At 37.7% G+C, this 1,153,433-nt stretch overlaps 21 protein-coding genes, 10 long non-coding RNA genes, 1 other non-coding gene and 3 pseudogenes across 97 annotated transcripts; 23 read left to right on the forward strand and 12 right to left on the reverse strand.

Moving 5' to 3' along the window:
* Nucleotides 1–31,655: 31,655 nt before the first annotated feature.
* On the forward strand, nt 31,656–296,656 carry ss (aryl hydrocarbon receptor spineless). 6 transcript variants are annotated; one of them, XM_087346402.1, is made up of 11 exons: nt 31,656–32,082; nt 125,887–126,077; nt 202,090–202,199; nt 249,315–249,404; nt 277,814–278,023; nt 285,967–286,154; nt 286,594–286,700; nt 286,820–286,961; nt 291,136–292,929; nt 294,885–294,988; nt 296,277–296,656. In XM_087346402.1, exons 1-10 carry the CDS (start codon nt 32,027–32,029, stop codon nt 294,955–294,957), a joined length of 2,961 nt encoding a protein of 986 aa, XP_087202528.1. In that variant the 5' UTR covers nt 31,656–32,026; the 3' UTR covers nt 294,958–294,988; nt 296,277–296,656. The 6 variants fall into 6 exon arrangements, with proteins under 6 accessions (XP_087202528.1, XP_087202527.1, XP_087202526.1 ...); XM_087346401.1 differs by having other exon boundaries at nt 31,895–32,082; nt 291,136–292,858; XM_087346400.1 differs by lacking the exon at nt 31,656–32,082 and adding an exon at nt 81,260–81,316.
* Nucleotides 296,657–303,206: 6,550 nt separating this feature from the next.
* On the forward strand, nt 303,207–336,147 carry SIDL (SIDL trafficking protein particle complex subunit 10). 2 transcript variants are annotated; one of them, XM_022076699.2, is made up of 20 exons: nt 303,207–303,563; nt 303,682–303,899; nt 306,604–306,797; nt 306,883–307,078; nt 307,907–308,018; nt 308,113–308,300; nt 308,893–309,099; nt 309,695–309,880; nt 310,899–311,131; nt 311,796–311,902; nt 316,415–316,730; nt 318,152–318,286; nt 318,778–318,904; nt 319,399–319,614; nt 320,841–321,026; nt 321,756–321,986; nt 322,388–322,570; nt 323,976–324,153; nt 328,540–328,674; nt 331,707–336,147. In XM_022076699.2, the coding sequence occupies exons 1-20, from the start codon at nt 303,479–303,481 to the stop codon at nt 331,862–331,864; spliced, it is 3,591 nt and encodes a 1,196-aa protein (XP_021932391.1). In that variant the 5' UTR covers nt 303,207–303,478; the 3' UTR covers nt 331,865–336,147. The 2 variants fall into 2 exon arrangements, with proteins under 2 accessions (XP_021932391.1, XP_021932392.1); XM_022076700.2 differs by lacking the exon at nt 328,540–328,674 and having other exon boundaries at nt 318,149–318,286.
* A 2,059-nt stretch (nt 336,148–338,206) lies between these two features.
* Nucleotides 338,207–357,718, forward strand: LOC147874191 (uncharacterized). 2 transcript variants are annotated; one of them, XM_087346413.1, is made up of 3 exons: nt 338,207–338,425; nt 338,832–339,011; nt 349,599–357,718. In XM_087346413.1, exons 2-3 carry the CDS (start codon nt 338,885–338,887, stop codon nt 349,808–349,810), a joined length of 339 nt encoding a protein of 112 aa, XP_087202539.1. In that variant the 5' UTR covers nt 338,207–338,425; nt 338,832–338,884; the 3' UTR covers nt 349,811–357,718. The 2 variants fall into 2 exon arrangements, with proteins under 2 accessions (XP_087202539.1, XP_087202540.1); XM_087346414.1 differs by having other exon boundaries at nt 338,212–339,011; nt 349,602–357,718.
* LOC110835959 (uncharacterized) lies at nt 339,971–345,126 on the reverse strand. 3 transcript variants are annotated; one of them, XR_015534474.1, is made up of 2 exons: nt 342,478–345,125; nt 339,971–340,637 (listed from the first exon to the last, which is right to left on the reverse strand). XR_015534474.1 is itself a non-coding variant. In XM_087346412.1 (2 exons), exons 1-2 carry the CDS (start codon nt 342,745–342,747, stop codon nt 340,584–340,586), a joined length of 324 nt encoding a protein of 107 aa, XP_087202538.1. In that variant the 5' UTR covers nt 342,748–345,126; the 3' UTR covers nt 339,971–340,583. The 3 variants fall into 3 exon arrangements, 1 of the variants encoding a protein (XP_087202538.1); XR_015534475.1 differs by having other exon boundaries at nt 341,770–345,125; XM_087346412.1 differs by having other exon boundaries at nt 342,478–345,126.
* LOC147874192 (signal recognition particle RNA) lies at nt 342,670–342,978 on the reverse strand. Its single transcript, XR_015534630.1, has one exon.
* On the reverse strand, nt 351,871–356,654 carry LOC110835957 (regucalcin-like; annotated as a pseudogene).
* Nucleotides 357,719–358,115: 397 nt separating the features above from the next.
* On the forward strand, nt 358,116–404,471 carry LOC110838885 (kelch-like protein 10). Of its 6 annotated transcripts, XM_087346410.1 has the most exons (17): nt 358,116–364,679; nt 366,005–366,039; nt 368,624–368,927; nt 370,548–370,830; nt 372,826–372,957; nt 373,057–373,147; nt 374,868–375,009; nt 392,708–392,895; nt 394,217–394,468; nt 397,105–397,381; nt 399,316–399,552; nt 400,238–400,410; nt 400,727–400,896; nt 401,774–401,932; nt 402,544–402,736; nt 403,177–403,253; nt 404,169–404,281. In XM_087346410.1, the coding sequence occupies exons 4-16, from the start codon at nt 370,803–370,805 to the stop codon at nt 403,247–403,249; spliced, it is 2,115 nt and encodes a 704-aa protein (XP_087202536.1). In that variant the 5' UTR covers nt 358,116–364,679; nt 366,005–366,039; nt 368,624–368,927; nt 370,548–370,802; the 3' UTR covers nt 403,250–403,253; nt 404,169–404,281. The 6 variants fall into 6 exon arrangements, with proteins under 6 accessions (XP_087202536.1, XP_087202535.1, XP_087202532.1 ...); XM_087346409.1 differs by lacking the exon at nt 403,177–403,253 and having other exon boundaries at nt 358,116–364,683; nt 404,169–404,471; XM_087346406.1 differs by lacking the exon at nt 403,177–403,253 and having other exon boundaries at nt 404,169–404,471.
* Nucleotides 404,472–406,598: 2,127 nt separating this feature from the next.
* LOC147874193 (kelch-like protein 10) lies at nt 406,599–414,628 on the forward strand. Of its 3 annotated transcripts, XM_087346416.1 has the most exons (4): nt 406,599–407,945; nt 410,120–410,338; nt 413,774–413,881; nt 414,328–414,628. In XM_087346416.1, exons 2-3 carry the CDS (start codon nt 410,141–410,143, stop codon nt 413,840–413,842), a joined length of 267 nt encoding a protein of 88 aa, XP_087202542.1. In that variant the 5' UTR covers nt 406,599–407,945; nt 410,120–410,140; the 3' UTR covers nt 413,843–413,881; nt 414,328–414,628. The 3 variants fall into 3 exon arrangements, 2 of the variants coding, with proteins under 2 accessions (XP_087202542.1, XP_087202541.1); XM_087346415.1 differs by having other exon boundaries at nt 413,774–414,628; XR_015534476.1 differs by lacking the exons at nt 406,599–407,945; nt 410,120–410,338 and adding an exon at nt 410,815–411,816 and having other exon boundaries at nt 413,774–414,628.
* LOC110833800 (uncharacterized) lies at nt 412,553–416,772 on the reverse strand. Its single transcript, XR_002544347.2, has 3 exons — nt 416,622–416,772; nt 415,748–415,940; nt 412,553–413,482 (listed from the first exon to the last, which is right to left on the reverse strand). It is a non-coding gene; the product is annotated as an uncharacterized LOC110833800 (long non-coding RNA).
* Nucleotides 416,773–416,817: 45 nt separating this feature from the next.
* Nucleotides 416,818–439,548, forward strand: LOC110833799 (histone-lysine N-methyltransferase PRDM7). The gene is made up of 9 exons (XM_022072288.2): nt 416,818–417,590; nt 420,249–420,379; nt 422,068–422,165; nt 424,322–424,398; nt 424,993–425,103; nt 429,182–429,258; nt 431,876–432,067; nt 437,300–437,561; nt 438,047–439,548. Exons 1-9 carry the CDS (start codon nt 417,464–417,466, stop codon nt 438,754–438,756), a joined length of 1,785 nt encoding a protein of 594 aa, XP_021927980.2. The 5' UTR covers nt 416,818–417,463; the 3' UTR covers nt 438,757–439,548.
* Nucleotides 439,549–440,289: 741 nt separating this feature from the next.
* On the forward strand, nt 440,290–449,681 carry LOC110833801 (uncharacterized). Of its 13 annotated transcripts, none has more exons than XR_015534481.1 (7): nt 440,317–440,664; nt 441,024–441,118; nt 441,551–441,716; nt 443,328–443,474; nt 444,245–444,319; nt 444,879–445,013; nt 446,437–448,524. XR_015534481.1 is itself a non-coding variant. In XM_087346417.1 (6 exons), exons 3-5 carry the CDS (start codon nt 441,708–441,710, stop codon nt 444,990–444,992), a joined length of 270 nt encoding a protein of 89 aa, XP_087202543.1. In that variant the 5' UTR covers nt 440,459–440,664; nt 441,024–441,436; nt 441,551–441,707; the 3' UTR covers nt 444,993–445,013; nt 446,437–448,524. The 13 variants fall into 13 exon arrangements, 5 of the variants coding, with proteins under 5 accessions (XP_087202543.1, XP_087202545.1, XP_087202544.1 ...); XR_015534478.1 differs by lacking the exon at nt 446,437–448,524 and adding an exon at nt 449,050–449,681 and having other exon boundaries at nt 440,318–440,664; nt 441,551–442,056; XR_015534477.1 differs by having other exon boundaries at nt 440,318–440,664; nt 441,551–442,056.
* Nucleotides 448,165–452,281, reverse strand: LOC147874194 (uncharacterized). The gene is made up of 2 exons (XR_015534484.1): nt 451,886–452,281; nt 448,165–449,996 (listed from the first exon to the last, which is right to left on the reverse strand). It is a non-coding gene; the product is annotated as an uncharacterized LOC147874194 (long non-coding RNA).
* A 12-nt stretch (nt 452,282–452,293) lies between these two features.
* Nucleotides 452,294–464,759, forward strand: LOC147874195 (cell division cycle protein 20 homolog; annotated as a pseudogene). Its single transcript, XR_015534413.1, has 12 exons — nt 452,294–452,303; nt 452,445–452,673; nt 453,497–453,638; nt 455,742–455,857; nt 456,272–456,418; nt 458,175–458,241; nt 459,439–459,632; nt 460,535–460,714; nt 461,741–461,868; nt 462,226–462,373; nt 463,004–463,105; nt 464,354–464,759. The product of XR_015534413.1 is annotated as a cell division cycle protein 20 homolog (transcript).
* Nucleotides 464,760–470,038: 5,279 nt separating this feature from the next.
* Nucleotides 470,039–500,969, forward strand: LOC110838887 (vesicle-fusing ATPase 1). Of its 4 annotated transcripts, none has more exons than XM_087346424.1 (15): nt 470,039–470,155; nt 470,404–470,492; nt 470,579–470,803; nt 473,854–473,999; nt 475,232–475,370; nt 476,390–476,532; nt 479,688–479,887; nt 483,098–483,322; nt 484,009–484,119; nt 484,944–485,132; nt 485,992–486,282; nt 488,702–488,886; nt 490,543–490,701; nt 490,815–490,965; nt 500,016–500,969. In XM_087346424.1, exons 1-14 carry the CDS (start codon nt 470,144–470,146, stop codon nt 490,948–490,950), a joined length of 2,250 nt encoding a protein of 749 aa, XP_087202550.1. In that variant the 5' UTR covers nt 470,039–470,143; the 3' UTR covers nt 490,951–490,965; nt 500,016–500,969. The 4 variants fall into 4 exon arrangements, 3 of the variants coding, with proteins under 3 accessions (XP_087202550.1, XP_087202549.1, XP_087202548.1); XM_087346423.1 differs by lacking the exon at nt 500,016–500,969 and adding an exon at nt 494,537–497,157; XM_087346422.1 differs by lacking the exon at nt 500,016–500,969 and having other exon boundaries at nt 490,815–492,037.
* A 1,137-nt stretch (nt 500,970–502,106) lies between these two features.
* LOC110838889 (uncharacterized) lies at nt 502,107–515,299 on the forward strand. 8 transcript variants are annotated; one of them, XM_022082535.2, is made up of 7 exons: nt 502,107–503,047; nt 503,169–503,400; nt 503,509–503,609; nt 507,104–507,245; nt 509,055–509,144; nt 509,264–509,379; nt 514,734–515,299. In XM_022082535.2, exons 1-7 carry the CDS (start codon nt 502,253–502,255, stop codon nt 514,878–514,880), a joined length of 1,623 nt encoding a protein of 540 aa, XP_021938227.1. In that variant the 5' UTR covers nt 502,107–502,252; the 3' UTR covers nt 514,881–515,299. The 8 variants fall into 8 exon arrangements, with proteins under 8 accessions (XP_021938227.1, XP_021938228.1, XP_021938229.1 ...); XM_022082536.2 differs by having other exon boundaries at nt 509,058–509,144; XM_022082537.2 differs by having other exon boundaries at nt 507,104–507,239.
* A 204-nt stretch (nt 515,300–515,503) lies between these two features.
* Nucleotides 515,504–532,040, reverse strand: LOC110832238 (uncharacterized). 8 transcript variants are annotated; one of them, XR_015534487.1, is made up of 5 exons: nt 531,895–532,021; nt 531,608–531,806; nt 522,256–522,326; nt 519,467–519,604; nt 515,504–519,096 (listed from the first exon to the last, which is right to left on the reverse strand). It is a non-coding gene; the product is annotated as an uncharacterized LOC110832238 (long non-coding RNA). The 8 variants fall into 8 exon arrangements; XR_015534492.1 differs by having other exon boundaries at nt 515,504–522,326; nt 530,139–531,806; nt 531,895–532,040; XR_015534491.1 differs by lacking the exons at nt 515,504–519,096; nt 519,467–519,604; nt 522,256–522,326 and adding an exon at nt 525,486–526,176 and having other exon boundaries at nt 530,139–531,806; nt 531,895–532,040.
* Nucleotides 522,519–528,813, forward strand: LOC110832237 (uncharacterized). 2 transcript variants are annotated; one of them, XM_087346428.1, is made up of 6 exons: nt 522,519–522,990; nt 524,305–524,446; nt 525,176–525,273; nt 525,937–526,124; nt 527,421–527,735; nt 528,739–528,813. In XM_087346428.1, the coding sequence occupies exons 1-6, from the start codon at nt 522,519–522,521 to the stop codon at nt 528,811–528,813; spliced, it is 1,290 nt and encodes a 429-aa protein (XP_087202554.1). The 2 variants fall into 2 exon arrangements, with proteins under 2 accessions (XP_087202554.1, XP_087202553.1); XM_087346427.1 differs by lacking the exon at nt 528,739–528,813 and having other exon boundaries at nt 527,421–527,918.
* Nucleotides 532,032–560,109, forward strand: LOC110832240 (uncharacterized). Of its 2 annotated transcripts, XR_002543867.2 has the most exons (4): nt 532,055–532,336; nt 534,776–534,998; nt 540,586–540,674; nt 540,919–541,166. It is a non-coding gene; the product is annotated as an uncharacterized LOC110832240 (long non-coding RNA). The 2 variants fall into 2 exon arrangements; XR_015534486.1 differs by lacking the exons at nt 540,586–540,674; nt 540,919–541,166 and adding an exon at nt 560,046–560,109 and having other exon boundaries at nt 532,032–532,336.
* Nucleotides 546,283–658,598, reverse strand: LOC110832235 (uncharacterized). 2 transcript variants are annotated; one of them, XM_022069061.2, is made up of 21 exons: nt 658,303–658,598; nt 655,337–655,837; nt 638,249–638,386; nt 618,646–618,729; nt 616,260–616,374; nt 612,794–612,865; nt 611,342–611,413; nt 610,965–611,036; nt 607,442–607,513; nt 600,135–600,206; nt 595,913–596,050; nt 590,222–590,293; nt 574,310–574,381; nt 568,896–568,967; nt 567,423–567,539; nt 563,367–563,599; nt 560,041–560,306; nt 559,226–559,454; nt 554,285–554,397; nt 551,346–551,459; nt 546,283–548,232 (listed from the first exon to the last, which is right to left on the reverse strand). In XM_022069061.2, the coding sequence occupies exons 2-21, from the start codon at nt 655,446–655,448 to the stop codon at nt 548,164–548,166; spliced, it is 2,304 nt and encodes a 767-aa protein (XP_021924753.2). In that variant the 5' UTR covers nt 655,449–655,837; nt 658,303–658,598; the 3' UTR covers nt 546,283–548,163. The 2 variants fall into 2 exon arrangements, with proteins under 2 accessions (XP_021924753.2, XP_021924752.2); XM_022069060.2 differs by having other exon boundaries at nt 658,141–658,598.
* LOC110832241 (uncharacterized) lies at nt 634,770–637,603 on the reverse strand. The gene is made up of 2 exons (XR_002543868.1): nt 637,453–637,603; nt 634,770–636,922 (listed from the first exon to the last, which is right to left on the reverse strand). It is a non-coding gene; the product is annotated as an uncharacterized LOC110832241 (long non-coding RNA).
* Nucleotides 658,599–675,522: 16,924 nt separating the features above from the next.
* Ythdf (YTH domain-containing family protein) lies at nt 675,523–704,325 on the reverse strand. 2 transcript variants are annotated; one of them, XR_015534495.1, is made up of 6 exons: nt 704,103–704,325; nt 703,944–703,968; nt 703,459–703,529; nt 696,449–698,305; nt 692,163–696,079; nt 675,523–680,697 (listed from the first exon to the last, which is right to left on the reverse strand). XR_015534495.1 is itself a non-coding variant. In XM_087346429.1 (5 exons), the coding sequence occupies exons 1-5, from the start codon at nt 704,124–704,126 to the stop codon at nt 680,650–680,652; spliced, it is 2,025 nt and encodes a 674-aa protein (XP_087202555.1). In that variant the 5' UTR covers nt 704,127–704,324; the 3' UTR covers nt 675,523–680,649. The 2 variants fall into 2 exon arrangements, 1 of the variants encoding a protein (XP_087202555.1); XM_087346429.1 differs by lacking the exon at nt 692,163–696,079 and having other exon boundaries at nt 704,103–704,324.
* Nucleotides 704,326–704,490: 165 nt separating this feature from the next.
* Nucleotides 704,491–705,563, forward strand: RpL30 (ribosomal protein L30). Of its 2 annotated transcripts, XM_022069056.2 has the most exons (4): nt 704,491–704,622; nt 704,710–704,783; nt 704,868–705,013; nt 705,327–705,563. In XM_022069056.2, the coding sequence occupies exons 2-4, from the start codon at nt 704,763–704,765 to the stop codon at nt 705,502–705,504; spliced, it is 345 nt and encodes a 114-aa protein (XP_021924748.1). In that variant the 5' UTR covers nt 704,491–704,622; nt 704,710–704,762; the 3' UTR covers nt 705,505–705,563. The 2 variants fall into 2 exon arrangements, with proteins under 2 accessions (XP_021924748.1, XP_021924747.1); XM_022069055.2 differs by lacking the exon at nt 704,491–704,622 and having other exon boundaries at nt 704,629–704,783.
* Nucleotides 705,564–707,542: 1,979 nt separating this feature from the next.
* Hacd1 (3-hydroxyacyl-CoA dehydratase 1) lies at nt 707,543–734,127 on the reverse strand. Of its 4 annotated transcripts, none has more exons than XR_015534496.1 (7): nt 733,903–734,127; nt 728,179–728,576; nt 719,945–720,062; nt 718,581–718,810; nt 716,533–716,711; nt 713,496–713,635; nt 707,543–709,726 (listed from the first exon to the last, which is right to left on the reverse strand). XR_015534496.1 is itself a non-coding variant. In XM_087346431.1 (7 exons), exons 2-6 carry the CDS (start codon nt 728,286–728,288, stop codon nt 713,556–713,558), a joined length of 717 nt encoding a protein of 238 aa, XP_087202557.1. In that variant the 5' UTR covers nt 728,289–728,576; nt 733,903–734,127; the 3' UTR covers nt 707,543–709,726; nt 713,543–713,555. The 4 variants fall into 4 exon arrangements, 3 of the variants coding, with proteins under 3 accessions (XP_087202557.1, XP_087202556.1, XP_021924749.1); XM_087346431.1 differs by having other exon boundaries at nt 713,543–713,635; XM_087346430.1 differs by having other exon boundaries at nt 713,525–713,635; nt 733,903–734,126.
* Nucleotides 734,128–736,409: 2,282 nt separating this feature from the next.
* Nucleotides 736,410–758,542, forward strand: LOC110832234 (circadian clock-controlled protein daywake-like). The gene is made up of 6 exons (XM_022069059.2): nt 736,410–736,568; nt 744,123–744,215; nt 744,307–744,454; nt 746,379–746,521; nt 746,877–747,026; nt 757,392–758,542. The coding sequence occupies exons 1-6, from the start codon at nt 736,496–736,498 to the stop codon at nt 757,544–757,546; spliced, it is 762 nt and encodes a 253-aa protein (XP_021924751.2). The 5' UTR covers nt 736,410–736,495; the 3' UTR covers nt 757,547–758,542.
* A 28,698-nt stretch (nt 758,543–787,240) lies between these two features.
* LOC110832245 (uncharacterized) lies at nt 787,241–792,378 on the reverse strand. Its single transcript, XR_015534498.1, has 2 exons — nt 792,120–792,378; nt 787,241–787,975 (listed from the first exon to the last, which is right to left on the reverse strand). It is a non-coding gene; the product is annotated as an uncharacterized LOC110832245 (long non-coding RNA).
* Nucleotides 792,379–795,074: 2,696 nt separating this feature from the next.
* Nucleotides 795,075–809,077, forward strand: LOC110832242 (protein takeout-like; annotated as a pseudogene).
* Nucleotides 809,078–822,768: 13,691 nt separating this feature from the next.
* On the forward strand, nt 822,769–824,565 carry LOC147874196 (uncharacterized). The gene is made up of 2 exons (XR_015534497.1): nt 822,769–824,154; nt 824,289–824,565. It is a non-coding gene; the product is annotated as an uncharacterized LOC147874196 (long non-coding RNA).
* Nucleotides 824,566–826,343: 1,778 nt separating this feature from the next.
* LOC110832244 (protein takeout-like) lies at nt 826,344–841,419 on the forward strand. Of its 2 annotated transcripts, none has more exons than XM_087346433.1 (6): nt 826,344–826,468; nt 830,082–830,174; nt 830,670–830,805; nt 837,759–837,892; nt 839,811–839,963; nt 840,129–840,894. In XM_087346433.1, the coding sequence occupies exons 1-6, from the start codon at nt 826,402–826,404 to the stop codon at nt 840,206–840,208; spliced, it is 663 nt and encodes a 220-aa protein (XP_087202559.1). In that variant the 5' UTR covers nt 826,344–826,401; the 3' UTR covers nt 840,209–840,894. The 2 variants fall into 2 exon arrangements, with proteins under 2 accessions (XP_087202559.1, XP_087202558.1); XM_087346432.1 differs by lacking the exon at nt 840,129–840,894 and adding an exon at nt 840,965–841,419 and having other exon boundaries at nt 826,345–826,468.
* Nucleotides 841,420–856,824: 15,405 nt separating this feature from the next.
* On the forward strand, nt 856,825–876,636 carry LOC110832243 (protein takeout-like). Its single transcript, XM_022069066.2, has 6 exons — nt 856,825–856,974; nt 864,242–864,334; nt 870,570–870,705; nt 872,837–872,970; nt 874,099–874,251; nt 874,323–876,636. Exons 1-6 carry the CDS (start codon nt 856,908–856,910, stop codon nt 874,478–874,480), a joined length of 741 nt encoding a protein of 246 aa, XP_021924758.2. The 5' UTR covers nt 856,825–856,907; the 3' UTR covers nt 874,481–876,636.
* Nucleotides 876,637–919,001: 42,365 nt separating this feature from the next.
* LOC147874197 (uncharacterized) lies at nt 919,002–934,140 on the forward strand. Of its 7 annotated transcripts, XR_015534422.1 has the most exons (5): nt 925,811–925,959; nt 926,791–926,886; nt 932,165–932,287; nt 933,044–933,275; nt 933,943–934,140. It is a non-coding gene; the product is annotated as an uncharacterized LOC147874197 (long non-coding RNA). The 7 variants fall into 7 exon arrangements; XR_015534427.1 differs by lacking the exons at nt 925,811–925,959; nt 932,165–932,287 and adding an exon at nt 919,002–919,079; XR_015534426.1 differs by lacking the exons at nt 925,811–925,959; nt 932,165–932,287 and adding an exon at nt 924,395–924,753.
* Nucleotides 934,141–937,646: 3,506 nt separating this feature from the next.
* Nucleotides 937,647–954,474, forward strand: LOC147874198 (protein takeout-like). 2 transcript variants are annotated; one of them, XM_087346434.1, is made up of 6 exons: nt 937,647–937,727; nt 944,510–944,602; nt 945,098–945,233; nt 951,183–951,316; nt 953,196–953,348; nt 954,125–954,474. In XM_087346434.1, exons 1-6 carry the CDS (start codon nt 937,661–937,663, stop codon nt 954,274–954,276), a joined length of 735 nt encoding a protein of 244 aa, XP_087202560.1. In that variant the 5' UTR covers nt 937,647–937,660; the 3' UTR covers nt 954,277–954,474. The 2 variants fall into 2 exon arrangements, with proteins under 2 accessions (XP_087202560.1, XP_087202561.1); XM_087346435.1 differs by lacking the exon at nt 944,510–944,602.
* Nucleotides 954,475–1,004,887: 50,413 nt separating this feature from the next.
* On the forward strand, nt 1,004,888–1,020,463 carry LOC147874199 (fatty acyl-CoA reductase wat-like). 3 transcript variants are annotated; one of them, XM_087346436.1, is made up of 9 exons: nt 1,004,888–1,005,044; nt 1,009,867–1,010,078; nt 1,012,666–1,012,914; nt 1,013,277–1,013,422; nt 1,017,216–1,017,325; nt 1,018,103–1,018,298; nt 1,018,958–1,019,206; nt 1,019,313–1,019,570; nt 1,019,763–1,020,463. In XM_087346436.1, the coding sequence occupies exons 1-9, from the start codon at nt 1,004,936–1,004,938 to the stop codon at nt 1,019,848–1,019,850; spliced, it is 1,617 nt and encodes a 538-aa protein (XP_087202562.1). In that variant the 5' UTR covers nt 1,004,888–1,004,935; the 3' UTR covers nt 1,019,851–1,020,463. The 3 variants fall into 3 exon arrangements, with proteins under 3 accessions (XP_087202562.1, XP_087202563.1, XP_087202564.1); XM_087346437.1 differs by having other exon boundaries at nt 1,018,961–1,019,206; XM_087346438.1 differs by having other exon boundaries at nt 1,004,890–1,005,044; nt 1,009,882–1,010,078.
* Nucleotides 1,020,464–1,051,735: 31,272 nt separating this feature from the next.
* Nucleotides 1,051,736–1,072,216, forward strand: LOC110840217 (protein takeout-like). The gene is made up of 6 exons (XM_087346453.1): nt 1,051,736–1,051,802; nt 1,057,929–1,058,021; nt 1,064,560–1,064,695; nt 1,069,892–1,070,025; nt 1,071,361–1,071,513; nt 1,071,980–1,072,216. The coding sequence occupies exons 1-6, from the start codon at nt 1,051,748–1,051,750 to the stop codon at nt 1,072,135–1,072,137; spliced, it is 729 nt and encodes a 242-aa protein (XP_087202579.1). The 5' UTR covers nt 1,051,736–1,051,747; the 3' UTR covers nt 1,072,138–1,072,216.
* Nucleotides 1,072,217–1,074,794: 2,578 nt separating this feature from the next.
* Nucleotides 1,074,795–1,076,694, reverse strand: LOC147874200 (uncharacterized). Its single transcript, XR_015534432.1, has 3 exons — nt 1,076,494–1,076,694; nt 1,075,042–1,075,134; nt 1,074,795–1,074,848 (listed from the first exon to the last, which is right to left on the reverse strand). It is a non-coding gene; the product is annotated as an uncharacterized LOC147874200 (long non-coding RNA).
* Nucleotides 1,076,695–1,109,725: 33,031 nt separating this feature from the next.
* On the forward strand, nt 1,109,726–1,117,202 carry LOC147874201 (uncharacterized). Of its 2 annotated transcripts, none has more exons than XR_015534500.1 (2): nt 1,109,726–1,111,466; nt 1,111,785–1,117,202. It is a non-coding gene; the product is annotated as an uncharacterized LOC147874201 (long non-coding RNA). The 2 variants fall into 2 exon arrangements; XR_015534499.1 differs by having other exon boundaries at nt 1,109,726–1,110,714.
* The last annotated feature ends 36,231 nt before the right edge of the window (nt 1,117,203–1,153,433 follow it).

Raw genomic sequence — 1,153,433 nt, forward strand, 5'->3', positions numbered from 1 at the left:
CTGGTAGCAGAACCCGAAGGTCCAACACCGACAACACCAAAGCCCGCCACCGGCCACGATCCTAAGCCAACTCCATCCATTTGTCATCCTCACAGCCCACCTCCCTAAGATCCATCTTGATATTATCCTTCCATCACATTCTTGGTCTACTCACTTGTTTTCCTGAAGGATTCCCTGCCAAAATCCTGCGTGCACCGCCTGCCTCCCTCATGCGTGCCAAATGTCCAGCCCATCGGAAAGCGAACTTCGTACCCGAATACACATAATATGCATTTAGAGATATTAAATCTGTATTTTTCAAGAGTTCCCACTTTGGCTACCAGATTGCATCACTCCAATGCCTATCTCACGACTTCTGTCAACCGTGTTTTTTTATCAAAGCTCGTAGAAATGTCAAAAAGTATGATTTTGATGTAGTGCAGAATGGCACAAACCCAAAGCAAATTTCATCAAAATCTGTCCAGGCGGACGGACGGACATACACGAGCTGTCCATAATGCGTTCTCGCTATGCACTTCGTGCAAAGAACTCATAAAATGGAATACATTTAGTGGAAGAATAGGCAATACATGATGAAAACCCAGAATTATTGCGTCACTTGAAAACAAATATAAATATATGGCTCGATAAAACATGGAAGAAAAACGAAAGAATCGAAACATTTTCCTTGATGATGAACTTTACCGTTTCTACTACCATTTGAAAATCCGTCCTGAAACATTCTGCTTTGTCGCGCTTAGAGTTTTAGTAGCCTCCTCCTTTTCGATACAAGGGAATTCAGTTATGGTGACATGTAACACAAAGGATTTTGTCAACGGTCCAGTGTGACTTGGAAATACTAAAAAGCTTTAAGCCTGTAAGCGGACATTTCAAAGTGAATACGTTAGTGTTTCAGTGGATATGTTACGAAAGTCTCGCATTCTGGTCAAAACATAGACACAATATTAATGTTTGTACAAATGCTCTATTCATTACATGAGTACTGTAAGTTGTTTTCAAAAAATTCTTAAAGAATAAATTACATAGCACAGAATACTGTTTGTCTCTAAAGCGACTCTGATACATTCGTTCGGTTTTAAGGCAGCTGTGGGTTCGTGAGGGCGTATTTACTTAAAATAGAGAGAGAGAAAAACGATATGTTTTCTGACTTCAAATCTTTGTCATCCAATTCCTCTGACTAGTATTTTATTCTTCTTTTTGAGGATTAAAATATTAGTTTCCTCAAAATGTTCCCTCCTCTATTCTGCAGCTTTGTGATTGTGTATTATCTGTCTTCCTATGTTCTATTCACATGGTTGTATTTTTAACACGCAACAAAAATGTAATTAAGCCTCCATCTTTGTACACAAGACCCATTACAATATATTTTTTACTGGTAAATATCACCTTTAAATAATACTGGACTGGAATGCAAAACTTAACTCACGATTCTACTAACAGCTGTCTTGTTACTTTACATTTGTTACTTTTAAAAGAAATTATTTTTCTATTACAATATTTTATGAAGCAGGATCTATACTGTACGGAAATTTAGTTTGGGTTTCAGATGAAAGAGATATACAAATATGGCTCCCTGGCTTGTTCTTATATCCTACTTGTTCAGACATTTTTGACGAGATCAGATTCAAACAGGAAGAAATGTCGTGATTGTTTTCTGTGTTTTACGACATAATCAACCGATTCTCAAATGTACTGCACTTGATTGATATTTTAGTAGGAACTATTTGAAAGCTGTGCTGTAAATTACATCATTTTTCGTGGTTTTACTCAGTGAGGTAAGGTTATATAATTTTTTGTTCTTTGGGTTACAGAACAGTTACTTTTAAACAAAAATATACATGTTTTGAATCAGATCCATTGCTTGTTATTGTTTTATTCTTAATTAAAGAGGACAAAGTATCTCACGATGAACACGTTGTACAGAATTAAAGATTAACAAATTTAATACTCTCGTTAATTTAAGACATTCGAACCGACAAATGACCTGGCCCTTCATATTGAAATTATAGGACTTATAAGTAATGAGAATGGATAAAACGTCACAGACCGGAGTTCAATTCTTTTAATAAGTAGCGACCTTTCTCCGGGGCTAAATAGCAATATATCCGTACGCTGCCTAAGTTAAGAATTCAAGGTATCTTTGCCTCCATTCCCTCATAAGCTACATAGTATATTGGTTATATATGATAATTGATTTGCCTTATTTATGTTATTTAAAACTGGCAATTTTATGGTAACAACAGAATATATGTGTATATACAGCCTCTGGATCCTTGTACCAGCAGAAGTTGGGACGTGCAGTGACGTCAAATGATAACTTAACAATAAGAAGATAATCAGGAGACAATTTTCTTGTGAATCATTAGCACAACGTACAGCTAATTTTTACTCAATGGCGAATAGAACTGTCAGTGTGTCCGATGTCCTGGGAGAGTGGGATAAGACCTCCATGATCCCAAATGCTACACGAAAAATTCCTATAAGTTATCACACCCTGACTCTTAACTTTGTAGCCTGCCACATCATTACCTGTATTATAAATGAAAAGTCTTTAACAGAATCTCGTCTAGATTCTTGAATATATTACAATGATATTTACATAAAATATTATTAAATTAAATTGTAACGTAATGTTTGTTGTGTCTTATTGTTTTGTTGTGTCTTATTGTTTTGTTGTGTCTTATTGTTTTGTTGTGTCTTATTGTTTTTGTTGTGTCTTATGTCTTTTTGTCTTACTGTTTTGTTCTGTTGTTTCTTATTGTTTTTGTTGTGTCTTATGTTTTTTGTGTCTTATTGTTTTGTTCTGTCTCATTGTTCTGTTGTGTCTTATTGTTTTGTTGTGTCTTATTGTTTTGTGTCTTATTGTAGGACCACTGCCACCGGGTAAAAACCCATTTGCAGTCAAATAAATCATAATGATAATAATTGATAAACAAACTAAAAATTATCTAGTAAAATATGTGTTAAGTGATAGAAAATGTGGAGTGTTACTAAATATAGTTTTGTAAGGACTTACTTTTATGCCCTGTTAAAACCATCATCTTTTGATTTATATAATATGAATTAGCTTGTTCTTTTGTGCCACTGATGATAACCTCTTGAGGTCGATATTCGTTTGGCATTAGTGCCTTATATAGTGTAAACAGTTTTGTTTGTGTGCATATTTTATATTATATAATAATAATATATAAAATCATGCATAAGAACAAAAACAATGCTTTATAACAAACCATCGTCTTATGAACTGTATGCTTTAATATGAATTAACTTGTTTGTCACTGATGATGATCTCTGACACTAAGTGTCTTTTCAAAGTGTAAACAGATTTTGTTCGTGTGTATGATTTTATATATTCTACCTTACGTCTGTGTTTCTGTTTGGGGTTAGTTTTTGTTTTGAGAAGTAACGTAGAAGGATGTTAGGAGAATTTTTTGTCGTAAGAAATATTAAGCAAAAGAAGATACAAAGAAAACCATGGTAATAAGAATCACAATTTATATATATATATATATATATATATATATATATATTGTGCAAGGCCGTGGTCTAGGTAACACGGAGTTTTCCTCAAGGGGCTTCCCCGGTTCCTCCGGGGGCTTCCCAACAATTACTCCATTCACACACAGAAGAAGGCAATGGCAAACCACTTCTGGATCACCTGCCAAGAACGTATATGAACAGGTCCCAGTCCGAGAAAAGGATGGAAGGATCCTGTTCATATGGACCTGTCGTCAGACAGAACACTAAATATATATATATATATATATATATATATATATATATATATATATATATAAAAACAAAATGGGAATAAATATTATAAGAATGGGGAATGCAATAATTACATACACAATTTAAGTTTTAAAGCCCTAAAGAAAGCGAACACTTGGGAGTCCAAGACACTGGTGAGAGGATTTTATTAAACAGTTCATACAGATTAAAGCCGTGAAATTATTTTATTGGAGTCAATTGTATCATTTTAGTTCCTGTATTCTGTGCAAACAGCAATAAACTGTCTACAAGAAAAATTACTTGAAAATAAAATAAAATAAATAAACCGGTTGCTTCGACACGGCTAGGAAATGAAAGTGTGTGAAATTCCTAAGGAATTTTTCGGTTCCTAAATGCGGGTAAAGGAAGTAGTTATAATGGAACTCATAACAGGATTACAGAACCGAGAACCGTCTTAATAGTGACCTAAAAGAGAATCAGACAATTAGCTCATATGAGTCGGTCGACTAAAGGTTCTGTCGAGCAAGTATCGATCAGGGGTCGTCATTTCATATCGATCCTACGTACGTGCGTGTGAAACTCTCATACAAACCAAGTGCTCACATGTGTCAGATGGTCAATCGTGGGTTACCTTTGTTTATTAAGGGGGAGTATAAACGAACTTGTTTATGAAACATTAACAAATGTGCACACACGCATTATTTGATAACGGTACTGAAATGCGTTACTAACAATACAAACATAGCTCCGGTCGATAAAGGATCTTCCACATTTGCCTACTGCAAGACTTAAGTCTGCAAACTTTATGGGCTCATGTTATTGATACAATCGCTTTAAAGGAATTTTGAAACTTACCATTGCCGTCAAGGACAAAATATTTTAAGCTGATGTTCGTCTTAAAGTATTCAAGCTTTTAGTCCGTACCTCAAATAAAACAATCCATAACTAAAATGGCTGTCTTCTGGGTTTAAATGTTGGTGAACCAGACTACACGGCGCTACAACCCAGAAGACAGCCATCTTCGGGCTGACCTCAAATCATACCTAAACCTGCGAATATTTTATATTTGGCTGATGAGAAATAGAAATACGTGTATTGTTACATCCTCCCCATTATCCTTGAGTACCCTTAATAGCACCTAAAAGCATTTCAGAGTCGAGTTCTGTTACCATGCCCCCCCCCCCCCCCCCGCCTTCCGTGAAAACAAAAAATGGTCTCTGACGCCCAGGTATTAAGCTAATTCCGACCTGGGTGAGAGACCACAGTCCACTGACTGACTATACAGCGCATCTTTACATTATATGGCTTTATGGCTATGGAAATGCGCGCCCGAGGCTCTGAACGTCAGTATTGCTACCTTTAACAATTCCTCGGCCATCGTGGCTGAGAATGAGTCTCTGTATTATAAACAGCCAACAGCACGTCTGCATTCTTTTGTTATTCATGATGAGTACCTGTTAAACAGTTACATTGTATCAAATTGCGTTATTCCAAAATAGTTAAGGCAGCTCCTAACCTGCTTCTGGGAATACAGCGTCTATAATTATAAACACATACTTGCAATAGACTCTAACAGACAACGTAAAGTTAACTACGCAGTTTATACAAAAACCAATTTCATTCTTCTTTACATTGAATAATGCCAAGTTGCTTTTATACAGGCCTCAGAGCTGTTTGTAATGGTGTTAGATGCAAAATGTTATATTTTACAAGTGCTGCTGTCATTAGGCAGCTTTTATAAATATTTATAAATCCCACTTTAATTCTGCGTTATTAAATTTACTCATGAGTCCAAATGAACTTGCTTTAAGTACAGCATTTAATTTTGAGTGTAAAATCAACACGTCACTGATAGGCCAACCAAGTATGATAGAGACTTTATAATAATTCAGAGGTCAAGGAATGGTGGGTCTATACCTATGGCGTTGTGCTTAGTTAAGCACTGTGGGTGGTTACGAAGTTTTCGAGAAAAAGACATTGCTTGCCTATTTGTTTACTAAAACACTAATAACATGTTTAAATTATAATAAGGCTCACTTAGAGACGCACAACGGTGTTAATCTCGAAGCTATACGACTGTTTTTGGTCTTATTACAGATCATTCTGCAGCTTTCGTACGTCCGAGACCTCAGATTTCTTATGCAAGATTTGAGGTTCGTACTTCATTAAAAATAACGATGTTGTACATCTGGGTTGTGAGATTGTGTAGTCTTCTAGGAAAAATTTCTTCCCTGAAGATGGAGACAATATTTTACTCCGAAACGTTGGTATGTACCGACGAGTCAATACGGCGTCACAACCCAGTACAACATCGTCACAGATTTCTTCTATGTAATAAAAACATTTGACAGCCGCGGTTGAAAATTCTGGCTACAGATGGGAAGCTGTGGTCGTTAGTTTATTCCTGTAACACAGTGCGTTCACTGATGAAGTTGAACGCAACTGTCACTTTCTCTGCCGGCATGAACAGCTAACATTTTGTTAAACTGATTTTATTCTATTTAAGGTTTAAATGCGTCATGTTTGTGTTTTATAATTAAAATATATAATAAAATTCAGGTCAATACACAAACTTTATTTAGATGTTAACCTATATTTAAATAACCCGATTTTTAACACAATACAAGTCATTGACTCAAGCACCTGACACCCTCTACCTATATATACGACCCGCATCTATACACGAAACCAGTCCACGAACAGACAGTCAACCTGAGCAGACGTAGTTACACCGTACAACACGATTCATGGTATGTTATTGTGTTCTTACTGTTACAAATATAGAACAATATTCCAAACTTATTTACATATAAATGAATAACTCCCAAGTTTATTAATTTTATTTACAGAATAATCAAAAACAAACATACGATGCATAAAACGGGAGGATCAGCGGAGCACATGCTATAATAATGAACAAAACGGACGAATAAATTGAAAGACATGCATTGTAATATAAAGTAGTTTTAAAGGATAACACCTGAAGATGATGCTTCGCATCGAAACATGTAGTGAATGAAGGCGCTCTATTGTAACATCGTTGTAGCGATGAATGGCGCAAATTTTAAATTTTAAATTTTAACATCTAAATAAAGTTTGTGTATTGACCTGAATTTTATTATATATTTTAATGATTTTATTCGTTTCATTCAGCGATATTTGACTTGCATCAGGAAAACCTTGTAGCTTGTAGCTCTTGGCTTTGAGTCATGCAGTTCCAACTATTGTATGAGCCAGGTAGTAACAGTTGCTTTCAACTTCATCGCTGAACCTAATATACGAGGTGCGATCAAAAGGTTTCCAGACTGCGCCTATAAAAACCCGTACACTTATCTCAGGTATTAAATTCATCCATCACCCTCGAAGTAGTTCCCCTGGGAGTGAACACAACGATCCCAGCGCCGCTGCCAAGCCTGGAAGCATCCCTGGAAATCTTTCTTTGTCAGCCTGTCAAGCACCATCTGCGATTCTGCCTGAATCTCTTCTATCGTCTCAAATCTCCTTCCCTTTAGCTGAATTTTCATCTTTGGGAAGAGGAAGAAGTCACACAGAGCTTAGAAAGGAAGTTGGGGTCGGTTCTTGCAAGATCTTTGAGCTCCTGACAAACGAGAAGTCGATTCTGCTTCTGGTCCTCAGACAGGAGCCTTGGCACAAACTTGGCTGCGATGCGTCGCATGTGGAGTTCTTCCTTTAGAATCAGCTGACAGGTCCCATAGCCTATCCCAACAATGTCGCACAAGTCGTTGATGGTACGACGTCGATCTTCGTGAATGGCCTGCCGAATCTTCGTAACATTTTCGGGCGTTGTGCTCGAAGATGGTCGTCCAGAACGCTCGTCATCATGGACAGAGGTTCGGCCATTTTTAAAACGTGAATGCCACACAAAAGTTTGTGTACGACCCATTGCGGACTCCCCAAATGCTTGCCTTAGCATTTCATAGGTTTCCGTAGCCGTTTTGGCGAGTCTTTGGCAAAGTTTGATGCACACGCCATTCCGAAATCGCAGGAGGGTCGGTGTAATGCACTACCAAAACGCCCGTAACTAAGAAACAAATGCTAATTCGATGATGCCGGCTGGCACACTGATTCACTATGAATGTAGGCCGCACCCCCTAAAGGCAGAAGCTCGTACTACATCCGGTTCGCCCTCTATTGACACAGTCTTTAAACTTTCCGATCGCACTTCGTACATTTTATTTCCTACGCTCTTCAGAAGCGTTTGGTAATTACAATAAGGTCTATTGTAATTACCAAACGCTTCTGAAGAGCGGCCTACCAAACACAAGGCGATCGCTTCACATTACAGTAACTACAAGATGTTTCCACAAATTTTCATTTCACTCTAAAGTGAGATGTGGTTTTAGAATGATTAATCGATTTTTTTAGGGAATACTACACCAAGGATATAAGGTCAACAACTCTATTATTTGCTTATCACTGTGTCAAATTTAAATAAAATTTTAAGGAACTTGTTATGTTGCCAGCGGCCACTAAACCTCTACACCTGGAATTTTTCTGTCATTATTAATGCTAACTATTATGACGAATGTGCGAATTCCTGAGGTGTCAGCATCATTAGTGATATTTTATGTAGTTTCCCCTTAATATAACTGATTCAAACAATTTTAAAGAGAGAATAACCGCGCAATATGTTTATTTACGTGGCTTTTAAATCTTGACAGTCTGGCTAATACTGTAGTGAATTTTGACATCTGTAAGTTGTGGTAATCATATCCAAATTCATGTAAAAATTATTTTTATACGCCATATTTAATATAGTTGTCTTCTGTTGTTGAGAAGTATAGTCTTGTCGAAGTTTACCGACGTTTCGGAGGTAGTTGCTGTCTCTGTCATCAAGGCGGCATCTCTGAAACGTTGGCAAACGTCTACTAGAGTACACGGCGCAACAGTCAGAAGGCAGGCATCTTCAAATTTACCGCCTAGAGAACCTCAAATATCACTTCATTTAAGTTACAAACATGACAAATGTGGAAAAAAATTTGTTTGTAATAGACTTAACCCGCTAGTAGTAATTACGCACGGAAATTGATCACTACATGGTACAAGTAAGCGTTTTAACGTTAGATCTTGTTACATAAACTGAAGCGTTTGCAGGAAAGATGTCACTAGTTTCTGCCATAACCTTTGTTGTTTGCAGATTTTTGAGCCAGAAAAAAAAATATTTCCGTGATACTACGCCAAAGTGTAGACGTGGTCAGTTCCGTGACAGCTCTCTGCCCAGTCCTCTCAGCTGACTGGCTCTGTGTCGTGCAGACTTTGCTAATGGCCTCTGTCACGCAGGAAGGATGGGCGAACAAGGCGGCCTTCATTGAGGCCGGCTCGCTCGGTGTCGCAAGTATGCGTCAATACCAAACTTCCTTCGTGTCATTACACGGCTTGATCAGAACTAAGACGAACTGTCACCTCGTTTGACGTCTGATTTATTCAGAGACAAGTTCTTGAGAGGATAAATTCTTTTAAGTTTTATAGCATTCTTATAGGTTAAGCATCAAGATATTTTACGACGCTCTAAGTCACTGATGATATTAAACTTCAATGAAATATGTAGTATGCCTGTGAATGATAATTTAAGACAGACGACAGAAGGCCCCTGCACCTTTTGGAAAAGAGGCTTTGTGGGCCCCAGAGTCGGTCTGGACGCAGAGGCTGGAGGAAAAATCCTTTGCCTCTACCGGGGTTCGAATGCCGATCGTCCAGTTCGTAGTCAGTCACTATACTGAGGCAGAAACAGACGTCAGCCATCACTGAATTTCAGTATAGACCTTTATGGTGATACATGTAGCGGATATTGTCAGTTTTGGAATAAGGAAAAATATAATTCAAATCCAATGTCTTGCACTTATAAAAAAGTAAATTTATTAGAAATAGTAGCAATAAATGATGAGACAGGTAGTGAGTATGTCAAGCATGAGGGAGATAAGAAATATCTATAAAATCTTTGCTGGAAAACCTGAAAGAAACTGACCTCTTGGAAGCCTAGATTGAAATGAAAAATTAATTCGATATTGTTTGCAAAACCTCATTGTAACTTATTCGCATGAAATCTGAAAGAGACTGTATAACTTTAGTCCTTTATTAAAGAACATATCTTATCTAAATAATATTTTAATATTTAAAATTAAAAATAAAAATAAAACAAAACACATAAAATCACCTTTACAAAGTTAAGACTTTATGTTAAGGAAACTGTTTGCTGCTTATTCCGAGAACCAAATGAAACCCAAAAAGCGCTTACGTAAAAGACACACCAGGACACGAACCCAAGACAACTTATATACATAGTCACAAATGCCCTGAAATAAGTTTACTTTAAGCAATAATTTAATTACTTTACGTTCGTTTAAGTTTCTCGAGCATGAACTAACTGTGGCTGAAAGAAATCAGTTCGATACGAGACAAATAATTGGAGCCGGCCGGTAATAAAACCATTAAAAGCGCAAAATTATTTTATTTTAACCCTCCTTTGTTCCAAAGCTTTGCCCAAGGGGCCCGACGCTGAATTATAAATAAATAAACAGAGCAGTTTCAGTTTTATATGAGGTTATAGGCTTATTCTTTGTTTTGTAGTTGTGTGAACTCAGGCTTCATGAGGCCGTGCCAAGCCTCGCTTGATCCTTTATTTCTTCATCTGAGACTGCCAATTATCATCAAGTGTGTGGGACCCGCTAATCACTGGTTAAACCATCTCCTTACCCCTAAACGCGACCTGTGTTTCTCCAGTGTAAGGGTGGGCTCTTAATTTCATTTGATGTCCTAGTGAGGTTATTTCTAAGAATCTCGTAAAAATAGTTACGTTGTTCAGGCCTGTTTAAATAATCTCAGTTGGAGCTTTAACGGCGACTGAACTCAATAAAACCTTCTCAGGCAACAAGCCGTGTTAGTTGTGGACAAAGATCTGATATTTTCAAGTAGTCGCCATCATAACGATGATGGGTTTTGTCCACAACTAACACGGCTTGTTGCCTGAGAAGGTTTTATTGAATCTCAGCTGCTCGCTGTTTAAAGACACCCAAAATACATAAAAGTATTATTAATAATCATGCATGAATAATATCCTAATTTCCAAGTGATGTTCAAGGTTTTGCAATACGTAAGGATATCAATCTGCGGTTGAACCCATACAATTCTTTTGCCAAAACTTAGTTATACGCCTGATTCATGCTTAAATTGTGATAAACTATATAGTTTTATACAACGTATATCGGAAGTTTCTAGCCAGACTTTCAAGAAATATTCCTTGCTTTAATTTGAGTCGAAATAAACATACTTCAGTCCGATGTTGAACAGTTATAGGGATTAAGGACAAGAGAAGTTTTAAATAAAATGAGTTGTTACACATGTGTTAACCAAAACTTCATAGCCAAAACAAGATCACAGTAACTGTCGAAGTGTCCTTGGATTTCTCAGCCCGCATCAGTGACTGGGAGGCTTCAGAAATGTTCTCAGGACGATTCTATATATGCTGACTCGTTGCAAAAATGCGAAGAAGCAGTTTGGGTTTTCTGTTAACCTTTGTTTCGTACAAAGACCCTCCATCATCAGGGCGCCCTATAGATGTAGGAGGCAGGTATCTGTAAATTACAAGGCTCATAATTCAGAAAGACCGAAAGACAGACATCTTAATCTCAAGAATGTTTTCTTGTGTATTCACATTTCGTAATACATCCGTTTCTTAAAAATTTCTCTTGTCTTTATCTATGTTACTTTTCAACTTTGAACCAAGTTATATTTGAACATTACGGCTTAGACTGACCCGAGAAAAATTCCTTATAATTCTGACACAAACCTCCTGGAACACCTCCTATATTAAGGCCTACATAACCTATATTTGGCACTTGTAATTTTTCCGCAAATAAGTTTCCTAGGTCTGTAAGAATCGAGATAGCTCATTCAGTACAGAGATTAAGCTAAGGGCATAAGGAACATAGTTCGAATCTCTAAACCGCGTCCTGACCGGCTCTGGAGTCCACCCACATTCCTAACCAATTTGTACCTGGTAAGAATCAGCCGGAGCGTGACGCTAAACTGACACCGAGATTAGAAAACTTCGTGGAGCCATATCCCCATTCCCCCATACGTCTTCATGTAATTGGACTTAATTATACGCCTGGGACTACTTTAACTGCTAGCTAGCTTACTCTAAGACACAAGTAGAGGATAAAATGACCACACAGAGAACAGTTATAAAGTACAGATAAAATGTAGGATTTTAGGTTTTCACAGCGATGAGTATGAAGTTTGCTGTCTTCTGGGTTGTTGCGCTGTGTAGTCTGGTCGATATTTACCAACGTTTCAGAGGTCATACTGCCTCCGTCATCAGAGTATGAAGATTTCTGTCTTCTGGGTTGTTGCGCTGTGTAGACTGGTCGATGTTTACCAACGTTTCAGAGGTCATATTGCCACCATCATCAGAGTATGAAGATTTCTGTCTTTTGGGTTGTTGCGCTGTGTAGTCTGGTAGACGTTTACCGACGTTTCAGAGGTCATACTGCCTCCGTCATCAGAGTATGAAGGTTTCTGTCTTCTGGGTTGTTGCGCTGTGTAGTCTGGTCGATGTTGACCAACGTTTCAGAGGTCACATTGCCTCCATCATCAGAGTATGAAGATTTCTGTCTTCTGGGTTGTTGCGCTGTGTAGTCTGGTAGACGTTTACCGACGTTTCAGAGGTCATACTGCCACCGTCATCAGAGTATGAAGATTTCTGTCTTCTGGGTTGTTGCGCTGTGTAGTCTGGTCGATGTTTACCAACGTTTCAGAGGTCATACTGCCTCCATCATCAGAGTATGAAGATTTCTGTCTTCTGGGTTGTTGCGCTGTGTATTCTGGTAGAAGTTTACCAACGTTTCAGAGGTATACTGCCTCCGTCATCAGAGTATGAAGATTTCTGTCTTCTGGGTTGTTGCGCTGTGTAGTCTGGTCGATGTTTACCAACGTTTCAGAGGTCATACTGCCTCCATCATCAGAGTATGAAGATTTCTGTCTTCTGGGTTGTTGCGCTGTGTGTTCTGGTAGAAGTCCACCAACGTTTCAGAGGTCTTTGCTGCCTCCAAAATTAGGGCGATGTTCTTCGCCCTGATGATGGAGGCATATCTGTATCGTTTAATTTTAAGTTCTATGTATCTCTATAGACCCTATATTTAATTCTATATGGTAATAGAATTCGTTACCGAACTGTGGCATCTAGGAGGCGATCAAACGCTGATTCAAAATTTTTGTTATCAGATTTGCGAAAGCTAAGAAATTGCACTGTGTTTTGGTAACCGTTGTGAAGTTGAGCGTCTTCTGGGTTGCTTCGCCGTGTAATCTGGTAGAAATTAACAGACGTTTCAAAGGTGATTACTACTTCCATCATCAGGGCGAGCTTTATTTACATGGTCCACATTATTATTATTTTGGTATAAAATTCCTGTATCGAAATAATGTGCAGAATAAATTGCAAACAGGCTCTTTACTGACTTTCCTTTAATTAAGAAGGCAATTATTCTTGAATGGAAACGATTGGCTTAAGAGCAAGTCGTGGATAATTTATTTTAGATTCATGGAAATTTATGAAAAATGCTAGGCATACAGGTTCACATATTACTAGTTTTCTTCAGCATATTTGTATATTTATATTTTTTATTAACTGTTCACTTAAAATTACGTAAAAATTACGAGGTAACTATTTTTTCACCATGCAGGCTGATACAATATTATGAAATGTATCGACAAATGTATAACTTATGAGACTAATATTAATGTTTTATGTCCAGTTGTTTATAAGGTGTCATTTCAATGTTGGAATTACAATTTCAAACGTAAACACTCGGTTATAAAGACTCCGAGAATTCGAGTACAGGACTGGAATAAAGAGTAAATAATTGATGTTAATTTAAAGGAAAAAAAAATACATTTTCAAATATACGCTAATTATATAAACCTAAGTAATGTCTACCTGCATAAATGCTTGAGACAAAGTTGATGCCTTAAAGGAGGAAGATTAGATTATTATTTCACAGAATTTTTCTTTGTAAGATGTAGGCATATTTTAGCTAGGGGGCGAAAATTCTGAACCGGTTTTCATGGTGGTATGTAGGCCCTAGAGGAAACCAACTATTTGTGCCATTAACTTTTATAACATTAAGTTTATCCCAACCTTCCTAAGGGCATGTACAGGTGTCTCCTTATCGCTTTTTTCCTAGTGACAGAAAAGAAATGCGTTAAGTCTACTATAGACAGTCTAAGATCTATTTTAATTGAAATTTGACGTGAAGTGCTTAGTCTTAAAATGAACAAGGTTACAATGGGTACAGTTTCTCATCAAATTTATTCACATTAGCAAATAACATGAGCAGATAATGAAAACCAAATTCGTCCGCGTCGACATTATATGCTCGTTAGGAACATTTAAACTGCTTTCGTCACGAAACAAATAGTCTTGACCCAAAACAAATAATAATATTCAGATTTCGGACTTATGTACATGCATATTTTAAATTAAATTAGTTAATGAGGTGGTGTATCTCTAATGAATAAATATTGTAAAATCTGGCAGTTTTTTAGATTTGAAGTTCTCAGTGAGGCTCATACGAAGATGTCTACTAGGTTGTTGAGATATATAGTCAGGTAGAACAAGCACTTCTGAAACGTCGGTAAGCTTCTACTAGACTACACGTAGACACAGCGTAGAAGAGAGCCATCTTCTGTCAGTGTTTTTCCCAGAATTTGTTATAAGAACTTGCAATATTACCTTGCATTGATAAATTGATTCGCCGTTTTGAAGGACCAGAAAAATATTAATTCATTTCTTCGTCATACAATCTGTCTACATTGTGCGCATGAAAAAAATCTCCGACTGATATAGTAAAAATTGTTATTTAATCAGTGAAATTAAGGAGGGCTATAGTAAAGATTTATTGAAATCTGACGATGGTGTAAAACAATCTTTATTGTTGTGTTTTTAGAAATTTTCCAACTTCTGGTATTATAAACCACGCAACATTTCCAGGACTGGATGTGTCCACTTTTTAAGGTGTAAAGAGGAGGTCTTCTCTGTGGGGTCCGTTACAATGTGCTAATCCCATCATTTGACCCCTCCTCCTTTTCTACATCTGAAGACGAGGGCAGATTAAGATTTTATGTGTGTTTTATAACATCAGACGATGGACAATGTCTCAAAACACAACATTCCAGACCTGTTTCAGTGTTAGGCTATCAAGACAAATATCTTACTTGCATTTCAATGATGAATTATTATTAGTATTATTAATAAAGAGTTGAATGGAATTGAATATTTCACATCTTCAGTTTCTGTCTCCATTTTGGGATGTGTTTTGGGTGGTGGTTAAAATCTAATGTATATGATTAAGCACGTTTTTTATGTTTTTAATTCTTGCACGAAATTTTGAATTTAAAATAAATGTAACCAAAAAAAAACCATGAATAATTTTCATAATTTCCTATAAAATATTGCATTGATATGGTGTCCATATTCATGTGCATGTCTAATTTACCAATATCTTCTTTACATAGAATCCGTAATTCAACTTCAGTTACGTTGGGATAAAATTTGTTATCCCTGAGTTGATATTACCATAATGTCTAATGTATTGATTGGTTTTCTCTGACTTTTCCTCAGACAAATTTTCTTCTTGAGACACGCAACTCCAAGCCATTTAAACCGAGTAGACTCTGGCCATATTTTTCATGACGCGATGTTTAATCTTCTTATATACCAAGTCCTGTAAAGGGTTCTAAATATCTCGTTTGTTTTGAAACACGTAAACATTCAACTTCGTATGAAAGGGTCAAAATATTTGTTCAGTAACAATATCGACAAAAGATACAAACTTACGAACTCCGTAATTACAGTTTAAAGTGCACTGTTTATTTCTTGTCTTCCTGTCGGATGTGTTGCTGTGTGCCCTGTCATGTTGTTTGAGCCGGTTCTTATTTCAAACACCTGTGCAGCACCTAAAATATTCACGACCGCAGTCAACACTGAAGCTGCTTATAAAGCCACGCCAAGCTCCGAGTGTTCATGACACGCCAATCATTCAGTCTTATTACGAATTATACAAATCTGTTTCGTATTCGAGACGTCCTGAATTCGAATCCCAGCCCAGAGTCCACTTATCCTCATTGGCGCTTTCATAATTGCCTCCGCAGTAATGACACTTTGACTCGTTCTTACCATATCATTCAGAATTTGTAATTCGGATTCACCTTCACTTTCAGTGTCTAAACTACATATTCTGAATCTTAAAGGACGATTTTAAAAAGGTTATATTAACAAACGAAGCAGGTAGTACAAACATCTATGTTATCTTTAACAGCAAGTTATCTTAAGCCTTATTTTCGGCTTTCCCAAAATAAAATTATTTTCTGTGACCGTAAATAATACCGTGGTAGGTAGCAAGGATTTCATAGACGCCCTAAATTCCCCAGCTGTGACTTCTATCTCCCGTCCTCCCAACAAAATTACTTATGATACGAGAGTTAAAGCCTGGAGATTGAAAGAGGCTAAACTTATGTGTGTTTAGTAATGCAGTTAAGGGATTCTCAACATCTGTGACAGTTTCAATAATCACACATCAACTAGCCCTGCAATATAGAAGTTCTGGGTTTTGATGCCGTTAGACTCCTACGTTTTTACAAGTCAATACTTCGGAAACACATTCACTGCATCTTCAACCGAGAAGAAAAATTATCGTCATTCCCACCACCTTCTGTTGCTTCTTCTCGCTGTTTTCCTCAGAACTCTCTTTTCGAAAACTTTCAGTCTGTGTCCTCTCGATATGAGAAATCAAATTTCACTTCCTTACAAAACAATTAAAATTATTCTTTTATTTATTCCAGAAGAAGAGAACCAAAATATTCTTAACCGAGTCATAGCAAATAAATATTAATATGCTCCTAATTTCTTCGTGATGTAATTTCTAAATATTTTAAATTTATCTTTCGTTTCATGGACTGTTAAAACGGCCTTAAAAGAGTCTGTCACGACTTCACCTTTCAATGTAATGAGTAGAATGTTTTGACATATTATTATTGTCATTATGACAGGCATAAGCCTTTAGTGTGTTACCTTGTGGCCGTCATGGATGTGTTTCACCGTCTCACCCGGAAACAGTTTGCCAATAAGTGTGTTAGGTTAATGAAAATTTTATAATTCACAGAAACTCACTTTTCTGCAGCCAACGACGATTGCATTTGGCATTGAAGGGACCAGTAGCTTGTGAAGTAGATGAATGGTCATGGACTACTTTGTCAGCAGACTCAGCAGGCAGGACACACGGGGAAGCTGTCAAAATCTTACCGGGTTCTATGTAACACCGCTGTGAAAACTTCAAATTATACATAATGATTTAATATTTTCTCTACGGTAATAACTAATTTTGAGTTCTAAGTTATTGGAAGTGCTATTCTATCTAGCCAACTAATTATTTTTGTGAATTTATTAAACCAAGCGAACTTATTTTACACCAGCAATTTAATGTTTTACTTTGATTCATACATAATAAGTACTGTTACGATTTATGTGACTTAATCGTATTTAGCAATATAATTTATTTTTCATACCCAAAATGACCCCCTGATATCCTCAAATTTATGCCTAAAGCCACAGAAGGACACTGGATTGAAGGCAGTAGTGGTAAATACTCAAATATAAACTAATTTTTCAACAGCATTTAAAATAAAAAAAGTCTTGAGCAGTTCAAGAGAATTGAATGGCAGACAAACTGCTTAGGTCCAAAAGAGGAAGATAAGTTGGTAAAATATATTTCATACTTGGATAAAAGTGTGATCGCTCTAACAACCTGTGATATGGGGCGCCTTGCATTTCAAACAGCTGAGGAAATTATGTTCATTAGAGCCCCTTTCAGATAGGGACCACAATGTACCGGGTCAGAGTTTGAAAATTTATCTAAAACGCCTTAAACGCTCAAAATATCTACATGTTATATATTGAGAAAGGTCAAAATAATTTTTAATGAGTTTTTGACAGGGAAAAGATTGTCTGATGTTTTGAAATCTTTAGTTTCTGAGACAAAGTCCACGTTAAAGTAGTCATACTTATTGAATTTAAGTTTATTTACAATTTTGCGTGCGTTTATTTGCATGAGCCAGTAATACCCGTGACACCGTTTTCACGAAACATTTTAGTGGGACAGATAAACAAAGCAGTAACCCATTTATATATATATATCCAGAGCATATATGCCTAGTTCCCTCAGAACTTTCAAATTAATGTTTGCAAATTTATGCAGAAGGGTTACAAACACGTCCTCATTTTCTATTCTTTTTGATCTTATTATATGTTTTATTATTCTTCCGTTCTGAATAACGTAATTAAACAATATAAGAAGAACAATCTTTAACATAACCCTCGTTAAGTGGCGAATGTACGAAGTGGGGCCCGTTAATTGTAAGGTGTGTAATGCTTTTAACATATTCTACAGGCGTCGAGATTGAACACTCAGCTTAACGACATCGCTCTGTTCTATTGGGTGATATTTCTTTGTCTGCGATCGACGTATCACAAACAAACCGAACCTTCTGGTTTCTCCAGGCGGGCAGTGGCGCACCTGGCTGCCGGTCCACCTTGCACCTACGCCCCGGGCAAATTCTACCTGATTCTACAGGAAACATTGTTTTTCAGGTTTCCACAAACTCGCGTTGTGCAGCTCACTTGTCAACCTGTCAGTTTCCACCTCACCTCTGTGTCACAGTAATAATGACTACGACAGTCCACGTGTTGGTATCAGGGCTATTATTCGATTGACTAACATTAATCAACTAAGAATGTAAATTCGCTTTATTTTTTTTCCTGCACCTCTATTTCTTGGAGAACGTACCCCCTTCTCTAGAATATGTGGCTTTGAAGCCGTTATTTCGGCAGATGGTAGGATTTTTTAGACGAGGGGCCGACCTCTTAAAAGAAAACATAACATGGAAAGACGGAAACAAACATATATATCTTTAGGGGGATTCGAACCCGAAACTCTAATATCTAGTAGATCGCTCGACCACTAGGATCGGCGGATTTAGTTACTAAATAACGTATCTTTAATTAAATTGATAAATACAAAATTTGAGCTTTTTAGTAGCTAAATGCAATAGATCTTCCAGGAAAGAAATTCGGACCTTTTTGTGTTAGAATTAACTATGAAAGATTATAATACCATAATTTCATAAATACCATCAGATTCCAGTAAGAAGGTTTGTCTATAAACAGGAACAGAGTAGGCTATGTTATCGGCTTATAGGCCGTAAACGAAGGATAACCTAAGAAATCCCACGGTTAAGTTAAAACATTTGGAAACGATAGTATCAAATGAAAATTATATGCAAGAAGGATCAAGAGTAAATTAATTACTGTTAATGCCTGATGCTAGTCAGTTTATAACAATTTATGTCTTCTATTTAAAATTTAACAGAACCATAGTATCAAATAATATTCAGATTTATCAAACAGTGGGAAACATTTTTAGTAAGGGACAATGTTTTAGGACAGTATTTATCATGACGCCACAGCTTCAAGGTCGTGTCAATTCTTCTCCTAGACAGACTGTATTAGATCTTAAAACAAACTTATATGTACTCGTTTCATGCGGTTCGTTTTACGGTCTAATTGTAATGAATCTTCAGGTGCCACAAAGTACAGAGAAATTCTTCACCAACTGAACGACTACTAGCTTCTAAAGTAGAGCTCTGATCCGCTGACTTAGTTACAGAAAATAATTATCATTTCGCGAACAGAAATTTCCGTAAGTATTTCTGGAAATTTAGAACTGTCAACTACGAATATTTAAATGGTACGTGGGCCTAAGCTATTAATGGAGCGTTCTTAGCCAAGTTATTACATTTATTCTGCCATATAATCAATTCTACAAGGAAATCACTGTCACGTAATATATTGTCTATTCCATGTCGATTCATTGTACATTTATAATGCATCATGTTATGTTTTTGGTTGGAAGTGTCTGTCACATTTCAGAACACTGGTGCCGTCTGGAAAGAACGCCTTTAATTTTAATGCGATCATAAGAACACGTAAGAATAAACGAATAATTAAGAGACCAAATCATGCGTGCATTCGCCATATTTATCTCAAATAAGTAAATATATTTTGATTAAATTTTGTTCTTGACATTAACGTTAAGCACTGTAGGTCAAATGTAAGTTTGGTCCATATCGGTCAATTACAACTGTAACTTTACATGACCTCAAATCGAACTTTATCTATCAAAAATTTCACAGATGTCTAAGAAATGCTGATTTTTGATAAACTCAGCCAAAAGAATTTCCTAATATTTACACAAAATTAATCGCGCTAAACAATTATAATTATTGTGTATGCAAAGAAAGATTGTTTGATGCACATTTAGAACCTATTAACATTTTAGGATATTATTTATTACGAAGACGAGCAAGAACGTAAATATTTTGTAAAATATGCGATTCTTAAGGTGGTCCACGGTCTTAAACCTCTCATTTTTCTACACGCCTAAAGAAATAGACATTTGCTGCTTGGACACCAATAGCAACGTTAATTGTGCTTTTATTTAGTGGTATTTTAATTTTTGTATTGTTAAATTGTAATGAAATGCGACTTTTCGGATAAACTTAGTAAACATGTTGTTATTTTCAAAGTTCGTTTCGTTTAAATATTGTACCTACAAGTTAATTTTTTAATAACATTTTTTTTAATTTCCTCGCACTTTCTTAATAATTATGTGGGTGGGCCACATTAGGATTTTTGGGCCTCTAAGGTGATCCCCACATTTATTTCCCCGTTTTGGTTTCCAAAATCTAATTTTTCAGAGTTTCTGTATGATTAATTTGTTCTCCCTTGTCTAGGGGTCGTATGTGTATAATTTCAAAATTCTAGCTGCAGAACACAGGAGTTAAAATATAAATTGAGGGCACAAGTCTGTGTGAAGAAATAATGGTTCTTGCTTTATTGCACCGAAACAAACTAAAATTAATTATACATATAATAATTTATTTACCGTCTCTACACAAACTTAAAAATGTTGTTAAAATTACTTAAAATTATAACATTTTTTCATTAGATACTAGATCTTGTTACATTTTACATTGACGACATGTTTCGATGTTTATCACATCATCATCAGGTCTATCAATTAAAATCTGTTGCACTTCTTGCTCTGCGTATATTGATTTGTTTTATTTGTGCAACAGATTTTAATTGATAGACCTGATGATGATGTGATAAACATCGAAACATGTCGTCAATGTAAAATGTAACAAGATCTAGTATCTAATGAAAAAATGTTATAATTTTAAGTAATTTTAACAACATTTTTAAGTTTGTGTAGAGACGGTAAATAAATTATTGTATTAATAAACACAAACATGACGCAATTAAGATATAAAATAAAATTAATTACATGACAACTTAATTAAAGTCTTGAAGATTTACAAGGCTACATATTGTTTAATAAAATAAACATTAAAGTGACGCGTTTGCCAATACAAAACTTGAGCTGTGCAAGTCGAAAAAGGGAGGGTTTAACCTATGAATTCGTCTGACAACCTCAACAGTAAGACCCGTATAGTGACTTATGTAAGTCGCGACATATAGCTGAGGGCGTTGGGCACTAACTTCCGATTTTGAGTGCCAAGGCTGTGGACAATGTGGCTTTTTTGGGAGGCTTTGTCCCTCCAAGTACTTGTGTTTTAATAGTCATTGCTCCAATGTTTCCTAACCTAACCTAACCCCACCCTTAATGGGTGCGATGTTCCAAGTAGATAATATTTAGGATTTTACCACTGAGCGGGCACTTAAATCTAGGTAGGGTAAATTTATTTGTGGTTTATTTAACGATGCTATCAGTAGCTCACATCGTAGCGTATAAAGAAAGGGTAACTGGTAAATAATTAGTTTGAAAGGATGTAGAAGGAAATGGTTGTTGTCTAATTTATGTTAAGATTTCAGGTATTGACTGTGGCGCGTATGAGAATCACTGTTTTCTGGAATATTCCGCTGTGTAGTTTCCCGACGTTTGACGGATTTTTAAGATGATAGAGGCATCAAGGACCTCTGAAACGTCAGCAAACTTCTACCAGACTACAAGGCGCAACATTTTTAAAAACATTCATCTTAATTTAAGACAAATTACTGAAATCTTAAATCAGGATAACCAATTTAGAGCCGAGATTTGTACAGTGGACGTCCTTAATGGAATAGTATCCTCTCGGATTCGAAGTACATTTGTCAGAGTGTTTTTACATTGTAGGATTATGGGTACGGTACAACACTTCAAAAGAATTTGTTTCTAAATCCGGAACGCTGAACCAGAATTGTATCGTCGTTATTTGGACTGACGTCAGTGCGTCAGTGGCGGTGGTTAACCTCATTTGGTATATGACATGACGGCTGGCTACTGCAGGGGGTGGGGGTTAAATGTTCTGCTACCACCAAACAGTGCCTGCAAGCTGTCCTGGAAAATCGTTAAAAAAACCTAATCTAAACTTGATTGCAATTTATTCGTTCTGAGTTCCTTGGCTTGTTAAATATAAATAAATAAATATATATATTAATTACCCAGGTTATGTAGCGTCTATTTGAAAATGAAATAAATATTGTGATACGGGTAATTAATTATGAAAGAAGCATTACTGACCTATTAAACGCATTGAAAAGAGACAAGAACACCACGAAGTACCAATTTTTTGTTAGAATAACCAGAAAGTTAAACACCTAAAATATCAAAGCTCCCATAGTATACGGTCCCCACAGATACGTTGACTAAGCGTACTTTATTGTAGCAAACTGAATTAACTAACACAAGGGAGTAGCAGCCTTACAAATTAAATATGGATAACTTGTCCCCAAAACATGAATGTTCTGAGTAAAAACACTGCTAGCCACTACATCCACGATTTATATCTCCGTCCAAGTGATCCTAAGTTAAATTTCGGGACGAGATTTCGATTCTCGAGTTTGTATCAGAAAGGCTGTTTCCAAACAAAGGACGTGAATTTAAAATTCTGCAAGCTTTCTTTCGTTTGTTCTCAATATGACAACCCCTTGTCTAGAGTCTGTTATTTCGTAACCGGAAAGTTAGCAAATAGATAGTTACGTATTTATTCCTCAGGAAGATTCTTGTGTTTAGGAATATCATGGGAAAGAGTTACGTAATACGAGCATAAATAATTTTGTGTTTTAGAAGCCAAGAGTCCAGACAGAAAGTACAACTGAAATTTGCATGATATTGTCAATTGGGAAGATATTTCTATTCTATTCTGTACGGCAAACCTCTTCTGAATATTCGATTACTTTCACTTGAACACACTCATGAAAACACCACAGCCAATAGGGGACACATGAAATTCGTAACTTATTTTAGTTTCGATACATTTTACTGACGTTTACAAGTACAGAGCCTGTAGGATCCAGCAAATCTGAGATTTTATGATGTCGCTTTCCTGGGTTTAGACGCCATGTTAATGATGTTTTTGAGAAAAATTACCATTACCAGGACTTTGACTCCTACATACTAACTTTTCGGAGAAACAGACTGAGGTCCTGTTGATGGAGACAGTATCTTTCTCCGAAACGTTGGCGACTACACGGTGCCAAAACTTAGAAGAATGTTATTATCCTGACCACTGTGAAAATCTCAAATGTCACAATCGGGGATTTTACTACTCGGGGTGCAGTAATTGTTCCAAAAATCCGTTTTGTTACAATTTAAAAAATCAACTTTGCTGTTGAATGAATATTGTTCTTCTAACGCCGAAATAATATCTGTAAAAGAGTAAAAGAATTTGATAAAACGTTCCCTCTAAATCAAATACTGTGTATCTAGACTCTATTAGACTCCATCAGTTCTAACGCAAATCGAAAAAGTTACATTTCTCTTTAAGATCATGAGATTTATATTTAAGTGGATGGTAAACAGGACATAACACTTTACGGAGTACATTAGAAATAAGGTATAGAACACCTTTAAAGATTAATAAGTACATAGTTAATTAAAAAACCTATCAGTTATATGGTATGAGCTTAAATACAAATACTATACCTAGATTTTAATTGTAATTTAAACTTAATATGTTTGATGTTATGAATCCAACATTCGTGTGGTTTATAATATGACCGCATTTAGTTTCGCACAGAAAATAATAGCAATTAACTATGCCACGAACAAACTCGTGGCTAGAAGTGAAAGGGCTGAATCAGTTCGAAACTTAGGCTTACTTTCTTAAACAGAGCAGGGAAGTTTCAACCTTCAATGCGGCATGTTGTAGGCCTACCTTTAAGGCAGGCGCTCTAATAAGAGAGGTCTGTGTTCATTATAGCCACTTGTGTACTTAAACGTCTTTAATTTTACAAATATTTGGAGGAGAAATATTTAATAAAAGCCTAGAAAAAGTATAACAAGACTGAAAATCTGCAATCCGTACCACAAAAACACAATTTCCACATCTTCTTTGTAAAAGATTAGATTCTAAATATGTTCTCAACGTAATAAATTCTATCCCTGTTTAATTTTACTAAATATTACCGAGGCAAACCTGGCTCAGTCTTGGTACCATGGTTCCCATGATTGTCTTAGTTATCACGGCTACTGTGTCTATGCTGATTACCATCATTAACATTGTCACCTTGGTTACCATAGTTACCGCGTTGTTCTATACGGATAGGCAAACGGATGTGGCCAGCCCTACATATGTTCCTCTTTTGTAATTCATGCGAAGAACGGATAAAAATATATCGAATTGTGGTTGAACTTGAAGTTCTCACGGCTGCGATTGTGAATATGAATTTTCTTATGTGTTGTTCTTCAGCGGAATGAGATAAAGGTTTACCAACGTTTCGATGGTGTTTTTGTTTCCATCATCAGGGTCTAATGTAGGCAGCAATCACCTCTGAAAAGTCTTTAAATGTCTATCAAAATCCACGACCCTAAAACCAAGAAGATGGCCATATTAACATTATGGTGATTTGGATTGAATTTATCTGGCTCAAGACTACTTTTGTGTTATTATCAGTGTTTATTATCCGGGTTCGGCTAGCAGAAATTAGTTTGGTAATTTGTTATTTAGTGAACCGGTAGGGAACTCTACTGTTCTTGTGTTCGGTTATATCTTAAATATTTTTGTTTATTTAAGGTTTCTGCAGAGCTAAGTAGACTGCTGCTGTTATGAATATCATTGTCGTCTTCTGGGTTATGACGCCTTACATTATTTTAGATCTTTCAAACGTTTTTGAGATTCGTATTAGACTGAAACGAAATCTTTGCTTTCCTCTGACGTATTCGGCCCTGTACAAGACTACTCGGCGCTGTAGTACGTACCAATGAAAACATTAGGACGCAGTCTACAGGTTAGACCTATTTTTAAAACTCACGTAAGATTTGTATACTTGGAGAAAACTTGAGTTTAATAAATAATAAATTTTAATCATCAAATGATTTAGATTTCTCAGCCTAGTAAACTGGATAGCAATGCTCAGATTTGCTCAGTCGATAAGAATTAGGCCTATTATACGCTAATACTACATTTCAGTGCTTAGGTTAATATTGCTGAAACTCAGGAAATGTGTAATGAATCTATTAATTTATCATGTACGAATATCCTCTAAAATTATGTAATTTCTTGACAATCTGTTTCTCACATTTCAATAATTATTATTGTGTTTCTCTCTTGTGCTGTGTCTATAATTGGCCTTCTGGCTGTTGATACAGCACACTAACAAAAAAGGACTGAATTGAATTGGATCAAATTATCTTCTTGTATTAGGCATTTGCTGTGTACAGATGTTGGACAACGCCACTTCGTAACTTGAAGGGTAACTTTCCCGCGGTCTCATGTTTTTCACTTCCGACACGCAAATACAAGACAGAATTTTAAAATAGGTGACTAATTTTACATTTATAGTGAATATGTAATAAGAACTTATATGGCCCGTAGACTAACGTATTTCTATCCTTGTTAAGTGCGTCGTATAAAATAATAATTTAGCGTCTTTCAGAAACAAAACTTCTGTATTCTACAGTAAAATAATGGTTAGACGAAAGACAAGTTGCGCGTGTTTAAGCCAACGGATGTGATGTGCGTAATAAAACCCAGGCTTAGACGTTTAGAATTTTTGGTTCGTTCGTCTCAGTGTATCTTGTCTGAAATCTTGTGACATATCTGAGATTTAAAAGATAGTTCATTTTAGGCAGAAATATTTTTATTCGACTCCTTTTACTTGCGTTATTTTAAATTTCATTTATTTATAGATGATTAATTACCACAGGCTATTTAAAATAATTCCATCTTGTTACCCTAATGGTTGATTTTAGGAATCTTTCTTCAGCTGCCTTTGGCACATTTGCACCTTTCGTCACACTCGTAATTAATTTTTCTTTTTCGAAATATAATGTATGAATAAATCAAGTAATTGTTGCGAATATCTTATAAATAGTGTGGTAAGACTCCCTGATCTCATATGGTACAGCTCACTTTCTGAATTACATCCACTTATTGGTTTTTTCGTAAAATAACAAAAATAATGTTTAAGTAAATACGTAAAGAAATAAGTAATAAATAAAAACATAAATTAAGCAGATGTAAATAAACTGCTAAGTTAAATTAAATTCATTTCATTTATTTAAGTGTTTGCCAACAGCAAGAAGCCAATAACAGGGAAACATCGATAATACATACAATAATAATGAAATAATAATGAAAAATAGTACACAAACAGATTAACTAAACTTATACATGTACAGTATTAAATGTAACTGCCAAGTACAGGCAAACCCAAAATAGAAACAATATTAACACAGAGCAAAATAAATGAAGAAATATAAATAAAAACAAATAATCCACCTAGGGAACACTAATATAATTGTAAAACGTTAAAGAAACATAAAAAACAGATAACGAAGCTAGATCATCTATCAAGACAACCTATCTAGATCATTTCCCTTATTGAGAACGTGTCCTCAAGGGAGACAATGTTTGTGCTAAATATAATGAATAAATTATAGTAATATGAATAAATAAATAAATAAACGCACAATCTCTAGACACTGGCCCTACAAGCAACGCAAATTTGAAATATCACAGATTTCATAAAACATACTTTGATTAGGTTACGTCCAGAAACACAGCTTGTTTATTTCAGCTGCTAATTTGTTATTTAGCTAAAATATGTCGTTAATATACATTAATAATTCTGCAAGAAGACAACATTCTGGTCGTAGCACTAAGTAGGTTTAAACCTATCTGCTATCCCTTCCCGCGACACGTGACAGACTTTCCGTTCGTTTACGCCTACTGTGATTACGTCTAAGGACCTAAACGAAGTACTCGTGCACTTTATATGAACTGAAATTGATCTCTCCAGTCAAATTTTAAAAACATGGATCTTAATTTATCAACATAAGGACTCTATATGAAGGACACTTCGAAGACAAGATTTTAAATTAAACCTACACCCCTTCCCCACAAATTAAATATCCACAATACATAAACTTTAATAAATTACATAATTATATTTTACTTGATTCAACATACAGAATTATTTAGACCATGAGTATATTCGGGATTAACAGTGAAATGTTTAAATCAATTATAACCTTACATTCTTAAACAAAATTCTCTGTCACGTACAGTGTACCATCTGTTCTATCCGCTGGTAGGCGTAGATTTGAAGCCGTATGCGCTGTAGACCCCTTCACGCTGATGGCAAGTCTCAAGCATCAAGTAGCTGTTAAGCAATCGAAAACAACAGTGGCTTTGCTTGTAATAAACATATGAAATGAGCCTATGTGGCTTACGTTGCAAATTCTCGCACTTAACTGACACACTGGTTCAGAACCTCTGTATGCTTCTTAATATGGAAGAAGCAGGTTCGTATCTCGTCCGGTGGTTTCTGTCTGTCTCCAATCTTGACACAGAATCTTAAAACAGGCAACAAACCAAGCGTTGTCTTTTGCACATTACATAACCATCATTCTTTTGCTAATGAACAAGCTGGTAAAGTACCGTTAATTTTCACGTGTCCTTTATCCACACACTTGTACTTTACTGTAACAAGACGAGAAATACTCGCATGTTTTTTCCTTAAATTTCTAATTATTACCTAATAAAAATATTACGTCAGTTATCTTAGACATCTTTAGTTTCCAACTATACAGATTACAGGGTTCAAAACTCTTCCTTAAGCACCGTAAATCATAATGGCACGTCATAAGACATCCCAACTCGCAAGTTTGTTCGTCAGCCATGTTGGTATTACTAACTGTAGGAAGTTCAGAGATATGATTTTAAAGTATCGAGTTGAATCATGCGGACGGACAGGTATGACCAAACTTACATTCATTTATTTCATGCGCAAGCATAATTTATGCTCGTGCGTTTATAGCATGGCGCTTTTCATTTCGTTGTTGTTCTCTCATACGACGAACGATGCACCAACAGAACATATTTGGAACTAAACACGTGTGAAATGACGCCATGGTCTGATGGCTAGCGTTTATATTTTATTTAGTGTTCTGTCTGACGACAGGTCCATATGAACAGGATCCTTCCATCCTTTTCTCGGACTGGGACCTGTTCATATACGTTCTTGGCAGATGATCCAGAAGTGGTTTGCCATTGCCTTCTTCTGTGTGTGAATGGAGTAATTGTTGGGATGCCACGGAGAAAAACTCCGTGTTGCCTAGACCACGGCCTTGCCCAACACAAGTTATAAATTCGGGCACCGCCGGGAATCGAACCCGAGACCCCAGGATTACAAGGCCAGCGTTCTAACCGCTAGACCACCGTGGCTTCTATGGCTAGCGTACTGGCACATATTTCTAATCGCAGCCTACACGGTTATATTCTGACAGTCGATTACGCTTAGACGCTGTATTAAAAATAAATATGTAATAGAAATATCATAAAAATCAGTCGCTTGAAGATATGAATAACCTCAAAGTTAATTCACCCAAAAACATGGAATAGCCGTGTATCAAATACACCTCAGGCAATGGACAATGCAAAATATTCGTGAAAATAGCACGAGTTTCGTTGGGTTCTTTAACCGCGGAGCGGTCTGGAACCGAATTGTATTACCCTTAGTCGCCCTCTGTTGCTAATTAAAGTAACATACATAAATATAAGGCTTAGATGGTGTTATTCTAGATTGTGACGCCATGAAGGTGAAGTAGGTATGTTCCTTCGACAGTTTGGTGTGTTATATGTAACTCTACGCGGCTTCAAGACACAGAAATTTAAAATCAACATCTTCGCCATCATGAACACCTTAGATTTCATAAACGTAAGACAAATTTTCACATTTCAGATAAGGAATAAGTTTAAGTTCTTCATGTAGGTCGACGCATGGTAATACTGATTTTTGGAGCACAAGACCTGTATGTGATCTTATCATCCAGTAGTCAAATCCAGTGAGTCAGACTTTAAAAAGCTTAATTTCATCTAAATATCTCTAAATTTGTCATATTTCCTTTGGCTATATAGATTATAAAGTTCGAAGATTTAACCTATTTGCGATTCCTGGTAGACTTACATTTTAATTTTACGAAAGTATTGTTAGGCCTAAACTATGCTGTGAATACGATTCGTAAAGTAATCAAAATATATTCTACTTTTGCCTTGTAAAAGACGAGTACACATTTTAAAACCTTAACTGAAAAAATTGAAAACATGGGGCCATTTCATCTTGTAATAAACGTAATAGGGCATTTTATACGTTTATTACCGATTTACTTAGGCTATGATTTTATTTTATGTTTCGTTTATTGTAAAAACTTGCTTTACTCACATGATGGTGACGAGCGAGATGGATAATGCTCCAGGCTGTTGGATGTTAAGTTGCTACTGACCACACGCGGTCCAGGAGTCTTCAACAACAGCATTTCGCATCGTAATCTTCCTTTGTCTCAATAACAGCACATGATCTGAGCATGACAATATAACTAATGTTTAAATGCTGTTTTAGAACTGACTGTGCTAATCAAGTGACGGTTAATTACCACACAAAACACACATTTGGATTCCATTCCGTGCCAGTTTAATCCAATCCAAGACACAATCTCACAATTTATATCACTGAGATCCATTTTAATATTACCCTTCCATCGATGTCGGTGTTTAAAAGTGGGGCTAGAAGTAAATTCAGAAAGAAAACTAAGTACATGTTAATATCTCGTCATCAGAAGACAGGCGGGCAAAATTATCTTAGGGTAGCTAATAAGTCCTTTGAAAGGGTTACAAAGTTCAAATATCTGGGAACAACAATAACAAATCAAAATGACAATCATGAGGAAGTTACGAGGAGATTAAATTCTGGAAATGCTTGCTACTTCTCAGTTCAAAATATTTTGTCTTCCTGTCTGATTTCTAAGAACCTGAACATTAAAGTATACAAAACAATAATCTTGCCTGTTGCTTTGTATGGGTGCGAAACATGGTCTCTCACTCTGAGGGAGGAACACAGATTGCAGGTGTTTCAGAATTGGGTGTTGAGGAGGATATTTGGGCCTAAGAGGGAAGACGATGGGGCATGGAGAAAACTGCATAATGATGAGCTTAAAAATCTATACTCCTCCCCCAGTATTGTCAGGGTGATTAAGTCGAGAAGAATGAGATGGGAGCGCGCATGGATGGGACAAGATGTGTGCACCGGGTACTGGTTGGGAAACCTGAGGGGAAGAGACCGCTGGGGAGACCTAGACGTAGATGGAAAGATAATTTCAGGCGGGATCTATGGGAGATAGGGGTCGAATGAGACTGGATTTTGTTGGCCCAAGACAGGGTCCGGTGGAGGGCTTTCGTTACTTCGGCGATGAACCTTCGGGTTCGGTAAGCCATCTAGTTAGTTAGTATGTTAGTTAGGCTAGGGAGGCAGCTAGACTGCCTGAGGGTTCAGTCAGTTAAAGAGATAAGAAATAATTAATACTTGCATCCTCATTACTAGCTAACAGAGTGAAACATACTGACAGAATTCAAGGTAGACCTACTTCTAAACAGGCTGTGAATTTAATTTTACAGGCATCTGAACACAGGTTACAAATCCGTGTAGACTTTAGAGGGCCAGATCACTTGCAGGTTTACCAAAATAAAAACTTTTTTCGCTTGTCGCCAACCACTGAATATTTAAAACGTGATAATGAGTAGCACATCGGCGTATTTCCAGAGACATTTTCGTAGCTGTATTTTGTCACGTAGGCTACAGTTACAAGTCATTGCCCAATTCACTTAAATTCTGATTTTCTTCATCGTAATGTTTGTTTCAATCGTTATAGTGGATAGAAGGAAACATATTTCAATGTAAAATATTAGGAAACAAAATCATATTACTTCTGCTGATCGCATAAATGAATAACGTTAATTAAATTAGAAGCTAATTTTAATATTATTTACAATTCTCAATTGTTTTTTTTACGTTGCGGAAAGATATCCTCTCAGCGGCTTGCGTGCCACTGGTTTTGAACCGCTGGTTAGTCAGTAATCAAACAGGAGTGCGGCGATCGTCCGCTAGGGCTCGCCATGGTCTGGGTGTCGAACACTCAGTGTTGTCATATTGCTCACAATACTTTGTTCTTCCTTCACAGGAACTGGCCGTGTTGACAACAGTCGAATTTTGTTGTGGCCCATCCAACCGTCAAATCTGGCAAATTGATGGTCCACAGTTTTCCAAGTCACTCCGCAAGCCAAGCCCCATTTCACCCCACCGCTCCGGTCCGCAACCAGTTCGCTCGCTGCCATTGTTATTCTAATGACGTAGCAGGTCTCCCATTGGTAAGTGTTGTCTTGGTTCGGGGCGTGGCTTTACGTTTGTAACTGGTAGTGGGGGCGAGTTTGCTGTTGTTGAACGCTCAGAGCCACACTCCATACAAACGCTGTAGTGCAGTCATCCATCAATCAAGTAGTGAGTGTGAAGTGAGTGTGTGAGTGTTTGGCAAGGATAATATTTGTGAAAACCAGTGTGGATTCATTCCGTGTGAACGCGAGACATGACGTAGAGGCAGCTGCGAGCTCAGACCTGACGTTGCCAGCCCAGAACTTCGCTGCTTCTCGTAACCTGTTCTATCCTAGCACCAGCATCACGGAGTTCATCGCTGTGAGCCAATGCAATACAGTTTGCAGCCTCCCCCAGCAGCACCAGGCCACTTCACCCTCGTGCTCCGCCGCCGCAGCCGCCGCCGCTGCCGCCGCCGCCGCTGCCGCCGCCGCGGTGTTTGGAGGTGAACTGCCATCGGTCGCCGCCCCCACGACTGCCCCAGTGGCCACGGGCACTTCGTCCAACTCTCACACCATGAATCAGCTCGGAACCGTCTACGCCACGAAGAGACGCAGAAGGAATGGCAAAAGGTAAGGCCCGTGGGAACGGAACGTTCGTTGCATGTCTGCAGTCTCAGTTCACCTCACCTCAAGGAAAACAGCCCGCGGGCTTGGTGTTGCGTGATACATGCGTGTGTGCGTGTGACATCATTGCTGTTTACATGTTTCCAAGTACAACTTCAGTGCACCTTTTGCAAGTGAAACTTGCTGCAAAGCGGTCTCCAGGCTTCTGATAACACGGGGGGCAATTTTATGCAAGTTCGATTAGAGAACGAGAATTTTAGTTTGTCGAACTGCTTCGTCCTGTGGACAGGGTTCATAAATTTTCCGGGTCATCGCACGTTTTTTTTACTATTTATCTTTGGCACAGCATTAATTAATTATTTGATGCGATAATGTATTTATAAGGCTAACGCAAGGTAGAATAGACTTCGTAAATATTTCTTTCTTTGAAAAACAGTTTACGAAAAGAATACGAAATTTAACGCAGTATTTTATAAAGAAGATTTCTGTCTTCTGGGTTGTTGCGCTGTGTAGTCTGGTCGATGTTAACCGACGTTTCAGAGATCATACTGCCTCCGTCATCAGAGTATGAAGATTTCTGTCTTCTGGGTTGTTGCGCTGTATAGTCTGGTCGATGTTTACCAACGTTTCAGAGGTCATACTGCCTCCGTCATCAGGGCGATGAGTATGAAGATTTCTGTCTTCTGGATTGTTGCGCTGTGTAGTCTGGTCGATGTTAACCGACGTTTCAGAGGTCATACTGCCTCCGTCATCAGAGTATGAAGATTTCTGTCTTCTGGGTTGTTGCGCTGTATAGTCTGGTCGATGTTTACCAACGTTTCAGAGGTCATACTGCCTCCGTCATCAGGGCGATGAGTATGAAGATTTCTGTCTACTGGGTTGTGGCGCTGTGTAGTCTGGTCGATGTTAACCGACGTTTCAGTGGTCATACTGCCTCCGTCATCAGGGCGATGAATTCATCAACCTAGAAGACAGAAATCTTCATACTCACTGCTGTGAAAACCTCAAATCTTACATATTTTATAAAGACTTTTTATACATTCATATCAAACACATCATTCAGAACGTGGGTACTTGAAAGAAAAGATGAGAAATTTTTTGACGCGGAATAAAATAGTACTTTATTCTGAATGGGTAAACATTTTCGGCGCAGTGTTACAATGAAGCTGGATCTCTTTTGTTATTTTATTTCGCCAACACCGAAACGTATGTCCACGATCGGAGGTGATCTTTCGAGAAGAAGATTCTTTCATCTAAAGAGCATAGTTCTGTAGGCCCTTCCGTTACGTAACGTCCTTCGGCGACTTGGTCATGCACGTGACAGACGTACGTCGTCCCACCTCGTCTTAACATGCAGAGGTGCATGTTAAGAAGTAATAGACATCGTGTGTCTAAAACTATGAACAGGGAAGTCGGCTTAACCCCAGCTGTTAGTACGACCACAAATGCCGAAACGGAATGTCGGTTCTGGGCTTGGGAGTCAACTTACCAGCGACACAAAATGCGTTCGAAGACCTGTGATGTCACATATTCTCAACCAAATTTGGTTAGACTCAAATGATTATTGTGAAATAATTGAATAGCTAAGAGGCCGAGATAATTTAAACTTTTGTTTTTGAATGGTTTGAATTCCTGAATTTTTTTTTAGTCCAGATCCGAATATTTTTCTGGAAAACGTTGTTCTACTGTTTTGTAAATAGTTGATGATACTCGGGGCGAATATAAATTTGTCGCATGATGATGACACGGAATGCGAAGAAAAATTAAATTAGTTAATGTATTTGTGGAGATAATTATTTATTATATTTATCCTTTATTCAATTGATAGAGAAACAGATAAAATTCAAAACAAAGGATGTTTGTGATTCACAAATCGTTGTACGTTCACGTTATTAAAAGCTCATTTTGATTTATCCTTAATTAATCTTCTAGCCCTAATACATCTAAGTAAAACAACTTCATAAAAATTAAAAATATGCCTATATTAGGCCTACAGGCTTTAGTTTACGTAATTTACCCTTTGAGCCGTGAACTTGGCGTCAGATAAGCATAAGTTTTCAACCCAACATTCGTTTTACGTCTAGAATTATCTTTCGCTTGAGTTATAAATTTTGATCTATTTTGAGGCAGTTTTATTTTATATCTTAAACATGATAGTTCTATAGATTACGTTATCTGTTGCTTCCTTAAAATACATTTTACTTTGCAGTCCTATGAGTTATGCGTGCATTTCGTGTCAATCCTTAAGATACTCTGCAAATGTTTTTTTTAGTCCTTGAACACGAAATTACGGCTGATATAAATACACATGCCTACCAACTGTACTGTCGTTAAGTCTGCTATTTGAATGCCACGAGAGACTACAAGCCTTCAGCTGCATAGACATGGATCACTTTCAGATGATTCTAATAGAGACATTTAATTACGAAATTATAATGTAAGCCTGTGGCCTTTGAAGTTGCCTAGGGCTAATAACTTCAATAGAATAATTTCCAATGTATTGCGTCTAACAAACTTAGTTGATACTGCTTATGAAAGACAACGAAAACTTCCCGCAAGGAGGGATATTTTCAACCGATGTCTCTGAAATTGTGACAGGTTAGTAGGATAAGCCAATGAAAAAGACTGATCCTTGCAAAAAAATATAATTAACATGCATTAAATTGAATAATCGTTATTAACAGACATGCCATCAACTTCTGTTTATGTTGATAGAAGTTTATATAACATGAAATAAGTGTATATTAAATCTTGTCCGTCTAATCACAATAATTCTTATTAAATATTAAAATATTACAATAATTAACATTTTAAAATATTTAGAATATTAAATGATGTTCTTTATCGAAATAATAATTAATTTAATATTTTAATATTTAATAAGAATTATTGTGATTAGACGGACAAGATTTAATATATACTTATTGTATCACAATATGACGCAACTTTACCATCTTATAACATGAAATGTTTATGAAATAGAACTATTCAGATTAAGTGATCAAAAAATAATATTAGCTGATGACTAAGTCGGAAAACACTTACATTGACGTCATAAGATAAAGACGAGAATGATGTTAAAATGTTGCGTCACAAGAAATTTATTTAACGACGACGACTCAAGATGGCCCATTATTCGGCACGGGGTCGTACGCTGATGTCAGCAGTTATTATTAAACGTGCCTGGTAATTTTTATTTGTTATCGTCAAATAGGTTATGTCCTCCACTTAGCTGACGTTATTTTGTCAGTGTATAATTTAGATACGGGTAGGAGGATAGAAGAGGTAGGTACAGAATTGTGGAAAATTGAATTATGGAGATTAAGGGGTGTTAGGGGAAAAATGTAGAATAGTATTCGCGATTGTACCCTGCAGAGGTCTTCAGAATCTTATACATCTCGTCGTACTAACGCACGAAGAACTATTAGGAATCTCACGGGGCTGAAGATATCGGTTCTGGTTTACTGGATTTTGTAGTCTTGCAGGGTGAATACCATCGTTTCAATTTGCAGACTCTTGAAAACTTAAGATGGACACGGTAACTTTTTCCGAAACGTTTGCCTCGTCCTATATGACATCACAGCGTCGCAATCCGGAAGTTTGAACTAGTAACATCGGAAATCAAACACGCTAAGCCTATTTAATGTAAATACCCCTAACTTTGTGGAAATTAGGCGATAAAAACGAATATTGAAAAGCATTCATCCATTCCAGCACGACGAAGGCACCGAGTTGGTCAGGCGAGAGGTTACGCACTGTCTAAGAATTCGTACGTAAGTCAATTTACCATTTTTTGCAAAAAAAATGTTCGTGCTTTTGTTCTGTGTAAGGTGCAATTAAAGGCGGAACTGGAGCCTAAACTTCTCCGATAAATATAAGAAAAGAATTATAGAAATTTTAACACGTCTGATTTTTTATTTGAGCGATGTAAAATTGTTAAACGTTCATGTTTCTTGTAATAATTATGGGATATGTTATGGATTGCGTCGGTATTGCAGATTCATATAGCACGAACACGGGAATGTTTGCTGCCTTTTATGAAACCCGAAGAACAAGCAAGCGCACTTTTACATTTTTATCCGTCAATAATGTTTTAATGTTAACATCAATACCAAATTAAATATTTTACCCTTCTTATTGGTATTTAAGTTACTATAATAAAATTAAAAAATAGGAATACGTCTGAATTTCCAGAGGAAAATCAGGCAGAAATTTATAAAGAATGGATAAAGAGAGAGATAAGTCTGAAGAAAGGAAATTCGTCCTAGTTAAATTTACAACGTGGTTAACAGTAGTATCGTAACAGTACCAAACAGCCAAAGAATCTTTCAAAGTAAGCTTAAATGTAAATAATCACGTGAAAATATTGTTTTGGAAAACGGGGAATTAAACTTGTGAATACGCGAAGTTAAAACTGCTTAATAATGGGCTTCAGGGTGTGTATTTCCCACCCTTTTCAAACAATCATTCCTTAATTTTTAACCTTGATTATTTTAGTAAGATCTCGTCATTCACACTTGTTAAATTTTTTTTCCTGAAATCAATTAGAAGTTACATTGTAATTTAAAAGAAATTGTTTTTAAACCTGTAGATTCTTGGCCAACAAAAATACCTTGCATCCCTCCAATACTGAAAAGGAACACTTTAGTTTCTGGAAATTAAAAACTACGCAACTCTAGGCGTGAGTAATAGAAACGCAAACATTTTTAAACTCAAAAGTGTTTCAGTATTATACAAAATTAGGCTTTCGTTCCATCAAAAATTCGTTGTGTTTGAAAAAATGTCAAAGCAGTGATTTAATAAATATCTAATAACACCCGTTGAAACTATTGGTTGATTTGCTCTTCAAATTAATTATAAGAATCATTGTCGTAACGAAGTGGCTCGGTGATTTGGCGGCGGACAACTCATGTTGATAGGTTATGCTTTAAAAACCTTACATATTGTGTGTCTTAGTACATTATACTTTCGTGGTGGACGTCAAAAGAATGCGCATCTAAGTGATGACACATTATCCTGGAAATCCACGATTTATTTCTCCAAACTGTCCCTCAGTCGAGTTCCTTTATTCAAATGCCTTTCATCCGTTCCTTTGTAAATTCTTTGTAACTCCCGTATTTCCGTTCTCCAACTTCTGTGTGTTCGGGTTTTTTCCATAATTCCGTCTGCCTGTCGCAGAATGTAATTTTTCCTTTCATCAGGCTTCGTGGACATTTCTTCTTATTTGCAGTATTTACGCTACATTTAAAATTTTCGCTACTATTCAGGAGAGAACCGTAATTTAAAGATAATTATTAGTATTTACCCTTTAAATATGTGGCATGGATGCCATATTTGGGAACGACACTAACAATTTTACGAAGCGATATTAATAAACGTACTTTTTGTTCCTATAGAATATGAACAGGCTGCAATTACAAGAGAAGAAATATCTTAGTTTCATAATTGTAACGCGTTTAGCAGGTGATATATAATTCGTAGTCTTTCTGCGGTACTTCACAAATCATTTTAACTCCATTGAGAAGAGGTAAAACTTACAAAAGGTCCTTAATTTTTCGTAAACAATTATTCCATGTGATAAACGATGAAACACAAAATTATTTTGACATAGTACAGACAAAACACATAAACATGTATTTTAGTAATGTTTTGATGTTTCTGTCTGAAATTAAAAAGAATATAGAGTCTCATGCACATAATTTTTAACGTGGATCAAAGGTAATTAAAATTGTTTTTATTTTTAAAAAAAGTTGTGTTTCATATCGGAATAAAAATTATATGTAGCATATAAAAAGACTTAATTTTCAAGCAAATAAACTGTTGTGATTTTGTTTAGAATGTATGAATGTGCTGACGCTTGGTCTATGAAATGTTTTTTTCCCATAACAAGCGGTTGTAAATGTACACATTGCGTTGTGTAACTGAAGTCTGGGTGGTTCTGAGGGTCCCGTCTCTGAAAATTCGAGTGAGGGCTTCCTGCAACAGAATAACCAAGAATGTGTTTGTACTTCGTTGACAGGAAAAAGAATAAAACGAACTTCAGCGACACTCAAATTTCTAAGCAAAAGTATTTCATTTACCTATGTTGGATCGTTTTAATTTATTTTCCTTTTTGTTTTATGTAACTAACTAAAAGGCTTACATAACCCGAAGGTTCACCAACAAATTAACCAAAATCCCTCCACCGGACCCTGTCCTGAGCCAACAAAATCCAGTCGCCTTCAACTCCTGTCTTCAGTTGTCATGGTCGTGCCAAATAGTCCGTCCGGTTCCAAGGCTTTTTGGTAATGTTATTCGTAACAATGTTGTTTTTTACGGTAAAAAGTTAGTCTCACGCCCAACCCCAAAGCTGGAGGACCACCCCTTGTCGGCTGTCCGCGACTACTTATTCAATATATTCGCAGCTAACCTCCATAACTGGAGGCTGTTCCTTCATCCGCAACCTGAGGACGCTCCATGCCGTGGTGTTTTGAAACTCGAATGTAATATAATGTAATATTTAGAATTGTAGATTTCCATAAGCTATTTATACGAGAAAGTACACACTTGCTTAGAACGTTAAATTAAATGGTGTCTGACTGGATTGCTGTTGATCTAAATTATAGGCATTAGTAAGACAACTTTGGTTCCAGCATACTACAAACACACGCACTTAAAAATTTCACACTTTAATTTCTGACCTTGATTAAGAAGTATGTGTTACAACATTAAATTTCTAGGGCAGGTGTAGATTGTGAGATAAGTAAGAACATTTAAATTAAATATTTGCATGATTGGAATCGATAATATTATAATTTTTATTTTATGAGTACTCTAAAATTAAACACTCTGTTCGCACTCAAACTTCCTACACGTAACAGACCAATGTAATGCTAAACGACTATAATTGACATCAAATAGTAACTTTGGCAGCAAAATTAATTTTCATAACTTCACCACGTTCAAAATAAACCTTTTTTTTAAATTCCAAGCAGACATGAAGTGCATCCCGCTATAATTTTTAATGTCGTTCATTAAAACAAAATTTCATTGCTGTATATTTGTGTGTTCACTTCCGGTTACAATATTTTCAAACAGGCCTGTTCATAATTGAGTCACCTTAGTAATGGCGCTGTTTTATGTTTTAAGCTTCTGCAATTAAGTTTCTAACAACTGAGAACGACTGAATGTAAAACGTCAATCCGTGAGTGTGACTCAAGGCGAAGGCTAACCTAACCTAACCTAACCTAACCTAAACTAACCTAACTTTCAAGACTACGTATCTGACGTCATACCCAGAAGTCCTCAATAAACATTGAACTCCGTGAGGTAAATGAAGAACCATAGGGAAACTAGCGACCTCTGCTTTAAAGAGCAATCTGAAATTCTACTCGTCACTTGTTTAATTGAAATGCGCTAATTAAATAAATTATGTAGTAACAAATATTTCCATTAGGTGACACGCTTATCGTTTCTAGAAGGAGGGATTTGAGGTTTTCACGACGGTGAGTCCAAAGATGGCTGTCTTCTGGATTCTTTCGCCGTTTCAGAGGTGTGATTAGGTCGGTGAGTCATTTCCTTGATGGTTTAGGCAGTAAAGACTTCTAAGACGTCTACCAGACTACACTACAAAACAATCCAGAAGACGGCCATCTTCATATCTAGGAGACGATTATTTATTCAAGTCCTAATTAAAAATTTCTAAGAGAATTACTTTCGTTTTTTTAATCAGTGTGCTACCAATGCGTGTGATCTATAAACGGATAGAGCTGGGAGAGGGGATTCCGAACAGACATTAACCCTACATGTAGTCTACCTGTAAAGGGTTGTGTTTGATAGGTCTATATTTCGTACACTATTAAAATCTGGCCGAAAGATATGAAAGCTTCAGAACATTTTACGAAAAATTATTCAGATATTTACATTTATATCTTCCAGTTTTAACGATCACTTCACACACGAAAACTTGTGCTTAAATATAATGTCTTCTGTCATGGATTTGGCTGAAAACTATTACCCCCTCCCCCGGTTCTCATTTATTCTTTTAATAAACATCGTAACTTTTTGTTCAGCTCAAAATGATGATTAGATATCATTTCCCAATGTCAGAAATTATTCTTACCCAAAGTGAACTTAACAGCATAGATGAAGCTGTGATTAAAAGAGATTTTTCTGTCGTGTTGAAATGTTTGTTGTTTTAATCAAGAACGGCGGAGAAATTTCAGCGGTGTTAAATTATATCTAGTAGTCAAACAAAACAGAGCGAGCTAACTGAGAATGAGTTACTTCGAGGACGTCTAAAAGGAGAATACGTTGAGCCAACTTAAATTGTAGGCTTGTGTTTTTTGCAACTAAAATTCTTGCTTCATGGAGGACAGTACTTCTTGGCAAGCTGATGGTCACCCAGATAATTCAAAAATACTGCGACTTTTATAGAACCTGGTGGAGTTCAGGCCTTAGTAAGACAACCCATTCCATACCCCTCCATTTCCTTAGAATCGTGAATTTATTAAAAAACTTTTGTGACTGAAAGTTGCATCAATTCATAATTTCTAGACCTAATTAAAGCTTCAATACAACAAGTTTTGTGTCCTTGCTATGAAAAATATCATATATTTTATTTCATAAGTTAGTTAGACCCTCTAGATCGAATGTAAGAGGAATTTCTTTAAAATTAATTGGAATTTGAAAAAAGCGAATAAGTATAAATATCAGGGTATACTGATCAAGGAATAAGGAAAAACAAACGCACATTAGATGTGTATTCTGGTAGAAGTTTACTGACGTTTCAGAGGTCCTTGCTGCCTCCATCATCAAGGCAATAAGTTACTCTGAAACGTCGATAAACTTCTACCAGAATACACGGGGCAACAACCCAGAAGACATCCATCTTCAGACCCACGGACGTGAAAACTTCAAATCATACATTATTTTTATCATTTAGTTGCAGGTCTGTACCTGGATGTAACATTTGTACACCGAATGCTAATTTTAATATTGTTCTTAGGCTTATAACAATTTATAGTCCATTTATCGCCTGCTACAGTCAGTTTTCGTAACACATTCATCTTCAACAATTATTTTTAACACAACATTTTGATATAGCAATTCCGACGATGCTATTTCCAAGGATGTTAACATTTTTTAACGTTGTTATTTTACGTCACATTTCAATAGTATATTTTTATATCTGAGATATATTGTGGGTGGATTTTGATGTTACACCCAGAACCCTATAAAATTGGCAATAATATTAGCCTACTAAATGAATATGTAAGCTAGATAGAGCTATGTTCATAAATTTACTTAATAATTCAGAAAAAATATTTTATACCGTAATATTTAACCATTGCCTAGTTGCATGATAATGTTATGAGCCATATAATTTACCTTCATTCAAATAATTATGCTTTAAAATACACGAAAACGAATTTGTTGCGGAAAAGTAATTATAATGCTTCGGAAGAAAAAGAATTGCTTGTAAATTTTTTTCTCAGAATGTATAAATTTCAGAGAGATCTTCATTTTAAACCGATTTTAATTTTTATGATTTAACCTAACTACGTAATTTATTCTATTAGCAATGTAGACTTCAGTAGAATAATTTCAGCCTACGCAGATTACGAAACTTATGTTCTTTAAAAACCAGTTTTGGACAGGATAAATTTTGTCGTATGTTGACTAGTGATGACAGTTTGCAAAGTAGAGAAGTAGAGAACTTCAAGGACTGATGAGCTTTTTCTTAATTGTTAGTACAATGACATGATAAGGTTACAGTGGGTTTAGCACACAGCTTCAACTTGGATAAGTTAGAAACTCTTCCAAATCGTCGTTAAGGAAACCTCTAGGAAAGATACCACATTACCGAGGAAAAAGTGTTAAGATAACAAGAAATGGATTGTGAGCTTAAAAACTGGATGCAATGACACTCGTTGTATTAGCAGCCTTCAAATCTCTGCGTTCACCTTTGGGTTAATGTTCTGTGTACTAATGTGAGAAGGATGTAATAAACTCTGGGAATTTTCTGAAGGAAACTTTTATATTCAATTACAGGCTAAGAAGTAATATTACACCACATTATTTGTAACTATAATTACCTAAATTAAATTTGTAATATTGCTATTTCTGAATAACTGTTGTCCTTCGGGACACCTTTAGGTAACACATTGAAATCGTAACTCATAATTTTCGTGGCATTAGATATGAGAAATTCTCTGTGAGACACTTTACTAAACACCAGCCTACTGACATGACAACGTTATGAACATTCATGAACTAATACAAGTTACTTTTCGTAGTTTTCTTCAGTCATTCCATGCGAATCAGTGACTATCTTGAAATAGACGGTATATTTTCCAGTCCTTAATTGCCTAGGGGAAATCTAGGGGTTTAATATCTGGCCTTATGTTACCTATAGATCTTTTGTCTGCTGCATTGACGCATTGGATCGGTTTGTGACGCGCTCCGCTGTTTGGGCCTGTAGAAAAGACGTAGGATTAACAAGATTTTCCGCATAAATTGTTTATGCAGTAATTTGAACTCATATGAAAAAGGGACATACGCTAAACGTCTTTGTGAGAAATTACCTCCTTGTTGACAGTTGAAGTTTATGACTGTCTGGAAGAAAGTTTACTTTCAAGATCTCCGGTGTTTTGTGATCGGCACCCGATCACCAACACTGATGTTTCTTATGATTTAGTGTCAGATCATTATGTTGAGACACGGGTTTGTATATTTGAACCAGATGCTGCTTTCACATATAAATCTGTCGTTTAATATGAAATTGTATCATTTTTAGGTGCGTTTGCATTCTTACGATGCCACATTAAAATAATTCGATTGGTCTACCTTTCTATCTGTCTCTGTGTAGCCATGAAACATCTCGTCAACGAATAAACAGATTCTCATGAAGTTGACTGTCTTCTGCTGATGGTGGAGGCAGCAAGGACCTTTAAAACTTAGGTAAACTTCTATCTATTCAACCCTGAAGACAACCATCTTCAAACTCACCGCTGTGAAAACGTCAATTTATACAGAATCTCATAAAATTTGATTTTGTAGTGATCTACTGAAATTTGTTCACACAGTACATTTTTTGGTTTAAATCGGGAAACAATACCATACATTTAAAATAAAGCGTGCACTCTTAAATTGCACCCCAATGTAACTTGTTAAAGAATCTACGGGTTATTTTGGTTACTCCTGTCATTGTGGTTGCAAAGGTTAAAGGTCGAATTGTGATAAACGCGACAGAATTGTTTTGTTATGTATACATTTTCTAACTTGTTACTATTCTCCTTACAGAGAATAGGGCAGCACTTATTCAGATGAAATAAAAATTCGAAGATTACACGCAAAGTCGACGCTACGTAGTCAGAACTACTGATAAAGCGTCGTTAAATGAACTGTATGTAAATACAAGCGGAGGACGGTTACAGCGATTAGCCTATCCGTGGTGATGATGTGAGATCTTAACTAAGGCCGTCTTTATCCTCGGTTATCATAACATTCTCCGTCATCCCTCTTACAAGTGCGTCCTTGTGGATACAAACAAATGTTAGCTTAAGGACAGCATTTCTTTTCGTACATTTTGTGATCACGTCGTGTGCGCAGTGGTAATAGCCTGACTTGCACCCACACGACAAACTGCTTGTCCGTGTCTCTGCTGGCCAGGAGAGGGGAAGTAGAATCTTTCCATGACCTTGAAACATGCAATTTGGTGATGACTACTGTAGTCATCACTTGTAATTGCTTTTTAACAGTTTGCAACTACAGATGTTTCATTGCATGACGAGGTCATTTCGAAATAGATGAACTGTAGTGTCAAACGCGAGAGACTGGTATCATTGTTGGCTGTAAACAAAGTGAAGTTCTGTCACATCTACAGCTGGCATTGTGACCTGTAATATGCTGTTGTTTGTTTGTTTATTTCGTTTTTAAAAATGTTTAGCCTAACACCTTGTAATGTGACTAAAAAGAACACATTTTTTAGCAGCAAGGAGACCTCGGATTATACCACAGCATAAACGACCTAAGATAATTGTTAGAAGAACATTTGCAACAATGGTTTGGGAGAACTTTTTTGAAAGAATGGCCGAACACGAAATGATATTTTATTTTTTTTATTTGTAGTGTTCTGTCTGCCGACAGGCCCATATGAACAGGATCCTTCCATCCTTTTCTCGGACTGGGACCTGTTCATATACGTTCTTGTCAGATGATCCAGAAATGGTTTGCCATTGCCTTCTTCTGTGTGTGTGAATGGAGTAATTGGGATGCCACGGAGAACCCGGGGAAGCCCCCGGAGGAAAACTCCGTGTTGCCTAGACCATGGCCTTGCCCAACACAAGTTATAAATTCGGGTACCGCCGGGAATCGAACCCGGGACCCCAGGATTACAAAGCCAGCCTTCTAACCGCTAGACCACCGTGGCACGGTACGAAATGATATGTCGTTAAGAATGACCTTAGAATTCCATTGCACTTCAAATAGTACAGCTTTCAAATCTTATCACGTGATACTAAAGATCTCTGTTTAGTTGAAGACGAGACGTTGAAGCTTAGAAACAAGTAAGAAGTTAAACACAGAGTTTCTGCTGTGGATTAGACTGTGGTGTTCGTAAATATTTTTTACCCGATTTGAATCAGTGTCCCGAAAGTATGTCATAGATTTTATCAAACGTACGCAACGGCTTACATTTTTGCGTGGGTTCATTCTGTAACAACGCCCCCAAGCAGGCTACCATGGAGACCAGTTGCATGACAACATTTCGCCACGTTTGTCTACATCTACAAGTCTGCACCACTATAATGCATTTTACCGTTGATTTTTCAGAGCTATTAAACGGTAATGCGCATAGTCTCAGTTCCGTAAACAAAACATACGACAAAGTTATTTACTTTGAAGTTATTTTACTTTATCAGGTGTTAAAATACGAGACTGCAGACTAATTCTGTGCCTTAGCTTGCTTTAATTGCACAAAATTCCTTATTTTTCAAAAATGATTTACAACTTCATTTCATTTCCAATCGGGGCCATTTTAAATGTCTCTTCGTACTACGTCACCAAACTAAGACGTTCTTAAACATAAATCTACGTTACCAACGCACTAAGATAGTGTAAGAAATGATGATAATAATATCACAGCAAAGTTATAGACATCAAATTACAATTAAAATGCTATTTTGTTGTAGGTCTACGTGACACAAATACAAAATTATTTTATATTGCTGTTATATATTTTTTCGTGTATTAATATTTGCATTTTATTCTTATCCATGTATTTTCAGTGAAGTACTCATGAAATATGTTATAAATTCAAATTTTAATTTAATTGTTGTTCCGTGTAGTCTGGTAGAAATATACCGAAGTTTCAGAGGTAGGTAGGTACTTGCTGCCTTCAACATCAGGGTGATGAGTCATGATTTACTCATCACTCTGATGATAGACGCAGCAAGGACCTCCGAAACGTCGGTATATTTCTACCAGACTACACGACGCTGCAACCCACAAGACAGCCATCTTTGTACGTGCATGCGCTGTCGCTTGTCAACTGTCACAGTAGCGTTACTTTCCGTGAAGGGTCAGCGGTTATTCATTTATACTGAGTTTTTTTCCTTACCGTAGACTGAACGATGTTGCGGTTACTCTACTCCGCTTTGTTTAATAGATTTAACCTGCCGGACCAGCGGCTCTCCCCTCTGGAGTTCACATCAGCAGCTTCGGACCACTCGTGTAGTTAGCTGCAGGGCCGACATTAAGCCACGGACATTAGTAACTTTTAATGACAAACCGCGGTAAACTTAATGACGTAAGGTACTTACAGCCACATTCTTGAAATGACACGACGCTTTGAAGGGATAATGTTAAAAAGATTAATAAAACGTACGCCGTTTCCCAATTTAATACAAAGCTGCAGAATGAGAAATGCTAAAGAATATTAAGTAGACTTAACGAAATAAACTGATATTCTAACTCTACTGCTACAATTGTATTTAGCATGTGTTACCGCTCAAATTTTGTTTGTTTAATCCTGTTTACGATTTATTTAACGAAATTATTAATTGCCAAGATTAATACCCAACCGTAACTATAAATTGTGTCCCGCTCCATTCAACAATCAATAAATACCATTTATTTTGTGTTATGTATTCTATTTGATTCTCATTGTAAACAGGGATCTTTTCCTGAAACATCGATTTAATATTTATAATGGTAAAGTGTTGGGATTTGGAGTAGCTCAGTCAATTTAATGACTTGAAGTCTGGGGTTCGATCCCCGACAGGGGCAGACAATTTGTTCTCTAGCCTCTGCGTCCAGACCGGGTCTGTGGCCCACCTGGATCCTTTCCAGGGGGTAAAGGCGGCTGGGGCGTGACGCTGACCACTCACCCCATCTATTGCCGAGGTGAATAATTAGAAGGAGCTATACTCTCTCCTCCCAATCGCCTACATGGCGTGTAGCGGGACAACTTTTTTTAATGGAGAATGGTGTGTTTTCTTTGAAGTACAGACTGAATTCTGAAATATTTTGTAGACGAGGTTCAGCCTTCTGTCACGATACTTGTTATAGTTTCAAGTCTCTGTTTACCATTTCCAGAAATGCGTTTTGTACCCGGAAATAACCTAACCTATCAAGGGACGAATCAAAAAGGACCTTACAGTTGACCACAAGAAGTAAGGATATACAGAGAGCGTAAGAAAATAGTCCACTACGTACTAAACCTATGTTGACGACGGAGTAGTGATTTGCGTTATGGCGTTATGGCGGAACTAATCAGATCAAGACCTACGCTTTCGTGATTTTTCTCAGTCTCACCAGTCAGATTTTGAAGCTGTACCTTAAATAGACTAGTGTCCTCCCTTCCCACATAACTTTGAAATTATTTTTTTATCATCATCATCGAATTAGTTCCTAACAGCCGACAAAGTGTGATTACCCGATTTAAGATTAAAACGGGGGGGGGGGGGGGGGCTACCTCGCCGTCAGAAACTAACGCACAACGAATTATTATTATTATTATTATTTATTGACTCTGTGATTGCTCACTGTAGACGTTGAGGCAGCACGTTAAAATAAAAAATTGAATTGAATTACTGTGATAAACCCAAGGAGCACGTATAGTGTTCAAGGCTGCGTTGACAAATTATCTTTAGGAAATATAATGGTTCTTGAGAAGTTAACAAGGGGAATGTAATAAATAACGCCACATTAAATTCTGAAGCTGTTTAAAATATAAAGAATGAGGAAGTAGATAATCGGAATTATCTAGTAGTCTTACATTTACAACCTTCATGTTACATGTTATATAAATCTCCGAAGTTTAGTAGACAAAGAATGTGTAAAATCTTATTTTGGAAATTGAATTTTGGCAATATTGACATTAAAGCTATTAAGTTTCTGCAATACTGCCAACATATAAAAATACATAAACATAATAAAACATAATCGAAAATTGTGTAAATTATTTAAGTCATAAGAATGGAATTTTGAAGCTTATCGTATACTTTGAAGTTTGTAATTGGTAAACAAGATGCTTCTTTTCTTTGTAGCATTAAGTACAACACTTTTAGTGAATATTGTGTTTGAAAGGTGACAGATAATTAAAACAGAAAATATGAAAGCAAAATTTGAGAGCAAAAATACATTTTTATTAGCAGTAAGATATATAAATTTGTGATAAATTTTTACTAACATAATGGATTGTCGTTGTTGTAGGCTTACAACAAATTTAGTTTCCCCTATAAAAATATTTTAACGGCAATAAATACTGCTTACTTCATGGAAGCTCTATAAATGAATTACAAAATTATGAAACAACTTGTTAATAAAGGCGCTAGACAATTAAAAACGTAAGAGACGGAACGTTTCTTGAGGAACTCTGGAAGTAACAGCTTTTTCATAAAGAACTGTTGCATGGATTTTTTTTTTACAAAGGCAACTGACAGTTTCTTAAGGAAACACATGGGGTCTCAATATTTCTGATATTTGCTGTAATTTTACTCGTGTATACAGCCTTTCAATCCATGCGGGAGGCTGTAATTTTATTAATTTTCTAGTCGAACATTTTCAGGTTCTTTTTCGATTAGTCAGACTGGAAAGGCCTTCAGAGCCTGAAATAAATATTTTTCTTTTGATAATCGTAGAAGTTTCCGCACGTCACGTTGTGTCCTACACTCGTATTGCCACGCAATGCTTCGTCCTCTGACACGCGCTCATGACTGAAAGCATCCTTTTTAATTCATAATTTAGGTATTTGGATAAGACTTTATGGACAGCTTAACCTAATTTACGTTTCCTTACAGAGAAGATCATATAACAGTTTTATCTTCTCTTATTTAACGACGGTATTTCAATGATGTAGGTTTATGAGCGTCGAATTGTACATCTTATAATGAACTGGATATAATATTGAAGTGATCACGGCCTGTTCTTAGAAATTTCTAATATATTTTCGGGATGGAATGAGAGAAATGCGAAAAACTTTAGTAAGGAAAGCTGGTGTCCGGCTTGAGGTACGAAACCAAGACCTGGCTAATACGAAATGCTGCAACCTTTGTTGGTAGAGGGGTTTGCTACAATACATTTAATCTCGACTAATTTCATATCGATGACGGGAATACGTAGTAAATCTAAGTAATTATGGTTTCATCTTTACTGCTAATCTTGTGGGCAACTAAGGTACAGTCTTGTTTTCTCTGTTGTCTACACATTGATCACGGTTTAGGCCTGCTATATGTGTTAAACACGTACACTATTAACGAAAGCACATGGGATATAATGTACTTACAAGCCTATGTGGAATAAAAACTAGACTATATGATCCTGCAATATATTTATTCCTATGTTCGGTATTAGATCTACAATCAAGGCAGGTAGCATGTGATTTGCAGTCATTTGTGTCAAGATCATAGGATGAAATAAGTTATACATTTATCATTTTTAGCCTTTCACTTAATTACTTTTTGTGATAATATGACAATGTTGTATTAGATTGTTGGATTAATGCAATGTCCCTGTAAATGTCATATAAGAGATTGTAGCCTAATGTACGTATTTAGAAGAGAGAGAGCTCTAATGCTGTGAATACAATTTGCCACCAGTAGGAGAACTTGGGAAAATATGAGTATATTTAAGTACATGTATTGAAACCAGTGTTTGATCAGATAAAAGGATGTCAGATAAGACGGTCACTTTCCTACGTCCTTCGGCTATTCCAGTATTATTAGTGAATATAGATCGACTTAAATTTGGTCTGTCCAGAATCAAAAAGGTTATCCTAAAATTATGCTTATATTAACCTTGGCTATGGGGAATATGAACATCATTTACAAAATAAATATTTGTACAAATTTTCCTCGAGCAAATATTTCAAGCAAGTGAAAATGAATGATACTTTATTTACCCCCCAAAATAAGACAACCCATATTACACATGTCTTATCTCTTTGATGTTTCACGTTTTTTTTACAATCTAAATATTCTTCTCCATTAATTGACACAATATACTAAATATCTTTAATGACGATAATAGTTAATCGTGACTTAATTAAAGTCCACCAAACATAATCCGTCTTTGCTAAAGTGCGCTCATATTACCTTCACACGTGATGATCATATTAACTAGATCACCGATATTAATTTCAAAATGTCGTGATACTGCCATTTTGATATACTGAATTTGAATAAACCATGCATTTGTAGCCAAAGATATACATGACATTAAAATAGGAGACTAGTATTAATATTATATTATTAATTTCACAAGTTTATTGTCCTGTGAGTTAAATATACGATAGAAGCATTTAATAAAGAAGTTTAAATCCACTTCAGAAAATGAAGCTGGAAGTATGACAGCCCTCATTTCGTCGAAATCCTCACCCCCATAAGAACCGCCGAAGGCATGAGCGGTATTCCATAAAATTCCGGTACGTCATAGATGCAAGAAAGGTCAAGACATGCTAATTTTATCTACAATCCTTGTATTTGCCAGAATTCCCCTACAGTGTTTTATAGCTCTTTTCCGTTTTCTTTTAAGATGGCGTTGTTAGTTGAGCGTGTTTTTTTTTTTTGCGATTTACAATTCTTACAACCCAGCCTCCTCTACAATGGGTACCGGGGTCCTTTCCCGGGGGTAAAGCCGGCCGGGGCATGATGCTGACCACTCACCCCAAACGCCTACATGGCGTATAGTGGGACAAATTTTAATTTACTTTACAACAATCATCTGTAACAAATGTATCCAATGCCTTAGCGAAGAATATATAGTAGATTCCGGTTAAATGGGCCATCGGTTAATCGGGGCAGCCTTTTATTTGGGACAAATCTTAAAGAACAAACCTTTTTAACTCTTTACGTGCAACTTCACATAATTAGGGCAGCTGCTTAATTAGGCCAAAGTTTTCTAGTCCCAATGTGTCCCATTTAACCTGAATCCACTACATTAGCCAGTGTCTGATCTAACATTCACCTGTCCCTTTCGATCTGTTAAAAAGCCCCAAATTGATTTTCATTCGGCTACAGCTCAACCTACACAGTATTTACACGAGTACACACATTCATTTGCGCATTAGTACAGATACTGCATACACAACCCGCATGCCTACAAGCAGAAATCCCACCTTTTTTTAAAATTTAATTTTATTCGTTTTCAATAATTATTCCCTTATTTATAACTTACAAGTATATTTTATTACAAATTACAGTAAAGAGTCTATCTCTGCCTACTTATGATAAAATAATGTCGTATTTGTTGCTAATTAAACATCGCGCTGTGACTACGTATGACGTAGCCACAGAACTAGAGATAGCTTCACCCCCAGCCGTTTTGCCCCCTGGGGTAACAGCCCTCGGTTCGTAATCACTGACGAGCTAAGCGGCCCACAGAGCTGGCCGGGACTCGCACGTGTTGGGAATCGACCCCCTGTCTTCCAACCGATAGGCAGTCACTATAATTAAGAAGCTAACACAAATTATTCATTTGTTATCTTACACATTTATTCCCACTGCTTGGAAACCACACGTTGTATAAATACTGTCGGATTATTTAAAATTACGATTTTAAAGTAAAATTTACCGATAGCAGAGTAGACGTTCAACATATATAGGAGAATCCTCGACTATTGTTGATACTGCAAAGTCTACTATTAGAATGATTAAATCAGACCCTGTTTCCCGGTCATTATCTTGACTGAAACCGGTTCGAAATGTCGAAACCTACCAGACACGCATTGCCGTGTGAATTGTAGCGCATTCGTCCATATAAGTACTAATGAAGTTTTGATTAGATCTCGCTTTAACCGAACGTTTGGGTCAGGTGGTTAGCCCTGTTCGCTTGCGTCATACTTGAGATGCCCCGGATTCAAATCTCTTCTCAGGTACAGGCTATTCCGACTACGGTATCTTGTTTTGTCTCAGTACCTCCATGCAAATCCCTGGATAATATCTCTTAGGCCAAAATCATCCGTTACAATTAATATTTATTAATCATCCTATCATTCGACGCTAATTAATCTAAGCTATGGACAGCTTCTTTAACGCGGACCCCTCGCGATAAAAGAATGTTGTAACCATAAACCAAGACGTTTGCACATGCGCTCTGCCATCCGTGTATTATTCTCATCCCCATAACACTTAATAGTTGTGTCATTAGTGTGAATATTGCTTTTATACAGCCTACCAGAGTGTCTTGTGGTCCTCCTGGACCATCACGCATTTGTATAAAAGAAATTTATTTTCAATTCGTGTTATTTATTCAATATTTTGTGTTTATATCGACTCTTAGTTGTTAATGAGTGTTATGTGGTGTTTTTAATGTGTTGGCTTGTGATTTACTATTTTTATTTATTTAGTGTTCTGTCTGACGACAGTTCCATATGAACAGGATCCTTCCATCCTTTTCTCGGACTGGGACCTGTTCATATACGTTCTTGGCAGATGATCCAGAAGTGGTTTGCCATTGCCTTCTTCTGTGTGTGAATGGAGTAATTGTTGGGATGCCACGGAGGAAAACTCCGTGTTGCCTAGACCACGGCCGTGCCCAACACAAGTTATAAATTGGGGCACCGCCGGGAATCGAACCCGAGACCCCAGGATTACAAGGCCAGCGTTCCAACCGCTAGGCAACACGGAGTTTTCCTCCGGGGGCTTCCCCGGTTTCTCCGTGGCATCCCAACAATTACTCCATTCACACACAGAAGAAAGCAATGGCAAACCACTTCTGGATCATCTGCCAAGAACGTATATGAACAGGTCCCAGTCCGAGAAAAGGATGGAAGGATTCTGTTCATATGGACCTGTCGTCAGACAGAACACTAAATAATAATGATGGTTTCAGTACATGGCGCCCCAATCAGCAGTCATTTTGTTTGACGTCTTCAGTACAAGTCCCATTGTGTAAAAAACCGACGTTAAGGTAATTAATGCATTTAAGTTGTATACAAGAGCATAGTTTAGTTAAAAGTGATTTCTGGTTCCTGTAAATATTATGTTAGTGTCGTTGAAGATGGGGAAGATAGAACTTCATACTCATAAACAAATTTTGCTAAATTATATTCTTGACTAATTCAGTATCGGGCCTATTTTATACCTAATTCCAAAGACCAGAAGCTGGTCCCCCCCACCCAAAATGTTTCGCTCCAATTATCACCATAAAATCCTACCGGCCAGCTATTGATTGCCCTTTATAAGGATTGAAAAAAATTGGACAAGCCCTGAACATGGATACTGCACTGTTTGCCGAAACGTCGGAAAAATCTCAACACTTATTTCATTCCCGAAAATCGAAGTTACACATTTTAATATTGTTTTCTCATCTATGTTTAGGCCACCTAAGTAATCTTTTACCTACAGGTTTTTCCAGCTGTAAATTTGTATATATTTTTATTATTTATACGGTCTCGAAAAACCTGTGAGGAAAATAGGAAAACTTTATTTTCGCAAGAAACAAAATAACAGCTAACAAATCGATAAATGCGTGCATTGATTTTGCCGTAAGACACCACATTCGGAAGCAGCCCACCTTCTCTTTACCTGAACTTCGGGGCTGAGTGCACCTTTAAGCGAGACCCCCCGCAGGAGCCCGTGTTTTCATAACACACTTCTGTTACGTAAATATTGATCCCAGACAGAGGTATTCTTGAAATCGCTGGTATTCCAAATCCTTAATTACAAACCCAACTTTGCATTTGACCAGACTGTAGTTGGTTAGTGCGTCATTTGCATTAAGGTGGATGGTCTTTAAGGGTAATAATATCTTTGGCTGAACCCAGTAGCTTGGGCCTTTGCAAATTTCGCTCGAGACCTTTCACATAAAACTGAGCTAACATCAGATATACGCATTCAGCTGTAAATTAAGTTACGTTATTCATAACATCGAACTCACATTTGGCGAAATGAATTTAGCAAGGCAAGAATGGAAGACTTGGTGCTAAATTTATATTCAAAATTACCATTAACATATGTGGTTTATAGCTGTCCATTTACCGATAACCACTGCATACAGCTGTTCACAATCAATCAATCAATCAATGAGTGTTTGTTTTGAGGTCTTCACAGCGGTGAGTATGAAGATTTCTGTATTCTGGGTTGTTGCGCTGTGTTGTCTGTTCGATGGTTACCATCGTTTCTGAGGTCATACTGCCTCCGTCATCAGAGTATGAAGATTTCTGTCTTCTGCGTTGTTGCGCTGTGTAGTCTGGTAGATGTTTACCAACGTTTCAGAGGTCATACTGCCTCCGTCATCAGAGTATGAAGATTTCTGTCTTCTGGGTTGTTGCGCTGTGTAGTCTGGTAGATGTTTACCAACGTTTCAGAGATCATACTGCCTCCGTCATCAGAGTATGAAGATTTCTCTCTTCTAGGATGTTACGCTGTGTAGTATGGTCGATGTTAACCAACGTTTCAGAGGTCATACTGCCTCCGTCATCAGGGCGATGAATTCATCGTCCTGATGACGGAGACAGTATGACCTCAGAAACGTTGGCAAACATCGATCAGTATACACAGCGCAACAACGCAGAAGAGAGACATCTTCAATCTACAAGTGTTTTACAGCTACCCACATAATAATTATAAGTCTTTACAAGTGTTAGTTACCAGCATGCACTAGATTATAAGAGTCTGCCAAAAACAAATGGATTACAGCCGTCCACTTGCCAATAATTAGTGGATTAGAGCTCTCTACTTATTAATAAGTTGATCGCTTTAGTAGTATTCGGTAATTTACAGGTAGGGGTGATGTTCTGAGTCGGTAGATGCCCACCGACGTGCTTACACGGCGCCGAAGGCCAGATGATCATCATCATTATCCTCACCGTCTTCGAAACCTTAAATCTCACGTAGTTCACAGGTATCCGTTTGCTAGCAGGAAATGATTTACAGCCATCAACTTACCGATAAATGCGATTATAGCTGTCATCATTGCTTCAAGTCATCTGATTGAATTAACGTGACATTTACTGCTGCTAATCTTTTTAAACGGATCTTTAATTTTTGACGTGTATGTGGTCGTTTTTAGGCACAAAAGCACTAATTTATTTTCTAAGACGATTTATGACTATTTCGGATGAAGATAATTTATTAATAGCCGAATCAAAATATGTAACTATACAATGTTGTGTGGTCTTATAGTCGTCTGTCTTAGGTAGCCAAACTTCTCTGTGTATGAACGAAAAACATAAAGCAATGTGGCGATTTGCCTGCTTTTATAACGCGCCCTGTAAGTAATCTCTTTAATGGGCCTTGTTCGACTTACGTAAATTTGTATATTTTTATATATTTACGTGTTTTGAATATTTGATAACTCTTATCGGTGCTTGAACTTCAGCCAGGGACACTCCGAAATTGTAGAAAAGGATTAATATTTCTCTTCGATGACAGCAGGATTTCTTCATTAAGCCACCTTACACGGTTGGTAGCCCGAGAAGAATTTATTATTCTTGTCGCCGTGAAAGCTTCAGATCATATATTCATGCTCTTGTTTGTGACATTTTCTCAACGTTTTATAGGTCAGGGATATATTTTTACAGACTTCACTCCGATTTGTGAATGATTATTTGATCAGTGTTGAAGATTAAAATATTTATGGTATATTTTTTATTCAGCTTAATTACTGGGTTGTCTTATTGTTTACATTTTAATAAAATTTTGTCGTGATAAAAACAACATAAAGTAGGTTAGAACGCATGTGTCTCAGTCCTAAATTAATATCTAAGATTTTTAGAATAAATTATATCCCAGGTCTTTACATTTTTATGCTAATATAAGTGTTTTAATGAATTTTAAAACACCTGCGGAATACCAATTTTTAGTAAATAAAAAAATTAATGTTGATCTTATCATTTTATCGAAGACCTCGTAGTTAGTGAACGCTGCGCGGACATGTTTGTATGTTAAACTATCTTGTGTTCTTCATTAATTTCTTAATTGTACACATTGTCCCTCGATTAGAGTCTATTGTTTTCATTATATATAATTTTGTTTATTATTAATAATTTTAGAATAAAATTATAGGGTACGAGGTCTACAAACAGACTTGGTCGCTCCTTCCTATGTTGCACAAACTCATGTTCTTTTATCACCATTGTCTAGAAAAATGTGTGTAACTGTGGAGGAACAAGAATTCTCCCACGAAATGGAGGCTGGGCGTGAACACAGTACTAGTAACACAAAGGCGATGTCGTATCCAGGATGCTGTAAAGTCAGTTGGACGTGTTCACCTGTGTGTTATCTGTAGCCGGAATCACACCGCACGCCCAAACGTCAATTTGACTCTCGTAATGCGCGAGATTGCCACAGTGGCGTGCTGTACTGACCAACGCCGCATTTGCACACTGCGCATGTCTGCCCCCCCCCCCCCCCCCACACGTTTCTTCTTCTATTAAAGGATTTTTATGGGATGCCGTCTACGTAAAGAACTGCTAAGCGAGCTACATGTTAGACCAGTATTAATCTGTGTGTTAGACTACACAATACTTTCACACGAAGTTGAAGTAAAACTTGTCAAATTTTTTTAGTAACACAGGTCGTACGTAACGTAATTTACACCTAAGATAAATTTTAATATCATTTGTGTCTCTAAATTTTCCAGAGATTATTAAGATGCTGGTAGATTATGACACAGTGTAATGTTACAAGTTGTTACCAGGAATACACAGTGTCATAATTCAGAAGACCACCTATGTAAACATTTACTTCTGTGAAAACCAAAAACATTTTAATGTTCGTAATTTTTGAATACTTGACAAAAATACGCACGTAGATAATCACTTTGATTGTATGCACTGCAATTTTGCTGCTAGATGTCTTAGGTATACGTGGAATCGATGACCCTGATGATGATGATGGAGACAATATGGTTCCTGAAATGTCGGTGATATTTAATCTACTGTCACGGCTGGTAGCCAGAGAAAATTTTATTAATGTTGCTGAATATTTACGTCAGTATGAAACAGACAAGAAAGAATGAGTGATGTATAATAGGACATACTACAGAGTGTATAAATGTGTTTTCGTAGTTGAAAGTAATGTGTCACGTGGGAAAATTTTGAATTCTGAATTCTTTTATGTTTTGGGTGTTCTTTTGTCTTCTGTCATAGGTATAGCCTAAGTCCTAAATGTTATGTTGTACAGCTGATTCCAAATACAGACGCAGTCTCAATGACTTTCAGTACCTCTTGTCTGCACACTACAGCCGTTCCCACAAAAAATATCAATTAATCTGAACTAATACACGATGATAATTATGCTCTGTTGCGTGTCAGTACAGTGCAGGAACTGTCTGTATTTATAGCTGTCTCGTTAGTGATCAATTTCTATGCAAGATTCCGATTACATTAAAATTTCCAGACAATATCACTTAAATTCGAGCCATGTTTGAAGGTTTTGATACAGACCTATGTAATATTTCGTACATATATTATATGTATGTTATGTGATCCTTTGCTATACCGAATTTTCACATCGTAGCTTCACATATTAACCACCTCAAACCTATAGCAAAATACAAATATCCCGTAGCACCGACATAATTTTGTTTTTCATGCTACGTGAATTAAGCCCATTTTAATAAGAGCTCATACTTCGGTCTGTTATAAAAGATCGCATAACGAGGGTCTTCATAATTTATGCTGTTCAACAGGTGTGCGTATTACGATGGTAAATTCGGTGACCTTGAAATGGACAAGATATGTGGGAGACCTAGAAGTTGATGGGAAGATACAATATATTTTAAAAAATTACGATGTAAAAATATGAACGGGTTCTTTCGCTCACGGAACGGAATGGCTTTTGTGAACACAATAGTCCATAAAATGTGGAGAATTTTCTAAGTATCTGAGTGACTTTAGCTTCTCAAGAACCTCATACGTTGAGTTATTTATTACAATGCAGCCTTCAAGATCTTACAATTCACCAGAAGTTGGTATAGGAAAGAAGTCAGTAAGAAATTATAAAGTATAAAAGTGGATTCACCTCTAAGTAGCATTTTGTTCATATCAGTTGGTTCAGAAAGTGTCTTGGACGTCCAAAGAAGTGAACATTATACATTTTCTACGTAATAAAAAGAAGAAAGCTAAAACTTACAAATTTTAGAAGTTTTATGCCAGACGTAGTCATGACATTTTCAAGATTCTTTTGCTCGGAATACTACAATTATTTCGCTTTCCATTCTTTGTTAATACATTTATCTTCCTTGCTGTTTTAAAACCTTTAAGACCTTGCGATTAATTCACTTCGGCGTTATAACTTTATTATTATTGTTATAGCTTCTCTAGTTTCAGATCGTAAAGATAATCCGCCACTGTCCTCATAGCTTCTTGTTCTAAAGTTTCATCTTTCTTCTGGTAGTCGACATGTGAAGCTGCTGTCATTATAAACACATGAATGATTTTAAGTTTGAAACGCTCCTAAGTGCAAGAGTTAACTAACCACATAATGCTCAATTCTTTATCAATTAGCACATGATTCGTCCTTCGTTTCTGGCTTTAACATTAACAAAAACAGATACATAGGCCAATAATGCGTTGTAAATAGAGCTGACATGGATCATATTTCAGGGCGATCGTAGGAATTTGGACAACGCTTTCGATGACGTACCATTAAAAGGTATTTTATTACAGAAGGTAATAGTGACTTTATCAACGTCAGCGAGTTTTATGCGGATTTTATGAGAGTATGACACGGGTATTTATGTATTTATGCAATGCTGATTCAAAACATTTTTTTCTCATGAGAATCCTTGGCGAAATATACCCCAGTATGTATGTAAACCGCAGATGAAATTATATTTAAAATGACAGTGAATTGCGATGTTTGTATAATATGATGAAGGTCACATAAGACAGTGTTCATAAAAAGTTTACAACATTCAGATATCATAAGGTCAGAAATTACTTATGAAGTCGAAACAAATACTCCTTTTATACCAAAACATTTGTTGGTTTACTAATTTGTAAAAACAAGTCCATCATTAAAATGGATATCTTAGGAATTTTAATGTTAAACCCTTAGTCCCACTATCATGACTTATTTTTTAAAAAAAACTTCTTTTATTCTTCTTATCCTTGCATAATGTTCCAACGTAACGCATAGCTTAGGACATAAATGATAAGCTAAAACTTTTGAAAGGACTCTTCCTATGTAAGATTTGAGGTTGCCACAGCGGTGAGTATGAAGATTTCTGTCTTCTGGGTTCCTGCGCCGTGTAGTCTGGTAGATGTTAGCCAACGTTTCAGAGGTCATACTGCCTCCGTCATCAGAGTATGAAGATTTCTGTCTTCTGGGTTGTTGCGCTGTGTAGTCTGGTAGTTGTTTACCAACGTTTCAGAGGTCATACTGCCTCCGTCATCAGGGCGATGAAGATTCTGTTTTCTGGGTTGTTGCGCCGTGTAGTCTGGTAGATGTTTACCAACGTTTCAGAGGTCATACTGCCTCCGTCATCAGAGTATGAAGATTTCTGTCTTCTGGGTTGTTGCGCTGTGTAGCTTGGTCCATGTTAACCAACGTTGTCATACTGCCTCCGTCATCAGAGTATGAAGAGTTCTGTCTTTTGGGTTGTTGCGCTGTGTAGTCTGGTAGATGTTAGCCAACGTTTCAGAGGTCATACTGCCTCCGTCATCAGAGTATGAAGATTTCTGTCTTCTGGGTTGTTGCACTGTGTAGTCTGGTCGATGTTTACCAACGTTTCAGAGGTCATACTGCCTCCGTCATCAGGGCGATGAAGATTTCTGTCTTCTGGGTTGTTGCGCTGTGTAGTCTGGTAGATGTTAGCCACCGTTTCAGAGGTCATACAGCCTCCGTCATCAGAGTATGAAGATTTCTGTCTTCTGGGTTGTTGCACTGTGTAGTCTGGTCGATGTTTACCAACGTTTCAGAGGTCATGCTGCTTCCGTCATCAGGGCGATGAATACATCGACCATACTACACAGTGCAACAACCCAGAAGACAGGATTCTTCCTATCATGGTCTTCTCAAACACAAAATAAATATAGACGAGATATATCAGCCGTAGAATGGAAAAGATTAAACCATTCTGATATAGATATGACTGTGATAGACGATGAATGTCATTAATAACTTCAATAGTGTCGAGACAAAGCTCAACATGCAAATACATAATAAATGAGTGATTGAGCCGGACGCCATGTTGTATGTTAACGAACCCTCGAGCTATGATTCCAGTAATTAGTCACTGTATTCAATAACTGGCGATAGGATACGACACGCTCAGCTCATAGGGTGTTGCGTGTTCCTTAACTCGCAGATTGGCCATATTGCACCAATTAAGGGTTAGTGATACGAATCACTGGCTAACGCAACGTGCGAATGAACTACCATGTTTGTGTGGGTTGAACAGTTGCCCAATGTGAGACTATACTCAGTTTATATGAATATCAAGACTTTGCTTCGCTCCTTTCACAACATATTTAAATATTATCTCAAATATTAAGGGTCTTTCATTGGTTCGGTAGATGAAAGTAGATTTTCTTAACTGGAAGCCAACCAAAAAATATAGTAACCAGATACATTTTTCCTCTCAGAATTTTTATAATTTACTGATTAACAAAAATAATTAACTGTGCCCCAGGAAATGTAATTAACAACAGGAGATGGCTGTATCTGCTGTCCCTATCATCAGGGTCCATGATGGATGTGACAAAGACCTCTGAAAGGTCGGTAAACTACTACCAAACTACACAGCCCAACAACCCAGAAGACAGAAATTTTCATACTCTGATGACGGAGGCAGTATGACCTCTGAAACGTTGGGTAAATATCTACCAGACTACACAGCGCAACAATCCAGAAGACAGAAATCTTCATACTCTGATGACGGAGGCAGTATGACCTCTGTAACGTTGGTAAACATCTACCAGACTACACAGCGCAACAATCCAGAAGACAGCCATCTTAAAACTCACCGCCGTGAAAGCCTCAAATTCTACTTATGAACCGTGATATATCGTTTTTATGGCCAGGGAAATCTCACACCTCATGGAACGGAGATATAATGATTATGGAGCGATGATAGGATGATGATTAGCAGGGGAAAACAAAAAAAATCTGAGAAGAACCTGTTTGAATCTCACCTCGTCCACCACAAATCTTAGTTGAAATAACGTGGGGTTAAATGACGGTCTCTTATGTGAGAAGCCAGCATCCAGCTCTTACTGTACATTACATTACGTTACATTAATTTTTTTGACTACGCTGTCTAACGGAGAACGTGTGTTTGTTATTTCTGGGGGAAGGTAAATAAATTTGTCAGATGCATTTTTGCTTAATTTTCGTATATCTCAGTTACTGCCTGTCTAATTTATATTGAAACCACAACAAAGATAAAAAATTTAAAGGAACGTGGTAATCCCATGTCAGTACAAAATAATGTTATCATATTACAGTATATTTTCCTAAGCAAATACAAACTCTACAGTTATTAAATTTGGTACACGCGTAGTTATGGGGTTTCTGTATCATCTTAATTTTTTGCTTAGTGATATTTTTATAAACAGATTTTATTTATTCCATTATTTTTAATGCTAGACTAGTAATCTAATTTAGTATAATCTTGTTTATGACTTACTAGACTAGTATTCAAAAGTCCCCAGTCCGATTTCAGCCGTAGAAGTAAATTTACAGATTTAAAAAATAACAAGCGATTTTTTGGTTTAACTACAAGCAGTTATTTGAAGTCGGTATTTAAACATCTCCCACAAACACGTTCATATAAAATATTCAGGTTGACTTTTTGGCTACTGTGCCGGGGCACTGCCTTTCCACTGTGCGCTAACACTGTTTCCGCTGTCGCTTTCATCGTCTGTCATCTGCGGTGATATTGAGACCATGGTAATATCGTACATTTAAGTTTACTTCGGCGCATTAGATACTTAATATGTTTCCCATTAACACGGATACGTTCCTTACACCATCTAAACTAATTCTGTGTCACACACTTTAGCTGTTCTCTGGATACCTCACATTTCACGATGAATAATTCTCTCAGTTTTTACGTATTTGGATTTACAGCATAGAATTTAGTTTTTTAAACGTTCTCATTGACTGAATATACCAGATGTATAAATTGAGTTTGGATACTGGGTTACATGGATAAAAAGTGCACAAATGTGATTTTGTAAGGTCGTATTTTTTGTAATTCTGTAGCTTTTCTTTCCGTCTTTTTTGATAGATTACTGCCTCTTCTTCGGTGTAAACTTATCAATTTCATAAACAAAGGAAATCTTGGAGCACACTGTCTGACATCAATATTCTCACATCTCACCACTGTTGACTCACTGGCAGAGTGTCGCAGCTGACCGAGTATGAAAAGCGGATAACGACGCAGTAATTGCGCACAACGCAAAGACCGAGTCCCGGCACAGTCGTCAATAAATCTTCCTGTATTTAACACAATAGACAGTGTCCAGATTCATTCACTAATGATTCTCCATCATTGTGTACAAATGATAAATTTTCTTCTTTTGTGTAATTTTAAAGTATAAAATTCATGCTGTTTCCTTCTATTGGTCCTGGTATGTTTCCAATCCTAGGGGAGACTACTGTATGGATATTTTGCTATGATACTGAAGGAAAAAAATATATGAATGAGATCCCAAGGGCTTGTGGGCCTATAATATGCATAGTAGGTCTGTAACAACCAGTTACATTTTTTCATAAAAATGGATGTATTGTAAATCATGGAAAATTAGAGTGTTAATTCTCTCTCCAAGCCACAACGAGAAATTATTTTAATTATACGTATTAATTCTAATCTCACACGCAAGTCTCAGACATGTAGCATGTCGTACTCTGAAACCTTGAAAGTGTGCATTTAAAATTCGGATACGGCGAATTTGAGTTGGATGATACAGGTGTGAGTTGGTATAATTTTCTTTCTGTTTCAATTTAAACAAACGTTATTTGCAAATTTCATTTATTGTTGGTCTCCGTCTACATTTATTGCGAATAAAGTCTATCACAATCACAGCTAATCACCAATAGTAAGAACCTGAAAATTGTCTTATTTTTAAAATAGATCTTAAATGGATTTTTTTTATGTGAGGTGAGAACTGTGTACTGTAGTAGCTTTAGTGTTGGTGAAGTTCAATGTTTGGGCCGTGCTTTATAATGTTAGTTGTTAGCTGTTAATTTGTAGTAGCTACGTGGCGTATGTGGCTGACGAATTAGCAGGCTTCATATCAACTTGTCAATAGAATTCTAAAATAGAAGCCACTCTCTTGATGTTTGAATGTGTTCCAGCACATGTGCTAATGTCAATGGAGAAATTTGCATATGCCAGAGCAGAACAAATGTTTCTTATAAGTTAGATATTTCAATAGTAAAAAAAATATTCTTATTGAAAACTAACATGCGCTGTGTTTTGTCTGTACACATGTTCGTATTGTGCCCCTAAATGGAATAATAATGGCGAAAATGATGAGCAGGCCCTGTCTTTGTTACTGGTATTTATGTGGCAAGTGAAAAAGATTGTTACTAGACACGCGAGTTTTGTAGACTGGGACTCTCGACACCCCTGACGTAATTGAACATCTGTTTGCTGCTCTAAACAAAAGCTGTAATGACATACAAATTTTTTTTTTAGGAATTACATGAAGAGGTGGAAAGATAACGTTAATTCTTCATGCTTTTGTCTGTCACATTTTGAGGATTAAACGTCCCTGAGTTTTCATTTTCTGTCAAATTTTCTCCGCGCTTGACTGAAAGAGTGCACAGTTTTTGCAATGCAGAAAAATTTAAATTTCTGACTGTGTCGACTCTGGTAGAATAAATTAAAATGAGGTCTGGTTTAGTTTGCGTTTGGCGGGAGTCTTAGTAAGGCGATAGATGTCAGGTTAGGTTAGCATAAACCTGGTTTCAGTAGCCGTGAAAATGTTTTCACATTTTATATACTTTATAAAGAAAAATGTATTTCTATTTACTTTCAATGCAATTTGCAGATATAATGCTGCAATAAATTGTATTACTGTTCAACGCAAAGAAGGTTAATTTCTGTCAACTTTGCTCGGTTATATACTACGCTTGTAAGCTACTAATAACCAAGTTACAAGTTATCAGAAGAACATATCTTGTTACACTTACCTGTACTGGGTTACAACTTGGTATAATCTTAATCATAAGGGAATTAACTCCATGGAGCACAGACATTCTTGACAAGCTGATAGTCGCTCATTTATTAAATTTTTTGCCTTTTATGTATCATTACCGAGCTTGCCATTGGATCCTGTCCTGTCTGAGCCAGCTGAATCTAGTCCACATCCCATTTCTCTACTTCCCATTCTTGTATTATTGTTATCCCATCTATGCCTTTGTCTTCCAAGTGTCTTTTTCTTTCACGTTTCTCGACTAAAATAATACGCATTTTCCCCCGTCACATTCCCCGAACCGTATTGTCACCCTTATTAATTCCATTGTCTTATTAATAAAGCCAGTTACGCAAAAAATAAAAAAATAAATATTATTAAGCGCGTGTCAGTTACCCCTCCTTCCTGGTCCGTATATTCTTAAGCAAATTCACACGTCTCATTGGTATTATGTTACTAGAGAAACATAGCTAACGTTCAACTCAGCTGGCAGCTGGTCTGAGGTAAATTTGTTGTTTTGCTCAGGTATGTCATGTCGGGTAACTCGGAATTCTCTAGAATACAGACAAGTTTCATTCACAATACCCAGAGGAAAGACTGTTCTAATTTAAAATTAGTGTAAAGGGGATTTCCACATAAATATGAAACGCTGTCATTTTACTATAATTCACAGTTCATGAGAATTATTTAAGTATGCGTTGCTTAATTATTCTTTTCCATTAACAGGTTTATTACCATAATTTTTGTATTCATTAATAATTAGAGACACCAGTTGGCTTGTAACCCTCTCATAATTTGGAGACTCACATAACTAACTGTAATGTATGTGCACACTTAATATGATATAGTCTAATTATAAAAGAGCCTAATTAAAGTTTACGTTTGTGTCGTGTGACCCCTAACTGACGCAGAAGCAACCTAATCATACACGTAACGTTTCGCTTTCTGCTTGTTGAGGATCTGATAAAGGGACTCGTTTTGGATGACAGCTGTCTGCTTATCCGATCACTAGCATATGGATGGATAACCTCCCCCTCTTGTGTGACAGTTATTCTGGGGAAGCTATGTGAATGAAAATGGCGAAGTAGAACAGTTTTTTTTACATATCTATGTGTTAAGATCATGACGGCATTTTTGTGGGATTTTGGTTGTTATACGAATAACCTCTTTTGTATAACATGGAAACATAGCTGTGGCCCCAGCAAGATATGAACTCAGAGTTCCAGTGCGTACCATATCAGCTTCTTCAATTTACGTGGTTAGTTTGACAATTTTTCACACTGCATACGAGATATATCGTTATGTAACCGGGATTTGTCTCTCGTATACCTACATATTTTGTGTATGGTTATATCAGGGGACGGAAATCTTCCCTGGAATATTCTAAAACTAACATACATCATCATTTCACGTCATTATACCCCATTTCCTAAAGATAAAGTTTAATATTATCCTTCTTTGCCAAGTGGTCTTCAATGTTCAGATTTTTTGACTAAATTTCATATACATATGTTGTCTATCTGATACGTTCCATATGTCTCACGCATCTCATCTTTTTGGAATCTAAAATATGTCAACGTTAAAGCAATTCGGAGCGACTACAACAAATAAAAATTGCTACGTCAGTTGGCCTGCGCGCGCATCTTCCTATAGCGCGAGTTGTTTCTAGAAGTTTCTGGTGCAGCGTACTGGAAAACTAATGATGGAAATCGTTCTCTGCATTTAAACTTCGATACGTGTGATCTACTGCAAGAACTGACAGAGAAAAAGAATTTGCAAACCAAGCAGAAGATTGAACGAGTAAGATTTGTGGAAGCATTAACAGTTATTTACACTGTCGGGAGATTAATAAATCGACGTTTAAATTAAAGAACCATCCCTCGAGTCAGTCAGTGGTTTTGTATTGAAATATTTGAATATAAAGAGTTACAATTTTACCCGTAGTATTGTATGGGTGTGAAACTTTGGTATTTTACATTAAAAGAAGAGCACATATTGAGGAAGAATATTTAGACCTAATACGGATTAAATAGCAGGAGGCTGGAGAAAATTGTAAAATGAAACTTCAGTGATTTCTCTTATCGCTAAGTATTATTGTGATGATAAAATAAAGAACAGTGAGATGAACTGGACATGAATCAAATATGGGGGATTTGAAAATGCGTACAGAATTTTGATTGGGAAACCCGAAGAGAAAAATATGCTTTGAACAATATTAAAATGGATCACGGAAACAGCATTGAAGGATGTTGATTTGATTGGTTGGACTGAAGAGTATTGAATGTTTGCTTTCCGTAAATGCGAAGTATTTTTAGATTACGTTAGCGTTTATTAGCTTCTGAAAACGAATTTTACTTCATAAATTTGGATACTTATATAATTGAAACATAGGTATACATGTGTTTAGTCTTTGTATTAGAAACTTTCAGATCATAGACAAACGAATTATTCGGTCTAGCTAATAATGTGCTATCCAAGCCAAGATGGCTGGCAAATATAAAACTTACCAAACCCAAATCAGCAATAAATAAAGTAGAATATATCCAACACACTCAACATCCGCTAGACCACAAAAACTGGAAGATTATAGAATAAATATGGCATAATAATAATAATAATAATAATATCGTACAATTGTTTGAGTGGGTTTAATAACATTTCATTTCTGAATGATCTGATTTCTAGACCAGTATTCGCTACTGATCTCCGTGTAAACATTTCTCTATATTACACAACAAATAAGCTACTAATAACTTAAAATAACATTAAATTTTCATGAAGGCGTGTTCTACAACTGACAGTCCCCAGCGGTTGCGCTGTGTGTTTCAGCTGAAGAGTGATGCTGATGACATAGCTTGTTTTATCATTTGCATTTGGAAATTACATAGAAAATGACGTCACCTCACGGAGTTTTCGCTTCTCATATTTATTTATGTGGCTGTTTGGAGTAGGCGTGTCTCTGCGTAAAAATTAGGCCACGTTTTCATTATTCGGACATCACAGGGTGGAATGTAAGGGCACACCCTGCTGTTAGTGGTATAGTTAGATGTGAACCTTGGTAATAGTTGTGGACGCAGTTTTCAAAGGCGGATATCAAGCTGATATTTTCCTATCTTTGGCATTATACAGTCCCCCACATCAAAGAATTTAACTGATGGAAACTATAATATAAGGACAGCTAATCAAACTTTTGAAATGTGTTAGTGTTCGTTTCTCAGGGAAGGCAACAGTAAATTAAAATTATACTAAGAAAAAAATTAAAATAACTTTCGGGAAATTCATATTTTCATTTAACTAGAGCAGAGCGCTCCTTTCGGAGCTCCTCGGGGGGGTTGGTCAAGTTTTTAAAACGCAACCAACCCCCTTCGGGGGGGTTGGTTAGTTTCAAAATCTTGAGTAAGAAACTAAACCAACCCCCTCGAATGGGGGTTAAAACACTTGACCAACCCTCCTTCGGGGGGGGTTGCGTTTTAAAATCTTGAGTAAGAAAGTAAACCAACCCCCTCGAATGGGGGGTTAAAACACTTGACCAACCCTCCTTCGGGGGGGTTGCATTTTAAAATCTTGAGTAAGAAAGTAAACCAACTCCCTCCCGAATGGGGGGTTAGCTTAGTATCTTACTCAAGTCATTTGTTAACTCGGCATTGTTGTGTTGGTACAACAATGCCGAGTAAACAAATGTAACGTGACATTGTTTGATGACGTCATTTTTTGGTAGACGACAAATCACGAATTTTTATAGCAGAATATACTAACATTTCTTTCCTTGTCATGCCTAAAAACCTAAGGATTATAATATACAACAATGTAATTACGTCTGTATTTAATAAGTGTTTCAAAACTGATCTTTCGCTCAGATAAGAGTAAATGTATTGAAAGTGTACAAGAAGCAGATGTTGGCGAAAATATTTGAATCTAAATTAATTTTACGTAAATCAAGAGCTTCATAATATGTGATCTTAAATATTTGCCGACTAAATCAACAAAATTATTTCTCATATATTAATAAAGTATTTGTAGACAAAAGATTCCTTTTGTCGAGGACTAGAGAAAATTTTTGCAGTAGACTGTACACCAAGGAGACTGTTAGGAGTGTAGGTCTTAATTTTCTTAAGTCTAACCAATGGAAAGTCGAATGGATCAACGTCAAATGCGTCTGTCTCGTCAGTAAATACAACGCAAGCGTAGTCTTTTGTAGGAAGGGTTTGCACGGATATCAAACCTTTGACTTTTGTAAATTCTGAGCAGTATTCAAATATTTTCGGAGAGAAAACCCGTGCGCTCACGAGCGTGTGTGCCTACGTGCACTGAGATGAACACAAATTGGGAGGAGACATTTTGATTTCTGTCGTCTAACGGTTAATAACGTTTATATTCGTTTCTTGACTGAAATTATGAAAATCGCTTGTTTAATTTATTTTATTTAATTTATATGACACTTATCTAAACAAATAAGTGTTGATTCAGACAGTAAAATTTGCCGTTTCTGACCCAGATTTGTCAAATTCTTGGCCATTACCAGTATAATTAAATAAACCTGATTATATCATGAGATGTCCTTGAAATGAATCAACCCCTTCGCATACTCGTGTAAAAATTGGAAATTTGAACGCACGAGCCTGAATCCGCATTTAGATTCAAAACAACGTCGAACTGCTTGTGTCCACATAACTGAAATATGAAGACAACGCACGCATTTCTATATTTTATTGTTTTATCGCGTCTTATATTTGTCGAATGGAACAAGTTCATACCAGTAATGATATAATTTCCATGAGAGTCATTAAAATGGAATGTCTCATATTCTCTGTAACTTCAAATTTTTATGGGCCTTTCCAGTTGGGGCTGAAAGGGAGGGATTATTATTATCAGTCACAAAAATGAGAGCGCGCAGTGTCGCAAAACATCGAATACCTGGAGTTAATCAAGAGAGGAAGAGATAAACCTTCCTCTGCTTCATTTCCCGCGGTCAATAAAAGCGAGAACTGCAGTGAGGGGGAGGGTACACGAATCATAAAACTGTCAGGGGAAGGGGGGCAGGGGGAAAAGAAGAGAAGACAGATTTCTGTGGAGGCCAATTTTGTATCTTGCTTCACAGATGTAAAGTTTGTACTCACTTAACTTGTCTTCATCTTATCATGATAAAATATTAAGAGGTACGAACTGGTATTGATTTGTAGAAGTGGCTTAGGGCAAAAGATCGTATAGATATAAACGTTTTAAAGTTTTTCGTGTTAAAGGCTCTTCCCGACTATGGTATTTCCAAAGCTTTTCTCAGACACTACAAATGGTGGTCAGGGAACGCGGATGGTTCACAGATGACGATGACCCAGTATATGTTAATCTTGTCTCAAGAGATGTCTTAAAGAGAACCTACCGTAAACGATGGATTTGTCGAGGAGGTTCCACTGCGTGGCCCCAATACTCGCCTGACTTCAATTGTATGGATTTGTTTACGTGTAAGAACACTTACCGTCCCTTGGTTAATCGCGTTTTAACAGCGTAGAAACTCCTTAGCGGTGCATTGTTCGTCATCATACGATTTATGCATTCAAATATTGAAATTGACCTCTTGTAAATTCATCAGGAAGCTGAAAGCTTTTATAATCCTCTCAGTTTTGCAAGCCGAAAGGAAGTTTCTGCGGACCAGTAGCGAATCCTGGTGCACAAATATAATATTAGGCTATTAAATTCCCCCAAAAAATCGCACCCCAAAACTAAGGAGTTATAATAATAAAAATAATATTAATTTTAAATATGCCGCTGTTGTGTTATGTAGTTAAACTTTTGTTTAACATTCCTCCAGGTTTAGTAGTCGGACCAAACACACGCCACTGTAAGACCCGTCCAAAAACACATTACAAAATTTTCAGATACTAATGTATATTTAAAATTCAAGACTTAATTAGGTTCTTTTATGTGTTGCATAAGCGCGAACTGACCTTGAGACCGAAGGAAGAATAAACTGACTAGACCTAGATTTAGCGAAGTGTCGTGGAGGATTAGGTTAGGACAGCAGGTAAGAGTAATGTTTTATAGCAACTCAGTGAGGATTATGCAGCAACTAGAAAGTTTCGTAACGAAATATTTTGCAGTCAGGTATTCGAGTATATTAATTAGCCTAACTGTACAGCGCATGCCGCGTCCGTGACAGGTCTTGAGTTCGAGAACCCGCAGATGCAGCATTGTCATTACAAAATTGCATCGTGAGGAATGGGAAATTTGATAATACGCTTAATTGAACGACACTTTGTCTTATTTAGTGACTTAAAAAGACCACCAACGCGAAGAGGCATATCCATTACTTCTTTATAACGCATTCTCAGCGTTCAAACAACATGTCAGTATCGTTTGAGAGAAGCCCAGTTTTAAACCAGCAGAAAAATCCGCTATCATGACAGGTTTACTCGGATTCTTTTAGAACTTCCAAGTAAATAATGGACAACGTTTATAACAATTCAGGTTAGCTTCCTCTAGTCTCTTTTCAGTTTGCAATTCATTGTCATTTTAACCAATCATTGTTTCTAAATGATTCTGTACCTCCTGTACGTATTTTCGAAATAAGAAATGGTGGACCCGGGGATGCTCCTCGAATGAATTTGTAAGAAGAGTCTTTTGAGCACAAGACAGCTTAAAATTTGAGGCGAACAATCGAACTGATGTGTATTACGTCAATAAAGATCTCACAATATACGGAACTGTGCAAAAATCTTGACACACTGGCCATCCCAGGATGTAAAGTTGCATCAACCTGAAAGGCGGTCATTTGATTATTTAAATTAAGAGAGTATTTATATAAGTGAAGATATGACAAATAGTTTTATTAAATGTAAAATCTAAAGTAAAAATCATATTCACATGCGTCTTAATTTCAAGTGTCCTCACTTTTAAATCATTCTTTACATGTAAATAATTCGAATTTATCATCATTTCATACAGAAAAATTGACAAGTCTGTATTTAATTCTTATCAAACATTTTTCGAAAACGACATAAAAGCTGGTATGACTTCCTCGCCGCGATGTTTACGAAGATGGCTGTCTTCTGGGTTGTACGATCCTGTAGTCTGGTGGAAGTTTACCACCGTTGATAAGATCGCCCTGATGATGGAGGAAAGAAAGACCTCTGAAACATTGGTAAGCTTCTACTAGAATATACGGTGAAACAACCCAAAATACAGCCATCTTGCGGCTGAAGGATGTTGACTGCTTTGTTTCATGTAGCTGGATAATTTGTTGACACAATATACATAAATATAAAATACATGGTAAAATAAATAAAACTGTAATAAATTGCTGAGCACAGTTGAACTGTCATCGCGGTGAATTGTATGGGCAAGGCTAAACTGGTATTCCGCACCGTCGCATCAACCATTTTAATATTATCATTGTTTCAATGCAGGGATCTGCAAAGCTATATCTTCCCTTCAGGTTTTACGACTAAAATTATGTACGTATTTCTTATTCCCCACATGCGTACTTCATGAACCGCCAATCTTATTTTTTCTTATCTGTGGTACTACAATCCTTGAAGGGCCTTGGCTCCCTCACAAATGGGAGGTTACTTGATGTATTTAAACTTTTTATAGGGCTTCCTGCAAGAGGGATATTGTTTTTTTAATTTGGGAATTTTAATATTAATTGAAGAATGAAAGTTATGAACTTCCTCACTACATATTTTTCCCAGTATTCTGTTATCTCACAGTTATTTTGCACTCTCTTATTCGACACATTACATACGTAGTTGATATATTATCGTAAAATAACCTAATGGCATAATCATAATCGTTATGTAATGAGTGGAGTACAGTACAGCTTATTTTCTGTCAATAATAATTGACAGAAAGGTGAGAAGCCGCCAGCTAACCGCCTGAGCTACAATATGGCCGTCGTGAACAATAATGAAGTCTCAGACACTGTACATCGTCCGAAATAATTGTCGATGTATTGTGTCAAACGTTTATAGAGACAAATGGATTTATTCATGCAGTGACGCGACGTAGATCCTACCGTCAGATGTCCAGTGACGTATACACCCACTTTCAAACCATCAAACGCCATTTAGCGTTACCTTGGTGTCAGATCTGAAGGAGACTTTCTTACGACCAGGTGAAACTTTGCGATAAGTAATTTAGATTTTGTGTTTCTTACATTTTAACTAGTGGACGGAAACCGCTAAATTTCGGAGAATAATGAATTATTTCTGTCGCGTATTTATCTGTTACTCACATCATCCTAGTCTTAATATTTTTCGTTCTTTACCTCCTTTAGAGGTATTCTAAAAACTACCTAATGGTGTTAGTACTTGTACAACAGAAGAATGTTGTGCTATTTAGCGTCGTTGATGAGAACTTTGAAAATCATACAAAAAACACGCAACAATTTATAAACTTTATAATGTAACTAAAATATATATATGTAAATAGGTCATCGTCCACGAATTGTTTCTTCTCGTGATGTTTATAATCTTCAGAAGTACGCGTAGGGGCCATATTGATTGTCTATTAACATTATGTCGTGTTACATAAACATGATCACGCTAGAGCGTGGTGTGTCAGAGGGTACAGATTCGAATCTCGGGGTTCGCTAATCTTTTGTGACGTCGTTTTATCGTTCAGCTTTTCTGAGGAGGTACTCTTCTCTTTTAGTTTCCCTTCGATGTGTTTATCGCGGGTTTCTCAGATTTGTTCCGTTCTATCACGTAGCAGGATTCCCACGAAGTGTTTTGTTTGGGCGAGGCCACTCGTGGTAAATCCACACAATTCTCACGATTGTGACGATATGTAAGTTGATTCTTTATCCATATTCTATTTCTGCCAGTTTTTGATTGTATACGCTGGCTTATAATAATATAACCAATATCGTCTGCCACTTTCCATATATTTTTAAAGTTAAAAATATTTACTGTAAGGAAAAACGAATAACGAAGGAATTGTGGAAAATAAAATATGACACCGATCATTTTTCACCACAAATAATGAATGGGTATTGCTTTACATTTTTGTAATACATACGTAGTTTCCTTGTTTTTCCATTGTTTTCATCTTGGCACTTCCGCCTAATACAAGCATTGACTTTCTCTTTGTAGACGTTTATCGTTATCTTGTCACTCAGCCCGTAAGGATTTCTTTCGCTTGGGATTTGCAAGGCCTCTGCTTACGAAGGACAATAACAAAAGACGATCAGCGCCACTCACTGTAAGCGTGATTGAAACCGATTTATCGATATACTTCAACTCGCTGCCAGTATCGCACCGCCGCCATGTTAGCAACTTAATTTGACGTATTGATAGTAATTCTCTGATGGTCTGAGACACGATCGATTCAATATTGCACATTTTCTGTGTCCTGATACATGGGGTTAGCAGAGTGTATAAAGTGGTCAGTATACAAGTTGAGCGCTAATGTGACTGAGGTTTTTAGTGATCTAAGTTTTGTTGTTTTCTGGGATGTAGCGTCGAGTCAGCAATGACCTCAGAAGACGGCCATCTTCTCTCATTTACTTCCCGTCTCAAACAATACAAATTGATTAATGTTGCTTGAAATAATCGCCATTTATTTTGAGAATGGTACGAAAACCATCAATATTGCCTGTGGACGGTAAATATAATTACCACTGCACATTAAATTGTTAATTATATTTAAAAAAACATGCATAATGTTTTGTTTTTAAAAGCTTGACGAAGGAAAATGCCCAAAATATGCATTTGTTTAATAACACATCTTCTTCAAAAAACTTTAGTGTTTACAAAAAGTTTGCTTTCTATTCTGAGAATCAAATTTGAGGGACACGAAGGGTTATAAACGTGAAGGCACGTGATACACATTACATAGTTGCAATTTATCTATAAATGTTTAAAGAAGTCACCGTGGCCTGCGTAAAACGCTGCTCTCTGTTGAGCAAAAAATCAACTAACAGCGTTTCTGAGATTATCGACCCGAAGATCTTATGCCTTTTTTCCTTTAACCTAAGAGAAATCAAATCAGTGTTGCTCTTGGTAAGTTAATACGCGATTCTTAATCGGAAATATTCTCCGTGGACAGAATATAAATAAATCAGATATTATAAATATCTAATAGAACATTATAAGACCGTGTCAGTTAAACGAGGTTAAAATATCAGTAAGACTGCTCATCAGACGAAGAAATACATCAAACTTCCTGCCGAAACGACGTAATTGTGTTAGTCTACAGTTTCATACCACAAATCGGTCTGGATACAGAAAGTTTTCTGTTAAGAGCTTCTGTAGATTACGGTCTGTTGATGTTTTTCTGATAGAAATTCGACTCCTGAGGAAGTTAAATGGCACCAAGTCACCATAAAATTCGCTTTAAAATGTAACATGTTGCAAATTCGCTCTAAACAACTGTAAAGTAGTGACATTTCTCATGTGTTAAGTGCACACGGAGTGTAGCAGAGAAGTGGATCAATATGCTAGAGTTTGCTGAGGTAATTACTGACTGGCGTCCGGCGGCCGAGGGAGGATTTTGGTTGGCTGAAAGTGATGCAAGGGGAACAAGGGGGAAAGAAAATGACCAAGGAAGTTTTCCTACGAGAGAGACTGGAAGGTAGGATATTAAGTGAAGGAGTGAGCCGATAACCCAAGAGCAAGAAAGCCTTGGCGAGGGGACGGAGTGGTACCTGGTTTCTCTTTCTGTCATTCGTATGTGCAGGATTGGGAATTAATTGCAGGGTTGGTACACTTGAATGTTATCAAAATGGCTTCGGGGCCTGCCCTGTGCCAGCAGACGAACTGAACACATTGTATGCGACGAAGTAAAACGTTTTAATTTTGCGTCTATACAAAGTAGTAATTAATTACTTTCGAGAATATTTTGGGTCGAAGTTATACGAAATAGAAAGGAACTGGAGACACTTTAACAATGACGAGCTTCAACGTTTGTATTCTTTGACGTTGTACATAAATGAAGAATGAGATTAGGTTATGTAACACGCATACTTGAAATACGTACAAAATTCTGATTAGAAATAAAGATAATATTATAGAAATTTCTGTAAAGAAGCGAACTGAGTTGAAATGTCACAGAAAAAGTTCTAAAATATATGTTTTTGTTAATAAATTCGCTTGTCTATGGTCAGATTGGAAAACCGAACTATTAAATCAGAATGACGATGAGCCATAAGTCATGGATAAATAAAGGAAATAGCTTTTACCTCTGTTTTACTTTCGGAGGGCTCGGAAAACTCATTAACATTAATGTTTTTTTTCATTAAATAAGGCAGACGCATTGGCGTCTTTTTTTTTAACAGACGTCTGGCATAAATCGTTGTAGTTAATGGAAAGTACAGAAAAGCCACAAACGGACAAATACAAGGAGATTAAAAATGACGAATTATGACGCCAGATGTACGCTTACATCACTTCCGGTTTGGGACAGAATATTTCAAGCGTATGGTTTGTGATGTACATGGTCATGTCTTTTCACTGGATTATGATACCAAACATTAAGCCCGTAAAAGAGCAGCTAATGATTGGTTTGAAAATAGAGCAAAATTCCAGTATTTGGTAACGACGTTAACAGATCGGAATTGCATTTATGAGGAAATTAGATCAGATCAGATCTTGAAAATGTTTGCAACATTTTAGTTCAGAATATTTTTTCTTCCCTCCTTCTATCTAAAAACTTGAAGATTAAAAAAAATATGTAAAACTATAATTTTACCCGTTGTTTTGTGCAGATTTGAACTTGAACTATCATGCTACGAGAAAATACAAATTGACGGTATCTTAGAACAGAATACTCAGGAAAACATTTGAAACTATTGTGACTGGAAATTTGAGAAATTAAATGAAGACTAGTTACACGATTTGCAACCTTCACCAAATATTTTTAGGTTGGTCAACTCAAGGATTATGAGCTGGACTGGGCATGTAGCGCGCACAGGTGAGATGATAATAGTGGACTTAAAATGTCGGTTGGAAGGCCTCTAGGTCGGAGACTACTCGAAAGACCTAGACATAGATGGAATGATTCTAGGTCTGTTAGGAAAATCTGATTTGGGGATATGCATTAGATCATCTGACTCTGGATATGAACCTGTAGAGGGATTTTGTAAACACATTAATTCCATAAAGTGTCGAGAATTTATTAACTAGCTGAGCATACTACGAGCATATCAAAGAAGGACTCTACTCCAAGTAGTTAAAGAATGTTTACCACTTCATAATTCATCGTGATGTCCACTTAAACTTCTTCTACCGTAAGTTTTACATACATGTTACACAAGCCAACAAATGTTATTCACTTGTACTAGTAATATTTATCACACGAAACGCGTTTCAAGCATCACGGGGTTATCATCAGTGGCGTATTTCACTGTATATATTACAAAATTAATTTAACTTCTTTTGTTTCAATGAAAATGTAAGCAATTTTAATTTGCTGCATGTCCGTGAAGATATCATGGAAAAGTTAAGGTTTATTTGTGTAGAAATTATGGCCTTGTGGAGTGTATTACGTTTTAAAAGTTGATGTAATAAAATATATAAACCAGTTCAGACGAGTTTTGAATACAAATATTATGCGGCTGTTGACAAAGTTACATTTCGAGAATATTAAGAATATTTTTCCCCAAGGACAATTTAGGCAATTGATGGAGTTATGTTGGTGACGCTTTCGGGGTTCGAACCTAGTATTCAAGTTTATATGGGGTCTAATTAAACCACGCAGCCACCGAAATCGTTACTGTTGTAGTTAATGAGACATTGAGGCGCATAATTTGAGATTGATTAAATTAGTTGGAACTCGTCCTGACTTTGACTAACTGTCTGAATCAGACTTAGTTTAACGAAGCAGAAGACAGGCTAATTACAAACAAGTTTTCATCGGTAATGTGACTCGCCTCAGGTCAATATCTTTTTCTGAGTATTTACATGTACGGTCTGCAAGGAATGTAAAAGTAAATTGAAGAAAGTTTTGGGCTCCTTTAAATGTAGCAATGAATCTTTGTCCTCCAACTCTGTGACTGTTAGATTTTCAGAAAGCACTCCGATGCAAGATGCTAATTACCACATTTAATGTAATTAGTTCTGTACATAGTGATTGACCTTCTTTTGTAAAATGGTATCATCGGAGCAATAGTCCTAATTATCTCTACAGGTTCCTATCTTCAGAGACCAAACAAATAAACAAACACAGATTAAATACTTTTGCCTCGAGAGGAATTCGAACCATTGATCCAATATTTCATTTTTGTTCAAAATAAATTAAATATAAGCACAGTTCTATGAGAGTGCACCGAAAACTTTAATTAATGAAAGTTTCCCAATATTTTCGTTATTTATTTGTTGTTCATTTAATGACGCTTTGAGTAGCATAGGATTCACATACCTAGGAGCTTCTCCTTTCCAGTTTTAAACCTCAGTTCACTTTGGAAATGACAGACGGACACATATAAATAATCATATCATTTTTGCAGGTAATAGCGTTCTTAGCCTTATACACGTGCAATACGACACGTTAATGGTGCAAAGATAAATTGCTTTGCAGCATAAGATAGTGAATATTTGCGGGGCTGAACTCGTTTGTATTGGTAGAATATGTGACTCATCAGGAAGTGATAACACGGGGTATCATCCAACAAATATGTGGCGCACATGTTCTTAAGAATATTTGTTATATGTAAACCTTGTTGTAACACACATGCAGTTCTTCTAAAAAGACTGATCTTAATTTTGGCTTACATGTTTGCATAGATAGTCTATGTATAATATTAAAATGTTCTTTGTTGAATTAATATTCACCAATTTGGAATACGAAGAATGTATTTTTGTAACAAACTGGACCCAATGCTTTACAAATAGAGTACTCAGCTATAAATCTTTCTCAGAAATAACTTTTATTTATTACCATGCGGCATATCCCAGTTAGCTTCCAACATCTTAGCTGCAAGGGAACGTAGCAGTGTTGCGTAACAACAGAGTTACTTATTCTTTAATTGGTTACATTACAGCTGTCTTTTTCATGTTATTTATTGACAATAAGAATCCTTCCATGAGAAGTTAAGATTCGGCTTATTCTGAGGTAATATTTAATATTTCGTTATTTTAAATGTGATTTGTTAAAAACATTTCACCTCCTTGGACAACGTAGTTATAATTTTAATGATCGCTCATATTTTCCGAAACATCATTTGTTCACTGTTACATAATCCAGGCATCTTTTATACAAAATGTCTGACTAACAAACAAACTCTTTTCGGATCTCATATGACTACCTTCACTGTACAATGCTTATGTATATAATTCTAGTAAGCTATTAAAATTGACTTGTTAGAACATTGACATTAGGTGCTATATCAGAACCAAATATATAACTATTTAAGACTTAAGAAGGCCCTATAAGGACCGAAACGCTTCTGTTTGTTAGTAAAATAATACGTAATGATGGTTGGTTTATGTAACATTGTATACAGAATCACATGGCATGAAGATTCTCAAAACATTTGTTCATATATTACAGAGAAAATCTCAGTTTGAATATTTGTGTTACTGCAGTGTTTAATTTACAGATTATTGCCCTCCAACCAAAGTGTTTAAATAAAGACAAACAATTTATATACAGAAAAATATGTATAAAACTTTCGGTCGTGGAAACCTCACCCTATGGGAGAATTCGGTAGAGAAACGGAAAAGTTAGTGCAAAACCGGTGTAAGGGTATTTAGCTCCCTACGTCAAACTTCAGCCTTGTGCCTCTTCCAAAATTCTCTCCGATAGTGGACATTGGTGCGAAAAGAAATCTGAATTTATAATTTAAGGTTTAGTTTTCGTGTTAAATAATAAATAAGAATAATATGATACTGAATATACATGTCATTTTTAGCACGGGATAGGTCGTGTAATTGACGACGATGACAAAATGGCTAAAGGAGTTCATTCACGAGCCAATCTGTCACGAAATGTGTCGACTGATCACGCCGTCGACTTAACTGTACACACCCATCAACCGTTTGTATACGATACCAAGTAGCGGGTTGTTGGCACCATATTACAAAGCCGATAACTTGAACACGCATTTATTCTGTCCTTCTACCTTTCTTTTTCTGTTATAGACATGTATTATATTCTATTTTACTACATTTATTCTTTTATTCATTCTTCTTCTGATTTTGCTGCCCTGGGAGACCGCCTAGTTCTCCAAGTAGTCAAACTTAACCTAACCTAACCAACCTAAACTAACCTAAACTAACCTAACCCAAACTAACCTAACCTAACCTAAACTAACCTAAACTAACCTAACCTAACCTAACCTAAACTAACCTAACCCAAACTAACCTAACCTAACCTAAACTAACCTAACCTAACCTAACCTAACCTAAACTAACCTAACCTAACCTAAACTAACCTAAACTAACCTAACCCAAACTAACCTAACCTAACCTAAACTAACCTAACCTAACCTAAACTAACCTAACCTAAACTAAACTAACCTAACCTTAGTGCAGGGGTTCTCACCCTTTTTCGCTAGCGTACCACTAATTCTAATTTAACACATTAAATGTACCACAAACCAAATGCGTCCAGGGAAAACTTATTCATGTTAATATTATCTTTTGATTTTCTTACTTAGTTCGCTTACCACTCAACATTGGCTCGCATACCACCAGTGGTGCATGTACCATAGGTTGAGAAACGCTGCTGTAGTGGATTACAGTAATATTGAATATAGAAAGTGGTAAAATTGATATAATTAGCTCTGAATGCGATCTTTTGATCAGCTTATAGGCCCTACACCTGAGGTTTTCAAAGGAACCTCCATTTGAATGTTATCGTGCATGAATTTCTTTGTATTTTACTAATATTTTGCTGTGATATAATGTTAAACATTTACGCACGTGTTGAAAGTAATTTTTCCATACTAAGTGGACTCTAAGAGAATCCTGCCACGACATGTTACTTGATACAAGTCTTGTTATTTTTTGTTATAGTTTCACACCTCGCATATTGCACATTTGATTCAGCTGGCGGCTTCAAGATAATAGAAACATATTTAGAGTAGAAATGTGTTTATACTTTTTTCTTCTTAATTATGAGAACTACAGTGTACCGGTACACCCAGCTCTGCTTGGCTATGTTCATCCACGGTCCGGTACCCACTCTGACCTGATCTGATATCATTACGTGCTCTTGCGCAAACAGTTGAGCAGCGTGTTAGTAAAGAACTTGTCTCCGAAACCTCATTTTGCCTTAATCTCGATTTTTCTAACTCCCATGCTTCAGAAACATTTAAATATTACGCAAAATCGTGAGTAGTTACAAATAACTCAAAATGACAATCAATATTCCAGCTGAATTTAAAACCAGAAATAAATTAATTTGATATCACAGATATTTTATGCATTAGTCCAGCAGTTGTCTTGGTAAGCTAGATCTATAAGGGACGTATTTCAACAAATACTTTTTTATAACACATCCGCTGTAGACAAGCGCTATTTTAAGAACAATCAAAGCAAAGAATGTGGGGTTTCGAAAATATCCTATAATAGGAAGAATTGGTCTTTTTTAAGCGCGTTCACAATCAAACGCGCCTTAGTTTTACCTCGTCTGTCCGTCAGTTTCTTCGCTTGGAACATTTCCAGAAATGCTGAACGGATTTTCATTATATTTTACATTTGTAAGTTTTACTAAAATGTGTAGACATGCCCATCTCTAGTTAAAATTTGTTAATATCAGTAATTCAATTAATTTATTTAATATGTAATAATATTTGGCCAACATCCAAGGCGAACGCAACATCAGGGAACTTCAGAAAACTGCCATTTTAATATCTTCATACGTCATTCGAAAGACGCTGTCGTAAAATAGATAGTCATATCTAACAATAACATTATATAATTCATGTAGCATGTGTTAAAAACAAAATGTATTCAGGAAATACCTACTGCACTATGTACCTTAGGTACAAGGTTTGTCTCGGGTACATGGAAGCATATACTCTATAAAGTGGTGAATATTTAATGGGATAATAATAATAACGGGTACTTACACGGAGACCTAAGGATAAGTGTTTCTGCGTTCGGAGGTAACTGGGTAGTAAATCCCCAGGCTGCCTTGGTTAGCATGCTTAATCTTATTGTTGTAGTGGTAATGCGGATAACAGTCAGCAACCCAGATAACTCTGTTGTCATTGACGTCATTCTAGAATGTTAATTTTTATCATCTGGCGAACGGACAAGAATTTTTGCTCTCTACGAAAATTTCATAACTTGTTTTGAACTTTGAACACTTAATTTTACGTTTGTCTCCAAAATATGACCCGGACTGAGAAATTAATATAGATATAACTTAGACATAATGTACGTAAAAATAATATTCCTTACACTTCTTTCTGTAGTGAGCCATTTTTATTACATTTTTATTTTAAACTGAATTACAACTAAGAGGTCGTATATTTTCTCAGTTGTTATGATGTTACGCTATTTTGTGCTGCTGTGTTGTTATCTGATCATTTAAATTGCCTCGCTTTAACGTTAGGCTGCATGTGTGTTACTATCAGGGTATTTACCTCATGAGTACTACCTAATTTTAAAAAAAAAACTATCAGTCGATTTACAGATGTGGTTTTCTGTTTGTGTTCCAGGTAAGTCTTCACTTCGGACACTTGATTAACTGAATAATACGTTGGGTTCCTTCAATGTCAGATAAACTGTAAGTAGCAGTCTATTTATGCGACTTAATTTATAAAGAGTAATGCACAGTCAGTCATTTTGCCACATCTTCATTTTGGATTTGATATTGACCGAAGTCTACGGAAACGTTGTTTGTAATTCTGTCACTGAAATAAACCTGTTAAGTATCCTACTTTGTTAAATGGAACGTAGAGTATTTACCTTTAAGCCTATCCGTGATTAGGAATTATTTAACTTGAAAATTGCGATACAACGAATTTCCAAAAATTATTTTTTTCGCAGAGAATGGACAACGTGAATATAAAATTATCTCATGACGATGTCTGACCATTTTCAAGGATGTTTAAAACCGTTTAATGTACCAAATTTTGGTTCACAGTTTGTTGTACCATGAAAGTGTTACAATATGTACTTAAAAATTACCTCTGAAGTGTTCTAATAACGTTTTTCAGTGAATTGAAGACAACGTGACTTCACAAAACGAACTAATTTCTAGTAATGCGCCATAGTTGGTGCATTCATTCCAACTAATAGCATGTACATTTCACAGAAGATGAACCGATACCATCGTTTGTAGCTCAAACAAATATAACCTTTCTATTTAATTACTGAGTACATTTTGGACTTACTGGTACTAAAACCAAGCTTTGGGAACTAATTGAAGTTCGTTGGAACTGCCAATTAGGCCTTTGTAAATATCTTTAATTAAAATTTGTTCCCGTGTAATTATTTGTAAGAAGATACATCCAGAACGAGTTTTATGGCTTCATTAGGAAATTCGACCTTTTTTTCTTTTATTCAATTTTAGTTAGCCCAGAATAATCAACGACTTTGTGATTAAACTCCGAATTTACTGGGCACTTTTCCAGAGTCTGGTCCGTGATTGAGCAACGCTATCAATTGGTCAGACTATACAGCGTTCAGTGGTCGAACGTACAATGAATCGGAGAGAATATGTAATGAAATTGTCTTGATAAAATTTAAGATATCATCAAGGAATTTTCTTGTTTGTCCTGAAGAATATCACTCAGATTCTCAAGTATAAATTCTCAAACATGATACCTCGTGTCCTAACCGAGATTTTAACCCCGGACCTCTCGTTTACATGACAGGAGTGCTAACTATTGATTTCGACGTTCAATTACACAAGTTAGCATCGAAACTGTAGTTTTATCGAATGTTTGCTTGAATCGCATAAACCAGTTTGACTTTGGGTCATGTCTTTAAGCAGTGGATGTTCCTGCTGCTGAAACGTTTATAAATAAATAAATAAATAAAAGTATTCGTAAAAACAGAGCGTTAAACTGACTAGTACCAAATTACATGCTTCAAGGTCATAGCTCCGACCAGGCGAATGGAGGCATCTAAGAACTCCTGTACTGGTTTCAAGCCGCGAGATATGGAGGGGGCGGGGGTGTGAACAAGTCCTTCGTTGACCTTGAAGCATGAAATTTGATGACGTTATAATTTAGTAGCATTTTAATGAATTTTTGTAGCATTTCGGGAAATTCTCATTTATAAATAATCAGAAAGTTTGTATTTCGTCACAGGTCTGGAAAAGTTTTAAAATAATCAGTCTATCATTTTTTCTTGTTCCTCAGAGTAAATTATAGCAATGATCATAATTATTGAGATTAAAGAAGCAAGTGTGGAAAATATATTAACGTGTATCACTCATCGTTCTGCGTTACTGAAGTAGGTACATGTCCAACACGTAAATATTTATTTTAATCACAGTCAGTGGTAGAGATGATAGCAAAAACCCGTGGCGCGAAGGTGGGAAGCGGTCCGTAAACTTGTTAGCAATTGAGTGTATATATCATACTTCATCTTTCATTACGTGTGGTCACATAAGTACAGCAAAGTTTACGCGATTAGAATCGCAGCGCGCTACGTCTGAAGCTAACACGAAAGTAACTAACGTGTTTACAGCCGAGGTTTCTCTAACATCTTAGATTGGTAGGTCATGAAGTCCCTCGTTACGCTATATCGTATCTCTTCTTATTGCGCCTGCGCAAAAAAGACGGTGAACGTAAGCCTGAACGTTTTGGTTAACAACGCTTGTGTTGAGTCGCTTCTGTGCTGTGTTCCGTCTCTGGCTACAGTAGATCGAGTCTGCGCGTGTCTGTGGTGAAAAGCGACGACAAGCGGGAATCTTTAGTACCTGAGGCGCTGTGACGCTGTCAACCGATCTCTCTTCAGGAACATCCAATCTCAATTTCTCTCTACAGATAATGAAGTATAATAAAGTTTTGTGGTTCGAAGCATGAAATTTCTTGTTGTGATATGTTGGTCTGTCCCCAGGCTCTGTAGCCTTTTATTAATGAAAGTTTATTATCTGTAGGGGAGCTTTAGCTTCGAAACAAATGAGAAATTTGCTGCGTAAGGTGAAAGGTATTTTAAGATATTATCCCACCATTTGCATGGGCGTACTCCATCACTCTGATAATAGAGGCAGCAAGGACATCAGAAACATTGATAATCTTCTACCAGACTCTACAACCCAGATGACAGCTACCTCTGTTGTGCTCACCGCCGTGAGAAATTCAAATCCTACGGAAGGTATTCGTGTCCACTTAACCTCAAAATAAAATTTTTTGTGCGAAATCACTGTCACATAACTTAACGATGTTTAATATTTTTATGTTTGATGAATTACATTAATACAGATGCTGAAACTGTTGGACACTGGCTGTTAATATTGTGGATAAATTAGAATTACTTTTTAAAGTTTTTTGAACGTCTATTCGCTCGGCTTACTAATCGATATTAAGTGTGATCGATCAACTGTCGATTACGAGGGCAGTGTAAACAACTATAGCAGTAATCTTTCAACAAAGCCAATTGTTTTTATGATTAAAAGAAATGGTTGTACGAGGAGCTATCTGTGAGTAAATTCCCTTCTGCTGAGTCAGAAAGGCAAGGATGCATCAGTCGATAGCGTTTGTTATTTGTTACAGTAAAAAGCACTCAATGATTATCTTGGTATGTTTCAGCGTACACGGAAAATATGTTTGTATGACTGCTATTATTCCATTTGTATTTCACTAGTAAGTTTGAAGTACATTTTCATGAGTTTTTTGTTTGCTTGGGCTCTTTTTAAATGTGTGCTGATTTCGCTGATAAAACATTCAAATTACTTAACACGTAGCACGGGATATTTTGTATTTTTCCTCTGAGATTACATGTTTCGGATGCGAAAAGATGACGGTACGAAAGAAATAATTTACCTTTTAATTTTAACGGGCATTTGCCAGTAGTCTTACATTTTAAATTGAAGTTGAGTGAGTGAGTGAGTGAGTGAGTGAGTTTGTGTGTGTGTTCGCATATAAAGATATGTCGATTTGCACCAAATTTTACATGCTTATTTCTTGAAGCCATGATGATAGTTTAGAAAGGTAAAAGCCGATAAAGTGTTCTGAGTCCGTATCCCGGTGAGGTTGGTTCTTGTAACTCGGAAACTAAGCAAGATAGAATGGTGCCAGGACAAAAGTTGTTTGTTTCGAAGGGGAGATTACAGGATCAGAGACAAAAATCACAAGTATCTGTCCTAGGTTTGAGTCCCGGTGAAAATTCTTTTGTACCCTGAAAATGATAGAAGAATGGCCTCTAGAAACAAAATTGTTTGCTTCGGTGAGAAGATTACGGAAGAAAAAATAACAAACACAGAATCTACCCTGGTCCCGATTCCCAGTAAAGATACTGGTTTTAGTGTTAATCTTTTCCTTGTGATATTTAATATACATCAGATGACGAGGCCTGTGGAAAGTTTTCGGAAAATGAGAATAGATAAGGAATTAAGCATTTGTCTAATATCCCTACAGTAATACTGCGAGCATTGTTCTAGTGTTATATAAACGAGACACTGTCGGCTGGGAAAAGAATTTGCCATCTCCGCCATGTTGCACGGTTACCGATAAAATTAGGAATCATTGCCCTAACCACTCTTTTCCTGGTTATGGGTCTGCTTATTCAACTGTGTCTGATTAATTGTTTAACGAGTTATTGCATTTCTGTTTATAAATGTTCAGTACGTATCTTTAAAATAAAGCAGTGGATAATAAAAACTCGAACTCACATCTGACACGTATAACAAAAACACCAGAAGTGACTTTTAATAGGCCACTTATAATAGGAAGTAAATTAAAAATTAATTGATCTGTAATGTACAGTAAACAATACTAAGTAAAATAATTTAAGAAAATTATGCCATTATAAAAAGAATGAATTTTCTGTCCCTCATACCTTTTAAATTACACCTACCGGTGTTGTTTCGTGAGCAGAAAATATTTTTTCGTAACTTCCTGCCGTACCAATGAAAGTTCAGAAACTACGGGATAAACTGGCAGGTACAGTGAGAACCATAACACACTGCACCCGATGTTACAAGGATTTTTAAAGCCTTAACCGCGTTATATGAGAGTTCAGGTTTTTACGACGCTGGTAACGATCCCATTATCTTTTGATTACGACAACATTTTGAATTGCACGTGGTTAGCAGTTGCTCCGTTTACGTTAGCCCGAAATGTTTGTAAACATTTTCAAGACTTAACGGGGCCACACCCCAGCAGACCAAATTGTATTTACCTGATACATTAAGGTTATACAGAACAACGAGGTTCTTCTTATTTGGTTAATTTAAATTTAAATTTAATTTAATTTGGAATTGATCATTAAATCAAGAAGAGAATTAGGAGAGAATAAAACTAAATGAAAGAACTTGGTTATCTTCTGGGTTGCTGCGCCGTGTTCTAGTAGAAGTTTAACCGACGTTTCAGAGGTCCTTGCTGAGTAAAATCGCCCTGCCTCAGAATCATCGCCGTGAAAACCTTAAATCCTACGTACCTGGAAGAAATCGCTATTACAAAATTTATTGCAAAAAATATATAAATAATAAACAGCCCAATAACCTTTCAGGTCTTGTAACGTAATAACACAGAAATAAGCGTGGACATATTAAAATAAACATCCGTTTCATGACACGAATCACATAGTAACAACTCTGAAAGTGAGCCATACGTATACTTTGAAACGGCAAGCATTAAAGTCTCCAATTGTGTGATTAATTTTAGGGTTTCGGTGCATCGGACTACCACTTAATTAAGCTACTAGGTGTTCTTCACGCTCTAACGTGAGTTAGGAACAAGTTTTGGGCCTTTCTATGTCTGTCCATTGCATTGGTGCAAAAAAGATCTAGGTAATTTTTGGCAAAAGAAAACTGAAGCCACAGCGCTAGTATATATTAAGACGTAACAATGACCTTGGAACACAAAAACCCTAGTTTGAATGGTCGAGGCTCCCGCCACGACGGAACCTTCGTCAGCGTTAGCAAAATTCCCGTTTTAGTTATAAGGCTCTGTTTACCTTTTCCAGCAATGCGTTTCATACTCAGGAATTGTTACCTAGGAAGAGACGATGTCTTGCGCTTGCGCAGGACTCCGCCCTGAGTTAGCTCTTTGGTTGGTTGGTTACCTTGGAACACAATTATCGCAACAACATAATACGTAATATGGTGTAAAGATCACCTATGAAATATCAGTGTACTCCAAAGAGTATACCTTTTGAATCTTGTTGTTAGATACGTTTGTTTTAATGGCTATAAGCGTATAATTTCCAAATTTAAGGTTAGAGTGATTCGTTTGACGAATTGCCTCCAACTTTAGTCTGAATATGGAGTTGATATGATTCTGCAAAACCTTGATAATGGAAACCTACAAGATCACACAACTCAGAAAATCTCTTTATCGCCATGAGAACCTAAAATATCTCATGTTCTTGGCGAATACCACTAAAAAACCTAGTAACTTAGCGATCATAATTTTTACCCCTAAAATTAATGAGGTTATGGATGAATATTTATCTGGGAAAGGTACTGCAATCTGTCGGAACCCTGTTACGTGATTCGATTAACAATAAAATCAAAACAGAATAAACTCAAACGACGCGTCCTATTATCATTTCCAGAATCTTATATATTTTATTTTCTTCCCGAAGGAAATTCTTCAATTGTTCAACAAAATGCTTTAGCTTTCAAGCAGGTTTATTTCTTCAGAGTTCTTAGACGTTTACAGGTTATATAACTGCGCCATTGAAGTGACTAACAAGTCCATGTCACAAATGCGTCAATACTTTTTTGCTTTGGTGTTCACAGATAACAGTAGAACGTCACATGTCACTTCGTCCATAGTTCGCGTGTGCGAAATTTCTCTCGTCATGTGGCTGCAACTTAAATTAATTCTGATATAATAATAGGACAGTTTATATATTACTGAATTAATTAAGGTGACCTTGTTTAGGCTCACGTCATACTTTTTCATGTGGTTCCTCTTTTTTTCAGAATTGTAGAATTGTTCATATATTAGGCCCACCGATACGTGCAAAACACTATAAGATACTAGCATCGTCTGATTGGTTAAACATGAGTGACTGACTAACATATGTCCCGGGTTCGATTTAAACTTTCACCACTAATCTTATAAAATCAGTTAATATAATAACAAGCAATTACATCAATATGGGAATATAACGAATGTCCGAAACGTCGTATATGTCAAATATATGCATTTACTGGCCTTCGAACATCATGTTGGAAAATTACGAGCCTTATTAAAACAGTCGATGTTTTAGCTCGACAAGCCTTTTCTGAGAAAATCGATAAAACCATTTGAGTCTCATGTAAAGTGCTTCTAATAAATTCCATTGAGTACATACAGTCCTTGAGAAATTGATAGTCGCTAAGCTAGTCAGAAAAATTTCTCTTCTTTTATGGAACCAAAATTTTCATTACCCTGTCTACTGCAAGAAAGGATCTTTTCCTGAGCCAGATTAGTCCAGTCCTCAACCTTCGGCTCTGATTCTGTTTCATACATTTCTTACTCCTCCCATGCGTGCTACATGCAGCGTATTTGTGTTTTACAAGCCCATAAAATTTTCCTTGAGATTATCGAAATAATATTTCGTAAAGAGCAAACATTTTTAAAGTTTGTATTAAGCAAATGTCCTACTCATTTAATTTTCCAATTTTTAACCAGGCAACTCCAACGCGTTCAGACATGCCCTGAGGCCCACAGAGCTTCTATCCTGTGCGTAACAGAGTTCTTTCCTCAGAGACAGGGGCTACTTACCTTCATTTAGTTTCAAACTTAACATCGTGTGGAGCTATTCCTCCGCTAACCCCTGATGTTCGCATGGCGTATTACTTAGCATTGGGGATAACTACGTTTTCCTTTTAGTAATATTTAAAGTAGATACTGAATATGTTGCTAATTTTAGTCAAAACGTGTTGAATAATTTTGAAGAATTAGCCGAAAGACATCACTTTATGCATACACGTGTTTGAGTTGACCATCCTCGCGTTACCCCGGCGATGGGATCAATTCTGAGTGAGTACAGGTTTCGCTCTTGCCGGGGATCGAACCTAATACCTTCCCAATAAAAATCAGCCTTCATATTGGTCTTTCCATAGTGTTTTAAGACTATGGTTTCTTTTGAACAGAAGCTGTGAGGTGTGGAGACTCGGCTTGGCTCCATCTTGTGTTGAGATCTGTTAATACAGGCAGTAGGTTGTATAATGAAGCAAACTGTTTAATAAACTACAGCCATGACGAAAAACAATTAAAAACCTTTTAAAGCCCCAGTCAGAGTTTTCTGTAAGTAAAAACTGCCTCCGCAAACCTCCGCAATTAAGGAACAAAATATAAAAAACATCTTGTATAACATTGTACATTTTTATAAATGTACATTTCTAAGGAAAAGATGTACCTTGCTTCTTGAATGGCAAATTGTAGGCTATAAGAAATGAGGAAAGTCATCTTATGTCAAAAATTATATAACCTTATCCTCTAAACTGTTACAATTTTGTGATAGTTATCTGCAAAATATGCTTGGTTAGACATTCATTTAAAGAATGCGCCTAAAATACTATAAAAATAACTATTTGTACATGTTCATTAGCTCAGTCAGTATAGTGACTAGCTACGGGCTGGATGACCGGGGTTCGATCCCCGACGTGGGCAGAGGATTTTTCCTCTAGCCTCTGCGTACAGACCGGCTCTGGGGCCTACCCAGCCTCCTATCCAATGGGTACCGGGGTCCTTTCCCGGGGATAAAGCCGGCCGGGGCGTGATGCTGACCACTCACCCCCATCTAGTGCCGAGGTCAAGGAAGAGAGGAGCTATACCTCCACTCACCCCAAGCGCCTACATGGCGTATAGTGGGACAAACTTTACTTTAGTTTACATGTTCATTACATAAGAATGTTAATTATGACTTTGGAATAAATTGATTGCGACCTGTTTTAAGGTTTCATCACAGATCTTACTCGAAGGGATAAGTAAGACAAAGGAAACCTCACTTAAAATAGCCAGGCGCAGATCGATGTTGTAAATCGCAACCTCTCGAATATCGCGTAGAATTTTTAACCACAAAGGGGCATTTAAATTTGCCTGAAGATAGTTCGGTTTATTATCGATAGTGTGTTATATTTTGTTCTCATGTACCTGCTTTCTTAAAGAACAAACATTTTTATGTAGATAAATATTTATGATCATGTACAGTTTTCGACACCATTTTATTGAGACGACATTTTGTGGTGTGTGGCCATGTTTGACAAATTAGTTTGTGCCCCGGATGTAAAATGATTACTGAACACTGAAATGAGCTAAGAAAACATTTTATGTGCATAATCACAAATCAATGCAGTTTAATCGGTACCATGTAATTAATTAAATAAGCTATGAACGGGATAACACTGATATTTGTAATTAGTGTTTCCACTGCGTCTTCCCTAATAGTTAAGTGTTGCGCTAGTAAATAAAGGTGAAATGGATTAATTATTTAACAATAGATGCAATATACATAAGTTTCAAGAAAGAGTTTAGGCATTAATTTCGAAATCTTTGATTTAAATTATGTAGTAATAAGTAGCCTTTTCTAAGTAAACAGATGTCACTACTATATAACTGCACTGATCTGTATGTAATAAGGCCTACTAACTAACTAACTAGATGGCTTACCGAACCCAAAGGTTCATCGCCGAATTAACCAAAGCCCTCCACCAGAACCTGTCCTGGGCTAGTAAGGTCTACATAAATGAAAATCTTAATGATATATGAAAATAATAATAACAGGGTTCATCGATGCATTTGCTATAAGCGTAGCTACACAGGCCTATATACAGCTTAAAACAGATAAAGATAACAAACTTACATTTGTTTACCGTGAAATATGTGCAAGGTGTCCCATCATTAGTGCGCCCTGATGATGAACAATTATTATTCAAAACGAAGGTCGTGTTTCGTCGTGTTTCTTCAGGGACAGAGTGCGTTCAGAATCGCCCTGAGACCATTGCTAAAGTTGCCTAGACACTACTGATGCGTACTGTGAAGTGAATAGGATTCCAAAGAGGACAATTTGATTATTTACTGTGTTTTTGTTTTGGGTACTTGATGGTTAGGTTCTTAATTACATGTGTTAAATAATAATAACTCACTCTAAATTTATTTTATATTTTAAACTCAGTGGTTTGGTTGTTAATAAACATGTAACAACTCGTTTTTTAAGAATTCGTTTATCCTTATCCCGAAAGTTGGATAAGATATGATTGATTATTTTGACTCAAGTAGTCTGCTAGAAACATACTTTTACACCCTATATTTCTGAGTGTTTATTCACATAGAGAAGTAGGGAAATATTCTTGCAGAAAATGAGGTTTGGTACAAATGAAAAGTGATAGTATTTTTCAGGACAGGGTTGTTGAGCTCAGAGTAAATCCACGTACTGGAACACGGGAGCTAGAGACTATTGTAGATGTGCGGTCCTGCGGTTTGGAAATGCGCATGCGTAACAGAATACAAGAACATTCACGGGCAGTTAATTTCGCGCTTCTATAGCTGAAACTCCTAACCAATAAATGTGCGTGCACTACTTACAGTCCGATACAAGTTTGTGGGTGTGGAAACCGTTCCGCGTTGTTAGTTTAAATCCATTTGCAGATTCGAGAGGAGATTTTAGCGTTCTGTTCGGCTATAAGATGTTACTAATGTCTGTTACTAAAAGCTGTTCCTGATGCATTGTCGCCGGAAGAGACTCATTCATCTCTGGGGTTTGTTCCGGGGTGTCTTCCAATCCATTTCCCGTGCCATACGTCGTTCTGACGTCATAGCACAGCGCGTTCCGAAATTTTTACGTCGGGTTCTTGACTTATAAGTGTAACATAAGTGTAAATCAGAGCCTGTGTTTAAATTTCGTGTACAGTTAGTGTAGAACACCACACTGAGTTCCAAAGCTTCAATTTTTTGCTGTCTGTTAATCATAACCTATAATTTTGTTTTGCACAGAACAAAAATGTTCTCGTTATTGTCTGATTTCTTTTGAAGTCCTTTACCATCTTACCCCTTATCTAAGAAGTGCCCTTGTTAACTTTAAGTTTGAAGAAACCAATGCATGTAGTCTACCTAATTATAATGAACTTAGTTTGCATTAATTAAATGCAAGCATTCCTTGAAGTAAGACGCTAGTTTCTGCAGCTTATAATTTTCACCTTGTTGACACAGATCTAGTTAAAGAACTGTTAGTTCCAGACAGCGTGTTCTTTTACGTACTTGCTTGTACCTTTTCAAATTCCCGGAGAAATCCTGTAACACAGCAAAGAATATGTCGTGTTTAATTTGTTTAGTGAGCGTCACATTTAAATTTTTGAAATAAACATTGCAGTCAACCAGATACGCTTCTGAGTAACTTGATGTAGCATTATACACTGCATTTCCATAAACCTTCATTCATGAACTTTATCGTAAATAATCTAGTATATTTTTGGATAAATTTAGCTATACGTAGTGTTAACACAAGGAATAGGAACCATCTTCATAGACCAATTGCTAACATTTTATGTTTTCAAAAAGAAGCTTAATTGATTTTGTTGATGAATCTCCACAGGACTCTTAATCCTTTTTAGAGGTTGTTATAGTTAAATAACAGTTTAACATTGAATTTAGTATATTTTTACCATCGTCTCTATGATTTGTACCTATGGTTTATCCCTCATCCTGTAGTCAGTCTAACTAACTTTTGGATATGTATATGAGAGTTACCTGGTTCGAATTTCACTTCTGTTACCGATTGTTTACCGACGTTTCTAGTCACTTTCCAGTGCTTCTCCTTGTAAATGTCGAGTTAGTACCTTAAAATAAGCATCGATCGTCTCTTTCCAAGTCCTTGCCTCTTCACAAATTATCAACATCCACCCATCTCGTTGAACACTGTATCCTCGGTGGTAGAAATCTTTGATTCGGTCCCGGTTCTACAGTGTGGCAGCGGAACCCTCCTCTGTCTTCGTGGTCAAAATATTCATCGCAGCTTCTCACTGCACTGTGGACTGTTATTACTTAGTTTAACTACACTTATCTCTTAACGTTATGTGGGGTACTTCTTAATTCCAGTCTTTGAATTCAGGTCGAAACCGTTTTGTGAGGGCTTGATGAAGGTTCTGTTACGACAGCCACTGTCAGCCAACTTGACGTTGAACTGCAGTGTGTAATTTACTTGTACCTTTCCCTCCGAAAGCTTTAATCATAAATCGAAGTACTCCACACCAAAAGTAGGTTTCAGCAATTTCATTGGTTAAGACGTAATAAATGTTTCGGTTTTGTTTACCCAGACAGGACAAAGGTGAGGGCAGATTTTTGAATTAACGGTAATATTGGATTATATAGGTTATGTCTTGCAATTTGTGCGACTAATGTATGAGTAATTGCATCATACGAGCCAAGCCATAGACATACACCGACATTCTACAATGATCTGTATCGAAACTAGTTGTTTGGGTTTTTGTTTCTGTCTGTTTGATGTATTATTTACGATGGGTAATTAACCTTTCAAAAATCTGAAAATCCCAATATTTGGGAACAGCAGCAAAGGCAAAATTGCATTCATAGAGAAATTAAGGCAGCTTAAATTCTAGGTATGTAACTGCCATTTGGCAAAGAATATTTTGAATTCTCGTCTCTTATCTAAAGCGTTTTACTTAAAATATACAAAACTATAATTGATTTGAGAGAACATAACTTGAGGACGTAAATAAAGGGAGTAAGTAAGGTAAAGTGAAGTATTCCCGCTACACGCCAATTAGGCGCACAGAGGGAGAGTCAGCGATCTTAACTCATTCTTAACCTCGGCGTTAGTAGAGATCAGCTAATAGCAAGCCCCCTAGTCCGTAGCCAGTCACTATACTGACAGAGCCCCGATTCTTTAAGTAAAAGGAGGTTTAAGAAAATTATATAAAAGAGGAGGTTTGTAATATTTTCTCTTTATTTAATATTGGAAAGTGGATTTTGATGTATTCCATTATTTTTCAAGTTTTATTTTTTGTATCGGATTACATGTATCGGCCGTATATGACCATCATCAGGTTCAAATTTTTCTCCATGTTCATTGTATCAGCGGGCATGTGTGCCGAAACGTTTAGTTCGACGCAAAAGACGAACACTATAAGATTAGTGATGGAACAGTGTGTCTGAAAGAGATGATGGTGAACATCAAGATATACAAAACACTCCAAGATTCTGCACCACGTAATTATAAATATTACAAAATTCTTGGACTATGTACGTCTTCTGTGATTTTACAAAGAACGCTACGTTTCGGAAGCTAAATCTGCTTCCATCCTCATGTTAAAAAGTTGGGAGGGGCATTATCAGTTAGATCAAGTGATTGAGGCAAACTCTTTCTATCGGACCCAAATGATTAGATGCCCCTCCCCCACACTTTTTAACTTCCGGTCGGAAGCAAGTTTATATTTAAAAAAGAACACAGACGATAGACATATTCCAAGTATTTTGTGATTCCCAAAGTAGCTTGACAGTTTAATAAGACTACTTGGGTGCATTATTTTAGATTGATACGACTGTGCTGTTTCAGAAACATATTTCAAATGTTCTGATGAACGATTATGAAGCAGCCGCAAATGCTAATGGGGAAACTAAATAACAAATGAGCAAAATTTTCACCCCATTCTTCAGAACACAAAACTAAGGGAATTGTTAATTATGACGAAATATTTTTCTGCCGATTTAAGGTAAAATTCTGTTTCAAACGCGAATAACATAGTACTTGGAAACTATAACATATCTAAAGTAATTATGAAAAAAAAATTGGTGCGTGCAAATAAAAAGAGGCAATTTGCAATATTAATTCTGACAGATTTTATGATAAATTCTGTTATACACAATGAAAAATTAAAGTTTACCTATATTATATTTTGTAAAATTTCGTAATAAAATGTGAAAGTGTACAATGTATTTCCCGAATATTGAAAATTCAATTATACACAGTCTGAAAAAGTGTCGTAATCTCCCCCCCCCCATCCCGTTTGACATTTTATAAAACATCAAGAGAGCCTCAACTGTTGATATTTAGTTTTAAAGTCAATATTTTCGTTGTTAACATCCATACTTTAATGCTTAACTTTTCGACGGTACTTTTATCATGTCAAACAATTTAGTTATAAATTAAATATCATTACGGTATATTTATATTTGGGGTCCTTAGTGGCCGCGTGGTCGCTGGGACCGTGGGTTCGAATCCCACTCAAGCCATGAATGTTTGTCCGCGTTTTTCTATATTGTGCTGTCCTCTGTATAGGTAGAGGCCTTACGACGGGCCGATCCCTCGTCCATGGAGTCCTACCGAATGTCTATAGATCAAGCCAACGAAAAGTTGGGACCCGCAGTGCTAAGGCACTTGAAGAACGGGTCGTTCCCAGTATCCCAGTATATTTATATTTATTAATTTTGATTTAACACGGCTGCTTTCCCATATCCCCATTTAATCCCATACATTACTAAGTTCGTCCAACGCAGATTCACCGAGGAACGTATTCCCCGCGTTGAACGAGGGATTACCATAATTCTTCCTACAAAAGTAGGCCTAAGTTATTGTTCTTACTGTTATTAAAACGATGTTCTAGATTTGAGGCTGGTTGTCTCCTGAAATTTACCGCAGACTTTCAGATTTCCCTCAGATGAACGTAGCCACTGCTTCGCTGTTCTGGTTTAAAACCATATCTCTCAGCAGAGGGGTCCCCTGTCAGGTAAATCGGTAGCTAGGATGGGAAACCATAATGCCCTAAGGCACCTACACTGCAGAAAAACAAAAGACATATCAGTCCCACGATTCTGATTCCATATATATCAGCGTCTAGAAAACATTTATTGCAAATGTTACCTTATATAGGTACTAAGTAGAGATTATGTGGTTTTGCTGTTTGCGAGGTTTTATTTAACCTTAAAGTTTGACCTTACAGTCTTTAATAAAATTCAATGTGTTTCTTGCTGCAGTATGATAATATTACAGGCATTAATGGTCTAAATAAGCATCAGACACATTTAAAGGAGAATTCAAACGTGTCATCTCATTTTATCACGTGAAATAATACGTGACTTTTATGTGGAATTTACTGAACACTGCTGGTATTTGTATTATATCAATCACCCTTGAAACGATACTTTATATATATATATATATATATATATATATATATATATATATATATATATATATATATAGGGAAACAGAACATGAATAATAGAAAATATAATATCCCACGCTTCAAGCTAATCAATCGACAAGTGACAGTTATAATTCTCTTGCATGAAGTATATAGAACGAAGGTAAACACCACTTAGGTCCTTTAGGTTCGGTACGCAGTAAACAAATATTATGTGCAATTATATGGAACTCTATCATCTGTCGATACATACTTTTGATACGAAAGCGACTCTGACCTGTAGTCAACACACTGGCTTACACGTATATAAATCTCACTTTCCTCAGTAATGTTCTTTTAATTCTAGAGGTCACATTATTATGACCATTTGCAGTTTATTCTAACACGAGTCGGAAAATCGTCCACTTCTAGGGACAGTGTAATTTGCACAATGTTTATTTCAGAATAGTAACAAAATGATATTTATACAAATTACGTAACTTACGTTTATGCGAAATGGAAACATTTAATGTTAACATAACATGTCAATTGTAGTCTCAGAGTGAATAATTCTTTTGCCAGTTTTGTTACCTTTGAAATCCCAGAGCGGGGGATCCCTAGTCATTCCCGTGCAGTTATGGTAATCCTACTTGATGACGTCATCACCTTATATCATCCACGTAATCCTTGGCCACAGTCAATTATGACGTCACTGTCGCTATTAGCAGACGTCAACATTTACGCACTAGAATCGTTAAATCTATACGTGTATTTCCTAACCTGTTTGACAGTATTATTCCCGAATAATTAATATATTTCACAATTATTCTTATGTATATTTATACATTATTGCTTTGCTTATGCTTTTTATGCCATGTCGCATTGTGCTGTTGTTAATCTGAAGTGGGCTAATGCCTATACGTTATTATAATTTCTTTTCTCTCGTCGACTTTTTTGCTATCAGGTGTTATCAGCATGTGTCGGACAGATGATAGACTAACTACGATATCCTTGATCCATTTATTTAAAATTCATCGTAGGAAGTAGAACCGCGAGTAGATCAGGTGATAGATAGCCTGTTATAATTGTCTGTACAGATGTTTTCATTACTTTAGCTTCTGAAGCCCTAATGACATGGGCGTAGAGCTGGCAGTAATTAATTGTAGAAGGCACATCACATGTTGCTTCAGTAGCAAATAGAACGTCACTTGTCATATGGCGTGGACGTTCTCCGCTGTTATAAGCCAAACAAGTTAAAAACCTGCCTTTTAAACAGTTCCATACATGATATAGGATTTGAGACTTTCGAGACGATACAATCAATAAAATCTTCTCGGGCAATCAGCCGCGTTAACTGGTTACCGTAGTAAACCGACGTTTCGGGAACCGACTCTGTCCCCATCATCAGGGTTCTGATTTAATTTTAACATGTTCTTCCCGAATGGATGAAATTACGGAAGATTATTTGAAAAGTTTAGTTTCGTTGTCGCATTACAAGTTGCCCTTATTCGAAGCTGAAGGTAGTGATGCTATATCGTTGCACTCCATAGAGGCGTTTGAGATAGGAGAACATATATTCTTGACCTCGCCACACTTTACCCCCGGGGTTAGAACCAGCGGTATCCATTTAATATGATGGTAGGTGAGCCCCAGAGCCGACCTGGAAACAGGTTAAAAAAATACATTTTCCTCAGTCGGAAATATTTCGTAGTCAGACACAAAACTGATCGAGATGAAGATATTTTATTTAAAAACGAGATATCTCGTTTATAGCATTTTGAATCTATAAAAAAAATGTAAATTTTCAAACGTGTTACTGATTTCACAGTTTTAACATCGAAAAAAAAAGGTTCATATATCTGAGCGTGAGATCGTTGCTTGTTGTTATTCTTATTCGTTTCTTAATTTGCATTCTCGCCAAGGACGATTGCGTAAAATTGTCTGGATAACTGGTCTTTTATCGTATCTCTTCAATTTTAAAACAAAATCTATTGTAGGACTCATCCTTTATTTATTATTAGATTTAGAGGAAAATAGTGCTCTGTTCTTAGACGTTGTCAAATGTGAGATGCACCCCAATTTAAGAAAATTTAAAACGTGAAAAGTGTGCCATTTTTCTTTATTCCTTCCTTGCATATATTCTCTATGGCGCTTTTGCGATGGAAATGAGCTATTCCTGTCCGTCCTGATGCAATAACTCAGGAACCCCTGAGTAAATTTCCAAACTGTTGGTTGAGTTATCTAAAATCTGTCGACATATTCCGCTTTGATTAAAGTTGAACACAAGAGGACACTCAACACAAAGACCTGTATGCGTTTCTGCCCCCATCTCTGCTATATCTCTCCACATATTTATCAGAACAAAAAATGTTTCAAACAAATGTAGATGTAGGATTTGAGGTTTTCACGGCGGTGAGTCTGAAGATGGCTGTGCAGTATGGTAGAATTTACCGACGTCATCGCCCTGATGATGGAGACAGCAAAGACCTCTGAAACGTCGGTAAACAGCTACCAGACTACATGGTGCAACAACCCAGAAGACACACATCTTCAACTGTAGTACATAAAAATATAACGCACGCTGTGCTCAGTATGAACTTCTTTTCGCAAGACTTAAGATTTTGGTTGATAAATAAACAAAGTCGATTTATTTTCCATACCATGACATCCCCTTGCTCTATCACTCGTCATGTTTTATACTATTTAGTCCATTAAAACATAAGTCGTCTGCAAATTTAACATCTAACGTCAGTAACAGTGTCATAATTCTTAAGCAACGACCACAATTTCTTAATTCTATTTTTATTGGTTAAATTCTATCAGTTATAATAATTTGAAGAAATATATAGGAAAACGTCCATTTTTAATACCGAGACAAAATTGGAGGATAACATTCATATAGATTTTTAGAGATAGGTCTATTTTTTGTGAGGATGTGGATTAAACTGGTTCAAGGTCATGACCATTAGCGTATAGTTTTATTAGCGAGTATTTTCGTGGGACAGAGTTGGTTCCCGAAACGTCGGTTTACTACGGTAACCAGTTAACGCGGCTGATTGCCCGAGAAGATGTTATTGATTGTGTTATCGGTGTTCCAAATTTCACAAATAACAGACCTTAGATAGAACAGAGCAGAATTTCAGGAACTGGTGCGACTAAACGTTTAAGAAGCAGTGAAGTTCATACTTTGTCATCGCCACACACTGCGTTTTCACCCCTAGATCGCGTGTCTTCATTGAAAGCCATATGCAACTCACAGTTACGGCATCAGTATTTCGTGTTTAAAGAACCTCGAAAACTTATATTATTACAGCGATGTGAAGCCTTAAGAAACAGGAATGACTGTTTAAGAAGTGGCTATAAAAATGGCTTTATAAGATTTGCTGCCGATGACCCAAGTGTTTGCTGGATTTATTGACCATTGTGTTTATGTGCTGGGCTCGCCCTTTGAGGCAGAGTGGGTGTAATTACTGTTATAAGGTTGGTAACTGCAGCGTAGCTACGTGAATTGATTCCAGTCTTCATGTCTACCTTAATCTACTTTAATAACAAAGTCTTGCACTGCGTTAGGTTTCAGTCTTTGTATTTCACGGCTATGGATTTTGGTTCCCAGCTGATTAATCAAGTTCACTAACCTCAAATTAAAAACTTTTAAGAGAATAATTTCACTGAAATTTTGAATAGATGAAAGGATTCTGACTGTGATTTGTTCATATCAATCTATGTACGTTTATAGAATGATTTTTATTAGTTGAACGTTTGCCATATTCGTTTCGAGCTAGCAACTTTCTTTTATACAAGTTTGCATTAAAACTTTAAAAAAATGTACGCCTCTATAGAGCCTACCAATAATGTGATAGTACGTTATCGAACATCACGCGGTTCTATCGCATCTCTATAGTTTTTGCACCCAACCACCACGTCGCTTTACATCCAAAATGAATTTGCGTTATGAAAGCTATGTTATCTGATATTCCATTGTATTATATCTAAATCTAACAATGAAAATGTGCGTTACGATAGAAATGACTGAACTCATTAGAAGATTTTCCTTTTTTGTTTGTTTCGTTGATAAAATAATTTTATGTTCTACGTCTCATTAACTACGTCTTAAATTAATTGTGACACAAAAAGATTCCTCAGCATGTACGATTTGAGGCTTTCACGGTGGTAGGTGGTGAAACTTCTGTTTCTGTTACCAGAACGTCGTAGTCGGTCTGTAAGAATGCTAACGTATGGTAACTCTTCGCTTTGTAATCACGTCGATGGGACAGATTCTGTATCATATCAGAATTCTGAGTAGAGTAAAACCTCTTCTAAGGCGAATTCATTTATACGCTGTTTGCTAAGCACTCTCTAAGGTGCATTTAAAAAATACCACTGCAGTTTTAAACCTATGTATTTTTATAACCAACTTGATTTGTTCTATTCAGTGCGTAAATATTCATCTCAAACATCGTCCCGAAATTACTTCTGTCGCGTTTTAAACTCCGTCACGTTCCACAGACTGCATGCAACCCCCGGCCTCGGTCTCACGCTGTTACGAACTTGCCTGAAGACATCGCTCGATTCTAGTCCTCGGCTTTGCGCATGTTTCTCACTACAGACACATTTTAAGGGCTATTTTTGCGTCGTTGCCAGGAAAGACTTCTTGTCCTCTTGAGTGCTTGAATTGGTGTCGGTGGGCACGTCGCTCGCTGGACTCTTGACTGGTGGATTCAACAATCTTCTTGGCCGATTAAACGCGGCTGGGTAAAGGTCCAAGTATTCTTCAGCAGTGGTGCCCACCTTTGCCTTCTTCTCCTCTGGAGGCGCTGGACTCGAATCTGTCCCTATTTTACCCCGGCATTTCTACTCCGACCTGAACATTGCTGAGTTTCTGGCCGATGGCTTCAGATGTATCTCTCGTGAACGCAATGGATTTTACCACCAGTCCTTGGGCGGAATTATTGCCGTTTACCTGAGGCGCTGACGGCTTAGGACAGTTGCCTGTAGACGGGGTGTTTTCGGCCTTGAAGTTTACATAGTTTCTTCCTCCGGGAGAGGTAATTTGGATTGTCGTTCGCCCGCCTCTCGTGTTTCTGTCAAACCCTCGGCTCCTCTGTTCCTCCTCTTGGTTACGACGTGTTTCTGTAGGTGTCGCGAAGAAGCATGGGGCAGTTTGTCCAGATGGGCCTTAAGAAATACTATTTCCTCCTCCGCTGACCCAATTCGGCAGCCGATCCACTAATGACAGCAACAACGAATCTGAGCCAGCTGACATTGGAATCTGTAAAACCGGTTCTGAGCCGATCGCCTTGTTCTCGGAACCCATTCAAAGTGAACATAACCAGTTAATGCCTTCGCCAGATCAGCTTTCAAGTGTTTTACTCTTGGACTGCGTTATGAAATCAAAACGGAAATGTAAAAGTGACAATGAAGCAAATAAAAGTTGTAACGTTATGACAATAAACGATAAGATAAAGATTCTATATAAGGCGCGCTGTGGTATAGGGGCAGAGCTGTTTGCCTAACATTCACTTGATATTCTCTTTTGAAGTCTAATTTTATGTTGATATTTTACTTTAATACCAAACTTTCCGATGATATTTTATGGTAATACACAGATTGTTTATAAATACTAACTAACTAACTAACTAACTAGATGGCTTATCAAACCCGAAGGTTCATCATCGAATTAACCAAAGCCCTCCACCGGACTCTGTCCTGTGCCAACAAAATCCAGTTCCTTCAACTCCTATCTCCCATAGATCCCGCCTGACATTATCCTCCCATCTACGTCTAGGTCTCCCCAGCTGTCTCTTCCCCTCAGGCTTCCCAACCAATACCCGGTGCACACCTCTCATAAATACACACTGTTTATTTACTTTCACGTTCCGCGACCCCATTCCCGCATCCCCATTAATGTAATATAATATCAGGATCGTTCAACGCGGATTCACCAAACACGTCCCTTACAAGTGCCCTATCTACCGATTTGGAAGATTGTTTACTATAATATTTGAAGTTTTCACGTCGGTGAATCCAAAGTCTCTCTTCTGGGTTGTTATACTGTGTTATCTGGTAGAAGTTTACCGACGTTTCAGAGCTCCTTGCTACCACCATCATCAGGGTGATGTTTGGAGGCATCGAGGACCTCTGAAACGTCGGTAAACTTCTACCAGACAACACGACGTCACAACTTAGAACACAGCCATCATAGGGTACATTGTAGTCTCTAATTAATGTGAATAGCAGTAGAGTAAGCACAGAGATACTACGACATTCTGTCATCTTATAAGTGAGACTTCAGATTTCATCTGAAGCCACTAAGCGTACACAATATCAGAGGCCTACGGCTGAAAAGGGGCGAAGAGAAAGTGAAGGAAGAAGGTAGTGTTTTAATTAACGTTTCCTTTTGTGTCCTCCGATTTGAGGTCAAGAAGTCATTTCCATTAGGAGTTTTGGGAGGAGCATCGCCGTGTGGCCAGGACTCGGTTATTAGTTCGCTGGAACAACGAATCTTAAGAACCCAAGAAAAACGAATACTCACAAAAGTATTTAAGTCGGATACCTTTGTAACGGAGACAGCTACGTATTCCAGTCATAAACAATTCTGGCTTAGAACGCGCTAATAATTCGGATCCCTCAGGCTTCGTACGTAATACAATCCTTAATTTAAAGTTAATATAGACCTTGGTATAACCCAGCACCAGGTATAGTCTTGTAAAAACAAAATGGTTTACGCTTTTATAAGCACGCGAACAGATAGGCTACACTGATAATGTAATGCATTTTTACTGTGCAGTTTTGCGGTCAAATGAGATCTCTAATTCATCATTCTGAAATATTCATGAGCTTTGAATCAAGATAAAAGATTTAAACACTGGAATTAAACCGACTGCCCGTTTCTTTTTATCTTCTTAGAGGGGCGCTGCGTAAAAAAAGTAAGGACAAAATGTTGTTCAAATCATACAGTACATATGTTTTGGGATAATACGTGCATCATTATCACCATCGTCATTATCGCATTTCCCACGTGCAGTCTGGCAGGCGAGGGTTGTAACTGACTGCTAGGATCCGCTTCCAGACTCTCTGGTAACATTGTGGCCGTTAATTTTGTTACTTAACAGCGCGCTGTAACGCCTGGTGAGTCTGCACAGCGCGATTAACATTCTGATTTCTCCATGAGTATTTATGAAAAGTATCCTTGATATTTGGTTAAGTACCCTCATGAATCCTTTACGTGATTGGCCGTGGTTTAGAGATTGTAAAATATCTTAAGGTTATGGACATATCTACCACCAATCTCTTTCTCAGGATCACTTTTATTTCGAAATGTTTATGGTTACAATTGTATCTTCCTGTAATGTAAAATAAAATAATAATTTTGTAGTTTTTAAACTTTGTTTTCTTCACTGAGAGATTATGGACATGGATATTTTCTTGGTTGTTGAACTGTGTAGTCTGGTACACGTTTTCCGACGTTTCGGAGGTACTTACAGCCCCATCATCACCCTGATGATGATGAAAGCAAGCACACTCATAATGTCTACAAGCTTCTACAACAATTCAGAAGACAGACATCTTCGGGTATTTTATTTACATGGAGAATGGTAAGATAAATGATTTTGAACTTGAAATGGACCATTTAGTTGCGTAAATAGGTAGAATCGTGGCTGAAACACGATAAATTTCTGATTCAGACTCTAGCCCCGTGCAAAGGTTAACACCCTGAAGCAGAATGCACCATCACGAGACATGCCATGGCGGTGTCACGCAAAGTGCATGATACTGACCCACCGCACGGCTGACGTCATCATGCGTGTGCTAGAACGCGTCTCTTGCACTCTGCATGATCAAGACGCTGGAAGGCAATCCGGCCGCGAGTGACGAAATTGGGTACAACACATGAGATCGAGGGGAACACGGTTCAAATCTCGAGGAAATTATCGATTATTCCCACTGCGACTTTTATATTTTTGATCAGTCTCTCATTGCAAATTCAAATATAATGCATAAAAAGTGGTTTCCTTAACTTTTACATCAATGGCTTACTTTTCAAGGAAAACAGTATTATTCTCAGGTATATTTGATACAACTAATTCGAAGTTTCGAGAATTGGCTTGGCTTCAGACGTCAGCTAATTGGTTGTTATTACACTGACATATTTATTAAGATTTAATCATTTACAGATTACGGGCGACTGTTTATATGGACCTGGGACATTTTTTTACTGGACTAATGGTCTACATGTTAACGTACTGTCCAGAGTTTCATCGAAATTAATTAGAGTAAAAGAAAATTAAAGGTACGCGCCATGTAGGCGCTTAGGAGGAGAGGTTTATAGCTCCTAATCATTCTCAACCTCGGCACTAGATACGGATAAGTGTTCAGCGTCACGTCCCGGCCAAATTAATTAAAATATTAATATAATATTTAATTATAATAAAATAATTATCCCTAATACGGGAATTCTCGAAAGGTGGAATATATAAAATGTGTCTGAGACAATTGATAGTGTCCAGAATATTATCGGTGTGTTTTCATGACCGTCTCGTTACGGATCCTTGCCTAGTCACATTTCATAAACCTAAAATGTCGCATATGCAAGTTAAATTTATTACCGCTGAGTCAGTACGTTAGGGTAAGGTCATGGGTTAGACGCAAACACGCGAACCAACGTAACCAACCAAATATCCGCACGATTACGGATTAAAACTCCACAGACACACGATCTTTTAACATTTCGTAATGAAAATACTGTCCATATTTGCTGGGAAACTTGTGGACAGATTTTAGCAGTTCCACTGACAAATGCACTGCAAACATAACCTCACTTCTAATCGCGTTTTGCACATACTGCTTCATAGGAAGACCTACTTCGTTGTCCAAATTTTCTGTCTTTGGTTTGAACACCTCAGCTTTCAGACAAATTTAACCTTCGTTCGTTTCAGTCCAACAGACCCAAATCCTTTAGTTTAGGTGTTCTCGATTTTTTCAAGACGTCGGATAACATTTACCTTTCATTGTCGATTTGTGAGCCTAATCTTTATAAACGAGGACAATTTATTGAAGCTTTATGGAGTGTAATTAAAATAAATCTGATACGTCCATCCATTATTCGATAATTTATTGAACCGAATCAGTCATTAGTGAAATTATTTACACTGCTTTTATGTCCTTAATCCGTCAATAGTGAGTTTAATTTCTGCTGTTGCAATTTGTATGCAATTCTCCAAGTGTAATGCGCGTAGTGTTCCTTTGTTTTACATTATTCATGAAGCTGTAAGGTTGCTCATAGCGATAATTACAGCCAAACACTAATTATATTAAGACAGTTTGTTTTGTGGTTATTTCAAGGCGGAAAAAATATTTTGAACAAAAAACAGGAACTGATTGATAACAGATTTCTTATTTATCCTTGAGTCGTTTTGAAAATTAACAAATTCCAGTTGTAAGTTTATTAGTCTGGCATTAGTTTCAACAGGAGAAGCAGAAGAAGACATTTATTAGTATATTTCTTGCCTTGAAGTTGGTAAATCTGTCAGTAGTTTCCACTTTAAGAGTCTTGACGTAGTTAGTATTAATTCTGACCTAACTCCATCTGCTAAATTTAAAAATTGTTATGAAGTTGGCTGCCTTCTGAGTTGGAACGTCGTGTAGTCTGGTAGATGGTCTTATCATGAAGGCAGTAAGGATCTCTTAAGTGTTGGTAAACATACATCTATCAGACCAAACGGTGCTAGGAAACAGAAGACAGCCAACTTAGTTGCTCGTGTAGTTTCAGGGACGATGAGGTAGCCGTTACTGTCAGTCCCACCCTGAAGAGTTTAAATCTCGAGAGACTACGTCTGTCTCAGAATCGATGCGACCGAGTAGCTAAATTATTCACACCCCCACTGTTCTCCTTCTGTTATAAGTTTACCTTCCACGTCATGACCTGAAGCTGTTGTTTACATTTTTTTTATCTTACGGGATGTATTAGAGCCAAGAGTTGTACAATTTACAGCAATAGAATGTATACAATTAAATTTTATTTGTATTTTCACCGCCGTGAGAATCTCAGATTTCATAAATAATTAACATTATTCCTGCCTTTGTGAGCATAATTCTTGGTATCTCACTGCGAAGAAAAAAAAGTTATGTAATGTTTATTCAGAACAAAGCGTTGGTGAGAATATTTGGTGTGTAATCAGAGAGATAAACTAATAGGAAAATGTAGAAAAATTACTTAATTACTGGTTTCACAACTTGTTTCCAACATTTGACAGTAAATTCACTTACCCAAACAATTATGAATAAATTATTTAAACAAACATGTTTCAGTTCTACAGACTTGTCATCGTCTGCATTTCTTACACATTTTGTTAACTTTATTCAGTATTAATATATTTTAACACTAAATACATCTTTTTATACAGTTCCAACATCAGCTGTTACTGTTTTGTTTTCACTTACATTTCAAAGATTAAGTTATAATTCGTAGAGATTTCTTTTATCGATCACAGATAGTTTCCAGTGTCATCGACATTTTTATTAACATGCATTAACTACAATGAATTTATGCGCAACGAGATAGCATATAATTCCCATTTTAAATTAGGCCTCTTTCTTATTTTTGCGTCATTATATTACGTTACACATCGTCCTGTCTTCCATGATCAACTTAAATTTTGTTATAACTGCTTATGTTAGTTTCCAGGGTTGTTTTTTGTTATATTAAAGAGGTAATTATTAGTTAGTGCACTATGTCGTACATTTTTCACGCACGCCTGTTTTTAATTCATTGGTTACGTTGTTCTACTCTACCGGCAAATATCGTTATACCCGTTTTTACGTTCCAGTTTTTTTACACGTTTTCCAAATACGTGGTGATTTTCAGGAATGTGAAGATTTCGTTGCGTATGGTTTCTGTACAATGTGCTACAAATTTACTCACCAGTTAATGTTGTCAAGCTGTATTTATCGTATAGAATCAAAGAAAAATAAATAAATACAAAATTTCCATTGGAAACCCCCCAGCGATGTTACCGGAAGAGCTTTAAGCATATACCAGAGGCTAATGTTTTAATGTATTTTTTGCAATAAATGTTCTAAAGATATTAATAGGATTGAACTGGCGCAAGATAGGATTTAGTACTAATCTATTATGGTCGTGATGCATCGTAGGATTTTTTATCAGAAATATTTTCTGTTAGCTGAAAACTTTCATATTTAAGTCACTCATTTATTTTTTATTTTATGTACATCAGATCTGTGTTTAATTATTTCGACCGACCGCTGTCAGTCACTCATTTTAAAATACTTGCACATGGAATTAAGATCTCAAAATTATGTCGCGGTTTTGATAATCACAAGAAAATTCTTTTGACATAATTTTGGATTTGGAACAAAAATGTTGTTGGTTACGCACCCAAAGTAAATTTTTGAATCTACAATACCAGTCATAATGTGTCTAAAATTCATACAAAATGAAGCTATTTTCTGTACCATGAGAAAGAAACCTGAAATGAATATAGTTACTTTAATTTGCATTTCTATAAAAAAATAAACATTTTTTTTATTTCTCAATGTTAGACACAAGTATTTTCACAAAAGTAGGAAAGGAAAAAATAGATGAAAAATTAATATTTATAGTTGTTCACCAGACAAAAATCAAAACTAAATACATTTAATTAAACTACTGAGTAACCCAAACATAATTTTCATATTTCTATGCCGTAATTACTTGTTACAGAATGTGACTATGCAGAGGATGCACTTTTTAATAGATGCATCTTTGATAAAGTTTTGCTTTTTTGTATTTGTCTCAGTCACTACCAGTTGGATATTTTAGAAGCAGAAACTGAGCTATGAACACGTTCTTAATTAGTTTATCCTGTTGCAGAGTAGTGTGTTGTTTCTCTGTTTAATGCGTATCATTTCTTTCAATGTAAAACAAGACCACATCGACTGTAAATAAATATTCTAATGTGAAACAGGCAGTGTAACTTGTCCGTACGTGTGTGTGTGCGTGCGTGCGTGTGCGTCGGGCATTGTCGACTTACGTTTTACGCCATGACAAGTCAGTTTGTTATTGCACTGCTCCAATAAAAAAGTTAAGAAATCTATTTCTGCTTTTTGGAAACAACTTACAGGACTCGAAAATAATATCACTTATTTCTGTCTTCTGGGTTGTTACGCCGTGTAGATTGGTCGATGTTAACCAACGTTTCAGAGGTCATACTGCCTCCGTCATCAGAGTATGAAGACTTCTGTCTTCTGGGTTGTTGCGCTGTGTAGTCTGGTCGATGTTTACCAACGTTTCAGAGGTCATACTGCCTCCGTCATCAGGGCGATGAGTATAAAGATTTCTGTCTTCTGGGTTGTTGCGGTGTGTAGTCTGGTCGGTGTTTACTAACGTTTCAGAGGTCATACTGCCTCCGTCATCAGGGCGATGAGTATGAAGATTTCTGTCTTCTGGGTTGTTGCGCTGTGTAGTCTGGTCGATGTTTACCAACGTTTCAGAGGTCATACTGCCTCCGTCATCAGGGCGATGAGTATAAAGATTTCTGTCTTCTGGGTTGTTGCGCTGTGTAGTCTGGTCGATGTTTACCAACGTTTCAGAGGTCATACTGCCTCCGTCATCAGAGTATGAAGATTTCTGTCTTCTGGGTTGTTGCGCTGTGTAGTCTGGTCGATGTTAACCAACGTTTCAGAGATCATACTGCCTCCGTCATCAGGGCGATGAGTGTGAAGATTTCTGGTCTTCTGGGTTGTTGCGCTGTGTAGTCTGGTCGATGTTAACCAACGTTTCAGATGTCATACTGCCTCCGTCATCAGAGCGACACTGTTGTGTGAGGATGTTATTCAATAATATAATTTACATTAAATGTTTTGGGTCCTATGGATAATGAAAACTTATTTTTAAAAAATTGTATTTGGTATCATAAGAAAAGGTTACACATATTTTAAGTACGCCTTATGTTGTATGTCAGTAAGGAGTCAGGATGTCAAAAGCCAATAAAATGCATAGGCCTATAGATAACGCATGTGGAAAGATATGTGTGCATAGTATGAGGAACACGGCTAGACAGATTTATATAATCTGTAACAAACGCTGCTACAAACATTGGGAAACAAAATATTCCCCAGACGTTATACGTATAGGAATCCGGTCCTTAATGCGCTACTGTGCTGGAGATATCTAATACAACAGAAGATTCACATTAGTGGGGTTCCGCCCGGCTGCCGGTGTTAAAAAACATCAGCATTTATCTCTCGTACCCACTTCAACGGCTATGCCATCAGACATCTCTTTTAGGTACAAAAAGGTGTGGGAATGGCATTTCAACATTTGATAAACCCATATAATGGCTTTTTAAGTGATGAGGAATTTATATATCTGTTACCCAAGCTGAATGTCCTTAAAGTAGGAATTTAGGTAGGTCTTCCTTATGCTTTGTGGTTCTCAACAAATTTATTTTCCAGCTAAATTGCTATTTACTTTCAGACCGTGAAGAACAGTAATTTCTGTTGCATCCAAATCTCCGTGTACGGAATTACTAGAAATTGCCTTTCTAACAAGAATTTAATTTGTGAAAGTATGGGAAGTGGAATGCAGTAAGGATTCCGAACAGAAATGCAGATAAATTTTTATAGTCTTGAAAATGAACAGTTGCCAATGACTGACGGAATTCAGTTTGTACTTATAGGGGCCTTTGAAATCTAGGTATTGTGGGTTCTAATCCCGTTTGTGGTAGGAAGATTACCAATGTTTGCGATGTCTTGTGAACATCGAATTCTTGTGATTAGGTAAATCCTTATCCGACGAGTTCTGATGCTACAGGATTCCAAGGTTGGAATTGGAATATAGTGTCGAAGTGAATTAAATACTTTAAGATTAGTTTCGTTTATTAGACTGTATTGTCACTTAACATTGCCGAAACACTTTCTAAATACAGTAGCACATTTATCCTAAAAATTTGTTAACAAATCGATCCTTTCTTGAATCACATTAATCTAGCCCACTTCCTCATTTCTTATTTATTTAATATTTTAATATTAACTTATCACCCTTCCGTTGGTTTTACCAGCAATTACTTTCTTAGAGATGTTCCGATCAAAATTTGTATGTATTTCGTATTTCCACTGCATGCTACATGGCCAGCCTCTTTCATCTCTCATCATCTAACCAGACTTATAATGAAGATTTCTATCTTCTGGGTTGTTGCGCTGTGTAGTCTGGTCGATGTTTACCAACGTTTCAGAGGTCACACTGCCTCCGTCATCAGAGTATGAAGATTTCTGTCTTCTGGGTTGTTGCGCTGTGTAGTCTGGTAGAAGTATACCGACGTTTCAGAGGTCATGCTGCCTCCGTCATCAGGGCGATGAATCTGACGTCTGAAACGTTGGTAAACGTCTACCAGACTACACAGCGCAACAACCCAGAAGACAGAAATCTTCATACTCTGATGACGGAGGCAGTATGGCCTCTGAAACGGTGGCTAACATCGACCAGACTACACAGCGCAACAACCCAGAAGACAGAAATCTTCAGACTCACTGCTGTGAATACCTCAAATCTTATACACCCTAATAATATTTCGAGAATAATTCGAATTATACGTATAATGAAGGTCATAATGATGTAATTTTCTCTATCCGTTAGTTTATTCTTCTTCAGTAGGTGAAAATATTCTTCTTATTAGTTTTTCTTAGATACCTTCAAGTTATCTTCCTCTCCTACAGCAAGAGATCATGTTTTATATTGAAACAGAAGTAACTATACCGAATGTCCATAAATTAGCGGACGATTTGAAGTGCATGTAATTATGTATTTATAACACATATAAACAGTTTATGCATAAATTGCCTTAGTCACGTGTGGAAAAGTCTTGAATGTTATGTTACAGTTTTCTACGGACATGATTTTCTTATAGTTTTCATGTTTTTATTTAAACATTTAATTTCCTTAGACGGAACGTGAGTGATACCAACCATTTCCTAAATACGTTCCTAATTTTATCATAAACGTAATTTTTATTTATTACCGTAGCACTAATAACTTGAACTTTTAAAACATTTACAAATTATCTTCTGCTCTCTGATAATGATCTTGTCTTACAACATCCTGACTAGATATTCACATAACAAGTTACTTTTCTGTGTTTATTTTCAGTATAATCCCTTACTTAAAATCTAATAGAATTTCTGCGGTTATCTTTATGACGTAGGGTTATTTATACTTCGGCCTAATAATTTAATATCAGCATAGACCAGAAGGTGATGTTTTCATTAAATTTCAGGCCCTCCTGATTTTCCGTGATCTTCCTAATAATAATAATATTTATAAAACAAATTTGAAAAATTTTTATATTTCAGATCATTGCGAGCAGTTAAGTGTCAAACATATCTTGTATATACGAAGTTTCAGTAGAACTGGTTCAGTTTAGTTAGCGTGATAGTTTTGTGGATATTGCAAATTTAATGGGAATGTTGACCAGTACTTATCTCTTTCCATGCCAATGCAGTTGCTCCAGTAACAACCATCTGTGTTGTTGTTGCTTTTTGTTTTTGTTTTTTGTTTGTTTGTTTTTTTCCTCCCAAAACCGGAACAGCAGTGTCACGGTTCGCGAGTGATGTGCCAGCCCATATGTTCTGACTTCATCTCGGGTAATACATGTGTCCAGCAGATACCATGGTCACTGGAGCGACTATAACTCATCCTAATGGACCCACTTCCCGTCATTTCTGACTCCCGAATTTCAATTCGTAATACAATTACCTGCCTATACTTTATCTCTAACTCCTTGACATACTCAATGTTGTAATTACCTAAATTGTACTACGTTTTGCGGCGTTGATTAAAGAAATCCGAACAAGAATCTTTATTTCAGTAATCAGAAAATTACACAATTTTCTATAGACTAATCCATCATAATTTAGTTCACATTTTCCCAACCTGTAAAGAGAAAATAATTTGTTTAATTTATTTTCCGAATGTTTTAATATTTTCATGTTTTCAGGTCCTCACATTTCTAAATTCATTTTGATTTGAATTCTGGAAATATTTTGGTTTATCTTACATCATCTTATGCAATAATTTTTAATATTTTGTTATCTATACTTTATGCTGCTATAACTAACGATTATTTAAACTTTTGTAGATTAATTTTGATATTCTTTCTAATACGAAGCCCTATTGATATTCACATTATCGTTCAGTTAATCCAAACTGCACATAATTTACATTCTTAAGATAAATAAGTTTTATAGAGAACTTTGTCTCTGCTTGTTTACTTCCTACTAGTGTTGTTCTAACTGTGGTCAGTATCGTATATAGCTCCTCTAAGTAATCTTATATAAGTATGCATGATTGTCGTCTTATAAATACTTTTAAAAATTACACTTAAACACTAAAAATTCAAGATATGTCTGACAACTTTCATGTCGGGGAATTTATATTGGTAAAAAGTCATAAATAGAACAAATTTTACGATGAATAGTTAATTCACGTAAGACTGTCTATAGAAGTTAAAACCTTTTACAAAAGTTGTTTCTAGAACTTCCTGTTCGATTTATCGATTTATTCCTACTAAGAGTGTGCTGAAATGATGCAATATTGCGAACATGGATATTATCTTAATTAGCGTTCTATTTTGATTTTGATCTTAGGTGCTATAAAACTAATATTAGGCCTAAGTCTGTCCAGAAATACGCAAAATAGTCTATTTGTTTACTTGTTAATTTTTCTTACAGCTGAAAATTATTTAGGCCTACAAGTAATTTTGTTTAATACTTAATGTGAATTCTAGTAGGTAATAATAAAATTAGTGTAATTTTACTTAGTCCAATTTTCAGTTGCAAAAGAAATGACACTTTCTATTTCCCATGTTCACTTATTTATTTGTTCTGTTACCGTCAAACTAAAAGTAATTTCCCTCGTTATTTAAACAGCGTAGTTCAGCGCATTGATACATACCCGATTCAACGGTTACATAACATTAATATTGTGTATGAAGTTAGCGAGATATCCATGACAGTAGCAATGAGATTTACTATCTCACTATTGTATATTATCATAATGGGAAAATCATGTTTGTCCCCAAACTTTCCTCTGTGGCAGGAAGCTATAAATGAGCCTTCCCACACGGTTGTTACGTAGTCGTGGATGTGGGTTGCTGAATTCTCTGCAGATGGCACTAATGACAGGCTCGATACGTGCTTATTTACATTATCAATTCACTTTTTATTGCTTAGTCTTATAACTTACGTTCCATCTTTAATTTTCCTTCATTTTCTCAATTTTATTTTCGAAACCAGTCTATATTTTTGGATCTAATAGCTGCGATCCATCGTACTTCAGTTTTGTTACAAAATTAATCAACTTATATAATATGTGTTGCTTGTAAAATCTCACAGGGTCACAATGTCCGAGTTATTTTAATCTTGTAACCTGCAAGAACTGTGAATAAATCACGTGACAACAATTTCAGACAGGTTTTACATTCCGTTGGATTTACGAATTGCTAAGGAAACAGTCAAACCCCGATACAGCACCACTCTGTATACTGATATCCTCTCATTTCGGCCCTGAAACCCTCTGAAGTGAAATTCTTTATATAATATTAGAGGTAGTCCCCCGGTAAGACGCCACTCCCAACGTATGTTGTAACACAAATGTACCTTTAAGCATTATTATTACGTCCGACACAGCGCCATACTGGTTTTTCTCATAACTATGCTTAGCAGTCGTCTGTAAAAGTGCTGTTCACCATGAACTTTGCGTTAACAAATAAAACCTGCTGTTATTTAGGGCCAACGTTGTAAATGACGACATTCCAAATTCAGACTATTCCAATAAATTCACCAGCGATTTGGATGGTCATTGATTTTAAAATTGAAACATGCCCACAAGGCATACATTTAACAGGTAACGTTGCAAGAATTCTGGTGCAGTAGGAGGACTGTCTCGTGCAAGCCACCATAAAATCTCCAAACATGTATCCTGTATTGATTAAACTAATCAGTTGGTGCTGTTTTAGATGTTATGAGTAAAAAAAATTAATGCTACCCCCGCTTTAACGACATCATTGACGTTAGACAGTACATGGCGCTCTAACGGGGGTTTCCTAAACACGTAATGGAGTCAGTGACCTTGGAACTGTTGTGTTTTATTTGAAGCATGCGAACGAGCGACAGTATGGAGCCCAGTTTGCAGTCGGCCTACACAAAGTTTCCAATTGTCTGACATTGCCTCGATTCCCCATCGCTATTTAATATCCATTAATTTATACAGATATAAATTCGTTTGTTCCTAACCTAATCGACAGCACAGATAACACAAACTATAGGTGTAAGCCAAGACAAGTGTTCGTACAACCGCCATGATATTTCGGGATGTTTTGTTCATGTAGCCCCTTTCAGGTGTGCGCATGCCCAGTTCATTCTTATAGGTTCTATTTCTCTAGTTGGCCAGTGAGATGTCAGCACACGGTTTGGTGTGTTTTTAGCTGGTTTGTTATTGCTGTTTAGAAGTATTATTTCTGTTACATTTCGGTCCTGTACGTAACATGTAAAAATATGTAAAATAAGTGAATACCCTGGCGGAGCTTTCATAATGTTTTGCTGTAGAAAGAAAATCATCTTGATGTTTATTTCCAACGCTCCATAATATTCACAGAATGGGGGAAATAATTCTCTTTGCAGGCAGCGGAAAGGCGGTTCCTTTCCGCGAACAGCAATGCACCCCCTTTGTATTTTCTTTGTGTTTCCGATGCAAGAAGAAAAGAAAGGTTCAGTCTCATTAGATGGAAAAGCTTTATAAAAATACAGGACGCAGAAGTGTGGGCGGAGGGTAATGTAATTTATGGTGAAAAAAAACATTTCGCTTAATAATGTTGAGAGACACGCCTTTTAAATACAAATCACACATCTTCCGTAGAGTTGATTGATTTCTGTATTTCATGCTATATTTTTTTAGGAGGATTTTCAAAAGAATCACTCATTATTACACCGATGTATGGGCCTAATTTATTAATGAAAATGTGACCTGCCATGGTACAGTTATTTTATTACTGTATAATGGAGCGAATCAGATAGATTTACTTTCAGTACACACGTGGAAGAATAAAACTAAGAAATTGTTGCTTAACTTAGACGTCATTCATTAAACAAATAAAAAAAACCTAATCAAAAATGTCACAAGGTATTAAGGCAACGTAAGAATTTTAGTCCTGGATACGTTTAGAAGAGTTTTATTTTAATAGTTCGCGTGTAACGTCGTTTATTATTATTATTAAGTGTTCTGTCTTACGACAGGTCCATTGCTCTGCCCAAAAAGAGCTCTCCAGTTGTTCCTATTCTCGGCTTCTCGCTTTAATTCCTGGAACGTCATCTTCTTTCCTTGTTTAAGGTCGTCGGTTAGCTGTATCAATCTTCTTCCTAGTCCTCTCTTTCCTTCAACCTGGCCTTCGGTGATATCACTCAGTAATCCATTCCTTCTCATAATATGTCCCAGCCAGTTAGCTTTCCTTCGTGTAATCGCCTGCAGAATGTTTCTTTGCTCGTTGACTCTCCTCAATACTTCTTCGTTGGTCACTCGATCCGTCCACCTGATCTTCTCTATTCTTCTCCAACACCACATTTCAAAACTCTCCAGGTATTTCCGTTCCTTCTTCCTGAGTGTCCAAGTCTCTGCTCTATACAGCGCGACACTCCATACGTAACACTTCACTAGTTTCTTCTTCATCTCCAAGCCCAACTTGCTAGTGAGAAGTATCCTCTTCTTGACGAAAGCTGCCTTGGCCATGGCTATCCTTGCTTTTACTTCCTTGGTGCATAGGGCGTCCGTCGTAAGAAATTTAAATTTGCATATTACTAAAAAAAGGTAGATTTTCGTAAGTAATTATTTTGCCTACGTTCTGACTGAACCATTACTACAAATTTTAACTTTCGCAAGAGCATGTCCGGTCAATTAATTTTTGTTCCAGCTGGTCATTGATAGTTAAATTTCGACTGTGCACATTTTGAATTCGTTTTTTAAAAAAACTGTACATCATTTCTTTAGAATTAATTGAATAAAAATTTACTTGGATATTATCCATCGTCTAGTAAACATAAAACGTAAAAATAACGTTTCGGAGATGGGACTCTATCTCCGTCTTCAGGTTCCTACACAGTTGGGCCCACTAGATAGAGCTAATCCCTATCTCCGGACCATTTCTTTAATATCACATTGTGACTAAACTGCATGATATGAAACACAATGGGGGATTCTTTCTGTGTACTTAAAGTACCCAGAATTTCACTTAGTCATACGTTACAAAACAAATTATTGTCTTGGTGTATTATGTTTTCATATTTTATTCATATGATCACATGATTACATATTATCTCTGTAGGATTATTAGCTTCTTACTGCATTACCTAAGAATGAAAATTTGCGTTTCCTGTTTCCCATGAATGTTTAAGTGCTTGTCCTTGCCTTGTTCACACAGACAAGTCTTCGCTCAGAATTCTGGACCTGAGTTTCTGGTTAACGAGCTACGACAGAATAATCGAAACTTAGAAGCATCTTTACCAATCATGAAAATTTACGTTTCTAGGATTTTCGGTTTTCACGACGGTGAGTCTGAAGATGGATGTCTTCTGGGTTGTTGCGCCGTGTAGTCTGGTAGAAGTTTATCGACGTTTCAGAGGCCCTTGCTGCCATCATCATTTCTTAAACGTTTAATCAACAAGGAGTACTCCACACAAGTTTCACCTTTTGGAAGTCACTGTATTTTCATATTTACAAATAAGAGGCTCTCTAATTTATTCTGTTAGATGGAATGTTATCATTGAAAATATCTGATATTCTGTTACTATCTGGGATCTAACGAAATGTACCAAATGACAGCATTTTGTCCATTACTGGACTATGGTAGCTATAGTTATTCAGAACTTTGAACAATATGAATAACAATTGTCTCAGGCGTGTGTCAGACCCAATGTGAGATACAGAACAATTTCACCTTACAAGAAATGAAATCGTCGATTTCATCTAAAGGTATCAAGTTATTACATTTTTAATTTCACATATGTTAAGGAAGGGGTTTTATGCATTAAACTCATTATCTTCGCCAGGATAGGTGGTCCCAGGACCGAAGTTTAAACGCGGGAACTCAGTGCAGTTATACCAGGTGATTCAAAAAGGACTTTACAACTTTGAAAGTGTATGGAAATTTATTCAGAAGGCTTACAGAATCGGTTGAGGTGTCATTTTGTAGTAAAACAAATCAAGTTTGACTCACGTTGTGCTGTAGTACCGAATTCCGTCACCGCGAGCGCAAGCGGCAGTGCATTTGAAAATGGCTCGAAAATTTTCTCATACCACAGTTAGACGAAGATGACCAAAAAGGGCGCATTCACTTCCAGCAAGACGGCGCACCACCTCACTACCTCACAGAAGTCCGGGATTTCCTCAATAACCGTTTCCCAGGTCGGTGGATTGGTCGAACAGGGTCGATAGCATGGCCACCTCGTTCTCCAGATTTGACACCTCTCGATTTTTTTCTTATGGGGTTTCATTAAAGATCGTGTGTATGTTCCACCCATACCTGCCAATCTCACTGAGCTCAAAGCTCGAATCACCGCCGCAGTTGCAGAAGTGACACCTGATATGCTGGATCGTGTTTGACAAGAAATTGATTTCAGGTGGGATGTCTGCAGTATCACCAATGGCAATCACATCGAACCAAAATGACTGTTTGAGGTAAAACTTGATTTGGTTTGCTACAAAACGACACCTCAACCGATTCTGTAAACCTTCTGAATAAATTTCTATACACTTTCAAAGTTGTAAAGTCCTTTTTGAATCACTCTGTATAATAATCGTCACGATATTACGTGCTTGAGGGTAACTGTAAAATCATACAGCGTTGCAGCACGAACAGCGAAGAGCAGACACGTGAATACAGCCTCAGAATGCGTAGCGTAACAGAGCTGGCAACGTTGTACTGGTGACTTCAAGCCACGTGGAAACGGAACTGCGGGAGGGGGTGTTATGGTCGATCCGTGGCCTCGAAGCGTGCAATTTGCTGATGCCTACTCTAGATGTTGACTACAAAACAGACACTCGCCAGGAAATGCATTTCGCCGAAGCGTATGTTTGTACGTACAAAAATATCCGGTACCTGTTTCTAAAGACTGTTAGCTTTGTCTTGTATAATAAATGCGAATTATTGGTTATCCATGAATGAAATTTACAGGATACCTACAGAAATTAACATTTGTTACAGAATAGCAAAAATTATAATTGACATTTCTTTTGTGTGACGTACAATACTCCAGTCGATCTTTTGCCTTACACAGTAGGCACTGCCAGGTGGCGTTCATGCAGTAGGCCTGTTATGACATGCTGTGAATTTTAGTTTTATATTTTTAATATTTATTTGTGGTTTATTTAACGACGCTTTCGGTATCTTAGAACATGTCCTATAAGAGTGGTAGTAAAAAACTGAATTGTAAAGGATGTGGAATAAACCTGTCGTGACCTAATTTAATGTAGTATCTCGGAATTTGTCTGGATATATTTAATTCAGGCAAGTCTAATTATAATTATTTTTAAAAAACTTATTAGTTAGGGCAGAATGTTACAGTCGTGTTATTATTAGGAGCTAAATGTCTTTAGTATCTTCAGGTCACGTTATGCAAATAATGTGTTGGACATTTAATATTTTACACGATACCGATAAACTTAGGTCTACACGACATTTCGAGAGGTGACTGTTCCCATCATGAGATGACTAGTTATCATTATTCTGACAGATTTATTATTAAAACTATTTCGTCAAATGTTTACGGGCTATTGTTTACACAGTAGTGAAAATTTAGGTTTCATAAAGGTTGTAAATTTCTTGACTATTCCAGCTAGTATTAGATTCTCAATAAGAATTCAGTGACTATCGTATGGGTTCGATTTCAACCGTGGTTACTGTATTAGTGTAATGACAGTCAAATGACGCATATAGATGCTTAAAATTATCCCGAAACATCGTTTATATAAAACATATTTCAAACTATGGTTGGTACTCAACGTATAAACCATCGTTACAAATCTTTGGAGAATTATATTCTGGTAACTTTGATCTTGTTTAGTCTCTTGTGGAGGATTTATATTAAGTTAAACATCCACGCACTGTTAAGTACGACACTGGATGGAGACCAGCTGTCAGATTCACGCTCTGGCCGTTCTACCCGTCTCTGGATGGATTTCAGAGGTGGTCAGGGCATTGTGTGATGAGACTCGTATCTCAAAAAATTACTTAGTGATTGCCCTGTCATGGTACAGATCGTCGGTAAGCAAGTGGTATCGTGTTGTCTGACAAGAGGTAGCATGCAACCGAAATGTAATTTGCACGTTCTGTTACTGGAAGCAACGTGATTGGTCAACGCTGTTTATTTTTAAGTTTACTTAACTATAACAGACCTTAACGATATTCTGACAGGTGCACAAGGAATCCTGCTCGTGACGTATCATCAATATTAATTAATTTGAGTAACATGCAGTAGTCATAACGACTTGATGTACATAAGTAGGTCGTGTGAGTCAAGATGCTAACAGATACGTCTTTCCTCAGTGAAGTCTTTATGGACAATCAGCCGTTTTAGGTGACGTAAGAAACCGACGTTTCGATAGCCGTCTCGTCCTCATCATAAATTGTGCAGCTGATTGTTAAAGAAGACGTATTGGATTTAGTCGTCGTGAAATCTCTTGATGACACTTCTTTTGTTTCTTCTCAATGTCATATCATATATTTCTTGAGCACCCCATGAACGTTGTTGACATAATCAGGAAGATACTTAGTAAATAGGTAAGAAGTTTGATATTGCTTAATTCGTATCTTTATTTAAATAACTCACCATCGTAACGAACTTTTAGATTTATTGTTTGTGTTTTTGTAAATTTTTATTTATGCCTTGTTGAGGATTTAATTTATTTTTCCTGTTTATTTTAATTTTGTTTATTTTATTTCGAGTATATATAAAGACCTATCACAGTACACGTTTATATGCTCCCGTTTAATAACACAGTTGTGTACAGTCGTAAAATTTATTTGACATAAATCTAGAAAAGGTCTGTAAATCTGGATTTGATAAAAGCAAGTTGGCATCTTTAAATACCTCGGTATCGAGAGTCATTTTGTTGATAAAAAGACGTAGTTGCAAGTCTCAGGAATGCTTATTTTGCCAAACAAATATTTATTCTACAGTAATGTCTACATTTTACAAAAAGTGATTTTGCATTGCTTAAAAACCTTTCTTTCAGATTCTCTACCCTGACTTTGAATCGACGTTATGAAAGACAGATAGATCCACATTCATCAATTTGAAACAGCCTAGCCTATATTTATCAGGCTTTGAAGACACCGGGCCCCTAATATGTAGCCTAGGCCTATATATTTCCACTCAACTTTGTCAAAATTAGAAAGTGTCTCTCATTAGCGTCTAGTGAACATACCTACATTTCAAAGTGTGGCTATTATTTCTCTAAAATATAGAAAACTTATGGGCCTATAATTGTAATTTATTGTGTATTTCGTAATATTTTCTAACTTTCTGTATAACCTACATATTTAAAAGTTATGCACTGCAAACAGTAATTAGCTCGTATGATTTTGATCCCTTTTCGAAACTGTGATTGGTGGAGTCACGCACGACAGTCGCTCGTGAGTTTATTTCTCAGGTCACAAACGCCTACGCGATTCGTCTGTATCAGTGTATCGAAGTTGGTTAAAATGTGGACATGAATGAATGAATGAATTATAAATGAAGTAGTTTAAATAAACGTGAACACGTGAACTGATTGGGGATGTCGCACACGTTTCTTATAGCCAAGCCTACGACTTTGTTGAAAAGAAATTCTGTATATCAGCAGTGTAGCGAATGAAAATACAGTGTTTGTGAAGAGTCAAAATTGAGATGTTAACTCAGCTAGATACAATTTTTGCAATTCACACAAATCAGGGGTATATATGATTTGAGGTTTACACAGCTTTGAGTATGAAGATTTCTGTCTTCTGTGTTGTTGCGCCGTGTAGTCTGGCCGATGTTTACCAACGTTTCAGAGGTCATACTGCCTCCGTCATCAGAGTATGAAGATTTCTGTCTTCTGGGTTGTTGCGCTGTGTAGTCTGGTAGATGTTTACCAACGTTTCAGAGGTGATACTGCCTCCGTTATCAGGGCGATGAGTATGAAGATTTCTGCCTTCTGGGTTGTTGCGCTGTGTAGTCTGGTCGAAGTTTACCAACGTTTCAGAGGTCATACTGCCCCCGTCATCAGAGTATGAAGATTTCTCTCTTCTGGGTTGTTGCGCTGTGTAGTCTGGTCGATGTTTACCAACGTTTCAGAGGTCATACTGCCTCCGTCATCAGAGTATGAAGATTTCTGTCTTCTGGGTTGTTGTGTTGTGTAGTCTGGTAGATGTTTACCAACGTTTCAGAGGTCATACTGCCTCCGTCATCATAGTATGAAGATTTCTGTCTTCTGGGTTGTTGCGCTGTGTAGTCTGGTCGATGTTAACCAATGTTTCAGAGGTCATACTGCCTCCGTCTTCGGGGCGATGACCTCTGAAACGTTGGTAAACATCTACCATACTACACTGCGCAACAACCCAGAAGACAGAAATCTTCAAATCAGGGGTACCCAAACCGAACAATCCCTATATAAAATTTACCTTTGTGTATTTGAAACATTACGTACTTTATATTTAGCTACAAGCTATATGGTCATTTACATAAGCCCTCAATGAAGGACAACCATAAAACAAATTAAACTAATAAAAATGCTTCATAACTGTCTCATAAAGAGTTGTAAAAATTATGTAAAACTTAGGCCTATGTAAAGAATAAATAAGTAAGTTAAAAGTGGCCTTTGAAGGTAATTACATTTAATAAACCCTATACATTATAACCTTTATAAATTAGAATAGCCTTATGTCAAGTTTAACCGAAATGTAACAAATAATTAGAAAGGCATTAGATCCATTACCATGACTTAAACCGAATGAAATTTCTAAGTAATAATATTTTTATATAAAGTCGTATCAAAATATATCGAAGCGTTCAGAATAATATGTGAGACTTAATTTAGACCCTAAATAATGCGCTCGTTATTAGTAAATCAAACTAGAATTGCCCGTGTGAGTTTGTAGATTTAGTACACAGAGTTTAAGTTATGTGCAATACGTATATTGAGCAGTTCTGGTGTTTTTATTGGCGTAAGGTTGGTATGGAAGGATATCTTTTTTTTTTCGTTATGATATATGCATTAATACTCAATATAAAATACTAAATGCACTTTTAAAAGAATGCATTATCCCCAAGCTAGTTTATAAATGACTTATTATTATTTTATATTATAAAGAATTTAATTATTAATAATATATGATGCACCTATTAGATTTTTATTGGTTGCTACATTCGGTCATTTTGGGGTGAAATACTTCCAGACCACAACCGCTTCCTTCCATATCCTTTTCAACTTGTTATTCATTATTCATTCTATAATTCGACACTATATAATCTGAGTCACTGGCAATTTTCTTAAATAAACCACAAATAAATATAATGCAGTCCGTCTTGCGTCGTTCATCAAAAGTTGTTCCCTGAAGTAAAAACCCACAGATAATTTATATAAGCGACTCAGAACTTTTAGAAGATTTTGGTGCCCCTGAAATATAATTCGGCAGAGATAAAACTATTAATTACTTTCTTTTGTTTCTTTAATGTAGAGAAAAAATTCCAATCAGTTTCCAGAAAATGTGTTGAGAAATCTAAATATCACTTTCTCTGTTAAAGTCAGCGCAGTGTGTACAGACAACCTAGATCATTTTTTAAGTACACGCTTGAGTGTGATATTTAATTGGAATATTTCTGCGCCCTCTGTATGAGAATAGACCTGTAAAAATTCCTTATATTTCTCTTAACAGTGTCTGCCAAAGTGTTCGGAGTTTAGAGACTGGGGGATTTTCTCTGCAAACCTTGAACATGATAATGGACCTTGGATGCGATTCGGTTGTCTAAAAGAATGAGGGGGTACAAAGGTCACTGGATGCAGGCCGATATTTGTCAACCTGTCACGCTTAAGGAATGCTCATTTCATTATTACTGCCCGCGGCTGACGAAGTTCAGTTGCTCTAACATTGCAGCAAGTAATTAATTAGGTTGACAGGCGGCTTTGTTTCAAGTGACTTCCAGCAATGAATCAGCAGAGTGCGGGACCACACCTCGTCCAGATTGAAACGTGTAATCTAATCGAGATCAGTTTTTGCGAATCGCTTTCTGCCTCCGCAGAACTGGACTTACTTTTCGCCTTATTTCAGTAACTATAGAAACTGGAGACCTAAAATTTCCACGTTAACACTGAAACCGGAATTAGGGTTGAGAGAATCCTGTAAATAACAGACCTGTGGCGTTTCGTCTGTGTGTTCATCCATACTGCGCTTTCAGATTTGTTCATATCTGTCTGTAATATGAGTATTGTTTCTTTCTATTCATAAATGTGTACATAAATAAAAATAGATAATTATTAAAAATATTAAAAATATATTAAAATTGGCCGTCAATCACAAATAAGATAATTAAAAGTTCCTTATCGAGTACTCGATTTACATGTGGAACATTTACGACATGTTTCGGCTATATATAGCCGTCATCAGGTGTTATATTATAAACTTTTTACTGAATTACTGATTTTTACTGATATTTAATGATGATTTTCAGTTCTCATTTTTCTTATCGTGTTCTCGTCCTCCATATTTTATCTTCATCGGTTGTTGTGTCGCCTGTCACTATTTGTGATTGACGGCCAATTTTAATATATTTTTAATATTTTTAATACTTATAAATCACAATATGACGCATCTACAATATCTTAAAAATAGATAAATCAAACATATCCAGTATTGAGTATATGTCCTAATACAGACATGGATTATTCTAAAAAGGTCAAAACCTAAACGTTATTGTTATAATTAAGTTGAACAATAAATAAAATACAGTGCATAATAATAATTTAATTCAATTAATTTATTTAAGTGCTTGACAACAGCCAAGTGCTGACAACAGTACAGGATAAAATATAATAATAATAAAAGTAAAATATTACAAATACAAAAACAAACAAATAAATGAAACTAAATATATATATGTACCATATTAATAATAATAATTTAATTAATTTATTGCTTAATAATTCATAATGAGCTAAATAATATACCTAAGTATTATAATAATTAAATTAAAATCAGTTAAATTATAAACAGTACATAGATAACATACAAAATAAAATATTAATACTAAATAAAAACAATAAACAATAAAAACAGAAAATCTTACAAAATTAAGAACCCAAAATATGGACAAAAGAGAAACATTTAAATACAATAATTTTCTCAGTTTAACTGTTAATTGCAAGTAAATGGGCTAGATAAAATGCCTAAGCAAAATATACTCCTTGTTATAGATGTCGATGCGCTAATAATAATAATTTTAATGTAATTTTGTTAAAAAGAAATATTTTCTCACTCTCTCTGCAGTCAAACTTATGCTCCCAAGGAATGATGGGGCAGATTGTGGTTTGTAGACATGATAATATGCATTACAGACAAGCAGAGAAGTGCTATGTAGATATTTAATTGAAAACGCAAACTCCAGTAAACCGCACAAAGCACTATAAATCTAGGAACAATAGCCACTCCTCTTCTGCTGAACTACAAAGCCCTGATTGTAAGATTGCACAGAAAGAAAGCAAAGCGCCACATGGCAAACACTCATTCTAGCTTTTACTCACACTTAAGTGGGTTACATTTGTATAGAAACAGAAAGGGACGTGTTTTCCATTCAGGATTAAGTAGGTCTAGTGCGTCGGAAGAAATACATAAAACACACGCTAAAATAACAAACAGAATGAGATAAATACCGAAGATTTTCCTCCACAATAATCAGTAACAATAATCAGCACTTATTACCATGTAATACGCAGAAATTTAGGCACATTGACCATCAGTTAGCGCGAAAATATAAACCACGGAGCAGAATACATTCAAAATTACGAATATATAGGTAGCCATAAGCAATTTGTTAAAATTATCATTTGGCATTTGATTTAAATTGTGAAATATTCAGCAATAAATTAAATAACTAAGCAAAAAACTCCCAGCCAATGAAAGATGTGTATGGAATAACCCAAATAACAGTTACAGTCCTAAGAGAATAAATATTAAATATTAGTGATAATGTACATAATCGTGTCCAGAAGATATTAAGATAGCGTCTTTATATTACATTACAACAGAGAATATTTCAAACGAAATCAATTCAACACATTACACGAAGCTATTTTACATATGGTCCAACGTTGAACATTCCGTTTCAGCTAATTTTATCTTTCTTGTTTTTGTGTTTTTTGCATATTGCGTAGTCTAAGTAGAATGTTTTGTGTTAAAGGTTCTTTTACATCTGTTGCTGTGTGCTCAGTTTATTTATACTGTCACCATAATAACGGCCGAAGTCACAGCCCACATAAATATCACGTCTGTCAAAATTTCTACTAACAATAAAGTAATATATTTCGTATACTAACCATGGAAATTTCTGTCACAAATGTAAAGTCTCCACAAGCTTTTCGCCAGGTGTTGCATAATTTTCAAATATGGCGTAGTGAAAATCCACAAGTTTTAGTCAAACTGAGTTTACAGATTCCAAAACAAACGTGCGATGCGCCCCGACTTCCGATTTCGTCATTGAAGTCTCAATCTTTGCGGAAGCCCCTTCCACGCCAACATTGTGACCCATCTTCTGGATGAGGTCCCTCCACGTGGCCTTCTAGGTCTCAGACTTGACCGCTCTTAAATTTTTTGTCCGGGGGTACACAAAGGTCATTATCGATGGTTAGGATTGGGGCTGACCAGCGTCGCTGAAGAATTATTCCTTGCGAATCAATCACACCGGAGACGCTCATAGCATCTGGCAAAAGACAGAATATCGCTTTGAAGTTTGTAGCGTCACAAAGGTTTGGACTGATCGTTCATAAGTGCCTGTTATTCAGTAGAATATTTCAGTGGAAGTTGATCCCCTAACGACGCTGTCATGTGTTACAGCCTGAAGCCGCCACCGAAGGACGGCGTGACGAAGAGTAACCCCAGTAAGAGACATCGCGAGCGGCTAAACGCAGAGTTGGACACTTTGGCCAGTCTCTTGCCCTTCGAGCAGAATATCTTGTCCAAGTTGGATCGTCTCTCGATTCTCCGGCTATCCGTCAGTTACCTGCGCACTAAGAGCTACTTTCAAGGTAAGAGCATATTTTTCAGTAATTGACATCTTTGATAATAGCAGAAATTGATGATTAATAGAACTTTCGTCTGTTGAAATATATGGTACCTCATATAGGATGGAATTTTTAGTTAAATTTTCGTTGTTTTTTTTTATGTAACTCACTGACATTTTAAATCGACAAAGACAACTTATTCAGAAGACAGTCAGCTTTAGACTCACCGCCGTGGAAACCTCAAATACTACATAACTTATTTGCTTTTATAATAAGCTTATTTGCATAATTTACCCACATTCACGTAGATTCTGCACTTGGAACATTCTGTATAACACCAGTCATTCTAAATCAGGTAAAAACAGCTTTGGGCATACTGATATTTAAATTACAATACTACTTGTAATTTTCTCGAAAGGCTTAAAACAATTTAAATAACAGAATATTATCTTTAAAAATGTATATTGCCTTTACTTACGACAAATATTTACACATTTTTCTCCCTAATAACCAATTAAAACGTGCCCCATTATTTTCTATATTGGACTCAGTTCGGTATTTTAATACTTTTAATAAATAAAAGTAGTTTTATCCTACCAAGAAATTAAACTATATATTAGTAATATATTTATTAAAAAAAACTATATATGTTTATGCGCTTAGTTTGTATCCGTTTGGAATACATTACCCCAATTTTTACGGTATGGGTTTATCTTTATCAGCTGACGTCACAAATAACATTGTGACCCGCTTAAAGTATTTTTTTTTCACAAATGAGAACACTGGCCACTTGCGTACAAACCCAGAAATTTTCTATGGGCTGGATATCATTCTCATCTCCCCAGTTTTATTACGAGCTGGGTGTAGGTATAAGAATATTTAATTCGAAATATGAACAGATATGCGCTGTAATGTGACCTGAATCTACGTACACGCAACGCGCTCATTAATATCACAAAAAGTTCAAATGGGTGGCACAGTTTTGGAGATTAATTTAAATTAAAAGTCTCCGCATAACTTCTTAAATCTAAATATCAAGTATATTGTACCGTTTGCTCAGAGTAACTTAAAGTAGTTCATGTAATTGAGATCTTACTTTGTAAAATAGTTGAGCTGATGGATTTTTCTTTAATTTAAAAAAAAATCACAGATGCAGATTAAACTTAATAGTTTGTATTGAGGTTATTCATATCAAATGCGTCATGCGAGAAGGGTGTATTAACAAAATAAATGATTTAGACATATTTCGTTTGACAAATAAACATTATTCGTGTTCATACATACCAATGTATAGTAACTATTTCTCTATAGAGCACCATCAGAGTTACGCCCTTCTGGCATGACATACAACCCAGTTTTATGTTGTTAGTCTAAGTACCTCCAATTATGCAAATATTTTGATACGCCCTTCTGGCATGATGCCATGAACGTTCTTAACAGAAATATGACTTAGTAAATGAGTATATATCTGCATCATGTGAAAGTTAGTTTGATGTCTAAAGATGGATGTTTTCGGGATTGTTGCGCCGTGTAGTCTGGTAGACGTTCACCGTCGTTTCAGAAATGATGTTGCCTCCATCGTCCTGATGATGGCAGCAGCGATTACCTCCGAAACGTCTGAAAATTGCTACCAGATTACACGGTGCTACAACCCAGAATACAGCCATCTTACCTAGTCTGATGTTTGTATGGTTGTTGCTAGCAATGCCATATTTAAATTAACACGTACCTCCAAAGAAATGTTGAATTTGCGCTTTGTATAGTCTCCTGACTTCATGTTTGCCGTGTTTCGCTGTTTGATCAGAAAATTTCAAGGCAATTAAGTAGCCTATAATTAATTCTTCTCGGGCTACTAGTCGTGTAAGGTGGCGTAATGAAGAAAATACCAAAGTTTCGAGAAATATTTTTGTCCTCGTACTCAGGGTACTGTCAGAATCCTGAGGACGAGAAGAATTTATTACGTCTCTCTTTTGTTCTCCTGTTGCGTAATTTTAGTAAGTTAAATGAAATAGATTCAAAGAGAATAGGCAAAGGGAGAAAAGATGGTGGAAGGAAAATATGAATTAAATAATGCTAGTTGATCGTGCAAAAATATATACGGAAACATCATACCCCGTTGAATTTCAACGGGATTTCTGCACGAGTACTATACAGGTATGCCCACATAAAATACCGCGGTATAACCTCAGTGACTCAAATCAAAAAACACTCAGCAAATGTTCCATTCTGTTAACGGCAGCTTCGCCCTTAAACAGGTCTGGTTATTTTTAATGAGCTGTAAAATTGAAATAATTGCTCGTTTGCCGTTTATGCCTTAATGCTAGAAGTTTCTTCACCGAATTTTTTGTGTTATGTCGTTATTGGAGTGGAAATAGGGATACGAAAGTGCTGATTAACCGTCTGTCACTGCTTGAGCGTGTATTTCAGCGGACAATGATTTTATTCTCTGTGTTGAACGTATAGGATAATTGGTCCATTGCCTTTAGGAATAATAATTAAACAACCACAAAGTTATTCTTTCAAACTCTGCATTCTCGATCAATGTTATCTTTTTCTCAGTTGAATTAGAAGTCTTATAAAAACAGTTATAAATCATAAAGCTATCAAAATTACAATATAATAATTGTTTTTATTTACATTAACCCAACATTTTTCGATCGTCGAAGCGGCCATCATCAGGGATATAATAAATCAGTATTTTGGCGTAAAAACCAAAGTTAATAAGCCTATATAGTACTGTATATTTCTTGTACCATCTTGTCTATTTTAAAATTAAGTGGATATAGAACAGATAAAATTTTATATGTTAGTTATGTCTTGATATTAGAGTAATCTAAAGTGGCATTAAAATTTCAAAAAACAGTCTTTTTTCATTTTTATGCATTATTTCCACAGAGAATATAAAAATTAAAATTAAGTTTGCCTAAATATTTGCAATAAATCCATCCCTTATCTTTTCTTAATTAAATAACATAATATAATTCATGTACCACAGTCTCATTTATGATCTTATACCGATGTTGTGATAACTCTTGAGTTATACAGAGGTACTTAATAAAAGTATTAATATTAAAATTAAGCACATCGGCTGAGGCCTGAATCAGTAACCATAAATGACAGAATTTTATCGATAAATGGCTTCATATTTAAGAAGCAAAAAAGTGGGAAACGGTCTCCTTTAAGCGCGTAGCCTGTAAATAACAGGATCTCTGTTATTTTTACTGCCTTCTCTATCCATTCCTTCAAGCATTTTGATGGATGTTAAAGAGTGGCAATTAGGGCGGTGATGTATCCATGACAACCATAGACGAAAAATGATGAATTTTTTTTACAGTTTTTATGTCTCTGCATATGTTTCTCGTGTTTTAAATTTAATTTAATCCTCCTTATGTAAGGGCTTTGTGTGTGAAATAGCCGTGAATCTACTTTAATATGGGGTATTAATTTCACTACTAAGTATATAATTTGCTTATTAGTATTCAAGGATTCAAATAATATGGTTCTTTTCCAGGATTTTTTATATAAATGGCCCATGGCCGTGGATCGAATTCGGTACTTATTGACCGGGATTCTTCTATCTGAATATAAGCTTCATTAAATAAATCTTATTTTTTACTGTATTATAAAATTATAGTATCTTCTAAAAGTGAAAGCACTACTGAATTATATCCAGACTGAGCGAGGAATTCTTTAAAGTTTGGGAACATGTTTTATGGTGTTTTCCGAACGCATCCGATACGGTGTTGAATAAGTCGATATGAAATCGATTATTATTCACGCATATTAACACAAACATTGTCATTTTAAACATTAAGAAATTTCTAAGCAATAATGCAACTTTGCCTGGGGGAAAAGTCATTCGTTAGTAATTATAGAAATTTTAAGTTCGTTTATACATTTCTTGGTCCTATTTATTTATTAATTGACGTTGTTTGATAGACTACACAGCGTGAAGTGGTAAGATGGTAAACAATGAACTGTGTAAGATGTTAAGCGAAACTGTTATTGCTCTGGTATTTGTTTGAAGTGATTTAAAAATCCACAGAACAGAGTTCTTCTTGACAAGCTGATAACTGCTTATATTGGTTAAGAAATTTCGCACCATTTATATGATAGAATTATAACCGGAATGTGGTGTGATTGTGAGCACAACACTGAAATACGTACTGTGTCATTTGAATTCATTTACAACTCCCACACAATGTTTTTTAGACTCATTTAAACATTCATTTTCCATGCCTAGGTCTCCAAAGTGGTCTCTTTCTCTCAGTTTTCCAGACTAACATATATTATCTATTTCTCCATGCGTGCTCCATGTTCGACCCATCTTATTCATCTTACTTAGGCTGCTCTAATTTTATTTCGTAAGGAGAAAATTTAGTAAGTTTCTATTTATGTATTAAGTTCAATAATTTGTGGTCTCTCTTTATTCTTTCTTAATTCGTAAATATTCTCTTTGGTACTTTATTCTCAAATACATTATTTACTTATGTTGTTGGTGGATTTAATGAATAATAAGAAAGGAATAAATGCATAGAAAATTGTGTTTTGATACCATTGGAAGAGGGTTTGGTAGACCCAAGTGTTGATAGCAGAAAAACATGTTGAAAAGTGTGAAATTCATACGCGGAATATTCGCGATTCTTAGTGACAACAGAAATTAACTTGGCATCAATAAGAACACGTAATTTCCTTATTAGCGAATAAAAATGATTTTGCCGAAGGAATATCTCAGTACGTTGTTTGCGCCAGGACTGCTTGGAACATTTAAAAGCGATGTGTTTACCTCAAGACCTCACAGCTTCTTTCGTGTCTTCAACCTTGTCTGCCCAGCTGGCATCCCTTCCCCAGTTCAGGCAGGTAACGTATCGTGCTGCACTCTAGACTGAACCTCACGTCACAGAATGATGAATCATGGGAATGTCGACAAGCCTGTCTCTCTCTCTCGCTCCTGCAATTCCGCCAAACGACATGTTTTACTTTGAGGACTGTCTGTGGCTTACGAACACTCTCATTAATAAGTAAACAGTAAGATGGACTACGCGGACAAATTATATCAAGGTGTGTTCACAGCAAAAGTTGTATCTTCTATCAAAAGACGCGTCCCTTCAACATAACCTAAAAGCACAACACACGTTTTCAATTGGCCACTAAGTTCAAGCCCGTGAAGGGTAAACCAGGAAAATAAGTATCACGATTGAGCTAACTAAGACATTTCGAAAAAACACTTTCTTATCGTGTAAGTTATTTTAAAACAACCCAAATTTTTAATAAAGATATTCCACTATTAATGTATCAATTATAAATTCAAAAATTAGGAAATTTACACACACCAAGCAATCTTGGAGCGTTCGACAAGATTTGACCTTCGACTTTTGAGAATGACACCAGTATTGTCAGATAAAGACTCCTCATGTGGTCACGTGGGACACTGACTTACCGGGGATTCACCACGCGGGGATTCCCACTATCCATTGATTTCTTGTACACCGTTATTTATTTTCCTACAACCCCTGAATATGAAATTAAATGAGACTTCTTTCAACAGTAGCAAAAACGACAAAATCTGCATAAATACTCGAAGTTTGTCGAATCGTTTGTTATCGACTCAATACATTAACTTTGCTTTGGAAATGAACTTTGTACAGTAAGCGAAGCTTCCTCGATAGTATTTCATTTTATTACACTGATACTTAACGTGGGCTAACGGACCGTGCAAGTTGTGTGTGTCCAAGAACTTGTATGTGGATTTCTAGTTTTCTTATCGCTCCTAAAAATTGTCTCTCCTTTATTTATTCAGAGCAGGAGCGAAACTGTAATTGTCACTAGAAGGACGTAATTTACGAAGACCACTTAAAGAGGAACACTGCGCGTTTGTTGATTAGTATCATTTGAGAAATGAGGCTATAACATTTCTTTAATTGTTCGATACTTCGTTTCTCTGTTTTTAAAATGAGAACGCCCATTTCACTTGTGCAGAACCTTTGTGCCCATATCGAAAACACTTTTTTTATTTTAATTGTCGGATCAGGTGGGCTCAGGGTCTGCCCGTTGTAAATGTGGTTTATACTGCAGAATCCTAAATTGTAGATTCGTAGTGTGAAACAGACCTAGTTAACTGCGTTGATATATCTGAGACGCCCCAGACTTCAATGTAGTTTTAATTATGTCAGATCTTTTCGTCTTTAACAAAGGACAAATGTCTCCTAAATTGTAGTTCGTAATACACTGCGATGTTCTTCAGAGCCACAGAATGGCTCCCTTACAGTCATTTTCTGTCCTATATTCTTTCATCTGCAACGAGGAAATCTGGGTATTGTCGGATTTCGTTAACAAAACTTTGGCCATCGGTGTAATTACATCCTGAATTCCATTGCCAGTAACAGCCTGGCGACTACGTCCTTTAGCTCCGTAGAAAAAAGTATTAGACCTATCCATGAAAATTACATTGTAGGAAAAAATTTGCATAAAAGTGTACGTGAGCCTATATTTGTACGTTCACATTAGCGTATTAAATCGTTTATTCAAAATTTAAAAGTGAAACTATTTAAGATGAGAATTTGGAGTCATTTTTTAATCCTTACAAATAACTTTTGCCCCCCAAAACGTTGTGGTTGAATAAAGGAATTCGTATAGGGGAGGAAGGTGTTATGAAATGTCAGAAAAATATTATGAAATATTATGAAATATATTAAATTTATATTTAATACGTTTATAACTCCATTTTCATCTAAGCTTATGGTCAGAATGTTTTTAACTAAATTTCCTTCCGTAAGTCCGATGCTGTACAGCCAAGTATCAGAAAGCGGTTGGCTTTCTGCAGTTGCAGACTTCGTCATGTCCGGTTCCTTCGATCGCGGCAGATGTCAAAGTTGTTGTTACGGGCACATGGCTGTCTGTAGCCTGAGGTAGCTTGCACAGAATTACAGTTCAACCCATGTGAAACAAGGAGTAGACTTTCATTTTTTTCTTTTGTTTAAAATCCGAACTGCTTTACTATAAGGCAGGACCGTGCGACTAAATTTTGAGGCCCTATTTCTCCATCGGGTGAACAACATTGTCGACGATGTGATCTCTTGTGTATCGGCATAGTCTTGATGTAAGGTGCATGTTCGACTGCATGATTGGCTTTATCAGGTCAGAGAACGCTGTCCTGTGCTGTAGTTTATGAAGGAGCTAAATGGCCAACTGCGAATCAGTCTTCAAGTTCTGCGGGTACATACGAGGTGCGATCGGAAAGTTTCAAGACTGTGTCAAAAGAGGGCGAACCGGATGTAGTACGAACTTCTGCCTTTAGGGGGTGCAGCCTACATTCATAGTGAATCAGTGTGCATCAAATTTTGCCAAAGACTCGCCAAAACGGCTACGGAAACCTATGAAATGCTAAAGCAAGCATTTGGGGAGTCCGCAATGGGTCGTGCACAAACTTTTGTGTGGCATTCAAATTTTAAAAATGGCTGAACCTCTGTCGATGATGACGAGCGTTCTGGACGACCATCTTCGAGCACAACGCCCGAAAATGTTACGAAGATTCGGCAGGCCATTCACGAAGATCGACGTCGTACCATCAACGACTTGTGCGACATTGTTGCGATAGGCTATGGGACCTGTCAGCTGATTCTAAAGGAAGAACTCCACATGCGACGCATCATGACAACGCGCCAGCGCACATCGCCCTCAAAGTTCGGCAGTTTTTGGCCTCAAACACCATGGCCGTCATCCCGCACCCTCCTTATTCGCCGGATTTAGCTCCGTGTGACTTCTTCCTCTTCCCAAAGATGAGAATTCAGCTAAAGGGAAGGAGATTTGAGACGATAGAAGAGATTCAGGCAGAATCGCAGATGGTGCTTGACAGGCTGACAAAGAAAGATTTCCAGGGATGCTTCCAGGCTTGGCAGCGGCGCTGGGATCGTTGTGTTCACTCCCAGGGGAACTACTTCGAGGGTGATGGATGAATTTAATACCTGAGGTAAGTGTACGGGTTTTTATACGCGCAGTCTGGAAACTTTCCGATCGCACCTCGTATCTGTTGATAACCAACATAAATAAGAGTAAGGATGCAAGTCTAAGTACTACTCAAATTCGACTCTTGACAAAAATACGTGGTAAAACAATAGATATAATTGGTCATTGAAAATGGCTGTCTTCTGAGTTGTTGTGCCGTGTAGTCTGGTAAAAGTCTATCAATATTTCGGAGGTACTTTCTGCCTCCTTCATCAGGGCGATGAGTTTATGAAAGCATCAAGTACCTCTGAAATGTCAATAAATGTCTACCAGACTACACGGCGCAAAACACAAAAGACAGCCTTGTTCTTATTCACCGCCTTGAAAACCTCAAATCCCACAACGACTGAAAGATTTAAGTTAAAAACCCACTGGCTGAAGGCGTCGATTCAGCAGTGAAAATCTACAGATATCAAGTTGCATGACGGGTGGGCAGTGCCTTCTAAATGGATGTTACGTGAGAATGTGAACAGGATTCATCAGATTCGATAAAAGAGCCAATGGTAGGCTGTTGTGAACACAGTAATGAACATTTATAAAAGACTGTATAAAGTGTGGGTAATTTCCTGGCTAGCTCAAACTTGAAGAAAGACGTAAACGAAATCAGTAAAATATATTTGGTTGTCTTTTTTACTGGGTAAATTCTTTCTTACGTAAAAGTTATACATAAGCAATGCTCACGTATATTAAAGCTAGGGATAATAACAGGGTAGCCCATTTATATTGTAAGACGAGACATTTTAAGTCGCTGAATATCAAACTATTCCTGGAAGTAGATAAATTTCTTAGGTTAGTGACTTAAATTTCTCAATAGTCTTATCTGAAAGGAAATACTGATTTTTTTAATGTCCTTGACATAGTTTCCCTGCCTTAAGACTCCAGATCCTTTGTTACTGTAAAAGCTGAGGTTTGTTAATTTGTTACCTGTCGAAATGTAAAAAAACTAATAAATAGTCTAATAGGTGTATGATACGTGAAAACTGTCAATTAACTACAAGTAGCGAAATAGTTCTTGATAAACTAAAAGTAGCATACAGAATTTTTACACACCATACATTATTTTTCGCCATAAATTAAATTAAATTAAATACTATTAATTTCTATAATAATAATGACTGAAATATTACATTTATTACAATAAAGTGTCTTACCTTTATACGAGATGATCATATAGCTCGGAACGCTTACCTCGATAGACTGAACTTGAATCAACCACGCGATTATATCCAAAGTTACATAACGTCGAATTAAGCTCGGTTGATATCAAATATTAGCCTTACATTACTAATGAACCAAGTTACGTGCTCTGTAAATTATACACAGAAGCAAAGAAAAAATAAAGCTTACGTTTAACAAACACATTTCAATCTAGATTTCTAAGAAAATTAATCATAAAAAATAAAAGCTCTCGTTTAACTGCAGTCAACAACATGAGAGCTGTTCTATAAAATTCCACTTGGTCACAGATACAAGGCAACTTAAGAGGTGCTCATTTCATGTAAAATCCTCGTATTTACATACATTCTCCTGTGAGATTACTGCTCTCGAAATAGCCGAGGTGGTTCGGATAGTACAGTAGAATGCTCATTTCATTTTATTTGTATGGATAATAATCTAATTTGTGGTCTCATATTTGAAATAAAGAGATAACAAGAAGTGATTTACTTTATTAACTTTCTCTGCGTTAAGCTTCAAACAGTTTACATCACAGAACGTATTTTATAACTTTGCAGTAATCAGTAGGTCGATGAACCTAATCCTGTCTGTTAAATAATGAGTTGCATTAGTCCAGTCCATCAATATAACGAAGGATACAGGTGTCCAGTGTTAACCTCGCCTCGTCCTGCCAAACATTCCACTAACACAGTCATCGGCAGCTCTAACCACTCATTCCTGAACCATTCACTTGGGTTTTTCACTCGCCGCCAGCTCCTGGTGCCGACACAAGGAAGTCAGCTCTGATCAGCGTTTTCGTAATCAAATTGTACGAGACAAAATTTCGAACTAATCTAACTTCACAGAGAAATAAATCGCACAATGTCGTTTGCATTTGAGAATCGAAAACAGTGACTAACAAACTGTCTGAAGTTGTCAGTCAAGAAATTTCCTTTCCCTTTATGGAAACCTAATCTTAGACAGGTTAATACAATCCACTTCCTAATATATTTCATACTGATCCATTTTAATATTATCCTCACAACTACGTCTATGTCTTCCTAGTAGTGTCTATCCTAGTGACCTTCCATTTTTTTGTATTTTCCATCACCTCGTGCATGCTACATGTCCCATCCATCCAAACGCTAGTAATCCTGCCACATTTAAATCACATTCTGTTAAATCTTTATCTGTTTTGAATACTTGTCCAATTGACATGTTGCTTCGTGTATTTTGGACACAATAAGGCATTTTGTATACATATCAACACTTGTAGGACTGTCCGTTGCGAGGCATGTTGAATTGACAATATATTTAGTAGCCTATATAAAGGTCTGTTGTTAATATTATATCTCCATTAAGATGTAAATGATACTAGACATTCCAATAAAAGTGTACTAAAAGAATTTGAAGATACTTTCTGTTTTAAATGAATAACGAGATATTTACAACATAAGGCACGTAGGAAAATGTATATTAAAATTAATATTAATCTGTTACAATATTTATAAGTGTTATGTAATAAAATGCTTAGCACCACACCAAAATATTTTCAAGATATTCGTCGTTGGGTTAATACGATGTGTGAAGCTGATCTATCACTTCTTGACATAACGACTGATTTTAAATTTGCGTCTTACCCGCGTATCTCGTTTCTGGAGACATAGGCCGTTCCTGCTCCAAGTATTATAGCTCCTCATTCTTGCTAGCATCGGGTCTCAGATCTCTGGAGCTGTCGCCCGTCTGAACCTCGGCTACTATCAGCTAAAGATTTATGGAGACCGAAGGCCCAGATTCATTACCGGTAAAGTTTAACTACCACAAGCAAGGATGCAGGTCGCGAACCCTTCGACTCCCCAAGTAATTGGCTAATCCTTTTGTCTGTGTGGAATCCATACGTGAATAGTCTTCTAATTCTATTCTATGATAAAAGACTCTTGTCATTACGTTGTATATGTCTTCTTCAGAAAGGCTGTGGCTGGTAAAGTTGACGGTAGCAGGCGTGTGATTGAATGGCACATGTAGCACGAATCGCGGAAATAGGCCATTACACGTGTTTCAGTCGAAGATATAAACTCAGAAGACGTGAATGTTCATAGAAGGATAATTTTAAAAGGGATGTGAAGATATGAAGTTTATAGAAGTAATTGATTGTCCGTGAGTAATTCGTCGCCCTGATGATGGAGGCAGCAAGGACCTCTGAAACGGTGGTAAAATACTAAAAGACTGCATGGTGACTTTAGGTGTTTCTCTTATATTTTACTAAGCTTGTATTTCGTTATTTGGTTTCAAGCAATTTTCCTCCCTAATCGATACATTGTCTTCGGATTTTAAATTGGTTGACGGATATTGTTTGACAAAGTATGTTCGTGGTACCTGCATAAATAATCTTCAGTCATTAAATATTGTCACGTAATTACAATAGAACCTACTTACTTTAACAGAATATAGCCCTTTTGAATAATAGAACATTTAAAAATAGGACGCGGCAAGGTGTGAAAATTTCGACTATGGCCGCCACCAGCATTTTGTATTGTTACTAAAGCCGGATCACCGATTTAAATATAACTTAAAATAAAGCGATAAATAAGCCAGCAAACACCGTGGAGAAGGTGGAGTGACCTCTACGGCCGGAAATGGCATTAATGCGTATTAATATCACACTATATAAAAATTATATTTTTTATTTATTGTAGTAATTATAATAACTTTTATAATAATAAAATTAAATTAAATTACATAATTAAAAAGTAGATAATTAAATTAAACGGTGCTAATTAAATGTAGCCTGGGTTGGACTATTAATCTGTATTAACAATTTATAAACATTAGTGTCAATGTAGCATATGACAGTGGCATGCTACAGTTTATGGTACTGATTTTCATTGTTGTCATTCTAAAAACACGAGACTGAGGGTTCAATTAATAAAATTTTTGCAAACAGGGTTCCATTTTGAAAAGTTACCTGTTACGTACCTGCCTTGATTGGTTTTCTCGGCCTCAAAAGGGAGGAGGGGGTCAGAGAACTCCATTAGCCTGTCACAAAGCACCTCATCTAATTAGGTGCGACAGATAATTAATGGGGACAGATGCTCTTTTGTTTTACTGCCGATAAGTGTGCTACAGTGCGGGGTTTGCATCTCGAGGAATCGCCCATTTGTGATATAATACAAATGACTACATATAAACAATCAAATTAATTCTGAGCTTGTCTTATAAATCAGTCAGTTCGTGTTAAAATAAATGAAGTTAAATTCGTAAAATTCGAAGTTTGAAACTCCGTCCATCCTGATGCAGGCAGCGCTGCGAAGTTCTTATATCAGCTGTTCGCTCTCCTGTGTAGAAGTTCCACCGTCTCTGTATTTGTAACCATTAACACACAAAACACGGCTCTTATAGAATTTATGGGTTATTTTATCTCATTTAAACATTTTTCAATCTGCAGTCACCAGATTTAATACCTCAAGGTCACGAAATGACTTCAATCTTCCCGTTTCCATGTGACTCTTAGATTTACAAGTTTTGCTACGCTGCTGGTTCTGAGCTGTCTTTGCTAGGGTCTGTTCTTTTTTCGTGTAGCAATGTTGTACGGTTTGTCGTGACCTTGAAGCATTCAATTTGGTGACTACTACGGTGTAGTTCCAATGATTCATTAGTTATAGTCATCAGATGGAAAGATAAATAGGGCTAAGGCAGCCCACTGATTTTTTTCTGCCGCCATCTTGTTTGACATTCTACAAAATGTTACTTTAGCAAAAGTTAGATATACTGGTGCTACTTTAATTAGTTTATAGTTTAATTTAGTGCAGCTTTAGTATATCAGACTATACCGCGCCGAATGAGAGGATGATAGTGAATTGGAAAGGATCCAAAAGGAAGCGGTCATAGCCTAGTTTAAGGTTCTATCCAGGCACTTTCGTGAAAGTTCTGAGGAAAATCACGAAATATCTCAGTGAGAATAACCTGTTTTTGGGCCGAGATTTGAACCCAGGACGTCCCTAATACGGGACAGAAGTGATAAGCATTGAACTACGATGTTCAGTGTTGATGTGTTTTCCACTGCATCAAATCACACCGCTGCCATGTTGACTTTACTAAACATATAAAGTTAGGGCAGGGGTTCTCACCCTTTTTCTCTGGCGTACCACTAATTCTAATTTAACGCATTAAATACAGGGAAAACTTCTTTATGTTTATATTATATTTTGATTTTCTTACTTAATTCGCGTACCATTCAACATTGGCTCGCGTACCACCAGTGGTACGCGTACCATAGGTCGATAAACGTTGAGTTAGAGAGTATATAGGTAATATGGTCTCTGGTAATATGATATTCGTTAGTTGCTTAAAAATCTGTTGAGGGTTAACACATACACCGATGACGTAATTAATTCTGATTATTCATAAAGTAAGATACGTAGTCTAATGAACCTGTATAATATACTGTGATGTTAAATAAGTTGGTATTATGACAATCATAGTTGTATTCTGTTCCTACACTGGCCTTATTATTGCAACCGAATGCGTGTTTGTAATTTTTATTAGACGGTGTTCTCCTCAAATCCCTATAAAACAAATAACGTTGAAAATATTATGAACATTTATCCGAAGAAGACTGTCTTCTGGGATGATGGAGGCAGCAAGTACCTCTGAAACGTCGGTAAACTTCTACCAGACTATACAGCGTAACAACCCAGAACAGAGACTTTGGACTCACCGCCGTGAAAACTTCAAATCTTATAAACATTTATATTTTTGTAAGATGTTGTAGAAGTACACATTATGTGTGTATTTTCCGTAGATATTTTCCCAGTTTTTGAACTTTTTGATTATCATCAATGTCCCGATGTGGTAATTAAAACTCATTGTATTTTCTGCCAGCTAAGAACCGTCTACCGTGACTGATTTTTCGTCTTCCAGCAGCACACCGAACTAAATTTCCTTACTGTACCTTATTAGGCCGAAATCATCATTCATAATGAACCTTCTACCTCTCATTATACAACACATAACTTTTATGTTTAAATCAGTGTCATTAAATACAGGAAACAAAGCTGGATGGCCAAGTATCATACTTTTAACCCCGGGTCTTAGTTTCCAAGGACTGTAATAAAGATTAATTGATGCAGAAGGTCCCATTTGTGCCCCAAATCATCGTCTGTTAAAAAGAAAACTAGTGAAGACGGCTAGGTGATTTGTATCACTGTATGCGTGTCGATGCTAATGCACGTCTTATTGATGTGGTATCATTGCTTAAACTTTAATGGTTGCTTTGGAATCTGCTATCGATTTATACGCCTATAAAAGAGATATATTCCCATTCATTAAAAATGAGTTCTTAGGATCAAGTCTGTAGTGTAGCATCCCGGTGTGTTAACGTTGAATCTTGGTTTTTCTGTCGTAATTTATCACACACTACGACATATTTTTCAAGCAAAAGTGAAAAATATGTTTCAAATCAATGTGACTATCGTCAGGTTCAATTCCCTTCTTCTATGTCATTACATTAAAAAACTCCTCCCCAATGCCCAGAAATATATTAACATTTTTAAGATTAATTAACATTATAATAGTTTTATAATTATTTCTGGACATCGGGAAGGGGTTTCTTAGTGTAATGACAAAGAAGCTGGGAATTGGACCTGATGATGATCCCATCGGTTCGAAACATATCGTTGAAGTTAACAGTGTGTGTGAAAAGTGACGTGCATTAAAACCAAAAACTTAGGATCAGTTGCTGAAAGATTATATAAACTTACCTCTACCCATTTAAAGGTAAAGTTCTTGCTAGCACGCCCTTAGGACGCGTGGCAGCTCCACTCTTCTTTACCTCGGTACTAGACGTACGCGATTGATGAACTTCACACTGCATTTGCTTTGCGTCCAGGGTGGGTGCCCGGCCCTTTGTGCCTGTTGGTTTGGGTGATTGGGGGGGGGGGCCCTAGAGTCAGTCTGGACGCGGTGACTGAGACAAGAGCCTGTCGCCCCTGTCAGGAATCGAACTCCGGTTGTCCAGCCTCTAAGTTACTACACTAGCAGCTATCCGTCTTCCCCTCCACGTGTTTAGTCGTTGGCAAGATCCATTCCTCGTCCACCGCTGGTTGTGTTGGGCCCAGAGCTGATCTGTAGTGGTAACTGTGGAAACGGTCTGTTACCATACAACAAACAAGATTCTGTAAAGCTTTGTTGTTGAGTCATATTGAGGTATTATCAGCGTCCTGATCATGAAGGCAGTATGACCTCTGAAACATCGTTAAACTTCTACTAGAGTGCACGGCGCAAAAACCCAGAAAACCAGAAGACACCCATCTTAAGTTATAATTCAAATTCTTCTTGGTGACATTACCCAAATGGATTCTTAGCTTGCTGTATGCCAAAGGTTTCCAAAATTCTTATTAAACTACTCGGTAGTCTCTTGTGAACGAGGGTCAGATCACCGTAAGGCCTCTACGTATACAATTTCACATAGAAAACAACGATTCAATGAGATTCGAACACATGATCCCAGTGTTACAGAAGGAAAGTCCCTTCGCCGGGCGTCGAAACACGATCGGCTAATTAAGTGCCGTGCTTTCTTTGTAATAAGTATGTATGATTATGGTAATAAAATACAATGTTTACATCCGGAATTATTTTTAAACCTGTCAGCTGGACGCATGGGTACCGGTTTTAAACAAGAGAGCAGCACCGGGCCCCCCATTCGTCATTTGTTCTCCACAAGGAGCCGGGCGATTCCCGCTGGCACTTCGGAATCGTCTTCGTGTCTAACTCTCAAAATAAACAAACTTTATTTACGATCTCATTTGCATATTTTCCCTCATATTTGTAAAGGAAGCTCATTAATACTGCCTTAGCTTTCCTGAGCTTCAACTCCGTGAGACGAGAAACTAGTTCAGGAGTGGTCTGGTCTCTCTTAGCCTACGCAGAGGTCATTCGGGTTTAAAGCTTTCACGTTCCTTCCGCCCGAATAGGAAACTGCGAATTAAAATCTCTTTTGGTACGGTAGTTTCTTAGCGTTTTTAGACATATTCATGACTAATATTTGCAAAATATTACCTGTTACACTCGTCATGTCTCTCTGTCGGCACGTAACTATTTTAGAACCGTTTCGAAATATTTCTAAGAAATTTTATATGTGGGAGTTCCAAATTCGATTAAAAATTGGACAACAGTGACTGGCACTAAAATAAAGATCTTCATGTGTTTCTACTAGCGAAAGTAATCGAATCAGAAATGTTTATATTTCTACCAGACTACATATAAAATGCACTGGCAAAAAAGCACTTTTATGAGTTCCTACAGTATCAGTCACCTAGTTGAATACTTCAAGGTTACGGAGAGCTTGTACAGCGTTGCAGTGGATTCCAGGTGAGTGAAGACAACTCAGAACTAGCAGCGTAGCGTAGGTGACTTCGTGGCGATGCGAATTATTGATCAGTAAATGACTTAGATGAATATGGAAGGAATAGGTCGTGGCCTAATTTAATTTACTATCACAGGACATGGATAGAGGTTCTGAGAAAATCCACGAAATTTTTAGTCAGATTAAACGGTCTCCGGAGTCGAGGTTTGAACCTTGGTCTTCTATAATACGAAGCATGAGTGCTAATCACTCGAAGACGAATTTGGTCTGCGACATATCAATATATGTGACTCTCCTATTTGCATAATTTTCTCCACTGCCATGTTAATTTACTTTCGGATACGCTACTATCCTGAACACTTTGTTTTTGACCACCCTCTGCGTGTATGACTGCAAAGAGATCTCTACCAAAACTTGCCTTTTTTTAACAATTACTTACCCTCTGATCAATCTTGTGAGTAACACACATGAACAGTGGTCTTTACTTTCTGTTCCCTGCCTGACTTGTCAGCGTGACGCCCTATAATATATGACGAGTGCATCTACACTACATTTCCGCAATTTTCTCCCCCCATATACCACACAGAGTTACCTTCAGAGTTTCACCGCGACCCCTTACAGTGACAAATCACCTGGGGTTGGAACAAGGGGCCAGCAGTGCAATGAGGTATCATCTCGCCCGCCCGGTGACGTCACGCCAGGTGAAATTCCCTACGGCTAGTCAGATGCCTTAATTTATCGATTAACTTTCGCTACATGATTCTAACATAACTCGGCAACATAAGCTGACGTGGCCCTTTGATCTCTGGATGATGTTAGTTTTGCTTTCGATTCTTCCTTTGTTTGTCTTCTTATCTTCACCGCTTCAGAATTCTCTTTCCGTCGTCTGATTTTTCGTTCACATATTCTTCGCCTTTTAGAGGTATCCAATGCAGTGTTCGGCTGCACTTTTCTCACGCTGTTGTCCTGTCTTTGACTGTGCGTAGTAATCTCTTAACTGCTGACACGTACACTAGAGAGTGTCCATAAAATAACTCCGGTATCTTAAATACGAATATTTAATACATGTGACAATTTATAACAAAAATGTAATTGTTGAGTTATATATTAGTGATATTTATTTTGAGTTTACTGACTTCATGACCTCTGTTTCTAAGGAGGCATACGTCTTAGCTGTGTTTTAGCTTTTATCAAATGCATCTTGGTCAGTTCTAGCCGTGGTGCCCCATAGTCGTCATTCTAACTAGTAGCGACGCCATTTTTGAGTAGTAGGGGAACCCAGGGCAGAACGGGGCCACGGGCAGAATATGGTATCGGTTTTATTTAGTCTGCAATGCGTTGCGTCCTATCGGAACCGGGTGAAATAACATTAGCACACAGCACAGAGTCATGTCAGTCTGCGCCATCTTGTGGTTACAGTTCCTGAAATAATCACCCTTCCTGGATTTTGCTCCTACATTCTAGAAATTTTTCTCAACTTCCAGTGAAGGTAAGACCTATTCATTATTCATATCCACTTTGTTGAATGATGCATGCTACAAGGTGTTTTCTTGGAAGTCTTAAACATAATATTTTTATTCATTTTTATGATGTCGTTTTTGGTGGGACAATCCTAATTTTAAAGAGTATACTCGGGGCAGGATGGGGTAGGGCAGAATGGGGTACCCAGAGAAGAGGATAAAATGACAAGTGCCTGTAATTTGGCAATGTCTATTCGCAGTCTATTGAAGTGTGGATCCGGAATTCGTCTTGCTTGAAATGGGCCCATAACTCATGTGCAAGTGCAGATAGTCACGATTGTGAAGAGGTGCACATGTGTTCCGTCTGCGTTAGGCCTAAGTAGATTTCAAATGTGTAAAGTTTCGACATTTTACATTGTAAACTAAATCATTTTTTATATCCTACGTCATAATTATTAGATAATCTGTGTCTTCTTACAACTTTTTCAAACATATATCAACCATACCCCGTATTGCCCCGGGCACGGGGAGAAATAGGGCAAGTTACATTTTTGTAAAGAAATTAATATTTAAAAAACTGTAACTCTTAGAACTATACTAATAACTCATTATAAATTTGAAATAGACGTTAAATCCACTCAAGGTTCCTCCATGTGTTTGTCTCTGTTATTGTCCCTTCTGCATGCCTCCAAAGATAAAGTTCCCCGTTCTGCCCTGGGTTCCCCTGTATTTTGTCCATTACATACCCCTTCCCTCTCTATAACGAACAAATGAATGTGATAAACTTCGATTAGATGTAAGGGAAGGTTAACTGTACTTCTGTACTATCAGAAACTCTGTTTAAAATTATTATTACACAGCGTTATTATCCAAACCATACTACGTATATAGGCAGTTTATCTTGGTAGGTAAATGAGCGACTAGCGGGGCGGAGGGTCGGAAAGGAAGAAGGTTTCTGCAACAGTGTGTTAGGAAACGTTTGTTCCACGCTGATCCTTCGACAACATACGTCACGAGTAGCTAACACTAGCACAGACAGATTTAAGAAAGTTATTTACATTAATGAAGGGGAAGGAGATCATTAACAATAACTGAAAACTCTATTGATGTTTTCTTAATTGTTAATAGAACGCCAGCTCGGTTGACCTTGACGCGGCCGGGCAGACCTAGTGGCTACGAAGAAGCTACTCTCAAAATAACTTACGCGCAAAGTGTTAGCTCATTGTTAATGTCTGTCGCTAAGAAAACTGATCTATCTCTTTTCCACTTGTGAGTAGGTCTGCACATTACACGTTTATCTTCTGTGTCCTAAGTATTTCTTATGTAGACTGGAGTTCCATAATTGACAATAATGTTCTTTGATATTCGCGTTTCATAAAAGCTGTAGACTTAGTTTCTCATTGAAGACTCTGGTACTTTTAAACAGGAAGACTTGCGAATTATAATGGACTGTAGACTCTGTATGTTTTACGTTGCACACAACCAGTTTTAAAGAAGCGATTTTCTCTTCTTCTTTTTGACGTAAATACGTCTATAAGGAAGGATCATTCGGCAAAATTGTGTTACGTAAAAGTGTTACGAAAAAGGGAAACGAAAAAGTGTAACTTCATTGTTATGTTACCTAGGAAACTCATCTGTTTACTTAGCATTGTTGTTACCTCTAAAACATTACCTTACCTTACATTACATTACCTTACCTTACATTACATTACCTTACCTTACATTACATTTCATTACATTACACTACATTTCATTACATTGCATTACATTACATTTCATTACATTACATTCAGCTACCACAGACATTATATTTCATTACATTACATTTCCTTTCATTACATTAAAATACATTACATTACATTACTTTACATTACATTCAGCTACCACAGACCCATCTTAAGCGTAACTAATTCAAATTAAATAAGCAAAGTCTTAATCAAACTTTATTCAATTGTAAAGCATGTATAAAGGAAATATTTAGAATAAAGCCAATATATAAACTTCCTTTCCGTATAGACGTATTTACGTCAAATTCTCCGGAACCGTGGTTCCACTATCACTTTTTGTAAAGTTTATTAAACTTCCATTTCACGGAATTGTTTTAAATTCCTATACAACAATTAGTGCAGACATTAACTACCAAATTATATCCAAATCCTTTAAGTAGATTAGGAGACGAATTCGTGAACTGAAATGATCACTTTCTCATTACTCTTTTCGTTTATGTTTATTGCCCTGGTTTGTTGATTCTATCTTTCAGTGTTCCGTCTTTGATGCAAAACTAATATAAGGGCATCACTAATAACTAATTTATCTACACAGGTGTTATATCATGAATAAAGGTAAATTAGTTTAGTATCGGCTATTGGGCTGAACAACCGAGGTTCGATTACCAGCAGATGCGTCTAGATTTTTTGTCCATCAGGGTGTCCAGACTGACTCTCAGTCCATGTAATCTCCTATCCTACCGCGTATTTTCCTCCATGGATAAAGCACCCAGAATTTAAATGTAAAACACCTTCGTCGGCGAATACCAACAACAGCGAATAAAACTGCCTTTTGCTACCAGATCGAAAATTGAATGGGCGATTTTATTTTTATCAGAATTGTGATTCATTGTAAGTTATTTGTGATAGGTCTACTAGAGGAAATATTCCTGTTTTGTGCGACGGCCTAGACTGCTGCTACCCTACCCTTACTAGCCCAAGTCTGTTATTACCCTCGAGTAACCTCCACGGCGCCAGAACCTCCCTGTCTGACCGCTAGTAATGTCAGTATTTACGACTGACTCCGGCAAAGGAAACCTAACCACAAGTGTCAGTTCTATTCATGATCGTTTTCATTTAGATAGGTCTAATTATGATCTACTTTATATCCTATTCCAGGAGCGTAATTTTGAAGATGACTGTCTTCTAGGTTTTTGCGAGGGTAGTCTGGTAGAAATTCTTGCTGGCATCCTATCTAGTGTGTACTGGGAGTCTTTGTCTGGGGGTAAAGCGGACAGAGCGTGAAACTCACCACGCATGTCGATCTAATATCAATCTCTGAGTTTACCCTTCACTGTTTCCTCACAGGACTTTATGACGTCGTACATAAAGGAAAGAAAGACAAGTTATCATCATTATTTGTATCCTTGTTAGGAGTTTGGTGTCTTCTTTACGTAAACAGTTTCTTTTGTCTGTCTCTTTGTCGGCTAGTCTGCAGGATTTAGTTTTGTATCTAATGTACAGATTTTACAAAAATTTGGTGTTAAATTAGATTACACTACATGTTTTCTCGACATTCTTTTTCGTTAAAAATACCGGCACTATTAATGTTTTAAACAATAAGATATCCTACTAAAGTCTATAATTTATGAAACATAATTTTTATTATACGAAGACAGTCGAAAACTTAATACCCCATACAATGTAAAATCATCCCATTACCATATTTAATCGAAGTCCAGTAGTTTTAGGTGAGGAAACACACGATCGGACATGTAAGACTTTCTTTGTTTACGTTCATTTTATGTATTTTATGCAAATAACCTGTGGAAACGTATTTAAAAGCGCAAGGTTGCTGCAGTACTGACTAATTCACAATTATCTGAGACAGATTATCGTAAAACTGAAATTGGAAACAAATATTTATATGATGATTCACAAATGTGTTATTTCTACAGAATGTCTGACAATTGTACTTTTGAATAACCTACGAGAGTGATTACAGAATTATGGATGAAGAAATTCATAAGATAGACATTGAGGTGCTGTGATCTGGTAACCAAAGTAGGAACTATCGAACAAGGCGGATTAATACCCCTTAATGCATATCGCAAAGAACCCGCAAGGATATTTCGGAACACGCATTCCGATCTTGTATTGTTGTGTGTCTCTGAATGTCGGCCATGTTTAGGATATTCCCTGTTTCATTTGATTTATACACTTCAGCAGTCTTCTGTTTTATGACGCAATTGGTTACAAACGTTTCGGAGGAGCATATCGTCTCCATTGTCAGGGTAGGAAATAGTCATCGCTTACAAGATTACATGGTGTCGCAAACCTGAAGATTACAGCGATTCTGAAATATCGTGTTATTGGAAACAACTGCGAAATCTGTAAGGTGGAGTATTTTTTTCATCGGAAGCTGAGTCGAGTTCTGCTTTTTGTGAGTGACCAATCAGCGCAAAGAAGGTCTGTTGATAAGCAGAGAGACCTCAGTCTGTTCAGAAACTCCGTGGTAGAAGCATCAGCAGCCGCACTGCGTTGTTACCAGTTCTTACGTGTACTTTGAGTAGTGTTATAACCATTAAGAGGAAACCAATGCTACATCTTGCACCACTGTATGTCATTTCCTCACCTTCTGACAATACATTTGATTGGTGCAAGATCCAGCCGCCAATTCGGCTGAAAACAATAATAGCGCTGCAGTTGGTTTTAAAACCTTGGTGATAACAATCCTCCGAGGCCCTGAAATGCATTATGCTAACGACGAGTGCTTTAAGTACCTGTTTATTGGTGCCGTAACTGTGTTGAAATATATCAGACGCGACCATCAATTGAAATTGAGCCAGGAAACATTCATGTCTGATGAGTCGCAAAGCAGGTCCAAACACTTATCTTTACAATACGTAATGGTGTTTTATATGACGTATAAGATTAAGAGCTGCAGGTTGCAGTTAGCTCACGACAGTTGATTTTGCGCGTTTTAATTCTACATTAACTAACCCCAGTCTTATTAATATACCATAATTCCAAAATATGAAGTACAAATGACTGTGACATCCAATTATTTTAATGGACAAATAATTACGAAAGACTGCATATATTTCCGTTGGACTTTGTCTTGGATCAAAGCATTTAAGGGCTTCTCTTAAAACACCTGGTAGACGTATTAAACCGGTTTGGACCGATGTGTCCTACCCATTAGTTCCCGTTGGCAGCGGAAGGCGCCGGGGTGGGGGGGGGACGAAGGAGTTTAAATTCTTCTTTTCAGAGTCTTAAGTGTGTCAGTGTAATTTTCATGGCGAAACTATCAGATGTGCGGTTGTGTGTTTGTCTTTTTTGATAGCACACGCCTCGCGGTACGATATCATAAACTACCACATTTTTAACAGCTGTCGTTAATGGTCGACTGTGAGGCAAACTTTTGCTGATAGTTGCGGGTACTGAGAACAAACCACCATCAAATTCAATTATGGTTTTCTGGTTTGTGACATCACGTGGTGACAAAAATTTCAGGGAAACACATCGCTTATCTTCAGGATTAACGTGGTACATCACCTTGAAAATGGAGCAGAATGTTCTTCTCAATGCACGGAGTCATAAATCAGAAGATAAAACCTCAAGTCTCACATTATGAAACTCGATTATGATCCGATGGTATTGTCGATGGTAAATTTTCAATTTTAATATGGTCCTTGTAGACCGTAAAGAAGAAGGAAAATTTTGAGGGAAGATGAATGGAATAGAATTTGCTCCAACTGAAAGTAAGACCTCGCTTTAAATCGCAATTGAACTCAGTTTCTGTGGCCAAACAGTTGGATAGGCTCAACATTAGCGCGTCTCAACTTGACTAGAAGGCTGTTCTAATTAAGGATTTTTGTCTTTTCCTCATTTGCCTGAATTGATCAGAACCCATCAGCGTAGAACCTTGATATTTTCTATCATGATCTGAGGAAATATTCGCTGTCTATGGCTGTCGCGTAAGACATTTTACTCCGCCGATGTCAGCTGGATCATTGAAACCAACGTTAAAGTTTTATGGTACGTAACGCAAATCTATACAAGAGCATAGGCTTCTGGTTGAAACTGTGTGTTATGCGTAACTTGTTTGCATTCTCAGTGATGATAGCATAATGTTTCACTTTAAAAGTTCTGCTATCATTAGGCGGCTATCAGAATTACTTCTAAGATGATGACACGGAATGCGTGAGGGAAGGGAATTTGCAAATACCGAATGTAGGAAAAGTCATCGTTCACCGTTGAATTACAGCGGGAATCTTTCCACAAAGTGTCAGTATATACTGCGAGATAATTTATGCCTAGAAGCCTCAGCAAAGTTAAGTTGAAGATATTTAAATACGACTTATTTATGTAAGGGCAATTGTCCTTAGGCCGAATATCCTTTTCTACCATATTAGTACCACACGGATAAGTTATAATGATTCCTTTTTGATGTTTATGTTACGTTTCGCAGGTAAGCAAACTGAAAGCGTTTCAGAGTGAATTTTTAACTTTTTTTAGTTAAGGCACCGCAGGAAGTTAGAAAATATCATTGAAACAGACCTCAAAATAAAGACCAGCATTCTCTATTGTGTGTACCGAAATACATCACAGTGTCGGTTGAGTGACTTTTACTCGAGATTCATGTTCAGAAAGTCCCCGGGTCAACTCTCGAATTACAGACCGGAATTTCTGGTAGTTTTTCTTTTTCGTTTTCGTCAATCAGTCAAGGAAAATTCCAGAATAGTATCTTAAATCACCACAGATTCTTCTTTCTACTTTCTTTTCAATTAATATTTATTCATTAATCATCTTCTCATTCAACGATGTACCTGAGTTCTTGCCAGCGTCGTTTGATTTATTATTATTATAAGTGTTTTGTCTGACGACAGGTCCATATGAACAGGATCCTTCCATCCTTTTCTCGGACTGGGACCTGTTCATATACGTTCTTGGCAGTTGATCCAGAAGTGGTTTGTCATTGCCTTCTTCTGTGTGTGAATGGAGTAATTGTTGGGATGCCACGGAGAAACCGGGGAAGCCCCCGGAGGAAAAATCCGTGTTGCCTAGACCACGGCCTTACACAACACAAGTTATAAATTCGGGCACCGCCGGGAATTGAACCCGGGACCCCCATGATTACAAGGCTAGTGCTCTGACCGCTAGACCGCCGTGGCGCTCGTCGTTTGATTAAGGTTAAGTAAGTGAGGTCAATCTTCTTTTAGACAGAGGAAGATAAAATTCCGACAGAGACGTCGAGTTTACATGTATTATAGATCGTATTTATCATGAAATAGGCAACAGCAGGTGGATAACACGTTTACACACAATGTACTTACACGTCACAGCGATAATAGTAATAGTTGTGCGTGCCGAGATGTCTGACTTTCCCTAACTGTTCTCGCCATCCACGGAGTCAAACACGCTAGGTGAGTATCATGCAAGCCGCCATCTTGTTCTTCTGCCATGCCATGCAATACTGAATCAGTTCTTTGGCTGCCTTTCCGTCTCATTACTTGCGCTCACGCACGCACACGCACACGCCCGCACTGTTCTGTTGTTCATCTGTAACTTATTTAAAGACGGTTCATCATCTGCAGAAGTTATATAACGTCGAAGCTGTGGTAAGATGTTTGCCGGACTAAATTCATAGACTAATACAAGTCCCTCAGCTAACCAGCTCGGTTTAGTATATTAAAAGTATTTATAGATAAGTTATATTATGCTAGGAACATTTTAGTAGGACTATTTTATAAACGGCTACTTTCGACAAGATGATGAAAGATTACTAACCGCGTCAGGTGGCTGAATGGTGAATAAAACCATATTTTCTTGTGGCAGAAGATATTTAGTCACGTGACGCGGCTTGTAATCCGAGAGTCTTTCATCAACTGCAGTCGCCGCGAAAGCTTCGCTTTATAAATTAATTAATTTATTTATTCATTCGTTCATCTACAACTTGTCAAAACTTGGCAGTGAAGTACGGCCTACTTAATTCTGTTTCCTTTGTCTTTATTTATGCTTGTTAATTTAGGAAGAGGACATGTTTCAGAAGCGTTTAGACATTAAGACACTTGCTTCTTATGTCTTGTATGGGATATTTATTAAGAGTTGATAAAACTTCTTTGTATGGATATGATCCTGAAACATTACGACAAGATAAAACGCATTCACTACCATGACCAACAGAGTCATGAGTTTCACACAGCGATTAGATCCATGCACCAGTCATAATTTATATTCAGAGATGTTAACGCGACTTTTTGGAACAATTCAAAGGAAACAGTTATGTGTGTCCGATTCGTGGATAACTGAATCATTACAACGCCCAGTCAGCATAGTCCATGAGGAAGTTTTTATCCCATAAGTGTGAAATGACCCCATAAGAATTCTTCCATAAAAATGTGGTAAACGTAATTTTTAACTAAGGCCTACGCATAATCGTTCATTAAAAAGATGAATTTTTTTTAGACACCTTTGACTTGTTTTACAGTCTGTGATGTAGAACAAGTCCTAAGAGAATATTTAATCAAAGAAAGAGAAATTAAGTGGTGATTTTGAAAATAACATAGCTCAGGTGGTTAGCCGCCAGCTTAAACATTTTCCATTGCTGCCTCATATTTACTCATGTTTTATCTGAGGGACAAACAGTGGGCGGTGTGACATGTAATACATTTGATAAATAATAAATTCTTTCGAAATATTAGTTGTAACTCCGTTGGAGAGGCATAGACCTCCTGCGCTTGGGTACTGGGACCGTGGGTTCGAATCCCACTTAAGGAATGGATGTTTGTCCGCGTTTTTCTGTGTTGTGCTGTCCTGTGTACAGATAGAGGCCTTGTGATGGGCCGATCACTCGTCCAAGGAGTCCTACCGAATGTCTGATAAGATTAAATTCGGTTGCGGAAAAAGCTGTAAAACTGGATTGGCACAGAACAGGACCAAATGTGGAAATTTTATTATCAAACACATTAATGTTGTATTGTGTAAGAGAGACTTCTTGACCACGTGAATAAAAATGAACTCTTTAAAGGAGACGCTTGTGTCATTGATACACACACAAGAACAGTCTGACACCCTGAAACCAGTCTTTTCTTTGTACGAAGTCTGTGCGCGCGTATGACATTGGGGTTAGCATACCTTAGGACATCTGGCGTGCTCCCGTGAAAGCTGGATGCAAATGCACGTGCTCCGTTAAGTAATCGATTGCAGCCTCGTTTCGGAACCGTGCTTCGGGAGGGGGCGTGACCCAAACATCAGTCATACTTGCTAATTGCAGTGAGTAGGCGTACCCCAATCTTTAATTAATTTCCCTGTCCCTTTCAGACAAGAGAGTGTTTGATCAAGAACCATTATTACCGATTGGCAAAACCGATAATGTAGACTATTCTCATTTGTTTTTTGATCTGCTTAGAACGTGCCCCTTTCAAGTTTTAGCCTTAGTGACTGATTGGATTCGAAAATTTTTTAATCCTCTATCGATTTCTAAATTTATGTAGAATTGAGTGATATGTAAGAGGTTGATGTGAGTAACTGTTTCGGAAACGCTCGCGTAAGGTAACATCTGACGCGTTAATCATAATTTTACCCATAATCTGGGCGAATAGCACCAATGACAGAATTACAGGTGTACAGTGACCTCTAGGCGGGTTCTGTCTGTCTATTTGCTTGTCAATGTGATGTCACCTAGGATAATTCCACCGGAGACCCTTACACGTGATATTGTTGGTTGTGGATTTATCAATCAAGTCGCTTCGTCGAACAGAAGTTGTTGTTGGTAGTCTCTGCTAGTGAAAGTGTAACACATCAGTATTCAACTTCCATTACGCGGCTGATTGAAATAAACGTTTGGAGATTCCATAATTCTGCGCCATGTCAGAAACCTGCACTATATTTGGGTATACGGACATACGCTTCGTTAATATTAAGAAGGTTCGAGGTTCAAGTCTCGGCCTGAATACAGAATATTTCGGTTTTCAAATACTTATTTGACGTAAATACGTCTATAAGGAAGGGTCATTCGGCAAAAAAGTGTAACGAAAAAGGGGAACGAAAAAGTGTAACAATGGTTACCTAGGGAACGTCGTCTGTTTACTCGGCATTATTGTTACCTAGGAAACGTTACATTACATTACTCGACATTGTTGTTACCTAGGAAACGTCATCTGTTTACTTAGCATTGTTGTTACCTAGGAAACGTTACATTACATTTCATTAGATTACATTAAAATACATTACTTTACATTACATTCATCTACTACAGACCCATCTTAAGCGTAACTAATTCAAGTTAAGCATTCAAGCATTTTTGTTACCTATAAAACATTACATTACCTTACCTTACCTTACCTTACATTACATTACATTACTTTACATTACATTTCATTACATTACATTACATTACATTACTTTACATTACATTACATTACATTACATTACATTACATTACATTACATTACATTACATTACATTACATTACATTACATTACCTTACCTTACCTTACCTTACCTTACCTTACCTTACCTTACATTACATTACCTTACCTTACCTTACCTTACCTTACCTTACATTACATTTCATTACTTTACATTACATTCAGCTACCACAGAGCCATCTTAAGCGTAACTAATTCAAGTTGATTAAGCAATATTTTAATCAGACTTATCTCAATTGTAAAGCATGTAAAAAGGAAATATTTAGAATAAAGCCAATATATAAAATTCCTTTCCGTATAGACGTATTTACGTCAAATTCTCCGGAACCGTGGTTCCACTGACAACTTTTTAGCTTTGAATAACATTTATAAAATCACGGTACACTCGACGGAAACTGTAAGATTAAGGTAACGCTGGTGTGTAACTTCTTCAAACGCCAATAACTCGAGACCTATGTAAGATAGAGAATATGAACCTACATGTAAATTAAAGAGTAAAATGATGTTTACTTTATTATATAATGCATATTTTAAACATTGTCAAAATAATTACCCAAGACATGTAATAACTATACCCTCGTTCCTTAACTTCAACCGCTTGCCACGTCTGAAGCGTAAGAGTTAGATCTGGACATATTGCGAGTGAAATACGTAAATAAACACGAGCTTTTCAAATTTGCAAACAGATTTCAGCTAACTCTTACGGTTTAGGAGTTTTGGCCATTTATTTGGTAACAGAGAACTTTTCTAGAGTGAGTGCGTTGAGTACGTGACGCAACGCATAGATAAGCTGTCCGCGGATGACGTCACGTATAGATAAGATGTAAAGGAATAAAATTTTATTTCAGTACAAATATACTTCTACAGTTAAACGTTATTCAACGTTAACTAGGGAACCGTGGTTCCACTGTCAATTTTTTAAAGTTAGTAATTCTTTAGGAATATCTTCAGTTCTTGTGGAGGCTCAGCGTGGCAAATGCCCTGCCGTGTTTCATCATTACATCACGAGGCCGAGAAGCTTTTATGTAACCCCAAGATACGTTACCTTATTTGTTCACAAAAGCCAGCCATCCGACCATGCCCTCTGCTTCCCAGAGATAACTTTAAACACTGTTTTCATCTGTGCCCAGATTTCCAAGTACTTACTACCCTTGAAATTTTCTGACTAATATTTCGAATTTTGTTCCATTTTTTTTAATCCAACTCTCTTAGATTCCAGTATTTTTCTGAAGCAGTCTGTGTTCTATCCTCAGTCAATGTATGGGCACTCACATGTTAAGAAAAACGGTGTTATCTGGAAGTAATTCCGATCACATGAAGACCATGTTCATGAATGGCATGACATGTGAGGGCTGAAATAAGGGAGAGAATTGGGGTCTGTGGTCAAAGGAAAGGGCCCCTAACTGCGCTGTTGCCAGACGTTAAAGGAGTCTACAAGTGGAATTGCATGACTGAACGTCCTTTGACCATTATGAGAAATGCGCATTACGTCACGATGTGAGGCTACAATGCAAAATATAAAATCTCAGCTGGAGGACCCTCGATTTCCTTAGACCTATGAAACAAACGATGGACACTTCTTAAAATAATATAATACGTAACAATTCTCTTGCTTCAAATAAAGACTGGTACAAAATGGTTAATTTTCAGTACTTAATTATTTTTGCACGTTTCACGTGGTTAGTTAGTAGGCCTGTTGTTCATGGTTTATGAGTTGATTACAGTATGTGTCGTCTTACTTAATTGATAAGTCTGTTGAGCTAGTTAAATGGTTATTTTGCTAGTTAGTTAATTGGTTAGTTGTTTAATTAATTGTTTAGTCAATTAATTTATTGGCTGTTTAGACCTTTGGTTATCTATTTGCTAACTTCCTTAAGTATTTGATTAGATACTTGTCAAGTTCCATAGATAATTCTAATTACTTGTTTAATTAATTCGTTTATTGTTTGACTCTGCATTCAGGAGACGCAGTTAACTTATGTTACATGCTCTGTGTCCCAATCTGCTTATCTGCACATCCCCAGGAATTAATTGAACTCGATGTGATATCTGACTAAAGTTACAACTGGATGATGATGATGATGATGATGTATGCCTGGAAGGCAAGGGGGGTCAGATGACATTAGTAAATACGCTCAGCGGGTGGGACTGGAGCGAAAGAGGGCGGGTAGATGCGTCCATCACAGTGAAACATATTGCTCATGTATTGGTTTCTTAATGACCATTGCAAATGAATGATTTACGTAGTCGGTTTTCCTGTTCACTTCGCTAAGTTTTAAATGTAACTTTATTAAGCTAATCGTATTTATCTCATTGAATTTAAATTCAGGATCAGAATTTCCACCGGTTATATAGAAATTTTTCAGTATACTGGTTATCAAATCGGCCACTTTCTTTCGTCATTTTTTCACATTTAATCTATGTACTGATGTCTGCGGACATCCACAAATATTGACCAGGGAACGAATGTCATATTGAATTCCTATTAATCGAGAGCCGAGGATGTATATGTGTGCACGGTTCGCGCCTTGTACTTCGCCTCCCGCCTTGCCACTCTTAGTTTAATCCCATTGAGCTCATATTGGCTCACACTGAACTGCGTTTATGTTATTATGAACTAGATAAGTCACTTGCATGTCGTCTATTTCCGCTCCATACTTATCTTGAAAAGGCATAGAACGTTATGTCAACAATTTTAGGCTAGTGTCTGGTTGAATAAAAAGTGGTTACTTATTCCAACTGAATTAAATTTGTCAAATATGACCCATACGACGTTTAAAGGACCTGAGAATTGGAATTTGGAATGTGAGGAGCCTATACTTTAGCTATGGAGGTAGGAAGTATAGTTTAAATATTGCAGGAATGCAGGAAGTTGGGTGGCCTGATGATGGAAGTCTAACATAGAGGAACTACATATTACACCATGAAAAATGGAATAAGGTCCACTGCCTGGGAGCGTTTTTTTCAGTGAAAAGAGGTCTGCAGCTGGCAGATAAAAAGTAGAATTTGTTAATGAAAAGCTGTCATACTTACTCATTCGTGGTCGATGGTGTGATATAATTAATGTAAATGGGCATGCACCTACTGAAGATAAGGACGATAGGGTAAAAGATAGATTTTATGGAGAATTAGAGCGTGTATTTGATCAGTTTAGTAGATACCACATGAAAATTCTGTTAGGAGACTTCAATGCCAAAATTGGTCGGGATGATATTTTCAAAACAACTATAGGAACTGAGAGGTTACACGAATTTAGTAATTACAGTGGGGTGAGATTAGTGAACTTCGCCACGTATAAAAATCTTATTTTTAAAATCACAACATTCCCACATCTTGATATCCATAAGCACACTTGGACTTCCTTGATGGGATGACCCACAATCAAATTTATCACGTTTTAATCGATCGGAGGAGACAATTAAGCATCGTGGACGTATCTTCGTAAATCGGAACGGACTGTGACTCTGGCCATTATTTAGTGATAGAAAAATTGCGGGCAAGGCTGTCGGTCAGAAAACAGGCGGAGCAGAAATACAAATTGAGAAATTCAATGTCGAAAGAATGAGCGATGTAGAAACTAAACAAGAGTATCAGGTACAAATTTCGAATAAGTTTTCAATCCTAGAAAACGTTGAAGAGAATACAAAGGAGAGGAAGGGAGAACTTGGAGGTGTAAGAAGAGGTAGTACCTCGAAGATCAGATAGGGGAGCTGGAAACTGTCAGTAAAAATAAAAACACCAGAGAGTTGTATAGAGGCATAAGTGAATTTAAGGAGGGGTACAAACCTAGGACATTTTATCAAGGACGAGAATGGGGATCTGCTCGAGGACACACGTGGCATCGTAGACAGATGGAGTGGGTACCAGAACGAAGATTGCAGAAACTATCCTGCAGGGTATCTGGGAACATAACAAATAGAAATGAGGTCTATGATGAAATTAAGAGTAGAATACATTTGGGGAATGCTTTTCTTTTATTCAAAACAAAAACTCTTATCGTCTTGTCTGCTATCAAAAACACTGAAGATCAGGTTAAAAAACAATAATTTTGTGTGTTGTTTTGTATGGTTGTGAAACATGGTCTCTTACCTTGAAGGAAGAACGTAGATTACAAGTGTTTGAAAACAAAATGCTCAGGAAGATATTTGGACCTAAAAAGGATTAAATAAGTGGGGAATTTAGGATATTACTTAACGAGGACTTGCGTTAATTGTACAGGTTACCTAGCACAGTGAGGACAGTGAAATCTAGGAGGCTCCGACATGTAGGACACATGGGGTGGAGGCAAGGGGTGCATACATAATTATGGTGGGGAATCCTTCAGGAAAACAAGAAAGGAGATGGGAGGATAATATGAAAGTGGATCTTAGGGAGGTGGGCTGTGAGGATGGTAAATGGATTGAGTTGGCTCAGGATCGTGGCCGGTGGCAGGCTTTGGTGTTGTCGGTGTTGGACCTGCTGGTTCTGATACCAGAGAGTTAGCTAGTTAGTTAGTTGGTTGGTTGGTTGGTTGGTTTATGTATGATAAGTTTTAAAGACGAAGTCCCCATGAGCGATACTTTATGCTCTGAATACGTATGGAGAAATGTAAATGTAGCACTACACCTTTTTCGTCTCGCCACGAGATGAATTTGAATGGTTCTATCACACGCCCCGGCCGTGACCACAGGGAATATACCCCAGTGCCCTTTAGACAGGAGTCTCATATACGGTCTAGACGTTGTGGGGAAGACATAATAATTAATAAAATATTTGGGGCTGTATCTAGTACGATGCAAGCAAAGCGAGAATGTTCCCATGCCTAATTACCACGCAATGAAGACGTATAGAGAAGTGGTATCATAGCTCCACATGTTCTTAACATTTGACGAAGGTAGGTAATCAGCTTCACGCTTCGGCCGCTTTACCTCCAAGAGACGAGTCCCTCTTACATATTCTGCACAGGTTAAGTTAATTTAAGAATGTAACGACCGAGTGTTGCGTTTTCTTGTGTTGACTGTACCGTGGGGATCGGCCTTCCACCCCGCTGCTCACACTGTACAAGGGGCACGTGCGGGTGACAAATGAGAATCAGGCGGTGCACTGGTAAAGCCACGCTTGTGTGGTTCTCCGTTTGCTCTCGGTCACTTTCGTTAATTTACCTTTCCAGCCCCCCCCCCCCTTCTTTTACAGTAGGTGAGTTTGTTATCCTATTACATTGGAGTCAATGGCCATCCTCTGGTATCACAACACTGACTCTGCTGGATGCCGTAATTCCCCACGTTTAAGTCCTAAGACCACAACAATGGACATCTGCTCATTGTCGTGGAATATTTCATTTTATAGACCTTTAGGGAAATGAATAGTAGCCTACAGAAATACTACCGTAAGTCACATTACGAAGCTTATATCAATTACTTATACTTGACACTAATTCAAAGGCTGACAAATAAATGACCCGAAATAATCTTACAAACCTTGTTTATTCAACATTTAAAGTAGCTTTCTATTTATCGGTAAAGTTTTACGGCCGTGATAATACGTAAGTAGTAGTTACCAGAACCTGCCAATATCCTACAGCCCCGGTGATGAATGTAATGGAAACCTCTGAAACGTCGGTCTTCTACGGTGCAACATTCATGGCAGTTATCTTCAAAAAATAAATATATTCTGACAAATGCAAATATTTGATGATAGGTTTTTAAAAAAATTAATTCATAGTTCTAATTAATTTGTCAGCCTACGCAGTAGTGTACCTAAATTTTGTCATGTTTCCAAAATTTAATCTTGAAGAGGTAACGAATGATGCATTCTCTATACACCTAGCTAAAGTAACAGTAACTTTAAATTTTTATATACGTGTAGCAAAACGTACTTCTCGCTTGAACATAAAACTTAAATAAGTAACCGACTGCAAGCGATCTGTTAAAATGTGGAAATTTCAACACGCGTTACGCTCGTAAAATCATTCGTCATTACACGGATATAACACGTGTTAATATCTACGCAAATTTCCCCCTTACCCACATAAGTGCATATATAAACCTCAGGGTCTGTTCGTTAATACTCATCAAATGATGTGTGTATGTAGGACACTGCCCGTAACACCCTCGCTGTTTGCCAAGTCAATTTTCCGTGTCAATATTGTGCTGTGTTTTAACACGTCGCTAATACGCGTAATCATGAGAGAATATGCCCTAAAAATGTTTTAGACTTATGAAGACAGGCGCTGCCAAGTATCCTCTTCATAATTAATATGAAATCAACAGAAATGTTAATGTAATTATCCACCAGCAGAGACCCATATTGCCTCCGTCTTCAGAGTAGAAATTGATAATCACCTACAAGACTACAAAACATCATATTTCAGATGATCACAAACCAAATTCTTGCCACCGTGAAAACGTTAGATATCATAGAGAATACCAAAATTTGTAACAAAACCAATTCGTTTTTCAAATTTACTCCCCCGAAATGAAATCCTGCTTTTATGATGTGTGATCCTGCGATATTGACATCGGGCTTGGATACGGAACAGCAAGGACACGTTGTGTTACGTTAGGTGCATCCATCACAAGATGTCTGAAGACAGACAGGGCTCACAGTTTCTCATTAAACTCAGTGAAATATAGCAAGAAAGTTTTCGGTGCCAGTAGTAACGTAAGCTTCGGTTATCAAATGGACGACCTTTTTTGTCATAGCTTTGATGCCTCAGCATGACGTGTATAGGACAGCGATTCCATATTACATGACGAAAGACCTAATCTTTCGAAAATTATCGCAAAAAACGCTATCAACTCATATTTCTCTCGTCCACTTTCTCCGAAGTTCCACAATGATTTTCAAGAAATGACTGTTACGATGTGACAACGGTGTGTGTTCCATTTTTCATAACACAGGACAATTAAAAAAGAAATAAAAATATCCGGATGTAAATTTGCGTATGACAGTACATTTTTAGGTACCGAGTGACGCAAACTTGCAAGAGACATTTTTAGACACTCCGGAAATTAATTTCCTTCCCGTCCTCCAGGGCGAATATATGAAAATGGCTTCTCTATACCAAAAACTATTTTTGAGTTGCTAAGACAGATTCACTGACTATTGTGACTTATTTATATGGGACTGTATGAAAGATTTGAGCTTCAACGCCGTGGTTTTACCAGTTTTAGATCAAGGACTTGATAATTCATCCTTCAACTTCGATCAGTGAAGTTTAATATAAAAATTCACGCTTCAGATAAATTTCAGTATTATCCTTTTCAAGTTATTTCGTGTTCTACACTTCCTATCACTCTACATCCTCCACTCCCGAAAGCCTTAAAAATCTCTTCAACCTATCTATACCATAAGGACGAGCGAGCACTGCCTGAGAACCTTCACAGTCGGAAATGTTTTCTCGTTTCCCTTCGTTTGGCAACAAAGGTTTAAAAAGCAAGATATCACGTGACATACATTAAATTGTAAGAAGTGATAGCTCTCCGACCTGAAGATGGAGATATTATTCTTCGGAGACGTTGCTATTTGCGTATATAAAAGCCCACACACAGACGATAATCATCATAAAAACCTCGCATCTCAAGCAAAACAAATTGTTAATTATATATCCATATGGAATAAATACCGTAGCTTATAAAACGCCTTTGAAGGCCTGTCATGATAAAGCCTGTAAGCCTGTTGCTATTCGTCTCTAAATGTTATTTGCGAAGGTGTTGAATTTGGACATTTTTAATCGTTATTGTACTTCGTCAAAAAATCACTACATTTCGGAAGATGGCTCTTCTTCTGTCTTCAGTTGGGCCCGTTAGATGGCGTTAATCACGATCTGTGGACAGTGGTAAATGTGTTCGCTATTATGCATAATGCAAATATGCAGAGATTTATCAGTGTTTAATAATGTGTAATATAAATATAACACATAATTAAGGCCGTGGCCTAGGCAACACGGAGTTTTCCTCCGGGGGCTTCCCCGGTTTCTCCGTGGCATCCCAACAATTACTCCATTCACACACAGAAGAAGGCAATGGCAAACCACTTCTGGATTATCTGCCAAGAACGTATATGAACAGGTCCCAGTCCGAGAAAAGGATGGAAGGATCCTGTTCATATGGACCTGTCGTCAGACAGAACACTAAATAAATAAATAAAATAAAAATTAAAATTATATAGGCCTTTTAACCATAATGAAGGATATATAAAATGAAAGATAAAATATAGTTGCCTCAAATTAGTCCTATTGTTGTTCTTAGTGTCGACGATTTTGAGGATTATTGGTATTATTATTGTTGCGATTATATTAATTATTGCAACAATGCTGATTTCGTACTCACTTTTCAGGAACTTTTTACTGTCCATGAACATTCTAAAATAAATTAAAGTTGCGTAAACAGCTGTGCCAGAAATAAAGTAAAAACTGGTGTTGGATTTTTATCGCAGGTGAAACTTTCCACAGAAATGGTAATTTTCTTAGCGATAATATTATATTTATTTGTAAAATAGGAAGCACGACCAAAACTAATTGCATTTGCTGATTAACTTGAAACATATTGTTACAATTAATACCGAAACGTCTGTCTTGTATAACGAGCATAAATGTAGACACAACTCTTAAAACAATAACATGCAGGCTAAGATAAATCGAATTTCTCTGGAGGAAACTCGCTAAGTACCTAAACCCAACGCATGGTACTTTATTTTATCTGAATGTGATATAATTAAATCAGAAAATTAAGAACTGTATATTAAAATATAAATAAGCAAACAAACAACTGTTAATACTATAAAAAAGACACTATTGCCATACGCGTTTCGACCTCAAGAGGTCATCATCAGTGGCATCAGGGAAATCAATTCATTTAAGTAAGTGGCTCAAACTTGATTTAGAAAATAAATGATGAATAGGACATTTGACGAAAAATATTTTAAGCGACACTGCACCACATTACTTTACACGAAGCAGTCTGAATAAAATAAATTATGTGCTGAGATTTTTATCCTGTTTCTCCAAATTTTCTTTTGCTTGCTTTAGTAGTTCACTATAATAAACACAAGGAAAAGTTTATAAAGAGCCCGAAATGATTATTTTATTAACTGTTTTGCGTGTGGAAAATTAAATCAGCTTCTTTACCTCTCAATACACCAAAGTGTCTATAAAGAGCTGAGAACGTGTTCTCTCATTCGGATCCAATTAACCGGAATCATATCCCAAAACTGTAGCAGTTGTTCGCAGTACTAAATTTAATTATAATTTACCCATCTGCAACATCGCTGAACTTATGATAGATCCGACAATGGTTTAAAATGGGGTAAATAATAGTATAGTACTCGGGACCATATTATGCTCTTTGCCTACGTCACTAGCTCGCGTGTAGAAGTAAAACAAAAGAATATAGTCCTATTATGTAAATCAAAAACATTTCCCCTGTATAAACAGGCAGAGAACTACAAAGCACTGCCGTTGGAAAATAATGTTTATGTTATGTTGTACTTCCTTACCTGGTACACCTCCCACTCTGTGATATCCTTGCCTTTTGCTTGTAACATATGTCAAACGCACGGATTAGCCCCTAGTTCTGTGAGTATTATATTGTTTATTTCTCCCATAAGTTGTATTTTCTTTGTTCCTGTGGATTGCAGAAGTGTGCTACTCTGTTTATCTTAGTTCTGGAAGATGTTAAATTTCGACAAGAAAATATGATTTATCACCAATCCCCTACGACCGTCCTTTTGCTTTTATTATGACCCAAGGAATAAAGTTAGTACCCAAAAAGGTATATAACGTAGTTGAAATTATTAATTCCACCAAAGTTGAATAAATCTGAAAAGAGACTAAGGAAGGAAATACAGATACGAAGAAAAATACTTATTAAGATGGATAGGTGAAAAGGAACCAAAAAAACAATCACGTAAATAAATTATAGGCAATATAAAAGGCAAATGAAAGATTATGGATGATCCAGAATAATTTATATAATTAAATACTAATTGAGAATATAACATGGCGGGCTCCATTTTGAATCGAAGCTCTATAAAATAAACACGAACGTAAAATAATAAAAATATACTTGACTTAAGCCCTTCTTACAGACCACCAAAAAATAAATCAAATAACTATATAAAATATTCAACCACCATTTTCACACTACATTCCATGTCAACCTCAGGCTGTTTCTATTTTCCGTAATATGTCACAGTGATTAGTTAATAAGTTAATAGATACATTAATTGTTTCTTTTGTGAGGCAGGTAATAAGATATTTTTTTTAAATGGCGGGTTGTGTTGGATGCCAAGTCAAGGTTATAATATAGGCTGAGACATTAAGACGTCTCCAGATGATACAAGTGGAATGTTTCGGGTGTCATTAAATTTCAATTTCAAGTGGTCTTCGACCCTGAACATCAGCGTGGACATATGGACCCCTTCGGTTTGGCATCCGGTAACTTGTTCTGATCCCAGGCCCTGATAACATCATCCCACGTATTAAGTTACTTAATGTCCTGCATGTTGTTTTACACAGGAATGTGGGAAAATATCGATTTTGACACATCGCTGGCCCATCTAATTACTATGCTACAGCGTGTTCTCAGGGGAACTTCAAGGAGATTTGCCCGTACGATAAAATTCCTATGAAGTAATTGTTACTATTTAAATATATTTTTTATAATTTGCTATTAAATTTACAAATACGAAAGTTTCTCTCTTCTCCAAGTAAGTTATTTGATGAAGATTTCTGTCTTCTGGGTTGTTTCGCTGTGGCACATGCATTGCCCTGATGCCGGAGGCAGTATGACCTCTGGAACGTTGGTAAACATCGACCAGACTACACAGCGCAATAACCCAGAACACAGAAATTTTCATACTCTCATGACGGAGGCAGTATGACCTCTGAAACGTTTGCTAACATCGACCAGACTACACAGCGCAACAACCCAGAAGACAGAAATCTTCATACTCTGATGACGGAGGCAGAATGACCTCTGAAACGTTGGTAAACATCGACCAGACTATACAGCGCAACAACCCAGGAGACAAAAATCTTCATAATCTGATGACGGTCGCAGTATGACCTCTGAAACGTTGGTAAACATCGACCAGACTACACAGCGCAACAACCCAAAAGACAGAAATCTTCCTACTCTGATGACGGAGGCAGTATGACCTCTGAAACGTTGGTAAACATCGACCAGACTATACAGCGCAACAACCCAGAAGACAGAAATCTTCATACTCTAATGACGGAGGCAGTATGACCTCTGAAACGTTGGTAAACATCGACCAGACTACACAGCGCAACAACCCAGAAGACAGAAATCTTCATACTCTGATGACGGAGGCAGAATGACCTCTGAAACGTTGGTAAACATCGACCAGACTACACAGCGCAACAACCCAGAAGACAGAAATCTTCATACTTTGATGACGGAGGCAGTATGACCTCTGAAACGTTGGTAAACATCGACCAGACTACACAGCGCAACAACCCAGAAAACAGAAATCTTCATACTTTGATTACGGAGACAGTATGACCTCTGAAACGTTGGTAAACATCGACCAGACTACACAGCGCAACAACCCAGAAGACAGAAATCTTCATACTCTGATGACGGAGACAGTATGACCTCTGAAACGTTGGTAAACATCGACCAGACTACACAGCGCAACAACCCAGAAGATAGAAATCTTCATACTCTGATGACGGAGGCAGTATGACCTCTGAAACGTTGGTAAACATCGACCAGACTACACAGCGCAACAACCCAGAAGACAGAAATCTTCATACTCTGATGACGGAGGCAGTATGACCTCTGAAACGTTGGTAAACATCGACCAGACTACACAGCGCAACAACCCAGAAGACAGAAATCTTCATACTTTGATTACGGAGACAGTATGACCTCTGAAACGTTGGTAAACATCGACCAGACTACACAGCGCAACAACCCAGAAGACAGAAATCTTCATACTCTGATGACGGAGGCAGTATGACCTCAGAAACGATGGTAACCATCGAACAGACAACACAGCGCAACAACCCAGAAGACAGAAATCTTCATACTCACCGCTGTGAAAACCTCAAATCATACAAGTAAAATTGATCTGTCCAACTTCTACTCTCGCCTTCTGGTACGTAAGTTTTCTAACCTGAGCTCAGGTAAAAGCCGGTAATAACAGGATAATCATGTTTCATTGGGAGTGATCCATAATGTGATCATATTCATTTAACAGTTTATTCTCATAATATATGTAAATTTTACGATACGAAGCACATTTTCGATACATTTCTTTCTTATTCCTGTCATTAAGAAAAGTCCTTCTGGGGAATAATGATGTAAAATACAGAAGGTAACGTGTGTGGACACAAGCAGGCTTAAATAGCCTCACTAGTTACACATCTACAGTGAACGACGACGTAACTTAAGTTCTGTCATATTTGCCTATGTGAAGCATTACTATAGTCGAGATAACATAATGTAACTATTATATGCTCTACTAGGAGTTATGGGCCATGTAGCCAAAGTTTAAATTCGGCTATCTCTTACAAACATATGAGAATGTTAGGGAGGGAAGTGGTTGATTTTATCGAATGATTTAATACGCGTGTGTTTAGAACACGCTGCACGCAAAATAATTAGCTGGCTCTCGTAGGGAAGGGTTGGCTGCCTTGTGGGACCACAGAGAATTTACATGCGCATAATAACACCCAGGGTGTACACCTGATAATGACAAAGATCCAGAGGTTGGACAAGGAACCTCATACATCCATAACAAAAATTAACACTAAATCGGTTACTGCAACGAAGTATGAGACACTGGAGTTTTGTGACGCCATGTAGTGTCGGAATTTACTCTGAAGGTGGAGGCGATACGTTCCTATGAATCGTTAGTGACCACTTACGGTATTACACTGCCTCACAACCCAAAAGACTACAGTCCTAATTTTTATTTTTGTGAAATTTTAAAATTCCCATTTGGACAGTCGCCGTTCTTGAAGCCATAAATAACACTTTCTGCTTATCACGTTAAATGTACTTTGTATCGAAAGATTTTTATAATGAACAGCTTTATGATATTTTTATACCGTGACTCATTTCTGAGATATTAAGTAAAACGTGACTTCATTGTATGCCACGAAAACAGAAGACGGATAACGTTAGAAGCAGAAAAACGTACCGTTACTCATATTTTGATCTTTATAAAATTAGCTATCTTCGTACTTAATCGAATCATGACTTAATAAGTTAACTGAGTAGAATCTTAATTGTAAAAGTGTTATTTAGTCCTATACATAAAAACTTCTGTAAGCTAGACAATTTTCTTCTTACGTTCTAAGAATGTGTTAATGGAACACATGTATCACAAAAGTATAAAATTTTTTAGTCAATAGAATGTAGTGACATAAATATGTTATGATAAGTATACACGATAAACAATTTTATTTTTGCATATTGTTTTAGAGTAAATACAATTTTAAGGAGGCTGACCAAGTCTTCCATGTATTGACAATATGTATGAATTTATGCTAATTATTTTATCTGCCACGTAGTTTAAAACACTACTCTACCTTATTTATTAATATAAGTAATTAAGATCATAATAAGAAAACAGGTTTCAGACATGTCACGTGATTGGATTAAAAAAGGTACAGATGGTCAGTGTCGACGAGAATCTAGCACTGATTTCAAATAGTAAAACTGCTGACTGCTTATGTTCGAGTTGATAATTTTTTTGGGTTGCGCGGATGAAGTGTTGCTCAAAAAATATCAGGTAGTTTTACTGACTGACTGTGGAAAGTAATCTTAGTGGTTCAAAATTAGGTGGCCGGAAATGTACCCGGAAACTCGTTTTGAGTGGAGGTTGGTCAATAAATAGGACCAATGTGGGTCCTAATGAAGGAACGTTATCTTTAACTTTAATGGCGTTATGAAAAGAGCGGAAAAAATATTCAGCTCTACTCAGCAGCGAATAATAGGAGACAGATGCATTTATGAATAAAATTAAAAAAAAATATCTAAAAATGGAATTGACGATTGTCAGAGCTTCTGAACATTTTATATGTGATACAGATGGTGATAATGATTATGACAATGTCGACATTATGTTTTAAGCAGCTGATTAAATGTATTAATAGAATGCAGAATTCAATCCAATTATTTATTATTAGTGTGCTGTATCAACAGCCAGAAGACCAATTACAGATACAGCACAGAGACGAACACACGAACAAAGTAACAGATATAGAAATGTAAGACTTGAGGTTCTCACAGCGGTGAGTATAAAGATTTCCGTCTTCTGGGTTGTTGCGCTGTGTAGTCTGGTCGATGTTTACCGACGTTTCAGAGGTCATACTGCCTCCGTCATCAGAGTATGAAGATTTCTGTCTTCTGGGTTGTTGCGCTGTGTAGTCTGGTCGATGTTTACCAACGTTTCAGAGGTCATACTGCCGCCGTCATCAGGGCGATGACGGAGGCAGTATGACCTCTGAAACGATGGTTAACATCGACCAGACTACACAGCGCAACAACCCAGAAGACGGAAATCTTCAGATATAGAAATGTTACAACAAAGGGAATATAAAATACATAAGTGCAGAGGACGTCCGTACACAAAGAAAAGAAAAATTGATACTAAATACATTGGTATATTTGTAGTAATAATTAGTAAGAATCATAACTCGGAGAAACTGAAGCAACATCCCTAATAGACGAGTGTGATGTTAAATCATCGGATGTAATCGTCAGTCTTCCACATATCATAATTTTCTTCACTACAATGCCACCAGCAGTGGCAGAACAATGATAAATAACAGAAGGGAAGAAAAGAGAGTCGAGTAAAAAGAGTTATGGGTGCAGAAATAGATATCACATTTACTCCCGTTCTTGTAGAGAAGGGAAGAATTATGGGCCTGTGATACATATCCGTATGTGTTGGTGATACAGAACACTCTGAAGCCCCATTTTCCCCTACCACTGTGACTGCAGACGTTGGTAACAGCTGTTCCTGTCCCCAGGTGAAAATATTGCAATCACCGGGGTGAAACAGACAGACACGCGGATGGAGAGAGAGAATTCATTGTATCAGTCGAGAACTAACTGGCGGATGAGTCAACGAACCGTGCAGAAGGTAGCGCTAGTGTATATTACACTTTAATACCGGCTACCCCTCACATAATGAACTACGCCCCCTCCCCCCCATCGTCAGCAGAAACAAATGATATATAATAGTTCAAATTCGTTACAAGAAATCAAGTTTACGGCTTATGGTATCGATAGGTCGTCAGGTTTCTTTCCGGGTGTTTGGTTTGCTTAGGGTAAACAATTTTCCTAGAGATGTCTTATCAGAATCTCCCCTTACCCCAGAACTGTTGACATGAACCTATTCCGTTGTCATCAGCGTGGATATGTGTCTGCATATTCTGCATACGGACGCTTACAAATATTTATAAAATTAATCATTATGCATATATTGTCCATTACCCAGCGTTTCATCGGATTTTGTGCTGTGTTCAGGTGACTGGTCGTCATTTTATTGGCAGAATTAATAATTCTTATTTTTATATTAAAATTGATATGGTAGAACCCGAAAGTCTGTTGCAACTAATAGCCACTTTTGGACATTCTTATGTCTTTGCCGTTCTCCTCAGATCCATCCTCATATTATGCTTTCATCTCCTTTTTGATCTTTAAAATGTCATTGTTTGAAGAGGCTTTCCTGCCAATTTTCTGTATACGTCTGTCGTATCCTTGTTTAATTTACATGTCCTGACCGTTCTAACTTTATAAATAGCAAAGATATATAGTTTGTAGAATCTAAAAGTTATTAAGTTGCTTATTATAAGATAGCTTATTCCAGGCTATGTTTTCGCTTGCATCTTTCCTTGTTAAGTCCAAATATTTCTCTGAAAATTAGACATCAGTTGTAAATTATTTTTTACACTCAGAGGAGTAAACGCATTACACAATAATGTGTCCGTGTCATTTGTCCGTGAATAGGGCGATTTCAACCGGAAAGAACCATTTTCAGAAACGATTTAAAATAAATCATTTAGATGCAATAACATTGTAATTTATTATAATTTATTTAATTTATTGTAATGTGTTATAAGGAGAGTGTTGTTTTCAGAGCAAGTATTAGTTGAACATCGCTTGACATTTCGATGTTCGTGTTTCGGAAATAAACAGGCCGATAGACAAATAGGATTGAATCTTAAAGTAGCTACGCCCTTTTCTTCTAAATAGGCCTCCTTCACATTCGCCCCATTCGATTCACATAACATCAGCAGTTGATGCAGCTACCCTGCCAGAGTTCTCAGTATTCTCTCTGGACCAAACAAATGAGCGGCTGGCAGCCATAACGGCGTAGATTCTGATGGCGCAGTGCGCATGCGTTACTGTTTTATGGGCGCTAAATCTGCGATTGATGGAGATGCTCCCAGCTACAGGTCACCCACCATTGTGTCTTCAGTAGCCACACACGCCTTACTCAAGACTATCGATCTGAAGGCTTGGTCGATTCGAAGACCTCGAAAAGAGAGGGGAGATAGGACGGATGAGAAAATGGAGCAATGCTAGAAGAGCATTAGTCGAACCTCGGTGGACCTGCGAGTTTCGTATTGGTCTAGCGGTTAGAACGCTGGCCTTGTAATCCTGGGGTCTCGGGTTCGATTCCCGGCGGTGCCCGAATTTATAACTTGTGTTGGGCAAGGCCGTGGTCTAGGCAACACGGAGTTTTCCTCCGGGGGCTTCCCCGGTTTCTCCGTGGCATCCCAACAATTACTCCATTCACACACAGAAGAAGGCAATGGCAAACCACTTCAGGATCATCTGCCAAGAACGTATATGAACAGGTCCCAGTCCGAGAAAAGGATGGAAGGATCCTGTTCATATGGACCTGTCATCAGACAGAACACTAAATAATAATAATGACAGTGCAGTTAATAAATGCAGCGGTAATAACGTTTATATTTTTCATGCGGAAACAAGTAAATACCTCAACCAGGGGGCCCAACAGCTAGGGTTTTTGTTATTCTCTTTTTACCTGAAGACAGAAGAAAATCCAGCTTCCGAAACATTCCGTAATTTTATTGAAATACGGACGATGGACAAGGTCCAAAACATTTATTTTACAAATTGAATAATTAAATTTGTATTATATTACTCCAGAGCCCGCTTCCAGCATTCGCCACCTCAATTCCAAACGCTTCGACAATTAATCTGATTCCTTCTGCAATAACAGATAACATAAACATGCGGTGAAATGTTCAAGTCTCAATCTCCTTTCAGATTTGTGATAACAATGTTCGAACACTACAGAAACATATCGTTATCATTTTGTATTGATTAACAATGAACTTTAGCTTATTTTTCTTACATTTTAATAATGTCATATCATGTGGTAGTTTAATATTAAGTGACTGCCCAGATTTCAAGGCAGAATAGTTTGTTTATCGATGGCTGTCATTGCTACCGTTGTGTTGTGTCTTTGAACGTCTCGCCGCCAGGCTAATGTGTAGGTAAGAATCAACATTTTTGATGCGAGCTCAAATGTTTGCTTGGAAACAGCTTTTTGAATTATATAGTTCACCCGCTACAGATTTTGATCACCTTCGAATGCGACAGGGAACTGGTTAGTTCCACCACCTACCTAGAGGTGGCAATCTAAACTTTCGCTCCTAAGTTGGGGTGAAAATAAAGGGACATCGCCTGATCGCGTGGTATTTATCACGATGCACTTCAGTTGAGCTGATTGGTGCACTACACATCTCTCAAGTATTTTTCCTAAATGATACAGTTTTGTGATTTTAGTAGATAGGTCTGGTTTTTGAAACATTGTTTTCAGTAACACAACATTAATTTTTCAGTGATGTTTTGCAAGGTTGAGAAACGTGTCACTAACATTAGAAAAAGAAATTCAAGGAGAACTTGAACAGAAATACTGAAGATAACAAAAGACGATAAATCTTGCCCCAGTTTATCTAACGTTAATAATATACATAAGTGCCAAAAATACTCCCACTAGGTATTATCAGGTGCCACAGAAAATTATTACACGTGGTTACATTATTTCGAAAACAGAAACCACATTTTTCTGATTAACGATCTGAAACATTAACGGTAAACGGAATTAATAAAATCCTCTCGGGCTATCGGCCGTGTCAAATGATAAAATCTCGCCTACGTTTCAGGGATCATCTCTGTACCCATCATCAGGACTTCTAATGTGGCTGTAGAATCCAGCTGGCCATGCATAAAGTTGAAAAAGTTGACAATGCTTACAGTTATTTATTATTTAGTGTTCTGTCTGACGATAGGTCCATATGAACAGGATCCTTCCCTCCTTTTTACGGACTGGGATCTGTTCATATACGTTCTTGGCAGATGATTCAGAAGTGGTTTGCCATTGCCTTCTTCTGTGTGTGAATGGAGTAATTGTTGGGATGCCACTGAGAAACCGGGGAAGCCCCCGGAGGAAAACTCCGTGTTGCCTAGACCACGGCCTTAGCTTAACACAAGTTATAAATTCGGGCACCGCCGGGAATCGAACCCGAGACCCCAGGTTTACATGGCCAGCGTTCTAACCACTAGACCACCGTGGCTAGTTATCAATCATAATAACCTACATAGATCATATCAAGTACACTAATCTACAACATATTTCGATTGTTCACTGGTCCTGAATTGTTCACGAAAGTATTAATGAGGCTCTTGACAATCAAATGTATTAACTCAGAACACAACAAAGGAGTCAGCAAATGCCGAGATATTTGAAGTGATTACCTGATGTGACTTGCCTTGCTGGCAAATCGGAAACTATCTTTCAGAGGTCATATTTAATCTGATTCGTTCATTAACAGAGGCAAATATGGACCTTAAATTTTGCAGCTATTGGAATATTATGATCCTTTCTTGAATATCCACCTAGAAATAACCACTGTTTTAATAATCGTATGAACAGATATTCAATACAATTGAATAAAAGCTTTTAATGAAATGATAAAGACAAATTCGAGAATCACAAGTTAGTTATGTTGAATTAGACCTCTGATATTCAGATGGTTTTAGTTAACCACAATATTGAGGTATATTCATGTTGAAAAAATTCAGGAAAGATTCCATTGTTTCAGTTTTGTTAATTCTGACAGAATTTCTGATTATCTCCTCAGTCATGTACAGAATATAATTTCAGCGTAAAATAGAGAATTCAGATGTTCCATGGGCCGTCCGTTTTAAACCAAACTTGATTGGTATTCAGAATAAAGTCATTGAGGCATATACGTGTATGGTTTTCACGTGCCCTGATACGCGCTTGTATTTTAGATTGTTTCTTAGAACCTTAACAACAGAAAATTATTCAGTGTATTTTACCTTTCTTTAATTGGATTTCTACCTTTACACCACATTCAACTAAAATAACTTATGCATTAACTGGATTTTTTAAAAGGAAAATCCATTGTTTCGATTCAGACATTTTTTGTGTCTGAGAAAATTACAAATTTCAGCGACTGGATACATGAAATTTCAAGTAGTCGTCGTTTGTGGATACCTTGTACAAGGCTGGTTTAAATTTATAATGTTATGTTAGACTGTATATTGCTGTAAAACGAACTGTAATCCCTTTATTGTTCATAAGACTTCAAAGGAAAATCTGATTACAGAATACAGCAATGTTTTCATAGAAAAACCATGTCCACCACTTTTGAACATACTTACGAAGTAGATAATTTAATATCCACCTTCTCTGCTGCAAGAGCTTAGGTTAAACGAAGTTTCTCAACCCTAGAAAGAATCAATTTCAGGGAAAAAATGAGTCGCCCGGCTTATGAACACCGAAAGCCTTAGCTTTCACACTTGAAGAAGAAGAAGCCTAATTTCTACGATGAATAATTGTAATATTTTAGACACTGGACAGGAGGGCAGAGATTTTTTTACAATGACGATGATCATTATAAAAATAATAACTGTAATACTTGAGAATTATTTTGTGTGTGTTGATGGGGGTATAAGAGTATTGAATGTCCTGGCTTTTGAACCTGTATTCGCCTGTGTCGATGATAGTTTCGTAATGAAGAAGCTTATTGTGGCTGTTGGAGAGGACATGAAAATTAACATTCGCTGCAAACCATTGGGCGGCCATAAGTTTCACAAGTCACAATGCTTTTTCACAACAGTTATCACTGCAGTCCACGACTCTAGTCTTGAGATTTGCAAGGAATGCAGTAAGTCCGTAGCGTTAAAGGCAACCCACTTCCTAACCCCGCAAGTCTCAAGATTACAGTCGTGGACTGTAGTGTATCGGGCGGTCTCTGTCAGTAGAGGGCTAGATGACGGGTTTCGATACCCTGCAGGTCCACCCAGCCTCTTGTGTAATGGGTACCGCAACCTCTTTCTTCGAGGTAGCGAAATACGAGGCAATTCAGGTGTGTAAAACTGAGTGGGATGAAGATGGAAATTGAGAGATGGGTCAAAGGTCGAGTGCTTCAAGTTAATTATCTCCTCGTGATGTATGGACTTCCTGTAGGACCCGAGTCCTGACCAATCCATCATTCACCGCTTCCGCGTTGCCTTTCCATTACCTGTGCATTATCTCCCCTCGCTCGAACGACCGAAGGACTTGGCGTCCCCCCCACGTGAGGGGAAGCTCAGCGAAGCGAGTGCGTCATAAAAACCAAATTTAAAACAATTTTTAGTTCGCTTTGTTGTTTTTGAGGAGTGGACTACATGTGTGTGTTCGTGTGTGCGGAATATGTAACTTTTAAAATTATTTTACACTTGTAAAATTCTTTTATGCGTATAATGTGATGTTAAATTTCTGTTAATTGTCTCTGCTAATGTACTCGATGTTACTGAATTTTATTTATTTAAACGGATGTAATGAACCAACCCCACAAAACAGAATACTTCTTGAGAATTTAGTAATCGCTCTGAAGTCAGAAATTTACCAGTCTGTTATGTAAACCGGTTAGTCATTACTGTGTTCACAATGACCAGCGATTGGAACTAACCTGATAGACTTCAACCTAATCCATACCCTCCGACAAAACTAATACTATTTCTAATATTATCCTCTCATATACCTGTACGTCACCCAATGGGTCTCTTCCCTTCAGGTTTCCCAGTTAAAGATTTGTTTGCATTTCTCTTACCCCGATATCCATTCATATACTATATATGTATTAATGTCGAATTAATTATTACTCAGGCAATTATCTCTCGTCTATGAACATCTTCCTATAGCTTGTGAGTGGTTTGACTGCCTATATTATGTCACTGTTATACTTCATACTAATTTTATGACGTGTAATTTTCTTCTACTCCTTACAAAGTGACTGCAGTATGTACTAAACTAAATGAAAGACAGAACGATATCATTCTCCTTCTAATACATTTATCTTCTTGTCTTATTTCTAGAAAGAATAAAATGTCATTTTCAAAATTATAATGTTGACGTTGTATGTAGGCTATCTAGACTATATTTTGTTATTCCCAAGTAGTCTGTGTCAAATTGTCCAAGGATCATAAGAAAATGAAAAATGTTGAGTCTGTTTCTGAAAATCGTGAAAATAAAATTAAAGCCACAGATGTTTGTCACTGTCCAACGAAAGATTTAGTGTCTATGAACAAATTCACAGGCCGTAGACATCCCACAAGCATCATGACAGGAGAAATAAATTCATAATGAATAATTACTTAGACAACGTAGAGCTTATCAGTGAGATTTTGACCTTTGAATTTGTCATTCATATTTTTGTCCTCTGAATATCCGAATTTGGCCTTAAGTTTTCAGCTGAATTGGAAAGCCAAAGTATTATCACCAAGCACTATTTTGTTTATCAAAATATCAGTGTCTCTAATATAATTAAATATTTTATTTTAATTATATAATGTAACAATTTATCTGTCTTGCTTTTTTAAAAACGAAACACTGCCTCAATAAAACACTATATGAACCCACAAAACGAGTAGTAATAAGCATTTGTATCATAGCAGAACCGTGTGATTATGAGATCTTACATGCAAGATCAGTCCATTTATGTTATTCTTACACTCGTACGTTCTCGAGTGAAATAAAAGTTATGAATTATAAATGGTGAGATAGAAATTATTTGGGAGAGATCAGTGGATGATTGCCTCGTCTTAAGGGAGCGAAAATTAAAAAAAAAAGACCAGTCGTGACAATTGCTAAATCTGATTTTCGAACATCTGACCTCCCTAATACGAAGGAGCACTCATACAATATGGCGGTGTTGCGATGCATTTATAGTACAAGACAAGATGTACCTTTCAGACGTATGTGAGTTATAGGTACAATTCAACTGTCAGTTACTTAATCCATGATCCAGTTTTATCACTGAAGTCAGTTTGTTTATACGCCGGTAATCAGGCTACAAACACAAGCTGTTATCAAGTTATATTTCTTCTTCCTAACATTCTTATTTTTATCAACATTTTCACACATAAGCATGCATTATTTTTGTTAGTCTATTTCATAATTATCTGTTATATCACTCTATTTACTTAGATTTATTTCTTCAAACTTTTTATGATTATTTTGAAACTACTGTGTCTTTGCTTGACCTTTAATGTATTTCGTTTGATGTCCACTAAATTAATCAGTAGTTCTGGCCATATGTCGTGTATCAAATTCTTTCTACGTGTCCATACTACGACAACACGTATTTGTCCTCTTCTGCACGACGTTCTTGTTTATCTCAAATGGTTCTGTGCCTCAGTTTGTACTTCGTCCGCCCTGTCACATGTCGTGCCACATTACCGTCTTTTTATCTCTTTTTAGCCAAAATTATTTCTAACATTTTACAGTTCAACAAACTTCGTGGAGCTGAATTCTTCCTGAAAAGCTAATACTCAAGAAATGTCCCGTCTTTTAAGCTACCCAAATATTAATCACCATACATAATTAAAGCCTGCCACTTAACCCTATCCAGAGAGCCAAATAAATCCATACCACACCCTCTGATCCTATTTGTTTAAAATCTTTCGTAAAATTGTTATAATAATTATTGCTCCGTCTTCCGTGTTCTATACATACTACTATTTCCCCCCCCCCACCATTTTCTTTGATTTTTCATGCTAATTATCCTTATCGTATTATGTTACGAGCTTCGTTTGTTTTTAAAAATACGTTGATGACCAGCCAACCGTGGTTCGGGGCGAGAGGGAAGGGAAGGGATAACGCATGAAGCGTCTTGCCAATTCCATCTTCCCTTCACCTCTTACTAAGATGTATGTGAGACTCTCAGATATTTTGCAAAAGTTATAATTATCAAGCTCTTTATAATGCAGTTTTCTCCAGCCGCCCACATTTTAATGTGTGTCTGCTTCCCCTTAAATATTCTACGAACATTTGAATCCTTTATTAAAGCCAGAGTTCCAACACGGATTTCTTGCTTAATTCGGGGACGATTTAATTTCCGGGTAGCAAACCGACGCTGACAGACGCCTTACCCTGAATATTCATGTACCAGTGTCTGCCTCGACTCCATAATTCCGCATTTCTTAACCGGGAAGCACGCCGGCTGGTACTGTACACACATCTGCAGTATAAATGTACGATTTACAGCCACGATTCGTCTTTTATTACGGGAAACAGTAGCAGTAAACTTTTTACTGGTACTATGAAAATGATAACAGTGAATATGAAAGAAATTCTTAGAAAGGTTGAATATATCACAGGCTACAACTCTGTGGATTGTACATTTTAATCATCGCAAGTACTAAGTCCCTTATGACGTGGCGGTTAGGTAGAAGTTTTAAAGACATAGCGATTTATATTTGTGATAGTAGACGTTTTTCTGGTATTCTGGTCGTACATAGTCAGAAATTCGTTGAAAACATTTAGATAATTGTCTCCCGTGTATAAAATCACCGGTAACCATGGTGTAAACACCAAGAACACAAAAATATAAATTTGTGTACCACCTCAAATACCCCAGATCTCAATTAAAAGATGTACTCGCTGGAAGTCAGTGTGTTTATTATCGTGTTATAAGAAGCCCGTCACTTGATCCCACCCTAGGACCCTTTAAGATCCACTTCATTGTCGGTAGCCCTGACCCGAATTCGCATGGTTTTACTCAACTTTCATTGGCCTTGACACAGGCGACTTCCTACCCACATCCTTCTCAGCTATCGAGCGTAACCATTGTCTGACATTTTTAGACGCAAAATGACTTATGTAGTTGGTACGGCGTCATTAAATAAGCTGAGAACAAATCCAACTTTTTCGGAAGGTTAGGATCTCTTGTAAGGATCAACGGAGAGTTATGAGGGATATTATGCCCAGAGCGGGATTCAAAATACTGTCTAAGTGTAGTGTTCTGCTGTGCGTTGTTATTAACAAATTAGAGACATAAAACAACTTCGCGACTTAATACACTACTCTGCTTGTCTAATAGAAGTGCAAGAAATGTCTGAACTGGTTCCTCGTCCCTGAAGCAATTTCGGCCGTCATTATGTCAGGATTTATGGTCATATAAGCAACGCAGACATCCCCTTTGTCAGAAGCTGTGTCTGTTTTTCTGGCTGCTTTCGTCTTATGACCAAGTGTCCATGGCGAGTGTTTGGGAACAGGGACAAAGCTCTAATGCACGTGAATTAGGTTATGGAATCGTTGTGTAAAGCTTCTATGCTCCATACATGACATCCACCTGGCGTTCGGATCAGGAAGTATCAAATTAGTTGTTCATTTTAGAGTGATATAGGTCCCTTTTCAAACTCAACAGTCTCATAGAAGTTTGTCCAAAATGAACCCCAGCGTTATTCATTGTTAGCTTATTAGCGTCGTGTTCCAAATATTTTGTCTTCTTTAAGGCATTCGCGAGCTACAGGCCCGTTCCACCTAAGAATTGTAGCCTACGAGTGCAATAAATTATATATTATAATCTTCATTAATATGTAATACGTTAAATATAATATCCTGATTGCGTGTAAGCCTTTGTTTTTTATTTGTTCCAAGACATCTGTGCGTCTAATTGTTACCCGTGCGATAAACTTAACACACAAATTCAGGCAAACTGATAGAGCTTATAATGTATACTTAACAGAAGTGATATACTATATTGAATTGGGTAACAAATTTTTGTTTAGGGTAAACATAGTCTATGATAACACTTCATTCTCCTTTTTAGTTCATCAATAGAAATCTGATTGTTTTTCTATTTAGGAACTAGAGAAATTTCTATCAGACAAATCAGCATTTTATTTATCAAGACACTTCATATTCGTAACTATCTGCAGCGCGTAAAAATGACAGAAAATTCGATAAAAGAATAAGAAAAAAGAGTAAATAATGGGAGAAGACTGATAGAAACTTTATTTCTTGAGAAAGAAAAAGTGTCTTATTGTTACAAGGTACCCAGGCAATATCCGCTTGTCTTTTGATGAGGTTAGAACGTGTCATTGCTTTGTTAATAATTTCAATACAAGGCTTTAATGGCACATTTTTATTTATTTATCACTGACAAATTGGTTTATATATCTGTAGTTTAAATAAAATAAACAAATAATATCTTCCATTAAATTATAATATTATTAAACATTCAGTTACTAACTAAAGGTCAACACAACGCATCTCCGTAATAAAAATAAATTTGTTATGCCCTATTATTTTTTAAGAAATAATTACTTTTTATTTTGAAAATCTTACAATACACTTAAATGTATTCTATGGGCAAGCTTCAGTGTTATTAAATGCTGGTGCATACATTTACCACTATACCTAAAATATTTAACCCCGAGAGCAGGGTTCTGACGATGAATGGTTAACTTCAGGCTGTGACAGCTTTGGTATCAAAAACAGATCCCAAAATGCCAACGTATGGTCTGAGTTTTACTCGGCTAGTGAAAAAGGGAAATTTCGAAAACCACGCTGGTGCCTGGAATCGAACACCGACCATAAACCCCGCCTACATTAACGTAATGGGCGAACTGATGCAAAGGGGAGCATCGCATGAAAGGCTTTCGAAGCTTAACAAATCTAAAGTGGTTTATAGAAGCTTTGTAATCGGTTGAACCGCCCCCCACACACAGTCAACTGCTGTATAAAAGTTCTATTGTAGCCTGCAGTGTAAATCAATGAACTGAAATCTTGAAGCAGATAAATACAGTCTATGGATACTATTCAGTCAATAATAGGGCTATTTATAGGGTATTGGACTGGATCCAGACTGTCAGTGGGCAGGTAAACTGCTACAATCGATGGAGTGCAGCTGACTGGACATGCACGCACGCACACACACAGACACATCACAAACTAAGCACGCAAAATAAAAGGAATTAAATTACTTTTCAGTAAAATTCTAGAGACTCAGACGAGACAAATTTTGCAAACACTAAAATAATATATATGACTTTGTGTTTGAAAGATTACTAAATGTTCAGATTAGCAGAAAATTTGTATTTATCACATTAATTCAAGATTTGAAGAAATAAATAAATAGCTTTTAAAATTATAATTACGTTATAAAGTAATTTTGAAGAATATATTATTTATTCTTTGTTGATTCTACCAAAAATACGCAATCCCCTACTGAAACTCTTAGCTTTCCTAGCCATTACCAGAGCAATTCGAGTCTACATTCTTAAAATAAACTGAATTTCTACGGTTAAATCTCTAATAAAACTCTCATGGATTAATTAAAGAGTGCAAATTTATTACTGCTATGGATAAGAGACTGCAAAAAAATATTTTATAATATTTCGTCATTGACTCTTGGAATATTTAAAGTAGTTTTTTCAACTGCATCATTACGACTTCGTGGGATGGTAAGATAATAATAAAACGTAAATAATACACAAGAAAGCGGCAGTGTCCTATTATAAAATAATAATCCACGATTTCCCTGGTGGGACGGAGTAAAATCACTAAATACCTCAAAATAGCCAGCATCTGAATGTAGATTTGACCCAGGGACTTCACACAGCTTAGACGCATTTTTTTTACTAGAAGATATCAACACATCTGCACAATTACAGCCGCGAAGTACATTGGGATAATTTCACTAGACTACGACCGTGTATTTCCGGGGATTTAAAACGCGTTCTTGGCATCATCGGTGTCAGGGTCCATCACATGGTCAAGGTTTTGGTCACTGCTATTGGTAATTAATGGAGCAGAGCGCTACCATTGGCAGAGGGGAAGGGTGGGGAGGTAATCCTGCCTCGGCCTATTGTTGTTACAATTCATGCGTTGAACAGGAACACGCAAAGCGATCATATACTGCTGACCGAAATGATGTCATAGGGGAAGTACATAACACGGCGATGTTAGTGGGCCCAGTTTCCGTTTTCTTACCGCAATAAGACGACCACAAAGTATCTGCGACATGAGACCTGTTTTATTACACATTTACTGATCGTGTGAAGTGTGGGGGTCACTAAGAACCCCATCACGGAAACTATGAGTAATGCTGAGCTTCTCAAAGCAGCCCGGCTGAAATAAAGAGTTCTGATTACCGTAAGAACCCAGATAGGGTATAATGGGCACTCAAATTACAGTCTCTACACGATAGTTGCACACAATGAGTTTACTTCACTTTTCTCAAAAGATGTAAGATTTGAGGTTTTCACAGCGGTGATTATGAAGATTTCTGTCTTCTGGGTTGTTGCGCTGTGTAGTCCGGTCGATGTTTACCAACGTTTCAGAGGTCATACTGCCTCCGTCATCAGAGTATGAAAATTTCTGTCTTCTGGGTTGTTGCGCTGTGTAGTCTGGTCGATGTTTACCAACGTTTCAGAGGTCATACTGCCTCCGTCATCAGAGTATGAAGATTTCTGTCTTCTGGGTTGTTGCGCTGTGTAGTCTGGTCGATGTTTACCAACGTTTCAGAGGTCATACTGCCTCCGTCATCAGAGTATGAAGATTTCTGTCTTCTGGGTTGTTGCGCTGTGTAGTCTGGTCGATGTTTACCAACGTTTCAGAGGTCATACTGCCTCCGTCATCAGAGTATGAAGATTTCTGTCTTCTGGGTTGTTGCGCTGTGTAGTCTGGTCGATGTTAACCAACGTTTCAGAGGTCATACTGCCTCCATCATCAGAGTATGAAGATTTCTGTCTTCTGGGTTATTGCGCTGTGTAGTCCGGTCGATGTTTACCAACGTTTCAGAGGTCATACTGCCTCCGTCATCAGAGTATGAAAATTTCTGTCTTCTGGGTTGTTGCGCTGTGTAGTCTGGTCGATGTTTACCAACGTTTCAGAGGTCATACTGCCTCCGTCATCAGAGTATGAAGATTTCTGTCTTCTGGGTTGTTGCGCTGTGTAGTCTGGTCGATGTTTACCAACGTTTCAGAGGTCATACTGCCTCCGTCATCAGAGTATGAAGATTTCTGTCTTCTGGGTTGTTGCGCTGTGTAGTCTGGTCGATGTTTACCAACGTTTCAGAGGTCATACTGCCTCCGTCATCAGAGTATGAAGATTTCTGTCTTCTGGGTTGTTGCGCTGTGTAGCTTGGTCGATGTTAACCAACGTTTCAGAGGTCATACTGCCTCCATCATCAGGGCGATGAGTATGAAGATTTCTGTCTTCTGGGTTGTTGCGCTGTGTAGCTTGGTCGATGTTAACCAACGTTTCTGAGGTCATACTGCCTCCGTCATCAGAGTATGAAGAGTTCTATCTTCTGGGTTGTTGGGCTGTGTAGTCTTGTCGATGTTAACCAACGTTTCAGAGGTCATACTGCCACCGTCATCAGAGTATGAAGATTTCTGTCTTCTGGGTTGTTGCGCTGTGTATTCTGGTCGATGTTTACCAACGTTTCAGAGGTCATACTGCCACCGTCATCAGAGTACGAAGATTTCTGTCTTCTGGGTTGTTGTGCTGTGTAGTCTGGTCGATGTTTACCAACGTTTCAGAGGTCATACTGCCACCGCCATCAGAGTACGAAGATTTCTGTCTTCTGGGTTGTTGTGCTGTGTAGTCTGGTAGATGTTTACCAACGCTTCAGAGGTCATACTGCCTCCGTCATCAGAGTATGAAGATTTCTGTCTTCAGGGTTGTTGCGCTGTGTAGTCTGGTCGATGTTTACCAACGTTTCAGAGGTCATACTGCCTCCGTCATCAGAGTATGAAAATTTCTGTCTTCTGGGTTGTTGCGCTGTGTAGTCTTGTCGATGTTTACCAACGTTTCAGAGGTCATACTGCCACCGTCATCAGAGTACGAAGATTTCTGTTTTCTGGGTTGTTGCGCTGTGTAGTCTGGTCGATGTTTACCAACGTTTCAGAGGTCATACTGCCTCCGTCATCAGGGCGATGAAGATTTCTGTCTTCTGGGTTGTTGGGCTGATTAGTCTGGTCGATGTTTACCAACGTTTCAGAGGTCATACTGCCTCCGTCATCAGGGCGATGAAGATTTCTGTCTTCTGGGTTGTTGGGCTGATTAGTCTGGTCGATGTTTACCAACGTTTCAGAGGTCATACTGCTTCCGTCATCAGGACGATGAATATGCCAATTGACCCCAGAAATGTTGGTAAACATCGACCATACTACACAGCGCAACAACCCAGAAGACAGCCATCTTCATACTCTGATAACGGAGGCAGTATGACCTCTGAAACGTTGGTAAACATCGACCAGACTACACAGCGCAACAAACCAGAAGACAGAAATTTTCAAAAGATGTTAATCACATTATTTTAGCATTCGGTCAAAAGGACCAAATTTCTCAGTTGACGGATGCTTATTTTGTTGATGGTCGTCTTCTTGACCGAAGTGGGTAAATTTCATGTAACTTAAGCCTACACGACGTGTGTAAAACTGGCAACCTTCACAGTAAAAGTGGCTGAAATTCGAATACAGCTGTTTCAGAAATGAAGAAGAAATAGTATATTCCTCGGTCGTCTTAACCCTTTAAAGCCGAGTGGTAATTATATGTATCAGCTGCTTTAACAGTCAGCACCTATTCAGTTTGTGTTTGTATGATTCTCAATGTAAAGAGCGATTATTTCTTTAAACAGCGTTTTTGTAATCGGGAAGTTATTGTTTTTCTTTGCGGTACGGCTGGATACTTAAAATAAATATATAAGCCAGCTTAAGATTCAAAATATTAAATTGAGTTTACTGTGGAGTATAAAAAAGGCCAAAGATAATTATCTTCTGGGTTGTAGCGCCGTGTAGTCTGTAAGAAGTTTACCGACATTTCTAAGGTCTTAGCTGCCTCTATCATCAGGGCGATGATTACTCATAATGCTTACTATGCCTGCTGCTTTGTCGCCGAAACGTCTGTAGAAGGATCATTATTTGCCTTTACGTAGAGTAACAGCCGGGTGCTTGGGTCATTTGTTTGTCTAATAAAGCTCCTTCAGGTAGAAAAATTCGTCGAAAGTTAATCGAAAGCTTGCTTTCCGTAAATCCGCGTTGGACGAACTTGATATTGTATGGTATTAATGGAGATACGGGAACGCGGTGGTAGAAAATGAAAGTAAATAAACGTAATAAATTATCATAGGAAAACTAATCATTAAAGTAGAATATGAATGGAAAGTTGAACTTTGAAGTGAAATATCAGCTGAATATTACGAACCAATTTAAAACCGAAACAGCGTAAAGAGAGATTCAGACCGCGGGTTACGTGCAGTTTTTTGAGACGAAAGGGGGGGGGGGGTTTGAAAGACGCGGGAGAGAAAAATCGCGAAATGAGAGTTGATCTGAAATATTTACACTCATACATATGCTGAAAAAAATCAAACAGTAGACACAATTATACATGTAAGAGATAAATTGTTCTAGATTTTAAGCATCAGTAATATTTTTTTCGTGTGCTATTACACCGTATTTGGCAGACCGCGTATAATCGAATTTACCGTGATCGACAAATAATTATTCGCGTTTATTTTATTGCGTATAATTAAATATTCGTTGAACGACGTTGTGCTTTGTCTAACACCTTAATTGCCGAGGAGACAAAAATTTACAATTTTTATACATTGTCGTGTTCACAAATTTCCGTTGTGAACCAAATAAATACGGTCCACACATTCCCATCATGTTTCTATAAGATACATTTTAACATTATCCTTCCTCCAAAAATTTTTCCAGCATATATTTTATATCCCATGTGTTCCAATGTCAATCTCATTTAATTTTCCTTGATTAGTTTATTCTAATAATGTCTGGTGAAGAACCAGTTTTGCTTCTAAACCAATACAACGAAGTCTGCAGGGCCACTGTTGGTCTAAACTTGCAGTAATCCTTGTATTCTGTTAGTTCTAAGAGTCCATTACCGATAATGAATTTTGTGTTATTCGTACCAGTTTATTATGTGTCGTTGGTCGAAATGATTTCTTATTGCGTCTCGCTCTCTTTCGTTTCTTTGTCGAACCCCTGCTGTACCTCTTCTGTATAAAGCCAATCGGATTTCCTCCGCTGCAAACAGCGCTGAATCAAATGGACGGCAATAATTATTCTTGCATCACGCGATGCGGCGTAGTTCTGGGTTACGACACAATATCGCACAATCCCTAGTATCAAGTGCGAAGTTCTAATGGGGCAAGGTTATGTGCAGTTTATTCATGCAAATTACTTTGCGTATGTTTTATCTGCAACGTTTTGACATAGAATAGTGCAGTATTAACTGTGACATCGAAAACTGAAATGTGTAAAATTTTACAATCGTTTGTGGTAGAATAAGTTTTCAAACAGAATTCTGCTGAGTGGTGTTACGTAGTTAGTTAGTTCTTTGTTAGTTATTCAGCCAGTCAGTAAGTAAGTCAATCAGTGAGTTTGTTAGTTATTTAGAATTAATTTTAAATATGACAGCAATTCAACGATTACTTATACAAATTATTTATATATTTAACGAATTCCATTTGAGATCCACAAATCGATATTTCATATCGATACGGATATCGGAGATAATCGATTAAAATCTTGATTATGAAACGAGACACTGCGTCATCTGTTGAAAATCCGGCTTAACTACTGATAGCTGTTATTTGACGAATGTTTGTTTCTTAACTTGATGTAGATCTAGAATAATGTCGAATAGACCTACTTATTAATGGCATATGGGCTTGTTAATAACGCTAATACACACATCTGTTAGTGGAAAATCCAGAATTATGTTAGACCATGTGCAGTCGTGTAAACCGTAGACACTGGATGTCTTGTTGAATGTTGTGGTACGCATCCAGCACTGAAGAATGGTACATCTTTCAACCCAGTTCCTAAACTCAGACACTCCGGATGCAATAAGAGTAATAAAATGAAACCTATAAAATATTACTTCTCTGAAGCTTTCCTCACGTTCGAAAAATACCCACTGTTTTTTCCTGGCTCTCTTGTAGTCATAGAAACAAAATACAATTAAGATTGGGATTGGAAGTTCCTCACATGGTAAACCAGTTTCGAATGTAAATTAATATTTTACTGATAATTTATCGCCTGGCTTATTTATGTGCGTTCACTGGAATGCTGCTTACAGGGTGGACAGGATGGTTGATCATAGCTGTTTATGGGTTAAACAGTCTTTCAGCACGTTAAATAGTTTGAAGACCTCGCTCTACATTTCACAGTCCACAAACCTAAAGCTCGCGTTTAAATTCTGTGGCGGAAAACGTCATAAACACACAACGGGGTTGGCGGTATGATTCACCAAGACGAAAGATATTGTAGGTAAAGAGAAATGAAGTCTTTCAAAATAAGGTGGCTAATTGGTAGAATTTGAGTTTTACATGGCGGTGAGTAAGATGACTGTTTTCTGGATTGTAGCACCGTGTGTCCTGGTAGAAGTTTCTAACGTTTCAGAGGTCCTTGCTGCCTCAATCAACAGGGTGATCGCCCTGATGATGGAGGCAGCAAAGATCTCTGAAACGTTGGTATACTTCTACCAGGATACGCGGTACTACAACACATAAGACAGCGATATACGGTGGAGACTTGTTTATTTCTTAGCCAATTTAATGACGTTTTGTCACTTAAACAGTTTACAAAATGTCGTCCACTGACAAGTTATGAAACTTTGTGATTGGGCAGGATGTGATAGGAAGCAGTCGTGGCCTATTTCAAGACAGTGGTTTTAATAGACGGACTGGGAATAATCGTAAAAGTACTTACAAATTTGAAGCAGGAGTGGTAACCGCGACATATTGGAGCCCTGATGTACAGATAGCTCAAGTAACAGGCAGTAGTTTTGATACATTTTTTCCTGAACTGTACTTTATAGCTTAATGTGCTAGAGGAAGAAATCTCACACATCAAAGAAACGTCGAAAGACAGACAAGAAAATATGTAACGCTGATGGAACGACGTTAGGACATTCATATTAATATTGTTTTCTATTTTATTTTAACGTTGCTGTGTCATCTACATCAGATAATTAAATAAACCTCTGTGATAATCATTATTAGCATGGTCAGATCAAGGAGGATGAGGTAGGCGGAGCATATAGAACGCATAGGGGAGAAGAGAAATTAAAACAAAATTTTGAATGGAAAACCTGAAATAAATAACTCGAACTACGTTGGGGGGGGGGGGGGCGTTATTAAAATTAATATGAATGAAATTGGGTGGGTGTGAACTGGGTTAACCTGGTTCAACATAGGAACCGATTGTGGGCTGTTGTGAGCAAGGTAATGAACTTCTAACTTCCATAAATGGTGGGCAGTTTTGTGACTAGTTGAGCTACTCTTACTTCAAAGGAGTTTTGACAAACGTCAAATCTCTTGGATGCCCGAGGCAATGCTTTCGCTGCGTCTGCAGTATTACTTAAAGACAATGAAATTTCGTAGCCAGTGGTACTTGAGTTCTTTCAGATGAAAATGAAAAATGAAAATAGAGGTAATATTTTCCATCATTTTCTAGAGTTCATTTTTTTATGATTGGGTGGAGGGTGTTGGGGCACAGTGTCTCTGTCACGCTAACTTCCAGTGGAGAAACGCCCATGCGGGGTCCTGATAGGGGCGGAACCCCTACAAGGGGGAGCTGTTTCTATGGTAACAGCATAGAATAAGCTTTTGAAATTCCATCGCCATTGTAGCATTGTGTCTTGTGGCGGGGCGAAGGGGAATATAAAAGTGATTTATAAGAGTAAAGTGAAATGAAGGAAACGAGATTAGGGGCTGATGGAGACGGAGAAAGGAACATGGAGCCGTGCGCAGTCCAGAATGCGCGGTGGCTTTCCTTCCCTTTAAAAGGATGGTTAAATATTCAGTGCGAGTACTAGAAGTAATTAACAAGAGAACTGGTTGATACTTAGGTCTAATAATAAAATGCATTAGTCCGAGGTTCATAACTCCTGGATTTATGTTGTGGATTTATTCGCCTCGGTTTCTCTCAGCGGGTGTCTCGAAACAAGCAAGACTACATTTTGTATAAACGCTATTCGATTTTCATTTGGTTGGTTTTTAACTCTTTTCTGATAGTTACTTGCGCTAGTGACCACTCATAGCTTCTTTTAACTGTGAACATAACTATTATTTGTGACTCCTCAAGGCTATCAGGATGATGCTTACAGCGTAAAGGTTGTTGAAGCCAAACTCCAGAGGCTTTCTACACTGCAGACGTAGTTAACTCCTGACATAAGATTAATTTGTCTGAAAAACATAATCGTCTGGTACTGAATTCTAACGTTGTATTATTTGGTTGATGTTCAGTGAGGATTGGAGTCAGTGAAACTGAAATAGACGTCAGTATGTTGTGCATGAATTGATATAGAGATACGCTAGTTGTCGCTTACCTTTCTTGTACTTATGCAAAGTGGGGCAGCATTAATTTATCATTATTAAAGATTTAATAGTCGACCACAATTTATTGAAATTTGATCAAATTATATGAATTGAAAGACAAATTTTTGTTATTATTGAGGAACATTAAAACAAGGTTAATTCCTAAAAATTACACTCCTCAGTTGTCCATCAAGGTTGATGCATTGATGTATTCGATCCATAACACTTTCCATTACGCGCAATAAAATGGCCGGTTTTATGATATTAATTTCTTCAGGAATTCTCTGTGTGATATTATTTAAGTCTACCGGACGTGTATGAACAACTTTGCTTTTGAAGCAGCCCCGTAGAAAGAAAATACAAGCCAACATCGGGTGAACGGACTAGCCAAGAAATTTCGCCGTAGCATAAAAGTATTCGTTGTTCAAATATAATTCTTAAAGTGTTTATGCTTAGTAAATATCTGAAGAAATTAATGCCATATCGCCGGCCATGTTACTGTGCATAATGGAAAGTGCTATGAAGCTACTGCATCCATCTTGATGGATGATATTAAAGAGGAGTTATTTTTACGAATTAACTTTGCTATAATGTTTTTCAACAATGGTAATTCAATTCATATTACTTTTAATAAAATTCAATAGACTAATAAACTGTGGTCCTCTTGTGTATATTTAAATATGATTAATAAACTCTGTCCGACAGGAATTTGAAATAAAACAGATTAAGATTTATTCTTGCATCTGCTGTATCAACTAGCTCAAGAGAAAATGTTTTGATAGTGTAACAAATAATCGGGCAGTTTAAAAAGCTATTATTTTAAACCCCGTTTGATTATACTAACAATTTCACGGGATCGCGACACCCCTCAATAGGGCACCAGGTAAGACGGTTGACGACCTGTACGGTAAGCCATTAGAATGGAGTTCAGTGGCGAATTCAGTTGATCTACGTATTATTTATAATTTAATATTTTTACGGCTGAGTCCGGTAGCCTGGTAGAAGTTTGCCGACGTTTCAGAGCTCCTTGCTGCCTCCATCTTCAGGGCGATGGCTCATCTACCAGACTACATGGCTCTCCAAGCCAGAAGACAGCCATCTATCTATTATTTGCTTTTCTAATTTTGTCTTTAATTGTTTGTGGTTTGCCGTTTCGAACTCCAGTGAGACATTATGTGACGTTGATGGGAGACTGGTATTAAGATATGTCTTAATGCAATAAGGTACGGGGGTATGGACAGGATTTAACTCTATTTAGTATTTGCGTTCAGATCCGCTGTGAGGCCACCTGGCCTCCTATCCAATGGGTACTGGGGTCCTTTCCCGGTGGTAAAACGCGGCCGGGGCGTGACGCTGACCGCTCACCGCCCATCTAGGGCTCAGGTCAAGAATGAGTAGGAGCTATACCTCCCCCCCCCCCCAAGCGCCTACAGGATTATGGAAGTAACTGAATGTAGAAAACTGACAACCATGGTTTGTTCTAAAGTGCTTTTACTACAATCATCTGCAGTGACAGAAAATTACGGTTGACTGGTTAGAAATCTCATTCATATTCTGAGTGTCCTGGTTTCAAATATCGGCCCACCGACCAGCTAACGTGTTTTTTTTTTTTTTTTGGTTTTTTTTTTTTAAGTTTCTCCAGGAAAATTATAGAATAATCTCTTAATATAGACGACTGCTTCCTTACAAATTGCTAATCGCATGGAGGTCAAAGGAGCTTCAGACTCGACTGAAGGACCTATGCAATGAGGAACTGACGATATAAGACGTGGTTAAGAGACGACCTGTCAACTTTCCTACCAGAAGGCGGACATAGCAGGTTGCATTACAGCAGGCGTTGTATTTCTGCTGAATGTTGGAGGCGTTGCCAACAAATAGTGTCATGTCGAACAAAAATCACTGTCACACTCTGCAGTATTAATTAATATCGACCCAAATCATGATTAATGTACAGTACGTTACAGAATTAACAGCTGCTGATACAATCTCTGCTGTTCCCCATAAATTCTTTATCAGCGTTGTCAGCTGATGATCCCAACGAATAGAACTGCTATGGTTTGTACAAGAATTGCCCACTGTAGGCTATATAATTCATTTGATATAGGATCCACCCGACCGCTTCGGGTGAAAGTAATTTTTTACTGTTATCTGTGGTCTATTTAACAAAGTCTTAATAGCTCATAATGTGAAGATGATAATGATCAGTGAGTATTGAATTGGTAAGATATGGAAACAAGCTGTCGTGTCCTAATTTAAGGTTATGTGCGGATATTTTTATACGTGGGTTGAGGAAAATCACAAAAAAAAAGACTTGACAGCCGGTTTTATGACTGAGATTTAATCCCAGAACCATCCAAATACAAGGCAGGAATTCTAACCACTCAATTCCGACATTGATCTTATAGAATTTTAAAAAATTCTACTATTTATAAGCTTGTTTTTTACGACAGTGTACATCTAATTTCTGGTGTTAAGAGATGGCTGAAGTTTTTTTTTGTGATCCTTTTCATTCACTAAATACAGATACAGTGCTATTGTAAAATAAAATTTGTTTAAAAATTGCCTTTCAGAAAAACGAGGTGATTAGTTTATTGTTATGAAATGAAACAGAAGTCGGCTGAAGTAAAAATTAAAATGTTACCTACTATGGAAATGATTAAAATGTCTGCAAATGAATAAGTTGACAGTAAACATATGGCTTAGTATTACATGAAAATTTAGCTTACAAGAAAATAACTAATTATATTAATGCTGTTTTTTTTTAAAGTTTTGGATAATATCTGTACAACATTATAACCAAATTGAAGAATCATATCATTAACATAAAATTAAAATTCCACTATTAAGATCATAAATATTGCAAGCTGCAACGTGTACTGAAGCTGTCCCACTATACGCCATCGACAGTAATAGAGACTGACGTACTATAACTGAAGAGGTGTGTACGCAGACTTGCGAGTAATAGAAAACAGCTTGATGAATGTTAATATTTGTTCTCAGTAGTGTCAGTGATGTAGGTGGAAATAATATCCGGTCGGAGTCCGGTTTCGATACGCGGATCTCCGCAAGCAGTTTTCTCAACTGAGGGAGATCCCCCAGCGTTAGTTTGGGCCCACCAGCCCTCCGTCTTTGTCCCGCCTGCCAGACAGCAATAATAAATAATCGTCCCGGCCCCTTAATGATCTTACGCCGTGGAAACCTTTAATTTATAGGGGTTTTATTCTTGCCGTATTATCCTTCTTCTTTTATTGCCATTTCTTTTTTTCATTTTAGGCCTGCCTGTGGTCCATTTTTTTATGTGAAGGATAATGAGAGTGGGCTCAGGATTTAGCAGTCGATATCAGTCCAGCGAGTTCAACAAACAACAGAACAATTATAACCTGAATTCTATGTGATTAGCCTATGTGCGATTCTTAAGCCTATCCACATCAGCAGTTTTTGTCCTTACAAATTCAGAGCCCAGATTATGTTTGTTAACAAACAAAACTGGAAAGGTGTTATCGTTACGTTGTTTAAATAAAGTTTTCGACATTTTAGCGTCAATATTTCTTTGTAACTGTTCTTTCAGTTGTGTGCAGTATACCGACAGGATTAAAAGTTGTGCATATAGTAAAGTCTAGACATTACATGCAAGCTACAGTACTAGCTCACACTTTAAGTGATTTGTCAATAAAACTATTTCTGATGATCACGTGTCAGAGGATCCTTTCTTCGTAAGAGTTTCGTCAAAGCGTTTATAAAACTAGCTTAGAAATGGAATTAAATATTTATTCGGTGTTAAATAGGTGGCATTAACAATACTTATTAGAGTTATTTAACAAACCAAGAGTGTACTTGAACACTAACAACCACCATGATAATCACAGAGCCTTTGTGTCACGTGGTTAGTATGATTTGTTCGTTTTCGATAAGTCCCGGGTTCAAGTCCCGGAGACCGACCGTCTCGACTGAGACACTACATGCTTTCCACAGTCTTTCCAGCAAAATGTCGACATAGTACCTTTAATTAGGCCACTACCACTTCATTTTACATTATTTTCAATTGATATTTCACTAATCATTGTCTTTTTCCTTGATATATAATATAATCTGAGTTAATGGCAGTAGCGTTAAATAGGTCTAAACTATAAATAAATAAAATAAGTTAAGAATTTTGAACATTTTCGAGCAGACCATAGGCAATTTGATTCAAGCGTTACGCATCACACGACGTCTGAAAATTACGGACGGTTTTCGATATTAGGTCCTCATAATTGCAATTCTGGGAGTATCAAAGGCTTCATTTCTTTAAATAAGATTTGGAAGGCGGAATTACTGAACAATATTGTGCAGAGACAGGACGGACTCACAGATTTATATCGTAAACCTGTACGATGTCGGTATAATTCGAAAACACTACGCAATGTATATTATAATTGGGAAAATTATGAGATTAATATTTTAATACAAATATTCTGACTTGGCTGTGTGGCACGTGTAAGAGCGCCATTAGAGTAGACGGTGCCTACATGTCGAGCAGTTTCGGACAGCCAATAAGGGGTGCTCCTCCACTTTTTAAATTCGGTTGGATGCAAACGAACCCTTCGCCTGCCCATGCTACAAAATTCCAAAGAGGACCTCGGGCTTTCGAGCTGTCGTGAATAAGGTATCAAATTTTTGCTAGGCAACTATCAGCTTCTAAGGAAGGATTCTGCCCCATAAATTTCGTTGTAGGTCTATCTTGAGCCATGATTAATGCAGTTTACAACCGCCAACCACTTTTCTCGACTTCTATTTTAGTATTACTCTCCTAACTTCGCCTAGGCCTTGCTAGTGTCTTTTCCCTTTCAGACGTGGCATTTGCTGGAGATTTGGCCCTAGAATCTCAATGTGGTACCTCTTAACATTTTATCCTAAGACAACTCGGTAAGTCTTCTCCAAAACCAACGTAGATTTCAAAGGGTGGTTTATGATGAAAAAATAAATATTGATTTCAACAGTAGCCTATAGATGACCTCATAATTCCAGTAGCTGTATGGATTATTTGTCACGTAGCCTATAACAGAAGCGGAAGAAAACGGACAAAGTTTGCCACGCGCTTGCCTTACGGGTGCCAGATACCGATTAAAGAGTTTTCTATGAAATAAAATAAGTCCTGAAGCTACTGCGCTGCCCCATTAGATATAACCGCATGCTCAGAGCCCCGCCTTTACCCTGTAGGGTAGAGCTGATAGAAATCTGGCTGGCAGGTAACGCTGCTGCAGTCTTTAAAGACCGCAATAACACGAGATAAGATATCGGCAGTTATGTGCGAAGGGGGTAATTTACTATCATTACAATACAATCAACAGCCTGAGTCAAAATATAGGTTTGAGTTTTGAGAAGCCTGCGGTACGTGATACAATTATTAGTCATTAGATCACTAGGTCTACTGTCAACACCAACATAACCGCGGGGGGCAGATAAGAACTGGCAAACTCAGCTTTTTTTCTTAGGCCTATGCAAAAGAATTGTCGCCATCAAAATAAATGCATCCCATTTTGACCCATCTCGAGCCAGCTAAATCCAGTTATTTCCTCAGACATGTTTACAATAATTTTTCGCCTTTTGTAGTGCATTTGTCGATCGAAAACTCAGAAAAGTATGTACTGACAACAACTCAGATCCTTTTGAATGTCTTTATTTTCAATTTTGTTTAATCTGGTACATCCCTTGACATTTCTTTTAAAAGAAATATTTTCCTCTGCTTACGTTTTGCTAACATTTCTGTAGTATTTTTCCATATAATTAATAATAATAATAATAATAATAATAATAATAATAAGCTGGCATAAAATAAAATTATATAATGCATGTGACACTTGCTAAAAACAATATGTATCCCGGAAATAACTGCTGCCCTATGTACCTTAGGGACAAGGTCTGTCTCGGGTATATGAAAGTACATACCCCATAAAGTGTTGAATAGATGGGATAATAATAATAGTCACCACTTTATAAAATTTTAAGTTTTTCATCCAGTACCAATGTTAGCAAAGAGTGTAACTATACCTCCATTACCAGATACTTCTTTATGACGTGGTACTTAAAAAATAAAAAGGACAACTTTACCTTTCATCTCTCTCCTCACTTGTTTCAATGTTAACTTTATCACTCCTCACATTCAATAGGCTCAGACCGATATATTTTATTTGTATACGTAATAAGATATATAACATATCAAGTATTTAACGCGTGGAAGTTGTTCCTCGTCTGGATTGTGACGTCTTGTCCGTGGTTAGGTCAGCTAACCTTCAAAGTGTTGGTAATCGCCTACAAGAGTACAAGGCATCACAACCCATAAGACCACAATCGACATCGAATCAACCGTTAAAACATTGGCCCTCATTTGTGAGATTTGAGGTTTTCATGGCGGTGAAGAGGATGATGATGATGATAATGATGCTCTTGTTCTGGTTTTTAATGACATGTAAACTCGTCGATGGATGCCACCGTCTCGGATAAACAGACTGGCTCCATTTTTAGTCCTGAAATAATTTATATTGTTTTATTTTACTTTGACCTTCATATTAAAGCAGTCGCCAATGCTGTGTGGGTTGCAAGGGCTTCCTCCGGTTTATGATTGATAATTCTTAATATTCTATTTAATGGAAAGGTCGTTATTCTTCATTGAGATATGTGTACAAATTAACATCCAGGTGGTTATTAGACAGTATTCTGACAGTAGGCTTGGAAAAACTAAGTATTATATTTCAGTATTTAGTCTCATAGTATGCATATTCTAGTGGCCTTTGGTCTGATCTTACATTTAAGCAGACATAAGACAGAAAATCTGTATTGAATGAGGAAGATACTCGAATTTGGTACCGAACGTCGCAACCTTGCTTCTTAATTGGAAGTTTCCGCTTTTAAATCTCGGCCACATGACCTGCTATCCAGATAGAGGTTTTTCATAGTTTGGCTCAGTAGGCTAATAAACAAAAACAAATCGAAATTGGCTAACAGCAGGACCATGGTAGTGGTCAGCCGTCATCATCATCAACTCAAGAAACATTAACCATGACAAAGAAATGCTTCATCAGAGTTTTAGGAATATTTCGTTTGATGTCTTCAAACTGTGAGCAGTGCCTGATAAACAGTGCAATCAGCGAAGAGAACATATGGACAGAGTCTCTTTTTTCATTGCGGTAAAATATCCTTAAACAAGGACATTTCGTTTATTTGTGGGTGAGTGCACCACAGCCATCCATCATAAGTTGTAATTGGGTGTGCTATCTTGCTACACAGTATAATGATGCGTAGTTTGCAAATTAAAATGGAGTCACAACTAACACGAGGGAGAGAGAGAGAGAAATCAGTAATTTTCCTAGCCAAGGATGAAATCTTGACACAGTAATCAAAAGCAATCAGCAGTAATGAACCGCGGGGCTGGGCCCAAGACGAATAACCTAAATAACTAGAACTTGTTCTGCGAAACTTCCAGGACTTAACAAAGCATGTATGTATTTACAGGCGTTATATCCCACTCTGAGCCTTGGCCTTTGTTCAGAACTATTCCCTAAGGCTTTAAAAACTTTTTTCAACATTTAGCACGAGTTCCTGGACGAGGGCAAGTAGACCCGTCCCAAAACCTCTACCTACGCGGGACAACACAACACAGGAAGACGCGAACAAACACCCATACTTCGAATGGTATCGAACCTATGATCAAAACGTTCTAGCGGCCGAGAGACACTCCCTAGATCGCGGCAAATATAACTCTAAACATATAAAACTTAATAATAGTTATTTTGCAATAATGTACGGAAAGATGCGTGCTTTTCTCAAATATATCCGAGAAGAACACGGTGTTTGATAGTTTTGTCGATTTAAGGATAAACCTGTCACGCACAAATATAGTAGGGACCAGATTACTTGCTAGCTGAGCTCACTAGAGCTGTGGATAGTTGCACTCGGCACGGCCTGGTCGGTGCACGGAACGGCCGGGTAGAACTGGTAGAAAAAGCGTGGAGGTGCGCGCGCAGTGATTATGACCTTGCTCTTCACCCCCGCGCCGAAACTCGCAAGTAATCTGGTACTTACTATAGCTATTCTACTGTCGCACAAACGAATCAAAAACTGATACCAAATTCAGTAGTGACTTTGACGGTGTGAGCATTGAACGCTGAAATAGCACCGAAATCACTACGCTGCAGTTTCCGGCATGAATCGACATAGGAAGTAGCAAATGATTCATTGGTTTGTAAGGGGTGTGGCCCCATTCTACGTTTTATAATTGTGTGATCTGTATAAGTCGCTTCAAAGCTGTTTCTCTAGTCATTCCATTCACACACATACTATCCCTCATAAAACAAGCCTATCCAATACACGAAAGAAATTTCTCTTGAAATTATTATTATTACTATTACATATTAACTTTCGTAAATGCACCTTATGTTAAAACATTATATCATTATAATAATTTGTTCATGTAGAATTAATACAGGGACTTTACGACATTTTAATATTGAGAACACAATTTTATTATTTTGTATTTTTAAGTATCACACTCTTATATATGTAAATGACATATCTTGAACGTTAGCATTTATTATGTGTGTCTCTGCTAACATGTATGATTAACATCACTTTTAAACATTGTATTGTGGTCTATGTTCCATTATCTTGTGCTGGTTCTGTAATTGGCTGCTTTAGATGTAGAATTAATACGTTAAAACAGAGAATTGAACATAATTTATTCAGATTGAATTATTAACTGATAATGTAGTTTGTACATTATGGTTTATAATTGTATTATTTTGTGTGATATTTATATCCTGTGATAAGAGAGAGTTAGTTGTTAATTAAGATCTCTGCGCGTAACATTGTGAGGTTATGTAAATGCTAAATTAACTAAGTTGCTTTTAATAAAGTTAGAAGTTAGCTTCTTGTCGAAATATTCAGTACGCAAATTATACGTATAAATGAAGCAAACGTTACGCATAGTAGCCTTTGTTTTCAGGTAGTTATAAGCCTAATTCGGGAGCTTATCTGATGATATCACATCGTGAGGAACACATGTTTAATGCAAATTTGCCACACGTTTTGGTACATTTTATGCTTCACTTCTCACACGCCATATTTATCCTTGTTTTATCATTCTCCATATGACGCTTCTCTTCATGCACTCCCCCCCCCCCGGTCTGTGTTTATGGGTTGCATGTTGTTTGTGAGTCCATGTTAACTCACTCACAGATCGGAAGACGTAAGTTAAATTTGCATTAATACCGTGTCCATATTTTTATGTGACAATTCAAGGGGTTGTTATACTTAGTACTCTGAGTAATGTAAGATTTGAGGTTTTCACAGCAGTGAGTAAGAAGATTTCTGTCTTCTGGGTTGTTGCGCTGTATAGCCCTGGTGACGGAGGCAGTATGACCTCTGAAACGTTGGTAAACATCGACCAGACTATACAACTCAACAACCCAGAAGACAGAAATCTTCATACTTTAATGATGGAGGCAGTATGATCTCTAAAACGTTGCTAAACATCGACCAGACTACACAGCGCAACAACCCAGAAGACAGAAATCTTCATACTCTGAGGACGGAGGCAGTAGGACCTCAGAAACGTTGGCTGACATCCACCAGACTACACAGCGCAACAACCCAGAAGACAGAAATCTTCATACTCTGATGACGGAGGCAGTAAGACCTCAGAAACGTTGGTTAACATCCACCAGACTACACAGCGCAACATCCCAGAAGACAGAAATCTTCATACTCTGATGACGGAGGCAGTATGACCTCTGAAACGTTGGTAAACATCGACCAGACTATACAACTCAACAAGCCAGAAGACAGAAATCTTCATACTCTAATGATAGAGGCAGTATGATCTCTAAAACGTTGCTAAACATCGACCAGACTACACAGCGCAACAACCCAGAAGACAGAAATCTTCATACTCTGATGACGGAGGCAGTAGGACCTCAGAAACGTTGGCTGACATCCACCAGACTACACAGCGCAACAACCCAGAAGACAGAAATCTTCATACTCTGATGACGGAGGCAGTAAGACCTCAGAAACGTTGGTTAACATCCACCAGACTACACAGCGCAACAACCCAGAAGACAGAAATCTTCATACTCTGATGACGGAGGCAGTATGACCTCTGAAACGTTGGTAAACTTCGACCAGACTACACAGCGCAACAACCCAGTAGGCATAAATCTTCATACTCATCGCCCTGATAACGGAGACAGCATCACCTCTGAAATGTTTGTAAACATCGACCATACTACACGGCGCAACAACCTAGAAGACAGAAATCTTCATACTAATAATCGCCCTGATGATGGAAGCAGCAAGGACCTCTGAAACGTTGGTTAACATCGACCAGTCTACACGGCGCAACAACCGAGAAGACAGAAATCTTCATACTAAGAATCGCCCTGATGACGGAGGCAGTATGACCTCTGAAACGTTGGTAAACATCGACCAGACTATACAACTCAACAACCCAGAAGACAGAAATCTTCATACTCTAATGATGGAGGCAGTATGATCTCTGAAACGTTGCTAAACATCGACCAGACTACACAGCGCAACAACCCAGAAGACAGAAATCTTCATACTCTGATGACGGAGGCAGTAGGACCTCAGAAAAGTTGGCTGACATCCACCAGACTACACAGCGCAACAACCCAGTAGACAGAAATCTTCATACTCTGATGACGGAGGCAGTAAGACCTCAGAAACTTTGGTTAACATCCACCAGACTACACAGCGCAACAACCCAGTAGGCAGAAATCTTCATACTCATCGCCCTGATAACGGAGGCAGTATCACCTCTGAAACGTTGGTAAACATCTACCAGACTACACAGCGCAACAACCCAGGAGACAGAAATCTTCATACTCTGATGACGGAGGCAGTAGGACCTCAGAAAAGTTGGCTGACATCCACCAGACTACACAGCGCAACAACCCAGAAGACAGAAATCTTCATACTCTGATGACGGAGGCAGTAGGACCTCAGGAACGTTGGCTGACATCCACCAGACTACACAGCGTAACAACCCAGAAGACAGAAATCTTCATACTCTGATGACGGAGGCAGTAAGACCTCAGAAACGTTGGTTAACATCCACCAGACTATACAGCGCAATAACCCAGAAGAGAGAAATCTTCATACACTGATGACGGAGGCAGTATGACCTCTGAAACTTTGGTTAACATCGACCAGACTACACAGCGCAACAACCCAGAAGACAGAAATCTTCATACTCTGGGTAAAGTAGACGGAATCAGCACGCTTGACTCACTTCCAGTTAGAAACATTGTTTTAAATTCAATTTGCACATACAGGGACGAGAGTTAATGCTAATGAAAATATCTTAAAAGAGCCCTTGGTTTGAATCCAGTGCAGGTATTTTAATATTTGTATATATCTTCAATCTCAAGTTTTTCATAGTCGGAGATAAGAGCACTTAAAATTTTGTGTGATTCAGTTTTAAGTTTGTTGCGTTATTATATATATATATATATATATATATATATATATATATATATATATATTTATCAACCTAAATAACGCCTACAGAATCATGTGTTTTATCGCAGTATTGAAGAAGCAATATGTGGCAATAGTTTTTTAAAGAATGTCGAACACATAACCAACAAAAGTATTTGATACAGGAGGAAATTAAGTAAATCTTTCTGTTTAAAATATTGCTGGCATGGGACGTGTTTTTACGAGTAGGCCCACGTCTAATTTTAAAAAATACATTATACCGAAACAAGTACATGTCATATGAATATGTTACGCATGATGATAAAAGCACATTTCTCGTTGATAAGCTGATAATTGCTTAGTTGTTCAATTAATCCCCACCTTTTGTTGTACCTGAAAGTTCATTGTTGCTTTCACAAGACAATAACACTATTCTGATCCATTTACATCCAGAACACACCCTAAAATCTATTTTATTAAAGTTCGATTTAACAGATAAGTAACTACGGTAAGTAGTCTTAACTTCGTGCGCATTCCTATTGAGACAGTGGTAGTCTATGAAGAGGTAAAATTTTATCTTTCTTAGATCCGGTGAATATTCATTACCGTACTCACTACAGCCCGTCATTAACCACAACCATAATCTTTTTCGTTAATATTTGTTCTTGTGATAAATAAGTATTATTTATGTATTGTATTTCCTGATCGCAATTGTCGTATAAACATTCCATAGGAATATATGATCTGAAGCTATTTATCTCATGTGTGCCACAGTTTAAGTATACTTAACTGTCTCCAAAATGAGTTTTCTTCTAAATTAAATAAGTTTTAATTCACATCGGAATATCCGAGTCTGTTTATTGTAACATTAGTTTCTAAAAGCAAGTAGATATGGGTTGTAGACCTTCCTGATGTTTTAACACGCTTAAAAGTGTCGGGAATTTGTAAATAAGATGTAAGATGAAGGTCTATTTATTCTGTAACCCCGTGTCGATCCAGTGACCGACCACCTGTCACGTCAAATTAATTAATATCAGTTGTGAAGGGAACCATGTAAATGCTCACGAAACCGCTGAGTAATGGTGACACTGCAAAGTGTAAGCTGAGTATGCCACTATAATAAAGCTATTAAGTTGTCCATTGAATCGTTTAAAACCGTCCGCAAAATGGCAGCTGTTGAATGGTAGTTTTCTCTGCTGTGTTTATTGAAACCTTACGTCTCTTTTCTGCACATTATCGCACATTATTGTCACGTTCGTGGGTTAGGTTAGGTTCCAGAGGTTTCCATTGGCCCTTTCAACCTTATTCCTGCACATGGCGTCTTCTTAAACAATGTAGATTTCATCAGACCTGTGTACTTTCTTAACACTGCACGTTTAAGCCTCAAAGCGTAACAAGATGTCTGTCTTCTGGGTTATTAAGCCGTGTAATCTGGTAGACGTTTACTGATGTTTCAGAGGTACTTTCTGCTTCCATCTTCAGGGCGATGAATTATCTTCGATGCATAATCATTTCCCTGATGATGAAAGTATGAAACATATCTAATATTTCGGTAAACTTATATGTGATTAAACAATGCAACGTCTCAGAAGACAGCAATTTTTATAGTAACCATGGGAACCTGATATATGAGCTGTAGAATAATTTATATGACATATTTGTTGAATCAAGGGCGGAAAATTACTAATAGTATCCCTTTGGACCACTGAAACATTTGTTTTAAGAACTTACCACTTCGGTGTGCGCTGAGGTCCATGTTGGTCTTACTGTTTTTTTCTGAATGTTTGTTTCAGTCGTGATGCATAAGGATAAGGAAGACGGGATGCACCACGACTCGCAATTCAGGAATCGAGATCTCACGACGTATGACCACACGCTGCTTGATGGCGAAATGTTCCTGCAGGTACGTGCGAACATCGTGTTGATATTGCACCTTCAGAGTGTTCCCTCGCCCTGTACCGAGCCTAAGCACTTTTCCGCTGTCTTAGCAGAATTCTTGAGGCTCTCGAAGCTTCGATTTGTCACAACATTCCGTTACAGTAGACCCTCATTTAACCACGGCTCGTTACACCGCGGATATGATTATGTCTGCCAATATGGTTATGTTTTATTTAACATAAATTGCTGCGAAATAGCAACTGAAACATTTTGACTTCACCTAGGTGTGTCGCGGCACATTGGTTGTGGAACACTATTCTAGGGACAGTTATTTAAAACTAAATATCTCTTCTGTAGCATTGTGAGGGTTAAAACATTTCCTATTGTTGAAAAAACATTTAATGTTACGAAACTTTTGAAATCAATACACGATCTTAAGAGATCTTAAATTTTGAAAGATCACGCGAACTTACCATGACACGTATTGGAGCCAGTTCTAACGCGTGTCTAGTTGACGTTAAACTGCTTTGTAGTGCGCACTGCAAATTGATGCATCTGTTTATTGAACGCGATGCGCCCACCTGGTCACGCATGTAGACGTCATTTACTGACAGACAGAAGCTTCTATCAAACAATGATTAATGATTCCTGCACCTTACAACCTCTCATTCCGTCTAATTTAGCTGGCAAGTGCCTGATTGATTGCAGACCTTCGGTATCTGCTCTGATCTTGCGACTTCCTCTCTCTTCTTGCTTTGGCGTTGTTAACGTGTGTGTATATACATCTTAATTTTTTACCCCTCAACGTTCTAGTACTCTTGTGATTGGTTTTGACAGACTGGAGGGCATTTATTAAGGTCTGGTTCAAGCAAATATGGACAGATAGGTATTTACGTATATTTAGACAGTTTTGTATCACGTAGATTAGAAGCAATTGTGAAAAAAGATGAAACAACGAGTGCTAATCTAGTTGTGTGTTCACAAGAAAAAACGCGGGAAATAAATTGCCGCCGGTTGGTAGGCGTGGCTGTCGGAAGAATGCTGATCGCGAAGGCCGTTTTCGACAGTTTCATGTAAACATGTTTCTTGATATTTACGTAGTTGATCGCGGTATGCAAGAATTATTATGAATAGAAAGTGGGCTTATGTAATTACTTTTTATAAACTGTTAACTGCATAGTGTATTTCGTACATTATGCAAAATAATAACATAAATGACCGTTAAAACATTGGATTCGTAAGATGGTCCAGACTTTTAAAACTCTGATATTTTTTTCACTTGTGAAAAATTAAACGTTGCCCGTTTGAACTGGTAGTTTGAAGAGATTTTTTAAAATATTGTTTTATCATGTACCAAGCTCCAATTTAATGCAACTCTTTGGACAGATAAACTAAACATCACATAAAATTCAATTATGATTCTGTACATTAACTATTATTATTATTATTATTATTATTTAGTGTTATTTATTTTATTTATAATTATTAAATTGAATTATATTACTTAGGTATCGTATTTAGCCCATTTATTTGTGAAATATGATTCAATAAATGAATCTAATTATTATTATTATTAATATGGTACATTTATATATTCAGTTTCATTTGTTTGTTTTACTTTTATTATTATTGAAATAAATTAATTACTTATTATATTATATCCTGTACTCTGGTTTAGTGCTTGGCTGTTATTGGCCTTTTTGGCTGTTGTCAAGCACTTAAATAAATGAACTGAATTGAATTGAATTGAATTTAATTTAATTTGTTAGAGCGCTCTTTAAATTTTATGTTACGCCCACAGATAACTGTTGTAATAAATGCATATTCCTTTTAATTTTCTTGCTGTCCTTTGACAATTATGTTGGTGGACAATTCTTTTGTACTCTTTGATGTCCAGTTTGACTTGCAAGTACAATTTTCAGTTTGTGTAAATGACTTCCAAATTCTACTACATTTTCATAATTTCTATATGTCCATTTACTTGTGTTAAAATTTTCAAAATTATAGTTTCAACACACAAAATTTTTAAAAAAAAATTTAACCCGTATGTGGTCCACCTTTTGATCCTATATTTTACTTTAATTTTGCTGATTCTGGTGGCTTGGCCTTGTGAGACCTCTCATACCCTGGAATCTCGGGTTTCAATCCCACTCTGAAAATGGACGCTTGTCTGAGTTTATGCCATGTCCCGTGAATGTTAGGCCTGATTTTATACAAGGAATGTAGCGAGTTGACCAAGTAAGGGTTGAAAAAATCTTAAGTAGCAATATTTGAGTCGAGCTGTTTTGCCTAGGGAGTAGTTTAGAATAGACTCTATCTGATTTAGTTGCATTTTACTTCCCATAACGACATTGTACAACATATTAATTACTTTGTAATTAATATATAGTGATTAAAGCTAAGGAATTAGAAGTGCAGGTCATGGAGTAGGTATAAGTAGATGAATAATTTTCTTAGGCGATCAGTCGATTCAAGTAGAGAGTTTTAATTTGAAAATCAAAACGTAAGAGACTGTTTTATATAATTGAGCACATATGGAGGATAATAGGTCATAATTAAACATTTTTGAAAGAAAGAGATGTGTAAGAGCATATAGTGGATGTAACTTTCTCAGTATTCGGTCCAGTGGCGGGTTATTATAAACATGGTAAGCCTAATTTACATTGGATTTCCTGAATATATGAGCTACTATCAGCTTTTAAATAAAATCTGTGTATTATGAAGTTATGTTAGTGAGGTTTGACATCCTCACGGCAGCGAGCATGAAGATGATTGTCCTATAGGTTTATCACCATGTAGCCCGGTGGAAATTTACCATTTTTTCAAAGGTTCATTAAGGCAACAACGCAGAAGACAGTTATTTTTATAGGGTTACTTATTTGATTAGTTACAACATTATCCCCCTTTCAAAAGTTCGCAGCGCTGTAATTTCAAGCACCTGACACACGCGTAGCTCAGAAGCAACGCTTCTGATACCTACTTCCATTTCTGCTTGACAAATGAGCGAGGGGAAATATTTCTAAGATCCTAGTTTCACAGAATGTCTTTTCTAACAAAATTCTGTTAAGCCGTCACCTTTTTCCTGCCGTCCCAGACAGTTCGTGGGGTTTGAATAGGCCTGGACTACTCCCATGACCCATCTGTTTTTAACTGAGATTATAGAGGGCAAAGCCAAATGCAGGTGTTTTGTGTGTTAACGTGCCGAAGAGTAACACTGACGTCGACTAACAGACGCCCTGATAGCCGAAGCCAAAGATTTATTCGTCAGAATTTTGCATGTATTTCTTGTATCGCCCATGCTGGCTATACGTGCAGCCCACCACTGCCTTCTGCATTTCAGTGCCATAGAAATTCTAGGTGACTTGTACGGTGTAAGTCACAAAATTATTCGTTCTCTTACATTCTAAACCGTGGACCTAGCACGTCTTTCTTAGGTACAAATGTTTACCTGAGCGCCTCTTTTTTTAAAAAATTGTAATTTATCCTTTTTATCTTAGAGTAAGATACCAGTTTCAAAACTATACAAAATAAATTATAATATTATTGATTTGTTTATCATAATCTTAGGGGGTTTAGAATTTAATCGCGGTGATAGGACTTTTAGAACTGATTGATAGGTCCGTCAAGCATTTATAAGATTTCTTATTATTATTATAGTGATGAATCCCATTTCTACTTGTTAATGTCTTCATTACGGATATTTAAATTATGAAACACAACCACTAATTCAATAATTTATATTTGATATCTCAAGCACATTTGTAAAATTACAAATAATACATAAACTGTGCTGTTTTTAACGACGGCTTAAGTTATACCTTAAATACACGTCACCACGACCGTTCTATGGAAATTTCATTTTGGCTTCAGTTCAATATGGAAAATAATTTACACGACTGACAGAGTAAAGATGTAGTTGTTATAAGTCCTTAAGGACTCGGAATTGGTTCTCCGGCGTCGGCAGGACCTGGCTCCAAGTCAGGGTCAATGATAGATGGCACATATAATGTTCAGATACCTCCTGGGTTTCGGACCTGGTTCAAATGATAGCCATTATTTTTTTACAAGGAAAATTTTATTCGCAGTTGCGCTCATTTCGCACTCGTGACAGTCACAGAATTAAGAAGTATCTTACAGAGATTCAACGATTGGTCAGCGACTTACAATGTGACTGCTAGCGTATATTTGTTGGGATCCCCGGGTGTTTTTACGATGTCGTCAGATAATTTATTTCAGATTATTGACATTCATGCATTATTATGTACTTCTATTAGTGACACAAAAATCAGGGAAGATTATAAATATTTGGACTGGAATAAACGGAAAATGGGCTTCTGTTGGGTTCGGGCAAAATATTTTAAGTTAAATTTCCGGCTAGGGTAAATTTGTTCTTGGGCCGGGCCGGTAATGTTCTAAAATTTCGGCTCGTGCAGACCTCTATAGTCTATATTCTATACTATAAAAATTTGTGATTTTCCTCGTCTTCAAAAAATGACGTCATCAAACAATGTAACCTTATATTTGTTCACTCGACATTGTTGTACCAACACAACAATGCCGAGTAAACAAATGACGTGACAAATTACTTGAGTAAGACACTAAACTAACCTCCCCGAAGGGGGGTTAGTTTAGTGTCTTACTCAAGATTTTAAAAAGCAACTAAACCCCCTTCGGGGGTTTGGTCAAGTGTTTTAACCCCCCATTCGAGGGGGTTGATTTAGTTTCTTACTCAAGATTTTAAAAACTTGACCAACCCTCCCGAAGGGGGTTTGTCAAGTGTTTTAAACCCCCATTCAGGGGGGTTGGTTTCGTTTTAAAAACTTGACCAACCCCTCTAGGAGCTCCGAAAGGAGCGCTCTGCTCTAGTGATTATAAAATATCTCCGGAAATTTTTATAACTTACTGTATTTCTATACGTGTTTAGTCAATTAACAAACTACGAGGAAATATTTTGTTTATATCGTAGGAATGAATACAATCGATAATGGTCTTAGTGGCCTTGAGGTCTGAAGTGTGGGTCTCGGCCACCTAGATACTGGGATAGCAGGCTCAACTTTTGGCCTATCATGAGTATATCTGAAGACGTATGATTTGAGGTTTTCACAGCTGTGAGTATGAAGATTTCTGTCTTCTGGGTTGTTGCGCTGTGTAGTCTGGTATATGTTTACCAACGTTTCAGAGGTCATACTGCCTCCGTCATCAGAGTATGAAGATTTCTGTCTTCTGGGTTGTTGAGCTGTGAAGTCTGGTATATGTTTACCAACGTTTCAGAGGTCATACTGCCTCCGTCATCAGAGTATGAAGATTTCTGTCTTCTGGGTTGTTGCGCTGTGTAGTCTGGTCGATGTTAACCAACGTTTCAGAGGTCATACTACCTCCGTCATCAGGGCGGTGAGTATGAAGATTTCTGTCTTCTGGGTTGTTGCGCTGTGTAGTATGGTCGATGTTAACCAACGTTTCAGAGGTCATACTGCCTCTGTCATCAGGGCGATTCATCAGACTACAGAGCGCAACAACCCAGAAGACAAAAATGTTCATATCTGAAGACATTTCTCAATGTTTGCGCTGATGCAGTAAGCGTATCGGAATATGTGCGCGGCTTCCAGTATTTCCTAAGTCGACTAACGAAGTCTCCAGAACTTGCAGCATAATGGCCTTGTGGTATAGGTAGATAGATGGATGTGTTGTTGTGTTGCCTCACGCGTAGCTAGTGCAGTCTTCGGGCTAGTGGGCAGTAACTTGTATGGACTGCACCAGCAACGCCCAATTATGTTTTATTGAGCCATCAACATGTTACTTCTTACCCTATCAAACCACAGCCATTAGCATGTGCCTTGTGTACCCATAAACCTTTAAATAATAATTAAATTTTGATGCAATACACATCTCAATCTACCCTGAAACAGGCTTTGCATGACAATGTCACATTACTCTAAAGTTCTGATCCCCGAGGAGTTAGGAAAAAGCGAACGCTTCATTTATCAAGCTGAATTGATACAACACGAAGCACAAGAATAAGTTGATCCGTTGAGGCTCGCTTTTATACTGACTCATGCTAACGATGCGGGCCACACGGTGTGTTCCTGTTCCGCACCTCTGTTTGTACTTCCTTACACCATGGCTCACACGTTATTTCAGTTCTGGAGTGAATGAGTTCGAATCCAGCTCTGTCATGGATGTTTGTTTTCGTCTTTTTGTGATGACTTGTAAAGCAAGATCGTGTTATAATCTTGAGTCCTCATCTGTGAAAACTTTTTATTAGTCATTTAAAGCCCAGTGGTAAATATACGTTAAACCTGCCTTAACAGTTAATAAATCTTGCAGTTCGTATTTATAAGAAACTCTAACAGCATTAACAAAATTTATCTCAGTAATGTTTAAATGTGATGTTCTCTTTAAAGTACGGGCTTCTGCTTCGAAGGGTTAATGTAAAATGCCGTGGTTGAGTGGTCAGTGCTTTTGCGTCGTATTCGGTAGGTCCCAGTTTAAGTTCTGACCCGCATTTCGGCTACCTTTACTGGTTTTGTTCGTGGTTTTCCTCAATCCCTGCAAGAAAATGCTGCGATATTATTCACAACTGCTTCCTTCCCCATTCTATGCAATTCATTCGTTATTAATCTTCCGAACATTCATCTCTTGGCCTGTTTAATTTGATCTGTTGAGGGCGTTGTAAATAAACCAAGAATATAAATCTCCCTTTTACGTGATTATTTTTATCAGAATATGGGGCTACTTTCAGAATATACTTTGCTCCTTTTACTTTAATTAACCATTTTCATAAGAAGCTCACTCTTTTAATTAATTTCTAACATTTATATTTAATTATTTGTTAAGCACATGACATGAAGTTTCACCGACCTGGATTTCCAAATAAATTTTAATTATGTATATTATAAGCATTATATGCTGTACCTGTATTATATTGGGCATTATCCATTGTCAAAGATAAATGTGATATACGCGATGTTTCAGTTGTTAGTTCTGCTTCAGTCTTCAGGTGATTGGTTGCCATTATACCTCAGGTAATGGGCATTGCATAACATTACAATAATGAATCAACCATTGTCCCGACCCTTAACACAAGAATAATACGCAGTATTTAGTTTTAAATAAGCCCAGTTTGAAATGTCCCTTTAATTTAGAAGATGTCTGTCTTCTGGGTTGTTGCGCCGTATAGTCTGGTAGAAGTTTACCGACGCCCTGATAATTGAGGCAGTATGACCTCTGAAACGTCGGTAAACTTCTACCAAACTACACGGCTTAACGACCCAGAAGACAGCCATCTTCGGACTCACCACCGCAAAAACATCAGATCCTACGCCCCTAAATTAAAATTTAAAATTATAAATTGTTTTAGTGTTTAAAATTCCGAATTCGTGCGTGGTTGTCCTAATAATTACTATGAAATCTCGTATATTTCGAAAAGGAACATGTTATAAAATGTATTCATAGTATTGTGGAGTTATAGTTCTGCCATTGTCTCCAGAATTTTAATTCTTAAATGCTAATTTGCGATGGTGACACGTGCATAAATTAGAAACAGCAAATATATTATTTTCTTTCCATTTTTATCCAAAACCATAAGACTCACCGAGGAAAAAGTATTGTTCATAAAATGCGTCTTTTACTTCCATCTACAACGTTTCTTCGACAGCCATTTTTCTCTAGTACATGTTTAGTGAGTTAAGTATTATTACCGTCAACATGCTCTCAGAAAGGCATGTAAAACCCTTTTTAATGTTTGTCCGATTTTAACTAGAAATGCAAAGTGTCTACATATTTTTGTAAAACTTCCACATATAAAATTTAATGAAAACTCATTCAACGGTTCTCAAATTCTTACGTGGTTATCTACTAAAAATACAAAATTAACTGTGAATTTTTGCAGAAGAGTTACAAACAATCCAAAAACATAGAATTTACAAATAATTATAGTGCGTGTTTTGATTAAGGATTCAATTTAAAAGACGTGGGTGCTGATAAATCTTAAATTATTTTTATCGTAACCTGTGTGATTTGTGGTGTATATATTTGAACACTAAATTTCCCGCCATGAGCGACTATTTCTTACACAGTATATCTTCCAACAGAGCAACGAAGATTTTTGAGTCTTGCGATGTTTGTATGAATGAAATATTGTAATTACATCACGAACATTGTTTTTATCATAAATAATTATACAAATCACGAATAATTATCGTTGCATTGAAATACTTCCATAATTGAAATGCCACCACGAACAACGAGTGGAGAAGAAGTATAAGAAGTGAAATCTTGATAAACACGTGGTTAACGAGCAAATAATAGCTACTTCACTCACTTGATGGTTTTTGGTGAAACACAAGTTTGATTTCGATAACTTGTCACTTTTACATATTTCTTGAATTTATAACAAATGAAATACTGCACTATTCTCAAATTATCGCGGACTCTTAAATTGCATGCATCTTTTATATCTGATCCAGGGGCTTCAGATAGAAGCCAAGAGTAGTGCAAATAAATCACACAAGAGAGATTCAAACATGCTCGGCGTTCGGGTCAAGGGCGATTGTGGCCATTACGGGACTGAAAACTGCCACAAAAAAACGGAGAACGGTGATGTAGGGTAAAGTGAGGCAGGGGGGAGGACTGGGGCTTATTATAAAATCATTAAGGTCGTTAGAAGAGGGCACGTACTATGCAACGGACGGCAGGCAGTACTGCTAACAAATGACGACCGAGTCAACAGCGTATGAAAACATACGGAGAAGCTCGAACTCCTCCGTTCAACAGTTTCACCTCATTGTCTCAACGACAGAAATGTCAGTGGCGGCTCGTGTAACTCAAACGTGTACCGAAACTGTTACACGCGACGCTCGCCTATTTCCGTCGCGGTCTCGTGGTTTGCACAGTTACTTCGTATTTGTGTGACTACGTCAGACCTGAGATTGGCAGCCCTGGTGCTTTTATTCATTAAGCGTATCTTGAGGTAAATACTGCGCTCAAAATGGTTCTTCCTTGTAAATTACCCTTTTCAGTTCGTCACTGACGTTTGTTTTCAAAAGTTAAAACTATGTGGTATATAGTTAAGTGTCTGAAGTCGAAGTTTGTATAAAATATATTCAACAACATGGCTGTCTTCTGGATTGTGTCGCCGTGTAGTCTGGTATAAGTTTGCCAACGTTTCGGTGCTCCTTGCTGCCTCCATCATCAGGGCGATGAGTCACCAATAAATATATATATATATATATATATATATATATATATATATGTCCTCAAATAAGCTGTGTAAAACATTTTGAAGCATTTCTCTCAAATAAGCATAGTTTAGCTGCCGATAACTTGATGCTCAATGGAATCTGTTATCTTTGCTTTCTCTTAATTTCTTACTTTCCCTCATCTTGTCATGAGGTGTAAAGGCAATGTTGTCCACGTGTTTAAGCACTACGCCATGACGACGTATTGGGGAGTAGAGGTTAACTTAATACATTTCTAATATCGTCAATAGAAGCAGGCAAGTGGTCAGCTTTGATTTTCGACCGCTGCGCCGGTAAGGAATATCCTGATAGAAATCACCAAAATGCCTCAATTGTAACGATACGATATCCTCGTCGTAGTCACTTTAATGCAGGCCTGCTCTTGGTTCAGTAGGTTATACTTACTTAGCCACTTTGCAATACTTTACGAAACGCCAGATTGCTTAGTACAGACTTTCGTTGCAAAAACTTTATTAAACCGCTAAATAATTACATTGAGTTTCTGCAGTATAAAATAATGGTACTTATTACAGCCGAAGTTTCTGCAGTAAAAGTCCTCAGTGCAAGTCAGTGGGAACGGGACTCGACTGTATCCAGAGACGTCCACGTTGCAACGGATGAGCTACTAGCAGCCTATAAAGCTATATATATAATTTATTTGTGTGGATATATTATGTCATGTTGTTGGTATCAAAAACGTTATAAATTATGGTTGAGTATGCCCGTACTGCACGTTTTTCCTCTATAATTGCATGAGTAAAGAATACGTATTAATATACCATTAGTAATTCACTTTTTTTGTTCCTGTATTTCTTTATAAATTATTTAACGACACTTTCAGTATCTAGACTATAGAACGTGAATGAGAGGATGACAGCGAGTAATGAATTGGTAAGGATGTGGAAGGAAGCGGTCTCCAGCATCTTTACTAGCCCTTAAGAGTTGTTCTGTGTTAGTTTTTATAGTATTTATAATACCTCCCAACAGAATCATCAGCATAGACCTAAAACTAATGTGTCCCATTCAATTCCAAACCGCCCTGATTTTCTTGGACTTTCCTGATGGCATATTCTAGGGCAAAAATAAAGAACAGCGGCGATAAAGCATCTCCCTGTTTCAGGCCATTCTGAACAGCAAATGTATCGGACAAATGTTTACCTACACAGATTTTGCTACAAGTGTCACTTATACACGTTTTAATTAGACTGATTAGCTACTTAGGTACATCAAATTCAAGCAAAATATTGTAAAGAGTGTCTCTTTTAACTGAGTCATAATCTTCCTTGATGTCTATAAATAGTTGTTGGGCTGTCCCATTGTACTACCACTTTTTGTGTATTATGTGGCGAATGTAAAAAATTTGATCAATTGCAGATCTATTACGATGGAACCCACACCGATCCCCATTAATCTCATTGACGTATGGAGTCAACCTCTCCAGAATAATGTTGGATAAAATTTTATAGGCAGATAATAAGAAGGAAATTCTTGTTTAATTATTACAGTCAGTCTTATCACCATTTTTATGAATTGGTACTGTAATATATTCCTTAAACTTGGTTATTACAGGTACCAAAAGCACACGAAGTTGATGTACAATTTATGATTAATAAACACGAAAATAATAGTTTTGGTTTGACGTCGGTGTCCCTGGCTGAATGCTGTTAAGGTGATATAACATAAGGACAACAATTAGTACCAAAAATTGAGAAAAGTACGGTTGAAGTACACTAGGTGTGGCGCGGTATGTTCGTAGTTACTGACGCAGGCAGTTAGGTGTGTTCTCTCGTGTAGCTGTTGCTCCCTGCGCATGCGCAAGTTCAAGGTGACTCACGCAGCGATGCACTGATAATACCACAATAATTTGTCTGCGAAAAAGCGAAAGTACGATGCGCAAACCCACGAACGGAGCAGACCTGCATAAAATTTATTTTATTTCTATGATAGAAAATGCGAGATATTTCCGACAAGATAAGGGAATAAAGATTTGTATCCCATACTAAGAAAGGAACAATAATTGGTGTTCCGGTTTGGATATTAAGCTTACGCAAACCTTTCAAAATCAATTAGACATCCACACTCTAAATATCGTCTCCATACTCTGAACATTTCCACTTTTCGGCCATTGTAATTATTGTGCACACATCACAGACATTAAACTTGATCGGCATCATCTCTGCTTGCGTAATGGCAGTACGCACGTAGCGACACGCCTTATTACGTAATCTTATCTACCAGATTGCTTTTTAATTCGAACATTCAATGTGTCATACAGATTACCTGGATTATAGTCTATGGATGTTTCTTACTGAGATTAAAAGGTAATTTTACGTCATTAGTTCTTTGCAAGGTCACCTTACGAGTAATTTTCGTTAGAGAAGCTTCTAACATTTCAGGATCTCCTGAAGCCAATTGGAGGTCAAATATCGTATATCGCTGATGGTCAGTGAATATAATTCATCGTTGTGAACGTTGTTCTTATGCTGACGTTTATACGAAATGTATAAAGTGACCACATAATGTAGAAGTCACCAGTTGGCAGGCCTACGTATTTATGGTTCGTTACCCAAACACATGGCCTTTTCCCAGCATCCTTACTGTCTGCCCCCCACACTTGTTGTTCCAGGGGATTTGTCCCACGAGTTTCTTCTCCTTGGTCACCAGACATGGACACCCTTATGCTTTCAGTCCTGATTTTAAAAGCGTGAATCGAGGTCTTCGTTAGAATACATTACTGTGAAAATTTGGTGATTTTTCAGTGCTGAACATTCACCTCGGATCACGTTTATATATTGTCAGTTTATATTCTGTGCGTGTAAATGATGTAAAAAAATCAGGTAGCGAGATTCTTCAAGTTCCATCAGAGCAACCGATAAATGTGTAGAGTGCGCTCCGTAGACTGGCGGATTTATCTCTCGAAATCTCTGCTGTCATTTACACTTTCACTATGTCCGTACCCGTACCCAGAGTTCCTTGCGTGTCTCCTTCACAAAGTGCCTTAGTGTGATCAAATATAATCGACTTTTCACAGTAGGACTTAAGTGTTACACATTCAACGCGATATTTGATGGCCTATAATCGGTCTTTTTTTGTATTCTTTCTTTTTAACAAATCGATATTGAAAGTAGGCGTTGCTATCAAAAGACGGTCGTATAAGGACCTAAAAAAACACCGCTCTCACCACGCAGTAAATATTGGGAATACCACAAATGTGCTTACTTGAAAAAATAGATGTTTTTAGAAAATACAAAACCATTTCGTACCGCCATTAAAGACAAGAATCCCTATTTCTAGGGGTTTAATTCTTCAACCTCATTGACCCCACGTTCGGGGGCGTGGGTTTTGGATATTAAGAAAGCGGGTCCCAGTGTCCAACTGAACAAGGCTCGTATTTAGACATTGCGCCCACTGTGACCGGCCAGATTAAAATAGAGGCCTCATAAAATAATATGTAATCTTATAAAGCAGTCCTTGAGAATGCGATAGTCACTCTACTGGACATGACATAACAACTTGGCAGTGGTTTGTATTTTGCGCCAAATGAATCCAGTCAATATTACCACTTATCATTTTGTTGTGGTAAATTTTTGTGATGTTCTTGTGTGTTTTGGCGCCGTGTAAGACTCGGTAGATAAATTTTTCCTTCCGTATATGCTTAGATGTTCCAGGACGTTTCTTCCTTTCAGATTTACCGATTAAACTTTTGCATATATTTTTAATTTCTCCCGTTAGTATCACATTCCCTCTCATCTCGCATTCTTTGATTTTATTATTTTAATGGTGTTTGGCGAGGAGAAATGTATTATTAAGCTCCTGTTTATTACGTTTCCTCCAGCCTCTTGTCAATTCGTCCCTTTTTGGTCAAATAATTTCCTTAAGCACCCTTTTGCCAACCACCCTCGACTCATGTTGTTCTCTTAATGTAATAAATTATAATAATAATAAATTTCAAATAACAAAGCAGATATTATAATCTAAAAAAAATGGAACTTGTCTATTAATTGATATAGCAATACCTACTGACGAGAATGTGATTAAGAAAGAAGCGGGGAGGATCTTGAAATACAAGGACCTTCTCATTAAACTACAGCGAATGTGGAAAGTGAATGCAAAAGTAATTCCAATAATTATAGGAGCAACTGGAACTGTCTCCAAGTCACTGAGAAAATATTTGGCCAACATTCCGGGCGAACACAACATCAGGGAACTGCAGAAAACTGCCATTTTATGATCTTCATACATCATTCGAAAGACGCTGTCGTAAAATATGTAGTCGTCTCTAACAATAAAACTATATAATACATGTATCACGTATTAAAAACAAAATGTATTTCGGAAATAGCTTCTGCACTATGTACCTTAGGTACAAGGTTTGTCTCGGGTACATGGAAGTAAATACCCTATGATGATGCGAAAATGTATCAATAATGTAAGATTTGAGGTTTTCACAGCGGTGAGTCTGAAGATTTCTGTCTTCTGAGTTGTTGCGCCGTGTAGTCTGGTAGATGTCCACCAACGTTTCAGAGGTCCATGCTGCCTCCGTCATCAGGGCGATGAATCTGACCTCTGAAACTTTGGTGGACATCTACCATACTACACGGCGCAACAACCCAGAAGACAGAAATCTTCATCCTCTGATGACGGAGGCAGTATGACCTCTGAAACTTTGGTGGACATCTACCATACTACACGGCGCAACAACCGTGAAGACAGCAATCTTATACCAGTAATAATAAAAAATCTACTGAATCATATTAACATTACTTATAATTTGTTATTTTATTTATGTGAGAAGTTAGTTTGATACCTTTTATGTAAACAGTTCGAACATAACTCCACTTGCATGTACCTGTTTGTTTAAAAATTTGCATAGATTTTATCCATCTCAATGACGAATGAAGAATTTTGACATTGGTTAGATGGACAGAAAGAAGAAACACGAAAATTTCAAGTAACTCTCGAATATTAAGTACAACTAAGAAGTTCACAAACGGCGACCATTTCACTGGCCGCGAGTATTTAAACGTAATCAGTAGTGTTGATAATTTCACCACTACTTTATACCGATACGTATGAAAAAAACGTAAACAAGTAAAATGATAAAACAGCTAATCTAGTTTCGTCTACGGGCACATATGGCCTATCTTTAAAATGTCCGATAAAAATGTCAAAGTTATATTTAATATTATTTTGTTTGGTTACAGTATACGAATAACATAACAAGGCTTTTCTTTTGACAGTAGGCAAATAGACAGTCAACGTATAATTTCCATTCTATTTTAAAATAGCTCTGCAGTAAACAATAATTTTGCAGCTCTTATTACGAAACTTTACTTTAAAACCGTCACTTATCGTCTTTTGTCACAGTTCGGTGGCCTTACAATTCCTTGACGTGTTGTAGAGTGAACCAGCCGAATGATTCATGTTTTTCGAGGTGTGATGGAAAACAGTAGAACACGAATTTCAAGAAATAGAAGTTACCATCATACATCAATATCCATAATGATAATTCAAATGTTGTACACATTTCTTCAGAAAAATAATTTGTATCTTTTCGTTTGCGTTTTACTTATTCTTGAAGATTTCTGTCTTCTGGGTTGTTGCCCTGTGTAGTCTGGTAGATGTTTACCAACGTTTCTGAGGTCATACTGCCTCCATCATCAGGGCGATGAATGAGCTAATTGAGTGGAGAGGTTCCGGTCCCTATAAACCTAGCCCTCTCCACTCAATTTGCTCATTTATCGCCCTGATGACGGAGGCAGTATGACCTCAGAAACGTTGGTGGGCATCTACCAGACTACATGGCGTAATAACCCAGAAGACAGAAATCTTCATACTCGCCGCTGTGAAAACCTCTAATTCTACTTACTTATTCTTTTTTGGTTAATAGTTTTATTTTAATATATTGTTCTTTCAGAGGGTTTTTTTTAAAATTATACTAAGTACTTTAGGAAGTTACTGTCAGTTCATTATCTTTTAATCTACTTGGTTCGTTTTATTTATTACAATTCTTGTGCATACATACGAGTAACTCTACGATCTTATATTATCTTCTTTCGGTTCATCTTTATTATATTAGAGTCAACTGACAGGATCTTTATAATTTAAAATGACATGAAAAAGTGTTCTTCTTAAACTTTAATTTAATATAACGCGTCATTAGATCCCGAATATATTGGGAGACCGTTTCTGTCCGCTTAAGATATTTTCTCTCAGAAACTGCTGATTGGTAACATTCAAGTTCTGTAGAGCATGTACTGCATCCATCTTTAAGGTAGAAGTGAGATAAGTTCCTCTTTAAGTAATATAAATAAATACCGGGTAGGTTACAAGGCGTGTTAACTACGTGGTAGCGTACTTGTTGTGGGTTACGGGATCGTGTCCTCATCAGGTCCAATTTATACATTCATCTTTTTCATAATCTACGTTATACAAAAGAATTACTTTCACAAAGTTTTATTTTTATCTAATAAGAGTATTTAAAATGCGTTTCTGTCTTTCACGAAAACACCACATCTCTGTCAAAAATATAGTATTTATTAAATCATTTATTCTTCATAAAAAGAACCTAATTAAACCAATAAACAGACTGAGTGACTGACTTGCAGAGATATAAAAATAAAAATATGTGATAATAAAATAATTTCTAATGATTTGTAAAGGCCTAATCGTCTGTGACATTATTAAAGCTGTTGCAGATAATTATCTGTACTAAATTCCTGTTTGTATTCAGATCTGTCAGAAGACAGCCTTTGGCTGCCGATACAAAACTCAGCCAAACAAATAATTAATTAATTGGCAGGGACTCTCTAGCAACAAGTCAGCCTCATTTATTGGATCGTTAACACTTTCGTGCACCAGGAAGGAGGATAATGAATTACTCGTCACGAAAAGAAAGCGCTTCTGTTATTAAGACATTCAGAAACAGATCTAAGAATCGGCGAGTTAAAATATTGAAATTTACATTTCGTGATAGGATTGAACATCATCTAGCGGATCTTGTCAGTTTTATCTCAAAATTGAGAAATACTGTTATCAATGTGGGTAACACGAACCCTTTGTGGACCGCATCTCTCTCCTTTATCAGCATATATATCCTCACTGAGATGAAAGTTTGTCAGATAAATTCTAGATTGAAACCGAAGTTCACTGTGAATTGAACCAATACTTATCAGGTCAGGTCTTGCTGTCCTCAAGTTTATGGTAAATTTCCCGAGTCCCTTGAGGATTATTTTAATTATAAGTTAAAACAAGCCGCCATCGACTCATCTTCCGTTATACCTTGTTTATAATATTCCACGTCTTTATAAACTCTGTGTTGTAGATGATAAAAATATTTATAGTTTAAAATTAGCCCATCTATTTCTCTTTTTACTTTTCTGTGACGTCGAATTACATGTCTTACATGACATATTTAATAAATATATAGTATTTAATAATAAAATTTCCTTATGGTAATAATAGCCAGGGTGAAGGCGAAGTTGTCCGTGGTACTTACCTAAGCACCACGCCATTCAGAGGTGTTTCTTAGTCTAGGAGGTGAGTGGTTATCTTACACGCCCCTGTTAATTAACTCAAGGGAACAAACCCGGTACCTGTTAAATAGGAATCTCAGTGGGCCGCTGAACAGAATATGTCTGAACGTAATGGCGAAGAAAGAAATTCTACCTTGCCGTCATTCAAACCCCGATCTTTCAACTGGTAACCTAATCCCAATATTGGCAGAACTATCATCAGAGATGAGTGGAGAATTGGAAAGGTGAAGTTGAAGCCCACTGTAATGTCTGCAGCAAAGACTCCGACATCCATCATAGTTCGAATTGAAACTGGAGGAAATTATTCAGACGGGAATGTGGTTATCTGAATACAGTGGAACCTCGATATAACGCGGGTTTCGGGGGACAGCTTCAGTACCCGCGTTATATGTGAAATTGGCATTTATCTAATTTTGGAATCCCTGATACTATGTATATTTATACAGTGAATAAAATACATGAAATTTAAGGTAATTTCAAATTTATATTTCAATAAAGCTACTGGCATAGACCATTAGCATCAGAACAATGAAACTCCTCGATCAAAAGTGATGCTTACTAAATTTTGCGGTTTGAACAAAATAACCCCAAGGTTAGAGAAACCAAAAACATACCTGTTCATAGCGGACTATGGACTTTACCGTCTGTACCCGCACACTACAGCAAGAAACGTTGCAATAGTCTTATAATGCAACCAAAACATTTCATAGAAATTTATACGACGTAATACTCATGTAATCTTATTGGGGGACATGATCACAGCAGCGGTTTATCCGAGTCCGCAGTATATCAAGGTTCCACACTGTATGTTACGTCACAAGACATATTTTATGTTGTAAATAAAGTAATACTGCCTTATTTTGAATTACATCCTGAATGGATATAGGCCTGAAACGAAACTACGATGAAAAAATAATAAATAAATAACAACAATAAAAATAATAATTACACTGTTATTCTTATCATAGGCGTGTTTGAAGATTCTACGGTCAGTTTCGTAGAAATATCAATTCGTTTTTGAATCCACAAAACGGGTCATCACTTTCATAATAAAAGACAGTGCTCGTATTTAGCTTCATATTTATCCTTTCTGGTAACCAAACTGAAGTCCTGCCATCGGCCAATAATTTTTCTCTGTAATTCTTATTTTAGTTTCCGAAGAATCTCATGCTAATCATGAGAACAGAGGGAACTCGATACATTCCGTAAGTTGGCGCCCACTTTCGCGTGTCAGTGAGAAATACTGACAGCCGCTTACCGATTACCCCACCACGCTTACCTGGTGTTATTTTCTTGGAGTATCGAAGGCGAATTATCACCTCCACTCCCCTTATCACTCCCCTTTTCGCCCGTCGTTATATGACAGCCAACAGCAAGGAATATGTACACCGAAATCAACGCTGCCAGACGTAATATTAACACGTGGTTCAGCTTGTGTTGTTTAACGTGTCCGTTTTAACAACAGGGAAGAGGGGACACATTGCAACAGCGCCATTGGTGTCGGTTTCTGTGAACCAGCGCTCCATTACCAGTAGCGAAACTGGTGGCACAGTTATGAATGAACGTAGTTAAGTGTTTCTTTGCTGAGTCTGTTGTTTTTCTGAGTTTCCCACGTTTAAGCTGTGGTTTGTAAAGTATAGTCATTCTCTTCAATGTCAAATAGCTTGTAGTAACGGAAAAATTTGCAACAATTCGATCATAAAATTTGTCATATTAGCCTTTAATCTTAATATAATGTTAATTGTAATATAATGGATAACGTTTTTGTGTGTGTTCAAAAAGGATGTGCATTACGAGTTTTAGTATAATCGCTAAATACTAATGAAAAATATTTTAAAAAATCATAAATTTGTTGCATCGTGCCTCGGTCTCCCCTGCATGTTATACTGTATAGCGTCGAATGAGTTGGGAAAATTATTACAAATTTTTAGTAGTTAAGGAATTATAAGTAGGGCTACTGTCACTTTATTTACTTTGAGGCACCATGTAAAACCATGATAAACTTATCGCCGCCGAGATAGCTGGGTACCTGCCGATTACAATTAAGTATACATAATTATCACTACAAGCACATTTTCATTCTGACTTATGGATTGCATTATTTTGTATCGTATAAACTTACAGTGAATGCTTAGGGAAGAAGTGGGAACGTCTTAAAGGTAGCTCTGAAGAATTAAGAGCCTTGAAAATGGAAAGAGACTTTGAGTGTGAGGTAGTCGTTCACCAGTGTTTGGTATCGTCTCTATATTTTATTAAGTATATTTTATATATTATTTTAACTGTTTTACAAATGCTTGTTTTATAACACTACATTTGTAAGACTTGAGGTTCTCACAGCGGTGAGTATGAAGATTTCCGTCTTCTGGGTTGTTGCGCTGTGTACTCTGGTCGATGTTAACCAACGTTTCTGAGGTCATACTGCCTCCGTCATCAGAGTATGAAGATTTCTGTCTTCTGGGTTGTTGCGCTGTGTAGTCTGGTCGATGTTAACCAACGTTTCAGAGGTCATACTGAGTGGAGAGGGTCCGGTCCCTATAAACCTAGCCCACTCCACTCAATTTGCTCATTTATCGCCCTGATGACGGAGGCAGTATGACCTCTGAAACGTTGGTTAACATCGACCAGACTACACAGCGCAACAACCCAGAAGACGGAAATCTTCAACACTACATTTGTCCACTCTGGCGGTAGACCTTCTCTGTCCAGATCCTAGCGTGCTGAATGTCCAATATAATCATAATTTGCTGTACTTTTGTGCTGTTTGACTTAGAGGACATCTTTCCTGAAGCAACATAACGAGAAGTCTCAGTTATTTAAGATGACCTTGAAGGTCATTGGGTTGGGCCGTCCATTTACTTAGATAATACGCGTCAACGATTATGATTACTAGACGAACGCGTCACGATACGGCAAGCCGGGTAAGTACAAGAAATATTCGTAGTCACATTAATGCATATTGGCCCATGTTTTATGTTTATATTTTTATTAAAAGTTATTGAAAGACATTTATAAATGTTCTGTCGTCGTAAAAGTTATCAACTTTTGTTCATGTGTGTGTCCTTTGGCGTTGATGTTCTCTCTGATGTCAAAATATAAAGTAGTCCTATAAATAATACACATTCGAAACATTTCCATTAAACTCGGACAAGGCGGCTGAATCATTACTTCATGTGCCGTTAATACAAAGCGAGCGCTTTGCTTATCTCTGGTTTGAGATCACGCCTGCAGGTAAGCAACCCATTTAACATCGGTCTGCACTTACTGACCCTGAAGCGACATACATAATGATCCGACGTCAGGTGCCTGAATGCCAGTCGGAATTATTGACATGTCAGGCGGAAGTGTTAGTTGAATCTAAGCAGAGTAAGGATGGACGTAATACAGGCGCTGCCAAATGCGTGGTGCCACAATAATTCGGCACCGGATTTGTTTCGTGTTGAATACTCGTGGATTTAGGTAGGTCGTTCGCTTCTATTTTGGAACTTATTGCTACTTCGTGAACAGCAGCTCAATAAAGTTCAAAGTTCCTTTTTTACTTTAATCACATGAAAGCGGGATACCATATCAGAAATAAAATAAGTTTGAACTAAGTGGGAAAATTTTCAGGCTATGTTCCAATACGATTTATTTTTGTTATTGTTTACTAACATTCGCTAGCGTCGCGTTTCAATTTTCTATATAGTTCACTTGTTAAGAGATGTTCTCAACACCCCTCAACACCCTTTCCTCTCTTGCCCTGAAGGCCTGGTGTATTTTTTAACACGTGCCATTGTTATTTAACTGACAAAGAAATGTATCCATGTCGTGGATTTTGGATGTTTAAAATCGCTACAAAAGAGCCCACTATTGGACTGTTTATTGAGCCATTTCAATCCAATTGACAGGCTATCTCGAGAATAACTTTTCTAGTATTCATTTTAATATTATCCTTCCACCTGCAACTAGCCACACGAAATTCTCTACTACAAAATTTTAACACTTTTGTGTCTTCATGCCTTCTACATAATATCACCTATTGATTCTTAATTTAATTATCCAAAAAGTACTAAGTAGAGAGAAAACTTGTATTGTAAAGTGTTTTATCATGCAGTCTTCCTCTACAGCCATCTTACCATTTAATGTTTATTGTTTCCTAATATTCTCCTCAGGACTTTGTTTTAAACACCCATAATGCAACTTTTCCCTTCAAAGCGAGTGATAAAATTATATGCAAAGCCCAGCCTATATGAAACGACTGGTATCTCTTATTTTTGCTGTTGCTTTCGTGGGTTGCATATCATCATCATCATCATCATCATAACTCTTACGAATTAGGCCTTGTAGTCAGTTCCAATTTAAAATTACTTCTGAAATTATAAATTAGTTTTGACATTTGGAAGAACTCCTTAGACGAGTTGTCAAGCAGTCGCCAGGTCTCTGTCTCCTACACAGGAGAGTACAAAACACAAAGACGAGGACAAACATCGATGCCTTGAGTGGGATGAGAACCTGCGATCCCTGATATCCAAGTGTCAGTTGAGATCGGTTTGGTCTAGATGCTTCCGGTTCAGAGGTATAACGTCAATCTTTTACAAGACCGGCTCATGTTTTTGCGTTTTTCTTGTCGATAGTTCAAATACAGATCACTCAATACACAGAATCTCTTCAGCTTGATAAATAGGCCCACACTATTTTGTTATTAATTTCCTAAAAAGCGAGGATTTCTTTATTATATTTACAGCTGTTAGCTTCCTTAAAAGGGCTCTCTCCTTATTTTACAATGTTCTACATGTTCTCGATGTCACATAAAGTTTCTCTGCTGTTTCTATCAAATTTATTTATTCTACCTATCATATAAATTAAGTTCTCACATTTGTTGTAATAGCTGATTATCCACAACGATCCTCAATCTCTCTGCTAGCCTGGCTCAGTATTAATCTTAATATTGCTGTCGTACCATCGCGTGCCTCAAGACCGCTACGGTAGCTGTTGAGGTCCCTAGGGATCTGCGATAAGCGTGTTATAGCTGCTCCGGTCTCGTCCACCGGGTTATGCCAGTGAAGGGGAGGGGAAAGATAATTCCCTCTATACTCAGAAAAACCCAGTACTTATAAGGACTTACCAGTTATAAGTCCATACATATAGTTTAATTTTAATTTTGTGGATGAAGCAGACGGCAGCATCAGATATTGATAGATGATGAGAGGCGAGGGGGTCCTCCAGCTTGGGACTTGACTTATCGCTCACAAAGTTTCATCCTTAAAATATTCCGTGTCACGAAACGTTTACACAAGCCTTTGAAATGTACGAATATTTTTGAAACGATTCAGTTCAAGTATCAATATTTTATACTTGTAATGACGATAAGGTTATGTGTGATAAATACTCGGGAATTATTGGTTAACAACGAGAAAGTGGAAGAATAACATTAGGGTGGATATTAGACAGGTGGGTTTTTTTTGTAAATGTGGCAAACCGGAAAATTAAATAAATGGAAAATAATCTGACCCAAATAACAGCATGCATTTGCTGAGATTATTTCACTTCTAATTTGATATTGAGCGTTAATTTTAGGGCTATGAAATATCACACTTACTTCGAAAGAAACCGACGTGTTAATCCCCTGTTTTAGGTACTTACATGTGTTTTTATAACACATGTAAGTACCTAATTGATTGGTTAATTGATTAATTAATTGGTTTTAATAATATTCGGTACAAACTAGACACCATTAGCGATCATGATATATTTTAACTTTCCTCAATTATAGCAAAATTGTGGTCATGCCAATGTTACTAACAGGAAAAACAATAATCAAATTCATAAAATAATTTTGTGGATTTCTCATATAATATACATCTTTTATTAGGATAGATGGATCGTGGAAATCTTACGAAATATTTTGGTTTAATGATAGAACATTGTGACATGGACGACATACGAACATGTAGCTTACTAATAATAGGCTGTCATTAGTATTAAGACTAATGAAGTCTAATCTTCTGGAACAATAAACCGCATCACGCAAAAGTAAAATGCTTTCCAAACTTGTACTAAACCTCGGACCGAGTTATTAGTTGTGCTACCGATTATTCCACACATTACAGTTATAAATCTACGGATTTTAAATTAGATGAAGTTTTAAAACGATTTCATCATATTCGTATACGTACAAACTTATCCAACAAATTAACAATTTTTGCTTTCATCCTGTGTTTTTTCTGAACTGTCAAATTATCATTTTTCCGAAATGTATGGGCGCCCTCCGACCTTCAGAGAATGCTAATGACTTACCCTAATGTATAGATTGGCCGACACCAGTGAGCTCAGTTCTAGACCCTGGATAATACGTGAAGGTTCGAGAAACAAGTTGGACTGCTAACCATTTCCTTCCTAGAAATGAGATATGTCGTTCACAAGCATAGTATTTTAAACTTAACGTTTCAGTTACGTGAGTCCTCAACTGACATAATGTATATTAAAGCGTTTGAGACTTTGTAACAGTGAAAAATCGAGTTGCCAAGTAAAATATAAACAAAATGTACTTTTGAAGATTTCCGTCTTGTGGGTTATTGCGCTGTGTAGTCTGGATTTCTTTAGAGATGACCCAACCCTATCAGCCAGCCTAGTTTGGATTTATCTCCTATTTGGATACCTGTCATCTCTAAAGAAATCCAAGTTGGGCATCGAGTTTCGAATTAATATTCATGTGTATTTATTCCCACCTTTTGTGAGTTTTTGTTTTTTGGCTTTATCGTGTTTATGAATTTTGATTTCTACATACTATTCTTTTACGTCCCACGGATGGATGGTGTGGTAATGCCTTTTTATTCCGGGACTTTCACTTTTTACTTTGTCCAGAGATAGGGATTAGCTCTATCTAGTGGGCCCAACTGAGTAGGAACCTGAAGACGGAGATAGAGCCCCATCTCCGAAACGTCGTTTTTTACGTTTTATATTTACTAATCGATGGATAATATCCAAGAAAATTTTTATTCAATTGGTCTTCTGAGTTGTAACGTCGTGTAGATTGATAATTTACCAACGTTTCAGAGGTCCTTCCTGTCTGCATCATGAGGTTCATGATAATGATAATCGAATAGACAGCTCTACATCGTGTCCATCTTTGTATTCACAGCCGTGAGAACCTTAAATTCTCCTAAGAGTTTTATGTAAACTGATAAACAAAAGTTGTGCCTAACCATTGGAAACTGTTCGCCTGTTGGACTACGGTAGGATTAACGATTGGTATGGCTGGTAAAATTTACACAGCTAAGCGTATAGGCCACTGGCAGGTTCCATTTTGAATTCATATCTAATTGCTAGCGTGACTGCAGAATAGTGGCTGATATCGGGCGTCATAATAAAGAAGCAGGCGTCATAAAAATGTAGCCGTCGCCATAAAAATAACAGATTCCGAAGTAGAAACTTTACAGTCACTCTGTTGCGTTTGAAATTCTTAGTTTCTTTATATCTGTGTTTATCGTTTGGTGTTTTGGTATTGTGGTCTTATGGAAAGAAGTGTTAAGACCCTAAACATCACGTTCAGGAAAAGAAAATACAACTTTTAGACGGCCCTGAATTCAAGATTTATTTATGTTACTGAAAATTCTCCCGTACATCTGTTTTGTTGACGTCACCAGTGACGCCATCATCCGGGCAAATAAGAGAAAAATAAATTCAACGACAACGATGATATCCAAGGTCACTATGGTCATTCTGATAACAATGTGATGACGTCACTGCATGTTCTAGGAATCATGGGTATTGGCATCATCGTCCGTCCGTCACATTGGCTATTATCGATTGTAGGAAACGTGGAATTTTTATTCTCTAGTGACATAATTACCATACCAAGTTTTTTGTGAATTCAGTCAGCTATTGTGGAGTTACATTAGTTTCTAGAATCACGGAGAGATGGAACACGATCTCGGTTAAAAGACGATATCGACAGTCAGACAGACATGGATGGGCCAATAAGATGTTTTTCGATTACGTTAAATCTTATAGAACACCTTATAATGGAATATTTGAGAGCACAATGGAGTGAATTTGTGAATTGGCTTCGAGTGCTTCACCCTTTGAAACCGAAGCTCGTCTAAATATTATTCAATAAATCAGTCCGTACCGCGAACAAAACAAAACACTTCACCATTACAAATTACAACTGGTTGACGCTGTTTAAGGAAATAATCCCTATTTACACTGAGAACAATCCGAAACCCATACATAGAAAACGCAGATTTATTAACTTTGTAAAGCAGGTGGTACATATATTTACCACTGGGTCTTAAAGGGTTGAGATAAAAGTCAAATGGTGGTTCTGAATATTTTAAGAATCAGGGTATGTGACGGTTAAAGCATTCTTAGACGGTTGTCAACTTTCAAAGGAAAACCTTTCACTTTATGCCTTTAATACATGAATTTTGTGATGCACATATCCCATTTTGATCAATTTCTTTCCCTATCCTACAACTTTGCTCCTACAGTGTTATAACACACGCATAAAAATCCAGAGATATTAAATGTTAACAGCTTCAGAACCTGAACTCTCAGATGTGCAGTGAAGAACGAGAAGAAAAAGAATAATGCGAGAGGAAATAGGGCAATAAAAAGGAGTTAGAAGAACAAGCAAACAAGAGGAAAAAAGTAATTGTTTTCATGTCGTTTTCATATCTCTGTTTTGTAGAAAACCATCATACCACAAAAACTGACTTCTTTTTCAATACACTAGCCGGTTAGTATACAAACTTATGTCAGATTATAATCGTTGTTGCTAATTAGGTCTGATATTTTCCCACATAATTTTTTCCGTCTAAATGTAATTCCCATGAGATACAGACGTTTAATTACCACAAATTAAATTAACTCTTTCATAAACCTGTTATTTAGAGTCAAACGATTATGGATTTCTTTAGAGTCAGGCTGTGTCCGACTACCTCCAACGATTTTATAAGTCGTGTTTAATAACGTAACCGCCTAACAGAAACCCCCCCCCCCTCGCCAACCGAGAGGGAAGTTATCTATATAAATATATTTATTTTTCATTAGTCACAAGTTCACAGAATCTATCAGTTACCTAAAAACAGAATCGATAGCGAATTTGGTACAGTTTTATGGAGATAATGCAGTTATTTTTATTTCTGAGAGATAACAAACGAGGAAAGGTAACAGCAAAGTTTTGTTAAACGTATCGTTTATTTGTCTTAGTGTACATTTGTTGCGAATAAAAATACAATGTCTAAAGTACCAAGTAACTACATACTATAGGCATAATATAGGTAGGCAAACAAGTTTTTCTGAACCTTTTTAGTTGTACCTTAGTATTATTCGCATTGAACTACACAAAATGGTGGAGGTACCAGCATTAATTTGAGGCAGATAAATGTGGACAGCGACAAAGAAAAAACCAAAATAAAATACACAGTCGAGTTGAAATATCTTACATCTGTAGGGCTTATTCTCAGTTGGATAAAATGATAAGTAAATATATAAGGGGAAAACTGAAAATTTATGACTTACATTATAAGGTTCAATAATATGGAAATTGTTGTTTTTATTGGTTGTGACGCCATGTTGACTTGTATGCAGATACTAACTTTTCGGAAGAACAAATTGCCTCCGGTATTCTCAATATGAAAATCACTGGATGATTTTTAAGTATGTTTTAACACTTGAAGATAATTTTTAAGTCGAAACATGTAGTGTACAATAAAACTGATTATATTCTAGTATAGATACTGTTTTCTGCGTGTTTAACGGTGTAATCGTTGTAACACGACAGGGGTGAGATTACCAATCCGGAGGAAGTTCAACTTCTAGACAATGATTAAAGAACAGATGGTAAGAACACATTTTGGAACTTGACCATTTTAACCCCTGATCCTTAATTCATGATAATGATGATCATGTAGGAACGGAAAACAATTTATATACGAGTAGTAAGTGAGATTTAAGGTTCTCGCAGCGGTGAGTATGTAGATGGCCATCTTCTGGGATGCACCGTGTAGTCTTGTGGGAATTGACCGACGTTTCAGAGCACATCTGAAACACCGGTTAGTTTCTAAATTCACTGTCCTTCAACTAGTAATTTAGAATCCCCGTAGAAAATTTCACGTAAATCAGTTCAATATTTTTAGAGAACATGTTGACAGATGAGAACTTCTCCATTAAGCACCAAACGCTTAGATGTCGGACTACAAGCAAAGAACGCTGCTGTATTTTTGAGGAGAGTTGAGTACAGTTGCGTAAAAAATTATGAACCTCTGCTACAATATTTCCCATAAAATCACAGCTTCCTATTGGTCCATATCCTCTCTTCCTCTTTCCCATTTGACTTTCTTTCAAGTTCCTTTCTGCCCTTTGTTTCTTTTCTGTTTCTGTTCGTCCGTTACTTCTTTGCAGTATCTGATTACGGGCGTATTATCTTGCAGAGGTCGCTAGTAAACACAAAATATTATGCAAACCAGTGAACTGTAAGCGATCCGCAGACCTAAATAACCTTGCGATTCAAAGCTGCTCAATGATCTTAGACTGCTTTCACTCGTGAGCAACTCAACTGAGCGGCTCGCTGAGCCGGTATGCAGCTCATGCGGAGGCGATAAGCAATTCAGAGTTCGGCTTACATGACCCTCCGCTAGAGTTACCGACTTCACTCAGTCCTTCCAACAACATATATTAGAAGCGTTCATCAAATCATGTTGGAACTTGAAGAAGTCATCATCATCATCATATCCATAGTTTAGCCTATTATAGACTGTTCCGTCTCCAAGGAATGTTCTGTTCGTGTAAATAGGGTACAGTACTGTGCAGTTAAAATTCGTCATTCCAACGTTTCTGTGGGCGTCCTTTGCCTCGTTTGCCTTTAGGTTTGTATTTATACATTTTTTGTGGAATTCTATTGGCTTCCATTCTCTCTATATGCATTAGACAATTCCTTTGATGTTCACATATTGTATCCAACAAGTTAAAAGTTCCTAGTTTGCGTCTAATATCTTCATTTCTTATATGAGATGTTCTTTTATATCCAGCAATTGATCTTACAAATTTCATCTCTGCTACTTCTATTCGTTGCTTTTGTAGTTTGGTTAGAGTCCAGCATTCTGCGTCATAAAGTAGTGAAGGGACTGCCATAATATTGTAAAATTTAAGGATTGTTTTCTATACTGACTTCGCCTAATAAAGTTCTTCTAATGGTTCCGCATAAATGTTGAAATTTGTTTAATTTGTGATATAAATCTTTGGATCTATCTGTGCTAATTAAGTAGCCTAAGTATTTAAAATCGTTGACTTGTTCCTTAGGTACGTTTGCAATTAAAATTTTTGCTCTAGCCACCTCTTTTCCTACAAATGCAAGTATACCTTCGTTTTGTTCGTAGAGAAGTAATAGTAATATTTTATAGTATAAGTATTATAAATAATTAATAAATAGTGCCTATTACAAACAACTTACTGCGGGTTCTTTCCCCACAATGTGACTCACGTATAAATGTGTTGACTAGACTGACTTGATCTGCAGCTCAGTGAGCCGCGTGTGAAAGGGCTCTGGTTCAGTGTCGCTCGTGGTTTGAATTGCTCTGCGTTTTATTACGTTCCACGATGAACGTGAAGGCCAAGGTTGTCTGATGTCAATACTAACAGCAGTGATTATATCAGTAGAAATTAAACAGCATTAGCGGATTGAACTGTTTGTGAGTAAATGACACTGTTAGTGGATAGTTATTTATTGGCCTTCTTTATTCTATGGCTACATGAATATAAGGGTGACATTTGTTTTATTAGTAAGGGAGCAGTGTTTAGTTCTTGGTGGAGATTGGTTTGAATTTGATGTGTTTTAGGTAAACTATTGGATTGGTGGGATAAAAATCAAAATAATAAATTAAAATTGCTGTATTCCGGGTTGTTATACCGTGTAGTCTGGTAGAAATTTATCGACGTTTCAGAGGTACTTACTGCCTTCATCATCAGGGTGAGTATCGTCGCATCAACCCTGAAGACAGCCATCTTCATAATCAACACTGTATGCATCTGAAATCTTACAAAAGTATAAATATTTATTGTGAGTGAATTATATATATTTTATTAGTGGTAAATTAAATATTTGGTCAAATATTGAGTAAACAGTGTCTTCTGCGGTAGACGTTATAGTTTGATACTTTAAACGTTTACTGATGAATCTTCAGAACTGCAAACTGCTTAGTTCTGTTTTACAAATCATGAATCGGTTTAATTTTTCAACTAACTCAAGTGTGATCGATAATTTCTAAAAATTGTTTAAAGGAATTTCATTTCGTGTATTTTGTATTTAGTTACAAAAGTGTAAATTCTTTGTCCCATTTATCCGTGTTATCATTGTGTTAATTGGGAACATGAGATAAACATATAATTAATTTCCGGACGGTAAACCTGAAAGAAAATATCTGGGTACAGATGGAAGGACATATTGAAATGAACCTTAAAGAAAATATGGTTTGAGGATGTCGATTGGATTCATCTGACTCAGGATGTTGGGCCCTTCTGAACACTGTAATAAACCAAACTGTATCAGAAACGGGATTTATTGACTGATTGAACTACTATCAGCTTCTTAAGGAGGACTGTGCTCCATTCAACTGGTTAGTTTGTTCTCAGTTGTAACAGGCCGACTTTTGTGAAAATTTTCATTTATAACTTACTTACACTTGGTTTAGGATGTAAACAGTTTGACCATTTAATAACTATAGTACAGTCTCACTGTTCTGGCTTGTAGCTGGAATGTGTTCTTTGTTTTTAGAACAATTAATAAAGGCTTGATATCTGCAGTGGTCGTATCAGGAAGGAAATTGTGATTTGGAAAATATATGAACGTAAGCGATCGAAAAATGTCCCAAATTGTTGTTAAATGATAGTTGGCGTTTGGGTTTGTAATTCGAAACGGACTCCTCCAGCGTTGTACATCGAAGAAGACATACACATTACACGTACATCGCGAATCTGTAGATTCGACATTCATCAGAAGTAAAAGGCAAGTTGATCAGAGGAGCTGGAGAGGTATCAGATAAAGAAACATATTGTCCACATTGCAAACATCATTTTCCATCTGAATTACTCTGTAATTTGCTGTTTCAGTTCCAAAAGCGGTAATGTCTTTGGATTACATAGTATATGCGTCTTCCTTCTGCCCAGCAAGCTAGTAGTGACGTAGGCGAAGCTCACAATTGGTCACGCGTACTGTTTGAAGACTTTATGTAAGTTCTGAGGCAACCTGGAGGATAAATTTTAAACTGGTCGTATGCAAATAAATTTGCGAAAAATAATGTTTATAAATCTGGATCAGTGCGGTGTTAGGTGTTGGTTAGTTGGAAACTTCCCCATCCCTTCCTTGAAATCAAATATCTGTATGGCCTGTTAATAATTAATTTCAGATTCCTTCACAGGATATTTTCAAACTGCTGTAACGAACACAAAAAATATTAACATTGTCATTGTTTCAAATTGCCTTGGTTCTACTCAACGAGATAAATTTAATTTTATCCTACAGAACCTTTTTTACAAGCGAGAACCCTGTAACCATACGTTGTGTTATGATGCAGCAGCCCTCGGGTTTACATTGCTTTGTTTCGGTCAGAATCAAAAACATAAATAACCACCAATTAAGTTCTAACTACTGTTATACGTCATAAAACAGCATGTGTTGAATAGTTATGAGAAGGCAGATAGCAAAATTCCCTTCTTCCTTCGCCCACCGATAGTCCTCTGTGATGTACCGAGCCGCCTGCATTTAATAAGCTCTTTTACTCCCTATTATCTTCATGATTCATTCCTCAGTCATCCTTTGAAAGTTAACTGTCCAACTCGTTAAGAACTTTCTTGATTGTAACAGACTCTAAGATTCGTTGTCGTTCAGAACACCCGCCATTTGGCTATAATCTGAGTCAGATGAATTAAGTTCACAAAATTCACTCCAATGTTCTCTTAGATATTTGTATTTCATTATAAGTTCGTTCTGCCATCTCCGCGTGGTCCTAAGAACTAACATAACTTGGAAGGGGGTGATTGGATTATAACCAAATCATGTATAGTGATTATGCCACAGGAGGTTCATCAAAATCAGTTCTTTTATAATTTATTACGATGGATAATAACCAACGTGAGGCATGCTTAAGTCATGATGATATTATTCACGATGATGTCTTCGCCGGCGAAGTCAACGAAACGGATAACTGGACGAATTTTTATGAAATTTAACATGACGTTAGGAAGTTGGGGACTACTCAAAACTGTCTTCTAGATTGTAGCCCCGTGTAGACTGGTAGAAGTCAACTAACGTTTCAGAAGTTTTTGTTGCCTCTGCTAATCGTCCTGATGATGGTAACAATTTTAGGACATTACAAGGCGTCTTCGAAGCGGAAGTTCCAGCAGTTGGTATAAAGTCAAAACCACCGTGTATGGACTGTGACGAGCCGCCACTGACGTCTTCCGAGGCGGACTCATCGTTATCTGTTCCCGTAGTGCGGGCGTGCGGACTGGCATTATCTGTAGGGATGGTAAGGATTTATACCTTGCTCAACACCTCCAGTTCAGACCGCGCGCTGATTTGCATGACCCAGATAAGCGAAATACTTAACTTCCGCAGAAAACTTAACGCATTTATCTTGTCTGAATATCTCCAGTTCATGAGGCTACCGGCAGTTATATAGAGAAAAGCGATTTAGCGTCGAATTATTGCGTACGGTATAAGATATTCATTGGACCTATATTGAAAGTGAAAGTTCATCTTTACAGTAAATCCAGACCTTTGGGTTAATTCCAGAACACAGAGTTCCTTAAATTGCTGGTAGTCACTAAGCTAGCCGAGTAGCCCAATTACAATGTTCTTATTAAACTCCCATTATCCATCACCCTGCTCTTGAGAACACGCCACTGGACCGTCTCCTGAGAAAGTTGAACGTGTTTGAATTGTGATCTGACGAGAATTTTGCCTCTATCCGGTAGTAAAAATGTTTTGATTGCTAGATCTTGTATCGGCTTCATGAGGTTTATTGCAGATCCAAATTGAAGTCAGTAAATTTTACAGACCTTGAATAAGAAAGGTTCTAGGGACTTCTTCAGAGAATAGAGGTTTGGTATTTGGAAATATATGTGAAATTTTGAACACAAAGTTTAATATTCTTAAATTAATCACTACCGGATTTTACTAGTCTTGTTTTCTGATTTACACTCCTGGTACGTCCAAAGCTAGAATATTCTTACGATGTAATAATTTCCGCCCATAAGATTAATGTCTGGCTTTCTCTTTTCTCTTGTTTTTTTTTTTCGTTATCTTACCTCAATTGGAGAGTGACTTGAGAGAAATGCGGAATCACAGGGATAACTACTTCCTGTAGGCCATCTCCAATTCGGACAACATCTTCGCATTTACCTAATGACGAGAAAGGGGGGCGTACTTTCAAAGTGTTCTTAAATAGAGAAAAAATTTAGATATGAAATTCATTAGAATAATTTTACCTCAGCTCATTTCTGAAGACGTTATCTTTCCTTCTCTCATCCATCTCTTATTAAGGATATGCAAATTGTGTTCGGGACTTTGTCTGACCTGGCATCATGATCATTATCGCAGTGACGTGAACGCGCATCCGGATATAAAAGCCGAGGCGCTGTATATTCAGACGAAGTTAACTTGATTTTGTCCGGGCTTCTAGTTGGCTTCTTAAACGCCCAGGACAATAACCTTAAGCTGCAGGTGAACCAATGTGACTAAAAGGTTTAAATAACTACCATGAACCGTTAAAACGTTTCATGAGGATGTGAATTTTGTTTCGCGAATGTAAATTAATTATCATATCTAACTCCAATAAACCCTGCTCGTGTGAAGATAATTGTCTTCTGTGATGATGTGTCGTGTAGACTTGTATAAATGTAGAAATTTACAGAATTTTCAGAGGTACTTACTGCTTCTATCGTCATGATAATCACCCTGATATTTCCTGCTGTGAGAACACAAAATTTCACCTTCTTCCTAGTAATAAAATTACATGGCATAGAGTCCGTCTTCAAGAGTTTATAATCGCGTATTTGTTTAAGAGATTTTCGAAATTTTATAGAGACCTAAGGTTCATTACCATGTTCAAAACAATCCACTGCTAGTCCTACCCGGAACCAGACGAATCCCCACCCCTAGTTTCCTCGCACCTCGTCGTCTAGAAATTAGCTTTCTAGCTCATATTCAAAACTTTCCTGGTTAGACGTCCAACAAAGTAATCTCATCTATATAAGCAAGTGCTGATTCGTAGTTTTGTTATTTTTTTAGTAATCGTTTGCTATTAACAAGTTTTGAATCTCGTGGAATAATATATAATCGTTTCCAAGGTAATGCTGTTAAGGGATTTTGAGTTTTGCATATATCTGTATAATAATTGATTGTAGTTGTGATTATTTGCTGTTAAAGAATTTTTAGTACTTTGGGATAATATTATGACTAGATATGTTTACTGATTTTATCTTCCTCGTCAATTTTGACGGAAAATGTACTAGGATTGGTATAATGAGTCACTCTGTGTCAGAAGTCTTTGCGGAATCCCTGAAATGTGTTTGGCTCATTCTGAACAATTTAGATTATCTTCTGTATTACGTCACCAAAGAGTCATGTAGGTTGTTTACCGACGTTTCGGAGAGACGTGCTTTTTCCATCTTCAGCTTCGAAGTGTCATATAACGTGATATCACTAGGAGGGAGTGACCTGTCGCTCAAGAGAAAATTATTCTAATTACAATATGTTTAAACGTAACTCTTTACATAAAAATGTAACGGATGAAATTTTAATTTTCCAGGGTGCTTCTGCGACACGGTGAGATCACAAAACGATTCTAAGAAATTTGCTCCTTTATATTCTACCCAATTCCAAGTGTCTAGTCTATAATTAACGAAATGTTTAATTGCAAATTAAGCCATTGAGGCTTAATTTAATTAGTATAAAGACTTAATGGTATATAAATCAGTAGAATAAATTGTTTATATGTCAGAAAGTAGCCTGTGGCCGGAAATTACAAAGCGTGCTTAGGGTTAATTTGAAATGTTTTGTGCCAGCAAGAATTATTAATCCAGTTCCAACAACGAGTTCACTAGTCCAACGTTAGTCAGTTGATAGAGATCACGAATTTCTACACATTATATAACTCTTCTGTGTTTCGTGTAAGCCTAATGAAATTATAATATTATGATTGAATAAAAGCTCGTATACGGTTTCCGTGTAATATTATTAATAATACCTTAAAATATACCACGGTATTTTCTGTTAATATCCTCCCAATTTATTATAAACAGTATTTATTACATTATATTTGACTTTGCCTAACGATATTTGATACATCATCGTGAAATAGAGATACATACCATACTAATTAGTTTTGTGGAAAATGACACGATGAAGTGAATGTTATTGTGTGACGAGTTAACAATAATATCGACTCTCAGTAACAAACAGCTAAACCGTATATAATATGCTATGTAAGTTTAAGTGTACCCTGAAAAGTAATTAATGTCATGTCGCAAGGCTTTCCTTAAAAAAAGTTATACCTACTAAGATGATCAATAAATTTCCTGCCTTTGTAGAACAGGAATGTTCGTTGTCCTCTTCACAAAAGCGTTCCATTGGGTTCTGGTACGTTAGTGGAGGAGCTGTGTACTTGAGGTGGCAAGGTCAGTGTATTTGTCTTGTTTGGGCTTTCAGTCCGATTAGCTCCTTGTCCTTCCTGGAGGCAGACGAAACATTGTAATATCGTACAAGTGATTCGCTCCTAGCCTTTCCCTTGAAAATTGCACGGCCAAAAACCAATACGATCTCGAACTCTTCCTTTTACATCTATTAAAATTCGTCGTTCACTATTCACCTGAGCTATTGAAAGTGTCATTAAATAAATCATAAATAAGATAAATGAAACATTAACAAGTCCTGAACGAGATTAGAAACCGCATTTTGTTAGGTTAGGTTTCTTTCCATTCAATTTAACTGCAGACCTTCGTGTTTGACACTTTATTCTTCCCCTTTTCTTCAACTCCAGAGTGTTTGAATACAGACATTTTATCCTAACTCGTATGAAGTAATATGTAACGTATGTATGTGTTCTTAGTTCATAAATGAAGTTGCCATATTGATGGCCGTCTTCAAGTCACTTGAACCTTTTTGTTGTTGAAGAAGATTGAAAGGAACAATTGAAAGCTGAATCGACTGTACCACACGCTCGATACGTGGAGACTTTTACCTGGCTGAAACTAGGCGGACAGGGGGCCACAGAAATCAATAGTCGGCAGCTATAATAGTAACCACTTTAGTAAGAAAACATTGACTCCTGTCTGAGCTTTGCCTTATACAATCACATGACAAGTTAGGCGTAATTATTAGTCACGACATAGGGTTAATCCTGGCTAAACGATTCCGTTAGTATAATCGGTCACGCAGCGCGCTACAATGATGGCACATTAAATTACTAAAGCACCAGAAGACAATGTGTTTATGTGTATGTTTCTTTTTACCCAAACTTACAAACCAATCGAGTGACTTTTATTATACTTGGATTGTTCCACTGGAGGTTACCTAACCTATTTTCGTGTATCAGTTTATCAATATGGCAGTAATGCGAATTTTTTTGTTTAGAGTGACATTATGGTAACTTGTATAGGGAATTTTAATTTTTCATCATATTGTACAAGTATCAGAGAGAGAAAAATGTTTTATGGTAGCTTTGTAGACTAGTGTAACAAAATGTAAGACTTGAGGTTCTCACAGCGATGAGTATGAAGATTTCCGTCTTCTGGGTTGTTGCGCTGTGTGGTCTGGTCGATGTTAACCAACGTTTCAGAGGTCATACTGCCTCCGTCATCAGAGTATGAAGATTTCCGTCTTCTTGGTTGTTGCGCTTTGTAGTCTGGTCGATGTTAACCGATGGTTCAGAGGTCATACTGCCTCCGTCATCAGGGCGATGAACCTCTGAAACGTTGGTTAACATCGACCAGAATACACAGCGCAACAACCCAGAAGACAGAATTGTTCATACTCTGATGACGGAGGCAGTATGACCTCTGAAACGTTGGCAAACATCGACCATACTATACAGCGCAACAACCCAGAAGACAGAAATCTTCATACTCTGATGACGGAGGTAGTATGACCTCTGAAACGTTGATAAACATCGACCAGACTACACAGCGCAACAACCCAGAAGACAGAAATCTTGTAACAAAATGTTTGCCATGAGAGATAGACTATAAAGACGCAATTGCGAACCGTTTTACCTAGTCATGATAAATTTATTATTGTTATAAAGTCTAGGACTAAATGTACTCTTAACTTAGTGGTCATTTTTAATCATATTTGACCGAACGAGTGTACCGTTTGTGGGATGAAGAAAATATTTCAAATTAAGTTCTGATATTGGTGATTGTGGTAGCAAATATTGTAAACGAGATTATGATGGTGCCTATGGTGGTGTCTCGCGGTGTCTGCGTTTGACGGAAATCTGGAGTCAAAGGTTTTTTCGTGTTTTTTTTACAATTCGCAGGAATCTGGCTTCAATCGCAGTGAAGAAATTTTCAGATTCAATTTTCTTTATAAATAAATTTTGTACTTTTAATCCGATTTTGAAAGACAGAGCTCCAGTAAATTCTGTTACTGTTCAACACAGGAAAATTTCTTCCTCGTAAATGTTTATGGAACGAGACAAATTAGTAATATTATGTACAAAACTTTATGCAATCATTTAAACTTTGTATAATCAGTATTATTTATTACGTTAAAAATTTAATACGCATTTGAACTACAAGACTTGAAGTTTATGTACGGCGTATGACTATTCTGAGTGAAAATGTGCCCTATAGTAGCCGCCAGGCGTTGATACCTTTACTACGATGCGTGTTCTGAGCTGTCTTCACTCGCCCGCGTTTCGCTGTCTGTGTTGTAACCCTGAAGCATGCAATTTGGCGTCGATTATGTTTATGTGAGTTTGAAGCGTTCAAATAAAAATGATAGCCAGAAACTATTCACTGAATTTTTCCTGCAGCAGCCGACTCTCGACTTTTACTGGGTATTACAAGATACCACGGACTTTATACCTTATAGTTTAAAGGCCTACTTCTCCGATTTCTTAGACCAGAACAAAAGAGCTTGGCACTCCAATAAAGGTTATATGTCTCGACTTACTTAACGTCATGTAATCTATATAAAATTCAATACCGAAACACTGAACTGTTGTCAGCAGTGGGAAGAAAGTGTTTGTTCGTCACAATAATATCGCATAGCCATAAATACACAATGAACCACGTCGAGTATTTGATCGACAGTAACAGTGACGTTCGATATTCGTATACTAACAGTTGGAGTGGCATACTGTTCCTTACCTTTCATATTTTATAAGAACAGGCAGCCAGCCAGCATGGCTCCCTGATAACTTTAGTATTAAAATAATTGGCAAGTTTCCATGGGTACGAAACTAGCGCCACTTAATACGTTTTTATTTTTTCAGAGTTGTGTGTAAATGAACGTCTTCAAAATACAGCGTGTTTTAGAATGAATGTAGGTGGCTATATTTGTTTATATTTGGTGTATCAGTTACATCAATAAAATAACTAGTTATATGTAGAGGAACACTTCAAGTTCCACACCTATATGAAGGACGTCATTTATTGACCACTGCAATGCTGCCGTATTTATTAATGTAAAATGGCGTCGCTACTGTTAACCGTCAGTGGCCCCAACTTAGAGAAGAATTTTTCGCTCTGCTCTTCCTACAGGATTCGGCATCACCACATTTCTGCTCCCCGTGAGAGCGATTCTCGATAATCAGTTGACTGAAATTAGCAGACGGCGTGGGGGACGGACACCTTGACCACAAAACTCCCCAGACCTGTCACTCCTTCATTTATTTTTCAGGGGTTTCATTAAAGTTGCTTCTACAGACCACCAGTTCCAAAATCCTTGCCAAAGATGCGAGACCAGATTTCAAATTCTTACATAAAAATCGCTGCAATGCACGTGGGAGGAATTTTATTATCTCCTAGACATTTATCTCGTAAATTAAAAGAATGAACTGTTACTGTTCACCACACATCGTCAATTTTGTTTCAAAACATTTGTGTCACAAAATGCACGATATGCAGTGAACAAGGTCTGCTACAGGAAGTTCGGTCGCTTATTTCCACCTGTTTGGTTTTCAGTTAGACTGCGTTGTGTATATATTCAATCACTCCACACTTCAATCGCACTTGCAGGCAAGGCGTATCGCAGACAGAGCTCGCGTGTAATCATATTATTGAGTGTACACAACTCCAACTCTGAGCCAACAGCGCAAAGTGATTTATTGGTCTCGTTCGTGACTGCACCGCTTGGAGCGCTAGCACACTGTCGACTTGCAACACATGTCTCTTGCTTCTTTTAGATCATGTATTCGAATCCCACGTATGTACCCATGTTTGATCTGTTGTAGCGGTTCATATGGCTTCGTGGGAGGTGTGGAGTTTGAATTATGTCTTCCGTCCAACCGATCTGATTGATGTTTTCCGTGGCTTAATTCAGTTTCTCCATACAAAAGCCTGGGCAATGTGTCAATATTGTTCACTGTTACATGTCTTAGGGTTTACTTGTTTATTCTTGTAATCATATATTTCGTATTACATCCTATTTGACTACATTAGTCGATAAAATAACCTAACGTCTGACAAATATTGTTGATGAGGTTTGTTAAACTTCATTTTTCTTTCACAGGAAGATTTTAGATGGAATCTGTCGTACATATAACATTGTTAGTATTTGTTACGATGTCCCCTCTGACAGATGTTAGCAGTGGCTTTACATTCGTTACACTACATTGATTTTAATTATTACAGTAGGCTTACTGAGTAATTCTTTATTTTCTTCAGCTTTTAGGCAATACGTCCTCTGGTGTGTTCAGATTAGAAATGAACTTGAGACTCACTGCGATCAAGTCAATGTTGTCTTCTGGTTGTGTTGCTTGTAACATCGTAGCACGACACCAGCATTTATTTACCCACAAACATGGAGAATATCAATCAAAGCTACTTCTTCAGTTGTGACTTCATAGATAATCTCTGTTGGGTCGAACGCATTTCATGCTACAAATTTATGAAGTATGGCCTTCCGACTAAATGTCTGTTTACGTAAATTTTCCACTTTGCATTTACGTTTTGTCTTATCGTGCATTTTTCTTTGGTGTCCGGCATTTCCCCGTTTTCCCCTACTGTTGGACACGATATCGCAAAAGCTACTTGTTGTTAGTGCTTATTTTAAACGGTTTTGTGCTCGTAGTCCATGATAGCCGCTATTGTGTTGTTAGACTAAAGGAATGCTTGCATGTAGTGTACAGGTAGATCATAACATTAGAATCTGCCATGTCTCAATCAGACTGCGTCACATGACAAAGAAACTTAGTAGGTATGAGAGCCCCCTACAGATCTGGGTTGTTGCATGTTAGCTATACTACAACATCTCAATCAAGTAAAAAGCGGTACATGAAAAGCGAGGAGGGGAAGAAAAAATAATGAACGAGTTCGTGGAGACCAAGTAAGTTCATTGTTCAGCCCAGCGCGGTCGGTCCATTGTGTTTTGTTGTGTCCGTTCTGCAGTGGGAGCCGAATCACGAAACCTGCTGTACGCTTCTTGTACCACCATTTTGCTGATATTGATTTATCAGAGCGGCTATTAAAGCCAATTTGCCAACGGTCTGAACGCTTTTTAGAAATCTTTAGGATCCTCAAAGAGAAGCAGAAATTCACGCGACTCAGCGTTACGAACCTGTCCCGGAAATCAACGAGCCTTGCTGACGCACTCAGTGTCTGTGATGACGAAATGTAAAGAAACGCTTGTGTTAATACTGCGAACAGAATCAGACCATCTTTACTTCGGACCAAACCGATCCTCTGAAACAACATATCTCATTACTTGTTTATTAGTTGTAAGATTTGAGGTGTTTACGGCGGTGAGTCTGAAGATGGTTGTCTTCTGGGTTGTAGCGCCGTGTAGTCTGGTAGACGTCTACCAGACTGCACGGCGCAACAACCCAGAAGACAGCTTTTTAGTAGTTGTGTCTTGTTTTGTAGAGGTTTCAGGATGTAATCTTGACAAAGATGGCGGTTGTACTGGATGAGAATTTTCGTGGTTTTCGTCATAAACCTGTTGGATAGTAACATTAAATAAGTCATATTTATTTCGTTTAACTACGTTCTAAATTATTTCAAAACCTATGCTGTATTTAACGTACAAATAAGGCAAAATTTTTGTAAATATATTATTGTACTTTGTGGTTTCTTAAAATTAGGTTAACCAAAATACATTTTACTGTGTCCACGATGGAGAGATTGATTCTTTAACGATTCCACATTAACTTTTTATTGTTTTGTAACTGTACATATGCCTAATGGATAGTTTGTAGAAGAGTTAAACCAGTCAAATGCAGGAAAAACAGATATATTTATTTATGTATGACATGGCACAAAATCAATACGTTTGGTTCGTAACACCGCATTAATATAGGGCAGTTGCTCACCAAAGACTAATTATCTCAATCTGATCTCCACAGCAAGTACATAGTATGACGTTTCCGACTGTTGTCATAAACTAAACACCAAGCCGATTAACACACTAACGGTCTGACTCGAATTCTTGACAAAACTATTTCAAACTTTGGTCGAAAATCGATATCCTGGTATTTTTCACTACCTCAGAGTTCTATTAGTGACTATAGCGGTAACATATTGCTCTCGACTAAATATATTCAACAGCAGAAACTCTTATTGTGTAAAATATTATCTTGGTATATATGAATATGCGCGGTGTGAGGCATGGGCGTGGGCGTTGTTCTCTTGGATCCACTCAAGTTATGGAAGTTTGTCGGCGTCTTCCTGTGTTATACTGTCCTGCGTAGGTAGAGGTCTTGCGACGTGCTCATCATTCGTCCACGGAGTCCTACCAAATGTCGAAACTCCTTCACAATTTCAGTAGTAATTCTGAATTTAAACAAGCAATATGGACGTAGTCCGCAAGAGTATAAAGACGTTTAATACATTAATATTGAAATCATTCTAACAAGAACTTGAAAATAATCGTATGACAGCCATGATTGCAAATTATTCCTTAGAGACATAGACTTAGGCTATGTTATTTACGTTGTAGTAACCAACTAGCTCCATCCAGTATGATTCTTTCTTAGAAGCTAGTAGTCATCACAAGAAATATTTCAGCTTTTATGGAACCAGAAGTTTAATTATTGTGTTTTCGAGAGGTAGAAAATATTTCGTAACATGGTAAAGATTCTGTCGACTTTCCGTACTCTTATTCTCCACGATCGCTTCCTTCCACATCCTTCCCAATTCATTATGCACTATCATCCTCCCATTCGATGCTGTATAGTCTGAGCTACTGAAAGAGCATATACTCTCCTCATCTACAAGCTGCGACCTTTACTAGGATACACAAATATACATTTATGTGTGAAGATAATCGGAGACATCTTATCTTTGCTTGGTAGTGTACACGATACATTCGCTCTAGACGTAACCTTTCATGTTCTAGGCATTCCCTAGGTGATGTAGGAACCTAAATTCAACAGTTAAAGACTTCTAAACCCATGGCATGTGCAGTTAACATGGCTGCAGCTAAGATACATTTTCGATGTGCCCCGAGCTACAAATTAATCTGATTTTCCCTCTCGTATCATATTAAGTAATTATTGCGTAAGTCCTCAATGTTTTCTTGGAAATTGTGCAAACCTGCAACAGTTCCTGAAGGACGATCAATAGACAGCAGTTGCACTGCGTTCCGAGTTACCTAGAGATAACATATCTGTTTTGTAACTTAGCATCGGTCCTCTGAGCGTCTGACGATATTGATGCTGAATATTTGGCCAATAGCAGCAAGGATGCACACTGCGCTTGCGTATGCGAACTGAAGTAGATGAAGTCCACCCTCCCCCTTTACTCAAAGTTGCTGCGCTTGTCGCCATCTTGTGTCATTTAGAGACTGGCATCAATTTGCTACTATACAAATAATAGGACCATAAGAAGGCATTGATTAAACAGAGGGGGGACATGAATTAATGACAAACTAAGGCTATGTTCAATGATGATAATGATTATATCGCTGTAAAGACTTAGGACATGCGAGTCCATGGCTGTAAATGTTATTATAGACTATGCATTTTGGTCTGCCCGCGGTGGATTGATTGAAGTACTGGGTTAGACAATAACTGGGTGGTCCTTCGCGATTTAATACGCCATCAGCGTGGCTAAAGAGTGTGAGACACTGAGATACATTAGCCAAAATTGGTGGTATTTGGGAGGTCGGTCTACCCAGATACAGGTTATTTTAATTTAGGTTTTTCAGACTTTCGCTGAGTCTTTTGATGAAAACACCGCTTCCTTCCGCATCCCTTCTGATTCATCGTTTGTAAGGATATTGTAATATGTTATTCGATGCCCTACGCAGTTTACATTAACTGCATGAAGTTCAGTCCTTGAGAACATAACATTCGCTAAGCTAGTCAAAAAAGTTGCTGTCTTTTATAGAACCCCAGATCATTATCATGCTCACAACATGCCCAGTCAAGAGCAAACTATTTGATAATCCGTATATTATATGGTGACGAGAAACGAACAAATAGGTCTAGTATGTTAATTGGAGTATAAATAGACTCGTCTATGAGAACAAATAGGAGTTGGACTTATATAACTCGATTTTGAAACTTGACCAACGTAGTATTGTAACCGGAAGAGTGAGGAGGGAGGGTATGTGAAAACACCCCTCATGGTCTGACTGATGACACTACGAAAAGAGTCAGGACGTTTGTCCGTCACGCATATCAGGCTGCGTTAGACTTTTCTAAACACAGGTGTCGCTAGTAGGCGGCTGACTGAAATTTGTTTATGATGCTTGCTTTAGGTTTTATTTTTAATATTATTTATATTCGGATCTGGGTCAATACGTACATATTACACTTATAAATCATTAAAAATCTATGCATTAGTGCATTCATGTCTGTTATACGCAATTGAATATGATTTTAATCCCATATAATGCAACATGTTACTTATTTATTATATCTGTCTTCTGAAATAAATGTATATGTCTCCGTTTGGTTGTAAATATTCTATGATTTTATTAATCGCGGTTGAATGAATTATGACATACGATAATTTCTTTGTCTTGTTGCCACATGTTCTGAATTTATTCTGCCAAAGGCTAATGATTCTCTATTTTGCCGGCATGCTCCTTTGCGTATTAAGTATATTTGATGTTGAAGTGTCAATTAGTATATAATTTCCATTCCGTTGTCCACACGTGTAATATCCTTTCTGCACTGTGTGATGGTTTTGTCGGTTTACCCAAGCATAATATGATAATGCTGTTTAATTCTGTTTCTGTGACATATTGGTACCACGGCTTATCTGATTCTTTAAGACGAATGTTGACCGATTTGTTTCGTTACATTATCATGCATCGTATTAGTTGGGATCTTTGTGGTAGAACACTGCTTCAACTCGTAATATGTGATGTTGCTTCATGTAGACTATTCTTTTTTCATTCTTCGTCAGAATTAAATGTTTAATCTGTTACTGTTTATTTAAGATAGTTTTCGGTGCTTACAACTCGGTCTTGATTGGATGTTATTATTATTGTTATTACATTTATTTACCATTTTGCAGGGTATTTGCTTCTGTGTACAAGAGTCAAACTTTATTTTTGAAGTAGATAGTGCAGCAGTTATTTCTGAAAAACATTTTGTTTTTTAATATATGTTACATGCATTATAGAGATTTCGTATTCGGAATTATTACATATTTTACATGAGCGTCTTTCGAATGATGTATGATCCTATAATGGCGGTTTTCTGAAGTTCCCTGATGTCGTGTTCGAAAGGGATGTTGGCCAAATATTTTTTGAGTGACTTGGAGACAGTTTCAGTTGCTCCTACAATTATTGGAATTACTTTTGCTATTCTTCTTCTTCTTCTTCTTCTTCTTATTATTATTATTATTATTACAATTTATATCGATCATAACTCTTGCGTAACTTATTAAATATCGAATCAAAGAATTTCGCGAACATTCTTTTCAGAGAAAAATAAAATACTTTTCCTTAAGTCTTATGGTGTTTTGGATAATTGTAAGTTATGTATATCCCTTGTTATTGTTTAACTCCAGATAATTTGGACTGATATTCTTCAAATTTCGACCTTTCTAGTCCGTCTCACGTGTTTCAAAACTCTGTTATAAGAAAGCATAAAATGTTGGCATTTCCGATTTAAAAATCTGTATGCAATAACAAAACAAAAAAAACACTTTCTAGCTTGCATACATTTGTTCTGTGTTCGCTATCCCGCGATTTACAAACTTTTGAGTTACCAGTTTTCGCTACCATGCAAATTTATATCTATTTTCGGTTTATAAACATAATTTTTCCTATAACGAAGAACCAGTTGACTTCCTATTATTGATTCTATATGATTATTATGCTAATAGTAATTAAGGTTTTAAAAAATACAATTGTTGATTCTTTGTTTACATAATTATGATGTAATTATGTACTGTCTCTGCAGTAACCGATGTTAAAAGTAAACACTTCAGCAGTACTTTACAAAGTTAAATAAGTAATAAGTATAATGGAAAGTGATATTGCTCTTATTTATATGATTACATAGTATTGTAGCATACGTTAGAGAAATTTCGGGTGTTGTTCTGGGAGTATGGAACCACTCAGATTTTTTGCATTAAAATTAATGGGAATTTCTTTTTTTATATAATAATTTGATTCATTTATTTAAGTGCTTGACAACAGCCAGATAAGGCCAATAACAGGCAAGCACTGGAAAACAGTACAGGAATAAATATAATATAATAATTATTTTATTTCAATAATAATAAAAGTAAAAATATTACAAACACAAAAAAAAACAAATTAAACTAAATATTTAAATGTTCCATATTAAGTTATAACAACCAATTACAGGTAAACAGAAATTAAAGAAAACAAATTATGATACAAAGAAGAAAAACAAATGAAAAAGCCACAGTAGAAGTGAAATGTCTAAATAATATGAATAAGCGAAATACACTCCTTGTTGAAGATGTCGATGCGCTGACAGACTGCATTGGCAGCAGAAACACCTAGACGAGGGAATGGTCTTGAAACTACGATGAACAGAAAACGTGCAGTAGTCTCTAATGGATCTGGAGAGAACACGCAAGCAAACTGAATCCAAAACGGATAGGTAGCAAATTTTGCCCTTAAAAGTATTAATGAGAAAGAAAGCATCAAGATGGCTCTTCTTCAGGTGGAGAGAAAGGAGGTTTAACCCAACTAATACGTCTTCATAATTATAGTCACTTAGGCCATTAAAAAATCTGGCGTAACATAAAGCTGCAAATTTCCTTTGAATTCTTTCAAGTTTGGTGGAATCAGTGGAAGTAATGCGATTCCAGGCAACAGATCCATATTCAAATTTAGACCGAACATTAATTCAATTCGGTTCAATTAATTTATTTAAGTGCTTGACAACAGCTAAATAAGGCCAATAACAGCCAAGCACTGAACAACAGTACAGAATAAAATATAATATAATAAGAGTAAAATATTACAATTATAAAAACAAACAAATGAAACTAAATATATAAATGTACCATATTAATAATAATAGCAATTCAATTCATAATAATTCACAAGTAAAAAAAGTAAAGTTTGTCCCACTATACGCCATGTAATGAGCCAAATAATATGCCTAAGTAATATAATAATTAAATTAAATCAGTTTAATTATAAAACAATACATAAATAACATACAAAATATAATATTAATACTATCTTATATATTAATACTAAATAAAAACAGTGAACAATAAAAACCAGAAAAACTTACAAAATAAAAAACCTAAAATATGGACAAAAGAGAAATATTTAAATACAATAATTTCCTCAGTTCAACTGTTCATTACAAGTAAATGGGCTAGATAAAATTCATAAGGAAAATATAATGTTCACCTTAATAATAGTTTTCATCGAACGAATTACTTTTGTTAATCGAGAGATCGGTGTAAATGTGAAAGTATGTACGTACATGCCCTTCTACTTATATGCATGTTCTTAATGTGTCACGAGGTACCTGGATGAGAATGATAAGGCAGAGTCCACAATAGGGAGTTGTTACAGCTACTAAGGATTGGTTATACCTGAGAAGGCAAAGAAATGAGTAGTCTGACTCCACACAATCGTTTGGTGCGACAGTTTCCCTTAATGACAATAAACCCATCAATCACTAGGTCCTATACGTATCTCTGTACCGGGAAGGAAGCATTATGAGGCTTGCGGAAGAGATAAGCGAACATAGGAAAGGTGTTTCCGATAACCATAATAGCATAATGCGTTTTCTTTACTCAGAATTCGATAGACAATGGCCGATTCACTTGGAAACTCGTTATGGTTCGACCGGTCTGTTCGCTCCCAAAGCGTCTTACGTGGCGACATTGTTGCTGATAAGAAGCACGTTTCATATTAAACTTAAATACTGCTCAGACTTAGATTTACATTTGTCTAAAACGTTATTGAGCATTTATAATGCATGTAAAAAACTTTGAGAGTTTTGCTACACAATAAAACAAGATTTGTACTAGGTGTAGTGATTTTTTTAAAATCCTGACAATCTTTTTGAATAGCCCTGTATTTTAGACCTATAAAACCAAAAAGGAAACAGACTTTTTAGGGACCTTGCTTGAAAGTTGCGCTATTCAGGGTCTATTGTGTTATTTACCGCTGACCGACCCACATCCCTATTTGACTCGTGTCTGTCCTGAAATTGGAAAACCTCGTGCAAGATTTAAGGTATCGTAACTCATAAGACACATAAAAATGCAAATAATTTTAGATGTTGTAGTGTCAAGTACGAAGATTTGTGTGTCGGAAAGATCAATAAATCTGAGTATGAGCTTCTTGTAAATTAGGGGACATACTGGATCCATATGAACGAAAATTAAACACTTATAAAGACTTTTGGTGTAAACTCCGAACATTAAATAATTATTATCTAAATCTATTAATATTATCGTATATAAAGGAAAGAGATAAATGAAAGAAAATGACCATTTATACAGCTACAATTGTTCTGTTTTATGTAGCATACAAAAACATGATAGAAATATTTGTAGGAAGACACAGGCCCCACAGTGTGGTAATTTGTTAGCCCTGAACTCTGTGAAGTGTTCAAGCGCTCGTCGTGTTTCGGGCGCTGAACGTGTTTGTGCTTTCCCTCTCATACTTCGGCGAAGTGTTCAAGCATCTGTCGTGTTTCGGGCGCTGAACGTGTTTGTGCTTTCCCTCTCATACTTCGGCGAAGTGTTCAAGCATCTGTCATGTTTCAGGCGCTGAATGGGTTCCTGCTTATACTCACATGCGAAGGCGAAGTGTTCTTCGCCACCCATAGCATCGAGAGCTACCTCGGCTTCCATCAGGTGAGCCATTGAAGCACAACATACGAGTAAGTTTATAAACGACATTTTGTTTCACTTTGTTTAAGTAGATTTATGTTGTATGATCATGAAATGTGAGTTTCGACAAATATTAGGCAATATAATCATCCAACATATGTAACCATTGTGCCAGCAGGTAAAAAGAATTTGTAGTTTAAGGTTCGTTTCACAGCGAAACAAGCAAAACCCAAAACGATAATTTCCCACGTGGGAATTCCACGGCTGTCGATTTCCTATCCAGTTACTTCTACGCGTAAAAACGCCTGTAGGTCTTCATGCAATGTGCCCGTCATTTTTGTCCGATTTTAACAAAAATTGTTATGTTTATTGAAATTTTAATGCAATTCATCGGTATAAAATTCGATGAATGTCCGTCGAGCCTTTGAAGTTGTTACATGAAAACAGACGGACGGACAAACAAGCATGGTGAACCACAAAGGTGCTCTTCGGCAAGTCTGAGCAGTGAAAGCATCCGGACACTTGTGATGTGAACCGTACACAAATATTCACGACTCGTCAAAGGGAGGAATGCCAACAGTCAATGAATATAAAACACTGAAACAGAACAGTGCTTCTGTCCTACTAATGTTAGGGACTGCTGCACCTAACTTTAGTGTAGCAGACACCTCCTTGAACAGCTGCCATTTTGATTTAAAAAGCGGTGGGAAGATAACATTAAGACAAATCTGGTGCACAGAGTGTAATAATTAGATGTGGGTGAAATTAGCTAAAAATAGAGACAAATTTAGAAACATGTTGCTAGAGAGTATTAATTTAAACTTCGGTATTTAATTTCAGAGATATGTTAAGCCAGTATGTTTGTTAGTAACTTGATTAGTTAGTAACGAATTTCGTTATTCATTTGGTTATTTTTTTTGATGGATTAGTTTTCTACTTAATTTCCTAACGATAAGTTTGGTTAGTTAATGAGTTGATAATTCAGTATGCCAGCTGACAGCTTTACCCATATCACCGTTAGCGATGATAACTGGTGGTATGGTGAATTTACAAGCGTCTGTGTAGAGGGAGGGTAATTTCTGACTGTTTATTTCTTTCGTAATTTTACAATTCTGTGTTATTTTCTTCTTTTAAGGGACATTTAATGATATTTCCTACGACGGTTGTGCATTATGAATTGGAAGGGATTTGAGAGAAAGTATTCCTGGACTATTTTAAGATAAATTTTGAAATTCAGGTTTGAAATAAAGGTATACTTGAGTCATACACGTGTCCTGTTAGCTCGTTACTGTATGCAGAACTTCAAAACGTGTGTTTTTAAGAAGTAGCTAAATGCCCGGCCTAGCACAAACTCTTTTCTAATGTTACAAATGTTGTGTAAGAACGTCTGTATATTTAGACGTAAACGCATTTGAAATGAGTTTTTCCGTTTCTCTACAGGTCATTAAAATTGAATGGGCTCTAGTAGTTGTCAATAGCTTAGAGTCTCATGCGACTTTCTTACGTGATCCGGAGACATAAAGGGCCCACCTTAACTCGGTAAGGCACATGTTACAATCGGGAACTCCTGATGGAACAGACAAAGAGATGTCGGCTTGAATTCTCATTGTCGTCTGACATTCTTAATGGTCAGGCACGGGAGTTACAGTCTTCAACAGTGGTATTCAACCTTTTTAGTTCGAGTACCCCCTGATATAATTTCTCTTCAACTTTGTACCCCCAAAGTTGCTGGTATATAATTCAAGTTATACATAGTATATAATCTACATCTAAAATAAATTAAATAAATTACATTACTGATTATTCAGTGTTTATCATAATATAATATATATATTTAAATTTCACGTAACCCTAAGATGTCTTCGCGTACCCCAGGTTGAATACCACTGGTCTTCAACAATATAAAAAGAGATCGAACACTGTGACTGAGTTGTTAGCACTCTTCCTTCTTACTGGGGGTTCCAAGTTGAAACCTCACTCCGGACACCAACTATCCCCTTACTGAAGTTGTTCGTGATTTTGCTCAGTTCCTCCATGTAAATACCGGAATAGTAACATTTATAATGAAATTAGGAGCAGGCTAAGACTAGAAAATTCCTGTTATCGTATTACTTAAAATATTTTATCTCCCTGTCTCTTTTTTAACAAGTTTGGAAAGGTGTATATCCATTCTTTGGTGAGGCAGATATACCAAAGATGTTATTCACATCATGCCACATCATGAATGTGATCCGAGGTTAGCGTATTTTGCCGTTCTTATGTTAATGTGGTCATAACCTTTGTTCAAAACAGATTGTTCAACAATTGAACCAAATATTTAGCATTGTTGGAATACAGCGGTGCGAATAAATGACCTGGAATCACAGTTTAAGAATGATCAAAGTCCCAAAACTGACCTGGGGTTGCATTAGTGTAAGAATGATTTAAAATGCATTATTGACTCGGATCACTTTAGTGCAGTAACGGCTTACGTGTTGTGGCGTGAATATCTGCGCGTTCCAAGGAGTGCACCTTTTTAATCTGATTAAATATTATTTAGTTTCTGGTGGAAGTAAGAATATGTCGCCTACAGGTTTGCATGTATACACACACACTAACTAACTAACAAACGAAAAAATGTTGTACGAGCGAAGATGAGTGTCCCGCAAGTTTTTGCGTCCATCCTAGTGCGTGACTTAAAGCTGATGACGGTTTTTTGAGCTTGTTAGTAATTCTGTGTCATGTTTGACAATGATCATTAACCTTCGTGATTATAGTGAGTGTGTTGGGTGGGTGGAGATACGGTGATAATAATTTGGTGAAATAGCTTGCTCCAGCTACTCTGTCAACATGTAAATTAGACGTACGTGGATCATTTCCTGCTGGTTTGCTCTCTACGTAACAGGAAGTGCGCAACAACTGTGTCAAATGTAAACCCGTCGGCCCAGAGCATGTTATTATCATCATCCGGCTTTTGCCTCGTGGACTTAGTTTCCCTGCCTCAAAGCCTGATTCTCTAAGACAAATGTTGATATTTTCATCTCCCGAGATACATTTTCTGATCAGGATTCCGGACCAATGGAAGTATTACTGGATTTATTCCTATGCTACGTGGCGTGTCCAATGCATTTATGTTACTGTAACAGACTTGACAATCCAAGGCGAGATGTTCACATTAAGAAACCTCTCGTCTTGTAGCATAATTCAGTATTAGTCCCTAACTTATTCCACTAATTGTCCATTAATGAACCTAAAGGTTCAAAGAGCCCGCCACTGGTCACTATACTGAGTTACACGTGTCCAATTCACACAGGGGCTGTCAGATCTTTCAGATTGAGGACCACGGTCATTCTTTATCTACTCGCAGGCCACATCTTTATATAGGACGATAATTTATTACAAATTCTACTAAATTAGACCTACTACTGCAAAAAAGTTCACATTCTTTAACAAAATTAGTTGTTTGCTTCAGAACTCTTTCAATATGAAATTAAATTTCTGCTATTGCGATTCGAATTCATTCCCGCAAATGTTTATTACTAAAACGTATCGAAGTTACTTATTTTTCGAATTTACTGAGCTGAACAGATGTTCATATTTACTGGTCAAATACAGTCATTAATATGACGTATTTTCTGACACAGTATTGCAGAAAGTGTTTATTATTATTTATTATTATTATTATTATTTATTTGACTGCAAATGGGTTTTTACCCGGTGGCAGTGGTCCTACAATAAGACACAAAACATAAGACAACAAAAACAATAAGAAACAACAGAACAATGAGACAGAACAAAACAATAAGACACAAAAAACATAAGACAACAAAAACAATAAGATACAACAGAACAATGAGACAGAACAAAACAATAAGACACAAAAAACATAAGACAACAAAAACAATAAGAAACAACAAAACAATGAGACACAACAAAACACATGGACGGACCGAGTGTGGATGGGTCGCAACATTGATTTAGGGTCTATTCTAACATTAACTTTAAATACATTCTTAGATCTTACAAGCGGTGTGTGCCTAAATTATGTTCAATATGATTACTTTATAGCAAAATAATATAGAAATTCTCATAATTCTTCGAGAAATTCAGCTAAGTAAAGAATCCTGCTTTTCTGGCAGCTGAACCCGAAGGGCTAATACCTTTGTCTACAAAGCCTGTTGTAGGACATAACACTGACCCAATTTCATTCAACTTCTATCCTTATCAGCAATCTGATGTCATGCTTCTACTTAATCATGGTCTTCCAAGCTACCATTTTGCAAGTGTTTCCCATCATTATTCCACACGCATTTCACACCTCTCCCAAGCTGGCTACATGTCAGTCATAGATCAGTAGGCCTAGATGTTAGTCTCCTAGGAACAGTAACGCTGTGTAGTCTGGTAGAAGTTTACCGACGTTTCAGAGGTCCTGCTTCTTCCATCATTAGGGCGATAAGTAACTTGTAAGTTGATAAACTGCTACCAGACTACACGACGCTACATCCCAGAAGGCAGCCATCCTCGGATTCACCACCGCGAAGACCTAAAATGCTATAGGAAAATTGTAAAATTATCCCTTAATCTGGATTATACGTGGTTCATATATTCTGTATCTCTGTTAATTTATGTAGAATATATATACTGCTGACAGCTATGAACTCTGTCAAGTGCAATGAACAGATGAGTACTTGATTCCGTCTTGCATTTTGTAAAATATTTCTGATTATACACATGATTGTATACCATTTTACTGTAACATTGCTCGTGAACTACAAAATAAAAACTAAATGCTTTTGAGTAGGTTATATCGTCAAGTTTTGTGACCTGTATTTCATAAGTGTTCAATGTGGTACCGTGAGTGGCCCGGCAGATATCGTATATTTATCCAGTTTTAGTTCACGCATCGTTAAACAAATCGAGGTTAAGTGTAGCCACTGCGTATATCCTCCCAGCAAGTTTTAACCAAGTATTAGCTAATGATGGAACGTAAACATCATCATGTATCTCTCATCGCCCTGATGATGGAGGCAGCAAGGACCTCTGAAAATTCTACCAGACTACACGGCGGAACAACCCAGCAGACAGCCATCTTAATGTCTTATGTTTTGTTTCCATGTGCCTCCATTGTAATAAGGCAAGAATTTATAAATGTATTTGCTTATGAATGGCCATGTACCTCATTTTCGTGAGGCGACATTTTGTGATGTGCTGTGTCGTTGACAAATTAGGGTGTGCCACGAGTGAACAAAGGATGCGGGACATTGGACTAATCGACACAGCCTTTGGATAAGTAATGTGGTTAAGCGAAGATTATTTTGGTGTTATCATCTAAGACACTGGCATAGATTTGAATTTCACTTACCAATGGATGGTTTTCAAAATGTCTAGGTTGTCATTTGACTGCCGATGTTAAGCGAGGACTTCATTCCACTTCAAGGAAAAATACATTTATTAGCTTGAATTTAATTTTGGAATCATCCCAAAGGGCCTATGCCATGAAGGACGCGATGTGATGATAAACAATTAATGACAGCGCTGGTCTCCACCTGGTCCTTCATCACAACGCCCCTTCGTAATTTGGGACAAAACCTTGATGAGTTTTCTCATTATCTGCCGCAACTTAACCTCCTTGGTTTTAAGAGTGTAACAAGTATTTTAGGCCTCGGGTGATGTGCTAACAGAACCTGGAGGTTCAACACCGCCATCACCATGGCTCGCCTTATGCATGCACCTCAGACACTTCCATCTTAAATCGTCACAACAGATCTGCCTAAGCTCATCTTAATGTAAAATTATAGAAATATGTAAGAGACTGTGTAAGATTTGAGGTTTTCACAGCGGTGAGTATGAAGATTTCTGTCTTCTGGGTTGTTGCGCTGTGTAGTCTGGTAGATGTTTATCAACGTTTCAGAGGTCATACTGTCTCCGTCATCAGAGTATGAAGATTTCTGTCTTCTGGGTTGTTGCGCTGTGTAGTCTGGTAGATGTTTACCAACGATTCTGAGGTCATACTGCCTCCGTCATCAGAGTATGAAGATTTCTCTCTTCTGGGTTGTTGCGCTGTGTAGTCTGGTAGATGTTTACCAACGTTTCAGAGGTCATACTGCCTCCGTCATCAGAGTATGAAGATTTCTGTCTTCTGGGTTGTTGCGCTGTGTAGTCTGGTAGATGTTTATCAACGTTTCAGAGGTCATACTGTCTCCGTCATCAGAGTATGAAGATTTCTGTCTTCTGGGTTATTGCGCTGTGTAGTCTGGTAGATGTTTACCAACGTTTCAGAGGTCATACTGCCTCCGTCATCAGAGTATGAAGATTTCTGTCTTCTGGGTTGTTGCGCTGTGTAGTCTGGTCGATGTCTACCAACATTTCAGAGGTCATACTGCCTCCGTCATCAGGGCGATGAGTATGAAGATTTCTGTCTTCTGGGTTGTTGCGCTGTGTAGTCTGGTAGATGTTTATCAACGTTTCAGAGGTCATACTGCCTCCGTCATCAGAGTATGAAGATTTTTGTCTTCTGGGTTGTTGCGCTGTGTAGTCTGGTCGATGTCTACCAACATTTCAGAGGTCATACTGCCTCCGTCATCAGGGCGATGAGTATGAAGATTTCTGTCTTCTCGGTTGTTGCGCTGTGTAGTCCGGTCGATGTCTACCAACATTTCAAAGGTCATACTGCCTCCGTCATCAGGGCGATGAGTATGAAGATTTCTGTCTTCTGGGTTGTTGCGCTGTGTAGTCTGGTCGATGATAACCAACGTTTCAGAGGTCATACTGCCTCCGTCATCAGGGCGATGAAGATTTCTGTCTTCGGGGTTGTTGCGCTGTGTATTCTGGTAAATGTTTACCAACGTTTCAGAGGTCAAACTGCCTCCGTCATCAGGGCGATGAATATGAAGATTTCTGTCTTCTGGGTTGTTACGCCATGTAGATTGGTCGATGTTAACCAACGTTTCAGAGGTCATACTGCCTCCGTCATCAGAGTATGAAGATTTCTGTCTTTGGGTTGTTGCGCTGTGTAGTCTGGTCGATGTTTACCAACATTTCAGAGGTCATACTGCTTCCGTCATCATCGCCCTGATGACGGAGGCAGTATGACCTCTAAAACGTTGGTAAACACTACCAGACTACAAAGCGCAACAACCCAGAACACAGCAATCTTCTTGTAAGCGACTTTTGGATTACATTAATGTTTTATGTTTAAAGAAAGCGCCGTCTTACGTTGGCAAAAGGCACTGACCCGTGATATCGATAATGCTGGAGCAGTGATCGATTGATTGAGTGCCTACTGTTTTTGAAAATTTGTCGAAGGAAAGAAGAAATATTGTGATGAAGGCTTTCTGTTGTAGATGAAAATGTTCATAATTCTTTGTTAATCTGAAGAAGTAGGGTTTATAGCAGAGCTTTGACGTCTATCTAAACTGTGAAAATATTCGTAGCAGACCATATGTCAGCTTGACTCGCTGGTTTGGAGTCGAAACTGTGGATGGAAATATGTGGAAGCAATCGACCATAGCCTGTCTTAATATTCTATCTTAGTATTTCTTTGGTGGGACTGAAGAAGAATAAGAAATTTTTTGTCAGATTAACAGTCCTCAGGGCTGATAATCTAAACCGCGGACTCTCGAATAAGAAACCAATTTACTAGCCACTTTATCGTGACCTTTCTATCAACAATGCTTATTTGCGTAGCGTGTATTGTAATCAGGTTATTTCAAATCGACTTACGAGGTGCGATCGGAAAGTTTAAAGACTGCGCCTATAAAAACCCGTACACTTATCTCAGGTATTAAATTCGTCCATCACCCTCGAAGTACGAGGGTCGCTCATTAAGTAATGCCCCACATTTTTTTTCTCAGCCAATAATGAAGATAGAAAAGTGCACTTTTACATGCTTGAGATTTGATGTTTCCCGCGTTCGTGTACGGAGTTTCAAATGATTCCAACCGATGGCGGAGTTGTAGTGAACTGTTAAAATGGCGTCTGTGAACGACTCTCGTTACAAGCAACGAGCTGTAATTGAATTCTTTTTTGCTGAAAAAGAAACTGTGGTGAACATTCATAAACGTTTGTGTGCTGTGTATGGAAGCTGTGCAGTCGATAGGAGCACCGTTGGTCGCTGGGCTAAGAGAGTTAAAGCTTCAGGAAGTGAAGAAACCGAGCTCCGTGATCTGCCGCGCTCTGGGCGTCCTGCCACAGCCACCACTCCAGACATGTTGAACCGCGCGGATGCCATTATTCGTGAGGATCGGCGCATCACAACTCGACAATTGGCCCAACAGCTTTCAGTCAGCAATGGAAGTGTAATTGCAATTATCCGGGCTCTTGCATATTCGAAGGTGTGCGCAAGATGGGTTCCACGAAGTCTCACAGCAGACCACAGGATTCAAAGGAAAACGATTTCTTCTGAATTGTTGGAGCGTTTTGATGCTGAGGGAGAGATCTTTCTGTCCCGGATCATTACAGGTGACGAAACCTGGATACACCACTTTGAGCCGGAGACAAAAAGGCAGTCAATGGAGTGGCATCATCCTCTATCACCGAGAAAGAAGAAATTCAAGTCAACTCCCTCCGCCGGAAAAGTCATGATGACTGTCTTTTGGGACAGTGATGGGGTCATTCTTGTGGATGTGATTGCAAGAGGTGCGACCATCAATTCAGAAGCGTACATTATGACCCTGGAAACCCTCAAGAAGCGTTTCCGACGAGTTCGGCCTCACAAGCATCCAGCAGAAATTTTGCTCCTGCATGACAATGCACGCCCTCACACAAGTCCGAGAACCCGGGAAGAAATCACCAAATTTGGTTGAACGGTGCTGCCCCATCCACCCTCCGACTCCATCTCTTTGGGCCACTTAAAGATGCTATCCGCGGAACAAGGTTTGAAGATGACGAGAGCGTTATTCAAGCAGTGAGGACATGGCTACGTGCACAGGACAAGAGCTGGTACCGGCAAGGCATGCATGCACTTGTTCCACACTGGCGTAAAACCGTACAAGTTGATGGGGACTATGTGGAAAAATAGTATGTGTAAAGGAAACATTGATTTATATTGTCACTAAATTTGAGCCATCTTGAATAAATATGTTCTGAGGAAAAAAATGTGGGGCATTACTTAATGAGCGACCCTCGTAGTTCCCCTGGGAGTGAACACAACGATCCCAGCGCTGCTGCCAAGCCTGGAAGCATCCCTGGAAATAATTCTTTGTCAGCCTGTCAAGCACCATCTGCGATTCTGCCTGAATCTCTTCTATCGTCTCAAATATCCTTCCCTTTAGCTGAATTTTCATCTTTGGGAAGAAGAAGAAGTCACACGGAGCTAAATCCGGCGATCCGGCAAGATCTTTGAGCTCCTGACAAACGAGAAGTCGATTCTGCTTCTGGTCCTCAGACAGGAGCCTTGGCACAAACTTGGCTGCGATGCGTCGCATGTGGAGTTCTTCCTTTAGAATCAGCTCACAGGTCCCATAGCCTATCCCAACAATGTCGCATAAGTCGTTGATGGTACGACGTCGATCTTCGTGAATGGCCTGCCGAATCTTCGTAACATTTTCGGGCGTTGTGCTCGAAGATGGTCGTCCAGAACGCTCGTCATCATCGACAGAGGTTCGGCCATTTTTAAAACGTGAATGCCACACAAAAGTTTGTGCACGACCCATTGCGGACTCCCCAAATGCTTGCTTTAGCATTTCATAGGTTTCCGTAGCCGTTTTGGCGAGTCTTTGGCAAAATTTAATTTGTTCATGAAAATCCGCCATTCCGAAATCGCAGGAGGGTCGGTGTAATGCACTACCAAAACGCCCGTAACTAAGAAACAAATGCTAATTCGATGATGCCGGCTGGCACACTGATTCACTATGAATGTAGGCCTCACCCCCTAGCGGCAGAAGCTCGTACTACATCCGGTTCGCCCTCTATTGATACAGTCTAGAAACTTTCCGATCGCACCTCGTAGAGAGTCCAAATTTATTTGAAAAGGATGAAAACGTACATTAAAATTTATTTGCTATTTACATTTGTTAACCGTATTATTTGGTTTTCTGTATCCGCAGTTTTTATTTCGTGTGCTTATATCTTTAAAATTTTGAAGAGACAGGGAGAGATGAGCGCGTTGGAATTCATCAACGCCATGAGCATCGTAATGCCTTAAAGGTAAAAGTCGGTGAACACAAAATAACATTAAAAATCACATATAATTTCATTGCTTTATTTACGTTACATGAACATGTATCGCGTTTAAATATGACGATGTCGATCTGGATAGTAACACCGTATGGACGTATACAATCATTTCGAAGGAATATGTTGCATCCATCTTCAGAGCTTAATTGAGTTTTAGCTCTGAATATGGAGGCAGTAAATTCCTCTGAAACGTTTAAAAATGCCTACACGTCCACACTGCATTATTACCCTGAAGACCAACATAGATATTTTCATCACTGTGAGAGCTTCGTTTATAATTTTGAACATGTTAATATTTTTTGTTTGTGTTTCGTGAAGCATCGGGCAACTTACGTTTTATACGCGTTAACAGAGGTTACATTTAGCTTTCGTTCTAACACTCGCAGTTCTTTTCAGGAGAGAAATCCCTGCATTTGGCTAGTGATTTCTGTACTTGAAGTTAATAATTTCGTAGACTTATTTCGTGGGATTTTATTAAATACTTTGGAATGAGAAGGGCGCATGTTAGAAACACTAAATTTTTAGAAAAATAAGAAAACAGTGTACAATGATCCAGAGAACCTTAAATTGGTATAATATTTGTCTTTGACATATATCCTTTTCATTCTAACACAATCATTTTTCTTAATTTCATGAACGAATAGCGTGATTCTAATACGTTATACTTTTCACAGAAAAAATAAAATTATTTTTTTTTAAAATTTGAATTTAAGATAAAATTAAATGATATTCCCTTTCCGTTGTTTCATAGTGCAGACTAAAACAAATTACACAGCTCGTTCTTGTTGGGGTGTCATCGTACTGATTTGGCTTGCAGATGAAGGTGCAAGGCGCTACCGGTCACTGAGACCAGCTTCCTTATACCGGAAAGACGAAGCATTACATCCTGAGAAGTATAATTTAATTTCACGCAGTTCGTGTTAATTCGCCGCACTATAAATTTGATGTTCACATATATCTTCGGGCCGCTTTTAATTACGTCTGTGCCTACACTTTCTTACCGCCGTCTCAATAATGTTGTTTTATGTTTTAAGGACTTTATGTAAATATTTATGACTAAGATAATTACTTTTATATTTAATCAATCCGTTACTAAATTAAATTTCGTAGACTATTTTACGTTGACTTACTAAATATAATAAATGTTTGTTTACAGTGATCGAAAAGTCATTTGACCCATAATAAAATATTTAATGATGGTTGGAATTCAATGAAATTTGATCGGATTAATAAACACGATATCGCTGTGACTATACGAGATCTAACGCAGCCCACGTCAAGTTATAACCTGCTTGCGCCAGTCTGAGATTTACCTATCAACAGTCGAGTTAAAAGGATGTCTTTTCCACAAGTGCAATGACTGTTCATTGTCGAACTCTTCCTGGCATCTCGTTGGTGCTTAACTTTCCAGAATGGGTTAAGAAATACGTTCCCCGATTCTCCTGTTCCGAAGAAATCGAGAATATCTCGTCTGTTGAATCGTTTCCGTGATAGAAGAGCTCTTCAGCAGGTTATTAAATATGAAGAAAGGAGTAAATGCATGTATCAATGTGTGTGGTTGGCATTTCCAACACTTAATGTAAAATTCTTCCTGATTTCAATGTAATTTGCATTTTAACAATGTATTAAACGTTCAAATTATTTTAGTGTAAGGCTAAAAAAGAGAACACAAACTTGAATAAAAAATAGTGATAATAATCTTCCGTATGAAATACCCAGTTTGTGTTTGCTTGTGCTCACAGATGAATTATTTAAATGAGCACAGATGCTGGGAAAAACACAATTTATATAATATGTATCACGGTTTATATTTGTCATTGTATTTCTGGTGTAGCTGGAAGTTCTGAGCATTTTTTTGTATTTTTACCTTTAAATGGCGAGAGAATCATAGGAGACAAATATAGGAGGGATGGGAAAATTACAGGAGAAAGGGGAGGAGAAAGATAAATAGGTAAATGAAATTTCGACGTTACAAACTCATTTTCATCTAAATTTTCAAAAACATTTACTCCAGTCAGTTGGTCGACCTTCTTTTTAAAATGATACAACGATTTAATGATCCTTGCGTCACCTGGGTACGACGTAGTAAGTCCCAGCTCGGCGAGAAAATGTAGCCCTCTTTGTAGATCTTCTTTTTTAACTTGAACATCGAAGATGCATTCTGAAGCTTGTAGGGACAGAGACAGGAATATAGTACATTTCCGATTATCCGGCCTAAATCGGACGGGAAAAAACATTTGGATAATAGAAAATTTCTGATAATACGTAAGACTGATGAAAAATACGAGGGTAAATATCAGTTCAATTAAAGGTATTATTAAATTACGAAGAAAATATAATGCGATATCAGTGAAAAACTATTACAAATAACAGTGTTATTTAACATAATGTAAATATGTAAACAAAAGAATTATCCTTTTCTTCCGGATCCAGTGCAATTTTTTTAGTCAGGAGTTGTCTTCAGATGGACAGAACGATATAATAGACACTATGGACACGATGAGCCTTTTGTTCTATTGCCAGAAACTAATTGCCTTGAAAGAGGGAGGTATTGTACTCCCTGCTAATCCGCGCCTCGTTTTATACATGAATGTCGTTAATAAGAAATGGGTTCAACGTTTTCATCTGAGAGACCCCATGCGGTACTGATGCTGGGACGAGATGTATGTACTTAGTAAGCAGATCACATGACCCTTCTTCTCTCACTGAAGAATTTGAATGTGCAGGAAATTTTCTAATTTCTCCGTCTCACGTAGACGGAGTCTACGGTTTGAATCCGCGCTCAAAATTTGAATGAAATCATGATGCCTCGTGCAACGATAGATTATAAATTACTATAGACGTAAATTTAATATTTGTTGCGTTAGTTATAATTTTTGACAAAAAGCCCTAGGAAACAATTGCATTTGTACATTATTTATTAGTCTCGTAATATAAGACATTTCATAAAACTGTATAGAATATGATGCATCTGATTTACGGGAATAAATCACGATTAATAATGTATAAATCATAAACCGTTTATTCGAAAGTTATTCTGGATTTTATGACTCTGCCTTCTTAGTGATGAAATACGTCATTAAAAATATCTATGCACGGAACTCCGAGAAATATGAATATTGTGGAATCCAACTCCTGAATTACTACTTTTATTGTTCACTGATCTGGGTTGATTTGAACTCACATAAAAGTAAAAAATTATTTTCAATGTTGTCAATCTAATAGCCAAATCTTACACAACAGGTAAGTAGCTTCAAGATTTTACAAATAAATGCCTACATCATGAACACAAGAGTTTGGGAGGTGGGGTTGAGAATTTTTAAACTCGGATGGACAAAATGAGAAAGACTAGATTAGGTAAGGAAACCTGGGCAGAAGTTACGCGTAGTCTGTAAAGTATAAGTAGAATAAAAAGACGTACTGGTGATCGTTTATAGGAAGTGAATTCAAGCGGTGGCCAGAAAAATAATTGTTATAAATCGTCTAAAAATTTGTAATTTACAAGTCTTTGTGTTCTCGTCAGAGTAGCGCTAAATAAATTAAGAGTTTTGTTACCAACTAATAGCTTTTCACAAATTAGTTTCTGCTGAGTTTTTAACTTCCAACGATTCCAAAAAAAAGAGTATAAACCTTCAATTATATTGGCATACTAGAAACTTTTCAAAGAAAATTTTGTCAGAAGATTGCTGTCTTCTGGGTTGTTGCGCCGTGTAGTCTGGTGGACATCTACCAGACCACATGGCTCAACAACCCAGAAAACAGACATCTTCATCGTACTCATCGCTGTGAAAACCTCAAATCTTACAAAACTTTGTTACCCTCTTCAGTCTAACAGACTTAATAAATACGTCAAAGGTTCCATTTTGAAACTATGCCTCTTAGAACTTCAGCCTCTTACTGCAGATTATTTTTAAGATCCTGCAGTGTACGGTCGGTGAGTCAACAAGTAATTCTCGCTTTGGGGGCGGGGGAGGTCTGCCTACGTTGATTTACACATGTAACAAGCCGATCGTGACCCCAAAGTGACCTCGCGGCTGGCATAGCTTAATGCATGCATTATACCCCACCGCGCTGTGATTTAGACATCCCACTGGAGCCTGCTGATTGGCCTGGATTTATTATAGTCCTGGAAGTAAAGTAAACATAGACACCATAGTCACCATAGGTCTCTGCGTCTGGTGTTGGCTAGACTATCATTGATATGTGTCGCTCATAGCTAACTTCTTATCATCGTATTCATGGATTAGCTAATTTGGTCTGTTCGCTCCTGATAATTAATTTATACAGATTTAGTACATAAACACGTAATGAGAGTAATGTGTCTTTTTTGTCCATTTACCCGAAATTTACATCTGTAAAACTACTGAATGGTTTTAGAAAATATTTATTGTTTGTGCTTACGATAAATAAATAAAATTTATCGATCCTATTTGATGTTGTTTTTTTATCTAATATACTTGTTCTTTATATTTTTGTTTGCTTGGCTCATCAAGGGGAATGTCGGAAGTACAGGTCAAAAAGTAGTATCAGAAGACGAGGAATACCCTGATCTTAATTTGGGGTTTATGCGGGTGGATTGGTAACCTGTACACTATTAAGTGTGATTACTTTACGGGAACGTCTCAAAAGATGAGAAATTCACAAAGAATTTTAGTCAGTTATTCTGAAGAGAAAATATTACAAAGATGGCTGTCTTCTGGGATATGGCGTCGTGTAGAACAGTAGAAATATACCGACGTTTTAGAGGTCCTTGCTGCCTCCATAATTAGGGTTACACGGCGTAACAACCCAGAATACAGCCATCTTCAGAATCGCCGCCGTGAAAAACTCAAATTCTACATATAAAATATTATATTGGAGATCTAGACTTAGAATGGGGGATAACAAAATGTATTTTAAAATAATAAATGTGAATGTGTGGATTTGGGGGTTCTTATAAACAGGGTAATAAAAATTTGGGATTGTATGAGGCGGATAATATCTGAGTTAGTGCTAGGTTTTCGTAGACTGCTGTGCTCGATGGTTAATGGAATTATCACATTACACCAATTTTTCTTTTTTGTTATTTTTACATTAGCCTAATACACACAGCGAGGACAAAAGAACCTTACAAACTTAAAATGATACCGAATACGTCAGTGAAATGTCATGAGCTTAAAGAACCAAAATCCGGACCCACAATGCAACATGTAAAATTGTTAATATGTGACTCTTGACAATAATGTACTGATTATATACAATGACATTTTCAGCGTTGTTCTTTCTAATTACGAATATATACCAAACTATTTATCCGATTCTCCATGTATGTGAATATATTTATAATATTTTGAAAAAAAACAGTTTAAATGACATTTGAGAAAGTTTATGAAAATGTATTTCTTCATACTACGTGACACGGAGAGAAAATTTTGTTCAGTTTCCGTTCGGTGTTTATAGTACCATAAAATGCATAATGGACAAGCCGTGTGTTGACAGCGTTATTTATCCTTCATTTAAAAAAAGTAGCAATTAGCGTGTATATGCATATTCAGTGCTGCATACAGAGGGCCTCGCCCCTGCTAGTGGCAGGTGGTCTTTGCTGCAGCTGGTGATACGAATTTTGATTATAAATTACATAGACATATATTTGCAAGATTCGAATTTAATACCAAGATCGCTGTCGAAGTATCCAGAGATGCATCATTCGAACTTTAACGTCTGTACCTTATGCTGCGATCATCGTCCCTACGACCAAGCACCAAGTATCTTCCACTTCTGTGCTGTCTGTATTATAAAGTTTTATGCTTTCGTGTTTGTTTGAACTGTGTCCAAATGGGAGGAAATATGGCTGAAAACGTAAAACTTAACACAGACCTTTAATCCTGGGTTTGAATTTGTCTTCTGATATGGACAAATGTCTGGGTTTATTTCCGTGTATTGGTTGAGATCTTTCGATGGGCCAGTTCGCCGTAAAAGTGTTTGACAGATTTAACAAATAAAGTCCAATACAGCAGAATATATTGTACAGTAAAACCCCTCTAGTTGGACACCCCTATTTCCTGGACACTCCTCTATATTGGACACTTTTAATTGGAATATCCTATAATTTTACATGTCCACAATACCCTATATCTTGGACACCCCTTTATCCTGGAACTTGGTCACCCCTTTTGTTGTAAGTTGGACAGGTTCATGCACTTAACTTCGATGCTTTTCAGGGAAACGTTTACAGTTAGTATTTTGTTATTTTGAATTTCTGACTGATGAATGCCTTCTACCTGAGGATTGGCTTATGGTTGAGGGTGTGAGACTTTGAACACATCACTGTAATGCAGTGAAAGTGTATAGTTATTTTTTTGTTGAACCCTTCACTGGACTACAGTACATATTGCTGGTACAGTTTTAACTTTGTCAGTACAGTATAACACCACTGTAACGCGGGTAGCGGGGGACAGGGGTAAACCCGCGTTATTACGGGAGTGCATCAGAAAAATCGGTACAAGTACTGGACGTACTGTACGGTACGTACAGTATTGATAGACTATCGCCATTTAAGAGTATACATACTTATTTGACTATGTTACGATTGATTTTTACGGAAAAAGTAATAAATAATTAATTTGGCTTGCATTTTAATATAATTTTGAGTTCTGTGTGAGGGATAATTGATGAACTTTTTTTCTTTTTTGCTGCACTATGGGGGACATGGAAGAGCCACGGTGGTCTAGCGGTTAGAACGCTGGTCTTGTAATCCTGGGGTCTCGGGTTCGATTCCCTGCGGTGCCCGAATTTATAACTTGTGTTGGGCAAGGCCATGGTCTAGGCAACACGGAGTTTTCCTCCGGGGGCTTCCCCGGTTTCTCCGTGGCATCCCAACAATTACTCCATTCACACACAGAAGAAGGCAATGGCAAACCACTTCTGGATCATCTGCCAAGAACGTATATGAACAGCTCCCAGTCCGAGAAAAGGATGGAAGGATCCTGTTCATATGGACCTGTCCTCAGACAGAACACTGAATAATAATAATAATAATAATGGGGGACATGAGGTACACGTGTTATATCTGGAACCGCGTTATAGAGGGGTTGTACTGTACTGTGCTTGCAAATGAGTTAAACAGTATTAACAGAAATTACAGTAGTTAGATTATGTAAGTAAATAGATTTCATTGTCGGTAAACGTAAAATATTGGTGCCCTTCCCATTGAGCTTATCCATGCAAGTTTAATTTAGTGAAAACAAAATTTGTAAAAATTTAATTTACTCTTTTGATTTTTCTTATCAGTAATTTCCTTTTGGGGAAGGGCTCCGTAATACTCTACAATTACCACATTGTCATTACACCACAATTTGAAAGGATGATTTTCCCCTTTCCCTCTATCCTGGACACCTCTGTAAGTTGGACACATTATCGTGGACCCGCAAGTGTCCAAGTTAGAGAGGTTTTACTGTACTTGCTTTGTGTCTTTCGGTTGCTTCTGCTTACGTGGCGATGCTATGAAAAATTATACGTAACTATATTATAAGACTCAGTGATGCAATTCTTGTATAATTTTCAATATAGAAGCCGACACCAAATTTAAATTTGGTAAGGGCGACTTTAGTAGGCTTGCAGGTTCCATGTTAAAAATTATCAGCAAAATATAAAATGTTCACTCCCACGGAATTCGCTCTCCGACCTTGTTACACTATTAGAGGTGCTAATGGCACCCCATCTCAGAAATCTGCACGGTCGAGATGTTACACTGTAGATGTTAGGAAAGTATAAATTTCAAAAATGGTCTCTAATTGCATGACATCAATATCAGGTACTGTTAAAATCTGTAATTTGACTAAAACTATTATCGGGAGAAGACACGCGGACATGGTGATACCAAAATTCTGTTTGATTATTGGCTGAGACAGAAGAGGATAATATTAAAATGTGAGGTGTTTACAGTAATGTGAATATGCTTAATGGTCTTCTCGGTTTTTGTAAACGATTCGGAGGAAAACACTCCTCCATCTTGAATCCTGAAGATATTTGTTTACCAGGTGTTTAATAGAGCCAAATACATGGTTTACAAAAATTAATGTTGGTGTTTCGTGATCTTGACATCAAGTCGCTACCACATACCCGGCTTTAGATACATGATGACTTAATTTTTGTTTACAGTTCAGTCTCTGCAGGATTACGCTGTGATGATGTGTACAGATCACAATGTGCATTCTGTCTTTAACGGCTCACATATTCCAGATATGTTTTCCCGTTACAAAACTTTATTGAGATGAAGAAATTAACTACAGTATCATGCATAAAAACTTCTTTGAGTTGTCGAATAAAATAACCAGATATACAGTACATCGTTATATATTATATTTTTACCAATACGGTTACAGAGACCCACAGAAAATATTACGTCACCATAAGAATGGGCATATTCACTCTTCTACTCTGGCAACTAGGTGCCCAAAATATTGGTAATTCTATTCTTAAGATCATGGTATTTCAGGGATTACATTTAATTCTCTCCTGGAATTTCAAATGGAACTAAATTCCATCCAGTTATTTCGTGCTTATGAGCACCTCGGCTGAGATTAATCGTTATATTGCCAAAATGTTAAGACTGGCCACTGAGTGCGTGAGTCTACACAAATTCTCCAAGTTTATGACTTCATTAGCGCTTTCCCACTCCGACAGCTGGTATACCTGTCAGAGTGTTGTAACATATCAACGTGACTACGTCAGCTTGATTAATTGACTTTTAGGTAGTTTAGATTTCCCACTATTTACTAACGAACTTGTGCAAACTCCAAAGAATGGAACTTACAACGTATATTTATGAATCTGGTTTCCTGTTACCTTCACAATTTATTAATTGTATAATATTTTATTATCCTCTTCCTCTAAAATTGTTGAAAGTAGAGTATTGTTATCTTTTACACTTCCTTTTAACTACCATTAATCTAAACTAGACGTATTTACTTGTAGTAGAACCCGGAGATTCAACATGATTAAAGCCGATAAATGATATTTAAGGTTCTCACGGTGGCGAATATGAAGATGGCTACTCTTCTGGGTTATTGTTTGTTCTGCCAGACTACACAGCGCAACAACCCAGAAGACAGTCATCTTTAAAGCCGACAAATGTTATGGTAATTTCATCCAGTGTACGTCCTTGAAACTGTTATATTTAATATCCGTTTTTAGGTGTTCTTGACGTTCTAGCGTGAGCGAAGAACAATTTCCCTACCCGTCTACATGTATACGTTTCGTTTTTCTTTAATGGGCAACCCACATGAGCCGAAGTTATTAGTGGAATTCAATGTTGACCAATGGGAACCGAACGTACATAACCATGCCTCGAGTGGAATTCGAACCCACGAATCCAATGGCCTTGCGTCCGCTGTGATCGGTTGAAATGTTTTGTTTTAGGCTTACCGTATGTTAACATTAGCCTTTCTGACCACCCGTACGCTGTTATTTCTGTAAACAGTGCAAACAAATTTATATTTGTGAGATTCGTTGTGTTTTCTTTGAGGTACGAACTCAGTTTTTCAGTATTACTTAGTGCTACAACTTCAGAGGGTTAGTCCTCCTTGCATGTTGAAATGTTTCTCTAAGGTCGGTTTTAATTACTGTCATCCACGGCTCGGTCCTGGGTGTTTTTCTGACACTGCCCACGCCGGATAAAACTTCAACTCCGGCGACAGCTGGGCCCTGTCTCTTCACGGCCCAGTGGAGGAACAGAAGCAGAATATGAGAGAGATAATGAATCACAGATGAGTGTTGATAAGCTATCTGCTTCCTGCCAGCTGAAAGGAAGCTGATAAGTGTTGCAAAGATTGTAAGCAACACCTGGGAATATTGCCCATCTGGTCTGTGCGTTATGACACCTGCGCCTGAAATTTTGTGAAGAGAAGCCGCGAGGCGAAGGTAATGGAAAATTCCGATGATGGATCGGAGTATAATGAAACATTTCCAGAATATTAAATATTTTAATTCTACAATAATTAAGACTGGACACTGTGAAGAATATATCATAAAAAAACAATAGACCCTTTGAAACCTCGGGCAGCAGCATACAGGTGGTCTAGACGTACATGGAACATAGGAGTACATACAGTTTGTTCAGTACTTGAAAGTGTACTACACGGTATATCAAAAATATGTACCGTAATATGTAGAGTGGATTGTATCGTCAAAAGCAAACACAAATCTGTTTGTGAACTTTTCACGTACATACTTAGAGCTGAAGTTGCTGTAAGCATTAAAATAAAACACTGTAGCGTTAGTATTTGTTATTTGTTCTTGCGGTATCTCACACAACGAGCGGATGGATATGTGAATTGATTTAAACAACTTTCAGCACCTCCTGTGAGAAATGCTATTAAATACCTTGTTTACTACCAAAAGCGATTGCATTTTTTTTAATGTTTATCTACTTACGATAATTCTAAATATATCAGATCCAACTTTATGTTAAAACGTGTTGCTTCTAACCTAGGAAACACTGTACTCATGTTTTGTATTTGGAATACCCTGGGTTCAAACCTTTCTCCTAAGACCTGTTATCCTGGTAAGTTCTTTTTAACGTTCTCCTCAGTTTCTCCGGGATAATTCGAGGATATTAACTTAAAGTAGACGAGTACTGCCTCCATCCATGTCGTTTCCTATTTATCTTTAATTAATCATTGTGTCATTTGACGTTATATAGTCTGAGCTCCTGAGAATCTCGTCATGTAAGCGACAAATAAAATACAATACAGCGTATTAGTTACGACACATATTTCTGACATCCTGTATCTTCACGGTGAAAAATGTTGGATTTATTGAGATGAAACGAGCTGACAATTGAAAACAGCAAAGGTAACTGTTTATAGATATCCATCTACTACTTACATCAAATCAATTGCTGAATTAAATAAAGAAGCAGTTAAAACAAATGGGACATTTGTTTGGACTAGTATTTTTCAACCGTTTTGTCTCGCGGACAGGTAAAACAGCGGTGAGATGTCCGAGGACCGGTAATATGTCTCACATTATACAACACAAAGTCTACAAAACGTGCTTATGTTGGTAACCATTACAGTTATATAAAATTGTCCTTATAGACTATCACGCTGTTGTCATCTGGCTATTTATTTATACTTACATCCTAAATGTTTCAGTTAAATTTCAGAGTAAAACGTGAAGATGGAAGCGATATTTATCCCCGAAACGTTGCTAATCGACTGTAAGTCTAAATAGCATCATGACCCAGACAAAATTCTGCGTCTTTACCGCTGTGAGAACCTCAAAACTTTCATATCTGTGAAAATTATGAAACTCGTTAATAAACATGCATAAACGTGGGAAAATGTCCCTATTTTCACGAACCTCCTGCTACGTGTACTGCGAGCTGCGGTGTATATTTTATAACGGCCCCTAAAACAAGCTGAATGCAGCCTTGCGTGACGCCCTAATGAGCATTCCGGAAGTTTTCTGATTCATCCATTTGGATTTAGTACCCAATATGCGTCACGCAGTCGCTTAAATACTTTTGTCTTATCTAACTGCAGACTTTGTATTATTATTAATTAGTTTCTTTCTGAATCTCGGGTATAATGCAATACAGTACCGCAGTGTGTTAATGCACCATTGTTTCATCTTTGCGGACAATAGCCATCCCGAGCACACGACAGATCTAGAGGAGTGGAACTGCAGCTGCCGAAAGTGTCATGTAACAGAAGAAGCAATACTAACTAACTGCCTGGTAGCAGAACCCGCAGGTCCAACACCGACAACACCAGAGCCCGCCACCGGCCACGATCCTGAACCAACTCCATCCATTTACCATCCTCACAGCCCACCTCCCTAAGATCCATCTTGATATTATCCATCCATCACATTCTTGGTCTGCCCAGTGGTCATTTTCCATAAGGATTTCCCATCAAAATTCTGCATCCACCCCTTTCCTCCCCCATTCGTGCAACATGTCCAGCCCATAGGAGACTCCTAGAGTTCAATATCCTCACTATCCTTGGTGACCCATACAATTCACGCAGGTCCTCGTTAAGTAATATTCGAAATTCCTCACTTATTTCATCCCTCCTAGATCCAAATATCTTCCTGAGCACTTTGTTTTCAAACACCTGTAATCTACGTTCTTCCTTCAAGAAGTAATAATAATAATAATAATAACGAGCATTGGTATGAACACATCCCAAAGGCAGCTGAGACAAGTCAGGATAAACAAATAACTATTTTGTGGGACCAACAAGTCAAAACAGATAGAACTATTCCAAATAACAAAGCAGATATTATAATCCGAAACAAAAATGTGACTTGTCTCTTAATTGATATGGCAATACCGACTGACAGGAAGGAGATTAAGAAGGAACCGGGAAGGATCTTGAAATACAAGGACCTTATCATTGAAATACAGCGAATGTGGAAAGTGTAAGCAATCCTGATAATTATAGGAGCAACTGGAACTGTCTCCAAGTCACTCAGGAAATATTTGGCCAACATTCCGGGCGAACACAACATCAGGGAACTGCAGAAAACTGCCATTTTAGGATCTTCATACATCATTCGAAAGACGCTGTCGTAAAATGTGTAGTCATCTCTAACAATAAAACTATACAATACATGTAGCACGTATTAAAAACAAAATGTCTTTCGGAAATAGCTTCTGCACTAGATTTGTCTTGGGTACATAGAAGTAAATACCCTACAAAGTGGTGAACAAATGGAACAATAATAATAATAATTAAATTACATTCTTTATTATTAGTGTGCTGCATCAACAACCAGAAGGCCAATTACAGATATAGCACAAAAAATAAAGTAAATACAATAAAATAATAATAATACGCGGTCTAATACTAATCTGTGAAAGCTGCGAAATGATTTTAAAAGTTGTACGTGAATAAAATAGCCTGTAGTAAAAATGAAAACAAACAAAATAATTGCAGCAAAATGACCACGTGTAATCACATTTCAGTTCAATTAAGATTTGCCTGAAATTAAGCAGCATAATTCGAGGAAAGCAACGGTAGGGGAGGCTGGGGTACGCTGCAACAAATTCGATTTTTTTTTTTACTAGTAGTGAGTGATTGTACCTAGCCTCACGATTCATGCTGATCGCATTTCGTTTGTAGACATACATAAAGCAGGAACCATTACATTACAACAGGATTCAAGCAACAACGTTACAAGAACAAGATGTGACTTGCAAACTGCATCGATATTTAATTATGTTTTTCCTGATGATGATCTTAGTGATATATTGTTGAGTGGAATATGTGAAGACTAAACATGTACGTGTTTTATAATTGCAAATAATGCTTCCTGAAATAATAAAATGTACTTTACAGTATCAAAAAAATGGCTTTAAAGTTATGTTAATAGAATTTCCAGTATATTTATAAGAAATAAAAGCTGTTCCACTATACGCCATGTAGGCGCTTGGGGGGAGAGGAGTATAGGTCCTACTCATTCTTTGTTTCGGCACTAGAAGGGGGTGAGGAGTTAGCTTTAGGCCCCGGCCGTGCTTTACCCCCGGGAATAAACCCCTGTGCCCATGAGGCTGACTGAGGAATATAAAGGAAAAAGGGAATGTGGACTGCATTAATGTGGATTAAGGTAGGGTCAGTGTGGGATTATTGTGAATGCGGTAATGAATATCTGAATTTCGTGAAACGCGGTAAATTTCTTGACCAGCTAAGTATCAAATTTTCAAGGAAGACTTTGCATGATTCAGTTTAAGTTAATCACTCACGCTACGGCAAAAGTGGCATTTATGTTATGGCAGTGTGTACTTCATGAAGATAAGAGGCACGAAACCGATTTATGTTTGCACTTCACTGTTTTGCAGATACGCGATCTTGTTAGCTGAGTGATTTTGCAAGCCAAAGCCTCGCTGTCAGTGGCCACACTTTATAGTAAAATGTCTGCAATAAGAACGTCGATTAGTTTCATCAGTGCTATCAATCGATTCACTATTACCATTAATCGATTTATCGACCTCTTAATGCAATTGTGTAAAAGTTAGGTTAGGTTTGTATAAGTAGTTAAATGTACGAGTGAGAGATGCAGGGAAATGTTTTTCTTTAGGTTGACAGCCCTTCTATACACAATTTTTATTTTACTTTCAGTATTTACTAAGAATCCATTACATGTTTCGACATTAATTGGTCATCTTCATGTGGTTCTCTTTAAGTGTTTGAAAATGGTGGGTAAAACTGTTAATTTGTATACATGTTTTATTTTTCAGAGAAAATTATGTTTTGGAAAACAGAAAGAAGACACCATTTGCGAGAACTAAGCGTAGATTTCAGGATAATACTGAAATTTATTTTAGGTTAGGTTGTGGACTGGATTATTCTTGTTCAGGGCAGGGATCAGTGACTGATTCTTGTGAGCATTGTAGCCATCTTTCGGGCTTCATAAGAAGCGGGGAACTTCTTGATTACCTGAACTTCCGAATAAGGCATATTCCCAATGGAGTTAGTTAATAAAATATACACCTCTTTTCCTTCCTTCCTTCTTCCTTTCTCTCTTCTTTACTCCGTTCGTACCGTGGCCTTCTCTAATATTACAGAAGTTTACTCAATTATATGTTCAAATATGGCTACAATACCTATGTGTTGAATCAGCTAATTAATGTATCTGGCGTTCTTCTCATTGGATTTGAGACTTTCGCGGCGAGTACAATCAATAAAATCTTCTCGGACAATCAGCCGCGTCAACTGGTTACCGTAGCAAACCGACGTTTCGGGAACCAACTCTGTCCCCATCATCAGGGTTCTGATGGTGGGGCCTGCGGTAAACAGATGACGCGGCTGATTGCCCGAGAAGATATTATTGTTTCTTTTCATTGCTTGCGGAATAAGAAAAGACTTGAAGAATGTAGGGTTTGAAGTTCTTTTAGCAGGAACCAGTCGATTGTGGTTTTCTAGTTTGTTACGCCATTTTGCGTGGGATTATCAACTACTGGAAAGAACGTACAGCGTCCGTTTTCAACTCATTTTGCAGCCTCTTCAAAGCGAATTATACGCTCGTTAATTCAAATCCGTTTCCACTTACAGTCTACTGTCATCTTCCCACGTACTTGGGTAACGTCGTTAAAGATCCTAAGACTCAGTCAATGCATGATGTCCCTACAAAATGTACACACACACATTTAATGACTGATATAAATGCATTTTAATAAACTAAATCATTACTTACGTCAGCATTGGGACTTAATGAATTAGCGAATCTAGTGCAGGTATTTAAAATGACCACCGTTAGCTTTGTGGCCCACTTTACAGCGGCGAGAAACTAACTGACAAGCGGCCAACAAAGTTTTTGCTGTATTTACATCGTTTTTGCGACAAGCTGTATTCAAAATTCTTTTCGATAGGCTTGGCAACCGTTATTTGAAATAACAGTGGCATTCGAACAACGATTTGGGAAGAAAATTATTAAAATCGATATAATTATTTGCGTTTATTCTTCGGAATAATTTATTTAATTACCGAAAGTCATTGTCGAGTGCTCCTACATCACACTTTGAAGCTCCCGACTTGAAATTTCGACTCGGAGAACGTCCATCCTGAGTTGTGGTTTTCATCAGTTACTCCAAGCAAGTTCCGGGATAGTATCTTAAAATATGCCTCTACCAATCCTTTCACATCCTTCCAAATTCATTATAAACCAATTATCCTCAGAGGTTCTTGCTGCCTCCATCATCAGGGCGACGAGTAAGCCCTGTTGGTGGAGGCACCAAGGACCTCTGAAATGTTGGTAAACGTCTACCAGACTTCACGGTGCTACAACCAGAAGACATCCATCTTCGCAAATCCTACAAATAAATTAATTTTATGTAGAAAGTTATGATCAGGTGTCGATAAATTAATCGATTCTGGAGTGTGGCCACCAGATATTTAAGGTCAGCAATTTTAAGTTTATTTTTTCGAGTTTTATTCCAGCCTTCTGATATCTTGAATCGCGTCCATGCTGGAATTAATCTTAGATCTGCGATTTCTGAATCTCTTTTGAATACGCTGGCCACCTCCGATTCGAACTCTTCCATTGAAAACTTCGTTCGGGAAGATTGAGTCTGTTACGTGGAACTGTACGAAGAGTGGAAAATGTGTACACACAACTTTATTTTTCAAATGCTTTTCTTTTTTCTTTGCATCCCTCATTGACCTTGATATTCATTTATTATCATAAATAGCTCTGTGCATTGTTGAGAAACTCATCTGATTACTCTGTATAACGTTGTAGGTTACTAATTATTTTGTTCTTGTTCTTCAAAAATATTTAGCGCCTGGAAAATTTCTTATTTTCGCGGTGTACCATTTCATACTAAAATGAGTAGGGTTTTAGAAAATTACTTACTTTAGTTTGATGTAAATTCTTCCGACACAAACCAAAATTAATTTCACCTTACTATGTCTCGTTAGATTAACAACTACCAAATTTTATTGATATCCATTCAGTATTTTCTTAAGAAATATGTTTTTACCTTTTAGAATTTGTATAAAGATCACATAGAATCTTGTAATATTTGCTGCAAGTTTCACTGTCTTTGTTACTTACATGTATTATAAATAGTATAATTTCTAGATCAGAATTAAGTACTGCAATGAATAATTTAACCAATAATTGCTTACCTGCGGTAAGTGTTACTTTGACAGCGCGAACTGAGGGAGATCCATAACGTTGAAGTCCGCTTAACAGTTGCGTTGTCTAAAAAATCTCATTGTGTTTACGTTTATTCCAAGTACATTTTTTGTTCTGGCGAGTTTCTTTATCCACTGAGTGTACCTGCGATCGCGTGTGGTTTATTATGATGTCAACAGCAACTTTCCACTCTTTGGTATGAAGATTAGTGGCTCTGGTAAATGGAGAATTCGATCCACAAATATATGTACGTCTCATATACAAAACTGCCACATATTCATAGTCTGACATGGACGTATGTTTACTCAAACACAAGGTCTGTGACGAGCACGATTACGTAGGGAGCCCATCAGAGCCATCACGTGACAATATTACACACTTCACTTCTGTCTGCCCGCCTACTAACCGATCCTCCTTACACCTGACAAGTAGGTTTCACGTGAAAGAATAACAGCTTCATGGGATATCTAACCTACAGACTTCTCATTGCTTAACAGTATGCCTGTTAAGCAATGAGAAGTCTGTAGATGCGTACATTTTCTTACATAGTCGTTTACGTTCCTAAAAACATATTTATGGGCCTTGTCAAGGCCTTGTGGGAAATTTGAGGTTAGGGGAACCTCAAAGGCCTTATCAAGGCCTTGTGGGAAATTTGAGGTTAGGGAACCTCAAAGGCTGTTAAGACAAAGTGTAAATTTATTGTTCCTTTCCTATACACAAAATACACTTAGGCGTAATAGTATTATATATAAAATATAACTCTTTTACAGTCTTGTCTCCGTTAAATGTGGAACTCTTGCTGCAGAAGACAATAATTTTTACAGTTTATAAACGAATTAAAAAGCTGTGGTTAAAAAATAACCGAATACAAGATTTGGCTAAAATGGATACAAATAAAACATCGCGATAGGTCGGATTGTTATATTCCTATGATAATTATATATTTCTAAATAAATTAATAAACAGGGTCGTCACTGTTTCTAGTATGAGAAGTATTTTAGTTGAATCCGGCGAAGTTTGACAGTCGTTCCAATAGCTATATCACATGGACATCTCACAACCGTAAAATTATCTAAATTGGTTAAAAATACAAGAAATTGTGAGCCAACCGGAAAATAATAATTTTTATGATAATTATTACTCAAGACCAAGCATTATTACTATGATCTAATGAAGAAGGGTGAGGGGGTGGATCAAGTGGCACGTATAAGAGGAGTGAGAAATGCATGTAAAGATTTTGCCAGAAACCCCAAAGGAAGCCTTGGACTTAGATGAGAGTATGATACTAAAATGGTTCTTAAATTAATAGTGTGTGGACTGGCGTTATGAGGTTACGTTAGAACACAGTGTGGGTCTGTATTGAACAAAATAATGATCTTTGGGATTCATAAATGACGGAGAATTTCTTGGTTGGTTCTTCAGGCGAGACAAATACTGGAATGGGACTTCAAAACGGGTGTTGTTGTAACCTTCCTGATTCATAATTCATTGCCTGTCATTTGTCAGTTCATGAAATTGTCATAAATAAAAACATGTAACAGACAAATATATGTTAATTACAGGTATCTGGCGATCATTGTGAATGACGTTTTTGGGGCTTAACTGTATGCATGAGGTGAATTCATTGCAAAATGACGGGTTTTTTGTGGTTCCAGTCGGACATCGTACATCAGTCGGTGTACGAACTAGTGCACTCTGAGGATCGAGAGGAACTCCAGCGACAACTGATGTGGAACTCTTTCTTGCCACCCGAGTCAGCCAACACTGTGCTCCAAGACGTTCTTCAGCCAGATAACTGCCACCTTCTGGAGCGTAGCTTCACCGTCCGCTTCCGATGTCTCTTGGACAACACCTCAGGGTTCCTGGTGAGTCCATGCCCCAGCTCGGCGTCCTCACATACAGTTTGCTCCACTAACAAAAATGTAAAAATCAACGATTCTCTAATAAAAGGAGTATTTTCATGCGGTGAAGTCCCCTCGGGCGAACAGCAGTGCAGAAATGGTAGATAAAATTTAACTTTTCGAAGACTGATATATAAAGTGAAGCTTTCGCGGCGACTGAAGTTGATGAAAGACTCTCAGTGAATAAACCATATCTTCTGCCAACGTTTCGAGAGCAATCTCTGCTCCCATCCTCAGGGCTTCTGCATAACAAATTTGGTCCTTTGTAACGCGCTCGCCGATGAGAATTCATAAATGCACACTTTAAAGATAAAGAAACCTCCCACGTGGGAGGGGGCCAAGGCTTGACTCGAGCTATTGTATACCATAGAAACAAGCGAACAATATAGCGTGTTTGACAGACCTCGTATAATTGAATTTTCCGCTTTTGGCAAATAATTGTTCGCATTTATTTTCACACTTAAAATCTAATCTGCATTAAAAGAGATTTTCTTGTAATTGTTAAACAATGAATCTAATACACGTTCTGTAGAACTATAATGTTATTAAATATTCATTTCAAGACGCAAGACTTCTGTTTACACTACACAACACAAAAACACTTGTATCTAAACCGCGAAAAATTACTATTCTCTGACCCCGAACACTAATTTCCCCGCACAGTACTTTTATCCTGAGAATGAGATCGACATTTTATCAGGTAAACATACTCTTCTCTCGTGTTAAAGAGTTTAACTTGAGACCAAGGTAGAAATAAACTGACTTAAGTATGATCTGAAGATTTCACGGCGACTAAGTATAATAAATTCTTCTCTGGCTACCAGCTATCTTCGTCCTCATCCTAGGGGGCCCTGAAGAAGATGTTTCTCGAAACGTTGGTGTTTTCTTCATTAAACTAACTTGCACGGCTGATAGCCCGAGAAGAATTCATTAAACCATCTTATCTTATTATATTATATTTGATGTTCCTAAGACGGTGAAGATGTAGATTATGGTCTTCTTGGGTCATAACTCGTAAGGCCGCAGTCTGTAGATGATTACACCAAAATATAAACCTTCTTATGCTTTAATATTTTAAATTAAGTACAACATCAACCTTTCTACTGAATCCGAATGCATCAAACATTAATCACATGTGAATTTGGTTCTCTTAGACACTTACGTCATCATTAAAGGAAGAGTATTTTTTTACAAGCTCAGTGTGTACATAAGTGGGTGCCAGATTAAATAATTTGATTACACAGTGGACTTATTCAATTAATTAAGAGTGTCAGGGATGTAATGAAACGTCAACTGAGCGAGGGAGCAATTCGTCATGGGCACTCTGAGTGACGCGAAGAAAATTCGCTTTTGGCGCTGCTGTTGCTAGAGTTTACCTTTAATGACGTCTTCTTAATGGCGCTCTACACACAGCGTCAAATCCTGAATACTTTGACGGATTTACATTAAATTCAGTAAGAAACGTATGTAATGCATAAAGCGATCTAGTTCCGATACTCTTAATGTATTTAGCTAACTTCAGGTTTTATTTTACTGTCACGAGGAACATCAGTGTCCAATCCGCGGTCTCGCTAGAAGTTGCCTCGCAGAACCTTTGAGTTGCGGGCGTAGTTTTACTGACTCTCCGCGCCATTTCGTCCCCAGGGCTAAAAATTAGGTGTACCAAAAATCCACGGGCATGTTAAACGTTTCTCATTTTAATCACTTTCCATATACCCAGCTACTTGTAGAAACATAATCCCCGCGTTTAACGAGAATCATCTGTATTTTGGTATTTAGAAGTCATATAAGCATCGTTAACTAAAATAAAAACATTCCTTCTGTGGAATCCTTTCGTTTTTGACGTAAATACGTCTCTAAGGAAGGATTATTCGGCAAAAAAGTGTTACGAAAAAGGGAAACGAAAAAGTGTAACTTCATTGTTACCTCATCTGTTTACTTAGCATTGTTATTACCTATAAAACATTACATTACATTACCTTACCTTACATTACATTTCATTACTTTACATTCAGCTACCACAGACCCATCTTAAGCGTAACTAATTCAAATTAAATAAGCAAAGTCTTAATCAAACTTTACTCAATTGTAAAGCGGGTATATATTTAGAATAAAGCCAATATATAAACTTCCTTTCCGTATAGACGTATTTACGTCAAATTCTCCGGAACCGTGGTTCCACTGACAACTTTTTACATCAGTTTGGCCATCAGCCAGAATAATTAACTTAATAAGCATTAAGCAAGAGTTAATTATAAAAATATATCACATCCTTCTTTCACACAGTTTTATTTTTAAAATCTGAAATTGGTGATAGAAATAATTCAGTTTTTGTCCCTTGTAGTTAGTTAATTTGTTTGTGTCAGTTAAGTTTAAAGTGTACAGTTATTGTTTAAATTTTATTAACTTTCTGAAAGGTTCACAGGCGTGTATGTATATGTGTGTGTGTGTGTGTGTGTGTGTAGAGTTTGAAGCATAAAGAATAAAAATATAGCTAGTATCACATCCTGTCGTATACATATTTAATTATTTCAGTATATTTTATTTTACGAAAACCCAAGAGAAGCGAAGAATGGGAAATTTAGTTCATCTCTTAATAATCCTCCTATTCTGCAGTGAAACTGAGCAACTGAAATTTAACTCAAAGCCTCAAACAATTAAAACCAAATCCGAAACGTCGATAAATAAAGAAATAAACAAATACAATCCGATAGAATTAATGCGGTACTGTTCCAACACTGTCTTCGAAATTTTAGTATCTATTTTTCAGACTAGATAGCGCCAAAACCCAGAATAACATCTCTTTGATCGCAGTGAAAACCTCAAATCTCACATTTACTCAACAGTAAAGCAACAAATTTGCTATTTTATTTTGTGCAGGAATATAAAAAGTCCGTCTTGTTAATTTAAAAGTCTTTGTCAAGAAAATGAAAGCTGCCATTAATTTTCTTCACAGCAACTGTCATGAACATGACTGTTATATTTTATTCGTTGAAGCCATACAAAAACTTCCCTACGTATTGCTATAGGAAGTTTTAAGTTTATTATATTAATCTGTAATGTTTATATCTAGTCTCTTACCCCCCCCCCCCCTTGAGCCATGTTTCGTATCTGTGATGTAATTAATCACTTAATTTGAATTAAATTTCTTCTGGTTACTCGCCTGTCACTTGCACGAGCTCTTCTACAAACACCGTACCCTGTTTCCTATGGCACTTTACTTCCGATGCATCTATTAAATACTTTGTTTATTTTTTAATTTATCTCCACTTCTGAAGCCTGTTATCTTGCTACTGGTTTATTAGGAAGATTACTGAACCCGTTCTCCGTATAATCATTGCTACAAGTTTTAGCTGATCTCATGCTGTTAGCTTCACTGGCCATCTAGATAAATTCCCACGGCTTGTACTCATTTCACGTTTTATTTTAGGGCGCAGGCAACAGATGGCGCGGTAGGACATACAGCGACTCAATTGAACAGTCGGTGCAAGTATAGTTCCGTCTAGTAGGCGAGCCTTTGTTTATCTCACTAAGGTATAGTCGGCGCAGTGGTTTTTGGCCGGTGGAGGAGCTGGCAGACGGGCCTAGTCTGTGTACCTGAGATGGCACGGCCAGTGCATTTCTTTTGTTTGGGCGTTCAGTCCGATAAGCTCCTCGGTGCAGTCAGCATTATACTATCGCAAAAGAGACTCGCTCCTAGCCTTCCCCTTGAAAATTCCACCCGCCAAAAACTACTGCGCCGCTTATAGCAGACGCAAGTTAACACCAACAGCAGCGCGGCCCACAAATGAAGTAGCAGTAATCATAACTACCTCCTTAGCGACTTCAAACATCGGATATAAAGTTACAAAAGAAACTGGCATTCGACTTAAAATTCAATTTATTAAAATAGGAAATTTGTCGAATTTTATCTGCTTCAAAATACTAGGCACTTATATAACGACAAAAATTCAAATGACCAAAAATGCAAACTAGCTTATAAATTTATTGGAAATCGGTAGACAATTTCAAATCTACCATTACCGTAAGACATGTAAAACGTGCTTAGACTAGTAGTACGTTTCGGAATCAATTTCTTTACACCTACGTTGCGTTCTTGGGACTTTAATTTTTTATGACTTTTTCTGTCGGCTACTGTTCTTTCATTATGTGCTGATCTCCAACCTAAGGAGAGAAATAATACACATCGATATTCTGCACAAGTATTTTCCTTTATATATAAATCTGTGTGCATATTTTTTTCCTGCTTTAGCATCTTGTGTTGACAAAATTGTCAACAAGATACTTTCGTGATGACGTGGAAGAATCTTCGAAGCTACATCGGAAAGCAATAAATTTGTTTCTTGTATGTATACTTTCCATTTTCTCTTTGTGAAGAAAATTGTTATTCTCGTGTGCTTGTGCAAGTGTTTTACACTAAAACTCTTTCTTTTCTTTTTTATAACAAAATAAGTAACTGTGCACAAGTCCATTATTTCCCATTTATCATCATCAACGTCTGAACATTGTCCACCACAGAGGTACAAAAAGTGTAAACCAGAGGCAGCACTATACACAAAGGAAACGTGATTCATACGCTGCAGGCGCCTACTTACAGAAGCCGTAACTGCTACTTTAGGGTCAGTTTGGTAAGATAACACACTCGAACGTGAGCCTTAATATTGTAATATCATATCCAACCACACTGAATCAAAAATTCACTTCCTTTCATGGAAATCGGACCCGTCGCCTTCTCCTACCCTGAGCCAAATCAACCCATTCCAAACAATCTCACACTATTTCCTTAATATCCATTTTAATATTATCCTCCAATCTTCACCTAGGATTTATCACTGTAGGTCTTTCAACAAATATTCTGCACCTATAGACCCGTACTTACCTACTTAATTACTTAACTTACTTGCATACTTACTTACTTAACGTACTTAAATTACTTACTTAACTTACTTACATTTCTTAACTTACTTACTTACTTAACTTACTTAAATTACTTAACTTACTTACTTAACTTACCTAAATTACTTACTTAACGTACCTACTTAACTTACTTAAATTAATTACTTAACTTACTTTACTTACTTACTTACTTACTTACTTAACTTACTTAAATTACTTACTTAAATTACTTAACTTACTTACATGGAGCCTTCCTGAGAAGTCAACAGTCCCTCAGCCACTCAAGAAATTCCTGACATTTTATGGTAACCTATGGTTCATTACCATGTTCAAAGAGCCCACCACTAGTCCCTATTCTGAGCCAGATGAATCCAGTCCATACCACCCCCAACATATTTCTCTAAGATCCATTTTAATATTATCCTCACATCTACGTCTAGGTCTTCCCAGTGGTCTCTTTTCTTCTGACCTATAGATTGTTCCAGCCGTAATATTATATAGCGTGTATAATCGTTTAACGTCAAGCATCAGTCGACAGTAAGACATGGAATAATGAATAGTCTCTTGTATTATGGGCGTCAGAGTTAGACATGCTGGGATAAAGGAAAGATGTTTACCTAATTTATTTCTGACTCCTAAATGAGACATTAGAAAACAGTAATTTGCTTACACCTGAAGTAAAAATTTCCATGAAACTTTTGGAAAGCACAGTAGGGAATTATTGGTAGTCTGTGATCAAGTTTAAGTCTTTTAATTTGAAGCTCAGTCTCTTCGGCAGTATTTCTTCTCAAATAACTTAACCAGGGAATTTAATAAAATAATTTTCCTGTAGTTAACAAGTGACGAGTGATCCTTGTCTAGGTTTGGAAGCAAAATAATTTTAGCAAACTTCCAATTGAGATCTGTAGTAATTATTTGCGATGTAATTGTTATAAATTTAAGGGTCATTATGGGTAAGTTCGTAATATATTTTGTATTCCATAGGGTCTAAGTGTCTGCAGGATGACTTAACCTATTTCTTGGTGATCTGTTTTTCTTGTTGTCGGCGAAAATGTTTGATTCAGAAAATTTCTGACGATATTTTCGGTATAATTAGAGAAACTGTATTGTACGTACACCTAGATTATTTGTAAACATTTCTCGCAGGGTTTCTGCAAAGAAGTTCACTTTTCCTTACGAGTTACTGTAGATCTACCATTTATCATCATGGAAGGTATATTATTACTTGTTGACTTTTTGTGATCCACCGTGATATATATATATATATATATATATATATATATATATATATATATATATATACAGAGAGAGAGAGAGATTTGCAGCAGAGGGCAATAGCGCATCTTGGTAGCAGAGATTTTTCTTTGGTTTACAAAAATCATTGGCCTCAACAACAATTTTTGTATCATTTTGTCAGATCTGTCTGAAGGCTCGCTACCAGAGAATATAAAAAGTTGCTTGTGGAAGAAATAAACTCAGAAAACAGAGCTGATTAATTCTTTGCCCCACTTACTTTCATGTGCGCGACGTGGCTTATCGCGAAGCTCTGGGTAAAAAAATATATATATAAACATTCTAAAACCGGAAGCAATCACATACTGAAGATAGTTTTTGTGATAAACTGGAAACCCGTAAGCGATTAAAACATGTAGATTGACTGTATGGTGGGTTTCATACAGCCTAGATGCTTTTATATTTAATTGGAAGGAAGAGGTGGTCTATTTATCATTTTCGAACTTCATTTATGAACATTAAAAGAATGGACGAGACTGATAATATTTATTAGGGATAGAAGAACATACTCCGACGTGGAAACAATTACTTCCAGTCTTTGATTCCTGATAACGATAAACATTAATGCCAATTAAATCCATGCTCCATATCTTACTAACGAGGCCATAATTAAAGAAAGATCTATGACCTTTAACACTGAACATAAAGGCGATATGTTTCTCCAAAATATTGACATCAGTCTACACGGCGTCACAACCAAGAAGCCGATAATGAAATATTTATTATTTAACAACGCGGTCAGTAGCTCGCATTGAACATGGCTTCGGTTGATAGGAAGAATAAAGAACAATGGATATAAAGCGATTTTCAATTATTTAGTCATGGTCTAATTTGAGGTACTATCTAAGAATTTGATTTAGGTACTGTGTAAAACTACGAAAATCTTCAGTCAGGATAGGCGGTCTCCGCGTCGATATTTGAACGCGGGACCTCCCAAAAACGAGAGCTTACCATTTGATAGTGACGTCGGTTTCAGATCTCGAAAACGATGACATTGTTTCACTTTTGAAACATATTTCCCTACATTTGACCAAGTACTACACAGCGGCTGGGTTGTGACTGTTAATTTAAATTTCAGGAATAAATAGCCCAATAATGAAGCTTAAAGCTGATTTAAGCGAAATTAATATGGGAAATTAAAAGGATTTAATACAACAATAATATATTATTTAACGTATTAACATAAATCAGTCGGTAAAACCTGAAGTTTACAACAATAGAACTTTATTACTTTGAGGTGGAATCCTCTTTTTAAAAAAGTAGTTGGTATCTACTGTACTAAATTTTATATAAAATTCTTTGTGTTATTAGTAAATATTTAAAAAAGTTAAGTTGTGGATGTCTGTAAATAAACTATCGTATTTGTTACATTTTCGAGTTTTTCTTTCATTTTTTGATTATTATCCGGTTTTTCGATTATCCGGGAAAATGAATTCGCCAGCCGACCCAGATAATCGGGAGTCTGCAGTATTATTTTAATCTCTGAGGATTCTTTTAACTGTGGCATTGTTCAGGTCATTGTAAATAGCAGGCCTAATACATTTCTGTAACATTCGTGACTGAATATAAATAATATAATATATTATTATTATTATTATTATAATGAACAAATATCCAAATAGACTCATAGCACGCTGGGGAAAATATGTTCTAACCTTTCAGTGCTCTGTTGCATTACGCTCGCCTACTTATATTTCCTCTGTGCATGTTTCTTTTAGCGACTGGATATCCGAGGACGAATCAAAGTTCTCCATGGACAGAACCGCAAAACCGAGGAACCTCCTCTTGCACTGTTCGCCATTTGCACTCCTTTTGGTCCGCCATCATTGCTTGAGATCCCCCAAAAGGAGGTGATGTTCAAGAGCAAACACAAACTTGATCTCACTCTTGTATCCATGGACCAGAGGTAATTATGTCTAAGTAAGCCTAACTGTTTCCATTTCTTTAGTTGATTTAAATTAAATTATTTGGTTATTCCGTCAAATCACAATGTATTTAAAATAAGATAATTAAAATAATTAAAATATCATTCTGTGTTCCATATCGAATAATCGAATAACCAAATAATTTAATTTTAATTTAATAAGTCACAATATGACGCAACTACACTATCTTAGTTGATTTGGTTAGCGGACGTACGATAATAAAGTCCTCCATTTGTAACAGCCAAAGATAAAATTCTGACAAACGTGCTAAAGTTGTTAAGTCAAGTGAACAATTTATTGCAAAGAAATTCCTTGCTGCTTTCATCTGGCATCTAGCGGCTGAATTTGGAATTAATTTGTTGTCGTTGTTTAATGTGTATGTTGAAGGAGCATTGTATTTAACTCTTTTATACTTGACAGGGGGAAGATGCTGCTCGGATACTCAGACGCCGAACTCGCCAATCTGGGAGGTTACGATCTAGTCCACTACGATGACCTCGCCTACGTGGCAAGCGCGCATCAAGAACGTAAGTGACTGATCCTTACCACTTACCATTGCTGACAGCGGAGACTTTCTGCTGTAAGAATCGTATGTCATTTATGAATTGTTTGTCATTGAGCTTGGTCGTGTACGAATATTTTGCAGTCCTGAAGACGGGTGCATCCGGCATGATCGCGTATCGGTTCCAGACCAAGGAGGGACAGTGGCAGTGGCTGCAGACAAGTTCACGGTTGGTGTACAAGAACTCAAAGCCAGACTTCGTCATCAGTACTCATCGGCCACTAATGTGAGTCTACCGGAACCAGTTTGTCACTTATTCACAGTTTTACGATCAAAATTATCCACCCGATTCCCCAATATTATATTATTATCGTAACATTACAAACAGTATTATTCATATCCGGGGTTGTTAGTTTGACAAATATCTTGGCTGTCAGAAAACGATTGGCTACCGGTTGGACGACCTGAGGTTCGATTCTCGTTAAAGCATAATTTTTTCTCGTTTCTACGACGTCCACATTGGCCCAGTGGCAAATCCCTCTATCGTCTTGCACCGTAAGATCGTCTTTTGTAAGTTGCAGTTTGGTGGATGTTGACGGACGTTTCGTAGAATTTCACTGCCTCTATCTTCAGGGCGATGAGTCATCACCCTCATTATGGACGTCTTAAGACCTGAAATCTCACTAATTTTATTTACGTGTTGAATCAGCTGTTGGAGTTATGGGTGTAAGGAGTTATAATTTGTAGACCTGCGATGTGCATTGCATCTACGATCTGTGAATGATGAGGAAGGTAATTCGAGGCGGTTGAACCAGCTACCGTCACTAGACGGAAGCAAGCCGAGCGTATTTGTTTTCTGTCTGCAGTAAGAGAGACGCTTGTGACTCGGTTCTGTGTTAACTTTTACATTCTGTCGAAAAGCCATTATTGCGAAGTGAATATTAATTTGAAGCCAAACGCTCTGCCAGCCATCCATAGTTGGATGAAGTTGAGACAGTGCCATTACCACGTACATGATAGCGGAATTAAACGATCTCTCAGATATTATAACACGTATCTCTTTAACGAGGAGCCAGTGGCGTATCAGAACAATTTTATTTCCCCCATCATTACGAATTAATAATTTTCTAATTTATTAATTAATTTCTGTTCATAAATTACGTGCTTCAAGGCCACGTAAGTTGTGAAATTTTACCGACGTTTCAAGAGTGCTTGCTACGTCATTATCGGTACGAAGAGGGGCGATCATGCCCTGACGATGGAGGTAGCAAGCACCTTTGAAACGTTGGCAGACTTCTACCAGAAAATACAGTGTAGCAACTCACAAGAAAGTCGTCTTTTAATATCTAAGTTCAACAACTTTTTTATTATAGAAAATCCAGTAAGATCCTACATAAAGACATTTTAATTAAATTTTATTACCGCAGAATAAAATAAAATTATGTAATTACAGTGTCGTACTGGAGGACCCTGTTCACACAGTCGCGCCGGCTTGACCTAATTCTTACGATGCAGAAATTTTTGTAATTAGACTGCTCGCTCCTGTTTGCAGAGCTGCATAGCGCATTTCGCTAATTATATTAATTATAGCTACGAAGCGATAATTTATAACCACACACACATTAGCAGCTGTACACGTACGAGAAACTGTGCGCGAATGTGCCACGCCCCGTCTCGTGTTCTTGCGCAGTCGCAGAAACGTAACAATTAGGGACAATGCGTAGTGCAAATAAGGCACTGGATTTAGCTTCACTGAAGTCAGTATAATTTTAGCCAGACCCACCGTCTAAAGAACTCACGGAATTTGGTACCTGATCACGATTTTGAATCCTTTTATGTCTCTGCTTTCTTAATTGTAATTTATACGAACTGATAAACGTAAGTTCTACGTTGGAGGTTATGTGTGTACGTAGTATATCTGCACTATTTATCTCTGATCCTTCTCAACGAATTTGAACGAAATTTAGATGAGGTAATCTAGACCATAGTCTGTACCGGTCAAACTTCTACAGTAATTTACTTGAAACTGAAATTCAGTTATTATCACGTGAAAGGCGCGTTATATTTTGTTTTACATCTGATTATGGGTAATGTCATAATGGCGGTAGATCTTTCTCCCACATTACGACTTTAAGCATTCGTTGTTATTATCGGCTCTAGGTAATTAACATGTAAGTGCATGGGCTATCCTTTAATGATGTAATCTTTGTAACAAATTTCATGAAAATCTGATCATCTGTTATCGACGTTTTGCGTGGCAGAACATGTCGTTCGTAGAACCATCGATAGATGGAAGCACGATGTTGGCTGAAGGACACTTCTATGCACTGAAATCTGTTATGCTGGATGACTGTCGGTATCTGCCGGTAGGTGGTTCTGCCAACAGTAATGGTAGTACCTAATTCTGCCGGTAGATGACTCTTCTTCTTCTTAAAGTGTCTATCCGTTCCGGATGTTGGCGATCAGCATAGCAATTTGAGCTTTACTGGCTACTTGAAACAGCCCCCCAGTGGACATCGAGAACCAAGTTTTTAGGTTCTGAAGCCAGGAGATTCTTGGTCTGCCAGGTCCCCTCCTTCCGAAACCTTTTCCCTGGATTATCAGCTGAAGCAGCCCGTATCTATCACTATTTCTCATGATATGACCGAAATATTCCACCTTTCTCTTTTTTATGGTATTAACAACCTCAACGTCTTTGCGGAGTTTCAAGAGAACTTTTTTGTTGGTTACACGGTCAGTCCAGGAAATTCTGAGAATACGTCGGTACAACCACATTTCGAAGGCCTCCAACTTTTTTGAAGAAGCTTCGGTCAACGTCCACGATTCAGCGCCGTATAAAATCACGGAGAGAATATGACATCTGAGTAATCTTAACTTGGCGTTTAAGTTTAAGGCTCTACTCCTTAACATTGATCCCATTTTGATGAAAGTGGCTCTGGCTTTTTCGATACGTCACTTTATTTCGAATGAGTGATCCCACTGGTCATTAATTGTGCTGCCCAAGTTTGTATATTTCGATACTGTTTATATTTTTCTATTATTAACTACTAGCTGACCGGGTAATACAGCATATTATTGATGACCATGAGCTTTGTTTTTTTGATGTTAAGATCTAAGCCATGGTTGGTACTGGCCTTCAAAATACGATCCATCGATTCTTGGAGACCTTCCAGAGAGTCGGCGAACACTACAGTATCGTCCGTGTACCGAATGCTATTTAATCGATCTCCATTCATAAGCACTCCAGCGTTTATATTTTCCAATGCTTCTTCGAATATGTGTTCCGAAAAGAGATTGAATAGAATTGGAGATAAATTGCATCCCTGCCGAACACCACGCCTTATTCTTATGTCTTCTGAACAGACACCTTCCACCTTGATGTTAGCGGTTTGGTTCCAATAGAGGTTCACAATTAGACGCAAATCTTTTCCATTAATACCAGTCCTTTTCAGGACTTCCACCATCCTATCGTGCCGAACTCTATCGAAAATAGTGCCTACCTTGTTCCCAGAGCATTTCAAAATCCAAACTGAGTGCGAGTAATCTTTTCTTCGTATAGTCTGTATATTCGTCTATGAATCTTAATAATCTTAACAATTGGATCATGAGGCTAATTGTTCTATAATTCTCACATTTTTTTGCACTTGATTTTTTTTGGGGGGGGGATAGGTATAAATGAGGATTTCAGCTATTCATAAGGAATGTTTCCTGCGTCATAAATGCAATTGTACACGTTCGTCAACCACTTAATCCCATCATCGTCTAACAGTTTCAGAAACTCGGCTTGAAAGTCGTCAGGTGCAAAAGCATAACGAACTTCATCAACAGTGTGGTCCAGAGTCAGCATTAATTTCTGGAATATTGTTATTTCTCTTATCTTGGAATAGAACAGCGATGTAATTCTTCCAAATGTCGATTATCTGATCCTTATCGATATTGTGCTCATCTAACAGGCGTCCAAGCGTCCGTGATCGATATAATCCGCTGATCTCCTTGACCTTACGATATATTAAAGTTATCTTGTTTCTGTTCAAGCGTTTCCAATTCGGCACGTTTTTCACTGGTCCACTTTTCTTTCGTTTTTCTGATTTCCCCTCGAATATCTTTCTGTAGACCATTGTACCTTACTGAATCTCTGTTCTTATATTTTTGTCGTTCTTCCATCATTACTAAGATTTCGCTGGTCATCCATCTTTTCTTTTTCTTGATCTTATCAGGTTTAAGATTATCATCGCAGGCGTTCTTCGCAACTGTTTTTAATTTGAGAAGTTCTCATTCCATTTCGTCACCCACTTCGTTCTCTTTGAGTTTGCAGGATAAGTTCTGTTTTGGTATTTTAATTTTGTTGTTATAATACGTAATTTAAACGTAGTATTGTATTGTGTTAAAATATAGTAGGAATGAGTGCACTTTAATTTTAATTTAAATTTAGTGTGTGTTTGATGTTGTGTGCTTTCCAGGGAGGAGGAAGGTCGAGACCTACTAGGGAAACGAACCATGGACTTCAAGGTGAGCTACCTGGACGCAGGGCTAACCAACAGCTACTTTACGGACTCTGATCAGCTGGTGGTTGGCTCGGTACAGCACCATTCTTCGCCGTCCTCGTCGCATCACAACACCGCCGTGTCCACCGCCCCTCAGCGGGTGAATCGGCGTTACAAGACGCAGCTACGAGACTTCCTGTCAACATGCCGGACCAAACGCAAGCTGACGCACCACGTAGGTGCCGGCACCACTGCGGGCACTACCGCGACGAGTGGCACCACGCTTCCCAACACCATGGCGACCGTGGACTACATCGCCGCCACGGACACGTCCAGCGCCGCAGCTGCGGCCGTGGCAGCCGCCTACTCCAACCTGAACAACATGTACAGTACGCCGTATCCCAGCACGGCTGTAGCGGGGTCGGCGGCGGACTCCTACATGGGACACTCGGGGAACTTCCACCAGACACTGTATCCTGCCGCGGCCGCGCTCGACAACCGCTTCCTGGCCGCGACAACAGAGAACCTGTTCCATCAGTACCGGCCTCTGGGCACGTACTACCCCGACTACCACCACGCGGCCGCTACAACGCCGTACGTGAGCAACGGCTTCCTTGACATGTCACCGCGCGCAACCACCTGCAACCTTCCGACGTACGACACCAGTCCGTCGGCAACTGGCACGCACCACCACATGCACCACCAGCTGACAGGCAAGACAGGTGACGCAGATAAACTGTACTCGTGTCAGCAGCTGGTGGACACGACGCCCGCCTCGAAGTACGCGACGGTGGTGGACAGCGGTCGGGGATACGTGGTGGCCGGTGGTAAGTGCCTCGACGTGGCGTCTCCGTATTCCGTCTCGCCGACCGGCGCTGTAACCATCCAGCCGATAGTGATGGCGTCGCACTCGCCGTCCATTATAGGTGACATGACTCATAACAAACTAGTGGTGACAGGTGGTAAGACGAGTTCAAAGCACTCGCCGTCAATGGACGGAATGTCTTCGTCCAACTCGGCAGGATCTTCGCCGGCAGCGACTACCGCAAATGGCCTCATCACGCCCAAGCTGGAAGACATCAAGACAGAAGTGAGTTTACTGCAGTCGGGAAGTCCGCCGTCTCACCATCAGCTCACCAGCCACCACATGAACAACCAGCAGGTGGTGCAGACCGCCGCCACTCCAACTGCCATCCTCCCTCACCACTACTCGCCCCCCGCAGCGGCAACCGACGTCCCGCGCCAGACAGTTCTGATGTGGGGTAGCGGAGGCACCACGACACTCAACCACGCGGCCTCGTCTGGCAGTAGCAGCAGGTCGCCGCCCCCGAACGCGATCGTCAACTCCGTGTCCTCCAACCCCGGCACGCCCGTAGTCACTACCCTCTCGAATGGGACGCCCACGTCTTACGGCGTCCACCCTCAGCCAGACGCGAGTCCCGTCGGCAAGAAGTACAACAGTTCTGGCGCTGATCCGCTCAAGTCTCTGGCAGAAATGAATTCGATGGGTAGTGGCGAGTGGACGAAGCCAGAGCCAGTGTCCTCGGTGTCCCCCTCCCACCCCGCTAGCAGCCCGGCGCTTAGCGCCAAGTCCTACCATCACCATCACCAGCACCACCAAGTGGTGACGTCCCATCACCACCATCACCACCAGCACAGCGGCGGACTGGCGTACAGTGAGACTGGTGCCGGGAGCGAGGTATGGCCTGTACATCACCAGTATCACCAGTACTATCCTTACACCACTCCGTATCACCACCACGCACCCCAGTGAGTGAAACAAACACTTTTTATTTTATCTTCTTTAACAATTAGAAATTTAAGGCAGAGAGAGAGACGCGTCCAAAAATCAAAAATTCGCATGCTGTGCTCTGACATTTGGACGGTCTCTGGTTTTGTAGTGCATGAGACGATCAGCACTAAAGTCGTAGCGCTTCTTCTAAAATATGTTGCTTTTCATTGCCTTTTTCTTTCAAGACACTTCACTAATCAAAAAATAGTTGCATGCTCCATCGTAACTAGTATCGATAATCTTATCGATAGTCTTATTACAAAAATACGTGCTTTATGTAGCAGAATTCACCGCTTCTATTTATATATTTTTTTCATTAGACTAAGTAAATGTGTAAACGGTGTTACAAAGAGCAAAATTAATTATGCAGCAGAATTCACTGGGTATAAATGACTTAAAGAAGTTGAAATAGGTGGCTATATGCTCCTATTACACGTCTTACTGCAACTCTTGATTGATTAGTGTCATAAAATAACGAATAACAAATTTGTTTTGTCTGGAATAATCACCACGTCTTTGAAAGTTCTGAAAAAGTGGCAGAAATTTTTAAAATTAATATACACACCACGCCAATAGAAACAATCACATATTCGTAATTGTTAGTAAAACAAACATGGCTGCCGTACGAACTTGTAACGTGGCAGCGACACTAGCGCCATTTAGTATAGGATCCGTGAATTTATCGTAGGGAAGCTTTTCATGTTTCGGTAAAGGAATTTTCTTTTTGGTATAACAACAGCAAGACATAAGCTTGAATTCTTCATTTGTCTGTTATTTTATGGGAATAACTATTCAGCCGTTGAAGCTACGAAAGAGAAATTGTTATAGAACAGATAAGACATACCTACAAATGCCTACGTGGCGAAAAGTGGGACAGCTTTTATAACAACGTATTCTCAGCTTCGTGTCAGATGAATTTTACATAAATTCGTGAAGAATTATGAATGTTTTCTTTTTTTAGATTAATAAGGGTGCGTAAAAGTGCGTCGTGTAACTACGTTGCTGATTTCTAGTCTGCTAACTCCCAATCGATACAGCAGTCGTAATCGGCTGCTTCAATGTCTTTTCAAACATCGATGTCTCAATCGATACAGCAGTCGTAATCGGCTGCTTCAATGTCTTTTCAAACATCGATATCTCGAAGGCCAGTGGTATTCTCTTTTCTCATTCAAACTGCCCTCGTCTGTTCAGGTGTCCGTGGAATTAAATCAGATTTATAATTAGATCTGGCCCTATAGTTTTTTTTATAACACGATGCTGTATTCTGTTGGAGTGAAGATAATTTCTGACTACACTTTCAGGTCGCAGAAAATAAAACATCAACTTAGCAGTCTACAAGGGAAATGATTTCATAATATAAATTTAAAATATACCGTTTTTCATATTTCGTTTTGTTTAAGAACTCATTTACGCTGTTGACGTCTGAAGAATATTTTATTTTTATGTGTGGAAAAGCCACGAATAATTAGTTCACTGTAGCCGCAGAGATACGTAAGTATTTCGCTGATGTGGACCACCAGACACATCGAATTTTGAGTGATTAATTCAAAGGAGAATAGACCGGGCAAGGAATTAATCACGCAGAACGGAAACGTTGCATGAATACCTAAGAGAAAAGGACCACTTGGTAGACCATACTTGTAGATGGGAGGACAATATTAGTGTAGATCGTAAGTAAACAGGGTGGGAAGTTGTTAAATGGATTCATCTGTCTCAAGATAAGGAACTGCAGAGAGCTTTTTTGAACACGATAAGACATCTGCTGGGAATGTCTGACTCGCAAGAAGTACTCTCCTTCATGAATTCAATTGTCGATATCTCTAAACGGTATATTTCGTGCGTATCGTAGAAAGGGTTAAGAGAAACTTGTTATTTTTTGTATTTTTGTACAATCATATTTGTTTAAGTTAACATGGCTGCTAACTGGTTTCAGCACGCCGAACAGCGACAACGGATACCCTCAGATAAGCCGGACGGGAGTCCTCTGCTGTCCATCTCTGAGGTGACCAACACACTCCTCAACCACGAGTAGCAATGGTGAGCATTTTTTTCTTGAGAATCTGTCAGTAGCTCAGCTGGTTGAAAAAGTTCCTACCTGTTGTGAAACTAAAAGTTTTGCTATGTTTATAATTGCCATTAGCTGGACCTTACTCAGAACCACTTGAGTCCATTTTATTATTTTTTTGATTTTATTCGTTGCCTAGGTGTTATTAAAATCACGACGGTTCAGAAGTCAATTTTACTACATTTTTCAGGTGAAATGAGGGCAAAAGGTAATTTTTTGCCTCCATAACGAGAAACTATGAAATCTGGACTCTATTATGGGTTCCAATACAGTAGGCTTTTAACCTTATTTCGGATGAAGACTTAACGTAATGTATCGTGTACTTTTTTTTTAAAACCTTCGGTTAAGTTCATTCATTCCCTCACATCCCACTTTGGTCCCTTCCTCTTCTCCTCCATGTCTTCGTTGCGCAGGGGAAATTTCATATTTTATTTTCAAGTTGCCCTTCAAATAATATTTTCCTATCTGGTATTATGACTATAGTTTGTACGCATTTGTCAACCCCTTTCGCGTGATACATAATCCGCCAATATCACATTCATCAATTTAATTATTTTAATAATACGTGGTGAAGACTTCAAATTAAGGTGCAGCACCTTATTTTGCAATGTTGCCATCTTCCTATTTCTTCGTTTTTCCTAGTTCCAAAGATCCTCCTCGTCTCTGTGTTGTCTGATTACGTCAATCTGTTTGATTGTCTTTATCGTGAATAATCAAATTTCACTTCGATACAGGAGTGCAAGTAAAATTATATTTTTGTAACTTATTTCTAACCTGGATGTTCAGTATCAATTTCACCATATGCTTACCTTTTTTCGATCACTTTTTAAAGCTGCAAGTTGTTCTTCTACCAAAATTATTCCATCTTATGCTATTTTTATTTTCAATAGCGTAAGTATGTTTTTTAAATTCTCAAGGTCATTTGTTGAGTTTCCAAAAGCTGTTCGAATTATGGACTATTTCGTCAGCAGAATCTTTTCTTTTAATGAGATTGATGCATTTTCATGCCTCCTTTTTTATGCTTGGCTTTCAAATAGCACAAAAACTTCAGAAATGTAGTGGAACGAGCATTTCCTGAATTTCATTTCCTTTCGAATACTGAATGATTGTAACTTTGGTTTGTTCGAATATCGACAATTTCAGAAGGCTGTTTCCAGCCATCTTGTTACAACGTTGTACTGCTAGTGTTTCTCCCATTCCCGCATTGACATCATTAGGGTACGTAAAATTGGTAAGTGGGGTGTTTATTTTTATTTTCAGGTTGGGCCATGTGAAGTCTTCTCCCGGATGTGAGAAGGTATAAGTGTTACGTCATGTCCTGTCTGCCGAATTACACGAACATTATTATTATCGCGCCATCTTGTTCTAGAAATCAAAATAAGAAATATACATATTGATATCAATATTTCGCTTTAATATAATAATTATTATATTATCATAGCTGTGTGTGTGTAAAATCGTCCGTGATCTTTGTTGTATACATATTTGTAAATCATTCTCGTAATTAATATATACGTGTTTTCTGTGATATATGTCGAATAAAATTACTGTAAAATACTAGCCTCTATTGATAAGTTTTAAGAATCACTGTAAATCGTGTACCATGATTTTAAAACTTGCATAATATATATATACATATACATACCTCATTCATTTTTACTTTTCAGAGATAATACTCACTGTATATTCTTCAAACAATAATAATTTGAGTTTTTGAATAATTTTAATACGTTATTGTATAGGCCTCCTATACATAACAGTTGGTTACGTACAAATGGCGGACAAATGTTCCGTAGAACTGTGTATTCATGTGTATTTCCGGTAATTAAATATAATGGGCGTGAGCTAACTGTTTTGTAAAAATAGTCCATGCGAAATTGATTCTAGAGATCTTAACATTATGCACCTTTATTCTAGTCCTGCTAGAATGCTTGTTTCAAAATTTATTATAACAATTTTTTATATTAATGCAAGTTCAGCTTTAAAAATAGGCTAATTAATATCTTCTTATGGAATTTATGTGTTTTCTTGGTAATCTGATATGTTACTGTTCTTGCCAAACCATTTCCTCAATTCGGTTATTATAACCATCGTAATTTAGACGCAGATGACAGATTTGTTGTCGTCAAATGCAAAGTACTGGCCGATAAAAGAGTACACAGCGGTGCATGTGCACTTATCAGATCAGTAAGAAAATATTCGTGAAAGAAAGTTCTGAACTTTGACGTCTACAGACGGATCTAGTGACTGTTTGCTTCATTTATACTATGAAAAATCTAGAGATGGGAACAAACTGTAAACAACCTAACCCTTTAAAGCACGATAATCATTGTATGCGCTACCTGTTTTACCTTTGCGTTTTGATCAGAGATTATCTATGCGATTTATATGGTTCTCGCGATTAATAGAAATTATTTTCCTGAACGTAATTTTCCAATTGATGTTTGTAGTGAAGACAAAGCTGTGTTTTGTTTTAGATGCGGATTAAAATTTAAAATGTATAATTTTAATATTATCGTGCTTTAGAGGGTTATTTTTTTGTTGAACCCTTAAAGTTTCGATGTCTCGCAGGATAGATCATATTTTTTGTGTCCTTCCTTGTGTCATAATAAGCTATAGACATTATTAATTTTTTAAAACCAGTTTCAGCTTTATGAATTTAAATATTATAAAATAGTAGTTGCCCATTGTAAATAGTAAACAATTATAACGAAACAATGTCCAAAAAGTAAAAATATTTGTCCGCTGATGGTTAAATACAGCAAGAGTATGAAATATTTATAATAAAATAAACTTGTATTCTTACCAGGGTTGCCACTCCACGAAAACTTTCTTCCTTTCCTGATCAACCTATACAGCATTTATACCTCGTTTTAACCTGTTTTTAACTTAATTTACCTCTATACATTACTTATAACCTAGAATTTATTTACATTCTCTATTATTCTACGTCTTTAACTTTAAATAGATGCCACGACATCCAGGACTACAAACGAAGAAGTTTTGGTAACAGAACTCGAAGGTTTAACATCACTAGTACTAAAAGTTACCATTAGACATGATTTGGATCACGTCTCACATACCTCCCGACTTCCAAGTCAGGATTTTGCCCCGTGAAGCCTTAAAGAAACTGGCCGACGTTTCAGATATGCTTACAATCTACATCTACATGAAAGAACAATCTCAGCTTTTCCTCAGGACCTATCAAACCCATACATTTTAGATTCATAATCATATACTGAAACGTAGGCTTTGTCTAGTTTGCTGTTACGTCTTCTAATTGTGATATCCAAAAATAAATTTTTTGGTTGTTAGATTTTCATTACAATTGGTTTTGCACAATTTATTAAAGAATATATTTGATTGGCCGTGGGGCTTTGGTCAATTAATAATGAAATTTTACGTTTAGATTCGATGATTTTCTTAGGGTCCTATTTTAATTTCCTCCCATATACGTATAAAATGTGTAGCAGCTACCGCGACAATTATATTTAAAAATTGACATAGTGATAAAAAGTTGTTGATATTCATTTTATTTATGCTATAAACTTTTCGGTATAAAAAGATTCAAAATCTGGAAGTCCTATTCTTATTTTAGTTCCATACCTACATATAAAATAATATACGTAATTATTTTGGTTTCATGTCGCCAAAATAGTGATAATGAAAATTCAAACGTAATCCAGAAGGAACTTCACTTTTTCCTTTTAGAAACCGACATTCTCGAATTAGTATCGGATAAGGGGTATACATGTCAGTGCTTTGAATGCGAAATTATACTGTGCTGCTGTGACATCTCATTTCGTTACTACCATCATCGCCTGATGATGGAGGCAGCAACTACCTCTGAAACGTCGGTAAACTTCTACCAGGCTGCACAGTGCAACAACCCAGAAGACATACGTCGTCGGAAACTTCTTGTTCTCTCACTTGCCAGACGAATAGTTTCATATCATATCGTTTCAGAGGACCCTGCTGCCTCCATCATCACATCCGTTGAACGGTTGTTGACGTCATCCACAGTGTTGAGATCTGTCAATGTTCTTGTGAATTATTCGTGCTGCAATTAGTGGCTTGGTTATCCAACATCGTATGTTGAGTTGTGTTATCAAATGTTTTCAGGGGAAGTCATATTTTATTTAGGATAGGGAATTATACAGCTCTTCTAAAATTAATCATTGCGCTTCGATGTTAATATGCGCATTGATTTCTTCATATTGAGACGATAAATGTGTGTACCTTCATAACATGGATATTGATAGCAAATTGCATATTGCTTTTATTGTTAATTACTGTTTCTTTTATACATTTATTGACACCACGTTAAGTAGTGTGTGGTATAAAGAACACCTTGATAACTATTCTGTATTCATCCATACCAACGAGCAAAATACTAGACGGAATAGAATGGAATTTATTTACATTCCATAGATTTTTTAGTACAAGCCAAGGATAGTAACACCGATACCAGCACTCCTATAATACGAATACATAGTTTGCAGATACTTGAATAAATATTTACAATATGTAAAGATTTTTGATTGAAGAGAATTCTTCTGTAGATTAGGAGTGAGACTGAAGATACAGGCAACTCAGGGTTTACGAACTAGTTCCGTTCCAAGACTTTATTCGTTATACGTTTTTGTTCGTTATGTGTATCTTGCATTCCTGAGCTTTTACGATACCTATCGTATACAATAGCAGCCATTTTAAAGCATTAAAACCATGTACTAAACATCGAATGGTCTATACAATACGTTTTAATATAATGTATACATGCGTTTTGGTTTATCGTATACGATACGTAACGTACGCTTCGCGGCGTGGCATGTAAACCGTTTTTCTACTGGCTAGATTAGTTTTATTAACCAAGAACAGTTAAGTATAATTATCATATAATAATTTTCTGATAATTATTGTAATAAATACATTTTTTAAAAGTTTATTTATTTAAATCTTACAATTATGTTCACTATACGTTTGGCATTTCGTTTTATAAGAAACTCTATCTATTGGCGACTTTAAGAAATTTTGAATGAATTGTGACTTTCGTTATAGCGAATGTTCGTAAATCGAACGTTCGTAAACCGAGAGGTGCCTATTCTTATTGAATTAGATTTACCAAAGAAGCTAGTGAGTCTAATAAAAATGTGCTTAAATGAAACCTGTAGCAAAATTCCTGTAGGTAAATATTTGTCAGAGACATTCTTCATCAAGAACGGTCTAAAACAAGGCGATGCCTTGTCTCCCTTGCTCTTTAACTTTGCGTTAGAATATGCTATCAGGAAAGTCCAAGATAGGCAGGAGGGTTTGCAATTGAACAGGACACATCAGCTTTTGGCATATGCTGATGATGTTAATTTATTGGGGGACGATATTAATACAATAAAGAGGAACGCAGAAGTTTTACTAGAGGCTAGTAGACAGGTGGGGCTAGAAGTAAATTCAGAAAAAACTAAGTACATGTTAGTATCTCGTCGTCAGAAGACAGGCGGGCAAAATTATCTTAGGGTGGCTAATAAGTCCTTTGAAAGGGTTACAAAGTTCAAATATCTGGGAACAACAATAACAAATCAAAATGACACTCATGAGGAAGTTAGGAGGAGATTAAATTCTGGAAATGCTTGCTACTTCTCAGTTCAAAATATTATGTCTTCCCGTCTGAGCTCTAAGAACCTGAAAATTGAAGCATACAAAACAATAATTTTGTCTGTTGCTTCGTATGGGTGCGAAACATAGTCTCCCACTCAGAGGGAGGAACACAGATTGCAGGTGTTTGAGAATTGGGTGTTGAGGAGGATATTCGGGCCTAGGAGGGAAGACGATGGGGCACGGAGAAAACTGCATAATGACCAACTTAAAAATCTGTACTCCTCCCCCAATATTGTCAGGGTGATTAAGTCGAAAAGAATGAGATGGGCGGGGATGTAGTGCGCATGGATGGCGCAAGAGGTGTGTACCGGGTATTCGTTGGGAAGCCTGAGGGGAAGAGACAGCTGGGGAGACCTAGACGTAGATGAGAGGATAAAGTCAGGCGGTATCTATGAGAGATAGGAGTTGAAGGAGACTGGATTTTGTTGGCCCAGGTCAGGGTCTGGTGGAGGGCTTTGGTTAATTCGGTGATGAACCTTCGGGTTCGGCAAGCCATCCAGTTAGTTAGTTAGTTAGTTAGTTCACTTATCTTTACAAAAGTTCATGTCAGAAGGGGTCAGAAAATGAAGATTTCTGTCTTCTGGGTTATTGCGCTGTGTAATCTTGTCGATGTTAACCAACGTTTCAGAGGTCATACTGCCTCATCGCCCTGATGACGGAGGCAGTATGACCTCTGAAACGTTGGTTAACATCGACCAGACTACACAGCGTAACAACCCAGAAGACAGAAATCTTCATACTCTGATGACGGAGGCAGTATGACCTCTGAAACGTTGGTTAACATCGACCAGACTACACAGCGCAACAACCCAGAAGACAGAAATCTTCATACTCACCGCTGTGAAAACCTCAAATCTTATGGGTCAGAAAATGTTCGCGGGAAAATTAGTTAATACCGTCCCAACAGATGCCGCGGCGATTCACTTATCTTTACATTAGATCATGTCTTTGCTAATAGAGGGCGACGCAGGTCAACCTAAGCTTTGAGTTTTCGATGTTTCTACTCGGGTAATAGGATACCCAAGGAGGTAAACGGGTCAGAAAATATTCGCGGGCCCATTAGTTTATACAGTCCCAACAGATGGCGCGGCAATTCACTTATTTCTACATTACTTCATGTCTTTCCCAATAGATGGCGAAGCCGGTCACCTAGCTTTGAGTTTTCTATATTTTCTATCCGGGTTACAGGATACCCAAGGAGGTTAGCGGGTCAGAAAATGTTCGCGGGCTTATTAGTTCATACCTTCCTAACAGATGGCGCGACAATTCACTTATCTTTACATTAGTTCATGCCCTCGCTAATATATGGCGCGGCAGTTTACTTAACTTTACAACAGTTCATTCCCTCGCCAATATGTAGCGTGGCAGTTCATTTATCTTCCATGTATGGTGGGAGTTCCGACGTACCACCGCATGGCGCGACCTCAGGTTGCGGGTAGAAGCACGGTCTGCAGGTAAGGCAGTTAGCTGCAAATATATTGAATAAGCAGTCGTGGACAGCGGAAGAGGGGTGGTCCTCCAGCTTGGTGTTTGGGCGTGAGGCTAACAACCTTTCACCGTAAAAGAACACTGTTACGAACACATTAACTAAGCCTCGGACCAGGACGGATCCTTTGGCACGACCATGGCAATTGAAAAAAGGATATGAGATATGGAACTTCGAACATTAGGAGTCTCTATAAGGCTGGGGCACTGAAATCAGAGTAGGGAATTAGAGAATTATAAGTTTGATTTCACATTTTTCTATGGAAAGGGGAATGACAGTCATCAGTTAGGGACAGTTTGTTTTTGTTCATAGCAGAATTAGAGAAGCAGTTAAAAGAGTACAATTTGTCAGTGACAGGTTGTCTTATGTAATTTTGGAAGGACGTTGGTGCGACATCATTGTCCTTCATGTTCATGCCCCAACTGAGGACATAAGCGATGATATCAAGAATAGCTTTTATGAAGAATTAGAATCAGTATTTGATACATTTGGCATGTATCACATGTCAGAGCAGTAAACTTCGCTACGTCGAAATATTTAATCGTAAAAAGTACATTTCCACACCGTGATATTAATAAATACACTTGGACTTCTCCAGATGGTAGCACACATAATCTAATAGATCGTGTTTTAGTAGATAATAGAAGGCAGACAGATGTAACTGGTGTGAGATCATTTAGAGGGTGAGATTGTGACACTGATCATTATCTGGTGGTAGCAAAAGTGAGGGAGCAGTTTTCAGTAAGTAGACGAAGTAAACAAAATTTCGACACAGAAAGATTTGATTTGAAAAAATTAAATGAGGGAGAGGCGAAGGAACAATATCAAGTTGAAATTTCGAATAGATTTCAAATTTTAGAGACAAATAAAGATAAAAGTGTGGACATCAGTTCAGAGAAGAAATGAGAGTTCAGTGGGACCATACATCAATTATTTGTAGATTTAAAAACAGCCTATAACTCTGTGAAGAGAGAAGTGCGTTCCATGTTTCTGGGGAATTTATATTTCAGTAAGGAAAATTTCCAGGTTTGTGCAAATAAATTTTAGTACCTTTGCAATCGATCCTTGGAGTCGAAGTTGTTTCAAGATGGAGCACGTTACGTTTAGAATTGTATTACACTTGGTCTAGTACTTCAGGCATGTACGAGAGATTTGTTTTCTGATAAAAACTGTCACTGACAATTGGATTTCCAGAAATAACAACTGTTTATTTGACCGTAACGATTTTGTATTAACAACGATGCTAATTTTGACATGACATGAAGAAACGAGCGGATTATGATAAAAATGACGTGTGGAGGGAGAATTATCGAAAAGTAGGCTTATGCTTTCGGTGGAGAAAATGAATGACAATGACACAACAGTAATTAAGGAATCTTGTATTATGGACAGCAAACCAATAATAACATGTAAGTATACAAAATTTTACCTTTGTTACGTGTATTTCATATCCACGTCTGTACTAGAGGCTGTGCTTAACAGGTAGTCATTAATGTCCAGTACATTTATTATAACACTTTGTTTTAGTTGCAGGTGATGTAGCTCTGTTTTCAAGTTTGGAAGCGTCCTTGGTGCAGGCATTACCTCAGGATTCTTCTGAATGGAGGAGGTCCTATGGAAGAGCTGTAAAATCTGTTTATGTTGAAGCATCTTTCATTTCCTTTAGTAAGGATATTCTTCCAAAACAAGGAGATTGGCATTTAATTCAACAACCCATATTTCACATTTTTTGGACGGAGTGTGTGGTATGTACAGTGTTGTGAGTAGTATAGTTACTTTTCCTTTGGTGAGATGATAGTAGCTGATGAATTATTTCATCTTAATTTATGGTGACATGTTAATGCATCTGCCATTGAAATTAAAATTTACTCTGCCTAATTGATCAGATCATAAAAATTAACCATACCAGTGCTGAGCACTTAATGCTTGTTGAACATATTACAGGCTGTGTCTAATAATTTTTTCTTCATTAAATCACAGATGTTTTACAGGTTGCAACTGTTGTTCATTGTACACTGTACCAATTTTCAGAATCACCCGCTTATATTTATAAGGGGGATGGTTCACTACTTCTATAATTTTACTCGTACATATGTGAAATATATTTAGATTTGGATTTTTATAAGTTAAGTTATGTATTGAGAATAGAGGATGAACACAAATGATGTGAGTGGTTTCAAATATTTATTTGACAGAAAATAAATGTCATAAAAAAGTGAAACGTCCACCACTGGAAGGAGAACTTCAATAAATATCCTTGTACTAGTTCAACGGAATCTTTCATTGGTTGAGTTGCCATTTTACTGTCGTGTGAAAAGTTATATTCCAGGTGGCTATCAATGGAGTTACATCAGTTCTGCATGATACATAACACTTCTTGGAGTGCTCTTTTAAGTCTGATGGCCATCTATTTTTTGTTAAATATATATTTTAAACTGCTTAGTTTTTGAATGTTAAGTGAAAATTATATATAGCAAATTTATACTTAAAGTTGCAACAGGTTACAGCACATTATGTTGGGTCTAGTAACTGCGACGGAAACTATTGACAGAATTTTAACAAGTTGGATACATTATGTCAAAATGATTTTGGTATGTATGTGCAGTATGTTAATGAATTGCGATAAGTGAATTGTAGTGAGTTCTGTGGTGTACATCAAGCTTACTCATATCACATAATAAGCATACGTCCCAATACTCATAATCGGTATCCAGGCTTAACTGTTTAGGGTGGAATGTATAAGGGCCATGCATTATGGAAGAACTTGCAGTCTCTGGTGTCCATACACTTCTTGTTACTGGCATGTGCAATGTAGATGTTATCAGTATAAGGAACTTTTGAATTGTCATTGAAGTAAAACAGTAGATTTTTAGTTAGATTGTACCTTTAGTTGTGTTAATGTTAGACACAGTGAGTAGCTTCAAATGTAGGCCTTGACATCTTACATTGATGTTACATGGGCGAAGTCATATCTTTTTATTGAATGCCATGCCAGAGAAGCTAATTATCAGATTAAAGTATGAAGTCTGCTCTCCTAATATGTGCTGCTGAGTCTCTCACCTTCAACACTGACAAATTATTAAGGGACAAATATGCCAGGAGTCCCAAAACACCAGTAGTTGGAAATGAGGACATGCAGTTTGTTAATATGAGTGAATATTGCTAACCTAGTTAATCTAAATTCGTTTGATAATAAAGATGCAGGAACTTGTGAATTTGTAAAAAAAAAATGGATATATCTAAGAGAGACAGTTTGTTAAATCAATCAATTAATTTATTGACATTATTGAACCTTCAGGTTCTGTTGTCACAGTATTTTCAGTGTTTTTGTACAATTTTTTTAGTGTTTGTTATAGCTGAAGTATGGTAATTGATATTCTTTGAACTTATACCAAGTATTTATCAATTCTGATGTATGAAGTGAAGCTTTCGCAGTGACCAAAGTTGGTGAAAGACTCTCAGGCAACACGCCATGTCAGTTTGCTGAATGGTGAATGAACCATTTCTTCCACCAACATTTCGACAGCCATCTCTGCTCTCATCCTCAGGGCAGCTTCAAAATAAAACTGGTCCTATGTAGCGCGCTTGCCGATGGGTTGTTGCCTGAGAGTCATCAGTTTATCAATTCTGTTTAGATGCTTTTCAGTTTCGTTATTATTCTTATTTTTTGAGTTTCTAGGTGTTCTTCACATTCTTCTGTCTCTCTTTGTCTGTCATATTTTTTAGCAACATTCATATTGTTATTCGTATTGCCATTCTTATTCCTGTTGTTAATATTATTCCTTCATTTTTGTTATTATTGTTAGTTTATTGTTATTTTCAAACATTGACCTCAAATCACCTTAGTGTCACCATTACCTGATATGAAATTAGTGAAACTGTAACCGAAGACACAGCTTTGATACAGTTATGGCATTTGTTATTCCCTTTTTTGCCTTACTGATTTTGTGACTCATGATGTGGCATGAACACCTTTGAAATGGAAGTGTACTCCAAAAATTATGCCTTCACAGTCCTTTGGCACCAAGATGTCAACTGGATAGATGCGCTTCTTTTAGTTTTCCCTGTTTGTGTTATAGGACAAGTGAAGCATTCTGAAAAGTAAGGGTGAACTTGTAAAAAGCAGGTTTAAAAAATGACCTTATGAAATTTGTGTACATATAAATCATTATGCCTTCCCCCACAAATTATATTCTAATTAATATAACAATATCAGAAGGAAACTCCGTCCTTTGGGCTTGGTGTATCTGCTTTAAAGAATATGTCAAGCAAGAAAGGAAAGAATTTTACAGTTCTGTTGAATTTGCCTCTACTATTCTGAATACCTCAATTATCTGTCTCGTTATGAGTAATTAGAAGACCTATTCTGATGCTGTTATTTTTATGCTGTACTGTAATTATCACTGAAGAAAGAAAATTAAGTCACCTGTGTGAAATGTATGCTTTCAGGATTTGGATGCATATAAGACAACAGTTCGTGAAGAAATTGAAGCCTGGCTAAAAATATTAGGCCAACATAACATTCAAGATTGGATGATTGTTCTTGTAGAGACATATGATATTAGGAAGACAAATAAATTATTACCTAGAACCACAGTTCTTGATAAAATAAGGAGTGACTTTGCCTCAAAACATGGAGATAGGTAAATGTAAAATGGATGTTAATTTTTTTAAATGTTGTTTGTGTCAGTCTGTGGAATTAATATATAACTTCTTTTGATGTGGCAGGTGTTTGTCTGTGATCAATCCCATTCGATCAGAATCAAGATCTGCGGAATCTTGGCGTGGGCTGCTTGCTAGGATCAGACACCTGCTCCTCTTTGCTTATAATCGTACTCTGATAAAATTTGAAGAAGTGATAAGGGACCAAAGGGAACGTCGTAATGAACCAGGCTGGAACTTTTGTCAGTATTTTCTTCTCCAGGTAATTTCTCATCTCATCTCTACTGTTTGTATAACTGAGTACAGAAATTGGTTTGTTTTCGTAAATGTGAAATCAATCTTGTAACGTAATGACTTACGTCATCTTGCTCCTGAAAATGTTTAAATTACGTCTGTGTTTCCTTTGAATTGGTGAGGCCAAAAAGTATTGCCTTTTTATGTGGTACTGGCCCTAATGAGAGTAGCCCTTGTTCACATTTGTGTGAATAACTTGCTGGTATGTAGAAGACTTTCTCAATTATCTCACATTGTGCTACATTTTTAAGATCCTTTATCCAAAAATATTTTATTTCTGTCTTTGATAGAAATAAGTGGGTTATGGGTTGGACTTTTATTTTCACTGGAGGCATGAACTTTTTACCTCAATGTACAGACTGTGTCTGGGCACCGATGCCAACCACTCACCTTACTTAATGTTATGATCAGGAATCCATGGAGCTTTACCTCCATTTTCCTCTCAGACACACACTCACCCCCATCTAGTACCGAGGTTAGGAATGAGTAGGAGCTATACTGCCTCTCCCCCAAGTGCTTACATGGTGTTTAGTGGGACAGCTTTACTTGTCGGCAAAATTCAGCAGTGGTTATGTTTCTTACCCATGCCTCTTCTGATTCTTTACTAGATGGCTCTAGCAGACAAATCAGGATCGAGTAGAAATTGTGCAGAGACAGTGGGCTTATCACTCACTGCTCACAAATGCACTCTTCAAAGACTAATAAGGATAAGTTGCCTTGAGCAACTGTCCTGGAATGGGTCAATGGCCCAATCCTTGAAAGTAAATAATGATAATTGGTAATTTTTCCATTTCAGGAGGAATTGGCTTTTGTGTTGGAAATGTTAGGTCTCTATGATGAAGCTTTGGTTCAGTATGATGAACTGGATGCAGTCTTCACACAATTTGTGCTCAACTCTAATGTTGGTGGTAAGGTGAAATCATTTCTGTGTTTGGAAAAATAATAGGGGCTAAGAATTTAAATTTTCTGAGCATGTCTATAGCAAATTTGTGTTGTGTGCAGATACTCCAGAGTGGCTGAGCAGCTTCCAGTGTCCATTTGAAAACTGGTCTGGTTTGGTATTGGGTCAGACTGTGAACCAGACGCAAAGGTCTTTACTGAATGACTGTAAGGCGTCATTACTTGAGTTCCGCAGCTACCTTTTCTCCAGACAGTGTGCTATGCTTCTGCTCACATTCAAACCTTGGGAGGTAAGATCCCTAATTATTCACATGATAACATGATTACAGAATGTCACATGAATAAAACTTTGAGTAAATTAAATTTGTTAAATATATTTTGTTATTGAATTCAGAGCCTCTTTCCTTCTTGTCTTACTCAAAGTTTAAAAATTGTACTGTATACTACTATAATTTTTACCTTCCTTTTGTATGTACAGTAAAAACCGAAAAACATTCCTCCTTTATACACCACCATTCTCACATTGCAGCCACAAAAGCCTCAGAACATAAATTTCAAAGGGAATTGACAGACATTTTGTAACACATTACTGTTTAGTTATAGCTCAAGCGCTGCTTGATGTGACGTACATGCAAGCATTCTGGGAAGTTAATTGTCACACGTCGTACAGTTGTAAAAACATCGTACACCAGCATTTTCTGCGTTAACAGATAAAATCTACCCATATAAGAAACCACCCGTAGTTTCTTTAGCAAAACCCATAAATATGCATTGGTGTTATATAGAGGGGTTCTGTATTGGAGTGTGACTTTGCTTCACTCATCTTTCCACATTATTTTTCTTATAGTTTTGTATCTGAGTATTTCAGCATGTTTGTTTCAGATAGCTCAACGATCCTTGCCCTTTCTTCACAACTGCATCAAAGAGCTGGAAATTCTTGAGATATCTACCCCACCAGGGGCTGTTGCTTGCTGGGTGTTCCTCTGCTGCCTGGAGGTTTTACAAACCTGTGAACGTTTCAATGACAGTGGTCAAGTAGAAGCATATTCACTTTACACAGCAAGTCTATGGGCTTATGCTCGAGACAAGGTTAGATTAACTAATGAACCATGTATATGTTATTGTTTTTTTAAAAAAAACCTTGTATCATAACAGGGGCATGCTAAATTGAATTGTGTTAGTAAATGCTAGAATCTTGGATTTATATTCTGCCAAGATCATAGTTGTATCCGTGTGTTTTTCATCACCATTTATTAGTCTACTTAACCACCAAGTTACTTATTATGTTGGGAAACTGAGTCTGTCTGTCTTTTTTTTTCTCCCTCCCCATTACTATTATGCTTCTTGGAACTCATACAGCTGGTATTATTTGAAGTTCTTACGCTTTGGTAATTTGCACAACATTGCTATGATGACACATGGGACACAACTGGTATGTATTCAGAATTCTTGATCTTCTTAGGACTTTGCACTATTTGGATTTATTATACAATTTTTAAGTTCTGTGTCAGTTCCCAGTTTACATATTACTTTACATCATTTGCTGCTCTCCATTATATAGAGAATTTATGGCCATACATCTCTTTATGCCTGTATTTGCGTAGAAATTATTACAATGTGGTGAACAGTGCAAACACTTCCAAAAGCCAAAACTTTAATTCATGCACATAACCTATGTTTCTAGCTGCGTGACTTGGGTCAGCTGTGTGGCCTCATGCCGGGCTGTGATCCTACTAGTGAGCAACTGCACACAGTGGTTAGTCTCTCGGGTGGAATGGGAGACTGTCAGGGGAACAGCAAGCAGCCTACACCCACAGACAAATTGAAGGAAGCTCTCTCATCCAAAGAAGCTTTTAGGAAACATTATCTGGTAAGTGTGTCTAGCCTTTGATATCCATTTTGATATTTTGCAGTATCCTCAGTACTTAATGGTACATTCTGCAAAACCACACATTTCAAACTATTCTTAAATTCATAACAGTGAAATTTTTGCCAGCTACCAACAGCTATAAAACTGAATGATAGTGATAGTTTTAACATATTAAGAGTCAGAAATAATAGCGGAAACTGACAGTCTGCTTCCAGTTTCTTTTCTTATAGTTCAATAATAAATTGATTTGCAGTCTAATGGTATATTTATCTGATAGTCCCACAGTTTTCATTTCTCCATCAGAATACCCCAGGTCATTAGGGTAACACTAAGATCAGCAGAAGCACAAATGAAAGAAAGAGAGTGCATTTATCGCCCAGAATTCTGTTACACTTGCAGGATGTGACTGGCAATCCTGTGGTCTTTTGCGGGATCTCTGATTACACTGGGGTCAGCAGAAACACTCAGTGAATGCGCATTACCTAGACTTTACCCAAAAAGAAAATTATAAACAGTGAATAACCACTAGAATCGTATTCAACTGAAAGTCTGATATCCACACAGCCAAACAATTTACAATGTAACAGTTTCCCCCCTGTGCACTGAAATTTCTGCTGTGTAGATATTTATGCACTGCTTAATAATCACACGGTTATCAGATCACTAAGAGAACAGCAGCTTCCAGATACAACATTATAGGCGAGTTAAGTTGCTTTGTATATGTTCTTGCCTCATGTAGACCTCACATTGAACTTCATGTGTTAAAACACTATTTCAGTGAATGACAAAATGCAATAGAATTTTTATTGATTTTTTGTGATTATTTTTACTGATAGCTTCAGTAGACTGAATTTGGGTATGTGCTGTATGCATGGAGATCATAAGGCCGTTGAAATTATGGAGTTATACCTTAGGATTTCAGACATCTTTTGATCTGTTTTAATCATACCAAATTTTAATTTTATTTTGTGTGTGTGTGTTGAGTCTTTCAAAACATATAAGTGATCTTGTTTCTCAGGAGCTAGCTGAACTAGCCATGGGGACTTTCAAACACATAGGTCGGATTCGATCAGCACGTATGATTGGTCGAGATTTAGCAGCTTTTTACCTGCAACTGGGTGAGATGCAGAAAGCAGCCGTGTTTCTTACTGATGCACTTAAAACATTTGAAGAAGAAAACTGGAGACAGTTAGCTATAGAAACACAGCTTGAACTAGCTGACTGCTACAGAAAAATGGATGACAAGGAAAGGTAGGCAGCATTTCTGCTGGAGTAGCTAAAGTTTAAAGTGCCTACAGGTGTGGTTGAAAAAACAGGTTAATATGAAGATTGTTGTCTTCTGGGTTGTTGCTTCGTGTAGTCTGTGTGTGATGAATCATCGCCCTGATGACAGAGGCAGCATGACCTCTGAAACTTTGGTGGACATCTACACAGCGCAACAACCCAGAAGACAGCAATCTTCAGACTCACTGTTGCGAAAACCTCATATCTTACAGGTTCATATTGTTACCACACCAGTTGTTTATTTTGAAGACCCTGTACCTTACACATTTATTTTAAGAGAATGTACCTATGTAAACACCTTTGTTTGAAGTGCAGTTTGATTCAGTATGTAACATGTGTCTGAGGAGGTTATTTTCAAAAAGTAACCAATATGTATGAAGGCAGGTAGTGTCTGTTTCACGCTTGAAGTAACTGAATACTTTATACACAAACTGTGTGATGTTGATTGCCTCATGAGGGCACATGGCAGTAGTTATGCTGCCATCATTTGTGTTGGTCACTTTGGAACATTGGAAATCAAAGTTATGGTAACCACGTAGATAGCATCATAACCTGAAACACCGCAGTCCTGTTTCATTTAATGTCCTGTTCTTTTGTGTTCTTTGTGATAACTGTTTTAACTATTTTATAGGTTTATCAAGACATGTACAGTAATTGCCAGTGCTCCTGAATTAAATTTGTCCACAAGAATTACATATTTTGATGAAATGATGAATGTGTTGGAAGAATTACGGACAGGTAAATGTAATTTACAGTAACATCCTTATGTTTTAGTATGAAAAGATTTCTGTTTTAAGTAGGATGACACAGTGACAATGTATCTGACTCATGTTTTGTTTATAAAATTGTCAGTTACATTAATGTTCTGTTTTCCCAAATTTTTACCACAATTTGTCAGAGTTCAGAGACAGACTGAGAGAGTAAACAAACAGTGCAGCCAGAAGACACTTTCTTTAAAAATACCTCATAAAAAGAAACTGTGTTAGAGATAATACTTTTGTGCAGGTGAATTGAAAAATATTGTTTATTTTAAATTGACTCATTTGCTTACAGGCATATAAATATTAGTTTAATGCTGCGTACCAAGTGGCTATATCGCTAAACACAAGTGTTTTACAATTGAGAAAACGTATGTTTTGTAATTCAATACATATATAAGTTCCTTTGTACAATGATCTATGACAGTTGAGTAATTAAGTACCAGTAACTCCCCAACAGTGAAACCAGAAGGTTCGGGTGTGGTAATATTGCGATCCTGGAACAGTTGTTTTACAACATATACCCCTACACTTTGTCTAAGGTAAGTTACCGCTATACTTTTCAGTCTTCTAAGTGGTTCCGCCCTCTGCAGATTTTGTATCTGTTTTGTGTTTTCCACCATTTGAGCTTATGTCTAGCCTACCAGAACATGCCCTAACACCACCACATGATTATAAATCTTGAAGTTCCTTGTTATGTCATCATCTTCCTGTCAGCGACGATTAAACTATGGTGCATGGGCTGGATCCAACACACGAGAGCTTTTTTTGGGGTGCTTTGAGATTTTTTTAATTTCTAATACAATGTAGCAAAGTCTTTTCCCACAAGAACATAAGAAGCCAGGAGGTCTATTACAGGTAAGTTTTGCCAATAACAGTTGATAACTGAATTACACTGTATTCAAAGACATTTGTCTGAAGGACAGTATGTAACTGTGTATCAGTGACATCATCATCTTTGCTGGAATTTTGCTGCCCATTATGTTTTTAAAGCATAGGTTTATGTACAATTCTTGTGGAAGTAGTCAAAAGTACTGGGGTGATGTATTACCGTCGGCTAAACACACACCAAGATCAGACTCCATCTACAAAGTACATTCCTCTCAGGAGCTGACCTTTAGTAATGTCTTTTTCCACACTGAACCAGCAAAACTGTCATTAAGAGTGGCATATTGTCCTTGAGATTTTGATAAGAAAATAACACTTTCATTTTACAATTGTTTGTTGGAGATATTGCTTTTATCATTTATTTATCTTCAGAAGTTGTTTTTTATAGTGTATATGGAAGGAGTGTTAAAGGCTGGCCATTTTTGGTGACATAGGTAAAACAGAATGTCTATTTTTGGCACTTGTAATGGCTAATAATAGTCAGTGGGTCTTGGATAACAGATTTTTTTCTTGTGTAATCACAGAGTGTTCATGAAGTTTTGCAGTTTGGGTAGAAATACAAATTTTTTGGAAATTGGTATTTGTCGGATGTTATACAGTAGTGTAAATATTTTTTTTATCTCATAAACAGTGTGAACAGTTATCCTTTTAGTGCAAGGAGATAGAGAAAAATAGATAGTGAATGCAAGAATTTTAACAAGATTTGGCAAGAATATTATTTCTTCACTGATGTGAGGTCTATAACTATGTGTCTAATTTTCAGTGATACAGTTTCTGCATTTAGGGCATTTAATCTAAACCCCATTTTTTTTTAAAACTGATATTGTTCGGATTTATCTTCTGATGCAAGAACCAGGAAAGCTAAGGAACTGATCTTGAACCTGAAAAGACAAGATGTATGTACATTACAGAACATGATGTAGTAAGTGGTGACTTAAGCAAGTTTTTGGTGTCAAAGCATAACCATTTTTTGATGTTGAATTTGTGAAATGTGTGTGTTACATGTAGCTGAAGGTGTTTGGCTGGAAGATGTAGCTAAGTTTGAAATGTAAACAAGCTCATGAGAAGTGTTTATCATGTAGAAGAAATGAATTAGGCTTTGTGAACTCAGTTGATAGGAGACAGTTCAGAAATTCATGTTCTACTTCGTATCACTGGATGGCAGTACTGACCCAAGTAATACGAGTCACTTATTTTTATATGAGGTGTGAACAAAATACTTCGTGTAATCAGTGAATTCTTTGCCACAAAAGCTATGAATTTCACAACTGGCAAAAGAGTTGTATGAGAAAGTGCCGACTAATCTCAAACAATATGAGATACTGCCAAACAAGCTAGTATGATAACTGGTGAATCACCTTTTCTGAGTTTTAAAAACCTGAGCCTTTGTGAAGAAAGCAGATTGTCCTGATCTGCAAATATTGTTTTTCTTCTACATTATTCACTGGAAGATTCTGTGGAAAGCTGTTCACAAAGTGAACCAATTGATAAACTCAGTTATAGAACGTATAAATTCAATGCAAGGAAGGGTACTGAACCACGGGTAGTTCATATCCCTGCTGGAAGATGCAGGTGCTGAGCGCACAAATGTACTGTACCATTCCTGAGTTCAGTGTCTAAGCTTAAGCAAAACCCTCAAGAAGATAATTTACGGATGGAAGTAATTATGTGTTTGAAAATTAGATCCAAAGTCCTAGTATTTTCACAGCTGAAAGATGAAAATTGGAAAACTGATTTGGTATTGCTGGTTGGTATCATGAAACATAGATAATTCTTCAGGGGAAAGACAGCCATATATGTGATTAATATACATCTGTAGAAACTTTCCAAACAAAGTTGCTTTTGAAGATTTCTGTCTTCTGGGTTGTTGCGCCATGTAGTATGGTAGATGTTTACCAACGTTTCAGAGGTCATACTGCCTCCATCATCAGGACGATGATCGCCCTGATGACAGAGGCAGTATGACCTCAAAAACGTTGGTAAACATCTACCATACTACATGGCGCAATAACCCAGAAGACAGAAATCTTCATACTCACAGCTGTGAAAACCTCAAATCATACAAAGCTGCTTTTGTTTTCATAACAATTTGAAGGTAATAAATTTATGCATTTTTGCTTTCTACAAACCAGGCATGTGAATTTTAGTGCAGCCACTAAGTACAGTGATATTCTGCTTAGCTGCATGAAGAGTTCTGTCATGGATTTCAAGATTTCAGAAAAACAGAAAATGAAATTAAGTTATTGATTTCTCTTTCTCCCTTTGATGTTGGGAAAGCTCTTCAGCTGGATCTCACTAACCTACAGAGTGACACTGAACTAAAATAGAAGTTCACTTTCCTGAAGCATGCTGAAATTTGTGGACTGCTAAGTGAGTTAATGTACAGTAATTTGAAGGATTTCAGAAGGAAACTTTTACATACATTTTTTAATGTACATTCTCTCCATTGAAAAGGAACAAGTACAGGATCATGGCACAAATAAGAGATGAACTTTTGAGTGCAGTTTTTTTGAATTGCGACGTTTACTCCCAATATTGAGAATCTTGTTAGTAACTGCAACCAGCATCATATGCCACTAATGTGGTGAGTACTGGCTATATTTAGGTCAGTTATACTTTTATGTTTCTTAAAAAATATTTAACTCTGTTGTGTTGACCACCTTCCAACCTGACAAAATAGCTGTAACCTTTTACCCATGCCTGATTAGGCCATGTGATCTGTTGCAGTTGCATATCGTCTCTTCAGTGGTCATCCGAGTCTAGGCTTACGTGCCGTAATTTGTTAGGTAATCTGCTGTTTTCCGTTCTTTTTACATATTGTTTCCAATTTTGTATAAATATGATAACTGATTGAATATTATTTTTTTAAAATGTTTTATATTGTTTATGACATAATAGTTTGTAGCCTGCAGTTCTTAAACATTTAATTTCTGATGTTGCTAATTTCTTTTTATCTGCTTTTCTGATAATTCAAATTCCATTTCCATTTGCCAACACAAGTCTTTCCACAGTTAGTGTTGTATACTTTTGTACGACCTTGGGTTTGGATACCTGATTCATTGCTGAAGTCACTTGCATACATTTTGATTGTTTTAACATTCTTTCTGCCTTCATATATAATGCAGCCGTGATAACTATGTAATGTCATAAATGCCTCATTTACTTCATCCCTCTTAGATCCGTATATTTTCCTGAGCACTTTATTTTCAGATGCTTGTAATTTATGTTCTTCTCTTAGAATAATGAACAAATTTTCTTCTTCCTGGATCCCAATAAAAATGCTTCATTAACTTTCTGTTTCTCTCTGCTTTTATGCACTAATTTTAAAAGGATAATTGTTAACACTGTTTGTAAGGAATAATATATTTGATCTATTGCTTAACATTCAACAGATATTAATTTACCAATATGTGTTTATGTATATTGATCTTAGTGTTTTGGAAAGTATATTTGAAGATAAGTGCATTTAATGACAAAATGACTGTCATTGACAGGGAACATGTCGTACTGTACTTTATAAAAATTAAGATAGTTTTCTGATGGATCCATTTTCATGGTAGAAGTCACATATCTTACCAGTGTGAATTGTAATTTGATATTTCAGAGTCACCGCTAATAACTTCATTTACTGATGCATTTAAATTAGTGAGTTTGGAAGTGAGCCAGCATGGCAATAAAGTTATTATACAAGACTCGACTGTAGAAGTGAATGTAGTGATTGAGAGCCGCTTTCCCAAGCTGATCCTCTGTATCAACGCTGCAGTCTCTGTAGAAGGAGTAAAGGATGGAAAAAGGCAAAACGATTTGCCTAATCCCCGTCCACAAGAAGTGCCTGCAGAGAAAAGACAGGGCAGTGGCGGGAAGAAACAGCAGTCAATTCAGTCACAACGAAATGACACAGGAGACGCTCAACAGCTCAGGTAGGAACATTTCACAACCCACAGACAAATTAAATTTGAATGCATGTGCATAGTAAAACAACAGAGAATAAATACATTTTTCTGTGTGTATCTTGTATTTCAGTGTTCTTCATTATAATTCAGTGCAGGTGATTACTAATGTTTTGGTGAAACTTATGTCTCCATCTTCAGGTTGGATGATGATGATGTCATTTATCATGAAGGTAGAGGTGGTGATGATGTTACCTCTGAAGTTGGAGTCAATCTGTTCCTCTGAAACATTGGAAACTACTAATAAGATTGCACGGTGTCATAACCCATGGCAGTTCAGAATGTTTGCTTTAATAGAGCACAAAGATGGCGGTATTCTGGGTTATTGTGCCATGTAGTCAGGTAGGAGTTTGCCATCGTTACAGAGGTCCTTGCTGCCTCCATCCCGATGATAAAGGCAGCAGGATGTGTTCAGATACAGCCACCACAACAGCTCATTTACTATGCAGGAACCACTATTTTATGCAGCTTTAGTTTATTTTAATTGTCAACAGGGGATTATACACCTCTGGTAATATGTAGTTGGCACTTCCACGTTACTTACCATTTAGTCTCTGTGCTTGTTTGATAGGCCGCATTGTTCAGATTCATGTCTCACGTCTTTTTGTCAAGTTACAACGAGTGATACTTTGAGTTCAACTGAACCTTCTTTACACTTTACAGCTTTATTCAGAGCATTGGATATTGCACGTTCTTTGATAGTGTTATTCAAAACATTATTGTGTGTATGTTCTAACCTAGTAGGTAGTATCAGTAAGTTATCTATTTCTTGACTTTTATCAATAGTGCACAGTCTACATACAGATCTTACATTATTTTCAAAACCATTTGTTTTCAGGTCTACAAAATGTGTGTTGGACACTAGAACTTATATGCAGTGTCACTAAATTTGCTGTGAAACTTGGTTTGGAGTTAAGACAGATTAATTCAGTTGGAAATCTGAAATATAAGTATGAAAAGGAATTTTAATTTGTGCTCTTCACATTACAGTAGCAAAATCCAAGAAGTTTATGATGTAATTGTTGGTCTTTAGGGTTGTAATGCTATGTGATACCTGCAAGTCCACATGGCATTACTACCCACTACTCATCATCATAAGAAACTCAAATATTGTAAATTTATGATGTATTGGATATGAAGAAAAATGCATATAGAATTTTGGTGAGGAAATTTGTTGGAAAGTAACCATTTTATAACCCAAGAATGAGATTGGTGAATAGTATTAACATGGATTTTAGGGAAATAGATTGAAAATATGGGAGGTGAATGTTGCTGAGTAAAAGTAATCTTAACTGATCAACTTCAGTATTAGTCAGTAAACCTTTGGTTCTCTGAAACATTACTGGTATGTGCTCATCAAATTCTCTTGGCCAACACGTTTTTGTTAGCAGGTGCAACAGTGAGGAAATGAAACCAGTGAATCCAGCTCTTGCCAGACTACACATGGTGGAGCATCTTGATTACAAGCAGGACAAGAGCCTTAGTTCTGCTAGTATAGTCTCGAAGAATCCCAAGCAGTTTCTTCGGTAAGGCGGCATGTGGTAGATGGTATAATATAGGTTGAAACAGAACTCAGGAACAATAAATCTGTGCTTGTACCTATACTAGTACCACACAAATCCAGAGCTGCATGCAGATGTTCCTAATGGTGTTTCAGGCATGTCACTTTGCCCCATTCAAACACTTATTATAATGCAGGTGGCTGTGGGTCAGAATGAAGTGTCATTAATCCTGTGAATATGTCAGGGCACTGTTTAAGAGGACAAGCTAACAAGATAATATTCCGCATTGCAAATCACTTGATCGAAGAAGAAAAAAGACTTCACATGTATTGTTAATTATGTGGATGCCATCGCTGAAGCAACTGGTGTCTAAGTTCTATTCCAAAAGAAGGCGGAAATTGTTTGCTGTGCTCATAAAAGCACATTACTGTTTTTAACAGAAACTTAAAGATTTCTTTGAAACTGGTATAAGAAAAGCTTTTCCTTTTCTTATGTTGATGTGTGTCTAATTTCAGACGGACAAATAGTCATGGGAAATATAGAAAAATATCGAGTACACCAAAAGGAGATTTTTCATCAGCGTTAGTAGCTGAAAACATTATACTTAAACCTGGAAGGAATGAATTTGTGGTGAAATCAAAGGTATGTCAGAATTCAATAATGTGTGTAAGGAGGTGCTGTAAGCATTTCATATTTACATGGAATATTAACTGTTATGAACAGTTTTTAGTCCGGTCAGTGAATCAATTGTCTGACAGACTGTTTTTAAATACTCAAAGTACTTCATCTAAATAAATTACACACTATACACGAGGTTGCTTTCCTGTGAATCACCATGTATATCAAAACTATATAAAACAGGAAGCATAACATAGCCATGGATTTTTTAAGTGCTATGCCATGAGAGACCATCATTTTTGTGTCCAGAGTCAAGATGGTGGGACGAGTCAGAGAAACTGTACTTGCAAGTCAACAGGCCTGCACAGCAGCTTCTACCATGGCTGCAGATAGATAATTGATTTTCCTCATGATACTGAAATGAAACTGCTGATATGTGAAGATGCAGATGGCAAAAGCATGTGTAACAATATTTGCCTATACAAATGTATGTTTTTGATAATTTTTTTATGGCATAGGCTCAGGAGAAAGGTTTGTACAGGCTGGGTCAGCTGTCCCTTCTGGTAGCAGACAGCCTGGAGTTTCTGTCTAGCACCATCAATCCTCGTGTGAGTTTTGAAGTGATGAGAGAGCCATCTTCTGTGATCCTCAACAAAGGAGAGAAAGACTTGTTAGCAGGACTTGAGCAGGAGATGGTCCTGACAGTTTCTGCAGGCAGCTACACTATTGGAGAGGTAAAGGTTTTAACTGAAATATGAACAGTTTGTTATGACCCATCTCACAGACTTTGTCCATTATTCCAGTTTTTTGAACACCCAACATGGTAGGATTTTTTTTAATTACAAGAATTTTCCAAAATGTGACTTTAAAAACTGGAACAGTGGACAAATTCAAAGAAAGTAAAGTATTCTGATTAAAATAAAATTGAATTAATATTGTATTGTTGTTGCTGATGGTCACTGTTTGAAATCTCCACTGACAACTGATCCACACATCTTGACAATAAGGATTTTGGGTCATTTATGTTCCACAAACAGAGCCCTAGGAGAAGGAAAAAACTTTGAAAATTACTAAAATATGCTTTAAATGGTTAATGAATAACCATCTTTCTATTTGTATGATCTGAAGCTTTCATGGCCACTAAGTGTAATGAATTCTTCTCGGGCTACCAGCCGTGGAAGGTGGTTTAATGAAGAAAATACAAACATCTTTCTACTTCACTGTTTAATCTTACTGATTCATATCTGAGTATTTAGAAATGTATATAAATTAGGATTAGATGAGCTTGTGGTAAAGTGAACGTAACATATCAACTGGAAGAGCATGATATAGATGTTTAATCATATGAACTCTGCTAAATACTACATGCATACATGTTTCAATTAACCAAACAAGTTTCTTGGATATTCTCATTTAAGTTCAAAATAATATTTTACTACATTTCTCTCCTAACTCTTTCATTTTTTGTCTAATATTTATTGAATGAAAAGATTTGACTGATTAAACCAGAATCCATGTTGATAGTCACCAATAATGTCGTCCGTTAATGGTGTTAAATGTGTCAGAAAATGTTTTCACTGCCGTGAAGTTAGAGGTAGTACATTCTTCCAAAACTCTAATAACTGCCCACAAGACTACATGGTTACATGGTGTCACAACCCAGAAGACCACGACATTTATATCAGATAATGAAGTTTTGAACAATAGATAATACCTAATAATACTTTATTTTTGGTTTGAGGTGTTATAAGATAATCAGATATACTAAGACTGCCACAGAAAAAAGAGTCTGCTTTGTGTAACTTTTGAATTTATATTGAAGCAGACATTCCATATACTTTTTATCAATGGAATAAATTGCATTCTGTATTGAATATGACATTACTTCTGTTAATTTATATTAAGTTGACAACATATGAGTAATTAAAGGAATAAGTTTGTGTATTTCATATCCTTACAGAACGTGTGCTTAAGACTGCGCACATCGAGAGGCCTACAGATGCAAGTGAAATCAAGTGAAGAATCTCTTACTAGGGATTTGGAAGTGCCTTTGCCTCAATCAGAACCTTTTCAGACTCTGTCAATTCTTCTACGTGTACTAGCAGAGCTTCCACCTCAGAAAGATGCAGGCACTATAGAACACAAAGCAAGTATTTTTTACATACAAGTAACTAATTCTATGGTATTAAATTTGTGATGGTTCGAGAGCCCCAACACAATAGTTTTTCATTCCTCTTTGTCCCAGTGTTTATATTATTTTCTCAAGGTAAGGCAGCTGGAGCATGAAGCAAACTACTTGCCTCAGCCTAGTGCTGGCATTAAAATATATGGAGCGTTTCCTCCACTTCCCATACATGCCTTCCTTGTACATTGTTTAGCAATAAGGGTAAAAAGTAAAGTAAAGTAAAGTTTGTCCCACTATACGCCATTTAGGCGTTTGGGGTGAGAGGAGGTATAGCTCCTCTCTTCCTTGACCTCGGCACTAGATGGGGGTGAGTGGTCAGCATCACGCCCCGGCCGGCTTTACCCCCGGGAAAGGACCCTGGTACCCATTGTAGAGGAGGCTAGGTGGGCCCCAAAGCCGGTCTGGACGCAGAGGCTAGAGGAAAAGTCCTCTGCCCCCGTCGGGGATCGAACCCCAGTCATCCAGCTCGTAGCTAGTCACTATACTGACTGAGCTATCCCGGCTCCCTAGCAATAAGGGTAGCCATACTAAATAGCCAGATCTTGTGTTCTAGTGGCAGTGAAATGTTAAAGGTCACTTTTAAATTTATAAGAGAAGTTTGTATATGCTTACAGTTTCTTGCTTTCTAATTAAGAATATTCTTGCTGAGCTGAATACATAAGCTGCCACTGGCATGTGTCTTACTTACAGGTAACATTGCAGTGTCCCTGGAAACCTGAAGAAAAGAACATCGCACTCCACTTCCAACCACCATTAATGTCTTCATTCCGCCTTCATACTGCATACACGCGCAAATTTGTGCAGATCCTTGTCATTGGACTAAATGTTCAAATGCTTGAGCTCACAGAACCGACACTCACTCTCACAGGAAACCAAGATGTCAGGCTGGGGTCTCTGAATCCAACCAGTGGACAGAAACTGGCAAGTTCATCTCACTATTTTCTGGAAACATTTTTTGCTGTCTACAGAGCTGTAAATATTCCCACTTCATGCAGATACTCTTATGCTAAAGTAAATTACAATAATGGAAAATGGATGGAACTGACAGGATTGTGTCTAGAGGTTGGCAGTGTTGATCCTTCAGAGTCTGCTTCAGGTTGATAGCCATGCAGACCAAAACACAAACCATTTTACTTGCATTGTTACCCTGAAACAGTGTTAGGTTTGTAGGATTTGAGGTTTTCACGGCGGTGAGTCTGAAGATTATTGTCTTGTGGGTCGTTGCGCTTTTTCTACCGGACTACACGGCACAACAACCCAGAAGACAGCAATCTTCAGTGTTCAGTTTGCAGATCTCAGTGCATGGATGCTGTTTGTTTCAGATTGTGGGCAGTGGCCTGAATGTGTCTTTCATGTGGCAGTTGGATGTAGGCGGCGTAGAGGACACGTGTCCTATAAAAACTGAATTTAAAGTACACTACAGTCCAATCATTAACCTTACAAAGCTTGTCAGTGAAGATGAGACCCAGCTGTATCGATGTAACTTTGACATCAATGACTACAAGGTATGTAGGATTTGAAGTTTTCATGGTGGTGATTCTGAAGATGGCTGTCTTCTGGGTTGTTGCGCCATGTGGTCTGGTAGAAGTTTCAGAGGTCCTTGTTGCCTCCATCATCAGGCAACAAGGACTTCTGAAATGTCGGTAAACTTCCACCAGACTACACAGCGCAACAACCCAGAAGACAGCCATCTTCTTTCTACAAGGTATGTTTGTATTCCAATGTGAATTAATTTTGTACCTTGTAAAAATTTGTGATATGAGCTGATCAGATATTTTTAAAGATGATTTTTACCATAAAATAAATTAAGAAGTAATGAAAGAACTATACATTTTACAGATAATGGATTGTATACAACAAATTGGAACAGCCATGACTATAGGGATGCATGTATGCTTGGTGTGGTCCAAGTAAATGTTGAGGTCGCAGAGCTTAATTTTACTCAAGGTCTCTGTTCATTGTTCATGACCATAGTTCTTCCAGTTTGCGTGTTATGCCACAGGCTAGCCTACTATACAGCTAAAACACATGCTTTATCGATACTTGGAACTGATTTCCAAGATTGAACGAAGTAATCAAAAGTCGGGATGGAATACTGTAAAATAGTGATGAAAGAGAGTTCTGGAAAGAATTTATGATGCATACTTTCCTTTCACGTTTACTAACAGAATTACCACATTGTGTGTTTGGCCATCTCGTAATGGAGGAGGTAGGTAGGTTTGTTTACTCTACCTCTCAGACATTCTGTGACATGTTATAAATTCCAGAATGTGAACTGTCTTACCCTTGAATTTGTAGATGTACGGTGTGTCCACAAAGTCCCTTCGGGGTTTTGAAAAATTGTGGCGCGCAAACAAATTGAGCTAGCCACATGCGGTTTGTGGCAGATTACAGTGAAACTCTGGACGTTTTCCGTGCTACCAAGGGAGCCCACATTGAGGTCTACTGAGGTCAGTAAAAAATTTCCAGAGTTTCACTGTAATCTGCTGCAAACCGCATGTGGCTAGCTCAATTTGTTTGTGCGCCACAATTTTTCAAAACCTCGAAGGGACTTTGTGGACACACTGTACAGAGGTTGTGTTAACTGTGCCCTACAGATCAACAGCTGTAAATAGCTATGTAAAAAAAATTGAAGTACAGTCAGTGCAGAAAACCATACAAGAGAGAGTCACAGCTAATTAGGAATCACTCATTATGATGATTATACTAGAATAAAGCACTGACTTTATGCAGCACTTCCCATACATATAAAAAACGTTAACTAGTTGACAATGCTGAAGATCCTTCTCATGATAATGAAGTTCTTGTAAGCCATACTCTTTCTATCACGGTTATATCTTACTTGATTACCAGTGTTTCAGAGGAACCTGCTTCATGGAGTCTTATTGTATTTCCTTGTGCTTCCATTAGACTTTGTTTGTGGTGAAGTCTCGTGTTGAACCGACAAAAGGCAGTGAGTTCTGTCGAGCAGGAACGATGTGCCACCTGCAGCTTGATGTGCAACGAGTCAATGCCAGCTCTCACAGTTCATTGATGTATGAGGTGTTGGCAGACCAATCCATGTGGGCTGTGTGTGGCAGGACGGCAGGTAAGTCAAATATGTCCGGATATCGAAATTTTAAGGGTAAAACTTCATCTCATGACGCAGGTTAGCGTTTCAATTGTATTATGGTGGTACCTAGTTCAACTTTTGGCCGTAGCACTGGCTGCCATAACTGAGGTTTTTGTGCTCATTGTCAGGATTATACTGTAACTTCACTGTCATAATTCTCTTTTATACTAAAAGCAAATGCAGTTCAGAAAGCACTGTTAAATAAGCCAAGAATCAGTCTGTTTAATGTACATGGTTGTTCTCTTATCTTATGTTCATTAACATATCTTATTCTAAATATTACATATAGTTGATACATCATTGTTAAGCCAAGTAATTACTACTTCAAACTTTACATTTACCCCATAAAGACATACTGAGCAGTGCATTATTCTTTTTTTTTATATCAGTCTAATTGTCTGATGCAGGTTTACCTAGATGAAGTTATGAATCTAGTTTTGCATTCATGTGTCTCCTTAATTTAAAATAGTCATATTTGAACAACTAATTGACATTCTGTAGTCCAACCAAAAATCCTCTGATTATTTATGAAGGCATTATAACAGTTTACAGCAGAATTGGCAGCTGAAGCGTGCACCAATCACATGTACGAGGTGCGATCGGAAAGTTTCAAGACTGCGCCTATAAAAACCCGTACACTTATCTCAGGTATTAAATTCATCCATCACCCTCGAAGTAGTTCCCCTGGGAGTGAACACAACGATCCCAGCGCCACTGCCAAGCCTGGAAGCATCCCTGGAAATCTTTCTTTGTCAGCCTGTCAAGCACCATCTGCGATTCTGCGTGAATCTCTTCTATCGTCTGAAATCTCCTTCCCTTTAGCTGAATTTTCATCTTTGGGAAGAGGAAGAAGTCACACGGAGCTAAATCCGGCGAATAAGGAGGGTGCGGGATGACGGCCATGGTGTTTGAGGCCAAAAACTGCCGAACTTTGAGGGCGGTGTGCGCTGGCGCGTTGTCATGATGCGTCGCATGTGGAGTTCTTCCTTTAGAATCAGCTGACAGGTCCCATAGCCTATCCTAACAATGTCGCACAAGTCGTTGATGGTACGACGTCGATCTTCGTGAATGGCCTGCCGAATCTTCGTAACATTTTCGGGCGTTGTGCTCGAAGATGGTCGTCCAGAACGCTCGTCATCATCGACAGAGGTTCGGCCATTTTTAAAACGTGAATGCCACACAAAAGTTTGTGCACGACCCATTGCGGACTCCCCAAATGCTTGCTTTAGCATTTCATAGGTTTCCGTAGCCGTTTTGGCGAATCTTTGGCAAAATTTGATTTGTTCATGAAAATCCGCCATTCCGAAATCGCAGGAGGGTCGGTGTAATGCACTACCAAAACGCCCGTAACTAAGAAACAAATGCTAATTCGATGATGCCGGCTGGCACACTGATTCACTATGAATGTAGGCCGCACCCCGTAGCGGCAGAAGCTCGTACTACATCCGGTTCGCCCTCTATTGACACAGTCTGGAAACTTTCCGATCGCACCTCGTACTTTGCCATGGTAGGAAGTAGAGGTGGGAGGTGGAGGGGCGAGATAGTAAGGAAACAACATAGAATGGTGCCAGATGTAGCATTGCAGAACATTGGTTTCCAGTGAATGGTTACAACACTACGCATAGAACATGTAAGAATTGGCAACAATGCAGTGCAGCTGCCGATGCTTCTATCGCGAGGGTTTTTGAACAGTCTGAGGTCTCCCTCCTTACCAACAGACCTTCTTTGCGCTGATTGTTCACTCATAAAGAGCAGAACTCGACTCAGCCGCCAATTCCGCTGAAAAATACTATAGTTATAAATTCATTATTTTTATGCATGTTTTAGTGTACCGGCGTAGCTCAGTCAGTATAGTGACTGGCTACGGACTGGACGACCAGGGTTCAATCCCTGATGCGGGCAGAGGATTTTTCCTCTAGCCTCTGCGTCCAGACCGACTCTGAGGCCCACCCAGCATCCTATCCAATGGGTACCACGATCCTTTCCCAGGGGTAAAGCGGGGCATGATGCTGACCACTCACCCCCATCTAGTGCTGAGGTCAAGAATGAGTAGGAGCTATACCTCGTCTCCCCCCAAGCGCCTACATGGCACATAATGGGACAGCTTTACTTTTACTTTATTTTACTTTAGTGTTGTAATGTTGAAGGTGAATTTGAGCTGTAATAATTACATAGCATTTACTAAATATGCTGCAACTCTTCAAACTGGCAACACACGATGAGGCACTTCCTTTCAGTTTATGGTAATAAATGATTGTGTGGCTGAACTGATGTTTTCAGGGATGGCAGCATTTACCATATCTGAAATAGCATGTAGTGAAGGTCAAGGTCACATACTTGTGTCACCTGTACACCACTAGCAACAATTGCACTGCATGATACTTGTTTCTCCTTGGTCTTTGTGTGTGTTTTGTGTTTGAAAGAACTTACCACCCGTTCTATTTGTGCTGTTAGCAAATGTTGTCAAAAAATTTTAGTTGTAAAATTAATTTTGTAATAGTGAATACCATGGCATTGGAAGAAACATACTCGCTGTAAGTCAGAAAATTAAAATCATCCAAGTCCTGAAAAGAAACCTACCTGTATCATGAGTTGATATGACAAAGTATCTTGGGCTGTCTCCACAATATTACAAAAAGCCTGTATATTTGGAGAAGAATACAGTAGGTATAAGGGCATATGTAAAAAAGAAAAATACGAGGCTTCACCACAAGAAGAACTTGAACATTTGCTAATAAATTGGTTTCAGGAAATGATAACAGAAATGTTATGGAAAAAAGGTACTTAAATGGTCCTGAGACTGAAAGTAGGGAATTTTAAAGTTTCAAATGAGCAACTGGGCTAATTTTAAAAATGTCACAGTATTTCTTATAAGAATGTATGTGGTGAAAGTGGAATTGTCAGTGAAGACACTGTAGAGCACTGAAAGAAATCCCTACCTAGTCTTTTACAAAGTTAAGAAACAATATTTTATTGCTAGTGAAGCAGGGCTGTTCTACAATCTGCTTCACAGCAACATGCCATGGTGATAAAGAAGCAAAGAAAATCACACTGTATTGTACTTTGTTTTAATTCTGATGATAGTGAAAAATTGTTCAGTGGAGAGAATGCAAGCCCAAGGTGTTTTAAATGCATATCTTTATTACCATCCAAATATGTCAATAACATAAAAGATAATTATTGAGTTGCTTAAAGGATTCAATGCAAGGATGGGGGCAGCTAAGTAAGATTTCAGGTTCTCGCAACAGGAAGTATGCAAGATGGCTGTCTCCTGGGTTGTGCTGTGTAGTCTGTTAAGAGTTTACCATTATTTCAGAGATGCTTGCTACCTCCATCATCAGGATAATGTGTAAACTGCGCACGAGGAATCTGTTTGAGATATGGGAACCAGTCTGACAAAATAGAATCTTAACCTGATGAGTGGGGAAAGGTTTAGGATCTGATTCAATCGCTTCCAGTTTGGGACTTAGAAAACGTCGAGCATTTTCTTTATATTTGTTGCACAGTGTACATCCTCCAAGAATAAGTGCTAGAAATGGATGTCTTATCAGAAGTGTCTGACTGCACACATTTAACAGAGAGAATGCGATGTCATAAATTCCTCATCACAAGTCTGAATGTGTCAACATAAACCATACAAATTAAACATGTTCTGCAAACACAGTAGTAGTCTATCTTCTGCAGCTCTGTAATTTATGGTACCATTTTGTGTATAGAAGTAACAGGTAAGTACATCTGGCACTGACATTGTATGTCTAGAGGAACATTTTTCTTTGTCTAATGGTGCTGTTTCATTCAAATGTGCAAGTTATGTACAGTCAAAAGAAATATAAAGATTAAGTAATAAATGGGTATGGAATTTATAAGGTGGTTGTAAGCCATTGTATGCATTACATTCTTTATTGTCACAGTTCTTATTCCTGCTTTGTCTTTACATATGGGAGTATGAGGACATTATGCTAAAGGTACAAGATACTGAAGTATAAACAAAGTTTTGTGTTTAAATGGTGGATAATTTACATCTGTTTTATGTAAGTTCATGAGTCTAGTGTTAAGTTTTGGTTGTTTTTTGACATGAATGGTACCCATTCCTTTAATCTGAAAGTATAAATAGATCCAGCCTCTGACAATACTGTGTATATTTTTTAATCCAGAGATTGTACACCCTTGGCAGTGAATTTTCATCCTCTGAATTTAGTGTGTAAATGTAGAATGTGGTCAAGTGTCACTGCTCATACAACTTCACACTACATTCTTAAATTATAATTCCTTCTTCCTAGAAGTGTTTTTCATGGTGTTAATGTGCAGTGGTTATGTGAATTTTCTGAATTCTCTCCTGTTTTTTGGGAATTGTGTGTGCAGGTGTTATTTCACTGGACAGTGTGGACAAACAGAATGTTACATTGGATGTAATGCCTCTGATTGGTGGTTTTCTTCCATTACCCTTAGTACGGCTTTCTAAATATATACCTGCAGATCAGAAAACTTCCTCAAGAGGTGCGTGCAATTTATTTCTATATTTTTATTCTATGTATGCATAGAAACAATTAATATTTAATTTATATTTGAATAGAATGGTGATTTTCAAATGTGGTCTGTGGAAACTTGGGTTTCTATGATGTATTTCTAGTGGTTCTGCATTTCATTAGGGTTCCAAATCTGTAAGCTATAAAATTATTTATCATAACACTGTTTCAGCTCGCAAGTAACTGTTCGCCATCTGTAAGTATGAATATGAAACTTTCAAATTTTTATGGGAGTAAAAATGTCTTCTGTATTTTGATGCTATGTACTCTTATAGGTGGTTACCTTGTTTTGAAGCAACAAATCCTGAAAACTGAGGCATTATGTTCCTCAGAAATTTAGGTAACCACCTACAAGTCCACATGATGTCACAGTCCAGAATACCACCATTGACATCTTCAATGCAGTGATATCATATATCATTAAAAATCATAGTTTGTGGGAAACATAAACTGGTATAAATGATCTAAAATCCCATTATTTGGCACTCAGTATGAACTTTTGAACACACAGTATGTTTAAGGCAGTTTATAACCATGCTAACTAAATATTTGTACTCACGTGAAAGGGTCAATGCTGCCTTATATTATACAGTTGCACGGTTATGGAGAGACAACCACAGTATGTTTTATATGTGCTCCTTTATTCTCAAGAACTGGATTCCATGTTTCATGTTCATCCCTTTTCATTATTTGTTTTGGAGATGGCTGTCTTCCTGGTTTAGCACCATGTAGTCTGGTAGATGGTTACTGTTGTTTCAGAGGTACTTCCTGCCTCCATCATCAGGGAAATGACTCAGCCATTTTCATACTTGTTACTGTGAAAACCTCAAATCCTACTTTGTATTTGTTCTATTTGCATATTTTCTTTCTCTTCATATTCTTTTTTAGTTTGTAAAGATGATGATATCCTGTACGCTTTGCACTGTCTTCACCAGTAGTGTTTTCATTTTGTAAGATTTCCATATGATATACGTGTTCTGTTCTGGAGTTTCTAAAAGTGTCAAGTCATAATTAACATTAATCAAACAGTCTGTTGTTCTTTCCAGTAGCTTCAGAGTAACACAGGTTGGATCTTCTTCAGAATCTTTTGAGTATTAAACAGAGTCAGTGAACATGGAGTCCAGAAAGGCAGTCAGTCTACAGATATCTTTATTATTAATTCACAAAGATGGAAACATAATTTTCATTGTATTGTTTGTTGAACATTTAAATAAATTATACAGATAGGTGAGGAAAAATAGACAAATTTTGTTCTGATGGACATAAAGATGTAGTACAGTGGAACCTCAATATACCGCGGCTGTGATCATGTCCCCCGAAATGATTACATATAACGTGGGTGCTGAAGCTGTCTCCCGTAGCCTGTGTTATATCGAGGTTCCACTGTATTTGTGTTCGTCAGAAAATTAAGATCCGTTTTGCTGCTTTTTGAATTTTGTGTATTCAAATGTGTCTTTTATGTTCTCAGTCATGTGGTGGATTTAATGGGAAAGTATTCTGCAGAAAAAGAGCATGTACAGAACTTCATGGCAATTCTGTCTTAACGTAATGAAGTTCTCACTGTTTTACTGCTGTAAAATCATATTTGGTGAACAGTTTCTGTCCTATTTATTTATCATTTACTGGATGATGCTGTCATTAACTCAGATTATATAGTATTTAATAACAGGTTGATTAATAATAAATTGGAAGGGGTGTGAAAGGAAATGGTCATGGCCTTATTTAATGTGCTATTCCAAAATTTGCCTTGATTAGAATAACAAGTCTGTGGACCACACTTAGAACCTTCTGTATACAAAGCAGGAGTGTTGATCACTCACCCATGATATTTGGTCAAGTGCTTCCTTGATAGCCACATTCATACCTGGTAAAAGTTTAATGGGTGAAGTTTGAACAAGAATTTTAAGATCTCATAGTTGAGTCAAATGGGTGCAGAGCATGATTACAGTGGCAGAAAATAAGAACAGTTATTGCCAACATAACTGTCTTACTTTTCTAGGTGTTTATACATTTCAGCCACTAGTATGTGTTTTGTTGACACATTGCTGTTATTGTATTTCACATATAGCTTGAAACTGCATAATTTGTCTAATCATCATCATTTAAGTATCACGGATTTTGGGCCTTGTGACCCATTCTGGCCTCAATCATCTAGGAATCATTTTAAAGGGCGCCCTTTGTTTCTTCTTCTTATTGGTTTCTGTTTCAAAATTAGATGTGGTAATCTGTCCTTGTCCATTCTTCATACATGTTAGATCCAATTCCTTCTGTACCAGTGAATTTTTTTCTAATTTATCTAATAGATTTTTTTTAAATTTGTAAAATCTTACAAAATGTTATCAGCTTCCTTTGTCCAGTTCTAGCTATTAACATCTATTTTATAGGAAAAGGAAATTTAAATACCATACCAAGACTCATATCATGAGATGTGGAGAATACACATTGTTTCCCAAATTTTTACAGATTGGTTTAAAAAATACTTATCTTCAAGTAAGTAAATTTTTTATTGCATATTATTCGAAACACATTCCATCTACAGCAATTCATTTATTACAACGATCATAGAACTTTTCAAAGCATTGCTGAGAGTCCATAGGGATAGCCTCCAGGAAGTCGGTCGCAGATTTTTTAATGTCTTCAGTGTCATCAAAACATGTCCGTTTCTTTTTCAATTTTAGTGACAAATCATGCAAGTAAGGGGGGTGATTAAGAACCACGACACCTGTGGATGCCAAACACTGGTGAGCAGCAATGGCTCTGTGAGCCGGGGCAATCATGGGTACTATTTTTAAAGAAATATTTTCTGGTTTTTAGACCATTTAAAGCACATAAAAATAAATGTTTTCCATATTTTTAACACCTAAAATTATGCTCCCTAATCATAATCAACCTGACATCTTATTCAGCCTAATTCCTGCAGTTAATAAGTTGCTAATTAACTGACTGATACAGTGTCATTACATAATCCAAGAAAGAGTATATTATATGGCCCATTTGTTGCAGATCCAAATCGCAAACCTGAATTGAGTTCCCACACTACATCGCACCCACGTTTAGAACCGTTCAGCCCTGGTCAGGTTTACAACAGCAGCAAGGCCCAGCAAGTACATGTTCTACCATCTGCAACAGCCTCTTCAGCTACTGATGCTTCACTGGCATGACAGAAAACTTCTAGGAATTACTGAGCAAAGGGACCAAGAAAACCAGAGTTGCTCAATCTTTTCTCTCAGTGTGTGATTCCTGTCACATTTGTCATTATTTGGATCTTCTTTGAACATACGTGTAATATACAAGGACCCAAGTGTAAATTGTGTATTTCTTAGCTTTAAAAAGTATCATTTGCCACCGAATTTTATATATTAAACATGGATATTAGTCAATAATAAGAGAATAATTATAAGGCATGAATATGAGCTGTACAAAAATGTCAAAATATTGCACTGATGTATCTCCTCCATCTACGACTTCAGATTATTTGGTGTTTTCTCAATATGAATGCCTGAACTGTTGGAACACACTGTTGATAGAGTTTGTATATTTCCTGTTTCAAGATTCCATGTTAAGTAAATGACACTAAGTTTAAATTTGGACAGAAATGTCAGGGACTTCAATTTTTCTACTCCCATGTCAGCATGTTAAACTTGTGCCAATTTCCACTGGAATGTGTTTTGCAAGGTAGATGGTAATAATGCAACAATGATATATTGCGAAGTAGGCAAGTTGCGCTGCATTCTAGAGATTTGTTTTACTGTTTTGCGAGTCGCAGGGTAAAATGTATATAATTTAATATCACATTAAAGGAAAGAATAAGTAGGTCACAGGATACATTGTTGTGAGAACAAGAATGGCTCACATTTTTACCACTGCTACCATAATTATGCTCTTGAAAGCATAATTTTGGGGGATTACTATGAGATTAAATGTTATTGTTATATAAGTGAATATTAACTGTATGCTCCATTTCAGTAAGGTTACAATATGTGTGGCTGTCAGAGGAACAAGAAGAATTCTGTCGTGGTCACAGATTATAATTTTGTAACATTGTGTGTTAGTTTTATAATCAAAAATTATATTAGAATGTAAGAAAAGATTGAATACACACACACATAAATTTCTAAATAAATGTATTGATGCATTGTAGGGAATAGGACCTGATCAGTTGACCCACTTAAAGTGTAAATGTCTTAGGAGGAGGAAGAAGAGGAACAAACACATGGTCAAATGCAGTTGGGTTCGTTGAATCTTTTTCATTCATTGTTGTATATTTATTGTAATTATTTAGTTGTGTTTCTTGCATGATACAGCAGATTGCATTAGCAAAGTTAAGAAAGGAACATTGCTATCCGTGTTTCTGGGAAAACTGCGGTATGGAAAAGAAATCCTATGGTAATTTTACTGGGAAGATTCAGAAATTAGAATCAAAGCCATATATAGTTATTGCATCCATCAGTCTGAAGAAAGGTTTTATGAAATCTTTGTGGTAATTACAATTTTATTCCACTTACATGCACAAGATAATTTATTTTTGACATCTTTTATAATAAGTGACACAATAATACAAATTCATTTCATAAGTAAAAGTAATTTTTTATTTTATTTTGACCTTTAGTTGTAACACCACTTCATATAAGTGGCTACCAGCATTTTGAAGAAGAAAAAGGCATGGAGTAAGAATTCTAGGGACATGCACATTTTCACTGCTTCCAGACATTGTTAAGCCTTCCTTTGTTAGTGAATAGACAGAACAATGAATCATACTATTAAAATGATAACAGTTAAGTATGATTCATATGAAAACTGTAAATGTTGGAAAAAACTGTTTTAAGTGCACTTAATATACTGTATTATAGTTCACATCATGTTCTGCACACTTCATTGAATAAGTATGTACCTCAACATACAAATTGTCTTTGGTCTCTCTCTGGTTTTCTGATGTCGCTTATCAGAACTAAATGTAATTGGTGGAAAGGGTGTGACATCATGGCATGCATTTTCATGCTGCAAGCATGTCCCTGGCTTAATTTCTCATCTTCAAAAATCACTCCCTTCTGGTGCTAGAATACAGCAAACAGTATTTTACCAGCAGTTTCTTTAGAGTGGAATTTCATCAGTCAAGGTGAATTGGTATGGCACTTCTAATTCTGTTCTTGTTTCCTGGTATGATGATGTACTCATGATTCATAAAGATGTATTCAAGAATAACAGAGCTTGTGAAGCTAAACTCATGCTGAATTTTATTGTTTCTCCACCTCTTCATTGGTAGTGTTACTACTTCACCATCGATATAAAAGTCTTCCATTGCTGTGATAATCATTTGCATCACAGTTTAAGATGCTTATCCAGGTTATAGAGGATTTTCAACATCACTGACTTCACTTATAATATCTGACCAAACCAAAATGAGCAATGCTTTTATTTACTTCCTGTCCCAGATCAGAGTTCTTCTTGAAGATAAAATATGAACCAGCAATAGTTATCTTAAAACCTTGCATACCATGCAGTGTTTTGATATATGAAATCATTAATGTGTAAACCGTTTTGTTTGTATATATGATTTCATACAGCAATAGTTAGTAAAATTATTGACACTTACATGCAATTAAAATAACATAGTTGAATGAAAGTTGTCATTAATGCATATCTTCTGCTTAATATTTCCTCCTAAATTTACCCCTGCAATGAACGAAGTTTTATTAAGTAGGATTTCAGGTTCTTACAGTGGCAAGTACAGAGATGGCTGTCATCTGACTTCTAGGACTGTGTAGTGTGGTATAAGTTCACCAATGTTTCAGAGGTCCATGCTCCTTCCATCATTGTTGCCCTGATAATGGAGGCAGCAAGGATCTCTGTAACATTGGTAAATATCTACCAGACTGCATGGTATTACAACCCAGAAGATAGTTAGCTATCTTTGATGTCATTATTATTTAACTTTTATCATGCAGGAAAAGGGGATGTAAATTACCATACTATGGAGCTGTCGGCTAGACTCCAGGGTTTAACAATTCAGCAGCATGCTAGTGCGACTCACGACACTAAAGTGTGACGTTAAAGTCTGAAGATGTTTGTTTGTTTGTGTGTGTGATGTAATTAGCAATAAGACATTATTTAAGAGTACTTCATGAAAGTATGTTCTATTTTCTTTGCTTAATTTCTCTAAATTTTCTTTCGTAATTCCTATCCATATCTTTATACTCAGTACTTTTTTTGTAGGAATTGAGGTTTTTGTGGCAGTGTGCTCATCGATGGTGGTCTGGGTTGCTTCACTGTGTCATCTTTTGGATGTATACCATTGTTCAGAAGACTACACGGTGCAGAAACTGTGAAGACTACCATCTTTTCATGTAAATTGAAATAGCTTATTTATTTTTGTTAAATTCATTGTTATTGATTATTTGTGCCACTGTCATTTTCTTTGGCAGTAAGATGTTTGATACCTTTTCAAAAAAATGTTCTTTGAATTTGGTGCTAGGATCAAACATTTGTAATTGATGTAATATGAATGTATTTTTAAGTGATGTTACCTAACAAAAATAGAGTTTATTTAAGGCTGTTATGAGAGACACGTATGACTAATTTGTAAAGTAATAAATCTATCAGTGGAGGAGGAAAATGACATGTCAAAGATGTGTGATCATGTCAGTAGCACTGCGGTGCATGGCATGGTAATGCATACAGCCTAGGTACATATAGACCACAGGTTAAGTACACAGCCAATACACAATCACCATTCAGAAGCGATGTCTGTCATCTTGTCAGCTGAAGTTTTACATAAAAAAATGCATAACTCACCTGCACATTTGATTGATCTGAAACCCTCAAAATGCCTGTAGATAGCATTTTCTCTTGCAATACAATGTTTATGTTTCTCAAAGCTTTTAATATAATTAACACATTTAAAAATATTGTTCTCTGCTTTTAATATTTGTCCATTTGTATGCTATAGAAAGCCAGCTTTAACTACTAGTAGCAACATATGCATTATGCTGTGGTAAAACAGGAACAGATTAGAAAAGTCAAACTCTGCATCAAGCAGGAAAGTTTCAAAGGTGTTTTTCCAGTGGGTCTGATTTCAAATAGCTTATATGGCCACTGACAGATGGCAGCATGATTGGCTCAATTTATGTGATGGGCATACAGTTTATCTGGCCACTAATAATGGCAAAACACAGTTAATATGGTTACTGATAGATGGCAATATGATCTTTCAGTTGAAAGATGTGACAGAATATGCCCCCTAGCGGGACAAGAGAGCAGAGTTGGAAATAGTTTTGTGGGCACGCCATATGAGCTGTAGTACAAGTAGGGGCAATATTGTCACTGTACTTGAACATTACTGTGTGTGCTCTCTGACTGCTGTGAAATAATTAACTTGATCACTGTGAACAGGATATGTAATGTGTATTCTACACAAATTAATGACAATATATTAGTAATTCTCTAAGTGTTTGTGACAATAGTTTATTCACAACATGAATATTATGTTGGATCATGACAATGAATTACCTGAAGACAGGAGTAGAGCCAACTTCTGAAACGTAATGTATGTCAAATATACCTCAGACAGCAGACAATGTTCCACATAATATTCTTATAATATATTGGTACCGTTAGTTGGAATAACAAATGTAAATTTTTCATAGAGTTGTTCTGTAACCTATGTAATGTAGTACTTGCTTTCTTTACATTCTTATTGCAAGTTTTAATGTTGTCTATAAGAAGATTTTAGTGCTTAGAAGGATCTGATGTTTTGACAGGAGTGAGTCTGAAGATGGCAGTCTTCTGGGTTGTGCCATGCAGTCTGGTAGAAGTTTACCAATGTTTCATAGGCCCTTGCTGCCTCCATCATCAGGGTGATGAGAGGCAGCAAGTACCTATAAAACATTGGTAATCTTCCACCAGACTACGTGGTGCAACAACCCAGAAGACTGCCATCTGTTTTAGTGTTTGCTACAAGAGCTCAGTGTCTGCAGGAAGGCATGTGGCTGGAAGTACTGAACACATTGTGGGCTTGGAATGACATTGTACTAACTGACCATTCATACATTTTGAGAAAAATGACTGTAAATTTTTATAACTTGTATGGTAACTGACTTTCTTTTCAACTTGGCATTGTTATTTGAGGTATAACAGGGATTTTACTATAAAATTACCCAACCAGAAATTGCACTTCATGCCTGTAATTGATGCTCACATGCACCCTGACAGTAGGGTTTTGAACTCTGTTCCTTTTGGGTAAAATAGCATATATCATGCTGTGCAGTTACAGTTTGGATGTATTGTAGTAAACACAGCTGATTTAACCACTGGGCAAACTAGGCGGTCACCTAGTGTGGCAAAATTTTGAGGGGGGGGGGCCGAATAAATAAATAAGAAGGGACATATCATAAAATAGTATGTTAATAAGCATCTAAAAGTAGAGAGATGAAACAGGAAAGATTAGATGTGTGCTTGCATTAACAGCTTTGTACTGTGCTGCCAATAGTACTTGGTATTGTATACAAGTGGTTGATGTGTGCATAGTGAAGTCAACAATGTGACCCAACAAACATGTCACCTCTTGAATTTCTTCTTTAGTCATTATTATCAGTTGCATGATGGATTTTAGGGTGATAGGTTCTATTTCTCTCTTGTTTAAGTAGTTTGCTGTTTTCTTTGTACTTGGAATGCTGTGAAAGTGTATAGTTATTCTTTTGTTGAACCTTTCACTCGACTACAGTACATATTGCTGGTACAGTTTTAACTTTGTCAGTATTGTGCTTGAAACTGAGTTTAACAGTGTTAACAGAAATTGGAACGGTGTGCTTTCGTTCATAATCAACCAGGAATGGTTGAAACTTTATTGAGATTGCTGCGAAAATTAGAAAGAGGATGGGCCAAGTCCAAGATAAAAGCAAAACAGCTGTGTCTTGTGACTGACTTTCTTACAAGAAATAAGTGACATCATATGTTGAGCTAATACATCGTAAGCCAGGGCTGAAAGACTTTATGCTGATACACTACCTGGTACTGGGGCAATGCCGCACCATAAACTGCTATTACCCCAGACGTAATTAACCTAACATATTTACTCCCGCCTGAAACCAGAATGTGAAGGCTGCCGATTCAGTAGACACATATTTATACTTTCAAATGTTTTCATTTATTTTCAGTTATAAAAACACGAGTTACACTTTCTGTGCAATATGTTAACTTCAAAACTTTGAAGAGACGTGCCTACAATGTGATTTTTCTTCATCACAAAGGAAGACCGGCATCGTACAACGCCATAACAGCTGGAGACTGTTTACATGCCGTCACCAGAGATATTAGTGTGAACAGATCACGTTTAATTCAAATTATTTGAAAGATAATTTGGGTGGTGGCATTACTATAGGTGGTGCGATTCCCCCCCACTTCCACTAAATCGTTTATAGTTTTCGCTACATTGTTCCCAATTTTGAGGGTTTGATATGTGCGTATACGTTTGAATTAATTTTCGACATTGGTACATACATTTAGTACGTTGCCAGTTCTTACGTGTACTTTGAGTAGTGTTATAACCATTAAGAGGAAACCAATGCTACATCTTGCACCACTGTATGTTTCCTCATCTTCTCGCCCCAGCCACATATTCCGTTACTTCCTACCAAGCTCCAGCCGCCATTTCGGCAGAAAACAGTAGTGGTTTCGTTCAAGATTTTGTGCGTTAGCATCTTTACCACAGTGCACAGTTCTTTAATGTAACTATGGAATTAGAATTTATTATTGTATAGTGTTCAGTGAAGGATATCTGCGAATTAATTTTAATTTGTTTGATTAACTGTTACATAAGTTCTGGTTACTGTGTCATTTGAGTGTCAATTTTTTCCCTCCAATTTATTTATTTAGTTTAATTCTTCGTTTACGTAATATAAGTTCTGTTTATTGGTGCAAAATGAAAATTTACTTTTTTAAATAGAATTTGGAACCAATTTTAGAGTGTTAGAAAATAATAGTTTCAGTTTAATTGTAATTGTGTTACAACTTTTCCATTTGCTAATAAATGTGTGAACAGGTTTAATTTAAATGTTAATATAATTTATGACACGTGTGAAGTGTTGGCATACACCCATGTTTGAATAAACGGAATTATTTTATTTCATTAAGGACATGGTGGTGATGTATTTCTTATATTAAGTGGAATAAGAATTTAGTTCATAATGGATGAGAATAACTATAGTGAACTGTCAAGCCTTTTCTCATTAAATGAGTGGAATGACATGTCAGAATATGATAAAAAACGTAATTACAATCTCCTAGAAAACTACAAGGTTTTTCAACCATTTGGTAAGTTTTTAAACTAGGGAAAATTTAGTATACATACTTCAGAGTTACTCAGATACCAATATTAAGTGGATCGTGTTTTGTGGAAACCCTATAATTAATTATCAACTGTTTATATTAAAAAAGTAATATTTAGTTTACTTAGGAGTGATTGAAGAAATACAGGCCTACTTTTGGACATTTACTCTGTTAAATTAAACCTTTCTCACTATGGCATCATTTAAACTGACTTTAATGTCATTATTGTCTCATTTACTGCCTCCACACTGACATCTGCAATCACTTTTGATGACAGTTGCTAAGGAAATAACATCGTATTTTAATTTTCTGAATTTGTCCATGTAGTTATTTTGAAGCTTAAATTTATTCTATTGTATCACACACTGTTAGTTCAGTTTTATTAAACTATGTTGTATCTGATGATTAGTATTTAGGCAGTGGGAGGGTGATGCCAGCAATTTATATAAGACCACAGTCCTCTGATGTCAGTAACAGGAGACTTTGAGTGCATTACCATTTATACAGGTTTTGAATGTGTTACATATAGGGGCACAAAATTTGGTAATGTGGTGAGTATTCTCCTGTTTTGCACTGTGTACATCCCCAGAATACTGACATTTTTAATTTGGTAGCAGAATGTATTCTACATCTTATAATTTGGTACATATCTTTTCTCTACCAATTAATTTCTGAGTCCAAAGAAGGCTTTATCACACACTTCCATTTCTTGGACAATGCTCTTCTAAATGTAAGTTTTGTTTCCTTGTTAATCATTGGTTAGAATAGTTATATGGGGAAAGCTGGAAAGACACAGTTATTGTACAGTCTCTTAAATAAATAACAGTCAGAAATGACGAAAAATGACTGAAACATGACTGCTGCCAATAATAATGATGGAGCTATGATTTAAACTTGTAATACTTATATATGTTCCTTATGTTTGTCTAAAGAAGCCAGCTGAATTTATAGACTGATATTTGAATAATTTTATTATTATTTTAACATTGCAGTACAAATTTTATACAAACCTTGTTGCATTTATGACTCCATCCCAACTTGCACATTGTTGGCTACAATAATTAATTAGTTACTGGCGCTGAACAAAATAGTAAATACTGATTTTGCACAGTGGCCGTTTTTGTTTGTTTTATATTTTGTACAAAAACAAGCTTCATAGGTTTTATATTTTGTATAAAACATATTATCATGTAAAATTTCAGGAGAGTACATTCAAAGATGTTGGTACTAATCCAACTTCAGAAGTTCAGAAGTACATGTAGAATGATTTTAATGATAATTGGTCATTTGTCTTAATAGTTACTAGTGAAACACAAACATAAGCGAAAATGTACTAGCAGGCCCACGATAGAGAGATTAATAAAAAAAATTCGTAGTACGGGATCAGTTTTGGATAAAAAGAAGAACAGGAAACGGAGTGTATTGACGGAAGAGAAATTGGATGAAATTGGGGCTTTCTTAGAAAAAAGTCCAAGGAAATCTTTGGCACGTTTAGCTGCACAATCTGGCGTGTCATTGGGATCTGCTCACACAGCAACGAGACTTCTGAAATTGCGATCATGTAAGACCACTGTTGTTCAGAGACTCACAAATCCTGACACTGGTGCTTGCCTGCAAGCACAAGGAAGTCACTTTGAACATCTTTTGTGATTTAAGGTAAGAACAATTAATGTAATAACATGTATTAGTATCGAGAAATATTCGTAGTTCGCTGTTACTAGCGGCACTGAAACTGATTCGCCTGTGACTCACGGGAATAACACGCTATCTCTATCCCACACCAACAGTGCACTCGGCCGAGCACGCAATGCAAGCAAGGCCGTTACAGCATAAATTGTAGACCCGGTATTATACTTGTGTCAAGGCTGTTATACTTTTAGCCGTACTAATGGGTTGTAAAGGGAAGGACACATCTTTACATGGTCCACTGCAATGCTCTAGTGAATAATTTATAGTGACATAATTATTGCTGTGTAACAATAAACATGCTATTATGGTACAAAATTTAGGTTAGGTTAGTTTTAGGTTGAAACTTTTTAGTTTTGTTTTTTAATATAATTTGATGTTTTGTATGGGTGCAAAACTCACTCTGAGGGAGGAACACAGATTGCAGGTGTTTGAGAATAGGGTGTTGAGGAGGATATTTGGGCCTAAGAGAGAAGACGATGGGGTGTGGAGAAAACTGCATAATGATGAGCTTAAAAATCTGTACTCCTCCCCCAGTATTGTCAGGGTGATTAGGTCGAGAAGAATGAGATGGGTGGGGCATGTAATGTGCATGGATGGGACAAGAGATGTGCACCAGGTACTGGTGTGGAAACCTGTGGGGAAGAGACCGCTGGGGAGACCTAGACGGAGATGGGAGGATAATCTCAGGCGGGATCTATGGGAGATAGGAGTCGAAGGAGACTGGATTTTGTTGGCCCAGGACAGGGTCCGGTGGAAGGCTTTGGTTAATTCGGTGATGAACCTTTGGGTTCGGTAAGCCATCTAGTTATTTAGGTAGTTAATATAATTTGATAGTTCCATACAATAGCTGTAGTTGAACCAACTTTAAAGCACTCAGGCAAGCAACCAATCATATTAAAATATTAGGGGATGGAAGAATTTTTCGTGACATTAATTAGCCTAGAAAATGTTTATATTGTTCTGGACCCAAATCATAGTGAGGTAATAAGCTTTGAAATGAGTATCATTAACATTCCATGTTTGTCATCCTATACAAAGATGTGATTTGACATACCACTGCTGAGTGCTGCATCTCTGAAATCTGGAACAGATTACAGCCATTTGATGTTAGTTGTGCAGCACATACAGGTGGCATTTGGTCATAAAAGTGCAGCAAATTATTTTTGTTGGGTATGGTGACAGTTCTAAAAACCTGTGAAAAACATCCTTCTTACCATTATGTGTACAGTTTTGAAGAAATTTCTAATTTCAAATGGTGAAAAACTTTTATGAAGTTAGGATGAGAGAAGCAGAAAGGAAAAGCGACTGTCAAAATGTTGTAATTAATTAGAGCAATTGCAAACATGAGTCCAAGCAATGGAGATATGTAGAAGGTCCCTTAGAAGGATTATAAAGTGAGAAGAACATAAGAAAAAAGTAAATTCATTTGGACTCCTATAAATAAGCATAATGTCCCAAAGATGAAGATAAACAACAAAAATCTAGATAAAAAAATGAGCATATCTACTGAGCCCCCCCGAGGAGGGAAATTGCCATATTTCGTTACTGAGGCCACGATCGTCCCAGGCCGGGAGGTGGTACGGCTTGGGGAGGGTAAAACGGTGAAAGTTAAAAGAAAACCAAATGAAACTGCTTCGAATAATCGAAGTGTATTATTTTATGAAAAATATAAAATAAACAGAATCAAGACAACTTTCAAGGCTCAAACTCCGGCTGGGTATCCGACTCCAGATGCCTCAACCTCCCACAAACCCTGACTTGCCTTCAGACTTTCTCCTCGAGTCGTTCTCTCCGGCGGACACACACAGACTGCCCTTCTGCCCTGCTGTCTCATCAGGGTCTCGATGCCGCCGACTCCAAAGACCTTGGAGAGGGGAGATAAGCCACTTCGAGCCATGAGGCATGGCTCTTCCTCCCCCCCTAAAACTGCTCCCTGGGCCGGGGTTGTCGTAGTAAACGTGCCGGTAGCTTGGATCGCCGGTGACTTCAGGTCTGCCCCAAAGCAGCTCCCATTCTTTATGCGCGATCCCATCACAACTCCACGGGACTTTTCTGGCTGTTGAGTTTCCTCTCTGGCCCGGTCCAGCCCTAGTTAACCAACCTGAGCACCCCGGGCTCCCCCCGGGTGTCCATATTGATACCGAGCTTTAGCGCGGGCGTACAGTCAAAGTGGCATACAGCAAACCAGATCTCCAAGCCATAAGTCATTACCAGCACGTCGGAGCCCTAGCCCTGGCTTTCAGCTTCGTAGTGGGCAGTTTCCTTATGACAGCAGGGCGCCAAAAGTGCATGTACACAGAGACGCCGAGAGTCACGACCGAGAATACCCCAAAAAGAAATTACAAATTAATGTGCTTGTGGTACAACACCCAACCGGAACGCAAGCCTCAATTGGTGTTACAATGGAACATACAGAATGGTATTCTGCATAAACAAGAAACAAGAATGTAACTTCACAAAAACAATGTGATAACTTTTCACAAACTTCTGAGTGCCCTCATATAGCATTTACACAGATCGAAAGAGAAGTTTTTAACATTATAACCAACTTCGAACATACAAGATCTGTTATACAAACATTTCCCTTTGAAAATTTTACTTCTCACTTGAAGCAAATTAACACATACACCAAAGGTTTCAAATGTTTGCATCTCCAAGACATTACGAATACTGCACTTGGTTTTATCTCCATCCCTTTTGTCACTTCATATTACACCAAACCTCTTCTCTTTAAGTGAGGCTGGAATTTTCTCAGCAAGGACAAGCGGATTCATTTCCACTCCAATGAGTTCATCCCCAGTCAGCCAATCCACATATACAGGATGCTTATATTTTCCTTGATTACAACATCTCGCCTCGAGGACCGACACAACAATGCCAAAGGCATTTTCATACAGTTATGACATATTCATTCAATACTCTACAGCACTATATCTAAACATCATATCCATAACACTCCCCAATATTAAATATTATATCTATTACATGTCCATACCTTACTCTACGGTACTTAAACTAGACACTATACCTATCACATGTTCGTAAAACACTCTCCACCTAAGTACCAAACTAAACTAAACTTAAACTGAACTTAAACTAAATACTAAATCTATTATAACTATGACGGCCATCCTATCTAAGATCTATATGTGTCATACTATCATTACTTACAATATACCATGCCATGTGTATAGAGAACCTGTCCCCTTGCATGGCAAAGGGGACGAGGGGGTCTGTGTGTGTCCATCGGGCAGTCTTCTCCGGCTAGTCTACACGCCCTATTGTTTTGGGAAGGAGAGCCCAAAGGATTTCTTTTTCCCCAACTATGCCCAATTTGAACAGTGAATTGGCCTTCATCAGAAAGTTCACCAATGCCTTTGGCGAACTGCCATCAACCACGTCGACAGGACGAATGGATTCCTCCACGGGCATTTCCCCACCAACCGAAGGGAGCCCTCCAGCTTTAACCTCAGCCAACTTAACATCAACGGGATATTCAGGTCCCCTTACTTCCATGCGAATCGCCGAGATCTCCCGTTCCTCCTGTGTTCGCAAGAACGCGACGAAGCGGGATCGAAGCTCGGCAAGAGGACCAGTGGCATCCACTCGGTACCTCTCACAGAGCTTCGTAAGGTTCTCCTTACTGAGGTCGTAGACCCAGCCAATTGTCGGAGCCATGAGAGAGAGAAAAAAAAACACCAAAAACTAATAAATAATAATTAATTAATTCCACCAAACCGCAACACCCAGTGATCTAAAGCAAGGCCCATCCAACGCCCCACCTGACAAACTTGCCCGCTAGCACGCTCAAATACCAACAAGCGCTAGCACCGGCAAGGACGGCAGGCCATAACAGAACCTGTCTGTGCCACACGGTGTCCTAATAGCGCGTTCACCACAACACACTTAGGACCTACAAACCGTCAAAACCGTTGGAATCCAAAAAAAAAACTACCGCAAACCAAATTTACGTTCACCAAATTTCCGAAAAACCAAATTTCCGAAACCACGCTCTGCTACCATTTGAGCCCCCCCGAGGAGGGAAATTGCCATATTTCGTTACTGAGGCCACGATCGTCCCAGGCCGGGAGGTGGTACGGCTTGGGGAGGGTAAAACGGTGAAAGTTAAAAGAAAACCAAATGAAACTGCTTCGAATAATCGAAGTGTATTATTTAATGAAAAATATAAAATAAACAGAATCAAGACAACTTTCAAGGCTCAAACTCCGGCTGGGTATCCGACTCCAGATGCCTCAACCTCCCACAAACCCTGACTTGCCTTCAGACTTTCTCCTCGAGTCGTTCTCTCCGGCGGACACACACAGACTGCCCTTCTGCCCTGCTGTCTCATCAGGGTCTCGATGCCGCCGACTCCAAAGACCTTGGAGAGGGGAGATAAGCCACTTCGAGCCATGAGGCATGGCTCACTACACATGAAATGGAAGTGACCAATTCATACACATTAACTTAGCAAACTTCTATGAAGTTGTCCTTTATTTAAAGGCATTTTGAAGCAGTTGTGATAGTGCAGTTTTATTCTTTGCTGAAGACCAGTTTGGCGTGGATCCTCACCCTCAATTACCATGCACTCAGCCTCACAAGACTGGCGACACTTTCAAGGTCAGCCCAAGAATTTGCAACATTTTAGTTTGTGTTGCTTGAGAATAAAGTTTATTTCTGGTTGTTCTATTACTTGTAGAAAAGATGATTAACCTGAGTGCCATGTTGCCTTCATGTTATATAATAATATAAATGTTGCTGTTCTGATTAGGCCTTGGATGATGTTGTAACTGGTATGGTGCACAAAGTGAGATTCAACATTCACATTCAGATTTCATCACCACCACGTGAATCATCAGCCTACTTTTTAGACTTATAACCTATATTTAAATATACGTCTAATGGTTATTGCAGAAATCGGTTGATTTGTAGACAGTTTGTATTTTTAAGATACCAGAGCCAAAGTTACAAAGCACTATTCCCACACCATGTGGCTCAACGTGTCGTAGAATCTCCCTAAGCATGAGGCCGCTGGCGGCTCACACAGTATAGAAATTGTTTTCAAGATTTTATATCGGAGTCGGTAAATTTTTACCAACTCCACCTAAAATTGCTTCCGACTCCACAGCCCTATTATGAAGGTAGCTATCCTGTGCGTTGTAATACTGTCATATGGTAGAAGATTACAGACGATTCAGAGGTGCATGCTCCCTCCATCATCAGGGAGATTATAATGGAGGCAGCAAGCATCTGTCAAATGTGGGTAAACTTCTACCACATGACGGCATTACAACCCACAAGAAACACATCTTAATATTCATCGCTGTGAGGACCTGGAATTATATGTTAATAAATTTCATGTTAATAATGTGGATTATGCTGAGGTGAATGATGTCTGATGACTGAGATGTGCTGTATTGAACATACAGAGTCAAACACAATACAGAGAGTTGTTTAATTTTTATGAGCTTAGTCTTTGTTTTACAGTGAAGATACAATTTCATAACATTTGTCTTGTCTTATAAACACTGCAGCAAAGACATTTTGGTATATATTAATTTGCCTGCTTACATGTGACTTCTGTAATATGTATTGCAGTGTTTCTCATTTGTGTTACCTTCTCTGGATAAAATCCACTAGCAGCACCCAACCACAGTGATAACCACCTCCTTTGGTTTTTAAGATTGTATCTGATATATGCATTACAAATTATAAAGTTAGGGAGTGGTGCTTTTTATTTTTGCCTCAGACAATCAGTGATATTTTATTACTTATGTTTGAAAAATAGACAAGAAAATAACAAGCTACTTATTAGATAAATGGCTACAGGCTTTTACCATATTCAACCAGTTTTAGGCTCTATCAAAAGTATTATTATGGAATGAATTATCTGTTGGTAAGTGTAATTTTGCTTGTCTGTCACAATAATATACATGAATGAACAAAATTATGTGATGTTAAATATATTACATTTACAGATTAAGATTAAATACACACTTAGGTCATATTTGCAACCTTGAATTTATTCCCAAAAATATAATTCCATCATGGCAAGCTGTATTCATCAACTGACCATAGACAAAGTCCACAGCTCATGTGGTTAGTCACCAAGTTCTCAATGTGGAAGCCTGGGTTGAAACCCAAGGCAGTCCATGTAGGATTTATGGTGGGCAAAATGACACTGGGACACACTCATCTCAGAGATCTTTAGTTCGCTCAGACACTAGATTATTATTGTCTGTTGCTCCACGTTATTTGTGGGCTGTAATGTCAGGTTTCCAAACAGGCAGTTGCGTCCCTTCACGATAATAACAGTTATGCAGAACATTGCAATATTAAAATCAAAACATTACACAATTTAAATCAATAATTTAAAATATAGAATTGTCTGTGGATTGTATAAAATCTATTGTTGCCGTGTGAAATGTAGCTCTGATGTTTCTCCTTTATCAGTGCTAAATGAAAATTTGGGACCAGTTTCACATGGAGCATTAAACTTTACTATTATGGGGTGACCATTTATTATTTCTTATCGTAATTTATCTTTAATGTTTGCTTATATAAAGTTGTTCCACTGGCCCAGTGTGTGTTGTGATCATCAGCGGTGTACTGATGTTCTATTTCTGTGTTAACTACAGTGGTATTCTGTGATAATGGGCCAGTTCCTGCTTTCCTGACTACCTTAATCCTATAAAATTATTGCAATAATCATTTGACATTGCCCATAACAGAAATATTAACCAGCCATGTGGAGGGTCACACCCGTGCACTGAAAAATGTAATTCTGCAAGCCCTCCCTCACTGGGAGAGCATGCAGTTCGAATGCAGCCACGAAAAAGTCAAGCAGTTTATCTAAAGTCTTATTTAAGTATTGTCACAAACTACAGTGAACTAAGGGAGTGAATATAAGACCAGGGAGCAGCTGTATTGCCACACATTTTGTTACATTATTGTGTTCCATTTTCTTACTTGAAAGTCAGTTGTGGTTGGTGTTTAGTATTTGGGGAGTGTTCGCACTGATGTAATTGAAGCTCAACCAAAACGGTCACACCGGACTTTAAATTTCCTGATGGTCTCGCTGAACCAACTCTTGGTTGCTGAGTTCATCATTAATTATATTCCAGATCGACTTTTCTTACTGAAGCGGGTGAAATGGCCACAGGTGTGAGTAGCAGTGAGTTGAAAAAGACTCTAGTTGCATGACTTAACAGCAGGTTGAATCAAAGTCAAATTGTGACAACCGGAAGGAACTGTATATTTCTGTTGAATGTGAGATGCCAGGTGCAAGAACAGTTGCTTCAAACTTGAGTTGAGTTGCCGTTATAGTGCGAACACTCCATAAGAAGTGTGAAGGTGTTTGTTGAACAAACTATTGCAAGAAACTGACTGCTGTTGTTATTTTGTTTTGTTTTGCTTCTTTTTGTGAATTGAATGGTGCAAGAATCAAGTGACACAGTGGCTTCTACACCTAAACGTGAACCTCATGTTGCACCATTCTAAGACCAGGTGAGATATCTTATTTAATTTTAGAAGCAACCTACTTACGTCATCCGTTAACCAATATTTCTACAATTTTATGTGTGTCCTGACAGTGGAACTCCGTGTCGATGTTGGTAATCTAGATTGTAACGTCATGAAAATGTGCAAGTAGATGCTCCAGTCTCTTCCTCACTGTGTCAGATGTCCTTCGAAGGACATCTTGGCTGGTTCAGAGGCCTTTCATTTGTTTCAGTTCCAATTATCTTAAATTTCTGTGGCTTTTCTTTAGTTTTATTCTGTTGAAACCATCTTTTCTTAATATTTTTCATTCTCTGTTAATTTCAACTGCCTGTATAACTACTTACAGTTATGCCAACAAACACAGTTGCAATACTTATGGTTTCAGCAGTCTCAGATCATATTTTTGTTCTCTTGGGGTCGGTTGGTGAATATAGTGACTCAAAACATGACGTTCGTGCCGTCGTGCGTCATGCGCTGGAATGACGGAGAAGAGTGGGCTGTTTATTTCTCAGTGCTCTGAGTTTTTACCCAGCAATGATATTTTGTGTTATGTCTGCTTTTTTCTGTTGGTTTGTCCCATTCAGTGTATGGCTTATTTTCAAAAATATCAATAACTCAGATTATTTGGCATCCTGTGCTAAGCTATTCAGTGAATGATGCACTGTAAATATGTGCAAGGAAGAACATTTTGCCTCACTTAAGATAATGTCCAATATTTTCATTGACTAACTGAGGAAGACCTGAATGAGTATAGCTGTTGTGTGGACTGAGATTTCTTCAATGTAGTTTTCAGACACATTTAGTTTAAATGAGATTTTAATATTGACCTTCCATACAATGTTACAATGGCATGAAGGACTCAGATGTCTGATGTGAGTACCTCCACTCATGAATGCATTAACTCCCCCATAAAGGTAATCACTAAGCAGGTTTACTTTGTCATTTTGGCACTCAATGTTTTCTCAGTATCTCTCAGCCTTTGCTCTGGAAATTTTACTTACAGAATTGGTTTCTGTTCACAGAATTTCTTGTTTCAGGTTACATAATTAAGTTGAAGTTTTGTGAATTATGGTACAGTTTAGCATAAATGTAGTTTATTTACTTCGATAATGAGAAATCTATTACTTTCCACTGTAAAGACTTATGTTCAGATATTTTGTCCACACTGAATTTCTTAATCCAAGTTTGAATATTCTCATTTATAACACTGTGTATGAAGTATGTGGTGCTGTCTTCCATCACTAGTGCCATAATTTCTCCAGGTATGTATGACTGCCTCACACACTTCTAGTTTACTTTATACAACATTCATATCTGTTAAAATAATAAAAATAATTAGTGTTAGTGCCCTAACAAAGAATGTGATTCTGAATTTGTCATTAGCAGCCTCTGCATGTACTGCCTTTGACCACTCCTTGAAATCTCTGAAGATCATCCTGGGGATGCTGGTGACACCAGCAGGATGGACATTCAACAAAGTGGCAGGAGTGGAAAATCCAGTAGGAATGACAGCACCTCAAGTTGACAGGAAGACAGGGCATCAGTTGAGAAGACTGCAGAGGTCCAGTGACTTAACGCCGAAGAAAGTCTTCTGAATGGATGAAGACATCAGAGTGGTGAAGAAGAATCATCTTCAATGCCTATCCTGTGCGTGCTTGCAGGAATTCACAGCCAGTCCATTTATTCTCCATCGCAGTACTGTATAACTGGACTTCACAATGTGTAACTTTGGCTTACAGGAATAAGCAGTGTAGAATGTTGAAGGTTTTCCAAAGTTTTGGCAAACACTTGTGCTGCTATCATCAGGGTGGATGTCTTTCACAAAATTCTAAAGCTTCTTCTTGACTTGGCTTTGTGGACTTGATTAGAATAACTGAGGAGAAATGATCTATTCAATGTGGCCAGGTGTACTGCTAGCTTCCAGTTGCTTATCTGTTGATCTGTGCTAATTGTTATGCATAGCTATGTGCCAAATTCCCAATCTTTTGATGATTATAGTATTTTTGGACATTCTTTCTTGGTGGATTTCTCTTTTTTAATAGAAAAGTTTGCATTTGTTTCTCTAATCCTGTTCCAAGAATGAAATGGAAATTCATTCTGATACTGCTCAGCTTCATAAAAAAATTTATAGTGGTATTGGGCTCAGAACTTGAAATACTTTAACATCAAAGCACCACATAATCTGTGAAATATAACTCATCTCAATTTAATTATTTCAAATATTACAAACAATGACAATGCAATCTGGCTTTCACAGTAATAACTCTGTTCATATCTGTGCAGGAACTATGCTAACACATTGCTCTGCTTGGCCTACAAATCTGTGCACTGACTTCCCTTACTCAGTGCCCACTTATACCCATATACCAGCTTCAGTGTTCTGTGCATGAATTGCATAACCATTCCTTTGTCAGTACCATTCTTCTGTCTGAGTTTCATATCTCAATATTTACAACTAAAAAAAATTAAAAATTAAATCTGTGGCGTAACAGCTCCAGAGAGCCAAAGCCGACTAGCTTGACTGCTGGCCTCACGTTCACATGCCTAAGCAGAGGTGAACGATCAGCCAACCAGATATATAGAGTGACGTGTGGTCAGCACGACGATCCCCCAGCCATTGCTAGTTTTCCTGATCAGATTAAGCTACTCATTGTAGCTCCCCAATTTCCTCACGATGCTGGGTTGGCACCGGTCCCATGCACTGGTCGAAAGCTCATGAGAAAATTTCTTCTCCCCCGAGACTCGAACCAGCGCGCATTCCGTATCGCCGGTCCGAAGCATGATGCCTCAGACCGCGCTGCTACGGCGCGGGGACGCTGAAAATGAAAGTGATGTTTATATTAGTATTAATATAAATATATGTCGTCCTCAGTAGACTCAAAGTTCGTGGGTTCAATCCCGGCCAAGGTCGGTGGATTTTTAAGGGCGATAAAAATCCTTAGCACAACTTACTTTGGAGGGGAAGAAAAGCTGGCAGTTCCATGTTGTAGATGTAAGGCATGATATGAGATGTTTCGTAAGCAAAATTCAGTGGCCATTTCTCACCCAAGTCTCTCGTGATTCACTACTAGATGGCTCTGGCAGTTAAATCAGGATAGAGTAGAAGTTATGCAGTCAGTGGGTTGGTCACTCACTACTCATAAATGCACACTTCATGACGAAGAATCCTCTGAAACAGGAGGCGGCAAAAACCGACAACCAGGTTGTAGAGCCAAGAAAACAATATAAATATGTGATTCCATGTATGTCCTTGCCTGGCTTGATCAGTTCTGTTGCTGAGAACACACAGGTTTTAGTTTGGTTGTTTTATCATTCACTGTTCTTTTAAACTTTTGAAACAAGTAGTTCTAGGAAGAACTCATAAAGCCTACTTTCATATTGCACAAACTTCCAATCGTTGTTATATACTAGGTAATGTTAGTTTATAATTCACTAATAAATTGCAGTTTCATTCCTGAGTTAGGATGTAGGTGGTCATAGGATTGACTCCTACAAAAGTCGGACATTTTTGGTTGGTTGCAATTATGACCATGTTACACACTCCTGTAGTTGTTGTTAGGTGTTCTTCCTGCTCTATTATGAGTGAAAAACATGTTATGGACTTGTCTATGTCCGTCAGTCACATATTTCCTAGGAGGTAGGTAGAAGACCTGCTTTATGAGGGGTCATTGTTGCAGATCATATTTTCATTGCTGTTCCATTTGTTGTTATTCCTTGTCTTTGCCTTCACTATGTTGAACACTCCTGTTGATGCTGTCGTACAGAGTATATTATTCAGGCCTCAGAGAGAGGACTCAAACAGGGCTGGACCGCTTCCAGGCACTGAATCCCTTGGGAACAGCCCCAGGTAATGCCCCTCATAACCAGGCCATTCCCCAGCATGCTTGCTTTATTGGAGCCTGACCCCCTTGTGTTTTCTGTTTTTGGAGCTCTGTTCCTCAGGCTTTCTCTCCTACCGGCGACCGTGACAGGATCAAAATAATCCCAGAGGCCGGGAGGTCATATGGCATAGGATTATCACAGGGGTTAACCAAAATACAAAATAAATGCACTCCCAAATTACCAAAATGTATTTTAAAAAAATATATAAATTCAAAAGGAGGACAAACCGACACAAATTCCTCAAACCTCCCAAGGCTCAGGCTTTGGTCAGGGTAACGACTAGTTACGTCAAACAACCCAAAAACCAGATCTATCTGTCTCCAAGCTCTCTCTCTTTGAATCGTTCTCTGCCCGGTGGACACACACAGACTACTAAAAAATATTGTTTTCTATTTGTAAACTATAAAAACTATGTGGTAAAGAGTTATGGTCATATCAGTGATTCAAAATGGACAACAGAATACTTTTGAATTTGATATGATTATAGTAATCTGTGAATATGATAAAATTTTGTATAGTAAGAAGCAGTAATATGATTAAAAATTGGATATTAACATTATATAGAAATTTATAAAACATGGTGACTTACTAATTTTTCCACTTTCAGTATCAAAGTCAAAAGCCTCAACTTTCCTTGTTGGGGAATCATTGTAGTACATTAATTTAGGTGTTCATTCCAAGCCAGTCCATTTGAAATTTTTATTCTTGCCACATGTTTTGTTGATTTCCAATCCTTAGAAAAACTGAAAAGTGATCCAACTGGAGGATAGTCAGTTATTGAATCTGTTTTTGGGCCCATAGATTCTGTTAAGAAACAGAATGATGTCTATTTTATAAGCTGAAGCAAGATAGAAGTGTACACGTGTCAGCAATGCAGCCACTGTTACTGAATAATGATACAAGTGTACAACATGCAATAGAAATCAAGCTTCCTTTACTTTGGTATCCATCTGGAATTGGTGCCTTCTTCATAGGCCTGAAGATATGAAAATTGCTTATTTAGGGTTCACTGATGATCAAAGTACATGGTAACCATTTCCTTACCAAGTTATTTGCTTATTATATAGATGTTTCACCTGCATTCTGGATTTCCAAAACTGAATTATAGTGATGACATCAAGTTTCATTACAGACTATGGCTTTCTGTTGAATCTTGATCTCTAATAATTTCATCATATTTTATTGCATGTTCACCTATCAAATTCAGAAAACCAATGCTTCCTAGAAGTGAGTAATGTGGGGGAGTGGACAAAAGAGGCCATCTGCAAATCTATTAGAATGCTACCCTTTTAAAAATAATATTATTACTGTTGAAAGATGACTGTCAGTGAATTTCCCACACTAAACTACATCATTATAAATGAGTGAATGCATTTCATGATTTTAAAGATAATGTTATTAAGCCTATACTGTTAATATTTAATATTTCAGTTTATAAAGTATCAAGTTGAGTTCATTGCTTGGTGAAGGCTCCTATCAGGCATTTCAGCATTGTTTTATTATCTACATTTGGAGCATTAATGACTGATGAACAAGTGCAATGCTGATAATATAAAACACATTATATAACGTGTATCATATCAATTATTTCCAGACTTATAGATTTTGAAAACCTAGGAAAATGTGAAGTGCAGAACAGTTAGATACATTTATATATTATTATATAGTCTGGCAAAGGAAGAGGAGGAATTACAGAACATGATGGACAAGTTAGTGGAAACAGGTAGAGAGTATGGAATGGAAATCAACATTGAAAAATCAAAGGTAATGAGGATAGCACCGAGAGCAGAACCATTGAACGTTGTAATTGGAAACCAGCAGCTGGAGAATGTGGAGCATTTCAAGTACTTGGGAAGCATAATCATGACGGACGCCCTATGCACCAAGGAATTAAAAGCAAGGATAGCCATGGCCAAGGCAGCTTTCGTCAAGAAGAGGATACTTCTCACTAGCAAGTTGGGCTTGGAGATGAAGAAGAAACTAGTGAAGTGTTACGTGTGGAGTGTCGCTCTGTATGGAGCAGAGACTTGGACACTCAGGAAGAAGGAACGGAAATACCTGGAGAGTTTCGAAATGTGGTGTTGGAGAAGAATAGAGAAGATCAGGTGGACGGATCGAGTGACCAACGAAGAAGTATTGAGGAGAGTCAACGAGCAAAGAAACATTCTGCAGGCGATTACACGAAGGAAAGCTAACTGACTGGGTCATATTATGAGAAGGAATCGATTACTGAGTGATATCACCGAAGGCCAGGTTGAAGGAAAGAGAGGACTAGGAAGAAGATTGATACAGCTAACCGACGATCTTAAACAAGGAAAGAAGATGACGTTCCAGGAATTAAAACGAGAAGCCGAGAATAGGGAAAACTGGAGAGCTCTGTTTGGGCAGAGCAATGGACCTGTCGTAAGACAGAACACTGAATAATAATATAGTCTGAATATTATGTCATTTAATTATTAATAGCTGAAGTCTGGGTGGAAAATAAAGTTCCTCTGTTAGTGGTTGCAATGAAGGTATTATAAGTTATTAAATTCGTATTGAAAAACAACATTTGACTTGGTAGCTTCTGGAAATGTCATGCTGATTTTCTGTTTGGTTCTAGTTTAATGTTGCTTGATTTACTTTTATATGTAAATCTGTAGAAATAATTTTGCATAGCATATATATATAGGGCATACACCAAATTCAGTGCATAGTAACAGAATGTTATGCATGATGCATCTGGCTTCATTCCATACCTGCCCAGAGTCGACCAGTGGGATCTGCCTTGCCATCGTTTAGCCTGTTATCCTGAAGTTCTTTCTCATTGTCAACAGCACTAACATATTTTACATCTGTAGGAGTGCTGCTTTCACCATCCCATGTCAGTATAGCAACATTATGCCCCACAGTAATCACAAACTTGTCTTTTGTCCCTTCAAGTGGAATGACAAGTAAGATATGGACACCATCTGAAAGAATCATAAAAGTGGAAGTGACTAATCATGCAAGACAGCTCATACATCGTATTTATAATGTGTTATTTTTCCATGAGGTTCAGGATGGGCAGGATGAGGTCACAAACCTAAGTATTGGTATCACTGATTTGACTTATGGCCATATTATTTAGCAGGACTGGATTATGATTTTGGGCAACTCAGAATGTTCTTACAAATATTATTTAAAGGATTGTCCAAACATTTATACAAATTACAGTGGCATACATATTTGAAGGATGATTCAGTAATTTAAGAATAGGACTACATGGTAAATATTTTGTTGGAGTCCCTTAATATATTCATTTTTGCACTGATCTGCACAACTGTCATAGAAGCAATAATTGCTACTGAGTCTAAATAGTGATGTAATGAAATTTTAAAAAGCCAATGAATGTAGATTGTGCCTATCTTCTTGATAGATTACAGAAGTGGGTGAATTGCATTATGTAATAAAGTGAATAAAAATATAATTTTATGTAGTTCACTAGACAGGAAGTATGGTTGAAGGGAAAGAGAATATGTAGTCGTTTTAAGGGTCTTTGGAAGGGAAGGATGAATAATGAGGCTGTAATATATAACCATAAGACTACATGGTGTCATAACCAAGACAACCTTTGTATAAATGTGAAATTAAGATTCATTTCATTTGTGGTTTTGCAGGTATGTGTCGGCAAGTCATGCAATGGTTTTAAGGTTTTGAGGTGTTTCTGTGGCAAGTTTTCTGGTTCGTCTTGACATAATTTTTGCCACCTTGTCCCAGTGACCTTTCTATCCAGTGGTTACCAGGGACTCTGTCCCTGGTGGTCAAATGAGCTGAATGCTGAATTCAGTGCTGGAGTTAAGAACACATGGAATTTTATTTCCACTTTATTTTTAACCTTTATAATGAATGATATTGAATGTAAAGAGAAAAGTGTAGCAGAGGATCATAAAAGCTGGGGGAGAAGAATAGAAACATTTATTATGAAGCAGAACGTTTCAAATTGAATCAATCTATCTTCAAAGCAGAAGAATACATTAATGTATGATGTAATAATACTGTGGCAATTGAAAGAATTGTAAGATGAATGTTGTCATGCATTCCAGTTCAAAACCACAGTTTCCATTTATATTATTTTTGAAATTTTGTACCTCATCCATTTTGATGTTCATTTATTGCATGCACAAATATACTGTTGACATAGGTAATCAGTAGACGTTTATTGACAGCTGTCATGTCTTCCTGTTCAGCTCCAAGCACACTTTAAGATTTTGGGAGATTGGTATGTCCTTGAACAGATAATGGTATGATTTTTCTTCCTGATGCTGTGTCGTGAGCATTTACGTAGTACATCTTGTTTAAATTTTTGTTTATTGACTAATACTTCGTTATTATGGAACAGTAGTGACACATACCATTTTTCATTGCTGTGTGTTTATTTCTGGCTGGGACATAGTTGTGGACTGTAGGGCCTTTAATGTCAACATAATACAATGTTTCAGCATCGTGGTCCCAGTGAGGCCCTTCGCAGAGGAACGCATGTGTAGATATTTTTTCCACCTCGGGTCCAGACATCTTCCTGCTTAATAGAACAGACATTAAAGACAGTGCTGACAGGTAGCAATACACCAAAATTCTTAATACTTTATACAAGTATTTTGCTCAGTCTAATTTGTTATCTTCGTAGTATCTGTTGTTCTGTTACTGAGTTTCTTTTAATGCATTCACTACTTTGGATTAGCTGTGAAATTTCTCAAGATCAGAGTGGTCCTGATATGAGCATATACTTTTACAGTCTAAACAAGATATTTTAGGTATAATAAAAAAAATTAATCTTGTCAAGTAATTGAACCCAAGTCTCATGCAGTCTGCTAGAAATTCTTTAACTTTAGTACTAGACTGCCAAGGACATTCCCCAGGCAATTAACCATGGTGCCCAAAGTAATAACATGGCTGGCTTCAGTCGGCTGATGCTATAGATGTCAAACAACTGAAGAAAACTACTACCGTAACATGTAAGTTATTTGTAAAATTTGAGGTTTTCACAGCGGTGAGTACAAAGATTTCTGTCTTCTGGGTTGTTGCGCTGTGTAGACTGGTCGATGTTAACCAACGCTCTGATGATGGAGGCAGTATGACCTCTGAAACGTTGGTTAACATAGACCAGTCTACACAGCACAACAACCCAGAAGACAGAAATCTTCATGTAAGTTATTTACCTGAAGATGGCTAAATAAGGTCAGAACATGTATATCATCATCATAGCATAAAAATCTGCACTTTGTAATTAAACACTTAAAGGAGTAAGCAGTGCCAATAATATGATGATTTTTGAGTTGCATGTTGACTGATGAAAAATACATTTTTGTGCCAAACAGTGCAACAGTCTGTTATTTTGTTTCTTGTTTTATTCGTGCAGTGTTCTGGATACAGCTACAGAAGCACAGACTAGTATACATTAGAGGCTTAGTACAGTGAACTTAGGGAAAACATAAGCAGGCTTAAATCTAAATATCATGAATGTATTTAAGCTTGTTGTGAACTAAGTTATCCTGTTTATTTGCACTAGAAATTAGTGATTGTGTTTTTTCTAGTTTCTGCAGTAACTAATGTAGCTTGTATCTTCTGTATATGTTCTTCACTTCATAAATAAGAAAACTGTTCTTTGACTAAGTACAATCCATAATCCTCTACTCCTCACCTGATATTGTTAGGGTGATTAAATCAAGGAAGATGAGGTGGGCTGGACATGCGGCATGCATGGGGGAGGGAAGGGGTGTTTATAAGGTATTGGTTGGGAGGATACCACTGGGAAGACTAGGCATAGGTGGGATCCTGACATTAAGATGGATCTTAGAGATATCGGAATCGATGGATGCAACTTGCACATGATGGAATCTGGTGGCAGGATTTTGTGAATCGCTGATGAACCTTGATGATGAGCCATGCTTCTGTAAGACCCACCCAACCTCCTATCCAGCCAGGCTATGACACTGACCACTCATCCCTATCAAGTGCCAAGGTCAAGAATGATTAGGATCTGTACCGCCTGGACCCCCCCCCCCCCCCCCCCCCGAATTGCCTTCATTGTGTTTACCGGGGACATCTTTGCTTTTTAGAAGCTTAGATTTAGACCCTGTGCCATGTGAAATTTGTGGTGAACATATTGACAACTAGTGCGAAAATTAAAGAAGTGTTAACATTTTCTTATCACGTTATCTGGCCCCAAAGCATATCATAGGTCTGATAATCTGACAGATAGGCTTGTTATTGAATATCATGGAAAGAAATATGATCCCTAAACCCGAGAACATTTTTCATGTTATGGGAATGGTCGCCCTTAGTTGACTAGTCTTTAGCATGTTCGCCACTGGACCCCAAAGTTCACTGGTTCAGTCCTGGCCGAGGTCAATGGATTTTTATGGGTGATAAAAATCCGTTACACAATTTCCTTCAGAGGGGAAGAAAAGCCGACTGTCCCATATCATAGATATACTGCATGTAAAAGAACCTTATAAGCATAAACGAGATATTTCATAAGCAAAATTCAGCAGCCATTTCTCACCCAAATCTCTTCAGATTCTCTACTAGATGGCTCTAGCACACAAATCAGAATTGAGTAGAAATTGTGCAGAGGCAGTGGGCTTGTCATTCACTACTCATAAATGCACACTTGAAAGACAAATAAACCTCCCACATGGGAGGAGGCCAAGGCTCGGCTTTAGGCTGTTGTGCCATAAAAGAAGAAGGGAAGAAAATGTTCCACTTTTAGAACAATATGTATTCCATGAAATTTAACCAAGATAATATATGGTACACAGATTTTTATACATCAGACATGTTTCTGTAATAACAGTTTATTGTATGAGGACAGAAAGAAATGATATTGTGACCAATGGTAATAGTCAGTACATGTTTGTGGGCTTAGTGGAAACAGCCATAAATAAAAATTAGAAGATCACTTACCAGAGGTGATGAGTGAATGTTCTTAGGTGTGGAGTTTGCTAACAAGTGCAATAGCAGGTGGAGATGGTTGTTGCTTTTATTGCATGGTGGTCACTTGCTTACTCCAGTGATGTTCTCTCCTATCGCTTGCTTTACTCGTCTCATTAGTTTAACTGCTGCTTATCTACTAATGCACATGGTCTCAGTCAGTTCATTACTTGTGGCTCATGATTACAAACTGAGTGGCTGGATCAACTGAGGAATAGATAACGTGTTACTGTAGTTGCATCTTTCAATTCTTAATTATATTTGAGTGTTGAATGGGTTCTATAAAAGAAAATATAATGTTCTCCATTTAACTGTATAGTGGTGGTTGTAAGAAATCATGTTATATGAATGTATTTGCTTAGACTAAAGAATAAATATGTGTTTAAAAGTTGGATGCTGCACATTTAAAAAGGCATGCAGACACACAAACTAAAATATAATGTAAATAGTGAAATACTTAAAGTTACCTCTTAGTATGTCAGTGGATTATTGCTCTGAGATTATTACTTCCTTTATTATCTATCTGCATTTTATAATTAACTTAGGTAATTGTGGTTTCTTCTTCAGAATCCTTTTGGGTAACTGCATGTTTGTGTCTGTCCATCCTTTCCATTGATGTTAGATTTTAATTTCTCTCTTTTTATAAACTTGTGAAAACCAACATCCTGTTGAGAGACAATTCATCTTGATACTTTTTAATCCATATCCCTCATAATATCAGAATGGCTGTCTTGCAAATTTCCGAGGTGAAAAGTGTACTTAATACCATTTAACTTAAATTTTGTACTAAGTTAAATCATTGAATAGCTTTGTTTTCTTCAGAGGATGCATGGTAATTAGAGGTTTTTGATTCCAGTCAGATTACGGCAACAGAGGAATTTTTTAATACAGATTAGAATACAATACAATAAAAATTACAGAATGGGGATTTGTAAATTTGAAGTTCTCACATATCCATGATTCACTGCAATGCAACTAACTTTACCAAATTTGTACAGTATTCATTCATTGTGTTTCAATGATGGAGGTTATGTAACAGTTAGTTGTAAATAATACATTGGTTAACCCTAAAATAACTAGATGGCTTACGGTACCTGGAGGTTCATCACCGAAATAACCAAATCCCTCCACTGGTCCCTGTCCTTGGCCAGCAAAATCCAGTCACCTTTAACTCCTATCTCTCATGGACCCTGCTTGATATTACACTGCCATATATGTCTAGGTCTGCCCAGCTGTCACTTCCCTTCAGGTTTCCCAACTAATACCCGGTGCACACCTCTTTCCCCATCTATGCGTGCTGCATGCCCCGCCCATCTCATTCTTGACTTAATCACCTTGACAATATTGGGGGAGGAATACAAATTTTGAAGCTCATCATTATGCAGTTTTCTCCATACCCCATCCTCTTCTCTCTTAGGCCCAAATATTCTCAACACCCTTTTCTCAAACACCTGCAACCTGTGTTCTTCCCTTCGAGTGATATACCATGTTTTGCACCCGTGTGAAACAACAGGCAAAATATTTTTTTTATATATATTTTAATCTCTAGGTTCTTAGAAATCATATAGGAAGATAAAATATTTTGAACTGAGAAATAGCAAGCATTTCTGGAATTTAGTCTCCCCCTAATTTCCTCATGAATATCATTTTGACTTGTTATTGTTGTTTCCAAATATTTGAACTTTGTCACACTTTTAAAGGATTTATTAACCACCGTAATATGATTTTTCCCACCTCTCTGCTGATAGAATACTAACATGTACTTAGTTCTTTCTGAATTTCCTTATATCCCCACCTTTCTACTAGCTTCTAGTAAAACTTTTGTGTTCTTCCTTATTGCATTTATATCGTAACCCCTAAAATAGATAAAATCATGGATAAATGTGTTATATTTGTATATATTATGTGGTGTCATTGTGTTTTCTTGTGTGGCCTGTGGTTATGAGCATGGGCTGGTGGTAGTCCAGTGTCTGGGAGTGGTTCTAAATAAAATATATCAAATTAGATGTAGGAAGGGAGGCAAAGTTGAAAAGGTTGTGTGAAGTGACTGCACTTGTATGTGAATAGACATCACATATAAAGCATTTATTTTCCATTTTTAACAAACTTTTTCTCAGCATAAGATGCATAATTTCATGATTGGCTTGGCTTTCATTCAAGTAATTGCAGCTAGATGTCGTGAATGCCAATTGTCCCCTCAAACTATTTCAGCTGTCTAAAATGCTTATGAATACTAAATTTTTCTACCTGTGATATATAGTTCATTTATAAAATGGTTCAGTATGTTTAAGTAATGACATCCCTGATAGATTGATTTAAATGAAATGCTCTTTTTAAAGGAACTTCTCAAAAACTTTCTTATGATGGTTATGAGTGCGGTGATACTGATAAAATTGGTTTACATACGTTTAGTTATAAAAGCTGTGGAAGTTCTTCTGCAGTGTCAGGAAAAAACATTTGTAAAGCTCAGATTTCAGTTTCTCAAAGTGGTGGGTATGAAGATGACTGTCTTCTGGCATCCTACAACATGTGGTCTGGTATAAACTGCTTGATGTTTCAGATGTGCTTTCTGCCTCCACCATCAGGGCAACCCCCTGATAGTGGCGAAAGTAAGCAACTCTGAAACTTCAGTAACTTTCTACCAAACAGCACTGCACAATATTCAAGACGACAGCTAACTCCAGATTTGTAGAGTATGTTATTCTGTGCTAAGGTTGTAAGGTGGTTAGCGTTGAAGATGTTGGATTGTGGTGTACATTGTTACCGATCGAGCTTCTCGTGTAGGCTGCGACTTTGGTTTGATACTAACTGTTACCGACAGATCGCTTTTATTATAAGTTCATAGCTGTGGTGCGTTGCCAACCGTTCTGTATGTTGATTATCAGTTGGTAGCCGTGTTGTACGGAAGTGATGTGGCAGATGAGTTGGACGTTAAACCGGCTGAGGAAAGGAGAGCAGCATAGCGTGAGGAATATATTAAGCAGATAATTAGTAAGGAAAATCTGACGTGCCATATTTAATTTTTATGAGACATAGGTCATTGTGATAATTTTTCTTTCGTTTCGAATAGAAGTACAGGTCGCCTTCACGGAATGTGTTGGTTGTCATAAATCCATATTCAGTCACATTTTGTATTATGTAACTCTAAATCTACCTGTTTGTATTGGTTACCTGATCGTGTTACATGGAAGCATACCAAAGAACTTAGAGCTTTTGAGTAATAACGGGATGTAGAATCATAGCTGTACTTCATTGTATTATGGGACAGTGAGATGTATTCAGACTTACAGATTCAAGCTCCTGTGTTTTACTATTCTCAAAACTTGCCTTAGCTTACGATTATTTTTTATGGATTGTAATAGTTGGAATAGGGGACCTAAAGTTTATAATGGGCTCCATATCATAACGAAGCCATATATCTTACTTTCACATTTTTTGCTTTCGTTTGAGGTTGGCAAATACAAACTACACCAGATGTGGTTGAATCTGAAATATGAAACATCTGGTATGGGACGTCATTACCTTATTCTCGGACTGCTATATTTTCGCATAAACACTCCTTGGCCTTATAACTTAGTTTTTGCCTTAACCACATGATGTAAAATCTTTCCTAATTTATATTCAGACAAGTGGTAGAATTCCTTGGTGGATCATAGTGTTTCTAGGCCTCTACCTACACAAATATGTGATTTCAACCAGTGATTACATTGCATGAGCAATTAATAAACATGTGCACCTTAGAATGCATGGCTCCCAGGTTTGGTCTAGTCAGTTTTGTTAATGTTTAAGCTAATCAGTCATAGATCATGCCTGACTAAAAATCAGATCATCAGGAAGTTTACAGTTTAAGAATATGGTGTAAAAATGGTGTAATGTGATTTCATCCCGTGACGTCAGAGTGATAAACCTTCTACGATGAATTTCTACTTGTAATTGCATGAGCAATGATGAGGCAGAATTTTCTTTGATTGGTGAAATAGATCACACTTAGGACCTAGACAGTCATAATAAAGCTTTATTTCTGAATTTTCATTCTTCATAGTCTTAATTGCAACAACTCTTGTTAAGTTTACATACCAATCATGGATTTAGTTATAATTAGTAGTGTATCTGGGGGAGGGTGTATTTTGAAAAATATTAGATTAAGATAACTATTCTGTTTGCACAAGTTTTGGCTCCTTCATAAAATCTTTTACATAAAAAATTTTAATGAATAAAATTCGGGCGTTAAATTTTCAAGTTATGATAATGATGACAGAAGAATATCCATGGTTTGTGCATGCACAGATTTGTTCAACAGGCAAACACTCTGAAGTATGGTCATTAAATGCCTGCTTCATCTTTGTTTCAAATTCTCTGTTTTGACAACTGAAAAATTGTGTGTCAGTTTACACTTCTTTAGTGCCATAAATATATTTTACACTCATTGTAAATAAATGTATTTTCAAGGTGCAATGTACATGTACTGTTCATGAATATGTGACAAGCCATTGCAGAAAATGATTTTGATAATCATTGCATGATTTTGCAGAGGCTTGGTGGTGTGCCCATCATTCTTGACTTTGATTGTGCCCCTACAGCATATTGAATCCATACAAAAATATGAGTTTGATGATATCTAACCTATGATGAAAATTTGTTTTATTTCTGTACATACCATACATTTCCACATCATAAATTAGGGAATCCATTCGGACACCCTGATGATGGAGGCAGTAAGGACCTCTGAAACATTGATAAACATCTACCAGATTACATTACAACCCAGAAGACAGCCATGTTTGTACCTACCACCTAGAGAACCTCAAGTCCTACTTATGACAGCCCTAGTATTTGCTTTATTCCCTCTTTTAAAAATCTCATTTTTAACTGTGGTTATTGTAAAAGAAGACAGAATTGTGTAATATGTCTGTCCTATTTATTTTTCTTTGCCTGTCACTGTGGCCACCCTTAATAAATAAAATAAGTGTGTTTCTTACTGGACTAAAAAGTTATCTAATGGCCATCTCGTGTATTTCTTATGAAACAAAATTGTGTTTTGGGAGGAATTTACTTAAGTACTTTACTGGAAGAGAGAATGTAAAATTTGTCAATTAATGTCATTATTTCTAGTATGTACTCATTTAAATCTTAGTGCTTGATCTGTGAATTCACACAATACATATATATATATATATATAGTTTTTCATATACTTTGTAAGATGTAAATCAGTAAAATGCATGGCATATAGTGGGGCAGCTTTACCTACATCCATAAGAAACATTTCATAGAGCTCTGTCAAGAAGTTACATTTTATGGAAGTGGAGGGTTGATAGGAACTTGCCAATGGTGAGCCAAATTATTACAGTTTTTGTTTAATTTTAATATCCCCCAACCTATGCCTATCAAGGAACTTATTTTCGAGATTACTTGCAACCACAGTTTGTAACCCTGTGTCGAGTAGTACGAAGGTCCAGGGTTGTAGTGGAGCAAAGAATAAACACAAACGTGGATGTTAACAGTCTTTAATGTAGTCCATCAATGTTTGCTGGATATTTATTCTCCGTGATGTAGTCCATACATGTTTCCGTGGAATTTCTACAGTTGCATACATCGCCGCAGAAAAAGTATGACGTGTAACAGCTTTTTAAGTAGGTATATACGAAGAAGTTTTGTAATTAGTAACGTGCTTTTAGTGTCTTTTTAGTTTTAACATACGTGGTTTTTAAGTTTGCAACCAACTAAGGTCAATAGAAAACGGAGAGGAAGCAGTAGGTAAGAGAACAAAGGAAAACAAAATTCCCGCTATACTGGCATCAAAACTTTCAGCAGTCTGCCATCTAGTCTCTCGAGTTTTATGAATAAAGGGTCCAAGTTTAAAGTAGCATTAAAAAGGTACTTAAATTCACACTCTTTTTATTCTGTTGATGAATTTACCTCACAATAGTAATCTATTTCCCCACTCGCCCACTCTATGGTGCAGGATATTCGTGGAAAGGTCGATTGTATACTCGGCTTGTTAAAGAATAGCCCACTTTCCGTATGGGACCTAAAGGTTTAGCACAGTGTTCACAGAAGCCTGCCACTGGACTCTATCCTGAGCTAGCTGCATCCAGTTTGCTCCATTGATTCGTGTCTTGCCAAGGTCCATCATCTTCCCAGGGGTCTCCTCCCTTCACACCTCCCAACCATTACCTTGTAAAGACCCCTCCCCTCCCCCATGTGTGCCACATGCCCTCCCCACTTCATCTTTCTTCATTTAATTACCCAAACAATATCTGGTGAGGAGTACAGGCCATGAAGCTCATCATTATGCAGTTACATACAATACACCAGTATGGAGATGTAAAAATATGGTTAATTTTGGTTAAGAGGGTTTTTACTTTGGCATTGTTACCAGTGCCTGAAGGAGCATGTGATTTGGAATCAACATCTGATCCATTTCAGATCTGGAGTTTGAACATGAATTTATACTGTTGTTAGATTAAGTACATTTGCATGACCAGGATAAGATTCACAAAGTTTGTACTCAAAGACCAAATTTGCAGTGCACCAACCACTTACAGAGTTTATATTAGATTGAAGTCGAGAACAAGCATGAGACTTTGCCTTGGAAAATTTTAATGTTTTCTACAGAAATAGGGTAAATACAAAATTAACTGCATTACATAAATCATTAATAACAGAAAGCTATGCCCTCAAAACATCCTTGTAGTACATTAAAAGGTGACAATAGAGCTCCAGAATAATGGACATTCAGCATCTCTTGGTTAAGGAACTATGAAATGAAATTGTGTAACTATTAAGTAAGACATGTGGAATAAGGTCAAAAGCATTGCTGATGTTAAAGTATATAGAATTAATTTGACCTAATGAATAAATGATATGGGTATCAAAATTTAAGAATAATAATGTTGATTAATGATGATGTAATTACTTTTCTAGTTGTTTGTAATTTTCACTTTTTATGTTTCAGGTAATTTGATTCACTAAGAATGGAGAAGTAGGAAGGTAAGAAATGTGATTTTATGGTTGATCCACCACAAGTGTGAAATACAGAAATGATTTTCTGTCATGGAATTTACTCATTTTGTTCAAAAGTAGTTTGACAACATTTTTAGGAATGTAGTTAATGAGTTCAGTAATATTACCGATTATTTGAGCAGAATGATAGTGGACAAGCATACCCAAATTGAGTAAACATGTTTTCCATATACTTTATTCTGTTTATATTCATTTATTGCTGACCACAGTTAAACATTGCAAAGAGTAATATTTTTGTTGTATTTTGTCAAATATTCACCATTTTGCAAAATGTCCTAAATAAAAGTTGTAGATTTTAATGAGATGTATATTTTATGTCACCAACTGTGTGCATGATGAAAAAACTGACAGAATCTCATTTCCTTGAGTTTAAAGTAAAATAGTGGTTATGTTGGACTAATATTCTTTTAATGATAGGGCTATAGTTTCTGAGCCGGTTAAGAAATTACCTTTCTTTTATAGATTTTGATAGTTTCCTGATCCAGTTCAGCTATGTCCACCTCCCATATTGTTTATGTAAGGTTCACTTTAATATTTCCACCTGTGCTTAGGTCTCTCTGTTTTTACTACATGCCTTGTCCATCTTATCTTTCTTGATTTGATCTCAATGATATGTGGTGAAAATTACGAATTATGAAGGTCTTCTGTACCGGGAGAACGGAGAAAACTTGTTATAAACATATTTGTAGGTTAATTTCCTCTCATCACACTTTTTCAAACATGCTTAATCTGTGTATGAATTGAAGATTTTGCGGCAACTGAAGTTGATGAAAGACTCTTGGGCTACAAGCTGCATCACGTGGCTGAACGGTGAAGAAACCATATCTTCTGCCATTTCAAGAACAATCTCTGTTCTTGAATGGTTTGGAGAAGATGTGGTTTGTACACTGTTCAGCCACCTGATGCAGCTTGTAGCCTGAGAATCTTTCATCATGTTCAATTTCTGTTTTCTTAGAATGAGACAATATTGGGGGAGAAGTACACATTTTTAAGCCCATCATATACAGTTTTCTCCATGCCCCTTCCTCATCTCTCCTGGGCCCAAATATCCTCTTCAGCACCCTATTCTCAAACATCTTCAATCATTTTATACACATTTCTCCCTCATCTCCCCTTATTGCATCTCCTTGCTTAAGCCTGTTCTGTGTATAAAATACATCATACGAATGTTTATAAATAAAGTTTTACTGTAGGATTCATTCAGACACATTTTACATATTCTGACTATTTTCAATGATGTGTTGTATTCAGTGAGAATGTAGCATAATGCTTTCCTCCTAATTGAATCATTGACTTTCTGGAAGTCTATTAATAGCTGATATACTGTCACATTTTACTCATATCTTTTCTACAGTATCTGACAATTACAGAATATCTGATCAGTTGTTTATGAAGTATATTGAAATCCACATTGATGATGCCTACATATATAGTTTTCCTAGATGGAAGAATGTTTGACCAAATTTTGTATGTGATTGGGAATGGTGGTTTTCTTTGTTTTTACTACAGTCAGTTTTACAATTTTTCTTATTAATAGTTACAATAATAGATTTCTTACACTTCTTGTGGAGTTCTTGCTTATTCCTTATCCCTGAAGATGGAGACAGTATGTTTCTCCAAAATATTGGCATCTGCCTTTGAATTTACACAGCAGGAAAACCCAGAACAACAATAATTCTCACCACAGTAAAAAGATCTGATGGCTCAGCTGTATGTATTTTAGTTGATCTAACATCATTAACCCCATGTACATTTAATAACTGGCAAAAATAATTTTTACACCTGCTGAGAATGCTGTGAGAATCTTCAAGCAGATAACCATTATATTTTACCAAGGAAGTTCTAAGCTGGTAAACCTTGTTAAATTTATATATGCATATCTGTAGGTGTTTAATTTTTTTTTTAATGTTGTATGCTGATTAGTTTTGTCTCCTGAAAGTTGTACTTTCATATATTACATTGTTCATATAATTTCCATGGGTTTGGATTCTGTAACCACTGCAGCTTAGTCTGCTTCCTTTTGTATAATAATTTTTAATTTTCTTCATCAAACCATGGTTTGACTGAAAATTTGATATTAGTTTCCCCACATAAAGTGTAAACTTTTAGCAAGAAGAAGTAGTACAGATCGTAAAGCACCATTATCTTCATTAAATAACATGCAAATTGTTTATATTTCAGACCACATTTAGTGTGTCGTAAATTTACTCTTCTCCACTTTTAAGAAAATGGAGTGGCCTTGGCTTAGGACCAGGATTTCAGAAATATAGCTTAAACCTTCCAGCCACTTGACAAAGTACATTTGCTCATAGTCTTCAGTCAGATATTTTTATAACATTAAATGTTAGAGCCAGTGAACAAAAGCAATTAAATCTTTAATTTGCTTTCTGCTTGTCACATGTAATGATTATTTATTACATTCTTAATAGATTTGGACCAAGGTTAAGAATGTATTCATCACTGGTCAGTGCTATTACATGTGGAACATGTTTCTGGATCCCTGCTTAGGATTGGTTTGTTTTACAAGTATATTTGTTTATTTATATTGCAGAACATAGATCAGGACAACCACCAGATGTGACATATATGCAACTTTCTTATGCTGCTGTTGCTGCAAATGTTAGACCCAAACAGCAGGTTGAAGCAGCTGTGCAACCACCTGTAGACTTCTGAAGCACAGGCAGGAAGGAGAGGGCCTACAGGTGCACCTCCATGTGATGTTGCTGGTGTAACAGGAGTAACTCCATCGCCTGGTTTGACTGGTGCAAGAGAACCACCATCACCAGAGGCAGTTGTTACCTCTCCACCTGGGGTAACTGGACCACAAGGAAAGACTCAACCAGTAGTGCTAAAAGGTATGTGAAGTGCCATTTGAGGTGATCCATGACATGCTATTAATTTTTGTGTTTGGATAAAATAGATGGGAGGACAACTTAGCACATGAAAAACATATGATCATTGACAGACTATAATGAACAGTTGAATATCTTTACAGTAAGAATGCCCAGGCTGTGCTGTGGAATTCTGTTTCTTCCATATGCTGGGAGCAAGGCAGTATCATAGTGAATTTGGCCAAGAAGACGGGATTTCTAACACTTCTGTGAAGTTTATTTTTCGTGGTCATTATATGGAAATTATATCGGAGTTTATGTCTCATGTTAAAAGCCATTACAGTAGGGCACCGCTTATACCGCAGGTTAGGGACCAGACCCCCGCCGTAAAGCGAAAATCGCCGTAAAGCGGATCTTTGCCTTTTTTCACTTGCAAATGCATATCGTGTTTACACTATCATACAGTAAGTGCACAATAGCACTAGGCCTAAGAAAACGATATGAAAGTAAAATTAATATCAGTAGTACACACATTGTGGCTCGTTTGATCTTCAATCCACACAACTAAAAGTTTTTCCATGTCAGCAATAAGTCTATCTCTCTTTCTTATGACTTTAGAGTTCATTCGTGTGGCACTTTTAATTTCATTTAACACTTTCTCCTTAGCGTTCACGATGGTACTAACAGTTTGGCGAGCTAGAATTAGCTTACGTCCTATCTCGGCCATAGACATGCCTTGTCCACGAAGTTTAATCATCTCTAACTTGGCATTTAATAAAGAGGCTTACGACTCCTCTTTTTATCGCTACTACCCTTAGACGTCTTTGTAATTACACTGTAGTAACACAAACATATTATATAAATATACAGTTTGTAATAATTTTGAAAAATTGCCAGAAATACGGAGACGCGGAGCGCACAAAAGCTGTAAACAGGCTGAATCAGCGACGATAAAATGGCGCCGGATGCACTTCTCTGACTCAGCTGTTGAGCGCCGTATTAGCGAATCGCCGAAAAGCGGGGCCCTACTGTAGTCGAAAATGAAAACACCTCTCACTTCTGTGATTTTTGAAAAGTTTATTCTTTCACAACTGGTCAAGAAATTCCTGCTTTTATGGAACCCAAAGATTTGTTACATTTTGTTTTACATAGACTCTCTATTGCATTGGACCATATCCTGGGCCACTGTAGTCCACACTGTATTTCTCCGAGATCTATTTTTATATATTTTAATGTTTTCCTCCCATTTATTTCTGTATCTCATATGGTTTCCTTTAGGTCGATCTTAGGAAAATATGGTTGGAGGGTATGGATTGGATTCATCTGGTTGTGAACAAGGTAATCAACATACAGGTTTGATAATGGGTTGGGAATTTATTGACTAGCTAAGCATGCTATTAGCTTAAACTTCTTGACGATGGTGAAGAGTCAATTGAATTAAAATTTACTTGGATATTATCCATTGTCTAGTAGATATAAAACGTAAAACGACGTTTCGGAGATGGGACTCTCTATCTCCGTCTTCAGGTTCCTACACAGATGGGCCCACTAGATAGAGCTAATCCCTATCTCCGGACCGGAGGGATTAGTAATCAGTTTGACAACAATTATCCAAGGAGTTAAAAGCCTTATATATTAATTTAGGAAAGAAATCTGGGGGACAGAAGAAAGAACAGGCAACTGGAGGCCAACCTGAGAAGCCACAGAAAACTGTCACTGTTCAGAAAGCCGGTGGAGATGCACAACCAGGGCCACCACTTGTGCAGCAACTCCAGACAGATGGAGAAGAACCTGGGTCATCAAAACAGAATAAGAAGAGGATACAACCACCCCAAGTGATGGAAGTTGGCGGGGCTGTCAGCCCGTTGGAACAAGAGGAGAAGCAGATGCAACAGCCACATGCACTGCAGCCAGCTAAGTCTCCTAGGTAGAGGCCAGAAACCACCGGATAGTGGTGTAACGTTCTACTTTGTATAGATTCGTTTGGCTTTAGTCTTACTAATGTGGTAGTGTGGCTTGGCATGGAGCAAGGCAAGTTCCCAAGGATGCTGGTGTCAGCTTAAACATGCTCAGCTAATATGATAGAAAATACGTCCATGAGGCTACAACTTGTTTCATAAGACTATCATATTTATTTCTAACACTAAGTTCTACATAAATTTCACATTTAATTTAAAACATTACCTTCTTAATTTAGGCTAATTCACTTTATCCTTAGTATACTCTAGTTACAAAATTTTGAATATTTATTCATCCACCCATACTATACTTGGATTCATCTCCTCAGAACTTGCCTGTTAAAAGTAGCCCGATCAGACAAAGAGTACAAATTATAAGCCCTTCATTATGGAATATCATGTGTCCCGTTAACTTATTAATTTAATATCTTCCCCTCAGCACTTTGTTTTGAAACATTCTCAAGTGTGCTCTTTAAAGTGAAAGACCAGGTTTCTTACCTCTGCAAAACTATGTAAAATTGTAATTCTATTTTTTTATCTTACGATTTTTGATAGCATACTGTAACACTAAATATTCCTAACTGAATGGTAGGAAGCATTTTCTGAATGAAATCAGCTCTTAATTTTATCATGAATGTGATTTGGGTTTGTCATTGTTATTCCAAAGTGCTTGAACATTGCCACATTTTCAAAGACTGTGTTACGTGTTTTCATGATTTTATTTGAATTATTATGTGAGCCACAAAAAACAAGTTTAGACCAATCTCCGTACTAACCAACCTCTAATGGGTTTTGTGTGCTTTTTATTGTATTATAATTTGTACTAATATAATTGGGGGAGCTGGGATAGCTCGGTCAGTATAGTGACTAGCTAAGGGCTGGACGACCGGGGTTCCATCCCCGACGGGGGCAGAGGATGTTTCCTCTAGCTTCTGCGTCCAGACCGCCTCTGGGGCCCACCCAGCCGCCTCTACAATGGGTACCGGGGGGTCTTTTCCCGGGGGTAAAGGCGGCCGGGGCGTGAAGCTGACCACTCACCCCCATCTAGTGCCGAGGTCAAGAATGAGTAGGAGTTATACCTCCACTCCCCCCAAGCCCCTACATGGTGTATAGTGGGACAGCTTTACTTTTACTTTTACTTATATGATTGAATAATGTGTAATTCTCATGTCTTGTAAGATATTTCTGACTTGTATATATTATGTTGATGCCTGATTGACTTTCGAGTAGGTGTTCAGAAAACTGTAGGTGATACATTTCCTGTGGGAGCCATAACAAAATCACTCCAGTCCTTGCAAATACCTGCAAGAAAGGATCGGAAAAAGTGTGGAACTAGGGATCGATCAATAACTGTCGAAACTAATCATTTTGCACTGGACCTAACAAGACTGTTTACTCCAAGTTTCATGAAAATCGGTCACTAACTTAAAAGTTATTAGATAATGATAGACGTGTAGATATGATGTGAAACTTGAGGTTCTCACTATGGTGGAGATCTTGTTGATCTTGTGGGTTGTAATGCTATGTGTACTTGTTGGTAGATACCAGTGGTTCTCACCTACAAGTCCACACAGCATTATAATCTAGAAGACCAATGTTGACATACAAATGATGATACCATAAGCCTATCTTTCATCATAAAGTAAGGAAAGTTTTAGAAGGGAGGCCAAAGCCCACCCTTGGCTGAGCACCGAGGAAGAAGAAGAAACTAAAAAGAAGAGAAGGGAAAGGAAGACAACTGAAAATGCGTAGTGCTTACTGACGGCATAGTATACTTGCGATATGAGTTTCTGATATGTGTTTGGATTATAAATACATGTGCTATATGTTTTAGTTGGAACTAAATGCATTAAATTAAAACTTAACAGCAACTGAAAGTGTTACATTCACTTTTGATTTGGTTATAAGAATGTTTTATTGTGGTTGTTTGTACTTAATGTAACTGGAATGTTTTTGTTTCACAGTGGTACACAAAGGTTTTTCTTCACCAAAAAATGTTGTTGATATTCTTATGGAGATATGCGACCTCAGTAGTGAAGACCTTCATCAAGAATTGTCAAAGGAGCGGAAGAGAGATTTTATGAACTATATTCTTGGTAAGAATAATAATAAATGTCAGTATATGAATTTGATGGCAGCATGCATAAGTATAAGTGATGTGAGACAAACTTATTTTCAACAAATTTCTGTTCTAGGCCTTAACGTTGATTATATGCTTCCAAATGTGCCAACAAGCAAGAGAACATGCAAAGTGAACAGAGTTGTTGAAAATGCAGTTAAACAGATGTGAGTATGATACTTAAGTAAACATATTGCTTAGTGCAGGGTCTTTCTTGAAAAATTGTTTGTCACTCAGTCAGCCAAGGTATTCCCTCTTTATATGGAGCCCAAATGTTTGTCACTGTATTGTCAGAGTCTCACTGTAGGGCATTGTCTTGTGTAATTTGAATTTAGAATGTACCTAAACACCATTTCTTTAAGATCAGTTTTAGTTTTTTCCTCTTGTCCGCACGCTGGTCTCTTAAGTGATACACCAATTTAATGGTAGTTACAACACCTGTTTTACTGTTTGGAGATTCTGGGTTCAAATCTTACTTTCCTATTTGAGATTTTTTCAGTTCTTCCAGGCAAATGGTGTTAAAATACCTTCATACAAAATACAACATCATAGGGACCCATTTGATACCTAACATTGTGTTGCTGTTTCCCATTTGGCCTTTGAAGCATGGCCATCTGACAGTCTACTCAAAATACATACATAGACAAGTAAACACTAATACTTTATACATTTCAAGTGAGTCAGAAGCAGTCTTAGTTTGGGGAAACATTTCATACCAGTACAGTGTAGAAGGGGCTGTTCATTTCTTGGATTAGTAAACATTGAAACTTGTGCTTGGAGAGTGAGGTGGAAATACTACAGATTATTTTAAAAGATACAGAGAAAAGTATCCTAATTGTAGAGAGCCGGATCGTACTATGGTACAAAAACGAAATCTGAACCTTTAATAGACTCTCCCAAACCTCCCTCATGCCACTTGAGTCAAGGTCGCCCTTGTTTCTAGGCCGTTGGCTATGACAGTTGTGCAAAATCTGTGCAGGTGTGAGCAGAATGTGTGTTCATTCTCGAACATTACTTTGCATAAAAATCATTTGATGTTGTTTGTGAAGCATTTAGCAGTGCAATAAAGTTCTGATTAAGACATCCAATACAGTGACTAGTAACAACATTTTGGGACAACAGAAAACATGTATTTTTGCCCTCGGTGGTCTAGTGGTAGCGTGCTGGCCACTGGACCGAAGGCTTGTGGGTTCAAAGCTGGCCAAGGTTGATGGATTTTTGAGGGGATAAAAATACATAGTACGACTTCCTCTGGAGGGGAAGTAAATCCGGTGGTACCATGTCACAGATTTACAGCATGTAAAAGAACCTTATGATCATGAATGAGATGTTTTGTAAGCAACTGTTTCTCACCCATGTCTCTGGTAGAGGCTTTGTTATGGGCTGATCACTCATCCAAGAAGTCCTTCCCAAATGTCTAAAAAATAGATCAGAAACCTCCAAAAGGAGGCCTCTATGCTCCATGTAGGAGTGAAAAGGGCATAAGAAAAAGAAGAAGGAAACATGTCTGGCATTGGACAGTGTTGACAGGTAAGATGTTTCATGTTGTTGAAGAAACGTCAGAAACACGTTGTCTTGTTATTCACACGTGCATGCACATGCGCATGAGTTGTAGATAGGTTTGCATTCTGAATGGAAGAAACTGCGTGTAGATAAATTTGGATGTGAGAGGTGGTTCGTGCAGAATTTTGTATAAACATATTGTGTATGTAGGATTTGAGGTTTTCACAGCAGTGAGTATGAAGATTTCTGTCTTCTGGGTTGTTGCGCTGTGTAGTCTGGTTGATGTTGACCTCTGAAACGTTGGTCAACATCAACCAGACTACACAGCTCAACAACCCAGAAGACAGAAATCTTCAACATATCGTGTTCTTTTCTTTTGTGAAGGTTTGAGTTGGATAGTGGCAGATCAATATCAGTTGCAGAATACATTGCCCAAGAGAAGAAGATACGGCTTTCATATCCTCATCTCCTATGTCTTCATGTTGGCTCACTGAATAGGTGCAGTCCAATTTATGCTCCAGCGGAAGTAAGTAAAGCATAGTTATTTTCGTATCATAGTGTTAATATGCACTGTTGCTAGTCACCATTAGCATCCAAAAGTATTTGGCTGGTAAGTAACTTTTTGCCATTTTTATTTAATTTTAGCCTTCTTTCCTTGCTTTATATGAACCAGCTTGATCAGTCATTATAGTGATTATGCTGTGGGGTGGATGATTGAGGTTGAGTTTGGCTGGCTGATTAATTATTTTTCATGATATTCCTCAGTCTTTTAAGGTGAATGCCAGAGAAGTGTTATGAAGCAGGGAAGACTGCTTTTTTGTTAATCATTATGTAATCATTCTTTATGGTTACTTTGTCCTTTCATTTTATTTAGTCTCCACCTAACTTCCTCATGAGGAAGTTAGGAGGAGACTAAATTCCAGAAATGCTTGCTACTTCTCAGTTCAAAATATTTTGTCTTCCTGTCTGATTTCTAATGCTACGCTTACACGGCGAGAGTTGAGAGCGGCAGTTGGTCTCAAGTCAGGTATATGGAGAGAGGTATCGGAGGGTGTTCAGACGTTGAGAGAATGTTGCTACTGTCAGCCTGAGAGGTTCTCTCAATTGAGTGAAATATATCTCTAAATGTCAAGCTTCTCTCATGACAATTTACACAGTGAGGCACTGAGAGTGGCTATAATGAGACATAACGGAACTCTACATGGAGTTGACAATGAACTGGAGCCGCCATAGGTCAGTGTGTTTAGAATGGCAGATGAACAACAACGTATTGCGGCAGCTGCGGTAATTTTAATTCTCTTGAAGAGGAGAAGACAGAGAACAATTTGGGTAAAGCCCTGGATTTCATGGCGTAGTAGTCATGGGGCATATTCGTGCCTTGTCAGGGAGTTGTGGGTGGAAGATCCCATCCGGTTACGAATTTTACTAAGAATGTCGTCAACCCATATAGAAGAAATAGTAACATACTTCTCTCAAGAAACTTCTTATTTTCGATGTACGGCCATTGCGTTCTGAAAGTGTCTGCTGCACCATGACCCGACTTTTTGGTCTGTACTTTCTGCAATTCCTCGGTGTACTGACACCTATAGCAACGCATGCAAACTCCGTGATTACATTGCACATTACATTAATAAAAATGAAAGTACACGAATATTTGCTTCTGCAGTAATTTGTCACACTTGGGGGGGGGGGGGGGGGGTTATGCAGTTTCCTTTGCACTTAGTTTACTGTTGTTTGAAACCTGGCTGCCATCCCTGATACACCTTATTTATTAAAACCTTGTCTCTCTATGATTTTTCAAAAACATTCCACAGACATGTTGCCGATTTGTACTCCTCAGTCAAATGTTTTGTTTGTTCGGCAGTCCACAACTTCCTTCTCCTTGCGTTAGCAATTTCTGCTCTCATGAGAGTCAATAAAATTCAGCTGTGTTGAACTTCGTAGAGCACTACTATTCAGAGTTTAGTGTGGTCACAGGCTCAATTGCTGTATGGTTTACACCAGTGGTATTCAACATTTTTTCTTCGCGTACTCCCAGATATAATTTCTCTTCAACTTTGTACCCCCAAAGTTGTTGGTGTATAATTCAAGTTATATATAGTATATAATCTACATCTTAAATAAATTACATCAAAAATAATGTGAATAATAAATTTTAAATGAGAGAAAGGAGAATCAAGCTATTAAATAACAAATATATTATTGCCTATTATATAAAAATTAATAAAGGACAAAGGTATTTTAGCAAAGCAAAATTATATGTTTTATCGATTATTAATTAATGTGGTTCAGACCTGTTAATGTGATGATTGAGCTTGTTTCTGGCACACCAGCACCTCTATTCGGGGACGAATATTCGAGAGTGCGAGGATCAGAGATGGTTCTGGGTTCAAGCGGTTCCTGCGTTTCGTTTTGATTGATGTCAGTGCAGAGGAGCCTTGCTCACACAACTACGTTGATGGGAATGGCAGGAGGTGTGAAATGGCAGCGCCACTAAGCTCCTTGAACTCTTTGCGAGCAGCAATCCAAAAGTTGCAGATTGACATATTTTCGAATTTTATTTTCAGTGAACCTTCAACGGACATTTCCAGCAGGTTTTCTTTTAATTTTAAGGGAAGATTAGAGGAATTGATGGTGGTGGTATAAAAAGGGTTTGTAATCCAATCTGTGGTATTGTCTTCTCTCTCAATTTCTGGAAAGTATTTCAAACATGACCGCTTTTTTGGCCTGACATTGAAGCAGCCCCATCAGTGGATACACTGACACATGATTCCCACTGCAAATCTAATTCCAGTCTTATGAAACTGTCAAGGATTTTAGAAATATCTTCTCCCTTTGTATGGTCTGGTAATTGTTTGCATCCGAGAATTTCATCAGCAATAACCCCTTTCTTAACATCAAAATACTGAATGTATACAAGCAGCTTGGCTTCATTAGAAACATCCATCGATTCATCAATTTCAATTGCAAATATTTTGTCAATTTTAATGTTCTCTGTAATTTGCTCAACAACATCTTGTGCCATGTCATGAATTCTGCGACCTACAGTTGTATCAGAACTCAGAATCGTTTTATTGCATTTGCAGTTTTTTTTTTTTTTTTTTTTAGCATTTTATCTGCTATAATTAAAGCACCAGGCAGAATGAGAGACTCTACTGCGGTATATGATGATTTATGTTTTGCAGCAAGCATTGCTAATTCATACGATGTCTCTAATGCCACCTTTGTTGATTGTGTAAAATTATGTATAACATTTGAAGTTTTACGTACATTTTCTGCTTTGTGTTTGAAAAATTCAGCTGGCTTGTCCTTAAACTCACCCTGATTGGTCACTAAGTGCCGGTGAAGTAGAGATGGTTTCATAGAGTTGTTCGATATAATTTGGTTGCAGATTTCACAGGTTTGAAACAAACCCATATTTAATGTAGGATTCATTGTAATACCTGTATTTCACTTTGTCCGCCTTCACATTTTTTGGGATTTTAGGCTTACTTGTAGATGGTTCAACACTACTCATACTAACATCACAGGTTGAAACAGAAACTGTCGCACTTTTCAGTTTTTGTGACTAAACACTATCGTCATTTTCACGCTTCCTTTTTTAATAAATTTATCCATGTTGCAATACGGAAGATGAAAATAATGATTACTGCCGTGGTTTCAAGAAGGAACTGAGTGAAGGACGACTAATCTGCACTTACGAGGTGCGATCGGAAAGTTTCAAGACTGCGCCTATAAAAACCCGTACACTTATCTCAGGTATTCAATTCATCCATCACCCTCGAAGTAGTTCCCCTGGGAGTGAACACAACGATCCCAGCGCTGCTGCCAAGCCTGGAAGCATCCCTGGAAATCTTTCTTTGTCAGCCTGTCAAGCACCATCTGCGATTCTGCCTGAATCTCTTCTATCGTCTCAAATCTCCTTCCCTTTAGCTGAATTTTCATCTTTGGGAAGAGGAAGAAGTCACACGGAGCTTAGAAAGGAAGTTGTGGTCGGTTCTTGCAACAGCTTTGAGCTCCTGACAAACGAGAAGTCGATTCTGCTTCTGGTCCTCAGACAGGATGCGTCGCATGTGGAGTTCTTCCTTTAGAATCAGCTGATAGGTCCCATAGCCTATCCCAACAATGTCGCACAAGTCGTTGATGGTACGATGTCGATCTTCGTGAATGGCCTGCCGAATCTTCGTAACATTTTCGGGCGTTGTGCTCGAAGATGGTCGTCCAGAACGCTCGTCATCATCGACAGAGGTTCGGCCATTTTTAAAACGTGAATGCCACACAAAAGTTTGTGCACGACCCATTGCGGACTCCCCAAATGCTTGCTTTAGTATTTCATAGGTTTCCATAGCCGTTTTGGCGAGTCTTTGGCAAAATTTGATGCACACTCTTTGTTCATGAAAATCCGCAATCACAGGAGGGTCGGTGTAATGCACTACCAAAACGCCCGTAACTAAGAAACAAATGCTAATTCGATGATGCCGGCTGGCACACTGATTCACTATGAATGTAGGCCGCACCCCCTAGCGGCAGAAGCTCGTACTACATCCGGTTCGCCCTCTATTGACACAGTCTTGAAACTTTCCGATCGCACCTCGTATAACTGATCCGTGTTTTAACAAGAAGTAAACAAACCGAGCCTGCATTTCACAACAATGACCACACGCCACAGAAAGGTGTTAGGATGGAACAGAAAAGTCAAGTAAAATTAAATTAACTTAGTAAATTATTAAACAATAATCATTATTTACAGAGCCGGTAACGTACTACATGTATACTCATCGCAAAGCGACAGGTCACTAACCTTGTAGACATTTACGCCCGACTTAAAACTGATCACAGAATTAGATCCGACACGACTTGTTGGAGCTGTGATAATAAACTGAAGAGTATTTTGGAATAATGAAATTGAAAGAGCAAGGCCAGGCAAAATGTTTTGGTGTTGTTACAAAAACATCATTCGGTATTTCCGAGTCATAAAACCAGCAACCACTTCCCATGCCTCTCTTGCCGGAAGCGGCAATTGTCAAAGTACAAGGTAATATGAAGGAGTGCATCTGTTTGTTTATTGCCCCATCAATACATTGAAGTAGGTTCATTGCATGGTTAAAAGAAGAGAAAAACAGCCAAAATTACATTCACAAGGAAATATAGAGACAACTAATTTGTGAAAATACTTGCCACTGTGCATTTCAGAATCATTTATTTTTCCAATTTTCTCTTCAGAACAATTAAAATATGCATAAATATATATAACTAAGACCATAATTTTGCCTCCTCTCTTGTATAGGTCTGATATTTGATAGCTGATCACACTTTTAGCTTCTCAAGGACTCCGTTTAACGTGATTAGTTTTATTTAATTAGTTAATAACTGAAATCACAATGTGCACTAGTAGAAATTATTAACACATACATCAATTAAACATGCTAATTATCAACTTACAGTTCTGCTACCTGACATTAAAGACTGAAGCATCTTAAGGACAGAAGATATCAAACTTGCTTGGAACTGGATACCAAATACTGAGTATAAATGCATAGAAAACCTGCAGATGTACTTTCCACTGGATAACTGACCAACCACTGCTTAGCACACCAGCTATGTACATGGAGTTCAAGGGTGAAAATCACAGAATGGGGCCAACTATCCTGACTGATGCTGTTTCTGACTTTCCTCATTTCCTTAATGAAAATTCTGGGATAGTATCTTGAAATAACCCACAACCACTTCTACTTTATCACTATATAACTTATGCGCCTGAAAAACATAGTTAATTAAATCAACACCACAGAGTACCGAGCAGTGCTCTCACGTGGTAAGCTTTGACATTTGTTTCTCCCAGACTTTAGAGAACACAGTCCTCCTTGAAAAGCTAATAGCATTGAATAAAAATTTACTTGGATATTATCCATCGTCTGGTAGATATAAAACGTAAAACGACGTTTCGGAGATGGGACTCTATCTCCGTCTTCAGGTTCCTACACAGTTGGGCCCACTAGATAGAGCTAATCCCTCCGGTCCGGAAAATAGTCAGAATATGTAAAATGTGTCTGAATGAATCCTACAGTAAAACTTTATTTATAAACATTCGTATGATGTATTTTATACACAGAACAGGCTTAAGCAAGGAGATGCAATAGGGGGAGATGAGGGAGAAATGTGTATAAAATGTTTGTTTCAAAGACTGAAGGGAAGAGAGCACTCATAAGACCTAGGCATTTATGGGAGGACAATATTAAAAATGGACAGTGACAGTTTTCTGTGGCTTCTCAGGTTGGCCTCCAGTTGCCTGTTCTTTCTTCTTTCCCCCAGATTTCTTTCCTAAATTAATATATAAGGCTTTTAAATCCTTGGATAATTTTTGTCAAACCGATTACTAATCCCTCCGGTCCGGAGATAGGGATTAGCTCTATCTAGTGGGCCCAACTGTGTAGGAACCTGAAGACGGAGATAGAGAGTCCCATCTCCGAAACGTCGTTTTACGTTTTATATCTACTAGACGATGGATAATATCCAAGTAAATTTTAATTCAATTGACTCTTCACCATCGTCAAGAAGTTTAAGCTAATGGCATGCTTAGCTAGTCAATAAATTCCCAACCCATTATCAAACCTGTATGTTGATTACCTTGTTCACAACCAGATGAATCCAATCCATACCCTCCAACCATATTTTCCTAAGATCGACCTAAAGGAAACCATATGAGATACAGAAATAAATGGGAGGAAAACATTAAAATATATAAAAATAGATCTCGGAGAAACACAGTGTGGACTACAGTGGCCCAGGATATGGTCCAATGCAATAGAGAGTCTATGTGAAACAAAATGTAACAAATATTTGGGTTCCATAAAAGCAGGAATTTCTTGACCAGTTGTGAAAGAATAAACTTTTCAAAAATCACAGAAGTGAGAGGTGTTTTCATTTTGGACTAATGGCTTTTAACATTAGACATAAACGCCGATATAATTTCCATATAATGACCACGAAAAATAAACTTCACAGAAGTGTTAGAAATCCCGTCTTCTTGGCCAGATTCACTATGATACTGCCTTGCTCCCAGCATATGGAAGAAACAGAATTCCACAGCACAGCCTGGGCATTCTTACTGTAAAGATATTCAACTGTTCATTATAGTCTGTCAATGATCATATGTTTTTCATGTGCTAAGTTGTCCTCCCATCTATTTTATCCAAACACAAAAATTAATAGCATGTCATGGATCACCTCAAATGGCACTTCACATACCTTTTAGCACTACTGGTTGAGTCTTTCCTTGTGGTCCAGTTACCCCAGGTGGAGAGGTAACAACTGCCTCTGGTGATGGTGGTTCTCTTGCACCAGTCAAACCAGGCGATGGAGTTACTCCTGTTACACCAGCAACATCACATGGAGGTGCACCTGTAGGCCCTCTCCTTCCTGCCTGTGCTTCAGAAGTCTACAGGTGGTTGCACAGCTGCTTCAACCTGCTGTTTGGGTCTAACATTTGCAGCAACAGCAGCATAAGAAAGTTGCATATATGTCACATCTGGTGGTTGTCCTGATCTATGTTCTGCAATATAAATAAACAAATATACTTGTAAAACAAACCAATCCTAAGCAGGGATCCAGAAACATGTTCCACATGTAATAGCACTGACCAGTGATGAATACATTCTTAACCTTGGTCCAAATCTATTAAGAATGTAATAAATAATCATTACATGTGACAAGCAGAAAGCAAATTAAAGATTTAATTGCTTTTGTTCACTGGCTCTAACATTTAATGTTATAAAAATATCTGACTGAAGACTATGAGCAAATGTACTTTGTCAAGTGGCTGGAAGGTTTAAGCTATATTTCTGAAATCCTGGTCCTAAGCCAAGGCCACTCCATTTTCTTAAAAGTGGAGAAGAGTAAATTTACGACACACTAAATGTGGTCTGAAATATAAACAATTTGCATGTTATTTAATGAAGATAATGGTGCTTTACGATCTGTACTACTTCTTCTTGCTAAAAGTTTACACTTTATGTGGGGAAACTAATATCAAATTTTCAGTCAAACCATGGTTTGATGAAGAAAATTAAAAATTATTATACAAAAGGAAGCAGACTAAGCTGCAGTGGTTACAGAATCCAAACCCATGGAAATTATATGAACAATGTAATATATGAAAGTACAACTTTCAGGAGACAAAACTAATCAGCATACAACATTAAAAAAAAATTAAACACCTACAGATATGCATATATAAATTTAACAAGGTTTACCAGCTTAGAACTTCCTTGGTAAAATATAATGGTTATCTGCTTGAAGATTCTCACAGCATTCTCAGCAGGTGTAAAAAATATATTTGCCAGTTATTAAATGTACATGGGGTTAATGATGTTAGATCAACTAAAATACATACAGCTGAGCCATCAGATCTTTTTACTGTGGTGAGAATTATTGTTGTTCTGGGTTTTCCTGCTGTGTAAATTCAAAGGCAGATGCCAATATTTTGGAGAAACATACTGTCTCCATCTTCAGGGATAAGGAATAAGCAAGAACTCCACAAGAAGTGTAAGAAATCTATTATTGTAACTATTAATAAGAAAAATTGTAAAACTGACTGTAGTAAAAACAAAGAAAACCACCATTCCCAATCACATACAAAATTTGGTCAAACATTCTTCCATCTAGGAAAACTATATATGTAGGCATCATCAATGTGGATTTCAATATACTTCATAAACAACTGATCAGATATTCTGTAATTGTCAGATACTGTAGAAAAGATATGAGTAAAATGTGACAGTATATCAGCTATTAATAGACTTCCAGAAAGTCAATGATTCAATTAGGAGGAAAGCATTATGCTACATTCTCACTGAATACAACACATCATTGAAAATAGTCAGAATATGTAAAATGTGTCTGAATGAATCCTACAGTAAAACTTTATTTATAAACATTTGTATGATGTATTTTATACACAGAACAGGCTTAAGCAAGGAGATGCAATAGGGGGAGATGAGGGAGAAATGTGTATAAAATGTTTGTTTCAAAGCCTGAAGGGAAGAGAGCACTCATAAGACCTAGGCATTTATGGGAGGACAATATTAAAAATGGATCTTATGAAAATGTGGTTGAAGGGTGTGGACTGAACTCACCTGGCTCAAGAGAGGGGCCAATGGCAAGTTCTTGTTAACACAGTTTTGAACCTTTAGTTTTCATAAAAGGAAGGAATTTGATGAACTGAATGTATTATCAGTTTCTTAAAAAGAACTCTGCTCCATTTAGTCAGATATAATACCTGCTTTGCCACTGTAGTGAATTATTTTTAGTTAACATATTGTAAATTAGGAATGTAGAGAATTGAATGTAGTTAGAAGTAAATATAGTAGACCTTTGCATGTAGGAATGTGTTGATTCATTTCCTGTCTAGAGTAAAGCAGCAAGGCTAGTTCACCTTATTCTCAGGATATAAAAAAAACAACGGAAATGCAGATTTAGCCATTAGGCAGTCAGCAAAAATATGGGAAAACGCTAACGGAAAGGTTGTGAAAGGAAGTTGAAGAGAGATCTAGACCAGAGGGGGCCGAAATTTTGAAGATAGCAGGAGGTTACTAGAGTCATCATGAGCAAGGTGTAGCTGATCGGGCTACTTTTAACAGGCAAGTGCTGAGGAGATGAATCCAAGTTTAGTATGGGTGGATGAATAAATATTCAAAATTTCGTAACTAGAGTATACTAAGGATAAAGTGAATTAGCCTAAATTAAGAAGGTAATGTTTTAAATTAAATGTGAAATTTATGTAGAACTTAGTGTTAGAAATAAATATGATAGTCTTATGAAACAAGTTGTAGCCTCATGGACGTATTTTCTATCATATTAGCTGAGCATGTTTAAGCTGACACCAGCATCCTTGGGAACTTGCCTTGCTCCATGCCAAGCCACACTACCACATTAGTAAGACTAAAACCAAACGAATCTATACAAAGTAGAACGTTACACCACTATCCGGTGGTTTCTGGCCTCTACCTAGGAGACTTAGCTGGCTGCAGTGCATGTGGCTGTTGCATCTGCTTCTCCTCTTGTTCCAACGGGCTGACAGCCCCGCCAACTTCCATCACTTGGGGTGGTTGTATCCTCTTCTTATTCTGTTTTGATGACCCAGGTTCTTCTCCATCTGTCTGGAGTTGCTGCACAAGTGGTGGCCCTGGTTGTGCATCTCCACCGGCTTTCTGGACAGTGACAGTTTTCTGTGGCTTCTCAGGTTGGCCTCCAGTTGCCTGTTCTTTCTTCTGTCCCCCAGATTTCTTTCCTAAATTAATATATAAGGCTTTTAAATCCTTGGATAATTTTTGTCAAACCGATTACACTGAAGCGGCATATTGTAACATATCAAATTGCCATTTTTCAGTAACAGACCATAGACAGAGGAATTACCAGATTCCCAAAGAACAGAACTCAAGATACAAAAAGTAACACTTTGACATATCAGAGGAAGTTTACAACTCTGCATAGGTTGACAATACTGATGACTAATCAGGCTCAAAATCAAATTTACTATAATACTAAGTTAACAAAAAAAATTTATCATCTGCTGCCATTACTGATAAATTAATGTCTCAAAACAAGTTACCAGTCTGTAGTTATTTTGATAACAAATTTTGTGAAAATGCATCCAACTGGAGATGAATTACATCACACATACAGACAAACTGAAGGTAAATACATGCTGAGCAATTATTTTGTGAATGTACAAAAGCACAGGTATATCCATATGCAAAACACAAAAGAAGACAATGATGTGTATGTTTGTACAAAATGCATTACATGATGCATAATGAGAAGGTTGTCAGTCTGTCCTTGTACTTCACCAACAAAACTACAGCACAGATTTGTAACATCTGAAATTAAAATACTTATATACAATGGAACTAGAAGGCAGACAAATGTAATTGATGTGAGGTCATTCAGAGGAGCAGATTGTGACACTGGCCATTATCTGGTGATAGCAAAAGTGAGGGAGGGGCTTTCAGTAAGTAGATAGACTAAACAAAACTTTGACACAGAAAGATTTTATTTGAAAAAATTAAATAAGGAAGGGGTAAAGGAACAATATCAAAACAAAAATTTTGAATAGGTTTCAAATTTTAGAGACAGATAAAGATAATGAAAGTGTGGTCATCAACGGGGAGTGAGAAAATGTCAGAAACTGAAATTACAGCCAAAGAGAAACTAGGTTACAACACAAGAAAGCAAAATAAACCATGGTTTGATGGAGAATGTTCCAAATTAATAGATCGAAGGAAGCAAACAAAATTTCAATGGTTTGCAGGACCCAAACAAAACAAATGCGGATAATCTATGTAACGTGAGATATGAGGCTATTAGAACCTTTAGGAATAAGAAAAGGGAATACCTGAAGGGCAAAATTGCAGTACTTGAGACAAATAATAAGGAAAAAAAACATCAGAGACCTGTACAGAGGCATTAATAACTTTAAGAAAGGATATCAACCCCAGGTAATTTGGTAAAGGATGATAGTGGCAATTTGCTTGCAGAACCAATGAAAATTGTGAATAGGTGGAAAAATTTCTTTAGCGAGCTCCTAAATGTTCATGAGACTGGTGATATTAGACAGATTAAAATACATACAGCTGAACTGTTGGTGCCAGAACGTAGCTTAGATGAAGTGGAACTAGCCATTGGGAAGTTGAAAAGTTATAAATCTCCAGGTATTGATCAGATTCCAGTCGAATTAATTAAAGCAGGTGGCAAAGGGTTACATATGAGGATCCATAAGCTTATTAAGTTAATTTGGGATAAGGAAGAGATGCCACAACAATGGAAGGAATCCATAATTATTCCTATTCATAAGAAGGGGGACAAGACTGAGTGTGGTAATTACCGAGGAATATCGCTGCTATCAACCTCATACAAAATTCTATCAAACATTCTTTTGGCAAGATTAACCCCATATGCGAATGAAATTATTGGGGATCATCAGTGTGGGTTCAGACGAAACAGATCAACGATTGATCACATCTTTTGCATTCGTCAGATACTAGAGAAAAAATGGGAGTTCGGTGGGACCATACATCAGTTATATATAGATTTCAAAAAAGCCTATGACTCTGTGAAGAGAGAAGTGCTATATAATATTCTTATTGAATTTGGTATACCAAAGAAGGTAGTGAGTCTAATAAAAATGTATTTAAATGAAACCTGTAACAAAATTCGAATAGGTAAATATGTTTCTCAGACATTCTTCATCAAGAACGGTCTAAAACAAAGAGATGCCTTGTCTCCCTTGCTCTTTAACTTTGAGCTAGAATATGCTATCAGGAAAGTCCAAGATAGGCAGGAGGGTTTGCAATTGAACAGGACACATCAGCTTTTGGCATATGCTGATGATGTTAATTTATTGGGGGACGATATGAATACAATAAAGAAGGAACGCAGAAGTTTTACTAGAGGCTAGTAGACAGGTGGGGCTAGAAGTAAATTCAGAAAAAAACTAAGTACATGTTAGTATCTCGTCATCAGAAGACAGGCGGGCAAAATTACCTTAGGGTAGCTAATAAGTCCTTTGAAAGGGTTACAAAGTTCAAATATTTGGGAACAACAATAACAAATCAAAATGACACTCATGAGGAAGTTAGGAGGAGACTAAATTCCGGAAATGCTTGCTACTTCTCAATTCAAAATATTTTGTCTTCCCGTCTGATTTCTAAGAACCTGAAAATTAAAGTATACAAAACAATAATCTTGCCTGTTGTTTTGTATGGGTGCGAAACATGGTCTCTCACTCAGAGGGAGGAACACAGATTGCAGGTGTTTGAGAACAGGGTGTTGAGGAGGATATTTGGGCCTAGGAGGGAAGACGATGGGGCATGGAGAAAACTGCATAATGATGAGCTTAAAAATCTATACTCCTCCCCCAGTATTGTCAGGGTGATTAAGTCGAGAAGAATGAGATGGGAGCGCGCATGGATGGGACAAGAGGTGTGCACCGGGTACTGGTTGGGAAACCTGAAGGGAAGAGACCGCTGGGGAGACCTAGATGTAGATGGGAGGATAATGTCAAGTGGGATCTATGGGAGATAGGAGTTGAAGGAAACTGGATTTTGTTGGCCCAGGGCAGGGTCCCGTGGAGGGCTTTGGTTAATTCGGTGATGAACCTTCGGGTTCGGTAAGCCATCTAGTTAGTTAGTTAGTTATATCATTGGGATCTTATCACAACTTACTTATTGTCCCATCCCTATCTATTTTATGATAATTTGGTGCACTTACTATAGTAATGCGGTATCAGTTATAATGCTTTCATCATAACACAAAAATGTCTGTAACTGCTTTATTTTTTGACATGTATAAATTGGAATTTGCCATTTTCAATGTGTTCACTGTGTATCACCCATTATTTTTGTTAAGTTACGTGTATCCTATTGGAAAGTTTCCCCCTTCCCCTTTTATTTTCCATACGGCTGTGTATAATTACTACCTTCCTCTAATTACTATTATAGTAGTGGTTAGTACATTGCTGTAATCATTTCATCCATGGCTGATAGTGTTCTAAGTGTAACTATCGTCAACTCCCATAAAATCTGTGGCCGTTCTGCACATAACCTAGCTCCAATTTTAAGAAAATAGCCTTTTTAAACCAATATAATTAAGTAATGAGAACATAACTTGGCTGAAAAATGTGGAAAAATTAACTAAAGAAGTTTCGGTATTGTACTTCTCAATTCAAGTGTCAAGCTGTAATGATTTGCCTTTGTGCAAATATTGTACAATGTGTGAATTTTACATATTGTATTGTTGAATCAAAACATTTACTATTGTGTGAATAATCAGGATAAGTCAGAAAATATTCATATTAAAGTGGGCTTTAAAATTAATTAAACGAACCTTATTAATAGCTGCATTAGTTTAATGAAATTCAGCCAAGGAATTCAAATGAATACATAGTATACTGGTTCATATAAGTTTATAAGCTCAGTTAATGAAAGTGAACAAAATTAAAATGGCTACAAAGTAATGCTCAGATTTCTTCGCAGAAATATTTACAATCAGTAATCGAGACAAATATTTTGGTCTGTGCAGACCATCGGATTTTGGATCACAAATTTGCTTGCCAAAACATATTATTGCAGTTCCCTCTTTGTTTCTGTTATATTAAAACTGAACGAAATCGTTTGTTATTTGTCGTTAAAGATCGCAGTCGATTATGAAATTGTTAGAAGCGTTTTGAAAAGCACCTGCTCTATAACGCGCAGATTATACCATTGATATAACCTGCGTCTAAAAATGTTGGTGTGAAGGTGACCGCGATTTGTTAACCACGTACAAGACCACATGGTGTCATAATCAAGAAGTCCGTAATCAGTATTTTCATAAAATCTTTGCTGGCGTACACGTATTTTTCGTGCCTTAACTCAGTTTTGTGAAACTTTACAATATCTCAGTTGAATTTAATATTTCAGTAATGGCTTATATGTCGGACGAGATTTTTGTGATAAGTCCTTTTTGAAGCATTAGCATGGGAGCAAATGACATCGTCGTAAAATAGAACCATTAATAAACAATAACGCCAAATGCTTTTTTGAATACATCAACAAAATAGTACCGCAAGACGAAGTGATTTGGTTACGTGGCTTTCGTAGGGGTTATTGAGTACACTACTCGAAAAATGTTTTACTTTGGTGTTAAAACTAAAAATTTGTTAAATAAGCGGGCGTCTGTTGAAGTCTAGAGGATACGTAATGTTTGTATATCGGCAAAAATGACGAACATTTATAACATAGATCATTTTGCTGTTTTGTTATGTTGTGGTACATAATAAAAATGGGTGTTTGTCAGAAACACAGACAGTTTTCAGCCAGAATTATCATTGCAGCTGTAAGTTTAGGGGTTCTGTACTTTATACGGGAATACCGAGGAACTGCACTTAAAAAAATAAAGAAAGACGGTTCTTGTGGAGATGATTCTCTTCTTGAGAAGGTTGCGGTCGTAAATTCTTCCAGTGAATGTCAAATTGTGACAAGAACGTTGCAGAGGTTAGTAGTTTGTTGCAGAGCTGATCAGTTGTTGTGTAGCTTAATGTACGGTTTTCATAGTATCAGAAAAAACCTCCAGTGAGACTGGCTGGTAGCTAAATGGTATAGTTTTGATTTATTTCGGAAGAGAATTTTTTCTTCATGTCACCAAATCCGTCACTTAGGGGTCATGTAGCCACCTTTGCAGCAGGTGCCCGTTTTTCTTTTCGTTTGGGGTTATGCAGTCAAACCTTAAAATTATCAGTCACTCTCACCAATATCAGAAGTCTTGGATTGATGGAATTTTATTTATACGCCTTCTGTACTCCTTACTGGCATGTTGTTCTGGGATAGGGACAACATAACGTTTACCTATATTCCCTCTGTAACACAGAGTTGAAAATATTGTTCATCACGGTGGATGAATTACAAATTTCTTCTTTCAGGTTAAAGTAGACAGAATTTTTGAAAAAATAATCTGCAAGGTAATTATCTGAGATATGGATGTACATAAAAAAAACTGATTACAGAATACGTTTAGGATGGAATGTGACCAAATTCAAGTAATCCTGTTTGTAATTTTTTCAACTACCAACGATGTTTAAATATGGACCGACAATGGTAGGCTTGTATGTGAACACCTGCGCGCATAACAATGCAAGAAAAAGTATTGGAATTTCTAACCAACGCCTGCAACCATCTTGGCTGAGCGTGCCGTAAGGCTCTTTTCTCATTTATTATGCATGCTTTATAAATGCCTGAATAAACCGTATTGCACTCTATTCATTTACCTAAGAAACTAATTTTTACGTCATCTGTTTATTCGGCATTGTTGTGTTTCATTATTGCCGTCAACAATCCGCTTTCGTTATTGCGGAAAGAGCTGAGCTGTGAATCGCTTGTAGAAGAAGTGCGTCGTAGAGTAGATAATTTTGTGCTGTTAAAAACGTTTTAGAAAACCACAAGTACTTGTCTTATATAAGAATTATTAAGGAATCTGTGATACTGCCCTCCACTCTCTCCATTTTAGTTTTGATTAAATTGATAATTGCCGGTGGACATCCTGGTCTCTTACAATTGAACAAATTTTGAGGTAAGGGATTCCTATTTATTATTATTATTCATCACATTCAATGTTTTCATCTGCATTTGTGAACTCGTGTAAGAGAATTAGGCTTGTCGTCTTTCTAACACAATTTCAAGTAACATTAGATTGACTTATGTTTTTACCGGTATCATTCACAATAAAATAAAATTGCAATAGGCAATTAACATTTTACAATTTTAAAAGAATAATAATGTGTTTCGTAACCCAGAATCTTAATAAAGATTTATGGGTGCTAAGAAGTGGGGTGTATATTCTGAATAATAATTCTAACACTTTACTTTTCCTGATACATCGACATTATTGAAGCGTTTTTCGGAAATGTGAAGAATTTTTATTTCGGTTTTACAATTATAATTATCGACGAACCTCCCTCTTATTATCTCCCTGCAGCAGCAGATAAAATCCGGGGAATGCTTGCTATCATTGAGTGCAGAGTATTTATGGGTGCAAAACGTGGTCTTTCACTTTGAGGGAGGAGCATAGACTGAGGGTCTCTGAGAACAGGGTGTTGAGGAAGATGTTTGGACCTAAAACGGGAGTGGGAAAGATATTAGAGAAAAATGCACGGCCTCTTCTCACCGGATGTTGTTAAGGATGGGCGGGGGGGGGGGGGGTTGTTTAAAAGTTATTGGTTGGGAAGCCTGAAGGGAGGAGACCTCTGGGAAGACCTCGGCGTAGGTGGGAGGATAACATTAAGATGGACCTTAGGGAGATGGGCCTCAGTTGAGCGAACTGGATGCAACTGGCTCAGGATAGACCCTGGTGGCGGGCTTTTTGAACCTCCTGTTTCAGTAAAGGAGTGGAAGTGACATGCCGAGTACCAGTCGAATTTTCATAGAATATCTCGCACATTGCAGTGCATTGTTAGTAGCGTGATGTAGGCCTGATCTACGCATGCGGTAGAACAACGTAGAGCTTCCAACTGTAATTCTCTCGTTCATTTGATAAATTTAAGTTACATTTTGTGCTTTTAGTGTATATAAATGTGTAACTTAGGCATTTATGTCCTTAATCAAGTAGTTCTACAGAGAAAGAAGAACTCGAAAATTTTATGCTTATGAAAAGGCGTAGCTTTCTTTTTCCAAAATTTGTTTGTTACCTGTCTGGTTCTGCATCAAATGTCACATAATTTCTATGGCATATTTTTGTCGTATTTTTTTAAAATCGATTCACAAGAAGAATCTAAGGCTTTGTAGATTACATTGATATTTTATAAGTAATGTCTACGTAGTTTACATATAAGAAGATTTAACTTTATGCGAGTAATGACAAACACGCGACATGACTTAATATTGCCTATACCAGTCGCATCTTCAGGGTGATTAAGGCAAGAAGAGTGAGGTTGTCGGGTCATGTGGAATGCATGGATGGGGCAAAAGGTGTGCACTGGGTATTTTTGGAAAGCCTGGGATCTATCGGAGATAGGAGTTGAAGGGGACTGGATTTTGTTGTCCCAGGGCAGGGTATGATGGAGAACTTGGTTAGTTCGGTGTTGAAACTTCGTGTTACGTAAGTCATCTAGGACCTAGATTCTAGGTGGTTAATTAGATTAGTCACATTTAGAGCTTTGGCATTTTGTGTTGGCCCTCAACAGGCATTTCTAAAACAAAGAAACAAACTGAGTCTATGGAGCAGAAGTCCTGATGAGAATCTAACAGTAGCCCTGGTAATCAAGTGCCGCGCCTTTTATGAAACAAGAACTTTCATGTCCCGCCTCTAAGCCACATCCACAAGCAGATGAAGTCAAGTCACACCTTCATTCTCAACCTCTAAGATCCATTTTAATATTATCCCAGCAACTCATAGGACTCTCAAGTGACCTTGTCGTTTCAGGTCTTCCGATTAAAAAGTTGCACTTCTTGTCTCTGACATGTGTACTACATGAACCGCCCATCTCATTACCTTTGATCTGACAGCCTACATTTTATCAGTTAGTGAAGAGATATATAAAGCTCCATATTATGCAATTTTCACCATTCCCTTGTGAGTACCCTCTCGCAGGACCAGATATTATTCCCAATACCGTGTTCCCTCTCAGTCACTCTCAGTTGATGTGCACACGCGTCAGTATGAAGAAAAACCTTTAACAGCGATTGACCGTTTTTCAGGAGATGGAGTCAAACCAACATCGGAGCTGTTTTCAAGTCGACGGCAGGTGCAATTGCACCGAAACATTGGTCCCTCTGAACGAGCTGAGAGAGAAGAACCTCTTTTGTGACGCGGTGTTGAGGTTGGAGGACGGCGGCGTCTTTCCAGTCCACAGATTGATTCTGTCGATGCGCAGCGCATATTTCAGGTTTGTTCATTTATTGGCGTGGTTGATTAACATGTGAAATAAGGACATAACAGACGTCAATTGGTATGTGAAATTTTATATCCCCTTTGTTGCAGAAATCTGTAATTTTATACGGATATTTGTCTTTTGTTATTTGTTCATTGTCATGAAATATCACGGCGGTGAGGAAGAAGACTGATTGTCTTCTGGACGTTGCGTCGTAGAAACTGAGTGGCATTTCAGACGTACTTACTGCCTTTTGCCTTGATGATGGAGGCAGTAAGCACCTCTGAATCATCCGATAATTTCTACTAGACTAAACGACGCAACATCCCAGAAGACGTACGTGTTTTTTGTACTAATTTTTAAGTGCGGTTGTACCAAGGTGACAGTCAATAGATCTGTGGGGAGAAATAGAATCAATCCATTTCCAAAACGTCTTGGTGTCAATATGTAAATACGACCGACAAAGTCCAGAAGGAAGTTGGGAGTTCAACTTCGTCACGTCACTGTCCGTAACATCGAAAGCTGCTGTGTGTTGCTCTGTCTCAAATATAATAAACTGTAACAAAGCACCTTGCGAGACATTTTTCATTGTTAGGAGAGAATCGTTCGAGAATTTGTGCATACGTTATTCTGCTTGTGTTTTAAATAAAGATGCTTAGCGTTCTTGAAATGAGAAATGAATTGTAACCGTGAACCATTGTTTCTGTTTTCCAACAGACGTTTCTCATGTCTTGTTACGAGCTGTGCCCCTTTTTCAGTTTTCAGACAATCAAATCTTTCTGTTTGTCTTGCATTGCAAAGCCCTTAATTTGTAATATAAAATTGTTTGCTGGTTGGTGATCAGTTTTTAAAGGCCCCGTAGAAACATCGGCTTTCCTTTTAAGTTGTTTTTGTCGGGAAAATATATTGACAGAACAAATAATTTCATATTACGAACTGATCAATCAGTGCAATGAACAGCCTACGATGTATGTTGAAATATTTGTGTCAATTTGCTGGTTGGCTTTAAAATTTCTGTAGTAGTTGATATAAGCTCAGATATCTCTTGAAGGAGTCCATTGTATAGTACAAATGTTCGCTGCTTGCTATCCGATTTGTAAGTAATATTCTGTTAAGCCTACACCCGCTTCTGACCCTCTCGCAGTTAATCTGGTCTCATTAGTACACATTCTCGGAGTTTTTGAAGTTTTCGTATAACAAAAATTCATCCACCACACTGACAAAAGGATACTTTTATTTGGCTACGTGAGTCATAAAAACTTAAAGTTTATGCCCATGACTTGTAATTTTCTGCTCGCCGTTTCTCCAAATCGACGTCTGCTTCGTGACGTTTCAGGACCCTCTTCACGACAACACTGCACACCAGTGAGGAGACTGATATTCTCCTCCACGAAGTCAGCTCTGACATGATGACCCTGATACTGGATTATGTTTATTTTCGCGAGGTGGACATCCACTCAGACAACGCGTATCAGCTGCTGGCGACGGCTGACTACTTGTGTATTCCGGACGTTCCTAAACTCTGCTGCGACTTCCTCAAGAACGCAATGGACACCGACAACTGTATCGGCATCTTGCTTGTCGCGAGGTAATTGATGTTCATTTATCATTTGCTGTGACGCCAGCCTTCATCGCTCTAGCGAATCACCTTTACTCAAGAGAGCAGCAGGAGATTAAAACCTCTGACTAAAGACTGATCAGATTATAATGCGTTGGCAGGATGTTATTAATGTCTCTGTAATTTAAATGTTTCTGCACAAAGTAAAACCTTTGTTAACCGACCCTCGATTATCCTATTCCCGCATTAAGCGATCGAATTTCAACCAGATCGGTTGCGATCGGTTTCCACCGGCGGGGGTGTTTAAAACGATGTCCACGCGGTACAGTTCATTGATCTGAACTCACACCCAGATTTTGCTGAGTATTATGAACAATTCAAGACATTTAGATAATTGGTTAATATCGGGCAAAGACAGAAAATAACCCGCTCGTTCCCATAGAAGATGAAGCCCTGCTCCTTCTCATTCAGGACAACATAGCAAGCAAACCACTGACATCGGCAGAATCACACCAGAACCTCCCCTTCATGCGATGGACAGAATGACTGATAAATTCACTATTTTAGTACAGGGACTCCTTCGAACAGCGGTGACGATTGAATTTTGCCATCGGCTTGTGCGTGCGACACGCCCGCATCATCCGTGACGAGGAAAATCTGTATTGAGTCTCTAATTATTTGTTCAAATCCATGACCACGTCCCCTTTCCCTCGCAAATCCGACTTATAGGCTTATCCGACCCGTGGTTCCCCCCATATAGTCCACCTAAACGAAGTTTCACTGGATTAACACACACAGTTAACACAAGGTCGTTTCGCCAAGGTTAATGCCAGAATTCAAAATTCTGCACTTCTGATTTCACTGCCTTCTTCACTTGCGTACGCCATGCATTTGTTTCAACCTATTAAAAATAGTATTAAAATATATATTAAAATTGTCCGTCAATCACAATAAAGTAATATAAGATAATTAAATGGTTAAAATATTATCTTTTGTTCCGTATCGAGTACTCGATTTACATATGGAACATTCTCGACATGTTTCGGCTTTTATAGAGCCGTCATCAGGTGTATGTTATAAACTCTTAACTCAATTACTAATTTTTAATTTTCTAATTTTCTTATCATTTCTTCGTTTTTCACATTGTATCAACATTTGTTGTTGTGTTATATATCATTGATACAATCGTATTGTCGGAGTGATGTTAATGCTGCGTATATTGGTCTGTGAATTAAAGGATTCAAAACCATTAATGAAATTGAATATAGAAAACAAAATAAATGAAAGTAAACGTATAAACTTACCAGAGAAGTAATATCGAATTTGTAAGAGGAGATATCAGAAGTACAGTATCAGAGCGAGGTTGGTTATTGACTGCGGTGTTATTGGGTGAAAGGCGGTTTGTCAGGGTTGGGGTCAAGGTACTGGAGTGCATTAAAAATGGGGTTGTTAAGCAAAATGTTATTATCATTAAGGCATATGTTTTGTTTATAAGTTTGATATATGTGATATTTTTCTATTGTATCTCTGTGTCTTTTGTTTTTTACTATTTTTAGTATGTCCATTGTTTCATCAGTTGTGTTGTAAGCATGTCCTTTATTGAGAATGTGTTTAGAGTATGCAGAACTATCTTTATGGTGTTTTATAGCTGCTATGTGTTCTTTGTATCTGTGTGTGAAAGTACGACCGGTTTGACCTATATATATTAGTGGACAATCCTTGCATTTCAATTTATATATACCTGGTAAGTTGTATTGATTGTTTATGTTTATTATTGGTTTTTGTTTGAGGATGTTTTTTATTGTGTTTTTTGTTTTGAAGGCTGTTTTTATTTTAATTTCTTTAAATAATTTAGTTATGAATTTGGTTTCTTTTCCTATGTATGTAAAAGTGGCCCATTTATTTTGTATGTTTTCGTTTTCGTTGGGTTTTGTCGTATTATTAGGTTTTTTATTTAGTTTGTAGTTATTATATCCGTTTTCTTTAAGAATTTGTTGAATGATGTTTAATTCTATTTGTTTGTTTATTATAGATATTGGATATAGATTTTTTCTGTTTAGTAAGTAGTTGATAGGCATTTGTTTGTGTTCAATGGGGTGGCAAGATGAGGCATGAATTATTGTGCTTGTGTTTGTAGGTTTTCTGTAAATTTTGAATTCGAAATTTTTTGTTTTTCTTATTATAGTTAAATCTAAATAGTTTAGTGTGTTATTTTGTCGAGAATGTTCCATATGTAAATCGAGTACTCGATACGGAACAAAAGATAATATTTTAACCATTTAATTATCTTATATTACTTTATTGTGATTGACGGACAATTTTAATATATATTTTAATACTATTTTTAAATAAAATCACAATATGACGCACCTACAATATCTTCAACCTATAACTTTATCACGAGGACGAGCGGTAATTGCCTGGGAAACTTCAGAGCCGAAAACTTTCTATTTTGCCACGGTTAAACGGAGCATTAGTCATCGTCGCCTCTCCACTTGTCTGCTCTCAATCTCGTTCATTCGGGCTTCGAAAGGATGAGGTAAGAACTGCAGGCGAAATACTGTGGTGTGCAAATGATTGAGAATCCAGTTCTTGCTGCAGTGTTTCATTGTGTCAGAGTCCGCAGGAGATCGATTCTGAGTCGGCTCTTACCCTCGTTGTGACAGGTTTCACTTCTGCGCCGGCCTCGAGACTCGCGCTCGAAGCTTCGTTCTGGGCTACTTCGTGGAAGTGTCTCAGAAGAGCGAAGAACTGCTGGAACTGCCTGTAGAGGAGCTGCAAGCGATAATCGAGTCGGAGGAACTGAACGTGCCGGACGAGAGAGTTGTTTGGGAGTGCATTCTCCGGTGGATCAACTACGACCCGGACAACAGGAAAGGTCACATCGCGGGCCTTTTGAATGGCGTCAGATTGGGACTACTGGGCACAAAATTTTTGAGGAAGGTCAGTATGGGAAGTGAAACGCGCATTTTCAATTCCATTTTCACACGTGTTCGTAACCAATTAATTCAAATCGTGAGCCTTTTTCTTGGTCACGTGTAAGCCCGTCTGTCTGCCTGTCAGTCAGCAGTTCCAGCTTGAGAACGTCTAAACGGATGTTCATTAGATTTAATACTGATGATCTTTAACAGAATCTGTTGACACATTCCAATTCTGGCTAAAATCTTACAATAACAACGTGAAAACTATACAATGATTTGAATGCGTTATTCCGCGCGAAATTTGCTGCGAAAGATAACCCCAGATTGCCTTAGTTTCCATGGTTACAACAACTACCTGTTGAATGTCGCTGGTAAGACGCTCGTACATCTGTGTGTATGTGCAAACCAAATATTCGATTCGTCCTTTTATGCAGATGTGTGGGTGGAGTTAATAATCTCCTTTTATTCATCGTCTGTAAGTTTGACAGTCCGTCTGTGCTAAGTAAAGTAAAGTTTGTCCCGCTATACGCCATGTAGGCGTTTGGGGGGGGAGTGGAGGTATAGCTCCTCTCTTTCTTGACCTCGGCACTAGATGGGAGTGAGTGGTCAGCATCACGCCCCGGCCGACTTTACCCCCGGGAATGGACCCCGGTACCCATTGTAGAGGAGGCTGGGTGGGCCCCAGAGCCGGTCTGGACGCAGAGGCTAGAGGAAAAATCCTCTGCCCCCGTCGGGGATCGAACAACGGTCGTCCAGCCCGTAGCTAGTCACTATACTAACTGAGCTATCCCAGCTCATGTCCGTCTGTGCTACAATTTTTTATTACAGTCACAGCGTTTATTAAAATCTTTTACGTGTTTTAGTTCAACTACAGCATTCCACCGTTAACGTCCACTCAGCATGAATAAGAAAATCCTCAACAGATAAATCACGTCTTCTGGCGCAGCGTCTACTTAACAAAAGTTCCTACTGCCATAAGAAGCGTATCTTAGCTGCTATAATAATTTCACGCATCTCCGACGATATGCATAGTCAACCCTAGAACACTTGGCATGATAATCTTCAGCTGACTGAGATATCGGAAAAGTGCGGCAAGAAAACTTCGTTCTACATCCGAGAGTAAATTAACCGATGAGCTTCGAACTCATAGACAGCTTTAACATTCTAATATTTTAGCCGTCATCTCACGAAGCATCCATACAACTTACGACATTCTTTCTTAGTTTCATTTCACACGTGCTTCAACCGCAGAGAGAAAATGTTTCTATTCTAGGTCAAATGCCCTGTAATTTCAGCCACACACCTTTACGAATACGTGTGAAACATCGCACGGATTCTTGAAAATGTTATCTGTTTACAATTTATCATTTATCTACTATAATAGTTTCGAACACTTAAAGAGAGCCACCTGATGATGACCAATTAAGGTCGAAACATGCAATGGCTCTTAATAGACTTCGAGCCCATAATCACACATTGTTTGTTGACGCGTCTTCAACCGAACCATCAACACGTAACAGGTTGCCTCCCTTGAATCTCGAAGCATCTAATTGTCATAAATTTCTTTCGGTGTTACGTAATTTTGACGATTAATTAAAGTTAACGAATCAAAAAGAATGTGGTGATCGCAGCGTTCATCTCGCACGGGAGAGACGAGAAATAAGTTACAATTTTGAATGTAACTCAAAATGCAACCCTTACTGAAGTATTTATCTTTCGGTTGAAACACATTTCAATAGTTTTCTCTAAGATCGATTTAACCTTGATTTCGCTTCTCTGCACAACCTGTGCATTTGTTAAGAGCGTCGTTACATAAACCAAAAAAGATATTTTCTGTACATAGCATAGTCTATTACTGTGAGTTCCCAACCAAATTATGTGTGAATTTCTCGTCTCCTCTGCAATGGAACATGGCATCCCTTCCTAAAATTTCATAAGGTCCACATTGTTCAACAGGTTTCAAAACACCCATACGTGACTGAAAATCTGGAGTGCAGACCCGTGATCTCGGAGACTCTCACATTCCTTGACGACGTGGAAAGGTCGACGAATAAACACAAGGACTTCGTGACACCTTGGTTTGCCCGCCCGCGAAACCCACTGGACATTCTTTTTGTTATTGGTGGGTTTCACCACGCAGATCCGACAGATGTGATCGAAGCGTACGACGCACGAGCAGATCGGTGGATTGTGGTGAGTTGGAAGCATTTCTACTCTTACCGTGCCTTGTTAAATGACGCCTCGGAAAAAACTACTTTTCGTCTTTTGTTGCTTATTTTCACTAAGTAATTATTTACTTAAGCTTAATCACAAGGACCTCATAGCCTCGTTATTTCGTGTTCATTTCCATTGCAGTGAACCCTTTTTTAAAGGAAGACCGAAAGACTGAATTAAAAATAAGAAATACATAAATTACTCACATGCTGAGTCTCATGTACAATGTAAGTTCTAATAGGAATCGACGAAGGATATGAAGTTTGCCTTAAATACCAAGCTTCCTACATCAACTGTCATGGCAACCTGTCTGCTGATTTTAGATAGAAACGAAGTCATCGTTAATCGTCAGTGTGGATTTCAATGTAATAAATGAAGTAGCGAATAATGTCGATGTTGGCCATCTGCGTGGGAACTCTTCGTGAATTAGAAGGGGCACTGTTTGGGGTCGGGTGGGGGACGTGCTGCCTCCAGCTTTGCGTCAAAAAACACCAATATCTCTCTTTACCATCGTACGAACCTGAAATGTCAGAAATTTTGGTCCACTGTTGAGGGTTGTACCTCTGCTCCGGTGGTTGATCGTTTGGACTCTAATGTAAGGACTTCAAATCAATAGACCAAGTGACCCAAAGAAACATAAACCCATAACCTGTCGTTCCTGCAGGTGGAGGCGGTCGGCTCGATCGGTCTGCGACGTGACCATGGCACGGCAGTAGTCGGTTTCGACATTTACGTTATCGGTGGTGGCGACGGCGGCTTTGGATGTTTAAGCTCATGTTGCTGCTTCAACGCTTTTACGAAGACATGCCGCGAGGTGGCGCCTATGAATAAACGAAGGTAAGATTCAGCTTGGTAACTAAGGAAATCCTTGGAACAGAGTCCTTCTTCAAAAGCTGATAGTTGCTCTCTTAGTCAAGATATAATTGTGGGCAGGGGCTGTAAAATTAACCCACTCACATACAGGAGTATCGTGTAAAGTGTGAATAGGTAGGAGGTTTTTGCGACAATGTTGGTTTTAAGAATACGATTTGCTTTTTAATTCATTTGAATTATTATTTAACAATGACGAAAGAACAATTTCGTTCTGCAAGATGAAATGCATCTGAATCAGCAATAAATGAGCTTAGCAGAGCGTGTACTTTTTTCGTTTCAGAGAAAATTTAATGGTGGCAGTTCTGAGAGGTGCAGTGTACGCCATGGGCGGTGAAGATATATGTCTAATTCTCAGTTCGGTTGAAAAATATGACTGCAAAACGAACCAGTGGTCTTTGATCAATCCCATGAACACACAGCGAGCCGATGCAGCAGCGGCTGTGCTGAATGGTACGTAAATGCTGTGAAACAGAAATGTGTGAACTAGTGCAGAAGGCGAGGCGTCAGTCTGTCCGCGTGTGACAACGCAAGAACGGTTGAAGGAATCGCAGGATTTGAGGTTCTCACGGCGGCGAGTACGAAGATGGCTGTCGTTTGACTTCTGCCGACGTTTCAGGCGAACTTTATGCCTTCGTCATTGAGGCATTCCTCTTCGTTCTTGATGTTAGATTCCCTCACTCCATTGTCCCATATCCTTCTATTATCTCTTTCTTTTATCCGTGCTACATACTACGTTATTTCACAGATTGCAATGGCTTGAAGTTCTGAGTGCGTAATGGATTCTTCTGCTCTTGTAAGCTGTCTCTGTTCGTCCTCTTCTGCCTTTGTAGTGTACACAAGGAGTGAATGCAAACAACCATCAAACTATCAAACTGGCTCTCATATAATACAGATGTAATATGTTTTTGAGACAGTTAATAAATAATCTCATGTAAATAGCACATGATATTATAAGTGTAGAGCACCGCTTGGCAGCTCGTACCGTACATCTCTGACACCAAATTTAATAAAATTCGTTTCTCAGAAGTTGTAACTTACCACCATTTCCATTATGCATTAATTTAAGCACTTTATGCTGTTTATATTAAATTTGATCAGGTAAACTCGTTTCCTTTGACAAGCTGATTGTCTGCATTCGAAACAAAGAAACAGATGAACAGAGACAGCCGTGTCTGTGGAGTTTCTGTGACACGAAGGGGAAATTAATAGATTTACAAATTTAAGTACGGATTGTCCCAAGTTTGTACTCTGCATGATCCGGTATAATGCCTCCACCTACACCAAATATGTGTACATTTTGTGTCAGATAGCTAATTTCTTTTTACAGACAAAATATACGTCGCTGGTGGAAGAGATGGTGAGATGTATCTAAACTCGGTGGAAGTTTATGACCCGGACACCAACCGATGGACTTTCGTTGCACCAATGCTTACTGCACGTATGTGGTTTGCTTGTGTCGCTTTCCACGGCTGTCTGTACGCCCTAGGTGAGAACTCTGGACATTCTGATTGATGCAACCCTATCCTTCTTATAGAAGTTGCTATTGTGAAATGTTTTCCTGGTTTTCTTTGAGTGACTGAGTTTTTATGATCAGCATTTTGACGTAAACACGTCTATACGGAAGGGTCATTCGGTAAAAAAGTATAATGAAAATGTGTAACGAAGTTGGGTCACAAAATGTGTAAGATCAATATCAACAGATCGACAACAATGGTTACCTGGTCATCTGTTTACTCGGCATTGTTGTTACCTAGGAAACTTGACCAAGTGGTTGGTTGAAGATACGATAAATACATACATCTAGAAAGTTATAATTGGTAAAGTTGACGGTAAGATATCACTTGTGATACATGGGCGTGAAAGGAAGGATAATATTAAAATGTTTTATGAAACTAGAGTGTTTGGGAAGGGTTCAACTACAGGCTTTTATGAATAAGGTAATGAATCTTGTGGTTCAATACAGGCCAAATATTTCATGGCGAGGTGACAGAGTTATGAATATCAAGACGGGTCCCGCTTATGGGGATAGAATAAGTTCCCTTTGGCAGATTTTTATATGCTGTGACATTTTTACGGAATGTGTGTGTGTGTATGCAGGAGGAACCAAGTGGATATCGAACAAGCTCAGTACCGAAAAGTATGACCCTGCAGCAGACACGTGGACCGAGTTCCCTGACATGGACTTCAAATATCGTGACATATACGCAGAAGTCATCGACGATATGATCTTCGTCTTCAAAGGATATATTATTTTTGGCGGCGCATCTTACAAATACAAGGAAAATCGATGGTTTGTTTCTTTGTTTGTTTGTTTGTTCAGGACTGTATAATCACAAACTGTTACTTTCGAAATGCTCTAGGAAGTGAATCATTTCCGGTCAAGGTCTCCGAGATCTTGCGGATGCTGCGCCGTGTAGTGACGTAGAAACAGTCCGACGTTTCAGAGATTCTTATTGCTTACTCAGGGCCTTGAATACAACGCGCGAAAAATGGGTGAGAGGAAGGGGGTAGAGTGAAAGCAGGCAGGGCGATGTTGCGGTCAGGCCGTATCGTTAGAGCAAAGGCCAAATGACTAGGTAATGCTAATCAGACGTAAACTGTAACTGCATCATTAAGAAGCTCTTAGAGTAAGTTTCTTTGATCAGTGGCACTCTCTTGGGCAGAAAGTTCCCGGCGTTCAGCACATCAGCATCGCCATAATATTCGGCTTTTATCAAAGTGTTGGTTCAGTTTCAGGTTTAACGACGCCTATCAGTCTCATGTTCCCATATTTTATGGAAGTTTATTTGGAAATGGCTGTTGAGAGAGTGAGTAAGCAGGTCCGAAAACATCCCTGAAGACAGATTTCTTCATAATTGTTTGTGCAAGAGCCAGGAATCCCACAGATATTCATTTAATTTTGATTTTTGTCTGTTTTATGTCCAGCAGAACCTCTCCAGAACTACGTTTGGTGGGACAAATTTTTTTTGAAAATATATTGCTAATAGGGGTAAATATTGTCATGGGCGCATGTCTCAAACAAGACACGCTTATCTCTCCAAAGAAAGCGTGTGATTAAATTTATTATTCTGACCGAAGGTAATGGCTTAATGAAGTCGTTTGATAGCTTTTTAAAATAGTCACAACTTGTACCTCCACTTTGATGTAATAAAATGTATCACGTTATAATAGAACGTTGGCCGGGGTTCTATGTGCATGAGTGAAAGAAAGATCACGTGGCAACTGTTCTGAAATATGGCGTGGGAATCGTACACTGACGTCCCATTGGGGGAATTTTTGTTAAGGTTGTCTGGAGACGAATTATAAGCAACGACATTTCGGTGGAAGCTGTGCCCTTAGCTTCTAGCAGTTTTCCATTCTACCAAAAGACAGAGCCAGCCCATCAGACATGGATATTTTTAGGTCAACACATTTCACGACTCACAAAGATAATTCTTTTATACTTATTCTACAACGAAATCTCTGATATTTTAGAACCCCATAAGTAAAAGTATATATATTTTTAAGAAATTGGGTAATTTCTTTACATAAATGCACCGACATTCAAATTACATTTCTGTTAAATTTATATTAAATAAATTCTTTATGGTAGAAGACGCATGTAGAGCTACAAATTTTCTGTAACTGTGTCAGTGAAATGTTGTAAAAATTGTCTTGAGTGTAGATAATACTGATGGATGAGAAAGAGGGTTTTTTTCCACTTTTAATATTTCAAATTGCAGGCACAAGGTGAGAGACATGAATGTTGGTAGATCCCACATGTCGACTTGTGTCGTCAAGAACCTACCGAATGCAAGCGATTACACCTACAAACACAGAGACAAATTAATGGTGGAGAAACGTAAAAAAAGAAGCAGGAGAAACGTAAAAAAAGGAAGAGGAGAAACGTAAAGAAATGTTAGATTGGGAAAATCAGTAGTTTGCACGAACACATTAATTTTAATTACTTTCCCTACGAAAATTATGTAGAAAAGAAGGAATTGATGTAGGAGCTACCAAAAAAAATAATAAAAAGACAAATGTTGTTTGCAGCAAAGAAGGAAAAAATTATTTCTTCTCGTTATTTTCTGCTCAAGAAGTCTTTTTGAAATAAGTTACTTTACAGACGTTTAATTTTACTATGTTCTTGATTCATGAACATCGTTTAGAAAAACGTCATTACGAAGGCAACACACTGAGAATTTTGTATCGATTTCTGATCTAGTGTGTTATTTTAAAGAAATTGCATAAGTAAATTAGGCTGATTTGCCCCAATATACTGGGTAATTGTGCCAAATGCCAATCTTTGTCTCCTCCTACAATTCTTCCCTTCAACTGTTCTTTCCATTACCAAATTAACCAATCCTGGGTGCCTCCGAATGTGTTCCACCATCCTATCTCTTCTTCTGTTAAGAATTTTCCATAGCCTTCTTACTTCGCCTATCCTGGCTTCCTTGGACACGTGTCAGAATAAGACGAGTTTTCTCTCTTGCCTCCTTTCACTGTTATCAGGTACACAACGTCTTACCAGGAAAACTAGAACTAGTGGGAAAAAGAAGGCTTGAATGATATACTGACAAGGTTTGCCAGCCTCAGTTTGACTCCAGATCACGTAAATTTTCGTAAAATACGTGCAGGACTCAGTCCAATATCGGGCCGCAAATGGTTAAAGATAACAACAATGCAAAAATAGTAACAGGAGGAGTTTCATGGCCCTTAGGTCCAATTGGAAAACCATTCTGTTCCGAGCGAGGGAAAAAGATGGACTACCCTCATTTAGTCAATTATTTAGAAGTACTTAAGGTGCCTCTAAAAGAATCACGCAAACCTTAACTTCTGCCTGTAGAATTGTAAGCCAAATTATAATCTGAAATTACAAAAGTCATATAACGACTCTACCTTTCATGCCTTAAAAAGTAACTTCAGCAGAATCCTCAAACATATTTTAAAAAGTATCAGTAAATAATTCTAGCCCCTTGGGGATAAACTTGACATTACCAAAAAAATTAATTCGGTGTGCTCTGATACTTCACTTTGTTATTGTGTTTTCTGGTAATTTAGGAATGTTTCAGGTCCAATGCGAAGGGTAAAAGCCATAAGTGGTCACTATCAGCATTTCTTTTACTCTTTGTGCCCGGTTCAAAATTCCATGGTATCTCAAACGATATGTTATTTTAAAGTTGCGTGTGCCTGTATGCAGAACAATGTCCGTTTCTTTCATACGTCATTAAGTCTTTTAATTTTTGTAGCCTTCTGTATAAATAATTGCGAAAACCGTGGAGATTAAACAGTATGACAATTATTTAGTTTACATGAAATATCTTTATCTGGAAATAATAATTATTTAATAAATATGGATAACGATTAAAATACGAAAGCAGTTTCAATTTGACACAGATAAGAAGACAAGCAAATTAGACCACGAATATGGGAACAAAAAATATCTCACTAACGTTAACACACTTGTAAACCGAAATTCAACTTGAATTTAGAAAACTCGAGGTGTGGCTGGGTCGGGGACACGGCCGTGGGTTTTACGTGAATACGTCTGCGTTAGCGGGTAATATTTTCTTTGGGATATAGGAATGAAATGAAAGTAACGAAATGGATACATGGCTTTTATTTAGCATAATAAATATACAGAGTCTTAACTAGTAATCGATGACAATTTTGTTTAGCATTGGTCTATAGTAAGAGAAGTAAGACACGAAAGGCATAACTGAGATGTTGATGTTTCTTACGAACGTCAAGTCTATAGTAGTGTTGCCCAGTGTAGTAGGCGTCGTTGGCACATACTGCAGACGGAACTCGCGTTGCATGAATTCAACCAGAGACTGGTTGCGTCGTACGTCGATGTTGAAGTCCCCCGTTAAAACGATCGGAGTTTCCGTGTCGGGTTCGAAGTTGGGAAAGATTTTCTTAACGCTCTCCGAATATGAGCGATCGATACAGACAGAATTCAACCTCAGAGGCCGACGCATTCGGGTGTAAGTATACGACTCCCAAGAGGAACTTCGTGTGATCGTTGATGGTAACGTCCAATGGGCATATGTCACCAACGGATGATTCCTGTATCTTCAGTTTGCGACTCACGTCGATGGTGCGGATCGGTTTGCATTCACTCACGCTAGGTGCTCGCGTCGTCGTTTGCCGCGCGCGCCGCGTCGACTTTCCGACGTTCCCGAAGCAGTCTCACTCGTTCCGCCACGGACATGGCGGTACTGATCGATGGCTGATTAGACGCCCTTTCCGATGAGATGCGTTGCTTGTATTTCCTCTGGGCTTTTCGGTGAGTATGGGCCGACATCAGAAAGTTTAAATTTTTCACGACTTATTTTTGATTTGTCACCAAAAAAATTTTACAAAGCATTTATGGCTTACATCGACAGATCTAGACGAAATCGTTCGTTTGGCACCAATATCAGCGCGCTAGCACCTCGGGGTCGCGAGATATACTGCCCGGAAATTTTCGCCAACGCCCAAAATGGCCGCCAGTCGCCGCGGGCCCCCACCCGCGCCTCGCGCATGCGCGGCGCCAACTCAAGGTCATTCTCGCATCGTAGTCGTATACCCGATCGAACGAGACCACATTTATTTCAATCGTGTTATTAGTCACGAAGTTATAGTGTCGGAATGGATCACTCTGCAAACGTTACATCGCCGTTTCCGTCCTGGTACCCCATATGTCGGTCTGATTTTAAAGACGTATTCACGTCAAAAGTCGTGGCATATTTACGATCGTTTCGCGGCACAGTGGTTGAGAAACTCTATAACGAAGCGGCAATACCGGCGATGCCTTTGAGGCACGGACTGGCCAGCCATTAAAGAAGAACCAGTTTTCCAGCCCAATTTGACTCGTGCTCCACACTTTAATAACTACTGTCTCCATTATGCACTGCACTCAACTTGACTTCAGAACACAACAAAAACAAATGCTCATAGCTCTTCCTGTGATGCCAAAATTAACCTCATTGTAATACACCGCCTGCATGAGTAGAATGTCAATTGATCTCATCGAGATGTCAGCGCTGCATCACTGGGTTACGTCAAATCGTGCTCCTAACCCAGAACACATCCAAGGGAGCAGCAGTTCCTCTAGACACGACGCGACCAAAAGTTGAAAGGACGCGCACAGCAGTAAACAATGACAAACGGGCAGAGCGAATCGAACTCCGGATTCTGTTCTTGCTGCTGCACATTCGTTGTTTAAGAATCCGCTGGAGGCTGAATTAAATCCATACTCCATAAGTCGTTTCCTTTGGGAAAGTTTCCAGATGGAACGCAGTAAAAGCTTTGCAAACTGAACTACATGATTAATCAATAAAATCAAAATAAATTAAAAGTTTTTGTGACTTCTAACAAATATTAGTATGACCGCGATGGGAGGATAGCAGGCAGAGAAGTGACGGCCCACGGATTGGACGACCAGGGTTCCTATTTCGGCAGAAACAGTGATCTTTTTCTGTTCGCCTCGCCGTCATGTTCAGACCAGGTCTTGGACCCACTCAGACTCCTGTGTAGTGAGTACAGTAAAGGTGGACGCAACGTAAAACTTACTTACTTACTAAGGCCACGTAGTGCGGCATTGAGTGATTTTTCTTGTTGACCGGTGACACTTAACGCGGTGGTAGTGACCCCTCGAGGGTTTATGTGGACTATTTCAGAGGGAGATTAGTTTTCGTTTGCACGTTTATAATAAATGTGGTTAACTTGCAAAGGGAAATAAATACGTATTTAGGAAAATTTCTGTTGGTGTCCCCTGCGTGGTGATCGCAGCAGAACTTGACTTGCCTAACAGAGGACTGTAAAATCCTGTAACCAATCATGTCCTACAAAGCTGCCTGCGCTGGAAAATTAGTTTAGATTCAGCCTTGGTAGCGAAATACAGAGTGTCCGGATGAAAGGTATCCAAAATAAAAAATCTATATCTCGGAAACTAATTGTCAAACACGTATCCGGTTTATGTCATCGGAAAGGGAAACTCTGAAAGTTTTTTCATGCCCGGCATACGCGCATGCGCCAGCTGGTGACCTTCAGCGAGCTCAGTAACGATGTCGACACCACAGGAATTGGTTCAATGCGTGTTGTGGCTAGCAGAGTTGCAATGTCTTACGGCTGTCCAGCGTCGTTTTAGAAAGCAGTATGGACGTCAACCTCCTACAAGGAAAAGCTTTCGGTTCTGGGACAATAAACTGAGGACTACAGGTAGTCTGTTGCGTGTAAAATCTCCTGGAAAGACACGGACCTCTGAAGAAAATGTCAATCGCATTAGAGAGGCATTCCAGCGAAGTCCGCACGAATCAATTGGTGCTGCTAGCTTGCAGTTACAAATTCCACGTAAAACAGTGCACGATGTGCTAAACAAAAGGCTCCGCCTAAGAGCGTACAAGATTCAAATGATTCATGCACTAAAACCGACTGACCAAGTAGCACGCACAAACTTCGCTGTGGACATGCTAGAAAGAAATGACGCGTCACCCGATTTCCTCCGCCAAGTGTGCTTCTCGGACGAGGCGACGTTCCATATCAATGGAGTTGTAAACGGGTACAACTGCAGGATTTGGGGCAGTCAAAATCCACATGTCACATTTGAGTTGGAGAGAGGCAGCCCCAAAGTGAACGTGTGGGCGGGCTTAATGCACGACAAGTTGATTGGGCCGTTTTTCTTTTCGGAAAAGACTGTGGCCGGACGTTCGTACTTGGACATGCTGGAGCTGTATGCGCTGCCCCAATTACCACCTCAAACTATCCTCCAACAAGATGGGGCGCCGCCACATTTCTGCCACCATGTTAGGAATCACCTGGACAGAGAGATGGCTGGGAGATGGATCGGCAGAGGTGGATCAATCGCTTGGCCTCGGTCGCCAGATTTAACCCCATTGGATTTTTTTCTTGTGGGGTTATGTGAAGAACATTAAGATCAACGACCTTCAACACCTGAAAGCCCGCATAAGGGACGGTAACACCAAACATGCTTCAAGCAACGTGGAACGAGGTCGACTATCGTCTGGATATTTGTCGTGCCACCAGGGGAGCCCACATTGAAATTTACTGAAAAAGTTATATACTCAGAATTTTCTTATAGTTTCCCTTTGTAATGATGTAACCCATAAATGTGTATAATAAATGCTTTCTAAGATATAATTATTTTATTTTGGATATCTTTCATGCGGACACTCTGTATCTGTCATCTCACGAAGCAACCGTATAACTTATGATATTCATTCTTCCATTCTATAAAGCGCTTTAAACCGAGAGAAAAAATGTTTGTACTATAGGTCAAATGTCCTGTGATTTCAGTCACTCACCTCTTACGAATAAGTGTGAAAAAAATCGAATCAAAAAGAATGTGGTGATCGCAGCGTGCATCTCGCACAGGACAGACGAGAAATAAATTACAGTTTTTGAAAGTAACTCAAAATGCAACCCTTACTGAAGTATTTAAATTTCGGTTGAAACACATTTCAATACAATTCCCTAAGATCGATTTAACAATGATTTCGCTTCTCTCCACAACCTGTTTATTTGTTAAGAGCGTCGTTACATTAACCAAAAAACACATTTTTCTGTATATACCATAGTGTATTTCGGCGAGTTCCCTACCAAATTGTTTGTGAATATCTTATCTCCTCTGCAATGGAACATGGCATCCCTTCCTAAAGGATTATAAGGTTCACATTTACCTCTTAAACAGGTATCAAATCACCCGTACGTGATGGAAAATGAGGCGTGCAGACCCTTGATATCGGAGACACTCGCGTTTCTGCACGGCTCAGAAATGATGACGAAGGAATTCGTGACACCGAAGTTCGCCTACCCGCAAATCCCACAGGACATTCTGTTTGCTATTGGTGGGTTTCACCACGGAGATGTGATCGAAGCGTACGACGCACGAGCAGACCGGTGGAGTGTGGTGAGTTGGACGCATTTCTACTCTTACCGTGCCTTGTTAAATGACGCCTCGGATAAAACTACTTTTCGTCTTTTGTTGCTTATTTTCACTAAGTAATTATTTATTTAAGCTTAATCACAAGGACCTCTTAGCCTCGTTATTTCGTGTTCATTTCCATTGCAGTGAACCCTTTTTTAAAGGAAGACCGAAAGACTGAATTAAAAATAAGAAATACATAAATTACTCACATGCTGAGTGTCATGTACAATGTAAGTTCTAATAGGAATCGACGAAGGATATGAAGTTTGCCTTAAATACCATTTACAATAAGCTTCCTACATCAACTGTCATGGCAACCTGTCTCCTGATTTTAGATAGAAACGAAGTCATCGTTAATCGTCAGTGTGGATTTCAATGTAATAAATGAAGTAGCGAATAATGTCGATGTTTTCCATCTGCGTGGGAACGCTTCGTGAATTAGAAGGGGCACTGTTTGGGGTCGGGTGGGGGACGTGCTGCCTCCAGCTTTGCGTCGATAAAACCCCAACATCTCTCTTTACCATCGTACGAACCTGAAATGTCAGAAATTAATTCTACATTTGTCTGTCGTACTTGACGAGAGCACTGGTAATTTTTGAGCTTCTCTTCGGGTCTCCCTGTTTCCTTCGCCTCTCATAATTCCACGATTGCTCCAAGTTAATTTCTCACGGTCTTTGTCGAGTGCCACCCACCACGCCTGAACAGGATTTTAATATTCGCAAAGTATTCACAAAAGTTTCTGAAAATGTTGTCTGTTACTTTGAATGCGTAACTGAGCTGGCACTGGTACCCTGAAAAATTACTGTCACAGCCACTGAATCAATTGCCAAAGCTAGTCCTCCATGTTGACTCTTTCCCAGTAAATTATGCCCTTCAGATGCCCCCACAGGTAGGAGTTGGTAGGTGTAAAATCAGGCCACAGAGGCCGTGAAGTCAATTTGGTTCATCTCATCCATCAGCAAGTGTGATGAGAGTCCAAAAGCTCATTTATGTTGCAGGTAAAATGAACAGGAGCTTTGCCATGCGAAAACCACATTTTATCACATTTTCAATAGTACAGCCAACAGTATTTGAGGCAATTCTGTTGAAAATGTAAATATGACACCCTAAGGCTATGTCCTACGTAAGCGATAACAAGCGAGCTGCATAAGCAGCATGGGGTGTCATATGATATAAGGGAATCGCTTGTTGTGTCCTCCGTGAGAGACCGCAATAGAAGCACACGGCCTTCCTGCGCATGCACCTTCCGTGTACTGCACGGTCAGAGCTTTCTTGTGCATGCGCCTTACTGGCCAGTGCAGCAACTCGCGCGAAAATATCAAAATATTTGATCTCGGACTTTTGCCGCTGACCGCTTCGCTGTAACCTAGGACAGCACCACACAAACAGCCAATTTGATATTTCCGCTTCAGCCACGCAACTCGCAACGCTCGCATTTAATCGCTCACGTAGGATACTGGGTAAGAGTTGAAACACTAACTCATAAGGTGATCACCAGTTATTCCTGTCCAAATATTACTTTTAAACTGATGTTTCATTGCTGAACCCTCTAACAAGGCACTTGTGACCATTTGATTATAAGAGCTTTATCTTGGCTTTATTTTAGGAGTAGAACACAATCCTTAAATGAAATGCATGCAATTAAGAATCACCCAACCATATATTATCTATTGCAGGAGGTGTCAGGAAATTAATCTGCACTTATTCTTCATATTATTGTCATGACACATAATTACTTTCATCGCCTGACACATGAAGGCATCTGGACTAAGCAAAACTTGGCATCAAGACAAACTCTTTGTTGCCAGTATGAAGACGCACTTAAGGCTATCAAGGAAGGAACAATTGCAAAGGCCAAATTAAAGTTGGAGAAGCAGCAGCACATAGTTAGAACTCTTAGCTGTAAGAGACTGTAGACAGTAATGGAATTACTGTAATTTCATCAAAACTTTATTCATTTAATTATGATAAAAGAACACACACAATGCGGCATTATGACACCATTTGCAATGTTCATTCCTTATTACCATCAGCATATCGGTCATAGATTTTACTGCATTTCAGTATCTAATGACCAGAAAGTCTTCAGATCTTTCCAGAGGGAACAAAGTGTACATGTCATTGTCATATCAAGTTCTTGCATCCAGGCCATTTAAGAAACATAAAATTGTAACACTTAAGTAAATTTAAAATGAATACAGAGAGACATATTTACTATACACCAATATTAATATAAAACATACCTGTTCACTTAAAGCTTCTAAAAAGAAAAATACAAAGTCATCTGCTGACAGAATGGTAATTCTGACCAGAAAGTGAGTAGTCAGGAACAAAGATTACTAGACATATTGCCCTCTTTAATAAGTATATGGTGTGTATTGTGTCAGCAAGCTCTGTTTGTTTCAACGAGCATTATTATGTATGACAAGTGTTCACTGTGCATTCATGTCATGTATTAACTCACATGCTCTTGAGTGTCAGCTGCAGTTTCTTTGCAGTTATTTGACCCACCAATTGTCTGCCTCTGCCTCTCAGCATAAGCACTTTGCTACTTACGACTGGCGTGACCCTTGCCCCTTTTAACCTTCAACACCATCAGTAACAATTCCTTCTAAAGAATGATCCCCTTAACATTTTAGTTTTGTTTCCAGGACTTCCACCCATTTCCGTTCCATTCCTGAGAAGACCAGAAGATGGTGCCATAGAAAAAAGCATGTTACCTCAACTACAGTAATTTGCTGACAGCTTAGGTGGATGTAAAATTGTAAAGGAACTGTTTCTGAATGTTTTGCATCTTACTCTGAAGGATGCAGACAGTGAAGAATGGAGTTCTAACTGCATTAGTTTTTTTTACATGTTTTGGAAGAACTTAAAAATGGGCAAATATGTAGCATTTTATCAAAAATGTTTATATTCATGTGTAAGTTTCAATGGCAAATAACAAAACATCATTTACTGCATAGATTCAAATAAACTATTAACATTGTAAGTTGAATTACAAAGCCACAACATCTGGAAACTGTAGCCGAAATATCATTCATCACGTCCCGAACTTCAACACTGCTGAGAATTTCCTCTTCAGTATAATTCATTAGGCAAAAGGACTGCAGCTATGTAAGAGCGAGCCTGCAATAACAATAATGAAAGTCGAAAAATTAGTAAGTAAATTCAAACGTACTGGAACTTACCTAATATGGTGTTTACAAGATAAGAAAGTATGTCTTATTAAGACATGATGATTGAAATGTATCTTTGTTTTAAACGCAGACTAGGCCCATGAAAATTAAACAGATGTCTTCATTATGTGTAAAGTCCAACAGTGAACTTGAACCTGAATTAGCTTAATGTAATTTACATTACCAATACCAATTTATTAAGTCATCTTTTACCACAGCATGGCACTTCCTCTGGTTGCAGGAGGAGAAGGCATCCAGAAATAGAAGGAAGCTGGAACTCAGGTGGGATGCTAACAACTCCTCACCATAAAAGGACGAACATATTTATACAGGGCTAATTTTAAATTAGGTGAGCATGCAGCCAGCCTCTCAAAGAGACTGCTCCATGCAGTAAAAGTTTTTTGCACATCTTCATCAGTATTTTCCAAAAGGTTTCCTTGACAAAATTCTCTGTGTATTCAGAATGTGGCAAAAGAAATCAAGCATCTCAAATGTGACTATCCCAAGAGAACACTGACCATGAAGTCCCTGTACAAATTCATGCTTCCTCTTGTCCGAAACCCATCGCTAAGTGATTTATATTCCCCCCATTCCTACTCCATTCCCAAATTTGGCATTCCTGACCTGCAGCATAATTAATTTAAGTAGCCCTGGGATCTGCCAACGTAAAGCACATATGTGAAGTGAATCTCTTTCATCCACTGCGTTCACCGGGAAAATATTCTGTGCCTTCAAATTTTATGGCATGCAGTCCCCCACAACCTGTTAATTCTCGCGTGCTGCTCTTCTTTCTAGCAAACACAGTGCTGCCAATGCGTATGTTGTGCAGTAACAGATTAAGAACCAGTTCACAGTCTGACTGCATGCAGCCTTTGTAATAACACTGCAACTGTGCCCCCTTGTTCAAAAATGTGGGTCTGGAATAAGGCATGGGATGAAGGAAACAAGAAAGAAAGGAATGAAGAAAGTAAGAAAGAAGGGACTGAAGAAAGGACTCCTGCTCGTGTATTAAATAAAAACTGATGTTTTAATTAAGATTCTATAATAATGGGACTGTGTACCAAAGAATTTTAAGGCAATGAACATTGATTCTGTACATGCTGTGTTATCTTTATCTCATCTTACGTCCTCATATTCATCAACCAGATATTAGGTCTTGGGCATGCTGTGATTCAGAAGCATCCTTCAACTCTGCGACTTGCAGGCCTATATTCACAAATTCTTTTAGTTATCTTACTGTGTGGATGTTGACAGAGGTTGAAGATGCTGTTGCCATGAAAATGTTGATTGTCTACAAGTGACATAAAAGACTCAAGGAGGGTCAGGTGAAGACAATCCTTGTTTGTCTTTTTCTTCCCTTTTGATCACAAGAGCACTGTTCACTTTGAGTTTGTTGAACGACGTCAAGCAGCAAACCAGCGTTATTTGGAAATACTGGCAAAGTTACACATCATGACAATGCCCCTGCTAATGATCACTCGCTGTCCACGAGTTTGTTTTAGCCAGAAATTGATGTTGAAACTGGACCATCCACCAGATTCACCTCTTTTCGCTATTCCCTAAACTGAACACTCCTCTGGAGGGCCACAGAATTTCAGGGACATGCAATGGCCATCCTGAAGAGCATTCCTAAAGAGGAGTAACAGAAACGTTTCCAGCAGAGGATAATCTGGTTCACAAAGTGTATTGGTATGCAGGAAGACTGCTTCAAAAGTGATAGCAACCATTATTGTGCAAGTAATTAACACTACTTTTATGGGGCATTTCAGGTATGTAATTGTCACACCTCATGAAACAAACATGTATGTCTTATGCTCAAGTTTCAAAAATGGAAATCTATTCTGAACTTCACAGGAAAAAATCTGTACCTCAGAGGATAGCCATTCCATTCTGTTATTCAAAAGATATTTGAGATTATTTTATTGGATCATAAAGTGGTGATTTCAGAGAATGAAGTTAATGCTATGCACTGCTATTAAATCTCATTCTAAGGGTTTTAAGACAGGTAACAAAAGAGACCTATATTGTAATTATGACCACTTAATTTAAGGTAGAAAATTAATTATCCTGTCAGCTCATTAACTCACACAACAGCAGAAGAATATTAAATATTGCAAATTAAATTATATTAACTGCAAGAACTAAACTGTAATTTCAATTAATTTTTGCACAAAACAAAAACTTATAGAGTAAATTATGAACTTTTCAACTTTACCTCGTGTGGCCAAGAATTTCATTTATGAGACAGAATGCACACTTTCAAAGTTCAGAATGACAAACATTACACTGCCGCAGGGCTTCTGCAATCTCACACAGGCTGCAAACCACAGCAACAACCTCGTATTCAGCACATTCTGAAAATTCACTGCAGAGTAAAATATCTGCAAACAGGACACAAACCTAGGTCCCTGTGAACAACAATATTGTGTGTTACTGCCATATTACGAAGTTCCTACATTCACAGTGGGAAAGTATAACTTTACATTTCCTGGTACTTTGTAACAGTAAATCTATTAAAGAAAGCGAGAGGAAACAAAATTTATCATGAAACATAAAGTGCACTTTCTTCTTACTCTGCGCTACAGTGATGTAGCACAGATTATGTATGATGTATTCTGAACAATTTCAGAGACTAGAAATATAATAAAATCAACTTTACTCTGTATTACATACTCACAACTGAGAAAATTTGTAGCTTTGTAGACTGGTTGCAAAACAAAAGTGCATGTACCAACAAATGTAAATGTCTTCTCTCGCCATGTAAAAAAAGGGGAGAACTAGAATTATTACCTATGTGAAGCAACTCCGCATCATCAACTTGCCCCAGATCTGCCTTCTTCTTCTTCTTCTTATATATATGTACTTTTGTAATAATCTTTATTTATACTTGCATTTCAACTAAATTATTTTGAATTAAAGCATTTTCAGAGATGAATCATGGTGGCATTATTATGTTCTAATTTTATACAGTTCATGAAATGAAAGCACAGAAAGTAACAGTAGATCACTGGTTGCATATTTTCTATCAACATGAAAATCTGAGTTACTTACATTACATTTACATCACATTAAAATTAAATTGACTTTACCTGCAAACTTGTACTGCATTTAGACATACATTTAGCACGTTAAAGGAATTCTTATTTTATGATATTATTTCGTTCGTTGTTGCCAGTTCTTACGTGTACTTTGAGTAGTGTTATAACCATTAAGTGTAAACCGATGCTACATCTTTCACCACTGTATATTGTTTCCTCACTTTCTCGCCCCTCCACCTTCATCCTTTACTTCCTTCCATGGAAGAGTACTTGTGATTGGTGCAAGCTCCAGCCGCCAATTCGGTCGAAAACAGTAATAGTCTCATTCTAGATTTTGTGCATTAGCATCTTTACCACTGTGCATAGTTCTTTAATGTAATTATGGAATTAGAATTAATGATTACATAGTGTTCGGTGACGGGTATCTGCGAATTAATTTTAATTTGTTTGACTAACTGTTACATCACATAAGTTCTGGTTACTGTGTCATTTGAATGTCAGTTTTTTCCCCTCCAATTTATTTATTCAGTTTAATTCTTCGTTTACGTATTACAAGTTCTGTTTATTAGTGCATAATGAAAATTTAGTTTTTTCAATAGAATTTGGAACCAATTTTAGATTGTTAGAAAATAATAGTTTCAGTTTAATTGTAATTGTAATTGTGTTACAACTTTTCTTTCTTCCCTTTTCTATAATATATGTGGATAGGTGTTCATTTTTCCCTCTGTTGATAAATGTGTGTGAACAGGTTTAATTTAAAAGTTAATATAATTTATGACACGTGTGAAGTGTTGGCATACAGCCATGTTTGAATAAACGGAATTATTTTATTTAATTAAGAAAATGGTGGTGATGTATTTCTTATATTAAGTGAAATAAGAATTCAGTTCATAATGGATGAGAATAACTATAGTGAACTGTCAAGCCTTTTCTCATTAAATGAGTGGAATGACATGTCAGAATATGATAAAAAACGTAATCACAATCTCCTAGAAAACTACAAGGTTTTGCAATCATTTGGTAAGTTTTTAAACTGGGAAAAATTTAGTATACATACTTCAGAGTTACTCAGATGCCAATATTAAGTGGATTGTGTTTTGTGGGAATCCTATAATTAATTATCAACTGTATATATTAAAAAAGTAACATTTAGTTTACTTAGGAGTGATTGAAAAAATACAGGCCTATTTTTAGACATTTACTCTATTAAATTAAACCTTTCTCACTATGGCATTATTTAATCTGACTTTAATGTCATTATTGTCTCATTTACTGCCTCCACAATGACATCTGAAATCACTTTTGATGACAGTTGCTAAGGAAATAACATTGTCTTTTGATATTCTGAATTTGTCCATGTAGTTATTTTGAAGCTTAAATTTATTCTATTGTATCACACACTGTTAGTTCAGTTTTATTAAACTATGTTGTATCTGATGATTAGTATTCAGGCAGTGGGAGGGTGATGCCAGCAATTTATGTAAGACCACAGTCCTCTGATGTAGGTAACAGGAGACTTTGAGTGTGTTACCATTTATACAGGTTTCAAATGTGTTACATATAGGGGCACAAAATTTAGTAATGTGGTGAGTATTCTCCTGTTTTGCACTGTGTACATCCCCAGAATACTGACATTTTTAATGTGGTAGCAGAATGTATTCTACATCTTATAATTTGGTACATATCTTTTCTCTACCAATTAATTTCTGAGTCCAAAGAAGGCTTTATCACACACTTCCATTTCTTGGACAATGCTCTTCTAAATGTAAGTTTTGTTTCTCATATGTCATGTTTCCTTGTTAATCATTGGTTAGAATAGTTATATGGGAAAAGCTAGAAAGACACAGTTATTATACAATCTCTTAAATAAATAACAGTAAGAAATGACGAAAAATGACTGAAACATGACTTCTGCCATTAATAATGATGTAGCTATGATTTAAACTTATGTTTGTCTAGAGAAGCCAGCTGAATTTATAGACTGATATTTGAACAATTTTATTAGTATTATTTTAACATTGCAGTACAAATTTTGTACAAAACTTGTTGCATTTATGACTCCATCCCAACTTGCACATTTTTGGCAACAATAATTTATTAGTTACTGGCACTGAACAAAATAGTAAATACTGATTTTACACAGTGGCCATTTTTGTTTGTTTTATATTTTGTACAAAAACAAGCTTCATAGGTTTTATATTTTGTATAAAACATATTATCATGTAAAATTTCAGGAGAGTACATTCAAAGATGTTGGTACTAATCCAACTTCAGAAGTACAGGTAGAATGATTTTAATGAAAATTGGCCATTTGTCTTAATAGTTACTAGTGAAACACAAGCATAAAAGAAAGTGTACTAAATTAAATAAGGAATAATAATAATAATAATAATAATAATTTATTTACATTCCATGGATCCATAAGACAGTCAGATGACGATAGGATGTGGAAAAAGTCATAATAAAAATAATAATAATAATAATACAATACATATTATAAAGTACAATTCATACTATTATATAAATTTCACATAATACAAAACAAAGTATTCACCTAGAGAAATGATAAGCTACAAATAGATCTACCCATTACACAGAAAAAAAATTTATCACTTATTTGTAAACAACATAAATTCATTGACAGAGTAAAAGGAGTGTGTAATTAAGTATCTTTTTAATGCTACCTTAAATTGCTCGTTCTTATTTACAAGACTTGTGAGATTTGATGGTAGACTGTTGAAAATTTTGATTCCTGCATAATATGCACTCTTCTGAAAGCATGAGAGGTTGGCAATTGGTCTATGAAGCTGATTTTTATTCCTTGTGTTGACACTGTGTACAGCAGAATTAGTTTGAAAGAGTTCTTGGTTATTTACAATAAAGTTCATTAACGAGAATATGTATTCACAAGGCAGAGCTAAGATCTCTAATCTCTTAAATAGACTTCTACATGAATTTCTAGGTTTTACACCAGCCAATAATCTAATAATTTTCTTTTGTAAAGTGAATATTTGTTTACTGTTTGATGAATTTCCCCAAAAAATTATTCCATACTTCATTAAAGAGTGAAAATATGCAAAATATACTGATCTGAGTGTGTGAGTGTTGCTGACATGCAACAGAGATCTAACTGCATAACATGCGCCACTTAACTTAGGTACCAGGATATCAATATGATTTGTCCAATTTAGGTGATTATCAATTTGCAAACCCAAGAATTTTGTGTTTATTGACTCTTGTATATACTTCCCATTATAACCAATACTTAAAGCAAGCTGTGGTGAGTTATTTGTTATAAATTTTATTATATTCGTTTTATCTAGATTTAGGGCCAGGTTGTTAGCAGTAAACCATTTACTCATATGAGACAGAACTATGTTTGATGTTGAACAGAAATCATCAAAATTTTTATTATAAATTATGACACTTGTGTCATCAGCAAATATTATGGGTTCTGTTAAAGTATTTATTGTTTTTATTGTTGGAGGAAGGTCATTTATGTATATTATAAAAAGCAAGGGCCCTAAAATTGACCCTTGGGGACTATTCTTAATAGAAGTTCTGACAGTAAGATTCTGTAATCTGAATCACTGCTAAGTATTTTTAGGAAAAATGTTTATGAAAGTAAGAAGATATTCTATATAAGTTAATTATAATTATATGTAATTTTTTGTACAGGTTTGGCTACCAAAAAGCCTGATTTTCTGTGCATGACAAAGAGGAAATCTGAGGAACAGAAATGGAGCACAAAGAATAAATGTATTAAGTTCAAACCTCAAATAAAGAGGAAGGATGGGAATGTGTCCATTGTAAGTTTCATGATCAGTTATCACTCTTTTTTGTAACGTTTTGTGGCCAGTAAGAGGTTATTAAATATAAAACTTCAATATTATTTACAGCAGTAAATAATAGTTAAGTATAGTGACTGTAGTAAACTAAACTCAGGGAGAAAAGTAAAATGTTTCTGTAAGGTATAAAGAAATTGTTGAATTTGTGATATAACCCATAGAGTGCTTCAATATTTATATAAGTAATAAGGCCATTATGTGGGCTAAAACTAGAAACTTTTCAGTCTTTGATTTTGAGAGAAAAATTGAGTTATCAGATGAAAATAAATTGTTAAATTTACATCATTAGACTTACGGTGCTGAAGTAAGTTCACAATTATTGTACTTGAAAAGGTCATCCAAGAGTTTGTTTTTCTAGTGTTGCACTTGAAGATGGGAATGGCTCATTGCTTTTGGGGAATTTTCAATGAGGGCTCTTCTTATGGAAGGGTTTATGCAGGTACTGAGATGTATAAGTGGTTGTTGCAAAATGGATTTCTGTCACTTGCGAAAGCCATCACACCATCTAAAGTGTACAAATTCTTAGTCTTTATTTTTTTCTGAGAAGTGAGCAACATCACTCATTACAACAAGATAATAAGTTAAGTAACTAACTAGCCATCCAACTCCATGGAGCAAAGTCTTTAAAAAGCTAATAATATGTTCAGCTAGTCAAGAAATTCCTTGCATTTTATGGACTGAACTGAAAGGATCATTACCATGTTCACAAGAGCCCACTATTGGTCCCTATCTTGAGCCATATTAATCCAATCCATTCCCTCATTAACCTGTGGGTGTCAGAAGATTGCTTTAACACCCACATTAAAACGGAGAAAAATGTATCTAATTTGTCTCCTTGTTGGACAAAATTATACCTATGTCAAATCTGATTCCATAATATAATGAAGTTCTGCCTTTTAAGAACATTTTCTCCCATAAAGCACTTTATGCATATAATATATAAAACAAGATGACAGTAGATTTCACTGCTGTGAAATCCCCATTTAACGTTTCTCTGGGGATTAAGGATTTGAACAGTAAATTTAGGAAACCTTAAATGTATATGTTGAGATTAATTTATTGGATTAATTTAAATTAAATATAAAATGATGGAACATTTTGAATTGGGAAACATTATTTTCTTGCTTTAGTAGAGAACCATGCTGAATGACTCACTTTTGTGGTCAAAATATAATGGCTGCTCATTTGCTGAGAATATCAGTCTTTCAAAACTTACATTTATTTCATTTGTTGCTCAAAATTAATTGTTAAACCAGCTTCTGGCTCTTGTGCATAAAACATGCATTGTTGCAGTTTATGCAAGAAGGTATTTGTACCTACTACATTCATGAATGTGTATAAAGCATGTTGTAATGATTGTTGGAAATAAATAACAACATAATGCAGTACTTAAAACAAATTTGTTTTTGGTACTTGTATATTATTTTGTTTTTCTATTTGCATTTATGAATCTCTGTACATGACAGTATTCAGTACTGGAAACCTTTGCAATCGTTTTCTTCCTGCCCTTGTTGTTGTTGCTTTTTCTTTCCTCTCCAAAGTCATACATATAAATTTGGCTTTCAGGAAGAGGTTTACAGAATGTGTAGAAGTACCAGATAGTTGCAATATGGATGGTATCACATTGCTGTTGTAAAACTGTGTTTCAGAAGAAGCAGAATACCTTGCAACACATTCCATCACCAGCTGAACTTGCACAGGATACAGATGAAGATTTCTTAGGATTTCCAGAAGCAACTTCTATTGGGTAAGTAACTCAGAAGGTGAAATTTGATTATGGGTATAAGCCTTATTTTCTTGAAGATTGCAGTGTTCTCATTTTATATATTTTAATTCTCATAAACTTGTTCTAAAGATTATATTTAAAAATAAGGCTAGTGAGTAAAATGAGAACTAATTTAATTGTAAATAGATTGAATTACACAAATATAAACATCATAATTGTATTTAAAATTGATACCAAATTTTAAAATTCCTTTCATTTGGATCTTTATATACTGTCTGAAACTTTATATAAGACTGATAAAGTATTCTTGGCCATTCTGCAGCATCAATTGGGAGCATAAGTGCAGCATTTCTGGAACCATCTCTGTTGCCATCATCTTGTTATGATGGGAAACCACTGTTGGACAGTGTATTTACATTTACAGATTCATTAAGGTCCCACCTTCAAGGACAGCCTCTGATCTATAAGTGATTAGTGGGCAGAGTCATAGGTCAGTTGTCTTTGACAGGGCTTTGTCAGATCTGTGATGGTATTATATATATATATACCTACAAAGAATGGTTACCAGTCATGCCTTTCCCTGATGATAGAGACAGACATAATCACTAAAATGGACTTCTGCTTGAAATTGATGCTGCTGAATGTCCAGTCTTAATTACCATGAAAGATTAAAGACTTCATTAGGTTATTCTTGTTATCAGAATGCAGCTTAAACAATTTGAGCTTAGCCAGATATTTTCTTCAAAAGTGGCTGTTATATAAAAAATTAATGGAGAAATAAATCTTACTTTTGTGACCGATAAGTTTCAGAATAGTATTTTCTGGTTTCTAGCCCATGGAAGCCTTCACCAACATGACTTGCGAACTGAAATTTTGCTTTCTGAACAGAATTTATGAATGAGTTGCGTTGTTTGGCTCACATAGGGATAATTTTCTAGTTAGAAGTCCTCTTTTGTATAGTGGAGTATAAGTGAGATAGTCTGCCAGCAATGGTAAGCTGAGACATTTAGCTGCCTGTTGGTAGTAGAAGGAATTCCAAAATTACATGTGCAGGTTTTTTAATTGTTTGATTTTTGAATATAATTACAGGAGGAATTAAATTACCTTCAAATGTTTGGACATGGCTGTTAGTGTAACAACTGATGTTGGTGTGTAAAAAGTATGGTCTATGAAAAATTTAAATCAGGCCCACAATCACGTTCAGATATTATTGGCAACCTCTATCAATGTTTACTTTCTCATATACTGAACGCTAAGTAGGGCCCAGTCCATATTCAGTTTAATGTGTTTCTTAATCCCTTGAGATCATGCAGATTAATTTTTAATATTGGTAGAACCAGCTGCAAAAATATCATAACAGAATTTGATTTTGCCATGAAGTCTGTGTTCTTGAATATCTGTCCTACAATTTTGTGTAACTTAAGATGCAGTGTTGCCCTTGCCTCATTTCCTTTCCCATCTGCTACCCCTTTTTGTAAGTTTTGGCTGTACAAGCACATTCTTTTACATTCTGTTATAGATCACAAAAGTAGTCACACTTTTTATCTGCTGCTTCAAAGCAGTATAGTTTGGACAGAAATTTGTATTCAAAATGTCTTACAATCCACACACAGCTGAAAGTGATTTTAACAAGTTATTAACAATTTACTATAACCCACTTTAAGTTTTTGGTGCTATGATGACATCCCTTATGAAATCACAAGATAAAAATTATATTGAGGTATCTAAGTATAGTTAATTCCAGTCAGGAAAGCTAGCAATGGCTGGGGGTACGTCGTGCTGACCACACGTCACCCTATATCTGGTTGGATGATCGTTCACCTCTGCTTAGGCATGTGAACGTGAGGCCACCAGTCAAGCTAGTTGGCTTTGGCTCTCTGGAGCTGTTACGCCACGGACTTAATTTAAGTATAGTTAATTGGACACTCATTTAGAAGGAAAAAAACACGCACACATGCCGCCCCTCCTCCACACACACACACAACTGTTTATAGGCACATATACATACACTTACAGAGGCTTCTATTGTATCTGTATTCATTTTAGCATTCATTCTTCCATTCACCCATGTAATTTTAATAATCTTATATATGAAGATGTGGATTTTGTACTAATGAGACTGGCTTATGAATGAAATAGGATACGTTTCAAAAACTGTTCTTTGTGACCTATTTCAGACAAATTGTGGGACTTTCTGCCCTTAAAGATGCCATCAGGAAGCTTGAAAGTGAACTTGAAAGCCTGGTGGAAGCAGGTGAATAATTTTAGAATACCTACTTAAAAGAAACATATTTTTTCATATCTCTGTAGTTAGAATTGGTCAATGAGTGCCATTCAGATTAGCTATGTCTTCTTAGACATATCATCCTATTCCAGGGGAATAGATTTTTATCAGATTTGGTATCATTGAATTGTTAAAGAATATGAATAATTGCCTTACATGAAGGCTTGGATATAATTTTAGAAATAGTGTCACACAAATTGAAGATATTTCATGCAAAATCTGTAGTCCTTAATAAGACATATGTTTGTAAAAAATTGCTTTCAGATACTACTGACAGTGACTGTTGTATACTTGGACTTTTTCTTAAAATAAACTGGATTGAAATTAAGATTTGAGGTTCTCATGGCAGTGAATATTAAGATGATAATCTTTACATTCTTTGAATTTTGAATACTGTCTGCTGATATATTTATACACACTTTTGATACATATACTACATGTTACTGTAACTGTCATCCACTTAAGCATAATAATAGATTGCAGACAACATAAGAATATCTTTTCAACATATGATTTAATTCATTAACTCTTACATATGTATTTTGTACTTTGGTGTAATTTCAGAGAATGGCTCAGAAAAAGAGTCTGATGTTCCTGGGAGGCGTTATCCTAAGCGATCATTAGCTCGAAAGAATTACATGGAGGGAAATGTACTAGATGATGATGAGTACATATGTAAGTGCATTATAGTATTAATTTTATGACGTTTTTCAGGATGTTTTCATTAATGTGTAAGGAAGAGATGATTACTTGTTTATTTGTTTTTGTATGTATCTTGCTAATAATTCTTAATTAATTTGCTGACTCTTATGACAATTACTATGGAAGTTATGTGATAGTTAGCCACTCCAATATTATACTTTCTACAGTGTTAGCAAAATGGCAGTCACTTGTCCTTTTTGTCATGCCAGTCTGAGTGTTTGTTTCATAATAGGTCTTTGAAAACTGTTCATAGTTCATGAAGAACATTTACATTAAATATGGAATTAATTTTCTATACGAGGTACGATCGGAAAGTTTCAAGACTGTGTCAATAGAGGGCGAACCGGATGTAGTACGAGCTTCTGCCGCTAGGGGGTGCGGCCTACATTCATAGTGAATCAGTGTGCCAGCCGGCATCATCGAATTAGCATTTGTTTCTTAGTTACGGGCGTTTTGGTAGTGCATTACACCGACCCTCCTGCGATTTCGGAATAGCGGATTTTCATGAACAAATGAAATTTTGCCAAAGACTCGCCAAAACGGCTACGGAAACCTATGAAATGCTAAAGCAAGCATTTGGGGAGTCCGCAATGGGTAGTGCACAAATGTTTGTGTGGCATTCACGTTTTAAAAATGGCCGAACCTCTGTCGATGATGACTAGCGTTCTGGACGACCATCTTCGAGCACAACGCCCGAAAATGTTACGAAGATCGTCGTCGTACCATCAACGACTTGTGCGACATTGTTGGGATAGGCTATGGGACCTGTCAGCTGATTCTAAAGGAAGAACTCCACATGCGACGCATCATGACAACGCGCCAGCGCACACCGCCCTCAAAGTTCGGCAGTTTTTGGCCTCAAACACCATGGCCGTCATCCCGCACCCTCCTTATTCGCCGGATTTAGCTCCGTGTGACTTCTTCTTCCCAAAGATGAAAATTCAGCTAAAGGGAAGGAGATTTGAGACGATAGAAGAGATTCAGGCAGAATCGCAGATGGTGCTTGACAGGCTGACAAAGAAAGATTTCCAGGGATGCTTCCAGGCTTGGCAGCGGCGCTGGGATCGTTGTGTTCACTCCCAGGGGAACTACTTCGAGGGTGATGGATGAATTTAATACCTGAGATAAGTGTACGGGTTTTTATAGGCGCAGTCTAGAAACTTTCCGATCGCACCTCGTATATTTGATAGTAGAACCTGGCATACTCTTACCAAAGCCTGCCTTTGGCTATGATACTGAACCAGTGCATTCCACCTCCCATCCTCTCAGCCTGTTTGCCTAAATCTGTCTTCCAAGTGGCCATTTTCCAAGAAGTTTCTCCATCAAAATTTTGTAAGCATTACTTGTCTCCCCAATTCAAACTCCGTATGTATCCCACTGTAACCAGCTAGATTTTGCTGTTCTGATAGTTTTAAATGAACTGTATAAAACATTAGATTCTTCATTTACTTCATGCTTCTTCTTTAGTTTAATTATATTCTTGGGCATTTTGTTTGCAGACACTTGTAATTTATATTCTTCATTGAAAGTAGGAAGCTATGTTTTACAACCATGCAGTACTGCTGACAAATTATTATTTTATGTAACTTTCTTTATATGTATATAGCAGACAGGATGATAAAAGTTCTTGAACTGAATAATAACAATCATTTTCAAAATTTATTTGTCTCCTTATTTCTTTATAAACCTCATTTCTATATTATATTGTTGTTCAAAGATATATTTTTGGAATACAGTAAAGTCCCAATTATCTTACTTTCGGTTGTCTGACATGCATTCCATTTTATCCAATGTGCCACGTTAGAATTCTTTATTCTATCAACAGTGAATTCAGCATATGGTGGAATTCATCACACTTCTCCACTGTGCATTACTAAATACTATTCTTGTTTTGACATTTTTTATTTGTTTCTGTGTTGTATTGTCTTCATAATTTAATAATGTTTAAAATTTAAGTTTAATTGAGTTGATATTTACATTTTCATTAGTCTCCCATATTATCTGGCCATCCTTTAGTATTGTTTAGGTTGCATAATTTGGACTGTACTGTATTTTCAAATCATATACTTATATTATGACTATGTTACTGATTTTGATTGCATGTCATGCTCATGTATTTAGTTTTCACTAATTGACTGACTAACTATAGATATTGGCAAAGTACATGGTGCATGAGTGACTGCATAAGTTGCTCGTAATGATCGTATTGGACGTTTTGGCCATGCGATGCTGAGAACATTTATTTCAGGTTTCAGTTCTGGATAGGAGTTCAAGTCATATAGTCAAGTCCATAGTATGAGTTACATGAGCATTATGTTTGTGTTTTAAGATTCCATTTTGTTGACAACAAGTATAATTTTGTTATTCAAGTGGTTCACTTGTTGAATTTAAATGAATTTGGAATTATTAGTAGAATTGATATAAATTTCTTAGAATTGTTACATCACCCACACACCAAGTTGTTTGCCTGTGTCTAACTCCATGGAACAGAATTATTCTTCAGTAGATAATATGGTCAAGTAGTCAAGAAATTTTTTCACCTTTTATGATACCCAGAGGTATGTTATGTTGTACACAAGAGCCTGCCATTGGTTCACATTCTGAGCCACATGAATCCTGTCAACACCCTTCTACCCAATTTCTATAAGTTAATTTTAATATTATCCTCCCATGTACCCCCAGGTTTTCCGTATGGCATGGTGCTTAATAAAGCATAAGGGACAACTTTACCTGACTCATATATGCTTCATGCTACACCCATCTTGTCCTTGATTTATTCATCCTAATAATATTTAATGAAGAGTATGAATTATGGATCTTCTCATTATACAGTTTTCTCCAGTCTCCTGTCATTTCATCCTTCTTAGGTTTAAATATTCCCCTAAACCCCTTGTTCTCAAATAGTCTCAATCTGTGCTCTTCCCTTACCACGATAATCTGAGTTTCATACTTATACAAAACAAAATGTAAAATTATAGCTTTGTATATTTCAAGGTTTGTGCTTTCTAGACAGCAGATAGGAGCAATTAGCTCAGGACAGAGTCCATTGGCAGCCTTTTTTGAACACGGTGATGAGCCTTTGGGTTCCATAAAGAAAATGAGCTATTCTTTGACGAACCAAATATACAATCGACTTTTTAAAGAATTTCGTGTGCCATAGAGTGACTGAGTGAGACAGCAAATAGGAAGACAAAAATTCTTACTTCATATAATCTTACATTTTTACATTGTTTGTGATGTGTTGCTGTGCCTACATGAATGATACTTATGGTTATGCTTGCATGGTAACATGATTTTGTGTGTCATTCAGAATGCATGTGAAAACTATTGGTTTTGGTACAGAGTACACTTTTTCAGAATTTTTGATTTAATTTATTATTTACTAGGTAATACAGTTGACTTTTCAAAGTTCCGATCTGGGTAGGAAAATAGATTTGTATGTTTAACACACACACACACACACACACACACACATATATATATATATATATATATGTGTGTGTGTGTGTGTGTGTGTGTGTGTGTGTGTATTGGGGTGGAGGATAAAAGAATTTCAGGTTCATTTCATGGTCAGGTGATATACAAAATTACAAAGAATGTATTTAAAAATATGTGTATTTCTGTTTGGAGCACACATTTCCACTATTGTTTAGAATTCTAAATTCTATATATTTGGAATACTAAAAGTTTTAGGGACAGAACAGAGAATAATACTAGAAACAAAGGAAAAAATAAATGAGTGGATTAAAATAAAAAAGAGCTCTCCAATCAGTAACCAGTGAATGTGTTTACTATTAGTACCATGTGTTCAAAGAAATGAATCCAAAAGACTGCTGGAGATTTGTTATTATTTAGTTTTGAGCTGTTTGCCCTACTGGTAAATCATCTCTTAAAAAATAGAATTTTATACATGTTGTGCTTGATACACAGTAACTTATGGTTTATGGTCATATTGCATATAATCTTAACTGATTCTCATCACATTTCACATTTGTTTGAATTCAGTGGTTTTAATTTTAATTATAGTGGTGATGACTGTTTTGTTTTGCAGTTTGTGATGACTGTCACCATGAGTGGGAAGGTGATTGTCCTGTTCATGGGGCTCTTACTGTTGTTGAAGATACTAAGGTAATCAGCTTTGTCCTTTCCTTCTACATGTAATGTCACTCAAAAACAGGTGGTTTGATAGTGTGTGTATACACACAAACACAAATGCACACACAAATAGGCACATTTTCATTTACACATCAGTTGTATTCATCTAATGGAGTCTGCAATAAATGTTGCTATTCTCTGGACAACTAATGAAATTTAAAACCTACATGGATATGCATCACATGACAGTAAAAGTTTAATATCATTGTGTGATATTCAGTTCATAAACCACATACACTAAATGCCATGTGGACATATGCCCTGAATATGAAGGCAGTGTTTTCCTCCAAGATGTTAGTTTCTACCTAAAAGTCCATACACGTGTCCAAGAAAAGATGTATACACGCATTCAATTAATGAAATAAATACATTTTAATAAACTAAACCATTACATACATCAGCATTGGCACTTTGTTAATGTAGTGTAGCTGTTCAAATTACCACTGTTAGCACTGTGGCACAATTGACAGCAATGAGCAGTTGACAGAGGGTCAACCAAGGATTGTAGCGCCAACTGAAAAAGAAGAAAGAGAGCAGCTGACAAACTGTTGCTGCTGGAATGGCTCTGCAAGACTGAAATTTCTTGCTGGAGATCTTGAAGTGTTAGTACCTTTGCGCTGTACACCAAGAAAAGGTCAGGTGAAGTTAAATATGGCAATCATGGGTTTTACTCAATCGACCCTTTGTCATTTTGTGTATCTAAACCATGGAAAAAAATATTGCAGCACCATCTGTAAGTGTAAATCACACTAGGTTCTGCTCACAAACACAACACACAGAGTTTGGTAACAAGGTTAATATTCCATATTATAATGTGTATACATCTTTTGGGACACCTGTATATGTTTTTCATCAACATGGAAACCAAAATATGGCTACCCTTGTTGACTGTTTTGCTTAAAGTTCTCAAAATAGGTGCCAAGGAACAAATACAAATTAGACTGAAGGTCCAGAGAGATACTTTTGTAAGATGAAATTGTAAATGCCTTACATTTGTTTGGTGTCATCTTCTTAATTTTCTTTTGAATACCTTCTTTTAATAACTGTTGCAAGCACAAATTGTATAAAATGAGTCTTCATGCTCAAAAGGCACAGTAGTATAGAAGTTACATGTTCGTATAAAAAATACTTTCTACACAATCAGCTGTTCTAATCTTGTTGATTTACTGTCCTGTATGAAGAAAGTTTACCTTTGACCAATTTGAAGTTACAGTCAGTGGTGCAGAACTAGAAATAAAAGTACAAAATGTAGCAGTGTGAAAGCAGTTGTCTATGTTAAGTCAATGGGCATGAATCATGATATGAGACCATTCCCATTGTTATTTAATGACAGCTTTATGCATTTGAATGCAGAGTTGGATGGTAGTTCAATGGGAGGAATCTTCCATCTAAAGGAGTAAGATAATAGTTCAGTATATTACTAGGAGCTCATTAAATTTAAATTGAATTACTCAGTTCAAACTGTTATGACAATGTACTATTTTTATCATCACATTTCTTTCTCTTCCTTTTTTCTCTGTCTCTGACATTACATAGTGTACCTTCAATAATAATCCCTCAGGTGTAAAAGGTAATGGTTGGAATGATCCTTTGTTTCCTTCATTAAAGTTTATACATTTCTCTTCAAATGAATGTGTTATGTCTAAATCAGTAAAATCATTTACAAATTACTGTATGAATTTGGCAAAGTTCTAGTAGACTACATGGCGCTACAATCCAGAAGACATCCATCTTCCTTCACAAAAGATTCAGATGTCCCAGCCAGAGGACTTAATAAACATAAAGAAAACCAGCCAAGGCTCTTTAGTACTGGTACACATAGTAATGCTTTAAATGAAATAGATCTTTTTTTTTCCTCCCTAAGAGGTATTCTCTTCAGGCAGGTCATCTGATAACCAAGCTTTTCCATCTAGTTCTGTCATGACACAACTCCTCGTTAGTTTCTCTCCGTGTTCTTTTTCTTTCTCTGCAACATCTTTCCTAACCAGTTGCTCCCATCTTGACAGTGGTTTCTCTCGTGGGTGTTTTCCTTTTATTTTCATGATAAAACCTTCCTTGGAATGGTCTCTTTGTGCATTTTCAAAATGTGTCCATACCGTCTTATTCTGTTATTTGTTACTTTGTTGTTTGGTCCCAAAAGATATATTACTTAAAATTGTATCTAATTAGTTCTTATTTTGTCTCATTTGATTCTTCCTTAAATTTTTTTATAGAGTCTCATCTCTGCTGCCATTAATCCATCATCTGCCATGGTTCATGTCTAAGTTTCTGCTCTGTACATTAGAATGTGCATCTAGTAATTTTTAAATAGGCATATTTTTATTTATCTTGAATAATTTTTGTATTTTGTTCTTTAATACTTCCAGTTGTTATATTTAACTCCTTTAGTAGTAAGATAGATAGCAATTACAAATACCCAAGGTATGTTGAGTGTGTATTTTTATACACTTTTACTTTATTTTTCTTTACTTTACTTTTATTTATACTTTGATATACTTCTATATTTTTATGTGCTTATTTTTATGCTGAAATATTTCAGTTGTCATGAATTCTTTATTGTCAGAGTGACCTGATGTCTTTCTTGTTTTAGGTTCCAGCACACCCTGGAGATCCAACTCGAGCTGACAGAACAGTACCCTTTCAGTTGTGCATAGCTCAGTCTGGCATCAGTGATGCGGGCTGTGGTGTGTGGACAAGGGTACCTCTACGAAAGGGGTTGAGATTTGGTCCATATGAAGGTGCAAAACTGGAAACATCAAACAGTAATGGCTACTGCTGGCAGGTGGGGGATAATAGTTTTAATATTTAATTACAAGCACTTTGTTCCTTGGGCTATTTAACTGTGTTGTATTGCCAGCTTACCTTATGTAACATCACATAAAAAATACATACCAACCTGTATTCCTGGGTGTTCTTTTCTCTTATGATGTTTTCCAACTAGCATTTTGTATGCATTTTTGATCTCTCCGATGTATGATGCACATTTTCCCCAGCTCACCCTTACTGGTTTAATTACATTAGATGATGACTACACATTATGAAGTTCCTTGTCAAGTAATTTTCTCCATCCACCTGTTGCTTTACCTCTCTTGGGTCCAAGTATTTTCTCAAACACTGTCAAAGTGTTCATTTCTTACAGTGCCAAATTTTCCAGGGATTTATGAATAATTTATTTTAAATTCTATAACATTAGCTTTTAGAATTCAGTTATGAAACCTGGCTCTTCATGATACATGTATTCCATGCCTAGCTACAGGAGAATGAATGTTGTCTTTTATGGTGTCATTAATTATTTGTTTATTCACATGTAGGAAATTCCAGTACTGAAATTCATCAATGTCTGTCTGTGTTTGCAGTGTTCAGTATGAGGGTTCTGTCATAATCCAGTATAGTTTGCACATTTCTTGGAATAGTTAAAGTCCACTCTTGATGTTGCCAAAATTCATGCTCTGGGCATTACTGTTACAAATACAAACAATATCCATGTTGAAGTCAGTTTTCTAACTAACAGACATATTAGTACACCTGAAATGACTGCCATAATTGAAATATTAAGTGATATTCTTCTGTCTTATTTTTCCACTTTCCTATTACTGTATAAATTAATTTTTTGTTTGTCTTACATGGCTTCCAAAATGTCAGTATTTTATGGACACTTCATGTGGCTGATTGTCTGTGAGACTTCATTGGATTTCTTCTAGAGCATTAGAACATTTTTAAGACCTCTTTTTAGCAAATATGATCATTTTCCCTACTAATTTTCTCATTATTTTCCATCTTTGCTTAATTTTGTCTTCTATATCTGTAAATCATTTCCTCTGTGGCTTATTTTTCTTCATAACTGCTTCTGCAGTTCTGTCACTCCACCAGGGCATTTCTTTGTTTTTGTTTGTTTTTTGTTTTTTTAAGTTCTCCCACATATTTCTGTATGTAGTATTGTGCCCTTAAATATCTTCCATTCATCTGTTGACAGTTTCATTCTTTTGTATTTTTGCTTTTATCTTATTTTGGTATTCTTCTGTAATTTCCCTGTGCCCATGTAGTCTTCTTAATTAGCATGGTGAAGACATAATTTAATACCCATTGCTGCCCTCAGCAGAAAGTGGTTCATGAAAGGGAACAGATTTGCTTGTTGATGTACAATGACTTTCTAAACTTGAAAGTTATTTTACTTCTGGCTTTCAGTAGTGTACAAAGAATTAGTATCATAATAACATATTCCTCGATCACCTCTCTCTTCTTCAGTGTGAGTATTTATATAGGAGTTATGCTGTCTCTCTAAACCATGTATGCATTCTGGCATCTTACTCCATCGAAGTAAGATAATTTATAAACAGGATTAACAGAAATTCATTGAAGAGTTATGGTGTTTACATATTTTTATGAATTCACTTTATCCAGTTGTGATCATAGTCGCTTACTTTTGTTTCTTAAGGGCAAGAATTAAGCTTGTGAGCTCACCACGTGTTTTATTTTCATCCTTTGAATCAGTTGATTGATTTCCCCTAAATTTAGTATGGCCACAATGGCATTAGAGGACACCCAATCTTTTTAATTTTCTACAATCAGTAATAACACCAGTACACAATTTAGGATCCTGAAATTATATATATATATGTATTAACAGATATTAAAAAAATACAGAATTCATTTTTTTATTTCTATTTTGTGTGGTGTAAAACAAAATGGTTGCTGCATGAAATAAAAATTTACCTTCATTACAAATAGGAAAACAACACAAAACACTTAGGTTCTGTCTGACATCTGTACTCAAGTAATAAGTTGTTTCAAGAATCGAAGAAGAAATAGAATTACCTTTGCTGCTGCTGCTGTTGCTCCCACCACAATCATCACCCCAGAAATTTCAGCCTTTGTTAATACTAGAAGTAGGAGTAGTAGTAAAAGGAGTGGTAGTAGTAGTAGTAGTAGTAGTAGTAGTAGTGGTAGTGGTAGTGGTAGTGGTAGTAGTAGTATTAATAATAGAGTTCTCATTTTTCAAAATTGAAAACCAAATTACATTTTGACACTTATTGAGGGATGGCTTTACAATAGAATTAATAAATTTTAAATGTGCTGAAATAAAACTCTCCTCTCCCATAACATATTGAATGAACAAACAATAGAGCTGAAGATTTCTGTCTTCTGGGTTGTTGCGCTGTGTAGTCTGGTCGATGTTAACCAACGTTTCAGAGGTCATACTGCCTCCGTCATCAGGGTGAGGGCCGCTGTGAAAACCTCAAATCTTACAAACAATAGAGCTAATAGGAACAAGATAATTTCTAAAAAACATTAAATTATATAATTTAATAGGATAAAATTATTGTCTCTGCCAACATCTCATTGAAAGAAGGCACTAAGAAGGTTAGGACATAGATATAAGGTTAATATTAAATTGAATCTTCAGAAGGCCGAAACATATTGTTCTAGTGAATGGACTTTGAATATAAGTGATGAACAAGGAAAATCAAGAATCACCATGACACACAGGGATGCTACACTAAAGACTAAAGACTTGTAGTAATTATGAATTTTGTGATTCCAAAATGAGTATTATACAGATGTAAACATTTATTTTGGAAATTAAAATTTTGTTATCATAATTTTTTTAAGATTTCCTTCTGTTGTTATACACACTTTTTAATAACTTCCCAACATATTATTATTATTATTATCCCATCTCTTCACCACTTTATGGGGTATGTACTTCTTTGTACGCGAGACAGACCTTGTCTTTAAGGTACAAAGGGCAGCAGCTATTTCCGGGATACATATTGTTTTTAGCAAGTATTATATAATTTTATTTTATGAAAGCGTCTTTCGGATGATGTATGAAGTTCCCAAAATGGCGGTCTTCTACAGTTCCCTCATGTCGTGTTCATCCGGGATGTTGGCCAAATATTTTCTGAGCGACCTGGAGACAGTTCCTGTTGCTCCTATAACTATTGGGATTACTTTTGATTATTATTATTATCCCATCTATTCACCACGTTATGGGGTATGTACTTCCATGTACCCGAGACAGACCTTGTCCCTAAGGTACATAGGGCAGCAGCTATTTCCGGGATACATATTGTTTTTAGCAAGTGCCACATGTATTATGTAATTTTATTTTATGAAAGCGTCTTTTGGATGATGTTTGAAGTTCCCAAAATGGCGGTCTTCTGCAATTCTCTGATGTCTTGTTCGCCCGGGATGTTGGCCAAATATTTTCTGAGCGACCTGGAGGCAGTTCCTGTTGCCCCTATAACTATTGGGATTACTTTTGCTTGAACTTTCCACATTCTCTGTATTTCTATGAGAAGATCCTTGTATTTCAAGATCTTCTCTGCTTCCGTCTTAATAACATTCCTGTCAGTCGGTATTTCTATGTCAATTAAGAGGCAAGTTCCGTTTTTGTTTCTGATTATAATATCTGGTTTATTATTTGTGATGGTTCTATCTGTTCTGATTTGTTGGTTCCACAAAATAGTTATTTGGCTATATTGACTTGTCTCCACTGTCTTCGGGATGTTTATATACCAGTTCTTCTCTTCTAGCTTTACCCCAGTGTTCCTGCATATGTTAAAAAGTAACTGAGTACAGACACGATCATGTCGTTGTATATACTGCTCTTTTGCCAACACGGGGCATCCGGACACAACGTGATCTGTCATCTCATCAAATTGCCGATATAGTCTGCATTTGCTGTCTGTATCTGTTTTCAGTATTTTTGTTGCATAATATTGTGTGTTTAGTGCCTGATCTTGTGCTGCTATAATCTGATTTTCAGTTTCCCCTTTCATATCTCCTCTTGTTAGCCATAGAAACGTGTCTTCTTTGCTTATAAGTTGTCTGTCCAAACTTCGGAGATACTGTCCATTTTATTTTGTTCTCCCATTTTTTCTTTATACTTTCTTGAATCAATGTCTTAATTTGTTTTCCTTCATTTGTGTCATTGATTTCATCTTCAGAATTTAGTTCTTCTTTGATTTTCAATTCTGTCTTAGTTATTGAGTTCATTATTGCTTGAGACCTGTCGTGTAATTTTATAATATTAATATATGGATCCTTCTGATGATTTATGTGCAAATACTCTGCAATATTAACTATTTCACTTTTGTATGCTGCTTCAATTTGTGCCAGACCTCTTCCCCCTTCCTTCCTCTTTACGTAAATTCTGTCTGCGTCTGCCTTCGGGTGATGCATCCCATAAATTGTCAACAGTTTCCTAGTTTTTCTGTCAATTTTCTTCAGTTCTTCCAGTCTCTAGTTAATTATTCCAAAACTGTACCGCAGTACTGGAACTGCTAATACATTTATGGCAGTGATTTTGTTTCTGGCATTCAGTTCAGATTTCAGTATCATCCTTAATCTTCCATTATATTCCTTCTTCAGTTTATCTTTCATTTGTAGATGTTGTATGCCATCTCCTTCCTCAATTCCTAAGTATTTGTATGTTTTTACTTGTTCAATTTATATTTCTGTGTCCATATCAATTAACAGATTTTCTGATTCAGCCAATTTTCCTTTTTTATACACAACTTTGCACATTTGTCCAGTCCAAATTTCATTCCAATATCCTTACTGAATGTCCTAACTGTATGTAGTTGTTTCTGAAGTTCAGTCTCTGATTTGCATATCAGTTTTAAGTCGTCCATGTAGATCAGGTGTGAGACTTTTGTTTTAGTCTCATGTCCTTCATATCCTATATTCATTCGGTTGAGCTCTGCTGTAAGAGGGATTAAACTAATACAAAATAATAATGGTGAGAGTGAATCACCTTGAAATATTCCACAATTTACTCTGATATCTGTTGTTTCGGTTATTTTACCTCCCATAATTAGTTTCATACTAATTTTCCAGCTATTCATAGCTTTCATAGTGAAAGATATTATCTTTTCATTAACTCCAATTAGTTCTAAAGATTTAAGTATCCAACTGTGAGGAACGCTGTCGAATGCCTTTTTGTAGTCAATCCAGGCCATGCACGAGTTGTTGTTGTTGTTGTTATTATTATTATTTGTGTGATTTGCAGATTCATCACAACAGTCGACCATTATATTGTGTGGATGCCAAGGATTGTGGTGTTGCCAATTGGATGCGCTATGTCAATTGTGCTCGGCATGCAGAAGAGCTAAATTTAATGGCATTTCAATATAAAGGTGAAATTTACTATCGAACATTCCAACACATACCTGCGCATGTTGAGCTGCTTGTGTGGTATGGTGATGAGTATGGTCGACTACTGGGTATTGATGTTAAGAATTTTCACAAACCTCAACAGAAACAGTGCCATAGTGAGTAATATTACAACTGAATTATTCTTCTAAAAAGTATGTTGCATTTATTTCTGTTATTCCATACATTTCTTTGACTTCAGTCATGCACTCTATGTCTGAAAGATTTAATGTAGGTTTAACATTCTGAATCTTTACAATCACGGGGAAGCCTGTGAAAATGCATAGACTATTTTTTTAAGTAAGGAAATGAGTTAGCTTCTACTTACATTTGATTTAAAATAATTCAGTAAGTATTATATGTGTCCCTCACTATCTGTTGATTTCTACATTGTTTTTTAGCATAAATAATAATTACACCTCAAAAATTATTAATTTAAAATCTTGACTGAGCTCTGTGCAAACCATGGTACTCATTGTGACCACCACCTAACTCTGGAAGGCTAACAGAAGGTGGTACTCATTGATAGGTGTCATTTAACTATAATTTGGCAGCCACAGGAGATGTTCATTTGATAAGCTACTGATACTGTCCTTCTTTGTAGGTGTGTTCCGGTGTGTTGGATGTGGTACTACATATTCTAGCCCATTGTATTTGGAGAATCATAAGATTTATTGTCGTGGACTAAAGGGTATCAGGTTAACACAAAGTGGCAGAGAGTTTGGTGTTAAAAGCATTCAAAGCAACAGTATTCATACTAAGGTACATTGTGGTCATGACAGTAATCGACCAACCAGCATAAACTATGTTAAACCAGTGAATTTAAGCATTAAAGGTGATATGTGTGACAAGGATTCACACATGGATGACAAACCTTATGTATGTGAGGAGTGTGGTCACAAGTTTGCTCGAAGAGGTACTTTAAAAACACATATGAGAAGTCACACGGGAGAGAAGCCGTTTGAATGTGAGGAGTGTGGTCACAAGTTTACTCAAAGAGGTCATTTAAAAACACATATGAGAAGTCACACGGGAGAGAAGCCGTTTGAATGTGAGGAGTGTGGTCACAAGTTTACTCAAAGAGGTCATTTAAAAACACATATGAGAAGTCACACGGGAGAGAAGCCGTTTGAATGTGAGGAGTGTGGTCTCAAGTTTACTGAAGGAGGTACTTTAAAAAGACATATGAGAAGTCACACGGGAGAGAAGCCGTTTGAATGTGAGGAGTGTGGTAACAAGTTTGCTCGAAGAGGTTATTTAAACATACATATGAGAAGTCACACGGGAGAAAAGCCGTTTGAATGTGAGGAGTGAGGTCACAAGTTTGCTCATAGATCTCTTTTAATTAGACATGAGAAGTCACACAGGAGAGAAGCCGTTTGAATGTGAGGTGTGTGGTCACAAGTTTGCTCATAGATCTCATTTAAATGCACATGTGACAATCCACACTTGAGTGAAGCCATATGAATGTGAGGAGTGTGGTCACAAGTTTTTAGAACATGGGATTTGAAATTCCACACAAGAACTCACAAGGGAGAGAAGACGTATGAATGTGAGGCATGCAGTCACAAGTTTGCTCAATGATCTGTTTAATACAAACATGGAATCACACACAAGAAGATATGCAAATAGAAGAATAGTTTTCAAAAATTTCTCTCAGATATCTGTTATGAATATACAGCATAATAATGCTTATTGGAGAAAAGATTGTGTAAGAAGCATTATAACAAGTGTTTACATATTGAATCGAATATGACAGAAAAGAAATCACACCAAGATTGAAGTTATTGACTGTCACAAAATCATCATCCACTTGGAACAATATAAGTACTGCATAATATGAAGACAATTTAAGAGTTATTGGTTATTATTGGGTGTATATTGATGTTATTGTTTGTAAAATTCTCTCTCACCATTGTTTGCTCATCACTGAAAATCTTTGAAGTTTAGAAATTTATTACTTCATATCCATTCTTCTCATTGGTTATTTTTATTATAAGTGAAGGGAATTGGGGTTTTAGGAAATATAATTGTAATGCTCAATACAATGTATAGATGAAATAGTAGAGTGTGCTTCATTTAATAAAAATTCTCCTTTGCATTCAAGACTTTCATATTCCTGGAAGTTTGTGCATGTGATACATAAGAATTATTTGATAGAATAGCTAGTGCTCTCTTACTTTTCCATTTGTATAGAGCATTACTTTTGTGATACCAACAAAAAATTACTCCTGTTAGTGGATCTCTGCCTTGGACATTTTTGATATTTTGAAAAATTTGAAATTTTTCTTCAAAATTCTCCCCACACGATCAATGCGAGAACCGGTCTTTGCCGCACACTGTCTGATGGATGCGGTCTCTGACGTACACGGTCTCTGCCCGATCCTTTCCCTGTATCACCTGATTACTGCAAGGCCATCTCTGCAAAGACCTGGTTGAGCAGAGGCACAGACCGAATCAAGCAGAGACAGTGTGAAACAGAGAGTGTCGAGCAGACCGGGTGCTTCACAGAAAGTGACCAGCAAAGAGCAGGTAAGGCAGAGACTGAGTAAAGCAGATACCAGGTGACGCACACACCGTATCAAGCAGGGACCGGTGAGGCACAGACAGAGTCTTGGTGAGAACGGGTGAAGCACAGACCGTGTAAAGCAGATACCGGTTGAAGCACAGACCAAGTCCAGCTGAGACTGGTTGAAGTAGACAGAGTGGCAGAGACTGGGTCCGGCAGAGACCAGATCTGATTTTTCAAAATTTTCTAAAAAAAAATGCAGCAAATTTAAAAGCGCAAAAAAACCCAAAAAAATTTCGAAAAATTCTAAAAAACAGAATTTGAAATATTTAAAAAAATTGAGTTTTGTAAGCTTTTTGGACATTTTCGTACATTATTTGATTTTTCGAAAAAATTGAATTTTTTCAAAATTCTCCCCAACCGATTGCTGCCAGAACTAGAATCTGGATGACAATGTCTCTAAATGACCCGGCCTCTGCCGAACTCTGTCTCTGTACGAATCGTTCATGCTGTGCCCCGACTTCTGACAAGCCGCCTCTGCAAAGACCTAGTTCGATAGACGGTCAGGCGCAGAACGAGTCATACAGGGAACGTGTGAGGGAGAGACCGAGTCAAGCACAGACCGCATCAGGCAGAACACCTGTGCACAGGCCGGGTCCGCAGAGGTTGGGTGAAGCACATACACTGTCAGCAGAGCCGGGAGAAGCACAGGGGTAATGTGGTTGAAACTGTGTGAGGCTAATACAGTCCGGAAGAGACCGGGTTCAAGGAGAGAACAGTTCTGTTGTGGATGGTGTATGTAAAGCTTAGAAAAAAATTTCGAATTTTTCCAAATTTTCGAAAAATCAAAAACCATGTAAATTGTCTGAAGAGCGCACAAAACGCAAATTTTTATAGTTTTGTGCGCCATTTGGAAGATTTGCGGCATTTTTTGTTGGTTTTTTTAATTCTATCCACCTGGTTACTGTCAGAGCCGGTGTCTGACTGGGCCTGTCTCTGACGAACCTTCTTACTGATGGATACGAACTCTGTAGTTCACAATCTCTGAGAGATCCGATCTTTGTATGACCAGGTCACTTACGGGCCGTCGTTTTAAAGAACGTTTCGGACAGAGACCGTGTGAGGCAAGGCCCTTGTTCGGCAGAGAACGAGTCCAGCAGAGACCAGGTGAGAGAGAGACTTATTAAGGCAGAGAGCTCGTGAGGCCGTGATCGAGTCATGCGGAGACCTGGTGTGGCAGAAATGAGTTCTAGCAGAGAGCTGTTCTGGTGATGTTCGGTTGGGGCGAATTTTGAGAATTTTTCAAAATTTTCAAAAGATCAAAAATTGCTGGAATTTGTCTAAGAACCAAGTAAAACAAAAAAATTTAAGTTATAATTTTTCAAATGTTTTAGTTTTGTGCGCCATTTTATAATGTGTAGAGAAGCTGACCATCAGCCCAAATAAAAGAGAAAATACAATAAAGAAAGACAAAGAAGAAATGAGGTAAAAAATATTCTTACAAAAGTAAGGGCCTCTAGACAGCAAGATGAAGGTGAACTTGAATATTTCATCTGCATAGTAAATGTTCTTGCAAGAGGATGTATTTTACTTTTACAGACATGTGTGAAATCCTAACTTTCTGCTGCTGGATTGCCATGAACCACACACTGGTGAGAGCATTGTGGCTGAGTTTTCTACTCATCAGAGTAATAGACTACTTATTCCAGGTGGCTGTATCTCAAAACTCCAGCACCTTGATGTTAGTTTGAAGAGCATGTTCCATGTAAGTAAGTCTGTGACGTAACAGCTCCAGAGAGCCAAAGCTGACTAGCTTGACTGCTGGCCTCACGTTCACATGCCTAAGCAGAGGCAAACGATCATCCAACCAGATATAGAGTGACGTGTGGTCAGCATGACGAATCCCCAGCCATTGCTATATTTCCTGACTGGATTACGCTACGTATTGTAGCTCCCCAATTTCCTCACGATGCTGGGTTGGCACCGGTCCCATACACTGGTCGAAAGCTCATGAGAAAATTTCTTTTCCCCCCGAGACTCGATCCAGTGCACATTCTGTATCGCCGGTCAGAAGAATGATGCCTCAGACTACGCGGGACATGTAAGTAAGTACATACTGGTAATTAGCAACTAGCAACAGTGTTTGTGTTAACAGTTCATGACTCAGAATTATGACTTTATATATTCAGAAATCATTCTTTTTACCTCTGTGTTTATCCCATTTGCAGCCACATATTCAGTAAAATATATATGTATTTTTGCATGTGGTACGTATAAGACTTTAATGTCTTATTGAATGTGTAGAGGTAAACCAGAACAGTATATCAGGAGGAAATTCTGATGTTGGTGAAAAATTAATGTCAATTTTGAAATTCTGCTTCTGATAATTAGTATGTCTGTGTAATCATACTATGTTTCAAAAGCGGAAAATTACCACAGGTCTAATATCAGTTGAGTGAATAAATGAAGCACAAACAAGAAATATAATGTTTAATGTGAAAGGTGCCAATTAATGGTTTGTGAAATAATCCTGTCAGCCTAAATTTCAAATCCAGCTGTGAGGACATGAATCATGTCTTTGCTGACAATCAGAACAACACACATATTTTTATTTTGTTTTTCATATCACATATTTAGTTGAGTTAAAAATGTCCTACATTTTTTTAAATCTCTTATTAAGATGAAATAATACCAATGTTTCCACATATTTTGCTACCGTGTGTCATGTTCCATTGATAAATATGATGTATCGTTGTTCATAAAATTGATGCATAATAAAAATATTGATCTCATTTAACATTATTTGAAACACTTTCTAAAATGGTGTATATTTAACATCATCATCTTCCTAAGATATGCCAACTTTATGTGGGTTGTCTGTTAGCAACATACAAGGAAAAGAAGTTGTTTGTACTGTTTATCTTCATTGAGACCAGTAGTTATGGCTATATGCTAAGTTGTACCCATACTGTTAATTACCTCTGTTAACAAAATGTGCAATAAACGAACAAGAAGATCAGTGAGGCATGCAAAAAATTTATTTTAAAACTCTTTGTACTGTAAAGATACATACACTTTTCTGCTTTTGTTCCATACAAAAAAACAAGTCTTTGAAATGCCATGTTTTGTGATACAGTATGCCAATTTTTTGTGTCAATGTCTTGTCTTGTGGGTCATGTTACTGCCTTTGGGATAGTAATGGGCATCAGCTTCTAGAATTAATTTATGTAAAGGACTGTGGATTCCTCCAGAGGCAATAAAATGAATTGTATGTGTTAATTTATTCCTTTATGCTAAGATACACATATATTAATTTATAAATTTTACTATTAACAATACATGAAATGAATGTGAATTCTGTATTTGCTCTCGTCAGGCATCTATACAGAAGCAGTGGTCTATGTTCAACTCTCATTCAAGTGAGGTGTGGGATGCCACTAGAAACAAACTGCAGCTTCCAAGTCGCAAAGAAATTGTGGACTGGGTGACCACGGCATACTGCAGTTTGCAGGCTGCTGAACAGGTATGCACCTCAATGCATTGTTCAGTTCAAAATCATATACATCTCAAAACTTTTCTTGAACAGACACAACTTCTACTGCGTATCTATTCCCCACATCTTGATTCTGGTGTCATGACTTTCAAAGGTTCTACCACAGCCACCACGATCTCGTATGTTTAGTTCTTAGACACTTGTTTCATTTTACACCTTGTTCATATCTTGTGAAGTGATGGATGCAGTCATCAAAATACTTGATTTTCTTAAGTTTCTTCATACTTTGTTGTCAGCTATTTAATTTATATTAAATAAAATAAAGGCTAAAACATAAGAGAATTAACTAATCATGAGAAATTCATAAAATCTTTTATTTTGTTGTGGTTGTTAATTTGATATTCTAGCAGGTTAGTAAGAATTTAGAATCTATATAGAATGTATTTTATACATAGTTCTTTGTCAACATGAGGCTTATGTTTGTAGCCATGAAGCAACATGGCACAGTTTGTGAACAACATTAATGGTGATCAAGTTTGAATTGTTGTCATACAAGTGATTTTTAGGTGTGTTTGTAACCCTGTTGAGTGCCTGTTGAAGTAACTTTGTCCGTCCATACATATGAAATAGCTCCAGAATGGATAAACTGGTTTTGAAAAAATTTGATATTGAAGCATTTTACAAAAAAATTGTCAGGCCTTTTCAATTTTCGTGTAGATTGGGCAATTTTAATGACCACTTTACTTTTCTGAGCTTATCTCTATATGTTTATAGATGACATTTACCTTGGTTTGTTATAGGAAATTCTCTGTGATGCTGTCATGACCTAAGCAGACACCTTCCCCACAAAATAGCCAATTAAGAATGAAATTCTGGTGAATGCAGCAAATTTTTATGATGTGCATACAGAATTTGTTGCATGATGTGAATATCATTAAAGATTAAAGATAAGTATTCCACTGGTTTGCAGCATGACAGTAATGTCACACTGTGATGTGGATTAAAAGTAATGTGATTCATATGGTTTATGACAAATGAGTTCTTAATTTTGATCTAATGAAAAACTGAAAGCTTGAGACTAAGTCCCGTGTCCACTTTTGCTGACTAATAGGTCCAAGAAATTTATAAAACCCCTGTTTTTAAAGTGGCTGATATGAATGATAGTGGCCGAATTTTGGACCCTTCTGCACATCTACTGTCACATGCTCTTGTGATTTAGTCAGTGTGAGTGGTTTGTGTATGAAGTATTCAGTTTATTCAAGTGTGAAGTAGACTCCATTTGTACACATATTACTTTCTGTGCCATCCATCTTTGTTTGTATAGGTCAGTTTAGATAACTGCCAACATTGAAAATCTATACAATCAATTGAGAGACAGATTTTCCAAAGGTTGTGTAAGAAAACAGTGAGAGATGATTTATTTTGTTCTTTTAGGAAACTGTACGTAGAAGTTTTCTGGTCACTGGGCTTACAGCGGGTGCTAATAGGAGTGAAGATCACTTCATTGAGAATCTGTCAATGATTCCAAGAGCCAATAACTGTGTTTAGTTCTCAGCAGAGCAGTGTCTGGTAAGTTTCATATGTCGTGTAGAAGTGACATGCAAAAGTACTGTATTTATATGTAATGACATTCAGTGAACCCAAATTTTTATCATATTTTCCTAAAATTATAAGGACACATATATTTATATTGTCAAATGAAAATGCTGTAGACTGGAACATGATCATTTCCTTTTGAGCTCACCATGTCATTTCCAAGGCTGTGGAGTCAGAGTCAGAAGCAATTTTAGGTGGAGATGGAGTCGGTAAAAATGTACTGACTCCGACCTTGACGTAAAATCTTAAGAACACTTTCGCTACCGTGTGGGCCGCCAGCAGACTCACGCTTAGGGAGATTTAACGACACGTTGAGCCACATGGTGTGGGAATAATGCCTTGTAACTTTGGCTCTAGAACCTTAAGAATACAAACAGTCTACGAAACAAGATTTCTGCAATAACCATTAGACATATACAGTCAAACCTCGGTTCACGAACTTAATTCGTTTCTGAAGGTCGTTCGTAAACCGAAACCATTTTCCAAATAGGAATTAATGTAAAATGGATTACTCTGTTCCTGGACCCCACATGATTGCTTATTTAAAATTTTACAACAGTACTTTGTGCACAAGTTCTTAACACAAAATCAATGGAAACCATTAAATCTATCACAAAAAGATAAACACAACACTAAGCAGATCAAATATAGACAAAAACTTAATTTAGTTTTACCGTACCTGAATGGAGGAGAGTTGATGGCGTAAGTGGAAGGTGGTGAGGAAGTGAAATGTTATTGTTTGGAAGGGGATTCTTTTTCTTTTTTCTGTCTCTTGGCACCACTCAATTCTGCATCAGACTCACTGGGCCTCTTGTCTCACTAAAAAGTTGTCCATTGTGATTTGTTTTTGTCTACGTTTTAAAATGTTTATAAAGTGACACATGGCATTATCATTGAAAATGTTTATGCTGCGGCTTGCTACTGCTTTATCGTGGTGATATCGTTCCACGAAACTTTGCACCTCACCCCATTTTACAGAAATTTCACGGATCAAATAAGTAGCAAGATCAGAGACATGAACACCATTTTCATGTTTGGCTATGATTTCTTTCTTGATATCTATCATGATATTGGTATTTTTTCTTTTCACTTTGCTGCTATCATTGTCTTTCTTTGGCCCCATGCTGGATCATTCTTCTACGAATACTGCCGATGCTGATACTCCCAGCTTATCGCTCCACGATGTTGACGGCTTGCATGTTCGTAACTCGAGATACAGTACGTCATCCGAGACGCTTTGTGTTCAGAAAATTTGTTCGTAAACTGAATTGTTCGTGATCCGAGGCGTTCGTGAACCGAGGTTTGACTGTATTTATATACTGGGATACTGGGAACGACCCGTTCTTCAAGTGTCTGAGCACTGCGGGTCCCAACTTTTTGTTGGCTTGATCTATAGACATTCGATAGGACTCCATGGACGAGGGATCGGCCCGTCGTAAGGCCTCTACCTATACAGAGGACAGCACAACAGAAAAACGCGGACAAACATCCATGGCTTGAGTGGGATTCGAAAGCACGGTCCCAGCGACCAAGCGGCACAAGGCCCATGCCTCAGACCGCACGGCCACTGCGGACCCCGTATATTTAAATATAGGTGGTGATGAAATATCTTGTGGTACCATTTACCATTTTAGTAGGTTTACCATTATTAATACATATTGAGCTTTTATGAAAGAGAAGGAGTCGGAGTTGGAGTCAGAGTCGGAGATTTTAGTACCGACTCCACAGCCCTGGTCATTTCATTGGAACACTATATATCAGTGCAGCAGGCACAGTGTTAAATAAACTAGTTAAGAAACAAACAAAATTATCTCTGTTGAAATTCTTTGTTTTTTCTGTAACTATAACATTCTCTATATTGTGTATTAATTTTCTGAGGAAATTCAACAGACATCAAAAAAGTATTTTATATTCAAAAGAGGATCATTAGAATAATGGCAGGCACTAAAAGGAGAGCCTCTTGTAGGGAATTATTTAAGAAGTTTAATATTCTTCCACTACCCAGTGAATTCTTGCTGTCACTATTAACATTTGTAGTGGATAACATGGAAAAATGTCAAACAAATTCAGATATCCACAATGTAAGAATAAGATGCAGATACAACCTTCATATGCCAAATTCTAACCTCAGTAAATATCAAAAAGGAGTTTCCTATACTAGAATTAAGTTAGCCAATAATCTTCCACCTACTATCAAAAGTTTAAACCATGATATAAAAATGTTTAGGCCAGCATTAAAAAGAGTATCTCCTATCACACTCCTTCTACTCAGTATAAAAATTTACATCACCCAAAAAGTCTCAACTATTATAAATACATGTAAGTAATAATGGTGATGGTTTCTCATCATAATTATTTTACTGTAACACTGTAGTTCCAAAAATCTTTCAGGTTTCATTAAGGCTTTCAATTTTCATTTAATATATATTATTTTTAATATGTAATGAAGAATAAGAAGAAAAAAATTTTCTGCAATAAATTAACATTCAGTGAAGTATACAAAATAGCAAAAAGCACATTCGGAAAATGTGTAATCCATTAAAGTACAGCATTCTTCTTTTGGCAATCATCAATCCTAATTAGGATTTCAGGTTCTTATGGTGTCAAGTATGAAGATTGTTGTCTCCTGGGTTGCAGTATCTTCTTATCTGGTAAAAGTTTATCAACATTTCAGAGGTGCTTGCTGCCTCCAACAGGGCAAATCACCCTGATGATGGAGACACCTCTGAATATAAAAATTTTGGTAGATTTCTACTAGACTGCATGGTGCTACAACCCAGAAGATAGCCATGTTCATCACTTCTAATTAGTAGCTTTTATAATTGTTTGTTATTTTCAGAATATAATTATACATATTGTTTTTAGTAGCTACCACCTACCAGTGACTGTTCATAATATTGGTTCTGTAGGTTTTCATCTTTCCTTATAATACCACATTCCTGATTTGTAGGGATATATTTTGTGATAGAGATGAAAATAAATATGTGTAGTAGGATTTGAGGTTCTCGTGGCAGCAAGTATAGATGGTTGTCTCCTGGGTTGTAGCACTGTGTAGTCTGGGTAGAGGTTTACTTGAAGACATCTAACTATATTGACATGTCATAAAACCAAAATATGCAACATCTTCATAAGAAACAACTTTATAATCTATATTCTAATTCTGATTACATTGTATATTGGACAATTTTACAAAAAATTGCTAAGCTATTTTGATCTCGCCTTTGTCTTTCAATAATTTTATGACAGTAGGTTATTCTACACAATATCTACGCAATATCTCTGAGGTATGTCTGTATGGACATCAGTATAATGGACACTTGGTAAGAACATGATGCTAATTGAGACCTTCCTATCTTGATACATATTATCTTTCTCTTGCCAACAGTAAGAGCATGGTGGTCATTGGAGTAACAGTAGCACCGTCCAATGTAGGAACATTGATATTTTGTGTAGAGAACAGTCATTAAAAGTTTTTAAATCATTATTAAGATATTATTTTAATAAAGTGGAAAATAACATCATGATAATTAGAGATGCTATAGTATAATTATGATAATTTGTGTGGCAGTGTGTTACTAACATATGAACTGCATGTTTGTTTCCTAACTCATTACAGATAATGTTTGACTAATTTTCATAAAAACTTGTTCAGCCAATATGGGAGAGCTCTTTATTTTCATACAAGAATGTTATTTTTATTTGGGTTGTCATTTGGAAGAACAAGACAGAAATTGGATACCACATGCATGCTCCATATTATTACATGTTATCAAAAAATTTGAAAATTTATGTTAGTGGATGTATTAAACATGTTGATCTCTCTGCTGACCCAAGAAAGTGAAGGAATCCATTTCTGAGCTGTAAGCTCTGTTGAGGTGAATGCATGCATAGCAGGTGACCTATAACTTAAAGCCAAGACAATGAACTAATTCAGGTATTTTAACAACTTGTGCTTACATCATGCTTGACTGAATTGTATTTCAAGCACTAAATTATATTGTAACTATAGCAACATGAAGATGGCTGTCGTGTGGGATGTGGCACTGCGTAATCTGGTGCTACCACATACAGAATTCTGGTTCCAAATGGTTGCTCAAGCATCAGTGGTGGAACCATCATTGTTTATTTCCTGAGGGTGCCACTAGCGAGGTATTCCCCGGTGATGACGAACCTCCATAGGTGGCTGCCCTCTCAGGTCATAATCCAGATCTTCCCAAGGCAAGCTGAAACGGGAACAGACTAATGGTGAAAGCCATGTTCTGGGAAGGGGGATGTAAGATTAAAGGCTACATGAGCGAGGGACCTCCTGGATTCCCTTTGTCCCTTGGGGAGTACAAAGTAATTGTGTAGTTCTTAGATGGTGGATGACAATCAGAGAGACAGACAAGGCTCATAAGGCAATGAAGTTATAGGTCTAATACCATCTGACTGTGATCGGCTTGCTTATAATAATAGTAATAACGACAACAAGAACAAGAACTCGAGAACAATGAATGTAAGCGTTAACTGAATGACATTTAACAAAAAACTAGATTATAAACAAGTACTGGTATTATGTATATGATTCTAATGAGTTTTTTATGGCTGTAGCAGTCACTAATACCTAATTAAGATTTATTAAATTTGTTATGTTACTGGAAATCACACTTATTAAATCTACATATAAATCCAATTGAAGTTAGAAAACAGAACACCAACACTGACCTTTCAATGTGAACACAAACAATTTGTTAATAAAAATATACTAATGTTTACAAAACTCATCTTTCTCAGGGTTCACAGTGGATGGTACGACCAATGTCCACTGTTGCCTCTGCACTTAACATGAGGGCATCACCCGTAGCTGTTGTCTTTATGTCTGGATCCTTGTTTTTACTGGTTTGTTGAGTACAGGTCGTTCTAAAGTATGGTCATTTCTGGGGTATTAGTGGCCTCTCGCTCAGTCTGATGATCAACCTGAAAATAACATACCTTATTAGCAACTGAGAACAAAACTTTTAAAATATGCTACATATCTTGTAGGCTCAATTTTCTCCAGTCGGGTTCAGAATGTCTGTAAAGTGTGTTTGCCAAGTCTCCATCTGGATGGTGGGCGGTATTGGTACTTTCCTTTCTCTCAGCGCCACAAAAGGGTCAGTGACATCTGCTGCTGCTAGTTTCAGTTCTTCTTTTTCCATATAAGTGTTCCTTTTATCCTTAAGAAGGATTTTGTACTGGTTCCTTGCCATCGAGTATGTCGCTAAGTCTTGGGAGAGTCCTGACAGTTTTGTTTGGTGTAAGGCTTGTAGAGTAATCCGTCTTTTTCTGTAACAGTGCGCATCGAACCATGGCTTTGCTTGGCTTTTCTTGACAGGGATTATTGCGGATTGGAGTGGCTGTTGTAACTGTTGAGTTGCTTTTGTAATACTGCTCTGTATGTCTAGTTGACTCCATTTCCTCTCTTGCATCTTTTAGGACTTGCAAATCAAACTTTCTCGATACTTTTGTAGCCCTTTTCTGATGGACTGACATTGCATTAGTCTGCTTGTCGAAGGTGGCGATGACTGGGACGTGTTTTCTGAGTGGGGCTAGGCTAGACGAGTAGTCCACTATTTGTTGTCTTACACGCATGTTGTTTCCTCTGCAGAATATGATGTCTATCGTGCTGCTTCCATTGGGTGCGGGATATGATTTTTGCTCTGCATTGCTTATTAGGCTAAAGCCTTCTTCTTTGAGAGCTTTGACTAGCAGTTTGCTCCTTTGCGTGGCCTTATCTATTCGGCAGTTGAAATCTCCTGCTATTATTACTGGATCTTCAGGATGAATTAGTGATGTCGCGCCATTATTGTTGCTATTATTGTTTCTACGTCTGTATGGAGTTCGAAGTACATGACTAGGATGTTTACAGTGTCTGTTTTAACTAAGGTGTAGTTATCATCGCTGTGTCTGAGGGTCACCTGGCCTAACTTAGGATCGGTGTAGCAAGATATTCCCCCGTAGGATCTTCCCTTGTTTCTCTGTTGTGCTAGAGTGTGTGTTGAGTATTTCCCTGGGAGCTCTATTGGGTCTGTAGTCATTGTCTCTGTCAGTATGTAATAGTTTTATATCTGCAATAATGATGACCATCAAGGCTGGTGAAATATTGAAATTTGCAAAGAATGTATTTTGACAATATGTGTACTCCAAAATGGAGTCTGAAATATACTACCCACTCTTTGTAAGTTTATAAATTAATTAAATCTGCTGTACCTAGTTACATATTGGTGGCATTAAAAACTCAAGCCCAATAAAAATGGAATTGAAATTCTCATCTATAAGCAGTAGATGTCAACCATTGTTTTGCTGGGATATTTTACAATATTGGAGCTATTTCCTTCACTGTTAAGTACTAATCTTTGCATCACATGGCATCTGCTTCATATATGACAGGTATGTGACTTGAATCATTCCCTAGTACTGGTTATTATTTTTTCTCATCCTCAGCCCGGTAATGTGCCACATGCATTTGGTGTTTAATGCAAAGCACCATTTTTTAAGAATTGGCAGTCTTTCATTGACGCTGCATAACCTCTTCAGTTCATGCAGCAGTGAAGCTGATTTTGGAGTATTGTGTCTAACAAGACTAGTTTTAGTTAGTTTAGATGTTAGATACAGAAGGAATTCAAAGATACTATTTAAGATGTAATAAGTTCAATCAGAAGGTGACAAATTACTCATTTACGTACATACATCTGCAAATGTGAATATAGCACCAAAATCTTGGTAATGATGTTATAGGGTGATATATGTTGTTTAATTAGGACTTGACTGTTTAGTATGGGGTATTGTGCACGTTTTTAGATATTTCTCATACATCAAATACATACTCTTGTAAACATTAGTGAAATTTTATCTTCATGTTGCTTCTGTTGTCAGAGTAACAAACCAACCAAATTCTTGCATTTTGGTAAAATAATCATTGTATAACAATATTTCATAATGTGTAGGTATGTTTATTAGCTACTGCATTCCGCTGAATTTAACTTGTATTTGCAGTGGTCATCTGGGATAATTTTATTGTTTCAGCTGTACACTGGCCCAGTGCCCACAGTATCGATTTTCCGTAGGTTCATAGGCAGCAAAAGAGTATTAAGTGATTTATATTTTGCTAAAGCGCCTACATGGCACATAGAGGGACAGCTTTACTCCTTTTTTCTTTAAGCGATGTATAAATTATTTTAGCGCTGAACGCTGTATAACCTGCAACAAGCAAATAGGCAAAGGCTGTAATACACATGTATTACGGTATTAGGTGTTCTCTGGTCATACCCTCCAAACACGTAAGATACCTGCACTGGTAACGACGTTTACATCTTATATGTTGGGCACATTGTAGACCGGAAAAAAAACATAAAAGCTTCAGATTTGAAATTCAGTCTGTGTGAGGTACATGTTTTGAGCATATTGTGTGTATTACAGACGAATTTGAAATCTGCGGATCGAAATATAGTGTAGTCAAGTATTCTCATTATTTTTCAATTGTATCTATACATCCTTCTACCGAATCGCAGTTTGTTTTCGCGAATGAATTAAAGAACTGTGTTAGAATGGACGATGCAAGAAGCAAAAGTCCGATTCCGCTGTGGCAGGAGTGTCCTGACGTCTCCGATTTAAGGTTTGCTCTTTGTGGTATTTAAGTTAGTTTAAACGAATCTGTATAGTTGAAGGTTTCAGCAATTTCACATTTAAACGGTTTCTTATGAAGGCATCCTGAATTTAATAATTGCTGAACAGTTGTCATAGGAAGTTGAGGTTATATTAAGCCGAGCAAAACTAATTAATGTAAAACTTTTCTGTGAAGTGAAAAGTGAGGATCAATATATCATGTTGATTTAAAGTTTTTTAAACATCTTAGGAATTTTTGAAGCAAGCCTTCCTGCTGACACAGTTAACAGGAACAAGCTAATGGAAATTTTAAAGGCATGTAACATACCCAGTCAACTTATTGTAGCAATTTATAAAAAAAATCAACCTCATTGCAATAAAAATGAAATCTGATCTCTCAGAATGGGAATTGTTAAGATTAACCTTTCAGATGGCTGGTAATTTCATGTGGTGCTCAGTTAAACATAGAATATGGTGTGAGTATGCAGTAACATTGTTTGCAGTGCTGATAGAAGTTTTGTTTAATTCTTTTTGTGACAGGGCTGAAAGCAATGATTCTTGTGGTCTGTGGAGATGATTCAGTATGTTAAATTGAAGTATGTTTCATAGCTTAAATGGAAGTTTTAAAAAATATATGCTGCTTCTTTCAGTGCCATGCAGAATGAAAATATTTTAAGCTTTATTTCATATTGCATGAATCCTTTGTTTCAACAATTGTGACTATAGTGCAAAGCTGATTTAATTTTTCATAATTTTTTTCTTGTAATTTTTAAGAGGGTAAGTAATTTCAGTTTATGAAACTTTGATAATGACACTTATTTTCTTTTAATTAGCAAGATGAGCCTGAATGTATCCAAGAAAACAGCTTCTACTTCATTTAATGTAAGCTTATCGAAGACTCTAACAAGCTCAATGTGACAGGGAAATGCATTGCAACACAGGAAACACCTGGTAAAATACCTAAGAAAATGCCAGGTAAAGTGTATTTTTAATATGTTCATAACTTGTAACATATATGTTTAATTAGGACCAGAAATTTATTTACTTCTCTGTCCAAATCTGCTATTTCCTTGGCAATAGTAATCTTTTCTTCATTCTCTGGGTTACTGAGTTTCTAATTGATATCAAAATAATCTCTTTATGCACTACCTTCTAGTCAAGTTACCATACTCTTACAAGGAAATCTGGTCAGTTGATACCCACCAGTTTTGGCTCCTGCTTTTCAGTATTGCTCTGGCCCCTCCTGTGACTTCTTGGCCAACATATTAGTTGATACTTTACAATTTCTTTGAAAAACACAGTTTTATTTTCCTCTTGCTTTACTGTTATTTCAGAAGGCATACCTGCATTGCCTGCCATAACTCAGTTTGTAGCAGTTGTTTGGCTATGATGCAGGCAACTCAGGTTTGATTCTGCGTCAGGCTTTTACAATCATGAAGTCTACAGTGGCTTTGGGGACTCAAATTTAATTTATTTTCTTATGTGTTTGCAAATTTTCCTTCTCTGTTCTTTCATTAAAATTCAAGAATGAGAGGTGTACACTTGGTTTCTGAGTGTGAAAGGTCGAAAATACACCAGTATTTTATAACAGTGAAGCTCTATATGATGCATTGTGAGAATAGTATCAAGCATGTTAGACTAGGATGACTTGATTCTGGATGGTGATTATTTCAAATGCAACAGAAACACAAACATTTGTGACATCACAAACATCAAACAAATGCTTGCCTACTTGTTGCATTTGCATTTTCAGATTGTTACTTCAAACTTCACATAATGCTATTGATTTGGCAGCATACTATGCAGACCTTGTAATTATGGAAACAGGTGCTTGTGTTTGGTTTTGTATGAGTGTGTTCCTTTTTTTAGTCTTTTTTATTAGATAGTTCATAAATAACTGCAATGAGAACCTGGCAATCCTGAAACACTGCAATATAGTTTTTAACTTGTCTATAAAAATACTCTGCAAGGCTGACATTGTGGTGTACATTTTAGCAGTATTATTTCATTGAACAAGCAGACATAATTTTCTTCAACCAACTACTTGTCAGAATTAGTCTGTTGTCCCCAGGAATCAAAAATTTGCAGAAATTTATGCATCTCCTCATATGTATTTGTTGTTTTTTTCAGCTTTTTTGATTTTATTATAGTTACAGAGAGTTTAGAAATTTCTGTGATAAATGCTTTAATTTATTTTACAGATGCGAGAATTAAATACACTGCTTTTGCATAAGAATATGAAAGCTAGCAGTTAGATTGATAATCAGATATTCTGAAAAGGTGTTACTATGTAATAACTGAATTATGGACATAACATATTGAGGAATGAACTGCACTCTCATTCACAAATATGAATGAAGAAAAAAAAATACAAAGGGATAAAAAATAAATGACAATTTATCAAATCTAAAACTTCTTGACGATGGTGAAGAGTCAATTGAATAAAAATTTACTTGGATATTATCCATCGTCTAGTAATAAAACGTTTATGACTTCCAAAACAATTATAGATGTGATGATTCGAAGGATATTTCGTGGGGAATCTGACCCTGGTCACCTGTACTATAGGTAAGCACACTTCCAACTGAGCTATTGCAGACAACACAAGTGTACATCCTTTTGTGAGACTTATCAGGCAAAAGTAAAGATCGTGGAAAATAACATTTTGTATTAGAGAGACTCAGTTGATGGCTGACACAATATTTTGGTGATAAAGTCAGAGGAGGGTCCATTGCCATCATGGAATATCTTGGGCAAAACTATGAGGTAAGGTCTGTGCTAACAAGGGATGTCCTGCAAGTAGTGGCCAAAGGGTTAATAGTGGTATGACAAATATGCTGTTGATTGGTGTGTGTTATTTACAAATTGGCAAGCCAGTTTATTGGCTGTGGGTTTTTGTGTGGCCGATAAAAGGCGATTCCTGTAAGATTCATAATAGATGACAAATTAAAATAAATATTAAATGTGTCAGTGAAATGTTTACTTGATGTCTTTTCATATTTTATTTATTTGAGAGTCTGTAGTTTATGTGTACATTATTGTTAAATAGTATTTTAACCATTTTCTGTATTTTAACAGGTGCTTGTTTATATTCAACAACATCATCATCAGGCAAAAGATCCAAGACTCTGATCGGTGGTGATCGATTTATTCCTGTTAGAAATGCAACCAATTTTGAACTTGCACATTATAAGGTAATAAATATGTTGGTGTTTATGAAACATGCAGGTTGTAATGGTTGTGGGCCGTGAGAGATTACATCATGATATGTGAAATGTTTGAGAACTGTGTTGAGTCACTAAACACGTGATGTTTGCTGGTATTTCTGTAGTATATAGGCACTGTTTAAAATGTTGTCTTGTAGGTGGTACAAGCAATTTTGAGGAATGTGCCATGACGCATTGCTTTGAGAAGTGGTTAACTACCTACGAAAGTTACGTTCATTATTCATGTCAGTGTGTGTCAGAATAACAAAGAAAAATTGGGTTCAAGCTTGGGGAGTGGGGGGAGATCAAAATTTGCCTGTGGAGAGTTAACTGTTATTTTATATTTATAATGTAATTTTAACTAAATTGAATTTATATGAAGTTGATGTGATTTCTTGTCAGGTGACCCAGGAACAACAACCAGATGATGAATTGATAAGCCCTTCACAGAAAGGATATCAGCGCTTCATGTCAGAGTATCTGTTTGGTGGAGATGTTAGAAATATGAGGCTTCTATCATACAAGAACAAAGCACCAGGAAGGCCTGATGTAAGTTTTCTGTTTCACTGTAGTACAACAGGTAATTCGTAGGTGTTTGCCTCACCACAACGATTGTTACTCTTACTGCTTGCTAATTAAGAGAATTAGTGATATGATGTGGAAGATCAGCACATACAGTAAAACCCAAAGTAGCATGTTGGACACTGCAAATAGAATCATTTTCAGGTGATTTGTTGCTTGTTTTATAGGGCTAGATTGCTCGTGTGTTTAGTTTTATCAGTATTTATTTTTAGATCAGTTTTTTGTTAGCCAGAGAATTTCTGCATTCATTAACAGGAATTTAGCACTTGCAAGTTAAAATTAAACAAGTTAATCTAATAATGTCTTCAAATTGAAATATTTTAGAGCTGCATTTAGAGTGTAACCAAAAGTAAAATGTGGCTTCTATCTAAAAAGTTTGGTTCACCCTATAATATAAATATTCAACTACTGTGTTTTAAAAGTAGCTGTTATTTGAACAATGTGTTCTGAAACTTAATGGGCATCTTGTAAATCACTCAAGAAATTCTGCTGTAACTACAAGTTATAATCTGATTTTAAAACTGTTTCTAAATATTTTGTTAAATGTAGTTTTTCCAAGAAATCAATTTGTCTTGATATTCTGTCAACATGTGTGACGAAAATATAAATTATTTATGCTATCTATTTTTTGTAATCAATTTGTTAAGCTTATAAATAGTTCTAAAGTTGAGTTCTGTTTGTCACTTTTTTCATGGCATTATACTATAAACTCATTTATGTACATTCAATTGCAGGGATTCTTGGATCCTCTGAACGTCACGTATTCCACGGCACGACCTTCAGGAAAGATTTTGACTTGATATACAGTGAAACCTCGATGCATCGTTTTCGGCGGGGGTGGGAAATAAAAACGATGAATGCGGGAAAGCATTAAATTTTTTAAAAAAAACAATGTTTCTCTTTCAAAGTTACTTCTTTTTACCAAAAAAGTCTTTAATGGACAACTGGTTTGTCGAAACTTTACGTTTTAGGCCAAACAGAGCCCTTTCCACGTTCAAAATGTTTTCTTCGTCACGTTCACTAATATTATGCACATAAAAGAACGACTTCACTTTTGCCAATGCAGCGTGTGCTTCGGCAAAACTCGGCAAAGTTCGGGCTCGCATTCGTCGTTTCTCCCTCTTCCTCACCGCTCCACCAACCTTCGCGGACTATAACAGGAAAAATGGAAGTACTATTACTGCCGAACTCAACGAAACGTAGCTGTAGAAGACACGATATGAACCAGAAGAATGAAAAAGTTTCGCTCGCCTTTCCTTTGTACTTATAATAAAAGCATTTGTGAAGAAATTCACACTGCACATGCCATCTGGCATCGCTGGAACGAAATATGAGTGCACCCAAATTAAAATCGTAAAATTTCTGACAATGGGCACCGCCATTCACTCCAACTATCACCCCTGCACCGCTGACCCCTCATTCCAAAACAATCTGTGCTGGTTGGGCGACATAACAGGTTATCGCTACTGTGTATTCCAAAAACATTGAGCGTCTTTCGGTATTAATTTATCTCAAAAATCAGCATTTTAAATTCTCAGAAACGATCATTGCGGGAAAATTGTGGGCCGGGACTAAGATTTTTGAACGATCGATGCGATAAAACGATAGTTCGAGGAACGATAGAAGCGGGAAAATGTAACATTATTTTATATGGGATGTATTCGGGACCGAACAAAACGGACGATCCATCCGGGAAAACGATAGTTCCGGGAACGATGGATAGAGGTTTCACTGTATTCCACAAAGTTCAGACATAATTCTTGATGCTCCTGACATTGTGGATGACTATTGTAAGTTGGTATTTATGTATCTTGTAAGAAATCAAATTTTAATGTTTTATCAGCAGATGTTTGTAACGATTAAGCTTCCAAAAGGGTCAATGGACAAGGTCGAAAAGCCCAACAATCAAAACTTAAAATTAAGGTGTAGAGTGGAACACAGGCCTCTTTCATGACACTTAATGGTTGCCTCAAAGGGAAGTTTAAAAACAATAGACTTAGAGCTGGTAAATTTTTCTTCGCTCATCTCAATTACCTTTGTAGTAATAAAGCAGACACCTAATGCTTGTAATTGGTTCATAAATATGATGGAAGCGAGACCAGAGCCTTATCTAAGAATGAACATTATTTTATTCTGAGTAATTGCAGTGGTACAGATGAAATGTGTGATTTTGGTTTTTGGGAATAAGTTGTATCGAATGTTGAAGGTGTTCCAGCCTTTCGGCAGTGTTTTCCTGAAAGGTGACATTATACACTGCAGTTATGATGCTTATTCTAATCCATTGATATTAGGTTATAATTCAAGGCCTTTTATTTCTGGTTGGAGAGAATATTTTGGAAGTCAGGTGTTTGTATTGATTTTTCTTTGTGTGTCAATTAAGGGCATTTACAGAAGATTGAAGGAGTTTCATTATTTCATGCAACTTATTTGAAGAAAACCCTTGGTGTCACTTATGGTGGTTTTAGTGGATATATTTATTTATAATATTACCATAACAAATCAGCACTTCAGTACAGTTTATTTCCAGGAACCCTAGCCAATAATCTGGTGATTTTCTCCACATAATGAACATTTGTGCGATGCAGTTTTCAATATATTGTATGCACAAACCCTGTGTAAATGACTTAATGTACAATGGACGCCACTCAAGCAATGTGTTGAATCTGGTTCACCTTACATGTTTCTGCAGTCAGAGTATATGTACATATTGTTCTGTTACGTTGTAAAAGGTCTTTTACCTCATATATATCCCCATTGTTTTTATTTTTCTCTGTATGTGTGTATTCATACAGAGAATGTCCTTCAGTGGACATAATTAGTTCTATCTGAATCTGAGATAACCCGTTAAAGTTTGAGGCTTTTCTGAAAAAGGTAATGTATTTTTACGGCTGCACAGTTTTTGGTTATGCATAATACACTGTGCCTCTTTAAAAAAATTGTTCAAATTTGAGTCATAGATTTTGTTGTAATAGTCCTTGTTATTTCAGATCTGAACCTGGTCGATTGGAGTCCGAACAACATCCTGGCAGTTGCTCTCAACACGAGTGTGTATCTGTGGAATGCTGGTACTGGTGCTACTCAGAAGTTGCTCAGTATGGAAGGGAGTGATTTTGTGTGTTCTCTGAGTGGGATGCAAGAAGGAGATTGTTTTGCTGTGGGAACAAGTATGGGAGTTATACAGGTTTGTTATGTTACCAAAAAAGTATATATTTATCCACTAACAGAATTAGTGGCATGTAAATTGTCTGCTCTTGAAAGATGTTACCTTCAAGTTAAGTGGGAAGTGTAGATGAAACACCTGTATTCTTTGATATGACTACCAATGTGACAATATTGACATTAAACATTCAAAATGAGTGGTGGCTATGGACTAGCTTAGAATAACAGTAGGTGCTTGGAGAAACTGACACTCTTTGTTTTTCTAAAAAGAGGAAATCACTGGTACCTGAGGGAAAATTAATTTAGAAGTTTTGATGCAGCTTGCAAATTATATCTTATTGAAATTCAGGTGTGACTTAGGTATGCACATAGCTTATATTCATATAAATATGGTGGTGTTATTGGTAGAAGGAACAATCAGATGGTAAAGTGTATTTTAAATAACGTGGTTGAAGAGCAGAGCACGGTTCAAAATGACAATTACGAAATGTCATGTAGCAGCTCCTCATTGAACACAGTCACAGTGTGAAGAAAACATTTGCTAGTAGTTTGTATGGATATTTATTCTTGAAAGTACTTTTATTTCTCGTAACTATTTATGTGAACAGTATTACTGTAGTATACAATAAGTTAGCACTTCGTGGGCTGTGTGAGATCAGAAGTAATTAGAAAATAACGACAGCAACAAGATGATGGGATTTGAGCCTGGTTTGTGGTTTGAAAATAATAAATAATAATGATAGTGGTAGTAATAGTAGTACAGGAATTGCAAATGTTTAGTGCCTTATGCATTCCTTTATCTGCTGTCCCATAAAAAAAATTCTGCTCTCATTTCATGACATTTGAATGAATATTTTTGGGTTCTCATTGTTTTGTAATTTTAGAATACTCAAAATGATTAATTGAATTGTTTTGCTTTTAAAGTTGTGGGATTGCAGCAACATGAAGCGAATACGTATCATGGGCGGTCACTCGGCACGTGTCAGCTCTCTGTCTTGGAATTCTTACATTCAGAGCAGTGGTTCTGCTAGTGGTCAGATCATTCACGATAATGTTCGACTTAGAGATCACAGTGTGGCTGGGTTTTCTTCTCATACACAAGAGGTGAGAAACCGTGCATAGAGAACTCCCAGAGGATGGAGCCAATAGTTTGTGCTAACTATGCAGAATCCATTGGCATGTTTACAGACAGATTCATTCCCACAACACTAAATGAAGGTCTACTACCCACCATTTAATCACCTCTGCTGACAAACTACAAACATTATGTAGGCCAGTTTTAACAGTACTCTGGTCTGCTATCCCTCCCCACCACACCAAAGGTCATGCCATAACTTACGCAGTCAACTGCAGGGACCTAAGTTTCTGTTCATGGTAGTGACATATTCGTGGCAGGAAAAGATTATAGTATTGGGAAGGAACACTGATGCTACAAATCTCGACGCCCCTTCCAGAAATCAAAAGTTCATTGTTACAGTAACACAAGATGAAGATACTTTATTCGCTTGGAGTTGCTGCAAGAAACCTTGCACTATACCTCATCTCAAGAAATTAGTAACCTCTCATACCACTTGCAGAGACAGGCCACTACATATCTAATCATGGGCTGTGACAGAGTGAACTTGTAGGCAGTTACCAGTGTTTCAGAGGAACATACTGTCTCCAACCCAAATGTTGAAGTGAGAAGTGTTGGGAAGAGGTTGGTTTATATAGGGCTAGGAAAAGGACCAGGCCATGGTGATTGTCCAGCCGGAGACCAGGAATGAAGAAGGAAGATGGAAATGGTCCATGCCTATTGAAAAGAGCCCTAAAAGGGCCACTTATAATCTCTCTCCTTACCCAACTTCTCTCTAGCTCCTTGTTTCCTATCAGCCGAGACTGTCCAGCTTCCTTGCAGTTAAAGTGAAGCTGCAAAGTCTGATTTCAGACCCCTATAAAAAGGCAATGTTTCAGATAAGTCTTACTGAAATGCTATGTCACGTTGACAAATGTGCATTTTCCCCTTCCCATCCCTCTTTAACCTCTGGTTTTAGATTAAAATATTCACATGCATGCAGTCTCTTGAGAAAACTCCCACGGTCATAACGTAATTTATATTAGATGTGTTATTGATAACTTCACTGTTTTCAGGTTTGTGGACTAAAGTGGTCTCCAGATGGCAGATACCTAGCTAGTGGTGGAAATTACAATATGCTGTACATTTGGCCAGTTGTTGCAGGACGAGCTTACTCACAACCCCAACCTTTATACTCTCTCAGGTAAGTGGATACTTGATGATATAGTTTCATATTTGCAAGATGATATTAATTCCATGAAAATAGTAAAATGCGATTGTAGACATATATTAGATCTTGAAACTGTTCTAGTATTGCAAACTTGATTGTATTTTAGTCACACATTCTTGGGCTGTCAGTCATATCAGTTGGTTAAAAATCACCAGTGTTTCAGGGACCATCTCCATGATCATTGCTCTAGACACAAAAATGATTTTCACAAGGGAATGACAAACACGTTTTCAGTTTAGTAGAATTGCACTGCAAAAATTGTGACATTCCATTCCAATATAAAGATGCTTATTTTCCTGCTGTGTCGTAATTTCCAGTGTTTGTTTGTAGTGCACATCAAGCAGCTGTGAAGACACTGGCAAGGTGCCCATGGCAGCCTAGCAGATTGGCAAGCGGTGGTGGAACAGGTGACAGATGCATTCGCTTTTGGAATTGCAATACTGGTTGTTGTTTCAACACCATCGACACCAAGTCGCAGGTAAGTCCTGGATATTTACTGTATTTAAGACCCCTTGACTGCCATGACTATAGAAAATACATAACTGCTTAGGCTGATGCACTGTTAAATTTGGTAGGTACAGTAGCACATCTATAGTTATTAAGTGAATAATTATTGTTTTATTTAAAAATCTAGGCAGCCATGTTAGTGTTGTGTCAAAAACCAGCATTTCAGAGACACTGATAATGGAGACGGAGCTAGTCTCTGAAACATTGATTTTTCACTCCACATTGACATGTCTGCTCATTTGAGAAGATTTTATAACAAATATGTAACGTGACTTGTGTTTGTCAATTTACAAACATCTCAAATGTGTGGACTGTTGCCTAACTACTGCATGATTATCTTGTTGAAGCTTGTAATAAAATGGCCATTACCTTCATATTCAACTACTGTCTTCTGTTTGTTAGACATTATTACCACTAAGGGAAGGTTTATGAATGAAAAGTCTCGTTATGTGTGTTAAACATTTTTTCATCCTCTTAGTTCATAATTGTCTTGAATTTTTAAATCTGTCAGTCATTTGTCTCCTTGGACTGGGTTATTTAGTGGATTTTGTTACTTCCTTGAATCCACTGAAATATTTATACTGTAAAAAATTTCTTACAGGTATGTGGTCTTCAGTAGTCAACTACACACAGAGAACTCATCTCAAGTCATGGTTATGCAAATAATCAACTAATTATCTGGAAATATCCATCAATGACAAAGGTAAATGATCATAATTTTAGTGAGATAAAATGTTAATAGAGAAGCGATTGAAAATGAATTGGTTATTTCTGAAAGGTTTGTATTGGGAGATGTCTACGAAAGTTCACTCAGGATATTTTCATGTATTTTAAAATTGTACATATGTAATTGGTTAGTTGGAAGATAGATTTATTTCACACTTATTTTTGAGCATCCTGTGGCTGAGATTTAATTCTTGTAGAACAGGCTCATGTTACCAGCCACTTTTGTATATTATTGTCTTCCTCTCTGACTTAGTGTTTAGCACCAAAAATGTGATGTTTCTGATGCCCAATCAGGCACCCATTAACAAATAGTTTGTAACCAAAATCTTATTCCCATGAAAACCTGAAATCTCAGAAAATGTTTTTCCAATACTGTCATGGTAAACTTTGTAATTTAGGTTTATTTTGATATTGTTCCCATCACCTTTACTCTGCCATGCTTGAGGGAATGAAAGAAGAAAATGGGGTGGTTTTCCTGGCCTCTCAATTTGGTCTCAACCCACAACTCCTATGTTTCTTCCTCTTGACCTTCCCTCTCTCTCTGTTGTGTTTCTTAACCTGTCATTCCCATCTTTATCACAGCCTCCATTGTGAACATTTACCTTTCACTCTCATGTTCAAAGCCTTCTTTGGGATTTGTCTATTATTCATTCTTAATAAACCATTGCCCATACCATCTCCTTCTGTTCTTTGTTAGTTTTTCTTCCATGGCATTTAACTTAGATTCTATTTATTTTTTTTAAAAAAATTTGATCCTATCTCTTATAGTTTATCGGTCTATGCTTCTTAAAAATTGCATCTCTGCTGCCATTAATCTAGTAGTTCAAGATTTTACTATTTAACATAAGAATTATGATCCTTAGATGCCTATTAATTTGGATTGAAACTCTTTTATTTTCATCATTGCACTGGGTGAATATTTTAAATTTGTACAGGGACCACAGACGTTAATAACTTATGTGGTCCCCGTAGAAATTTATAAAGTATTTCCATAAAATATTTTTAATCTAAATGTCAGACAGGATCTTGTCGTCCAAACAAAACACTAACACAATACGAATATCAGTACCACCTTCTGCGTGCAGAGTCAGTTTGTATTTTTACTGCAAGAGTTTATTGCTCCCATGCCAAACCCCAAAGCTGGAGAACTGGTCCTTGCATAATTTTATCAATAAAATTATAGCATTGATTAAGTTAATTAAATCAAGTCTTGAATTAATTTCAGGTTGCTGAATTAACTGGACACAGCACGGGTATTGCAACTGGCTATGTCTCCAGATGGAAGCACAGTGTTGTCTGCTGGTGCAGATGAAATTTAAGATTGTGGAAATGTTTTGCTCCTCATCCTGCCAAGAAGAAGAAAGAGATAAGAGACTCTAAGGCTGCTCCGAGCATGTTTAAGGGAATTCGATGATGAAATTTGGTCACACAAATAATAATGTATCTATTGAAATCCTGATGTTGAGTGAACAAATAATTTGTTATTGTTAACTGTCTAGTAACTTACATAAATGTTCAAGATGCGTACTTATGTGGAGTTTTATGGAGGACTGCTTGTGATTTTGGTGATATATTTATTTGTTTTATTTATACAATTTTATTAGTTTATTAAATGGTTTAAATTATTACAACAGTATTTTTTTATTTATGGCATTCAGTTTTCACCCACCTGTTCCCAGTGGTCACTTTTATGATTGTATTAATACAATCTTATTCATGGAAAATTGTATTAGTAATATTCATACTTTATATGGTGACATTCAGAAACCGTAAAATCATTACATCTCTGTTAGGAAAGGCGGATACCACTTTCCTGGAGGACAGTAATCAGGGAAGTTTGTTATTCATTATGATAATTCAAATTAATTGTATATGCAATGGACAATGTCTGACGTAATATTGGTATAATGAATGAACCATTGTTATGAACTTGTAGTGGATCAGCCTGTGCCTTGCTGGTTAATTACATATTATATATTACAACAGTGTAAGGTTTTTCTTCCAATAAAGCAACTTACAAGGCTGGTAGCCCGAGAACAATTCATTAAACTTTCCTTATTCATTTTTATGTACACTGACTGGTACAATTTTCTCCAAAAGCTGTTCTGCAATTCTAGCAGAATAATGTAGAAAAATTTATGGGCATCAGTTTAGGCTGTAGCTCAGCTTTCCTTGTGTTCAAAAATTGTTATAATGTGGAAAGGTTGAAAATTTCTCTTCTTTGAGAATGCATGAGTGATGAAGTACCTGACTTAAGATGTGTGTCAATTCTGGGCTTTTGTGAACGTGCTAATGAACATTTCCTGAGGTTTCATAACATCACAGAGTTTCGTGAACAGCTGAATAAAAAAATGTAGTTTGTTAGTCAGGACTTGCCATAAGATATTGAAATTTGTGTTTAATCTCTGAGTGAAATAAGTCAGACTGTATTCTGGTATCATTAGTACCCAATGTTATTTTTCTTTCTTGTAGGAAAGAACATGAAATAACTAAGGCAACTAGAGTACAATTTTTATCCATCATAAAGAACACAAAAAAAGGCTCTTTGTTGAATTTGGCTTCACTAATGTTAGTGCATTAGCTGTACTATTAGGTGCAAAAGCATTGCTTTATATTCATACTTTGTTCTTTGTTATATTACATTTGATTCACTTGTGTAATATCCCTCTCCTAGATATCTATTTATTTCTTCTGTGAATATGTTGTAGAGTGAGACTTTACTGGTACAAACTATGGAAGAGTACATGCTAATGAATGGCATTTGGCAAGACAACTTCAGATTTTCTCCTTGCTATACTACATCCGGACTGGCTACCCCAGTCTTTTATGTAGTGGGAACTGGGAACTCTTTCCCAAGGATTGAAGTGGCCAGTGTGTGAAGCTGTTCACTTATTTCCATTTAGTGTTCATGTGCCTTACTTCCATGTTTACACATATTCAAGGCAAGGGAACAACTTTATATTTTGCTTCTACATATTAATGTAAAGTTTTGTTTTCTTGGCGGCAGTTTTAATTATCGGTTAGGGGGGTGTATTAAGACTTGGTTTTACGTACTGAATGTAAATATTTTTATATATCACAGAGAGCTAATTTTTTTCCTTATTTTACAATTTAATACAGTGCCAGGAACCATTCTTCGAGGAAGACATAGTCATCCTAAACCCAACTGCTGAGAAATTGGATGTGATTAGCACGAGGCTGGAGGCCTGCCAGCCTCGTGTTAAAGGGTAAGGTAATAAAACAACTTCATCAACAGAAACATCGAATAATAGTAAGGACATTACAAAGAAGTCATCAGATGTGTCAAGCAGAGTCCATGATTGTAAAAAAGGAACCAGTTCATTTGTTAGTACAGAGGAAGGAAGACAGAAATCCAAATTACAAAATGAGAAATGGACAATAAACTGAATTGTATGTTCCTCTAAAACTTTGGTAAACTGTCTATAAGACTGAGTACACTGTGTATCACATGTTTGTTATAAATCAGCTTGTGAAGGGTTATTTAGAAGGAAAGATACTTGCTTCAAATTGGTTGAAGAGTTTGCTTACTGCTGGTTAGAGCTTGAGTTAAACACATGCAGTTTTACATTGTATTTTCCTGAGAAACTAAATGTTATTTTTCTTTCATTACAGGTATGACATTTTCTTTACCCACTAAGAGACAAATAGGGAGTGACACAGAAGATCCAGTATTTAAGAAGACGAAAAGGGCTTATAGTTTGGCCAGTGATCCAGAAGCCACTGATGTATTTAAATCCTTGTTCACATCCCATCAGAAAGCACATGTCTGAAAAACATGTCTGTGATTTTAGTATTTAGTTTTACCTTTATTTCATTGGTTTTGTAGATTTCCATTATGTTTTGTAGTAATAGATTTGGGATGTTTTTCTCTTGAAGTATTTTGAACAATAATGGTCTGTTTACGACATCAGAGGGTTTTTTTAGATATCTAAATTCTAAATTAAATTTCTGTGTTCATTCTATTGGCAGTTCCAAAGTAAATATACCATTAATACATTTTCTACCATTCCTAAAACAATTCTGATGTTCAAGAGTAAACTGTTTGCAAAAATTTTCAATTTGTTAGTTAGTAATGTACTATATATTTTGCAGCAGGTATTTAAAAGACTCTGTAGTTCTGTGGATTTGTTTTGTCACTCTTCTCATAGATTGGAATAAAAATACTTCTTCTCCATTCTGTCGGGATTTCGTTTGATGTAATATATGTTGAAGAAATTCAGAAGTTGGTTGTGAAATTTATTTCCAGCATATTTGTAGAGCTCAGAGTTCATTCCATCTTCCCCTGGGGTTTTACCATTTTTATTTTCTCCATTACAATTTCTAATTTTGCTTGTGTAAAATTATTTTCATTGTCATTTTCTGAGGTCAGTATTGTTTCATCATAAGTCCGATCATGCCATAGTTCCCTGTAGTAATTTAAGAATCATTCTTTAGAGCAGTATGTTATATTAACAGATTCTTTTATGCCTCTTTTCATGTAATTCAGAATTTTGAAAGCACATGTTCTTACTCTATTTAGATCTGTATCAAGGTATGAAATAAAAGTATCCCAATGCCATGTCTTTGTTGAGCTTCTTTTCTTGCAGTAACTTTTAATCTTATATATTCTATGCAGTCTTCTGATTTTTGTGTGTTTAACCATCCGTTATATGCCAATTTTTCTTCAATATTATTATTTGATTTCTTCATCCCATTTATGTAGTCTCTTTTTAGAATGCATTTTCTATATTTGCCTAAACTTTCATAAGCAGCATTCCATCATTGCTTATAAGAATATTTCCAATTTGTGTGTTGATTGTTTTCTGATACAACCATTTTATGCTGTGATCATTTAATAATTTAACTTTATAAAAGAATTCTTTCTTTCATTTTTTTTATTTTTCTGATCGAATATCATTTAGGTGGGAATCTAAGCTTAGCCTTGCCTAAATAATGATCAGAGCCAATTTAGTGTCCTCCATATGTTCTAACATTGAGAAATAGTTTTGCTTTCTTTACATTTTTTATGAAGTAATTCTAATGGATCGTAAATTTCTTGCAGACCAAGTGTACTTACGAATTTATTTATGTTTGTAAAATGAGTTCATAATTCTCATATTGTTATATTACGAAAAATCTACTGGTTTCTGACTATTCCTATTCAGAAATTGTTCTCCAAATTATCCAGTTACATTATCATTTGGGGTGTTTCCTATTCTAGCAATAAGGCCGCTTGCTACTATTATGTAATAATTTTTGTTTACTTTACTTTACTAATTATATCCTTTAATTGTTTGTAAAAATTCTCACTCTCATCTTCTCTCCCTTCTCCTATATTAAATTTGATTCTGATTTATAATATCCTTTCATTGTTGAATTTATAATGGAGAATTTGATTTTTTTATTGACTTGTGACACCATATTGTTACTCTTGCTTGAGCACAGATGTTTCTGTCTACACCTGAATATATAATTCTGTGATTCAGTAGTTCTTTATGATGTTGTCTTTATTTCTGTGACAGCTGCAATTTTCATATTACTTTAATTTAAAATGGAGTCTAATTCATGTTCTTTATAATTTAAACTTCTTACATTGCCAGTCGCAAAGCTACGGAAGTTCTCTTTCTTCCACAGTTGTTTTACCTTGTTCATGCTATGGTCTGTCATTGTTTGATCTGTCCTTTATTTGTCATTTGAGAATTGAAAGCAATTGTATATCCCGGGGCAGGTTTCTAGCCTGACACTTTTTAAGTCCAGTAGTGGGGCTGCCACCTTTTAGCCTCCTGGACAGGCTTCTAAATGGCATATGCACCACTGCAGATAAAACATCCCACTGTGACTTGGACCCCAGTGCATCGTTTGTTAAACAGGTTGCAACCCAGGAAGTTGAGGATGGGAGTTGGGCAGGAGTGGCTATATGAGAAGTATCAATAACCTTTGCAATTCTTAATCGAAGAAAACTGCTAAAATTAGCCTTGAAATTGGTCATGACCACTTCCTATCATATCCTTCAGAATTTATTATTTTCAGAAGTAAACTGTGTTCACGTATGACGAATATGCGTTAAGTAATCCCTGAATTACAGAAGATATGGACTGTAATTAAAACAACACTTAAAATTTCAAATGAAGTGAGATCTATTTATACAAATACAAATTATTTTGGCCTTAAGCAAGTTGTATTTATTCTCTGTTCTAAGAACCTCAGGTTTTGAAATATTGGCACGGTCTGGGTGAAATATGAGCACTACTATCTTGGATGAAGCGAATGTTGAGTTACTCTTCCACAATACACAGCTTGTGAATCACATTCATGAGTTCCTGGAATCAAATTCCAGATATCTACTTTCCATTTTGTGTCCCCACCCATAACAAACTGCCACACAAAACATAGTACAGTGGAACCTCTTTTAGCCGACCTATAAGGGTGGAACCATACGTCGGATATGCCGATTAAGTCGGATGAGTGAGGGTTAGGGGAACGTGGTCATGGATATGAGAAAAAAAGATGTAGAAAACAAAGATTAGCAAAGTTGAAACAAAAACATGTAAGCCATTGTTATAAATGGTGAAATATACAGAGATTCAATATAGATTTTCCTCGGCAGATGATACGGGCGTTTCGCACGAATAAGCCGACGGCAAAACAGTCACTCATGAGCGCTGTTCGAGGCTAGTGGAAAAATAACCATTTACCTACAAGAGGCTCTCATTTTAGTGCCTGATAAAATTCTGATGATTTTCTTACGAAAATAAAATACTTTTTGCTATCCGTTGAATTTCCCCAGAAAATTATTCTGTATGACCTGACGACGGATAAGAAAAAACTTGTGAGCGAATTCGATCAGATATACGTAACCCGAAGCAAAATTAAGATACCTGGGGGGAAAGACCAGCGATCCTGTGAAGATGTTGGTAATCTGTGCTAAAAGCAGTTGGTATTAGTTTGTGTTAGTATTGACGTCTGCATTGCGGTAATCGAAAGAGTGTGTTTTTATTGCAGTCTGTATAAAGATATGTCCGGGATGGTGAGTTCCACTGATCATGTAAACAATAGAATATTAACTTTTAAAATATTAAACGTCCGATAAAGATATTAGCATCGAATGCAATTACTTCTGTGTGGGGTGTACATCCTTCACCTATTTGTCAAATGCGTTTTCGCAGCAGCCAGAAAAATGTTTTTATTCTAAGTTTATAGTACAGTGTGCACATTATTCGTCTCTTGAATTTGTTATTTGTTTCAATATTTCTATTAACCATTTTATTATTACAGCATATGAAAGCATCCCGTTGCCCTACAGATGAGCTGTCACTCACAAACTGCGCTGTTGTCAATCAAGGTGACTTTCCAGATGATGTGAAGTAAGTTTAAAATAAATTTTGTTGTGCTGTACATATTTAACATTGCACTGGCATATCTGTTAAAATGTATGATTTCTGTTTCACAGACACATTGAAGTTAGCACAGGGCCATCACAGCACTATATATTCACAGTTCGGTTTCATTCTGAAGTCCCACGTGGTACTGTGGGCTTCAGCTTACCTCAAAGAAAATGGGCAACTCTTTCCCTTAATCAAGATATTGAAGTAAAGCCTTACCATTTTGATCCAATTTCGAGTTCAGAATGTCTTTGTACTATTGTCTTGGAAGCAGATTTCTTGCAGAAGAAAAGGTAAGTAGATCACATATATACAGAATTTATATCATATGTAAGTAATAAAATCTGGGACTTGGTATTAAACAGCCATGATGTAGATTCAACACATTCCTAACTATCTTAAAAAAATTTGAAGCAAATTGCACTACCAAAACAGTGAAAAGGTTATCTGAAAATAATGAGTGGATTAATAAAGACATCAAAACATCTTGTTAACATAATCAAGATATTTACCTGATGTGTCAATTTAGTAACAACAAGTAATGAAAGTTCACTACAGGAAATTTTGCAAGATTTTCAAATCATTAAAGAGTCTAAATGTATACATTACACTAAACAAATAGTAGAGTCTAATAATAAAATAAAGGCAGTCTGGAAATTTGTGAATGAGGAAACAGGGAAATATTCTAGGGAAGAAGTGACCCCATTAATAAAGATACATGATATTAAATAAAAATTCTCAAACACTTTGCAAATCATTGCAATGCTTAAACAATTGATTATACATAAAAACTTTATGTAACGTGATATGTTTTGTAGAAAGTGACACAACTTACCATATATATCATAAGAATTTTTGGAAGTATTATTATTCCATGCTTCATCACTTACAAATAGCAGTTTTGGATCAATGAGTCCATTGTATGCATTTTGCTATAACCAGTTGCAGAAATTAATTTTTTATGCACAATCTAGTTGTTTAATCTCATGCACAGCTGTTATTGTTTTGGTGAATTTGAATTCATATTAGTATGCTTATTAATTGCAGACCCCAGTGAAACATCAGTTTCTTGTGCTAGAATTCTAAATTACCTGCGAGGATTAATCTCTAATTGTATCTTGGTGTCTGGAACTTTTTGTTCAGTTAGCACATCTCTTTTGGATTGTCTTTTATCACAAACCAAAGTTGTGGTAAACCACTTTAACAATCTTAGATATGAGGCGCGTCCTCAAAGTAAGTTTCCCACTCGTCCCACAGCTAGCAAACCTTATATTGCGCGAAGCGACTGTGCGTACGTGATAGAGCAATGACGTAGCATGGCGCATGCACTAACGGCACCTCCCGCGTTCTCACAGTAGCATCGTTGCAGCTGTTGAAGATGGAGGTTCTTATTCCAGCTCCCGCCGACTGTGAAGTGTGGTCAGTGATAACGCTAGGCTGCACACGGCTCGACGGACAGCAAGTCTCCTGCAGGAGTTCAGCTGGGAGGTGTTTAATCATTCACCCTACAGCCCGGACCTCGCTCCCAGTGATTTCCATCTTTTCCTACACCTCAAGAAATTCCTGTCCGGTCAGCGTCAGCGTTTTGAGAATGACAGTGAGGCGGAGATGGTTGTCACACAGTGGTTCCAATCCCAGGCAGCAGACTTCTACGACACAGGTATTCAAAAGTTGGTCCCACGGTATGACCAATGTCTCAATTCCGGTGGCGAATATGTTGAAAAATAGCTGGACACTTGCTGTATCTGTTGCAATAAATATTTCCATGAAATTGTGTTTTGTTTCTGTAAACGGCCCCAGGGAAACTTACTTTGAGGACGAGCCTCGTACATGTGACTTTGTGGGAAGTAGTGATTCTAGGAATTTATAAATAAACCTTCTGTTCTTTCTATCTTTTGTGTTTTTGTTTTTGGAATCTGAACTATCCCCTAAGTGAACAATCATGATGTCAATTGTTGATCCATCCATTGAGCTGTCTTGTTGCCGATATTCCTCTCCTATTTTCTTCATATGGGAGCAGCAGTTTTGCCACTTTTATGTTGTACATCCAACAAATACATTTTGGCAAAACACCCACTTTTTCAGATTCATAGACAGGCATTCTTGTGCTACTTTATTTTTGATGTCTCCCCAAACCAGTTTGGTATGTGTTAAATCAGGGTGGTATGGAGAAAGGTGCAATGCATCATGTCCATTCTCTTTAATTATGTTGTCTACTAAATACGGTTTTTCTTTTCTCACTGATTTTATCAGCCTGAGGAGTTGTGGCTTTTTCATTGCATGCAAGAAATTAACATGTTCTTTTTATCCATGTTACAGTATCTTTTTCAGAGTAGCAAAGTTGGTCTTTTATTCTCTTTAGTGCAGTGGTATGCTGCATTATCAAGAACAACTATGAAGCTGTCGAATTGTATTCACTTCTTTCTTAGAGGTTTCTTTTTTGGTATTGAAAATGCGTGATCTTCATGAGAATTTGTTTTGCCCTCCTTCAAGATGTTTTCTATATATGAGGTGGATACACCTGTAGCTTCACTGGTCGACTGAGTAATATAATATAATATTTTTCATTGTATAGTTTAAAATGCTGTACAACTATAAACCTTGCCTGTCATTTAATTTGCCTGCCAACTATGCTGTTTGATGTCAGCTGCATGATTTTGTAAAAGTAAAATGTTCTGTTACATTCCGAATAAGCCACAACACACCTTAAATAATTATATTACTTAATATCCTGAGTAGAAGCCAGAGTAACAGTTTCACAGATTCCACAATTAAAGACTTGTAAAACAACAGTTACATATGTAAAATTTGAGGTTTTCACAGCGGTGAGTATGAAGATTGCTGTCTTCTGGGTTGTTGCGCTGTGTAGTCTGGTCGATGTTAATTAACGTTTCAGAGGTCATACTGCCACCATCATCGCCCTGATGACGGAGGCAGTATGACTTAGTGAGTTATATCAGATATGACCATGTTTGTGAGTAAAAGAGCCAATAACACAAGTTTCCTTTGTTATTGTTTTATTCTTATTGCTAACATTTTAAATATCAGAAGGTAGGTGTAGTTTACATTAACACAGTGGGGCTGAATGACCTGCAGAAGACTGACAAATTTTCCCAATTGGTTTACTGTTTACAACTTTGTTTATAGGAATATTTCAGAATTCAAAATTTGTGATACAGGAGGGCCAGTGCATACTCAGTATATCCTTTTTGTGAGAATTCTGTATTGTGCATATATCTATGAATTTTGCCCTGCTAGTTATGTGTTTGTAGTGTTTTAAGAATGAAAGAGTTGTGTTTTGTTTATATTATGTCTGTTATTATTTGTCTTCTGTGTTTCATAGCACTACTTTAGAGCCTTATGATACAGATCAGATGGCAAAGGAATTTCTCCTGCAGTTTTCAGGTCAAGCTTTTACAGTTGGCCAACAGTTAGCATTTAACTTTGTTGACAAGAAACTACTGGGTTTGGTTGTCAAGAGTCTCGAAGGTAAGTCTTCGCTGAGGGCATATATGTAAGCATTGTTACAGTGACGATGAACGAAGTTGTAAAAGGAGACAGTGTGCACTTGTCAGGCATGTTCAGCAGAAGGAATTAAATGATGTGTATGAACAAAAATAAACTGATGTGAAACTTACTCACTTTAAGATGATCCATGGAAGTAATACTCTTTACTGAATTGCAATGAACTCTTACCTTGTACGTGTAATAAGCAAACATTAAATTTACATGCAACTGTTCACCATTAGTTGATATTTATTGAAATTGATGAGAAATTAGAACTGTATAATGCATGAAGAAACAGTCAGTGTTAAGGCTTCAGTGTTCACTATTATCATGCAAACTAAATGAAAATTAAATGTAGATAATTTTTTAATATGTGCTTCAAGTCATATTGTAATAAAATGTATAACAAATCTGTTTTCAGTGCAATCTAAACTCAGTCATGATTTTATTTTGCTTTTTCCGTAATTGTTTCTTGTGTAATTCTGCTAAAAGAACTCTAGCATTTGTTTTAGTGTACAATGATCTATTGTGATAAGCTTACATGAATAAAATCCTCTACTGTTTATGAAACTCAGTCATTAAAATGTCTCCTCAAAATGAAAATTTAAGTTTTTTTAAGTTTTTCATAAAACTGTCTAGTGTGATTTTTATTCAGAATTGGTTTCTCCATTCTCAAGTTTTTTCATGCATGTGGACAGGTGTATGAAGCTACTGTAATAGGTTCTTTATGGGTTCTGTATGTGCCTAAGAGGTAGAGTCAGTTGAAGTGTGTGCCCTGTCTGCATAAATATAAGAGCTACCATCTGGTGGAAGAACTTACAATAGTAACTTTTATTTTTATTAAGATGAGTCTGCGTAGCGTTAAAATCAGAACATCATTCTCACTGCTGTGGAAGTCTTTTCTGCCTATGATTTTTTTAGTCATGGACTACTCTGACCACAATACTGATATTGATTCCCAAAGCAAAATCGAAATATTCTCTATTTTAATTTAAGAAATAATACGTGTGCTGAAGATGTCTTCTGGGTTGTTGTGCCGTGTAGTCTGGTAGAAGTCTACCAGTCCATCATCAGGGCAGGCAGCAAGGACCTCTGAAATGTCGGTAAACTTATAGCAGAATATACAGTGCAATGACCCAGAAGACAGCCATCTTCAGATTCACTGCTGTGAGAACCTCAAGTCTTGCTTAATATGTGTACTGACTGATTTTCAGCTGCTGATCTGAGTGCTATCAAAGCTGGTCTGGATGCAAAACCTAAGAAAACTAAAATGGGACGTTGCCTGGGAGATACAATGGTGCAGTTTGAGAAAGCTGAAAACTCATCATTAAATCTTGTTGGAAAAGCGAAAGGGTAAGATGTCTGTTGATAGTGTGAATTTTATATAATTGTTTCATGTAAAATTGCCGGATGAAGGAACAACTGTTTGGTTTTAGAGATAATAGGTCAGTGGTTGTTTTCTCATTTTTTGTGAGACATTAAAAAGAAGATATTTGGCAAAAACATGTTAGGCTTTTATTGATTTTGAAAAGGCATGTGGTAGTATAAATTGACAGGAGATTTGGAAAATATTACCCATGGCAAATGTATCCAAAGGACTAATGGGCAGAATAAGGAACATTTTTGACAAATATGAAAACAGCATGTTCTTAGATGGTAACAAGTCTGAAAGTTTCCAAACATTTAGAGGAGCTAGACGTAGAAGTGTTTTATCTCCTGTGCTCTTCAGCAAGGTGACAGACGAGGCAACAAAGAGAATAACAGGAGGAAAAGAGAGTGGATTGGCAAAAAGTGAGTTATATGCAGACAGTAATTAACATTTTTTATTGATCTTTTGTTACAACGACTTTGCATGAAGTGCATGGAGAGAATGCATTATGGGCTGCTTGTTTCCATTCATGTAGTTGATTCTACTTGAGAATCACAGGATAGATTGGGATGAAATTTGGTATGGAGGTTGTGCCATTCTGCACAACGTCAAAATCATACTCCTGAATATTCTATGAGCGGTGTTAACAAAATAAAAGATGAGAAGGCTTGAAATGGACATTGAAGTGCTTTGATCTGGTGGCCAATGCAAAGACTATCAACCTCTGAATTTATTTGTTTGCTATGGTTACCATCGATGACCATTGTTATGCATTCTTTGAATATTTACTATGGTTACTATGATAATCATGGTTTGTATTAATGTAAGTGGGAATTAGCTGAAGTGTTTGTGTATCTTGAGATTGTTTGTTTTTGTTGTGTTAGGTTAGGTTAGGTTTGATCAGGTTAGGACACAGTAGTTTAGTTTTTCTTCCTGTGAGATGTAGTATAATGTTGTGACTGAAATGTCTAATGTTATTAATTCTTTTTGTATGTATTTTCAGGAAAGTACCTCGACAATCCATTATCAATCCAGACTGGGACTTTCAGAAAATGGGAATTGGTGGTTTGGACAAGGAATTCAATGCCATCTTTAGGCGAGCTTTTGCATCGCGTGTTTTTCCTCCTGAAATTGTTGAGCAATTAGGTATGTGGGATTTTTCTTGCAAGTTTTAAAGTTCCGTGTAGTTTATCAAGTTATTTGAAACAGCATTTTGGAGGAGAAGTAGAAAACATAAATGAAATATGTGCCTTTGTGTCTAAAGTTCACTCATAGATGCAGCTGATGCACCTCTGAACATATGTACACACACACACACACCCACTTATCTTTATTGTAGAATAAACTTTTTGTCCCAGAGATTAACTTGTCTTCTTGTAGACAGCACAAGTTGAAATTTTTTCTATTCTAATTTAAGAAATAATATGCATGCTTAAGATGGCCATCTTCTGGGTTGTTGTGCCGTGTAGTCTGGTAGAAGTTTACCAAACCATCATCAGGGCAATTACCCTGATGATGGAGGCAACAAGGACCTCTGAAATGTCGGTAAACTTGTACCAGAGTATATGGTGCAACGACCCAGAAGACTAATATTAAGATTCACTGCTGTGAAAACCTCAAATCTTGCTTAATATGTGTGCTAACTGATTTTCAGCTGCTGATCTGAGTGCTAGAATCAGGTGCATGACAAACACTGATTGATAGATGGAATTTCGAATAACAATAAGACTGAAATCATTTCTTCTAATAATAAATCAGGACTTGACACTAGATTTATTAACAAACTTGATCTGAAGTATTTTAACGAAAACAATTATATTAGCACATAATATCTTATATAGGGATTATATACACTAACAGTCAATTCCTACAAATGTTAATATTTGTCTCCCAAAGTGTAGGTATTTTCCTTTGTTTCTGCTAAGCAAGACTTCCCTCTCAGTTCTTCCCAACTACTCCCTGTCAATTTGACTTCTGGGCCTCTGTTACAGCCACATTCAGACTTCCCCTTTTCTGCAGCTGCAACACATAACCTAACTCGCCTCTGTCATTGGTGGTATACCCTTCAGTCAGAAAATTGTGCAACCCTAAACAATTGACACCAGTCTTGTGTCATTTGCAGTTAACTTGCAGAATTTTATTTGGTGTTGTTATGTAGGTATGGATTTCCCATAAGTGTTGGATATATAGCCAGATGTCCTCAAGCATTTTGATTTTTTATATGATATTTAATCTAGTTTTTTGTGAAATTTAATCACAGATTGATGTTCAGTTTTCAATGAATCTGTCACACAGACCAAACATTATGGCCAAGTGATTAGCATTGCATTACTTCTTCTTCATATTTGGGAGACCCTGGATTTAAATCTTGGACCAGAGTCTGGATATCATGAGTTGGTTTTTCATGGTTTACTTTAGTCCCTCCAGGCAAAGGCTGAGGTAGTTGATTTTAGATTAGGCCATAAATACATTCTTTCCTTTGAATTATTTATTAATAATTTTACATTATGTAATTTGTGCCATTGACAGCATTATTAAAAGAACCACATATAAATCCAAAATACTGATGCAGCAACTAAAGAATATTGTTTGCAATTTGTAGTATATGACGCATGTAATGTCACATGCAGTTTTATGATGCTATGTTAGTACTGAAGCCACAGTCACACTCTGTGGTGAATTTACATACATTTAATGAAACTGAATTATTTACAACATACATAAATAGAAAATAAGTGTGGAATCAGTCTTCCTTTAAATTGTGATAACATTCAGATCTGACTTCATATGAAATTATTTGTGACTGTACTGAAATTATTTTGTTCAGAATTAACTGCAATTAAGTTGCAATAATGCAAGCACTCGAATTGAAGAAACTGGTTAGAATGATGTTCTGTGGTTGTGGACTCATGTTGCCTGAGTTGGGAACCACTGTTCCATTTGATGATATCAGTATTGTGGAGTCCAAGGTGACTTTATGTTTACGTAGCCTACCTCTGATTACTCTCATAATGAATTGTGTATCATGATGTAGAATATCTCATGGCTTTACTTTTGAAGTAGTTAGCACACAATGCTACTATCTAACTCTTCCTTCTTATTATGTTACGAGGCGCGTCCCAAAAGTAAGTTTCCCACTCGTCCCACAGCTAGCAAACCTTATATTGCGCGAAGCGACTGTGCGTACGTGATAGAGCAATGACGTAGCATGGCGCATGCACTAACGGTACTTCCCGCGTTCTCACATTAGCATCGTTGCATCTGTTGAAGATGGAGGTTCTTATTCCAGCTCCCGCCGACTGTGTAGTGCGGTCAGTGATAACGCTAGGCCGCACACGGCTCGACGGACAGCAAGTCTCCTGCAGGAGTTCAGCTGGGAGGTGTTTAATCATCCACCCTACAGCCCGGACCTCGCTCCCAGTGATTTCCATCTTTTCCTACACCTCAAGAAATTCCTGTACGGTCAGCGTCAGCGTTTTGAGAATGACAGAGAGGCGGAGATGGTTGTCACACAGTGGTTCCAATCCCAGGCGGCAGACTTCTACGACACAGGTATTCAAAAGTTGGTCCCACGGTATGACAAATGTCTCAATTCCGGTGGCGAATATGTTGAAAAATAGCTGGACACTTGCTGTATCTGTTGCAATAAATATTTCCATGAAATTGTGTTTTGTTTCTGTAAAAGGCCCCAGGGAAACTTACTTTTGGGATGCGCCTCGTATAATGGCCCTGTGGAATCATACTGCATTATGAATTCTTCTACATTGGATATTGGCTTCTCTGTCTCTGTACCTCAGTCTTTCTCTTTCGTGGCTGGCCTTTGTCGCTTGTAACTGGTGATGAACTCAATGTTTTCTCTCACTGCTTCTGAATTGCATTACTCCAGTAATGCTACAGGACAACTGTACCTTGGCAGTGCTAGAGACCAGCTGAACTCTTATGATGCTACAGGATGACTGTTCTGTTGCTCAAGTAAGGATCCTGTTTTGCTCCCAGTAGGAGGAGTACATCCTTCATCAATGTGGTATTCCCATGACACCTCCCAACTTGTCACTGGCAGAAGTGTAAACTATATTCCTCAGTTCTCCTCCAAACTTCAGTGCTGGGTTAATGCTGAGACTGAATAAATGTGTCATCATATTAACCACAGTTGAGCCAATTACATGGTGCACTCCCTAGATGTGTTGCCACATTTACACATTTGTTACTTGTGACTTTCATATTCACATAAGGAATTTACTTAATGGCCCTTTTACGACTGTTCAGTTCATATTATGTTTCTAGTTTTGTACATGTTTTAGGTTGTAAGCATGTAAAAGGAATCCTGCTATTTGGGCCACCAGGAACAGGGAAGACACTAATGGCTCGTCAAATTGGGACCATGTTGAATGCTCGTGAACCTAAAATAGTTAATGGACCTCAGATTTTGGATAAGTATGTTGGTGAATCTGAGGCTAATGTTCGGCGGCTGTTTGCAGACGCAGAGGAAGAGGAAAAAAGGGTAAACTACATTAAACATTTTACATGTTTTAAATATAAACTTTTTTAGATAATATAGCAAAGACTTCATAAAGTAGTCAAAATATAATGGCATAACAACAGAATTATTCTGCTGATTATTAAGAAACCATGAATTTTCCTAAAACACAGTGGATTAGAAATAAAGTACAGTAAAATAATTCCCTATTGCTGTGAATTGCAGAATGTTATAAAAATGTATATGTAAAACAACATTTTGTAGTAATGAACGTTAGTGGAACCATGTTACACATTGTGTATTATATAACATGTGTTTGCACAAATTTATGCTTTGTGCAACACAAGGAAATTAAAAACTCTGAGAAACTTTGTTCTGATGTGTCATGTGACATCCTATTTGTAAAATGTTGAATGGGAATTTAACCACACTTGTAATCTTGTGAGGTAATTGTAAATTACTTTGAAAGCGCTGTAAAATTTGATATGTAAATTATAAATGTGCAAATGTTCTATACACTCCCAAATGTAGGTTGCTCCTATTTGTGATAAACTGTTTGGTATTTTTAATTTTCATAAACATTTTTCTGTACTTCAAGTAAGTTACAGGATATTGTTTCTCATTAAGTCAGGTATACTTTTCAGTTGCCATGTAATAAACTAGTTACTTGTAATGCAGTTATAACCTTGCATCTCTTACCTATAGTAATGTTGTAGGGATAGCAGGAAGAAAATAATGTTAATTTTTTTGCTATACAGTATTCTTATTGTTGGCATTCTTTATAGAGTGAAAGTTTAATACCTTCAATTTTTGTTGCCGTGCAGTTCTGCACAATGACCATTAGACATTCTTACTTGAAAATATCAATCTTTTACTTCATACTAAAACAGGTGCTCAAACTAGTGATCTTAATTTTTTTTTTCCTCTTAATCTTATGCCTTATTCCATACCTTCATTTCTGAATATGACTGTACCCCATTACAGTGTTTTTACAATGACTGTATACAGTCAAACCAGCAACTGGCTCTTGATCGGTTAATGCACGGTATACATTACGGTAGCATTATATTTCCATACAAGCTGCTTGAAAGGTGACCAGTTCAGAGAATTTAATGAGTTGTGATGGACTGCATAAAATAAAAGTTTGAGGCCACTTAACATTCACTCTGTTTTTAGAAGAAAATGGATAGTACTGAATATGAAAAGAATATTATACATGCATTTAGAACTTTTTAAATAATGTGCATGTACATATATACTTATAAGTATTTGTTGGTAATATGAAACCCACCGAATGACACAGCTTTGTATTTGGGAGGTCTCAGGGGCTTCAAGTCTTGTCCCATATATCAGCTATGCTTGCTGAAATTTTTATGGTTTTTCTCTGTCTCTCTAGGCAGATGCCAGGATAGGTTCTTAAATTAGGCCATGACTGCTTCCTTCAATGTCCTTTCTAATTTATTATCTATTAAATTCTGTATCATTTGTTATTACATAAAGTGAGCTAATGACATTATTATTAGATAAACTGCAAACAAATTTTATATCTACAGGTTTATTTACATCATCTGAGAATTATACAGGACTATTCAAAAAGATTGTCGGGGTTTTGTGAATTTTTGTGGGGCAATGCATTAAACATACGATTATTATCATTACACTGGTGGATAGAGAAACTCTCAAAGTTTTGTTCTGTACCGCCCACCATCCAGTAGTTACGCGTTTGGCCGCCAGGTGTCAGCTTTTGCAATATGGTGGCTAACGGTAAGGAGAAGGCGTTTTGTACTCTCGAATATCATCGGTCCGTTACCATTGTCCAGTGGCACTTCCACATGAAATTTGGGAAAGATCCGCCCTCCGACAATTCTATTCACAGGTGGTATGCACAATTTCTGGAGACGGGGTGCCTGTGTAAAGGAAACAGCAGTGGGCGTCCCTCCGTGTCAGAAGCGAAAGTGGACCAGATCAGAGAGCTTCTACGTAGCCCTAGAAAATCAACTGCGAGAGGCAGCAGGGAACTCAGCATACCGCAACCCACAGTTTGGCGTGTGTTAACGGAAGCGACTAAGAATGAAGCCATATCGCCTAATGCTGCTTCAAGCTTTAACACCTGATGACCACCACCGAAGGGGGGCTTTCTGCACTGCACTGCAACAACTAATGGAAGAAGATGGCTTTTGTAACCGACTGATTTTTTGTGATGAAGCAACCTTTGATTTGTGTGGAAAAGTTAATAAACACAATGTTCAAGGTTGGGGGATGGAAAATCCCCATTGTTATGTTGGACATCAGCGTGACTCCCCCAAAGTGAATGTGTTCTGCACTGTTTCCAAAATGAAGGTATACGGCCCGTTTTTCTTTGCCGAACAGACAGTAACAGGACTGACTTATCTGGATATGGTCACTGAATGGCTGCTACCCCAGCTGAATGAGGACAGAGCTGATTTCATACTGCAACAAGATGGCGCCCCACCTCATTTCCATAGGGAAGTCAGAGCATTTTTAAACCAGCACTTACCGCAGCGATGGATCAGACGCGGGACCGACGTTGATCAGAAGCTCCTGTCTTGGCCACCTCGTTCATCGGACTTAACACCATGTGATTTTTTCTGTGGGGCTACGTGAAGGATCAAGTCTTTGTCCCTCCTCTACCTGCAACTATCCTGGATCTGAAGGTGCGTATCAGAGCCGCCATTCTAAACATCACCGCTGACACGCTGGGGCATGTGTTGAAAGAAATGGACTATCTTGTAGATGTCTGCAGAGTGACAAAAGGTGCAATATTTATAATGCATTTATAAAACTTTGAGAGTTTTGCTACACAATAAAACAAGATTTGTATTCCTACCTCAATTGTACTACGTGTAGTGATTTTTTAAAACCCTGACAATCTTTTTGAATAGCCCTCATCTTTTTCAATCCAGTTCACATAATTTAATTTTCTTTTCTTAAGAAACATGCTCAATATTTTGTTACCATTGATACCTTATTCTTTCAAGTGGTCTCTTTAAATCAGAATTCCCTTCGCAGTCAGAATTTCATTGAAGACCTATGGCAGACCCTCCATGGAGACAGAAGTTTAATACAGAACAGGAGCCTGTTTGGATGTGTTTAGAAATTGTGGAAAATTTACATGTTGAATTAAGGATACTAAGTAATTTTAAAAGTCATGGAGTAAAAAATTTAAATAAAAATGATTTATATCCTAATTTGTTGTGTTGTTATTGTTTTCAGCTTGGTCCTAACAGTGGCCTTCATATTATCATATTTGATGAAATTGATGCAATTTGTAAGTCTCGAGGCTCAGTGGCTGGTAATACCGGAGTGCATGATACAGTTGTAAATCAGTTACTTGCCAAAATAGATGGTGTTGAACAGCTGAATAACATTCTAGTCATTGGAATGACTAATCGCAGAGACATGATTGATGAAGCTTTGCTTCGACCAGGAAGATTAGAGGTAAAGTTTCATGACCTTTTGCAGTTATATGAGACACTGAATGATTGTTAACCTTTATCTTACTTGCGTTCCTTGTCATGAACGTAAATTGAGTACTCAGCCCTACGAATGTTCCTTGTCCGGAACGTAAATACTTGCAACACTGTTAGGAGACTTGGGTACATCTTTTGGCCACTTTTAGGGGCTGCAAGCATTGAATCACTCTCTATAGGGTTCTGACAAGTTCAACCTGAGCTGTTAACCCGGAAACTATAACCATAAACAGCAATAAACTTTGTTTATGTCAAGTGGGTTTCAGCATAGTTGTCAGACCCCCTATTCAAAGCTACTCACATTCCTCAGCATGATCTGTGAAAAGAATGTGTATCCACTGAAGTAGAGGGAAACAAAATTTTCTGTGTGGTCAGTAGTTTACAACCATGGCTTCTACCATATTGACTGAGCTTCCAAAAAAGAAAGTAAACTTACTAAAGCCTGAAGAAATACTAGAAGTTATTTTGGACACTGGACATGTTTACTTTAGATAATATTAAAGTTTTCCGTAGAGCGTGCACAAAAATTTAAATACCCGCAAAAAAACTCCGTAGGGCTGCTACCACTTTGCCATTTAAATGCCCATCGTTTAAAGGTTAATAGGAATTTTTTAATGTTGTATTTCATAATTTAAATTAACTGGTCTTCCATAGGTACAAATGGAAATTGGATTACCAAATGAACAAGGACGATTCCAAATTCTTAATATCCATACAAGTAGGATGAAGGATTACAAGAAAATCAATCCAGATGTTGACATCAAGGTGAGTTAGAATGATTTTATGTTGCTTGATGGAAAATTTCATAATTTTTATACGTGAATTCTGATGGCCCGTGCTATTGGACTTGATGAAAGTTTATGGAAGTCATGTATAAATGGGTTCCATAACAAAAGCCCACATAAAAATTCTGCACAAAAGAAACCCCCACAGTCATAAATGCTCACGTGGAAAAATGCTTATGGACATGTACAGTTGAGTGAGGTAGGTCTAATTATGAACTTCCTCTGTGAACAGACTTTTGAGGGTTCCTCTTTAATATTATACTAGCTTCTGCATTATCTTCGGACACTGTCCAGCATTGGTACCCGTGTTGTTGCAAGACACTTCATGTCTTTTCCAGACACGTGTGTCTCACCTTATTACTAATATGTATTTTGAACATGGATGTACAATTTGAGTTATGTCAACTACAGAACACAGTCCACTCTCTGATGCACCTATCCTTCGTCTGAGGTTAAAGTGAAGTAATCTGCTTGGCTGTGGTGGTACGGCATGGATGAGCCAAAATGTGGCCTTGACCTCCCAGAAAGATGAAGAATTATACTAGTACCAGCTTTCATTTCACACGTGTTCATCTAGGGCTGGATGCTTATTTGTAGATTAATCACTGAAACATTCTTTTTATAGAAGTTTTTTGTCATGCCAGTTTTAAAATCTACTTAGTAGAGTGTGATGTTATAAAATATTCCAGTGTACATTCGTTTCTTATCTCTGGGTACAGAGGTACATGTACTGTTGGCCAGATTTTTGAGACTGTTGATATGGGTAAGTGACTACAGAACTTTAATTGGTATGTAATGTTGTAGGAATTGGCAGTTCTAACAAAGAACTTTAGTGGAGCTGAGTTGGAAGGTTTGGTGCGTGCTGCACAGTCCACGGCAATGAACCGTCTCATTAAGGCTGCTAGCAAAGTGGAAGTTGATCCTGAAGCTATGGAGAAGTTGTTGGTGAATCGATCAGACTTTCTTCATGCTCTTGAAAATGATATCAAACCTGTAAGTTAAATGTTATTGCTCTGAAAAATCTAACAAAGTGTTTTTTGGCAGAACTTACGAAGCTTAATCTTTTATAGACTTCTGGTCCTACAAATAATTGGTGAATGCTCTGGTCTTGTTACTAGTACACTCCATCCAGCCAATGGCTCTACAGCCCATATCGGGCCTTAGCCTCCTCAATTTTCTGCCTCCATGAAGATCTATTATTTGCGGCCATTTTCCAATTTTGAATACTAGTACACTACCAGACCACAAAAATTGGAAGAATATAAAAGAAATGTTTTACTATAACACATTAATGTATTATTATTGTTGTTGTCATTGTGTTTGTTGCTGCTGCTATTAAAATACCTTAGCATTGTGATGCAGTTGTTAGTGTGTGTGTGTGTGTGGCGGGGGGTAGTATTATTGCATTCTACACAACCTGCTTCTTGACCAAGCGACCTTGCAAGCCTCAGCTGCCAATTCTAGGTACAGACATTATGGTGTTGCCTCCATGTCACAGGTTTTTGCATCCACTGTGTTGTTACTGACTATAGGAAATAAAATATATAAGGATTTCCTGGTCTGTAGTGGCACACCATTTTCTGTGAAAATCAATTTACTTGGTTGAAAAGTTGAATGGGGGGACACAAAGTGTTCAGATCACATAAGCTTACTTTTTACCCATAAGGAAGGAAAATAGGTTAAGTATTTATTTGTAAAACTGTTACATATTCCTTATTGGTTTTTTCTAAGGTGTGTGTTCTGAAGAAGCCACATGTTTCTGTAAAGAATAGGAAGAAATTATAAAGCAACTCAAATCAAGTTCAATCGTAATACTTTTGTGTGGTGATAAATGCTGATTTTTTTTTACTAGGCCTTTGGAACAAGTGGTGAAGTGCTGGAACATTTTCTTGCTCGCGGAATCATTAACTGGGGTACTCCTGTAAGCAGTATCCTAGAAGACGGAATGTTGTTCATACAGCAGGCCAGGGCTACCGACACATCAGGTTTAGTTTCTGTTCTTCTTGAAGGCCCACCAAATTCTGGAAAGACAGCTCTAGCTGCGCAACTTGCAAAAAATTCAGACTTTCCTTTTGTGAAAGTTTGTACACCAGAAGAAATGGTTGGTTTCACTGAATCTGCCAAATGTTTGCATATAAGAAAGGTAGGTGCTCTTTTATTTTTGTTTCTTTTGGTTTGGGGAAGGGGAGAGGGAGTAGAGGGCATTCAAAATCAGTACATTTCTTTCTTTTGAATTTCAGTTGTGTTTATTAATAGTAATTAAGGTTTAAATGTAAATATTCTCTTTTGTCTCAGTATGTGAAGTGTGTTTACCCTGTATGGTCTCAACCCATGATGACCATTCTTGCTTTAATACAGTTTATAATCTTTTCATATGTATTTTTTACTTTCTTAAAAAAATCTGTTGAAATTCCTACTTTTCCATATCACTTCCATTCTTGTGTTATCAAATGTTTTTTTTTTAATCTATGAATATCATCAACTCTTTTGTATATTCTTATTTCTTCTCAGTTAGCTGTCTTATCCCAAAAACTTGGTTTGTATTTGCCCTTGTTTTCTGAATGCATATAGTTCTGCCAGTTTTAATTTTATTTCCATTGTCATTATGTTTATTAGTGTCCTTTAATAAATTTTTAGTGTTTGGCACAACGTTGTAAGTCCGGTGTAGTTTCCACATTTGTCTCTTTTCTTGTAAATATATACAGTGATTCCTTTGTACCTGTCTTCTGATATTCTGTTTTATACCCAAATTTTTCTCACGATAAGTCTCAGTATAGCCAGCATGTACCAATTGATCTCACTACTGTGATTATGTCAACAGATCCATCGTCGTATCCTGGTGATCTCTAATTTTTCATTTGTGTTATTACTGTTTCCAAATCTGACATCTGTCCCCGCTTCATCGTATGTTAGAGTTTTCTGGGACTTTATTGTTTTCTGTACTGTCCTCACCTTCATTTCGTGCATTTAATAAATTGTTTTGCCATCTATCCATGTTTTATGTGCTGTTTGCCTAGGCTTTCATTCCATTTTGACAACTTTTCCGGAAGATTGACTGTAAAGTCACACCAACATGCAGACCACTAAGGAAAAAATACCTACTCACTTTATAGCTGAGAACGTATCCCTGGCCATGCCAATGGTTAACAGAGGAATAGAAGTGAAATGGCACAAAAATCTGACCACACATCTGATTTTATTTGGTTTTACCGATTCATTGGTTTACTCCACTACATGTTTTGACCCAGGTTGAACCATCTTCAGGTGGATTTATGTAAGGATACTATTGACTGACATAATTGTGTAAATGTCATTATCACATTAAGAATAGTGAAATTATAAAATTGATTAAAATTGTTAAAGTTGAAGTCTTTCAGCAAGCTGCGTGTGTTGAAATTTGTCAAATTTTTATCACAAAAATCCTTGTTTATGTTGGTTTTTTATATATAATTAGCTGATGTTTGTATAAATATAACTCATCATCTTGCATAAGAAAGATATGTTGAACTTTTTGGATCAGTATTCTAGATGTTTAAAATTTACAGTATAGACTGAGTCACATGTCATACAAACTGACAGAAGTTGAGGGTTTGAAACTAGATCGTCGACCCCATAGAAGAATGATAGGAAGCGAGACGTACCAGTTACATGTGTCTGATCATGTGCAATATTAACACCAGCAACTAATTACTTTAATTTCGTCCATGAAGTTGGATCTGCTTTTAACATGGGATCAAGGTTGTAAGTAGCTCTTGGTGTGCATTTTAGAATATATAGAGCCTGAGTTGATACTTCCGGGTTGAATAAGATGGAGATTTATAAAGAAGGGGTTGAGTTGTGCTAAGTAAGAGGTTTTTAAGACATGAGGTTCACCACATATTAAAATGTTCTTGCGGATTTGAAACTGAACAAGTTATAACTATTTGAGTGTGGATTTGTAGCAGAATGGAGCCATAAGAAAATATGCCCTGGACTACTACAGCTAGACAGCTGGCTAAGAAACACCATTGCTAATACTTTCAAAGATTGTTACCCAACTCCTTTATTTAAGTAATGCATGTCAATTTGGTGAGTATTTGAGCTTCCATCTTCCTTATCATGTAGTGTTCCATAAATTATTGTTTGTGAAGTCTCTCTGTGAAATTTTGCCCTAATATTTCCTGGTTGTCATTCTCTAATGGTACTAGGCATTCTCTGTACATTAATACTTACTTAGGATACTTAGACTACCCGTTATTCAGTGCCTTGAGCATTTGCGGGTCCCAGCTTTCGTTGGCTTTGATCTATTAGACAATTGGTAGGACTCCTTGGACGAGTGATCGGCCCATCGCAAGGCCTCTACCTATACGCAGGACAGCACAACATGGAAAGACAGTGACAAACATCCATGCCTGGAGTGGTATTTGAACCCATGGTCCCAGTGACCAAGCGGCACAAGGCCCACCATGCCTTAGACCACACGGCCACTGTGATGGCTATTTACATTAATAATGAAGATAATTTATATAGTAATTTGGCCTACAGTTGTTTCAGTTCTTAGCCCAGTTCTGTTTTGTATTCAGGTATTTGATGATGCTTACCGCTCGCAGTTGAGCTGTATATTGGTGGACAACATTGAACGTCTTCTTGATTACGGTCCAATTGGACCTCGTTATTCTAACCTTACACTACAGGCACTCCTTGTTCTTTTGAAAAAAGAACCCCCAAAAGGACGGAAACTATTAATTCTTTGTACAAGCAGCAGGAGGTAAGTTATGGTGCTAATGTAAGTAGTGAATATACATTGATATAATTAATTCTTCAAGCCGATATTTAAATGCCCCCTAAGATAACACTGACAGTATTTAAGTGGCCTGTCGGTAAGAAATTTGCTTGTTTTAATATATACATTTATAAGTTGATATAATTGCATCATAGTGTGAATTTAAATTTAATTATTCGTGTTTTTTCCGTCTAATCACAATTGTATATAAATAAAATTATACATAAGATATTAAAATATCATTTACATATTTGGTACATCTTTTTACTACATGTTTCGGTTACATTGAACCATCTTCAGGTGTAAAGTTAAAAGTTAAAAATTATAATTTTATAAACTAAAACTTAATTACTGTTGTTGTGTAACTTCTGATGATGTTTACTTCCAAATTCATTGGAGTGAGGGTATATTTTGAAGTGATAGTGGTGAAGGTATTCAGAAGTACTTCTGAATACCTTCAAGACATATCTACGCTCTTCCTCGGCCAATGTTAAACCACTATCACAACAAAAGCAGTGACCTGCCTGCTAACAGATCTTTTGTGACGAGCCATTGTGATGAAAATGGAGGACAGAGGGCTTGAGCCTCATATGTCATATATATTATAGTAACTGGCCAGTGGTATGTAGCTGTGTTTCAACAACCCCCGTCCTTCATACTAATGGGTATAACTTTCCTCTGCACTTTCAAACATAAAAGAATAAGATACACTTGATGACTTTCAAAATAGGCTATACAAAGCCCTCTCCAATCTCAGTTACATGAATTAGCCATGGGCCTGCTTATATCCAACTGAAATAAGTAAAGTAAAAGTAAGACTGTCCTACTGTACACCATGTAGGCGCTTGATTGGGACGGGAAGAGTAGGTATAGCTCCTGTTCATTCTTAACCTCGGCACTAGGTAGTGGTGAGTGGCCAGCTTTGTATCCTGGCCATGTTTTACCCCCTGGGGAAATGAACCCTGGTACCCTTTGGACAGGAGGCTGGGTGGGCCCCAGAACCAGTCTGGGTGCAGAGGCTAGAAGAAAAATCCTCTGCCCTTATCAGGGATAGAATCCTGGTTTTCCAGTACATAGACAGTCACTATACTGACTGAGCTACCCTGGCTCCATCCAACTGAAATAACAAATGTAACCCGCAATGAAATTAATAAAGTGTTTAAGCATATGGTTCATTAATATGCAGGTACACAGTTATAATTAGTATTTGTGTGAATACAAAATAATAATTAAAAGCAAAAATATCCAGATATCGAAATTCAAACTCTCAAACATAATCTTCAGTTCAGTTCTAGTTTTCTACCCTAGTGAAGTCTAGCGTTCAGCTGGATTTTTGCATCAGAATTCATGATGGGACTCAGAAAAAGCATAAATTCATATTTTTCTTAAAATTAGGGAGACATATTGATGTCTTTGTCTAATAGTTATCTGGAATAAATCACTGTAGTTATTGAAGGCAGAGAAAAGCCACATGTAGACAAGATTAGGAATGATTGGAATTATGACACCATCTCATAGACTTACATCACTTCCAGTTTGGTACTTAGGCTGTTATATTGAATTGTGCTTGCAGGATTATTACAGTTTTTGGTGTGTTGCCAGCATTGTTAACCTAATTTATCTCCTTACTTATGTGTTTAGGCAAGTGTTAGAAGATATGGAGATGTTGTCAGCTTTTACAGCTGTTCTTCATGTTCCAAACCTTTCACAACCAGATCATTTAATGGCTGTTCTTGAAGAATCAGATGTTTTCACCAAGAAGGATTTGTCAGCGTTATCTCGGAAGATTCTTGGCCACAGGTATGTAAAAGTGAAAACTTAACTGAAACACAATATTAAGCCAAATTCAAAGTTAGATTCATGCTAAATAAAATTATTAATTTGTTTAGAACATACTGAATTTATTTGTTTAGGGTGTTCATTGGCATCAAGAAATTGCTGGCTTTGATTGACATGGCTCGTCAGACAGAGGAGCCGTACAGAGTTATAAAATTCCTTTCTAAACTTGAAGAGGAAGGAGGTTTGGATATGGGCTCCTCAATACAGTAAACACACATTTCATGGGTAAGGAGAATGTTGTATTTGTGTTCAGTTACTTTCTTCAGTATCTGTTGTGAGGGAGACAGAACTATTAGGAAAATCAGCATTGATTTAAAAAGTAGAATAATTCTAGATATAAGTAAAAATTCCTTGGTTATTCCAGTTCTGCATATCTCAAAACAGGAAGAAACAATGATAATTAAAAAAAATATGTATTTTTGTTCATTCTTGTGGTTTAAATCTTATTGTGTCATGGTATAGTCATTAGAAATATTGACTAGTTTAATTAATTTTATTTTTATGTGTAATGAATTTCTGTCCTGTATCTTTAAATAATGAAAGTTAAAACTTTTAATTAGTTGAGTGTAATTCTGTGAAAAGATACCACATAGATACAGCAAGATGTTAGCATCAGTCTTGATATTTGCCATTTAATGGTAAATTAGATTCCATTAATAGTACATTTCCTTTTAGATATATCCCAGAATATAAACACTGTTTTGTGATAAATGTATTTATTTAGACTCTGTTTAGTCTTGAAAGACTTGAATTCTGTATCATTGTTGATGTATAGTTAAATAAAAATATCTTATTGATGTAAAAATCATGATGGGGGTAATGTGGAGATAAACTGCTATGCAAACTTTTGCTGTGTTCCAGTGAATTTTTTTTTAGTTTTTTCACTGTAGTTGTATTAAGAAGGATGTACTCTTGCACTTTCACATAACCCCCATCATATATAGATGATGTTATTTATGAAGATTGCTGTCTTCTGGGTTATTGTGCCATGTAGTATGGTAGATGTTTACCAACGTTTCAGAGGTCATACTGCCTCCGTCATCAGGGCGATGAATTCTTTGCCCTCATGACGGAGGCAGTGTGACCTCTGAAATGGTGGAAATCTACCAGACTACGGCCTAATAACCCAGAAGACAGCAATCTTCAGACTCACCGCTGTGAAAACCTCATATCCTACGATGTTATTTATAACTGTTAATTACATTCCTCATTCTGTAGTTGACCAAGAGTGTAATCAGCTCTCTGAATTACTGTGTTTTTCATCTTGAGAATTAAATTATGTTTTTAAATTGAATAATTCTGTTAACTTTGATTTGACCTTACTCTTTTATATACCCTATCATACGAGGTGCGATCGGAAAGTTTCAAGACTGTGTCAATAGCGGGCGAACCGGATGTAGTACGAGCTTCTGCCTTTAGGGGGTGCGGCCTACATTCATAGTGAATCAGTGTGCCAGCCGGCATCATCAAATAATTAGCATTTGTTTCTTAGTTACGGGCGTTTTGGTAGTGCATTACACCGACCCTCCTGCGATTTCGGAATGGCGTGTGCATAAAATTTTGCCAAAGACTCGCCAAAACGGCCACGGAAACCTATGAAATGCTAAAGCAAGCATTTGGGGAGTCCGCAATGGGTCGTGCACAAACTTTTGTGTGGCATTCACGTTTTAAAAATGGCCGAACCTCTGTCGATGATGACGAGCGTTCTGGACGACCATCTTCGAGCACAACGCCCGAAAATGTTACGAAGATTCGGCATGCCATTCACGAAGATCGACGTCGTACCATCAACGACTTGTGGGGATAGGCTATGGGACCTATCAGCTGATTCTAAAGGAAGAACTCCACATGCGACGCATCATGACAACGCGCCAGCGCACACCGCCCTCAAAGTTCGGCAGTTTTTGGCCTCAAACACCATGGCCGTCATCCCGCACCGTCCTTATTCGCCGGATTTAGCTCCGTGTGACTTCTTCCTCTTCCCAAAGATGAAAATTCAGCTAAAGGGAAGGAGATTTGAGACGATAGAAGAGATTCAGGCAGAATCGCAGATGGTGCTTGACAGGCTGACAAAGAAAGATTTCCAGGGATGCTTCCAGGCTTGGCAGCGGCGCTGGGATCGTTGTGTTCACTCCCAGGGGAACTACTTCGAGGGTGATGGATGAATTTAATACCTGAGATAAGTGTACGGGTTTTTATAGGCGCAGTCTAGAAACTTTCCGATCGCACCTCGTAGTTGCATTGGAGAAGTACAGTAGAATTTGAAATGATCCAGTTAAGTTATTGTCAGTCATTGTTTTGTCAGTTTCGCCATATCCAGTATTAAATGTTTAGATGTCACCAGATATGGGACAAAATTATAGTAGCACGTATCTTTGGACTGTTCTCTAGAATCTAATGGCTAGTCATTTATTTTTTCATTGCTGCATTGCAACAGTTTAAACAGTGATGTATGTTACAACTGTATTTACCATACCCCTATATATAGCATGATTTTATTAAAGTGCTACGAGTATATTAAATAAAAATGTAACATATGTCTCACAAATAACAGTATTGATTTATGTTCATGTGGTGCAGAACTGATATTCCGTAAAAAAAACAGACAGCTGACAAATTTACTTTCACTGCTCAGAACATTTATTATGGCTTGAAAATTGGAAAAATGTAGCTTGCCTTATGCTAGAAATTAGGACATGAAAGTTTGTAGATGTGGAATGTGGTCTTATACATACAATATTACATATGGTTTATGCATATTTTGTCATTTCAGATCCACAAAAGTAAGCCTTTTAGTAAATCCATGCCCAGTGAAGTGTTGAAATTAATACTGGAGTATGAAAGTGAGAACATTCCATTAGAATATTATATTTTATCATATATTCAGTAATGCTACTCACAGATGCTTTGTAGTGTACACTTAAAAGTAGGCTCAACTTGCAACTGATAGTGAATGCAGAGTTTGGATTTGATACTGGCAAAGCACAAGAGATAACTGAAAGGATTTCAAAATATCCCAATTTATCGAACCCTTTAATTTCATGTTTTCAATTACAGGACCCTTTCCTTAACATACTAAAAGCTCCCAATGTGTCAAATACATATTATGTGAAATTTAAGGTTCTCACATTTGTGAAGATGATACTATTCTGGAGGAATATATTGTCTGTCTTCATCCCACAAAAATACATCAGATAAATGTGACATGTTAAATATTCATGGAAGAATCATATTATATATATATTGGCTTGTACCAACATTATTATGTTGGGCTTTTTTTATTGTCTGATGTGTATTTAATATACACTGCTATTCTAGTGTTACTAGTCTAGTATTTAGATAGTTTTGACTATTCTTAAAATAAAAATAATAAGAAAAATTAGTCAGTATAATGAAAATCAATCACCTGAATACTGGAATACAGCTAGCTCTTGAAATGTCATGTAGGAAGGAACTTAATCATTTTTTTCTAAGATGCATTCTGATAAGGTCTTACCAAGTTCTGTTTCTAGCTTTACACAGTCCTTACAGATATTTTTACTTTTTTAAATTTATTTTATGGTTCAGAATTGGAGCTACAACTATATCTGCTACTCTCATACCCACCATCTTGCCATGCACTTGCTTTGTTAGATAAAGTATAAACTTTTTATAGAATTTAAAATTAGTGTATTTTTAATCTCTATACACAAATGTTACTAGATTCTTTAGCACTATTTATGATGCTTCTATTCACATAGCTCTAAATTAGTATGTGAAAATGTACAGTATTTAATTAATATGCAAAATTCTTAAGGGTGCTTGATCAATACCTGTGAACTCCAACGACGCAACAACAGCTCGCCGCAGACCAGCTACGGCCACCGGACCATTGGATCAATAGCTAAGTGCAGAGTTCAACTCCTGTGAAACCAACATCTAGTGTAGTGTTGCTTGATATGCTATTGTAAAATAACTCTACTTCATGATTTGTTTTCTAAACCATATTTAGACCAATTTTAAACCATTTTGATTAAATGAATTAATTTCCCTGTTGCCACTGATGATGACCTCTTGAGGTTCAAACGCGTATGGCACTAGTGTCTTTTTTTTTTTGTAATGTTAATAGTTTGTTGCTTATTTTATATTCTAATATACTACACGGTATGCAAAGTTTTAAGATTTGAAATATTCACTGTACTCAAAAATTATACACATGTTCTTCAGTAAGGAAGAACCATAAAAGTTGGGTAGGATGGTACAGATTTTTGTTGTTATTTTTAAAAAGAATTCAAGCACTGGTTACAGTGAATGGTTTTTATACAGAGTATATCAGAAATATGTATCATAAACATATAGGATGGATTGTATGATCAAAAACTACAAACAAACAACTGTTGAGGAACATGGGGATCCAGTTTTATTCTGTACAGATGTAGAAGGTACTGAAGTTAGCTTAAGTAAGCCTGCAACATTAGCTGTTAAGTAGACTTCATTTATTCATAATGAATTCCTCTTGGGTTACCAGCCATGTAAGATGATTTAATGGAGAAAACACCAACGTTTCAAGAACCATACTCATCCTCAGGGTATTCGGTACCATGGAAGCTTCAGACCATACTTCATTTATTCATGTTCTTTATAGGATATGCTGAAAGCGATTTTCATTCATTACTTCTGCTTATGTGAGCAACTGGGATATCAAAAACTCCTGGTTGGGTGCAATCTTTGTGACAAATGTTATGCACCCATTACTGTAGCTACTCTGAATTTACTACTCTTTAGTAACCAAGACCTTTAAATCCCTCCCCCCTAAAAAAAAGAGATTTGGGTTACTGTTCTTGATTACCATGCAGAAGGATTGCCTCATCCTATCCTGTTTGCAGATAATATCAGTGCTCTGCAGTTTTTACAAAAGCAAAATTGGATGCATGTTTATATGACTGTTTCTTAGCATGATCCTTATAAATTACATTTATTTCTGATACAATGTATAAAATATTTAAGCACTTTTTAAATGGACCTCTTATCCTTCTAAACAATACAAGCATGCAATTTTTAAGTTTGTGTAATGCCACAAAAAGTCTTAATTTTTCACACTGAGGTAATGTATTCATCGTAATTGATTGACACAACATGATAGAATTATACTATATATTGTATATAACAAGAAGATGCATTCTTTAAAATACAGTTCTAGAAGGTCAATGTCATCTTGATCATCCTGTCAGGTATTAGACCAAGTGCTGGTGTCATTAATGTTTTCTGTGTTAAATGTGAAATACACCCAGATTCCATTCACAGTTTCATAAACAGTATTTAAAACATATGTATTATTAAATTTAAAAATTTAAACCACATAATTTTCAGGTATTGTTGTTCCAAGTGTTAATTCATAAATTTTAGCACAATCTAAATAACAAGTCCTAAATTATTATTCTTTTTTGTGTTGCAAAAGTATAGTTTTTCTCTCAAGGAGAATCATTTCTTGGCCACATTGAATTTTGGAAGTGTGTTCCAGATGTGTAGACCTACTTTGTGCATACTAAATTTTTGTGAACAGTGAGAAAATTATACATTCCAAATCAGTATATTACTTGTAAGACTGGACTTATCTTTTTACTGAATGATGCTGGAAGATAATGATGTAAATAATCTCATGAATTATTTTCCATGAAACAGTGTACTACATTTTTGTTTTAAAAAAAACAGAAAAGTATCCACTATGTAAAGTGTATGCCATTACTACTTGTTTAAAGTATGGTGACATTATTGGATAGCATGGTAAAATTTGCTAGTATGTATGCACTGAAATCATCTTTCTTCAATCATAATTATAAGGCATATTGATATTCATATTAGCTCACATGTGAGAAGGTTTGTGTGAATATAGAACTCTGATAGAGGTCCCATATTTATATAAATTATTTTTTTGCACTGCCCCATTAAAGTTATTATTGTTATGCTTTGTTTATATGAGAATTTGATGCATTTTGACATTGTTTATTTTTGGGAAAACACCAAAGAATTGTGTCTGATGTATTTATGTGTGATTAGCAGTTTTTATCCCTTTTTAGATATTTTGAAATGAAATGTTTTGTAAGTACATAAAGATATTTCAGTCTGTTAAATACATACAAGTGTGTTAAAAGAAGATATGTTTTTATCATATTGCAGTTATAATTTAAAATAAAGCCATACACAGTAGCATAGCTTTATTATTTTATTTGGTGTAAATATGTAAGTAAAAACTGTGTTTATTTCAGAGTTCAGATGAAACAGCACTCAGGCTACACAGTACTTTTTTTGTACTGGTAATTAGAAAAAGTCAAAATTACAGAAACCATCAAGAGTCTAAGGAATAATTTTCTGAATTATATTATGTATAGTCATCAATTTAGTGTCATAAGCTGGTAAAATAAATTTCTCTAAAATCTACATCCATCAAACCAATATTATTTGAATTACTGACCCTAAAATTGTGATGACAATATAAAAACCGTATAAAACAAATTGCTGATTATGCCACTTTTCCAAGTTAGAGGTAAAACATCACATTCTGAGATTCACAAACTTTACTGTTTAGAATAAAGAAGAATTATCACAGGAGTTTGTTATAATACCTTGTCCATCATCGTGTTCAGGGCTGATCCTACAATCTTGGATTCTGCAGCAAGGCTTCAAATTAGATGTTTTTGCAACCGTGTCTCAGAGACTGACTTGACAGTGGCTGAAAGGTTATGTTTGAAGTGATGGCAGTCCGTTGTGACTTGGACACATTCAAACACAACCTTCCTGGATCTTCCTTATCCCTTCTTTTAACTTATTTCCCTCAGTTTTATCCTCATAACTTTCCTGCCCTTTTGCCCACTAGAATCTATTGCAAGATATCTGTGTGTATTACTAAAATAACTATTTCTCTGTCTGTCCAAGACAGTCACATATCCCTGGAATTTAAGTTCCACCTCAGTGTCTAGAGTAAAGCATTCTGTACAGGAAGAACATTTTGGCAATGGTATGAGACTCTCTCTGTGGAACTGCAGCATCAGAGAAAGAAACCTGTCTCAGTGTCACTTTTTTCACCACAAATCCCACATTGACTGCCCTTGGAATGAACCTGGGCATTAGCTATGAGAAAACAGCAACAAACTGCCTGTTCTCTGGGATAGCCATTGAAATAACTTTATATGACTACAGTCTCAGAATTCACACTAAGTGAAATAAATTACCAATATAAATTTTTTTTAATTTTTCAATCAGCATTGTGCTTTCTCAGGAGATGGCTCTTGCCCCATCAGGTGAACCTACTCAGTTGGGCCTGTTAGATGGAGTTAATCTCGATCTGTGAACACTGGGAAATAGGCTCGCTGGCCTGTATAATCCAATTGTGGAAAGATCTGTCTGTGCTTAATAATATGTAAAATAAGTATTAATTTGTTATAGGCCTTTTAACCAAAATGAAGGATTGATAAAATATAAGATAAAATGTAGGATAAGTGTTTCAGGTAGTGTTTTGCATTCACTGTGTCATTGAGGAAGAATGATTGGACAGTTGCATGTGAAATAGTACCCCACACCATGAAAATAACTCAAGTTTTATAAAATTAACATTGACTTGAAATCAAAACTGTTTAAAAGCTAAGAAACGACATCTTTACACAGTTGTATGGAAAAGTATGTCTTTTATATATATTTTCAAGTGAGTGCAAGAAATAGAGTTAAAGAGATATTGTTCAGAATACGAGCCAAACAGGTGATTATTCCAAAATTTATCTATAATTTTATTTAGGGATTCTTTTTTTGCTGTCCATGAAATTATTAACTTTTTCTGTGGCCCTTGACAGACATGAATAGTCAATGTGGCCCACAGTAATGATACAGTTTCTGACACCTGGCTTATATAATTTCCTGTTAGGGGGATATCATTAACTGATAATAAACTTCCAAGAGTTTTGTTTGGTATGATACCAAATTTATTAATCTCTGTACAAGACATCAAATATAGGCATTTAAAACTACCATATTATTTCTTTTATGAGTATATATATATATATATATATATAGAGCTTACTCTCAATTTTAGAAGAGTTATTTAATGTTCTTCACGCCAGAATTGTACTCACATGATGCAAGTTTATGGATGTTCAATTTACATTCAGGTGTCATAAATTATTTGGCTTATAAGATTTGCATGTTACCAGATGATTATCCATATCACTGAGTAAGTCCGATGGTACTTGGTATATGCTAACAGCTGTGTTGTGTAAACTCCGAAACACTCTTTTTACATGTCATGGATGATGGAAAAATTTCAGACAATGAATAATTTTAAGTGTAATCCACCATCATTAGAACCCTTAGTTACAAAAGTTATAACATTTTATTCAAGCACTTCAATCTACATTTAATATTGTATTTATGTCTTTTCTTGAATTTATATAAAGTGGTTTGAGATTTCTAGGCTGTTCTCACATGCTTAAAGCATAGTATGAGTAACTGAACTTGTCTGGTTTGCAGCTATTCTGTTAAATATTTTCATTTGTCCCTCAGACAGTTGTATACTATGCACTAACTTGGCTGTATTCACTGACTTTTATCTGAACTTTCTTGCTACATTATTTGCTGCCTTTTGGTTTATTATGCTCCATTGAGTGTACTGAAAATCAGAAGACAAATTTACATTCATGGTTCAATATATAATTATTAGTTCATCAAAAATTGTCTGCATTAATCTTCATAGATTTTCGCGAGGAGTTAATACAAGAAATTGTTATTATTTAAACTCAGAGGTCATATTGGGGGTAGGAATCCACATCATTGTACATTTACGTGCTTTGTCTGTTTGGTTTTGGTGACTGAACTACTGCATAGTAGCTGTTGGTAGAGGTATTTTTGTGGAAATTTACTTAAAATGTGCTAGTTCACAAGCATATGGCAAATGTTTCCTTAGGAGCACCTCACCAAAATACACCATGCTTAATTGATTTAACCTGAGACAGGCAATATGTTTCTCATACTTTCTGTTATTTAATTATGCAGTACCAATCTATGGGGCGGGCAAGGCCTGTAATAGGCTGTGGAACCCGTGATGATGATGTGTACCAATCTATAATTACACTGGTCAACAATGTTTCGGTAACATGGATGAAAATATGTGTTTATGTTGTATTTTTTGCGCAAAATTCAAATCTGGCCTTGAAAATTCTCCATCACGTACCATTTTTGTTTTATTTTGTCTTAACGTCTACCAAATGAGTGAATTTCTTGATTCCATAGGGATATTTCTTTTCTTGCAGAGAGGCAGTTTGAACGAAAGACTGGCCAGGAAGAAATTAATTAATTCCGGGAAAAAGTAATATCAAGTTCAAGCCTTTGGTTGACCCACAAAATGTTCTCTTACCATCACCTCATATTAAACTAGGACTTATCAAAAATTTGGTTAAAGGAATGGACGAGGAAGGAGAAGGATTCAAATATCTGAGGGAAATTTTTCCAAATCTTAGTGATGCCAAGCTGAAAGAAGGAATTTCTGTCGGGCCTCAGATCAGAAAACTGTTGGATGATGGAAATTTTGAAGCCAGACTTTCTGCTGAAGAACTCGCAGTGTGGAAATTTTTTGTATCTGTGGTGAAAGGTTTCCTTGGAAAGCGAAAGCAAGAAAACTATCAGCTTTTAGTGGAGAATCTTTTCCAAAATTACAAGGATTTGGGATGTAGAATGTCATTGAAGATCCATTTTCTTCATTCACACTTGGACTTCTTCCCAGGGAACGTGGGTGACGTAAGTGATGAGCAAGGAGAAAGATTCCACCAAGATATTCAAACTATGGAAGAACGCTACCAGGGGAGGTGGGACCAAGCTATGATGGAACACTATTGCTAGTTTTTGCAGAAGGAAGACTACTCCGCACAAAAGAAAGAAAAAATAGACTCGCAGCAGACTTTTTTGTTACCAGAAAAAGTGAAACATTGTTGCCCTATGTTATTGGAGCCCATTGGCTAAGGCTGATTGAGGTTCTGCCATTATAACAGTATCTTTTTATTAAATTATTTATAATACTGTTTATTTTTACTATTTGAAGCATTCATTTGAAATTAAATTTATAAGAACATCACAAGGTAGCATAAAATTACCTTTGTTTATGGTAATACTGATGCAATGTAGTACGCAAGAAATTATCCTTTCTTGTCTGATACAAACAAATGCCAGTTGTTTTGTATATCATTGTCTAGTAATAAATAGAATGATGGGGTGTTTCTGTCCATACAACCATTCACTTTTATTTGATATGATTCATTGACATGATTTGAAAACCATGTTTCATGTAGGTTTAAGTGCAAATGGTTTATGAAGATTAAGAAGATGAATAAAAATATTTATGAAATAGACATAATTTTATTCAACTTTTCCCAACCTCAGCTGTCTCAAATCATGTCTACTATGGTCTTGTTTACAGTAAATGGACTTCTGTTTATATTCAGTTCAATTCACTTCAGTTTTTTTGTTTTAACATGCTAACTCAGCATCTACATGAGTTAAATACAGAGTCAGCACAAGAAGATAAATTAAACACAGAGTACAGAAAAAAGTCATGGTATGTTTAATGCTTCTTGTTTATACCAGTTAATTTCTGACATTCCTGAGTAACTGGATTTTTTTTCCTCCCAAGTCAAGACATGTTAACTCCTTGAAGACAATACTAATCTAAACAATATTTAGTATGTCAGCTCATGTCTCATAGAAAACTCTTCTTACTGTATATTGATGGAAGTGTGTGTCACAATCACATGCTATAAATGCAACAGAGATCATGAACAGTTACTGAATATTATAGTAGGTGGTATACACAAGTGCCACTGAGCTTTATAGTTCAACCACTTAGTTTTTAATTCTAGGGCAAGAGGTTTTTAATATTACGTGGTCTAGCGGTTAGAACGCTGGCCTTGTAATCCTGGGGTCTCGGGTTCGATTCCCGGCGGTGCCCGAATTTATAACTTGTGTTGGGCAAGCCGTGGTCTAGGCAACACGGAGTTTTCCTCCGTGGCATCCCAGCAATTACTCCATTCACACACAGAAGAAGGCAATGGCAAACCACTTCTGGATCATCTGCCAAGAACGTATATGAACAGGTTCCAGTCCGAGAAAAGGATGGAAGGATCCTGTTCATATGGACCTGTCGTCAGACAGAACACTAAATAAATAATAAAAAAATAAATACGTTCACTAGATAAATTTGTCGGGAATGACTAAGATGTGATTGGTGCAATCTAATACTTGATGGCGTAATGATAGTATTACCGAATAAGCTACTGCTGCCGGCCGTAGTATTTGTCATCTCCGATGAGATGGCAGCATATTCCGTATGTCTACGTTCCCAGCCAATAGCATTGAGTTTTTCAGTAAACCTACGGGTCCATGTAGCTTCTGCAGATACGGTGAGCGAGTGGGGAAAGTTTACCGGTGTGAGAAGAACGGAGGTTGTGTATGATAGAAAAAATTGTAAAGGTATTTGAAGTGTACCGCAGAGCAAGGAATGAGTGAAATCAAGAATCGTGATAGAATACTGGAAGCGATTGATCAGCTGCGTCACCGAAAAGCACGTCCAGACGCTGAAAGAATATGTAACTTTGTACTGCGGCGATTTGGCGTTGGTGGTCAAGATACTATAGCGGACCTAGAACGCCTTGTCGAAGAAGATATTGTAGTTAAAGTTGAGTATAAGGGAAATATAAGTTACAGAAACGCAGCGAAATGGTCTAGGTACGCTATGTATAATAAAAACAGGGAAGAAGGGTTTGCGGGAACTATTTATGGATCATTAAATTCCGAAGGAACTAGTAGCTTGCTCAGTAGTGCCGTCGCAGAATTAATAATACACGAACCAGATTATTTGGATTTTGGTGTACCTGGACACGAACTGGAAAAGTATATGCAAGAAAAAGATAGCATTCGTTTTAGTAAAAGATATTTGGAAGTTATATTGCAGCGTGAACTTAATTCTGGCAACATAGTGAAACTCGAGAACGGGAATTATTCCTTGGCTGATCACCCGGTACCGTCTAATCCAAATGTAAATAATAATTCTGATAATAACGAGACAATTAAAATGATGAAAATAGATTCGCCTAATTCTTCACAAATTTCAGAAGAGGAACAAAATGTACCTAGGAGCCAATTGAATGGCATCATAAATGAAACGTCTCCAACAGAAACAGATGTTAATAATAAGAATGACGACGATGTATATGACGCAAAGAAAGATACCTCTGAGACAAATGTGTCCTCATCCGTTTCTACAGAAGGATTTCGTGACGGAGCCAAACGTAAGGTAGTATTCCAATTTAGGTGTCACCGTGTAGGTAACATGATAGCCGACTTACACTTTACAAAACACGATGTAAATTGTAGGATAATTGCTTCGTAGTGACCAATGTTTATTGTGATTTCAGCGTTCGAAGAAAGTTTTCTTTGATCCATCTGATATTCATATTCCAACTCGAAAGCGTGGACGTCCTGTGGGTGCGACAAGTAAAAATAAAGATAAAGATCTAATGAAGACTAGTAGCGCTTCTGCCAAACTGGAAGTTGACAGAGGTACTTGTTACATATGCGTGAATCAAGGTCAAGATCGCCGCGGACAGTTTGAAAAATTAATTTCGTGCAAAGATTGCATCAATAAAGGTAATTAAAATATTTACAATAATGAAGTATTTTTTGTATTTGGTTTCTGTCTGTATGGGCTTAATTTTCAACGAGTTTTTGTTTTCTTTCCATGTTCATGATTTCCAGTTCATCCAAGCTGTATAGATTCAGGGACTGGAGCTAACTCTTCCCATTGGCAGTGTGTCCAGTGTAAAACCTGTGTTGTTTGCACTGAAACCATAGACAAGGTACTTCTTCAGTGACAATTTTAAGAGTGAAGGATTTGTGAATGCATGATGACTCTTAGGAATTAATTATCTTTGTTTACATCATTTTAGGAGTGTGTGTTTACCTGTGTTATATTGTTAAAAATTGTAATTGGTTGTTAAGTTAGATTGTTCTTTCCAATCAGAATTGTAGCCCAAGTCCATGTAATCACTTAAAGGCTCAACATGAACAGGTTTTCCTTACAGTAAGAGACTGCAACATGTACACACAAGATAACCTAGAATTTTTGAGGTTATGAAGTTTCAGAATAGAATATAATTTATTTACATTCCACAGATCCTTCATAGGCCTAAGCCAAGGGTGTAGAACAGGTCATAGCATAAATAAAATACAGCTATTTACAGTTTTTTGGGACTCAAGTATTACAGCAAAATAATTATGTTGAGAAACCATCACCATTATTACTTGCATGTATTTAAAATAGTTGAGACTTTTTGGGTGATGTAAATTCTTCTACTGGGTAGGAGTGAGATAAGAGATACTCTTTTAACGCTGGCTTAAACATTTTTATATCATGATTTAAACTTTTGATAGTAGGTGGAAGATTATTGGCTAACTTAATTCCAGTGTAGCAAACTCCCTTTTGATATTTACTGAGGTTAGAATTTGGCACATGTATTCATGTTTTTGTTATTGTTACTTGGAGGGGATATTTGTTCAACACATTTTCAGTGATATCTACTGTATTAAAAGTGATAAGTGTGGATGATTGTTTGATACAAGTAGTGTAAATGTGAGAGGAAATTACATTATTGTTTTAATAGCATACCAGATACTCGGAGTGAGTGGAAACCATTGTGCTTGGTTGGTTTTTGTTACATTTGTAATTTGACCTCTTTTGGAATTTCTTAGCATTCAGATACTGTAAAACGTGAACCAATATGGCAACTTGTGGCATGTTATCATGTAAGGTATAATTGTTTAACTTGGCATTTACATTTGTTTGTCTGTACATTGTTATTAATATGTAATACAGTTAAAGAATTCCTGGTCTTGACACACATGGCGAGTGTTTTTCTGGACACTTTATGCCAAGAGAGTACCTTAAGAATGGCTGTGTCTAGGTTGAGTGTGGGAATTTTATGATTGTGCTAGAATTTAAAATGAAAAAACAACAACAAAAGTTTAATAAACCAGCCACTTGTCCCACAATTATTGGCTGTTTGTTTCTTTACTTGCCATACACATTTTGGCTTCATGAAGCCATTGGAAGTGGTTATACATTACTTATTTTGTTTAATATTTATGATGAAAGATGACATTAAAGTATAGAAACCTACATCCTAGTAAAATGACTGAATTGCACAGACATTGAAATTGAGATAGGATGTTTAAGTAATATATAAATAAGCATCCCACACTTGTTTACAGCCACCATATCACTGCTGCAATATGCGTTAACTGTGCATCTATTATAACATAATTATTTTGCATTACTTTCACTTAATATTGTTATAGAATTCATTTTTGTCTTTGTTTATTACAGGCAATTTTCAGTTTGACAGAATTTCTACAAGGAGTATCTCAAACTATTAGTTTTGTCATAATTTAGTTTTGACTACCTGTAATAGCTGGTAATCATAATCTTGAACCTGGCAGTTTTTTTAGTCATGTGAAATTCATTATCATTCTCAGCCTTTCACATCTTGATCCTAATGTTCTGGCCTTGAGAATTTTTCACTTCACATCATATTTAATGGGTACTAGAATTACTTTCTCTAGGTATAAGGACACTTAGGATGCAAAGCTAAATTAACCGCCTGCCTGCATGATGTACTGTGGTCTGGCTTAAGCATTTGGGATATTTCATGAGTTTATTCAAGAGACCAGTACAATTGAACATTTAAGTAGCAGATTAAAACCCTTTTTAATGTGTGCTTTTGTGTGAAAGTAAGGAATTTGTATTAAGAAATTTGAGAAAATGTGAAAATTATAAAACAATATAAAATTGTTTGATACTTATTACTGTTGCTACCAAGCTTACATGCACCTTCACCAGTTTTGGAACTATTGTTGGGATGATCTAGTTGGCATATTTTTCTGTTTTGAACAGTTTGTGTATAACTGGTACAGAAGTGAGGAAGGCGGTAGTAGCTTCTGGCATTCTTAGCCTTTACAGAGTACAAAGAAAACATATTTTGAATAATGTGTCCTGACAGAGTGAATTTAATCTAGCCTTGTTATCTGTGCCACCCTGCCATATATATGGATTAGGTTGGTACATAACGTGGTAGGTTCTCGTATACTAAACAGTGATTAAATAAAGGTTCTCAGGGACTACGTAACTCAGTTTGCATTTATTAAATTTATAATTGTGATTCCTGCTTGTTTGATGATAAGTGTAGAGTTTAATCCAGGCTTATGAGCATGCTGTTGCATGATGGATTCTCTCAGGCTTGTTGTTGGATGAGGTAGGATATGGGTTGTGCAGGATTTGATTTAGCGCCTCTGGGATGTAGATGTTGGTAGTGCATCACCCTTGGGATTGTTTGGAAACAGTATTCAGATGTTAGTTCCCTTTAAATTCTTGATACAGTTATCACAATACTTCACTTAAATCCAAAGAAAACTAAGGTTTATTAAACACAATCCAGCTGCTAGTAACTTTAGTCACGCAGTTGGGTTCCAAACTAGTTACGCTAGATAGGGATCAGAGTGGGTTTTACCTGAAGATGGAGATAGACTCCCATCTCCGAAACGTCATGGTTCTATTGATTTTATTCTATTTAATCTTGGGTGATGGATAATGCCCAGAAAACTGTTTGCTTCAACAATTCACCATTGTCACAGACTTTCAAAATTGAGCTAGTTATGTTAACTTTACAACTTCTGTACTATTGTGAGAATAGTCAGATATGCTGATTCTAATACATGTGTCATTGACAGATTATACAGTTCTTGGGATGTGTATGACTGTAAATTATTTTGGGTTTTGCACACGAGTATTAATAGCGAGCTTAAAAAGCAATAATGGCCGCTTGATTTGGAGGTCTGTCACCTTCATTAATCGCTACCTCACTCAGTATTAATAATTCCCCATTCCTACAGCTGCTACTTGATGACTAAATCAGTATGTGGGCTAATTTATATGTGACCATTTGCCTGCGTTTGACTGAGTGCATTTCACTGAACTTGTTCTGTACACTCTATATAACATTAGCAAGTCAGTGGATAAGCTGTTGCTATATGTTTAATATGGGGGCCTGAAATTGAACTGAATTGAAATATATGATTCCAAACTAACTGGTTATAAGTTTAGGGCAAATATCAACCTATATGTTATTTTGACTAAAATAACGTAAACCGGAGGAACCACTAGGGGTATTTCTATATATAAGTAGTAACATTATTGTTTGCTTAATATTTACAACTGAAGATTGTATTCTTATAGTTTTGTAAGTGTGGTAATTATGTGTGGCTTTAAAATAAGTGTAGAAATGAATTCGCTTTCTAGGGAGTAATGGTGGTGTGCTGTGGCTGTGGTGACAATTATCATCTGTCCTGTCATGATCCAAAACTTTCTGATGGAACAAGGAGCAATGAATTTGTGTGTTCACGATGTATGCCTTCACCCACAACACCAAATTATGGTATGGGTAAGTAGTTACTGAAATATGAAGATGCTTTTAGCTTGTTTACAGTGGGGAGGCTATTGAATTGAGATCATAAGATGGAACACACTCACTCGCTCTGTGGTGCAGGACATTCTTTGATAAGTCGATGGTTTACTTGGCTTGTCAAAGAATAGGCCACATTCTTTATGGAACCTGAAGGTTTATCACCGTGTTCACAAAAGCCTGCCACCGACTCTATCCTGAGCCAGCTTTATCCAGTTCCCTTCATCGATTACTATCTCCCTAAGATCCATCTTAATATTATCCTCCCACTTACACCTAGGTCTTCCCAGCGGTTCCCTCCCTTCAGACCTCCAAACCATACCTAATGAACACCCTTCCCCTCCCCCCATGCATTCCTCATGTCTCACCCACATCATAAGATAGAGCATGTAGATTAGCATATTGACTTGTATACTTGGAATGGGCAAATCCTGGCTCCTGTCACTTTTTATATATTCTGAGTGAAATTTTAGTTTTTTTTAATACTTAATATAATTGACTATAATCTATCTGATGTGTACAATATCAAGGCGGTTTATAACATTGACAAATCAAAATTTATAATTTGTTTTGTGGCTTTGAAATTTTATCGTGGTTAAGAAACGCATATTTTTATTTACTCATTACACCAACCATGTTTTGAATTTACTTTCTTAATTGTTGTTGGTAACTTATTTTGTATGTAATGTTATGGCCTGTGGTCATGAAAAGAAAACTGGATCCAGCCTGAGGCTACTTGAAGGTTGCCCATTCCTTATTTTGTATGATTTGAGGTTTTCACAGCCGTGAGTCTGAAGATTTCTGTCTTCTGGGTTGTTGCGCTGTGTAGTCTGGTAGATGTTTACCAACGTTTCAGAGGTCATTCATCACCCTGATGACGGAGGCAATATGACCTCTGAAACAACACAGTGCAACAACCCAGAACACAGAAATCCTCATACTCCTTAATTTGTTTGTTGCTTCCTGTCTGTGTTTCCTTTCTAGGTGCCTGAAAAGTTAATACAGTTGTGCAAAACAAATTTTTGATTATTTCTGCATGCAAAAATTCATTACTAAGAACAACATTTAAATAGGAATTTCCCCAAAGAAATCAGTATGTATAATTTAAATTAAATTAAAGTTCCAGGGCTGACAGCATAGAAATGACCGATTGTTGTGTATCATTGCCGATGATTCCGAAGATCATTGAAGTAGTCTTGGGAGGGATTTTTGGGAATACTGCAGAGTCACATTTGCGGGTGTTTTAATGGATTCAGTTTCGGTATAATAATGATCTTCCGCTTATTGAATAAGTCTTGTAAATAAGAGATACATGGAATATTAAGTATGTTGCAAAATAGACTTGATTTATTACGAGGTCTTGGGTGGTTAGTGCGTTACGTGGTCTCGTCATTGTGCAAGAGATACCACTTTTCTGATGAGGTTGACGGACAAAGAGCCCTGAGTTAACAGTTGCTACTGAAGAATGAATTGCTTATGTAGTTTTCATTCACAGTTGAAAAAACAATTAACATTTTCTTTATTTTTTATGACAATTCTTTTCTTGTTTTCAACAGAGCATGAGGTGGACAAATGAATGAAGGTTTTTGTTATATTACCACGTGCTTTCCGTTGTAGCTGTAAGTCTTTATGGTATTTTTTTGAGTTTAAAGTAAGCGTGTTCATTCATTATGAGTCAAATGCCATGACAGGAGGTGCGGGAAGTGTACAACCCTCTACCAGGACAGAAATGAATCTGTTTAAATTTGGGTGGAAGTGGTGATAGTGTGTGTGTTGTGTTCTTGGAAGCAGGTGAAGTTGCCCTGGTGATGGAAGCAGCAAGCACCTTTGAAGCGTCGGTAAAATTCTACCAGACTGCATGTAACAATAACTTAAAAGGTAGCCGTAACCATATCTGGAAATCTGTCAGTTACCTATGGTATAATTAGAAGAAGTTAGTCATGGAACTTTGTGTAAATGTGGTATATGTTGATGTCATTATTAATTTTTCTTTTAAGTGGATGCTCAAGTTGATGACGGGATCCCAGATGTTTCTGGTTGGAGCATTGAACAAGTGTCAAAATATCTTGAGGAGCAAGGTTATCCAGTACAAGCAGCTGTATTTAGAGACCACGTGAGTATGATAATTATGTTTAAATTCTTAGGCTAAAACAGAAGTCATTTTTTGAACTCAACATTTGGAGTAATATGAAAAACATCCAGAGCTGGTTTTTTTACAGTGATGTTATTTGTTTTCCAGTAGACCTGACATACTTACAAAATGACATTTTATCGTACTGCAATTCATTAAAATAATCATTCTTCTCTTTACAAAATTAGGTCAATAAATTACCTTTTCCGTCCTGTATTGACTGTGTATCAGGGTTTATTGAGTTTATTACCTGTATTTATTATGTATTTTCCAAAGTTAGTGGGAGTTAGTAATTTATTTTAGTTACAGTTTTATTAACATTTACAGTTTTTTGTAGTAAGCATAGTATTTCTTATCACTCAATATGTGTGATTAACCATTTTCTGTCTCTTTTAAATACCACTACGGCTCTCTGCTGGTCTATTTAAATACGACTAAGCTATGCAAATTCAACTACTGTTATGAACTGGTTTGATTTTCTTTTACAACTTGCATAAAGCGGAAGAAACTTTGCTAAATATGGTGAAAATATGTTCTGAAAGGATCACAGTTCCTACTGTTTAAATACTGACCATGTGAAATATTTTTCACGGACTGTACCACTGTCGCTAGTGAGATGTGTAGTAAAGGTTGCTTTTCTGCTTGTTGTCGTTCGGTAGAGAATAAAGCAAGATGAAGTTGATAGATATGACTTTCGCGATGTTTAAGCGTATCTTATTGCATGCAGATGTATGATGTATAAGCATTGGATATCATAATCTCAGAGCTATGCTTCCTTTTGAGCTCTTTGTGTTTGTAAGTTTAAGACCGAGTTCAACACCATAAAAGTGTAACAGTGGCTGGTTGCTCTATGCGTCAAAAACAATTAAAAAATAGAATTTCGTACTAGGAAAAGATATTTGTTTTATAACTTTATCAGATATAAAATATTTATATTCTAAGTAAATATGACAGCCACATACCTAACAGGTATTTCTTCACTGTATGATATATGGTAGAACACTCAGGGTGGAGTCCTGGCTTCCTTGGACACATGTCACAATAGAACAACACATCTCTTCTGCTTCCTTTCACTATTATAAGGTACACAAAGTCTTACCAGAAAAACTTGGATGGCACTAGTGGACAGATGAAAGCTTAAATAATATACTGACACTGTTTGCCAGCCTCAGCTTAAGTCCAGATCTCGTATAAAATTAGTAAAACACGTGGCAGACTCAGTCCAACATCAGATTTTTTAATGTCGGACTCAGTCTGACATAGGACTGCAGAGGGTTAATTAACTAACTAACTAACTCCCTTGTAACAGAACCTGCAGGTTCAATACCGACAACAACAAAATCCCTCCACTGGTGACGATCCTGAGCCAACTCCATTGATTTGCCATCCTCACAGCCACCTTCCTAAGATTCATTTTGATGTTATTCTCCCATCTCCTTCTTGGTCTGCCCAGTGGTCGTTTACCAGAAGGATTCCCAATAAAAACCTTGTGTGCGCCCCTTTGTCCCCCCAATGCGTGCTGCATATCCAGCCCATCGGAGCCTCCTAGATTTCACTATCTTCACTGTGCTAGGTGACCCATGCAATTCACGCAGCTTCATATTATGCAGTATTCTAAATTCCTCACTTATTTTATCCCTCCTTGGTTTAATTAGCCTCTTGAGCACCCTGTTTTCAAACACTTGTAATCTAAGTTCTTTCTCGAAGGTAAGAGGCCATGTTTCACAACCATACAAGACAAGAGACAAAATTATTGTTTTTTAACCTGATCTTCAGTGTTTTGGATAGTAAACGAGATGATGATAATGTTTGAATTGAATAAAAACAAGCATTCCCCGAATGTATTCTACTCTCAGTTTTATCATGGACCTCATTTCTATTTGTTATTGTTGTTTCCATATACTTAAATTTTGAAACATTTTCAAATTGTGTTACTTATAATTATGTTTTGCCATTGTTGATGTTGATCCCGTATTATGCCCATGTATTTAGTAGGCCTATTTCCTTGCTAGCCTGTAGGAGAGTTTCTGCATTCTTGGTTATGTTACCTACACTATCCCCCAGCAAATTGACATCATGAGCATAAGCAAGTACCTGGTGCAGAATTAAAAAGAATTGTGGATAAGGCATCCCCTAGCATGTTTGATTGGATTTATTAATTGTATGTTTCAGTATTTAAAAAGTTGAATTAAAATTTGTACTTGCTCTGAAATTTCAAGGCCAGTACAATATTTAGCGTGTACTGCAACATTACCTTTGTTTTATATCTTGCTCTCAGAATGTCTTATTTATTTATAGTTTACTTGATGAAACTTTCAGTATCTAGTCTATATAGCATTGGATGAGATGATGATGATGAATAATAAATTATAAAGGATGTGGAAGGAAGCAGTCAAGGCCTAATTTAAGGTACTATCTCAACATTTGCCTGGAGGGACTGAGAGAAATCATAACAAACCTTAGTCAGGATAGCCAGTCTCCGAGCTGAGATTTGAACCTGGGACCTCCCAAGCACGAAGCAGGAGAGCTAACCACTCAACTATGACATTTGATCGAATGTCTTATCACATATATCATTTCCACATATCCATTTGTATGTTGTGTGTACTCTGTATCTCAGTGATGCTACAGACAGAATAAATGAGTACTTATAAAAAAATTTAAAAAATATTTATTTTATTTAAATGCTTTCAAAACGAATACACTCTCCAAGCAAATACCTGTATAGTATTTTGTAATAGATTATGACTGCTTCCTTTCACATCCTTACTAATTCAGTAATTTAAGGGACACGTAATTTATCATTTGATGTTCGATGTAGTTAACAAGATGTCATTATATAAGCAAAGAAAAAAGAAGCTGAGATGTAGCAGGAACTGCATTATAGATTTCTGTTATTGCCAGTGTAAATCTCATTTGTGCTTGGTGATTTTCCCAGCTATTTTAAATATTTAAATACAACAGAGAAGGTCCACTGCAATTTAATGGGGTCTGTTTTCTTTTGTGTCTTTATTTCTTTCCTTTATTTATTTTATATATTTGTTTCATTTAGATATACTAAAAGTTTCAAAATGGCAACAACACTTATAAAACAGAATATTCTGTCACCTAGCATCTTTACTGAGAATTTGGTTGTGCATAACGCATGCGCACACATTAATAAAAAGTATGCTATGTTATTTTTTTCCAAATGGTTTAAAATGCATTGTATTTGCTTTGTGTTTGATACTGATTTTGTGAAATGCTTACACACTTTGAGATGTTTGTTAACATTTTAGTTTTCTAGTTTATGCAGTTAATGATTTCATTTAATAAATTAATGTTAATTTTCAAATACCTGATGCAATTAGTTCATTTTTGAGCCCTCTCTGATTCTTTTGGCTTCTCTAGGTTAAATGGATAATTGAAAAAATATTTTTTTCTTTTAGTCTGTTATAAATTAGTTAAAGTGGATGCCTGTGCATTATCTGAAGTTAATTGTTAATCCAGTGAAGTCTTGGGTGATAAGCCGTATGAGAACAGAGCAGGAAACGTAGTCCATGGATGATTGACCAAGAACATTTATAGCATTTGGTCATCTGAAAGTTTACAATTTTATCAATATTTTATATTTATGTGAAGTAATTAGTTTTTAATATATTTTATTATACATACTAAAAGTTGTTTGTTGTTTGCTTTTTAATTCTGAGACCTAATTTTTTAATTATTAATTAAATGGGTTATGTAAAAGTGGTGGTACTCCATATTTTATGTCAATTTATGCTACCCAAAAGTTCGGGAAATTTGAATTCCACGCTTGAACCGGTTGTGGAATGGCCTGCCGCCGCTAGATGGGGCGAGCAATAACCTTTGTGAATTAGTGTACCAACAGCCGTGAAGGCGAGAGGCCGCGTTCTTGAGTCTCGTGCGTTTTTGTAAAGTCGTGTTGTAGTGGTTCTGCGATTTTTTAAACCTGCATAAATGGCAGAGTTTAAGGAGCAAAGAATCTGCATCAAATTTTGCATTAAGCTTGAAAAAACTGCTGTAGAAACCCACTGCGTGCTTGTGGAAGCATTTGGTGAGAATGCTATGAGTCAAAGTAAAACTTTTCTTGGTACAAACGCTTTAAGGATGGAAGAACGCCTGTCGACGACGATGAGCGTTCAGGACGACCATCGACAAGCACAACAACGGAAAACATCGTGAAAGTGCAAGAGGCTATGGATGCAGATCGTAGACTTACAATCTATGAAGTTTTGAAGCAGCTACAGGAGAGCATTAGGCGCAAACGTCTGGAAAAGCGGGAGAACAACAGCTGGGTTCTCCACCACGACAACGCGCCCGCCCACACATCGCTCGTTCTTCAGTTTTTGGCTTCCAAAAAAACGACAGTGATTCTCCACCCACCCTATTCGCCTGACCTCGCCCCCTGCGACTTTGTCCTGTTCCCCAAAATGAAATTTTGATTGAAAGGCCGTCGTTTTGACACAATTGAGGAGATCCAGGCTTAAAACACTCACACTTCAAGACTTCCAGGGATGCATGGAATCATGGAAAATACGCTGGGATCGCTGTATCCATGCCCAAGGGGACTACTTCGAAGGAGACGATGGACACTAGGAGTTATGAAAAGCAATTTTTTTATGGGCAAATTCCCTGAACTTTTGTGTAGCACCTCGTACTATGATTTAACATTATAACAGGGACATTCTACTCAGTATTGTTAATAATGTAAATAAATATTTTATATAGGACACCTTGCATTAAAATGAGGTAAATGTGTGTATCATTAGATTCTTTATATTCAAATCTTTAGCAGGTCTTTAAAAACATGCCTCAAATCTAAAATTTAGATTCTGTGTAACAGCCAGTGCTTTTTAGATGAAGAGTGGGATAGTATTGCTAGGTGGTAAATGAAGAATCAAAATATCATGGTGTTCTGGGACCTGGTTTGTCAGTTTCATACCGTCTTGAGACTTGTAATAAAAAGTTTAATTTAAATTTTTATTACTGTAGTGTTAGTAAATGATATCACAGAAGAGCGCAATGTAATTCTTTTTAAATGCTATCGTGACATTCAAAACCTTGTTTCATTTGTTATTTGTTTTGTATCTTTACTTTGACTTTGGGGTAAGTACAGAAAATGTTACTGCCCTCAAGATAACATACTGTGACTCAGACATCATTTATACATTGAGTGAACAAAAGTAATGTTTTTCTTTTGTTTACTACCTGTTTCCGCATTTTTAAATGAATCCTGCATTTAACTTTACATTAGAAATGATTGTAGGACACAGAACCAAATGTGCGTGTTGACCATCTAGTAACATCGTTTAAATACAAATTATGTTTTGTAGGATATTGATGGAGCCTCACTACTTCTCATGAAAAGAAGCGATGTGTTAATCGGATTGCATTTGAAGCTGGGCCCAGCACTGAAAATATACGGTCAAGTGAAGAAACTTCAGATTCGGCAGAGTGATCCCATGTTACTCTGGCCTTGAAGGTGAACATGTTTTGCACAAATAATTATGTATTTATTAATTCCTGTGTTGATACACCAAAGACGTGCATCTTTTAGTCTCCAAATGTGCAATATTTTTGAATGACTTTATGTAAAATAGGACACTGTGTTATGAAATACTGTGAGAGATGGTGAGAAATTAGAGAGAGAAACATAATTTGTGAGACTTGTATTTATATTTTATAGAAACTTTTTTTGTTATAAGTGCAGAAGGAATTAGAGGAAAATGTATTATAAGCATATACATTAGAATCTGCTTAAACTGTTTCCACATCCATTGATACTGAGGGTTCTTTTCCCCTCCCCATTCTATTATGAATGAAACTTGCTGGTCGCAGTGGCCATGCAGTCTGAGGCATAGACCTTGTGCGCTTGGGCACTGGGACCATGGGTTTGACTCCCACTCAAAGCATGGATGTTTGTCCACGTCTTTCTGTATTGTGCTGTCCTGTGTAGGTAGAAGCCTTGCGATGGGCTGATCACTCGTCCAAGGAGTCCTACCAAATGTCTAATAAGGTTAAATGAATGAATGAATGTATGTGTACCTCGACACCTGCGGGTAAAAGAGGATAAAGACTTCTATAAAAAATAAATAAACAAAAAGAAACTTAATGGTTTATTTTACGATTCAGCAAGAGATAAAATTTTTCATATTTGTTTCAGTGCTATAAAACCTCTTATTTATTTTGGCTGATGCAGTATGAATGCATGAAATACATTTACTGCAGTAATATGAAATTATATTTTTATCTCGACATGGTTTCCTTTGATTGTATAAGTTACGAAAGGAAATATCTTAGTCACACTCTGCAAAATCTGTGCATCATACAAAACTTTTATATTGTATTATAGCATCCTGCACATAGTATGATGGCTGTCTATGCTGAGCAAGACAGAACTACAAAAGTGTGACATTGCCATGTATTTTATATTCAGATTTACAGTAAAACTCAGCCATAAACATTGCAGAAGGATTGAATGCTTTTACTTTTAAAATTTATTCTATGTATGTGGGAACATAAAAAAACAAGCTCAGAAATCACATACTAAATTACAGTGAATGATTATATGATTTTAGGATATTTAATAAGAAAATTATTATAAGTACATGTTTTATTTTAAATATTTGTCTAGAAAATATTGATTAAAATGATGTATAAAACTTTAAAAGTGCACAAAAATAATTTTAAAATACGAGGTGCGATCGGAAAGTTTCATGACTGCGCCTATAAAAACACGTACACTTATCTCAGGTATTAAATTCATCCATCACCCTCGAAGTAGTTCCCCTGGGAGTGAACACAACGATCCCAGCGCCGCTGCCAAGCCTGGAAGCATCCCTGGAAATCTTTCTTTGTCAGCCTGTCAAGCACCATCTGCGATTCTGCCTGAATCTCTTCTATCGTCTCAAATCTCCTTCCCTTTAGCTGAATTTTCATCTTTGGGAAGAGGAAGAAGTCACACGGAGCTTAGAAAGGAAGTTGGGGTCGGTTCTTGCAAGATCTTTGAGCTCCTGACAAACGAGAAGTCGATTCTGCTTCTGGTCCTCAGACAGGATGCGTCGCATGTGGAGTTCTTCCTTTAGAATCGGCTGACAGGTCCCATAGCCTATCCCAACAATGTTGCACAAGTTGTTGATGGTACGACGTCGATCTTCGTGAATGGCCTGCCGAATCTTCGTAACATTTTCGGGCGTTGTGCTCGAAGATGGTCGTCCAGAACGCTCGTCATCATCGACAGAGGTTCGGCCATTTTTAAAACGTGAATGCCACACAAAAGTTTGTGCACGACCCATTGCGGACTCCCCAAATGCTTGCTTTAGCATTTCATAGGTTTCCGTAGCTGTTTTGGTGAGTCTTTGGCAAAATTTGATGCACACTCTTTGTTCATGAAAATCCGCCATTCCGAAATCGCAGGAAGGTCGGTGTAATGCACTACCAAAACGCCTGTAACTAAGAAACAAATTCTAATTCGATGATGCCGGCTGGCACACTGATTCACTATGAATGTAGGCCGCACCCCCTAGCGGCAGAAGCTCGTACTACATCCGGTTCGCCCTCTATTGACACAGTCTGGAAACTTTCAGATCGCACCTCGTACACATATGTCTTCTTCTTCTTATAGCGTTATAACCCTGTGTGGGTCTTAGCTTGTTCAATGAATTTTTTCCATTCTGTCCTATCATTCACAATTCTTCTCCATCCCCTTACTCCTATCGTCCTCACATTCTCCTCCACGTCTATCCATCGTTTCCGTGGCCTCCCTCTCATCCTTCTTCCCATCGGTCTCCATTCCATCACTCTTCTAGTTACCCTGTTTCCTTCCATTCTTGCAACATGGCCAAGCCATGCTAACCTTTTGCTTTTGATTAGCCTCACGATATCTGCTCCCTGTATGATACAATCTAGTTCATGATTCATCCTAATTCTCCAGGAGTCATCACTATTCTGTATTGGACCATAGATTTTTCATAATATTTTGCGTTCAAATATTCTAAGTTGTTGCTCATCAAAGCTAGTTAATGTCCAGGCTTCACATCCATATGTGACTTATCAGAACTTTATAGATTCTCAGTTTAAGTTCCCTCCCCAGTATTTTAGACTTCATTAAATTCTGATAGGCATAATAACATCTATTTCTATTCACAATACGTGCTTTAATTTCATTAGTTACTGAATTTATAGTATTAATCTGTGAACCCAGGTAATTAAAATTCTGCACTTGTTCAAAATTGTAATGTCCTATTCTCAATTTATTTGTGATATTTCTTGCTGTTCTTGTAACTTTCATATATATTTTGTTTTCATTTCATTTATTTTTAGCCCCCTTAATTCTGTTTCTTCTATAAATTTTAATACTGTTTCTTCCAGTGCAGCTTTATTCCTGCTAATAATAGCTATATCATCTGCATATGCACTCACGTGTATTGATTTTATGCCTATATGTCCTGAGATCTCAAGTTTCCGAATAGATGCTTCCAGCGTCAGGTTAAAGAGCATTGTTGAGAGAGCATCTCCTTGTCTAACTCCCATATTGACATTAAATGGTTTAGTTAGCTCACCATCTACTCTTACTACTGCCTTGGAGTCTTTCAATGTCGCTCTAATGAGCCTGACGTATTTAGATGGTATCCCTAATAGGAGAATATCATTTAACATTTGGTCCCTCTTGAGACTATCAAATGCTTGTCTGAAGTCCACATATAAATGATTTAAGTCAATATTATATTCATAGGCTTTCTCTTGAATCTGTCTCAATACAAATATCTGGTCTATCGTTGATCTATCTGCTCTAAAGCCACACTGATACTCTCCTAACATCTCTTCTACATATACAACCAATCTATTATATAGAATACTTGACAAGATTTTATATATTACATTCAGAAGTGTAATTCCTCTATAATTGGTACACTCCATTTTATCTCCTTTTTTATGTATAGGTTGTATTACTCCTAGGGTCCATTCCTCTGGAATCTTTTCTTCTTTCCAGATCAACAATATCAGATAATGTATTCTCTCCCATAACTTGACTCCCCCTTTTTTTAGTAGTTCAGCAGTAATCCCATCACTTCCGGGTGCTTTACCATTTTTCAGACATTTGATTACTTTTTGCACTTCTTCAAACGTAGGATCTTCAATGTAATTATCCACAGTATAATATGTTGGCTGCTCTGTCTCAATTATATTTCCGGTCAGGATACCACTAAAATACTCTTTCCATCTATTAACAGTTTCTGTCAATAGATTTCCTTGACTATCTTTACATGCTACAGCTTTCGGTCTGTATTTTCGTACACATATGTACAGATGCTAATTATTACCTTTTTTATTTGATACATAATTTAGGATCGAAACTTGTTTCGGTGATTTTATTTTCATGTCACAAAGATTTCCTTTTATTACACTTATGGTATTAAATGTACTATTGTCCACTGCTTCAGTTTTCAGAAAGGTTAGTTAATGTTTGCATAATATCCTGGGCTTGTGAATTAGTTACTAACAGTTTTGTGGGCACTGTTTGTTCGGTTTATTCATCAATGTCTTCTTTCTGTAGGCACTCATATTGTCATCAGCATTTATGGAATCTTCATTATCTGGAAGATGTTTGAAGGTTTTTATTTCACTGTTTCAGCCACTCAGAAAAAACAGGTTTCAATATTTAAAGACGCATCTCCTGATAATAAGCCGGCTTTTCTGAAAGAATTTGAAACCATTACAGGTATAACAGTATCCATTCATCTTTCATTAAATAAATGGCATCAAAAGATAAAATTTTATCTTAATTGTTCCACAAGATCAAAAGTGTAGACAATGATTAGTTGATATATAAAATCATGCAATCAAACAAAACTTAGTGCCAAATGCGTTTTGACCTCGAGAGGTCATCATCAGTGGCAACAAAATTAATACATATTAAATCATGCAATTCATAAGACGATAGTTTGTTATGAAGCATACAAGGTTGCACTTTATAAAACCATACTTTATGTAATACCACACTTGATGTTAATTGCACAAGAGTTGGTGTATTATCTAAATTGAGTGCTTTTTTATATCCACTGACCTGATTTCCATTGTTGGTCTATGGTGAGCTGTGGTTCCATTGTTTGTGTCTGTGAACTTCAAAGTTGCATGGGCATTGCTGTCAGTTTTTTGAAAGTGTGCAGGGTTTCTAATCATTTTGACCAACCAGTGTGGCCATCTATTGCAAAAGAACTTTTACTTTGTTACTAATTATTGCCAGATCAAATAACACATTAAAGTTGTTGGTGTTCTGCTAATTTACGATGTTTTGCTTTTTCCTAATTTTATAGATGTGGAATTTTTCTAGAATGTCAAGCATTTTGCCTTTTGAGGCTATTTTTAATACATCTATGATATCTTCTATGGGGCCATATTCGTGCCTGTGGTCGAGGATGTGTTGAGCGTATTTTTAATTTGTTACATTGAATCTAATATCATGGACATGGTCTTTAAATCTGGTTTTAAATTACTAGCTGATCCAGCACGACATACACAGACCGGATCCTGTAGAGACCGAGTCCGGGAGTGACCGGGACTGTTAGAGACCGTGTCCGGCAGACACTGGTTGTGGTATGTATCGGGTGCAGAGAATTTTGAAAAAAGAATTCAAATTTTTTGAAATCTTCAAAAAAATGAAAAGCTGAAGAGTGTCCAAAAAGCTCACAAAACTGAAAAAAATTGAGAATTTTCAAATAAAAATATCTAAAAATTATGAAATTTTTTGTGCGGTTTTCAGACAATTACCAGCATTCTTTTATTTTTCGAAAATTTTGAAAAATTTTAAAATTATTTTCAAAATTATCCCCGCACGATCATCACCAGAACACGTCTCTGCTGGTCTCTCTCCTACCACACCCAGTCTGCTAGACCCAGACACTGCCGCCTCACCTTTATCTGAAAGACTAAGTCTTTGCAAAGAAGGCTCGTCAGAAAACTGGGTCATACACAGACCGGATCGTGCAGAGACCATGTGTGGAAGACACCGGATCTGGTAGGTATCGGATGGGGAGAATTTTGAAAAGAAAATCTAATTTTTCAAAATTTTCAAGAAATCAAAACATGCTGGAAATTTGTCAAAAAGCGTACAAAACTAAAATTATTTGAGAATATTCAACTTCAAAATTTTTTCGAAAACTTTTGGTTTTGTGCGCTTACTAGACAATTTCCAGCATTTTTTAATTTTTCGAAAAATTTTAAAAATTTGATTTTTTTCCCCAAAATTCTCTCTACCCGATCACCACCAGAACACGTTTCTGCAGGTCTGTCCTGCCACACCCGGTCTCTGCTAGACCCAGACTGCCGCTCACAGACTGCAAGTCTCGGTCTGTATCACCCGCCCCCTGCCCGACGCAGTCTCTGCCTCACCCGCTTTCTGCCGGATTAGGTCTTTGCAGCGGATCATACACAGACCGGATCGTGCAGAGACGGGGCGTGTCAGAGACTGTGTCCGGCAGACACCGTTTCAGGTAGGTGTATAGGGTGGGGAGTATTTTGAAAAGAATTTTCAAAATTTCCAAAAAATGAAAGTATGCTGGAAACTGTCCAAATGGCGCACAAAACTAAAAATTTGAGAATTTCCAACTTAAAAAAAAAATTCAAACATTTTGAATTTGAAAATTTTCAAAAATTTTAGCCAATTTCCAGCATTTTTTGGTTTTTCGAATTTTTTTTTTTTAAATTCTCCCCACCCGATCATCACCAGAACACTTCTCTGCTAGTCTGTTATGCCACACTCGGTCTCTGCTAGACCCAGAATCTGCCCCGCGCACACACTGCAAGCCTCGGTCTCAGCCCTCTGCCGGTTTCCGCCGGAGTTGGTCACAAAACTAAAATTTTTTGAAAAATTTCAACTTCAAAAAATGTTTCAAATATTTCATTTTTTGTTTTGTGCGCTTTTTAGAGATATTCCAGCATTTTTTAATTTTTTGGAAATATTTAATTATTTGAAATTTTTTTTGGAAAATTTCTCTACCCGATCAGCACCAGAACTGGTCTCTGCGGGTTACTTGTCACGGTATTTCACGGACTCGGTGTCTGTCACACCTGCTGTATGCTGAAATCGGTCTCTGTCTCTGCTTCACCCAGTCCCTACCTGTCTTTGCTGAGACCGGTTAATACAGGGACCGGATCATACAGAGAATGAGTACGGCTGTGGCTGAGACTCTCAGAGACAGGATACGGCAGAGACCGGTTCTGGCATGGATCGGGTGGGGAGAATTTAAAAAACAATCAAAATTTTGAAAAACTCGAAAAATAAAATGTGTTGCAAATTGTTCAAAAAGCGCACAAATCTAAAAAAATTGAAAAATTTCAATTTCAAAAATTGTTTCGAATATTTCGAAAATGTTTTGTTCTGACCCTCATGTTGTGTTCTCTCATTGGTCAAAATGAATAATCGGGATTCGAAGGAAGAAAACATTTTCTCTGGCCCAGGGGCGATGGACTCAACAGCACCCGGGGTCTTTGAAAAATCGCCTTTAAAATTATACACGTATAAAAACACGCCGTTATTTTTAAACAAGGGCAAATTAAATTGCAAAATTGATTTCAAGCCTCTTTTCATTACTTTTAAATTCATTTTTGTTTGCACAGAAAATATTTAATATTGATTATTGACTTTTTACATTTATGATGGAATGTAACCAAATTATAACTTGGAGTAATTCAATTTGTATTTATTTAACTACAAAGAATATGCAAATATGAAACGCAGCTGTTCTTATAAAATACGAACACCTGCAACAATCTCGGCCTGCATGTCATAAGGTTTATTTCACATTTCTTATGCACGCCTGAATGAACCGTATTGCACTCCATTCCTTTACTCACTGTTGCGTCATAGGTTACGTCGGCATTGTTGTACTGGTGTAAACAGCAGGCGACAATCGGCTTTCGTCAGTCTGGAAAAAATTGTGCTTTGAACCGGTTGCAGATGAAGTGCTTCGAGAACGAGATACTTTTGTGTTGACTTCCTTAGTGAAAACCTTTCGGAATAACTCAAGTACTTTTCTTGTGCGAATTTCACTCTCTGCATTCTATCTTGACGGTGGACATCGACGAAGAAACTAACGAACACCGAAACGTCGGTAGAAATGTCGAGTTTCAGTATCCAAGTAGATCAGGCTGGCTCTGGGACGAAAAGGAAGTTACTTGAAGAACGTGCGAAGAACGAAGTTTGTGTGAGCTCAGAAAACTGCGGCCATTCAACAACAATCGAAGTAGTGTTTTCAAATGGACAAACTGTTCCTTTTAACACTGCAGCTTTGCAATTGATGACAGCAAAGGATATTGACATAAACGAGTCTTGTACTATCAGAAATGGTGAAATTGAAATTAAATTTCAAAATGTCAACAGCATTTTCAAGGAGATTTCTGATACTTATACGAATTCCAATTTAGACTTTTCTGAATCCATTGCACCAACGGAACATCCAGTGGCAGAAAAACACAGTGATGATTTTCTTTCGTGGATTATAAATGTTATAACTGAGGCATTGTCTAACGCAGCTGAAGTCGAGGACGGCCACAAAACCGGAGGAAAAGATGAAGAAATTGCATGCTCAGGTATGTGGAGTGCGCTCTGTTCTTTGCGTTCTGTATTAAATTTTCCTAAAGAGCAGAGTCTCCTTTGTGCAAATGAGATTTTCCTACATTTCCTGGTTTTATGTGGGCCTAATAATTACCGCCTTCCAATTAGACCCTGTGAGGTCCAGCTCATAACTTCATTATATATTTCTGCAAAGACAGAAACAGCATTAATATTAGTTATTAATAATATATAACGGAAGAGATCCAACACGTGTTTATATATGAAATAAATTATTTTATTCTTATCGTAAAATCCTAAGGCTTTCGTGTGACCACTTTTCGACAGGAAGCGAACAAATGTTACTCTGGAGGTTCAGTGTTCGAATCTTGACTGGGTATTTGTATGAAAATTCTTCGCTGTTTCTTTCTATTTTCAGGATGATTGTTAGAAAAAGTCGCCCATTTATTCCCGTAAAGATCCCTCCTTCATCTGATTACCGTAACTTGTTCATTTGTGCTAGTACACAGGCATGCATGGTTGAGGTTTTTATTTATCTGTTGCTTATTTAACGACGCTGTCAGTAGCTCAGAACAGTGGTGCTCAACCTGTGTGCCACGAAATTTCCACCTCACTTTATAATTATAACCCTAATGAGAAAAATAATTGTTATCTTGTTTTCTGCTCTGTCTCAGTTTTATTTTTCTTTATTATGATCGGGCACACAGAGAGCGGACAAGATCTAATAAATTGAATTTGAAAGCAACGAAACACATTTTGGATCAAACGGTAGGGAATATTATATTTTAATTTATTTGAAATATTTAATATATTTATAATAAATGACATTATAACAATAAAGATGGATAATTATAAATATCAAATAGAACATTTTTCGGTTAGTATCGATTTATAAGAAGTCGCGTCCAATCAATGCCATAAACTGTCTAACCCCCCCCCCCCCCCCTCCGATATGCGGTTGGTGTGCCGCCATGACTCTTCCACGATATTTAGTGTGCCGCGAGTGTAGAAAGGTTGCGCAACATTGCTCTAAACAATATGGCAGAAGTACTCAAAAGAAGATTTCATTAAAATAGTTTCGTTTATGCAAGTTACGTGGCATGCACGTGTATGGAATATGTTGTAAATCACATAGACACCAGTAGAAATGGTCATTGCAGGTACACTGACAAGATGTTGACATGAAAATGCATATCAATGTTCCTTTTTAGAATCTATTTAGATTAATGAATTTTCATACATTGAAGACAGCCATTTTTTTATGCTGTTGGCCAAATTTTGATTCTTATAGTTTCAAAGTATGTTATATATTGATTCCACTATTCTTTCAGGCAAGGTAAACAAACAGCAACAGAAATCTGACCATCCAAAAGTCCCTCGTCCGCTAAATGCATTCATGTTCTTTTCGAATGAATGGCGTAAGAAGTTGGCTATCAAACATCCAGAAGAGAGTAACAAACAAATCAGCGTGAGGTAAGTTGCAATACAAAATGTACTACAGGGCAATTACTAGTTAACAATTTAATGTGCAGAGCTTTCGTGAAGGACAAATTGTCTTCAAAGCCATTCGAGTTCAGCGGACATGTATGATCATTGAACGCAAGTTAATGATTATAAACATGGCGACGGTGCGAACCTGTAAAATTATATGTGAGAAATTTCTCGTCTTCAGAACGCGCACTTAGAAATTTGTTCTTATTGAACAGAGAGAAAAAAAATTGTTTTGTGGTGACGCCGATGACGCTGATGATAAAGTGTGAGCCTTGGTAATTAAAAGAAATACTGACTCTTGTAAAATTCGACTCACAAACTCGGCGCATTAACTTGTTTGCTAATTTGCATTTTATTGCTGGATTACATAAATCTATATTTACCTTATTATAAACTGAACGCAGGATATATTGGACAGAAGTGTAGCCTACAGTAGAGAAGTAGAATTTGAGTCCGCCCGGAACTATTCTATTACTGTAAAATTGCGAAGGATCCAAAATTTGCAGATACTGCATGAGGTGAATTCGAAATTGGATATCTCATTTCCATTTGCTGAAAATGTTCTGATCGTCGAGAACAGGTGAAACATTTCGTGCGCTCTCATACGCCACTGCCTTTGCCTTTACCCAGCTGCAACCCTTGGACGTTCGTCCTCCGGTTCGTCCTACAACCTGCCTGCAATCTTACAAGTTTTGCTTCTTCTATTTGCAGACTTGGCGCAATGTGGAAGATAATGGAAGGAGTGCAGAAGGACAAGTATTTTGCCCGCGCACACCAGGCGGGCGCGGAGCACAAGAAGAAATATCCCGGTAAGTAATTAATTCTCTTTCAATGTCAACAAGCAGCAGCAATATTCCAAAAAAATGTTACCGAGAATTTTGAGGAAAATCACCGATTTTGATTTATTTGGGATTGACTGCTAGCGATTTTAAGTAAGAGAACTTCTGACGAGTATTCACTTCTAGTGACATATTTTAAGGTTTGAGTCGATCAGAGCTGGAGTGGCATAAGTCAACAAAAGTGCAAAAAGTCTATATTTTCTTATATTTCGAGTTCATTTCCTGCTAAGTCTACACAGCACCAAAATCCAGACTATAATCATCATCCTCGGCCTCACCGCCGTGAAAGCCCCTCAAAGTCTTGTGGTTATGTACGGGTTGAAGTGACTTCAACCTCAATACTGAAGCAGTAATTTACCAGGAAGACCTCACTTTAAAGTCACTTCAGTGTTATTAATTTCTGCTTCGTTTTAATAATCGTAATGGAAATATTAATTTTGTATTATCAGGAGCTTTTACGGCGACTAATTCGATGCCAACGTTTCGGAGAAAGATACATTGTATTGTTCCTGTCTTTCTGTAATAAACGATTTATGAATGTCGCTGATTTTCGTTCTCTGATGTCAAATAACGCGATCAGAAGCAACCGTTTGCGGAATGCTGTGACCTGAATGTAATTCTTTCCGTTTTTAGATTACGTCTACAACCCAAAAGAGATCCGCTTGCAGAAGCGTCTTCGGGAGCAGAAATTGCGGCGAACAGGACGCCAGTTGCCGAAGCGACGCCTCACCACAGCGCAGGCTTACGGCGCCCTTCTCCTGCCTGCCGAGGAACATCAATTGGGAGGTACCACAGGCACACAAGGTGTCGCTGCGTCAAAGGTAAGTCGTCGTCATTACTTCTTGGACGCAGTAACTCGCCTGACATTTGTCGCTTGCACATGGAAAACAAACAAGTGTGGAAAGTCAGAGGCGAGAAATGACTAGAGTAAACTCCGGGGTTGATCGGGAAGTTTATCTTCCCCCGTTTGTTATGACGCATTGCAGTTGAATTTATTTAGTTGATTCCACTATTTAAATCCCTAAAACTCTACCCTAAGTTTTAAAAATTATTTCATCTGCCCTTGTGTTTCTCTAAAAAGGAACTGGCTGTAATGTTACATATAGTTTATATTTATAAAGACATTAAATATACATACGTCGCCATTTTTCTTGACCTACGAATATTACGTAATTTACTTCTTGAGCACTGAAATCTCCTATAAATAAACTTTTATTCCTGTTAACCATTTCTGTTATGTCACATTTTCATCACATCCGAATTGGGAAAAGAGCATCTGCAAAATATCCATCACGTTCACTGTAATAAAGGCTGAGACTTCGTCGTCTAGGTGTTCTGACGTCATTAGTCCCACGCCATTTCTTTCTTCTTCCTTACCATTCCACAAGACTTTATTTCATTTACTTAACAATTTACAGCCTTTATTTTTTGTTCCCTATTAATTTCCAGTGTCTTCATGCGACTCTTTTGCATACAGTTATTTACTTCTTGGTCTTAGCGTCACTATTTCCATTCTCAGCCCTTCGGCACTGCTTGGTCTTTCATCTAGGATGACTGAAGACTTTCTGAGGCTAGCTTATTCCTTAGAAAAAGATTCCAATTTTTTTTTCTCCCACACTCAGAATGTTGCTGTTATACTATTGGCAGCAATGCAGTTGTTCAACATTCACTAAAATACCTGAACTGTGTGTAATGAAGACCGATCAGAAAATGTCATTACGATAACCTATCAAATGAATAAATTGTGTACAGGCATTCTTCGAAGGCAAAAGAATCTCACGAAAAACATCATCTGCCAATTCATTTCACCGTTAGCAGCTCTTGAATTCTAAAAGCCAATTCACTCGAGATAATGTAAACATTCCATTTATTTAAACCGTCCCATCAGCAGGAAAAATATGAAGGCTGACCCCCTGTTAGAGAAATGTGAAAAAGACAACATCATTTTATTTAGAATTCCAAAATGTTAGAAAAGATGGATATCCACAACGAATCAGCCACCTTATAAATTTAATTATCATCGTAATATTATATTGCATGTCGTATCAATACTTTAAGGTACAAGAATTTTGTTTCATTGATTGAAGCCCACTAATCAACCATTTTCTGAATTTCAGGGACAAAAAACGATGAAAATGATGCCCATTTCTCCAGAGAGCACCGTGCTACCTATTCCTGTATCCACAATACCACCACCGACTACAACAACAACAACTCGCACTGCCCACAACGCTGGCAACGAAGAACAACAGACGACTGTTGCATCCCGAAACAAAAGCAGCGACAACCCACCGCCTTCTAACACGCGGCCGAGCACAGCAGAAAATGTTCCTCTGCCAGATTTTGGTTCTCCCGAATTTAACCCTTATTCTAAAGAAGAATTTTTGGACGCCACTCAAGAAGAAGGCATTCAGCAGTTTATTAACATTGAGGTTAGTGTCAATTCTCCTTTGGATTACAGCTATTATATGGGCCCAATACAGATTCATGACAGCATTGATCAATGTAAATGGTGTAGTAAAATGTGTTCAAGAGAAAAATCAAGATGGCTATTTAACTATACAGTTAAGAAATATCTGAACATTCGAGCACATGACGGTTTTGTACGTGTGTAATTAATTACGCGTAATTATTTATAGGACTGGCTTTAAAATGGTCCTCCTGATCTTCATTTCAATACGTTCTTTCACTCTCAATGTCCCTGTTGAAAACACATACTACAAATTAAAGAACTCAGATCTTGAATCGTTTGGTGGCAATCTCAAAGGACGCAAAATATTAAGACACTGCACAGAATTTTGAGCAGATTCAAGAACCTGTTTTATTTCAAAAATAAATTAGGCAAATTAAACTCTTTTAAAATTTTGTAACCACATCTAGAAATACGTATTACAGAATAAAAGAACCTGGAAAGGTGTACTTGCCTAATTATCACACTGAACTAATTACACGCTCACAGTTAATTACCGCCACAGGAAACGCCCACCACGAAATTACTGACTTGCCTTTCATTTAAATGTAGTGCCTGGATAGTGCCACGAAGGCATACTAAGAGCCTGACGTTCTCTTTGTAATTTTTATATTCTTGCATTTGACCTAATTCCTGCTCTCCCTCCGACTCGTACGTTTTATGCATTTCAAAATCACACGACATAAAAGTTACGACACCAGGTCGGGTTATGACAGGTAGATGAAACAGAGGGTCAAACAGAAGTCACCCAAAAATTGCTAAATCATGTTGAAACCTGTAATTTATACAAGAGTCCACGTAAATAGAATAAGTCCACTGTCTTTCACCACGAACCTCGTCACAAATTCCTTCAAAACCTGCATCCTTGGAGATCGCCTGCCACTAGACATTCGCTGCATGTGTTTCCATACTTGTTACCCATAATTCCAGTTCCTATTCGATTCATATGTTTATTTTCTTTCCAGATTCCTGAAATACATAATTTGGTTTCTACATCGTTTACAGAAGAAATCTTTTCATTAACCAGAATTGTTAAATAGTTAAATTGTTTTCAGTTAAATACTTAAATTCTTTCAGTTAAATACTTATTTTCTTTCAGTTAAATACTTAAATTCTCTTAGTTAAATACTTAAAATTGTTTTTAGAAAAATAGTTAAATTATTTTAGTTAAATAGTTTAAGTGTTTTTAAATAGTTAAATTGCTCAGATTTTGTTAAATATTTAAATTGTTAGTGCTTTGTTAAATAATTTAGTTTTCTGTTAAATAGCTAAATTGTTTAGATTTTGTTAAATATTTTCTAATAAAATATGACTTATAAATTCAAGAATATTAAATAAAAAACACGTTCATAAACTTCCCTGCTGTTATTTTGGCAAAGTAATATTTGAATGAACTTGTCACCCTCGGTGGACTAGTGGTTAATGTGGTCGCCACTGGACCCAAGTTACGCGGGTTCAGACCCGGCCGAGGTCGATGGATTTTTAAGGTGTGATAAAAATCCATAACACAACTTCCTTCAGCCGGCGGCTCCATGTCGTCGATTTACGGCACGCAAATGAACCTTACGAGCATCAACGAGATGTTTCGTAAGAAAAATTCGGCGGCCATATCTCACCCTCGTCTCTCCTGATTCAACTTCCAACCACACGAAATGGAACAGCATAGTCGTTTCGAACATAGCCAGAGATTAAACAATAAAACTAGAACGAAACCGAGGGCGTCGTAACATCTGCAAACACTACGGCGAGTTCAAACTCAGCTTCCGACAACGTCTCGCGAACACAACACTGTTCATTGCCATTCAGAATATACCAAAAAGAACGACTATCTCTGATACAGATTCAGTGTTCGGAAGCTAATTGATGAAGGTGTTCTGGACGTCCGCTGTTGCGATATAAGAAGAGGTTAAGGAACTGATCAATCAGCAAACCAGAGGCAGCCAAAGAATCAGCACAGATGAAATTACATCTCGTACGTACATCAGTCATGAAAAAAAAATTGTGCAAGAATTGCTTAATGGTCTGAAAAAAAATATTCCTGTGGAATAAGGAAGATCCATTAATAGACAGAGTTTAAAATACACAATGTATTGACATCCCCAATCCTTTCTGGATAAACTCTCCTTACACACATAGTCCACTCCCTCAGCCAGCCCTTCATCTGTCTAACTCAGAGGTTCCCAAACTTTTATACCTTGAGCCCCCCTTAAAACATTTCATAAATTTCACGCCCCCCTTCCAGAACAAGTGCAAGCAAACAGATTTGACATAAAATTTAGCTATGAGTATACATTTTTTTATAATTTAGTTTATATTATTCAATGAATTTAATTTAAAAAACTGTAATAAAATATATGCTTCATACCTGGATTAGTGGGATGAATGTGGTTGCTTCTGTGAACATAACTTATCATACCGAGGTTCGAGTTTTGAAATGGTCACTCCAAGGTCGTTTTCCAGGTTCATCGTAAAATGATACTTTGTTTTGATGGCAGCTTCAGCTGAAAATCCAGTCTCGCACAGGTAGGATGTTAAAAATGTTTCTCCATATTTCGTTAAAAAAAAGGTTTTTCATATAAACAACCCCTCCCCCAGAAAACCACTCGCTCCCCTCCCCCCACGGGGGCGCGCCCCACACTTTGAGAACCTCTGATTTAACCACACTGTAACCGATCGTTCCCACGGACCAGTGTGGCTGATCACACACTGTAGTCCATCCCGGACCGTGTGTAACTGGTGGAGTGTGTTGGGTCCTCGGGATCTCTCAGGGATATTTGCTTAGCTCTGCTAGTCGGTAGGCAACGACTCATCTCATTTATGTTCACGGCCAGTTCGTAGTAAATCAATTAACCACTTTATTAATTTCACAATCCTCTTATAAATTACTGCCACCTCCGCAAGTATACGCCCACTTCTCCCAAACTCACGCAGTGTTGTGTTGCAACAGTTGGCAAAACTCCTTTTTTTTACCGTAAACATGCCTCAAAAGGAAATGTAACATCAACTCCCGCTTGGCTCGGGTCCAAGTTCAAGCCGACAAAACACGACAATTAGTGGACAATAACAAGCCTTATGACCTAAAAGTTGGATTCATTACAGGTGCAGAATTAACATAAGCCATTAAAGGGATTGATGAGCGGTTACAAGGAATATGCAAGATGAGTTTCTGACAAACAAATTTAATGAAAAATGGAATAAAGGGACATCTTCTACTCTTAGTCTGAAAATTACAGATTATTATGCATTTCTTAGTACGTACTGTTAATAATCTGGTATCTACATTTTACAGATATTATCAATTTTCAAAAAGTATACACAAAAGAAAAATGGCACACATTTTCACAAAGATAACACGGCAATAATTTACCATCAAACTTTAGAACTATCAGAACAATTCTGGAGCAAATTTGCCTTACTGCTCTTGGGAGCCAATTTGATGGTATATTTTGGTTCAAAATTCTCCACAAAATTTAATGCTTTTCGTAAGCTAGAAAAAAAGAAGATATTTATGTTGTCACATATCTCAGAAATATTAACAGATGCAAATATTAAACTCTCTACACTTTATCGCCTAAAGGAGGACACAGGTGTGTATTAATATTGAAGTTACAGCTTCGGGCACTACTCAGATAATTCAGGTAAAATAGGATGCAATCTCATTATGTTGTAAAAAATTTCCACTTTCATACCCATTTGCTCATAGACATTTGTCATTTATACCAAAGATATGTAGACATATGGAAAAAATATACTCAAAATTCAGCACTACATTTATTCTCTACTCTGAAATAACTCTGTCTCTTAATATATCTATAAGTACGTGTACATCCTTACCTGAAGCATATGACGGTTCCTGTCCAAGTACCTTCGCATATGTGGTTAGTATGTTATCAATGAGAACACTACTTCTATGTTCCTTCTTAATTTGGGATAATAATTCTGGTAACATTTTATACGGTTGACATATCTTTTTGCTTGGGGCATGTATGGCAAACTGAACACCATTTTCTTAAATCCAGAAGGAATCTTCTCTCTGAGGACAAGAAACAATTATAATGTAGTCAATGAGGCTGCATTAATTTTTCACAGAACATTCTTGTCTTTCTTGAACAACAACCAACCATCAAAAACCATTGTACTCATAGGCAATATATGTCTCTGCTGTTTAACTTCTGACTTCTGTTATTTGGTGTTGTAGGCGATGTGGACAGAAAAGTAGCAGCTGTAGTTACTTCCCTTGAGTTTAATGGATTGAAAATCAATACTCAGATTCGAGTTCTTACATGCTGGCGACATCTGTCGGATATAGCGAATACTTCGTTAATAAAACTCGACTCACACTCGATACCTGTATCGATTGCGGACAGGAATTGCGCAACAGCCAATCATCAACAACAGGAGCTATTTTTGAAATGTGAAAATAACGGTGTGCAACATTTTTCGAAGAAAACTGTGGAAAAAAGAACACAAAAGAAAAACTATGTGTATCACAGAAAGAACAGAGCTCATTCCATCATGTGGAGCATAAAATCCAACTGGCGAACAACATTTTTGCGGAGTTGGGTAAGTTATATACAGCGAAGAGCTTTCGGTTCCAACAACATATTTAGCTTCTTTCATGGTTAATGTGAATGCCTGTTCCAACACAATACAAATTACAAATGATAGAATAATATAGAATCCTTGTTCGGATCGGAATTCAAGATAAGATTGCAAAACTGCAGTACATACAACAGCAAAACAGTTTCAGTATCACCATCATATACATACTGCTAAGCTATTGTCCACATAAGAGTTGCAACGATGTATGAATACAAGTGTGTATTTTCAGCTACCGACATGTCTTCAAATGAGTCATACACAGTTTTGCATCATTATTATGTTATAGATGTTTACCAAAACATATTACTGCATGTAGAATTTATAGGTATATTTTTGCTCTAAGCATATCTCCAGGCAATCTTTACAGGTATGATTCCAGTTTGCAGTGGTCTGTTAGTTATCATATTCACACCGAATGCAGATTTTACGCAGGAACCATTAGTTCCATTAAATTCTACAAAAACAGGATTCCGGAAATTGTAGGCTTTTTCTGAAATTATATCACAGTATGAAATTTCGCATCTCCATAAGAAGTGGTCCTAGTGTGTGGATGAAGACAAGTGGCATTATATTTACACCGAATTTCTTTAAAATGGGTCGGTTTTTCAAATGCTTAAAGGACAAAAAATACACACAATGTATGTTGATTTTGTAGCTGGCATTATTCTTCTGAAAGGAAAGTAACTCAAAAAATTGTTTTCAAGATATATAGCTTGGCAACGCAGGATGTAATGTGCAGAATTTGTTAAGGCAGAAGAGGCTCAAGTTTTGTTACATTGTCCTATTTGTCAATATTTGACAGCCTCAAAGTTCAGTTTAATAAAGTGTTTCAATGTATTGACATTACACCTGCAGCTATTACAAGTTACTCCATCACCAGACAGTCCACTCAAAAGGCAATAACAGGAGGGGAAATGATTAACAATGAGCAATATAAATTGTAGTATTTAACAAATACTATTACACTGATGAAATGGGTGGTGAACGTGTCATACTTGGGAGTCTTAGTTGAATGTGAGTGATTAATATTAAAATAGACAGTATGTGTGAGGATGAGGATTGGATTGATCTGTCACAGGAGGATAGAATCCAGTGGCTGGATATTTTGTACAGAATGTCACACAACTTCCATTTCACATTCACATGGAATGCTCAGACAGTAGGGTCCATCAGAAATGTACCTTAGGACAGAATATTAAGCACCTAGTTTCCATACCCTTGCAGAACAATGGGGCAGAAGTTGGTCTCCCATTAAGGTACACTACACAGACGATCTTCTGCAAAGTCAAAACTCTCAACCATTAAACTCATGTTTACTGACAATTATGGTTCACCTATTGTAGCTTGTCATGTGAGTCCTAGATTCATATCAGTGTCTGGAGACCGACTATCCTAACATTTTCAAACTGGACAAGGAAATAAAAATATGTACTTAAAGCATTATATTTTATTTTATTTGATTGGTTTTAGTATTTGAAATTAAAGCAAATCCCTTGAAGGCCAGTTGAGTGTAACATGTACAATAGGCGTTATAAAGTCAGTTTCATGTAGATCTGCTATTATTACTTTTGATACAGGTTCAACTATTTTAAGATAGGTCCCAGGGATGAATTTCCACAAAAAGGGCAATGAATGTCAGATTCTGTAGATGCAGGGAATTTATTGTCCACATGAGCAGCTGCCAACCATTCAGGTCCCTGCACTGTGCATCTAATGAAATGAATTTCACATGAAAGAAACATTACTCACTACTAATCATAATATTACTACAAATGGGGCGGCTAAGAGCAATTCTGAGAATACTTTCTACTGTGCAGTTCAGAATATTTTATCTTATGGACTGCACTCTATCAAGAAATGTAATAAATGTAAAGGGAAAAATACACAAGGACTGAAATTTTACAAGTTCTTTTGTATGGGTGTGACACTCGATCTGTCACATCAAGGAAAGAACAGACTGAGAAGGCAATTGTCATATGGGATACTGTTACATGTATTCTAAGTTGAGGGTGTCTAAGGACAGTATGTTAAAGAGAATATTTTAAATTATGGGTATGGGGGGCTGAAGAAACTGAAAATTAACAAGCCGCATAAAGTACACTCATCAGGTAGTATAAGAATGATACACCAAACAGGATTAGATGGGCAGGACATACAGCACACACAGGAGAGATTATAAATGTGCTGGAGTGGGAAGAACACTCATGAAACGTAGCACAGATGAGGGAAACATTAAAACACATCTTGTACTTGATGTGTGGGTACGGATTGGACTGATTTCAGAATAACTGCTATTTTTCTAATGTTATGAACCATAAAGTGTAGGAGGAGGAAATTGTAACTTTGTCAATTTGAGAACTAGACAGTGACTAATTTGCCTATCATAACCTCTCTTTCCAGTATCATAAAAGCACTGAATTGGACCAGAACATGGAGTGCCCCGTCAACCATGGGGTAACTATGACAAAAACTATGACAACTGGAACAACAAACCTGTCTCAGACTGGGACAGAGACGAACTGGTATGACAGAAACGTGGAAGACTGGGACAGTGTAACAGAAAACTGGGACGACGACAGTCTCAAGAACTGGGACAAGGACTTTGCGGAGGACAGACCCTCAGGTACATGACCAAACCTCTTATCATTTTGTGTTACTTGCTATCAACAAAAGGGACATTAAACTGCTGTGAAATGATTTGGCTCATAAAAGACAGGCAGTAAAATGTTTGATACTGGACAAGTTTGCTCCTGATGCAAAGAGAATGCATGCAAATGGTACATATCTGAGCTAATAGATTTTATCGTCTATTTATTTATTAATTTGTGGTTTATACAAAGGCAGTGTTAAAAGCTCATACAATGTAGCACAGAATATATTCCTGCTTTAAGTTCATGAATATGCTATTTCTTGAATGGTAAATTTTAGAATGCCGACTTCTGACATAGTATCAACAGAATGTAAAAATGTGGAAGAATGGAGTCATGTTTTCATATTTGCTATTTTTAATTTCTAATGCATTAATCTATTACCAGAATAATGGTTAATTGCAACTGTTGGTAAACAAACTGTTAAGGAAAACATTTGTTCCCAAGAACAATCGGTGAAGATTTCAGTTGACGATTGTTATAAGTAGAGCACAAAATATCTCTGGTTATGTGCATCTCATGTTACTCTTAGGATAATAAAAGAAGGTGGGCATTTCAATAATATGGACTAACAAGGCATGAATGTACTGTGTTGAAAGAATATTTATTGTAATTGGCCACTTCTGTGGCGTGGGGAAGGTGGCATGGCAACATTACGATGGATTTTAGGGAAATATGTTTTGAACCTCTGAGATGACTAGAAATGGCTGACCATTGCTTCCTATGTGCAGGCATATCTTGATTAATCTTCCAACTGTTTGGCTACTACTCATAGTGACATTGACATCAGATATTCAGATATTGTATTCTTTCTGTACTCCTTCTTAGCTTTTGATTTAACAATTATAATTTCCTGCAATGGAGAATATGACAACATTGTGGTACTGAAAATTTTATTATTGGATGATACCACACCAATGACCATGAAGTTGTAAACCCAACGTCCCTGAATTAGAAAATGAATATACACACTAAATATTACTGAACAGACAGCACTGCGAACAGCATCACATAGATAGGAAGATAATATTAAAATCATCTCCTAACAGCTTCGAACACTCAGCAAGTACATCAAATATTGATCCTGTCAGTATTAGACCTGAATTCTGAACAATTACCTCATAATTACACTTTACATTCTGACAGTAGACCATGCCTGTCACTTCAGTTGTAACTGAACGTACAATCAAACTGTCCAAAACTAATTGCTGAACTGTATTTAATAAGTTCTTCATCTGAATCTGTTATTTCACAATAAATTGTGAGTAAAGACAAAACAGTCATGTCTTTTGTGTATTTGAAATCTTGTCAATGGCTTGTTTCCTGAGACTAATGCTGGTCGATGTATAATTTTTAGAAACCATCAGAAATAATAACTACCATTACGACTACTAGAGCAGTTCTGAGGAAATGCCAATGCCAATATATATGGAGCCCTCGGTGGAATAGTAGAGGTTAATGTGCTCACCACTGGATACAAAGTATGCGGGTTCAAACCCGACCAAGGTCGATGGATTTTTAAGGAGTGATAAAAATCTATAGCACAATTTCCTTCGCAGGGGAAGTAAAGGTGGCGGTCCCATGCCGTAGATTTACGGCACAAAAAAGAACCTCACGAGCATGAACGACATGTTTCTTAAGCAAAATTCAGCGGCCATTTCTCACCCACGTATCTCCTGATTCTCTACTAGATGGCTCTAGCAGACAGAGATAAGGATTTAGTACAAATTGTGCGGAGGCAGTGGGCTGGTCACTCACTACCAACAAATGCACACTTCGAAAAGACCAGGAAGAGAGAATATTTTGACTTGGTATCGCAATACACGAGTATGTGTACTGAAACATTTAGCAATAATATTCTGGTGTGGGGGAACATTTTTTATTTCAACATTCACAAGATAACAAATCATCGCTGCAACTAAAGGGGGGTTCACACGGAGTCGTGGACCGGGCGAGAACACGACCAAGAGGACCGGAGGTCGTGCTCACTACCGAGTGGGAACTAGTGGTCGTTGCACAGTTGGTAGTACACGACCTTGAAGACAGCGGTCGTAACCACTCCGACATGTTGGAGTGATCACGACCAAGTCAGTCGTGTGCCATTTTCAAACACCGTGACTATGAAGGCGAGAAGAAGCATTTGCGAAGTCAAGTGGGAACTGGAGACGGGCGTTAATACTGCCAAAAACCTCTCAGAATAACCAAAGTACTTATCTTGTATGAATTATTAAGAAATCTGTGATACTGTCCTCCACTCTCCATTTTATTTTATTGACGTAAATGTGAAAGATCCATATCAACAATGTGTAAATATGGACCGACAACAATGGTCAGCTTTTACATGAACTCATGCGTGCATTGTTGTTACCTAAGAAATTAATTGTTACGTCATCTGTTTACTGTATATTAAAATTTATCGAGTCTAAAATAACAGGGGAGGCCAAGGATAGATTACTGGCTAGAACTGAACGTACTACATGGCAGGAGTTAAAGCAATTTTAGAAGAGAACTATTCTGTACGGAGAACATTATAATTTTATGCAAGTCAGTTATTCACAGCAAAACAAGGTCCAACAGAAACTGTGGCACAGTGGGGTTCTCGTATTGATGCTATGGGTATTGAATTAAGAAGAGAAGCCAGATCTGGACTTGAAAGATTAAATCCAAATTTTGTTGAAGGTGGAATTAGTTGAATTGGGAAATTTTTAAAGGGTACTTTTGTGGCAGGACTTAAAGACGATAAGGTAAAATACATTGTAAAAGCTAGGAATGAATATGATTCCCTTGCACAATTAATTGAAACTGCTCTTCAGGAAGAAAGTGAAGTTAGATCACAAAAATATAGACAACCAGGAAGTTATGGATGTCCAAATTATTCGGGAACAATTAGGAAAGAAAGTAGACCACCACAAATTAAACGAGAAGCAAATGTAGCATCGGCTACAGTGTGATATAAATGCCAAGGTCAGGGACATATTGCAAAACATTGTAATAATAAACCTGTTTGCTCAAAATGCAAACGCCAGGGTCACGAAACTGGGCAGTGTAGGTAGGGAAACAGGCAGTAGGGCTGCCTGTACAGCCGAGGATAGTCCAAAATTTAGGCTGTGATAAGGTTAATGACAAGGGAGTCATAACATATGGATTATAGGGTTAATGACAAGGAGTCATTACATATGGATTTTAGGGTTAATGACAAGGAGTCATTAAATATTAAAGGTAACAGAAATCCTGGTGAACAGGGGGACGCCTCTGTGAATCTTGTGGATTCTGTAGATAAGTTGGGACGATATGAAATATATGTCGTATGTCCACAACTGAAGGGAGGGCTTGGAATAGCTCTTATAGATACAGGTTCTCAAGTATCATTGGTTAAGGAAAATTCTTTAATTTCATTTAAAGAAAAAAGGAATAATTTAGAGGTACAAGGAATAACAGGAAATAAACTGAAAATAAAAGGCAAGGTAGCCTTAAAGTTTGAAAATGCATTAAAACCAAGCGAGTTTGATTATTTTGTAGTGAATAATTTACCTAGAAACTTAGATTTAATTTTAGGTCAGGATTGGCTTTCACTAAATGGCTATATGATGACAAAATCAGTGGCAATTCCTCCATATAGTGAAACTTTGGTAGAATTTCCAACAAAAGAAAAAGGGACACGTTACATAGAACATCAAATTTTGCAACCTGGTGTTATTTGTGCTTCTAGTTTAGTGAGTTGTGAACAAACTTTCCCTTGTTTATTAGTAAACACAACACATGAGACACTCATGATAAACAGAACACATAGATTAGTAAAACCACCTACACAGTTAAAAGAAACACATAATAGTGAACAATTGTTTACAACTACGAGGTTGAATCTGTTGAATGAGAATTTAAGGTTAAAACACATAAATGAGGGAGCAGAAGATATTAGGAAAATTTGCCAAGAATATATTGATATTTTCAAATTACCTGGTGATAGATTAACCACTACAACAGCAGCAAGGCATTCTATCCCCACCCCTTCTATTCCAAAAGGTAGAGCAATAACCTTAAAAAATTATAGGCTTCCAGAAGCACATCAACAAGAGATTAAAGTTCCAGTAAATCAAATGTTAGATGATGGTATAATCAAAACTAGTAAAAGTGAGTGGAACTTCCCTTTACTGGTCATCCCCAAGAAATTAGATGCTTCCGGAAAAAGGAAATTCAGAATCTGCATAGACTTTCGCAAACTTAATGAAATAACTATAGGTGATAGTTATCCTTTACCTAATATCCAAAATATACTTGATAAAATTGGAAGAGCTAGATATTTTTCAGCCTTAGATTGTGCTAGCGGATAATTACAAGTACCCATCTCAGCTAATGGCCTACGCTCCCGTTGCAATGTACCGGTGAATACCGCGCTTCTGTCACGCGCATGAGCGATGGCGCGAATTTTAAATATACATTCCAACTGTGAGCAATTCTTTCGTACCCTTGCACAGCGCATCAGGAGCTGAAATTTTGTGTTCAATCATTACTAGATGGGCTCTGTAGACGAGCAAAATTTCATGTGAGGTTTCGGCATGACCATCCGGACCATTCCCTTGTGAGACAAAATTTGTGTTTGCAATCAGAATTATTTTAACTCGTAGATGCATAAAAGAGTAGTATTCATAACTTAATACTATATACTTAATTTTACAACAGTTTACATATACAAGAACATTACATATAGTATATAATTACGAACTTCCAAATATGTGTTTATGAAGACAAGTTATGGCCATATACAATTTAAGAAGATCGTGGAGTAATTTGGGCAGCAGAGATACACAAATGTATATTATATCAGGTATCATACTTGGATCCTGTGAAGGCTACCAAATTTATCAAACCTGTCTATTTTTCCCTGATTTGAATTTCAAAATATTCTGTACAACTAAATCTGCTGCGGAATATTTTGAAATTCAAATAAGGGAAAAATAGACAGCTTTGATATTTCAAAATATTCTGTACAACAACAACTAGAAAATTCTGGAATTAATACAATTTTGTGAATGAGCAGCACATATCTTCAAAAATCAAAGTTTAGAATCGATGCGCGTTTCAGGAAACAAATCCATGTCGGAAAGCAAGTCTTCTGGATATTTATTATTTATCTAAATATCATCGTTGTCACCAAGATTCCCTGTTTCAGACAACAAATCTGTGTCAGAAAACAGATCGTGTAGATCGAGATTCTTTGTCCAGAAGTCATCCTCTTCGTCCTGAGTTCTAGATTCAGGCACAAACGGAATTTTTTCGACTTCACTAGTAACTTCCCGGCTTTGCTTGATCTCGGCTTCAACATTTGATTTTCGCGCGCGTTTTAAGATGGCAGTCTCTTCATCTAAGTCCTCGGGATCAACAGCCCCAACTTGGCGACTGCAGTAATTTGCGTTTCCAAAACATCTTCGTAGTATTTTGAAATTTCGATTAGGGGTAAGATGATGATGAGTGTAAATCACAAGAAGCAAGAATTTTCTGCACGGCGCGTTCTGTCTCATCAACTTCGTCTCTGAAACATGTCACGCAATTTTTCTCCGCCAGTTCCTTCAACACGCTCAGCTGCGGATTGATCATGAGGCTGGCGACTTCGACGGTGGATGTTCCAAGTACCTGTAATCAGGCACGCCATGGTAAGAAATATTAATTAACTACATGCGTGCACTTAGGTTCTCATCTTTAAATTTCATAGTGTGTGATGTACATAACGTTATTGCGAGAACAAAGTTCCAATCACATTCGGTTCTAGGGGAGAACCTTATTGACCCCACGGTTTTATTCACATGTGCACATAAAACGTGGACCGACTCTTCCCTGTATGCAAAAAAATTTCAAGTATCATCCCGTTAAATGCAGTTTCAAATTTCTTTCTTGTAGCTGAATGAGTGTTTCCCAAATGACTCTGCTGTTACCGATTTCAACTGAAGGGCTGTGGGTCCTCGTCTCATTACAAGTAACAACGCCATTCAGGAAGACGTTACCACGCATCAAAATATAAAGAAATATATTTTCTGTTCAGTTACATATGAGCCTGTGTATGAATAATCCAACACATAAATCTCATTTTCATGTTTGTAACTATTATAACAGTCTGCGTAAAGATGATGTAAAACATTAAAACAGACTTTAAGACATATCTCTCTAAATTAAGGAGAATAATATAGAATGTATTTATCTCATTACATATGCAATTTTATTAATATTTTGAAATTAACATATATCTACGAGGTGCGATCGGAAAGTTTCAAGACTGCGCCTATAAAAACCCGTACACTTATCTCAGGTATTAAATTCATCCATCACCCTCGAAGTAGTTCCCCTGGGAGTGAACACAACGATCCCAGCGCCGCTGCCAAGCCTGGAAGCATCCCTGGAAATCTTTCTTTGTCAGCCTGTCAAGCACCATCTGCGATTCTGCCTGAATCTCTTCTATCGTCTCAAATCTCCTTCCCTTTAGCTGAATTTTCATCTTTGGGAAGAGGAAGAGGTCACACGGAGCTAAATCCGGCGAATAAGGAGGGTGCGGGATGACGGCCATGGTGTTTGAGGCCAAAAACTGCCGAACTTTGAGGGCGGTGTGCGCTGGCGTGTTGTCATGATGCGTCGCACGTGGAGTTCTTCCTTTAGAATCAGCTGACAGGTCCCATAGCCTATCCCAACAATGTCGCACAAGTCGTTGATGGTACGACGTCGATCTTCGTGAATGGCCTGCCGAATCTTCGTAACATTTTCGGGCGTTGTGCTCGAAGATGGTCGTCCAGAACGCTCGTCATCATCGACAGAGGTTCGGCCATTTTTAAAACGTGAATGCCACACAAAAGTTTGTGCACGACCCATTGCGGACTCCCCAAATGCTTGCGTTAGCATTTCATAGATTTCCGTAGCCGTTTTGGCGAGTCTTTGGCAAAATTTGATGCACACGCCATTCCGAAATCGCAGGAGGGTCGGTGTAATGCACTAACAAAACGCCCGTAACTAAGAAACAAATGCTAATTCGATGATGCTGGCTGGCACACTGATTCACTATGAATGTAGGCCCAACCCCTTAGCGGCAGAAGCTCGTACTACATCCGGTTCGCCCTATATTGACACAGTCTGGAAACTTTCCGATCGCACCTCGTATCTCACTGTTAATTTTGTAAGGCGAATGACGGCCCGCTACTCCCGATGAAGGAGGCCCTCAGCTGAAGTGATCTCCCCTACCCCCAAGTCGCAAAGCCCTTCAGCCGAAACGAGAACAAATCAAATCTGACGAGCCTGGGTCAAGTATGGACGTGTACCAATTAAGAAATAATCATTTATAAAAATGTTTATATTTACAATTTGTTTAATTTTAATAAACTATACACGATTGACGTTTTCACGAAAATAACTGCGGCAGTGTCCGACACTGCCCATCAATTTCTTTGCACAAATGTCATAAAATGAAAGCGAAACAGAAATATCTTGTTTGTTTGTCCCCGATTTGTTATATAAAACTGCTAAACGGATTTCCAGTTTTGTACAGGCACAAGGCATAATGTATCTTCGCCGAGAAAATTTCTTTTCCGTCCCTACTCGTCCAACACAATTCTTTTTTGACGACGACAAATCACATGTTTTTATTTTTATTACACGATACTGAAAATGGTCTGTAACCACGTTCATAATTTTTTACGTTACATGATATGATGTCTTCACACAACCATCACATCCAAACTCTATGATTAAATATCAACACGTGTAGTGGTTTCACTTATATTTATGGGACTAGGAACACCCCCAGACGAACTATGAATTCGCAGGCTACTTATTAACGAAATTCAATATTCGTGATATTCACGATCTGAAAACGCTAAAAATGCAAATTGCAGTAAGGATGGTACAACATTGACAAACAAAACGGTACTTTAGTGGAACTAGCCAATATATGACTAAGCAACGATTTTGTGAGGGCAGGAGACAAACCAGTTTATTAATGAACATGGCAGTTTGTAAATTGTTGATCAGTAATGTTTCAGCGGACATAACATACGGAAACTCGAATGTAGGTTATGCGTTACATATTCTCCAGTAGTTTTCTTTTGTTCGTGGGGCTGAAATATTAGTAAGAAAATGTTTTCCAAGACAGTCTTTTGCAAATGAACACGATGTACGTGATGTTACACGGTGTTAAATTGGGCTGTACTCATGTATTTCATATATTATATAAACATGATTGACGCAATCACAAAACCATCACATCCAAACTCTGTTATCAAATATGAACTCTTTTAGTGTTTTCGCACATATTTAAGAGGCTAGGATCACCCTCGACGAATTACGAAGTTGTAGGCTGCTAATAAACCAAATAACAGATGCGTGTCTTTCACGCTCTGAATACGCTAAAAATGTAATTTGCATTTAAGAAGTGACAACTTTGTCAGATTTAACCGTACATTAGTGGATATTGAAACTTATCAGTATCTGACCGTAAGCGACTTTTCTGTGACGACCGAAGACATTTCAGTTTCTTTATTAGGTTTTCAGTTTGAAACATATGGAACAAACATTTGTTGGTCGGTAATGTAGCAGCCGACATACACTGAATCTCGACTGTATTCGATACATTACATATAACCCAGACGTTTTGTTCGTGTTCGGGTTCTGGAATTGTAGTTAGAGAATTTTTACATTAACATTCATGAATGAACAGGACGCACGAGATGTTACAAGGTTCTGAAACTGGGCTGTAACCACGTTATTTATATATTACACATATATGACATGATGTCTTTACACAAACAATACAGTCAAACTCAGTGACAAAATATAAACTCATTTAGAATTCACTATTTTTCTTATCTTACTCTCATACTATAATGCACCTACATGAGAAGGCACTTCAAATTTGAATTATTTCCAAAATTTGTAATTAATATTTTGTTTTAAAATTCTATTCTGAATTAAAATAGGGCTATGGCTGTGTTTCAAATTTACGTTTTGGGATGCTGCAATCCTTAGAATAGGGATGAACCACTTCTTGAATAAGGTTTGTGATGATTTTAAAATAATCAAACAAACAATTAACACTGTAAAAGGACACTAGTGTCATACGCGTTTCAACCTCAAAGGTCATCTTCAGTGGCAACAGGGAAATTAATTCATTTAACCAAAATGGTTTAGAAACAAATAATGAAGTAGAGTATTTTACAAAAGCATAACAAGCAACACTACACTGGATGTTGCTATTCACAGGAGTTGGACTCTGCACTATAACCGTCATCCTTCTTCGGTTATTTGCTCCAGCTAGCTAGGGACTCGGGGTCGTTAACGGGAATCAAAAGTGTAATGATGAGATGGTGATTAACTGTGAATCTAATTGTATCTTTATTATGTAATTTCTCTAAAACACAAGCTTACAAAAGTTTTAACGCTCTTCTGTCAAGATACTCTCCACGACTGCAGCTGCTGGCTCACTCCCCCAAGAGACCACATATGAGTCCCCCCGCCTACTCTCTCACTTAATACAAACGATACTTTGTTTTAAGGAATTCCAGCCAGCTCGCCCTTGCAGCGTTACTCCATAGGACTCTAATGTCTGGACGGTTACAGACTTAGCTATTGATCCAATGGTCCGTAGCTGGTCTTCGGTGAGCCGTGATTGCGTCGTCCGAAACCTGTGAACTCTAACGAAGCGCTGCCAGTAGGGTATATATAAGTTCGAAACCAGGGTGGCCAACTATTGAAAATTTACTTTTTCCTGCTTAATGCCAGGTCAAATAATACGTTAGAATCATGGGCGTTTTGTTCGTTAATGATGGCTTTGTTTTTACTACATTTGTATATATATGGAATTTTTCTAAAATATCTAGCATTTTATCATTTGAAGCTATTCTTAATATGTACATGATATCATCGTTATCATCTATGGGGCTGTATCCGTGTTCTAGGATGTGTTGGAAGTTAAACGTCCCTCTGAAATATTGATAATCATCTACAATAATGTACAGTGTTACAACTCAAAAGACCACAGTCTACATTTCCACTGCCAAAAAAAATCTCATATCTGAACTACTTGTTCAAATATATAAAAATGGCTCTGAATTGTAAGTTAATTCTTAGTTACAGAATTTAACAAGTCACATTGAATATTGTGTAATACACGCTTTTTTAGATTATATAGCATACAGTATGTTTAAAAAATTTAAATTAACTATATTACAGTAATCACCAAAATTTTAATTTTTATAGAAGGTGTTAAAACGATGATTCTGAAAATAAGTATAAAAGATAAATAAACTTGAAAATTCATTATATTCTGCCATAATTTGTGTATGTGAACAAAAAATGTAATGATCAGCATTTATGGACCACAAAACCTGTGAAAGAAGACAATGTTAACATTAGTAAACTCTTCAGACGAATTTTAAGACTGAAGAATATTTGTGGCAATGTGGAAAGAGTTGTTGCAGTCCAATAAATAAAGGAAGTTCATATTTGGTTATACTAACACTTCTATTTAAGATGCCAAGTTGTTGGCAGTATGGATATTTAACAGTATTAGTCCTGCATATGTTGTTTTTGTTGTTATCTCTTTGTCAGATTGCTTTTATTTATCTTCTTTATGTTCTTTTTTGCATGTATAGTTTTTAACAAATAGCCATGAAAGGCTCAACATATATTGGAGATGGAATATTGTATTAATTTGCTGTGTTCTCCTTACTCTCTCACCTGCGAACAATACAAATTGTCATCAAGTGTCATATGTGTTGAAATTGTACTTCATTCTCTGCTTCACAGGGTAGTTCCGGAAAATAAAAAAAATAAAACTCAAAAGTAGGAATTTAAACCAGACTCCTGAAAAGAACAAGATTCATGTAATTGTGCACTGCACCTTGTGTCTGCTGTTACAATAATGTTGAGACTCAATATATTCAGGAGTTTTTGTGCTTGTGTTTGCATGTATTGGGTATTAATCAGTACATCAGTGACTGCAGAATAAGGCAAAATTTCTACATAAACTGTTGGGGCAATGAGTTATGTAGTATATTATGGTACTATGGTGCTTGAAATTAAAACATTGTATTTATATTATAGGTTCTTTAATTGGCACATCTGGCAATACACACAGGAAGAAACGATGTATGAATTTCTCTGTGTGATACATGCATAAGAAATGGATTTCATGTAGGCATGCACACACAAACACAGGGAACACATTGTGCACAGACAGTGCATGAATGCGGGTAGTTCATTTGGTGTGCACATTCAACAGTTAGCTGATTGTTCATCTGTTTTATTCTGGGAGTAGTACATCAAAGGGAATTTCCAACACCTGTCATCCTTCAGTTTCTGTGTGGGTACTTTTATCACACATTCTGGTCAACTATCACAACCAGACAGTGATAACAAGACCATCACACACTCAGCTATTTATAACATGAAGGGTATTTTTAACAGTTACTATGTCAGCTATTGAAACCCCTAATATTTACAGATGACAAGTCACTTATATTTTTGGTGTTTTTTCACAAACCCCTTTGGTCCTCCAACTATAAATCAATTAATATGGTGATTCCACTGTATCTGCTTCTCCTTTTAACTCTTAGAGCATAGTGGTAACTTACATGTGCCACCTAATGCAACATTAAGTATTACTGCATTTTTTCAAGGGTATATTTACAGTCTTTAGATGATTCTCACAATAAGCAATGATTAATTTTTTTAGTATTAATCAACCAGTCTTTGTAATGCAGACACATTCTTTTCTTTGTGGTAGCAAACATTAACTCAAAGGTCTGTAGTCCTTAAGAAGCTGGTAGATAGTATGCCCAGTTGGCCAAGAAAGTCCTGATTTTGGAATTTGAAGGTTGATTGTTGTGTTCATAAGCCATTGGTCATTGTAATGAGCTAGATGAATCCAATCCAACCTGCCTGTGCCCTCCCCAACCCCATTTAATTAGAATTAAATATATTATTGCCCTCCTATGTCTTCTGAGTAATCTATTCAGGCTTTCAGTCAAAATTTTGTACACATTTCTCATCTCCTCAAGCATGCTACATGATCAATGCATCTCATCCCCTTTGATTTGATGATACTAATATTTTGTGAATAGTACAAATTGTGGAAATCCTCATTTTTAACTATGTCCACCCTCTCATCACTTCATCCCACTTAGGTCCAAATATTCTCATCAGCACACTCAACTCAGATACCTTCAATATACGTATGTTCTTCCCTTAACAAGAGACCAAGTGGAGAAATATGAAATCTAAACTTTTGTGTAATACTTTGAAATGTGCTGGGTTCTTTACTACGAGGAGTTGTTAGCTCCCCATGTTAAATCCCTGGACTGGAGGACAGCCCCTTGTTTAAAGTCTGCAACTGATTATTTAATATACTCACAGTTACCCTCCACATTTGGAAGCCTTATACTCCATCCACAACCTGAGGCATGCTATGTTGTGATTGCAAGTTCCTAAATTAACATGTGCCTTGTAGCTTGCACCCCTTCATGATTGTAGGAAGATGGTGCCTGTCATATGTCAAGGAAAATCTCTGCCCCTGTGAGCATATGCATGTCTAACGCAAGTGCCTAAGTTACAAGTTTCCTATTATGTTCCTACACATAGCTGTCTCCTGCTGTTTGTCTATGCACCCATATCCACAGCCATATACACATGCCGCTGTCTTGTGTTATGGGCCTTCATAGCTATCTCTTGTCATATACCTATGCCCTTGACTTTGCCTCCTACAGTGTGCCTACACAGGTGTCTCCAGCCTTTTACTTAAACATCTGTCCTTTGTTCTGTTCTGTTCCTACATAGCTGCCCCTGCTGTCCTCTTACCATGTCACTACTTAGCAGTCTCCTATCATGTGGCTGTCCACTGGAGTGCGTTTACACATGTCCAATGTCATATTTACACACATGTTCACTACCATTTGTATACAAAGTATCAGTCTGCTTGCATGTATAACCTATAGATCTTTGTTTTCGGTTCTTATGGATAATAGACGTTTGTCTACACAGCTCTCCTTATCGTGCATCTACACAACACTTTCGTTTCGTAAAACTATGTTTTTGGTCCTTTATCGACAAATGCGTTGTTTGCGATGCTTACACAGCTCCGTTTTGTGTAGACGTGTAGCTACGTTATGTCTACACAGCTGTTCCTTGTATAGATTTGTAGCTGCCATGACTACGTAGTGTGCTGGATCGTGTTGGTGGCTGCAAACAGAATGAGTCTCATTAGACAGTGAGTATGCCCATACTAAAGAAGGAAATATTTAGGGCTGGGGAAGAAATTATAGGTAGAAAGAAAGAAGAAGGAAAAACGCCATGGGTAACTGAAGAAATACTAAAATGTATGGATGAAAAAGAAAATACAAAACTGCATGTGATGAAGAAGGAAGAAAGGAGTACAGGTTACTTAGAAATGAAATCAGCAGAAAGTGCAAAGCAGCAAAAGAAAATGGCTGTGAGAGAAGTGTGAAGAAATTGAAAAAGAAATGTTTATAAATAAAATTTATGTAGCATACAGGAAGATCAAACAGAATTTCGGAGAAATGAAAAGTAAGTGTGGTAACATGAGAAGTTCGGATGGAAAACCACTGTTAAGCACAGAACAAAGAGCAGATAGATAGAAAGAATACATTGAAGGCCTGTATCATGGAGAAACATTGTCCAAAAGTGTGATTGAGGAAGTGAAGGAGGTTGATATGAAGGAAATAAGGGATCCAGTACTAGTATCTGAATTTGACAGAGCTCTGAAAGACTTAGACTCAAACAAGGCAGTGGGAGTAGATGAGATACCTTCAGAATTATTGCAATCTTTGGGGGATGAGGGAACTAGAAGGTTATTCAATCTGGTGTCCAAACTCTATGAGTCCGGAGAAATATCACCAGACTTCTAAAAGAGCATTATCATCGCACTCCCCAAGAAAGCGAGAACAGATAAATGTGAGAACTACTGCACAATTAGTTTGATATCTCATGTTTCAAAATTATGAACAACAATAATATGCAGAAGAATAGAAAGGAAAGTTGAAGATGCTCTAGATGAGGATTAGTTTTGTTTTAGAAAAAGTATGGGTACTCGAGAGGCAATTCTGGCCTTGTGTTTAATAATAGAAGGACTGATTAAGAATAATAAGGATACATTTATGTCATTTGTAGACTTGGAGAAGGCTTTTGACAATGTAAAGTGGAATAAGATGTTTGAAATCTTGAGGAAAGTAGAGCTGAAGTATGAAGACAGAAGAGTTATTTACAATATATATGAGCATCAAGTGGCCATAATAAAAGTGGAGAATCAAGAAAGACACGCATTTATTAAAAAGAGAGTAAGACAATGATGCAGCCTATTGCCCCTGCTGTTTAACTTGTATATTGAGGAAGCAATGAAGGAAGTGAAAGAAAAGTTCAGGATAGGAATAAAGGTTCAAGGGGAGAGGATGTTATTGCCCTTTTGGCTGAAAGGGAGGAAGATGCAGAGAAATTATTGGATGGTATGAATAGAATACTCAGTGAGCAATTTGGCTTAAAGATAAACAAAAGCAAGACCAAAGTTATGAGGAGCAGCAAAAATGAGAATAATGATCCATTAAATATCAAAATTGGGAAAGACACAATAGAAAAAGTGAAGGAATTCTGTTATTTAGAAAGCAAAATCACAAAAGATGGATGAAGCAAGGAAGACATTAAAAGCAGATTAGCACAAGCGAAAAGAAAATCTACTAGTGTCAAACATTGAACTGGAATTAAGAAAGATTGTTCTGAAGTTATACGTTTGGAGCACAGCGCTATACGGAAGTGAAACATGGTCAGTGGGAAAGCCAGAAAGAAGAAGGATAGAAGCATTTGAAATGTGGTGCTATAGAAAGATGTTGAAAATTAAGGGGACTGATAAAGTACGAAATGAGCTGGTCTTAGACAGGATAGGCGAAGGAAGAAGTCTATGGAAAAATCTTAATAGAAGAGGAGACAGGATGGCGGGACACATTCTGAGGCACCCAGGATTGTTTAATTTAGTAATGGAAGGAACAGTGGAAGCCAAGAATTGTAGGGGGAGACAAAGATTGGAATATGTGACGCAGATTTTTGAGGATGTGGACTGTAAAAAATATGTGGAAATGAAGAGATTGGCGCAAGATAAGCGAAAATGGAGGACCACATCAAACCAGTCGAAAAACTGATGACAAACAAAAAACATGCCCATACTAACGCTTTGCATTCTAGACAAATACCTTTCGTGAGCTACATCAAAATAACTGTTTTTCAAAGTTGATTGGAGTCCACATACTTTTCTGAATATTACAGGTAGTATTTCATATACTTTCTATTATTCAGGCAAACTTCATTATGAATTATTTAACCGTAAAGAGATTTAGTGGCAAATATTGGACGACTACGAAAATAAATTTGTGAATTTACGAATTTTATAAATTAAACAATTATTCGTATGTGGCTACAAACACAGAGTTCTATTCATCTTGTAGTTAGGTGAGCGACATTACAGTATGTTGGACGTGAAGCAGGGATGTCCAATGCATACACAAGTATTGATTTCAAAATTCCGTGGATCTCATGGAAATCTCGTCAATAGGAAAATATCTACTTGTGTGATAATAATGTCGATATTTTCATAATTAATTTATTTCGTTAGAGCTGAATCAATCTTGTGGCCCCGACAGTCGTTCAACTGCTCAGGAAATCAGAAAGTTCACAAAGTAATAGTGCCAGATCATTAAAGAAGTCTACAACTTTGCAAATTTTTATCTCTAGACTTCTTACTTGCCATGTCGCCTCTAAAGAGGTGACATTAAGTGTAAAATTATCCTCCCATCCACATCTAGGTTATCCAAGTGTTCACTTCACTTCGGTTTTCTCAGGCATAATTTTGTATAAATTTAACGTCTTCACTATGCATGCTGAGTGCTTCTTCCCTGTCAACTGCCTTAATCTGATTTTATTGAATATGAGAAAGTGAAACAGATATCACCGGATTAAAATTGACAAATTGAACAGGATTTTGTAAGATTTGAGGTTTTCACAGTGGTGAGTATGAAGATTTCTGTCTTCTGGGTTGTTGCGCTGTGGAGTTTGGTCGATGTTATTAAACAACGTTTCAGAGGTCATACTGTCTCCGTCATCAGGGCTCGCAACAACCCAGAAGACAGAAATCTTCACGAGAGATTTTGTTGACATTGATTTTTCGGATGTTTATATCAGAGAGTCTGGGATTGAAAGATAAGAAATTCAAGGTTTTTCTGAAACGTGTAATTTGAGTAACAGTTTACGCGGGTCGATTTTCCTTCAGCACCATTTGCCACGGGTCTTACCTGACTGCTAGGGTACCGCTTACGGACGTTCAGTTGCATGTTGCTTAGCGATGCCGCAGAGTCCGGGGAAGGACCGGTCTCACATGACCTGCATGAGTGCAGCAAGCGAGAAATCTGATGGCATAACGGAACAAATAAGTAGAGTAGACACAACTTCGCTTTGAGATTGACCTACTTCATTAGGTTCATGATCTGTCATTACTCTTCGTAAACGACTGCTTAAAATCATACTGTAGTATTTTCACACAATGCTTCGTTATGAAATAGAACAGACTGTGAAAGAAAAGTAAGATACGAATAAATAGAAATAAGCAGCAAAATAACTAAACAAATAATAATTAAAAAATATACATCTGATTAACACATCTCTTCACAGGTAATATTAGTGCCCATTCTTTTTGTATAAATTTGTATTTCAATATTTATCTACATTTCTCTTTTTGCCTAAAGTATAGATGGCAGCATGTTAAGTAAATGGGTAAGAAAATATGATGGAAAAATGTCTGAGGCATGTCTCATTCTCTATGTCTAGTACTTTGTTTTTGTTTATTTTTTCTTATAATTTCACCTAGTTGTCTGACAATTAGACGCCACGGTGGTCTAGCGGTTAGAACGCTGGCCTTGTAATACTGGGGTCTCGGGTTCGATTCCCGGCGGTGCCCGGATTTATAACTTGTGTTGGGCAAGGCCGTGGTCTAGGCAACACGGAGTTTTCCTCCGTGGCATCCCAACAATTACTCCATTCACACACAGAAGAAGGCAACGGCAAACCACTTCTGGATCATCTGCCAAGAACGTATATGAACAGGTCCCAGTCCCAGTCCGAGAAAAGGATGGAAGGATCCTGTTCATATGGACCTGTGGTCTGACAGAACACTAAATAAATAATAAATAAGTCTGACAATTATTATGCATTTTTTGCACGAAGTGCATAAGTGTTGGCCAGTCATCATTCAACTTGAGACAAGCGGACGGGCGGATTTGCATCAAGTCTGGTATGGAATGTTTTATGCAATTTGAGAGTTGTCTAAAATTTAATTCGGCCAATGGATGGGGGCAAAGACCTCTTGATGGAGCAGGGCCCAAAAGAGCGACGGCAGTGGGATGCCGTGGGCAGGTGTGGTGCGACGTTGGGTAATAGAAATATAGTGGCACCAGCATGTCGAGTTGACCCCATTTGTGGCGAATTTCCAAACAGCCAAGACTGTGAGGGACACCAGGGGACACGCTGTGGCGTACCGTGAGGGTGACAAGAGTTAGTGTGATTAACGGCTATGAGGGAATCCCTGTGTGCGAGAATCCGATACATGGGGCAGGGCCCCTGCTGGGGCGCAGTACCCAAGGGCTACGGCGAGCCATTTGTGTGGCGGTACGTTCGGGTAGGTGATTTAGAGCTCCCGTGATGACGTCGAGCCCGCTTAGTGGGGCGGAAACCCAAGACAAGTCGGAGAGAAGCCTAGTGAGTGAGGCGTGGCCCCAAGAGAGGTATTACTCCTTATGGGATGCAGTCCCCAGACTAACGACTGAGTCCTTCAGCTCGGTTAGGTTATACTGGATTATATTTATTACGTTAGGGTGGTTAAGGTTAGGGAAGGTTAGGTAAGAATAGATTAGGAAGCTATGGTTGAAGTTGATTTTGGTAAGGTGCCTGGGTGGTTATGTCAAAGGAGTGTGGTGGGGTGTTCTGGCGGCCCAGTGGAAAGCGAATATACCGCATCGAAGCAACAGCCATATGAGACTACCCCGTGGGATGGGCTGATCCCCATTTGGGTTGGAACCTCGGATGGGAGAAACTAATAATTTACGGTTTCCCCTTAATGGGATAGTTAGTTTTGTTTGGGATAGGATAAATTAGGTTGTGATAGGTTTGCTTGGGTTGGGTTCGGTTTTGTCAGGTTTTTCGGACTGGGTCAGTCCAGGATGGGAAAAGTTAATTTAGATTAGTTCAGGTTACGTTAATTTCCCGCGAGTTGATTCCCAGTGTGTGGTCCTGGAATTGAGATAGAAACATGCAATGAGGACGGGACCCTCGAGGGTCACGATGTTTTGCTCCGCGGATGCAGACATGGTTCAAAATCGATCGCTGGAAGTAAACGCTGTTCGGAAAAATTTCACTGGATTGGGCAGGTGCCCTAAGAACAAAACATTTTCTGGGTAGAGCCTAGTGGGTGGGTCAGAGAGAAAATAGAGGCAGATAAGTCTTTTAGGACGGAGTCCACCTGTTGCGGCGGAGACCTCTCTTGATTAGGACGGGTAAGGTTTGTCAGGTTAGATTGGGTTATGTTGAAATATGACCAGCTAGGTTGTGTCGGGTTGGGTTAGACTAGCAAATCTTCTGCTAGGTGCATTTAGTATTCAAACTATGCAATGAAGGCGTGTGAAACAACTGTACATTCAGGTGCAGATTACATATTTGCAGACTTCTTACAACAAACAAACCATATTTCCTCAGAAACCTAACTGTATAAAGTTTAATTTTTGCTATCTACAATTAGCAAAAATATATTTTTTAAAATTTTTTGTCACTATGCCACTACTTTTGTAATTTCTTACTTAACACTCCGTAAAGTACCAGTGTTCAAAAATAGCGAAAGACGAGGTCGATAATTCCGCCTCGTATTCTGAAAGCCTCGAGTTAAAATCTCGGCCTGTAGGACACCTATCCTGACAATTTTGTGATGTTCCACAGTTCATGTAGGAAACGACGGGTCTGAACTTAGAGATCATTAATTACAATCCCTCTAGTGGCATAGATGTAAGTCATTGTTTTCTTGTGTTGTTGCGTTTGGCCGGTCCCTCGTCCTTAGTGTCCTACCAAATGATTAACGGGATAGTTTAATAACTTTATTCTTATCTGAAAAGGCCAGAGGTCCTAACTCGTAAAAGCTATAGAAGAACAATATGAAGAAAGGAAAGGAATGAACAGAGCATATTATCACCTGATTCTTGAAGAATGATGTTGTTAGTGTGAAGAGTATTGGATTCAGTGCTGAGTTGACCGGAAGAACAAGCACTGCAAGCCATGCGCACAACTGCTGGTCTATCGTGGCCCCTGAAACACAATTCGTTGTACGAACCTCAGAAGCTAATGTCCCCATATTACCGTTAGTTAAGTAAGGAGTATTCAGGAAAATACGCATGAGTTAGAAAAGCGAGCCAATGTATAGAATGACTAATGGGAAAAGTAAAAGGTAAGAATATGAGGAGCCTGCAGCTGAGTAAACAGCGCGCACTGTACAAGATGTCGTACAACAATGAGGAGCGTGGACCTATATTTATTCAAATTCGTTGTCAAACCAGAGTACAAAAACATTTTCGGAAGAAATGCAACAGGCATTATTACGATCTGTAATTAGTCAAATTAACTTATAGTGTCTGCGACAAGAACGCACAGATCAGCACGCACGCAGGACAATGTTGCTCGTGTTCCTGCAAAAGCACCCCAACTAGTTAAACTGCTTGTCGTTTTGCGATAGGGCCAATTTATACCTCCATTCGGTTCGTGAACACACAGAACACAAGGTTCTGAGCCTACGAAAATCCACACAGTCGTGTAGACGTCGCTGCATCTAGCGAACTGTGCCGTCTGGCGTACAACCAGAGACAAGGGCTTACGGGACCTGTCTTTGTTGAGGTCATCATAACAAGTTAGCGGATGCAGCTGCAAAATGAGCTCATTCCGGTCATTCAGGGTACCGGGTATGCGGACACCACATTCTTCCAGTAGGATGACGCACGCCGACATATGCGAATGTCTTCCTTGACGTCTTGTATGACGTGTTCGGTTGACGTATTATGTCGAATCTGTTTCCAGGGTGCTTCGGGTGTGCGTAGTAGTGACCAATATGTTCTAACTAACTAACTAACTAGATGGCTTACCGAAACCGAAGGTTCATCACTGAATTAACCAAAGCCCTCCTGGACCAATAATGTCCAGTCTCCTTCAACTCCTATCTCCCATAGATCCCGCCTCGGATTATCCTCCCATCTACGTCTAGGTCTCCCCATAGGTCTCTTCCCCTCAGGCTTCTCAAATAGTGGACCCAACCAACCAGATCGCTTACCGAACCCGAAAGTTCATCACCGAACTAACAAAAGCCCTCCACCGGACCCCGTCCTGGGCCAACAAAATTCAGTCTCCTTCAACTCCTATCTCCCATAGATCCCGCCTCGGATTATCCTCCCATCTACGTCTAGGTCTCCCCAGCGGTCTCTTCCCCCTCAGGCTTCCCGACCAAGACCCGGTGAACACCTCTTGTCCCATCCATGCGCGCTACATGCCCCGCCCATCTCATTTTTCTCGACTTAATCACCCTGACAATACTGGGGGAGTAGTACAGATTTTTAAGCTCATCATTATGCAGTTTTCTCCATGCCCCATCGTCTTCTCTCCTTGGCCCAAATATCCTCCTCAACACCCTATTCTCAAATACCTGCTAAATTAAAAATCGTATCGTGTGTACCGCACAAAAACGCGTACCGATCAGAAAATGGAAACTAAAAATGCTGCTGAAGATATCACAGCTGACTTACTGCGTAACTCAGCTGGGAATTTTGTATTTCGTTTACATCAATCAAACGAAGGTCATAATTTTCATAATGAACATATGTTGACATGACGAACACATAAAGTCTCCATAAATATGCGACTTTAATCATTTGCCATGTGCTTCTGTATCCGAATATACCGTACATAGAAAATGGAACGTAATTTTCTGAATACTCTGTATATTCCATGTGGCCTCACATTGTTTCAATCAAATGAAAATATATTAACATTACATTAAGTGGCGCTATATCGATTGTGTCTCAGATATTCGCGCAACCGGCATGTTGGCATTATTTATATCAGAAAATTAAAAGGTAGGATGATCTTATGGTAACAAGATAGCTCGAGGGTATTTAAAAGAAGATTCTGAGTGGAACACATGTACCAAAAACAGAAGAACAAGAGATGAGTGAAAATTATAAGGATCTTCAAAACTTATACTTTCCACCAAACACTTTCAGAATAAAATGGGTGGGGGCACATAGCTCGCACGGACAGCGTTATAAATGCATATAAAACTTAATTTAGCATAACTAGAGGAAAGATAGCACGATACGCATAAGAAGAAAGTAGGCTTCTGGAACCAACAGCAATGTTATCTAAGAAGTGCTGATTAACATTAAAAATTCGTTGAATTTCTGATTATTCACAATTCCACAGTTCATATCATAAAACACCCTGACTGTTACTTTACACGTGATTATTTACGAAATGAACAAATTTTCTTAAAAGCTATTTTTCTGAGTTCAATAACATTTCGCAGGAGAATGAACACAGTTAAACGGAACATAACATCAGGCGTGTGTTTTTTTGACACCTGTTCGTTTTCTGTCGCACACATAAAGGACGAGTTTCACCTCGCTCTATAATTACATATCGGCTTTTTATGACGTTATGGAAAGTAGTTATCCCCCAACCCAGTCCACCTAGAACCAAGCTTGTGATAACCGCAGTTAAAAATGGTTTCTGTTTTCTAGATGAACTGGGAGTTCATTTTGAGAGTTAATGGAAAATTTAATGTCAGATAAATATGACGGACGAAACTAATTATCAAGTTATATTAGTCAAAATGTATTCAGTAAAGTATAAACATACCTCCCTATCAATCTGAAGCTTAGAAACAGTACTGGCAGACACTTAATATTTGACTGTGATTTCTTCCTTCATAGGTTACATAGAATCGAACTGAAAAATGACAGGAAGCGTCGAAATACAATTCAAAGACTTGCATGGAGGATCTGAGTAAACCCAAGAAAAATATTCGTGTTAATTAATCGTGAACTGGAAATCACTGTTTTGAAGATGTTTATACAGACACGAAAAGATGTCTACTTAATGTAGTTCCTTGACTAGCGGCCGAGAGAAAGACATTTTGCGGAGCCAACTGAATTACATGGTTACAACGTCTTGCAGGCAATTTCATTCTGTCGTGGTTTTACATTGTGATACAACATTGAATGCACTGCAGAGATGCTATTTTAGACTTTTATGGCGGCCATAACCTGAAGAAAAACGAGAAACGTCCCACTTGGGTCATTTCGTTGTTTTGCAGAGATTTTTCCAGACATTGGAAACTTAAAGCGTACTTGTAATAACAGATTCCGTTTCTCGTGAATCTTGGGTGTAAACAAATCAGAGAAACCCATTCAACACGTGGAGAGTGTGGGGTGGTCCGATTGTATTCGTGTGCTTCTCGGCCGGTTTCGGTAGAGTCACGGGGCACTGAGTCGAACTCTGCCAAACAGCCGAGTGAGGTGCGTCAGCCACACTCCCAATATTTGAACGGTGGAACTTAACAACACTAAAATGTCTCGTACCGCTGCTAACCTGAAACTGGAGACTTCGGCTGAAACTTGTCCCCCCCCCCCCCCCGCTATTGTGATTCGCTGTTTTGTATCACAGCATGGCTTTGTGCGAATTTCTCTTCCACGGTTGGAAACGAACTCACGATATTTGCGATGCACTATAACAGTTTCACATCCCACAAACTAGACGGAAAAGGAGTTATAATGTACCACGACTGTGGTGGCGTGGATATTTACATCTGCGAATGAACGGATGAACAGTTGTGTCACAGATTATTTTTAAAGCGGGTATTGCAAAGGGAAAATGTGATTAGTAATGGATGGTCAGTGTGAGGTGTGAGATCACAGAAATTTTCGCTGTAAAAGAGAAATACACTTGATTAATATATGTATTATGTCTTTATAAGGTATTGTAGCCCCGACTGAGAGATTACAAGTCTAGCCTATTTGGATCCAAAAGATGGTTTGGGGGGGTTGGTTCTACAGAATGTCACAATCGTTTTGCAAGGGCCGGCTTTGTGTGTTTTATGACGGACTTATTTTAGCTTATAGTATCTTTGCAGACAGAAAATACCAAGCATCTTAGAACGTAACTTATAACCAGTGTACAATCACCTTCTTTAGCTCACCGTTCATACTGTCATAGCTCTTGGATGAGTTAGCTACTCTATTTAATGTCTTCATACAAATCACATTGTCTTAGCTGGAGACGAAAGTAAGGAATCTATTGTGGGCCTGGTTATGTTTTTCTTTTCATAAACGTCCTTCTTTTCCTAAATACCAGTATATGTAAACACGATGCATAATTAATTCTTATAGGTTATTGTACTTGATAGCTAAGTTCTTAGACAGAAATTACTAGATCTGTTGGCTCTATCTGATTGAAGTCAGTAATTATACCACCTTACCCAACACTGCACATACGTGTATAAAGGTGGAGCTTGTTTTGAAAATCACGTGTCTGTTTCTGACAAGAACTGAGTAATATGTGAGAAAGCATGCGTCGTGGTACGGAGTTCTAGCACTGGCAATAACTTTTGTAGTCAGAAGTTGGATATTCGCAGCACTGTAGGCTGTATAAGGTCGGCCTTTTTCCCTTCTTGTGCAATGAAAACTCATTATCCATACGCTGATCTAGCGGAATTAACCGTAGGCCACCACTGGTTAGTACTGGCTTTATAGCAATATTTGAAGACCAATGCGACAAGACTGAAGGGAAACCGTTCGTGTAGTAAGTTTCATTCATTTTTAAAACTCTGTTTGACAGCACTTTCTTTTTCAAAACCATGTTAATATCGCAAAAATGACAGTGCAGCGAGATTACTGTATGCTTAGCATATACCAGTTTTTGATAATTACATAGTGAAATTTGATTACAACAAGAAATTAATCAAGATTTTTCCAAAGTATATCGTTTGAGACACTAGAGTTTCTCGCCATTTTCTCTGTTTCGCTTTGGGTGGAGAATGTGTTTCTGAAAACAAGATCCTCATATGCAAAATCAGATCCGGATATTAAACACATACCAGCCAGAGCAGCCAACTTCACGCTGATGACAGGTATCCAGCAAAAGCAGTCTGTAGCCACGATGACGACAAACCGCTGTGCCAAGGCGTGATCCTGCCTGTCCTGCGTCGAGCGGAGAGACAGGCCTGAGGAGCGCACAATGCGGTGCATGCGCCAGTACGCACAGCTGATGAACAGCAGCGCCAGTGTGTTGACTACGATGAACATCGCAGCAGAGTACTCCCAACCCTGCGGCACAGTTTTGCAGAAATTTATGAGTAATAGTCAAGTTTTGTCAATTACAAACCACAAAAATGTGTCCATGATGAACGTGACTTTTTTTAATTGGTACTGTTTTTCTGAAACTGTCCTAAGCCAGTTAAGTCCAGTATACATCCTCACACTATTTATGATTTGAGGTTTTCACGGTGGTGAGTACAAAGGTGGCTGTCTTCTAGGTTCTTAAACAGTGTAAATTTCTGAATGACTACACGGCGCAACAACTTAGAAGACAGCCATCTTCATCTTCACACAATATTTATGTTACAATCTGAATAGTGTCTTCCCATCTACGAAGCGCTCTAACAAGCTATCTCGTCCTTCGGGTTTTCCGATAAACTTTGTACGCATTTCTCATCTGTCCTATGAGTGCTACATATTCCTCAAGTTTCATCCTATTTGATAAATCACCCTAATATATTAGGGGAAGGGCACAAATTGAGAATTTCCTCATTAAGCAGTTTCCTATATGCTGCTATCACTTCCTCTCCCTTACGCTGAAATTCTGTCCTCAGCACTTCGCTCTAAATCACACTCAGCTTTTCTATTTACTGACATCAGCGAACGGGTCCTGAACGTGCAGCGGAAGGCAGACGCCGTTTCCCCCGTAGAACTCCACGCCGAAGTAATCCACCGTCTCGACGCACAGTGGCAGTGCAGCGACGACTGCCGCCAGAAGCCACAGAACCAGGACCAGCAGGGTGGCGCGGCACAAGGAGGGTTGCCGCCTGTCGAAGGGTCGCGTCACGGACGCAAGACGATCACTGGTGATCAGCGTTAGGATCAAAACTGAAGCCTCACAGCTCAGCGTGCTGAGAAATCCTGTTGGAATGCGCGACCACATCATTCTCAAGTTCGTGTGAAACTGTGACTGATATGCACTTTTTTGGTCGTATCTCAAACCGTTAAATTGTAATTACATTAATTAGAGTTATCGTGTTATTTTATTGTATACAATCTGTTTTAAATATTAATTACACGCCATAAATATTTTTTCCAATTACTGTCTTTTCCTAATCACAAAGACTTCGGATTGACAGAATTCATTTCATGCCATTGTTTAAATAACTCATTCTTTGTCACACCTAAATCATATTACCTCCTGCGGTTGTTATTTGCTTGGCAGTTAACACGCGTATACTCAGTTTTATCTCGCTACCGCTTCTTGAACCACAACTAACCTGCACAGTTTTACCATTGAAACCCAACAACTGCTCATTTTTCTCTTCAATTTAATTCGTTTCCTGTCTTTGAAGACAAAGTTCGACTACAGCGGTTACTGTGTTTTCTTTGTGCAGTGCTTTGTTTTTTTGTGAAAAATTGGGAGAAAATTTGACTCGGAACATTAATCAAGATTTTGGGCATAATTCAGTCTATTGTGGTAAGTTGTGACTGATGCTGGGATTTGGGTCTTCAAATACGATCTATAAACAGAACTTCAAAATCCCGGAATACGGAAGTTCGCACTTTCCTAGGTCGAAAGTGGCATTAATATCAATACCAAGGTCCAAAATAATGCTAACTTGAACATCGGAATAAGAAAATTAAACATTAACAATTCTATTTTTACAAACGAATGATCAATATAGTGTACATAAAAATTGTTGGTGATCTTTAGCAGTACATTTCTTGAAAGTTCTTTCTGTACGATTGGTGGTCATAAGAAAGACAGCAATTAACATTTTCCACAATTATTGTGTTCAAATTACAATCCTCCACAAAATGTTTTGTTTTTAATTATTTGAGGACACCAGAGGAATCTGACGGCAGTATACTAACCAAAACTATTTTAAGAAAAGACAAGGACTTTCATGAACATTTCCAGAAGAATTTTTAGGTAAAGGAGGGACGTAAGATTGCGTATATAAGTCAGAATGCATTCCAGTCGGACCAACCATCGAAAATCTGAGAAATTAAAATAGTTCATCTTGACATATAACCGGATTTCCTCCAATACGATATTGCGAAGTCTCACACGAGCTCACAAATGGCTACAAATATTTAGTTTGGCTACACCTCTTTCAGAATCTAAAGGAAACTATAGTCCACTGAGTAAGACTTCTGTTGTGACGGACTCATGAAAACACTTGAACTTTAACAGAAATGTGCGAACCACAAGATTATAATGTTGAGAATTAATTATGTAAAATTATATAATAATATACCAGTCTTTGCCTCAATGAAATATCTATACCCATTACAGAAACAAAGTCAGATTTATTTACTTTTATCACGCCCTCGATGTATGCCTATCTGGCACCGTAATAAGTTACCCGCAAGTAGCACTAACAAAAAGCCCATGTCTTTTATGATTCGCTATTACAGGGCTTTAGCAGACAAATCAGTAATGAGTATAAATTGTGCGGAGGCAGCAGGATTATCACCCGCTACTTTGAGGCACTAAAAAGACTAATAAAACAAGTCGCCTTGAGCAACTTTCCAAACGGGCTGAGGGCCCAATCCCTTGTACGAGATGATGCTGATGATGATCATGAAATAATATCAGGTCAATATTGTCTTTTAACTGTTATATCAATTCCCATCTTGACACAACGCATTCGAACACTGACCTCGGTATGTCTTCATTGTTATAACACTATTTCAACTATATTTTCAGCTCCTACTGGTAAAAAGCGTGTTTCATCGACGAATATGTGACGTGTGGGTTACATGATTCCCAGAAAAAACGCGACGGAAGAACAGAAAGACATAAACGGGACTGTCATACACTCCTTTCCCATGACAGTGCAACAGAAAATATAACAAAATTGGAAAGGATAACCTTTGGAGTGCACCAACATTCCAAATGACAAAAATCAAATTAGAAACAATCGGGTCATTTTGTAATTTTCTCTCGCGCTAAGGCTTCAAGTACATCTAGTAACCAAACTTAACACAGCTCAACCCCACTTGATCATCCCCAATCTAGCCTCCTGTAACTCATCACCACAACTTGACACAGCTAAACCTACCGCAATCCAACCCAACCTTAACTTAAACTGGCCTAATCGAAGATAAATTAAACCTGCCCTAACATTAACCAAATTGAATCTAACCGAATCTAATCTTACATCATCAAACCTAATTAGACATGTTCTCCGACCGAGCTGGGGGACTGTATCCTATGATACAAATCTCTCTGTAATGGAGGTACGCCCCACTCCTTAAGCCAGCCAACGAAATCTTCGCCGTCGCTGTTGGCTGTTTCGCTCGACCATGGGGGTTCTGCTCCCTCTAGCGGGTTCGCTCCACACGGAAATTTTTCTCTCAGCGGCTGATCTGCTATATTCGCGTTACCCTGCCGTTCACCACTGCGGCTGTCGTGGGAACCTTACACCCGTGGTTCTTGAGGGCTCTCCTCCAGTATAGGGCTCTGCCGTACACGGGTGTTTCGCCCCGCGGTCTCTACTCTATACCCGTTCTATCCCACCTTGCACTACATCTGGCCACGGGGCACACACTACAGCCGCCACTTTTCGCGCTTCGGCCAAACTACGGGACCTCCACTCCATCCAGTCAACGTGTATCATTCTTTAGTACAAGCGAAAGGCACAAGTCCATTTTCAATTGTTCTCAGCGGTTCTCAAGTTCAATTGTGCGGACAGAGAAATGGGCAGACAGGAGATCCAGCTGGGGCGTGACAAACACCTAATAGGGTACAATTCTTCCGCTTTAACCCATAATTTTCAAAAATTGAAGATTTCTGTCTTCTAGGTTGTTGCGCTGTGTAGTCTGGTCGATGTTAACCAACGTTTCAGAGGTCATACGTATTGCTCAATTACGAAGAATTCAATTACAGAATTTTATGTTATGGTTCGCTTCGAACTGAATTGCCACATTGGAATTTGGAATTACATTGAACGAGACAGTTCTGACACACACCGCAGGCATTGCAAATGGAGCTGTGCCGCCACTGGAAGTCGTGCTTGATGTAGATATCGCGGTAGTGCCAGTCCGCTCCTGCTATGATCATTAGGTAAACACCCATTAGCAGGTCTGCCAATGCGAGCGTCTTAATGTACAGGGAATGGACCGGGTTTGGCTCTCGGGCCACTAGTCGTCCAAGCAGAACCAATGTGTTTCCAGCACATGCCAGTATTGCCATAACCCACACACTGAAATCAAGCACAATAAAGTCAGTGTTATCAAATGATGTACAGGCATACCTCGCTTAATTGTACTTAGCTTTATTGCGCTTCGCAGATACTGCGTTTTTTCAAATTGAAGGTTTGTGGCAACCCTTCGTCGAGAAAGTCTATCGGCGCCTTTTTTACAACAGCATGTGCTCACTTCTCTGTGTCTGTGTGTCACATTTTGGTAATTCTCGCAATGTTCTTGCATTGTTTTTTAGACATAATGCTATTGCACACTTAATAGACTACAGTATAGTGTAAATATAACTTTTATATGCACTGTGAAACCAAAACATTCGTGACTCGCTTTATTGCTGTGGCCTGGAACCGAACCCGCAATATCTCCGAGGTATGCCTGTATCTGACCTTAGATAGGTTTCTTAAGGTAATGTTCTTTAAGGACGCTCAGCTTATACTCGTTAATCTCCAGGTTCTTTATGCACCCGTTACTTAATTACTATTCTCGATTCGTACGAACAACTAGCCTTGTCAAAGAATATCCCGCTTACTTCATGGAAACCAAAGGTTCATCACCGTATTTAAAGAAATCCCGCCAATGGATTCTATCTTGAGCTAAATGAAAGCAGCTCTCTCCATCGATTCATACCTCCCTAAGGTCCATCTTAACGTGATCTTCCCACCTATGCCTCTTTCCTTAAAATGGTCTCCTCCCTTCAAGCCGACGGCCAAGTTCCCTGTAAATATCCCTCCCCTCCCTCAGCGTTCCGCATATCCCACCCTCTTCATCCTTCTGGATTTAATCACCCTAACAACATCAGGTGAAGATTACAGGCCGTGAAGCTAATCATTATGCAATTTCTCCATGATCCATCTTCCTCCCTTAGAAATCTAAGTATATTTCTCAACACTATATTTTCAAACACCTTCAATCTATACGTCTTCTCTCAGCTGTTAGATATGTTAGGCAGACGGAAATACATGCAGCTGAGCCATTAGTATTTAAGCCAGGTTCTTTTGAGTTTGAAAGTGCTATTGCAAAGTTAAAAAGGTATAAATTGTCAGGCGGTGATCAAATTTCGGCAGAAATGATTCAAAAAGGAGATGAAACATTACATTCTGAGATCCTTAAACTCCTTAATTATATTTAGAATAAGGAAGAATTGCCTTAGAAGTGGAAGAAGCCTATTAGTATACCAATTTACAAGAAGGGCAAAAAGCTGACTATGGTAATTATCAAAGCATAACACTCTTACCAACTTATTTAAAAATTTTATCCAACATCCTTCTGCCAAGATACGTAGACGGAATAACTGGGGTTCATCATTTTCAACAAATGATCAGATTTTTGCATTCGTTAGAAATTGTAGGTAAAATGGGGGTACGATAAGACAGTACCTCAGCTACTCATAGTTATCAAGAAAGCTTAATATTCAGTTATAAGGTTCTCATTGAGTTTGACAAACCCGTGAAACTAGATTGGCTTATTAAAAATTTTCAGAGAAACCTATAGCACGTTTCCTATTCAAAATGGTCTATAACAAGTAGATACTTTATTTCTATTTCCATCCAACTTTGGTTTAGAACAGGTGGTCCAACTTTTATCTTCGACCCAAGGGCCACGAAACCCTTAATGTCACTGTTTTTACATTGCCGTTATCTTTAATAATACTTATTCAAATATAACAATTTACTATTGCATATGCTGAAATATAAATTTTATTTAAACGTGCACAAACTACCACAGAGTTGTATATTATATTGCTCTTGTAACAGTTAGTATCGCTCATAATGCTTATCCGGAGAACTTACACGAATTATTTGAAATCCGCTATATTAACAGCTTGTAACTGATACAATAAACATTTGTACCAATAGAACCTACATCTTATGCCTTTAAGTCAATGGTTTTAGTTATAACACTGAGCAGAATGTTCTTTTAACATTGCCGGAATATCAACTTCGAAAAAAATGGGTTTATACTAACTAGTAATAAATTAACAAATACATTCGAGGGCCGGATCCGGCCCACTGGCAACCAGTTGGACCGCGCTGCTTTAGAATACACCATTAGGAACGCCCAAGAAAACCAGGTGGTACTGAAATTGAATGGGACACATTAGCTCATGGTCTGTGCTGATGATGTAAGTCTATCAAGGGACATAAATACAATAAGGAAGAACGCAGAAACTTTAACTGTTAATAGTAATGAGGTTCCTGCAGAGATAACTCAGTATATGTTGATATATCGTCACTACAATGCAGGGCAAATCGTTATATAAAGATAACTAATGGATCCCTTAGAAATGTGGCAAAGTTCAGATGTTTGGGAGTGAGAATAACAAATAAGAATTTGATTTATGATTAAATCAAGAGCAGATTAGATACGGGTAATGCCTGCTGCTCACAACCTTTTGTCTTTCCATCTGCTGTCTAAATGTATAACAACTAAATTATACAAAACTATAATTTTGCCTGCAGTTTTGTATGTGTGTAAAGCTTGGTCTCTGACACTAAGAGAGGAATGTATACTAAGGATGTTTGAGAACAGAGTGGTGAGGAAAATATTTGGATCCAAGAGGGATTAAATACTAGGAGTCCAGAGAAAATGCATAACGAGGAGCTTCATAAGTTGTACTCCTCGCCTAACATAATTGGATTTATCAAGTCAAAGAGGATGAGATGGACAAGGTATGTTGCCCGCATGGTAGAGATGTGTGTACAGTATTCTGGTTGCAAACAAGAAAAAGTGACCACTAGGAAGACTAGACTTAGACGGGAGGGTGATTTTAAAATAAATTTGGATCAGGATAGAGACCAGTGGCGGACTCTTCGAAACACATTAATGAACCTTCGGGATCCATAATATTTTGTAAATTTCTTGGGCGTCTGAGCGACTGTCAGCTTCTCAAGAAGGACTCTGCTACCTGGAGTAAGAAAGTATTACATAGTCAGTATAGGCAGTTGTATTCAAAATGATCATCGTCCATGTCTTTTGTAAACTCAGACATAGATTGGATACAGATATCAAGGTTAATACACCGTATTATTATGTTTATACATCTTTTTGGTACACTGTATATAGATAAATGTAAATGGCGTCCGTTACAATCGGTACTTTTACTCTAGATTTGAGCTGTTAATATCAATCATTACGTAAGTCAGGCATACTACACTCAGAAAATAAAGTGTAACTGCTGTCTGTTCATCAGGTGTTGCTTTCACTGATAAGTTTTAGTCAACGTAAAAACAGTTATCAATGTAATTGAACCTGATGACTATAACACTGGACCGAAACATGTTGTTCCAGTGAATGGACTGTGAACTGTGTGTGAAAAGTGATGAACAATTAAATCCAAAAGTAAACATAACGCACAAGGATGCTACAATACACAATAAAAAATGGAAATTATGTCATTTAATGCACCGTTCTAGGCTTAGAAATGTATTATCTTCGATTTATCAGTCTGTCTGTCCTAAAAGGATACCCGCCCCCCTAAATTAACTATTTTAATAATACTTTATATATATATATATATATATATATATATATATCGCGCCCATATTGAAACGAGCCACAAAATTTAGTTTCGTTTCTAGTTGGACAACACATACCACCTACTTTTATGAAAACTGAATACTGCGTGTTTTATGTTATAAACTTTATTATTTCTTGTTACCAGTCCATGCCCCGTCCAAGGATTCCTACTGAACACGTAAAAGAATTATTAGTTTCTGAAGTGAATTCAAAATTGCAACAGACTAGAAGCCTTATTCCTTAAAGATAAAAAGAATAAAATCTGCTATTTTCGAGGTGCTCCAAACATAACAGGGTAAGTTGACTCGCCTGGCGCGGAGCACCACGCTGTCCAACAGGTGCTGCAAGCTCGAGATACCGTCCCCGCGCGGTTCGCACACTCTCACGTGAACGGCGGCGGAGCAGAAGCGGAACTCGTCGAAATATCTGTGAACAAGCGAGGGAGTACACCAAGCAGGCAAAAATCTTACTGAATGTGCTCGCATAGTTATCGCTGATATATTTAGCCCTTGGTTCTCAAACGTTTTGTGCTCGCGGCAAACTGTAATTAGAAGAGTGAATTAAAATTTATAAGAGTACACCTATTTTTAAGTAATTTTTAACTTCTACATTTTCGTGCGTCAGATCTGTCAATGATACTGTCAAAGATCACTACTTGTGACAATGCTTGCTTCAACCGAAACTGTTTCCAGCAAATGATACTACACCTGACGCAACGTGTACAAAAACGTAAATACGTATTTACTGTTCGTCGCAGACTCAGTGAACAAACGGAGTCCGTACGAATGAATTTTCAAAACGAATTGGCTAAGAATATTCATAACGACTATTCTAACAGCACCAGAAACAGTACCTGCTTCTACCATTGTCATTAAATTTCTCTTCCAATTTTCAAAAATAAATTTGTTGTTATGCTTTAACTAACTCAATTAATTACGGATACTAATGTGATATTAAGAATTATTTTAGTTTTATTTACATATTTAATCGTACATAACCACTCTTATATTCAGAAAACTTGTGGCATGGTAGCGTGTCACGATTCACCTGTTGAGAACCATTGATTAAGCCATTGAACTCAAAATCTTGATGTCCTCTAATTTCAAAAGTTCAACATTAAATTCAAAGCCCAGGTTCTATCTTTGTTATCTTGTCCACAGAGGGTTTGGTCCACAAACCGCCTTCTATAATGAGCAGGCTGAGTCCTTTTTCTTTCTTTCTTTCTTTCTCTTTCATCCTCTTTTACCAGTAGATTTAGAGGTTTCTTATGTATTCATTTTGATCTATTTGTACGATGGTAGGACTCCTTGGATGAGTGATCATCCCGACGCAAGGCCTCTATCTATGCAAACACAGAAAGACGCGGACATATATCCATGCCCTGAGTGGGACTCGAACCCACGGTCCCAGCGGCGAGGCGCACGAGGTCCATGCCTCAGACCGCGTGGCCACTACGGCCGGCCTGAGTGTGTTTCCTGGGATAAATTGGCCTTAGCGTGAACCTGAGCACTCACCACCACTAGAGCTATGATTAACATTGCTTGAAACCATAATTCTGTTCCAACAGTCAGTCAGTTCCCTCTGTTATCATATAACTTTAGTTACGATCGTGAATGTATTTTTAAGTTTAGGTTTATTTTTTACGAACTGGCTTATTTAACGAAGCTTTGCCAACTTCGCAGTCAGCACAGCGCCGTTCTATGTAATTAAAAGATCCACTTCAGCTTCCTGTGCACTTTCATTTCTATTTATTTGGCCTAGTATTAAGTTTATAAAACGTACATGTGCTTGAGTTTCTGCAGGCGATGAAACACTTGGTTATCCACTCTCTTCAGCTCATTGCGCTGCAGGTTCCTAAAACAAATGCCAACAGAAGGTTCTTAAAACATTTATCATCACCTTACATGGAGAATTTATTGGCGATTGATTTAATTAATAGGGTCTCGGTACATCGCAACTTTCAGTACAATAATTAAAAGATCCGATCGCAAATCAATAGTTACCTTACATTTGTACAGTAGATACACTTCCCCTGGGATAAATTTTGAAATAAAATATTAGTGCATTGTTTTTAGTGTACGCATATTTTCTGTTTTCTATCAAGGAATCTGTTGTTAAAATATACAAAATTATTATTTTCTTTTTTCTTTTATACGGTTCTATGACAGTTTATCTACAAGTATTTAATCTACAAGCCATTTCATCCACACCAATTTCATGTATGCCAAGTTACCTACCGTAGTTTCACCTACGAGATATTTCACCTGCTCCAGATCACACATGTATTCGTTTTCACCAGGCAGACAGAAAATACAGGCAAGGGTACACATTCGACCATATGGGATATTCCTCTCTTAAAGGTTCAGAAGAAAACATTCTAATTACGAGGCGCGTCCCAAAAGTAAGTTTCCCACTCGTCCCACAGCTAGCAAACCTTATATTGCGCGAAGCGACTGTGCGTACGTGATAGAGCAATGACGTAGCATGGCGCATGCACTAACGGCACTTCCCGCGTTCTCACAGTAGCATCGTTGCAGCCGTTGAAGTTGGAGGTTCTTATTCCAGCTCCCGCCGACTGTGAAGTGCGGTCAGTGATAACGCTAGGCCGCACACGGCTCGACGGACAGCAAGTCTCCTGCAGGAGTTCAGCTGGGAGGTGTTTAATCATTCACCCTACAGCCCGGACCTCGCTCCCAGTGATTTCCATCTTTTCCTACACCTCAAGAAATTCCTGTCCAGTCAGCGTCAGCTTTTTGAGAATGACAGAGAGGCGGAGATGGTTGTCACACAGTGGTTCCAATCCCAGGCGGCAGACTTCTACGACACAGGTATTCAAAAGTTGGTCCCACGGTATGACCAATGTCTCAATTCCGGTGGCGAATATGTTGAAAAATAGCTGGACACTTGCTGTATCTGTTGCAATAAATATTTCCATAAAATTGTGTTTTGTTTCTGTAAACGGCCCCAGGGAAACTTACTTTTGGGAAGCGCCTCGTATATTGAGACGTCGGAAATACTCGGAAATAATTGCTAATTACGTTTCCTTAATTTACAGGGAAATTCATAATTCCCTGACACATTACAAAAAATCGCCAGACTTGAATGGTGCAAAGGATGGTAACATGCGACATGCCGGTAGAAAGAGAAACTCCCCAAGTTTGTTTGTACGTGCTGCTGGCGCTTAGTTATCACCACATTGTATGAGGTTTAGTTGAATGAAAATGGCGACGCTAGCAACAGAGAAGGCAATTTGCGTGCTTGAGTATGCAGCGACGTTTCCGAACCAAGTTTAGAAAGGAACCGCCGGTGAGAAACAGTATAAAGCAGTGGTATGAAAAATGCCTGCGTGACGGGTGCCTATGTATCGCAAAATGTCCAGGCCCTTCGGAAGAGACGGTGGATCGTGTGAAGATGTCGTTTCAACATAGCCCCCTTAAGTCCAGTAAGGGAGCGAGTGTAGAGCTGGACATTCCGCAATCTACCCTGTGGCGTATTCTTCGTAAGCGTCTGCGGGAGAAGCCATACAGGCTGCAGTTACTGCAGGCTGTAACAGAGTAAGACAAGACCCGACGTTTTCAGTTCTGTACCAACATGCTGCAGCACTTGGAGAAAGACTGTTTCGCTGAAAAACTGATTTTCAGCGACTAAGCTACGTTCCACGTTTATGCGATGGTAAACAGGCACAATTTGCGTCTAAGGGTAAGTGAAAACCAACATTCCACAATTGAGCACATTCGAAATTCACCTAATCTGAATGTTTTCTGCGTCATAACCAAAGATAAGGTGTACGGGCCATTCTTCTTCGCCGAGGCAACCGTCACTGGCACGTCCTATCTTGAGATGATGCTGGAACGGCTTATGCCGCAGCTTCATGACCACAGCGACGACTTCATTTATCAGCAAGATGAGGCTCCGCCACACTACCACCGCCTCGTTCGCGGCTACCTCAATCAGCATTTTCCAAACGTTGGATCGGACGCACGACTGCCAATGACCACGCACTGCTTCGTTGGCCACCCCGTACACCTGACCTGACGCCATGTGATTTCTAATAGGGGTACATTAAGGACCAGATCTTTGTACCGCCTGTGCCACGGGATCTGCCTGAACTGCGAAGATGAATCATCGCTGCCATCTCACATGCTGCAGCGAGTATGGGCAGAAATGGATTATCGGCTTGACGTGTGCCGTGTTACAACGGGCGGACACATAGAGCATTTATGAGGTATGTAAAATAAACTTGGAGAGTTTCTCTCCCTATCGGCATGTCCTATGTTATCATCCATTGCACCATTCAAGTCTAGCGATTTTTTATAATGTGTCAGGGAATTGTGAATGACCTTCTATTACGGATTAATGATATAACAGTTTGACTTTTTAATATTCTTCCATACTGAAATCCTAATTAACTTACTAGCTTAACTAAATACAAAATAAAATGTCATATTAAAAATAACTAATAACTAATAAATAACCTATACTAACGAAAAGTAAATGTACTAAATATAAATACGTTCATTCATTTTTAAAGTTCGTGAACAAACATAAAATATTAACATCCAAGTAAACAGATAATATGTAAACATTTAATTTTGTCCAACAAAAATAGTAAAGCTTTCTCACTAGACGCCGTGTAGGCGCTTGTGGGAAGACGGATAAGATAGCTCGTATACCTCTTAACCTCGACACCGGATAGGGGTGAGTTGTCAGCGTCACGCTCCAGTCGCGCTTTACCTCCGGTACCCTGGGTAGGCTCCAGAGCCGGTTTCGGCGTAGAGGATAGAGGAAAAGTTCTCTGTCCCCGTCGGGGATCAAAACTAGTCATCCATTCTGTATTTAGTCACTTTACTGACTGACCGTACAATGCAAGATACAATTTTAAAAAAAATTCCAGAAACAAGTGACGTATATAAATGCAAAAATAGTCTGATGTATTATAGATGAAATGGAATAGATGAAATCGTATTAGGTAACGGTCGGAAGAGAAATGTATATAGAGGAAGTGGTGTAAACAATATTGCTGTTGGCGCTTTGGTGCATATATATATATATATATATATATATATATATATATATATATATATATGAGCCACGGTGGTCTAGCGGTTAGAACGCTGGCCTTGTAATCCTGGGGTCTCGGGTTCGATTCCCGGCGGTGCCCGAATTTATAACTTGTGTTGGGCAAGGCCGTGGTCTAGGCAACACGGAGTTTTCCTCCGTTGCATCCCAACAATTACTCCATTCACACACAGAAGAAGGCAATGGCAAACCACTTCTGGATCATCTGCCAAGAACGTATATGAACAGGTCCCAGTCCGAGAAAAGGATGGAAGGATCCTGTTCATATGGACCTGTCGTCAGACAGAACACTAAATAAATAAATAAATAAATATATATATATATATATATATATATATATATATATATGCGTGGCCTATCACGGTTTTATACGGGCAGAAGAAGAAAGCCCTAAGGAGCACATTTGGATCCAATTACGAGCAATTCAGTGATAGCAGACTGCAGACAGTAGCTTAATGAGGAATTTCAAAATTCAAACCTTTCATTAAATATTATTATAGTGGTAAAATAGAACCGGAGGTAAATACATATAGCAACATGCAAGGTCCAGTTGCGGCTCTTGTAAACGCGGATATGACTTCGGGTTGATTAAAATGCGGGGGATGATTGGTTGGTAAACTTAGAAACTTTTGAACGTAAGAAAAGGCTATATTCTCATGAATAACTCTAAATAATGATGTTAATGTATTAGGTGTTATTTACGCTTTAGCGTCGGGGAAGAATAACTTGTGAGTCCGTCCATCTCTACCTCTCACCATTTTTCAGTCACCTTCCAGGAAAAAGGCAAACCCTGAAAATTTCTTAACGAACGAAGCTAAAACAGGGGTGCCCATTCTATTGGTTCCTCCTCCCCGGGAGCTTCTACACCAGATCTGTCCACTATGGGCTTAGCTACACTCGGGGATAGGTCACCCTTGGTGTCTGTACTCCTTAGATTGAACACCACGGATTATACCCCAATATTGCTCGTGAAAGCAAAGCTGCCCCGCTATATGCTATCTAAGCGCTTGAGGGAGAGGTGGTATAGCTCCTCCTCATTCTTGATCTCGGCACTGGATGGGGTTTAGTGGTCAGCATCGCCCCCGCCGCGCTTTACCCCTGGAAAATTACCCCGGTATCCATTGGATAGATGCATGGGTAAGCTCCAGAATCGATCTGGACGAAGGGCTAGAGGAAAAATTCTCTGCCCCAGTCGGGGATCAAACCACGACCTTTCAGTCCGTAGCCAGTCACTGTAATGAATGAGCTATGCCGGTTCATCAATATTGCTCTTATTATGGGAAAATAAGACCGCAGATTAACAGACTTCGTCTTTCCCCAGAATTCTTGCTCCCTAGGCCGCCCTTACTGCCCTTAGGGTCTTCGCCCCAATTTTTTCACCAATGCATTCTCCTGAGTTTTCGAAATCCATAGCTTTACCTCCGCTGGGCTTGGACACCACTGCACTTCCAATATGACTGGCTAGACCACCCCGGGCATTCCACCGAAATGTTATGATGTGTGGCCACTACGAGTTCCTACACATCATAAGGAAACTACGGTGTTTTCCCTACAGACTTCCTCAAAACTGGGCTTGTAGTTTGTTCGTTGCGTCATTCGTCATATTGTTGGATCACATTGTTCCAACAATTACCTAGGTTGTTACAATGATTATCTCAGATCTAAACAATGGGTACCTCTGCTACCTTAGATACAATTGCTATCTTTTAATCCCTTGGTAACCCTGGTGACATCATCACCCTAACGTGACCTAAAGAATATCTTCGGAATTTCATTTACTCCAAAGAGTACACGTTTCCAACCTTCCCAATTAACAATTTAAAATGTGTATCTCTGAGTCTAGGAAAGATATGTTAAAATGCTTTTCGGCAAAGTTAACATATATATTCCTCAAGATTTCCCTAAAAATTTCTTCGAATGATGATGATGATCAAACAATGAGTTACACCCCTCCTCTACGCACGTCTGTGCGTCAATGCATCCATCAATACATTTACAGGCATATTCGTCGTCTCACTTCCAAGTCGTTTGTTCCATGTTGTAGACTTGTGTGAAGTATATATGACTTTCTTTACACGAGACTCCAACAGTCTGCTAAAATTTATGTTTCTACTTACAGGGATTCGAGTAGTGGCACCTCACTGAATGCTTCTACTTCCAGATTCCGTATTTTGTTTCCGTTCAGGCTCCTACAAAGAAATGTATTTGTATATTTCACAAAGGATTATATATATATGATGTTACAATAAATTTCATCTACCTACCAGAATGATGTTAAAAAATGTACTCAAAATACAACTGTAGCTCTTGTGGCAGCGGCTACCTATCATTATGGTAGTGTTTTCATTGGACATTTACATCTGACTAGATAAAATTATGATTATTGTGTCGTAGGAAGGATAAATTCCATCTTCAGGATAAAAACGGAATAATACACAGTCCTTATTTGTGAATTTCAGGGGATGAGTGCGTGCAAAGTCCGGTGTCTTTTTTTACTCCTTATACGTTTCGTATGCCATAATATGTGATTTAACATTTTAATATTTATTAATAATATTTTATTGTGATTAGACTGATAAAAATTGAACAAGTATATATTCAACACAATATGACGCAACATTATCATCTCATGATTAATTTCATGCTAATTCTCCCGCCAACTTCCTTGTACATAGTGTTTCTCACTTTGTATGTGAGAAATATGGTCTGACTCTCAAAATGAAGAAAATTGACGAAATAAATCTCCTTAAGGCGGTCAAATTAAGATGAATTGGATTGGCAGGAAATGCATCACGCATGGAGAAATGACACGTTTTATAAAATGTTAGCCGGGAAAATTTAAATGAAAAGACTACTTGGGAAACTTTCAAGTAGGTGCGAGAATTACATTAAAATAAATACCACAATGTTTAGTGCACTGAGCTTCCCAGCGAAAATTCTATCAACTAATAGCATTCCCCACTAGAACTCAGTTTCACTACGAGCTGGTTAAAACACCAGTTCCTGTTGGTAAAGACAATACATGCTTGACGCTGGGATGTCTAGTGGCAAATATAAAACCTCGTCAGATATTTGAAAATTTCTTCCGAATTTTCCTTATCTTACAGTCTACGACGACTCAGCAGCTACGCGAAACTATAAATCTCAAAACTCGCTTCGAAATTTACGTTCTGGTATAGTGGTCTACACCTTACGGCCAGCATGCCAAATATAGTTCACATTTATGTAAATGTTTCTTAAAGTGCGAATATAATTAAGAGGTTGGTTGGTTTTTTGATTTATTAAAAGAAAAGTAAGCCGTTTATGTGGTGTCAGTCGAGAAAGTTTGATTCTGCTCCCCCCCTTTCAGGTAACTTTTGAACCAATTACTTGACACTTATAAATTTCAAGATATTAAAAGTACATTTTTAACTTTCTGCACAAGAAAGCATATGCTAGCAACGCAAATAACATAGTATGGACCCCTTAATATATCTACGTCGGTTAATGGTAACGAATAAGATTTATGCATAAGTGACTGTGGTGTGGCCTGAAACGACGTTTAGACACGGTGTAGAAATAATTATCATAAAGAATAGCACAGAAACTATATTAAACGCCTGTAAGGAACTTGGGTTTTAAATTAGAGGTAGATAACACAAAATATGCCAATGTCTGATTATCAAAGTGCAGAAAACATAAGATAAAGATAGATATTCTATTCCTCGAAAATGGGTAAAGAGGAGATTACTTAGACCCGTGGAACTTAGGTTAAAGGAGGTTCGATAAAATTACATCTTGAGGAGCTTCATAATTTATATGCTTTATTAAATATTGTGAGAGTAAGAGAATCAGAAAGAATTTGATGGGCGGGGAATATAACATGCATGAGATATATATACCTATATATATAAATGTCTGAAGGAATAAGACTACTCTGGAGACTGAGATATAGATGTGAGTATAATATATAGTATAATATAATCTTCAAATTATAGAAATAAATTCAAATCGTGTCGGTTGAATTCAACTGGTTCAGTACAGAAGATTTTGGCTGGATCATTTAAACATGATAACGGTTCCATCAAAGGTGGGAAATTGGTTGATTAGCTGAGCCACTATCAGGTTTCAAGAAGTCTGCTCCATGGATTTGATATGAAGTCCGTTAAAGTTAGTTATCAGTCCAGACTGGCAATTTTATGGACGTCAAAGTAGAAAGTTCTTGATGGTAGGTGTCATGTACACAAACAGACGCTGCAATTACATATCCATCAACGCCTGTATAGAAGAGGCACTCCACTGTGGATCAAACTGCTTCCAAACAAGGCGTTGCTCTGGTAACCAGCAGTCCCTTGTTTGTCGTCTTCATAAAGTGTTCAGCACTCTCTTACACAGGGATATTTTAAGAGTGGTGAAGGGCTTCGCCACTACTAGAATAAAGGAAAGCAAAATAAATCTATCGTGGTCTACATCACAGGAAGAAGGGAGGGGAGACTAGAAAGCCAAGAGGGAGAAAGAAGGCAAACGGTCTGTTATGTAGACGTAAATGTATATAGGGTTTGATGCCCCAGCGGTAGAGATGCCCCGGTGTCCATATATCAGAGCCGATTCGTGGGAGAAGCCATTGTGGCTCATTATGGCATTCAGTATATTGCTGTTGTCTGGAGGAAGTAGTTGTGCGATTTTTCTTTTGCCCATTTAAAGCAGAAAACAGACTTATATCTGTTACCTGCCATTGCCGAGACTGAAAAATTTTCCGTTCGTGGAGTCATAGTGAAAGCGAAGGAATGTGAAATAATTACAGTTGTTATGTGTTTCTTGCGGAGGCAAGGGAACAAGTTACATGTTGCTTTCTCACAATTTACTATTTTCTTGGCGAGTTACGTGATATCAACTGGAGCTTCCGACCTGACTCTTTGGGTGAGTTGCCCTGCACCTCTCTCTGTGCTGTGTGGTAACTGCAAAAAGGAATTAACGCCTTACCTGGAGATCACGTCCGTCTGTCTGCTTCGTTACCATTACATTAAGAGCTGCTTGGACTTGGATGACGTCCAATGGACAGCGAAAAGTAACCAGACTGCAATTTGGACAACTTCTTGCTTTAGCTTGGGTAAGATACGCTACCACTGGTAACGGCGTATCAGGGTTACAAGCCACAGGAATACATCCATTTGACCCGTCAGTTGTCCCGGAACATGCATTTTCCTTGTCGGAAAGACATGTTAATAACAAAGCCGGGCAATTTCAGTCCGAAACAGACTCGCCCCATGCACCTTCGACTTCAGGCGAGCATGCGGAGCGAGAAAGACACGAAGTGAATGAAAATGTAAACACAACGTAAAATCCTTCTGAAGATTTCTCCAATACCTGGCATTCCTCAGAGAAAGGATTCGAAACGGAAGCAGTCAACTACTGTGTTAACATCAAAGGACTGTTTTGCCAAAAAAATTCTGAAGTTCATTAAAAAAGAAACACCAGATAATAGCGGGAAACCAAGGAGACGTGCTTGTAAAAATAAATCAAGAAAACCTGAACCGGAATCAGAAAGCTAATATAATATGTGCACCGAAAGTGAAGAACCCTATGCTACAACAAAGCAGAATTGTGACTGGATTAAGTGTGTGGACTGTAACAAACGGCTCCACGAGCTGTGTACTATTGGAATTCTTGCGGAAAGCAATTCCCCCCTGTCGGGAGAGATGGCCAAAAACGGACATTCTAAAAAATGAAAAAATAGTGTTAATGTCCTCAAATGACGGTTGAATTACTTTTTTCCGAATCACCATTTTAGTCTGTATCATAATTCTGTGTTGTAAAATAAAAATTCAGTTTCAGGATTTCAATAATATATTTTTCCCCCCAAAATGTGGGGCATCTCACTCGAGTTTACCTTAAAACACTTGTTTTACGCAGCAATTACTTAAACAGGATTGACAGCACTGCTCTGTGTAATGAAATGTGTTGCGTTTCTTTCCATGTACGAACTGAATTTTTAAATATTATTCAAACTAAATTGGTTTCAAAGGGTTAGTTTAGCTCAGAATAACGTCTAGTGGAGATCAGTTATGAACACGTTAATTAAATATATGATACGATAAAAGTCGGAGAACTGTTTGATCAGCTGAATGACTATTAGGTTCTCAAGGACTTAAATGCCGATAGACGTCTAGTTAATTATAATAAAAACTAGGGTTTCCATTATTTTTGTTACATACTTGTTTTGATTCGGTACATTAATTCTTCCTTCTCCACTATTGATAGTTTTTTGGTTTGGACAGTACCTTAGTCCATTCTAAAATTGAGTATGCATCCGTTGTTTGGAACTCTATTACTAATACTGACTCCTGTAAATTTGAAAGGATTCAAAGGAAATTTGTAGCTCTATATTACACTAGATTTTTTAATGGCGTTTGTGCCTATAATTATGATGATATTGTGCCAGTCCAAGCGCATGGTTCGATTCTCAAACGGGCTGGACCTTGAGATGAAGGGTAAACCAGTCTTAGGCATGTTGATCTGGTTTGTTTGGGGGTCTTCCTCCTCGACATTCTGTCCAGAGGGAGCCAGACGTAAACAAAAAGCCAGACATAAACCACCCCAGTCTCGGAATCAGCCCTTTTCATATGTGTGGTCACGATTGCATTACGACCGTCGCCTTACTGCGACGGACCAATTGAATTTGAAGACAGCTTATAGGCGCGTTCCCGCCGTTGTGGGGTAATGAATCAGGTCGCCGCACTTAAGCCAAATTCAATAACAAATTACGTAATGCAGGAGTATTTAAGCGCGATCGTGGTCGCCGGGCGCTCTCTGAAGTATTGGTCCTTCGATTGAGAGGGGATGTTTTTAGGAAACATACGAAAGAACAAAGAAACAGCCGAGCCATCTAGCTGCCTCCGTGAATAGTGATTAAGATATATACGTTTGTATATCTTAAGGAACAATAAATTGTCGTCCATCAGTGCAACACAGAAAAACGTCGTTATCCATTTGTGCAAAAACCGGCCCCACCTTCTACTTCCCGTATATTCCCAGGGAGTCGGAAACTCGTGCTCACCGAAAACCCCACACCATCAACAAAATCCCTTTCTGTATTTTAATACATACCCACGGCAAGAAGCTGTAACCATATGAGAGCCAGGCTACTACTATACTAAACAAGCAGTGTGACGAGTGGTAGAAAACCAAAGGGACGGTTACAATATATTAGTCACATTAAATTTATTATCTTTGCATTTAAGGAGGAGGTTTCATTTAAGCACATTTTTATTAGACTCACTAGTTTCTTTGGTATACCAAATTCAATAACAATATATTATATCACTTTTCTCTTCACAGAATCATAGGCTTTTTTGAAATCTATAAATAATTGATGTACGGTACCACTGAACTCCCATTTTTCTCTAGTATATGGCGAATGCAAAAGATCTTATCAATTCTTGATCTGTTTCGTCTGAACCCACACTGATGATCCCCAATAATTTCATTCGCAAATGGGGTTAATCTTGCCAAAAGAATGTTTGATAGAATTATGTATGACGTTGATAGCAGAGAAATTCCTCTATATTACCACATTCAGTCTTGTTCCCATTCTTATGAATAGGAATAATTATGATTTACTTCCATTATTGTGGCATCTCTTTATTAAACCAAATTTACTGAATAAGCTTATGGATCCTCATATGCAACCCTTTGCTACCTGCTTTAATTAATTCTGAATGAATCTGATCAATACCTGGAGAGTTATAACTTTTCAACTTACCAATAGCTAGTTCCACTTCATCTAAGCTAGGTTCTGGCACCAACAGTTCAGCTGTATGTATTTTAATCTGTCTTAATATCACCAGTCTCATGATCATTTAAGAGCTGGCTTAAAAAATGTTTCCACCTATTCACAATTTTTATTGGATCTCCAGCAAATTCCCATTATCATCATTTACCAAATTGGTCTGGGGTTGATATCCTTTCTTAAAGTTATTAATGCCTCTGTACAGGTCTCTGATATTTTTTTCTTTATTATTGGTCTCAAGTTAAGCAATTTTGCCCTTCAGGTATTCCCTTTTCTTATTCCTAAAAGTGCTACTAGCCTCACGTCTCACGTTACATAGATTATCCGCATTTGTTTTGTTTGGGTCCTGCAACCATTGAAATTTTGTTTGCTTCCTTCAATCTATTAATTTTGAACATTCTTCATCAAATCACGATTTATTTTGCTTTCTCCTGTAGTATCCTAGTTTCTCTTTGACTGAAGTTTTGATGCAGTTTCTGACATTTTCCCACTCCCTGTTGATATCCACACTTTCATTATCTTCATCCGTCTCTAAAATTTTAAACCTACTCGAAATTTCAACTTGATATTGATCCTTCGCCTTTCCCTCTCTTAATTTTTCAAATCAAATCTTTCTGTGTCAAAATTTTGTTTAGTTCGTCTACTTACTGAAAGCCGCTTCCTCACTTTTGCTACCACCAGATAATGATCAGTGTCACAGTCTGCTCCTCTGAATGATCTCACATCAATTATATTTGTCTGCCTTCTGTTATCTACTAAAACATAATCTATTTCAATGTGTGTGCTCCCATCTGGGGAAGTCCATGTGTGTTTATGAATATCAATGTGTGGAAATTTTGTACTTTTTACGATTAAATCTTTTGACGTAGCGAAGGTTACTGCTCTAACACCGTTATCATTACTAAGTGCATTGAGACTCTCGCATTGAATTCTTCTAGCAGAATTTTCAAATGATACTTTCCAAATGTATCAAATACTGATTCCAATTCTTCATAAAATCTATCCTTGATATCATCGCTTTTGTGCTTAGTTGGGGCATGAACATTAAGGACAATGATGTCGCACCAACGTCGTTCCAAAATTACGTAATAAAACCGGTCACTAAAAAATTCTGCTCTCTTAACTGCAGCTTTAGTTCTGCTATGAACAAAAAACCCCGTCCCTAACTGATGATTGTCATTCCCCTTACCATAGAAAAATGTAAAATTGTCCACTGGGATCGTGCCCTCCCCCTCCCATCGCACTTCCTTCACTGCCACTAAATCTAACTTATAATTCTCTAATTCCCTACTCACTGATTTCAGTGCCCCAGCCCTATTACGGCTCCTAATGTTCCAAGTACCAAATCTCATATCCCTTTTCAATTGCCATGGTCATGCCAAAGAGTCCATCCTGATCTGAGGATTGGTTAATGTGTTCGTAACAATACTTTTTTTAAAGGTGTAAGGTTATTAGCCTTACGCCCAATCCCCAACCTGGATCACCTTAGACCTGTCCGGCTTGGGTGACTCTACGATGAACCGAAGCTTCGGCCGGCATAGCCCTAACGGTCTTTGGAGCACGCAAGCCTCCTCACCCGACAAATTGCCTTCGACAAGTTGGTCATACCTTCGAGAAGGGGGTTGGTCACATTCTTCTTGTGAATACATCATTTTCAAACCTGCACAACTCCGGCGCGAGCAGCAGCCTAGCAACAAAGGTGACGTTGACTCTAACATCCACGGGAGACTGGTATGATCGAAAGCACTGGGAGGTGGACTTAATGATGGAGGCAGCAAAGACCCCTGAAACGTCGGTATACTTCTACCAGACTACACGGTGCAACAACCCAGAAGATAGCAATCTTCAGACTCACCGCCGTGAAAACCTCAAATCCTACAGCAGAGAAATATACATTTTTCAATGGGAAAGTTAACATTTATCACTAGTTAGGAAGAGAATCTTTCGTACATTCTTCTTCTTCATAAATATAAATAAGGGTTAGTCCTTAAGATCTGTTCTTTTAATGCTCATGTATTCTTGATCCTTTCATTTTTACCTCGGTCTTCCGGCAGCCCGTCGTCCCTGGGGTTGATATTGTAAACTTAGTTTGGATAAGCGGCTTCTATCCATTCTCTCCAGGTGATCTATCCGGCTATTTTGATACATTTTTACTTCTTCTATCGGGTAGTTCACTTCTAATCCATTATGAATGTCAGGCTTAAAAACGCTTGGTTTGATTCGGTACATTACTTCTTCCTTTCCCACCCTTGGTAGCCTTTTGGTTTTGTACAGTGCCCTAGTCCGTTCTAAAATTGAGTATGCATTCGTTGTTTGGAACTTTGTCACTAACACTGACTCCTGTAAGCTAGAAAGGATTGAAAGGAAATTTGTAGCTCTATGTTACACTTGATTTTTAATGACGTGTGTGCCTATAATTATGAAGATATTTTAGTCAGACTAAGGAGGAGGCTTCTGAATGCGCTTTCCCTCATTAATGATTTTAAAGGCAAAATTAGTTGCTCATCGGTATACGATACAGTTAGTCCCCGCATATCCACTAGGTTTATCAGAGACTACTCTACCTTTACTGTACAACGTAATTTCAAGGCCAGTCCCTCAGCCAGACGCGTTTCTGCTGCCATTTCAGTCTGTAGGAACATCGACATCTTTAACAAAGATTGTATTTTGCTTACCGATATCAGTCGACTTTTCAAATGATTATGATTGTGAACAGTGAAATCAAGAAAATTATAAAATTTAAAATACTTCATTTTTTCCATATTTTATGGTATTTAATCTTGTAATTTTTTCTAGTTTTTTCCTTCATGTTCTTATTTAATATTAATGAATTAAGAACATGAAGGAAAATTTAATATTAATGAATTGAAATATTATATTGCTTAGGCATATTATTTAGCCTATTTGCTTCTGAATTATTACTCAATAAAAGAATTGAAATATTACTATTATTATTAATATGAAACATTTATATATTTAGTTTCATTTGTTTGATTTTGTATTTGTAATGTTTCACTTTTATTATTATCGAAATCAATGTAATTATTGTATTATATTTTGTCCTGTGTTGTTGTTCAGTGCTTCACTGTTATTGGCCTTATCTGGCTGATGTCAAGCACTTAAATAAATGAATTGAATTTATCTGGTGATCCAATTTTGTAAACCCTAATAATGGCCTCAGGAATCTCATTCGTGCGTCTTCCAGTTTTTGGGCGTCTCCATTGTTTATAATCCAGTTCTCGCTGCCATAACACAAAGATGCTTTACAAGTAATGTTATGTATTCTTAACTCTGTCTCCGTCGTCATGTTTTTCCTTAAGTGACCTTTAAATATACCATTTATTTTATTATAACTTTGTAGCTTTATACTACTATTCATATCATTTGATATCAAATATCCTAAGTACATAATAGTATTATTTCAGCAACCATTGTACTGAATGTTCATACACCATTTGAGGATAAATATGATACAAAAGGATAACTTTTGCGAAGAACTAAAACAGGTATATGACCAGTCCCCTCTTAACATATGAAAATGTTGCTTGGTGATATCAATTACGAAGGACCCTGATGATGGAGGTAGCAAGGACATCTGAAACGTCGGTAAACTTCCACTAGACCAAACGGCGCAACAACCCAGAACACAGCAATCTTCATACTCACTTCAAATCCTACAAGTCAGGTCTTTCAGAGGAGCTAACTGTGTTACCGACCAGTACCTGGTAGTGACAAAAGCCTAACAGTAAGTAAACAAGTAAGACAAAAGTTTCGTTAGAAAGATCTAATTTGAAGAAACTCAGTGATGTAGAAGTTAAAGGGACGTGCCAAATAGAAATTTCCAAAAGTTTTGCGACTTTAAAGAACTTAGATGACAGTTTAAATATTAAGATCGCATGGGATAATATTAGGGACAATATTAAGAACTCAGCCAAGGAAAATCTAGGATATTACAAACTAAAGCATAGTAAACCATACTTTTATGACGAGTGTTCAAAACTGATAGATAAACAGAAGCAGGTTAAATTATAATGGTTGCAAAACTTAAACCAAATCAGATAATCTGCAAAATTGAGGACGTGAAACCAATAGAAAATTTAGGAATAAGAAAAGGGGATACCTGAAAAGCAAAAGTTATTAACATGAAATTAAATACAGAAACAAAAAAATTAGAGATTTATAAAGAGGCATAAATTAATTTAAGAAAGGTTTCCAACCTATAGTTAATATTATCAGGTGAGAGAACGATTATATGCTCGCAGATCCCCACATGGTTTTGAATAGGTGAAAACATTTCTTTAGCCAGGAATTAAATGTTTACGTGGTTCATGGCATTATTAATATAGATGGCTGGGCCATTAGTGCCAGAAGCTAGCTTTATCAAAGTGGAAACTGCTGTTGAGAAGTTGAAAAAGTACAAATCCCCGGGCACTGATCAGATTTTGGCCGAATTGAACAAAGCATGAGGTAAAACGTTGCGTTCCAAGATACACAGACTTATTTCCTCTATAAGGTGTAAGGAAGAAATGCCACAGCAGTAGAAGGACTCTTTGATTATACCAGTTCATAAGAAAGGTGATAAGACTAATTGTAATAATTATCGAACAATCTCCCAATTATTTATTACCTGCCTACAAAATTGTATCCAACATTCCTCCGGCAAAGCTGACTCCATATGCCAATGAAATTATTGCGGTTCATCTGTGCAGGTTCCGTCGTAATAGATCTACAAATGACCAGATTATCTGCACTGGCCAGATACTAGAGAAAAATTGGGAATACGATGGGTCAGTCCATCAACTACTTATAGAATTCAAGAAAGCCTATGACTCAGTTCAAAGAAAAGCACTTTACAATATTTTGCTTCAAATTTATGTAACAAAGAAGCTAGTCAGGATAGTTAAAATGTGTTTCAGCAAAACCTCCACCAAAATTCGAATAGATAAAGTTTTGTCCGATACATTTCCTATTCAGAATGTTCTGAAACAGGAAATTTATCTATCACCGCTGTTTTTTAGTTTTGTTTTGGAATATGCCATCAGGAATGTCTGAGAAAATCAGGTCGCTTTCAAATTGAATGGGACACATCAGTTTTTGGTCGATGCTAATTTTATTAATCTGTTGGGCGATAATATAAACACTATAAAAGCGGACACAGAAACATACTTAAGGGCTATAAGGGATGTTGGTCTATAAATAAATGCAGAAAACACAAAGTACATGATTATGTATTGGCATGAGAATTCTGGACAGAACCGGGATGTAAGGATAGCTAACGAATCGTTCGAAAATGTGACAAAATTCAAGTACGACGGTAATAAGTCAGAATAATTTTCATTACGGAATCAAGAGTAGATTAAATTCAGGGAATACTTGCTATCATTTAGTCGAAAATCTTTTGTCCTCCCGTCTCATAAAAAAACTAAAGATTAAAATATACAAAAGTGTAATTTAGCCACTTTTGCTATATGGGTGAGAAACTTGGGAGGAACATGTGCTAATATACTTGGAGAACAAGGTGTTGAGTAGGATATTTGGACTTAAAAGTGAGGAAGATAAATCACGAAGCGAATTGCAAAATAATGAGCTTCACGGCCTGTACTCCTCACCTGACATTGCTAGGGTGATTAAATAGAGGATGATGAGGTGGGCGAGACATGCGGCACGCATGGGGGAGGGGAGGATATTTACAAGGTACTGCTTGGGAGGCGAGAAGGGAGAAAACTGCTGGGTGAACGTAGCGAATGCGGGAATTTAACTTTAAGATGTACCTTACAGTGACAAGAATCAATGGAGCAAACTAGATTCAGCTAGCTCAGGTGGCTGGCTTTTGTGAATACGGTGATAAAACTTCGGTTTACGAGGTGCGATCGGAAAGTTTCAAGACTGTACAATAGCGGGCGAACCGGATGTAGTACGAGCTTCTGCCGCTAGGGGGTGCGGCCTACATTCATAGTGAATCAGTGTGCCAGCCGGCATCATCGAATTAGCATTTGTTTCTTAGTTACGGGCGTTTTGGTAGTGCATTACACCGACCCTCCTGCGATTACGGAATGGCGTGTGCATCAAATTTTGCCAAAGACTTGCCAAAATGGCTACGGAAATCTATGAAATGCTAAAGCAAGCATTTGGGGAGTCCGCAATGGGTCGTGCACAAAATTTTGTGTGGCATTCACGTTTTCAAAATGGCCGAACATCTGTCGATGATGACGAGCGTTCTGGACGACCATCTTCGAGCACAACGCCCGAAAATGTTACGAAGATTCGGCAGGCCATTCACGAAGATCGACGTCGTACCATCAACGATTTGTGCGACATTGTTGGGATAGGCTATGGGACCTGTCAGCTGATTCTAAAGGAAGAACTCCACATGCGACGCATCATGACAACGCGCCAGCGCACACCGCCCTCAAGGTTCGGCAGTTTTTGGCCTCAAACACCATGGCCGTCATCCCGCACCCTCCTTATTCGCCGTGTGACTTCTTCCTCTTCCCAAATATGAAAATTCAGCTAAAGGGAAGGAGATTTGAGACGATAGAAGAGATTTAGGCAGAATCGCAGATGGTGCTTGACAGGCTGACAAAGAAAGATTTCCAGGGATGCTTCCAGGCTTGGCAGCGGCGCTGGGATCGTTGTGTTCACTCCCAGGGGAACTACTTCGAGGGTGATGGATGAATTTAATACCTGAGATAAGTGTACGGGTTTTTATAGGCGCAGTCTTGAAACTTTCTGATCGCACCTCGTACATGAAGAAAGTGGGCTATTCTTCGGCAAGCGGAGCACACAATGAACATTTCAAATATTTACTCCGCCATAGAGTGAGTGTTATCAGAATGGTGCATTTATTGCTCACTGTAATATCTATATGTGACTTTTGTACGTAAAGAATGAATTTCGAAACTACTCTGCTCTATTTCTTTCTGTACTACTTTTTGCGGGGGTCACAGTGGCCGCGAGGTCTGAGGCGCCGGCCTTGTACCGCTTGGACTCTGGGACCGTGGGTTCGAATCTCACTCAAGCCATGGATGTTTGTCCGCGTTGTTCTGTGTTGTGCTGTCCTGTGTACAGATAGAGGCCTTGCGAGTCCTACCAGTATCCCCCAGTACTATTTTCTGCAGTAAGTCCCTAGTCAACCCAATATCCCTCCCGAAATCGTGAGTGGTCATATCTGCTGTTAGGCGGAGCCAATAAAAGCGCCCCTCTAGATCGTAACAACACTAATAATTGTTCGGTAAACAAAGCTGGCAGTGGTAGTTAACTAATGAGACGCAGAAGCAAATTGTTCCGCCCGAAGTGAGGTTAATTACGATTTGACATTTTGTGTACCTGCGATTGAGACAGTTTAAACATATCGATCATAGCCCTGCTTTTAGCGTGTGGCTTACAGTTTAAAGCCTCAAAGTTTAGTTGAATCCCATTAAATTTAACCCTGATATTACACAAGCTCGCAACAAAGTGTGTCCGTATTAGAAGCCGGCAAAGTTCAGTTATCTGTTCATCTACTCAATGTTTGTCCTTGGCCATCTGTGATACAACATTGCACTGAGCAACATCACGTTACAATTGTATGATTTTGGTTTTACCATGAAGAACTACTATATTTCGCCCACAGGTTTGGCATGTTGATTGGGCATAAAGTTTCAGGTAAAATTTGAACTAAGCCTTTACTAATCGACTGCATCGTCAACATATTTCGGTCAGTTTGAATGGTGATCGTGAATATTTCTCGACTGCCACCGGCATTTTTGTTCAATATAGGACAATAATGCGTCGTGCTGTCGGCCTCTATTCTTTCCAAATTTGAATTTTAATTAGGATTTTACACGCTACATGACACAAAACCATACATTAGAGGACGTTTTGGAAAACGTAACGAAAAATGTGTATTTCAACTTCCGTGATCATTAATTTATTTACGTATATAGTCTACGGAGTTGAGTCTTTCCTGAGAAACCAGCAGCGGTTCAGCCACTTATGAATTTCCCACTATTTTATGAAACTCAAAGGTTCATCACGGTGTTCACAACAGTCTGTAACTGGTCTCTATCCTGAGCCACATTCATTTTAATATTACCCTTCCGTTTACGTTTAGTCTTCCTAATGTCCTCTTTCCTTGTGGTGTATCACCAGAATCCTGTACACACATCTCTAATTACCATGCAGGCAACATACCTTGTCCATCTCATCCTCCTTGACTTGATAAATCCAATTATGTTAGGCGAGGAGTACAACTTATGAAGCTCCTCGTTATGCATTTTCTCTGGACTCCTAGTATTTAATCCCTCTTGGATCCAAATATTTTCCTCACCACTCTGTTCTCAAACATCCTTAGTATACATTCCTCTCTTAGTGTCAGAGACCAAGTTTTACACACATACAAAACTGCAGGCAAAATTATAGTTTTGTATAATTTAGTTGTTATACTTTTAGACAGCAGATGGAAAGACAAAAGGTTGTGAGCTGAATGGCAGCAGGCATTACCCGTATCTAATCTGCTCTTGATTTAATCATAAATCAAATTCTTATTTGTTATTCTCACTCCCAAACATCTGAACTTTGCCACATTTCTAAGGGATCCATTAGTTATCTTTATATAACGATTTGCCCTGCACTGTAGTGACGATATATCAACATATACTGAGTTATCTCTGCAGGAACCTCATTACTATTAACAATTAAAGCTTCTGCGTTCTTCCTTATTGTATTTATGTCCCTTGATAGACTTACATCATCAGCACAGACCATGAGCTAATGTGTCCCATTCAATTTCAGTACCACCTGGTTTTCTTGGGCGTTCCTAATGGTGTATTCTAAAGCAGCGCGGTCCAACTGCTTGTCAGTGGGCCGGATCCGGCCCGCGAATGTATTTGTTAATTTATTACCATTTAGTATAAACCCATTTTTTTCGAAGTTGATATTCCGTCAATGTTAAAAGAACATTCTGCTCAGTGTTCTCACTAAAACCATTGACTTAAAAGCAAAAAAAAATGTTATTGTATCAGTTACAAGCTGTTAATGTAGCGGATTTCAAATAATTCGTGTAAGTTCTCCGGATAAACATTATGAGCGATACTAACTGTTACAAGAGCGAAATAATATACAACTCTGTGGTAGTTTGTGCACGTTTAAATACAATTTATATTTCAGCATATGCAATAGTAAATTGTTATATTTGAATTAGTATTATTAAAGATAACGACAATGTAAAAACAGTGACAGTAAGGGTTTCGTGGCCCTTGGGTCCAACTGGAAAACTAATCCGGCCCGATCGAAGATAAAAGTTGGACCAGCTGTTCTAAACCAAAGTTGGATGGAAATAGAAATAAAGTATCTACTTGTTATAGACCATTTTGAATAGGAAACGTACCAGACAAGTGTTTACTTATACAGACTTTTCTATAGGTTTCATTTAAACACATGTAATAAGCCTAATTATTCCTATGGTTTTGCCAAATACAACGAGGATATTGTACAATACTTCCCTTCTAAATGAATCGTAAGATTTTTTGAAGTCTATGAGTTGCCGATGTACTGTCTCATTGTACCCCTATTTTATCTCCAGTATCTGACAAATACAAAAAATCTGATCATTTGTTGATCTATTACGCCGAAACTCAATAACGTTTTCTATGAATTTTGAAAGAAGAATGTTGGTTACAATTTTGTATTAAGTTGATAAGAGTGATATACTTCGATAATAACTACAGTCAGTGTCATTACACTTCTTGTACATTGGCACAATAATAGGCTTCTTCCAATGCTAGGGCAATTTTCCCTTATTTCAAACATAATTAAGGAGTTTATGGATCTCAGAATGTAATGTTTCATCTCCTGCTTGAATCAGTTCTGCCAGAATTTGATCTCTACCTGGTGATTTACGTATTTCCCACTTTGTAATAGCAATTTCAACCTCGAAGGAACTAGGCTCAGGTACATATGGTTCAGCTGTATGCATTTCCGTCCGCCCAACATAACTAAACCGTATGTACATTCAATAACTTTCTGTGACCGTATGTGAAACACGTCAATGGTGTCCAAATGTTCTGTAGTATATTTGAAAAATTACATACCCCTCAATAGCCCACAAACTTATGATCGCTCTGTATTATCTTTCTGTATTCGCTAATTCTTCCAAACTTCTCTTTCCTTAAGGTCATGCACACAAATGCTGTTTCTTCCAACTGGACGCTGTGTTACATGTATATAAAAGGCAGTTGTCTAAACATGAAACTGACAGGCACCGCGTGGTGCTTATACTCACAGGATTAGAAGATGAGGTAATTTGGAGAACGTGTCGTTCTGAAGTAATCGCAAGTCGTTCCAGGACAGGTACCTGAAACAAACAGTCTTCATGCAGTCTGTTCGCAATTCCGAAGTAAGTTGGACTCAGTTGTTTGTTGGTTACAAGTCTTCTAACATCAACATTTTAAACGAAGATTATTAAAAATATCTTTTATCCAGACTCTCGGGCTACAAGCCGCGTCAGGTGGCTGACAGGAGAATAAACCATATCCTCTGTCAACGTTTCGAGAGCCATCTCTGCTCTCATCCTCAGGGCAGCAGCGTAACAAAACTGGTCGTCTGTAGCGCGCTCGCCAATGGGAACTGCGGTGGATGGCAGGTTGACCACGATTCAGCGTTTTTGGCCGCTGCGTTTTGTAAATTGGAACCTCGGAGAGAGTCATTTATCAGAAGTTTCCTGTAAGGAATGGCAGCAGGCCGCATACAGTACACTCCAAATAAAATGAAACATCACCACCGTATATAACACAGCAAAGTGGATTTCACTACAATACATTTTACTAGAAAATTAACACTGCAGAGAGTATTAGACAATTTTATCTTCTTCACTATGCTTTAGTCCTCTTCCAATTCTTCCACTCCTGACAGCCCTTCACTTTCTGACATATAACTCGATTCATCACCGCTGCCGCTGCTATCCATTCCATTATCTTAAATTATAATGCATTTAATAGCTTCTTCGATCATGCCTTCTTGCTCATTATAAATTTGTTCTAGTTTTTCCAAATGCCAGACACACATTCTCCCATTCCTCTTGCCCAATATCTTCGAATCTCTGGCGACAAAGTTGCTCGACGTCCGCCAGTTCTCATCGGCGAGCGCGCTAGAGGATCAGTTTTGTTACGCAGCTGCCCTGAGGATGAGAGTAGAGATGGCTTTCGGAACGTTGGTAGAAGATATGGTTTATTCAACATTCAACCGCCTGACGCGGCTTGTAGCACGAGAGTCTTTTATCAACTTCAGTCGCCGCGAAACCTCCACTTTAAACATCTTTTTGCCAGTTTGGAACAAACGTACCCTCGTGTTTATAAAATAAGAAAATAAACTATCAAATCATTTTATAAGGTTCCAATGATGCGTTACGTTCAATATTTCTGTTTCTCTAGAAAAGATAAATCGTTCAGTATTCTGCAAATGAAGCCACTTCGTTTCGCGAGTTGTCTCTGCTCATGTCTTCAGGTAAAATGCTTATTCTGTTGGGTCTGATGGTAGGGGCTAATTCCAGTCCCTGTGCTAGGGAACGTATCGAATCGTAGTGTCTTTATTTTTATAATACTAAGCGATGGCTTAAGTCCAGAGAAACAAGAAATCTGAGCGACATTGTTTGCTCACGAATTTCTAAGTTGTTGTTCCTTTCCAATCTGCGCCAGAGGGGCGAGTGAGGAATAGAATGCCTTCCTTTAAATACGGGAAAGCCATAAATTGTTCAAAACATTTCAAACTTACATGAATCAGAAAGTTTTAGAGATATCGTGAAAGGGATTGCATTGTTCGAAAAAACCGCTGAAAAAGTTTTGTGTTAATTGATTGCCTGGCCGATGGTGGCGCTGCTGAAACGTACGTAGCTGGCGAACGCAAGATGGTAATTTCTCCCGAGCAATAAGAATTGTCTGTGTTGTGGTACTGCGAGATAAACTCAGTTACTGTAATTCAGAGACGTTACCATTGGGAATATAGAGAACAAGCACCTGGAAGACAGTCAGTCCATCAAGCGATGGTTGGAACAGTTTCATCGCGCTAGCAGAGAACTGCACGTTCCCCGATCGACGTCGGTTGAAGCTGCACGCATTTAAAACCCAGATTGTGCAAGCACTCGAACCTGACGACGGGCGTCGTAGAAAGAAATTTGCTATAGACATGCTAGACCGCATCTACAATGACAATGGCTTCATGGACAGAGTGATTTTCAGTGATGAAAAAACTTTCCACATGTGTAATATGGTAAACAGACACAATTGCAGAATTTGGGTTTAAGAGTCCGCACATGCATTTCGCGAATACAAACAGTATAGCCTCAAGTTCAATGTGTGGTGCGCCCTTTCTCGTCATGAGGTTATTGGACCCTTCTGCTTTCAAGAGAAGATAGTGAACAGCACAAATTATCTCGATATGCTTGAGTTATTTTCAGTCCCGCAGATGTCACACCTTCAACAAAATGGTGCCCATCCATACTGGGGCCTTACAGTGAGAGAGTATATGAATAAAACTTTTCCAAACAAATGGATTTTGCGGGAAGGACCAATCCCTTGGTCTCCTTACTCCCCTGATATAATACCACTGGATTTTTTTGGGGTCTATATAAAGGTCAAGGTATTCCGTACAGAAATGTGGTTGAACTTCGTGCAAGGATCAACAACGCACTTGTTTCTGTGGCACCCCAGATGCTGGAAAGCACATGGCGTGAAATCGAGTACCATTTGGGCATTCTGCAACCTACAAATGGCGCCCACACTAAGATGTTTTGAACTTGATAATTTCTTCTTTCAAGCAAAGAAAACCAATTATCTGTATTCCTAATACTATGTATTTTCTGTTTACTTGAAATGTGGTAAATAATTTATGGCCAACCTGTATTTCAAAGAAATATCACTAAGGAAAGTATCAGTTCCTACAAGAATTTCGGTTCAAATTAATGAATCTAAAATAGTAAAAACACTGACTGCGTAATATTCGCTAGATTTATTACAAAATTCCTAACAACTACGGCCTATAATTTTCCTTTAATCATTGTAACAGGTATAGAGTTGTTATCAAAGTACATCTGCATTTCGAAATTAATGATAAAGTAGAACTGGAAAAGTTGTGACTTACAAACAACAAAGAACTTTTTATTTTATGTTTCTGTGAGCGCACAGTTCACACATATTTTCAGAATAATTATTAATAACGTTTGGAATGTGTCTTCTCAGAAAGCACGACATTTCTCAAATAGTTATCTTGTTCTCCTATCTTCATACATATCAGCGCAGTTAACTTAGAGGGAGATGGTGCATTAGCTTCTGCAATGTTTTGAATTGTCATCTGGAGCTTATTTATAATATAACCATAAAAAGCGGTAGCGCTGTTACATGCTATGCCTTTTTGCATCTCATCGTATTCAACGAACACCTAAACTTGAAAAACATACTGGCAATAATGTTAAAAAAATCCAAATATTATCAGATTCATATGTGATTGAAGGTCACTAGAGTGGCAAACTAAAGGAACATATTCTTTACGGAACTGCTTTTATTTGCATGGATATGAACATCACTAATAAATGCAACCAAATCCCATGTACAAATTATTTCATGCGTAAGCAATACGTACGAAACAATTTAAGAAACTTCCTGTTAATACGAAACATCAATATTCAACACATTCATCGTAAAAGCTCACCACTGCACACTTTTTGAGTCAGTTTAATCCATTTCACATCTTAGTAGTTAAGGATAAAAGATAAAGTCGTCCCTGTCTCTTAACTAAGTGGCACGCCATGCGGATGAGTGGGTGAGAGGGGCTAGGACGTATAGCTCCACGAGTTCTTAACTTCGCCACAAGGTTATCTTTACGCCAAAGCTACTTTAACCCAATATCCGTTGGGTAAGAAGCTGCATGGACCTCAGAATAAATTTGGATTTTGTGGCGAAGAGAAGAATCCTTCCTGTCAGAACAGAGTTCTGGTCTTCCAGCTTATATTTTAGTTATTAAGCTATTTTGGCTCACACTTTTATTTATTTTTGACTACAAATGGGTTTTTACCCGGTGGCAGTGGTCCTACAATAAGACATAAAACAATAAGACACAACAAAACAATGAGATACAACAAAACAATGAGCCAGAACAAAACAATAAGGCAAAAAACATAAGACACAACAAAACAATAAGACACAACAGAACAATGAGATACAACAAAACAATGAGCCAGAACAAAACAATAAGACAAAAAACATAAGACACAACAAAAACAATAAGACACAACAAAACAATGAGATACAACAAAACAACACACCATATTCAAAATAAAACAACTCATAAGATTACAAAACCATATAACCTAAAGTACATAACTTAAAATTTAATACCAACTATGCATAAGACAGTAACAGTAATGAATTACATACGTCATGAACTGATGCACTCACATTTCATCAGGACCTTCTCTTCACTTCACTACACTTATGAAGCCTTCCCATCCTCACCCCAATTTAACCCCCTTCACTGCACCCACCCATTTATTCCCTTCACTTCACCTCATTTATCACATTTCTAACCTTCTTCCTAAAAGCACTTGGTTTACAGGAGAGAGTCCCTAAAACCTCAGCAGGTAGCTGGTTCCAGAGTTGGATGGTCCTATTTACAAAGGAATATTTTCCGATATCTGTTCTTTGCTTTCTGCTCCTAATTTTCCGAATATGATCGACCCTGCTCAGATAGTATGGCCTTTGCAATCTGTCACCTATAGCTTTCCATGCCCGATCTCCCGTGTACGCCTTGAAGAGAGCACATATACGTGCTATCTTTCTACGCTGTGCCAGGGTTTCCCGGTTCGAATCGCTCCTATGATATGCAAATTTACATGCTTTCTTTTGCACCCGTTCTAACTCATTTATCTGTTCCTCCCTGTAAGGATCCCAGCACGCCGCCCCATATTCCAGAATCGGACGCACTAGTTATGTGTAGGCTAGACTTTTAATATTATCCTCAAATCTTAGCCAAGTTTCGGCAACTGGTCACATTTATTCAGGTTTTATAACTAATAATTTGCATGTATTTCTCATATAAATTGATAGATGATACGAATTTGTATCAGTGAGTAAATAAGAATAAAGCTGTGATTTATCTGAAATATTTTAAAGGATACTAACGATGGTGTATTGTAATGTGGATTACTGAGTTTTGGGACTTTATCCAAAGTCTAGTATTGCAAAAAGAAAACCCGCAGTGTTTCGGAAATAGGATCTGTTTCCGTCGTCAGGTGTAGGGAAGAGGTACCTACACTTCTGGGTCCATTACAGAGGACTAACCTCAATCACAGACCTAGCAGAGAAGGTACCATTTCCATAAACCTGAAGAAGAAACGTGTATTTTTAGAATACCAAAAAATAAAAAGTCTAAGAAACTCAGTAATCAGACTGGATTCAGCTGGCTTAAGATAAGGTCCAGTGGCGGTCTCTTATGAAAACGGTAACATTTCTTTGTGCTCCGTAAAAGACGAGGAATTGTCTCCTAACTAGGCGACCATTATTAGTTTCTGACGAAAAATAATGACTCATTCAACTACACACGTCACACAATGGGAGGACGACAATGAATGATGATGTTGGAAGGATACGTAAGACATACCTTAATCAAGGACAACATGTGTGTGTGTGTGTGTACCTGGACAGAAACCATTAATTGTACATATATGAAGCAGGAATGCTAACAATGGGAGTTCAAGGAAACATTCAGTAGGTGTATTTTCATGGAATTAGTACCATTGTCCCGTAAATATGATGCGTTTAGAAGTAATTTTAAGTGGGAAATATGCATAAGCCCACATATGTGATTCGACAAGTAGACTTTCGAAACGATAGAAGCAAAATCTATTAATATTGGTCTGACAAATGCGAACATTTATCCTAACAAATTACTTGCAACATTTGAACATTCTTCCAGAAGTACTTACAAGTTCTGAAGTAATGGAAGCTGAGAAAAAGCCCTGGGTTCTATCCAGCCGATGCGGTTATGGGTGAGTGACAGCTCTTGTAGTGCCGGAAGTGGCGTAAACCTCGGTATGGACTTCAACCTGTTCTCACTAAGGAACCTAACGGCAAGCGATTATTTCATTAATCAACTACTGGGATACTGGGAAAGACCCGTTCTTCAAGTGCCTGAGCACTGCGGGTCCGAACTTTTCGTTGGTTTTGATCTATAGACATTTGGTAGGGCTCCTTGGACGAGGGATCGGCCCGTCGCAAGGCCTCTACCTGTACACAGGACAGCACAACACAGAAAAACGCGGACAAACTTCCATGGCTTGAGTGAGATTCGAAACCACGGTCCCTGTGACCAAGCGGCACAAGGCCCACGCCTCAGACCGCGCGGCCACTGCGGACCCCATTAACCAACTACTGCATCGGTATCCTATTTTAAATCGATACACTAGACCCTCGTTGTACCGTGGGTGTCGAGTTATTGCTTCAACACTCGCATTACAAGTGAAATAAAATTAATTAAAATAAGACACATAGAATATAATAGTAGTGGACAACATTATCACACCTACTGTATAACAAAGGTCTATAGTATAGCACTTAGGAATATAATTCCGTGCCATAAATTCTGAAATTTTTTCTGATCGTATGATATTCATAAAATTCAACGTCGCTATAAATAAAATCAGCATCTAGGACGTAAAAATCACTGCGTAACAGAGTTCAGTTACACGTAAAAAATATAATAATCAGAAAAATTAAAGTACACTACAGTCCCATCTTTTGCATACCCTCAAATATTTGTTTTCCCTGGTTCCAATAATAAATATCAATTGTTTTACATTAATTTGTAATCGGTATGAAAATCAAAATTGCATCAAACATCGCCAATTTTGTAACTCCAGGTTTAGTTCTTAACCAGGTATTTTAATCAAATTAAAAATAAAATCCTTAGTCTATATCTATGGGCAACACCAAAACAAGGCTTTAATAAAGTTTTGTAATTTTAAAACTTTGTCGACACTGAAATTCACTTCTTTATTACCAGCTGCTAAGCTGCAAATTTGGTTCCATCATATCTATATTTTTTATGGTAGTTTAATCGCAAACTGCTGGCAGGAGTTCAGGAGTATAAATTCTCTTTTAAATTAATTAAAGATGAAACAACATTGGACTCTACTTTGAACTTTTTTTATTCAAGTATCATTTGAGGTTCGCTCGGTGGGGAATCCTAACAGTCTTCTGGTTTGTAGCGGTGTGTAATCTAGTAAACGTTTACCGATGTTTCAAAGGTACTTGCTGCCTTCATCATCAGAGCGATCACAGATAATGGAGTCAGGTCACAGTTTTGAAACGTCGGTAAACGTTTACTAGACTACACAGCGCTACAACCCAGAAGACATTCATATTCGATTTTAATAAAGTTCACGCCTTGACATTCTATTTTCTTACGATAAGATTAATCTATTTATGATTAGGTGTTGTCTTTCATTCAGCATTTCCAACTAAAATTGCGTGTTATGCATTTATTGTGCGCTTTGTGCCCCTAAGTATCATAATCTTTGATGTGATTACTCTATTAATATTTAATGAAAAGCACAAAATAAAGCTCTTTATTATGTAACATGCATGAGGATTTCTTTATGGTCTAAATAATTAGCAACTACTAAATAATTCACCATAATGCTTCTCAGTCTGATAATTAGTTTCATATTCATGCATTTACTTAGTGACTAAGTGTGTCAGATAGTTACTTAGTAACTACAAACGTACTCTCTGAGGCCCTTTCTCTCCAATCCGCGGAAGCCCCTAGAAAGAATAATCCACTCAATATGTTCTCTGGCTTACAATTAGCAGGCCTTGTTTGCAGACACTCGCTCATAGGAAGTAATTCTCTGCCTTTCGAGACACGTTCCTTATGTACTTCCGGTTCATACAACAACAAAACAAACCAGGTCGGCGTTCATATAACGGGAGAGTGAGGTAAGCTGAATTAGCTCACATTGGCATATTTGGAAGGATTGCATGGTGACTAAGAAAAAACATTAGATCTGGAAGGACAATAATCAATAAAATATCATATCAATGTTTCTTGGAATTCTCATTCGCAATTTTGTTACAGCCTCCGGCTTTACGGATCGTATGTAATAACCAATTCACAGGAAGACAAGAAGAAATTTCGTAGGCATTATTTGCGTCAGTTTGTGAGGTCATCTTTTCTGACCGACATTCGCATTTAATTAACTTTTCTTCCGATCTCAGTCTTGTTTTCCTCTGTCTACAGTCGAATTATTTGGAGCCAGACAAGACAGGCCAACGCCTAAAATCCTCCGTCCCTGTTCTTAATTCCCATACAATTCCATTCAAATTTCTTTCTTAATTCCATAGCAAACATGTTACTGCTTCTTTTATGTTTGTGGAAGTTTTCTGTGAAATGTAATAGGAGTATGAAAGGAAAATATTTACTTGTTTCCAGAGTTACATATAAGAAACATGTTCTCTCCGTATAAACTATTTGTGACGTCCACTTTAGTATATGTTGCTCTGTAACTCCAAAATAATATTCATAAGGGCAATGCATGTTATAAACCCGAAGTAATTAAATACTGATATTTTGGAAACAATAACTTTGGATAATCATTCTGTAAGTTTCCTATCTATAAACACGTTAATAACTTTACTTTGGGTTGCACATCTTGACCGAAATTTCAAAATTGCACATAGTGTGCAACTATGAGCTTCCGAATACATAGGTTTACATACATATGCTCTTTCGTTACACACACGTACGAAAGCACATACGTACGTACATACGTCCATATGTATATTCGTACACATGTACATACATTTGTGTCGTGAATGTGGCGTTTGGACACAATGCAATTGTTCTGCATATGGCGGACAAACCTCAACACGTCCGATCTCTTTTCCCTTTGGCAACTGCGTTCATTGCACCTCAGCGGGTCCTTTGTCTTAGCTGACTGTTTTAAAGAGGTCACATTACGTCCGGCACGTCTCAGTAGCATTTACGTGAGAACAATTGTGCCGGAAGCAATATTTCACCCTCCGAGTAACGGTAAGCAGATTTTGCGAAACGAAGTGTGAAGACGAATGGGAAATGATAAGATTCAGGCCAAAGGGAGCGACAAAGCTGTGAATTTCATGGTTTCTCTTCAACTTATATCTAATTTTTGTGTTACGAATATAAAATTTGGCCTCTCATTCAAAGGAAACTGAATAGCTTGGATGTCTTTTAAAATAGGGGGCTATGGAGAAAGTTCGACCTAGAAGAGAGAAAATAGCAGAAAGTTTGAGAAAGCTGTACAATAAAGAGTGGAACCTATCATTATTTATACTTTTAACCGAATATAATCACTAATCGAATAAGATAGGATGAGATGGGAGGAAAATCTGAAGGAAATAGACCGTTGTAGGTGAAAGGATTGCATTAAAAAGAATCTTAAATAATCTAACGGACAATTCTGTATGAGAACAGAAAATAGGGCGTAATGTTCATTTTCAGAACCATCGAAAACTAATCAACTTTACAAAATAATAGAAACCACTACAGATCGTTTATATAAACAAATAACGTATTATATCTTCAAAGCGCCTATTTGAAACTTAAACGTGGCTTTGCAATAATTTATGTAGAGTTTTTCAATTTTTGATAATAACATTTGCTAAGCAGGTACAAGATCCAAATAAATTTTCTTTCTCTCTGTGTTGATTTATGTTAGTAATAACAATAATTTGGATTTAACATCCATTTGAACATTTTATAAAATGTTTACAACGCAATCCGTCCTCTGTAATTACCATTGAACCAACTAGTACTTAAATTTCAGTCTAATAAAGTTAGTATAAATCTCTTTCTTTGGTCTAGTTGTCCATCCACTCCTCTATCTCGGTCCTCAATTTGCCGTTTTCTTAGTTTTCCCCTCGAGAATTCTATGCCTATTACATTTATCTGTCAGCTGTGTTACACATAAATCCAATATAACTTCCCTTAATTACCCTATCAAGTATGAAAGAGCTGTGTCAAAGTCCGTCGTTGGTAAACCCGCCATTCTGCACGTGATAAAGCTGTTGGAAATTACAGCAATTTCTGTATAAGACAGGCCTACGTTCTAAGTAATGTCAACTTGTGACCAGTGTTGTTTCTATTCTAAACTGAACTGTGATATCACTTACAATTTCTCGAGACTGGTAAGGGGTACGAAGACGCTTCCATCTACGTCAGCAAGAAGATTATGTCGCAAGTCTCTGAAACAGACAGCACGCAGAATTAGTCTTGTCTCCGATAATCCTCGAGCTACACGCCTTCGCCCTGTTACAAGATCCACAAACAACTGAACATACAGTAAAAACACTCTAAGTTGGACACTTGGAGTTCTACAAAAATGTGTCTAACTTACAGAGGTATCCAAAATAGAGGGAAAGAGAAAAATCTGATTGTGGTCTAATGACAATATAATCTATTCACTTACATTCACTAACTACTGTAGACTTACTTGCATTAAGAATTAATTACAATACTATTATTAATAATAATCTTTTGAAGCCCACTCCCATGCATCGCACATTATACCCCAGCCTCAATAACATTTTCTAATGTTTATTCCACCAATTTTCACTTCCCCATCGCAAATAGAAATTTTTTATTTCTGTTAACACAATCTGAACTCAAATGCAAGCACAGTACTGATGTAGTTAAAGCTGTGTCTTCTGCAATACTGTAGTCCAGTTAAGGGTTCAACAAAAGAACAGTCAAACACTTGCAATGTATTCCAATAATGGGCTCAATGTCCATAAGATAATCCTCCAGAGAGGAGACATTCATCAGTTAGAAATTCAAAATAACAAAATATGAAACTGAAAAAGTTTCCCTGAAAAGCATCGAAGTTAAGTGTATGAACCTGTCCAACTTACAACAAAAGGGGTGTTCAAGTTCCATGATAAAGGGGTGTCCAAGATATAGGGCTGACCAACTTGAGGGGTTTACTGTACATCATAACACTACGCCTTTGGAATCTGAACACAAAGCGGGTCTGATCAGCTGCTTCTGTCCATAAGTACACGTACCACTGAACTGGAATTGTTAAAATTTCCATAGTGCAAATTATATGACGTTATCAAACATAGTTTATTCATATCAAACTGCAAAGAGTAAACAACAGTTGACTCATAAGTAAATTCAACGAACCCCTTTCTAATTATACTACTTAAAGTCATGTTTCTCAAAAACAAGATCTTTATTACACAGTTGAAGAGCAATGGATCACTAAGAAAATGACTTGTACTATTGCGTAAATTTGTCTGCTTGTTGGTTACGTGGTTAATATTTAAACTAGCAGTTTCTTACGAGGAGCATGCAACAGATTAATCTAGTCCTCATTTTCTACTCCATATCATTAAAATAAAATTGAATATTATATTTTATTCTACCGAAAGGTTCCACAAGTGGTTTCTTCCCTGCAGTTATTTCGACTGGCATTTTACGCATTTATTTAGCTTTCACGTACTCACGCTATCACATTTTTATTGATTTGATCAACCTAATAAAGGTTACAAAGAGTGGCATCATGAAAACATTCACACTGTAACTTTTCTCCAGTCGCTATTATTTCCGCTCTCTTAGCACCAAATATTCTCCTTAAAACCTTCTCGAACACGTTTAATCTATACCCTTCCCTTTCGGCAAAACCCAATTTTATAATCACGTAAAACAACAGGCACTGTATAATTAAAATTTAATAAATAAGGTGTTATGGTCCTCGCCTGGTGTTTGCAGGTATTCCAGGAAATTAATTTATTCTTCGATATTTTCGGAAATTTAATTCAACTTTGTTATTATTGTTATCAAATATTTAAAGTTCTCATTTTTAAGGATGAATTAGCTATCTTTGAATTACAATTTTGTCCTGAAATCTGGTGATGAGATGTGCGTGTACTTTTTGTTCTTAATAAGGGTACAGCCGGCCATACTTGTTGCTTCTTGTGTGCTGTGTTGTACACACCGAGGTTATGCTGCAACTTGGTCGGAATGAACGACGTGCGCATAATCTGCAAATTTCTGTGTAGGCAACACCTCAAACCGGTGGCATTCACGTCGGTAATAACAGCCAACAGCACTCAAGAAGAGTTACAAAATTCATCCGTTGAAGTCTACAAACCCTCGAATGCATCCATTGTGTGTGAGGGTGTAAAATGGATTAATATAATAGGATTTGTTAAATTGCGGCATACGGTGTGAACATGGCTATAAATGTTCGGGTTACATTAAAGGTAAAGAATTTATTGACCGTAAGGGAGAGCTAATTTAATTCCACAATAAAAATTTGATTAGACAATGCTCAGAATTGTAAATCAGAGACCGCTAAAACTCCACCTTATAGGAATTATTTACGGAGTTAAATTCTGTAAAATATTCTATGTGAAAAGTATATCACAGAAAAATAATAGCATCGCTTTTTTCAATCTCATTAACATAGTGAATTCTCGTACCAAAATAAGCCCAATGATGGGTCCATTTCAAAAATTAATATTTGCTTCTTCACCTGTATTTTGAAAACGATACATATAATAAAGATCAGTGAAAGTACATTCGTTAAACTAACTAACTAACTAGATGGCTTACCGAACCCGAAGGTTCATCACCGAATTAACCTAAGTCCTCCAGGACCCTGTCCTGCGCCAACAAAATCCAGTTTCCATCAACTCCTATCTCCCATAGATCCCGCCTGAGATTATCCTCCCATCTACGTCTAGGTCTCCCCAGCGGTCTCTTCCCTTCAGGTTTCCCAACCAGTACCCGGTGCACACCTCTTGCGCGTTACATGCCCAGCCCATCTCATTCTTCTCGACTTAATCACCTTGACAATACTGGGGGAGCAGTACAGATTTTTAAGCTCATCATTGTGCAGTTTTCTCCACGCCCCATCATCTTCCCTCTTAGGCCCAAATATCCTCCCAACACCCGATTCTCAAACACCTGCAATCTGTGTTCCTCCCTCTGAGTGAGAGACCATGTTTCGCACCCATACAAAACAACAGGCAAGATTATTGTTTTGTATACTTTAATTTTCAGGTTCTTAGAAATCAGACGGGAAGACAAAATATTTTGGACTGAGAAGTAGCAAGCATTTCCGGAATTTAGTCTCCTCCTAACTTCCTCACAAGTATCATTTTGATTTGTTATTGTTGTTCCCAAATATTTGAACTTTGTAACCCTTTCAAAGGATTTATTAGCCACCCTAAGATAATTTTGCCCGCCTGTCTTCTGATGACGAGATACTAACATGTACTTAGTTTTTTCTGAATTTACTTCTAGCCCCACCTGTCTACTAGCATCTAGTAAAACTTATGCGTTCCTCTTCATTATATTCATATCGTCCCCCAATAAATTAACATCATAAGCATATGCCAATAGCTGATGTGTCTTATTCAATTGCAAACCCTCCTGCCTATCTTCGACTTTCCTGATAGCATATTCTAGCACAAAGTTAAAGAGCAAGGGAGACAAGGCATCTCTTTGTTTTAGACCGTTCTTGATGAAGAATGTCTGAGAAACATATTTACCTATTCGAATTTTGTTACAGGTTTCATTTAAATACATTTTTATTAGACTCACTACCTTCTTTGGTATACCAAATTCAATAAGAATATTATATAACACCTCTCTCTTCACAGAGTCATAGGCTTTTTTGAAATCTATATATAATTGATGTACGGTCCCACCGAACTCCCATTTTTTCTCTAGTATCTGACGAATGCAAAAGATCTGATCAATCGTTGATCTGTTTCGTCTGAACCCACACTGATGATCCCCAATAATTTCATTCGCATATGGGGTTAATCTTGCCAAAAGAATGTTGGATAGAATTTTGTATGAGGTTGATAGCTGAGATATTCCTCGGCAATTACCAAACTCAGTCTTGTCCCCCTTGTTATGAATAGAAATAATTATGGATTCCTTCCATTGTTGTTGCATCTCTTCCTTATCCCAAATTAACTGAATAAGCTTATGGATCTTCATATGCAACCCTTTACCACCTGCTTTAATTAATTCGGCTGTAATCTGATCAATTCCTAGAGATTTATAACTTTTCAACTTCCCAATGGCTAGTACCACTTCATCTAAACCAGGTTCTGGCACCAACAGTTCAGCTGTATGCATTTTAATCTGTCTAATATCACCAGTCTCATTCGTTATAGCCGGTTATAAATGTCGATTCACTCATCTCATTTTGGGTAGGCGTAACTATAGAATTACTTAACTCCCCTGGTTGTTTATCTAACGTGAGCATAACTTCTAAGACACTGAATGAAGCGGTCGTAGCATTATTTAAGGTAAAGTAAAAAGTAAAGTTTGTCCCACTATACGTCATGTAGGCGTTTGGGGTGAGTGGAGGTATAGCTCCTCTCTTCCTTGACCTCGGCACTAGATGGGGGTGAGTGGTCAGCATCACGCCCCGGCCGGCTTTACCCCCGGGAAAGTACCCCGGTACCCATTGTAGAGGAGGCTGGGTGGGCCCCAGAGCCGGTCTGGACGCAGAGGCTAGAGGAAACATCCTCTGCCCCCGTCGGGGATCGAACCCCGGTCGTCCAGTCCGTAGCTAGTCACTATACTGACTGAGCTATCCCGGCAGCATTATTTAAGGTGTCACCTTAAATCAGGTTACATCAGCCATTGGCCATTGTGCTGAGAATCGAACCCCGAACTATCGAAATACAAAGCAGGTATGGGTAACCACACAACTATTACGTTGAATCTTTTTCATTATTTCTGAGACAAAAGTATAAAAAGCCGGAAAAGCACACGCACAAACATGTGCCAACACTACCTCATGAAGTACTTAGAATGGAGTAGCATTGAGCTCAAAATCCAACTGCTCCTGGTTTAACGTTGTTTACCTCAGGTTACGTGCAAGGAGACGAGTTCTTGAGAATATCCTACAAAAGTAAAGACGAAAGTTGTTCAGCTGGAAATAGCAGCCATCGTAACGAGGTTAAAAAGCAGTTCCCAAACCGCCCAAGTAAAGTCAATCAGGCGCAGAAAGGAAAACATGTCACGCTGTCCGACTGAAGGGCATCGTCTAGGGAGAAGTGACGTGTCAAAATAACGGAAAGACAGGTAATACTTACACTGACAGGAAGCACATCGGCTCAGAGGTGACGCGGACGACTCCCATTGGCAATTGAATATGTTAGTATCTCGACCAAACACTACTTATCCTCCCAGAATTTTTTTTGGCCCACTCAGTCAGTCACTTATCTAACGGATCAAAACACTTTTTGCCCTGATAAAGGCAGCAGACACTTAGGAAACGTCAGTGAACTTATTTCAGACACACGTGCAACAACCCAGAAGTCTAATCTTCATACACGCCGCCGTGAGAACGTCAAATCTCATTTGCAAAATTAATGTAGCATTTAATGTCTTGCGTACTCTGGAAAAGAACATTATTTGAGTTCTTTCCAGAACAAACCGCTGAGGAGAATATACTTCAGAGCTCTGCGTAACTGGGCTTCAGATAACTTTATTTATAGTTTGTAATATTCATGAAATATCCTTGTCTCATGGATTGCACACAATACTTTGAATGTTAAACCTGAAGAGAGTACAGTGTTCGAGACTCCCAGGCGTATAGGAGGACAACAATAAAATTGGCCTGAAAGATATAGATACAAGCTTATGGAATCGATTCAACTACCTTGCAATAAGGACCGCGACGGATTCCTTGAACATAGGCCTTCGAGTTCCATAAAAGCGAGGAATGTCTTGAATATGTGAGTGAATTCACCTCCACCAAAAACATTAATCAATGGAGTTAGTTATACAGCTCATGTACTTATGTGCTGAGTATATTTTAGTGTTTGTAGGACATTTTTTCAGCTACATACGTTAAAAATTAAAGAGGCTGTCACAATAGGGCAGTAATAAAATTACCTTTCACGCATATGTTGATTCGATTTACATAAAATGAACTGGTATAATTAAATGTTAATCACTCCATGCCTGTTCCCATACTCGCGATTTGGCATAAATCAATATATTTACAAAAGCGCCGTTTTTTGAAAACAAATTGTTAGAGATATGATATCACAAATGACCCTACGGGAACATCCTTTGATATCAAAATTAATTGATCACACACATCCGGCTCTATGATGTGGGTTGATTACCAGCAGCTTCCCCCCAAAAGCTAATGCTGAATTTACGTAACCGAAGCTATGAAGTGAGAGTAGATATCATCTGCTTCGTTTCACACGTAAGATAACGCAAAACAAGCTCTCGCGTCTCCCCCAAGCGTCTACATGGCGTATACCGAGAAAAGTGTACTTTTTTAGATAATTTATGTCTTCTTTAGAGTTTCACTTAATTAATTAGTGCCATCATCTAACACTGGCATTTTGTTTGTATCTTACATTTCTGAATCTCTTGGATATTCAAAGAAAGATTACAATGCAATTGCAATTAAAGTTAGTGTAGTTTGAGATAACTCAGAATTTCAAACGTATGAGTGAATTAATTGACTACATTGTCTTTATTTATAACGAAATCTCTTAGATATTTCCGATCCTTGGAACAGCCCGCAGAAAATATGGTTTGTGGTAAGTGGAAAGGCAAAATGGCACGCCACGTTCTGAACAATAAATGGCACGTTATTTACACTCTACCTACGAAACTATTCTGCTTGATTCCGGTTCTAATGGTTGGGCGGCCATGATGCGGACTTCAGCTTAAGAGCTATAAGAGTAATAAGGCGGTTAGCATATAGTACCACAGTTCTTCATTTTCGTAAATTTGGCAGAATTCATGCTACAGTGGCAATCACCAGAGACATGTGCATCTTTCCCATACGAATCACATTTGTTCATGTCTCTAAAACATGTCGGTAGCATTATCTACATAGTGGGATTCGTGGTTTTCACGACAGTGAGTCTTAAGATTGCTGGCTTCTGGGCTGTTGCGTCGTGTAATCTGGTAGAAGTTTACCGACGTTTCAGAGGTCATCAGGGCGATTCATAGCCCTGATGACGGCGGCAGTATGACCTCTGAAACGTTGGTAAACATCGACCAAACTCCACAGCGCAACAACCCAGAAGACAGAAATCTTCATACCCACCGCTGTAAAACCCTCAAATCTTACAACTATAACCTTATCAAAAAATTAGATACTTCCCAGATATTATTAGGGAAAAGTTAATCAAGCTAAATTAAATATGTTGGTGTGTTCAGTAGCACTTTTTCCTTCTTTTCTTCTAGCAAGTGGGTTTAATAGACATACAGTTTTGATAATGACAGATTTGATTTATGTTAGACACCTAGAAGAAGAATAGGCGGTTTCGCCACATCTACAGTGCTTAATGTAAAGAATAAACACAAATCATCCTAGCATTATACAACAATCAGCCTAACTCCACTGGAAACAAATTAAAAAAATTGTTTGTAGCATGCAGAAGAACTGAAGTAAAATAATGATGTTAACACTTACAGTTCACGAAGGTTATGCAAGTTCTGAAACGCTTCCCTTGGTATTCTAGACAGCTGGTTGTAACTGAGAATTCTGAAACGAAACAGAAACAACAAATCCAATTTAAAGTTTGTATGTGTTGTACACATTTAAGTGTTCATGTTTCCTTCGATAATTCAATTAAGTAGGGAAGCGTGTGTAAAACAGAATAACAAGCTCAAGAATTCGTAATCGCACGTTTCAGAATCGTATATTTTGAAGTCTGTTTCTTTGACTTACGTCTAAGTAACACAATTGTGTCCGCTAGGAGGAGATGATGTTTAAAATTGTAACATCTTATTCCCAGTACAATCAAAGTACTTTAGCTATTCCTGTGGGCGAAGAGTGTTGTGTCAGAAAGTTTGCTCCAAGACCTGTAATCGAAATCAAATAAATTCCGTACTTAAAATATCGTGGTTTCTGTGTGCCCATACTAACGTTCTACTCTCGCCATTAGTTTTCTTTAACATACCGTTTATTAGTACGGAAATGCGATACTTAGGTGTTTAATTGACATAATATACGCGTAAGCGAAGAACGTCCAATGGCCCGTTTACGCCTGTCAGTCACGACGAGGTCGGTGGCGTTGCGAACTATAGTTTGAGCTAAATAATACCTAGGGAAAAGTTTAACAAATTTTTGTGAAATTTGGTATGGAGTTCATGCCATAGTAGGACGTTCGATTGTCCAACATTAGTATTCACAATGCGACGAATGCTCAATATCGCGAGGTGGGACAATGATGGCGCCTCGTTGCATCACTATATTTGATAACATCTTCGCCATTGATTACGTCAGTCACATTGATAATGTAATCTCTATACAGAGTGAGTCAGAAGTATGTTTACAAACTTCGTGTGCGTGTTCCAGGATCAAATCTAAGAAAAAATGTTCTTATGAACACATGGTAGCAAATGCTTCTTTTTCAAAATAATAGCCATAAATAAGTTTCAATGTATGCCTTTATTGCCAAATATAAGGACAGGGATGTTTCTTTATAACAGATGCTCAAAGGTTGCTCCTCCATTCTCTGCACGTGCCCAAGCACGACGTACACAAGACTGACGAATTCGTTCGTACACACCAGGGTTTCCTCGAATCATCTGGCATGCATTCTGCACACGTTCCCACAGGTCGTCTTCATGGTTTATGGGTGTTGCATAAACGACGGACTTCAAGTGACCCCACAGATAAAAGTCCAATGGAGTCAGGTCCGGTGACCTCGGTGGCCATGCTACTGGGCCACCACGCCCAATCCATCGCTGAGGGTACTGTTCATTGAGATTATATCTGACGCGATGGGAGAAGTGTGCTAGGGCTCCATCATGCATAAACCACATTTGTCTTTTTGTATTCAGTGGTATATCTCCAAAGAGACGTGGCAAGTTTCTTCTTAAGAATCGACGATCTGAAGGTCCTCTTAGACATGATGGAAGCATGTGTGGACCAATAAGCATGTCGCCAATTCCTGCGCAAACGTTAATTGAAAGTCTTTGTTGGAAGCTGGATTCACTTTGATATAAAGTTAATTCATTGAAACTTATTTTTGGCTCTTATTTCGAAAATGAAACATTTGTGACTTCATGTTCATACGAACATTTTTTTTTACTTTTCATCCTAGAACACACATACGAAGTTTGTAAACATACTTCTGATTCATCCTGTATAACCGTAAGAAATATGCGCATAGAAATCGGCGTAAATAAAACCTCTGAAATTTGTGTGTACTTTGAATAGAATTCCCTTCTAATGTGCTTATGAATAAATGTCAACAGAAGAGAATTTAGTGGTGGGTTGTACATTTCTTGGAGGGAACAAGACACAAAGTTTGCTCATCCTTAGATGCTGCTTCTGTTTCTGTTACTCTAAGCAGAAGTGCAGTTTCATCAGGGCACAGCGTCGGCCGTGGTTTTGAAGCAAGAGCGTAAAGCCGTAAAAACATATATTAATGTTGGAAGGTTTAACATACAAGGTGCGATCGGAAAGTTTCCAGACTGCGCCTATAAAAAACCGTACACTTATCTCAGGTATTAAATTCATCCATCACCCTCGAAGTAGTTCCCCTGGGAGTGAACACAACGATCCCAGCGCCGCTGCCAAGCCTGGAAGCATCCCTGGAAATCTTTCTTTGCCAGCCTGTCAAGCACCAAGTGCGATTCTGCCTGAATCTCTTCTATCGTCTCAGATCTCCTTCCCTTTAGCTGAATTTTCATCTTTTGGAAGAGGAAGAAGTCACACGGAGCTAAACCCGGCGATCCGGCAAGATCTTTGAGCTCCTGACAAACGAGAAGGCGAGTGGAGTGGAGTTCTTCCTTTAGAATCAGCTGACAGGTCCCATAGCCTATCCCCACAAGTCGTTGATGGTACGACGTCGATCTTCGTCAGGCCATTCACGAAGATCGTCCAGAACGCTCGTCATCATCGACAGAGGTTCGGCCATTTTTAAAACGTGAATGCCACACAAAAGTTTGTGCACAACCCATTGCGGACTCCCCAAATGCTTGCTTTCGCATTTCATAGGTTTCCGTAGCCGTTTTGGCGAGTCTTTGGCAAAATTTGATTTGTTCTTGAAAATCCGCCATTCCGAAATCGCTAATTCGATGATGCTGGCTGGCACACTGATTAACTATGAATGTAGGCCGCACCCCCTAGCGGCAGAAGCTCGTACTACATCCAGTTCACCCTCTATTGACACAGTCTGGAAACTTTCCGATCGCACCTCGTTTACCACAGCAGGAATAATTGTAGATACTTGCGGAACAAAGAAAACTGTCACAGAAGAAACAACAAGCCTATGCAAAATCACAAAAATTGCACTTAAGAGATAAATTTGTGCGCATCTGATGGAAAGAATACATACTGAGGGTCTTCAAATGCTGGATGTTGAGGAGAATATTGAACCTTAGAGGAAGGAAGAAAAAATTACTGGAGAAATTGAACACTGAGAAGATTCTTAATTTGTAATTTCACACTAAATGTTATTTGGGCGATCAGATGAAGAAAACGCATAATACCAGTCGGAAATATAGGATACGGATGGAAGAGACTAGAAACAGCTAACGTAAAAAGTTTCGTTTGCAAATCCTTGAGGTCTGCGCATATAGAAGAATGAAAGGCTTAATAAAATAATTCTTAAAGCATTTATGAACTGGATTCTACCGCTCAGGATCGAGTCCAGTGAGTCTTGTGAAGGCGATAATGAGACCTCAGGTTCCTTAAAAGACAGAAAATGTACCGGGTGGCTAAGTGTCTGTCATCTCTTGAAAAACGACTCTGCACCATTGAGTTACCTGTTTAGTTATCGGTATTTTAAAATAAACACATTCAAAGTATGTCGTTTGGTTCGCTTTCTACAATCATGAAGAGTGCTCTAGTCTGGTAGACGTTAACCGATATTTCAGAGGTGCTTGTTGTCCTAATCATCAGATGCTAATCGACTGATAATGGAGGCAGGAAGCCCCTCTAAATAGCCTTCATATTTGTCAAATCTGAGATTAGTACTCACAGTGTATCCAGAACGTTTGCTGATTGCAGAATTGGTTCAGGCAGTGTCTCCAGGTGATTGTTATCCAGATGCCTGCAAGCAAAATCAAAATTAACGATTACTTTTCAAGAGCTGTGCGCTGGTTAGGCCAGCTAAAATAAAATAATGCTTTTTGTTTAAACTAAATATAAATTAATGTTTGTTTTTAATAATTATGGTGCTCTTTATGAGCCAATTCCTTTTTCTGTGTTCCTTTACATTACTTCGTTAACCGAAATTTAATATCCTACCTAATAATTAAAGATTTAGTAAATTATTTATTTGTGTCATAAACAGTTAAAATGATGAATATTCAAACAGTTATTACTGGAACAAGCTGAAGCACATTTAGCACTTACAGTGTGTGCATATTTGGAACGGTCGAGAATGCTCCTGCATACAGCAACTTTACTCCTGAATAGGATAATACCCTGCAACACACCGGAACACTCACATTAAACTGTCATGTATCATACGCGAATTATGATTATGAAAAAAATTAACCAAAAAAGACTGGAGTTTAATCCGTCCAGTTCTGAGGACATTGCAAAATTTACAAAAAAATATACTATTTTATGGCGCAGAGTTATTTACAAACACTCTGACTCCCTAACATGGAGGACTATTCAGTACTGACAGTGTCGGAAGCAACAATAGATTAGGCACGTGGCTATGATTACATAGATTGGGACTACATAGAGAATTTTGTGAGGGATATTTTGAAAAACGTCAACTTGCAGTACCAAAAAAGATATATAAAAATAGCATTATAACAGTATGTAAGTGGTTCAGTATCGTGTCCAATGGCTGATTTTAGTATTAGTGGTGTTAAACCTTAGGATTTTGATGCCATAGCGTGAGTTACTTTAAAATTTTTGATTAAATGTTACTGTGTTTCCCCTTAAAAATTTCAATCATCCTGGAATATATTTAGAACTTAGGAAAATAAACGCGTTCAATTGCTGTCAGGAAACCAGTTAGTACGTTAACACTTGAATAAATTAGATTTAAGCGGATTATAATAAAACTGCATCAAAGGAATAGGTTCAGGAATATCGATTGGACTGTACTGGTTTATAATAAGACCATCTGGTAGTCATTGTCATGTTAAGCCTCCGTTGTCCTAATACAACATAATGTGAATCGTGTGTGAATCATTTGTCTTTTAATTTCTATACTAATAATAAACCATATTTGTGGCGTGGTCTAAATTACTAAAATATCAAATTATAAGAGCGACCTATATAACAGAATTCATTTAAAAACACTAAAATAGTTGAGAGTTCTGGTTCTTACTGGAACAAGTATGAAGGTGGCTGGAATGTCAATTCGTACATGATCTTCGACGATTCAGAGCACCTTACTGCCTACAGGCAAATTCCGGGATTGTACCCTACCGCTTCCATCCATATACTTTCCAATTCATTATTTACTATCATCCTCTCATTTGACGCTACTTAGTCTGAGCTAATGAAAAGCGTCGTTAAATAAACTATAAATAAATAAATAACTCAGAACCATGGGTAATAACCCTGATCATGTTTATTCATCAAGCTGTTGATAAGGGTCGTAAGCTGATATAAAACTGACACATGTGTCAGACTACACGTTACAACATCTCGTAAGACAGCCATGTTTATTAAAATAGTTATCTATACTTACTGCAATGTTTTTTTTTTCATTTCTCGTCAGAGAATAATTTCATTTCTACCCTCATATTTCAGGGTTTTATATGTTTAAATGGTTTTACTCAGGAAAAGTCTAAATTTAGACAGGAATTAACTAACAGATACAAAATTATATATGCTTACAAAGTGTGAAGATCTGGAAGTTTAGTCATTATATTCGAGTTCAAAACTGGAAACGAACATCCAGTAAGGTCCCTGTAAAAAAGACAATTGTCCAAGTACTTAATAACACAACTATAGAGATATATATGCAGATACCCATAAACTTTTGGGGCGCAACATATAAATTTGTAGTTATAAATACCAAATTATTCAAAATAGAGTGACGAAATCCATCATACAAAAGGTAAGTTGTAAAATCTATATATATATATATATATATATTTAATAATAACACTAATAATTTAATGATAGCGACGACGACGACAATGATGATGATGATAAAATGAACTGAACTTAATTAAATACGATATTACATACAGTTTTCGAACAACAAACTCTGTGGATCCGACCCCGTTTTGAGAGTCTAATAACCGTTCAAACGTAGTAAAAAACTCTCTTGTTAAACTTGAAGTTCATTTACGTGTTTGCCTGAGTCCGTTACTGGAGTCTACACTTAGTCGACTTAAAAAATCCTTAACTCAAATTAATGTATTTTAAATAAATTGTAATATAACCACTCTTTCATGATGAGTTCTCCCGAGTAGCATGTTCACATTCTGCTTAGTGACTAAAGTTTTGTATTTACTTCTTATTTCAGACATGTCCTATGAATTTACGTATCTTGATTTCCTCACCTAAACACAAATTATGGAGATATTATCTAACCTCCTCTTTTCATCTCTCATATTAGATTAAACAAATTTAGAAGTGTTCGCATAGCATAACCGTTCTGGGGCGTTTGCTTCGTTATTGTCTCCAGATTTTCATTTCGAGAATGCTCTGTTTAATTATCGCAAGTTGTGAGAGACCGCATCGTCAAGACGTAACCTATCGCCTTTCCGATTAAGGTTAGTGACGTCAAATTTGGCTAGAGTCAATGACTTGTACGTATGCGGGGTGTCTAGGTATCTGTTAAATGCATTACAACACACTCACGGGATTACCCGAGATTCATATATTCACATCTATATCTAACTGGAGATTGCCCAAGGTCACTTTCGTGCTTGCAAATGTGCAGCTCTGCGTGTAGGGTAATCGTTATTGAAGTCTGATGTTAACTACAACTGGATTGTGTTACTAAATTTTAGTTAAAATTTTCAGAATTACGTTTCATTAAATCGGTTCTCGAGTTTTTACATCGACGGACAAATGAGCAAAACTGGCGAAGCTAACAGGCGTATTTTTGCAAATTCTCTGATTACGCACCTGAACCTTCTAAAATTTGCGCCATGTCTAGTGGAAATCTGCTGACCATTCAGAGGTATTTTTTGCCTGTATCATCAGGGTATATCGTACTGAAGGTGAAGGCAGAAAGAACCTTTGAATCATCGGCGAACTTACACCACAATACACGGTGAACCATTTTGGAAGACAGTCATCTTCATTTACGTAGCTTCTCTTTGCATATCTTTGAAATCATGGCATTGGAGTCAGTCGTCCTTGATACGTACCACCTGACAATTTGCGGTTTAATTTTCTTAATGTTAGTTCATTTGTGCCTAATGGCTGTCTCTCTAAACAATAAGAACAATGCCCTGAGTTTAAAGGAGTTAAGAATGATGGCTGAAAGTGTCTGCTCACACTGTGAGACTGAAATATTTATTTGAAGACAAAGAGAGGCGTGTTCTATTCTGGAAGCGTCAAAGGAATAAGGTTAGGAACGCATCCCAAAGGATTTTCTAGAAACCGCGCATGCAAAAGTGAAATCAGAGAACACAACAGAAAGTTACGGTGATATTTCAGAGCGCTGAGTCTCCCTGAATGCTTTCTTGAATTCGTTTCAGAATATTTTACTACCCGTTACCTATTTAAAATCTAAGATTAAGGTGAATCGAATGATGATGTTACCATTGTTTTGTGTGGAAATCGTGGTTGATGACTCTGCAGTTAAGAACAGTACTTGCGCCTCAGAGCAAAGTGTTGCAAATATTTGAACTTGAGCTGGTACAATGAACAAGGGCAGAGAGAATTCATGGTACACACATGAAATGTATACCATTTTAAGCATAGGAATTAAAGCTAAACACATTTGAGTATTTTGTATGATCAAGTTATTGTGATCTACATATTACATATATTTAATGAGGGCAATGTAAGCGGCCCAGCAGATATCACAATCTTATTCAATTTGAGTTTACACGATGTCAAGTAAGTCAAGGGTAATTGTAGCCACTACATATCTTATCTTCCCTCAAGTCCCGGTAAAGTGATATACAATGGTGGCATCCTTGATGTTACACACACACACACACAAATTAATCAAGAGAGTAAGGTCAGGCAAGAAAGGTGGCCAAGAGATAAGCCCGCTGCTTCCAATCCATTTCTTTATAAACTAGCAATTTAAGTAGTCTGTCACTTGTGAAAATGTAGACGCGCACCGTATTGTTGGAATAGCATGCAATCAAGAGCATCTTCTTAAAAACAGACACGAGAAATTCCTCCAACATGCTTAGGTACGCAATGCGGGTCACAGCACGTTTGTCAAAGAACACGTTTTCTTTGGACAAGGTACAAAACGCATTCAATTTTGGACTCTCTCTCGTATATTCATTAACTTTATGACGAATGTTGCTCCCTCCGAACTCTTGGGTTATGTCGATTAACATTTACAAATGAAAGGAATGTGGCTCCATTAATGAAGAAAATTTTTGCTGTGAAATTTTCGTCATGTCCAAGTCTGAGAAAAGTTTGTAGCGATTTTATTTTCTTGGGCAATTGTATGCTGCAACAGTTGACATAAAACTTTTAAATTACTAAATTTTCAGCAGAGAATGCTTAGTTGATTTATGCAGATTGCGAACAAAAGAACTCTGCCTGAACTTCAGCGCCTGGTCGTATCCGGGGCTCTTTCCTTTGCAAATGCCGACATTCTGACCAAACAATTTATACCACTTTTAAATTGACATTTTCGTTGGCAGTTCCCTTCTAAACAACTCACGACATCAACAAGGTTCACATGAATTAGCATTGAATCCTCATTAATTAAAATAGAATAACGTAACGAATCCATTGTTTCTTAGCTTTGTTCCACAGTAAATATATGAATTAGTGCCGACAATTCAGTCCAGAACTATCGTAAAATGACGTTTCAGTCCAATATCGGATTGAATCCGGCAACTCTAATAATCCGTCTATGCTCATCCCAGATTTTATTAGGGCGATAAAAGCAAGGAGGATGAGATGGATAGAACATGTGGAAAGCATCGAAAAGATGAGAAATTCGTCAAAATAGTCGACTTAAGGCCGAAAGAGAAGAGATCTTTTGCAAGTTAACCCTTATTAAAGAATAATACTTAAATACTTCTGATTGGGTACATTATTCAGCGGCGGGCTATTGCAAACACGTTAACGAACCTTCAAGTATCTTAAAATGCAAGGGATTTCTTGACCATATGAGCTATTATCAGCTTATTAGTTGCTTACTTACAGAAGATACAACTCATGTGAAGTTAATCCTGCCGGTGGCCGAGAGAGGCCCGCGTTGTTGCAAAACACCGACTTCCCCACGCAAACGCATTGTGAGGAATTCCAGTTACCGAGATCTGCAACAAATTAAAGCAACAGACAGGTTACCTATTTTTCTCTATGATCACTACCGCAACTTATTTATTTTGATACTTTCACGACCCGTTCTTCAAGTGCCTGAGCACTGCGGGTCCCAACATTTTCGTTGGCTTGATCTATAGACAGTCGGTAGGACTCCTTGGACGAGGGATCGGCCCGTCTACCTGTACATAGGACAGCACAACACAGAAAAACGCGGACAGATATCCATGGCTTGAGTGGGATTCGAACCCACGGTCCCAGTGACCAAGCGGCACAAGGCCCATGCCTCAGACCAAGAGGAAACTGAGACGACCATTACCGCAACACCGGGTTATGAAGAGCAACGCGGTCGTCGTACTGCAGACAGCGGACTATCGCATAAATAGTTCTGTTTCGAAAGACGCTGTCACTATAATAACAAAAAATTAACAATTTTTTGACCAATCGAGAATGTAATGGTCGAGGGGTGAGCACTCCTACTTCGTACTCGGGAGACCTCGGGTTCAAATCTCGGCCCGGATATCGGCTGTCCTGAATGAGGTTTCTTGTTGTATTCCTCAGCCCCTTTAAGCATAATTAGGCCAGGATTGCTTCAGACTACCTCCTTCTGAATGAATTTCTCACTAATCATCCTCTTTGAGCCACTGAAGGCATTGTTAAATAAACCATAAATATAGATCAAGAACGTTAGGCCTAAATACGGTCTGTTATGCTCTTTATGAGTTGTTTGAAACAGGTTTTCATGTTACGTGATAAAAGGCATAGTCCTCACACGAACTTAGTTTGTTGCGTGAGAGATAATTATGAGCTTCATGCCTGTACTCCTCACCTGACATTTTTAGGGCGATTAAATCAAGGAGGATGAGGTAGGTGGGACATGCGACATGCATGGGGAAGGTACGAGGGAGGCCGGAAGGGAGGAGACCGCTGGGAAAACCTCGACGTAGGTGAGAAGATGGACCTAAGGGAGACAGGAATAGATGGATTTAACTGGATTTACCAGTTGAGGACACGTTGATGAACATTCGGTTTCCATAAATGAAGTTGGCTATTCTTTGACAAGCCGAGTTTCAATCGACTTTTCAAATAATATCCTACACCATATAGTGAGGGAGTTGCGTGAGAGTGTTATAACGTCCCACTACAATTGAAGGTACGAGTGAACCTTTAAAAAGAAACACTTATGAACAAATTACTGCTGAATTTGGTGCCAATCATAACGTCTGAACTGTGTTGGAAGTTTGACTTGTGAAGTGCGCGTCTTATAAAGGCTTTGTACGCGAGACTTCAATAGAAATCAAATATACAACTATGGAAGACAGAAATGTAGGATGTTGAGAAACACAGCAGAAGGAATAGAACAAAAAGGAAGTGAAGGAACACCAAAACTCGGAAAATATAAAAAAATTCCTTGAACGTATCGAATTTCTCAGACACAATTAACTCTGATGTTTATAGAATTTTACGTTAGCTGTCTTCCATATTCTGCTGATAACAAGATGAGAAAATTGTTTTATCAATTAGAGCCAATCACGTGACAATCATGGGCTATAGCCCTTTGCTACAGCCAGTTAGGTTCCACTTAAGAAAAAATGCTGGTAGCCTTCCCCAAAGATGTAATAATCCTACCCCCTTTGAATTCTTCTATCGGAATAGAGAGAAAAATTCAATGTTTAACTCAGCAAACCCTGTCCAGCCGCGAGTACTACGTTCTGAGAAATACAGCGGTTAACATACCCATGGACTAGCGGGAAATTCCTGGTTAGGGGAACCGCGGTCACTGTACACTCTTCAGTATAAATTTCCTGTTCCTTCACTAACACAGATAATACGTATATCATTATGCATAAAGTAGGGTACAAAAAGTGGCACAAAGGACGACGCGCAAACGTAATTAGGATGCTAAGAAATTGGTTTCGGATGCCATTAGAGTTCTGCCACAAAAGTTACTGAACTTTTGTTAAAGAAGCTTTGACTATTTCTGTGTGTTTAGAAGTAAACATCGACGATACATACAATCTAATAACTGCAGTTCGTAACACGGTACGCATTTAATATCGTGACTGTTTACCAGTATCGACCTATGTAAGAGGTAGGTGTTTGTAGTAGCTTGGCTTGTTGAAGACTTGGTGATAATTTACTGGGCCTTATTATGACTATGTGTATCTGTCACTTCAGTTTTTCCCGACATTCCTAACGGTAAATTTAACAGTAGATTTGTAACAAGCCGACTTTATCTAATCAAAGGTTATGACATGTCTACTCACAGCAGTCAGAGAGCTGTCCATCCAGTTCCGCCGCCGGCTGCTTCCGATACAAGTGATCCCAGAACCGCAAGCCCAACTCGTCAGCTGAAAGAGGCAAGGATTTCGTCGCTGCATTGGTGTTTACTGGCTTCTGGTACCGAGATTTGGGTAATGAATATGTGACACAAATTAGCTGAACGTTACTGCACCTCCCACTTTACATGTGTTAACCAAGTAGGGAAAATTAATATAAACTATATATGTAAAATCGATAATCATTAAAAATATTATAATTTAAATGAAAGTAATAATAATCATCAGAAGAATGAATACTCTAAATAATAAAAGAGGGGAGAACAAATTACTAATTTGCTGTTCTTATTATTATAATTATTATTATTTACTGTTCGTTATTACTAATTACTTTCGCGTTTTAGAAAACATTTTAGATACACAAATTTTTCGAGTTATTCTCATGAGTGATTTCAACACTCATCGTTTTAACTGAAAGCGTGGTCTCTCTCAGGCTAATTGCCATTATTATTCGAAAATCAAGGGAGTTTCCACCTACATCTCCACATGCCTTCTCGATCTAAGACAATACGTATACAGATACTGATGGCAACAGTAGTCTACCAGATTTAATATTTACAAACTTTAGTGAGTTACATACTAATTTAATTCACACTGTTATTGTAAAGCCTGGATCTTGTCACCCATCTTTTGTTATTGATGTCTACTTACCCTTTGAATCTAGCACAGTAATTGTGAGTATTCGTACCGCAAATTTGCATCTGTTGATTACACCATGTTGTATAACACTCTCTCTACTTATGACAGGTCTTTTATGTACCGTACCAACATTGTTGATGATGCTGTCACCAGCCTGAACGCTGTTGTCATAAATACAATGAATCAGGCAATTCCCCGTGCGTTTACCCGAAAGTCAAAATACCCTCATTGGTTTAAGAGTGCTTTCCGTTAGTACATTTAAAAAAAGATTACTATTGTAGACGTTTTAAAAAGAAACATTTTGGCTATTTTTAAAGCAAATTTTCCTTCTATTGTAAGTCAGTGAAAGCTTCTATTAAGTCTGAGAAGCTTACATGGTTGAAGTATATTCATGACATTTTATGGTCACAACCCAAGCAATTATGTAAATACGTGACATCTTATAGAAAATAAATTCCACTTCTCTTCAGCTTGATGTTAACGGTATTCGTCTGGCAGAACCCTGTAAAGTTGCTGATGAATTTTCTAAGCATTTTCAGTCAATCTACAAAAACCCTTGTTTAGGAACATTCCCCTCCCCTGTGTAGTCCTCTGAATTTTTGTCATTAGCCCCTGTTTCCGAATTGCAAACTTGTAAAGCCGTTAGCCGTCTAACCCCATCTAAATCTGTCGGAATTAATGACTTCCCTGGACAGAAATCTTCATACTCACCACCGTGAATATCTCAAATCATATATCCCTATCTTTCTTATAAACGGTTATTTTGAGACTTTTTTCTGTTCTCAAACACACGTTTCATCTAAGTCTAACACAACATTATTTTCCTACTGTATGGAAAAAGGCAACAGTAGTTCCTGTTTTTAAAAATCTTAACTCTGCTCCTGTTAATAACTACCGGCATACTTCCATATTTAATATTTGTTCCAAACGATTTGAACTTGTTATTCATGATCAAATTTCACATTACTTAAAGTCTAAATTAAATCCTTGTAAGCGTGGTTTTAAAAAAATTAAAAATCTACCATAAGGAATCTGGCAATTTATCTAGACTTTATTACCCTATTACTTGGCTCCCAGGACCAAGCTGGTGCAACGTATTTTGATCTTGGGAGTGATTTTGATTTCGTCTCTCACACCCTCCTACTCAAAAAGCTCAGCACTTATGGGCTTTATGGTGGTTATATAAACTGTTCTTTTAGTTACTTAACCAACAAACACTCTCAAGTTTGCGTTTATGCAACTCTTTCATCGCCTTTCCACAGGTATCTGTTTTGGGGCCTCTGATTTTCGACCTATTCATTTATAACATATGTAATGTAATTAATCACTCTAGGTATCTTATTTTCGCTGGTGTTATCAAAACCTTTCATGACATTAAATCTCCAAACGACTGCAAATGTTAAATGTTGTCTTAAATCAAAGCTCGGATATGCCTCAGTCGTTTGGAATTATATTACAACTGATGCCAATAAACTGGAACGTATCCAGCTATAATTGTTTCCTACGCCATTTGTATAATAACAATTCTAAGTCTTTACGGTATTTGAAGCTCCAAACCTTACGTAAGAGGAGGTACTGCATTGACGCAGAATTCCTTACCCAAGTTTACCGTGGTTTGAAATACTGCCCTTCCATTCTTCGAATTTCTCTTCTGTACAGAAGAGACTTCTCAATGTTAACGTACAGCCCTTTAATTATAAACTGCCCTTCTGCTAGATGAGCACCAGCTGCTAATGTTGACTACAGGGATATCGATATATTTAAAATAAAAATTGTTTCTCTTAAACACATTCTACAATACCTGCGTTGCCATCCATAAAGTAGATAATAATTGCATTCAACATAAATTTATATATGTGATACCCTTACTCTCCTCCTCTACTCACCACTGACTGTGTGTTATAATTCTAATTATATAAATTCTCTGATTTAGTACCTTGCTTGTTTTAAATTTAATTGAACTATAATTACAAAGATGTTGATGTATTCAGTAGCAAGTTGCCTTCATGTATAAATGTCCTATACACTCAAGTAATATTAGATAATCTTTTTTCGTCACCTTTCTTTATTTATTATTGTGTTCTTGTGTACTTATTTTGCGCTGTATCTGTAATTGTCCTTCTGGCTTATGATGCAGCACATCAGTAATAAAGAATTTAATTTAATTATGCAGCACACTAATGAAAAGTAATTGAATTAGTAATAGTAGTAGTAATAGTGTGTGAAATTTAAATGTGAAATATCTTCTGTAAACTAAGTACTCTTAAATGTACAATCGGTAAAAATGTGTTTCGTTGGTAATCATTATTCCACCAATGCTGCAGCTCATTTATCACAGCATCATGCGGTAAACCACAATTGGTCCATGAGATTTATTCAAGCGGTCTTCGATCAAGACTCATGCTTAATGGATAACGAATAGCACGACCTTTTCGTCATCCTTAGCATAGCGCATTGTAGGCAGAAAAATCATTAAGTTGTATTTTATGTAATTTTAAACTTGTCCGGGGAAAATGTGTTGGATGGTACGATATGGATGGCAGGCCCCTAAGCGATTACAATGTTTAGAGAGATGCTTATTCCTGGTTAGCGGTGTGTTACTGATGGTACTGTAATATAAGGCAGAAAAACAATTCAGTGTTTCTGCGTTCTTATTTGCTGGAATAATAAATTTTCATTATAATTCTACAGCACATTTATTCAGCTACTATGGAGTACTTCATGTTTGTTTGTACAAAAAGCTTAGAAAATTCCGTCCGAGAAAACTATTCATGTATTAAGGGTACCAGTATCGGCCCACAATTTTACCAAAACATAGATTTCAATAATATTTAAAATAAATTCCTGCCAGCTGACAGAATTTTTTTTAATACAGTGACGGTTTTATGTACTACAAAGATGTCTCTGAATACATTAATCATACTATTAGCAAATTTATTTTTGGATTTTAAAGACGTTCTACCATTAACGAAGCTTTATTCGGTACACTTACCGCATTCATTGGTTTAGCGTCGCACTGGCTTAGGTCACACACACAGAACATGGAATAACAGAACGAATGTGAACCGGAAAGAAACGGTATTCTACTATTTCAAAATTTTCATAGAGGGAATGAGGAAAACAAAGAAAAATCTGCCAGGATATTTGTCTTCCGACTGAGAATGGAACCGGGAACTTGGGAATATGCAACAGGAGCACAAACCACCAAGATGTTCGGTAAGGCTGAATGCCGTAACATTTGAGAGGTTTACGTAATTTAATTAGGTAAAACGCAAGTGCAATATAGAAGACTACGAAAGTTACAGGAAGCCGTAAGCACATGTAGACCCATCTGTTCCTAATTAAAGAGACGAAACGTTGTTCAATTGAAGATTTTATACATCAAGATCCTCTTATCTAAACTGCAGCTGAATATAAGCTTAAAATGGGAAGACTGGAATTGAGGTTTAATTACTGAAAGTTATCTTTTACGGAAATGAAGTAAACAGCAATGTGATAGTTTCAGAGAATAATGGAAGGCTTTGGTAGAAATGCTGATAGAATTCTAAAAGTCATATTAACTTGTTAAGCGAGAGATAATAAAACACGAGGAAAACTTCATGGAAACAGATCCAGAATGCTATATATGAGGTAAATCCGTACCATCTGGGCCAAAATTTCGAAGGCACTATAATGTAAGCATCTGAATGGAATTTTATATTAATTTTGTAACTAGTGAAACTGTTTCCAATTGTTGATAGCCTTTCTTATTTTCTATTTCTGCATATATGCATGTGTTTTTCACACAAACAGCAGGAATGAGAGAAATTACGTTCATGCTGAAGCACGTAATTCACTTGTTGTCGATGTAATAATTATAATGCAACTTAAGGTTCAGAATACTCGATAATACGGAAATCAAAATAATAATTTACAAAACAGTGAATCTACAAATTGTTTTGTATGGGTATGATGCATGGTCTCTTTCTTGTGGCGATGGCGTGAGACTACGTATCTGTAAAACTGGTCTGTTATTGGGGCTATTGTTGATAGAGGATGATAGAGGAGAGAATACAGAGAAGCGGTGGAATGATGTTAGCAGAATAAAATCGATGCACTCGGAGAGAAACCTCTCTCAGTGTCACTTTGTCCACCACAAATGCCACATAGACTGACCTGGGACAGTCTTTCGTGGCAAGAAGCCGGCGACTAACCACCTGAGATATGGCACCGTTATATTTGGTTTATTACTTTGAAAGAATTACACATTCACAATTCTTTTAAAATAAAGTGTTCAAGAAAATATTCGGACGTCATATGAATGAATCCGTTTTTCGGTTTAAGATAGTTGTTGTTCTTGTTGTTTCTTGGCTCTACAACTCGGTTATGAGTTTTCGCCGCCTTCTTTTCGGAGGTTTCTTGGTCTTTAATTGTGCATTTATGTGTAGTGAGTGACCAGCCCACTGACTCTGCTGAATTTCTACTCTATCCTGATTTGACTTCCAGAGCCATCTAGCAGTTGATCAGGGACTCGGCTGAGAAATAGCCGCAGAATTTTGCTTATGAAACATCTCGTTGGTTTAAGATAGTATTATATAACAAATATATTTATGATCTAGTGTTGTCAGTTTAGTGACATCTAGACAATAAGTTACGAAGATGGACTAGGCCAGACGGGTGCGAAGATCGTGAAGGGTTATGCGAGGTATCTCCTTAAGATTTATACATGAAAAAAAGCTTCGTTTAACAAAATTTGAGCCAGCTGCACATCTATTACTGCATTCCTATCTATATTGTGGGTAAATACTAAAATTAATATATTTTAATGTGAAAGCACTCATCACGATCGTCACCAAGAATATGCAGACACCTGTTCTATATTGTCACAAAACCTACTGTATTTTCTTAGAATTCGTAATGCCCCCAAATATTTGGAGCAGTCAATCAAAGTGTCAATAGTCTTTACAAACTCCATATTCAACATGTTTAGAATTAAAACACATGAAATCGATGACAAAATGCTTCTCTCATTTTTCATATTTAAATACTTCTGTTGTTATTCTCGTGGCGTCACGTTACTCTTGCGCTGCGCTGCCATCATTTTGGTTGGAGAGGAGTATGTCAGTCACCTCACGACCAAGTGGAAAAATGTTGGGATGTTGGAGGAGGGACGTGAGGGGGGGAGTGTGGAGTCATATTTAGTCGGGATACAGTATCACAGATAAAATTTCAGCACATTGTAACAAGATAACTTAAATCCCTAGTAATGATTTTGTTTTGCACTGCGTGGCACTTGAACTAATAATGTAATTATCTGCTATTTGATTTCGAATTATATCCATATTATTGTTTAATATTAGAAATCTCGTGGAACTGTTTGAACAAGAAACCCTGAAATTTTTTAACACGTGTTTGTTTGATAAATGAAACGACAAGTGTATTACCTGTACTCAGAACTCATAATCAACCATAATGAAATTCAACAATGACCCAAAATTAAAAAAAAATTCTTGGCGCTTATGTATATTAACAGCAAATGGAAATTCTATCATTGCGTGGAGAAGCATCATAGTTGCTCCCCATTACCGGTATGTACGGTACTGCTTCTCTTAAGATATAAATTCGATGCATAACAGATAGGAAACCAATCACGAACGTGTAATAAAACAATTCAATCCCACAATATGATCCGTAATACGTATATACAAGAAATACTCCCCATCTCAACACAACTCTGTTTATACCAGTTCCATATCGAGGAAAGCTCGGTGCGGAAGATTCACTGCACACGGACATTTTTTCTTAAATCTGCAAATGTAACTTAAGCTTATTTTGTATTTCTGTTCCATTTTTAAGTTATATTTTTTACTTTCTGAGCGATTCAAGTGACGCTGTGCGCGAAACATTTAATACGCCACAATGTTAATGAGCAATGACCTACGAGGCTGCCCTGCCTAAGAATGGCTCTGTAATGGGCGTATACCCAAGTATGGAGAGACAAAGAACATGGACACAATTTTGTTTGGAAATTCCCACAGAAAAAGTCCCAGTGGAAGACCGAGAAGGAGATACCATTAAGACGTGGCTTAGGAAGGTGACTTTTGGGGCTGGGAGGTTGATAGGTAGGGCCGCTTACTGTGGTCTGGTATTAGGGGTTTTAAATCTTTGGGTTCTGCTACAACAGTTATACTTAGACATTATACTTTTCACAAACCTCAGTCAGTCAAGAATTACCATTTTACTTGAGGGTTTAAATATAATTTCAATTTCTTATTAACACACGTCAAAACCAAGAGAGTAAGTTCTGGGAAGAACAAATTACTCTGTTTCGATTCCGTCTCCAGTTGTATAGTGAGCCTGAAATTCGAGATCGAGTTAAATAGCACTCTTACTTCGTGTATGGGAGATCCCGGATTCAAATCTCGGCGCTGAGTACAGCTATACTGACCAAAGTTTTTCTCGGTAATACTTAGTCCATTCAAGCGAATTTCAGGATAGTATGTCTTACATTATTTCAAGATAACTTGTGTTCAAACTTTCTCCAGTTACTTGCTTATTTATTAATCATCCTACCATTCAAAACTTTTGAACCATAGTTAATGACAGCGTTGTTAAACAAATTTTTAATATAAAGTGAAGCTTTCGCGATGAATAAAGTTGATGAAAGACTCTCGGGCTACAAGCCGCGTCAGGTGGCTCAATGGTGAATAAACGACACAGAGTAAGATTGTCAGGGAATGTAAATTAATAATTGTACAATTTAGTCATTTACTTCTGTGCCTTCAACTACTATGTCCCTTAGCATCAACTTGAAAATGATAACATATCTAACAGTCATACACAGTTACATGTAGGCTACGTTCTGATTATCTTAATAAATATGCGTATTTTCGCAAGTTTGGTTTGTTAGTTATCGCCATGTTACGTCAATATTTTGCGTGACCACAGTGTTATCTTAAATTCTGTAAAACCATTTTTACAAAAGTTCCATATTTTTTCACGAAAGAACTCAGCTCTCACTCCCGCTTTACAAATTGGCACAACCACCATTATAAGCAGGAATATATGAAGCTTATTGTTCGTACTAAATTTTATACATATTCGCAAATTCGTTCAAAAGTTGTAGAGCGAACACAAGCAGACATACAGATATGATTACAACGTAGAAAAATTAAACATGCTCAAGAAGAATATCACAGAAGATAATGAGCTACACTAGTGGTAAATGTTTATTCCTTATTTATACAAAATTTTATACACAAATTAATACTGGCACTAGTATTGTGGCTTTTGAACGAAGTTTCGTAAAACTCCGCCCACGGTACGTACGTAGGAATGTACACTGTAGCGTGCTTCCTTGAGCTCTGATTCCCTTATAAATTAAGCAAAGTTACGTATTGCTCTTTATTACATGATTGAAGCTTTTAACTAAATTCGAAGCGAAACACTTTCTGTTGGCCTGAAAGTTCGTTCACCTCTTGCAGAATTGTACAGGGGATCAGTGACCACTGTGGGGTATTATTGGAATTGGAATGGGAAGAAAATAGCTGCGAACCTCAGGTAGAAAGAAGAGTCCCGGTGTACCATAAAACAAATATTTTAGGATTACAAACCTTCCTCAGGGAAAAATTCGCAATTTGGGCAAGTAATGGGAGATGTGTCGAGGAGATATGGAATAATTTCAAGAATATAATATTCCAGAGTATCCAACGTTTTGTGCCACATAAAATACTGAGAAAAAATTCAGACCCTGAATATTACAATAAGGAGGTGAAACGGTTAAAGTCAAAGGTGAGAAAATCATATAACAGCAGAAAATTAGGACAACAGCACCAAGAGGAACTGAAACGACTGTCAAAGCAGTTGCTATTAGCCAAACAAAATGAGCAGGAAACATTTTTACGGACAATATTAAGAAATGAAGGTAAATGCTGGACTGATTTCTACAAGTATGTAAAACGAGGTAAAGGAAACAGGAAAAATATTCCGGCAATCAAGAATGGTAGTTGTAACGGTCCAAATTACATCTTCTGCTGAGGTAATTTGATCATATCATTTAGTTTTTTTATTATTTTATTAGGCTGAATTTCTTTTTAATTTTCGTTTCAAAATTCTAACTTTTTGTTGTGTTGTTGTGTTACTTCTAGTTCATGGCATATACCTAACTGTTTAGGACAAAGACGTCCGAGGACCTTCGGTTCCCAGGAGTCTTGTTTTTTACACCAGGGCAATAAACTGTCGTGAATTGGTTGTAGTCCCAAGTGTCATACTTCAATATTTATGGCGGCAATATGTAGAAAGTCAGTTTAGACTTTATGGTTCATTGTCACTCAGCAGACAATGTTGCTGGACCTTACGCATTAAATAGGTTGAGAGGGGACTCTTCAACAAACTTTCGAGGTAGCCGCACGCAAACCCAATACAAGTCTGAGATCATCGTCTTGTGGCTAAAGCCAAGTATTATCATCTGCACATCTGTATTTATTCTTAAATAATTAAATAGTGTATAAATAAAGGATTATATTCAGCAATAAAGAAAGCTTCTAGTTGTCGGGGGTTACATGCCGTTAACACCCCTGAAAAGAGTCAAGTGATTACCAAGGAGCGAAGCTCCTATTACTGAGCGGCTATAGCAAGAGTGGTGATCCCAACGCGGGGCACGAAGTGGTAACGACGGCAACAAATCCAGGGGGCAGCCAGCTGAATACATTCAACAACACCATCACAAAGCAGACTACAGTTACAAGCAGCGACCACACCAGGAGTCGTACTGTAACACCAACAAAGGTCAAGAAGGACAGAGCTGCAAGCTACGAGCGCTCCAGGAGTCCGCATTTAAGGAGATCACCAGATCATCAGCTTCATACGTAAAATGTTAGTTGGTGAAGTGAGGGAAGAATGGCAACCCGCAGCTTACGTAACAGAATTGTGACTGTTTCAGAAGAAGAGAGCAACCATTTCGGAGACGGTGAATTAGAATTGTGTCGGGTTGAAGGGTCATTGGAGGAAAATAAAAGACTAGATACGGGTTTAGGATCGGCTTTGGAAATAGTGGAACAGGAAGAAGTTGCATTAAGAATGAACGATGGGCAGCAGGCCTGTTCTAGCGTTCCACAGAGTGACTCGCATAGTTATTTCCAAGATATGTTTGCTAAATTAATGAGTGTTATGAAGGCAGACAAATTAGAAGTAATTTCTAGCGTAAAGGGGGAAATTTCTGATATAAGAAAGGAAATTTCGAGTGTGGAAAATAAGATTGAGAGTTTACGAAGCAATGTAAATAACATACGAGAAGATGTCAGACTTGAAAGCGAAAGGTTGATTAAGAGAGTTGAGCGGGAAAATTCGAAATTAAACAAAGAAATTTCAGAGAAATTACATTCGGAATCTGTAAGATTTTCTTGTGAAATCAAACAAGTTAGAGAAGATAATGAAGGGGAATTAAGAGCTGCTAAACAATATGCAGGAATTGTCAAATGACTTACATAATAAGTTAGACCATCACATCGTTGAGGTGAATTCGGTAACAGGAGAAATAACCAGTAGGGTTATCCAAAATGAGGAACATCTGGGACAAGAGCTAGCAAAATTAACTGATGAAGTTCAGGTTCTTAGAAATGATATGGTAAAAGAACAAAAGAAACAAAGTCATCTGCAGGGGGAGCGTTTTGTAGAGATAAATAAATAAGTCGAAAAGGTTAACTGCTTTAACGACAACTATTTCAGAAGTTGATCCTCGAGATTAAACATTTAAAAGGTAAATTGTCAGAACCTACTTCCGTTGTTTGCAATGCAAATTTGTCACGATCAGCTGATAGCAACGCAGCTGGTCAAACCAGTTCACACAGCGAGCCTGCTGAAAACTTGGGTAGTCAAGTGTCGAGGTCGAATGATATTTCTGCAAATACAAATGATGAGAATGTACCTGTGAGTCGTGATGGCATGAATGTTCGCCCTTACAATGACAAATATTTAAGTGCTGCTGATTTGCCCCTACCCATGTTTGAAGACAGCGATAAAATTAACGCCATCTACCATTTGAACCAGTTAGAGGAATTTATGAAATTGAAGGGGGTACCAGAATCATTAAAATTGGCTATAGCATTGAAGTCAATATCAAACCCTGTTGCTAAACAGTGGATGTCAGCTGTGTCTCATACCTAAAATGACTATAAGCAGTTTAAAGTCGCATTCACTAAAACTTTTTGGTCCAAGACGACACAGAGCCGAGTGAAATGTTCAATATACCAAGATAAGTACGAAAAGCAATCAAATCTCTCAATGTCAGGGCACCTGATTAAAATGATATTGTGGCTTCATATTTAGGAATGAGTGATGCCGAATTTATTGATGCAATAAAGTTACACTACCCAGTGAACATACAGAGGAGTCTAGTGGGGGTTCCCTTGACTACAGTGCAGGAAGCCATAGACGTTTTGAAGCGCCTTGAAATGCTAGAGTTTAACGAAGCAGGTAGTAAAACAAACATAAGGGCTAATTATCACCAGAACTATATTCCCGATAAGAGGCAGAACGAGAATCATCATTACGTGAGACAGACGTATTATGACAGGAGGCAGAATTATTCTGGTTACAGCCACAGAATAGAAATGGGAACAATAACGGTAGAGGTGCTTACTTTTCTAGAGGCAGGGAAGATGACAACCGTAATAAACACGAAGGGTCTTCCTTAAACCCTGGTGCCCCACCTTACGACAGTCCGACAAGGCAAACCGATAGTAAGGAATCGCAAGGACCATCCGATTATTGGACGTAACAATTAATAATGCCACTATACCAAGGGACTGGAAAAAATCCATAGTGGTTCCTATTTACAAAGGAGGTGATCGATCATTGGTCACAAATTACAGACCGGTCAGTTTAACATCGGTGGTCTGCAAACAAATGGAACACGTTATTGCATCGTACCTGAGGAAAGTCTGGGAGGAAAAGAATTGGTTATTTGAGGGTCAACATGGGTTCAGGCCGGGATATTCATGTGAAAGTCAAGTAATCACGGTTTGCCAGGACATTGCAGGCACACTGGATAACGAAGGAAGGTTAGACGCGATTATAATCGATTTTTCGAAGGCCTTCGATTTAGGTCCTCACGATCGGCTGCTTATGAAAATCGCGGCATCGGGCGTGGACTCGAGGATAGTCGTATGGGTAAGGGAATTCCTTTTACGCCGAACGCAGAGAGTTAGAGAAGGAGGGCAATTATCAGAGGAAGTCAGAGTAACGTCAGGTGTACCGCAAGGGAGTGTATTGGGCCCACTTTTGTACGTAAATGATATTTGGAGGAACATTGAATCGACTATTAGACTTTTTTCAGATGACTGTATAATATATAGAAAAATTATAAAGAGTAAAGATATAGAAGAGATGCAGATGGATCTAAACAGTCTTGGGGAATGGGCGGTTGAAAATGCTATAAAAATTAAGCCAAGTAAAAGTAAGGCAGTTAGTTTCACGAGAAGTCGGGTGAAGGAACCACTAAACTATTTGTTACGCGACCAAGTAATTCCGGAAGTGAGCAGTTGTAAATACTTGGAAATACCCTTAAGCAGCGATTTAAGCTGGGCTGATCAAGTGAATTATACGGTGAAGAAAGCCTGGAAAGCCTTTCATTTTACAATGCGTGTTCTCAAAAAGGGGAATAGTAACACTAAACGTCTAGTCTACACATCTGGATTCTGGAATATGAGGCGGCGTGCTGGGATCCTTACAGGGAGGGGCAGATAAATGAGTTAGAACGGATGCAAAAGAAAGCATGTAAATTTGCATATCATAGGAGCGATTCGAACTGGGAAACCCTGGCACAACGTAGAAAGATAGCACGTATATGTGCTCTCTTCAAAGCGTACACGGGAGATCGGGCATGGAAAGCTATAGGTGACAGATTGCAAAGGCCATACCATCTGAGCAGGGTCGATCATATTCGGAAAATTAGGAGCAGAAAGCAAAGAACAGATATCGGAAAATATTCCTTTGTAAATAGGACCATCCAACTCTGCAACCAGCTACCTGCTGAGGTTTTAGGGACTCTCTCCTGTAAACCAAGTGCTTTTAGGAAGAAGGTTAGAAATGTGATAAATGAGGTGAAGTGAAGGGAATACATGTGTGGGTGCAGTGAAGTGAGGTGAAGGGAGGTGAGGATGTGAATTCTTCATAAGTGTAGTGAAGTGAAGAGAAGGTCCTGATGAAATGTGAGTGCATCAGTTCATGACGTATGTAATTCATTACTGTTACTGTCTTATGTCTAGTTGGTATTAATTTTTAAGTTAAGTACTTTAGGTTAGATGGTTCTGTAATCTTATGAGTTGTTTTATTTTGAGTGGGATATGTTGTTTTGTTGTGTCTTATTGTTTTTGTTGTGTCTTAATGTTTTGTTCTGTCTCATTGTTTTGTTGTATCTTATTGTTCTGTTGTGTCTTATTGTTTTTGTTGTGTCTTATTGTTTTGTTGTGTCTTATTGTAGGACCACTGCTACCGGGTAAAAACCCATTTGCAGTCAATAATAAATATATAAAATAAAATAATAAATAAAATAATAAACACCTACAAATCTGGGATAACAATGACATCTGCGTTGCCTTCTAAACCCATATATATCTAACTTGTAACAAGCACGTAAGGGGGAATCTAGCGATTATTTCAGACAAGGATTCAGAGAGCTTTGGTTTTGTGAGCATTTCAAAACAGTATGTGATGGATAGCTCAGAGACAGAAACGAAGTTTGGAGGATCTCAGGAAAAAAGAAAAAAGCAACAAAAGTGCAGGCGGCCGCGGGAAAAAGGAGGAACAGTCATGGCGATGTGTCAGAAGCCGGTAAAACGCTTGGAAAATGAAGAAAAGAAAGAGTTAACTGTGATTATGAGGAGAACAAATCAATATCAACTGTCAGACTTAGTAAATAAAGTGATAAGAAGCTACCAAGTTTTATGCAAAAATTTTCATAGATATTAATCAAACTGGAAGTATATTCTCCGCTAAAAGTACGGCAGGCATGTTTCGTGGACACGCGTTAAACTAATTATAAGTTACAAAAATACGAACAGTTACCATCATAGCCAAATATGAGCTCAGATTCTAGTATCAATTTAATATTCTTTAAGTGTACTGTGCATGTAGACTCACAACTGGTAATCCTATTGTAGAGCACTGACTTCATGGAGATTAAAATTACTACAGATTTTCCAGTAAGATGACATTGTTTTAAATGTAGGTTAACTTCAAACAGATCATTTAAAAAGAACAATACGTTTATTCGCATTGTTTTATGGCTACTGACTTAGTAAAGCCACTAAATCGGAAGAAAACATACGAGAGCATCATGTTAAACATTGTATTCATATTGTCTACCAACCACTTTATAATCTTGTATCTTCCCGTCTCCTGTCTAAATACCTAGCATTACGATAATTAGAAACTTCATATGCCATTTGAGTTTCTCACGGTTGTGTAGATGTCAATGATGGTCTTTTGAGTTGCGGGTAGCCATAATTCGAAGTAACATATGAACACCACATTCAGTCCTAAACATAGAGGCAGTATGATCCTCCGAAGTTGGTACCTACTTATTAATTAAATGGCGTCATAACGTATTAGACTACTAACAACAGGAGTTCCAAAATGTTTACTCGTCACCATATCGACTTGACATTCCGGTGATAGAATCAAGTGGTCTCTGTTGAGAGGATCTCGGAGAAGCTTGAAGAAGGCTAGACAACAAATTCATAGACATTATTGGTCGAAAGACCTGAAGAGAATTTATCACTTGGGAAATCTAAGCGTAGGTTAATATTAAAATGTTGATACAGGAATTGGACGTGGAGGTGTGGAATGAATTCATCTGGCTCAGATAGGATCGAGTCCCTGGCTCTTATAAACACGTTAATGAATGTGGGGTTTCAACAGAACAAGTGAACTTCGTTGCCAGCTGAGCTATTGTTAACTCTTGAGAAGTAATTTTCACCATGGAATTAGTTTAATTACTGACGTAATAACGTTTTCCCTGAAAGAGTGCGCCGCCGTCATAATTTTCAGTCGTCTTTACCATAATTATATTCCGAATCGCGCATTTGCGCAGCCCCTGTCAAGTGTCCGTCTGCCAGAATGGCGCAGATATCTCATGCAAATGAGTTTATAAAACACATTTACGAAAAATGCAGCAAGAACTTAAAACGACCACTTTTACAAAGGGAGGTCAGTGATTACCATAACTTACAATTTGTTTTACGAATTGCTCCTTGACATGCCAACTAGGTGTGATGTTTTATTACAGAAACAACATTTCTGCCAAATGTGGCTGCCTTGCAAACTACGAGGAATGATATATAAAATACACGAAGGCAAATGAGCCGGGTAGCTCAGTCCGCACAGCGATTGGATAAGGGCTAGAAGGTAGGGGTTCGATCCCCGTCAGAGGCAGAGGACTTTTTTCTGGTCTCTGCCGTCCACCCAGCCTCCTGTTCCATGGGTGCCGGGGTCATTTTCCGAGGGTAAAGTGCGGCCGTGGCGTGCTGACGACCATTTATTCCCTTCTAGTGCCATGATTGAGAAGGAGGAGGAGCTATAGAGCTCCTCTCCCCTAAGTATCAACATTGGCAAGCAAAGGGAAGGCTTTACTTTTTACGCAAAGACACAGAATTTATTACCAAAGAAATACAATTTTCTTGCACACATGCAGACACTGTAATATTATTTTCCCAGGTAATTATCATTTCTGCTGAGACACGTGTTCCAGTAGGAAACCAGTGCAAAGAAATCCTGGACTTGCTCCTTATAATTAGGTCATCACTGTGGAAATAACATCATCGTTCACAAGCCGCTTTCCTGATAAATCAATTTTCAAGAGCTCAACGTGACTAAAGTCTGAAGGTGCCAGGCGGGGACTGTGAGCGAGATTCTGCAACATCTACCAACCATACAGATGTGTGTGGTGTAGCATTTTTGAACATCAACTGAACATCCCGCTGCTGAATTTGCTCTGGTGCGTTACCCTTGGCATGCAGAAAACAGATCACAATTCCCATCTTTATATTCGCCCACCTCTTCAGTTTCGCTCCATTTTGTTTTGAATGTTACGTGCTCTGCTAAAATAAATATTCGTGCCACTTTAAAAATCGCCAATAAAATTCTTCCAATTGTGAACACAGCCTATGCCTGTATGTAGGGGGGAAGGGGCCTAGTTCTTACAGTTTTCAATTACTATTTTTTGTACATTTATTCTTAAAATATACAAAGTTAGCAATTATAGCTTCAGGTACTACTACTATTATTCGGCTGTATTAATAACATTTTTTCAAAGGCCTATTCACTTTTGTTTCATCTCAAAACTTGTTTATTTAAGAGAAGGCGGTTTTTAACAATTTGCCCTGTTATGGTGCTAGTTGTTACAGTGAAGGGGAAAATTGTAAGAACACATTGTATTAGTAAACAGAAGGAACAATTCAGACCTTTATTAAGTAATTAATTACAGACAATATACCAATTAACAATTAATTACAGAAATTAACTTTAAACATACGAAACATTTTTTTCATATATTAACAGTTTGCCTTAACGAGATTCTTCCAGAAAAGACTACTTCAGCTGCTAACTTAAACGTTTCCAAACTTGTATTAACTCTATTAGTCTTCCTTTTGTATGTTCGTACCATCTTTAATGATAAAAAAATAAAATGTAATCATTTGCCAACGCAAGTTATTGCAAAAATATGGGTCACACTGGTACACTGTAACAAGGTGCCCATTATCCAGTGTAACAACTGGCCCCACAGTACACCATTTTAATTTAACGGTGAGAACAGTGTCAATATTCGGCTGAAGTGAAGAACGAAGTAAACGCATTGCTCTTAATATAAAGAGCTTTAGGTGAGAAAATTTCAAAGAATTTGCCTTTGTCACACGGTCGTGGAATTGAGTTCAAAGTCAGAATTTTTTTTACTTTTTACTGGTAAAAACACTTAAGTCAAACTAGCTGTACCATACCTTGGGCAGAACTGCGCACAGGGGAGACGCAAGCGAATGTAATACAGGTTTTAAGTATATTGTTGTCTTGCGACTTTAAAAACATTCACATAGAACGTTTAAGAGAAAAAATACCTCTACGTCTTTTGTCCCCACGAGTTCGAAACGCTCTTTATTGAATGTATGCAGAATGGTCGAAAGGTCTTTCGACGATGGTATGCAGATGTTTGTCTGTGCGCTTTACGTCCAAGTGTGTTACAGGAATTTAGTCAAAAAGAAGACTCTTATGTCATTCACTGTTCATTTCAATTAAACTACAGCTAGGCTTCAAGGAAGGTACTCAGTTGTGTTCGCTTAATTGTGTGCAATGAGTGCTGTTGTTCCAGGACGCTCCAGGGAGTGGCCCTGGAAAATTTTTTGTTGAGGGGTTGACCTGGTATTTCTATTAATACGATAATATTAACCGTAGACAGTGTAGCCCTAGGACAATGTGTGCGAGCTCCCCTAACAGCCTATAACACCAAAAATTGGAAGTACATCAAAAATGGAACGTGAATTTGCGAAAGTGTTAGCCAAATTCCTTTGTTGCGAGATGTGGAAATTGTGGCAATTGAACATATTTATCGTACTGAATCTTTCTTTATGCTCAATCACAAGCCACAACACGACACATGCGTACATCAAAGGCTAAACAATTAAAAGAGCAAATAGATTAGATGCAGCGCACTAAGTCAAACGCCAGCTCGCAAGCACGTAGCTTGTTAAAAATCAAGGTTTGGCGAATATCTTAGATTTAAAGGTCACTCCATAAACCTACACTATATCTCGTAATTGCGCCTGTGCAAAGATATGACGAACGTAAGCCCGAACGTGGTGGCTAACACCGTGCAGGTATATCTATGGTTAATAACGCATGTGATGGGCTGGTTTAAAGCTGGTTAATGATGTATTTTGTGTGATTGATTCTTCTGTGTTCCAGTTCATAAAGTACCCCTAAACGACAAATTACTTATTTTTTTAAAGGTGTTAGTCGGGCTAGTACTACTAATATAAACGCTTCTCCCTTATGGAACGCCGTTTAGAAACATAAAAATTACGAAGGCCTACTACCAAAGTCAGACACAAGACGGAATCGTTTGCACTCCTTCCCTTAGTTACGTCATTTGCTAGAAATTAAATGAAGTGGAATAATGAGAGAAATAGCACAAAAACAGCCCCAAATGATAAACTCAAGCAACAAAAAATTACTTTTAACTTTTAAAGGTTTGAATTGATAAAACATTCGCCAATTTATTTGAAAAGAGATTAATTCACTTTAGTGACAACATTATTAGGATCTACCATAGGAATGTTTAAAAGGATAATGTTTAAATTATGTTTAGTTAGGGTTTTACGTGCCGGACGTCGTGGCCACGCTGTCTGAGGCACAGACCTCGTGCGCTTTGGCACTGGGACCGTGTGTTCGAATCCCACTTAAGGCATTTATGTTTGTCCGCCTCCTTCTGTGTTGTGCTGTCCTGTGTACAAGTAGAGGCCTTGTGACGGGCTGACTTGTCCTAGGAGTCCTTTCAAATGTCTAATAGGATTAATTGAATGAATGTGTACATCGACACCTGCGGGGAAAAGAGGATAAAGACTAAAAAAGGGGTTTACGTACTACATAAATGTAAGAAGTTCCTGCTGCTTTCATTTCCGACCTCTCTTTTTCAGAATGAAGCGTCAGCCTCTTTGAGCTATTAATCGTTTAGTTCTACAAACTTATTAAGAAACCATGCGATCGACCTAATATCATGTTTCATACATATTTCTGTCAACCAGAAACTCAATGCCAGGCAACCTTGACTCATATCTTTTTAACGCACACATCGTCTTTATTTTCACCACGTACACTTCAGCACAGGATCAATCAACCTCTTCCAGACCTGAGACCACATTCACATATTACTGAATAATTATCGTTAACGTAATCAGTTATTAGTGAGCTATTTTACATCGCTTTTATTTTCAATAATACGATTTATTTCTGTTGATGCGATCCGCATGCATCTAAATATGCGTATGTAATACGCGTCCTAGTTATATAATGACGTTTGTCATTAGTCTGTACGGTTGTTCACAGCGGTAGGAACTGAGAAATACTTACGTCATTAACAAAGCGTTTTCCGATAACAGGTCTCTCTTTGCCATCACACAGGAAACACAATATTACAAAATTACACCCGGACTGCACTAAACTACATGCGGGTCGCAACATGAGAACACCAGCTACAGCAGATACCCATCTGAACACAAATCATAACCCTGCAGACAGAACTAGTTCCTAGCATTTGTCAACAGATGTCACTTGAGTATGTGCTTGTTCCGTTGATGCAGTCATCCGAGTCACGGACAGAACTCCCCCCGTGTATTCAATTCACCGGTAATCCTATTCTGGGATCGTTTTCCTGAAGCTATAATTGCCTTCTGTCTTCTATGCAAACAGATAACAAGGAAACAAGGGAGTAATATTTCACGAGGCCTGCCCAGAAGCTGTAATAACTGCGAACTACGTGTAAACACGGACGAGAGATACGAGAAGTAGAAAGTCTAGTTTACAAAGAATCGGCGACCGTGACACAGATGACGAATACACACAGAATAAAACATAAGTGTAGCGGACACTTACAAAGACATAAATGGGTGATAATATTTAAGTGAATCTTAATGTTTCAAGAATGCGGACTGACTTGTTACGTCTCCGGATAGAGTCCGGTCGTGGGCTCTTGAGAACATGGTAACTGACTTTCAAGTTCCATGAAATGCAAGGAATTTCATGAGCAGTTGATCGGCCATCAGATTCTTAAGGACGTTCTCGTCCATGGACCCAGTTCCTTCGTTTGTTAGTTATTTGAGAAAAAAACAAAAAGTTTAAGGATGGTCGTACCGCTTCCTGTACTTACAGCAATTCCATTCGTCGCTTCCGTCGGGGCAGTCAGGTCGCGTGTCGCAGTTTCTGACCTGGGGGACGCACAGACGTGAACTGTTGCACCGGAATTCTCCATATCCACACGCATTACTTCCTGCCGAAGAGCCCCTAACTGAAAAACAAATGGCTACATAAATCTTTTGTGAAAGCAATGACTTTTTCATTCTGAATCTAAGCGAATTTCTCGTGCTTGTGTGATTATTACCATTCCTTCAGGAGTGTTAGCAACTAAATTTGCTAAAATGCTACTAACGTCTCCTTGTCTGTCTGCTTGTGAAAGAACGAGAATTATTGAACGCACTTTAACGAAGGTTGATAATAGGGAGTATTACACAGATGTATTAACACATTTCATTCATGGTTAAGATCGAAGGACAACAAAGATCTCTTTACACTCAACATCCCCACGTCGCTTTTGCCAGCGAATGTGTCTGTGCAGCTAGACAAGCAGCCCTCAGCCCGAAACCGTGCAGGTATCATATTAATTTAGCGAACAAAATTTTTTGGAATTCGAGCAGCTATAACTAACTACCTAACTAACTAGATGGCTTACGGAACCCAAAGGTTCATCACCAAACTAACCAAAGTCGTCCACCGATCCCTATCCTGGGCCAACTAAATCCAGTCGACTTGAACTCCTATCACCTATACTCCCGCTTAATATTATATTCCCATCTACGTCTAGGTCTCCCCAGTCATCTCTTCCCTTCAGGCTTCCCGACCAATACCAGGTGTACATCTCTTGTATCATCCATGCGCGCTACATTCCCCGCCCATCTCATTCGTCTTGTCTTAATCACCCTAACAATATTGGGGAAGGAGTATAAATATTTAAGTTAATAATTAAACAGTTTTCTCCATACCCCATCCTCTCCTCTCCTGAGCACAAACACCTGCAATCTATGTTCGTCCCTCGGAGTGGGAGACCATGTTTCGCACCCATACAAAACTACAGGCCAAGTTATTGTTTTGTATATTTTAATCCTTAGGCTTTTAGAAATCAGACGGCAAGACAAAATATTATGAATTGAGAAGTAGCAATCATGTCCAGAATTTAGTCTCTTCCTAATTTCCTCGTGAATATGATTTTTATTTGTTATTGTTGTTCCCAAATAAAGCCGGTCCCATGTCGTAGATTTACGGCGTGTAAAAGAACCTTACGAGCATGAAACGAGACGTTTTGTATGCAAAATTCAGCGGTCATTTCTCACCCAAGTCTCCTGATTAACTACTAGATGACTCTCGCAGTCAAATCAGGATTGAGTAGAAATTGTGCAGATTCAGTGGACTGGTCATTCACTGCTCATAACTGCACACTTCAGACCAATAAACCTCCGAAAATATCAGGCGGCGAAAACCCATAACCGGGTTGTAAAGCCAAGAAACAACAACAACAACAACAACATTGTTGTTCCCAAGTATTTGAACCTTGTCACATTTTCAAAGGATTTATTATCCACCCTAATATGATCACCCCCCCCCCCCGGAATACTTATATGTATTTAGTTTTTTTCTGAATTTACTTCTACCCTCAGCTTTCTACTAGCCTCTAGTAAAACTTCTGTGTTCCTCTTTATTGTATTTATATCGTCACCCAATATATCAAGATCATTAGCGTATACCATTAGCTGATGTGTCCCATTCAATTGCAAACCCTCCTGCCTATCTTTGACATTCCTGATGGCGTATTCTAGCGCAAAGTTTTTGTGCAATTGAAAAATTGATGCATTCTGTTACATGAGAAAAGATTCATGCTAAAGCAAATGTAATGCCTAGGTATGTGTTGTAACAACGTGTAGGGACCACTGAATTTGAAAGCACAGATCTTGAAAGTGACGCATAAAACACGTGGACACTGGTCAAAGTGGCACGTAGCTTGGATTTTGAGAAAAAGCTGTCTTTTAGGCTAAAGCCAAGCTTTCACAAGGGGGAGAGTCAAACAAATTTGAGTTTTACAATATCTTTTGAAGGACCGGGGAGAAAATTGTAAAATTTCTCTAGGAGTGAAACAGATTCAAAAATTCAAATACGTTTAATTGAGGAAGAGAGAAGTTATAGAGGTTTATGCTGTCCATTGTATCTTGGACAAAACACACTCTTTCGGTGAAATTCTTGGAGGGAGTACGCAGCGCAAATACGAAATTACAATTAGCAGAAATCTTACCTTGAACAAAATCCAAAGTGTCACGAAGTACATTAGAGCTACGTAAGTAGGTTAAAACTCTACACGGTGGAAGTGTAATTACTTAATCGATTTGTTTTATTTGTATCAATACATACAACGGTAATTCAACGTGGTAAATTGTGTATTACACAGCGACTGACTGCCTTGTTCCAAGTGTCCATAGCAACTCGCTATAAAATTTCAATTTATCATATCACAAGCCCACAGCAATCCCTCATCATCCCATCAGCAAAGCTTATTCTATAATTACTATCTCAAGAGCGCACTTATTATTATTATTATTATTAGTGTTCTGTCTGACGACAGGTCCATATGAACAGGATCCTTCCATCCTTTTCTCGGACTGGGACCTGTTCATATACGTTCTTGGCAGATGATCCAGAAGTGGTTTGTCTTTGCCTTCTTCTGTGTGTGAATGGAGTAATTGGTGGGGTGCCACGGAGAAACCGGGGAAGCCCCCGGAGGAAAACTCCGTGTTGCCTAGACCACGGCCTTGCCCAACACAAGTCATAAATTCGGGCACCGCCGGGAATCGAACCCGAAACCCCCCAGGATTACAAGGCCAGCGTTCTAACCGCTAGACCACCGTGGCGGTAAGAGCGCACTAAGACCAAACAAACCTGCTGAGTGAATGACCCTGAGGTTAAGAACGTCTCCCACCGACTACTATCTTAGCAAAGCAGATCACCTAGTCACAACCACTTCACCCATAAAGTACCTTAATCACCTAACAGAATCGACACTCGCCACCATCATGAATTGTGACAAAGGTCGGCGTCCTATTAAATAAGTCAAACGTGGAGTGATGGTTCGATTATAACTGGATACGAAATCCCCACCTGTTAGTTTCAGGTAATCCAAAGGTCAAGCATAAAATTCTTGAGAACGCCCTGGAATACAAATATTTTCTAGTTTGTAATTTGTCATAGTAATTAGTGGAACTTCAACGTCTAACCATCAGAGCTTCCTCCGATTCGGATTCTTATAAAACTCGGTACGAATGACATGACAACTTGGTAGTTTATAACTTCCTGTCATTAACGGCGTTCAAACTTATAGGGCGAAAATAACTTGTCACACAAGTCGCTAACGGTTTTATGAAACGTTTGTTCGATCGTTCCAGAAATTCTGCTTAATTTTTCTCTGAGGAATTTCGTGGCATTCTGTCACGATGCTGGAACAATACCTTCAGATAACCAAAAAACTGTCGCATTTCTTCCAACTCATCAGGCACGGATCTCCATCACTATTGATAGAGAGTGAGACAATTTAGAAACCAACACATATCCATTAACGACTGAAGAATATTTCAAATATGAGAAAATATTTTTGTACTTTTCTGTAAGGATGTAGGCTATTCCCCGAACAGTTAAAAGAAAATAATTCCAGGCATATGGTGACTGTCTTCTTGGATATTGCACCGTGTTGTCTGGCAGAAGTTCACTTTCTGCCTCCTTCATCATGGCAGTGCCATACACGGCGCAATATCCCAAAAGACAAGTCATCTTTATACTCGTCGCAGTAAATACATGAAATCTCACCATTTCAGGTATTTTCAGTGCTGAATTCAATACAATGTTTTAGGTTAAACACTGATGACAATCATTTCTTCGACTGTTTTGTCAAATAAAAACACTCGATTACCAAATAAGTCTTCAGTTATCTTTCAACAAAATGGCGCTCCATCAGAGAAAATTCTTGCCACAGCAATTACTAGTTGGACAGATAGATCAAAATAATTTTTTGGCCGACAACTGGCTCCCCATTTCATATCACGTGACTGCATATGAACAAAGTGTGTACATAATCTGAAAATCATCTGACAGGTGTTTATAACGATCACCATTCAAAAGTTTTAAAGAGCATTCACCACAACAGAACTAGGTGTCACGCATTCAAAAGTTAATCTGACGTAGATCTAATCGTTTGCCAGAAAATTTCTTGTCGACGAGGGAAGAATATACCCCATCTGACCATTGATTACCGGTAGCAAACTTCAGAAACGCTGTCGTCTTAACCGGTGACGTAAGCCAGAGATCAGTAACTTGCTTGTCGCGGGTCGCATGTAGTCCCCGCAACATTTTTATGAGCCCTTTCCATGATTTTGATATCGGCCAACCTGAGCGAGCAAACATTTTCTGGTCATGAGGATCACTGACATACTTAACTATATGTAATCTAAACGTGCATACAATCTAAAAATATTTCATAAAGCAAATGAAATTTTAGATGTGGGCATAAAAATTTCGTTATTGAGCAAAGGTATATCGGTTCGTTGTTCGAAACACATAAAATTTAGCAGAAAATAAATATTACTGGGGTATTATTGCCTAGACATTTATAAAATTAACTACTTGAAATCTCAAGTGTCTGACAGCCAACAAACGTCTTTATAAGAACCTCAGTTGTATGGAGAACAGAGCTACAATCCTCCTTCAAGTGAACACTAGTTTCACTCTTTATTTTAAAGAAATTAAGGATTATCCTGTCGCTTACTGTCTTGTGTATGTTTGTTGTTTTAAAATGAAAGTTTAATATGATATATATAATATAATATATATAATAACAGGGCAACAATTTATCACTTTTTTCAGTAACATGGACAATTTTCAATGTTATTTACTAATTTTGGGGCGCTGATTTCAAATATGACCTTGAAAAACACCTAACACGTAAGATTTCTTTGATACGTTAATTTTTACTTTTTCTCGTTTCCGTATACAGTACAAAGTTTAGCCTACTACTAATGTCATTTGTATGGGTTTGTTTACAAAGCTGCTGGTAGTTTTCTTCCTTTCACTTTCCAAGGAAACCTTTCACCACAGACACAAAAGATTTCCACTCTGCGAGCTCTTTAGCAGAAAGTCTGGATTCAAAATTTCCATCGTCCAACAGTTTTCTGATCTGAGGCCCGACAAAAACTCCTTCTTTCAACTTGGCATCACTAAGATTCAAAAAACATTCCCCCTTGTCCATTCCTTTAAACTTTTTTGATAAGTCCTAGTTTAATATAAGGTGGTGGTAAGAGAACATTTTGTGGGTCATCTAAAGGCTTGAACTTGATATTACTTTATCCCGGAATTAATTAATTTCTTCTTGGCCAGTCTTTCGTTTCATAGTGCCTCTCTCTTTCTCTACTGTCCCACATTCAGAGGAAACAGCAGTATTTAGTGAATCCCCCTTGGAGACCGACTAACAACGCTATTACTTTAAAATCACCGCATAACTGCCACTTGTGTTCCTCGTAAATCACACTTTTGATGATTCTTTAATATTTTCATAGGTTTCTTTTAAGCCTACAGAATGTGCTACTGGAACTGAAACTTTTTCATTCCCACTGTGTAACAGAGCAGCCTTCAAGCTCAACTTTGACGAATCTATAAATAGTCGCCATGATTTTGGATCATAAATGACTCCTATTTCTTTCATAAGGCCACTAATGTCATTAAAATAGCATGTGCTTGAACGTCAAAACTCACACTTAAAGTGAGGTTATGGGAGAATACCAGTGTAGCCAACTTGCATGTTCGGTGTTTAATGTTGGCAAAACTGTAGCCGTAGCTTCAGTTCCGTGTTTAATGTTAGTAAACTGTATTCTTGGATTTCTTCCGCTTTGTGCCTTCGTCGAGGAAAGGTAGCTGCAAGTTCTGTACGAGTTTGAAGTTTTTTAATAAAGTCATAGTCCACTGTATTGGGGCTTTCTCCCATTCAAGGAACACTGCAAAAAAAATCCCTATGAAATCAAGAAATTCACTCAATTGGTAGAAGTTAAGAAAACATAACACAAAAATGGTACTTGATGGAAGCTTTTGAAGATCATATTTGAATTTTGCGCAAAACATATAATACGAAATACATATTTTAATCCATGTTAAAGAAACATTGTTATATATTGTTATAAATATGAACAATTTAGTATATATGCATCCTAGATGCAACAAAAAATGATCTATATTATTTAAACTTGCAACTCATCACGCGCAACTCTGCTACTATTTTTATAAAATCGTTAACAGACGGGATGTAGAGTATATTTTGTTTCTCTTAAAGACTGGATTTGAGTTACGTGTACAAACAATTTTTTCCTCTCCACCCCACATACACACACTGATTAATAAAATTCAGGAAAACATCACAGTCACGATACTCGATCTCACTGCCCAGCTTTTTAGGACGACGTCTTGCGAATATGAAGCAGTACCACGTTCAGTAAAATAATTTTCTGTTGCTCATATGTGAAGAACCAGTCGAAATCAGTTAAGTTGTGAAAAATGTGCAATGATATGAAGTATCAGGACGGAAAACAGCAGCGTGCTACAGCACCATCTCCCCTCTCTACCGCCACACTGCAGCGTTTTAACACTTATCATCAGGATATTACGGTAAATCTCGTATTCATTCAATATCTTATTCATTCTATGTGAAATATTCTTCAGAATAAGAATTAAAAAATAACACGTTAATGCCGTTTTTATAAATCAGAACGGTTCCACTTCTTCCCCTCAGGTAAAGCATAGTTTTCTCTTTAGAACCAAGGGCCAAGAAAGCCCTCCTAGTACTATTTATGGAAACAAATATCCAGTTTTCGTTATCATTATACATACTTATTCAGAAATGACAAATTATCAATTAGCCCACCATCAGGGTACTTAGTCACTTTTCCATTAATTCCTGAGTATTCGATCAGATTAGTCGTCTTACTTTCTAACGCTTTTTAGTCAAATTTGATGACAGTAACCGACAAGTTTGATCGCTCAAGGGGTCTTCTATTTTCTACGTAATCTTTATTGTTTATTATCACTGTAGCATTTCATTTATCTCCTGGAAGGATTAACATGTCCTTCGTCTTTCACAGATTCCGTAGTGATTTACGTTCAAGTTTGCAGACAAACCTATTTTCCGAAACTTTGGTTTTTAGTTAAACTTTAACAGGCCTGATAGTACGAGAGTATTTTATAATATAAAATATAAATTTCAATTAAATATGCATAAATAACTGCAGAGTTATTAATGTTAAAATTATCAATGCAACAGCTTGTATATGTGTATATGACATAGTTTTTGGCTGGAAAACTTGTATTTTAAGATTGAGTTTTAAAATCAACAGCATGTGTACTTATACTTGGACACAAAACAGCCTACAGGATAATAACCGCGTGATTTTAGATTCCACAGAAAGTAAACGAGCTTATAGCAACTAGTAACAAATTCATTATTTCTAGCGTCTGGTTACAAGTGATATCGGATGTGACCTGTGGGCCACCAGTTGGATATATTGTGGGCGGTTTGTCATGGCGCTGGAAAACAAATTAGTGTTTCCAAACTGCTTCGAATCTTATCCCATAAGGTGTATAATGTTAATTTTGCGTCATAAATTCGCAGCTGTACGCCGGACACTTTAACAAACTACTTTTCACATAAAGTGGATCGGGTCTGAGAGCGCGGGTAAGGATGTAACTGCCAGTGTACCAGTGGAAAAATACGGGAAGTCCTGTTATATCCTGCAGGCAGTGCGCTATGTACGCATGGCGCTAGGGGCGGTGCACATTTTTTATTACAAAACATGTAAGAACGAAGAGCGAGTACAGTTTAGACTTACAACAAAATATCTACACAAAAAATACAAACACGGTTATGCCTTGAAATGTATAGCACAAATAAAATTAACGAGACAGCGGGACGGAGGCTTAAAGCACCCATGGGTCAGGTTAGGTCGAACAAAGGGATCGTAAGTTTAAATCTCCCTGAAAAACGAAAGTACATTGAGTCTGTAAAAGAATATACGAGGCGCGTCCCAAAAGTAAGTTTCCCTGGGGCCGTTTACAGAAACAAAACATAATTCCATGGAAATATTTATTGCAACAGATACAGCAAGTGTCCAGCTATTTTTCAACATATTCGCCACCGGAATTGAGACATTTGTCATACCGTGGGACCAACTTTTGAATACCTGTGTCGTAGAAGTCTGCCGCCTGGGATTGGAACCACTGTGTGACAACCATCTCCGCCTCTCTGTCATTCTCAAAACGCTGACGCTGACCGGGCAGGAATTTCTTGAGGTGTAGGAAAAGATGGAAATCACTGGGAGCGAGGTCCGGGCTGTAGGGTGGATGATTAAACACCTCCCAGCTGAACTCCTGCAGGAGACTTGCTGTCCGTCGAGCCGTGTGCGGCCTAGCGTTATCATTGACCGCACTTCACAGTCGGCGGGAGCTGGAATAAGAACCTCCATCTTCAACAGCTGCAACGATGCTACTGTGAGAACGCGGGAAGTGCCGTTAGTGCATGCGCCATGCTACGTCATTGCTCTATCACGTACGCACAGTCGCTTCGCGCAATATAAGGTTTGCTAGCTGTGGGACGAGTGGGAAACTTACTTTGTGGACGCGCCTCGTATGATACCATTCTTAACGACATGTCAAGTTTAGAGCAGATAGAGTGAGGAATAACGGTGTTAAATGTGTGCAGGTTATTATAACTTATAAACGTTTTTGCTTTAAAAATCTTTATAAAAAACTTTGAATATGTCACTAGGAAGTCTATATGATCTCAAAAAATGTTCCTGTTATGTAATACTGTCGATAAACAAATAAGCTTCTTTAGATACGACTGTCTGTCTGGGATTCAGTAAGACTGGGACTCAGTTGCCAAATTTGATCAGCTGATAGAATTACTTTGACTTGACCGATATGAGGAAGATAATTCAATGTTGTATCTCATAAGAACAGCACAACAAAACGAACAGCTAAACAAAACGTTTCACTGCGTTGTTATCACAACACAAAACGGACAAACTCCCATATGCAATGATAATTTATAAAGAATTAAAACCCAGTTAAAGTATGTTTATCTTGTCACACAGATAATTTATCAGGCTAATCTTTCACTACACCCAAATCCAGACTTTAGTGTTTCTTCCCATTAACTTAGCTGTTCCAAAGAGAATGACAAATGTCAACGCGGCCAGGATTATCTTGAATCACAGATGGCATATTTTAAAGTGGCGCTTGTCGTACAACCTCTACATAGACCTAATTTAAGAGCAATGATTTGACAGCCTTATCATTGAAAACACATAATGTAAAACAGAATGCATGTAGTAGACTACGCAATCTAACTGCGGTTACATCTGTTACAAATATTTCGTCTACTTAACATTTGTTAACACTTATATTACCGATTATAGGGTTTCAACTAAAGGTCGAATGACGTGGCAATATGATCGTGAGCTGGGCAGGTAGTGCAAAAGTTGTACACGAGAAATGTATGCGAAATTTTAGTACGAAAACCCTAAAGGAAAAGACAAATGGGGAAAATTCGTTCAAAAGTAGATTGTATACTCGGCTTGTTAAAGAAAGACCACTTTCTTTATTAAACCTGAAGGTTCATCACCGTGTTTAAAAAATCCGGCCACCGGACTCTATCCTGCGCGAGCTGCATCCATTTCGCTGCATCGATTCCTATCTCCCTAAGGTCCATCTTACCTTTGTCCCCCACCTACTCCTAGGTCTTCCAAGCGGTCTCCTTCCTTCAGGCCTCCCAACAAATACGAGGTGCGATCGGAAAGTTTCAAGACTGTGTCAATAGCGGGCGAACCGGATGTAGTACGAGCTTCTGCCGCTAGGGGGTGCGGCCTACATTCATAGTGAATCAGTGTGCCAGCCGGCATCATCGAATTAACATTTGTTTCTTAGTTACGGGCGTTTTAGTAGTGCATTACACCGACCCTCCTGCGATTTCGGAATGGCGGATTTTCATGAACAAATCAAATTTTGCCAAAGACTCGCCAAAACGGCTACGGAAACCTATGAAATGCTAAAGCAAGCATTTGGGGAATCCGCAATGGGTCGTGCACAAACTTTTGTGTGGCATTCACGTTTTAAAAATGGCCGAACCTCTGTCGATCATGACGAGCGTTCTGGACGACCATCTTCGAGCACAACGCCCGAAACTGTTACGAAGATTCGGCAGGCCATTCACGAAGATCGACGTCGTACCATCAACGACTTGTGCGACATTGTTGGGATAGGCTATGGGACCTGTCAGCTGATTCTAAAGGAAGAACTCCACATGCGACGCATCATGACAACACGCCAGCGCACACCGCCCTCAAAGTTCGGCAGTTTTTGGCCTCAAACACCATGGCCGTCATCCCGCACCGTCCTTATTCGCCGGATTTAGCTCCGTGTGACTTCTTCCTCTTCCCAAAGATGAAAATTCAGCTAAAGGGAAGGAGATTTGAGACGATGGAAGAGATTCAGGCAGAATCGCAGATGGTGCTTGACAGGCTGACAAAGAAAGATTTCCAGGGATGCTTCCAGGCTTGGCAGCGGCGCTGGGATCGTTGTGTTCACTCCCAGGGGAACTACTTCGACGGTGATGGATGAATTTAATACCTGAGATAAGTGCACGGGTTTTTATAGGCGCAGTCTTGAAACTTTCCGATCGCACCTCGTATATATATATATATATATATATATATATATATAGACCGAAACAATATTCATCAACATTTCAAATATAAGAATAAAATAAAATATAATCAATAACATGACATAACATGACCCTGAATAAGATAGCTGTTTACTGTAGTGTTGCTACATGTAGTTTGGCAAAATTCTACAAGACCAAATGACATAACTCCGAAGACAACTTTGTGTTTGCCGCCGTGGGAACCTAAAATCTCACAAAATGAAATACAAACTGAAATTAATTTTTGTGTTGAGAGAAACCCGTGTCGCCCTCGGCTTCGAATTAGTAGAAATGTACAAGTGGTGAAGCCTTAAAAAAACAAGTGAAGATTGAGTGGTTTTCTACGCGAACCGGTTGCCATGGAGTTATGTGCCTCCAGTTTCCAGAGGTTTCATAATATTGTGTATTTATCTTCTGTTTGCACACAAGAGAGCAACCCACTACGAGTTCTTCTCAGCGTTGTTGCTTTACAAAGACATTACTGAAAGATGTTCAGCTGGATTCCATGTACAGAGTGTTTCAAAGGTACCTGTGCATCTGTAATGAAAACAGTAGAAAGTAAAGTTGATTGAAATTCAAAAGTGTCAATCACACACAATTTGTCAGCACTACTCAGGGCGTGTGTGTGCACTGAGATGTTTGACTCACTTCCAACACTTGTTCTAACAGGTGCATAGGAAATTTCGAATAACACTGTAGGCCCTACATCATGTTACTTGCTGTGTTTCTTCCCAGGCGATGATGAATCCACATGAAGTTCTCAAACGTCGGTTTTCAGAACGTATTAGAATCTGTGGCCGCCTAACACCAGGTTTTTGCGACCACAGTCCTTACATTGCTAGCTCTATTAGCACCACTACTTTACTACAACTATTCCTTATTACTACCGGGCCTTCTACCCCAGTGACAGTTTTAAATTCCTAATTTTTACCTGTCTTTTGCATCTTATTTTCTACAGAAAATTCCCTACATTCCTGACGCCCACATCCTTCGTGCAGCTTATTTTCTTGAAGGCCAACTCTTCTCAAACGGTAATCCACTTATTGCTCAGAAGAAGTTCCCTCCACCTCCACGTTTCCGTACACTTTAATAGTACGTGGATCTCAATCTCCTCCTCCTCCTCACATAACGGGCATATTATTTCATCCATGCCCCTTCCCCATCCCTCTCATCTTCCAAATACCTGCTCTGAACCATGCCCAAATTCCTATCGCTGTTAGAAGTTTTTAAGCCTTCAACGCGAAGAGACGTAATGAGGAATAGGTAACAAAATGTCTAATTCTACTTGTAACTAAGGAATTTAGTCAGAACTCTAACCTAACGTAACCAAATCTAGCCTAATAGACCCAATACGTAATTAGACCTCTTTTGACATGCAATAGTATTACTGCCGATATTGGATAATTCCCTTCTAGTAAAGTAGGATAGCATTTTCTAGTTTACACAGTTTTATAATAGTCATAAACAGTACATTCGCATTAAAATTTTAGAAACTTCTAACAGCGGTAGGAATTCCTATCTTTGCCTAGGACAAATTAATACAGATATTATACATATATTTCATGTATTCATTATCTGAACTTTTCCTGACTACATTTTTCTTCCAACAAAGTTAAAAACTGGTGCGAATGAAGCTCCTCTATCACGACTCTAAAGCTAGATACAGACAAAGGCAAAGAATCTTAGCGAAAAGTTCACAAAAGAAATTTCAAAGTGTGATCAAAGTTCCTTGAGAATATTCACTAGTTGAAGAACACTGCTGATGTCAACATTTGATATTCAGTAACAAAGTGGAAACTTTAGAGTGAAAAGTGTTCTTATGTTTGCCATGTGGGTGTTTTGTCGTTAAAACCTAAAACATTTAACATAAATTCGACATATTATTAATACTAATAAATAAAGGAAATGCTTTAATATCTTGAAATTATTCATTATCTGGACTTTTTCGTCGTCTTTATTTAAAAGAAACCACGACGCTTTGGAAACTGGCTTTGTTTCCGTCTTTAGGCGAGAGGTGCCTACTCAAGTGTGTCCGTCAGATAGAGCTGTTAGTCTCCATCACTGGAAATGGACAAAAGTCCAAATATTGAATAATTTTAAGTGTAATCCACCATCGTCAGATCCATTTAGAATTGAATTACGTTATTATCTTGTTAATTGATTATGTGCATTTAAACCTTCAGTTAAGAACATTTTCAAGTATTTTAATTATGTACTCTATGCATATCTTTGTTTAGCCAAGGATGTCGAGTGGTCTAGAAAACAAATGTTAAGATGGCTATCTTCTGGGTTGTAAGTCAGTGTAGTCTGGTAGAAGTTCAGAGGCCCCTGCTGCTGCCATCATTAAAGCGAGAGTAAGCGCCCCAATGATGGGTAGAGTAAGGACCTCTAAAACGTTGGTAAACTACTATCAGATTACACGGCACTACAACCCTGAAGACAGCCGTATTTGTACTCACCGCTGTGAGAACCTCAGATCCTACTAAACGAATGCTAAATTGAATATAGAATTTGTGGGAATGTTTATGGAATGTCATTTCAAAAGATTATAAAAACCAAGCTCGTCACTTGTTGCGAAAGATGTCAAATTTGCAGTTTCTTTCAATAACATAGGTTTTCTGTAATCTGTGTTCAGTATGGGCACTTTGAACCAATAAAAAATCCGATGCTCTATTTCTTGTAAAGTTTCAAAACCCACTGTTATCGTCCATGCACACGCAAGCACACTTGATTTGTAAACGAGGTCTACGTATATTCACAAACTTAGTTTCCGTTTCTTTTTCCTTACTTTGTCACTCATTACAATAAACGCTGCGCTGCAGATAATTAAATCTTCGTCAGAACTGGACATTGTGGTCAAACATCACAGTTGCAACAGACTGTATGTTTCTGAAAAGAAGTTTCGACCTAGACATCCAATATTGTTCACAAATATATTTAATCAGTTTTGAACGCTTCGGTCTGTATCCGGTTTAACTTAGTAAACAGCAGCTACATGGTTTCTCGCGCAGGCTTTGCTGGAGTTAGTCCCATCTTCCATCAGTTACGTAACTACTCATTAACCTGGCGTGACATGCCATGTCGTTAGCCCTTTGATCACAGTACAAGTCTCTATAGACCTTTCTAACATACTGAATTTGGTATCGGCGCACGTGTTAACGTACAGGTTGCCTCAAATTTCCGCAGCACGTGTCTGAACAACTGTGAGGTCGCCACAGCGTCTCGGGTACTACAGACCGCAAGTGCAGCGAACAGCAAGTGGAAGTGACGTTTAGCTACGTCAGTATATATTTCAATATATTATTTTATTTTCTATTTCCATTTTATTAATATTCATTTAGTCTTTATATTATTTACATTACAGGCTGATACAAAAACAACAAAAAAACGTTCACCCACACTAAAGTCATATTGAGCATGATGTACATATACAGAACAACATCGAATATGTTATTAAAATGGAATAAAATCTGGAAAAGAACATCGTTTGATATCTGATAAACATCTGATAAAAATGTACGCTAAAATAATATATAGAAATTGTATTTAAGTTATTATTGATTTTAATCTTTATATAATTATATACACCTGAAGATAGTTCTTTTAAGAACTGAAACATGTCGTGAAAAATGATGGTCTAATGTAAATCGAATATTTCGATAAAGAACATCATTTAATATTTTAAATATTTTAAATGTCAATTATTGTACTATTTTAATATTTAATAAGAATTTATTGTGATTAGACGGACAAGATTTAAACAATATATACGTCAGCATAGTTTCATCCTCTCAGGCTTGGAGCTGATATACCAGTCACCAGAAGATCTTTCGCCAAAATATTGTGTTTATAGTCCCCAAATTCAAGTAATAAAGCCGGTTCTAATATCTACGGGAACACACAAATCACAAAACTGATTTTCATTAATATTTCGCACAAGTTTCAAAAGTTTTGGCTACTTGGCAGTTTTTCCCACTACCTACAATTTTTCTTCTTACTTCAGAACTACATCTCATAAACATAAAAAAGTAAAGGACAAAGTCTTAAATAAAACTTTGGGTGGCAACTAGACCCTGGCTTCACACAATGGACAGCCAGTGACTTTAAGTGAGATTCACGGTGAAAGAAGTTGTAAACGAGTAGGATATACTACCGCTGTATCCAGGTTTCCCTCCACTAATCATTATTCCAACATTAGTCTATAGTCATCTATCACCGTCCCAAAAAGTGTGCGAAGGCCTTGACCAAGTAGCGTATTATATATAACACCCTTGGTCAAAAGTCAGGGCTCCATCTCTGACACCATGCGTGTCTGATCTTGGAGTAGAAGTCGTAACTTTGGAAATGGTTATAACAGTAATTTTAGGGTCATATCTGATGTCGGAGTGTGCCCTGTTCAGATGATACTCCGAGCCAAGATACTAAATACAATAAAAAAGAATATAAGCTATATAATTTCCTTCTTAACTGAATAGTTTGGTACATTGATTTCCGTCTGCTCTGGTTGTTTGATCGAAAAAGAGTAAACTGCTTCTTAATTGCAAGTGTGCGTCTTTCTTTGTCTAATTTAACTCCGAACTTCAAGAAGATATTCTTAACATCATTATTACACCGTGGCACTGTTGCTATATTTCTAGATATAAAATGTTGATAATTTCTGCATGGACAGAATATCAAGTCAGTATACACTGCAGTATGTAGCGAACACTATGCACATAAAAAGTACGCCTATAAAGTCACGAAAATTATATTAGCACAAACGTCGATTGTTTCATCTTTTAAACATGTCTAAACATAATAAATGTTGGTACCATACAAGAAAAACTTTTCATTCCTGCCGTGTGTCTTTCCCTTAAACACCCTTAAAACTCATAAAAGTCACACTGCTGTTCATTATAGCTGTTCCGAGGTATTAGCCGACAAAGGCCAGTGGTCATGTAAGTGAGAGGGCTGATGTCAGTGTTTGCATAATAAACCGCATTATGGGATGGCTGTTTGTCTCTACATAATCATTCGACTATATATGAAGTCTTCAGCCAAGTTTTAACCAGTTGACACGGTTGATAGCCCAAGAAGATATTTTTAATATTGGCAGCCGTGAAAGCGTCAGGTCATAAAAAAGTTATTTAAACACGGACACGTTTTCCGCTTAGATAAATGCACATAAATTTTAGTCGGATACCTAAAGGAAAGAGACCATTTCTTAAGACTTACACATATGAGAATATAATATTCAGAATAGGCTATATTAAGAAATAAGATGTAATGTCATAGACTTGATTAATCTGACACACTACAGTGTCCAGTGACGGACACTTCTGAATATAGCAATGAATTTTCGGGCCAAATTAAAGATGGAAAACTTGACTATCTGGGCGACCATCAGATTCTCAAGAAGAACTCTGTTGAATAGAGTTGCTGTTTTATGACGCCGCTATACATATAATCAGCATTTCAACTCTTTGTCCTATTTTCTTTGTTTTTCTTGCGAAATACTGCGTAATGTATTAGGTCTAGAAATAATTAACTACTTTCAAGCATAATTTATTTGTAACGTTATTTAGTACAAGGATCAATTTTCACCTCCGTTATTACTAAACTGATTTTCATTACATTGGTACACAGCGCCTACACTGCACGATATCAGGTGATTTTAATGTATTACTTTGGCTTCAGTATAACCCTTAATCCGATTTTCTCAAAATCACATCTTGTTCCAAAAATGTATACACGTAATAGAATGTAAATCTTATTAAACTCTGGAAATTTTTGTTATTGGACACTAAAGATGATCTGTTGAAGATGCAAAACCGTGTAAGGAGTGTACAAGTCATGTAAGGTCCTAACACAGTCCAGTAAGAGCTCTTGTAGCCGTCGTCAAATTTTATGCTTCAAGGTCACAGCAAAATCGTACAACGTCGCAATACAAACAGCGGAGAGCAGGCGAGTGATAGCAGCTCAAAACTTGCAGAGCAGCAAAGCCAGCGACGCTGTGCTGTTGTGTTATATTTGCGCGGTAAGAAGTGGCCCTGAAGCATGCAATTTAGTGACGACTGCTAAATAAATATGGCAATTAATAAACTATAAAATATTACAAAGAACTGTTTGAAACCGTTAACGTCTTATGTGATTAATTCATGCATCTAACTGCATTGTAGCTTAAAGGTTACTTGTCTTCTGGGATGTCTCCGCCGTGTGTACTGGTGGAACCTGACTAAACGTTTCACAGGTGCTTACGGTTCCATTAATGCGATGATCGTTCTGATGATGGTGCCAGTAAGCACCTCTGAAACATCGGTCAGTTTCCACCAGAACACACGGCGGTAACATCCCAGAAGACAAGTAACCTTTAAGCTTGTCCCAGCCGATGCTATGCTATGAATTATTTACAGTGGATGCACTTACTCAAGATGAGAACAATGAGGACTTGTAGAAATATTGTGCTGTCCTGCGCAGTGGATAACCTCCATGCCCTCTGAATAAACACCTGAGCCATCACCACGATTATCAATATCATCAGAATGAGTCTTACTTTACACAGCGAAGGCAGAGGAACTGTGTTTATATAATGCTGATGTGTTCTTACTTGTAAAAATACACTTCCACAATGCCACAATGACAGGGAATCGTAATTCTCAAACAAATGTTCTATTTTATGTAAAATTATCGACAGTGTATTTATACACGAGCAGAATATATATTGTACTCCATTTCCTGATTTATATGTCAGATGTATGCAAAACTCTGTATGAATTCCGGACAGAAATATATCCTTTGTCGTCCTTTTGTCTTAACGTGCATTCCAGCTGTACGTGTGTAGACCTTGTGTGCTGCTAAGCCGTTAACTATGGAATTACAAGACCGGCCAGCAGCTCAGCAGTGCAGGGGTTTTAATAGCCGTTTAACCTACGACAAAATTTAAACAAATGGATAACATGTGGACCCAACAGAGAAAAAAATAGCAGACGAGGGAGAAATTACATAATAGATAAAAGGTAAAGTTGTCCGTGTGATTAATCATACACAAATCGTGAATAAACGGTGAAGTCTCCGGACATTCTTATCGTTGATACAACGTGGAAATGGTTAGGGTCACGCTCTGGCAGGTCTGAGCAAGGAGTTGATTTGAAAGTGATAGTGGCTACAAGAGAAGCAACTGTCCTTGGCAGGAATCGAATTCCGACCGTTATAACCCGGAGGTAGACATGTACATTCTCTGACCCAATTTTCATCCGATCCATTTTAGTATTTTCGAGTAGTCTCTGCAAAAACAATGTTTGTGGCATTCCTAACCCTCATGCTTGTACATGTAAAAAAGTACAAATACATTAATGTCGAATAAAAATCTTTCGTGTTACGAGCCTGTCTAAATATTACTAACAAAATTTATTTCATATTATCAACCACTTCCATTTCGTCCTCATTGATTTGATCGTACTAATCATGTTTGGTGAAAAGTACAAACTATGGGGCTCTTCATTCTCATATTTTCCCTAGCCTTCTGTCACTTCATCCCTGTTAGGTCTGAAATTATCGTCAGGACTCTGTTCTCAAATATTCTCAATCTGTGTGTCAAGGTTAATGCAAGTTATCACGCTTTACACTCATACGAAACAACAGGCAAATTTGTAGTTTTGTTGAGTGTTTCCAAAGATTCCTACAGGTTCTTATTGTAAAAACACATCACACTTTCACTGTCATATGAGCGTGGCAACATCGCCGTAATTTTTACTACAGATAATGTAAAGAGTACAACGCTTTAACGGCTTGTCCTATGTCAAATAATTCCCAAACTTGGTGTTGTAAACGCAGGATTTGCACGTTTCCTTCCTTACATGTTTCCGTATTTTGCCAAATAACAGAATTTTGCCATGGCCCCGAACATACATTGCACATTCTGTATACGTCCAGCACAACCTATCCTACCCATTTTAATTTCACAAGGAACATTATAAAGTTTATCCCTGTTATTACATTCCTCGCAAAATATATCTCTCACGTCTAATATTTTGGTTAGTGTGGGCTTGTTATTTTCGAGTACTTGCAATTTACGTTCTTCGCTTTTGGGTACAAGGCCACATATTCTAAGCCACACAAAACTACAGGCAGACTAATTATTTTCCAGCTAACAGCAAACATTGTAGACGCAAAATACGAAGATTTCTGTCTTCTGGGTTGTTGCGCTGTGTAGTATGGTAGATGTTTACCAACGTTTCAGAGGCAATATGACCTCTGAAACTTTGGTAAACATCTACCATATTACACAGCGCAACAACCCAGAGAACAGATATCTTCATACTCACCGCTGTGAAAACCTCAAATCATACAAAAAACGAACGTTGAACACCGCTAATACCAAAGCAAACCGTTAGATGTTCCTGAGGCAGTGGCATCCAACTTCCACTGTCGCAACCTGTCTTATTAATATTAGTTAATTCTAATGTTATCCTTCCATGCCCCACTCGGTCTCCCAAGTCTAGATCTTCGCACCAGCACTGTGTACGTATCCTTTGTCAACACATCCTAGAAACATGCCCAGCACCTTGTACGCCCTTGGATTTATTATCCCGTTAATAATAGATGATTCCTATAGAAGCAAAAATTTCCTTGTTTTCAGTATCCTGAATTCTCAGTTGTTTTCTATTATCTTTCTTAGGTCAACACATGTCCATGAACATTTTGTTTCCAAATATTTTACTTCTCCCTTTGAAAGAAAGAGACGTTTTATACTCAAATCAACAGGAACTATTTTAAACATACTGTCACATCCAAAATTGTATATTAAATTTTCGTAAGAAGTTTTGAATTATGACTATAGAATATCACGCGCACATATGAAAGATTATTTAATTTTATTGCCACTAATCAAAGAACTACAATCTTTAGCTTCATAAAATTACAATTGTGAAGATCCTAAAACTTTTACGTAAGGACCTAAGCATATTGCTATGAGACTATTAAAACATTGTATTACGATAATTACGAAGATTGTTGCGTATGACGAGAGAAAGCACTATCCTGAAAGCCCCACAACAAGATGATGGAATGTAGTAACAAGAGGCAAAATTTTGTTTGTCCTGGTATTCAGTATCACTCAAAGTAAACGGAGTGATGTCGCTTTTCAAATAAAATAACAAGAATTTAAAAATTATATTTTTCTCCTAATTTTATAACGAGCATAATTCCTATTTCTTAATATTATTTCTTACGTAATTAATTTTGAAGCATTTTCAAATTATTTATTAGGGCCCTTCGTAGCAAATATTTATTTTCTGTTATGTTCCCGTATTTAGTTTTATCCATATTTAATTACTTGTTTGATACCGGTCTATCTTAATAATTATTATTATTATTTTTAAAATGTACGCAACTACATCAGTTTCAACTGCATAATAAAGAATATTCCGTGGTTGTCCCTAAGCTGTTGCTTTCCTTCAGTTGGATTGCACATTTCCCACTTTCAGTCCGGTGAGTCGCGTCGCGGCGCCCGGACAATCGAAACTCTGCGCGAACACTGTTTGTGGCTAGAGTCGAACACGTACTATCGCCCCTTGCTCAAGGCTCAGGGCCTTGTGGAGTTGAAAGGCGCCAGCCACATCTGCGCAGGATGAGAGCAACTTAGCAGGTGCAGTAAAACTGAAACTCAGAGGATGAGAAACTCCGTCAAGGATCGACCCCATACAAAATATGTAAACACCGCGAAAACAAATTAAATGTTAAGGGCATGCAGTGACTTGCGTATGTTTTGACTCTTGTAAAGAAAGAACATTAAACTGTATATTTCATGAACGACATGAAGCAGAGTCCTTCTAGAAAAGCTAATAAACACTTACACCGTCAAAATATTCCTCCCCGTTTATTGACCGATATAAGTCATTTCCCTGTTCCCAAATGGCCTTTCCTGAGCCAGTTAAATTTAGTTCATACTTTCATATTCTATTCCTTTGTTTTTAAGATCCAACATAATATTATATTTCCATCTAATCCGGGTCTCCCAAATGGTCTCTTTCATTTAGATTTCAGATCAAAATTGTGTTCGCATTTCTTACATCTTTCTTATGTACTATAAGTCATAAGCGTTAAGCTATTTTCTTCATCTCTCTTTTACTTCCACATCTTTCGGTTACAAACATTCCCTCAGCGTTTGATTGAAGGACCAACTTTTAAATGCATATAAAAACACGTGTAAAAATATATTTTATTGTATTTTAATATTTACAGTATGTTTGTTCAAACTATTTATACTTTAGGCAACCGTTAGTCAAAAATTGTCAGGGTAGACAAGTGAAAATAAGCATGCCTATTTTTCCCTCTGATTCTCTTATGACAACGGTTACGTATCAATTGTTTTATTCTTCGATCACAATGCGTAATTCCTGCTTCGTTTGTTTCTTTGCTTGGGTGCATTATTCAGCATTTATATATATTAAGGATTTTTAAAGTTGTCGCATTTAAAGTATTGAAGTGAACAAATATTTAAAAGAAAATATATTAAAATTTAACGGAATTAACAGGATGTTGTAGAGATATTACAATAGACAAATGAGTAAGACAATCCAGTTGAGAATTAACAGCTTTATATGGTCTCAAAATAGCTACTATACAGACACTGGTATACAAGCGGTTAGTTACTGGTTTCTCACAGCGAAGGCCCGGGTTCGTGTAAAGTTCAGTCCATGTGAGACATATGGCAGACAAACTGGCACAGAGACTGGTCTTTTTTCTTGCCCTTCAGTTATTCCCTGTCTGCATTATTCTCCTACTACTCCATATTCTCGCGTGTATCGTCTGAGGGGGGGGGGGGGGGGCAGACAATGGGCCTGTTGGCGGCCCAGATCCACACAGACGTAGTGCCTCATCTTCAAAAAACAATAACAACAATTTGGAAGCGAATATTGGACAATCGAACTCAGACATAAACAGAAATTCGGCCAAGTTGGCCTTAGTACTTATAAAGCACCACGCTATGAAGGCGTATGGGGGCGTGAAGATAAAGTCCCATCCTTTCTTGACATCAGAAGATGAGTTGTCAACTTCACGACGCGTCCTCATTACCCCAGGTGTAAAGAATTCCCGGTACCTTTTGAGTAGCAGGCTGGATGGGCCCCAGAGTCGATCTGGACGGTGTGGCCAAGAGACAAATATATTGCCTGGAATCAAACCCCAGTTTTCCAGCCTGTAGCCAATCACAATAAGCAACTGACCAAGCTACGTGGTTCTTAAACAGACTATCGAAGAAGAATAAATGAGATTTGTGAGTGGATTGAAGGTAGTAACTTATTAAGACAGGCGGCAAAGCGAGGATAACCAATTCTGGGTTTTAGTGGCATGTAGTTCGATAAAATTTTTAAGCGTTTCAGAGGTAACTGTTGTCTACATCATTAGGACGATGGAGGTATCAAGTATCTTTAATCCAAAAGACAGGCATCTTCATACTTGTAGCCGTGATAACCCCAAATCCTACATAGGGGAGAATCCGGTGATAGTTTTGCTTGAAATGGGCCCATAATTCACGTGCAGGTGTTAGAGCCTCGATGATGAAGACGTGCACATGTGTGCCGTCTGCATTAGGCCTAAGTAGATTTCAAGTGTGTAGAGTTTCGACATTTTACATTGTGTACTAAATCATTTTTATTCCCTACGACATAATTATTATATAATATGTTTCTTCTTACAACTTTTCAAACATATAAATCTTACTCCGTTTTGCCCCGGGTACGGGGCAAAATGGGGAAAGTTACATCCTTTTAAAGAAATTAATTTTTAAGAAACTGTAACTCTTAGATCTCAACTAATAACTCATTCTAAAACTCAAATAGACAATAAATCCACACAAGGTTACTCCATGTGTTTATCTTTATTATTGTCCCTTCCACGTGCCTCCAAAAATTAAGTTCCCCGTTCTGCTGTGGTCTCCCCTATATGAATAATTCAAGACATTAGATTTTGGCAATGTATTACAATTTCGTGATTCCTGTGAGAGAGTATTATAAATCAGTAAAATATTTAAGTTTTCACTGTGAATCTACGCGGAATTGGAAAGGCATGAATCAGTATGTGCACGGCTCGTGACAGTCCGATGACGTGGGTATAGGTTGATAGCTGAGGTTTGACAAATGAAAATAGCAGAGAAATAATTAAAACGATGGACTGTACCAACTATGAGGAAGATGGAAATGCTGGACTTGAAATAAAACAGTAAAACTGGTAAGTCAGACGCTGTTTATATCGAAATGGTAAAGGACAGATAAGATCCATCAAACTGTTCAGTTTCACTAGACAACAATAAAAGACATAATAGTAGAAACTGAACCTGTTCAACGACAAACGATATTTTTCTTATAACTTGTATACGAGGATATTTCCATACGGAGAATATTCTCTTAAACTGTCTGGTGTACTCTACGAAATCAGATGTCGCACTTTGCTTCTTCTGCAGAGTGTACGTCTCAATTACACCACGTAAATTAGTACCGGAAGTCTGTTACCGGAAGCATCCAGGCGCGATGTAAATTAAACCTGCAGATCGCTGCAATCTGAGTTTCTTATTCCTTATCGGTATAAAATGTTACGACCACTGCATGGTTGATTTAATGGGAAATATTTTGTTTGTTTAGAAAATGACGGGTTTATCCAAGCAACCAACCACAGATGGCAAAACTTCGAAAGGAAACAACTACAAAACTTATAAGGTACATACTGTGATAAATCAGAAAACAAGGTGTAACGTTGCAACCAAATTTGCCCAAAAATTAAGAGGACACTATGAAACTGACGTAACTTTTAGTAGACGTCAATATTTATTCCTAACAGTTTACTGAAGTAAGGAACTCCAAATTCTAAAGTAACCCGAAGACAATGACGGTAATTTCCAATCTTTGTTAGATTATCCCAAAAAAGGTTTTATTGAACAGTGATAAAATGGACCTAAACATGCCTCATATCGTTCAATAAAAGTCTAACGGTGGTCTAGCGGTTAGGACGCTGGCCTTGTAATCCTGGGGTCTCGGGTTCGATTCCCGGCGGTGCCCGAATTTATAACTTGTGTTGGGCAAGGCCGTGGTCTAGGCAACACGGAGTTTTCCTCCGTGGCATCCCAACAATTACTCCATTCACACACAGAAGAAGGCAATGGCAAACCACTTCTGGATCATCTGCCAAGAACGTATATGAACAGGTCCCAGTCCGAGAAAAGGATGGAAGGATCCTGTTCATATGGACCTGTCGTCAGACAGAACACTGAATAAATAAAATGAAAAAAAAAATGAAAAAATGAAAAGGCAACTTGTAACGCAATAAATATGAATAAATTTACAGTCGTGGTGAATGCTGCAGAATTTTGGTACGCTTCCAATGGAAAACCAGATATATTTTCTTTTTAAAAGTGTATTATTATAATTAGGTATCTATCGGTTTAAAAAGCCGAAACAACGACGAATTCCCACAACTTGAACTTGTATACCTATACTTGTATTCATAGGAATATCAAAAGCTACATCTCTTAAGGCATTATAACAGTCATCATTACAATGGCTTCAGGGATATGACTTTAAATAGCATTCCTCTCAGTACAAGTAGAGAGTGACAAGCCTAATGGTTTACAACTGTGTATCAAGCACAATCAACTGCTTGTCGTGTGTGTCCTCTGTGAAATCAGTAGTCTGAATTTAGTTATCCGCGAGGCCTGTTCAAATTACTCCAATCAGAAATATATGGGAATTGTTGTCAATAGATTCATGAAAATTCTTCAATCCCTGATCCTTTATAAAAGAGCAAGTGAGCGATCATTTTCAACATTATCTCACATTAAAATATTTTTAAGGAATTCTGTGTAGAAGATGGCTGAATATGTTTGTGTATGTGTAAATGTAAACACATACAGACACAAGCTTTCCAATAATAAAGAGACAATATATTAAATATCTAGAACAAAGACGCCTAGATTTTAAATTAAATTAAAGGAAATAAAATGTGGAAGGCCACAATGAGTTAGGAATTTGGCTTATTTGTGGCAGGTAAGAAATGCACTTACAATTTTGACAGAGAAATCTCTTAGAGTAATGTCCACTTGAAAGCCCAAGAAGTTGACGGGGAAACATTAATATTAATCATGAAATAGAATGATGAAATTATTTAGGATCGTCCGATGATTGACTTTGGCATTAGCAGTTTTGATTCTTCAGATCATGCTACCACAATGTTAGTTATCCACATTTTTAGTCATACTATTTCTATTACTTTAAAATATTCAAACATGACTAAGCCGATAATATAGTCCTACATTTTCCTTCGAAATGATTTTCTATAAATATGTAAATACGTGTTTTACGTACATAATTGTAATATACATTATTGTTTAGATCAATACGATATATAAATATAAACCGGTCAGCGACATCTTTCTGGAGAAGCATTTATGCCACTTATCCATCCCTTGAACTTCTGTCATATTTGAGGGACTCGGTTAATAACTTCAGGTTATTCCCCTAGTGTCGTCGGTATTTTCAGAAATATGAAGCATAATTTTGTAGGTTGCCATGGTAACAGTGTTTTATAGCCCGCATTGCCAATTACTTCTGAGAGGCCGCATTGTTGTTTTGATTAATTTATTCTAAGTAATTTGAATTTCAAAACAGAACATAACTGCACTGCTTACCTAGAACAAAATTACATAATACTTCGCTGTAGAAGATTGAGACAGTACACTAAATACCAAAATTTTAGTTACTTCGTGACGCCAGACACGGGGTTTTGTAAAGACTTATGGAAGCTGAAATAAACCATCTTTAAAAAGACAGGCGTACTTTCATAAATTATGAACTTTAGTATCAAATGTGCTATTTGTATGCGGGCCTATGATTTACGATAATGAAGATTTCTACCAATTGACTTTGTAGAGTATAGTGACATTACCATGCTTCTGATTTCAACGCACCGAGCAGGATATTCGTAGGTTAACATCGTGTGGAATGTCCACGCATAGGTCTAAAATGAACTGTCATTCATCGCAAATCGATACGAGCAGCCAGCATGTCATATGTAGTGTAGTATCTGTATTTTGATTTTAGACGAAAATGATACTACCGTAAGCCAAATATTTTGTTCAAAGAACTGACTCTAAGAAGATTTCTGTCTTCTGGGTTATTGCGCTGTGTAGTCTGGTCGATGTTAACCAACGTTTCAGAGGTCATACTGCATCCGTCATCATCGCCCTGATGACGGAGGCAGTATGACCTCTGAAACGTTGGTTAACATCGACCAGACTACACAGCGCAATAACCCAGAAGACAGAAATCTTCATACTCACCGCTGTGAGAACCTCAAGTCTTACAACTGACTCTAACATTTCAGTATACTATATTTAGGAATTCTTGAAATATTCTGACTTCAGAATTTCGTACAATCGCCATATTAATAGTCAACCCAATAGTTAGCACTTTCAGGACGTTTCATTCACAGTATATTTTGTACATAAATAAATTCCCTCCGCATGTTTTGTCCACGAATGGTTCATCCATCTTTTTGTTCACAACTAAAGAGCACTACGTCTAGATATTCTGTTGTTCACAGATATTTCGTCAAACACTCGTCATGAAAATACATACTTCCATTGCACGTACTTATTTAGCATAATACTTGCTGCCATGAGTTCTTTCGATTCTCACAGGGCTGACAATATCTGTCTCTCTTTCCGCATGTTTCTACTGGAGAACCGCTGGATGGATTTAAGCATAATTTATTATGAACTTTATACCATAAGGGCCTACCCTAAAATTGTACTTTATAGTGAAGCGAAATCAACACTACCGCCGTTTAGTATAGGGGTCATACAATGGCGTACGGAGACAGATATTTGAAATATAAACAACTTAGACACAGTAATTACTCATACAATGTTAAACTACAACACGCCAGCTGCGAGAAACAAAAAGAATTGACTGCACCAGCAATCGATCCCCTGCCCATATGCGTACGACTAGAGCTATCACACAGTAACTCGCATTATTTTACATTACCCAAGGGAAAAATTAAAAACTCATGATTTGTGCTGCTTAAGGTTAACGTTGTCTTCATAAGATAACTGGCGTTATCCTTAATAAGCAGTTGTTTCCAGTAACAGGTTAAAATTTTTCAACATACATTGCACATGTTAATCAATTATAAAACAAAATCAAGGCCGTCTGAATTAATGTCATTCTGTCAACAACCAGATTCCGATAAACAATTGAATCGGTAAAGAAGAAAGAAAACAACGTTTAAAACGTATGTTCATGTATTTTGGTGCAAAATGTGGAAACTATATACATTCGAGTGCAATTCGCTGGTTCGTTTTATTAATAAGAAGATAAGTAGGTAAGAATAAATGAATTAATCTTATGTTGAAGAGATACTCTCATGCCCTTATATGGACGACACTTTTGGTAACACTTGCGTAGTATATTTATGACACAGATTTGTTGTTATTTCAGCTAACAGCATTCAGAATTCAGAATTTGCAAACATTCCATATGAAACACTGTGCATTCCAGTAAGAATTACAGCTTTCCAGTCATGTTAATCTTGAGACAGTGCAGCGATATCTTATAATATTAATAGTGGGGTACTGGGAACGACCCGTTCTTCAAATGCCTGAGCACTGCGGGTCCCAACGTTTCGTTGGTTTTGATCTATAGACAGTCGGTAGGACTCCTTGGACGAGGGATCGGCCCGACGCAATGCCTCTACCTGTACACAGGACAGCACAACACAGAAAGACGCGGACAAACATCCGTGGCTTGAGTGGGATTCGAACCCACGGTCCCAGTGACCAAGCCTAAGACCGCGCGGCCACTGCAGACCCCACAATATTAATAAGGAAAGAATAAATAACTGTTGACCACTGTAGTACCGTCTATGATGCAGTAGAATTAACCGCATTTGTTACTATAAAAATAACAATTATTTATGCGTAAACCAGGACACCCAGAACACGTCAAAATTCGGGTTCCCAAATATGTGGACTTCTGTTGGTGAATAATATTCCTGTCTACTTGTCCTTTGTTTCCTGCGGCTGGAGTTTAATCTATAATTTTGGCTTTCGGGAATAAGCCGTATAAAATAATTAGCTTTACAACGTTTCGAGAAATACTGCGGTTTCAATCTTCAGGGTGAATGTTTTTTAACAGAGATTCGAAAGTTATATAGAGCAGGCCGTGGGAGGTGAAGATAAATTAGTAGTGTTTTTATTTTCAGGAAACATAATGACGATTTAAAACAGTCCCAAAATTTGAAATTTATTAAAATATTTATTGATAGCCGCAATACATTTCGACTGGATTAATAAATACAAAATATGACTGTCAGTAAACAAATGCCCACGCAAGTCACGCCATGTTGCAACCTACTCACGCCAATCCGTCAGTAGTCTTTCAGACAGTCGAAAGGATTTCTTTCTCACAAGTGCAACAAGTGTTCATTGCCGAACACTACGCGGCATCTCGTACTTAACTTACCAGAATGAGTTTGGAATACATTTCCCGATTCTCCTGTACCAAAAAAAAAACAATACATCGTCTTGTAAACCACTGCTCCTTCCTGGCGAAACTGTTCACCAGGTTCTATCGTACATGATAAAAGTGACGACGTTGGACATTTCCAACATTTAAGACAACGTTGCTTTTTATTTTCCGATTTCAATCTAATTTATTTATTTTTGATAAATATAATACGAGGTGCGATCGAAAGGTTTCCAGACTGCGCGTATAAAAACCCGTACACTTATCTCAGGTATTAAATTCATTAATCATCCTCGAAGTAGTTCCCCTGGGAGTGAACACAACGATCCCAGCGCCGCTGCCAAGCCTCGAAGCATCCCTGGAAATCTTTCTTTGTCCGCCTGTCAAGCACCATCTGCGATTCTGCCTGAATCTCTTCTATCGTCTCAAATCTCCTTCCCTTTAGCTGAATTTTCATCTTTGGGAAGAGGAAGAAGTCACACGGAGCTTAGAAAGGAAGTTGGGGTCGATTCTTGCAAGATCTTTGAACTCCTGACAAACGAGAAGTCGATTCTGCTTCTGGTCCTCAGACAGGATGCGTCGCATGTGGAGTTCTTCCTTTAGAATCAGCTGACAGGTCCCATAGCTTATCCCAACAATGTCGCACAAGTCGTTGATGGTACGACGTCGATCTTCGTGAATGGCCTGCCGAATCTTCGTAACATTTTCGGGCGTTGTGCTCGAAGATGGTCGTCCAGAACGCTCGTCATCATCGACAGAGGTTCGGTCATTTTTAAAACGTGAATGCCACACAAAAGTTTGTGCACGACCCATTGCGGACTCCCCAAATGCTTGCTTTAGCATTTCATAGGTTTCCGTAGCCGTTTTGGCGAGTCTTTGGCAAAATTTGATGCACACGCCATTCCGAAATCGCAGGAGGGTCGGTGTAATGCACTACCAAAACGCCCGTAACTAAGAAACAAATGCTAATTCGATGATGCCGGCTGGCACACTGATTCACTATGAATGTAGGCCGCACCCCCTAGCGGCACAAGCTCGTGCTACATCCGGTTTGCCCTCTATTGACACAGTCTGAAAACTTTCCGATCGCACCTCGTATGTATGAGGAATGGGTAAAGCGTCTCTTCGATCACATTGTATTATGTCGTTGGCCAAAGTACTGTTTTACACTAGTACTAAAAATTGGAAATAATAAAAAATTGCACCTAAAAACAAAAAGGAAAGAACAGCCTCATCGGAATTGAATTTCGTTCAGGTAATAGAACACATGTATGTTCTTACATAGCCTTTTTCTCTTTTCTGCTATAAATTAACAGGCTTTATTCTCTAAACCAGGAGTCAAGTAGCTGCAGTCTAGCTGTGAAGGGTTTCAAATGCAGTTTCTCATGACAGATATAATACTAATGTAGCACAAGTAGAAACATCCATTGGTCAGAAGAAAACACTGTGGACGAATTTTGCGGGTGCAAAACAAACAGGGCCCAAAACAGAGTGTACGAAACTTGGCTGGATAAAACGAAAAGTGGACAGAATGTGAGTGGCTACATTTGGGAGCAGAATTAATTTATTCTTGTATCTAATCTGCTAGAGCGTCTATGATTTACACCCGTGGTTCAATTTTAAATTCGTTCAATGAATGGGTTGTATTTGTTGGACCGACAAGAATCAAAGTCCGTCCTTGTAAATTTTAGAGTACACCCCCACCCCTACACAAAACATCACTTAAATGCGTTGGATATTTTCATGTTGTGACGGACATATAGAAAACCACATTTATTCATTAACGCCCTGAACTTTATGCAAAAACACATAATAAGGCTGGCATACAAAAATAAAATAGACTACAAATTATGTGCTGCGTTATTTTCTTTGAATTTGCAATAGGCTTACTTTATAATTCCATTGGCCACTGTAATATACGAGCAGCCACTGCAAGTGAACGGCAGTAATTTACTGTGAGTTATTGCTTTTTATTGTGCTGCTTTGAAATTCTGGTAATGGCAGAAAATTAAATTCTGAAATATCAGTGCCCAGAACACGGACAATGATTAGTTACTGTGCATGAATCTAATCATCATGAATGCTATAGGGTTTAAAGAGGACTTCAAAATTTAACTTCCGTGACACCAGTATAATCACGTAGGAATAAAGGCGGAACATGACAATTTATGTACAGAGATATATAAAGTATGACAGCAGTTTTTATACTTATAATAAATTCTGCTGTACTGACACAAATATTTTTGCTTTAGAAGACCACCAGATGCTATAGGGTATACAGAAATAAAGAAACAAATTAATCACAATAATAACTTATAATAAAAATGCATGTTGGACAAACAAATTTAACTCTTACAATATCAACAAGAAGAAGAGCATCTAAGTGGTACCTCCTAATGCATAAGGTACAGAAATTCAGGTGCTCAAGAGCTGGGTGGTCCATCTTTTTACCTCGTTTGAGCCAGAATAGTTTTCCTGTTATACCCATGGGCCAAAAAAAACCATACTGTCACTATTTTTGCATTGTCATTATCTTTAATAATACTTATTCAGAAATTACAAATTACCATTGCATATGCTGAAATATAAATTGTATTTAAATGTGCACAAACTACTATAGAGTTGTATATTATTTTAAATTTCCTCCTGCTATAGCTTGTATGTCTCACAAGTTTTACCTTCAAAACTTACACAAATTATTTGAACTCCACTACTTTAACAGCTTGTATCTGATACAATAACAATTTGTACCAGTAGAAGATGCCCAGGACAGGGTCCGGTGGAGGGCTTTGGCTAATTCGGTAATGAACCTCCAGGTTTGGCAAGCCATCTAGTTAGTTAGTTACCAGTATAAAGTACATCTTATGATTTTAAGGTCAATAGCTTTAGTGAGAGCACTGGGCATAATGTCCTTTTACCACTGACAAAATATCAACTTAAAAAAAAAAAATGGTTTGTATTAACTAGTAACAAATTAACAAACACTTTCGCGGGCTACCAGTTGGATCACGCTGCTCTACAGCATTTGCATAACTACAATGAATTTATAAGAATGAAATTGTTGTAACACACAGGAGAAACGTCCACTGAATGTGCTCAAGCTTGCTGGCATCAGTAGAAGTTAAAGTATGTAATAAAAATATAATCAAGTTTAAAAGTAAGAGCAGCAATAAAAAATTGTCAATAAACAAAAATAAAAAGGTTATACCAAGAAAGAAACACGTCTTTAAAATTTACAAAGAAATGTAGTCCATATGTTGGTAAAACTAAATTTTGAACCAAGGAAACTGCAAGATATTTAATATTATCCATATGATTAATACAACATCCACAAACTTTATACTCAAAAGGAACCATGTTTGTTTTCCTAGTAAAATAAATAACTCTTGTTTTACTAGCAATAAACTTCGTGTGGTTGGTTATGCATGAGCCATGCATGAAGCTAATGTTCATTTGAAGAAACTGTATGGTCTGACAGATTTTTGTAATCTGCAAAAAGAAGATAATTTGTAAATTTAATAACAAGCCATGAGTAACAATATAAATATACTATAATAATAACAGCTCCTACATAACAAGTAAATAATCTGGAACCAATCTTTGAAACCAATAAATACCCCTCAATAATTAAGTTCATGAAGAAGAAAGGCATGAGGAACAAGGTCAAAGTAAATATCATCAGTTTGATGCTGAGGAGTAATAAAATCAAAATACTGCTACTAATATCTAAAATAGACACTGTTTCATCATCACCATCACTACACATTCTCCTCCTTGCCAAGTTGAGTAAAAATGCAAATAAATACAAAAACAACTAAACATATTGTCTATCAATATTAGTTGAAATACACTAACAAGTTTACTGCAGATGGCTGTCTTCTGGGCTGTTGCACCATGTAGTCTGGCACAACAACCCAGAAGACAGCCACCATCAGACTCATCGCCGTGAAAACCTCAAATCCTACAAGTTTCCTGCACTCTCACAAAACCTACATCCTGGCATCTATTCATCTCTGTGGTAGTACAAAGACTTCATCAGAACTTGGTTTCCATGCAGAAGAGGTTAAGACTTTATTTTATGTGAATCCAACAGAATGCTTTTCATTAATGTATTGCCCTGATGATGGCAGTATAGTCAAAACATATAGGGTTTATAATAAAATACTGAAACCATTAATATGGTTCAAATTATATCTGGTTGTCTGTTAAAATTACAATATATATGAAATTGCACAAAACTTAGCTGTACAACACACCTGTCAAAATTGAAATGTAAGTGTAACAATAGCATTTTGTATAAGAACATAAAGATTACACATACCACGGAAGGTGAGTCACAATCTTGTACTGCTGTTGAATTTTGAGCCTTATGTCCACCAGGTGATACATCCGGTGTCTGATGGTGTACCTTGGGTAGTCTAGTAGGATATGTCTAAAGTTAAGTTCTGCATTACAAGGGGCACACATAGTGGATTGCCAAGTAGGAGGCTGTGTGTCAGGTGAGTATGGTCAATTCTCAGGTGGGTTACCACAACCTCATGACGACAGATGAGGCAACGGGAATGTCATTGGTTAAACTTCTCGTAGTTTGTTCCCTTGTGAGTGGTCCCAGTCCTGCTGCCATTTTGCTAGGATACATTGATGGAGTGTAGTGTTAAAATCTGAGCTGATGACACCAGCCTTGAGTTGAGGCATCTCTGGCTGCAGCATCCACCACCTCTTTACCATTAATACCTACACAGCCTGGTACCCATGGTAATGTTATTTTACAACCCCCTTTACAGAGTGTGTGGGAGATAGTATGCACCTCCAAGATTTGGATGTGTCTTCATTTAAAATAAACGCACGACCTGTTGATCCATTCATCACAGACCCGTCTGTAAACCCAACTGTGGAACCTGCATAGTGTATGAAGATCTCTATAAAGAGCCTTTGGAAGGTGCCTGGAGGTGTGGATGGCTTCTTCCACTCAGATCTTCTGGATTTCCGTTTCTTGGAGACAGGCTGGGCAGTCTCACTGAGGTGGATGCATGTGTATCAGAGCAGTTGATGGACAGAGCCAGACGTGGGCAATTACAATCACCATGGTTTTAGCTTCGCACGTGGGACATGTCACATGCGCAACGGGTGTGTGTGTCAGAATTTCTGACATCTGTAACATCGTATCGGGTTTGAGAGGTATTCTTTAACTTCATACATTCTGTATAGAACAGTGACTTCAGCATGACTTTCCTTTCTTCTTTCTTGTGTACACGGTACTCTTGTGACACATATTTAACTGTGAGCAGAGCCTGAATGTTTTCATTACTGTATCCATCTACCTGGGAGTAGATGATTACACCCCTAGTTTAGTTGAGGATTTTACGTATTTTAATCAGGAAACATTCTTCAGATACCCTGCGACTTGAGTATAAAAAGGGCTCAATTCCTTCACATTCTTCTCGGCGTCAATACGTCCGATTACAAGGAAACGAGGTATACTGTACTTTTTGCCCGATGATGAGTCGTTCACCTTTCTACGTTTGTTGGAGTCCATTTCAGGGGATGATAGGCGCGAAGAAGACAATGTTTGGTCTCCCCTCCGGAACTATTGGTGTCAGCCTACCAGCAGGAAGATAGAAAAGGAAAAGCACCTAGGGGTTCTCCGATCTGTGTCAGCATGAAGGACCTCTGCAACCTCAAGGCAAGATTTTAAGCCTGTATAATAGGTACAAAGTGCCATAGCTCCCCACTCTACGCCCGCATTTTTCAAGGGACTTTTGAGTGATTGCATCGCGTTCCCTTTCAGCGGTAACCCGTTGATACCAAACTATAGTACGCGACTGTAATCTTGAGACTTGCAAGGAATGCAGGAAGTCCGAAGCGTTAAAGGCTGGCGCTATCTTTCCTCCTTCACCCCACTTCCTCACCCCGCAAGTCTCAAGATTACAGTCTTACACTGTACGCTCCCTGAGTAACGAATCCGCATGGGTGGCAATGGAGCGCCAGACTCCTTGGAGTCTACGTGAGTGTACATGAATTAATATCGCATTTCTGATACCTGAATCTTGCGGCTGGGGGCAGCGAAAAGGGTGCATTTAACCTTCGCTTGATTTCTCCGTGGAGACACACATGTTGGAGTTCGCGCCGGTGACCGTTGGACAGCACCACAGAGATAGGACAGACCCCATCAGATGAGGCAGGAGTTTATAAACTTAGATGACCTTGAATCTTCATACTGACTATTAACCTAGGAGATGTCACACGCAGTCAGTGACGGCCCGTCCATAAGAGCTGCAACACCCCCTATAATTTTCCAAAAATAGAAATTTTTTGTGTTTATATAATTTGTAACACTTTATTTCCTCTGTGTGACTATTTTAATATTGCCCCTTACGTTGTCATTATCCACTAATCGGCTGAACTGATAGCAAGTCCACGGGCGAGGAGTGCGAAGCAGAAAGAGGCTATCATCTGGCTGCAAGGATTTCAGCGCGGTGGGCGGTAGAATGAGGGGCAGTTCACTGGTACAGCGCGTATCGGAGCTGCAGTCACCGCAGCCGGCTTATAGTAAGCACACTTGCCCGGTACCACGTGTGTAGACTGGTTTCTGTATCGCAAACTGTTTCGTGGTTATTGTTAATGAGTGTTCAATAATTCTGTGTGCTGACTATTTTTTGTTCTGATAATGACAATGAGCAAAGGAAGTGTATCATAGTTACAGCAAACTACTTTTTATAAATTGTCTTTGAGTGAAAAAATGGATGTAAAAAATCATGGCCGCCCTCTTCCGGACTTACAAATAGTTAAAACATCGTCGAGCACGTATGGGTTATCTCCTGATGTAAATTTACTTTTCATTTATTTATATTGTGTGTTGAAAAATTATTCTGATTTTTCCCCCTTGCGCAGCACTACCAGTGCTCAGACTCACGAGCCGCCTCTACACGTAGCACAGGGTGGGTATGGTTTAGACGTGGTAAATGTTTAGCATGCAAGGGCGGCCATTTTTGAAATATATAATTATAGAGATGGCTAGATGAAAAGTGGAAGGGGAAGAAAACAAGGCGATGTTACGAAAAACTTGAGTGCCCCCTTTGCACCCCCGACAGGGCATGGACCGATCTATGAAGACTGGATGAAATGTATAGTTTGTACAATAAAACATATTACAAACTAAAGCTTACTTTTCATGCAGTCTAATTTCTGCTCAGAATTGTACAGTTCTTTAAAAGTAATCAACGTTTATATTTACGCCAGATACGGAATCATCAAACGTAGAATCCACTGGAATTAAGTTCCCATTTGTAGCTCACCATCTGGCATCATTCATTTTTCCTGAGTCAAGATGTGTTTCACAGGAACATTAATTATTTTCTATTATTTATTCGATGTTACTAGAATCAACACTTTGAACTGTTCTAAATTCATATCTACTATCAAAACCTAAATCCTACTAATCACTCGTCACACATGTAAGTGCTGCATACGTCAGGACACTTGAAATAAAATACATATGAATATGCTTTTAATTTGATTACTTTTCATGCCTGCCCTTACAGATATCTTTACAAGCAATCTGACTGTGACTCGCATAGTCAACTTGTTCTCATGCCTATTAGTCAACAAAAGGGATATAAATAAATTAGTAACATGGTGTGAACATCACATCCCCCCTGAGTTTCGTTTTTATCACTGTCCCAATGATTAAGTGGAGTGAAGGTTGAAACATAAAACTGGATTTCCAAACACTGGTTACATTCTTGATAAACTGTATTCATTCATACAGCACCATATTGCATACATCTCATGTAACTAAACAGAGACTAAGTGAAATTTCAAGCTTACTGGTGGTGAGTACAAAGATGGCTGCCTTCTGGGTGATTAAGCCATGTAGTCTGGCAGTAAACTACTACAAAACCACATGGTACAACAACCTGGAAAACAGTCAGCTTTATATGCAAGCAGTGTTTTTTCCATTCTCTTGAAAACAGGTATGTGAATATAGTCTTATCAAAATATACTGACAGCCTATTACTGTGTAAACTACTCTTAGATAAAGGGTTCATCAATATTTTCTATAAAAGTAACAGCTGTGTCACTAAAATGATGGCCTTCAGTCTAGACTGTGTGGTGTTTGATTCCTGACAGATGCCCAAGATTTTTCTCTTCATCACAACAGCCAAACTAGATGCTACTGTAGCAATAACTGTCTAGAAGTCAGGCTATGGAAATTCAATATGCTCAATCCCTGAAACAATGCTAAAGTATTTTAGTAATAATATTATGCCATTGTGTGGGAGTGTTTCTATAAACATTTCTTTATATTTCTCTGGTTTAAGTGGTCTGGCAGCCACCTTAGCCAGATTGTAGCATTTGTCACTGATACGTGGTCTACATAGCCATATGGTGGAGCTAACAAACTTTACCTCCATTCCCCTAAAATTGTTCCACGATGTAGTGTTAATCACAGTAACAGTAACTTTGTTTATCATACTACTACCAAGGGTTGAGATCACTGCATCACATAAAAAGATAACAGATGCATAAGATTTGGAATATTTTCCCAACTAAATGTTACTAGGATAGTAGCACAAAATAAAATAAGATCTCTAGAACAGCCAAATAAAAATATGATCTCCATCAGAAGTTTATGCAATCTGTGGTCCAGCATACCATCTGCAACATGTAGCTCAGTGAACTCACATGTATTAACAACCTCCTTGAGCAACAGATATAGCGCAGATCAGTAAATTCTTAGTTACTTTATAACTTAGTATAATCTGAGCGAGTACAAGAGCATGAAACTGTAACCCATCTAAAACTGTTCTATCCAACTCTTTCTGTAGCCTGTATTTATTAAATGGTATTCTAAAATTGCTTTGCACTCCCCCCCTCCAAAAATGGTTTGTGTGGATGCTACATGAACTGCCAATCACATCCATAACTTTCTATGTAATGGACATGCACATAGCAGAGTGAAAAGTGTGTTGTCCTTCAGTATCATCTGAACTGATCTAATAAGCAAGTGCTCATCAATCTCACCATATAAACTAATATTCATTTACCTGAAGAGGTAGGTTCCTGAAAATGAAACATAAATCATACTGTGTCAAATGATTTTCATAATTGATGCTTTTATTTAGCTATCAACAATATTTTCCCACTAGTCAGATCCCCTAAACTTTGTCCATTCTTTAAAAGAAAAATTTATGACAAAGATGTTAGTAACTTTCCAAATAGTAAAAATATGAACTTAACATCACAGTTAGCACCTGGGAAATGTAAATTAACCAAATGAACATACTACGTGAACATACTAGAAGAAATACATTTGCACCTACAAACCTCATAAATACCAAAAACCTGCCATTTCAAAATACCTGTTCACACAAAGTAATGCAATATGAGATACATATCAGAAATAATAGAGAAAACATTATATCATGCTTTCACATTGCAAGAAACTTACATAAGGGGTTAAAAAATGGACAAAGCTTTGCGCACACACAAAGTTCATGACTCGCAATCAATGTTCACATGATACAAAGGTCATGACAATAGTAACAATTTCTACATTTGTGGCATTTATGAATACCCAATCATCACCCAAAATAATTCTTAGAAGCCTGGCCTTAAGGTACTAGTATTAAGCCAATAAATGACAGTTTTACGTGAAAAATTCCAATTCTATTAACAATTTATGGCTTTTAAATGCTAATATCATTGCTGAAAATTTTATTTTAATTTTTTCTCTCCTGATTAATCTTCTTTACTTGTCACTAAAATCTTTCTGCACCTGACAGAACACTGTCCAAACCCATCAAAATCAAACAAAACACAATCATGCACTCGCACACACACTGCTCTTTTATTGTAATGTCCGCTACCAATTGATTGAGGTCCATTTCAAAGTTAATATTATAACTTCTCAGAAAGTTCACTTATATTTTTTCAAAGAAAAGATGGTGCCCTATGAGTTCAGCACTGCTGCCAACTTCCTCTCTGAGTACATACTCCTTTAAAAGTATCATTTGAAATTTCACTGCAGTCTTTAATTCTTTTCAGGGTCCAAAAATTTTTGTTTTCCATATTTGTTTCATTTTCTCACTAATAATGTTATTTCCTTTTAAATGGTCCAAACCCCAAAAAGAAAACAAGAACATTAAATAAATGTGGTTGTGGAAAAAATATGAGATAAAAAAGAAGTTTTGAAGCAAGATTATCACTACACACTTGTTAAATGTTTCTTCTTGTAGTAGTGTCATTATGCAGAACTCTTTTAACTTTCATTTAAAAAAAACAAAGGCTTCTTGAATTCCGTTTACGGATTTAAACTGTCTTGTTTACTGTCGCAATTGTTTACATACCAAACAATAATCTAGTTAAAAGAAAAGAGTGCACTATGGTTTGTTTCTCCGAAAACACAACACAACAGTTCTTCATGACACACTGACTCTATCTAGCAAGTGCCACTATTCTGTTCCACTTGACAAAAAGCAAAAATCCACCACCATCATCATCACAGCTCCTAACAACACTTGTGTTGCTATCAGTCCATACTATTCTCTCCTCAGTCGATTCCATCCCCTCAACTAGTGACTGGGCAATGGCCAATGACCAGACCAGTGGGAGCTTGCCATATAAACACAAAAGTTAATTAAACTGGGTGAATTTATTTTTCCTTTTAGCAATCCCTTTGATAATATGTAATATTGTAAGTAGTCGTTTCACATACTGCAACCAGAGGCTTCAACCATCCAGTGGATCTTTCTAAACACCATGCCTCTCCACCAATCAGATCATTTCAACCAGTAAAAGTCAATCATGTTTTTTTATACAATTCACAAATATACAACATGAGGATTAAGACAAGTTAGCATTCTGGTACACTGGCAGACTGACACTAGCACAAACCACAGACACACCATTTGTCCATAAGAAAAGCAACAGATTTAAAGACATTCAAACACAGCACTCATCAGAATGAAGGCTGTACAAGGTGAGAGCTTCCAACTGCCTATTTGAAAACCTACAGCAGCTATAACACACATCATCACATGTATACAGCTCCTGTACTACTCAAGGATCCCAAACCATTCTTGTTCATGGTAAGAGAATATCCCAATCTAATGGCAACTGTTGCCTCAATTTGACTCATAAATGCTCAAAAAATCATGTAAATTGGCCTCAGGTACTGATACCAAATGACATTAAAATTAAATGGACATCACAATGTAGGTACTTACAAATGTAAGTAAAAACATAAACTTTACCAACATTCTACTGACTGTAAATATATTTTTGTACAAAGTGTGGAGCACTGCTTGTCTGCCAAGAATGTAAACTAAAACCTGCCCTTCAAAAGGTTCAAATTTGCATGAATATCCAAATTTTTAATAAGCAGACAAGCAAACATTTTCGAATGCACACATAGCAGTACTTAGAGTATGTCCTTTAACCAGAATATCACCATAGCGGACTGACAGATCTGGGGGGATATTTCTTTTTTTATTTGAAGTCAGTGGAATAAAAATTCCTTTCATTTCTTGATGGTTGTGTACAGCCACAGGTCCTACCTATCATCAAATGTTGCAAAACTATTACAGTCTGAGTAGTACAACTGTAAACTGAAACCTAAATAAAGAGACCCAAAGGTAGAAACCACCTGTGTTGCTGTGGAAGACTAATATCAAATACTTTTTATAATAAGCATTTCTATGAATGACCAAACACTATAGACTCTTTGTACAAAACTGTCATACCACAGCATACTAATTTGTATCAAAGGGAAGATGGTTCATTTCCTATTCCCAGTTGACAGAAACCTGGCATTCACAATGCACTATATCCAAAAGGAAAGAGACTGATATACCAGTATATTATTAAAATACTGAAATTTAAGCCCTCTTAAAACAAAGTCCAAACATGTTTCATTTCCACACTGAGGTCATTACATCCACTGCATACTTCTCCAAATTCACAAGTTATGATATCGTTTTTATAAATTAAAAAGACTATGTTTCAAGACACACATTTTTATCTGATGTGATTAAATCAGGAAAGACCACAATTCATAAATGTAAATCGTGTCATTAATAGAAACCTGTGGCTATCTTATGAACATAAAAAACCACAGCAGTACCGCAAAAGATGAACTGGTACAGAAAGCTTAAAACATTTATAGGGGTGGGAATGATGGTCTATGTATGAGCTTTATATCTGAAATGTTTCCAAACATTCTTTCACTAACCATACACTCTATGATTGTTTAACAAGAGATACAAAAACACTGCACTGTCAAAGAAATATGTTTCAAAAAAGGAATGCCTGCCAGTACATAAAACAGACATTAACACGTTATCTAGTGGCAACATACCTATGACAATGACATTTTCATTTTCCAATAAGGTCCACTGCCAGAGTACACAAAATGCAAAAATTGCTATCAGAAGCTTGCTCTTTTCTCAAGAAAATAAATACATGACAGCTACTGATCAAGTTATGGGGCAAGAACTACAAATCCTAGTAAGAAACTCTGTTGCCAGAGCTTTTCTCCAGCATTCAGATTTCTGTTCTGTCGATGTTAAAAACCGCAGGCAACAACTGCAGTTACCTTGCCTGCTTTGCTTCTTGCATTTCATTTCATAATGGTGCTGTCAAAGTAAACTGAAAGCAGCAGTAAAAGAGACTGTTGCCTTCACTGAAAAACAGTATGAAGAATCACAAAAGATACAGCTTTGTCAAGAATATGACCATTACAAGAGCAAGTTACTGAAAGCCAATCTGTGAACATACAACACTGTCACAATTCTTTATAAAGTATGCAGATTTAATAAAAATATGGAACTTGGAGGGATGAAACTGGGAGATGTCTGCACCTACCACAAATTTGTTGAGCCAAACAGTTGTAACATAAAATTCTGCACATAGATATGTAAAAAGTGTAGCCATTAAATTGCCTTGAAGAGGCTAGAAAACCAGAATTACAGAAACAATCTCTTAATTTTGTGGTATTTTTCATTATTAATTACTACAACGTTCAAAATGCACATATATACATATGACAACTTTTTGGGCTATATATATATATATATATATATATATATCTGTTCCAGTTCCAGCCATTTGTTTTAACTCAGTGAAAGTAAACCATCAGGATAGGTGATGTTCTAATAAAGAGAAAGGCTCTATTGCATTTAAGCATCTACAACACCCAATGGCATAGTACCTGATAAGGACGCATTCTGCCAAGCTCACATTTGCATGTCTTGTCACACAAACATTTCACAATTCAGTATTGAAAGTGAATTGATGGAAGTTAACATGCATACAATACAACAAAATTCAACTGCCATAATTTTTGCAACTTTTATGAACACTCCTGGACCCTTTGGATTCTAATGCAACACCTATTTAAAAACTGAGGATCCTCTCTACTATCAAGAAGTGGTGGGGGATAAAGAAGGCAAACACTTCACAAATTTATATTTCGCAAAATTTCAACTGTTTCTCTTTTAAGACTGAAATTAGAAAATGCAAAGCTCAATGTTTTCAGATAGAATGACTTTCCATCTGTACAGTTGTAGATGCAAAATGCAATCTTTGAGTGCAAATTTCAGTTCATCCTCCAAAGGATTATATAAAAAAACAATTATTTCTTCCCAAACATGACTGAACAATCCATTTTTAAATAAGTGAATTCCCTAAATAAACAGATGATAAACATATTAAGGTTCTTTCATGCCATACTCAAAGGCCATTAAAGTCTGGCTTGCAATACACTAGCAAGGAGCAACGTTTTGCAAAATAAACATGATGTGCCTGCACAATACCCATAACTCAAGAAGCAAAGAAAGGATGGTGCCAAGTGAGTTAAGGCATCACATATATTAGAAAGGTGTAAGAATCAATATGGAGGATGGCTTCAAGAAAAATCACACTTCCATAAATACCTTGAGGAAACAGTAACATACTTGATGTCTGACTGCAAGGTTAAAGCAAGCAAGTTTATCCTTACACAAATGTGACAGTGGAAACAATCATTAGTTAGATGTGTAAATATGCAAATGTTCTGAATACCTTTCCTCTACACACAAAGTCCATACACATTTTTCTTCTAGAACAAAAACATTAAAAACAAAAAAAATAGAAAATTCACCCTCTAGTACAGAATTCTTTAAATCAAAACAGTTATACAATGTGGTATATAATTGAAGTAAGCTAAGGGGGACAATTTCCTTGTTAATTTCTTCCCCCTCTTCCTCTACCTCTGCCACCACCATCTCGATCCTGAAACAGAAAAGACAATAAATAAATCTAATATCAGCAACACCCTGTCCACCACTCACATTGCTATATCACTGCTTAAAACAGGAGTGGCACTGATAAGGGTTAAAAACCATATACACATACCAAAATGATCTGGTATAATATTCTTTATCTTTATCCAGTATCATTTCCAATAGTGTAGATTTATGAAGTTTACTGTCTCATTTTATAGTAGCCTACACTTCACACTGATTTAGTGACAAATGAAAAATTTAATAAAAACATCTTTCGACTGTGTGACTGACTGGAAAATATAACCAAAACATCTATTGACTGTTTGAATAAAAATTTCCTTGGATGTATGTTTTATATTTTATATTTTACTAGATGATGGATAATATCCAAGGAAATTTTTATTCAAATGACTCTTCACCATCGTCAAGAAATTTTAGATTTGATATCTATTGACTGACTGGGTGACTGAAAAATAGAAATGAAACATCTTCTGACTAACTCAAAAATGGAATCAAAACATCTTTTGATTGATTCTGTGAAAGAAATCACATCTTTTCCTTAATTGAATAACAGAAGCAAAATATCGTTTGCTTGACTGGCTGAAAAACAGACTGAAAAAGCTTTCAACTGACTGGCTGAATCAAAGCATCTTTCATTCTCTGATTTTAAGTTAACACCAATGCAATGGTTACTCGTACATTTTCTGTTCACAAGCCAAATATGCAAATACTGTCAAACACTATCCAAAAATGGATTCTTATTTAGCCTACTATACTGACAGAGTGATTCTACTGTCAGATAAATCAACATCAGTTCGTTTAATAAATGTTTCTGTGATAAATAAAATACAAACAAGAACAAGTGTTTGGATCAATTTCCAGTGCTAGGCGACGAATCTGATGAAAATATCAATGGAAGTCTAACAAACCCCATGAGTCTCTAAAAAACATTCAACAAAGTGTACAGAAGGCAACAAAGATTATTAATTTGTATCTTAAGTGCGTCATGTTTGTGTTGAATCAAATACATATATTTATTTTCATAGTCTATACACAAATTTATTTAAAATGATGTTGTTAAAATATTATAACATTTATAGTATAAAGTATATTATGTTATATTTATGGCGCTTTTTTATCGTAGTACGACATTACATTATTCAGCGCTTCTATTTTTGAACGACATGTTTCGATGTTTTATGACATCATCTTCAGGTTTATCAATTTATATTATTTTAAAAACTATTATACATTTTGATGCATTGCATTTATTGATATTTTAGTATGTTTTTTGAATTTTCCGTCTTCATAATGATCTGGTGTTTGTATTCAGACGTTCATTATCGAGTTGTATTTGTGTGACGTATCCTACGTCTGATAGCAGGAGATGATAAACTGTACAGTTACAGTTTTATGTTATGTTTTATGACATCATCTTCAGGTTTATCAATTTATATTATTTTAAAAACTATTATACAATTTGATGCATTGCATTTATTGATCTTTTAGTATGTTTTTTGAATTTTCCGTCTTCATAATGATCTGGTGTTTGTATTCAGACGTTCATTATCGAGTTGTATTTGTGTGACGTATCCTACGTCTGATAGCAGGAGATGATAAACTGTAACTGTACAGTACTGTACTGTACGTAGGATACGTCACACAAATACAACTCGATAATGAACATCTGAATACAAACACCAGATCATTATGAAGACGGAAAATTCAAAAAAACATACTAAAATATCAATAAATGCAATGCATCAAAATGTATAATAGTTTTTAAAATAATATAAATTGATAAACCTGAAGATGATGTCATAAAACATCGAAACATGTCATTCAAAAATAGAAGCGCTGAATAATGTAATGTCGTACTACGATAAAAAAGCGCCATAAATATAACATAATATACTTTATACTATAAATGTTATAATATTTTAACATCATTTTAAATAAGTTTGTGTATAGACTATGAAAATAAATATATGTAAAAGATTATTAAATTTCATTTTTCTGTACACTTCATGCATAAAATGAAGAACCTTGATAAATGAAAAGAATTCAATAATACCAGTGGTTTCAAAACAACTCAAAGATGGGGCACCCATTCTGGATAAATCTGTCTTATATCAATGAGTATATTAATAGCCACAATAGTAGAGTATGAAGAGCTGAATACCACATTTTCTGAGCATCACTTTTAAAAGTTGGAGTACATCATCAAGTTTCATGCAGGAGTATAATTAGTCCTCTTTCTTCAGTAAACTGTAAATGCTAAACATTATTATTGGCTGGTCAGGCAATTAATTATTCTTCTGGAAATTAAGAGCTATGAGACTGCTAGTTTTAGCAGGATAGAGCAACAGCTCACACCACAATCTAAACAATTGAAATATTACAAGAATTATTTTTCTGAGTGGCTCCACAATCTCCATATCTGCTGTCTTCAGACAATAATACCTTAGGAGATTTTTAAAATCACATAAAGTAATTTGCATACATTATAAGAAGTAAATAAAATACTGAAAGTTGCCTTTCAAAAATCATTCAAACAATTCTTTACCATGTTGTACCAAACATTCAGGAGGTAAATGCAAGAATCATCAAAGGTGGTGGTCATTTCCAACACAACCTACAATTGTAATTGTGACTGTTTTATACATACAAAACCATCAGGATTTGAATATAAAATAAGCAAACAAACAACTATTAACACTATAAAAAAGACACTATGGCCATATGCGTTTCAACCTCATAGATACAAATTTGATTTGATTAAATGAATTAATTTCCCTGATGCCACTGATGATGACCTCTTGAGGTTGAAACGCGTATGGCAATAGTGTCTTTTTCATAGTGTTATTAGTTGTTTGTTTGCTTATTTTATATTCTAATACACTACACGGTATGCAAAGTTTTAATATCAGCAATTGGTACTGTGAATTTTTTAATATCCTGTATGATAAATACACAATTCTGTATTGAAGTTGTCCTTTCATCAGATACGTTAAGGTTGAAAATTTATTAAATTTTACCAATTTCTTCACCCCTGATGGATTTATTTGGCACAGAAGCAACAACTTTTAAGATTCAGAATTTGAGTTTTATCTCAAGTATACCTATCCACATACAAACCCTTTAAGACAATTCAGTAAATGTAGAAACTAACATGTAACAGCATCCCTTCTAATTCTTAAAAATGTTCATGGATTGAAATGATATGATACACACACATAGAATGACTCAAAAAGATGTATACATGCTATAATAACCTAATTATTATACATAATTGTGTGTAAACAACTTTTTGGGACACCATGTATTTATACAGTCCAACATGAGATACCACAAAACTAACGTGACTGTTGGCTGAGATACTGTCTGAAAGAACTGTACTTTGTAGAAAAGCAACTTTTTATATGGGATAAGCTGTTGAACAAGGAATACGTATGCGTAAAATACTTGAGCAATACAGTTTTAAGTAGATTTCAGGTCCTTCTGGTAGTGAGTATGAAGATTACTGTCTTCAAGGATGCTGTGCTGTGTAGTCCAGTAAACAGTGACTAATGTTTCAGAGATGCTTCTTGCCTCCAACATCAGAGCAATAACCCTAGTAATGTAGGCAATAAATGCGTCTAAAATAATGGCCAACTTCTACCAGTCAACCTAGCGCAAAATTCCAGAAGATAGTAATTTTACATTCCTTACTTTAGTAGAGTGGACTATGTATGTGTAGTTACCAATGGAAAGCTGTAGAATTCGGCTACAGCTTTCCATTCTACTAAAATAGATAACCTGCTTAAGACACAGTCCACTACATGCTGAAGTCACCAAAAGAAAATGTGTATACAAGTATCTATTAGTTTTGAACACTTAAAGATAACCAATTAAGGTCAAAACACGTAGTGAACTCTTAATAAACATTGAAACTATACAAAACAATAGTTGTGTAGATGGACTGTCAATCCAACATTCAACACATAATGGATGCATCCCTTAAAACCCATAGAACTGTCTCTTGTTGACATAAACACATCTTCACCACTATCCTGGCTCCTATAATTAAACAATATGTAATGTCCACTCAGTTGTTTCTTCAGTTTTTGGAACAGATAAAAGACTTGGAGCTATATGGTGGGTGATTGAACACAATGAAACCAACGCAGCAAATCTCTCCAGGCATTCATGCACTCACATGCGGTCCTCACATTGTCATGCTGAAGGGAAACTTGATGCATGCCAGTGTAAACACTTCAAATATGTGCCTTTAAATTCTACAATGTTTTATATGTTTTCTGCAGTAAAACTCAATCACTGCACACCTTTTATTCTGTACTGAAATTGTTTCCTCACCAAAATCCACAGCAAATGCAGACCTCTAGTGGCAGAACTATGAAAATCAAAAAGCACAGAGGAAGTCTGAATGATTACAGTTAAGTTCATACCACCATGCAGTTTCTTTCTTAGAAAAAAAAAAGCATCTCTTTTCAGCAACCATTCAAAAGTCTAGGTTAAGGAACACAATCAGTTTTATATGATACAAGAAAAAAATCATTAATGTTAGTCCTGTACCTCAAATGAGAATGACCAAATGAAAGAATGGCTTAAAGCTGAAAATAAACAATTTACGATTTAATAAAATCAAGAAATTTATGGGCTGCTGGGCCATGTTAACAGAAAATTAGAGTAATAACGTAGAAAAAAATCTAAATATTGTGTAGCTATTTTACCATTTTTTTTATTTTGGACACACCTTCAAATACAATTATAAATAATAAAATGCTAAGTAAAAGAAATAGGACACCTCAAAACACACAGTGGACTATAATGGAAAATGGAAACTGAAGATCATGTTGGCTTTGTGAATTGTACTCAGCAAATTTAGAATCTGAGGAACACAATAGCTAAATAAAATGGGGTGAAGTGAATCTTGTGTGATAAAACACATCAGCAATATGCATTAAGAAATGCTGAGTGCTGTCAAAAAAGGTGCAATCATACCTTTGACAAGTGACTCCCCTGAATCACTAGACTGACTGTGGAGCTGAAGGAGGTGGGTGTTTTGTAACAAAAGTAACTTACAAACCAACTGCATGTTAAGTTCCTATGTTGTGACATTCAGAAAACTGTACATACAGGTAAATGGAGAGCACAAATTAAATAACTGTTGTGTTATTCCAACCTAATTAGAGATGCTTGCAGGACTGACACATTGTGATTATAAATAAACTAATTATAGGTTATATTTTCATTCTTGTATAGCTGGAAACATTAAAAGTTGATAAAACTTTGCATACCATATAGTATAATATAAAAATAAGTATACAAACAAACTGTTAACACTATAACACTGGCACTAGTGCCATTTATAGTGTTAACAGTTTGTTTGTATACTTATTTTTATATTAAAAGTTGTACTTTTACAGGGTGAAATTTATTATGTCAGGGAAGTATACCAGAAGACAATAGGACCAAAGGCAAACAAGTATTATAATGAGGAATATTAGCAATGAGCTCCAAGGGAAGTTAAGTGTGGGAATATGTCAATTCAATAAGTGATCAAGCAACTTGGTGCACTGCATAGCCTACTATACTGAGTTTATTGATTAAAAGGGGCAATTTGACCAAACATAGGAGGCAGGCAGCACTTTTTGAATAAGAACAGAACATGACTGTAGGACTTCTAAAATGTGCAGAACAGGGATTTCTACAGCAGAGTTGTGATGTAAGGAATGTAGCATAAAGTTGTGGTCGGAACATTAAAATTTTTGAGACAGTATACTAAAATCAGATTGATTTTACAGACAGGCTTAAGGAACTGTTCTCCCCTTCTTATGGCATTCCAATTCTTGATATGACTCCACTCAATGAAAACATACAAAACAACACTGTGCTTTAAATTGAAATGCAATGCACAGGTAAATAATGTTAACTTCAAAATTTAATGCAAGACTTGTCACAAATTTAAATGTACTTAAATGCTGAGAGAAAATAAATTGCATGTTAAGCACATACTTCCCAAACTTGCATGGCATCATACATTCTTTCTATAGTCCAGTGTGGGTCTTGGCAGCCTCTTTTGGAGGTTATTTAATCTATTTAGATATTTCGTAGGACTCCTTGAATGAGTGATTAGCCCATTACAAGGCCTCTACCTATACACAGGAGAGCACAACAAAGAAAAATGCAGACAAATATCCATGCCTCAGGTGGGATACTAATCCATGGTCCCAGTGTCCAAATGGACAAGGCCCACACCTCAGTCCACACAGCCACTGTCACCAGCCTATATGTGTTTTACAAATGGGTACTGACAGAGGACACACAACTCTCAAAAGTAATCCTGGCAGTAACACCCATTACTGCAGAAAATTTCAGTCAAGCATTTGTAAAGAAATTAAAGCTCTCTTTAGAACTTTATAATGGAATAGTTCAAGAATTTCTATGGAAACCAATTGTCACTACAAAAATTATACTACTTATGACAACAAATTATCAGGTGAACTATGCAGCCTACACAGTATTAACATATTTTGCAAACAAATAACAGAATAATTAACTTATAACGACTGCATACTCATGGCTGTTACTTGTAGTGAAATTCCATTCCAATTCTTTTTACAGAACTTCTCTGTGACTTTCATGAAAAAGTCATTACTGACTCTCATCTTTATGAACATATCTTTTTCTACAGACACCATTAACAATGTAAACAAACAACTCTGTCCCTGATAAAAACTGAACTTTTCTTCTGTCAAATTTATAAGGTCTCAAGCTTTCACTGATGGTTGCAGTGACCCAATTACGTAGCATATCCAAAATTAAGATCTTGTATATGAATTCTGTATTATGTAACTGTACCAAATAACTTGAGTAGTTCCATCTTGTCAGTGTAATGAATGGTTTTCACCACTAAGTTATCCAACAAATAAATTACTTTAGATGATATTTGAGTGTAATGTGGTGATTAAATTCAATAACAATCACTGACTTAAACCTTTCACCAAACATGACTTGTGCCGTACTGTACTACAAAAATGTTACATACTTTAACAAGGTTTTAGCCTCATGTTTTATGTGCATATATTACTCTAGAAACATAATATAGTTGCGTAAATAACCAGTACCTAATGATAGAATATAAACCCAAACATGCCACTAGTCAAATAATAAACACAAACATGCATAATACTAATTTGTTGGGTAAAGACAGCTAATATTAATATCGTCAAATATACCACTCTCTTCAAGAAATTACTAAAGCATGTCTCAAAACTGCTTATGTCAGCAAATAATATTCTGAACGCACTTATGCAAATCTGACATGGCTGAATTTAACATATGTGCATAACAGTGGGTGAATATCACTTCATGAATCATTTCTCTGCATTTGGCCTGAACAACATTAACATGAATAAAATCTTCTCAGGCAATCAGCTGCGTCAACTGGTTACTGTAGTAAACCAATGTTTCAGGAACCAACTATGTCCCCATTATCAGGGTTCTGATGTGACTGGATACCTCGAAAGTTGCCTGTGTATATACCTGCCCGGGACCAGTACTCATGTCCAGACCCAGGCCCAAGGAGCAGAGCCAAACAAACTGAGTACTTGACTCCACCCCCTAGCTCCTTGGGCCTGGGTCCGGACATGAGTACTGGTCACGGGCAGATATATATACACAGGCAACTTTTGAGGTATCCAGTCACATCAGAACCCTGATGATGGGGACAGAGTTGGTTCACAAAACGTTGGTTTACCAGTTGACATGGCTGACTGATTTTATTGATTGTACTCATCGCGAAAGTCTCAAATCCTTTACCATTAACATGGCTTGCTATGATAGAAACTCCATCACAGGTTTGATAGACCATTTTTTTCTTTACAACTACTCAAAATGCCAAACAGCAATTTTAGACAATGCTTGAACACACCTAACACAGCCAACACCATTAACGCCTACAAATATTTCATAATAGCATTACTGCAAACATGTCTGAGCATTGCAGAAAAAGTGTGAGCTATGTCTTACATCTGAGGTCTCATGAATCAAAACTGCAATGAATGTTGTTGCTTGAATACAGGCTTTCATTTCTGTGAGCAGAATGCTGTTTATGCTTCCAATAACTCCATATGTATCACATAAGACAGTCCAGTTAACAGTTTTGCTGTTGCAGGATAACTTCATTGAACTCAACTAATACATCACCTCAATGTTGTTAGTCACTGCCTTCAGTGAGTCTATAGAATGTCAACTTCTGCTGGCCAAAGATCATTCAACTGGTGTTAATCTTTCAAAACTTGTCAGTTTTCCTCTATGGCTTAGTTCTGTTCAGAAACACTTTTATGTTTAACCAAAGGCAAATCAATCCATTTCTCATAAGAAGTTCCTAATACTATGTATTTATGTATAAGGGACTTTCACCTTTCATGTCTTGTAATGTACAGATCCAAATACAAATTTTTTCTGCTATTCGAAGCAGAATTTCTTTTATGAAGAATGAACAGGGCCAACAGAACACCTTACATATAATTTTGGAAATGCTTAACCAAATCATTCTACTGTAAATATCAGAATTAAATGTATGCCCAAAGTGTTTTATTTCCACATCTGTCTTTAAGTTAGGTAAAGCAGGTGTTGGCCAAAGTTTCAAACAGATTCATCATGTTTAAAATGGCTTGTTGAAGAACATACAAAGTCAACTTTTACTCACTCATGCTTAGTTATGATTATTTAGGAAAGGCAAAATGACTGAGAAACAATTCTACTCAAACCATTTTTGGCATAAACTTTCTGTTAAATATGGAATTCTCATTTCAGTTCAACTGTGCTCTGGCACAACTGTTGGGTGAGGCATAAGATGACTGACTATATCTTTTCATAAGTACATGGCAAAAAGACTCGCCCAATGACCAGGCTACATTCATAACACTCTGTTGACTATAGGATAACCATCAGCACAGTAGACCTGGCCATGCAAACACGACACTGCGTGCATTCCCTCTTTTCATAGCAACCAACAAACCTGATGATGTGGCACATCACGACCAACATGTAAACATCAGAGAATACAGCAGTGCCTCTAGCTGTGACTTTCAAACTACTAGTGCTATTGGTGAGTTCAGTATCCCATTGTGTAAAATGTTCAAAATGACCAGAAATTATGTAGAAACAATATCAGTGCAGCCAAAACAATAAACCTCATCATTCCAACAAAAATCCAGTGTACACACTACATGCAATGCACTCATGGAATATACACTACTGGTTTCTCTTTATAACACATTCTAACAAAGAGTTATGAAATACTGTGTTAATATTTTCCCCACAGATTCAACATACATTTATATACAACAAACTTTACATTTTAACATACATTCCATGTACATTAAAAATCTAAATGAACTCTAAAAATTTATTGTTTTTTCTCATTTCCTTAATTACATAACTCAACAGCCATTACATCTATAGTTTAAAAAAAGAATGAAAAGATACATTCAAAATTAAAATTATATTCTTCATATCATAAGATACATAACTCACTCAAATAATATAAGTATAGGAGTTCTCTACACACTTTCCTACTATCCCAACCTTCAAATGGTTATGTGTTCTGTGGTTTTTGCAGCTGCAGTTCAGTGTATAATTTTGGCAAACACTGCAGTTGTCACCTACAGGGTGAACACCTTTTGTATTTGGGTTTAACAAATGGAGCTTAACTTTGGGTTTTGGGTTAAAATGTAAAGTTTGTTATATATAAATGTATGTTGAATCTGATGACGGAAGCAGTATGGCCTCTGAAATGTTGGTAAACATCTACCATACTACACAGAGCAACAACCGAGAAGACAGAAATCTTCATACTCACCACTGTGAAAACCTCAAATCATACATAAATAAAAAAAAATGTAGGAACCACGTGGTTAGGAAAATATGTGCTGAAAAAAGTTTTTGCAACATGATTAGCGCTCATGTGGTTATGAAACATAATGAAAAATTGACGGGACCATGCAGTTAGAAAAAGAGGCGATGAAAAGTTCTTGAAACCATTAGCATGTGGATAGGAAAAGAAAGGATGAAAAATGTTCAGCAAAGTGCTTTGATAAATAGGTGCTGAAAAACTTCCAGAGTCACAGCATTAAAAAAAATTATGAAAATGTTTCAGCAATCACAGGATTGGGACAGGACCTGATAAAAAAGAAGCTGCATAGCAAGATAAAAAGGTGATGGCAGGAAGAAGGAAAAGAAAACAGCAGTTGGATAGAACAAATTACCATATCTATACACAGCTTTACAATCTCGTGCTTTTGCTGTTACAGTCTCTGGAGTTTCAGACAGTGAATTAAGTTGTGCCATGTCTATTCTCTCTGGAGGTGTTGACTTCAACTAAAGTCACAACTGACATCTAGACCTACCATATCAGCAATATCAGGGAAGCCAGTGGAAGAACAAAACACCCCTGTGAAACTTCAACCATAAAGATGGCTGCAGATTAACTACAGCCTAGTTTCATCTCTTTTTCTCCAAGCCTGTCACTCAACTTCATACAAACCTAGTTTCACCTTCCCCTTTCACTTATTTTATCCTACTTCTCTTCTTCCTGCCAATGCTTTTTCATTCTACTCAACTTCATTTCCATCACCTCCTTTCTTACCTACATGCCTTATTTCTCCTAACTACAAACTGTTTCCATCACCCAGTTTTGCTTACCACACTGTCACTAAAATTTTCACCACCTCTTGTCCTGATCATATAGTTACCAAAACAATTTTAATTCCTCTTTTCCTAACCACAGACATAACAATGCAGTTACTAACACTTCTTTCATCACCTCTATTCATAATGATGTAACTCGCCCCCCCAATTTTTATCACATCTTTCCCCTAAAACACGTGACTGTCACAGCACCCCACTCCTCTGATTCCATAACCGTGTACTTCACTTCCCACTCATTGCCCACTGCCACATCTATGTATGGCCCCCCAAAACTTTTAACATGAAAATGGTTACTGCAATGTTTGCTAAAATGTTTTAAAGCCTTCAACATTCAATGAAGCTTATCCTCAGGGCTGAAATTATACATCAAATGTTGCTATGTCACATTCAAACAGCAGCCAGAAAAACACATTAAACCAGTAATACATCCATAACAAAATTAATTTGTGAAATAATAAACTCAACACAAAACTGCTCATGAACCAAAACGCATCTAACCTAAGAGCTTAGTCAAACACATTCATACACATTTACATAAAATAACCTATAAACTGTAAATAGCATTAAGTTAACATTTAAAGAAAAATCAGTCTGTTTCTTCAAATCATTGTTTCTAATTAATTAATTTCTACCAAATTCCCAAAAACTAATACAGACAAGTTGCCTTTGAGCAACTATCCCAGAATGGGTCAATGGCCCATTCCTTGTTGTGGAAATGAATGAATCACAAAATACTCATATACTTCAACTCACCTATTTATACAATATGCCCATAAACACCTGCTAGTCTTGGATCTTCACCTCAGTACACACAACATGACAGAAACTGTATCAACTGAAAACCATAGGTGAGGTCATGTCCAGTTCAATCATGGTCTTCAATTGGGGAAATTCATGCACTGAAAGACACACTGATTTACCCAAGTCAGTTCAATCTTTCAAACAACCTTCCCTTCTTCATTCCATTGCCAATTTTCATTATTGCATGACACCCAGGCTGAAATCTGCCATGTTCTTAAGAATGTACCAAAAATGCATGCCTTTCTCTAAAAATGGGCATATACATCCCTTACCAAATATACCCACACTTTTCCCACCACAAAACTTCAATTTTTCTCACATGTTACTCTCCCATAATTAGCCAAACACGTATAACTATATATCATTACAATACTATTTCCAAATTCTAACTAATAAAAACAATGAATGACTAGGAAGAAACATTAACTCCCAAGTTACTTTCTCTAAAGATGCGACCACTGAAGATAAAGAAATGTGATACAAATGTAGATCAGCCACTGGGCAGGGAATACACAACACATCAGGATACATATCACACAGAACACCATTTCTAAATTTCTGTATATATTATTTCATGATTCAGAAGATACTAAAACTTTATAATCACTTGAGTAACTTATTATAATCATACCGTCTGAGGTTAAGTTCAAAATTCTTAAAAATCAACAACAAAACGTTCCCAGAATAATCAGATTAAACAATGGGAAGGTGATTTCATGGATCAATGCCAGTTCATATGGAACATGCAAATAATAAATCTGTCAAAAATAAATATGGCCAGTAGCATTACTAAGGAGGCAGAAATACATAGAATGAATAATAAAATTAGAAATATTAAATTCCTACCAGGTTACAGTTTTCACTGTGGCATTTTGAATCAACCTAATTGTTCCAAATAACTTCAAAGACATTCATTAAAACCTTATTTACATTTACACCTACACACAAAAAGAATGAAGCGCACTGCAATCTAATTCACGTAGTTTCCACTATTACTATCATTGAGAAAAATGAACTAAGCTTTACGCATACATTCAAATGATTCTGCCCAATTGTTTCATTTAATCTCAAACTGACTACTGAAAGGACAGTAGAGTTTCAAATAAAAGACCTTTCTTTACTTCAAATTGATGTATTACAAATTATACAACATGTGTATGCTGAGAAATCTCTTTAACATTTTGACTAAAAATATTAACAAAACCAAGTTCTTATTATGCAAGATATAAGGACCACACACCAATGTTCCCCTGGGTTGCGACACCATGCAGATTCATAGATACCACATTTTCATAAAACATAATGTCTCTTTCTTCAGGGCTGAACTAAACAAACAACTTTCAATTGAAACATTACAAATAATATAGTGATAATTTAATATTTAGGTAACAAAAGCAAAGTACAATTCTTATTCCTCAAGGCATCTTCACAAAGTGTCATATGATCAAATCCTGATAAAGTCACAATTTTTTGCTTGCAATTTTGTCATAGATATTATATTATTATTATTCCATCCATTTACCACTTTATAGGGTATCTACTTCTATGTACCTGAGACAAACCTTGCCCCAGAGGTACATAGTGCAGCAGCTACTTCTAAAATACATATTGTTTTTAATGTGTTACATTATTATTATTGTTGTTGTTGATGATGATGTTATCTTTAACAGACATAAAGTCTGCTGAAGACTGTATATCTCTTCAAGCTGATATGCATTCAGTACACCAGTGGTGGAGGGAACAGGAGACTTCAAAATTGGAGGAAGAGTGATAACAACTGTAAAATATGCAGACTTAGTAGTATTGGCGAAGGAAGAGGAGGAATTACATAACATGATGGACAAGTTAGTGGAAACAGACAGAGAGTATGGAATGGAAATCAACATTGAAAAATCAAAGGTAATGAGGATAGCACCGAGAGCAGAACCATTGAACGTTGTAGTTGGAAACCAACAGCTGGAGAATGTGGAGCACTTCAAGTACTTGGGAAGCATAATCACGACAGATGCTCTATGCACCAAGGAAGTAAAAGCAAGGATAGCCATGGCCAAGGCAGCTTTCGTCAAGAAGAGGATACTTCTCACTAGCAAGTTGGGCTTGGAGATGAAGAAGAAACTAGTGAAGTGTTACGCATGGAGTGTCGTGCTGTATGGAGCAGAGACTTGGACACTCAGGAAGAAGGAACAGAAATACCTGGAGAGTTTTGAAATGTGGTGTTGGAGAAGAATAGAGATCAGGTGGACGGATTGAGTGACCAACAAAGAAGTATTGAGGAGAGTCAACGAGCAAAGAAACATTCTGCAGGCGATTACACGAAGGAAAGCTAACTGGCTGGGACATATTATGAGAAGGAATGGATTACTGAGTGATATCATCGAAGGCCAGGTTGAAGGAAAGCGAGGACTGGGAAGAAGACTGATACAGCTAACTGACGATCTCAAGCAAGGAAAGAAGATGAAGTTTCAGGAGTTAAAACGAGAAGGTGCGAATAGGGAAAACTGGTGAACTCTTTTTGGGCAGAACAATGGACCTGTCGTCAGACAGAACACTAAATAATAATAACACCAGTGGTGTGATGATAACCTGATGGAATTTAATGCTCAGAAGACAAAACTTATATCTTTCATAAGTATGACCAACAGTATCCATATTAACTATTATGTCAGAGATGTTTCAATTTTGCGTATTGACTGCATAAAAGATCTTGGCGCCATGTTAGATAGTAAATTGCATCGACCAGACTACACAGCGCAACAACCCAGAAGACAGAAATCTTCAAATTGCTTTTTCATTCTCATGTTGACTATGCATATTCTCAAGGACTCAGAGCACTAGGTTGATTCATTTTATTATTTATAACTTCTCTTCTTTAGACAGTCTTCTTATTTTATATAATACTTTAGTTAGGTCTAGGTTTGAATATGCTTCGGTGGTATGGAATTATCTTACTCTGACTGATTCTAACAAATTAGAAAGTATTGAAAGAAAATTTGCCAATCTGTGTCATTATCACTTCTTTCAGTTTGATATTCCACATAAGTATGAGGTGATTTTAAATTGCTTAAATTTTAGATGACGACATCCTGATGCCTTATTTCTCATTAATGCTTTTAAGAGTAAAATAAATTGCCATTCAATAATGGACACTGTTGGTATTTGTGTGCCCTCAAGGCGAATAATAAATGTTTCTACTTTTAGTGTGAGCAGAGAGATGAGACATAGTTATTCAGCTAGGCGTGTAGTGCTGCAAATGACATATGCAGATCTTTGGTTATGTTCAGCAAAGTCAGTGCCTCCTTCGAGGACACTTTCTCTGTACAGGAAAGAATCTAGATTGACTGTTATAATTTAACTATGTTTTATGCTATTTCCCATTAGTGTGTTATTATTAGTGTAGTACAATTTTGCCAGCATCTGCCTGTACAAGGCTATTTGTGCTGCCAGCAAACACCCTAATAAAGGAATTTAATAATGGAATTGGATTGAATAACATGATAATTAATGTTTCTTCATGTTTATTGATGTAAGTTTGTGTTCTTGTTTTTGTATTAATTTTATTTTTTGGTGCTGACTCTGTAGAGTTAGCATGTTAAAATAAAGAATTGAATTTATTATTATTGTTATTATTATTACTGTTGTTGTTGTTATTGTCGGTTGTGGGGTGTGAAAACTTGTTATGTAAGTACAGATTCTGTCTACATTATTTTTTTTTACAAAATCAAAAGTCTTGCACTGTCACCATGTGTTTCACTTACAAACAAAACCAACACAGTTGTATGTTTAGGATTTATCTTCATACCAAATCTGTGTCCAGCACTTCTCACGTTGAAAAATGGGGTCAGATGCATGGAAATGATCAGCCCAATATGCTGAGAAATGTACAACAGTTTGGTAAATCAAACAATTCTGGCATACTTTCCCCTCATCTTTTTAAATTCCTAAGGTACTGATTTGCAGTAAAGTTGAAGTTTTAAAGTAACTTTTTATTTAGGAAAACCCGTAACTTTAAAATCTTAAAGGCTCTGTATCAGTTAAGAATTTTAAAATAATATAATCCAAATGTACAATGTTTCAGAATGGTGATGGAGTATTATAAGATGCATCATTCTGTCACCAAAACAGAACGTATTCATCAATTTCAAACAACTTTAAAATTAAAATGTTTTGATAATGAATAAACATCAGTCATACTTCAACACCACTCCCTACAAAATTACCAAATTTCATAAGTGTCTTACCTTCTGCTGAGGAGGCATCCCAGCCCCATGGTGACCGCCACCTCTTTCACCACCACCAGAACCTGGACCACCACTGGATTGCTGTCCTTGTTGTGGGGGAGCTCCACCCCGACCTCCTCCAGGACCACCTACATCTGGCACCACCTTGCGGCTATCCTCCTCCTCCTGTCGCTTCTCATAGTGTACAAAGTCATCAAATATTGAAGTAGAATGGCGATAACCATGTAGAATACGCAATACTTGCTTTCCCTTTTCAAACGGCACTTCCTGTGTATCCCTTGAATTGGTCACAGGCTTGTTCTCATTATTTTCAAGCCTGATGTGGCGCAGCTGAACATTTGGGACATCTTTGACATAAATCCAACGCACGCAAAACTGTCCCTTCCACTTGTCCTGAGACCAGACAGAGCTTGAGGCATGGTAGTCCACAGGTGAAACCATCTGTGCCATTCCGCAGAAATGTCCTGACCCATTCACAGAGAAGAAGAGGTAGACAGGGCCCCCACCACCTTTTGTCTCACGTTCTCGGAACGCCTGATCCAGCCTTTTGTTGCCATGCTCAGTTGAGCACCAAATCTCATACTTGATGGAGCGATGGATGTCATCCTCTGAGTAAGACTTTATCACAAAGAAGCGTGCCCCTTTGGCTGACAAATCAAAGTCTGGTGGATTGTAATTGTTTTTGACACGCAGTTCATCAAGCACAGGATGAGATGGCAGCGGAGTGGGAACCATCACACTGCCAGGATGGGGGCCAGGGGGCTGCTGTTGAAGATGGTGTGGGGGAGGTACTCCAGTTCCACTCCCTTGAGGGTGATGAGGATGGTGAGGATGATGGGGTCCTGCAAGAATGGTCACCTGACCAGGGTGATGACCTGGATGGTGATGTGGTGGGGCACCAGCAGGAGGGTATCCACCTGCTCCACCCCCTGGAGGGCCCCCTGCCCCTCTTGGTCCACCTCCTCTCACTGGTCCACCCCAAACCGGCCTTGCTGTGGGAGGAGGACCAACAGGCTGTTTTGGTCCGCTGATTGAGTTGGCACCTCCGTTTTTTCCCTCCCAGGTTCCTATGTCCATATTGTGTTTGCCAGGCACCATGGGTGGAGGAGGCATGCCTGGACCCTTCTTCTTCATGCCACTTGAAGTCACTGGGGGCTGTGGTTTTGCAGGCTGACTTGCAATGGATGCCCATGTCATCTTCTTGGGAGGTTGAGGTGCTGGTGCAACATTTGTCTGCACAGCCACCATTCCCCCACCCACACCAACTCCTGTGTCCATGCCACTTGTCTTGCTGCCCCCTGCCACATCCTGCTGCTGTTTGGATAGGTCCTTGCCATCCACTACTTTTATAACCCCCTGAGTCACTCCCCCACTCCCACCAGCCACATCTGACAGTCCCAATCCCTGCATACCCTGCTCCACTGCTTTAAGCCCATCCACTCCACCACCTGCTGAGCTGCCCACTCCTGCTGCTGCAGCAGCACCATACATACCGTCCCCACCTCGATAGTAGTCATCATAGTGGGGTTTCCTCGACATGGCTGCAGAGTTACCCCATGTTGAATAATCACCATTGCCATGGAAATAGTTGAAACCTGCTGCAGCAGCTGCTGCAGCTGCTGCTGGCTGTCCAAATGCTGTTCCGAAACCACCACCCCCACCCCCAAACATCCCATCCATGCCATACGAGTCGTGTCCTATTTGGCCCCCATATCCACCTAGGAACGTCATGGGATCGCCTCCATTTGACCATGTCCCATCGCCTACACCAAATGCCTGATACGGGAATGATGTTCCATAGTAGTTTGACATGTAGGGATCTGAAGCCATCGATGTAGAGATTGGGGTGTTGTAACCCTGTCAAAGCAATGGAACTATCTAAAGCAACAACAAATTTAAAATGTTTTACAAACTATTATTTAGACAGCAAAGGAAATACCATGGAGACCTTGTATACAACTCTGACCTACAATTAAAATACACCAGAACATTTTCATCAAATATCTGTCAAACTGTTTTCTTAAAGGGCAAACTTGTGTAACATGAGAGATCCAAGGGGTCCTAATAGCAGAGGAGAAGAAGAAGAAAAAAAAGGGGGGGAAAGGAAAAAAAGAGGAACACATCTTTAAGTGGAAATAGTGGTTTACTGTACACAATGAACTGCCCTTAAGTATAGAACTCAATGTATGCAACAATCAATACCCTTTCACATAAAATGAGGGAAAACCAACCAGAATAAATATATATTATGTATATATACCTTGATAAATGTTGATACATCTTTACAACATGGTAACCAGTTGGAATGATTTGTGTTATGGGTAGTAAGCAACCTTAATAAAAATACAGATTATGCAACTGCAAGTCAATGTACAACAACAGAATGAAGGAATCTGATAAATACGAGTCGCCAATAAAGCAATGTTACAGTAGAGGTTGTTGATATTGGAGTTTGACAGTATCCTTGAATTAAATAAAAATTTAATATGTAAGAAAAGGGCACGAAAAATCTGCCAGGTTGCCATGGCATTAGAAATTCTGTCACAGTGACCAGTATTTTTAAGTATTATGTTTTATTAAGGTCTGTTTTTTCTCTTCTGCAAATTCCAGCTCAAAAATGATTATGTCACAGAGCTACTCATCTCAGGCAGCAAACAATGTGAACATTGCAATTTTTGTTCAGTGAGGACTTGCAGCCATACCTATTACAGTAAATGGTTGGCAGACATTTCATTTGCAATGCCAGTAGGTGACAAGTTCTGCTTAGAAGGTGCAGACCAATCTACATCTGTGTTAAAGCAGTACATTCACAGAGAGCAGACTAGATAATCAATGCCATAGTGGCTGCAATACTTTTTGGCAGGTGAAATGTTCAAGCAGGTTAGGTGCAAGTCACTTGTGCAACAGTATAATAATAATGCTTCATCTATCACCAGGCAGAACAGTGAATGAAAAGAAAACTGGACCTGATGTATAGAATGTCCATAAAAAATCTTTACAACTTCAACGCTAAATAAAAAATAATGAGACAAGATAGCTGGATGATATTTTTGCATGTTAAACAACGTCTCTCAAAGTTTTTAAGGGATTTTTGTTTAGTGTTAATAACATAACTTTTGTTAACTGAAGGTGTGCATATCGACTGACATTTAACATTACAGGAAATGGCTACTCCACAGGAGAAGGCACAATGTGTATCCTGGTTTATCGAGACAAGATCAGATACGCAGGTGCAGCGCAAGTTCCGGACCAAATATGAAAGGGAACCGCCGTCAAGACCCACAATTCGTGAGTGGCACAGGAAATTTATGGAGGCTGGCAGTGTTCTGCAGCAAAAAGGCAGTGGCCGACCAAGCACAAGCGTAGCAGACATTGAACGTGTGCATGGTGCATTTGTCCGTAGCCCTGGAAAGTCCATTCGCACCTCCGCCAGACAATTGGAGTTGCCACGTTTGACCGTCCACAAAGCTCCGCACAAGAATCTGAGACTGTACGCATACAAAGTGCAGGTGGTGCAAGCTCTTGAGCCAGATAACGAGCCATGTCGCACAGCTGCTGTCAACATGCTGGCTCGAATTGATGTCGAGGAAGGCTTCCTTGAGTGTGTTCTCTTTAGTGACAAGGCAATGTTCCATGTGTCGGGGTTACTTAACAGGCACACCATAAGGATATGAGAATCCGAAAACCCCCATGCGGCCAGAGAACTTGTGCGCGATAGCCCGAAAGTTAACGTGTGGTGCGGACTCGTGTGACCGAATAATTGGGCCATTCTTCTTCGCCGAAAAAACAATCACAGCCAATGTGTATCCAGACATGATGACGGAATTTGCTGTCCCACAATTGGAGGACATTCAACAACATGTCATCTTCAGCAGGATGGAGCAACACCCCACTGGGGATTGGCGGTTCGTGGTTACCTTAACGAACAGTTTCCTGATAGGTGGATTGGGAGAGATGGTCCCATACCGTGGCCACCTCGTTCGCCTGACAAAGCGAACGTGGAGGGAAATCGAGTATCGGCTTGATGTGCTAGTGTAACTAAGGGTGCACATATAGAGGTGTATTGACTTACATGCATAAAACTTTGAGAGACGCTGTTTAATAAGCAACAAACCCCATCCAGTTATCTTGACTCATTCATTTTTTATCAAGTCTTGAAGTTGTAAAGGTTTTTTATGGACACCTGTATAATTCCATAGTAGGTTGTGAGACTTTTCAAACAATTTTTAAAACAAAAATTCAGTGTTTGATCAACATATCTGAAGACAATAACACACTGGGAAAGAAACCACAGCAGCCTCTTACATGAAGAACAATGACTCATAAATCTTAAGTCATGCTTACCATTAAGGACTGCCCTCTTGTTTCATATTCTTCCACTGAAATCAATATTCCTTCACTATATTTCTCCAGCTGGTGCTACTTCATTTGAAATTAATCCCATCCCTCAATTTTAGTAGCAGCGTAGAGACAGTTTGTGATGCCTTTTCTTACAATTAACAATCATTAACTGAGCCAAATGACACAATTATCTAAATCAACTATTTTTCACACATTTTGGCCCTTTGTGTATCTTGTTGGGCTTGGTGAATAAAGTTCCTGTTTCCTATGTTCTCCTAAAATTCTTCTAATTCCCCTTCGGCAAACTTTTGTCACTTCCTCTAACCTCTTTGGCACTTTCAATGGGGTTTTTAGGCTATGTTCAGGCACTTGTCCCTTTACTTCCTGAGTTTCTTCTTCATGAAACTGTATGAATTCAGAACATTTCCCTGCATCTGCCCTCTTTCCATTGAGGAATTTGATTCTGAATATGTTGGTGACAAAACTGACATGACATAAAACTCACTCCACTCATGTTCGCTAGTCTATTTGTTATTTGCTGATGACAGTACTGTTCATTACAGGTTCTGCAGAAGAACTTCTCGGATCAAAGGGCAAAACATATATAACCTGCCCCAGCCACCTCATGTGACACAGAGTATGTCACTTCTCCAGCTTCTTCAGCAGCCAAAAAGTTTTTCAACCACTGTATGCAGTAACTTATTGTGGTTTATATGCACCATTATTACCCATAACTGTGTTTAAAATATGAGCTTATTTCTTGTGGTTTTAATATTTGTTAGCAAACAGAGTAACAAGAAAATCTTTGGCAACAGCTGGGAGAAAAGAATACTCAAAGTAAATGAATCAGATGAATTTCCTTCATGTTCCATTAGGAAGAAGTAAACAACCATCACAATAAAGTAAAATCAAAGGGGTACCAGAAAATAAAAGTGAGATGGGACCGACCAAAGTGTTGGCAGTTATTTAATCTATGGCATGGCTACAGCATGTTGGAGCATATGTATCTTTTTCCCAGTATTGCAGATCAAATTAAGGGTACAGTGCAAAAATAGAGTGGCTCTGGTTTTAGAAAAAAATAGTTATACATTGTCCCTCTCATACATACACAATAACCTGATGTATTATTGGAAGAATGGTGTGGCACAAGTAATCAGTTATACTGTTAGAGAAAATGGAGCAACACTGTGTTGTGGTTTCAAGCAAGAATTTAAATTTTTAAACATATTTCAATTGCATTTCATAAGTTAGAAAAAGTGTAAATACTTCCTTTTTTATTAAACCCTTTGACTGTAAAAATCGTTACAAAATGAAATAACCATCAATGATAAAATTTGATCTTGCAAAAGTAGCACACCTGTAATAGGATACTTCACTCCAAACTACATGTGCATGATTACAAGATAAATAAGAAATAGTTGAAGTTAAGCACAGCATGTAGCTCATTTCTTGTTTTACAAACAGAATGTTATTTTGTATGACTGTCACTGCCCACATACATATCAAACATAATGCACGCATAGCATAATAATTGTGTTTTGAACTTTACAAATAGCATAAATTAAATCAGTTGTCTGGTGTCAATGACATATGACCCTGAGCCATAGTTCTATAACACTGGCAGCAGGTAAGAAAGGGTGATTTAGCGATCAAAGGCAAAGGTATTCAAAAAAATTAGTTTACCTTATAGATGTAGCAGCATTATAAAGGTTTAATGGTAGTGGGACTTGAATAGTCATGTTGAGAGAATAAATTTCAAGGTCTCTATGTACTGCATCAAAATCCAAATGACTTAAGAAAATAGTAACAATGTGTGGCTAGGATATAAAAGGAAACATGTGCTGTTACCAATGATGTGTTGCTCTAAAAAATGAAATAAACTCAAGAAAGTAGTTATGCGCTTCAGTAAAATTGTTAAGAATGACCATTTTAAATATTAATTAAAATGTCACAACACTTTTTTGTTTCACTGTTCTCAAGCTCTGGGCCAACTAAGTCATTTTAACAAGTGCTCCACAGGGTTTTGAGCATCAAAACAGATGTGGTGTACATTTGTGGATTCTGCATTTACTGTTGACATGGTGAAATCTTGTTGTGAGAAGATGGCTGTCTTCTGGGTTGTAGTGTCATTTAATCTGGTAGAAGTTTACCAACGTTTCAGAGGTCTTTGCTGCCTCCATCAGAGATCACAAGCACTACAATCCAGAAGACAGCCATCTTCAGACTCACGGCACTGGAAACATCAAATTCTACTCTTCTTGTTAGAATTAGGCTGCTAGTAAAATAATCATCATGTCCTGTGTTTGGGTGACTGCATATGTTAAAAATGTTAATATTCACTTTCATAACTGTAGATATACCTCAAATTGACTCACAGTTATACATGCTTGCTATATCATGAAGGCTCTGTCAAGTAAACATGAACAACAAATCCTGGTATAGGACTTCTGCCAACACAATGTTAGCAACCTTTATTTAGGTACTGTGAAAACAGATAAAGATTTGAATAATGTATCTTACTCAGTTTGTAATAGGCATATTACAAATTACAATCAACTTGTATTATATCAAAGTATCTGTTCATTACAAAATAAAGGTATATGATATTAACCTGTGATTATACAATGCCATACTGCAATGAAAAACTGTTCAGCACATATTCATATTACCTGATGATGTTGGGTCCTCCATGAATCAAAATCCTCATGTTCACCTACGTGGTCCTTTGGGCCATTTGAAACTGAAAGCAATTATGATTAAATTTGGCATAAAGTAATTACAGTTTTAAGGCCACATAAGTAAGAAAAGCAACAACAAAGCTTTTTGCAGCTGCAAAATACATTTATAAGGAAGTTTAAGTTATGTCAGAATAGTCGAATACTTCTGAACTCCCATGAACTCCTACATGTAGCACACTCAAACCACAAAATCACATAATACTGTGAAGATAATGGAACATCTTTCTTACAAACAAAGCATATCAAGCAGAATTTTGCAAGACAGGATAACTACCCAGCTATATATTAAAAAATAATAGCAATCTATGGGTACTATTTGGAATACATTAATAAAATATCAAAGTGTTATTATTTAGATGTGATTTTCAGAAACTTAATTCTTTTGACAGTGCATGCATATCGTATTATTTACTTACCTTGATTCCCTTGTCCTTTCATCCGCTGCATTGTCATGTACATGGCAACATGAAAAAGAGATTACACGCAGGGTCAGCTATTGATGCGGCTATAAACACTTACAAGTACTTAAAAAAAGCACTTAACACAACTACGCCCAAGACGAATTCTTTCCCTACCTGGTCTGACACGCCTGCAGACATCACCTAATTTATGCACTCTTCTTCTTTCTTCGAACAAAGTCTTTTAAACTGAACTGTCAATAAATTACGTGTGAATGCTTGATAGTCCTGATAATGGCGTACACACAATCAACTTATTAAAATATATAAAACTCGAAGCACTATCACTTCTTGAAATTGCAATGGCGGCTGAACCTAACTCTGAGAACGTCGGGCATGCGCAAGGGCAGTTATTTTGGGCACGTCATATGAAGTACGTTCACAAAAATAACTCACATCCTCTATGTATTCAATTTACAAAGAAATGTAATATTAAAGAATATTATTGACAAAATTTTACAAACCTAAATTTATTATAGTGTCATATATTGAATTTGTAAGGTTGATGACTTGCAATCTTCGGTTATAGGACAGCCAACTATAACATGCTGGCTTATCTGTGGTACTAAATGTTGCAGATTAATCGAACATACCCATGTATGTTCCTTAGTTCATTCAGTTTCCGTTTCCTTGATAGGTGAGTTGGGTATAGAGGTTGGTGTTAATGTTGGTTGTTATTAATAATTGTAATTGATTCTAATATATATTTGTTGATCTCTTAAAGTGGTCACAAACGTATTAGCCTTTTTGCAGACTGCGCTAATAGGAAGATAAAAGATGGTCGCCCAAAAGAAGCAGGTTAGTGTTCTGCACGTGGCTTTCAAAATAGCGGTTTCGCATTATCTATCTGTTTAATAAACAGTATTATATTTCGTATTTCAGAAAAAAGCAATGGAGAGTATAAACTCCAGGTTAGCCCTGGTGATGAAGTCAGGAAAATATGTACTTGGCCTCAAACAGACTCTGAAGACATTGAGACAAGGCAAAGCCAAGCTTGTCATCATTGCTAACAACACTCCTCCACTGAGGTGAGACTGAGAAGTAGGCTTCCCAAAAAACATTTTTTACAACTAATTAACAAAGGGAATCCTATGGAGTAGTCTCGACCACATTTGTTGGTTGAAATAATTTGGCTGGCATTAGCAGAAAATATTGCAGATGTTGATCTAAGTAGAGTAATGAAGTTATCAGTAGCAGCAATGTAAGTGAGATAACTTTCATGGAAAGTTGTGTTTAATTGAAAAGTATTTCTTGAGTGTTAGCCATTGTATTAGTTGCCTCTAGGTTAGTCTGGGATACCCACTCGTTAATGCTTAATAATTTCAAACCATTCTTTCTCAGGAAATCAGAGATTGAATACTATGCAATGTTGGCAAAAACTGGAGTCCACCATTACTCTGGTAACAACATTGAACTTGGAACAGCTTGCGGGAAATATTTCCGTGTTTGTACACTGTCTATCACGGATCCTGGAGATTCAGATATCATTCGATCGATGCCAACTGGAGATGGACAGTAATTAAATTTCTTTGTTATGTATAATAATGCAAAATCTGAAATAAAGTTTTACTTTGATTTGTTTTGTTTTACTGCTTTTGTGATTTCTTACGTGGTGTTTGCCTCAACTGCATGCATGTCTGTCCATATTATAAGCACAGTAATTGTGAAAAATCTTAAAATTCTGACTAAATTTTATCTCCCCAGATTAGGAATCTGAACCAAATAAAAGTTATCCATCACAATTTATTTTGATCTGTATAGTTAAAAAGTTACCCTCTGCAAAAGTCTCTTCTCAAAAGGGGCTCATAAAGTATTTCCATGCAGTAAGAAATAATTTTTGTGTATAACTTTTTAAATTGAAGTATTTTTATGTGTACAGAGTATTAACAAAATTCAAGACCCTTTGTATTGTAAATCTCTTTACAGATGTTGATCACATTCAGTTTCTTTCAGTCTGTCTTCAGGCTTTAGATATATTGTTCAAGAGCCAACAAAGTGGATTTCCAGTTGAACAGTCTTAAAAGCTAATATGGTCACAACCCCCCCCCCCCCCCCCCCCAATCTATACAACACAAAGGTCCATAACCATGGTCACAAGTACCCACTAATGGTTCATATCCCAAGCCAGATGAATCTAATCCATACACTCCAACTGTTTCACAAAGATCATTTTAATAGCCTATCAACTAAGCCTAGGTTTTTGGTGTGGTATTTTCCCTTCAGGTTTCTAAACCATCTACCCCATTCATATTATATTCCCTGCCCATCCAATCACTGATTTGATAAGTTGGTCAAATGAGAGACTAAGTTTTGCAACAGATAAAATTACAATTACATTTTAATCTTACAGGTTTCAATAGGTGGGGAAACAAAATATTTGAACTGCGAGCATTTCTCAAATTTAATCTGCACTTAATTTCACTGTTAATGCAATTTTGATTTACCATCATTCCTAAATATTTTAATTTTACCCATGTTTTCAAAGGATTTATTAATTGGCTGCTATTCACATCCTATATGCTCATGATGAAATATAAACATATACCTAGTTTCCTCTGCATTTACTTCTAAACTAACTTTCCTGCTAGCAACTAAAAGACATTTTTTTATATTTTCACTCACATTATCATCAGCATAGACCAGATGCTGATACTGTCCTATTCAGTATTAATCCCTCGTTTCCTTAGACCTTTCTGTTGGCATATTCTAAAGTGATAAAACATCTTGTTTCAGATGAATCTGAAAACAAAATATATCAAATAAATGTTTATCTGTATGAACTTTATTGTAACTTTCATTTGAACGCATTTTAATTAGCTTAACTAGTTTCATGAGTATACAGATTTAGTCATTAAGCAACAGCCAGTACAGCAGAACATCCAGGATGAACATTGACTGTGTGATGACAGACAGCCTTACTCATGGAGGACAGGGCTCCAGGAGCCATTCAATAACATTCACATGTTACCACATCAATCCTGATGATGGAGGCACAGGCAGTCTCTGAAACACAGTATTTAAATCCCTACTTGCATGGCTGATTGCCTAAGAAGAATGTTGCATTTAGTCAGTGTGAAAACTTCAATATATGAAATATTTTCATATTAAATATTTCATGTAGCAAATTGTTACTCTAGAAAATTACCCATCAAGAATGACGGGGAAAACGAGTAATATTTAATAAAACATTTATATTTAAAAGTCTAACAAAGCAGCATATAAAAATTAAAATCATTGCAGTCCATGACTGTAATCTTGAGACTTGCGGGGTGAGGAGGTAGGGTGAAGTTAGGAAGGATAGCGTCTGCCTTTAATGCTCCAGACTTACTGCATTCCTTGCAAGTCTCAAGATTACAGTCGTGGACTGTACTTAGCTTTACTTATTTAAGAATGAAATCTGATTTAATGCAATGCAAATAGTGATTATAAAAATTATCAACAACCAACACATATTTTAACATATTCTCTAAAGAAACCACAAATTGTCATTTGTCACTGGAAAGAGGATTCAAGGTGGTCTGGAAATTACAGTATATGGTCATAAAAAAGAGTGGCCCTCTGTCTCCATAAATGGACATTTAATTCTGAGAAAAGCTATATTACTAAAGCAGTAACCAGAAAGAATATAATATTGCACATAAGAACCCATATACCTCACATAAATACCACCACATTATAATATATAAAAATAGAATATAAAATAACCTAATTACCTTGCTCTGATACACTTAAGCAAAGTGTGATACTAAATATACTTCCACAGCTTTGGGAATTCAACTAAGGACACTTCCAAGGTTCATAAATCTGAACAAAATCTGGTATCCCTGCAAAGTGATAATGGATGTGCCTGTATAAAGAACAACTTACAGCAGGGACATGCAACATATGGCCCATGGATTGAATTTTTTTGCGGTTTGGAGGGGGGGGGGGGGGGAGGAGCATGTAACAGTTTTCTTTAAAACTGGCTCATATCAAAACAAAATACAGTATACCTTCAAACTTCAAATGAGAGAGCTAAATGTGTATCCTTCAATGCAACTAATGGCATTCTGAGGGAAGAGTTCAAATGTAGGTTCAAAGACATTATAATACATAAAACATCTTTCTGAATATTTGTGTCACCCTTTGAATTAGATGTTATGGCAGTGCCTGAAAAATTCCAAGTGGAGCTCTTAGATTTGCAAACCAGACGGTAAAGAAGAGAAAAATTTCTGATCGTATTTCTTTTGAAAATCTACAAATTGTCTCCTAGAAATAATTCCCCTCAGCTCTACAGACATGCCATATGTGTAAGTGCATTATCTGGAATACCTATGTTTGTGAGGAACTGGTTCAAAAACTGAAGCATATTAAATCAAACTTTAGGAGCAGATTTACAGACAAACATTTGCAAAGTGAATTAATAGTTGATTCCTCTAATATCAGAGTGACCTGATGAAAGACAAGCATGAATGGTGAGTAGTTCAAAACTGTCCATACTACATAAAAATTGAATTATGCTCAAAAAATGTTTGCATGAATGTGAATTCACAAATTTGCAAATTCAACTACTGCAACCAAGTCCAGTGGCCATGTTGGTTGATATTATAATATGACACTCTTTTTCTGTACATGATTAACATTTATTTTGACTTATTTTCACTTCCTTTTACTGTTTTTGTAATCATATTCATGTATTTAAATGACAAGGACATTGGAAAAGTGTAAAATAAAACAAAACACACTAACTGTGAATTTCAACATTTCTTAATACTCAAGAATATATTGCTTGTCTGTAATGAGGTATGAGTGTAATTTTTACAATTAATTGAACCCATTAACATTAACTGCTAATTATATAGTTTTACATCAATGGGTACTAAAACTTGAATTTGGCCTGCAATGAGCTCCATACTTTTCAATGTGGCCTACACTATGAAAAGGTTGCTTACCCTTGACTTACCAGAATCAAATGTTTTATACTTTCAACCCATCACTCATACTTTCCAGCATCAACAAATCATTAAACAAAAGTGTGAACTTAAACTATCTCTCTACATTTCTTGCAATGTGAATTTTCTTTCAAATTCAAATTTGTTACATGGATTTTACCATATTAGTGACATTAGTTATATGCTAGTCATAACACATCTTTACCACTGTACGTGATAACATGTTTCATATGACAGAAAATGCATTTGAGAGTGCTACTTCAAGATCAGATATACCACAACACAGGATATACAAGTTACTTAAAAAGATTTACACATATATTTGTACTCTTTTATCTTCTGACTAAAGAGTTTATACAGCATACTTATGCAATTCTTGTATAACTGTAAGCAAATGGATGTATTCTGATGATGGAATAGCTTCATCAGTAGTAAAAGGACTAGTTACAGATGGGGTGAATGAGGTTTGTTTCATAGCAAGGATTTCTCTCTGTCACATCTGCACCAGCTCTTGGGCCCTATCAGTCTATCTACTGCGTACCAGGGTCTCTTTTTCATATGGAATAGTAGCTCAGGCATAAAGAATTCCACTGCTTGCCAACATTTATAAGCTTTCCATCAGTATGGTATGTTACAATATTTATTTAACATCTTCTGATCACTCTTGTAACAAAATATGCCATCCTTTCCTTTTATTAAAAGCAAACAGTCAGCCATCCCCCAAGTTTATCTTTCAGCACTACAGAGAGTATAAAACTTAAATCAGACTCAGTTTCAATGTTAGGTTTTGGAAACCCCAAGATCCATTTCCTGAAAGAAAAAGAATATAAGCATTACTGATCCAGATTTGTCTGCCTGTGACAGAATTTTGAAGATGAATTCCACATCAAAAATATCACAAAAAGAACGAAAGTGAGAATATATAAAACGATGATTCAAAGCGTGGCTCTATATGGAGCAGAAATTTGGCAACTTTCGGAACAACAATAAAATAAGTTGAGAATAATGGAAATGAATCTCCAGAAGAGAGAGAGTGAGGCACGAAAGAATTAGAGAAATCATGAGGGTGGATCGAGATATAATTGAGGAGATAGAGAAAAGACAACTGATTTGGTATGGACATGTGCAAAGGATGGAGGAGGAAAGGTTACCAAAAAAGACTATGAAATGGCAACCAAAAGAGAGAAGGAAGAGAGGAAGACCGAGACCAAGATGGAACGACAAAATTACAAGAACCATGATAGAATGGAAACTAACCTCCGGAAGGATGGTAAAATAGAGAAGAATGGAAGAAAATATTAGGCACCGGAAGACCGAAGTAACGGTCAAGAAACGGAAGAAGAAGAAGAATTCCACATGAAATACCCAGTGGTGCATAAGGAAACTGAATAATTTACTTCCTTTTTGGAACACATGGTTAAATGAAACATATTTTTATCATCTGTGAAATATTTATGGGCTTTTATTATGAAAGGTTTTTTGGAAAAAATATTTTTAGGCAGCCTCTGGTCATGTTACATATTCATTAATCTCATACAGTCGTGAAACTGGCATGTAAAAATACAGATGACTGGTGATACTAATTAACCCATTTCTTGATGACAATGCTTATGCAGCTGTACTCCAATACAGGCATTTAAAACATTTAGTGTCATAAGGACTATCATCCTCAGTGCCATGAAAGAAGCAAATGAATGCAGAGGATTAAAAAGGGCACATGTCAGTATTTTGTAAAATGGCATTCTATAAGTGTAGACTATGAATTTATGTGAAACTAATGCATACCCTAGAGTTCGTCAATATTTCATTGACTGGATGCATGGTAATGTCAGTATTTTTCCAAACTGGCATTTTTTATGAAATATAATTATTTTAGTGCAGACACAAGGACTTCAAACCCAGCTTCTTAGAGTCTAGCAGTTTATATATATATATATATATATATATATATACATATACAAAACTGTATGAGATTATATATAACTGACTTATGTTTTCATAACTACAGCTCTATTCTGGTGGTGGAGTCTTAAATTACTAATGTTAAGTACAAACTGCAAAATTTACTGTTCCCACACATACCTATGCAGGAGATTCTTTTATTTTAATGAGCTCTGGGTATATGTGTTTGGAATAGAAAACCTAAAAGTAATAAATCACATTTATATCTATGCCATGACATGAAAGCTAAGACAGAACCCAAATAAATATGTTCCTTATTATCATGCATTTGAAACTGGCAAGGTACTGCATACTTCTTCTGACAGCCATCCTGTCCAAAATAGAAATTATACTGTTGTCAATTCCTCAAAATGTTACTTGCTAATGAGAGATTCAACAAAATGACAGGGACATGGGAAAGTTTTACACAAAACAGATAGAGTGTATTGAAGAGAAAAGTCCTGCAAATTGACTGAGCAACTAAGGAGGAAGGGAAGTTTTCAGTAACCATATGCAACAATAACTTCAGAAGAGTATAAATGGTGGTGACCAAACTATTACAAAAAGAACACCATTTCAGTAAACAGCTATGGTAAAATTATTTCTAAGGCTTAATAAATTAATTCTCCATTTCCAGTACTGCATATATACAGGTAGCCCTCGATTTATGCCGGGGATGTCTTCCTGGATGAACCGGTGTAAATTGAAACTCTTTTATAACGTAAATCAATGGGAAGTCAATGACATGCGTTCCCAGCATCCAAACATTGACGAGTAATATAATGACATTACATTTAAAGCTCTGAAATAACATAAATAAAATAAAGGGAACTCAAAAAATATATTTTATACACTTACAATCGGCAATTCGTTGGTCCCGCGATTGACTGTGATTCTTTCATGTGATTGATTTGTAAAGTCATCTCTGCTGTTATGCGATAGTTGCATTCATGTAAGACGCCGACCTATAGAAAATCGCGTAGTAAAAATAACCCCGGTACCTCCGCAGAGATTAAATTAGTCCTTTGAAAGTTTAAAGCACCAGGAATGAAATTGCATAAGAGCAAACTCACATATGCAAAAGTTTGCATTTCACAAACAGCTTTTACCGATTCATCGATCTCATTGCAGCAAATTCGCGTTAACGAAACATACTATGTAAATGCAGAGATGACTGTATTTATAATTTTTATTCAAAATCAGCGATGTAAGAATTACGATTTAGTATAAGAAGCAGTATGAGAAACATTGTAAAACGTTATAAATAATAGTAAAATGTATTTTCTTCACTTTTTGACTTTCTGGTTTCAAAATCGGCGTTATTCTGAATCGGCGCAAATCGAGGGCTACCTGTACAGCTTTTCAAGTCATCATGAACAACATCAGATTTATTTCTGTCCCAAATAAGCCACCTGACCTACCAAGTGAGAATGACTTCCATAATGTCTTATGCAAAATAAATGTCAAAAAATATGACCATCAAACACACCATAAAGAATAATGATCATAATCATTATATTTTCTTTTTCAGCATGGGTGACAACCAGCAGAGAGGACCAGAACAAACAAAATATTGAGCTGTGATAAAAATTGTGTTCTAATACATATAATAAGAACTTGTTGTAATTCTGATAAATAAAATGTCCTTAAGTAATCTTGGGCTTTTCTTCCCAAACCATTTACACTCACAAAAAAGGACACATGTCAAAGACAAAAACTGTCACTCAGACTCTTAATAAATAAAGAAATCAAGGTAACAAAAAAAATGTATGTATGTATCAGTCTTGCTAACTGCAACCTCAGAAACAGCGTTACTTGATTTTACTAGTTTCTGAAACCTTATAAACAGTTTCTTTCCATTTTGCCTAAAATTTGTTTTTTTGTGACATGTACCCTTTCCACTCCCACAAATTCAATTGTGTCACAATTTCATTCATAATTTCTCTGCATAGCATATTTAATAAACACATTTCAGCAGTTGATTCTACTCACATCTTCTGATAACTGGCTGTAATTAAACCAATATACAGTAGATTCCGGTTAATTGGGCCATAAGTTAATCAGGGCAGCTGTTTATTTGACACAAATCTTAAATATCAAACCTTTTTAATTCGTTATGTGGAACTTCGCATAATTGGGGCAGCCGTTTAATTGGCCCAAAGTGTTCAAGTCCCGATGTGTCCCAATTAACAATAATCCACTAAATATGTGACTATTAATATAATCCAATAAAAAATGGCAACTGAATCCCTTCAGATGTGAATATAAACAACTCCTGAGATGATGTGTGTATTTATAATATGCACAATATCCAATAAAGTTTCATTGTAATGAAGGATTCACAGTCACAGATGTTCAGAGAATCATGTGACTAAGGCTGCTATATCACAGGCGTTTGGTAAAGTACAGTGCTATATATAACAATTTTACACATACTGATGATAAATACATTTAAATACATCTTCAGCTTCAAACTGCATGAGATGAGAGGGGAACTAAATCAATATCATATGACCGTGGATAAAGTAACAAATATATAATTCTTAATTCCACATTAAGAAATCCTTAAAATTTGTATGCAAATCTAAAATGAAATTTGGAAGTGTTGTGAATAAATGCAAACATTTTAATTTCCTACATTTCCTAAGAAAATCTGTAGCAGAATACCCAAAGTTGTAGACATGCCTCATTGCAGTTATCATTGGACTTTCTTGCTTGTGCCACCTGATATTAGTTTCCGGCGCTGTGCAAACATGTGCAGGTAGAGCTGTGGAAATACTGGAACACAGACAGAAAAAGGCATCTCTTACAACAATGTTCTGTAAGGAGACACAAAATACAGAATCTTGGTCCTGACAACTGAAGAGAAGTGAGCCTCTCAACCTGTACTTGGTACGATCCATGGAGATTAACTTCCAATAGTTCCCTTGCGTGTTAGTCATAACAGACCTCCACAAATAATGTTCTGCTTTTTAACTGGGAAGCGTCTGTAAGTTCACCAGGGCCACCTGAATATAAAAAAAGTTGACGTTTTGCAATAATGTTTAATTGTTCTTAAATATAAAATGGTTTGAAATTTATGGCTGGAATTTTCATAGAGATAGTGTTTACAGACATGATAATGCCATTTTCAGTGTTACTCTGTTGTGATGTTTCGTGTGTGTGAAGGAATCATAATGAAAACATGCCCCTTCTGGAACCATGAGGATCAGCCTGTCTTTGTGGGAATAGGACAAAAAAGACCCCAGAATGTCCATAGCTTATGCGTGCATTGAGATCACTACAACCCAATCTCAAGGTACACTTCAGACGAGTTAATCTCTGAAAAATTACTGACAATTAGAAAGTCAGAGGCAAATCCTTTACCAATGTCATCACTGATCGAGTCGTGGCTTTATGCCCCTACCCCCAGTCAGATCTCTGAATTAAAACGATGAAAATGGTACAGTATGAGATATCAGGGTGGAATAAGGACCAGGTTGAAACTTAAGGTTTTGACTGCAAAGAACATTCTGATTGATATTAATCAGTGAATGAAAGTTTTTCATGGGGACAAACATACAGACATCAACATTGGTCTACATTGGGCTGCACATGTCTGTGATGCAAACCTCAGACATGCCAACCTGAGTGACAAGCAGCGCAATGTAAAACCAGCCATAATCTCGATAAAATGATCAAGGGGAATTACTGCACTTCTCAAAAGGCAAACAAAACTACCTTTTCACATGACCAAGTGTAGGCGATAACTGCTGATCTTGAACACTGAAACTCATATGCACAATGGGTTCCCCAAATTCTCACGGAAGAAGTAGAATAGCAACGGATAGACAACAACTGAAAATTCTGTTGTGATATGAATGTGAAGGCAACATATTTTTGTGCATACTGTTACTGGGGACAAAAACTAGGTGCAACATTTCAAGCCTAAAAATTATAAAGTCACTGGAATAGTTCACCAGAAGCCAAGACGTTTGAGACCACACCTACTGCTGGCAAAGACATGAACATTGCTTTCTTGGATGTTAATGGCGTAGTATGTTCAGAATTAATATCTACTGACACCATCATGAACTCTTACCACTGCAACTGCCCTTCCGCTGACTGTTTTTCTTCTTACTCTGGTTGCCCCGGGATCAAACCCAGTAGTGTGCCCGGTTTGCTTGCGGTTACAGCTTGATATAAAGCGGAAGGATATAAGGAATAATAATTGGTGTAAGGTTTGTCGGCGAGCAAGATTGTCAGACTCTCAGGGATTATACGGGGACTGTGATAGTTTGAGCGGCCGTGCGCCAAGGACGTGAAATCTGTGGGGATGATCAACTGCAGACCACACCGAAGTCACCTTGGAAATATTCCACCTTTTAATTCCTTTCAATAAGTTATGCTGATTTTTGGGCAGCGCGATGATTCGGCTGTTGTATTTGTACTTGTAATTTGATGAATCGAGGAGAAACTGTCTACTTGCCTTGAAGAACCGAACTTTTAGAGAGCAAGCCCCAACGCAACCTCGCTTTTTATATTCCCGCAACGTAACTGTTTTTGAATTTTGAATTGAATATGACAATCCGATTCGTCCCCCAAAAAGTCACTTATGACGTCGGAAACGTGCCGAACAGCCACATTCAAATTCCATTGGTCCGAGTCGTAGTGGAGCAGCGGTCATCTGGCAATCGTCACTTCACACCTACTAGGGCGCCCCAAACCAACGGTCACTAAACCGTAATGTCGGGGGAAGAGACTTTCACACGCCAGGATGGCGCCACTCTCTTTCCCAATGTGATACATTGGACAAAGCCAAAACTTAATAAAATCACTCAAATTTTGATGAAGTGAGGTGTACCAAGTATCATCTAATCACACCTCCTTCATTCATATAAACCAGATTAATATGCCAAAGCCTGGTTTACCCCTCATCTCAAGTTTCAGTCCGTTCGGGAATTGAACCACGGACCTGGACTGGCACACCACTATGCCAGAATGCTGCAAAAATTGGAGGTACTTATTCAAGAAATTCATCCTGACATGTATCTAGTTTTCCTCCAACATGACAATGCAAGATGTCACACAAGCTCACATACAACTGCAGAGATTCAATGCCTTGATTTCAGTATCTTGGATCACCCACCATACATCCCAGACTTGGCTCCAACTAACTTCCATCTCTTCCAAAAACTGAAGGTAATCACTTCTTGTAAAACAAAGTCAAGACAGCAGTAAAGATAAGATTATACCAACAAGATGCAGTTTTATTATGACAGACTTATTAAACTACCTGAACATTGGCAGAAATGTGTGGACAGCAAAGGTGGTTGTATTGAAAACTGTGTAAAATTACAGAATAAAGCCCAAGAAAAGTAACCATTTCTGTTGCAATAAAATAACTATTTTCATTATAGGAATGATAAAAATTAGGAGGAATTCCTTTTCAGCATGCCTTTGAATAAATAAATTTCTCAGAAGTGTGATAGTTTTTGTAATATAGCACCAAAAACCTTTTAGACAAATAACTTGCATATTGTCCCACCATCCACTTTTACAGTTAAAAATACTAGAAAAAAACAGGGGAATTATGTGGTTTAATGATTGTATTTTGCAAAATGTTATTATTATCCTTTGTTCCAAGAATAAGTAATGAGCATCTACTTTTATCATCATGAATTTATACAACTTACATGGGATGTATAAGAACATTATGAAGAGCAGAAAGTAATGGTAGCTGAAAGTGAGATTCAGTTTGTTTGGCATCTCCAGACTCCACAGCTTCTTGCTGCCTACATATGCCTGAGCTGCATGCAAGCACAGAAGTTCACCCATCACTCCAATAGGGTACAGTGCAATGAAGAATGTGTACCTGAGCACAAGAACAAATCATGAGTTATAGTGCACAGAGTTAAGGGTATTGCTCCACAACACACAAACCCAATCTAAGACTTCCTCATTACTAATGACATTCACCATTTTCTTTATCTTGATAGGTATATCAGACCACCCTACAAAATTATTAACACTTCCTTAATGTATTCAAAATAGTACTGTGTATGTTTATATGTCAAACAGTATATTATATTGTTCTTATAACTAATGATACAATTTTTGTCCTTATGTTTTTGCATTTGATGTTTAATGTATAAATTTGGCTTTCATGGATAAGGCATTTTGAATGTTGAAGTTATCCACTGTTTCAGCAAACTCTGCAGCTGCTATCTTCAGGGTGAATGGGTTGTCCCATTGGATAGCACCCACTTCTCTGCTCACCCAATCACATCTCTCAGTTCCCCCTGCCAGATCTGTGTACGTAATTTCTCACCAACCCCACACACACACATCACCCAGGAGATCCATCACTTTAAAGGTATGACTAATGAAAGCCCAACAAGCTTACTGAATGAAGTAAGATAATGAATTAAAATGATAACTGACACATTTGGACATAAAAATATCAATACTCATCTCATAAAGTTGTGTCTCATTCCAGACAAAATCATCACCCATTATTCTAAGTAGAATGAATGCAATGCCAGATAAAACCATTCACAATTTGCAGCCTGCCAATGTGTTTTGTGAGGCACATATAAGAAGTATTTTAATTGAGTCCAATTCAGAAATCTTAAGGGGAAACAACATCCAATGTCAATATGGCAGTCTTGGTAAATAATCAATCATACAAGGTTATTAAAACATTAATGAAGTGCTTTATTGCACTAAAATGACATATAATACTTAACAGATATTTCATGAAGCTTGGTTGATAGAAGATACACATTGTGATGATGAAAATGATTACTATTTGGGCTCTATGTCAACTATGATTATTTTAAAAATCAATTTACAGTAGTGTACACACAGGCAAATCAGAAAAAAACAGTTGCTAAGACTCTATCTCTTCAAGTTTGCGACACAAACTCAGCTCTGTCCACAAGTATTAGTTTTTTAGCCATTCCAGTCCCCAAACTTGGTTCTCTTCACACAACACAGCCCCCGGCTCACAGCACCACACTGGACTGCTCGCTGGCTCCTCAGCCACTCTGGTCCACTAATTCGGTGCTCTTCACACACAACTTTCAGCTGTCAGCACTACACTGGGCCACTCAATGGCTCCTTGCTCTCACACTCTCACTAGCTCATTATCTCGTAAGTTTACTCATGTACTCTTTGTCTCACTGTCTCGGTAGTCTACTCGCTGTTCACCCATTGTTCACTGTTCCACCACTGTTTGCTTGCTTCACAACTGTTCACTTCTGATCCACGGTAGACCACCAGCCCTTCGGGAGGCAACTCTTTTATGTGTCGGCCCATTCTTCGAACATTCCAGGCCAAGAACCTTGTATGTTCTCTTTCCCAAACCTTCCTTTCGGTGAAGGAATATAACGTCCTGGAACATTCCGCAACAGCCACACCCACAGCCCACTTCCACTAGCCAGGGAGGGAGAGTAGAGGGGACCTTCCCCACCAGTGTGAGCCATCTGCCCATTCAGTGCCACGTCACAATATACTCACTCACTCACTCTCACACACACACACACTGCCCTGCTTGATTTTATTTATTTCGTTTCAAAGACATTAGCAATACTCTCACATGAATATGCTAGGACTATCCACTACAGGAACATTATAATGTCAATGGTGGTGGCAGTGGTAATGACTAAAAGTATAACAAAATGCTGATGATAATTCTCTTTCAGATTGTGAGGCCATCATCACAACTGTCTGAGACACTCACCGACACCACACCAGGAGGTAAGGCACTGCACCCAAGAGGTTTAGAGCATAGTACAGGTATCGTATCACCTCAGTGATTGACCATGCAAGCAGAGCAAGTGGAAGACCAGAACTGTCTGGCCCTGTTGGGGTTGGAAGTAACACTCCACATACCACCAAAACACGTGAAAACACCTGGAACACTGTGATCAACACATTGGATGGAACAATGTTCGTGGCAGCATGGACGATCTGAAACACAAACCAATTTGTTAGCAATTCAACTAACCACAGACAAACATTCTATGATGTAGCATGTTTACAGATAAATGAATTAAGTCCCATGTCACAGTCCAAACCCCTACACACTGCCCTTCTACACACTTCCACTCTCACATTACACCCATGAAAGTACAGGAACAGAACTTTCCTATGTAAATGCCACCCCTGCTACTAGCCACCCGCCAGTGTCTGTAACAACACAATTATACCATTAAGCATGTTGATCAAGTCTGATACACAACCATGTTATTTTGTTTCCATTGGTTGTGTTCATTTCTTTTACAATGTTTCTCCTCTCCTGTGAGTCACATTAAACATCTAATGAGTCACACACACTGATTGGTCAGACCTAGAGAACCTGAAGAAGATGAAGAAGGCCTTCAACCAAAAGTACTATAAGGGCCAGTTGTTGGCTTACATAAGGGTTTTTCACAGCAATCACCTCATGAGACTCAGGTAAACCAAGAAACACAGCAGTCAGGATAAACTTCTGACTGAGATTTGAATCTGGCATCTCCCATATTCAATGACAGTATTTCATCAGTGCAGCAGATCTGCTCAGCAAGTAGTCACAAAAACTACAACCATGACTTTACCACATCAATGAGAAAAGGAAAGGAGACAGGAAGCAGATCCACTAAGACACAACACTGCCTCTCTTAAAGATGATCTACAAAATAATTTTACTTTAAATACAGAGAAAAGAAACCAGAATGAGAATCTCTAAGAACTAAATTATACAATAAATATGTGGACCTAAGATAGAGGAAGTGCAGAACAGAAGAACTTCCATAGTAAGCAAGCAGCTTGAGAATTTGTACATAAATACACTAAGTAGGATAAAATGGGTAACACAGAGTACAAAGAGGAAATGAAAAATACAAAAATTTAAGTTGGAAATCTCAATGAGAGGGGGCATTTGGGAGACTGAGATATAGGATAATATTAGAACAGACCCTGGAGAAATAGGTGTGAGGTTGTGAAACAGGCCATGTGGCCCATGTCTTGATTCTGTAATGAACCTTCAGAATGTCTTGAACAATTATAAACTATCAGCTGTTCATGAAAAAGACCATGTCTGATAGTCAGTAAAAATTTACATACCTCTAAAGCAGCTGCATTCTGAAAAATCATAACAATCGGTTTCACGATCCCCCACAAAGGTACTTCTTTCGGACCTGCCACATAGTAAGTGATGAGTTGAAATAAGAGGTATGCCCATCTGAAATGTTACAGAAGCAAACTTAAAATGTGAAGGCAAATTCTGTTTTTTGGTTGAGTGAAAAACTCAAAATGAGCATAAAATAATATCCTGCAATAAGAAGAGGGACAGAAACCTTATCCACAACACAGCATCAGGGAATGAAAAGACTCACAGGTGATAATTCATTAATGGAATATATTAAAAAAAATTTACGTCAATCACAAATATAATAATGTTAAAAGATTAAAACATCATTTAATGTTCCCCATCGAGTACTCGATTACAATAGGAACTTACACGACTAGTTTCGGCTATAATTTAGCCATCAACGGGTGTTATGTAGTTTAAACTTGTCACTGAATTACTGATTTTTATTGTTTTTTGCGATTTTTAGTCTTCATTTTTCTGATGGTGTTCTTGTCCATTTATATTGTTTCTTCGTTTCTTGTATTAACACAGGTCACTATTAGGTTTGTATTACGTATTTTGTAGTGACGTCAATATTTTGTGTAGGACTGTGAAGTAAAGTTTCAATTTTATCAATGACAATTGAAAATAGAATATAGAAAACAAAATAAATAGTAAAAATAAATCATGTGAACTTACCCAAGAAGTAATATCGTAATCGTATATAAGAGAACGGAGATGAACTGGACTGTATTGGAGTGTAGCTGGTTACCGACTGCGGTGCTAGTGGGTGAAAGGTGGTTTGTTAGGGTTGAGGTCAAGGTACTGAAGTGCTTTAAAGATGGGGTTGTTAAGTTCAATACTATTATCATTAAGGCATAAGTTTTGTTTATAATTTTGATATATGTAATATTTTTCTATTGTGTCCCTGTGTCTTTTGTTTTTTATTATTTTCAATATGTCCATTGTTTCATTGATTGTGTTATAAGCATGTCCTGTATTAAGAATATGTTTTGAGTATGCAGAACTATTTTTATTGTGTTTTATGGCTGCTATGTGTTCTTTGTATCTTTGTGTGAAGGTGCGACCTGTTTGACCTATGTATATTAGAGGGCAATCTTTACATTTCAATTTATATATACCTGGTAATTGATACTGGTTGTTTATGTTTGTAATTGGTTTTTGTTTGAGGATGTTTTTTATTGTGTTTTTAGTTTTGTAGGCTGTTTTTATTTTATTTTCTTTAAATAATTTAGTTATGAATTTAGTTTCTTTACCTATGTATGTAAAAGTGGCCCATTTATTTTGTATGTTTTCATTTTCGTCGGGTTTTGTTGTATTATTAGGTTTTTTATTTAGTTTATAGCTATTATATCCGTTTTCTTTAAGAATTTGTTGAATGATGTTTAATTCTATTTGTTTGTTTTTTATAGATATTGGGTATATATTTTTTCTGTTTAGTAAGTAATTTATAGCCATTTGTTTGTGTTCGATGGGGTGGCAGGATGAGGCATGTATTATTGTGCTTGTATTTGTTGGTTTTCTGTAAATTTTGAATTCGAAATTGTTTGTTTTTCTTATTATTGTTAAATCTAAATAATTTATTGAGTTATTTTGTTCAAGTTCTAATGTAAATTGTATATTTTGGTTTATGTTATTAAATTCTTTAAGTACTTGTTGAATATCAGTCTTTTTTGTATTGTAAATTATCAATATGTCATCTACGTATCTACTATAATATTGAATATGGTTTTTATTTAAAATGTTTATTATATTATTATGTTCTATGTATTGAAGGAAAATTTCAGATAATATGCCTGATGTAGGAGCGCCCATGGGTAGTCCTGTATTCTGTTGCCAATATTTGTTATTAAACTGAAAGTAATTCTGATTTATAATGGTGTTTGTTATTAATTTGATTTCATTTATTGTTTGTATATTAGTATTTTGTTTACTTAAAATATTTTGTATAATATCTATTAAAATATTTGTAGGGATGTTTGTATACATGTTTGTGATATCAAATGAACATATATGTAAGTTGATGGCTAAATTATAGCCGAAACTAGTCGTGTAAGTTCCTATTATTGTAATCGAGTACTCGATGGGGAACATTAAATGATGTTTTAATCTTGTAACATTATTATACTTGTGATTGACGGAAATTTTTTTTAATATATTTTTAATACTTATGAATCACAATATGACGCATTTACAATATCTCATTAATGGAAATAAAATACTGATATGATATTCAGTTTGAATAAGACAGTTACACTCATTCAGTTTGAATAAGACAGTTACACTCAACAAAAAATATTCCACACAAACATATGTTTATTAATTCAATTACAAAAGTATTGTAATTATATAACATGCATAAAATTTCTACTCTGTCCATAAATTACCAGCCATTTTAAATTTTTTTTATAAAATGTTACTTCCTAACCGATGTTACATTACATTTTGCACACTCTATTATTTGCTATTTGCACCGGGTATTGGTTGGGAAGCCTGAGGGGAAGAGACCGCTGGGGAGACCTAGCCGTAGATGGGAGGATAATCTCAGGCGGGATCTATGGGAGATAGGAGTTGAAGAAAACTGGACTTTGTTGGCCCAGGACTTTGGTTAATTCGGTGATGAACCTTCGGGTTTGGTAAGCCATCTAGTTAGTTAGTTAGTTATTATTTGCTATTTAATATGATGGGAAACAGTGTTCCTGAAGATACAGTATTAACATCGATCCACATGGAAGCTAAAGCTGTTTCTCTGCATGCAGAAAAAGGTGCAAAACCTGGCCCTTACCTAAAGAATTTATCATCTACACCAAAGACACTATTGCAGTTACTTAGAGACATTAAACACAAAACAGAAGTATAATTCAATATTAAATGCATTTATAATTCTACTTTTGAGTGGTACACCAGACAGGAACTGTTTACTATAACCTGAAATGTCACAGAATTTAACTTTTATGTATAACGCAAAATTTGTGCTACTGTAACACACCTTACCCCCAACACCTTTCCCTTTTTCACTTCTGAAAATGTCTTTGTTGTATTTATATTCCACTGAATTTCCACTTTAGATACAGAAGTGAAACTGAGTACACTACACACGTATAAAACCCAGTTATCATGAAACCATATTTCTGTAAAATGAAGGATATTACAGCTTGTAAGATTTTATAATCATTAGAAGCAAGAAAATTCTGAAATGTGGAATTGTAGCTAAATCAACACAATAAATAAAGTCTATGCTTTTTGTTATTTCATGCAAACTTTCAGAACTTTAGACAGAGCACAGAAATTCTGAGCTTATCCTGGAATATAACCAAGACAAGAACACTCGTGGCCAATTCTATACAAATAAAACAAAACATGAACTTATTCCTCTTTAATTCATATCTGAACAAATGCAAAAGCAGTAACAAGATTAACAGCCATTTAAAAATCTGCCTTTAAAATGACACAACCATGTTCTTAACATCCAGAAAAGTGTAAGCAACTTGGACTGTCTCCTATGCTACAGTAAATGAAGCAAAAAATTTTGTTATTGCAAGCTGCAATATTTTTACAAACTACTGAACTGTTGGTCAGTTTATCAACATTTGGTCTTTTTAAATGTTCACCTTTGGGCATAATTAGTAAATTACAAGAATGAGTTATCGTAACCATCTAACTCAGGGGTTCTCAGTCTGTTTTGCTGGCGTACCACTAATTCTAATTTAACACATGAAATGTACCACTAACCAAATGCGTTCAGGGAAAACTTATTTATGTTAATATTATCTTTTGATTTTCTTACTTAGTTCGCGTACCACTCAACAGTGGCTCACATACCATAGGTTTCAATGATAAGATGATATACACATAATAAACTGGGAAGTATATGCAAGTAGTTGTGGTTTATTTAAGACGGTGATCAAAAACTAAAAATGGGAAACTGTTATCAATGATGTCTAATTTACAACAGATAATTTCACTAATATTATTTTAACTAAATTTATATTTTAATTAATTTTTTCATTAAGACTTAGAGAATTTTATTTTAAGTTCATTTCCAGATAATGTTGAAGAAGTTGTTCTTTGCTCTTGGGCAGATGTCTTGAACTTCATATGTAAATGAATTAATTGAAGTTATATGGGATTCTTTGAAATCAAAGTATAGAAGTTGCTGCACAAAAGTTCCACAAAATGTGTTTTTGTTACTGTCACTGCTTTGATGGTTTCAACAAGAAAACGTTTCTTTTGGTCAGTCTTCAGATCATTTGTGATGGAAAATACTCTCTCCATAGCTGCACTAGTATTAGGAATGGCTAAAGAGAGTTCCAAAAGAGTTGTTTTTTTCCTTAACTCAAAATTTCAGACCATCCTTCAAAAGTTGTGATTATGTATTCCATTCAGCCATCCTGTTTTACATATATTTGTAATATGAATAAATTATAATATAAAACATGCATACAAACAAAACTGTTTACACTTTGAAGGACACTAATGCCAAATGCATTTCGACCTCAAGAGATCATCATCAGTGGCAAAAAACAAGTTAATTCATATAATACAAATCAAAAAGATTATGGTTTTTAATCAAGCATAAAAGGTATCTACTTTACAAAACAATACTTATAAAACACCTCATTGGACAATGATTGCACAGGAGTTCATGTATTAAATTGAGCACTTAGCTTTTATGTCTACTGGTGCTCAATTTAATACATCAACTCCAGTGCAATCAACGTCCAGTGAGGTGTTACATAAGTATTGTTTTGTAAAGTACATACCTTTTATGCTCTGTTAAAAACCATAATCTTTTGAATTGTATTATATGAAGTAACTTGTTTTTTGCCACTGATGATAACCTCTTGAGGTAGAAATGCGTTTGGGATTAGTGTCCTTGAAAGTGTAAACAGTTTTGTTTATATGTGTGTTTTATATTCCAATACACTACATGGTATGCAAGGTTTTAAGATGAATAAATTAATCAAAAAGTTCATCTTCATCTAAAATCTTTGTTATACGTTTTACTTTTATACTATGTGGTATTTTCTCCCAAGTAGGAGGATTCTTAAGTGGTGCCCAATGAAACATTAAATGAGAGAACATTTATACTCCATTTTTCTAAAGAAAGCAGAAAAGTGTTGTAAAATGAGTTGGCTACTTCAGTGAATTGTTCATTACTGTAAACATCTTCAACATCTGATAATAGTGATATAAGTTTTGTGGTATGGAAATTTTCTCTCTCCTGCTTTTCATTTTGTTTGACAAAATGTCTAGTTCTGTGGCTACTTCGCTGCCTGAAATACTGTCATTACTTATTTTGTTCACGGAAATGGAGCAAACTTTCATCTGACTTTCCAAGAAATAAATCCAAACAAGGGATACTGGATCATTAAACATTTTTCTCAGCATCGATGGGCAGTTTTCTTGAGAAAGAAAATATGAATTCAATCATGGACAGATGTAAATAACTCTGGTTATTCCAGGTTGAAGAGACAGCCATCTAGTTGTAACACTTCAAAGAATCTGTTTATATTAAACATCAACGAAGGCAATTCCTCCACACATACCATATATATGAGAAAATACTGGAATATTTTATTCACTATGGCTTCAACATCAATTGGTATAATGTCAGCACTTCTCTGAAGTGCATTATGCAAAATATGGGCAGCACATCCTATACCCTGAATGTTCATTTTTAAATTGCTGGTCTTTAACTTGGCAAAAACACTGCTTGTTCCTCTCCTTGCAGCTCCTCCAAAATTTGATACAGTTGTCCCCACAAAAGGCAATAATTATGTCTGATAACTTGTATTTATGCAGTACATTCATTAGGCATCTCGCTAACACATCAGCCATTTTACCTTCTAAGTTATAGAATTCAATCACTCCAGTTTGAACTCTCTTCTCTGGAGTAAAGTATCGAACTAGAGGAGGCATTTCCTTCAGATTTTTGTGATTTGATGTATCAACCATAACAGTTAGATACTTAACACTTTCTAATTCTTTTAAAATCTGTTGCTTGGCTAAAGGGGCCAAGACATTTACTACAATGGATTCACATTTTATCTGACCACATGAAAACTTTTCCTGGTGCAATATTCTTAACAGTGAGGATATACAATCCATAGATCAAAAGGAGTGGTTGTGTTTTACTGCATGGAATGCAAACAGCCCTTCTTCCGCTCCAATATGTTTACACTCATCAGTTATAGTTTATTTGGTAAAATAAGACATTGCTTTTTTACTGCAACTCTTAGTTTCTACAGCTATTGCATGTTTTATTTTTTGATAACCAACTAACTAACTAGATGGCTTACAGAGCCCGAAGGTTCATCACCAAACTCACAAATGCCCTCAACCGGACCCTGTCCTCGGCCAACACAATCCAGTGTCCTTCAACACCTATCTCCCATAGATCCTGCCTGAGATTTTCCTCCCATCTGTGTCTAGGTCTCCCCAGTGGTCTCTTCCCCCCAGGCTTCCCAACCAATACCCGGTGCACACCTCTTGCCCCATCCATGAGTACCACATGCCCTGCCCATCTCACTATCCTTGACTTAATCACCCTGACAATACTGAGGGACGAGAACAAATTTTTAAGCTCGCCATTATGCAGTTTTCTCCATACCCCATCCTCCTCAACATCCTACTCTCAAACACCTGCAATCTATGTTCCTCCCTCAGAGTGAGAGACCATGTTTCACACCCATACAAAACAAAAGGCAAGATTATTGTTTTGTATACTTTAATTTTCAGGTTCTTAGAAATCAGACGGGAAGACAAAGTATGTTGAACTGAGAAGTAGCAAACATTTCCAGAATTTAATCTCCTCCCAACTTCCTCATGAGTATCATTTTGATTTGTTATTGTTGTGCCCAAATATTTGAACTTTGTCACATTTTCAAAGGATTCATTACCCACCCTAAGATAATCCTGATCGACTGTCTGCTGATGAGATACTAATGTGTACTTAGTTTTTTCTGAATTTACTTCTAGCCCCACCTGTCTACTAGCCTCTAGTAAAACTTCTGTTCCTCTTTACTGTATTTATATCGCCACACAATAAATTAACATCATCAGCATATGCCAATAGCTGATGTCTCCATTCAATTGCAAACCCTCTTGACTATACTGGACTTTCCTGGTGGTGTATTATAGCAGAAATTTAAAGAGCCCTTGGAGACAGCATCTCCTTGTTTCAGACCGTTCTTGATTGAAAATGACTCACATAAACATTTACCTATACTAATTTTGCTGCAGGTTTCATTCAAGCACATTTTTATTAGACTCACTAGCTTCTTTGGTATACCAAATTCAATAAGAATATCTTCACAGAGTCATAGGCATTTTTGAAATCTATAAATAATTGATGTACGGTCCCACTGTACTCCCACTTTTCTCTAGTAACTGATGAATGCAAAAGATTTGATCATACCATACCCAGTCTTGTCCCCCTTTTCTTTTCTTGGTATGTCACAGTATATCGGAACGACCTCTATGTTCTATTAAAAACTGTGATTTGCAAATGGAACAAGGCACTTTTCTCACTTGTTGGTCTTCCTTTAAAAATGGGTACTGAGCTTTTAAACTCTCAGTAAAAACACACCTTCTTTTTACACAGTACATTTATACTTAAAAGTTCTTGTTCTCTGACACCACAACCAAACCACTCAAAAGCACATCACACATGAAAACAAAAATATTATTTCAACTACAAGTGTAGCTTTACTCTCCAAGAATCAAAGGTCAGCAACCTGATTAGTGAAGAGTATTACCAATAAATATGGAATTCAAATCATTATTTGAGCAAAGATACCACGTACCATCATAATATATGGTGTAAAACACATGTTTAGATTATATTTAACTTTATTTATGCAGTTTTTGTATTAACACTTTAATTTTAATGCTTCTGCTGAGATTATCTCATTGTTTAAACTTAGACAGAGGTCACACTACACGCCAATTGACGATCAGGCGATAATGCTACCTTCACTACTGTTAAAAATAGTTTTTAAATGCATCTCTCATGTCACAAGCCCGTTGTGTTGATCGTGATTATGTATACATTTTGTGTCGACGATATGATAGTTGGATCATAAATACCTTCTTTCTCAATAATAATATTATGTAACAAGCAAATGCACTTTACAATTAAATCAGCTTTATCTGGTTTTGCTTCACTACATTTATTGAGCAACCTCCATACGAAAAATCTTACCTCAATGCCACTGTTAACCGTTCCGATGATGAAATACAATCTCGGAAATTACTCTTTTTCATTGCTTCCTCAGTAGCATTTAATATGTACTGGTATGTATTCAATGACATGCTGTAATAGTCATGAAATTTGGTTTGTTGCAAGCACAATTTTTCAAAAAGTGTGTGAAATTCACTTTCACTTCTGTCATTCACCTAACATCGTCGTGCATTCCTTCCATCTACTAAAAACTTCAGCAACTGTTCTCAGACAAATACATTTCTTCCTCAAGCTCCATTTTCATACAAATGGATCGCGCCACAGGTGTTCACGTGTTGGAGCTTGCACGATCGCCCGAACTCGCTCGACCGTTCGTTCGCAGTGTGGCTGCAGCCTTATTTGTTACTCAACTCCAATACCTTTAAATTGAATAATTTAATTATGTCTGGTTGCAGGTGTTCTGTCACAGCTGACACACAAAATGCTCTGTTATTACTCAGATTTAATTTCACAAATCAAAGTAAGGCCGACAATATGCAATGGTATAATAAAGTAGAAAGGTGAGTTTCATTCCAAGCATCTAAGCTAAAACTGCTGCTTGTATGCCAGTCATAAACAAAACAGCGCTGATGAAGAACGGGAGTATTTGGCACCCCATTTTATCTTTGTCGGGACAACAGCCCACCTCCCTCAAGAACATGACAATCCCATTAAAAACGGGATATCTGGTCACCCTGATTTAAGGTACTATGCCCACCTACAGAGACCAAAGAAAACAAAAACCTCAGTCAAGGAATCATCAGCATTATTATAAAGGTTGAGTCAAAAGTATGTTTACAAACTTTGTATGCATGTTCCTGGATCAAAAATAAGAAAAAATGTTCTTATGAACACATGGTAGCAAATGCTTCTTTTTCAAACTAATAGCTAAAAATAAGTTTCAATGTATGCCTTTATTGCCAAGTATAAGGACTGGGATGTTTCTTTATAACAGATGCTCAAAGGTTGCTCCTCCATTCTCTGCACGTGCCCAAGCACGACATACACAAGACTGACGGATTTGTTCGTACACACCAGGGTTTCCTCGAATCATCTGGCATGCATTCTGCACATGTTCCCACAGGTCGTCTTCATGGTTTATGCGTGTTGCATGAACGACGGACTTCAAGTGACCCCACAGATAAAAGTCCAATGGAGTCAGATCTGGTCACCTCGGTGGCCATGCTATGGGCTACCACATCAAATCCGTCGCTGAAGTTACTTCTCACTGAGATGATCTCTGACGCGATGGGAAAAGTGTGCTGGGTCTCCGTCATGCATAAACCACATCTGTCTTCTTGTATTCAGTGGTACATCTTCAAGGAGACGTGGCAAGTGTCCTCTTAAGAATCGCCAATATGAAGGTCCTCTTAGACGCGATGGAAGCATGTTTGGACCAAGAAGCATGTCGCCAGCAATTCCTGCACAAACGTTAATTGAAAATCTTTGCTGGAAGCTGGATTCACTTCGACATAAGGTTATTTATTGAAACTTATTTTTGGCTCTTATTTCGAAAATGAAACATTTTCTACCACAAGTTCATAGGAATATATTTTCTTATTTTTGATCCTGGAACAGGCACACAGAGTTTGTAAACATACTTTTGACTCACCCTGTATGTATTTATAGTAACTGAGAATTACTGTTTAAAGTAAATTCTTCCACTGTGTAGGAATGGGATAAGCAATACTCTTTTGGTGCTACCTTAAATACTTTTAAGTCATGATTTAAACTTTTTATGGTAGGAGGAAGATTACTGAATAATTCAATGCCAGTGCAGCAAATTCCTTTTTGAAATTTGCTGAGTTTAGCATTTGGCACATTAAGGTTATGTCTGCATTTTGTATTTATATTGTGTACATCTGAATTTGTTTAAAATTTTCCATGCTGTCCACAGCAAATGACATTAATGAAAATAACAATTTGCTAGCTAGCAGGAGAATATTAAACTTCTTAAATAATTCCCTACAACAGCCTCTCCCTTTTAAGCTTGCCATTATTCTAACGATTTTCTTTTTTTCTGTTTGTTGAATTTCCCCATAATATTATTCTATATGACATAACGGAATGAAAATTAAGCAAAGTAGAACTAATTTTGAAGTTTCTATTTTTGTGATTTCCTTACAGCAAAACATCCTGAACACAGTTTAGGGCTATTATACTGAACATGTTTTCAAACTTAAGTTACTGCCAGTTTGAATGACAATAAATTTATCTGTTTCTGTTTCTTCAATTGTTTTATTATTGTACCCTATGTTCATATCAACACAAGTTTTCCTGTTAGGACATACAGCAAAATACCAAGTTTTGAACCTTGAGGAATTCCATATTTTATAACACCAAATGTCTTTTCAAAGTGTAAACAGTTTTATTTGTATGCATGATTTTATATATCAATACAATGCACGGTATGCAAGGTTTTGAGATTATAACACCCCAGTTTGAGTAGGTAGTATGGTATAAATCTGATTATTTTATTTCTACTGGCTGTTTCCTGTCACAAAGGTATTATTTAAACCACTGTCCAGCTATACTCAAATTCAAGTTTTGTCAGTAATAATTCACAATACACACAATAAAATGTTTTAGTTGTATCAAAAGATATTCTGCCAACATGCAATTTGTTATTAAAAGGATGAAAGATTTTGTTTGTATAAGGCTTTATCTGTTGAGATTTTTTTTCTAAATCCAAATAGTTCATCCAGAAGGATGTTGATCAAGTTTAAGAAATAACTTACTCTTTTATACATGCCTTTCTCACATGTTTCAGAGAGTAATTAAACTGGTCTGTAACTGGATACACAAGATTTTCACTTTTTTAATTCAGAGGTCTCACTTTTGAATATTTAAAGTCATTCTGGGAAACTTATTGCCACAGATTGATTGTACAGGTAACTTAAGGGAGCACTAATATAGTCTGCACAGCTTTGGAGCCACGCAAATGTTTCGATTTGAGAGAATTTATTACATTTTTAATTTTAATTGCTGCTGGGTATAAGATTTGTATTTGGGAAGGCCTTAGGTATAGCTTCACCAAGATATTTTGTTGCACCTTCTGTCACGTTTCTGGTGTCATTGTTTATAGCTTCTACAACTGTTAAGAAGTAAGTATTAAAAGAGTGTGCTGTGAGTTTAAGAACCTTTATTGCATTGTAATTTATCTTTACTGATGGGGTTGCTTCTTCTGTAGAATATCTGTTTCTTCTTTCACAATTTTCCAAACTTTTTTTACTTTATCAGACTCCAATATCTGTTTGTTATACTGCATATGTTTGGCCACTTTAATGACCTGAGTTAAAAAATTTCAATATTAAATGTAGTGAATTTTCATTGTTATGTTGCTACTATATTGGATATTTAGGTAAAGGTTTTTTTTTATGTTTACAAGATGTTTCGATGCCTTTGGTTATCCATTCATTATTATTAAACACCCTTCTCTCTGTTTTGGTGGGAAAACTTGTTTCATAAGATCTTAAGATGTTTAAGATTGTGTTAAATTTTGAATCTACATCATATTTGCTTAATACTGATTCCCAAGTTTCATTACTTAGATGTGTTGCAAATTATTTAATAGTGTCAACATTTGAAAGTCTAGTTTGTTTCTTATAATAATAACCACTGGAAGCTGGTTTCATATTTTTTATAACTAAAGTTGAGCATTATGATCAGATAGCCCATGTACCACTGGTTCAAAAGAAATATGTGAGCTTTCCTGGAACTGTCTACAAAAATATGAGATAGGAGTTGGAGGAGACTGGATTTTGTTGACCCAGGACAGGGTCCGGTGGAGGGCTTTGGTTAATTCGGTGATTAACCTTCGGGTTAGGTAAGCCATCTAGTTAGTTAGTTAGTCTATAAAAACATTATCAATGGCAGTACTAGAGTAATTTTTAATTCTTGTGAGGAAATTAACTACTGACATGAGATTAAATTATGTTAGTAGAAAGTTCAGACATTGTTTGTGGTAACTTTCAGTAAGATAATCAATATTTGTCACCACAGACAACAAAATCTGTTTTAGGTTTGAAGAGATAATTTATGATACTTTGTAAGTTATAGTTTAAAATCACCTGTGGGTGCTCTGTATATAGCTAGAACATATATGTTGTAGAAAGTATATTCTACTTGTACAGCTAAACACTCTATGTCCTGTTTATTGTAATGATGTATTATATCTGCCTCATTGAATTTTAAGTCCTTTCTGACAAAGATACTCACTCCTTTTGCCAGTTTTGTCTGCAGTAACTAACTCCTAGAGTATATTTGTTTAGATTAACCTGTAAGATCTCTGGTGCTTTTGTATGATATTCAGTTGCACAAAGAATATAGGGGGAATGTGCATTATGAACAGGTACTGCTAATTCATCAGTTTTGTTTGACAGACCTATAACATTTAAATGATACATTACAGAATTGTTATTTTGATTGTATTCTAAATTTAAGATTGGCTTATTTAAAGTGATATGGATATCATTTAAGTATTTAGTTACAGATTTGGGGTTTAACCTAAAACAGGCCATTTTCTTATACCAGTGATTACAGGAATCTTGCCAGAATCTGGTTTGCATCCAATGGTGTTAACAATGGGCTGCACTAGCTTCTACTCACCCCTTGAATTAGGGTGCAATCCATGTCTGGTGTGGTCACATCTATCTAAAGTTGACACATCAATTAATCCAATATGGAATCTGTCTGCATTCCCTAGCACATACTCAAGTCTCAAATTTGCCCTCCTCATCCATTTGTTCATACGAGACCTGTCATGATGCTAAAGAACACCAACAAAACTGACATTTGGCAATGCTGCCCAAATCTTTATCAATTCTGTAATTAAAGTCCCTATGAAGGATATTTCCTGGCCCTCCCACAATGATTACATGATCATCCTCAGTAAAGTCTTTACTTATAGCTTTAAGTTCCCCGACAATACTGTTAGATGTAGCATTGGGTTTCAAAACATTTGTAATCATATCTTAATCCCCTATGATTATGTGAAGAGGTTCACATAATCCTCTGCTATGACTACTACCTCGCTGGGCATTACTATATTCTTTCTTGTTTATTATAGTTTTTGGATCTTCCTTCTTCAACTAGACAACTCCTGAAAGTTCTGACACAGTTAATGCCTCAAATCTGTTACTCAATTTCATATTAAATTTCAGATCCTTAATGGAGCAAGAACTTGTATCTTCACCATGATTTGGCTCTAACAACAAGTGGGCGAGCAGTTACATTTATAACCAGAGCTGTTTTCAGCTTTCATACAAGCAATCTGATTAAATGCCAATGCCAATTCCCTCTGCAGATCAAAATAATTCCCTCTTGTTCCCCAACTATTCAACCTTGTTTACATGTCAAACAGAAACATGGCTTTGTTAAATCTACCTCACTAATAATGGTGTTGGAACATTCCCCATGGAACCACCAATTACATTTATCACATAATAAACTTCTGTTAACTTTCCTTCAGCAGAAGCCACATTTGCCTGATAACTCATTGGATTTATTCTTACCTGTCATATCTTAAAAATTACTTTATTCACATTCGTAACAATAACAAAACAAGTGCGACAAATGCATGATATTATAGTACCTGTGGTAGGAATTACGGGCTGTCATATTCATTTTCACAAAATTTTACACAAACTAGTCCCATACTAACTAGCGACCTTGTAGTATTATAGTTCAATATAAAATAACACTTACCCAAACAATTGTGCTAGGTTATAAAAAATCAAATACCCTCTGATTACACCGCTGAGCTCTCGACTTGGTTTGCATTTTGATTCTGATGTCATTACAACTTCTATTGATTTAATAGCACCTGAAAAATACCTCACATCAATTACACAAACAAATTAGCAGTTTCACACAATTCAACTGCAGTGTAATGGTCAAAGATGACGATGATCACAGATTATAGGTCTACATAGAAAACTGTTCATCCAAAGATTACTAAAGTTCTGAAATGGTCACTGCAAACCAATGGTTATAGTCGTAATGGGATGACGCTGTGTAACAATATGAAGTATGACAGCCTGAAAATATTGATTTGTGTAACAGAGGTGAGTTTAACATTATATTATTTCTTTATGTTATAAGATATTGTTCTTTATATTTCGCAGTGTTACAACGTTTGTGTTTAAATAGATCTGTAAAAATAATTTTCTCTGGTATCTTTAAAGGGGGCCCCGAAAGAGATTAGTGCCTCGGGCCCCGAGAAGTGTAAGTATGGTCCTGCCTAAACAATCTAGTTAGTTAGTCAAAGCAGTCAAAAAATGAGAAATTACAAACACATCTACAAAGCCTTGTGAGAGTTACAACTAAAACATGAACCGAAGATAAAATGTACTGCAAGAATATTCCCAACGCTCCTGCAGTAGTAGAATGCGGTAGCAACGTGTCAAAAACATTATGCTTAACGTTTAATGAAAATTAGCTCACAATCATGTTTCACTATGTGAAGTTTTAGATTTTTGGATACTCTTCAGCAGCAGTGCTGATCTGTTGCTAGTTTAATGGAAGGAAAGTTATAGTTCAATTGTCAGGAAACTTATCAACTTGAGAATAATAAATTTCTTTGCATGGAAAAACAGAAAGAGAGAAGAACGAATTTACCTGGTAATTCGCCAGAAAGGGATACTTCAAAAGTAGTTCAAATGCACACTGCAGAGTAATTAAGAACCCGTATCAATTAACAATGTAAATGATGGCTACCAGCTTAAGAGACTGACAAATTGTGGAGGGGGGGGGGGAAAGGTGGGATGATAACCTGTTTTCAGACTTGCATACTGACAGAAGCCACAAATCACCCAAGTCTGAAACCTTGAAGAAGAAAACTGTTTTCTACTGGAATTCCTTCTAAATATTTGGTCTTCACCATCATTTTATACGGCACACGGTAGTTATTTACAAAGAACAGAGCTTAGTTTCCAAAGGATATATTATGCACACCTGCTCATTTACTAATCAATGAAACAAACACCACCATTTACGTGTTTACTGGCAGTTACATTTGCAACATAACAGTTAATTAGTTTCGTTGTAAGGGCAAATGCACGTTGTGCCAAACGATGTTCATTTTACAATATCCTTGTTCTGACTAAGAATTTCGAGATTTTCGCCAATTATTTCGATGAGAGCCACATCTGACGTGACAGAAATGCTCTTTCTTTTTCGGTTTTTGTTGCTATTTGCGACGCCTACTGGACGGATACAATGTCAGTGTAATCTTCCCAAACACCGGGCAATATCTTCATTACTAAACTCTGGGCTCTGTCCTTCACAGAGATCTGCGTAAAATTGCAGGACAAGCACTATGAATATAAATTACTAATAAAACCAAATGAAGATCATGTAATGTTAGAAACATCTAAGGCCTTCAGCGAAACCCACGCAAGAAGAACAAGAAGAAGCATACATTGTTGCCATTTGATTTAACCCAAGTATGAAGCTCGGAGTTCGAGGCCACGCTTCCACAGACGACACACACTTACAGCTTCGAGAACTGTATGCTCTCTGTCAATTAAACTAACTTAACTCGTTTTATTACATTTAATGAATATTTCGACCCTGAAGGTTCCTGTATTTCATTTCGCTTCGAAAAATAAACAAGCTATGCAATTTTGATCATTAAACAACGTACTTTTTTTTTTTAGAAACTTCAGTCTACAAAATGTAATTGACTAATTAACCGACACACAGGTAAGAGGCCAAGTGATTTATCATCCATCTACCTACTAAAGTACCATACCAACACTAGCTCATTTAGTTACAAAGTAACTAACTTCCTGAAAAAGTCTCAGGCCACAGTCCCATGTAACCACTCAACCAACTAAGTAAGTCGACTGAAGTACTGTTATTTAAAATATGTGTCAGTATCTTATTTCGGATAAAATGAAATCTTCTTCAGCTTGGTCGAGATTCAAAACCAGTCACTAACCGGTAGGCAAAAGAGTGCATCCTTTGGTAATGTTGAAGTCGCGTTTGATTGTTTCCTGCAAAGCAATTTCCACAAAGATGAACTCCCTTACTTGTAAGAACGTAACAGGATAATGAAAATTTCCCACAAATAGGCAAAACTTGATGCACTGCCATTATGTCAATGAGTTATGTTGAAATATGAAATATGTCATTGTCACGTTGTTACATAACGCTTACTGCTAAAAAAAAGAGGAATGCCGAAGACGAGGTCGTGCTTCAGGGGAAGTATGAAACAACCCAAGCGGCCAGTCTTACGTGTGTATATAATAGTTGAAGAGAGACGCGATTCTCAGTTGTTTTGAAGCCTCAGCACGACATGTTCCAGTTTGTATTGGTTGCTTTGTTGGCGTCAACTACAGTCGCCGCACCACCTGCATCTGTAGAATGGCGTGAGTCTAGAAACAGACTGTCTTTTATATGAGACTTATAACAGTGTCTTTTGTTAAGTACGTGTAAAGGTGTGGCAGTGACTAAAAACAATTTTGTCACTGGCTTTAAAATCGCTTCAATTGAGTTGTCAAATAATCAAGTCAAGCACGAAAGCGAAGGTCAATTTGAGAAGAAATATTCATGTTTTAATGTTCAACGAAGCCTTTTTATTTTTAACATAAAACTAAATATAGTAAGCCCACCGGAAGCATGTGCAAAACAACATATTTTCATCTTTCCGATGTTGTTGATGTATATGCTACCGTAAAAGCCCGAATGTTGGCGAAATCTAGGATTTACCAGACAAAACTAGGTTTTATTATACAGTGTTGGTAGAAGCCCGAAAAAGAAAATTCGCTTCTTATTTCGGGGTCATACCAATGGGTGTTGGTAAATGTTAGATTTTACCATAAGCGGGTAGTAAAAGGTTAAGTTAGGTTAGGTTAGGTTAGATGCCTCAGGTTTTTTTATTTCACAATTTTTATATTTCTTGCAATGTTTTTATCTATTATTTTGACTTCTGTTAAAGTTTATTCTAAAATACAACTTAGACAAGGAATGTATGTTTCTAAAGTTGTAATTTATGGAACCGAAAATAGAAAAAAAAAACATCTATAACAAAAGTGAGTTACTACATTTATACCCTTCTCTTTACTTATACCGTATTCTCGTGGAATATGGGGGTTTATCAACAGCGAATGGTAAAACCCCGAAATAAGACGCGAACAGTTCGATTTCGGGTTTTTACCAACAGTGTATCGTAAAACCTAGATTTGTCTCGTAAAACCTATGTTTCAACAACATTCTGGCTTTTACGGTAACATATATACAGTTAAGTCCCAATACTGTACCGCGTTTTAAACTCGTAACTTTATCTTCGCATTGCGCTCACGAAAGCCTGCTATATCACAGAGAATTTCCCGATAAAGCGCCGTCCCCACTAGCTGCCATCCGCCAACAATCGGGCAGTTTTTAAATATTCTGATTAAGCATTATGCCACTTGGTTTCCGCCAGTTACACAGATTAGTCTGTGGAATAAGCAGTTGTAAAAATATTGTTCACAAACTTCTGTGCCAAGAAATAAAATTCAATGAAGTATGAAAACATCTACAGAGCCTTGGTAAGGGGGTCGGATATTTTCTTGGGTTTATGTGTATAAATGACGACACACCACATGCACGCATTGGCAGGTAAAATTCCAAGAATTTTGGTAGAACAGTTACAAATCTAAACATTCTTATGTCTTACAGGGCTAATAGACTCTTTCATAATAAAAGTGTTTTTTACTAATTTTCTTTGACTAACTAACTTCTCGAAAACACTTAAATTTAAATATAATTTCCAGACCTGGTATAGAGTACACAAATATACAGTTGCGTATAATTGCAGTCATTTGCATTTGTGTGACACGGGCAAAAGGCATTGACAATTGTTGCTAAAAGGATACGGGGTAAGACTATATTTAGCTAACTGCATGATGCAGTCAATCGTGGGAAGCGCATAGTCACTCAGTTGGTTGAGAAATGCCCTGCTTTTTGTGAAACCTAAATGTTTGTTTTTATTTTTACAATAATCCGCCACTGGGCAATACGTTGAGTCAGATGATTCCAGTCCACACACTCGCCCTTTTGCTTGAAGATTTTCTCCAAAGCGTTCTCTTCCTAACACATATTTAGACTAGTTTACTTATACCACCCAGCTCATCCTCCTTGACTTTACCATCCTAATATTCTTTGTGCCGGCCGCAGTGGCCACGCGGTCTGAGCCACGGACCTCGTGCGACTGGCCGCTGGGACCGTGGGTTCGAGTCACACTCAAGGCATGGATGTTTGTCCGCGTCTTTCTGTGTTTGTATAGGTAGAGGCCTTGCGTCGGGCTGATCACTCATCCAAGGAGTCCTACCATTGTTCAAATAGATCAGTCGAATAAATAAAAACCTCGACACCTACGGGTAAAAGAGGATGAGAGAAAGAAATAAAAGAAGTTTGTTGAAGTACACCAATTATATGAGAATCCAGATTTTTATATTCAAATATGAAAAATACTGTCTTCTGGGACGCCGCTCCGCGTAGTCTGGTAGAATTTTACCGATGTTTCAGCGGTGCTTGCTCCGTCTATCATCAGGGCGCCAAGATAAGTACACGACGCAACATCCCAGAAGACAGCCATTTCTCTACCAATTGTGTTTTAAAATGGACACGAAGGGCGATGGGAGGATGCGACTTAATAATGCAGAGTCTTTTCAGTAAATAATGAATAAAATTGTATATGATATTCAACCTGAAGATGGTGTATGCAATGTTCAACGCGACATTATAATAGTAACACTTAAATGTTAAGTATAAATCTCAAATAAAACGTTTCCGTGTTTTTGTTTTATACGGTAAGATGGAGTTAAAAGTGCATTGACAATGGCGAGAAATTGTAAAACTTGTCTTGAAGGTCTTTTAGCCAGTATTTCTCTTCGTATCCGTGATTAAACATAAAAATATGCTGTCATTTCTTCCAAACACAGCGATAAATAAAGCGAATCAAGCTCTAAAAAATTAGTGTCATGAGAAAGCTTATGCTGAAATGTAACTAGGTCAGAAATTACAGTTTGTGAAGGTTGGAATGGCACATTACTACATTATACTGTATCTTGTCCTCAGTCTCTAAATCAAATCTCCACCATTACATCCTATTTACTTACGATCCAGTTTAATATCATCCCATCTACTCCCAAGCAATCTCTTTCGTCCAGGTTTTCCGACCATACTGTCGTCCCAATTGTTGTAAATTGAATCGTGGGCATTTAGCAACGTCAGAATGTGCTCGGTGCTACAAATAATTACTGATAAAAAAGTATGTTCAGTGACTGATTCAATCCTCACATTTAATCGTACCTTGATTTCAGAAATTCTAGTAATTCTATGTTCATACAATACTGGTTCTTAGCTTATCTAATAACGTTGTCCCAGACTAAGAAGTTGCATAATGTATAATGTTAATAATTATATCGGCCTATGTAATATTAGGCCTATAAGGCCCATAATAAAGTGATGTTATAATACCTCAAAATCTGAAGAAACATGAGGACATATAGGTCACTATTCGAGTGTGCGTTTGTGCAGCACACCTGTTGCCCGCAGAAAGTGACAGTACAAGTTTCTGGCTGCGTTAAGTAACAGTCCTTGGCATAGTTTAAACAGCGACGGATTTTTTCTACGTGTTAGGAAAGAACAGGTTTGCAAAAGTAAATTCCCCTGTTTCTCTTTTTGCACAAAGTATACGAACATGAAAGGGCAGGACACAAAGACCACATCGTGATCACAAATACGAGGTGCGATCTGAAAGTTTCAAGACTGTGTCAATAGAGGGCGAACCGGATGTAGTACGAGCTTCTGCCGCTAGGGGGTGCGGTCTACATTTATAGTGTATCAGTGTGCCAGCCGGCATCATCGAATTAGCATTTGTTTCTTAGTTACGGGCGTTTTGGTAGTGCATTACACCGACCCTCCTGCGATTGCGGATTTTCATGAACAAAGAGTGTGCATCAAATTTTGCCAAAGACTCGCCAGAACGGCTACGGAAACCTATGAAATGCTAAAGCAAGCATTTGGGGAGTCCGCAATGGATCGTGCACAAACTTTTGTGTGGCATTCACGTTTTAAAAATGGCGGAACCTCTGTCGATGATGACGAGCGTTCTGGACGACCATCTTCGAGCACAACGCCCGAAAATGTTACGAAGATTCGGCAGGCCATTCACGAAGATCGACGTCGTACCATAAACGACTTGTGCGACATTGTTGGGATAGGCTATGGTACCTGTCAGCTGATTCTAAAGGAAGAACTACACATGAGACGCATCATGACAACGCGCCAGCGCACACCGCCCTCAAAGTTCGGCAGTTTTTGGCCTCAAACACCATGGCCGTCATCCCGCACTCTCCTTATTCGCCGGATTTAGCTCCGTGTGACTTCTTCCTCTTCCCAAAGATGAAAATTCAGCTAAAGGGAAGGAGATTTGAGACGATAGAAAAGATTCAGGCAGAATCGCAGATGGTGCTTGACAGGCTGACAAAGAAAGATTTCCAGGGATGCTTCCAGGCTTGGCAGCGGCGCTGGGATCGTTGTGTTCACTCCCAGGGGAACTACTTCGAGGTTGATGGATGAATTTAATACCTGAGATAAGTGTACGGTTTTTTTTTTTATAGGCGCAGTCTGGAAACTTTCCGATCGCACCTCGTACTATACAGAATTCTTATCAGGAAATCTGAAAGAAAGAGATCACTTGGAGTAGATGATAGAATACTGAAATTAGTCTAATTTTGAACGATCTGAGGATGTGGATTGGACTGAAATGACTCGAGACGACTTCCGGAATGCAATCAGCTAAGCACTAACCTTGACCAGATCCAGGTGTATGCACACTCAAGTTCACCGTTTTTCATGCATGATCTTCACATTAATTTTTAAGAAAATCGGAAAATTTTGTTTATAATATTGATGCCTGTGACTGAATACGTGTGAAAGTAATACACAGCAAGTTAACTGGGTTCGAAATATGTAGGATGAAGAAAAATAATTTTGTCTTTATGAACAAGACAGATATGGTATGGTTAAAATAATCTCCAATAAAATGAAAACGAAAATGCTTTTGACAGAATGGATATAAATAAACTTTGGGCAGGATTTCAGATTTTGACAGAGGTGCGTCTGAAGACAGCAATATTCAAACTTTTGGCAATTTAACACAGCAAGGGATATCAATAACACTTAATAAATAACGTAAATGTACTATATGATAACAGCAAATTCTTCCTACACATTGAAGGAAAAAAATACAAATAGGAAAGAAATTACTAACCAAGAATTAAAGCAAAGCTGTAGCCTGTCTTCCACTCTCTTCAATATATATGTATATATAGGCACCATGAAATGAAACTCGATAAAATAAATAAATAATGCCGGCATCATTTTGAATCCCGATTACATACTACGGACAATCCTTTTTGCAGATGATCAGCTCCTAACGGCAAACGCATAAAATGATTTAGAAATTTTGGCGCATAAAATATAAATAATTGTTATTAATTTTAATATGAAAATATCAACTGACAAAACTAAGGTAATGGCTTTTTGTGGTACGGATCATATACGAGCACATGAAAGCATACCAATAGAGCAAGTCTCAAAATTCACATACCTAGGATACACTCGTAGCTACATGTCAGACTAAGATATAAAATAAAAAGTATCACTATTTCAATGTCTCTGCGGTACTATCAGACGAACATTAAACAATAAAAGATAACAAAATAAAATAATACAAGTTTATGGCGATCCCAGCACTCTTGTATGAATCAGAATCTTTGACCATGAAAAGAGCAGATTTTCAAAAACTTCAAACGACTGAAATGGAAGTTTTGAGAGCAGTAGGAGACTATGACTTACTAGACAAAAAGTGAATAGATAATGAAAAAACTTTTGATAAAGAATGATCTGAACGAATATAACAGCATAGACTAAAATGTACACAACATGTTCTGAGTATGGGTGCTAACAGACTACCAAAGGCTGTTCTACAGTATACACTGGAAGGCAAAAGGCAAGTAGGACGACCGAAGAAACAATGGACAGACCAACTACCAATTTAAATTGAGTAGGAATGGATCCCTTGGAACCAGTCCTTGAAGACGACGACGATGATGATAATAACATGGAAACCTACAAATTACCAAAAGTCTAAGTAGGGGTATTCAGTTCTTTCATAAAAAAAATTCTCGAAGCAGTTACAGCCGCGTGCTTCATTCTGCATGGGGAGACGAACAATAACTATAAATACGTAATTGTACGTACAATTTAGTGAACAAACTCAGACTAAGCGCCCGTTATAACACCAGACTTCGAACCGTCGCCATATTTTTGACTAATAACATATGACATTGGTTCATATATAATCTGTAGATGTGTATATGTGCTGTTATGATATAAGATGAGATTGTGATGGCGGCGAGTATGAAGATGACTGCCTTCCAGAATGTTACGCTGTGTAGTCTAGCAGAAATTTTCCAACGTTTTAATCATGCTTAATGCAACTGTAGGATCACTCTGCTAATAGAAGCAGTAATTGCCCCTGAAACATCGGTAAATTTTTCCAGACCACACGATGCAACATTCCGTAAGACAAGTGTTATGTAAGACAAAAATTTCAGAACCTGTTATTAAGTGGCGCTCCTATCACTAACAAGCTTGAAAAACCACTGCCATGTTGGTACTGCTGATGGCAAAAAGGAGTGTCCTCTAAGTGCACAAAAACACACATGGGCATGTTACAACACCTTCAACTCACAGCTTGGAGTAGACTCTTCTTCAGAAGCTAATAATCTCTCAAGCAATAAATAAGTCATCCACTATTTATGGAACCCTAAAAAATATTACCGTGAAGATTTCTATCTTCTGGGTTGTTGCGCTGAATATTCATCGCCCTGATGACGGACACAGTATGACGTCTGAAACTTTGGTAAACATTGACTAGACTACACAGCGCAACAACCCAGAATACAAAAATATCCATACTCACCGCTGTGAAAACCCCAAATCTTAAATATTACCGTGCTCACAAAATCCCGCATACCATGAGCCACATCCTCACATCATGCTTTTAAAGATCCATTTTAATGTAATCTCCTATCTAAGCCAAGCTACGTTATGTCTTTAGGCTTCTCTATTAAAACTGTGTATGCATTTCTGATAATAGCCACATATTTTATTATAAAACAGGGATATGCCCTAAAAAGGCTTATACATGAGTAAGTTTCTGTCAATATTGTAAGATATTGTAGGTGCGTCATATTGTGATTTCATTTAAAAATAGTATTAAAATATATTAAAATTGTCCGTCAATCACAATAAAGTAATATAAGATAATTAAATGGTTAAAATATTATCCTTTGTTCCGTATCGAGTACTCGATTTACATATGGAACATTCTCGACATGTTTCGGCTTTCATAGAGCCGTCATCAGGTGTATGTTATAAACTCTTAATTCAATTACTAATTTTTAATTTTCTTATCATTTCTTCGTTTTTCACATTGTATCAACATTTGTTGTTGTGTTATATATCATTGATACAATCGTATTGTCGGAGTGATGTTAATGCTGCGTATATTGGTCTGTGAATTAAAGGATTCAAAACCATTAATGAAATTGAATATAGAAAACAAAATAAATAAATGAAAGTAAATGTATAAACTTACCAGAGAAGTAATATCGAAGTTGTAAGAGGAGAGATCAGAAGTACATCGTATCGGAGCGAGGTTGGTTATTGACTGCGGTGTTATTGGGTGAAAGGCGGTTTGTCAGGGTTGGGGTCAAGGTACTGGAGTGCATTAAAAATGGGGTTGTTAAGCAAAATGTTATTATCATTAAGGCATATGTTTTGTTGACGGACAATTTTAATATATTTTAATACTATTGTCAATATTGTAGTTGTTCCTCTGTGGAAATGTTGTTCATCTGTTACAGCGGATATTTTCGAGCCCTGCCCTCGTAATAGTCCTGACTTCGAGGGCTGTGCTACGCGCAACATACAGAGGGCTTTGGTTAAGTTCAGTGCTGGTAAGTGTAATAACACAAAACATTTGTTTCGCAAGCATTGTGATTAATATCTGCGATATTTGTGAAAGCGGCTTGCATTCCCTGTTTACAGGAGTGCCTGCACTGGGTGTGCCCCCTTTAGACCCCCTGTTTGCTCCCGAGGTGCTGCTGAATTACAAACGAGGCGACGCGGTGGGGAATATGGTTGTCAAGAACACCAACTTCTACGGATTGAAGGACATTGAAATTTTGGACTTCAGGTTAGATACTGTACCTCCTGGGCGTCGTTAAACATGTCAATAACAGCCGGGTCCGACGAGTCGCCCACCGGTTGAAACTGGACCTCAAGGTTGCCGGCCAGGGCTTCCGCTTTCTCGGAGTCCGAGAGAGCCAGCAAGGGGGGCGAAGGAGTAAGGACTCGCATCATCCGCTTTGTCATCTTCCATAGCGACTGGTCCTCGCTGTCTAAAGATTCCAGCGTATCGCTCCACTGTTCGTTCCTCCACTCGTTGAGTCGATATGTCACCAACCTCTGGGGGCGGTTAACCCGAGCTTTCAGAGCGGGGTCCCTCGTGACCTGACACTGTCTTCTCAGCCGGTTCTTCAGGCGCATTTCATTATGTATACTAGCGAGCAGAGGAGGCCCCAGGTGCACAAGGGGTCGATGCTTGAGAGCAGATGCCGCTGTGGCCCCATGGATGGCGCTGGTCAGCTCCTCGACGTACTCGTCGATTTCCTACTCGTCGTTTACCACGGGATTCCTTGGGAATCTGCTTTCGAGGCAAGCTTGGAATACACCCTAGTCAATTTGCGTGAAGTCGGGGCGGTCAAGTAGATTCTGAAAGAATTATCGGCACGTAATGTTGATGAAGACAGGCAGGTGATCTGGGCTGAGTGCGGAACGGAGAGTCAGATACACCGGTTGGACGAAGTCCTTGACGACTACAATCTGAAGGACATCGGGTGGTCCGTTGTGTGTGTAATGAGCCGTCGATGGAGAGTCCGGCCCGTAGATCAAGAAAGAGTTTCTGTTAGCGTAATCCCGCAGGAGCGAACCCCTTCAAAGATCAGATTAGAATTACAGTCCTTGTGCTTCGCGTTGAGGTTACCAAGACTGTGATCCCCCTGCTCAAACACTCGGTCAGGTCCGACTCGGTCCAGGGCCGCGTGGGCGAGACGTATGCCGCCGCGAGCTTCACTGTACTGGTCGCCATCACTAGGCGAAATGGCGGGTGGCCTCCAGGTGCTGTAGACCCGAGAATGGCACAAGATAATGATCTGTGCCCCTGCGGACAAGGATCGCTGTGCCTCCCCCGGCGTCGGGCTGTCCGTCCGGTGGTAAACATAGTTCGCGAACCTTAGGGCCCGACCCGATGCTAGGTGCGTCTTATTCAGGAGGCAAACATCGACTCTGTGTCCACCGAGGAACTGTTCCAGCTCCAGTTTTTTGCCGCAAACACCATCGACATTCCAGAAAGCGGGCCTCTAGATTGCTGTTTATATCTACCGAAAATAGTGCCCTTTCATGTACGGCCTTTGGCCAGTAGGGAATACGGACGCACTCAATCTAGTATCATTTGTACGGAAACGCAGCACCTGGAACAAAGGGATCAAATCATTTTATCTAGGTCCGGGCAATCAGCTGCTGTCATCTTGAATGACAGTATCCCTCCACTCTTTTTCATTAACCCGTCTCCACGTCACGTCTTCCTAATGGCGGCCACTCTTCAGTACTATGTTCTTCCTTCATGTCGCTTAACCTCACTTCAGTCCTCTCCGTCCTGCTATCAGGAAAAGCGATGTTGAATCGTACTGGTCACCAAGTAAACTAATGAGGGGTTTCCATACCTAATTCAGCATGAATCCACCGTCTCTGTTAAAATTATCGGGGTGCAGTGTAATTTCAATGGCCACATTTACTAGTCTGTCCAGATATCCTGTGCTCTTAGCTAGTATGGTGGTTTCCCAAAATCAATTTTATGGCCAAATTCCGAGCCGCGAAGGCCTCAAGTCTTATACATAGAAGCTGTTTAAAACAAGTAGAGGACTCTCCCGTTCTATATAGGCTAACTCCTATAAAATATTCGGTGACCATATGAATTAATATTCATTAAATTCATTATGATTATTCTTGTGATAATCACAGAATCTTATAATAGACAACATTTAACTTATCTTCTGCAGGGCAAACCTGAGCGATTCGTCAAACCTGGTCTTCGATATCGATTACCGTTTGCCCACTGCGCTCGCCGAGGGGGAATACAAGGCCCAGGGCAAGATCGTCGGCTTCACCTTTGGTGGCAAGGGCGTGTACAACATAAGCATGAGTAAGGATGCCGTTAGAGTCAGAAGTTAGGGGTCTAGGACCTGGAGTAACTAGTTGTTTATTTTAACGTTGTGCGATGCAATATGGAGAGTTCTGTCACTTTAACTTTAGCTTACAACTAGCTAAGAACTACATAACTCCTCCTTTAGAAGCTTAGTTTGTCAAGAAATCCCCTGCATTTAATGAAATTCAAAGGTTCATTATAGCCGTCATAAAAGGCCTCTACTGGCTCCTGTTCTGAGCCAACAAATCCAGTCCACATCTTCATACCTTGTTTCTTTGGTATTATAACCTACGGTGACCACGTTATTGGCCGGGCACCGACACTAAAATATATCGATTATGATGGTTTTCAGGTGATGTGACCGCCACATGTGGGGTTCGCGGTGATCTGGTCACCATTGACGGCGAGCAGTACCTAAAGGTGCGACATGTGACCGTGTATCCGGAGGTGGGAGACATGAAGTTGTACATCTCCAATTTCTTCAACGACAGCGATGAGCTCAGTGAGTACATGCAACTGCCATACCTCGCGTCTCTATCGATGCCTCATCCTCCTGTCCTTGTTTGTCAGCTGTGTCCACTTCCCTTTTATTCTTATTCTTTTTTGTCTGTATCTCCTTTTCCTGTTCTACTCATTTCATTGTTTCTTGTAAGATACGTTTATTCTCTTCTAGCTCCTGAATTTTCTTTTGCTTCTTGTTTTGTTGTCCTGCTATTTTCCCTTTCACTTCTCTCTGTCCTATTTATTACACTTTCCGTCTACTGTTTCTATTTTTCTTGCGGCTTTTTCTGTCGAGCGACGGATTTGTGTCCGGTTCGGAACTTTGGATGTCCTGCCTGAGGTTGTCTGTATCCATACTCAAATATGCTGAAATATTGAAGGTACAAAGTGTCCTTTTTCCCTTTGTATTTTTATTTACGTGGGTGATACATGCCAATATTTAATAACATATCGAATTAATCGTGTGCCAAGTTGGTACAGGCAGTTAAAATTGTCTCTGCTAGATGGCACCGGTGTGTAGTACTTATGTCACAGTAAAAGTTTATTTTCAATAATTACATTCTTCTTGGCACTTTGCACCTCACACATTTCATTGCCTCGGTTACTGCAGGTAAAGGCTTAAGAAGAGGCTATATCGCTTCCTTAGCTTGATGACTTGCAAATTTTCAATCCTTTGGTCGATACGTCAGTGAAATATTTCTACAATATTTTTCTTTGTGAGGCTAATAACAAGACAACATGTTTTATGTATTTAGAACCTAACAGTACGGTCAACTAGGCATGACATCCTCCGCCTATTATGAAAGCAGAAAGTCAATTACCCTGTTCACAATAACTCTTCTTTAGCGCCTACCATGAATCACACAAATCAGATCCACAACTCCAAACCCCATTTCCCAAAGATCCAATTTGATATCAATCTACGGTTAGTCTTTATAATGGTCTCCGTCCTTCAGGCTTAGCATCCAATAATTTGTTCGCACTTCTCATTACCCTTATGAGAGCTACATGACGCGCCCATCTAATTCTCAGCGATTGAATGCGACGCGTAGCATATCTCTTTACTCCCACGGTTCATAGATGGCGGAGAATATTTCGCAAATTAGTGAGGGAACAGACCGCCTACCAGTTCGACCGTGATTTCTCCGTTATTCCACAGCCGGGGCTAAAGGAAAACTCAGCAGTTAACAGTCCCATACCTATTACTAGCGTTCGAATACAATTTAATGTAACTAATTATCTAACTATATTACTTACGGAATCGGAAGGTTTATCACCGAATTAACCAAAGCCTTCCACCGGACCTTGTCCTAGGCCAACAAATTCTAGTCTCCTTCAACTCCTATCTCCCATAGATCCCGCATGAGATTATTCTCCCATCTACGTCTAGGTCTCCCCAGCGGTCTCTTCCCCTCAGACTTCCCATCCAATACCCTGTGCACACCTCTTGTCCCATCCATGCGCGCTACATGCTCCGCCCATCTCTTTCTTCTCTACTTAATCACCCTGACAATATTGGGGGAGCAGTACAGATTTTTAAGCTCATCATTATGCAGTTTTCTCCATGCCTCATCGTCTTCTCTCTTAGGCCCAAATATGTCCTCAACACCGTATTCTCAAACACCTGCAATCCCTGCGAGTGAGTGACCATGTTTCGCACCCATACCAAACAACAGGCAAAATTATTTTATTGCTTTAAATTTTAGGTTCTTAGAAATCAGACGGGAAGACAAAATATTTTGAACTGAGAAGTAGCAAGCATTTCCAGAATTTAATCTCCTCCTAACGTCCTCATGAGTGTCATTTTGTTTTGTTATTGTTGTTCCCAAACATTTGAACTCTGTAACACTTTCAAAGGGTTTATTAGCCAACCTAAGATAATTCTACCCGCCTCTCTGCTGACGACGAGATACTAACATGTACTTAGTTTATTTCTGAATTTACTTCTAGCCCCAACTGTCTACTAGCCTCTAGTAAAACTTCTGCGTTCCTCTTTATTGTACTTATATCGTCCCCCAATAAATTAACGTCATCAGCATATGCCAATAGCTGATGTGTCTTATTCAATTGCAAACCCTCCTGCCTATCTTGGACTTTCCTGATAGCATATTCTAGCGCAAAGTTAAAGAGCAAGGGAGACAAAGCATCTCCTTCTTTTAGACCGTTCTTGATGAGAAATATCTCAGATACATATTTACCTACTCGAATTTTGCTATAGGTTTCATTTAAGCACATTTTTATTAGACTCACTACCTTCTTTGGTATACCAAATTCAATAAGAATATTATATAACACCTCTCTCTTCACAGAGTCATAGGCTTTTTTGAAATCTATAAATAATTGATGTACGGTCGCACCAAACTCCCATTTTTTCTATAGTATCTGACGAATGCAAACGATCTGATCAATCGTTGATCTGTTTAGTCTGAACCCACACTGATGATCCCCAATAATTTCATTCGCATATGGGGTTAATCTTGCCAAAAGAATGTTAGATAGAATTTTGTACGAGATTGATAGCAGAGAAGGTTCTCGGCAATTACCAAACTCAGTCTTGTCCCCCTTCTTATGAATAGGAATAATTATGGATTCCTTCCATTGTTGTGGCTTCTCTTCCTTATCCAAAATTAACTTTATAAGCTTATGGATTCTCATATGCAACCCTTTGCCACCCGCTTTAATTAATTCAAATGGAATGTGATCAATTCCTGGAGATTTATAACTTTTCAAGTTCCCAATGGCTAGTTCCACTTCATCTAAGCTAGGTTCTGGTACTAACAGTTCAGCTGTATGTATTTTAACCTGTCTAACATCATGATTCTCATGAACATTTAAGAGCTGGCTAAAGAAACTTTTCCATCTATTCACAATTTTCATTGGATCTGAAAATAAATTGCCATCAGACAGTTCCTGTTGGAAAGTGAGCCAGAAAAATTTGAACTTATAAAAATTCATTGAAATCTCCTAGCAGAATTTTCATGCGATACTTGTCAAATGTATCAAATACCGATTCTAGATCTTCATAGATGCTATCCATAATATAATCACTTTTGCTCTCAGTTGCGGCATGAACATTAAGGACAATAATATCGCACCATTGTCCTTCTAGAATTATGTAAGACAACCGGACACTAACAAATTCTACTCTCTTAACTAGTGCCCCAGTAATGCTACGAACAAAAAACTGCCCCAAACTGATCATTCCCCTTTGCATAGAAAAACGTAAACTTCTTTACTCTGTTCACGCCCTCCCCCACCCATAACACCTCCTGCACTGCCAATAAATCTAATTTATAATTCCTTAATTCCCTACGCACTGATTTCAGTACCCGCGCCCTGTAGAGACTCTTAACTTTCCAAGTTCCAAATCTCAAATCTTTTTCAATTGCCTTGGTCGTACCAAAGAGTCCGTCAGGTCCCGATGCTTGGTATAATTTTAGCGACAATTTACAGTTTTTACGGTGGAAGTTTGTTAGTCTCACGCCCAACCCTCAATCTGGATGAACACCCCTTATCGGCTGTTCGCGACTGCTTATTTAATAATTTCTCAGTTAACCTCCATAACTGGAGGCTGTTCTCTAACCGCAACCTGTGGACGCGCCACGCCGTGATGACTGGAACCGCCTAACCTGGACAAACTACTGTAAGAGAGAGTTAAGTGAATACACTGACCGCAATACTTTTTGCCCGGTAAAATTTTCAAGCAGAAAGTTAGGAGCGGGTTACTTACACGATAGTAGGATTTAAAGTTTTCAAGGCGGCGAGTCAGAAGATGGCTTTCTTCTTGGTTGTTGCACCGTACCATCTGATAACTACACAGCGCAGCAACCTAGAAGACGGCGACATCGCCTTGCCGATGGAGGCAGCAAGGAGGTAAACTTCTACCAGACTACAGGCGCAACAACCCAGAAGACAGCCATCTAACATATACGATAGTTTTCATATTTCGTCGTCTGGCAACAAGAAGTATAGTTCATGCAAAGAATATTTGATCCGATGTATACTTCCGTAGCAAGTGGTGATAATCTTTGCTAGTAATTTTTAAAATGAAAGTTCAGTAGCTGATTACATTAATCACAACTTAAAATAAATAGTGCGTTGGGATTGAAACCACAGCGACCTCCATGGAGAACGATAACCTGCATATATCTTACGTCGTCTTATTTCATATCCTCTTCTCTTGAAATCCAAGCTCATTCACAATGTTTGTTAAGCTGGTGCTATTGCATTTGAAATTAATCCCGTCTCTTAATTTTAGAATTAGTTTAGAGATAATAAGGATCATTGAATTCATGGACCATGTCCGTCGCCTGTGGTATTAAAAAGAACACGACGTTTCGGAAGTTTGGTCCGACAGAAGGCTCGATCACTGGACAATCGAAGTCAGTAAATTACATTTATATAATCGCCTGAGATGATGTTACGTCGACAGGAGATAGTAACAAAATTACAACAGATCTCAGGTGATTATGTAAATGTAGTTGTACTGACTTAGGTTTTACAGTGAATGAGATTAGCTCTTTCTTTCGGACCAAACTGAGTAGTTGCCTATATTCACTTTTTAACCTGAGGACGGATGCAGATTCAGCTTCCTAAACGCAGTGTTCTTTTTGAAAACACAGGCGATGGACATAATCCAATAATTTAGAGATCCAAATTGTAACACAACACCATCAGTACTCTTTAAAATGGACTAGTTTAGAGGTATTTTCCAATGTTTTTTCTTGTACATAATATTCATTAACTGTACCGAATGACACACTTATCAAAATCATCTACGTCTGTCACACATTCTGGAAATTTGTGTGTATTGCTGGGCATAGTGAATAAAGTTCTTACTTTTTCTGCTGTCCTAAAATTCTTCTTATCTCCGTTATGGAAATTTTAGTTGCCTCTTCCAAACTCTTTTGCACTTTCAAAGGGGTTTTTTGTCAGCTAATGTTCGAGCGCGTGTCACGTTGCCTCCTGGTTGTCTTTATTCGCGAAATTGTACACATTCAGGACATTCTCCCTCGTTTGCCCCCTTTCATTGAGGAATTCGGTTTTGGACGTGTTGTTCTCATAAATGACATGACATAAAACTCGCTCCTCTCACTTTTCATTCGTATACCTGTAATTTGCTTCTGACAGTGGTGTTCACAAAAAGCTCTTCAGAGGAATTTCTCGGTTTGAAGGACAAAACAAAACAAACAACCTGCCCCTGGAACCTCACGTGATACAGAGAAGGTCACTCCAGTCAGCTTCTTCGCGTGCTGCATTACTAGCAGACTGAAAAACGTCTTGCTTGTCTGACCTATACCTTAAGCGTAATATTTCATACAACACTAAAACTATTATAAAATAATGACAGTAATAACAAACCACATAAATTAATAATGATACTGCAAACGGTAACAAATATGTGTGGGAAGTATCTTTGTACTAAAAAACAATGTTTTCCAGTCAGGAATATTGAAGTTAGACAACTTTGTAAATTTTAATCTTTGCGTCTTAAGATAACAGAGAGTAAGACAAAGAATTCTGAACTGTGCGGCAGCAAGCATTCCACGAAATTAATCTGCACATAACATTCTCGTGGCTGCAGTTCTAATTTATTAACGTCGTTTCCAAATACTTGAAAATTGCCACGTTTCAATGTATTTATTTAGGTACCTCTGTACGATGACATTACCCTGCAGTTTGGTAACAAGACATGAACATGCACTTTTGTTTCTCTCCTCTTACCTGTAAATCAATTTTTTATTAGCATCTAACAGAGTTTGTGTATTTTATTTTTGTGTGTTTGCCCAATAAATTAGCATCATCAGCAGCAAAAACCAGAATTTGTTGTGTCCTGTTTAATTTCATTCCATTTTTTGTTTCTTCGATCTTTCTAATGACGTATTCTAAAGGAAAATTTGAAAGCAACCGAGATAAAACATCTCCTTGTTTGAGACCACTTTCGATGGGAAAATCGGTAGACAAATATTTGCCTATACGGACATTACTGTAGGTTTCAATCAAAAATATTTTAATTTGCCAAACAAATTTCACTGGTGTACCGAGTACAATGAGAGTCTTACACAATACTTCCCTATTAAATAAACAATACGTTTGTGAAGTTCATAAAAAGTACCTGTACAGCCCCACTATACTTCTATTTCAGTTTATTTCCTAACTAATGCAGCATACCTAATCAGCAGTTGATCGATTACATCGAAATCCATACTGATTATCTACAATAATTTTGTCTACTGTACGAGTTAATAGTGACAGAAGAATGTTTGATAAAATTTTGCGTGTAGTTCACGATTACTGCGTTCAGTTTCATAGCCCTTCTTATAAATATATACGAGCACAATAGTAGATTCCTTACACCGCTCCGATAATTCTTTATTACATACAGAGTTAACAAATTAGTGTATCTCAGAGCCTGCATAAATCACGTCTGCCACAGTTTTTTCAATTGCTAGTTTTCATATCCTATCACTTTTTTAATAGCAATCTTAATCTCGAGGAACAAAGTTAAGGCACTAACGACTGTATGCATTTTAGTCTGAGTAACTTAACTAATCCAATGTACATTCAATAGACGGCAGGAATTATTATTACGCTATACAAAACACTGTAGGAATCGACAATCAGATCACCATTCCCAACTTTCACTAAGTTCTAGGTTTGTAGCCCTTCTGCAATTCCTTATTCCTCTATACAGATCTATAATATTTTTATTCTTGTTATTTGTTTCAAGCTCAATAACCGTTTAGAGCCCTGCAGTAAGTATATGTACCACCTGCTTAAACAGTTAGTAATTCTGCATTTTGTGTTAATGGATTTCGTATGACACTGAAAATAAACAGCGATTGTTTTCGTAAACAGTATTAATTGATTCATCTTTGTAATTGTTATAGGTTGAGTTTCCTTTAAAGTATGGACTTAAATCTTTAATATCACAGGGACGAGATTTGGCATTAAATGGTTAATTTGGTCCTTGGTTTTGAAAATTCTGCTAGTTTGGCTTGGATTCTGCAACCATTGCAGTTTAGCCTGCTTCCATAAATGTAATTATTTTGAATATTCTTCGTCAAACCATGGTTCCGCTTTAAATCATGAAGATGCAGAATCAGTTTAGCGGAAATGTTGATATTTAATATTTACCAAAAACCTTTTGAAGTGCACATTATCTTGTCGGACTTCCAAAGCTGCAAACCGGACTCAGATTCCTTTTGTTTTTTCTGCCCGTTACTTTTCACACATTGTGTCCATTATCTGTTCACTTCAACAACATGTTTCGAACCAATGTGACCATCATCAGGTCTAACTCCAACCTTCTATGCCATTACACTAAGGATCTCCTCCATGATGTGAAGAAATAATGATAACCATGTATTAAAATATTTATAACTTATTAATTTGTATAAAATTTAAAATGCTAAAATGATTATCAAGATTTTATAATCTTTTTATTTTTTTATGATTATGGAAAACGCAGGTTTTAGTCGTTATTCACTACAGATTACTGGGTAATAAATTGGTTGTGTTCTTTGTTTTACTGTACTATGATATAAAAGTTACTCATGGCATTACTCACTATTTGAAATTAAGATTCTGATGGTGGTAAATATGGCGTCACGTCTGTGCTCTGATGCCATGTAGTTTTGTGGGTGGTTAATAACATTTCGGAAAAATGTAACGCCTCCATCTTCAGGGTTAAAATTTGAGCAGAAGATGAAGGCGATACCTTGCTCCGAAACGGTGATAACCATGTATAAGTCTACACAGAGTTACATTCCAGAAGTCTGCAAAAGACAAGTAAATAAATACTTGGTTTATTCACATGTACCGACCAACCAGGTGATTGGTTAGTATTCCAATCTCGTATTCGGAAGGTCCCTGGTTCTAATCGACACACGAAAACCGGACACCCGGTGCCTATCTTGTCGTTTTGCTCAGTGTCACCTGACATGTCGGGAAAATTCCTTAAATTAGACCAGTACCACTTTCTTCCACTTTTTTCAAAATTCATTTTTCGACAAAATTTCTTTAATTGATGCAACATAGTCTAAGCAGTAGAAAGAGTCCTTAAATAAATCATAAAACACAGAAGATGATACAACGATATATATTCTCTGTAGTTGATGAATCTTTTTATGCACCGAATATGTATAGTGTAAGGACCACTGCCATCGGGTGCAAACCCAATTGCAGTAAATAAATAATAATAATACATGAACTACGGAAGAGCGTTTCGCCGTGAACGGGCGGCAACTTCTCCGCCGCGGGTGTTGTGCGGTGAACGTATGCAACCAGGGTGTACAATAAATACGCAGGCCGGGGTGCGGAATAGCACAAGACACGAATGAAATTTAGTACTTTCCGTCGTGAGATCCTCGTCATACTCTTGATGATCTATGATCTGATGCACTCACGGTGGTTTATTGAAGAAAACACCAACGTTTCGAGAACAATCTTCGTTCTCGCCCGCAGGGTACAGAACCCTGAGGACGAGGTAGTCAAAGAAGAGTTCATCATACTCTTGGTAGCAGCTAACATAGCATTTTAAATTCTGTCTATTTACATGCATTTATTTTTTACGTACAATCAAATGATGTGAGGGGGTGAATAAAAGAACTCGATGCAACCTTAATTTTTGAGGAAAAAAAACGTGCAAATAAATCAGTTTAGAGACGCATGGAATGAAAATAATTAAAATTACAGAAGAAGTTGTGGAAAACTTAATCTGTTTAAGTTATCGGAGGGTTGAATGATGTTAGTGATTCCATAGGAGAGACCAGGGCAGAACAGGATATCGGCTTTACTTTGTCTGCAATGCGTTGCAATCTATCGGGACCGGGTGAAATATCATTAGCATACAGCACAGGATCATGTCATGTCAGTCAGCGCCATTTTGTGGTTGCAGTTTCTGAATTAATCACCCATGCTGGATTTTGCACCTACATTTTACAATTTTCTCTCAACTTCCAGTGAATGTAAGTTCTTTTTATTATTCATACCCACTTTTTTGAATGATGCATGTTACAAGGTGTTTTCTTGAAAGTCTTAAACACAATATATATATTTATTTTCATGATGTTATTTTTGGTGGGAAAATCCAAATTTGAAATAGTATACTCGGGGGATGATGGGGTAGGGCAGAATGGGGTACCCAGAGAAGAGGATTAATTGACAAGTGCCTGTAAAGTGACGATGTCTATTCGCAGTCTACTGAAGGGTGGATCCGGTATTCGTCTTCCTTGAAATGGGCCCATATCTCATAAGCAGGTGTTGGTAGTCACGATGATGAACAGATGCACACGTGTGCCGTTTGCATTAGGCTTAAGTAGACTTCAAATATGTAAAGTTACGTCATTTTAAATTGTATTACATCATTTTTATATCCTACGTCATAAGTAGTAGATAATCTGTGTCTTCTTGCAACTGTTCAAACTTATATCAACCATACACATTCTTGCCCTGGGTACGGGGAAAAATGGGGCAAGTTACATTCTTCTATAGAAATTAATGTTTAAAAAACTACAACTCTTAGAACTAAACTAATAAATGATTATAAATCTCAAATAGACAATAAATCCACACATGTTTTCTCCATGTGTTTATCTTTATTATTGTCCCTTCCACATGCCTCCAAAAATTAAGTTCCCCGATCTGCTGTGGTCTCCCCTGCATATTTCTCCCTTCTCTCCTTCTCTACTCGTAATTGATTAAATGAATATCATTATTCTAATTATGTAAATTCTCTGTTTTAGTACTTTCTTTAATTTGCATATTTACTAATAATTTCAATCTAATCGACTTTGTTTATTGTGATTAAACATATTTATATATTTAGTAGAAATTTGCCTTTGTGTATAAATATCCCCTAAACTCGTGTATTTTTTTTATAATCTCTTTTATTAACTTTTTGTTTTCATTCCTCTCTTCTTGTGTTCTCCTCTTGTGACGTATTTGTAATTGACCTTCTGACTGCGATGCAGCACACTAATAATGAAGAACTTAATTGAATTTAAGGTTGGGTAGTGAATTTTCTGTCAGTGACTACTGAAAGAACCTGAAGTCCCGACCTTATTAATAGTTATATGAAGACTGGAAAATTTTAAATTTTAGATGTAGAACGTTTTATTCACGCCTGGTTGTAATTATTTTTACGAATATACAGTAAGCATGTTTCGAAATTAATATTTTATGCAGTTCGTACATATCTTCGGCAAAAAGGTAGGTCATTGTATATTGTGGAATACTATTAAATGACCGTATATATTTTGCCATCAATGAAACAACGTAGCTACGTCCTTATTCACATTTTCGCTGGCTATTTCACGTAGACACCCTCATTCCTGATTTGTGACATTGGACTAACATTTTACAGATGAAGCCGCCTTGCAGTTCGCCAACCTCTACTGGCGGCCGCTTTACAAGGAGTTACTTCCCTACGCAGCAGAGGGATGGGATCAGTACTTGAGGGGACTGTTTAACAAGATGTTACTGAGGGTTCCTTTCCGGATTTTATTCCCAGAGAATTAACAACAAGCAGTAGAAATGGTACGGCGTTAAGTTGCAAAGCCTACAATTGAAATTACATTATACTAGGCCTGAAAGACTAAAAAACTGTACGGATTCTAAATATGTACACTAATCTCTGTGTATAATCATATTAAAATTATCATACTCGTCTTATAAAGTTACAAACGGATTCTGACGTTTCTACCACGCCTGAAAACATTACTGGAAATCACTTTCCATAATTAATTTGAATACTGCCGCCAGATTTCTCTAAATGTCTTCGAATTACACAAAATAGACACTTTCAAGGACGGTTTTAGTTCTAGTAACACTAAAAATACGTACTGGGGGAATGAGGAGATTAGGGGATTACAGTAAATATTTAACCATTGGCGATTGTTTCCTGACCAGGAAATCTTTCCAGAAAGCACAGATTGTGAAGAAATGCTGTTAAGAAACACAGCTCACTTGTTAGGCTAAAGGTTAGGTTACTTTGGATAAATCTATATAATTTCGAAACAAAATAGCTGCAAAAACATAACCAAAAAGGAACATTAACAAAATACTCCCCCCACGGCATGTAGGTGGCTGGGGGCAGAGATAGTATACCTCCTGTTCATTCTTGACCTAGGAACTACGTAGGTGTGAGTAGTCTGCGTCACGCCTTGGCAGATTTTACCCCTGGGAAATACCCCGGTATACATTGCAGATGTTGCTGGGTGGGCTCCAGAGCCGGTAGGAACTCAGAAAATAGCGAAAAATTTTCTACCGCTGTCGGGAATCAAAGCCCTGTCGTCCAGTACGTATTCAGTTACTATACTGATTGACCTAACCTGGCTCCAAAAGAAACAAACGTTTCGGATATGATCGTCACATGAACTTGGCCTCCTGTTTTTTTCCAGTAACTGCTTGAACAGGGAATATAAGCTCACAATACTTTATAATAAACCATCATCTACTTTACAAAATACAATATCATGCAAATTTACAAAATATATAAAATCTCTGTGCAATATATATATGTGTTTAACCTAACATGTTTTCAAGGTATCCGCCCTAATTTTCCCCCTCAATATGACAGCCACTACACAGACCTGAATTTGACAGGCTACTCACAAAGTTGGTATACTTCTCTTAAATATCAATAACTTGCTGAGTAGCCATACTTTTCTGCTTGTATTATTCATCTTTATACTGTTACTAGGGAATGGTTAGGTTGGTCATGCCGAAACCTCACCTAAAATTTTGCTCATCTACAGAGCCCATCTAGTAATGATTGTACACAAAATTTTAGCTGCTGATACGCTGTGCAAGGGTGCGAAAAAATGCTCAAAGTTGGTATGTATATTTAAAATTCGCTCCACCGCGCATGCACGTGACAGTAGCGCGCCATTCACTGGTACATTGCAGTGGAGGGCGTGGGCCAGGCGCTGATAGGGCAGTGAAAGATTAGTCTCCGCGGAGCTAGAAGCTTAACTATTGTTGTTTGCGCGTAGTAGAGGAGGTGTTTTAGTGACATTGTGATTACCAGATCTTTCAATGCACTGTGGAACGCTGTCAACGTTTTGCGACTTGCAGTGCAGGTCTATGAAGGACGCAATATTACAGCCAGGCCACACAACACGATTGAAGACCAGCAGATGTGTGATCTTCTTGATTTCTAATACAAAATATACTGGAGAAATACCCGTCAAAAATAGCAACAACAATAATTTTTTTAAAACCATTCCCATTCATTGCACATTACACCGCAGACTCAATGAAATTTTATGAAGTTAATTTCATCAATTTTCCCTTCCCCGTCGAAAAAAATTGATAGGTAGTGTTGGACCCTGCCGCAGTTATTTTCGTGAAAACGTCAATCGAATTTTTTGAGTTCTTGAGATACACACTTGGAGCCCAGGATGAGTTGTAACATATACTTTCTTCTAAAAAACAAAAGAAAACAAAAATTCAAAATTTCATCTATCGAACTATACCTTATTACATATGAAGAAAAAATTCATAAATGTTCTTTTATATTATTTTTTCTTAACGAAAATATTAGTTAATAATTAATAGTTTAACTTAGGGATATTGTAAATATAATCATTTTTATAAATTATTATTTCTTAATTGGTAAACATCCATACTTAACCCAGGCTCGTCACATGCCGCCTGAGTTGTCAGAGCGCGCTTACGTTGCCTATAGTCGCGGCAGTACTGCGCGTTGGTTTTGGGTCAGGGTCCGGCGTTTTCGGTGTCATTCTCTTTGGAATTTTGTGCTCTATGCATTCGTGCTCGATTTTTGTAATTCTGAATTTACTTTGCTCTCATATATCGCGACAATTTAAAAAATCGGGAAATTTTCAAACTTTTTCAAATTCACAGCCTCGTATCTTTTTGAGTTTTTGAGATACACACTTGGAGGCCAGGATGAGTTGTAACATATACACCCCTTTTCAAAACAACACTTGGTTCACTCAGATCGGATAATTAGTCTCTGAGATATGATCCCGTTTCTGTTAACAAAGATTGAACTCAAATGCAAGCGCAGTGCTGGTGGAGTTGAACCTGTATCTGCAATTCTGTAGTTCAGTGGAGGGTTCAAAGAAAGAATAACTAAACACTTTCATTGCATTTCAACAATGGGTTCATGTCTCTTATCCCCTGAACCATAGGCTAATCCTCCAGACAGAAGACATTCATCAGTCAATAATTCAAAACAACTAAGTATGTAACTGTAAACGTTTCCCTGAAACGTATTAAAGCTTAAGTGCATGAACCTGTCCAAATTACAACAAAAGGGGTGTCCAAAATGTAGGGTATTGTGTACATATAAAATTATAGGATATTCGCCGGTTCCAATTAAAAGTGTCCAATATATAGGGGCGTCCAACTTGAGAGGTTTTACTGTATATTAGTACATGTACATAGTAGCCATGGATGAGTGAACAGTCTTTTGTTTCGGTGTATTGTTTCCACAAAGCAGTATATAAAACACCTGCGTATTATATACATATAGATGGTTCCTGTGTACTTACTTATTCAATAAACTACGCGCGCGCGTTTATGTGTGTGAGAGCGAGAGACATTTCTCAAGTCTTTCCCTGCCTTCTCACCAGCGCCTGGCCCACGCCCTCCGCTGTCATGTACCGGTGAATGGCGCTCTGCTGTCACGCGCATGCGCGGCGGAGCGAATTTTAAATGTACATACTAATTTTGAGCAATTTTTTCGCACCTTTGCACAGCGCATCAGTAGCTAAATGTTTGTGTACAATCATTACTAGATGGGATCTGTAGATGAGTAAAATTTCAGATGAGATTTCGGCATGACCAACCTAACCATTCCCTAAGAGAGCGCCCGCAGTATTATTGACGGAATGTTTGACAAATTCCTACATTCATTATCATTCTATATTTCCGGAAAACTTATAACAGACCTGATAATCATTAGATACGTATCGTTGAATATCAGAGAATAACATTATCATTAATCACAACATCTTTAGCGAGAGTCGAACTAAGGTTAATTTTTGGGGTTTTGTGATATTAGTTCCTGTATTCTCCTCGCCGAAACAAACAATTCTCGAAATAAAAGCGAACATGTACACACACACACACAAATTTTCAATTTTATATGTAAAATTCATTCGAAGGGCCTAAACGTAATTGGGAGGACAATATCGAAAAGGTTTTTAGTAAAATAGGGTTTCACAGTGTAGACTGTATTCATCTGACCCAGGATAGGGACTAATGACGGGATTTTTAGAGCAAGGTGATGGACCTTCCACGTCCATAAATCTAATAAATGTCTACTAACATACTAGCATTTTAAGGCGGACAATGCTTCATGGATTTGGTTAGATCTATAACTCTTACTAATCACATGGACAAAGTCTTGATTTGTAATTGACAGTGGTCTCCTGATTAAAAACTTTCCAATGAAACAAAAAATCTGGTCCCTTATTATATTATAAGAGCCCGCCTATAGATCCTATCCTGAACCGTTAAATTCAGCCTACATTCTCACAACCTACGTTCCCACGATTTAATTAACATTATCGTACCTAGACATCTACGTTCCCAAGTGGGCTGTCCTCTTCAGATTTTCATGCGAAAACCTGAATGCATTTTAATCTAGTCCCGTCTGTGCTACATATCTGACCCATCAAATCATCCTTAATTTGATAACTCTATTAATATTTTGTTTAGAATACAAATCATAAAGATCCCTATTGAGAACAATCTGTTTTATAGTGTTACATCTATCTGAAGATCCTCAAAAATTTGTTCTCAAATAATGTAAGACTCTTGTAACCGCTCACCTCTCACGACTGTCAGAGGGTGGAGTTAGGTGCTATCGTTTGATAAGAACGTGGTGGTCGTAACTCAGCTGCAACGAGTTTTGTGTCCTCAGAGAATATGCGTGGTGGAAGAGGAAAGAAGCGGAATGGTGGTATGAGCTGCGGCTGTGTCAACCGTCAAAGTTAGCCACACAATACTCAGCATTCCATTTTAATTGACTTTATTAATGATTGTTGGCCTTCGAACCGTCACTGTTTAGCGCAATGGCAGTTTGGATGGCGATACTACAAGTTTCCTGTGGCAAAACTCCTCTGCCTCCCTTCTGACCAGACGAAGAAAATATTATCGTTTTCGGAAGTCGCGCCTCCAGCACCAGATAACCGCGATATCCCTTCCCAAAAATCAAAACCTAAAACAAGCGATACTACTGGCTGGCCATGAAGTCATCATATTTACATATGCCAACGGACCTTTACACGTGGAAAGGATTACGTATCCACCTGTCCTTCGAAACATCTTTGAATTCTCTATTTTTCGCGTTACGTAAGCGGCTCAAGCATGTCGCTAGCTAGACGAAAAAGACCTCTCAAAATCTCCGTTACACTATGATTTAATAATCATTTAACAAATTTCCAGTATAAATTAATTATAAATTTTGATTTAGAAAGGTATTACCAAATGCAGAACCTAACTCTTTTGCATATAAACCGGTTTAATGCCCAAAAGTCCAATCTATGCTCATTTCGGTTAGTCTGTCCGGGATCGAACACAGAACAAATTGTCACACTCTGAACACAAAGCAGGCAAAAAATATATAGGCCTACATTAATGTTTGACAAAATAGTCCCACTCCCACTTCGTGTATTACTTCCACATGTTTACGCTCTTGATCAGTTAGTGTTGGCTTTGGAATTATTATGTCTAACATTTATTTACCTTTAATTACAGCTTAATATAATTCTCTGATGTAGAATTTAGAAACTAGTGGGTTTGCATAATAATTTCAGTCTTCCATCAGGTTCGTGTAATCCATTTTTTGTATATATAAAAATGAATAAATATTAGGAATAAAAGATTGGTATTCATGCTTCTCTTCTGAAGATTGGCTTGAATAAGTAATCAATAATAATATGCTGAAAAGCAGACTACAAACACTTTTCAATTCAACACAGACAAAACCAAAGACCGCCACCGCCCACGATCCTGAGCCAACTACAAAAGTTTGCCATCCTTACAGCCCACCTTTCTAAGATCCATCTTGATATTATCCTCTCACCTCCTTCTTGGTCTTCCCAGTGGTCGTTATCCAGAATTTTGTATGCATCTCTTGGCTTTCGGCATGCCTACTACATTTTCCAGCCCATTGGAGCCTCCTCAATTTCGCTATCCTCACTTTGTTAGGTGACCTGCGCAATACACGCAGCACCTATGTAATATTATAAATTCCCCACTTATTTCATCTCTCCAACGTGCAAATACCTTACTGAGCACCTTGTTTTCAAACACGTATAATCTACTTCTTCTTTCTAGGTTACAAACCATGTCTCCCATCCATACATGACAGCAGGCAACATTATTATTTTATATTTCCTTATCTTTACTGTTTTGGATAGTAAACGTGATGGTAACAGTTTTGAATTTAGTAAAACAAGCATTCCCTGAATGTATTCTACTCTTCATTTCATTATATACCTCATTTCTATTTGTTATTGTTGTTCCCAGATACTTAGTTTTTTAAACATTTTCAAAAGATGTGTTCCGCCCTTATTTCTGATGTTGATCCCGTATTACGCACATTTACTTCTAGGCCAATTTCCTTGCTAGCCTGTAGGAGTTTCTGCATTCTTGGTTATGGTACCCACAGGTTACCTACACGAACTCCACTAGGTCCTCCGTTCATACACATCTTAATTAACCCAACAAGTTTCTTTGGTATTCAAAACTGAAAATTCCATACAATACCTCTCTTTTAACTGAGTCATATGCCTTCCTAAAGTCCACAAACACTTATCGATGTGACCCTTTATACTCCGACTTTTTCTCTAATATTTGTAGAATGCCAAAGATCTGATCAATGGTTGACCTAATATGGCGGAATCCACATTGATCGTCCCCGATAGTTTCATTCATAAATGGTGTTAACAGTGCCAGAAGAATATTCGATACAATTTTTTATGACGATGCCAAAGAGAAATACCACAGAAGTCACTGCACTCAGCTTTGTAACCTCTTATTGATAGGGATAATTGATTGGTTCCACTGTTGTCCTAATACTTCCTGGTTCCAAATCGATACTATAAGCTTACGAGGTGCGATCGAAAAGTTTATAGACTGTGTCAATAGAGGGCGAACCGGATGTAGTACAAGCTTCTGCCGCTAGGGGGTGCGGCCTACATTCATAGTGAATCAGTGTGCCAGCCGGCATCATCGAATTAGCATTTGTTTCTTAGTTACGGGCGTTTTGGTAGTGCATTACACAGACCCTCCTGCGATTTCGGAATGGCGTGTGCATCAAATTTTGCCAAAGACTCGCCAAAACGGCTACGGAAACCTATGAAATGCTAAAGAAAGCATTTGGGGAGTCCGCAATGGGTCGTGCACAAACTTTTGTGTGGCATTCACGTTTTAAAAATGGCCGAACCTCTGTCGATGATGACGAGCATTCTGGACGACCATCTTCGAGCACAACGCCCGAAAATGTTACGAAGATTCGGCAGGCCATTCACGAAGATCAACGTCGTACCATCAACGACTTGTGCGACATTGTTGGGATAGGCTATGGGACCTGTCAGCTGATTCTAAAGGAAGAACTCCACATGCGACGCATCCTGTCTGAGCACCAGAAGCAGAATCGACTTCTCGTTTGTTAGGAGCTCAAAGATCTTGCAAGAACCGACCCCAACTTCCTTTCTAAGCTCCGTGTGACTTCTTCCTCTTCCCAAAGATGGAAATTCAGCTAAAGGGAAGGAGATTTGAGACGATAGAAGAGATTCAGGCAGAATCGCAGATGGTGCTTGACAGGCTGACAAAGAAAGATTTCCAGGGATGCTTCCAGGCTTGGCAGCGGCGCTGGGATCGTTGTGTTCACTCCCAGGGGAACTACTTCGAGGGTGATGGATGAATTTAATACCTGAGATAAGTGTACGGGTTTTTATAGGCGCAGTCTTGAAACTTTCCGATCGCACCTCGTATGTATTTCTGAGAGCAGTGTCCTCCCACCTGCATGGATTTCGGTTTCTTTAAGGTTCTGTTCTGGCTTAAAGGGCTGTACTCTATATATTTCAGGCTCTCTAACCAGAACAGCTACATGAAAGTTTTGTAACTTACTAAAGAAATCTTTATATCTGTCTACAATGCCATGTGATTCCCATTCCCGTCCTTGATCAAATGTGTTCTAGGTTTGTAGCTATTCATAAATTCACTTATGCCTCTATACAACTCTCTGATATTTATACATTTGCTGCTAGTCTCCAGCTCCCCTATCTATTCTTTTAGACACTCCTCTTATTATTCCTCAAAGTAATGCTGGTTTCGTGTCTTACATTGACATATCTTTCACTCTTTGTTCGAGGACGGGCCTGCAGCCATTCCAATCTGACCTGCCTCTTCAGTCTTATCAAGATAGAGCATTCTTCATCAAACCACGCTTTATTTTGCAAAATTCTATGATACCCTACACTCTCTTCAGCTGAAATTTTCATGCTATTCCGTATATTTTCCCAGGCCTTGAAGTCTCCTAGCAGAATTTTTATGTGGTATCTACTGAACTGATTAAATACACGCTCTAATTCTCCATTAAGCTTTTACATTATAATCCTTATCTTCAGTTTGAAAGTGCACATTTAAAATAATAATATCACACCAAAAGCTACGAATAATTAAGTATTACAGCCCATCATTAACTAATTCTACTTTTCTAACTGCCCGCTGAAGATCTCTTTTCACTAAAAATCCCGTTCCCAGACAGTGATCCTTATACACTTTTCCATGGAATAATATGTAATTCCCCTTTGTAACGCTTCCATCATCAGGCGTCCTAACCCTCAGTATTCTTCCAATATCCAAACTATGTTTCCCTACTTCCCTAGCCGGTGTGTCCCATGCCCGTGTTCTATATAAGCTCTTTACATTACAAGTTCCGATTATCAGGTCCTTTAAACACCGCCCGGGTCGTAAATCCATATAATACCTCCTATTCCGAGGCTTTGCTGTTCTTTTCGTAACATAAAAATTTTTATTGCGAAGGTTTGTTAGCCCTACGCCCAACCCACAAACTGGAAGACCACCCCTTATCGGCTGTCCGTAACTACTTATTCAATATTTTCGCAGCTAAGCTCCATAACTGGAGGATGTTATTCAATCCGCAACTTCAGGACGCGCCATCTCATGGTGACAGGGACCCACCTAACATATAAAGTTAACAGAGGATCAATAAATAAAAATGTAATAACTAGACTCTGGCTCTGGGCATGCATGTCTATGGGTGCACACTTGTTTTGTGTTGGTATTGGTCTTTCGATGGACAAATCCGCCACCCGAGATATTCTACTGGCAACAGACAATTTCAGAAATAATGTAATAAAAGAATATATATTTTTAATGTTACATTATTCCGTTCTTGAAGTAGGTTGTATTAACTTTCTATTACTAAAAGTCAAATGTTTGGTTTTACCTTTTTCTACAAGCTAAAAATTAAAATTCTTCGGAAATTTTACATCTCTAGGTGTGTCACACTACCTGTTAGCCAGTGTGTCCTTCGCGTTGCCAAGCTGCACAAGTAAAGTCGCTGTTTCAATCTCAACCAGTTCAATGGGGTAGACGTACGTATTTATAAGACGCTGCATATAGAATATGTAATCAGTACGAGGTGCGATCGGAAAGTTTCCAGACTGCACCTATAAAAACCCGTACACTTATCTCAGGTATTAAATTCATCCATTAACCTCCAAGTAGTTCCCCTGGGAGTGAACACAACGATCCCAGCGCCGCTGCCAAGCCTGGAAGCATCCCTGGAAATCTTTCTTTGTCAGCCTGTCAAGCACCATCTGCGATTCTGCCTGAATCTCTTCTATCGTCTCAAATCTCCTTCCCTTTAGCTGAATTTTCATCTTTTGGAAGAAGAAGAAGTCACACGGAGCTAAATCCGGCGATCCGGCAAGATCTTTGAGCTCCTGACAAACGAGAAGTCGATTCTGCTTCTGGTCCTCAGACAGGAGCCTTGGCACAAACTTGGCTGCGATGCGTCGCATGTGGAGTTCTTCCTTTAGAATCAGCTGACAGGTCCCATAGCCTATCCCAACAATGTCGCACAAGTCGTTGATGGTACGACGTCGATCTTCGTGAATGGCCTGCCGAATCTTCGTAACATTTTCGGGCGTTGTGCTCGAAGATGGTCGTCCAGAACGCTCGTCATCATCGACAGAGGTTCGGCCATTTTTAAAACGTGAATGCCACACAAAAGTTTGTGCACGACCCATTGCGGACTCCCCAAATGCTTGCGTTAGCATTTCATAGGTTTCCGTAGCCGTTTTGGCGAGTCTTTGGCAAAATTTGATTTGTTCATAAAAATCCGCCATTCCGAAATCGCAGGAGGGTCTGTGTAATGCACTACCAAAACGCCCGTAACTAAGAAACAAATGCTAATTCGATGATGCCGGCTGGCACACTGATTCACTATGAATGTAGGCCGCACCCCGTAGCGGCAGAAGCTCGTACTACATCCGGTTCGCCCTTTATTGACACAGTCTTTAAACTTTCCGATCGCACCTCGTATTACGCTAACCTTTGTCTGTTGGGCCATAATAACGTATCCTTGACGAAAAGATTTCAAAGAAATTTCATATTTAGAGCGATTACTATAATCTATCATTCAAGTCGAAGACTTGCTCGAAGTAAACTATTCTGATAATCATTTAACATTTTTAATTATATCTAAATAAATATTCTTCATTTTCAGATTCGCTTTAGAATACATCATTAGAACATTGCAAGAAATCAGAAGAATCTAGAAATAAATGGTACACATCACCTCCTAATCTAAGTTGATGAGAACTAAATTTATTAGGTGAAAATAGAAATTTAGGAAGCTGACTACAATACTGACATCTATTAAGTGTTTGTAAAACAAAAGGAGATACTGTCGACAAGTAAAGGAGCAACCAAAAAAGTTTATATTGACAGCTTTAAACTCAATAGCATGAATGATGTAGAAGTTGGAACAGCATGTAGCCAAAATTTCATTGTGAGAGAAAATTCCTCGTTATTAAGTTGCACTTGTTTCACATTCTAAAATTTCTTAAGTGGGAGTGCGTCTTATATTTGATGACGTCTAAGAATACCTATAGCGTCTTTATTCCTGAAAATTTATTACTAAGTCAAGGGAGTGTCTTACAATCAACGGCGTCTTAGAAACGAGGAAATGCGGTATTATGGAGAATATGGATACTTCAGCCGAAGGGAGGCTGGGCAATTACGAGTTAAAGCAGCATATACCACGGCTTAGTGAATAATGTACTGTTATTTTATTTATTTAGTGTTCTTCCCAAATATATGGCGATAACATAAAAATGTGGGACCTGAAATTACTAAATACTTTCAGGAATAAATAAGGGAATATGTGAAAGATAAAATTAATAAAATGAAAAAGCAAAATACCCGGAAATTATTTTAGAGAAGTGTCAAAGATAAAAATGAATTTTAGAACAGTTATCTATCTAGAATTTTATAAAAAATAATAATGATGAAAATTTGCTTGCAGATTAAAAAGTATTTTCAACAAACGGAATTATTACTGCTTGAAGCTACTGAATATACGCAAAGTTAACAACGTTAGGCAGGCAAATATGGACGCAGAGAGTCACTGGCATCTGAGTTTAGTTATCTTGAGGCTAAAATTGCTACTGTAAGCCTGGAACAATGTAGTGTACATATAAATATGCTTGGTGAACCTTCAGGTTCAGACGACGGTGAGTACGAAAATATAGATTTCTGAGATGTTGTGTTGTGTAGTCCGGTAGAAGAACCTAGAAGACAGTTATCTTCACAAATGTTATTTACATTCTTACAAACTTATTGCAAGAAAATGGAAAATGGAAAATAAAACCTTTAGAACACAAACAGAAATCTTGGCGTTTTAACTGTATCTTATCTGGTGTCAGTCTTTTCCCGACTGATAATTGTACACATGTCAAAACAATAGCACTAGTTAACGAAATTTTGTTAACATGTATTTAAAAAAAATACAGTAAATTTGACATTCATGCTCATTACAAACTTGGACTTAAAATTTTGGCTTCTTGTCACAGTTTAGATGAAGATAGTACTAGGAAAAAGAAGGTAATATTGTTCATATAAAGGAAGAATTATTTCTGTAAAATACATTTGGATTTAAAAGAGCGTGGTTCTTAAGTTTTGTATTTTTATGATTATTTATGTTAAGTCTGTCAATTATAGCGTTACATAACTATGACATTTTAGTGTATTTCAAGTACATGTTTCTTTATTTGTATTTTCGTACTTGTAATTTTATATAATTGGATAATTATAAATTTAATTGGTTTTATTTGCATTTATAAGCAATTCATTGATCGTATCATGTATCCTTATTACAGACAACGGCTTGTGAATTTGTGTGATTAAGTTGTCTTATCTAAACTGCAGGTACCGACGCCCGTAACTCAGTCAGTAAAGAGTGCCGGTCATGTGTTGAGATTTTTTACGTCTCGTCCAGCAGGTTACAGGACACGTACAGTTAATTTAGCACTGGATACACAACATAAATCATCTGCGCTAGGACAGTGCGTTACGACCGAGACTGTAGCCGGGCACAGAGCGAGTTAGTGCCATGCTCGACATTTGTTGACGAAGGGGAACGATTTGTATCTCTGCCGGTTGCCAGATGTCATGAGAGGTTTCTCGTGGCTTTCCTCTGATTCTCCAGACGTTTAAAATAAAGCAGTCCCGCTGCACATCATGTAGGTCGCTTGGGGGGAGAGCTATATAACTTCTACTCATTCTTGACCTCGGCACTAGATAGGTGTGAGATGTCAGCGTCACGTCTCGGCCGCGCGGCACTCACTGGATAGGAGACTGGATGAGCTCCAGAGCCAGTCTGGACGCAGAGGCTAGAGGAAAAAATTCTCTGTCCCTGTCGGGGATTAAACCCCGGTCGTCCAATTCATAGTCACTCACTGTACTGACTGAGCTACACCATATCTCTTCTCCTTGTAGAAGCTTATATACTGATTAAACCATTCATATTTCTTCACGTCATTCAAGTCTATATAGTATGTCAAGTTCTAAGAGGATCGTAAAATAAGCCACGTTTTACGTAATCGCGTGTCAGCCGTATACATGTCAATGATTAACGGCCTACACCGAACAGCTCTGCATGTAGGATTTGAAGTTATTCGAAAAGAACCTAACAATACAACTAATAGAGAAATGCGAATAAAGTCAAAAATAGATTAACTTTGTCACTTCTGAGGATGCCTGAATTCGGGGTTGTAGCGCCGTGTAGTTTAGTATAAGTTTACCAACGTTTCAGAGGTTCTTGTTGCCTCCATCATCAGGGTGGTCAAATCCTACTTTATTAATTTTATTTTTCATCTAATGACATTATAATTATTAAGGGATAGACTAAGGTTGTAAAACGCATGAGACGAAATAAATTTGTATAATTTTTATTCTAATGTTTCATGGAATGCTATCGCCTATCTGATTAGACAGTGACTAGTTACGAGCAAAATATTAAGAAGTATCTTCCTGAAATATATCAGTTTAAACTGATAAAGAATGATTTCATGAATCACTGAACGCGGTGGACATTTTCAACATTTAACAAGACAATGTTTTTTTTTTAATTTGCTGTTTTTTAACAAATGGGTCATGTGTCATGAAAGCGTTAAGATATTTTTCGATCACTCTGAACAACAGTTGTCCTTCTGCATCTAAGGAATTACGCCATCTGTTTAAATGATTGTGACCTGGAGGAGACACAAGTATGTAGTCCTTGGCGATCATGAGAAGACAGATGCTTACGATCTAAAGTAATGCGTGGGTACACACAAGGTTCTGTTAAACTTTAATATTTTTATTTTTCGATGGACAAGGTTATTTTCAAAGCGAAACCTTGAAGGGAACTGCGTTATAATTCCTCGTATTATTATTATATTCTGGATGAGTTCCAGAAACGTTTCGATTTGAACAGACACTGGAGTCTACGTATCTCATACAAACAGTTACAGACTGTAATTGCAAAGTTCACCACATAACTGCTGTTTCGTATATCTCATGAGATAATAAACAATACGTATTTTAAACATAATAGTGTACAGACTGATATGTTAATTTGTCCGAGTGCATCATGGGCCAGAACAGCACAGTTAATATGGGTTGCATAAGCGGACGGCAATTAAAGATGTCAAGCTTGCTGCAGCGACAGGAATGTTTGTCTCTATTGTAACTGTCCACTGTTCAGCTTCGAATGTGCCGCTGGTTAAACACCGTGGAGCTGTAGCTGTCTGGGAATGGATGTTGAACTACATCTGAACATTTCGTGGTTCGATTCCCGAACGGGCTAAACCTTGAGATGAGGGGAAAACTAGGCTTTGGCATGTTAATGTTGTTTATGTAAACGAAGGAGGCGTGATAAGATGATATTTGGTACGCCTTACTTACTTCAAATTTGATTGGTTTTATAAATTTTGGAATTGTTTAAAGAACTACTCTAGAAAAGAGTAGTGACACACAATCAGTCGCTTGAACGTCTTTCTTCCAGACTTTCCGTCTAGAGGCGGCGTGAAATTCACAAAGCTTTCGCACTTATGAAAGTTGTTAACGAGACGAAAACTTGATCCCTTCCGGATGTGAAATTACGGTTGGCCTAAAACAGTCGTCTCACTCCGACTGGAACCAATGAATTTCGAATGTGGCTTTTCGTCGCGTTTCCGACGTTATGGGGTGATGTTTTGGGGAACGAATCGGATCGTCGTATTCGATTCAAAATTTAATAACAACTACAAGTTGCGGGGGTATTTATAGCACGCTTGTGTTATTGTGGCGCTCTCTCAAAGTGTCGGAAGTCGTGCAGACGTGTTCTGTTCGCAAAATTTCAGTACACAAACAGCCGATTCATTGCACTGCCCAAATATCAACTTAATTGTGTCTGTTGCATCAGTGTTGTTTTCAATTCGTGAATATATTGAGTGATTTCAACACCAACGATTGTGTGGTTACCAATTGCATCAGCTCAACTACTTCTAACCCCTCATGCGAGCGCAACTCCAACTAAGGCCTCCCCTGTACATTCCCTGAGAGTCGGAGAAACTTGCTCACCGACTAACCCAGTATCAAAGTATCACCAGGTAACCTTTAAACCCTTTTGCGCACCGAGATGTAAAAATTTGTAACCGCACCAGCGCCTGGTAATCTACTGTGTTTGAACCCATGGCTACATCAGTAGAAAGACGAGTCGTGTGCGGAAGTCTGCGAAGTCAAGTGCGAACTGAGTTTGTCACCCCCAACAACGGGGCCAAGACACATTCACAAGAAAACAACTCATTCCTGATTGAATAAAAACTTAGAAACTCCAACGATGAATGATATATCAATAATTTCCATTGGCGTAGGGTCCGGTTTTGGCGTAAAGAATCAAGTCTTTCTCATAAAAGGGAGAAAGAGAGACTCCTACAGCACTCGCCTAACCTGGGTTCCCAAGCTTTCTCTTACATGTAACTCTCTGTGGAGTAATAAAGAGAATTTAGTTAAAATCAGTGTTGTTTATATGTGAGACTGAAAAATATGCATATCCCTAAATATGTTTCCTGCACAAGTAGCGTAAGGGTTACTTCTGGCCCCTAGAAGCGGGTGTCCACTTCCGTTCTAAACCTGTGGTGCTAAATCTCCAAGTAGTTGTTAATACAATAAACAACTTGAGATGTGTGCTGCACAAACATGTTTTAAATTGAACAAATCATGTGGTAATTAATGTGGAATACAAAATGTTAATAAATTGATGTAAAAGACATAACCTAACAAAAATATAAGAATAAAGATACAATATTAATTAATCAGAACTAACTAACGTTGGAAGAGCGGTTAGACTATGAGAAGCATTTCATTACATTATTCAGTTTAATTTATATAGAGGGCTGTTTCATTAAGTATAAAGTGTCTGGAGAGTGAGGAAAATCTCCAACCTCCGTCTAATGTCAATAAGAACAACATATGGATCTATACCTCCATTCCAATGTACGATAGCATGGCTTCATGCTTGGGCACAGTAATATACCTTGCTTCGTTCAGTACATAAAAATTTATCAAAACGTAGCAATCAATAACCATTACGCTTTATTTAAAGTGGGTTTAGCGAGTTGTATAAAAAACGAATTGCTCTTTGTCAGACATTTGATGAAATTTGATTAGACTTTTATTGGTCGAATCACAGTTACGTCCGCGTGAGAGCTTCTAGATGGGCTCTGTTGCATTTCTGATTTATAGGTTATTTAACGACGCTTTAGGTATGTAAATTATGCAGCATCAGATGAGAGGATAATAGTGATTAATAAATTTTGAAAGAATGTGGAAGGAAACGGTCGTGGCCTAATTTAAGGTAATATTCCTGAGTGAGCCTGGAAAGACTGAATAAAACTACAAGAAACCTCAGTCAATATATCCGATCTCCGGGCCGAGAATTGAATACGGGACCTCCCAAATAATAAGCAGGTTAGAAAGCCCGGTTGTAAAATTTCCCATTAAAATTCTTGGGAACTAAATTCGCTGGTACAACAGAGACACGATCCTATAATGTTCTAAAATATTGTAATTTACACGAATCGTGCAGACAAGACTGGAAAAGTAGACACTTGCAATCCGTACTGGAATGCACATACGCGATATTTGCAAATTCTGAACATTTATAAAATATTATAAGAATATGATAAGCAAGGCAGATTGTAAATAGATCGAATAAATGGATTTTGGACTTAGGTAGGGTGGAAGCAAAATATTTAAAGATAAACTCTGGAATACAGGCGAATGCTCCTTCGGTCGGGACTGGTATTTATAAAATTCTGGCCCATTCAGAACAATAACGTAGGTTAAAATGTGGTCATTTGCTTAGGCAACTCCTGTTTCCTACTACGCAAATCGTGTAGTATTCTTTAAGTTATGTAAATCAATACCAACACATCACAAGCCACGCAAATTCTATGTTAGCATAGTGGCTTTGTAAGCAATTTGTTACACGATCAAATCAAGACGAAGTCAAAATTTTCTCTTCTTTTATTCAGCCGACTGTTATTTTACAGTACACAAAGAATTACTCCAAATCTTTATGTTTTTCGAATTACTTTACCATTCATCACTGAATGTCCATGTTGCAAGTGACACTAGTGTAAATCCAATCTCACAAGTTTGTCATGTTTGTTTTACCGATTATAGGAAATTCATAAGTAGACCTATGGTTTTAGCGGAGTCCTCAATGGCAAAAGTCCATACCAAATTTTATCCGAATCCGTCCAGTGGCTTTCGATATGAATAATAATAATAACTAGACGGACAAACTAACAGACGTGACCAGACTTCTTGTAATAATCTCGTGTACACCCTTTAAATAATGTAAAATTTTGCGAAAGAAACAGCGACTCAGAACGAAAATATGTTTTGAATACAGAAAAAACACGCTCACCTTGTCAATGGCATTGTTCACATTATCTCTGATATATATACACATTACCAAACAGATATAGAGACACGTGTATACGAGGTGCGATCGGAAAGTTAAGAGACTGCGCGTATAAAAACCCGTACACTTATCTCAGGTATTAAATTCATCCATCACCCTCAAAGTAGTTCCCCTGGGAGTGAACACAACGATCCCAGCGCCGCTGCCAAGCCTGGAAGCATCCCTGGAAATATTTCTTTGTAAGCCTGTCAAGCACCATCTGCGATTCTACTTTAATCTCTTCTATCGTCTCAAATCTCCTTCCCTTTAGCTGAATTTTCATCTTTTGGAAGAGGAAGAAGTCACACGGAGCTAAATCCGACGAATAAGGAGGGTGCGGGATGACGGCCATGGTGTTTGAGGCCAAAAACTGCCGAACTTTGAGGGCGGTGTGAGCTGGCGCGTTGTCATGATGCGTCGCATGTGGAGTTCTTCCTTTAGAATCAGCTGACAGGTCCCATAGCCTATCCCAACAATGTCGCACAAGTCGTTGATGGTACGACGTCGATCTTCGTGAATGGCCTGCCGAATCTTCGTAACATTTTCGGGCGTTGTGCTCGAAGATGGTCGTCCAGAACGCTCGTCATCATCGACAGAGGTTCGGCCATTTTTAAAACGTGAATGCCACACAAAAGTTTGTGCACGACCCATTGCGGACTCCCCAAATGCTTGCTTTAGCATTTCATAGGTTTCCGTAGCCGTTTTGGCGAGTCTTTGGCAAAATTTCATTTGTTCATGAAAATCCGCCATTCCGAAATCGCAGGAGGGTCGGTGTAATGCACTACCAAAACGCCCGTAACTAAGAAACAAATGCTAATTCGATGATGCCGGCTGGCACACTGATTCACTATGAATGTAAGCCGCACCCCCTAGCGACAGAAGCTCGTACTACATCCGGTTCGCCCTCTATTGACACAGTCTGGAAACTTTCCGATCGCACCTCTTAGTTCATGAAATTTCGCTCTCCTCACTAACTTTATATTATGCTTTATGCCGATGTTCGAAAAGCTTAACAGCTAAAAAATTGAAAATAAAAGCGAATACGCAGTCCCTAATCCCATTCAAGGTAACAGAAACACAACATTCAAAGCACGTTGGTAATTGTATGTATCGTGTGTTTTAACACTTCATAACTGAGGATCTTGCCAGCAAAACATATTTATAGATTTAGTGTGATTCCAATCATAAATATTAAAGGCATTGCTAAACAGCAATAACCACTTCATCTTCGTAATAGAGAGAAGTTGTTTTCATTGATGTAGGAAATTAGTTTCGAAACTTTGTTTCAATGATCTTCATGCTTTAAATCTGGTGTGAACAGTGACTTCACGTGCACCTGGTGCGACGTAACAGGTAATCATCTTCCAAATTAATCAACTCGAGAACGAATAATCCGACTTTAATTAGATTTGGTACCGGGAGATTTGCGAACAATTAGCGAACCACTTAAACTGTCGTTTATTTTGAAAGATTCTAATGAACATTTTACAAACTTTCATAATTAATTTTTTGAGCTCATCACAAATACAAAGCAGGATACCAGAACTGATCGCTGAAGTTTACTTAAATATAAATTACAATTAGTTGTAAGACGAACTTAGGCTTACTTGGACAAACATTCAACAAAGTAACAATAAACTGTGATCGATTATTGTCATATCGACACCTAATGATTACTATGTACCACTTCACTGTAGCAGACGTTTTATATGATCGCTAGCCAAAATACATAAACAGTGGAACATATCCTGGTAAAAAAGTCTTCTACCACATCGAGGTCCGAGAGAGCTGCAAAACATCCAGGATCAGATCTTCGAGTCTATTCATACTTCAGCTTCTTTGTAGAATGGTTAATTGGTTGTTGGTTAGTTTAAGTCAGTCGACAGTCGAGAACTAAGTACAAAGCGAAATGTGAGCTGACTATTGAAAAGTGTCCTTGTACGAGGTGCGATCGGAAGGTTTTAAGACTGCGCGTATAAAAACCCGTACACTTATCTCTGGTATTAAATTCATCCATCACCCTCGAAGTAGTTCCCCTGGGAGTGAACACAACGATCCCAGCACCGCTGCCAAGCCTGGAAGCATCCCTGGAAATCTTTCTTTGTCAGCCTGTCAAGCACCATCTGCGATTCTGCCTGAATCTCTTGCCAAAGACTCGCCAAAACGGCTACGGAAACCTATGAAATGCTAACGCAAGCATTTGGGGAGTCCGCAATGGGTCGTGCACAAACTTTTGTGTGGCATTCACGTTTTAAAAATGGCCGAACCTCTGTCGATGATGACGAGCGTTCTGGACGACCATCTTCGAGCACAACGCCCGAAAATGTTACGAAGATACGGCAGGCCATTCACGAAGATCGACGTCGTACCATCAACGACTTGTGCGACATTGTTGGGATAGGCTATGGGACCTGTCAGCTGATTCTAAAGGAAGAACTCCACATGAGACGCATCATGACAACGCGCCAGCGCACACCGCCCTCAAAGTTCGGCAGTTTTTGGCCTCAAACACCATGGCCGTTATCCCGCACCCTCCTTATTCGCCGGATTTAGCTCCGTGTGACTTCTTCCTCTTCCCAAAGATGAAAATTCAGCTAAAGGGAAGGAGATTTGAGACGATAGAAGAGATTAAAGTAGAATTGCAGATGGTGCTTGAAAGGCTGACAAAGAAAGATTTCCAGGGATGCTTCCAGGCTTGGCAGCGGCGCTGGGATTGCTGTGTTCACTCCCAGGGGAACTACTTTGAGGGTGATGGATGAATTTAATACCTGAGATAAGTATACGGGTTTTTATACGCGCAGTCTCGAAACTTTCCGATCGCACCTCGTATTACTTGTGTTTTCAGACGTAAAGACGGAGCAATTATTGTAAATGTGACATTCACATGTAATAATGATTAAATGTTTCTAACAGGAATAAATTTTATTAAGTTTTATTTCAAAGTAAGAATACGTGGTTAATTATTGCTTTTGTAATAAAATTTGATATATCTGTTGACCAGTGTGCTAACTAATGCAGAAATAATCTGCTAGCATGTCATAGCCACTGGCAAAAAATGGGTTAACATGTGTACTCGTTGAAAGCAATCCAGTTATTTCTGAAATTCAGTAGACCGTGGCTGTGCAAATACTATTATTTTTACAAATATAAAATTTGATAGCGAAACAAAATAGGCATATAAGGTAAATTATACGCACATAGTGTTTGTGTACTAATTACTGAGTTGCTCAAAATAATGCGACATAAATAAAACTAGTAACGTAATGTTAATAATAACGCTAGGAGAACACTTTTCAGTTTTAAAATATTACTACTAGGGAAATACAAAGAACAAACTTTCCCTTGGTAACCACATCGCAGTCATAAGAAATATGTATCAGGAATATGTGAAGGGAAAGTCCACTACTTGGAAGACCTGACAGTAATTGTTCGAGAGTGGAATTGACTAATCTTATTGAATATATGATTTAATAGTGGTCTCCTTTCAACACAGAAATGAGCCCTAATATCTATAAAAGGTAGAGAATTTATGGATCAACTCTAACATTGTCGTCTTCGTAAGAACGACTGTTCCAAAAAGTGTTATCCCGCTATACGTCACCTGGGCGCTTTTAGGAGAGGTGTATAATTCCTACACGTTTTTAACCTCGGCATAAGATAGTGGTGATTGCTAAGCTTCACGTCCCGGCCGCGCTTTACCCCGGGAAAGGACCACGGTGCTCATTGGACAGGAGGCTGGGTTGGCCCCAAAGCCGGTCCGGACGAGGAGGTTAGATGAAGAATCCTCTGTCCCAGTCGGGGATTGACCCCTGGCCGTGAGGTCCAAAGTCAGACACTATACTGACTGAGATACCTAGTTAGAACCGTCAAAATATATTAGTGAATGTAAGATTTGAGGTTTTCACAGCGGTGAGTGTGAAAATTTCTGTCTTCTGAGTTGTTGCGCCGTGTAGTCTGGTCGATGCTAACCAACGTTTCAGAGGTCGTACTGCCTCCGTCAACAGGGCGATGAACCTTACTGCGCCATAGACTCGCAGAATATTGCAAAAGTCGACATCGAAAGAGACAAAAGTAACGATGGAATAATTATTGCGGATGCATCGTAGTTTATCCTGTGAAAAATTTAGCTCCAGCTCATTATATGACATTAAAAGCAATGGAGTATATGTGACTATGCCGTACAGGAAATGTTTCCTCCAGGTTTCTGTAGTAACAGAAGAGTTAGAGAATTTTTCTTCTAAAGTATCATGCCTGAAGATAAAATTTATCATGATTATCCTTGATTTTGATTTAAGTCTATATCAGTCTCTTCATGCAGTGGACACCACTTACGTCGTTATACAGCTATAGTCATTTAATTTGTTTGTACATTTTGGAAAGTGTAGCATATTCATTATGACTCACCAAGCTTTCTGGTTCTGAACTTTGTCTCTTCCAGGAGATACCGAAAATGCATTCAACTGAACTGATGCTCTGTGTTAACAGATTTGTAGAGTTTCCTATCGAAATCTGGGTCGAACACCTTGAAAGTTCCATGTAACTAATCCTTCGTTGACACAGACAAAACAAAGTTATAAATCTGTTCGTTTTCTTATCACTCAAGATGCTAAGGCATTTCGCGACGCCTGTACTTATGTAATCACGAATCAAAATGCTCATTACGGAAAGGTTTTATTTAAATTTGTTTATACAATTTCTCATTAAATTCAAGTATAAATGTGTAGTTTCTGTGACCTCAGTGTCAGCGGAGAACAACATTATTTTCGAAAGGCCAATAACAACTTAAGTAAACTGAAGGCAAAAGAAACACACACAATTTAGGTACTCATACAACTTAAATAATAGCCACGGTGATCTAGCGGTTAGAACGCTGGCCTTGTAATCCTGGGGTCTCGGTTCGATTCCCGGCGGTGCCCGAATTTATAACTTGTGTTGGGAAAGGCCGTGGTCTAGGCAACACGGAGGTTTCCTCCGGGGGCTTCTCCGGTTTCTCCGTGGCATCCCAACAATTACTCCATTCACACACAGAAGAAGGCAATGGCAAACCACTTCTGGATCATCTGCCAAGAATGTATATGAACAGGTCCCATTCCGAGAAAAGGATGGAAGGATTCTGTTCATATGGACCTGTCGTCAGACAGAACACTAAATAAATAACAACTTAAATGTCCACACTTTTCCCGTTTCATTTATTATAAAGAGACACAATTACCCTTGATGATTCGTGTGCGTATAGACTGTTTACCTAAATGGTGTATTTTGGTTGTTTTTATTTCAATAAATATATCAAGTATTATGTTTGTATTTGTTTTAGTCATGTGCTCACATTATTTAAGAATTTGACATGAGTGTGAAAACTATTGATTTTAATGTCAGCTGCTATGTAAGTAAATAAATATAAAACTATCTATATAGAGAATGTTTCTTTCTAAAGCTGGTATATCATGCCTTTTAACCTTTTTATTTTCAACAAATTTTAAAACTGCCAATATTAAGGGACCTATCCTTTTGAATAGTTTTTGTGAAACCTTAGAATGATAATGTAATTTTCGTTACTATACGTAGGGTTATTATAGTGCTTTCTATATAGTAAAAATAAGAAATAATCGCAGTTATGTAAACTGCTATTATTTTACTCAGGCTTTATTTCCCTGTCACACCCATCTTAATCCACCTTCTACAATAATTCCTGGCATAATCCATAACTTAAGAAACAACTAAAGGAGAATACCGATAGTAAATATGTGTTCTCCTTGTTTAACATGCATGCCAGGGACATCGCAAGGCAATATAGGATACATTAGACATCGTTGGATACAATTTTCTTATTTGGAAATGCTACTTTACTAATAACTTCTGAGAAGACAGAACAATAAAATAAATTCTTCTCAGGCTACCAGACGTGTAAGTTGGTTTAATGGCGAAAACATCAACAACCATCGTCGTCCTCGTTCTCAGGGTCATATAATAGAAGACAATGCAACTTAGTAAGGAACACACATGAGGCAAATTCAGACCTTCTGATTCGCTGTTTCTTATCTTGAAACGTGTCTGCGGTGTAATTTCTAGGAGACCGTTTAAGCGATATATGTCCAGCGCTTTTCCGTTGTTATACAGCCGTTAACGAATTAAATCATAATTTATTTACAAGACCCATAATCATTACGGGCCATGGCAGTAATACAAAATATGTGTCATACCAGATTATTAAGTCCTTGAAGCATTAATTTTATATTAAGTAGGAAAAACCTGTACCTTGTTCCTTGCAGTGAACTTATATGTATCATTTTTGATATGATTATGAGCTTTCACTAAGATGTAGATAGAAGTTTGCAGGCATTATAACAGCTGATTATAATACTTGTGGTATAATAAATAAACAACTTGAGTGTTTCAGTATAAAATCTGGTCAATGAACCTACATTTTAGCAAGTCTATGTATCAGATAACACCTGTCTACTCATTCAATGTCAGTGAAACAAATGCAGAGCAAATTTCAGGTTCCTACTATTGAGTATAAAAAAATCTCCCTTGTACGCCTACATGGTGCTTGACGGTGCGACTTTACCTTACAGGTTGTACAAATTAAATATAAACCATTTTATTGTGGCATTGATCATGAACTTTAATTTATAGGAATAAAAACTAAACGCATATGAGTATTATTCAGGTTGAGTCAAAAGTATGTTGGAAAATTTAAGGGCATGTTCTGGGAATCAAATCAATAAAAATGTTTCTATCAACATGGGGTAGGAAATACTTCCTAGTCTAGATATAACAGAATGGGGAACACAAATTTTGCAAACAGTGTTAATTACGAAGTATCAAATTCGCGATTTTGGGGGTTGTGTTCAAAATTCGATCTCTTCATCACCACACATGCCAGACGAAAACGAACAGTTGACTGACAAACACGATCGAACACTCCAGAGCTTGTTTTAATAGCGTCACAAACAACCCACACAAGCGTTTGTTAAGAAATTTTTCTGCATACTATTTCACCGGATGTTAGACAGATGTCACTAAATTCTTCAAACATCCATCTAGCAGACTATAGCACCTGTGTATTAAATCATAAACTTTCATTTGCTGAAACGTGAACAGATATGCAATCAAAATGTGGTGACGTCGCACTAGCACCACTCGTTCCTGGTATTCTGTTATCTGAATTAATAGAAGGGATGAAAGTCCAAAGTTCAGTAGAGTGGCATTTGAAGAGCAATTCAGTGGTATCTTGCTAAGGAAGCATTTCCGACCCCATGTTCATGTGAATTATTATTAAATTTTGGTTCCAAGAACATGCCCTTAAATTTTCCAACCATACTTCTGACTCACTCTGTATAAGATCAAGTTTTTGTGACCTTTATTTACGGATGTACACTGAGTGGCCCAGCAGCTATCATTACGGCGTTCAATTTCAATTCACAATTGAAGAAGCGAGTCGACGGTAATTGTAGCTAATGCACACGTTATCTTTCCGGCAAAGAGGTGGTCAATGTTAGCACGTACACAGCATACTTGATGTAGCCAAAACTGAAAGAATTAAGGCGATTGAGGTCAGATGAAAGAGGATGCCAAGTGTTAGTCCCGCCTCTACCAGTCCATTTTTCTGGAAACTTTAGTTTTACGAAGTCCGTCGCTTTCCCGTTGAATTTTGGATTTTCTCCGTCTTCTTGGAAAGGCATACCATCGGAACCCTCTTCTTCCAAAGCAGGCGTATGAAATTCCTCTAACATTTCTAGGTACACTATGGCAGTCACAGAACTTTCGGCAATTGTATTTTCTTGGGACAAAGCTCAAAACACATTCAACTTTTTAATGTCTCTCGTATATTCAATAACATCGTGATGACTGCTGCTCCCCCAAAGTCTCAGGTAATGCCGATTAACTTTTTCCAATAAATGAAACGTGGCTCCATCGATGAAGACAATTTTGTCTGTAAAGAATTCGAAGCTCTTGAAAGAAAGTTAGACAGAATTGTTTAGCGAATTTCTTTGTATTGGGTATTTAATTGTTGTTACAGCTCACACATATAACGTTTAAGTTGCAAACGTTTCCTCAAAACCATGTGCACTCTTGCGTGTGGAATGTTTAATTGTAAGGAAAGATGCCTGGTTTATTTACAAGAATTGTGAACGAAAGCCGCACGATCTCGATCCACCTGAGCCTCAGTGCTTGATCGTCTACGGGTCTCTTTCCTTTACAAATGCAGCCATCCTGCTTAATAATTTATACTACCTACACTCATGACAACACAATTCACTTGTAGCTTTTTTACGTGATACGCCATTTTATTAACCTTGAGTCTTGTTCTTCAGGTGGAAAGATGTGGAAACTCAAGTGACACTACTTATTAACTTGATCATATTCCTTGTACAAATACGTTTATCTTTCATTATTGTGGCTTTTGATTCAAGAGCAATGTTAAAGTGGCATACATTTAAAGTATACACGCTGTATATGGGTCAGATTAAGATAAATAGGTGAAAGCAAAATCAATAATTAAAAAGATTTAGAATTTTTGACGAAGCCTGTCATAGAATAAACAAGCCTACAAATTGATTATATAATAACAATTCCGGGATACTTATTAAAACAAAAATTTAAATGAAATAATTTCCAAATAAGAATGACGCGGCAAGGTCTTCCGGTTTAGAATTTAACGTAATTGGTATGAAAGATTCCAACGGTCGAGAAATGTATTTAACAAGCTCTTTTTTAAAGCTGAAGAATGTAAATCAGGTTATTCTACATTATAAATTTAGCACATGTATAGTAATTATGGCATTTCAATACGCAAGGATGTAAAAAGTTTATTTTATTCATTTTTCCAACCATGTAGTAATGACACAGAGGTGTGTCATTGCCAAGGCGTGAAATGGCGACATAAATACGACAAGGAGGATTTTTCCTCTACCTTAATGGAGGGGCACTGAAACAATAACGCCTCGTTACATAAGAAGGGCTTGGTACAACTTCTCGAACTTTTCGAATGTTAAGAAACCTTCAATATGGTAAATGGATGACAGGAATTACAGTTCATCAATTTTGGAGCTCGGGATGACTTTGTTTACTTAACGACGTTTATAAATTCATCCAGTGATATGGAGAGCAGGGAATAATGAATGGCAAAGGATGCGGAAGGAAGATGTGGCTAAGGTGTTATTCCGGCAATTTCCTGGCACTACTGAAGAAAATCAAGATGGACTTCAATCGGGGTAGATGGTCAGAAAATTTAGATTTTTATTATGGGCTTATGAAATATGAATTAGGAGTTCTAATTACTGGACTGCGACGTTCGTTCTCTCAGAAAATCAAAAATCTAAATTGGGCTGTTTACCGTTTTGTGGGGATTTTTTGATAACGGTGATACACCTTTAGATTCCAACGAAATAGGACAAATGTAGGATAACTTCACGTCGGTCAGAGAACAACGCATATAACAAGCCATGCAGTCGGTTAACTTGTAAATAATTCAGTTAGCAGGCAAACAGAATGTGACTATCCTTTAGGGTTTCGTAGATTATCATTTTCACTCTGAAGAGGGCGGAAATATGTGTACACATTTTCGTCAGTGGGGCTCTGCTGGCTCTGGTAATGGGTAGCGTGATATTCGTGATTATCAAATCACTACTCACGCTGGAATACAAACATAGTTCGCAATGAAGAAAATAGGTACATATACAGAATTCTGGTAAGAAAATAATAACTTATTAGATGCTTTTAAAAACAAAGATACAAAACATTTTCAAACATGATCACTTAATTTTATTCAAGCTAGTGCAATGTCATTCCCCATCTTTAGGACTTTCACGGTAAAATATACGCATCACTCACCGAGCTGTATTACATACTCGTAGGGAGGGACTTTTACCAAGGACATCCAATGCTTGTGTCTATATAAATGTTGGAATTTCTTATGTTTTGTGATTATTTAAGTGAAGTTAAATCATTAATCATGCAGCTTTGCAATCTCTACGTAGCCTGCACTGTAATCTTCAGCGTTGGCGCTCTCAAATAACGTAAGTAATATAAAATTGTTAAAATATGGATCATCCGTGACTATGTTTTGTATTTCCCTCTTCGCCACCAATTCTATATCATTCATATTCTGTGGCTACTGGAGATAAAGCGGCCCGGAGGTGAAGATTATCACTTGAAACTTATCTAAAACTCAGGCCTAGAAAGAAGAACTGTCACGCGTTTTTATGAAGTAATGCGTAGGTTAAAGGACACCTTTAACCGTCATTTATCTATAAGAAACTGTATAACAGGAATAACTGAAAGTCTCGGTTAAGTAATTAGCGTTCTGCTTCGTAACCAATAACACTTTGTTCAAGCCCCGGCACAGGAACAAAACATTCTGACCGAGTTTCTTAGTGGTTTTTGACAATTCGTGCAGGAAAATACCGGACAAATCATTAAAATAAGGTCAATACCACTTCCTTCAGTATCACTGACAATTGATTCATCGTCCCATATTCGACTGAAAACGTGTATATTCTGAACTACTGGTTGCGAAATCAAGTAAGCAGCAAGTAAGAAGACAGCCAACTTCGTAGTCACCGCCGTGAACAGCTCAAATCCTTCTTCGTAATAAATAAATAAATATATACAAATTAATTGTTGTTTACGCTATTGGTCACTTAGTAACTTCCAATTTGTTAAAAAAAAGAGATTGTGTCTACCCCGATAGACCACAGCATTCTATGACGGCTGCAAATTCTGTTAACTTCTGACTAGGACTATTCATTTTCCGAGGTTTCGTTAAAAACGGAAACACGGACAAAGTTTATGCGGATAATAGGAAGGTTAAAATCCGTTTAATAGGATATGGATATTTCTGTGAGTATAACTCAGTTTAAAATTTTCTTTCCGTACGTTTATAGGATTAATACAAATAAATCATTACTTACACCTGTATTGAATACTTTATAAATAAACGCTCTATTTAAAATGCGTTGGATGTGGGGAATACTCAAACCCCTAGTCCATATGCCAGGTAGGTTCTAAAACGAATTAAGTAATGGCATTTATGATTTTACCATTTCTATAATTTCAATATAAACGGTATCATAAAAATCAAAGTGTTACTTTACTGATATGGTACATACGCAAATGCACGCAACCACCAGATTACACTTCAGAGAACACTTCCTTACATCAAACACACTTTCTGCCTGCAGGTATACAACTAGTTCTCTCATAAGCCGACTCACTATGTTGCTTGTTTGGTTAAAGGATTCATTAATTTTTCGCTGACAAACTCTCCTTTCTTCAAAGACAAAATATATTATTTGTCTTAAAATTATATCTTAATTGCGTCATGTTTGTGTTATATCAATACATATATTTATTTTTCAGTCTATACACAAAACTTCCCACCCATGCAAAGAGCAGATTTTGGTCACGTCAATAAAATTCCACAGTTGATGCAATCGTTACAGGAGAGTCGTTCAAAGATTTATTTGTTCCCTCACAAGGTTCCGACAACTGGCAAATGAATATGATAATAATATTGTTTTTTCTCTAAAATATATATATATAACCAGGGCTTTTACGAGGTTCGATCAGAAGGTTTCCAGACTGCGCGTATAAAAACCCGTACACTTATCTCAGGTATTAAATTCATCCATCACCCTCGAAGTAGTTCCCCTGGGAGTGAACACAACGATCCCAGCGCCGCTGCTAAGCCTGGAAGCATCCCTGGAAATCTTTCTTTGTCAGCCTGTCAAGCACCATCTGCGATTCTGCCTGAATCTCTTGCCAAAGACTCGCCAAAACGGCTATGGAAACCTATGAAATGCTAAAGAAAGCATTTGGGAAGTCCGCAATGGGTCGTGCACAAACTTTTGTGTGGCATTCACGTTTTGAAAATGGCCGAACCTCTGTCGATGATGACGAGCGTTCTGGACAACGCCCGAAAATGTTACGAAGATTCGGCAGGCCATTCACGAAGATCGACGTCGTACTATCAACGATTTGTGCGACATTGTTGGGATAGGCTATGGGACCTGTCAGCTGATTCTAAAGGACGGAAGCGGCCGTCAAAGTGGCGCAACCACAACTGGCTGCTGCATCATGACAACGCGCCAGCGCACACCGCCCTCAAAGTTCGGCAGTGTTTGGCCTCAAACACCATGGCCGTCATCCCGCACCCTCCTTAGCTCCGTGTGACTTCTTCCTCTTCCCAAAGATGAAATTTCAGCTAAAGGGAAGGAGATTTGAGACGATAGAAGAGATTCAGGCAGAATCGCAGATAGTGCTTGACAGGCTGACAAAGAAAGATTTCCAGGGATGCTTCCAGGCTTGGCAGCGGCGCTGGGATCGTTGTGTTCACTCCCAGGGTAACTACGTCGAGGGTGATTGATAAATTTAATACCTGAGATAAGTGTACGGGTTTTTATACGCGCAGTCTTGAAACTTTCCGATCGCACCTCGTATGCACGGAAGTTATCTGAGGTTAAATGCATTTCTTAATTGCATACAACTAAGTTCCGTATACCGCAATTAATGCAACCTGTTAAATTAAGAAAAGTACAAGAAGTGATAATTTTAAAATCCAGTCAACCTTGAAAGAAAATCAGGGTAATGGTGTTCCTATAATATCAGCATTGCAATGTGGAGAATGGTCTATTTTCTTAAAAATGACCAGTTAGTTGTAACATGCTAACAAAGGTAATTTTAAGTATATCCATCACAAGTGATTAAGTAAGTATATTTATTGGTAAAATAATCAGAGAAAAGCATTGTTGGAAATATATCCCCAAATTAGAAGGCGTGAACAATCAATTTCCTAAATTGAAGCTGAAAATTAATGTGGGGCCGCAATTTATTACGGAAACCTATGCAAACCACTTTTAACTCTACCCCTTCTATCAATATTCTGAACAATTCTCTCTACATATTTTTAATTTTTTTAACTATATTTGTATATAGGCTGTTCCAAAACAGGGTGTCCATAGATAACTACGTAATCCTGGGATCATTTTGAGTAGAAAAGTTCTAATTAACATGGTACGACCAGCAACGGTTTGTCAAGAAAATCAGAAATATCATACTCTTGCATTTTTAATGTTTGTAATTTCATTATAGTTTAGTTTTCTGGATTACATATTACCAAATTCTGAATTTACTAACATTTGTGCCTCGAAATGGCTACCATTATTGTCGAGGCATCTTTGAGCTGATGAAAAACTCTCGGGCTACGAGCCGCGTCAGGTGGCTGAACGGTGAATACACCATATCCTCTGCCAACGTTTCGAGAGCCATCTCTGCTCTCATCCTCACGGCAGCTGCGTAACAAACTGGTCCTCTGTAGCGCGCTGGCGGATGGGAACTGGCGTTGGATGGCAGGTTGTTTTTTCAACCAAAAAGCTAACTAAGGGCAGAGTCCTGCGCCAGCTCAAGACATCGTCCCTTGCTAGGTACCACCAATCCTGCGTAAGAAACGTAATATTGGAAATGGTAAACAGAGCCTTAAAACTAAAACGGAATTTGCTTACACGGACATCTCGGGCTGTTAGAGACGGATATGACTCATATGTTCTTTGCAGATAGTCGTTCATCAATTTCAGTGGCCGCGAAAACTTCACTTTATACATCTTTGATCTCTTGAGATTTCATGTGAACCCAGAGGAAGTAATCTAAAGGTGACAGATCTGGTGATGTTTCTGGCCAAGACACTGGACCGCCTCGACCAATCGAACGGTCTGGAAAGTTTTGCGGAAATGTAGTCACTGCCCTGTCAAAGTAATATAGCAAAATTTGCGTACGCTGCAAGAGGTTGTACTAATAATCGGCAATTACTTAACCAGAGCATGGTAAATGCTAATTCCAACTTTGTTTACGAACCGTTGCGGATTGAACCCAGGTTAATTAGAACATTTCTACTCAAAATTATCCCAGGATCACGTAGTTAAGCTATGGACATTCCGTTGCGGGACACTGTACGTCTGCTTCAGATGTTGAGAAAACTATATCAGTTGTCTCAGTTTGACGAAATGAGTCTGAGCAGACGGAACTCCTAATTCCATTATAAAAGGTGGGGTCACAGTGGCCGCGCGGTCTGAGACTTGGGCCTTGTGCCGCTTGGTAACTGGGACTGTGGGTTAGAATCCCACTCAAGACATGGATGTTTGTCCGCGTTCTTCTGTGTTTTGCTGTCCTGTGTACATGTAGAGGCCTTGCGACGGTCCTATCCCTTGTAAAAGGAGTCCTACAAATACATATAGGTCAAACCCAACGAAAAGTTGGGACCCGCAGTGCTCAGGCACTTGAAGAACGGGTCGTGAAAGTATCAAAGTAAAGTATTATAATAGGTTGTTTCGAGATATCTAGTCTTCTTTCACGTCACATTTTATTAACTTTTAATTTTCCTCTGTAGAAGTAGGAAACCTTTGTGTCTATTTTTAAGAAAGGCAGCAGAGATCTTATTGTTAATGGTTGACTGCTCAACTTCAAATAATTTCCCCAAATTTATTAAACTATTATAAACGGCTACTACCATTCATTTAATTTAAATCAAAGTTAATACCAAATGTACATTACTTTGATTAATTAGAATATAAGGCATCTAATTTAGTAACTTGCGTTAACAATGCTTATTTTGATTTTATCAATTCCTTCGATTACGTTTCTCATACTTTTTTTGGATGCCCTTAATTATTTTGGACTATCTTCATTTTCAATTAAATGTTTCCAAAGCTTCTTATTCTAACAGATATTTGTACATACGTATCTTCGAAAAATTGTATTTTGTCTTTTCTGTATTATAAGGAATACCTCAAGGCACCTTTGACCTCTCTTGTTGCATATTTTCTTCTTCGTTCTTTCTCGATAATTTCGCGTTTTTCGTCTATCGGTTTCTGTTGATATTTAATACTTCGTTCTTTACGTTGCTGTTCAGAGGCCAACTGTTCTTGGTCAGTCAACTTTCTACGTCCAACCCCACCCTTGCAACTCTTCGTTTGTTTTCTTCTGCTCTTCTGTTCTTGTTGAATAAAGTCTTCTTTCGCTTATCCTTATTTCTTAAATTGTTCTGATATTTTAGTTCTTTACGTCGCTGTTCAGAGACAAACTGTTCTTGGTCAGTCAACTTTCTACGTCCAATCCTACCCTTGCAAATCTTCGTATTTTTTTCCTCTTCTGTTCTTGTTGAATACGTTTTCATACGTTTATCGATGTAAGTCTTCTTTCGCTTTTCTTTATTTGTTAAGTAGGTCTGATGTTTAATTCTTTACGTCGCTGTTCAAAGGCCAACTGTTCATGGTCAGTCAACTTTCTACGTCCAGCTCCACCCTTGCAAATCTTCTTCTTAAAATCGATTATAAAGTCAGTTTTCATAAAACTCGTAATCGTAATATATTTAATGAGTATCAGTTTACCTTGTTGGAGTTGGTACTTCAAACAGTTGATAACGTTTCAAATACTTGATAACGTATCCTTTCACTTTTCTAATGTTTAAGCCAACTGTCAGTCAATTTTCAAGAATGCGATGTGCTGCTTCTGGAACAGTGATCATGCGATTGGCTTGATAGATTTTGTTGTGAAGCATTATTTGTTTACTCGGCATTGTTGTGTTCTACAACAATGCCGAGTATAATCAAATATAAGGTGACATTGTTGATGACGTCATTCTTTGAAGACGACGAAAATCATAAATTTTTATAGTAAGACTAGAGCAGAGCGCTCCTTTCGAAGCTCCTCGGGGGGTTGGTCGGTTTTAAAACGCTACCAATTCCCCTTCGGAGCTCCTAGGGGGGTGTGTGTCAAGTTTGTAAAACGCAACCAACCTTGGTTAGTCCCGAAGGGGAGTTAGTTTAGTGTCTCATTCAAGTGTTTTAACCCCTGAGTAAGAAAATAAACTAACCACCCCATGGGGGGTTTAAACACTTGACCAACCCCCCGAAGTGGGTTTTTTGCGTTTTAAAATCTTGAGTAAGACGCTAAACTAACCCCCGTGTATAAACAAATATAAGGTTATATTGTTGATGACGTCATTTTTTGACGACGACTACTAATCCTTTCGAAGCGCTTCCTGTAATCTGATATTTTACTTTTATACGTCGCTGATCAGAGGCCAACAGTTCTTGGTTAGTCAACTTTCTACGTCCAACCCCACCCTTGCAAGTCTTCTTTTTTATTTCCTCTTCTGTTTTTTGTTGAATAGTTCTGATGTTTTAGTTCCTTACGTCGCTGTTCAGAGGCCATCTGTTCTTGATCAGTCAACAATCTACGTCCAGCAACTCCATTGCTAATCTTCGTCTCTTTTTTCTTTTTCTTTCTTTTTCTCTTCTGTTCTTGTTGTATACGTTTTTCTATATTTATCAATGTAACTCTCCCTTCGTTTTTCTTTATTTGTTAAATAGGTCTGATGGATTAGTTCTTTACGTCGCTGATCAGAGGCCAACAGTTCTTGGTTAGTCAACTATCTACGTCCAACCCCACCCTTGCAAGTCTTCTTTTTTTCTCTTCTGTTTTTTGTTGAATAGTTCTGATGTTTTAGTTCTTTACGTCGCTGTTCAGAGGCCATTTGTTCTTGATCATTCAACTTTCTACGTCCAGCAACACCATTGCTTATCTTCGTCTGTTTTTTCCTTTTCTCTTCTGTTCTTGTTGTATACGTTTTTCTATATTTATCAATGTAACTCTCCCTTCGTCTTTCTTTATTTGTTTAATAGGTCTGATGGATTAGTTCTTTACGTCGCTTTTCAGAGGTCAACTGTTCTTGGTTAGTCAACTTTCTACGTCCAACAACACCCTAGCAAATCTTCGTCTGTTTTTCTACGTGTGTTGTTAATATGGTCTCGTTTAACAATGTAAGTCTTCTTTCGCTTATCCTTATTTGTTAAATAGATCTGATGTCTTAGTTCTTTACATCGCTTTTCAGAGGCCACCTGTTCATGGTTAGTCAACTATCTACTTCCAATCCCACCCTTGCAAGTCTTCGTTTGTTTTCTTCTGCTCTTCTGTTTCTGTTGAATAAGTTTTTCTGCGTTTATCAATGTAAATCTCCCTTCGCTTTTCTTTACTCGTTAAGTAGTTCTGATGTTTTAATTCTTTACGTCGTTATTCAGAGGTCAACTGTTCTTGGTCAGTCAACTTTCTACGCCCAATCCCACCCTTGCAAGTCTTCTTTTGTTTTCTTCTGCTCTTCTGTTCTTATTGAATACGTTTTTCTACGTTTATCAATGTAAGTCTTCCTTCGCTTTTCTTTATTTGTTAAATTTGTTAAATATGTCTGATGTTTGAGTTTTTACGTCGCTGTTCAGAGGCAAACTGTTTTTGGTCACACAACTTTCTACGTCCAATCCCACACTTGCAAATCTTCGTCTGTTTTTTTACGTGTGTCGTTAATATGGTCTCGTTTATCAATGTAAGTCTTTTTTCGCTTTTCTTTATTTCTTAAATATGTCTGATGTTGTAGTTCTTTACGTCGCTGTTCAAAAGTCAACAGTTCTTGTTCAGTCCACTTTTTACGTCCAGCCCCACCCTAGCAAATCTTCGTCTTAAAATCGATCATAAAGTCAGTTTTCATAATAGTTTTCGTAATCGTAATATATCGAATGCGTATCAGTTTACCTTGTTGAAGTTGTTGGAGTTGGTACTTCAAATACTTTATAACGTCTTCTTTCACTTTTCTGATGTTTTAGGCCAACTGTCAGTCAATATTCAAGAATGCGAAGTGCTCCTTCTGGAGCAGTGATAGTGCGACTGGCTTGATATTTTTTTATTTATTTGTTGTGAAGCGTTATATTTGTTTACTCGGCATTGTTGTGTTCCACAACAATGCCGAGTAAACAAATATCTGTTGGCATTGTTGATGACGTCATTTCTTGAAGACAACGACTAATCACAAATTTTTATAGTAAGAAAGACTAGAGCAGAGCGCTCCTTTCGAAGCTCCTCGGGGGGTTGGTCGGTTTTAAAACGCTACCAATTCCCCTTCGGGGGTGTTGGTTGCTTTTTTAAAATCTTGAGAAAAAGAACTATACCAAACCCCCCGAATGGGGGGTTAAAATATTTGTCCCTTCGGGGAATTGGTCAAGTGTTTAAAACTCAACCATCCAACCCCCCTTTCAAGCGTAAAATAAATGTAATTCCATCATGGACACTATTATACTTTCAGCGAGAACAATACATTGAGACACAGTCCTTCGCCTGCGTGCATCGCTGTTGCAAATTATATATGCAAATTTATTACATTGTTGATGAAAATTGTGTTTAATTTTATAATACTTTCTTGACAGAAGAATATGTCTAAACTGTTTTTAAATGCAGGTGCCCCCCTCACAGAAATGATACAAACAGTGCTGACTTATATAATAGTTTTGCATACATACCTCTCGAAGCAACCTGCTTTTTCGCTCATTTTTTTGTAGTTTTCTGTTCTTTGTATTTAGTTTATATTCTTGTGCTGACTCCGTATTTGACTTTCGTTGCGGTTGAGTTAGAACGTTCATGTAAACGACTGAAATTAATTAAATTTCTTTTAAAGGAAAATTCTTAATATCTTAAACATACACAATTAGGTATAATAGAATCAAGCTCATATTAACTGCCGCGCTCTCTTTTTAATCAGATGAATCCACCGCATCTGAGGTTAGTTGTCATATATTTTTCTTTCAATATATCAATATTAACTTATAAATTAAATTAAATCATAACATCAGCAGTTTCTATTTTCTCCCCAGGCGCTTTCCATTCATAATCTTTGACCAGCTGATCGAAATATCGGAATAATTGGGATCAATGAACAGAAATAAGATTTGAAAGATGTTATCTTTGGAGTACAGTGAAAATCCATATGTGCTTATGACGTCACGTAACGTAAACTATTGCTACGGTAATCCTTTCCTAGGTCACCTTTGTGCAATAACATGTTCCATTGACTTGTTTCCACTGTTACGTAATAATGGCCTCCAGTCACTTCTGAATGGTTTCGTAATAGAAGGCTTAATTCAGACCCGCGGGGTATCATTAAATCAAGCGTTTCACTCATAAATACTTAAAATTTTAAGAGCGTAATTAAAATATTTAAATAAATGTGACATTTCCTTAAGAGCTAGTGCAGTGTAGTATAAAACAAAGCTAATCGACAGGGAGCAAACGGGACGGAATTGTAGCATAAATGTATTTTTCGAATCCAGTCGTTTGGCTAGAGTTCTGTTCCATAAATTAGCGATACGTTGCGATTTCAACCGTATTGTGAAGCCGAACGTCCGGAACACTACATCGAAAGTAACCGAACAGAACCGATCCGAATCGAATGGAATTTACTTTTTCTGTTGGATGCGCAAACTGGTAAGAACGCTTTCGAACAAAAGAACGTACTTAACATGGACGAGGTGAAATTAATTTTGAACGTGAGATAAAAAAACATTATGAGATCGTCTGTCTGTCGTGTTTTCCCAAAGGCGACAGGCATCCTGCACAAAATCTCTTTGGTTATTTTTTTATTTAATATCCAAAAAAATGCATAAATTTTCTTCTGGGTCAAACAGTCATCGCCATACAGAACTATTGTTCTTTCGTTAAGCATAAAATCGGATTTGAAATCGGTTTTCTTCATTTATGAATTCTGCAGTGGAGCAGCAAGGTTAAACGCGTCACAGTTAGTATTCATCAGTACCCAAAAAGACAATGAAAATCAACTACGTTCAAATAATTGAAGTTTCATACTGTATATACCCGTCATCTTTAACAATTCTGTCAGCATCACTTTTAAGATACACCACGAATAAAACTGCCCTAACTATTTTACGTTCTTCCCAAAACCTTCAGTGCCGTATTATGTTTATAGAACCCTGAATCTTTCTATCTGATTCGTATCCTCCAACTTAATTCTCCAGCCTCACTCATGGCTTCCAAGCGAATGTTCAGAGACAAATTTCCAAGCAGATGCAATCAACTTGCACCGCGTCGTGTTTATCGTACTTTTAGAAGGAGAGGGAGTACGACCAGTCTATTTCTTAGCAAGGTCAACATGACTACATTTCAGTGCGATTCAATTCCCAGTTTGGCAGCTGCTGATCTATACGATAATCAATGACAGTTATGACTAAAATTTGATTTAAGGAAATAGCGTTTCAGCTAAAATAATTTATGGATCATTTTACATCAGTCAATTGTGGATAAGTATGGTAGTACTGTTCATTATGTTTCATATTTCAATTTTCTCCAAAGGATTTCCTATCACTGACTGCACTGAATTACTGAAGTCATGAAGTTAATCCTACTTTTATGGTAAAGTCTTATGGATATACCTGTAGCAACCAAAATAAACATAAGATGATAACCATAAAAACTAAGGCAGCCCTGGCAACTAAGATAACAATTGTAACTAAGGTAAACATACTGGGATACTAAGTGCCTGAGCACTGCGGGTCCCAACTTTTCGTAACATCCATGGCTTGAGTGGGATTCTAATCCACTGTCCCAATGACAAAGCGGAACAAGGCCCACGCCTTAGACCGCGCGGCTACTGTGACCCCAAAGTAAACATAGTAATTATTAGGACGGTTTAACCAAGTTACTATGATAGCCAATGTAACCAAGGTCCAAGGCTGGAAGGAAACCCCATGTGGAAATCCCCTTTGTGGGCCACGTACCCAACAGCGACGGCGATGCCCTTATGGATCGGGGGCTAACCAGTGTAAGAGAGCCCCAAGAGTGGCAATATGTCTCATAGGGTCCAGACGAATCTGGGTCAGATTAGGTTGGATTAGACTTCTTTACGTTTGGTTACGTGTTGGTTTAGCGTATTTACGATGAGGGTGGTTATGTAAGACTGAGAGCTAGACGCATTTTAAATAAAATGTGAACGTAAGTGGAAAATTTGAATATTTAATATATATATCCAGTCACGTCCATTTTAACTTTTAAAAAATTCTGAAGCTTTGCAATCATTGTTAACAAATCAGTGTATGCGCCGTACTTCTGACACCAAGCATACACGTAATATTCTCACTCTCTACAGCATATGTAAAGGAACAATGATACTTCCTTAGAAGCTCTGAACTTGACGAAATATCGGTTTATTTAACCATGATGTTTACATTTTATACGCTTTGTAGCGTCAAGCTGTAGAAATGTATTAGAGGGATGATTGGAAGCTGTTGTGACTGTTTTAAGGTTCTGCCGCAACATTTTTAGAGGCTGTATGTAGCCAACCTCCTTGCCTAAATTCGAAACAGATAAATTAAAAAACATTAATTACAACCCTTTATCAACACGTTCCCTTGTAACATAAATGCACCATCTCTACAAATTTACGATATCTACTCAAAACGTTTCAACGGTATACCATCATTCTGAAAAAAAAAAGAGAAAAAAAAGAGCCATTTACATACGAGGTGCGATCGGAAAGTTTCGAGACTGCGCCTATACTTATCTCAGGTATTAAATTCATCCATCTCCCTCGAAGTAGTTCCCCTGGGAGTGAACACAACGATCCCAGCGCCGCTGCCAAGCCTCGAAGCATCCCTGAAAATCTTTCTTTGTCAGCCTGTCAAGCACCATCTGCGATTCTGCCTGAATCTCTTCTATCGTCTCAAATCTCCTTCCCTTTAGCTGAATTTTCATCTTTGGGAAGAGGAAGAAGTCCCACGGAGCTAAGGAGGGTGCGGGATGACGGCCATGGTGTTTGAGGCCAAAAATTGCCGAACTTTAAGGGCGGTGTGCGCTGGCGCGTTGTCATGATGCAGCAGCCAGTTGTGGTTGCGCCAATTTGCCGGCCGCTTCCGTCTCACATCTTCACGCAACAATGTCGCACAAGTCGTTGATGGTATGACGTCGATCTTCGTGAATGGCCTGCCGAATCTTCGTAACATTTTCGGGCGTTGTGCTCGAAGATGGTCGTCCAGAACGCTCGTCATCATCGACAGAGGTTCGGCCATTTTTATAACGTGAATGCCACACAAAAGTTTGTGCACGACCCATTGCGGACTCCCCAAATGCTTGCTTTAGCATTTCATAGGTTTCCGTAGCCGTTTTGGCGAATCTTTGGCAAAATTTGATGCACACGCCATTCCGAAATCGCAGGAGGGTCGGTGTAATGCACTTCCAAAACGCCCGTAACTAAGAAACAAATGCTAATTCGATGATGCAGGCTGGCACACTGATTCACTATGAATGTAGGCCGCACCCCTTAAAGGCAGAAGCTCGTACTACATCCGGTTCGCCCGCTATTGACACAGTCTTGAAACTTTACGATCGCACCTTGTATGCAGTTCAGAGTCATCTTCATGTAGTGAACAATTATTTAAAAACGATAAGTTAATAACACCTTCTGTGTGGCTACTTTGTCAAAACTTATAATTCAACTACTTGCATATTTTTACTGCATTTCAGCCGACTATTTTAACCCCTGTTCCAAAAATGACCCGAAGTTCAGCGACTGCGCGCTGAAGCACGCAGAGAGGCTATTCCTAGACTTCTCAAAGGTAACTGTCTCATTCTCTCCATTGTACTATCGAAGCCACTGTAGCCTTTTGTATTTTTTTCCAAAATAATATTTGATACTAACAGGCTATACCTTAAAGATGTGAGAAATATTTCAATAAGCAGCCTGCCGACCTGAAAATATAAGGATTTTGGACACCTAGTGAATAAAGACACAATGCAAAGACAAGACATGACTCGACATTTTGTGATTTTATTAGAAGACCATAATAAGAAGTTCATTCAGCCAATTAAAGGATGTTTAAAGGAAAATCAACAGAATCATGTTCTGGTAACTTTAGAATTTTTTATGTGGCTAGTTTCACATTAATTATAAATGCTCATTGTAAATAAGACACTGATTTTTAGGCGACCCGAAGTATGGCGTGCCTGTCCTAGATCCAGTCCTTGCCGAAGAGGTAGTAGTCCGGGATTCAGGAATTACAATCGCTGTTCGGAATTTCACCATCGAAGGAGCCAAGGAAGCTGTCCTGCAGGACGTGAGGTAATTAGGCTAAATGACTTACACATTTATCCAGCCATTAATCCGAGCGGCTTATTACAACTGAAACTCAATGACAGGCAGTTAACAGAAAAATAGGCTTCCAGTTTACAACTAACACTTTCGTAATATACTGGATAATTCAATACCGCTAATACAAAAACATGACATTATGTAACGATCCTGATCTTGTTCCATTCACCACCCACTCTCACAACATATCTCCCTACCATTAATTTTAAAATTATCCTACCATTTCCACATTCTAACACGAATTGACTTATATCACATTAAAATATCGTATTTCGATTATTAAGTGGCTATATCAGTGTTAATTTTATAGTGCCCTGCTCAAGCAAGAAGTTGCATTTCTTTTTTTCACCTGATATAAGCAATTAAAATGCAATTTTTTATATAAGGTAAATCCGGGAGAGATTCCGCGGCTGGAGAGACGCAGAATTCTTTAGGTCGGTTGTTTCCGGTAATCCTTGGCCGATGGCAATACATATCCTTGTTCAGTGAGACGAGAGAAATGTTGTGAGTGCAAGCAAGAATTATAACTGATTTTATGCTGCGAGTTTGTTAATTTTGTGCTCAAAGTTATATCTATTGTTCATAAAATTTGTCTTTATTGGATCCAGTCGAATTAACTATGAAATCACTTTACATTAGAGGTTTCCAGTGTTCTTGGTCTTGACGTCACACGAAGTGGCCGCCATTTTGGTCATTGGATAAGGCAAGTGGATAGATGCCACACTTAAAAATATACCACAGCTGACTGAAAGAAGTCATACATATACATTAAAGGATACTCAAAAATGCCTGTTCAATTTCATTATCTTCTAACTAGATTGAATCATTGTTTCTAAAAATGACGATTAAAATCAAGTTTGCCTTCTTACAGACTATAACTCACTTCATAAGATGTACAAGGTTGGAAAACTTAAAAAGAATCAATAAAAGAGAGTTCTAATCAAGAGACCCCTGAAAATTGAGTTGCAAAAACTGGTTTTATGAGTTCTGCTCTCCGTACAAAGACAAATGCGTCGACTGCGGCAGAAAAATTTTGCGAAAGGAAAATAGCAAGAAGCAGAAGTGAAACTAGCAAATTTAAATGACTAACACGTAGACTCTAAATTCACTGGTTTACACTTAGTCTCGAAGTAAACTCTGGAACACTCTTCTTTGAATGTATTTACTTAGTAATTAAAAATTCATTTCAATATTCATTATCTTTTCAATTTTTATTGGTATTCCAATATTTTTTCCATTTTTAATGTTCAAATTAATTTATTACTTTGAATAAAGTTCATCAGTTTTCATTTACATATGTTTCTTTTTGAATTCACAGGATGTGTTCAAAGAGCGGCGTCTCTCTCGGCATGTCCGGGAGAGACGCCGCTAAGACAACTTTTCTTTATCGCCCTATACCTCTGAGAATTAATTTGCTGTAGATATTTTGTTTATGGATTACTATAAAATAGATCTTAAATATAATATCTCTAAATTTTCAGCCATTTTGACAATTTTCGGATTGAGTTAAAACAAATATTGCAAACAGTGAGTCATCTCTCCCGGATTTACTCTATACGTTGGAATTTGATAAAATATTCATACAGGCGTATCTGCGTTGTCATTTCACCGATTACGTACACACAGAAGTAGAGTAAAACAAGACTGGCACAACTTTTTAGGTGGGAAATGACTTACCAACTCATATAAACATCAATTAAACAAAACTAGGTTAATAAAAATAATTGTATATTACCGCTAGTAAAGTTATGTAAATTCATATATTATATTATATAAGATCTGTAATCACTGGTATTCAAATTTGCTTCATAATATGTAATTAAGAGCGTCTATTGATTGGTTGTAAAGGTGATAGTACAGAAGTAAACGCAGAGAATGTGTCACCAGATTACCCTAACAAATTCCGGTGTAAAGGCATTCTTAGATAATGTTACGAATTTAAAACATATGGAAAGAAGTTAACAAATTAAAATTGCATTCATGAATAAATTTAAAGCGGACAAAATTCTACCAAAAATCGTAAAGATTAAAAAATCTACAACTTTAATTTAAATCTTTGCTTTGAGTGGGTGTAAAACTTAGCCTCACCCTCCAAGTGACGTAAAAAGATTGAACGTGTGTGAGAAGAGAGTTCTTAGGAAAATATCTGTATCTAAAATAGATATAGGGGAGAGGAAGAAAACTACACTATGTGGTGTTTCATACTTTGTACTTTTTTCAAAATATTATTAGAGTGACATGATGGGTAGGTAATTTAAATTGAAGTTATAGGAAATGCGTACAAAGTTTTCGTTTGGGAGCCTGAATAAAATATGTCACACAGGAAATAGAGGCAGAGATTAGAAGATAACATTAATGCGTGTAAATTAGATTTATCTGGCTTGAAATAGCGCGTGGGCTCTTATAAACACAGCAACGAAAATCCGGTTCCATTAAGGGCCGGCATTTGTTCACCAACTCAGCGCACAAGGGCTATCTAGCCACGGAATAAGTTGGTTCTGTAGAGGTCTTAAATATTTTTGTTATTAATGTTTGTTCAAAGCCCATTAATTTTGTCTTTCACATATTCTATTCTTTTCTTCCTAAAAGGTCTATTAGTCCACTTTGTCTCCATTTATTCGGTTTGGTTTCTGCAAACATTCCAATTTATTCTGCTACTCTTTGTATAATAACTGGCAATATTCTTTCACAAACTGTGTTTATACTCGTTCAAGTCAATTTTATATTCTCTTTAGCCTTTTCATAATTGCAATGGATATCCACATTATCATCTAAGTGTTCCAAAGATGTAGCATATTTTGATATGTCGATGGAATATTGTTCCTTAAATTCTGCATCATTTACATTCTTCAGAATATATGTGTCCAAATCAAATTTTGAGTTTTTTATTTACTTTATGATAATGTGTTACGTACTTTTCAATCACCAAACAGTGATCAGGATGAAATTCAGCGCCTATAAACTATCGGACGTTAAGAAAACTTAATTTTTATGATCTTTCTATCGGTCGTTATCAATTTGATCATGAGTAATTGAATTAGAAGAATATTAATATTGATTAATATCTATGTTTATAGTAAATTTTTATAACAATATCCAAACTCATTTACACAAAATAATATTAATAATGTTAATTGTATTGTTGATAATTTCACAGAAATAATGAACAAATAATATAATACGCCACATAATATGCAAAAGAATCAGAAGAAAAAAGGAACATCCACAACTACAACCTACAATCTACAAATACTGAAAAGCGTGCATTAAAAAATATTGAATAATTTTAAAAATAAAACCTGAAGATGATGCTGAGACATCGAAACATGTTGTAATATATAGCGCAAATTGTAACATCGAGGAAACGATGAATAGCACGAAATATTTATATCAATTTTAATTTTTAACATCAATATTAATATAGTTTGTGTATAGACTTGAAGAATAAATATATGTATGAATTGAAAACACAAACATGACGAATCTAAACTATAAAAAAAGAATATTAAGTTTATTTAGGAACTGTTTGTCCGCAATAACTAAGTTAAGAATGCTCTACATTTTGTGTACCTGTTTATAACAGTGAAAATTTGTTTTCAATTTCATATTGAAATTAAAACAGGATTTAATTTCTCGAATGCTTGTAATTATCAGTTTAAAAACTGAGATCACACCGTCTAATTCCCTGAACGGCAAATGTTAGGGCGTGCAAAGGAAAGCTTTACCATTTTATGTGTCAAAAATGATCTTTCACTGTGAGGTAAGAATATAAATTCATATCAAATCTAAAACTTCTTGACGATGGTGAAGAGTCAATTGAATAAAAATTTACTTGGATATTATCCATCGTCTAGTAATAAAACGTAAAACGACGTTTCGGAGATGAGGCTCTATCTCCGTCTTCAGGTTCCTACTCAGTTGGGCCCACTAGATAGAGCTAATCCCTATCTCCGGACGATAGGGATTAGCTCTATCTAGTGGGCCTAACTGAGTAGGAACCTGAAGACGGAGACAGAGCCTCATCTCCGAAACGTCGTTTTACGTTTTATTACTAGACGATGGATAATATCCAAGTAAATTTTTATTCATATAAATTCATACCTAAGGAGGATAAAGTACCTGAACAATTCACATTCTCCTTTATACACTTTTCGCTGATGTGTAGATCATAGTGGCCTCCTTTTGGAGGTTTCTTGATCTATTAAAGCGAATTGTAGGACTCCTTGGATAAGTGATCAGTCCGTCACAAGGCTCCTACCTGAACACAGGACAGCACGACACAGAAAGACGCGGACAAACATCCGTGCCTTGAGTGGGATTCGAACCCAAGCGCACGAGTTCCACGCCTCAGACCGCGCGGCCACTACGACCACCACCAGGTTACCTTGCCACCGCCATGAAGTCACCCACTATTGTAATATTCGCAAATGTAGTTAGGTTATGACCTGCAGCTAAGTTTAGAAACACATTAATTCATATAGAATCTTCTTAAACGTCTATCGAATGAATAATAAGATAGATGATGAGACTAAGATGGATATATTTTATTGGTAATGGGTGGTGGAAGAACTCGGTCTGGTGACTAGATTTAGTATTAGTGGTGTTAAACTGCGGGTTCTGTTAACACAGAGTAGAATAGAATAGAAAGCTGGCATTAACTGTTCTCACTAATATTTATATGTCTCTGCCGCAGAGTTGACTTCGAAAAGCTGACCATTAGCCTCCAGTTTCAAGTGCCAACACTTACATTCCGCGGATCGTAGGAGATATCTGGAAAGTTGGTAGCCCTGCCTATAAACGGCAAAGGCAACTTTAACTCATCTTTCGGTATGGTATATCGTCAATATTATAATAACACCTCTGACGCTACTAATAATTTTTTAATTAGCTTTCAGGCTAATGGAGGATTTTTACTAACGTAGCATATTTCTGCGCCCTTTCCAGAAACTCAAACTCTGTTATTAATTTGCCTTGGGGTAAGATAAATCCTCATTAATATATTTACAAGCATTAATTTAACGCTAACTTCCAACAATCCTGCACCACAAACCGTTTTAAAATGAAATCTCATGCTTCCCTGTACTTCTATTGTCAGCAAAACAAATGTAGATTGTGTACTTTTCAAGTTTCCTTCGAAACATAGTTACTTGACAATCGCGTGCATATTAATATAAATAGTTGTGGGATTTAAGAAATCGTTACATAAATCTACAGATGTCGTTTAAACCTTAGAAACATGCATGGCACACATCTGAATCCCCAAACAACTATATTACGTAACTTCTGGCAGTTTTATCCATATATACAGGTGAGTCAAAAGTATGTTTACAAACTTTGTGTGCTAATTCCAGGAACAAAAATAAGAAAATTGTCCCTATGAACATGGGGTCACGAATATTTTATTTTCTAAATAATAGCCAAAAATAAGTTTCAATGACTGACTTTATATGGAAGTAAATCGAGTTTTCAACAAAGATTTACAAATAACGATTGGGCACGAATTCTTGGCGGCATGCTTATTGGTCCACACATGCTTCCATCGCGTCTAAGAGGACCTTCATATCGGCGATTCTTAAGAAGACACTTGCCACGTCTCCTTGAAGATGTACCACTGAATACAAGAAGACAAATGTGGTTTATGCACGACGGAGCCTCAGCACACTTCTCCCATCGCGTCAGAGAAAATCTTAATGAACAATGCCCTCAGCGACGGATTGGACACGGTGGCTCAGTAGCATGGTCACCGTGGTCACCCAACCTGACTGCATTGAACTTCTATCTGTGGGGTCACTTGAAGTCCGTAGTTTATGAAACACGCATAAACAATGAAGACGACCTTTGGGAACGTGTGCAGAAAGCATGCCAAATGATTCGAGGAAGACCTGGTGTGTACGAACGAATACGTCAGTCTTGTGTACGTCGTGCTCGGGTATGTGTGGAGAATAGAAGAACAACGTTTGAGCATCTGTTATAAAGAAACATCTCTTTCCTTATACTTGGCAACAAAGGCATACATTGAAACTTATATTTGGCTATTATTTTGAAAAAGGAGCATTTACGACTATATGCTCATATGAACATTTTTCCTTATTTTTGATCCAGGAACAAGCACACAAAGTTTATAAACACATTTTTGACTCACTCTATATATATAGGTTCTTTAATAGCATGCTACTCTTATTTATCGTAATTAATCCGCAAAACATTTTAAGCAGAGTGCCAAAGGGAAAGACTGAATGAAGTGATGTGGACATCTGTAAGCTGAACTGATCACACCACTTCTTTGAAAAGAAACCAATAACATTTCCACCACTCAAACACTGTCTTGCATACATTGTTCTTCAACCCCATATCACCGGAACATCTCTGACGAATGTATTATTTTTAGTACCGGCTTCTTCTGTTATAACTTCATATATATAGCAGAAGTGAGTTGTCCGTCCGACGCCAAGTATTAATTAAACGATTTGTTCCGTGTTCCGTAAACTATAGAATTAAATTATAAATTTAAGCAAGGGTCATGATATATAATTAGCTATTAATTTATTTTATCTATACTTTCAATTAAACTATTAATCACGATTTCCCAACACCATAAATTCGAATCATAATTTTCCGACCTGTTCCCTTATTTTACCGAAAACATTTCAGAATAAAATGTTATAAACATTTTCCGGGGGAGTTTCTTCGATTTTATTCCGATTTTTACGGATCATACAAACAAAGTTTTTTTATTCATTCCTTTCGCAAATATCTTCTCGAATTTTCTGTGGTTTAATTAACTACTTTCCCAAAATTCCATCCCAGGTAACATTTCCGTGCCGGTTTTAGTTTCACATATTTTTAAACTTAATGATGTGAATAATTTCGCAATCTTCGACGACCAAATTATTAAATGGTAACATCTTGTAAAGTGTTTTCAGCTATGTACTAAATATGTTATGCTGCGTTTCTTTAATTACCCAACCTCTGTTTCTATCAATGTCAATAAGTTAGTTTTCAAACACTGAATCTCTAGTGTTCTTTTTATCAAAACAGGCGGAACATGGTTCAAGTGGTAAATTGTATATTTCCACTATAATCTTAAAAACCTTTAAATAATCACCACCAAATAATTTTAGAAAGGCGTTTTAGTCCTTAATTCCATTTGCAAGTTCCTCTATGGTTTTTATAACGATTTCACCAGTTGTTGAAGAATAAACTGACAAAAATACAAAACTGCGAGTATATTATTTTCATCTCCTATAACCGCGATTAATTACTTTAAGTTAATTGTTTTAAAGATTTCCGTGTATTTAAAAATAATCGATTTAAAATTAAAAGATAAACTATAACCAATTACGAAAGTATACGATTTGAGAAATAAATTCACGCATAATACCCTAAATTTTCTGTTGATTACATACTTTCTGTTTGGTATGATACTGTTCGTAAGAAGAAATACGAATAATGTCCTTAAAAATAACAATAATGTGGTTTGAGACCTTACTTTCATAATTAACCTGATTTAATGACATCCGTGTATTTCTTTAAAATATATAAATTATTAAACACAAAATAAAAATAAATATGCCACTGCTACACGCAGAGTTTATACTATTCTCAAAAAGAATTTATGAATACTCTCTTCACTTATCAGTTGTTTGCATACTTTCAATTTGGTATGATCTCCAGAAATCGCCACTAGAATCGACTAATGTTGGTCCGTAAAAATGTGATGAAAGAGAAAAGGAAACAAAAGCAATTCGGGAAGAAATATTCTGTAAAATCTAAAAAATCACGTCACGTAGGATTTGAGATCTTCAAGGCGGCGAGTTTCAAGATGACTGTCTTCTGGTCATGGAGAACACAAGGACCACTTAAACGTCGGTAAACGTCTACTACACAACACGGTGCAACAAACCAGAAGACAGACATCTTCAAACCACGCCACGTTCCAAAATACTATACGATAAAGTAATACATTTTTAAATAAGAAAATATTTTTGTTTCTTAGAGCAGTCAATGCATAATAAACAGAACGTTTTGTAAATTAAATGCTCGCAATGTGGTGGAAACAACAACATTTGTCACTTTTAACATTTAAACTTTAAGAAAGCGACGATTCATATGACCAAACTGCATTACACGAAACACTATCTAATGAAACATATTCTAACAAAAGAATTTCTACGCATACTTTTAATGAAGGCCAACACTTTGGTAAACAATGTACAGAGGAGATAAATATCCTTGTTATGAGCACAGAGAAAATATTACTATAAATATATTAACGAAAAGTAGATATAAATTTTAAATTATATAATGATCTTGTAAAACGATTAAAGGCTGTAAAGAGTCAAAGGAAGGTGTCTATGGAAAAAAAAACAGACTTCGAAAACAACATAACCAGATTATCAATATTAGTCCAAATATTTGTAAGAACTTAGAGAACTTGTAAAGCACCGAATAATCTCATATAATACTAATATGTAGCGAAGGAAGAGATTTAATGAGGTTACTAGTGATGATGTTTTAGTTTGCCTTTGAAATCTGTGATATTCGCGGCATTACTAAAATTAGATTAGATGAGTGCCACAGAAATTATAATCGTACTAAACTGCTTTTCTAATCAGTACAAGAGACTAGATGCACTAGATAAGAGATAAAAATACCCTATCGCAAATATAAAGAAAGAAAATGCAGTAGAAAAAAGGAACTAAGTTAACTGCATATTTTTTGGAATATGTCACTTTTAAATTCACAGAAAGGAATTTATAAACAATAAAAATAGATGGGGTTAGGAAAGGAATAAATAAACAAATCTACATCCGAAGATGAACATTACTACGATGTGTTTTATTCACTACGGTGATTAAGAACAATACGATGTAAAATAACATAATAACATTAAGAAATAAAAATGGACCACCAATATATAACAACTTATTAGAACGTTAGTGAAGTTAAAAAGATTCTAAGGAAGAAACCAAAGTCTGTTTCGATATGGGGCGAAATCAAGTAACACGCAAAAATTTGTGGAATTCATAAAATTGATATTTTAAACTAACGAAAACTTAAATTTTCTAAACGTCTTTATAAAAATAATAGCCCTAGAATCTTGTTCATCTTCAATAACGAGAGTACTGTGAAACTCAGATACTCTGACCTTCTGTTGAAAGTTGTTGCGCAAAGTGTCAATATTTCTACAGTCAATTGCGCAAACGAGTGGAAGTTGCTTCACATACAAATTAAAAAGATTAGTAAAACATGTATTACGTGAATATACCAATAAAATAAGGTTATTTACGGGAGTTGTTAGCAGTGATTCAAGGTAAGCGTAAAAGAGAGATGAGACTATTTCTTAGATTATTGGCTGAGAGATATTGTGTAATAAACTTAGCAGAATAATTATTTTCGATCGTTTTGTACCATTTAAAACACACAATAGTTTCAGAGGAAAGCATTCCACCTAAAAAAACAAATTGTTTTAATTTTCCTTTCCAATTAAGAAATATAATCAAAGTATGAAGAAGTCCAGAGTTGGCTTGCGCACATGAAAACTAAGTGTGTGTTTAAATATGTATACATATTCATGTTTATATATATATATATATATATATATATATATATATATAAGATCCTATGTTTCAACGCGCTGAGAAACACCCGTAACCGAGATGGGTCTTCAACCTTTAATCAAAATTACAATTTACTCAATACCTTTATAGTAAGTGTTTATTTCTCGTTCTTAAATACAGCAGTATTTATTCGTACTTTTAGGAAATCACTTTCTTCTAATAATTGCGTTATTTTAATATTTATGAAGAACAATTACATTGACTTTAGTTGGCTTCATTATTAGGCATAAACTATTGTGACACTCTAAATGGGAATTTGGCAACGGCTCATTAAAATGATATATTAATTTTCTAAACAAGTAAAATACAATTGTAGGGTTAATTTTTATATAAGAATGTATTTTATGTCCCTCTATATAGAAAGTTTATATTATTCAATTCAATTTATTCATTTAAGTGCTTGATAACATTCAAAAAGGTCAATAACAGCCAAGCACTGACAACAACACAAACATTACAATACAAAACAAACAAACAATGAACTGAATATATAAATGTACAATATTAATAATGATAATAATTAAATTCATTCATTTATTGCAAAATAATTAACAAGTAAATCAGTTAAATAATATGAATAAGTAAAATAATAATTAAATTAAAATCAGTTCAAATTTGAGCAAAACATAGATAATATAAAAAATAAAATATTGTACTAAATAAACAATAAAAAATATTTAAAGAGGAATTAGACATTTTTGTTATACTTGAACGGTTGAAACGAAAATAGGGACGAAAATTTTGCCCGGAATGGATGACCGGACCAGATATTTTGGCCGGGAAGGAAATTTTGCTAATTGCTTGATAAAACAATAACATGATTCTGGATAAATCAGGGCGAAAATTTTATTCGGGAAGAATTTTTTTCGAATTAGTTAATTAAACCCTAAAAAATCAGCATGGAGACTTGGATCAAAACCAATAAAACATTTCAGTTATATAATCCATAAAAATATAAAGAAAGAATGTCCGGAAAAAATATCGGGAAATTATGGTTTGAATTTACATTGTTGAGAAATCCAGATTAATGACTTAATTAAAAGTACAATGTAAAAATATTAAGGAGGATATTTTAATGCTTGGCTCTTGTGTAATTTTATGGTTCAACTTTATGGGTTAGGAAACACGGAAGAAAATATTTTCTTAATACTTGTCTCTTCGGGCCGGCAACTCTCTTCTCTACATATATATATATATATATATATATATATATATATATATATATATTACAGGGATTGGGCCTATTGACCCGTTCCGGGACAGTTGCCCATTGTTCAGCTAGTATATCATCCATTATGCTTCGTCCTCTCTAATATCCCTGAAATGTACATTTCTCTCTCTATCCAAATGAAAGTTCTTCGTTACTCTCCGCCAAAAGCTCAGAGAGTATAATAACTGACTAAAAATTGGGTCACCAGGATTCAATTTCCGACAGGGGCAGAGAGAGTTTCCTCCAACCTCTGCGTCGAGGCTGCTACTGAGGACAACCCACCCTCCTATCTACGGAGTACAGGGGTCCTTTCGCTTTTTCTCAGTATCCGCTAGAATATACAAAATATCAAACTGACCACAATTCACTCTATAGCAACAAGGTTAACAGTGCATGGATCTTCCCATCATTCCTCCGTACGTCTTCATGGCGCAATGATAAAGCACACGGAAGACATTACCTTTCATTTAGTCCTGCTAAATTTAATATAATACGCGTGTACTGTTTGATGTTAATATCCTAACAAAACCATAACGTTTTAATTACATCTGTTTCAGATGATCTCAAAGTAAAATACGTAACATACTACAATTTCACGAAGCACGACGATGGAAACACATACCTACAGCCTTATGACTACGAATTGTCTTATGATCCGAAAGATGCATCACTATACTTCGGAAACCTCTTCAATGGAAACAAATTGTTGGATGAGACACATATCAATAATTGAGTTCATTCAAGCTAATATCAGGACGGATGAAAGATTAAAGCTCTGAGAAATTAAATATCCCAAGGAGGAACAGCTGAACAGAAGGAGTGTAAGGTATGCGTCCAGAAAAAAAGTTACTAGATTGAGTCACATCGACTTAGGTGGAACATTATAAAAATGGCAAGTTATCTCAGGTAAATTTCAGTCAAGAGACATTTCGACCTACTAAGATAGTGCAGTTTAAAAGAATAAATCTGATATATTTGTCTATATGGTACAAATGGAGAAAAAATATCTAATATATTCCCCTAGATTAAGAAACCAATCCGAGGTGGCAGAAATTTTGTTCTTCTGTCACAGGTGACGCCATGAACAACTTCATTAAGGAGAACTGGCGCATTGTTTTAGATCAGATTGGGTAACATCGTACACTAAATTCTCGGACACGTATCTCAGAAAGTGCCTTACAACGAGCTTTTCTTTGACACCGACTGAGTTTCCCGAAAAGCAATTATTTATTTCACATTACTTCTCTAAATACAAGAATCTACAAACATTTAGTATTACTATTTCTATGTACTTCATCCAAAGTTCAACATCTAAGAACAAAACTACTACTTTTCGGGGCTGTCCCTACTTCCGTCTTCAGGTCAAAATGCTTAATGTGTTGGGTCCGATAGGAAGGTGCTGATCCCAGACCCTAGACCAGAGATTTTTACATGAAGATGAAAACAGAGATGGCTCTCGAAGCGTATTTGAATACTGAATGACAGACCACATTCAAAGAAGCAGCTATACTGGATGTAACCCACTATCGTTAGAAAAATTTTTAGTTGCATAAATATACGAAGTTAAGTAAATCAAAATTGCAAAGATGTTCTTTAGATCACAACTGCTTAACCTCATCGCCTCAAAATAAAAAAAATGTTGCCATTGCTTTCTTACAATGATGTACAGAGGGAGTCAAAAGTATATTTACAAACTTTGTGTGAGTGTTCCAGGACCAAAAATAAGAAATAATTATTCCTATAAACGTGGAGTGTAGATGTTTAATTTCCGATATAATATCCGAAAATAAATTTCCATGTATGCCTTCATTGCCAAGTATAAGGAGTGGGAACATCAGGGTTTCCTCTAATCATGTGTCATGCGTTCTGCCAGTACAGTCATTCCTTCCGCCTGATCGTCCTGTTCGATTAAAGTACTGCCAGTGGTTCCTATACCAGTTGGCAGTGGACCCTACACTCCTCACTTGTGTGTTATTTACAGATAGAGCATCCTTTACGACAGAAGGTGTGCTTAATTTTTGACAATGAGCATGTCTAGACACACATCAATCCACGTGCGGTTCCTGAAGCCAGCTTCTAGGAAATATTTTGAATTAACGTTTGTGCAGGAATTGTTGGCGACAAGCTTACTGGTACACACATGCTTCCTACACGTCTAAGAGGACCTTCATATCGGCGAATCTTAAGAAGACACTTATCACGTCTCCTTAAAGATGCACCGCGAATACAAGAAGACAAATGTGGTTTCTGCACGAAGGAGCCTCAGCACACTACTCCCATTAAGTCAGAGATCATCTCAATGAAAAGTATCCTCAGCGACGGATTGGACGCGGTGGTTTAGTAACATAGTCACCGAGGTCACCGGACATGACTCCAATTGACTTTTATCTGTGGAGTCAAGAGCCATAAACAATGAATATGACCTATGGGAACATGTGGAGAGATCATGCGATATTATTAGAAGATATTCTAGTGTATACCAACGAATCCGTCATCCTTTGTACGTCGTGCTCGGGCATGTGTAGAGAATGGAGTAGCAACCTTTGAGCATCAGTTATAAAGAAACATTCCTGTCTTTATATTTGGCAATAAAGGCATGCATTGAAAATTATTTTTAGTTATTATTTTGAAAAAGAAACTTTTGCGACCACATGTATAAAGGAATATTTTTTCTTATTTTTGATCCAGGAACACGCACACCAGTTTCTAAAAATACTTTGACTCATTCTGTATATCTCGTCTTAATATGTGGTAGTGATACTTTCACAGACTAATGCACAAGTGCCCATGATAACGAATTTATCATTATTAAGAGAAATAAGAACACCTCTTTTCTAAACAAACTAGATTTTGCCCCTACTTTGAGGACATAGCGATTACTTTCCTTAACAAATTCGACTTTGTTATGTTTGTTGAATCAATGCATTATGCTACGTAGCCAAGACAAAGAAAAATTGCAACATGGTTAGTTCGAATGCCAATTGATAGATGGCAGAATGGGCGATGGAGTCGTCACTGTTCCAACGTATGTGATGACTGATCCATAGTGTTAAGGACAATTGTGTCATCAGTCACAGACGATCATGTGTAGGGGAGATATGGTGGAGCATAATCCTCCTACCTCAAAATATCAAGAAACCGTCGTGTTGGTGTTAGGGATTGTATAAAATTGAAAATTACTAGTCTTTAGTAGCCTTGAATGGCATACCAAATTTCACATGGCATAACCTATATTTTGAAAGACCTGAGAAAACAATATCTCGATTAATGGATGCTACAGACAGACGTACAAAACGAGGCTATAAAGAGTTTTCTTGTACTTGTGTGAATAACACCCAAGATTAAAAGGAATTTTATTTTATGTTTTGAAAAACTATTTACACGCTAATTGGACTATTCTTTGCGTATCAGCCTTTACATGAAAACCATTTTGCCTAGAGTTCCACAGATTTCCTAATTCCGTTTAAACTATTATTGCACAGCTTATTTACTATTCTTATTGTGCATACGCACCTTAAGATAAAAGTCGTGATACATAATGTAACTTTATGAGCAATTAGGGTAGTATTTGATCGACATTCTACTCAAAACTTAACATACTGTTAGTAAATTGCAATGCGAAATCAGACAGAGAAGGTATTTTCAAGCCGACAGGAGTGGAATGAAAATTAACTTTCTATGGTGCCATTCCATTAAATCAGCAAGCATTTTAAGGGGACACAGCAACCTCTTGAGAAGAGGAGGTAACTGTAATTTAAGCGGCCTCGTGCACTTAAGAGTCACCATTTTAGGATGTATCTGGGGATATTTGAGTCAATTACTAGCACATAAATTTAAAAGGTGTCTTTCCTGCTTCCATGTACGTTAATCTTTTGTATAAACCTTATAAAGCAAAGAACCATTTGTGAAACTTAAGAAGAATAATTACTGGCAATAGCAGAACCAGTAATGTCTATCAGGCCTCATGGTTTTTGCTGATTTTAATTAACGTGGAAAGGTTCCTAGCCTGAGTATTTCGTGTTTGTAATCAGCGTTAACCTTGGGCAATGAAAGAACGTTATTATTAGCCTTTTTGATTAGTTGTTTATTAGAGGCTGATGGGCGCAGATAAATATCGCAAAGGAATCGACAACAGCATGAGATCTCGCTCCTCAGGGACAAATTAGGAGGTTGCTGCGACGTTTCACCTTATTGTACACTGTAATACATATTAATCAATTTTACCGATATTTGATTTATTACACTGCCTGGAAGCAAAGAAGAAATTTACAGATTACACAACACTTATTGATAGAATTCTATTAGCTCATTGAACTAAACGTCTGTTATTAGGCGGCAAACCCACGAACTTCTAAAATATCATTCGCAGTTTCGTCTACCTCCATTTACCTCAGCTGATGTTCTGGGGACCTAGTATGTGTTATTACCAATACTCGACCTTGAAGGGGGCAGCGTCTATTGGCGATCTTCCAATATCTGCAATGGTTTAAAGCTGTTGTTTCACTTACAAATGTCACTTAACACTTAGTACTGACGTAATGAAGCAATTTGTTGCTTAATATTCTGAGTAAAAGACAAAAGTAATAAAGTTAAATGTATTGGTATTCTCAGACATCTCAAAAATTTAAAGAAGAAAACAAAGAAATGTTTAATATTTTAATATGACACATTTATTTTACGCATTGTAATCACTGATCCACAAACAACAAAGACACTGATAAATTGTGTAACACATAAATAATTGTACTGTATGTGAAGTTCCTAACACAGGGAACAATGAGTAGACCGATATTTGTTTCCTTAAATATCTCAAAACTTTGTGGACAACCTTCTTCTTTAAAAACTCTGTTATTAGACGACGAAGTCTCTACATTAAAGAATAAAGATTTTATTAATAAAATTAAACTGCTAAATAAAACTGGAAATTTGTCCTCAATAGATACTGGGAATGACTCGTACTTCAAGTGCCTGAGCACAACGGGTCCCAATTTTTTTTTCGTTGGCTTGATTTATAGATATTCGGTACGACTCCTTGGACGAGGGATCGGCCTGTCGCAAGGCCTCTACCTGGGATTCGAACCCACGGTCCCAGCGGCACAAGGCCACAACACAACACAGAACATTACGGACACACATCCATGGCTTGAGTGGGATTCGAGCCCACGGTCTCAGCGACCAAGCGACACAAGGCCCACGCCTCAGACCGCGAGGCCACTGCGGACCCCCGTACTACATATAGTACACAAAATGTACAAATGTTCTCTAAACGTCATATCCGATTTTTGTGATAGGAATACAATGCGTCACATTGGTCATTGCTCTAAAATCCAAAGATGCGAAAAAAACATTATAAGACTCGTGCAAAGACCAGATAATATTTCCGGAGGAAGAAAAAGCGTCTTTTTTACAAGCAAGAAATTCTGTTACAGTTAAAATATAAACTAAACAGTACAATAAATTCTTATCATGCTACCAGCCGTGTAAGGTAGTTTAATGAAGAAAATACCAGCCTTTCGAGAAGCATCTACATCCTTGTCCTCAAGGTACTGTCAGTACCCTGAGGACGAGGATCGCAATACACAGCACGTAGGCCGAGAAGAATTTATTATATTTAGTCGCCGTGAAAGCTTCATATCATACAAACTAAACAGTACTCAGAATTTGAGACTAGGTGAATCGTCCTATTGTGATTGCTTGATACAGCAATTCATAAAATGACTTTACAAGATGAAGGTTCTTATGGCACCTTGACGTATTTGTTGCCACTGATAAAAAATATTTTCACAAAGGTGCGTTGTGTCAAGAAGTAGTAATTCTTGATGGTTAGTTGTGAGAGTTTCACATATTCGTCTCGGATTCTTATCTAAAAATGAGGAAGATACTGCTGAGCTTCATATTTAGTTTTAACGGATAGTCTATATCGCAGCCAAATTCTATTAAGAATCACAGTGATATTATAGTAAAGTAACTGACATATCTTCTCATCTGCTCTAAGTGCAGGAGGATTTTGGTTCTGTTCATGCTGCGAAAGAGTTTTAGTAGTGAAAATGCTTATAAAATTACCGTCAAGTTCATTGAGACTGCTTAGGAACTGAGGATTAATCTCTATGAATTCATATTCCTTTTCCTGGAAACAAATATTTCTATGCTGCTAATTTCACAATAGATTTTCCACAAAGTCGTTTTGACGACTATCGAAAATTTATAAAAAAGAAAAAAGGGGGCTTAAAATAGTAGCATTTGAACACTTAAATAGGTATTGGGTATGTTGAACTTGTCAAATATATCTGATAAATGTGACACAACAAGCCAATTCTTATAAAAATGTGTATATAAAATTCAGTACTTTGTTTTTCAGCTCAGTTAGTCCTTTGAGAACTTAATTACTTGATAATCACTTTACCTTCTAATTCAACAGAAGTTATTTGTGGTCTGCCTGTATTTCCTCGTGAAATATTATATATAGACGAGATTTGAAAAGATTCTTAACACCTACGGCCTTTTATAGCAGAGTATGTTTCCTTGATTGAGATTTTCGTGATTATAAAGACACGATATATGTTATGGTATGTACAAAGTTTGAGTGACGAGCAACTTGACTTACTTTGGCATGAAAGCCTGTCTTACAACTTTTAAAATCTGCAATTTCCACAGGCACAGATATGGTCCGAACTGATATATTCATAGCCTTGAACGTATTGCTTCCTGCATTCCGTTATATGAGCGATCGACGGAACATGAAATATTAAAAAATATTTTCTTCATTTCACAATCGCTGAGGTCTGTTGATGTCTCAATTTGAGGTGAAAATATTCTACTACATTTAAATGTGATTATCAATTGTTAATTGACATCTTCTCACATTAATTCAATTTGTCGCTTAATAATAATAATAATAACAGAAAGAAATTTGCTAGATTTTATCATGCTCAGTCATACATTTTTTTTTCGATATCAGCAACAACAATGTCTCTCCAATGGCGTGGGAATTTATTTTGAGCAATTAAATATTACATCTGAAATATGCCTAAAAGTATCTTTGCTCCTTTCATTAAGTTAGCTGTTTCCGAGATTTTATTCATATTCGGTCTAAGAATTTTAGTGGCTTGTTAGGAAGAGGCGCATAAACCATAAACCCATTCTTTAATTAAAGAGAATTTAAACTGTACACACTTCTCCAGTACTGTCAGGGAATTCTGACAAACTGAAGTCCCGGCAATTTCTAATCTGAGCTTTAACACCTCTATTTTAAATGTTGATGCTATATTCATATTATTTTATATGATCCACTTTCTATTTTTTACCCACAACTTTGGTGCGCGTCACACATTTTTGTACCCAGTGCTGCACTTAATTTAACCCTAGAGACTACCATAAAATCACACACTATAATTTAAGGTAAAGGTCTGTACCGACTTAGGCATGAGAATGGTAGTACAGATGCCGATCATTTCCAGATGTGGTTTAAATGATAGCAAACAAATCTTACATAGAATATTTATTTCTAGCATTCTCAGGCCATTCTTTTATCGCAAAAGAAAGAAAATGGTAGTTGCACTTAATGTATGTTTGTGACGCAGTCGGACTTAAGAAGCGAAACTCGCCGAATTTATGTTCTCGTATATTTTTGCAATTGCTCTCTCCCATAAGGGGTCCACAGTGGCCGAGAATTCTGAGGCGTGGGCCATGTGCCGCTTGGTCACTAGGACCGTGGGTTCGAATCCCACTTAAGCCATGGATGTTTGTCCGCGTTTTTCTGTGTTGTGCTCTCCTGTGTACAGGTAGACGGGCTGATCACTCGTCCAAGGAGCCCTACCAACTGTCTATAGAAGAAGCCAACGAAAGTTGGGACCCGCAGTGCTCAGGCACTTAAAGAACAGGTCGTTCCCAATACCCTGTATCATCTCCCATAAATAGTTCCAAATAACAACTAATAACTTGAAATCCCATCTCTTTGTACCTTTTCTCACACGCCAAAGTAACCTCATATACGAGGTGCGATCGAAAAGTTTCCAGACTGCGCGTATAAAAACCCGTACACTTATCTCAGGTATTAAATTTATCCATCAACCTCGAAGTAGTTCCCCTGGGAGTGAACACAACGATCCCAGCGCCGCTGCCAAGCCTGGAAGCATCCCTGGAAATCTTTCTTTGCCAGCCTGTCAAGCACCATCTGCGATTCTTCCTGAATCTCTTATATCGTCTCAAATCTCCTTCCCTTTAGCTGAATTTTCATCTTTGGGAAGAGGAAGAAGTCACACGGAGCTAAATCCGGCGAATAAGGAGGGTGCGGGATGACGGCTATGGTGTTTGAGGCCAAAAACTGCCGAACTTTGAGGGCGGTGTGCGCTGACGCGTTGTCATAATGCGTCGCATGTGGAGTTCTTCCTTTAGAATCAGCTGACAGGTCCCATAGCCTATCCCAATAATGTCGCACAAGTCGTTGATGGTACGACGTCGATCTTCGTGAATGGCCTGCCGAATCTTCGTAACATTTTCGGGCGTTGTGCTCGAAGATGGTCGTCCAGAACGCTCGTCATCATCGACAGAGGTTCGGCCATTTTTAAAACGTGAATGCCACACAAAAGTTTGTGCACGACCCATTGCGGACTCCCCAAATGCTTGCTTTAGCATTTCATAGGTTTCCGTAGCCGTTTTGGTGAATCTTTGGCAAGAGATTCAGGCAGAATCGCAGATTGTGCTTGACAGGCTGACAAAGAAAGATTTCCAGGGATGCTTCCAAGCTTGGCAGCGGCGCTGGGATAGTTGTGTTCACTCCCAGGGGAACTACTTCGAGGGTGATGGATGAATTTAATACCTGAGATAAGTGTACGGGTTTTTATACGCTCAGTCTGGAAACCTTCCGATCGCACCTCGTATTCTTAGATTATAGTTAAATACGCCGTTGAAGGATTATCGTAAATTATATGCGTCGGAAAACGGCTAAAGTTTTGGGATTATATTTCTTAACGTGTAATATTTAATGTTTAGTGACCTATAATTTCATGGTTACAAGATTTATTAATAACTGTCAGGCGGTTCGAAGTTGTTAACAAGTCAACACACACGAAATATGTGTACTGGTACCTTAACACCGCTTTACCTTATATGTAGGAAACGTTACCTGAAAGCGGCTACTTCAATTAACTGGTTTAAAACATAATATCCTAGTCCAAGCTGAACTACGCCGACGAGAAATCCCGGGATATTTGATAACGCGAAACCCTAAGCAATCTTTTGTTTTCAACAGTTAATGTTCAAACGAAGAGTCGAAAACAATAAAGAGGCGAATGTATTTTTCCTTCAACAAAATTACAGAAATGATTCCGAGTAGCTTGTGTTCATGTTTCATAATGAGGACCTCCGGGCTCAAATCTGGAACCGCAGATGGTTTCATTTTGCTTGAGGTCCGGTATTTCTCATTATCTCTAGAACGTTCTTAGATAATGCACTGAAATAGGCCACAATACCCTCCTCTCATATACTATCCATTTCGTCCTTTACTAATCATCCCATCCTTTGACTATGCTGCATATAGTCTGAACTATTATCAGCATCCTGAATTAAAGTACACATGTTCAAATATTATAATTTTTATGTCCATACTAGACACTTCTTTCTATTCCTCAACATGAGAAATATATGCGGTTTTAATTTTAAGCCTGTATCATCCTTATATGAAAGTTATGGCACATTCATCACACTGATGTTTTAATGCTGCCTACTGGACCCACAGACTAGAATTGAAATGGGCTGTGACTGACCGCCTGTTGTACCACCTGGTTAATAAAATTGCATTTTATATTAGAGGTTTGCCCTGTTTAACTAAAGAACCATTGGCCTTACCCAACACAAGCCCCAAGTTCTCCTTCAGATATTTTACATATGAACCAACTAAGCCTGACTTCCTCTTATTCCCAATGAATCCCGATGTATTAAAATTCTGCCTCGGCTACCGATCATTAAAACACGTTTTTTAAATACGTGTGCGTACATAGTTATAATAGTCGCCATGGTAAAACTTATTTTGGATTCTCGGGCACTGCCGACGTAGAGCCCGGACTGACTTCCGGGGACTCATAGCATGTGCAGCTTGCACTCGACCAACTTTTCCTCTGTTAACACCTTCGGTCGATCGCTTCTCGATGCGTCCTCGACTTTCTCTGTCTCCTGAAACTTGTCGTGTAGCCGCATGATGGAGGATTTGTTTGGAGAATCTGTTCCGTACTTTTCTGACAAGGCCTCCTGCGTCCTGGCATAACTACCGGAGCGGATGTATCGCGTGACAATAAATATACGCTGCTGCAAGGTGTACGCCGTGACTACTCAGTGTTCTTCACCACCTGGACAAAAAAACAAAACAATTGCATGTGTTGAACAACAACATGCCTCCCCCCATAAGGTTGCCTGACTTTTGGAATACTCTGTATTAACTGCATCATTAAGTAAAGTACACATATTCAAATATTACAATTTTCATGTCCATACTAGACACTTATTTCTATTCCTCGACATGAGCAACGTAGGCGGTTCGAGTTTTAAGCCTGTATCATCCTCACATGAAAGTCATGGCACATTCATCACACTGATGTTATAATGCCGCCCACTGGACCCACAGACTAGAATTGAAATGGGCTTAGTCTGACCGCCTGTTGTGTCAACTCGTAAGTAGAATTGCATCCGAAATTAGAGGTTTGCGCTGTTTTGCCCGAGAACCATTCGCCTTACCCAGCACAAACCCAAAGTTTACTTATATCTTAATTGCGTCATGCTTGTGTTCTTCAATACAATAATTTTATTCACCGTCTTTACACAAGCTTATAGATTGTTAAAATCACATAAAATTATAACATTTCAACATTTGATATTGTTACATTTTAAAATGACGACATGTTTCGATGTTCATTCCATCATCGTCAGGTCTATCAATCAAAATTAAAAACTGTTGCATCTGCTGCTCTGCGTATACTGATTTTGTTCTATCCGTTAGATTTTATTTGTTTAACCTCCAGGCTTCTTCCATTTAATTTTGAGGGCTGCGCCTGGATGCCTTAAATCTGCAAAATCAATTTTCATATCGTGATCCTAGCTACTGACATAGGAAATGGAATAATTTTAAAGAATTACTCAATATATCGTAATACAAGCAAAAGAAAAGTAATCACAAAATATTTAAAGTATTATAACATACCGGGTTGTGTGTGAGGTGCGTGTCCGATATTACGGAACGGTAGACTGCAACTAAGCTGTGAGTATCGTGTATGGCTATATATATTGGGTGAAAGTTGTTTAGGGGGTTGGGTCGATGGACTGTAGAATGTTAAATATCGGATTGTTCGTGTAGATGTTACTGTCGTTTAAAGCAAGGTTTTGTTTATGTGTTCTTTGTATATAATATTTTTCTATGGTGTCTCTATGTCGCTTGTTTTGTATTATTTTTATAATGTCCATTGTTTTTTTCTATTTTGTTGTATGTATGTCCTGTGTTTAATATATGCTTTGCATATGCTGAATGATCTTTATTATGTTTGATTGCTGTAATATGCTCTTTATATCTTTGACTAAAGGTGCGTCCGGTTTGGCCTATATAGGTTAACGGGCAATCACTGCATTTTAACCTATATATGCCTGGTTTTTCGTATTGATTTGTTGTGTCTATTTGTGGCTTTTGTTTCAAGATGTTTTTTATTGTGTTTTTTGTTCTAAATGCTATTTTTATGTTATTTGTTTTAAATGTTTTTGTTATATATTTGGTTTCTTTTCCTATATATGTGAATGTGGCCCATTTGTTTTGTTTATTTTCGTTTTCGTCTTCATTTATGTTGTTTACATTGTTTATTTTATTTTTGGGTTTTAATTCATAATTATTATATCCGTTTTCTATTAGAATTTGTTTTATTATGTTGCATTCAATTTGTTTGTTTATTGTGGTTATGGGATATGTATTTTTTCGGTTTATTAAGTAATTAATAGCCATCTGTTTATGTTCATTTGGATGGCATGAAGAGGCATGAATTATGGTGCTTGTATTTGTGGGTTTTCTGTATATTTTGAATTCGAAGTTATTTTCGTTTCGTATTATAGTTAGATCTAAATAATTTAATTTGTTATTTTGTTCTGTTTCTAAAGTGAATTGTATATTTTGATTTATGTTGTTAAATTCATTTAAAACATTTTTTATATTTGTATTTTTTGCATCATAAATCATGAGTATATCATCAACATATCTACTATAGTATTTGATTTGATATTTGTTTAATATATTTACTATATAATCATGCTCGAGATATTGTAAGAATATTTCAGATAATATGCTCGAGGTGGGAGCTCCCATGGGTAATCCTGTTTCTTGTTTCCAATATTCATTGTTGAATTGGAAATAATTTTGGTTAATAATAATGTTAGTTATATTTGTAATTTCATTTATTAGATCTGTATTTATATTCTGTCTATTTAGAATATCTCTTACAATATCTCGTAGCATGATTGTTGGAATATTTGTATACATATTATTGATGTCAAAAGAACAAATTTGTATATTTTTATTATTATGAAAATTTAATTGTTGGATTTCGTTTATTAATTTTATAGAATTTGTTATGTTAAACGTATTTGGTAGATTACAATATTCTTTTAAAATGTTTGATATTTTTATTGCTATTTTATATGCAGGGGCTGATGTCCAATTTATTAATGGTCTGATAGAATATGTGTTCTTATGTAGTTTAATTTGTCCTGTGATGATTGGTGCGGTGGCGCTGTGATTATAGTATTGTGTTTTGGGAGGGTTAAAAATGTTATTACATTTTTGGGTTATTTTTTGTATTTCCTTTTGGTATTTAGGTGTTGGGTTTTGTGTTAGTTGTGTGAATTCATTTTTGTTTATAAATTGAGTAATGTATTTTTGGTATTGTTCTATAGAGAGTATTATGATGGTTTTTCCTTTATCTGCTTGCGTAATTGTTAGTTTATTTTGTTGTAATTTTTGTTTGATATTTTTTATTAATTTCCATTCGTTAATATGTGTTTTATTATATTGATCGTTCTTTTTGTTTTGTTTAATTAGGTGTTCAATTTTGTCAGCTATTATGTGTCGTATATGGTCTTGTTTTTGTATAGGAATTAGATTTATTGCAGTTTCTGCTTCCAGTGCTAGATTTGTGATCCATGTTTTTTGTTTGTGATGTAAATTGTATTTTAAACCTTTGTTTAGTAAATTATATTCGTTTTGTGTGAATTGAATATTTGTTAGGTTCTTTACGCGACATGACGCAATTAAGATATAAGTTATATAATTGTCAAATAAATTGCGTATATCAATTATTAAATTTGAAACGAAAGGTACTGAAGTGCAATGCGAATATTAGATTCAACAAATTATGTTTAAAAGAGAGAATAACACCGAAATATGAAAAAATAAAAATACAAGGAAATAATCCTAATATACAAATAATTCAACGAAAGGCAGAAACATTATATATAAAAGCAGAAATCAAACAATTATACAAAAAGAAATATCAATTAAACATATTAACCTATAAAAAACATTTAGAAGCTGCAAACATATGGAAGGATGTATGGATTGACATAGAAAATGAAATAACACAAAAATTAAAAACCGAATTGACTAAATTATATCAAAAACAAAATAATAAAATAAAAACATTACTAAACAAAATACGAAACGAAGAGAATAACGAATACAAACAAAATGAACCATCACACCATTTCGCATGTCGCGTAAAGAACCTAACAAATATTCAATTCACACAAAACGAATATAATTTACTAAACAAAGGTTTAAAATACAATTTACATCACAAACAAAAAACATGGATCACAAATCTAGCACTGGAAGCAGAAACTGCAATAAATCTAATTCCTATACAAAAACAAGACCATATACGACACATAATAGCTGACAAAATTGAACACCTAATTAAACAAAACAAAAAGAACGATCAATATAATAAAACACATATTAACGAATGGAAATTAATAAAAAATATCAAACAAAAATTACAACAAAATAAACTAACAATTACGCAAGCAGATAAAGGAAAAACCATCATAATACTCTCTATAGAACAATACCAAAAATACATTACTCAATTTATAAACAAAAATGAATTCACACAACTAACACAAAACCCAACACCTAAATACCAAAAGGAAATACAAAAAATAACCCAAAAATGTAATAACATTTTTAACCCTCCCAAAACACAATACTATAATCACAGCGCCACCGCACCAATCATCACAGGACAAATTAAACTACATAAGAACACATATTCTATCAGACCATTAATAAATTGGACATCAGCCCCTGCATATAAAATAGCAATAAAAATATCAAACATTTTAAAAGAATATTGTAATCTACCAAATACGTTTAACATAACAAATTCTATAAAATTAATAAACGAAATCCAACAATTAAATTTTCATAATAATAAAAATATACAAATTTGTTCTTTTGACATCAATAATATGTATACAAATATTCCAACAATCATGCTACGAGATATTGTAAGAGATATTCTAAATAGACAGAATATAAATACAGATCTAATAAATGAAATTACAAATATAACTAACATTATTATTAACCAAAATTATTTCCAATTCAACAATGAATATTGGAAACAAGAAACAGGATTACCCATGGGAGCTCCCACCTCGAGCATATTATCTGAAATATTCTTACAATATCTCGAGCATGATTATATAGTAAATATATTAAACAAATATCAAATCAAATACTATAGTAGATATGTTGATGATATACTCATGATTTATGATGCAAAAAATACAAATATAAAAAATGTTTTAAATGAATTTAACAACATAAATCAAAATATACAATTCACTTTAGAAACAGAACAAAATAACAAATTAAATTATTTAGATCTAACTATAATACGAAACGAAAATAACTTCGAATTCAAAATATACAGAAAACCCACAAATACAAGCACCATAATTCATGCCTCTTCATGCCATCCAAATGAACATAAACAGATGGCTATTAATTACTTAATAAACCGAAAAAATACATATCCCATAACCACAATAAACAAACAAATTGAATGCAACATAATAAAACAAATTCTAATAGAAAACGGATATAATAATTATGAATTAAAACCCAAAAATAAAATAAACAATGTAAACAACATAAATGAAGACGAAAACGAAAATAAACAAAACAAATGGGCCACATTCACATATATAGGAAAAGAAACCAAATATATAACAAAAACATTTAAAACAAATAACATAAAAATAGCATTTAGAACAAAAAACACAATAAAAAACATCTTGAAACAAAAGCCACAAATAGACACAACAAATCAATACGAAAAACCAGGCATATATAGGTTAAAATGCAGTGATTGCCCGTTAACCTATATAGGCCAAACCGGACGCACCTTTAGTCAAAGATATAAAGAGCATATTACAGCAATCAAACATAATAAAGATCATTCAGCATATGCAAAGCATATATTAAACACAGGACATACATACAACAAAATAGAAAAAAACAATGGACATTATAAAAATAATACAAAACAAGCGACATAGAGACACCATAGAAAAATATCATATACAAAGAACACATAAACAAAACCTTGCTTTAAACGACAGTAACATCTACACGAACAATCCGATATTTAACATTCTACAGTCCATCGACCCAACCCCCTAAACAACTTTCACCCAATATATATAGCCATACACGATACTCACAGCTTAGTTGCAGTCTACCGTTCCGTAATATCGGACACGCACCTCACACACAACCCGGTATGTTATAATACTTTAAATATTTTGTGATTACTTTTCTTTTGCTTGTATTACGATATATTGAGTAATTCTTTAAAATTATTCCATTTCCTATGTCAGTAGCCAGGATCACGATATGAAAATTGATTTTGCAGATTTAAGGCATCCAGGCGCAGCCCTCAAAATTAAATGGAAGAAGCCTGGAGGTTAAACAAATAAAATCTAACGGATAGAACAAAATCAGTATACGCAGAGCAGCAGATGCAACAGTTTTTAATTTTGATTGATAGACCTGACGATGATGGAATGAACATCGAAACATGTCGTCATTTTAAAATGTAACAATATCAAATGTTGAAATGTTATAATTTTATGTGATTTTAACAATCTATAAGCTTGTGTAAAGACGGTGAATAAAATTATTGTACCAAAGTTTACCTTCAGATATGTTATCCATAAACCAACTAAGCCCGACTTCCTCTTATTCCGAATGAATCCCAATGTATTAATTCTGCTGTGGCTACCGATTATTAATACACGTTTTATTAATGCGTATGCTACGTAGTTATAATAATTGCCATGGTAAGACATATAATGGATTCTCGGTTAGATCGTAAAACAAAGTTAACTAAGAAACTCTGTCACGGATTCTGCTGCTAGGTTAATAATATACGACAGAACGACAATAACATTTGCAAGCGTATAATCATCTATCGAAATTACCGGCAGTAAAACTGCTGCAGTAAAACCCCTCTAGTTGGACACCCCTATATCCTGGACACCCCTCTATATTGGACATTTTTAATTGGAACCGGCGAATATCCTATAATTTTACATGTCCACAACACCATATATCTTGGACACCTCTTTATCCAGGAAACTTGGTCACCCCTTTTTATTGTAAGTTGGACAGGTTTATGCACTTAACTTCGATGCTTTTCAGGGAAACGGTTACAGTTAGTATTTTGTTGTTTTGAATTTCTGACTGATGAATGCCTTCTACCTGAGGATTAGCTTATGATTGAGGGTGTAGGACATTGAACACATCATTGGAATGCAGTGGAAGTGTATAGTTATTCTTTGTTGAACCCTTCACTGGACTACAGTACGTATTGCTGGTACAGTTTTAACTTTGTCAGTACAATGCTTGCAACTGAGTTAAACAGTGTTAACAGAAATTGGAACGGTATGCTTTCGCTCATAACCAACCAGGAATGGTTGAAACTTTATTTGGATTGCGGCAAAAATTAGAAAGAGGATGGGCAAATTCAAAGATAAAAGCAAAAAAGCAGTGTTTTGTGACGGACTTTTTTACAAGAAATAAGTGACATCATATGTTGAGCTAATGCCGTAAGTACAATTAAAAAAATACATTTTGAACATTTAAAATTTCATTGAGGCTGGGGTGTAATGCAACCATGTGAGTGGGTTTCAAAAGATTATTATTATTGTCATTAATTCTTAATTCGAGAAAGCCTACAGTAGTTAGATTATGTAAGTAAATAGATTACATTGTCGGTAAACGTAAAGTATCAGTGGCCTTCCCTTTGAGCTTATCCATGCAAGATTAATTTAGTGAAAACAAAATTTGTAAAAATTTAATTTACCCTTTTGATTTTTCTTATCAATAATTTCCTTTTTGGGAAGGGCTCCATAATACTCTGCAATTACCTCATTGTCATTACACCACAATTTGAAAAGATGATTTTCCCCTTTCCCTCTATCCTGGACACCTCTGTAATTTGGACACATTATCGTGGAACCGCAAGTGTCCACGTTAGAGAGGTTTTACTGTACTTGTACTTAGTAATTATGCTAATTTGACAAGGTTTTTTACTGTAATATTAAACAATAACATGGCAATTCACGAATCTTGATTTTGGTTATTTGTTTTGCGGCTAAATTAATAAACCACTGAACCACTGTAAATTTTATTGAGATATATCATAAAATAAATGTCGTTAATAACTTCTTTCTGAATTTAAAGCAATACAGACATGGCAACATTCTGGAACTTCGAAATTAATTGTACCCAATTTGGGGAACATGTGAAACTCCTAATGGTAAATGCTAATATAACACTGAGAGCCACGATCGTTAAGTACACCAAAAATTATTTCCATGATTGGAATCTAAATTAATGTAACAACCAGTTGTGCTACAACGACGTAGATATTTTTTTTCATATTTTAATGAAGGTGAACTGGTTTAGAAGTATATATGATAGGAGCGCTTTGTCCTTCATGACATTGTGAAGAATTCTTCACCATGACAAAGGCTGAAACGATCTTCGCATTCTACCTTGTGATCATCGGCGCTAAAGCACTCAACTTACGTAAGTTACAATAAAATCAGTATATTTAGATTAATGTATAGTGAGTACTTCAAATGAAAATTATTAATGGAATTTTTATAATGATAATATTTGTACCGGAAGAATTTTTACTCTTGTCAGTAATCACATAAAACCTATCAAAACAAATGACTGACCGATTAAATAATTCTTTGGAACAAGATACGTTTACAAGCATTCAGTACCGGAGTACTTTCCCGGGGATGAAGTGAGTCCAGGACGTAATGCTGACCCGCATCTTATGCCGAAGTTAAAATGTGTATGTTTCTTTTACTCTCATCCCAAGCGCCTACATGGCGTGTAGCGAGACAGCTTCATGATTTTATTTTTTGTATCTATTATATTTTACAACAACAAAGATTTTTCTAGAGTCGCCAAATATTTAGCCGGAAAAGTGAATTTTGCTTCACAACAATCCTACTCCTTGCATGTCTTTGGCCGCTTCCGAAATGGAAAAGCCAAACTCACGTACTCACCTATCCCATAGCATAGTAAGAGGGTACAAACTACCTAACAGGTTTGGATAAAACTCGATATAGCATATATACAATAAATTTCATGGGCCAGTTTCGATTTTGAGAGGGGGATCTCTTCATTTACGACTTTACATAACTGTTTTCTTCCATATATCTTGGTGAAAATATTATAATATATAGCACGTCCATAATACGGATATTATGATGTATAACATTCTTTATATCTAAGTTATTTTAAGGACCACCTTGTAATTAGCCCCAAACCGAGATCCAAGTTGCTATTTTGAATCCTCAGACACAATGGAACAAAATATGACACGCTGGTCACTCTATAAAAGGGAATAATTGAATTTTCGAGTCTGTGAGAAGCATTTCATTAAACGTGAAGCACAACTTTTCTATTTTAAGGGTATTTATCTTCATGTCGGAGGCAGCATTCTCACCACCTGCTACTCTAAAAAAAGGGCAAAGAATCCTAAGTGACTAGGATGTAAGAAACTGCCAGAAGACTGTAAAACATACGCTGTGATGATGTTAATTACCATGTGTCAGTTTTAATAACATTATTCGTTTTAACGTCTCTCTATACACTGCCAAAAATGTCTACTGGATTTACAACGCATTACGTAATCACAAAATTAAGACAGACAATAACGATGCCACTAAAGAAGGCTGCACTTATCCATACTTTTCAGTCCGGTTTTCTTATTTAATCAGGATAGAACTTCTAGGGGTTTGATGCTAATATGTGTCCACTGTTTCAAAATTAATTTCATGCCACCAACAAAATCTTCCTTCACTGTAACTTGAAACTTGAAGTAAAACGATAAACAATTTTAGCTGTAATAAAAGAAGTTTTGCGTATTTTCCTCGATACGAATGCAGGACATTAGAATAGTTATTTCTGGAAGAAAATGTCTTTCATTCGACTGACGTGTAGGTTTTCTCACCATTTTATGTGGTTCGAACCACACGAATTGCTTCAGATGAAATGATATTTCTTTAATATATTACCCGATACCTAATTTCTATATTACACAAAGTGAAATGAAATTCACGCACATGATGTCCATAGTGTCACAAAAAATAAGTGCAAAATGTTAAACAACATATATCCTGGGAAGCTTAGTTTTCGAGATAAACGTCACCGTCAATATGGTTACACACTTCTTATCAGTTATTTATCATGACGATACGTAGAGTTCGTTGTTATGTGTGCTCAAGACAGTGCAATGCAGAGCTAAACTGAAATCGAATAATCTTGGAAAACACACGACCAATACAGCGACTTGCTCATTACACTTGGTGCCTGTAGTAGTCGAACTGGTACTGCTTCACGGGACTAAGCGCTGTGTTGTCCTATACGACGTCATCTGTACGCTACGTGGGACATTACGACACATGTGAATGCAGAACGCCCACAGACTGCACGGATAACACCCAATGAAGACGTCATACTTGCAGGTGTGAATTGACAGCCGTGGAGAAGCTCACGCGATATCGCACAAGGATTCTTCGAAGTACTTTAAGAAGAGCAATTGCATCCATACGATTACTTGCGGAGAGCACATCTGATTCCAAATAATCGTCCTCTATGCAGTTTTTAGCGCTGTTTACATAATATTCCGTGGGCAGGCGAAGAGTGTTTTATGAAAACGTATGGTATGCCCGCACGTTCATAATATTTAGTTCCTGAAAGTACTTCTTTAGTATCAAAGAAAATATTTTTTTATTTTTCTGTGTGATAAGTATACGCATCATTCATTATTTCTAAACAACTGTTCATTAGCTGCAAAAGTAATATTGTTAGTTCTATTAAATAACTCAAGCTGAGGATAGCAAATATATGGCATGGAGGGATGGCATGAGAAAAACATATTCCACAACTTCAGGACAAAACACTGTTTGAGAGATCTAGGCACAGAAGGAAGAATAAATAAATAAATCTATTTTGACTGCATAAGCTGGATTTAACTATCAGGATTGGGCCGGTGTCAGGTTATTATGACCACGATAATGGATCTTTGGGTCCCATAAAGACAAATAATTTGAGTAGTTGAAAATTTTCGGATTTTTAGAATGACTATGGACTATGAAATATGGACTTCGTTACGTATTCCAGCATGTGGTGAAGGATTTGAGGTTCTCACTGCTGCACCTACGAAAATGGGTGCCTTTCGGGTTGTAGTGCTGTGAAGTCTCGTAGAATTCTTCCGAAGATTCACAAGTACCTGCTCCCACAATTATCAGCACTATTATGGCGCCACAATCCAGACGACAGCCATTTTCATTATAAATATGTAATTATCTAAATAGTATTTTTCATGGTTAAGAAAGAGCAGTTTAGTTTATAAAATAATCTTTTGCATTACACTAAAAAACAGAAGTTTCTCGAGGTTCTTCTAAACCCTTAAAATTCATCGAATCGAATTGAGGAAATTGCAAAGGGCTCCGGTACTCATTGGGCAGGAGGTTAAGTGGTCTGGATGAAGGAGCTAGAAAAAATATGACTCTGTCGTTGATCGAAACCTTGATCGCCCAGCCCGTAGCCAGTCAATGTATTGGCTGAGCTACTGACTCACATAACAGAGCGGTACCGGTAGTTTAACTGAAACATTAAGTCGCTCTTTTACTACTACGACTTCCTCATAAAGGCCGGGCGATATATTTGCAAAATGCCACAAACAATGGTCAGGTAGTTGAAGGCTCCTTTTCGGAATAAAGCTGGAAATAAGTTTATTCTTCCTTCTTGTCTCAACTTTAAGCTAATCTTTGTTCAGACTTTAAGTGTGTTTCTCATATATTTTTAGTCTTCTTTTTCAAAACCGTAAAAGACTTGGTGTAATTTTTCAAGCTCCGTCACAGAAGTTACGCATTCAGTGTACACGCCTGCATTTAACAACGCTATTTCAGTTTGTACCGCTGCATCCCACAGTACCACTATAGCGCCCCCACACTGCGATGTTTTGAGAGAGTCTTCATTCTGCTCCAGAGTCTCCTCTTCACAAACCATCAGAGAAACAGTCCCACTTAAAATATACGACAACGATGAACAGTGAAGGAAAGTTTGTTATCGGCATGTTCTTGAGCAAATGTTTGTTATACTGAATTCTTTTCAGCGGACTACATTAAGCCATGTTCTAGAAGTGATCCGAAGTTCAATGAATGCGCCCTAAAGAATGGTAGAGCTGCTATTCCGAGAATTATCAAAGGTGAGTTACACTGCAACACTTCCCAGCTGCAGTTATCATTATGAGACACTATATTTCAGATTACTTCCCAATATGGATTCAGTTATATACGTCATAATAAATGCAAATAATTGTTTTCGAGGATGAAAGATTAGATAATATTTAGTCTTTCAAACACGTTGCAGCAGAATACGAAAAATACCGTTGCTGTTTTAAAGTTAAAGATGTTTTAAATTTTTCATATGTATTCATATAATAAATTTGGATTGCTCATTCAGCATATGTAAAAGTGTATATACTTAGTACAGCTGTCATATGTGTGTCTGTACCCGTGCTTCTCTTCGTCACAATTTGTAGTTAAGTGGGCAGGATTACAACTGGCCTCGGTAAGTTACTTAGACCAAGCTTCTAGTTCGTGACCTACGAATGTGGTTTTGTGCGTGAGGAGTATTTAGCAATGGTTTGTAGATGTCGTGGTCGCTGATATCTGTTTCAAGTAGATTCTACATTTCTCAGGAGATCGGAAGTATGACATCCCTGTCTTGGATCCACTAGTGGTCCAGAACCTTTTTCTGACACACTCGGGTATAAACGTATCTTCCAGCAATTTCACCATCGCGGGAGTGAAGGATGCCGTTATTGAAGATTTCAGGTAAAATTTGAATTATATACTGAAGAGTAAATGAATAAATATCTAGAGATTACTTTCCTTTCAAATCTTCCCACACACTTCAGAAATATCCGTTCATTGGCTATACCAGGGCTTGTCAACAGGTCCACCGATGTTTTCTGAGCTTCGTGCGTATGTTTTTAATAACACTGTGTTTTGGGAAGTGTTTCGCAGTACTTATTGATGTGAATAAATCATAAACTTAATAATAAAGGTCAAATAGAAACAACAGCAGCCGTCAGAAAATTGCATGCTTCGAGGCTACAAGAAATTGAATAAAAATTTACTTGGATATTATCCATCGTCTAGTAATAAAACGTAAAAAACGTAAAAACGACGTTTCGGAGATGGGGCTCTATCTCCGTCTTATTACTAGACGATGGATAATATCCAAGTAAATTTTTATTCAATTGACTCTTCACCATCGTTAAGAAGTTTTAGATTTGAGCTACAAGAAATTGTCTGGCGCTGCAACACGAATACCGGATCCCAGGCTAGTCATTACAGCGCAGCACTCGCAACGTAGCAAAAAATAATTTCTCTGTTGGTGACTTAGAATAGCGCGGTAGACGTGTGAAGTATTTTGTTGTACTAAAGCATTCAATTTGGTGACGTTTACACTAAAACGTATCTTACTTTTTAACCCTTTGATAAGTACAACAACAAAAATAAAACCTGATATTGAAAGAATGCAACATGCAAAAGTAGTGTCAAATACCTCACCAATGGCAGATACTGTCACAGCAAACTGAGTAACATGTGAAACTGTCTCCAACAATAAGACTAAATCCATCGACCTCAGCCAGGTTTGAACCCGCGAAGCTTAGGTCCAGTGGCGAGTACCAGAGCGATAATAGGACTACTTTAGTAGCAGTTTTAAAAAACAAGGTCCCGCGCCGTAGCCGCGCGGTCTGAGGCATCATGCTTCGGACCGATAACACGGGATGCGCGCTGGTTCGAGTCTCCGGGAAAGAAATTTTCTATGAGATTTTCGATTTGTGTATGGGACCGGTGCCAACCAAGCATCATGAGGAAATTGGGGAGCTACAATGAGTAGCGTAATCCGGTCAGGAAAATTAGCAATGGCTGGGGGTTCGTTGTGCTGAACACACGTCACCCTATATCTGGTTGGATGATCGTTCACCTCTGCTTAGGCATGTGAACGTGAGGCCAACAGGCAGCTAGTCGGCTTTGGCTCTCAGAGGGCTGTTACTCCATGGATAAAAAAATTAACAAAGAACAGTGGCTTTTCAAAAAAGTACCATGCTTCCCACGAATTGCTTAATTGTCCAACATGAAAAATGACCGCCGAGTTTTGGAAGCCTCCGCGCATCTATTGTCAGTGCCGTTGAGAGACAGTCAGCTTCAGAGAGTTTATGTATAAAGTATTCAGTTGTTTCAAGCGTGAATCAGCCACCATTTTACATATATTTCTTTCTCTGGCCAACCTCTCTTCGTTCGTGTCGGTCTGTACAGAAATAGTAGAGTATGGTCCCTGGTATGGAAAAGTTTAAAAACAAGGGAGCTATGACACAGCATCTAGTACATTTATCTTCATCTAAACTTGCATTGAAGTCGCATGCAGTTGAATCTGACGAATTACCGAGATCTCGACATTACGTTCCTCAGCGTTGGCGGTTAATATTAATTTCGTGATCAAATTTTACTGGATCCGAATGCTTAGCGATTGTAATTTCGAACGTGGTTATGTTCCTGCTCTCTTTCTCGGAAACGGAAATGTTCTCAGAAAAGGTATCATTTGAACCTAGAGAAGGTATTAACATGAAAGAAAAAGAGGTATAAATTTTGAAAATGTTTGTTTTGTGTAGGTTTGTTTAGACACTTAAGATTTTAACAGATTTTTATCCATTATAATTCTAACAAAATCTTTAATTTCATTTCTATACCTGCTATTACAAATTTTCCGCATTATGCCTATTATTAAACGCCAGTATTCTTCATTTTAAAATTTACTACACATAGATTCGAATTCGTCAAACAACAAGTATAAAAAGTAAAGTTTGTCCCACTATACGCAATGTAGGCGTTTGGGGTGAGTGGAGGTATAGCTCCTCTCTTCCTTGACCTCGGCACTAGATGGGGGGTGAGTGGTCAGCATCACGCCCCGGCCGGCTTTACCCCCGGGAAAGGACCCCCGGTACCCATTGTAGAGAAGGCTGGGTGGGCCCCAGAGCCGGTCTGGACGCAGAGGCTAGAGGAAAAATCCTCTGCCCCCGTCGGGGATCGAACCCCGGTCGTCCAGCCCGTAGCTAGTCACTATACTGACTGAGCTATCCCGGCTCATAAACAACAAGTATCCTGCTATATTATTATTCAGTGTTCTGTCTTACGACAGGTCCATTGCTCTGCCCAAAAAGAGCTCTCCAGTTTTCCCTATTTCCAGCTTCTCGTTTTAATTCCTGGAACTTCATCTTCTTTCCTTGTTTCAGATCGTCGGTTAGCTGTATCAGTCTTTATCCTGTTATAAAGTTCTATAAACATATTATATATTAGTGGTGTCTTGTCTGAATAAACATAGAACGTTTGCATTATCCCTAACTACTTACTTCGGAACCTTTGAAAATCATTGAGCAAGATAAAACATACATTAATGCCTTTCTCTTGTAAATGACAGTATCTTACACACTTTTGTTTATCAAATATAAAGTCATCAAAACCCACAAGCTGATTATCCTCTGTGTAATCTACTGGATTAATATATTCCTCGTCACTCGAAACTGTTGCAATAGGATGACCATACTTCTTTTCAGCTCCTCAGAAAAATTATTGGAGCTTGATTAAATATAAACATTATGAAAGCCTATCCATCCAGGCGAATGAATAAAATCGCCAATCATGAGTGTTGTTTACCTCACCCCAAGGGACTAACAATTATACATCTTATAAACTCAGGTAGTAAATCGCCATTATTTTTTCTTTTAGTTTTTTATTATTGTTCAAACACTGATTGAATGTTCCAGTTTACTGTTATTTGTTGTTTTGGCATTTTGTTATATAATAAAATGACTATACAGGAAACTGTCGGTTTAGGAACGAGTTCCTTTCCAAGACGTTCGTTATACGTTTTTGTTATTATTATTATTATTTATTATTGACTGCAAATGGGTTTATACCCGGTGGCAGTGTCCTACAATAACATACAAAACAATGAGACAGAACAGAACAATGAGATACATCAACACAATGAGACAGAACAAAACAATAAACAAAAGGACACAACAAAAACAATAAGACACAATAAACAATGAGATACATCAACACAGAGACAGAACAAAACAATAAACAAAAGGACACAACAAAAACAATATGACACCCAAACAATGGGATACATCAACACAATGAGACGTTATGTGTTTCTTGAATTTCTGAGCTTTTACGATACGTATCGTTTACGTTAGCAGACGTTTTAAAGCATTAAAACCATGTACTAAACATGGAATGGTCTATAAAATACGTTTTATTATAATGTATGTATACGTTATGGTTTATCGTACACGATACGTAACGTACGCCTCGCGGCGTGGCATGTAAACCGTTTTTCTACTGGCTAGATTAGTTTTATTAACCAAGAACAGTTCAGTATAATTATCATATAATAATTTTCTGATAATTACTGTAATAAAACTATTTTTTAAAAGTTTATTTATTTTTTCTTCTTTTTCCGGTTTAACAATGTTTGTACATTTTCCTGTACCGTTTAAGGGCCCCCAACTTTTTCAGTTGGCTTGACCTATGGATATTCGGTAGGACTCCTTGGAGAGGGGATCGGCCCGTCGCAAGGCCTCTACCTATACACAGGACAACACAACACAGAAAAACATCCATGGCTTGAGTGAGATTCGAACTCACGGTCCCTGCGACCAAGCGGCATAAGACCCACGCCTCGACTCGACCCTCGTGAAAGATATACAAGTTTCGTACATTTTTTGAAATACGTTATTTGCGATGTCGAAGTTCACCGATTTTTGAGGAAAAACTTAGCTTCTTCCATTTTTAAATGAATGTTCCTCACATTACAGTGGTCAAACTGGAATGTTTATTTTGATTCCCATTGCTACCCGTTTGGGAAAAACTATAACAAAATTAAGCATGACATATTGCCGTGAAGTGATATGTGTTTTATCATCAAAATCTAAATATATAAAGTAACAGCGTTTTGATGGCACTAGTATATTCAATTCAATTCTTTATTATTAGTGTGCTGCATCAACAGCCTGGTGACCAATTACAGATACAGCACAGAGATGAGCACATGAACACAATAAAACCATAAACGATAAAACAAGCAGAATATAAAATATATTAATACGGAAGACGTAAATACACAAGAAAATTTCAACTAAATATATTTGCATATTTGTAAAAATAATTTAAATCAATTAAGTAAATTATGCTATTATAGAATGTGAAGAAGTGTGACAATTTTCGTCTCCAATATGTCCAAAACAACAGACGACATTAGCAGCTGATGCTGCATCTAGCAGAAAGATTCTTTTTGATCAAAGGACTAAAACTGAACATAGAAAAATCTCTCAGATTCCACGCAGGGATGCGGAGACCGACAGCTTCTAGAAGGGAAGGACAGCATTTAAAGCCGCGGTAAACCTGCGCAAGGGACAGTGCTTTACTACAATGCCTTCTCTTACGCAGGGTCTGGAGTTTTAAATACTCTAAAGCAGGGGTCGGCAAACATTTTTTCTAAAGGGTCAAATAGTAAGTATTTTAGGCTCTGCGGGCCAAGAGGCAAATTCGAGGATATTTGAATAGGTAAGCCTACTTATGTAACAAGAAAAAACCAAGTTTTAACAAATTTATTGAACAAAATGTAACGTAATAATAAGTAGATTACAATTGTTTGAAATACAGCTCTACTAATGAGAAGAATGGAATTGCCTGTTTATGAGATAACATTTCACCAAACTGAGGTTTAAATTCAATACTCCCTATCATTAAAATTAATTGTAAATGTTCATCCGTTAATGCTGACCTGTTTTGAGATTTTACATATTTCATCTTTGAAAATGTCTTTTCACACAGGTAGGTGCTGCCAAATACAGATATAAATCCCCGAGCATATGATCTTGATTGACCGTATTCATCGCTTGGAAGACATTTATAGAATTCTTTCTCTCAACTACTCAACTCGGCCGTTTCGTTATAGCGCGTACTTTGAAATTTCAAAGAATTTAAATATTTAAAATTCGTTCTTAGCTCGGGGGCCGTAGAAAAAGAGGCGGCGGGCCAAATTTGGCCCGCGGGCCGTAGTTTGCCGGCCCCTGCTCTAAAGCATCAGCGTAGCTGTAATGCACTTGGGGGGAGGAAACGATAGTAGCAAAGAGCTGTAAACTTCTGCTGGATACGTTCCAGTTTGTTGGCATCAGTAGTCGTAATAGAACTCCAAACGACCGAGGCGTACTCGAGCTTGGATCTAACTAAGGTTACATATAACATATACAGGCAATCGAGAGAAGAGAACGAAAAGGAAGACCCAGAAACTTAATACAATGTGAAAACATGTGGTCAACATGGTTGTGAAATCGGAGCTTGGAGTCGAAAAATATTCCCAGGTCTTTAATAGTGTCGGTACGTGTTATGGAGGACTGAAAAAGTTTGTAATCAAAGATCAAAGTAGTGGTTTTCCTGGAGAAGGAAATTACTGTAGTTTTACTAATATTGAGTTTCATGAACTTAGCAGTGCACCAACCTTGTACCGAGTCACTGTCAGTTTGAAGTTCATTGCAGTCGTTGGGAGATTTAATGGCACGAAAAATTTTGATATCATCAGCGAAAAGAAGGCATTTAGAATGATTAATTACTTGACATATGTCATCAGTAAACAGGTTGAATTGTAGAGGACCCAAAACAGATCCCTGTGGAACACCAGAGAGGACCACAAAAGGAGACGAAAGAGTTTCAGAAACGCGAACCTGGGATTGGTTAAGTAACTACGAAACCAGTGTACATAACCATCAGAGAGTCCAACAGCACTGAGCTTGTTGAGTAGAAGAGTATGAGGGACAAGATCAAATGCACTGCTAAGATCGGAATAAACAACATCAGGTTGACCCTGGAGCCGACTATTGGATTAATAAAATCAAGATACGTTACGAGATTAGTTACTGTAGATTTTATATTCTGTTGTTAAATACGTTAAGCTTCAAAATCAAATGTGTAGTTCATATTGAACTCAACAACAGGCATTCTAATTTCCATCGTCATGGAAACTACATGTCCTTGATGTGTTTCTCTCTTATTTTTCAATAGTGCAATTTCGTGGGTGGTGTCACATTTTTTAAAAAATACTATATAAAAAGGATATTAGAGATATAATGATTGAAACTTAATAAATTTAAGAATGAGAAATGTTTGACCTTTAAAGAGGCGTAAGATATTTTGTTAGAAAGAAAATTCAGAAAATATTTAAAATTATTAACTCACCAAACATTGTTGTTAAAAGTGTAGAAATTGCTGAAATTAAAGATATCTTTGCAGAAAAGAAATTTGTGGAAATTTCTGAAAAAAATTGAAAAAATTGTTCGGTGGTGGGGAAAAACGTTTTGTGACAGAAATTGATAACTACGAAAAAAATTTGCGAATGGCTGAATAAAAAGTTTTTTGTCATGTTTCGGCCTTAGATTTGGTAAGCGTTTTTCTTACCAACATTTTCTTGGAATCCAAGTTCTCATAAATGACTACGGTTGTAATTTTAGCCATTATGTATGGCTAAAATTAATGATTGCGTTAGAATTGGCCATTTACTTCTACTTCTTGTCATGAAAAACCGATGTGTAATCAGTGCTATACCAGTTAAAATACAATTTTTATTTGTACAATTCACTTGATAACCTTTTTCAATCTTACTACACCGTATGAGGTGTTTTCCTAACGACCACCATTTGCCTTTCTGTCAACAGCATTGACTTCGAGAAGCAGATCATCCGAGTTTCGTTCCTAATTCCGCATGCTGTGCTGAATGGAGATTACTCAATTGCTGGAACGTTGGTAGGACTGCCGATATATGGCAAAGGACTCTATGAAACCTCCTTTGGTTAGTGTTACTAGTATATAATGTACGCGAGAATTAAGTGTACTGCACTTCTAGCAGACCGAAAAACGTCGTGCTTATTCTAAATTGATGTAAACTTAGCTGGGAATACTTCAAAACGCTGTAAGTTATTAAAGTGAGCTTTATAAAACAAATAAATAAATAAGGATACTATAGTCAGCGAATGGTGGCAAAGAGGTGCGAGAAATATCGTTCTACAAAATACCAACGTTCTCCACTCAGGTATAAGGTGTTACTCGCCCGCAAATCATCACTTGCCTACCAGGTTGTCTACGTCACAGGAACTTCCTTAACTCTCGAATACAATATTTCCTTTTGCTGCCAGTGTGATTTTATGTACCTACCGCTATTCTCACTGCTGCTGACAGACACATGTTGCTAGTTCTCCGAAGCATCCGGATTTGAAATTCAAAAGAAGATATGGTTAATATGACCGATGTGCTACTGCATTTCTAGCAAAATATCGAGACTCCATCTTGGAATAGACCATGCTTTCATGCAAGTGAAATTTCTTGTGGTCCGTCTGTCTGAAGCGCTTTCTAAACACTGAAACCGAAAGTGCCATTGATGAAACCCACTACTAAGAAACAATTGGATCCAAAGTTTCCAGTGAGGCAACAATGTTACATGGGATCACATCAGTGCAAATATTACCTAAGAACATTGACCGGAAGTCACTGTTGTGCCAAAATTTCATAGCATAAATTGAGTGCATAAATGACCAAAATAACAACACTGACCTGCGACATTTGTGTAAGAATCACATAAAGCGCATCAATCTTCTTCTTAATTATGCCGCCTCCTTTAAAGGAGTTTGGCGATATATTATGAACAGGATCCTTCCATTATTTTCTGGGTCTGGGACCTGTTCATATATGTTTTTTAGGCAGGTGATACAGAAGTGGTTTGCCATTGCCTTCTTCTGTGTGTATGGAGTATGGAGTAATTGTTCAGATGCCACGGAGAAACCGGAGCAGCCACCAGAGTGGCGGTCAGGCGCATCAATACTTCGATTCTATTAGTACAATAACGACTTACGTAATACGGCGCAGGAATTAGAAATAATATCAGTCGCTAGGCCCTCAGCAGCAGCCATGCTTGCCTACCCCTCGCGCTGGCTCTATGTAGGACAAATAAAGTAAGAGAGAAGTTAATTGTGAAATGCGATTTCAAGAAATCCATACCAAAAGCTGACTAAAGAACTTCAAATAAGGGGAAAAGTTGTTATAAGCCTGGATTCCAAAGGAATGGACTGGCTTAAAAATGCTGGTGGTTGTTCTAATGAAGAGCGGTAATAACACAAATCAATATCTCTCAATCGGTGGTCCTATGTACGTACGTGGTGTGCGTGTTAAGAAGATCACTTTTTATCTTTATTTCTTTTCTAAACTGCTCTTGGTTTAAAGATATTTTAATTACATTCCTAAGGAAATTACTCAGGTAACCTACTTTAAGCTGGCTTACTTTTGTGAGATGGAGGACGCCCAAAGTTTTTAAAAGGTCTTGTTAAAACAGTAGAAGATATATAAAAATATTAGTAATTTAATCAAAGTAGAACGCTTTTATCCTCTATTAATATCACTCAGGATACAAATTCTAAGCTTATCCTAGTTTCCCATCACCGAAAAAGGCTTGGCGACCTCTATCCTCCTCATTCTGTCCAAAGGAATACAGGACAGAAATGTCAAATTGATCACGATCACTTCAATTCAGGCTCTTACTTACTCACATTAATTATATATTCATCTAATTTTTAATTTCTGAACTTAAACAATATCATTAATAGCCAACGATTCAACTTCTTGATGGGCATAAGGAGATCCTTAACCATACAATTAATTATTAGGCTTATTAAATGCCTACAATATCTGTTTTTGTTAATAAAGTTCTTTTTTTCCAGATGGGCTCAGTGGCAATTATTCAACAAACTACACCCTGAACACGTTACAGGATGGTGAAGTGTACGTAATTCCGCAAGCTTATGACGTGGATTTCCATTTGAAGTTCATGAAAGTGCACTTCGAAAACCTTTTCAACGGAAATAAATTTCTAGGTGAGGTCCTATATATTTAACTAGAACATACTTATAACTATGACAGCATATAGGAATTTAATTAGGGAATTCCAATTCAACTGCGGAACGTTTTTCAAGCTAATACAGGGAATGAATCCATGGGATCCTCTTTTTAACTGAAATCAAAACGAATATTTTGAACAGGAACAAGTGAGCTGATAAAGAGTGGGAAAGGGGGAGAGATAATGCAGAACAAGAACGAGTCTAGACAACAAGAGCAATGAAGAAAGCACGAAGTGGAAGACATAACAGAATGAAGAACATCATACTGTCAATTTACGGTGGAAAATTGACACGATATACTACAGGAAGTACAGCATATGTGATACGAACTATTATTTAAATGAATGTGGTCTTTTGGCTGAGACTTATAATAAGATTAATAATGAAGAAGCGAATCCGGATTGCTTTATGAAAAATGTCTAGTCACTTAATAATTTAGAGAGTTAGATAATCTTTTTATATAGGCATTTCCGTAGGCACTTATTTGGGAGGGTACACAGGTATGTAGAGAAGAATATACATTCTTCGGAAGGAAGTGGCCCTTTAAAATATCTCTGAAGCAAGAAATCCTTACATGAAAAATATATTCAAGTCACTTAAGGAGCAATAATTTCAGAAAACAGTAATGTTTTTGCAGTTACGGTAGCTAGCTCTTAAGCGTCATATTTCGTTCTTAAATTCCCAGTCAATGATTAATGTAATGATCTAAGTGCACCACATGGAAATTCAGTCTTGTAATAACGGTGGGAAGAAAACACATACATGGCTTTGGGTGTTTTGATTTAGCATTCTGTTCTGCAGTATTAACTCATTTTATTTAACGAAAGATTTATATTACTTGTTCAAATGCGAAATGAGGCACTTCGCTAACAAATAAAATAAAGGGCTAATCATATTATAACAATTATATGATAAGTGAAATACGTTTGCTTGTTGTTATAGAGAAAATTAAGTTGCTGACAGTTGTGTTTTTACAGGTGATAACATGAACACATTTCTAAACGAAAACTGGCGTCTCGTCATTGATGAAATTGGCAAGCCTGTGTTCCAGAACTTAGGCACCATAGTACACAGAATTCTTTCGAACGTCTCCAAGAAGATTCCATTCAATGAACTGTTTGCCGAATGAGTCAGACCAGCCAACTACATGTTTTATAAGTTATACGTTACATTCGATCTCATATTCTCCAAAATAACCACTCCAGCTTTTCGAACCGGTTTACTCTGCTTCTCAGTGTATTCGACCCAAGGGTCGCTTGATCTAAAACAGATCACAGAGGTAGATAATTAGTTCTGAAGTCTATACGTCCGTCCAGTACAACAGTTCCTTCCAGACTCTCTGTCACAAAAGTCCTTCTGATATATAGTTATGCAGAATTAAAATATTTTCTAATAAAGAATACAAATCATGTGTAGCAAAACTTCTCTTTCACTGGCGTCTACTTTATTAAACCATTTCATAGAGAATGAATAGCCGTGCCTCTAGGCTGTACACCTGCATTCACACAAAACTCAACACCTGTGTCAGTCTCTATACGTATGCACCATGTATACTCTCTTAAGGGCAACTCCACAATACTAAAATTAAGAAAACGATATCATGACCTGCCCACGCGGCCTTCGTTCAAAAGAATAAGTAAAGTACAAAAACACCTTGAAAGAATGTAATATTTGGGATTTGTGAAACTCATTAATCTTGCAAGTCATAGATGGCAAACCGATGCCAGACATCACCAATAACAGAATCCAGAAATCAGGAACTACCAAATGTCACAAGTCATGAATGTCTAACTATTATAAAATACCAACAATAGAAGTGGAGTGAGCGCACGGACACCAAAATAAATTTTGCCCCGTTATACCATATGTATGTTATGTTTTCAATCAGGTACAATTACTTTATGACTGTGTCCATATTTAACAATATCACATTTCCTATTAGAGAATTCAAATCCGCTGGTGTTAATGCGACTGACTTTATACAGCACAAAATTTTTGGTTGACTAGAGTTTGAAGTTCCTTGAACTGATTCCTTTACTGGAAACAATATATAGAAGTTTTTATATTATTTTAATATGTGTATTCCTATTTCCTCATGTTGTTGCTAAGCTAAGTATTCTTAGATTGATATTTAACAGCTGAAGTAAGTGTGTGTGTTCGTACATGCATGAACGTTTGTGTGTATCTACTAAAAACCCTAGTTATTCCTCTCATTGACACATTTTGTCTGTAATAAGGAAGAAATGCGTTACAACATATGGCGAGTGGATGGCGTTATTTTACAATGTGAAATTGGAGCAACTACGACAAAGGCCTGCTTGTTATACCGCTTACAGGGCATAAGATGTTTCTTACTTTAACTACCACTGCAAACTAAGTAAGAAAGCGTATATAATTCTTCCTTTGGATGTTATCCACGGCCAAAATGTTGTTCAATTACAATCACAGTGTTTCGTTAGTTGGTTCACAAATGTGTCTTCAGATGGTAGGACAACGCCGCACTGTGTTGGGTGCCGTGGGGCAGCAACTCTCAGACATTATCTCCGTGAACAACAAAGTATATTTTGTCTACCCAATTGAAGACAGGCGTAGAACCAACTGGTATGGATTTAATTAAAATACTGACATGGACAAACTAATGAAAACACCTCACTATCGTTATAAGCCGTAAAATATATATATATATGCACATTAGATTGTTCACATATATTTAGATTCAAACCACTATAAGAAACCACCATTACTTATGCATACGAGGTGCGATCGGAAGGTTTCCAGACTGCGCGTATAAAAACCCGTACACTTACAAAAATTACATTATGAAAATAAATAAATATATTGTGTGCAAGACTTTCAAGAAAACATGCATCACTCAGCAAAGTAGATATGAGTAATGAATAATAGATCTTACCTTCACTGGACGTTGAGAAATATTTGTAAAATGTAGGAGCAAAATCCAGCATGGGTAATTATTTCAGAAACCGTAACCACAAAATGGCGCTGACTGACATAACATGACTCTGTGCTGTATGCTAATGATATTTCCCCCGGTTCTGATAGATCGCAACGCATTGCAAAGGAAACAAAGCCGATACGCTGTTCTGGCCCGTGGCCCCGTTATGCCCTGGGCTCCCCTACTTATATTTTTATGAATTTATTTCTAGGCCAACTTTTCTACTAGCTTCTAGTGAAACTTCTGTTGTTCCTGTATATTGTATTTATTTCTTCACCCAATAATCTGACAATATGAGTATATGCTAATAGCTGATGTGTCCTATTCAATTACAAACCCTCCTGCCTATCTTGGACATCCGACTATAAGGCAAATTTAAAGGGCAATAGGGACAGAATATCTCCTTGCTTCTCACTGTTCTTGATGGAAAATAAATTAGACAAATATTTACAGGTACGAGTTTTGCTACTGTAAAAACATAGACGAATTTCACTTTAGAACCAAATGTTATGGAATGACATACGGAAGATTTCCTAGAGTACCATCAAACATCGAGTAAGATTTTAGATATACTAGGCTATGATGTATGTCTTCATTGAAAACACTTTCTTTGAATTCTTCAGCGAGTACACGATCTCAATAACAAAGGAAACAGAAACATTCTTTCAGTTCTTGCCCTTCCCTTACAGATATCCCTGAATAGCTGAAAAATCCTTGTTTTTAATTTAACTTCAATGGTTTCATAATCAATTTAATAAGTTCAATTTAATAGTTTTCAATAATTATTTCTATCCACATTACACGTAAAAATCTTTTTGTCCAATTAGATTAACGTAATAAAATCTTCTCGGACAATCAGCCGCGGACAGTGACGGTCCCTGAAACGTCGGTTTTATTGTTTTTTGATGCGGCTGATAGCCCGAGAAGATTTTATTGTGTTATGTCGCCGTGAAAGCTCCAGATCATATAGACCAGCGTTTCTCAACCCTCTTACCCTTGCGGAACCCTTGAAATAATATTCATGTCTCAGGGAATCCCTACATAAAAATTATTATATATCATTATTAATATCTTTCTTCCTCTTTTATAAACTTAAAGTTCGTAAGGAAAACATAGTATATTTTTTCTGATAGCTGGTTTAAGCAACTTACGTTTTTCTCAACTTTATTGACAATACAAGAAAAACTGAAGTCATTATGCCTATTCAAGAGCCCTCATAAGGGGGTTTTCATTCACACAAAAAATTAACCCCATATCTGTAAACACACAAAATAAACATAAATAACCAACAACCAATAACATATAAACAGAACGAAAACTATAACATCTTAATCGTTTATTGACAATGTTGAAAAGGCATAAAATAAATCAAGGTAAAATGTTCATATGAACAAATATATGTGTCAAGGAAAGGTGAAAACGTCCTTAAAATCGATGTCGGGTGTGGGGAGGAAATCGCGCCCAAATGACCGACAGTTTCTGTCGAAGTAATTTCAAACTTCAATAACTCGGCTACAAATGGACATAGTGCCGCCATAGTAGTCTGGTTTTAAAGAGAAAGGATGAAAGGTTGTGCAAGTACCGCTCCGATATTCGTGGCGGCCGGACGTCGCGAACTGCGCACGCGCAAATTGAACCCACGATTTTCGACTTTCCGGATTCGACACGTGTTCATAAACGGGATCATATCTCAGAGACTAATTATCCGATCCGAGTGAACCAAGTGCTGTTTTGAAGAGGAGTGTATATGTTACAACTCATCCTGGCTTCCAAGTGCGTATCTTAAAAATTCAAAAAGATACGAGGCTGTGAATTTGAAAACGTTTGAAAATTTCCCGATTTTCTTAAAATGTCGCCATATATGAGGGCAAAGTACAATCAGAATTATAAAACTCGGGCACGAATGCGTAGAGCATAACATTCCAAAGAAAATGACACCGAAAACTCCGCGCTCGGACCCAAAACCAACGCGCAGTACTGCCGCGAATATAGGCAACGTAAATTTTGTTTAATTTCAATATACTATACACGATTGACGTTTTCACGAAAATAACTGCGGCAGTGTCCGACACTGCCTATCAATTTTTGCAGCCAATTTATATAATAAAATTTACTTTTCTATTATGAAACCTGTGCTTGTCTTTTGGTAAACAAATACTTAATTCGGGGTCGAGCTTTATATAAACACAAACGGATTTCGTCTTTTTCTGAAAGGAGACGATTTCTGTCTTTGTTCTTTATACTTGTTAAATAAGAAAAGGCTTGCTCACACATGTAAGAGGTTGAAAACTGCAGCAATATATTTATTGTTTTCCTATGAATAGCAGGATAATCTTCTTTCATAGAAATCCAGAACTTGTCCAGGGATAGGTCAGTAAATATCATCTTGAGTGTACGATCAGATGGCAGCCCACAAGTTTCTTCCTCTTCTCTTAAAGTCAAGTTCTCAGGATGAGCAGAAGATTCAGAGTATGGATTCCTCACCCAATCATACACTTGTGTTGAAAGCGAAGGAAAATAATGTTCGATTTTGATCAACAGTTCTTCCAGGTGGGTTTCAATAAGACTTGAAATTTGCTGATATCTTTCTTTACTTTTAAGCCCCACCAGTAATTGAAACATCTCAAGATTCCCTTTTGCAACATGATTTTTCCAAAGAATCAATCTTCTTTTAAATTCAAGAATCTTGTCACTTGATGTCAATATATTTTCTCCAGGGCCTTGCAGTGACTTGTTTAGCTGATTCATGTGATGAAAAATGTCTGCTAAGTAGGCTAGACTCTGCAACCATTTTTCATCATCAATGCACTTGGCAAAATCTTGCTTATTGCTTAATGTATGTCATATATAAATTTAGTTGTGTACTCTATACAGTGATCTGTGGTTGCCTAACATCAGGTTTTCACGACCACAGTCCTTACCTTACTAGCTCTAGTAGGACAACATTTTTACTACAAATATTCCTTAATACTACTGTACATAATTTTTCCTTATTACTACCGGGCCTTCTACCCCAGTGACAGTTCTAAATTCCTAATTTTTCCCTGTCTTTTGCATCTCATTTTGTAAAGAAAATTCCCTACATTTCTGACGTCCATATCTTTCGTACAGCTTATTATTTTCTTGAAGGCGAACACTTTACAAACGTTAAACCACATATTCCTCAGAACCCGTTCCCTCAACCTCCGCATTGCCATACACTTTAATAGTATGTGAATCTCACTCTCCTCCTCCCCACATAATGAGCATATTTTTTCATCCGTGCCCCCCTCAACCCTCCGACAACAGAGCATAATCTATGTCACTGCACCCCAGCTGGCTGACAAAAGTAAACTCGCGTTTTGTGTCCTCGCCGTATTTTCCATTCGACATTTCTAGCAGGTTCCTCTCACAGAAATTGGCGATCATCCTTCCTTCCTCATTACACACTCGATCTACCACAAAACAGATCATCATAGCCTTTCTCCACCTCATAACAGCCCCACGTCTGTGTCAGCTTTAATTCTTTCGTCCTGGTGACCAGATAAATGTACACATGAAGAACGACCACTCGAAAATTCCACACAGAAAAAAAACCCAATGTCATGAATGTAAACATGAAAAATACCCACACGGAAAATTTCTTACACGGAAAAATTCTCACACGGACGAAAGCTCACACAGAAAATACGCATATAGAATACTTCCCACATTACTTTTGGTTTACAAAATACAAATTTGGCCAACGGAGGCCAAGGGTAGGTTAGGTTAGATTAGGTAAGTGTGTATACTATGTTTGAACTTCACTTCATAGCAAGCACATATCGCTTTATTAAGAGTGTATAAGTTGATAGTATTGTGAATGTAAGAATTTTTTTATGTGCGTATTTTTCTGTGGGAGCATTTTTCCGTGTGATAATTTTTCATGTGTGGGTTTTTCTGTACGCAATTTTCTTGTGGGCTTTTGTCATGGAATCGTTTCATCCCTACCCGACTGTTCATGACCCCCACTACTAAAATTTCCGTCTCCGCGAACTAATCACTCAACCTTTTCATGTTTTCCTCCAACTCGCTTGTAAAATTTGGATTATACCACCTTGAGATTTGGCGCGCATTATGTACAAAGTCCATACATATCTTTACATACAGGGTTCTGTGCCCTCTCACGCCTACTCATATTACCTCCTTCATACCCGTTAGTATTTCAATTACCTTTCTGCTCATTCCCTCATTGTGCAGATTACTAGTCCTACCCTCAATAAACTTGCCACAGTAACGTAGGTCTATGTTGGGCCACTGCTGTCCCTTGCTTCGTAAGCCAGCTCCACATTTTGTATTGTCTACAGACCCTCTCCCCTCTGGTTTACTTGACAAGCCAATATCTTCCGTGCGACCAGCTGGTCTCGCCCGCCCAGCGGCGGCTTCACACTACCGCGGCGTGGTCATCACATCTTGCGGCGCGGTGTTGGACCCCTCCCTGCCGCTCCCCCCTATTTTGTCCCAGCCTCCTACGTAATAGGTGTTTCCTTTCGGAATCTCTAGTTTCATCATTTCCTACAACAATGTGCACACCGTGTCAAACGTGCCGAACTAACCCTCCTCTCCCTTCTACGCCAACCCGAAAATAAGTATATTGATCTTCCGGTTCCCTTCTTCCAGCTGCCTCATTTTACCGTCCATCGTCTGCTGTCTTTCCTCCAACTCTTTAACTACCTGGTTGATCTGTCCCCTATCTCTTGATTATGCTTCCACAACAGTTCTTTAAAAACTTTGTTCTCCCACGCTTGGCTCTTCACATGCGATGATATCTGGTCGATCTTCTCTTAGTCGACTGGCAGCCCTGGGTTTAGTTCTGCTCCTCCAATGACCAAAAGAGTCGACAGTACCAGACCCAAATATCACATCTGCTGTCCTGCCATCTCATCATTCCAGCTCCCTTCCGAGTGCTTCCTTTTTCTACTTGCTGCAAACGCTCCTATTCTGGCCACATAGCTTTCGACAGTAGCACACATCCTTCCTCGAGCTACAGAAACACATCCTCTCACCACCGTACTTACGACTCAACCCTAGACAGTTATTAATCGTCATTACAGGCATAAAAAATTCTCTTGCACTAACTGTGAAGTGATCTGGCTACAATTCATAGTGAACTTGAAGATAGTTAGATTCTGGGCCAAACATATAGTCCAGAGATAAGAATCGACATCGGTGAACATTTCAGAAATTGTTAAGAAGTGAGGCTTAACCAATAATTTGGTGTTAAAATGATGGTGACTGATTGTGAAAGTAAAAATACCAGGATTCTAAACTAGAGAATTAAGAACTATGAGTTTCAAGTATTATCCGATTGTATAAAATCCGAACCAATTTGAATGAAATTCGGTCGGCCGATCTCCAGTTATTACGCGTTATTTGCACGAAGTGCATATTGAAAACGCATTATTGCCTAACTATGTCTGCTGTCTGTCAATTTGGGAACCGCTGGACAGATCTGGTTGAAATTTGATGTGAAAGTTGTTTTCCATGTTTCAGACCATTTTGACCAGGAAATGCATGAGACAAATATTTACCAATACGGACAATACTGTAGATTTCATTAAAATACAAATTAATTAGCCCAAGTTATTTCATGGTTATACTGAATTAAATTAAATTTAACTTTGACAGAAAAGTGGTAATAAATAATCGTTTTATGCAGTTCCTAACAGTGATATTCCTCCACATTCACCATTCACATTTATTGTATTTTCTTACAGAAAGCTACAATAATACATTCCTTCAACTGCTATGGCAATTATCTTGATACTGTTTTCAAAGAACCTAACCAATAGGGACTCGTAACATTCCAAATTCCAAATCTCATATAAATTTCCGTTTCTTAGGTCGTTTCAAGACGTCTGTTCTTCTCCGAAACGCCCTACAATATTTCTTTAAGTTGGGGAATTGTTAGCCCCCAAACAAATCCACAAGGAGGGGAACGCCCCTTGGTTGCTGACGTGACGTTCACGCTTCTTCACGATTTTCTGCTCCATGACAGTACTAGACTGCGGCAGAATGTAAAAGCATTATGATAAACTATACAACAATTGCAAAACAACAACTGCCTTTAATCATGGATTAGAAATTAAGGGTTTTTTATTTTCCTTACGTGGTCAAGGACGGTTTCATTAATTTACCAATGGAGAATTCTTAATAAGAACGAACTATTTCGGCTCACATTTTTTTATCTGATTGGAATGACACTTCACCCTTCTTTCAATCAAGTTTCAAAGGTCACAAATTTTACTTTGTTTGTAAAAGAAAAGGTACATAAGGTAACATGAAATCGTAGGCAAAACGGGGCAAGAAGGAACATTTCACCTAACCGCCAGAGAATTTAGATGGAACAACTTCACGAACCATCCGCCTTATTTTCGCTGAATACGGTTTTCAGACCTGCATGAAAACGTGTTGTTTAAATTTTTCATTCTGACGCCTTATGAAAGTAAGAAATTTATTTCCTCTCCAAATTTGACAACATAAATTAACGAATATTAAAAACCGATAGTAAGAAATTAAAATTACGCCACGAAGGAACTAACAGCGCATTACATTCAGGATGTTAGGTAAGACTCAGTTCAGAATTTTCTGCACAACCGTCTCATGTCTAAAACCTGTTATATCATAAGGCGAGTAAATAGTCTCTCTCACTAAACAAGGAATATAATTTCAGATTACAGGCAGCTATCGGCTTACGAACGAGTCCGTTCCACGACGTTCGTTGTATGTGTATCTTGAATTCCTGAGCTTTTACGATACGCAGCCATTTTAAAGCATTAAAACCATATAATAAACATCGAATGGTCTATACAGTCCACAGACCAGAAGAAAAGCCCTGCTAGGAATTTGATACACGCGCATGCGGAAGATTTCGCGGTGAGTGACGACCCATCCTGAAAGCATTCGTTCCACAACCACTTAACGAACAACAGACAACAGGTTTTCATGTCTGGGTACAAGTTTAAGATTACCTCACAGTGGCACAGTTATTTAATCTAGAATATTTTCACCACACCCTCAGAACACATTACTACACGCCATTCTTAAATGCTTGATGTTTTCAGTCTGTGTGTTGTAGTGTAAAACTCTGACGTATCACACTTCCCACCAATAGCAGCCCTCTAGTCCAGCTGATATGAAACATTCCCCCTGCACAGAAACAGAAACGATTTTCCCCCCGCAGGGCTTTGCTCCTGGTCTGTGGACAGTAAAAGTGGTATTCAACCCTTTTTGTTCGCGTACCCCCAGATATATTTTCTCTTCAACTTTGTACCCCAAATGTTGTTGGTGTATAATTCAAGTTATACATAGTATATAATCTACATCTAAAATAAATTAAATAAATTGCATTACTGATTATTCAGTGATTATCATAATTTTTTTTTTAAAATTTCACGTACTTCCTAAGATGTCTTTACGTACCCCCGGTGGTATGCGTATCCTTAGTTGACACCACTGGTCTATACAATACTGTGATACTGCAAATGACCCGTTCCTCAAGTACCTGAGCACTGCGGGTTACAACTTTTCGTTAGCTTGATCTATAGACTTTCGGTAGGACTCCTTGTAAGAGGGATCGGCCCGTCGCAAGGCCTCTACCTGTACACAGGACAGCACAACACAGAGAAACGCGGACAAACATCCATGGCTTGAGTAGGATTCGAACCCACGGTTCCAGCGACCAAGCGGCAGAAGCCCGACGCCTCGGACCTCGCGGCCACTGCGGACCCCTTATACAATACATTTTATTATAATGTATGTATGCGTTATAGTTTATCTTATATGATATGTAACGTACGCCACGCGGCTTGGCATGTAAACCAACGTGTTTTTACTGGCTAGATTAGTTTTATTAACTACGAACAGTTCAGTATATTTATCATATGGTAATTATCTGATAATTATTGTAATAAATATATTTTTCAAAAATTTATTTATTTAAATCTTATAATTATGTTCACTATACGTTCGGAATTTCGTTTTATAAGGAACTCTATGTATTGGCGACTTTAAAAAATTTTGAATGAATTATGACGTTCGTTGTAGCGAATGTTCGTAAACCGAAGGTTCCTGTATTTGTTTATCAATTAGAGCGGCAGTAACTGGAGGCCAATGGAAAGTACGCAATACAGATCTTCGTAGCTCTGTTCTTCGCAAAATAATATTAGGGGCACCAAATTGAGGAAAAAGAGACGGGAAGTGCATGTAGGAAATATGTGAGAGAAGAGAAATTCATATAATGTCGGAAAACCTAAAGGAACTAACAAGAACTGATGGGGTCCACTAACTCCGTTGTGAACACGTTACTAAATCTATGTGTACTTGGCTGAGCGACTATTAGCTTCTCAGGAAGAAATGTGTTCCATGGAGTTAGTTGAACATTGGCTTATCAACCAACACTCAAACTTAAAAACTATTTTATATCTTAACTGCGTCATGTTTGTGTTTAATCAATATAATAATTCATTCACCGTCCATACACAAACTTAAAATGTTGTTAAAATTTACTTAAAATTACAACATTTTTTAGAATTAGATCTTGATACATTTCACATTTGACGACATGTTTCGGTGTATTACACCATCATCAGGTCAATCAATTTAAAAACTGTTGACACAAAAAATCAATATGAACAACCAGGCATATATAGGTTAAAATGCAATGATTGCCCGTTAACCTATATAGGCCAAACCGGACGCACTTTCAGTCAAAGATATAAAGAGCATATAACAGCAATTAAACACAATAAAGACTATTCAGCATATGCAAAGCATACAACAAAATAGAACAAACAATGGACATTATAAAAATAGTACAAAACAAACGACACAGAGACACAATAGAGAAATATCATATACAAAGAACACATAAACAAAACATAGCATTAAACGACAGCAACATCTACGCAAACAATCCAATATTTAATATTCTACAGTCCATCGACCCAACCACCTGAACAACTTTCACTCAATATATGTAGCCACACACAAGACACACAGCTCAGTTGCAATCTACAGCCCCATAATATCGGACGTACAACGCATCACTTACAACCCGGTATGTTTACTACCATCTACTACTATATTATGATTCTTCTACATTGTATTACGTTATATTACGGTAATAACCCTTTAAATTTTAAATTTGTAAATTTATATTTCCTATGTCAATTCCAAAAATCATGATTTGAAAATTAATTTTACAGATATAAACATCCAAGCATTAAAAGGAAGAAAATCAAAACAGTCAAACGTATCAATATACGCGGAGCAGGATGTACAACAGCTTTTAAAACAGTTTTTAAATTGATTGACCTGATGATGGTGTAATACACCGAAACATGTCGTCAAATGTGAAATGTATCAAGATCTAATTCTAAAAAATGTTGTAATTTTATGTAATTTTAAGTAAATTTTAACAACATTTTAAGTTTGTGTATGGACGGTGAATGAATTATTATATTAAAAACTATATTTCTTCGATTTTAAGGTGCACTCTTAATTTAGTAATACGTTTTCATAAAAAGACAATTTCGACCGCAAAACGTAAACTTGAATTAACAATGGGTTTTCAAGAAAAGAATACAGTAGACGCCAAAATTTCCTGTTTGGTTGAGAAATTTATTTTCCCGGATAATCGAAAGCCCAGCGTAACAGCATATCTTGAGAATCGATTCCGGGACAAGCTGCTACGGTGTAAAGCAAACTGGATATCTTTCTGTTATTCCATTTATTTTAAGAAGAGATATAATGGGGGTGGGAAATTACATTTACTTGATCTAAATTAATGTTTAGATTAATTGAAATTTCTGTGTTTTAGATTCGAATTTTTTGAGGCAAGCTGGCCTAAAGACTAGGCCAGAGCAGCTCTGTTGTCGCCGTGGGTTGTAAAACTCGGCGATTTGGGGTAAACAAGTTGTTTCCCACTCCTGAACATCGGTCAAAATTTACTTTGGCGGGTTCTAGGTAATGACGTGACCGACAACCAATGGAATTTGAACTGACAGTTCACTCTTACTCGCGCACCACGATCATGTAACTTACGGGGACCAATCAGGGCATTCGGTTCAAATTTGAAATTTGGACAAACTCAAAATTCATTGATATACATTAGCGAGGTTTGGGTACTGAGGCACAAAACCCCGTTAGCGTAAGTAAATTTCCATTTTGTAAGATTTGAGGATTTTACAGCCGTGAGTATGAAGACTTCTTTCTTCTGGGTTGTTGCGCAGTGTAGTATAGTAGATGTTTATCAACATCTACTATAAAATTTCGATTTTAGTTATTTACCATTACCAGCTATGCGGTTTCTACGCAGGAGTGGTGTTACCTAGCAAGAGACGATGTCTTGCGCTTGCGTAGGACTCCGCCCTTAGTTACCATTTTGATTGTTTGGTACGGCAGACAGTCGGCATCGAAACCTGATCGGGTGTTTAGATTTCTAAATTTCCTGCTTTCAAGATTAACCTCTGCCCTAAACTTCCATTAAAAGGGATGTGAAAAATCTGCTAAGCTCTCAAAGACCAGCTAACTATTAATATTGAATAAGCCGCTGGAAATGATCTGAATTTGTGTACGTGAGTGCAATCGGTGACAGGCTTATACATCCCGGTCTCGTGATCGCCTCGCAATCTTCTGAAGCGAAGTGTATGATTTTTTCAACAGAAAAGGAAAATTGGTGTGTGCTGAAACGCAATGCACTGTTTTGTATTTGCCATTAACGCAACCACAGCGATAATGATGCCTACACGTAACTTCGATCTGCAATCCTTAAGCCGGCGTCCACCTAAGCCATTCCCGGAAATATTCCCTGAGAGGAATTTTAAATTCTATCAGATAGGCCCCGAGTAATCAGCCGCCAGATAATCGGGAGTCTGCTCTAGTTATATTACAATAGGAATTGTAAATAATCAAACATAAATATTATTTGTATTAATTAATACTTCCGCGACCGTCTTTCTTGCTATCTTTGTGTTTACTGTCCCATGGCTAGTTTTGAAGATGTAAAGTTTTTCCTTGCGCTTTAGCCATAAAACATAATTTTCAATATCGAATATTAATAATAATCCGTGGAGTAACAGCCCTCTGAGAGCCAAAGCCGACTAGCTAGCTGCTGGCCTCACTTTCACATGCCTAAGCAGAGGTGAACGATCATCCAATCAGATATAGGATGACGTGTGGTCAGCACGACAAACCCCCAGCCATTGCTAGTTTTCATGACCGGACATCGACTATTAAACGCCATAAACTGCAAGACAAACCCCGATATCAGAAAAGTTAAAATGTGTAAAACTGCAAATTGCATAACGTAGGAAATCGGTGATATATTATTTTACATTTATCTCTATAACGGTTAGGTCTGTATGCAATATTTCTTTCAAAATATACAGTGAATGAATACGAATGCCTTAAGTATCGATTCTACGTTACAAGACTCTTTGTTTTGAAGATATCGTCCATAAAAAAGTGTTGAAACTTCACCAAAACACGTGTCAAGAGAGACGTAATATGCTAATAGTGGTAAGATATTTTTAAGAAAGAAGAATGACTTAATTATCATCCTTTCAGATGCAAACGAAAAGTTGCATAACTGAATCGGAAACTGCGCATGCAGGTAGCACAAGGTAAACGTGTCAAAAACACAGGAAGCATTACTAACCTGGAAAGCTGTTACATGTCAAATATTTCCGTTCCATAAAACCAGCTCTTAATGACTTAAAATATAAGTCAACTAATAAGATTACTGATAAGAAGTAAATGAACATCTCGTGGGACAGGGTGTCATGACCTATTCGAACATTTATCCTAAAATTCCAATAAAAGACCACACTATACCCGACACAACTGGTCTGCTAGACGAAATTAAAACTGACATTTCCAGAATGCGAACCACTCGGTTACGAAGGTCGATGGTACGGTCTAACGTGAATTTTCTGCCGCGTTTAATACACTTCAAAGTATCTTCTGTGCATACCGAATCTTCTTAGGTAATTTCAAAAATATTTTCTCCTTCTTGATAAGCTCTTTGTCGCCGACCTAGTCAAAATTTTAAAGTATTTTATAACCCTAAGTTCCATTACCGTGTATACAAGGTCCCGCCACGGATCCTTATTTTGAGCCCGTTAAGCAGAGTCCACTATCTGCTTCTAAAGATCGAATTATGATATTAACCCACATCTACCTTTGAATATTCCTTAGGGAACCTGAAGGATCATCATCGAATTAAACTATGCCCTCCATCAGTCTCTATCCTGGGCCAACAAAATCAAATCACCATCAATTCCTATCTCCCATAGATTCCGCTTGATTTTATCATTCCATCCACATCTACGTAGCCCCTGCGACCTTCTCTCTTCAGGCTTCCCAACCAATAACTTGTGCACACTTCTTGTTCCATCCATGCGCGCTATATTCCCCTCCCATCTCACTCTTGTCGTTAATCACCCTCACAATACTCGGGGAGGAGTATAAATTTTGAATTCGTCATTATGTACTTTTCTTCAGACCCCATCGTCTTCTTTCCTAGGCCCAAATATCCTCCTCAACACCTTATTCCCTATCACCCGCAATCTATGTTCTTCCCTCAGAGTAAGAGACCGTGTTTCGCACCCATACAAAACAACAGGCAAAATTATTGTTTTGTAAAATTAATTTTCAAGTTATTAGATATCATACGGGAAGACAAAATATTTTGAACTGAGAAGTAGCACGCATTTTCGGAATTTAATTTCCTCCTAACTTTCACATGAGTATCATTTTGATTTGTGACTGTTGTTCTCTACTTTTAGAAAATCGAAGGATCGTTACAGTGAATATAACTGTCCGCCACTGACAAGTTGAGTAAAATGAATGCAGTCAACGTTCTCAGATCTGCTTTAAAACTATCGTTATATCAATGTTTATATCTCTGAATTGCCTTATTGCCTTCTTACTATCTTGTAAATTTTTTTCCCCTAAGCCCATCGTCTAAAAAAATAAACTCCAGATTATATGAGTTCGTAGGAAATAAATTTTTCCGGACAATTGAAACACTTGGAAATCAGAAAAAATTAAGAAAACACGCAAATGTAACAATACGTAAGTGTATTTACGGACACACAACCTACTTAAATTCTTAAAATTCTACTAACAAAAAAGAATGTTATGTAAAATGTAATATAGCATAAACCAGCTATTTTAAAAATGTTTCAAAGTATAGTAATAACGTTCTATTGTCGTAAACTTCAGATTGTAATATCAATTTGTTCATTTTATTGAATTACATACTGTCACAGTTGTCTTTATCCCCTTTTTCTTTAAACGTCCTAACATTTGCAACACATTTCCTAAATTAATTTTTAATTCTTGTGTGAATCAGATAGACGACCGATTAATTCGCAGACAGGTTAACCAGTCCCCGAATAATGGAGAGTGTGTCTTATGGTTGAACATACAAATTATGTATCTCCTCAGTGTACAGTTTTCCCAAACTCCAGTTATAACTGAAATATTACTCAGCATGATCTGTAGCTTCACGCGATTAATTATAATGAATTCTTCACAGCCTACCTTTAGACCACTTTACATTGCTGGCAGGCGTAGAAAAATTTATTAATCAACACTTTATCTTGAATAAGCATTCTTCCCTAGGACGAGACTCGACGTTTTATATAACATATACGTTCATGTTCTATGTGTCAGGAATTATTACCTACACATTGCAAAGTCATTATATTTTAAATCCGGCTTGTTTTGCATAAGGACATATGCAAAAAAATGAAATAAAACGTGATATTGTTACTTCATACATCCGTCTGAAGGTGGTTTGGTTTTTAATTTATAATTTCTTTATAAGTGCCAATCTCTCTCTCTTGTTTGATCCATTAGGAAGGTTGTGTGAAGTCTATATTTAAGGAGCCCCCTCTACCGAAGCTGCAGTTGACTCAAGCAGGCAGAACTGTTTACGAACCATGAATAAGTATCTTGTGCTTCTCACAATGTGCTTAGCGGCGTCGAGCACCGCGGCTCACAAACTACGTAAGTACACCAACTTGAAGTAATATTTATTGGGAATAATTGTTGAATCATTTTTAGCATTTAATTACGGAAAATGAGGTGTTATTCATATCAAAGGACCTGCTTCGGTATTCGTTCTTTTTCTATCAATTCTACGTGTTCTATTCAATCTTGTTTATGTACTTTTATTGTAATTAATTGAAAATACTCCTAATTCTTATTTTATATTTCTATTACTGATTCTGTTCAAAATTGCACATCCTTTCACAGATCTTAAAATCGCATTTCAGTTCTTTGTAATTTTTGTATGTCTCCTTTCATCATTGTTCAAAATTCAGTTTCTTATAGTAGTGCAGAAATAGCCATCACTTTATAAAACTTCATTTGTGTATCTTTCCGAGATTTCCCTTTAAGTGTACGCCTGATAGTGCTACACATATTTTTGGATTTTTTTATATATGTTTCCTCTAGAAATTGTTACCATGCAAAACTTACTTTGATGTCCGTGGGCGCACTCCACATCTATTGTTGGCATTTTAAGGCTTGAATTAGTTTGAAATTTATGACTTGTGACATGTGGTAGTTTTTGATTTCTGGATTCTATTGTTGGTGATATCTGGCATAATTTTGCGATTTATGATTTACAAGATCAAGGAGATTCACATATACCAATTGTTAATTTATTTCGAAATGTTTGTATACTTTAGTTATTCTTTTGACGTAAGGTCGCTTGAGCAAGTCATAATATTGTTTTCTCAGTTTTACTATTGTGGAGTCGCTTTAAGAGTGTAGACGTCGTGCATGCGTGTTGAGATTGTGACAGCTGTTGAGTTTTGTGTGATTGGAGGTGTACAGCCTAAATTGAGGGCTATTGTATCTATTTGAAATGGTTTAATAAAGTAGACGATAGTGTAAGAGAAGTTTTGGTTCACCTGAGCTATATTATTCGTTTATAAAAAAAATATTTTGAGTTTGAAAGGAACGTTCGGACTGGACGAACGTTCTGACTTCAGAACTGAGCATCAACTTCTGCGAGATATCTTCAATCAACAGCTCCTTAAGCGTACGTTGAGATAAAAACCCTAAGTATCAGAGCAAACCGAGTAGAGAAGGTGGAAAAAGAAGCATTTGCGACCACATTTTCATAGGAATTTTTTTTCTCATTTCTGATCCAGGAACACGTACACGTTTTCAAACATACTTCTGACTCACTCTGTATTTTAGAGCATATTTCTACAAAATTTTGTTCCTTCTAAATTTTTTTGTTTCTGCTATAATGGCACAATTTGTTTTCTTTTTCTTAAGTTCTTTATCCAACTCAGTATCCTTGGTTCCTAGGCCACTTGCAATCCAGTTCGCCATTTTGTTGCATCCTTTATACCGGATCGTTTGTCCTTTTCTTATCAAGTTTGTTACCAAGTCTCTCCGGCTGTTCTTTGAAGCTTACGAGTAAATAACTTTTTCTGTGGAGGGCTACCAACCCTCCACACAGCCCTCGAACCTGGAGGGCCGGGATTTTCTGTCAGGATTTACTACCTTTTGGTGGGTTGGCTTCACTATGCCTAAAGAGCTCCCTGCTCTATCGTTGTTGGGCACACGTCGTCTGGCTCCCCTGCCAGGGCCTGTCCGGCTAGGGTTACTGCCAGGAACCTACGCTCCAGCCGGCATAGCTTCCAGCTTCCTTAGAACACGCAACCCTCCCACCACGAAGTGTAGTGTCCCATGGAAAGACAGGTTCCTATTATCTTTATTATCCGTGGGATCAAACTTTCTGGTCGAGTTAGCACTCTGCTTTGTTTTCAGGAGATCTCGAGTTCAAATCTCGGCCCGGCAATCGGCTATGCTAAGGTTCTTCGTGGTGTTCCTCAGTCCTTCCAGGCAAATTGTGCTTCCTTCCACATCTATTCCAGTTCACAATTCGACGCTACATAGTCGTTAAATAAACTAAATATAAAATAAATATTATCCGTATACATGACAACACGCAATCAAAACGGAGTTTCGCATATAAAGCCACACAGCCTTCTGTATAGTAAACCAAAAAAATCACTTATTTTAGTTAAGTATTATATGCGTTATCTTTGATTCTATACCACTTATACTTGAGAAAATAGCCTACGTTCCTGTGAAACCAATTATAGGACTTATACAGTAAAACATCTCTAACTTGGACACTTGCGGTTCCACGATAATGTGTCCAACTTACAGAGGTGTCCAGGATAGAGGGAAAGGAGAAAAGCATCTTTTCAAATTGTGGTGTAATGACAATTTGGTAATTGTTAAGTATTATGGAGCCCTTCCCCCCCCCCCCCAAAAAAAAGGGAATTTCTGATAACAAAAATCAAAAGGGTAAATTAAATTTTTACAAATTTTGTTTTCACTAAATTAAACTTGCATGGATAAGTTCAAAGGGAAGGGCACCAATACTTTACGTTTATCGACAATGTAATCTAGTTACTTACATAATCTAACTACTGTAGGCTTGCTCGAATTAAGAATTAATGACAATAATAATAATCTTTTGAAACCCACTCTCATGGTTGCAATGTTCAGAATGTATTTTTTAATTGTACTTATGGCATTAGCTCAACATATGATGTCACTTATTTCTTGTAAAAATTTCGTCACAAGACACTGCCTTTTGCTTTTATCTTGGAATTTGTCCATTCTCTTTCTAATTTTCGCAGCAATCGGAATAAAGTTTAAACCATTCCTGGTTGACTATGAGGGAAAGCATACCTTTCCAATTTCTGTTAACACTGTTTAACTCAGTTGCAAGCACTGTACTGACAAAGTTAAAACTCCAGTGAGGGGTTCAACAAAAGAATAACTATACACTTTCACTGGATTCCAATGATGTGTTCAATGTCTCACACCCTCAACCATAAGCTAATCCTCAGGTAGAAGGCATTCATCAGTCAGAAATTCAAAACAACAAAATACTAACTGTAAACGTTTCCCATAAGAGCGTTGAAGCTGCATGCATGCACCTGTCCAACTTACAACAAAAGGGGTGACGAAGTTCCAGGATAAAGAGGTGTCCAAGATATAGGGTATTGTGGATATGTAAAATTATAGGATATTCGCCGGTTCCAATTAAAAGTGTCCAATATAGAGGGGTGTCCAGGATAGAGGGGTGTCCAACTAGAGGGGTTTTACTGTAATGTATTTGGTACTTGAGGAATCAGTGCGGTCCAAAAGTTCCCGGACTGGATTTTTTACCGCTTTTTTACCGACGTGATCTTCCGGACCGAGGTTGAAATACGTAGTAGAGACCCTTTCTGACAAGGGTGTGGAGTGGCTTTAGTGTAGTGGCAGGTGTTGTTAAGAAGGGTTGTCTCGTACGAGCTATTGTTGTTGCTTAGTGTCAAGGTCGTGAGATGGATGGCGATTAAATTTTGCTGTAAAGCCAATATTTCGGCTTCAAAGACTGTGGAGCTGATTCAGAAGGCTTAAGGTGATGCAGCGGTAAGCCGAACAAAAATTTTTGAGTAGCACAAACGGTTTCGAGAGGGTAGGGAGTCAGTGAAGGACGACGAACGCAGTGGCCGGCCCACAAGTCGAACCGATAACAACATCGCCGCCGTCGCCAAAATGGTTCAAGAAGATCGAAAAGTGACGTCTCGGTTAATAGCAGACACACCTGGCATCCCGAAACAGTGGTTCTACGGATTTTAAGCGAAGATTTGCGAAAACGAAAACTGTGCGCCAGACTTGTCCCCCATGCCTTGATGCAAGAGCAAAGCCCCGGCTCATTCGGCAGCAATGACGACAGTTTCTAGCGCAAAAACAAGTCGCAACGTTACAACATCCCCCATACTCACCAGATTTGGCTCCCGCGGACTATTTCCTGTTCCCGAAGGTGAAGTTGCAGCTAAAGGATGCAAGATTTGACACAATTAAGGCGATTCAGAAAGCAGTGACCAACAAGCTACAAGCTATTCCCGCAGAAGACTTTTCCAATGCCACGAAGAAGTTGGAAACACGTGCTAACCAGTGCATTGCATCAAATAGATCCTATTTTGAGTAAATAAACCGAAAAAAATATCCTCCTTCTTTTTTTAGTTCTTATTGCCTTAGTCCGGAAACTTTTGGACCGCTGAAATAATTTGATTTGTAAGATTGCTAATGTAATACTTGTACATTAATAAAAAGCAAAATTAAGCTAGTAGGAGAATAGCAAAGTACGATTATTTCAGCTCTATGCTATCAGACTTCCCTACATTCAATGACCACGACTGACACAGGATAACTTCAGAGGACATAGATTCTTATTCGAGAGTTGTTCTCTCTGAGTCCCTCTATACGCTCCTCCAGTTTGAATCACTCTGTATATGATAAGATTAATTATGAGTGTTCAATAAAAGAAAATGTGATATAAACTAAAATCAGAAGCATGATTTGATACTCTAACAGCGGTGAGTACTTTTAAATTTATATTGATTGTCCGTATCTGAAATACAATCGTTTGTTCGTTCCAAAATGTATGCTTTATACATAGCACAAATCTGACGAATATATAAATATTAAAAAACTTTCTCTGGCAGTAGACAGTTTCGCTTCGGTGTCACAATATTTCCTCCCATTGAACATGTTTCCCAGCACTAGCCGAGGAAGAAGTTATTCAGATACTCTTCACCAAAGCTGCTAAAGCTGAATATGTCTCCTCCTGCGACTTCCACCATTCGCATGGGTAGAGATCGTTCTGTCGACATCCTGGTTCCTTGTAGCACGTCAATTGTTGCCTTTCCGTTCATTTCAATAGACATCTTCATACTCTATCTAACTTGCTCGAATATCGCATGCATAGCAGGAATTGGTTCGCCCTCATACATACATCACATCGAGAAAGGACGATATTTGTCGCGCATTCATGACTCTAGTGCCATCTTTCCACACCAGACTTCCAACCGTTTAAAGATGAGGGTTTTGAATTTCTTCGACATGTTTCATCAGTGTCTTTGGGTAGCAAGTGACATTTAAATGACGTCATTGGTGAAAGGGTGAACCATGAAATCAGTTGACTGCTTGACCCATAACACAAGTTGAGCGTCACTTAAGGAATTCCACTAGAATTTACAGTGTTGTCGAATGTAGGTCTGTTGTCTCCAGCTTCTAGGCCGTAACAGCGGATGTAATTTTGCGATCGAAGAAAACAAGAAGAGGCTTTTTTTCAAATCCGACTGGATTCTGACATTACCGGTGTCAAAGGTTGAACTAACTGACCTTCATCCGTCATAATATCTATTTGAATGCTTCCATAATTATACACTGTGACATCATCCGCAGATGGTCATGGTCATCAACTCACCTAAAAATATATGTGATATATAAATGAACATCATCTAAAACCACAAACGAAGTATATAAAAGTGCAATGTTCTGCCAAAGTCATTCTACCTGCACCTATTACAACATTTAACGTCCACTCCGTTTCTGGAGTCTTATAGAGACTGATCATAAATTTCAGAACCAATTCCTGTTACATGTTCTATTTGTCAAAAAATAAACTTCACTGAAAACAGATTAAAAATCTGTTATATGTTTGAAATGTCCACAGCATTCAACGAAGCAAGAATTCACTCTTTTCCTTGTGTTAAATGTAATGCTGTGAAGAGTTTCCGCTTCACGGAAACGGTTCGGCAGACGAGATACTGTCTATTTATTTCGCATAGAAGAATCGGGAAATTGTTCCTGAGCGTATTTTTCAAGTGAAGTAAAAGCATTCTAGCATTTAAGTGTAGAAGAAAAAGTAAAGTTAAAACATGACGTAATATGCGTCGAATCTTGCATAGTTATATCGAGATTGTATGTTTATTAATCCAGTCGAATTGCGATAAATTTCAACCACTAATAAATATTTTTTAATATTGGTTGAGTGACCTTTCGATCACTCTGCATATTCCTTCCTGTTTGGTATCGATTTTCCTAGTTCAGGTCTTCATTTGTTCTGATGTTAAAAAAGTAATAAATATGATAACTTTCATACAATCAGGTGAACCCTCTGACGCTGTGGCACTATGTGACATTATGTACCTCATATTCCAAAATGTGCGCTCTTCAATCCAACAAAACGATACTTAAGCACAGCATTTGCACGGCAATTCAAGTCACCATGTTACCATTGAGGACGGAAGTGTATGATGCATTCCAAGTGCAAGAATGATAAAATCGCATGCAAGTCGTTATTCGATTTGGAGACCACGTAACTAACTCTCAGACCAGGGTTCCGAATTTCCTCCCAATCCAACACCTATTAAGCACAGCTTTTAAAATACACTTAAAATGCCGAAACGTGTAAATTGTCAGTTATCAAGTCTAAATGCGTGACCGAGATAAAACGAATGCTTCAATAGTTTTATGTGTGGGCAAGTACACGTGGAAACTAATATCCGCTTAAACGGATTTCAACCTGCACAAACGTGATCCGTTTGTCCACAAACACAAGGGTAAACCAAAAGATACGTATAAAACCAAAAATATTTCAACATAGTAATACTCACAGAGTAGGAACGCATTATCGAAATCATCAGCAGTGCGAATTACCTTGGGAAAACTATGAACAAATTAAATGAACATTTGATTAGTCTCCGTCGACTGCTTCTACCGATTTCATCTTCAGATTGTGACGTGGGTTGTTACGTACTTGTTATAAAGTTGGCAGGCCTAGGTGCTGTTTCCACCACACGTCATACATTCATAAGACGGAGGTAATGTGTGGATGGTAAGGCGTCTTGAACCTGCACCTAATGTTTTATATAGATGTAAACCTTTATCTCTCGCCCCATTGAAGAACACGGAATGAGTTTGTCTGTGAACAAGCTGCTGGGTAGAATGTTTTGATCAAATAGAGCGGAAGTGACAGAAGAATGGAGAAAATAGGTAATTAAAGGCTTCGTAATTTATTATCTTCACGATATTATTGGAATGATGAAATTAAAGTCGGTAAAATTGGAATGACGTATAGCACGCATGGGTTACATACAATGTACACAAAACTTAAATCTGAAAACCTGAGGGAAGACGACACTTAGAAGACTTGTGTTAATATAAGGATAACCTTAAAATATATCTTAACCTAAATAATGGTCGCATGTATGGATTCGATTAAGTTGACTCATTGTTAGCTCTAGAGTCACTCTAAAATAACATAGGCTTCCGTAGAAGGCGGAGAATTTCTTGACTAGCTCAGGAACTATCATCTTCTGAAATTCAGCAGGAAACAAATGCAAACAAAACTCATGAGTCACTACATATTTTGTTGAGAAAATTTTCTTATTTGTTTCAGCTGACTACATCAAGAAATGTTCCCTGAAGGACCCAGAATTCAATGCGTGCGCCTTGAAGAGTGCCAGAGCTGCAATTCCACACCTCGTTAAAGGTGAGTACGCTATAATAATTCCGAGAAAGCCAGTTTGGTCTCCGTCTTTCTTGTATTTAAAATCTACTCCAATATCAGAATTATGAACAAGTTTCAGTTTCTAAAGACTATCTGGTCTAATTATAGGTGTGATACAGAAATGTAAAATTACTAAAGTCACAAGCATACAAGTTGATTTTTTGTATAGTGTTTACTGAAAACGAGGTCGTATTTAAAAAGCACTACGAGTACTTCAAACATAAGCCCCTTTAAAGGCGATTGGTAATCATTGTACTACCAGCTCAAACAATCACTAAGTCTGTTATTCAGTATTAATGGGGTTTTTGACTCGAAATAAGTAGCGATTATGTCCATTTACACATCAACTAAATGATCTCTGTGATGGTGAATTGTCTTATTTGCGGTAGAGACTGGATTCTTTAATATTATTCAGACGATCTTCGATACAGTGAAATACATGTAAGGGAGACCAGGGCAGAACGAGGCAACCTGGCAAAACAGGGTATCGGCTTTATTTCGTCTGCACTGCTTTGCGATTATCGGGACTGGGTGAAATATCATTAGCCACCAGCACAGCGTCATGTCATGTCAGTCAGCGCCATTTTGTGGTAACGGTTTCTGAAATATTTACCCATGCTGGATTTTGCTTCTACATTTTACAAATTTTTTTCAACGCCCAGTGAAGGTAAGACCTATTATTCATTACTCATATTCACTTTGCTGAGTGATGCATGTCACAAGGTGTTTTCTTTAAAATCTTAAACATAATATATTTATTTATTTTCATGATGTCGTTTTTGGTGGGACAATCCTAATTTAAAAGCTTATACTCGGGGCAGGATGGGGTAGGGCAGATTGGGGTACCCAGAGAAGAGGATCAAATGATAAGTGCGTGTAATGTGGCGAAGTCTATTCGAAGTCCATTGAAGGGTGGATCCGGTATTCGTCTTGCTTGAAATGGGCCCATAACTCATGTGCAGGTGTTGATAGTGACGATGATGAAGAGGTGCACACGTGTGCCGTCTGCCCTTGGCCTAAGTAGATTTCAAATGTGTAAAGTTTCCACATTTTACATTGTACACGAAATCACTTCTATGTCCTAAGTCATAAGTAGTAGATAATCTGTGTCTTCTTACAACTTTTCAAACATTTATCAACCATAATCCGTCTTACCCCGGGCACGGGAAAAAAGGGGCAATGTACATTCTTGTAAATAAATTAATATTTAAAGAACTGTAACCCTTAGAACTAAACTAATAACTCATTACAAATTTCTAATTTACAATGAATCCAGAAAGGGTTCCTTCCTTTATTATTGTCCCTACCACATGTCTCCAAAAATTAAGTTCCCCGTTCTGCCCTGGGCTCCTCTAACTCTGGCATTTTCTCTTAACTATTTTTTCAAAAATCACGAAAGGTATATCAGTGCCGCGACCGTAGATTAATTCTTTAAAGTGCAATTGGAAGTATGAATCACACCTGTTTTAACAACCAATGAAAGTAAAATAAAATAGTCCCTCTACACGCCACATAGGTAGCTCCTTCTCATTCTTGACCTCGGCATTAGATGAGGGTGTATTCAGGAACACGCCCCTGCCGCGCTTCATCCCTGTGAAGGAACCCCGGTACTAAATTGACAGGAGGCTGTATGGGCCCCATGGCCGGTCTGGATTTAGAGGTTAGAGGAAAAATCCTTTTCCCTCATAGGGCGTAGAACCCCTGGCGTCCAGCCAGAAGCCAATCACTTTAGTGACTGAGTTACCCGGGGGATCTTAACAACCTATAATTATGGATTTTGTATATGTGTTCTTTATAATTCAGTGTAAAGAGGGGTTATTTCCTCAAACAAAGTTGTGCCAGTCATGGTTTGTGATTGGATTCCCGAACGGGCTGATCATTGAAATGAGGGGTAAAAAAGACTTTGGCATATTAATCTGGTTTATATAAACGAAGGAGGTGTAATTAGATAATATTTGGTACGCCTTGCTTCATCCAAATTTGAGTGATTTTATTAATTTTGGCATTGTTTAAATGTTTGAAATTGGAAGAGAGTGGCGACATACAGCCGCTTGAACGTCTCTCCTCCCGACATTCCGTCTAGCGAGAACGTGACTTTAACAAAGCTTTCGTACTCGTAAAAGTTGTTTACGAGGCGAAAACTTAAGACCTTCCAGATGTGGAATGACGGTTGCCCTAAATCCGTCGCCTCACTGCGACTGGAACCAATGAATTTCGAATGTGGCTTTTTGGCGCGTTTCCGACGTCATGGGGTGAATTTTGGGAGACGAATCGGGTCGCCGTATTAAATTCACGTTTTAAGAACAGTTACGAGTTGCAGGGATTTATATAGCGGGATTGTGTAGTTGCGGGCTCTCTTGCGAACTTAGATTGCCCGACGCAGGGGGGAGGCACGACGATCCTTGCCCACAGGAGCAGGCAGGGTCTGCAGCAACTGAAAGCAACCGCCATTCACCTGGTGCTGGCAACCAGGAAAGTGAAGCTCGTGGCCTGCATACTTCTCGCCCACGCGGCCCTGGATTGACTCGGACTTGACCGACTGCCCGGGCGGAAGTATCCCGGTCCTATTGGCCGGTGACCTCAACGAGAAGCACACGGACTGGAATTCTAGGCTGATCTGCACGAGGGGTTCGCTCCTGACGGATTATGCCACAGAAAATCTACGGGCCTGGCTCACCAACTACGGCACCCTACGCACACAACGGAACTCCCGATATCCTTGACATTGCACTCGCCAAGGACTTCGTCCTACCTGTGTATCTGACTGTCTGCCCCGCGCTCAGCTCAGATCACCTGCCCATCATCATCGACTACACGTGTCGATCATCCTATCAAAACCTTCCTGGCAGCCCAGAATTCGCAAGAATATACTGTGGTGCATTCCAGGATTGCCTCGAAAGCAGACTCCTGGGGATTCCCGTGATAAACGTCGAGGAGGCAATCGACAAGTGCGTCGAGGATCTGAACAGCGTCATCCTTGAGGCCACAGCGGCGTCAACTCCCAAGCTTTGACACCGCGTGGAGAGGTGGTCGCCCCTGCCCGCTAGTATTCAGGATGAAATATTCCTTAAAAACTGGCTGAGTAGGCGGTGGCAGGGGATCCCGCTCTCAAAACCCAGCTCAACCGACTCCAGAGCTCGTTGACCTATCGGTTCAACGAGTGGAGGAACAAACAGTGGAGCGACACGCTGGAATCCTTGGGCTGCGAGAACCAGTCGCTATGGAAGATGACTAAGCGGGTGATGCGAGTCACCACTCCGCCGCCCCTCTTGTTAGTGCCGGGATGACTGGCTCTCTCGGACTCCTACAAGGCGGAAGCCCTAGCCGACAACCATGAGGTCCAGTTTCAGGCGGTGGACGATCCGTCGGACTCGGCTGTTATTGACATATTTAACGGGGCGATGCGAGCACACAAGTATGCCCCCGCAAGTGAATCGAAATTAATCAGTCACTCGGGGTCTTTAAGGTCATCAAGGGACTCAATGTTGGCAAGGCTCCGGGCCTCAAAAGTATACCGAACAGGGTCCTGAGACATCTCCCACGACGCGCGGTAACCTTTCTTACGGAAGTGTTCAACGCGGTCCTCCGCAGACAGCACTTCCCCTCGAAATGGAAACACGCTCGCGTGGTTTCCATACTGAAATCGGGGAAGGACCCCACGCTACCTTCTGCTTACAGACCCATCTGTATTCTTGACACGGTCGGCAAGCTCTGTGAGAAGATACTATTAAGGTGAACGAACGCGGGCCTCTACGAGATGAGGAGTTTCGGTTCCGACTTGGACACAGTACGACGATGCAGCTGACTCGCCTCGTTGAAAGGGTCAACAGGAACTTTGACGTTAGGCGGCTAACCGGCGCGGTATTCCTGGACGTGGCCAAAGCCTTTGACACAGTCTGGGTCGAAGACCTACTCTACAAGCTGACTGTCCTCAAGTTCCCGTCGTACCTGGTGAAAGTCATCTCATCCTACTTCGCTTGCCGGACATTCCAAATGTCCTTCCAGTCAGCCACGTGCACACGTCGTACTATGCCGGCCGGCGTTGTGAAGGGCGGAATCGTCTCCCCTGTGCTCTTCAGTCTGTATGTCAATGACATACACACACCGTTCTGCCACGTCAAGTTATCTCAATACGCGGATAACACGGCTGTCGTAGCCATATCTCGTGGTCCAAGGCTTCTCCTCAGGTATCTGGAGACTTACCTCGGTAGAATAAAGCTCTGGCTCAGGGCCTGGAGGACAGTTATCAACGACTCGATGAGCACCGCGGTTCTCTTTGTTAAGACTGGGAGACGCATCCAACAGTCCAGGGCAATGCAGTTTCTCGGACAGCCGATTCAATGGGTCAAAACAGCGAAGTATCAAAGTCGCCGTGCTTGCCTGGTCGGCGCACGTCAAGGAGTTGGGAAAGAAGGCGGCTCAACGATTGGGTGTGCTAGGCCCGGTCCTTAGTAGGAGAAGTGGCCTATCCATCAGGAACGGTGTGCTGCTCCTTAAGCAGCAAATCCGTCCTATGATGGATTAGGCATGCCCGATCTGGAGGTCAGCTGCCAGCAGCCACGTTAGGAAGCTGCAGGTGCTGCAATCCAAGTGTCTTCGCATTGCTACTAACGCGCCTTGGTACGTTAGTAACGGGCAAATACATGAGGATTTGGTGATCCCGCTCTTTGTCGACTACATCAGGGCACTGGCTGAGAGATTTGACTCGAAGTTAGCTGGTGTGGGGAACCCCTTAGTCCGGCAAATCAGGGGGCACTTGAGCCGAACGACGGCTGACAGAGGTGACCCAAGTTCAACCAGGGGACTGATGTTCAGCAGGCCAGCCGAGGCTGTCCCCAAAACGGCCCTGTCGGCGCAAGGAGTGGACTTGTCTACTCGGCTACCGTGACTGTGGTTTTCCGTGCTTTTCCTCAGTTGTAGGGCGAATGCTAGGGTATAATTTAATAGGGGCAGGGCCCGCCACCCCCGATTACGGAGGCCTTCAACTAAAGTGATCTCACTCCAAGCCGCAGAGGCCTTCAGCCGAAACGGCCCCTCGCTCTCTGTGTTCAAAACCCAGAGAACGAACGAACCAAAATCTTTGGACAAGTTCCCTGACGGGATAACCTCCCACCAGCAGCAAGAGACCCTATTTTGAATGGTCAATTCTCCCGCCACGACAGAATCCCTTTACCGTTAGCAAAATTCCGTTTCATTGTTAAGGCTCTGTTTACCTTTTCCAGTAATGCGATTCGTACGCAGGATTTATGTCACCTAGGAAGGGACGATGTCTTGCGCTTGCGCAGGACTCCGCCCTGAGTTAGCTCTTTGGTTGGTTGCGGGCTCTCAAAAGGTTTGGTTCTTCAAGTCGAGCAGACAGGTTCTGCTTGTAACTTTATATTTCAAGTAGAAAGACAACAGCCGAATCATCGCGCTGCCTTCCGATCAGAGTAATTGGTTGTACAACAGCGTGTCTCTAGGCGTAATAAAAGGTGACATCTCCAAGGTAACTTCGGTGTGGTCTTCAGTTGCTCAACTCCAGAGATTCCACTTCCTTCGCGCAAATGCCGCTCCAACCATCACAGTCCCCGTATATTCCCTAAGATTCGGATACTCTTGCCCTCCGACAAAACCTGCACCCATTTTCCGTTCATATCCTTCCGCATACCCAAATTTATATCTCAAGCTGTAACCGCACTCAAACCGGGCACGCTACTGGGTTTGATCCTGTGGCGACCTAAGTAAAAAGGCGAGTCGTGTGCGGAAAGGCGGTTACAAAGTTTAACAATTTATCTTTGTAAATATAAGAAGTTGTGTTTTATTTGCAGTAATGACCGAATTTTTAATAATTACTTAAGCAATGTTCGGCTCAAACATTACTTTATAATGAAATCTGTTACGTTCTTTGAACTTTATTTTCAAAGCAGAGGAAAACGTGTCTGGAAAATAAATTACTTCGTTGCTTTCTTTACTGATAAAACCGTCATCTTGAAGAAGTTTTGAGAAATAAAGATTCTGTGAATATCACTGTCTTCTGGGTTGTTGCACCGTGTAGTCTCGTAAAAGCTTACCGACGTTTCAGAGATCGTTGTTGCCTCCATCATCAGGTTATAAGTCGGTAAACGTCTACCAGATTACACGTTGCAACAACCCAGAAAACAGCTATCTTAAATCTGACCACCGTGAAAATCTCAAATCCTAGGAAAATTCTATGCTTCAAGAAAGTTGTACATTTCAGGAGCAAAGAAGCACAACATCCCACTCTTGGATCCACTGATTGTGAAGGAGGTTCGGGCAGTCGAAAGTTATCTGACCATGGCGGCAATAGATATGAAAATGCAAGGGTTAAAGGACGCAGTTCTGCAAAACATAAGGTAACATTTCTATTACAACGGTAGTACTGGCCACGTGTGACTTACTGTCGGCAATATAACCGTATTTTCTCTGAAACTGAGCAATGATGTGGACACTCAAAACGGTCTTGGCGGTAGCAGCTAGACAGTTCGACATCCCTCCCGCCACGACCAAAACCTATAAAGTAATTACACTGCATTCAGTTGTTCTCCAATTATCCTCTTTGAATATTTGTTAGTGCTTGGCTGTTATTGGCCTTTTTGGCTGTTGTCAAGCACTTTAATAAATGAATTGAATTGAATATTACAATGATATATGATCCGATTGCCCAGCAACGCAGAATAATAATGTCGAAACCACATGGCCAGAATGTTACACTACATTCCATTCCTCAAAATCAAATTCATTATTGCACGGTTCTTAAGTAAAAACACTTGTATATAGTTTATGTTTTTTCTCTGATGCAATAGGAGCTGAAACAACGAGATTTACATTTTAATATATGTAATCCAACACTTATATATCCCTAAACGTATTTACTAATTGAGAGAAGCGACCTTTTCATGTAGATTAACATTAAGATAGCGGTTTTCTGAGTTTTTAAACCACGCAGATTTGTCAAAGGTTGTCGACTTTTCGGTGGAACTTCCTACTCAATTTTAGTGTAGGAGACTTGAAAACCAGTCACGGCTGTGGCATTTCAAGAGGAGTAATGAATCAAATATACACACTTTTCACCGACTTATAACCTCAAAACGGCGGAAATTAAACGTCATAAAATTCTAAGACTTTACTCGGAATTATAGATAAATGAATTCTTCAAACTATTAAACGGCAATGATTCAACTATAGCTGTTATACCTTTGGTAATTTCGAATAAGATTAAACGATACCCATAAATAAATTTACAGATGTGGCCTATTTCAAGTCACTTAACTGAAGAAACTGACGAAAGGCTCTGAAAAGAATCACAGGATAGTCGTCAGTAGTATTCATTTCATGCAATCTGTTGCGAATATTTTCAATAGCACAAACAATGAAACTTTAACAGAATGTCACACAACAATATTAAAAAAGAATTTATAACTTTTATGTTACAAGATAAATCTGTTCATGTTGTCATGTAGGACTGTAATAGGATTTTTTACTTGAACTTTCTTGCATAGTAGGCAGGTGTGTCGTCCGTGAACGAACGACTTGATCCGCATGAAGTTTAACAATAGACTCGTTGTTTCTTTGCTAACCCGACATGAACACCCACTCTGCGTTTCGGTCTGTCGAATTGGTTGGTCTCGTGTCATTCCGATTGTATCTGATCCAGAAAAAACAGGCTCGTTTCTCCAATAATTTTCAGTTACAAACTAATCGCCATACCATCTGTTTGTCTTTACTTGCTTCAATAATTGTAACAAAACCATTTCTCTTAATTTTCAAAGGAGACATATTTATGATTTGGGCCAATCCTTGATTGAAATTATTTTATAAATAATTAGATATTTCAACAAAAGTTTGAGCAATTATTTTGAAGGGAAGAATTTCCGTATTTTGGCCAAAATCTACTGATCTTTGGAACCTGATTCCAAGGGTGATCTGATCCGAAAGAAATCGAATCGTGGAAATGGTAAGTCCTGCCAACCTACATTGAGGCTAGTACATTTTAACACATATCTAAGCAATTTACCATTCTATATAACCTCTACCTGGAGACTGCAGGACTTCAGAGGAAATCAATTCTCGTCCGTTCTCAATGAAATAAATTACATTAAAAGCCATATTAATGACAGCACCTACTGCGGTGTACGAAATTTTCAGTCATAGGAAGTCGGTGACTATAGGCTAGACAAGTATGACTTCAATCTTTGCTGGAGTTGGGGCCGGCTTCGAGACCCACTCAGCATCCCATCTAATGGGTATCAAAACTCTTTCTACGAGTACGACATCTGGAGTATGAAGCTGATATCCCATTTAAATTTATTGTCGATATTAAGAACACATGGAGCTTTAACGTTGTTGCCAATACGTCATCAAGATGTAATGCTTAAATTCAAGACCAATTTTTCTTTTTGCATTATATCTTACACGTTCAGGAATTAAACCCTGTGACTTATTGTTAACGTTGATCTGAAATTTAACTGATGTTTCTGTCTACAGTTTCGACTTCGACAAACAAAATATCACGGCAGAAGTCCTAGTCCCAGAGGCACATTTCACTGGCAATTATGAACTGGATGGCAGGCTAGTGGCTCTCCCGATAACTGGCAAGGGACCCCTCGACGCCACGCTTTGTAAGTCACTACGACACTGTTTATATGTGAGCTGGAACACGGAAAACAATTGCACCAAAAAAGAGGAACAAACAGACAAAATTTAAATATTAATTTAATATCAAGAGCTTTTGCCGCGTTGTCTGAGGCGTGGGCCTTGTGCTGCTTGGTCACTAGGACAGGTTCGAATCCCACTCAAGGCATGAATGTTTGTCCGCAACTCTCTGTGTAGTGCTGTCCTGCGTACAGGTAGAGGCCTTGGGACGGGCCAATCCCTCGTCCAAGGAGTCCTACCGAATGTCTATAGATCAAACCAACGAAAATTTGGTACCCGCAGTGCTCAGGCACTAAAGAATGGATCTTATACCTATTCTAAGTAAGTATCAAGAGCTTTACTTAATTAAAACACAAATATAATTTTGTTTCTAGTTTTGTGTAAATGTGATACTTGACCTCTGTTTCCTCGGGAACCAAAAGAGATAGAGGATGTTCAAGAAAATAACCTGATGACAATATTTCGATAAAAGAAAGGCAGGTCCATTGCTCAGGCGATTAATCGCCTGTTTCTAATATCGGAGACTAGGGTTTTCTCCCATAGCAGTCCATACGGGATTTGTGGTGGAAGAAGTGGTAATGAGAGAGATCCTTATCCAAGTCCTTCCGTTTTTGCCTGTCAAATTCATTCCACCGTGTCTTCATATTCACTCATGTATCATCTGGTGAATACACACTTGATTCGTTAGCGGTTCAGATCCACAAAGATATTTTACCTAATTTGCTGTCTTCTAGATTATAACGCAGCGTAAACTTCTGCCAGAGTACACGGTGCTACAACCCTGAAATCCGCGAGGGGTGGAAATGTGACAACATAATTTATGGCGGTCATAGACTTTGCTTTGAGCACATTAAAATTTGTCTTACGGAAATGAATTCTAAAGGTGAAACTGCATTGAACGTGCTCATAGCAAAATAATTTTGTGATGATAATGGACAATGTTAGGTTTCGTAACAAATTATTTGTTTTTAAACACAAAGCTCTCGATCACAGTTGTATCGATGCCTCATGAATAAAGGCTGATAAAGTTATAAATATAAACGTTTGGCGATACGATGTTTGCTGAAGTCATAACCCAATCTGTTGTCTTCCAGATGACCTCTACTTCAAGTATACAACTGGTTATAACCTTACGAAGATGGATGACGGCGAAGTGTACCTTGTTCCTACTAATTATAATGTACAGTTCCAACCCAAAAATTTGAAAGCTAAAGTGGGAAACCTGTTTAACGGAAACAAATTACTAGGTAAGCTCACAACCACCGCAGTTCCAAACCTGGCAACACAGACGCGCAAACTGAAAACATGTCTGTTTCAGGAGACAGCATGAACGCGTTTATCAACGAAAACTGGCAAGCCGTGCTGAAAGAAGTTGGGCAGCCTACCTACGACGCCCTAGGTCTCATCGTGCACACCATACTTAGTGCAGCCGCAAAAACGGTGCCCTACAAGGATATATTCGACGACACAGAATGAAGACATCCACGTCTGGTTAAAAAGAAGTGATATAGTGTACGGCAGCAAGACGAAACGGGAGAAGTACCCTTCGACGTAAATTAAGATAACACAAAGATATTTAACTCGATTTACAGCAGCTGCACTTTAGCCATTATGTACTATCGATAGGGACTTTATAGTTAGGACGTAGGGTTACTCTACTGGGCTTGCCACTAACATAAACGAAGGGGAAGGGGAAAAAAAGGATTAATAACAACTTTGTAAAAAATCGAAATTTGAAAAAATTATCATCATTCGCATGTGGATTCAACCCCAAAGGTACCGCCACACTACCGTTCTTTCATGCAACACGAAGAGCATTTTTCGTTTTACAAATTTTTACTGCGCGACTATGCTTGCATTACTGAATCTTCAAGAAACACGTGTTACATCTCTACAAAGAAATTCAGTAATTGCTGACCCATGATTGACGTTAAAAGATCAAGTGTCGTAAGGAATATTTTTGTTTCGGGTCTTACGTTTTCCACAACTAAATATCACCACAGTTATGTAACGTTAAATTTTATCACAGAACACTTTCATGGCTTCCATTACCGAATAATTAACATCAAATATGAACAGAACAGTCTTGACTATTAGCCTGAAGCTTGCCAGATGTTATCTAGGGCTCTTGTCAAGCTTAGAACATTCAGTTGAAGTCACTTAAAATCAATCTTCTCAGCTATCTCACTTTTCCCGTTTGTCTTCTGTGAAGTACCACTGAATATATGTCACAACTTAGTACAGTTAAGCGGCAACAGTTTTCAGCAAACCACTAAGCATTCTGAACGGACATGATTTGGAATTTGGCGTATTATAACCGGCGCAATTATTTCTGTCCAATTAATTTGTATCCAAATTGATGAACTAGTTACTCTAAGGCTTCATATGATGTTTTCTGTTTACTAACATGAATAATTATACCACACTATAATTACGGAGTTTGCAAGATCACGTCACTTTTCCCTATCCTGAGCCAGATTATTCCAGGCAGCCGACATCTTCATATCGTATTCCTTTGAAGTCTATTTCTAAATTAAACTCATCTACGCCCACGCTCCAAGTGATCTCTTCAGAATGTGTGATAACATACTTTCCTGAACACTGTTCTAAGGAGAACACGCTTCACAAATACACATATATGCATACATCGTTCGTATATATACGTACATACATACGTACTTGCATACGCACGTACTTGAGCACGTGAACACATACATCCATACACACACACACACAGACAGAGAGAGACACATACACACACAAATACACACGTAGGGGAGCCCAGGGCAGAACGGGGCCACGGGGCAGAACAAGGTATCGGCCTTGTTTCGTCTGAAATGCTTTGCGATTTATCGGAACCGGGTGAAATACCATTAGCATACAGCACAGGGTCATGTCATGTCAGTCAGCTATATTTTGTGGTTACAGTATCGTAAATTATCACCTAAGCTGGATTTTTCTCCTACATTTTAGAATTTTTTCTCAAATTCCAGTGAATATAAAACCTATTCATTATATATATCCAATTTGTTGAATGATGCATGTTACAGGATGTTTTCTTGAAAATCTTAAACACAATATTTTTATTCATTTTCATGATGTCATTTTTGGTGGGACAATCCTAACCTGAAAGAGTATGCTCCGGGCAGGTTGGGGTAGGGTAGAATGGTGTACCCCGTTTTTTCCCGAGTGTATGTAGAGAAGAGATTCAAGATGACGATTGCATGTATTGTAGCGATGTCTATTCGCAGTCTATTGAAGGGTGGATCGGTATTCGTCTTGTTTGAAATGGGCCCATAACTCATGTGAAGTTGTTGATAGTCACGATTGTGAAGAGGTGCACATGTGTGCCGTCTGCGTTAGGCTTGAGTAGATATCAAATGTGTAAAATTTCAACATTTGACATTGTATGCCAAATAATTTTTATATCCTACGTCATAATTAACTGTGTCTTCTAATAACCTTTCAAACATACATCAACCATACTCCGTCTTGCCCCGGGCACGAGGCAAAACGAAGCAAGTTACATTCTTGTAAAGAAATTAATTTTTAAAAAACTATAACTCTTAGAACTTAACTCTTCACTCATTTTAAATTTCAAATAGACAATAAATCCACACAATGTTTCTCCATGTGTTTATCTTCATTATTGTACCTTCCACATATATCCAAAAGTTAAGTCCCCTTTTCTGCCCCTGGCTCCCCTACACATTTTGACATCTATCGGTAGCAACATTGACCCTGCAATGTTATTAGTTTTCTGTTTTTAGAAATTAAATTTGAGATTTCAAATGGCGTTAGAAGTGTTAGTGTAAAAGTTATAACTGCTGGTTTCGTGAGACTCAAGTATTCTCGCATCTCTACTAGTTTTTGTTCGCTGGAGACGTAAATCTTGTTAAAAGCCTGAGCAGACTTCTTCTAGTTGCGAGAATTGCACAACGTACAGCACACTTCGGATGTTTTTCTCTGTTCAGGAGTTCATAAGAAAAATCGGAATCGAATGTCATGAAGATTATCACAGGTGTTACATAAAGTTCGGAGGAGATTGAAATGGCTTAATTTATTCTAATGTTCCTACATTTGATGGATTCGCTTTACGCTTTGTCTCTCTTCGCACGCTCTGCTTGCCTTAGATACTTCATCATGCGATTTCTGCCTCCGTGCATACTCCTCTAGTTTCTAGTGTCACGTTTCTGCTACACTAACTTACAAAAATGAAATGTCTGCCAGTATTTAGGCAACCCACTCAAATTAGCATGGAGGCCTTTTCTTTATCCCCAAAACCACTGTTGTATAACGTACAGCAACAAAATATAAATTCCGACCATTCATTTTCGTTCAAGCAGCAAATGCAGTCTCACTGCTACTGTGCCTAAAAGGTGCTAATGCAGCCATTTCTTCTCTTGTGCCCAAAATGTCTATCTTTCATCACTGGGTTACCAAATATTTTAAGTACTGAGTGTTTAATGATTCACCGAAACGCAAGTGTCGTTATCCGACTACTGGGAAGAGCTCAACGACTCATCGCCAAGAGCTAACTGCAACTCCTGCTAAAATCATTCTCACAAGAGTGCAGTTATGTCTCATGTAACTTAAAGTAGTAGTCACTGCGTATGTATGTGTAAGGTCCCATGTACTCTTTAACATCTTTTTTTCTGTATGACCTGTATATGTAATGTGGTCCTGCTGTTAAGGGTTGGAGAAAATGTTATCGTAAATTTCCCAGCGTCAGAGTTCCAAACACAACATCTATTCATGAACTCATTAATAGAATCAGATCTACCGGAACAATTCTGATCAAGAAATATGTTACCAAACTTTAATACTTGAGCCATTAACTGAAAGCGCTTCCTCGTTGTCCCAGCAAGCGGTTGTTCTGCATACTTCTAAGAAAGACAACAGCGCATTTGTTGCTAATTACAGATCTATTTCGATTTCAAATAAAGTTTCGTAAATTTTTAAAATATTTTTCATGATCACAATTTCTTCCAATTTAAATCCATGTTACACGCAAGGCACCATTACTTAAACTACACTGCTCTGAGGACGAGGACGAAGATGGTTCTTGAAATGTTGGTGGTTCCTTCATTAAGCCACTTTACACGGCTTGTAATCCGAGAAGATTAGTGCGCCATTACTTTGTTCAATTGAAATATACGGTAACTGATTTACTCAAATGATGGTATTATACTATCTGCTTGTTCACAAGGACAGTCTATTTTCAACTTAGCTGAGGCATTGATACGTCTATAGTACTCTTCTACTAAGATACGCCTAATAATTTTGGAGTATATTAAATGGTTCCAAAGCTACTTAAGAATTGTATTCTATCCTCCTTCCTTCTTATTCTAGATAACAGTATTTTCCTTTTCACTTATTCATGTCGTATCACAGTGCTGTATTTTGGGACGTATCTAGTTTAGACCAGTATTAACTACCTTCAAGTTAGAATAAATTATTCAAATTTCTATTGCTTGCTGATTCATAGGATTTTAAATCTCTTCAAGCTAATATCCATTCGTTTCAGCAGTGTAGTAACACTGGCCAGCTACAGGCCACAGACGAAATTTGGGGATCTTGAACTCAGCACTTGATCGAATTCAGTTGTCCGCATCACGTCCCAGTGGATAGGAATTTGGGTGGGTTCGAGATCCGATCTGGAGGCAGAATAAAGTTATTTTCACCAGCCGGGAATCCTTCCTCGGCCATCCGGTCCGTAGTCATACACTATTCTGACCGCTGTCTTCCAACTCGTTCATCAGAAGAGTGGCACAATAAAAAGAGTGTACATTTCAACTTTTAGATTACTAAAATTACAGGCTTCACACTTAAAACAAAATGAGTTCATTTTAATTACTACATCAATGATGTTTAATTTTGTGTACTAACTATAAAATTGAAAATTCTGGTGTTATTTATTAAAATTCCATCTTCTTCGCATTAATCATTATGTAGGCCTATATTCTCGGGCACTACAGACATTAGGTGTTATTCGTCTTACTACACACACTTTTAATTGTCTTCTGTTGATCTAATTGTAGAAGAATGCCTCATTTAGGTACTAACTTACATAAAATGACTCTAATAAAACAGAAAACATAAAAATAAAATATGCCATTGCGTGTCATTGTCGTTTTATGCAGTTAAAATACTACGTAATATAGTTTTGAAATGTTGAACTTCATACCAGACGACTATTTCTCGAGGCATCGTTTTTACTAATGTTTTCAAGGGCAAAATAAATTACCACATTTATTGGCAGCGCTGGTGTTCGCACACTCACAAGGCATATAAATCATTTACACCTTCAAGGTAAAATTTTGAATAATAATAATCAGGTATGGACCTACAGTCCTTCAGCTAGGTGCGGCATTGCTTCAAATTACATTTAAAAATTTGTTCTTATTTTTAGAAAAATAATGTTTTCTTTGTGGACATTTCCTCCATTCGGGGAAGTTGTTATATTGGTTATTTTTCTGTTTTTATTGTAATTGTGTTCGGTCTATTCACAGATTATCCCACAAAAATGTATACACAACGGCAACTTTGGTGGCCAATTGTCACTCGTTTACTCTGCTTTGTCAACTGTGCCACGACACTAAGTGTGGTATTTTGAATACCTACACTAGATTCGCTAATTCATAAAGTGTCAATGTTGAAATATGTAATGGTACAATTTATTACAATGTTTCATTCCATTCATTGGATATGTGTTTACAATTTTGTGCTAGTCTGTATACAGAATGTATATAAAACAAGTTTATAATTTTGAAATTATACAGAATAAAGTGCGGTGTACTTATAACTTTATACCTACACAAGGCGGCATAAGAATTCTCAAATTTTGTTCACACATCACAGAGATTCGATGTGCTCCGGAAATTAAGCGGCAGATATCGAGACGAGAAACTAACTCGTTCCAAACTTTGTTCATAGTGTCACTGGTGATGACAGATGACAGATGTGATTTGAATTTCTTGTATAGTAGATGTGAATGTATAATTGAAAGTGTGGTTCCATGTGGAATTGTGTACAAAATGCTTGTTGCATAGTTGTAACGAACTCCTTCCATAACTGTAGAACACACTAACTCCTCTGTTGTGGGGAAACCATTTTCAAAACTAGTGGCGATTACCTGAGGCAGGCACAATAGTTACCCGAGAAAAATTTGGGAGTTCTCCTATCAACCAGTTTGGGTATGATGTTCTAAGTACACCGCATTTGTTTTCTACATCATTTTGAAAATGTAAGTTTCTTTTGTGCTCAAACTGTAGCCTATATTACTGTTTATCTGTCATAGGCTATTTGCTGTTTTATTGACACTAAAATAATTTAACTGGATTATTAATGTCGTTTGACTACTAACGCGTATAATCATGATACTTAGGGTTCTTAGGCGATCCGTTCTCCAGTGCCTTAATCACCTGCGGGCCCCAAATTTTCGTTGGCTTTGATTTACTAAGCAGTTGGTAGGACTCCTTGGACGAGTGATCAGCCCGTCGCAAGGCCTCTAACTGTGCACAGGACAGCACAACACAAAAAGACGCGGAGAAACATCCATGCCTTTAGTGGGATTCGAACCCACGGTCCCAGTGACCAAGCGCCACATGGCCCAAGTAAGTATGGGAGATTATACACATTCCAACAGTAATGATACAACAAACAACAATAAGAGATTACATAATTTTTATTATCCGTCAAATGCACAAGCGCTCAACAGTGGCGCATTACTTCAACTGCGAGAGAATATGATAACGTAATTGACTGTCTTTCATATATTCATTGTCGCCGCCGTAAGAACCTAAAATCTCACCAATATTTTGCTTTACCCGGTGTCCTACGTAAGCGACTGAATGCGAGTGATGCGAGTTGCGTGGGTGAAGCGGAAATATCAAACTGGCTGTTTGTGTGTCGCTGTCCTAGGTTACACAGAAGCGGTCAGGAGAGGGAAGCGGCCGGATTCCGAGATCAAATATTTTGATATTTTCGCTCGAATAGCAGCGCTGGCCGGGAAGGCGCATGCGTAGGAGAGCTCTAACCCAGTATAATACAGGGAAGGCTCTTGCGTTGGAAAGTTGTGTGCGCTGCATCTCATGACAATGGCAGAAACGTTAGCGGAAGTTATAATTAGTGAAGTGAAAAGCAGACGCATTCTTTGGGACATGAAACACAACAGTTATCATAATCGGATGCTTGTGGACAGGGAATGGAGGAAGATCGTAGAAAATGTACGAGAAACAAGTGAGTATTTTTTCCATTTTTTTTTTGAAAACTGATTACATTAAAAATAATAAGTTTATAACGTGAAGTGGTGAAGCCGAATTATGTTCTCTTCAAAGGATGGAGCTTGAAAAACCTGCAAAATTCGTGCCTTGTAAGAGCAGCCCTTCGTGACGACGCAGTGTTCCTCTTTGATGTTGTCATATATGCCCTTGGGTCTGCTCTCACAGCTGAAAAGCCATGCCCTGATGATTGAGGCAGCATGGACATCTGAAACGTTGATGGACATCTACCAGACAGTACGGCGCAACATCGCCCTGATGACGGAGACAGTATAATCTCTGAAACGTTGGTTAACATCGACCAGACTACACAGCGCAACAACCCAGAAGACAGAAATCTTCATACTCATCGCCCTGATGACGGAGGCAGTATGACCTCTGAAACGTTGGTTAACATCGACCAGACTACACAGCGCAACAACCCAGAAGACAGAAATCTTCATACTCATCGCCCTGATGACGGAGGCAGTATGACCTCTGAAACATTGCTAAACATCGACCAGACTACACAGCGCAACAACCCAGAAGACAGAAATCTTCATACTCATCGCCCTGATGACGGAGGCTGTATGACCTTTGAAACGTTGGTTAACATCGACCAAACTACACAGCGCAACAACATAGAAGACAGAAATCTTCATACTCATCGCCCTGATGACGGAGGCAGTATGACCTCAGAAACGTTGGTAAACATCGACCAGACTACACGGCGCAACAACCCAGAAGACAGAAATCTTCACGATGTTATTCCTTCGCTATATGATGTATGGCAAAACACTTGGTGCGGAGTCCTGGCTTCCATGGACACGTGTCAGAATAAAACGACGGTCACATAGTATTGCCAGAAATACTTGGATAGCACTAGTACACAGATAAGGATTAAATAATATGCTCACACTGTTTACCAGCCTCACCTTTACTCCAGATCATGTATAAATTATGTATGGACGTGGCGGACTCAGTCCCACATAGGACCGCAAAGGGTTAAGAATGTATAGTTCTTTCATTTGTATTTTTTCTTAAAAACAGACTTATTGAAAATAAGAGTGTTTCATTTTGTGATGTGGGATTTGAGGTTTTCAAAGCGTTGAGTATGAAAATTTCTGCCTTCTGGGTTGTTATGCCGTACTGTCTGGTAGATGTCCATCAACGTTTCAGAAGTCCATTCTGCCTCCATCATCAGGGCATGGCTTATTCATCGCCTTGATGATGGATCTCTGAAACGTTGATTGACATCTACCGGACAGTACGGCATAACAACCCAGAACACAGCAATCTCCGTTTCATTTTCTTACCTGAGAGTCAACATCAATCTCTCCTCCAATGATATAGGTCGTTGAAAATTTGTCATACGGTAATCGAATTGATCCCTAATAGCATTTGCAATGTAATCAAATGTGCTAGGGAGCATTCTTGAATACTCGTAAAACAGTTTTGGTTCTCTGGAATTGCTTCTGAGTTGCTCAAACAAGTGGTGAAATTCACCATACAATTCCCTCCCCAAGTAAATGGTGTTTGTTGGTGATCTTTTCCTTTCGGCTGCCTTCCTTTTCCTAACTATTAACCTTTTCAAGAACGCACTTTCCGCGACCAATAGGTCACGTTTGCCTGGCCAAGCCATCGTGGATACTAATGTCTTGCCCCCCACCCAGGCGTCTCTCACGAAGGAAACAACAAGCGATTACCTCGCTTCATATGACACCCGAGGCTGCTTATACAGCTCGCAGAGTTCGCTTCTTATCGCTTACGTAGGACATTGCCTTAATGTCAGGTGTAAGCATTGTTCAATCTTGAAATCTTCTTAACAACGTATACAGACGCAAGAAAACTCTGTTTCTCATCTGGTTTTATGCCATTAACATGCTCTTTGCTGTATCAGTATTTGATTCGTTGTATTAAATTTACTCACCTATAGAGAAAATTACCTTCTCGAAGGCAATCTGCCGGGTGAGGAGGCTTGCGTGCTCAAGTGACCTTTAGGGCTATGCCGGCCGAAGCTTCCGGTCATGGTAGGGTCACCCAAGCTGGACAGGTCTAAAGCGATGCGCTACACTAAGAGTGAAACCATGGTCCTCCAGGTTGGGGGTTGGGTGTAAGGCTAACAACCTTTCACCTTTAAAAAAAATACGTGTTACGAAAACTCAACCAAGCCTCGGATCAGGATGGACTCTTTTGCACGACCACGGCAATTGAAAAGGGATATGAGATTTGGTACTTGGAACATTAGGAGCCTCTATAGGGATGGGACACTGAAATCAGTGCGTAGGGAATTTGAGAATTATAAGTTAGATTTAGTGGCAGTGAAGGAAGTGCGATGGGAGGGGGAGGGCACGATCCCAGTGGACAATTTTACATTTTTCGAATGACAATCATCAGTTAGGGACGGCTTTTTTGTTCATAGCAGAATTAGGTCAGCAGTTAAGAAAGCAGAATTTGTTAGTGACCGGTTATCCTACGTAAATTTAGAACGACGTTGGTGCGACATCATTTTCCTTAATGTTCAAGCCCTAACTGAGGACAAAATCGATGATATCAAGGATAGCTTTTATGAAGAATTGGAATCAGTATTTGATACATTTGGCAAGTATCAATGCAAAAATTGGGAGGGAGGATATCATCAAACCCACAAAAGGTAGCGAGAGTCTCCATGCACTTAGTAATGACAATCAAATAGATCATGTTTTAGTAGATACTAGAAGGCAGACAAATATAATTGATGTGAGGTCTTTCAGAGGAGCAGATTGTGACACTGATCATTATCTGGTGGTAGCAAAAGTGAGGGAGCGGCTTTCAGTAAGTAGACGAACTAAACAAAATTTTGACACAGAAAGATTTGATTTGAAAAAAATAAGTGAGGGAGAGGCAAAGGAACAATATCAAGTTGAAATTTCGAGTAGGTTTAAAATTTTAGAGACGGATGAAGATAATGAAAGTGTGGACATCAACAGGGAGTGGGAGAATGTCAGAAACTGCATCAAAACTTCAGCCAAAGAGAAACTAGGATACTACAGGAGAAAACTAAATAAACCGTGGTTTGATGAAGAATGTTCCAAATTAATAGATCGAAGGGAGCAAACAAAATTTCAATGGTTGCAGGACCCAAACAAAACAAATGCGGATAATCTATGTAACGTGAGACGTAAGGCTAGTAGAACCTTTAGGAATATGAAAAGGGAATACCTGAAGGGCAAAATTGCTGAACTTGAGACAAATAATAAGGAAAAAAATATCAGAGACCTGTACAGAGGCAATAATAACTTTTAGAAAGGATATCAACCCCAGGTAATTTGGTAAAGGATGATAGTGGCAATTTGCTTGCAGATCCAATAACAATTGTGAATAGGTGGAAAAATTTCTTAAACAAGCTCTTAAATGTTGATGAGACTGATGATGTTAGACAAAATGAAATACACACAGCTGAACTGTTGGTGCCAGAACCTAGTTTAGATGACGTTGAACTAGCCATTGGGAAGTTTAAAAGTTATAAATCTCCAGATATTGTTCAAATTCTAGCAGAATTAATGAAAGCAGATGGCAAAGGGTCGCATATGAGGATCCATAAGCTTATTCAGTTAATTTGGGATAAGGAAGAGATGCCACAACAATGGAAGGAATCCATAATTATTCCTATTCATAACAAGGGGGACAAGACTGAGTGTGGTAATTACCGAGGAATATCTCAGCTATCAACCTAATACAAAATTCTATCAAACATTCTTTTGGCAAGATTAACCCCATATGCGAATGAAATTATTGGGGATCATCAGTGTGCGTTCAGATGAAACAGATCGACAATTGATCAGATCGTTTGCATTTGTCAGTTACTAGAGAAAAAATGGGAGTTCAGTGGGACCGTACATCAATTATGTATAGATTTCAAAAAAGCCTATGACTGTGAAGAGAGAGGTGTTATATAATATTCTTATTGAATTTGGTATACCAAAGAAGGTAGTGAGTCTAATAAAAATGTATTTAAATTAAATCTGTAGCGAAATTCGAGTAGGTAAATATGTATCTGAGACATTCTTCATCAAGAACGGTCTAAAACAAAGAGATGATTTGTCTGCGTTGCTTTAACTTGGCTCTAGATTCTAGAGCAAAGTTAAAGAGCAACACTTCTAGAGTCTAGAATATTCCATCAGGAATGTTCAAGATAGGCGAGAGGGTTTCCAATTGAATGGGACACATCAACTATTGGCATATGCTGATGATGTTAATTTATTGGGAAACGTTACAAATATAATAAAGAGGAACGCAGAAGTTTTACTAGAGGTTAGTAGACAGGTGGGGCTAGAAATAAATTCAGAAAAGATCTAAGAACATGTTAGTACCTCATCAGTAGACTGGCAGGCAGAATCATCTAAGAGTAGCTAATAAATGCTTTGAAAGTGTTAAAAAGTTCAAATATCTGGGAACAACAATAACAAATCAAAATTATACTCATGAGGAAGTTAGGAGGAGACTAAATTCCGGAAATGCTTGCTACTTCTGAGTTCAAAATATTTTGTCTTCCCGTCTGATTTCCAAGAAACTGAAAATTAAAGTATACAAACAATATTTTTGCCTGTTGTTTTTATGCGTGTGAAACATGGCTAACATGGAGGGTATTTGGGCCTAGGAGAGAAAAGGTTGTGGTATTGAGCACACTGCATAATGATGAGTTAAAATTTTTTTACTCTTCTCCCAGTACTTTCATGTCACGAGGAATGAGATGGGCGGGGTATGTAGTGCACGTGGATAGGGCCAGAAGTGTGCACTGGATGTTGCTTGCGAAGCCTGAGGGGAAGAGACCGCTGGAGAGTCCTAGATGTAGATGGGAGGATAATGTCAGGCGGGATCTATGGGAGATAGGATTTGAAGGAGAGTGGATATTGTTGGTCTAGGACAGGGTCCGGTGGAGGGCTTTGGTTAATTCGGTGATGAACCTTCGGGTTCGGTAAGCCATCTAATTTGTTATGATCTACCTACAAATTATTACTTTGAAATTTGATTAAAATTGCAGTAGTTTAACCATTTCAGTCTAAATAAACATTTTGGTGAACTTGAAACGACGTATTTTCTGCCTTTGGATTATTTACCCCTATTTAAATATTCCAGAGTAGATAGGTTAAAAATAATTATTAATTAATCTGGGAACATAACTCCTAACCTCTTAAGCATGAAAAGCAACAGATTTGAAGGCTCTGATCTAAGCACAGAAAATTTGCCATGTATATTCAACCAGGAATAATAATACTAAAATTATCCTAAAAATCAGGGCCCAGTGACTTATCCCTATACCATCATGGCTCCTCATTTTTAACAGAAAACATACTCACATGCTCTGATGTCCCTAAGCTCTGACGCTTTGTGCTGCAGAGTGAAAGTTCTAAACTGCTATGACTTGGTGTGGTAGGTTTTGAGTCACTATGGTGCTTCTCCTGATTGTTTTCTGTGTCCAAGCTGATTGGCAAAATTGAGACCTGAGTTATGCAGCTCAGCATATGTACATGTTGCTTCCACCATACCCTAAAATACAAATATATTATTCATATGTGGAAACTGATATTTACATAAAGCACCAGCACTCTTTATTATAAAAGTGGAATAAGTCTACCTTATATAGAGAGGCATGTCAACACCAGTGACACACAGCTTATACTAGTATACGCACAAACTATTTTTAACAAAACTCTGGTATTTAAACACTGATGAAAAATTCAAACATACAGGGCTACATGGATGCTAAAGGTAATACAGATGCTTTATTCATTACTCTGAAAACATCAATATATACATGAAATTATAATGCTAGTACATTACTTTTAATGTGAACTACTAACACATTATTATTTTTGTTAAAATAAATATGGAAGCATGCTAAAAATCCTATTTTTTCTTTCTCATAACAGTAACAGATATTTCATTGAAACAAAAATGGGTACTGTTCTTGAAATTTATTCTATAAATAACTTCTTCTCAACGTAATCACCTCTACAGTACATACATGTCCACCAACAATCAGGTAGTTCAGGACTCTATCACAAAAGAACTGTGCACCTTATTAATGGAGCCACATCTTCATCAATGTCTTAACTTCATCGTATGACAAAGTTGCACAAGAATTCATCACCTTCACATTCACATCCTCAATGAAAATTCTGGAAACCTGCTGTGAGCACATACATATCATTATCTGGGATCAGAAATTACCTCCTGCACTTGCACACATGAAGCAGCATTTTGTTTGCTACTACCTGCTAAGAAACAGTATAATTCTACTTGATTATCAACACAGTTTCAGTGAGCCTCGTTGATTGTTGTTCATGGCCTCCCTCTATGTTGCTTGTCATTCCAGCTGGCATATCAAAGGTTTGCACAATGGACATGTCCATTCCAATGTCTGTTCAACTGTAAACTTATCGCCCTAATGACTGAGGCAGTATAACCTCTTAAACTTAGGTGGAAATATACCAGACTATATGGCGCAATAACCCAGAAGATAGCAATCTTTCCATCATTTTAAGTTCTGTTTCACATTTTTCCACAGATTCATCACATATGAATCATTTTTAATGAAGACATTTTTGTGGTCTGCTACATTTTACCATAATGATATTTTCAGTATGCCTGATGTATCCCCTGTCTTTATATATATATAAATTTATTTTTTATGAACATCTTCAGATATTAATCTGAATATTACAGATGTAACTATAGATCATGAATGATTTCAGATACTAACATTATTAAGGATGACTATTTTGTCCACTCTCTGAAGATACTGCAGTTGGTGTGTCACCAGCACGCAAGTTTACCCTGCAGGAAGTTGCAGATACAGTCATCAAACAGGTGATGACCCACATGGGCATCCACTGCAGAAAGTGAGTCATCCAGTATATATAGATCAGGTTGCTTGTAAATAGCCCTAAAGTATAGATGTAACACTGAAAGTCAATATTTATATATAGATGCAGAAGAAAACAAAATTAGTAAGGCAAAAAATTAGTTCAGTGTACAGAAAGAGTAATGTTTTGTATAGCTAGATGGTAGTGCAAAGAGAAATTGATACATAAAAGCTGTGGACTGCAAGACCTATGTTAAGTGGATAGAGTGATGTAAAGTGATCAAAACTCAAAAATATTGTATATTTATCTGTATTTGTATCTTTTGTTACATATATTATTTTTAAATTGCCTTCTAAGATTAGAACTTCACACTGCTAAAAAAGCGATATCTGTATATATTTTGATATCAAAATATTCAACCAAAAGTCAATGGTATCCATTCTTATGTACAATTCAGATAAAACTGTTAATGAATACAGTGCATTCAGTGATAAGCCATAACACTTTTGAGTTCCTGGAAGGAACTGCATGGCTCACTGTCCAAGTGTTGCAACAATCTAACAATACAAATCAAGAATTACTCCAAGATACAATAAAATCAACTTATCTGTTCTGAAAATATACCTGTGTACACACATGCACCCTCTCTACCATTTAATAGGTTAATAGGTTAGGTCCTGTGGAACTTCCAAAAAGTTTCCTCAAATGTTTTCCTTTAACTCTTCTGTAACGTGGTTTGCTCTGTAGGCTTTGTATTTCAAATTATCCCACAAATATAAGCTACACAGGGAAGATCAGGTGAATATGCAGGCCATAAACCACAACTTATTATTCTTTCAGCAAACACCCCTTGGAAAGCTGCAATGTAGGCAGTTGCTGAATCCCTTATCCCTTGGCCCTTATTTTGTCTAGTTTTTGTTCAGAAAGCATACAGTGTTTTAGGAGATTTCCTGTCAAGATGTGACCCAGCATACTTGCCTTTATTAATAAGTTTATAGACACCTGTTGTGCAGGGAATTTATGATTCCCTAATACTTTCCAGTGAAACCATATTTCACATACAATTTGCACAAAAAGCATGCTATTCAACAGTATATACATACATATCCACACACATAAGAATTACCATGACTTAGCATGCTGTTAAACACAGATATACTGTTGTGTGTGAATAATTTCAGTAGCAGTTACCATTTGTGCCTGGTGGTGAGTCATGTAGTTCTGGTCAGGAGCTGGGAAGTGACAGTTGTGTTTCAATCCATCAATTATATACTGTAGACTGGCAAGTGATAAAGAAGTTAAAAAAGATTCAAAATGGGACACAAATGGAAAAGATCAAATACTTAATTTTTGTAATTAATAGCTCATTTGAAAGTGGAAAACTTCTTACACTTTCATTGAAATAAATTACTTGGTTCTGCTTCACAATAACAGATATCTTTAATTACAGAATTGTCTTTTGATGACTCATCCATTATCTTGTTCCCAAGTAGAGCATATGACACTATAGCAATAAATATGGCAAACTTTATTGAAAACTTTCCAATCAACAAGAGCAAACCACGCACATAAAGTGCAGCCCTAACTGTTTGAATTTCATTTCTGCAAGAAAATAAAAACTGTATCAGACATGGTAAATTAATATGGTGGAAACAATCCATTTAAAAAAATTCTATGTTTAATCAGTAATGCTTTTAAACATGTTATTATTACAATCCTGAGATAGCATTTATCTTCTGGAATATGTAGCTAGGGTTCACCTCCCACCATAGCTATTGGGACTTACCCTTTTACCTTTTCCAGATTGACTCTGATTCCCAGTCACATGACTTACACAAAGTGTGAAGTATTTAAATGGGTAAAGCTGAGTTTGACATGAATGTCCAACAAGTTCTGAGAATGATCTTACAAGACTAAATATTGCAGTGCACATGCAATGTGGTAGTTCTGACTCACTTATTTGTTAAGCAGGTAGATACCGCCAACGCCTAAGCAGAAGTGAGTGAATAATACTGAAATAGATCTTAAAGAAATAGGGTATAGGATGTGGACAGTATTGAAAAGGGCTGTGATAGGGATCAAAAGCAGACTTTAGTGAACATAGTAAAGAATATTAATGTCAGACTTGAGGTTCTCACAGCAGTGATTATGAAGATTTCTGTCTTCTGGGTTATTGCGCTGTGTAGTCTGGTCGATGTTAACCAACGTTTCAGAGGTCATACTGCCTCCGTCATCATCGCCCTGATGACGGAGTCAGTATGACCTCTGAAACGTTGGTTAACATCGACCAGACTACACAGCGCAATAACCCAGAAGACAGAAATCTTCAATATTAATGTCCTTAAAACTCATGAAATTCTTGAATAGCTGAGAAGCTATAAATTTCTCAAGGACTCTGGAATTAGCTACACCTGAAATTCAATTGTGGCCTCCATTGCAACAACCTGAATTGTTTGATCTCACTCAATTTTTTGAACTACACATGCAAAATTGTTCCTATGAATCTAATGTTCAGTAGCAAATAAAAAATGAATAATTGAGTGCCTACTGTACATACAAAATTTGATGGCTAATTGTCCTGTTCATAATCAGTGAATGAGACACACAAATGGTCAGATAAACACAGATGTTTTGCTTCAGCATTAGAAGGTAAGTAGACTAAATGCAGAGGTTAAGAGGACTGAAGGAAAACAATTGACAGACAAGATTCTGCAGTAAGTTATTAAATCACTAAAAGGTAGTTACATGCGAGCAACAGAGACATTAAAAGCAAATTGTTTCTCCCACACACACATCTTGATAACCTGTATGCCAACAATGATCTCATTCATGAATCTAACTCCCACATCAGTTTGCTTGGCGGTGCAGAGACGGAAAGTGGACAGCGACTTTCCAAAATATAGTGATAAATTAAAAATTGCACATTTAACCAACTAATACAAATTCCATGAATATAAAGTACCATATTAGGGCTACTGCTTCCTGGATGTGGGACAATATTCAAGTTATCTGATCTCCAAAGTGTATGAATTTTAATCTTTACCTATCATGCAAAATAATGATGTCCTATAAATGATATGTAAATGGCAAACAATTAATGTTAATATGCTTAACCCTCACTCAGGACCCAATTAAGTTATAAATTCTGCGGTTTCATCAAATTCTTAAACTTATCATATTACATAAAGTAAATGCAAATCATGAACTAGTGGCAGAATTGAGGTTAGGATTACAGCAGTCTTTCATAAATTCTTTAAGCCATTAAATTTGTCATCATACAATTTATGCCAATGCTTTGCAATCACTTGTTTAGCCTTTCTGCATGCGGGAATTCAGATTCCAAGTACCAAACCTTCTGCAGGATGAGCTTCCACTGGCAAATTTAAATTCAGGCAAAAATAATCATATTTCATTAATATTATTATTATTTTTAATTTCCTCTCCTCTTTTTAGAAAGGAAATGCTATTGCATTTCTGAGTTTGTAGTGATAATAATTCAAAATGCCTGGGTACAATTACTTTAGCAGTTTAAGCCAATTAAAATTGACAATATTCCACCATTATCTATAAAAGAGATCTACACATCTGGTCAATACATACATCAAATGAAACATTCAACCTTTGTCTGGTTGGTTATGAAAGTATAATTCATGTAGTTCAAAGACAATTTATGAGATGGCCGCACAAAGCTGGAGCTGTATGAATCCAACACACATTAGAATCTGCAGCAGTAAATGGTAGCAGTGTAACTTCTATAATGTTGATGGACTAAACAGACATCTTCATAGAGGCTTGGGTCATGTTATTAAAGGGGACCATACATGTACTTATACACAATAATTTGTAGTTTCATGATTAGAATTTCCTACAAATACACACCTTGTATTGGAATAACAAGCACAATGGTTGCAACTCCATTAACTGCAGCGAAGCCAATTTCACACCACATCAGATATGATATAACAAGTGTTTGTAATGGACCAAACCAGACGTACACAAAGAAATTGACACTATGGTCAAACCGGTTCACATCGTTGGACATAAGATTTACTGCTTGGCCTATAGTTGTTTCCCTCAGAGCTGTCTTAGTCAACCTCAGTGCCTAAAATAGAGTTCAGAATTACAAGTTTCAAAATGTACAAGGCATGAATTTCAAAGTGCAATGTCAGAAATCCCAAACAACTGGCATAAAGAGTACAGAATTTTGAAACACCTCATAAAAGCTGTTTTTCTTCATGTCAACTATACTGCAATTGCTCAGGCTATAACTAAGGTAACTTGATCCTAATATTTTGTAAACCCTTTCATAGCAATGCAAGTTAAGTTTTACTACATTTTAAAAATCTGCAGGCTAAATAATCAATTAAAGCAGGTTCCTTCAAACCTCCAAGTTTTAGTAATCCAGTGTCTGAAAACATACACTCAAAAGATTTTCAAAGCCTTAATAAATGTTACTTTTCAACAAACAAAGAAGTTAACAGACATTAATACTGATAAATTGAAAGTTCCTAGCTACACTGGTTATCAGCCAATACATTGGAAATATTTTGGACAGCCACCATAGTGTTCTTTCTTTTATAAAATAAGTACCTTAATAATAATTTCAACTTTATAAAAAATCCTGCATTGTACAAAACCTTACAGACCATCCTACACTGAGTGGTACTAGCAGTCTACTTTTATAAAGTGATCTTATAACACTATACTAAAGCAGACAGACAATCTTGCTTCAGATTTGTTGCGCTGGTATGTGTGAAGAGGACTATTTCTGATGAAGCAACATTCTGCTAGTCAAGGATGTAAATTAGCATGACTCCTAAACTGGGGTTCAGATTCACCCAGTTGACTACATAAAACATGGAGATTATCCTAAGATGAATGAGTTCAGTGCACTCTAAACACTCAGAAAAAAATAAATTATATTTGGACATGCCCGCTAATTATATTCTTCCATTCCTTGAGGTATCTGTCATCATCGTTCAGCAACACAGAACAACGCCCACTTACCACTAATATTGTGCAGCAATCACCGAATACCCAAAGATGATAAATAACTGGGGGAGCAGAGAGATTGCTTTTAGCTTCATGATTCACCCAGTTGTATTTCCATGGGGTTACATAAAGAACAAAATGCACTCCTCAAAATTTATATCAGTACAAAAGTTACAAAGAAGAATATCAGCTGCTACAGCTAGTTACCTAAGATATGTTGGTGTACACATGGGAACAGTTCAATTACAAGTTGGATGTATGCTAAGATAGAAATGGACCTAATATTAAAAACAAAATTATTTAAAAAAGTTTAATCTCATCCCATTCAGAAAGCATTTAAATCTAAATATGATTTATAGAACTCCTGTACATTACCTAGAGATAATAGTATTGCATTATCATTATAATGCACATAAAATCTGGACCCTGATGAAATGCTATATGTTTATTTTCTATTATTCTACTTAAAATACTGGATAATATAGCGGTGTATGATTTGAGGTTTTCACAGCGGTGAGTATGAAGATTTCTGTCTTCTGGTAGATGTTTACCAACGTTTCAGAGGTCATGCTGCCTTCGTCATCAGGGCAATGAGTATGAAGATTTCTGTCTTCTGGGTTGTTGCGCTGTATAGTATGGTAGATGTTAACCAACGTTTCAGAGGTCATACTGCCTCCGTCATCAGGGCGATGAATGTGCCAATTGCCAACCAACCAAATAGCTAACTAAGGTCGGATTCCTGCGCAAGCGCAAGACATCTTTCCTTGAAAGGTATCACCATTCCTGCGTACGAAACGCAATGCTGGAAATGGTAAACTGAGGCTTAAAACTAAAAAGGGAGTTTGCTTACGCTAACGGGGATGTTTTCTTGCCGGGAACCAGGACTTATCAAACTAGGTTAGGTTGCTACTGATGGGAGACAGCTTGCCCGAAAGAATTTTGTTGGTTAGTTGGTTCTCTGGGATTTGAACGCAAAGAGTGTGGGGTCGCTTCGGCTGAAGGCGTCAGTTCAACTGAGAGTCTCCGTGATTGGGGTAGCGGGCCGTTTCCCTCTGGAATTGTACCCCTGCATTTCCCTTACAACTGAGGGAAACGCGGAAAACCTTTGTCAGGGTAGCTGAGAGGCCTGACCACTCGTTGCGCCGACTTGGCCGTGTTTTCAGGGACAGCCTCGGCTGGCCTGCTGAACATCAGCCTCTCTCGGTTGCTCTTGGGTGATCTCTGCCAGCCCTCCTTCGGCAAAGGTGCCTCCTGAGTTGCCGGACTAAGGGGTTCCCCACACCAGCTAAATTTGCGATCTTACTTTCAAAATAAAAGTATGTACTTTTTCCCTTCTCTCCTTCTCTACTCATAAGTGACTAAATGAATGTCATCATTCTAATATTATGAAGTCACTGATAGCTCAGTCAGTATAGTGACTAGCTACGGGCTGGACGACCGGGGTTCGATCCCCGACGGGGGCAGAGGATTTTTCCTCTAGCCTCTGCGTCCAGACCGGCTCTAGGGCCCACCCAGCCTCCTCTACAATGGGTACCGGGGTCCTTTCCCGGGGGTAAGGCCGGCCGGGGCGTGATGCTGACCACTCACCCCCATCTAGTGCCGAGGTCAAGGAAGAGAGGAGCTATACCTCCTCTCCCCCCAAGCGCCTACATGGCGTATAGTGGGACAAAAAAGAAAATATTTTCTCATAATTGCAATCTCATTGATTTTATTTATTTGAATTAAAGATATTTATATATTCAGTAGAAATTTGCCTTTGTGTATAAATATCCCCTAAACTCGTGTAATTTTTTTATAATCTCTTTTATTACCTGTTTGTTTTCATTCCTCTCTTCTTGTGTTCTCCTCTTGTGACGTATTTGTAATTGACCTTCTGACTGCGATGCAGCACACTAATAATGAAGAACTTAATTGAATTTAAGGTTGGGTAATGAATTTTCTGTCAGTGACTACTGAAAGAACCTGAAGTCCCGACCTTATTAATAGTTATATGAAGACTGGAAAATTTTAAATTTTAGATGTAGAACGTTTTATTCCCGCCTGGTTGTAATTATTTTTACGAATATACAGTAAGCATGTTTCGAAATTAATATTTTATGCAGTTCGTACATATCTTCGGCAAAAAGGTAGGTCATTGTATATTGTGGAATACTATTAAATGACCGTATATACTTTGCCATCCATGAAACAACGTAGCTACGTCCTTATTCACATTTTCGCTGGCTATTTCACGTAGACACCCTCATTCCTGATTTGTGACATTGGACTAACATTTTACAGATGAAGCCGCCTTGCAGTTCGCCAACCTCTACTGGCGGCCGCTTTACAAGGAGTTACTTCCCTACGCAGCAGAGGGATGGGATCAGTACTTGAGGGGACTGTTTAACAAGATGTTACTGAGGGTTCCTTTCCGGATTTTATTCCCAGAGAATTAACAACAAGCAGTAGAAATGGTACGGCGTTAAGTTGCAAAGCCTACAATTGAAATTACATTATACTAGGCCTGAAAGACTAAAAAACTGTACGGATTCTAAATATGTACACTAATCTCTGTGTATGATCATATTAAAATTATCATACTCGTCTTATAAAGTTACAAACGGTTTCTGACGTTTCTACCACGCCTGAAAACATTACTGGAAATCACTTTCCATAATTACTTTGAGTACTGCCGCCAGATTTCTCTAAATGTCTTCGAATTACTCAAAATAGACACTTTTAAGGACGGTTTTAGTTCTAGTAACACTAAAAATACGTACTGGGGGAATGAGGAGATCAGGAGATCACAGTATTTATTTAATCATTGGCAATTGTTTCCTTTTCCCGCGCCGTAGCCGCGCGGTCTGAGGCATCATGCTTCAGACCGGCGATACGGAATGCGCGCTGGTTCGAGTCTCGGGGGAGAAGAAATTTTCTCATGAGCTTTCGACCAGTGTATGGGACCGGTGCCAACCCAGCATCGTGAGGAAATTGAGGAGCTACAATAAGTAGCGCAATCCAGTCAGGAAATATAGCAATGGCTGGGGGATCGTCGTGCTGACCACACGTCACCCTATATCTGGTTGGCTGATCGTTCACCTCTGCTTAGGCATGTGAACGTGAGGCCAGCAGCCAGCTAGTCGGCTTTGGCTCTCTGGAGCTGTTACGCCACAGATTATTATTATTATTATTATTATTATTATTATTGTTTGTTGGACCATAATAACGCATCCTTGACTAAAAGATTACAATGAAACTTCATATTTAGACGATTACTATAATTTATCATTCAAGTCGAAGACTGGCCCGAAGTAAACTATTCTGATAATCATATAAGACTTTAAATTATATCTAAATAAATATTCTTCATTTTAAGATTTGCTTTAGAATACATCATTAGAACATTGCAAGAAATCAGAAGAATCTAGAAATAAATGGTACACATCACCTCCTAATCTAAGTTGATGAGAACTAAATTTATTAGGTGAAAATAGGAATTTAGGAAGCTGACTACAATACTGACATCTATTAAATGTTTGTAAAACAAAAGGAGATACAGTAGGTAAGTAAACGAGCAACCGGTTTATAAGGTTATACCAGGTAATATGATATTGTTATTAGTCGCTAGTGCATATTATAATTGTAGCACATGAATATTAAGTCATATATATGAACACTCTTGGCCAATTCTGTAACTCGGACTTTCACCGATGTTATCCCCTTTCGCTAATTAAGTTGTTTTTCAAGAAAACGGTGACACTGTGACATTGTGACACTGTCACCCCACAAATTTATTATTTCTAAATAATTAATAAGAATCATCCAGAGTCCGAGAGTGAGGCAAGTGCCAGAGGAAATCTTCAAAAATACTTTAGAACATTCTAGAAGCTTTTAATCTATAAAGAGTACGGAGTACATATATTGCATCCTGCTGACCAATATATATATAGCAGCAAAAGCATTACAAAACGCTTTTTGATCTGTAACGAGTTTAGTCTTGAAGAGGGTACTCCGGTCAGTCTAAAGCCGACCACTGCTAAAGCAAATTGTTGTACTTATTGTTATTTATTAGTAATAAAGCTCTTGTACAAGTATACTCTATAGCAGCTATTACTCCATTCGGCGACCGATAACCAACCATCAAATCCGCTCGACGAACTTATCGAATCCACACAGTACTTTGCACGGTTTTCCTGTGTCTGGTACACAACAAACCAAACTACTTTATATCGACAACTTTAAACTCGATAACATGAACGATGTAGAAGTTGGAACAGCATGTAGCCGAAATTTCATTGTGAGATAAAATTCCTCGTTTTTAAGATGCACTTGTTTCACATTTTAAGATTTCTTAAATCTGAGTGCGTCTTACATTTGATGACGTCTAAGAATCTATATGGCGTCTTTATTCCTGAAACTTTATTGCTAACTCAAGGGTGCGTCTTACAATCGACGGCATCTTAGAAACGAGGAAATGCGGTATTATGGAGAATATCGATATTCAGGCGAAGGGAGCCTGGTCCATTACGAGATAAAGCAGCATGAACCACGGCTTAATGAATAATGTACTATTATTAAATAAAGGGAAGCAAGCTAAATTGCACTTGTATCAGAATTCAGCCCAAATATATGATCATAGCGTGAAAAATGTGAGACCTGAAATTACTAAATACTTTCAAGAATAAATAAGGTAATATGTGAAAGATAAAATCAATTAAAATGAAAAAGCCAAATAGCCAGCAAAAATTTTAGAGAACTGTCAAAATAAATGTGAATTTAAGAAGAGTTGCCGATCAAGAAATTTGTAAATAATAATTCAATTCATTTAATAAACAATAATAATAATAATAATAATAATAATAATAATCTGCTTGCAGAATAAAAAATTGATAGGCAGTGTCGGACACTGCCGCAGTTATTTTCGTGAAAACGTCAATCGTGTATAGTATATTGAAATTAAACAAAATTTTTGTTTTAAATAGTTTAATTCATTTGCAACTTACATTTATTGAATACAGGGTAGTGGTATGAGAAGTACGATACATATGGCTTTGAAATTATTTGAATACCTCTTGCAAATGTTTTGGGTCCGTGACCGGCGTTCTCGGTGTCATTCTCTTTAGAATTTTGTGCTCTACGCATTCGTGCCCGATTTTTGTAATTCTGGTTGTACTTTGCCCTCATATATCGCGACATTTTAAGAAAATCGGGAAATTTTCAAACTTTTTCAAATTCATAGCCTCGTATCTTTTTGAATTTTTGAGATACACACTTGGATATCAGGATGAGTTGTAACATATACACCCCTCTTCAAAACAACACTTAGTTCACTCGGATCGGATAATTAGTCTCTGAGATATGATCCCGTTTATGGACACGTGTCGAATCAGGAAAGTCGAAAATCGTGGGTTCAATTTGCGCGTGCGCAGTTCGCGACATCCGGCCGCCATGAATATCGGAGAGATACTAGCATAAACGTGTATCCTTGCTCTTTAAAACGAGACTAAGATGGCGGCGCTATGTCTATTTTTAACCGAGTTATTAAAGTTTGAAATTACTTCGACAGAAACTGTCGCTCATTTGGGCGCGATTGCCTCCCCACACCCTGCATCGATTTTAAAGACGTTTTCACGTCAAAAGTATTTTCAACAAACGGAATTATTACTGCTTCAAGCTACTAATTGTACGCAGAGTTAACAACGTTAGGCAGACAAAGATGGACGCAGAGAGTCATTGGCATCTGAGTTTAGTTATCTTGAGAATAAAATTGCTACTGTAAGCCTGAACAATGTAGTGTACTTATAAATATGCTTGGTGAACCTTCAGGTTCAGACGACGGTGAGTACGAAAATATAGATTTCTGAGATGTTGTGTTGTGTAGTCCGGTAGAAGAACCTAGAAGACAGTTATCTTCACAAATATTATTTATACTCATACAAACTTATTGCAAGAAAAGGAAGCTATGGACAATAAAACCTTTAGAGCACAAACAGAAATCTTGGCGTTTTAACTGTATCTTATCTGATGTCAGTCTTTTCCCGACTGATAATTGTACACATGTCAAAACAATAGCACTAGTTAACGAAATTTTATTAACATGTATTTAAAAAAAAATACAGTATATATGACATTCATGCTCATTACAAACTTGGACTTAAAATCTTGGCTTCTTGTCACAGTTTAGATGAAGATAGTACTAGGAAAGAGAAGGTAATATTGTTCATATAAAGGAAGAATTATTTCTGTAAAATACATTTGGATTTAAAAGAGCGTGGTTCTTAAGTTTTGTATTTTTATGATTATTTATGTTAAGTCTGTCAATTATAGCGTTACATAACTATGACTTTTTAGTGTATTTCAAGTACATGTTTCTTTATTTGTATTTTCGTACTTGTAATTTTATATAATTGGATAATTATAAATTTAATTGGTTTTATTTGCATTTATAAGCAATTCATTGATCGTATCATGTATCCTTATTACAGACAACGGCTTGTGAATTTGTGTGATTAAGTTGTCTTATCTAAACTGCAGGTACCGACGCCGGTAACTCAGTCAGTAAAGTGTGCCGGTCATGTGTTGAGATTTTTTACGTCTTGTCCAGCATGTTACAGGACACGTACAGTTAATTTAGCACTGGACACACAACATAAATCATCTGCGCTAGGACAGTGCGTTACTACCGAGACTGTAGTCGGGCACAGAGCGAGTTAGTGCCATGATTGACATTTGTTGACGAAGGGGAACGATTTGTATCTCGGCCGGTTACCAGATGTCATGAGAGGTTTCTCGTGGCTTTCCTCTGATTTTCCAGACGTTTAAAATAAAGCAGTCCCGCTGCACATCATGTAGGTCGCTTGGGGGGAGAGCTATATAACTTCTACTCATTCTTGACCTCGGCACTAGATAAGTGTGAGATGTCAGCGTCACGTCTCGGCCGCGCGGCACTCACTGGATAGGAGACTGGATGAGCTCCAGAGCCAGTCTGGACGCAGAGGCTAGGGGAAAAAATTCTCTGTCCCTGTCGGGGATTAAACCCCGGTCGTCCAATTCATAGTCACTCACTGTACTGACTGAGCTACACCATATCTCTTCTCCTTGTAGAAGCTTATATACTGATTAAACCATTCATATTTCTTCACGTCATTCAAGTCTATATAGTATGTCAAGTTCTAAGAAGGTCGTATAATTGTGTGTCAGTCGTATACATGTCAACGATTAACGGCCTACACCGAACAGCTCTGCATGTAGGATTTGAAGTTATTCGAAAAGAACCTAACAATACAACTAATAGAGAAATGCGAATAAAGTCAAAAATAGATTAACTTTGTCACTTCTGAGGATGCCTGAATTCGGGGTTGTAGCGCCGTGTAGTTTAGTATAAGTTTACCAACGTTTCAGAGGTTCTTGTTGCCTCCATCATCAGGGCGGTCAAATCCTACTTTATGAATTTTATTTATCATCTAATGACATTATAATTATTAAGGGATAGACTAAGGTTGTAAAACGCATAAGACGAAATAAATTTGTATAATTTTTATTTTAATGTTTCATGGAATGCGATCGCTTATCTGATTAGACACTGACTAGTTACGAGCAAAATATTAAGAAGTATCTTCCTGAAATATATCAGTTTAAACTGATTCTAGCGCAAGTTTAGGAAGAAGATACAGCACTTCTACTTGCAAGACCTTATTTGCAGAGCCTCTCTTTTTTCCTCGAATTTCATACAGGACAACATAAAAGCACTTCATGCACTGAAAGAATAGTTGTTCGTTAATGATATTAGTCAAAAGGAGCTAGAAAATTATCAGTCAAATTCAACCACACAATGTATTAATACAAGGAATAAGTACCATGTTCATCGTCCAAATAACTACCTTTTATTTTTTTCAGAAGAGTGCTCAATAAGCTGTGATGAGAACGTTCTATAGCCTAACGCTTCGTAGCAAAACTATTTCGGACAAAGAGGACAAATTTAAAGCAATATTATAAAGACACTTAACAGCAAACAAATTTGATTATGTTAATGAATTCATACAGTTTGAAAAGACTTATTTTCCTTTTAGAAGTTATTATACGTAGATAGCATAAATCATCATTCACGTATCGGTTGTCTTAAAGCAGATTTAGTGCTACATTTTAGTATTTTTATGCTAAACTTAGATAGGGTGTAAAACGTAAATAACTTTTTAAATTATAGAATTCTCATATGTTTGTTTTATTTATAACTTCCTCCATATCTTTTAGTCAGTGTAGCAACTTTTAGATGCATGGAATGTATGTATGTATGCATGTATGTTTACAAGCTACGATTAACACATTAAAAAAGACGGACGTCTCACGATGCTCGCGAGGAGAGGTGGTTCATGGCAGTAGGCTGTGTAGTATCTCCGTTTAGTTCTGTCATCGAAATGAGAAATTTTAAAAGCACTGTAAAGGCTAAATCCTGAACTATCGGCATTAGACAGACATACGGTTAACTTTGATTAGTATCAATCCAGTAGGCATAAAAATGTAAAAGTTTTATAAACGGACAATCAAACGCTTCTATAATTTTTATTTTTTCAAGGATTTCCTTGAACAATTTTCCAATATGCTGTAACATATTTACATAAGAAGTTCTGTCAGCAATGGAAACTTAAATGCCTGCAGTACGTAATGACGCTTCGTTTTGTTACATCAGCAATACCAATGTGTTAAATGACCATCAAGACCAATGGAAGATACAGATAAGAAATAATCTACAATTATACTCTGCCACTGCCCTCCTTCCTTTGTTCCTTCGGCAAGAAATAGTTATATCCCGAACTAGTGTCAGTGGGGTACAAGAATCACCTTAAGGTTGACGTGGTAATTTGTTTATATAAATCCAAAGAAACAACAAATTAAAGAAGAACACAAAATAATTTTACTCTTGAAAATTGAATCCTCTGATACGCAATTCCCATAACAGTTGCAACGGTTATTGGATGCGATTGTTTGGTTTAATGGCTGAAGGGCATCCACTGGAGTACTGAAAGTGTTCTTGGCCTACTTTCCAGTTCTCTTGCAAGCGTAGGATCTCCACACATGATTGGCTGGCCAGTTAAAATTTGAATTCAGACAGTTACAGGGGTTCTGAACTGATATAAATCTATATCTGAAACCGTATGTACAGGTTTGACGATGCACTATTTTTCTTTCAAGGTTATGTAATAAAAAGATTAACAACCAGATCTTCGTAAAACGTATCATGTTTATAGAATGAAACGGCATACACAAATCTAATACAAATCGCCGTGGATATAAGGAAAGTTTTTACGTAAAATCTGTGTTGCATTTACACAAACATGTAAGACAGTGTTTGAAACGGCAAACGGACATAGGAGGTCTGAATATAGTCAGACGTAATGATTGTTTTCAAAGTATTCCTCCATGAGGAATACAAAAACTAACTAATCTGAAATGTAGTGACCCATGAAGAATTTAGAAAGGAAGAGGGACGAACCGAATGAAACGTCCAATCTCCACCCGCTCTTTCTTTCAGTCAATTTGTCATATATGGGTACAATATTTAAAAGTCTGATGCCGCTTGAGATGACAAATATTAGCATTACATCACGTCAACCAGAAAAATTAGCCCCTGTTACAAAGTAAGCGCAATGAATCACCATTAGTAAGTACAATTTTATAATAATTTTTGGGCTTCAGAATCTTATATTTTCCGTGCTCTGTAGCGGGATAATAGTCGTGTGGGTGGAAAGTATGTTTGGTGACGTAATCATTGAGGAACGATGTGGTAGAGAAATTGTATGACAGGATGCAGAGAACGTCATTAGAAAGACCAACCTATTACCTATATCCTTTATACATCACCACTGCCATAGGCAGAAGTAGTTTTTGTTGTCAATGATATGTAGTAGCACATTTTTTTGGAATCAAGATGCGAGGGACAGAAAGTGCCATAAAATGTTCTTCTCTCGAACTGAAGAATAAAACGCCTAAAATTAAGTCATTTTATTTCATTCTGAAGTGATTATTATAGCACAACCACTCTGTAGAGCAGGAAATTCTTCGAAACGTCCATTGTATACTCAGCTTGTCAAATAATAGCTCACTATCTTTGTGGAACTCGAAGGTTCATTACCTTTTTCACAAAATCCCGCCACCGTACTCTATCCTGAGCCAGGTGCATCCAGTTCGCTCCGTCGATTCCTATCTCCCTAAGGTCCATGATAATGTTATATAGCACTGAAAAATATTGCGCTTTCTAACTCCATAAACCTTCAGTGATGTGTATTTCCTTTTCGTTGTCGTTAGTGTGATAATACTGTGACACGTATAAGATGTACATCAATCAGCGACCCGACTTTTGTGACTAGAAAGCGCGCGACAAGTGAGCATTTTCGAGGAAGTCTGTTAAGCTCAGCATGGACATAGATGTACGAGCCAGATATAATATAATGAAATGGTGTCAAGATTTGGAAAAGTGCACACAAATCTGTTTGGGCGTCCAGAGACTGCAACGTGTTCAAGTATGTTCAGCTATATTAACATATTCAACCAACCAAAGAAATAACGTTCATAAAACTGCGTCGGAAATGAGCTGTCATGGTAATATTGATTCAAATATGGCATATAATACACAAAAAGTTTTAATCTCAGTTGGACTAAATGTATTGAAGTACTGCGATTACCTGGAAACACTGTATATGTGTAACTACTGTGTCCTTACTTATTATTATTATTTAGTGTTCTGTCTGACGACAGGTCCATATGAACAGGATCCTTCCATCCTTTTCTCTGACTGGGACCTGGGACCTGTTCATATACGTTCTTGGCAGATGATCCAGAAGTGGTTTGCCATTGCCTTCTTCTGTGTGTGAATGGAGTAATTGTTGGGATGCCACGGAGAAACCGGGGAAGCCCCCGGAGGAAAACTCCGTGTTGCCTAGACCACGGCCTTGCCCAACACAAGTTATAAATTCGGGCATCGCCGGGAATCGAACCCGAGACCCCCAGGATTACAAGGCCAGCGTTCTAACCGCTAGACCACCGTGGCTCTCTCAATTTACTACATGTCAGTAAATTCAGCATCTAAGGAATTACACCATCTGTTTAAATGATTGTGACCTGGAGGAGACACAAGCATGTAGTCCTTGGCAATCATGAGAAAACAGATGCTTACGATCTAAAGTAATGCGTGGGTACACACAAGGTTCTGTTAAACTTTAATACTTTTACTTTTCGAAGGACAAGGTTATGGTCAAAGCGAAACCTTGAAGGGAACTGCGTTATAATTCCTCGTATTATTATTATATTCTGGATGAGTTCCAGAAACGTTTCGATTTGAACAGACACTGGAGTCTACGTATCTCATACAAACAGTTACAGACTGTAATTGCGAAGTTCAGCACATAACTGCTGTTTCGTACATCTCATGAGATAGTAAACAATACAGATTTTAAACATAATAGTGTATAGACTGATATGTTAATTTGTCCGAGTGCATCATGGGCCAGAACAGCACAGTTAATATGGGTTGCATAAGCGGACGGAAATTAAAGATGTCAAGCTTGCTGCAGCGACAGGAATGTTTGTCTCTATTGTAACTGTCCACTGTTCAGCTTCGAATGTGCCGCTGGTTAAACACTGTGGAGCTGTAGCTGTCTGGGAATGGATGTTGAACTACATCTGCTCCCAGGGCCATCTAAGTGTTTGTTTAAGTTTGGGAGCAGGTGATCTAGTTGTGGTATCTCTGGGTAAATACGGTTGTTGTGTCCCAGCTCGTCGGTAGGTGAACTTTGTACCTCGGGTGGTGTTAACGGCCCGTTCGTAGCAGCTAATAATAACACCGGTTTGATATCCAGATAATTACCACTATTTATTCATCACTTTCTACATTAAGGTTACAGATAACAATCGGTGGTAAATGATACATTTATAAAATACCTCAGTCAAGCTTTAAATCACTTGCGTGGCTCTTTGTAGATTCGAAACTTTACATTTAGTTGTATTTGTGAAGTTTTCTAATTAAGGTTCCAAAATATACCAAGTGATAATTCTAAGTGAGAACTCGAAGTTTTGCCAGTCCAGTTTCGTGGTTCGATTCCCGAACGGGCTGAACATACATACATACATATTTTTTACATTCCATGGGTCCATAAGACAGTCAGATGACAATAGGATGTGGAAAAGGTCATAATAATAATAATTCAATACATATTATAAAGTACAATTCATACTATTATATAAATTTCACATGATACAAACAAAGGTTTCACCTAAAGAAATGATAAGTTATAAATAAATCTACCCATTAAACTCAGAAGAAAATTTATCACTTATTTGTAAACAACATAAATTCATTGACGGTGTAAGAGGAGTGTGTAATTAAGTACCTTTTTAGTGCTACCTTAAGTTGCTCCTTTTTATATACAAGACTTGTGAGACTTCAACCTTGAGATGAGGGGAAAACCAGGCTTTGGCACCTTGGAGATAGCAGTGGGAGCAGAGGACAAATACGGGTTTAAAGGGAGGTGGAACAAGATCAAGAAAGCAGTAGCTGAAAATACGCTGGGAATATACAAAAAAAAGAGGAATAACTGGTATGATGACGATTGTCGAATATCCCTGGAAAAAAGAAATGAAGTACGTAAGAAGATACTACAAAGAAGTACAAGATCAAATGTACAGGCATGCAAGGAAGTAAGGAAACAGGCAAAGAACTTACGCAGAAGGAAGGAACGTCAATATGAAGAGGAACAACTAGAACAAGCACAAAATAGGTTCAGAAGAGGCGAGGTACGAAAGTGTTATGAAAGTGTAAGACAGATGAGAAGCGGCTTCCAACCAAGAACATCTATGTGCAGAAACAAGGATGGAGAATTGGTAGCGGATGAAGCGAGTGCCCTTAACACTTGGAAGGAGTACTTTGAGAAGCTGATCAACCCAGGAGAATGAACACCAACACAAGAAGAAGGAAAAATATACTGTGGACCAGAAAGGGAAATCAATCCACCTTATTTACAAGAAGTAACTGCAACAATAAGAGCGTTGAAATTAAATCGTTCTCCTGGGGAAGACTCTATCTCAGCCGAGTTGATTAAATACGGTGCTAGAACGCTGTGGAAACACATACACTCTTTATGTGAATTGGTGTGGAAGACGAAGACCATGCCTGAAGAATGGCATACAGCAATTATCTGCCCAATATACAAAAAACGCAACAAGTTAGACTGCGGGAATTACCGAGGGATCTCACTCCTCAACGTCACCTATAAAATTTGTGCAGCATAGCCTGGAGCTTCATGTTGAAGAGTGTTTAGGAGACTACCAGAGTGGTTTTAGGAAAAACCGATCAACAATTGGCCAAATACATTGCCTTAGAACTACACTGGAGAAGATATGCGAACGAAACATCAAAGTACATCAACTATATATCGACTTCAAACAGGCCTACGATAGAATAGATAGAAATGAACTAATAGAATAATTAGATAATTCGGATTTCCTGCAAAGTTAGTACGATTGGTGAAAATGACCCTGACAAATACTTGCAATAATGTGAAAATACAAGGTAGGGTCTCTGACAGCTTTGAAACAGTGGCGGGCTTACGACAGGGCGACCCTCTGTCTACACACCTATTTAACATTTGTCTAGAAAAGGTAATTAGAGCAATCAAAACAAACCCTGGAGGATACATCTTTAATAGAACCAGTCAGATACTCGCATACGCAGATGATTTGGTGGCGCTGGGAAGAAGCATGAAGTACCTCACAGAACCAGTGGAAGAGATAATTACTGCAGCCAAAAAAGTAGGCCTTGAGATTAACAACACCAAAAGCAAGTCCATGGTGAACAAGACGAGCGGAGCCAATGAGCCTGGGGCTGTAGAGATTGCTGGGAAGGAATTTGAAAGGGTGGAGTCTTTCAAATACCCAGGCTCCTTGATCACAAGCTGTAATGACATCCTCACATAAATAAAAGCAATAATTGCTGCGGGTAACAAATGCTACTACGCTCTAGGTCAAGTTCTCAGGAAAAGGTATATCAATCAAAACCTTAAAGTGCGGTTATACACTACTATAATACTACCTATAGTACTATACGGATCTGAATGCTGGACTTTAACATCTCTAGCTGAAAGAATGCTTATGTCCTGGGAAAGGAAAATTTTAAGGCAGATTTTTGGTGCAATATGTGACAATGGCCTATGGAGAATTAGAATGAATATCGAGCTGGAGGAGCTGTTCAAAAGCTCAGATATTGTAGCTCTAATAAAGGCAAGAAGAATAGAATGGCTTGAACATATACGTACTCCATATGAGTGATGATAGAGGATGCAAGATGATCATCAATAGTAAACCTCCTGGCAAATTAAAGAAAGGAAGACCGAAACTCCGGTGGATCGAAGACGTGGAGTCTCATCTTAAACGGGTGGGTGTAAGAGGCTGGAGAAGAAAAGCTGGGCATCGATCGCAAGAGAAGCCAAGGCTACACTGAAAGGACCGTAGTACTACAGAAGAAGAAGAAGAAGAAGAATGTTATTTAACGACGCTTTAGGTATGTAAATTATGAAGCATCAGATGAGAGGATAACAGTGATTAATAAATTGGAAATAATGTTGCAGGAAACGGTCGTGGCCTAATTTAAGTTAATATTACTGACTATGCTTGGAGAGACAGAATAAAACTACAAGAAACCTCAGTCAATATATCCGATCTCCGGGCCGAGAATTGAATACGGGACCTCCCAAATAATAAGCAGGTTAGAAAGCCCGGTTGTAAAATTTCCCATTAACATTCTTGGGAACTAAATTCGATGGTACAACAGAGACACGATCCTAGAATATTATATAATGTTGTAATTTACACGAATCGTGCAGACAAGACAGGAAAAGACAGGATTTCACTTGCAATCCATACTGGAATGCACATACACGATCTTTGCAAATTCTGTACATTTATAAAATATTATAATATGAAAAGCGGCGCTAATTGTAAATAGATCGAATAAATGGACGTCGGGCTTAGGTAGGGTGGAAGCAACATATTTGAAGATAAGCTCTGGGATACAGGCAAATGCTCCTCCGGTCGGGACTGGTATTTATAAAATTCTGGCCCATTCAGAACGCTAACGCAGGTTGAAATGCGGTCATTTACTTAGACAACTCCTGTTTCCTACCACACAAATCATATAGTCTTCTTTAAGTATGTCACAAGCCACGCTAAGTCGATGTTAGCATAGTGAATTTGTAGACATGTTGTCACATGATCGAATCAAGACCAAGTCAAAATTTCCCCCTCTTTCATGCAGCCGACTGTTATTTTACATTATACAAAAAATTACTCCAAATCTTTAAGATTTTCGAAGTTTTGACCGTTCATCCCTAAAAGTCCATGTTGCAAGTGGCACTAGTGTCGATCACATCTCACAAGTTTGTTATGTGTGTATTAGCGATTATAGGAAATTCACAAGTATGGTTTTAGAGGTTTCCTCATTGGCAAAAGTCCATACCAAATTTTATCCGAATCCGTCTAGTGGCTTTCGATATGATTCATAATAATAACTAGACGGACAGTCTAACAGACGTGACCAGACTTCCTATATTAATCTCATGTACATTCTGAAAATAACGTACAATTTCGCGAAAGAAACAGCAACTGAAAACGAAAATATGTCTAGAACACGGAAAAAAAACACGCTCTCCTTGTCAATGACATTGTTCACATTATCTTGGATATATATATCTATATATATATATATATATATATATATATATACACACACATTACCAAACAGAAATAGAGATACGTGTATAGCTCATGAAATTTCCCTCTCCACACTAACTTTATATAATGCTTTATGCCGATGTTCGAAAAGCTTAACAGCTAAAAAATTGAAAATAAAAGCGAATACGCAGTCCCTAATCCCGTTCAAGGTAACAGAAACACAACTTTCAAAGCACTTTGGTAATTATATGTATCGTGTGCTTAAAACGTATTAACTGCGGATCTTGCCCAAAGATTATATTTATAGATTTAGCATGACTCCAATTATAAATATTAAAGGCATCCCTAATCAGCAATAACCATTCCATCTTTGTAATGGAGAGAAGTTGTTTTCATTGATGTAGGAATTTAGTTACGAAACATTGTTTCAATGATCTTCATGCTTTAAATCTGGTGAGAACAGTGACTTAACGTGCACCTGGTGCGACGTAACACGTAATCATCTTCCAAATTAATAAACTCGAGAACGAATAATACGACTTTAATTAAATTTGGTACTGGAAGATTTGCGAAAAATTAGTGAACCAGTTGAACTGTCACATGTTTTGGTAAAAAGCGTCTTCTGCCACATCGAGGTCCAAGAGAGCTCCAAAGTTTTCAGGGCCAGAACTTCGTGTCTGTTCAGCGTCTGGTTGTAATCAAGACATCGGCCACCTCTCTTTACCCTAGTCAGAAGACATCGTTGAACGATATGTGAAGACGGTTGAAAAGTACCTGTGGAAGGTTGTTTAGAAGCATCAGAGATTAATAAAAGAGATGCTCTCCATTTTAAAGCTAGCTTCCAGAGCAACAATCAACAAGACCACAGGCAACAAGGTGTTCGGGGAGAGCTACGTATGCCCTGAAATCTGTCATACTGGGCTTCCTCGACAAAAATCCTTCTTTGACCGAGTAACTGAGGGACGTCAAATACACATATCATTACGCAGACAACCGAAGGCGTCTAGTGACCAGCTGAAGACCCGTTCGACTGCCTAGATAATTTAACTGGATTTCAGGAAGGAGATGCAATCTCGTTGTTTCGCTGATCGGTCCAAAGGAATGTGATATGTCCTTCGGAAACGGTGTGTGCCTTATATGTAGTTCATTCGTCTTGTAATGTACTATAGATGCCCGAAATAAAAATCTACTGCTCGCAGCCATGTTCGGAAGTTCGAACTGCTGCAATTCAAGTGTCGTGGCATCGTGACTCATAGTGGCAGGTTAGTGGTCGGCAAATACACGAGGATTTGGATATTCTAATTTTCGCCTACAACATTACATGAGAGCACCAACTCAATGTTTGCTGATGCCCGGAACGCCTATTTTTAACGATTTGGAAGGCACGTGTGTCTACCAATGACTGTTTGAAGTAGTCCGCATTCAACCCGGGAAGACAGTTTATCAGTAGGTCGGCCTAGGTTACCAAACAGTTGGCCACGTCGACGCAACGTGCAGTGTCTAACGCTACTTGGCAACCGAGACTAGGTTTATCCACGCTTTTCCTTAGTTATATGACAAATTCCAGTATATAACTGAAAAGGGGCACACCCCGCCTACCACAAATGGTGAAGTTGTCAATCAAACCGATCTCAATTTTCCAGAATTCAACTTCTAGGCATCTCTACGATGTCATCTCGCAAAGGGCAAATTCCTGATGGGATCATCCTCCCATCAGGAGCAACATGTCATATTCTGCTTACGTCAATATTTCAGCCAAGACAAAAAACCGTTAGTGCAAACTTACCCCCAGTTACAGTTTTAGGGCATAGTATGAAATTTAAGCAGTGCATTTTGTGCGCATACATAGTTTAACCCAGCTAGTGACGACTTTTTGCGCGCACATAATTACTCCGTGCTCAGCTTCTTGTTTGGATGGTTGATTGTTTGGTGGTTAGTTTAAGTCGGTCGAAAGTCGAGAACTAAGTACAAAGCGAAATGTGAGCTGACTATTAAAAATTGGTCTTGTATTATTTGCGTTTACAGAAGTAAAGAAGGTAAAATTATTATAAATGCGACAGTCACATGCAATCGATGTTGTGATTCACAAGCTAATGATGATTAAATTTTCTAATAAGAATCAATTGTATAAGTCGAGATTTCAAAGCAAGAAACCGAAATTAATTGCTGATATTTGTAATATAATTTAATATATCTGTTGTCCATTATGCTAACTAATGCAAAAATAATCTGCTAACATGTTATAGCAGTAGACAGAAATATGGGTTAAAAGGTGTAGTCGTTGAAAGAAAGTGCAAATACTAAAATTCCTACAAATATAGACTCTCATAACGAATGAAAATAGGCATATAAGGTAAATTATACGCACATGGTGTTTGTGTACTAATTACTGAGTTGCTCAAAATAATGCGACATAAATAAAGCTAGTAACGTAATGTTAATAATAACGCTAGGAGAACACTTTTCAGTTTTAAAATATTACTACTAGGGAAATACAAAGAACAAACTTTCCCTTGGTAATCACATCGCAGTCATAAGAAATATGTATCAGGAATATGTGAAGGGAAAGTCCACTACTTGGAAGACCTGACAGTAATTGTTCGAGAGTGGAATTGACTAATCTTATTGAATATATGATTTAATAGTGGTCTCCTTTCAACACAGAAATGAGCCCTAATATCTATAAAAGGAAGAGAATTTATGGATCAGCTCTAACATTGTCGTCTTCGTAAGAACGACTATGTTCCAAAAAGTGTTATCCCGCTATACGTCACCTGGGCGCTTCTGGGAGAGGTGTATAATTCCTACACATTTTTAACCTCGGCATAAGATAGTGGTGATTGCTAAGCTTCACGTTCCGGCCGCGCTTTACCCCGGGAAAGACCACGGTACCCATTGGGCAGGAGGCTGGGTTGACCTCAAGGTTAGAGGAAGTATATTCTGTCCCAGTCGGGGATTGACCCCTGGCCGTGAGGTCCAAAGTCAGACACTATACTGACTGAGATACCTAGTTAGAATCGTCAAAGTGTATTAGGAAACTTTACAGTTCTATGGACTAGCTAAAAAAAATGCAAAAATGGACAACGAAACAGTCGATTCTCAGCAAAAAAAGAAACAATGGAATTACTTTGGCTCATGCGTCTTAGTTTTTCCAATGAAAAATGTAGGAATCTAGCTCAATATGTGGCATTACAAGTAATGAGTTATATGTAAGGCTATGCCGTGCAGGCATGTTTCCTCCAAGTTTTTTAGTAATAGAAGAGTTACAGTATTTGTCTTCTAAAGTAGCATTCTTGAAAATAAAATTTATCATGATTGCCCTCGATTTTGAACAAAGGCTATCTCAGTATCTTCATACAGTGGATACCACTTACGTCCTTATACAGTTATAGTATTTGAATTTGTTTGTACGTTTTTGAAAGTGCAGCATATTCAATATGACTCACCAGGCGTCCTGGTTCTGAACTTAATAACTTCCAGGATATATTGGAAACGCCTGCAACTGAACTGAATAGCTGTGGTAAGAGATTGGTATAGTTTCCTATTAAAATCTGGGTTGCACACTTTGAAAGTTCTATTTAAATAATGCTCCACTGTCAGACTAAACAAAGTTAAAAAACCTCTTTTTGTTTTCTTATCCCTCAAGATACCTAGGTAATTTCATGACGCCTGTATTTTTTGTAATCATGCATCGGATGACACATTATGGAAGGATTTTATTTTAATTTGTTTATACGAATTCTCATTAAATTCAAGTATAAATGTGTAATTTCTGTGTTCTCAGTGTCAGCGGAAACCAACATTATTTCCAAAAGGCCCATAACAAGTTAAGTACACTGAAGGTAAAATAAGTGCAAACACTTTAAGTACTCACACAACTTAACTGTCCACACTTTCCCCTTTCCATTTATTATAGAGAAACACAATCCTCCTTGATATTTAGTGTACGTATAGGCTCTTACTCTAAATGGCGTATTTGGGTTGTTTTTATTTCAGTCCCTATATAAAGTATTTTCATTGTATTTATTTTAGTAATGTGCTCGCATTATTTAAGAATTTAACATCATACTAGGAATTAAGGTGTTAAAAAGTGTTGATTTATAATGTCAGCTACTATGTAAGTAAATAAGTAAAAATCTAACTACATCGAGAATGTTTCTTCGTTAAGCTAGTCTATCATGTTTTTAACTGCATTATTTACAACAAATATTAAATCTACCATTGGTAAGGGAACTTTCCATTTAAATAGTTTTTGTGAAACCTTAAGATGATAATATAATATTCGTTACTATGCATATGGTTATTATAATGCTTTCTAAATTATTAAAATAAAAAATAATTGCAGTCATGCAATTTTACTATTATTTTACACAGAATTTAATTTTATGTCAGATTCATCTTAATTAATCTTCCACAATCATTCCTGTCAATACCCAGAACTTAAGAAAGAAGCATTCGTGAATATCAATCGTAAATATGTGTCCTTGTTTATCATGCATGCCAGCGAGATCACTAGGCATTATAATTTGCTTCAGACTTCGTTGGATACAGTTTTAATATTTGAACATGTTATAATACTAATAACTTCGGAGACGACAGAACAATATAATTAATATTTCTCGGGCTACCATCCGTGTTAGGTGGTTTAATGGCGAAAACATCAGCGTATCGAGAACCATCGTCATCCTCGTTCTCAGGGTCATATAATACAAGACATAACAAGTTAGTAGGGAACACACATGAGGCAAATTCAGTCTTTCTGATTCACTCTTTCTAATCTTGGAACGTGTCTTCAGTGTAATTTCTAGGAGATCGTTTAAGCGATATGTGTCAAGCTTCTTTCCATTGGTATGTAGCCATTAACGGATTAAATAATTATTTTTGACGTGAAAACGTCTTTAAAATCGATGCCTGGTTTGGGGAGGCAATCGCGCCCAAATGAGCGAAAGTTTCTGTCGAAGTAATTTCAAACTTCAATACCTCGGCTAAAAATAGACATAGCGCCGCCATATTAGTCTCGTTTTAAAGAGGAGGGTTATACGTTTGTGCCAGTACCGCTCCGACATTCGTGGCGGTCTGACGTCGCGAACTGCGCACGCGCAAATTGAACCCACAATTTTCGACTTTCCAGATTCGACACGTGTCCATAAACGGGATGATATCTCAGAGACTAATTATCTGATCCGAGTGACCCAAGTGTTGTTTTGAAGAGGAGTGTATATGTTACAACCCATTCTGACCTCCAAGTGTGTATCTCAAAAACTCAAAAAGCTACGAGGCTGTGAATTTGAAAAAGTTTGAAAGTTTCCCGATTTTCTTAAAATGTCGCGATGTATGAGGGCAAAGTACAACCAGAATTACAAGATCAGGTACGAATGCGTAGAGCACAAAATTCCAAAGAGATGACACCGAGAAAGCCGGTCCCGGACCCAAAACTAACGCGCAGTACTGCCGCGAATATTATATTATATATTTAGTGTTCTGTCTGACGACAGGTCCATATGAACAGGATCCTTCTATCCTTTTCTCGGACTGGGACCTGTTCATATACGTTCTTGACAGATGATCCAGAAGTGGTTTGCCATTGCCTTCTTCTGTGTGTGAATGGAGTAATTTTTGGGATGCCACGGAGAAACCGGAGAAGCCCCCGGAGGAAACCTCCGTGTTGCCTAGACCACGGCCTTGCCCAACACAGGTTATAAATTCGGGCACCGCCGGGAATCGAACCCGAGATCCCAGAATTACAAGGCCAGCGTTCTAACCCCTAGACCACCGTGGCGTTGCCGCGAATATAGGCAACGTAAATTTTGTTTAATTTCAATATAGTATACACGATTGTGTGTTAAATGAAATTATATACACCAGGGACTTTAAATGACCCCAAAGGTAAAAGTCCAAGTCAGGTCCGGAGATCGCGGCGGCCACGCCACGGGACATCCTCGCCCAATCCATCGCTGTGGGTAATGTTCATCCAGGTAACCTCTGACTACACGGCTGAAATGAGCCGAAGCCCCATTGTTCATGTACCACAATCGTCCGCAAATTTCAAGTAAAACGTCGTCGAGAAGCAGGAATCGCACATAAACCTGTTCTGTAAGGCGTGCCGGAAACATATGACGACCGTGAAACGTGAGACGGACAATTCCCGCCACAAGCTAACGGAAAACTTACTCTGAACGTGAGATTCCCTTGTTGCGTATGGACTTTGTATAGCCCATTTGTGTTCGTTGTGAAAAATACGCCGTCCTTCGTAAATACTGCTTCGTCTGAATAACACGCAAACGCTGAACATAGGATCTCTTGCCTGCTGGGCAAATAAACACTGACAGAACTGTAGACGAGTAGGACGATCAGACAGGAAAAGTGATTGACTGGCTGATGGTGAAAAGCATGTAGCCGGAACGGCTAAATTTCGTGACACGTTAGAGTATGAAGTGGTTCTTCCCAGCAGCAAACCGGTGAGTACCGGAATGTGGACTTGCTTCAACTGTGTCCTCCATAACCACCGAAAGGGTTAAACCTACGACATGATTGTCCGGCTTAGTGATCCCGTTTCACTGGCACGACGATCCACAGAATTAAATGTAGGTTCTGATGACAAGCGTCTGTTAGCAAATTTTTCTGCATAAAGGCTACGCGATGCTCTTGCGTTGCATACCATTTCGCCAGATGTTAGACGGATGTCAACCAATTCTTCAAACCTCCATCTAGCAGACTAGAGCACTTGTAAACTAAATCGTAGACTTTCTTTTTTCTGAAACATCAACAGATATGCAATCAAAATGTGGTGACGTCGCACTAACACCACTCGTTCCTGATATTCTGTTATCTGAATTAATAGAAGGGATGAAAGTCAAAGTTCAGTAGAGTGGCATTTGAAGAGCAATTCGGTGGTATCTTGCTAAGGAAGCATTACCGACCCCATGTTCATGTGAATTATTCTTAATGTTTTGGTTCCAACAACATGCCCTTAAATTTTCCAAACATATTTCTGACTCACTCTGTATAAGATAAAGTTTTTGTGACCTTTATTTACGGATGTACACTGAGTGGCCCAGCAGCTATCATTACGGCGTTCAATTTCAATTCACAATTGAAGAAGCGAGTCGACGGTAATTGTAGCTAATGCACACGTTATCTTTCCGGCAAAGAGGTGGTCAATGTTAGCACGTACACAGCATACTTGATGTAGCCAAAACTGAAAGAATTAAGGCGATTGAGGTCAGATGAAAGAGGATGCCAAGTGTTAGTCCCGCTTCTACCAGTCCATTTTTCTGGAAAGTTTAGTTTTACGAAGTCCGTCGCTTTCCCGTTGAATTTTGGAAATTTCTCCGTCTTCTTGGAAAGGCATACCATCGGAACCCTCTTCTTCCAAAGCAGGCGTATGAAATTCCTCTAACATTTCTAGGTACATTATGGCAGTCACAGAACTTTCGGCAATTTTATTTTCTTGGGACAAAGCTCAAAACACATTCAACTTTGTAATGTCTCTCGTATATTCAATAACATCGTGATGACTGCTGCTCCCCCAAAGTCTCAGGTAATGCCGATTAACTTTTTCCAATAAATGAAACGTGGCTCCATCGATGAAGACAAGTTTGTCTGTAAAGAATTCGAAGCTCTTGAAAGAAAGTTAGACAGAATTGTTTAGCGAATTTCTTTGTATTGGGTATTTAATTGTTGTTACAGCTCACACATATAACGTTTAAGTTGCAAAAGTTTCCTCAAAACCATGTGCACTGTTGCGTGTGGAATGTTTAATTGTAAGGCAAGATGCCTGGTTTATTTACAAGAATTGTGAACGAAAGCCGCACGATCTCGATCCACCTGAGCCTCAGTGCTTGATCGTCTACGGGTCTCTTTCCTTTACAAATGCAGCCATCCTGCTTAATAATTTATACTACCTACACTCATGACAACACAATTCAATTGTAGCTTTTTTACGTGATATGCCATTTTAATAACCGTGAGGGTTGTTCTTCAGGTGGGAAGATGTGGAAACTCAAGTGGCACTACTTATTAACTTGATCATATTCCTTGTACAAATACGTTTATCTTTGAAGATTTCCGTCTTCTGGGTTGTTGCGCTGTGTAGTCTGGTCGATGTTAACGAACATTTCAGAGGTCATACTGCATCCGTCATCATCGCCCTGATGACGGAGGCAGTATGACCTCTGAAACGTTGGTTAACACCTACCAGACTACACCGCGCAACAACCCAGAAGACGGAAATCTTCATACTCACCGCTGTGAGAACCTCAAGTATTACACGTTTATCTTTCATTATTGTGGCTTTTGATTCAAGAGCAATGTTAAAGTTGCATACATTTAAAGTATACACGCTGTATATGGGTCAGATTAAGATAAATAGGTGAAAGCAAAATCAATAATTAAAAAGATTTAGAATTTTTGACGAAGCCTGTCATAGAATAAACAAGCCTACAAATTGATTATATAATAACAATTCCGGGATACTTATTAAAACAAAAATTTAAATGAAATAATTTCCAAATAAGAATAACGCGGCAAGGTCTTCCGGTTTAGAATTTAACGTAATTGGTATGAAAGATTCCAACGGTCGAGAAATGTATTTAACAAGCTCTTTTTTAAAGCTGAAGAATGTAAATCAGGTTATTCTACATTATAAAGTTAGCACATGTATAGTAATTATGGCATTTCAATACGCAAGGATGTAAAAAGTTTATTTTATTCATTTTTCCAACCATGTAGTAATGACACAGAGGTGTGTCATTGCCAAGGCGTGAAATGGCGACATAAATACGACAAGGAGGATTGATCCTCTACCTTAATGGAGGGGCACTGGAACAATAACGCCTCGTTACATAAGAAGGGCTTGGTACAACTTCTCGAAATTTTCGAATGTTAAGAAACCTTCAATATGGTAAATGGATGACAGGAATTACAGTTCATCAATTTTGGAGCTCGGGATGACTTTGTTTACTTAACGACGTTTATAAATTCATCCAGTGATATGGAGAGCAGGGAATAATGAATGGCAAAGGATACGGAAGGAAGATGTGGCTAAGGTGTGATCCTGTCAATGTCCTGGAAGGACTGAAGAAAACCAAGAATGACTTCAGCCGGGGTAGATGGTCAGGAAATGTAGATTTTAATCTGGGTCATATGAAATACGAAGTACGAGTTCTAATTACTGGACTGCGACGTTTGTTTGCTCAGAAAATCAAAAATCTAAATTGGGGTGTCTATCGTTTTTGTGGGAATTTTTTGATAACGGTGATACACCTTTAGATTCCAACGAAATAGGATAAATGTCGGATAATTTCACGTCGGTCAGAAAACAACGCATATAACAAGCCATGCAGACAGTCGGTTAACTTGTAAATAATTCAGTTATCAGGCAATCAGAATGTGACTATCCTTTAGGGTTGGTAGATTATCATTTTTACTCTGAAGAAGGCGGAAACACGTGTACACATTTTAATCAGTAGGGTTCTTCTGGCTCTGGTCGTGGGTAGCGTGATATTCGTGATTATCAAATCACTACTCACGCTGGAATACAAACATAGTTCGCAATGAACAGAATAGATACAAATACAGATTTCTGATAAGAAAATAACTTATTAAATGATTTTAAAACCGAAGAGATAAAAAGAATGTCAAAAATGATCATGAGGTCACCATATATCACATAGGTATCTGAAAGAGGTTTGAACAAAATACTCAATTTGCATATCACCCATAGTCATTTCGTTCTGATGTGGAGCACAGGGGTCTCCTTTCGGAGGTTTGTTGATCTATTTAGATATTCGGTAGGACAAGTGATCAGCCTATCGCAAGGCCCCCAACTGGTCACAGAATAACACAACATAGAAAGAGGCGGACAAACATCCATTCCTTGAATGGGATTCAAACCCACGGTCACAGTGTCCAAGTGCACGAGAACCACGTCTGAGTTGGCGTGGTCACTGTGACCGGCCAGTTATTATGTGCCACCCCTTCACTAACCGAATGCATTTTGTACAGGATAGAGTTACACTTAATTTTATTCAAGCTAGTGCAATGTCATTCTCCATCTTCAGCAATTTCACGGTAAAATATACGCATCACGCGCCGAGCTGTATTACATACTCGTAGGGAGGGACTTTTACCAAGGACATCCAATGCTTGTGTCTATATAAATGTTGGAATTTCTTATGTTTTGTGATTATTTAAGTGAAGTTAAATCATTAATCATGCAGCTTTGCAATCTCTACGTAGCCTGCACTGTAATCTTCAGCGTTGGCGCTCTCAAATAACGTAAGTAATATAAAATTGTTAAAATATGGATCATCCGTGACTATGTTTTGTATTTCCCTCTTCGCCACCAATTCTATATCATTCATATTCTGTGGCTACTGGAGATAAAGCGGCCCGGAGGTGAAGATTATCACTTGAAACTTATCTAAAACTCAGGCCAAGAAAGAAGAACTTTCACGCGTTTTTATGAAGTAATGCGTAGGTTAAAGGACACCTTTAACCGTCATTTATCTATAAGAAACTGTATCACAGCAATAACTGAAAGTCTCGGTTAAGTAATTAGCGTTCCTGCTTCATAACCAATAACACTTTGTTCAAGCCCCGGCACAGGAACAAAATATTCTGACCGAGTTTCTTAGTGGTTTTTGACAATTCGTGCAGGAAAATACCGGACAAATCATTAAACTAAGGTCAATACCACTTCCTTCAGTATCACTGACAATTGATTCATCGTCCCATATTCGACTGAAAACTTGTATATTCTGAACTACTGGTTGCGAAATCAAGTAAGCAGCAAGTAAGAAGATAGCCAACTTCGTAGTCACCGCCGTGAACAGCTCAAATCCTTCTTCGTAATAGATAAATAAATATATACAAATTAATTGTTGTTTACACTATTGGTCACTTAGTAACTCCCAATTTGTTAAAAAAAAGAGATTGTGTCTACCCCGATAGACCACAGCATTCTATGATGGCTGCAAATTCTGTTAACTTCTGACTAGGACTATTCATTTTCCGAGGTATCGTTAAAAACGGAAACACGGACAAAGTTTATGCGGATAACAGGAAGGTTAAAATCCGTTTAATAGGATATGGATATTTCTGTGAGTATAACTCAGTTTAAAATTTTCTTTCCGTATGTTTATAGGATTAATACAAATAAATCATTACTTACACCTGTATTGAATACTTTATAAATAAACGCTCTATTTAAAATGCGTTGGAGGTGGGGAATACTCAAACCCCTAGTCCACATGCCAGGTAGGCTATAAAACGAATTAAGTCCTGGCATTTATGATTTTACCATTTCTATAATTTCAATATAAACGGTATCATAAAAATCAAAGTGTTACTTTACTGATATGGTACACACGCAAATGCACGCAACCACCAGATTACACTTCAGAGAACACTTCCTTTCATCAAACACACTTTCTGCCTGCAGGTATACAACTAGTTCTTTCATAAACCGACTCACTATGTTGCTTGTTTGGTTAAAGGATTCATTAATTTTTCGCTGACAAACTCTCCTTTCTTCAAAGACAAAATATATTATTTGTCCTAAAATTAGTTTCACTCAACGTAGGGTGTTTCTTCACGGCCTGCTACTGATGTACAACTAAAGCGTAAAACGTAAAGGCTGTCGGACTTATATACCTCCCTAAAATAACTTACTTTTAAAATAGAACCAGGTAGAAATTCGTTCATTTACCGTTTCAACATATTTTAAAAATAGGTTCGAAATTGCACAAAGTTTTCCCGTGTTTGAAACACGTTTACACTAATAGTAAGTATTAACGTGTTTTCGTGTAAGTGGGCAGTAAGTATACCTACTTCTGACGTCTGTACCGTGACCGAGTTAAGTCGATACGTTCCCATAGAACACAAAAAATGTATTCGTATTGTACGTATACAAAAAATTTTATATAGGCATTTTGAATAGATGGCATGTTGTAGTATGCCACTAAGTGAACATTATTAAACGTTTGAAATAATTTCTTGTCGTTGGTCGCTCTGTACAGAAGTGGTGGCGAAATGAACCTTAAAATCACGGTTTGTAAATGCGGTTTAAATTTCAGTTTGGTATTCATTCTCATTACCTACAAAACGATACATAAAATGACGGAGCAAAGTAAACAAGAGTATCTTGAGAATTATTCTCAGGGATTGCATCCTCGTGTACATTAAGAATGTGTATTGTGCTGTCCTGTGTACAGGTAGAGGCCTTGCGACGGGCCGATCCCTCGTAAAAGGAGTCCTACTGAATGTCTATAGTTCGAGCCAACGATAAAGTTGGATACCGGAAAAATGTAGAAACATTGTTAAACCGGATATATATATATATATATATATATATATATATATATATATATATATTCATATTACATGTTTCAACCTTACTATTCCATCTTCCGTTTCGTGAATTAAATAATATTCAATATTAACATTAGCAGGTGATATGCACATCATGCTTATGCACCTTGCTAAAATACGTCTTGGACTTAAGTGTTGCTTTTTATGCGTTCTTTGCACGAAGTGCTTGCCAAGAATGGGCTCGTCATGTCTGTCCGTCCGTCTTTTCAGTCGATTAAACTTGAGAACTACTGGACGTATCTGGATGAAATTTGACGTGTTGTTTGTGTTATTCTGCTTGTTTTCAAAATCGTACTTTTAAATATTCTACAAGCAGTGATAACAAAATGAAAGAAGAAATTCGTTGTACTAAGATAAATTTTCCTTCAACGCAGGTTTCCTCAGCGCGGATTCAATTATACGCGTCAAAATAAGTGCAAACGATTATTTGTCAAAAGCAGAATATCCCATTCTAGTATAAGAAAAATACGAATGCTGTTTAAAACCCTAATGTGTGTTTAGCCTTTGCATCTGCATTTGATTAACCCACTTGGTTTGTTTTATTCAGCATTTGCAAGAGCAGAAATAATCAGCCCAGCTGTCAACACTACATTGCTTCTCCTGCGTCCTTCGCTCGCTCTTCGTCCCGGAGATTCGCTCATGCAAACCAAAGATACCACGCAAGTTAATCCGCAACAGCGTCTTGATTACTCTGTTACGCATTAACTTGCGTGATACCTTGTCTCTTAATTTTCTCTTTGTTAATATTTTCCTGAAAGAGCATACTGTGATCAAAACGTAAATGTATGTGTAATAATGAAGGAATGATATGTGTACACATCGGCAGTCATTAGATATCGGTCTTGGCCAACGTAGATTATCCAGACTTGTCTGACGCCAGCGGCGAAGCATTGATGGTGTGACCTTGTGTATGGATAGAACCAGACATAAAAGTCAAGCACCAATTAAGGCTGAAATGTATAGTCCGAATATAATTACAATAATAAAGGTTTTGTAGACGGAAATTTATGTATATTGATGACATCAAAATATTTTTTCTGAAATACCTTCAATGTAAGTAGCATTTTATGTGTGATTTCGTTGATGTTATATTGTCCAGTTAAGACAAAAGTTGTACATATTTCACAGAGATAATACGTACTTTTACTACTACCAAATTTCATGAGACTGTTTATCAGCAGATATGTGTGGATAGAATGTGTCTGTCTGTCAAATGAGTGTATCGTAAAACCATAAAATTTTCGGTTCTAAGAAGCTTTTTAAGGAATTCTGTTTACTTCTGCATTCGAGCTAACGATTGATCGTCCTCAGGAGTACTTGGGGCCCAATACAACTTTCGCCTACTTTGTTTTTCCCTTAAGGAACACAAATATTGGACAAGAGATGGCACTGCTAATAAAAATAGAAAATCCGACTTTATTTATATACGTACACCACAGTGTTTAATTATAATTATATTACACCCTACACTGACTCGGTTAAAAGTCTACAAGAATGTGTACAAATTAAACCCATTTTTGTTTTACAAATTTTGACAAAATAATGCCACAGTAGTTGGACATGTTTTGTTTCTTCCTTAAATATTGTAATTTTCAATGCAATTCATAGAACGGTCGGTAAATATTCTGACTCCAACACAAAAAATTTATATATATATATATATATATATATATATATATATATGTTCAATGTAATGTACGTCGAACTTACACTGATACAGTTACGACTGAGTTTTGCAGCTTAAGCCGAACCAGTTCGAATCGAATTGAAAAATACTCTCATTCCAAAACTCCGCCCTGTTCGCTCAGTGTTTGATTTGCTGCTGTGTGTGAGGTCTTAAGAAAAGTGAAATATTTAATACTTAACTGTCACTTCCACATGCCTACAAAAATTTAGTTCCCCGTTCTGCCCTGATCTCCCATATATATATATATATATATATATATATATATATATATATACATATACACACACATTCATACTTACTTACATACACACATACATACAGCCAATTAGTCCACCTCTTAGGGGCGACATACACCACTCGTACTTCGAGCCGAACAGAATCCAACTGAAATAAACTAGCAAAAGCATCTTCCAGCATTAATTTCTGAATTGTTTTCAAAAAAAATTCAATTAAAATTTCTGAGGTACTGTTAGAACAAGTTCATTACGAAGCAAAAGAAATTTAAGGCTTAATGAGCATAAGTTAAGTATGATAAAATGTCATAACAACCGACTCCAATTTAGAAAGTATAAAGAAGATTTTTCAGTTTTTTTATTTTTTTAGTTGGACGTCTTACGCGATTATGATTTCATTTTCAGTGACATATCGATGTTTTATTTTTATTAATGTTTCCAAGAGCAAAATAAGTACCACCCATCATGTACACTATTAATATTCGTATGTCTAAGAGGAATTGTTTCTACTTTCAGCGAGAACAGTGCATTGAGACTGTCCTTCGTCTACGTGCATCGCTGCTGCTAATTGTATATACAAATTTTTGACATTTTTGACAAAACTTATGTTTAATTTTATAACACTTTCTTGACAGAATAATATGTCTAAACTGTATTTATTTTCAGGTGCCCCCCTCACAAAACTGATATATACTATGATGGTTTTGTGTATACATCTTTCGGAATGACCTGTGTTTTCTTTTCTTTTCACTCTTTTCTATACTTTTTTGTTCTTTGTATTTAGTTTCTATTCTTGTTCTAACTCCGTATTTGACTTTGGTTGCGGTTGAGTTAGCACGTTCATAAAAAGGACTATAATTAACAAAATTTCTTTTAAAGGAAAATTCTTAATACCTTAAACATACACAACAAGCTCATATTAACTGCTATATATTCAGAAGGATCCACAGCATCTGAGGTCAGTTGTCATATATTTTTCTTTCAATATATCAATATTAAATTATAAATTATATTAAATCATAACATCAGCAGTTTATATTTTCTCCCCAGGCGCTTTCCATTCATAATCTTTGACCAGCTGATCGAAATATCGGAAAAATTGGGATCAATGAACGGAAATAAGATTTGAAAGATGTTCTCTTTGGAGTACAGTGAAAATCCATATGTGCTTATGACGTCACGTAACGTAAACTATTGCTACGGTAATCCTTTCCTAGGTCACCTTTGTGCAATAACATGTTCCATTGACTTGTTTCCACTGTTACGCAATAATGGCCTCCAGTCACTTCTGAATGGTTTCGTAATAGAAGGCTTAATTCAGACCCGCGGGGTATCATTAAATCAAGCGTTTCACTCATAAATACTTAAAATTTTAAGAGCGTAATTAAAATATTTAAATAAATGTGACATTTCCTTAAGAGCTAGTGCAGTGTAGTATAAAACAAAGCTAATCAACAGCGAGCAAACGGGACGGAATTGTAGCATAAATGTATTTTTCGAATCCAGTCGTTTGGCTAGAGTTCTGTTCCATAAATTAGCGATACGTTGCGATTTCAACCGTATTGTGAAGCCGAACGTCCGGAACACTACATCGAAAGTAACCGAACAGAACCGATCCGAATCGAATGGAATTTACTTTTTCTGTTGGATGCGCAAACTGGTAAGAACGCTTTCGAACAAAAGAACGTACTTAACATGGACGAGGTGAAATTAATTTTGAACGTGAGATAAAAAAACATTATGAGATCGTCTGTCTGTCGTGTTTTCCCAAAGGCGAGAGGCAACCTGCACAAAATCTCTTTTGGTTCTTTTATTTTATTTAATATCCCAAAAAGTAATAAACTATCATCTGGGTCAAACAGTCATCGCCATACAGAACTATTGTTCTTTCGTTAAGCATAAAATCGGATTTGAAATCGGTTTTCTTCATTTATGAATTCTGCAGTGGAGCAGCAAGGTTAAACGCGTCACAGTTAGTATTCATCAGTACCCAAAAAGACAATGAAAATCAACTACGTTCAAATAATTGAAGTTTCATACTGTATATACCCGTCATCTTTAACAATTCTGTCAGCATCACTTTTAAGATAAACCACGAATAAAACTGCCCTTACTATTTTACGTTCTTCCCAAAACCTTCAGTGCCGTATTATGTTTATAGAACCCTGAATCTTTCTATCTGATTCGTCTCCTCCAACTTAATTCTCCAATCTCACTCATGGCTTCCAAGCGAATGTTCAGAGACAAATTTCCAAGCAGATGCAATCAACTTGCACCGCGTCGTGTTTATCGTACATTTAGAAGGACAGGGAGTACGACCAGTCTATTTCTTACCAAGGTCAACATGACTACTTTTCAGTGCGATTCATTTCTCAGTTCGGCGACCGCTGGTCTATACGATAATCAATGACAGTTATGACTAAAATGTTATTTAAGGAAATAGCGTTTCAGCTGGTAATTATTTATGGATCATATTACATCAGTCAATTGTGGATAAGTATGCTAGTACTGTTCATTATGTTTCATATTTCAATTTTCTCCAAAGGATTTCCTATCACTGACTGCACTGAATTACTGAAGTCATGAATTTAATCCTACTTTTATGGTAAAGTCTTTTGGATATATCTGTAGCAACCAAAATAAAAATAAGATGGTGACCATAAAAACTAAGGCAACCTTGGCAACTAAGATAACAATTGTAACTATAGTAACCAAGGTAAACAAAGTGATCACTAAGACGGGTTAACCAATAGAACTTTAATAGCCAATGTGACCAAGGTCCAAGGCTGGAAGCAAACCCCATGTGGAAATCGCTTTTGTGGGGCCACGTGCCCAACAGGGACGGCGATGCTCTTATGGAGTGCAGGTTAACCAGTGTAAGAGAGCCCCAAGAGAGGCAATATGTCTCATAGGGTCCAGACGAATCTGGGTCAGATTAGGTTGGATTAGATTTCTTTACGTTTAGCTATGTGTTAGCTTACGGTATTTACGATGAGGGTGGTTATGTAAGACTGAGGGCTAGGCGCATTTAAAATAAAAATGTGTACGTAAGTGGAAACTCTGTAAATTTAATATGTATTTCCAGTTACGTTCTTCTTAACTTTCAGAAAACTGTCAAGCTTTGCAATAATTGTCAAGAAACCAGTGTAGGTGCCGTACTTCTGTCAGCAGGCATACACGTAATATTCTCTCTCCAGCATATCTGAAGGAATAATGATGCATTCTTATGACCTCTGAACGTGGCGAATTGTCGGTTCATTTAACTGCGCTGTTTCAATTTTAAACGCTCTGTAGCGTCAAGCTGCAGAAATGTATTAGTGGGATGATATGATGGCAGTTTGGAAGCGGTTGTGACTGTTTTAAGGAACTACCACAACATTCTCTTGGAGGCTGTGGGTAGCAAACCTCCTTGCCTAAATTGGAAACAGATTCGTCAAAAAAATTAATTACAAGGCTTTATCAACACGTTCCCATGTTACTTAAATGCACCATCTCTACAAATTGATGATGTCTCGGTAAACTTCAACGTTAAACCATCATTCTGAAACAAGAAACTCTCATTAACACATGCAGTTTGGAGTAATCATCATTTAGTGGACGATTATGTAGAAAAATAAGTTACGTTAATAATACCTACTGTGTGCTTACTTTGTTCAAACTTATAAATCAACTATCTTCATATTTTACTGCATTTCAGCCAACTACTATATTAAACCCTGTTCCAAAAATGACCCAAAGTTCAGCGACTGCGCGCTGAAGCACGGCAGAGAGGCTATTCCTAGACTTCTCAAAGGTAACTGTCTCATTCTCTCCATTGTACTATCGAAGCCACTGTAGCCTTTTGTATTTTTTTCCAAAATAATGTTTGACACTAACAGGCTATACATTAAGAAAAAATATACAGAGTGCGTCAAAATATGTTTACAAACTTTGTGTTCGTGTTCTTGAATAAAAATAAGAAATAATGTTTCTATGAACATGTGGTCGCGAAAGTTTTATTTTCCAAAGAAAAAGAAAAATTAAGATGCAATGCACACCTTTATTTCAAAATATAAATACAGTAATGCTTCTTTATAACAGATGCTCTAATGTTGCTCCTCCATTCTCCACACATACCCGAGCACGACGTACACAAGACTGACGAATTCGTTCGTACACACCAGGGTTTCCTCAAATCATCTGGCATGCATTCTGCACACGTTCCCACAGGTCGTCTTCATGGTTAATGCGTGTTGCATGAACGACGGACTTCAAGTGATCCCACAGATAAAAGTCCAATGGAGTCAAATCTGGTCACCTCGGTGACCATACTACTGGGTCACAGCGTCGAATCCGTCGCTGAGGGGATTGTTCATATTGAGATGATCTCTAACACGACGGGAGAAGTGTGGTGTGGCTCCGTCGTGCATAAACCACATTTGTCTTCTTGTATTCAATGGTACATAATCAAGGAGACATGGCAATATGCATGTCGACAATAATTGCTGCCCAAAAATTAATTAAAGAATTATTTCTTATTTTTGTTCCTGGAACACGCACACGAAGTTTATAAACATACTTCTGACTGAACATGTATATTTATAAACATATATATGTAAACACACACACTGATTATATTTCTTAATTGGAAAGAAATTTGCAGCAATTACTTTCTTTAGGTGAAATGCTTTTCTCTAAAACTGTTGTGTGTTTTCAGTGGTACAAAACCATCAACATAAGTTATTCCGCTAAGTTTATTACACAGTCTCTCTCAGCCCATATCCTAAGAAATGGTCTTGTCTGTCTTTTACTCTTTCCTTGAATCACTGCTAACAACTCCTGTAAATAACCTTATTTTTTCGATATATTCACGTAATATATATGTTTTATTATTCTCTTTAACATGTATATGATACAACTTCCGGTCGCTTATGCAATTAACTGTAGAATTATTGCCAGTTTGCATAACAGCTTTCAACATAAGGTCAGGGTATCTGAGTTCACTGTACTCTCGTTATTGAAGATGAATAGGATTCTCGGGCTGTTATTTTTAAAAACACTATTAGAAATTTAAAGTTTTGTTTGGTTTGAAATGTCCTTTTTATAAATTCCACAAATTTCTGCGTGTTACATTATTTCGCCCCATATCGAAACAGACTTTGGTTTCTTCTTTACAACTTTTTTAATTTCACTAACATTTTTAATCAATTGGTATAGATTGGTGCTCCATTTTTATTACTTACTTTTGTTATGTTCTTTTACATCGTATTGTTCTTAATCACCGTAGTGCAAAAAACATATCGTAATACTGTTCATCATCTGAGGTAGATTTGTTTCTTTATTGCTTTCATAACCCCATATATTTTTATTGTTTATAAAAATCTGTCTGTGAATTTAACAGCGAAATCTTCAAAAACATGCAATTAATTTTGTTCCTTTTTTCTACTGTATCTTCTTTCTTGATATCTGCGATAGAGTAATTTATTTCTTATCTAGTGCTTCTGGTCTCTTGTACTGACTACAAAAGCCGGTTAGTTGGATTATATTTTCTGTGGCACTCATCTTATTCAACTTTTGTAATGCCGCGGATATCAAAGCTTTCAGAGGCAAACTACAACTTCTTCACTAGTAACCCCATTAAATCTTTTCCTTAGCTGAAATTATTCGGTGCTTTAAAAGTTCTCTAAGTTATTATAAATGTTTGGACTAATATTAGTGTTCTGCTTATGTTGTTTGCGAAGTCCGTTTTGTTTATAAATACATTCCTTTCTTACAATACAGCTTTGAATCGTTTTACAAAATCATTATGTACTTTATAATTTATGTATACTTTTTGCTAATTTATTTTTAGTAATATTTTCTCTGTGCCTATTACAAAAATATTTATCTCCTATTACTTTTCTGAACATTGTTTACCAATATGTTGGCCTTCGTTACAAGTATGCGTAGAAATTCTATTGATATATGATGTTTCATTAGATAGCGTTTGGTGTAATGGTTTCTTCAGATTAATCATAGCTATCTTAAAGGTTAAATTTTGAAAGTGTCAACTGTTGTTGTGTCCATCATATTGCAGCAATTCATTTACAAAAATTTCTGGATGATATGCATTGACTGCTTTAGTAAACAAAAATATTTCGTTATTTAAAATTTTCATTACTTTAAACAAAGTATTTTGGAACGTGGCGTGGTTTAAAGATGGCTGTCTTCTGGGTTGTTGCAACGTGTTGTGTAGTAGAATTTTACCGACGTTTCAGAGGTCCTTGCTGTCTCCATGGCCAGAAGACAGTCATCTTCAGACTCACCATCGTGATGATCTCAAATCCTACGTGACATGATTTATTTAGTTATTACAGAATATTTTTTCCGATTTACTTTTATTTCTTTTTTCCTTTCATCATTCTTTTACGGACCAATATTTTTCGATTCTAGTGGCGTTTTCTAGAACCCATACCAAATTGGAAGAATGTAAACAACTGATAATTTAAGACAGTCTGCCTGTATTCTTTCTGAGAGTCGTAAAATCTCTGCGTGTAGCAGTGGCATATTTATTTTTAATTTGTGTTTCATAATTCATGTTTATTAAAAATACATGGATATTCATTAAATCAGGTTAATTATAAAAGTAAGGTCCCAAACCACATTATTATTATTTTCAAGGACATTATTTGTTTCTCTTCTTATGGACAGTATTATAAAAACCTGAAAGTATGTAATCAATAGGAAATTCAAGGTATTCCGCGTGAATTTATTCCTCAAATCGTGTAGTTTCTTTATTTGTTATCGTTTATCTTTTAATTTTTAAATCGATTGTTTTTAAATATACGGAAAACTTTGAACCAATTTAATTAAAACGATGATTCGCGGTTATAAAATACTTCCAGTTTTTGTATTGTTGTCAGTTCATTCCTCAACAACTGCTGAAATCGTTATAAAACAACAGAGGATCTTACATATGGAATGAAGGAATCAGACGACTTTCTAAAATTATTTGGTGGTGATTATTAAAAGCTTTTTAACATTATAGTGGAAAAATACATTTTACCAGTTGAACCATATTCCGCCTATTTTGATAAAAAGAACACTATAGATCCACTGTTTAAAAACTACTTTATCAACGTAGATAGAAAAAGAGGTTGGGCCATTAAAGAATCGCAGTATTTCATATTTAGCATATAACTGAAAACACTTTACAAGATGTTACCTTTTAAAAAATTTATCACCAAAGATTGCGAAATTATTCACATCATTGGTTTAGAATATATTTGAAAAGAAAATAGGCACGGAAATGTTACCAGGGATGGAATTTTTGGGAAAGTAGTTAAATAAAGTAAAGAAAATTCGAGGCGGAAGTTGCGAACGGAACGAATAACAAATTTCGTTTGAATAATCCACAAAGAAATACCGAAAAATCGGAATAAAATTGGAGAAACTAACAGGAAAAAATTATGTTATTTTATTCTGAAATTGTTTCGGTAAAATAAAGGAAAAATTCGGATTTCAATTTATGGTGATATATATATATATATATATATATATATATATATATATATATATATATGAAAATGTTCCGGTGATGTGGGATTGAGGAACAATATATGCAAGACAGTGATTGAGGTGTGGAATTTTTATTGGTTTCTTTTTAAAAATGAGGGAGATCAGTTCAGCAATCAGATGTCCACATCTCTCAATTCAGTCTTTCCCTTTGGCACTATGCGGATTAATTACGATAAATAAGAGTAGTATGCTATTAACGAAACTTACTATATATATATATATATATATATATATATATATATATATATATATATATGAATAAAACTGCCATAAGGAAAGTAATATAGTTGTATGGAGTTCAGTTGTGTACTAATGTATGTTTCTAAGGTTTAAACAATATCTGTACATATATTTATAGACTTCTTCATTCCCACAACTATTTACATTAATTTTCTAGCGGAAGTCTGTATACTATAAATCCCAGATTGATGATTATTTGGTTAATTATTTGCGCTAAAAGAACAGATATTCATATGGGTGTCACACATGAGGAGAATTTTAAAAGCTCGTAACACATAGGGCGGTTAATACGGTTCCATGACAAAACCGCACACGAAAATTGCGCACAGAAAGAAGCACACTGTCATAAATGCTCACACTAAAATTACTCACACAGAAAAATGCTCACAAGGACAAATGCTCACACTGACGAATGCACACACTGATAAATGCTCACACTGACAAATGCTCACACGTACGAATTCTCACATGGACGAATGCCCATATTCAAAATACTATAAAGTAATCAGCCGCGCTAGCTGGTTACCGTAGTAAACCGACGTTTCGGGAAAAAACCCTGAAGATGGGGACAGAGTTTGTTCCCGAAACGTTGGTTTACTATGATAACAATCAGCCGCGCTAACTGGTTATCCTAGTAAACCGACGTTTCGGGAACAAATTCAATAAAATCTTCTCGGGCAATCAGCCGATTTTATTTTTTCCGTAGTACACATTCCGTAGTAAACCGAAGTTTCGGGGAAATGTCCAATACAATCTTCTCGGACAATCAGCCGCGTTAACTGGATACCGTAGTTAACGGACGTTTCTGGAACATATTCCGTAGTAAATTTTTACTGATAAATGCTCACACTGACAAATGCACACACGTACGAATGCTCACATGGACGAATGGCCACATTCACAATACTATAAGTAATCAGAAGCGTTAACTGCTTACCGTAGTTATGTTTTTATTCCATAACTATGTTTCGAAAGAAATTTGAAATGTACACAACCTAAATTTCTATTGGTGATAGAAGAGAAAGTATTGCGTGCAGTGGAAGCATGAGATTTTATTTTAAATAGATTGTGTTGCAGTTCGCATTTAATTGATACTGTAATTACCTTAACCCAAGGCAAATTAATAACAGAGTTTGAGTTTCTGGAAAGGGCGCAGAAATATGCTACGTTAGAAAAAATCCTCCATTTAGCCTGAAAGCTAATTAAAAAATTATTAGTAGCGTCAGAGGTGTTATTATAATATTAACGATATATCATACCGAAAGATGAGTTAAAGTTGCCATTGCCGTTTATAGGCAGGGCTACCAACTTTCCAGATATCTCGTACGATCTGCGGAATGTAAGTGTTGGCATTTGAAACTGGAGGCTAATGGTCAGCTTTTCGAAGTCAACTCTGCGGCAGAGACATATAAATATTAGTGAGTACAGTTAATGCCAACTTTCTATTCTATTCTACTCTGTGTTAACAGAACCCGCAGTTTAACACCACTAATACTAAATCTAGTCACCAGACCGAGTTCTTCCAACACCTATTACCAATAAAATATTTCCAATATCCATCTTAGTCTCATCCTCTCTCTTGTTATTCATTGGGTAGACATTTAAGAAGATTCTACATGAATAAATATCTTTCTAACATTAGCTGCACGTCGTAATCTAATTACGCTTGCGAATATTATAATAGTGAGTGACTTCATGGCGGTGGCAAGGTAACCTGGTGGCGGTCGTAGTGGCCGCGCGGTCTGAGGCGTGGGTCTCGTACGCTTGGGTTCGAATCCCACTCAAGGCACGGATGTCTGTCCGCGTCTTTCTGTGTCGTGCTGTCCTGTGTTCAGGTAGGAGTCTTGTGACGGACTAATCACTCATCCAAGGAGTCCTACAATTTGCTTTAATAGATAAAGAAACCTCCAAAAGGAGGCCACTATGATCCACACATCAGCGAAAAGTGTATAAAAGAGAATGTGAATTGTTCAGGTACTTTATCCTCCTTAGGTATGAATTTATATTCTTACCTCACAGTGAAAGATCATTTTTGACACATAAAATGGTAAAGCTTTCCTTTGCACACCCTAACATTTGCCGTTCAGGGAATTAGTCGGTGTGATCTCAGTTTTTAAACTAATAATTACAAGCATTTGAGGAATTTAATCCTGTTTTAGTTGCACTTTTTTTAGTCGTCAATCCTAGGATTAGTTGGCACCACATTACGGGGATTTACATGCGAAGATCCCACGGTCGCCTAGCCTACCGTGGCCAGTATTAATAAACCAGACAGGAAGAGAAGGACGGACAAATATCCGTGCATTGAGAGGAACTCGAACCCACGATCGCAGCGGCCAGGCGCACGGGGATCATGCCTCAGACTGCGTGGATTATTTGCATTATAAAATTGAAAATTGTAACAAGGTACACAAAATGTTGAGCACACTTAAATTAGTTATTGCGTACATAAACTTCATAAATATATTTAATATCCCTTTAATTGATTTACACATGATTAAATTGATAACGTCCAATAGGAAGGTGATATAAATGACGTTTGCTTGACGTCCGATAGTTTATAGGCGCTCAATATCATCCTGATCACTGTTTGGTGATTGAAATGTACGTAACACATTATAATAAAGTAAATAAGCAACTCAAAATTTGATATGGATATATATTCTCAAGAAAGTAAATGATGCAGAATTTAAGGAACGATATCTGATCGACATCTCAAAATAGGTTGCATCTTTGGAACACTTGGATGATAATGTGGACATCCGTAGCACTTATGAAAAGATTAAAGAGAAAATAACACTTTTAGTTAATGCAAATGTAAGCTGCAATGACTTAAACGTGTACAAACACAGTTTTGGTGGAGAATGGAACAATATCAGGATCGTTACATAATGCCATGTTTTTGTATTAGCGGTATTGAATCATCGAGTCTTTTACGAAAGAGTTATTTGTAAACTGGAAGCCTACTTTTCTGTTAACTGACTGTCATTGGGTTTCAGTTGTAATAAGCCGCTCGGATTAATAGCTGGATAAATGTGTAAGTCATTTAGCCTAATTACCTCACGTCCTGCAGGACAGCTTCCTTGGCTCCTTCGATGGTGAAGTTCCGAGCAGCGATTGTAATTCCTGAATCCCGGACTACTACTTCTTCGACAAGGACTGGATCTAGGACAGGCACGCCATACTTCGGGTCGCCTAAAAATCAGTGTCTTATTTACAATGAGCATTTATAATTAATGTGAAACTAGCCACATAAAAAATTCTCAAGTTACCAGAACATGATTCTGTTGATTTTCCTTTAAAGATCCTTTAACTGGCTGAATAAACTTCTTATTATGGTCTTCTAATAAAATCACAAAGTGTCGAGTCGCGTTTTGTCTTTGCATCATGATCGTTATATTCTAGGTGTCCAAAATCACAGTCTCCTCCTTATATTTTCCGGTCGGCAGGCTGCTTATTGACACATTTCTCACATCTTTAAAGAAGAAAGCAATTCAACAGAAAATGTTCATTTTTTAAATATGACACTTTTATTGTTCGCACTGTAAAAACTGAGTCAAAAACAACAAAGACACTGATAAATTGTGTAACACATAAATAATTGTACTGTATGTGAATTTCGTAACACAGGGAATAATGAGTAGACCCATATTTGTTTCTATAAATATCTCAAAACTTTGTGTAAAAATTTTTTCTTTAAAAAAATTGTTCTTAGACGGAGCACTCTATACATAAAAGAATACAGTGTCAACCAAAAATTTAAGACCACCATGTTATTTTAGTAAACCTTCCACAGGTCTCAAACTTTTGGTAGAAAATTTAGACTTTTTAAACAAAATCAAAACTGCTAACCAAAACTTGGAATGTGTATTCTACAGCGTACACAAAATTCGAAATATGTTCTAAAAGAAATATCCGTTTTTTGTGATAGGAATACAATGCGTCACAATGGTAATCGTTTTAAAATCAAAAAAAAATACGTAAAAATAACATTATAAGACTGAAAGCAAAGAGCGGATACTATTTCTGGAGACAGAAAGCATAATTGTTTACAAGAAACACATTCTTTTACAGTTAGATTATAAACTAAAAAGTATAATAAATTCTTATCGGCTACCAGCCCTATAAGGTTGCTTACTGAAGACAACACCAAAGTTTTATAACCGCTCGGTGATAAGAGTTTGGCTCCTCGGTAGACACTCTGTAGTGTTTACGGCATGTAACTGCCGACAACTAGAGGCTGCCGCTATTGCTGAATATTTCACACTATTTATTTACTTGCGAATGATACAGATATTAACTGGCTCTAGCTGCAAGAAGATGATTTCAGAATTGTATTACACTTGAAAGTTTGCGTGTGACTATATTCAAAGTTTGTTATAGAATGACAAACCAACGTGCTGTTGGAAGCGTCCTGTTCCTGTTTCGAAATATTCGAAACCCAGTGACGTAGGTACTTCAATACAGTTCTTGCGTCTAATTACCTCTTTAAAATTTCCGCACTCACACCATACAATGCATTGCCCAGTGACATTCGTCTCCTGAGTGGCAATGAACCATAAAGTCGAAACTGAATTTCGACATATTAAAGTTACAAAATTTAAATTTTGAAAAGAAATTTATAAAAAATATAGATTAATAAAATAACAAGAAATTAAATAGTATGATTAAATTAACTCTGGAAATGTAATTTGGACCGTTACAATTTGGAGAACCATATCCTTCCTCGTCCTCAAGGTACTGTCATTATCCTGAGATCGAGGACTGCATTACACAGCTGGTAGGCCGAGAAGAATTTAACATGCTTACTCGCCGTGAACATTTCATATCATACAAACTAAACAGTACCTAGAATTTGGGACTAGGTGAATCGTCCTATTATGATTGCTTTATACAGAAATTCATAGTGACTGTACAAGATAGATTTTCTTATGGCACCTTGACGTATTTGTTGCCACTGATAAAAACTTTTTCACACAGGTATGTGGTGCTAAGATGTGGTAATTAGTCGATGGTTAGTTGTGAGAGTTTCACGTATTCGTCTCGGATGCTCGGATTATCGTAAATTATACGTGTCGGACAACGGCTACAGTTTTGGGATTATATTTCTTAACGTGTAAAATTTAATGTTTGGTGACATATAATTTCATGATTACAAGATTTATTATTAAGTGCCAGGCGGTTCGAAAGTTGTTAGAAAAGCGAGATACAAGAAATGCGTGTACTGTTATCTCAAACACCATTTTTCTTTATGTATAGGAAACGTTAGCTGATAGGGTCTACTTCAATTACCTGGTCTAAAACATTTTGTCCTAGTCCACGCTGAACTACGCCGACGAGAAATCCCGGGATATTTGGCAACGCGAAACCCTAAGCAATCTTTTGTTTTCACCAGTTAATGTTCAAACGAAGAGTCGGAAACAATAAAGAGGCGAATGTATTTTTCCTTCAACAAAATTACAGAAATGATTGTGTTCATGTTTCATAATGAGGACCTCCGGGCTCAAATATCGACCCGCAGATAGTTTTATCTTGCTTGAGGTCTGGTTTTTCCCATTATCTCCAGAACGTTCTTAGATAATACACTGAAATAGGCCACAATATCCTCTTCTCATATACTTTCCAATTCGTCTTTTATTAATCATCCCACCCTTTGACTATACAACATATAGTCTGATCTGTATTAACAGCATCATTAAGTAAAGTACACATATTCAAATATTATTATTTTCATTTTTATACTATACAGTTCTTTCTATTCCTCGACATGAGCAACGTGGGCGGTTCGAGTTTTAAGCCTGTATCATCCTCACATGAAAGTCATGGCACATTCATCACACTGATGTTATAATGCCGCCCACTGGACCTACAGACTAGAATTCAAATGGGTATTGTCTGACTGCCTGTTGTGCACCCACGTTAGCGAAATTGCATCTGAAATTAGAGGTTTGCTCTGTTTGACTCGAGAACCATTGGCCTTACCCAGCTCAAACCCGAAGTTTACCTTCAGATATGTTACCCATAAACCAACTAAGCCTGACTTCCTCTTATTCCAAATGAATCCCGATATATTAAAGTTCTGCCTTCGCTGCCAATAAGTATTTTAATGCGTGTGCATACATAGTTATAATAGTTGCCATGGTAAAACTTCTAAGGGATTCTTTGGCAGAACGCAAAATGAAATTAACCAGAAAACTCTGCCGCGGATTCGAGTCTAGATGAAAATGGATTTTGCTGTTCGGATTATGTATATGCGACAGAACGACGGCAATATTTGGAGGCTTATAATCATCTATCGAAATTCCCCGTAGTAAAACTGCTTGCATTATCATGGTATTTATTAAATATGCTAATTTGGCAAGGTTTGTTCCTGTAAAATTAACAATAACATGACAAAACACGAATCCTGACTTTGGTCTTCTATTTTGTGGGTAAATTATGAACCACTGTAAATTTTATTGAGTCATGTCATAAAATAAATGTCGTTATTAAACTTTTTCTAAATTTGAAGCATTACAGACATATCAACTTTGTGGAACTTCGAAATTAAGTATACGCAATTTACGGCACAAGCGAGCCTGCTAATGATGAATGCTAATATAACACTGAGAGCCACGATAGTTATATACACCAAAAATTATTTCCATGATTGGAATCTAAATTATTGTAACAACCAGTTGTGCTACAACGACGAAGGTCTTTTTTTCATATTTTAATGAAGGTGATCTGGTTTTGAAGTATATATGATAGGAGCGCTTTGACCTTCATGACATTGTGAAGAATTCATCACCATGACAAAGGTTGAAACGATCTTCGCATTCTACCTTGTGATCATCGGCGCTAAAGCACTCAACCTACGTAAGTTACAATAAAGTCAGTATATTTAGATTAATGTATAGTGAGTACTTCAAATGAAACTTATTAATGGAATTTTTATAATGATAATATTTGTACTGGAAGAATTTTCACTCTTGTCAGTAATCACATAAAACCTATCAAAACAAATGACTGACTGATTAAATAATTCTTTGGAGCAAGATACGTTTACAAGCATTCACTACCGGAGTACTTTCCCGGGGATGAAGTAAGTCCACGATGTAAAGCTGACCCGCATCTTATGCCGAAGTTAAAATGTGTAGGTTATTTTTGAGACAGCTTCATGATTTTATTTTTTGTATCTATTATATTTTACAACAACAAAGATTTTTCTAGAGTCGCCAAATATTTAGCCGGAAAAGTGACTTTTGCTTCACAACAATCCTACTCTTTGCATGTCTTTGGCCGCTTCCGAAAAGGAAAAGCCGAACTCATCTACTCACCTATCCCATAGCATAGTAAGAGGGTACAAACTACCTAACAGGTTTGGATAAAACTCGATATAGCAAATACACATTAAATTTCATGGGTGAGTTTCGATTTTGAGAGGGGGATCTCTTTATTTACGACTTTACTTAACTGTTTTCGTCCATACATCTTGGTGAAAATATTATAATATATAGCACGTCCATAATACGGATATTATCATTTATAATATTCTTTATATTTAAGTTATTTTAAGGACCACCTTGTAATTAGCCCCAAACCGAGATCCAAGTTTCTATTTTGAATCCTTTGACACATTGGAACAAAATATGACACGCTGGTCACTCTATAAAAGGGAATAATTGAATTTTCGAGTCTGTGAGAAGCATTTCATTAAACGTGAAGCACAACTTTTCTATTTTAAGGGTATTTATCTTCATGTGGGAGGCAGCAGTCTCACCACCTGCTACTCTGAAAAAAGGGCAAAGAATCCTAAGTGACTAGGATGCAAGAAACGGCCAGAAGGCTGTAAACCATACGCTGTGATGATGATAATTACCATGTGTCAGTTTTAATAACATTATTCGTTTAACGTCTCTCTATATACTGCCAACAATGTCTACTGGATTTACAACGCATTACGTAAACACAAAAAGAAGACAGACAATAACAATGCCACTAAAGAAGGCTGCACTTATCCATAATTTTCAGTCCGGTTTTCTTATTTAATCAGGATAGAACTTCTAGGGGTTTGATGCCAATATGTATCCACTGTTTCAAAGTTAATTCCCTGCCACCAACAAAATCTTCCTTCACTGTAACTTGAAACTTGAAGTAAAACGATAAACAATTTTAGCTGTAATAAAGGAAGTTTTGCGTATTTTCCTCGATACGAATGCAGGACATTAGAATAGTTATTTCTGAAAGAAAATGACTTTCATTCGACTGACGTGTAGGTTTTCTCGCCACTTTATGTGGTTCGAACCATATGAATTGCTTCAGATGAAATGATATTTCTTTAATATATTACCCGATACCTATTTTCTATATTACACAAAGTGAAATGAAATTCACGCACATGGGGTCCATAGTGTCACAAAAAAGAAGTGCATAATGTTAAAAAACATTAATCCTGGGACGCTTAGTTTTCGAGATGAACGTCACCGTCAATATGGTTACACACTCTGCTTCTGCTTCGCCTTTTTCTTATAGCGTTATAACCCTGTGTGGGTATTAGCTTGTTCGATTATTTTTTTTCCATTCTCTCCTATCATTTACAATTCTTCTCCATCCTCTCACTCCCATCGTCCTCACATCCTCCTCCACGTCGTCTATCATCGTTTTCGTGGTCTTCCTCTCATCCTTCTTCCTATCGGTCTCCATTCCATCACTCTTCCAGTTACCTTGTTTCCCTCCATTCTTGCAACATGTCCAAGCCTGGCTAACGTTTTGCTTTTAATTAGCCTCACAATATCTGCTCCTGTATGATATAACCTAGTTCATGATTCATTCTAATTTTCCAGGAGCCATCATTGTTATGTATTTGACCATAGATTTTCCATAATATTTTGCGTTCAAATATTCTGAGTTATTGCTCGTCAAAGCTAGTTAATGTCCAGGCTTCACACCCATATGTGACTACTGGTCTTATCAGAATTTTATAGATTCTCAGTTTAAGTTGCCTCCACAGTATTTTAGATTTCACCAAATTCTGATAGGCATAATAACATCTATTACCATTCACAATACGTGCTTTTATTTCATTACTTACTGAATTTTAGTATTAATCTGTGAACCCAGGTAATTAAAATTCTGCATTTGTTCAAAATTGTATTGTCCTATTCTCAATTTATTTGTGATATTTCTTGCTGTTCTTGTAACTTTCATACGTATTTTGTTTTCATTTCATTTATTTTTAGCCCCGTTAATTGTGTTTCTCCTATCAATTTTAATACTGTTTCTTCCAGTGCAGCTTCATTTCTGCTAATAATAGCTATATCATCTGCATACGCACTCACTTGTATTGATTTTATGCCTATATGTCATGATATCTCAAGTTTCCGAATAGATGCTTCCAGCCTCAGGTTAAAAAGTATTGTTGAGAAAGCGTCTACTTGTCTAACTCCCATATTAACATTAAATGGTTTAGTTAGCTCACCACCTACTCTTACTACTCCTTGGAGTCTTTCAACGTTATTTTAATGAGCCTGACGTATTTAGATGGTATCCTTAGTAGGAGAATATCGTTTAACATTTGGTCCTTATTGAGACTATCAAATGCTTGTCTGAAGTCAACATATAAGTTATGTAAGTCAATATTATATTCATAGGTTTTCTCCTGAATCTGTCTCAATCCAAATATCTCGTCTATCGTTGATCTATCTGCTCTAAAACCGCACTGGTACTCACCTAACATCTCTTCTACATACAACCAATCTATTATATAAAATACTTGACAAGATTTTATATATTACATTCAGAAGTGTAATTCTTGTATAATTGGTACACTCCATTCTATCTCCATTTTTAGGTATAGGTTGTATTACTCCTAGGGTCCATTCTTCTGGAATCTTTTCTTCTTTCCAGATCAACAATATCAGATAATGTATTCTCTCCCATAACTTGACTTCCCCTTTTTTTAGTAGTTCAGCAGTAATCCCATCACTCCCGGGTGCTTTACCATTTTTCAGACATTTGATTACTTTTTGTACTTCTTCGAACGTAGGACCTTCAATATAATTATTCACAGTATAATATGTCGGCTGCTCTGTCTCGATTATATTTCCGGTCAGGATACCACTAAAATACTCTTTCCATCTATTAACAATATCACGGTTCTCTGTCAATAAATTCCCTTGACTTTCTTTACATGCTACAGCTTTCGGTCTGTATTCTTGTGTTACTTCTTTAAGCTCCTTATGAAATTTTCTACTTTCATTTCTACGATGGTGTTCTATCATACTGTCGATTTTTCTTCCTAACGCTTCTCTTTTCTTCCTTCTACATATTCTGGTGGCCAATATCCGGTTTTCATTACAAATATTTCTATTAGCTCTCGTATTTCTTTGTAAACATTTCATTCTAGCTTGCATCTTCTATTCCACGACAAATCTACATTCATCATCATAGCAATCTTCATTTCTTGATCTCCTTGTCTCTCCAACAGCTATATGTGCTGTATTTAAAAATGGCATTCTTTATGCAGTTCCATTCATCTTCAATATTAGGCCCTTTTTCTATCTTTTGTAATTCTAAGTTTAAATTATATTGATACTCCTGTACTGTGCCATTAACTTCTAATTTCTCTACATAACATCTTATAATTTTTCCATTTTCCCTTTCATAACCATACATATTTTTGGCTTCATTCTAAACCCAACTAAATAATGGTGCGAATCAGAATTTGCCCCTCGGAATGTGCGCACATTTTCCACTTCTGTCGTCCACCTCCTAGATACCAATATATGATCTATTTGATTAAAATTATTTGTTCCACGAATTTTCCAAGTACCCTTATGAATACCTTTCCTTGGGAAGTATGTGCTCATGACCCTTAAATTATTTGTAGCTGCAAATTGTGCAACTCTTAGGCCATTATTATTGGTTTCTTCATGTAGACTATTCCTTCCAAATAGTTTGACATAGACTTCTTCTTTCCCAAGCTTCGGATTATAATCACCAAGTACTATTATCATGTCATGTTTCGAAATTTTATCACATACAGACTGCAATTCATCATAAAACCCATCTACTGCCACCTCTTCTGTCCCCTCGATTGGTGCATAGACATTAACAAGGGTTATATTATGAAATTTCCCTTTTACTCTAAGTGTACATATTCTTTCACTTACTGGCGTAAAGGCCAGCACAGCCTTACGCACCCCATCTAGTGCCGAGGTCAAGGAAGAGAGGAGCTATACCTCCACTCACCCCAAACGCCTACATGGCGTATAGTGGGACAAACTTTACTTTACTTTACTTTTCTATCTAATTTCTTGTATAGCAACAATTTCCATTCCTTTTTTCATAATTTCATCAGCTATACCATTCATCGCTCCTGCTTGTAAGAAAGTGCGCACATTCCACGTTCCAATATTTATTACCATATTTTTATCCTTGTTCCTTGCTAATGTTCGTCTTCGTGAGGAGAGTCTGGCTTCATTCATCAAATTATTCTCAACCTTAACTTTTTTACGAGGCTGGGTTGTTGGCCCTGCGCTTAACCCCCAACCTGGAGGACCAGGGACTCTTCTGTCTGGGTTACCCTACCATAGCCAGAAGAACAGACTGCACGGATAACACCCAATGAAGACGTCATACTTGCAGCTGTGAATTGACAGCCGTGGAGAAGCTCGCGCGATATCACACAAGGATTCGGTCTATCCGAATCAAGATTCTTCGAAGTACTTTAAGAAGAGCAATTGCATTCATACGATTACTTGCGGAGAACACATCTGATTCCAAATAATCGTCCTCTATGCAGATTTTGGCGCTTTTTACATAATATTCCGTGGGCAGGCGAAGAGTGTTTTATGAAAATGTATAGTATGCCCCCACGTTCATAATATTTAGTTCCTGCAAGTACTTCTTTAGTATCAAAGAAAATATTTTTTTTTATTTTTCAGTGTGATAAGTATACGCATCATTCATTATTTCTAAATACTTGTTCATTAACGGGCTGGGTGTCTGGCATTCGATCCCCGACGGGGACAGAGGATTTTTCCTCTAGCCTCTACGTCCAGACCAGCTCTGGGGCCCACCCAGCCTCCTGTCCAATGGGATTGGGGTTCTTTCCCAGGAGTAAAGCGCGGCCGGGGCGTGATGCTGACCACCTCACCGCCCCTAGTACCGAGGTCAAGAAATAGTTATAGCTGTACCTCCACTCCCCGCAAAAACCTAGATGTTGTGTATTAGGTCAGCTTTACTTCACTTTTACCTGTTCATGAGCTGCAAAGCTAATAATGTTAGATCTATTAAATAACTCAAGCTCAGTAGAGCAAACACATAACATGGAGGGATGGCATGAGAAAAACACGTTCTACATTTTTGTTTATAAAATTCAGGACAAAACACCATTTGAGAGATCTAGGCACAGAAGGAAAAGTAAATAAAAAAAATATAGTTTGACTGCATAATTTGGCTTTAACTATCAGATTAGGGTCGGTGGCGGGTTACTATGACCACGATTATGGATCTTTGGGTCCCATAAAGACAAATAATTTGACTAGCTGAAAATTTTCGGATTTTCAGAATGACTATGGACTATGAAATATGGACTTCGTTACGTATTCCAGCATGTGGTGAAGGTTTTGAGGTTCTAACAACTGCACCTACGAAAATGGGTGCCTTTCGAGTTGTAGTTTCGTGAAGTCTGTTAGAATTCTTCCGAAGATTCACAAGTACCTGCTGCCTCAATTATCAGCACTATTACTACGCTACAATCCAGAAGAAAAGCCATCTTCATTATAAATATATTAATTGTTTATATTATAGCAATTTTATTCATAGTGAGGTACACTACATTTCCTATGACAGCCATGACAAGAACCTGTAGATATTTAATTATTTAAATAGCATTTTTAACGACTAAGAAAGAGCAGTTCAGCTTATAAAATTAACATTTTCATGACACTAGCAAAAAGAAGTTTCTTGAGGTACTTCTCAAGTCTTTAAAATTTATCGACTTGAATTCGCGAAATTGCGTAGGACTCCGGAACTCATTGGGCAGGAAGTTGAGTGGTTCTAAAACCGGTTTGGATGAAGAAGCTAGAAAAAATCTTCCTCTGTATTGGCTGAGCTACTGACTCACATAACAGAGCGGTACCGGTAGTTTAACTGAAACATTATGTCGATCTTTTACTGCTACGACTTCCACATAAAGCCCGGGCGATATATTTGCAAAATGCCACAAACAATGGTCAGGTAGTTGAAGGCTCCTTTTCGGAATAAAGCTAGAAATAAGTTTATTCTTCCTTCTTGTCTCAACTTTAAGCTAATTTTCGTTCAGACTTTAAGTATGTTTCTCATATCTTTTTAGTTTACTTTTTCAAAACCGTAAAAGACTTGGTGTAATTTCTCAAGCTGTGTCTCAGAAGTTACGCATTCAGTGTACACGCCTGCATTTAACAACGCTATTTCAGTTTGTACCGCTGCATCCCACTATAGCGCCCCCACACTGCGATGTTTTGAGAGAGTCTTCATTTTGCTCCAAAGTCTCCTCTTCACAAACTATCAGAGAAACAGTCCCACTTAAAATATACGAGAAAGATAAACAGTAAAGGAAAGTTTTTTATCGGCAGGTTTTTGAGCAGATGTTTGTTATACTGAATTCTTTTCAGCGGACTACATTAAGCCATGTTCTAGAAATGATCCGAAGTTCAATGAATGCGCCCTAAAGAATGGTAGAGCTGCTATTCCGAGAATTATCCAAGGTGAGTTACACTGCAACACTTCCCAGCTGCAGTGATCAATATGAGACACTATATTTCAGATTACTTCCCAATATGGATTCAGTTATATACGTCATAATAAATGCAAATAATTGTTTTCGAGGATGAAAGATTAGATAATATTTAGTCTTTCAAACACGTTGCAGCAGAATACGAAAAATACCGTTGCTGTTTTAAAGTTAAAGATGTTTTAAATTTTTCATATGTATTCATATAATAAATTTGGATTGTTTATTCAGCATATGTGAAAGTGTATATACTTAGTACAGCTGTCATATGTGTGTCCCTACCCGTGCTTCTCTTTGTCACAATTTGTAGTTAAGTGGGCAGGATTACAACTGGCCTCGGTAAGTTACTTGGACCAAGCTTCTAGTTCGTGACCTACGAATGTGGTTTTGTGCGTGAGGAGTATTTAGCAATGGTTTGTAGATGTCGTGGTCGCTGATATCTGTTTCAAGAAGATTCTACATTTCTCAGGAGATCGGAAGTATGACATCCCTGTCTTGGATCCACTATTGGTCGAGAAACTTTCTCTGACACACTCGAGGATAAACATATCTTCCAGCAATTTGACTATCGTGGGAGTGAAGGATGTCGTTATTGAAGATTTCAGGTAAAATTTGAATTATATTCTGAAGAGTAAATGAATAAATATCTAGAGATTACTTTCCTTTCAAATCTTCCTACACACTTCAGAAATATCTGTTCTTTGGCTATACCAGGGCTTGTCAACAGGTCCACCGATGTTTTCTGAGCTTCGTGTGTATGCTTTTAGTAACACTATGACAGGTTAGGTCAAAGTGACCGCTTTGTCATTTTGGGAGTGTTTCGCAGTAACTGTTGGTGTGAACAACTGATAAACTTAATAAGAAAATTCAAATAAAAACAACAGTAGGTGTCATCGAATTACGTGCTTCGAGGCTACAAGAAATAGTACAGCGCTGTAACACGAATATGGGATCCCAGGCGAGTCACTACAGCACAGCACTCGCAGCATAGCAAAGAAAAATATTTCCCTATTGATCACTTAGAAATGCGGGGTAGACATGTGACGTACTTTGCGGCACTGAAGCATTCAATTTGGTGACGGCTACTACAGGCCGTATCTTATTTTTGAACTCTTTGAAGGGTACAACCACAAAAATTAAACCTGATATTGAAATAATTCACATGACAAAGCAGTGTCAAATACCTCACCAAAGATGGATACTGTCACCGAAAACTGAGTAAAATGTGAAACTGTCTCCAACAATAGGACTAATTTAGTAGCAGTTTTAACAAACAAACAGTTTTTTAAATGACCAACATTAACGATGGCTGAAGAGTTTTGAAAGCCTCTGCGTATCTATTGTCACTTCCGTTGTGTCAGTTTCAGAAAGTTTATGTAAAATTATTCTGTTGTTTCAAGCATAGAGCAGTCACTATTTTACATATATTTCTTTCTCTGCGCCACCTGTCTTCGTTCCCGTCGATCTGCACAGAAATAGTCGATTATCAGTCCAGATTAAACGGCTTGGTGTCCCAAATAAGCGAAGAAAATTCAGATAACGTTCTCGATTTGTTTTGTTCATTAAGATTTGTCCCAAATTAACGGCTGCCCCGATTAACAGATGGCCCAATTAATCGGAATCTACTGTACATAACGAATTCTTCAAAGGTGTTTTCTTCATTAAAACACATAGTCGCCGTGAAAGCTTAAGATCACAAGTCAAATATACGATTGGAAATGTGGTTTAACGTAAAGCTGAAAATAATAATACGTTGATTCAAATGAATTCATTTATTTAAGTACCTGACAGCAGCCGGATAATACCAATAACAGTCAAGCACTGAACAACAGTACAGGATGATGTATAATACAATAATTACATTCTTTTCGATAACAATAAAAGTAAAATATTTAAAATACTAAATCAAACAAATGAAACTAAACATATAAATTTACCCTATTAATAATAATTTAATTCAAATCCTTTATTGAGTGATAATTCACAAGTAAATGAGCTAAATAATATGCCTAACTAGTATAATAATTCAATTCATTAATACTAAAAAAACAAAAAAAACAATAAAAACTGGAAAAAACTTACAAGATTAAATACCATAAAATATGGACAAAATGAAGTAATTTGAATATTATAAGTTCCTTGATTTCACTGTTAACAAATATAATTATTTAAAAACTTGATTGATATCGGTAAGCAAAATACAATCTTTGTTAAAGATGTCGATGTTCCTACAGACTGAAATGGCAGCAGAAACGCATCTGGCAAAGGGACTAGCCTTGAAGTTACGTTGTACAGTAAAGGTAGAGTAGTCTCTGATAAACCTAGTGGATATGCGGGGACTAACTGTATCGTATACCGATGAGAAACTAATTTTGCCTTTAAAATCATTAATGAGGGAAAGCGCATCTAGAAGCCTCCTCCTTAAATTTAGTCTGACAAAGATATCTTCATAATTATAAGCACACACGCCATTAAAAATCAAGTGTAACATAGAGCTACAAATTTCCTTTCAATCCTTTCCAATTTACAGGAGTCAGTATTAGGAATAAAGTTCCAAACAACGGATGCATACTCAATTTTAGAACGGACTAGGGCACTGTACAAAACCAAAAGTCTATCAAGGGTGGGGAAGGAAGCTTAGATTAAAGATATAGGTTAACAAGGGTGTAAAAATACCAGAACAACTCTTAATTACTAACGATGGAATTCCATCTAACCCCACAAAAAACAACAACTGGAGTTCGGTAATTCCTCGATGGGGCAGCCTTTGAATGGAAGTGAGGGAAATGAAAATAACCATGTCTGTGTTACCAACAAACAGAACCCTAAATGCAACACGGTGTGTCACCAGATGGTGGAAAGGGGAATTCCCAGTAGATATACTAGGAAAATGTGAATTTACTGTATCAGCAGTCACGAATCAAGTAGGGAACCCGGCAAAAGGTATAAAGTACTTCTATAAGTCAACCTCGAAAGGAAAAGTCCTAGAACCTAAGCTTTACTACGAAATAAGCCAAAGTGCCTGGAAAATGTTTTTAAAATTTTTATGGTCAGATTTTATCAGAACTTTCTCAACCAAGTAGGTACCACTGTATTTTCTTTTTAAAATATCTGGTTCGCAAAATAAACCTTTAAATATTTAACCTTTTAAATTGTTTATTCAATATGTTGGCGGATTAGAAGAAATGACTTCGTGTACACCAAAAAAATAAGTTGACCGGATTGGTGTGCAGCCGCTTTCAAATAAACTATTTACTTTACTAATTCGAACATTGTCTCCAAATCTGAACTTTAATTTATAGGTTCATAAAGTGTTTCGTAAACAAATTTTACAAATTTTTAAATCTGTGAACTCTACAGGTTTTATTCCTACAGTGCGGTGCTTTTTGTTACGACAATCACTAAACAATTTTAGAAGGATGTCAAACCATTTATACTACACTGAACAGAAAACGTTTTCCACATTTTATCCTTGATTGTCCTAATGAATCTTTCGCAGATTGCAGCTTCTTTGTTACTAAATGTTGAACATTGGTTTGTCACACTTGTTCATTAATTCAGAAAGTGGTTTGTTGTAAAACTCCTTCCTTTATTTATTTAAAGATGATTTTCCGCTCATTAAAATGATTTTCGGAAGCTTTTACGATACTCTGTCAGGATTTAACTTTTAGTAAACGTGTCGGTTGTTGTTAACATGTACTTGAATCCATTACTTCCTGTAATTTCAACCAAATCAGAATGTCGTCTATACTTTTGTAATATTAGCCCTTGTAGGGTAATTTTTCCTTATCGGTAAATGTAGTTCGTTAACTATCTTTTCCTTGTTTATACATATATTTTTTACAGCGCGGTGCAGTACCGTCACTCACGAATTGACGTTTAGTCTTACCGCATATATTGCAGATATCTTTACGAAATATTTCCAGTACCCGCTTCTGCAGTAGTTACGTTTTTCAGTTTACACAATGAATATATATTTTTAAATAATGAATACCTGTGAAAGTAGTCATTTCAAATTGCACTGTCGCTTGCGCCCGCGGTGACGGAATTTGATACTTCAGCACAACGTGAATCAAACTTGATTTGTTTTGCTACAAAATGACACCTCAACCGATTCTGTAAGCTTTGTGATTACATTTCTATACATTTTCAAACTTGTAAAATCCTTTTAGAATCAGCCTGTATATATATATATATATATATATATATATATATATATATATATATTAGACTTGTAGTGTACAATTACAAAAAGTAATTGCATTAAGATAATATTTTAGCTAAATGGATAACCAGTTTAAAATTGAAAGTCTGCCTCCGGAACCAATACGTGGTCTAATAAACAATGTCAAATGCCTTTAATCGTCAATCACCTTATGTAAGAATTTCACAATAAATGGGTTTATTCTTCTTTCTTCTTATACTCGTTTTTCTCCTACGTAGAATATAGGCGTCTCCTTCCGGGGCTGACTGATCTATTTTAGACATTTGGTGGGGACGTTTTGGAAGATTGACCAGAAACATGGTTGGGAATTTGTCGCTTAATTTTGCTTACGAAACATCTCGTTCATGCTCGTTAGGTTCATTTACACGCCGTAAATCTACGACATGGGACAGCCTGCTATACTTCCCAACCATGTGCAACGGATTTTTATCACCCTTAAAAATCCTTCGACCTCGGACGGGTTTGAACCCGCAAACCTTGTGGTCAGTTACAAGCACGCTATCACTAGATCACCGAGAGCGATAAAAATGATTTCGGGTAGTAAATATTCAGTCACCTACATATAATAAACCACAACTTATTGCTGATTGGTTATTACTTTTCCCACGTAATCAAAGATCTACTGGCAAATTTCTCTTTTTCATACAAAATGCCATTTACGTGAATGAATATCCTAACTTAGGACTTGAAAGCGGTTATCCGAAATCTACTAGTATCTTAGGAGTTGCATCAAACGCAAAAATACCTGCTGCGTTTAACACCTATTCTGGTAAGACTTCTGACTTTTACAATGTTGGATATTTCATGGAAATACACGAATGTCAGTTTAAAGAAAAGCTTTACCTGTCGAGCTATACAATATTTCCTTGAATATCATCAAATATTAAATCAGCTTATGGAGACAGTAACTGTGTGTTATATTTTTGTCTCCTTAATAACACTTTCTTTGAATTTAATGAGTTCACCAAAGCAGTAACTAAAGTAAACTAACACGGTCTTTCAGTATTTGGGATAAAATGCTCTTCCCTCATATAAAAACTTGAGAAACTGGGAAAAAAACTATTTTGAAAATAATTGTCATTAAAATAAAATTTCTCTCTTTTTTAACATTCTTCTATAATTTTCTTTTCACCACATCTAGTATAGTTAGAATCGTCCTGTCACCCACTCTTACTGTTCTACGTTTGTTGGTTTCCATAACATACATAAGTCGCAAATCTTTAAATTCATGTGGAATATCAATAAATTTTCCATCACCGTCTCACCCGACCCTCTAGAAAGAAATACAAGATTCGTACATTTTTAGAAACACATTATTTGCGATATCGAAGTTCACCGACTCTATTATTTTTAAATGAATGTCCCTCACATTACAGTGTTCAAACTCACTGAATTTTTTTATCTTGAATCTCGTTCTTTCCCGTTTGGGAAAGACTATAACAAAATTGGGTATGTCAAATTGCCGTGAAGTATCTGTTTTTTAACGTCAAACTCTAAATATTTACAAGTAAAGGTTTTTTGGTGGCACTAGAATATGTTAAATGCATAATTACATTCTGCTTTGAAAAATGTTAAGCTTTAAAATCAAGTGCGTATTTCATATTGCACTTAACAACAGGCATTCTAATTGCGATAGTTGAAAAATTACATGTCTTTGATGTGTTTCTTTCTTATTTTTCAATATAGCATTTTCGTTGGTGATGGTACCCTTTTCTAAATATAATAAAAAACCATATTAGCGATATCATGATTGAAACTTAACAAAGTTAAGAATGAGAAAGTTTTGGCCTTTAAAGAAATGCCAAAAAATTTCCAGAAAGATTTTAAAAAATATTTAACATTATTAATACCCCAAACATTATTATTAAGAATGGAGAAATTGTTGAACTTAAAGATTTATATTTGCAGAAAGGAATTGCGGAAAATTGAAATAATTGTACTGTGGTGGAGAAAAAGCTCTTTGTGATAGTGATTGGTAACTGCAAAGAAATCTTGAGAATGGTTGAATAAAAAGTTTTTTGTCATGTTTCGGACTTAGAAATTGGTAGGCGTTTTTCATATTGACATTTTCTTGGAATCGGAGTTTTCAGAAACAACCACGGCTTCAATTTTAGCCATTGTAATGTGGAAATGTATGGCTGAAATTAATGGATACGTTAGAATTGGCTATTTACCTGTAATTCTTGTCATGAAAAACACATGCGTAATCAGTGCTATACCAGTTACTATATAATTTTCAGTTGAATATTTCACTTGATTACCTTTTCCAATTCTACTATTACGTGTGAGGTATTTTCCTAACGACCACCGTCTGTCTTTCTGTCAACAGCATTGACTTCGAGAAGCAGATCATCCGAGTTTCGTTCCTAATTCCGCATGCTGTGCTGAATGGAAATTACTCACTGGCTGGGAAGGTGGTAGGACTGCCGATATATGGCAAAGGACTCTATGAAGCCTCCTTTGGTTAGTGTTACTAGTATATAATGTACGCGAGAATTAAGTGTAGTGCACTTCTAGCAGACCGAAAAACGTCGTGCTTATTCTAAATTGATGTAAACTTAGCTGGGAATACTTCAAAACGCTGTAAGTTATTAAAGTGAGCTTTTTAAAACAAATAAATAAATGAGGATACTATAGTCAGCGAATGGTGGCAAAGAGGTGCGAGAAATATCGTTCTACAAAATACCAACGTTCTCCACTCAGGTATAAGGTGTTACTCGCCCGCAAATCATCACTTGCCTACCAGGTTGTCTACGTCACAGGAACTTCCTTAACTCTCGAATACAATATTTCCTTTTGCTGCCAGTGTGATTTTATGTACCTACCGCTATTCTCACTGCTGCTGACAGACACATGTTGCTAGTTCTCCGAAGCATCCGGATTTGAAATTCAAAAGAAGATATGGTTAATATGACCGATGTGCTACTGCATTTCTAGCAAAATATCGAGACTCCATCTTGGAATAGACCATGCTTTCATGCAAGTGAAATTTCTTGTGGTCCGTCTGTCTGAAGCGCTTTCTAAACACTGAAACCGAAGGTGCCATTGATGAAACCAACTACTAAGACACAATTGGATCCAAAGTTTCCAGTCAGGCAACAATGGGACATGGGATCACATCAGTGCAAATATTACCTAAGAACATTAAACGGAAGTCACTGTTGTGCCAAAATTTCATAGCATATATTGAGTGCATAAATGACCAAAATAACAACAATGACCTGGGAAATTTGTATAAGAATCGCATAAAGTGCATCAATCTTCTTCTTAATTAAGCCGCCTCCTTTAAAGGAGTTTGGCGATATATTATGAACAGGATCCTTCCATTATTTTCTAGGTCTGGGACCTGTTCATATATGTTTTTTAGGCAGGTGATACAGAAGTAGTTTGCCATTGCCTTCTTCTGTGTGTGTATGGAGTATGGAGTAATTGTTCAGATGCCACGGAAAAACCGGAGCAGCCACCACCGTGGAGGTCAGGCGCATCAATACCTCGATTCTATTAGTACAATAACGACTTACGTAATACGGCGCAGGAATTAGAAATAATATCAGTCGCTAGGCCCTCAGCAGGAGCCATGCTTGCCTACCCCTCGCGCTGGGTCTATGTAGGACGAATAAAGTAAGAGAGAAGTTAATTGTGAAATGCGATTTCAAGAAATCTATACCAAAAGCTGACTAAAGAACTTCAAATAAGGGGAAAAGTTGTTATAAGCCTGCTGGTGGTTGTTCTAATGAAGAGCGGTAATAACACAAATCAATATCTCTCAATCGGTGGTCCTATGTACGTACGTGGTGTGCGTGTTAAGAAGATCACTTTTTATCTTTATTTCTTTTCTAAACTGCTCTTGGTTTAAAGATATTTTAATTACATTCCTGAGGAAATTAATCAGGTAACGTACTTTTAGCTGGCTTATTTTTGTGAGATGGAGGACGCCCAAAGTTTTTAAAAGGTTCTGTTAAAACAGTAGAAGATATATAAAAATATTAGTAATTTAATCAACTCAGAACGCTTTTATCCTCTATTAATATCACTCAGGATACAAATTATAAGCTTACCATCACCGAAAAAGGCTTGGCAACCTCTATCCTCCTCATTCTGTCCAAAGGAATACAGGACAGAAATGTCAAATTGATCACGATCACTTCCATTCAGGCTCTTACTTACTCACATTAATTATATATTCATCTAATTTTTAATTTCTGAACTTGAATAATTTCATTAATAACCAACGATTCAAATTCTTGATGAGCATAAGGAGATCCTTAACCATAGAATTAATTATTAGGCTTATTAAATGCCTACAATATCTGTTTTTGTTAATAAAGTTCTTTTTTTCCAGATGGGCTCAGTGGCAATTATTCAACAAACTACACCCTGAACACGTTACAGGATGGTGAATTGTACGTGATTCCGCAAGCTTATGACGTGGATATCCATTTGAAGTTCATGAAAGTGCACTTCGAAAACCTTTTCAATGGAAATAAATTTTTAGGTGAGGTCCTATATATTAAACTAGAACATACTTATAACTATGACAGCATATAGGAATTTAATTAGGGAATTCCAATTCAACTGCGGAACGTTTTTCAAGCTAATACAGGGAATGAATCCATGGGATCCTCTTTTTAACTGAAATCAAAACGAGTATTTTGAACAGGAAGAAGTGAGCTGATAAAGAGTGGGAAAGGGGGAGAGATAATACAGAACAAGAACGAGTCTAGACAACAAGAGCAATGAAGAAAGCACGAAGAGAAAGACATAACAGAATGAAAAACATCATACTGACAATTTAGGGTTGGAAATGGACGCGATATACTACAGAAAATACAGCCTATGTAAACCGAATCATTATTTAAATGCATGTGGTCCTTCGACTGAGAAAAATCTTTCAAAAAACAATAATGTTTTTTGAGGTAATGGTAGCTTGTACTTGGACGTCATGTTCGAAGTAACTGTGTTTCGTTACTAAATTCCCAGTCAATGTTTATTGTAATGATCTAACTGTACCACATAGACACCCAGACATATAGTAATGGTGGGAAGAAAACACATACATGGCTTTGGGTGTTTTGATTTAGCATTCTATTCTGCAGTTTTAACTCATTTTATTTAACGAAAGATTGTTATTATTTGTTCAAATGCAAAATGAGGACTTATTTAACTAATATAATTAAGGGTTAATCATATTATAGCAATTATGTAATTAATGAAATAGGCCGGTTTGTAAAAACAGAGAGAAGTCAGGTGCTGATATTTGTGTCTTTGCAGGGGACAACATGAACAAATTTGCGAATGAAAACTGGCAGCTCATCATTGCTGACCTTGGCAAGCCTATATTCTACACCTTAGGCAGCATAGTGCACAACAAACTTTCGAACGTCTCCAAGAAGATTCCATTGAAAGAACTGTTTGCTGATTGAGTCAGACCCGATAACTGCATGTTTTAGAAGTTATATGATACATTAGAACGTATATTCTCCATTATAACCGTTCCAGCTTTTAGAACAGTTCCTTCCAGACTCTCTGTCACAAAAAGTCCTTCTGATATATAGTTATGCAGAATTAAAATATTTTCTAATAAAGAATACAAATCATGTGTAGCAAAACTTCTCATTCAATGGCGTCTACTTTGTTAAACCATTTCATAGAGAATGAATAGCCGTGCCTCCAGGCTGTACACCTGCTTTCACACAAAACTCAACACCTGTGTCAGTCTCTATACATATGCACCATGTATACTCTCTTAAGGGCAACTCCACAATACTAAAATTAAGAAAACAATATCATGACCTGCCCACGCGGCCTTCGTTCAAAAGAATAAATAAAGTACAAAAACACTTTCAAAGAATGTAACATTTGGGATTTGTGAAACTCATTAATCTTGCAAGTCATAGATGGCAAACAGATGCCAGACATCACCAATAACAGAATCCAGAAATCAGGAACTACCACATGTCACAAGTCATGAATGTCTAACTATTATAAAATACCAACAATAGAAGTGGAGTGAGCGCACGGACATCAAAGCAAAGTTTGCCCCGTTATACCATATGTATGTTATGTTTTCAATCAGGTACAATTACTTTATGACTGTGTCCATATTTAACAATATCACATTTCCTATTACATAATTCAAATACGCTGGTGTTAATGCAGACCGTCTGTTAGAATACAACTGACTATATACAGAACAAAATTTATGGTTGACTAGAGATTGAAGTTCCTTGAACTGATTCCTTTACTGGAAACAACATACAGAAGTTTTTATATTATTTTAATATGTGTATTCCTATTTCCTCATGTTGTTGCTAAGCTAAGTATTCTTAGATTGTTATTTAACAGCTGAAGTAAGTGTGTGTGTTCGTACATGCATGAACGTTTGTGTGTATCTACTAAAAATCCTAGTTATTCCTCTCATTGACACATTTTGTCTGTAATAAGGAAGAAATGCGTTACAACATATGGCGAGTGGATGGCGTTATTTTACAATGTGAAATTGGAGCAACTACGACAAAGGCCTGCTTGTTATACCGCTTACAGGGCATAAGATGTTTCTTACTTTAACTACCACTGCAAACTAAGTAAGAAAGCGTATATAATTCTTCCTTTGGATGTTATCCACGGCCAAAATGTTGTTCAATTACAATCACAGTGTTTCGTTAGTTGGTTCACAAATGTGTCTTCAGATGGTAGGACAACACCGCACTGTGTTGGGTGCCGTGGGGTAGCATCACTCAGACATTATCTCCGTGAACAACAAAGTAGATTTTGTCTACCCAATTGAAGAGAGGCGTAGAACCAACTGGTATGGATTTAATTAAAATACTGACATGGAAAAAGTAATAAAAACACCTCACTGTCGTTATAAGCCGTTAGAAATATATATGTAAGGCTTTAGATTTTTCACATATGTTAAGATTACTCATGCATATAAAATCATGTATAAAAACAAAACTCATATAGATATCTATTCGAAAGTTGACTGTCTCCTGGGTGTTGAACCGTGTAGTCTGGTTGATGTTTAATGACGTTTCAAAAGTCTTGCTGCCTACCTCATCGCCTTCTGAAACGTCTGTAAACTCCTATAAGACTACACGGCACAACAACCCAAAAGAAACAATTTCTGGTCACACCAGCTTAAAAACCGCAAATATTACGATATTTATTCATTCCGTTCATAGCAAAGATGTTATCTTTGAAAAATTAGCGCCCCTTACATAAGGTCTCCGGGTAAACAAGTGTTCTTATACCAGATACTATTTGTATGATTGAATATATTAGTTTTAAATTCATAAGGCGATATCCTAAACCTGGTACTGTGATAGCAATCACATCAAACGTCAAAAAGCAGGCTGTTGTTAACACCTATCTTGTATAAACTTTCATCATTTACAATTATGAATAAGTATCTAACTAATTAAATTGCTTATGAATCGCGAAGGTTCATCATCGAAATAATTAAAGCCGTCCACCGGTCTCTGTTCTGGGCCAATAAAATCCAGTCGCCTTCAACTAATACCTTCTATAGATACCGCTGTATTTTATCCTCCCATATGTACATCTAAGTAGCCCGGCGGTCTTCTCTTTTCAGGCATCCCGACCTTTATCCAGTGTACACCTCTTGTCCCATCTGTAACCGCTCATTAATCACCTTGCCGTGATATGCTATTTTTCTTTTTGTACTTGTCAGAAACCCAACTTTTGTCTGCTAGGTAATAAGGTTTTGTATTATCCACTTATTGTCCTGCTTCTCTTTTCTTAGTTTATGATTCCTGTGTATTGTATTTATTTTTATTTTTATTGTTCTGTCTGACGACAGGTCCATATATTATGAACAGGATCCTTCCATCCTCTTCAGGTTGTCAGGGACCTGTTCATATATATATATACATTCTTGGCAGATGATCCAGAAGTGGTTTGCCATTGCCTTCTTCTGTGTGAGTGTGAGTGGAGTAATTGTTGGGATGCCACGGAGAAACCGGGGAAGCCCCCGGAGGAAAATTCTGTGATGCCTTGCCCAACACAAGTTATAAATCTGAGCACCACCGGGAATTGAACCCGGGACCCCAGGATTACAAGGCTAGCGTTCTGACCGCTAGACCACCGTGGCGGCTTATTTTATTTATATACAGAACTATTGTAAGCTTGGGATCGACTATGGACAGCCGATACTGAGTGATGAAGCGGTATTTGAAGTACGTGGGAACACAGAGGTCTTCCGAGTTCCTGGACTTGGATATTCCCTTGTATCTGAATTACCTGCTTTTAGTCTAAGTGGGTTTTGCCGCTAGTTAGCGATGACCATTTGGAAGTAAAAGTGTGGGAGGGACTCCCTGAGGATTGGGTGAAAAGGAGGAGGTATTTCGAACCTAACCTGGACCCACACCAATAGGAGTTGAAGTTACATTTCCTTTTGGGCAAAGCTGGGAATTTTGGTTGTGTAACCCTAAGGGGGCTTACGGTATAAAATGGACCATTTTGGCCACAGAGAGGGAAAGTCACCCAAGGGAAACCGAGGGGGACTGAAGTTCAGCAGGCCAGCCCGGGCTGTCCCCAAAAGACGGCCAACTAGGCGCAACGACTGGTCAGTCCACTCGGCTACCCTGACTGAGGTTTTCCGTGCTTTTGTAAGGCAAATGCCAGGGTATAACTATTTGGGGGCACGGCCCGCCACCCCCCGATCACGGAGCCCTCAGCTGAAGTGATCTCCCCCCCCCCCAAGCCGCAGAGCCCTTCAGCCGAAACGGCCCCTCCCACCCTGGGTTCAAACCTAAGAGAACCAACTAACTAAATTCTTTGGAAAAGTTGCCTGACGGGATAATCTCCCATCAGCAGCAACAGGCCGTAGTTTGAATGGTAGAGGCTCCCGCCACGACGGAACCTTGTTAGCGTTAGCAAAAATGTCCGTTTTTAGTTATAAGGCTCTGCTTACCATTTCCAGCAATGCGTTTCCAACGCAGGAATGTTGATACCCAGCAAGGGACGATTTTTACGCTTGCGCAGGACACCGCCTTCAGTTAGCTTTTTGGTTCGTTGGGTGGTTGGTACAGAGAGGGAGATCTGCTGTGCTCGACTGACTCTGCTTCCTGCCGACAATAGCCTGCGTCGAGTTAACACGTCTTTTTCTCGCCGCGGCCTCTTTCCTTCCACCAAGGGAGGCCCGTCCGCGAGCCGTCCTCAAAACCGTTATATTCCGCAGGGCATAGATCATTTCCCTGTGCCGATCTCCGCTCTACAGCAACTGGAGTCAACCGCCATTCACCTGGTGCTGGCAACCAGGAAAGTGAAGCTCGTGGTGGCATACCTCTCGCCCACGCGGCCCTGGATTGAGTCGGACTTGACCGATTGCTTGAGCGGGAGTGTCCCGGTCCTATTGGCTGGTGAACTCAAAGCGTAGCATACGGACTGGAATTCTAGACTTAACTCTGCGTGCGGTTCGCTCCTGCGGGATTATGCCAACAGAGAATCCTGTTTGATCTACGGGACGGACTCCCCGACCACGGCTCCCTACACATACAACGGAACCCCCGATGTCCTTGATATTGTACTCATCAAGGATTTCGTCCTACCGGTGTATGTGACTGTCTGCCCTGCACTCAGCTCAGATCATCTGCCCGTCCTCATCGACATCACGTGCCGGTCATCCTTCTAAAACCTAACTAACTGCCCGGACTTCGCGAGAATGGAGTTGGGTTCATTCCGGGCTTGCCTCGAAAGCAGACTCCCGAGGAAGCCCATGGTAAAGGACGAGGAGGCAATCGACAAGTGCATCGAGGAGTCGACCAGTGCCGTCCTCGATTCCACAGCGGCGACCGCTCCAAATCTTCGACCCTGCTTAGACAGGCGACCGCCTCTGTCCGCTAGTATTCAGGATGAAATACGCCTAAAGAATTCTTCTGATGAGGCGCTGGCAGGTCACGAGGAACCCCGCTCTCAGACCCAGATTAACCGACTCCAGAGGTCTGTGACCTATCGGCTCAACGAGTGGAGGAACCAACAGTGGAGCGACACGCTCTAATCCTTGGAATGCGGGGACCAGTCGCTTTTTAAGATGACTAAGCTGGTTATGCGAGTCCCTACACCGTCGCCCCCCTTGCTATTGCCGCGAGTACTGGCTCTCTCGAACTCCGAGAAGGCAGAAGCCCTGGCCGACAACCTTGAGGTTTAGTTCCAGCCGGTGCACAACCAGTCGGCCCCGGCTGTTATTGACATGGTTAACGAGGTTATGCAAGCTTACGCGTATGCCCCCGCAAGTAATCTGAAATTAAACAGTCCTTCGGAGATCATTCAGGCCATCAAGAGACTCAAGGTTGGCAAGGCTCCAGGCACTATCGGTATACCGAACACGGTCCTGAGACATATTTCACGGCGCGCGATAACCTTTCTCACGAAAGTGTTCAAGTCGGTCCTCGCAGGCAGCACCTCCCCTCGACATGAAAACACGTTCGCTTGATATCCATCCTGAAACCTGGGAAGGACCCCACGCTACCTTCTTCCCACAGACCCATTAGTCTTCTTGACAAAGTCGGCAAGCTCTGTGAGAAGATCCTATTAACAAGGGTCCTACACGAGGTGTACGAACGCAGGCTACTGCGAGGCAAGCAGTTTGGGTTTCGACCCAGACACAGCACGACGATGCAGCTGGCTCGCCTCGTTGAAAGGGGCAACAGGAACTCTGACGAGCGGCGGTTAACCGTGTATGTGGCCAAAGCCTTTGATAGAGTCTGGGTCGAAGGCCTCCTATACAAGCTGACCGTCCTCAACTTCCCGTCGTAGCCACATCCCTTAGTCCAACGCTTCTCGTTGGGTATCTGGAGGCCTACCTCGGTGGACTGGACCTGTGATTCTGGACCTGGAAGTTCGCCATCAACGGCTCGAAGAGCACCGTCGTTCTCTTCATTAAGACTGGGAGTCGAATCCTACATCTCGGAGCGGTGCAGTTTCTCGGACAGCCGATAAAATGGGTCAAAACAGCGCAGTATCTGTGGGTCAAACTCTACGCCCGGATTACCCGGCCGGTGCACGTAAACCAGGTGGGAAAGAAGGCGGCGCAACGGTTGGGTGTGCTAGGCCTGATCCTGAATAGGAGAAGTTGCCTGAGCTTCAGGAACAGTGTGCTGCTCTATAAGCAGCTCATCCATCCCAAGATGGATTACGCATTACCGATCTGGAGGTCATCTGCTTTCAGCCACGTTCGAATGCTGCAAGAGTTGCAATCAAAGGGTCTTCGCATTGCTAATAACGAGCCTTTGTATGTTAGTAACAGGCATGTTCATGAGGATTTGGGGATCCCGCTCTTTGCCGACCATATTAGAGCACTGACTGAGAGATATCAATCGAAATTTGCAGGTGTGGGGAACTCCTTAGTCCGGCAAATATTTAGACACTTGTCAAGAACGAGGGCTGACAGACGTCACACAAGAGCAACCGATGGGAGATTAACTTCTGCCCTAAACTAGTATTAAAATTGATGTGTTCCACGGGCAGCAGTAACGAAAATGTTACGGTTAATGAAGTGACTATCAAAATACGAATTTTCAGAATATGACCTGTGGCCATACACAGTTGTTCTTACTCCCAACCCTCTACCTTTTCCGTCCACTTCTTAGGACTGTGTTGTCCTGTAACTTCGATGACCATTGATATACAGGATTTTGCACCGCACACTTCTAGAAATCCGGATTCGGCCTGTGTATCTAAATTCCGTTTTGATTATGCGGCGTTTAGCTCTCTGCTCTTGGTCCGCCTGTGGGGGCGCCCGCTGCAGAAAGTTCTTTATTTATCTTATAAAACTGTGTGCGTCTTACAGTGGATCTCGCTCAGGCGTATATTTTGTTTATCTCTTTTATTATCTCTTGTGTATGTTTCTTAGTGTATGATAATATATTAAATTGAATATTTTATGATCTTGTTCCTTCTCCTTATTGGTTGATCCACGCCTATACACATAGTTGACAAATGCATATAGAAGATGTAGCAGAGCGTATTTTATTATGTTCATGCGTGTTTAAATTATGGAAGCCTCTTTTATATGTGAAAGCGTGCTTGGCCTATATCCCAGTGGTGGGTTGTTAGGTTACATTTTTACTTGTTTTGAAATCATATATATACTGATGTTATTGTCCCCATATTATTGTATTATGAACCCCAATTACTTGATAAATGAGGAGCTCGAGTACGTACTGCGTACCCGAGGGATTCAGAGTGATGTAGATTTGCATTTGCTCAGAAAAATATTTCGTTCCGTTATGTCGGTACCTATGCCTATTAAGTTCGAGAACTTGGGAGAAGTTAACTTGCAAGGACTTTGGTGGACCATCTCATTTAAAGTGTCAGAATTTGCAGGCTTTTTGTATAACCTAAATCTAAATATGGACTCGGGTCAGGCATTTGACTGAACGTTTGTCCCGTTTGAAGACTTTGGGTCCTCCACCCGATTGTCTTTTCCTGCCTGATATTGGAGAGCATTTAGCTCATTTAGCAGAGACCGAGCGTAAGATAATGTGTGTGTTTGCTTCTTGACATTCCACTGAAATTTCAGTGCCCCATTTTGTAATTCAGCGAATCGACGATCAGCAACCGAGGCTAGCTATCTATCTTACCACCGTCTCTGTGCCACTACCTGTTGTAAGTACTGCGACTGGTGTGCAGTCCAGCCCAGGTGTTTCATTCCAGCCTTCACATCTGATTTTCCGCTTCCTCCACTAGTGGGTTCTATTTCATCTACCCCCTTCAATTTTTCCGTGCTTACTTAGCTTGCTCATCCACTTAAAATTATTTGTTTATCTTTATCAATGGTCATTTTTTAAAATTCACGACGTTTCGGAGGCTGGTTCTGCCTCCGTTGTCAGGTGAGAGGTACCTACTCTGTTTGGTCTCTTAGAAAGAGCTAGTCTCTGTCATTGGACTAGCTCTTTCTAAGGGACCCAACAGCATAGGTACCTCTCACCTGTAGACGGAGACAGAACAAGCCTCCGAAACGTCGTGAATTTTAAAAATTATTAATAGAAAAAGTCCTGACAATAAATAATTTTAAGTGTAAACTACCGTCGTCAAAGCCCTTTAGAATTGAATTGCTCATCCAATTGAGAGGCTGTTACAGGAATTACCTGTAGTGGATGGTCTGAAAATCAATGTTTTGTTGGATATTTTGTGAACTGTAATCAAAATTCGTAGTTTGTTTCCAATCCCAAACAGGACACTTTTTGAAATTATTTATCCGTATAGTCGAGAACTTTTGAGTGCGCGTGTTAATGCGGCGTTAAATTCCGATTTGACCTTTGGTAAATTTCGTGCGAAAGAAATTTTTTTCTAAAACGGATGTTCGACTCATTAAGACGGGATCTGTTTGGCCATCTTCAGAGGAAATACGAATGTTTCTACTCGTATGTTAGTAGTTTAAAGGACGCAGCGATTATATAAAAAACTGTCTGTGTTGGAAAAGGAATTTGTGGCAAATATTCAGGAAGGACTGAATTCCACGCAAAAATTCCGTCTTGTTTTTCAGGCCATACAGTCTAGAAGCTTTATACTACCCATGTTTCCATGATCAAAATATTAGCTTTTCTGATCAATTGAGACCTAGGGGCGTGACAACTCTTGTTTCCTCTCCGGGAGTACATTTTGGTGTTAGTAATCAACGTCAAGTCACAAAATCTTCCATTCCATCTGCAACTAATACTCCACTCGTCACAAAGACGCTTTTTTGTGTGTGTAAAAAGGACAAGACACATTAAGGCCCGTTTCGCACCTTCGACCAGTCGCTGAACGACCAAAACCATCAGTGACCAAACGAGGAGACCAGCAGGACGACCAGCGCAGACAGAGGCCTCAGCTTCAGTACTTTGGAAGCAGTCAAGCAGTATGGACGTCGAGGAGATCACTATAATGATAAAAATTCGTCAAACAATTCCACAACCTTTTCCCATTAATTTTTTTCAACTCCCTGTTTGCATAATCGGGAATTGCAAGGTCCAAAATGGTTCTTCGTGAATCTACAGCCGAAATAAATCTTTCAGTATCAAAACTCATGATATACTGATCACTTGAGTGACATGAACAAGACGGGAGAAAACAAGAAACAATGGATATATCACCTGTCTGAGCTCTGGTCGCTGACTGAGTCGCCCGCAATGTGAACACGTGATTGCCATCTATGTATCCCGTGCGTCGCTCACTGCTTGTTGGTCGACGGCGGTCATTGGTCGCGGTCGCCCTCGTGTGTAAGCTCGTACTTAGCTTTTCTACCTAGTGGTCGTTCAGCGACTGGTCGTCGGCGACCGGTCGGCAGTGTGAAACGGCCATAAGAAACACTGTCGTAAGAGGCTGAGTGATTGCCAGACACGCCGGTCTGTAACCCAGACTCCGGGAGTTTCGTAATGACTAGAGGATCCTAATCGGAGTTTAGTGGGCGAGTCTACCTTCCAGACGTCCCGCATCCAGGTTCAAGTGGTTATTCATTTGCTTCTGGCTGTATTAGACTTTGGATCGTTTAGGCCTTTGATTTGTTTACAAACCTTTAGTAGAATGCAGGAGGGGGACACACCAGGAGCGTTAAATATCGCGATCTTGGTCGAATCCATGTACTGATGGGTCGTTCAATGCACACCATGCTGAATGGTGTGTACTGGATACGAAAAAGAAATAGAATGCAGGAAGTGATTCCTAATCTGAAAATGTCTAATATCAGGTATACGAGGTGCGATCGGAACGTTTCAAGACTGTGTCAATAGAGGGCGAACCGGAAGTAATACCAGCTTCTGCCGCTAAGGGGTGCGGCCTACATTCATAGTGAATCAGTGTGCCAGCCGGCATCATCGAATTAGCATTTGTTTCTTAGTTACGGGCGTTTTGGTAGTGCATTACACCGAACCTCCTGCGATTTCGGAATGGCGGATTTTCATGAACAAATCAAATTTTGCCAAAGCCTCGCCAAAACGGCTATGGAAACCTATGAAATGCTAAAGCAAGCATTTGGGGAGTCCGCAATGGGTCGTGCACAAACTTTTGTGTGGCATTCACGTTTTAAAAATGGCCGAAACTCTGTCGATAATGACGAGCGTTCTGGACGACCATCTTCGAGCACAACTCCGGAAAATGTTACGAAGATTCGGCAGGCCATTCACGAAGATCGACGTCGTACCATCAACGACTTGTGCGACATTGTTGGGATAGGCTATGGGACCTGTCAGCTGATTCTAAAGGAAGAACTCCACATGCGACGCATCCTGTGTGAGGACCAGAAGCAGAATCGACTTCTCGTTTGTTAGGAGCTCAAAGATCTTGCAAGAACCGACCCCAACTTCCTTTCTAAGCTCCGTGTGACTTCTTCCTCTTCCCAAAGATGAAAATTCAGCTAAAGGGTAGGAGATTTGAGACGATAGAAGAGATTCAGGCAGAATCGCAGATAGTGCTTGACAGGCTGACAAAGAAAGATTTCCAGGGATGCTTCCAGGCTTAGCAGCGGCGCTGGGATCGTTGTGTTCACTCCCAGGGGAACTACTTCGAGGGTGATGGATGAATTTAATACCTGAGATAAGTGTACGGGTTTTTATACGCGCAGTCTGGAAACTTTCCGAATGCACCTCGTATGTGTGCTACTGCCTCTAGGCAACTTACGGAAGTGCTCGGTGAAGCATTTTGTCGATGAAGGTCAGACGTTACTCGTGGAAATTCCTCTTTCTGGTAATAAAAAAGTTAGTTGTTCCCCTTATTTTCGGGAACGAATTTTTTTTATAAATACTGGTCTCGTGCTGGATGTTGTGAAACTCAGGTGTCATTTTCATTGCGGGCCGGATGCATACGTCCCGTTTTGTTCAATGTCAACATCGGATTTTGCGTTGCAGGGGATCACTCAACCGGTGAAGGTCTCCGAAAAGTATTTCAATTTGGGGCAGCCTTAGTCCATCCACCGTAGGCTTTTGTCAGGCTTTATTGTTCTGTACCCTGACGTGCTGAGTCAGAAGCTAGGGCTGACCCAGTTACTAGAATACCATATTCTCCTAACGGATTCCAAACCAGTGAGGTTAAAACAATACTGTATAGCTCCTACTAAAATGCAATTTCTGAGAAAACGAATCAAACAACTCTTGCATGTGGAAGTTATTGAACCCTCCTTATCGCGATACACAAGTACTAAGTTTCTTGTCCCGAAACCAGATCAGACTTATAGAGCAGTGGTCGTTTTAGTGCTCTTAATTAACGCATCGAGATTGAATTTGTGCCAATAGCAGACATCAATTCGGCTTTCAACTAGTTTTCAAAAGCTACGTACTTCACGACATTAGATATAAATCAAGGTTATCTTCAAATTCCACTTTCCAATTCGTCTAAACATCTAACCGCCATTTGTACAGATTGAGATTTGTATCAATACCGCCGTGTTACTGGAGCCCAGGTGGAGCACTGGTCCCTGTCCTGGGCCAACAAAGTCAAATCCTCTTCAACTCCTATCTTCCATACATCTCGCTTTATATTATCAACCCATCTACATCTACGTGGTCTCAGCGGTCTTCTCTCTTCAGACTTCCCGACCAATATCCGGTGCACACCTTTGCCACATGACCCAACATGTAATTTTTCTTGACTTCATCACCCTGAATATAATGGAGGAGACTGCAAAGTTTTAAGCTTATCATTATGCAGTTTTCGCCGTACCCAATCTTCTTTCCTCCTAGGCCCAAATATCGTACTAAACATCTCATTCTCAAACACCCGCAATCTATGTTCCTCCCTGAGAGTTAAAATCAATGTTTCACGCCAGTTTAAAACAACAGGCGAATTACTTTACAAGTTTCAAACTTTCGGTTGTTCAGAATCAGACAGGTAAACAAAACTCTTGAACTGAATAATAACAACCATTTTCTGAATTTACTCTCTTCCCAATTTCCTCGTGAATATCATTTTCATTTGTTATTGTTGTTCCCAAATATTTGAAGTTTGCCACATGTTCAAAGGATTTATTAGCCATCCTGAATTTCTTTTGCACGCCTGTCTGCTTGCGGATTACCAACTTATATTTATTTATGATTTTAAGCTTTCACGGTGGCTAAGTATAATAAATTCCCCTCGAGCTACCAGGCGTGTATGGTGGCTTAATTAAGAAAACACCGACAACTCCTACAAATACAGTACCTGTGGACGATGACTATCATAGTTCTCTAAACGTTTGCGTTTTCTTCAGTAAGGGTACGTACAAGACGGAGCTTAGAAGGTCGCTGTTAAACTAGATTGTTGCCTTGCATGAACAATGAAACAGTGTAATTTAAATATGAATGAATCCGGCCGGTTGCTTGCCAGCTCGTGGTCACCGGAAGAATGAAAACTTTCATTCGTTCGGCCACTTGAAGCGACCAGCTCGGAAGTCACGCATGCGGAAAGCACCACAGTGCGATTTGTATTCCATGCGGGTAATGAATTTTGTATGTCAGTTAAGGATTTCGTGCAAAATGTACTTGGAAAAACTGATCGCCTTTGCGACTTTCAGACCACCTATATGGAATCACGCACACTCCAACCACCAGAGTAGATCTGTAATATTAAAACTGTGGAATGAAATCATAGTCGAAATGAATACCAACAGTAAATAAATCATATAAGTAAGCTCACAATAATGTGCCCATCCTTTGTCAGATTGACGTAAATTACGATATGTGAGCGCCATGAAGCAGCGATGCTCACCAGTCGTAGACAATGAAATTTATTCGATTTATTTTGAATATATTGTTACAGAAGATACTGTACAAAAGAAGTGGAAATATTTAAGGGATTATTTCCGTGTCGAACATGTCGAAATTCCACAGTCACAGTCAGGAGATGCTTCCAACAATGTACGGCCAACATTACCATATTATAAACAACTGCTCTTTCTGAAAGACCAGATTAAGAATAGAATTTCACAGGCAAAATTACAAGCCACGCAGCCAGACAGCGAATCTAACAACTGCAGTGCATCTTTTGTTGTTGATGAACCTTTTCGTCCAGAGACACAGGAAGAGGTTCCTGTGTCGCCAGCATCTGCAAGTAAATTTACTGGTGAACAAGTGGAATGTGAGCCACGTGTTTCACTATCGCAAGAGGCCCAAAACAATACTTGGAGAAGCATTGATAAACGTCGAGCAACAGAGAATTGATTACCCTAAAGAAGTAAATGAAGGAAATAGCATTAGTTTTCCAATGAAAATGTAAGCTTTTTCGAAAATTTACTGCCTCACATTGGCAAAATTACGTCGTGGAGAAAACTGCTTTTTCGGTGCAAGTTTTAAGACTTGTTACATCCGTTTCCTTATGAAAGACCTAAAAACAGCCCGACGTACATGTTGAGCATCCCTTCTCCCGAATTTACCCAGCATGCGGATTCATTGTCTGCGCAGCCATCTTGAACAGTACATGCAGAACTAGTTTAATTCGACCCTCTGGTCACAGATTACAGTGGCGAGTCATCTTCGCACACGAAAAGTTTAAACTGAGATTAAATTAAGACTCATTTTACAGTTTTCAGTTGTTCAGTAAGCTTACATTTCCGTTTACCACAAGAAATCTGAGTTTTTAACAATCATTAATTTTCTGTAACTCTGTTCAGATAAATGCAAAATACGATTCCCGTATTCAGCATTTCAGTATTTACATTCGGTTGAGTTATACTATAGTCGACAAATACCAGTCTCTGAAATGAGTAAGCTGGTATGATAAGCCGGAAACAAGAGTCACTATGTACGCCCTCTGTTTCTGCCATGCTACCTTCCAGCGACCTGCTAGGCTACCTTCTAGGCTCCGTCTTGTACGTACCCTAAGCCACCTGGCTGGTACGTGCAGACGAATTTATTTGTAGGCCCACCCTTCTATTAGCTTCTAGTAAAACTTGTGTGCTCCTCATTATTGTATTTATAACGTCACCAAATAAATGAACATAATTAGCATATATCAATGCCTGATGTGTCCCACTAACTTGGAAACCCTTTCGCTTATTGTGGACTTCCCCGGTGGCCATTCTAAATAGAAAACGAGACAGATAAATATTTACCTATACAAATTTTACTACAGGATTCATTTAAGCACAATTTTATTAGACGTCTGGTGAAGTTAGTAAACGCTCAGGTATTCCACACCCTGTCTTCTAGTTTTATAAAAAGAATAAACGGACATATTCCTACTGGTCCTTCCGCTTAGCAAGATAAATGTAATCATAAAGTTACTGATATCCTACTTCTAAGTGTCATTCGAATATCATAATTTCACCTATGTTTCTAGCTAGTGGTCCTTTTTGTGCATGGTTTAAATTAAGTCTTCTTAGTCTTTTTATTTCCTAACTCGCCATTCATGCTACATATCCCATCCATCACATTGTAATCGTTCTCTCTTTTATCTGTTTTTGTCCCGGTTATTTGTTGGGCGTCAGTGGACCTCTTGTTATCACGAGAGATGGTTGATCAAGGTGGCTCCAGCCAGTAGAACACGTAAACTGTACACTCAGGTTAGTGTATCGGCCGGACTCATACAATATATACAAAAGTAATAAACACAATGCCATCATTAACGAACAAAACACTCAAGATTTTAACGTATTATTTAACCTGGAGTTAAACAGGAGAAAGTAAATTTTCAATAGTTGGCCACCCTGATTTCAAGCTTATATATACCCACGCATTCCAACTGATAGTCTCTCACCCACCGTTTTGAAGTTCACAGGTACAGACGACGCAACTACAGCTCGCCGCAGACCAGCTACGGCACCGGACCACCGGATAAATAGCTAACTGCAGAGTCTATTCCTATGAATAACAACATTTGGTGCAGTGTCGCTTATAGTACTTTTCATCAAAAGTCCTATTCATTATTTATTTTATAAATCAAGTTCGAGAAATTTAATTAAATGAACTGATTTCCGTGATGCCACTCATGATGACCTTTAGAGGTTGAAACGCGTATGGCAATAGTGTCTTTTTTATTGTGTTAATAGTTGTTTGTGTGCTTATTTATATTCTCAGTTTTAAGGTTTTACCTTCATATTTGAAGAGTTCTTAGTTAACACCATCCTATATAGGTTATTCCTGTTCTTCAGTATCTAGCACTGCTAATTATACTTTTTCCATTCTAATTTCATCCAATTTCTTCACTGTATGAAGTTTTGAAAACTTTGTAGTTTTTTTCCGCTTTGGAACATTTTGCAACGTTCTAAATATTTTCTTTTTGAAAATGTTGAGTTCTTCCTAATTTTGAACATCCTCTCTCGGCCGGGCACAGTCCGTCCTTACCCTGTCTCTGCAGTACCTGGTGTCTGCAGGACCCGAAATCTGAGAGACCCGATCTCTTCTTACACGTTCTCTGATGGACCCGTTTTCTGCCAATCAGTTATAGTACCACCACGCTCTAAAAACGTGATCAGCAACAGTCACCCCGCACTGCATTATATGATAAGTTGTTACCGCATCAAATGCATCTTTAACTCTTGCAGTATTTCTCGAATCCAGCCAAGTACTGAGTAATTCGTTCAGTAGTTAAGGCCCGTTTCACACTGTCGACCGGTCGCCGGCGACCAGTCGCTGAACGACCACTAGGTAGAAAAGCTAAGTACGAGCTTAGGCTCGATGCACACGAGCGGTAAAATGCCGCGCGTGCTCGCAGCGAACTCGCAGCGAGGAAACCCGTGACAGTGCACACGTAGTGTCATCGCTGCGAGCACGCCGAAAAACTCTCACCAGTACTAGATTGGATGGCAACCAAAATGGATGTGTACAGAAGAAAACGTGTAGTTTTGCCTATCTCGTTTATGAATACATCCTTAAAAAACGCAATAGGAAGTATTGGACACACCGGTTGTTAGTTCACGGCTGTTATAAGGGGCGTTCGTGACAGTTTTTATAGATTTAAGAGAAGATGCAAACAGGGTGTTGAAAAAAAATTAATGGGAAGAGGTTGTGGAATTGTTTGACGAATTTTTATCATTATAGTGATCTCCCCGACGTCCATACTGCTTGACTGCTTCCAAAGTACTGATGCTGAAACCTCTGTCTGCGCTGGTCGTCCTGCTGATCTCCTCGTTTGGTCACTGATGGTTTTGGTCGTTCAGCGACTGGTCGACAGTGTGAAACGGGCCTTAATGTGTCTTGTCCTTTTTACACACACAAAAAAGCGTCTTTGTGACCGGTGGAGTATTAGTTGCAGATGGAATGGAAGATTTTGTGACTTGACGTTGATTACTTTAATGGTATTCAAGACTTTTCATAGCTAATTTGCAAGTGGATGGTCCCCTAAGCATAGTGTTTGTTAACCAGTTGTACATTATTTGAAAGAAGTCACCAAATTGAATGTACCAACATATTTCGAAGCAAAGGAGTGTAGTGAATTGTATTTTGGTGCCGATGGAAAAAATTTCCAAGCATTAAACTCAAAACGTGGTTCGCTGTAAATGTTACAATTCCAAAGAGTTTAGGTCGTAAGTAACAATGCGTTTTATTTTCGTGTATGGTTTATTAACGATGCATCTTCAGTAGCTCAAACGATAGAGTGTGGAATGAGAGGATAATAGTGAATTGGAAGGGATGTGGAAGGAAGCGTTCGTGGCATAATTTAGGATTCTCTGACGAATTTGCCCGGAATGACCGTGGAAAACAACGAAAAATTCCAGTCAGGACATCCGGTCTCCGGACCGAGATTTCAACCCGGTACCTCCCGAATACGAAGCAGGAGTGCTAACCACTGGAGCACGATGTCCGGGACAAAACATTCACATCAAATTGAGAACGGATAAACAAAGCGACCCATCGTCCCTTGCTGGATTCACAAAATTTCCGCGTACGAAACGCATCGCAGGAAGAGCTAAACAGAGCCTCGTCCTAAATCAGGCGTGCGCTTGCGCTATCAAAATTTTGTCGCAGTCGAATGCCTTGAGTATTCAAAACTACGGGCTACTGGCGGGAGCCTTTTTCTTCGATTTCTTTCTGGGGTTTGAATCCAGAGATAAATGGTGCAGTGATTTTGCCTGGAGGTCTCAGTGACTTAAAGGGGAAATCCTTCCTCTAAAGGCCTCAATAATTAAATTATACCTTGGAATTTGCCTTACAACTGAGGAAAATCACGGAAAACCTCAGTCAGGTTAGCCGAATGGCCGGACCACTCGTTGTGTCGACTTTACAGGAATAAATTCGGCTAGCATGTTGAATGTCAACCCCCTCCTCTCGGTTGCTCACGGGTGTCCTCAGTCAGCCATTGGCCGAAATATGTGCCTCCCGAGTTGTCGAACAATGGGTTTTCAGCCGCATTAGAAAACTTTGGAATAAATTGTAGTTTCAAGGCTCTGTTAACCGGCATTGCGTTTGGCACGCTGGAATGGCGTTTCCTGGCAAGGGAAGTTGTCTTGCGCTTGTGTGGGACTCCGTCCATAGTTCTTTTATTTAGTTTCCCACCGATCCTAACACTTATTTTGAAATTGACAGAGCAATTCGATAAAAACAATTTTCACAAATTCTAAGTTGATTGATTTGCTAACCTCCCCATCAGCAGCAGTAGCACCTGCTTTGAAAAGTCAAGGCCTTCCGCCATGACAAAATTCCGGTTGACATGAGCCAATTATCGTCACAGCTTCAAGGGGCTATTTACCGTTTCCAGCAATGCGTTTCAAACGCATGAGCGGTGTTGCCTAGCAACAGACGTTGTCTTAGGCTTGCGCTAAAGCGCTCACTTAATTACATTTGTGGTTGGGTGGCCCACTTCAACCGCCTTAAAAATGGCAACTGTAGAGTTTGACGAAACGTTGCTTAACATCAAACGTTCGACGGGGCTCTCACCAGAAAGTCGAAGCTGTACATTGAATTACAGCAGCGAAAAACTTCAGAAAAGAGGTAAAAATGTAGTTTTCCTTCCAACTGCAGGCAACACTAGCAGTAGGATTTCAGGTTTTCAAGACCGGGAGTCTGAAGTTGGCTGTATTCTGGGTTGTAGCGCCGTGTAGTCTGGTAGAAGTCTCATCAGGGCGATGGGTCATTCATCGTCCTTATGATGGAGGCAGCAAGAACCTCTAAAACTACTGTAAATTTCTACCAGACTACACGGAGCTACAACCCAGAAGACAGCGATGTTCATAACGCTAGCACTGTTGGAAAATTATATTCAGCAAGCAGAAAAGCTGACGGAACAGAGCTGGGAGGCAGAAACATCAATATGAAAAAGGAGATGTAGATTCTCTTATTATTAGCGTCGAAAAACGTCTGAGAAAGAAATGGCTCTAAGAACTATCATGTCCCACTAGAACGAACATTCATAGTATTAATCAGTAGCTAAAGCTGGTTTCATTACAAATGACGCGTAGGTCCTCCACATTTTAATTGCCGCATGTTCCTTCATGTATAAAATGTTATCAGGTACCCGGATGACGATTTTAAGAAGTTCGAGTTGGAAGCAATGACACGTATTTGATGCTTGGAGACAGATCGGCAAAAAACAACAACATAAGTTTCGGAGAACCAGTGTGATTTCTTAAAATATTATGGGTTCATAATAATATGGCGAACACGCTAAATCTCACGTTTATGGGAATTAGAACGGAATCATTAAAAAAGAGACTCGGAGATCCGAGAAGTTGAGGAATGAACATAGAGTGGTGAAAGATGTAACAAAAGACTACCAAACAGCTTTTGTAATGTTATCAAAAGCTATGTTCATAAAAATTTCAACATCTGAAAGCCGGAAAGTGGCGTTTTTATCAGCTACCTCACGTTTCACTTGTGAACATACCAATTCGATGGGGTTATATTGACAATGCAATTGCGGCAGCCTCACAACAGTATGACCACGAGTGTGAGCGATAGCATCAAGATCATAACGCACACATTTCGGCTTTGTCAATCGCACCATGCCCAGTAGTTCAGATCGAGTTTGGTTCGGGTCATATCGAATATTCTTTCCTGCCAACCACGACACGACAGAAGTTAATTTTTTTCCAAAAGAAACTCAATGTGTGAATATGACCACATGACATAATATATAGATTCAGTTATTATCACTATGTGGAATATTTTTCTGCATAATAAATACTAAATTTAATACCGTCTGAAGAATTTGAGTGCAACTATGCCGTCTCTAATATGCTCGCATAGCAGAATTATACCTACTGCAGACTGCAATACGATTATGTACAGAGATCTGTTATTGTAAGTGAACTACACAGGTAGCAAGTCTTCTTAAACTTTCCTTGACTGTGCCTTGAACATTGCATTATAAAAGGTTAATGCGCATTCTTGACTTGCGAAACTCTGTGCAACTGTGGAGAGGTCGTCCTTCATTGTGTATATCCTGATTTCTCAGGCTCAATTGCAGCAAAATTCATCCCAGTCAAGGCCATCAATATCATAGTCAAACATTTTTTTGTCATATTCATTTATTTTCTCGCACGGTCCTTGTATATTGCTGTCTGTTAACTTCCACTTATGGTTACAGAAGTAAGATAAGACACTGAATAACTTAATGATCTTTTTATAGATCTTCACTAACCTGAGAAAAAAGAATTATATTAAAGATGCTGACTTCTGAGTTTTTAGTCCATTAAGTGTGGTAGAACTTTACGGACGTTTCAGAGATCCTTGCTGCATCCATCATCAGGGCGATAAAGCCTCGTTGCCCTGATGATGAAAGTATAACTTCTGAGATATGACTCCATGTAATTCCGTGTGTGGTTATAGGTTTTTCATAGAAATTGTGGTGTTCGTATACTTTGATTTCAATAAGAGCTTTCATAATTCTTGAGTTTTAAGCTATCCGAGGGACGCCAATGTCGATTTCTATAATTACTTGTTTATTTTATAAAATGAAGGAAACCGCTTTTCAGTCACCATGTAATGTCATCTTTGTAAACACTGCCTTTCCAGCTTCCCCTCTTCTCTCTCATTTCCTTCTTTCTTTCTCCCCCCATATCCCCTTCAAAGAATTTCAGGATGCAGCTCCATACCTCGGGGCATTTGGCATTCAGCTCCCTGCCCAAATTTCTGTGTGCATTTTATCAGTGGTTTTCAAATTATTGCTGCGCTGGGAAGTAACTCTGCCCGTTCCACGATACTTGGGGATATTGTCACTCTGAAGGCTGTCCCGTGGTCTGATTGACTAAGCCTTCGAGGGTGTGGCGGATTGGCAGCTGCCTTGATTTGATTACCTGTAGTGAATAGGTTCACATCGGCATTTTTTATATTTCTTGCATTAATTTTTTTGTATTCGTAATCAAGAACAAGTTGTATAGGCTCACTTTGTTTGCTACACATTGCTATAAAGGTCTAGATGGACCTACTGCCTCGGAGGCTTCATTAAATGCCATTTCAATTATTAAGGAGTTTATTATATAAATGTTATTTGGAAAATATATGATTTTTTAATTTTTGAAAATACTTTTGAAAAAGCTAACATGGACGATTTCTCCTAGTGTGTGTGCACATGTTTTCCTTCTTTGGACGTTAATACCCGCAGGTTAGTTCTATAATGACACTGTATCAGTAATTTTAATAATTAGTGCAAATATGCATGGAATGTTCATTATGAACTGTTAACGGCGGACTAAACGAAAAATAAATTTCAATCTGTTATTTCGTTACATTATCTCTGTATTAGAATGGAAAATAGGAACACTCAAGTGAGGCATCAAACAGTCGTGACAGTTGTCGGTCGATAATCGACTCAGTAATCTCTCGACTATTATTATTATTATTATTATTATTCAGTGTTCTGTCTTACGACAGGTCCATTGCTCTGCCCAAACAGAGCTCTCCAGTTTTTCCTATTCTCGGCTTCTCGCTTTAATTCCTGGAACGTCATCTTCTTTCCTTGTTTAAGGTCGTCGGTTAGCTGTATCAATCTTCTTCCTAGTCCTCTCTTTCCTTCAACCTGGCCTTCGGTGATATCACTCAGTAATCCATTCCTTCTCATAATATGTCCCAGCCAGTTAGCTTTCCTTCGTGTAATCGCCTGCAGAATGTTTCTTTGCTCGTTGACTCTCCTCAATACTTCTTCGTTGGTCACTCGATCCGTCCACCTGATCTTCTCTATTCTTCTCCAACACCACATTTCAAAACTCTCCAGGTATTTCTGTTCCTTCTTCCTGAGTGTCCAAGTCTCTGCTCCATACAGCGCGACACTCCATACGTAACACTTCACTAATTTCTTCTTCATCTCCAAGCCCAACTTGCTAGTGAGAAGTATTCTCTTCTTGACGAAAGCTGCCTTGGCCATGGCTATCCTTGCTTTTACTGAATCTCTCGACTACAAATCAAAAATATTAATTACACTCTGGAGAACTGTGGAAGATTGTGAGCACTCGAAATGGTCCAGAGATTTTCATATGACATGATCTGATGTGTCGGTAGTCAAGCTTTATCCTTGTATAGATGAAGGAATACGACACAGAAGATTTTACTCACTGGATTGTTGAAGAAGTCGTCAAGACGCGATTCGGCACCCTTACATTTCTTGCTTCGGACCAGCATGTAGACGCTGCTGAGGTTTGGTCAGGACCGAAGCAATTTCTCCACCAGTAATTTGCCCATGAAGGCAGTTCCACCCTCGATCAGAAGACTGGAACCCCGGCAGAACTCTTGGATCATGCCGAACATCGTGGTCAAGTGTTATTTAGGAGGCCCCGGGTTCACATCTCGGCCCGTAGACCGGCTATTTTCACTGGTGTTTTTAGTGGCTGTCCCCAGTTAATCTAGGCAAATGCCGGAATAAATTGGACCATGACCGATTCCTTTAAAATTATTTCGAATTCATTACTCACTATCATCCTCTCATAGAAAGCTACATAATCTCAGCTACTCAAAAAGCGTTGTTAAATAAACTAAGATAACTAATTAAATAAAATACGTCGACATACTTAGACCCCGGATTTCACACGCCTCTGGTGGCATAAACAGCTGCTTCTGGCGCAATCAAAGGAACTACTCGAGCGACCTTGCTTTATGAACCTGTTCCTCGTCTCGTTTTCATACTAAAAGTCGATTGCCGTGAACCTGCGTTGACTTAATGTCTCCTCATTATGTTTCTACTGTTTCTTATCTGCTCTTCTTATTTTTAATTCCCAACAAAAATCACATATCAAGAGACCATATAAAAATTCCATCATGACATCTCCGTAATTCATGAGCTTTCTTGAGCAATTGATGCTTCTTTCGCTAAAAAAGTAATCCCCCACCCTTTTAAGCTACCTTCACGTAGCTAGCCTACCCATAACATTATGCCTGGTAATTCCAATTTAGGCTTACATGTGCCCAACCGTCTCCTATAACGAAATAATTCCTTAAAATAGATGTTTTCAGTCGCAGAAATTTCCTGCGATCGAAAGTGTTGTTATTAATCTAAATTTGTTGTATTCGGTATGTCCTTGTCAGGAAGCGCATTATTAAGTGATTTACGACTGCAACAAAAATTTCAGTGCAAAGTAATGTTTGAGAATGAACACACTTTCTCCTCGTGAATAAACTATGTCCGAAACTGCACAGCTTTTGAGCAAATTTTTTGAATAGCGGCTTAGCAAAAAAGGTTTACCTTGACTCTTGAACGTCATAAAAGTGACTGGGAGGGGAGAAGAGCGTATGCAATTGTAGTTGCAAAGCTCGGAGGCAGAAGACCGCTCGGAAGACGAAGGCGTAAAGGCAAGGCTTTCTAAGCCGCTATAAAATCTTAAATAGCTTACTTGATTAGCAATTTTAGAGTCATAAGATATATTTTCGTTGGCGCCCTGTTTCCAGTCACTTGTACTTTCTATTCTTTCTTCAATGTAAGAAACTAATTTGACAACCACAAAGAAGTGGCGTAATTATTGGATACCGTGACTTTCTAAGACTTGGAGAGTTATGGCTACCAACTGAATTAGAAAAAGTATTTTAAAATGATAATGTTGGAAGATAACAGCCAGATATCTATCGTCCGTTTGCTAAACGGGAGATATTCGTGTTAAGTGTTACGGGGAATACGCTTCGTGTGAGGCTGATTATGGATGTAAGAGCGCTCTCCGATGTCAGGAGTGAAGCTAAACGCGAATCTAATCTGAATGGAGAACTGAAAGTTTTCAAGGTGAAGAAACCAACCTGAATGTGGCGCTACAACCCAGAAGACATGTTATTTAATCCTCTTGTTATTATTTGATTTACACCTTTTCTTTTATATATGCTTTCTAGTTCTTAAGAATGCTGAACTCTTTAAAATAACGGGGAATAAACCACACAAGAGATGTTTGCTAGTGCAATGTTAAGAATGGCTGATGAGGAGGAGTGCGGTGTGAAAAAGCCACGAAGAATTGTGAAAATTACAGCTAGAGTCATCAAGAGTTGTGGAAGGAGACGTTCTCGACATATGAGGAGAAACTGCCAACGTATGTAATAAGCAGCGCCGTTGAAAGACAGGGGGTGTCCTATTTTTGGGGGGGTTCGACTTGCCCAAAGGAACAACGGCATATAAAGTGATGAAAAGAAACGAGACATGGGTCACAGGAATACAGTGTACTGGCATACAAACCCAGTATTCAGAAGGCCGCGAGTTATATTTCATCAGTGGCTACTCTAATCAAAATAAGAAAGTAATGAAAGAAAACAATTTTACTGTAGACGGGAAATTAGCCGTCTCCCAGAAGACTGTTTATTTAAGGTAATAAAAATGTCTAACGTAATTTTCTTATGAACGTTTGCCTAACTCGAACTAGTGTTGATAACAAGCAAATCGGAATACACCGGATTCACACCACATATTTTAACGACTGAGAAATTTATGCAGTAGATTGATACTTACGAACTTATTGTTATGAGCCTCCTAGGATAGAAATGTTGGTAGTCTAGTTTAATGACTTTATACTAAATTCTTGGGAAGTACATAAGGACTTCAGACAGAAATCAAACTATTTTGGAATTTTAATACAGTAAAGCCTGCCGACCAGGTCAGTCGGAAACCTCAATGATAGTTAAATATGAGTATAAAAAATAAGGAACAAAGAATTGAAGATGAAGAAGAAGAAGAAGAAGAAGAAGAGGAAGAACCATCAGTTGTTTCCATTTTGAACACTAAAATTCCTTGTAATCGCCTTCTACAACTACGAGGAACACACAGAAGAAACTGCCCTTTGTAATTCTATTCTTAAGCTTAAAATTCAGTAAAGGGCTAATCACCGTACGGACAGAGCACTTAAAAGTTCCTCGAAGTTTTTACAAAGTATTTAAATCTGGTATAAGTATGAAATTACATTCAAATATATGGTAATTCCGGGAGAGATGCCGCACTTTTTGCAACATTTGTTTTAACTCAATCCGGAAAAGATCAAAACGGCTGAAAATTCAGGGATATTATATCTAAGATCTCTATTATACTAATCCATAAAAAAGAAATTTAAGCAAATTAATTCTCAGAGATATAGGGCGATAAAGAGAAGTTGTCTTTGCGTCGTCTCTCCCGGACATGCCGGGAGAGACGCCGCTCTTTCAAAACATCCTAGAATTCAAAGAGAAACTTATGCAAATAAAAACTGATGAACTTCATTCAAAGTAATGAATTAATGTGAACATTAAAATGGGAAAAAAATATTGGAATACCAATAAAAATTGAAAAGATAATGAATATTCAAATTAATTTTTAATTGCAAAGTAAATATATTCAAAAAAGAGTGTTCCAGAGTTTGCTTGGAGTCTAAGTGTTAGTCAATGAAATTTGTACGGAGAGCAGAACTCATGCAGCCAGTTTCTGCAACAGTTTTCCCAGCGCTCACAGCACTTATTAGTGTTACAATTTTCAGGGGGTCTCTTGACTAGAACATTTTTTATTGATTTATTCTTTTTAAAGTTTTCCGAACTTGTAGACCTGAAGTACTCGGACTATTGGCCTTTGCCTTTTTCCTCTGCTCTTTGACTTCATTTCCTCTTTGCTTCTTAGGCCATTCCTCTATGTTGGCTGTTTCAGTGAGGACAGAAGCCAGTGGGCTCCTTGCAGTTGAGTTTTTCCTCGGTATTTTCAACAATGGACTAATCTTTCTCAATAATATAAGATAATGCTATAGAGCCATTCATTTTTGAGTACTCTTTAATATATTTGCATGATTTTTTTAAATTAGAAGTGGTACTGCGGCATTTCTCCCTTAATTTCCTGCGGCAACTCTCCTTATCTTGAGGGAGAGACGCCGCGCCCTCCTGCTTACCTTACCCAATGATCAACATGGCGGCCACATCTTGTGAAATCAAGACCAATAACGCTGGAAACCTCTAACGTATCGTGATTTCATAGTTACTTAGAATGGAACTAATAATATGAACAATAGAAACAATTTTGAGCATAAAATTAACAAATTAACTGCATAAAATCAATTATAACTCTTGCAAAACAGCACTGATTTTCAATGCGTCCACCCACAACATTTTCCTTGGCTCACTGAAGAAGAACATGTACTGATATCGACCAAGGATCACTGGAAAACACCGAACTAAAGAATGCGATGACTCTCCTGCCGCTGCATCTCTTCCGGATTTACCCTACTCTTCCAGCTCATAACACTGAAATATGAGCACGATGTATTTCAGTTTACTGTCATTAAGAGAGTAAGTAACAAGGCGACTAGTGAGCATGAAAAAAGACAGAATGTAAGAAAAAAAAAACAGTGGCCGTGGAGAAATTATTGAATAACTTCTTTTCCAAAGCAACAACAAAAAGTGACAATTCAGTGCCCTCATTCAGCGACAAGAAAATTGAATATGAGCAAGATTATTTCGGACTTCGTCGTTTGTTCTCAGCTGACGGCCAAAGTGCGTGATTCAGCTTCAAGTGCAGAAATTTCTTTAATACGTAGTGGCAAGTGGTAAGTGTGATTCACGGGCTATACAATGTACACGTTGTGTTACACATGACAGAATTCTCGGACATTTTATGTATTAACTGAACAATTTAAGCAAAGAATACAACGATAAGAAAATTTAAGCGTTGCTTCGTATAATACTTACCTATTCCATCACGTAACTACTTTTGCGGCCAGTTAAAAAAAAGAGGTATAAAGAATTTTAAATTCACTCTATTTTTTTTATAAAAGGTGGGTACATATGTATGGAAATGTTTCTTCTCAAGAATAATCGATATTGGAATTTCATTTCTTCATCAACTAATTCCAAACATAAAGAAAGTGTGTGTTTCTACAGGGCACACCACGTAACATAATAAAATGATATTATTGCTTCTATGAAGAGCGATAATACAGTCTAATCGTGAAAAGTTTTTAGCTCATTGTGATAAATACTACTAATTTTGGGGAGGGGATAAGATAACACGGAAACGTCACGGACAAGCACTAACACCCCGAAAGCAATTCGAACAAAACTGGAGGGAAATGACGTTGATCACCTCAAATTGCTTCCGTACGAAAATCGCCAGAAAATATGTGATAAAGAGTGAGCTAGAAACAAAGACGTTTCTGTGTACGTGAAATTTCAGATTCAGATCAGTATCCTGATTGAAGTTTTCCGTTTTATGGAATTTCCGAAGACTATGTCTCTCCGAAGAAATATCGCTTAAGAAATGTTACGAAGTTCTGAATTCGTGTCTTACTTGCGTTCATTACTTCAGAGATGCACTTGTCAGTGGACAGAGGCACTATGGTACATGAGTTCTACCAGGGGGAAAATGTTCTGATCACGGGTGGAACTGACTTCGTGGACAAAGTTCTGGTGCAGAAATTGCCCCGGTCATGCCCACATCTCAGCAGCATCTATCTGCTTGTCCGAAGAAAGAAAGGCAAAGACGTGGGAGTCAGGATGCAGGAAATTTTTGATTAGGAACGAATTGTTCAACGCTTTTAGTACCAACAAAAACACAAGTTGCTTCAGAAAGACTGGCGCCAATTCACAGGTGTGTTCTGTGCATAGAAGCAAGTTAATTTGCCTTCATTAAACGATTTGCTTCGTAACACTTTGGAGTTTTTGAGCGCGTTTGGTTGCTCTCAGCTCCAATGTCATGCATTTTCTCTTTCGATTTAATTACTAAGCTTTTATCCAGCAAGTCTCGCCTGTCTTAATTTTTGCAATTGTATGTGTAGCCATTGCGCGTGGAACTGCAACATATCAAAATATACGTCGGTATGTTTTCGCATATTTCCTTGCATGGCCACTTTGCACGTGAACACTCGTTGTTGCATCGGCCGTCTCGTACGTGGCATTTAGTTCCGGAAAAAAAGCGAGAGAAGGAATAACACACAAGTTATGTGCACTGGCGGCAGTGACGTTGAACTTGAGTTCCGCTACTCGATATGATGGTGATGCTTAAGCTCGCTTCATTGAACTGTTATGCAATTTGTTGGACGCTCAGATTAAACCTACACGTGACTATAACTAACTAACTAACTAGATGGCTTACCGAACCCGAAGGTTCATCACCGAATTAACCAAAGCCCTCCACCGGACCCTGTCCTGGGCCAACAAAATCCAGTTTCCTTCAACTCCTATCTCCCATAGATCCCGCCTGAGATTATCCTCCCATCTACGTCTAGGTCTCCCCAGCGGTCTCTTCCCTTCAGGTTTCCCAACCAGTACCCGGTGCACACCTCTTGTCCCATCCATGCGCGCTACATGTCCCGCCCATCTCACCCTTCTCGACTTAATCACCCTCACAATACTGGGGGAGCAGTACAGATTTTTAAGCTCGTCATTGTGCAGTTTTCTCCACGCCCCATCGTCTTCCCTCCTAGGCCCAAATATCCTCCTCAACACCCGATTCTCAAACACCTGCAATCTGTGTTCCTCCCTCTGAGTGAGAGACCATGTTTCGCACCCATACAAAACAACAGGCAAGATTATTGTTTTGTATACTTTAATTTTCAGGTTCTTAGAAATCAGACGGGAAGACAAAATATTTTGGACTGAGAAGTAGCAAGCATTTCCGGAATTTAGTCTCCTCCTAACTTCCTCACAAGTATCATTTTGATTTGTTATTGTTGTTCCCAAATATTTGAACTTTGTAACCCTTTCAAAGGATTTATTAGCTACCCTAAGATAATTTTGCCCGCCTGTCTTCTGATGACGAGATACTAACATGTACTTAGTTTTTTCTGAATTTACTTCCAGCCCCACTTGTCTACCAGCCTCTAGTAAAACTTCTGCGTTCCTCTTTATTGTATTTATATCGTCCCCCAATAAATTAACATCATCAGCATATGCCAATAGCTGATGTGTCCCGTTCAATTGCAAACCCTCCTGCCTACCTTGGACCTTCCTGATGGCGTATTCTAGCGCAAAGTTAAAGAGCAAGGGAGACAAAGCATCTCCTTGTTTTAGACCGTTCTTGATGAGGAATGTCTCAGATACATATTTACCTACTCGAATTTTGCTGCAGGTTTCATTTAAGCACATTTTTATTAGACCCACTAGCTTCTTTGGTATACCAAATTCAATAAGAATATTATATAGCACTTCTCTCTTCACAGAGTCATAGGCTTTTTTGAAATCTATAAATAACTGATGTACAGTCCCACCGAACTCCCATTTTTTCTCTAGTATCTGACGAATGCAAAAGATCTGATCAATCGTTGATCTGTTTCGTCTGAACCCACACTGATGATCCCCAATAGTTTCATTCGCATATGGGGTTAATCTTGCCAAAAGAATGTTGGATAGAATTTTGTATGAGGTTGATAGCAGCGATATTCCTCGGTAATTACCACACTCAGTCTTGTCCCCCTTCTTATAAATAGGAATAATTATGGATTCCTTCCATTGATGTGGCATCTCTTCCTTATCCCAAATTAACTGAATAAGCTTATGGATCCTCATATGCAACCCTTTGCCACCTGCTTTAATTAATTCGGCCGGAATCTGATCAATTCCTGGAGATTTATAACTTTTCAACTTCCCAATGGCTAGTTCCACTTCATCTAAGCTAGGTTCTGGCACCAACAGTTCAGCTGTATGCATTTTAATCTGTCTAATATCACCAGTATTATGAACATTTAAGAGCTCGCTAAAGAAATTTTTCCACCTATTCACAATTTTTATTGGATCTGCAAGCAAATTGCCACTATCATCCTTTACCAAATTAGTCTGGGGTTGATATCCTTTCTTAAAGTTATTAATGCCTCTGTACAGGTCTCTGATGTTTTTTTCCTTATTATTTGTCTCAAGTTCAGCAATTTTGCCCTTCAGGTATTCCCTTTTCTTAGTCCTAAAGGTTCTACTAGCCTCACGTCTCACGTTACATAGATTATCCGCATTTGTTTTGTTTGGGTTCTGCAACCATTGAAATTTTGTTTGCTTCCTTCGATCTATTAATTTTGAACATTCTTCATCAAACCACGGTTTATTTTGCTTTCTCCTGTAGTATCCTAGTTTCTCTTTTGCTGAAATTTTGATGCAGTTTCTGACATTTTCCCACTCCCTGTTGATGTCCACACTTTCATTATCCTCATTTGTCTCTAAAATTTGAAACCTATTCGAAATTTCAACTTGATATTGTTCCTTTGCCTCTCCCTCACTTAATTTTTTCAAATCAAATCTTTCTGTGTCAAAATTTTGTTTAGTTCGTCTACTTACTGAAAGCCGCTCCCTCACTTTTGCTACCACCAGATAATGATCAGTGTCGCAATCTGCTCCTCTGAATGATCTCACATCAATTACATTTGTCTGCCTTCTCTTATCTACTAAAACATGATCTATTTGATTGTGTGTTCTGCCATCTGGGGAAGTCCAAGTGTATTTATGAACATCACGGTGTGGAAATTTTGTACTTTTTACAATTAAATCTTTTGACGTAGCGAAGGTCACTGCTCTGACGCCATTATCATTACTAAGTGCATGGAGACTCTCGCTGCCTATTGTGGGTTTGAAGACATCCTCCCTCCCAATTTTTGCATAAATCCCTTAAATGTAATCGCTTCCAAAAATATTTTGCACTTCTTTGTAAACGAGAAAAGCATCTGAGAATTATTGCAGCTGTTCAAAAAATTGAAAGAAGAACAGCCTTACTGTGGAAGGCGACTGCTCAAAGCCGGGTCTGGGTTTGAGTCCTGCCGACAGACACCGCATTGTGGAGCATGTGCACATTGTGTTCCACATGGCAGCCACTGTTCGATTCGACGAGAAGCTGCAAATCGCCACAGCTATCAACGTGGTTGGCACTCGAGAGGTTCTACTGTTATGTCAAGACTGTTCGAACATCAAGGTCAGTGCAATAAGTTTTCTTTACCTAAATCACTACATCTGTCTGTCTTCGAGATTGTCTGTAAAAAGCGTTATTAGGCTTCTCTAAATGTACATAGCAATTGTACTCGGTACCATTTTTGATCTTTACGTTTGCATAGGGTAAGGTTGCTCAAGTCGTACCCCTTAAGAAAAAAACCGTATAAAACTTAGGATTTATCAAATAAATAGAAATTAAATGTGTTATTCAAAACTTGTGTTAATATTGTTGTTATTTATTATAACGAAATTAGAAAATCTATATGCTTTCACGTAAAATAAACTAAATCTTTAAAAACTTACATCGGTACGACTTTTTTTTTTTTTTTTTTTTATAATATAATATAATATATTTGGTTTAGACTATATACAGAGATCTGTGGCCGCCTAACACCAGGTTTTCACGGCCACAGTCCTTACATACGTAGCACTATTAGCACTACTGCTTACTACAACTATTCACTAATGCTACTCTACATGACTATTCCTTAATCCCTAATACTATTTACATAACTCTTTCTTATTGTTCTCGTGCCTTCTATCTCAGTGGCAGTTTTAAATTCCTAATTTTGACCTGTCTTTTACATCTTACTTTGTACAGAAATTTCCCTACATCCCTGACCTCCGTGTCATTCGTAGTGCTTAAAATTTTCTTGAAGGCCAACTCTTCGCCAACGGTGAACCACTTGTTCCTCAGGAGCTGTTCCCTCCACCTCCCGGTTTCCGTACACTTTAATAGTATGTGAATCTCGCTTTCTGTCGCCCCACATAAAGGGCATATTTTCCCATCCATGCCCCCCCTCATCCCTCTCAGCTTCCAAATACCCGCTCTGAACCATGCCCATCCCTCTCTCTCCACCCTCGTACAGCAACCAATGTAGCCCTGTCTACCCCACCCTGATTTCATCTCCCCGTACAACGCCAGAGATCTCTTTTCTCTAATTTTAGCAAAAACGTTCTGTCTTTCTATGGCGTTGCACCTTTCCTTTAAAATTTCCCACGTCCTGCCCACACTTCTTCCTTGCGGATCCTGCCAAATATACCCCAACCCTAATTTATCTAATTCCTCTTTTACCCCCTTAGCCCATCCCCCAATTTTCAAGTTCAGTACCTGCCAGTCGTAGCATCTCCTTACTAAATCATCCCTGTCCATTTGCAAAATCCTTAACCAAAATTTTGTGACCAACCCTAAAACCTTGCTCCTCCTGCTGTCTCTCCCCAGTTCCACTTCGGCTACCCCATTTGCTCCGACCCTTGGTATCCCTAGGACCTTCTTACAAAATCTCCCGTGGATTACATCAACTTCTTTCCATCCCTCCTCTAATCCCCATATTTCCGCCCCATACATCATTCTCGATTCACATACCATCTCGTATACATTTTCTAAAATATTTATCCTCATATGTGGCATTCTGGCTAAGCACTTATCTATCGCCACTAAGGCCTGCTTCCCTTTCGCCACTACTTTAGCCTTTTGTTTAGCCCACCCTCCTGTGCTTTCCAGGGTCACACCCAGGTAGCATATTTCCTTCACTGTTTCTATTATTTTGCCATTCATAAACCACCTCTCATCCTTTCTCAATTTCCCTCCCCTCTTGCATACCAACACTTTCGTCTTCTCCAAGTTGCATTTCAAGTTCCATTCCTTGCAGTACTTCGCCACTTGGTTGATTCCCTTCTGCAAGCCGTTCACCGTAAACGACCCAAATGCTAAATCATCCGCAAACAACAACCCCGGAATTGATTCATCCCCTATCACAGGCGCGTGTATGTTTCCTTCCTGGATATAGTCGATAACATCATCAATAAAAATGTTAAACAAATAGGGGCTCAGACTGCACCCTTGCCTAACACCTCTACTTTGTTCAACCAGGTCCGTCACTTCGTTTTCTCCACACTTCACACAAAATTTGGTTCCCTCATACATTCTCTTGATACATTCAACCATTCCTCCACTCACTTCCTTCCGTCTCATTTTAAACCATAAGGCCTTCCTATCAATCGCGTCAAAGGCTTTTTCCAGGTCCACCAAACACCAGTATATACGGCCTCTTTTAACGCTTAGATACCTGTCAATTGCGGTTTTGATAATAAAGATATTATCTGTGGTTCTTTTCCCTTTTACGAATCCCGCTTGGTACCTTGACAGGATCTTATTACCTACTAGCCAGTCTCTCAGCCTACCAGCCAAGGCGCTAGAAAATATCTTGCTTATCACCGTCAGAAGCGAAATGCCTCTGTAACTATTAGGCTCATTCTTCTTACCCTTCCCTTTGTAAATTGGACTGATAACTGCAACTCCCCACTCTGCTGGGAAATCTTTCCCCTTCTTAATTTTATTAAACAAAGTTGTTAAAGTTTCAGTTCCTCCTTCCACGGTGCAAAACATTTTCCACATCTCGACTGGTATCCCATCGACGCCAGTGGCTTTCCCATTTTTCATTTTTGATATACTTTGCCTAATTTCTTCTGCCGTAAAGTCCCTATCCAGTTCCTCTATGTATTGGGAGCCCAGCAATTGCGTTGGGTAAACCAATCGCCCTTCAGCTGCCCTAGCGAACAGATCATGGAAGTGGTTCACCCACGCAGTTGGATTTACCTCATTCCTAAAAACTTTTTTCGCCACTATGTCCCTTATGGACTCCCATACTTTCTTTATCTCTTTATGCCTTACCAAATCGTTTATTCTTTCAGACTCCTTCTCTTGCCAAACCCGCTTCTTTTCCTTCATTATCTCCTCGTACATTTTTCTAGCTTCCCAATACATTAGCTACGGAGGCGAGCGGACGTGTTTCTACAGCTCAAGGAACAATGGGTGTCACCTTAGTTACAGGGCCAGAGTTGGCGCTTTTGCAGCCAGGAAAGCGAGGATTCACGCAGAAGGGAGACGGAAAGTTGAGTTGGCAGGGCAACAGACGTGGTTCCTGGGTCTGGTAGTAGCGACTCTTCTGGTGATTGGAGGAGTGGAACTAAACCCGGGGCCGCCAACCGAACAGGACAAGATCGACCAGATATTATCCCATGTTAAAAGCCAAGCTTGGGAGACGAAAGCTATCAAGGAGCTTTTGGAGAAGCACAACCAGGAAATAGGTGACTTGAGGAATGGGACGAAGGACTTAGGACCGAAATTGGAGACGCTAAGCGCGTCAATAAATGAAGTGATCAGGGATTACAAGAAGATAACCCGGGTAGTGAAAGAGTGGGAGGAACGGCAGCAGAGGATGGACGATAAAGCTAGGCAGCTGGAAGAAGGGAATCGGAAGAACAATATCCTTATATTCGGGTTGGTGGAGAAAAGAGAGGAGGGCTACTTCGACACGCTGGATACGGTATGCAAGTTCCTCAAGGAAACGATGAAACTAGAGATCCCGAGAGGGAACATCGATTACGTAGGCCGGTTGGGTCGAAGCAGAGGTGAGCGCCCGATATTGGTGAAATTTACCACGTTCGCTTCTAAGCTAGAGGTACTCCGGAACACTAAGCACCTGAGTGGCTCCACATTAAGTGTAGACGAGGATTTTGCTCCAGAAATAAGAAAGTGTAGGAGGGAGCTGATTCCCTATTTACGAGATGCTAAGAGGAGAGGGCACAGAGCTTTTTTGAAGAAGGATAAACTGGTGGTGGACGGGCGGGCCTACGCCCTGGAATACCTTTCAAGGAACATGCAATTGGAAACGCGGGACAGCGGGGTGGACACCCCTGCGGTCAGAAGGTCGGCTAGCGCCGAGGGAAGGACTCCTCGGAAAACGGGTAGCAGTGGATCGGATGCCAATACCCTGCAAAGGAGCACCGTTACACGGGAAAAACCGACCGAAACTATGCACGCTGGGTTGGGCTGCAGGGTGAGGACGGACACCGCGTCGCAAGTTATAAAGTTAACGCCGCAGGGAGGTGCAGCCTCTGCGAGGCGGGCGAGGCCAGCTGACCGCGCGGAGGACAACGGCTTGACAACGGAACCACGGAGTGAGAGGGTCTGCAGGCAATACAACCTGAGGAGCTGGCTCACGAAGCCGAGTGACGTGTCCGGCAGGGAGGGAGGAGGAGGAGGTGGAGGAGCGAGGGTTAGAAGTGGCTCAACATAGGCCCGCGTTAGTGTGGCAGGTTTGTTAAGGGTAGGATTCTGGAATGTGGAGGGGCTTAAGTGTAAAATGGGCACAAAGGATTTCTTAGATTTTCTGAGTGGCCATGATATTGTGGGGATTGCGGAGAGCTGGGCGGGAAGCGAGGTTTTTGAAATTAAAGGGTTTGTCAGCTTTTGGAAAGAAAGAAGAAGAATCGCAAGATTCGGTAGGAATCCGGGGGGACTAGTAATCTATACAAGGGAGGGAATGAGCAGAAAGGTGATTGAGATAAGGACGGGCATGAAGGAGGTAATATGGGTAGGAGTGAGAGGGCACAATGGCGTGCAGGTCCAGATATGTATGGGCTTTGTGTATAATGCGCCCCAAAGCTCAAGGTGGTTTAATCCCAATTTTACAACCGAGTTGGAGGAGGACTTGAAGATGTTGAGGGACCGGTTCGTGGAGACGGAATTTTTAATAGTGGGGGACATGAACAGTTGGGTGGGGACAAAGCAGATAAACCTGCCACACACATGGGGCTGCTTTAATGAGGTGGACAAGGGCTATGAAGATCTGTTTTGCGGTAGATCGAGTAAAGACCGAATGTGTAATGAGGAAGGAAGGAAGCTCGTCGATTTCTGTGAAAGGAACCTTCTAGAAATGCTGAATGGAAAATACGGCGAGGACACGGAGGGGGAGTTTACTTATGTCAGCCAGCTGGGGAAGAGTGTCATAGACTATGCTCTGTTGTCGGAGGGGTTGGTGGGGGAAGTGGTGGATTTCAGAGTAGGGACGGAAATTCTTAGTAGTCATATGCCGTTAACCATAACAATTAGGCGCGAAGAAGAGGGAGAGGTAGTTAAGGACACAGAGGTCGCAGGGCCGAAGCGAAAGATAGTTAGATACAAATGGAAGGAAAGCTGGAAAGATTACTTCATGGAGGCTTTGAGGGATAATAGGAGTGTTTTATGCATGCATGAAATACAGGTCATGGCTCAGGAGGGGGAGGTTAATAAGATGGTAGATATGTTGTACTCCATGGTGAAGAGAGCGGGGATCAAAATGGGGTGGGCAGGGGTTAAGCATAGAGGGGGAAGTCATTGGTTCGACGAGGAGTGCAGGGAAAACAAACGACTAGCCAGATGGGCCTTGAGAGAGTTTAAGGCGAGAAACGACGAAGCGGGTACGACTTAAGTAACCGGTTTCCTAAGTCGTACCACCTATAGCCTAAGTCGTACCTAAGAATTCAATTAAGCAACAAGAATAATTAAAACGTATTTTTTATTAATCTGTTTACATGACACATAGGTATTCAGTTAGTACAAACATCACATACAATTATTTTTTTTCTTTTGTCAACTCCAGCGCATACATCGTGCACCCATGATTTGCATTTCAAGCATTGAATCATGTTTTCCTCCCGATCTTCTCCACAAATAAAACAAAACCAATCGCTTTTCTTCTTTTTAATTTTTAATGCCAATTTCTTTTTATTAATTACTGCGTTTCTTTTATTTGCCGCATTTTTTATGTTTTCTTTATTCTGCGTTGACGTTATTTCGACTGACGAGGTAGAGCAGTGAACTTGTATTCATCTAATATGGATTCGTATTTATCAAAGAATCCATAAACACATTCTTTATTGAAAGCCCTGGCCCTGGCCATTGATGTTGCCTCCGGAGTACGTAAAGATAAACAAGGATGATCTTTCATGAATTTATAGTACCACTTCTTCCCTGCAATTTCTTTTTCTCTATTGAAACGGCGTGGTAATTTATATTTTTCTGCCAATTGATAATCAATTCTTCTTAGATCAGTTGCAGTAAGCCAAAAAAAGCTTGATTCTAAATTGAGAACGTGTGCAACTAACTCCTTCTCCATATTTTCAGTCATATCCTTAGGCCTTCCAAATTTGACATTCTTATTTAATCCTTTAAAATGACGCCGTAACGTTGGTTTAGGGATGTTATATTGTCTATGAGCTTTATTGAATCCAATAACTCCTTCCGATAATTTGGTCTATATCTTCTTGTTTCCATTTATTATAAATTCGCTTTGACTGCCTTGACATAATTATGGCCTAAAAATAAGAATGAAAGCAACGTCAGTTGAGAGTAGGTAAAAACAAGAAGTAATTTCTTAAGTCGTACCAGTACGACTTAGGAATCTCATATGGGTACGACTTAAGACACGGCACAAGTTAAATTTAACAGTAAACATAACCTAACATTGAATAAAATTAATTAGATTTCGTTTCGACCAAACGATTATGTAAATTCTACTGAATTTATATTTAATAAGGAACATAATTTTATCAATAATTTACTTGCAAGATTAACTACCAAACATATGCAGAAAATTATAAGAAAATTGAAATAAACTTACTTGATGACAGGATTTATAACGAGGCTGGTTTATGGCAGACAATAATACATAAAGCAACTTGGTTGACTCAGATGTATATTTGGTTGCCGTTGTATGTGCTGTTGTCGTCGTAGTTCGTTCAAAATTCAAGTGGTACGACTTAAGCACTGGTACGACTTGAGCAACCTTACCCTAAGTCTTATAAAGTCTTATACAGCAGAAAAATTACTTTAGAAATATGGGGAAGGAAGAAGTGTTAAAGACGCACCTGGAAACACAAGCTACCGATGGTAAAGTCCAGAACAAATTATGCAAAGAAAGCTCATATATTTTTGTGAGAAAATGTTGTTTCGGGATGGCTCTGTGAAGATAATTTGAACCAAATTTTCTTTCTTACATGAATTGGATTCTTCCTGTAGGCGGTGGTTCATGTATCCAGCCACTGTTCGATTCGACGAGGGGCTGCAAATCGCCACAGCAATCAACGTGGCTGGCACTCGAGAGGTTCTACTGCTGTGTCCGGACTGTCTGAACATCAAAGTCAGTGCAATAAATTTCATTCACCTGAATCTCTATATCTTTTTGTCTTCGAAATTGCTTGTAAAGAAGCGTAGTAATTCTTCTCTAAATGTGTATAGCAATTGTGTTGCAGTAATTCTTTTTAACCTGTACGGGGAATGGCTTGCCAAGGAAGCTCTGGATGGAACAGGAGACTTCAAAATTGGAGGAAGAGTGATAAAGACTGTAAAGTATGCAGACGACTTAGTAGTATTGGCAAAGGAAGAGGAGGAATTACAGAACATGATGGACAAGTTAGTGGAGACAGGTAGAGAGTATGGAATGGAAATCAACATTGAAAAATCAAAGGTAATGAGGATAGCACCGAGAGCAGAACCATTGAACGTTGTAATTGGAAACCAACAGATGGAGAATGTGGAGCATTTCAAGTACTTGGGAAGCATAGTCACGACGGACGCCCTATGCACCAAGGAAGTAAAAGCAAGGATAGCCATGGCCAACGCAGCTTTCGTCAAGAAGAGGATACTTCTCACTAGCAAGTTGGGCTTGGAGATGAAGAAGAAACTAGTGAAGTGTTACGTATGGAGTGTCGCGCTGTATGGAGCAGAGACTTGGACACTCAGGAAGAAGGAACAGAAATACCTGGAGAGTTTTGAAATGTGGTGTTGGAGAAGAATAGAGAAGATCAGGTGGACGGATCGAGTGACCAACGAAGAAGTATTGAGGAGAGTCAACGAGCAAAGAAGCATTCTGCAGGCGATTACACGAAGGAAAGATAACTGGCTGGGACATATTATGAGAAGGAATGGATTAATGAGTGATATCACCGAAGGCCAGGATGAAGGAAAGGGAGGACTAGGAAGAAGATTGATACAGCTAACCGACGACCTTAAACAAGGAAAGAAGATGACGTTCCAGGAATTAAAGCGAGAAGCCGAGAATAGGGAAAACTGGAGAGCTCTTTTTGGGCAGAGCAATGGACCTGTCGTAAGACAGAACACTTAATAATAATAATAACCATTCTTTGCTCTTGTTGCTTGAAGAATTCTTAGAAGGTCTTACCCCGCAGAAAATTACTTTAGAAGGATGGAGAAGGAAGAAGGTTTAAAGACGCTCGTAGAAGCATATATTTTTTTAAAATCGTTATCCTTTCTTACCTGTAGGTCCCGAAGTTTATATTTATTGATTTGATCTATTTTGACAATGGTAGGACTCCTTGGATGAGTGAATAGCCCATCACAAGGCCTCTAAATTCACAAACACAGAAAGACGCGGACAAACATTCATACTTTGAGTGGAAATCGAACCCACGGTCCCAGCGGCGAGGCGCACGATTTCCATGCCTCAGACCGCGTGGCCACTGCGACCGGCAGAAGCATAAGTTTAGACGGTGAAATTCTGTAAGTACTCATTTATTTTTTGGAGGATACTTTGCTTTGTGTTGACTATGAAATTTAGGTGTAGCTAATTTTCCTTCTTACACGAAGAGGATATTTTCTGTAGATGGTGGTTCATGTATCCACCTCGTTCAGTTACTGCCACCGCCCATCCATCGACGCACAGTTCTACGAAATTTAACCGTTCGTTTCCACGGACTGGTAGATCACAGCGTCTTCTATGTTGTGGCTGGTCACACACTGCAGTCCATCCCGGACTGTGCGCAATTGGTGGAATATTTTGGGTCTTCGGTATTTCTCAGGGAAATTTGCTAGTCGGTAGGCAACAACTCAACTCAGTTGTGTGCACGGCCAGTTCGTAGCAAATCAATCATTTACTTTATTAATTTCACAATCCTCTTACAAATTCACTGCCACCTCCGCTCGTACGTCCAACTCTCCCAAGCTCACAAAGTGTTGTGTTGCAGCAGTCGGCAAAACTCCTTCTACACCGTAAACATGCTTACGGTTTGACAATCAAAATTTCAGACAAAACAATAACTCCCACTTGGCGCGGGTCCAAGTTCAAGCCGACAATAACACGACAATGAGTGGATAATAACAAGCCTTATCACCCGGCACATAAAAGTTGGATTCATTACAAGTACAGAGTTAACATAAACCAATAAAGGGATTAATGAGCGGTTACAGCCACCACCATCACTGGAGAGGAGATTGTTCAATTAGTCGAAAGCCTTGACGATAATACTTTGACCACCGTTATTCCCACATTCTGTGCAGAGTTCTTTTGACGTAAATACGTCTATACGGAAGGGTCATTCGGCAAAAAAGTTAAAGGAAAACGTGTAAAGCCGTGTATCGATTGCGCGCGGCTGCCACAGTTCTCGCGAGATCACCATGAATACTGCACGTGCAGCGGCTGCCTTTATGTTGATGTTCAACATTATCGAAGAAAATAAGAAACCGAAACGAAAAGTGCGTTGGTGAATGAAGGAATTGTATCGTCAGCGAATGCAATATGGAAATAGACTTATGCGAGATATGACATTTGAATTAGTGGAAGATACAGTTAAAAATTTTACTCGAATGTCATTATCGGATTTCGAACACATAACCTCATTGATCGAGCCAAAGGTGAAAAAAATATACACCCGATTTCGAGAAGCGATTACTGTGAGGGAGAGGTTGGTTATTACCTTGAGATTCTTAGCTACTGGAGACTCCTATAGAAGCTTGCAATACCTTTTCCGAGTGTCCAAACAAAGTATATCAAGAATAGTGACCGAGGTTTGCGATGCTATCGTCGAGGCCCTGAAAGCTGTATGAGAGCTAGACACTTTTCATTCTCCATTTTGCCGCGAAATAACACCGGAACGCCACAAGACCTTCGCAATTGAAAGAGCACAGCACACTGAAATTCTTTTGCCGCGGGACAAAGAACCGCTCCGATTTGGCTCGACACGCGCCAAGTTCGCGCGCAGCAACATGGTATCGACTTTGCGAGGCAAAGCAACGAACATTGCCTCGCCCGGCAGCCGCGCGCAATCGATCTCCGGCTTAACGAAAACGTGCAACGAAAATGTGTAAGATCCGTATCAACAAATCGACAACAATGGTTACCTATGGAACGTCGTGTTAACTCGGCATTTTTGTTACCTAGGCAAACGTTTAAGATCCATATCAAGTTTGTCCCACTATACGCCATGTAGGCGCTTGGGGTGAGTGGAGGTATAACTCCTCTCTTTCTTGACCTCGGCACTAGATGGGAGTCAGTGGTCAGCATCACGCCCCGGCCGGCTTTACCCTCGGGAAAGGACCCCGGTACCCATTGTAGAGGAGGCTGGGTGGGCCCCAGAGCCGGTCTGGAAGAAGAGGGTAGAAGGAAAATCCTCTGCCCCCGTCGGGGATCGAACCCCGGTCGTCCAATCCGTAGCTAGTCACTATACTTACTGAGCTATCCCGGCTCATAAAAGATCAATATCAATAATGTGTAAATATGGACCGACAACAATGGTCAGCTTGCGTGCATTGTTATGTTACCTAGGAAATGTCATCTGTTTACTCGGCATTATTGTGTTACATTACTGCCGTCAACAATACACTTTCGTTATTGCGGGAAGAGCTAAGCTGTGAATCGCTTGTAGAAAAACTGCGTCGTAGACTACATAATTTTGACATTTCATTATATTACATTACATTTCCTTACAATAAATTACATTCAGCTACCTTCCTTTCATTGTATTTATTGCTTAAATTTAATTTAAATACAGAGACGTATTTACGTCAGATTTTCCGGAATCGTGGTTCCACTGTCAATTTTTGTCCTGACTGTTGAATTCTGTCTTACTAAGCTTCTAATATGTATATTTTATTGATTGATGTCCTGTCGCTCTTAGCCAGAGCATAGGGCCTCGACAAAGCAGCGCCAACAAGTTCTATTACGAGCCAGAAATTTCAGCTCCTTCCAGGTCTTTCCTCCTTCTTTGCCTCCTCTTCAATGGTTCTCCTCCAGGTTGATTATGGTCTTCCCCTCTTCCTCCGTCCCTGGGGATTCCAAGAGAGTGCTTGCTTTACGACAGCGTTTTGGTCCTTCCGCAGGGTACGTCCAATCCATCTCCATTTTCTGCTCTTAATTTGTGTGGCTATTGGCTCCTCATTTGTTTGTTTAAAAAGGTCTTCATTTGTTATGATGTTGGGCCAAATCACACGAAGGATCCTTCGGAGGCAGCGGTTGATGAATACTTGGAGGCGCTTGGTGATATTAGCGGTGAATTTCCAAGTTTCGCATCCATAAAGAGTAGAGCTTTTACATTTCTCCTCGCCTTGACACCTTTTCCCGCTCCTCCGTCTCTGGTAATTACGGTATAATATTTAAAATTTATTATTCACGATTTATAAGATATTCATGCATGTTTATATGTGGTTTGAGACATAAAACTCATCTCAATAATATTCAGAACATCATTTTATGTTCTAAACGTAAGTGATCACATTGCTTCTCCTTTACTAAGATTTATTCCTTAATGCTGAATAGAAAAGTAATCTCCTTTTGTTGAAAATTTGCAAAGTTCCCTAAACTGAAACAGGTATCATGTAGGCAACTCTGCTTTAATTATTAAACTTGCAGCACAAAATTATGTTCACATATCTGACAACTTACGGTCTGAGGTTATTTGTGTCCCAAAGAATTAAGAAGTCTTTAACAATAAGCTCATGAGAAGGATTACACTCAGTCAGCAAGAACATTTCTTTGCCAATTTCTAATTTTTTTGCATCCTGCTGTCATTTACACAAGTGGTATTCAACCTTTTTTGTTCGCGTAACCCCAGATAGAATTAAAAAATTAATAAAGGAACAAAGGTATTTTAGCAAAGCAAAATTATATGTTTAAATATTTTATCAATTATTAATTAATGTGGTTGAGATCTGTTAATGAGATGATTGAGTTTGTTTCTGGCACACCAGCACCTCAATTCGGGGACGAATCTTCGAGAGTGCGAGGATCAGAGATGGTTCTGGGTTCAAGCGGTTCCTGCTTTTCGTTTTGATTGATGTCAGTGCGGGGTAGCCTTGCACACACAAATACGTTGATGGGAATGGCAGCGTCACTAAGCTCCTTGAACTCTTTGTGGGCAGTATCCAAAAGTCGCAGATTGACATATTTTCGAATTTTATTTTCAGTGAACCGTCAACGGACATTTCCAGCAGGTTTTCTTTTAATTTTAAGGGAAGATCAGAGGAATTGATGGCGGTGGTATAAAAAGGGTTTGTAAGCCAATCTTGGGTATTGTCTTCTCCCTCAATTTCAGGAAATTATTTCAAAAAATTTATCCTGAAGTTTTCCAAGTGGCATTTCATTATTTCCAAAACGACGTCAGTAACGCTAACGTTATTTTGTTCAGTAAGTTCAAAAACAATTGGGAAAACTGCAACATTCCCATTATTAACACAATTAATCCAAAACAGATGTTTCTTATTAAATCCTTTTACCATCGCACACGCTTTAAAAATATTCTTGTAAAACCCTTGGAGCTGAAGATTGAGATCATTAAATTTGTTGAAAATATCTGCCAAATAAAGTAACTGACAAAACCAGCCTTCATCTTCAAAATAGGTAAACAAATCGGATTTCAATTTTGAGAGGAAACACTTTACTTGGTCTTTCAGTTCAAAAAGGCGAGTCAACATGCGTCCTCGTGACAGTCATCGCTCCTCGGTGTGCGACAAGAGTTAGGCTGGGCGCAGACCAATGTAGCAAAGCTGCTTTTGGCAAAAGCGCTTTTGCTGCAACGTGCTGAAACATGCTTTCGTATTGTTAAAGATAGGACTGGCGCACACCGATCGAGCAAAAAGCAAAAGCGCTTTTTGGCACGATATAGTAGAATGAAGCAGAAAGCATTTTTCTCGTCTCACTTTCTCAGACCATTGCTCGCTCGTGAAGCAAGATGTAGCATTTTGTAGTGCGCATGCGCCAGCTGCTGTTCGTCATTTGTTTTCAAGTTAGATTACAGTATTGTGTTGTGATCCGTTCTCCAGCTGTAATCCAAAATGGAATTGATGCAGAAAAGTTAATCGTAGCGGTAGAAAAGAGACCGGCTTTATATAATTATCTATTAAAAGAGCATTATTTGAAAGATATAATAGAAAAACTTTGGGACGAAATTGCCAGGGAAGTGGTTGCTGTAGCAGGTAAGTGGAGAATATGTTGTTTTATAATAATCTAAATATATTTTATCCATTACCATAACAAACACACTTTTCTAAACCGTTTTCCATACATTTTTTCACCCATGTATAATTTCTCCCAACAATAAAACAATAGCACAGCAACATCCTCATCATCTTCAGCCATGACGACGACTGAGGACTGGATCCCATCTCCTCGCACATTTTCTTGAAAAGACGGGAGTTCAGTGAACGAGACTTGATTAAATTGACTACTTTTACTGATATGTTCAGTCTTTAGTGTAAATCAGGAGTAATTATTTTCGCGACCAATCTTTGTTTGTATATGTTGCAGTGTTGCCAGTTGATTTTAGGATTAATTTCGCAAATACGCGCAATAAGACCGCTTCTTTGGCCTGTCATTGAAGCAGCCCCATCAGTGGATAAACTGACATACCATTCCCACTTCAAATCGAATTTCAAGCCTTATGAAATTATGAAGGATTTTAAATATATCTTCTCCCTTTGTATGTTCTGGAAATTGTTTACATCCGAGAATTTCATCAGCAATAGCCCCTTTCTTAACATCTAAAATACCGAATGTATACAAGCAGCTCGGCTTCATCAGAAACATCCACCGATTCATCAATTTGAATTGCAAATCTTTTGTCAATTTTAATGTTCTCTGTAATTTTCTCAATAACATCTTGTGTCAAGTCATGAATTCTGCGACCTACAGTTGTGTCAGAACTCGGAATCGTTTTATTGCATTTGCAGATTTTTTGTCTAGCATTTTATCTGTTATAATTAAAGCACCAGACAGAATGAGAGACTCCACTATAGTATATGATGATTTATTTTTTGCAGCAAACATTGCTAATTCATACGATGTCTCTAATGCCACCATTGATGATTGTGTAAAATTATGTATAACATTTGAAGTTTTACGTACATTTTCTGCTTTGTGTTTGAAAAATTCAGCTGGCTTGTCCATAAACTCACCATGATTGGTCACTAAGAGCCGGTGAAGTAGAGACGGTTTCATAGAGTTGTTCGATAGAATTTGGTTGCAGATCTCACAGGTTTGAAAGAAACCCATATTTAATGTAGGATTCATTGTAATACCTGTATTTCACTTTGTCCATCTTCACATTTTTTGGGATTTTAGGCTTACTTGTAGATGGTTCAACACTACTCATACTAACATCACAGGTTGAAACAGAAACTGTCACACTTTTCAGTTTTTGTGACTAAACACTATCGTCATTTTCACGCTTCCTTTTTATAATATGTTTATCCATGTTGCATTACGAAAGATGAAAATAATGATTAATTCCGTGGTTTCAAGAAGGAACTGAGTGAATGACGACTAATCTGCACTTATAACTGATCCGCGTTTTAACAAGAAGTAAACAAACCGAGCCTGCATTTCACAACAATGACCACACGCTACAGAAAGACGTTAGGATGGAACAGCAAAGTCAAGTAAAATTAAATTAACTTAGTAAATTATTAAACAATAATCATTATTCACAGAGCCGGTAACGTACTACATGTATGTTTACTCATATCGCGACCCGACAGGTGACTAAGCTTGTAGACATTTACGTCCGACTTAAACTGATCACAGAATTGGATCCGACACGACTTGTTGGAGCTGCGACACTAAACTGAAGAGTATTTTGCAATAATGAAATTGAAAGAGCAAGGCCAGGCAAAATGTTTTGGTGTTATTACAAAAACATCATTCGGTATTTCCGAGTCATAAAACCAGCAACCATTTCCCGTGTTTCTCTTGCCAGCAGCGGCAATTGTCAAAGAACACGGTAATATGAAGGAGTGCAACTGTTTGTTTATTGCCCCATCAATATTTGAATTAGGTACATTGCATGGTTAAAAGAAGTGAAAAAGAGTTTTAGAGAAAACGTTAATCCCGCCCAATAGTGTTCAGTCACGTTTCAAAGCACTATTTGGAATAAAATGAACCTAGCCACCCAGATAATAATCGCATAAAAGAGAGAGAGAGAGAGAGAGAGAGAGAGAAATGGCCGGTTATCGTGTGGCTAACCCTAAATCTAGCCCTGATTATTTAGTGCTTATCATAAAATAATATATTATTTTTAAATTTCACGTACCCCGTAAGATGTCTTCGCGTACCGTAGGTTGAATACCACTGATTTACACAGCTTTTCGTGTGCCTGGCCGAACACATACACATATACCAAAGCAATAGCTGATGATATAGTGAGGAATGTCGGCAAGGATCTTCCTGTCGGGAGTGTTGTTCAGTGATTAGACCAGTGATATTAGTACATCTCACCCTGATGAAGAAGTTTGTATATTCCCCTGAAATATCAATCAACATCTAGCAGATATATGATGAAATATTTCAGATGGCAGCCACCCTTGTCTCACAGATATCTTTGATGTATTCTGTTTACGTAATTGATCAATATTATATATTTTAATCTTTTAGTCTTCCGTACGAGGAGTGAGACTGTGACAGGGTGGATTGACAACCTATATGGACCGGCAGGAATAGCGACGAGTGTAGGTCTCGGAATCATACGGACCATGCACTTAAACGGAAAACTTGTGGGGGACATGTTTCCTTGTGGCATGGTAAGTTAATGCCCTGCTGGCTTCTGCCTGGCATATTCATGAGCAGCGAAGGTGAATTTTTGATCTTAAATAAAGGCACAGGAAGTATTTATAATCAGACTCTTCTGTGATTTTCTATTTTCAGAAACATAGATTGAGACACAAGAGTCAGTGACTAATCCCATCAAGTGAGTCCAAACAAAAGCTCAAGAGTTTCTATTTCTCCTGCACCAAATACAAAATTCAATGAAAAATCTGGTGGTTTGTCGTCGTGCAACTTTCTACTTCGTAATATAATTACAGTTTTTTGTTATTCTTTAGAAGAATGCTGTGCTACTGTCTTAGCATACCCTCATTGGCCACATATTATAAACTTTTTAATTCATAATGCCTAAAATGGCATTTCTTTACACCCATAATGGACAAACAGCGTCTGCGATTCATTGACCAAGAGAAGTGCAAAAAGAACATTAATTCACCTTCCCTCACCCGTTTAAGACCATGATTAGAATGTGTAAATATACAACACCACTGAACATTAAATTCATAGTTTGTAGCCATTCTAAATCATATTTCTTTGGCTTAATTGCAGCAGGTCTGGAAATGAAGGTCTTCCTGTGTACAACAATGTGTTATCTTGCGAGAATCCAATTAGATGGACCGACTATATTAACACAAGCTTGAAGCACAACTGGCAGTTACCATTCGATAATGCAGTGTGGATGGTGACTTCACCATGGTAGGTGTACGCTTCTTTTACAAAGAGTATGCATTGTTTATTCACCTTCTTCCAGCACTAACCGGAGACATTGCACTGTGTCGTGCGACAAAAGTCTAGGTGTGTTGAATTGTACCTAGAACTAGAATAAATATGCTTAAATTAGAGACGCAGAACTGAATGTTAATTCTACAGAACAAGTAAATTCTAGGTTGTTGTGGACTTACAAGTAAGTGTACTAGCTTATAGATGCCACTTCATATTTCCGCAATTGAGAGTGGACGTTTTATAACCAGAATATACTTCATATGTGGAGCAAGCTCAGTGAAGATGACCTAAAGATTTTTTACTTCAACATCAGAAATCTTAATTGGGATTTTTACTTTAGACTGACTGTCATGGACATCCCTACATTTGTGCTCTAGGAAGACCCAATGAAACTGCGAGGAGCTATCATGAAATGATACAGGTAGGTCAACCTGCTTTCTTGGTACATGTGACAATGTTACTTTGCTTGAAAATATTACAATATTTTAATATGTTTGAGTATATATAATGAAATTAAATGTTACTACAAAAGAAAGAAAATAATTAAAACTGAAATAGTTTGTGGGGAGTCAAACTGGAGGCTATATTTGTGAAGATTAAATTATGATTTGCATGTTACAACCTTTACTGGCTCCATCAGTGTGCGAAGTTCTTTTTCTTCTTCATATTTTTGTGACTGTGTTTATTGGCCGCTACCTCCATCTTCTGATTAAATGGAGGAGAAGCTGAAGATAAGCTGCCATTGTAGGAAATCAGTACCTGAGCTACTTCTTTTGAACACTGTAACACCTACAGTTAAACCGTGGTATGACATATAATAATTTTAAAAGAAATTTAATTGTTAAGAACACGTGCAAAAATAAGTTTAATCTTGAAGTAGACAACTATATATTTTTGCAATATGTGTCTTTCTTTCACATTGATTAGATGTCAAAAACACTTTTGATGTTTAAGTGGAAAAGAATGAAAATTTAAATTGAATTCTTTGTGAATATGTGCTTGAATATACTTCAGAATATGTGGGTGTTTTTTTAAATTAAGTTGAATGCTGTATAGAAATCTAAACTAATCTATGACGTACAAATCAGGCTCAAATATATTATGAAATGAATTCTGATCAGATGTAGGCCACGTATTCTGTAGGCTGTTAACTTGGAGATGTAAGCATCATGTAAATTATGTATGCATATAAATTACACATCAAAATTAATTAAAATACTGAGCTGGATACTTCCATTTCATGGCATCTACCTAAGTGTTTAAGACACAGACGTGTGAGGACCTTCGGTTCCTGCAAGTCTTGGTTTTGACATTAATAGATAATAAATTATAGTGAATTGGGTGTAGTCCCATGTGTCACACTTTAACATTTATGACTTCAATATGTCAAAAGTCAGTTCTGACTTTATGGTTCATTGTCACTCAGCAGATGAATGTTACTGGGCCATACACATTAAGGAGTGTGAGGGAGAAATTTTGAAAGAGCCAATTAGACGCAAGAGCTGAATAAAAGTGAATACGTCACTGGGTTTGAATGTTTCGAACCAGGGACAGGACGCTTACAGCAGCGCGTCAGTTTAGGGGGACTCTTCAACAAACTTTGAACACAGTTGCACGCAAATCCAATACAATTCTGAAATCATCGTCTTGCGGCTAAAGCCAAATATCATCATCTGTATTGTTCTCAAATAAATAAATAGTGTAAAAAGAAAAGAAATATATTCAGCAACAGCTTGTAGTTGTCGGGAGTTACATGAAGTTAACACCCCTGAGAAGATTCAGGTGTCTACCATGGAGACAAGCTCCTATCACTGAGCGGCTATAATAGTGTATTGATTGAGAAATATTTGTGGTTAACTTTTCGTGGTATGTAAAACTCTGAGGGGATAAAGTTGTGAATCAGAACAAGGAAGTTGCAAAGAGCATTCATACACATTTCAACTTTCAATATACTAATAGTTTAGGCTATTTTTTGATAGAAAATTTTACTTTGCAAATGGTTTGATGTTTCAAGAAGGCCTTGGGCAGGTATCTAAAAGGAATATTTTTTTTCATTTCCTTTACTTGGTAAATTTAGTTGCAGTGGTGACCTGATCCCAACAAAGTTGACCTCAAAATAACTCTAAATTGAAAATTTCTGTCTTCTGGGTTGTTGCGCTGTGTAGACTAGTCGATGTTAACCAACGTTGGTAAACATCTACAGTACTACAGGGCGCAACAACCCAGAAGACAGAAATCTTCATGCTCACCGCTGTGAAAACCTCAAATCTTACATAATTCTAAATTGCCAGCTGAAATACTATGTTAAAATTACTCTGTGAAAATTTGTTGGCTTCTACTGATCTGTGCGTGCCTTAACAATGTAATTGTTCCAATTTTAAAGTGATTAGTATTACTACGGCCATTTATATAACAGGACGAGGCTTTGTACCTTTCATATTACCTGCTTGATCTTCTTTATGCAGTGAAGTAAGTGATGTGAAGTGAGGTGAAGGGAGGTAAATCGGGGTGAGGATGGGAAGGCTTCATAAGTGTAGTGAAATGAAGAGAAGGTTCTGATGAAATTTGAGTACATCAGTTCATGACGTATGTACTTCATTACTGTTACTGTATTATGTCTAATTGGTATTAATTTTTTAGTTATCCAATTTTAGACCCGGTATATTTTGCTGGTATACTAGCCTAATACCAGAATACTCCGAGCTGGTTCGCAACTGTTGCTACTAAAATAAGAAAGACAAAGAAAGACAATCTTTCACTGTAGATGAGAATACAGCACTTTCTGGCAAAATTGTGTATTTAAGGCTTTGGACAATGTCTGGCATAATTGTCGTAAGAATGTTTGCTTAATTTAAAGTAGTGGTGGCATTACAAACAAATTGTATTAAATCGGATTCACAACACGGTTTTGTAGAAGCCAATCACAAGGAGTTTTGGTGTACAACATAGAAACAAGGGAGGCCTATTTCTTCTTCTTAAATTTTTCCCCCTGTTTTTTATATTCACACTTGACTCTCATTGGGTTTTTTGACTGAATTGCCAGCAGGCAATATTATTAAAATTACACAATTTTTTATGTCTCTGAAGTTTTGTTGCACGTCCAAAGTATTTAGTATGACGTCATTAAACAAGGCTAAGACCAATTCCTTCAAATAGGCTCATAACTATTCCAATATAATTATCTTCCTGCTACTGCGTAATGTTTTAAGTCGTTAAACTTTATAAGAAAAACGAAGGATTAGATAAAAATCTCCTTTGTAATTTGGTTCTTAAGTTTAAAGGTTTGCAACGGGCTACTCCTCGTGCGAGCAGGGCACCGAAAAATACTCCGAAATATTACCAAGAATTTAAAACCGATACAACCGTGTCCCGAAAATAAAATTTTTGAATTTCTTTAAAGTCTTCTTTCAAATTCCATTCGAGTATATATATTCCACTGGATATTATTGGAAAATGAACATGATAAACTTTATTCTTCTGGTTGAAGGAGGAAAAATAACAAGGTTATTGGAAAGGATAGAAACCACACCCACTTTGCAACGCAATGTATTAGGGACCTTGAAAAACTTATCTGTTTCTCTTCACAGACCATGAGAAAAGCACTGCAGTGACTAGTCGTTTCTCTAGTTTGCAGGGGGAATTTTAACTATCTAGTGGACTAGATAGCTGCTATTGGTGGGAAGTGTGATACGTCAGAGTTTTACACTACTACACAGACGAAAAACATCAATTAGTTAAGAGTAGGATGTAGTGAATGCTAACTAACTAACTAACTAGATGGCTTACCGAACCCGAAGGTTCATCACCGAATTAACCAAAGCCCTCCACCGGACCCTGTCCTGGGCCAACAAAATCCAGTTTCCTTCAACTCCTATCTCCCATAGATCCCACTTGACATTATCCTCCCATCTACATCTAGGTCTCCCCAGCGGTCTCTTCCCTTCAGGTTTCCCAACCAGTACCCGGTGCACACCTCTTGTCCCATCCATACGCGCTACATGTCCCGCCCATCTCACTCTTCTCGACTTAATCACCCTCACAATACTGGGGGAGCAGTACAGATTTTTAAGCTCGTCATTGTGCAGTTTTCTCCACGCCCCATCGTCTTCTCTCTTAGGCCCAAATATCCTCCTCAACACCCGATTCTCAAACACCTGAAATCTGTGTTCCTCCCTCTGAGTGAGAGACCATGTTTCGCACCCATACAAAACAACGGGCAAGATTATTGTTTTGTATACTTTAATTTTCAAACTCTAATATTTTCTGTGGGTGTTGCGATAATATTCTAGATTAGATCACTGGGCCACTGTGAGGTAATCTTAAAGCTGTACCCATTAGAACACATGAAAGCCTGTTGTCTGTTAATCGTTCAGTGGTTGTGGAACTTATGCTTTTAGGATGGGTCGTCACTCTCCGCGAAATCCTGCGCATGCGCGTACATCGAATTCCTAGCAAGGTTTTTTACCTTGTCTGTGGACTGTTGCCCTCTATTCAAAACACCTGCTACATGGCACACTTCAGTGTAGACCCTCAAGGTGAGACAAATGGAAATGGTGAGCAACATTTTGAATTGCGCTGTGTCTAATCAAATAATGTCCGAAGTGCGTGGTCCAGCCTCTTGTGAAAAAATTTCTTCATCACGAAGCAGCAAAAGTAAGTGTCCATTGTGAGCTATAGAATAAACAAGTCGTGATCCTCATGCCATAGAATTGACCAAGTGGTTTAAGCAAAGAATATAACGATAAGATTTACGCGTTGCATTTTAAAATACCTACTTAATCCTTCAAGTAACTCTTTCTACGGGCATTAAAACAAAAACAACGAGTTATGAGAACCTACCATAATCTAGATCAGTTAGAGTCAACACATTTTTCACATTTTGTAGATAATCTGTAGAATAACTAACTGAGATCATAAAGTGTGTAGAGTGGAGCTGTGGTTTTTATATATTACATAGGAAAGTCTGTAAGTGTAACAATTCGATACTACCCACAATATAACTTAACATATTGCAACCAAAATTCCTAATCTTTCAAATTCATTTTGACTCTTTGCAAGAAGTATAGAAAATGCTTTATTCTACACATCACGACCTCTCAATTATTCTATGGATTACCCGGTTAAAGTGTACAAATGTGCTTGAGTGTATACCTATTCGACTTGGATTATAAATTATGGGGATAGTTTCTTCAAAGTTTTTGTATTTCTTTTCTAAAAATCCACTCCTTGGACTGGAACACAGCTACTTCGTTGATCTTCCACACGATGAGTAGTCACTACCAATGAATGTGTGTTAGGATGGTCATAATAGTTGGCGAGGGGATGGATGAATTCGTGTATTTTATCATTCTTCTTAAATCTAGTATTGTTTACGTAACTAATCGCCAATGCATACCTGCTGCCTACAGTTTTGAGTTAAACAGTTAAATGCTATTATACAACATGTGTTATTACTCATTCTGACATAACCCGTTGTCAATATCATTATAATCTGAGTAGAGTTATGTGGGGTTCGCAGTGGCCGCGCGGTCTGAGGCGTAGGCCTTGTGCCGCTTGGTCGCTGGCACCGTGGGTTCGAATCCCACTCAAGCCATGGATGTTTGTCCGCGTTTTCTGTGTTGTGCTGTCCTGTATACGGGTAGAGACATTGCGACGGGCCGCGGGGTGCGGCCTACATTCATAGTGAATTAGTGTGCCAGTCGGCATCATCGAATTAGCATTTGTTTCTTAGTTACGGGCGTTTTGGTAGTTCATTACACCGACCCTCCTGCGATTTCGGAATGGCGGATTTTCATGAACAAATCAAATTTTGCCAAAGACTCGCCAAAACGGCTACGGAAACCTATGAAAAGTTAAAGCAAGCATTTGGGGAGTCCGCAATGGGTCGTGCACAAACCTTTGTGTGGCATTTACGTTTTAAAAATGGCCGAAACTCTGTCGATGATGACGAGCGTTCTGGACGACCATCTTCGAGCACAACGCCCGAAAATGTTACGAAGATTCGGCAGGCCATTCACGAAGGTCAACGTCGTACCATCAACGACTTGTGCGACATTGTTGGGATAGGCTATGGGACCTGTCAGCTGATTCTAAAAGAAGAACTCCACATGCGACGCATCATGAAAACTCGCCAGCGCACACCGCCCTCAAAGTTCGGCAGTTTTTGGCCTCAAACACCATTGCCGTCATCCCGCACCCTCCTTATTCGCCGGATTTAGCTCCGTGTGACTTCTTCCTCTTCCCAACGATGAAAATTCAGCTAAAGGGAAGGAGATTTGAGACGATAGAAGAGATTCAGGCAGAATCGCAGATGGTGCTTGACAGGCTGACAAAGAAAGATTTCCAGGGATGCTTCCAGGCTTGGCAGCGGCGCTGGGATCATTGTGTTCACTCCCAGGGGAACTACTTCGAGGGTGATGGATGAATTTAATAACTTAGGTAAGTGTACGGGTTTTTATAGGCGCAGTCTTTAAACTTTCCGATCGCACCTTGTATAAGATATTCGTCTTGCTTGAAAGAAATCCACAACTCATGTGCATTTGATGGTAGTCACGATAATAAAGACGTGAGCATGTGTGCCGTCTGTATTAAGCCTACGTAGATTTCAAATGTATAAAGATTCGACATTTTATATTGTATGCTAAATAATTTTTATATCCTATGTCATAATTATTAGAAAATCTGTGTCTTCTTACAACTTTTTCAAACATATATCAACCATAACCCATCTTGCCCCGGACACGGGGCAAAATGGGGCAAATTACAACTAAAATAGTATCTCATTATAAGTTTCAAATAGACAATAAATTCGCACAAGTTTCCTCCATGTGTTTGTCTTTATTATTGAACCTTCCACATGCCTCCAAATACTAAGTTCCCTGTTCTTCCCTGAGCTCCCCTAATGCATACAGAGTTTTGGTGGGCAAGCCAGTAGGAAAGAGATGGCTGGTTGAATGAAGACGTCTGTGGGAGAATAATATTAAAATAAATATCAGCGAACTATGACGGGATGGTAAGGACTGGTTTCGCCTGATTTAGGACAAAAATAAATGGCGGAGTCTTTTAAACACGATAATTGACCTTCGTGTGCCATATAGTGTTGATCGTATGTTCCAAGTTTCTGATTATTTATGATTTAAATAATTTTAAATTCACTTTACATACTTCGCGATAGAAATAGAATCTGGAACTGAATTACAGACAGAAAATTGTGGAAAGACAGAAATAATGGGGAGAGTCATTGGTTCAAATTCTACCGCTGCTCTGCTTATATTGTTTTAAATTTTACGATTTACCGAAAGACGAAAGAGATTGGATTCAGCTGGCACAAGACTGGGTTCGGCGGAGGGCTTTGGTTAATTCGAATATAAACCTTTGGGTTCCCCAAGCCATTTAGGTTGTTAGTCAACTATAAGAAGACAAGAAAGCAGGATTAGAATTGTTTATTTTTACAATTTTGTTCAATGAAATACAATTTGTCCAATAATAAAGTTAAACGCAACCGCCACTCCCGACAGGAATTACATGTCTCACCGCCAAGTGCTCACAGCAGTTGCAGCTAAAATTGTTTACAGAACAGTGCAACTGTCTCTAATATTGTGTTAATTTCTTGTACGTTTATAAATGGCCGTTTTCTTTATTGTGATTCAAAAAATTTTACTTAAGAACTATCTAACAGAACCATATTGTACATACATTCATACAAAAGATGCGTTGTTAAGAGAATATCGGAACATACCAACACACACTACAACAACAATAACGAGGCAAACAATAAATGTGAGGGTATAATAAACAAACTCTAATTGACCTTGATGTGTCCTCTGCAAGTGATTCAAGTTTAAACTTGATCGCTTCATTCAGCATCAGTGGGAGTGTTTCTGTCCAGACGTGTTTTTACGCTCGATAGAAAAATGTCAGATCTTAAATTTGAACAACGCGTTAACATTATGTTTCTAGTTAAACGTAGGAACACTGCGACGGAGAGGTTTCATTTATTACCTGAGGCTTACGGTGATGATTTTATGTTTCTTGCACATGTGTTCGAATGGCACAAACGATTTTTGGGGAGCAGGGAATGTGTGGAGGATGATGAGCTGCATGTTCGTTTACGCACATCAATTTCATTTATATCAAGAGAACAGCAGAGTGTGTTCCCCGGGTCCAGACGGTAAATCAGCAATATTACATCGACATCTTTACAAAATTGCACGAACGACTGAGAATTAAACGACCTGAGTTGTGGACAAACGGGTGGTTTTCGCACCAAGATAACGCGTCATCCCACACAGCTTTGTGGAGCAGTTTTTAACAAATACGAACATAAATTAACTTAACCACCCCTTCTATTCACTAGATCTGACTTTCTGTGACTTATTTTTCTTCCCCAAGATTAAATCCGTGCTCAAATGGACCCATTTTAAGCGGTGCAGTCAAAAGCGACGGAACTACTGAGAAGCCATGCAGATAATGATCTACAGCACTTCTTTCAACAGTGGCAACATCGTATGCAGCTTTGTGCCAAATCCGAAGGGAACTATTTCGTGGGCGATCAATGTTAATTTTTGTCATTTTTTATATAAAAAGAGTTACAGCATCAGTCTCGTTATTTTGTGTCAGACCTAGCATTAACGACGTCGGGTGCACAGGGTAATTGGTGATTAATAATCATGTTAAATCGCTGCGGGTGTAAAGAATAAAAAGTTTAGAAAGTATAGTTTAGGTTTAAACACACGCCACTACAATCACTGAGACACCTTGAACAAAGAAAGGCTGTATATATTTGGCCGTCCAGAGTGAATCTAGGCCATTCTCATATTTTGCAGTGACGTGCTCTTTATGTTAGAAATAATTACTAAGGCTGTGGATTTAATAAGTTAATGAAATTTAAGTTTAAATTTAATTAACCTTCTCTTTTATAAAGAGTGGGTACATTTGTACGGAAATGTTTCTTCCAAGACTGGCCATATTGGAGATTAATTTCCCCTTGATCTATTTCCATCCTAATCAAAACTTGAAGAGAGGGTGTGCTTCTACAGCCACAGAGATTTCAGCATATCAAGTAACAAAAGCAGACTGATTTTAATGTTTCTAGGCTGCGACACTAGGCTCGAATCGCGAACCACTTTCAGCACTTTGCGATAAATACGGCTAATTTGGGGGAGGGAATAAGATAAAATGGAAACGACACTAATAGCCCGAATGAATTCGCACAAAACTCGAGGGAAATGACGCTAAACGCCTCGAACTGCTCCAGTACGGAAATCGCGGATTAAAGCTGAAGTCTGGAAATATGAGTGACAAAGAATGAGCTAGAATTAAAGACATCGTTTCGAAACTGAAGTTTCAAATTTAGATTAAAACTCTGAATGTCCGTTGTATGGAATTTCCGAAAACTATGTCTCTCCCAATAAATATTGCTTAAGAAATGCTACGAAGTTCTTAATTCGTGTCTTAATTACGTGTATTACTTCAGGGATGCACTTGTCAGAAAACAGGGGCACCACGATCCAGGAGTTCTACCGGGGAGCCAATGTTCTGATCACGGGTGGAACTGGCTTCATGGGCAAAGTTCTGGTGGAGAAACTGCTCCGGTCATGCATACATCTCAGAAGCATCTACCTGCTGGTCCGAGCCAAGAATGGGAAGAACTTGAGATTAAGGATGCAGGAACTATTCCAGGACCCGGTGAGTGGGAATTGAATTTTAACACTTTTAATGTCAGCGAATACACAAGGTGTTTCTGAAGCACGTCGGGTCAGTTTTAGGGGTGCATTCTGTGCATAGAAAGAAGGAAATTTGACTTTGTGAAAATGAGTCTTTCGACTCTTTCTATGAACGAGTTCCATCGTAACAAATTTGGAATTTTTAAACGCGTTTGGTAGTTTTTTGAGCCGATTTCATGCATGTTCTATTTCGATTTAATTTCTGCGCTTTTATACAGCAACAGTTTTGTATGTCTTACGCTGCGGGGACACTCTACGCCTATTCAGGCGAATTGACAGTCGGGCGATATTGGTCGGCAGTACTGCAAGCGACAACGCGCGAACGTTTGTGGCACCATCCATCAGTATGAAAATGGAGCTCGAGGAAGAAATGTATTTGTCAGAGAAACAAAGCGAATGAAGAAGTAACTCCTCATTGCACAAATTAACTGCAGTGGCGGGAGTGACATTGAACTTGAGTTCCACTATTCGATTTGAGCGTGATGCTTAAGCTCGCTTCATTGAGCTGTTCTGCAATATGCTGGACGCAATTAACCTACAACTGACTACACTGTGCAACAAATTTTGGGTAATTTCACTTTATAGGCATGAAAGTAAGTTTACTTTATAGATTCTGGAGTACTAAACACTTAAACAGTGCTTAAATTGACAGATTGGTTCCTGTTTTCGAAGAAAAACTAGTTTGTTTTATTTATACTTCTTCAACTTAACGGTTTAGACCTGCGGCCTGTTTCGACTTCAAGGATTGTTTTCTGTATGTCTTCTATCCGCATTATCCTCGGTCTTCTAACATTTCTACTATCGGTCGGTCTCTAAACTAAAAGTTTCCTTGGCAACATATCAGACTCCATGCTTGTTATGTGTTCGTACCAGTTCTGTTTTGTTGTTGAATTCTTTCATTGAGATTAAATATATTTTGTTCGTTTCGTATATCTTCGCTTCTTCATCTAATAATTTCTAGCCAACAACACTTCATAAAAATCTCATTTCACTGGTCTTAATCTTCCGCTTACCTGTGTGGGTTAGGGACCAATATTCACATCCATATGTTAACTGGGGTACCGCCAATACCTTATACCTTATATTTATACAATGTATTTTTTAGTCATATGGCAACAAAGTTAAAGCTACGAACATATCTTTGTCAAACACGTCGCCTGTTCGCCTTTCGCTAGTATTTAGCTATTGGAGCATCCCTTTCCACCATCCAACAATAATCGACTAACATGGCGGCACTCCATTTCCTTTCGTATCTTTGTTCCATCGCTGAGATATCTTGACGGAAGCGCTCACCATGTTCGCCGCTGACAGAATCACAGTTTGACGGAAAGAAATCCAAATGTGAGTGCAAGAAATGTACCTTAAATGATATGTTGCACCCCAGCTTCCCATAAGAAGTCAGTGAGTTCATCTTCTGTTTGATATAATTTATCACAGTCTTTATTTCGAATAAGAAATATTGTCACTTTCACAGAATGATATAGAAGATATCACTGTTCTAGCCTTGAGGCCAAAAGCTCTGCCTTCTTCTTCGGCAGTTCGAGATCCCTCATGAGGCCATTAAGCTCACTTTCTGTGATCTTATGTGGTACAGAAGGATAGAGGTTAGTACAAAATGGTGGATCCTTTGACATTGACGATTGCTATACTTCTTAGTGTATATCAAGCTCAGCATGAACATTATCAGTGTCTTCATCTTCATCAGAGTCTACAGAAAAACTTTCTGGTGATTCAGGAATAGTTAGTAGTTCACTGTGAGGGACGGGGAGAATTGCAGATGGTGTATTTGGGTACGTCACTGTCCACTTTTAGTTAATTATCACCCCTTTTCGAATAGGAGGCACAACACGGACGTAAGAGTCTGTGATGTGATTTCTTGGCTCCCTCCATCACATGGGCACTGCGAAAGACAGAAAACGTCCTTTACGATTCACCAACGCGTTGAGTTTTGATGAACACGTAGTGCAGCATATGTGTGGATCCCAGTTCTTGTCCTGATCACCTACTTTACACCCAAAGTACAATTCGTAAGCGTTTTTTATGGCTTAGTTAACGTACACTTTCTTGAAGCAAACGTGACTTCTTCACATACTTAACAGAAGTTATCCGGACTATTCACACAATTGCGGGGAATATTAATCTTACACAACGCAAATACTGCGCAAGAAGTAGGAATCCCGCAAAGGACCGTTAACTGAGAACAAATCACCCAGAACCTGGTCGGATTCGAGGAATACTGCAGGAGTTGAAGGTGTATTTGAGGCAGCAATAACTTATCACATAATGCAGAGCGGGACGACTATTGTTGATCACGTTCTAAAAGTAACTCGCTAATAGGAGACCCCAACCGCAATTCGATAACAGGAGCCAACCGACAAATTTTAATGTTATTTTCGTGTTCAGCAGTCTAAAATTAGTCAAGATTGGTTAGCTTCGTTTTCATAACATTTTACGTGTTTACCAGTGTTGTTATTCCTTTAACTCCGGTCGCTTCCAAAAACACTTTGCACTTCTTTGTAAACGAGAAAAGCATCTCAGAATTATTGCAGCTGTTCAAAAAGTTGAAAGAAGAACAGCCTGACTTCAGAGAGAAAGTCCTTACTGTGGAAGGCGACTGCTCAAAGCCAGATCTGGGTTTGAGTCCTGCCGACAGAGAGCGCATTGTGGAGCATGTGCACATTGTGTTCCACATGGCAGCCACTGTTCGATTCGACGAGAAGCTGCAAATCGCCACAGCAATCAACGTGGTTGGCACTCGAGAGGTTCTACTGTTATGTCAAGACTGTTCGAACATCAAGGTCAGTGCAATAAGTTTTCTTTACCTAAATCACTACATCTGTCTGTATTCGAGATTGTCTGTAAAAAGCGTTATTAGGCTTCTCTAAATGTGCATAGCAATTGTACTCGGTACCATTTTTGATCTTCACGTTTGAATAAGTCTTAGAAAGTCTTATACAGCAGAAAAGTTACTTTAGAAATATGGGGAAGGAAGAAGTGTTAAAGACGCACCTGGAAACATAAGCTACCGATGGTAAAGTCCAGAACAAATTATGCAACGAAACCTCATATATTTTTGTGAGAATTTGTTGTTTCGGGATGGCTCTGTGAAGATTATTTGAAACACATTTTCCTTCTTACATGAATTGCATTCTTCCTGTAGGTGGTGGTTCATGTATCCACCGCGTTCAGTCACTGCCAACGCACATGCATCGACGAGGAGTTCTACGACCCGCCTATCACTGGCGAGAAGATTGTTCAGTTAATCGAAATTCTCGACGACAACACTTTGACCACCATTACTCCCAAGTGAGTAGGGTGAAGAGTCGTTTCTGTCCTGACTTTAGAATTTTCTCTATAAGAATTTCAAATGGGTAAATAGTGATGTGAGGCAAGTTTGTTGCAGTGGTGAAATGAACAATATTATAACTTAATATAGAGTCATTAAGCGAGGTTTCCGTAATACAGTAAATTCCTAGCAAACAGACAGGTTAATAATTAAAACAAAGCAATAGAACAGTATTATTTATAGATGAAACAATGCCATCTACTTTAGGATATGCCTAAGAGTAAGAACATGGTTATTAAAGATGTAAAAGTCATTGCACGGAATATTCGCATCTGATGCGCATCTAGCAGATGGACAAACTTTGCATGCTGGGCCAACAGTAAAATATCTAAAATTACCAAATGGGACACGTACACCAACAGTCTCGATTAAGGAGGGACAAAATTTATATCCTCCATATACGTTAATAAGAAACAGGGCGTCTAGGTGACTCCTCCTAGTGCCAAGAGTGTGAAAATGTAGGTGTTCTAAGGCATTGGCTTAATGATAATGGGAATGAGGAAAGAAACGATTTTAACACAAGGATAAGAACTTACTCTGTATGCGTTCAAGCTTACAAGTGTCAGGAGAAGTTAAAGAATTCCATGCAACTGATTCATATTCAAGCTTAGATCTTATTAGGCTAAAATATAACATATAAAGACTGTCCGAGGTTGAAAAAGAAAACGTTATGGCACGAATAAGACCCAATAACTTCAAAACTTGAGAAGATACAAAGTTAACATGGTGGTGAAAATGCAGTTTAGAATCAAGGATGATTCCCAAAACTTTAATAGTATCCGTACGATTAATGCGGGATCCACAAAGCTGGTACTCAAAACAAAACCTGTTGGTTTTCCTAGTAAATGAAATAACATTAGTTTTACTAACATTACGCTTCCTGTGGTTGGATGCGCACCAGACACATAAGGAGTCAATGTCCTTTTGAAGTAAAAAGCAATCATGAGGAGACTTTAAGTGCCCGATTTTTTTTTATGTAATCCGCAAAAAGCAGGTAATTCGAAAATTTAATGACATTACACAAATCATTAATGAACACATTGAACCACAAAGGCCCTAATACAAATCCTTGAGAGACACCGGACAATATTTCAAAATGAAGTGACAAAGCTTCAGAATAACGTACTTGCGAATGTCTGCTGGTTAGGTAACTACAGAACCAATTCACATAACCAGTAGATAGTCCATAGTCACCAAGTTTGTGCAAAAGTAAGGCACGCGAAACAACTTCAAAGGCACTGCTAAAATCAAAATAAACGGCTTCAGCTTGAGACCGGGAACAAAGTAAAGGGGTAACAAAGTCCAAAAACGTAACCACATTAGAAGTGGTGGATTTGTATTTAGTAAAACCATGTTGAGAAGGGTTTAATTTCGACTTAAAATAATTAGAAACTCGGTCATGTACAATAATTTCAAATACTTTCGAGAAATTATTAATCATGGTAATAGGTCTATAGTTTCTAACAACAGCAGTTTTACCTCTTTTGAAAACTGGGACAATAGCTGCTTGCTTCCACAAAGTGGGAAATTATTGTTGAGAAAGGCTAAGATAAAGAATAAATTTAATAATAAGAACAAAGTTTTTCAGAACAGCCCTTAATAATAGAACTTGGTATACCATCAAGTCCAACAGGTTTTGATGGCCTCAAAAGCTTTATAGCATTATGAACATCAATGTCCGAGACAGAAAATAAAGGTGACACTTCCAAAGTGGAACTGATGGAGAGAAAATCTCAGAACAAGAATTTGTATGTGTAGATTGAAAATGTTTGGAAAAAGTATTGGCAATTTCATACGGTGCAGTTATAAGAGCACCGTCTACTTCTAATTGCAACAAAGCAGCGTCTTTCTCCCTAAAATTAGATACATATTTCCAAAAATGCTTACGATTTGATTTAATGTTTCCGTCAATAAATTTGAGCTATGCAAGTCTGTCGAACTTTATAGTAGTTTTCTCAAGTTTACGGTACGAAGAAAATATATTATAAAAATACTGAGTCTTAGATTTCTTAAAACGTCTATAAAATACTCTTTCTTTGTGATATAAAATTTAAGTTTGGCAGAAAACCAAGAGGGATACTGACTTTTATTAATTATTCCGGACGTGATAGCTAAATCCATGGTTTCGGATACGGCGATATTTAGCCTAGTAACAGCAGCATCAACGCAAGTTTCATTATACAAAGGAGTCCAGTCATGATTGGATAAGGGCTCATATTACATTAGGTAGTCGCCAACGGTGTATCTTTTAAAAGGAATATTAGTGGATTGTTTGGAACTACGCGAAGGCACTACACGATCTATGATTACGGAGGATGGTAGTGATCCGGCTGAACAATGCCATATTCAGCGGGATTAACAGTAATATCTGCAAAATTTGAAAAAAAACAAGGTTAATTAAGTAGATGCCGTCATATGAGTGATTGTATTGACTTAAGCCAAGGAAACAAATGGAGGGGTACATCATATCTCCTTTCAAATTGGCATAATAATAACAATTTGCGGATGACAAACTGCAGTTCCAATCGAAACCAGAGACATTAAAGTCTCCAAGCAACAAGATTCGAAAGTTAAAAGTATCTAAGAATTTTTCTAAAAAGCTGAAATAATTAATTAACTCATCATCCTTTGTGTCGGGCGAAAATAGTGATTACCACTAAGTAAATTATGACCATCACACATTGCAGTCTAAACCCATACACTTTCTTCACATAATTCGAGATCGACACGACGCTTGACTCCCATAACTAAGTCGGAGATAGCGATTAATGCTCCACCGCCACGTAAAATGGAGCCATAGACTCTGTTCGCACGGTGAACTATGTAAGTTTCAGGGAAAGAATTATGGGTAGCAAATGAATCGTTTAAGCAGGTTTCGGTTAGGCAAATAATTTTAAATCCAAAAGAGCACACATTATCATAAATTACAGATGATTTAGTCCTGAGGCCACGCACATTTTGATAAAAAATATCAAGTTCGTCATCACAAGGCATTTCTCTACTGAAACCCCTATGAGAGATGGTCGACTAAACAGGAAGAGGCGCCTCCTCCACACACCCCATCATCACCTCCAGAAGCATCAGAGGGCATTGCATCCATAGGCAAAACCCGTGAACTAGCTGCAGAAAGAAAGGGGTCATCCGGGGAATAAATTTGGTTAGAGCTGAGCCTCCCAAAAAACGGAGTAATTAAGCAGTCATTAGGCCACACATTGATGTTATTAATTAAAGGGAAATCTTTCTCATTTACCGAAACATGAAGTATAATAATTAAAGTTTATCATTCATAATTTATATCATATTATTACATGATGACCTATGCTTTAATACACAAAGCTCATCTAAATAATTTTAAGAACTTTATTTTCTACTATAAAGGAAATGATTACATTGTGTCTCCTATAAAAAGATGAATTCGTTATTGCTGATTGGAAAAGTAATCTCCGTTTGTTGACAATGTAATGTAAAACAGGAGACATGCAGGCGGCACTGTGATTTAAGCCATTAAAATGAAAATAAAAATTATATTCACGTATGTTATAAGATATAGTCTGAGATTATTTGCCTACCAAAGGAATAAGAAGTCTTCAATAATAAGTTGATGAGAAGGAATATACTCATTCAGGAAAAACATTTTCCCCCTTTTTTTATAATGGGCTAATATTAATAGTGTTTGATTAATCTTTAAGCCTCGTGGTTATGTTTTAAATTATACAGCTCTGAATAATTTGCTTCCTGCTATCATTTCCACAGGCTTTTGGGTGATTGGCCGAACACATACACTTACACAAAAGCAATAGCTGAAGATATAGTGAGGACCGTTAGCAAGGATCTTCCCGTTGGAGTATTTAGACCCTCCGTCAGTGAGTTGAATTTATAACACAGGATAAGTCCTGTTGTTTAATGGATGAATAATACAGTGACTAATTCTGTGATCTAGGCGGACTTACTTTCAATGGAATGAAAATAATTACACAGACAGGAGATCTGTAAGTATTATTAATATTCTGGTGAGCAGGACATTTAGGATACACGAAGAAAACAAACACAGACTGCTTTTCTACAGAAAATAATAAAAAGATTTCTAGAGAATATTTACAGTGTATAAGTTCTTTAGCTATTACATATTGGCTTGGCCTGTGAAGATTTCAGCACTGTTATCAGAAATAACCCATTTCTCTATATAGTTCACTGTCTAAAAATTTATCTAAAATTCATTTTTATATCCAATTTCCATCTATAAGAAAAGAACACAATTACTACAAATTATTTTCAAGCTGTTACTTGCTTGAACAATTCAAGCTACGAATCTAACAATCTCAACTTCTGTTGGATGGAACAGATGTATTTTTGAATTAAAGCTTCCTTGATACACTCAAAATTGAGGTCTTTACAGCAATAAGAATAAATTCCGCTTTTTTATAAGATAATGTGATCCATTGATAAATACTTTCTATCATTGCAGATAAATTAACTACTTCTTACCCTGATGGTGGAGTTAGTAAACTCCCCTGAAATATCGATCAACATCTACCAGACATATAGTGTAATATTCCAGAACGCAGGCAAATTTGCCTTGCAGCATCTTTGCTGGATTTTGTTTCTGTAAATGTTTAATGATATATAATTTCTTCTTTTAGTTTACTGTATTAGGAGTGATCCTCTGCCGGGGTGGATTGACAATTGGTATGGACCGACAGGAATAATGATTGGTGTGGTTCTTGGGTGGATTCGCGCCATAAACTTCAACGGAAAAGTTGTGGGGGACATGGTTCCCTGTGACATGGCAGTTAATGCCCTCGTGACTTCTGCCTGTCACATTCATGAGCAGCGAAGGTAAATCTTATATAAAGGCACAAGTATCATTTATAATCAGACACTTTATCAACTCAGTCCAACCAACAGCACAAGATTTGAAGATTTCTGTCTTCTGGGTTGTTGCGCTGTGTAGTCTGGTCGATGTTAACCAACGTTTCAGAGGTCATACTGACTCCGTCATCAGGGTGATGAAACTTTGGTAAATATCTACCGTACTACACAGCGTAACAACCCAGAAGACAGAAATCTTCATACTCACCATTGTGAAAAACCTCAAATCTTACACAGCACAAGATTTCTTCTTTCTTCTGCAATGAACAATCTGCTGATGTGTTGTGAAAATTTCTACGTCGTAATATATTTATAATTCTTAGTGATTGTTTTGAAGGATGCTGTATATGTCTAGCCATTTGCGGTACTTCCTTGGTTTATCAACATTGGTCCGAAACGGTAAACGTTTTCTCTCCATTTTGCTAGCAATGACTTCTCATTACACCGATAATGGACAAATAACATTCACGAATTGTTACCCAATAAAATACAACCTCAACTTTAAATACATCTTGAACCAAAATTAAGAATACATAAATATACACTACTTTTCATGTACCTTCATTAAATAGTTGTCTTGCAAGATAATAATTTTTACAAAAGCTAATTTTTTTACTTAACTTCAGCAGGTCAGGCACTGAAGGTATTCCTGTATACAATTACGTGTCGTCCAGCGAGAATCCGATAAGCTGGGGTGACTATTTGAACAAGAACATTAAGCTTAGCTGGCAGGTACCATTTGATAATGCAGTGTGGATGGTGACTCTCATCGAGATACATACACGCTTCTTTTACAAAGTGTATGCATTGTTTATTCACCTTATTCCGGCACTAATAGGAGACATTGCACTGCTTGTCTTGCAACAAAAGCCCAGGTGCGTTGAATTGTAACTAGAATTGGAATAAATATGATGAAATTTTAGACCCAGAATTGAATGTTTATTCTGAAGAGCAATTAATGTATATTTGTTTTTGATCAAGGTTGATGAGAACTTACAAGAAAATGCACAAGCTTTTAGATATCACTACATTCTTCTGCAATAGACAGTGGTCGTTTTCTAACCAGAACATGATGAATGTATGGAGAAATCTCAGTGAAGAAGACCAAAAGATATTTGACTTTAACATCAGTAACCTGAATTGGGATCTGTACTTGAGCCGTGGTCTCATGGGCATTCGTACATTTGTGCTCAAGGAAGACCCAAAGACACTCCCAGAAGCTATCAGGAAGAGATACAGGTATATTGCCTTTCTTCCTTAATATGTGTGTCACAGACAATTTCCTTGAAAATTTTAAAAGATGTTAATATATTTTGAGTATACATAAAGAAATTAAAAGCTGCTAGAAAATAATTAAAACTCTAAAAGTTTTTAGGGAGTCAAATTGGAGGCTATGTTTGTGAAGATTAAATTTTTATTTGCATGTTACAGGCTGTACTGGCTCCATCAGTGTGTGAAGTTCTTTTTCTTCTTCATACTTTTGTGGCTGTGTTGGCTGGCCATTACCTCCATCTTCTGATTGAATGGAGCAGAAGCTGAGGACAAGCTGGCATTGTAGAAGAACAGTCCATAAGCTAGTTGACTTGATCACTGAAGCTCCCACAGCTCATTCTTAGTATGGTATATAATAAGTAAAGAAGAAACTTCATTGTTAAGAATATGTGCAAAAATATTGCAATTCAATTCATTTATTTAAGTGCTTGACAACAGCCAAATAATGCCAATAACAGCCAAGCACTAACAATAAATATTAATACTTTTAGTAGATAAATTTTCTTTTCTTTAATCTCTGTATTTCTTTAACGTTGATAGGCTATCAAATACAGTTTCGATGTCTAGGTGGACAAGAATGAAGCTTTTAACTGAAATTGTATAACTATGTGCCTAAATATATCTTGGAATATTTAAGTGTTTCATGTATTTAAAGTGAAGGGAATGCTGTATAAAAATTGCTATGTTTACTAATCTGTGACAAAAATCAGACAAAGAGGGACCATTTCATGAATGCCGTTCCGATGGAGAAGGTCATATACGTGGTTTTATTGTATTAACTTAGAGATTTAAGCATCATGTAAGCATATAAGCTTATAAATTACTTTTCGCAATTAATTAAAATATACTGGTGTTCTGAAGACATGTTTGTGGATAATATCTTATGTTACGTTGAACTCTGAGGGGATGAAGTTGTGAGCCATAACAGAGAAGTGATCAAGTACATTCACACATATGTCAACTTTCAATATACTAATATTTTAGGCTACTTCTTTATAGGAAAATTTACTTTGCAAATGGTTTGATGTTCCAAGGCCTTCCGCAGGTATCTCAAAAGACTGTAATTTCCTCATTTACAGGCAACCCTCGGTTTAAGAACGTGCGATTTACGAAAATTCCCTATAACGATCGACGCAATTCATTCATAATTTCTTAAAGTAGCCAATAGATAGAGTCCCTTATGAAACGAAATGACAAACGTATAGTAAACATAATTGTAAGATTTTAATAAATAAACTTTTAAAAATGTATTTCTTACAATAATTATCAGAAAATTAATGTAAAAGTAAAGTTTGTCCCACTATACGCCATGTAGGCGTTTGGGGGGAGTGGAGGTATAGCTCCTCTCTTCCTTGACCCCGGCACTAGATGGGGGTGAGTGGTCAACATCACAACCCGGCCGGCTTTACCCCCGGGAAAGGACCCCGGTACCCATTGTAGAGGAGCCAGCAAAAAAAAGTTGGTTTACATGTCACGCATCGTAGAAAGTTTTCTCGTGGGAAAGAAATTGGTGATTTCCATAATTATATTATAATAGGATCATCACTTGCTTTGCCTAGGTTACCTTAGACGGTCAAGTGTAGTTCTGCATTTGATGACTTAAGAATATATTTTTAAAAATTTAAGAGATCATGGGTCCAAAGCGAAATAGTAGTGCTGGTGCTCATAGTAGTGGTTACGTATCGTATACGATAAACCATAACCCATACATACATTATAATGGAACGTATTGTATAATCAGTGGTATTCAACCTTTTTGTTCGCGTACCCCTAGATATAATTTCTCTTCAAATTTATACCCCCAAAGTTATTGATGTATAATTCAAGTTATGCATAGTATATAATCTACATCTATAATAACTTACATAAATTACGTTATTGAGGGTACGCGTACCCGAGGTTGAAAAACACTGGTATAGACCATTCGATGTTTAGTACATGATTTTAATGCTTTAAAATGGCTGCTAACGTACACGATGCGTATCGTAGAAGCTAAGGAATGCAAGATAAACATAACGAACAGAAACGTATAAAGAACAACGTCTTGTAACGGAAATCGTTCGTAAACCGAGAGTTGCCTGTACTTTACCTGGTGAATGAAAAATAGGTATTTCAAGCTTAGTTGCAGTGGTGACCTGATCCAAAGAAATTTGATTACAAAATAAAACTAATGTGCCAGGTGCTATATGTTAAAATCACTCTCTGAAAATTTGTCAGCTTTTACAGATCTGTGTGTACCTTAACACTGTAACAATTGCAAACATAAGCGAGAAGAGTGTCACTACACCCATTTACTTAACAGCACGAGGGTTTATACCTTTCTTATTTTCGCTTTGTTCTTCTCTCTGGCTATAACACAAGAGCCAAGAGAAACTGACTCACTTCAGAGTTAGGATTTTTTTTTCAATTTTTCTCCACGCTGTAAGTCAGTCAGTTCTAGTTGAAGATAATCTCAATTTGGACTTCTTCAGCAAGAAAGGATAAATGTAAGTGAACATTTAATTTAATTTTCCACTATCACGAAATTCAGAACACTATTACAGATTTCTTATTATAGTACTTCGGGGCATCGGACAATCAGCTTCCTGCGCGGTCAGGTCCATCTTATTCGGCCCAAATTTCTGTGTGCATTTTATCAGTGGTTTTGAAATTATTGCTGCACTGGTAAGTAACTCTGCCCGTTCCAAGATACTTAGGGATATTGTCACAACACAGGTTGTCTCATGGTTATATTGAGCGAGTATTCAAGGTCACGGTTGTGGTGGAGGGGCAGCTGCTTTTAGTTAATTATCTGTATTAAACTCATTTGACAGGGTCACTTCGGCGATTTTTTTTTATTATTTGCATTAATTTTTTGTTTTCGTTTCTGCGTTTGCGTTAATACAATTCTGGTGTTATTTTGGAACTAACATTCAGATTTCATATTCTATTGTCGATCGAACTTTTATTTACTTGTGATGTTGCTTTCGACTTAGTTCATATTAATTCACGAATGTTCTTGTAGGATGAACCAGTCGTAAATACTGTTTAGTGTAATCCGGCATGTTGTAGTTGCTCTCCACCTTGTCCCCGCCCCTGATTTAACCGAGTTCGATTCCCCGTTTTTCCGATTACCCTCTGCCGTTCACTATACGTATTATTACTCGATTTAAGGCAAGGATTGGAAGGCAGCATACTTCAGGTGATTGTTGAAGATGCCAGCAGGAATTAATTGTAGCCCTGATAATGGAGGCAGCAAGAGACTCTGAACGTTGGTAAAATTCAGCCAGACTGCACGGATCTACAACCCAGACGAGAGCAAATTTCGTTTTTACCGCTGTGATTATCTCAACTCCTGTTAAGGAATAATATGTTTCACCTTCTGTTTCTTCAATACAATAATTCATCTAATATGAGTAGAGTTTTAAGATTGTAATGTATTCTGAAAACAGAATGTGCCGATTTGAATATGCAATAATATATGTATTCAAGAACAAGTTGTATAGACTAACTTTGATTGATATACATTACTACACAGATCTAGACTGACCTACTGCCTTGGAGTCTTCATTATATACTATTTCGGTTAATATGGTGTTCGTTTTATAAATAATACTTGGACAAAGTTTGATTTTTTAATTTTTGAAATTACTAATAAAAATGAAATATGGACGATTTTTCCTAGTACATGTACACAGTTTTCCTTTATTTCGAAGTTACCACCCTCAGGTTACTACTATAACGACGTCGTATCAGTTATTTTTTACATGTAAATGTGAGGCCTGCTTATTATGAACTAAAAACGTCGGACGAAAAATTAAAGGGAAACTGTTCTCAGCTATTTCATTACACTATCTCTGTGATCGCTTGGAAGTTAGGAACACTTTCTGAGACAGCCCGTTATAGTCCGCATTGTAATGTTGAGCTGTGAGTCTAATTTATAGACATGTGGACTATTAAGCCATACCGAAGCACAGTATTTCGCTGTCGGGAAAACCAGGCCTAATGCAGAGATCCGTAGGATAGATGCTGAAAACCCCCAGATTTTGCTGCATAGTTTCTGTAGAATGTTGTTCCTGGTTGTTATTTTTGCAGCAGAATTATGTAGATGTTTCTTGAAGGATAGTGATCTATCAAGAGTGGCACCCAAGTATTTTGGATAAGTATTTTACAGAACGAGAGTGTTGTTATAACAGACATTGAGCTCTCTGTTGGCCATCCTATTATTAAGGTGAAAACATGGTTTCTGTTTTGGAAGGGCTAGGGATCAATCGCCAATTCTTGAGGTATTCGCCAAGCGTTGTATGGTCTCTTTGTATTCGCAAAATGCTTGTGTTAGGTTGCCAGTGCCAGGTGGTCCGCATATCCTAATTTTCTCGATACTGTGTGTGTGTGTGTGTGTGTGGCATGTCCGAAATGTACAGAGTAAACTGTGTAGGAGCCGTTCTATAATTGTCTTTGTCTGCTCGAACAATTTCCCATTATGGCTCGAAAGGACCTTTCACAGAGCATATTATTCAAAGCCGTCCCAGAGTTTTGCAGGGGATGATACGGAGAAATTTAACCATTGAAGCAACCTGTCCGGCAAGTAGGAATAGTGCAACCTAGCATAGGACTCCGGCCACATTTAGCTTTTGGCTGCCTGGTTGTTCGATTTGGCCAATATATTAACATGTTCACCCTGATGATGGCAACGGTAATGTTTCACAAAATGCTGAATTGTTTCCAACACTGAACTTGGCTCAACCTCGGAAAGCCGAAGTTGTAAACTGAACTCCAGACGCGAAAACCTGCTATTTGTTAAGACCCGTCTATACAAGGAGATAATTTAGACTGAGGACATTAAATAGCACTTCAGGTATAAAACTGGCTTTCTGATTCATAATCACTGCAGCGCCGTAGTGGCCAGACTGGGCTATCAAGGTGATTCGGCGTACTGAGTTCAAGGTCATTCCTGACATCCCATTTATATTTTTGCGAAGCTACTTTTTGTTAAATTCTACATTGTTCCTTCCCTCTTAAATAATGCACATTACACTGCAATTAACATAAATTTACACGACTTCTTTAGACAGCGTAATCGCCTTATGAAAACTACAGTATGATTCAAAACTTTCAATCAAGTATCGTGGGCAATTATATGTCACTCCACTGCAAAATTAATGAGGTCTCACGTTCACATGGAAGCCGGGTAATCGGCTAAATTCACTGAGAGTTTTCGTGATTTTTTTCAGTCCCTCAGACATTCCAGGACAGTTCCTTAAAAGTAGGCCACAAACGCCTTCCTTCATGCCCTTCCCTAGTAATCTTACATTGATGGTCCTGTCATCCGTCGCTAAACAGCTGTCAGAGATTCCCAAACAATTTCTTTAACGCCATCATTGAAGTGCAAAAGATACTAGCGCACCATATCTATTTTACATTTAATTGATTATCTTGGATTAAACATAATGACAAACACTTCTGTATTGTCACAGTCATAAAGGTTTTATGTATCATCTCCATGAAGAATCCAAAGAACATTTCAGAAAGTTAAAAAAGTTTTAAATATAAATTTTGAATAGATTATTTTGTGTTGAGTTTGCCGAATAGAATGTATTGAATGCAGTTTCACGACCTTTTAGTTATATGCCTTTGTTCTTGTTGATAACATTTCTTTAAAACAATTTGTCAGATCAGACTTTACAGATTTGATTTTGAAGTATGTATTACTAAATAACCTGTGTATTCAGGCAGCCATTTCATGTGCAAAAACACCTTTAAAGAGCTTTCAAATTTCCTCTTAATTAAATCGACGCTCTGAGTATACAATCTTTTTATCAAACTGCTGGACGCAACGCCATGTAGCAAATTAAAGTTTGTTCTCCCCACATCCGGTATCAAAGTATTTCGCTCGACGCCAGTTCAAGCAGTCACCTCACCATCGTCCGGAACAGGCCATCTTGTGTCTTTCATTGATTATCGGAGACGGAAGAATTTAACTCATTTAAACCCTATTGATCTAGACATTTCAGTAACATAAAAAGTTTTAAAAAATTTGCTAAATCAGGTAAGAGATTATATTACATTTTGAAAGGTGTGTGTTTTATCATTATTGTTTTTTTGTTAGAATTATCTTTATTTAATATAAAATACAGCGTAATAAATGGACTCTTATGGTAGTTTAGTTTAAAAATATCTGAGTACGGATAAAAAATTAAGTTTGAATTAGGCATTGATATTGAAAATCACTAAACCTTGTCCAGAAATACCACACTCTAGACAAAAGTCATTAAGGAAGTAGTCTGATCTTGGTAGTGGTTTGTTAACACACATTATGTGGCTTCTGTGCTAAACGTTTACATTACTGAAGGCAAGGGAGTTCTCTAATCATGCAGAAAAAGTTTTGGGTTCTTCGGAGTTATCGAAGTTTAAGATAGGCAGGATAATATGGCCAAGGAAAGGGTAAATAAGGCATTCCTCCCAAAAGACCTGTAGTGGTTGGATGTACGAAGAGACACTGAATATTTCCGAAGAAAAGCAAGACAGTTCTTATAAAAAGAGCTGTTCATATAGTCCTGCATGAACCCACGTAATTGTTATATCAACTCAACTGGACGTTTAAGAACTTTACCTTTTGATAATTATATTACAACCAAACACAACAGAGGTAAATTGTGGTGTGCTTATATTTCCTCGCACAATAAACTAGATATAAAGGGCGAGCTTTTACAGAGTTCACGAAATTTACGGTCGGTTTTAGCACTAATTAATTTTATAGAAAGTCACTTAAAATTAGCTTTATCAAGTTGCTGCTCTAAGCTTTTAGTGAGACTTCTCAATCGAATAGGTCCAAAAATAGAAGAACATATACCAATTGAGGAGGCCGGCTTTCGACCAAAACGCAGCTGCACTGACCAAGTTCTCACATCTTTTATTGAAGCTGGCTACCAAAGATGCTTCAAAACATCAACTGTATTTGTGGACTTAACCGCAGCTTATGCCACTGTGTGCTAACTCCTTTCCCACCTGACTGATGAGCGCCGACCAGGTGAGCCGAATGTCAAGCCTCTCCCCCAAATACCGCACTGTTTAAAGCCACTCTATTGACTCTCTGAGAAACTGCATTTCTCTGGATTTTTGGTTGCGCCTCGGAATTCAACCAAATGTTTTACTTTCAGGGGCTCAAGTAGCATATGCAAAACTGAGTGGATTACAAGCCGGGAGAGGATGAGGATGAGTAGTGGATCTTTTCCTTCCTTTCTCTCTTCTTGTCAAAAGAAAATGCTCAAAAGGGCTGTTGTGTTGATCTTCCTCCCGCCTGTTCGCTCGACGTACAGCGCGATACACGATCGCTCGCTTGCTCGGACTTACTTCGGCCCGATATCATCTCATCCCTTCCTCCCAGTCAGTGCCATCTTCCCTTTGCACTGCATGAATTAATCAACACGATAAGTTCCGTTTGACGGAGGAGCGATGAACTTTCCTAACCGACGGTGATGCCCTTGGTTCAGTATGCTAACGAGCTCAGCGGGGAAGATGATACGAGCCAAGAAAGAATTCGGGCATACGTGATGAATGTGTCTGTCGCACTTATTAAATTCTGAAGGAAGTTTAATCATGACCTGTAAAAAAGGACTTGTTTTTGACTCAATCTGATACTCAGAAATATTTCAGCGGCAATACAGCTCAGTCACGCTTACAGACTATGCTACGGTCAGCGTACCGGCGGTCGGGGTGGGAAAGTGACCACTCACCTCCACATAGGGACGAGGTTAAGAATACGTGGAGCTATTCCTACACTCTCTCACACGCTACGCTGAACAAAACGCAGCTGGAAAGTGATAGCCCTGCTCAGATGCACAGAAAATGACCTCTCATTAACCGCCGAGGCACACTGCAGGTAAATCTGTTTGACTTGCTCATTTTAATATTAAGCTCGGTTGTCCGTCTTGGCTTCATAAACGAGACACCTACTGGCGTCGACCCACAGCGACAGAAATAAGTTAGCGGGAAAACTGTGACGTCTAAATGCAAAGAAAATCATGAAGTTACGCTGTATCACTGACAGATCCTATATTCTATAATGGTTGTGTTGTGAGAAGCGTCAGAGTAAAAACTCGAAGTCTCATTACAACTGCATTTTAAGCGGTTTCCACAAGAGTAAAACCATAAACCAATTTCTTTGGAAACAACATTATTCACGATATAGACCTGCATCAAATAATGCACAGGAACGTTTGTGTTAAAACAGTTAAACAAAAGACGAAATAATAAACGGCATATAGCATTTCGACCACGTAAGTTCGTAAGTTCATTGAACTGGAGACGACAATTACAATTTCACGCTAAATGAACGTTGTAATAAAAATCATGTGCTCAAAAAACAAAGCCATCTGTGTTTAATCCACCAAGCTCCTTCCGTTGTAACTAGATGTCCAGTAGGCTCATTTTTACTTATTGGGGGATGGGCTAAGGGGGTAAAAGGGGAATTAGATAAATTAGGGTTGGGTATATTTGGCAGGATCCGCAAGGAAGAAGTGTGGGCAGGACGTGGGATATTTTAAAGGAGAGGCGCAACGCCATAGAACGACAGAACGTTTTTGCTAAAATTTGAGAAAAGAGATCTTTGGCGTTGTACGGGGAGATGAAATCAGGGTGGGAAAGACAGGGTTACACTGGTTGTTGTACGAGGGTGGAGAGGGAGGGATGGGCATGGTTCAGAGCGGGCATTTGGAAGCTGAGAGGGATGAGGGGGGGTATGGATGGAAAAATATGCCCTTTATGTGGGGCGACAGAAAGTGAGATTCACATACTATTAAAGTGTACGGAAACCGGGAGGTGGAGGGAACAGCTCCTGAGGAACAAGTGGTTCACCGTTGGTGAAGAGTTGGCCTTCAAGAAAATTTTAAGCACTACGAATGACACGGAGGTCAGGGATGTAGGGAAATTTCTGTACAAAGTAAGATGTAAAAGACAGGTCAAAATTAGGAATTTAGAACTGCCACTGGGGTAGAAGGCACGAGAACAATAAGAAAGAGTTATGTAAATAGTATTAGGGATTAAGGAATAGTCATGTAGAGTAGCATTAGTGAATAGTTATAGTAAGCAGTAGTGCGAATAGTGCTACGTATGTAAGGACTGTGGCCGTGAAAACCTGGTGTTAGGCGGCAACAGATCTCTGTATATAGTTCTAAACCAAATATATTATTATTATTATTATTATTATTATGGTTCACTAAAGTAACAAATTATAGTTCAGTAACAACTGGAGTGGACAGAGCGCGCTGCGGGCTGATAACAGCAAACTTGTGAAACATCACTGCACTATAGTTAACAACTCTGTTTGATTCAAGTAAACGTATAAAGAACAGCACAAATTGGATAATAGTAGTGCTGACCTGGCTAGCCAGTTAACAAATCGGTAACGAGTGTAACTGGCATTTGGAGAGGCAACTGGTTCGAAACCCGGCTGATGAACTACAATCCTTGGGTCGTCTTTTCGCATCTTCTTTTACAAGAATAAGACCGTTAGAAATGTAAACAAGTTACACATTGATAAAGATATGTTAAATAAGCAAAGGGAAAAGCAAGCTACCGTCTCCGTAAAGTGCTATTTAAAAGTTAGCTTTTCGAGACTGCGGTCATGAAACAAGCCAAAAAACCCTTAAAGCCAACGTCAGAGTGTCCCACAGATTTACGTCACGATCACCAGGTGTGACCCGGACCGATTTCATCTCTTCTCTCTGGGCCAGTCCCATCTCAGACGCCACAACGGCGTCCTTCTACCTATATCCTGAAAATTCGCGGTTCGAAGCTATGTAACCTCTACGGAATGTCGATCCGACGTCTAGCAGCTAACAAGTCCATTACGTAACCGAAGAAGGGAGCCGGAAGGACCAGGCGTAGGCGCACTAAGTGCAGTCATCTGAAGTGTCTACCGGGGCACCAGAAACACATTTCATTTTTCTTAATTTCTCTCAATTCCGAGACATCATGAAGCAGAATACGCCCACTAGCCATCCAGCCCAAACATTCAGCATCTCGTTACTCATTATTATTTTTCAATATATCAAATAATCTACATAACGTACACTCTCATATTAATGATATCTAATGACCTAAGTAACTGAAGACAGAAAATACCGCAAGGTTGGCACTCCTTCTGTCGTATTTGAGGTGGTTCAAATCTCAGCCGGAGTGTCTAGCGTCTTGACTCCGTTCCAGCTTTTCCTCAATCCTTCTCGATGAACGTGCAGACAGGGAAGACAGCATCATTCCCTTATTTTTTGCAGTTCATATTCGTTAATCATCACCTGATCTACTGTGTGCATCCGTAAGTAAGTAAATACCATTTTGAATTGCAAGATTTAATAGAGAAATCAGTTACAGTCCAGAACGGAAGTTCAGAAATGCAACTAAAATGAAGGCCCGCTTTCAGAGCAGACGCTACACTGCGCTCGGACGGAAGCAGCAGCAGTAACACCGACCACGAGTATGTATGAATATATTCTCCTCGTGCAGCCAGTCGGCGCCCCTCGCTACGGCTTTTAAACAAGCCCCGAGAAACGATTTCGTAGACCTCAAAGAGTGAAATCACTTGAAACGCAAAACGTAGACTTGAACCGGTATAACATGAGGCATCCGGGGCTTGAGGTAAACTAACATCCACATGTGAAGCGATGCATGAAACAGCTAGAGATGTGGAGAGCATGGAGCATGCGTTATGCTGTTATGCAATGTCGGTCTCTGCTTAGGACAGCTGAGCACAACGCCATAAGATCTGCCTGCGTGGACAGTCTCCGGGAGGGATTATAACACGGCACCTCGTGAAAGGAAATTGGAGGCACTGTGCCTCGACGTAGGAAGCAGCAGCGAATGAAGAAGTCGCTGGAAGCGAACACGGCTGGGTTATCTGTAGGGTATCGAACCCAGGTGCGTCACATGACAACAGCATGTACACAACATACAGTTTAAAACTTTGCATACCGTGTAGTGTATTAGAATACAAAATAAGCAAACAAACACATTAATTAACACTATAAAAAGACACCTCAGGAGGTCATCATCAGTGGCAACAGGGAAATTAATTAATTTATTCAAAATGGTTTAAAAATGGTTTAGAAAAACAGATAATGAAGTAGAGTATTTTAAAAAATCATATCAAATAACACCAGATGTTGATATTCACAGGAGTTGAACTCTGCACTTGGCTAATGATCCGATGGTCCTGTGGCCCTAACTGGTCTGCGGCGAGCCGTGGTTGCGTCGTCCGTTCCTGTAAACTCCAAGGAAGCGTGGGTGTTACTGCCAGTTTTGGAATGCGTGGGGTATATATAAGCTCGAAAGTAGGGTGGCCAACTATTGAAAATTTACTTTTCCTGCTTAATGCCAGGTCAAATAATACGTTAGAATCATGGGCGTTTTCTTCGTTATGATGGCTTTGTTTTTACTACATTTGTATATATGGAATTTTTCTAAAATATCTAGCATTTTACCTTTGAAGCTATTATTAATATGTCCATGATATCATCTATGGGGCCGTATTCATGTCCGTGTTCGGCATATTTAGATTTTGTTAAATTGTACCTGATGTCGTGGATGTGTTCTTTAAATCTGGTTTTAAATTCCCTACCGGTTTGGCCAATAAAGACCTGCTCGCAGCTTCCGCATTTTAATTGGTGCACACCACTATTATTGTATTTGTTATCTTGTTTTCCAGAACTGCATTTGAATTTTATAGTGTTGTTAACTTTATAAGCTACTTTTACGTTTGTGTTTTTGAATGTTTTACTGAGTGTTCTAATGCTATTATTAAAAATGTAAAGCTGGACCGTACTTTATTAGTGGGTTGGGAAACATTGACATTGGTTTAGGTGCATTTAATAGGTTATAGGATCTTGTGATATCATTAAAGTTGTAACCATTGTTGTATCCTATTTTTTGATGAGTTTGGTTTCTTTATCGAATTCTTCTTTAGAGACTGGTGTTTTATGCAATCTGTTTACAAGGAAATTAAATGCAGCTTGTTTTTGAGAGTTGGGATGGTTAGATGTTTTGTGGATTACCATGTCTGAGAATGTGGGTTTCTTGTAGATGCCCACTTGGAATTTATTTTAGGTGGCTATGGATGTTGAGGTCTAAAAAGTTAATTTTATTATTATTCAGCCTTCAGGTATTGTTTACTAAACTACTGCGGGTGGGTACAACCTCCGAGCGTACGTCTCGATCGAAAAGCAGTAATAAAGCTTGTTCATGCGACATTAATACAGAGGCTCACTCATCGAAAAGCAATCGCAAACTCAAAGCTAGAAGCAATCTTCGTAAGTACAAGAACGTAGTTCTAAGGCGAAGCGAACCTTCTGTTACGGGGCAGGCCGTCCGACACTGAAAGAGTCAGCCTGGCTCCCATATTAAGCAGAGGCAGGAGGACACGCAGAAATGAGCATCGGGCCCAGAATGAGAACCGCTGATCCCTCGGCAATTTAAATATATTTAACTAGAACGCTGGCCTTGTAATCCTGGGGTCTCGGGTTCGATTCCCGACGGTGCTCGAATTTATAACTTGTGTTGGGCAAGGCCGTGGTCTAGGCAACACGGAGTTTTCCTCCGGGGGCTTTCCCGGTTTCTCCGTGACTTCCCAGCAATTACTCCACTCACACACAGAAGAAGGCAAGGGCAAACCACTTCTGGATCATCTGTCAAGAACGTATATGAACAGGTCCCAGTCCGAGAAAAGGATGGAAGGATCCTGTTCATATGGACCTGTCGTCAGACAGAACACTAAATAAATAAATAAATAAATACATTTACACACAACACAACGCTGGAAATGTCCATAGCAAACAAAACGTATCGTTTCAGCCGCGGGGTGCCCCTTCCCTTCCCCTCCTCAAACATTCCGTTCCGCAGAAGACAATTCTTTCAACTTGCGGACTGCTTTACAGGCCGATGACATACGATCCTATAGCCTGCTACCTAACCTAACCTAACCTAACCTTCCACCATTCAGTGGAGCCATTACGATCTATTTCACTGGTTTCACTAACGATTTCATGTCAAAGGCGCAGAGAGCCCCCCACCCCTCACCGACAAACGAGATGAGAGCACAACAAAGAATGCTACCAGCAGGTGTCTCTTTCCAAAGCTTCTGTTATCCTCATTTATATATATATATATATCCAGTTTATAAACTGTGGACATTAGTCTACTGCATAATTCACGATCGCAGAGTCAGTCCGCGGATTGCTTTACTTCGGCCCCACGTCTTCACCCCCCACCCCCCCACCCCCCACAAGTCATTACGGACGGCGTGATAAGAGCAATGTTATTACGAGCCGGATTAGGGCCCTTGGATTTCGGTGGCCTTATTTGGTCTCAAGTAATGGTAGACGTTTAATGTCGGTAGATTTATGGGACAAAAGGCGAAGCAATGCCACCTCAAATCGATACAATTATAAGAGTTTCTGATCGTAAGATCAACGGATGAAAGACATGACTCGTAAGCAACAGATTCATTTCAACTTCGGCTCGCGGTTCCTGGGGCGGTGCAATCGAACAGTGAACAGGTGATGATGTGGCAATTCACGGGCAAGAGACCCTTCTGGAGACAGTTTTGGAGTCAAATATAACCACGAAGACGGCCGTCGTCTGGATCGTAGCGCCATGCGACTAGTGTGCTAGACGTTTACCCATCACCCTGATGATGGAGGCAGCAACGACCTCTAAAGCGTCGTTAAACTTCTACCACACTACACGCACGGCGCTATAACCAAGAAGGCAAGCCGCCATCTTTGTAACCGCAGCCGCTGATTTAACCCTTTAAAGGCCAAATTCATATACATATCATTCAAAAATTCCGTTTACGTCCCAGGAAACATTACATCATCGTTATAAATAATGTATTATTAATATTATTTTGAACCGCTAAGGAAATGTTTTGATGCTTATTCTTTGGAGGAAATTAAACCCACAACATGGTTATTGTAAGCCAAACGTTAAAAGCAAGTCGAACATACTTATACCACTGCCTTATAAACAGCTAATCCCATGCACCTGGCAGTACCCTGGGAAAAAGTCAGGGTGACGGACAAACATTTAGTCACGGGCCAACAGGAGCAAGTGCGAGCAGGGCGCAGAATACCAGTGTCGTGGGACGAGAGAACAGTCCAAGGATAGAGAACGATACAGGATGATGCAGATGGATGTCGGGACGCATCATGGAACGGGTCAAGCTGCTTTCACCAGCACCCGCGAGACGATACAGAGGGGCGGCGACAAGAAGACGGTGAACGGGATCTTGGAAGACGAAATCAAAGGACATTCCTCAGTCGCCCGATCACAATTATCAAACTGTACTGGTCGCACACATCGGAGGAATAAAAGGGGGGAAGTCTCTGTTCAACGGCGCACTCAAAACCGTGAGAACAGTTCGCACGATGTTCCACTATCACTCGCCCCTCAGCGCAACTTTCTGTACCCTTTCTGCGAAATCAGTGTGAATCTGAATTATTAATGAGAACGTCAGTCCTGTCTCCGCCAAGCCCACACTGAAAAGTCGAAAAGTCGCCATCCTGTCGAGAAACCGACTTATTCACGACTTCAGCTCATCGCAAAAAAACAAAAGACGATTAAAAAATGGGGTCTGCACAAAAAATGTCGCTGCCCCTGAACAGTTGATTACATCAGAATACGCCGCGCTGAGGTCAGTATTTCGAGATCCGTCGCTGTCACATACAGCCGACGCTGCAAGTAATATGGACATCACGCGGCGGCTTGAGGCACCGTTTGTTCAGCTAAGAGCCTAGGGGAAAGAAGAAAAACACTAATTGCACCGGTTTCTCACGAGATGTCTGAGAATAGGGTTGTCGGGGGAGTATCTGGACCTGAGAGCGATGAATAGAAAATAGCGTAGTTCGTTTTCATTCGCCGAATATCATGATAATGATGAGATCGACGCAGGACGGACATAAAGAACGGCCATGTTATTCTTTAACTCACACTCTCGCACAAAATGACCTCAAATCTTCGTTCCCGTCAACAGCATCGGCTCAGAATTGTCTGTGATTAATTATGGAGCCTTCCGGATGTGGCCAGTGAGCGGCGAAGTGTGTGTGTTAATACAAAGTGACAGTGGAACCACGGTTCCGGAGAATTTGACGTAAATACGTCTATACGGTAAGGAGTTTATATAGTGGCTTTATACACGCTTTACAATTGATTAAAGTTTGAGTAAGACAGTACTGCCTACCTTGAATTAGTTATGCTTCAGATGTGTCTGTGGTAGGTGAAATATGTTAAAAAATTTGTACATTTTAGAGTATCAACATTTCATGCAAACACCATATCTATACAAGATTTTGATCTAGTAGTACTACATTGAGGGTTTGACATCAACATTAAGACAAACGTTTTCTCCATAAATGTGAGAAAGCTTTGATTTCCCCCCCTTCTTTAAATCAATGTTAAAATCTCCTGTCAATATTATCGGCATTTTATTAGGATTTTCTGTGTCCATAACTGAAAACATCTTTGTATAATTTCTCAAATGACTCGAAATAAGTCTCTTACAATCATTAATAGGTTTGTGGTTAAAAATATACAGGGTTACAAATAAAACATTTTCACCATTGACCATACGCTCTGGAGTTAATCATTTAATACTTCTATTATTTTACGTTTTCTGTACTGTCTCATATATTCTGCGTTATGGAGTCTTTTAGCTTCAGTGTCATCCATCTTGTACATAGTATGACGCAACAAATTAACGCAACAATAAATTTCTTAATAATTCTTATATAAGATGAGTACCTGTGAAATTGTAAAATCTTTTTACCAGCAAAAAATTACCTACTCTACGACGCACTTTTTCTACAAGCGATTCACAGTTCAGCTCTTTTCGCAAAAACGAAAGCGGATTGTTGACGGCAGTAATGTAATACAACAATGCCGAGTAAACAGATGACATTTCCTAGGTAACATAACAATGCATACGAGGTGCGATCGGAAAGTTTCCAAACTGTGTCAATAGAGGGCGAACCGGATGTAGTACGAGCTTCTGCCGCTAGGGGGTGCGGCCTACATTCATAGTGAATCAGTGTGCCAGCCGGCATCATCGAATTAGCACTTGTTTCTTAGTTACGGGCGTTTCGGTAGTGCATTACACCGAACCTCCTGCGATTTCGGAATGGCGTGTGCATCAAATTTTGCCAAAGACTCGCCAAAACGGCTACGGAAACCTATGAAATGCTAAAGCAAGCATTTGGAGAGTCCGCAATGGGTCGTGCACAAACTTTTGTGTGGCATTCACGTTTTAAAAATGGCCGAACCTCTGTCGATGATGACGAGCGTTCTGGACGACCATCATCGAGCACAACGCCCGAAAATGTTACGAAGATTCGGCAGGCCATTCACGAAGATCGACGTCGTACCATCAACGACTTGTGCGACATTGTTGGGATAGGCTATGGGACCTGTCAGCTGATTCTAAAGGAAAAACTCCACATGCGACGCATCCTGTCTGAGGACCAGAAGCAGAATCGACTTCTCGTTTGTCAGGAGCTCAAAGATCTTGCAAGAACCGACCCCAACTTCCTTTCTAAGCTCCGTGTGACTTCTTCCTCTTCCCAAAGATGAAAATTCAGCTAAAGGGAAGGAGATTTGAGACGATAGATGAGATTCAGGCAGAATCGCAGATGGTGCTTGACAGGCTGACAAAGAAAGATTTCCAGGGATGCTTCCAGGCTTGGCAGCGGCGCTGGGATCGTTGTGTTCACTCCCAGGGGAACTACTTCGAGGGTGATGGATGAATTTAATACCTGAAATAAGTGTACGGGTTTTTATACGCACAGTCTTGAAACTTTCCGATCGCACCTCGTACAAGCTGATCATTGTTGTCAGTACATATTTACAAATTGTTTATATTTCCTAGGTAACCATCTTACACATCTTTCTTACACTTTTTCCTTATACTTTTTTGAGGATTGACACTGACCCTTCCATATAGACGTATTTACGTCAAAAATCTTAAAATTCAACGCTGTAAGTGAAAACCACGTTCCAACCAGATTCACGCTTCAACTTGCGGAGACATCCGAGGCGATTCTGTTGTCACGATGTTAGGTGTTAACTAACGCCGCAGTTCACCTCTTCGTGTGTGGAGAGATCAAGAGCAAACCGTCGCAAACTGTGAAGGTTTTTGACCCTTGACACGTCGGAAGTTCGAATGTGCGACTTCTACGCCCAGCTGTCGCACTAAGTCAGTACATTGCACTTTGTTTGGATTCCAAGCAAAAGTAATCGAAACGACAGCTCGAGAGAGTCGAAAGACATTCTAGGAACAATTCAAATTTTCAGCGCCGTGAAAACAAGTCTCGCACGTTACAAATGCGTCAACCCTACCCGAAAAAACTACCCCACGCCACCCAATTAACTGCAAAGTTTATTACCGCATGGAGTTACACGTCCACTTCACCAATCGCCTCCATGGCTTGGTGCTTACTTAAGCGCCTGGGAAAATTTTGTATTTACCGTATCCGCAAAAATCTTAGGTGCAATGTCTATCAAATCTTACCACAGACCCATGTGACGTAGGCCAAAATTTGGGTAAACCATTACCACACACACAAATGGCAAGTCTGCGTTCGCCAAACCTTACCGCGAAACCGCTGCAATGCCATTGTATTCCATCATTTCCCAGAGTTGTTTGCACTGCCTTCTGATGTTGGTTTGATTTGCAAAGTTCCCTTAATTCAGCAAGCTCCCGCTGAGCACCAACAAAATTCGTAGCATTGTCGGAGTATGTATTCGCTGGCTTGCTTCTTCTGGCAATGAACCTGCGTAGAGCTGCTATAAATGCTGCTGTGGTCAAATCACTGACTACTTCAATGTGTAATGCCTTTGTAGTAAAAAAAAAAAAAACATAGCGATGTATCCCTTTAGCGATGAATTTGTTCTATGTTTTCCTTGACGCATAATAATTGAACCAAAATAGTCTACAACTGCATTTAAAAATGGACGTGAACGTTTGACCCTGGTTTATGGTAATTCTCCCATAAGTTGATTGAATGGAACAGGTCTTGTTCTAAAACATTTGGTACAACTGTGGAAGATATTTCTAACAAGCTTCCTGCCACAAAGTGGCCAATAACGTTCTCTCATTCAATGAAGCAGTGCTGTCGGACAACAACGTAGCTGCCTTTGATGGTAATCCTTGGTAATGATAGTCGTCAAATGGTGTTTAGGATCCAAAATTATTTGATGCCTTTGTTCTTCTGAGAGACTAGACTGCCGAAGTCTACCGCCTACACTCAACAATTCATCTTGACCAATGAATGGTTTCAAAGCACTCGTTCGACTTTTGGTGGAAATGGGATTGCCCTTACGAAGTTCGTTTATCTCTTGTGGTAACATTTGCTCTTGTCTGATCTTCAGGATGACAAGCATTGCAGAATGAAGTTCCTGAGCATTTAATGAACCTTTGATTCTTTCGAGTGGAGTAGTCCTTGTATTGTGTGTAAACTGAAGGTTGTAGGCAATCACCCTTCTCAGTCTTGTTAATGACGAAAATTTGTAAAGTAAGTCGTCATGAGTTTCCTGAAGAACAAACGTGGTGATGGATTTCTTCGCTTCAACTTTCGATTCTTCAGACATTTCCTCTATTGTAAATGAGGGTCAGTTGTCCTTTGTAGTTGTCAGCCATGAAGGTCCTGACCACCTAATATCACACCTCATGATCTGTGTAACGAAGTCTCCTCTGGATATCAGATTTGCTGGGTTATCATGAGTTCTGACATGTTTCCATTGGTTTATGTCGGTTCTTTCCTGAAACCTTGCAATTTGATTTGCTTCAAATGTATTCCAATTCGTTGCCGGAGCGGAGAGCCAATACAATACATTTGTGGAATCACCCCAATAATAGACGCCCTGCTGTTTGTAATTTGGTCATGAATGTTATTAAGAATAATGCTGCACATAGTTCTAGAAGTGGTACGGACTGAGATTTCAATGGAGCAACTCTGGATTTTGAGCTTATGAGCCTTACTAAAATGTTGCCATCTTCATCAATACATCTTATGTAAATGTATCCCCCGTAAGCGTTGACTGATGCGTCGCATAAACCATGCAGATGCACATGATTGTCATCATCTCCAACTGTTAGTCTTCTTGGGATGCTGTAGTCCTCAATCAGTAATGAAATCTGACGAAGTTTCATCCATTTCCTATCAATCACTGGAGGCAGAGGATCATTCCAGTCGATTTTACTTACCCACAATTCTTGAAGTAGCATATTGCACTTTAAAATGACTGGGCCTATGAGTCCCAAAGGATCAAACAGGCGTGCAATATTAGACAACATGGTTCGTTTTGAAAACTTCGAGCATTTTGGAAACATGTTTTTCGCTGCAAATTTGAATACATTAGTAATTGGGTCCCAAAGTAGACTTAATGTCCTGATTATATCTTCTTAATTAATTGTCAATGGTACCTTCGTGAATTCGTTATTATCTGGGATGTCTTGTAGAATGGCATTATGATTGGCGCTCCATTTTCTGAGATTAAATTCTCCCTTCTTAAGTAGATCTGTGAGTTCAGTTCTTCAAGTTGGCCATCTGCAGCTCCTTCAATTGAATCTGATCCCATAAGCAAATCATCGACATAGAAATCTCTCTTCAATATCTCTGTTGCTGTTGAGAATTCTTCGAATTCACTTGTAGCTATTTGTTATAAAGTTCTGGTTGCAAGAAATAGTGCGCATGAAGTTCCATACGTAACTGTCGTTAACTTATATGGCTTAAGAGGTTGATTTGGATGTTCTCTCCATAGTATCATCTGCAGACTGGTGTCTGATAAGTGAATTATAACTTGACCATACATCTTCTCTATGTCTGAAGTCATTGCATTTTTATAAATTCTGACACTTACAATAATGGAAAAGAGATCATCTTGAACAGTAGGCCCAAACATTACAATATAATTTAAGAATTGTCCAGTACTTGATTTGGCCGATGCATCAACTACCATCATCACCTTTGTCGTTAAATTTGAGTCCTTAATAACTGGATGATGTGACATGTTGTACTTGACTGATGTGTCATCTTCAAGTTGGCCATCTGCAGCACATTCCATATGTCCTAGATACATACATTCCTTCATGAAATCATCACACTGTATTCGCAACTCCGGTTGTTTCAAGAGTCATTTCTCAAGCTTGTAAAATCTCTCTTCGGTCATTTTTCTTGACTCACCTAGCGAGTCTGGATTGTACTTAAGAAGCAGTTTGACCACGTATTTACCTGTGTCCAATCTTTTTGTGTTTTACGATAATGTTGTTCGCATTTTCTGTCTTCTCCTGTGAGAACCCTTTCATTGTTGCATTCTTCCAATTTCCAGAAAAGTTGTAATTGCATTCCGTCAGTGATTCTTGGAACGAGTGAAAACTCTGCTGATTCCTCAAAGTCTGTACATCGTGACTTGAAATTAGTCGTGACACAAAGATTTACTGATGTTGAGGTTCCATTGATGCCTATTACAATAATTGAAGTCTTCCTGCCGGGTAGACCAAACCTACGACTTAACGACTCTGCCATATAGTGACTCTGGGATGCTGAATCCAATATGGCTCGACATGTGACTGGATGACCTTTCTGGCCCAAGACCTCAATTTACAAAGTAGCAAGTAAAACTTGAGTTTCACTTTTTTTGGTTGAATGAGCTACAAAAGAGTCCTCCTTGCTAGCTTCTGATGTTGTACATCTTCCCCTTTATTCTTTGTGTTGATTGTCTGAGGTGAATGCAATAATGTGTTGTGTCTTTTGTTGCACTGTTTACAGTGGCCTGATGTGCAATGCTTGCTTAGTGATTTGACCTTAAACATTCTTAATTTCTTTACCTTCTCACGTCCCTCCTCGTGATTCAATTGCAGGAACTTGAGACATTTAAATATCTTGTGGTCTTCATTGCACATCCTGCATGTTTTTTGACGTGAGATGAAGCATGGCATTGCCTGATTTTGCTTCACAGGTGGTTTAGTTGTGGCCTACATTGAAATTCTTTGTTTGGTGTTTATAATTGCCTTCCACGGCCTCCAGGATTTGACTCCTCTGTTGTAGAAACTTTGTAATGTCCTTTGTTGCTGGCATCACATCTTTCTGACTTGTTGTTTTCCAATGGCGTAAGGTAACGTGATCCAACTTCGATGTTAATAAATTCACAATTAGTGTATCCTAGTGCTCTGTAGATTGTCCAAGTTTCTAGAGTGCTCTTAAATGTTTTAAAGTGTCATCTAGCAGTTTCATAAGGGTAGCAGGTGATTCCCTTTCCACTCTTGTTAACTCAAAAAGACTTCTGACATGAGTCTGCGCAATAACTCTTTAGTTTTCGAACCTCTCAATTAACATTTGCCAGCCGATGGGATAATTTAAAGTTGTTACTCGTAGTGAGTGAATTACCCTTTCTGATTGTCCCTTCAGAGCTGATTTTAAGTAATGAAACTTCTGAATGTCTGATAAAGATTAGTTATTATGAATCAAATATGTGAATATGTCCTTGAATGGCAACCGTTCATCGTAGCCCCAACTGAAGGATAGCAATTCAATCTTCGGCAGTTTAACTTCTGAACACCGATTTTGATTTATCGATGAATATTTAATGGCGTCTGTGCCCTCGTATGTTTGAATCAATGACTATGCTTCCGCCATAGCTTCAAAACATGCTTCCTCAAATTGTTCTCTTTCATTTGCATGTACTTTGCTATCATCATACATTTCTATTTCTGTTTGAATTACATCATAATCTGTGTAACACTGTGGAATGCCGTAACTTGAGTTGCTGGACTCCAATCTCAGCACTGAATGTTCTTAAGAATTTAGAAAACATAGTCAATCGTGCCTTGACTAAGCCCCGTTTCTTTGTTAATGTTGCAAATGTTGACTCCTGAGACATGATTTACCTCTTAGATGCTGCTGCTTCTTGTGAGATGCCCTTCGATGTCTGCAACCCAAAATGCCGCTTCTTGTATGTAGTACCTGAACCCTTGTGTGATGTCGCTGCTGTAGCGAATTTGAGCGTAGTAGATTAGTACCTCAAACTGTTGTGAGATGTCGTTGTTGTGTCGCAAGCGCCGCCCGTTAATTATGAGTCATCGTGCTTCGAATGCAACCTCCAATATTGGTTACTTGTAATTTGTTGATTATGCTTATTGAAACAGAAATTTACATGTTATGTTATGACCAAAATGTTCCTTGATTGGTAGTATGTCCCAATACAGTGGACTATCACTTTATTAACCAACTTCGAAACTCGTACATAATTTGCAGCGACCTCTCTTGACGAAAACACAAAGCGGAAGGAAGCCAAGAGTACACCGAACAGTTACTAAGAAAAGAATTGTCACAAATGGCAAAGTTCTTTAAAAAATTTACACTTTAAAAAATGACTTCCCTCATCCTTCACAACATAAATGACGACCTGGATTTTCAAACTTCGTATAATCAGCACATGAAGGAATCACAACTGGCGACGTTGTTCCGGGTCGTAACACCGCGTACACTCGTGGGTAGGTAGGTACCAACCATTCGAGAAAAAAACACGCTGTCTCATCTACAGGGCTAGAGATGGTTACAGCATGTTTCTCCGAAACGTCGGTAACCATCTACAAGTCTACACGGCATCACACGGCAGAAGAACGTCGTCCTCACAGCCGCCAGAACCTCAAATGCCACAGGAACATTTATTAAAATCAGAGTCTCAAAGGAGCATAGCGGTAATCATTGGCATGAAACTTGATCATTTAGAAGTCAGTGGTGTCTGTGAATACCATCACTGTCGTTATGTTTGTATCGCTGCATATTGCTCTCAGAGCAAATTTTCGGGTTTCATTCAAACCTCCGAACAAAATGCCTACAACTGTAATGAGAAGTTCTTTTTAGGCAAAACCAGCATTTCTAAACGCCGTTTAGCGATTCCTGTTCGTATTGGAGACGCGCAGTTTCCTTTCAAATGAATTTAAAATTTTTATTCAGACCAACTTTGGATCCACGCGGGAAAGACCTTAAGCCCAAGCGCGAGGCGTGAAACGACATAAACCGACGGCCGTACCAGCAAAAGCAAAATAATTCTTTATTTCTTGAAAATGGTTGCCGTGGGCCTCAGAATTGGAGCAGCTCTCCTCAGTCTCTTGGTCTACAATTACGAAACTGCACAATGTCATGTCTTCAACACGCACCTAATCGACGAAGTGGCCAAAAAATACAAAAGGGAATTTTAAAGCTACTGACGCGTAATACACGAGCAGAGCATGCGATGGAAACCGTGCCCATGCATTAAATCCTACAAGAATATACAACATTTTCTTGGAACAGAAATGGCTCCATTGAGACAGCGAACATCTTCTTTATCAATAAAATACGCACAATGCTGCATGAGTTACACGCTGCAATCTTTTCGCTTAAGATCAAATGAATTACTACAAGCAAGCTGTGAGGCGTACAATGACTTCAGGCAGCCTGCTCTAGAAGAACAAACACGCTGAAGACATTATCTGTTATGGAAAATCAGCAGCACCCTTGAAATAATTCGGACAAGTCAAAAACTAACATCTGAAAGTGTCGCTACGGACAGACATAATACTGAGGGGGCACAACATTCAGCCCCCCTCTCTGAAATGTCTGCACCGTGAAAATACGGAGCCACCAGGAAAGAAAGATCTGGGAATGAGGGGTTGAATACTCGTCAAAAGTATAGCCGATATGCTAACGTACAAAGTAAAACTTACTTTGAATGCCCTTTTAAAGATACCCCTAAAACTTATATCCTAAAACGCCTCAAATACTCGTTTTTATAATGGTCAGTACACAAGAGCCAGCGAACCATAAACAGAGCAACAAACGAACAACGCAATGCGCCGAATTACGTAAACCAGGCCAGAATTTGAAGCACTTCACGGTGGTCGCAATGCAACACATTTTATCATCACGTCGTTCCCGAATCTCTACGCGACGTACTAGAAACTAACTCCATGGGGGCAGCCGCTCAGCTAGTCAAGAAATGTCACGCCTTTTATGGAGCCCGAATATTCACTACTACCGTGTTCACAAGAGTCCACCACTGGTCCCTATCATAAACAAGATGAATTCAGTCCGGCATTGCTCATCTACCCACGTGTACTACACGGCCGCCTTCATATGATGAGCAAGGTAATACACGGTGAGCAGCATAAATCATGCAGCTCCTCGTTAAGCAACTTCATCGCTCCCTGGTACAAATATTGTGATACGCACCCTGTTCTCAAACACCCTCAATCTGTGTTCTTCTCTTTACGCGCACGCATGCAGGGCAACAAAACAAACAGCCTCTCATTCGGAAGATCCAACCGCTGAATCACATGTGCAGCGGCACTGCGTTCAACGCCGCACCATACTTACTGCCCTGAGATTAGAGTAAGCAGCACTGTAACACTAAGAACCCACCCCCCACACACACACACACACACACACAACTCTAACGCTGAGACTGCACACATTCAGATTACATTGAAAGTGCGGTTAAGCTGCGACGAACATTTGGGATGGCCTTAAAATTATGAGAGGAGGATGAAAGCGCGCGCTTTACAGTTGGGTCAGCGTGCTTTATTTAGTTGTTTGTTTAACAACACCGTGACAACTGCTCAGGTTACAGATCACTTCACGGAAGGACTGAAGGAAACGAGAAAACATCGGTCAGGACAGGCCGTGTCCCGGTCCGGATTCGAAATCGGGACTTTCCGATTTCGAAAGAATCAGCAGTGGTAGCTGGTGCACTGGGATGTTCAGTGCACACGCGGAGACTAATTATGTACTGGCATGTTAGCGTTATAGGGCGGTCAGAAACGTGGTCATAGCCTGTGAGACGAGGTTAGTAAAACAAATTTGAATGTGGCAGGTTCCTGCGACGGAGGTGAAAATGGTGACATTTATCCGAAACGTCGATATCTCTACCTAGGGGTCTGCACGGCGTCACAACCCAGAAGACGCGTTTACAGTATCTAAACTGGTGTAATAATGTGGAAACAAATTAGCAAATGGACAAACAGGCGGAGCGACGACAATAAATAGAGCGTCTTCCGTTAGCAATTGCACTTATCCGTAGATCAAACTTTCGTGGACAACAGCGAATAATAAAATGAACCAAAAAATTGGCAGACCTTCATTTATGCAGAAACAAAGCGATTTCCGATTTGTAAATTCAGTTAATGTTGTGAAAATAGATCACTTACGACACATTCGGTTCCGGTGACCGGGGGCGTGGGGGCGTGGGGGAGAGGACACTCCATTCGTCCGAAAACACATTTTATATATGCCAGAGGAACAACTATGGAAATATGCAGTCATGGGAGGGGGGAAAGAACCTTGCCTCGCTGTGCAAACACAGAAATTGGCAAATCTTCATTTCAGTTAGTACTGGGGAAATGTATGGAGATCGGGGAACTGTTTCATATTTGTCAGATTCATAACCCGCGGACTGTAATAAAGCTCACGCGTTCTAGAAACGTACTAAGGACAATATGAAACTTGAAAACGATTATCGATATGTGCATCTCATTTGTTTGTGTCGGGATGCGGAACGTTAAATGGATCAAAAAACAATAATCGTACAAACAGCACGAGCTTTCTGGTGGGGCATCGGGCAACCAGCAGAACCAATTCAGGCTGTGAAATGTATCAATTAGTGCAAATGTTTTATAAACCACAAGTCATGAATGTATGACAGTATTTTATTTCTCCTAGCACAATATATTTATTCATTTCACACTTTACAAACGCACACCACATTAATATGCTAAAAACTACACCGCCCGATTACCTACTGTACTTTGTGAATCGTACACAACTGGTTATGTCAAATGACTTTTTTTACGGAGTGGACAAGAGCGGGAGCGAGGGTGCAGTAACGAGGGACGGGCAGAAGACTCGAGGATTGTAAAAGTTATGGTTAACGGGTAAATAAAATAAATCAAATTAAATCCATCTCTCCGCTCGTTAAATTAAATGCCCGGAGCCTAGAGTAAGCAATGCACGATTCCTAAAACGTTCGCCCACTTACAGTCGCGATTTTACAGTTCGAATCTAAACGAGCGCGGCTCTTTATGGCAGCTTCCGGGGGAGGGGGGTGTCTTCTAGCGACGTAACTACGACGTGGCGGTGCGGATTACAACCAATATAGAACAAGCCGCACGCTAAGTGGGCCAGAATTTACAAGTGGTTTTTAAACCCTAGTCAAAATATATTACATTAATTACTGAAAAGATTTCTCAAAATGAAACTTTTGAATTCTGTCGAAAATGAGCGCCTGCTATTTATCTTCGCCTTCTTTCATCGTGCACCGACCTACCCATATACGCTCCCTTAGTTAAATGTATGGGGAAACCACCGTGGTACTTTCGCAAGAGAACCCCGAAAAGGGGTCACGACGGTCAAGCTTGACCATAGACGATATTAAAATAAATAAAAGTATCTGATTTTACGTCCGATTGGCCACTCCGTAAGTTTACACAGTGGCTTAACTTAATATGTTGCCATTGGATACAGCATTTAAATGTTAAGGTAAACAGAGCGAGGCCCTACACGTTGGACATGTGCTCTACGCATTCGTGCCCGATTTTTGTAATTCTAGTTGTACTTTGCCCTCATATATCGCGACATTTTAAGAAAATCGGGAAATTTTCAAACTCTTTCAAATTCACAGCCTGGTATCTTTTGAGTTTTTGAGATACACACTTGGAGGCCAGGATGAGTGTCGAATCCGGAAAGTCGAAAATCGTGGGTTCATTTTGCGCGTGCGCAGTTCGCGACGTCCGGCCGCCACGAATGTCGGACCGGAATTGGCACAAACTTTCATCCTTCCTCTTTAAAACGAGACTAAGTTGGCGGCGCTATGTCTATTTTTAGCCGAGTTATTAAAGTTTGAAATTACTTCGACAGAAACTGTCGCTTATTTGGGCGCGATTGCCTCCCCACACCCGGCATCGATTTTAAAGACGTTTTCATTTCAAAAATAAATTAATTAATTATTTAATAAAAATCACTCTCTGCTCTCCGTAATACAAGAAAGGGCAATACAAAAGCCCAGTTCCCTTGTTGAAGGTAATTTTTAATTTGTAAAACTGAAAACAGTCATCGATGGGCCATATCTTCTACGTAAGGAGTCCATTCGATTAACACTCCTAAAAAATTTTCCCGCAATTAAACAAAATTTAAGACATGTGAAAATCTGTATATCTCATAGCGGACACTGAATGTTTAAACCGACGTGCAGCTTTCGAGTAACTCGTGACACGGATGTATATTGTTTACCATCACAGGTGTTTAGAAAGAGATAAATTATATTTTTTGTAACGTTTAGTCGAGTCTTCTTAAAAAAATCCATACTTCGTCAGACCCTCATCGTTGCAGCTAAAGCAGTGCAGCCAACATCATAACATCACCTTCTTGAACAAACACGCCAAGTGCTAAACATGCCCGTTGGTAATTAATATTAAATATTTAGACTTTGACCGTAATAACATTTGAGCTGGAAAGAAATGAAATTATATTAAACTTACGCGTTGAGGTTCTAGCGTTCCATCATGCCAGAATTTTTGGTAAGCTAATAGTCAGGTATTATTACAAAGACGCTCATGTTTGAATGAGACATTCCGAACTTGGGAGGAGACGGGTGGGATGTTGTAGGTTAAAAAGGCAGATACAGATACAATGCAAGGCATTTTAGCAACATAACAACGCAGTAACGAGACAAATTTGTAAAAAGGAATACACAATAGCAAAATTTGAAGTATGGATTTACAACGACCAACGGCGAAAGCAAATAGCACGGTATTTTTAATTAACTTTGATTAAACGGGTTTTTTTCAAATTACAGCAATACTGTTTGCCACCGGACGGACAGCCCTACGCAGGGGGAGACACAGTGATCCCTGTACTCAGTGGCATGGAACATTACCCTGTGCCTCTATCTTTTCTGCAGCAACTGCAGGCAACTGCCATTCACCTGCTGCTGGAAACCAGGAAAATGAAGCTCGTGACAGCATACCTCTCACCCTCACAACCCTGGATCAAGTCGGACCTGACCAAGTGCCTGAGCGATGGTATCCCGGTCCTATTGACCGTTGACCTCAACTCGAAGCACATGGAATGCAATTCTAGGCTGATCTCTGCGAGGGTTTTGCACCTGCGGGATTTTGCTAACAGTAACTCCTGCTTCATCTACGGGCCGGACTCCACAGCTCCTTACCACAACGAAACCCCCGATTTCCTTGACATGCACTTGTCAAGGACGTCGTCCTACCGGTGTACCTGACTATCTTCCCCGCGCTCAGCTCAGATCACCTGAAAGTCCAAATCGACACCACTTGCCGATCATCCTTTCAGAACCTACCAAACCTCCCGGACTTCGCGGGAATTTGCCTGTGGTGCATACCAGGCTTACCTCGAAAGCAGACTCTCTGGGAATCCCGTGGGAAAAGATGTGGAGGCAATCGAAAATTGCGTTTAGGAGCTGACCAGCGCCATCCTCCAGTCCACAAAGGCGTCTGCTCCCAAGCCGCAATGCCCGGTAGTATTCAGCATGAAATAACCTAATCAACGGCCGAGGAGGGGTGCTAGGTCACCAGGGACACTGCTCTAAAAGCTCAGGTTAAGGGACTCCAGAGTTCGTGTACCTATCGGCTCAACGAGTGAAGGAACGGACAGTGGGGCGATACGCTGGAATCCTTAGACTGTAAAGAGCAGTCGATTTGAAACATGAAAAAGCGGATTTTGCGAGTCCCCACTACGTCGCCTTCATTGCTAGTGCCGGGAGGAGTAGCTCCCTCCGACTACGAGAAAGCGAAAGCCCTGGCCGACAAACTTGATTACCAGTTTCAGCCGGTGAAAAACCCGTCGACGCGGCTGTTATTGAAGTGGATAACGAGGCAATGCTAACATTTGAATGTGCACTCGGAAGTGAACCGAAATTAACCAGTCACACCGACGTCCTTCAGGCCATCAACGGACTGAAGGTTGGCAAGTCTCCGGGCCCCAACGGTATACCGAACAGGGTCCCGAGACATCTTCCGGGCGTGCGATAACCCTTCTCACGAAAGTGTTCAACGCGGTCCTCCGTATACACCACTTCACCTCGGTATGTTCAAGATATTGTTAGCTCTTAGGAGCACTGTAAAATATTCTTGGGGTTCTATAAGAGGCGGACAATTTTCTGACTAGCTCAGGAACTATCATCTTCTGAAATTCAGCAGGAAACAAATGCAAACAAAACTCATGAGTCACTACATATTTTGTTGAGAAAATTTTCTTATTTGTTTCAGCTGACTGCATCAAGAAATGTTCCCTGAAGGACCCAGAATTCAATGCGTGCGCCTTGAAGAGTGCCAGAGCTGCATTTCCACACCTCATTAACGGTAAGTACGCTATAATAACTCCAGGAAAGATAGGATGTGTCCGTCTGTCTTTTACTTCAAAAGCTACTCTAATTTTAGAGAGTTATGAACAAGTTCCAATTTCTGAAGTCCCTCAGGTCCAATTATAGTTATGATACAGAAATTTAAATTACTAAAGCCACAAGCAGGTAAGCAGATAACAGGGGCCCCCTTTTGGAGGTTTGTTGATCTATTTAGACATTTGGTAGGACAAGTGACCAGCCTATCGCAAGGCCTCCAACTGTACACAGGATAGCACAACATAGAAAGACGCGGACAAATATCCACGGCTTGAGTGGGATTCGAACCCATGGTCGCAGCGACTAAGCGGCACAAGGCCCACGCCTCAGACCGCGCGGCCACTGGACACCCCGACTGAGGACATTAATTAACACTTCAAGTATAAAAACTGGCTTTCTGATTCATAATCACTGCAGCGCCATAGTGGCCAAACTGGACTATCAAGGTGATTCGGCGTACTGAGTTCAAGGACATTCGAGACATTCGAGACATCCCATTTATATTTTTGCAAAGCATCTTTTTGTTAAATTCTCCATGGTTCATTCCCTCTTAGTACATGTCATATCCACTGCAATTACCACTAATTCACACGAGTTATTTGACAGCGTAATCGCCTTATGAAAACTAGTTTGAGTAAAAACTTTCAATCATTAGTCGGGGGCAATTATCTGTCAATCTATTGCAAAATTCGTGAGGACTCATGTTCACGTATGAGCCCCTCGAGACAATTTCCAGGACAGTTCCTTAAAAGTAGGCCACAAACGCCTTCCTCCATGGTCTTTCCAAGTAATCTTACATTGATAGTCCTGTCATCCATCGCTAAACAGCTAACAGAGATTCCCAAACACTTTCTTTGACGCTATCACTGAAGCTCAAATGATATTATAACACCATAACTATTTTACATTTAATTGATTATCTTGGATTAAATATAATGACAAACACTTCTGTATTTTCACAGTCATAAAGGTTTTATGTATCATCTCCATGAAGAATCCAAAGAACATTTCAGAAAGTTAAAAAAGATTTAAATATAAATTTTGAATAGATTATTTTTGTGTTGAGTTTGTCGAATAGAAAGTATTGAATGCAGTTTCACGACCTTTTAAGTATTTACATTTGCTCTTATTGATAACATTTCTTTAAAACAATTTGGTGTGCTTGAAATTATTTATATTTTATAATTATTATTTGCGTTAGAATTAGCGTTATTTACTACATTCAGTTTATGAAATAAAGCTAATATATAGGCTTTTGGTAGTTTAGTTTAAGAAGTATCTGGCTATTATAAATGTATGGCGTTTGCAGGAGGCATTCACACTGAAAATCACTAAAGTCTGTCCAGGAAGACCACAGTTTTTTTAAAAGAAAATAAGGAAATTGGTCTGACCTTGGTGGCAGTTTGTGAACACACAGTATGCGACAAATGTGAAAAAAAGGTTTACATTACTGAAGGCAAGGCAGTTCTCTCTCCATACAGAAACAAGTTTTGGGTTCTTCGTACTTATCGAAGGTTCAGATAAGCAGGTCTAATGCGGTCAAGTTAACGGTAATTAGGGCATTCCTCCCAAAAGTCCTGAAGTGGTTGGATGTACGAAGAGAAACCGATCATTACCAAATGAACAAGACAATTTTTATAAAAAGAGTTGTTTATATAGTTCTCTATGAACCCACGTAATTGTTATACCAACTCAACTGGACGTTTAAGAACTTTACCTTTTGATAATTATATTACAACCAAACACAACAGAGGTAAATCGTGGTGTGCTTGTAGTTCCTCGCACAATAAACTAGATTTAAAGGGCGAGCTTTTACAGAGTTCACGATCTTTACGGCCTGTTTCAGCACTAATTAATTATGTAGAACATCACGTAATATTATTTTCTCTATGAAAGATGCAGGCGAGAATATTACATTTACTTCATCGTATCCAAAATAAAAACTGCTTCAAGTGCGAAGTCCCAGGTTTCACTGCTTTCAATGATTCTCGACGTTCTGTAAGAAACCACACTGTTAACAGCTAAGCCCGTAAATTATAATGAATTCTTCACTGGCTACCAGCTGCGTCAGGTGGTTGAACCAACGTTTCGAGAACCATCTTCGTCCTCGTCCCTGAGGATGAGGACGAAGATGGTTCTCCGAACACCGTGAAAGATTCAGATCAAAGCCCGTAAATGCTTGTTACCATTCTGTTCATAATCTTCCCGCTTAAAATTTAAGAAAATAACTCCACTGATCTGAGTTCTTCTGACGTCAAAAGTACCTCAACTTGTAGTAAATTTTAGGTCCATTACACTGTTCACAAGAGCAAGTCAGTGCGTCCTATCCTAAGTACACCCAGTCCACATTATAGTACCCTATTCCTCTAAATTTAATCTTTAAGTTATGCTCTAATTCACGACACAAATTAATCTGTTAAAACATCATTCAGCAATGTCAGATACAACTTTACATAAATATGAACACATGTAACATTAATATTAAAATATATAAAACTATAAATATAACCACTGAATTTTATGACTACTGTGACTGCAGGATGTGATAACTTAGACCGAGAAAAATAAAAATCATTTACTTTTAGTGCCTGGCCAGATAGCGTGGCGTGGTGGCCGAACTGGAAAAACAAGATGATTCCGCGTTCTGTATTTAAAGACGTACGGGACACTTCTCATTTCAGTTTTAGCGGGACAGTGGAACGTGATTTACAGTCGCCATGAATACGTCCCTCTTGCTTCTCGTACTTGCCAGCGCCACGGCTCTCAAATTACGTAAGTACTTCATACACACTCCTCTACCAAAAAGGCAATGATTCTGAACTCGTATAACAACCGGCAGATAATCCTCCATCTTGACAGTTGAGCGAGGACTACTAAATCCCCTAAAAATATTTAGAAATTTTACGCAAACAGTAATGAATTCTTTGCTCGTTCATGGGTTATTTAACGATTCTGTTTCAAACGTAGATGACATAAAGTGATAAAATTATTAACTTAGGTATTAAATAAGAAAGTAACATTTGGTAAGAATTACTAATGGCCTACCTTATTTTAATAATTTTGCATTTGTTTCAACCTGCTGCGAATAAATAAGATAGGAAAAAGAACTCAACAAAAATGCACATCCTGAACAGAAGGCTAGACTATCCGCGCTACACTAATCAACATCATGAATAGTTATGAAGTTCATGGCATTCGAATACTGACGGATTTTTTATTTTCTTACTAATGCAATTTTGTTCCTCGCCTTAGCCGCACGGTCTGAGGCATCATGATTTGGACCGGTGATACGGAATGCGCGCTGGTTCCAGTCTCGGGGAAAGAATTTTCTCATGAGATTTTCGACCGGTGTATGGGACCGGTGCAAACCTAGCATCGTGAGGGAATTGGGGAGCTACAATGGATAGCATAAACCGGTCATGAAAACTAGCAATGGCTGCGGGTTCTTAGTGCTGATCACATGTCACTCTATATCTTGTTGGATTTTCGTTCACCTCTGCTTAGGCATGTGAACATGAGGCCAGCAGCCAGCTAGTTGGCTTTGACTCTCAGAGGGATGTTACGCCACGGAATACAATTTTATCACTTCACATAGTGATTTAGAATCCTTTCCTTTTTTAAGGAAGAGCAGATTCTTGTGATACCACCTTACTCTTGTTGTGTGTATCGTCTTTTCATGTCCTTATCCGTTCGATAGATCATATTTAAACCTGGTAAAACGTCCGCTTTTAAGATGAACAAACCTTATACTTCGTTGTTACAATCGTTAATGACCAAACGGCGGATGTATAAAATTTTTAGCGCCATGATCATAAAAGAACGAAATAAAAGTTCTTCATAAAAATTTAACTTTTAAGGTAACTCGGGATTACTAAATTTCTAGATTTTGTCCATTGTCTGGTATTCAACGGAGTAAAATAATTCGGAAACTGGATCTATTTACGTTCTCAGGTGAATACGAAAGGGGCCCTGCTCAGTTGGGCCCTTTAGAAAGAGTTAACCTCGGTCTATGGCCCAAGAATTTAGTAATCTCGAGTTAAAAACTCCATAGTCTGAACCCTTAAAATTTACTTTTAAGTTAACTCTTTCGTAGAAAGTAAAATAGTAAAGTGGTGGTCGTGCCAATTCCTGATTTACCTATCAGTCTGACAGCGATAGTGCATGAAGCATTGAAGATATGTATACAATAACTCATTTTGATTAATTAAAAAGTAAATGAAGAATATTTGCCCATTTGTGTATTTATTGTTTTTCTTTCAGTTCGATACTTTGCGTATCTATGTTTAGCCTCCCGAAGGCAATCTGCCGGGTGAAGAGGCTTGCGTGCTCAAATGACCTTTAGGGCTATGTCGGCCGGAGCTTCGGCTCATGGTACGGTCACCCAAGCCAAGGCAATGCGCTAGATTAAAAGTGATACGCTGGACCTCAAGGTTGGGGATTGGGCGTAAAAAATCATTGTTACGAAAAAATCAACTAAGCCTCGGATCAGGATGGACTCTTTGGCACGACCACGGCAATTGAAAAGGGATATGAGATTTGGTACTTGGAACATTAGGAGCATCAATAGGGCTGGGGCACTGAAATCAGTGAGTAGGGAACTAGAGAATTATAAGTTAGACTTAGTGGCAGTGCAGGAAGTGCGATGGGAGGGGGAGGGCACGATCCCAGTGGACAATTTTACATTTTTTCTATGGTAAGGGAAATGACAATCATCAGTTAGGGACGGGGTTTTTTGTTCATAGCAGAACTAAAGCTGCAGTTAAGAGAGCAGAATTTTTTAGTGACCGGTTTTATCACGTAATTTTGCAACGACGTTGGTGCGACATCATTGTCCTTAACGTTCATGCCCCAACGAAGCACAAAAGCGATGATATCAAGGATAGATTTTATGAAGAATTGGAATCAGTATTGATACATTTGGCAAGTATCACATGAAAAGTCTGCTAGGAGATTTCAATGCTAAAATTGGGAGGGAGGATATCTTCAAACCCACAAAAGGTAGGGAGAGTCCCCATGCACTTAGTAAAGATAACGGTGTTAGAGCAGTAACTTTCGCTACGTTCAAAGATTTAATTGTAAAAAGTACAAAATTTCCGCACCGTCATATTCATAAATACACTTGGACTTCCCCAGATGGGAACACACACAATCAAATAGATCATGTTTTAGAAGACAATAGAAGGCAGACAAATGTAATTGATGTGAGGTTTTTCAGAGGAGCAGATTGTGACATTGATCATTATCTGGTGGTAGCAAAAGTGATGGAGAGGCGAAGGAAAAATATCAAGTTGAAATTTCGAATAGGATTCAAATTTTAGAGACAAATGAAGATAATGAAAGTGTGGACATCAACAGGGAGTGGGAGAATGTCAGAAACTGCATCAAAACTTCAGCCAAAGAGAAACTAGGATACTACGGGAGAAAGCAAAATAAACCGTGGTTTGATGTAGAATGTTCAAAATTAATAGATCGAAGGAAGCAAACAAAATTCCAATGGTTGCAGGACCCAAACAAAACAAATGCGTATAATCTATGTAACGTGAGACGTGAAGCTAGTAGAAATTTTAGGAATAAGAAAAGGGAATATCTGAAGGGAAGAATTGTTGTACTTGTGACAAATAATAAGGAGAAAAATATCAGAGACCCGTACAGAGGCATTAATAACTTTAAGAAAGGATATCAACCCCAGACTAATTTGGTAAAGGACGATAATGTAAATTTGCTTGCTGATCCAATAAAAATTGTGAATAGCTGAAAAAATATCTTTAGCCAGCTCTTAAATGTTCATAAAGAATGATGATGTTAGACAGAATGAAATACATACGGCTGAACTGTTAGTGCCAGAACCTAGATCATTTGAAGTTGAACTAGACATTGTGAAGTGTAGAAGTTATAAATCTCCATGTATTGATCACGTTCCATTTGAATTAATTAAAGCGGGTGGCAAAGGGTTGCATATGAGAATCCTTAAGCTTATTCAGTTAATTAGGGATAAGGAAGAGTTGCCACAACAATGGAAGGATTCCATAATTATTTCTATTCATAAGAAGGGGGACAAGACTGAGTGTGGTAATTACCGAGGAATTTCGCTGCTATCAGCCTCATACAAAATTCTATCAAACATTATTTTGGCAAGATTAACTCCATATGCGAAGGAAATTATTGGGAATCATCAGTGTGGGTACAGACGAAACAGATCAAAAATTGATCAAATCCTTTGTATTCGTCAGATAATATAGAAAAAATGGGAGTTCAGTGGGACCGTAAATAAATTATATATAGATTTCAAAAAAGCTTATGACTCTGCGAAAAGAAAAGTGCTATATGATATTCTAATTGAATTTGTTATATCAAAAAATCTAGTGAGTCTAATAAAAATATGCTTAAATGAAACCTGTAGCAAAATTCGAGTATTTAAATATGTATGAGTTTGCAAATGAATGGGACAAATCAACTATTGCCATATGTTGATGTTAATTTATAGGTGGACAGTATGAATACAATAAAGAGGAACGCAGAAGTTTTGCTAGAGGCCAGTATACAGGTGGTGCTAGAAGTAAATTCAGAACAATCTAAGTACATATATTAGTATCTCGTCAGTAGCCAGGCAGGCAGAATTATCTTAAGGTGGCTAATAAATCCTTTGAAAGTGTTACAAAGTTCAAATATTTGGGACAACAATAACAAATCAAAATGATATTCATGAGGAAGTTAGGAGGAGACAAAATTCCGGAAAAGCTTGTTACTTCTCAGTAAAAAATATTTTGTCTTCCCGTCTGATTTAAGAAAATGTAAATTAAAGTATACAAAACAATAGTCTTGCCTGTTGTTTTTATTGGTGCGAAACATGGTCTCTCACTCAGAGGGAGGAACACAGATTACAGGTGTTTGAGAATAGGTTGTTGAGAGGGATATTTGAGCCTAGGAGAGAATAGGACGGGGTATGGAGAAAACTGCATAATGATGAGCTTAAAAATCTGTAATGCTCCCCCAGTATCGTCAGAGTGATTAAGTCGAGAAGAATGAGATGGGCTAGGCATGTAGCGCGCATGAATGGGACAAAAGTTGTGCACCGGGTACTGGTTGGGAAACCTGAAGGGAAGAGACCGCTGGGGAGACCTAGACGTAGATGGGAGGATAATGTCAAGTGGAATCTATGTGAGATAGGAGTTGAAGGAGAGTGGATATTGTTGGTCTAGGACAGGGTCCGGTGAAGGACTTTGGTTAATTCGGTGATGAAACTTTGGGTTCAGTAAGCTATATAGTTAGTTAGTTATCTATGACTGGACTTGAATTTTTTTTAATATTAAAACGCATTATTTCTGTCATTGACGACATATGGATATTTTATTCTTTAGCACACCATTATGGTTGGGTGTTCTTTGTATTCGTGAGCACATCCGGAAAACCGCACACTTCTTTACCTCCTGCTTCTGTTGGGAACTTCATTACTGCAAATAACATGTTTTAACAAAACATTTTCTCCTTGAGGGCACTTTCTCTATACCAGGAAAAGTCTAGACTGATAATTAATATGTAATTAGTAACCACTTAGTAGTTCTAGGAGTAGATAGAATTGCTATTAAAGTGTATCGTAAAGGAGTAATGTTTGAACTGGATTGAAGTTGTTAATGATGTACAGGGTGATTCAAAAACGACTTTATATCTTTGAAAGTGTATAGAAATTAATTCAGAAGGCTTACAGAATCGGTTGAGGTGTCATTTTGTAACAACATAAGTCACGTTTTACCTCAAAAATTCATTTTGATTTGATGTGATTGCTATTGGTGATACTGCAGACATTCCACCTGAAAACAATTCCTTGTCAAACACGATCCAGCATATCCGGTGTCACTTCTGCAACTGCGGCGGTGATTCTAGCTTTGAGCTCAGTGAGATTGGCAGGTAAGGGTGGAACATACACACGATCTTTAATGAAACCCCATAAGAGAAAGTCGAGAGGGGTCAAATCTGGAGAACGAGGTGACCATGCCATGGGCCCTGTTCGACCAATCCACCGACCTGGGAAACTCTTATTGAGGAAATCCCGGACTTCTGTGAGGTGGTGCGCCGTCTTGCTGGAACGAATGCGTCCTTCTTGGTCACCTTCGTCTAACTGTGGTATGAAAAAATTTTCGTTCATATCCAGATACACGATACCGTTGATGGTTCTCTCATGGAAAAAGAACGGGCCGTACACTTTAACTTTGCTAAGGGCACAAAATACATTCACCTCGGGGCTGTCACGAACGTGTTCCACAACAGCACTAGAAACACGCGGGCGACCTGTAGATTTGTCATGGCGAACAGAACAACCAGTCTCAACAAAATTCTTGTGCCAAGAGTAAATTGTAGGTCTACTGGGAGGATCCTTACCATACTGGGTGCGAAAATGACTTTGAACCATTGTCGCAGATTTCGTTTCTTCAAACCACAGCACACAGCGAGCGCGCTCCGCACCTGTGAAAGTAGCCATTTTTAAATGCACTGCCGCTTGCGCTCGCGGTGACGGAATTCAGTACTACATACTACGTGTGTCAAACTTGATTTGGTTTGCTACAAAATGACACCTCAACCGATTCTCTAAACTTTCTCATTAAATTTCTATACACTTTCAAAGTTCTTTTTGAATCACCTGCTATATCAATGACGGGTTCTTACAAATACTTCAATAAAACTTTGTTTTCCAGAAATGGTTTAGGATTGACTAGCTAGTCTAATACCAGTTTATCAATATGTTTTCTTTCCAATAACTTCACGCTTTCATTAACAACTTTCCTAATTCTGCAGGGTTCGAGTTTTAATTTTAATTTGTTTATCTTTGTTTTGAATGGATGAAGTCACCAGTGTATACTCCGAACTTCTGATGACAGTACAGATATTATTGATTCATTTCAGCTAAGTACGTAAAGAAATGCTCCATTAAGGACCAGAATTTCAACACGTGTGCCCTGGAGAGCGCCAAAGATGCTTTGCCACATCTCATTAAAGGTTGGTGTTTCCAAGTTCCAGCAGTGTTCTCACATTAATTTCTGAAACTAGTATCAAAAATAAATGCAAGTTTCTTTTAATTACTTACATACCTGAATGCATGTCTTTCAAATAAATTATCTGATTTCGGAATGTAATTTTGTTTCACTTGCGATAATTTTAAGTTACCAAAACACATCAGACTTATTCTCACGCTTCAGTATAGAACTGGTATTTGTGTCTGGACCAAGATTCTGAAACCGGTGTGTTGCCAGAAGGCTTCAGGTGTATCACGAAGTTCTTATAAGAAATCATATATTCGCATGTTATACTCGCAAGAAGGCAATATCTTTCGAATTGGTTTTGTTTTGGGGAAAGTTTGGCTATATAACCTGCACATGGCATATTTTGTTTTTATCTGTATCTAAAGGACATCTAACAAATATTGATATAAAATTCAGTTACACTATATAAAATTACAAAAAATTCTTTGAAATGCAGCCCTAAACAATTTAATACATTAGTGTTTATGTGCATTAATGACACATTAAACTATGTTCTAAAAGTGATATTCACGTTGTTTCATTTGTTCACCTGATATTAAAGTTGCACCTGATATCACGTAAGACCACGAAGGTCGAAGTTCGTACTCGTTTCCCGGGTTCAAATCTGGGCCCGGAAACCATCTATCCCGGTTTTCCGTGGATTCCCTTGGTCCCTGTAGGTAATGCCATGTTAGTAGGTTAAATTAGGCCAAGAATTCTTCATTTCTATCCTATCCTATACTTTTCATCTCATGCAGTTTTAGCTACTGAAAAGTAACCTATAAATAAGCACGCTTCTCCGAGCAGTTTGGCGACTACCTGTCACACTAAACACAATGTGGTTGAAGTTTGTGATCTAAAGCTGTTGATTTCTGTTGAAAATCTGTGGAAATATGAATATATCAGCGAACTGGCCATATATCATGCATTAGCCATATTCCTTAAAAGTGTCTTATTTAGCACTTAATTGTAAACCTTTCATCCACAATTTCTGTAGCAAATTTACGAGTAGTTGTTTTCAGCGGAAAAGTGGCATAATTATTTTTTTCAGAACAAAATACTTAGTAAATTATTTAGAAATAAATTAATATTATATAAGTTATATAATTATGAAAATGTATTAGACAATGATTACCTATGTGGTTTGTAAAGTTCAACAACGATTGATATTACCTCATGGATCAGGGAAAGTAGCTAAGATGCGTGAAATAGATAACGCACAAGGAAATCCTGTTTACGGAACACTCTTACAACGCGGATTCGATTATAAACGTATTTGTATTAGCAGTTTATTTAACCTTACATTCAGTAGAACAGACTACATGTTTACCATCGAGTGAGAGGATGACAGTTTATAATGAATTGCAATGGGTGTGAAAGAAAGTGGTGGTGTCCTAATTTAAGTTACTGTCCTGGAAATTACCTGGAGGGAATGGCGATAATCACAGAATACCTCAGTCAGGATGGTTGGTCTCGGGGCCGAGACTTGAACCTGGCATCTAAGAACGAAATAGTAGTGAATAAATTCTTACTGTAATTTGCTGACCGCAAAATTATTAAATACTTACAAATAATTGTTGTAACGTCAAGACACCTGATGAGAGAAAAAAATATTCTAGATACGTTGCGCGGTGGTAAGAGCAGAGCAACAGTTGACTAAACATTTCCTTAATACTTTCCTTATAGATATGAGTCGGGATAGCCCAGTCAGTATAGTGACTGGGTACGGGCTGGACGACCGGGGTTCGATCCCCGACGGGGGCAGAGGATTTTTCCTCTAGGCTCTGCGTCCAGACCGGCTCTGGGGCCCACCCAGCCTCCTCTACAATGGGTACCGGGGTCCTTTCCCGGGGGTAAAGCCGGCCGGGGCGTGATGCTGACCACTCACCCCCATCTAGTGCCGAGGTCAAGGAAGAGAGGAGCTATACCTCCACTCACCCCAAACGCCTACATGGCGCATAGTGGGACAAACTTTACTTTACTTACTGTATGATATAGTATAGCTGCATCATATTGTGATATTAATTAAAATAATTATTATATTTATTTACAGTCAAATCACAATAAAATAGTAAGTTAAGATAATTAAAATGATTAAAATATCATCTTCTGTTCCATATCGAGCATTCGATTTACATCGGAACATTCACAACATGTTTCGGTTTAACAAACCGTCATCAGGTGTAACTTATAAACTTTTTAAACTCAAATTACAATTATTTATAGTTTTTAAAATTTCATAATTTTATCATCTTTCTCGTTATATTTTATGGAAGTTGTGTCTAGATATTATTAATATAACATTATTGTTGAGGTGGTGTTATTGATGTTTATATCAGTCTGTGAAGAAAAAAATTCGAAAACATTAATGGAATATGATTGGATATAGAAAACAAAATGAACTAAAATAATAGATAATAAATAATAGTAAATAAACATACCATTTATGAAATAGCAATCGGTTCCAATGTGTTCAGAGGAGAGATCCAGAAGTGTTACCATCTCAGAAAAAGGTTCGTTATTGACTGCGGTGTAAGTGGGTGAAAGGCGGTTTGTCAGGGTTGGGGTCAAGGTACTGGAGTGCATTAAAAATGGGGTTGTTAAGCAAAATGTTATTGTCGTTTAGGCAGATGTTTTGTTTAATAGTTTGTTGTATGTGATATTTTTCTATTGTATTTCTGTGTCTTTTGTTTTCTACTACTTTTATAATGTGCATTGTTTCATTTATTGTATTATATGCGTGTCCTGTATTTAAAATATGTTTTGCGTATACGGAATTGTCTTTATTGTGTTTTATGGCTGCAATGTGTTCTTTATATCTATGTGTGAAAGTGCGGCCAATTTGACCTATATATGTTAATGGACAATTTTATATTTTAATTTGTATATACCCGGTGAGTTATATTATATACTGGCCGCACTTTCACACATAGATACAAAGAACACATTGCAGCCATAAAACACAATAAAGACAATTCCGCATACGCAATACATATTTTAAATACAGGACACGCATATAATACAATAAATGAAACAATGGACATTATAAAAATAGTAAAAAACAAAAGACACAAAAATACAATAGAAAAATATCACATACAACAAACTATTAAACAAAACATCTGCCTAAACGACAATAACATTTTGCTTAACAACCCCATTTTTAATGCACTCCAGTACCTTGACCCCAACCCTGACAAACCACCTTTCACCCACTTACACCGCAGTCAATAACGAACCTTGTTCCGAGATGGTAACACTTCTGGATCTCTCCTCTGAACACATCGGAACCGATTGCTATTTCATAAATGGTATGTTTATTTACTATTATTTATTATCTATTTTTTTAGTTCATTTTGTTTTCTATATCCAATCATATTCCATTAATGTTTTCGAATTTTTTTTTCACAGACTGATATCAACATCAATAACACCACATCAACAATAATGTTATATTAATAATATCTAGACACAACTTCCATAAAATATAACGAGAAAGATGATAAAATTATGAAATTGTAAAAACTATAAATAATTGTAATTTGAGTTTAAAAAGTTTATAAATTGCACCTGATGACGGTTTGTTAAACCGAAACATGTTGTGAATGTTCCGATGTAAATCGAATGCTCGATATGGAACATAAGATGATATTTTAATCATTTTAATTATCTTAACTTACTATTTTATTGTGATTTGACTGTAACAAATATAATAATTATTTTAATCGTTACTGTATTTTTTAATTTGACCTTCCACGGCCGCGTTACCGTATCCTCATTAATTCCATACTTTATTGAGTTCGTCCTACGCGGAATGATGGCATGCGTAGCTTTTGAGATACGTATCCACCTCGGTGCTCGAAGGTCTGCTTTACATACACGATTGAGGACACGGAAATAACATTAACGTAGTCTGATAACGGAGATTGTTCAGTGTGTCCACAAAGTCCCTTCGGGGTTTTGAAAAATTGTGGCGCGCAAACAAATTGAGCGAGCCACATGCGGTTTGCGGCAGATTACAGTGAAACTCTGGAAGTTTTTTACTGACCTCAGTAGAACATCCAGATGATATTCGAGCTCTTGCCATGTTCTGTGGAACATGTCCGCTGGAATAGCCGAGATAGCATTCCTGATACGGGTCTTCAGGTCATCAAGTCCGTTAACTGGTGTTCGGAACACATTGCTCTTGACATAATCCCACAGGAACTAATCCAGTGGTGTTATGTCTGGTGAACGTGGACGCCAAGGCATTGGACCGCCTCTGCCGATCCATCTTCCTGGATATGTCCTGTCTAGGTACGCGCGTACCTGCAGACCCCAAAGAGGTGGGGCAACATCTTGTTGCAGAATGATGTGTGGCTGTAAGTGCTCAATTTGCGGTACTGCGTACAGTTCCAGCATGTCCAGGAAGGTGTTCATGTTGATCGTCTGATCTTGAAAAAAAAAAGGGTCCAATAACCTGGTCATGCATTACACCACACGTTCACTTTCGGACTATCGCGAATGTGCTCCCAAACAACATGTGGGTTTTCAGTGACCCATATGCGAACATTATGCCTGTGAACTTTAGCCGAGACAAGAAATGTTGCCTCGTCTGTGAACATAATTTTTTTCAAGAAATCCATATCAAGGTCAATGCGGTCGAGCATTTCTTGTGCGAAGTGTTGACGTGCTATGCCATCACTAGGTTTTAACTATTGCACTAACTGAACCTTGTATGCATATAACCTCAACCTCTTATGTAGCACTTTGTGTACCGTTGAACGTGGGAGTAACAATTCACGCTAAGCTCGCCGTGTGGATCTTGTACGGCTTCGTACAAACGAATCACGGATTCTTTCCACACATTCATCGCTTACACCCGGTCTGCCACTTCTCTTGCGATCATGGAAGCTACCAGTTTCTAGGAAACGCCGTTGCCAGTTTCTTATTGCAGTGTCACTCGGAGGTTGCTCATTGAACTGTGTGCGGTAATTTCGTTGAGTCTGGGTGATTGATGTTGTCTCAAAAAGCCATCCCTCACAACGCGCGCGTTCCTGCTCAGTCGCCATTTCATAAACAACTGACTGAGAATCATAAAGATTGCCGCTTATGCCATCTGTTGGCGGCAAAAAAGACTTCCAGAGTTTCGCTGTAATCTGCCGCAAACCGCATGTGGCTACCTCAATTTGTTTCGGCGCCACAATTTTTCAAATCCCCGAAGGGGCTTTGTGGACACACTGTATATGAGGATGGGAGACGGGTGCTTCGCGTAGCATGACGCTTTTGTTATTAACAGTGTTGAATCTTCAGAGGTCACTATTGCAATATCAATTTATGAATCCAGATCAGGGTTCGGCAAACTACGGCCCGCCGCCTCTTTTTGTACGGCTCGCGAGCTAAGAACGGATTTTACAATTTAAATTCTTTGAAATTTCAAACTGCTTTGTGAATTTCCTATGCTGTCAAAAATTAAAAGAAATGAAATCTCCATTTCCTCACAAATGTGCAGCGGATATATTTTCTGAACTTAAACTACAGTTCCAGCAGCGTTTTTCGGATCTGATGCAAGTGCAGAAGACATTTCCATATTTCAAATTCCATTTGACTGTACAATTGAGAAGCTTCCACCTAACCTTCAATTGGAAGTGATTACTCTGCAGTGTGATGACATGCTAAAAAGCAAATTTCAAGAGAAGAATCTAATAGAATTCTATAAATTTCTTCCAAGCGATGAATACGGTCAATTAAGATCATATGCTCGGGGATTTTTATCTGTATTTGGCAGCACCTACCTGTGTGAAAAGACATTTTCAAAGATGAAATATGTAAAATCTCAATACATGTCACCATTTACAGTCAATTTTGATGATAGGGAGTATTGAATTTAAACCTCAGTTTGGTGAAATGTTATCTCATAAACAGGCAATTCCATTCTTCTCATTAGTAGAGCTGTATTTCAAACAATTGATGTCTACTTAATATTATGTTACATTTTGTTCAATAAATTTGTTAAAACTTGTTTTTTCTTGTTACATAACTAGGCTTACCTATTCAAATATCCTCGAGTTTGCCTCTTGGCCCGCAGAGCCTAAAATATCTACTATTTGGTCCTTTAGAAAAAATGTTTGCCGACCCCTGATCGAGATCGTGTACACAGAATGTTGATATTGAATGGAAGCGAGTGTTTCTGCTGCTGTGAAACATAGAATACAGAGTGTCTCAAAAGTATGTGTACACACAAGTTTAATAATATTTCGTATTATAACGCATATACATCTTATTAGGACATTCTGTATATTGGCCTTCCGGATTATGTCACCTGGAAAGATGTGAAAGTAGTTTCTCCGGATGGCAGCATAAAACAGTAAAAGTATCAAAGCACTAGGATGAAACAAAAGGCGTCGCTCTCGCCAGAGGTCCTAATAGTTTGGTATGCACTTGGAGGGTAAGGGGGACTTTTATAAAATACATTTGTTCCGTGTACACTCTCATATCGACTTACAGTTTGTTGTCTTTTATGCTGTGAATTTCAGGTGAAAGGAAATACAGCATCCCGCCACTGGAGCCACTTAAAATAAAACAAATAAGGATTGCCGATGGAAATTTGGATGTCTCAGTACGGGATGCATCTATACTTGGGGCAAGAAATACAAGTCTGACAAGCATAAGGTGACGTGCGATTTGTATAGGTATTCTCCGCATGGCCAGCAAGCCAACTGTTGGTGGTTTTATTTGGCGTTCTTTACCTTTTATCGAGCGAAAGGCACAGGATAGGACCTGAGAAGTGACGCCGCGTAGATGCGAAGGTAAATACCAACGATTCGAAAAAATACTGTCTCCATCTTCAAGGCTGAAGGTGGAGGCAGAATGATTTTCCGAAACGATTAAATCTACCTACGAGTCTACATGACGTCACAACCAATAAGAATCGTCATAATTACCGCTGTGATAAATCCAAATCTGTCACAACATATGATCCATTCATAACTATCTGACGAGTCGGTTGGCTAGCCCCCATTGATTTCGCCCCCTGGGAACAATATAATCACCAGGGTGAACGAAGGAACAAAGCAATCCGACGAGCTTCCTCTCTAAAAATGTTAATGAATCCCCCCCAGATTTCGCAGCAGTGGGACACTTTTTCCTAGTCCTTTTCTCACTTCGTTTTCCACTACCCGGACTTGCCGCCGACTAAATACCAGTTGCTGTCTATATCTGTCGCGTCAGCCGAGGTCGTGTTGCAATCTGTCTGTGGTCAGAGTAACTAAAACTTTCTGCCATAACTTTACTCCAGAACAGACGAAAGGTTTCCGATAAACTTTGGAATGAAGCTCTGGTCATCAAAGGCTGGTCCAAATTCGTACCACAAAACGTCCTATAATAGATGATACAGACGTTATTGATGCTCAAATTCATGACATGGGAGGACGATGCTCAGCCACGACGCTGTTACCCATGCTCATTTAAAGTATACGTGCTACCATCTATAGATAGTCACATGAACTATTTGATATTAGTGTTTATGACATGCTCGTACTGGCATTTGATCACACTCACTCCACGGTGCAGCGTAGCCTTTGAAAAGTCGATTTTATACTCGCCCTTCAAAGAATAGCCCACGTTCTTTATGAGACGGAAAGTTTCAAAATCGCGTTCATAAAAGCCCTCCTTCTCTCTCTACCCTGAGCTAGCTGCATCTTTCTCTCCATGATATCTGTCTCCCTATAATCCATCTAACGTTAAACTTCCCAGCGGTCTCCTCCCAAATAATACCTTATAAACCACTCTCCCCTTACCCATGCATGCCGCATGTCCTGCCCATTTTATCCTCCTCGATTCTTTCACCGTATCACTATCAGGTGAGGAGTACAGGCCGTGAAGCTCATCGTTATGCACTTTTCCACGTGATCCGTCTGCCTCCATTTTGGGTCCAAATATCTTTCTCAACACTCTGTTCTCAAAGACTCTCAATCTATGTTCCTCTCTCAGAGATTTCACAACAACACAACACAAATGTCAAATTTTCACTTTTGTGTATTTTGACATTTTTCATTTTCATGTAAGACGGGAGTACAAATTATTTCTTACTGAATGATAGCATGCCTTTTCTGAAATTAATGTGCTTTTAATTTGTTAATGATTATTTTTCTGACTTTTGAGTGTCGTTTCCAAGTACTTAAATTTTGTCACACTTTCAAACAATTCATTAGTATTCCTCACACTCTGGTTCTGTCCCGAATTCTGATACCGAAATATAATTATATACTTGTCATTTCAGTCTCGCGCCGTAGCCGTGCTGACTGAGGCATCATGCTTCGGACCGGCGATACGGAATGCGCGCTGGTTCGAGTCTCGGGGAAAGAAATTTCTCATGAGATTTTCGATTTGTGTATGGGACCGGTGCCAACCCAGCATTGTGAGGAAATTGGGGAGCTACAATAAGTAGCGTAATCCGGTCATGGAAACTAGCAATGGCTGGGGGTTCGTAGTGCTCACCACACGTCACCCTGTATCTGGTTGGATGATCGTTCACCTCTGATTAGGCGTGTGAACGTGAGGCCAGCAGTCAAGCTAGTCGGCTTTGGCCCTCTGGAGATGTTACGACACGGATTTAATTTAAACTTTTACTTGTCATTTCTGCATTTATTTCTAGACCAACATTACTACTAGACCTTAGGGATGTTTCATTGCTTGCTTTTATAGTATTTATATCATTGATCAGCAATTTAACATCATCAGCATAAACTAAATGCAATTCCAAACAGCCCTGATTTTCTAGGACTTCACTGATAACAAATTCTAGGGCAAAATTTAAAAGCAGTGACGAAAGAGCATCTCCCTATTTCAAGTCATTCTAAACAGGAAATTCATTGGACAATTTTTTACCTACACGAATTTTGCTGTATGTTTCACGTAAACACAATTAGCCAAAATGGGTTTTTAGGTACACTGAATTCAACAGAAATGTTGTAACAAGCTTCTCTTTTAACTGAGTCATTTACTTATTTGAAGTCTATAAAGAGATTTAAAACTTTTCAACTTCTTAAAAGAGTCTCCACTGCGATAAGGCTAGGTTCTGGTAATAATGGCTTAACCGTATGTGTATCTATGTGCGTCATAATGTGAACTACGTAAACCAGTGGTCCCAACGCGGTGCCCGCGGGCGCCATGGCCCCCGCCAAGGCTTCTTTTGGGTGCTCGCTTTGTTACGGAAAGAGGTTATACTGAATAATGAAGGCCGTTCAACCATGAACATTATAAAATCAAAGCACAGATCTCGACTTACTGACGCCCATCTTGACGATTGTTTGCGAGCAGCAACATCATCCTACACTCCCAAATTTGAAATTTTGCCGATGAAATGCAGCGCCAAAAATCACACTAACTTCCCACTTGAGTAATAATAATTGTACTTATAAAAGTAAGTATTTTTGATTGCGTGGTTTCTTGTATCATTAAACTTCGTGTTGTTTTGTGTATTATTTGGTGTCCATATCTCATTTGTCCAGAGAAAAGAGAATTTGGCTTTGTTAATTGGTTGGTGTCCGCCACGATCTCATAAACTCTCAAATGTGCCCATAGGTACAAAAAGGTTGGGGACCACTGACGTAAACATTTAACACCTGGTAAAAGAAATTTTTCCAACTACTCAAAAAATGTGGAAATCTGAGAGCTCATAACCGTTCTTTTATCTGATAATAATAACTCAAGTTTGAAAATATTTCTTATTTTAATTTATGCCTTTGTATAAATCTCTAATATTTTTGTTTCTCTAATTCGTTTCTAGTACATTAAATTTGTCTTTCAGGTATTCCCATTTCTTCTCCCTAAATGTTCTACTTGTTTCAAGCCTTAAATTTTGCAGATTAGCTCCACTGATTTCGCATGATTTTGCAATAATTGTAATTTAGCCTGCTTTAGTTTGTCTATTAGTTTTGAACAATCGTAATCAAACCTTGGTTTGCTATGTTTTAGTTTGTAATATCCTAGATTTTCCTTGGCTAAGGTCTTGATATTGCCCCTAATAATCTCTCACGCGCCCTTATTATCCAAACTGTCATCTAAGTTCTCTATACCAGCAAACCTATTGGAGACTTCTATCTGGTACTTTCCCTTAACTTCTACATCACTGTGTTTCTTCACATCAAATCCTTAAAAATCAATTTTTGCCTTGTTTGTTTCCTTACTGCAAGTCATTTGCCACTATCAGGTAATGGTCGGTATCACAGTTAGCTCCTAGTAAGTGTGTGAAACCTAGTGCACTGGAGTATATTCTTTTGTCAATTAAAATACGATCTATATGAATGTGTATAACACCATCAGGAGAAGTCCAAGTAAGTTTATAAATATCACGGTGAGGGAATATTGTGCTTTGGACAGTTAGATTTGTTAAGTTGCAAAATTTACTACTCTGATCACATTATCATTGTAAACATCATGTAACTTTCCTTACGAATAATCGGTTTAGATTTGTTCTTCCACCCAAACTTTGCATTCAAGTTTCCGAGCAAAATTTTCGTATGATATCTAGGGAACAAGTCAAATTCATCTTCTATTTCTTCTTAAAAGTCATTCATTGTTTCATCGTATTTATCCTCAGTTGGGGCCTGCTGATTCAGCATAAAGATATCACACTAATGACTTTTTAGAATTACATACGACATCATGAACAACTCCTAATCCTTAAACTACTGAAACAATTCTATTATGTACGGAGAATCCTGATCCTAATTGGTGATTAATGTTCCCTTTTCCACAGACAAATTTATAATTTCTTGCTGTTTGATATCCCTCCTCTTCCCACCTAAATTCTTTTACTCGTACTAAATCTATATAGTACTTCTCTACCTCACTTGCTGCTGGCTCGATTGAACATCATCTGTAGAGACTCCTAATATTCCACGTGCAAAATCGCATGTCTTTTTTACATTGCTTAGGTCGTGCCAAAGAATCAGTTCAGGTCCGTAGCTTTTAGACGTTTCGTAACAAAATAAGTTTTTAAGGTGAGGGGTTGTTAGTCCTACACCAAACATCCAAACTTTATTATCACCCATTGTCGGTTGTCCGAGACTGCATATTCAACAACATTTGCAGCTGTCATCCATATATGAACGCCTTCTCCTCAATGCGCAATCTGAGGACGGGCTATACTATGATGACAAGGGACACACTTAACAAAAAATGGCATCCGATCAGGAGGCCTATTCTGTTGAAGGAAGTGAATTGTTTAATTCTCTAAAATTAATTACTGCACTTGCATCAATGAACGTGCATAAGCTCATAAATGTACCACTTCTACAAATTAAGACCATATATTTTTTTTTTATTTCTTTGTTATTATAAGTTATATATTGGAGAATACAATGTGTGGAGCAAAGAACACCTTTGGAAATTTGTTGTATTCCAAGGAAAACAACTTTTCGATCTCAAGCTGCCTGTCTCCTGGGTTGTAACGCCGTGTAGTCTCGTAGAAGTTTACGAGTGCGTCAGGGGTCCTTGTTGCTTCCACATCACACTGATGATGGAGGTAGCAAGGACCTCGGAAACGTTGGTAAACTACTACGAGACTACACGGCGCTACAACCCAGGAGACAGCCATCTTCGGACTCACCGCCGTTAATATCTCAAATCCCACCTTTAAACCTTTTCGGTGGAATTTGGAATTAGCAGAATGTCTACTTGAAACCATTTAGCAGGAATGCTAATTAATAATTCATTACTTATGTACTGCATTGTGTTGAGATTAAACCCTCTTGTTGTCCGGGCATAACTACATTGTATTTAAATACGAGGGAAAAATATGAGCAGATTCAGTTCTATTCAAGATCCACAGTAATTGTTATTTTGTTTTCCCTCTGTCCACAGTTTTGATTTCAACAAGAAAGAAATCGTTATCGGAGCCCAAGTGCCAAATTTAACTTGGGTTGGCAGGTATAATGTGAGTGGTAAGCTGCTGTCACTCCCGATAAGCGGCGAGGGGCCTATGAAGATTTCTTTTTGTAAGTGGTCATTCCGTAACGTAGACAAGGCAAACATAAGTATATTTATCATTATTATTATTCCATTTATTTACCACTTTATAGGGTATTTGTTTCTATGTACCGGAGACAAAGTTACGGTAGATACACTCGCACTGGTGATTTCAGTTGGTTATATATGTAGTACGCACAGGAAAGCTCAGAAGTGCAAAATGTTGGTTGTAAATCTTGAGGAGAAGAGTCAACTCGTGAGACCTAGAAGTGGGTGGACAGATAGTATTAACATAGATCTTAAAGTGGCGACATTCATGTTGTTACAAGGACCGGTGATGTATTTCTGTGGACACGGTAATATACATTCGGTTTCCATATAGGCAGGACACTTATTGACTAGCGGACTGAAGGTTCACATCTCATTGTCTCTGTACCTATTATTTAGAAGTAATGTTTAAATTTATAAGAACATTTTTTCTCATTAACTAGCCGTAATGAAACACTCAGCCAAAAACATTTACTTCAACCATAAATCAAACTGGTTTTGTTCGAATTAATGCTTTCAGAACAATGTAGTAAATTTATCATACATGCATCAGTTCATCAGTGCAGCCACCTATTGCATAAGAACTTCAATTCGGTTGTCAGACCTCGTACATAATAAACAAGTTTGAAACATAAGAATTTTAAAAATATTTGTACCTCAGAGATAAAAGTTAAGGAAGGTTTTCTTCCTCACTTAGAATTATTGTCAGTTTGTTATGGCATAAAGGCGTAAACATAGTCTTTAACAAGCGCCGATGTCAGAAGAAAATCCTGGTTGCAAAATCTCATGGATACCCGAATGAATTTTAGAGATATTTGGTTACGATCCTTAGAAGTAAACATAAAAATCCAGGATAACATTCAATGGAGTGAATTTATTCTTCATTCATTCTTTCATTCATTCATTCATTTCCACTCGAAGGACTGGATCATTGGCCCATTCCAGGACAGTTTCTCAAGGCAACTTGTCCTATTAGTCTTGAAGTGCATTTTGAGTAGTGATTAAAAAGCCCACTGCCTCAGCACAATTTCTGCTCAATCCTGATTTGTCTGCGAGGGCCATCTAGTAGAGAATCTATGACATGGGACCGACGACTGTACTTCCCCTAAGAAGAAAGTTGTGCTACGGGTTTTTATCACCCGTAAAAACTCGGGAACCTTGGGTCCAGTGGCTAACACATTAACCACTAGTCCACAGAGGGCGACAGAATTCATTTTTAAAAACAAATTCATTATGATGAGCAAAATATTTGGTACGTGTTTAAGAAAATCTTATGTCACTGAGATAACATTGTAGTTGCCTTCATTTTCTTCCAGATGACTGCGATATGAAGTATACGACCAGTTACAATTTAACTAAGCTCGGTAAAGGAGATGTGTACCTAGTGCTCAAGGACTTCAAGTTGTTGATGGTACCTCAGGGTTTAAAAATTCAACTAGATAACTTGTTCAACGGAAACAAGATACTAGGTGAGTGAGGAAATTTTTAGTTCTATATGTGAGCTGAGAATTTTTGTAGTTGTAAACAAAATAAAAGATTAACTCTAATGTAATTTCGAAAAAAGTAATGTTAATTGTGCTAAAAATTGTGTAGTTGGAACAAAGATCTAGGGCAGTTGGAAACTTGTGGAGTTTCAAACCTATTTAAAGGTGAGCCGAGTATTTATAAAATTCTTAACAAACTACTAAACGAGTTGAGTACTTACGCAGAGCAAAACAAATTGCCACGTAGTTTTGGAACCTTACCAATCCCAGACGAACTACTGCGTGAGCTGAAGACTTGTGCAATTTAGTTACATACTGTTTGAGCTGAGAAATGCACTTCTAAGAAACTGCTGGGAGATTTGAAAAATTCTGTAGTTCCAAACAAATTATTACATGAGTTGAGAAGTTGTGTAAAATCCTCAGAAACTAATGGTATGTCTCCCTCTTTCAGGGGAAAACATGAACAACTTCATTAACGAAAACTGGAAGCTCGTCCTGACTGAAACTGGGCCGCTCATTTATGACGCCTTAGGCAAAATACTACACGCGATTTTTTCGGAAGCCGCCAAGAAGGTGCCATACAAGGATATGTTCGATGACACTGAATAAATATCTTAAGTTTTGTTAAATAAATAAATACGGTGAATGGTCGATGGACAATAACAAGACAACTAGATATTTCATCTGCTATTATCATCTCTTTCTCTGCTCCTTCCACTAATATGGTAATCCGGAATCTTCCGAATGGATGTAAGTTTTGAGATTGTGAATAAGTTTTGCACGCTGTGTTTTCCAATTACTTGAATTCAACCCATTACAAGGTGTTCAATATCAGAAGACCAAAGAAGCCGAAAATCAAGTATCCCAGCAAGTTTCTAAATTATGATCTTAGACAGCACGCACCTTAATCAGCGTTGCCTTAATATTTCACTGCCTCAATTCAATTTGCAATATTAACAAAATTATTAACACTTTAAAATGTCGTTAAATATGTACAAAGCAATACTTCTAATTTTATATTAATGAGACACTTACTTGTTGTCTCGCCCTAATGGCGAACATAAAATGAAGCTACTTAAAAACAGAGAACCGAGAACACTTGCCTTTGCTAATAAGTTTATAGACAACTGTTGTGTTTGGAATTTATGATTCTCTGACTCTTTCCAGTGAAACACCATTCCCCATACAATTTGCACAAAAATCATGCTATTCAACAGTATATACATACATATCCTCACACATAAGAATTACCATTACTTAGCATAATGTAAAACACAGATATACTGTTGTGTGTGAATAATTTCAGTAGCAGTTACCATTTGTGCCTGGTGGTGGGTGATGTAGTTCTGGTCAGGAGCTGGGAAGTGACAGTTGTGTTTCAATCCATCAATGAAATACTGTAGACTGGCAAGTGATAAAAAGTTTCAAATTCTCTCTTACTTTTAAAGACTGTATTTCTAGATTCAAAATGGGACACAAACGGAAAATAGCAAATACTTAATTTTTGTAATTAATAGCTCATTTGAAAGTGGAAAACGTTTTACACTTGCAGTGAAATAAATTACTTGGTTCTGCTTCACAATGACATATCTTTAATTACATGACCAACAACTTGTGATGACTTGGCAGACACCATTTCTGAAAAAACAAATTGTAATTTCTTATGGATGCAACTAACTGGGTAGAAATCTGGTATACAACAAATACAATCACACCTTGCCAGGTTGATTCTTGCTCTTTTTGCCCACCACTCAGAGTGACATCCCTCTCCCCCACAATGGTCATGTCACCATGGGGCAACAGCTGCAAGTCTCGTTCAAGAGCCCAGATCATCACCACTTGTCTGTACCGGTTCCTATCCATGTGCTGCCCAAACAGGATGTTCTGCCGCACAGAGGCTGTGAACAGCCATGGTTCTTGCGACGCATATGATACTGATTCTCCCACTAATATGGAGCCACTGATGAGAGGCAGTTCTTTCAGAGAGGCATGGACCAGTGATGCCTGCAACAGTAGTAACAACACATGTACAGTATGGTGCATTTTGGTTTATCTCAATGACTCCCCAATGAACTACAATTTAAGATAAAAATTTTATTGGCACAGTTCCACAAGAAATGTACGAAATTTATTCTACAACACAAGACAGATATTGAAGTAATAAAATCTGATAGTAACATCAAAATATCTCACTCTTTATTTTCCGAATATCGTGTCATGGAGAAAAGGAAGGAAACGCAATAATGATACATTGAGTTCGATGCAGTTGTTAGTTGATGTGTGTGTGTGTGTGTGTGCAATCCCCTGAAAGCGACCCTGAAATCCCCTGAGCTAGCTGAGCAAATTGAGAAAAAGTTGACGGCTAAAGCATATAAAGGTTAAACTTCTCCACAAACTGTAGAATTGCTTCATAAATTACTAACTGTTGAATTAAACCACACAAAACCAAAAACACTGTTCTTACAAGACAAAGATGAATAAATCTAATAGCTATTGTATGTGAGAGGTATAGGTTATCTCCAACTGGTCGAAGTCTGTTGTCCACATAAAAATAAAATTAATAAAATAAATTAATGATATGCCAAGGAAACTCCAGTGTCATGAATGTGACAGACCTTCACTGATAAAACAGGTCCAATGACAGCCACCAGTCCTCCAGGTCTTACTTCCAGACTCACATCAGTAAGCGTGTTCTCAGGCAAGTCCTCAGTCCACCTGGTCATCACATTAGTAACCTTGAGACCTTTCTTGTCTGGAGTGTCACCACTATCTGTACTGTTTTCTTCTGCATATACGCTAAATTCCAGAGCACCAGTCTTTGCCATCTCCATTTTGCATTCATTTCCAAGAGGTCTGCTTTTGTCACAGTTTAAGTCTGTGGTCTTCATATCATTTGCAACGCACCTAGTTGCAGTAGTCACTTCACCATAAAGAAGGAATCTCTGTGGCAATAAAATAACTTTGTTGAAATTAAAATACACATTCTTATCCATCTAATACTACATAATAATTTTAATAAAAAAACAAAAGAGTTATTTATGTTTACCTTGAAGGCAATTTTATTTACTTGTTAAAACTTTAACTCTTCTTAGCATTCATTTTAATATGAATGAAACTATGAAAGTTAAGCTAATCCTGTGAAGAAGTTTCAGCCTGAGCATTTGCATTACCACTTTGCTATAATGACACAGATCTCAATAAGATTGAAACATTTTCAAACGATTCATTAATCTCATTTTGCTGTACCTGCTGATGATATTGATTTTGTGGTATGATCATCCATTTCATCATTATACCTTGCTCCTGGTGCAATACAACCTCTGGAATTTAAAAAGTTGTCTGTTAAGGGAAATAAGCTTAGAACAAAACAACAAAGCATGAAAATAAAAATATTGTACCAATTCTATAAATTAAACCTGACATTTTTGTCAATGTACAACATAAAAACAATTAGTTATTTACTTCACAGAATTATGGATTTTAATTGTTACGTATATATCAAGGAAAACAAACCTGAATTCTCTTAACAGAGACATGTGCTATTGATCGAGGAAACTGACCAGTCAATGCCTTGTTTATGATATTCATAAATCCGGTTATCACAAACTTATGGGAAAAAGAAACAAAACAAATTATAAATACATTTGGTGTGACTAATTTAAACAAACAAATTATAAATAAAACTGTAGAGTTTGTTAGTACAGGATGTCATATGTAACACTCTAGAGTTGTCAGTTAAAAGAGAAGCTCTTTATAATATTTTGCTTGAATTTCGTTTACCTAAGAAGCAAGTCAGACTAATTAAAACGTGTTTAAGTGAAACCTTTAGCAAAATTCATGTGGTAACATTTGCAAATTACATTTCCTATTCAGAATGGCCTGAAATAGGTAGATGTTCTATCACCACTGCTTTTCAATTTTTCCATAGAATATACCAGCAGCAAAATTCAAGAAAACCAGGGCAGCTTGAAACTGAATGGGACACATCAGCTGTAGGTCTATGCTGATAATATTAATCTGTTGGGTGACAATACAAATGCTATAAAAGTGAACACATAAACACTCTTAAGGGCCAGTAGGGATGTTGGTCTAGAAATAAATGCAGAAAAGACAGAGTACACGATCAAGTCTTATCATCAGCATTCAGAAGTAAACCAAACTATAAGGACAGCTAATGAGTCGGTAAAAATGTGACAAATTCAAGTAATTTGGGATGACAGTAACAAGTCAGAATGACATTCAAGAGCAGATTAAATTCAGGGAATCCTTGCTATCATTCAGTCCAAAATCTTTTATCCTCCTGTCTAATATAAAAAAATGTAATTTTGCTGCTTGTGCTTATGGGTGCAAATCTTGGTCTCTCACCTTGAAAGGGGAACATAGACTGAGGGTCTTTGACAACAGTGTTGAGGAGGATAGTTAGACCTGGAAGGGTGGAAGATGAATCATGGAGAAATTTGCATAATGATGAGCTGTGCTCCTCACCTGATATTTTTAGGGATTAAATCCAGGATGAGGTGGGTGGGATATGCGGCATGCATGGGGGAGGGGAGGAGTGTTCATAAGGTATTGGTTGGGAGGCCTGAAGGGTGGAGACTGCTGAGAAGACCTAGGTGTAGGTGGGAGGACATTGTTAAGATTATCTAAAAATTAAAAAAAAAGCTATATATTTTGTCAATACATATATCTAATGAAAGACTCAACCTTTATCTTGATGGTTATGAAAGTATAATTCATGTAGTTCAAAGACAATTTATGAGATGGCCGCACAAAGCTGGAGCTGTATGAATCCAACACACATTAGAATCTGCAGCAGTAAATGGTAGCAGTGTAACTTCCATAATGTTGATGGACTAAACAGACATCTTCATAGAGGCTTGGGTCATGTTATTAAAGGGGCCCATGCATGTACTTATACACAATAATTTGTAGTTTCATGATTAGAATTTCCTACAAAATACACACCTTGTAATGGAATAACAAGCACAATGGTTGCAACTCCAATAACTGCAGCAAAGCCAATTTCACACCACATCAGATATGATATAACAAGTGTCTGTAATGGACCAAACCAGAGGTACACAAAGAAATTGACAGTATGGTCAAACCGGTTCACATCGTTGGACATAAGATTTACTGCTTGGCCTATAGTTGTTTCCCTCAGAGCTGTCTTTGTCAACCTCAAAACAAAGAGTTCAGAATTACAACAGGGTTCAAAATGTACAAGACATGAATTTGAAAGTGCAATGTCAGAAATCTCAAACAATTGGCATAAAGAATTTTGAAACACCTCATAAAAGCTGTTTTTCTTAATGTCAACTATACTGCAATTGCTCAGGCTATAACTAAGGTAACTTGATCCTAATATTTTGTAAACACTTTGAAAGCAATGGAAGTTAAGTTTTACTACATTTTAAAAATCTGCAGGCTAAATAATCAATTAAAGCAGGTTACTTCAAAACTCAAAGTTTTAGTAATCCAGTGTCTGAAAACATACACTCAAAAGATTTTCGAAGCTTTAATAAATGTTACTTTTCAACAAACAAAGAAGTTAACAGACATTAATACTGATAAATTTAAAGTTCCTAGCTACACTGGTTATCAGCCAATACATTGGAAATATTTTGGACAGCCACCATAGTGTTCTTTCTTTTATAAAATAAGTACCTTAATAATAATTTCAACTTTATAAAAAATCCTGCATTGTACAAAACCTTACAGACCATCCTACACTGAGTGGTACTAGCAGTCTGCTTTCATAAAGTGATCTTATAACACAATACTAAAGCAGACAGACAATCTTGCTTCAGATTTGTTGCTCTGGTATGTGTGAAGAGGACTATTTCTGATGAAGCAACATTCTGCTAGTCAAGGATGTAAATTAGCATGACTCCTAAACTGGGGTTCAGATTCATCCAGTTGACTACATAAAACATGAAGGAGATTATCCTAAGATGAATGAATTCAGTGCACTCTAAACACTCAGAAAAAAATAAATTATATTTGGACATGCTAGCTAATTATACTCTTCCATTCCTTGAAGTATCTGTTATCATCGTTCAGCAACACAGAACAACCCCCACTTACCACTAATATTGTGCAGCAATCACCGAATACCCATTGATGATAAACAACTGGGGGAGCAGAGAGATTGCTTTTAGCTTCATGATTCACCCAGTTGTATTTCCTTGGGGTTACATAAAGAACGAAATGCACTCCTCAAAACTTTTGTATATGCGTGGCAGTTAATATGATATTGTTATATCAGGTAGTATAATTTGTTCTTGGTTGCTAGTTGCAGCACATGAATATTAAGTCATGTAATGAACACTCTTGCCCAATTCTTTAACTCGGACTTTCACCGATGTTATCCCCTTTCGATAATTAAGTTGTTTTTCAAGAAAACGGTGATACTGTGACATTTTGACACTGGCACCCCACAAATGTACTATTCCAAAATAATTAATAAGCATCAGCCAAAGTCTGGGAGTGAGGCGAGTGCCAGAGGACACATTCATAAAAACACTCTAGAACTTTCTTATCAATACAGAGTACGGAGTACACATATTGTACCCGGGCTACGCCCTTGCTGACCAATATATATATAGCAGCAAGAGCATTACAAAACGTGTTTTTGATCTGTAACAAGTTTAGTCTTGACGACGGTACTTCGTTCTGTCAGAGTCGGCCACTGCTAAAGCCTTAAGCAGCAACCTGTTGTACTTACTACTATTTATTAGTAATAAAGCCTTTGTATAAGTTTATTCTCAGCAGCTATTACTCCATTCAGCGACCGATAACCAATCACCAAATCCGATCGACCAACTTATCGAAACCACAGAGTACTTTGCATGGTTTTCCCATATCTGGTACACAACAAACCTGATATCACTACAAAAGTTACAAAGAAGAATATCAGCTGCTACAGCTAAGTTACCTAAGATATGTTCGTGTACACATGGCAACAGTTCAATTACAGGTTGGATGTATGCTAATATTAAAAAAAATATTCAAAAAAGTTTTATCTTATCATATTCAGAAAGCATTTAAATCTAAATATAGTCACTATTTTATAGAACTCCTGTACACTACCTAGAGATAATAGTAGTTGGTATGGATGCTGTTGCATTAGCATTATAATGCACATATAATCTTTGCCCTGATGAAATGCTACATGTTTATTTTCTATTATTCTGGATAATATAGCGGTGTATGATTTTAGGTTTTCACAGCGGTGAGTATGAAGATTTCTGTTTTCTGGGTTGTTGCGCTGTGTAGTCTGGTGGATGTTTACCAACGTTTCAGAGGTCATACTGACTCATCAGGGCGATGAATGTGCCAATTGCCAACCAACCTAAATGCTAACTAAGGCCGGATTCCTGCGCAAGCGCAAGACATCGTCCCTTGCTAGGTACCGCCATTCCTTGGTACGAAACCCAAGGGTGGAAATGGCTTACGCAAATGGGGATCTTGTCGCGGCGGGAGCCTCGACTGTTCACATTAGGGACTGTTGCTGCTGATGGGATGTTATCCCGTCAGGCAACTTGCCCGAAGGAATCTTGTTGGTTGGTTCCCTGGGGTTTCAACCCAGAGGGGTGGGGTCACTTCGGCTGAAGGCCTCTAGTTCTTGGGGGCAAAAACTTCAGCTGAGAGCCACCGTGATTTGGGTAGTTGGCCGTGCCCCTCTAGAATTATACCTTGGCATTTGACTTACAACTGAAGAAAAGCACGGAAGAGTACAACAACTATAATGATGAACTACATCATCTGATCCTTCCTCAGGATTCTCGTAAATTTTACTAATATTTAAAGTGTCGGTGAATCACGCCCAACTATCTTCAACATTTACGTCTTCACGGCGAACTCCAAGCAACAAAGGGTTTATCTCCTCGTGCTCATCATTCGATTTATTATAAACTCCACTACTACTTAGCCTCTGGTCGCCTCGGCTGTCAGGAATATCAGGATCCCGAAGGTCAGTGCTTTTAACACTCACGCATGGTTGATATCTAACGTTTGCAGCGACTGAGGAAAATCTGCCAAATTGTTTGGGTTCGATAGAGACCTACTTTCTCGTACTCCCCCTGCCATCGCATCGCATCAAAAAAGAATTTGTGTTTTGTTACAATAAGCTCGTTTCTTGTTGAAAAACTTGTATTATTAAAATGCATTATTACCTGGTATTCAACCAAAAAATTATCTCCCAATATGGCATTTGTCATCAACTGTGGCGCAATCATGAAGTTAAGCTTAAATAGGTCACGCCCTAATCCGAATTGAATCCAAACTTGTTTTCTGATTCCTTTTGACTTTGATTGCCATGCGGATGATAACACACAATTAGCCTCAGGAGCTTTAAGCCACTCTCCATCAAAGAGTTAAACAGGTTTCCAGACATTACGCTAACTTCTGCTCCGCTGTTAATAAGAACAACTATTTCTCTACTTCCTATCTCTATCTTTACTGAGGACAACCCTGAAGATTTCCTTCATAAATGTAATACACAGTGACGTTAACTGCGTCTTCTTCAAACTCCAAAGTAAGATTTTCATTTACGTGATTCACGTTAGGCACTCCCAAATTTTCATATCCCAGCCTCAGACTTAGTGTCGGACGCGAGTTCCTACCCTCATAATTGGATAATATTTGGCCCTTTACATCATCCTGCGATAGTTTTCCGAATGACTTCGACTGTTGTTTTGATTATTGTCCTGCGTCTATCCTGCGCCGGGGTCGAGTGAGGAAGCTCGTGGTTTTAGTTAGTTCGGGTTTGGTTCATTTCGACTGATTGTGGGCGAACTCAGGCCAGCTCCTCTGTCTGATATATACGGTCCCCGAAGCGCATAATTACGCTGGTACTACCTGTTTTTTCGCGATGTGGATTTCCCTGGCAGCGCACGTTCCTTAATTAATGGTTATTGCGTTGTAATTTTTCATAATTGTTTTGGCGGTATTTCGGTGACTGGTTCTGGTTAGGCGCCTGCGGCGACAAGCCCGTGTTTGACCATTCTCTGTGTGTATCCGCTTGCACCGTTTTGTCCACCTTTTTTAGGAAAGTCAATGAGTCTTGAACTGTCAAAAGTGTCCTCTGAACATATGGTGGGAAATGCCCTGCTATCGCATTGACCAAATCCATTTCTGAGAACCTTGGTGACAGATTAGTCGCTAAAAGGGAATATTTCAGGAAATTAGATCACATTCTCTCCTTTGAGTTTTTGTTAAAACTTTCTTGATGATATTGGATTGGATCTGAGGGCTCCACAGCAACTCCCTTGTAAACTGCGGTGAACCACTGCTTAGAGTACGGATCAATAATCCCCTTTACAGCGGTTGGTAACTTCAATGATTTTGGGACTGAATTTAAACGATGGTAATCATCCAGCTCCAGCAAGAATAGCAACATGTTCTGTTTATAACTAACTAACTAACTAGATGGCTTACCGAACTCAAAGGTTCATCACAGAATTAACTAAAGCCCTCCACCGGACCCTGTCCTTGGCCAACAAAATCCAGTCTCCTTCAACTCTTATCTCCCATAGATCCCGCTTGAGATTATTCTCCCATCTACGTCTAAATCTCCCCAGCGGTCTCTTCCCTTCAGGTTTCCCAACCAGTAACCGGAGCACACCTCTTGTCCCATCCATGCGCGCTACATGCCCTGCTCATCTCATTCTTCTCCACTTAATCACCCTGTCAATACTGGGGGAGGAATACAGATTTTTAAGCTCATCATTATGCAGCTTACTTCTTGCTCCATCGTCTTCTCTCTTAGGCCCAAATATCCTCCTCAACACCCTATTCTCAAACACCTGCAATCTGTGTTCCTCCCTCTGAGTGAGAGATCATGTTTCGCACCCATACAAAACAACAGGCAAAGATTATTGTTTTGTACACTTTAATTTTCAGGTTCTTAGAAATCAGACGGGAAGACAAAATATTTTGAACTGAGAAGTAGCAAGCATTTCCAGAATTTAATCCCCTCCTAACTTCCTCATGAGTGTCATTTTGACTTGTTATTGTTGTTCCCGGATATTTGAACTTTTAACCCTTTCAAAGGACTTATTAGCTACCCTAAGATAATTTTGCCCGCCTGTCTGCTGACGACGAGATACTAACATGTACTTAGTTTATTTCTGAATTTACTTCTAGCCCCAACTGTCTACTAGCCTCTAGTAAAACTTCTGCATTCCTCTTTATTGTATTCATATCGTCCCCCAATAAATTAACATCATCAGCATATGGCAATAGCTGATGTGTCCCATTCAATTACAAACCCTCCTGCCTATCTTGGACATTCTTGATAGTATATTCTAGAGCAAAGTTAAAGAGCAAGGGAGACAAATCATCTCCTTGTTTTAGACCGTTCTTGATGAAGAATGTTTCAGATACATATTTAGCTACTCGAATTTTGCTACAGGTTTCATTTAAGCACATTTTTATTAGACTCACTAGCGTCTTTGGTATACCAAATTCAATGAGAATGTTATATAGAACTTCTCTCTTCACAGAGTCATAGGTTTTCTTTAAATCTATAAATAATTGATGTACAGTCCCACTGAACTCCCATTTTTCTCTAGTAACTGACGAATGCAAAAGTATTGTTCAATTGTCGATCTATTTCATCTGAACCTACACTGATGAACCCCAATAATTTCATTCGCATATGGAGTTAATCTTGCCAAAAGAATGTTGGATAGAATTTTGTATGACGTTGATAGCAGAGAAATTCCTCGGTAATTACCACATTCAGTCATGTCCCTCTTCTTATTAATAGGAATAATTATGGATTCCTTCCACTGTTGTGGCATCTCTTCCTTATCCCAAATTGACTGAATAAGCTTATGGTTCCTCATATGCAACACTTTGCCACCTGCTTTAATTAATTCGGCTGGAATCTGATAAATACCTGGAGATTTATAACTTTTCAACTTCCCAATGGCTATTCAACGTCATCTAAACTAGGTTCTGGCACCAACAGTTCAGCTGTGTGTATTTCATTTTGTCTAACATCATCAGTCTCATCAACATTTAAGAGCTTGTTTAAGAAATTTTTCCACCTATTCACAATTGTTATTGGATCTGCAAGCAAATTGCCACTATCATCCTTTACCAAATTACCTGGGGTTGATATCCTTTCTAAAAGTTATTATTGCCTCTGTACAGGTCTCTGATATTTTTTTCCTTATTATTTGTCTCAAGTTCAGCAATTTTGCCCTTCAGGTATTCCCTTTTCATATTCCTAAAGGTTCTACTAGCCTTACGTCTCACGTTACATAGATTATCCGCATTTGTTTTGTTTGGGTCCTGCAACCATTGAAATTTTGTTTGCTTCCTTCGATCTATTGATTTTTAACATTCTTCATCAAACCACGGTTTATTTTGCTTTCTCCTGTAGTATCCTAGTTTCTCTTTGGCTGAAGTTTTGATGCAGTTTCTGACATTCTCCCACTCCCTGTTGATGTCCACACTTTCATTATCTTTATTTTTCTCTAAAATTTGAAACCTATTCCAAATTTCAACTTGATGTTTTTCCTTTGCGTCTCTCTCACTTAATTTTTTCAAATCAAATCTTTCTGTGTCAAAATTTTGTTTAGTTCGTCTACTTACTGAAAGCCGCTCCCTCACTTTTGCTACCAGCAGATAATGATCAGTGTCGCAATCTGCTCCTCTGAATGATCTCACATCAATTACATTTGTCTGCCTTCTCTTATCTACTAAAACATGATCTATTTGATTGTGTGTTCTGCCATCTGGGGAAGTCCAAGAGTATTTATGAACATCACGGTGTGGAAATTTTGTACTTTTTACAATTAAATCTTTTGACGTAGCGAAGGTTACTGCTCTAACACCGTTATCATTACTAAGTGCATGGAGATTCTCGCTGCCTATTGTGGATTTGAAGATATCCTCCCTCCCAATTTTTGCATTGAAATCTCCTAACAGAATTTTCATGTGATACTTGCCAAATGTATCAAATATTGATTCCAATTCTTCATAAAAGCTATTCTTGATATCATCGCTTTTGTCTTCAGTTGGGGCATGAACATTAAGGACAATGATGTCGCACCAACGTCCTTCCAAAATTACGTAAGATAACCTGTCACTAACAAATTCTACTCTCTTAACTGCTGCCCTAATTCTGCTATGAACAAAGAAACCCCGTCCCTAACTGACGATTGTCATTCCCCTTTCCATAGAAAAATGTGAAATTATAAACTGGGATCGTGCCCTCCCCCTCCCATCGCACTTCCTGCACTGCCACTAAATCTAACTTATAATTCTCTAATTCCCTACACACTGATTTCAGTGCCCCAGCCCTATTAAGGCTCCTAATGTTCCAATTACCAAATCTCATATCCCTTTTCAATTGCCGTGGTCGTGCCAAAGAGTCCATTCTTATCCGAGGCTTGGTTCATTTTTTCGTAATAATGCTTTTTTTACGCCCAACCCCCAACCTGGAGGACCAGGATATCACTCTTAGTCTAGCGCATAGCCTTAGACCTGTCCGGCTTGGGTGACTCTACGATGAGCCAAAGCTTCGGCCGACATAGCCCTAAAGGTCATTTGAGCACGTAAGCCTCCTCACCCGGAAGATTGCTTTCGACAAGGTGGTGATACCTTCTGTTTATGGCAATCGAATAATTTTGTTAACACAATGTTTTTCAAAATGTGGCAGGGGCATTGAGGATGGGTTAGTTCAGCAAGTTCACGCGAGTTGTGTTTCTAATCGTCAGCCTTATCAATAGTGACTGACACAATAGACACATAGACTCTAGCGCTACAAAGGTTGCTTAACATACTCTCGCATTCGTCCAATATCCTCTCACTCACTTGTCGGGATTTGAAATTTACTACAGGGGCATAAGTTGATCTCTGAACTAATCTCCTGCTCGAATCACTTTGTTCCATAGTCTCTCTAACAGCTGACTGACCAACATTTTTATTACAACTAGCTGTATCTTTTCTTTTTTGTTGCTTCTTAAGTCGGGATGACATTTCACCTACTTTAGTATCGTTGATTTTATTAACTACGTCTACACTCTCTTGCATGAAATTTATGTTCTCCTCAGTAACTTTTTGTTTTAAACTTGAAAGTTCTCTAACCACTACGAGGTGCGATCGGAAAGTTTCAAGACTGCGTCTATAGAAACCCGTACACTTATCTCAGGTATTAAATTCATCCATCTCCCTCGAAGTAGTTCCCCTGGGAGTGAACACAACGATCCCAGCGCCGCTGCCAAGCCTCGAAGCATCCCTGGAAATCTTTATTTGTCAGCCTGTCAAGCACCATCTGCGATTCTGCCTGAATCTCTTCTATCGTCTCAAATCTCCTTTCCTTTACCTGAATTTTCATCTTTGGGAAGAGAAAGAAATCACACGGAGCTAAGGAGTGTGCGGGATGACGGCCATGGTGTTTGAGGCCAAAAACTGCCGAGCTTTGAGGGCGGTGTGCGCTGGCGCGTTGTCATAATGCAGCAGCCAGTTGTGGTTGCGCCACTTTGCCGGCCGCTTCCGTCTCACATCTTCACGCAACAATGTGGTACAAGTCCTTGATGGTACGACGTCGATCTTCGTGAATGGCCTGCCGAATCTTCGTAACATTTTCGGGCGTTGTGCTCGAAGATGGTCGTCCAGAACGCTCGTCATCATCGACAGAGGTTCGGCCATTTTTAAAACGGGAATGCCACACAAAAGTTTGTGCATGACCCATTGCGGACTCCCCAAATGCTTGCTTTAGCATTTCATAGGTTTCCATAGCTGTTTTGGCGAGTCTTTGGCAAAATTTGATGCACACGCCATTCCGAAATCGCAGGAGGGTCGGTGTAATGCACTACCAAAACGCCCGTAACTAAGAAACAAATGCTAATTCGATGAAGCCGGCTGGCACACTGATTCACTATGAATGTAGGCCGCTCCCCCTAGCGGCAGAAGCTCGTACTACATCCGGTTCGCCCTCTATTGACACAGTCTAGAAACTTTTCGATCGCACCTCGTATGTCCCTAGTATTCTTTTTTTCCCTCCGACTTGTGTGATGTTAACCTCTCACTTACATTCTAATTCATGATCTCGGTTATGTGAACCAACCTTCCATTCACATTCTTCATTACAATTGATAATACGGAGTAAGTCAAAAGTAGCTGCACACTTTTGGAGAACTGTAACCGTGTTACCTGCAGCCAAAATGTGCTGATATCAGCAGATATCTGTAGAGGATAACCTCAAGTTTCGTTTGTTTGTTGTAGTTCTTCACATTGCATCTGAGAGCGCTTGTGAGTTATGGAAAACAAAATGGATACTTATAGTGGCGAGGAAAGAGCACAATGTGTGTCGTACCTCGTGAAAACCATCTCATTCTACCTCGCTGGCCGGACATTTCAAATGTCCTTTCAGTCGGCCACGTTAACACGTCGTGCTCTGTGAGCCGGAGTTGTACAGGGCGAACTCATCTCACCTGTGTTCTTCAGTCTGTATGTCAACGACACACCAACACTGTGCCGCCACATCGAGTACGCGGATGACACGGCTCTCGTAGACACATCCCTTAGTCCAACGCTTCTCGGTGGGTATCTGGACGCCTAATTCGGATAGACTAGATCTCTGGCTGAATGCCTGGAGGATTGCTATCACCATCTCGAGGAACACCGCATTTCTCCTCGTTACGGCGTGGAGATGCATCCGACAGCCCTGATCAATGCTGTTTCCTCGTACAGCATATTCTATGGGTCAAAACAGCGCTGAGTCCTGGTGTCAACCTTTGACGCCGGGCATACCTTGTCGGCGCACGTCAACCAGGTGGGAAAGTAGGCGGCGTGACGTTTGTGTGTGCTAGGCCCGCTCCTTTATAGGAGAAGTGGCCTGTCCATCAGGAACGGTGTGCTGTGCTATATGCAACTCATCAAGTCCCATGATGTATTACGCATGAACGATCTGGAGGTCAGCTGACAGCAGCCACGTCAGGAAGCTGCAAGTGTTGCAAACCAAGTGTCTTCGCATTGCTACTGACGCACCTTTTACGTTAGTAACAGGCAAATACACGGACATTTGGGGATACCGCTTATAGCCGACCAAATCAGAGCACTGAGTGGGAGATTTTAAACAAGACTTGCTGGTGTGGAGGAACCCGTTATTCCTTCAAATCGGGAGGCACTTGTGCAGAACGAGGGCTCACAGAGGTCACCCAAGAGCAACCGAGGGGGACTGATGTTCAGCATGACAGTCGGAGCTGTGCTTGAAAAGACGGCCAAGTCGGCAGAATGAGAGGTCTCTCCACTCGGCTACCCTGACTGAGGTTTAACGTGCTTCTCTTCTGTTGTAAGGCGATTGCCAGGGTATAATTTAATAGGAGCACGGCCCGCCACGCACGGTCACAGAGGCCTTCAGCTGAAGTGATTCCCCCAAACCGCAGAGGCCTTCAAGCGAAACGGCCCCTCTATCTCTGGGTTCAAACCCCAGAAAACGATCCACATTCTTTGGACATGTGGCCTGACGGGATAACCTCCCATCAGCAGCAACAGACACTAGTTTGAATGGTCGAGGCACCCGCCACGACGGAACCCCGTTAGCGTAAGCAAATTCCCTGTTTACCATATCCGGGAATGCGTTTCGTACGCAGAAATGGTGTTATCTGGCAAGGGATGATGTATTGCGCTTGCGCAGGACTCCGCCCTTAGTTAGGATTTAGTTGGTTGCTTGGCGATGATGGAGCATTAAATTACAAGAAAGAAATGAGGTGATTGAGTAGTTAGCGGGTGGAAAATGTGACCGAGATTGTAGCTGCAGTGAGTGGTACATGTGTGCAGAGGTGGCTGTGCAGTCGTCCCACAGACCTACCTCCATGTCTAAGTCACCCAGAGGGGAGAAGTGCGCCAGGTTTACTGACACTACTGGCGCAAACCTGGAAGCCCAGCCCGCAGGGCCGATTCAGTCAAGTGGGACCCTGAAACCCATAACCAAGGACACCGGCTTCCAGCTTGGACCCGACTAATCAGCAGAACTGAAAGAAAAACACGCAAATGTAACACATACGTAAGTTTACATACAGACATACACTACTCAATTGTTTTTAAGGATTTACATAAATTATATTATGCGTAATGTAATAGAGCAACCGTTCTTCTCCCGCGTCTAGGGTATGTAACGATGCTTTAGCACCTCGGACCAGGTGCCATACTTGTCGTCGTTCTTCTGCGGGTCGGTGGTTTTGTAGCTGGATGTTATCTGGTGGTGCCTCAGGTAATGGGAGAATCTCAGGGTTTATTGGTTCAGTCAGTAAGGTGGGACTCGTCTCATGGAAAGTGTCCACGGCCTGGATCAACTACAGTCGATGGTCCACCGTACAGTGATTTAAAAGAAGTTGTCACTTTTTTACGTCCTTTCAGTATGAATTTAGATAAATTCTAATCTGATGTGCCAAAATGAGCTGCTCGTAAACACAAGCTGCTTCGACGCACTGAAACAAGGTCAGGACTCCGAATGAATCCACAGCTTGCAGATTCTTGAACGTAGATGCATTCACGATTGTAATTCTTTTCTGATTTCATTACAAAGTTACAAATTCAACCAAGAAATAAATAACAGATGTGTAGGATTTAAGGTTTTCACGTCGGTGAGTCTGAAGACAGCAAACTTCAGGTCAGGTCAGGTGTCTAATCCAAGAAAGGGCCTCTTTCCCACGCAGCAGAGTGAAGCGTTCAACACGGGGGCAACATACCTTTGAAACAAAGCAATTGTCTCAAATCAATAAATCCAAAGCAGTTAAAACAAGGTAATTTAAAAGTACAATGGGAAGTCCGTTTGTAGCGCACGCACTAAAAAAGGTCCCAATCGCTCTAGCTTTTCCTGTTGAGACCATGCCTCTGGATTTTTACTTAGCCGAAGACAGTGGCCGCTCCGACACTGTTGGCTTCGGTTCGAATCCTACTGGAGACATGATTGAATCGCAACGGAATAAAACGATCGATCGGAGATATTCTCCACGGATATCCAAGGCTCAGAGAGACTTATAACGCCTAAAACAAGCGCACACTAACAGAAGAATAGGTTAGGTGAAGGAAACTCGATTTCTGGTGATTCTGGCACGAAGCGGCCACGGAAATAATGACGAAGGTTGCAAGAAGGAAAGCCACAGTCATGACGTATGATCTCATTAACTGGTTTTCAAAACTCTTCTCTACTAACACTGTTATAAGAATGATAAACAAGTAGAAGGAGAAGGAAGATTCTCGCTTCTCACAGATCATCCCTAACAAAAGTGCGGGGCTTCTACAGGGACTAAAGACAGCTGCAACATATTTATATCTTCTTTGCCTCTGTCTGCATGGTTAACGTAAATCCTGAAAATGGAGGAGAATTTTACTTCGAAACATTGACTTACAATGTTAGTAGATGGTTTGAAATCTACCTCCGTTAAAGTCTGGAATGCTGTGTGTATGTATCATCGTTTAATAAACATCACGAAATATAATATTGTTTAATAAAAAGAAGGCGCAGTGAAACAGTTATAGTAAACAACTTGAAATAAGACGACTCCTGTGAAAGTAATCCTGGAAATGTCTGAGAATTCGTAGTTTCAGTATTAGTTCTAAATCTGAAAAACTCAAATGACATACTTTGTCTAGCTGAAAAGTTACTACACCAAATCGCTTATTTCAGAATAAGAAACTATGGTGTACAATTATCGTTAGTCAGAATTAGAATTTATCAATAAGGAGAGACCATAACCCTCTTTCATCGATATGCGTTCTCGTGCACGTGCTGCTTCGTCTGTGCATTCATTCTATTATCTGCGGTGTTTACCCCTTCATTCCACCCACAGCCGACCTGCGAAATACTATGGCGGCATCGTTCATCCATGTATTTGCTTACCATTAACGTATTAAAGTCTTTAAGGAAGCTTCAGTGTGGTGATAGATTACTCCAGTAAACTGTCACACATAATAGAACCTGTATGATTTGAGGTTTTCACTGCGGTCAATATGAAGATTTCTGTCTTCTGGGCTGTTGCGCCGCGTAGTATGGTAGATGTATACCAACGTTACAGAGGTCATACTGTCTCTGTCAAGAAGGCGATTCGCCCTGATGATGAAGGCAGCAAGGACCTCTGAAACATCATTAAAATTCTACCAGACTACACGTCGCAACAACTCAGAAGACAGCCATCTTCAGACTTTCCGCCGTGAAGACCTCAAGTCTTTTAAATTCTAAGACTGCCTTATCTTAAGACATCCGGACTGCATAATTATTGCTAACTGAACTAATTCACAGATTTTATGAGGTATGTAAGAAAGAAAAAAAGATAATTTAATCAGTTCGTAATTAAGTATAGGTCTGAGATCTTCTTGGAACACCCTTCACGATTTCGTATATTCAAACTTCGTTGGCATAACTGATTTCGTTGGGTGTCAGTACACGTGTGGGTTTCCAACAACAGGCTAAAGAAGATACTATAGTGACTGAAACAAAGGCAAATTCAGGGCACTTATTGTTGCAACTAACAAATGTAAGTCGAGAGCTCCTGAAATCGTACACGTAAAGTATCACAATCTCTAGATAACGAAGTCAATGGAAACGGAAATTAGGAAGAAATTTCGAAAAAAAGAAACAGGGTTACAGCAAAAATGAGGACACTACTGAAAAGTAAATTGAAGCATTTAATTGAGAAGGAGACAGCAGTGATAGAGCCGGTTATACAGAAATACGCCCGCGTATATTTTGAAGAGGGACGCCGTGAGTTTGATAGTACTAATGTGATAACTCATACCAAAGATACAGGAAATGCAGCGCCGATAGGGAAACCTCCATACAGGGTAGCGTACGTTTTAAGAGATGTCATGAAAGAACAAATACAAGATTTGTTGAAAAAAGGCATTATTCGTGAAGGTGATAGTCCGTGGTCAAGAACCGCCATATTTGTCCGAAAAAGGAGTATGGATGGCACACGGAAATGGAGAATGCGTAATAGATTTTAGGGGCTTAAATGCACTAAGTTTCAGATATATCCCTTGCCGCATGTAGAAGACACTGTGGCGTCTTTGGATGGAAGCCGTTATTTCACGTTGCTGGATTGTTTCAGTGGATTTTTGCAAGTGGAGATAGCGGAGAAAGACCAAAAAAGACTGCATTTGCGTAAGCTTTGGGCATTACGAATATAATCGGTTATAATTTGGGTTATGCAAATTACCTCCGACATTTCAGTCTCTGATTTATAAAGTATTGGGAGATTTAGTAGGCACGGAGGTCTACTGTTGCATAGATGACTTGATAATTTTCAGTTCTACTCCTGAAAAGCATACAAAAATGCTAGAACATGTGTTAGAGAGGCTGGAGAGAGCTAATCTAAAGCTACAGCCAAATCAATGTTTTATAGCACAGCCACAAGTCGAATATTTGGGTTACATTGTAAGTAGAGAGGGAATAAAAGCCAACTCAGTTCCAAAAATGGTATGTGAAGTTAGATCTTTTCTTGGATTGACAGGATTTTATCATCAAATTATACCAAATTATGCAGAACGAGCAAAACCATTAACCCAACTGATTAGAAAGAATGAAAATTTTGTCTGGACCCAAGATCAACAAGATGCTTTTTAGCCTTTAAAAATGGCGTTAACAACAACCCCAATTTTGGCATACCATGAATTTTCGCAGACATTCTATGTTACAACGGGTAGCGGCAGCATGTGTACTGTCTCGGTATCAAGAGGGCGAAGAAAGACCCATAGCCTGTGCTTCTAGACAATTAAACAAACACGAAGAGAGATATAGTTCTAGTGAATTGGAACTCTTAGCTCTAGTACGGGCCACAGAGCCTTTGTGAAGCTGTTTGAACGGTCGTCAGTTCGTAGCCCGAACTGACCATCGAGCCATGTGTCGCAAGTTGACTCGCCTTTTTCATTTGAAAGACGAAGTAAAGTGTCTCCTCTCAAAATTGAAACCCGGTTTGGTTACTTATTTTGAAGATGAAGGCTGTTTTTGTCAATTAGCTTATTTGGCAGATATTTTCAACAAATTTAATGACCTCAATTTTCAGCTTCACGGCTTTGACAAGAATATTTTTAAAGCGCGTGAGAAGGTGAAAGGATTTCATAAGAATCTTCTGTTTTGGATTAATTGTGTTAATAATGGGAATGTTGTAGTTTTCCCAACAAAATGAAGTTAGCTTTAATGATGGCGTTTTGGAAATAATCAAATTCGACTTGGAAAATCTTAGGATACAATTTTTGAAATACTTCCAGAAATTGAGAGAGAAGACAATATCGAGGATTGTTTATACCACTGCAATCAATTCCTCTGATCTTCCCTTAAAATTAAAAGAAATCCTGCTGGAAATGTCCGTTGTTGGTTCACTGAAAATAAAATTCGAAAATATGTCAGTCTGGGACTTTTGGATTGCTGCCCACAAAGAGTTCAAGGAGCTTAGTGACGCTGTCATTACCATCAACGTATTTGTGTGAGCAAGGCTTCCCCGCACTGACATCAATCAAAACGAAACGCAGGAACCGCTTGAACCCAGAACCATCTCTGATCTTCGCACTCTCGAATATTCGTCCCCGAATTGAGGTGCTGGTGTGCCAGAAACAAGTTCAATCATCTCATTAACACGCCTGAACCACATTAATTAATAATTGTTAAAATATTTAAACATATAATTTTGCTTTGCTAAAATACCTCTGTTCCTTTATTAATTTCTATATGATAGGTAATAACATGTTTTACAGATTCTTCTTTTTTTCATTTCAAACTTATTATTAATAAATTTTTGTATATAATTTATTTAATTTATTTTAAATGTAGATTATATACTATGTATAACTTGAATTATACACCAACAACTTTGGGGGTACAAAGTTGAAGAGAAATTAATACTGGAGGTAAGCGAACAAAGGTCGAACACCACTGCTATAGAGAATAAGGACAGGGCTAGCGAAGTCACATCTTCAGTATACGACCATTTAGAACAGGGGTGCCAATCCGCGGCCCGCGGGCCGCATGTGGCCCGCCTTGAACATTTTTTCGGCCCGCGAGATTCATCACACTTTTAAAAAATATATTTATTTTATAATGGCCAAAGTAGTGAAAACCAATGTATTAAAAAAATACATTATTTGTGCATCCATATATTCAAAAATTATCTGTCGAAATTATGAGAAAAAATTATCTTTGATTTTAAAATAATATTCTTGCGAATATATGACAGATATTGCCTGTTTTATTCATGAGTTTACAGTTATGAGTTCGCAGAATAATTAAACTATAATATCTCCAAATGGAACTGGTTGACTTACAGTGCAATATTGAATTAAAACACATTTTTGAAACATCAGAATCAAAAATAGATTTTTATAACACTTACGTCACAAAAGAGAAATTTTCCAATTTGAGAAATCTGGCACAAAAAGTTGTTTAACGTTTTTTTCGAAAATGAAATTGACCAAACACAAAACACGCTCAAACATAATGGACGCTAACCTGCAACACCAATTACGATGTGCAAATACCCAAATTGAGATCGATTTGCAAAAGCTAAGTGAAAGAGTGGAGAAACAAATATCGCACTAGTAAAATAAATATTTTTTAATGATTTCATTAATTTTATTTCATTCATATTTATATATTTTTTATATTTAATTTTTAGTGCTATATATTTCTTTACAATGTACGCTTAGTATCATTATTATTATATTATCTATGTTTACATGTTAGAATAATTGTAAACACAATAATAATAACTCATTATGTTTCAATTTTTCACTCCAAAAAAATGTCTATAGTGTATCTAAATCTAATATGGGGATATATAATTTTATATGTGGCCCGCGGAGTTATGATGCATTTCCAAAGTGGCCCGAAAGATCATTTGGGTTGGCCACCCCTGATTTAGAACATCAAATGAAAGGACTTAGAGATGCGTATGAGATCGCTCAGAAAAAGTCCATGCAATCCAATGAAAAAAACAAAAAGATTTATGACCAAAAGGCCAAAATCAGATTTTTCGAAGAAGACGATCTGGTTTACCTATTTTCGCCCGCTAGAAAACAAGGTGTCTCCTAGAAGTTCACAAAACGTTGGTTACCAGCCTATGAAGTTATTGGAAAAATATCTGATCTCATTTACAAGGTCAGGAGCCCTGAAGGAAGAGAATTTTTGTAATTGTAAACGGAATGAAGTTGTGTACCAACTCTAAAGTTTGGAATCCAAAACTGGCAATAACATCACAAACAGCACAGCAACAAATCACACCTCCACGCCCCATCGGCACCGGAGTAAGGTGGAGACCAATAGCCATAGATCCCATAGATCTTATTTGTCCACAGCCTCCACCACAGCAGAACCCTCGCCCTGAGGACGTTACCCCGCGCAGCGACAATACACCGTTGTCAGTTGGAGAGGACGTAGCAGGTGATCCGAGCTGGACCCCACCAAGAAGCAGACAAGCCGCTCGACCGACAGGGCCGCCGATGCTAACAAGGCAGCGTGCCCGAGAGCTGGAGCAGTGACTTCAGCATGAAGTAATCAGGGAAGAAGACGAAGGAGAATTGACAATAAATGCACCTGGAGACGCTAATTTATCGGAGAATAATCCTCCCACCAATTCGCGACCAACCCCTAACGTTCAACCTCCCCGCGTAGTTCCACGTCTCTTAAAAGTGATCAAAAATAATTTGTGTGTTCTTTCACTTTAGCCACACGAAAGATGTCTTTACTTAATACAAGTCTGGGGAAAGCGAGTGTAATTAAAGGATTGCAGAGAGACGCATGACTGGAGTAATGACAAAAGCTGTACGCAAACGCATCTTTGGTCTTGGTATCTCGAGAAGTTCTCACGCGCTCCACTTCTTTTTGACTCAGTGAAACTCCTGAGTCCGACGAGAAACGAGCACCTTCTTGACCATCTTGCTGGCTATAATAAATTATACTCTTCTTGTGCATGATTTATTTTTTGTGTTGTATCCACAAGTAAATATATATTGAATTCTGGGTCCTTCACGGAACATTTCTCAACGTATTTAGCTGAAACCAATAAGAGAAATATTTCAAGTAATAAAGTGATTTAGGAGTTTTGTTTGCATCTATTTCTTGCTGAAATTCAGAAGATGATAGTTCCTGAGCTAGTCAAGAAATTCTCCGCCTCTTATGAAACACCTAGGTTATTTTACATTTCTCCTAAGAGCTAACAATATCTAGAATATGCGATGAGCCAAATTAGTCCAATTCATTATTTACTTTAGGATATATTTTAAGATTATCGTTACATTAACGAAAGTCTTCAAAGAGTTTAATCACGCGGTTCTGCCAATGACTGAACCAGTTTCGTGAATCTAAATGATATTTGGTGATTTTTCATGTCATTACGGCTTTGAGTAAGAAGATTCTTCGACATTTCATTTATTCCGTGCTTGAGAAAATGTACACATATCATGGAAACAAATTTCGTTTCAAAAATATTTCCATTTAGAATCACTGGGTTAGTAACATTCTTAGATCGTCTAGTATTCCTGAAAAGAGCTTTTTCAGAAACTGAATCCTCGGGATGAAAGCATGAGCAGTTTTAATCAGTCTCTTCCGCTAAAAACAGAAAAAGAGAAGGGAATCACCGAACACACCCTAGTCAGTCAACCAAAGTCGCTCAAGGCAAATGTTCAGTGCCTTCGAATATTTTCTTGTGCAGTCCCGCACTCCATTGCACGCTCTTTCTTGAAAACGTAAGTCCCGTCGCACGTTCGGTCGGCCAACCGCGACGTCACTTCGAGAAACTGGCTGGCTGTGTACCACGCCACCCGTGAATGATGATTGAAAGACGGGAGACGTTTAGGACGCCACATTCTCATCTTGAACATTCCCGGGTGACCTGGAACGGCGTCGGAAGGCTCTTAAAGTGCTCGTAGTCAGGGCCGTGTTCTCATATCGAGGCCGGACAATGCGTGAATTGATCGGTCTCTGAGTACTCTGCTACCCCTGACTGAGCTTTTCCCGTGCTATTCCTCAGTTTGTGAGGCAAATACGAGAGTAGGTATAATAGAGAACCCCAGTCATTAAGGCCGTCAGACAAAATGATTCTCCTGAAGTCCTAAAAGCCATAACCGAAATCAATCTCCACGCTTGTGGGTTAAACTCAGAGACATCAACCAACCAAGGTTCTTTTCGCGAAGGACCAATCGTCTGGTCGGATCATCCTCCCACCAGTAACAACAGCCAATAGTCTCATTACTCCACGGCCATCCGCCATGATAACAGTCCCGTTTGCGTAAGGATATTAGAGGTTGCATGTCTTAAGGCTCACAAAAAATGAGTGGTATATTACAAGAAGACTTTGCTGAACATATTTGGTTTGCCTTCGTTCCCACTGACGCCAGTCGCAAGTCAGGGCTTCCCCTCGGGCGAATAACGCCAAGATTCGATACCCTTTAACGCGTTCTTAATTTTGCGAAATTCGCGTAATGCCCGCACCAAAGAAAATCACCAGGACAGCTGTTAATTAGCCATAAATCCAACAATAATAATCATATTGTACCATTGTCAGAAACTTGCTCTCGGTGGACTAGTGGTTAGTGCTCGCCATTGGACCCAAGGTTCTCGGATTCAATCCTGGTAAGGGGCGATAGATTTTTAAGGGCGATAAATATCCGTAGCACAACTTCCTTCACGTGTCGTAGATTACGGCATGTAAAGAACCCTACGAGCATGATTACGTAAGCAAAATTCAGAGGCCATTTCTCACCCAAGTCTCCTGATTTACTGCTGGAAGGCTCTGGCAGTCAAAATCAGGATTGAGTAGAAATTGTGTAGAGACTTGTCACTCACTACTCATAAATGCACACATCAAAGACTAGGGAACCTCCGAATAGGAGGCGGCGAAAAGCCACAACTGGGTTGTAGAGCCGAGAAAGAACAATAACCATTGCCATAATCCTTTGTGATCTATATATTTGGAGGTAGGCAATATTTGTTCGAATGTGGAAACTCATATAAAATATAGGTCTGTTTACTGTACAAACAAATAAACAAACAAATAAAAATAAATATTATTCCATGTTATATAATTCAGACCAAAGTTTCGAATTTCAATTCAATTCAAATATTTAAATGTTTGGCAATAACAAGAATCCAATAAGAGGCAAACACTGGTAATACGTACAATAATAATGACGTAATAATATATTACACAAACAGGTTAACTTAACATATACAAGTACAGTATTAAATATAATAGCCAAATACGAGGTGCGATCGGAAAGTTTCTAGACTGTGTCAATAGAGAGCGAACCGGATGTAGTACGAGCTTCTGCCGCTAGAGGCTGCGATCTACATTCATAGTGAATCAGTGTGCCAGCCGGCACCATCGAATTAGCATTTGTTTCTTAGTTACGGGCGATTTGGTAGTGCATTACACCGACCATCCTGCGATTTCGGAATGGCGGATTTTCATGAACAAAGAGTGTGCATCAAATTTTGCCAAAGACTCGCCAAAACGGCTACGGAAACCTATGAAATGCTAAAGCAAGCATTTGGGGAGTCCGCAATGGGTCGTGCACAAACGTTTGTGTGGCATTCACGTTTTAAAAATGGCCGAACCTCTGTCGATGATGACGAGCGTTCTGGACGACCATCTTCGAGCACAACGCCCGAAAATGTTACGAAGATTCGGCAGGCCATTCACGAAGATCGACGTCGTACCATCAGCGACTTGTGCGACATTTTTGGGATAGGCTATGGGACCTGTCAGCTGATTCTAAAGGAAGAACTCCACATGCGACGCATCGCAGCCAAGTTTGTACCAAGGCTCCTGTCTGAGGACCAGAAGCAGAATCGACTTCTCGTTTGTCAGGAGCTCAAAGATCTTGCAAGAACCGACCCCAACTTCCTTTCTAAGGTTATCACAGGTGATGAAAGCTGGGTTTACGGGTAAGATCCGGAAACGAAGCAGCAATCTTCACAATGGAAGACCCCATTGTCACCACGACCGAAGAAGGCAAGACAGGTCAAGAGCAATTTGAAGTCAATGCTGATCTGTTTTTCCGACCAGGAGGGGATCGTCCATAGGGCGTTTCTTCCTGCAGGTCAGACGGTCAATGCTGAATTTTATTGTGGGGTCCTGAGGCGGTTACGTGAAGATGTGAGACGGAAGCGGCCGGCAAAGTGGTGCAACCACAACTGGCTGCGGCATCATGACAACGCGCCAGCGCACACCGCCCTCAAGGTTCGGCAGTTTTTGGCCTCAAACACCATGGCCGTCATCCCACACCCTCCTTATCCGCCGGATTTAGCTCCGTGTGACTTCTTCCTCTTCCCAAAGATGAAAATTCAGCTAAAGGGAAGGAGATTTGAGACGATAGAAGAGATTCAGGCAGAATCGCAGATGGTGCTTGACAGGCTGACAAAGAAAGATTTCCAGGGATGCTTCCAGGCTTGGCAGCGGCGCTGGGTTCGTTGTGTTCACTCCCAGGGGAACTACTTTGAGGGTGATGGATGCATTTAATACGGGTTTTTATAGGCGCAGTCCTGAAACTTTCCGATCGCACCTCGTAAGGTAAGGTAATGTTATTTATTATTTATTTAGTGTTCTGTCTGATGACAGGTCCATATGAACAGGATCCTTCCATCCTTTTCTCGGACTGGGACCTGTTCATATACGTTCTTGGCAAATGATCCAGAAGTGGTTTGCCATTACCTTCTTCTGTGGAGTATGGAGTAATTGTTGGAATGCCACGGAGAAACCGGGAAAGCCCCCGGAGGAAAACTCCGTGTTGCCTAGTCCACGGCCTTGCCCAACACAAGTTATAAATTCGGGCAACGCCGGGAATCGAACCCGAGAACCCAGGATTACAAGGCCAGCGTTCTAACCGCTAGACCACCCTGGCCTTAATGTACTGTAAGGTAAGGTAATGTAATGTAAGGTAAGGTAATGTAAGGTAAGGTAACTATGTAGGTAAACATTGTTGTTTATTTGTTGATAAACAGATCACGTTTCCAAGGTAACATAATAATAAAGTTTGACGTTTCCTAGGTAACATAACAATGAAGTTACACTTTTTGTTTCCCTTTTTCGTAACACTTTTTCGTTACATTTTTGCCGAATGACACTGACCCTAAAATTTAGACTTATTTACGTCAAAAAATGGTTTAAGAATTTGTTTATCATAAGTTTTGCCATGTCATTAGATTGTATGCATGTTATTAAACTACTGAATTAAATGATCAGTATATTACAAACTGAATTTACAAACAAGGAATTCCTCTAAAAACACAACAGAAAAATACACAGAAAATGACACATGCTTGACGAAAGCTCCAAAACATTGCTAGCTCCATTAGGAATATCAAAGAATTCATTTACCGAACGTACAGTCATGATGCAGGGTGTAATACACTGTTCCAGGTCATTAAAGAACGTAAGGAACTCCATATCCAAACACAGAAAGAATCCGAGACATCACCTGCGACAGAGGAGGCCACTCTAGGTTAGTTGATTATTATTATTTTAGAGTGTTGTATGAACTGCTAAAGGTAAAGAGTCAACTATGATATTGCAGATAGACTGTGAATGATAAATCTGAAGAAATGAGTAAGGACGTGGTCTTGGCTTATTTTATGATTACTGTGAAAAGCTGGGAAGACAACAACTTGCATTCACAGGTCTACATTCAATCTGAGTATATCCTGCTATGCAGCCAGGATAGTGTAACAGCCCACTCTGAGTTCGATTCTCGAGCAGGCGGACCTGAGATAGACTTAGATTGGGCTTTTGGCGATTACTCCAGTTTATATGCAAGGAAAGGGGCCTAAGTTAGTTTTGTTTCGTTAGCGCCTTCCTTAATCGGAATTTATAATAAATTGTATTAAATTTTCCCGAGTTGACGGTTAGTATCGCTAGTTCGGGCCACATCTTGGGAGACTTGTTTGTTCCACCGGGCGACTGCCTGGCGCCAGCTACGTAACAGTATGAATGGGTGATTTTATGATCGGTGGCTCGACTTGGTGGGATGGGTAAGCTCTTCCAGATGTGTTTTAGCCGTTAGAAGACTTAGGATAAATCACGTCACTAACCACCAATGGGTTTAAAATAAGCTATCGGCGGCAAATTTGTAAGGTTAGGGTGATGACCCACTCAGCCAATGAAAACACTCTCTTGAGATTCAAAAGTCTTGGGGGAGTCTTGCTGATCGCGGTGTGCGTCCAGCAAGAACTTCCAAAAACTCACTTACGCTTTAGTCTCGGCGGCGAGTAGTCCTGCACTCGGCGAGGGAAAGTACGAAATTAATAAACGTGCTTGATGAAAGTGAACGAATACACAATTTGTAACTGAACGACATCCCTTCTTATTACACTGCCTCGCAAGTTGATCCCGAAACCCCTCTTCACCTTGAAGGCAAGAATCTATGCCCTGAGCTACCAAAACGAAGCCCAACACAAAACCCCTTGTAACCAGCCGGGCGTCCTGATGGAGAGTTTGGTGTGAAAGGACGGTTACAATAGCTCATCTGGTATAGTGTCTAATTCCAGATTGAATGACCAGGATTTGATCCTCAGCAGGAGCAAAGGATTTTTCTACTAACCTTTGGATCCAGATTGCCTCTAAAGCCCACTCAGCCTATCTGATGGGTACTGGAGAACTTTTCCCTGGGAGTAAAGCATGGTTGAGGCATGATGCTGACCACTCATTCCCATCTACTACCAAGGTCAAGAATGACAAGAAGCTGTACCTTCTCTCCTCCCAAGCCCCTACATGGCATGTAATGAGACAACCTTACTTGCTCATTGCTCAATGTTATTTCTTAGAGTAAACTGAATTTGACAATGGAAACAAATTGTAACATCATTTAATATCCAGTACTATTGGGATTATCAAAGTCAGACTTGTAGAAAAATTAAGACAACAAATTTAATACAGCTAAAATTTCTATCGAGAATCAGTTGAAATTATCTGTACTGTATAATGCCCAGTTTGATATTTGCTTACTTCTATTGAGGCACACGTGGTTGGCCTGAAAATTCTCAGTAACTATACTAGACCTCAGAAAGTTGTTTTACAAGTGCTGTTATGACGAGGCCAATTTTGGAAATTAATTTGAATACAGATGTCACAAGAAAGTGCAAATAACTTGGCACATAGTATTTTTTAATGGATTACAGGCACAAAGCGAAGGCTGGCATTCTTGGATTTTTTGCTGGATGCATCACACAATGGTGTCAAGTTGACAGATGAAGAGCTTAGGGAGGAAGTGGACACTTCCATGTTTGATATAGGGGAAAGTTTAAATCCAAATATGAAATTGTGTTAAAGAATTTTAATTTCTTCCTTTAAAGATTTTCAAAATGTCATCATCACATTCAAGTGTCATCTGTTTTCCTTGCACATTTGTTAGTACCATGATTCAATTATGGACCTTGGTACTATAATATAAACACAAAAATCTTATTGAACTAGCACAGTACAATAGAGCCCTACTTGAAAAGCTGATACCTGCTCAGGTGGCCAAGAAATTCCATATCCTTTATGGAAACTCAATCTTCACTACCATGTTCACAATTGCTTATCACTGAAACCTATCCTGAGGCGGTCCAATGTCACCTTACTTCCTATTTCTTTAACACTGTCCCATTTATACCTAGGTCTTCTAAGCACACTGCCTTATTGTAGTTGGTAATTCTATAAAATTCTTGAGTTTATATTATTATTATTATTATTATTATTATTATTTATTTGACTGCAAATGGGTTTTTACCCGGTGGCAGTGGTCCTACAATAAGACACAACAAAACATAAGACAACAAAAACAATAAGAAACAACAGAACAATGAGACAGAACAAAACAATAAGACACAAAAATCATAAGACAACAAAAACAATAAGAAACAAGAGAACAATGAAACAGAACAAAACAATAACACAAAAAACATAAGACAACACAAACAATAACAATAAGAAACAACAGAACAATGAGACACAACAAAACAGTAAGACAAAAAGACATAAGACACAACAAAACAATAAGACAACAAAACAATGAGACACAAAAAACATAAGGCACAACAAGAACAATAAGACACAACAAAGCAATGAGACACAACAATACAGTAAGACAAAAAGACATGACACAACAAAAACAATGAGACACAAAAAGCATAAGGCACAACAAGAACAATAAGACACAACAAAACAACACACCACACTCAAAATAAAACAGCTCATAATATTACAAAACCGTATAACCTAAAGTACATAACTTAAAAATTAATACCAACACCAATTTGTTCTCCTGCTTTATTCTTTCAGGGTCATAATACTACAAGTACTGGTATTTGCTGGGCAATCTATCTGTTAGGTCTGCACACCGACATATAGGTAAGAAATTAAATATGGGCTACCATGACACACTGAGGACCCTGAATGAACTTGAGCAAGGTTTGCGCCAGATATTGGACAGGAAGCCTGACTGGAAGAGACTGCTGAGGAGACATACATGTAGAAGGGAGGATGATATCAAATGAAATCTCTGGGAGAGAGGAGTTGAAGGCCACTGGATTTTGTTGGCCCAGGACAAGGACCAGTGGAGTGCTTTGGTTAATTCGGTGATGAACCTTCAGTATCCCTAATCCATCTACTTTGTTAGTTAGTTTCAATTTAGTCTCCTGACTGAAATACATGGAGCTATATTTTAGGTGTAACTAATATTTTATAACAGTGTCCATTTTATGTTTACTCCAGCAGGTATTGTATATTTGTTTGAAATTCCATATGGATTGAGGGTATAGTTATGGATTTTGCAACATTGGGAGATAAATTGAATTTGAGCCATTTTAATTTTATTAATGTTAAGATCAGTAGCAACTCCTCCAATTTGAAAGAAATGCAGCTAGTTCAGTGGGGTGAGATAAGGCCTTGAGTTGTGCAGTACCCACTTAAGCAGAGAACAGCCCATGTCCTACCAGACTAGCAGTAATGTGCGAAGTTGAATGACATCTGAAATGTTCTGAATTTCGAAGGTTAGGATCCAGAATGAAATCAGGATTATTTGTATGGAGAAACCTTCTCCTTGCCTTTGTTTCTGATATCTACGGTCAATAAGAATGATATTTATTAACAAATTTTAAAATAGTATTAATTATTTCCAAACATGTTTAACCCTTTAGAGCAATGTGGTAAGATTGTTTATAACTCATTTCTCCCACATGTGTTTATGTTTGCAATTCTAACTGTTTTTTGTGGATTTCCATTCAAATAGTGAGGATGATTGTTGACAACAGGATAGTTAAAAGATAATGAACATGTAGTTAATAAACATAAAATGGACACTGCCATGAAATATCTGTTATACTTAAAATATAGCTTCATGTATTTCAGTCAAGAGACTAAATTAAAGCTAACTAACAAAGTAGATGGATTAGGGATACTGAAGGTTCATCACCGAATTAACCAAAGCACTCCACCAGTCCCTGTCATGGGCCAACAAAATCCAGTGGCCTTCAACTCCTCTCTCCCAGAGATTTTATTTGATATCATCCTCTCTTCTACATGTATGTCTCCCCAGCAGTCTCTTCCCATCAGGCTTCCTGACCAATATCTGGCGCAATCCTTGCTCAGGTGCAGCAAACTGGAAGGCAGCCATCTTATACTTGTCACGTTGGTAACCTAAAATCGCATTCTCTATGTACTCTGTTATTTCTCTGGCAATGAAGGATACACTGGGTACAATCTTAGAGACTCCTTGATGACCCTCTCAAAATATTTCATCTCACTTAGGAACTTCAACTTGGCAGGGCGGTCAGATCCTTGGAAGATCTGTTTCAGCTCCTCATATACGTTGTTCTGGAACATATCAGTCCATCTGCAGGTGGCGGTTTTTTTTTTACAATTCTCTGAGAAAATTTCTGTTTCCTTTTTCATTATATTGATTGACTAAGGAGCATACTGTTCCCATGAAGAAGTGTATGAATGACTGCCTGGCTGTCTCTCAATGTCTCTGACTAACCAAATCAATATATAACTTTTTAATTGAATTGCAAATTCACTGACAAATCTGGCGTCCTAACCCTTCCAGTCTTACAAATGAAGCATTTCTGTAAAGGCACAGCATTCTGTCAGTCATTATGATAGTGTATTTTAGGCTGATAATTATAGAGGGAAGTTGTGTCTTTCTGCCTCAGAAGTGTGTATGGCAGTCATGTTAGTATTATTGATTTTTAGTATGGAAATTGTAACTAAATCAGGGATCATGTAACACCTGACTGATGAATGAAGAATGGCTGCGTTGTCAACATTCATCTTTGGGTTGTAACGCCGTGTGGACTTGTAGGTACCGCATTTTGGAGAAGCCATGAAGATGGAAACAGTGTGTTTCTCAGAAACATTGGTACCTACTTCACAAGTCCACATGGTGTTACAGACCAGAAAACTATCAACACTTTTACCGCTATGAGAACTTTTCTCATATAATGACTGTGTTCTTCAGGGTCCTCAGAGTGTCATGGTAGCCCATATTTAATTTCTTACCTGTATGTCGGTGTGCAGACCTAACAGATAGATTGCCCAGCAAATACTAGTACTTGTAGTATCAAGACCCTGAAAGAATAAAGCAAAAGAACACTATACCAGATGAGCTATCCTGACTGCATAGCAGGAGATACTCAGATTGAATGTAGACCTGTGAATGCAAGTTGTTGTCTTCCCAGATTTTTACAGTAATCATAAAATAAGCCAAGACCACGTCCTTACTCATTTCTTCAGATTTATCATTCACAGTCTATCTGCAATGTCATAGCTGACTCTTTACCTTTAGCAGTTCATACAACACTCTAAAATAATAATAATCAACTAACCTAGAGTGGCCTCCTCTGTCGCAGGTGATGTCTCGAATTATTTCTGTGTTTGGTTATGGAGTTCCTAACGTTCTTGAATGACCTTGAACAGTGTATTACACCCTGATTCATGATTGTACGGTCGGTAAATAAAATCTGTAGTGTTGCTACAACATCCTATTGTAATCTGACTGTCTTATGCATCCATGGACTGAAATAAAATATTATTATTATTAATAGTGCATTCTCTGCAATGATATGGGCTAGTTTTATTAAGTGATCCCAATATAGTAGAAACCCTTACTTCCTATTTGAACACTGAGACAGACAGACAGACAGAAATACAGATAGAGGGACAGAGCCAGCCTCTGATGTGTCATCTCCCGTTTTCCCCAGACTCTGTGCAGTGTCCAAAGAAAATTCTTCCACGATGATATTATACCATTTTCACTGACCTTAAGAATCACAGTTGGTGTGTGTTGCACAGTCAATTTTGTAGAAGGTGAACATATAATTTGCAATTCAATCATATTTGGAATAAGGCACTTCTTACTATTTGAAGGTCACAGGTTTTTTGAAAGCAAACATTTTTTACATTTGTAACATCATTTTAAGATTATCATGATGTTTCTAGACTTGATGGTTGTGGAGAAATGAAGTTATTGGTATGGCCATGGAACTATGCTTTATAGAACTTCTGGCATGAAGAAGCGCACATTTTATTACCTGAAAGTTGAGAGATTGTGTTTGTGTATTAATTCTTTTCTGTTTAAATATATACAGTATTTCCAGATGCATCAACTTTTTCACACGTGATGAATGAGCTGTACTTAAATCTTTCATAGTTTTAAGAATTACTTTGTATTCTTCTTTATTGATAAATAAGTCAGATATTATTTGGGAGTTGGTTTATATTAAGGGGTTTATTAGTGTATTTACCTTAATTGTGGCAGTGCAAAATGTTGGCAGCCATGATTCCTCTATCTGGACAAATGAGTAGAAACAAAAGATGGCTGTCTTCTGGGTTGTTGCGCCATGTAGTCTGGTAGAAGTTTACCAACGTTTCAGAGACCCTATTGGTGGAGGCAACAAGGACCTCAAAAACGTTGGTAAACTTCTACCAGACTACATGGCGCATGGGTTAGAAGACAAACATCTTGAGACTCACTGCCGTGAAAACTTCAAATCCTACAGAGTACGACCTGAATTAGTTTGGCGAAGCCAAAATTTTTTTGTTTTATTTGACAGTGCCTCACACAATACAGTACTTTTCATGACAACATGTCTAGGTCATTCTTTTTGTAGAGCATAAGTTACACCTGACGTGCATTTTCTAGAGATTGCTGTTGCAGAAAATTATTTACAACTCTTTATTCTGTCAGATTGCTTTTAAAACACTGTAAATACTAGCAAATTGATCTGCGATTTATCTAGCACCTAATGCAATTGAATAGGCTGTGTGTTAAGGGATTTTAGGTTCTCACAGTGGTGAGTATGATCTGGATTTTGATGTCATGTAGACTCTTAGCTAGATACCAGCATTTCAGAGAAACATACTGTCTCCACATTCAGAGGAATCTTGCAGCAAGCCAGTTTCCTTTTTGACATTGCCATGGAAACATATTTTACTCAATAGAATATATTGAATTTATAAATGTAATAAGTTGAAATATGTTGTTTTTTGTTTTCATATTTTGACCCACTATTCTTATCCCTTTTACTTATGCATAACAATTTTATATTATTACTTTTAAATTTACTGTTACCCTCTTTTATACTTTGTACAAGAATTTTATCATTGTTCCAAGTGAATTATTTAATCTGAAATAAAAAGTGTTGTCGTGTAGAGATAATGGAGCTACATTTATATAAACATAAAACAACTCTCCTTCAAGCAGTAATTTCCATACCTTGTTAAATGTAAAGTTAAGCAAGTATCTTCATACTCACTGCTGTGAAAACCTCAAATCTTACAAAAGAAATTTCATCTTCAAAATGATGCAGATAGCAAATGCAGTGTACTTAGAACTTTATACCCAAACCGGTCGAAGGAAAACTGAACGTCTTCTCGGGTAAATATTTTTACATGCCTCAGGTAGTTGCCACTAGTTTTGAAAATGATTTCCCCACAACAGAGGAGTTGGTGTGTTCTGCAGTTACGGAAGGAGTTCGTTACAACTGTGCAATGCGCATTTTGTACACAATTCCACGTGGAACTACACATTCAAGTATCAATTTACGTCTATTATAACATATTCGAATCACAACTTCCCGTCGTACCTGGTGAAAACCTTCTCGTCCTACCTTGCTGGCCGGACATTAAAAACGTCCTTCTAGTCGGCCACGTCCACACGTCTTGTCATGTGCTCCATTGATAACTAAACCTGCTCTGTCCCATTCATGCAACCTGCAGGCAGTTATTCAGGTACTGATTGACAGTTTTGATTCTTTCAAAGAAAACGCAGGGACAGGCCACACGAATCCATTCATTCATCCATCGCTTTACATTTCGAGTTGAAGCGTTACGTGAAGACAACACTCTTAGACAAATGATTGTTCTGAAAATATATTTGTTTCTAAAATGCAGTGTTTACTGATTCCAAGTCGAAACCGTGAGTGTGGCACCTCGAAAATATTTTCGTATGCGTTTAAGAAGGAAGCTGGAGTGAATTTTGTGAAAGGGTCCTCGCTTTGCTGATGCCAGAGAAACTTTGTTTATTCTGACAAAAGGAACAAAGACGTTCAGGCGGAATTTGTACAGTTGCCATAATTCTGCCTGCCTTTGTTAACAAAAGACCAATTTATCGACAAGGCTGATAAGATTATGAAGATTGTTGGCTTGAAATCAATTTTACGTTAATTACATGAATAATGCTTCTGAGAACGATGAATTGTAAAACTGCTGCAGTTGCGATGGAAATATCTGGAACTGATAGGTACATATACGATAATATCCATTTATCTGTCGCACTGCTCTGTGGACCACCAAGTGACGCAGACCAAACAGTCAATCTGAAGATGCAAGTCGTGAAATTATGTTGCCACCTACATGTAGATATTTTTGGTTAGTAAACAAGAATCCTATCCGGTGGGTACCGGGTTCCTTTCCCGGGGGTAAAAAGCGGCCAGTGCGTGATGCTGACCCTCCTTCTCTTGCCGAGGTCAAGAATGAGTAGGAGCTATACCGCCTCCCCCCAAGCGCCTACATGGCGTATATGTGCATATTGCCTGTGTAATATAACGATATTATTGTCCTGCAAATGCAACGACTGTCGAAACGTAATATTCGACGCAGCTTATCCGAAGCCAAAGTACAATAACTCGAAATTCCTTGTAGTGTTCCGAACAAGTATTTTTACTACACATTGGATGGTAGATTGTAATGAGTGTTTTGGTAATGCGTCGAATCATTGGCGTTGTACTAACCGTTATATGAAATTCATTCGTTATTTACTTTTCAATGAACCGCATAACATGGCGGATTTTTTTGCCACCAATAAATGATTCCAATTCTAGGTTTAATTAATGCATTATAAACGGATTTCTTAATGATTTAAAAGCAGAAATTAAACACCATATAAATATTTCTTATTTTATATAGAACATTATTTCCACACATTCAGTGATATTCTAATATTGACCTAACTCGACTTTCTTTGCTACCTAATATGGCACAGTTTTGTTTGGTAATTATATGTTAGTGTCTAAAGTATGAACGCTAATGACAATTCATATTTAGAAATTTGTTTCGCTGGAAATTTAATGTTAATACTAGAAATAGCCTGCTGCAAGAGAAAGGTATATCGATTTATTTGCATGGTTTATGCAAAGGACGTGGCACCACTGTACATTTCTGCTTTGAATCGAATGCCATCGTCGGGAAATTTCCCACGAGAGCAGTCTAAGGTTGTGCTTACGTGTAGTCATTTGTAGGCCATCTGTATGTTAAAATTGTGAAAGGTGAGTAGCAAAATACAGAATACATAGCTGTAATTATATGTCGTATTTCGGAATTATGTGTGAAATGTTTATGGGGTCAAGAAGTATCATGTACAATAATAAAGTAGGTAATGACAAAATACAATTGAGGCGATGTACGGATTAATTATTTGAATGAGTTTTGTACAGTTTAGTATGAGGTATATTTTTGTTCAGGAAATTTCTAGTCAAGGTGTTGGTGTCAAGGGGCGACGATTTTTTTTTTTTAACTGTGTTTCCATGTAACGTCATCAGACGCGACGTTGCCTCATCTATATACATAGTTAAATATATGTAATGAAACAAAAGTCTGTATTGTTCATTTCAGAGCTCGTGGCCGATTTTTTTTCGCAACTGAAGAAATTTAGAGAAAAAACAAACAAATTAACAAATCTAAAACTTCTTGACGATGGTGAAGAGTCAATTGAATAAAAATTTACTTGGATATTATCCATCGTCTAGTAATAAAACGTAAAAAACGTAAAAACGACGTTTCGGAGATGGGGCTCTATCTCCGTCTTCAGGTTCCTACTCAGTTGGGCCCACTAGATAGAGCTAATCCCTATCTCCGGACAAATTAAAAAGTTGAAAGTCCCAGAATAAAAAGGCATAACCACACCATCCATCTGTGGGACGTAAAAGAATAGTATGTAGAAAATAAATTTCATAAACACGAATAAAGCCAAAAGCCAAAAAAACACACAAAAATGTGGGAATAAATACACAAGAATATTAACTTGAAACTCAATGCCCAACTTGGATTTCTTGAGAGATGACAGGTATCCAAATAGGAGATAAATCCAAACTAGGCTGGCTGATAGGATTGGCGAGTAGTGCCATGTGTGCCGCCTCCTTGTATTTTCTGTAGATGGTATTGGGTTCAGTTAATAATACTCTGGCCCCATCCCAACAGACATGATGATCTTCTTCGTACGCATGTTGGGCCAATCTGGATTTCTCCAGCAGGCCCTGTCTGAAATTATATTTGTGTTCTTTTAAGCGTACCTCCAGAGGTCTGCTGGTTTCGCCGATATACTATCTACCGCAATCACATGGTATTCCATACTGACTGGGTACGGGCTGGACGAACGGGGTTCGATCCCCGACGGGGGTAGAGGATTTTTCCTCTAGCCTCTGCGACCAGACCGGCTCTGGAGCCCACCCAGCCTCCTCTACAATGGGTACCGGGGTCCTTTCCCGGGGGTAAAGCCGGCCGGGGCGTGATGCTGACCACTCACCCCATCTAGTGCCGAGGTCAAGGAAGAGAGGAGCTATACCTCCACTCCCCCCAAACGCCTACATGGCGTATAGCGGGACAATTTTACTTTACTTTACCTTACATTACATCCCTTACCTTACCTTACATTACATTACATTACATTAACTTACATTACCTTACCTTACCTTACCTTACCTTACCTTACATTACATTACCTTACCTTACCTTACATTACCTTACATTACATTATATTATCTTACATTACATTACCTTACCTTACATTACATTACATTATCTTATAAACTTCCTTTCCGTATAGACGTATTTACGTCAAATTCTCCGGAACGGTTGTCCCACTGACAACTTTTTCATGTGTGAAGAATAAGACTTAGTTTTTACTAAGAACATTATGATCGCACACATACGCATCTAGTACCACGTTTTACTGAATTCTCTGTTTTAATGTTCACATTAGTGGTACATGCTGATGTTCCGGGTTGTGGGTAGCATCTCTTTGTGAGATAAGAGTTGAAACCAGTCATAACATAAGCAGAAGTATGTTTCTGTGGCTATAACATTTCTCACTGTGATGAGTTCTCTGGCCTTAGGGTAAGACACCAGACACTATTCAGAAGGTCCTGGGTTTGATCATATTTCTGTGCTCATTTTTTTTGGTCACGGAATCCTACCTTTCTGTCACATAAATTTTGGGGAAGTGGGGTTTACCAGGTCAAGATGTGTTTCAAAGCCAGTGTTAAACCTTCTGCCAGTACCATCTGTATAAATCACTATTATTGGAGATAAGAGAATCCATTGATTTTGGAAATTAATTTTAAGACTTGCGTGAGTATGGCAGAGGAAAGTTACCATAAAAATCCCTGTGGACATTCGGTGTCAGCCAACATTTCTCAGCTATATTCAGTATTTTGCTTGCACATAAGTTTTCTTGTTATTCAGTTCATTCAACCCATCGTTTGAGATGGTATCACATTTTCGTGTGCTCGTAATTCAGTGGAGCCTTGATTTTGGTGAGTCCTGAACATACTCATGAGAACTGCTTCATGTTCTAGGATTTGAATAATCTGCTGGAAGACATGCAGAAGACAGAGGCATCAGCATCATCATCAAGATGTATTCAGAGAAGTGCACTTTTACCCAGATGATTGATAGGGTATTCCCTGCTTTACTTTTAACGGTAAATGGGGAAAATAGATGGACACAGACAGTTTTCCTTTCTGGCTTCCTTTAAAAATTAAATAAGTTGTGTTGGGACAGTCAGACAGATGTAGAAATGGAATGCTATAGGACCTACCGCTGTGCCAAGGAACAACTGGGATGTATGTAGTGCTTATCGTCTAGATCAGTGGTATTCAACCTTTTTCGTTCTCGTACCCCCAGATGTAATTTCTCTTCAACTTTGTACCCCCAAAGCTGTTGGTGTATAATTCAAGTTATACATAGTATATAATCTACATCTAAAATAAATTAAATAAATTATATTACTGATTATTCAGTGTTTATCATAAAATAATATATATTTGTTTTTAAATTTCACGTACCCCCTAAGATGTCTTTGCGTACCCCAGGTTGAATACCACTGGTCTGGATCACAATATGTCTAGTTGGGAACTGTCTGTGCACACGTACTGACATATATGCATAACCCATTAACAGTAATGTCTGGGCATGTGCTGCTTAGCGAGTACAGGTAAAGTGTAAAGGATGTGACATTGGCATGTGTTTCGTCAACATGGAAGGATGTACAACAGGTTTGTAACAAGGAAATTAAACTTATTTAGTCCTGTGTTTTGCAGAGTGCAATGCATCAGTACTGAATTCCAGTGCATTCAACTGTGTAGGCCAGGAGAGGTTAAGACTGTGATATTTGAGGTTTTTACAGTCAACGTTTGTAGTTTAGTCTTCTGGGTTATGATATGGTGTAGTCTTGTAAGTCCATTTCAATTTTTTATAAGTATAGGAACATATCACTTCTGTATTTATTCACTTTTACATTGAAGATGGATGTTTGTCGAAACTGTGGTATCCGCCCACAAACAACACTAATTAGTGTTATGATCCAAATAAAGAAAATGGGCTAAATGGTTGGTGGTATGTCATATGCACGTTAAATGGATGATTGGCTCTATCCTGAGTTAATGAGTTTTACCACTGATCAACTGATGTGTCCATGGGGGTGTATAGTCATATGAAACAATTAAAATTTTCAGGCAGTGAGGTTTGAATGTGGGATGATTTTTGTTGCAGTAAGGAGCCCAGGCTGAAAGAATCCACTGTGCAAGCAAACGGTCCACATGAGAAGGTAATTGATGATGCATGAATCTGCCAGATTCGCTACGTGGAAGAACGGAGAGTTTTATTCTTACCTTGTGGTCACCTTGTAGCATGTGTGAAATGTGCACCATCACTTTCAACATGCGCTGTGTGCAGACAACCATTCACTGGCAGTGTAAGAGCATTCCTTTCATGAAAAATTGTATCAGCATTGGGATACCAAATTCACAATTGGGAGCCGTAGGTCCGCGGGATGTAGTTGGCCTGGAGTGTTGCTAACATGACTTGGACCTGCTTTCTAAACTGTGTTGATGTCCGCTAGCATTTCCCCTTAAAGAGTATTCGCAACGGTGCAGGCACACGGCTCCCGTGGACATTCAGAACAAACTGGCACCAAATTTGTGTTGGTGTAAAGGAATGAGATGTTGTATTTTGTATTGAGACATGTCAGAATGAATGGTTTGTAATGACATTTAAATCTACCAAAGAAAGTTTGTATGGTACAGTTTACAGATTGAGTTGATGGCTCTGTCCATGACAGGTAGGTGTCTGTGTGTCTTTGAAAGCTGGTAGTTGTGATATGCACGCTGTCTCATGCGCGGAGGCATGGGCATGTTGGCATGGCAAGAGACACCTTGCCACATAGTACAGTGTATTCCGCCATGGGCATTTCTTCCAACTTATGAAAACAGAATTCTGCCCTCTGATACTGGATGACTTATGCATTGCTGACTGAAATTAGGAAATTTGATTTATAAATTGATAATTAATTACAGGTTATGTTGTTTTTAAACCTTGTAGTATTATTTTGAAATTATGATTTCACTTGTTTGTATGCAAATACATATTGCAGGAAGGAAGAAAATTAAATGTACAATAACAATATATTATAATCATCATTAGATTAGAAATTCACAGCCATGAAAATTATCAAAAATTAATAACAAATGTGTGTAGGTAGAATGTTTATCTAGCAAATACCATATTTATGAATGTACAATGTGTTTTCCCTTTCCAAATTATTTATTCTTATAATTTGTAAATACACAAAACATATTTGGTGGGGGGCCTAACTCTCTTTTTTGTGCAAAGTACAATTTTATTAACAAATTCAATTTCAAATCTAATATTTTTTTGCCGGTAATATGCAGTCTGGTTTAAATTGTGTTATCAACTGTCTCTACTCATATTGTTGTCATCATCATAATCATTAATCTTTCATTGTGAATTCATTGACCATGAAATCCTCACCCCTGCCCATTTAATTGGAAATTCTAGTAACTTTGAAAATGTTGTCTACAATTTCTGGAGAAATTGAGCACCATGCTGCAAAAATTCATTTACACACACAGTCAGCAGTGGTGTGCAATTCACTCCAGTGCTAGGCCTTAGATTATTATAGCATCATCTGACTGATTTAAAATATGAGCACATTTGGATCAGTTTCACTATAAAATACCAGGACCAACAGAGAAAGCAAACTATGTCATTGTAATATTCATACATCTCATACTACATAATTTTTTAAAATTTGTTTTCACTGCATAATTTTATTTCTTTTTAAGCGTGTTGTACACGAATAATTGATTTTTTTCATTTTGTGACCAAAAAATAAGGACGCATGCTATCTTCATTTTCTAATGATTACATTGTTGTTGCAACAGAAATTTAAAATGTAAGTTGTGTAATTATGTAGTGTGTCATATATTAAATGTGAAGAATTCAAAATTTGGAGAGTAATAAATGTTGACAGTGAATATAATTTGTGAGAATGACAGCGTTAAGAATGTTCCATTCCCACAGTCATCTTTACTCTCAAATTATGTAGTTTTTCTTACGTTTGTAATTCAAGTGCAGCTGAGCTGTGGAATTTTAACAAAACTAACTCTTAGTTCACTATAGCTGATGGGCGAGACTGTGTGATGGTTTTTTGAAACAGACCTACCTAGATTAAATCAATTGTTCATCTGAAGCATTTATTTTGACGTGGTCATTTACGAATGTTACATTGCTATTTGAAAGCATAACATGTATATTGAACTACATAGTTGTGTCACAAAACTAGTATTAGGTACAACATTAATAATACTGAATTTAATTGGGGTACTGGAGCAGTTTAAAGAGTCACGAACTGATAAAAACAAAATTAATTACGATTAATATAAAGATGTCTGGATATTGCTATCGAAATCTGTGTTGAATGATGCCCCTATCTGAAATTGTCAGTTTGCTCATGATGATTTCTTCCCTGTAATTTGATGTAAAACAACGTTTGTCCCTATATTTTAGCCAGTGATGTTAGTAGCTCAGAGAAACTCTGTTCTGCAGCTCAATAAAAGTATAATTGTGTGACTGCATGTTCTGTTTTTTACATGGATGTAGATGTGCTATGCCAGCAAGCCTGACTGGTGTTACACTGTATCCAGTTGCATTGCACTCTGCCTTTTGTACCAGACCAAGATGTCATACATTCACATTGTATATTAACAAGACGAGGTTAAGAAAAGTTAGTGTGATTTCTGTCATTTATTGACTTGAATATGAAATATGTCCCTGTGCAGTGATTGGAGTTTGTGTGATCCTGACATCCATCGTTAATGTAGGTACAGTTTTTGAATTGAGTGACCATTTTGCCTTCAAAAATTAAATACCAACATACTTTATCATAAAGAATATTAACTGATTTGTGATTGAATGATAAATAATAAGTTCACTACAGTCCTGGTTGAACTGATGGTATGATAGGTAAATTTAGGAGAACATTAAGTAATTAATTAAAGTAAATAATCCTATGCAGAATTAATCATCTGCTTGTTTGTGTCACTTTAGAAAATACATTTTATTGACAGTTCTTTGGGTTTCTAAAGCATCTACTTTCCATGTTCTGTTGTGCTTCATACACCATGTGCTGATGGTGTTTTTGCATATGGGAATGTCCTGTTTTGCATACAGCAGTTCTGTCTGAATAATTATTTGGTTTTCTTATGCAGTGCAAATTACAGTGACTTAATTGGCTGACCTTAATGACAGTGACATTTCACATTGAGGTACCTGTTGATTGCCAGTTATTTTGTGAACTTCAGAAAGCTCCTTCATGGCAAAGTAATAAAAATGCAGGCTTGCAACTTGCTTCTAGTAATATAAACATCTGGAACTGCTGTCTCATCACATTCAGGGCAGCTCATTCTATGTTAGGTAGTCTATTGAGGTGAATTTATATTATGCTTATTTCCAGACTTTCATATTAATTTTACATGCATATTTTAATTGTGGATCCCAATGAAGCAAATTTTGCTATAACAGTTTCATGTTACTATGCTGTTTGGTATAACAGAATTTGTAGTCACATTTTCTCCAAACCCAGTTGTCAGAAGAAAATAAATTTGTTGGTACAGCCAAAATCACTGATTTGTGGGCTACCATGTGCAGCCCCCAGTGGTCCTGGGAGACTGTTTGTACTGTTGTTGCAGACAATTGAATTCTGGACCTCGCAGCCTAAACTGGTCTGATGATAGAATGTGCAGGAAAGGCTGTAATGGTGCCAGCACGTGTGTGTATTCTGATATGTAACATTGAGATAGGGCATTCTGTTTTCCACTATTATTCTGAACATGAAACGATGAAAAAGAGGGGGCATAATTGTGATCATAATTTAAAGTTTCTTGTAATTGCAAGAGGATAAGTACGGTTTTAATTATTGCATTTCCATATATAATGGAAGGAGTTACATAGTTCTGAGTGCATTTAGTGTACATGAAGATAAAAGTTATGACCCCTTTTTGGAACACAACACAAGAAGAACAGACTAGTGTCAGGGAGTGCTCTTGCAACTTCAGTATGAGGCAGTTTCTTAGGCAGGTTTTTTTTTAACAACACTTAACGCTTGTTGTCAGTATAATATGCCCATTGGTGCCACCAGAAGTGCAAAGAAAGTTTGGTGTTACAGAAACTTAGGCTGCCATGATAATAGATGACACTGTACCTGGACAGAAGGTATGTGATATGACAGTATCATAATTTTAAAATTACCATGAAGGCTCCATCTAGCATGCTAATCCCTCAAAATTAATTGACCTGGAACTGAAAGAAAAAGACTTATGGCAATTTCATGGTGTCACCCCAAGGTTCAAAATCATCTTTTGATGTGGTATCTTACAGTCACTAATGAATACTGACTAATGCAAAGTATCGAAAAGGTAAAATGTTGTGCACCCTCTCCTTTGATGTAAGAATGGCGGGCAACATAATGTAAATGTGTAGTTACAACACCGCTTTGCTTCTCAGCACTAGCCTTTGTGCAATTTCTGTGGAATGGTTGAGGTATTTTATTTACTTCTGACTCTCAAATGCATTGCCACAGTTGGTATAGGAACATGGAATCATTGCGGTTTATTGGAATTTTGGCAATGCATAGTAAAGGCTTATTAGTTTTGCTATTGAGTGAGGAGTGTCAGTATTCAAGATTTGATTCTGTAAATTTGCATTTCATGTTTAAGAGCAATAACAAATAGTGTGGTAGTCACGCTACTAAACTACATAGTACAACACACTTAAAGATGGATGTACTCATTCTTCCTTCAAGAAATCTCTGGTCATGATATATGTTTTTTTGTTTTGTTTTTTGACAGGAACCTAAATTCTAAATCTTATAAAAGTTTGTTGTAAAAGTAAGGTTGTAAGGTGTTGTTAGAGATTATTGTCAGTTGGACATGTAGTTTAGATTGGGGGAATGGATTCAAAATATTACAAGGAACTGTTTATCAGAAAATTAATCTTTTAAAATACTGTTCCAATGTATTATGATGGATATATTTTGAAATACAAGTGTGTATAATTGATTGATAAAGTGATCATTATTTATGTACATATTATGGTAATACCATTGCTTCTAACAGAGTACAGGTCGCATATGTTGTCTCAGACTGTACAAAATCTATAATCATATATATTGTGGTTGCCATCTTGATTAGCAACACCAGTTTACTTCATTAAAATTACGGATTTATAAATATTAAGGACAGCAGTTAGGAAACAAAATGCAAAATATACAGTTTATAAAACTGAGGTTAGAAATTTGTTAAAGAAGTAATTCAAATCTCCTGAGGCCACATCGTTAGAGATTACAAAGGTAATGTGTCATACCACCACATTTTAAATTGAACTGGTAGTATCAATACCCCTATAAAGGCATTACATAGCTGTTTTCTTCTTTCACATTTTGATGTGAAATAATTCATTAAGATCAATATTTTCAAAGATGAGATTTTCAGTGTACAAGTCTTGTGTATATGCACTAATTTTGTAGAATTATTATATTACAAAGTCTGTGGTTTTGGGGTAAATGCAGATGATTCATAAACAACAAAAAATAAATGAGAAAGTTTACGTATATGCTGTGTTTGTTTATAATTTCATTCCAAGTGTAGAATCTAAATTTTTGTGGCATTCATGGTAACTTCTATTCACTTTATTTAATATCCAGACAAGCAACCTGTTTTGTGCTTTGTTTTTCATTTCATGAGTTTGAACACAGGACTTTTTCATTGAAGATTACCCAACCTTAACCGTTCAATATGCATTTCAGCAAGGGAATGCTGGATCGATTTGTTTAGACGAAATGTTTGTACTTTTGAATGGAACTGCTTAGAAACTTTCCCCTCAAGTGTAGGTTTGATGTGACATTGGTTTTAACCACTTTATATTCATACACCTTCAAAAGTGGAGATGTTTCTTTACATTATCATTTGTGTAGTTTGTAAATCTGAGCTTTCAGTGGCGACAAGAAGGTAATAGTCTTCTGACATATTGCAATGTTTAGTCCGGTAGAAATTAACTGACATTTCAGAAGTGCAACTCCTAAACATCTGTGAGTTTCTACCAGACCGCAGTATCCTAAAAGATTGCCATTTTCAGGTTTCTTAAATTGATTTTAGCTAATGTACTGTCTTTGGAAAGGGGACGGGAGAAGAAGGATAGATAAAGGAACTTGGATGGTAACTTCGTAATTGTAGTACACACCATGTATTGGGATCAAATGGAGGAGGATGAGGTAGTTGTGGTATGCATAATGCTACATCTGGAGGGATGACTTGGAAGTTTACTCTGTCTGCCCTTCCATAGCAGAAGGAACTGTTCCTGCTATGATTCCAGGGAATAAAATTTTCCTGTGGTAATTAGTAATGTGTAATGTTTGATCAGGCATATGATAGGCCTTGGGGAAACGAAGATCGATAGGAAATGTAAGCATTTGTTGGATTTTCCCACATTTAACTGTGCACAATAATAGTTTTGGATAAAACAATTACAAGTCTGATAAATCCTTTATCAGGTTGCTCTCCTGGTTTTAAAACCAGAAAGTTTCGCTGAACGCCTTCCTTCATTGTGTAGTTTTTCTGAAGGATTCTTTTATCAGTTGCTATTAAGTTCCATTTAGATGTGCATCCGTATGTGCAGTTTCACTTTTCACATTTGTATTAATAGTTGGTGCTGAAGTCTTATTCATTACAAGTTTATTTCGCTTAACTGGTGTACTAAATTCAGGTTATATTGAGGTATTCCTGTTGTGTTCCCACTTACTGATTTGTTTGCCTTATCTGCTTCTTCTTCATCATTTCTCTTGGACTTTAACAGAAAGTCAGTTCTCAGGAAATGGTGGTCAGCTGCAAGCAGTTTGCTCCAAAAGCTGAAGTCTTTTGTGTAATTAACTTTTACATTTGATGGAGTGAATAATCTTCCAGTTGTATCTGTGAATGTTTTATGTTTAAAAATGTGTTTTGGTCTTTCAGCAGGCATTGTTACACACAGTTTAAACAGTTTTCAAGTACAACTTTGATAAGTGTGGAATCAAGTACAGTAAAACCCCTCTGGTTGGACACCCCTATATCCTGGACACCCCTCTATATTGGACACTTTTAATTGGAACCGGCGAATATCCCATAATTTTACATGTCCACAACACTCTATATCTTGGACACCCCTTTATCCTGGAACTTGGTCACCCCTTTTGTTTTAAGTTGGACAGGTGCAAGCATGCACTTAGCTTCAATGCCTTTATGGGAAACGTTTACAGTTAGTATTTTGTTCTTTTGAATTTCTGACTGATGAATGCCTTCTACCTTAGGATTAGCTTATGGTTGAGGGTGTGAGACATTGAACACATCATCGGAATGCAGTGGAAGTGTATAGTTATTCCTTTGTTAAACCCCTCACTGTTTTAACTTTGTCAGTACAATGCTTGAAACTGAATTAAACAGTGTTAACATAAATTGGAACGGTATGCCTTCGCTCATAACTAACAAGGAATGGTTGAAAATTTATTCCAATTAATTACGGCAAAAATTAGTAAGAGGATGGCAAATTCCAAGATAAAAGCAAAAAAGCAGTGTCTTGTAACGGGTTTTTCATAACAAATAAGTGACATCTTATGTTGAGCTTAAAAAAATACATTCTGAACATTTAAAATTTCATTGAGTCTTGGATGTAATGTGCAACCATGAGAGTGGGTTTCAAAACATTATTATTATTGTCATTAATTCTTCATTCAAGCAAGCCTACAGTGGTTAGATTATGTAAGTAAATAGATTACATTGTCGGTAAACGTAAAGTATTGGTGTCCTTCCCTTTGAGCTTATCCATGCAAGTTTAATTTACTCAAAACAAAATTTGTAAAAAAATAATTTAACTTTTTGATTTTTCTTATCAATAATTTCCTTTTTGGGAAGGGCTCCATAATAATCTACAATTACCACATTGTCATTACACCACAATTTGAAAGGATAATTTTTCCATTTCCCTCTATCTTGGACACCTCTGTAAGTTGGACACATTATCGTGGAACCGCAAGTGTCCAAGTTAGAGAGGTTTTACTGTACATGAAAGCTGTGGTGCAAAATAACCATCCATAATATGCCTCCTGTCTGTCATAGTGCAAATTGATGCATTATGGGGACCTAGAGGAAAGCTAACAATTATATTAACTGCAAAAGTACAAATGATCTAAAATTACATGGTTTGAATTATGTACACAACTTACACAACCTCTCTGATTTTATGCAGCATATATATTGAAATGGGAGTGTATGTTATTCATATTTCTAAATCAGTTGGAGAATAACAATTTTTTTTCAGACCTTAAATCTTTCCTCCTCCATAATTTTCCTTTCCTCTTTCAGCAACTGTGTTCAAAAATATAACATGTATTATTTTGTGATTATGAAAAATGAAATTGTATGTATTGTTTGTGTTAATAAAGTGAAAGACACCTTTATTGATGAATCCGGAAGTGGTACTTCTACATCAGTAATACAAATTGCAGGCTCAAATTCAGACATTTCTCTGGACATAAAAGCTTTGCAAAGTGCGGAAGTAAAAAATTCAGGTCTAGCATACAGCACAAAATATCTAAGGAGAACGTGAAATAACTTAAGATAATGCAGAAGGTTTTCCTTTATTATAAAATGGATTTTGAAAAAAATTTCTTGCCTACATGTTTGTACATCACAGAACTTAATTAAATACAGGATACCATACCATTGAAAACGTTACCCAGTATCAACTACCATGGTACAAAAATGGAAACAGAAGCATTTTCATCCCAGTGTAATGAACTCTCCCAACCTTCGCCGTGACATTCCAGTGAAGTTTTTCCTGCTTACTAGGCCCTAGCCTTTTTAACTGTTAAAGGGAAGGCAAATGTGTCCCCGATGCTTAAATAAGCACGTAAAAGTTGTGATGGCGCACTGAATGGTGCTGCTTCCACCTCACAATTTCTCAAAGAATCCATGGCCTTTAATTCTAAACGTTCCGACAATAATCTGGTGGAGTTTAATGAAAGCGCTGTTTCTTTGAAATTGTCTTTGTCTGGGGTTGAGTTGTATCAACGAAGCTTCTTCAATACGGCCGGTTAAATAAAGCTGTTATTTGTTTGTGACCACGTAACAGGAATGAAACGAATCCCCGAAATAAAGATGGCCGTCGTCTGTGTTGTTGCACTTCTGTTGCAGTCCTTGTCTTGTAATGACGATGATAGTAACATACCAATAAGTCGCGTGAAGTAGGCAAAACGCTTATCCCTTATCTGTGGTTGTCCTATAAATAAGTCTTACTGAAATGTTAGAAACACTTAGGCGATTTGCTTCTAGCAGAGTGCCCGCAGAGATAGTGCAGGAGCATTAGACAAATGTTTCCATTTCTTATCAATGTTTGTTCCCCCAAGGCTTATAAACATGATCATTAAACGTGTGTCGTTGAGTACAGTAGTACAAATTATCTCTAGAACCAGCAGCAACCCAAAAACTCGAAACCAGGGCAGTTTTGGGGGTCTGCGACATTATTTTCTATAATTTCTGAACCCAAAAGAACAAATTTGACTTGGTGTCGTCCATTTCGTCTTGCTTATGTTCGACGCTAGAGAGACCAGCCCTGTCAGGTCTCGAACCAAAGACGGTTCGTCGGTGTTGTGCAATCTCTTCTTCAGAGCAAACAACTTTGACTTAGGCGCCGTTCTTCCATTTTGTTTACATTCGGAGCTAAAGGAACCGCCCCTACCGGAAATCGAATTCCAGCAAACTTCCCCATTGTTCCGACGTTCGCGTATTTTCTCACTGGCCTCAGAGAATAAGCATCTGCCAGATTAGAAACAAATCGTGTATATTTATTCTCATACTCTTTGCGAACAACCCCCAGTTTCAAACTTATGTAAGACCAGCCGAGTGTCGGCCTCGATAGGTTATTACAATATTGGCAAAGTTTATCGCCCGAAAACTCTTCACAGGCCAGATAATTCGATACGCGTCGCCGTGTGTTAGGAAGAGGCCTGCTTTAACAACCAATAAAAAGTGAAGTAAAGCAGTCCTGCTACACAGCTTGTAGGTCGCTTGAGGGGAAGAGGTCGTATAGCTCTTACACATTCATTACCCCGGCACTAGATGGGGTGAGTACTCAGTATCACGCCCCGGCCGCACTTTACCCCTGGGAAAGCAACGCGTTACCCAGTGGACAAGAGGCTGCGTGGGCCCAAGAGCCGGTCTGGATGCAGAGGCTAGAGGAAAAATCATTTTCCCCTATCGGGCGTCGAACACCAGTCGTCCAGCCCGTATCTAGTCACTATACTGACTGAGCTATCTCGGCTCACTTCAACAACCAATAATTATGAATTTTGTTTTTGTTGTTTAAGATACAGTGTAAACAGGGATTATTTCCTCAAACAAAGTTACACAATTGATCTATGAAACTGTATGGATTTGTGTTTTCTTTGCGGTATTGACTATTACTTAAGCAAACTTTGTCTCAAACATTACCTTATAATTAAATCTGCCAAGTTCTTTGAAGTTTATTTTCAAAGCAGAGAAAAACGTTTTTGCAAAATAAATAACTTCATTGCTCTCTGTACTGACTGTAAGACCAAAGTTCACAGATAAAAACTGTCACCTTGTAGGAAGTTTTGAGAACTAAATATTCTTGAAATATGGCTGTCTTCTGGGTTGTTGCACCGTGTAGTCTGGTAGAAGTTTACCAAAGATTCAGAGGTCATTGCAGCATCCATCATGAGATTGGGCGGTAAACGTCTATCAGAAAAAACGTTGCAACAACCCAGATGACAGCGAGCTTAAAACTCGCTGTCGTGAAGAACTGAAAACCTAGGAAGATTTTCTGCTTCAAGAAAGTTGTACATTTCAGGAGTATGAAAGCACGACATCCCACCCTTGGACCCACTAATTGTGAAAGAAGTTCGGGCTCTCGAAAGACACCTGAGTATGGCGGCACTGGACGTGAAAGTGCAAGGGATGAGGAAAGCGGTATTGCAAAACATAAGGTAACATTTCTTTTACAAAGGTAGGACAGGCCAGGTGTGGCTTACTGTCGGTATTGTAATTGTATTTTGACGGAAATTGAGCAAAGATGTGGACACGCTAACCGGTCCTGGCGGTGGCAGCTAGACAGCTTGACCTCCTCAACTCCACAACCGAAACATGTAAAGTAATTACATGGAATTAAGTTTTTCTTTCATTATATTCTACGAATAAGGGAATGATATATGATCCGATTGCCCGGCAATGCAGAGTACTAATGTCGAAAACACGTGGTCAGAATGTTACAACAAATTCCATTTCGCAAAATCAAATTCTTCATAATTGAGAGATCCGAGGTTTCCACATAGATGAATATAAGGAAAGCGATTTTCTGAGTTTTTACACCACACAGATTTGTCAGTGTTTATTCATAAATGGATTCATTGTTGTGGCCTACTTCAAGTCACTTAACTGGAGACACCAAGTAAAACCTCTGAAAATAAACACAGGAGAGTCATTAGTAGTGTTCAGTTCATACGGCCAGTTGTGGATATTTGCAAGAGTACAAACTATAAAACTGCAACACAATCTCATACAATAATAATAACAAATGTATTTATAACTCTTATGTTACAATATTAATCTGTTGATGTCGTGTAGGACTATAACATGATTTCGTTACTTGAACTTTCTTGCGTAGTTGTTAGATGTGTCGTCCGTGAACGAATGAGTTGATCCGCATGAAGTTTAAAAATAGGTCCGTCGTTTCTTTGCAAAGCGGACATGAACATCCACTAGGCGTTTCGGTCTGTTTACTAGGTCGGTAAAATGTCATTCCGATTGTATCTGATCCAGACAAAACAGGTTCGTTTCTCCAATAATTTTCAGTTACAAACTAATCGTCTTACCATCTACATATCTTTAACTTGTTTTCGAGTGGCTTGGGTTATATGGGCCAATTTCGCTTTGAATGTTAACCATTACACCCGTGTGTGAAAGATCGGATTGAGGGTGTTTATGAAAATACCCTGATGAGAATATCTCAATAAAGGAAAGGCAGATCCATGTCTCAGGCGAGTAATCGCTTGTTTCTGATATGGGATACTAGGGTTTTCTCCCAGGGCATTCCGTACGGGATTTATGGCGGAATAAGTGGTAATGGGACAGTTCCGTATTCGAAACTTTCCGTTTCCAACTGTCACCATTTCTCCATGTTCACTTATGTATCATCTGGCGAATAGACATTTTATCCATTAGCAGTCCACATCCACACAGATACTTTTACCTAATTCGCTGTCTTCTGGATTGTAACGCAGCGTAAACTTCTGCCAGAGTACACGGTGCTATAACCCTGAAGCCCGCGAGTGGTGGAAATGTGACAACAGAATGTATGGCGGCCATAGACTTCAGTTGGAGCATATTAAAATTTATCCTACAGAAATTAATTCCAAAGGTGAAACTGCATTAAACGTGCTCATAGCAAAATAATTTTGTGATGGTAATGGACAATGTTAGATTTCGTAACAAATAATTGGTTTGTAAACACAAAGCTGTCGATCACAGTGTCATTGAGGTCTCATGAATAAATGCTAATGAGATTATAACATAAACGTTTGGCGATACGGTGTTTGCTGAAGTCATTTCTATAGTAAATAACCCAATCTGTTGTCTTTCAGATGACCTCTACTTCAAGTACACAACTGGTTATAACCTTACCAAGATGGATGACGGCGAAGTGTACCTTGTTCCTACTGACTATAATGTACAGTTCCAACCCAAAAATTTGAAAGCTAAAGTGGGAAATCTGTTTAACGGAAACAAATTATTAGGTAAGCTCACAACCAGCGCAGATCCAAACCTGGCCGCACAGACGCGCAAACTGAAAACATGTCTGTTTCAGGAGACAGCATGAACGCGTTTATCAACGAAAACTGGCAAGCCGTGCTGAAAGAAGTTGGGCAGCCTACCTACGACGCCCTAGGTCTCATCGTGCACACCATACTCAGTGCAGCCGCAAAAACGGTGCCCTACAAGGATATATTCGACGACACAGAATGCAGACATCCACGTCTGGTTAAAAAGAAATGATATAGTGTACGGCAGCAAGACGAAGCGGGAGAAGTACCCTTCGACGTAAATTAAGATAACACAAAGATATTTAACTCGATTTACAGCAGCTGCACTTTATCCATTATGTACTATCGACAGGGACTTTACAGTTAGGAAGTAGGGTTATCCTACTGGGCGTGCCACTAACATGAACGCAGTAAAAATGTAAAATAAAACAAAAAATAACAAGTAAACATTAGATTAATAACAACTTTGTAAAAAATCGAAATTTGAAAAAATAATCATCACTCGCACGTGGATTCAAACGCAAAAGATCCGCCTCACTAACATTCCTTCAGTCAACATGAGGAGCATTTATCGTTTTACAAATTTTTACTGCGCGACTATGCTTGCATTACTGAATCTTCAAGAAACACGTGTTAAATCTCTACAAAGAAATTCAGTAATTGCTGACCCATGATTGACGTTAAAAGATCAAGTGTCGTAAGGAATATTTTTGTTTCGGGTCTTACATTTTCCACAACTAAATATCACCAGAGTTTTGTAACATTAAATTTTATCACAGAACACTTTCACGGCTTCCATTACCGAATAATTAACATCAAATAAGATCCGATCGGTTATGACTATTAGCCTGTGGCTTGTTAGACGCATCAAGGGCTCTTGTCAAGCTTCGAACGTTCAGTTTAAGCCAACAACCTTATCTTCCCCGTTTGTCTTACACGAAGTACCACTGAGTATATGTCACAAGTTAGTAGAGTTAAGCGGCAACAGTTTTCAACAAACCACAAAGAATTCAGAACGGACATTATATAGAAGTTGGCGTGTTATAACCGGCGCAATTATTTCTCTCCAATTAATTTCTATCCACATTGATGAACTAGTTAGTCTAAGGCTTCATATTATGTTTTGTGTTTTACCAACATGAATAATTATACCACACTATGAACTCGGACTGGTCTTGCGTTCTTAATGAAAATTCTTTTGATGCTGCAGTTAATAATCTCACGGCTTTTGTGTCGAAGGCTATCAACCTAGCTATTTCCTTTGTTAAACCCACAAATTGTACCCATTCTCATTGGTTTTACAAAAATCATGCCTATTACAATACAAAGAAGAATTCATCTCTTAAGAAATTTAAAAAATGTGCCAGGACTTATTATCATTATAGCGTTTTTTCATAATATCTTAAACTTGTTAAAATGACTATTAAATGAGATAGACTGGTTTGGTTAAAAACAATTGAAGAAAATTTGAAAACCCAACCAAAATACTTTTGGAAATGTATTTCTAAATTTAAAAAGAAAGACCTGGCTATTACACAAATTAAAGTTGGAGATAGATTTGTCACGGAACATCATTCTATCTCAGAGGCCTTTGAAGACCGCTTTCGTTCTGTTTTTAACTGCTCTTACGACAGGTTCTGACTTTTCCTATTCTGATATTTTGGATATTTCACGTAACCCTGCTGATGATGATGTTACGCGGGCAATTAGTCGTCTCCGTTCGTTGAAATGCGTAAGATCGGATGAAATCCCGACTTTCATTATAAAAGATTGCACTGAGATATTAACTCCTCTCTTACGCCACATATTTAACCTTAGTTTACTTAGTGGGAATTTTCCTTTATCATGGAAGCAAGCGGCTGTAGTGCCTATTTTTAAGAAAGTCAACAGCGCCATAGTTTCTAACTACAGGCCTATTTCGATTTTAAATATTTTTCCAAAAATTTTTAAAGTATTGTTCACGATCATATTTCATTTTATTTGAAATTCAAATTACACCCCAGTCAGCATGGTTTTCGTAAATCAAAATCTACGGTAACTAATTTAGTTACCTACCAAAATGATGTCCAGCTGTCTGTTTGTTCACAGGGACAGGTCGACTCTGTGTATTTTGATCTTAGGCAGGCCTTTGATTCAGTCCCTCATTCTATTCTTTTGAAAAAGCTTAATAATTTTGGACTATCTTCTCCTTACGTCAAGTGGTTCCAAAATTATTTTTGAACTGGATCTGACTTTGTTCGCATTTTAGGACAGTCTTCTTCCTATTACTCGGTGTTATCTGGAGTGCCGCAAGGCTCTACCTTGGGACCTCTCATATTTAATGTTTTATTAACGACCTTTGTGACAAAATTAAGTATTCTAAGTATCTCTTATTTACTCATGATTTGAAACTATATTGTGACATAAAATCGGTGAATGACTGTAAATTTCTTCCAGCAGATATTGATTCTGTACGTCAGTGGTGCGATGTTAACAATATGGAACTCAACATTGAGAAAACCAAAATTATATCTTTCACGGAAAACCAACAGTATTCATTTTAACTACTTTGTCAGTGATGTCTTAATTTTCCGTACTGACTGTACAAAAGATCTTGGTATCTTGTTAGACACTAAGCTATACTTTCATTGCCGTTAAATTTTGTTCATACACAGGCACTAAGGACCTTAGGGCTCATTCGTTTTATTACATACAATTTTTCCTCTTTAGACAGTCTTGTTGTTTTATATAACGCTGTCAAAGCTTGAGTATGGTTTAGTTTATTGAATAATCTTATACAGAGAGATTCTAATAAATTAGAAATATTCAAAAAAAATTTGCCAGTTTGTGCAATTACCGATTTTTCAGTTTAATATTGCACGCAAATATGAATTGATTTTATCTATTTTAAATCTGAGAATACTCTATTCCAGATGAAGATATCTTGATGCGTTATTTCTTTTTAATATCATTAAGGGAAAAATAAATTCTATTTCGTTATGGACACTGTTGTTTTACGTTTGCCGGCGAGGCAAATAAGAGAATTTTCTACTTTTATTGTGAGCAGTGCGCTAAGACACAGTCCTTCAGCCATGTGCGTCATCGCTGCAAATGAAGTATGTGTGCCAGTCCTTGTCCGTGGTTCAATTCCCGAACGGACTGAAACTTGAGATGAGGGGTAAACCAGGCTTTGGCATATTAATCTGGTTTATATGAACGAAGGAGGTGTGATTAGATGATACTTGGTACACCTCACTTCATCAAAATTTGAGTGATTTTATTAAATTTTGGCTTTGTCCAATGTATCACATTGGGAAAGAGAGGGGCGCCATCCTGGCGTGTGAAAGTCTCTTTCCCCGACGATCGGTTTAGTGACCGTTGGTTTGGGGCGCCCTAGTAGGTGTGGAGTGACGATTGCCAGATGACCGCTGCTCCACTACGACTCGGACCAATGAAATTTGAATGTGGCTGTTCGGCACGTTTCCGACGTCATAAGTGACTTTTTGGGGGACGAATCGGATTGTCATATTCAATTCAAAATTCAAGAACAGTTACGTTGCGGGAATATAAAAAGCGAGATTGCGTTGGTACTCGCTCTCTGAAAGTTCGGTTCTTCAAGGCAAACAGACAGTTTTTGCTCGATTCATCAAAATTTCAAGTACAAATTACAACAGTTTGTTTCTTCAAGGCAAGCAGAAAGTTTCTGTTTGATTCTTACAATTATAAATGCAACAGCCGAATCATTGCGCTGCCCTACAATCAGAATAATGTATTGTACTACAGTGTCTCGAAAGGAAATAAAAGGTGAAACGTCTCCAAGGTGACTTCGGTGTGGTCTGCAGTTGATCATCCTCACAGATTTCATGTCCTTGGCTCACGGCCGCTCCAACTATCACAGTCCCCGTATATTACCTGAGAGTCGGACAATCTTGCTCGCCGACAAACCCTACACCAATTATTATTCCTTATATCCTTCCGCATTATCCGAAGTTATATCAAGCTGTAACCGCAAGCAAACCGGACACGCTACTGGGCTTGATCCCGTGGCAACCAGAGTGAGAAGAAAACAGTCTGCGGAAGGGCGGTTGCATATGTAAATCTTTAGACGAATTTAGCATAAACATTGTCTCCCTTGAGGGCACGTTCTGAATAAGGGAAATGATCTAGATAGGTTGTCTTGATAGATGATCTAGCTTGGTTATCTGTTTACTTTGTATTTCTTTAGCTTTTTACATTTATATTAGTGTTCCCTAGGCGGATTATTTGCTTTTTTTATATTATTTCATTAATTTTTCCTTTGTATAATATTGTTTCCATTTTGGGCTTGCCTGTACTTGGCTGTTATATTTAATACTGTACATGTATAAGTTTAGTTAATATGTTTGTGTAATATTTTTCATTATAATTGTATGCGTTTCTGGAAGTCTTTCGTCTCCTTTTGTGGTCCTCTCTGGTGTTCCACAGGGATCTCTTTTGGGTCCTCTACTTTTCAGCTTGTTTATTGATGACATATGCCAAGTAATTAATCATTCTAAATGCCTTCTTTTCGCTGATGACATCAAAATTTTTCGTGCCATTAAATCTCCCAACGACTGCAATGAACTTCAAACTGACATTGACTCGGTACAAGGTTGGTGCACTGCTAACTTCAAGAACCTCAATATTAGTAAATCTACAGTAATTTTCTTCTCCAGGAAAACCACTACTTTGATCTCTGATTACAAACTTTTTCAGTCCTCCTTAACACGTACCGACACTATTAAAGACCTGGGAACATTTTTCGACTCCAAGCTCCGATTTCACAACCATGTTGACCACATATTTTCACATTGTATTAAGTTGCTGGGTCTTGTTCACACATTAACCTTTTCGTTCTCTTCTCTCGATTGCCTGTATATGTTATATGTAACCTTAGTTAGATCCAAGCTCGAGTACGCCTCGGTCGTTTGGAGTTCTATTACGACTACTGATGCCAACAAACTGGAACGTATGCAGCAGACGTTTGCAGCCCTTTGCTACTATTGTTTCCTCCCCCAAGTTCATTACAGCTACGCTGATGCTTTAGAGTATTTAAAACTCCAGACCCTGCGTAAGAGAAGGCATTGCAGTGATGCACTGTTCCTTGCGCAAGTTTACCGCGGTTTTAAACACTGTCCTTCCCTTCTGGAAGCTGTCGGTCTCCGCATCCCTGCTCGGAATCTGAGAGATTTTTCTATGTTCAGTGTTAGCCCTTTGATCAAAAACAGTCCTTCTGCTAGATGCGCATCAGCTGCTAATGTTGTCTGCAGGGACTTGGACATAGTCGAGACGAAAATTGTCACACTTAATCACATTCTATAATAGTATAATTTACTTAATTGATTTTAATTATTTTTACAAATATCCTAAGATATTTAGTTGCAATTATCTTGTGTATTTATGTCCTCCGTAACAATGTATATTATATACTGCTTGTCTTATATTTTATGCTTTTATTGTGTTCATGAGCTCATCTCTGTGCTGTATCTGTAATTGGCCATCTGGCTGTTGATACAGCACACAAATAATAAAGAATTGATTTGAATTGAATTGAATTATCAGTGTTTGCCTGTTATTGGCTTCTTGCTGTTGGCAGACATTTAAATAATTGAATTGAATTGAATACTTAAAGCACATTGTGGTGAGTTATTTGTTATAAATTTTATTATATTCGTTTTATCTGGATTTAGGGCCAGCTTGTTAGCAGTAAACCATTTACTCATATGAGACAGAACTATGTTTTATGTTGACCAGAAATCATCAAAATTTTTATTATAAATTATGACACTTGTGTCCTCAGCAAATATTATGGGTTCTGTTAAAGTATTTACTGTTTTTATTGTTGGAGGAAGGTCATTTATGTGTATTATGAAAAGTAAGGGCCCTAAAATTGACCCTTGGGGAACTCCATGTTTTGTTGTTCCCCAGTTTGAGAAAAAATTTCGTTCGTTTTTAGGTGCTTTTACTTCGATCTTTTGTAATTTGTAAAACTGCAAATTGCATAATGTAGGAACACGGTGTTATATTATTTTATGTTTACCTCGATAATGATTAGGTCTGCATGCAGTATTTCATTCGAAATATACTGAGAATGAATTCGAATGCCTTAGGTATCGATTCTATGTTATACGACGCTTTGCTCTGAATACATTGACCATAAAAAACGTGAAAACTTCACAAAAGCACGTGTGAAGCAAGACGTTGTAATATGATAATAGTGGTAAAATATTTTTAATATTGAAGAATGACTTAATTGAATAATATCCTTTCAGATGCAAATGAAAAGTTCTCTTTCTCCTTCTTTCATGGATTTAGGCTATAGCGCCTGTTCCCACATCAAGAGAGCGAGTCTTGCCACCTTGTTAATGGGCAGCCAACAGTTCTTCGTCCTTGTGGGTTGTATTGAAGTACTGCCTTCGGGATTCTTTCCTCATGCATCCTTTGGATATGGTTATGCCAATTTTGCTTCATTTCAGATATCCTATCTGTTAAGTTAAAACTCTTCAGTTCAGTCCCAATTTTGTCGCTACGCTGTTTATCCAGAAGAGTTACACCCGCTACCGAACGTAAAAATTTCATCTCCGCTGTCTCGATTTTCCTCATATCAGCCCAGTTCTCACAGCCAAATGTTAGTACCGGTACTGCCATCAATTTGTAAAATTTCATTTGTGTTTCTTTTAGCGTCAAATGAAAAGTTGCGTAGTTGAATAGGAAACTGAGCATGCAAACAGCACAAGGTAAACATGTCAACATCACACGTAGCATTACTAACCTGGAACGCTATCACACATGTCAAATATTTTTGTTCCACTAAAAAAGCTTTTAATGACTTAAAATATACGTCAAATAATAAGATCACTGATAAGAAATACATGAACATCATGTGGAACTGGATAGCCATGAACTACTTTCAGGGACTATTCGAGCACTTATCCTAAAAAGCCACAAAAAAGCATAATATACGTGTCAAACAACTGATCTTCTAGCCGAAATTAAACCTGACATCTCAAAAATATGACCCACTCGGCTACGATTGTTGACGATACAGTCTAACGTGAATTTCCTGTATTAAACATACACTTGAAAGTATCTTCTGTGTATACCGAACCTCCTTATTTACTTTCCAAAAAAGTAACTCAACGAAAGAGTCTTTCTTTATAAGCTCATTGTCGCCTACCCACTCAGAATTTTAAAACAATTTATAACACTAAAATCCATTACCGTGTATATACGATCCCACCACGAATCCTTATTCTGAGCCCGGTAAACACAGTCCACGATGTTTTTGAGATCGACTATAATATTATGCCCCACCTACCTATAAATCTTCCGAGTAATTTCTTCGCTTCAGAATTTATCGAAACAAGTTTGTGTGTTGTGGCTACATTAGCCTTGACCAAACATATGCGTTCAAAATTAAAAATATCTTCTACATAAGAATTTAAACAAAGACTAAATTGAATCAGTTCCTTTTCGGATCACACCCGTAATAAATATTACAACATTTTTTGTTTTGATCTTTCGAACACATTTATTACGAAAGGAAGCATAGCTTTGGGAATATGAAATCCAATGTTTATGCATTTAATAAGAGATGTTTAGTTGTTGTTAAAGTCATATTTATCGACTTGGTCTTGCTTTATTCTTTACCGAACGACTGCAAGCAGAAGGGCACCACTTATTATGCATCTCACTAGTGACAGTGATACAGTCTACGAAAAGTATTTTAGGCGGCCAGTATTTAAACAAAAGAAACAGTTATCCTCTCAGAATATATTTTATCACACTTAGCTAAGTTTCTTCTGTTTCATGCAAGTTATAAAAGAGAATCAAACAAGTTCATAATCGTAGTTGAATTTGTACAGCGCAGTGGTATGTAAATAGACCAGTCGAGAGCCGTAGTGATATTCAAATGGGACCGCAATGGATTAAGGTTTATTGGGATACTATTGGTTGTTTATTTAAGACTATGCTGCCATGAGCAAACCAATGATTCAGCTGACCAGAAAGAATGTAAAATTTGAATGAATCAGCACTTAGCAAGAGACTTTCGACAGTCTCAAGCTCGCGCTGACCTTTGAATTAGTGTTGGTACACTTACCAACCAACCAAAAAGCTAACTAAGGGTGGAGTCCTGTGCAAGCGCAAGACATCGTCCCTTCCTAGGTAACACCATTCCTGCGTACGAAACGCATTGCTGGAAATGGTAAACAGAGCCTCAAAATTGAAACGGGACTTTGCTAACGCTAACGGGGTTCTGTCGTGGCGGGAGCCTCGACCAGTCAAACTAGGGTCTGTTGCTGCTGATGGGAGGTTAACCCGTTAGGCACCTTGTCAAAAATTTTGGTTGGTTCGTTCTCTGGGGTTTGAACTCAGAGGGGGGGGGGGGCGTTTCGGCTGAAGTCCTCTGCGGCTTGGGAGGGGAGAGATCACTTCAGCTGAAGACCTCCGTGATCGGTGGTGGCAAGCCGTGCCCCTATTAAATTATACCCTAGCATTCGCCTTACAACTGAGGAATAGCTTTGACCAACTATTCATACTGAGTTGTGTTTTGTTTAACTAAGTTGTGTTTGTTATTTTAAGTTAGATTTATAACGGGAAGGAACGCCCATCTGTTTTGCCAGCCGTTTAGGCTCAAGGCGGAAGGACCACCAACGCAATCCACCCCGGACTAATGTCGCCGGCAGCTAGATACAGAGCAGTCACGGACCGCAGACAGATGAGCAGGACCAGGTAAACCCTGGGTATTCGTTGCGAGGTAGGGACGCCCAGGAGCGAACAGAGTTAGATAGCGTTGTCCCAGCGGACGACATGGAAGGAGAAAGTGAGACGATGCCACAATATTACCTAGTATTTTTATTTTAATTTTCGTGAATAAAGGTCATGTCTTCCTGCGGGAACGCGAATTGTTGGTGACCGGGAATTATTGGAACTTGGTGGTAAATTTTGTTGTGTGGTATCAAATGACACTGCGATCCGTTGAACAGGTATTTGCAAAATTAGAATAGAACAAGAATGTTAGCGACAAACAAAGAAATTTGATCGATTGGGATGAGCTAGAAAAAATCCGAACAGCCGTCGATAAAATAAACAGAGAATTAAATACTTTTGAAAGGCTGTTGCCCACACCAGGTGATGTTGTATTGACACACCGACGAAAGAGGGGCTTGATAAATTTTGGAGGTGAGATCCTCAAGTTGTTGTTCGGGGTCGCAACGGCAGAACAGGTGCAAGACATTCATAACATTATAGAGGGAATAAGAAAGCAAGATGGAGAAAGTTGTTCACGCCATACAAAAATAAGTAACCTACATAAAAATGGTGAATGATATTTCCTCACAGAACACAGTTGGACTAACCACGGTAGCTCGAGCTTTAAAAGATATTAATAATGTTTTCATTTTAAATGGAACCCTAGAAACCACTGGGCAGTAATTGAAAACTAGATTGGCTTTACAATTCAACGTTTCAAGAGTATGCGGAATTACAATTTACCGCAATGTAACTGCAAGAGGAATTTGTACAGTTGCAAGAAGGATTAGAAACGAACGTCACAGTCTGGTTATCTCCCGTATTAATTCCGTCACAAAATTCATCCAAAATTTTACAAGAGGTAGTTCTACGGTTGCCCAGGATATTTCAATAATTTCAGGGACTAGCATGGAGAATATGGACCTTTGTTATAATGTGGCTAGGGTACAAGCTTACGTCACGACGAGCGCTATTCGCCTCGTAATAAGAATCCCATTGAGGGGAGCGGATCGAGTTATGATCTTATTTAGAAGTACGCCCCTACCCACAAAATTAAAAGTGTTGAAAAATTTATACAAATTCAACCAGAGACCTTACACATAGCAGTCACCGAGAACAGGCATTAATACTAACTCCTGACAACGGCAGACTTCAAATCATGTAAACATGGCTTAATTACCATATGTGAAACAACCTTTCCTTATATCCACAAGTCACGGCCTTCTTGTACGCCAGCCCTCTATTTTGGACAACCTGAGAACGTTCACAAATTTTGTTGGAAATTTATCTTTGATGTTAACTTCAATCCGGTATGGGTGCACGTAAAGGGATACCATTTTTTTTGGGTGTGTAGTCTGCCATCGTCCACTGTAGTCACGCGAACATCTGCAATAAATGGCACCACTTAAAGCTCCAATACTGAATTAGCAGGGACTGGTGTCCTATATGATGATACGAGCTGCCAGTTTTATCCTGAAGCCTTCATGTTGCTACCTATATTTGATGGATACACGAACTTTTCGCTCACTAGTGGTCATGTAGTGCAGCCTCATCTGCCGGAGCTGTTCTCTTGTCCAAGAGCGCGACCAGATTTTGCAGAACGACGAGCAGACAAATACGACACTTGCGGGCTTGGAGGCCGTCGCACGAAGGAATTTGCCTGCGAACCAACAGCCGTATGTAGATCGGAGGGATCTGCTGCAGGTCATGGCGAGTGATGAAGCTAAGACCGTTGAAGTTACATGGATACTTTTGTATCCTGTTAATAGTATCCAACTGTATCCTGAGATATTGGCAACGACTTATAATGACCATGACCCGGAACATTCTTCCATGTTGTCCTGAAGAACGACCAGGTATTTCCCAGGTAATGCACAGCCAGCCTACGGCCGGAACCCAGACTTTAGGCTCTTTGACATCAGATGGGCCTTGCTGCATCGAATTTACCAGAGTTGAGTCGGGAGTCACGACGTCCAACCCTGCTGCTCCCATCAGAATGTAGAAGGCAACTATACCAGGGGGAGCCTCCGCTCAGCCCGGGAAGTTCCAGCTGCGGAAGTGACAAGAAGACACCACCATATATGTGACATTATTCAGAGATTCAGAGAACACAGAGACTGAACTAGGACAATATTTCGTAACTTGCTTACCTTTGAAAATTCATTATAACTTGTAATGAGACGTTTGTTGTATGAGAGTTCCATTTTCCATCTTACATTTTGATATCTTGTGTAATACGTAACTTGTAACTTGTAATTGTTCTTGTACTGCGGTAGTTGTTAAGGCCGAACCAGACCACGTAATTTGGCCGACTATCTGCAAATAAGATGCATATTCGTTGTAGATGGTTAACTTGAGGATTGGAATGTAAACCTTGAAATGAACACTGAAAAGCGGGCTTGACGCATAGAGTGGTTCAGTACAAAAGTAAATAACCACTGATCATCGCTAACCTGTAATTGCCGCACCCATGGGGAGGATTACTAAACTTGTGGAAGTTACGTTTTCATATAAGGAGGGTGCAAGTCGTTGTGCCGGCACCCCTTCTCACGCTTATTCGGACCCCATCTTATTAACATTGTTAATATTAATTGTAGTTGTCCCATATCTAGTGTAAAATGTGGGATAACAATCGGAATTTAGCTGACGATGCAGAAGCAAGGATCACTCCAACTGAATGCATCAGCATTTAAAGAGTGAGTGCCAGCTTGAACATGGTATACACGTGTCTTCTATATATGGACATAGAAAGTAGAACGAACAAAGTGGCCAATGAGAAGCGCTAATTTCAGGGCGGTTCCCGGGACACACACCATCTTGACCGTATTTAGAAACTCTATATAAAGTGCGAGATCATTGTTTCGCGTCGATTTTTAGGGCAGTAGTTGCAGGAGGAACCCGTGTCGCTTGTGGCCATTATGTGGATATTATTCGAGGTACTCTGCAGTTGGTGTGGGTAGAACATACTGTTTATTCTGTGATGACGAGTAAGAAGGAGTTGATTCTGGTTCGGACAGACGTATCTCTAAATTTGTGGTATTATATTAGTAGCCTAGCAAATGATGTTTGATTGAAAGGTAAAAGGTGCGACTCCCCCACCCAATGATGCCTGTCCTTGCAATCCTGCCAAAAGGGTTAACCGTTGGCATAAATATGCATACATACATACGTGATGATAAACCTTTGTGTAAATGGGCCCTAAAGTACTAAGAATAACATTAGGTTGTGCAGTAGGTGTCAGGTTGGATTTAGTGGTGTTAGTTGTTCTTGGAACGGAAGAGCGGGCACTTAAGCAACAGGCGCGTTGTCAGTACTTGAGTGACCGCCGGGAATGCCATACGCCATTAACATCTTCTCATTCGAAACCGCTGCTCTCTAAGTTGGGGTTGCGAGACGCATCCAAAACCCAGAAAAATGCAGTTTCTCAGAGTCAATTGAGTGGCTTTAAACAGTGCGGTATTTGGGGGAGACGCTTGACATTCGGCTCACCTGGTCGGCGCTCATCAGTCAGGTGGGAAAGCAGTTAGCACATGGGCTGAGAGAGTTGGCCCCTCCTTAACAGTAGAAACAGCCCGTCCGGTAAGTAGGAATGGTGCAACCTAGCAAAGGACTCCGGCCACATTTAGCTTTTGGCTGCCTAGTTGTCTGGGTTGGCAAATATATTAACATATTCACCCTGATGATGGCAACGGTAATGTTTGACAAATGCTGGATAGTTAGCAAAGCTGAACTTGGCTCAACCTCCGAAAGCCTTGGTTGTAAACTGAACTCCAGACGCAAAATGCGAAGTAAGAATATAATTATACCTGCTATTTTATACGACCTGTCTATACAAGGAGATAATTTAGACTGAGGACATCATAAAGCACTTTAAATATAAAAACTGAGCAGACTTGACTATCAAGGTGATTCGGTGTACTGATTTCAAGGACATTCGTGACACCCTATTTATATTTTTGCGCAGTAGCTGTTTCTTAAATTTTCCATGGTTCCTTCTCTCTTAATTCATGCACATTCCACTGCAATTACCATCAATTTACACGAGGTCTGTAGACATCGTAATCGCTTTGTGAAAACTAAAGTATGATTCAAAACTTTCAACCAAGCATCGTGGGCAATTATCTGTCAATCCACTGCAAAATTCGTGAGGTCTAACGTTCACGTATGAGCCGGGTGACCGGCTATCTTTACTGGAAGTTTTCATGATATTCTTCAGTCCCTCCGGACAAAATCCATGATTGTGTCTTAAAAGTAGGCCACAACCGCCTTCCTCCATGCCTATCCCAAGTAATTTTTCATTGATAGTCCTTTCAACCGTCGGTAAACAGCTGTCAGTGATTCCCAAACACTTTCCATAACGCCATCATTGAAGTGCAAAATATATTATTCCACCATAACTATTTTACAGTTAAATGATTGCCTTGTATTACACACAATGACAAACACTTCCATGCTGTCACAGGTAGAAAGGTTTTTATATGGTTCTTTCCTGTGAGGAATCCAAAGAAATTTGTCAGAAAGACAAAAAGATTTACATATAAATTTTGAATAGATAATTTTTCAGTTGACTTTGTCAAATGTAGTGTATTGAACGCAAATTCAGAGTCCTTCAGTTTTTTTTCTTGTTCTTATTGATAACATTTCTACCAAACAATATGTGAAATCAAACTTTACAGATTTCATTTTAAATTATGTATTACTAAATAACCTGTGTATTTAGGCAGCCATTTCATATGCAAATACGGCTTTAATTAGCTTTCAGATTTCCTCTTAAATAAATCGGCTCTCTGAGCACATAATCTCTTTATCAAACTCCTGGAAGGAACGCCATGTAGAAAATTAAAGTTTGTGCTGCCCAAAGTATTTCGCTAGGCAACACGGGACGACGCCATTTCAAGCAATCACCTCACCATCGTACAGAGCAGGGCACCGTCTGTCTATCAGTAATTATCGGAGGCGGAAGATTTTAACTAATTTAAACCATTTTGATCTAGACATTTCAGTAACAAAAACTGTTTATATCTTTAGTGAGACCGCCACGGTGGTCTAGCGGTTAGAATGCTGGCCTTGTAATTCCGGGAGTCCCGGGTTCGATTCCCGATGGTGCCTGGATTTATAACTTGTGTTGGGCAAGGCCGTGGTCCAGGTATCACGGACTTTTCCTCCGGGGCTTCCCAGGTTTCTCCGTGGCATCCCAACAATTATTTCACATTCATCATACAGAAGAAGGCAATGGCAAACCACTTCTGGATTATCTGCCGAGGAAACGGACCTGTTATCAGACAGAACAGTAATAAAAAAATCTTTAGTGACCAGCTAAATTTTGCTAACTCAGTTTAGGAGATTATATTACTTTTTATTTGTGTGTTTGGAATTATTTACTTTTTGTCATTATTAGATGTGTTAGAATTAGCGTTGTTTAATATATTCCATATATGAAATAAAGTGTAATTCGTAGGCCTTTTTGGTAGTTTAGATCAATGGTATTCAACCTTTTTTGTTCGCGTACCACCAGATATAATTTCTCTTCAACTTTGTACCCCCAAAGTTGTTCGTGCGTAATTCAAGTTATACATAGTATATAATCTACATCTAAAATAAATTAAATAAATTACATTATTGATTATTCAGTGTTTATCATAGAATAATATATATTTTTTTAAATTTCACGTACCCCCTAAGCTGTCTTCGCGAACCCTTCGGGGGTACGCGTACCCGAGGTTGAATACCACTGGTTTCGATTAAGAAGTATCTGAGTACGGATAAAACATGACGTTTGCAGGAGATATTCACTTCTAAAATCACTAAAGTTTGTCCAGAAAGACTACACTTTAGTCAAGATACATTAAGGAAAGTGGTCTGATCTTGATGGTGGTTTGTGAACACACATTATGCGGCAACTATGCAAACGTTTTGCATTACTGAAGGCAAGGGAGTTCTCTAACCATGCAGAAAAAGTTTTAGGTTCTTCGGAGTTATCGAAGTTTAAGATAGGCAGGTTAAATATGGTCAAGTTAAGGGTAAATAAGGCATTCCTCCCAAAAGACCTGTAGTGGTTGCATGTACGAAGAGACACCGAACATTTCCGAAGAAGAGCAAGACAGTTCTTATAAAAACAGCTGTTCATATAGTCCTGTATGAAACTACTTAATTATCATATCAACTCAATTGGACGTTTAAGAACTTTACCTTTTGATAATTATATTACAACCAAACACAACAGAGGTAAATCGTGGTGTGATTGTATTTCCTCGCACAATAAACTAGATTTAAAGGGCGAGCTTTTACAGAGTTCACGAAATTTACATCCGGTTTTACCACTAATTAATTATGTAGAACATCACGTAATATTAGTTTCTCTATGAAAGATGCAGGCGAGAATATTACATTTACTTCGTCGTATCCAAAATAAAAACTGCTTCAAGTGCGAAGTCCCAGAATTCACCATGCATAATTATACACATTTTGGCATCTATCGGTAGCCACAATGACCCTGCAATGTTATTAGTTTTTCTGTTTTTAGAAATCAAATTTGAGATTTCAAATGGTGTTAGAAGTACTTGTGTCGAAGTTAAGACTGGTATTTCGTGAGACTCAAGTATTCTCGCATCTCTACTAGTTTTTGTTCGCTGGAGACGTAAATCTTGTTAAAAGCCTGAGCAAATTTCTTGTAGTTGCGAGAATTGCACAACGTACAACACACTTTGGATGGTTTTCTCTGTTCAGGAGTTCATAAATAAAATCAGAAATGAATGAATGAAAATTATCACATGTGTTACATAAAGTCCGGAGGAGATTGAAATGGCCTAATTTATTCTAATGTTCCTACATTTGATGGATTCGCTTTACGCTTTGTCTCTCTTCTCACGCTCTGCTTGCCTTAGATACTTCATCATGCGATTTCTGCCTCCGTGCATACTCCTCTGGTTTCAAGTGTCACGTTTCTGCTTCAATAACTTGTAAAAATAAAATGTCAGCCAGTATTTAGGCGACCCACTCAAATTAGCATGGAGGCCTTTTCTTTATCCCCAAGACCACTGTTATATAACGTACAGCAACAAAATATAAATTCCGACCATTCATTTTCCTTCAAGCAGCAAATGCAGTCTCACTGCTACTGTGCCTAAAAGGTGCTAATGCAGCCATTTCTTCTCTTGTGCCCAAAATGTCTATCTTTCATAACTGGGTTACCAAATATTTTGAATACTGAGTGTTTAATGATTCACTGGAACGCAAGTGTCGTTATCCGACTACTGGAAGAGCTCAACGACTGACTCATCGCCAAGAGCTAACTGCAACTCCTGCTAAAATCATTCTCACAAGAGTGCAGCTGTGTCTCATGCAGCTTAAAGTAGCTGTCACTGTGTGTATGAGTGCGTATGTATGTGTAAGGTCCTATGTACTCTTTAACATCTTTTTTTATGTATGACCTGTATATGTAATGTGGTCCTGCTGTTAAGTGTTGGAGAAAATGTTATCATAAATTTCTCAGCGTCAGAGTTCCATGTACGTCTAAATGGGGTCTGTGCACTTGACCTGATTAAATAGTTGGTAGAGAGTGTAAATAAATTGTGGGAGGATGTTACCCTTCTTAAAAGTGATAACACAGTCCTTATGGCTGAAATTAAAGAACTGCGAGGTCTAGTGGATCATCAACCCATGCAGCTCAAATCGCAACAACAGGGATTATTGTCCTCCTTGCCAGGTTCCAAAACCAGAAAGGAAGTTGTTACGGCTGATCAGCATAAATCTTTTCCCAGACTTCTGCCGAGTCAGGAGTTAAATCTTACAAGGATGTTGCATTAACTGGCTTGCGCAGCAAGGAAGTTCCAGGTCAAATGGACTCTGATGGTTTTATTACAGTTACTCACAAGAAGTCTTCTCAGGTAACACCAGCGGCCAGCATCGTCGTCAATCTTTGATTGGAGTGCGTAACTGTGTCGCACTTCCAATTGTTTCTGAAAGGGAAAAGTCTAAGAATCTGTTTGTTTCCGCTTTAGTCCAGAGGTTACATCTGTTGATGTGGAAAGAGCGCTTAAAGAGCAATTGTCTTAAGATGCTGGTCTGCACCAGACTTAAAACTAAATTTGACTCATATGCGTCATTTCATGTTTTAGTTAAAGAAGATAACTTTCCTTTAATTAATAACACTGGTGTGTGGCCAAATTGGTGCCTTATTGCCCCCTTTTATGGTAAATTAACTCCTGATCAAGTGCATTCTTTCCGCACTCCTGGTAAAACTATTACTGTAGGTGCTTTATCTGCTGGTAATATACCTATTGTGCCTGAGGAAGGCTCTGTTCCCCTATGATTATGGCTTTGGACTACTGTGATTTTGATATTTTTTATCAAAATGTCAGGGGTCTGCGGACAAAATGTTGCGATTTTTTTGGCAATGTTTATGCTAACAAGTTCAGAAATTTTTGTATTATGGAAACCTGGCTTGATGACACTATATTAAGTTCTAATTTATTTCCTGATTCTCACTACGTATTTTGTGTTGACAGAGACTATTTTACTTCCAATAATAAACGTGAAGGCGGCGTACTGATTGTTGTCTCGAAGTCATTATATGGGGTTAAACGTAGGTTTGATTTGGAGGTCACAAAAAATGCGTGTGGATAGAAAAAGTCCTTGAGAGGTTTACGGTGACTCAGCTAATCAAGAAATTATGATTATTATTATTATTTTCCTCTGTTTTTAAACCTTTTTCTTTTGGTAATACTCAGAATAATTCTGGTTACACCTGCTCTGGTTTCATTAATACGAGGCTGGTCTACAAAGTAAGTTTCCCTGGGGCCGTTTACAGAAACAAAACACAATTTCATGGAAATATTTATTGCCACAGATACAGCAAGTGTCCAGCTATTTTTCAACATATTCGCCACCGGAATTGAGACATTTGTCATACCGTGGGACCAACTTTTAATACCTGTGTCGTAGAAGTCTGCCGCCTGGGATTGGAACCACTGTGTGACAACCATCTCCGCCTCTCTGTCATCCTCAAAACGCTGACGCTGACCGGACAGGAATTTCTTGAGGTGTAGGAAAAGATGGAAATCACTGGGAGCGAGGTCCGGGCTGTAGGGTGAATGATTAAACACCTCCCAGCTGAACTCCTGTAGGAGACTTGCTGTCCGTCGAGCCGTGTGCGGCCTAGCGTTATCACTGACCGCACTACACAGTCGGCGGGAGCTGGAATAAGAACCTCCATCTTCAACAGCTGCAACAATGCTACTGTGAGAACGCGGGAAGTGCCGTTAGTGCATGCGCCATGCTACGTCATTGCTCTATTACGTACGCACAGTCGCTTCGCTTAATATAAGGTTTGCTAGCTGTGGGACGAGTGGGAAACTTACTTTTGGGACGCGCCTCGTATTACATCCATCTCCGATACTGATGTCGTCTTCGTTCGACGAAATGTGTCGGACTTGATAAGATTCCAAATTTCAATATAAAAGGTTGTGCGGAGATATTAACTCCTCTCTTACGCCACATATTTAACCTTAGATTACTTGGTAGGAATTTTTCTTTGTTATGGAAGCAAGCGGCTGTAGTGCCTATTTTTAAGAAAGGTAACAGCGCCATAGTTTCTAACTACAGGCCTATTTCGATTTTAAATAATTTTTCCAAGAATTTTAAAGTATTGTTCACGATCATATTTCATTTTATTTGAAATTCAAATTACACCCCAGTCAGCATGGTTTTCGTAAATCAAAATCTACGGTAACTAATTTAGTTACCTACCAAAATGATGTCCAGCTGTCTGTTTGTTCACAGTGACAGGTCGACTCTGTGTATTTTGATCTTAGGCAGGCCTTTGATTCAGTCCCTCATTCTATTCTTTTGAAAAAGCTTAATAATTTTGGACTATCTTCTCCATACGTTAAGTGGTTCCAAAATTATTTTTGAACTAGATCTGCATTTTAACTGTCTGATGTCGGCCCATACTCACCGAAAAGCCCAGAGGAAATACAAGCAACGCATCTCATCGGAAAGGTCGTCTAATCAGCCATCGATCAGTACCGCCATGTCCGTGGCGGAACGAGTGAGACGGCTTCGGGAACGTCGAAATGTCTGAAGACTCTGTATATTTGTTATGCTAAATAAAAGCCATGTATCCATTTCGTTACTTTCATTTCATTCCTATAACCCAAAGAAAATATTACCCGCTAACGCAGACGTATGCACGTAAAACCCACGGCCGTGTCCCCGACACAGCCGCACATCGAGTTTTTGTAACTTTTTCCTGTTTTTTATTGTTTAATGTTTTTATTTAGTATTATTGAATTGAATTATATTACTTAGGTATCGTATTTTGCCCATTTACTTGTAAAATATTATTAATAAAAATAAATAATAAAAAGTATTGAATTGAATAGAACATGGTATATTTGTATATCTAGTTTCATTCATTTGTTTGTTTTTGTATTTGTAATATTTTACTTTTATTATTATTGAAATTAATTTAATTATATAAGTATTTTATTCTGGACTTTGGTTTAGTACTTGGCTGTTATTGACCTTTTTGGCTGTTGTCAAGCACTTAAATAAATGAATTCAATTGAATTGAATTATTATGACTTGAAACTATATCACGATATTAAATCTGTGCATGACTGCAGAGCTCTTCAAGCAGATATCGATTCCGTACATGAGTAGTGTAATGATAACAATATGGAACTTAACATAGTGAAAACCAAAATTATATCGTTCACACGTAAAACCAACAGTATCCATTTTAATTACATTGTTAGTGACTTTTTAATCTTGCGTACTAATTGTATAAAAGATTTTGGTGTTTTGTTAGACAGTAAACTGTATTTTCACTGTCATGTAAATTGTGTTCATTCCCAGGCACTAAGGACCTTAGGGCTTATTCGTTTCATTACTTATAATTTTTCCTCTTTAGACAGCCTTGTTGTTTCATATAATGCTTTAATTAGATCAAAGCTTGAGTATGCCTCGGTCGTTTGGAATAATCTTACACAGACAGATTCTAATAAATTAGAAAATATTCAAAGAAAATTTGCCAGTTTATGCAATTACCGATTTTTCCAGTTTAATATCCCCCGAAAATATGAACTGATCCTATCTACTTTAAATTTTAGAACACTTTATTCCAGACGACGACATCTCGATGCGTTATTTCTTATTAATGTATTTAAGGGCAAAATAAATTGCCATTCCATTATGGACGCTGTTGGTTTACGTGTGCCGGCGAGGCAAATAAGAGAATTTTCTACTTTTAGTGTGAGCAGTGCACTAAGGCATAGTCCTTCAGCCAGGTGCGTCATCGCTGCAAATGACGTATGTAAATCTTTGGACGTATTGAGCATAAACATTGTCTCCCTTGAGCGAACGTTCTCAACAAGGGAAATGATCTAGCTTGGTTATCTGTCTTTTTATATTTTTTAAAGTTTTACAATTATATTAGTGTTCCCTACGTGGATTATTTGTTTTTATTTATATTCCTTCATTTTTTGCTCTGTGTTAATATTGTTTCTATTTTGGATTTGCCTGTACTTGGCAGTTATATTTAATACTGTATATTTATAAGTTTAGTTAATCCGTTTGTGTAATATTTTTAATTTTTATTTCACTATTATTGTATATATTATCAGTGTTTGCCTGTTATTGGCTTCTTGCTGTTGGCAAACACGTAAATAAATTAATTGAATTAATTGAATTGAATTGAATTTAGACCTCATTTATTATATTTACTTGCTGTGCTGACTGCATCTTATTTTGTGGTACTTAAATTTGTAAGTTTTTTCTGTTTTTTTATTTTTAATGTGTTTTTAGTATTATTGAATTGAATTATAATACTTAGGTATCGTATTTAACCCATTTACTTGTGAAAAATCAATCAATAAATGAATTGAATTATTATTATTATTAATATGGTACATTTATATATTCTGTTTCATTTGTTTGTTTGTTTGTTTTTGTATTTAAATGTAATATTTTACTTTTATTATTATTGAAATGAATTTAATTATTTATTACATTTATCCTGTACTCTGGTTTAGTGCTTGGCTGTTTCTTACTTGAGACGCCATTTTAATAACCGTGAGTGTTGTTCTTCAGGTGGAAAGATGTGGAAACTCATTATTAACTAATTATTAACTTGATCATGTTACTTGTACAAATGCGTTTATCTTTCATTATTGCGCTCTTGGTTCAAGAGCAATGTTAAAGTGGCATACATTTAATGTATACACGCTGTATATGGGTCAGATTAAGATAAATAGGTGAAAGCAGAATCGATAATTAAATAGATTTAGAATTTTAAGGGAAGTCAATCATAGACTAAACAAGCCTGCAGTGTGGTCCTATATTAACAATTACGGGCTACTTAGTAACACAAAAAAATTAAATGAACTAATTACAAAATAAGAATAACGTGGCTAGGTTTGAAAGTTTAAAATTTGATCTAATTGGTATGATAGATTCCAACGGTCGTAAAATGTATCTGACAAGCTTTTTTTAAATGCTGATAAATGTAAATCAGATTATTCAAGATTATAAATTTAGCACATGTAAAGTAATTATGGCATTTCAATACGCAAGGACTAAAACAATTTAATTTATTCAAATTTCCAACCATCTAGTAATGATACAGAATTATGACATTTACAAGGCGAGAAATGGCGACATGAATACGACAAGGAGGACTGATCACTGCCTTAATGGAGGGGCACGAGGAAAATAACGCCTCGGTACATATGAGGTGCGATCGGAAAGTTTCAAGACTGCGCCTATAAAAACCCGTACACTTATCTCAGGTATTAAATTCATCCATCACCCTCAAAGTAGTTCCCTGGGAGTGAACACAACGATCCCAGCGCCGCTGCCAAGCCTGGAAGCATCCCTGGAAACCTTTCTTTTTCAGCCTGTCAAGCACCATCTGCGATTCTGCCTGAATCTCTTCTATCGTCTCAAATCTCCTTCCCTTTAGCTGAATTTTCATCTTTGAGAAGAGGAAGAAGTCACACGGAGCTAAATCCGGCGAATAAGGAGGGTGCGGGATGACGGCCATGGTGTTTGAGGCCAAAAACTGCCGAATTTTGAGGGCGGTGTGCGCTGGCGCGTTGTCATGATGCAACAACCAGTTGTGGTTGCGCCACTTTGACGGCACTTCCGTCCTTTAGAATCAGCTGACAGGTCCCATAGCCTATCCCAACAATGTCGCACAAGTCGTTGATGGTACGACGTCGATCTTCGTGAATGGCCTGCCAAATCTTCGTAACATTTTCGGGCGTTGTGCTCGAAGATGTTCGTCCAGAACGCTCGTCATCATCAACAGAGGTTAATTTGATTTGTTCATGAAACTCCGCCATTCCGAAATCGCAGGAGGGTCGGTGTAATGCACTACCAAAACGCCCGTAACAAAGAAACAAATGCTAATTCGATGATGCCGGCTGGCACACTGATTCACTATGAATGTAGGCCGCACCCGCTAAAGGCAGAAGCTCGTACTACATCCGGTTCGCCCTCTATTGACACAGTTTTTAAACTTTCCGATCGCACCTCGTATGTTGTTTTCGAAGTCTGTTTTGTTTATAAATACATTCCTTTCTTACAATACAACTTTGAATCGTTTTACAAGATCATTATGTACTTTATAATTTATGTATACTTTTTGCTAATTTATTTTTAGTAATATTTTCTCTGTGCTTATTATAAAAATATTTATCTCCTATTACTTTTCTGAACATTGTTTACCAACATATTGGCCTTCGTTACAAGCATGCGTAGAAATTCTATTGATATATAATGTTTCATAGATAGCGTTTCGTGTAATAGTTTCTTCAGATTCATCATAGTTATCTTAAAGGTTAAATGTTGAAAGTGTCAAATATTGTTGTGTCCATCATATTGCAGCAATTCGTTTACAAAAAGTTCTGGATGATATGCATTGACTGCTTTAGCAAACAAAAATATTTCGTTATTTAAACTTTTCATTACTTTACCGCAAAGTATTTTGGAACGTGGCGTGGTTTAAAGATGGCTGTCTTCTGGGTTGTTGCAACGTGTTGTGTAGTAGAATTTTACCGACGTTTCAGAGGTTCTTGCTGTCTCCATGACCAGAAGACAGTCATCTTCAGACTCACCATCGTGATGATCTCAAATCCTACGTGACATGATTTATTTAGTTATTACAGAATATTTTTTCCGATTTACTTTTTTTTTTTTTCCTTTCATCATTCTTTTACGGGCCAAAATTTTTCGATTCTAGTGGCGTTTTCTAGAACCCATACCAAATTAAAAGAATGTAAACAACTGATAATTTAAGACAGTCTGCCTGTATTCTTTCTGAGAGTCGTAAGATCTCCGCGTCAAGCAGTGGCATATTTGTTTTTAATTTATGTTTCATAATTCATGTTTATTAAAAATACATGGATATTCATTAAATCAGGTTAATTATAAAAGTAAGGTCCCAAACCACATTATTATTATTTTCAAGGACATTATTTGTTTCTCTTCTTATGGACAGTATTATACAAAACTGAAAGTATGTAATCAATAGGAACTTCAAGGTATTCCGCGTGAATTTATTCCTCAAATCGTGTAGTTTCTTTATTTGTTATCGTTTATCTTTTAATTTTTAAATCGTTTATTTTTAAATATACGGAAACCTTTGAACCAATTTAATTAAAACGATGATTCGCGGTTATAAAAGTTGAAAATAAAATACTTCCAGTTTTTGATTTGTTGTCAGTTCATTCCTCAACAACTGGTGAAATCGTTATAAAAAACAACAGAGGATCTTACATATGGAATGAAGGAATCAGACGACTTTCTAAAATTATTTGGTGGTGATTATTAAAAGATTTTTAACATTATAGTGGAAATATACATTTTACCAATTGAACCATATTCCGCCTATTTCGATAAAAAGAATATTACAGATCAACTGTTTGAAAACTACCTTATCAACGTAGATAGAAAAAGAGGTTGGGCCATTAAAGAAACGCAGTATTTCATATTTAGCATACGAGGTCTGCGCGTATAAAAACCCGTACAAGAATAAAGTTAATTTTCCAATATTATCCAGTGGAATATATGTACTCGAATGGAATTTAAAGAAGGCTTTAAAGAATTTCACAAATTTTATTTTCGTGACACGGTTGAGTCGGTCTTAAATTCTTGGTAATATTTCGGAGTATTTTTCGGTGCCCTGCTCGCATGGGGAGTAGCCCGTTGAAAACCTTTAAACTTAAGAACCAAATTACAAAGGAGATTTTTATCTAATCCTTCGTTTTTCTTATAAAGTTTAACGACTTAAAACATTACGCAGTAGCAGGAAGATAATTATATTGGAATAGTTATGAGCCTAGTTGAAGAAATTAGTCTTAGCCTTGTTTAATGACGTCATACTAAATACTTTGGAAGTCCAACAAAACTTCAGAGACATAAAAATTTGTGTAATTTTAATAATATTGCCTGCTGGCAGTTCAGTCAAAAAACCCAATGATAATCAAGTGTGAGTATAAAAAACAGGAGAAAAAGTTGTCAGTGGAACCAAGGTCTCGGAGAATTTGACGTAAATACGTCTATACGGAAAGGAATTTTATATATTGGCTTTATTCAAAATATTTCCTTTATATATGCTTTACAATTGAGTAAAGTTTGATTAAGACATTGCTTATTTAACTTGAATTAGTAAGGCTTCTGCCTGAATCTCTTGCCAAAAACTAGCCAAAACGGCTACGGAAACCTATGAAATGCTAAAGCAAACATTTGGGGAGTCCGCAATGGGTCGTGCACAAACTTTTGTGTAGCATTCACATTTTAAAAATGGCCGAACCTCTGTTGATGATGACGAGCGTTCTGGACGACCATCTTCGAGCACAACGCCCGAAAATGTTACGAAGATTCGGCAGGCCATTCACGAAGATCGACGTCGTACCATCAACGACTTGTGCGACATTGTTAGGATAGGCTATGGGACTTGTCAGCTGATTCTAAAGGAAGAACTCCACATGTGACGCATCATGACAACGTGCCAGCGCACACCGCCCTCAAAGTTCGTCAGTTTTTGGCCTCAAACACCATGGCCGTCATCCCGCACCCTCCTTATTCGCCGGATTTAGCTCCGTGTGACTTCTTCCTCTTCCCAAAGATGAAAATTCAGCTAAAGGGAAGGAGATTTGAGACGATAGAAGAGATTCAGGCAGAATCGCAGATGGTGCTTGACAGGCTGACAAAGAAAGATTTCCAGGGATGCTTCCAGGCTTGGCAGCGGCGCTGGGATAGTTGTGTTCACTCCCAGGGGAAGCACTTCGAGGGTGATGGATGAATTTAATACCTGAGATAAGTGTACGGGTTTTTATAGGCGCAGTCTAAAACTTTCCGATCGCACCTCGTAAGCAGAACACTAATATTAGTCCAAACATTTATAATAACTTAGAGAACTTTTAAAGCACCGAATAATTTCAGCTAAGGAAAAGATTTAATGGGGTTACTAGTGAAGAAGTTGTAGTTTGCCTCTGAAAGCTTTGATATACGCGGCATTACAAAAGTTGAATAAGATGAGTGCCACAGAAAATATAATCGAACTAAACGGCTTTTATATTCAGTACAAGTGATCAGATACAATAGATAAGAAATAAATTACTCTATGGCAGATATCAAGAAAGAAGATACAGTAGAAAAAGAACAAAATTAATTGTATGTTTCTGAAGATTTCGCTGTTAAATTCATAGACAGATTTTTATAAACAATAAAAATATATGGGGTTATGAAAGCAAGAAAGAAACATATCTACCTCAGATGATGAACAATGTTACGATATGTTTTTTGCACTACGGTGATTAAGAACAATACGATGTAAAAGAACATAATAAAAGTGAGTAATAAAAATGGAACACCAATCTATACCAATAGATTAAAAAGGTTAGTGAAATTAAAAAGTTTGTAAAGAAGAAACCAAAGTCTGTTTCGATATGGGGCGAAATAATGTAACACGCAGAAATTTGTGGAATTTATAAAAAGGACATTTCAAACTAAGCAAAACTTAAATTTTCTAATAGTGTTTTTAAAAATAACAGCCCGAGAATCCTATTCATCTTCAATAACGAGAGTACAGCGAACTCAGATACTCTGACCTTATGTTGAAAGCTATTATGCAAACTGGCAATAATTCTACAGTTAATTGCATAAGCGACAGGAAGTTGTTTCATATACATGTTAAAGAGAATAATAAAACATATATATTACGTGAATATATCGACAAAATAAGGTTATTTACAGGAGTTGTTAGCAGTGATTCAAGGAAAGAGTAAAAGACAGACAAGACCATTTCTTAGGATATGGGCTGAGAGAGACTGTGTAATAAACTTAGCGGAATAACTTCTGTTGATGGTTTTGTACCATTGAAAACACACAACAGTTTTAGAGAAAAGCATTTCACCTAAAGAAAGTAATTGCCGCAAATTTCTTTCCAATTAAGAAATAAAATCAGTGTGTGTGTTTACATATATATGTTTATAAATATACAAGTTAAGTCAGAAGTATGTTTATAAACTTCATGTGCGTGTTCCAAGGCTGACGAATTCGTTCGTACACACCAGGGTTTCCTCAAATCATCTGGCATGCGTTCTGCCAGTACAGCCACTCCTTCCGCCTGATCGTCCTGTTCGCTTACAGTACTGCCAGTGGTTCCTAGACCAGTTGGCAGTGGACCCTACACTACTCACTTGTGTGTTATTTACAGATAGAGCATCCTTTACGACAGAAGGTGTGCTTAATTTTTGACAATGAGCATGTCTAGACACACATCAATCCACATGCGGTTCCTGAAGCCAGCTTCTAGGAAATATTTTGAATTAACGTTTGTGCAGGAATTGTTGGCGACAAGCTTACTGGTACACACATGCTTCCTACACGTCTAAGAAGACCTTCATATCGGCGAATCTTAAGAAGACACTTGTCACGTTTCCTTAACGATGCACCGCGAATACAAGAAGACAAATGTGGTTTCTGCACGAAGGAACCTCAGCACACTACTCCCATTAAGTCAGAGATCATCTCAATGAACAGTATCCTCAGCGACGGATTGGACGCGGTGGTTTAGCAACATAGCCACCGAGGTCACCGGACATGACTCCAATTGACTTTTATCTGTGGAGTCAACAGCCATAAACAATGAATATGACCTATGGGAACGTGTGGAGAGATCATGCGATATTATTAGAGGATATTCTAGTGTATACCAACGAATCCGTCATCCTTTGTACGTCGTGCTCGGGCATGTGGAGAGAATTGAGTAGCAACCTTTGAGCATCAGTTATAAAGAAGCATTCCTGTCTTTATATTTGGCAATAAAGGAATGCATTGAAAATTATTTTTAGTTATTATTTTGAAAAAGAAACATTTGCGACCACATGTATACAGGAAATTTTTTTCTTATTTTTGATCCATGACGACGACGAAGCCACAGCACACTTCTCCCGTCGTGTTAGAGATCATCTCAATTTGAACAATCCCCTTAGCGACGGATTGGACGCTGTGGTCCAGTAGCATGGTCACCGAGGTAACCAGATCTGACTCCATTGGACTTTTATCTGTGGGGTCACTTGAAGTTCGTCGTTCATGCAACACGCATTAACCATGAAGACGACCTGTGGGAACGTGTGCAGAATGCATGCCAAATGATTTGAGAAAACCCTGGTGTGTACGAACGAATTCGTCAGTCTTGTGACGTCGTGCTCGGGTATGTGTAGAGAATGGAGGAGCAACATTAGAGCATCTGTTATAAAGAAACATTCCTGTCTTTGTATTTTGAAATAAAGGTGTGCATTGAATCTTAATTTTTCTTTTTCTTTGGAAAATGAAACTTTCCCGACCACATGTTCATAGAAACATTATTTCTTATTTTTGATCCAGGAACACGAACACCAGTTTCTAAAAATACTTTGACTCATTCTGTATATCTCGTCTTAATATGTGGTAGTGATACTTTCACAGACTAATGCACAAGTGCCCATGATAACGAATTTATCATTATTAAGAGAAATAAGAACACCTCTTTTCTAAACAAACTAGAATTTTTGCCCCTACTATGAGGACATAGCGATTACTTTCCTTAACAAATTAGCCTTTGTTATGTTTGTTGAATCAATGCATTATGCTACGTAGCCAAGACAAAGTAAATTGCAACATGATTAGTTCGAATGCCAAGTGATAGATGGCAGAATGGGCGATGGAGTCGTCACTGTTCCAACGTATGTGATGACTAATGCATAGTGTTAAGGACAATTGTGTCATCAGTCACAGACGATCATGTGTAGTGGAGACATGGTGGAGCATAATCCTCCCACCTCAATATATCGAGAAACCGTCGTTTTGGTGTTAGCGATTGTATAAAATTGAAAATTACTAGTCTTTAGTAGCCTTGAATGGCATACCAAATTTCACATGGCATAACCTATATTTCGAAAGACCTCAGAAAACAATATCTGGATTAATGGATGCTACAGACAGACGTACAAAACGAGGCTATAAAGAGTTTTCCTGTACTTGTGTGAATAACACCCAAGATTAAAAGAGATTTTATTTTATGTTTTGAAAACTATTTACACGCTAATTGGACTATTCTTTGCGTATCAGCCTTTACATGAAAACCATTTTGTCTAGAGTTCCACAGATTTTCTTATTCCGTTTAAACTGTTATTGCACAGCTTATTTACTATTCTTATTGTGCATACCCCACCTTAAGATAAAAGTCGTGATACATAATGTAACTTTATGAGCAAATAGGGTAGTATTTGATCGACATTCTACTCACAACATAACATACTGTTAGTAAATTGCAATGCGAAATCAGAGAGAGAAGGTATTTTCAAGCCGACAGGAGTGGAATGAAAATTAACTTTCTATTGTACCATTCCATTAAATCAGCAAGCATTTTAAGGGGACACAGCAACCTCTTGAGAAGAGGAGGTAACTGTAATTTAAGCGGCCTCGTGCACTTAAGAGTCACCATTTTAGGATATATCTGGGGATATTTGAGTCAATTACTAGCACATAAATATATAAGGTGTCTTTCCTGCTTCCATGTACGTTAATCTTTTGTAAAAACCTTATGAAGCAAAGAACTATTTGTGAAATTATGAAGAATAATTACTGGCAACTGTAGAACCAGTAATGGCTGTCATTCATCATGTGTTTTGCTGATTTTAATTAACGTGGAATGGTTCCTAGCCACCTGCATATCTCGT

This window comes from Zootermopsis nevadensis, unplaced genomic scaffold (genome assembly GCF_977971745.1).
Source record: "Zootermopsis nevadensis isolate Lab colony 2312 unplaced genomic scaffold, Znev_1.0 Znev_ptg000010l, whole genome shotgun sequence".
NCBI classification, from domain to species: domain Eukaryota; kingdom Metazoa; phylum Arthropoda; class Insecta; order Blattodea; family Termopsidae; genus Zootermopsis; species Zootermopsis nevadensis.

Bases quoted from the DNA above. Each gene is read 5' to 3' on its own strand.
- ss (XM_087346402.1), top strand. From the start codon at position 32,027: ATGAATCAGCTCGGAACCGTCTACGCCACGAAGAGACGCAGAAGGAAT. The intron at 202,200-249,314 runs GTACGTGCGAAC...GTCATGTTTCAG, and splicing joins ATGGCGAAATGTTCCTGCAG to GCGCTGAATGGGTTCCTGCT. The intron at 286,701-286,819 runs GTAAGTGACTGA...AATATTTTGCAG, and splicing joins GGCAAGCGCGCATCAAGAAC to TCCTGAAGACGGGTGCATCC.
- SIDL (XM_022076699.2), top strand. From the start codon at position 303,479: ATGCTTTCGGTGGAGAAAATGAATGACAATGACACAACAGTAATTAAG. The intron at 303,900-306,603 runs GTATGTACAGTG...GTATGCTTTCAG, and splicing joins TTTTTTGGACGGAGTGTGTG to GATTTGGATGCATATAAGAC. The intron at 307,079-307,906 runs GTAATTTCTCAT...TTTCCATTTCAG, and splicing joins GTCAGTATTTTCTTCTCCAG to GAGGAATTGGCTTTTGTGTT.
- LOC147874191 (XM_087346413.1), top strand. From the start codon at position 338,885: ATGGATGAGAATAACTATAGTGAACTGTCAAGCCTTTTCTCATTAAAT. The intron at 339,012-349,598 runs GTAAGTTTTTAA...ATTTGTCATTAG, and splicing joins CAAGGTTTTTCAACCATTTG to CAGCCTCTGCATGTACTGCC.
- LOC110835959 (XM_087346412.1), bottom strand. From the start codon at position 342,747: ATGGGATCGCGCATAAAGAATGGGAGCTGCTTTGGGGCAGACCTGAAG. The intron at 340,638-342,477 runs GCAAGTCAGGGT...TTGTGCTTGCAG, and splicing joins CTCGAGGAGAAAGTCTGAAG to GCAAGCACCAGTGTCAGGAT.
- LOC110838885 (XM_087346409.1), top strand. From the start codon at position 370,803: ATGCACTGCAGCCAGCTAAGTCTCCTAG. The intron at 399,553-400,237 runs GTGAGTTGGAAG...TCGTTCCTGCAG, and splicing joins GAGCAGATCGGTGGATTGTG to GTGGAGGCGGTCGGCTCGAT. The intron at 401,933-402,543 runs GTGAGAACTCTG...GTGTGTATGCAG, and splicing joins CGGCTGTCTGTACGCCCTAG to GAGGAACCAAGTGGATATCG.
- LOC147874193 (XM_087346415.1), top strand. From the start codon at position 410,141: ATGGAAAATGAGGCGTGCAGACCCTTGATATCGGAGACACTCGCGTTT. The intron at 410,339-413,773 runs GTGAGTTGGACG...CTCTGGTTGCAG, and splicing joins GAGCAGACCGGTGGAGTGTG to GAGGAGAAGGCATCCAGAAA.
- LOC110833799 (XM_022072288.2), top strand. From the start codon at position 417,464: ATGGATGAGAATAACTATAGTGAACTGTCAAGCCTTTTCTCATTAAAT. The intron at 420,380-422,067 runs GTAAGTTTCATG...ACTGTGTTTCAG, and splicing joins AGGATGGGAATGTGTCCATT to AAGAAGCAGAATACCTTGCA. The intron at 429,259-431,875 runs GTAATCAGCTTT...TTCTTGTTTTAG, and splicing joins CTGTTGTTGAAGATACTAAG to GTTCCAGCACACCCTGGAGA.
- LOC110833801 (XM_087346417.1), top strand. The intron at 443,475-444,878 runs GTATGCACCTCA...TTGTTCTTTTAG, and splicing joins GTTTGCAGGCTGCTGAACAG to GAAACTGTACGTAGAAGTTT.
- LOC110838887 (XM_087346424.1), top strand. The intron at 475,371-476,389 runs GTAAGATGTCTG...ATGTATTTTCAG, and splicing joins CTTGTTGGAAAAGCGAAAGG to GAAAGTACCTCGACAATCCA. The intron at 486,283-488,701 runs GTAGGTGCTCTT...TTTTGTATTCAG, and splicing joins AATGTTTGCATATAAGAAAG to GTATTTGATGATGCTTACCG.
- LOC110838889 (XM_022082535.2), top strand. From the start codon at position 502,253: ATGAGTGAAATCAAGAATCGTGATAGAATACTGGAAGCGATTGATCAG. The intron at 503,048-503,168 runs GTAGTATTCCAA...TTGTGATTTCAG, and splicing joins GTGACGGAGCCAAACGTAAG to CGTTCGAAGAAAGTTTTCTT. The intron at 503,401-503,508 runs GTAATTAAAATA...CATGATTTCCAG, and splicing joins CAAAGATTGCATCAATAAAG to TTCATCCAAGCTGTATAGAT.
- LOC110832237 (XM_087346427.1), top strand. From the start codon at position 522,519: ATGTCGAGTTTCAGTATCCAAGTAGATCAGGCTGGCTCTGGGACGAAA. The intron at 522,991-524,304 runs GTATGTGGAGTG...CTATTCTTTCAG, and splicing joins TGAAGAAATTGCATGCTCAG to GCAAGGTAAACAAACAGCAA. The intron at 526,125-527,420 runs GTAAGTCGTCGT...TCTGAATTTCAG, and splicing joins AAGGTGTCGCTGCGTCAAAG to GGACAAAAAACGATGAAAAT.
- LOC110832235 (XM_022069061.2), bottom strand. From the start codon at position 655,448: ATGATATTGATAATCGTGGTGATGGCTCAGGTGTTTATTCAGAGGGCA. The intron at 611,037-611,341 runs GTAAGTGCTAAA...TTTTGCTTGCAG, and splicing joins GTTCCAAATATGCACACACT to GCATCTGGATAACAATCACC. The intron at 554,398-559,225 runs GTATGTGTTTAA...ATTGTGTTTCAG, and splicing joins GAAGTTGGCTGCTCTGGCTG to GGGCCACGATAGACCAGCAG.
- Ythdf (XM_087346429.1), bottom strand. From the start codon at position 704,126: ATGTCTGCAGGCGTGTCAGACCAG. The intron at 703,969-704,102 runs GTAGGGAAAGAA...ATGACAATGCAG, and splicing joins CTGCAGGCGTGTCAGACCAG to CGGATGAAAGGACAAGGGAA. The intron at 680,698-696,448 runs GTAAGACACTTA...TTTCTGTTTCAG, and splicing joins GGATGCCTCCTCAGCAGAAG to GATCGAGATGGTGGTGGCAG.
- RpL30 (XM_022069056.2), top strand. From the start codon at position 704,763: ATGGTCGCCCAAAAGAAGCAG. The intron at 704,784-704,867 runs GTTAGTGTTCTG...TTCGTATTTCAG, and splicing joins TGGTCGCCCAAAAGAAGCAG to AAAAAAGCAATGGAGAGTAT. The intron at 705,014-705,326 runs GTGAGACTGAGA...ATTCTTTCTCAG, and splicing joins AACAACACTCCTCCACTGAG to GAAATCAGAGATTGAATACT.
- Hacd1 (XM_087346431.1), bottom strand. From the start codon at position 728,288: ATGTCATTGAATACATACCAGTACATATTAAATGCTACTGAGGAAGCA. The intron at 718,811-719,944 runs GTATGTAAATTT...TTTGTGTTTCAG, and splicing joins AGAATGCAGCTGCTTTAGAG to ATCGTCCATGCTGCCACGAA. The intron at 713,636-716,532 runs GTAAGTTGTATA...TCTGTGTTCCAG, and splicing joins AATGTTCTTATACATCCCAT to TATTTCCACAGCTCTACCTG.
- LOC110832234 (XM_022069059.2), top strand. From the start codon at position 736,496: ATGTTCCAGTTTGTATTGGTTGCTTTGTTGGCGTCAACTACAGTCGCC. The intron at 746,522-746,876 runs GTAAGGATGCCG...GATGGTTTTCAG, and splicing joins CGTGTACAACATAAGCATGA to GTGATGTGACCGCCACATGT. The intron at 747,027-757,391 runs GTGAGTACATGC...AACATTTTACAG, and splicing joins CAACGACAGCGATGAGCTCA to ATGAAGCCGCCTTGCAGTTC.
- LOC110832244 (XM_087346432.1), top strand. From the start codon at position 826,402: ATGACAAAGGCTGAAACGATCTTCGCATTCTACCTTGTGATCATCGGC. The intron at 837,893-839,810 runs GTTAGTGTTACT...CTTTTTTTCCAG, and splicing joins ACTCTATGAAACCTCCTTTG to ATGGGCTCAGTGGCAATTAT. The intron at 839,964-840,964 runs GTGAGGTCCTAT...GTGTTTTTACAG, and splicing joins CAACGGAAATAAATTTCTAG to GTGATAACATGAACACATTT.
- LOC110832243 (XM_022069066.2), top strand. From the start codon at position 856,908: ATGAATAAGTATCTTGTGCTTCTCACAATGTGCTTAGCGGCGTCGAGC. The intron at 856,975-864,241 runs GTAAGTACACCA...TATTTGTTTCAG, and splicing joins CACCGCGGCTCACAAACTAC to CTGACTACATCAAGAAATGT. The intron at 874,252-874,322 runs GTAAGCTCACAA...TGTCTGTTTCAG, and splicing joins TAACGGAAACAAATTACTAG to GAGACAGCATGAACGCGTTT.
- LOC147874198 (XM_087346434.1), top strand. From the start codon at position 937,661: ATGACAAAGGTTGAAACGATCTTCGCATTCTACCTTGTGATCATCGGC. The intron at 951,317-953,195 runs GTTAGTGTTACT...CTTTTTTTCCAG, and splicing joins ACTCTATGAAGCCTCCTTTG to ATGGGCTCAGTGGCAATTAT. The intron at 953,349-954,124 runs GTGAGGTCCTAT...GTGTCTTTGCAG, and splicing joins CAATGGAAATAAATTTTTAG to GGGACAACATGAACAAATTT.
- LOC147874199 (XM_087346436.1), top strand. From the start codon at position 1,004,936: ATGGAAATGGTGAGCAACATTTTGAATTGCGCTGTGTCTAATCAAATA. The intron at 1,017,326-1,018,102 runs GTGAGTTGAATT...TTCTTCTTTTAG, and splicing joins AGTATTTAGACCCTCCGTCA to TTTACTGTATTAGGAGTGAT. The intron at 1,019,571-1,019,762 runs GTATATTGCCTT...TGCATGTTACAG, and splicing joins GCTATCAGGAAGAGATACAG to GCTGTACTGGCTCCATCAGT.
- LOC110840217 (XM_087346453.1), top strand. From the start codon at position 1,051,748: ATGAATACGTCCCTCTTGCTTCTCGTACTTGCCAGCGCCACGGCTCTC. The intron at 1,058,022-1,064,559 runs GTTGGTGTTTCC...TGTGAATTTCAG, and splicing joins TTTGCCACATCTCATTAAAG to GTGAAAGGAAATACAGCATC. The intron at 1,064,696-1,069,891 runs GTGACGTGCGAT...CTCTGTCCACAG, and splicing joins ACAAGTCTGACAAGCATAAG to TTTTGATTTCAACAAGAAAG.